Source organism: Triturus cristatus, chromosome 11, assembly GCF_964204655.1.
Source record: "Triturus cristatus chromosome 11, aTriCri1.1, whole genome shotgun sequence".
Taxonomy (NCBI): domain Eukaryota; kingdom Metazoa; phylum Chordata; class Amphibia; order Caudata; family Salamandridae; genus Triturus; species Triturus cristatus.
The window spans coordinates 285,820,813-286,945,057 of NC_140594.1; the positions used below are offsets into that span (position 1 = coordinate 285,820,813).

Sequence of the window (1,124,245 nt, forward strand, 5' to 3'; positions counted from 1 at the left end):
GGTGGAGTGGAGGTTAGCTCGAGACAGTAACCGTGTTGGATAACATCTTTCACCCACCTGTCTGTGGTGATGGAATCCCACGTGGACAGGAACCGCTGGAGTCTCCCCCCGACAGGTGTTATGTGGTCGGGGGGAAGGGAGAGGGCGTCACTGTTTGTTCTTAGGGGAGGACCTGGTATTGCCGTAACCACGTCCTCTGCCCTTGGTGCTGGAACCACGATATCCCCCTCGGGTGTTTTGATCGTAGGAACTCTGTGTGCCCCCTTTATTGTAGGTTTGCTGTGCCCCCTGTCCTCTCCCTGCACCTCTGTTTCCGGGGCGACGAAAGGAGCCACTACGAAATGTCTGCGTTTGCAGAGCCCCCATTGACTTCGCAGTGTCTGTGTCTTTCTTTATCTTTTCTAAGGTGGCGTCAACCTCCGGTCCAAATAAGTAGTCGGGGTTGACCGGTTGATTGAGGAGGTTATTTTGGACTTCAGGTTTGAATCCGGAGATTCGTAACCAGGCGTGTCGGCGTAGCATGACGCTGGTGTTTAGTGCCCGAGCAGCAGTGTCTGCAGCATCTAGTGCACACTTGATGGATGCGTTTGTGAGCAGTTGTCCCTCCCTGATGAGGAGCTCCGCTGCCTCTTTGTATTCGTCTGGCAGGTGTTGGAGTAGGGTCTCTAACGTGTCATAGTGTGAGCGGTCGTAGCGAGCTAGGAGGGCCGGTGTATTGGCGATTCGCCATATGTTTGCTGCCTGGGCTGCAATTCGTTTTCCGGAGGTCTCTAGAACCTTGGACTCTTTGTCCGGGAGAGAAGCATCACCAGTTGACTGCGAGTGTGCCCGTTTGAGAGCATTGGCAACCACAATGGAGTCCAGAGGCAATTGGCTCCTAATGTACGTGGGGTCCCCAGGTGCGGGTTTGTATTTTTTCTCGATCCTGGGGTTTATCACTCGTGCCCTCGTGGTCTCTTTGAAAATGTCCTTTGCTGGCTTGAGGACACCTTTTAACATGGGAAGAGTTTTTACAGTCCTCTCGGAGGATGCGAAGGTGTCCACCAAGAAATCATCCTCGATAGTGTCCGAGTGGAGTTGCACTCCATGATTGGCTGCGGCCCGTTCGATGAGGGCATTGAATGCAGCAGTGTCCTCTGTGGGGGACGTTTTTGCGCCATAAAGTTGTGTGTCCTGTGTATCTAGAGCGGCACCTGGCTCCACTGGGTCATCCCAGACCTGATCAGGGTCTTGCTGGCCCTCAGGGTCCATGTCTTCGTGGTAGGTGGTGTTGTCACCCATGTAGTCCTCCAGCGCATCGGGATCGGAGTGCGTTGGAGAGAATGATGGATCTGTGTAAGGAGTGTGGATGCGTTCATAAAGAACTGGTTCCGATTCCGCCGGCATTTTTTGTTTTAGTGGAATCCTATAAGAGTCCAAAGCGTGCCCCGAAGTGATCTTTCGATTTCGGAGCATAAGCCTGCCGGTGTCGGCATCGATGAAGTGGGACGGTGATGTCCCAGTAGTAGAGTGTTCAGTACATGGGGACCTTGTCTGGGTAACGCGGGTTCTGATTTCGAACATATTTGGCGCCGTGGGCGGCGGCAAACCAAAGGTGATATTGGCCGGTGCCGAAGGTGCCTTCTGTGCCCGTTTCGGTTCGGAGCCCGACGAGGTCTGGAGGGCTGCCTTTTCCCTGATCTGTTGCAAGGATGCTGCCACCTGTTGCACCTGGAACGCCGACGGTTCTTTGGCGCCGAGAGGTTCCGTAGAGGCAGGTGTGGACGTCTTCGGAGACACCGGGTCATCGAGCCGAGGAGGGGTAGGAGCAGTCGACGGCGTCGATGAATGTACCTTAGTCGCTGTCTTCGAGGTGGATAGCGATGCAGTGGCCATTTTCACCTTGATGGCTGGTGCCGATTGTTTCTGTGCCGGGGGCCTTGGCGCTTTGACGGCACCGATGGATTTTCTTTTCGGGTCGGCGCCGACATCTGCTGCAGCGAGTGCGGCACCGAAGTCCCTTTTGGTGCGGTCGGAGCCGACGGGTTTGGCTGGCGTCGAAGGTGCGGAGGTCCTCGAGCCGACCAGTGTCAGTTTCACTTTTGGTTTCTGTTGAACCGGAGTGATGATTGGTTTCGGTTTTGTAGTAGGGAAACCGGTCTTCGTTGGTAACAATGGCTCTCGCTGAATGTCCGTGGCCGGGCCAGAGGGCGGGGCCGAGGAACTGCGGGATCCCTCGACCGGAGCCGTTGTCGGATTCACTGGGATATCCTCTATTTGGACGGGTAGGCCTTGCTCCTAGCCGGAGCTACCTTCTTCGGCCCCCAAGGCCTCATCGTAGTCTCCTACCTCATCGTCGGCTCCTTCCCTGTGAACAAGCTCTTCATCGACATCTTCCGCTCGGGAACCGTGTTCGGAAGTAGGGCTGGAGGGCATATTTTCCACGCTTTCGACATCTTCGTCTTCGGTGCTGAAGATGTTGGTTGGGGCCGGTGCCGCGCTTCAAGTCTCGCGGCTCGTCGATTCCGTAGAGTCTTCTTGGATCGGAATCGGGCACAGGCCATGCATTTTGATTCGTCATGATCCGGTGAGAGGCATTTGTTGCACACCGGGTGGACGTCGATATGGGGGTATTTGGCGTGGCAAACAGGACACCGCTTGAATGGGGTCCTCGATTCCATTGTCGAAGTTCGGTCGATGGTCGGATTTAATGGATCCGGAAAGTTGTTTAAATTAGTAAACTAGCCTGTAAACTGTCGATACCGATCGGGAACAGTACCGTCGAAAACTAAAGGCCTTTTGGCCTGAAACTAGATTTTCCTAACTTGAGTCAAGATAAGCACATCCGAACCCAATGGCGGAAAAAAACAATCTGAGGATGGAGAGGATGCCCATGCGCACTGTAGTTCAGGGGAGGAGTCACCTATCTCAGGATACTTCGAAGACTCTTCCAGGACAACAACGTGCAAACATCCGGACCCAACACTAGGCGGCGATCTATGCACAGATATGAATTCAGCAGCCCACATGCCTCGAACCTGGCAAATTAGCCATGGGTGGCTTTGCAATAGGATGTTACATTTTGGAGATGTGGCAAATGCAAGATACACATTGACAAGCAGGCAGAAGGCATTCATTCTAAAATTTCTTCTGAGTGTGTATTTCCATCATTGAAATACATGAACTAATTGTTATGCAGGCATCATTGTTGGATTCCAATTAGAAATCATCATGTGGTGTAACATTGCTCGACAGTGCGCCGGGTATGCCCAGACGTGGGTCCCAGACTCACTGTGCCACTATATTCAAGCTAGCCGGGATGATAAGGGGTTAAACCCCGAAACCGGTTGTAGGATGCTTGTTTATAGCCCAGGGAGGGCCTGGCTTGGCAGTTCAGGCTTGACTTTTCCCATGAGGAACTTGGGCAAGACTGATTTGCATATGGCTGGGTGTAAACGGCGGTGGCATGGTGACCAAAAGAACAATGGTTTTAACCCAGATCTCTTGACTGGGGTGAATGTTTTAATTTGATCTGCATTCCGTCCATCAATTGTGTGTCTTTTGCTTTTAATAAAGTGATACATAACATAATGGCAGAAGTATCGACTGGGCTAATCAAGTTAATTGCAATTAATTATGCACAGAGGAGCCCATTTTACTTTTTTGCAGCAAACTCATATGGAACCACTTCTCTGCATTCGCTAAAGGGGTACTGGTTTGGTTAGGCAAAGAGTATCGTTGATAGCAGATAAAGTCAACATAAATGAAGATCATTGATTTATGTCAATTACATTGACAGTAGATGGTGAGCCCATGCAATGTCTCAGTTTCTGTTCACAGAATCTGTTCCCAATGGTGTTTTAGATGGGATGCTGTGTGGTAGTAATGTACCAACATAGTGGTGGGGGTGGGGGAGACTAACTATGTAGCTGGTAATGTACTGGGTAGGTCACATCCACTGCCACCTAACACCTCTATCATTCTCTTATATATAATCTGCATGCAAGATTAGACACAGTCCTAACATCACACCACCTGGTGTTACAATGTAATGCAGTAGATGAACCGGAAGAATGATGCCCAAATTGAGGTTTCAGGTAACAGCATGAGATGCTCATTTTAGAAGGACACAGTAGGGGCTTCTATTGAATATTTTAGACAGAAAGTAGTGACAACTGGGAAAGCAATAACATAGTGGAAAGTATTCAAAATGTTGATTGGAGGGGGTTATATCAGAACATAAGCAGGTGACAGCCCAGTGTTAGAGGAGTGAAGCGATTCAATCAAACAGAAGCGCACTGGAGAAGAAAGCGGTGAATGATCTGGACAGCAAAGATACTATTCAAGCGGAGAAAGTAATATAGTGATGTACTGCATAGATAACTCTGTATACATTACAGAGGATTGACAACAAGCCAGTACTTGGAGATATAAGCTCCACCTCTTGCTTTAAAGATCACCCACCGATAGTAGGGTTATCTTTAAAGCAAGAGGTGGAGCTAATATCTTGCCAGCCCTACCACTCTCCAAGTACTGGCTTGTTGTCAATCCTCTGTAATGTATACAGAGTTATCTATGCAGTACATCACTATATTACTTACTCCGCTTGAATAGTATCTTTGCTGTCCAGATAACCCTACTATCGGGGGTGATCTATACAACTAGTTGCAGGCAGATACCAATGATATTTTTGAGAGCTAATGTATCGCTCGATAGGCCCCACCATTGGAGAATTTGAGTCTTTCTATAATGTCAGTGGAAGAGAGATTAATGCTGGAAATACCACTCATCTCACTAGAGATCAAATACACCTTGGAAGTAATTGCTAGAAATGAAACCCGAGGGACAGGCGGCCTACTTTCTGATTTGTACATGTCATTTGAAGGACCCCACGGCTATTAGAAGTCTATGATTTAGCCTGAACTATGTGTAAGCTCCTGCAGACTACACAAGAGGATAATTTGGTGGCAATACCAAAACTTGACCAGGGCAGCCTGGGTAGAACATCTTATATACTGCTCTCTATGGTTAGTCTAAATCATAAAATCCTAGGCAAAGGTAAAAGGATTCCACCAATCTTCATGAATCTATTATATTCGGACCAAAATGGGTTAATACCTAGGAGCAGCACATTATCCAACTTGAGGAGATTGCTACCTTTGATTGCAGCTGTACCGGATTCTGACCAAGGTGAGTTTATTTATATCTGTTGCTAGGCTATTTGAATTTTGGCCTTGAGTGTGCAGAATTAACCCAACTATTATCCACAGGGCCAACTGCAAGTATGAAAACAGAGGTTGTCATCTTACACCAGTAGAAGTGGGTAGGAGCACACAATAGAGGTTTCCTCTGCCATCGCTCTTGTTTGCGTAAAGAGAAATGGAGTTTTAGTGGTGGGAGCATAATAATGTTTGTAGAATGTGTGGCTGAACTCCTGCCATTTAGTGTTGGTCTGCAAGACATTTTTCTTTGAAGAAGTCTCTTAGGTCATGAGATGGGCTGTGTCTCTTGCTCTTGGTGTACATTGCATATGGCCAACTACTTCATGTTAGATAGCTTCTTTCAATCATTGGGTTCTGGAGTATACAGAACGAGCTCAAAGTTAGTCATGTCCTGAACACATTTCACTGGCCCAATTCGGGTTCTTTTCAGTATTCAACTAACCTCCAGTCCCTTCATCTCCCTTATAAGTGAATACCTTTGCCAGTACTAGAAACTACTGTTGATGACCCAGGCATTGAAGGCTTTGTGCCTCTCAGGAATAGAGTCTTGTCTCCAGTCCTCCATCGCCAGAGAGTGCTGAATGGAAGATGGAATGGACACCTTTTCAAAATTGTCTTTGCTGCAAATACCCGCGGGAAGACCACTACAAAGTGTGTAACACATGCCTGACACCTCCTGTGCACTGTACCTTGCCTTTCAATCCAAATAGACTCTAGCGTACTTAAGGGAACAATGCTGGGCACACCAGAAGATATTAACAGACCTCCTCGGAGATCCCCAGACATCTTTGGCATTGAGGATCCCTTTGGCACTGAAGGACAGGAAGATTTATTTTTTAATAGCTCATCTCCTTTACTGCCCAACATATGTGGTTTGTCAGTTGCTCTGTTTAAATATATTTTCTATTCAGCCTTTTGCACGTTTTGACTTCTTTCCCAAACAAAATACATACATCCCACATCCTCACAACTCCCTAACTTCCCTACTATAGGTTTCATTCACACCTTCCCTGTGCTACGTCTTTCTTTTTTGGTTGTGTGCTCCTGTTACTTTTCAATACAAAGAACCTGGTCATGCAGATCCTTTATGAAGCCTCACATGCACTGTGCCATATGCACACTGATTGATTTTAAGCTAATTACAGGTTTACATTATAAAATAGCTTTCCCTGTGCTGTAGGCTGCTTCTGTAAATGAACTTTACTTTCTCCATTACTGCATTTTTTCCTAACAGCATATAAACTCCACCCTCATACTCTCAGTGGTTCAGTCTTTCTGGGCAACTCCACATACTCTGCCATATGCCTACTAGATACTCTTTAAATCATCCATGTCACCCATTACTAAAAGTTTTTTACCCAAATGCTATCTCATCCTCTCTTCTCCATACTGAGCCAAATTTATTTTTCGAAGCCGATCTCCTTTACTATTGAACACGTATGACTGTCAGCTACTCCAGTTAAAAATAATTTCCAAAATTCTTTTTGCACGATTATGACTTGTTGTTTTAGCACCCAATGCCCTGCTATACCCCAATGCACGTTTCATTCATCTTCTCCCCATGTTCGTGCTTTTTTTTGCTCGTGTGCTCCTGTACGTTCCTTTACAAAACTGCTGGACCCTACAGACCTTTTCTAAATCTATACGCCCGATGTGCTTTGTGCCCACTATTTTGTCCATCGCCATTTTTTTTTAACATATCACATTACAACACTCAGATTTTCATTGCAGTTTTATTTTTTCGGTCAAGCCTGCTAGACAGCACATGCACTGTCGCAAGGCATTTTGTGGCTTACCAAGGTGGAGCCCAACCATTGCTTACCATTGGTTGGCTTTCCTTGACACTTTAATTTGCCTACTTTTTATTCATGTTGCAGCTTGTCAATCTTGTATTTGTCCCTCTCAAGGAGAATTTACAAGCTCTTTGACTGGCTTTGTTGCATTCACCGCTTGCTTTTCAGGTATTACTTTTTTGTCCACCTGTAGAACATAAATTAGTTGTATCTGAGAACGTGGTGGAGAGGATGAAGATAGAAGCGAAGGAGGAGGTACTGCGGGAAGCTGTGGTGTTTAAGCAGACTGGGGCTGACCTGCAGTTGCACTAAGCTTTGTATCTGAAAGACACCAGTTATTATAATCCTGTACCATTTAATGAAGATTGTTAATGAAGCTGATAGACATTAACCTTATAGTGCATCCCTTCAAAATATTAATCACAATGCCCGCCAATATGACTTCTCTATGTAGTATGGACTTTGTCTCCTCTCTTTATGGTCTTCAGCATCCTGGAAGCCATAATCACGATCCTTCTGGTATTTGATGTTCAAATAAGTATAGATTGTTGCTGCTTCAAACGGTCCTGGACTGACCCTCACTGTCCCCGATCTTGCAGAGGGACCCATCCAGAAGTCATATCCTCCTAGGCAAAACGTTGCTTTCCTGACCTCAATGGCATTGTGACAGACTTCTGATTTGGGGTCACCGATGTCAGAGTCAATGGTGGTGTATTCAAAGTGGTCGCTTATATTGGCTGTGCAGTCAGCAATGGTGTTGTCGATAACGGGGCGTCGATGGCCAAGTCAGCATCAGTTTAGTAGTAGTATAGGGCAGTCATTCTTAACCTTTTTGACTTCTGAGGACCCCCCACTTAATCATTAATGGAACCCCGGGGATCCCCACCAAGTCTTTTTTGGAATCTGTGGACTCCCGCCTGCTTAATCATTAGTGGAAAACAGGGTCCCTAGCCGAAGCAATTTCGTAGATTTGCATTGCAAAATAATTCACAAACGAAACATTAACAAGCGTTAATGAAATGAATACATAAATGATTAAATATTTTATTTGGTTTGCAAATAAACACAAAAAAAGTTACTCGTTAGGAAGGATGGAACTTTTCTAATTTCAATTGAGGCCACTTATTGTCCATACTATCTTCGGTTTGATGCACTTGCACTGCTACCACAAATCAGTCTGAGGATACTAACAATTTGAAGCCTTCAAATTTCAAACGCCTTCACATTTAAAGAACGTTTAAACATTTTCAGTCGTTCCAGAGAATTTTTTTTTTATAAATCTTTTTATTAACAGAGACAATATCATGAGTACATTAGTTGCCACGTACAGAGAACCGTAGTCAACACAATTCTCGGATTAAGCAGGCCTCCTTGTTACCCCTCATCATATTACTATTCTGCCTCCCACAGCCCTCTGTATCGCTTCCAGACCCTTTCCCATTTCTTAACACACCCCCTACTCTTATACACAGTTTCCTCTGCCCTCTGACACCAATCAAGATCACGTTTCCATTCCTCCATCTGCGGAGGTGCCGGCGCCTCCCAGTTTCTGGCAATATTACGTTTTGCCACCCCCGCCGTCAATGCCAGCCGTATACCCACATATCTGGACCAGTCTACATCGCCTCTAATCATTAGGAGAAGCCATTTTGGGTCTAATGGAACAGGCTCGCCCACCAACTCCGACAGGTCTTCCGTAACCTTCTGCCAAAACACGGAAACCTCAGGACAGTCCCATAGTATGTGCATGAAGGTACCTTCCTCCCCGCACTCCCCAACGCACAGTGCGTACAGGGCCCAACCCCAGGAGAACAGGTGAGTGCGAGGATAGTAGGTGTAATGAAGGATCTTGAGCTGCACCAGTCTAAATCTGACGCGCAAAGCCACTTCTCTAGGGCTCTGGAGTGCCTCCTGACAGTCAGCATCCAAAGCCCCCAGGTCGCCGGCCCAGGCCTCCCTAAGAGACCAAGGGATCTGGGAGATTGTAAATGAATTTGCTGTAAATCGTGGAGGTTGCAGCCGGTCTTCAAGCGGAGAATAGTCTGGAATGGAGACCCTCCCCCCGTTGGATGTGGGTGCGCACAGCATGTAAAAGCCACAGATGCATCTATCGCTGCGAATCATGCATATGGTTCTCTTTCTGCAGGTAATCAAATGTGCGGTGAGAGTCCCCCTTCCACACATCGCCCAAATATTCAATACTAATCATGCGCCAGCCCCTGAACCCCGACAGCGCAGACACCTCCCTGAGAGGATCGCCAGCCCAAAGCGGGGTTCTGCACATCAGCCTCCCAGCCCAGCCATTTTTTTTGCATCTCTCCAACATTGGACCACCACTTTATTATGCTCCGGCCAGTCCGGGCACGTTCGTCGGGAGTACAAAAGGGATTCACAATTGCCCTGCAGCATCGTTGCCCTATCCACTCTGTAGGCTGGCTCCTCCATCCCTACGTAGACCCAGTCGGTAATCACCTGCAACTGGGAGGCCCAATAGTACAACCCAACATCCAGAACTGCACTCCCTCCACTGAAGACTGTTCCAGGGCATTGTTGACTAAGAGTACAATGATGCGGACGAGCAGGCGAAGACTGTGACAAGTGTGCTAATCATCAATGTAGACTGTGACAAGGTGCTGCTTAAGAGTGCAGCTCAAAAGAGTTCATTTTACAAGATTTGTCCCCCTCTAGATGCTGCTTATGCAGTCTCACACCTCCTTGGAGACTGCTACTAGAGGTCGCTTCATCTGAGGAGCCCTGTTCACTGGTGTTACTCTTCCAGAGTCAACAGCGGAGATTTCCTTCCCTGTCATTCAGGATTTTTGGCAAGAGTTTGCAGCATATTGCATTTGCTATTCTTAAACGGTGCCTAAAGGAATTATACACAATTATCGCATGGGTCATCCACAAAGTCTCTTTTGCCCACATGAGTCACAAGCACTGAATAAGGCTTTTCTTGGTGAGTCAGACATCTCCTGAAGAGAAATAATTACTTCCAAGTTGCCACAGATCACTATGCTGAGACACAGATGTAGAAAATATCTAAAGCAAAAAATCAGGAAATACAGAAGAAAGAATAAAGAGAAATCTGTAAGCATGACATGGGGTAGAACTTTGACCAATGATGGCCTCTACATGAACTGGAGGTAAGAGTTCTCTCACTTCACAGGCTGAAGTGGAGGGTTTCTTTAATGAGGTGATTGGAATACTAAAGTGAAAGTGTCAGTCTTGTTTTCTACGAAATTTCTTGATTTTGCTATTAAAAAAGATCACATTTGGGTTTACCTGCTGGACAACAAGGAATTATTCAAGCATATGAATCTATGAACAAACTAATATTGGAGGACTAAAAGATTATTTAACAAGTTAAAACAACAAATTGCTACTCAGTTTAAGTGATAATTAACATATGTGGAGTGGAAAGGACAAGATGATCTTCATAAAGTTCAAAGTCTTGGCATGCTCTGCTGCTACAACAAAGATCTTTGATCTTTTACGCTCCCCTTTAATTCTCGATAGGTGTTTCTCTCTCTCTCTCTCTAGACGGTGCAAACTTTAAGAGTTTCCCATCACACACACTTCTTTCTTCCTATTTCGTATGGCCCGTTTCATACGCAGAGGTACTCAGGCCAGCTCTTATCCAAGTAACATAATTATGCTCTCCTATCGGCCAGCAATGTTCTCACATAAGATTTCCTCTTTGTCTCCATTCTCTCGGCAGATGTGCTCAAAGAAAGCACTTTTAATCCTCTAACTCCACGCCTTCGCCTTAAATGTACTAGCATAAAGGATATGGGAATTATTACACACACTGAATTAAAATATCTTGGAAACAAGAAAGATGCCGCTTGCAATGGGATCGTTCTCTTTCAAAATGAGAATAGTTTCTTTTAACAAGTGTCATGTCACTTTGATCTCAACGGACACGCTGCAGACGCAGAGGTAATTTCAAATGAAAGTACGGATATAGCGGATTCACCCAAAGTAACAGGTAAGTGATATTACTCAGAATTCACTCTTTAAATTAGTGGATGCTCCAAGATCTAAGTCATTTTGGTCCAGGTGGTTGAAATCTTAGAGAAGTATCTTGATTCCTATTAAACCCAGAGGAGATTAATCCTTTCTAGCTGCCATCTGTGCAGACACCTCACCAAACTGAAGATGTGACCTTTCATAAAGCAATGGTCAACAAAGGGTTTATTTGAGAAGGAAAAGGAATCTCCAGCTGGCTCTCAAAGAGTCTTAGTTCCAACTGATCTCATTAGAATATCACTAGGTCAAAAAACACACAAAGGTGAACTGTTTCTCCAAAGTAAGTCTACTACACTGAACTAATACTCTGCACTCAAAACCTCTCACCCCCCAAAAAAGCAACAGCTTTGCTCTTCACCAAATATGAGAATACACCCTGCAACAACACGTAGCCTCAGCAGAGACATTTCTGCCATAGAGACCAGCAATTGTATTTAAAAAGTACCCCATGTACACCTTTGCTCTCTAAGAGGAGAGAATAAAATACAATGACGCCAAACACACACACTTCTGCCGTACACCCGAGTAGGAAATACTTCATGTGCGTATACTAAATCCCACACAAATGTTGACAATAGTACAGTGCTGCATACATTTGGGCCCAAGTGAGAATGTCTGATTATCTGGCTCTCATGCACATGAAGTGTAGGGTAGAAGATGATGGCCAGCACTCTGCTTTGGCTCCTATCTTCAGTGCTTCTGCCCAGATGGGCAAAGTAGGATGCTGGCCACCGAGCTTATCTGAGCCGCCAGGTGTTAGTTGAACTCCCTCTTCCATGTTCAATGGGTGGCATAACCATTGGGTTACTGCCTTTCCTGATTGCGAAGTCACACTAAGAGGGTATACACACTGCGATTTAGAGGCAGAGAAAATGGAAAACAGGACTGCAAAGCTTGCATGAATGCTTGTTATAATCTCCCATGGACAAGCTTGTGTTCCATTAGTATAGTTTGTGCTGAAGGCGATTCAGACACTCATTCCTGCACCCCTTTGCTTTCATAGATGTTCGCTGGATGATGAATAAGGACTTGTTTCTTTTCTCTTGCGGCTCTCAATGCAACACAAGATCTCTTGGATCAAAATATGGATGAAAATAATGAGAAAGGAAAAAAGAAGGCAGGTGACAACATACATGGCTTTTTTTTTTTTTTGTTTGTTTTTTTTTTTTAAGTACGTGATGGGGTCATGGTGGTGGAGGTGCCTACACTTAGCACTATCATACCTTGTTGGGTGTCCATCTGGGATGGCAGATAGGAACTCTGGTGCTTTGACTTAAATTTAGGGGATGCCATGTGCTTGCAAGAGAAGTGTGACTCAATGAGTGCAGTTTGGGAGAATACATGGCATTGGTAGAGTTTGGTTAGAGATCTAGTGTGTGAGCAGAATATGAGTGGGCATGTAAGTGGAGTGGAATGTGAATGTAATGCAGTTGAATGGCTGGAATGAATGTGTGCAAGAGGAGACTTGGGGCCTAATTAAGAGTTTTGGCGGTGCGGGAGCAGGCGGCCAGCCACTGCCCCGCTCTCCCACCGCCAAAACTCACTGCCAGCCGCCCACCAGATTACGAGCAAAATAGTGCTCTGGCAAGCGAGTAGCATGGCGGGTCCAGCGGCGGTGCAATTTAAAGGCTCATATGTGCGCCTTAAAGTGCACCGCCATGGGACCACCAGTGCGCGTTCCTGCACAGTATGGACTGTGCAGTCCATGCCGTACAGGAATGGGGGTGCATGCACACCGGGGGGGCACAACCCTCACCACCCACAGTTTTATGAAGTAAAAACCTCTATGAGATTGCTGCCGGTGAGGAAAGTCTTAATATGCTTGGCGGTGCCAAAGGGCACCACCAAGCATATTGCAGCCTTCAGGCCGCTGCAGTGCTATGGCTCTCCGACTGCGCACGTTTTAATCCGACAGTCATATCACCAGTGCAGCAGTGGCTGGAACGCCACTGCTGCGCTATAGTGAGTTTGGCAGTCCTCAGACCACCAACCTCATAATTAGGCCCTCATTGTGCTCCTGTTCAACCTTATTGGATCCTGGATGGACCGACAGCACAGATGCCTGCACTCCGTGCGTGCAATTTTTCCTGCCAATCCTTCAACTACAAATCTCCTCTGACACTCCTGTCAGATCAGTGGGAAGAAGAGATGTGGAACAGCAGCAGGTCCGGAGGTCAAGGGTTTAGAGCACCTATTAAGTTACACAGACTAGTCAGCTGAATTCCATTTGATTGTGTGCGCATAAATGGAGAGGGTGAGGATTTGTACATTGCCTGTGTTTCATTCTCACTCACTGGGGACAGTCAGGGTTCCAGCAAAACCTGGTAACAAAGCATGTGTGTCACAAAAACAGAACAATTTAGACAATACAATGCAAATCTCTAAACCATGCTCTTTTCATTCAGATTGCTGTACCTCCTCTAGAAAGGTAGTACTGATTCTAAAACTGCAATGTTACACTGTCTGCTTGTCATGCTTGCCTTACTTGGCTCCTACAGGACTTATTACTTACCCTCGAAAACACATTCACCATCCAACAGAATCAGAACTGTGACACTGGTTCAGGGAATCACATGAAATGAGGACACAGGGCTAGGTAGAACACTAGTCAGAACCCATACAGAAATTGAGTAACCTAACCAACCCAAATTAAGTACTTGTCCCAAATTAAAAAAAAGAAAGGATCAGACCACTCTATTAATACACCAACTCCAGGAACAGCACAAGGACTTTTAGAAGCTTATATCTCCTATAACACAGAAAAGGCAGACACCAGCCCATGCAGTATGGGCATGGTGAGACCACGCATGGTGGGCTACACTACCACAGATGACTCAGATTAGACAGAAGGTAAAATGACCCTCAATCCCAATGCGATACATCCTACAGACAACGCAAGCACAAACTTTAGACATGTTTGGATGGCAGGTCACAAGGCTCACCCTTATAAGGACCTCATTTTGAGGGAAAAGCGTAAATTAATTTCCCCACTACACTTACTCACTGGTCCAGGTCACACAACATGCATTCTCCAACGGAGTCCTGCTCCATGGTAAACCCAAAATCACAGAAAAGCTCTTCATTCTTCACAATAGTACCAAGTGACCGAATAATTGGCGAGCATGTGCTATACAGCAACCATGCAACATTAGATTTCATGCATGCACCCACAATTATACACTGTGTTGCTTGGGAGTACATGTTCTATATTTTTTTACCTCACGCTAGGCTTAGAGTGGGATATGTTAAGAATGTAAATAAGATCGTTAATTGATTCAAGCATTTTGATGAATAGAGATCAGACTTACCTCATCTTGGCTCCACGTACTACTTTCAACATTGGCAACGATCCAGCCTGAACCCAGCTGTCTTCTCAGCACAGATGCAGTTGTTTAAAAAAAAAAAAAATGAAGCACTTCATCTTATTCACGATATCACTGGTGGCATCCTTAGAGAAAACGAAAGAAGAGAGGAATATAAATCCTGAAGAAGTGATTAATTTGTTTAAAAAAAAAAAAAGTGTTGGGGCTAGCGTCAGGAGGCAGCTCGCACCAGCCCTTTTCTCCAGTTAGCACCGCTTAAAATAGAACTAACTATTAACCATGGAAGTGGGGAGAGGATGTGGCATAATGGTGTGAGCTGCCAACTTCGGCGCAAGGGAACCAGGTTTGAGTCTCGGCGTTGGCTCAACATCCATTGATTCTGGGCAAATCACTTACTCTCCCCGCGCCTACCATAAATGAATGCATCCTTAACTAGTGCTTGTGAAAAGCGCCGGTGTTGACGATTAAGTGCTGGTGCTCAACACCGGAAACCGCTAGCTCAAATGAAGCACTGCTCAGAAGCCAAACCAGAGGTATGCCCGAGTGACCTCTGTTAACCCAATAATTAGATGCATGTTCAGAAGAACCTGACTGAAGATTAGTGCTGAATAAACCTCAAGTGAATTTCCCATAAGCTTTTCCAGAGTGCTAATGTGACCTAAAGTGAAATGTATACACTTGCAGGCATTGAGATACTGTGGCTTGATTTTCTTTATGTATAGACAGAAGCTTTAATTGATCATTTCTGACGGGCAAACATTTCAAATATTGTCACTGATTGACATCATTTTCACCTATTCTACTTCTTTGATATGCACACTGCTGCTAATGGTTTCACTGTGATATGCACACAATGATTATATAGGTTGCATATCTTTTCCACCTGTGATGGGTACACATTAAATTAAAAGTTAGTCTGTGATATGCACACAACTGCGGGAGTTTGTACCATATCATGCACATATATCTCACTAGTATTGTAAGCACTATATAACTAAGGAACATGCAATTTGATCGGTCACCTAAGTGTCTTCAAAGAAAGGACAGCCTCCAATGCAGTGGAATCGATGGAAAGAGGATTTTTATCATTCACGAAAGCAACTGAAGCTGACAAAATAAGTACAAAAAAGAGATCAAATTTCATTTGCATGCTTTGGGTTAGGAGGGGGAAGTAGTTTATTGTACTCTGCCAAGACTAATACAAATTGATATCATGGGAGATCGAGATGAATTTGAAGAATCTATGTAAAGAATGTAAACAAGATTTAAACCTAATGTTTGAGTAGCTTTACATTGCTGTAAATTTTATACTAGAGCGTCTTTTGTCGAATTTCTAACAGCATTGGGGGTTTAATCTATGTCTTGTAACTTTGGAACTATGGAGGATGACATGAAAAGGGATCAGATTATAGTACATGTTAGAAGCAAGGAAATAAATAAACAATTATGGGTGTTTGGCACGCCCAGTTCTAAAGGGTAGGCCAAGAGCCCAGGCCCACCAAGGAAAGGCCTTGACCCACCCAAAGCAATTCAGAGCTGAAAAACCAGTATTTCTTTTTGTCCGTTGTTTCGCAGCGGCTTGCAGCTCTGCAGGCTCTGCTTAATTGCTTGATCTTAATGATTCACATTGCCCCCCCCTGTTTCTTTAATTTACTGCAATCGATGTTGACATCCTTCCTGTGGATTTGGGGCCCTTCAAGGGTGGCATTCAGTAAATGTGTACAAACATCTTGTAATGGGGGTTGGGCATTCCTCAATAAAAAGAGAGAGAGGCCCCACGTGTCACTGGGACAGGGCGCAACTAAATACGTTAATAACAGATCAGACGCGTGAAGGCTTGCATCACAGCAGCATTCACTATCCCGGGGAGATTGATGGTCCCGCACTTGGAGCTATTCGAATATCCACTCATGAAGAGGGAGATCATAAATCTTGGCTGCACCAAGGATTTAGTATTCGCTCCCACCTTTATGAGAAGAATCACCTATGCTACACGATTCAAAAAGGAGACCAAGTCCTTTCTGATGGGTAAATTTCTCCCATAACTTATTAATGTGTTTAAAATAACAATGCTATAACCAACTTGGATATAGAAGCACTCAGGAATGGTATTATCTAAAATGTAATTACGACACGACAATCTTGATTTTAATCTAATGATGTCTATTATTTCCTCATTATATTTGTTTGATGTATGGATAAACATATGTCAATGTTAGTAAATACCTAGACTTGTTCTTGATGTGAGAGAACAGGATATCTGCGAATATCGAAAGTGGTTGAAATGTAAAGCGCTCCGACACCCAGTATCTGGGTTTGGTTCATGATATAGAAAACATTGAATAAATAAATAACTAAATAAATGAGCTCTATGTGAAAGGCCTGTATACAATTGAATAGAATATATAATGGGATTTACCGACTGGGAAGTTGAGATAATTAAAAGAATCTGAGGATACATTTCCCCGCAAGGATTATATATATTCCTAGGATACCCACTGTAGTTACTTGGGTATATACCCGAAAACTATCTAAGAGGGGCATATTAAACTGGTCTTGATAAGGGGGCCATTAATCTGTCTATACCACCGAAATGCGTTGACGCTTTGGATGAACTAAATCCAGTGCACAGGCCAGCACGTCTGACAAGGAATTTTGGCTGTTTACATGTTTGGCATCATACCTCCTGATTTGGATTAGTTCACAAACCACTAATAAGTGCATTGTCGTATTTGTTGTTTGTCGCTCTCTTTTTCTGTTTTATCTTATCTTTGGAGAACATCTGTATTGTGATTTTATTATTAATAATTGTGATATCAACTATAGACTTGTTTGATAGAAGTACTTCATGTATTCACTATTTTGCACTGAATTTTGATGAATTTTTGAATGTTTCCCCAGTTTTAATATTGGAATTTTTGTTTGTGTAATATATTATATTGATCAAAGATGTATGGTTTTTTAATGATGTGTAAATTGATGCATTAAATTTTTTAATGTTTTTGATGTTTTAAATAAAAAGAGTATTGGTCTTTCACCATTAATTAGTGGTTGTCTTGTGGCACTGCAAGTATAGACATATGACAATAACTCTTTAGTATTTTGGTCATAATTGGATGACAGGTTTTATCTTGGGGAGCAAAGGGAACTTCTTTTCCAGGGTTGGGCATTCCCGACATTAAATTATTTTGGGGAGCTCAAATGATTCCCGTTAATGATTGGCTATTTGGGGATCAGGATGATCCATCTTGCATTGGAATTTTACTTTTTTTAAGAACAACGTGGTTTATTAGTGCAATTCTATAGTAGAAGACCAGCTGTTTTCTTACTGTTAATCACAAAACTATCTATCAAAGCATGGCATACTGCAGTAAAGTGGACAGCTTTGGGATGAAAATTGACTAAAGACTTCCCTTTGGTCAAGTGATTCAATTCAAGAAGTGACTAGGTTTCAATCCTGGGAAACAATTGGCACATCTGAACTGGGGGATGCGCGGATCTCCAATCATATGCTTGATTTTTGGTTTGTTATTTGCACTGACTGCCATTTTTGTACAGAGCGGTCAGCTGTATATAAACACAGTGTCCCTGAAGCAGGCGCCGCGCTCAACATGAAAGTTAAATAAACACATTTAAACTGAGCACGGTGTCCCTAAAGCGGGCGCCGCGCTCAGCATGCAAATACAATACCCCAAAAAAAGCAGCCGTTATTGTCCCCATCAGTGTCCTAAAACAAAATAGTGCTCACCCACTAGATAAAGATGACCATGTAACAAGCCTAGTAAAAGGTCAAGTAGTTATGGGCATTAACAAATGCAGACAAGGCGGACTAACAAGCCTTTTTATGAATCAGAAGCTTCCATTTTAGAAGGACAATGACACAAAGTCAATGACAAATGTGGGCGAAGAGTAGGCTGCTAGTGCATACCCTAATACAGCCTGCCTCGCAGAGCTAGCAGCACATGCGCGCTGCTGCTAGGCTCGACCTAAAAATACAAAAAGCAATAAAATAGAGTGCTATAAAGATTGTCCTTGTCCTATAAACTATGAAAATCTTGATTAAGGATCACTTAAAGTTTTGGTAACCATATGTACATCCCACGATGGCCTCTGAAGTTTAGTAAACTTTATTCAAATGTTTCAATAGATTAGCCAAAAATAGTGTTTGAATTCACCTTATATTCACTGAAAAAGACAAGTTAAAACCTGAGTTATGGTACTGGCTCAAAAGTGGAAAATCATTGATATTCGCCAGTGATAGTTACCAATACACAAAATTCACATAAATCATGCCGCCTGCAATGTTGTTCTCTTAGATTGCTCTTTGTTTTTGATCTCTTGGCAAATTGGTGTTTCGAGTTTTCAGCATGACAGACAACATGAGTCATAGTATGTGTTGTGGACCATAACAGGCAGATTTCAGTGGCAATTTAGCTGGAGCTATAACTGTGTTTTTTTTAGTTAACGTGCGTAGAAAAAAGGTCAATAATAGCAAGCAGTTTATTAGGTATTAGATAGGGGTATGTAAAATAGTTTCAGGGTTTAGTGCATCACATTCCTAAACGTCAATGCTTTGCAAAGTGCTAAGCTTCCAAAGTTACTTTAAAAAGAACACAGCAACGGCCCTATCTGTTAAACAGTAATATTGCTGTATATGACCAAGAACATGCTGCACTGCTACACCTTAAAGTCCAGGGAAGCACCTCCATTCCCCCTCCTTCACCAACCCTGATGCAGGAATTCTTGCAGCAGGTAATGCAAAGTATGTAGCTTATTGGGTCAAGGTTACTGTGTTAATGTGTAACTATTGGACACAAGTCTGCACCAAACATATTTAACCAAAACACTTTTGTTGTATTTTGTGGCCACTGCCATTTACCTTCATAGTCCTCCTAGATCAAAAATCCTGGAACCCCACCTGATTTTTGGAGACCCTAGCTTACAAGATATTTTAGCCAGGGCTAAAGCTATCGAGTATTCTGAGCAGATGATGCTTAAAATCAATGAAGATAAAAGTGGATATAGGAAACCGAAATATGTAGCGTTAATGAGGTTCACAACCATATACAGTATAAAATATTTGTCCTGCCATCAAAAAAGAATTTCAGGCATGTTGAATGATAGAGAAATTTGCAAAAAACAAAGATATTAGTAAAATGAGGAAAGTAGCATTATTAGGAGGGGACTGAGAATGTTGTGGTTTTGAAGGCGAAAAGGGAGTAGTTTTGGCTCAGAAAGATTGAGGAAAGAAAAGGCATGTGTATTACAAAATTGTTCTCCTCCAAAGTGTCATGTGGCGATTGAGGTAGGAATGTAAAATTGCTTGCTGACTTTGGGTCTCCTTGGCCTATCATTACCAAGGAGTTATTTAAAGAAATAATTTTATACTATTCAGGAAGATGATCTTAAATCATCAGACATCACAGCAGAAGCATTTGATGGTACCAAGATTAACATAGGGATTTGATAGGATAAAATTAAAACTCAAAGAAAAGAGTGGAGGTATACATTTATATGCGGCAGCCAAAGGAGTTAATGTTAAGTAGGGAATCATATTAGATCCGAGGAGTAAAGAATAAGTGCTTGTGGTTAGAGAGTCAGAGAGTAGTAATTGGTTTATAAGACGATTTCCTAATGTTTTTGCAGAAAATATCTGACGATTGAAAGGCTCTTGACATCACATAAGATTAAAGAAAAGCACTATACCTGTGAAGAAAACATTGAGAAATATCCTTCGAGTGTGCATGATAAGTTCAAATACTATATGGAGTTTTTAATTAAGGAAGGTGTAATCCAGAAGGTGGACTCATCTGAAAGCGTATCCCCTTTAGTTTTGTCAAGGTAATCTGGCTGGATGGACGGGTGGGTGTTAGAAGGGCTAGCCTCAGGGAAGGACAGAATATGTACCTGACCACCCTGCGCCCCAACCCTCCGGGAGAAATAGCCGAGCACTGGCCGGAGACTCCCTCAGGGCTGGGTCTCGTACCTAGGATCGTACACGCTGATTTAGCACCAGGCAACAGAGACACCACACCGTAGATTTTGGAGTACGTAGGCTTTATCTAGAAATATCAGGATCTTTATGATCCGCAGAGGCGTATGTACAAGTAGAGCAAGGGCTCACAAAGTCTCGGTAGGGGTAGCGGGACAGTCTTAGGATCTTGGTCAATGCGGGAGCGTATCCGGCGCACGGCTCTCAATCCTCGAGCCGGGGGATACGAGACGATCTTTGGGGCCCAGCCGGACCGGAATGTCTCTTGAGGGTGTCCAAATCTGCAGGACTCGAGTCCGGGTGTCGGAGGTCGGACAATCTTCCAAGAGCCGCGAGTCGCTCAGCAGGGCTCAGAGTTCTCTAGGGTGCAAGGTGAGCCGCGACCATGTCAGCAGAGCTCGGATGGTTTTAGGCAGAAGTCCGTCTCTGCCAGGGGGAGCCGCGACGCTGTCTGCAGGGCTCACCGAGGTTCCAAGAGTTCCGTCGGATTTTGGGAGGATGTTCTTCAGCCGCGACCACGTCAGCAGGGCTCGTTTCGTTCCAGGATTCAACTGCCGAGGGTCCCAGAGCGCCCCTTGTTATAGGGTGACTCCTCTTTGATGTCCGGAGCCCTCACGGGCAGGGGTCTTAGCGCCTGGGGGTCGCTTGTTGGGGGTTCCTGCCACACGGCCCTCTGATGCTTTCAAAGCGGGGTCGGGAGGGATCCCAGACACGCAGCAGGCGTGGAGCCAGCCCTCAGGGTGGCCGGAGGGCCGATCGAAACCATCTCTTGGGAGGAGACCAGGTGTGAATGAAACCACTCCTCCCTCTCCTGCTCACCAGGAGCTCTCTCTCCCCCCAGCCGGCATGGCGCGACTAGGCCGGGGTTGCGCTTGGGTCGAGCGCGGCCATCTGGGGTGCTGGGCCGGGTCACTGGAGGCCGCGAGGCCGATGGAAGGGGAAGGGTGCCCGGTGTCGGGAAGATGGAGGGGAGGACGGGGGTAACCCCGGGTTCTGGGTCGGGTAGGCTACGCTAGTCAGTGTCGTGTGGGGTGTAGAGTTTAGTCTGGTGTCGCTACGGGTCTGGATGGGCCACGCCACGAGGCCGGGTCCACCAGTGGGTGAAAGGAGGGAGGACGGACGAGTGAAAGGGAGGACAGACGAGTGAAAGGGAGGACAGACGAGTGAAAGGGAGGACAGACGAGTGAAAGGGAGGACAGACGAGTGAAAGGGAGGACAGACGAGTGAAAGGGAGGACAGACGAGTGAAAGGGAGGACAGACGAGTGAAAGGGAGGACAGACGAGTGAAAGGGAGGACAGACGAGTGAAAGGGAGGACAGACGAGTGAAAGGGAGGACAGACGAGTGAAAGGGAGGACAGACGAGTGAAAGGGAGGACAGACGAGTGAAAGGGAGGACAGACGAGTGAAAGGGAGGACAGACGAGTGAAAGGGAGGACAGACGAGTGAAAGGGAGGACAGACGAGTGAAAGGGAGGACAGACGAGTGAAAGGGAGGACAGACGAGTGAAAGGGAGGACAGACGAGTGAAAGGGAGGACAGACGAGTGAAAGGGAGGACAGACGAGTGAAAGGGAGGACAGACGAGTGAAAGGGAGGACAGACGAGTGAAAGGGAGGACAGACGAGTGAAAGGGAGGACAGACGAGTGAAAGGGAGGACAGACGAGTGAAAGGGAGGACAGACGAGTGAAAGGGAGGACAGACGAGTGAAAGGGAGGACAGACGAGTGAAAGGGAGGACAGACGAGTGAAAGGGAGGACAGACGAGTGAAAGGGAGGACAGACGAGTGAAAGGGAGGACAGACGAGTGAAAGGGAGGACAGACGAGTGAAAGGGAGGACAGACGAGTGAAAGGGAGGACAGACGAGTGAAAGGGAGGACAGACGAGTGAAAGGGAGGACAGACGAGTGAAAGGGAGGACAGACGAGTGAAAGGGAGGACAGACGAGTGAAAGGGAGGACAGACGAGTGAAAGGGAGGACAGACGAGTGAAAGGGAGGACAGACGAGTGAAAGGGAGGACAGACGAGTGAAAGGGAGGACAGACGAGTGAAAGGGAGGACAGACGAGTGAAAGGGAGGACAGACGAGTGAAAGGGAGGACAGACGAGTGAAAGGGAGGACAGACGAGTGAAAGGGAGGACAGACGAGTGAAAGGGAGGACAGACGAGTGAAAGGGAGGACAGACGAGTGAAAGGGAGGACAGACGAGTGAAAGGGAGGACAGACGAGTGAAAGGGAGGACAGACGAGTGAAAGGGAGGACAGACGAGTGAAAGGGAGGACAGACGAGTGAAAGGGAGGACAGACGAGTGAAAGGGAGGACAGACGAGTGAAAGGGAGGACAGACGAGTGAAAGGGAGGACAGACGAGTGAAAGGGAGGACAGACGAGTGAAAGGGAGGACAGACGAGTGAAAGGGAGGACAGACGAGTGAAAGGGAGGACAGACGAGTGAAAGGGAGGACAGACGAGTGAAAGGGAGGACAGACGAGTGAAAGGGAGGACAGACGAGTGAAAGGGAGGACAGACGAGTGAAAGGGAGGACAGACGAGTGAAAGGGAGGACAGACGAGTGAAAGGGAGGACAGACGAGTGAAAGGGAGGACAGACGAGTGAAAGGGAGGACAGACGAGTGAAAGGGAGGACAGACGAGTGAAAGGGAGGACAGACGAGTGAAAGGGAGGACAGACGAGTGAAAGGGAGGACAGACGAGTGAAAGGGAGGACAGACGAGTGAAAGGGAGGACAGACGAGTGAAAGGGAGGACAGACGAGTGAAAGGGAGGACAGACGAGTGAAAGGGAGGACAGACGAGTGAAAGGGAGGACAGACGAGTGAAAGGGAGGACAGACGAGTGAAAGGGAGGACAGACGAGTGAAAGGGAGGACAGACGAGTGAAAGGGAGGACAGACGAGTGAAAGGGAGGACAGACGAGTGAAAGGGAGGACAGACGAGTGAAAGGGAGGACAGACGAGTGAAAGGGAGGACAGACGAGTGAAAGGGAGGACAGACGAGTGAAAGGGAGGACAGACGAGTGAAAGGGAGGACAGACGAGTGAAAGGGAGGACAGACGAGTGAAAGGGAGGACAGACGAGTGAAAGGGAGGACAGACGAGTGAAAGGGAGGACAGACGAGTGAAAGGGAGGACAGACGAGTGAAAGGGAGGACAGACGAGTGAAAGGGAGGACAGACGAGTGAAAGGGAGGACAGACGAGTGAAAGGGAGGACAGACGAGTGAAAGGGAGGACAGACGAGTGAAAGGGAGGACAGACGAGTGAAAGGGAGGACAGACGAGTGAAAGGGAGGACAGACGAGTGAAAGGGAGGACAGACGAGTGAAAGGGAGGACAGACGAGTGAAAGGGAGGACAGACGAGTGAAAGGGAGGACAGACGAGTGAAAGGGAGGACAGACGAGTGAAAGGGAGGACAGACGAGTGAAAGGGAGGACAGACGAGTGAAAGGGAGGACAGACGAGTGAAAGGGAGGACAGACGAGTGAAAGGGAGGACAGACGAGTGAAAGGGAGGACAGACGAGTGAAAGGGAGGACAGACGAGTGAAAGGGAGGACAGACGAGTGAAAGGGAGGACAGACGAGTGAAAGGGAGGACAGACGAGTGAAAGGGAGGACAGACGAGTGAAAGGGAGGACAGACGAGTGAAAGGGAGGACAGACGAGTGAAAGGGAGGACAGACGAGTGAAAGGGAGGACAGACGAGTGAAAGGGAGGACAGACGAGTGAAAGGGAGGACAGACGAGTGAAAGGGAGGACAGACGAGTGAAAGGGAGGACAGACGAGTGAAAGGGAGGACAGACGAGTGAAAGGGAGGACAGACGAGTGAAAGGGAGGACAGACGAGTGAAAGGGAGGACAGACGAGTGAAAGGGAGGACAGACGAGTGAAAGGGAGGACAGACGAGTGAAAGGGAGGACAGACGAGTGAAAGGGAGGACAGACGAGTGAAAGGGAGGACAGACGAGTGAAAGGGAGGACAGACGAGTGAAAGGGAGGACAGACGAGTGAAAGGGAGGACAGACGAGTGAAAGGGAGGACAGACGAGTGAAAGGGAGGACAGACGAGTGAAAGGGAGGACAGACGAGTGAAAGGGAGGACAGACGAGTGAAAGGGAGGACAGACGAGTGAAAGGGAGGACAGACGAGTGAAAGGGAGGACAGACGAGTGAAAGGGAGGACAGACGAGTGAAAGGGAGGACAGACGAGTGAAAGGGAGGACAGACGAGTGAAAGGGAGGACAGACGAGTGAAAGGACGGACGGATAGGGTGAAAGGATGGATGGCAGAGGAGTCCTCAACCTCAGTCTCTGACAACAGGGATGGGTTTCTTTATGGGCCTCTTCTGTCTGCATCTTGGCAGACAAAGGCTTATAATTAATGTGGAAAGGTGAGTGAGTGAAGATGCATGGATGGATGGATGAATGAATGAGTGGATGGAAGAGAAGGATGGATGGAGATAAGGGCTGGATGGATGGAGTGAAAGGATGAATGGATGCAAGGATGGAAGGATGGAAGAGAGAACAAATGGAAAGACGTTAAGTAAAAAGGAGGATATATGAATGGCTAGATGGGGTGAGATGGATAGAGGAGCGAAAGGATGGATGAGTGGACGTATGGACGGGGAGCGAAAGGATGGATGAGTGGACGTATGGACGGGGAGCGAAAGGATGGATGAGTGGACGTATGGACGGGGAGCGAAAGGATGGATGAGTGGACGTATGGACGGTTTGATGGGTGGGTGGACGGTTTGATGGGTGGGTGGACGGTTTGATGGGTGGGTGGACGGTTTGATGGGTGGGTGGACGGTTTGATGGGCGAGCGGCTGGACGAGCGAAAGGGCGAGCGGCTGGACGAGCGAAAGGGCGAGCGGCTGGACGAGCGAAAGGGCGAGCGGCTGGACGAGCGAAAGGGCGAGCGGCTGGACGAGCGAAAGGGCGAGCGGCTGGACGAGCGAAAGGGCGAGCGGCTGGACGAGCGAAAGGGCGAGCGGCTGGACGAGCGAAAGGGCGAGCGGCTGGACGGACAGACGAGCGAAAGGGCGGGTGGACGGACAGACGAGCGAAAGGGCGGGTGGACGGACAGACGAGCGAAAGGGCGGGTGGACGGACAGACGAGCGAAAGGGCGGGTGGACGGACAGACGAGCGAAAGGGCGGGTGGACGGACAGACGAGCGAAAGGGCGGGTGGACGGACAGACGAGCGAAAGGGCGGGTGGACGGACAGACGAGCGAAAGGGCGGGTGGACGGACAGACGAGCGAAAGGGCGGGTGGACGGACAGACGAGCGAAAGGGCGGGTGGACGGACAGACGAGCGAAAGGGCGGGTGGACGGACAGACGAGCGAAAGGGCGGGTGGACGGACAGACGAGCGAAAGGGCGGGTGGACGGACAGACGAGCGAAAGGGCGGGTGGACGGACAGACGAGCGAAAGGGCGGGTGGACGGACAGACGAGCGAAAGGGCGGGTGGGCGGACAGACGAGCGAAAGGGTGGGTGGGCGGACAGACGAGCGAAAGGGTGGGTGGGCGGACGGACAAGTGGGTTCGGACGGACAAGTGGGTTCGGACGGACAAGTGGGTGGGTGGTCAGACGGACAAGTGGGTGGGTGGTCAGACGGACAAGTGGACGGACGAGTGGGCGGGCGGACGAGTGGGCGGACGGACGAGTGGGTGGGTGGGCGGACGAGTGGGTGGGTGGGCGGACGAGTGGGTGGGTGGACGGACAGACGGACCAGTGGGTGGGTGGGTGGGTGGGCCGACGAGTGGGTGGACGGACAGACGGACCAGTGGGTGGGTGGGTAGACGGACCAGTGGGTGGGTGGGTAGACGGACCAGTGGGTGGGTGGGTAGACGGACCAGTGGGTGGGTGGGTAGACGGACCAGTGGGTGGGTGGGCAGACCATCGAGTGGACAAGTGGGTGGGTGGGTAGACAGTCGGACGAGTGGGTGGGTGGGTAGACAGTCGGACGAGTGGGTGGGTGGGTAGACAGTCGGACGAGTGGGTGGGTGGGTAGGCCAACGGGCAGGCGAGTGGGTGGGTGGGCCAACCGACAGGCGAGTGGGTGGGTGGGCCAACCGACAGGCGAGTGGGTGGGTGGGTGGGCCAACCGACAGGCGAGTGGGTGGGTGGGTGGGCCAACCGACAGGCGAGTGGGTGGGTGGGTGGGCCAACCGACAGGCGAGTGGGTGGGTGGGCCAACCGACAGGCGAGTGGGTGGGTGGGCCAACCGACAGGCGAGTGGGTGGGTGGGCCAACCGACAGGCGAGTGGGTGGGTGGGCCAACCGACAGGCGAGTGGGTGGGTGGGCCAACCGACAGGCGAGTGGGTGGGTGGGCCAACCGACAGGCGAGTGGGTGGGTGGGCCAACCGACAGGCGAGTGGGTGGGTGGGCCAACCGACAGGCGAGTGGGTGGGTGGGCCAACCGACAGGCGAGTGGGTGGGTGGGCCAACCGACAGGCGAGTGGGTGGGTGGGCCAACCGACAGGCGAGTGGGTGGGTGGGCCAACCGACAGGCGAGTGGGTGGGTGGGCCAACCGACAGGCGAGTGGGCCAACCGACAGGCGAGTGGGGCCAACCGACAGGCGAGTGGGGCCAACCGACAGGCGAGTGGGTGGGCCAACCGACAGGCGAGTGGGTGGGTGGGTGGGCCAACCGACAGGCGAGTGGGTGGGTGGGCCAACCGACAGGCGAGTGGGTGGGTGGGCCAACCGACAGGCGAGTGGGTGGGTGGGCCAACCGACAGGCGAGTGGGTGGGTGGGCCAACCGACAGGCGAGTGGGTGGGTGGGCCAACCGACAGGCGAGTGGGTGGGTGGGCCAACCGACAGGCGAGTGGGTGGGTGGGCCAACCGACAGGCGAGTGGGTGGGTGGGCCAACCGACAGGCGAGTGGGTGGGTGGGCCAACCGACAGGCGAGTGGGTGGGTGGGCCAACCGACAGGCGAGTGGGTGGGTGGGCCAACCGACAGGCGAGTGGGTGGGTGGGCCAACCGACAGGCGAGTGGGTGGGTGGGCCAACCGACAGGCGAGTGGGTGGGTGGGCCAACCGACAGGCGAGTGGGTGGGTGGGCCAACCGACAGGCGAGTGGGTGGGCCAACGGACAGGCGAGTGGGTGGGCCAACGGACAGGCGAGTGGGTGGGCCAACGGACAGGCGAGTGGGTGGGCCAACGGACAGGCGAGTGGGTGGGCCAACGGACAGGCGAGTGGGTGGGCCAACGGACAGGCGAGTGGGTGGGCCAACGGACAGGCGAGTGGGTGGGCCAACGGACAGGCGAGTGGGTGGGCCAACGGACAGGCGAGTGGGTGGGTGGATGGGTTGGTGGACAGATGAGTGGGTGGGTGGATGGTTGGTGGACAGGCGAGTGGGTGGGTGGATGGATGGTTGGTGGACAGACGAGTGGGTGGGTGGATGGATTGGTGGACAGACGAGTGGGTGGGTGGATGGATTGGTGGACAGACGAGTGGGTGGGTGGATGGATTGGTGGACAGACAAGTGGGTGGGTGGATTGGTGGACAGACAAGTGGGTGGGTGGATTGGTGGACAGACGAGTGGGTGGGTGGGTTGGTGGACAGATGGGTGGGTTGGTGGACAGATGAGTGGGTGGGTGGATTGGTGGACAGACGAGTGGGTGGGTGGATTGGTGGACAGACGAGTGGACGGGTGGGTGGGTGGACAGACAAGTGAAAGGGTGGGTGGAGTGAGAGGGTGGATGGAGTGAGAGGGTGGGTGGATGGATGGAGTGAGAGGGTGGGTGGATGGATGGAGTGAGAGGGTGGATGGATGGAGTGAGAGGGTGGATGGATGGAGTGAGAGGGTGGATGGATGGAGTGAGAGGGTGGATGGATGGAGTGAGAGGGTGGATGGATGGAGTGAGAGGGTGGATGGATGGAGTGAGAGGGTGGATGGATGGAGTGAGAGGGTGGATGGATGGAGTGAGAGGGTGGATGGATGGAGTGAGAAGGTGGATGGATGGAGTGAAAGGGTAGATGGATGGAGTGAAAGGGTAGATGGATGGAGTGAAAGGGTAGATTGATGGAGTGAAAGGGTAGATGGATGGAGTGAAAGGGTAGATGGATGGAGTGAAAGGGTAGATTGATGGAGTGAAAGGGTAGATGGATGGAGTGAAAGGGTAGATGAATGGATGATTGAAATGATAGACAAATAGATGAAGGATGGATGAAAGGGTGATGGAAACATGAAAGGATGGATAGCTGATTTAAAGGATGATCTGTAGAGATGTCTGAAGATGGATGGATAGTTCTGGATAAGGATGCGGGCGGATGGGCAGACGATGGAATGGTGACAGACTGAATGATGGATGAAAGACAGAATAAATGATAGACAGTTAAGAGTGAAATAGAGGATATCAGCCGGTGGCTGGAACGATGAATAGATAGATGGTTGGATGGAAGAGACAAGCAAGCTCTTTTGTGGTAACTTTCTTTTCCTACTGTTGCAGGGATTCTGCTTATGCACAGAACTATGCGCAGGAAACCAGGACCTCAGAGAATTGTGGTGTACCAGAAACTCCCCTCAGAACCAAGAACCCCTATCCGACTAGCTTAGTGTCACATTCGTTATCCGAGATTTAGCTCGGCGGTCCCAATGTATAGACAACCCAGAACAAGCGACTTAGATACTCTCAGGAGTGGTGGGAATCCGAAATACCCGTTGGTAGCTATATATCAGTCCACAACAGAATAACAAAGACACAGTAAAGTTTAAAGAGTTTATTTTATAAACCTCGCGTCCTAAGATGCAGTACTTTTGCTAACACAAGCAGACAAATGGTTAGCATCAGCATTGTTACAATACCATAGAAAATGAAAGGAGCAATCATAATAATAATGACAGTGGAAAGCGACCACCCTCCTTTCTCTAGCAACTAATAAGTTATTATTAGACTAATAGAAGGTCTCTTAGGCTTGCATGGGGGACCCCATACCTTATAGATCAGCTTAGTGGAATCACATCACAGGATCAGCTAGGCTCTCACCTGCAACAGCTCTTCGTTTCGAATGTAACAGAAAACATGCTGCTCTGCAATATTAAAGGACTCGTCTTACAGGTATTGGCAGCTGTATGTATGTTATGGCTAAGAAGTGGTACGATCAACCCGAACACAACAACCTGCACCATCTAGTGACCCAGACTCGTTCTTTACACGATGTACAGACCAAGGTCACTGCTCACTGTTAAGGATGTTAAACAACAGACGGTTCTCATGTGAAGCAAAGTCGAGTCAGCAGTTCTCGAATGAATAACATATAACAACAGTGTCGCGTGCAAAAGCAGCAGAAGCGGCAAGCTGGCTTTCTAACAGCCGACGAGGTTATGCTAACTTAGCGTTGTACATAGGGAGTGGTTAACCCATACTACACCCCCCCTTGATTGGACTACTAACCACTAGGAGCGCACGTATCAAGAACGCAGAGTTCAAGTAAGAAAGAACGGAACCAAGGACATGAACTATAAGTCCATATAAGGTAAGTGTAAGTTCGAAAAGAAAAAAATTCAAAAAACAGAAAAATTATGTCGTCAGAGGAAAAAAAAACATGAAAAAATGGGGAAAAAATGACATCGATGGATGCACCATGAGTTGACCAAGACAGAGTCAATCCATCAAGGTGTAGGCACAATAAGTTGCAACAGCCTCCAAGAGGAAATCATTGGAGCGTTCCGCAAAATTATCCGCCATCCAATCCAGCAAGGGAAAGGAACACACGTGTTCACTCACAATTGGAGCCTCCAGCACCACACGGGGACAACAGGAAGGTTCCTCGATATAACTTCATTCCAGCAAGTCAATCGCAGCCTCTTCAATGGCCCAATTTCCAAGGACTCCATGTGCCGCACCCAAGGCCATAAACCCGACACCAGAACATTCAAACTCATGAGCCGTTAAGGGGCCCATTAGTTGACCAAAATCCGGTACAGGTGACACAGAGTTTGACAGGCATAAATCCAGAGCCCACTGGAATGGACAATCCAGGCAGTAAAAGACTGGTTGCACACAAGTAAAGAAGGGAAACCGGAAGGACAATCCATACGCGACACTTAAAGTCGCCAGGGGCAACGTGCCATAGTATTCAAGCATCCGGTTACGCAGATGTAACAGCCGGGGCATGTTGTCTCGGTACGCAAGTTGCGCAGCCATTGCGTAGCACGCAAACCAATAGAAGTATTCCAGCTATAAGGGCGAGAAGCAAAGGAAGACCTCCGAAGACGCTGGAAAAAATAGAATGAAAAAATGCGGGAATCACACCAAAAATAGTTTGAAAGGAGGTCACGAGGCCGGAGCCCACAAGTTTAAAAAAATGAACTATGCCGGTCGTAGACGAGGCATTAAAGATATTCTGTATCAACGTTCCAAAATGGAAGGGGAGGTCAGTATTCAAAAGCGCCTGCACCTCCGTGCGGGTGTTTGCCACGTGAAGAAGAAAGGTTTCACGGGATGAAGTCAAAGCGACCTCCCTTTGAGACAAAAGAGCCCTTATTCTGCTCATCTGGTTGAACTCTGCGCTCAAGGTTGGAATCGAAGGCCAGATAGAAACATCGAGCCGGCCATGCGGGGGCGGGAAAAGGACATTTTTACAACAAACAACACGCTGTGTAACAGTGACTATGTATGGTATACTCTTTAGCATCCCGCAGCAATTTTCATTATTTAAAAGCAAATAACTTCCGTTAGCAAGCAGTGTGAATGAAGGGGTTATAACTGGCACCGGTACACCTTTCAGGACGCAAGCCAAATTAGGAGCGTGTACATTGCAAGCACCATGTAATTGTATGTGTCTACACACCACAGAATGATCAGGAGCAGAAGTGCATTCCTCACCCTTCAGATAAACCTCAGTGCCCTCCCGCATGCATCTATACGTGAACGGGAGCGACCAAACTTCGTGCAGGAACGCACTACCAAGTTGTTCATATCTGCCAAGAGCATAATGTTTCATGCACGAACTAAACTTAAAAAGCGAAAAAGGTAAAGTGATCACTCCGTGGATAAGCCACACGGCCGAATTTAACTCAGCAACAGAGAATGGCAATGGTTCTAATTTCTCAATGTGCAGTAATGAATAAGTAGCATCCTTCATAGTCATAAACTGTTGTTTTGCAGTTAAATTAAAAGAGGAGGAACAAAGATGAAACGTTCATGTAATCCCATGGGACCTTCCCTGCCTTTCACGTTTGCAAAGTCCATGCAAACTGCATAACAGAACGCAACTGATTCTGGCCATGATACAATACAGACAAATCATCCTACACAATGTCTACGACAGATGAAACAATATTATCTAAAGTGTAAATTCTAGAAGACAAGGTATTTATACTGTTATCAATCACAGCCAATACTTTTTCCATATTGGCCTGGTCAATAGCACGTAATCTGGACGCAGCCTCAATTTGCGACATTTTCCAAACTTCGTTGTAAATAGCATATACCCATCTTTTGGACCTGCCTATTGCGGGACCTTTAATAAAATCATTCAGATCAATCTTGTCGTTTAAACGTGACAAATGAAGTTTAACAGATGCTAATGTGGAATGTTGCAGCCACGACTGGCATAACTTACCCACAGAGTAGGTAGTTACAGTGTGTGATGATTCAAAACGAGGATCTACCCTGACTTGAGTGTACCCAGGTGCCAAGGCTAAAAATCGACGTTGACAGGAATCTGAACCAGTTTGCCACACCAACCACCCTTCAGGGTTAAACGCTGAAACATTAAAAGTGGTGTTGGAAATGAGGGACTGCAACCTAGTAAGGGAAAGATCTGTGTAATTACCCCAGCCGGGATAAGCACCCAGATCCGGGATCGTGGGGGAATTCAAATTTTTTAGACGTTGCCAAACCAAAACAGGTTGTCTGAAAAATAGATGAATTCAAAAACAAAATGTGGTTTGGGATAAGACAGGCGCGATGCAAAGCTTCTGTTCCCTGAACCGGCCATGGTTTAGTACCCCAAACCGATTTAAGATCGATAGTAGCTTTCCATAGCTCATAGCCTCCGATAGCCAATTCGTCCATAAAGGACTTGGAATATAATAATTTGGTATGTGTCAACCTAACCTTAGAGGCGGTCTCAGCCGCCACTTTAAAATAAAAGGAGGTCGGTTTGGACACACTAAAATCCGAAAAATATGTGAACTTGTTCACTAATGTGGCAGAACTGCCATGATAAGGGGCCAGACAGTGTTCCCATTGTGTGTAATTACCAAAATTACGAAAGGTATTTGCTCTCTGTAGGAAATGTGTGCCATAATGTTGATAACAAAATTGTTCACCATAATTAGCAGAATTTAAATACAAATCTTCAGCATCAAATGCAGTATAATATTTTAGATCAGAAAATAGTGCTTCTATTGCTTGTACATCCCAATCATCAGATCGGATATTCTGTTTAACTACATCACCCATAGAAACACGAAATACATTAGGCACATTAATCACTTCGGTAGGTCCATGAATTTGAAATTTAACAGCATCCCAAGCGATCCCATCACGCACAGGCCAGGCAGTTATGTTCACAAAAGTCTGGTCCCTTTTCATAATGTGTGATGAGGAATGGGGGGCCAAAGTTCCATCAATTAATCCAATCGTAGATCTTTCAGTCAGGTAGTGTCCATTGGTAAGTTTAAAAAACACTACCACAAAGCCAATTGTCATGAACAAAAAAATACATATTAGCACCAGCCAGATGTAAGTCCATGGTGCCACCAAAAAATGTCTCTTGAACCAGGCAAAAAATATAGAAATTTTGGAAGGGGCAGTGGAAGTCATTGATTCAGTGTCAAAAGAAGAACGTGACTGGTTAATCGCTGTTGAATGTAACAGAGGCAACGGGACACCTGCAGGATAAGCATACTCAGGATCATCAGGCAAACCACCATCAGTAGGCGGCATAGAAGGGGCAGTAACTGCATGCATCTCAATGGCAACCTCAGGCATGATGTTCGAGGGCGGCATCACAACAGAATTTCGCAGAATGGAAGGGCAAGAAACTGAAGGTGTCATACTATGGAGAATCGGCCACCCGCTGTAGCTTGACATTGTCAATCGAGATGTACCTGTTATCCTTAAGACCTAGAAGTGATGGTAAAATAATTGTACGTGTACCCTGGAGTCCAAGCACCGGGACACGATAAGAGGGGCCAAACTCCTTCTTGTTCTCCACCTTCTCACGGACCAGGTCACCAACTTGAGGTAGCCAGCCGACTACCGGAATCTGGAGCTCAGCTTCGCATGTAGAGGGTACGTGTTCCTTTGCTAGAGTGTCTCTGGCTTCTTGAAGATTCTGCAATACAGCACAGTGATCATCTAGGTCAAAAGGCGCGGCAGCCGCCGCCATGTCTAGACCCTCAAGGTTCGGAACAAACATTCGTACTCCAAAGAGCATCATGTATGGGGTCCGCCCACCCAGAGACCTTCTAGGGAGATTATTAAGTGCATGTTGCACGTCATACAAGTGGGTTAGCCAGCTTCGGCCTGTACCTAAAACCCTTGCTGTCAAAGATTGCTTTAGGTCACGGTTCATTCACTCCACAACACTATTGCCCTCAGGCCGGTATGTAGACGAAAATTTGACTTGGACCCCCAAACTTCTCATGGCTTCTTTGAAAGCCCTAGAGGCAAACGCAGGGCCCTGGTCAGAATGTAGGGTACCACATGCAAAACTCCCAACAAATCCTTGATGACCATCCGGGCATCAGTACTCCTTTGCGGCCACACCCACAGAAAACGTGTGCACGAATCCACTGCAACCAAGATGTACTTGTACGCAGTATCAGAGGAAAAAGGACCGCAGTGATCTAAATAAACACACGCAAGTGGTTGATTAGATATATACAGCTGCGTTTGTGGTGGACGCGCGACAGAAGAAGGTTTAATCTGCTGGCAAATGTCACATACAAGGACACAAGCTTCGCATAGGTCGCAGCAAAGACCTTGCCCCAATTGTCACAGTCGACAATATCCGGGACCAGATCCTTCGGCAAAGTAATCGTGAGTATCCTGTGTTTATCCACAGGAGAAGTATGTGGAAACACGGCTTCTAATTGATCAAATTTTACAGCAAGCCAGTAAGGAAATTCATCCCTATTTTGGGGGCTCTTGCCGACAACCGCATTAACCATAACAGGACTGATGACCACTGCGTGATGGTCAGTCGTGTGGCCCGCAACTGCAGGTGCCCCCACCTGTACATTGCGAGACACGTACTGCACTAACGCCCTATGGACCGTAATCAGGGCAGTGTGTAGCACTCGTAACTCCGCCACAGTCATGTAGCGGGGATGGGGTGTATAACCGGCCAGCACCGGCCATGTGGCCCCTGCAATAGACAACGGGCCCATTCTCGCCGGTACTACCGCATGGGGAAGGGCGCCATTAAACCAAATCGTATGCTGCCAGGCAGTGAGAGGAATTTCAAGTGTCCGATATGGGGCATAGGCTGCAGGCATCGCTGTGCGAGTATATTTGTGGAACAAATTGTCGTTTGCATCCACTGCCTCAAACGTCACCCAAGAGTAAAACAACTCATACGGGAACGCCGCATCAGCTCCTACCACAAAAATTACAGCCAACCCATCATCAGGAACCCCATAGAGCCGTAAATGTGCGGTCAGGGGAACCCGACTATGCGCGGCAACATTGACCGCCATCGGGACACACAGAAGAACAACAACAAGCTCTACAGTAGCACTGGGGTTCAGAAAAAGAAAACCTTTTTAATTATCAAGCTTGAAAGAACCTTTAGTCGAAACCTAGGTAGGTTAAGCCGTCACTCCAGTTGTCCGGAAACCAGAGTGAGGACGTTGTGGACTAATAAAAGCACTACTAAGGCGTTTCAGATCAAAAGACCAAACATTAGGTGTGCCATGTTGCAGGGATTCTGCTTATGCACAAAACTATGCGCAGGAAACCAGGACCTCAGAGAATTGTGGTGTACCAGAAACTCCCCTCAGAACCAAGAACCCCTATCCGACTAGCTTAGTGTCACATTCGTTATCCGAGATTTAGCTCGGCGGTCCCAATGTATAGACAACCCAGAACAAGCGACTTAGATACTCTCAGGAGTGGTGGGAATCCGAAATACCCGTTGGTAGCTATATATCAGTCCACAACAGAATAACAAAGACACGGTAAAGTTTAAAGAGTTTATTTTATAAACCTCGCGTCCTAAGATGCAGTACTTTTGCTAACACAAGCAGACAAATGGTTAGGATCAGCACCATCAGCATTGTTACAATACCATAGAAAATGAAAGGAGCAATCATAATAATAATAATGACAGTGGAAAGCGACCACCCTCCTTTCTCTAGCAACTAATAAGTTATTATTAGACTAATAGAAGGTCTCTTAGGCTTGCATGGGGGACCCCATACCTTATAGATCAGCTTAGTGGAATCGCATCACAGGATCAGCTAGGCTCTCTCCTGCAACAGCTCTTCGTTTCAAATGTAACAGAAAACATGCTGCTCTGCAATATTAAAGGAGTCGACTTTCAGGTATTGGCAGCTGTATGTATGTTATGGCTAAGAAGTGGTACGATCAACCTGAACACAACAACCTGCACCGTCTAGTGACCCAGACTCGTTCTTTACACGGTGTACAGACCAAGGTCACTGCTCACTGTTAAGGATGTTAAACAGACGGTTCTCATGTGAAACAAAGTCGAGTCAGCAGTTCTCGAATGAATAACATAGAACAGTGTTGCGTGCAAAAGCAGCAGAAGCGGCAAGCTGGCTTTCTAACAGCTGACGAGGTTATGTTAACTTAGCTTTGCACATAGGGAGTGGTTAACCCATACTACACTACTTTGTGTCGTAAGAGTTTTGGTTCAAAGTAGAGGGTATTTTGATTTTCTGGCCACTTCCTTGAAAACACCTACTCCCGGGGTGTTTACCTCTCCTCTGTGGTAATGACGACAGTTGAGACCTGGGACAGAGATACACTTACATTAAAGGCTGGATCACTCAACCCGATATTAGGCCCCATGTGAGCAGGAAACATAACCATCGAAAAGTGGCGATCACCTGAACGGATGACAAATGACAGCAATTGGATATCTACAACTTCTTGACCAAGGCACTCACTGCTGACAAATCTCTGGCGCAAAATAAAGTGGACACTTTACTAGCACGCCCTTTCTCCCCGAATGAATGGTAAGGCATACTGAGTAAGACTCATACCTGCCGTCAGTGCACCAGGTTAGGAAGCCATGCTTAGAATACCTCGCTACTAGTACTATACCCCTGCCAAGATGACACAATGTAAACCAAGTACCTCCGACAGATGCTGGTGCAACTGTAGAGAACACTAAAACATCTTCTGTGGCGCTGAAACTTGGGAAGACATTCAAATTTACTGACGGATTTTTCACTTCAAACTCCAGCGCTTCACCAGCTATATCCTTTTGGGATTCCCCAACACACTGACTTCCCCCCTGCGCTCTCACAATGGGACACTGGCCCTATGCGCAGCTAAACAAGTGATCACGGCAAAATGAGGAACAGAAAATATACCAGACCATACCGACTTGTTATACAAACAGTAAGACATAGTGAGGATGGAAAAACTTGCAGCATCCCTGGAGAATAAACTTCGACAATACAACATAAATGTGGGGGCCTTGCGTGCGTTTCCTTACGCAGGAAATCAGTGAACTTACATGCCTAATCTATTTTGGAGTGTAGCGGCTCACCGCCGAGGCCACATCAGCTACAGAAATAAGACCTTCGGCCTCCATAGGCTAATTACCCTATTAGCTCCAATACAATACACTTGAAAAATCCCCAAAGGTAGTTAACCTTAAAGAAGGGTATACTAACGCATCACACACTCCCTGCCATGAGTCCACCACCCACTTCCCTTCCTCCCAAACCCGGTTTTACCCTGTCCCTCCCCCTCCTTGCCCTACCCGAATTTTCCCCTCACTGGCCAATCGATGCAAGTGAGAGTATGTGTTAACCGTTTAAAACAAATTAATCACATTTGTACAATAAGATTTTTTTTTGTAGATTGTATTCAAAAGAAACTTTTAGTACCTCTGCACTGTACCTAGAAGTTACTTTTATTCAGGATAATTTCAGTGCCATTCGGTACAGCACATTACATAGCATCAATAAAACTCCTCCCAAAAAACAGTCATATATTTACAAAACATGTAGTGCTGTGCCAAACAGAAAACAATCACATTGTAGTCCTGGAAGGGAGATTATTTCACCATGAACACATTCCAAAGGGTAAAGTAAATTAGCGAATACTTTATGAGCAACATGTTAACATGCTTCACTCATCTCTGCATTTCTGTGAAATATAGGAATTAAAAAAGCCAAAATATAAAAGAAGAAAAGACAACTGGATCCCCTGTGAGCAATGAGGCAAAGTTGGAAAGCCACATAAATCAACAGCTCAGATCCCTCATTTGGCATGTAACTGGGGTGGAGACACTCGACATATCATGCAAACTAATTCTGCAAGGCTTAAATGTTGGGGTATTCTGGGCTTGGGGTTTTTATTTTTTTTGCAAATCTGTTTTTTTTGCTTTTTGGGTTTAGTAAAAGAATACATGGTTCGGCAGGATACATTACACACAGAAGTTCATGGACATATGCAGGTTGCTGATCCGTGCCCGGCCTAGTCAAATGAATATAACCTGCAGTCGAGTAATGTGCCAACCGCCACTCGCCCAGGAGCCGGCTGCATTTACCTCATCAGTTCTGGTGTTTTCTCTTAAAGAGGGGCAGCAGCCACCATATACCAGCCACTTAGCCGTACATGCAAACTTATGTCGCCCACACAACTGAGGCGTTGAGAACAGATGAGTCACTAACAATTCGAAAGAAGAACTCATAACAGTGGCAGTGTGAACAGTTGTACACATAGAGTGCTCCCCCCCCTGTCCTACCCTCGACTCCCCCCCCCTCATCACCCCCCCCCCCAACCCCCATGATTGCAGCCATCCCCATGTGTTCGCAGACGCCCCTATCTGCAGGTCAGAGGCAGTAGGGGTTATGCTATCCCGTCTACGGGGCAGCCGGTAGTATGCCGTCGCTCGCGCAGACATTTCCAACCTGGGCTTGGGGGGTTTTGTTAGAAAATGCTAAGTCAAAGGCAGAATAATCATATGCCGGCCGTAGACTTGCCCATATTGAAGCCCTTGAAAGTAAAACACAAAAAAATTATTAGAAAGAAAAAATACTACTACAGGTGTTGGCCTGGTACTATTTACAATGGCAGATTTCGTTTTTAATAGCCGACTGTGGTGGTGCAAGTGTGCCAACAGTCCAAATTCAAGCTAGGAATATGGGCCTCAATGGTCCTTGTTTGGGTAGCAAGACAGTCATAATAGGGGAGGAGACACCCCCCCCCCGCCCCTTATGTCTTGGCCCCAGTGCCAAAGACCTGCTACAGCAATTATAGATACATCCGGATAGCTGCCACATTAGTATGGCATGGCAATATTCAGTTAAGACTGACCTTATCACTCATCCCAAAACCATTCCTTCATACTTACCAATGGAAATCTGTGAGGCAGCGAGGAAAGGGAGGCTGTTTTTATGGTGATAGTAGCCGCTGCCCTGAATGTGGAGTAGGAATGGTGGCACCTCCTGCATTCTTGTAATTGCTTACAATGGACTAACAGCCAGTTGTCAGCCATGGTTGTAGTGGTACTGATGGGGGTACTGGTTTTATTGGTGATGTAAAAGGGTGGGTGGTAATATTGTCAGTGGGACTGGTGGAGATATGTGTGGAGTTGAAAGTACTGGTGGCACGGATAGTGGAGGTACCAGTAGTTGGGTTGGTCCTGGAGCTACTAGTACTGGAAGTGGTCGTGGCAGTGCAGCTGGCCGTGGTAGTGATATTGCCAATAGTGGTGGTACAGACGATGGCCTTCACCTTGAGGTGGTACTGGTGGTGGTGGTACAGATGATTGTAATGGTGATATGGTGATAATGGCAATACTGGAGGAACATGATGTACAGGCGAAGAGGTGAAGAGGATGTACAGTTGATAATGCTACATCAGCATGGAGTCAGAAGGGCTAAATAAGCCCCACTGACACTGGGAAATTTTGGCTCGGGTGCAGAGCATACGAAATGAGATGAATCCGAGAAGTAGGTCTGTCTGACTCCTAGATGTTGTATGATACACTACACTAGGTGTCCAAGTGGTAGCTTGGGAGCAACTGGTAGCTCACAGGACAGGTTTACTGGACATAGCTCCCAAAAGTGCAGTTCAGGACAGTATGTAATACAACATGTTTAGCAACATTGATTAAGGTAGCACTACACATCTCCGAACCCTTATAGTTGCAGCCAGCCTAACCAATGGCAGGACCTCATGCTTACCCACAAAACACACCGTGGGGATTTGCCAATTTGCAATGCCTCAGCTATCAGTCATAAGAATGTGTGAAAAAGATAAGATGTACTTGGAGTGTTTCATCCAAAATGAGAAGGCAAGTCTGATAGAAAAATGTGTATGATGACTTTGAAAATGAAATGATTAAAAAAACAATCCGTTTTTAAAGCTCTTCTTTGAATGATAATTTGTGTGTTTTTTGGGAGATTTACAGCTGCAAGTAGATCCTTTGTGCCAGTGGCCACTTGTTGCTTTGGCTATTCTATTAGTCACATGCAGGTATTTTATAATGATAAAATGTTCCCAGCATTGCTGTTCCTATCCCAGTCTCAGGTGGCCAGTGTTATATCACAATATCACATTTTAAATAACATCCTGCCAAAATATTCCATCCAGAATATCAACAACTACAACATAATGAATGTAGGTATACACAGATGAATATAGTTATATTTACAGTCTTTACTCCACTTCTGCTTATCTTTAAAATATATCTATATCGAATATATATCTAATCAATGTACGCAGATATGGGGTAAGAACAATAAATCTATACATGGATATGTACAAGTACTTCATGATATTATGTAATCAGTATTCTGGATATGAAATTTGGCTGATGGCATTTTGTTACTAGATATCATGACATTCATCTGGGTGGTCACTATTTTGGTTGTATCTAATGTCACTACTGTAACTACTGTAACAGTGATTACAGTCATTATTAGCCTGTGACTATTTAATTGATCATAAGTAGCTCTCATTACAAACAAGCATTCGCAACGCCAATAGGTCTCAGCAATGCCAGAGCTATTGGTCTCATCAATGCGAATGTCTTTTAGCTATGTTGTATAACAGCACAACTGCTTTTCAGCTCAGCTGAAAGCGAAAAAAAACCTAGAATCAAAGGACGTTGAGCTGATGTGGAGTCTCTCTCCCCCCCCCCCACAACCTCATGTTAAGTTTACTGTTTTACCCCTCCTAACACAAAACAAATGGCATAATTGGTGGCCACGGGATCTGTCCCCCCCCCTGGGTCGTCGGTGACCGTGGTCAAGAATCTGAGTCAAGATGGACTCCTCGCTTTCTATGAAACCCCAGATTCAGTCTGTAGCAGGGACTTGTTTCGGGATTTTAAGAATGATAAGGAACTTCTTACCTTTGCTCTCTGTCTCTCACAGAAGAATCATAGTCCAGGCTCTGGTTACCTTGCGTCTGGACTATGCGAATTCTTTTTATTTGGGTCTCCCTAGCTATTTGATCTCCCGTTTGCAGGTGATTCAAAATGCGGCAGCCAGGGCCATTTTCCTGGTCCCCTCTAGCACTCTGACATCTCCGCTCTTGTCCTCCCTGCACTGGTTGCCGGTCCAGAAGAGAATTTATTTTAAAGCCCTGGTTCTTGTGTTTAAAGCTTTTAATCAGATCGGAGCTCCTTACTTAAGACATAGGTTCCCCCGCTATGTCCCTCAACGTGCTCTAAGATCTTCATCTCAACTCCTGACCTCTGTGCCGAAAATTGCACTTGCACGGGTCGGAGGTCGCTCCTTTCAGGCGGTTGCCTCCGGCCTATGGAACAACCTCCCACTGTCCCTCCGCCAGGCCCAGGATTTGCTTGCCTTTAGAAAAATGCTCAAGACATGGTTATTCCAACTTTAAAGCGGCTCAACTAGCATTTTGTTGCTTGGTGCTCTGGTTCATCTTTCTGTTGTTCGGGTGCGTGTTCTGTGCTCTAGCGCCGGGACACTCCTGGGAGTAGCCGCGCGCTCTATAAATACCCGACATAACATAACATAACATATGACGAGGCCTGCGCTGGCCGCATCACAGTGCTTTTTTCAGTGACTTTCAGCCATGCTGGCTGAACAGCAGATGTGCTACTAGACAACATGACTAAAAGGCATTGGCAAGGCCAATAGCTCAAGCATTGCTGCGATCTATTGGCTTTGCCAATGCTTGTTCGGTGTTAAAGGAGTCGTGCTGAACAAATGTGGAAATTATCATGAGAAACGGGTGAGAAGTTTTGAAGTGAAGCGAGGATGTGGTGTAACAGCGAGAGCTGCAGACAGGGAAACTAGAGAACCAGGTTCGAGTCTCTGGATCGGCTGAACAGTTTGTGAATCTGGGCAAATCACTTAAGCTTCAGTCGCATATGACAATAAATGTGCCATTGTGTGATGTAACTAGTGAGCACTTAACGCGCTCCCATACCAAAGGCTGGTGTTAGAACTATCGCAAGAAGGAGGATGGAACAAGCGCTGCAATACCATTGGATCGTGCAAAAAAAAAAAAAAAGAAAAAAGCAGCAGCAACATAAAGCAGGGAAGCAGAAGGAGATAGGCAATCAATGAAGGGAGAGGGCGAGCGGAAGCAACAATGAAGGGGCGGGGGAGTACCGTATTTGAAGCAGACTCGGCACAAAAATGAATGTCATTGTGGAGTGTAACTGGTGAGCACATACAGCGCTCCAATACCATGCGCTCATGTTCACGCTATGATAAAACAAGGACTGAACGAGCGCTCCAATATCATTTGATCGTGCAAAAAATAAACAAGTGTTGTTCGTGATTTAACCCCTTCAGTGCCCATGACGAGCTGGCCTCGTCATGGGCTGCGGTGGCGCTGTGCCCATGACGAGTCCAGCTCGTCATGAACTCCGCCCGCTAATGCAAGGCGCGGCACTGGGCGGGGAAAGGGGCGGGCATGCAAGGGGTTAATAACTTAAGAAATGCATTTGTTTATGTACACATGCAAGCCTTTTAGTGGTATGTATATTTGTGCACAATGGAGAAGGTCTGAAAACACAAGTACTCCTATGGGTTGCTTGAAAACCAAACAAAATTGCTGTGCAAACCAGGGGAAGTATCAGGAGAAAGGTACTTGGTCCAAGCGCTATGGGAGAGACAAAAACAAGAAAAGGGCATGAAACCCACATGCCCACATACCCCCAAATGGCATTAAAGAAACCGAGAGCAACATTTTAGTCCTGTGTTATGTGTAATCGAGGGGTGGCACATGGGTCAAGTGGGAAGACCTTAGTTTTACCTTCATCCAGTGAGTATCCCGATACTTCAGCATTATCAGATATGGTTTCAAGCACATGGGGTAATGCGTTATCAATGTCCTCTGAAAAAATGAGTACATCATCCATGCAAGCTGCTCATTTTTGTGGACCTGATCTAAAAGGAATTTGTTTAATGTTAGTGTTAGCTCTTAGTGCTTCCAGAAGTGGTTCAATAGCCGGCAAAAGTAAGAGAAATTACGTTCTTGCCTCATACCTTGGAGTAGTTAGAATCGATGGATACATGTCCCAACCTTTCAGACTGCAGCCTGAGGATTAGTGTAGAGAGCTAGCGTCATACGGATGAAATCCTCCACCAGCTCAAATTTACCAAGGGCGGCTCTGAGGAAAGTCCGAGAGACCTTAGCAAAAGTCTTTTCTGCATCCAGAGCAATGACGGCAGCGAGGGAGTTTAGCAATTTGGCCTTGTTGAGGACGTTACAGAAAGTCCTGATATTATCACAGCCTATTCTTCCTTTAAGGAATCCTGTCTGGGCTAGGTGAATTGATATGTGAAGAACAATTTCTAATATGTTGGCCACTATCTTAGCATAGATTTTACAAGCTAAATTTGGTAACAAAATCAGGTGGTAATTTTTGACGTCTAAGCGGTATTTACATTTTTGGAGAATCACAACAACTGTTGCCATGGAGGCATAGTTTTGGATGTTACCCTTTCCGGTAAAGTGTGAAAATAGGTTGTGTAAAGGTTTGAAGAGAGAAGAGGTACAAGTCTTGTAAAACTTGCATGTAAAACCATCGGCCCTGGGGCCTTTCCCGATTAGATAATTACCTAGATATTTTCCATCCCTGTTTTGCTAATCAGTTTTTCAGCTTTCCCACCGGCTATCCGTTTATGTGCTCTGCTACTCAGAATTGTGTTAAATTCGTATTAAAGACTATTTAGTTCAGGCAGGGCTACCGATCCTCTAGTATGTCTAAGTTTTTTAATCTTAAATTCCAACTCATTCACTAACTAATGATACTTCTTATTCTTGGCTGTCATCAGGTTAATCTTCCTTCCACTGATGGTGATTTTTAGAGCCTCTATGAACACTTCAGGAGGAGTATACTGCATGTTGTTCTCATTAATATAGTGATTAATATCGATTTGGATCGAGTGACACATCTCGATCATCAGTGATAAGAGGATTCATTCCCAGGTGCTTCAGGGGAGGTAATGGGGTACCAACTGTTAGTTTAAATGAAATGCATGCACGATTAGTGATTAAAATCGGATTAATATTTGAGAACAATTTGTTTTAAAGGAGACAGTTCTCTACCAGTAAATAATCAATCCTTGAGTAGGAGTTGTGTGGTTGTGAGTAGAAAGTGTATTCACTTCCAGTAGAGTTGTAGACTCTCCAAACATCAATCAGTTTGTTTGATTAGCATACTTTTACGAGTTGTGTATTGGATCTGGTGGGTCTAAACTTCAGACAGGAGAGCTTATCCATGGTGCCATCTATAGGGAGATTGAAATGGCCACCTAGAACAATACCATTATTCTTATGTAGGTCTGATAAAACATGGTTAATATTAGACCAAAAGGAGGGGTCATAATTATTTGGGGCATAGAGGTTGACCATAAAGAAAGCTGAACCATCCTTCTTCGCTAAGATAATTACCCATCTGCACAATTGATTGCACTGGTACAGAAATGATGAAATATTAGTTTTTTTTTTTTTTTTTTTTTTAAACGTGAGAATAGCCCTATTCGTTTTTGCTTTTTTTTTTTTAAACAGATTTTATTTGCCAAAATATCACATATGGCGCAGATCTCTGAACCCCAGAGACACCTGCTGCATGCAAGATACAAAAATTGAATGTGACCATTTTACGTAAAAATTAGGAGAAAATGAAAGGCGATGCAAATACAATCAAACCCTTAAAACAACTCCGCCCTCACGCACTGCCATTTATTCCAGAGCAGCATATCACTTACACAAACTGCCATTGTACAATAGATGACATCATCAGCCATGTAACAATTGTCCTAACCAGGGGCAACAAACAAATTACAAATAAAAACAAAATAAAAGAAAACAAACTGCATGAGGTATAGAGGTCATCCTGGGTCCAGACTCCGGTCTCCCGGGGGCGGCTGAAGCTCCAGACCTCGATAGTCAGCCCAGCACCTCCAGATCTTGTAGTGCTTCCGGGGATATCCCCTGGCCTCAAATACCGGGATCTCCAGGCCCATACAAAAATCTAGACCGTTTTCCATGCAGAGATCGAGGGAGCGACCGCTGCCTTCCAGGCCCTAGCTATGTCCCTTTTTCTCAAAAAGGGAAGCCCAGGAGCATAAGATGGCGTTTATAGATTTTGCCCCCAATCCCTTCCATCTCATTCGTTTTTATGTGCCAGGGAGCTAAGACAGTCATTAAGTCTTCCAAGTATAATTGAAGTTTACTGAAACCTATCCTAGGTTCCTGAAACACAGTATCACCTTGTAGTCTGCATTAATAGTTAAGTATTTTATATTGTTTAACAGGGCGATTCAAATCTTTTTTATTGAGTGAGAACATTTTTAGGGATTGCTGAACATTAGATGGCATACGGTCTTAACATTATGGTCTGAATAGGGAATACAACATCTGTCTTGTTCTCATGGAGGTGCACAGTTTTACACAGTCGCTGTGTTTTTGGGAGGTGGAAGTACAACAGAAGCTTCTCCTGGCACAATGTATACTATGGTGAATAAAGAAGAGTCCAAAAGGAAGAAGAAGGTAAGAGTAAAGAAATGTGGATATGCAGAGAGAAAAGCAAAAACAAACATAATCCAACCCCACCTCAAACAAGCATTTGCAATGCAATAGGTCTCGCATTTATAAGAGTTTGAGCTATTGGCATCATAGAATTACAATGCCTTTTATTTATGTTTTGGTTTTAAAACAAATAAAAGGAGTTGTCATTTACAATGTCAGTAGCATAAACTCGCATAAAAGCAGTGTGTGGAGTGCAGCAGTGTGTGGAGTGCAGCAGTGTGCGGCGTGCAGCAGTGTGCGGCGTGCAGCAGTGTGCGGCGTGCAGCAGTGAGTAATGCAGCAGTGTGCAGCAGTGTGCGGCGTGCAGCAGTGTGCGGCGTGCAGCAGTGTGCGGCGTGCAGCAGTGTGAGGCGTGCAGCAGTGTGAGGCGTGCAGCAGTGTGAGGCGTGCAGCAGTGTGAGGCGTGCAGCAGTGTGAGGCGTGCAGCAGTGTGAGGCGTGCAGCAGTGTGTAATGCAGCAGTGTGCGGCGTGCGGTAGTGTGTGGCGTGCGGTAGTGTGTGGCGTGCAGCAGTGTGCGGCGTGCAGCAGTGTGCGGCGTGCAGCAGTGTGTAATGCAGCAGTGTGCGGCGTGCGGTAGTGTGTGGCGTGCAGCAGTGTGCGGCGTGCGGCAGTGTGCGGCGTGCAGCAGTGTGCGGCGTGGTTTGTAAACATCAAGAAAAGCGGACATCAAAGGAAGAGTGGGAGGGAACGAGCATATGGGGTGTGAGTTATAACGAAAGTTAATTGTTGTAAGAGGGGATGCAGGAAGTGAGGCCGAGCGCGCGCCGGCAAAAGCAGTCTGCTGCTTTCAAGTCCGATGACAGATGCCAGCTTCGCGCTTGAATGCCTCACATGCACTGGCCATAAACAGCATTCCTAAGGTCTTGTGCCCCTTACTAAATCTCTCTGAATGCGTGAGGCGGCGCACGCGCAGGAAGTAGCTGGAGGCAAATGGAATGCGCGTTGTTGTCCGAGTAACCGCCACCCGATACGCCTGGGAAGCCTGGGAAGCCTTTGGGAGCATTTTCTGAAGCTCCTATATAATTCTCGCTGAGCGATCTCTTACGCGATTGCCCTTTTTAGGTCTCGCCTGGCTAACAGCCCCCTAAAACCACCCATCATTAACAAACCGGAAGGTGGAGAGCGTCCCGAGATGTCGCCCAAGGCTGATTAACAGTTGGACAATAGAAACCTATGGCTGCGTAACAATTCAATTCTTGAAATCAAAAGGAATAGACGCACAGGGGGTACAGATTAGGAGGATCATCCCATGTGTGCAAACAAGGATAGCAATCAAGGAAATTAGAGGGGCACAGAGGAAGTGTTTGATGTAAAGTCGTGTGAAAATGAATGGGCCAAAAGTCACACCCACAAGCCTTGAAGCAAACTAGAAATTACATTGCTACACGAGTGCGAACAAGGGTAGATCAAACATTGCCTCGCGATAAAACAGGAGCATTCATTACCTGTGAGGTCGGTAATAGTGTTCAGACCCATGGAGTCCTTTTAGTACAGCAAACGTTATCTCACTTACTGCCAGAGTTCATATTAGATACCACACATAGGGTGGGCTACCACCTACAGTTATTGTTAGTGGTCCTTAGGGTCCCAAAGTGTTGATTTGAAGGCAACCTGAGACAACGAGTACAAAGAACATCGATGAGGCAAGCACAGCAAGTTGCATCACATGGGTCACAAATGTGTTAGTGAGTTATCTCAAAGTGTTTTTTTCCGGAAAAAAAGTTCTGGAGATCTGAAGGTTCCTCTACGAAACAGAGTGTCACTGAAAAGTTTCTTAAATCTAGATGGGCCCAAAAAGAAATGAGGAATGTTTAGTGTGCAAGCTTTCAGAAATTCAACAAATGAATTTGGCAAATCTTTCACCTTTTCTGGAAGGCCAAATATCCTTAGGTTGCCTCTGCAATTTCATTTTTCTAGGTCTGTGACAGCGTTGGATAGAAGGGCAACTTTAGCATTTATCACTTCTGAGATTTTATGTCTTTTTGAGCTACCATTTTCCAAGTAACTAACGTAAGAATCAGCTTCTCTGATTCTTCAGGCCAGGTTCTCGAAGTTCTTCCGCAGGCCCAGTAGATCTAGCTGCATGAGATCCATATTTGTCTTTGTACTTTGGGCTAAGTCATGTAAAGAGTACAAATGTAGAGTAAGATCCATGTTAACAGAATGATACGTTTTAGACTTTAGAGGAGAGTACGGCAATGGAGGCACGGATTTAGCTCTCTTCAGCCCAGTTTTGGTGTTCTTAGTTTCCTTCAATTCTGTATCTTTTGTGTCAGCCATTGTGTATAAAAAGGAGGGGGGCTAGAATCCCCTTGATCAGGAAGAGCGAAAGCAGTTACCAACTCAGTAGTTGTCGCAGCAATGTCACATCCAAAGTAGAATGTGGGACCACTGATTGATGATGGAGCTGTGCTTGTTATCTTCATTTTGGGGCCAAGACTTTGCTGTTAACACCGCTGTGATCGGTGCCACCCGACTGCTTTAAAGCCGCTCAGAGGGAAGCCGCCGCAGTCCATACCGCCGCTGCTGTGGACTCAGAATCCCACAACTCTATCTGGCCCCCATCTGCGCCTCATCACACCAGCTTTAAAGAAATGCTGTAATCCCGCATCGCGGGACGTGCCAGGGTCAAGAGCTAGCCCATCTGCGGTCGTACAAGGCTGCGCTGCTCCATCCAGAATATACTCCATTATACTAAAAACCACTCAACAGTTTCCCCAACTTCATAGGATGCCTACTTTTACATGCATCCCAATAGCCACCAAACACACAGAAATGTCTGTGTTACACCTTTTGTCCTTCCCTTGACATGAGTATTTACCAAAGTAATGACAGTTGACCACCTCCAGTGCCAGGGCATTCATTTTTACCCATTCTTGGGCAAATGGTTGGTGAATGCTTTGCCTGTCGAACTTACTGTAGAGCACATTAAGGCTATAGTAATTTTTTTATAGCAATATGCTTTTGTATAACTATTAAGAAAAAAATCTAATCTCATTCCTATTCCAGAAGATAGGGTTTGCAGAGGTAGGTGCATTTGACACTACAAGCCTTCCATCCAGTGGATAGGTTGCCTAACATATCTCAGGTGGTGAATCAATTCAAGCCCAACCCTCTGCACCCGGTAGGGGCAGTGTTAAGATTATTTGGTCGCATTTCGTTGTGGTTTTATTTAGTGCCTCAAGCACCTTTGCTCATGAGTCACCCAGTGGATACTGAGAGGTCAGTGGAGAGCGATTATTTGGCCACATGATGGACAAGATGTAATATCTCCATCTTCGTTTCTATTTTTTTGATTGCTGCACATCTACCTTTTCACTAGGAACAACATTTCTTATTATGACCCTAGGCAATAATTGTGACAGAAGTCCCCCAGTTGGGAAGAGGTGAGAATATGGGACATGGCTATGGCCAGCAACATTTTGTGGTCTCTGAAAGAGCCACCTTTTGGAAGTCAGAGCAATGAGGTTTGCTCTGCGTTAATTTGTTCTTCAGATTCTAGGTCTTTAGATGGTGCCAGATATATCCACAGCCATGACTTGTGTGAACATGCATGTATAAGCCTCCTTCAGATCCCTATGTGAGAAAGCTGCTCTTTTTATGCCCCGGGTATTAGACAGAAAAATTTGACTGGCAGGATCTAAATAAGGGTGCAGAATTTAGAAGCTTTTCGAATTAGCAATCTTCAGTCAGAGCGAGATGCATCCTTAAGTCAAAGCACTTCTGTTGTGCAGGTGGTCATCCTGGATATAGATCTTTTTGCTGTGGTAAATATTTCGTTACCGGTACTATTTTTTATGCGGTAAAGTCTATTAAAAATAACTCAGTAAAATGAGAGGCAGAATCCGTGGTATTAGAGGTTTAAAAAGGCTTTATTCCTATACAAAGGAACACAATTCGAATTGTTTGCGTTCTGTTCCATCACCACGAAAGTTCAGGAAGGAAGGGCATATATTATTGACAGTTAATCATTTTTATAGAAGAGGCATTACAGTAAAACAGATGCAGTAGGCATATCAACTGATAAGAAAAATAAACTATGCATGCGTAACTAGACAACGTCATCATATATGAGGTCATAAGTGGGTGGATCCATAAGAGAATCCTGTAATGTCAGCAGAAATATTTGGCAGAGATGCGTGCGCAGCCGCATGACGTGTGATTGACGTGCAACTAGAGGGAGAATGGGACTTGACATTTAGCTCTACATGTGGAGACAGAAGTCTGGGGTTATGTCAACCTAATCCCAAATCATATCTAATATCCTATGTTTAAAGAACTGTGTTATCCAAAAAGAGAGGTCTCTTAGGATAGAATCTTATTCTATACTGACTATACTGACTGTTAGTGCGTGTACAAGCGTCTAAGTGTCTACACTAGATGCGAGGGGGTAGGAATATTCCATGGTAACAGGGTTTATGAATTACTTGCATGAGGACAGCGAGGCCTGGCCCCTTTGCACGGTAGCTGGAGGAATGTTTACCTAAACTGCTAGACAGGAATGCATCGGATGAGGGGCGGAGGAGATAATCTTGAAGGTGAAATACAGTTTTCTGGCAGGCTACGGGCTGGATCAGGCACCGTTAGCCGCGCAGGGAGTAAGACAAAGTTCATGGTCACAGATGCAGGCTCAGACTGGAGCTTTCAGAGGCAGAAGGCAGGAAAAGGCTTGATGACAGAATTCGGGCCTACTCGCCTGAATCTGTAAAATGTGGAAAGTGAACCACATAAAGTCGGTGGCCTTTCATACTTAGGAAAGGAATATCTGACCCATTCATGGTGGATCTGAAAGAGGACATGTTGACGGTGGACGCACATATATTTGCGTCTTCAAAACTGGAGCAGGAGGGAACATACATGTACGTATAGCATGTACATGGAGCCGTTGGGGTCTACGATAGGGGACATAACTGATCACAAAATTCATATTTCCTCATTCCCTCCTTGTCCCCTTCGGACCCTTAGGAGATATCGATCTTCATCAATCCATCGATCTGTTCATATAACATCATTTGTTCTTCTTTCTTCTTCCGGGATCTCGAACGAAAACTTGGATGTGGGATACACGAGGTGGCACACAGACCACAAATCGCTGGCCCACATTGCAGACATAAGCAGCAACTGAATAGTATGAGAAAGCCAATACCTAGGAAGGAGAGCATTCTCCATCACCAGGCTGACAACACGCCCCAGAACCAACCGGACCAAGTCCAGGTGTCAGATCAATGGAACGACTTCCCCAGGAGCAGATGACAGGTCCTCAACTCCCTCTCATCCAAGCCAGTGACAGATGGAATATACAACTGCCTCTGGGCCTGGCCGAGGGGGAAAGGGGAAGTGGATGACAAACAAAAGAGAGACTGCCTCCGGACACTGGAACTGCTAATGGTATCTTCTGTTCTTATGAAGACTCCTAAAAAACATAACACACAAATTAAGTCTTCCCTAACTCTATAGATAGTTTTAAGCTTTCTTCGCTGGAACTACTTTTACCTTTAGTGTCGGAGAACTAAGCCACTCTCTATGCTTGTTTGTCTATTGATCACTTGATCAGCTTTCAGAGGTTATAGGTCTTTCAAGCTCACTCGTGGTTTTACTCCGTGAACTTGTGTGAACCACTGGTGAAAGGGCTGAAATCTCAATGTCTTTATTCAGGATTAAATTATTGTAGATGAAATTGCTTTATGCCTCTTATCTTATTAGTTTACAATCCATAACAAGGTTGAAGAAAATACTTCGCTGCTCGCCCTTGATATTGTCTGAAGTCACTTCACAGTTCAAAACTCTCACATTGAGAGCTACTCTTAGTCAATATGTTCTAACTTGTACTTCAGCAGAATATTTCCTCTCCTTAGCTTGCATATGCTTTAGATGGTAAAAACAACACTCTTACTTGACTGAGGAGAAGGTCTCTCTTCACAGAGACGCTTCTCCAAAATATTGCTGGTGACGTAGAATCTCCTTCTGAATTCACTGCAAAGATTCTCTCGTCAATTCTGTCGACTTGCTGACTGAATTTTAACTGAAAAAATAATATATACCAGAAAGCACGTGAGAAAATATTTTCCGTGCTACACAAACTGTACTGTGAATACTTTCCTTTTGAAAAAGGAACCTGGAACCACGAAGATGATTCTCTCAAAAGATTTTCTCTGAAGGAACGGGCCTCGAAAGATAAGGCAACCGTTTTCTCGAAATTCTACAGTTGAAGTGCGCCGCGCGAACCTCGCGCATGCGCATTGAGACCTGTGAAGAGTCTCGCGACTATAACAACTAGACCGAGTACTCTTCCAGGAAATGATCTACAGAATTTAACTGGAAGTGGAAGGGAATCGCAATCCAAGCAGAATGGATCTAAGCGATGTCTTCCAAGTGGGAGTCAATCTTCTCCAGAGCGGGTATTTCCAAGGACACTGTCTTTTGGAGTGCAATCGTACACTCGCAGAATCTTTTTTCAGTCTGTTTCGCTGCATCATGACAGTACCCCCCACCAAAAGACGTCCCTTCAACCTTGGCTTAGTAGGATGTTTCTGGTGAAAGTCTCGAATGAGCTTTGGAGCGTGAACATTAGAATGTGGCTCCCAAGATCTTTCTTCAGGACCAAAACCCTTCCAACTGATCAAGTAATACAATTTACCTTTTCTAAAGGTTGAGTCTAGAATCTTATGAACCTCAAACTCCTCCACTGAACCTACATTAATGGGTTTAGGGGTAGATCGGTACCTCAAATTCGGTGGACTTTTCTTTAACAAAGAAACGTGGAACACTGGGTGAATCTTTAGATAGGGAGGCAGCTGGATCTTAACTGACACTGGATTTATCATCTTATTTACCTTAAATGGGCCAATGAACCTTGGTTGGAATTTACGGTTTTCTTTTAATTTTAGATTTTTGGTGGACAACCAAATCTTGTCTCCTGGTTTAAAAGCGGGACTCTCTCTTCTCTTTTTGTCAGCCTGAAATTTATAAGAGTCTTTAGCCTTTTTGATATTTTCTCCTGCCTGACGCAATGAATCTTGAACCTTATTTACCAATTCTTCTACTGCAGGTACTGATCCCTCATCCTTTTCGAAAATTAAACTCGGGTGCCTACCATAATTTAAATAGAAGGGGGAGTAACCCGTAGTGGAATGTTTGGCATTGTTATAGGCAAACTCAGCAGACCAAATTAATTCAGACCACCCAGCTTTCTGATCCATCAAATAGAGCCTGAGATACTGTTCTAAGTCTTGATTGACTCTTTCGGTTTGACCATCAGTTTCGGGATGGAAACTGGTGGAATAGCGTGCATCAATGCCTAGCCTCTTCGTAAAGGCCCTCCAAAAGTGGGAGACAAATTGAGAGCCTCGATCAGAGACCACAACCTTTGGAATCCCATGCAGTCTCACTATGTGTTGAGTAAACAATTGAGCTAATAGAGGTGCCCTGGGTATTTCCTTCAAAGGGACAAAATGTGCCATCTTAGTGAATGTGTCTACCATGACCAGAATGGTGTTAAAACCCTGACTTGGAGGGAGGTCTACAACCAAATCCATCGAAACTGTGTGCCAAGGGTGAGGTGGGGTTGGCATTGGCATCAACAACCCTTGTGGAGCCCTTCGATCTGATTTCCCCTGCAGGCATCTCTCGCAGGTGGAAACATACTGTCGTATTTGTGATTTCATCTTTGGCCACCAAAAATTTCTTTCAACCAACTCCAAGGTCTTTTGAACTCCTTTATGACCAGCTAAAGATTCGTCATGACATAGTTTCAAGGCTCGATCTTGCAGTCTTTTAGTCGGAAGATACAAACAATTTCGGATATAAGGCAATCCATCTCTGATTTCTCTCTCTGATTCTTCATTTGCCCACAGAATCATTTCTTCATCTGGCATGGCCCTTTGGATTTCACTTGAAAAATCTGTGTTGAGAGAGGCTACAATGATCTTCTCTTCCGGAATTATAGCCTGTTTCTTTTGATCAGTTTCTAAATGATCAGTATTTATTCTGGAAAGAGCATCTGCTTTAACATTACTGGTCCCAGGTCTGAAGGTGATTACAAAATTGAAATCTGCAAAAAATAATGACCAACGTAACTGCCTGGCCGTCAATGTCCTGGCAGACTTAAGGAATTGAAGGTTACGATGATCGGTGTAAACAGTGACCTTATGCAAGGCCCCTAGCAAATAATGCCTCCATTCCAAAAAGGCACTCTTGACTGCTAACAATTCTTTGTCTGCAATTGAATAGTTGCATTCTGGGGGAGATAACTTCCTGGAGTAGTAGGCCACTGGGTGTAATTGACCTGTATCCTTATGACGTTGGGACAGTATTCCTCCTATGGCGACATCTGAGGCGTCCGCTTCGACATAGAATGGTTCATCAGTTCTTGGATGCAACAGGATAGGGGCTTGAGTAAAAGATCTCTTTAAGAATTGAAAGGCCTCTTCTGCTTCCTCATCCCAAATAAACTTGACTCCTTTTCTTAACAAACGTGTGATTGGACTTACTTTGTGGGAAAAATCTGAAATGAACCTCCTGTAAAAATTTGAAAAACCGATGAAACTTTGGATTTCTTTTACACTCTTGGGGGATGGCCAATCTTGTACAGCCTTCACCTTAGTCTTATCCATGCTTACACCTTCAGGGGATAGCACAAACCCAAGGAATTCCACCTTATTCACATGAAAGGCACACTTCTCCAGTTTCACATAGAGATGATTTTCCAGCAATCTAGTTAAAATCAATCTGACATGGGTTACATGCTCTTCCAGACTGTCAGAGAAGATCAAAATGTCGTCGATATAAACAACGGCAATTCTGTCCAAAAACTCCCTGAGAACGTCATTCACAAAATGCTGGAACGCCGCCGGAGCGTTACATAACCCGTATGGCATCACCAAATATTCAAATAAGCCATGACGGGTACGAAATGCTGTCTTCCACTCATCACCGGGGGCAATACGAATCAAATGGTAAGCCCCACGTAAATCCAATTTTGTGTAGACCTTTGCATTTTTTACTTGATCCAACAAAACTGAAATTAGCGGGAGTGGATAACGATTTTTGATTGTCACTTGATTCAGGGCTCTGTAATCGATGCAAGTTCGAAGTTCTCCATCTTTCTTCGGAATGAAAAATAAGGGAGACGATACTGGAGATTTAGAGGGACGAATAAAACCATTTTCCAAGTGTTTGTCCAAATAACTTTTTAGATATTGATTTTCAGTTTCAGTCAATGCATAGATTCTACTGCAAGGCAACACGGCCCCTGGCTCAATGTCAATTTTGCAATCGTAGGGGCGATGGGGGGGTAGCCTTTCTGCCTCTTTTACATCGAACACTGAAGACAAATCCTTGTATTCTTCGGGAATTTCCTTGGTTTCCAAAGAGCAAATTAAAGCAGGACGACCAGCTAACTTCCGGGCAGGAGAATCTTCCGTTTGATGGGATTGCTCACAAAAACAGTTTTCCTTGCAAAAGGTTGAATCCATGGTGATGGTTCTCCTAGCCCAATCTATGCGTGGATTGTGTTCAGTTAACCAGGGAAGGCCCAAAATTAATTCAAATTGAGGAGCATCAATCAAATTAAATGTCAACAATTCCGAATGTCCATTCAATCCTGTCAATTGGATTAATTCTGTTTCATGAGTGATTGGTCCCGAAGATAGGTTAGTTCCATCAACAGCTGTGACCACTTCCAAAACCTGCTTTTCAACAAATCTTATCCCCTTGCGACGGGCATACTTGATGTCACAAAAATTCCCAGTTGCCCCAGAATCTATCATCACTGAGACTCCGCTAATCTCCTGATTTCGAAATCTAGCTGTAAAGGAAACTACCACATGAGGTGAGGATGATTGTAAGGTATTTACCACTTGTTGCAAATTTGGAGTTGACTTTGAATCTGCTTCACCCTGGGCAACTCTCTTCACAGGTGAAGCTGACCTTTTCCCGGCAGAGAATTCTTTGGTTTTTTCGGACAATCCTTTACAAAGTGACCAGAGAGGCCACAATATAAACACAAGTGACTAGATCTTCGCCTTTCCTTTTCTTCTTTGGACAGGGGTCCTCGTATTGACCCTATCTGCATAGGTTCCTCGGTCAAGGAGTTTTCTAATGACTTGTGACCTTCCGTCTTCATTCGATCAAAACGTGGTGGAAGCGGGCGAACATCTCTTCTTTTTTCATTTCGACGCTCACTCAAACGATGGTCTATCTGCAACACCAAATCGATTAACTCAGATATTTCGGTGGGCCTCCTAGGAATCTGAGCCAAAGCATCCTTTAGGTCATCTTTTAACCCTCTATAAAAAATTGCTGCTCTCTTGTCTTCAGGCCACTTGGATTCCACCACTAGTTTATTAAATTGGGCCAAGTAGGCAACTAAATCTCGATTCCCCTGCTTGAGCTCCAATAACTCGTTGTCAGTAGCTTGGGAGGCTGAACGACGATCAAAAATTCGTAAGAATTCTATCTTGAAATCATTAAAGTTGTATAACATTGGATCATTCTGTGAGACTAACGACATGGACCAAGCTGCAGCGTCACCATTCAAATACGACAGTATGAAAGCCACCTTTGATTGATCCTCTGCAAAAATGACTGGCCGACACAAAAAATGCAGGGAACACTGAGTTAAGAATATTTGTGCTCTTTGTGGATCCCCACCAAATCTTTCTGGGGGCGCCAGTGGAATTATTGGTGAAACTGCATGAATAACTTGAGTTGAAATATCTGAAGGAGATAGATTGCCTGATAATCCTTGAGATCCCTTAGATCCTGAACCTGATGCAACTAACTCGTCTAATCTTTGCCTAGTCTGAATTGATTCCTGACTCGACCTCCTAACTTCCTCTCTCAATGACTTATTATCTTCTAGGGCACAATTCAGTTGCTTCTGCATGCCTTCTAAAATAGAAGTTAGGGTCTTTAAATCTATCCCTTCCGCCAATCTGCTCGGGGGGAAATCTAAACCCTCAAAAATGAGGTTGTTTGGGCACTTCAATCTGTCAGATCAATGGAACGACTTCCCCAGGAGCAGATGACAGGTCCTCAACTCCCTCTCATCCAAGCCAGTGACAGATGGAATATACAACTGCCTCTGGGCCTGGCCGAGGGGGAAAGGGGAAGTGGACGACAAACAAAAGAGAGACTGCCTCCGGACACTGGAACTGCTAATGGTATCTTCTGTTCTTATGAAGACTCCTAAAAAACATAACACACAAATTAAGTCTTCCCTAACTCTATAGATAGTTTTAAGCTTTCTTCGCTGGAACTACTTTTACCTTTAGTGTCGGAGAACTAAGCCACTCTCTATGCTTGTTTGTCTATTGATCACTTGATCAGCTTTCAGAGGTTATAGGTCTTTCAAGCTCACTCGTGGTTTTACTCCGTGAACTTGTGTGAACCACTGGTGAAAGGGCTGAAATCTCAATGTCTTTATTCAGGATTAAATTATTGTAGATGAAATTGCTTTATGCCTCTTATCTTATTAGTTTACAATCCATAACAAGGTTGAAGAAAATACTTCGCTGCTCGCCCTTGATATTGTCTGAAGTCACTTCACAGTTCAAAACTCTCACATTGAGAGCTACTCTTAGTCAATATGTTCTAACTTGTACTTCAGCAGAATATTTCCTCTCCTTAGCTTGCATATGCTTTAGATGGTAAAAACAACACTCTTACTTGACTGAGGAGAAGGTCTCTCTTCACAGAGACGCTTCTCCAAAATATTGCTGGTGACGTAGAATCTCCTTCTGAATTCACTGCAAAGATTCTCTCGTCAATTCTGTCGACTTGCTGACTGAATTTTAACTGAAAAAATAATATATACCAGAAAGCACGTGAGAAAATATTTTCCGTGCTACACAAACTGTACTGTGAATACTTTCCTTTTGAAAAAGGAACCTGGAACCACGAAGATGATTCTCTCAAAAGATTTTCTCTGAAGGAACGGGCCTCGAAAGATAAGGCAACCGTTTTCTCGAAATTCTACAGTTGAAGTGCGCCGCGCGAACCTCGCGCATGCGCATTGAGACCTGTGAAGAGTCTCGCGACTATAACAACTAGACCGAGTACTCTTCCAGGAAATGATCTACAGAATTTAACTGGAAGTGGAAGGGAATCGCAATCCAAGCAGAATGGATCTAAGCGATGTCTTCCAAGTGGGAGTCAATCTTCTCCAGAGCGGGTATTTCCAAGGACACTGTCTTTTGGAGTGCAATCGTACACTCGCAGAATCTTTTTTCAGTCTGTTTCGCTGCATCATGACACCAGGTGCCTGGACTCTGGTGTATCTGGCTTACAATCTTATGAAGGCGGGTTATGGCTTTATATACTGACGGCGAATTTTCTGGTATGAAAATGCAACAACTTGATCCGATGACCCTACAAGCTCCGCCCCTATCAGCTAGGATGACGTCAAGGACAAGACGATTTTGAAGCACAACAATCCGCATAGCAGACTGCTCTTCTGTTAAATTGCCTAAGGCGGAAATAGTTTCGTTCACTACTGCTTCAAGGGTTCTGGTTAATCTACGTATCAGCTTACTATTAGTGACTGTACCTATATAAGGAAAGAAACCTTTATTGAAATCTGTGTATTTTTCCCATGCTGTTTCAGTGTAATCGACGATTGGGAGATCTCTCTGCTGTCTATTGTGTACTAAATGGGTATTTCTGTGATAATCAGGAGGAGCTAGGAAAACAGGTGGTAGGAGGAATGCTATGTAACAGGTACCATCCCAATCTAAAGGTAGGCGTATATATGCGGTCTGGCCACATATAAAGTAGGAATGACGAGAAGCTCTAAATGTAGACTTGCCTTGATCACTGAATTTTATTACAGTGGTGCATTTACTATGGCCCATGTGTATGGAGCCATTCTTTCTTATACATAGTTCCCCTTTTACTGGGAATACTGACATGGCGGGCAAGATTGGTGTAGTTTCAGATTCAACGTTCAGGATCATGAGGTTAAGCGTAAAATTACCTAATCCATATACTTCATTTTCTAGATCAGTTCCTGTTCTTTTGGGAAGTCCCTCCTTGTTAGGGTAGCAGACTTTAAGCAAAACTAAGTTCAGGTTTCCCCATACCCAGTTGTCTTGATAAACTGCGGAATTCGAATCTAGGGAATTGATCAAACTAAACCATGCTCCACAGGAGCCATTGTGTGTGAACGGATAGGGAAAGAGGGGCAAAACTCCCTTATAGTTCTGATAGGGAGGGAGTCGGCCACATATCCAACAATTTGTGGCATTGCTGGTTTGATGAGAATGATGTAGCATACTAATGAAAGTGTTATTGCGCAGCGCAAATCTATAGGACAATTCATGTGGAGGTAATTCACTAAAAGAATGTTCTGCAGTTATATTATAAGCATGCTTAGGAATAGGGTAATACATATGCAATAGGATGCTGACAATGATGATCAAAAGACTTAGAAAAAACAAAATTAATAATGTTACTGTACAATGACTACGAAATGATTTACAATACGCATGCTTCTTGAGCAATATTTGATTATTTCTTTCTCTATTCCGGTCCAGAGGATACATGTCAGAGACAAATTCAACCGATTCACCTTGGAGAGGACTTAAACAATCAAATTGTCTGACTTACTGGACCTCAATTTTAGTTTATACAGTTCTGAGTTCGATTGCTCAACCAAGGGGAGCTTTGAGTCTGTCTGTGAGGGAATACAGGGTTGAGTCTCTACGCTGGATGGTAGTCCATAAAATTTCTTGATATGACTCGAGTGCAGCCACCCTTTTCTTCCCTCGATTTTCACAGCAGTCCTTGTGGTAAGTAAAACCAACTTCGGTGACTTCCACCTAGGATCCAGTTGGGTCTTCCGGTCGAAATTCCTGACTAAAACCAGATCCCCAGGAACCACGTCATGGGGTTTCACCTCAGTATTGTCGGGAAAAGCTGCGGATACCTGTGAACGACAAGATTGTAGTGCAGACATCAAGGAAGCCAGGTAATCTGTCAACATATTACAGTCAACGTCAGTTATTTTACGAGGTATAGGCGTCCCCCACATATTTGGTGGTCTACCGAAGATCACCTCATACGGGGATAGCCCTGTTCGAGAATGTGCTACCATTCTCATGTAAAAGAGCGCAACTGGTAAAGCTACTATCCAATCGACTCCTTTTTCTCTACATATTTTGGACAATCTAATTTTCAGAGTTTGATTATGGCGTTCCACGAGACCTGCCGCCTCGGGATGTCGGACACAGTGAAATTTCCATTGATAACCTAATAGAAGGGAAACGTGTTTCATTAATTCGGATGAGAACGGCTGGCCGTTATCTGAGTAGACAACACGTGGTAAACCGTACCGTGGGAAGAATTCTCGAACTAACTGTTTGGCAGTAGTCGGGGCAGTGTAATCTGAAACCGGGTATGCTTCTGTCCAACGGGAAAGAGCACAGACAACTACGAGAACATATTTGAATCCTCGACATCGTTCCATCTGGATATAATCCATCTGGAGGACTTCAAAAGGGTGATCGGGAGTTTGGAATCCACCCTGTTCTACGGGGATGCTTTTACCTGGATTAAACTGACAACATATCATACAGGTACGAACTTTTTGTTTCGCTGCGGCTCGCAAGTGTTTGTTGAAGCAAATGTGTTGAATGCTGTCTAGCATAGCTTTTTCTCCTAGGTGCGCTGGACTATGTATAGTATTAATGATGACTTGGACCGTTGAGTCGGGAAGAAACCATATAGATTTTTCCTTCGTCATCCATCCTTGATCTGTTTGGATCCCTCCTAATTCAGTCCATTTCCTTATTTCTTCTGGTGTAGCATGTGTCTGTATGTCAATTACATTAAGGGCGGGATCCTTAACTGTCATGCAATCTGTTGGTGTCAGGACTATTGTCTTTGTCATGTCAGTTGTGAGAGTCTGATTCTGAGCAGTCTGTTTAGCTGTTCTGTCAGCTAGGTCATTACCCTGAGAAATAATATCGGTAACTTTTGTGTGGGCTTTGCATTTCATAATTGATATTGCAGTAGGTAGATGAATCGCGTCTAATAGGGCTTGAATGAGGGGTCCGTGTTGGATGTGGGCACCGTGAGAAGTTAAATAACCTCTCTCTCGCCACAGTACGCCGAAGTCAAGGACGACTCCGAATGCATAACGTGAATCTGTATATATGTTGACTTTATTTGTGGCTTGAATACAGGCTTGTGTCAGAGCGATGAGCTCTGCTGCTTGAGCTGACAAAGTGTTAATACAATTTGTTTCAACGACTTCAGTGTCTGTTGTGACTGCGTAAGCGGCCACTAACTCTCCTGTACTTGTTCTCATACATGACCCATCTACATATAATGTCAAGTCTGGATCTGTCAAAGGGATATCTGTCAAGTCTTGTCTGGGTTTCGTCGTGATAGTAATGACTTCGACACAATCATGTGCCAATGGATCTGTTCCGCCTACTGGTAACAGTGTGGCAGGATTTAACGTATTACAACGTCTGATTTCTATGTGTGGCTGAAACAATGTCAGTTCGTAACCGGTGAGTCTTGCTATAGTCAAGTGTTGTGTTTGTGTGCGGTTCAAGAGAACCTCTACTGCATGTGGTACTTGTACTGTCAATTGATGTCCTAACACTATGGCATCGCTTTGTCTGATTGCTAAAGCTGTTGCTGCCACTGATTTTAGGCACGCTGGAAGTGCCTGAGCTACTGGATCTAATGTACTAGAAAAATAAGCACACGGTTTGTGTGATCCTGCTTGTTCCTGAGTGAGTACTGACAAAGCAGTACCTTCGCGTTCTGTAACAAAGAGTGTAAACTGTTTACTGTAACATGGTGTTGCTAGGACAGGTGCTTGACATAAAGCTTTCTTTAAGCTTTCGAAGGCATGTGTATGTTCTGGAGTCCAAGGGAGGACAGTCGATGTGGCTTCCTCCTGTGTTGTCAACTGGATGAGTGGTTTTGCTAGAAATGCATATTGAGGGATCCACTGCCTACAGTATGAAGTGAGGCCTATAAAAGCCCGCACCTCCTTTTGTGTCTTGGGTGGTGGCATGTTAGCAATTAACTGGATGCGGTCGGGTGTAAGCTGCCTTCCCTCCTTGGACAGCGAGTGCCCAAGATAAACAACTCGCTGGACACAGAATTGCAGCTTGGAAGGGGACACCTTGTGCCCCTTGTCAGCCAGAAATTTTAAAACCGTCAGTGACGCTTTTTCACATTCAGGTTCGCTTCGGGCGGTGATCAGCAGATCATCGACATATTGAAGCAAGGCAGTGTTAACTGGCATGTGGATACTGTCAAGTTCTCGTTTCAGTGCTTGGCTATAGATGCTGGGGCTTTCTGTAAATCCTTGAGGTGCGCGTGTGAATTTAAAACTTCGTCCATTTAAACTAAAACCGAATAAGTATTGACTTTCTGGATCAATTGGGACACTAAAGAAAGCATTCTTGAGATCAATTACAGTGAAAAACGTTGCTTCTGAGTCAATAGCTGTGAGTAATGAGGAGATATCTGGGACCACAGGGTATTGTGGTACAATACATTTATTTAATTCGCGCAGATCAATAACCAATCGATATACTGGCGGAGCTTTTGGATCCGTTCTTTTAAGAATCGGAATTATCGGGGAATTACATACATTGGAGTCAGTTTCGACAACCACTCCTTGGGCAATAAGCTCGTCAATGATTTGCAGTAAAGCCACTACAGCATCTGGTGGTAACTTGTATTGTCGCATTCGTGGTAGTACCACTCCTGCCTTTAGTGTGACTCGATATGGTGTAATGTTCATGCAACCAACATCAGTGGGGCCTTGTGCCCATAAATGTGTAGGTAAATTCTGCAGTCGGTGATCCATGTCTCTGGATACGTAGTGACCTTTAAAGTCACGTAAAAATAGTCGTACTCCTTCCGGAGAGCAACATATTATGGCTCCTAGAGCTTTCAATGTTTTTATACCTAACAAGTTTTCTGGACATGATTTAGTAAGCAATAAATCTGTAGTACGTGTTAATGGACCGACTGTAAGTGGAAGAGGTTGTGTTACGTCATTAATTATAGGTTTTCCTGAGAATCCAAGGGAAATATTTTGTGAGCCTGAGAGGGGTGCCCCTGGAACTTCACTGCGTCTTATAGTTGTTCTGCTTGCCCCTGTATCAAGTAAAAACTTTCTGTCTTCCCCTAATAATTCACTATGTACATAAGGTCCCTCTTGGTCTACAGGAACCTCTATAAGGGGTAAGCCAACTTCCCTCTCTAGGCTATCTCATGAGTATCGCTGATAATCGGGATAATCTGTTTGTGCATACTGGTACATTTGTTGTGTTGTTGCTTGAGTTGCAGCGACAGGCTGCGCTTGTGGTGGTGCTACGATCTGTTGTGGAGCTGCCCTAGGTTGTGCCTGCTGAGGCAGTTGCTGTTGATTCTGATCCTGTCTAGGTGGACGTGGTCTCATGTGTTCTACCTGTGGCAATATTATGTTTCAGGACTGGACAATCGTGTATATAATGACCTAGTTGTTTACAATAGTTGCATGTCCCTTTCGCAGGACCTGCGGAATCACCCTTTTGATGACTATCGGCTGGAACTGACTGTGCAACAAGCATTTTCATTTTTGTATCTTTCATACGTCTTTGTTCGTGTTCTTGTTCTTCTCTAATTCTATTGTGGTGATATTGTAACATCTGCAGCATCTGTGATGGGGTATTACCTTGCCAGGTACTTTCGAATTTCAATACTCTATTCTTGACTTGTAGCAGAGAATTTTCGACTAATTTTGTCACAAACAGATGTGGATATGACTCACTACTGGCTTTTATACCACTATTTATACTAAAACATTTTTCAAATCGGGAATAGAAATCACTAGTGTCTTCATCTGGTTTTTGTTTACAGGCTGAGATTGCACCCCAGTCTTCCTTTTTCGTAGTTAATAAACGTGGCAGTACCTGTATTAGTAATCCTGCTAATGCTGTAGTCTTATCCCCAAGCCCTGCTCCTGCAGCTCGGGCCTTTTCTTCGTTTTCTAATGCTGTCCAATCTATCTTTTGGTCTCCCACCTCCCATTCCTTTTCTTTGAGTTTCTCATAAACACCGGCAGGTAATAGGACCTTTAATATTTTCATAATATCGGGGTAGGTATACTCTCCCATGAGTAACATGTCTTTTATCTCACGGTGGAAACCTGCTGGGTCCTTGTCATGGCTGGGTACTACTTTCTTCATTTCTAATAATTCTAGTTTAGTTATAGGTGTGTATACAAACACGCGTGTAAAATTATCATCGGCACCTCTAATTGGGTGTACTTCGCGTAACGGATTCTGTCTATCTATGTGATACATTTTTCTCCCCATGCCGGGAACTGGAACGTGTTCTGGGCTTACGAAATTTAAATATTGATTTCGAGATACTAGAATTTCCTTAATCAAATCAGGACCTGACCCTCTCCATATATTCGTGAGCAGTTCTGTCAATATGTCAGGTAAGGGTCCTGGATCGGAGTGTTGGTTTTTATATAATATAAGGAGGTGTTGAATCATGTATATACTAGCTAAACGCTGTTCATAGGGGTCTAGATTCAGAAACGTGTGTGCAAGTACATCGTCATTGTATTCGCCGGGACTGTCTGCCCATTGTACTGCTGACCTGGCTAATTCTTGTTCGTCCATGGAATCAAGCACGTGGTACCCCCTTCGATCTCGGAGTAATTTATCAGCGGCTTGGAATAAGTGTTCAGGGGATTTTGCATTTAGCATAGGGTTTGGAAGATGTCTATTACATTCTGGACGTATTGGACGTATTGGGTCGTTAAAACCTCTGGTATTATTATGGGATCTTCCTCTACCTACATAAGCTATTGTATCTGCTTGGTCTGATTCTTGCTCCTCCTCCTCTCTGTTTATGTCAGTGGGGTCTACCTCTAATCTTTCTTCGTGTATTCGTTCTACTTCTTTGCGGATCTTTCGGTACATAGCTACTATACATAATAGTTTATCATGTCTCCCTTCTGATATATTCTTACCCCAAGTGACAAGTTTTTGCATTTCTTCCGGATTTACCCCTGGCCGGTCTTGATTTCTGATTACACAGTTTATGAGGAAACGTAACAGTTGTCCCTGTACCTCCACTTTCTGGTACTCCATGGCTCTGCTAATACTTTCAGGACCTCGTCCTGACTGGACAAAGTGATATATATTTTCTAAATGTGTAGCCATTCCTGGTAGCTTCGTTAAATATATTGCAGCTCGTCGAATACGTAATGATGACAGCAGCATTTCGTCCCGTTTACCGGGTACAGGATCATATCTACAATCTACTAGGAGTTCCTTGAGCATGTCGGGGGTTGCTAGTTTGGGCGTACGTTGGTGTGCTAATTCTCTAAGGGAAAATTTATCTCCTCTGGGTGGCGTAGAAAAAATGTCTGTCGTACCTCCTATAGCACCGTCTGGGGTGCTGGACGTAAAAGGATTTGTTGAAGGTGAGACAGCAACCGTCGTTGCGGGAAAAACTGTAGAAACAGATGTGTTTGTCGGAATATGTGTCGGAGCTTGTTGTTGTGGAGGTACAGACGGAGAATCTTGGCGATGAGCATCATCGGCAAGCGGTCTATATGGTGCGGTATTTGCATACTCGGGAGCTGCGTCATCTAAATAAGAGGAAAGGAAAACATCTTCTGCGGTTCTAGGATGCCCCTTGGGGTGTGCTTTTATCGGAAACAATGGAGGTGGCAAGTCTTTTGGTATTTCCGGAGTAGCCTTAGGTAACCCTTCAGCCAGAAGTGGATACATACCATTCATAAGAGCGTTTCTTTGTCTGTCTACTTGTTCTGTTTTTACTCGGGTACCTTCCTCAAGTAATAGATTTTCTCGGGTTTTATTCGGATTCTCCCTACCTTTCTCTTCCTGTCTGAGCGCTTTTTCTGTACGTCTATATGATTCTTTACGCCATAATTCAATGGCATCTTTCTGCGACTGTCTGGCTTTCTTTTTCCATAATTCTTCTTCTACTCTCATGATGCAATCTGCATCCCAGGTCCCCGCTGCGGGCCATCTCTGACTCTCGGGTAATTCTTTGGTGTAGTCCACCCATAAATCAAGAAATAATACGGCATCTAGGCCATGCTTATGATACATAAAGTACCCTGGAGTGTCCCTAGGTGGGATGGGAACGGCTTCTTCGAGTACACCTTTTCTAGTTTTGATCTGTCTTAGTTTTGAAAAGAGCGGCATTTTTAGACCTTTTTACTAGAACACACTTTACAAAAACACAATAATGAACAGTCATTCACACCACAGTATATAGAACGTATTTAAAACATTTAACACTTAACAGTTTTACGAACAATGATAACTAATAGAAAACTAGTTACTGACATTATACTGACACTAGATAATACTTATTTATCTTATTTATATGCACAACATACTATATATACTGCTAAACAGTACAGATACACTGCTAAAACAGTGCAGACCGGATTTGTGTACCCAAACCCGTCTTGTCCGGCACAGACTATGTGCACGTTAAATGCCTCCCTGGTAATGGTACTCACCGGGTAGCTCGGAACGGAAGGCCTCGGAACGGAACTGAAACTGGACTGGACCGGACTGGACTCGGAACTTCGGAACCTGGCGGGTCTCTGTATACCTCGGATCTTGCTCTCTCAGCTAGGCTCTGGTCGGGATACTTCGCACTTCTCACCGCCTCGTCTGGGTGTTGATCGCAGCCTCAGTCGTCCCCGCTTGGCCGGAGGGAGATACAGGAAATCCTGCGGGTACGCGTTTTTGTCCGTTCAGCTGTGGCAGGAGACCGGGCCTGCAACGCACCGCCGGCGCGTGAGATGAGAAAGTGTCCCTGTTCGGGCGCCAATTTATGTGGTAAATATTTCGTTACCGGTACTATTTTTTATGCGGTAAAGTCTATTAAAAATAACTCAGTAAAATGAGAGGCAGAATCCGTGGTATTAGAGGTTTAAAAAGGCTTTATTCCTATACAAAGGAACACAATTCGAATTGTTTGCGTTCTGTTCCATCACCACGAAAGTTCAGGAAGGAAGGGCATATATTATTGACAGTTAATCATTTTTATAGAAGAGGCATTACAGTAAAACAGATGCAGTAGGCGTATCAACTGATAAGAAAAATAAACTATGCATGCGTAACTAGAATAGGCGTAACTAGACAACGTCATCATATATGAGGTCATAAGTGGGTGGATCCATAAGAGAATCCTGTAATGTCAGCAGAAATATTTGGCAGAGATGCGTGCGCAGCCGCATGACGTGTGATTGACGTGCAACTAGAGGGAGAATGGGACTTGACATTTAGCTCTACATGTGGAGACAGAAGTCTGGGGTTATGTCAACCTAATCCCAAATCATATCTAATATCCTATGTTTAAAGAACTGTGTTATCCAAAAAGAGAGGTCTCTTAGGATAGAATCTTATTCTATACTGACTATACTGACTGTTAGTGCGTGTACAAGCGTCTAAGTGTCTACACTAGATGCGAGGGGGTAGGAATATTCCATGGTAACAGGGTTTATGAATTACTTGCATGAGGACAGCGAGGCCTGGCCCCTTTGCACGGTAGCTGGAGGAATGTTTACCTAAACTGCTAGACAGGAATGCATCGGATGAGGGGCGGAGGAGATAATCTTGAAGGTGAAATACAGTTTTCTGGCAGGCTACGGGCTGGATCAGGCACCGTTAGCCGCGCAGGGAGTAAGACAAAGTTCATGGTCACAGATGCAGGCTCAGACTGGAGCTTTCAGAGGCAGAAGGCAGGAAAAGGCTTGATGACAGAATTAGGGCCTACTCGCCTGAATCTGTAAAATGTGGAAAGTGAACCACATAAAGTCGGTGGCCTTTCATACTTAGGAAAGGAATATCTGACCCATTCATGGTGGATCTGAAAGAGGACATGTTGACGGTGGACGCACATATATTTGCGTCTTCAAAACTGGAGCAGGAGGGAACATACATGTACATGGAGCCGTTGGGGTCTACGATAGGGGACATAACTGATCACAAAATTCATATTTCCTCATTGCAAGCAAGCAAAACAATGCCAAAAGGTACTGCTCCTTAGCCGGATTCTTGAGCCAGTGAAGGATGTTCGACCTAGCCAGTGAAACTGCTCTATCTGCGGCTCCACCAGATAAGTGCTGCCCCGAACGCACTCTGACCTCTGTGTCAGGGTGTTCGAGGCCCTTCTCCACCGGCAGGCTCCCACCTGCACCTCATAACTGTTGGTCCAGTGGGAGAGCATTCTGCTCTTCTGCTGTTCTGTCCTCTGTCTTTCTTCTCTGCCTTTTTTCCTTTTCTCTTTCTCTGTGCCTTTTTTCTGTTTTTTTCTGTTTTCCTTTTTTATTGTCTCCTTTTTCTGTGCCCCCTTAACTTCCCCCCCCCCTTCCCCAAGCCTCTATCTGCCTTTTCCCAATGCTGCCGCCCCTCCATTACGCCATTCCCACTCCCTGCCACCCAGCTGACCCGCCCTCACCCTACTTAATGGCGGTCGCACGAAGCGGGTGCATCGAAGGCAAACTTGTCTGCGACTGTACCCGCACTGCGCCAGGAACCCTGGCCTTCTGAACCGCCTCTGCTATGATTCCAGTAGCCTCAACCCCGGACGCAACAACAACTACCAGCTCTCGATGCAGAGCAACATCCCCAGCCCTCTCGGCTTACTTCACTGCCCTGAACCTTCACCCACCTCCGTACCCCAGCTCCATCACCCAACCGACCGACCCTCCCCGCACCCAAACGGCTCAACTGCATCCTCCTCAACGTACGATCCCTCTACAAACACACCACAGAGATCTGAGACTTCTTCGAGACCACCTCACCAGACTTCACCTTCCTTACAGCCATCTCAGCACCAGACATCGCCACCCCAGACGACTGAAAGATCATCCACAAGGACAGCCCCAACCGGCAAAGAGGAGGCCTCGCCATCGTCCACAGACCACCCTCCGCCTGAACACCCACCCAGACAACCCCACAACCCACATGGAGTACCAGCACTACCAGATCCAGACCAACCTGAAAACCACCATCCGTGGCACCCTCATCTACAGACCACCCAGCCCCCACGCTCCATTAACTGACACCATCATCGACCTCATCACACCCAAGGCCCTCACATCCACAGACTACATCCTACTCCAAGACCTCAACTTACACCTGGACAACCACAACGATCCGAACACCTCCTATCCCCTAGAGAACTTTGCCAACGGTAGACTGAAACAGCTAGTCACCGCCCCAACGCACATAGCGGGCACACACTCTACCCAGTCTTCACCGCAGGAAACAGTGTCTCCTACAGCCACACCACGGAACTTCTCTGGATGGACCACCACTGTATTCACTTCTCCTTCAACAAACCTACCACACCCCAAGCACGCCCACCGTTTCCCCCTTGCAGAAGCTGAAACAAGGTCACCAAGGATCAGCTCACCACCGCTCTCAACAACACCTCACAACCGTCAACCTCCGACACCAACACCGCAGCATGCAACTTTCATCAATGGATCACAAACTGCACCAACACCCAGCCCCCCTCCTACAGAAAGCCACCAGCAAACACATCAAGAAAGCAAGCTGTTTTATGCCTGCTCTCCAAGAATCCAGATACTCCTGCAGAAGCCTCAAAAAGACATGGGAGAACTACAGAACCCGGGAAGCCCACAGCGCCTTCAAAGCAGCCACCACCGCACACCACCACCTCATCCAAAACACAAGAGAAAAGCCCTCCAAGACAGAATCAACACCAACGCACACAACAACAAGAACTTTTCAACATCATCAAGGAATTCGCCAAACCCAACAGCGAAACAACAGACGTCCCACCCTCCCAAGATGTCCCACCCTCCAAAGACGTCTGCAGACTTGGCACCTTCTTCCACCACAAGATCAAGATGATATACGACAATTTTGACCGTCAGGACCTCCTCACTGCACCAGCAACCTCCTCAACTGACGCCCCGCGACAGACTCTGCTCAGTTGGACCCCACTCACCCGAGCTACATTGAACAATGAACTGCTCCCTCGAGACCGCCTCCTTCCCAGACAACGGGAAACACTGCAAAATCAACCCACTCTTGAAAAACCCTCCGCGGACCCGACAGACCTTAAGAACATCAGGCCCATCTCCCAGCTCCCCTTCCCAGCCAAAGTAATTGAAAAAGCAGTCAACATCCAACTAGCTGAAGCAATCACAGCACTGAGACCTCCCTCCTCGCCGCCAACGATGACATCCGCTCCCTCCTCGACCAGGGCAAAACCACGGCACTCATCCTCTTCGACCTCTTGGGAGCATTTAACACAGTCTCCCAGCACACCCTTAGCACTAGACTCCACGACGCCTGCATCTGCGACAAGGCCATCGACTGTATCCGATCCTTTCTCAGAAGCAGAGCACAACAGGTCAGACTTCCGCCATACCTCTCGGAACTGACAGACACCAACTGCAGAGTGCCCCAGGGCTCCTGTCTTAGCCCCAACCCCACCATCTTCAACGTCTGCACTGTCCTCCCCTCACAATCATCATCAGGAACCAAGGACTCAAGATAGTCTCCTACATGGAAACACAGCGGATACTCTCCCTCACCAACAAATCCAATGTCACCAGGCACAACTTCCAAGAAGGGATGAAAGCAGTTACCAACTGGATGAAAAACAGCTGCCTTAAGCTCATCTCAGAGAAGACAGAAGTCCTCATCCTGGGATCTGCCCCCTTCGCATGGAACGATACCTGGTGGCCCTCCTCGCTAGGAACCCCCCACCCTCCCACCCCGATGGACCACGCACAAAACCTTGGCATCATAATTGAGGTATCGCTCACTATGGACTGCCACATCAAATCAGTATCCTCAGCCTGTTTAAATATTCTCCACCTGCTGCGAAAGACCCTCATATGGATCCCCACCAAATTCATACAGACGTCACTCACGTGCTCATCAGCAGCAGACTCTACTACGGCAACACGCGCTACACCTGTGTTACACAGAAAACCTCTGCAAACCACAGAATGTCCAGAACTCCGCAGCCTGATTCGTCCTCAACCTTCCCCAGCACAGCCACATCACTCAACACCTCTGCGAACTCCACTGGCTCCAGGCAGACAGAAGAATAACCTTTACACTCCTCACCTATGCTTACAAGGCCCTCCACGACAGCAGACCTGAACAGCCGCCACTCCGTCTACGCATCCAAAACACACCTACGCTTCGCCCTGGCCACAGTTACACAGATCCGCAAGACCAGAACCAGAGGAAATCCTTCACCTTCCTCGCTTCAAAGAACTGCAACACACTACCCTTCCACCACAGACTATCTCCCACGCTACCAAAGTTCAGGAAGGACCTTAAAACCTGGCTCTTCGAATGACCCCAGCACTTCGATGGATCTGCTCCCTACCTCCCCCCAGCACCTCGAGACCCTCATGGGTGAGTAGCTGCACTTTACCAACCCTTGATTGAGTGATGGTCAGTGGATTGGAGATTTCCACTCCACTTCAACTTTATGCACATTCCTCTGAACCAAAACGTTCACAAAATCAAGTATGACTGAGTGCACTGGGTCTGCTGAGCCTGAAACCACAGTTAAGACCTTTTGCAACGGTATATTGGTATCCTTCACCCTTCTGTCGTCAAATTGAGCCTTCTGCCATGGAATGTTAAAGGTTGACAATTAAGTTCCTATGACCATCCTCAGAAGGTTTTAGACAAAATCCAGTAATGATGTAAATACGTTTCCAAAAGGGCATTTTATTCCAGTAGTTAAACATTTTTTCGACCTGTTGTAAAAAATGCTAGTGGTGTTCCCTTCTGTACCGGTTTATGCAGATCTTCCAGTTTGCAGTCTCTTTAGCTGAAAAGGGTATGCATGTACGCATAGTTAAGGGGGTAATCTAGGTGCCATTATCACATGTGCATTCACTTTCATTATGTTATTGATTGCAGTGCGGTTTATTAAGGGTTTCGCAAACACATTTTCACTCTGCAGCTACATGGAACTGTAGTGGGATCTGAATCTAGTCTAATTTTAATGAGTTATCCATTTGAACCAATAGTTTTACAGTGATGTGGAAATCTATAAAACAGCTCCTTGTTGCTTCATTAATCTATTTGTCCGGTAAACAAATCCACTTGCACCTCTGGTGCCACGTAGCGCAGCAACAAATTATGGCAGCAATCTCATATGAGAGCTCAGGTAATAACCTCTCTGATTATGCCAGGGCTTAAACTATTGTAGGGTTTGAATACTAGCAATTCAATTATTTTGCCACCTTTCTACAGACCTACAAACTGAGGCTGGAAGTATCGGTTAGCAATAGTTTCAGGGTTGAAATGCCCTTTTGAGTGTGTGCAAACCAACTAATTTCAATGTTTTAGGGTTTTTCACCAGCTCTTCTCTAATCTTTTTCCATACTGATAAAGGTTTGAAATTTACCCCAGACAAGGGTAGAAATAAAACTTATTCCAGGGTTGAGAAAAAAGGGGTTGGTGGAATAGTGAGCTTTGAAAAAAAAGATTTTTGAATGAGCAAATCTACACATTCATATTTACTCCTGCTAAAATGTAGTTCACCAATATTTTTTAGCAGTACCATTTCCTAGCTTACTTCTGTAAATTCTTAGAAATTCATGAAAGCCATAAATCTGCACTAATCCAAGGGCATTCACCATTGGGTGAACTTTTGTGATTATCTTTAATAATTGGGCCTATAATTAGGTCTGACATTAACCAAGACCTTTTGGTTTTATTAAAATTCTCTCTCTCCATCTATCTATATATCAGGTAACTTCACTGTGAGCGACAGCATTCTGTTCTTTCACAAGGATCATATCGGCATACAATGTAGTTTTGTTCAGTGCAAGGTGACTACCGTGACATTGTGTGCATTTTGAGACCCAAAATTTTTTACTTTTTGCCTTTTTTACTTGTAAAGACAAATCGGATTGAAACTGATCCCTGGACAGTAATGAACCAACTTGTAGTCTTATCTCCTACCAACCTCTTACCCCCCCTCCTTCCCCTCAACCTCCCCTGCACTAGGACTCACACAAAATAGAGATTACTGGAGCCAATTTACAACCTTCTGCGAAATCTCCATACTCAACATTCTTACAACACTGAAACCCTCAAACCACTTCAGTGATCCTTTACCTGCAAATTTCTTCAATAAGATGAATAACATGGTCCCACTCTGGACCAAGATAGTAAATGCCTCTCTACTGCAAGGTGTGATTCCGGATTGCCTAAAGTCAGGGCAGGTTGAGCCCATTCTTAAAAACCCACTGCGGATTATGAGGACCTTAATAACTTCAATCCAATCACTAACTCTCCAACTCTGCCGAAAATCCTCTAGAAATGTGTCCATGTCCAACTTTGTAACCACATAGATCAATTCCATCTACTAGATCAATTTGAATCTGGTTTCCGTCAGGGTCCCAGCACTGAAAAGACCCTTACTCACAAATGATGATACTCTAAAAAATGCTCGATCGTAATTAACACTGCCTTCTAATCCTCCTCGACCTATTGTTTGCTTTTGATGCGGTCAAACAGGACAACCTCCTTGACCTACTGGAACGCAGGATGGAGCTGTAAAGGTCAGTGCTAAACTGGTTCACCTCGTTTCTCCACAACAGAACGCAAAGAATTAAAGGCAATCAGTCCCTTTCCAATTCTACTCCGATCACACTAAGGTTCCCACAGGGTTCGCGCGCTCTCACCCAAGCTCGTCAAACTGTTCATAGAGCCGCTCACTGAAATTCTCAAATCTAACATCCTCTCTCACATGTTTGCGGGCAGCACCAAACTGTACCTGAAAATCTCTTCCCCGGACGATATCGGGTCACCAAGCACAACTCTACACAAAACCCAAAACTGGTTAACTTCCAACCATCTCAAGCTAAACTCTCTCAAAACTGAATCCCTCTTTATCTCTCCATCCAAGCAATCTACAATTATTGAAGATATATGAAACATAAAATTACTTTCAACTGCACACTACACATCATAGACTCTACGAGAACTCTGGGAATAATTGTAGATAAGAGCTTGAACATGCAGGAGCACATCAGTTCAGCCACCAAAGGAGCGACCTTCCTTATTAGCATCCTAAGAAAATTAAAACCCTTCCTCCCCCCCTGATGGCTTCAAAACCGCTATTCAAGCCTTAGCCATTTCCAGGTTTGTGTATGTTATTGTAACCCTTTGCGGTATAGCTACAAGTTGGCTCCTCTTAGGGCCTCTTTGAACTCTGCTGTAAGGCTCATCACAGGATCCAAAAGAAATAACCACATATCGCCGGACTTAAAGTATATAAACTGGCTTCCATACGAGGCCACGATACATCTAAAAATTGCCTGAGGGACGTGGCCAAGATAGCAGAATGAGCAGACGTGACTACTAGTTGCTCCGTCCTCGCCTCGTCTTAAACCTGCATAAAGAGCCCCATCCACCGCGAACATCGCCCCGTGGAAATTAACGTGACGGCACCTACCTGACTAGGGGTGCAGGAGGACCTGTGGGTCTGTGCTGGGGCCGAACACAGGAGCAGTGCCCTCACACACCGCTCCAGCAGCGGACCACGGACGACAAAGCAGGTGCCGTGGCCTATTTTTGATGGACCGTTTCCTGCCCGGGCCCTGCACGGTTGTGGGGCTGGGAGACAGGGGGCCCACTGGGGCAGACCGGCTGCTGCACCCAAGACGTGCGGATGGCAGGCCCTCCAGGGTGAGCCCGGAGTTTGGCTGCTGCAACGGAGCCTGCGCGTGGCCTACACACCCTGTTAGGGACAGTGCCTCCTGTTGGCATGAAGAGAGAGTGGCGAACACAGCCTGAAGGGCTGGAGACCCTCGTCCTTGGGGACCACGCTTGAAGTGCAGAGCCCTGTGTGAGGGGCTGCAGCATGGAAACAGGATTACGGCCCGAAAGACTGAGCACGCACCTGCCCTAGGGAGGGAATGGAGGCAGATGACCAGGTCGGAGCAGCTGGAAACCCCAGGTCCGGACGCCCAAGGGCTGAACTGCTGGAAGCAGAAGGCGATTCCCCCTGGGCAGCAAAGCACACCGGAGGAAGGAAAAGAGCGCTCCGGTAGTTGGAGCGTAAGGCTTCTCTTCTTTGACTCCTTCAAGGTATCTTTGGGCACCTTTGGAAGGGCAACCACTCTACAGGAAAAGGCTGAGCACCTAGCACTACTGCCCACCCGGGGGGAGAATACCCGAGGACTGCCTGGACAGAGAGACTAGTGCAGGGGATAGGGCCTTGTTGAGATGCAGGGGAAGTGAACAAAACCCTAGGTTTGCACCCGGGCTATCCCTGGAGTACTCGCTTTTTGGCCTGCTTGGCCCTGAGGAGTCAGGGTCCACCCCCCTTTGGGCGTTATATTAGAGGCGGGCGGGACTCGTGGACACCCATCGGTGAGCGCTGGCTTCCTGACACCACTGAACCCTAAAGGACCATAATGAGACTTTGCCTGGAGCATTGGGTATATCGGAACATATCTTCGTCCTATCCCTCGATTGGGTCCACCAACTGGCGCAGCCACTGTTGAGAGGCTGTGCTAGACTAGGGACTGGCGGAGGTCCGATCTGGCCAGGCCCATAGTCATGGAAGAAACGCCTCTACTTTACCAATTGCCTTGACATTGATGATCCTTAAGCAGCACTTGTGGTGCTCTAGAGCTCTTGCTTCAAGAATTCCCCTGGGCTGGTAACTGGAACTCCTGGACACTCGCAGGTGTGTGGATCACTTGCACCAGGCATTAAACCCTCTCTGAGGCTGCGAAGGCGTACCCTTGGTTAAGTCCAAGAAAGAGCGAACCCTGTGTGACATGCTCCTCAAGACCTCTGGTGAGAACCCCAGCGAGAAAGCTGGTCCGTAACCCACGAATTCCTGGAATCTCCATTTCCCTCGCTGCGAGAAGACTTACAGGCAGTGAAGAAAGACCTCGCTACCGAATTGAGGGAGGTACAAAGATGTCAATGAGGTGGGAGAGCAAGGTGCTGCCCTAGAGAATGGCTCCACAGTGCGAGATGAGGAACTTGAGAACCTTCAACAGGAAGTAATCCGTCTCCAAGAACAACAGATTGACCTGCGGGCACATGCCAAAGACCTTGAAAACAGGTCCAGGAGGAATAACATCTGTTTAAGTGGTGTTCAAACTGCAGCAGAAGGTTCAGACTTGGAGAAATAAAAACATGCCTTGTTCCACTCAATCTTGGACTCCACAATGGAAGGGGGAATCAAATTCGATAGATGCCATCGGGTGGGTCCGCCCCACGAGGCAATGCGACGTCCAGCAGACATCCTGGTCTGTGTGCACGATTTTAAAACCAAAGAATTAATCTTTCATAGGGCTTGGGACGCTCAACTGCTACAATTCCAGGGACAATCACCCCAGCTCTACCATGACCAAGCAATGGTCACCTTGCAGAAAAGAAAATAATTTCACCCCGTCACAGCTCATTTGAGAAATACTGGAACTCCGTATTCATGGGGCCACACCTTTCGCCTCATATTTCGAAATGAGGGTAAGACTTACCAGATACGATCTTTGACAGAAGCATGTAAAGTTCTAAACATCGACCTTGGTTCACGGGATTCCCAGCCCGTATCAACAAAAGGTCGCCCTGCTGGAAGGAACTGGCACACAACGCGCCACAAGTCCACCCCAGAGGGCCATCGCCCTGATTTGGACACCACTGCAAGAGAGCGTGTGAATGTTGTTCTCTCCCTTTCGGGAGACGGAGTAGACATCTCCGGATCTTCTCTCCGAGGGGACAATGGGCTATTCTAATACAGTGGAAGGTTTGCAGGGGGTGATGGAGTTTAAATCAAAGTCAGTGGAGACTATGCCTAATGTCGTCAAGCCCACTATTATGTTTCCAGTCTTGACGGACTCTTTCACTGTGTTTTTTTTCTTGTTGGGGTTTGGGGACTGTTTGAGGGAACTTCTTTCCAACATGTGCTCTCAAATACATAAGGAATATCTGGGGGGTGGGCATTACCCTGTGTGGCATGCTGGCTTTTTGGAACCCTTTCTCTACCCTGGCAGATGAGAAGGCCTGATCCTAGCAATTACTCCTCAATCTCTTATAAAGGAGATTAGATTGCTGATCCTCAATAACCCAACGGAGAGATCAGCCATTCACTCCTTGTTCAAAAACACGATTGGGGATATATGCCTTTGACAAGAAACTCACTTGCTTTCTAAAGCCGTCCATATGATGCAAACTAAGCGATTCCCACGGCAATACTAGTCATCTGGGGATGTGACAAAAGGCGGGGGAGCCATCCTATTCTCTAAGCGGTTCTCTGTGACAGTGCTGGGTACCATAGTGGAGATTAAAGGATGACGTGTGGCTCTCCATCTGCAGACAGGCTCTTTCCAGTTCACTCCAACCTCAGTCTATGCGCCTAATGAGCACCAAGAGTCCTGCTTGACTGATTCCCTGGCCAGGGTCCTCCCATCTCCGGATGCGGCAGTGGTTGTAGGGGTAGACTTTAATTTAGTGATGGACTCAGAGAATGATCGCTCCGGGCACAGATTGGGCGAGAAAACCCCAGTTTGACCGAAAAGTCTCAGCTGGCTTGCTGAATGCAGCTTGTATGACTTCCATCATCCTGGGGATAGACTATTCCTTCTACTCCGCGGCTCACAAGATGGACGCCTGAATCAATCACTTCCTGAGTTCCCCCCGTGTCTGGGACCGCATGGCGGACACTACCATTGAACCTCAAGCGCTTTCCGATCAAGCGCCTATCATTTAGACCCTGCACATGCCCCTATCCCTCTAGCAGCCTCCTGGACGGCGGCTTCGAGACACTATGCTTCTGTCTCCCACAACAGTGAGTCCGCCACGAAAAGTCCTCCAGGAATATTGGGTTCTTAACAATACATGGTTGACTGCTTTAGCATCTGTACGGGAGGTTCTGAAACTGGTTGCACATGGGCAATTCATTGCGGGTGCAGCAGATGAAAACCAAAAGCAACAGGATAAGAGAACGGCACTTGAAAAAAGGGTCTCTGAACTAGAGGCCATTCACAAACAAACTGGCGCACTTCGGGTATGGAGAGAGATGGAAAAGGAGCGCCTACAACTAAGACGCTTAGATTTAGATCAGGCTGAATATGCTATTCTGCGCCTCAAGCACAAATTCTTTCTAAGGGGTAACCGAGGAGGCTGCATGTTGGCAAACCAATTATGTAGCAAACATGCTGGATCGGTTAAGTCTATTAGAACGGATTCCAGGATGGAGGAAAGGATGCTGAAGATATTGCCGTTGCCTTTCAGGCGTTTTATGCGACACTGTACTCCGCAGAGGATGGCCCACCCATCGATTACCAGGATTACCTTAGTAGTATAGCCCTCACTTCTCTCCCACCGCAGGAAATGGAGGCCTTCGATAAGCCCATATACATGGAAGAGGTGATTTCAGCTACTGACCGATTGAAACCTCTGAAATCCCCAGGCCCATATGGGTTTAGTGCAGCATTCTAGAAGACTTTTTGCTCCAAATTGGTGCCCTTAAGCACTCTACTTTTTAATAACTTTTCCGATTCAGGTACCCTTTCGGAATCTATGCTAGAGGCGTTCATTTCGGTACTCCCCAACCCCGGGAAAGACCCAACGTAAAGTGGGTATTATAGATACATTTCGCTATAAAACATAGATGTAAAACTCTTCACGAGCGTCCTGGCCCATCGCCTCTATCCCCTTATGCCAGGGCTTATTGACCCACACCAAGCAGGTTACATCCCTTCTCACCAATGTAGCGAGAATACAAATCATATTTGTCATCTCATAGACAAGGTACAGCGATCGAGCAAAGAGGCTCTTTTGTTTTCTATTTATGTGGAGAAAACATTTGACTGGGTCCACTGGCCCTACCTTTTTGAGACCCTGTGGCGGTTTGGCATTGCAGAGAGATTTGGACATGGGTTCAATGTATTTACAGTGCTCCTCGCGCAGTGGTAAGAGTCAGTGACTTCAGTCCCGTGGCTTTTCCATCCACTGGGGCACCCTTCAGGGTTGCCCACTCTCACCACTTTTTTGCGCTCTACATGGAGCCTCTGGCGCAAAGACAGACAACCCAGCAGCGTCTGGAAGTGCATTTGGCTCTGATAACCATTTGGTCAACTTATATGCTGAAGAAGGTCATTTACTCAGTAACGCAACCCCTAACTTAGCTGCCGGTCATCATAGTGGAATTACAGACATTCAGATCGATCTCAGGCTTTCGAGTGAACATGCAAAATTCCCACAGTTTAAATCTTATGGTAACCCAAGAGACTGAGCACATTCTGAAGACACAGTTTGATTTCCAAGGGGTCACCATAGGCCTTCCTTATCTTGGCCTACCCTTGGCACGTATCCATGCGAAGACCGCTGTGGCAAACAATGAGTCTCTGATTGCCCATCCTCCCCCATGTTCTCTATATATTTCAAAGTGGAGTGGCCTAGTACTGGAAATTACTAGGACTGCAATCTGCACTGCTAATGAATCCTTTATATCATTTAGTACAATTTCAAAACAGAATATTACAAATGGTATACATTTTGTTCAATATATACTTTCATCTGTGCATTTTTACAATCAACATATACATGTTCAACTTTACATGGATATTAATCAAAGAACAAAAACAACAATGTTTTTAAACACCCAATGCACTTCGGGACTTTTGTAGTCTCTTCGTCAGGGGTATGCTGTGAAAAAAGGAGAGAATTTCAGAATCTGCGCTTTATGGGATCAATCAATCACAATCAAAATCATGGTGATTTGTGCAAATACTGTGCTCCCCTCACCAATGTGATCAATCTGTGGTTTACGATACCTTTATAAATTGGTACAGTGCTCTAGGGTTCACAGGTTCAGTCACTAGAGAGAGAAACATTCGAATGAGGACAACTGGTTCCCTGTGTCATACTCTAGCTTATCTAAGTTCACTTAAAGCCTCTCTACGTACCTGGTATATTTAATGTGCTATTAGATGTTCTCTTCCCTGTTCTTCTCTGGGTCTAAAAACGAGCAAAAACTGAATTATGCGTGTATTGTTTGTGGGAAAAAACCGACAATATAATCGTACTGTTTTTGAATGATGGATCACCTTATTAGGAGATAGGCAAGAAATGGCGCTTAGCCAGGTTGCATGTGAAGACTAGTAGCGAGTGAAGTTACGACCGATAGTCATCAACGATCTAAAATCAAAAATTCAAGTAAAGGCGGGTTACCTCTCGTGAGCGGTGATTCTCAACGGATAAATAAAATAATTTAAATGGTAAACGTATGAGCTTACCGAACAAGAGTTCAAATGGTCGGCGTTTGCGTCCCGGTGTCGCTATTAAACTAGAGGTGCATTTCCTGCCTATCTCATAATAAGGTGAGCCATCATTCAAAAACAGTACGATTATATTGTCGGTTTTTATTAAATAGACCAGGTACGTAGAGAGGCTTTAAGTGGACTTAGATAAGCTAGAGTATGACACAGGGAACCAGTTGTCCTCATTCGAATGTTTCTCTCTCTAGTGACTGAACCTGTGAACCCTAGAGCACTTTACCAATTTATAAAGGTATCGTAAACCACAGATTGATCACTTTGGTGAGGGGAGCACAGTATTTGCACAAATCACCATGATTTTGACTGTGATTGATTGATCCCATAAAGCGCAGATGCTGAAATTCTCTCCTTTTTTCACAGCATACCCCTGACGAAGGGACTACGAAAGTCCCGAAATGCATTGGGTGTTTAAAAACATTATGTTGTTTTTGTTCTTTGATTAATATCCATGTAAAGTTGAACATGTATATGTTGATTGTAAAAATGCACAGATGAAAGTATATATTGAACAAAATGTATACCATTTGTAATATTCTGTTTTGAAATTGTACTAAATGATATAAAGGATTCATTAGCAGTGCAGATTGCAGTCCTAGTAATTTCCAGAACTAGGCCACTCCACTTAGTTATTCCACATGCCCCGCAAGCATTTTGCAACGCTGCACGCATACCTAGAAAAATTCGTTAGATCTTTATAAATCTGAGTGCGTTCACCACCCACTTCTACGCTCTATATATTTCAGACACTTCCAATGATCCCACTGCCTTGTGTAATTTGCTCACTTCAAAAGGACATCAATAATTGTATCTGGTGAAGTAAAAACCTAGACTCCAGAAACAACTTCTGCATTGCACGAAGCTGAAGGGTGGCCTGGCGGTGCCCATAATGTTGCGATATTATCAATCGGTCCAACTCCGCTATCTAATAGAATGGAACCGCCCTCTCACCGAGAAACACTGGGTATTCATGGATAAATCTGTAGCGGGCTCTCATATACGAAAAGCGGTGTGGCTGACTTGTTGACACAGGGCTTTGGGTATCTTATCTACTCCTCTCACATGACATGATCAACTCTTATGGTCTGGGATAAAGTGGCGGTTACAGTGGGTCCCTAGCCCATGACCCTCCCTTTTTGCTAATAAAATTAATTGCCAAGGGACAAACATAGGCTTTCACTCCACAGGACAATAAACGTAGGTGCTTCTCTAATTTTAGTGATCATATCTTCATGCATGATCAAGTCCTCCATCACTCCAGTGTCCCTTCAGGTGAGCTTTATATGTTGCTTATCAGCAATCTTATTTTAAACGAGAGAGGGACTAGGAGCTCTATAAAAGGTCCAGTGCCCATGCTCAGTGAGCAGAACAACATCACTGTGTACTTGTTCCTATCAAGAAGAGAGGAAAAAAGAATTGCTAATAAGAAGATGGTTGAATAGGGGATAATGTAGAGGGGATCTTCCTAATCAGGAAGTGATGCACTCACACATTCATGTTGGTGTCATGCTTCATCGAGCTTTTTGCTCCTTGTGGGGCCATTGCTGCAATGCCCCACAAGAGGGCTCTTTAGCGGAGATCTTTTCCAACCAGTGTCAACACTCATCAACTGCTCAACTGAAATCTATCCTAAATAACCATTCATTAGCAATTGCAGACTCCTTCGCCTCCTACACCACTCTTTACAAATCTATCCACCAAAGAGTTAGAGAACCAGATAATAAAAGATACCAATTAGGAGCGCTAGGTGGCGCCTGACCAGCATGGCCGCTTAGCGGTGAAGCTCCGGGCGCCGGACCCCACAAATCCTCCCTAATCCGTCCTAAGCTGCCCTGGCCAATGCTTTCCCGGGCGCGCTGAAGCCCGGAACCGTCCTGCTCTCCCTGGCGCGGATCTGGAGCGCATCTGCCCCCTCGGCGCTCGACCCGGTGTCTCTGCAGCTGACCGCCGAGAGGAGGCTGCTGTCCCGGTCCTGGGGCGCGGGCGAGCTGCTACTCAAGCCCGCGGCGCCCACGAGGTGTCTGGGCCCTGATGTGCCGGCGGCCTACAGGAGGCGTCTTTGCTGCGGTTGCGGGCCCCCCCGGGAGAAAAACGAAGGCCCCTAGCCGAGGCCAACCTGTGGAGTCCGCGGAGGTCCGGGGCTGGTCCAGAGGATCCGATTTGCGCCGCATGACAGGCGGTGAGTGCGGCAGCGGGGAAGCGCACCAGCGGGGCTACTTGAGTTGTTGGGGGACTGGAGGTGGTGGGGACGCCCCCCCCATCGGGCCGGGTGTCGACGATCGGGGGCCGGCTCCCCCCCTTGCCCACGTCGCGGACCCCGGGCCTGGTTTCTACGGCCTGCGGGGGACGCCTTGGTGGGTGCGGAGCCGCCTTTGGGGATCGGGCCGCAGGCCGGCGGTCGGGGTGTGTACGGCTTCCCTTCCCCCCCCCCTCCCCCCTTTCGGCTAAGGCGCTCCAGGTGTTGGGCGTGCGGCTGCCCGAACCCCCAGGGGGGGATTGAACTGATCTGACCTTGGAGCCCGCGGTCTCGGGCTGCATACAGGCCGTAGTGGCAGCGGACCCACCGGGAGGAGGTCTGAAGCTTGGCTGAGTGCCCCGAGATTTCGGCTGGAGCGGAGAGACCTAGCCTTGGCTGCGGTGTGCGGCGGAGGGTGACGCACCTCCCTGCAGGGCCGGGGCTGGGGGTTGGTGACGGCCCCCTGAGATTACCGGCTGCCATATCGGGCAGTGCGCCGAAAGTACCCTCGGAGAGGCGGGCTGCACGCAGGAGTTGCGGCCTTGGCGACTATCGACTGAGGCACTCTCGGAAGATTCTCCAGGGACCTGGGACCGTGACCCACGCTGCTGGACCTCGCAGTGTCGGTGGGAGGCTGCGGGCGCGACTGTGGCCGGGGGCTGGACTGGATTTCATGCTGAGTGGCCCGCCGGAGCTTGACCGCTGGGGCTGGTGGCGCCCGACCATTTCCAGCCGTGGGACCCCCTGGCCATACCTCCTGCGGAGTCCACGTCAGCCCGAGCACCCGTCGACATCCTGCAGGAGCGTCTCACACCCTGTTGCCCTGCTTAGCTGACTGCCGCCCCAGACATGGGTAAGGACAGGGCCACTAAGCCGGCGTCCGGGGCTACCCAAACCAGGATGGACAAATTCACGACCTCTGAGAAGGGGTCCGGCCCCACGGGCGAACTGGCCCCGGCCCCCGCTACAGACCTTGCTGCCATCCTGCAGGCCATCAACTCATCCCGCGCCTCCCTCGAGGGCATGGTGGGAGAGGTCAAGGTGGATGTTGCGCTTCTCCGGCAGGATCTGCGGAATGCCACCGCCCGCATCTCGGAAGCCGAATCCCGGATATCCACTGCTGAGGATGACATCTGCCATTTACAGGACCAGGTTCGGGAGCTGACCACCCACTCTAAGGAACTACACCGCCGGGTCGAAGATGCAGAAAACCGCGCTCGGCGCAGCAACCTGCGCCTCGTGGGATTCCCGGAGGGAGTCGAATCGGGCCGGGCGGACGACTTTATGGAGCGCTGGTTCCGATCCTGGATGCCGGCGGACTGCTTCGTTCGTGGTGGAGAGAGCCCATCGCTCCCTGGCCCCCAGGCCCCCCGGTGCGCCCCCCCGGCCGTTCATCCTCAAGCTCTTGAATTTCAGAGACAGGGGCGCTATTCTCCGCGAGGCCCGGCGCACGGAAACCCTCCACTACCAGAACCACAAAATCATGGTTTTCCCAGATTACACTCGCGAGGTCCAGGAGCTGCGCCGCTCCTACACTGAAGTGAAACAAAAGCTGCGTTCCCTGGGCCTCCAATACCAGCTCCAGTTCCCGGCCCGCCTCCGGGTCATCTTCCAGCATAAGACACTGTTTTTCGATACGCCACGAGCGGCCTGGTCCTGGTTGACAGAGGAGCACCCCCTGCACCGCTCTGGGCGCGGATCGCCCACGGGAGCACGGGGGGGACGGGGGAGGCCCCGGACATCGAAGACCCGCCGGCGGCATCGCACGTTACCCCGGGAGCGCACGGCGGAGGAGGCGGTCACCACACGCTCTGGGGGACGGCCGCGCCGGGGATCGAGAGCATCTTCTGCCTCCTCGGCCACACACGCCAGTCCCGTGGCTGACGGGCGGCGGGCCATGTCCCCCCGGCTCACAGGCCCTGCAACCCAGCCGGCCGAGTTGGTGGACACTTCGGACCTCTCTCGCAGCCCTAACATTTGACTCTCTATGTTTCTTTGGGGGGGGGGGGGGGGACGCCCGGGCTGGGGGTTGGAATGCCCCGCTGTCAGTGTCGCTGTTGGCCAGGGCAGATGAATCAGGCGTGACTTCAGTTGTACCAGGGGTCCACTAGCACTCAAGCCCGAGCGTTTTAGCTTGGTGGTTCTTCCATTTGGTTCGGGCGACAGATGCTTCTGTTTTCGAAGTATAGGGTGGGGGTTTGGGGTTGGTTTGGGGTTGTTTCTTCCTCGTTGGGGAGGCTTTGTTGGTGGGGGGTGACTCCCCCTTATTTGTTGTGCCAAGGCATCTTGTACTCTTTGACCTGCTCTCCTGCCCGATGTCCCGCTGTCCTTCCTCTTTAAGGGCCTGCTCAGCCGCGCCTCCACTGGCCCCCTCTTCTGTCCTGGGCTATGGCTGACCCTCCTGTCCCTAGGGCCGCCATGCGCATATTATCCTGGAACGTCAATGGTCTTCTGGACCGTTTCAAACGCATGGCGGTCCTCAAATACACGCAAGGTGCGGAGATTGATGTACTCCTCCTCCAGGAGACTCACCTCTTGGGCAATAACTGTCCCTTTCTTGGCCGCTATGGTTATGACAGGGTGTGGCACTCAGGTTTTACACGGGGATCCCGAGGGGTAGCTATTCTGCTCCGCAAGTCCTTTCCCTTTGTCCTGACCCAGGTGCACTTGGACCCCCAGGGCATGGTAGTGGTGGTATGTGGTACTCTTGAGGGGCGACCCCTCACCCCGACGTCCCTTTACGCGGCTCCATCCCTCCTGCCGTCGGCCCTCTCCTACACCGCGGGCCTCCTCCCGACGCTTCCGGCGGGTTCCCTCATTCTCGGCGGGGATTTTAACGCTGTCTACACGCCCCACCTGGACTCGACGGGTCCGATATCCCTGGCCCGCGCGAAGCAGCTCTCGTCTTGGGCTGAATCTCAGGGCCTCTGCGATGTATGGAGGATCTGGCACCCGCAGGCTCGCCAATACACCTACACATCGGCGGCCCATCACTCCCATGCCCGGATCGACCTCATCTTTGTACCGTCTACCGACTGCGCAGGGGTGCAGGATGCGCACATTCTCCCGAGGGGCCTCTCGGACCACTCGCCAGTGCTCCTTGCTCTCGGCCCCCCCCCCCTCTCCGCCCGTCCGATGTGGCGTTTGAACGCCTGGTTCCTCCACGACAAGGCTTTCCGGAAGGTGGTCGGGGGCGAGATAGCCGATTATTACTCTCACAACGAGGGCTCTGTCCCCTCCCCTGCCGTCCTGTGGGAGGCCGGCAAGGCGACTATTCGGGGCGCCGCTAAGGGGCATCTGCAACGGCAACGGCGGGCCCAATCTCAGAAGCTCGCAGACTACGAGGCTCAAGCCTTGGACCTGGAGCGCAACCTGGGGGGGTTGGACGACAGCACACGGTCTCGTCGCCTGGCTTTCCTGCGGGAAGAGATTCGCCTACACTCCTTGGAGGCAGCAAAGACTCTGTGGCGCTCCTCGGTGGCCCGGGTATACGGCTGGGGAGACAAAAACGGCACTCTTCTCCACCGGCTGGCTACTTACCCCCGGGCAGGTAGGATCATTCCAGCCATCGCGGACTCGGCGGGTGGCCTCCACACAGCCTCGGTGGCGATGGCCCAGGCGTTCGCCGACTACTATTCCCGGCTGTACCGACTCCGGACGTCCACGCTCTCCCTAGAGGAGTTGCTGGGGACTACTGCCCTAATGGTGGCTAAGAGGGATATAGCAGCCGCATGGTCACAGCCAGACCCGCCCAGAAGGGCTACCTGGAGTAGAGGGGTGGATTGGTGTGCGGCCCAAGAGCGGTCGTTATACGCTGCCCGGGGCTGCCCCAAAAAATTCCGCAAAATATGGGGGAAATGGCTGGAGGGACTGCTTTGAGGGGTGGGGGCGCAGAGGGTGGGGACGGGGGCTGGGGGAGGAAGGGGGGGGTTTTTACATTCGTTTGTCGATACTTCCCTGATTGCAGGTACCGATGCCATGTTCAATGCACTGTTGTATATCATTCTTGATATTGTCCTTTATGCTGCAAAACACAATAAATTTGTTTATCAAAAAAAAAAAAAGATACCAATTAAAAACCTTCTAACAGAGGCATGTGAAGTTGTGGACATCCCCCCCATTACATCTGTAGAAATTCAGGAAGCAATTGGCGGGATGACTTTGGCAAAATGACTGACCTCATAGTATCCCTCTAACTCCTTAAGCATTTGCAATGCAATAGGTCTCGCATTTACGCGGGTTTGAGCTATTGGCATTGTAAATGATAATGCCTTTTATTTATGTTTTGGTTTTTTAAAACCTAAATAAAAAGCATTGTCATTTACAATGCCAATAGCCTGAACGCGCGTAAATGCGAGTCCTGTTACATTGCATTTTCTCTTTCCTTCTTCAGTGGGGGAGTGGAAATAGCAGTGCTGCATGTTTGGCATGCGCCCCAGTGCTGCGCGTTGTGCCCCCTCCTGCCCCCCTTGCTCGGCCCTAAAGAAAGCAGCCTGTACTATTAATAAAATTAATAAATAAGCCTGCCCACTATAGTTAAAGCGGAGGCGCTATATTTTAAATATATACATTAGTAAAACCAGAGGGCCTTCTGAGATGTCGTGGATGGAATAGGGAAGATCATTAAAGAAAAAAGTGCTTACCGACTTATGAAGAAGACCATGTAACGCATCAATTAAAAGATCCAGTCCTCATGGGAGGTAACTAACGGCGAGAAGGCAGTAACAAGGAGGGACTAACAAGCCTCAATCAATCAGAAGCCAGGATTTACCAAGGAAAAGGACACCAGCCAATGAAAAATATGAGAGGGGAGTGGGCGAGGCTTCCACTGCATACTCTACTACAGCATGCCTCGCAGAGCGAGCAACGCATTTGCGCTGCCGCTAGGCTCGACCCAAAAAATAATGTCGCTCCTGAATCCTCATTTAATGTCAATGGCCATACAAACAGGCTGCCAAAGGATCTACAAGGTACCACTATATCACTGGTACTCAAGCCAGGGAAACCCTTGACTAACTCCAGTTCATAGCAACCTATACAGTTTATACACATGGGCACCTAGACACGTCTGCACACTATTAGCAAGAGGTACAATGGCTGCCAAGAGGGACATCGCAAGGCACTCCCTTTTTCAGAATAGTTGAGAGGGATGGACTATTGTGCAAAGGCAGAAGAAACAATCTATGAAAATAGGGTATGTGCTGGCAGCATAATAGGTGATTCTGTAAGTGATTTTTAAAGAGGGGGAAGGGCACAGAAGGGGCCACAGAAAAAAAGGGGGCACCTACAGCAGACAAGCATACATAAAGACTGTGTGCATACGTTATATATATATATATATACACACACACACACACACTCTTAAAGACTGTAAATTAAATCTTACCAATATTTCATCCTTCATTTCACCACACACAAAATGCATCCACTCACCTGTGAGCACTACATCCTACCCCATCAATATTTCGACAGCTGAGTACCTCATTCACACACTTTCACACAGTCATTATTTAGAGCTGTGGAGCGCAGGCAGAAGACAGTGGGTCATAAATGGGTGCTTAATACATGCTCAGACAATCCTTGGCCCTTCTGTAGGGCGCACAGAACCAATGGTCAGATGTACCAATTGTAACCGTGGCCTATTATAAACACCCACCCACGATCTGAACTCAGATACACAGGGATAACTCTTTTCACTTTACACACATCCTGGAAAAAAGCAACTACTCTTAGGGAATGCAAGTGTAAGTAAAACATGAAATGTACATCATGAACATCACTGTTCCCAGTCTGAGGCAGTGTGACAGTTCTGGCTGTCGCCCAGTAGGGGGGCACAAAGATGAGCCAGGACAGTTGCAAGTGGGGCACCGATGCCTGTTCAGAGAATCTTAGTGCCTGTGAGCGGGGGCAGGAGAAGGGAGATGGGATTACTGGCTAGTCTGGGAAAGAGACAGATTTTTTGTTTCTTTCAGAATTCAAGGATGGAGCTGGCAACTCTGATGTGGTAGGTGAGCTCATTGCAGGCTTTGGGCGCTAGAAGAGAGCTCCACCTCTGGCTCTAGCCTGACGGATGCGTGGGACTTTGGCAAGGAAGATGCTGGTCAAGCAGGGGTGTCTGCACCTCGGTGTAAGCTTTTGTGTGCAGCAGCAAAAGGTTAATGGTAGCTGAACACACCAATGGATGGGTCTATAAATGTATGTATATTTATGATTTTCTGTTATTACATGAGGCTGGCAATACGTTAAAACGGTTCTGGACTAGACCTGAAAATGAAGAATGGAAGAGCTACTGAGGCGTTGGACAATTTGGCTGGGCAGAGAACTTCTGTACAGATGGTGTGGCATGCAGAAACAAAACTGTTGCTCATGAGAGCAACGTCTGTGCAGGAGGAGGGAAAATCAGGAGATTATTAAACAGGTCTTCTGGCATACATAAGGGCAAAACATAACTTCATATGTGCAAGAGGCAGAAATTTGAGTGTAAACATCAGATACAGTTGAAAATACAATTAAATGTCAAGCCTCGAGGCGTAACCCTTAAACTCACAAAGCTATGCCGAATAAACTTAAATCACTTTGGTGTGCCCTGACACCTTCCTCTCCCACTTCACGCGACCTTTAAGTGCTTAGTGCGATATTGCAGACTGTATTTTGACCAAAATTATAAGCTGGCAACACTCTTATGAACAAATCAATTAAGTCGCTTTAATAAAGAAAACACCAATAGGAACAACTTGTGGTTAAAAACAATTCCTCTTTCGAAGCCTTGGATGCCAGAATAAAGGTACAATGTCACACTGTTGATGTATTGCAACATTTCCATGCACACAGGACGTCTGATATTACATCACCGCAACACTCGACCTAAAACCACCTCATCGGCTATTAAACTCTAACAGACAGTTTAGGACACATGGGTAGGTAGGTCACTTCAGTGAACTACTCACGAAATGTAGAAGCCCCGTAAATGCACATCAGAGAGTAAAACTAGCAGCAGACTACTTCGTCCGTACTATATTCAGTTATTATACAGCAGCTGTGGTTAAGCATGTCACAAGCTGAGCAATGTACACACAGCTAAACTCCTCTGTATGCACACACACTGAAGACATCCTTCTCAGGCGTAGCTATGCACACATGAACGGACACAAGCTGAAAACTCATGATCTCTTTTTTTTTTGCACACCTGACTGCCAAGCAAACAAACGCTGAAGTCGAGAGGCACAGACCTGTACATTTTCAAATAAGGGCAAAAGCTATACTCCAATAAATTAAAGACTGTACTCTCTCACTTGTCAGTCACATATCCCAATGCAGATGGAACTTAAAGGAGGGTTGAAATGGGGCGGGAGGTGATCTCAAATTACATACCTGCTTTTATACAGCAGAATTAATAATGTTGTATTTATGTAAAACTATAGGAAATTTTACCTTTCTGCCGAGTCAACCCGGCTTTTTCACCTTAGCTGGACTCTATATTTTTGCTGCCTTTACAAAGAAATCTGTACACTTTACCACTACCATTCATAAAATGCATTTCCTCCCCCTTTCAAAATGTTGAATGGGCATAGCCCTAGTAGGTATATTTACCATACCAGTAACACCCTAATATAAGGTTCAGTGTGTATCCACAGCCTGTATGTTAGGTGTTCTTAGTGGATAGTAGCACAGTGGGTGCCACCCACCAACTACAGTAACAGTGCAAACATAACTGCAGACCTACTAACTGTAGTTTACTACTGCAGTTTTAAACTCAAAATTCGAGATGCCAAAATAAACCCTTTTTACAGGTCAAAAACTTTCTTTTTAAATAATTATATGACACCCACATGTAGGCCTTATTGACCATAAGGGAGGGTGAATGGTACTGAAAAGTAGGAAATGCAGGAATTTAACAGCAAACATGTTGTTACAATGAAATAGACCCAAAGTATTATTACTGTAGCAAAGCTGGCTGTTTCACAGGAAAACTCTGGGTTACTCAATTATATTTAATAATGTGGGGGGCGTCAGAAAGCCCACAGCAAGATGGCCTAACATTAGTGTAACTCTGCTGGTCGGGTAAGAACAATCTGTCCAAAATCCTGCCATCCATACATACATATTGTGATTGAAAACTGTTTGTCCGGGTACCAGAATGTGCAAAGGGGGAGGAATATTGAGCGAACTTATTCTGTTGCTGCAGACCCACGAGACACAAGGAGTGAGCTGCGACTGGGCCTGGCGGAAGCGTGCTCTGCTTCCTCCCTCCAACCTAGAGCGAGCCAGAATAATACTGGATTAAATTGTCCCTAAATAGACTCTGCGAGGGATAAAGAGCGCAGCCCCATCTTTTCAACTGAGCTCTGTGGGGGTTCGGAGCGGGTGAATCTGATGTGGTGAGTGGCGCTGCATGAGGGCATTGTGGGTAGTATCAACCTGCGCTGAGGAGACATGCAGACCCCGCCGTTACGCTGATACCAGCCAGCATGAGGGGCTGGGGAACTGCTGGGGCAGCCCACTGGTGATATCAGAGGTTGGGGCTGCACTAACAACTGCCATTGGGACTGCGTGGGAGCTGACCAAGAGCACGGCGGCTTATGGGTTCTGAAAGCTGTGTGCGGTCTGGTGGTGAGTGTAGGCTCCACAGGAGTTCTGATCCGACCGTGGGCCTGTATGGGCGGTAGGTAGTCGAGAGCAGAGGGTGCCTGCCAGCCTGAGAGCTCTTCATTTATCGGGAAGATGACACTGGACTGCTACAGCTGCCACCTTTGCTGCACATCAGAGATCTGCAGGGGCACAAAACAATGCCTGTGAGAGCGTGGGATCGGTCTGCGGTGCATGTCCTACCCGGAGTCCAGGAAAAGTGGCGTTGAATATACTGAGGGCACCTTTCTTGCGAGCGGATAGGAGGTAAGGAGAGAGTCCAAGGATCTGCCTGCAATTGGAAGTCCTGATGATAGTGCTCGTCTAGGGGGAAGTCGGAAGGCCATTATCTTGCTGCAAGAGAGGTAGGCCCAATTTGCGGTACTGCACATGGTTATATAACCGCTGTGTGCGGCGCTTGAGGTCCGCATAGTTGTGGATTGGCACCTGTGAGGAACACATACTGATAGTGCACAGACACGTGAATACAACATAGACTGTATCTGATATGTCTCCCGCATTGTGTGGAGCTGCGACTGAGGCGCCTAGATTAATACATCGCATTGGGTCTGACTCCACCTCTTGAGGCAGAGATCGTACATCTGTGATCTGGGGAGATCCACATAGAGCTACATTGGAGGGGCCTAGAGATCCAATTAGGGACCCTATGGCTGCAAGGCGGGAGCTGATCGCTACGGATTAGTTTATCATACACCAAGGAGAGCATACTTTCTGCCAGCGGCACACGCGGGCTGCAGAATGAGGCTGACTATATGTGAAGGCCGCCTTGAGTAGTGGGACAACGAGCAGAGTACCGGACTAAAGCATCAGCGTCTCTTCCTCACACAAACAAGTTCTCACGATCTTTCGGAGCACAGTGCACCCACTATGGGGAAGGCAGACCAGCACCAAACGCAGCAAAAGTTTGAGACCAGGTGTACGCGAGTCCGCCACACGACGCTGAGAAGGGTGGAGGTCCACTCTGGAGACGTTAGAGGTGATGCAAAATAGTCTCCAATTCATTGACGCAAAATAGACACATTAAATCTCCAAATGTACCATATGCCGTAAAATTAGGTCAACAATCTACCCACATTACAGAGACGGAACATCGAATCTCAAACAGAGATGACCTTAAAGCCATCATCTCGAAATGCTTGAATATGGAACGTGTATTAATGTGCCTCCAAGCCACGAACGAGGACTTAGAAGCGTGCTCGTGCCGGAATAACTTACGCATCACTGGGATCCCAGTAGCTACAAACACAGAAAAGATGGAAACGTTTGCAGAGACTATGTTGAGGACAATGTTTGGTGCAGCAAGTTTGTAGCAGCTCCTAGTGGTGGAAAGAGAGCATCGATCTCTCAAGGTACGTCTCCCACTTGGCACAACCCACGATCTATCATAGTAAGACCTTTAAATTACCAGGAAAGAGATACGGTACCCTGTACGGCACGAGAGAGAAAGAAAAAAAAAAAAAAGGACATTGAATTTACGGAAATCAGATCGCATGCTATCCTAACTTCAGGGCCATGGTCCAGGCAGCTAGAAATTAATTTCTCCAGGTTAAGCACCACTTGCAGAGAGCCAATATCCCCTACACCATAATATACTCTGCGCGCCTGTGAGTCGAGTATCAAGGGAAACATAACATCTTTGGAACGCCTAATGCTGCTAAAGATTTCATCAAAGTGCTTGCCCCAAACACAAGGACTTCATACTGACCCTCCACTTGAAACCAGTGCCTTGCAAGACACTCTTGTATTTTATGCAAGACTATATACAACTCGCTACAACTGCTATACAGGAGGCATCATTAGCAACATTTTAATTACCGTACTTACACCAAAAGGGAAGCAATGTCTGAAAAAGAGGATGCAGCCGTTGAAATGCCATAGTTTCAATAGGCTTTTTACGACACAGTGATTTATACAGTTCCTATAAAATGTTTTTGCAGAGATTGGGGATGCAACTGTTTTGTTTTGCATTAACGGGAAACCCTAGCCTGTGTCAACAGAGACACTGCTGTCCGAGTGTGTGCTTTGTATTATTGTGGGCTGCTACTCTTCATCAGCCAATTATCCAAGCATGGGAACACATGAATAGCACTGCAGCGCAAATTAGCTGGCTCCACTGCTAAGCACTTTATGAATAACTTTGGGGCCAATGTCACCCCAAAGGGCAGAAACTTGAATAGGTAGTGTTGCCGATTTGTCACAAAGTGCAGTTAGTGGTGCTGCGCCAGATGTTTGGACATGTGGAATCCCTTGAAGTTAAGGGCCACCAAGTGGTCTCCTATGGATAGCAGTAGAATGACACCCTGTAGGGTGGTCATATTCAAATGCTCCGACAGGATGTATCAGTTCGGTGACCAGTGGTCTAGCATGGGCCGCAAGGTACTATATCTTCAAGAGAAGAAAGTACAGGGAATACACGCTTGCTGAGAAGCGCCTGTACCTCATCTTCCAATAGCTGTAGATGTTCTTGGCTCATTGGCTGTCGAGGCAATAAGTCTGGAAGTGTGATATGGAATTCAAGATAGCATCCTTGTCACACTACCAAGAGCCCTCACCTGTCAGATCATTTTCTCCCATTGTGGAAGGAATACCCTAATTCGCATCCCACTACATTTTCTGTAATAGCAGTCTTTTCCATGGGCTTTGGAAATGTGAACTCTTGGAATGGCTGCCGTTGTTGGTATCCCCGTCTTTAAAGTCAGGTTGGAGCTTTGGTACCCACTCTTGTTTGCTGCTTACAAGAAAAAAGGCTGGGTATTTAAGAGTGCACCTCAACATGGCTTCAGCAGGGTCCATGTATTATTTGAATTATTTCAAGCATCTAGCCGCTTATCAGCGAAGAGATGCGCTCCATCAAACCGATCATTCAAGAACTGTTAATGAATGTCAGATCGGAACACAGACACCGCAACGCATGCATGGCAGAAGAGTATGATGCTATTGCTTACCTTTATGGAGGTTGCATTGGCAGCATTCAAGGCACATCTTAAATTGCCAGGGGAGAAAATCGTCCTAGCTCCACTAGTTTTGACCACTCTTACAGAATCAAAAGAACGTTCCCTTGCACACGCCGACCGTATATATTATGTATCAATGACAATGAAAATAAATAAATAACTCTTGTTCCTCCGTTGAAACAGTCACTTCAGTTTAATCCTGAGGTCCTTAGCCAACACGTGTTTCGTCGCGCTTAGTTGTTGTGCGCAGAGACTTATTCAGGGCTAAGAAACAAACAAGTGTATAGAAGTTGGGAGTAAAAGATATCCATCACTAACAACAGATGTCTGTTAACCCTATGTTTATCGCAAAGAGCGGCTCAAGTATAGTCTTCGAGCTTGTGGAAACCCATACTGTTTTACTAAAACATATCACCATTGCAGTCTCTAGACAGACTTGTGCAGTTAAAAGATGATCACTATTCCAAACAAAAATTGTCTGGTTCTGCTCAGAGTACATTTTGACTCCTCAGTTGACTTATCTGAGACTCTGAGCCAAGCTGGCACCGACTGTTAAAGAGGATTGGAGCCTTTAGCCAAAGGCATCTCAGGAACCAAGGAAGGCTCTCTGGGACAGAGATCTCAGAACTGTGAGCCAAACACAAAGATTGGTACCTTTCTGCAACTGGTCTCGAGACTGGATGCTAGACTCCCTCTGGAGCAGTGCTCTGCCTCCTGCTGAGAATGCTTTTGAGATTAAACACATGGAGGGGTGATCCTCGGGTATGGGTCAAATAACAAGGGCTCAAGCTGTAATCTTTGTCTTGGGCCCTTCGACTAGCTGCAGGGTTATGGCCTCTTCTTTGATATTAGAGCCATTCCATGTTAAATCCTCAAGGATTTGTGCCTACTGGGCTGCTGGAACATCCAATGGACCCCCTCCTTCCCCAGAGGCTCCCTCAATGTACTTGGAGCAGAATATAGGCTATGTTGGTGGTGTGTCGACACTGCATGCCAGGATGAGCACAGTGGCACTCAATCGGATCTTAGGGTCTTATTATTTAAAGACATCTTGCAAACAGTGGAAGTCGGCACCTCATACTCTGGGAAGAGGCAGAGGTGGCCAACATGTTAGTGATCTACCCACAGGTTATTGGCATTCCACAAACCTTGGGCAACTTGAAAGGGCATTACTGCATACTATCCTTTAACACTTGCTCTTGAAACAACCAGAGTACTGGCAAGCAAGTGCTCTAGTGCAGTTCAGAAGAAGAGACATGGTCACTGGCATGCAGTAGCATATTCTTCAAACAATGGATCCATATCACCAACAACTGGAAAGGAGAACTTGGGCGGTCCCGGACAACGAGCTAATCATCCAAACTTGATGGTGGAAAACAACGATTTGGAGTGGAATCCTTGTCTTGGTGCACTGTGGGCTAATGGATGAGCGACAAGATATCTTAAGACCAAAGAATACTTTGAACGAAAACAACTTGCAATTCTACACGCCCAGCAGAGTATACACAGCAAGTGTATCTACAGCAACACATTAAAAACCTACTTTTATCAAATATTCTCAATAAAAAGAAAGCAGGTCAACTATTTCTGGCAGTGTAATTTTGCCACAATCCTATAAGAGAGGCTACAGTCAAAGTTCATCAAAATTGATCTTGGAGCGAGGTTATGGTTCAAGTATAGCGTTTCACTACCTTCTTTGAACAGTACCACAACAACGAGAAAACACATAGTAAGAAATATTTTGGTAGCAATCTCCCAAAGTGCTTGAGAAAATTTACACATTCCATCAAAATCACAGGCGGAGCTAGGTGGCGCACACGCAAGATGGCTGCACAATCGTGAGGCTCCTGCAGCCTGGCGCGTTAATCCTCCAATTATCCTGCTCGGCGGTCCGGCTGATGTTTTAAAAATACAGCCCGACGGTGCTCCTAACCCGCTGTGGCCTCGCTGCAAAAAATCAGCCGATTTGGGTTAATCCTGCTCCCGCCACAACAGCGTTGAGTTTCTGCCGAGTGGAAGTGCGGAACAGCGTGGAGCCCCTGGGCGGGTTTGGTCACTACGCAAGCCCACGGCTCACAATGAGGCATCCAGGCCCTGAGGCACGGACCGATTGTCGGAGCCGAGACCCCAGGCCAGGATTGCTATTCCTCCAGTTATCACAGTTCTCTGCGTAGCGGGCAAAGATCCTGCTTACCTACTGCCAGAGGCGAACGGCACCGACATAGACGATCTTGATGGTGGTAGGTCAAACCCAGTGCATGCTCTATGCTGCTGACAGTCTGTGCTTCTCGACAGCTGCAAAAACATAACCCCCACCACCCTGGCATGACAATGCGTTTGGCAGCCTCCCGGAAACATCACGCTACCCTCGCCGACCTGGACACCTGCAACCCGGCGTTGGGCTGGGTCCGCATAACCACTACTAACCTGGCATGCCATGACGCGCCCGGAGGCGCCTAGACGCAACCGTGCTGACTTGCATAATTGCCACCCGCAGCAGCTGCGGTGAGGCCCGCTTCTGGGGCGACGTGACACGGGGACTCGCCGCTGTCCCTTAATCCTTAATGTTAGCAGAAAGACGGGAGGTAGAATCACTCACTGGACTGTGCCCCTGCGCTGCCCGCCTCTGGGCGAATGGAGCCTCTGGGCTGGAGTCCAGTTGCAATTGAGTGCCGTGGTCTGCCATCTTGTGTGATACAGCATGATTTTTCTCCACGCGCTGTACTTGCTGCCTCAGGACACTGCTTCTGACTTTAGGGGCACTTGAAGATATAAGACTCCCGCCGTGACACAAGGCTATACATGGCGCTCTGGGCCCGCCCTACTCTGTGCCTGCCTAATTTTTGGGACTCATCCCAGCAATAACCTGGACAATCTACTGTGCTGATACTCTGCGGTACTGATGTGTCTCAACTCACTTCCCCCTGTGATCCCACCATACTGGGTTGACTACACCTGGGGAGGTACATGTGCTTTGAGGCGAGCGGCTCTGACCGCACTGTCCCGCTTGCAACCTGGCAATATAGAGGAGCTACGGCTGACCTGTCGTGCACCACTGCACCCCCTCGCACCACTGTTTCCTTTACAATTGTACGCCAAAAGACACAGCGTACATCATCTCCTTTACCTGTACTGCGCATCCAGCGGCACTGTTGACGCACGGACAGTCTGTGGGCTCTGACTGTCATGGGTAAGCCAAACACCAGACAACCTAAACTGAACTTTGAGATGGCAAAACGTAGCGTCCGGAACCAGCAGGATGACCAGGATCTCGACAAAAGGGATGAGGCCCAGAGAGGTGCAACCGCACAGACTGCGGACGTGCAAAGTATCCTTCAGGAGGTTCGACAGGGATTCGCCACCATCGTGGACAAGATGGACAGAATGACGTCGTATGGACGCCATTGCGCATAAGTTGATGAGGATCGCATAAAAGAGGCAGAGCGGCGCATCTCGGATACAGAGGACACAACATCCAGAGCCACGACGCAAATCGCCCACATGGATAAAATTCTGAAACTCATTGCTGCAAAGAATGAGGACTTAGAAGCGCAAAGTAGGCGCAACAATATCCGCGTCCTAGGAATTCCTGAATCGACCAACACGGGCAAGATGGAGGAGTATATCTAAAAACTGTTGCTGTCCTCAATTGGAGCGGAGTCTTTCTCCAATCAGTTTATAATAGAGCGTGCACACCAAACCATAATTTCTGGCAAGTTGGGGCTGCTTCAGTGGGTGGGGGTGGGGACACGGGGGAGGATGTTTCATTCTATGCATGTTTCTCACAAAGCAGTTGTTACTGTTTAGAGCAGGGGTGGGAGGGCGGGCGTATAATTCTGGCAAGCTGGGGTTGATTTAGTGGGTGGGGGTAGGTTTACGTGGTGATTGTTCGAGGTTTAGCATGTCTGTAGCAGAGTGGGATATCCCAGTTCATGGATCAGTACTCATGTTGCTCCTTTTTTTATGTGCGTCCTTTATGTCCATCGCAACACCCGCCCTGAACAAATGTCGCGCACACCCGTCATCACCTGGAACGTTAGAAGGCTGCGTGTCCCTCGGAAGCCTATTTAGACAGGCACCAAGTTAATATAGTGTTCCTCCAGGAAACTCATAGTAATCCTCAGCGCACTAACAACTTTGCGCAGAAGTGGGCTGATCATAGAATTTTCTCATCCTATTACTCATATGCCAGAGGTACAGCTATTATTATTAAAAAACCCACGCCCTTTGCATTGTTAGGAGCGCTCAGTGACTCTGACGGGAGGTATTGTCTTGCATGGGGACGTTTGGGGACTGGCTGTGACCCTGGAATGTTGTAACGGCCCGAACACAGACACTCCAGAAGTCTTTTCGACCCTGTGGGGCAGGATCTTGGAAATCGGTTGCACCCACGTAATATGGGGAGGGGTTTTTAACAGTCTATGACCCTTCCATAACCCTAGTCCACATAATTACACAAAGTCCAGTGCGACTCTGCAGGGTATACTGGCGTCGTGCCTCCTAACGGACACCTGCTTACACACAAGGGTAAACATTTCACTACCCAGGCCGCCTCATGGGCACGCTTGGACTATCTGCTGCTCTCTCGGGGGCTCGTGCCTGCCATAGTCTATGTCATACACCTTGCACGCACGTACTCTGATCACTCCCCAGTCTTGCTGACGCTGAACCCGACAGGTTATTGTACTCCGCGCTATAGATGGGGATTGCAGCCCACTGCACTTTTGGATCCTGTCTTTCAGAGCGAGTTGGAGGATGAGATAAAGGATTTCTTTAGCAGGAACAAGGATTCTGTGGTAGAAATAGGAACTATATGGGAAGCCTTTAAGGTTACTGTTCGTGGCCTTTGTATAGCCAAGAGTGCAGGGGTACTGCGAGACTTCCAGAACACGCTGAGTTAACTGGAGTCAGAGCTGCGGGCATTGGAGTCGCAGCTTTCCACTAATCCCACTTCTACCCTGCTGCGCAAATTCCGTGATACACTGACTGAATACACAGGTACAGCCAAGCCCGAAGCTAAATTCAGGGGCAGGTATTGGGTGGCCAGGAAGTATGGGGAAGGCAAGCTTCCTGGGAAGGCGCTGGCAGAGACTATACGTAAGCCACGTTTCTCCAGCTACATTCTAGAAATTCAGGGGCCTGATGGGTCGCTCCATCGTGACACGGCGGACATTCTTAATATCTTCACCGAGCACTACTCCTAGCTTCACACATCCAACAGAGCTGACCCACTCGATTGGGGAGAGTATATCAGTGATGTAGCCTTAGGCTGACTAGGAGATTCGCAATGCGAATTTTTATGTGCACCCTTCGAGCTAGACGAGGTCCGGGAGGCAATAATGCACACAGTCAGGGAAAGCAGCGGGAATGGATGGCATACCCATTGAATTTTACAGAACTTATATAGATCTGAGGGCCCCCATATTGCGCGAAGTATATGAGGACACTCTTGAATCTAAAACGCTCCCACCTTCGATGAGGGACACCTTGGTGACGTCTCTGCTCAAACCGGGTAAATCCCCGATTAGCTGCAACTCATATCGTCCGCTCTCTTTGATTAACTGCAACGCCAAGATTCTCGCAAAGCTTATTGCCAATAGGCTCACTTTACTTATGGAAAAGCTAGTCCTTCCCGATCAATCGGGCTTTATACCAGGACGAGCCACTACCCATATCTTAAGTACTCTTTTTAAGATTCTTCACAACATCGCACCCGAGCGCCCCTTGATGGCGATATTTCTCGACGCCACTAAGGCATTCGACTCGGTCGAATGGGATTACATCCTCACTGTTAATGGCAGCATGGGCTTCCCGCCTCTTTTTTAATCCTGGATACAGCTCCTATACCACCGGCCGATGGCCACGGTTCTCATAAATGGGCACACATCTCCTGCCTTTGAGATTTCTAGGGGGACGAGATAAGGCTGCCCGCTGTCGCCCTTGCGGTGGAGCCTTTGGCGGCAAAACTCCGTCAACATCACCAACACAGGGCACTCCGATGTAATTTGCATCAGATTTTAGAATCACTCTAAGCTGACGAGATCACTTTGTATGTTAGATACCCTCAGGAGAATTTAAACCCCATTTTACTTGAATGCATACGTTTCGGGTGCCTTTCTGGGATACATATCAATTGGCAGAAGTCCAGTCTCTTCCCGCTAACCTCCTCGACTTCTACATTTCCCTTAGAATGGTGTGACTCCGATCTAAAATATCTGGGTATTTATCTCTCCCGAGATCAGGAGGAACTGATGCGCTTAAATTACGGTACAGCCATTGAACGGATAAAGGAATGTGTTACACGTTGGACCGCTCTACCGCTATCTCTGGCGGGGCGAGTGTCACTAATCAAAATGGTTATACTACCACGGCTCCTTTACCTCTTCCTCAATATTCCTTTCCACCCTGGTAGGTATTTTTTTTCAAGTGCTACGGTCTGAGATGATCCGGCTAGTGGGGGTGGGGGGTAAGCAGTCACGAGTAAGCTGGAGCATTCTTACCAAGCCCTACGCGCAGGGCGGCTTCGATATTCCTGATATGGAACTGTACTATTTTTGTGCGCAGGCGCACTATGTTTGTTTTTGGATATACCCTCCCCGTTACATGCCGCAAGTAGCGGCGGAACACTGGCTGGCCGAACCCATACCCATTGCAGGTGCGCTTCACACCAACATACAACCACGTGAAAAGGAACCCACCACGCTCACATGCTCGATTCTGGCATGGAATCGTATAAAGGCCATCATGCAAACTTCCTTGGTATACTCACCAAGGCTTCCCCTCGTATACCACCCTAAACTGCCGCTGTTTTAATACATGGGGGGGGGGGGGGGGGGGGGGACTTATATCAAGAGTGCAGATTTCGTAATGCAGACACCTTCTTCCAAACGCATCAGCCAACCCCGCTAGACACTTTCTTATACATCCGCCTTAGGCAAGGTCTGCGCTCTATTACCCCAGATTTCACGCAGGAACCTCCATGCCTTCTCCCGCTCCACGTGCTACTCAGTGCGCCATCTCCGAGGAGTCTTGTTTCTAGGATATATCATACCACATACACACAATGTCGGAGGACTCCATGTCCTGCGCACGCACAATGAGACTCTGAACTTGGTATTGAGCTATCCGATGATCAATGGGGTTATTGCTGTTTGCAGACGGAGCAAATCTCCGCTAGTAACAGGCTGCGAATTACCCACTTTAAATTTCTACAACGCACGTATTATACTCCTGCTAGAATGCACAAATACAAACTCAGGGACTCGGATTGCTGCGATAGATGCGGCTGCCCAGACGCAGATTTTTTACATCTGGCTTGGGACTGCCCGGGGGTACTTGAGTACTGGGGGCAAGTTCTGGATGCCTTGGAGCAGATGACCACACTAACTATAACGAAAACCCCTCTTCTCGCTTTATTGGGCTACACCAAACATGTCCCTAAAGCGCAACGTAAATACGTTTCCCTGTGCCTGCTGTTGGCTAAGAGAAGAGTAGCATGTCGGTGGGGCAGGGGGCGGGCAGCTAAGTTCAAAGATTGGCTGATGGACTTGGTGTATTGCCAGGAAAAAAATGACTCATTATGCAGAATTAATCCCTAGTTCATCACGTCCTGCAGACATTTGGGGCCCTCTCAAGGGTTACTTGATCACACATCCGGGGGTAAATCAATCTGGTCATACTTCATCCACTTGACCCCACCCATGGTCAGCGAGTAAGTACTGGCTTACGTGGCGCTTCCACAACTCTGCCCCCGATTCAGATCGTTAGGCTTATTGGCTGGTCATTCTACCGCTTGGCTCTCCGTTAAGTAGATATCCGTTCAGAGGGTTGCGCTCCGTCCTCAGGCGCCCATTACCTTGCATAGGTTTTGCCACCATTGTCTGTTTCAGGCCATATGACATGTTGATTGCAACTGTTAACTATTTTTGTTCTAAAGTGAGGCGCACGATTGAATCTCTCCAGATCCTACTGTGTTGTTCCATAGTATGTATATTGCTGGACTTTCTCAATGATTATATGCACCACACTGCTGATATATGCTATGTTAGCTCTGAGTACGTATTGACATGCTTTGTTTAGTAATGTTCGTCACATAAAAAACCTTGAAAAATACAGTTTTTATAAAAAACATTCCATCAAAATCACACATTTTACAACACGCTACACGTGAATGCGAAAGTTAGTGATGTTCTGATACGGCCGTTGTAGAGCATAACATAAACCCCTGATGCAACACCAGATTTCCACTAAACTTTCAGAGTGGGCCAATCATTTTTTTTAAAAAAGCAATTACCATTTGTTGATAGGGGCCGAAGCTGTGAGTAAGTGTCTCAAGACAGAATTTGAAACATCTTTAGAATTAAGATACAGTTTACAGTCACAAGTCATGTAAATTCACTGTTGTCTGTGCACATACCAAGTAATTAAACCAAAAAGAAATTAACACATAAATTGCCATAGAACTGGCACCTAATCATAACTAGTGTGCAACACAGCCAGCTCAATGGAATCCTAATGAGTATATTCAAAATTACCAGTCATCACGTAATAATTCAAGGATCATGACTCATGTATGATCGTTTTAACAATAGTATCACTGACCACACCAGACATTATAGTATCGGCCTATGAGCAATTAAATTGTTACTACATCAGTTTCTGCAGTCTCACTAAGCAGGTTACCAATTCATCTGCAAGTCAGCAGTCAATCTATACATATTGTGGCCTTCATTTCACACGTGCCAAGGAGCAACACTCTTCTTTAGCACAGAACTACAGCAACCATGGTTGTTTGTCTTACTAGTGTATGGAATGGTTAAGGATTCATTGGATGTACTATGGGAAATTCAATTAAGAAATTGGAAATGTACCCCTAATCTCTGACCACCACATTTTGAGATGCCTCCTGGAGAAACCATGGGCATGCACAATAAAAACAGGAGAAGATAAGTAAAAGATTTAACATTTTCAAATATTTGCACACTCCTTAAGTTTTTTAGCTTCTCCAAATTCGAATATTTTGGAAGTCAAAGTATATAATTTTGAGTTGCAGAAAGGAGCCTAGCAGCAAGAACAACTCAGTCTGTTTTGATCTGGAGAATTAAACAAATCCATTCTTTTAAGATGTAAAATACAGAAAGGATATGAGCAAGAACCATGACAGACTATCCTGAAAACCTGACACAGCTTTAGTGTCTTCGGTGTGTTGTGTGTCAGTATGCTGTTAGGAGTGCATGAATTGGCGATGGTAAAGCTGTAACCACCTGGGGACTAGAGCAATTCATTGGACAAAACATGGTGTTCGCAAAAAGTCACAACTAATAAACAATAACATGACACAAATAAACTAGCACGATCTCCATGATCAGTAAAAGATCCAGTCTTAAACAAACAGAAATAATCATACTGAATAACACTTGCAATGATGAGAACATTTATTTTACATCCATTGCTCTAATCGGGTATAAAGACAAGAAAAAAACTCTACAATGTCACAAAACAGAAACACAAACTCAATGGATGGTGAAACAGTTCTAAAAAAAACATAACTACATTAAATTCTTAGAATTTTACTCCATTTTCAACCAGAGTTCATAATTCTTAGAGAATCTTAGTCCAAGGTAACTAAATCAGGTTTTTCCTCTCAGAATAACATTTGGTCAGAGGTGCTTTATAGGCCATACACTTAGTTTTAGAATTACTGCACCCAAACAACGTTCCACTGAAGGAGTGAATTGTTCAAGGAGGGTACATAGTCCCATTCACATTTGAGAATATACCAGTAGTGAATGTTAATAGCTCTTTAAAGACCATGCATCAATAAGAACGGCAAAGAAAGGAACACATGCACAATGTGACAAGGTAATTGCTTTCTTTATAAAATGAGGTGATGGGGAGGTTCATTTTCTCAAATCGAACCACTTTTTTGTAGCCTGTTCGCCTCCATAAATCTTGCAATAGGAATAATCAAAACAGTAAAGGGAAAATAGGAGCAAGTTCTGCTAGAGTCTAAGGTGTTTTAAACACCAACCTACATGTTCATTACAGTGTAGGTAAAGGAATCTTGCTTCTTATTAAATGACTCAGTGCATCAACTGCTTCTGTATATTACTGATTGTTATCTAGTGTACTGAATGTTTTAAACAATTTCTCAGAAGAATGCTTTGCTTCATCAATGTTTATCTTCTGAGAATCTTTTTGCCTGCAGAATTCCTGTTTTATATATTCTTAAATCCATGTTGTAAATCTGCTTTATGTTCTAATGCAAACTTCTTTTGCCAGCGAAGCAGGTTCTTTCGCAACTGTAGCTAGAGTGTTATAAGGACTTGAGCTTATCAAATAAACGAGGAATAATATTTAATTATGGCTCCAGAAAACATGTGAAAGAGTACTGTAAAAGGGGACTAATCCCTGAACTATCTTAACACAATGATCAGTCCAATAATGCGTTATATTTATTTATAGAGTTGTATATAGCGCGAACACGACCGAAGAGGGTACCACGACGCTTTATAAATAGGAACAAGCGAGAGGGAGACAAGTAGGGGAAAACTACAATATGATCATGAGAGATACAGGCGTTCACAGGAGGACCGATATATCGCAAAGCCTACATACAAGAGCATTTATAAGCCATCAAAAAAACAAGGGTGTTCAATTCAACAATATGTTCAGGAACAAAACAGGATGTAGCAACGCCAAGCTGGGAGATAAAGCCCATAAAAAAACAAGCATTTACAATGCAACGGTCTCGGCATTGTTAAAGTTAGAGCTATTGGCATTGCTCATGACATTATTTTTGTTTATGTGCACTAACCTGCTGAACTGTTTTACAAACCATCACCAACTTGACATGAGAAGGGGAGCAAATCAGCATTTGGGGTTTGGACACATGTATCAGTATGCTGTTAGGAGTCCTCAATATAAGCTGTTTTAAGACAAACAATAGTGTGGCAGGTAATGCTGCCGGCGGTTTGTTCTAGCCGAGACCTAAAGAACGCGGAAATATTACCTCTACATCGTTATCTACTACACCTCCACTCGACAAGAAAAACAAACCTAAGCAGATAACACAAGTAATAACAAATAAATTAAAAAGTGTGAAAAGTTAAATATCTTTACCCATTTGAACATTACAGCGAGAAAAAAAAAAATATTGCACAAGCCAACTTCCAATCGTGGTAAAAACGGGATCCCACTTCTCACATAGACGACACGCCTATTCTAAGCCCGTGGTGCAGGGTTGCCGTGAAACCAATCTAATTGGTGGCATGACACAAATGCAAAGCAGGACCAACCACTAAAAACCGTCTGCCTACCGGTCTAGTGGCATGCATAATATATACATCTCCATACCCATCCCTTATGATTCGTTATCCTTTGACGAACCTCCTTCGAATTTCCCCTCACATATCACAAAACAGATGTGCGGGGGTCGCGTTAGTTCTAAAGACACTCTAAGGCAAGGAAAGCGGGTGGGATGGCAAACAAAACAACTGTTTGAACTGTACGCAACAATGTCAAATATTAATCGGCGTAATGCTTCTAAAGGCTCCATACACACGCAACAGACATTAACTTGTTCACATACTGCATACATGAGTAACAAAATAGAGAATTCACTTTTACCTCTACAGGTGCGCGTCATCATGTTCCCTGCCATCAGTTGTTGGGGGACTGATCCCGTGGGGCGGCTCCGTCGTTATGTCATGGGGGGCAGTGTAGGAGGGGTGCTTATGGCTGCTGCGGCCTCCATGTGCTGTCTCACAGAGCCATGGCCGGAGGAGGATCTGTGCTGGGGATCGGGGAAGAGCGCTGACGTACCACAGGAACCAGCGGCCACAGGAAAAGGAGGGCCGCGCCCGCCGTTCCCTGACTGGCGGGGCGAGCAGGCTGTGGATCCCGAAGTTGCAGCCGGTCTGCAGATCCGGAGTGAGGGGGCGGAGAGGCGGGAGACACGGATCCCGGCGGGAGAGCCCCGGGGGAGATGGGGTGAGTGCGAGCGCTGGGGGTGCAGCGCAAGAAGTGCCAGTGTTAGAGAAGCTCCATGCTGCATGGGGGCGGGGGGCTCATGTGCTCAGCTTAACAAGGCAGCCCCGCCCGCCCTCGAGCATGGCTTTTCCAGCAGCGGTAGCTGTTGCTAGGCGACGCCTGGTCCGGGCTCGCGACGGAGCGCCAGCAGCACCCACAGGCAGTCTCGCAACCGGTACTCCCGCGGGACCCGGGACCCCACCGCCCCCGCTGAGCCACCGCCGCCGTCCGACTTAGCGGCCATGATGAAAAGAAGAAGGGGAGAGACTTCGAGGGGCCAGGAGAGGTGGGGGGATGGAGAGCAGGGGAGGAGACAGGATGGGAGGAAACAGGAAGACAGTAGCGGCGAGTGGCAGGCCGGGGAGGGGGGAGAGATGAAAGAGTGGGAGGGGACACGAGGGGCGAGGTGCAGGCCGGGGTGGATGATGAGAGAGGACCATGGAGGTAGGGAGGAAGCAGGTGGGATGCGCGTCGCAGTGCCTTAGGGACCCCATGCTGCCTGCACGCGCCAGTAGGCTCTCTGATTGGTAGACAAGGTCCACCAATCACAGTGCTTATTTGGTAGTTGCCAACCAATCAGAGAGCTGACTGGCGCATGTAGGCAGCGTGAGCACGACATGCTGTCTTATGGGCAAAACACACCCAGAGAAAGATTCGAAAAAAACAGCCCCCGAATCGCAAAGAGACGGGGCTTGTTTGGAGAGACAAACCTCTTCTCCAATGGCTGACCAGCATTTAAGAGGCCAGCCAATAGAGAAGAGGAGAGAAGAGAGGCGGGTTCAAGCCCCTCTTCTCCAAGTCATTAAATCTCGCGCAAGCGCAGCCTTCGCTAGCCGAGACCTAAAAAGGAAAAACTTGAAGAGGAAGCATCATAATATAGCCCAAAGGACAGAGTTGGTGACTTTCTAATTCAGAAAGTATTCATCAGTAGCGCGTTCACTTTTATTTGGAAAGACCCTGTTGAGGAATTCAGTCTGGTTTCAGGAGGCTGGGTGTTCCAGATTTTATGGGCAATACCAGAGAAGGCTCAATTAAAAGTTTTCTTTGATTTTTTTTTTCGTTTCAGCTGCAAGGTGCCGGAGCTCCTATGAGATCTGCAACCACCGGATAGTTCCAGTTTCCAAGCGAGGGTGTTGAAGTAAAGGGCTTTGCAAATCATGCAGGCAATTTTTAGATGTATCCTGGCCTCAAATGGAAGCCAGTTTTGGGATTTCAAATCCGGCGAGACATGGTTATTTCTTTTGGATCCTGCGATGAGCCTTGTAGCAGATTTAGAGAGGCCCTACTTGTAGCTGGGTAGACCGCAAAGGGTTGCGCTACCATACCCCAAACTGGGAAAGACTAAGGCTTGAACAGCGGATTTGAGTAATCAGAGGGGGGAGGAAGGATTTTAATTTTCTTAGGATGCTCATCTGGAAGTTTGTTGCTTTGGTGGCTGAAGTGATGTGCTCCTACATGTTCCAGGTCTTATCTACTATTACTCCCGGAGATCTTGTAGAGTCTATGATGTGTAGTATGCAGTTGAAAGCCATTAGATGTTTAATATATCCTCAATAATGGTAGATTACTTGAGTGGAGAGATAAGGAGGAATTCCGTTTTGAGGGAGGTTAGCTTGAGATGGTTAGAAGTTTTGGGTTTTGTGTAGGGTTGTGTTGAGTGACCTGATATTGTCAGGGGAAGAGATTGTCAGGTACAATTGGGTGCCATCCGCATATATGTGATAGAAGATGTTAGATTTGAGAATTTTAGTTAAAGGCTCCATGAACAGGTTAAAGAGTGTGGGTGAGAGCACAGAACCCGTGTGTATGATCGGAGTAGGATTGGAAAGGGACCGATTGACTTTAATTCTTTGCATTCTGTTGTGAAGAAATGAGGCAAACCAGTTCAAAACTGAGTCTGACAGCCCCATCCTGCATTCCAGTAGGTCAAGGAGGTTGTCATGTTTGAACGTATCAAAAGCGAATGAGAGGTCGATGAGGATTAGAAGGCAGTTTTCACTCTGATTAAGCATTTTTAGAGCATCATCAACTATGTGAGTAAGGGCCGTTTCAGTGCTCTGATCCTGACAGAAAACAGATTGGAATTGATCCATGTGGTTACATAGTTGGACATGGCCACATTTCAAGAGGAGCTTCGACAGCGTTGGAGTGTTAGTGATTGGACAGAAGTTATTACGGTCCTCATAATCCACAGTGAGTTTTTTTAAGAATGGGCGCAACCTGCCCTGACTTTAGGCAATCCGGTATCACACCTTGCAGTAGGGAGGCATTTACTATCTTGGTCCAGAGTGGGACCATGGACATCTTCATCTTGTTGAAGAAATTTGCAGGTAAAGGATCAGTGAAACTGTTTGATGGGGGTATGAGGGGCTGATGGGGATAAGACTGCAAGTTGGTTCACTGCTGACCGCAGATTAGTTTCAATCTTATTTGTTTTTTCAAGGGAAAAAAAAAAAAGGCAAAAAGCAAAAATATTTTTGGGTTGTCAAAATGCACACAATGCCACACTAGTCCCCTTGCAAAGAACAAAACTACATTGTGTGCTGATATGCTCTTTGTGAAAGAACAGAATGCTGTCACTCACAGTGGTGAAGTCGGTCGATATAGAGAGCAAGAGAATTTCAATAAAAACAAAAGAAGGGTGAAGTCGGTCGATATAGAGAGCGAGAGAATTTTAATAAAAATAGATGGTCTTGGTTAACGCCAGACCTAATCAGAGGCTCAATTCTTAAAAATATTCACAAAAGTCCAACCAATGGTAAGTGTCCTAGCATTAGTGCAGACTTTTGGCTTTCATGCATTTATAAGAATTTACAGAAGTAAGATAGGAAATGGTACTCCTAAAAGATATTGGTGAATGCATTTTAGCATGAGCAAATATGAATGTGTAGATTTGCCGATTCGAAAACCTGTTTTTACGAGTGCACTTTTCCTCCAGCCCCTTTTTTCTCAACCCTGGTAGAAGTTTTACTTCAGCGCATGTCAGGAGTACATTTCAAACCTTTATCAGTATGGAAAAAATTAGAGAAGAGCTGGTGGAAACCCCTAAAACATGGAAATTAGTAGGTTTGCACAGACTCAAAAGGGCATTCCAACCCTGAAACTATTGCTAACCGCTTCTTCCAGCCTCAGTACATAGGTCTATGGCAAGGTGGCAAAATAAGTGAATTGCTAGTATTCAAACCCTAATATAATATGAGCCCTGGAATAAACAGAGAGGCTATCATCGGAGCTCTCATAAAATGAGCTTGCTGCCATAATTTGTCACTGCACTGAGTGACACCAAAGGGACACGTGGATTGGTTTACAGGACAAGAGGATTTGTGAAGCAAACTGTCCAATGGACACGTAGTTATTTTATAGGTTTCTACACCCCAGCAAAACTATTGGTTCAAATGTTTAACTCCTCAAATAAGTTAGACTAGATTCAGTTCCCACTTCAGTTCCATGCAGGGCTGCAGAGTGAAACTTTGTTTGCGAAACCCTTAATAAACCTTACTGCAATCAATAACATGAGGAAAGAGAAAGCACGTGTGAGAATGGCACCTAGATTACCCCCTTAACTGTGGGTACATGAATACCTTTTTCAGCTAAATAGACTGCGAACTGGAAGATCGGCATAAACCGGCACGAAGGAACACCACTAGCATTTTTACAATAGGTCGAAAAAATGTTCAACAACTGGAATAAAATGACTTGTGGAAAAGTATCTACCTTATTACAGGATTTTTTCTAAAACATTCTGAGGATGGTCACAGGAACTCAGTTGTCAACTTTTCATATTCCATGGAAGAAGGCTCAATTTGATGACAGAAGGGTGAAAGAGACCAATGTACCATTGCAAAAGGTGGTTTCAGGCTCAGCAGACCCATTATATCACCTCTCCTGCCAACTCAAAGCAAATTACAATTAGATGCACTCTGTCATACTTGATTTTGTGACATTTTTGGATCGGAGGAATGCACATTAGGAGTGGAAACATCCAATCTACGGACAACAAATCCGTCACGGACATTGTTGCACTTGCTTGCAAAAAGATCTATGTCCAGGATGGCCAACTGCAAACAGAAGTGCTTTGACCTAAGGATACAGCTCGCACGGACAGAAGAATGCTATTTTGAACAGCTTCCAAATTCTGCAAACTTATTGGGATGCTGCTAGTCAAATTTTTCTGTCTAATGCCCGGGGCCTCAGAAGAATAGCATCTTCACATAGGGATCAGAAGGAGACTCATTCATACAAGTCATGGCCGTGGATATATCTGGCACCATCTAAAGACCTAGAATCTGAAGAAAAAATTAACGCAGAGCAAACATCATCGCTCTGACCTCAAAAAGGTGGCTTTTTAGAGACCACAAAGTATTGCTGGCCATGGGCATGTCCAATATTCTCACCTCATCCCAACTGGGGGACTTCTGTCACAACCATTGCCTAAGGCCATAATATTTTTTTTGTTCCTAGTGAAAAGATAGATTGCAGATGCGCAGCAATTCAAAAATAGAAACTAAGATGGAGATATTACTATCATGTCCATCATGTGGCCAAACAATTGTTCTCAATTGACCTCTCAGTATTCACTGGCTGACTCATGAGCAAAGGTGCTCGAGGCACTAAATAAATTAACAACAATATGAGACTGAATAATCTTAACACTGCCCTTATCATGTGCGGAGTGTTGGGAGTCCCCACCTGAGAGATGTTCGGGAACCTATCCACTGAAGAGAAGGCTTGTAGTGTCAAAATCACTCCGGCAAACTTTATCTTAAGGAATAGGAATGAGATTAAGATCAAATACCCAAAAATAAGTGCCAGTGGATTCACCAGAAACCACCGGCTCAAATTAAGCACTGAGTCACCACTTTCCAGAAAGCAAGAGTCTATCTGGAAAGAAGGCAATTTTCATTTGTAGCTCGTAGAGCAACGATTAACAAGTCAAAGACCTTAAAGTGTTTTTTTTTTAGATTTGGAAGCCATAGTAAACATTTTGCCTGCATCTTGCAGATGACACCTGGACAACAAGATTTAGTTGTAGGGTGGTCTGAGAGAATGGGCATATCACAAGGAGATGGCTTGTAGCTCCACAAGGTAGGTCTCTCAAATGTAGTACTAATTGCTGTTTCTACTATACTGATTATGTATTTTTTATAAATAAAAAGGTATCCATACCATTACCAGCCATTCCTAGCCATCACCATAAGAAAGAAAAAATTGCAATGACACTTCTATATATTCCATAGCATAATTTTCACAGGCGTCTTATCCTTCTACAATAACAAGCCATGTCCAAATGGTCCCACCATTTGAGCCAGACTTTCATATGTTTCTTTGGGCAGCCCCTGGCTTCATATACCAGTTTCTCCGGTTGGGCACACCAGTCCACTCCACGGCACCACTGGGACAACAGGGGCGAGGAGGGAGACTTCCGACTTGCAAGCTGGGTCTCGTCTGGCCACCACGGTGGCCACCCCAAACATTGCCCGACCCACCCTCACACCCTACATTCCCTGAAAGATTCCCAGGAGGAGAGATTCTGGTGAGAGTTCCACCTTCCACCCCAAAACCTCGGATAAGGACTTGGGTACAGCACAGCAGTAATTCACAATATTAGGACATGTCCAGACCATATGGTATAAATCTGCAGGAGCATAGATACATCTAAAGCATGTAGAGCTAGGGAGGTGTGCCATATGGAGATGGATGGGTGTGAGGTATGCACAGTGGAGACAGTATGCCTAGCCAGCCGCATTTTAGAGAAATTGTGATGTGGGAGGGCGGGGTGTATTTTGGCATCTTGTCAGTCATTGTCCTCTATTTGCCCCATCCACTCCTCCCACTGAGTCCACAGTGGTGCCATTGTATCGAGTGAATTAATAATCAACAAGCGGTAACCTGGGATATTCCCCCTTTTGAGAATGCTCCCATCAGGAGTTTGGCTTTGAGAGGGCTGAATTATCCAAGTGACATACCCTCATTGCATGTCTCTGTTGAAGATATGTACTAAATTGTGTGTAATAGGGCATGAAAAGAGTGTGGGCGGGTGCCAGACCAAACATTTTCCAGCATGGAGATGCCTGTTGTGTCTCACGGAGTAAGTCTCTCCAGGCTAGTTGTTTCATGCTGCCATCATTCCATCCATAATGGTATCTGAAGAGTAAGTTAGGAATCCCAACCTGCATACCAGAGCGCAGGACGCCAGCTGAGAAACACAATATGAGTCACCACAGGTTGGGCCCTAGGGGTGCGGGCACCATAACGCATTCCCAAAAGGACCTCAAATCCCAGCAAGGTCAGCTCTACTCTATATGCTGCGTCAGACCACTGTCTCTACTATACTTTCTTAATGAGAGGGAGTGAAGAGTTTTGAAAGGGTTAGACTTTGTGGGGTAAGCTTATGTGGTATGATTTCAATGAAGAGGGAAGAATGTGGCTGCTCCGAATTCATGGTTATATTAATTCTCCCAGGAGCCCTATGCATCACTTTAGAACAGAGTGTATGCTCAGGTGTACTAGGACCATCAACTTTAATCAGTTTTCATTGACAGCATGTAGGGTGAAGTTAGTTTCCATTAGAGGCAACACATATACAGGGTCGAAGTCAACGGTATCCCTACCTTGCAGGGGAGATTCCTGAGTAGCAGATCAAATAGCAGTCATCTGAATCAAAAACAAAAAATGTTCTGTTCTTCACAAAAGGTCATGGCTTGCCATTTGAGGGTATGTTTCCCCCTTTCAAATGTGCAGGGGCTGGGCTCATTACTGGGCTGGTTACCTCTGTCGGAGACAGCACTGACAGATGTCAAAACCCATTACTAGCAGCATACAGGTGGTAGCAGCTGGCCGATTAATGGCCTCAGAGGCCAAAGAATCCCCCTCAGTCTCAATGTCGAGACTAAAGCACCAATAAAAGAGCCAGCTCCATAATCGTTGGCAAAGTCGGGCCCTTGGAGTTATTTAAGGGGGAGCACCAGCGTACCATTGAAAGATAGCAAACGCAACCTTTTAAAAAGCTTCAATATAAGCTTCCTAGGCTCCGTCAGGTGGAAAATGTACCCAAGAATAAGCAAAATCAGGTGCTTCTGACAAAGAAAAGTCTATAATTTCTTGAACAATTGACCTCTTGTGCCTTGTTTTTATCTTATGGGAATAGGAGGAAAAGTTATTTTTCTTATAAGGCTTGTTGCACCTCTCAAAAGAAAAGATCCTGAAATCTGATTTAGAAAGAGCACAACACAGCTGCTTGACGGCCTTGGAGTTCATTTGGCCACACGGTCTGCAGTCAGGAAGTTTATGGGAAAGGAAGATCAAGAACATCACAAAATATTTCTTCTCAAAGAAAAAAAAATTGTAGAAACATTTCAGGGGGCTACGGATCCTGCATCTGGAAGCTATTGGGGAAGAAAATTTTTTTTTTTTAAAAAGGGAGTCACCAGCTCCAACTGCTCCTTAAGTGAACTCCTCACAACAACACCTCATGACACCGGACTCCTGAGACAACATCTTGTGGCAACTCCAGGCATTAGTGACTTCATGCTTCTATAAATGCCTGGGAAGGGATTCATTGAAGGAAACTGAGGAAGCCAATACTTTATGGCATATGGCTTTTAAAAAGCTAGCAAGAGCTACAATGGACACCAGGCTAACAGAAGGGAGTGCTGACATTTCAGGTTGAATGGAGAGCACTGTTAGAGGCGCAGGCCAACAGCACAGGCTGCTGTCCGACTATCTGTTATTCTGAAATTCGACTAGCACTGGTAAAAGTGGGTGATGATGATAATAGCTGGTAGCCTAGTGACTGTGTTAAGAATAAAAGAATATAACTCAAAGTCAATATTCGATCCCCTGTTAGTGTTCAAAGGGGTGTGTGTGGCCTCAGGGTAGACTGGAGGCTGCTCTACTGATACTTGCATGATGTTGTAGACTGTAGAACATTAAAGCATTGTGGTGTTGGAAAAACACCTTCTCAGCTAGCGGTTACCATGCCAGCGTGCTTGGAAGCCTCCCCAATCAGGTCAAAAGTATCCAACTCATGCATGAATAGATAACTAAAAAAAGATCTGCTCCATCTGATCAATACAATGCCCTTTTGCTTCACTATACAAAATATGTGCTTGCATTGGATGTAACCAATGTTACCCATTTTGTTTTTGAAATGACTAAATTATTATTTTTTTTAAAACGTGCTGCTTACTCATTCACTGCAGTACAAAAGGGGGTGGTGATGGACGGAGCATCAGAACCAATCAAACACTCACACCCAGTCAACAGATCTGGGTTTGATCCATCACCGTTCTTTAGCCCACTCTGCCACCCCAGTTCAGACATGGCCATATGCAAATCAGTCTGACCCTGTGCCTCATGGGAACAGTCCAGCCCGAACTGCCAAGCTATGCCTTCCCTGGACCGGAAACAAGCTTTTGTACCACTCATTCTCTGGTATGCTAAAAAAAGAAATATATATATATATATATATATATATATATATAGTTAGATAGTTAGATATATGTATATCTAACTATCTAACATGTGATCAAGTCCCCGAGCAGGGACGAAACGCGTAATGGCTGCTACTAGGATGTAACTTAAGGACATTAAAAAACTTCGATCTTTAAGGATTGTGGTCCGTGCTCTTTTTCCGTGGCTGGCGGCAGAATCGCAGAGTGTAAGAGTGCTTGCAAATATATATATATATATATCTATATATATATCTATATATCTATATATCTATATATCTATATAACTATTACCTACTGGCGGTCGCCAGTAGGTAGTTATAGTTAGGACCCTGTTTCCATAGGAAAACCGCAACATTCTATTTTGAATAACTTTGGCGCCGGTCGACGAATCCTCGCCAAATTTTCAAAATAGGTGGGGCGCTGCGCTCCGCTCCTACCCTGAAAGTCTCGGGGGGATTCGTCAAGCGGGGGCTGAGATAAAAGGGGGTCCCAAAACGCGTTTTTCCCATGCATTTTTCCATAGGACCTTTAGACACAGCCACAGCCCGAACGGCTGAACAGAGTGCCTTGAAATTTGGCAGAGAGGTAGTCTACAGGTCAAGGAAGTGCCTTTTGTAGGTTTGGTGTAAATCTGTTCAGTAGATTCTGAGAAAATAGCCTTTAAATCAATATATATATCTGAGCCAGCTTACGGTGCGCTTACGGTGCGCTTACCGTACGCGTACGGTGACGTGTGCGAGCTCGATTCGGATTGGCTGTTCGATCTAAGTAAACATTCGAATCGGTCGAAACCAGGAAGCGGCGGCCGCCATTTTCTCTCTCGCACTCTGAGGTGGGCTGCAAAAACCAAGACAAAAAACATCTACAGGGGGAGTATATTCATTTCTTAAACACCCAGCATCCATATATGTGTCCCCAAACAACCCCCAAGGCCAAAAAAACTAAATTTTTTTTTTTTAGAAAAATCGCAGATTACGCATCGTGCGTACATGGCCCATCCCGCGTAACGTGGGCACGCGGTGCGCGCAGCGCACCGCGTGACCACCGTGCGTGCACGGCACTAACTGCGTAAAGTGGGCGCGCGGTGCGCGAAGCGCACCGCGTGCTCACTGTGCGCGAAGCGCACCGCGCGCGCACGGAACGAACTGCGTTAAGTGGGCGCGCACGCCACGAATGGCGTAAAGTAACTTAGCATTTAAAAAACCGTACAAATTCACTGAAAAAACCATAGGTTTCACACACGTTATAGTTAGGAATTAGCTTTTAAAAAACCTTGCAAATTCACTGAAAAAACCATAGGTTTCACACAAGTTATAGTTCGCTGTACATTTCACTCGTAAAAAACCAATGAAATTCCCCCGTTATAGTTAGTGCAGGCAACTATAACTCACGCGACCGCAATCCTCTGCTGATCACATATGTGTCTTTATGAAAAAAAAATATTTGTAATATATGTATAGCTAAAATTTAATGGAAGAAGACATGGGCAAATAAGTGTCTAAATACAGTATTAGCATCAGCAGAGGATTGCGGTCGCGTGAGTTATAGTTGCCTGCACTAACTATAACGGGGGAATTTCATTGGTTTTTTACGAGTGAAATGTACAGCTAACTATAACTTGTGTGAAACCTATGTTTTTTTCAGTGAATTTGCAAGGTTTTTTAAATGCTAATTCCTAACTATAACGTGTGTGAAACCTATGGTTTTTTCAGTGAATATATATATATATATATATATATATATATATATATATATATATATATATATATGGTTTCATATAGTGCAGACGTGACCCACAAGGGTATCAGAGCGCTTTACAGTATAAAACAAATGGTTGAGGTAGTATACAAGCATTTGAATGTGTCATTACGTACAGAAGAGATATATAATATATGGATAACAAACATAGGAGACGCCGAATCAGCAGGACATTGCTCAATATGCAGTTATTGAGCATTAGGTGGTTGTGCTAATAAACATACATATAATATATCCTTCGATTCACCATGGGTATGAAGTATATGGATAATATAGGAGACCCAAGGCCAACTAAGCTTTACACTCCATACAGTTATTGAGCATTAAGTGGCTGTGGTAGTTATTTTACATTTATTAAATCTCATACATTCCACCGGAGGTAGGCAATGATATGCGGATCGTATAGGTGACTCGGTGTCAGCCTAGAATTAAGACTTAGGACGTGAATTTGTTCATTAGTAGTATTTTTACTTCTTTTTTGAATGCGGTAAAGGAAGAGATTCCACGCACCACTGGAGGTAAGGAGTTCCAGATCTTTGGTGCAATCCCTGAGAAAGCTCTGCAGCCAGTTCTCTTCTTATGAAAGGATTGAGGTTTCAGAAGGAAAGTACTCACACTTCTTAGTTGTCTGCAACCTCCCGACCTTTCTAGCTTTAGAGCTAAGCAACTGGGTGTATTGTTATGTATTGGTTTGAGGGTCATGCAGGCCACCTTTAGGTGTATTCTTGCCTCGTAAGGCAGCTATATAATATATATAGGGAAATACTTTAAAAAAAACAATCTGGGGGGCTCGGCAAACCATCATGGCTGTGTGGACGTGTTCCAACTTGCCCCACTTACTGCAAACGCCTCACATGCAACAGCCGACCGTGACTCCTGAAATGTTTACGGAGTGCGTGCGAACAACAGCAGACACCATCCTGCTAATCCTCGGCAACTGGAAGGCAAGGGAAAAGCGAGAACCATCGCAGAGGGCGGCGCAGCCTGCCGAGGAAAATGGTGGTCGAGGCCTGAACCCTAGAACAGATCTGAGCAGAGGAGTGTGGTCAGACCTGGCAAAGAAGGAGCAGTGTGCCGGTGCGACGGGTGGCGCACCCAAGACCATCTCGCAAGGAGAGGTCTGAATAAGACAAGGACCTCCGCAATCGGGACAGCTCCCACTTGAGATGCACAGGGAGCGCCGCTGGGACAGTGGCGAGAGGCCCCTGCCCCGTGGTTCCTCCACAATAAAGTGTATGGAGCTGAGCAATATCTATACGGGGGCCGGCACTAGGGGATGCACCAAAAAAACGTATTCTTCTCCCCCCTGTGCAGGAGGGAGGCTTAACTGGCTGGAGATGGCCCTCAATGCCTGGCCCCAAGATGGTGCCCGGGCTAGCCAGCAACTAGTAACTAGTATAAAACCCTGGGAAATAACTGGAGAGATGAAAGCCAGCAATACATGTGGCAAGAGGGGCATGAAACAGAACCCGGATCAACCATCTGGCGCCTGTTGCCCCGGGGACTGGTAGGATGCGACTGGCTCAACTGGGTGAAATACACTATTTGTCAGACCCCCTGGAATTAGCGCCTCGTGGGTGTTTGCCACAGCTTCTTTGTGTTTTGCATGACAGAGGGGTAGGGAGTGCCCCACCATGGGGAGAGGCGACTGTTTTTCGGGCCAGCCGAGGAAGATACCTGGTGGTGGCAACTGAAGGTCCCCCCCTTCCCTCCCCTCGGGAATGCCAATTCGACTCTGCACAGACAGTAATACTTAAATAAACACTTACAATCGTCTATCTTGAGGGATGCAATGGGCCTGGCGTGAAATATTAATGCCCTGGATCCTACGGTACACGTGCGGCAGCGACATGGTGACCAACCTCCATGCTACTATGCCGCCGAAATAGGTGCAGGCAAACAGTTTCAAGCTACTTCACGCCAGCAGAACCCAGGACAGAGGGAGAAACAGCGTTGCCCTCAGTGGAAAGCATGGCACTCACTCGAGACAACCTCCTGGCAACACTGCAGGACTTAAAAAAGAGCTGAGAGAGGACATGAAAGCAGATAAACGCTCATTTTGAGTCCTTCAAAGCAGAAGTTAGCTCTTGTCTGACAGATATGGACTTGGTAGGTGCCCGCACCCTGGATCTGGAAATGAAATACCACAAAATTGAGCAGAGGCAGACACCAGTGGTGGAGGGAAAGGCCACTTTGAAATCCCAGCTACAGTCCACACTATTTAAATGCTAAGATTTGGCGAATCATTCCCGTCGGAACAACATCAGAGTGCCGGCCTGGAGGAGGGCAGCGAACGTCCACACCAGGAGAACTTCATGGTCGGGCTTTTTTCAAATATTCTGGGAGACCACCACCCAGAGGTGAAATTGGAGCAGGTTCACAGAGTGGGACCACAGCTCCCGGGAGAGAGCAGACGACCCAGAGACATCCTCACTAAATTTAGCTCCTTCAAGACTAAGGAGCTGGTACTACAGAGATATAGGAAAAGTGACACCATTAACTTTCAGGGAGTCACCTGCTCACTCTTTCAAGATGTCACCTAGGCAGCTTTTGCCCGCCGCATGCAGTTCCAACCTATCACTGCAGCTTTAAATGATCACCAGATCAAATATAGGTGGACCTATCCCTTCGGCATAGCCTTGGTCTATGACAACAAACAATGCCACTTCACCGAGATGGCTGAGGCTGCTGCCCTCCTTGGACTTGGAGATCAGATGCCGCCGCATAGAGCGAATCAGGCGGAGGAAGCGAATGAGAGAACCGAGGACCAAGCACACACACAAAAGAGGAGAAGCAAAACCTCGAGACAGACGAATGGGAAAGGGTTCCTTCCCCCAATGGGACATTAAGCCAATATGGTTTTCAATACTTTTGTTAGTAGACACCCCCACTAGACTCAATCTACAAGGGTAATCTGTCAGTTGTTGTTGCAATATGTAAAAGATCGCTGTGCTTCATGGTTAATGCAGTTTTGTTTTGTGTTCTCTGAATGACTGAATGGCATACCCTCATGGGAGGGAATCGGAAGGGGGTGGTGAGCGACAAGGGTTTGGAGGTCTCATATGGAAGTGCCTTCCCGGTGGAGTTGGAAACTTGGGGCTTACGGAGCATCTCTATGCTAGGTACATGGCACTCAATTGTTTGACCTGGAATGTTAGGGGGTTTGAATTCCCCAAACAAGCGGCAACAACTCTGGAAATACCTGGCATAGTTGCACTGCAAGAGACGCACTTAAGGAAGGGGGGAGAAGACCACAGATTACAACATAAATCATACCCCTTAATTTACAGATCTGTCACTACCAAACATAATGGGGTAGCCCTACTGTTCCACTCCACAGTCCACTACCAAGTGCAGGACACCAAGGTCGACAAAGAGGGGGTTATTAATGGTCGGGGGCTTCCTTTGGGACTGTGCCTGCACCACAGCCACAGTATATCCCCCATCTCTCGTAGGTTGGAGTTTCTCCTTACAGTGCTTTCTATGTTAGAGGAGTTTCCTACTGGGGACATAATATTTATGGGTGATTTCAACTTGGTATGGGACTCCTCATTAGACATCACTCATTCACACAGGTCCCCTACCAGGATCTTTACTACAGCGGTAAAATCCATACTATACCGGCTGTGTTTGATAGACATATGGAGGACCCTGAACCCCAAGGCGCGCAACGACACCTTTTTCTCAAACTCCCACAGGACCTATTCTAGAATAGATCATGATTTTCTTAGTCACCAATTAAGCCAAGCTGTCCATTCTGCGAAAATACGTCTGATTATCTCGGATTATGCCCCAATCAAGACGATATTCAATTGGCCCACTTCCCGTTCTGGGTATCGTAGATGGACTTTCCAAATATACTCAGAGATGAACTCTGGAAGACGATAAAGGACTTTTTTTTTTTTTGGAAGGACCCCAACGAGACCTCTTACTTAAATACATGGGATGCATTCAAAGCAATGATGCAAGGCAAATTATCTTCTTGGCCACCACACTGAAAAGACAAAGGACAAAGGAGAGGCAAACACTGGAGGAAGGACTCCTGCAAGCTGAGAAGGCTCACAAGGCCTCACCTTCCCTTAACCTTCAGAGGAAAGTAACGGCCCTGAAAAAGAAACTACATGCAATTTAAACTAATAGGGCGGAGAATACCCTTCTACATCTATAATCATGTGGATATCAGCGCAGTAATAAAATTGGCTCCTTACTGTCCAATCAACTACGGGATACAACATGGTGAGGAGGGTAAGGCCCAAGTATTCAGAGAATTTTACAACAGATTGTATACTACCGATTCACTAGAAGAAGGCACCCAATCTAGACACGCTCGCTTTGCCGCAGGTCCCCCTGAAAATAATGAAACACTTAAAATCGGCCCATTACGAGGGAGGAAGTCCAAAAAGCCATAGACTCCCTTAAACCTCATAAAGCCTCTGATCCGGATGGCTTAAATGCTCAATTCTACAGAACATTCAGTGCAGATCTTACGCGCCACCTAACAAACCTTTTCAACTCTATAGCTGTCTCCCAGGAGGTATCCCCATCGATGGGTGAAGCATGGATTACAGTCACCCCCAAAGCAGGGGAAACCCCTCAATTATGCGCGTCGTACAGACCAATAGCGCAACCAAATTTGGATGCTATATTCCAAAATACTGGCTAACAGATTGGAGTAGATACTTCCCAACTTGATCCACCTTGACCAGACTGGATTAATTAAGGGACGTCAGACCAATGTTAATCTATGTTGTGTTATCCATTTAATAGACAACGTACATAAGAGACGAATCCTGGCAGTCTTATCCTCCGATGCTGAGAAAGCCTTTGACCACTTAGATTGGTAATTGTAAATGAATACATTGCATAAGTTGGGGTTGGGGACCTATTCCTGAGAATGATAAAGGCTAATTATCATAGACCTAGATCCCAGGTCCAAGTTAATGGTACGGCCTCAGACTTTTTCGATCTTTTTCGACCTAATGAGGGGGACAAGACAAGGATGTCCCCTCTCACCCATGTTGTTTGCGCTATGCATAGAACCGCTGGCAGCGTGGATAAGGGCCAACCCAGATATTTAGGGCTTCCGATTCTGATCAGATGAACATAATTTATAAATGTTCGTAGATGATGTCCTGCTGCCTATTTCGGCTCCCCGTACCTCCCTGCCATCCCTACAACTAGAGCTCCATGACTTTGAATTGGTGGCAGGCTTTAAAGTCAACCTCTCGAAATATTTTGAACCCCCTCAACGGAGATGGAAGAAATTACAACTTCTTCGCCATTTCAATAGGTAAAAAAATTAAAAAAAATTGATTACCTATCTGGGCATCAAAATCACCCCAAATGTAGCAGATTTTTACATGTTCACTTCTCTCCTTGACTGGCCGTATGAACGCGATTGAGAGAATGGTACTCCCCTATGTACTGTGCATGTTCCAGGGACTACCCATTGAGATAAACAGAGTTTTTCTCGGATATTCATACAATGGTTACGAAATTCATGTGGCAAGGATGTAGGGCCAGGCTGTCCCACTGACTGTTAACCTGATCATGATCTGCAGGGGGATTAGCACTTCCAGACTTCTCACGTTACTGTAAGGCGGCCCAGCTCAGAGTTATTTCTGAAAGGTCCCATAGAGCTTCAGATAAGCATTGGCTCCATATGGACAGGGTGGGGATAGACAGGGCCACATGGGATCTCCTGTGGAAGCCTAAACAGGACAGACCGAGGAATGCCTATCTCAGCACACCTGTAATTCCATGAAATAAAGGAGGGATTGGGAGCTGAAGAAAGAGGTCCAGTGCCAGTGCTCTCATGTGAAGTATAAACTAAAAAACAGGAGGCTCCTGTTCCTAAAGGAATAAAAGATCGGTCTAGGGTGTATAAGAAAGAGTTAGCAAGACAGCTTCATCATAGGGAGGTTGCTCCTCGTCAGGCTGGCGCAGCAATGCCCTATGGGTCCCCCGAAGGGTCACTTTTGCAAAGATCTTTTTAATTCTCGCCTTAGGATGCGTGTGAGGTAGTGCTCATGAGGTAGTGAGTGAATGTAAAATGGACTCAATGATATTAATGCAGAGTCAGTTTTATAGGTCCCCTGCCCCGACACGAGTTCTTCTGGGAAACCACACTAGGCATTTCCACACAAGAGAAGCAGTGTTGTACACTCAGAAGTGATACCCTGAGAAGCTGCACACCTTGCTTCCAAACACCTCAGACAGATGTTTTTCAGGGGCTGGTAAATGCCGGGAGACTTTAGTCACATATGGTGGGACTGCCCATCTATTCAACCTTTCTGGAAAGAAACCATGTCACAGATTAGGGAAATATTGGGTTACACGGAGTATGTCCTGTTGGGCCTACATGACCCCATTCTGAAGCATAAAGCACTGGGCAACCGCTCCATTACGTGGATTTGTCTGGGAGGCGCCCAAAATAGCAGTGGACGCAGTATGGAAGAAACCGGAGGCCCTGTCCCTCTCCCAATGGCACTCCCGGCTGTGGCAGGCCCTAGCACTTGAACGCAAGACGTACATTTTGGCTGGAACGTGGACAGGTTTTGACTATACATGGGGTCCCTTGGTGAGGTTCCTGTCGGAGGGACTCACTATTCTCCTGTCGGCCAGGAATACAGGCACTCCACCTCTTTCAGACCGTCAGACTTTGCAACTCCCCCACCATTGCCAACAAAGGAACTCTATGTGCCCTAGGTATGATCCCCCCTCCATGGCTGTACCTTTGTGCTCTCCCGTCCACCCCTACTACACGGCGAAAGGTTATTTGTCATCTACACACACTTATTCTTGACATGCAGAACAAGTTGTAAAGTTTTTCTTATTCAGCTATGTTTTTCCTTTGTTTTGTTGTCTCTCCTTCTCCGAAGGGTACTACATGGTACATGATGATGACAAGTGATGTATTGTAACGAGTCCTCAATGCTATGTACACTTATGCCGATTTATGCAGTCCTTTTTTGACATACCGAACTTAACTAATGCAACTGGTTCATTGAATCGATACTATGTGCTGTATTAAGTTGCTACACCTGGAAAAACTACAATAAGAATATTTTGACAAAAAAAAAAACCACAATCTTTTTTCCAATGAGAGGTAAGCAGACAGTTACAAACATAAAACGTTTTATAAACTTATAAGAGCGATGAAACAAATATCTTTTAGGGCTTACTACAAAAATCATATGGCACAAAAAAGCAAAAATATCTAAACATGCCACCGCACAACACCTAATATAAAGATGTATTATTAACAGCAAGTTTAGTTTCTGTATAGAGTTTTGATGTGTTTTAAAAAAAAAGCATATTTAGAATTTTTAAGTAGAAACACTATCTCCAGCGACATGCTATGGGAGATTTCCACTATAACATATTTTAAATAAGATGTGCAAGACACGGGCAGGCACGTCACAGCAAGAAAGCATGTATAGGTTCCTAATGAATGTTTTATAAGAACTGTTTGATAAAGGCACATGGGCCTCATATCAGGCAGACATGGTAAATGTATATTTCTGGTCAACGTACACATAAGACAAACAGGGCGGAAAACGAATGAACGGGTTCTCAAAGTATGCAGTGTCACCTGCTTGAGACTGAACATTATCTATATAATTGAATGTTTCTCTGCAATTTAGACATTTACAGGTACGTTCACAGAAGTCACAAATAAACCATATTGTACAAGTAGGTATCACTGCCCAGCCCAGCAGCAAGTTTCATAAGAAACTAGTTAGTGCTATTTCAATTAACAGTCATAATTTAAATGAAGGTTCATTTAGTTGCCAATGGTGAATTACTAAACTTCCAATGGGCTGCCCCTCAAAAAGATACAACACTCCCTTGGGACAAGGACACTGGAATTATGCGGCAGGAGAGGCCCAAATTATGCTGCACGTTTGCTTAAATTATGCGGAAAGAAAAGGCAAAAATATGCAGCATAATTAAACATATTTTGTAATAGTATTACTTCATCATTTCGCCATTTTTAAACTTGGTAACACTGTCTGCGCTTTGGTTGCACTTCATTAGTACCAGTTTAACACCCAAATATAGTAATAAGCAACAGAAAGGTGACCAGTCCAGCTTTGCAAAGGGCCTTCTAGAGCACTGAAACACTTGACACTTCATATTTAGTAACGTTTGAACCATTTGAGCAACAAACAAATATTTTTAGTGGTAAAAATATTCATACTATGCGGCAGATGATGGATTATGTGGCAGATCCCTAAATATATGATAATTGCCCCGGCCACACAATCACATAATTCCAGTGGCACCGCCTTGGGAACACCAAGGAGTTTGCCACTATGTAAACTGTCAGCCATCACTCAAACTTGCTCAAGACAAGCAGAAAGATAGCCACTTTATTTAGACTGTTATGGTTGAGGTTTGGCAAATACAGATTCTTTTATTAATAAATCTAATAGCAAATAAAACCATGCCAATGCAGTTGGTTTGTAAGCTGTTCTTTGGATCGCTTGCAAGTTCATCCACTGCTTACAAGGTCCAGATTCAAATATCAGTGTAAAATATGCTTAATGAAGGACTGTCACATTTACTAGGTGCCATATGATACAAATGACAGTTCATTTTGGAGATGACTGGCACTTGTGTAAATGGCAGCCACATTAGGCTGATATTTACAGGTAATTAACAACTCATATTTGTACTTTAACGTTGCACTTTATACACAAAACAGCTATTGCATGTTTAGATGGTAATAATATTCAACTTTGACATGGTCTTTATTTTTGTTTCTTGAACTTATGGGCCCTAAAAAAAAAAATATATATATATATATGCTAGGAAACACAATTCTCTCAAACTGTGACTGCTTCCCTATCTACCATTATTATCAAGTCCTAAAGATGACAGCCAGATAGCGATACTAGAGCTGCAGCTCTGATAATCTTAAAGCCTTAATGGTCAGGAACCGGTGAAAGTGGTTGTAACTCAGTCAGACCCTACAGAGCGCTTTAATCCCATTACATCATCATGCAACAACAAGCAAAGGAGTTAGATTACCTTTTGTTGCTGAACGTCATCTGGGCAAAACAGGGGCAGATATTGTACTTTAAAAATATTAGCTGTGCAGTTGTTAGTAGATGAACACAGGGTATCTGGTGGGAATGTTTTGAGGGAATACGCCTGGAGTGAGAGAAGGAAACTGGAAATGCTGGCTGGAGGAGGTCAGGAACAACCATCAGACTTTTATAGGAATTCACCATGTGTATATGTGGATCTTTACATCTTTAGTACATAGAACAATTTATCTTTGAAATGCCTAGGCAGAGGGCAAGGGCTGGTGAACCATGGACAAGCTCTTGAGACTTCTGGATGACTCACAAAACAACATGGAGGAGATCAGAGTTAGTGTCAGCTTGCAAATCTGATAATAGAACCCGTGCAGTCTCGTGCAGTCTCTGGCCGTAGTTTCCTTTTGATTTATCTCACCATGTGTTCTTAAGGAGAAAAAAACAAAAACACTACTTCGCTGGCAGCGTACTCGAGTAGTGCAGTTAACTGTAATGTACCACGCCGGTTTCTTATGGTTATTTTGTTGGAGGCTCTAAACTGCTATTCTACCATGGTTGCAGTGTCTCATGTGCTGGAGGTTCCAACACTGGGAGCGTCATAGGAAAAACTAACCCAAAGCGGGTAACACCAATTGGTGTTACTGTGCCACAAGCATTGTGGTATCCAGCGCTGGGAATGCATTATGCCGCCTGTGTGTGGGTATGGTCAAATAAACAAAGGCAGGGCAGAAGCTGGGAGCATGGCAGGACACTTGAAGAAACATGGAAAGGACCACTTTGTAAAGGTATGCAGTGGAAAAGGACTCCAAAGGGTATGAGAAACATGGTAAATGTAAAAATATTTATTAAATGGTACTGATCATTAAAGAAACAAAGTGTAGAGGACAGAGAAACCTGGATATGAAGATTGGAAAATGATCCGAAAAGAAGTATCTTAAAGGAAAATAAAAACGGAGAATTGTATTTCATTGTAAAAAATCATTGTGAAATGAAATGCAGAAGCAACCCAGTAAATGTGTCAACTCAGGTAGCATGCTTGCGCTTGTATCGAAAGACTCAAATGTGGATAATCTGAACAGGAAAAAGACCGATTTGACTGGATCAAATCAAAGAGCAGCTGGTTACTGAAGAAACCACCGAGATAATGGCCAGTCAAGGGACATAAATAAATATACGAGGTCAGAAGTGTAAATGGATAGATTTATGTAACAAACGAAAGCTCTGATCTTTTGGAATGGGGTTATCAAATTTTGAGATCGTACTGAAACTAAATGCCAGCAAGCCAGTAATGGTGTTTTTGGAAAGGCGGTAATTACACTAAGGGGTTTTCACATACGATAATATTTTCAGTCAGGAAATTTAGAACAAGAGCATGATAAAGTGTTCAGAGAAGTGCCGCTAAGGTTTGAAAAGGCAGTACTGACTATAAAGAGAAAAAATTCAAATAAAAAAAAAAAAAAAGATGTTGCTTATCAGGGACATGAAATATCACATTACGTGTATCAAATTGACATCAAGAAGAGTCGCCGCTATTCAGGATGCACAGAATACTGAAAATGATGTATAAAAAAAAAAAAAAAAAGATCCAAATCCTTTTTTGGGCTCATCAGGATTTTGTTACATACGTGTAGGAAACGTATTTAAAGGAACTTTATATTTAAGTGAAATATTGAATGTAAAGAAGCATTACGAGGACTAAGAGTACAGCAATAGCCCCACTTTAGAACAATTTAAAGCGAGGACTTATGACAACATATGCCAGTTAGTGGGATGAGCAGAAGAGTTAATCAGGACGGTGGATGGACAAGTAAGTAAGCTTTGTGTCCAGGTGTCTAGATAAGCAGCGTTGTTGCATTGAGGTTTTAGCATGTTGGTGGAGAACAAAACAATTTAAACACTGTGTAGGGTCTACTTTTTGTGATCAGAAACTATCACAAGCCTCTAGTACATAATTGTAAGTTTGGTAAAGGATTGGAAGGAAAGGCTACAATACACATAAGGCCCGATTACAACTTTGGAGGTGCGGAGACTAGTAAGCCCCGCCGCTGCACCACCAAAGCTGTGGTGGGACGGCCCGCCAGATTAGGAGTTTTCTCCTGTTTGGAGGGCTTTGATTTTGACGTTCCCACGGCGGTGCCCTGAAAATGGGCACCACATTGTGAATGCCCAAAACAGTTACTATGCCGTGCAGGAACTGATGTGCATGCACACAGTGGTGAAATGGCCATGAAAACCGCAGCAGAGAGGAAACTTGTAATAAGCTTGGAGAACAGCAGCTGTCCCAAAAAGCATATTACTGCCTCCTGACTGCCACAACACTGCCAGGGATAGGCGGTTCCCTGGCGGCTGCAGCGGTCCCACCGCCAGACTATGAGTAGGGCAGTCAGGAGACCGCTACCGCACCGCCCCTGTGAGTCTGGCAGTCTGTGGACTGCCAGACTCGTAATCGGGGCCATAGTGAGATGGATGTTGTTAGTGATGGGCTATAACTTTGAAGTTTAATATATTAAAGGTGTAGGAAATGTTGTTGAAAACTATTAATCAAGACTTCTAGTAACAAATACAGAAAATGAATCAGAATTAGAAGAGGAGTCGCCAGTGGCAATGATGGATAAAGAGCTACCATTAAAATGAGGGAAATAGGTAGAAATATATTATGGGCGGTTTGACAGACTGATTATTTTAGAGGAAGGAGTGAAAAAATGCAATCCAGAAAAGCATTAGGTGTATGTAATGGGAAGCTCATAAGATACAAAACTATTCTCCTTTGGGTCTACACATGGCTATATTCAAACTAGCATGAGGAGCATCCTGTGAGGAAGATTACAAACACAAGACTAGGACAATCCTTTAGGTGAGCGAGTATGTATGAAGAGGAGAAACTGATGGCAAACTGTTATGCCTGTGCAAATAGCAACAAAAGTACTTTGGAGGAAAACTGTGATTGATATTTTGGGACCATTAGACTCTTAGGAGCAAAGAATAGGTTTGTGATCATGTTGGTGGACTACCACATCAAATGGTTTACTATGAGAACTGTGGAACATGTTAACATAGAAACAGTAACATTGTTCTTGAATGATACTCATTTGAAAGAAGGTATTCCTTAAGCTACAGTTATCAGACAAAGAAGCACAGACTATGTCAAAATACGGAATAATTGTTCATATTAGACAAGACAAGAGAGAAATGCACTGTTCAGCTGCCAAGCAAAAGATGTAGATTATACATTTGTGATAGCAAATATTCAATTGTCAATGGCAAATCAGCTTCCAGGGTAAAGAGAATTACACAAGATGGTAGGAGTGAATGGAGAGACTTCTCAGAGTGACAGGGCTATCATCTTCTATGTCTTATTTTTTGCAAAGGGAGAAAAAGATATCAATAAAGATCAACTGTGGCTGGTTAAAAAAAATAGGTAGATAGGGAAGTACTTAATGAGACAGTGAAGACTAATAAGAAAATGTATGTGAGGAATTGTAATTCGGAGAAGGTTGTGCTAGACATACAGTTTGAAACTGGTGATGGGTAACAAAGAAATGTAGACCAGTCCAAAAAAAAAAAAAAAAAAAAGGGAAGAGTAAATACACCACATTAAATAATTAATATAAAACAATGTTTTTTATATTGAAAAATGAAAAAAGAAAAAAAAGATAGAGGGTCGACAGCTGGCTAACAAGCTTAGATTTAGAGCTGATCATCATCATATCACAAAAATTGTTGACTCACAAGGAGGGGAGCACTTCACACCTCAGGGGATAGTGGGACAATTTAGATCCTGCTATTCGGAGACATACACATCACGAGGGAGGCTGGATGAGGACGCCCTTGGGGATTATCTTTCTGATATTGCCTGCGCATGGCTATCGGATGGGCAGCGGGAATACCTTAGTCAACCAATTGACGAGACCGATATTAAGGCAGCGATCAGCTCCTTGCCAAATAACAAAGCCCCGGGTCCGGATGGACTCACAGCGGAATTATTTAAGGAGTATGTCGATCTGTTAACGTCCTACTTATTAGAGGTGTATGCAGAGGCCCATGACAATAACATACTACCAAGCCAAGAATCGTCCCAAAAGACTATTCGAAATAATCAAAGCCCAATCCAAGGGCGTCTCCCACTCCCCCCAAGCTGATCCCAAAACACTGCCCAATTGTGAGGATCTTGCATCCTTTTTCTCAACTAAGACTGAAAACTTAAAGACAGTCCTACTTAATGATCTATTATCACATACTGACCCACAAAGGAGTGGTGCACCAACCACACCTAGCATTTCGTTAACATCCCCTCCAAAGCTCGCACTCAAGAACAATGCCTCCTGGACCGACTTCAGCTTCTACAATGAAGAAACTATTTTAAAAATAATCACAGCACTGAACCCTTCCAATCACTTCACAGACCCTCTCCCAGCAACCCATTTAAAAACCTTCATTCCACTGCTATTGCCCCTATGGACCAGGATTATAAACACTTCTCTTTCACAAGGAATCATCCCAGACATCCTCAAAGTTGGTCAGATATCCCCCATCCTAAAAAAAACATCGGCAGACCCATCTGACCTGAATAACTATCGCCCAATTTCCAACATCTCAACCCTCGCCAAACTGCTAGAAAAATGTGTCCACGTGCAGCTTAGTAATCACATAGATCACTTCAACCTGCTCGATCAATACCAATCAGGCTTTCGATCAGGGCACAGCACAGAATCAGCCATGACCCACATAATTGACGACGCACTACAAATCTTGGATCAAAACAAGGGATGCTTGCTAATCCTGCTTGACTTATCCTCAGCCTTCGACACAGTCAAACATGACAATCTTCTTGACCTCCTGAAACACAGGATGGGACTATCTGGTACTGTGTTAAACTGGTTCACGTCCTTCCTCCAAAACATAACTCAAAGATTCAAGATTAACCAATCGCTATCCAACCCCTCCCCGGTCACTCTGGGAGTACCCCAGGGTTCATCCCTCTCCCCGACACTCTTCAATATGTTTATGGAACCTGTCACTGAGCTACTCAATTCATCTAACATCCAATATCACAAATATGCCGACGACACACAACTCTACATTAAGATCCACTCACTTGATGACATCAAGTCCCTTAATTCAACACTCCATAAAACACAGATCTGGCTGGCAGAAAATCATCTAAAACTAAACAGTCTAAAAACTGAATTTCTGGAGGAGCCTAGCGCTTGACCAAGATGGCCGCGTGAGCCTTGAGCTCCCGCTACCCTCGCGCCCTCCTGCAATCATCCTGTCCTAAATCCTGATTTTCATGCACGGCATCCTGCAGATGAGTCACAGCTGGGGCGACTGACGTTATCCGGGCTAAGATCGCCCACCGGGGACCGAAGTTGTGCGTGGCGGAAGATTGCGGCCTACCCCCGACGGATGCCAGGGGCTTGCGGTGGCAGGATGCCCGGACACTAATTGAACAACAACGGCCTTGGGAGGAGTGAACTGACGGACAGACGCCGCTGCACTTACACTTTCGCTTTCTCGCCCTTTGTTTGCTCAGGGTGGGGAGTGCTCCGTGCAGGCCCTCTATTGTCTGGAAGACCTCCACACGGTCCTGACTAGCTGCTGAAGTCCTAGTTGACCCTGTTTCCTCTAGCGGAGTGAGGGACGTCCTTTTGCGACTGACCGTCCTGCTCTTCGAGATGTCGACCAAATCAGAGGCGGACAGGTCGAAGTCTAAGACTACCAGGCGAGGCGGCTATACCCAATCCAATAATATGGATCGTTATGCCCAGCAGAAGGGGTCGCCTGGTGGATCGGGACAGTCGCTGGAAGCGCAGAAGGCCGATTCATCCCCGGCCTCGGAGTTATCATTGCAGGACATAAGGGGGCCATAGATGGGATGCAATCTTCGATTGGCCGGCAGTTCGAGACCCTGGCGCACAAGGTGGACATGATCTTGGTTGATGTCAACTTGATTAGCGCGGACCTGGGCAAAACCAACGAGCGGGTCAAGTCCCTGGACCTCCAGACTACTGCCCTCGCGGACGACGTCGGAGCTTCAGGCCGAGGTTCGCAAGTTACGAACCGCGAATGACCTCTCCGCCCGCCGGCTCGAAGACTTTGAAGGTCGGGCCCGGCGCAACAATGTGCGCATTATTGGGGTCCCGGAAACTTCAGAGGAGCTCTCCGTGGATTTACTCGTCGAGGACTTGGTGGTGAATCATCTTGCGCCTAAGGGCCTCGGCAAGTTTTTTGCGGTGGAGCGGGCTCACCGAGTGCCTGGCGGACGGCCTAAGGTGGGAGCTCCCCCGCGGCAGATTGTCGCCCGGATCTTCCATTTTCGAGATCGGGACGCTATCCTGCAAGCATCGAGGGTGACAGGCCCGGTGCCTTTTCAGAATGCCTCTGTGAGCTTTTACCCTGACTTCACCCAGATGGTGCAGAAACAGAGACAGTTTCCTGGGGGTGAAGCGGCGGCTTAGGGATATGGATCTGAAGTATGCCATGCTTTTCCCCACCAGGCTGCGTGTGGTATATGAGGATCGGACTTTCTTCTTCGAATCACCGGACATGGCAGGGGACTGGTTGGATGCACTCCCTCGGCGACAGCCCGGCCGGGACAGCGTGGATGGGGCGGAAGGCGACTGGGATGGACAGAAGTGATACCTCCGGTGTTGGCCTGTTTTGATTCAGCCCCGGACAGTGACTCGCACCTTATTGCAGTAATGGGAGGGCGGCGGGGGGGAAGATAGGGGCCCTTTCCTCCCTTGGGGTACTTTTTGTAGAATTGTTTTTGATAGGGCGACAGGCACACTGCAAGTTGGGGGGGCTTTGTAAGCTGACGCAGGGGTGCAGGGGGGGGGGGATTCAGGATGTTGGGGTTGTTGTTTGGGGTTGTTGTTTTTTTCTTGCAAGGCGTAGCAATGACTGTCAGAATTGTCCGACTGTGGTTCTCCGGGGGGGGGGGGGGTCTCTTTGTGTTCAGGGATGGGGGATAGGGGCTTAAACATAATTAGCTGGAATGTAAATGGCTTAGGGGATCGTATTAAACGGGGGATAGTCCTGCAATTTTTGAAATGGACCTCGCCAGATGTGGTCCTCCTGCAGGAGACCCACCTTATAGGTAATGTGTGTTATGCACTTAACAGAAAGGGCTATAAATTCATTGCCCACTCGGGGTTTTCCTCTGGATCCAGGGGTGCGGGCATACTTGTCAGAGCTTCCCTACCATTTGAGGTTGACTCCACTATTGCTGATGATAGGGGGCGCTTTGTGGCCATGGCGGGGAGGTGGGAGGGCAGAACGTTGGTATTGGTTTCTGTCTATGTCCCTCCTGCCCTGCAGGCCTCCACGTTTGCTGATCTGGGCAAGGCCTTGTTGGGACTCCCCGAAGGGATGCTAGTGGTGGGAGGAGACTTCAATGCGGTTGGTTCTGGAATGCTCGATAGGTACCCGCCCAGAGACATCGGGGGTGCTCAGAAGTGGCTTCCCGACTTTATTGATACTTTTGGTCTGGTAGATTGTTGGAGGCTGCGGCACCCCACTCAGAGACAATATACTTTCCATTCCGGGGCCCACGGGAGTCTCTCTCGGATTGATTATTTGCTCACTCTGGCGGCACACGCCTCTTTGGTATCTGAGGTTAGGCACATGGCACGGGGCATATCTGATCATTCACCGGTGTGGGCCCGTCTGGACATTGGCCGGGTGGTGGGGGGCAGGGTGGCTCCCGTTAACCCCTGGTACTTTCGTGACCCCCAGCTGCGCAGCGCGTTGCTGAAGACAGTTGACCACTATTTTCGAGATAATCAGGGCTCAGTTGAATCCGCGGTGTCCTTGTGGGAAGCTTCTAAGACTGTACTGAGAGGGGAGGATTTGTCCTTGGTAGTGGCCGCCAAGCGGCGGAGAGACGCCGAGGTGATACAAGTAGAGGACGAGATAGAGGCTTTAGAGGTGGCCTTGGAGGGGGATGTTGCGGCGTCCACACTGCATAATTTGAGCCTGAAGCAATTGGAATATAGGGATCTGGTGACAAACGCCGCCAAGACCCTCAACAGGGAGCAGCAGGGTCGATTGTATGACGTTGGTGATAAGGCCGGGAAATTGCTGGCATGGCTGGATAAAAAGGAGCGTGTTAATCGTGTGGTGCCGGAGTCACTGATCCCGACGGTATAGTTCGGTGTTTCTCGGACTATTTTCGTACGGTATACACCTCGGTCTCGGATAGGCCGACTGAGGACTCGTGTGATCTTCTGCGTGACATCGCTCTGCCCTGCCTTTCTGCCATTGATAGGGAGGACCTCGATGGTGATATCACTGTAGACGAAGTGGCGGGTGCTATCCGTGCGTTGCGCTCCGGTAAGGCTTCGGGCCCAAATGGTCTGCCGATAGAGCTGTACAAGCTTTGTCCGGATAAGTGGGCTCCTCACCCGCGCGCCATGTTCGTGGAGGCGCGGGGGCATGGGTTTCTTCCGCTCGATCAACGGCTGGCGACGATTGTGGTAATACATAAAGACAGAAAGCCCCGGGATAAGTGTGGCTCCTATCGGCCGATCTCACTTCTCAACGCAGAGCCGAAAATCCTTGCCAAGATTCTCGCTAACCGCCTGGTCCGGGTGCTTGGCGACTTGATCCACCCGGATCAGTCGGGCTTTATCCCGCACCGTAACACTGCACTAAATCTTAGACGCCTCCATGGAGTGATTGCTAGGACGGGCACGATGCGAGAGCCGGCTATTGTGGCGTCCCTCGATGCCACGATGGCCTCTGACACGGTGGAGTGGGCATACCTGTGGGCTGTGCTAGCCAAGTTCGGCTTCGGGCCTGGATTTGTGGGATGGGTGAGGCTGCTCTATGAGGGGCCTCTTGCAAGCGTCGTGGTGAACGGGCGGGCGTCGGCACCGTTCGAGCTCGGGAGAGGCACCCGGCAGGGTTGTCCCCTGTCGCCGTTGCTGTTCGCCCTTGCTCTTGAGCCGTTGGCGGCGTGGATACGGTGGCACCCGGATATACGTGGGATTCGTTGGTCGCCTGACCACGAAGACCGTATTTCACTCTACGCTGACGATATTCTGCTATACCTTGCCTCGCCCAAGAAATCTCTGATAGTGGTTTGTGACGTCTTGACATCTTTCGGTAGAAACTCGGGCCTAGTCATTAATTGGGGGAAGTCATACTTGTATGTCCTGTGTGGGGATGTCCCGCCTGTCCCGCGCAACTGCTCGATCCAGATAGCCCAGCAGGGCTTTTTGTATTTGGGGATCTATATTTCCACCGACCCCATTTTACGATACGAGAAGAACTTGCTCCCTCCCTTGGCGCGTCTGCGGCGGGATGTGGCGGGCTGGCGGCGATTGCCGCTTTCCCTCCTTGGCCGTGCCGCGCTGTTCAAAATGATGTCCCTTCCCCGTTTCCTCTATGCTCTGCAGAATACCCTTGACTTGGTCCCGGCCAGCTATTTCCGTGAGGTCGAAAGCCACCAGCGCGCGCTCTTGTGGGATGGGCGTCCGCGTATAGCGATCGCTAAGTTGACGCTTCCGTGGTACGACGGTGGTATCGCGCTTCCAGACATTCGACGTTATTACTGGGCCACACAGTTGAGCGCGATTAACCATGGTGTATATGGTCCGGCGCTGAGCCCCGGCTTCGCCATGGACCGATGGTTGCTCCGTGGGGGTAATTACCACAGAGCGTTGTACTCGAAGTCGTCGGACTTCACCCTTACAGGGCCCACCAGAGTGGCCGTTCATGTATGGAAGGTGGCGACGGACTCGCTGGGCTGGAAGGGTAAGCTTACCCTTCCCACCCCTCTGTTTGACTCCGATATTCTAGGGAAGCTTTGGCATACAAAAGGGTTCGAGAAATGGGACCTGATCGGCATATCCAGGGTTGGAGACCTTTTGGTTAAGGGTAGGATAAAGTCATTCGAGGAGTTGCAGAAGGAATACGAACTGGGGAGCACGGAGTTCTTCCGATATGCTCAAGTGCGCCACGCCTTGCGGTCAGTCCTTGTAGAAGGGGAGAAGGTGCCCGAGTCCTCTCCGTTGGAGGACCGGATCCTGGATGGCCATATGCCAGAGAGCACTATTTCGCTCATTTATAAGAAACTTATTAATGTTCGGGCGGATCTTCTTCTAGGGTTGCGCAATCAATGGACCAGGGATGGCCTTGAACTAGATGATGAGGATTGGCAGTATGCAGTTTCTTCTCACAAAGAGGTCGCTATCCCCGGGCGCCTGCGGCTGGTGCAGCTTAAAATACTCCATAGGGTCTATGTGACGGGGCCCAGGTTGGTCCACATGGGTTTCTCTGAGGAGGGCTTATGTAAGAGAGGCTGTGGTATGGTGGGTACCTTCCTACATATTATTTGGGAATGCGGTGCGATTATGGAGTTTTGGAGGCGAGTCCACGAGGTGATGGGGGAGGTGACGGGAATTGCCATGCAGCCTGAGGCGCGGTGTTGTCTCCTGAATGTCTTGAGTCCTACTGACCACAACGTGGCACAGACTCAGTGGGTGACCCTAGGGAACATGGTAGCCAAGCGCGATATTGCTCGGCTGTGGGGCTCTAATAGGCCTCCTACATTGACAGCGTGGATGGAAAACATGGACTGGAGCATGTTTAGGGAGAAGACAGCGTATTGTGCTCGAGGGCGCCCTCGGAAATGGCACTCTGTATGGGGGCCATGGAACCAGTACAGAGGGGACATATGCCTGCCCCCAGACCCGGACCCGCCTGAGGAGCAGCTTTCCCCTTAGCTTTCTTTCCGGCTTTGAATTTCTTGCTGATATGGGTTTGTTTTTCTTGAGTCTCTGCCTTTCCCTCCTTTCCCTTACTATAGACCTGTGTCTGTTGGACGGGATGGGGCTCGTCCCCCCTGATGGGAACCTCTTTTGGTGCTTACAGTACTTATCGCCTTGTTTGTGTTTTAGGGTTGGATTTATGTTTATTCAAAACAGAACCTTTGACTCTCCTGTCAGTAAAATGTGGACGCAAGCATGTGTTGAGTCTCTAAAGCTGCCGTACCTCCGGGTTGTCGGCTGAATAGCTGTGTCACTGATTTAAAATAAAGGTTTTTAAAAAAATAAAATAAAAATAAAAAACTGAATTTCTCCTAATCGCCCCTCCCAACCAAAAAACCACCATCCTTGAATGGATGAAGCACATTACAGCACTCGGTGGTCAACCGATCATCATTGACTCAGCTAAATCACTGGGAATAACCTTGGACAATAAGTTAAATATGCAGAAGCACATCAGCGCTGCAACCAAAGGAGCCAATTTCCAGATTAACACCTTGAGAAAACTGAAACCCTTCATACCAGCCAGCGACTTTAAACAGGCAGTTCAATCTCTAGTAATTCCCAAAGTGGATTACGGAAGTATTGCTCTCTGCAGCCTACCCAGATCAACGACCGCTCCTTTAAGAGCTACAATCAATACAGCTGCTAGGCTCATCACAGGCTCCAAAAGAAACACCCACATCTCCCCTGACCTTCGTGCCCTCAACTGGCTTCCTTTTGAGGACAGAATTCATCTGAAAATCGCTTGTATGACACATAAGGCCTTACACCACAAGACACCAAGATACCTAGCGGAGAAACTGGTACTATCGGGTGGTAACAGATCCACTAGGAGCTCCAGCAATCTTCTACTTAAGCCACAACGGTACTCCAAGATGAAAACATACTACCGCTCCTTCTCAGGAATGGCTCCCAGGATTTGGAATGCCTTGCCCCAAGAAACAAGACTTAATCCATCCGCAGCTTTTTTCAAAAAAGAAGTGAAATCTATTCTTCTAGCCAAATTTACTTGACTCTTTGATATTCCCTTGTAAATACATGCTATTCGTGTTTGCTCATCTTTACTGTATTCACCTACTTCACGAGATTTATATGTTTTTATGTTGATAGCTCAGTACTGTAAAGCGCTCTGATACCTGCAAGGGTCTTGTTCACGCTATACAAAACTGCTGAAATAAAATAAATAAAATCACTGAGGCAGGCTCCAATTATCATACTGCTTAAAAAAGACAAATCTCCCTCTCATTGCGACTTATCGCCCTTTTTCGCTTATTAACCTAGACGCCAAAATACTGGCTAAAATACTTGCTACTAAGCTCCAACCGCTGATGTCCTGTCTAATACTGCCTGATCAGTCTGGCTTTATACCGGAGCGGTCTATATCTCACAATCTAAGGACTATTTTCGCCATGTTTCATATTTTATCCCCCGATCTCCCGGTTGCTGCAATCATGTTAGATGCGGCTAAAGCATTTGACTATCGAATGGCGGTGTATGTTTTACATTCTGAGGCGCATGGGATTCCCAAACATCTTTCTAAAATGGGTGCAACTTCTGTATACCGACCCGTCGGCAAGAGTCCGGGTGGGAGGTTTCACCTCCAAGCCCTTCTCCATTAATCAGAGCACCCGACAAGGCTGCCCCCTCTCGCCGCTTCTATTTGCCATTATGCTTGAGCCGCTGGCGTGCGTGATCCGGCAACGCCATAGGGCGTCAGCGCTAAATTTTAATCATCGCCCCGTCGACATTTATTTATATGCAGAGGATATGTGCTCTTCATTCGTGAACCTCACACATACCTGTCCCCGGTCCTTAGGGAATTTATTAGATTTGGCTTGTTTTCTGGGCTGCTGATAAATTGGGACAAAATTGGTGGTAATCCCTTGGACGCCGATTACTGTACCCCCACAAATGGAATACCCGTTGATATGGTCAACAGAACCGGTGAAATACCCGAGTGTATGGATGCGCCGCGACCCTGAGACTGTAGTGAGGGAAAACTATGGTAAGGCGTATGCAGATTTAAAACTTCAAGTTGACAGATGGGCCACCCTGCCACTTTCCTTGGCTGATCGGATTGCCAGTATAAAAATGATTGTGTTACCACGGTTTCTTTATTTATTCAACAACATGCCAATCAGATTATCAACACCGTTTTTTCGCACACTTCGCACTCACCTACTTAGCCTTATTTGGAATGGCAAACAAGCTAGAATAGGTTGGCATAACCTTACGCTGAATTATGCTCAGGGTGGATTCTGTGCACCAGATTTCTATTTATACTACCTGTGTGCGCAAGCACAGTACACCTATTATTGGTTCAAACCGCAAGCCTTCACACCACACGTGGCTGTGGAAGACGGGGACGCACTCCCCACTCCACTGTCCAGTATCATTACGCACACACATAGGGGTACGCCACGGACAGAAATAAACACAGTAGACACCACCATAGCTGCCAGGCAAACTATAGGTAAACTGGCAGCCAAACTTCCGATCTACGCTCCAGCCCTGCCGATTGCGCATCATGCCTCATTGTCCGTCACACAAGAAACAGGGCCGATTCGCTCTCTTCAGGTGGTCGGTATTCAGCACATGCATGATTTCTATATAGAAGGGTACTTTCTCACACCTGGGGATCATCAGTACGTCACTAACCAGACACCACTGTTTCAATTCACCATGCACCGCTTAAAACTCGCGCTCAAAACGCATTATGACTCGTTTCCTGAAGAGCCACCTCAATTGCAATCATTGCAGCTTCTGCTGGTGGCGCCTTTAAAACGAAAATTGGTAACTAAACTATATAGGGCGGTGCGACCTGAAAGAGTGCGAGGGGAGGACCGTAGCCTGGCGCGGTGGAATAACACATTAGATTCTCCACTAACCCCCTTAGATCGGGAACACATATGCACGCTCACTGGCAGGTTGGCCCCTAATGGTAATCTCCGGATCATCCTTTTTAAATATATTCACCAGATATATCACACTCCGGCTAGGCTGCACAAACTAGGTCTTCGAGACACAAGCAGTTGCAAAAGATGTGGTAAACCGGACGCAGATTTCTGGCATCTGGCATGGAGCTGTAATCCTGTCGCACAATACTGGACAGAAGTCATCAATTGTTTAAAGGTCATGTCTAGCCAGACCCTGCAGTGTACGCCGGCTGTCTGTTTGCTATGCTTTGTACCTCAAGTTAAAGGCATCTTGGGGAGGTTTCTGCGAATCGCCTTGTTATTAGCAAAGCGTCGTGTGTCGCTGACTTAGGAAAGAACATTGGCCCCTAAAGTAGACCACTGGATAAAAGACATGGTATATTGTAAAGAGACCCTTGAGCTGTGTGTTGAAGAACTGCCGTCCTCCTCTAAACCCAAAGACATTTGGGAGCCATTACGACAGTATATGCTAGCGAAGAGTCATGGTGACCTCACTTCTGATAACTAACTGGTATAATTCTGTAATATGTATGTTTTATTTAATGGCGTACAATTATAAGTGGTATTTCATATTCGATATGTAACCATGCGAAAAAAATCAATCACAATTGTTTGGTTGTGTTTTTGTTATCAGTGGCGGTACACTGCCCTGTGTGGCAGCATAGGGAATGGTCTGTTCTTGAAAATTAATAAACAGAAATTTTAAAATTAAAAAAAAAAGATATTTGAGAATATATGCGAAATATAGAATGGCACATTTCAACCATATACGTAATGATTACATCTCAGACAGAACAGCAATTTAAACTGTATTGCTGGAATGCAATTTAGTGTTGTGTTGATGATTTTAATTCATTCAGGGGGGATATGTGGATGTCAGTAGGCGCTCAAAGAGTCTTCATGCCAACATTCTTGATAAGGCTATGCCAACTAGGAGATGTTCAAAGCAGTTAGAGTGAGAAAAGGAAACTGGAAATTCTGGCCGAGGCTATCCGGATTAAACATTGGATGCTTATTGAACTCCATCTACTGTGTGTGTGGATCTTTGCAACAAAACTATAGCATGAATGATTTGCTGAACAGCTGGAATTTTCAACAGTTCATGAAATTACGGTTCATATCATGGTGCCTCCTCCATTTTCCATCCCTCATCATTAACAAGATTCCTTTGCTAGTGACACGCACAATAGTATTTTCTTATACAGAACATTTTGTAAAAATACCAATACTATAGTACTTTTGGGCTTTGCTGCATCCCTCAGGCCCGAAATGCTGAATTTTGGGTTTATAGGATGTCAGCACCTGTGTGGAAACATTTAAAATCTCTTTCCCAAAAATGTTAATTTTCATGCATATTTTATTATAGTTGGGCTTATTGACAAAAGTGCAATTCTGTACACGGTTCCAGGCATTTCCTCCTATATTCCCACAACAGAGGGCAACATTTCAGCCAGTTCAATAGGGATATATCTATTCGCCTCATTTACCATCTAGAATCTGGTGATGTCAAACTTATTTCTAGTCTGCAAATGCCGCTACAAATAGTGCTTTCATTGTCCGATGCTTGTCCACCAAAATGTTTGACATTTAACTCCAGTTATATACATGTGTTTCACTTAGCTCCTTGGTGTGCCTTTACTAGTTTTTTCAGGTAGAGCTAGCTCTGTAAATGCATATATTTTCTATTCCATATTGCTGACCCAGTGATCTGGTCAAAAAGACTTCTTCCTTTCTTCAAATGATCTAGGTTAACCCTGAAACATAGGTGGACTTGTTTTATAGCCCCTTCTGTCTGCCTTTTAAACGCAAGGATAGTGTCGGAGTGATATCTGAATGGGACTCCATCAGGGTAAATGGGGAAAGAGGGTTGATAAGTCCCTTTCTTTATCTAAAGCGTACCATTTTGACATAATTGAATCAGTGAGCTTATATGCACTTACATTCCTTATTCTGTGCAGTCTACCTGGCCCCAGTAGGTCTTGCAACAATAAACCAATTGCTGCCTGATCCAGTTGAGTACAAGTGTTCTGTCTCCCTCTGAGTATATAGTTATTAAATTCTCATTTTGGCAATGTGGAATTATTGTTTCATATGTGGGAATCCAAATTCTTCCTCACTCTTTAATATTAGGCCAATACTGAATCTCTCTGGGCATTCAGCTTAGCTATATTTAATTTCAAGTACATTCAACAACTTATTTACAATTTAAGGCTTCCAATCCTCATTCCCTTTCAAGTCTGTAGGGTTTATTCATGAGGATATTAAAAGGAAATGTACTTTTGTGACTTTTCTGTAACACATGTTGTATGCCAATGCCATGTGTCCACTACTAGGCTTTATAAATCTGATAGGAAGTCTGGAAATGTTTAACACGTTTAAAGAAGACCAGGCCGCTTGAGGCAATCATATTCTGAAGTATGGTTTCTGCACTTTTTGCTAGCACAACTCTATGTACATTTTTGACAGCAATTTAACTGTGCTATTGGCCTGCATGGCATTATGTCTTCAAAAGGTTTGAGAATCAATCTCCTACTTGATTTGAACACTAGGTTTGCAACTATCCTCTTTGTGGTAACTGAGTTATAGTCAAGTAAAGAATGGGACCAATTGGCAGTCAAAGAACTTCTAGACAGTTCCATTCAGAGCATCCGATACCTACTATTTCCAGCTCACTCCTCGATTTGATTCATTTCAGGGCACTCCAAATCTTTGTAGATATTCAGCCCCTTCCTGTGGGCCCAGGTACTTGTTATGATTTATTTTCTGGAAAACTTTGGAAATGTCTAAGCATTCCCATTGCTTTTCTCAACTGCAAATCCTTTTTTGTGAATTGTTTTTGTAGCTCTGCTTTATTTTAGTTCTATGAAACAGCGCCCTGTTTGCTTCATCGCTACTCTTGTATTATTTCTGTCTAAGCATTGCTAGGGTGTATACTGTTACACATTAGGGAATTACGCTTACAGGTTGCTGATGTGTGGGAACTACGACTCCCAGAATGCACCAGATTTGGGAATAGGTTGTGTGCCCTTGCAGACCCAGTCATGTGACACCTTAGTCATTAAAGGAAGCTTGCTCCCAAGCTCAGGTGCTTGGCAACCTACTTCCTGGTGGACCATGCCTCCCTGCAACTTCTGTTCGCAACTTCTCTGGTCAGCACGCTCCTTTTGTTCCTGTATTGCTGTGCTGGGACTTTCCTTTGCATTGACCTTTCCGCTCCTGAATGCCCTCCGTGTTTGTGGTGAGGCTCCATTAGTTTCTATTTCCTTTTGGATTAGCGCGTGTTGTGCTGCCTTTATTGGTAACGACTTTTTGCTTTAAGTCGCGGCAGAATTTCATTTTCTCCCGACTCATTTTTAGGTCTCGCCTGGCGTGGGCTGCGCACATGCGCAGTCTCGCTGGCGAGATTTAACGATTTGGGGTATTTTCTGTAAGGGCATTAAGCCCCGCCCCTCTTTTCCATTGGCTCGCGTCACCGTTTATGCTAAACGGTGGCCAGCCATTGGAAAAGAGCTGATAGTGACGTTTTCGTTTGGCTTTTTGAGCCGTCCCATTTGGACGGGCTCATCTGCCTTCCTCCCGTCACAAAAGCTTTCTTATCTTTATGGGGCTATGTGTTTCAAACACATGGCCCCATAAAGACAAGAGATGCGAGCGCTTGTTAATTTTCTTCTGAGTACCGAAGTTCCGGCAGCAGCGTAGTTGTTAGCTCCTCCCACGCTCTGAATAAACTATAGGTCACTTTCTTGGCTTGATTGGCCTGTGATCGGCGGCAGCGCTTGAGCTGCAATCCAACTGCAACAGATGGTCGAACCACCCTGGTTCCCCAGCGCTTCCCACTCTAGCGCTTACTACCATATTATAACTAGGGTGAGGCTTCAAGGCGCCCCTCAGTTGGACTGGAAGATGAGAGCCCACTCCTGGCAATAGTCTTAGCATGGGGTGCCGACCACCACACGGGAAGCAGTCAGACTAGCCCAGCTGACACTTTACTGGCCAGAGAGTGCTGAGATAATGTTAAACCCCCTCGCAGAGCAAACAAGATATAGGTCGGTAGGTGGTGGCTTCGATTGTGGCCCCGATAAGAACCTTTGCAGTAGGGCTGTGAGCACCAACTGAACTCCTACCCAAGACCCCCAACCCAAGCCGTAAGAATCTGGACAAAGGACGCCCGAGGAGAGGTCGGATTAGAGGACCCAAAGTTAGAGGCCAAGAGAGGCCCACAGTGTGAGTGAACCGCACAGCTGCCGATGACCGACTCCCTCACCCAGGGGCACAAACAACCACTGAAGAAACCACACTTGGTATTCAAGAATAAAAAACTTTTAGCATGCAATCCCTAACAATACATATATTTATCAACCATGCCGCAGAGCAGACGAACATCAGGAGTTTTCGAGTGCTACCTGCACACAAAGCGCCTCGGGGCATCACCAGGGGTGGCTTACGCTACATAAATAACCGCGCCCGATCTTAACACCATACATCAAAACTGCACTCCATCTCAAACCCATCCACTTCCGCACACTCCCTCAGCTGGCAGAATCAAACAAACAGACCGAAATTAAATACACTACAGAAATAAATCAGTTACCAGGTGCGTAAACCAGCGAAAATTCAAAAACCAGCATCTATGGAAAACGACCAACTCGGAAAACATCCCACGTTATATATGAGGTTAGTGATTGGAGGAGGAGCTAAGAGCCCCTCCCATCCCCCAGGCAATTAGCACCCCCGCCACTTCAGATCTCATTAACTCACTGCCTCATTCACCCATCCCTGATCAATGAGCAATCCACACCTCTGTCCTACGCCTTATTTCAAGCGAATTGCATTGTGGTACCCATAGTTCGAATCACACCTTGCTCGTCCTACAGTACAGAAAAGGTTCACAGCTTAGGTCGATACTACGCGAGTTCTGTTGCCCCATGTCAGATGGGAATAATTCATTCAGTTTTGTTTTCAGCCGTATTCTGGTACTTGCATGTTCGGTTCGTCATTTAAAGTATAGGACTACCATTATCAGAATGTAAACAAAATGAGCAATGGCAAAGCCAATTGGACCTGCGTTGACGCCCAGCCTTTTACTTTTGCCAATGCTTTTTTTGTTGGTAATGACTTGTGCACAACTTTACTGTTGGGCGGGAGGGGGGGGCGGGGGATTAGTCTATACATCACCAATATAAAACAAATAACATTGCCAAAAGAAACAAGCATTGGCATAGCCAATAGGTCTCGCATTTATGAGAGTTTGAGCTATTGGCAGTGTAAATGACAATACCTTTGATTTATGGTTTAAAGCATTAATAAAAGGCATTGTCATTTACAATGCCAATAGCTTAAACTCGCGTAAATGCGAGACCTATTGCATTGCAAATGCTGGTTTCTTTTTTTTCTTTAGTGCTGCACGTGCACTATTTTTGCTGAAACGCCGTTTTTGGTGTTGCTTATCATCTGCGACAGTTACGCAGTTGTGGAGCCTAGCATTCTTTATTCCTTCCCATTTGGCTATCGCCTCTTGTTTGTGTTTATGGGCAGCTTGTGGGAATATTTTTTCTTTTTGCCCCAGCGGAAGCATTTACCTCGGTGTCACAGTTGGCTGTCGAACTGTGGGAATTCTGGGAAGCCTTCGAGCAATTGTTTATTTGGACAACAATACCCCTTTGTTTTGGTGGATGTCTACAACACAGAGCAAGTGGACTTCCTGTTTGGAGTTCTTCTTTTTTTTTTACTAAGCAAGCCTGCTAACTAACCACGGTGAGTCTGGGGAGCACACAACAGAGGGGTGGCTTAGTCCCTGAGGGTGTTAGGTATAGGACTAGAAGGGTACACAGTAATTGTTAATCTGTTTTTGCTCTCTGTTGTCTTGTCCAGGGCAGCTACATTTATACCCAGTATTCCTTCCTGAAAGATCCTTCATCCCCGAGATCACATTGAATACCCCTCTCCCTGGTGGCCCTGAGCGGTCTCGTCTCTCCTCTTGGGTAGTTAGCCAGGAATCCAGTTGCAGCTGGATCTGGTACTACCCTACGGGAGAGTAGCGGTCCTTCTTCGCTCCCGAGGATTTGGTCATCCGCCGCGCGAATCTTGAACCGTGACATATCCCACCTATTGTCGGGCAAAACACGAATATGCTCTCAGGTTGGAGTCATCTCAATGAGGTAATTCTGATATTTTGCTTCAACAAACCGTTAACTGATTCAGTGCCCTGATAAGACTATTTAAGTAATTGTACGCACCCTTTTAGCACATACTGACATGATTACTTAGCACGCAACTACTGACTTAACAACGTTCCACGTGTGGTTTTAATTTCTTCTTCTATAAAGTCACTAATCTGATCATCCTGCTCCTTTCTATACATCAATTTTTCATGGTGATGCTATAAAACCTATGCAATGCCTTTATTTTAGGCTTACATTTAAGCAGAATGTCAAAAATAATTGTGTCATGATTCGAAATTGTAATAATTGTTGGTCAGGTGATGTTTCTTAGTGCCTGAATTTGGGACGATGTAATCAATACGTAGAAGAGAGATCAACGTGTGAAAAGGTGTACTTTTTTACACTTGATTTACTACTCACTAATTTTCAGTTAATTGAATTCTTCGTCTGAATCAGTGTTATGATGCTGATCTCTTCAACCGAAGGCCAAGCATGGATAGGCATTCTGTATCTTATAATTTACCATTTCTTTTGTAATAATTTGCATTTCTTTGCCTCCAATCAGTGTCCCTCTTACTAAATCTTCATGCAGCTTAAGATCTAAAATAATTAAAATAAATGTTATTTCTTGTCTCTTCAGGGCAGTGCCTGAACTTGGCCTGAATAGGAATGGACTAGGATTACTCCAGTCTCTTTCCCTTCCAAGTCACATATTTTAATTCAGTTTCATATAGCTCCTTCATCTCAGTGTTTGTTTAAACTTTATTTCGGCTAATATAGCCTTAAAAGCCAAGTACAAGAGAAAAATTACAAAACACATATATATACACACACGACCATAATTAGCAATAAAATTAATACATGCAATTGGCAAGAAATATTTTGGTTGTCTCCATGATTGAGTAATACCGTATATAAAAATATAAATAACAATTTTGAATTAATTAAAAGCCAGAACTAAAAACAATTAGGACTTAAGGGGACAGTGCATCATGTTTCTATACAGAAGGAGAAAGGAAAAGGCTCCCATCCGTACATTACAGTTTATGACCAGACCGTTTCCTGATGAGGTACACATTAAATAAGAATCACACATTAAATAAGAATCTACTCGTGCCAAACACCACTAGTTGTGAGGTATTGGACTTAATTATGCGCTCTGCTTCTTTGTAGGATCTAGCCCCCACGTGTTTACATAGGGGTTTGATCCAACAAACCCTCGGTTTCTTATATGCCGGGCAAAAGAAGAGTAGATGAGCATCATCTTCCTTAGCCCCTAGAGAGCAGAGAGTGCACAAATCAGAACCTTTTGCCCCCCCCCCACCTACACGTGTATGCACTAATCTTTAAGACCCCATACCTAAATTGCAAATATAATGTTTTTGCTAGTGGTGGACCAATCTCATCCATGAAGTTGGGTATGTCTTTTATATTCAGGAAGTTCTGGATCAGTATTCCAATCGTAGAACTATGCACTAGCTCACCGTTGACATAGGACCAGAAGGTATCCTTTACAAGTTTTTTAGAAGACAATGTTATGTTCTGGGGAACCTCCCATAAATGAGAAAGCCCTAGTCTTTCATACCACTTAAATATATATTTTAACCATGGGGTTTTCATGTGCCCATCAATCTGGATTATTTCAGTCAATCCACTCTTATAATCACTCAGCTCCGGGGTTGACCATAACCTAACCCAATACAATAGTGGTCTTAGTGTAGCTTGATAATCTGTTCTTTTAAGGTTAATATCAAGGAATACAGGGACTAGAGGAGTTCTAGACGGTATTTTGAGCAGCCTACGTACAAAGTGGTTTTCCACCTTCCCAAAATTGCTTTTACAGCAGTAACCCCAAACCTCGGCGCCGTAAAGAGCAGCCGATTGAGCCTTCGCTTTAAAAACCTCAAGTGCCGGCGAGATAGCTTTAGAATAGCTAGCGCCGTGCACTTTTAAAATAGGCATTGAGTTTTGTTTAAGGGATAATGTGCTTTTGTCCAGCTGCCCTTTCCAAGTCAAGTTATTATCCAACATTAGTCCTAAACAGTTGAAACTCCCTACCTGTTCCAGTTTTTGGTTCTCTAAAAACAGGTTTTTCCTGAGGGATTTCTTGGGGTTTAGGGACATGTATTCGGTTGGGTTTATTTCTAACCCCTTCCCCACGCAATACTTTTAGAAGGAGTCAACCAAATTTTGTAAACCACTCGGAGTCTGAGAAATGAGAATGGTATCATCAGCAAATAGTAATGCCGTGATCGTCTCGCCGCCTAGCTTCGGGGAGTCGTGTACACAGTTCCTTCGATAGCTCGGGATATCGTTAACATATAGCAAGAAGAGGGTGGGTGCTAACACGCAACCTTGGCGCACACCACGGTCCACAGGTATGGCCCTTGAAATTTCACCACCCTTCCCCCATCTAATTTTAGCATAGTTCCCTGTGTGGAGCTTGATAAGTTCTTTAAGTAGCTCGCCTGGGACCACCTTGTTCCTTAATGTGATCCACAACAGGTTGCGCGGAACAAGGTCGAAGGCGGCCCTTAAATCCACAAACGCCACATAAAGGCTACCCTTCCTTATGTTTATATACTTCCAACAGATACACATAAACCTAAACACCTGGTCGACCGTACTAATTTTTGATCTAAATCCTGCTTGGTATTTGGTTAGTATCTTAGTCTCCTCAATCCAATCTAAAAGCCTATTTAAAATATGTCTGGCAAACATCTTTTGTAAAATGTCTATTAAACTTATTGGGCGGTAATTAGTGTTTCTCAGACCACTTTTTGTCACTAAATCGCCTTAAACTGCCCTCCCTATATGAGATACACGTATATGATCGTTATCATTAATAAAGAGATATTGTTTGCAGCTGTAATTACAAACTACAATTTGCATGCATTACTCAATTCAAAGCTTGTTTTTTTTTTTTATCTTTTATATACACAATTGATGTTTATGATGTTGGTAATGCAATAGATAATAATCCTATTTACATTTTAAAGAAGACTTAAAGGATCCCATACAATAATCACTTCTGATGGCCCATTAAGAGCTGCTCGTTGAAGAAAGGGAGGACATGTTAGGTCAATCAGCATACACTGGAACTCAAATGCACATGGGCTATACTACAGCTAATGTCTGCTTCAATGGTTTTAAAATGAGAGTAGATTTCTTTTTTATCAAAAACAGGAGATACAATATGAAGAATATGTGCACAGGGGAAGGTCCATTCCTGAAGCAGGAGAATCAATCTCTTGATCAATCAATAAATCACAAAGAAAGTAATCCACAGACCACATCCAGATTCTCTCATATCACAAAAAGAATTAGACAAAAAAGTTGTGTAAATTGCTTGCATGAAAACAAGCCTGAAAAGGAGCAGCATGCTGCAATCACTGTAAAGAATTAAAAACTGCTCTATACAGATATATGTGTTTTACTTCAACAGTTTAACACAGGAGGACTCTATTACATAAGACATGAGAGCACTTAGCAGGCAACACTGGTTTTACATGCAAATTAAAAATGTGTATAACAACTTTGAGCCTTATCGCGAAATAAGTTAGTTGAATTACTTATAAAATAGACCAAACCCTACATCATGCACAAATTGTGGAATTTAAAGGAAATCACTTATAGGGACGTGGAACAAATTAAGCAGCCAATACACTCAGCCTTCCCAGATTATCCCTGTCCTTCTTATATCATTAGTGCATGCCTGTTACCTTTGGCATGAATCTGACACAGCTTTTTAATCCATCACTTTTCACTGTTAATGTCCTAGCGGTTTAGAAGCATGCTGACATGCTACCATTACTTAAGGGCTGAACATAGTATTGAAACCACTTTGATTGCAGTCACAGACAATGTCAGGCTGAGTCTGGATGCGGACAGGCCTAAAGTGCTCGTCTTACCCAACCTCTCTGCAACATTTGATAGTGTAGCTCACATTATTATCAAAAGACTGCATGAGATAGGTTTCCATTCCAAAACCATGGTCTGGTTCAAATCTTTTTTTTTTTTTTTTTAAATCAGACAGGTAGTGGACCATCCACTTGCCACCTTTTAATTTAATTCTACTGCAGTACCTTGTGGGGTGCGCCAGGGATCATCACTAAGTCCCACTGTCTTTAATATCTATATGGCTATATGGCCGTTAGCTGGCATTGTTAGAGCATTCAGCTTTGAAGTTCTCTTACACCAATTACACGCAGTTAATAATATCCATCTGTGATTATGAGTCTAAGCTCTGTAGCCAGGTGGATGAAACAAAACTGTCTCAAATGGATTGGGGAAATACCTGGGATCATTCTGTTTGGCAGAATTAATACCATCTTGTCAGATGAATTGTGGCCATGGGAGTTTGAGCCTGCCACAACTTCAAATACAGTGGCAAAAAAAAAAGGCATCCGAAGTGATAATTTTCTGTTTCAAAGAACAAGTTTCAGCTGACTGTGGTGCTTGTAATGGCAACATATGTATGCTTTACAATATTTTCAATTGTTTCATTTACATACTTAATTTCAATTGTAGATAATAAAAGTTTTTAAAAATGTAATTGAATACCCCGCATTGCAGGAAATGGTCACCCAAGCTTTTGTGACAAACCGAATTGATAATGGTAATGCCCTCTGCGCTGGTATGGATGCCTACGTACAGACGTGCCTTCAAACAATTCAAAACACTACCACCAAGCTGCTTTGCCTCCTCCCCAGATTCGTTTCTACTCCTATTTTTAAAACCCCTTTATATAGCAGGAGAGACATATAACCAATATGTAAGCAACCTGTTATGTCATGTCCACAGTGCACTTTACATCAAAAGTCAATGATAGCTTAGCAGCAGGATTAACTACTACAAACCGACCAGGATTCTTAGGTCACTCTCCCTGGCCCATGCTCAGCCACAACACACTTTTCAAGCAAGATAATTTGCCTATCTAGCGGGCTAGCACTAGGATAAGCTTCCAGAAAACCTATGTCAATTGTCTAATATAAGGAAATGCACAAAAATTCTGAAATCTTGGCTGTTTCCAAATTAATTGTAGTGCCTTGTCCCTCCAGTATTTCTTGGTATGATAGGAAGACACTGTTGGTATTTACACTCGGATACTCCATTGGGAGGGAACGGGCATGTTATAAAAGCTACCAACATGCAGTTTACATCAAATGTGGTGGAAAGGGGCAGGAGGGAGGCTAGCGGTCCAGAGAAATTTTACAAGCATGTCAAGTTGTGGGTTCAGGGTGGCCTGAAGATGTGGACAGACTTATGATTAAACAGTAGATTCATCATTACCAAAAGGGCTGTGCATACAAAGGGGTGAACTTCTGTTAGATTCCCTGATGGTTGTTTAGTAGGGTTGTTTTAGTTTAGACTTGAAAATAGTAAATATAAAAACCACCAAGGAAATAAATCAAGGTTTTTTTTTTTAAATAAATATCCCTCAACATCAAAACCTAAAACCACTCAGGTTTCACACGGTAGCTTTGAAAACCCATTCAATAGTCATTAGTACACCTGAAGACTAAGATAACCCAAAGTCCAAACAGTCTAACAGTAGAATTATGTAACATATTTGCCAAAGAATGTGATCAATAATTCCATAATCTATGTCTGCTCTTTGTAACCCCAAGCGAAGAAAAATAACTTTTTTTTTTTTTAAATAAATGTTATGATTATCCAAATACCAAAGCAAAACAAAAACCCAATATAAACAAAAAACTTCAGCTCAATGTCGTTGCTCTACAACAAATGTATGATATTACACACCCAAAATTTGGATGCGGGATTTTTTTTTATTTTTTATTTTATTTGCTTGATACGTGTTCATATGAACAATTCATAAACCAGATTGCTGTGTACCCACTTTTTACATATCATTGGCACAATCGAAATCCCAATCCAACAATATTATTCAAAACTTAATCTTCAGCTAGATAATAGTGTAATGTGTATGCGTACACCTTTGTATCCTTCAAACCAAAGCTTAAAACATAACTTCTGGTTCTCATCAGGATGTTAGAAGCCCATCATTCTGGTAAATCTTTTATGTTAATGCCATCCACATACTTTCATGCTAATACGAGCATGCTAGAAATTAAGGATTACATTTTATACTGGATACAAATCATGGTCTTGAGAATTCTTCACTGACTATTTTTGCGTTACTTCCTGCAAGCTATCTCCAGGGAACTCGATATACATTTATCTCCTATTTAAAGCTCAGCTATTTAACCATATCAACCCCATCCACTTTTCCATTTTGGCACATACCCAGGCCAGTGCCTTGTCAGTTTTTTAATCCCCTTTTCAAATCTGTGTGTAATGTAGACAAGTGCTGGCTATGTAAACCCAGGTCTCACACATTCATTCTCCATTTTTCAAATTCTCAACACCCCTGTGGATTTCAATGCCATTGTTTTCAGCCAATGTGCTATTACTATTGCCGTATCTATGAATCCTTTGACTGCAGAGTAACTTAATAGTCCCTCCTACTTCCTGCTGTCAGTGGATCACAGAATTTTACATTTAACCTATATAATAAAATCAGTAGTAAACCAATTAACAGCGGCAATAATACATTCTTAGTAATCAATTGACATCTAAATGCAGACACTTTTGCACTAAGGTATATAATGATGATATGCAGTAGCCAATGTTTGCCTTAAAAACAGTGGCATTTAAAGGCACTCACGGCGCATTGGAGGACATAAGACCATGGCACAATCAAAAGGAAGGGAATAGCCCTAGCCACCTCAATGAGAAACCGCAACTATAAACTGAACGGCCCTCACTTGCCCCAATAGTTGAAGTTATACAGGCACAACTCCTACCTACAATAACTTACGGGAGCGAGGCACAGAGGGGAAGGGACTCTAAGCTCCTGAATGTTGTGGTCGCAAAAGTGTATAGAATAATTTTTGGTCTACCAACGCGAGTCTCTCCAGCACAGATCAGGCTCGAGTTTGGTGTTCAAAAACAGACCCTTGCAAGACAAGGTGCGATAGTCATCTTCTTGGATAAAGTAAGGAAATCTAAACCAGGCACCCTAAATTGGCATCTGTGGTCAGAATTACAATAGAAAGAATCATCACCAGCGGCACAATACTTAGCAACTAGTCTGTGCACTTTAAGTCTCACCGAACTTTGGGTAACTTCTACAAGTCATTGCCTTCTCAAAAAAGAATAGTAAAGAATCAATCCTGGATTGAAGGCAAGGCAGCACTATCGAGAAGGTAGCACGGCTGGATGATCTTGAGCTCCTATTCCTCCTTTGCTACACAAAAGTATCTAACTTTGGGGTTTGCCAGATTTACAAAAATTCAATTTTTAAAATACAGATTAGGCCTGCAGCCATGCACAAAGCACTTTCCACATTGGCTGAAAAACCAATCTGATGCCTATGTGGTATAGCGCAAGAAGATATGTGGCACCTTCTCTGTATGTGCAAAAAACTAACACAGGAAAGGAAACCGCTTTTAAAACCACTTTTTAATCGGAGAGATATTCGCACACAGAAGCAGGCTGTGCCGGCGTGCTTTGTACCTGAGGACACGCAGCTTAACTGCCGCTTTGTAAAATTTTTGAAACAAGCGGAGAAGAAAATGTCTAGACAGAACATCAATATATCTGAAAAGCAAAAATCAGACGCTGCTAAGTAACTGTTATTTTACCAATGTATTGCAAAGATCAATTAGTTTGTATTGATTTTTAGCAAACTGGTTTTATTATTTTAAAAATTGATGATGTGTAAGGAAATATGTTGAAGCAATGGTTTTAAGTAACTGTGCTAAATAACTGTGCTAAATAAAATAAACTTGAAACAAACCATGGCACAAGAAGTGGCAGTAACTGCACGTCAATCATTTCACAAGATAAAGGAGCCTGACAAGTCAATAGTTGCAAGCAGTGTCAAGCCCTAGGTCGTAATGCCAAAGGTGATCATACCGATGCTCTCTCCCAAACTGGCACATTAATATTAACAGGCGGCGAGTCAGTGACTGAGGAACAGATTCATGTATTTACCCTACATCTATTCATAAACAGGAGCATCACAAGTATAGATCGTAGGGAAGAAGTGGGTCGGTAACCGGTACCAATGATAACTCAAATAGCGCTGTCTAACATAACTTGGACTGCGGTACAGGCAAAATGTGCAGTAGGTGGAGGCCATAAAAAAATTCTATAGTAGCGGCGGTGACATGCGAAGATTAAAGAGGTCAAGGGCAATGGCAGACCATAGAGCTACGAGTTCGTGTGGCTGGTGATCAACAAAAGCCACTGTCTATGGGACAGAGAAGTTACAAAACAGAGCAGTGACTTTGGGGCAAGTTGGGAAAGGCAAACGGTCAGTTCAAAGGGTGCTACCCCATATGTGAAGTAAGAGTGACGAAGAAGGAAAATATGGATCTGACAACCTGGGCTGCCACATCAAGGGACAGAATCATGAGGCAACAGAGGGTTGTGCATGAGTTGTGAAAAGCAATAATCGGGAAAGGATTGGTGCCAGATCAGTGGGTTACTGGGCTGGCGGGGTGAGGGTGAAAGGACAAGAACAGGGATGAAGTGACAAACCTTGGTTGGACTAGAGTAATAATAAAGAATGTGGGACGGATGGTGGCAGGGCAGTTAACGAACCGGTCTCCTGTCAAATGGCTGAGGCAATGGCAGGCCTCGGGACACAGAGAAAGGTTTTGGACAAGGCTTTGTAGCTACTCCCTCAGCCCCGAAGCTTTCAACGTACCTCAAGCACTGGTCCTCTAGCACCTGTAATCTCACAAGCTGCGTTCCAGCTGTCTAGTTGTCTGCGACTCCGGGATTGCCTTTCACTGAGAACCAAAACAACATGGCGGCGGAAGCCACGGGCACGCGGCGCGGACACGCCCACGCAGCACCGGCCGCGCGCACGGAGGAGGAGCGTCTCTGGCACAGACACGCCCGCGCCGAGCCCCACATAGTGAACCTGTGAAAACAGGCGGTATCTGTAAGCAATAAAAGAAGAACCGAAACTGCTAAACGTAACACTGCTCAAACAACGACGCCATCTTGGAATGGTCAAATGTTTCTAATGGTGTTCAAGTGTATTCAATAAATATGACAGTGAGGTATTCTATGATATGACGTTGTTTAAGGACGTGAGACATTTTATTATATATAACTGCAGCAGGAAGCAAGCAGATAATTATTGTCAAGATAAGGTGTCCCATATGTCGCTTTGGTAGTGGGCAACACCGTTTCCTTCCCGACAGCAGGGTATTGGCGAGTGAAATAAAAGACGGACTAACATTTTAACTGCTATACATGGACGCATATGAAGGAAGGACCACAGCAACAAAAACTTAAGTTTAAACGCAGTGCAATACAAACCGTTCTAGCTGACAGGAAGGAAGGTTAAGGCTTTATTAACAACACTAAGACGATATCTAAGTTTGGCTTTACATCATTTAAACAGCAGACAAACCACATCTCCCACCAGTATAATAGTATATGGGGGTGAATCTACAAGATGTGACTAAAAAGTCCATCAGTAGCGGATCCCTTTTCTCGAAAAAGTCCCGACAACCATTTGAATTCCAATACTCCAGGGGACTTTAATGTCTCGTATTTTCTAACTGCTGCACTCAACTCTCCTTCTTCTGATCAAACCCTAGACGAGGTGAAGGTATTATTCAAGCTGCGGGAAGCGTCTATCGGAGGAGGAGGGAAGCTGAGCGTCAGTGGCTGCATCTTTTTTTTTTTAAATCAGTTTTATATACAAACTCGACCCGAACGTATTGGAGCACAAATGAAGATGGCCAAGAACCGGGTTTTCGTTTTCCAAGCTGCCTGCATTTACATGAAGTGTGTGAGGTGCTGCCCTTGTTTAGACCATCAATTGAACTCTCATGCAGAGGCACCGCAAGTACAACAAGCATTGGCATAGCCAATAGGTCTCGCCTTTGGGACCTTATAAGTGTTTAGCCATGCAACAGTTAATGTTGTTGCATAAGAATATTGTGCTGCATAACTAAATACTTATAAGGTCCCAAAGGCGGAACCTATTGGCTATGCCAGTGCTTGTTAGCTGGTAGTGGCTGGGAAGAGCACGCGCATGTGGTATAAATGGCCGCTCATTGCCATAGTAACCAACGCCGTCACACACATGGCTGCCGGAGGCATGGCGCACCTAAACGGACTACAGAGTCAGACACCGAAGTAACCCCTACGATGATAGTGGTATTCAAGCGGGTACCCACTGGGTCTTTGCCATAGGATGCAGACTCCGCATTTGATGTGCACTCGCGATGCCTTGTTAGCGACTTGACGCGCAGCTCATCAACGGGCCAGACTTACAAACAAACAAGCACATTCTAACCAAGCTCAAACACATTCTGTAATTAAACCGTTCCATCAAAAAATAAAAATCTATTTATAATGACAAAATAAGAAAACACGTCTCTCTGCACTCACCAAGAGATGTGAACTCTGAGGGCAACCAGCGATGTCTGATTAACCAGCAGCGGCAGCATGAACGTACAGTTGCCAGCAGGGGGCGGGAGGGAGAGAGAAAGAGAGAGAGAGAAAGGGAAAGAGTGAGAAAGAGAGAGAGGGGGAGAGAGACAGCAAGAGAGAGAAAAAGAGAGCGGGAGAGACAGAGAGAAAGCGAGAGGAGAGAGAGCCCGGGAGTGCTGTGTGCATGCGCGCACAGTCTGCTCTTTTTCAAGCACTGCACTCATGCTTGTGGCTCGCCCCTGCTCACTCTCGTAAGGTGGATGCCACCACAAGCACAAGTGTGCTTGAAAATGACCAGAGTGACGGCTAAAGGTCCTCCATGCAGCGCATGCGCGCTGCGTAGGCGAGACCTAAAAAACGTAGGCTGAAAAATGATTTCTTCATTAACATACTTTCACAGAGAAAATCCACCCCTTTCCAGATAGTGTTTTGTTCTGCACACTCATTGGCTCTTCATTTAAGGTACACTTGATGCCAAGAAAAATATCCTGTTGGGTATTCTGCCATCTAGCTGGTAAAGACATCCAATGAATATCCCGAACAAGACGCTGTGGAGTGGACTATGGAAAAAGACTTTGGGGGAATATTTACCAATGGGACCATTTCTCGCCAAATCATTGAAGTAAGCAGACACAGCAAAACGACCAGTTAGGCAACTAGCAAGGGTCATGGCATACTCCTAATCTGCACCTGCAAACAGAAAATGATTCAGTTTCTATTGGAGTATCCTTGTTTAGTTTATTTGTGGGACACGTTCCTATTTATTTGTATGGAGAATTTGTGACTGTGCTGATATCATGACTGGGTTTATGAGTTTGTATAGTGCTCAAGATTGCCTCAGCGCCATAGCATTTTGGAGCAAGTTCAAAAAAATGATTAATTTACAGATCTAGGAAGATATATGTCCCAGAGAAACGCATTGCACTTTTTGTGTGATAATGGCTTCTGTATATACTTTTCATAGCTTGTCTTATATTGTAATTTGTAGGTGTGTGTGTGTGTGTGGTTTATTATGTAATTCGTTTAGTATTGGGTTCTGCATTTCTCAATGTAGAGCGTACATGTTTTTCAGAATTAGTTATTGGATGGATTAGTCTGTTGGATGATTTGTTCAAAACCAATTACGTTCTTCTAACGAAGAAAGAAAGAAAAAAGAAAGAAGGGAAGAAAGAAAGGAAGATAGAAGCAAAGAAACAAAGAAAGAAAGAAAGAACGAGAATTATCAGAACCCTAGTTTATACACCCATTGTGCTATTTTCTGTATTATCAATACCACTGCAATTATCTGGTTCTGTGGCCATAGCATTATCCATATAATTATGGAACTGCAGTATATTACACTTAACACACCATCTGCTGCAAAATGTGCAGACTTTAACAAAAAACTCTAGCTCACACACATCAAAAGTTATTTAAAAAGTGCTGCAAATGGTGCTGCACAGTGGGAAACCCTTTACAAAGGTTGATGATTGATGGATTCAGGTGTTCAAATGTCAAGACCCCGAACTTGGAAGCGGGAGAGCCCTGGTAAGAGGGGATCTCGACCTCTAACCTTTCAGTTGGCTACTTTTAATGTATCGAGCTGACTCTCCCCCTCTCCATGTGTCACACCCCACTGCCGACCATAGACTTAGGTTGAAAGGTTGGGTGAGACTCCTCAATGGCACAGTTACGCCCCCCCCCCCCCAAATCGGGAGGTGGAGCTCATTCGACATATTTCAATCTGATTCGTCACACTTAGGTCCTGAAGAAGTGTCGCTCGATTTAGGAGCCCTTATGACACAAAACATGTCGACCTGATACTAAATAGCCACCAAGGTACCTTAAGCCCTACAGGTGGTTCCACTGCTTTTATTAAGACCCAGATCAAAGAGTGAATAAAGAAACTACGACAGACCTGGAGCCTTTTTTAATAAATCACTTTTTCACATTACGAAAATACATAGCACTGACTGCCCACATACATACCTCACATACGGCGTCTCTACAGATCAAAAGATCTCGGCCAAAGTTGCCACCAGGCCCGTCGGACATTGCAGCGCCGGTCCGACGAGGAGCGCCCTATGATGAAGCATGACACCCCTAAAAAGGTGTGTGAGGGCCACATGATCTGAAATTCAGATCCCCCAGCGACTTGAATCCCGTGGCACGCAGTGACAGTGTCCTTGCCCATGCCAAATATGTTTTATAAGAGGAACTGATTACCCTTTACTTGCCTTGCATATACACATAGAGGAGCACGGGTACAGGACCTCTCTAAATATTAGCTCTTCAGCCCCCCTTTGATTATATATACAAATGTCAATGTATTCAGGTATTTAAGTGTTAAGCTTGTACTCATAGGTGAAATGTTTGCCCAGACAATATTAATGCTTGTTACAGTGTCAAAATAGCAAATTAATGGAACATGCTGTATTGTGCCGCATAATTCGCCTTTTCTTGTTGCATAATATCATCCTCCATTCCTGCGTAAATGTAGCGCTGCTGATTATAACACCAACAATACATATGATATAAATAGTAGTAAAGATGACACTTTGAACTCACTCCCGCTTTAATAGTATTATGTTTTTTACATTTCGATCAGCATTATACACATTTAATTTTTTCACAGTTTATCACTATATATCGTTCTGCGAAAAAAACAACGTTACAACTATTGCATTTTAGCATGTATTTGAACTATAAAAGTTAACAGCCTTGCATGCCTGTTGGGTTTTAGAACTATTATAGAACGATTATACAACATACTCATCAATTTAATTTATTTAAGTAGTTGGAAGCGTGCCCAACTGATTTTCATCCGCGTTTACGCACTTGCGTCCCGTCTGTGCTGCAGCGTGGAGTACAAAATCCCTCCCTCCGTCACAGACCAAAGATCTCACAAACACACACTATCAATACATTCGCTGGTGGGGCCCATAACACCAACATTCACTCACCTTCAATCTGTGTTTCTTGGGAGATGATTATACCAAACGCTGACATGAAAGGAAATACCTCTTTACACTAATGAGCAACAAATCTATATAACCTTCTGAAACTCATTAGGCCCTGAACTTCACCTTTAGTATTCCTCTCATAAATTGGGATGAATCAGTTAGTTGCTGGTTTAGGTTAATTTCTAATTCTCTATTTACCTTTAAATTAATACATTTTCAATGAATAAACAACCCAACTCATTCTGTAGTTAATCAATTCAATCTTTATCTAATTAATGCAAATTAAATCATTCGTTTATTCAAGCCGCCAATCATCATATTTACCTATTCTGGCTAATCGCCGTCCTCTAAGTCAAATCCAGTAGTCTCGCAAATCTATGCCCATCAAATTTAGTAATTTCAGTTCATCAGGAGATTGGGCATTAATTCAGTCCGTCAAAGATTCAGGGAAACAGCTGTCCTGCAGCGTCACCATCCTCTCCGTCAGCATAACGTCAGGAAAACGAGAAAAGCCATACAACCTCTCTATTCTACCATAATTTATAGTAAAATCATTGTCAAAAAGTATCAAATATTGGTTTTCAGCTCCTCTGATTTGACAATCAGAGATCGTCCGACAGGGTTCACATGGAATAATGTCTCTTAGGTCATCAGTCTTGCTTGTTCCGGTTTTAAGAGGCATCTTATTGTTCTTCTGAAAAGCTGCCCTGCTTCCCAGGGCGACCTTGGTGGGTACAGTCTGGTTAGGGTCACGACGAGGCCACTGTTGCTGGCGGTAGCGCAGGCGTACTTCACCCAAAACCTCGTGTAGCGTCGTCAGTCAAGTCAGGTACCGGAGGCAGCCATTTCGTGGCCGGCCCAAATGATCAACTTAAGGAAAAGAAACACAAAACGAAATTAATACATAGAAATAAGTAATAAAATGTTATTCCCTCGCTAATACCCATATGTGTGTGTATTTATCTAGCAGAAAGCAACACTCAAGCGGTTTATACTTACTAAATAAAGCACAAATCACAAATACATCACAAAAGCAACATATATCATGCAATATTATAATTTTTGCAATTTCCCCTTTGGTGATTTTATCACCATACCAACCAACCAAAAATGTTGTTCTTTCTTTTACGGAATTTTAAATGTTTTCTTGCTCTTTTCAGTTTCACCCACGTCTCCTCTTTTTGCTGATTCATACATACTCTCCTCCCACTCTTCCAATTCTATCTCCTCAAATTCTCTTTCTTGTTTCTTGTCTTTTCTTCTCAACTTTTCTCTTTTTAATCTTTTCTTGTTCTTTTTATTTTTGCAACAGATACAACCAAATCTTATCACTAATATTATGAAAATCACACATGTTAACGGAAACAATATTTTACCTATAAATGTACTACCTAGCTTTACTAAGCAATTTTTAATAGCAGCTATTTTCTTTCCGATCTTTTCCCAAACACCTTCAACCTCCAGTGGTGCAATTTCATCATGCAATTCTGTAATATTCCTAATATAAATTTTCAAATCTTTACTTTCGTCAGGAATGTAAGTACAACAAGGTTGAACCTTCAGCATTCCACAGACTCCACCCTCTTTTGCCAATAATATATCACGGGCAAGTCGATTTTGCATTACCATAGCACGCATGGCAACCATTTCAGTGTCTACCAATAAAAATCCTCCAGCGGTGCTTGTTGACAAGCGATCCACTACTGTTAATAATTTTCAAATTTTGTTTGCATTCAGAGATATTCCCACTGCTGGTATCAATGCTCCAAAAATGTCACCTACAATTTCTGTCCAAGATTCTCTCTTACTACGTACTAAATGATTACTTAAACTATATACACCATCTTCTCCTCTATCCATATGAAATTTTTTCGGAAAAACCAGGCCTACATAACATGTGCCATACCAATGGTCTGGCAAGCGATAATAGGCCCTGTTCCCACAAATAAAATATAATGCAGGAAAGACTGGATCTTTTCCGCCTTTAAATCTCCATCCACCCATGATTCGGTATGTATCATGGCACTCACTATTACCTAGAAAATAATTATCATACACAGTTTGATTCCTTCGAATGCAAAATTTCCCTTTCTGAGACCAATCTAAAGCTATAGTTGGACTAGCTTCTCCTTTCAAATGTTTTTCCCTTTCTACATCCCAGACGGTTTTCTCCACTTTTCCTTTTGCTACCATTCTTTGCATTTCCAGTCTCCTTTCTTCAACCATGTCTAAGAATGTCTTTTCCTCTTTCTTCAAACTGCAAGTCAAATTGTTTCTAAAAATATATTCTAATGTTAGTTCTTTAGTTTCTAAGAAAAATTCACCTAATACCTAATACCAGGTTTTACCTTGTTTAGTTTGTTAATGGCAGGCACTTGCGCAAAAATGTTATCTACATCTGAAAAATAATATTCTAATTTTCCTGTCTGATAAAATAAACTAGCTATTACACTGCATGTTATTCCATACGTTGCTGGAAGGTGATGATAAGTCACTCCTTCAGAAAGAGAGGCAGGTAACTGCATGCATACGTAGCAGTCCCTTACATCCATTGTCTTTACATATTCGTACAATAATTTTGAAAACACATTATTAGAAAAATCAGTTATAGACCTGTCTTTATGTAAATAATTATTATCTATTCTAGTCGGAACTACCTTTTGAATCTTCCCTATATTCGTTTTATTCTCACTATGTCTAATGTATCTATAGTGACTTTAAAAGAGATCAGAATAGCAAGTATGCTCCATAGAAGCATTAATAATCCTGTACAACAACAACACATTTTACACCATCTTTTCATGAATGTACATCTACCTTTGCTACTATCTATGTTAGCCATCTTCGTTAAAAATGGACCGTGTCTTTTGACTTAGCCTCTTTCACTTCACAACTAGTTTTCTAACCTAAGGCTCTAAACACCTATTTGGTTCTACCAGTATCTATCTTTTGACTTAGTTTCTTATTTCTTCATCAACAGCTTTCTTGATCTATTCAGATTGGCATCTCATCGTTCTTCACTTTCCTCTCGTCATCCAAATACAGAATTTCCTGAACTTCCGTTTCTTCTTCTCCAATGTCGGACAAGAGAACTCTCAGGATTTCCGATTCTTCCTCTTCTTCAACCACTTTCAGTACAGCCTCCTCTGGATTTCCTTGACTATCTGCCTCTTCTCCCTTTTCAGGCAGAGCCACGTACGACCATTCCGGTGACTTTTACTTCTGGTTAGGTTTCCTTGTTCTTTTACTTTCTTTATTCTCAATTGTTTCTTCTTCTTTTGATTTTTCTTGACTTGTCACTTCATTCACCTGTTCAGCTCTTGGCGAATTCACTCGTGTCAGTCGATATCTCAATTTCTTTATTTTATTGGGCCAAATGTCATCCTTTGCAACTCTTTTTACCTTACTTCCTTTGTCGTTCTTTTCATTCCTCCAAGCTCTCTTTCTTAGAACTCGACCTTCAGGTATTTCATTTTCGCTCTCTTCAGACTCTGTCTCAGCTTGCTTTTTCTTTTCAACAATTTCTTCTTCCACCACTTGTTTTGTTTTCCCTACTTCTGTCCCTCCTCGGGTCTCCGACACGCAATCTTCCTGCTGGCTACTTGTCCCTTCACCTAACTGGATGTTGCAGTTCCCTGCACCTCCTCGGGGGTCTTCCGCAGAAATCTGTCCCTCTCTCTCTGTACCTGTCCCTTGTTCACTTAAATTTGTTATTTCAGGTGGAATTTCTCTCAGTCTCTCATCTGGTACTTCCTTTTCACGAATTTCTTTTATTGTTTCTTCATTATCGTTTCCTCTTTTCTTTCTGTGTTCTTTTCTGGAACTTTGCGTTTCTTGTTCGTTTCCGGAATCGCTGGATTCAGAAATCTGCAATCTTCTTCTCATAGAGCTACTTCTGGGGACTAAAGTTAGACTTGGTTCTATTTCCCCCGTTTAAGAGTATTCTCGTGTTTTTGACTCTTCGTCATCTGACTCAGTACTTGATTTTGATTCATCAAAATATTCTTTTTCTGTGCTGTCCACTGGATTTGGAATCCTCAATGTGTGAATTGCATGGATTCAGTTTTTCAGTCCAGCACACTTCACAGCCGTTGTCGTGGTCAGAATGACTTGTCTGGGCTTTCCCCAACTTGGAACCAAACAATTTCTTCTTCTGTGGACCTTTATCCTTAGTAAAGAACACAGTTTGAAGAAGAGAGTCCAAGGGAGGATTTTAAAGACCACTAAAAGATTATCTCCCCAGAGAGCTAACAACAAAACACAGAAATCCTAGGGTCTACAAACTGCCACTGGGTGATATTAAACCTATGTGGTAGAAAGCCTAACTTAAAGGAAGATAAAGCACTATATGTATAAGGGCAGATCCCTTTGAGGACGAGATCCCTCACTCACCAGAGATGACATGCTTCATCATAGGGACTCTCCTCCCAAGAGAAAAACCTAGTTCTCTTGGGGGCTACAACCCCCTCACTGAGAGGGAGGAGCTCAGGGATGTTTTATGTTGGTGTTAAAGGACAGACTACGTCCACATATGATGAGCCAAAAAGTGTGAGCAAGGATGCAGCGCAAAAGTAAAACAAATGTGAAGAATAGTGCAAGGTTAAAACTGGCTAGGAGGCACCAAATCAACTTTAATTAAGAGGTGCCCACTGTCAGGGTTAAAAGGCAGTGCACCTGCAGTATGGATTTAAAACTGCTATGGTGTAAGTTTTAAGTGGTCGACGTGTTTCAGCCCACGAAGACCAAAGATGGATCGGGCTTTCGTCAGGACCTTTCAAACGCTGCTGCAATATCAAAAAGTGAATAAACTATAACAAAAAAGGATATCAAGCCAATGCGATGTCATCAGCCTGTGGTTGAACCTGCATGTACCTGAAACAAACAAGAATTGCCACATGTCAGGAGAAAATAAAATATCTCAAAATAATATCAAAAGTTAGCTCGAACTCGAGATCTGCATATACATGAATGGAGGACAGAGTTGCCTTACCCGCATTAGCTGGGCACAAGGTCTCACCTCTCACCTGGCAACCGCTCAGGAGGGCAGCACCGCTCTAGAAAAAATATACCAAGGTAAATCTTTAAAAAATGATGTGATGCAGAAAGAGTAAAAAAATCTCAAAGAATGATCGTGTATGAGTCAAATGCTTGACAAATCGATCTTAATGGGAACCATCAGTATGGGGAGCCATAGGTGATATAAAGGAGTGGGAAGAAATACCATTACAACAAACACTACATATGTCGAACAGCAAGGCCATTATTAACATGCAGACCCACTAGATAGTGATAGAGCCAGCCACCGTCAGTTGGAATGGTGGTTGACAAATGGAAGCGTCTAGCTGAAAGCATTTAAAACCCAAGCATACAACTAAGCCGGGTAGAGACTGCCTCACTGATGGGCACCAAAGGCAGACTGTCCAAAACAAAGCAAAAGCTATCCAGAGGAAAGGATCCCAATTGCTCACCTTTCCGTCGGTACCGCTAATCCGGGAGAGCCTGCTGCCGGAGGGGAGAGTGAATTTCGAGCCGCCCTCTTAAATAGCCCCTGGCGAATATGCCTAATCGTTTTCAGGTGGGGAAAGAAGCGTGACTCGACGCGCATGCCCAATCCGAGAAAACTGTGAATGTAATATGGTGCATGCGCATTAGCAAGACACCGCCTCTACACGATGGCAGTAGCAGGCGAACAGTCGCGCAAGCGCATTAGCAGGACACCGCCTCTACACGGCGGCAATAGCAGGCAAACTGTCGCGCATGCGCAGATGGAACAAATGTGCGGAACGGCAAAATAGTGGGAGGCAAAGAAAAAGTGCACAACGTGTGGGGCGTTTAGTGTCACGGCACCTGCGCCAAGAAAAATCGGGCTCACACATGAATGGGGCCCATAAGAAAAATGCAAGGGCACCCCATTTAGAGCCAAGGAGTGCAGGAGCAAGTAAGCCCCATAAACATAATTGACAGTAAATCAGTATCAACAGTTATTTATGCTGAAAGACCAACAAGAGCCACAGTGAGCCAAACCAATGAATTAGTATATCCATAAATCACGCACTAACAGACGTATTAACCCAGGAATGCACCACGATCTGCAACTGAGTTGAAGTCGAATTGCACAGAGAAACAAGAACCAGTGCAGTATAAGGGTAGAGCATGACCAAAGGTCCTATGCAGTATAGGTGGTACAGATGCCTTGAGTGGTACAGCAAATAAAAAGAATTATAGTGGCACCCAAGGGATGTCGTCATTCAGACCGGACTTGTCAGTCTCCAATTTAAAAACCCAACGTTGTTCCTTCTTAAACAGAAAGGAGGATATATCTGTCAAATGAGTGGGAATAAAGGGGCGCTCCAACACTGTCCATTTCAGATCTTGGGGACTGTGTCCAGCTGTCACAAAGTGTTGGGTTAGTTTGGTGGAAGTTTTCTTGCAGCGAATGGTGCTCTTGTGCTCTAGTATGCGTACCTTAACTCTCTGTGTTGTCATGCCAACATACCGGAGTAGGCAAGGGCACGTGATGAGATAAATCAAATTGGTACTGTTGCAATTTGTGTGATTGACCAAAATCCAGGGTTTCGAAGTCCCAATGTCTATTTCAGTAGTGTGTGAAGTATGTGCACATGCAGCACAATTGCCGCAAGGGAAGTGTCCGCGTACCCTCGGTAAGCTCCACAATGTGTCTTGGTGAGGTCTCTTATTCTCAAGTGGTCGGGTATGTACAAGTCTATCCCTGATGTTAGAGCTCCGTCTGAAGGCAAACAAGGGACGTGGTAATGGAGTAGTCCCAATGTTCAGTATCTTCCAGTTCGCCAAGATACTTTTCTTGATTTGATTCGAAAAGCTACAGTATGTATGGACACAAGTCAGTCTGTTAGTAGTTTCTTTGGGACTGTTTAATTCGAGTAGTGCAGCTCTGTTATTATTCGCTGCCCGTTTGAGGGACTGTTTAACCAACTTCTTGGGGTAATGTCTGGTTACCAGCTGGTTTGATAGTGCTTCAGCATGTTCATAGTACTTGTTTGTCGTGGAACAGTTTCTCCTGATTCGCAAAAACTGTCCAAAGGGCAGATTTTGGCGTAAAGCCTTAGGATGGAAACTGTCATATAGCAACAGAGAGTTTCTTGCCATTGGTTTTCTGTATAGTTCAGAACGGAGCCCGCCATCAGCCGGGAAAATCAAGATATCCAGAAACGGCAAATTCTCTTTGCTAAACTCACAGGTGAACCTCAGAAAACACTTCGCTCCTAGTTTAGCGAACCTTTATGTCTATAGTTTTGAACAGGAACACATCATGTGCCCTCTCAACCCATATCGACATCACATACGTTGTTGGAAACGGTGCATTGATGATGTCTTTGTTGTATGGACGGGGTCGCTGACATCCATCATTGAATTCAAGACTTGGCTGAATACTCGTAATGCTTTTTTGAGGTTCACCTGTGAGTTTAGCAAAGAGAGTTTGCCGTTTCTGGATATCTTGATTTTCCCGGCTGATGGTGGGCTCCGTTCTGAACTATACAGAAAACCAATGGCAAGAAACTCTCTGTTGCTATATGACAGTTTCCATCCTAAGGCTTTACGCTAAAATCTGCCCTTTGGACAGTTTTTGCGAATCAGGAGAAACTGTTCCACGACAAACAAGTACTATGAACATGCTGAAGCACTATCAAACCAGCTGGTAAGCAGACATTACCCCAAGAAGTTGGTTAAACAGTCCCTCAAACGGGCAGCGAATAATAACAGAGCTGCACTACTCGAATTAAACAGTCCCAAAGAAACTACTAACAGACTGACTTGTGCCCATACATACTGTAGCTTTTCGAATCAAATCAAGAAAAGTATCTTGGCGAACTGGAAGATACTGAACATTGGGACTACTCCATTACCACGTCCCTTGTTTGCCTTCAGACGGAGCTCTAACATCAGGGATAGACTTGTACATACCCGACCACTTGAGAATAAGAGACCTCACCAAGACATATTGTGGGGCTTACCGAGGGTACGCGGACACTTCCCTTGCGGCAATTGTGCTGCATGTGCACATACTTCACACACTACTGAAATAGACATTGGGACTTCGAAACCCTGGATTTTGGTCAATCACACAAATTGCAACAGTACCAATTTGATTTATCTCATCACGTGCCCTTGCCTACTCCGGTATGTTGGCATGACAACACGGAGAGTTAAGGTACGCATACTGGAGCACAAGAGCACCATTCGCTGCAAGAAAACTTCCACCAAACTAACCCAACACTTTGTGACAGCTGGACACAGTCCCCAAGATCTGAAATGGACAGTGTTGGAGCGCTCCTTTATTCCCACTCATTTGACAGATATATCCTCCTTTCTGTTTAAGAAGGAACAACGTTGGGTTTTTAAATTGGAGACTGACAAGTCCGGTCTGAATGACGACATCCCTTGGGTGTCACTATAATTCTTTTTATTTGCTGTACCACTCAAGGCATCTGTACCACCTATACTGCATGGGACCTTTGGTCATGCTCTACCCTTATACTGCACTGGTTCTTGTTTCTCTGTGCAATTCGACTTCAACTCAGTTGCAGATCGTGGTGCATTCCTGGGTTAATACGTCTGTTAGTGCGTGATTTATGGCTATACTAATTCATTGGTTTGACTCACTGTGGCTCTTGTTGGTCTTTCAGCATAAATAACTGTTGATACTGATTTACCGTCAATTATGTTTATGGGGGGGGAGGAGCCAAGATGGCCGACGGGACGGACGCTTGAGCTCCCGGCTCCGTGGACCGTCCGGCTTCCTTTGATAATCCTGATCAATTCTCCTGACCTGCGCCGCTCTACCGCCGCGGATTACCGGCACTGAAGTGACTGGCGTTCTCCTGACACCTTTGTCGGCGGGTTTGGTAGCAGACTCGGTGTTTGCTTCGACCTCCGGCGCTCCCCCTGGTCCCTGCGTGTATGGCCGCCGCTGGACGCCGAGGGATGTGGACGGGGTGCTGAGCTGGATTACTGCGGGTGGTCGCGGGGGTGACAACGCTGGCTGTGCGACTGGAGTCGGACCCTTACGTCCGGGTCGGACTCCCCCCCGCGCTGGCAGTGGTGTGGACGACGTTGGAGCCCCCTAATACTAGCTCTCCTCAGCCACCCTGAAGAACAGCGAGCGGACTCCATTTTGAAGTGTCTTCCTGCGGCGAACGGCCGGTCCTCACGGCAACCGTGGGGCGCTCTCGCCCTGTGCAGTTCCCGAGTGGAGCACGAAGTTTTTCCGGTGTCTACATCCTCGGATCTCCGGTATACATGGTCACTTTTGTCCCGCTACTAAGTGCCTGCAGTGGAGATGACGATGGCGCCTGTTCTTCTTGCTGAGACGCTGGCTGACCCTGGACTCGCAGGGTCTGCGCGCCCATGTGCCCCGGAGCTGATTGCCGCATCGGAGGAGCAGCGGGATAGGGCGGACCGATGCATGTTACAGAGAGACCCGACCTGTGGGGATGTATTGGCCGCCCTCGTGGCGTTAAAAGTGGCGATGCGGAGTACTTGCTGGGCGCTGACCCGGAGAATCGATGAGGCACTGTTCGCAACGGGACGTTCCCGGCTGGAGGATCCCCCGCCGCCCATGTTTTCTCCTGGAGGTGAAACAATGTTGCAGAGCGGAGGGGCGGTGGCGCGGAGTCCTCCTGGCTACAATGTAACGCGTCAACCCATCGACACGGATACAGTTGCAGGGACACCCTCCATTTTGAACGCTGTGACTCTGCCTACGAACTACCTGTTGAGACCTAGCCTTTCACTTCCCTTGCCAGATGTTACCCTGAAGGCACCTATCGCTGGAGCTTCTGTGGCATGTTACTGCTGCGTTTGGGACCCTGAGGTACGATACGGCTTTATTGTCCCCTTTCCTCGAGAGCGGCCATCTTGTCTCTTTGTCCTGGCTGAAGGTGACTCGCAGCAATGGACGGGCCTGAACCACATCTGCCGGTCCGGACAGGGGTGATGGCAGGCTCGTTGTCGCTTTGGTTGGATCGGCGGACGGAGACCTGGACTGATACACGTTTTGCTATATTGGCTGAGTAGTTTTTAATGACCTGTTTTTTGCTACATGTCGCTGTGATTTCGCCCCCTGTTTCCTTCTTCTGCCGGGGGGCAGACTTGTGACGTACTGAAGTGCTGGGGGGTATTGATTCGAGACCACCGGGTTTACGTGGGTCTTTTGATACTGTGCTGTACATGGCGCAGGAGGTACGGGCGGCGCGGGAGTCCGGGAGTTCGGCAGTGGGGTGGGCTCCTCCCTGCTCTTCCTTTTCCTGGGAGTAATAGGGTAGTGCACTCTTCCTTTTCTATGGTTCTTTTTCCTTTCTTCTTTCTTAATTCTACATTTCGGGTTCCTATGGGGCGACAGACACGTAGCTAGGGGGGGGGTAGGCCATAGCCTCGGCATGCGTGTAGGGTGGGGGGTCTTCTTCGGCACATTTTTTTTATTTCTATGGGCCTTCTTTTTCCTTTTTCCGTCCTTTTCTTACGTCTTTTTCTAGGGTCAGTGGGGGGGACTGCTGTTAGGAGGGTAGCGGCTGGGAGGCACACCTCGCTGCGTATCTATATCCTGGTATTATAGTTTCGTGCCTCCATTTTAGATGTGTTCACTGTTAGTTGACTCTCCTGTTGGCTGTTACCCATTTATCATATGATCGTCTGTTCTGTACACTGATCCGTTCTAGTTTCTGTATCTCCTTACATAAAATTTTTAAAATTAACCTTGCTGTCTCCTGCCACTCGGTGCACGTGGATTTATTGTAACTTAGGTCGTATGCTTTTATGTGCTGCCGTGCCACCGAGTGGACATATACTTTGCTATCAAGCTTCAGAAGTGTCGAGGCCGGCCGGATGGTTGTAGGCCCGTATTTGTCTTGTACACAGTGCTAAATAAAGGTTTTAAAAAAAAAAATTAAAAAAAATAAAAAAAAAAATTATGTTTATGGGGCTTACTTGCTCCTGCACTCCTTGGCTCTAAATGGGGTGCCCTTGCATTTTTCTTATGGGCCCCATTCATGTGTGAGCCCGATTTTTCTTGGCGCAGGTGCCGTGACACTAAACGCCCCACACGTTGTGCACTTTTTCTTTGCCTCCCACTATTTTGCCGTTCCGCACATTTGTTCCATCTGCGCATGCGCGACAGTTTGCCTGCTATTGCCGCCGTGTAGAGGCGGTGTCCTGCTAATGCGCTTGCGCGACTGTTCGCCTGCTACTGCCATCGTGTAGAGGCGGTGTCTTGCTAATGCGCATGCACCATATTACATTCACAGATTTCTCGGATTAGGCATGCGCGTCGAGTCACGCTTCTTTCCCCACCTGAAAACGATTAGGCATATTCGCCAGGGGCTATTTAAGAGGGCGGCTCGAAATTCACTCTCCCCTCCGGTAGCAGGCTCTCCCGGATTAGCGGTACCGACGGAAAGGTGAGCAATTGGGATCCTTTCCTCTGGATAGCTTTTGCTTTGTTTTGGACAGTCTGCCTTTGGTGCCCATCAGTGAGGCAGTCTCTACCCGGCTTAGTTGTATGCTTGGGTTTTAAATGCTTTCAGCTAGATGCTTCCATTTGTCAACCACCATTCCAACTGACGGTGGCTGGCTCTATCACTATCTAGTGGGTCTGCATGCTAATAATGGCCTTGCTGTTCGACATATGTAGTGTTTGTTGTAATGGTATTTCTTCCCACTCCTTTATATCACCTATGGCTCCCCATACTGATGGTTCCCATTAAGATCGATTTGTCAAGCATTTGACTCATACACGATCATTCTTTGAGATTTTTTTACTCTTTCTGCATCACATCATTTTTTAAAGATTTACCTTGGTATATTTTTTCTAGAGCGGTGCTGCCCTCCTGAGCGGTTGCCAGGTGAGAGGTGAGACCTTGTGCCCAGCTAATGCGGGTAAGGCAACTCTGTCCTCCATTCATGTATATGCAGATCTCGAGTTCGAGCTAACTTTTGATATTATTTTGAGATATTTTATTTTCTCCTGACATGTGGCAATTCTTGTTTGTTTCAGGTACATGCAGGTTCAACCACAGGCTGATGACATCGCATTGGCTTGATATCCTTTTTTGTTATAGTTTATTCACTTTATGATATTGCAGCAGCGTTTGAAAGGTCCTGACGAAAGCCCGATCCATCTTTGGTCTTCGTGGGCTGAAACATGTCGACCACTTAAAACTTACACCATAGCAGTTTTAAATCCATACTGCAGGTGCACTGCCTTTTAACCCTGACAGTGGGCACCTCTTAATTAAAGTTGATTTGGTGCCTCCTAGCCAGTTTTAACCTTGCACTATTCTTCACATTTGTTTTACTTTTGCGCTGCATCCTTGCTCACACTTTTTGGCTCATCATATGTGGACGTAGTCAGTCCTATAACACCAACATAAAACATCCCTGAGCTCCTCCCTCTCAGTGAGGGGGTTGTAGCCCCCAAGGGAACTAGGTTTTTCCCTTGGGAGGAGAGTCCCTATGATGAAGCATGTCACCTCTGGTGAGTGAGGGATCTCGTCCTCAAAGGGATCTGCCCTTATACATATAGTGCTTTATCTTCCTTTAAGTTAGGCTTTCTACCACATAGGTTTAATATCACCCAGTGGCAGTTTGTAGACCCTAGGATTTCTGTGTTTTGTTGTTAGACCTTTATCCTTACCCAGTCTCCTGGGTAAGGATAAAGGTCCACAGAAGATCATGGGCTGGCTTCTTTTCAAGGGTGGGGGCATCCGCTCCAACCTGATGAAACACAGAATGAACTGCGTCATCCATGCTTTTACAGTATTCCAACACCATGTCATCAGTTATAGTCATCAGCTTGTTGACTGGTATACACATGTGTCTCATGGCGCGTCCCATGATTATTTCATGTGGGCTTAACCCTGTAGTTCTGTCTGGAATTGATCTAATAGTCATGAGTACTAGAGGCAAGACATCAGGCCATTTCATACCTGTGGCCAAACACATTTTCCCTATTCTATTTTTGATAGTACCATTCATCTGTTCAACCACACCAGAAGCCTCTGGTCGGTAGGCACAATGTAGTTTTTGCTGTACATTCAATGCTTCACAAATTAATCCTACAATCTCATTATGGAAATGTCTTCCTCGGTCTGATTCAATTGTCACTGGGAACCCAAACCTAGGGATGAACTCTCTTAACAGTAGCTTGGCTACTGTCATCCCATCATTTCTCCTTGTTGGGAATGCTTCCACCCACCTAGAGAATAGGCAGACCACAACCAAAACATACCTCAGTCTGTTACAGGGAGGCATTTCAATGAAATCTACTTGCATTCTGGTGAAAGGCCCTCCTTCTCGGCCTATTGTTCCTAGACTCACTACTGTCTTTCTCCCAGGATTGTATTGCTGACATATTAGGCATCTTTGACAAAGAATTTCTGCTACAAGTCTGAATTTTGCATTGTACCAGGTCTGCTTAAATGACCTGATCATGGCGTCTCTCCCTATGTGTCCCTGGCCATGATACATCCGTGCCATGATAGACATCATGCTATCAGGCATAACTGGTCTTCCATCTCGATAGACCCACACATGATCCTTCTCTCTTGGGGCACATTCTGCTTTTACCCACTGTTTCATTTCCTCATCTCCTGCCTCTTCTTGCAACTGTCTTACCTCTTCCCAAGTTCCCACAATGTTAGTAAACATCTATGAGCAAGAAGACATTTCTCTTTCCTTAGCCCGATTGACCGAATTCTGATTACGTGCACAATACTGTGCCATGTCATTGGCATATCTGTTTCCTGTGGTGATATAATCACCACCTTGACTATGAGCAGCACATTTTACAACAGCCAATTGTCTAGGCAGCTGTATCGCCTCAAGCAACTTTCCAACCACTTCAGCATTCTTAATAGGAGTTCCACTCGAGGTTAGGAAACCTCTTTGCAGCCATAGTTGGCCAAAGTCGTGGACAACTCCAAAGCCATACTGGCTGTCAGTTTTCACAGTCACTCTCACACTTTTCCCAATCTTGCATGCTCTAGTCAAAGCCACAAGCTCTGCTACTTGGGCCGATTTGACTCCTTTCAGATAGGATGCTTCTATGGCTGCTGCGACTGTGCACACTGCATACGCTGCACTCAGCACTCCTTCATCTGTTCTCAAACAAGACCCATCAACGAACATCACAAAATTACTTTCTGGCAAAGGTACATCTTTTATATCTGGTCGTGGTTTTGTACAAAAATCAAGTACATCCAAACAATCATGATCTGCTTCATCTCCTACTTCCACATTCTCCGCATCAGGCAACAATGTTGCGGGATTCACATTCAAACATCTTGCAAGACTCACATTAGTTGCACCTAATATGACTTTTTCATACTTAGTCAGCCGACTGTAAGTCATATACTGAGTACGACTCCTTGTCAACAGGATCGCTACATCATGAGGTACAAACACTTTCAATGGATATCCCATCACAATTCCTTCACTCTGCTCCAAACTTCGGCATGTTGCAGCTACCGCTTTCAAACATCCAGGTAAAGCTACAGCTACTGGATCAAGCATTGATGAAAAATATGCAATTGGTCTCGCTCAGTTTTCCATGCTTCTGTATCAACACAGAGAGTGCACATCCATTTCTCTCACTGCAATACAACTCAAATTCTTTCTCATAGTCAGGCATACCTACTGCAGGTGCTTCACACAAACCATCTCTCAATTTTCTAAATGCTGCCAATTCCTCCTTGTTCAACTCAATGGGATCTTTCACATCACTTCTCGTCAGTCGTACCAAAGGTTTTGCAATCAAAGAGAAATTGCTGATCCACTGACGACAGTATCCAACCATTAACAAGAACATTCTCACCTCACTTTGAGTCATGGGAGCTCTCATTCCTTTTATAATTCTGATTCTGTCTATTGTTATTTTTCTTAGTCCTTTCTCAATGTTATGTCCTAAATACTGTACTTCCTTTTTGCAAAATTGTAATTTTGATGGTGACACTTTAAGTCCTCCATTTGTCAAATGATTCAGCAAAGCTATTGTGTCTACCTCACAGGCTTCACATGTTTTTGACGCCACCAAAAGGTCGTCAATGTATTGAACTAACACTTAATTCTCGGGCATTTCTAGACTCTCCAAAGACTTCTTCAATAACTGATTAAATATCGAAGGGCTTTCTGTATACCCCTGTGGGATTCGGCACCATGCCAAAATACGTTCGCCAAAACGAAACGCAAACATTTGCTGACTGTCGTGGTGCAATGGGATGGAAAAGAAAGCATGGCACAGATCAATTACTGTATAGCATTCTGCATCATGGGGAATCTGATATAAGATCACTGATGGATTTGGTACAATGGGGCAACATGATACTACAATTTTGTTCACCTTTCTCAGATCTTGCACTATTCTGAATTTCCCATTAGGCTTTTTCAGTCCCATTATTGGTGAATTACATGGACTACTCATTATTTCTCTCAGGATCCCTTGCCTGATCATTTTCTCTATTACAGGAGTTACTCCTTCAATTATCTCAGGTGTCAATTTATATTGCGGGACATTTGGGTATGTTACTCCTTCCTTTACTGTTATTTTTATTGGATATAAATTTCTCATTAATCCTACATTTTCTCCAGTGAAATCCCAAACTTCCGCTTTTATAGACTCTTTCAATTCTTTAGGTAATTCATCAGGGTTGAATACAGCATATGTTTCAGTAACCTCATTTTCTCTGTTAGCTATGATCATCTTATACAGTACATCATCATCTGGTGTTTCAAAAGCTATTCCATCCGGAGTACAGAATATAGTGCAATTCATTTTGCACAACAGGTCCCTACCTCATAAATATACAGGACTTGTGTCGCACACAACAAAGCGGTGCATTTCTGAAAATTTCCCTATGCTAACTTTCACTGGTTCTGTAAGGTACGTTTTAATCTGTCTGTTGGATACACCAACTACTTGGATCGTTTCATCCGAGAGAGGAAGATTCTTAACATCAGCTGATCTAACAGTTGATCGAGTAGCGCCAGTATCGACTAGGAAAGTAATATTTTCATCATTAACCTTCCCATCTACAAATGGTCCTGTCTGGTCTACTTCTAGAGTTGCGCCAAGTACGCACTCTCCTTCCTCCCTTCGGCACCCTCAATAGCTTTCTTCTGAGTCACTTTCATCGCGTTGCAGCCAATACTCCGAAACTGCGCTAGCGCGTGGCAGCTTATTTACCTGTTCTTCATTGTAAAATCCCGATTCACTACTATACTTCTGTGAGTTTCTGCTCTGTGGAAAAGGCGGTTTTGGCACCTGATTCTGTGGGGTAACAACTTGCTGCTGTTGCTGCAGTTGACCACTCACCTCATGCTGCACCTGTGGGTTCAATGATGGATTTTCATTGTTAGTACTTGGGGGAAATTTACACTCGGATTTCCAATGCCCTATCCTACCGCAATTATGACACGGAAATTTCTTTTTAGCTTCCTCAATATTCCCTTTATTTTTCCCAGGATTAAATTTCGGCTTTGACCCTGCTTGTTCCACTAATTGTGCTTCTTGGCTCTCTGCTACTTTTACCTGTGCCCACATTGCCTTTTCTTTAAGTTTCCGCTGTTTTGCTTCAATTTCATCACTGAAATATTTAGCATGCCTCAATACTTTGTCTATTTTCTTGTTTTGCCAATCTAGCGTATGCTGTTTAATCATTTCACCAATTTCTGGACGTAAACCATATACAAATCTGTATACAAAATGACTCAAATCCTTTTCACTCAAATTCTCATCTCCACTAAACTGCTTAAAAGCTAGCATTAGTCTCCATAATATGCATGTACTGACTCTTTACTTTCTTGATGTGTTTGATCAATTTTTACCCAATCTGTCTCTTTAGGGGGCACTTTGTTTTTCAAAAATACCATAACCTGTTCATATTTCTTTATTACCTCGGGGTCTGGAGCTCCTGTTTTAGGATCCCTAGGATATTCCTGAGTTGGCCAATTTATCATGAGCTTGCACTCTGTCCATAAATCTGCTGGTACTATTATGTCAAATAGACTATTTAAATCAATCCATAGTACTTTAGACAATTTTACAAATCTGTCTACCTGCCTGTACCACTCGACGGGCTTCTCACGCAGTCAAGGGAAATCATTCGTAAAAGACAAAATATCCTGTCTTGTCCATGGGACATGTACATATCCTCCTCCGGGAATCTCTCTCATAGGGCATTCTGTCACTACCTTTTCCTTTTCTCTTACAGGAAATGCTGACAATGTTTTATCTGAAGTATCATCACGATTTCTATACCACCTGCTTCTCCATTTATCCACATCTCCCCATTTTCTCAATAAAATGATTATGTCCTTAATCTGACCTATTCGTCCGGTGGTGTTCATGTTTTCAATATCTTTTTCGGTGAAATCTACTCAATATGGTTTCTGTAAGGCTTTTACCTTTTCAATATCAATACCCATCTCATTTGCCACTTCTTCTAACCTTTCATGTAGGTTTTTCGCTCTCCAGGTCACACTTTTGCACAAAAATAGTAATTCTTCATCCTGATAAGTTTTCAATTTTTCTGTGGGGATAGTCCCTACTAATAATTCTTCCAATACCATTCGTAACTTAGCCACATCAATTGATTGGGATTCTTTGTCTTTTCTCTGCAAGCTTCTTAACCATTCACTTAACTCCTCTGTCGATGGTCCTACTGGCTTCTCTACATTTCCTTGTCCAAAATCTTTTTGTGTTTCTGACATCGTCTCGATCATTGTCATACGTTTCTCTGCACAGTTCTGACCTACAAACGGGTTATTTGAAAAATTCGGTTCAATTATACTCTTAGTCTGTCTCCATGGGTTCTCAATCTGACTCACTCTTGGTTGTTCAACTGGTTTATTACTTTTATAAGGGACTGTCAAACAAAGCTCACTGTCCTTTTGCTTGTCAAAAATAGGCATTACTGGACCTATCGTTACTGGAACAGTTACCGCTTCTCGATTCTTAGTCAATTCTCTTATTTTCTCAGTTAATTCTAGGGTCGTTTTTGCTAATTCTGCAGAATTTTCTCCATCTATTTTCCCTTCAGACTTCTTTTCTACCTCTCTAATGGCATTGTTTTTACCCAAACTTTGGAACTCTGGTTCCGATTTTATAATTCGTACTGTTTCTTTCATTGGGGCAATTGGGGTTAATATTTCTGGTTCCGGTCGATACGGTGGTGGATTCTTATAGAACATATCATCGAGAACATCATCCTCGGACTCATTCCCTCCGTACCCTCTCGACTCCACATTATGCGTCTTTTCTACGCACTTTCGTCCTTCATTCTCTCCTGCAGTTCTTACAGGGAACAAACCCTCAGTCATACTCGCATCCCGCCATCTTCTCATTCGATCATTATGCGTTTCATGTCCGATCTGCCAAACAGGTACCTATATCCTCTACCATTTCTTTGTCTCTCTCGTTCATGCATTTCGTCTTCCCATTCTGTCAAAGCCTCAAACTGCGTCGGTCTAGGTCTTGGTTCTAAATTCATCATTTTCTCTCTCAAATTTCTCAAAACAGCCAAATTAAATGAACCATGTTCTGGAAAAGCTAATACTCCGTCCTCCTTTGTGTATCTCACCCAATTGTCTAATCAAATACAAGTATGATATCCATATTTCGCAATCATAAAGGATGCGGGGGTTTTCGGTGGAAGTAACTGTCCTTCCCTAGTTTTGACCGGTTTGTCCTTCTTAAACCACTTCTTAATTTTTCCGAACCATGACTTTTTCTCTTTTTCTGGTGGATCGTAATACATTTTCCTGTCTTCTGTGTATCACTAGTCTCTCTTTACAACTGTACCGCTATTCTATCCAATCACAGCGCGACTCACACTAACGCACTAATTCAGAGCGTCTACGTCACTGTCACAATCCTCAAATCCCAGCGCGACTCACACCAACGCACCAATAAGGAGCGTCTACGTCACCCTGTATTTCTCCACTCCTAGCGAGGCGTACACTAACGCACCAATCCGGAGCATTTTACAGTTCTAACCGACTGTCCAATCCCAGCGCGGTCGTTCTGACATCTGCAGCCGCTGCGGCAGCTCCTGCTCCTGTCTACCCCTCCTTTACAAATCTGCTCAGTAAGTTTTTGTTTCAATTTCTACACTTCTGTTAGTAACAACATAGAAACCTCTCCATTGTCTGCTTCGCTAACCAAAGAACAGCAAAAGACCTTTCTCACGAGAATTCCGTCTTTCCCGAGAGCAGCGCTTACCTCTGCCCTACTACGGAATTGTTACTTCCGTTGATAAAGTAGCACATCCCTCTACTTCACCCTTCTAACAAGCACTAGCTAATTGTTTCTCTATTATTTAAGACACATAGTTGGAGACCCAATGCTCCTGAGAAATAAACCCAGAGTTTCGCAATTAACGCAAATGCAATTTCGTTCACGCACTTTCACACTAGAAAATGTAGTACATTCATACAGAATCCTGTCTTTCCCGAGAACAGCGAACAGTCTGTCCTACTACAAAATTATGACATACGTTAACAAAGCAGCGCTCCCCTCTTTTTTGTCCTTCTAGCAAGCTCAGAGAATACCTATTACCTTTCCAGTGATAAGCGTTATCGAATGCCAGTTGGATCCCTGGTTCCTAAGACCAGAACTTCACAGGTAACCTTCGCTATCATACACTCTTCTCTCACACTGTAAATATCTCTAATGGCAACACACGATGATGCTACCGAATCGAACCCAGACAATGCGTCATGCAACTTCAATTGTTACACATTTCCCCTGTGTACCTACAGGGCAACAACAACAATTCCGTCTTTCCCGAGAGCAGCGCTTACCTCTGCTCTACTACGGAACCGTTAAAAACTTCCGACTTCCTACATCCCAGAAGCCGTGCTAACGACATAGAACTCGACGCGACTCAAAATAGAGTGTTAGTACATAAATCAATACCAATCAATAACCAATAATCAATAAGCAATGTACAAGCAATAATCACCAAACCAAAACAATAACAACCATCATACTGCTACCAGAAAAACTGCTGCAGCGTGGAGTACAAAATCCCTCCCTCCGTCACAGACCAAAGATCTCACAAACACACACTATCAATACATTCGCTGGTGGGGCCCATAACACCAACATTCACTCACCTTCAATCTGTGTTTCTCGGGAGATGATTATACCAAACGCTGACATGAAAGGAAATACCTCTTTACCCTAATGAGCAACAAATCTATATAACCTTCTGAAACTCATTAGGCCCTGAACTTCACCTTTAGTATTCCTCTCATAAACTGGGATGAATCAGTTAGTTGCTGGTTTAGGTTAATTTCTAATTCTCTATTTACCTTTAAATTAATACATTTTCAATGAATAAACAACCCAACTCATTCTGTAGTTAATCAATTCAATCTTAACTAATTAATGCAAATTAAATTATTCGTTTATTCAAGCCGCCAATCATCATATTTACCTATTCTGGCTAATCGCCATCCTCTAAGTCAAATCCAGTAGTCTCGCAAATCTATGCCCGACAAATTGAGTAATTTCAGTTCATCAGGAGATTGGGCATTAATTCAGTCCATCAAAGATTCAGGGAAACAGCTGTCCTGCAGCGTCACCGTCCTCTCCGTCAGCATAACGTCAGGAAAACGAGAAAAGCCATACAACCTCTCTATTCTACCATAATTTATAGTAAAATCATTGTCAAAAAGTATCAAATATTGGTTTTCAGCTCCTCTGATTGGACAATCAGAGATCGTCCGACAGGGTTCACATGGAATAATGTCTCTTAGGTCATCAGTCTTGCTTATTCCGGTTTTAAGAGGCATCTTATTGTTCTTCTGAAAAGCTGGCTTGCTTCCCAGGGCGACCTTGGTGGGTACAGTCTGGTTAGGGTCACGACGAGGCCACTGTTGCTGGCGTTGGCGCAGGCGCACTTCACCCAAAACCTCGTGTAGCGTCGTCAGTCAAGTGAGGTACCGGAAGCAGCCATTTTGTGGCAGGCCTAAATGGTCAACTTAAGCAAAAGAAACACAAAACGCAATTAATACATAGAAATAACTAATAAAATGTTATTCCCTCGCTAATACCCATATGTGTGTGTATTTATCTAGCAGAAAGCAACACTCAAGCGGTTTATACTTACTAAATAAAGTACAAATCACAAATACTTCACAAAAGCAACATATATCATGCAATATTCTAATTGTCTACCATTAGTATGCGTACATAATTTAGTTTATGAATAAATTAAGTCATGCAAATGCAATCCAACGTGTATTTCAGTCATCAATAAGATTGGTTAATAATTTCCACTTCAATCCATTAGTTCGATTATAATTAATTAATTAATCTAATTAGTATAAACATGCAAAATGGGGAGGGTATACAAAATTGTTGCATTACCCGCACCAGCATCTGCATACAGAATAAACCAGACTGTTAAGACTACAGCCCCGACCGACCAAACGTGCCATATAAAACAATCCATGCAAATAATGCAGAAACAAGATGGAGCATGAAACTGAAGAGGGAAGGCGGCCTTGTGGACGGCGGGATAGACGAGAGACCTGGGAAAAAGTAGGAATCTGCAAGCGGCAAACCGGCTGTTATTCCAACATGCAGACAAGTCCGGGAGTTGTGCATGCATGCGCACGCAGTCTGCTCTTTTTTGAAGCACCGCACTCGTGCTTGTGGTGCACCCCCTGCTCGCTCCCGCAAGCTGGATGCCACCACAAGCACGAGTGTGTGCTTCCAAAAAGAGCAGAACGACTGCTAAAGGTCCTCCTCCGCAGCGCATGCGCGCTGCGTAGGCGAGACCTAAAAATGCAGTTCGGGTTGGACTGTTCCCATTGGGCACAGGGTCAAGACTGATTTGCATATGGCTGGGTCCAAACTGTAATGGCATGGTGAGGGGTGAGGAAAAAAACGATGGATTTAGGCGATCTCTGTTCTGGGGTAAATGTATGACATTGTTCTGCATTCTGTCCATCAATTGTTCTTTTTAGGTCTCGCCTGACCCAGCGCATGCCTTGTTTTAGCGAGACTTTTAGTGAGGGCTCAAAAAATGCTACCATGGCCAGCCTAGAGCTACAGTGCATGTGCGCGGGCGCGCGCTTAGGAGCAGAGGCACCATATGGCAAACCTCATCATGCTCATTAAGCTCCCGCGATCACTTTCACTTTTGCCCGCAATTACTTTCGCGGTGCCCCTTTGATGTTCTCATTCAAAGAACATCAAACATCAAAGAACATATTGTTGTGTTAATGCTTTGCTGTGCAAGTTTGACTTACAATGTGCTTTCTCTTTCCACAAACTCGATGTTTGTGTTCCTTTATTTTGATATGCTTTTAGTATTACTGTCACACACACAACCACACACACAACCACAACCACACACACAACCACACACAACCACAACCACACGCACAACCACACACAGACAACTACACACACAACCACACACACAACCACACGCAACCACACACACACAACCACACAAACAACCACACACACAACCACAACCACACACACACACATAACCACACACAACCACACCCATAACCACACACACACACACAACCACACATGCACAACCACACCCAACCACACACAACCGCACACAACCCCACACAACCACACACACACAACCACACACACACAACCACACCCAACCACACACACAACCACACACCCAACCACACACACACAACCACACCCACAACCACACACACAACCACAACCACACACAACCACACACACACAACCACACACACAGCCCCACACACACAACCACACACACACAATCACACACAACCACACACACACAACCACACACACACAACCACACACACACAACCACACACACACAACCACACACACACAACCACACACACAGCCACACACACACAACCACACACACAACCACACACACAACCACACACAACCACAAACACACAACCACACACACAACCACACACACAGAACCATACACAGAACCACACACACACAACCACACCCAACCACAGATCCACACACACACCCACAACCGCACCCACACACAACCACACACACAACCACACACACAACCACAGACACAAACACACACACAACCACAATCACACACACAACCACACAGACAACACACACAACCACACACACAACACACACACAACCACACACACAACCACACACACAACCACACACACAACCACACACACAACCACACACACACACAACCACACACACACAACCACACACAACACACACACACACCCACAACCACACCCGCACCCACAACCGCACCCACACACAACCACAACCACACACACAACCACAACCACACACAACCACACACACAACCATACACACAACCACACACAACCACACACGCAACCACAACGACACACACAACCACACATACAACCACACACACAACCACACACACACACAACCACACACAAGCACACACACACACAACCACACACTCACACACACAACCACACACACAACCACACACTCACACAACCACACACACAACCACACATACAACCACACATACAACCACACACACACAACCACACACACACACAACCACACACACCACACTCACAATCACACACAACCACACACACACAACCACACACACAACCACACACAACCACACATACAACCACACAGACAACCACACACACAAACACACACAACCACACACGCAACCACACAACCACACACACACACATCCACACAACCACACACACAACCACACACACACAACCACACATCTACACACACACACCCACAAACATATACTGTTGTAACGCCCTGAACGTCTCAGGATCGTTTAACAGACACGATAATGAGAACGCAACCACTTGTGAAGGTTTAGTTATTTTAATGAAGGCAAAAATAATACAAGGAATAAACAAAGGTTATAGTCACTGGAATCCTCCAGGCTAAGTACGTTACCAGCCCACAGCACGGATGGTCCTAACCGTCCTCTGCATATACGCCGATCCCGGCGTATGCCAACAGAGGGCAGAAATGAAATGGCCGACAATGCCAATCGGTAGGCTGTGAGGGGCACGAAGAGTGTTGGGGAGAATCGAGGAGTCAGGGAAACACCCAGCCGGGGTCTCTACCTGAAGGGAGCAGCCGCTCAACCTCTTCCTCAGACTGCACCGGGATGCGGAGTCACCTCCTGGTGATGCGTCACCGATACCCCAATCACAAGCAAAGAAGACTGAACCGAGAGCAGCCGCTCGATCGATCCCGTGGACTTCCGAGTCTGTAACGCGGCAAACACCTCCTGGTGTGCGTTACAGCTGGCAGTCCCTGTATCTCTGGTCGGGCTGGGAGTTACGACTCCAACCAGCAAAAGCGCCACTGCGCTTTGACTCAGCCGAGTCAAGAAGCGAAGCTCAATGGTTATCCGGTAGAGCTTCCGGGTCCTTCACAGGTGACGATGGGGCAAGACACGGCCCAGGGAGTAACGACTCGACCTACCTCCGTTCTTGCCTTACTGGAGCACCACTCCGGAACACTGCTCTTCACTAAGCAGGTACGTCGGTGTAAACACAATATCCGACAGCGTTGTACCTCCCGGTTCCTCCCTTTATAGGGCGTGTTTTCCTTGAGTTATGTAACAGCTCTCCTGTTTACATAAGGGCGTGTTTTCCTTGAGTTATGTAACAGCTCTCCTGTTTACATAAGGGCGTGTTTTTCCTTGAGTTATGTAACAGCTCTCCTGTTTACATAAGGGCGTGTTTTCCTTGAGTTATGTAACAGCTCTCCTGTTTACATAAGGGCGTGTTTTCCTTGAGTTATGTAACAGCTCTCCTGTTTACATAACCTCTCAACCGCTAAGCATCCTGGGAGATGTAGTCCGTTTTCGCTGGTTACCGTTTTCCTCCCCTCGCATGACAGGAATTCTTGACAGTACATCCTCCCTCTCAGCGGCTCCCCACGGGTCCAGCGCTGGCAGGAAAACGCCGATGGAACAAGGAGACCAAGCGCGGAGCATGAACCCCTTCAGCCGGTTCCCATGACTGCTCCTCCGGGCCATAGCCTTTCCACACAACCAGGTACCACAGCTTCCCCCTGCGCCATTTGGACGCCCGTATGCCCGACACTTCATACTCCACCTCCGACTCCACGCATACCGGCCTAGGTGTCCCAGACGGCTTGGAGGGTGCTGGTTTGAGCAATGATACATGAAAGACAGGGTGTATCCGCAATGACTGGGGCAAGCACACCTTCACGTTCACGGGACCCATACACTTGGTAATTCGATAGGGGCCCATGTACTTGGGATGGAACACACTGTTCTTTCGAAACCTCATGTTTCTTGTGGATATCCAGACGTAGTCTCCAGTGCGGTACAGTGGCCCGGGCCTTCTCTTCCTGTCTGCCGCAGCCTTGTATCTTCTCTTGGCCTCTATTAGGACAGCCCTTGAGCGCATCAACGTGTCTTTTATGTGTGCCACCCTGTCCGCTGTGGCGGGAATCCTGTCCTCTCTGAACGGATGTAGAAATGGCAAGAACCTGGGATGTTGGCCATAGTTGCTATAGAACGGAGATGACTGTGTGGAGCTGTGAGTGGCGTTGTTATAGGCTATCTCTGCAACCCATAGCAAGTCGACCCATTCTTCCCTGCCCTGGTCCACAAAACATCGCAGATACTGTTTGAGCGTTTGGTTCAGGCGCTCGGTTTGGCCGTCCGTTTGAGGGTGGTAGCTGGTGGACAGGGCGGTCTTAACATGCAGCGCAGTGCACCAAGTCTTCCAGAATTGCGCAGTAAACTGCGACCCCCGGTCCGACACGATCACCCCAGGTAATCCATGCAGTCGTACCACATTCTTTAGGAGTAGTGACGCCAATTCCCCGGCCGTAGGGACTCTCTTGCAGGGGATGAAGTGCCCCATTTTTGTCAAGTAATCCACCACCACCAGTATTGCCGTCATCCCCTGGTCTACCGGTAGGCCCACCACGAAGTCCAGTGATATGCTATCCCATGGTCTATCCGGGGTCGGAAGTGGATGTAAGAGCCCTTGGGTTCGGCCATGGTCGGCCTTCATGGTAGCACACGTAGGACACTCCTGTCCCCACCTCCTGACATCCACTCTCATGGTTGGCCACCAGAATTGCCGTCCCATGCTAGCCACCGTTTTTTCAAAGCCCAAATGACCTGCGCAAGGAGAGTCATGGCACCAGATGAATGCTTGTTTCCTTAGCCTAGGCGTGGGTATCAATAGGCACCTGCCCTTCAGGGGTATCCCGTCCTTCAGCTGCCATTCTCTGTGACTGAAGAGCCACCTCCGCCATGCGAATGACCTGATCCCTCTCTTTATTCCCCTCAGGAAAGTATCCGGTTGGATAACCCCCAATACCATCCTCGGGGAAATGATGGAATGCTCGGTCGCAGGCAATGGTTCCTTAACTGTAGATTGACGGGACAGGGCGTCCGCCTTCCGGTTCTCCGTCCCCGGCCGATATGTGATGCGGAAGTTGAACCCCGCAAAGAAGATCATCCACCGCAGCTGTCTGGGAGAAAGGTGTCGTGTGGCCGTCATGAACTGTAGGTTCCGATGGTCCGTGTACACCGATACCACATGTCTTGCCCCCATCAACCAATGCCTCCATTCGGTGAAGGCGTCCTTGATTGCGAGAAGCTCCTTCTCCGCAATATGGTAGTTGCGTTCGGCGTCGTTGAGTTTGCGGGACATGTACGCAACGGGATGAAGCACCCCTGTGTCGTGGTTGCGTTGGGACAAGATAGCCCCCAGCGCCACATCCGATGCGTCCGCTTCCACCACGTAGGGGAGATCCGGATCGGGGTGAGCCAAACCCGGCGCCTTACCAAAAGCGCTTTTCAGGGCCTCAAAGGCTGTGTTCGCTTCAGGGGACCAGACAAACTCCTTGGACTTCCTCAGTAGCTGTGTGATTGGGGCCACCAATCCTGAAAATCCATCTATAAACCGCCTGTAAAAGTTGGGGAAGCCAATGAAACTTTGGACGTCCTTCACGCTTTGGGGCACCGGCCATTCTTTCACCGCCTTGATCTTTCGTTCTGCCATCTCCTGTCCCTCTGGACTCAGCATCACTCCGAGGAATTCCACGGACGTGACGTGGAAGTCACACTTGCTGAGTTTACAAAACAGCATGTTTTCCCTCAGCTTTTGGAGCACAGCTTTGACGTGGTGTACGTGCTCCTCCACACTGGACGAATAGATGAGGATGTCGTCGATATATACGACCACGTAGATATCCAACTCCTCTCTGAATACCTCATTCAAAAAGTACTGAAAGGCTGCCGGGGCGTTGCACAGACCGAACGGCATGACGAGGTACTCAAAAAGGCCGAACCTGGTCTTAAAGGCGGTCTTCCACTCGTCTCCGTCCCTCATGCGCACCAGATGGTATGCCCCTTTCAAATCCAACTTGGTGTAGATACGAGCTTTCTTGACCTGTTCCAGAAGTACACTGATGAGAGGCAAGGGGTACCGATTCTTTACGGTTATCGCATTCAATGCCCTAAAGTCCACACAGGCTCTCAGCTCCCCATTAGCCTTCGGGATGAAGAAGAGTGGCGAGGCGGCCGGAGACTTGGACGGGCGGATGAATCCTAGCTTGAGGAGTTTATCCAGGTACCCCCGGAGATGCACGTTTTCAGGCTCCGTCAGGGCATACAGCCTGCCGCTGGGAACGCTGGCCCCTGGCACCAGGTCGATCTGGCAGTCAAACTGTCTATGTGGTGGTAGCACTTCCGCCTTCACCTCATCAAATACATCCTCAAAACTGTGATAAGCCTGGGGGAGAGCCACATCTTTTTCTGCCGCTGTAGCCACCGTCTGACTCCCGCTCTCATCTGCGTCAAGGGATTCCGTTCTTATTCCACAATGCAGGATGCAATACGGTGACGTCAGTTCGATGCGATGTGTTGGCCAATCCACAGAGGGGTTGTGTTTCTGTAGCCACGGCAATCCCAATATGACGCCATATTGGGGCGCTCGGATGATGTTAAAATCGATTTGTTCCAAATGGTTCCTCCCACATCTCATCGGAAGGACCCCCGTGTGCTGCCCGATGGGCCCCGTCACCAATCGCCTTCCGTCTACAGCATAGACGTCTTCGGGTACAGCTTTGGGAAGAAGCACTAGCCCTAGCCTGCATGCCTCGTTGTGGTCCATAAACATGCCAGTGGTCCCTGAATCCACCATGGCCACAACGGGTATCCACTGGTCATGCACTCCCACGTGCACCGTGAGAAACAGGTGTCGTTGTCCCTTAGTGACCGAGTTGGAAAGTGAAGGGATGGATGAGTGACTCCGAGATGCCCCTTCTTTGGTCTGGGAGTCCTCTAGTTTTCCGCCGGTACGTCCACCACGGCTGTTACCGACCGGTTGGCCCGATAACGTGACGTCTTCGGTTTGGCAGGGCATTCACGTACGTAGTGGCCTTTTTTGCCACAATATAGGCACAATCCTTGTTTACGGCGTGACTCTTTCTCCGTGGCTGTGAGGCTCGCTCGTATTGCGCCGATGTCCATGGGTTCTCCCTTGGATGCGGTGGCAGTTTCAGGACTTCCCACTGTCACATAGGATGGAAGGGATTTTCCTTTTCTCCCATGATCCCCCTTTCTTTCACTTAGCCTATGTTCCAGCCGTAATACCAGGTCGATAAGGCCCTCACATGTCTTGGGTTGTGGGTCAATATGAGCCACGGCGTCCTTGAGCTCATCGCACAGCCCGTGATGGAAGAGCGCCGTCTGTTTAGCAACAGGCCACTTGGTTTCCGCAACCAGCCTTCGGAACGCGTTGAGATACTGCACCAGGTCGTTGGATCCCTGTCTCAACTCAAGCATTTCACGGTCCGCTGTGTACGAGTCAGCCCTTCTGTCGAAGACCTTCAGGAATTCCTCGCGAAAAGCACCCCAATCACATAAGATGGGGTCGTCCCTGCTCACCAGAGGTACGGCCCATTGTGCCGCGTTTCCAGCCAAATAGGATATAAGGAAAGCCACACGAGCCTGACTCGTGGGGAACGCCCTTGGTTTGCACGATAAATGTAGCGCCACTTGTGTGAGGAATACCTGCACAGTGTTAGGATCCCCACTGTACCTCTCTGGTGTTGCCAAGGGGACGGCTACCGGCATTTCCACTACTACCGCAGGGGTCTGGTTCGTGAGGGAGGTGCTGGGCGTGAGCGGGTCCAATTGGATAGCATCCAGTCTGGCTTTTACATCGGCTGTTTCTTGCCTGGAGGCAGCCAATTCAATTTGCACGGTCGCTAAAGCAGCCAGCACATCATCAAGTGTTGCCATGTCTGTTATCGACCGGGAGACAGTTAGTGTTATTAAGGTCGGATATTTTGTAACGCCCTGAACGTCTCAGGATCGTTTAACAGACACGATAATGAGAACGCAACCACTTGTGAAGGTTGAGTTATTTTAATGAAGGCAAAAATAATACAAGGAATAAACAAAGGTTATAGTCACTGGAATCCTCCAGGCTAAGTACGTTACCAGCCCACAGCACGGATGGTCCTAACCGTCCTCTGCATATACGCCGATCCCGGCGTATGCCAACAGAGGGCAGAAATGAAATGGCCGACAATGCCAATCGGTAGGCTGTGAGGGGCACGAAGAGTGTTGGGGAGAATCGAGGAGTCAGGGAAACACCCAGCCGGGGTCTCTACCTGAAGGGAGCAGCCGCTCAACCTCTTCCTCAGACTGCACCGGGACGCGGAGTCACCTCCTGGTGATGCGTCACCGATACCCCAATCACAAGCAAAGAAGACTGAACCGAGAGCAGCCGCTCGATCGATCCCGTGGACTTCCGAGTCTGTAACGCGGCAAACACCTCCTGGTGTGCGTTACAGCTGGCAGTCCCTGTATCTCTGGTCGGGCTGGGAGTTACGACTCCAACCAGCAAAAGCGCCACTGCGCTTTGACTCAGCCGAGTCAAAAAGCGAAGCTCAATGGTTATCCGGTAGAGCTTCCGGGTCCTTCACAGGTGACGATGGGGCAAGACACGGCCCAGGGAGTAACGACTCGACCTACCTCCGTTCTTGCCTTACTGGAGCACCACTCCGGAACACTGCTCTTCACTAAGCAGGTACGTCGGTGTAAACACACTATCCGACAGCGTTGTACCTCCCGGTTCCTCCCTTTATAGGGCGTGTTTTCCTTGAGTTATGTAACAGCTCTCCTGTTTACATAAGGGCGTGTTTTCCTTGAGTTATGTAACAGCTCTCCTGTTTACATAAGGGCGTGTTTTTCCTTGAGTTATGTAACAGCTCTCCTGTTTACATAAGGGCGTGTTTTCCTTGAGTTATGTAACAGCTCTCCTGTTTACATAAGGGCGTGTTTTCCTTGAGTTATGTAACAGCTCTCCTGTTTACATAACCTCTCAACCGCTAAGCATCCTGGGAGATGTAGTCCGTTTTCGCTGGTTACCGTTTTCCTCCCCTCGCATGACAGGAATTCTTGACAACTGTCAGACACTATGCCAAATCAAAGATTATATAGTGTCTTGAATAGAGTTTGCACTTGGTGTATCTAATTAAGTTTACATAATGGCATAATAACACAAACAATTGTTCCGTGTTCTTGTCAAAAAAACTTCTTATACATTTTTTCTATTTTGTCTGTTTCTTCTCCCTCTTTCGAGTTGTTGTCTCCCATTCAATTTAAAGGAATGATTGTGCTAACATTAGCTTTTAAACCCTAATTGTCGTATTTTAAATTGATCAGTTTAATTCAGAGTCAGAATACTCTATACAACTTTAAGGTTCATATACTACTCCAATATGGCGCTTTAATACTTATGAATTCTGATTAGGTATGGTGATTCCGTTTCTAAGTGTCACATACTTATTATGACACATGATTTATAGTCTTCGTTACACTTAATTTATAATAATTTTTCCGTAAAATTAACTTTTAACTTAAGCTTTATTGTTCCAATCGATCGGCACAATCGGGAGTCAGAATCTCCCATTCAATTGCAAAGTCCATATACTACTTCAATATGGCGCCCAAACATCCGGGACCTTTGACTACACACCGCAACTCCGTTCTACATGTCTCTACGCGTATGTCATGCCCCGTAGCCAGTACGAGTATAAAGGGAGCGTAAACGCTCACGAACGCGCTTAGCTTTCTAGCTCTTGGCCCCCGTTTCCGTCTGTTCCATTGTTTGCCTGACTTCCGGTTATTCTCCTTCCGGTGAACTCTGAAGCGTTCTCTGCTTCGGAAGAAGAGCTTGTTTCGCCAGTGCTTCTCAACGCTGGTGTACCCTCCTACGAGTCCTTTTGTCCATCTCTGGTGGTGGATACATTCCTTGACTCTCCCCGCTCCAACGGGAGAGTTTATCTACGCAGAGCTCGGGGCTTCGGCGAAGGCTCCTGACACCGGGTGTTCCACCTGGGACTCCGGCACGCACATCTAGCAGGACGGAGCTCTGTCCTTACGCTCTGGAGAAAAGAGGCAGTTGAATTTTTGCCTCGCTTCCCTTCCTCTTCTCTGCTTGTGTCTTTATTATTTCCTAAGCACGCTTTTTCTCCTCTACCTTATATTCTTTTTCCTGCCCCGTCCTTGCTGTGTGCGGGGTTCCCCCTGAGTGCTCCTTGCCTGGCATTTGGGGTGTTCCGCCGGACTTATAGTGTCTGGAAAGAACCTTGGTATACTTGCGTGAACCACTTGGCATTATAGGCGCTCCACGTCAGAATCACGGTAACAGCGCTTTGCGCTACCCCTGTATATATATATGAAAATATCTACTGTGTACTAGTATAGGGGGTGACTAAAGGGGTTATTTACGGTGCAATTACTCCACGCTTAGGTACAGAACCAACGCCCGAAGCAGATTGTTAACCCAATACGCTCTCTATTCTACCGTATCATAGTGGGGGTAAGTGGTTCACCTTATAAATGTATGGTTTATTAGTAGATTGTTAATCCCTTTCTAATTACGTATTCCTTTGTTGTGCAGGAACTTTTACATTGTCACTATCCTTGGTTTCCACTCCTCGTATTGAACTAGCCTCATGATGGTATGTGTGACAAGGGGTTTTCATTGGGAGTATTAGTGAAGTTACACGACTACATAGGCTGATTTAACCCTTCCTTCCTACAGCTGCAGCCAGCCTCTCCGATCCCAGACGTGGAGCCCTCATTTTCATTTGAAGCATCCCCGCCTTTCCTTGTTTTGTTTCCCTGTTTTCCCCTGGTGAGCCATCCGTTACTCTAGAGTCTGATAGAGTCGGAAGGCCACAGGGGAAGGCTGAGGTATTCTCTTCAGATTCCTGATGCTCCTGCGGAACCTCCTGGCAATCATAACAGCGTATTCCTAACACGTGACACGAGGGGTGGTCCTATTTAAGAAGTTTGACCGATGACATACGGTTTCGCCGCGAATCTGAGGAAGTACTCTCTCATACGGTAAGACTGGGATGCCGGTGTTTTTCGTTACGCTTTTATTATGAGATGGAACCTTTACGTAGCCCTATTACATTGAGCGGTTCGTAGAGGTATTCTGTGCAGTTTATCCAAGATATTTCTCTCGATATGTCAAGAAATATAAAGATTTATTTTGTATTCTTATTTGGTCTTTATGGCGGGAATTTGGGTGACGCTTTAAGTACAATATTCCATGACTATATTTGGCGCGTATTCTTAACATAGCAATATAGCAATCTTACTATGTTGAATCTGTGCCAGTGATTTCTGATGCTTTCCACTTTAGCACTGTTTAATAGATGGATCTCTGCAAAAGTATCATCCGGAAGTGAATGCTTCACATATTAAGCACATTAAGCATTTTACATATTATCGTTTCTTACTGCAAGTAAAAACAGGTTAATGGTCTTAAAAAGAACACCGCCTCACAAGAGGGTATATTTGTTATGTACTGCGGAAATTCATATAGCAGTTGGTACTCGCTGTGATAGATAGTGGCCCTCATGACCCCCCTGAATTTGTAGCAATGGATTATGGATGCGTGGTTAACTCTGCGGACCCAGTTGTGAATTGGGTTGGAGAATGTTGTTGTGGTGTGGGATTAGAAGTATGTGCTCATGGCATTCTCCATTTCTTCCTTTAGAAAATAGAGCCCACACATTGGCACTAAATATGCAACTATAATGTTGACTTACTATTGATTTCGTTTTCTTTGGATCTACTTGGGAGTCCTATTTACAATCGATTTACTTGGTGATATACATAGGACTTAATTGTATATGCACCACTTGACTATTTAAGAGGTAAGATTACTCTTGCTTTCCTCTTGGAATTCCTCGTTTTCCGTATTTTCTTTTTCTTTTTCCTTAACCCTTCGGGTACAGAATTGGTCATGATAATTTCGTAATCCATTTTTACTGGGCCACACAATTTTTTTGAACAACTTCGATCAACGTCGATTGGAAGTTGACTACCTATTGAAAGTTCTGGAGGTTGCCTTCAAGCTATTATCTATGGTAAGAATTGGCAAAAAAATATTTTTTTGAATGTGGGCGGTATTCTTAATAATCTCCAATATTCATTTTGAAGCATTCTTGATAGATACTTCACCTTTATAATTCGTTAGGCCCCTTGACATATGGGGCCATTGATCCAAAATCGCTAAAGTCTTGAATTCAATTAGTTCATGTAGGGATTCCTGTCATATTACCTCTATACTAAATGTTCCATGTTATGTGTTAGGCCGTATACAATTTTAGGTCAGACATTTAAGTAGTGGCTCTAATTGCTTAACTCTTTTCTCTTATACTTAACTGGCTAATGTCTTAGAACTCTGAACATTGTTTGTGGTATATTTACATGTGTAGTTTGTGTCATTTGTTTTTTCTTATTTGTATATAAATGTATAGTATCATATTTTTGTTATGTATAATGAGTATTGTGGTATGTTGTGTTTTGTGATGTATATATAGTGTTTTATTTATATGTTTGTATTTATACTCATTTTCAGCCCTGACGAAGTTCATAAGAACGAAACGCGTTGGCTGAGTCTGAATCTCTAAAAAGTTGACAAAGAATAAAAGAACAAAAATTGGATCATTTGAAAAGACTTTTTCTTGGTGCACCGTCTTTTTGCAAAAAATAAAACACACCCACAACCACACCTGGACCCACAACCGTACCCTCACACAACCACAACCACACACACAACCACAACCAAACACACAACCACACACATAAGCACACACACAACCACAGAAACAATCACACACACACACACAACACACACATCCACACACAACCACACTCACGACCACCCACAACCACACACACATCCACACACACACAACCACACACACAACCACACACACACAACCACACACACAACCACACACAACCACACACACAACCACACACAACCACACATCCACACACACAACCACACCCATACCCACAACCGCACCCACACACAACCACACCCACACACACAACCACAACCACACACAACCACACACACAACCACAACCATACACACAACCACACATACAACCACACACACACAACCACACACACAACCACACATACAACCACACACACAACCACACACATAACCACACATACACAACCACACACAACCACACACACACACAACCACACACACAACCACACACACAACCACACAACCACACACACCACACACACAACCACACACACACAACCACACACACACATAACAACACACAACCACACACACACAACCACACACAACCACACATCCACACACACACCCACAACCGCACCCGCACCCGCACCCACAACCACACACAGAACCACACACACAACCACACACAACCACCCACACACCCACAACCACACCCACACCCACAACCACACACACACAACCACACACAACCACAACCACACACACAACCACACACAACCACACACACAACCTCAACCACACACACAACCACACACACACACACAACCACACACACACACACAACCACACACACAACCACACACACAACCACACACACACAACCATACACAACCACACACACACAACCAAACACAACCACACACACAACCACACAACACACACACAATCACAACCACACACACACAACCACACACACATAACCACACACACAACCACACACACACAACCACACACACAACCACACCCAACCACACATCCACACACATACCCACAACCACACCCACACACACAACCACACACACACAACCACACACACACAACCACACACACACACAACCACACAACCACACACAACCACACCAAGCATTGGCATATCCAATAGGTCTCGCCTTTGGGACCTTATAAGTGTTTAGCCACGCAACAGTTGATGTGGTTGCACCAAGGATATTGTGCTGCATAACTAAATACTTAGAAGGTCCCAAAAGCGAGACATATTGGCTATGCCAATGCTTGTTGCATTTGTCATCCCGAGTGGGACGGGTATGCCCAGACGTGGGTCCTGTGCTCTCCATGCCACTGGAGTCAGGCTATCCTGGCTGATGAGGGCTGAAAGACCGACACACTTCCTAGGATGCTTGTTTCCAGTCGAAGGAGGACCTAGCCTGGCAGTTCGGGCTGGATTGTTCCAATTGGGCACAGGGTCAAGACTGATTTGCATATGGCTGGGTCCAAACTGGAATGGCATGGTGAGCAAAAAAATGACTGATTTAGGCCCAGATCTCTGTACTGGGATGAATGTATGACATTGTTCTGCATTCTGTCCATCAATTGTTCTTTTTGCACTCTCATGCAGAGGCACTGCATGCATTGTAAATGAAAACGAAATGAAAATTGAACTAATGAGTGGGAAGTACACTCAATTGGTTACCGTAATCACTGCCCATGTTTGTTTGTTAGACCTGAGAGCCACAGATTTGAATCCTGGTTGGCGCAATGGAAATAATGACTTGTGTATTTATAGTGCTATGGGGTTCCAGCCTGTAACAAAAAGAATCAGAGATATGTTTGTAATAATTTTAAGATTATTACACACAGTATGATAGACTGCCACAAAATGATTTCATGTTTAAGATAAAAACAGGCACTTTCAAAAAGTACTTATTAGGAATAGGCAGTCACACAGTTCCTGGTGCAAATGTTTTCATAAGACAATATAAAAGACACTTTACAAAACCCTGCACCGTCTATATTACCTGTCAAAAATGATAACACTGTCACCATGAATCTTCAAGTGACTCCAAAAATTAAACCCTATATTTCCACCCACCCAGCCTTTACATTTGTTGAGTAACCAATTGCACACATTCACATTCCTTTCAGGTAAGTGATGGCCCAATGAATGGGATGCTGTGGGGACTATTTTTTAGGTCTTGCCAAGCGTTGCAGCACATGCGCTGCACGCTTTGCGAGCCATATTGTATTAGGGTATGTTTTAGAAGTGGAGTGGAAGCCCCGCCTCTATTTTTCATTGGCTGGCGTCATCGTCCATGGTAAACATTGGCTTCCGATTGATAATGAGGCTTCTTAGTTCCTCCTTGTTACCGCCCTGTCTCCTTTTGTGGCCGCCCATCAGGACTGGAGCTTTTACTTGCGGCTTTACACGGTCTCCTTCATTTAGTTTGTGAGCACTTTTTTCCATTCAGGCAATGGCGACAGCTTGTTTGTTAGGGAGATTAAGTGATTTGCCCAGAATCACAGGATGTTCAGCGTCATTGCCGACCGCCCTAGCCGTTAGGCCAACTCCTCTCCCCATTGTTCTACAGTTTCTTATAAATGTACTGCTTCTGTTTGCAGGGACACCCCACGCACTGATTAACATCCCTCATAGTAAGACACACTTAATGTAGTTTATTACAGTCCCCTTACACTCCTGACACTTCCTCATACACTGCCGTGGTATTAACAAACACCCATTACTGTGCAGTTTCCTACACTCTGAGATGGCGGGCAGTTTTCCTGCACACACAATACCCCACACATTCCATGGCACACTGATTTGGGTGCACTGCCTCGCACGCGGACTTCCGCTGCCAGGTTCTTTTACATTGCATATGTCGCGGAATCTCCGAGGATTCTAGGCGCAGCAGCACTCATCTGCCTGTGCCCCGAAGTCCCTTCTCTTGGCTGCGGGGCACATGGGGGCGCTCAGGAGGAGTCACAGCAGCAGAGCTGGCAGGGCACCCATGGGTGCCCAGGGCTGGAGGGCTCCCCAGAGACGTGCACGCACCTCCTTCGCGGGAGCCTCTGTGCAGTGCGTGCAGTTCTGGGCTCACTGGCTGCAGCTGCCAGAGAGCAGCCCCCTCTAGCATAGATGCTGACTGAGACCAGACACAGCGCAGCCTGAGTGTGAGCACACGTGTCTGTAGCGCCGACTGTGAGCGTGTGTGTGAATAGAAGTGTGATATGCAGCAGATGCCTGTCTGCGCCAGGGCGTGTCTGTCAATGTGTGTTTCTGTGTACCCTCTGAGCACTGTGTAGTGTGTCAGTGCGTGGAGTTGTGTGAGTGTCTTTGTCCAAACAGATGTGTGTGTGTCTGAGTGCAGATGAGTGTGTGTGTCTTTCAGACACTGTGATTCTCCGTGACTGTGCACACGTGTTTTTGTCTAGGCTTCAGCGTCGAGGAGTGCTTTGTTTCTACGTGTGTTTTTCGGCGCGTGTCTGTCAGATTGTACGTGTCTACTCTAGATATGATTGCCCGTGGATGCTGGTTTGGAAGTGGTGCAGATGTGCTTAAATGTCAGAGTGAATGTGTTGATGTACGCAAGTGTGCGTGTCTGTCAATCCGTGTGAGCGTGTCTGTGTCTGTATACAGATGTGTTTGTGTGCATGTGTATGGATACAGATGTGTTTGTGTGCGTGTCTGTGTGTCCATATACAGATGTGTTTGTGTGTGTGTCTGTGCTTGTATACAGATGTGTTTGTGTGCATGTGTCAGTATACAGGATGGTTGTGTGTCAGTGCCCGCGGGCAGTAGTCTGTGTCAGACAGTAGGTGTTTGTGTTTGCTCTTGCATTCAGCCAGTGAGACTGTGCATTAACCCTTCTGAAAGTGTGAGAGCCCCTGTGTCATGCTGTTTTAGGACCCACGGAGGGTTAGGAGTGTTTGAAGCATTAATGCGTCTTGTACAAGCCATTTGCAGCCGCTTCTTGTCGCTCTCACAGACACATGATAATTGTGGCCTGAAATGGCTACCAAAAGCTTTCGTGGTTACCTTGACTCTCCTTTGGCAACTGTGGGTGAGCAGACAAGGCTCACTCACAGGAGGTGGGTTAGGGACTAGGGGCCAGATGTAGGACCTTTTTTTGCGGTCGCAAACCGGAAATCGGCCCTTTTGCGACCGCATAATAGGTCTGCCCCATGGACAAACCCTATTTTGAGAGTCGGTAACCTATCACCGACTTGCAAAATAGGGTTTGCGACTCACTATTAGGAAGGGGCATGCCAAGGGCCGTCCCTTTCTAATAGCGACTTGCACTTCAATGTAATATTCTTTTGCGGCCGCAATTGCAGCCACAAAATACTCGCAGTTTACCACCTTCTTGAAGTAGGTGGTAAGCCATAGGCAAATGGGAAGGGGTCCCCTGGGGACCCCTTCCCCTTTGTGAATGTATACGAAAATATTTTTTAAGAGCAGGCAGTGGTCACACGGACCACTGCCTACACTTAAACAAGCATTTGCAATGCAATAAGTCTCGCATTCACGCACGTTTAAGCTATTGACATTGTAAATGACAATGCCTTTTATTTATGTTTTAAAAATGAAAACAAAAATAAAAGGCATTGTTATTTGCAATGTCAATAGCTCAAACTCGCGTAAATGCGAGACCTATTGCATTGCAAATGCTTGCTTCATTTACAAATGGACAGAGACTGCTTCCTTTGAGAGATGTCCTGAGGAAAGTGGCTCATTTTTTTTAAATTGACCATCATTACCATGAGTGCAGCAATTTCAGTTTCGCTGGTGTAGTAACGTGAAGGTGCACTACACCCCAATTATGGTTGTGTTACGAGCAAAAAGTGGGTGGGAGCCATGTTCCTTGCTGGAATTGGGGGCCAGGTAACTCTTGCTGGGAACAGTTTCTGAGCAACAGGGGGCCCGAGATTTGAGGCTATCCCCTGTTTTTCAACACAAAAGTGGCAGACCGCCTGTTTTGAGCCTCAGGCATAGGAGCGATGACATAGTGGAGTGAACTGTAAAATACATGTCAATGGTGCTGCACGTGTAGTGGAACTTGGTCCAAGGGTGTGAAGTCCCAACTAAACTCCAATTATGATTGTTTTACTATTCTTTCTTACTTGCACTAACTAAGGTCCAGTACACCCATCCTGTGTCAGTGTTGCTATGGGCCTCGGACACAGGGCACAATTGAATCAGAGGGCGCACCTTAGCTTAGGCCTCAGAGAAATTGTACAGTGGGGATGGGGCAAGATGGAGGCCTATTTTTTAACAAGTGGCAGAGGAAACTGCCCGCTTCACAGGGCGGTAGTTCTCATTATTGAAGCAGGTGCAGTGGTACTGGGGTCAAGGAGTTGGAGGGGGCCACTGCATCACAGTTATGGCTCTTTCTTTACAATAGAGTAGGCAACTTGGGAGCTCATTTCAAGTTTCGAGATTGGAGTGATGGCCAGACCTGGTGTGGGAGGGGCGAACGAGGCAGAGGAGAAAGCTACTCAGTGACACAGCTGTCATTAGTGCAGCAGGTGCAGCTGCACTTGGGAAGAAGGAGAGGGGCTCCATTCACCCAAATTAAAGGAAGTAGTGTTTTTGATCAATTTCTGATTTTGTTTGATGTATTTGCTCTTTTCCATTTATTGTTGATTATGATCTACAAAAAAGCATCCCTAAAAATGATCTACTAAGCCCCGCCCCTTCTACTTACCCAAGTCTTGCCATTTAGTTTTAGGAGGGGGGCCCACTTCAAAACATTTTGCTTAAGGGGGACTCCGAGCAAAAAAGTTTAAAGACCACTGCCCTAGAGGAAGCAACATCTTTTCTAGGTTGAGGCTGGACAGCGCATGCGCTGCTCTGCCGACATGCTGTATTTGAGTATGGAACTGAAGCCCCGCCTACTCTCCACGCATATTTGTCATTGGCTTGTGTCATTATCCTTTGTAAATGCTGGCTTCTGATTGGTAAATAGGCTTGTTAGTCCCTCCTTAGTATCGCCATGTCTTCATTTGTAACCTCCCATAAGGACTGGCCCTTTTACTTCGGTTGTTACACCGTATGATAGGGATTTTAGTGGTCTTAGACATATTAAGCTCTCTAAGTGGTAGCTGTGGAGAGCAGCCTCCAGGCGTAGTCCAGGAGTCTAAAGCTTCTTGTTTTACCAGTACTTAATTTTATGGTGCAGTTTAAGTAAAAAATAACGACACATTGTAGTTTAAAAATATGTATTTATTAAAACACTCACTAACACATTGCAATATCTCCTACTCAGAGATATAACCACAATACACACAATACTTTGATAATAGAACACATAAGTAGCACAAATACACAGTGGTCTCCAGGGGGAGACCAAACCATATACTAAAATAGTGGAATGCGAACCACGACTTAAGTCGGGAATGGACCTAGAGGATGTAGAAGAGCGGGGACACAAGGAACCACCCAAGGTAAGTACCCAGGAACCCCACGGAGTCAGTGTGCAGAGTGGGATCCCAACAGCGTGCTCAATACAAGTCAATGGGTAAGTCGTGGTTGGAGTTTAAAAAAGAAGGACCCTTCCCAGCAGACCCTGAAGAAACACAGTGGAAGATGGAAGGTTGAAGAGTCACCCTACCCATAGATACCCCAGGACACAGGATACCTACACCAGGTGCAAAGTGAAGTTGGAAACCGCTGTAGATCACAATGGAGGACTTCTGTGACAATGTCACTAGCGAAGAAGGCAAAAGAGTCCGGTGGAACCCAAAGGTGGATTCAAGATGAGAGGTACCTACAAGCAGATAGGACAGAGTCTATGCCATTCAGGAGTGACCAGGAGGCAAGGAAGACGAATGCCCACTTATGTCGGGGATGCAGGACAGTTGACAATGCCCTTGAAGTTGCAGCTGTGCGGACCAGGCAACACTGTGGAAGACCAGAAGCTGTTCACGAGCTGTCCCACGTCGGATGTCAAGAGCCAGGGGGTCAATGTCAGGCAGGGGAACCAACAAGCCTTGGCAACGGCAACCAGCATAGTAGTCAAAAAAGGTGCAGTGTCGGTACCAGCAAGGTCCAAGTGACTCACCACGACCAGGTAAGAGCAGACCCGAGCAAGCAGGGGAACCCATTGAAGTCAAAGAAGACCCCCAAGAGAACCCACGGGCCGAAGGCACAGGAGTCACAAGAGGACCTCGAGCAGCTCACCAAAGGATGAAGGCCCATGGTACAAAGGATGCGGTTCAGGTGAAGATCTGGGCTGCAGAAGATGCAGAAGATGCTTGAGGCTTGAGGCTGGAGCTTCTTGGAGCCAGCAGACCGGTCATCTTTATTGCAGTGCCTGCAGATGCAGGGAAGTGACTCCTTCACTTCAAAGGAAATTCCTTTGGGTGTCCTGGCTGTCCACAGGCTTGTGGAAGAACTTGTATGGAGCGCAGGCTCAGACAGCGCAGCAGACTGGCAAGACGACGACACCAGGAGCTGCAGAAGTCTTCCCAGTTGCAGTCTCAGTTCCCAAAGGGAAGTCCAAAGTGCCCAGACAGTTGAAGATGAAGTGGTTTCTAATCAGAATCTTATCCCACGACGAATCTAGGGACCCACCCATAGGTAAGCTCTTAAGTATCCTAAGGAAAGGATTGGGACGATTCAGGGTTCCCTCCCAGAGGAGGGGCTGGACAGTGGAGAGGATGCTCTCATGTCCTTTTTCCAGCTTCGGGCCAGAGCAGGAGCCAATGGCTCCCTGAATTGGTTTCAACTGGAGCATGCAAGGAGGGCACCAAATGTGCCCTTCAAAGCAGTCTAGTGGTGCTGACAAGCGCCCCCACCCTGGCCCAATACACTAAGTCCTGTCTGGGAGGTGGTCACACCTCCCTGTGACAGGAAACTGTTGTAGAAGAAACAAGGTCTAGTTCCAGGTAGATTAGTTAAGTAGGTTTATTCAAGTATGATGTTATGAAGAGCCCCACCAGGAGCAGCCCTCCTGCTGCTCAACTCATTTTCCAACTGACTCTCTCACTCACCAGCATTCCACAACCAGCTCACACACTAACATTCCGCCACCACAGTCACACTGGTTGAGCAGCAGGTATAACACATCTCCTTTCTCTACACAAATTACATTGGAACTGTAAAAAGAATGACATTAAACTAATGCATGCGAAAGGATGTCATTAGAACTATTGCATGCAAAAGAATGACATTAGAACGAGGAGCAGCCCTCCTGCTGCTCAGCCCATCCTCTAACTGACTCTCTCACTCACTAACATTCCACAGCCACCTCACACACCAACATTCCGCCACCACAGTCACACTGGCTGAGCAGCAGGTATAACAGAAACCTATTATCCTGCCTTCCCCTGCTGGAGCTCGGCTCAGCAGCAGAAGGGCAGAATCGCGTCTCTGGTCGGCAGCAGCCATAGTTTGCTGTCCTGGTCTAAAAGACTGGTACGTTTACGGTGTTGGGGTATAATTCCAACATGTTTGATACCAAGCACGACAGGGTTCGTTACAGCGAGTTTAAAGATAGCCATCGCGTAATGACGCATGGCCACTCTATGTATCATAATGGCTGTTGCACTAGGGACACTCCCTCGTGGCCTATCTGTCTATTACACTAAGGACTCAATCACTACTTGGCTCAATAATACATTAAATCACAACAGTGAAACTTAACATTTGAAATTTAATTCTCATTCCTATTATTATTTTATTTCTTTATATACTTTATAAAATTTAATTTTTTACGGTCGGGGAAACATGGCGCCCGCTACGCTAGCTGACCAGAGTGCGCGTCTGGAGAGCACCCGCCACCTCCTGAGCTAACAAGCTAACAAGCACAGGGTTACCGGCAATGCTGCGAGCCACATAAACGGAGATCTACGGAGACCTTTGCACATGTGTTTTTTTTTGTTTTTTTTTCAGTTTTTGCCATTTTATTCTTACACCTGGAACACATTTCTGAAATAAATTTTCACATGCAAAATTATACAAGTACACACAACTACATATTTTCACATGAGAAAAACGTAAAGGAAGCGCAGTCAATAACTTTTTTTCTCGGCAGGATGTTTTTCCATGGAGAAATCCGGTATCCTACACCCCCACTCAATTCAATTCAATACAAAACAGTCTTTATTGCGATTGTTCATCTTAAAAGACAGGTAGTTGTACAAATAAAGAAAAGAAAAAAAAACGCATCAAAGAATACACCTATAATGCTGTCATAATTTAAAACCAAAAAAAAAAAAGAAAACACAATTTAAAAAGCCTTTAAAACAGTATTAAATATATCAATCGCAAGGACTTTACATATATGCTAATTTTAGCTCAAAACAGTTCAATCCTAAAAGTGTCCTTAACTGGCGATCATCACCCTTTATCTCTTTCGCGGATTGCCCAGGACCAGCTCAGAAACTTGGCGACCCCTATTGTAATGGTGGCAGCGCCACCACTTTTCAGTAGTCTTTTGGCAATCATTGCAGAGTTCGTACCCATAATTCTACATAGGGGTTTAAGCCACTCGCTTCTGGGTAAACGGTAAGCAGGGCAGATGTATAAAAGGTGGTCAATGTTTTCAACAAATTCTGGGCAAAATGGACACTTGTCTCCCTTGCCAGAAGTCCAGCTGCGAGTAAATTTCCTAAGCGGAAGAGTTTCTACTCGGAACTGGTGGAACAACCTGTGATCTCTAGGTTTCGTGATTAAATCCCAGTAGCCTTCAATCCGGGGGTCATCTTTAAAGTTTAAAGTCCAAAAAAACTCTTGTCAGTGAAGAACCTCCCATGATAGAATGCCTCAGTTTTTTTTTTTTTTTTTTTCCAAAACCTTTATTCTTTTAAATCAGTGACACAGCTATTCAGCCGACAACCCGGAGGTACGGCAGCTTTAGAAACACAACACATGCGAGCGTCCACATTTCACTGGCAGGAGAGTTAAAGGTTCAGTTTTAAATAAACACAAACCCAAACCTAAACACAAGCAAGGCGATAAGTACTGAAAGAGCGAGCCCCATTTCGTCCAACAGACACAGGTCGATAGCAGGGGAAAGGAGGGGAAGTCAGAGACTCAAGAAAACAAACACATAGCAGCAAGAAGTACAAAGCCGGAAAGAAAGCTAAGGGGAGAGCTGCTCCTCAGGCGGGTCCGGGTCTGGGGGCAGGCATATGCCCCCTCTGTACTGGTTCCATCGCCCCCATACAGAGTGCCATTTCCGAGGGCGCCCTCGAGCACAATACACTGTCTTCTCCCTAAACATGCTCCAATCCATGTTTTCCATCCACGCTGTCAATGTAGGAGGCCTAGTAGAGCCCCACAGACGAGCGATGTCTAGCTTGGCTACCATGTTCCCTAGGGTCACCCATTGAGTCTGTGCCGCGTCGTGGTCAGTAGGACCCCAAACATTCAGGAGACAACACCACGCCTCAGGCTGCATGACGATGCCCGTCACCTCCCCCATCACATCGTGGATTCGCTTCCAAAACTCCATAATCGCACCGCATTCCCAAATAATATGTAGGAAGGTGCCCACCATACCACAGCCTCTCTTACATAAGCCCTCCTCAGAGAAACCCATATGGACCAGCTTGGGCCCCGTCACGTAGACCCTATGGAGTATTTTAAGCTGCACCAGCCGCAGGCGCGCGGGGATCATGACCTCTTTGGGAGAAGAAACTGCATACTGCCAATCCTCATCATTGAGTTCGAAGCCATCCCTGGTCCATTGATCGCGCAACCCTAGTAGAAGATCCGCCCGAACATTAATTAGTTTCTTATAAATGAGCGAGATCGTACTCTCTGGCATATGGCCATCCAGGATCCGGTCCTCTAACGGAGAGAACTCAGGCACCTTCTCCCCTTCTACAAGGACTGACCGCAAGGCGTGGCACACTTGAGCGTATCGGAAGAACTCCGTGCTCCCTAGCTCATATTCCTTCTGCAGCTCCTCGAATGACTTTATCCTACCCTTTACCAAAAGGTCTCCAACCCTGGATATGCCGATCAGGTCCCATTTCTCAAACCCTTTTGTATGCCAAAGCTTTCCCAGAATATCAGAGTCAAACAGAGGGGTGGCAAGGGTAAGCTTACCCTTCCAGCCCAGTAAATCCGTCGCCACCTTCCATACATGCACGGCCACCCTGGTGGGCCCCGTAAGGGTTAAGTCCGACGACTTCGAGTACAACGCTCTGTGGTAATTACCCCCACGTATTAACCATCGGTCCATGGCGAAGCCGGGGCTCAGCACCGGACCATATACACCATGGTTAATCGCGCTCAACTGAGTGGCCCAATAATAACGCCGAATGTCTGGAAGCGCGATACCACCATCATACCATGGAAGCGTCAACTTAGCAATCGCTATGCGCGGACACCCTTCCCACAATAGCGCGCGCTGGTGGCTTTCGACCTCACGGAAATAACTGGCCGGGACCAAGTCAAGGGTATTCTGCAGGGCATAGAGGAAACGGGGAAGAGACATCATTTTAAACAGGGCGGCACGGCCAAGGAGGGAAAGCGGCAACCGCCGCCAGCCCGCCACGTCCCGTCGCAGACGTGCCAAGGGAGGGAGCAAGTTCTTCTCGTATCGTAAAATGGGGTCGGTGGAAATATAAATCCCCAAATACAAAAAACCCTGCTGGGCTATCTGGATCGAGCAGTTGCGCGGGACAGGCGGGACATCCCCACACAGGACATACAAGTATGACTTCCCCCAATTGATGACAAGACCAGAGTTCCTACCGAAAGAAGTCAAGACGTCACAAACCACTATAAGAGATTTCTGAGGCGAGGCGAGGTATAACAGAATATCGTCGGCGTAAAGTGAAATACGGTCTTCGTGGTCAGGCGACCAACGAATCCCACGTATATCGGGGTGCCATCTTATCCACGCCGCCAGCGGCTCAAGAGCAAGGGCGAACAACAACGGCGACAGGGGACAACCCTGCCGGGTGCCTCTCCCGAGCTCGAACGGTGTCGACGCCCGCCCGTTCACCACGACGCTAGCAAGAGGCCCCTCATAGAGCAACCTCACCCAGCCTACAAATCCAGGCCCAAAGCCGAACTTGGCTAGCACAGCCCACAGGTATGCCCACTCCACCATATCGAAGGCCATCGTGGCATCGAGGGACGCCACAATAGCCGGCTCTCGCATCGTGCCCATCCTAGCAATCACTCCATGGAGACGTCTAAGATTCAGTGCAGTGTTACGGTGCGGGATAAAACCCGACTGATCCGGGTGGATCAAGTCGCCAAGCACCCGGACCAGGCGGTTAGCAAGGATCTTAGCAAGGATTTTCGGCTCGGCGTTGAGAAGTGATATCGGCCGATAGGAGCCACACTTGTCCCGGGGCTTACCGTCTTTATGTATGACCACAATCGTCGCCAGCCGTTGATCAAGCGGAAGAAACCCATTCACCCGCGCCTCCACGAACATGGCGCGCAGGTGAGGAGCCAACTTATCCGGGCGAAGCTTATACAGCTCAATCGGCAAACCATTTGGGCCCGAGGCCTTACCGGAGTGCAACGCACGGATAGCACACGCCACTTCGTCTACAGTTATATCGCCATCGAGGTCATCCCTATCAATGGCAGAAAGGCAAGGCAGAGCGATATCACGCAGAAGGTCACACGAGTCCTCAGTCGGCCTATCCGAGACCGAGGTGCATACCGTACGAAAATAGTCCGAGAAACACTGAACTATACCGTCGGGGTCAGTGACAACCTCTCCCCCATCCATCGACAACTCCGGCACCACTCGATTAACACGCTCTTTTTTATCCAACCACGCCAGCAATTTCCCGGCCTTATCACCAACATCGTACAATCGACCCTGCTGCTCCCTATTGAGGGTCTTGGCAGCGTTCGTCACCAGATCCCTATATTCCAATTGCTTCAAGCTCAAATTATGCAGTGTGGCCGTTGCAACATCCTCTTCCAAAGCCACTTCTAAAGCCGCTATCTCGTCCTCTACTTGTGTCACCTCGGCGTCTCTCCGCCGCTTGGCGGCCACTACCAAGGAGAGGGCCTCCCCTCTCAATACAGTCCTAAAAGCTTCCCACAAAGACACCGCCGATTCAACTGAACCCTGATTATCTTGAAAATAGTGATCAACTGTCTTCAGCAACGCACTGCGCAGCTTGGGGTCACGAAAGTACCAGGGGTTAATGGGAGCCACCCTGCCCCCCACCACCCGGCCAATATCCAGACGGGCCCACACCGGCGAATGATCAGAAATGCCACGTGCCATGTGCCTAGCCTCAGATACCAATGAGGCGTGCGCTGTCAGGTTTTCATTCCGCAGGATCCATTTGCAGTGATAAGCTCCACCTCCGGACCTGCCACACACCCCGGTGGTAAATACGTACAGGGTGTGCGACTGATACGGCGAGGGAAAAACCCCAACCAGGGGAAAAAACCCAGGGAGGGAAAGGAAAGGGGCAGCAGGGAAGGGAAGCTGAAAAACAAAACACACAGGTTAATCATGCGCCAATACCTACTCTCAGTAATTTCTCGCTAATGAAAGGAATGTCACCTGTGCTAGCCTGGCCTGTCGGCTCTATCTCCCCTTGTTCCTCTCGGTGCCTTCCTTTCCCCCTCTTTACTGCAGGAACATCCATGTACTGTCATAAGCGGGTCACCTCCTGGTTTAAACCCTTCAAATATCACCCTATGTACAAGTGTCACGCAACCTTCGGTGTATATTGCTTCATATACCCCGAACTTCACCAAAGTTCAAAGTCAGTCAACACGGGAGGGCGTAGGAACAAACTACCGCCGTCCGCGTTGCCTCCAAAGTCAACCAACACGGGAGGGCGTAGGTTTTACTACCGCCGTCCGCGCTGTCTCCAAACCTTCGAGACGGTAATGCTGAGGTTGTTCCTCTACACCCCCGCACTCCGCCCCTTGCCGATTCCCTATTAATCCAGGAACGTTGGGCTACTCGTCCCGACTCCCAGCTTATAGGCACACCAGATAACACCCGCGATACCTGTCCGAGCTTCCGCTCGTATTCCAACTCTCCGAACGTCTCGGAACACTCCAACGGCTCCTCGATTCTCTCTCGGGAGCCCTTCTCCTCTCTCCGATCGCGACTCGCCTCGCGCAGCCTCCAAATACACAGGACCCAGCTCAGCGTCTCCCGCTAAGTTCAGTACGTCCTCCGAATCACGAACACTCCCCTTTCGGTCTCGCCGCGCTATATCCTTCCGGCGCCCGGGGCTTCTGGGAAGTGTAGTTAAAACCCACGGACTTGTGGGAATTGTAGTCCAGGCAGGCGCCTAGACTAAACCCTGACAGTACGTCCTCCTCCCTGGCGCCTTCTAGGCCCAGGTTTGGACGGGAATCTGCGGTGGAAGGAAGCGATGGCCCTTGGCGCGTGCACGTTGGTCCAGGGTTCCCAAGAGTCCTCCTCCTCCGAATACCCTTTCCATGAAATCAAATACCAGAGTACCCCTCTGCGCATCTTGGAGTCCCTTATGGATCGTACTTCGTATTCCAGCCCCTTGTCGCCCATCACCGGTGGGGGTGTTCTCCTGTGGGACGTCATCGCCTTCTTCAATAATTGAACATGGAATACCGGATGGATCCTTAGAGTGTTAGGTAACTTCAGTTTGTAGGACACAGGATTGACTTGTCGCACTATCGGGTAAGGGCCAATATATCTCGGATGAAAGATGCTTTTTATCTTAAACCGGATATACCTCGTGGACAGCCACACCTTCTCTCCTACTTTGAACTGAGGACCAGGGATTCTATGTTGGTCCTCCCAACGCTTGTATGTTTCTTTCGCCTTTGCCAAGCGAGTGTGCACTGTCTTATGAACCCTCCTTAAATCACGGAGGCGTTTCCTCACGGTGGGCTGATTGTCTACTTCTGGAGGGATAACAATAGGCAAGAAGCATGCGTCATAACCGTAATTGGCTTTAAAAGGGGACAGTCCCGTAGAACTATGCCAAGCGTTGTTGTAAGCCAACTCGGCGGTCCAGAGTAGGTCCACCCATGATTCCTGCGCTTCCTTGGAATAACACCGCAAATACTTTTTCAAGGTCTGGTTCAGCCTTTCTGTCTGCCCGTCAGTCTGCGGGTGAAAGCTCGTGGAAAGAGCTGCTTCGATTCCCAGAGCCTGACACCAGGTCCGCCAAAAACGGGCGATGAACTGCGGGCCCCTGTCAGACACTATCACACGTGGTACTCCGTGTAGCCTTATGACCTGGGAGGCCACCAGCTGGGCTGTTTGGCTGGCCGTGGGTAGGTTGATACACGGTATGAAATGACCCATCTTGGTTAGGTTGTCGACCACCACTAGGATGGCCGAACATCCCTGATCCATGGGCAACCCCGTTACGAAGTCTAGGCTGATATTCTGCCACGGGCGGGCAGGAGTGGGCATGGGCCGTAGCAGGCCCTTCCTCTTTGTGTTCTCTCCCTTAGCTCTGGCGCATTCCTCGCACTCCTTCACCCACCGTCTGGCGTCTTCCCTCAGGGTTTCCCACCAAAAGTATCTAAGAAGTAGCTGCACCGTCTTGGTAACTCCTGGATGCCCTGCCAGTGGCGTTACGTGGCACCACTCAAAAGCCTTGTTTCGTAAGTCAGTGGTGGGCAGATACAAACGCTCTCCCTGAAATGGCAATCCTTGTCTCACCACTCGTCCTGCCTTACTGGCTGCCCATTGTTCCCAGGCCCCCACCGACTTGGTTCCCTTCACCATCTCCAGGAACCTCTCTGCCCTAATCACACATACCACCTTGGTTGCTGGTATGATCGCTTGTGTGACTGCCTCTGGTTGATCTGCGGGTATTCCTTGCCTGGACAAGGCGTCTGCTTTTCGGTTCTCTACTCCAGGTCTATAAGTCACCACGAAATTAAACTCGGCAAAATACAACATCCAGCGCATCTGTCGAGGTGTCAAATGCCTCGCCGAAGACATATACTGCAGGTTGCGATGGTCGGTGTATACTGTCACCGCATGCCGAGCCCCCCACAGGTAGTGTCTCCACTCCTGAAACGCCCGTTTAATCGCCAGGAGCTCTTTTTCGGCGATGGTGTAATTGAGCTCAGCGGGGCTCAACTTGCATGACAGATAGGCCACCGGATGGAGGCGACCAGTGCATGCGTCCCTCTGCGATAAGACTGCCCCTATCGCTTCATCCGAAGCGTCTGCCTCCACTACAAAGGGTTGTTCCAGCACCGGATGGAGTAACACCGGGGCCGTGGTGAACGCCCTCTTTAGGATCTTGAAAGCCTCTTCTGCTTCTGTGGTCCACACAAATCGCACCCCTTTTTTCAACAACCTGGTGATCGGGACGGCTGTCTGTGAAAAATGTGCGATGAACCGGCGGTAATAGTTAGCAAACCCCAAAAAACTCTGCACCTCCCGCACGTTTCTTGGGGCTGGCCATTCCTGTACCGCCCTAACCTTCCGGTCGGACATTTGTAATCCCTTGGTGCTGAGATTCACTCCTAGGAACTCCACCTCCTTAACCCCAAACTCACACTTGCTCAGCTTGACGTATAATTGATGTTCTCTCAACTTCTCCAATATTTTCTTCACTTGTTCGGTATGGCTAGCTTCGTCCTGCGAGTAGATCAGAATGTCATCGATATACATGACTACAAATCGATCCACATACTCTTTGAGAACGTCGTTAATAAAATATTGGAAAGCCGCCGGGGCGTTACACAGCCCAAAAGGCATTACCCTATACTCGTACAGACCGTACCGCGTCTTGAACGCCGTCTTCCACTCGTCCCCCTCACGTACCCGAACCAGGTGATAGGCCCCCCGCAAGTCTAACCGGGTATAAATCCTTGCCTCCCTCACCTGATCGAGCAACACTGAGATGAGGGGGAGAGGATAACGGTTACGCACGGTGTTTTTGTTCAAGACGCGATAGTCCACACACGCCCTCAAATCACCATTGGCCTTAGCGATGAAGAAGATGGGAGAGGCTGCAGGGGAACGAGACGGTCTGATAAACCCCAGTTTTAGGTAATGGTCTATGTATTCCTTCAGATGAGTTGTTTCCGGGACGGACAACGCATACACTCTGCAAGTGGGGATGGTAGCCCCCTCCACCAAATCAATGCGGCAATCATACTCCCGGTGTGGGGGCAAGGTGTCCGCCTTGATTTCGCTAAACACGTCTTCATAGCTGCTGTATTCTCTCGGGAGTTGCACATCGGTTTCTGCGGCCGTGGCCGCCACGTACGGGGTGGCCAACACCGCTATATGGTTTGAGGGGCTAGGCCACATGGGCTCCCGACAACCCTCGGGCGAAAACCGGATTGTCTTAGTTTTCCAATCCACTATAGGGTTATGCAGGCATAGCCACGGCATGCCCAAAATTACCTCATACTGAGGAGCCGCAATGATGTTTAATGACAACACTTCTGCATGACACACTCCCTGTAGGACTACGGATAGACCGACCTCTGATGTTCTTTCAGTTATCTGGCCCGACTTCAACGGCTGCCCGTCTACGGCTAGAACGTCCTCAGGGTTCTCTCTCGGGACGCGGGGTAACGCCAGACGGGACACCAGGCCCTCATCTATAAAATTGCCGGTGGCTCCTGAGTCCAGCATAGCCAACACCGGATGGAACTCACTCTCGCATTCGAGCGTCATGCCTAAGACTAGATGAGACTCGGTTTCCCCGCTTCCCCGAGTGGAGAGCGAGGTGAGTTTCCACTCAGGTTCTGCCTCCGTCCCTGGTCTCGAGTTCTCATGCATCCCCCCGTCAGCAACTACCGAAGACACCGCTACTTTCTTGAATCGAGTGACCCCCATACTCTTGGGCTTGGAGGGGCATTCCCGAACATAATGCCCCTTCTTCCCACAGTACATACAAAGCCCCTGGGTTCTCCTGACTTCTCTCTCATCCTTCGTCAAAGGAGCACGAAGAGCCCCAACCTCCATAGGTTCCTGACCACCTTCGTTTCCTCCCAGGGGTTTGCGCGGGGACCTATCAAAGCCAACCGCTCCTCTCTCCCATTTTCTCCTGCCACCACCCCTCTCCGTTAGGCGACTATCCAGTCTCAACGCAAGATTGACCATGTCTACACATGTTTGTGGCTGTGGATCTACTTGGGCTACCACATCCTTCAGATCCTCTTTCAACCCTTGATAAAAAAGAGACATCCTTTTTTCCTCCGGCCATTCAGCCTCCGCCACCAGTCTGTTAAAGGATGTCAAATAGGTAATCAACTCGCCCTTTCCCTGCCTTAATTCCATGAGTTCTTTGTCCACACTAAAGGTTGTGGCCCTATGATCAAAGACTTTCTCGAACTCTGTTCTAAAGGCCACCCAGTCTGATAAGATGGCATCATTGTTCCTCACCAGTGGCACGGCCCAATTGGCCGCGTCCCCTGCCAAGTAGGATATGGCGAACGCCACCCTTGAATGGTTGGTCGGGAAGGAAGCCGGCTTACATGAAAAATGTAGCAATATTTGGGTTAGAAAAACCTGTGTCTTTCGAGGATCGCCCGAAAACCTCTCGGGGGTAGCCAGGGGTATGGGAGGAGGCACCGTCACCTGTATGGAAGAAGCAGCGGCAGAGGCACTGAAAGGGTTCCTGGTCAACAATTCTACCTTGTCCTTTAAGGCGTTGGTTTCGGCCCGGCCCGGGCCGACGCCAACTCCTGCTGTACTAAAACTAAAGCATGGAGCACTTCCTCCATGGACGCCATTATCACTGCGAAATGGACCGGGCGGAATGCAATTCGTGGGTTCGTGATTCTGTCAGGTTTTCATTCCGCAGGATCCATTTGCAGTGATAAGCTCCACCTCCGGACCTGCCACACACCCCGGTGGTAAATACGTACAGGGTGTGCGACTGATACGGCGAGGGAAAAACCCCAACCAGGGGAAAAAACCCAGGGAGGGAAAGGAAAGGGGCAGCAGGGAAGGGAAGCTGAAAAACAAAACACACAGGTTAATCATGCGCCAATACCTACTCTCAGTAATTTCTCGCTAATGAAAGGAATGTCACCTGTGCTAGCCTGGCCTGTCGGCTCTATCTCCCCTTGTTCCTCTCGGTGCCTTCCTTTCCCCCTCTTTACTGCAGGAACATCCATGTACTGTCATAAGCGGGTCACCTCCTGGTTTAAACCCTTCAAATATCACCCTATGTACAAGTGTCACGCAACCTTCGGTGTATATTGCTTCATATACCCCGAACTTCACCAAAGTTCAAAGTCAGTCAACACGGGAGGGTGTAGGAACAAACTACCGCCGTCCGCGTTGCCTCCAAAGTCAACCAACACGGGAGGGCGTAGGTTTTACTACCGCCGTCCGCGCTGTCTCCAAACCTTCGAGACGGTAATGCTGAGGTTGTTCCTCTACACCCCCGCACTCCGCCCCTTGCCGATTCCCTATTAATCCAGGAACGTTGGGCTACTCGTCCCGACTCCCAGCTTCTAGGCACACCAGATAACACCCGCGATACCTGTCCGAGCTTCCGCTCGTATTCCAACTCTCCGAACGTCTCGGAACACTCCAACGGCTCCTCGATTCTCTCTCGGGAGCCCTTCTCCTCTCTCCGATCGCGCCTCGCCTCGCGCAGCCTCCAAATACACAGGACCCAGCTCAGCGTCTCCCGCTAAGTTCAGTACGTCCTCCGAATCACGAACACTCCCCTTTCGGTCTCGCCGCGCTATATCCTTCCGGCGCCCGGGGCTTCTGGGAAGTGTAGTTAAAACCCACGGACTTGTGGGAATTGTAGTCCAGGCAGGCGCCTAGACTAAACCCTGACATGCGCAGCCAGAGTGAGCAGGTAATCGATCCGAGAGAGACTCCCGTGGGCCCCGGAATGAAAGGTATATTGTCTCTGAGTGGGGTGCCGTAGCCTCCAACAGTCTACCAGACCAAAAGTATCTATAAAGTCGGGAAGCCACTTCTGAGTACCCCCGGTGTCCCTGGGCGGGTACCTATCTAGCATTCCAGACCCAACCGCATTGAAGTCTCCTCCCACCACTAGCATCCCTTCGGGGAGTTCCAACAAGGCCTTGCCCAGATCAGCAAACGTGGAGGCCTGCAGGGCAGGAGGGACATAAACAGAAACCAATACCAACGTTCTGCCCTCCCACCTCCCCGCCACAGCCACAAAGCGCCCCCTGTCATCAGCGATGGTGGAGTCAACCTCAAATGGTAGGTAAGCTCTAACAAGTATGCCCGCACCCCTGGAGCCCGAGGAAAACCCCGAGTGAGCAATGAATTTATAACCCTTCCTGTTAAGTGCATAACATGTATTCCCTATAAGGTGGGTCTCCTGCAGGAGGACCACATCTGGCGAGGTCCGTTTCAAGAATTGCAGGACTATCCCCCGTTTAATACGATCCCCTAAGCCATTGACATTCCAGCTAATTACGTTTAAGCCCCTATCCCCCATCCCCAAACACAAAGAGACCTCCACCCCCCCCCGGAAAACCACGATCGGACAATACTGACAACCATTGCTACGCCTTGCAAGAAAAAAACAACCCCCAACAACCACCCCAACATCCCGAATCCCCCCCCCTCCCTGCACCCCTGCGTCAGCTTACTAAGCCCCCCCAACTTGCAGTGTGCCTGTCGCCCTATCAAAAACAAATCTACAGAAAGTACCCCAAGGGAGGAAAGAGCTCCTATCTTCCCCCCGCCGCCCTCCCATTACTGCAGTAGGGTACGAGTCACTGTCCGGGGCTGAGTCAAAACAGACCGACACCGGGGGTATCACTTCTGTCCATCCCGGTCGCCTCCCGCTCCATCCACGCGGTCACGGCCGGGCTGTCGCCGAGGGAGCGCATCCAACCAGTCCCCCGCCATGTCCGGTGATTCGAAGAAGAAAGTCCGATCCTCATACATCACACGTAGCCTGGCGGGGAAAAGCATGGCATACTTCAGGTCCATCTCCCTAAGCCGCCGCTTCACCCCCAGGAAACTCTGCCTCTGTTTCTGCACCATCTGGGTGAAGTCAGGATAAAAGCTCACAGAGGCATTCTGAAAAGGCACCGGGCCTGTCACCCTCGATGCTTGCAGGATAGCGTCCCGATCTCGAAAATGGAAGATCCGGGCGACAATCGGCCGCGGGGGAGCTCCCACCTTAGGCCGTCCGCCAGGCACTCGGTGAGCACGCTACACCGCAAAAAACTTGCCGAGGCCCTTAGGTGCAAGATGATTCACCACCAAGTCCTCGACGAGTAAATCCACGGAGAGCTCCTCCGAAGTTTCCGGGACCCCAATAAGGCGCACATTGTTGCGCCGGGCCCGACCTTCAAAGTCTTCGAGCCGGCGGGCGGAGAGGTCATTCGCGGTTCGTAGCTTAAGAACCTCAGCCTGGAGTTCCGAGACATCGTCCGCGAGACCAGTAGTCTTGAGGTCCAGGGACTTGACCCGCTCATTGGTTTTGCCCAGGTCCGCGCGAATCAAGTTGACATCAACCAAAATCATGTCCACCTTGTGCGCCAGGGTCTCGAATTGTCGCCCAATCGAATATTGCATCCCATCTATCGCCCCCTTGATATCCTGCAATGATAACTCCGAGGCTGGGGATGAATCGGCCTTCTGTGCTTCCAGCGACTGTCCCGATCCACCAGGCGACCCCTTCTGCTGGGCATAGCGATCCATATTGTTGGATTGGGTATAGCCTCCCCGCCTGGTAGTCTTAGACTTCGACTTGTCTGCCTCCGATTTGGTCGACATCTCGAACAGCAGGGCGGTCAGTCGCAAAAAGACGTCCCTCACTCAGCCAGAGGAAACAGGGTCAACTAGGACGTCAGCAGCCAGCCAGGGCCGAGCGGAGATCTTCCAGACAGCAGGGGACCGGCATGAAGCACTCCCGACCCAGAGCAAGCAAAGGGCGAGAAAGCGAAAGTGAAAGTGCAGCGGCACCCGTCCGCCAGTTCACACCTCCCGAGGCCGCTGTTGTTCAATTAGTGGCCGGGCATCCTGCCAACGCAAGCCCCTGGCATCCTTCGGAGGTAGGCCGCAATCTTCCGCCATGCACAACTTCGGTTCCCGGTGGGCGATCTTAGCCCGGACAACGTCAATCGCCCCAGCTGTGACTCATCTGCAGGATTCCGTGCATGAAAATCAGGATTTAGGACAGGATAATTGCAGGAGGGCGCGAGGGTCGCGGGAGCTCAAGGCTCACGCGGCCATCTTGGTCAGGCGCTAGGCTCCTCCTGCACATGTGTTTTTGCTGACTGGTTTGTATGCCGTCTGAATGTGTGTTCGGAACCACACTCAGACTCCCGGTGTTTTGCCCCTGACCTCCCTGCTCTACCTCCCACACTGGTACGGAGACGCCCTGAAGTTGAGACGCTGTCGCAGAGCGGCGGCCCGCGGTCTCCTCCGGGTCAATAGTGGCAGTGCCAGCATCAGTCGGTTTTTCGGCGCGGGGGCTGGTGGCAAAGGTGCGGGATCTGCAACGGCCACGGACAGCACCGGAGAGACAGCGGGGGTCATTTCAGAGAGAAGCTTTACCTCGTCTACGTTGGGAGCTTCTCCCTCCCCCGCTGCTTCAAAAACCATCCATGGTGGTAAGAGTGTTGTATCCCCTGCCCAAGAAGCAAAATCTAATTTGGTCATTTTAAACAAGGAATACGAGCACCCAGGGGGGACTGAGCCACATAATTTCGGTATCCTGGTGGTAGCTGCAAAAAAGAGGGTTGGAAAAAAGAAGGGAAAGCGAAGGCAGAGTGAAACTGTGACTGGTTAGGAGAAAATAACCGTTAAAAGAACAGAAAGCGGATTATCAGAGCCACTAGATCTACATTTAGTGGGAGGCCAAGATCCGGTGAATACGAGGGGCAAAAGCAATAACATCATATCCCCTAACCAGGACACAGCTTTCCAAACTTACCAGGTTAAAGGAAGAAGCATAAAAGGTGGGAGGAATAAGACTGCCTCCTCATTTAACAAACTGAGAGTTACTCCTTTATTACGGTCCTTCTTTAGGGTGCAACCGGAGGTTTTGATTGTTACCAAGCAGGGAAGGAACACTGAAATTTGTTCTATTGGCTCTGCAGTTGGGTTTTCTCGAGATAACATGGAGCCCAATGTGGCTAACGAGGCCTCTCTTAGCCAGACGGTTATACATACTCCTCTATCTATAGTGGCCTCTGAGAAGCAGCCTATACCACAGATAGGAGAAGGAGCAGAAACGGATGTTCAGAGTTTTGTGGAAGCTGTTAGTCATACCTCAGGGAGTTCAATAGAAGACTTGTTTGCTTCACTAAAAGAGGACATAAAACAGGGCTTTGCAGTTTCTGCAGAGAATCAAAGTGAGATAAGGAGCGCGTGTGAGACCCTAGAGAGGAAGGTCGAACTCTTAAATTTGAGAACCGAATCCCTAGAGAGCTCTGTAGAGGAACGTAAGACGAATTTAGGGTCAGCAGAGGAAACAATACAAAATCTACAGAGAGGAGAAGCTGTTATGCGGGATAGGATGGAGATATTTGAAAATAATTCCCGCAGAAACAATCTACGGATATTGAATGTGCCTGAAGGAAAAGAAGGAGCAGACATTAAGGCTTTCATGATTGCTTTGCTCAAGGAGGCCCTATCACTCGAAGAATCAACAGAGTTCTTAGAAAAAGAGGTTCAAATAATTCACAGAGACCCATTTCGTCATAACCCTAATAGGGCGAAGCCTAGAAAGATCCTCATTAATTTTCACACTTATTCAACCAAAGAGAAAATCTTGAATCTGGCCCTGAAGGCAACGACGCTAAGAAGTAGAGACTTCACCTTTGAGGTTCGCTCGGACCTTTCTAAAGTCACACTTGAAAGGCAGTGGGAACTGGGACGTAGAATGGAAAACTTTAAGAAGGCCGGCGCAGTAGTACAACTTAAATTCCCGGCCTTCTTGAAAGTTATGTACAACAATAACATGCACAATATTAGATCAACCCAAGACACAGATGAATTGCTCGATATAATTAACAAGGAAGCCTCAAATAGTGTTTAGAGACACCCAAGCATTTCGCCCTTCTTTTTGAGCAATAGCCAGATTAGAGAGGACGAGCATACGAAGAGAAGTCTCCTCTCCCACATGTATACCCTAATGTCTCTACCCTACTCACCATTTGTCACCTGTATATAGATTGGCAAATATCTATTTCTATATTGAGAACAGGGGAATAGGGCACAAAACTTTCTCCCGTCAGAGACAGAGATATGGAGCAAGAAACAAACTAAGCACAATCTTTAAAAAAAAAAAAAAAAAAGGAAAAGACAGAAAGATTAAGGGGGAAGGGAAAAATATATATAAATATAAATAAGGAGAGGAAGAAGAGCCAGGGAATCAATAAAAAAAAGGCATCAGAAAAAAAAAGGGGGTGATTTCTCCCAGGTAACACATAGACACAATAGGAATAGAGGGGGGGGGCTAGCTCACGGACGCAACAGCTGGTCAACACCAGACCAGAGTAATTGGGGTAGGGTTTCCCAGGGGGGGGGATTGAGGGGGTGGGGGGTCGGGAAGCACAAGGGGAGTAAAAATAAAAATACCTCATTTGTCACGATTCTGCCTTACTCTGCAACTTTGAGAAATAGAAAATATTTGAAAGCTGGGTGGTCTTTTTGTTCATGTCCCTGTCCAGTTAGAGTTGGAAACTCTAACCCTAAATTAGCATGACAATTCTTCAGATTCTGTCCTGGAATGTCAATGGACTGCGCATGAGGGCGCGAAGAGCCAAAATTCTACAATACTTGAGAGATTCCCTGGTGCAGGTCATTATCATCCAGGAGACACACCTTCTTAAGACAGAGACAATAGAGCTGCTTAAAACTCAGAAATGGCCAGACAGCAAATATCTGAGGGGTGTTGTTCCTTTTTTAAAAACAAGTCAAAGCTCAGATTTTACAACATAGGGAAGATTTCAGCGGAAGGTGGCTGATATTGAAGATTACCCTAATGGGCATCCTCTTCACCTTAGTCGGATATTACGGTCCAAACCAGGATGACCCCTGCTGTCTTAACTCTATTCGCTCTCACCTTCTGGATTTTCCATAGCCAGTTATATGGGCAGGAGGTTTGAATATTGTCCTGAACCCTAAACTGGATAAATCTCCAAATTGCAGAGCAGCAGTTCCCTCCAGATCCAGGACGTCGCTTTTGACAACGATGGCCCAATTAGGGTTATGCGATATATGGAGAGAGAGATCGGGAGAGCAACTAGGAATATCTTTCATAAATGTTAGATATAAACACAAGTCGAGAATTGATTATATTCTGCTTAGTTACAATTTTAAAGACAGAGTTGAAGAGATCAAATATCAACCGTCGCACCTCTCGGATCACTCAGGAGTCCTATTAGCCATAGAATGTGTACAGCCACAGCTTTCCAGAACATTGTCGTTTGACTGAACATTGCTGCGCGAAGAAGAAGAGACCGCTTATCTTCTTACTGAAATTAAGCATTTTTTAGAGTGCAATCTGGGCACAGCTACTATTACAACAGTCTGGGACACCCTCAAAGCCTTCCTGAGAGGTAGCATCACCAATAGATCAAGCTATAGAAAGAGAATTACAGGGAAGTAATTTCAGCTCTGGAAGATGAATTGAGGGTAGTGGAGGATAAAATGAACAGTGGGACCGGAATTGGCATGAAGGAAGATTTTGAAAAGTTTGGTCACTTAAAGGAAGAGTTGGAGAGCATTCTTCAAGGGAGACTAACACATAGGTGGGAGGCAAACAAGTATGCCCACTTCCAGTATGGGGAAGGGGCAGGTAAATTACTTGCTTGGAAAATCAAAACAGACCAGCTCCGGAACCACATAAAAGAAATAAAGGTGGACGACGACGTACCCTCCCTATCCTCAGATAAAGAGATCGGAGGAGCCTTTCTGAATTACCTCCAAGATATATATAAAGAAACCTGCATAGAAGACAATGTTAAAGTAAAGCACTGGTTAGACGGGACCACTTTACCATCAATCAGTCCCAGGCAACAGATAGATCTGGAATGTGCCATCACAGAAGATGAGGTGAAGAAGGCTATTGCTGGGGGCAAAAGAGGGAAAGCGGCAGGACCTGACGGGCTTCCAGTTGAAATATATCGAACTCTACAGGAGGTCATAATCCCAGTACTCACACAACTATATAGCAAGATATTATTGGAGGGAATAAGTCCCCCCGCTCTTGAGACAATGCCACAGTGGTACTAATATTGAAACCTGGCAAAAATCCAGCCAGTTGCGGCTCATATCGTCCAATATCACTTTTAAACATAGACTATAAACAATTTTCTTCTATTTTAGCAACTAGGTTGGGGATGGTGGCAAATGATGTTCCAAATCCAGACCAAAAAGGGTTTGTGAAAGGACGACAGCTAGCTGACCTCACATATGATCTGGTCAGTGCAATTGATATTGCTTCCACCTATTCACTCCCTTTGGCTGCTCTAACTCTGGACGCCACCAAGGCTTTCGATGGTGAATTGGGGCTACCTGTCGGAAGTCATGGCAAGATTCAATCTGGGTAATAATTTCTGTTGTATCATACAGCTGTTATACCAAGCACCGTCAGCGAGGCTGCTGGTCAATGGCACTTTGACTGAGGCTTTTAAAATAACTAGGGGTACACAACAGTGTTGCCCCCTCTCCCCTCTGCTCTTTAATATGTATATAGAGCCTTTTGCACAGAAACGTAGAGATAATCCAAACATCATCCCTTTCAAGTATGGAGAATGGGAGAGGCGGGTAGGCCTGTACACTGATGACATTCTTGTCAGGATCCGTAGCGGAGCCTGCCTAGCGAGTACGGGGAACTACATGTCCCATGAGCCTCCGGGGGGAGGAAGTACTTGAGGCAAGGTCGCGCATCAGCGGATGCGCGTAATTTTGGCATTGGAGAATACGTTGTCGCCTCTCGCGGAAGCAGGGACCAGTCCGCAAGTGCACCTTTGTTCCTGGCCTCTTGAGGTGGGATTCCGGGGCAGGATCGGACCTGGCTACAGATGCGATGTCTTGACGAGCGGTAAGACCTCCCCTACGACAGAGCGGAGCGCGGTGGTGTTTCCAACCATGCGTTGCCGTGTTCGTCCTTCCGGCCATTTCAGACGTGGAGTGCGGTGGTGTTCGCAACCATGCGTTACCGTGTTTGCCATATCCTGCACACGCAAGGGGGAAGAGTGGAAGTGGCCTTGGGTCCGCGTTCCGGATTTCCTGAAAGGACACCCGAACCGTTCTCAGTGGGGTGCGGAGCGCGGTGGTGAGAGCCACGCGTTACCATGCTAATTTTGTTGGCATCCACTAAACTGGTGTATTAGAGCGGAGCGTGGTGGTGTTCGCAACTACACGTTACCGTATCTTGCTAATGTACCTGGAACTAATTGGTATTGGAGCGCAGTGGTGAAGGTAACCACGCGTTGGTAGGGTACCTTCTTTTGGGGCATACATTGTGGAGCCCTCACAAACTTCCTGACCACCAGTGGTGACTTAACCACGCCTTCCCGTATCTGTGGATTACAAACAGTGTACTGTGCGTGGAATTGCCTCTTTGGTTTTTTGTGGGACAGGGGGAAGAAGGAACAAACCTTGCCGTAGTATTGGGTCTCTGGGCATGAGGGGAAGGTCTTCTGTTGTTGGACAACTGATCTAGTGAGAACTGTGTGTAGGAGTCTGCTGGTCATTGGTCTAACGTGAGCTCTAGTGAAGTCGCTGATCAGTGTTATTATGGAGCGCTCACATAGATGCAGAAGACTTTAGTGAGACCACATGAGAGTAGTCTTATGTTACATGCCTTGTTTGTATGATTGCCTTTTTGTTGTTTCAGGTTCCTTTTCCCTGCTGCCCTTTCCCCTTTTCCCTTTCCCTTGCCAGATGGTTCGAACCCCCTGTGTGATATTTCAGGGTGTTGGTAACATCTGGAGGTGGACCTTTGCCGGGGGCGCCTGGATCCTGCGGAGAATAATCTGACAGAATTACGCACCCACGAATTCTGCTTCGCCCGATCCAGGGGTCGGGGGTATGGCGTCCATGGAGGAAGTCCTCCAGGCGTTGATTGTGGTACAACAGGAACTAGCAGTGTCCAGAGCGGAGACAGCCGCCTTACGAGAGAAGATGGCTAGGAACCCATTTGATGTTCCCCCTCCCAACCCCCAGATACAGGTCACGGTCCCTCCTCCGATCCCGTTGGCCAGTCCAGAGAGATATTCTGGGGACCCGGCAAAGACTCAGGTGTTTTTGACGCAGATTATGTTGCATTGTAAACCCGCATCTTTTCCCAACAACCATTCCCGAGTAGCGTTCGCCATCTCTTATCTAATAGGTGATGCAGCCAACTGGGCAGGTCCTCTAGTGAGGAATAACGACGCAGTCCTGTCTGATTGGTCGGCATTCAGGGCTGAGTTTGAAAGGGTTTTTGATCGAAGAGCTACCACCTTTAGCGCCGACCGAGAACTGTTGGATCTCAAACAGGGGAGAAGCGATCTGGTTACCTATTTAACTACCTTTACTAGGTTAGTGGCCGAAACCGCCTGGCCAGAGGAAAAAAGAATGTCCTTATTTTATCAAGGACTGCGAGAAGGGTTGAAAGACATCATAGCAGAGATCGATCCGCAACCCACCACTTATACGGATATGGTTAATCTGTCCTTGAGGCTGGATAGTAGGCTAGCAGAAAGAGGGGGAGAGAGGCGAAAGTGGGATAGAGGATATCTTCGTACAGATGCCACCCCTCGCAAGAACGTGTCATCTACTGAGGCCGGTAACGAACCCATGGAGATATTCGCTGTCAGGGCCCCGCTCTCCAGAGAAGAAAGAGAGAGTCGTAGAGTACAAGGGTTGTGTCTGTACTGCGGAAAAAAGGGACATTACGTACGGGAATGCCCCGCTAAACCAAAGTCCACTGGGGGTTGGTCTAGGAACAAGAAATTGGCAGTGTCCACTATAATGCCTGTTGTCAGTCCGCCGGAGGACGTAAGAGGGGACGCAGGGGAGGAAAAGCACTGGAAAATCCCTTTGTTGTCCATCATGGTCCTACATGACACGGAGACACACATAGTGCTTCCCATGGGTCTGGAAAGCAAGCAGCAGCATCACCAAGTACAGGTCATGATTGATTCAGGGGCCACGGGGAACTTTATAGATAGCGGGTTGGTAACAAGCCTGGCTTTGAAAAGAGTGTCTAGAGAAACCCCTGAGGAGGTGTTGGCAGTGGATGGCAAACCATTGACATCAGGCCTCATCACAAAGCAAACCAAGTGGTGGTGTTGTCTTTTCCAGTCAGTAATGGCAGACATAGAGAGGCACTGTCTTTGAACATAATAGAGGCCCCACAGTATGAAGTGATCTTAGGAATGCCATGGTTGAGTCACCACAATCCTACGATCGATTGGAAGAACAAGACTATGCAGTTTCTATCTGAGGAATGCCAGAGTCATGTAGTCCCACACCAACCCACACAGGCGGCTGCCCTTTCGTTTCCTTTTCTAATAGCTACCGCAGCGGAAAAGGAGGTAATATTACCCAGTGAATACCAGCCATACCGAGAGGTTTTTAGTGAAGTCCAGGCAGAGCAGCTACCGCCACACAGAGAGTACGACTGCCGGATAGACCTGGTTGATGGGGCTACCTTACCGGCTTGTCGGGTGTACGCGCTATCTGTGCCAGAGACATAATACCTGAAAGAGTACCTGGAGCATTACTTGGAGATAGGGTTTATTAGACCTTCCCGATCCCCAGCGGCCTCTCCTTTGTTTTTTATATCTAAGGCTAATGGTGACTTGAGAGCCTGTGTGGACCACCGCACGTTAAATAAAAACACCGTGCGCAACAGGTACCCCTTACCCCTTATACCGGTATTACTCGATCAAGTTAGGGATGCCAAGATCTACACTAGGCTAGATTTGAGAGGGGCGTACCATTTGGTGCGCGTTCGTGAAGGAGATGAATGGAAAACTGTCTTCAAGACATGTTATGGGTTGTACGAATATACTGTGATGCCGTTTGGCCTTTGCAACGCTCCGGCGGCTTTCCAGTATTTCCTTAACGATGTCTTGAAGGAGTTTGTGGACCTATGGGTAGTGGTGTACATAGATGACATCCTTATTTATTCTACGGACGCGGAAGTACATACAGAGCACGTTATCAGGGTGTTGCAACGGTTGAGTGATCACAGTCTTTATTGTAAGCTGAGCAAGTGTGAGTTTGGGGTGACTGAGGTGGAATTTCTGGTGGTAATGCTGTGCCCGCAGGGGCTACGTATGTCGGAACGAAAGGTGCAGGCTGTGTTAGACTGGCCTGCTCCGAAAAGTGTGAAAGAGGTGCAGCATTTCCTGGGATTTGCGAACTACTATCGTAGATTCATCCTCCGTTTTTCTCAGGTGGCTGTTCCTCTGTCACGCTTGCTCAGGAAGGGGGTACCTTTCCTATGGTCCTGCGAGGCGGAAGAGGCTTTTGAATATCTCAAGCGAGCTTTCACGTCTGTTCCGGTGCTGGCTCATCCCAAACCAGAATATCCGTTTGTGGTAGAAGCTGATGCTTCAGAGGAAGCGATAGGAGCCATCCTCTCACAAAGAGATCAGATCACCGGACAACTACATCCTGTGGCCTATCGATCGAAAAAACTGAGTTCAGCTGAAAGAAACTATATGATAGCTGAAAAGGAATTGTTAGCGATCAAAAAGGCTTTTCAGGAGTGGAGACAGTACTTGTGGGGGGCTGTTTTTCCAGTGACAGTGTATTCAGATCATCGAAACCTCCTATATATGAAGACAGCTCGACATCTCACACAACGACAAATGAGGTGGATGTTGTTTTTTGCCGAGTACGACTTTGTGATTACCTTCAGGCCGGGGGTTGACAACCGAAAGGCGGACTCGCTGTCCTGACAGGAGGTTGGGGAAGAGGTTCGGGAGACATACGCTCTGGAAGCGATAGTTGAACCCACAAAGGTCATCTGTGCGATACGAGCAGACAACTTCTTGGACAAGATCCAACGCACGAAGTCTTCAAAGGAATGGGTGTCCTGGGCTACAAGAGGAAACGGACGCTCCGTGAAACAGGGGCTTCCTTTCGTTGACAACAAGTTGTATGTGCCCACGTCCGATCTGCAGAAAAAGGCGTTCGCCTGGTGTCATGAATCCCCGGTGGCTGGGCATCCCGGAGTGCTGAAAACCATACAGTTAATCCAACGTCACTTTTGGTGGGAAACAATGAAACAAGATGTTTCCGCTTGGGTAGCTCGGTGTGAAGACTGTGCTCGAGCCAAGAACGATAGCACGAGGAAAAAAGGGAAACTCATGCCCATGCCAACCCCCCGCCGACCTTGGCAGAACATCAGCTTGGACTTCGTCACCGGGTTGCCTCTCGATCACGGACAGTCGGCTATACTGGTTGTCATTGATAGCCTCACCAAATTGGGTTATTTTATTCCCTGCAAGAATCTCCCTACAGCGGGACAAACGGCTCAGTTGTTATTGACCAATATTGTTCGCTTACATGGAGTGCCTGAAGTGATCGTTTTGGACAGAGGGCCGCAGTTCATTGCTAAATTTTAGAAAACATGGTGCCATGCTCTGCATATTGCTTCCACACTGTCCACGAGCTTCCACCCTCAAACGGATGTACAAACTGAAAGATTAAATCAGACTTTGAAGAAATATCTCCGATGCTATGCTAAGGAAGCTCAGGAGTCATGGGTGTCCTTGCTATGGATGGCGGAGTTGGCGTATAACAATGCGTGGCATTGTTCGGTGGGAGTATCGCCTTTTGTGCTACCTTCGTTTTTTTTTTTTTTTTTTTTTTTCGTGCATCGTAAAAGAACAAATACGGGCCTACAACCGTCAGGCCGGCCACGATACAGTAAAGCACTGATACCCACATTACAGCCCCCGTGCATCAACGGTCAGGATTAACAACCGGTTATGAGTCACATACTGGAGATATCTTTGAAACCCGGGGAAGGAGAGGTGAAGGTTAATTTTAAGTTTTTTGATAATTTTATCAGAGAAAAACAGTCAATGAAGGATAAGAGCAAAGTAGATTCGAGTCCGCAAGATAGCTTCACCACACGGGCGAGCAGCAACATCAGTAAGAACAACAATGGGAGTAAAATCTCAATCAGTGAGGCGGTGCAGAGATATATCAGGATAGTCACATGAGCAAGTACGCACCCCTCCAGAGCCGCCCCCACTCGATCCACCCCACACCCGGACCCCGAATCGAAGAAAGTAGAGAACAGAGACATAAAAGAAAAAAGGCCCATAGAACTAATTGAGAACAGAGTATTACCCCCCCACCCTACACCAATGCGGAGGCTACGGCCTACCCCCCCCCCAGCATAGTGCCTGTCGCCCAAGGAACCCGAAATATAGAGAAGAGAGAAAGTAGGAACAGAGTAAAGAAGGGAAGAAAACAAAAAAGAAGGTGGGGAGGAGCCCACTGGACACCAGAGCGCCCCGAACCATCAGCCAGTTATGGCCCCCACACACTGAGAGCCCTCTACGCCAAAAAACGGCATGCAAAGATACCATGGCACCACAGTTTAAGCAAGGGATACAAGTCGCGACGAGTGCGCGCAAAACATACATACAGTCCCAGTCCCAGGCCAGCCCGTCCATAAACCATAGCGATAGAAGTCAGTCTAGCCCTGGCCCGATCGCGGGCTTGGGATTAAACCAGCTCCTGCGTGAAGGCCCCGTGTCCCGAGCAGACAAAGACAAGATGGCCGCTTGTGAGAGGATGGTGAAGTAGGATCACGAAATGGCCGCCGACCATCGATTGAGGTCCCTCGTTGCACCACATAAAATCCAAACCTGGCAAGTAAGGTACAGGAGTTCCACAAAAAGGCAGCAGTGGGCCACCGCGGACGGTCCCTCGAAGCCGTTAGGTATCGCTCAGCAGGATAGCCTCGCGGACGCGGTGAGGCAGGGAACAATAAAGCAGGCAGCCATGACCAGGGGGACAAAATATCCGCGGTTGAGGTGGAGAGCGGTGGACCCTGGGCGCCGGGAGCGCTAGATGAAGGCACCAGTGTAGCACAGTCATACACCGCCGCTGCTTCCCCGCAAGAGGACAAGAGCACCGGAGGACCCACGCCCTGTGGATGACAAACAGTGCGCCCACGGCCCGCAGCCGACAGTATGGGGTCAAACCTCTCACTCAGCGCCTGCAGGCCAGCGCACATCTGTAGTTGAAAGTCCCGCAGGACAGCCAGAACGGAGCCGCATGTCAGCGGAAGCCGGGCCCCAACATCGGCAGCAATCCGGGACGGCGCTGTGGAGCTGGTGTCCGGAAGAGGGAGGGCGAAGTGAGCAGCGGGCGAGACCGGAGTGTCACCCCCCAGCCGCGAGCAGGCACTCAACGCCATGTTTTGCCGCTATACGGTGCAATGGCCAGGGGGGGGGGTCGTGGCAAGGGGTCAATTCCCCTCAGGTCTACGCCGCAACAGGAAAGGCCGACAGTCGCTTATCCTCTCGCCGGTCCCCCTCGCCGCTGGCTAGGCAATAGGCAAAGGGGGCAGCAGCCCCCCACAGCTCGGTCCTCAGAGCGGGGCAGGAGACTCACCGCACCGGGGCCCACCCCACAGCTCCAGCCCGTCAGGCACAGGGTGCAGAAGGTGTCCGGCCGTCTCTCCCCGGGCTCATCAGGCAACGATCCATGGTGCGAGGCGAGATCGGGACCGCGGGGCTCAGGTTAGCGCTAGCTGGTCCGGTAACTGCGGAGCTTCCAGGAGGCAGGCAAAGGCCGTAAGGGCGCAGGGTTTCAGTGCCGAGGACAAAAGCACCCAGAACTCGGGCATCCGGGCGGGTTAAGACTCCGGGAAAGCAGCAGCGCGGTCAGCGCGTCTTCGCACACGGTGCACCTCGAGAATCGGCGAGGATGGGCATCAGGATAGTAGTCCGAGGCCACGGACCGACGGAGCCGGGCGCTCAAGCGTCTGCTCCGGTCGCCATCTTGGCTCCTCCCCCCTACCTTCGGTTTTAATGCAAGAATCCTTCCATCAGGATTCCGACAGAGGTGAGGAATCAGCCTACCATCCTGGAACACATAAGGAAACTCCACGTGGTGCATCGGAAAGTAAAAGAACATCTGGTGAAAGCCAAGCAAGCGTACAAAAAATGGGAAGATCGTCACCGGCAAGATGGGCCGGTTTACCAGGTGGGTGATAGGGTATGGCTCTCCACCAAAAACATTCGTTTTAAACTACGTAGTGTCTTCCACCCACGGTTCATCGGGCCATACACCGTACTGAAACGACTCAACCCTGTGGCTTACAAGCTGAAGCTGGCTGGTTTGCTTCGCATTCACCCAGTGTTTCATTGCAGCCTCTTGAAACCCGCATTGTCAGCCAGACGTAGAGCCCCTCCACCGGTGCAGTGTGACGGGGGGTTGGAGTATGAGGTGAGAAGCATCCGGGATTCCCGTTGGAGAAGGGGTGTTCTGTGGTACCTGGTATCGTGGAAAGGGTATTCAGCAGAGGACGACTCCTGGGAGCCTTGTCAGCACGTCCATGCCCCTGCTGCTCTTCGTTCCTTCCACAGACGATTTCCGACCAAGCCTGGCCCTAGGAGGCGCTAGGAGGAGGGACCTACTGTCAGGATCCGTAGCGGAGCCTGCCTAACGAGTACGGGGAACTACATGTCCCATGAGCCTCCGGGGGGAGGAAGTACTTGAGGCAAGGTCGCGCATCGGCGGATGCGTGTAATTTTGGCATTGGAGAATACGTTGTCGGCTCTCGCGGAAGCAGGGACCTATCCGCCAGTGCACCTTTGTTCCTGGCCTCTTGAGGTGGGATTCCGGGGCAGGATCGGACCTGGCTACAGACGCGACATCTTGACGAGCGGTAAGACCTCCCCTACGACAGAGCGGAGCACGGTGGTGTTTCCAACCACGCGTTGCCGTGTTCGTCCTTCCGGCCATTTCAGACGTGGAGCGCGGTGGTGTTCGCAACCACGCGTTACCGTGTTTGCCATATCCTGCACACGCAAGGGGGAGACCGGAAGTGGCCTTGGGTCCGCGTTCCAGATTTCCTGAAAGGACACCCGAACCGTTCTCAGTGGGGTGCGGAGCGTGGTGGTGAGAGCCACGCGTTACCGTGCTCATTTTGTTGGCATCCACTAAACTGGTGTATTAGAGCGGAGCGTGGTGGTGTTCGCAACTACATGTTACCGTATCTTGCTAATGTACCTGGAACTAATTGGTATTGGAGCGCAGTGGTGAAGGTAACCACGCGTTGGTAGGGTACCTTCTTTTGGGGCATACATTGTGGAGCCCTCACGAACTTCCTGACAGAGCGGAGCGCAGTGGTGACTTAACCACGCCTTCCCGTATCTGTGGATTACAAACAGTGTACTGTGCGTGGAATTGCCTCTTTGGTTTTTTGTAAGACAGGGGGAAGAAGGAACAAACCTTGCTGTAGTATTGGGTCTCTGGGCATGAGGGGAAGGTCTTCTGATGTTGGACAACTGATCTAGTGAGAACTGTGTGTAGGAGTCTGCTGGTCATTGGTCTAACGTGAGCTCTAGTGAAGTCGCTGATCAGTGTTATTATGGAGCGCTCACATAGATGCAGAAGACTTTAGTGAGACCACATGAGAGTAGTCTTATGTTACATGCCTTGTTTGTATGATTGCCTTTTTGTTGTTTCAGGTTCCTTTTCCCTGCTGCCCTTTCCCCTTTTCCCTTTCCCTCTCCAGATGGATGGAACCCCCTGTGTGATATTTCAGGGTGTTGGTAACATCTGGAGGTGGACCTTTGCCGGCGGCGCCTGAATCCTGCGGAGCATAATCTGACAATTCTGATATTTACGGCAGACTTAGACACAGCCCTTCCGGCAGTCATTAAACTGGCAGAGGATTTCAGCCAAGTCTCTGACTACGAGATAAAGGCTGGTAAAACAGAAATAATGACGTGGAATATTAGAGAAACTCAATCCAAGGTTAGATCTGCCATGCAGTATTTGGGAGTTACAATTGTACAAGAGGTAGGAAAAATAGCAGAAACAAACTTAGCGAGAGTATTCAAGGATTGTCAGAAATTGATGAAGTCATGGGCCCATCTCCCCTTATCCATCTTGGGGAGGGTAAATCTGGTCAAAATGACAATTCTACCTAAGATCACATTTCTATTTAATACAATCCCCCTGTTTTTTGATAAACCCTTGATAGATAAATTTCAACAAGAGGTAAACTCCTTCATTTGGAGATATAGATCGATCCGGATAGCCTGGAAAAAAGAAAGGGGGGCTGGCGCTACCCGATATGCAATACTATGCCTGGGCCTTCCAGCTTTCACATTCCCGAATGCTATTGAAAATGCCTGTGAGTAGAGGTAGTGGAGATATGTTTCGGGCTATGTTAAGAGGGGCTGGTTTATCCGAAGAAGGCTTCATGTTTAAATTTGGAGACCAAAAATGTTTTAAGAAAGTCAAACTGAAGGTCCTCCAGGCAATAGCAAAAGTATGGGCCAGAATAAGAAATATGGTTGGGCTCAATTATTTTTCAAAACTTGCGTCACTCTGGGATTCTCCAGGTTTGCCGGAGTGCCTCCAGGATAGTCTGATGATACCATTAAGAGAAGCTGGGATGGGGGGCGTGGCCAGGTGCCGATGAAGATGGCCGCCTAGGAACCGAGCTCCGCCGGGACCGCTGTTGTCCCCACGAAATCCGGCATCAAATCCTGGTTGGAGCGCACTCTTGCCGAAGCGCCAACTCCCTTATGTGCAGCGCTATCGCTCTGCGCTTTGAGCGAAGTCTGAGCACCCAGCGGGGACCCATCGCCGCGCTCGGCTGTGCCGCGGCTTGGAGCCTAAGGGCCGGGAGGGACACTAATAGAGGCCTCTACCTCGCACTGGGCCGGAGCGGGGCCGATCTCTGGCGGCCGGACCCGCGTGGGCGCCGAGCTGCGTTGCTGCCGGACCACTGGCGAGATCCGACGAACACACTGGAGAAAAGGCACAAGAGCCGGTGGGGGAGCCGCGTGGGCCTCGGCCTGCGCCGCTGCTGGCCCGTGGATGCGGCCGGCCTGCAGATAGACCGGCTCTACAGGAGACGCTTCGCCGCGCGGACACCCCAGACCCGGGGAGGGGTCCCGGAGAACAGTGAGTGGAGGCACTTCCGAGGTTGGTGGCGCGGCGGAGTGAGAGGCGGCCCAGGGCGCCATCGACTGGCTGGGTATAGAACCCGAGCGGTGGGCCTGCCGGCTGATCCTTCAGCCTGGTGGTGGCGATGCATGAGAGACGAGAAGACCTACCCTTAGCCCCCCGCCCGAGACGAGAGGAGCCCTGGTCCAATGGCCATACGCGGTGGGCTGAACTGCGCATTGTAAACGGAGGTGCCCTGGGCGGCTGGCTGGTGGCTTAGTGTGGTGCACCGTGAATTCCCGCGCGGCGACAGACACGGCCTTCAGTGCGGAGTTACTGCACTGCCCCAGTGAAGGAGTGGTAAAAGGGCTCGAATAGCAATTGCCGCCGCCCGGGCCGGGGCGCTGACCCTGGTGGTGAAGGAGCCTATATCCAACATGCGGCCCAAGGTGGGAACAACCACACAAACTAACAAACTAGATAAATATGCGGTGCCCACCGGTCCGACGCAGTCTGGAGCAACGCTGTGGGCCACCACGGACCAAACGGAGCCCTCCCTGACTTCCATAATGGCCGCGATACAGACTCTGGACACTAATCTCGAGACAAAAATGGACAAGATCTCTATTGAGGTTAACCTGCTACGCACGGACCTTGGCAAGACTACGGAGAGATCGAGAACTAACGAGACGGACATCAAGGCACTACAGGCCTCCGAGAAACGGCTCGAGGGGCGAATAAACGAGCTCGTCCTCCAGCACCGCCAAATGGCTCTTCGGCTCGAGGACCAGGAAGGGAGGGCACGACGGAATAATATCCACGTCGTGGGTGTGCCGGAAGGAATTGAGGGGCAAAGTGTGGAGCTCTTTCTTGAAGGCTTAATTCTCCGGCATTTAAAGCCAAAGAGACTCTCCAAGCTCTTTACCATCGAGCGTGCTCATCGAGCCCTGCTCCCCAGACCCAGGCCGTGGGCCCCGCCGAGAACAATAATCGCCAAGATATTGAACTATCGGGATCGGGACGCCATCCTCCAGGTGGCCAGGCAACAGGGAGACCTTCAGTATGAAGGGGCCACCATCCGATTCTTTCCTGACTTCACGCTGCGAGTCCAGCAAGAACGACGCTCCTTCCTGGGAGTCAAGGCGGCCCTCAGAGAACGGGGCATCAAATATATGATGTTCTTACCCGCAAAACTGAAGATCATTGCGGGGGGCAAGTCCCACTTCTTCACCTCACCGGCGGCGGTCCAGGAGTTGCTCGACACGGCGACATCGGAAGAACAAGTGGGGCACGACCGCGACCACTGGAGAGAGACCAGGGCGGCCTCCCCCGGTCCTGAGGCGGAGAGGACAGTGGTAGACGAGCAGAGCCAAAGGTCATGGCGTTCCAGGTCGAACAGTCCCCGCTGGGACTCGCTCGACGACACAGCGGCACGATGAGGATTCGTGCTGTGGAATCAAGCCTCATCGAACAGTAATGTACAAGACATGCACGGGGTTATGGGTGGTGTCACTGGTGTGGGAAGTGGACCCATCCGCCCCTTACTTCAGTGATTTTGTGACTGATCCTCGAGTGCATCACAAACTTAAGGGACTTATCGTTTGGGGTAGCACAGGTCTGGCGGCTGGAGTTGGGGCCGGCGCACGTTCTCCCTAACAGAGTTTTCTCCGGGGGAGGGGCGGTTCACTCTCTCCGGGGTGGGGTCGGGCGACTGGCGCTCTGCTAATTGGGGCAGTGGGTAGTTTGAAACCTACAGAGCAGGGAGCAGGGAGGGGGGGGAGGTTTGTTCAAGGGAGTGGGAAGGCATCTCCGGGAGGGATGGAACGACAGAAGGTGACGGGTCCACCGCATGGGGTCCCAAGCACTTTATGTACTGTTTTGGAATGTTGGGGGGGTGGGTGGGAGGGAGGGGGAGTTGGAAGGTGTTTATGGTCACACATCGCTACTATGAACAGAGTTAAAGGCTGCACCAGTGCGCGGGGACAGGCCAGCTCATACAGTAGCGGATATGGCTAGTAGATGGGATAGTAGTCTTAAGGTCCTTAGCTGGAATGTGAACGGGCTGGGTGATGGGCTCAAATGTACCATTGTCTTACAATTTGTTAAACGACACCTCCCTGATGTAGTATTACTGCAAGAAACGCACTTGATGGGGAATGCATGCCAGGCCCTCAACAGATGGGGATATACTTTGGCGGTGCACTCCGGCTTCACCTCTGGCTCCAGGGGAGTGGGGATCCTGCTGCGTCGCTCCTTGCCCCTCCACATTGACCACTCGGAGACGGACCCGCTGGGCCGCTTTGCAGCACTGTCGGGAAGGTGGGAGGGCCGTAGATTAAATCTCCTTTCCGCGTATATCCCCCAGGCTTTCAAACCCAATAGTATACAGACTTGGGCAAACTCCTACTCTCCTTCCCTGACGGTCAGTTGATCATCGGGGGAGACTTGAATACGGTAGTCTCAGGAACCCAAGACAGACATCCTCCCAGGGACACACCTCAGGGGCAGAAATGGTTGGCAGACTTCCTAGATGCCTTCGGGCTCACGGACGTGTGGCGACTGATGCATCCCACGGATTGGCACTTTACCTTCCACTCTGGCCCACATCATTCCTTCTCCCGCCTGGATTATATCTTGACTCCATTACAGCACGACATGATCATACGGGAGGCCTCCCACCTGGCACGCGGCATATCCGACCACTCACCAGTCTGGACACACATCACGATGGGGAATGGCCGGGAGGGCTGTGTGCTGCCAATAAACGCCTGGTATCTAAAAAATGAGGATCTTAGAAAAAAGCTTTCCCGCTCCATAACTCAATACTTCGAACAAAATGTCGGATCGGTGAGCTCCTCTGTAAATCTTTGGGAAGCTTTTAAAACAGTGCTTAGGGGAGAGGCCCTTTCGGCCATCTCCGGCAGCCGTAAGGAAAGGGTGGCACAGATCAACTCCGTTGAAACGGACCTCAGGGCGCTGGAGGATGCTGCTTGCGCGGATAGTGAGCCGGAGGTGCAACACCGGTTGCGACTAAAAACTGCGGAGTACAGGGAGCTGGTCACGCAGACTGCCCAAACTGTGGCTCTACACAAGGCGGGCAGGATCTACGACCAAGGCGACAAAGCAGGCAAACTTATAGCCTGGCTCGAGAAAAAACAGAGGACCAATAGAGTGGTACCAGAAATAAGAACAGCTTCGGGGGCCCTGGTTACAGAGCCCCGAGAGATCACCACAGAATTTGCAAGGCACTTCCGGCAGGTATATAGTAGGGAGTCTGACCGTCCGGAGGAGGACTCTGTTGCCATGCTTACAGATATCCGTATGCCATGCCTGTCGGATGTCGACCGGGATGCCTTGGAGGCCCCCCTTGCCACGGCCGAACTGGAGCGTGCGATAATCGACCTTCGACCGGGCAAAGCACTTGGACCTAATGGTCTCCCAATTGAGCTTTACAAGCTGAAACCTGACGCCCTTAGTTTGCACCTTAAACGAATGTTCGAAGAGAGCAAAGCGACAGGACGATTGCCGCAAGACCAGCGCCTGGCCACTATAGTGGCTATCCCAAAAGAAGGGAAACCGAGGGAGTCCTGTTCCTCATACAGACCAATTTCCCTGCTCAATGCAGAACCGAAAATATTGGCGAAAACTCTCGCCAATGGGCTTCATTCCATCCTACCCACGTTGCTCCACCCGGACCAGTCCGGCTTCATGCCCCATCGCAATACGGCGCTCAGCATTCGACGCCTAAATGGTGTACTGGGGAGGTGCCACACGACCCAGGAGGATGCGGTGGTGGTGTCGCTTGACGCCACCATGGCATTTGACACCCTAGAATGACCCTACATGATGGCGGTGCTCCGCAAAATGGGCTTCGGCCCACACTTTATGGCATGGGTTCGTCTTCTCTACTCGGACCCCCTGGCCCAGGTGGTAGTTAACAACAGGGTCTCTGAGGTCTTCGCCCTGGAGAGGGGAACCAGACAGGGCTGCCCGCTCTCACCCCTCTTATTTGCGCTCTCCCTTGAGCCACTCGCGGCGTGGATCAGGCAAGACGTCTACCTTACAGGGATACGATGGACGGACGGCTGGGAGGACAAAATCTCCCTTTACGCCGATGACATCCTCCTTTACTTATCCCAACCACGGAGGTCTATTGTGGCAGCAGTGGATATTTTCACTAGTTTCGGGAAGAATTCGGGGTTCCGCATCAACTGGAGCAAGTCCCTTCTCTATGTCCTCCATGGCAGCCCCCCCAGGCTTCCCAGCGACTGCCCGCTCACCGTTGCGGAGGACGGATTCAAATACCTCGGAGTCTTTGTCACCATGGACAAGACCATTCTGTACGAAAAGAATCTACTGCCACCCCTGCGACGGCTCCAACGTGACTCTAATACTTGGCGGAAACTGCCATTGTCCCTGTTGGCCCGTGCGGCCCTCTTCAAGATGATGGCACTTCCTAGATTTCTCTACGCCCTCCAAAACTATCCGGACTTGGTACCGAATTCTTATTTTGTGGCAATAGAGGCGGAGCAGCGGGCCCTCCTCTGGTCCGGTACACCTAGAATAGCGCTGCAAAAACTCACACTGGGATGGTACGATGGAGGGATAGCCCACCCAGATATCCGCAAGTACTACTGGGCCACTCTCTTGTCGGCGATCAACCAAGGGACGTATAGTGACGGTGACGACCCAGGTTACGGGATGGATAGATGGTTACTCCCAGGTGGGAATTATGAAGTCTCGCTCTACTCTAGGCCTGGTAAACATCAGCTCACAGGACCGACGAAACACTCGGTGCAAATATGGCACGCGGCGCATCGTAAGCTAGGTTGGTCCAACACTCTGACCATGGCCACCCCCCTGTGGGCATCGGAGAGACTGGGCAACCTGGGTCAGACAAAGGGGTTCCATAGCTGGGACCTTATTGGTATCTCACAGGTCAAAGACCTGTGGGGGCCCAAGGGGGTCAGATCCTTTGCTTACTTGCAGGACACATACAACTTAGCACGCACTGAATATTTCAGATATATGCAGATTAGGCACTCCTTACAATCCAACATACCACCAGGGACTAAGCCCCCACAGGCCTCCCCACTCGAGGACAGGTTGCTCGACGGACACATGCCGGAGCATGCCATCTCACTCACATATAAAAAACTGATAAATAATCCTCCGGATCCACTCGAGTCCCTTAAGGATAAGTGGGTGGCCGATGGACTTGAGATCGATGATGAGGAATGGGTGGGTGCGCTGGCATCCCCTAGGGAGGTGGCGATTTCGGCTAGACTTCGGCTCATACAACTTAAAATATTGCATAGAGTATACGTCTCCTGCACTAGACTGCAGGCGATGGGAAGAGGGGAGGAGGGGCTCTGCAGGCGGGGCTGCGGTGGGACTGGCTCTTTCTTCCATATACTGTGGGACTGCCCGAGTGTGCGGAAGTACTGGAGATGAGTGGTGTCTTGCATGCGGGAGGTATGGGAGGTAGACATACGCCCAGAGGCTAAGAGATGCCTCTTGAACATCTTGGAACCCACAGACTTACCTGCAAAAGGGAAACTCTGGGTCACACTTGGGCAAATGGTGGCAAAAAGAAACATCGCCCGCCTCTGGGATGCATTCGCTCCGCCGAAATTGGCCGAATGGCAAAAAGACATGGATTGGTGTATGCTGCAGGAGAAGACTGTGTATACGGCGCGAGGGTGCCCCCGAAAGTGGGGGGTGGTGTGGTCCCATTGGAACGAATATAGAGGTGACATCTGTGAGCCTCCGCAGGCCCGCCGGTCCAGCTTGGAGACTATCGACTGAACGTATTATGCTTTTAGAGTAAATTCAAATGACATTTTGACCCACACTGTCACTGTATGTTACCGGTGTTATAGTGACTCTACTGTTTAAGTACTGATCAATTTGTGGCCTTGGTTTTATTTGCAAATAAAAAGAATAAAAAAAAAAAAAGAGAAGCTGGGATAAGAGTATGGGGGATCTGATTATTGAGGATACATTTGTCTCTTGGGAAGATCTAAGAATGAGCGTAGGGACGGGTCTTTCAAGATTTAAATATATCCAACTAAAATGTTGGACACAATCCCAGTTAAGGCTGAAAAAATCATTTGGAAGGGGGATCAGCCTGGAACAACAACTATTCGAGAGACCGGTAGGAAAGAGGGAGGTCTCAGTGTGGTATTGGGCAATCGAAGAGGCAGTGGATGGGGAATTCAACCTTGCAGACGAGCTATGGGGGGAACAGATTCCAAATCGACAGTGTGACCATCTCTGGCAAGACTCGTTTAGAACTCTCTTCAAACTAGTTAGACCTGCTTGGCTGAAGCGGAATCACACTGCACATAGGGCATATCTATCCCCTCTTAGACTATCTAAATTCCTGAAAGGGATCCGGGCTATGTGCAATAAATGTGGGCTAGCTGAAGCTTCAGACATGCATATGTTTAGGCTTTCCTGTTTTCAGTTTCTATTTTTGGTCAATTCTGGTGGTGTTTTTTCAGTGTTTTCCAGTGATTTCAATACCTCAAAAAAACAGTGCTTTTCAGTGGTTACTCATTTTCACGCCATAAAAAAAAACTGAGACAGTGTTTTACCGGTGTTTATGGAACGCTTTGCTGTTAATATTGCTTGCTTTCTTCGTCAGGCCCCAGCCATGGTAAGACTGTATGACATTTAAAGTGGATAAGAGGGCGATCATGATGTGTGCTGAAGAGATGAATGCCAGAATGTCACCATCTGACCAGACCAAGCAGTGTATATAGGTACAAATTACAGAGAATCGTTTGTGGCAGCCAGCAACGTCCTACAGTTCGGATCATTTTTCATAATTTACCCTACAATATCACTGGGAGCTTCGGACGACATGATTTACAAGTGTTCATATGTGCCACCATAGCATAATACAAAGTTACACATTGGATGAGCAGAACAGAAAGTGTATTTAGAAAGTGCATTTTCACCCCGAAGAGCAAGAGCACCACAGTGCTGAATAACTGATATTTATTGTTTCCCGACTCTGTGGCACTCGTCTTTTCAACCTCAGAAGATGAAAGGCTGAGTGGATGGATGTGCCAGAATTTGAACTAGGTTCCATTAAGTCAAACAGGGGTCCCTACAAGGGATGTATTAGTCCACGGAGCAACCAGCCCTGGATATTTTCTATTTTATGATTTTTTTTTTCTACAGTTTTACATTTTGCTAAACATCGATTTACATATATCCCTCTAGGGCCTTTACCTTAAAAAAAAAAACATTCTTCAGAAATTGTATACTGCTCTATATTTCAGAAGCTTAATACAGTCATGAAATACTTTCCATTGTCCTTTGATTCTGCAGCTCAGATTTAACAAGCATTTGCAATGCAATAGGTCTCGCATTTATGCAAGTTTAAGCTATTAGCATTGTATTTAAAAACGAAAATAAAATAAAAGGCATTGTTATTTGCAATGTCAATAGCTCAAACTCGCGTAAATGCGAGACCTATTGCATTGCAAATGCTTGTTTTAAATGAAAGCGTGAATTGGTCACTCAGCAAGTTGGAAGTTACAGTCTGTGTTCCAGAGTCGCTACCCCTCTCCTGCTCAGAGAGTGTTGCATTGCATTGTATCATCGATATAGCGCCCTCACACGTGTTGTGTGTGCGAAACGCTATTTGGTACTTCATTTGGTGTCTTTCAGACTAATGGCTCACAGCGCATATATTGCATTTTCTGCGTTGTTTACGCGTGGGTACCATTGGCCAGCTGTGCCATAGGATCCAATATCTGAATATGGTGCCCCAGCTTACATATAGCTCCAATACCTTTGGGTCGAGTTCCCGCTATATAATACTGCAGTGGCTGCTGAAGTGAATGGAGCGTGAGGTCTATTGGGACTGCGAGGTGTATACGTTCCGTGAATGTGCATATGGCTTGCACTGCTGTACTTGAGCTGTGCCTCTTTTGTGCGTGCAGCGGAAGGTGCATGGCTGTGCTGCTCCTATTGTGTGTTTGATAGACTCTTGCACTGCTGCTGTCTGTTATTTACCGACCCTAGGTGGCGGAAACTTGCTCACCTAATGACTGTACTGTTTCAGTTCTAGCGCCTGTTATGTAGCTGTTCGGTGTGCTCAACTCGAGTGACTTTCTGGTGTCTCTCCGCTGTACTTTCTGCTTGTGAAAGGAAAGTGTGCTGTGCCTGTTTTATCTGTGTGAGGGATGCTTGTTCAGTGGCTGCCTGTGCTTAATTTGAGCCAGTGGTTTTTGGCGCTCAGCAGAATTGTCAACATCGACTCTTATGACAGTCTGCCATGCTGTTTGTCTAATTTAGAAATTAGTACAAAAGTATATTATTAAATGATCTACATTAGAAACGACTAATACCTCTGCTCAAGCCATTCTAACAGCCTTGGGTATCTGGAATGGCCTGACTAATCGCACTTGTAGCAGTGTGATGGTAATAGTTCTGCTGGTACTGTCATTGGCTGGACTTGCAGGGGCAATAAGGTGGCGCAAGCTACAGTGGCCTCCTGACAAAGCCCTGGCACTTGTTTTTTGTTTTTTTTTACAAACTAAGCACTTCTGCCTGAGCTGTATATATTTACAGCATGATAGGGAGGTTACACCGCTCCTGCCTGTGCAGTGCCTGTTCTCCGTACCCGCGTGTGTAAGTAGGGCAGTTGGCTCTGAAGGTTCCAGTTCATCTTATAAACACAAGATTTTTTTGAGATGCCTTCGGTTCTTCACAAAACCTCTAACCAAACAAATTTGATGAAGAAAAAGCATGAATGTGGTACTTTTTTTGTGAACAAGGTCGGCATGAACACTGTGCTCATTCGGCACTTTGAAGCAGCAGGAAGGAAGCATGAGGCGCTTTAACTGCAGTAAATAAATACATGTAGTACTGCACACTGCTGCCGCCGCACCTTCTCACACAGGGCTAACATTAAGAAATGCTACTAGGAGGAAGAGGTTAACTTCCCAATTGTTTCAAAGCTCTGTCATTTATAAAAGCGCAAGCAATAATAAAGATTTGAGTGTGTGAACGTGGTGAAGCCGGGCTTAGACCCACGTGTCCTGATTCCAAAGTAAACAATACACTGCAACGATAGCAATTATCAATGCTAACACCGGTGACGCGCTTACATGTTTTCAGCAGGCACTGCCATGTGTGAACACCCCCCTCCCCCCCGCATAAAATCGGACGAGGTGTTATTATTAAATCTCCTTTGAATCTCGGGTGAGTGAACAACAAAGCCTCGTTAAGTGTCTCAACAGGGGTGTAACACTCACCTCGGCACCTCCTGTGGTGTATGTAGCCAGTTCCTCCTCAGGGCACAGACACTGGCGGCGAGTCTCAGTCCCACAGTTAATACAAAATGCAGACCCCATGGAACTGGGAGGAGCGGATACCCGAGGCTGGCTTGAAACTCCGGGCTTTGGGGGAAGTTGCACATTTATGGAGAAGACTCGCCTTCTTAAAGGTGGAACTACTTTTAATTGAGTTGCAAAACAGTGCCAAATAATTAGCACGAAAGGGATGATAACTTTTAAAAATAAGGCTGACAGCAAGGTGAGAGGAGGAGCGTGTCTCCTCTTGTTCCTTCAATTAAAACAAGGGCACTGCGCTGAGATTAAAAGACACTGGCGCTCCGGGTTCACCTTAAGCCCCGGGGGAGACATACACTACAGCGGGGAGGGACACAGAACCATCGCCTAGTGCAAAGCGCAGCGCCAGTTTCAAGACCTCCGCGCTGAAATTAAAAGTGTGTTTGAAGGCCATGAACAGCGGGAGGAGGGCGAAATGTTTCATTGGAATTACCGATGCCTAGCTCGGATGCTGGATTGTAGTGCTTTGCCTCCCTCAAGTGGCCAAAAGGTGCAAATGGCCAAGTGGTGAATCCAATTTGAAAAATTCAGCGATACTCGGTTTAAACCGGGTCAGCTGATTTGCAATCGGTAGGGTAATCTCGGGCAGAGTCGGTTTTAACCGAATTCCGGACAGCCTACATATGTTTAAGGATTGTCCCATCCATCGCCAGCTTCTGGGAAGACGTGCGGAAAACACTTGAGAGTGTTTTAAAAGCACCAATACACGTCAACCTGTCCTTGATAAATTTTGGCCAGATCTCTGTTATTCTATTCAATATTAATGGCCAGGAGGCAAATTTGCAAACATTGGGTAGACCCAGCTTCCCCCAAACATTCAGATTGGTTAACCTCACTATATGAAATATCCAAATTACATAGGGCTAGATCTCGCAGTAAGAAAAAAAACGCATATTGGGACCTGCTCATCCAGTGGAAGAAACCGTGTTTTTTTGGTGTTTTTTTTTCCCAGTGTGTCCTACTATTATGCCTTTTGGATACTCCTTGTATCACTTCACGCCTTTCCAGGCTATCTAGAATTGTCCTTCAGGTTCTTAGGGACCTAGCTGGAGTAAATCCAACCTACACCCTTTGGGGTTTTTTTTTCTTTTCAACAGGGGAAACATACCCTTACAGGTTGAGGTACCGAGAGACTCCACGTAAAGTGGGTCATTAAGTAAGGCTACAAAAAGGCAGTCGGTTTAAGGTGGTTGAAGGCGAATGAGGACAAAAAAAAATTAATCATTTTTTCCATTCTTTTTTTATTCTTTTAAAAAAAAGTGTATACATCACAGAAATCCTACGATTACATTTAATACACATAACACATATTTTCATATATAAATTTACTTAACAAAAAAGAGAGACCCCTGGAGAGATCATATAAATACATCAATTTCACAAAAACCATTCAAACACATTCAAACTCACACAAACTCCATACAAGTTGCATCTGAACAAGGGGGAGGTTATGAGTGAAAAAAGAATCTCCACGACCAGATTGAATCTTATGTTCAAAAAACGGGACTGAACATAGGGTCGACGAGCGTTTCGGCAGTATATGAAGAGTAGTTAGACCACCTTCATCAGGTCCTTTCCAGATACTCACATAATTCTCACAGCACCCAGGGAACCTAAAACGATATAAAAACGTCATTGTTATGAGCCCATACCTTATCTTTTCATTTATTGATTGGACCAAGATTCAAAGAAAGAAAAAGTTTTTTTCCTCAAAAAGCACATTACCGAACTAACAGACGATAGAACCCATACCACTAAATTCTCTCACTCCCATTACTCACTAATGGGGGTGTCGAGGTCATAAATTCCAACATTAAATAAATAATGTATTAAAGAAAGAGGAAGGAAAGCACAATATATGCACCAATGTGAAATACAGTGATACCTTAAAGACCCTTCAACATTATGTGAGAGATCACTTACACCCAGAAAAAAGTGTAACAGACCCTGCTACCTAAGTTAGGCAAGTATGCCCTATAAAGTCAGCTAATGTGTTCATGACCATCTACACATAGGTACTTACAACAAAAGGGAGAAAACAAATAAGGGGCCAGTAGCCACTAGCCAATCGTTCCACTTAGGAGTTAAGACACTTGTCTGTTTTTTAGAGTGACGACGTTCTATCTGTATAAACAGTGGATTACATAGGCACAAATACAAAGGCAAAAGGAAACTCTAGGTGGATATTATACAGTTTAAACTAGAGCTACCTTACCTAAAAAGATTTTTCTCGTAATGCCCAATTCACCATGTACTCATGTTTTTCTCTTCAAAGACCCGTGCCCAACAGGGACGGAGTATTCTAAGCAAAGAGAGACATATTTTGGTGAAACTCAGAAGGCTATCCCAAAGATAAGCTAAATACCAAGAAAAGCCAAAGCTTTCAAACGAGATCATTGCAAGAATACGAACCGGAATAGTGCGTCAAAGAAATATATAAAGAAGCCTTTATTTCACTTTTATTCGTCAGTCAGCAGCCCAAATTTTGATTTTCCGTTTTTCCGAAATTTGTAGTTATTTTATTATGCGGAGCAACTTACTCGCTAGAATAAGAGGAAAAACAAGATCCTCAGGTTCTGATAAAGGCAACTATACATTACTTTTTTACAGTTAATAGATACCAAACATTACTGACACTAGCAGTCTAACAAAATCTTGAGCTTTCTTCAAAACCACTACTACTCATAAAACACCCATACGTTAGGGGATATATGTAGGCTCTTATACTGGCTATCAAAAATAGCCCCATATGCCAGTACCTCTTTTATGCGTATCGGCACACACAGTGCCTCTCGTAGTATTTATGCATCTAGATAGAATCACAATTCCCATCTCTAAAGAGATTAACGACTAATGGCTCCGATGGTAACGGGCCTTCAACATATTTGCAAATAGACTAACGTAAATGTTTCGAACCCCTCATCGTTCCTTTGTTATAACAAAAATGAGACCATTCCCCTGTTTGGCTCAATTTAGATAAAAATTAATGAATGACCTCCCGAGAAGACGATTATTGGCATAACTCTTCCATAGCATCCCCGTCTCCTTGTGCGCTTCCCTTTAACAAAAAGCTCGATCTACATCCACGGGACGCCCAACGTCTCTCTGCCAAGAACGCGATGAACAAACGGAACCGCGACCTATAAGTAGCAGGTCCCTGGTTGGGAAAACGGCGCGAAAAATGAAACAATGCGTCGCGTTCACCACTATAGAAATAGGACCAACACCTTTCTCAAAACTGGACGCCATCTTACAATGTATACAACTTTCCATATGTTCAGTGCCCCATTGAAACCGAATTGTCGATATTAGTCAAAACATCACAGAACGATGTTGAAATAGTTGGCTTCTATTTCAATAAAGGGAAAAACCTATTTGCGAACCGAGTACTAATGAAAACTATTCGTAGGCCAAATATTTGTAAAATCACCAAAGTCTCATATTCAAAATAGGCCAAGAAGTTTGGATGTTAATTTCATTCACACATTTCCATAAGTTCGAAGAAGGATATTACATCTTTGTTAGAATTAACAGAAGATGGATCTGCACAAAGCGCCATTCATCTATGTCCTATCAAGGACTATGTACTCAATGATTGTACAAGAATTTACTTAGATGTACATTTTAAGCTTCCATAGTAATACTAATAAGGCCAAAGGGTCAGATCCCAGCAATGGATCTTGGTGAGAAGTTACTCATGTGGCATTGGAAGATGAACTCATTTGTGGAGAAGAGTGTAGTTTCTTGAATAAGTCATGTCCTATAACTCCGGCTCTGTATGGCTTGCCGAAAACACATAAAAATGAGGAGGATTCACCAATGCGTCTCATTATTTCGACTATTGGCTCAAGTACGGAGCCTCTGTCAAAGTATGTGGACTGTTATCTTTGTCCATTGATACAGAGTTATGCCTCTTTCATTCGTGACACGGGCGATATCATCAATAAGATAGAGGAGTCACCCTACAATCCAAATACTGATATCTTGTTGACGCTTGACATTGAGGCATTGTATACGAATATTACTCAGTGTCAAGCGTTACAGGCGGTAGCATCTATGCTCCAGCGATCCCCAGGTGAGAGACCGGATGGCTTTATTCTACAGTGCTTAGAAATAGTTCTGCTGAACAATTTCTTTGATTTTTAATGGATCCCTGTATCAGATTAAGGGCTCAAGTATGGGTGCATCATGCGCGCCGAGTGTAGCGAACACCTATATGGGTGAGTGGGAGCTGAGAAATGTTTTTAATGAAGTAGCAGCATTTTTTGAGAATGTTTTTGTTTGGAAGCGTTTTATTGATGATATTTTCTTTATTTGGAGAGGAGATGTTGAGAGCCTACAGGAGTATATTCTCTGGCTTAATGCTAGTGACAAGAATTTGAAATTTACTGCTAAATTCAGCTCTAAGCAGGTGGAATGTTTGGATATTTCAATCTTCGGATCAGATGCCACTTTACAAGTCAGCTTATTTAGGAAACCTGCAGCTAAGAACACTATATTACAGTACCATAGTTTTCATCCAACTTGCCAGAAGGATTCAATCTCCTTTCGGGAATTCCTTCATGTTCGTCGTAATTGCACGAACATGGAGGGTTTCCATAAACATGGAGATGCCCTGAAAAAACGGTTACTAGATCGCGGTTACCGGCATCGTCTTGTAAGACTCGCCTATAAAAGAGCGAAATATTATAACCGAGATGCTCTCTTGCAAGGCACCAATCGCGCACCACGTGATCAGATTACGTGTGTTATCAACCATTCTTCATTAAATTACATAATACAAATTTTTATTAATAAGAATTGGAAGATTTTAAACACAGATGAAAATGGGATCCAACTTAAGCAACCACTAGTGGCATATAGGAGGAATCGTAATTTAAAAGACCTTCTGGTTCATACAAGACAAAAAGCCCTTAGCACTCAGCGTCAAACTACCATCACTGGACTGCCTCTGATACTAGGAAATCACAAGTGTGGGGCATGCCTTGCCTGCGATGCAGCGTTAGTCACTGAATCCTTTAGTTATAAGGATAGGAATGTTAAACTCTGGCATCTTACAAACTGCAGGAGCAGTAACATTGTATATATATTATTCTGCCCATGCGGCTTGGCTTACATCGGTGAGACTGGACGTGAATTCCACCTTAGATTTAGCGAGCATAAATCTGCAATAAGGACAGGAAGGATTACTGCACCGCTAGTACAGCATTTCTTGGACAAGCAACATTCAGAAATGGATGTGAAATGGTGTATTATAGAAAAAAACCAGTGAAAAGCAGGCCAATCAACAGAAATTACATGCAAGAAAAGAGAAACTTTCTTGATTTTTCATTTGAATAGTCTGAGGGAGGGGTTAAATGAAGATATAGTTTGGCATATTACTAAGTCTTGATTCTGCCTATGCCGTTATATCTATTAAGTTCTTTGTAGGGATAAAAAACAATCCTCCTTCTAGAAGTTAATGAGCTCAGAAAATATAGTAGTTTTTCAGGGATCTGAGTGATTGCTTTATCTCTGGTGTGTTATTTATTAAGCGCTCTCCCAATGGAACTTCTGATTATCTGAATATATTGGACCAAGATCCATTGCTGGGATCTGACCCTTTGGTCTTATTAGTATTACTATGGGAGCTTAAAATGTACATCTAAGTAAATTCTTGTACAATCATTAAGTACATAATCCTTGATAGGACATAGATGAATGGCGCTTTGTGCAGATCCATCTTCTGTTAATTCTAACGAAGATGTAGTATCCTTCTTCGAACTTATGAAAATGTGTGAATGAGATTAACATCCAAACTTATTGGCTGATTTGAATATGAGGATTTTACAAATATTTGGCCTACGAATAGTTTTCATTAGTACTCGGTTCGCAAATAGGTTTTTCCCTTTATTAAAATAGAAACCAACTATTTGAACATCGTTCTGTGATGTTTTGACTAATATCGAAAATTCGGTTTCAATGGGGCACTGAGCATATGGAAAGTTGTATTCATTGTAAGATGGCGCCCAGTATTGGGAAAGGTGTTAGTCCTATTTCTATAGTGGTGAACGCAACGCGTTGTTTCATTTTTCGCGCCGTTTTCCCAACCAGGGACCTGCTACTTATAGGTCGCGGTTCCGTTTGTTCATCGCGTTCCTGGCAGAGAGACGTTGGGCGTCCTGTGGATGTAGATCGAGCTTTTTGTGAAAGGTAAGCGCACAAGGAGACGGGGATGCTATGGAAGAGTTATGCCAATAATCGTCTTCTCGGGAGGTCATTTATTTATTTTTATCTAGATTAAGACAAACAGGTGAATGGTCTCATTTTTGTTATAACAAACAAACGATGAGGGGTTTGAAACCTTTTCGTTAGTCTCTTCGCAAATATGTTGAAGGCCCGTTACCATCTGAGCCATTAGTCGTTAATCTCTTTAGAAATGGGAATTGTGATTCTATCTAGATGCATAAATACTACGAGAGGCACTGTCTGTGTGCCGATACGCATAAAAGAGGTACTGGCGTATGGGGCTATTTTTTTTTTTTTTTATATTTCTTTTTATTGAACACTTCGACCAAAACACATCAATTGATTACAATCAGGCGACTGTATCATTTCTCAGTGACATTATACACATTGCAAATTACATTACAGATATCATGTTGCGGAAATCAAGGGGTTACGTGATTGTCAGTGTCATTCTGCCGATCAGGCGGGGAACAAATGTTGCCTCTGTAGCAGTTCCAAGCTCCCCATACCTTATTCCATTTCCCATGGCACCCTCTAGCTATAAAGACTGATTTCTCCCGGTACATGCACTAGTCTGGATCTTCCTTCCACCTCCCCACCTGAAGCAGCTGACTAGCGCCCCAGAGCTGTGCGATGTTCCTTTTTGCTATCATATATGCCAATGTTGCCCATTGCGTAGTGTAGGTGTTAAGATCCGTGGGTTCCCAGAGATTTAGTATGCACCTTCGCGCTTCTGGCTGCATGTCCACCCCTAATACTGCCCGCAGTATGTGGTGTATGTCCCTCCAATACGATTTTATCTGGTGACAATGCCACAGTATGTGGATGAATGTTCCCAGTTCCCCACACCCCCTTCTGCACTCTCCGCTTTCTGTCTGTCGCATTCGAACCAGGCAGGGTCCCGTTACATAGGTCCTATGCAGTATTTTAAGCTGCACTAATCTCAGCCTGGCCTGGATTGCGACCACTGGTGGGGAAGAAATCGCCTCCTGCCAGTCCTCCTCGTCAAGTTCTAATCCGTCACTATTCCATTTTCCCTTAATGGTCAGTAGTGGATCCTCCATATTGTTGATCAACTTCCTGTATACTAGGGAGATGGTCTTCTCTGGGAGATGTTCATCTAGCACCCTATCCTCCAGTGGGGAGGCCTCTGGCAGTGTCGTGTCCCTAGGGATCTGAGTGAGTAACGCATGGCGGACTTGGAGGTAACGGTAATATTCACTGTCTGCTAAACTGTACTGTGTTTTAAGCGACGCAAATGGCTGAACCGTTCCTTCCCCCCAGATATCTTTGATTCGCGAGATCCCTAAGAGGTCCCATTTGTCAAAACCTCTGAATGTCCAGAGGTTCCCCAGTTTCTCCCAGTTCCATAGTGGTGTGGCTAGTGTGAGTTTATTCTCCCACTTCAGGTGTCTATCGACTGTATGCCAAATCTGGACGGCATGTGCTGTTGGTCCCCTCAGTGGGAATCTACGGGGTTTGGCGTATAACGCCCTGGTATAGTCTCCCCCTGGGAGTAGCCACCTATCCATGACGTATCCGGGATCATCCGTGCGGCAGTAGATACCATGGTTAATAGCTGCAAGTTGAGACACCCAATAATATTTCTTTAGGCCGGGAAGACCAATTCCCCATCGTACCAGTTAAGAGTCAACTTTGAGAATGCTATGCGGGACCTGCCATACCAGAGGAGCTGCCTCTGGAGACTCTCAATCTCTCTGAAAAAGGACGCCGGAACCGGGTCTATTGCATTCTGGAGAGCGTATAAGAAACGAGGCAAAACCATTATCTTAAAAAAGACCACCCTACCTAACATGGAAAGAGGAAGGGATCTCCAGTGTGTTACATCTTTCTTAAGTCTTTGTAGGGGTGGGTTTAGGTTCCGGGTGAAGCGAAGTTTCGAATCCAGTGACACATATATACCGAGATATCGGAAACCGTCAGATGCGATCTGAATCGGGCAATTTCGCGGTATGATGGGCGGGTCACCCTGAAGGACGTAAATTACTGATTTGGACCAGTTGATAGCGAATCCGGAGTATTGTCCGAATGTCGCCAGCACATCTAGGAGGCAGATCAGTGACGCTCTTGGAGTAGTTAAGTAAAGAAGAATGTCGTCTGCATATAGGGAGACCATGTCCTCCCAATCCTGTGACCACCGCATTCTGCGAATGGATATGTCTTGCCTGACCCAGGCCGCCAGCGGCTTCAATGCCAGCGCAAAGAGGAGAGGAGACAGGGGGCATCCCTGTCTAGTTCCCCTGCTTAGTTGGAAGTCTGGGGATTATGATTGTTTACTACCACCCGAGCCATCGGGCTGGAGTATAGGGGACGAATCCAACCTGTGAACTCCGGGCCAAATCCCAGTTTGCCTAGGACTGCAAAGAGATAGGGCCACTCAACCATGTCGAATGCCATAGTGGCGTCTAATGATACTAGAGCTGCCGGTTCCAGTATGGTGGGTGTTCTACTCAGTACTCCATGCAGTCTACGCAGGTTAATGGCCGTATTATGATGGGGCATAAAGCCCGACTGATCTGGGTGGACTAGAGTGTTGATGACTTTAATCAGCCGAGTCGCTAGTAATTTTGCTAGGACTTTGAGCTCCACATTTAGGAGTGATATGGGCCTGTAGGAGGCGCAGCTAGTTCTGAGTTTACCTTCCTTATAGATGACTACAATGTTAGCCACCCATTGGTCATAGGGAAGCAGTCCCTTCTCACTACTCTCTGCCAACATGGAATGGAAGTAGGGGGCAAGTTTATTAGGACTCAGTTTATACAGTTCAATGGGTATTCCGTTCGGCCCCGTAACCTTACCTGAATTTACACCCCTGATCGCCTGCGCCACCTCATCATCCGTCAGCGGTGACTCCAGGTAGTCCCTGTTTTCGTCTGAGAGCGTGGGAAGTCTAATATCCCTTAGCATCTCGCTATTTTCTACTTCGGAGAACTTGCCGTTCATATTATACACCATCTGAAAATAGTCTGCAAACGTGTCTGCTATGGCCTGCGGGTCCGTTATGGGGCTGGAGTCTTTTCCCTGTATCTCAGGCACCAGTCTCGATGCCCATTCCCGCCTATCTAGCCACGCTATCAGCTTACCTGCCATGTCCCCATGTTCATAGATTCTGCCCTGGACCTCTCTACTCTGCGCCCTGGCTCTATCTCTGGCAATACTGTTGAACTCATCCTGCCTTAACCTCAGAAGATGTAGTCCTTCTGGGGTCACTGCTTGGGATAATTCCTCTTCTGACTTTATCACGTCCTCCTCTGCTCTTTCAAGTTCCGCATGCCTTTCCCACTTTTTCTCTGCTTTCAGAGAGAGGGTTTCACCCCGGATAACTGTTTTATATGCCTCCCATAGACTCTGTGCGGAATCCACCGTACCCTCATTTTCTTGAAAGTAATTATCAGTGGCTTTGACGATATTCTTCCAGGTGGTCGGATCCTTCAAATACCACAGATTAATGGGGGCTACCCTGCCAATGCTACGGTGTTCAAAGTCCATTCTCAGCCACACAGGGGAGTGATCTGAGATGCCCCGTCCCAGATGACGCATCTCCCGGATTGCGTGAGCCTGTGCTGCCGGGACAAGGATATAGTCTATTCGTGACAAACTGTGGTGTGCGCCAGATACGTGGGTAAATTGTATTTTGTCTGGGTTATGTATTCGCCAGCCGTCCACCATCCCCACTGTATCTAAAACGTCAGGCAGCCACGTGAGCGGGTCTAATTACACGTGGCGGATGTCGGTCAAGGTCCCCGGCCATCACTGCATTGAAGTCACCTCCCAATATCAGGATTCCCAGCGGAAAGGACATGAAAATCGAGCCCATGTCCTTGAACGTTTCGGTCTGTAGACCAGGTGGTACGTATACTGAGACGAATGTGGCTGTCTTTCCTTCCCACTGGCTTGAAACCCCTATATATCTACCCATTTTGTCGGACCACGTGGCCTGTATTGGGAAAGGGAATGAGTTTTTGATTAGTATGCCCACCCCTCGTGATTTAGAGGTAAAGCCCGCGTGTGCCACGAGTTTATACCATCCTCTATGTAAGGCCATGCATTTGTTTCCTATCAGGTGCATTTCTTGTAGGAGGATCACGTCAGGGGCGTGTCGTCTGATAAACTGATTGACCATACCTCTTTTTATTTTATCTCCCAGTCCATTCACATTCCAACTGAGTACCCTAACCCCTGATACCTGTTCACCGCTCATCATTATGTCTCTGTATGAGTCGCTCTATCGCTGCTGGTATCATTGATGGTGTCGAAAAATTCAGAACAACCAAGAATTCAAATACAAAATTAAGAAACAATACATACCCCTCCCAACTTCCCCCCTCCCTGCACCCCTGCTCACGGTATCCGCCCATAACAAACTGGCAGAGTGCCTGTCGCCCTACACACTTATACTAATACAGAACTAAAGGTAGTAAAGAGGAGGAATGCCTGTGCTCCCACCCTCCAGCCCCAAACCCTTCTCTACCCATATTAATTATCCCTTGAGGATCTGAAAGTGCAAGTCTAAAGTACAATAACATGATGAGGGTTTATGTCCAACCGTGGGCGTCGTGACCCCTGTACCTGACAATGTTCATACTGTCTGCAGGCCTGATCGCCGAATCTCAATCATGGTTCGGTGTCGCTCGGTCTCCGCCTTGGTCACGTGTCCCAAAATCACTGGGAGTACGGCTGTCCAGCCAGTCAGATGCCACTTCAGGATTGTCAAAAAACCACACCCTCCGCCCCATCTCAACCCGCAGACGCGCCGGAAACATCATGGCATACTTAAGACCTTTGTCTCTGAGTTTCTTTTTTACGGCGAGGAAGTTCCTGCATTGTCTCTGCACCAACTGCGTGAAGTCGGGGAAGAAGGAGAGGGTAGCATTCTCATAGCACAAGGGGGGTGCCGCTTGGGCAGCTTGTAGGATAGCATCTCTGTCTCTGAAGTTTAGGACCCTTGCAATCATATGCCGAGGGGGCACCCTGGGCTTTGGTCACCCTCCTGAGACCCTATGCGCGCGCTCAATGGTGAAGAATTTACCTATGCCCTTTGGTTTAAGATGGGTTAAGATAAGTTCCTCCACGAATAGATCAGGGGCTGGCCCTTATGATTTTTCGGGAACTCCCAGGATGCGAATGTTGTTGCGTCTTGATCTCCCTTCATAGTCGTCCAACTTCCGTTCGGTCATTTCACAGAAGGATTTGAGGTCGCGTACTTCCTGCTGTAGCTTCGACACATCGTCCGTAAGACTGGCTGTCTTTATGTCCAGGGATTTCACTTTTTCATTGACCTTTGTAAGGTCCGCTCGGATAAGGTTCACCTCTATGGAGACCGTGTCCAGCTTATTTTCCAGTGACTCCAGTTTGTTCCCTAGTGACAACCTGACTCCATCTATGGTGGCCAGAACATCATATAATGTCAGTTCCGACGTGGGGCTCGCGGAATCTCCCCCACCGTAGGAGCGTGGCGGGAATCCGTCGGCGAACCTTTGGGTAGGGTATAGCGATCCAATTTGTTAGTCTGGACCAGTCTCATACTCTTGGTCATTCTGGGCTGGTTCTTATCTGCGTCAGATTTGTTCGCCATTTGTAGGCTGGAGCGCTAGGTATTCCAGTGGCGCCTGCGTAAGTATCTTGCCACGACGGCCGAATGCCAGTGATAGAGAGAGAGGCCCTCCGTGTGGCGAACAAACCGGCCGGATCAGTCAGCTCGACAGAATGCGGGGGGCCCAAGTCATTTGCCGATGGCCATGTAAGATGGGGGGTCCTCTGTTCACCCCGGACCCTCTGGCTGAGCCCAGATCTCTGCTGCAGGTCTGCCAATCCCAGCCCGCATGCTCCGGGTAAATATTTCCGGCCAATGTCAATGTGGGGGGGGGGGGGGGGTCGGGCTGCAACTCCCGTGTTTAGCAGGGGTATGCCGGCATAAATTTCAAGGTTCACTTCTCAACCGCCCCTCAACTTTAGTGCCTCCCTCCGAGGCTATGTATCAGCCCCCAGGGCCCGGATCCCCTCCATGGTGCCGACTATTACATTGATCTCTGCCTGGTCCTAAGCAATGGCTGCCGGCCAGCTGGCACGGCACCGCGGGACACAGGAAGGCCTCCGATCGCGGCCGCGCTGCAGTTCTCAGTATTGCCAGGGGGAGGGGGGGAACCCAGTCACTCACCCCAGCTCCGTCTGTGGTTCCGCGGCGCTCCGGACTGACTGAAGTAGCGCCGTCAGTGCTGGCGTTGCGGCGTCTCCGGAGCCTCTCACCATGCCCGGCCCTAGAGGGGAGCGGGCGCAAGGGCGGAGGGGCGTCTCACTCGTGGCACCACAGGGGCTGGACCAGATGTCGGGCGGCGATTCCGGCACGACCGATGATCTCTGGTTTAGTCCACCGATGTCGGTCCTCTCCTGGTCGGCTCCTGCAGCAATCTCAGTCCCTGGTTTCACTCCCGCGATCAGGCCCAATCTTACGGGGTACGTAGCTTAGGTTTCTGGCGACGGGTTTTCATTAATCGGCACCGCTCTCTGCTCACTCGCGGTTGCCGATCCTCAAAGGCAGGATACTTTGCCGGATGTTGGGCTTAGGGGACGGTAGTGGCAGAGCCGAGGTTTCACGCGGCCATCTTGGTCCGGCGCTTGGCTCCTCCCCAATATGGGGCTATTTTTTATAGCCAGTATAAGAGCCTACATATATCCCCTAACGCTCTCAAAATTTTGACTCCTGAGGACCCCCATTGAGTTACCACTGGAAGCCGGGGACCCCCAAGCAATTTGTATGATTTAAATTTCAAACATTAAAACAATAATTCGGAAACAGTAAATACAAGTGTGCACACAAAACAAATACTCAAATTACTAAGGATTTTAGTATATTATATTGAAAGAATTTGCAAAAAACGGAAAGCTTAGTGCTGCATCTCCGTGACTAACTTTGAAATGGTTTGTTTTATTTCGCAGTACAAGGCTCCTGCCAGGGCCAGGCTGGAAACCCAAAGCAGCCCGGGCAAATGTTTTCAGACCAGTCCCCATACAGTGCACACCAAGTGCAGTGAGTGAGCCTGACCACTACAAAGGGGGCTTTGGGAGGCTCTCCCCCCTAAGAAAATTTAGGAAACAATAGTGCATTCTACAACAAATTTATCATTATATATTGAATTGTATCAGCTTTTAAAGAATAGTAAATGATTACCTTACTATGCACCAGGATACGACAATCTTTGTTGGGGGTTCTTCAATGATTTTCTTATTATCACCCTCCAACAGTGCCTCTCATCTCTCCATAGCCTGTCTGTCACATGTATTTCATTTATTTTACAGCATCTATTATACCATTGTAGGATGTCAAAGCACTTTACATCACACACATATAGGGGTAGATTTACAAGCCCCTTGTGCCACGGGTGTGTCACAAACATTGACGCACCGGTGGCACATTTTAGTGCCCCATATTTCCAAGGGCAGGAAAAGCCACCCTTCGTGACTTTTCCTGGTCTTGTAAATATGGCCCATTTGCACACAGCACTTTGCATGAAAGGGGTGTTCCCTTGGTGTTGCTGTGGGTGTTCCCACGCAACACCCATGAAACCAGACACATTTCCAGATTTACTAGAAATCGTAAATCTGGAAATGTGTCTGAATGCTACGCCTCCCCAGCGGAGGCAAAGGGAGGCGCAACAAGGAGAAATTGATTTATTTCTCTTTGTTTGTTTTCCTCTTTCTATGCGTGTTGCATTCTGCAGCACACATAGAAAGAGGAAATCTCCTCTGGTGATTGTTTATGTAAAGGAAGGTGTCCCTTACTGCACATAAACAATCAGTAAAACAATGACGTTTTGCAAGTTCTATGTGTGCTAATACAGCACACTTAGAAGTTGAAAAACGCCATTTCTGATTGTTTATGTGCAGGAAGGGAACCCATACAATCTCCCCACGATGCAGGCATCCTTGCACCATGGTGCAAGGGTGCCTGTGCAGATGCATGGCAGCAGTTTGTGCCCCAGCACAGGGGAAAGCACAGAGATGCGACATATTGTTGTAAATATGTCGCATCCCTGTGCTTTGAAAGTGACTCAGTGTGGTGCACCCAAATGGCTTGCAGCGCACACTGAGTCACTCTCCTTGTAAATCTGCCCCATAGAGACAATGATTCAGACATGTAAATCAGTGTATAGAAAATGTTACATAAGGCAAATGCAACTACAAGGTGTAGGATTCACGTCATTCATACTGGTAGGCATTTTAAAGAGTGTTTGGTCTGGAGAAGCACAAACGCAGGATTCAGAACATAACACAGTGGTTAGCATTGACTTTACCAATAAAAATGTATTTCCACCCAAATAAACCTTTTTAGCAGCATCATGATAATGAAAGACTTAGAAAAAACATATGTTTCTAACTTGTATCATGCAGTTTGCAAGCAGCTCTTTGATGACAGTTAATAGGTCACTGTGCTGAATTACGATTGTCATTTATGAACTGCACAGTAACAAAATAATCTCTGCGACAAAAGCAGTAACCCACTAACCTATGCACATAAAACACTTTTTTAAAATGCATGGTACACGTTCTTTGCAGTAGGCATATTAACCCTCTGTGCTACATTAGATAAGTCAAAGCTGCCACTGGACAAAACTCTCATCTCTCTCCAGCAGGTACATTAATCACTGACGTTATCTTGACACTTTTATTGTTGCTGGAAAACTGCTAATTCTACAAGGAACTTTGTTGTGCTTTTAAAATTGCTGCCTGAGGACCCCCTGGGAATGTGTCACGGACCCCTGGGGGTCCGCAGACCACAGTTTGGGAAACACTGCCCTAACGTATGGGTGTTTTATGAGTAGTAGTGGTTTTGAAGAAAGCTCAAGATTTTGTCAGACTGCTAGTGTCAGTAATGTTTGGTATCTATTAACTGTAAGAAAGTAATGTATAGTTGCCTTTATCAGAACCTGAGGATCTTGTTTTTCCTCTTATTCTAGCGAGTAAGTTGCTCTGCATAATAAAATAACTAAAAATTTTGGAAAAACGGAAAATCAAAATTTGGAAGGCTGACTGACGAAGAAAAGTGAAATAAAGGCTTCTTGACGCACTATTCCGGTTCGTATTCTTGCAATGATCTCGTTTGAAAGCTTTGGCTTTTCTTGGTATTTAGCTTATCTTTGGGATATCCTTCTGAGTTTCACCAAAAATGTCTCTCTTTGCTTAGAATACTCCGTCCCTGTTGGGCACGGGTCTTTGAAGAGAAAAACATGAGTACATGGTGAATTGGGCATTACGAGAAGAATCTTTCTAAGTAAGGTAGCTCTAGTTTAAACTGTATAATATCCACCTAGAGTTTCCTTTTGCCTTTGTATTTATGCCTATGTAATCCACTGTTTATACAGATAGAATGTCGTCACTCTAAAAAACAGACAAGTGTCTTAACTCCTAAGTGGAACGATTGGCTGGTGGCTACTGACCCTTATTTGTTTTCTCCCTTTTGTTGTAAGTACCTATGTGTAGATGGTCATGAACACATTAGCTGACTTTATAGGGCATACTTGGCTAACTTAGGTATCAGGGTCTGTTACACTTTTTTCTGGGTGTAAGTGATCTCTCACATAATGTTGAAGGGTCTTTAAGGTATCACTGTATTTCACATTGGTGCATATATTGTGCTTTCCTTCCTCTTTCTTTAATACAGTATTTATTTAATGTTGGAATTTATGACCTCGACACCCCCATTAGTGAGTAATGGGAGTGAGAGTATTTGGTGGTATGGGTTCTATTGTCTGTTAGTTCTGTAATGTGCTTTTCGAGGAAAAAAAACTTTTTCTTTCTTTGAATCTTGGTCCAATCAATAAATGAAAAGATAAGTTATGGGCTCATAACAATGACGTTTTTATATCGTTTTAGGTCCCCTGGGTGCTGTGAGAATTATGTGGGTATCTGGAAAGGTCCTGATGAAGGTGGTCTAACTGCTCTTCATATACCGCCGAAACGCACTTCGATCCTATGTTCAGTCCCGTTTTTTTAACAAAAGATTCAATCTGGTCGTGGATATGCTTTTGTCACTCATAATCTCCCCCTTGTTCAGATGCAACTTGTATGGAGTTTGTGTGAGTTTGAATGTGTTTGAATGGTTTTTGTGAAATTGATGTATTTATATGATCTCTCCAGGGGTCTCTCTTTTTTGTTAAGTAAATTTATATATGAAAATAGGTGTTATGTGTATTTAATGTAATCGTAGGATTGATTTCACATTCTGTGATGTATAGACTTTCAGAAAAAGGTTTTTTTAAAGAATAAAAAAGAAGGTAAAAAACGAAATTTTATCAAGTATATAAAGAAATGAAATAATAAAAGAAATGAGAATTAAATTTCAAATGTTAAGTGTCACTGTTGTGATTTAATCATGTATCTCTCCAGGGGTTCTCTTTTTTGTTAAGTAAATTTATATATGAAAATATGTGTTATGTGTATTTAATGTAATCGTAGGATTGATTTCACTTTCTGTGATGTATACTGTGACGGGGAGAACCAGGAAGGCCAACAGGAGGACCCCGGGGGCACAAAGCTGTCTCAACATGTGCTAACTCTGCTAGCAGCTGAGAGGCGGAGCTTGGCAGGACTGAAAGAGCCGGAAGCACACACAGGTGGTGTGGAACGCCGAGGAAGCAAGGAGCTGAGCGGAGAATCACAACACGAGGAAGACGAGAGGACGCCGAGGGAGCAGGCCGGAGAGGCGGACCCGATGAGGGAGCGAGACTACGACGCGAGGACCCGAAACAGCACCGGGACGTACCCCGAGGAAGGCCCTGCGGACGAGGCGGCCGGGACCCTCTCATCGGGTCCCGGCTTCAGGCAAGTTATTGGGAAGACCGGGCGCACATTGGTGGGGTGGTGGCACACCCAGTCGACCTTATCGGGCCTGTAAGGGACCACCTTTGATAAACCTAGCAGGAGGCACACTTGAGACGAACGGGTTGGAGACCGAAGCCAGGGAAAAGCCAAACCTCCTCCAATGGGAACGTACCTGACTAAAAGGGCCCAGGGACGGTAGAGGAGCATTGGGAATAAGGAATCCCATGGTGTGGCTGAAAGTATGTAGGTAAAAAGAGAAGGGGAAGGGAAAGTGATATTGACCATCTTGTATTTTGTTTTTACCGAGGGGACGACCGGCAGGATCACCCGTGGAAGAAGAAAAGCAGCAGAGACGGTCACCAGTGAGAATACCTGACATCACCCGGGAATACGGATCACGGCCAAGAACCCTCCCCCCCCCCATTTTCCCAGCATATCCAAATCCCGTACCTGTGAACTTCAATAAAAATCGTACCCAACAGTCCCGTGCCTAGTCTGGTCTGTGGGGGGGGCGTGACATATACACTTTCAGAAAAAGTTTTTTTTTAAAAGAATGAAAAAAGAAGGTGAAAAATGAAATTTTATAAAGTATATAAAGAAATGAAATGAGACTTAAATTTCAAATGTTAAGTGTCACTGATTTAATGTATTATTGAGCCCAGTAGTGATTGAGTCCTTAGTGTAATAGAAAGATAGGCCACGAGGGAGTGTCCCTAGTGTTTCTTGGTTTTTTCCCCTCTTCTCCCTGGCCTGAAAGTGCAATTTCTAGAGGGGGTCCCCAATTATGCAGTCGTAAAGTCTGTTGTACTTACAACCCGAGAGAATGGACTACGTGGGTTGTAGGAGTTCCCTGCTCATGCAGGGGCACCCTCACACTTCTAACCTAGCACCCTGCCTTCGGGATTGAAAGGCCTGCCTAAGGGGTGACCTCGTCACCAACGAGCCCCTCATCTTTTTAGAGGATGCTGTGTTCAGGCAGCATCCTTGTGCTGCGTTCAGGCGGGATTGGGCACTCATTGTGTGGAAATGCACCAGGGACTGGCTAGTCTTAATTATTAGTACAGCCAAGAGACTAGCTGATACCCTGATGATACAGATCAAGGTAAGTGAGCAGGGTCTGAAAACTGAGGTCATTCTGGCCACATTCAAACACAAACTTGATGAGGTGCACACTGAATTGGGGGAGTACAGGGACTACCTAATGCAGTTGAAAATATCGAAACTGCAAAAAGATCTTTTAAAATTCTCAAAAGAAAAGGTATACCCCTATACCAATGAGAGGAACCAAACAGGGGAAGAAATGTCAGGACATTCTAAGCAGTAGTAGTGAGGACAGTGATTACAAAGTCCCACAACGTAGGAGAGCTAGGGGCACAGGCTATCAGAGGGGACCAAACCCCTTCTTTCCTGCCCCTTTTCAAGGCTACCCGAACCAGGGCTCAGGGGTGGGGAATTCCTATCTCCTGACGCCCGAGACAGCTGGATTAGGGGCAAGAGGTTAAGCGCCAGATGTAGGTAAATGTGAAATACCGATTTCTTAATACCGAATTTTACCGATTTGGTATTAAGAAATCGGTATTTCCGATGTAGGTAAAAACTAGGTAATTTTTACCGAATCTGAAAAATTCGGGGGGGAAATACCGAATCCTTAATACCGATCGGTATTACGGATTCTTAATTACCGAATCGGTAAATACCGAATCTGTAATTCAAAATTCCTGCAATTGAGGAATCAGTCAATCCTGTGCATCCTATTTACTCCCAACAAGGAAGTGGCCACACCCAAGCAGCTGCACTGAACCAGAAGCTGATGGAGAGGCAGGCAGCAGAGAAAGACAAATTAGGAGCAACTTTACTACCTGACATCAAACACCAGAATGGACAGCCATGACAGGGAAACTGATGGTGCAGAAAGGAAAAGAAAACTTACATTTAGTGAGAGGGAGCTGGAGATCTTAATTGAGGAGGTGACAAAGGAACACACCAAGCTTTTTGGTAAAAAATCACTACAAGTGCCTGAGTCACAAAAAAGAAAATATGGATTGGAATCCAGGGCCTCATTAATTCCATAGGTGTGACCCACCGTGACGTGGACGACCTAAAAAAGAGGTGGTATGACCTCAGGAGTATGGCGAAGAAGAGGATGTCTGAAAGGAAAATGCAAACAAACCTGACAGGTGGTAGAAAAAATAGAGCACCTGCACCGACTGCCCTGGAACTGCTTGTGGAGTCCACCAATGTCAGCGACATCGGGGATGCAGACAGCTCAGCCAGAGCTGCAACCAAATAAGGTAAGATGCATGCACACCAAGCTGCGCGCCCCCCACTCCCTAACCCCATTCCCCAATGAGGCAGTGTGAATCCCACTCCAGTACAGGTTTTACTAAACACCAGCAATGCATTATGGGAGATGTAGTCAGTGTAACACCTATCATAACAGTCAGCCCACTTAACCCAAAGGCATGTGATGCACATCAGCGATAAGCAAGCAGAGGACAGTCAGATTTATTGGCAGAGATGAAATTTATTTGTATGCTGCCAGACAAGTGAACTAATATACAATCTGTCTACACAGGTGAGACATCGTGCAGGGCTGCACCAGGCAAGGCAGGAAAGGCACCCCGGAGAGATAGAGTGGAGGAGGACGATGTCATTTCGCCTGCAGGCCACACCACAACACCACCACCATCAACACCATCATCAACACCACCACCACCGGCATCAACACCGGCATCACGACCAGCATGTAAACTTGTAAACTTGGTACTTGTATAGCGCACGACTCACCACTGAGGCATCTCGGCGCTGTACTCATACCGCTGTCGGAATCCTTCCTGGCTTTCCCTGTGAAGTGTCCACTCCTGGGCACCCCCAAGGTGAAGCCAGGCATCCCAGCGCTGTTGGGGCGGTGTGGAGATTAAGCAAGCTATTGCCCAGAGTTGCAGCGTGGGACCCATGATTAGAATAGGCACTAAGGCGAGAATATCAGGTCCGAGGAATTATTTAGCCCGAGACCCCGCCGAGGCGGGAATCGAACCCTGGTCCCAGACCAGAGCTCTGCATCAAGGTCTGCCGCTCTAACCATTGAGCCACACTTCTCCACACCAGCATCACCAGAAGCGTCACCAACGCCATCATCTCGAAGACCCAGGAGGCATGCAGTTGCCAGCCTCCAACAGATGGAGTTGTCCGACGAGGACTGCAGGGGGGAAGAACAGCCAACGGTGCCAGACGATGGCAATAATGCCAGTACACAGTCTCCCATAGAGCGACCACACACAGGTGCCAGACGCTGCAGGGCTAGGGCACACAGTCCAGCTTCGCAGGGCGAGGATCAGAGTGTCTATGCAGGTCTGGAGGTGAACATGTTGAAGGTGCAGTGCCTGCAAGGAAAGGCGATCAGATCAGTTCAGCGGCAGATGGGGCACATGACAGCACACTTGCAGTGCATAGAGAAGGGCATCTGCACAATGAACACAACACTGGCTGAGGGAATGAGGGACATGGCTGAGGGCATGAGGGATATGTCCGACTCAGCGAGGCTGCTGTGCAGCAAGATGGACAATGACAGAATGGCAAGGCGTAGGGAGAGGCAGAAAATGGAGAACTACACCAAGGCGGTGAACCGCCTCTCCACTGCCACTTCTCTGCTCTGCATGCGCTCGGTGGCCATGCAGGAGTAGACGGCACACTGCAGCCTGGATGTGGCAAGGGGGCTGGTGACAGTGACTGCACTTGAAGTACTACAAAATAATCAGACTCTCAATACTGGTGCAGGTGATGTGGTGGACAGTGAGGAGACAAATAGCCGCAGCAGTGAAACGCCCCCTGTTACAGAGTCCAGGAGGCGCAACAGACGGTAAAGTGGTGGCACAGGACAGATTGCCAGTGAGGACAGTGTACACAGAGGAAGCAGCAATGTTGTGCCTGGGCGCAGGAGGTAATGCCCGGCACACTTGTTTTTGATACATGGGTAAATTAACCCATGACGGCTTTGTAGGCTGTTTGGAATTGGGACTGCTATGTTAAGCCCTTCATGATGTGGCGTAGTGACATGCTATTAAACTACGTCACTCACACACAATTACTGGCTGTGTTTCCTTACTTACCTAGAAATAGCTCTGTGTAATCTCAGCCCGTCTTTGTCTCCCATCTGGTTCTGTGCCGCTCCTGCTGCGCTGGGCTCTGGCTGTGGACAGTCATCGTCATCATCTTCAGAGTCGGTCAAATCGACTGCTGTCCCTTTCTTAGCTGCCAGGTTATGCAGCATAGCACATGTAGCGATGATCTTGCAGCAGATGATGGGTCGGTACTGACGGGCGCCTCCGCTTTTGTGGAGGCAGTGGAACCTGCTCTTCAACAGTCCAAACGTCCGCTCCACCACGTTGCATGTTGATTTGTGCGCAGCATTATATCGCCTCTCACTTGGGGTTGATGGGTTCAGGTGAGGATGAATGCCCGCACGGCATATGCGCTATCACCTAGGTGAGAAAGAAAGTGCCATTAATAACAAACACCAACACATTCATCAGGAGTATACATCAGGGTGTGTCACAGTGATTTACCTAGCAGGTATCCTTCTCCAAATTCTCCCCCAGCCAGACGTGTGTATATCCCACTGTTGCAGAATATGTAGGAGTCATGGATGCTCCCAGGAAATTTTGCAACGATGTCGGTGATGATGTTGGCCGCATCGCAGATGACCTGCATGTTGATGGAGTGGCTGGATTTTCTGTTACGGTAGATGTACTCGTTGGCTGCAGGTGGGCACATAGGTATGTGTGTCCTATCAATGCACCCTATAACATGCGGGAACTGTGCCTTTTGGTAGAAGTCTGTTTTTGTTTTCTGCAGTTCGGCCTGTGTGGTGGGGAAGCGTATGTAGTGATGCATCCTTTGCATCATGGCATCCAGGAAATTGTTAAGGAACCGAGACAGGCAGCTCTGCGACACACCCCCTGCCGCAGCTATCACCCCCTGGTAACTTCCTGATGCTAATAGGTGGAGGCTACAGAGCACCTGGACATGTGGTGGTATAGCGTATTGGTGTAGGATGCTCCAGGAGTGGTAGCAGGTCCCGTATCAGGTCCAGGATAGTTTGGGGGTGTAGCCTGTACCTTTCATGAATTTCTGCCTCAGTGAGTTGAAATAGTGTGATGCGCTGTCCGTATATGCGCTCCTCCCTTCTCCAGATCCTCATTCCTGCTACCTGTAGTCGTAGCTGCCTTGCAATAATGTAGAGGGCTGCCATTGTGTTGAGACTGTTGCATTTTGGAGCTGTTTAAATGCTGTGCCCATGATTACCACCTGCTTTGAGTCAGTGGTAATTACCGACTCTTAAATACCGAATTTCATGAAATTCGGTATTACCGATTTTTGGTACATCTCTTTTACCGATTCTTATTTACCGAATCGGTATTTGGGGTTTTCGGTATCTCCTATTCGGTAATAAGGAATCGGTAACTGGTTTTCCTTATTTTACTGATTCCTCATTACCGAATCCATTCGGTATTACGAAAATTGCAATTGGCTAAATACTGGTCAGTAACGGTGAAATTTCCCAAATTTCACCGTTTCCGACCGGTATTTAGCCACCTACATCGGGCCCTAAATTTCTATTCTGTCCAAAGGACAAGTAGACAGTCTTACGGTAATCCGATACACAGCTGTTCAACCTTGTTGGTCCCAGCCAGTTAATAAGTAGCTCTGAGCATTGGCAGTGAAAGGGTCAATGCAAAAGCTGGGGCCTGCACTTTAGTTTCCCCAGAGCAGAAGAACAACATGATGGAGCTGTGCTGAAAGTTGCAGATCCGTATAAAACACCCACAGCACTGTCGAGTAAGAGTCTTTTTGCTTTCTCCCCAGGGCTCTTGTGTGGCTTCCAGGCCATCCCATGGTCCTTTCACTTGCTTCAAGCACGAGATGAACATGGAGCTTCTGCTGCTCCAGAACACTCACATCACTGGAATGTAAGAGGCTGCCTTATTAGCCTCTTGGCTCCTGCTTTGACTTGAAGCATGTGACCCCTGCCTTTTATTCTGTGCTTTACCCTTGGGCCTCAATCGGCCCCAAGATCCCTCCTCATCCTCGCATCCCGGGGCCTACAGTAAAGCGCCATGCTTTCCCTTTTCATGAGGCTCCCGCACAACCCTCCTTTACACTTTGCCTTTCCTGTACACCTTATGTTTCACCCGGTGCCTGTACTTGCTAACCCCACCCCCCTCTGCTGTCCCCTCTGACGGTCCTTACTCGCTCCCCTTGGCTTCTCATATCTTACATCATCCAGGGCTTACAATAAAGCTCATTAGTTTCCCCATGAGGAATTTGTGCAATTTTTAGGCCCACACTCATTTCTGTCCTTGCACTGGGTCTATCATCTCACTTTGTGTGTGCACCAGGGTCATCTGATCAGGTCGCTGTAGCAGCTACAGCAGCTGTGGAGTTCTTGACGGGCCTCTTTTTTCTGCAGGTCCAGACAAAGCTTCATAATTTACGTGAAACGATGGATGGATATATACATGGATGAATGAGTGAAAGGAAGTATATAATGATGGATGAGTCAAAGAATGGATGGATGAGAGCAAAGGCGAATGAATGGATGGGTGAAGTGGATGGATGAGTGAAAGAATGGATGGTTGAATGAAAGGGTGGACTGATGGATGAAAGAGAGTGGATGGGTGGGTCAGTGGATCTGATGGATGGGTGGAAGGATGGATAGATTGATGGGTGGATAGTTGAGTGAAACGGTGGATGGAGGGATGAGTTAAAGGATGGATGGATATGAGTAAAAAGGAGGATGGGTGGGGTGAAAGATGGAAGAGCAAAAGGATGGATGGATGGAGGGATGAGTGAAATGGTGGATGGATATGAGTGAAAAGGAGGGGGTGAAAGATGGCAGAGCAAAAGGATGGAGGGATGTGTGAAAGGGTGGATGGATCTGAGTGAAAGGGTGGATGGAGGGGGTGATAGTGGATGGATGAGCAAAAGGATGGATGGGTGAGTGGAAAGAAGGAGGGATGGATAAGTTTGAATAATAGATTTGGAGCTGGAAGAATAGGTTTCGCCAGGGGCGTCGTGAACCCCTCGCTTTAGCAGCAACAGCGGGGGTGAAGCTCTTGATGGGCCTCTTCTGACTGCAGCTCGGCAGACAAAGGGCCATAATGAACGTGTAAGGGTGAGTGAGTGAAAGGATGGATGGATGGATGGATGTGTGGGTGAAAGGGTGAATAGATGAGTGAGTGGAAGTGTGGCTTGCTAGATGGATGGATGAGTGACGGGATGGTGGATGGACGGTGGATGTGTTGATGAAGGAAAGGGTGAAAAGATAGATGGGTTGCAGGGTAAATGGATTAATAAGCAAAAGGATGGATGAGTGAAAGGGTAAATTGATGGATGAGTGGAAGGATGGATGAGTGAAAGGGTAAATTGATGGATGAGCGAAAGGATGGACGAATGGCTGAGATGGATGGATGGATATGTTTGGAGATGGATGGGCAGGTTTGGATATGGATGGACGAATGGATGGATGGACAAACAGAATGGAAAAGGCTGATGAAAGAATGAATGGATGACAATGTAAATATGAAATGCTAGATATCAGTGGGTGAATGAAAGGATGAATGGGGAGATCTGCAGAAAAGAGGCAAAATAAGGAAATCACTAGAATTCAAATCTTTCTATACTATGAGCCACATGCTCAGTATGCAATACGACAAAGGTTACCAAAACCATACAACTTCTCCCCAACTTTTCTTGGGCATTACGTCAACACACCAAATGCAATACTACACATGTGATTTACATGATAACCTGCCCTTGCAATCTCAGGTACATAGGCATGACCTGCCGCAAAATAAAACAAAGAATCACGGAACACAAAAGCAATGTGAACTGCAAAAGGTTAACCACTAAAATGAGCCGGCACTACGTAGAGAATAATCACAACGCCAATGACCTAAAATGGGTAGTTTTGGAGAGTTTGAAATCCGTTAATCATACTGCTGAACGCACTTTGTTTGAGAAAGAACAACGCTGGATTCACCGTCTGGGCACGGATCACCAGGGCCTCAATGATAATATTCCTTGGCACACACTGGCATAATCTGAACTGTACCCTTTGAGCCTTTTTTGAAGATCAGACAATTCCTGTTGCGCTCTCTTTTTATGACATTTTCATCAATAACCCCCCCTTTTTTTGATATCTAGAGACCAATCAATAACTGTAAATAACCCCCCCCCCCTTGTTGTTCTGTCCTTTACCAGAATCTACACCAGCCTGAAGCAACAAATCATGGGCATACATTTATCTGAACACTTCACAGACAATGACCCGAAAAACCGTACACCGATCGCGAGTTTGCCAACCATTGTGAATGCCAACCACCGCTAAGAGAATGTACATAAGGAAACTAGTCTCTCTTCTATCCTAATCCTCCTTCTGATCGCGAGATTGCCAACCACCATGAATGCCAACCACAACCAAGAGAATACACATAAAAAACCAGTCTCTCTTCCATCTTTATTCCCCTCCCGCTTCAAAACGGCAAGACGCCACCAGCACATCCAATCGGAGGCGCAGCGGGTAGAGGCAGAACAAGTCATCGCACGAGGAGACACCGGTAAGCGCCAATGGCGGACACGACCAGAACGCCGAGATACACCAAGTAAGATGTTTCTAACCATCCCTTTTTCTTATGCCTCCCTCCGAACCTTAGAAATACGGTTCTCTCACGCCCCCGGGCACCTCCAGAATACGGAACTTTCTATACTTGAGGTAAATAATTGTATGATAACCATTAACGGTATATGTTTCCTTGATTCACTTTGCCAGTATCTCCCTCTCCCTTTCCGTAATCACCATAATAGGCGTTACTCTGTTTTTAGATATTGTCGAAATCCACATTAATGCCTGTCCTGCTGAGACACACATTGCCGACGATTTTCACCAATGACTTTAAGCGTATATCATAAATCTCTTGTATTCAACCTATTTTGAGATATACTCGCCATTACGAATCAACCACAAATTCAACTAACAATCAACGATATATTTTTTCACCAATATTATTCGAACAGCCAGCCGTTTGCACTTAAAAGCACTCGCGCCAAGACCTATCACAATCACAATCTTTTCCTCTTCACCTAGCCGCCCCATTTTTTCGCTCGATATTCACCAAAATAGTCCAATTCATTTTAACCTTCACTTCTTTTTAAATTAAGGTAGTAGCTCCAAATTAATTCATGGGACAGAATTTCATGATTATTTGCTCCTTCAAACTATCTAGAAAAACTATTGTTTTCTCTCTTCTAATTAGGTACAGATAAACGAACTGACCTCTCTAATTAAATTAGTGGGAGATTCTCACTAGATAAGGAGCCATAATGCGCCCTCCTTGCATTGGTCCTGATGAAAGCCTATAGATTACGACAGTAGGCTGAAACATGTCGACCTTTGACCTTTAATCTTTTTAGTACGGTAGACCAGTAACTCGGTCTTCCTCCGCACTTGAATTTTTCTTTTACTTTTCTCTGATCAAGATCTCCAGAATAAAATTGCTTTTGATACAATGATCCAGAGATTTTAACTCACTTGACATGGACCTTCTCACACCTCTTGAACCTTCATGTCTGGACGCTACTGTCTAACCAGATGGTCTTCCTCCGGGTGGAGGTCAGCATACACACAAAAAAAGACCCAATGATGATGCTGTACTATTACACATAAGCGGTAACCCAGTTCATGCCGCTGCCATACCTGTGTATAGTTATGAGGGTTCTTTTATGAAGGAACCACGAACGTAAAAGACCCTGGATATACAGGACAAGTGGTCCACTCCCCTTTGATTTTTTTGCATAAGTGATAAGGAAGCCGACTGGACCACAGCTTCTTTTTCCCTCCCCATTGATTATTTGTATACTATGAGCCTGACATAACCAGAAAGGCTATTATCCGAGCTCTTCTATAATGAGAGTGCTGCCATTATTTGACGGTGCACTACATGGCACCAAAGGGACAAGTGGATTTTGTTACAGGACAAGTAGATTTATGAAGCTACCTGTCCCATGGACAAGTAAATATTTATTAAATTCCATAACCCTGAGGGCTACAACTGGCCAGGGATGGGATTCCCCCTCATCCGGGCTTCCAGAACCCACAGTTCCAACCACCTCAATTCCAATAACCACAAGTTCCTTTTTAGGCACGGGCAGAGGAAGGGGAAGAGGCAAACAGAAGGGCCAGCAGAGAGTAACCTGGGATGAACAGGACCAAGGCTGAACCAACGAGTGACGAGGAGCATGGCCCAGAGCATGATGCCAGGAACGAGCAGAGAACATCACTAGTGGTTAACCTGTCCTCTACTGTCCTTACTGGTCCCCGGGAGAACCTCCTCAACAAGGGTCTGGGTTTTGTTCCAACAAACCAGCTGGATCATTTCCTATTGTGCCAGGAGTTAGCCACGTTCTTTAGAAGAGTGAGATTGAAGATTTTCTTTGAAGATGCCGATGTAAGGAATACCATCACAGGGACACACCCTTACGCCCCATATCAACGTTCACACAGCAGATTGCTACGCTACCACAGGGGGCAGGCACATTTGAACAAGCAGTCATCCATGACCTTGAAAACCTGTGGAGACGGGACACACGTTCATATCCCAACTTGAGCAACATTGAGATGGGGGCACTCAAAGAACTGAAGGGGAACCCCTCCATTATCATGAAACCAGCAGACAAAGGGGGAGCTGTAGTTATTTTGGACAAAGTAACTTATACTAATGAATGTCATCACCTCCTCTCGGATGAAAGGAACTATATGATTCTGTCCAGGGAACCCATGGCGGAGATAACCAAGGACATCACAACACTGGTGGAAGATAATATGCCTCGTTATCCCGCAGTCTTTTTCCCCGCAGGGAATTACAACGCGGTCGTTACAACGACCGCGTTGTAATTCCGCATACCATTACCCCGCAAGTCGTAACAACGACTGGCGGAGGGGGGGCGCTAAATGTTGGAATAGTCTAATTTACTATTCCAACTCCAGTCTGCGCGGACATTAGGGAAGGTGTTGGATTTTAAATCAACACCTTCTCTCCCCTCCGCAAGTCGTTGTTCCGACTTGCGGAGTAATGGTATGCGGAATTAAAACGCGGTCGTTGTAACGACCACGCTGTAATTACATGCGAGGAAAAAGTTTTGTGGTAAACGTTGTTTACCGTGGAAGAGGGGTTGATCAATGATTGGATTTCGAAACATGAGGCAGACTACCTTATTGGAGACCAACCGAAGACGCCGTACTTCTACATACTTCTACTGCCAAAAATCCATAAACCCACCATACCTCCACCCGGCAGACCCATCGTGTTGGGCATCGGATCAATTCTTGAACCACTGTCACAATTTTGTGACTTTTACTTGAAACCTTTGGTCAAGAAACTATCGCCCTATCAACAGAACACCCGGGATAACCTTAATCTTATCAAAGTTATTTATTTCGACCCAGACAGCGAACTCCTACTAGGCCTAGACATCGAGGCCCTGTACACCAACATTCCCCAGAGAGAGAGACTGAGGGTACTGGAGGAGATCCTTTTTGAGGGCGAATGGTGATACCAAACTCCACAAGCCTTCATCCTAAATCTGGCGGGGATAGCCCTGACACGAAACTTTTTTGAGTTCGAGGGCAACATCTACCTGCAGACCCACGGGACCTTGATGGGCAGCACGTTTGCCCCGAGCCTGGAGGGTCTGTATGTGGACGCCTTCGAAAGGACTGAGATATACAATCCCCAGTACCCCTGGACGGATAACATCAAACTGTGCCGTCGCTATATTGACGACGTCCTGGTGATATGGAAGGGAGATATACAATCTGTCGCTCTGTTCTTGGATTGGCTTAATAACAGGAACCCCCTACTCCATTTCACGTCCACAGTAACTAAGACTGAGCTACCATTTCTGGCCCTAGTAATCGAACCCAAAGGAGGGAGACTCCACACCAAGGTCTAACACAAACCAGCTGATAAGAACTCTCTGCTAGCATACGACAGCTTCCACTCAAAATCCCTCAGGGCCAATTTTTCAGATTGAGGCGGAATTGTATCGAGAGAACCACCTCCAAGGGAGAGGCCGCACTCCTCACGAAAAAACTTGCCCCAAGGGGAAATCCGGAGCACACACTTGCTAGAGCTAGGAAGAGGGCGACCAACACCAACAGGGCAAACCTTTTGGAGAAAAACATCAGACCACCAACTGAAAAACCGGTGTGTGTCACTACTTTTAACACGGCCTCTCATCAGATTAAAGAAGCTGTACTAAAACATTGGCGTATACTGAATTCAAATGGTATGAACCTAGAGAAACCTCTGTTCTCCTTCAAGAGTAGTGCAAACCTGAAAGATCTTTTGGTGCACACAAGACCAACCACATCCACACCACAGCAAAGAAGGGCCGCAATACCAGGGGGACTACCTCCTGTACATGGGCACTTGCGATGTGGATCGTGTGGTGTGTGTCACCTCACCGAGAACACAAAAACAATAGACCTGGGACTGACCAACTCATGGTAGCAGAGATCACAGACTAACTGCAACTCTGATTTTGTGATCTTCCTTATTACTGGCCCTTGCTACAAGCAATATGTGGGCATGACCAGCAGAAAGGTTAAGACATGGACTACGGAGCATCGCAGCACAATAATGGTCTTGAAATCCAACACGAAGTTCACAGCACACTATCTGGAAAAACACCATACCATCGATGAACTTACCTGGACGGTAATTTAAAAACCCGCTCTGAACTCTGCCGCTGGAGAAAGGACAAGGGCCCTCCTCCTGAGAGAGCAGAAATGGGTATATCGTCTAAAAATCCACCTGGTGGGTCTTAACGACGACATTCCGTGGCATGCCCTGTATAGACAGAGGTCCACCCCACTAGTAGGTCTTTGGGACAACCTGTCGTACTAATAATAATAATAATATATATCCCTTTGGCCTATATGGGGAGCTCACAGGTACTCTGCCATTTATAAGTCCATCATGACTGAGACTACGTGATAGAAGGTGAAAAACACTAATATATAGTGTCCTGAACGGCATGACGCTGGTATAATTACCCTTCATCACGTCTCGTTCATATAACCTCAGCACCTGGTATGGCTACAATAGGTACTGAGTGGCAAAATGACGAAAGTTCCCCTGAGAGAGAAAATATTGGACATCTTATCACCTGTCAGGTAGGCACCTACAGAACGGGTGTCTATCAGACGGGCAGCTCCCCGCATTCCTTCCATGTTCCCTCTGAGGCAAGCAGGGCGTGTCTGTAATATTGACAGCGTTTTTAGTGTGATTACAAATAAATATCAGAATCATTTGTACAATAAACTCTCACTATTTATGGACAATAATTATTCACCATAAAGCACCAACAAGAATTGAGTTACAACTTCTCCACATGCAGAACGAAGTCCTGTCACCAAAGCAAAAGGATGCTCTCTGCGCCTCACCGCTCAAGCCCAGGGACATCTTAAGGATTTTGGGGGCCCTGGGCCAAACATATTTTGGGGGCCCCTGTTCAGAACAGCTTTGAATTTATGATCCAATTTGAGCCCCTGTTTAACCACACAGTTTCCGCTTCCACAGCGGCGTTAGCGATCCTGTTTGCATCATAGGCACTAGCCTATATATTCCCGATCTAAATGGACACGTGCAGCTGACAGCGGTAGGAATTAGTGTTTCCTGCCCTGCTCGTAGTTTTTTTAATACTTTTTAAAATGTATATGTGTGGCTGAATTACTCTGTGCTTTTTAACAATTTCTCCTACCTACGAGCACTTGCACTTTACTTGATTCCGGTGGCCTACACCTCCTCAGTTGCTTCGATTCACATCTCGCTTTTCCTCCAGTCCTGGTCCGCCACGGCTGATACACCGATTGTGCGGAGGGCTGTGGCTACTATAAGGCTCCTCACTTCCACCCACGTAGTTTCCACTTCCTCAGCTGCGCTAGCGATCCAGTTTGCATCATAGGCATTAGTCTATATATTCCTGATACAAAAGGATGCGCGCAGTGGGCGCGCCGCCGGCGAGTCGAAGGCGCACCAAAGGCAAGCCCGTCTGCGCCCGGATGCTTCTGGCGCTGGCCATGCTGCACAGTTCCCCTCCGGTGAGTTTCTTCCACTATATTACAATAGGGAAACACTGCTTAGCCTTAGGCGGCTACCATTATGTCAGTGTACAGCGGCTGATCCGAGCTTGGAGGTAGACTTTCGATGCAATAAGTGCAACTGGTCTCTCCTCCATCCCAGGAAACCCACACCCAAGATCCTCCCATGCAACAATAAGTATAAAAACAATAAGAAAACAAAGGACTTAAAGGCCACCCTTTTAAATTGTCGCTCTATGCAAAAGCATGAACCACACATTTATGGTCTACTTTTAGACTAACAGCCTGATCTTTTATTTCTCACTGAGACCTGGCTGTCTGAAGCCTCCAACCCTACAATCACCTCGGCCATCCCTACGGGTTATAAAATCCTTAGGAGGGACCGACCGAGTGGGAAGAGGGCGGTGTCGCCATAATTTACAATCAATTACTAGACTGCTCTCCCATCCCAATGGAAAACATTGAGGGCGCAGAGTCCTTAGACTTCGACTGTACCTTCTTCCCCCATCATAGCATAGCTGATTTTCTAATTTACAGACCACCCAGTGCAATTGGAAATGTTATTACTATGCTTAATACAGCCACCACCTCCCTGGCCTTAAAATACAACAACTGCCTTATTCTGGGAGATTTCAATATGCATATGGACAATGGAAAAGACCCTCAACCAATTTCCTTGTTGGAGACGCTGCAGGCCTGCAACACGTTTCCATCTATTTCTTCGGCCACCCATGAGAAGGGCCATACCCTAGCCAAATCTTTCACAACTTTGACATATCAGTAAACCTACCTCTTCCCATTATCTGGTCTCACCACCTCCTATTAAAATTCGTCATTCCCAACTCTGCCACAGCCTCTCGGGCTAACGCAGGGAAGAGGGTCCCTAATTACAGGACGTTCCATAAAATATCCACCCCGATGTTAGCAGATGCCCTCGGTCGTTCCTCACTGGAGCTGTCTGGCTGCCCCGAGACGGATGCCCTCTCAATAGATTCATGGCTCCGAACTAACATTGATGCACCTGTACCGGTTGTTTCCCGCTCCTTAAGGAGTTCGCCCCCACCAGCTCCATGGTTTAATGATTCCCTCAGATCTAGCAAAAGAAATTGTAGAAAAATGGAACGTAAATGGCGTAAATCATATCTACCTGTGGACAGGAAGGTGTATAAAGACAACTTAAAAGCTCATTAGATTCTCGTGAAGGCAGCCAAGAAAAACTTCTTTCAAACCAAGATAGAAAATCCCCAAAATAAGAGTAAGGTAATCTTTAGCATAGTTAAATCCTTTAATGCCCCGAAAGCTGGCACAAAGGAAGGGCCATGCACGCAAGAATGGTCTAAGCAAATAGCTCAATTCTTCCACAAAAAGATCCCCGTGATCGAACAAGCCTTCACTAACATCTCAGAGGAAGAACTGACCTTCTACCTTAGTTCTAATAGCAAATTTCACCTCTTGGATCCTCCATCTTTACTAGCTTTCCCTGAGTTTCAGCTTGAAGAGTCACTGACCCTTCGGGGGCGTGGCCAAGCCGGCTATCATGGCGGCCGCATCCTGCTAGGGCTCCGCGATCGGGCCGAACAAGTGGCCACTTCCTGACGTTGCACCCCAGCAGAAAACTTCCCGCTGGGCGGTGGAGGGTCTCGGGCACCCGCTGCTCCGTTGTGGTGCGCCGCTGAACGGGGGGAAACGGAGTAGTGGCGACGAACAGCTCCGGATCGGGACCCGAGAGCGCAAAATGGCGGCGAGCGGACCCTGAAGCCCGCGATCGAGGGACCGGCGGAACTATGGACGGCAGGCACAGCCGACACGCCTGCCCTGTGACCCCCGTGGAGCCATAACTGATGCCTGCATTCCACGGTGGGCTGGTGAAACCCCGGAGACGGGCTGCGGGTGTGGGCGTCCCCTTCCCTGCCCGGACGCGAAGAAGGAGAGCGGCCATGACACCAGCGGCCCGAGTCTCACGCAACGAACGGCCCCGCAGCTAGAGGGACGAGGCGCATCAGACGAGACTCGGCGCTTTCCCTGGAGGCGCCTGGAGACTGCGACGCCCGCGGTGAGTGCGGTGCTGCGGAGGGGAGGCCTGGCGGGTCTGGAAACCGGATCGGGGTGCCTGACCCTAAGATGGCGCCCGGCGAGACGGCGCCTCATTGAGGCCTGGAGCGGAGGGCGCCAGTGTTGTGAAGGAGCGACCTACATCCCTCCCGGACCCTACCCGGGATACCCCGCCCTGCGGGGCGGCACGAACCCGGACGGCACCCAGCCCTTGCACATCGCCGATAGGGGTGGCCGGCCTGGGACCCTACCGAAGAGCACCGAGCGGTGAAGTGCCTCGCGAGGGCCCGCGTTGATGGAAGTCACGAGTTGGGACGGAGCCTCTCACGTGCCGTGCATAAACGATCCCTGAGAGCGCCGGACGGCGGCCTCCTCAAAGCACACAAACAGGAACGAAATAACGGAGGGCCCTGGTGGGGACATACACTACAGGACTGAGTGAAACAGGAGAGGAGACGACCCCCCTGCCCCCGTGGGGGGAGAGGGAATCGGTGCCCCCCAGCGGACGCACCTCGCCCGCAACCATGGGGAAGCCCCGGGGGACCCAACAGACGGCGGTCCCCGAGACGGCCCCGGAAAAGATGCCTAGAGCTCGGACATGGGTGGGCGCGACGGAGTCGCTGCCCGACTCCTCGGTATCTGTCAAGTTGGACCAGGTTCTGGCCGCCATAGAACACTCCAGGGTCTCCATGGAGGAGCGACTCGGGACACTAGCGACGGACATTAGCCTTATCCGGGACGACCATCGGAAACTGGTGGATAGAGTGAAGGACGGAGAGAAGAAGATCGAAGAAGTACAGCCAACGCTCGATAAACACCAGCAGACGCTCCAGGAGGTGCTGCATCGCCTAACCATCATGGAGGAGCGGGCGGACGATTTAGAAGGGCGCTCTCGACGCTGCAACATACGCGTAATCGGGCTACCCGAAGGAATCGAAGGCACGGACCCCCTACAATACGTAGAGACCTGGGTGAAATCCTTCACCCCGGATAAGGACCGCTCCGCATTCTTTTCCCTGGAACGAGCCCACAGGGTCCCGGCTCGCCGACCGCCCCCGGGGGAGCCCCCGAGGCCGCTGCTAGCGAAATTCCTCCACTTCCGTGACAGGGATGCGGTGCTGCGCGCGGCACGAGTGGCGGGCGCCCTGCGAGTCGACAACCAACGTGTTATGGTGTTCCCCGACTATGCACGAGCAGTTCAACAACAACGCGCCTCCTTCCTGAATGTAAAGAGACGTTTGCGCGAGAACAATATCCACTACTCCTTGCTTTTCCCAGCCCGTCTCAGGGTGGTCTACGCTGACTCTACTGTGTTCTTCACGAACGTCACGGAAGCTCAAGATTGGGCAGATCAGCACTGTGCACGACAATCCAGGGCGGAGATCACAAGAGACCCGCATCCTAAGCCTCCACGATCAGGAAGGCGGTCGCAACGACGCCCGCGCGCAGGCGCGAGTGGCAGGGCACCTGCCCGCACCCAAGACTCTCCGGACCTTGAGCAAATCGTGAAAGAGCGAAGGGAGGCCTTGCAAGCAGTGATCGACCTGCAGGCGTCTCCTCTACCGGATGACATTGATCGGCCGCCGCATATCTTTACCTCGGAGGAGGAGAATGACAGCGATGGGACGGGGGAGAACTCCGTGACACCCCCCATGGTCACTCCGCAGACGGCGGACCTCATTCTAGATGGACAATCTGGCTCCCATACGATATGAAAAGGGGACTCTTGTATTTACCATTACGCCAAATGCACTTTCTTCCCCACCTGTTGCATTGACCCTTCTATCGTAACCTGCTGCAACAGGTGCAACGTCCTTTTCTCCTACTACTGGCCCGATTCGTCTCTGGCCCAGCACGCATGCACCGCCGCCCCCCTTCATATATAGTCGTATTTCCCCTTAAGTGGGTAACCAGGTTTGGACGCACCGTCCTTGACGATGGGTCCCAGGTATTGGGGATGTTCCTCGACCCCTTTGGTTCAGTTGTATACCCCAGTTACACACCTTTCCCACCCCTCATATGGAATGAAACAGATCCAACCATCTCCCACATATGCTTATGCGGCGTCGGGGGGCGCAGACACTCTTTACCACCCGGAGCGACCGAGGTCTACACACCTCAATAGGCGTAGTCCCTGCGCTAGGCGAACAGACACAGCCCATGACGCATCACACACCACACACTGATGTCACCCTCCTTACCCTGAATGTTAGGGGGCTGCACACTCCGCGCAAACGATATGCGGTGTACTCCTATGCAAAACGTCACAATACCCCGATAGTCTTTTTGCAAGAGACACACCTCATTGCAAAAGAGGTCGGGAAACTGCAGTTGAAATGGCGGGGTCTCCTGTGCGCCACAACCTACTCTGCGTATGCGCGCGGGGCGTTGATCTGGGTGCGACCGGGGACCCCCTTCCGGGAGCTTCGGAGGGTCATCGACAAAGAAGGTAGATATGCACTACTGGAGGGTCTTTTAGACGGACAGGTAGTACTTCTTGGTAGCATTTATGCCCCTAACGTTGACCAAGACAAGTTCTGGGACCATCTCACAGGGGTCCTTGCCCCATTTGCTTCCATACCCTGGGTTCTGGGAGGAGACTATAATTGCTCACTAGACCTGCACCTTGACCGATCGCACCCACCTCCACTGCACTCACCGGCACATAAGCAAACCACTAGATTCCGGGCATGGATTTCACACTGGTCGCTAACTGATGCTTGGCGGCTGCGCCACCCCCAGGTCCGCCTGTATTCCTTTCATTCCATCCCACACAACTTGCGCGTCCGCCTTGACCGCTTCTTATGTACGGCGACTATCCTACCCCGGATCACCCACACAGACTACCTGGGCAGAATTATATCCGATCATGATGCCCACATTCTCCGGATACGCTGGCAGCCCCCACACCCACCGGTCCCCATGTGGCGTTTGCCACGGGACTGCCTATCGGACCAGATCTTTCGTCACGATCAGGAGGGTAGCATCCAAGACTATTTCACGCGCAACTCGGGAACGGCGTCCTCTAGGTTGGTGGAATGGGATGCGTTTAAAGTGGTGGCCCGGGGAGAATGCCTGCGGCAAATAACGGGTGTTCGACGCGTGTTGGAACAAGCCCTCACCACCGCGGAGCACCGCCTGGCGACCCTCACCAAGCGGGATGCTACGTCCGAAGAGGAAACGCGGCGTATAGCAGACGCCAAAACAGCCTATCACTCAGCCTCTACGGATCTGCGAAGGTGCAACTTCCGATCCTATGCTACCCGGATGCATAAGGAGAGGGACAAGACGGGCACTCTACTGGCGTGGTTAGCCAGGCAAGACACGGAAGTCAAGCCCATTACCGAGCTACTGGACCCTAGGGGGGTGTTAGTGCACTCCCAGGCGGAGATTCTGGGGGCCTTCCGCGACTACTATGCCGAGACATATAGTGACCCCACCTCTACCCCGCAGGAAGTAGTGGATCGCTTTCTCGATCCTTTGCCGCTCCCAACAATCACGAGAACAGAACAAGAGGCCCTAGATACCATACTAGTTTCGGCGGATGTGACGCGGGCCCTACGTGCCCTGGCCCGCAATAAAGCTCCGGGGCTGGATGGGTTCCCCCTAGAATATTACACAACCTTTTCAGTGCACCTGATCCCTCGGTTAGTGGAGGTGTTTACGGCGGCGCTGAAGAAAGGAGAAATGCCGAAATCTATGCGAGAATCCGTCATCGTGACATTCCTGAAACCACATAGGGACCCACAACTAATGGCCTCCTACCGTCCGATATCGCTATTGTCTGCCGATTGTAAACTCTTCGGGAAGACCTTAGCGGATAGGTATGTCCAAATTATACGCTCTCTGATTCACCCGGACCAGTGCGGATTTATACCTGGCAGATGTACGTCCCAGAACATACGTCGAGTCTTCCACATTCAGGATCAGGTGCAGGGGATCTACCCTCGAGCGGCCTGTCTCATCTTAGACCTTGAGAAGGCCTTCGATTCCCTCACATGGCAGTTTCTGTTCTCGGTGCTACAACGAGTAGGCATAGGGCCCACCCTCCTCGCCTACACGCGCTTATTGTACACCGGACTGACTTCGCGGGTGCGCCTAGGCCGATACATATCGACGGAGTTCGCGGTTCAGAGAGGCACGCGACAGGGCTGCCCGCTGTCCCCTCTGCTCTTTGCCCTGGCGGTGGAGCCCCTGGCGGTGCGGCTCCGGAGGGAAGGTGAGAGCTGGGGCATCCCGATAGCGGACACGGTGCATAGTATTTCCTTATACGCAGATGACCTACTGATCTATGTACGGGACATTGCGGATGATCTGACACCCCTCTGGGAAACCTTGCAGGAATTTACCGTGGCCTCAGGACTACGAGTAAATTGGGATAAATCCGCAATTTATCCGCTGCATCCGGGACTACCTCCGCAGGTGGTTCACATGGGAACCCAGCGAGTACCCTGGAGCGCGGAGGCCCCCCGGTACCTGGGTATTCGTCTCTACCACTCCACCGCAGATATGTTCGAGGGTAATCATTGCAGGGCTTTAGCGAGCATTAGGGCTTCGATCGGCTTTTGGAAGAGCCTCCCATTGGCTCCCATTGGGAGAGTGGCATTGGCCAAAATGATCATGGTTCCGAGATTGCTGTACTTTTTTACCAACCTCCCCGTGATCCCGCCCAGGACCTTTTTCCGGGACCTAGACTCCCTTCTTAGTGCGCTCATCTGGGGGTCTAACAGACACAGAATAGCCCTGACAAAACTACAATTGCCCACCACGCAGGGTGGCTTGGGAGCCCCATCCTTCGAAGCCTACTTCTTGGCAGCACAACTGCAATGGCTGTCGCATTGGACAGCAGACAGGTACACTGTGGAAACGCATACCATCGCGGGACGAGTATCAGTTCCGGAGATCCGTCGCTTGCTCCTCCCTGGCACACGCCCAAAGCCCACGTACCCCTTGCAGGTGCTGGTCGCACGTAAGTGTATGATGCGGATACACCGCATGTCCCCGGGGACCCCTTTGTACTCCCCTTTACTCACTCTAGTGGGTTGGCCCAATCGGGAACACTACTACACGAATAGCGCGCTTCGCACATGGACGGGATGTGACCTGACAGAGGCAGCGTCCCTTTTCGAAGACGGGCAACTAAGACCATTCCTTAGTTTGGTGGAGGAACACGGGCTTCCCCCAGGGCAGTTTCTGCTCCACCGCCAACTCCTAGATAGCTACCGACCACACCAGGACCTAAGTAGCGGGGAACCACACCCACACCCAGTGCTACACACGATCCTACATATGGGAGCAGGACGCCATCTCACTACATGGCTTTACAAAGCCATACGGGAATTGACTAATAAACCATTGGCGACCCTCCGGGCCACCTGGGAGGCGGAAATCGGGCGAGTGCTCCATGACGGGGAGTGGCAGAAGGCTTTGAGATACCCGAAGAAAGTCTCCAGAAACGCACGATTTAAAAACATCCAATATTATATCCTACACAGGGCCTATCTCACACCTGCACGCCTCCAGCGATTCTACCCTGACACTCAGTTCCTATGCCCCAGATGTCAAGAACAAAACGCGGACTTTCGACATATGTTCTGGGGCTGCTCCGTCATTCAAATCTTCTGGCATCACATTCACACCGCATTGGGCACCCTCACTGGGCTAACCTGCATGAACACTTGGGAGGCCAGCGCCATAGGCATCTTTCGCATCAGTAAGCAACACAAGGTGCAGACTCGCTTCCTCTCCTTAGCGGTGCTCTTGGCCAAACGCAGCATAGCCATGTATTGGCGTTCCCCCATCGGCCCTCCGGTGGCGGCGTGGGTGGGAGCTACACTCAAATGGGCGGCGGCGGAGGAGGAAACATTACGGGAGGAGGAGGTGAAAGGGACCCGCAAGCACCCTATATCACTGGAATGGGCCATGTTACTGTATCAATTTAGGCAGCTCTCCCCGGGGGCGGACCCGCCAGACGACGCATCTACACAACTAATCCGGAATACACAATCATAGGCTCTGCCCACCTGAACCCGTAGGCCCCCAGCTGTGCAAAGCCTTGACAGACCCTAACTTCAGGCGCACTATTGCGATTTTGGGTCGCAACGACCAAGATAGACACACATAGTATCAGAGATACCTCACCATCACGACGCTGCATTTCCCCCCTTAGTGCAAGTGGATATATTCTTCCATATTCATCCCCTAGTTTGCACCACTGTTGACCCCCAGTTCCTTTGCCATGTATGGAACCCGAGATTGTAGGCTGTGAACGTCACGATGATTGCATACCCAGTTTAGGCCTCATGATAACGAATTATCAAGAAATATAATTGTTGAGTAATCCTACAGGATGCATGATCGGATATGACCACTTGACGAATATGTATGATGTACAATATAAGAAATGTGAAAATGGCAATAAAAATAAGTTTAAAAAAAAAAAAAAAAGAAGAGTCACTGACCCTTCTCCAAAGCATTAAGTCTGGCTCTCCTACCAACCCATATCCAGCGAATATCCTGAACCTATTAGCTTCCACCATAAACCCCACTGTAAACCAGCTCTTTAATGCTTCCCTCTCCTCAGGCAACATGCCGAAATTATGGAAGAATGCTAAGATTCTTCCACTGATAAAAAAGACTAACGCCAAACCGACGGACCCTGCCAACTACAGGCCAATCTCCCTTCTTTTGGCCCTCACCAAAGTATTAGAGAAGCATGTAAACAAGGCCCTCCAAAAACACATTGAAGATGGGAAGCTCCTTCATGTGTCCCATTCCGGTTTTAGGGCTAACTACAGTACGGAGTCCGCTCTGCTGGAATTGACTCAATATCTCAAGGGTAAGCTGGACCAGGGAGGCAAGGCTGTTCAGATACTGTTCGATCTGTTGGCGGCCTTCAATACGGTCCCAATTGAGAGGCTCCTGGAGAGACTTGCTAACATCCAGGAGCCATAACATGGATGTCATCCTTCTTGGCAAATGGATCTCAGGACATCTGGCTCCCCCTTTCTCATCCCCGGTTCCATCCATGAATGTAGGTGTCCCTCAGGGCTCCATTCTTAGTACTACCCTTTTTAATCTATATCTATCCCCCTTGCATTTCTAGTAGAGGAAGAGGGCGCCAAAATTGTTTCCTATGCTGATGACACTCAGCTGATTTTTATGTGTGAAAAAGGAACCAACTTTGACGGGGCAATGATTAGGTCTTGCCTCACAAAGGTTTTTAACTGGCTGAAGATCAATCAGCTGAAGTGCAATCCTGGCAAAAGTGAAGTTGTTTTCTATGGTAATCCAGAAACTTCTGACTGAAGCTCTTGGTGGCCAAAAGATCTGCCATCCCCACCCGCGGAAACGTCAAAAACTTAGGAATTGTCATAGAAAAGACAATCTCCATGCGCTTTCAAATCTAAAATCTAACTGGTGCTTTGTTTGGCATACTCCGGATGCTAAAAATATTCCTGCCACTGTTGCTGCTTGAGAGCAGAAAGATCGCGATGCAGGCTCTGGTGACATCAAAGCTTGACTATGTCAACAGCTTGTACCTTGGTCTTCCCAAATCCCTTATTCAGCACCTACAAGTGGTACAAAACACGGCGGCCAGGGCCATCCTGAGACCTAAATCCAGATCTAGTATGACCCCTATTCTCAAGTCTCTACATTGGCTCCACATAAAAGAACATATCGACTTCAAAGCTAGGACCATCTTCTTTAAAGCTTTCCACGGCTTGGGAGCTGTCTACCTAAATAAGCGCGTTAATCGCTATACAACAGCTAGACCCCTAAGAACTTCCAATGCCAACCTAGCCCTCGTGCCTAAAAAATGCTGTGCCCGCACTGGAGGCAGATCCCTCGGCTTTCTAGGCGCAAAATTGTGGAATATAGCCTCCCTGAGTCTCTGAGATTAACCACAGACCTACTCTCTTTCAGGAAGAACTTAAAAACCTGGATTTTACTAACTGATGGGTCTTTTACGCACGTTTTCCTCCCGCTGTCACACGCCAGGACACTCTAATCTGAGTAGTTGCGCACTTTATTAAATACACTATTTCATTAGTTCCCCGACAGTACAAAGGAACACTCGTTTAAATTCGAAGGGCCTTATTTATGAGGCCTTGCTTCACTTTTATGCCGCAAGTGCGTCACTTTTTGTGACGCACCGGCAGCGTAAAAAATGTGCCATGTTGCTCTATATTTGCAAAGTGACGCATCTAGGCAGATGCATCACTTTGAAACTCCTGCACCACATTATACCTGCACCAGGTACAATGTATGCAGGGTGGGTGTTGCCCCTCAAAAAGCCTTGTAGAAGTGGCGCATTGAAATCTATGAGAACTCAGTGCGTCACTTCTAGGACGGCATTGCCTCAATATTTTACACCTGCCTCACAGCAGGCCTAAGACTGACGCAGGCAAGCCCCATGTGAAAGGACACATTGCTGGAGTTGCGTCTATTTTCAGACACACCCCAGCAATGCATCACTTTTGCGCCTACAGATACGTCAGAAATACTGACATATCTGTAACATGATGCGACATGATGCGTCATACAGTAAATATGACGCATCCATCATGTAGCAAGGAGGGTGCACTAAGAAGTGACGCATCCCTGTTTTCACACAGCCATGCATCGCTTCTCATAAATAAGGCCCTAAATGTGTTTACATCCAATATTCAGGGATAGTTATGTGTGTTTTCAATATTGTAACACAGCAGCAGCTCAGCAATATTACTGCAAATAATCTATGTAATGCCCTCCCATTTCTTATATGTAAGGCCTTGTTTTGATCTAAAAGAAACTTTTTTATGTATGTTGCATGAAACATAAACACAACATTTCTCTGCAAAATGGCTATACTAGACTCACAAATAAGGTACATAAAAAAATAAATTAAAGGAAAACAGTATTTAAAACAATCTGTTTAAGAAATATTCAAGGTCATTAGGGCAAAACTCTGGAGAATGGAGCTGACTCTGTCAGGGGGCCCCCTGAAAGGCTGGGGCCCTGGGCCAGAGCCCACTTTGCCCATGCATTTAAACGTCTCTGCTGTTGGGTCCAATCTGGTCGCCGACACCGCAGCACTCGACAGACTTCGTGGGACAGCTCGAATCCGGCTCGTGGACTTCGTCGACGCCTTGTGGCTGAAGAGTCAAGACACCCGTCAACTCCCCTGAAGCACCCGACACCTGTGGGCATTGGTCCATCCTGCCCTCGGTCACTGGCAAGTGACCCAGACTCTGTCCCCTCTGCTTTCAGGTTCCTTACATCCTAGATCCAGGCTTGGATCTCTTCGGACACTTCTCCTCTTCACGGCAGCAGCAGATCTTCGCCAGCTTCCATTGTAATCGACACTACCCGACACCAAAAGACACCTATGCACCCGGCTTCCCTGGGTGAGGTAACTCGAGTACTCTAGTGCTCTCGTGGGTGCTAGCCCTAGAACTTCTTAAGTGCAAAAGGGTTTGGTCCCTGACTCGATTCTAAGTGTCCCTAATCTTTAAATTTCCAACCGCGACATTGCCCATAGAATCTAACGGGAACCCGCTGTTGTGTTTACACACTGCACATGGCCCCCGTGGGTCCCCTGTGTCACTACCTTGGGTGGTTCCTTGGAGTCCCAGCGATTCTACAGGCTCTAGGCCTTGTGTCTAGTTCAGTCGTGGTTCTTATACCACTGTATTGGTATATGGTTTGGTACGCCCCTAGGGCCCAAACGTGTATTTGTGCTATTACTGTTGATTGCTAACTTGTAAATTAAGTACTTCAAACTCCAGTCTCATAAAGAGACTAGAGGGGTGTGTTTTATCTTAAATACATATATTTTAAATACATACCTGGTGTGATTGTCCTTTCATTTGATCATTCAAGAGATTGTAGACTGGTAAAACAAGCTGCTTTACATTCCTTCAAGACTTAGCCTGAAGGCTGCTCTCCATAGCTACCACTAGGATAGCTTTCAATAAAGGTTGTCTTTAACCAATTCACCATAAGGAGTTGTTTGGACTGATACAAGGTGCCCACTAGAACTAGTGGACAGCATATATCAGGCCACCTTCTCAGTCTTCCCCCACCCTATTGCTCAACCTCAGGCGTTGGCTGAGCAGGGGTGTTTGGTAGCAGCCCTATGATGAAGTATGTCACACAACTGTGTGAGTGAGGGCAGTCTTAAGACGCACAGCACATGACACCACAAAGAATAGCGACACAATTTTTATCACTCCCTACTCCTTCAGTTGTTTGAAAGCTCAAATAGCTCCCAGCCGGATGGCCCCTTAAATACGGCCTTTGTTATGGGCCCTGCTGGAGTCTGAAATATGAAAACCCCCTCCCTGCCTGCGTGTACCCACGACTTATGTCCTGTCCTCAACACAGAAGAAGGGCTTCAATTTCACAACCAACATAGAAAATTGGACTACAACATTCAATGGATATTGGGCTATAACTTGGCTACCAACATATAATTTTATTTACAGTCACACAATAGATTGGCACACAATACCCATAAAAGCAAACATTTTAATATCATGGCAAAATATCATTCAATACAAAAAAGGTAATTAATAGTACTTTTGTAAACTGAATATGTAGTGCAAATGTATTCACCAGCAAGAGACATTGCATGTTAAAATGGTATATGAAGTGCAAACGTTCCCATGCAGGGAAATTTCTGCGATTTTTGGCTCCCTGGCACAAATGGAATGTGGACAGCCCCTCTAATTTGCATATGGTGTGACATCACAGGAAACTATATCACAATAAGTGCTATCAATTGACTAATAATCCTCTGGCTTCTTTGAAGCAACTTTGCAAGAATCATCTTTCCTTGTGCAATATCACCCCAAAAAAATAACCCTAAAAAAATGTACATATATTTAAAAGTTTTTATTAAGTGAAAATACATTAAATTAGTGACACTGGTTGGAAAAGGTTGGCAACGGTTTCCCCAAAATATATATCTGGAATGAAATGTGAACACATTGCTTCCAGATTAGTGCATTATTACGGATATATGTTTGTGGTATTTGCATAGCGCAAACCTAGTCGAAAGACAGCAGAAAACTATACAGGGTCAAAGTCAAACACTGCATCAACATTAGGATCTGGTTTGCTATTGCAACATGAAGTATTGTTCTTTGAAGAGGTGAATATTCTGCTCTTTCCTATCCTTCCTTTGAGTGGGTTGGAGTAGTCTGGTTGGATATGGAGATATAGTTTGAGATCTTCAACGCATAGATGGAGAAGGCCCTTTGCCTTGCTTTTTAGCATATTGTCTACACTGTCTGAATGTGTCCTGGCTGCAGGTGTGCGGGGGGCACCCATAGATAGTGAGTTTATCACCCAAGTAGGCAGATGTGCCAGTCGTGATGGTTTTGTAGATGATGCAGCTGGTTTTGAAGGTGATGTTGGCTGGCAAAGGGAGCCTGTGGAGGTCCATCAGGGTGCATGTGGTGTGATCATATTTTTTCAGGACTTATTGAAGTGTGCTTTAGCAAGTACGATGATATTAAAGGGGGTGCAAGATAAGGTGCATGACACATAAGATGTTAAAGCAGCAAAGCTATGAAGGCAGACTATACAGTTGATAACAGTTTCAAGTTTATTAAAGGCATCACTCAGGTCACTAAAATACCAGAAACTGGCAGAATATAATGACATTTAAGCTAACAGGGTTTAATTGCATATGCCTCGAGCCCTTGCTACAAAACACCTATGAACGCACTCTGCAGTCTTCAAAAGTTTAAAAGTTCTGACACTAATTATTAGTATACACTTTGCAGGTTCCAGAAGGCATTCCTTTTGAAAATGACCATAAAATAGATTCAATTAACAGTTTTGAGATATATCTCCTTTTATCTGTATACAATGATTTTGCCCTGTTTTAAAGCACATCTGGAAAGGACATATCCAAATGCAATTAAATTATGCTGTAGTGCTGGACTATGGCTGCAAGGCCCAGGGGTGAGAGGCCAAGCCTTAAGAGTTGCTAGCATGGACAGTGTTTTTATGCCTTAAACGAGGAAAAAACTAATAAAGGAACACAAGCTGATATTTTTCTATGTTTTCTGCAGGACAGCCAAGGCTAATTTGCATATGGTGTGTCCATGTCTGAAGCACATTAGACAAAATAACAATATCCTAGGATGCTTACTGCAATACATTTAAGTGGTTAAATGAATGCAAGCACTCTGCCCTTCACCTTTTTCTTCTTCTGAGTCAAACTCCCTAAGTACATTGGGGCTGTCCAGGTGTGGGCTTCTTAGCTCACTGGGTTGCAATCAGTGAGGAGGCATAATAGAGTTCAGACCAGTCTGGCACAGTTTGTGTTTATATGAAGAGGGGACATGACTGGACTGTTCTTATCTGAGCAGAACCAACATTGATTTGCATAAGGTTTACTCCTGACCATAGTAATACAGTGAATGATCAGAGTCCAGATTAATTCAAGCATTCCTCCCATCTCTTTTGTATTTCTCAGCAGAGCAAAAATCTCAGCAAAACCTCTTGGGGTATAACTACATGGAACAAAAAATCCTTGGTTCACCACCAAATAAAAATATCTGTAATTGGGTAGGTGAGCAATGTTACCATGGTGTAGAGACTTTGATATAAATAAAAGAATGGAATATATCAGCATAGCTGCCCCCCATAAATTAAAAATGAGGAAAGCCAAGAGAAACTACTTCTCTGATCATATCTCTCAAGGTATGACTTGTTGAAATAATTATTCAATATCATTATTGAAATCTCCATCAGCTTCCTGAGCTCCCTTATGACATACCAAACAACTATGTGATAATCTTTCTCAATTTTTCTTCAACAAGATGAAACTAATACATGACAAAATCCAGACAGAAAAAACTCCTACACCTGTTAACTTTTCTATGACGGCTCACAACGTCCTAACTGAGTACTTTAAGCTCTTTCACAACAATCTTGATGCCATGAGTAAAAGTTTTCATTCGACTAGCTTCAGCCCAGCAAAATTCATGAAACTTCTTTTCCCAAAACTCAATGATTGGATATTTTCTATCTGACAGATCACTAACTTACTACGTTTTTATTCCACACCTAAGCAATTGAACTGTGGTGTCCTGCAAGGGTCATCCCCACCTAAGGACAAATGCAAACTGGGCATCCATCTTGACACCAATCAATCATTCGAGACACAAGTGACAAAAAGGATCCAGTATGTGCTTTGGCCAACTCATGATCAAGAAGACATTTTTACCCTATTTCAACAGCATCTGGCACATAACTGTGTTATAACCTCTTGATTCAATCTAGGTTGATTTTCAAAAATAAGAGACTTGACATTTGTAAACAAGCATGGCAGTAACAAATACAAAGATGAGATGTCAATGGCCATTCAGGTACAAGAAGCAGCGGGATGAATGATGAATCGTTTAGCTAAATATGCACCCAGCTACCAACAAGTCAACTCACAACTGAAAAGATGGGAAGAAAGAAAATAGGAAGAGAGGGAAGAAGAAAGAATCAATAATGGAAACAGCTGATTCTTCAATATGCAAAAGAGTAAGGTCGCTAAAGCCCGGTGGTCCCTAGAGTGCCAGGGGAGAGAGTAAAAGTCCCACGCTCTCAGGAGATTAGGAGCAGTCTGTAGAGGGGACTATCAGGACTATCAGTAATGAGAGGAAACCTAGGCAGGAAGAAGGGAGACGGAGTCAGTGGAGGGGTGCCCTCCTCCGTGTTACATGTGGTAGTTGCGCATTAGGAAAGTAAGAGGGGGAAGGGGTGGGACATAGGGGGGCGAGCCCACAAGCTGTGTTAGGAAGCGGTGGAGTGGAGCCCCGTGCACCTGAGTGTGCATCTTGTGCTTGAGCTGAGAGTGACAGTAAATTGGTGCATAATCTAGGCTGGATAACACAAAGGCCATTTATTTATCCGCCCCTGAAAAAAACTCCTCTCTCGTATTCAAAGCATGCAAAATGTAGCTATCTGTCTCATATTCAGCTTCTGGAAACATGATATCACCATTCCTAAAAACCACTCAATATAAACTAAATTTAGAGTTGCTTTCAAAGTCTTTATGATCACATACAATCTTGCATCCACATATATATGGTCAGAGATGGGTGGAGTTTAGGGGTGGAAATGAGTTTATAGGGTGTAGGGATGGTTGGAGTTTAGGGGTAGAGAGGGTTTATATGGCTCAGGGATAGATATAATTTAGGGGTGCTGAGGGGATTTTAAGAGTCCGAATTGGGTGGAGTTTTGGGGAGGTGAGTTTTTAGGATTTATGTATGGCTGGGGTTTTGGAGTGGGGCACGTTTTAGGAGTCAAGCAAAGGTCGAGGTTAGGATGGTGAAGGGTTTTAGGGGTCAGTGATGGGTGGAGCTTAGAGGTGGAAAGAGTTTTGGGGTTCCAGGAAGCCTGGAATTTAGGATGGTGAGGGATTTTGAGGGTTTATAGATGGGTAGAGTGTATGGCAGTGATGAGTTTTTAGGGGTTAGGGCTGGGTGGAGTTTAAAGGTGGTGTTGTTTTTAAGATTTAGGGTAGGTTGGAATTTAGGGCTTGTGAAGGTTTTAATGGTAAGGGATTGGTGGAGGTTAGGATGGTAATATATTTTTTAGGGTGGAAGGATGAGTGACGCTTTGGAGTTCAGATCGATTATTGAGGGATCAGGTATACAAGGTTAAAAGAGTCTGAAATTATTATTTTTCAATTCATCATATCTAAATCAGAAGTAACATCACCTAAGGAAAAGCTCCAAGAAAAGGCAGCTGATAAAACGACATACAACCTGTGTTGCAAGGCACGAAGCCATTGGGCCTCACAACAGAAGAGCATGGCTGAGAGAACCAGGTGATGGGTGCTAGTGGTCTAGCAAGAATGCAATGGGCCCTGGTTCAAGCAAGGTAAATTTTTCCTCATCCCCCTCTCAACACTGGACAGTAATGCAGCCACAATACAGGTTCATTGGGCCTATATCCCCACGGGTCCACTGTGCTTGCTAAACGGAGGCACCACTTTCCCTGGGCCTCATTGCTCTAGATTGTGGCTGCAAGGTGCATGGGAGAGGAAACCAGAGGCATAGTAATGATGCCATGGCCCTTGGTGCAATCAAATTATGCTAGACTGTAAAACACAGCCTTAATTTGGCTGAATTTGGTCCCTACCATACTGTATGCCTGGTACCACTGCATCTGCTGCACTATTGATAGCTGCACCCCTGTCGAGGCCCCATTGCATAGGCCTTGTAGTCATGGCCCAGCGTTTCAAAGACCCTTAGTGAATGCCACTTTCACTTAGCAGCCAACCATGGCTGCGATGCTCATAGAAGAGAGGCAATTAGCATAGTAATGGTGCTATGGGCCCTGTTGCACAGTACAAACAACCCCTCACCCAGGCCACTGGCTGCACAATACAATACAGCCATAGTGTGGGTACATTAGGCAGCTAGTATCCCTGGGGCCCTGTTTCACTGCACCTGCTGAATCACTGATGGCTATGCTCCTGACATGGACCTATGCATGAGTTAAATCAGGGTATCTTAAAAGATAACTCAGCTGGAGATTGAGGGCCTGATTCACCTTGAGTGCAAAGGCCCTTTGTGAATCAGACCCTGTGTATATCAGCTGTGATTAACATTCATACTGTATTTGTGTTCTAATCCCTTGACCACCTCATGGAGAAAGCTTTGACTGCTCCTATTGTAAATCTTCAGATGCAGGTTTAGAAAATTAGCAGCTCTAGTATTCAAATGGAATCAAATAGTCTTAGGCTTTAAAACACCAATGGTGAACACCCATATCTACTATACATACTGCCCATTAACCACCTACTGCCTCCAGACATGGTCCATTTTGGTATGTTTTAGTCAGGAAACTGGCATATTTGACTTCTAATCTCACCTTTACCATGTCACCCAAATATACTGAAAAAGAAACCCTGTATTCTAAAGCTACGGTGACGTCCCTGGGATGTAGAGCCCTTGGCCTTGCCATTAGAATCACTGTCCACCCAGTTGTGGTCTAAGGGAATAGTTGTAAATGTGGAACCAAGAGACAGCAAAAGACAGGGTTTTTAATCCCGGCCTCCCTGTTGGCTAAATTGTGCGCTCTTGGTTAATAATTTTTTTAATCTTATTGCTCTACTCCATTGCTGGTAAGATTTAACATCTGCTGGCAAGCGTGTGGTTTAAAAATGGGCTAGATATTACATGGGGATAGGAGAAGTGCAGGGCATATTAACCAAAATGCAATGCAATGATACATGTATTGTGTTGGGATGGCAAAATCCTCTACATGGTAATGATATGTACCGCTGCCTTGTAAGTGCCCATCTGATTTTTGCTGTCATAAGCAAACCCAGATGATACATGTGCGCCATGACATAGGCATGTCTCACGGATTGCAATCTTTTTGGACTGGGAGGGGTGCCCAAAGCTCTAATCCCATGGTGGTTAAAGGCTAAAGCCTTCACCATGAGGTAACCAGTACAAGCTCAGTGGTGGCAGCATACTGTGTAGTGTTCAGTAGGTATGAACAGATCCTTCTTAATCTGTGTCTCAGGCGCACTCGTTTTAAAGTTTCCGCTGTCTGCTTAACTCACCTTTGGCCTACATTGTTTTAGTGTGAAGTGCTAGGCAGCGCATGAGTGGTTTATTTGCGCTGGGTGAATGTGTGCTTGGGAAGGGTAAAGGCAAGGATCAGGCAGTACTATTCAGTGAGAGCATGTTAAATGCATGTGTGCATGTATGCGTACCTGTGAGTGGTACAATACATACAAGTTGTAGTGATGTGCGATGCGTACATTTTAACTACATGTGCTGGGTGTATGTGCACCTGTGAAGGTAACAATTTATGCAGGAGGTAGTGATGTGTAGTGTGTGGCAGAATACCATGTAGTGATCAGTAGGAGTGAACATGTCCTTTTTACCCGTTGTCACTTCAGTGAGACCTACACAAGGCTCACTCACCTTTTTAAAAGTTCCGCCTCTGTGTACTTAACTCACCATTTGCCTATATCAGTTAGATATAGAGAACTGTGCAGTGAAGGGGTGATGTCTCTGCGCTGGATGTATGTGTCCATGGGAAGGGTAGAGTACAGAGATAGAGCAGTGCACCGCAGTTCGTGCTCAATGAAAGCATGTGCTGGGTGTATGTGTGCTTGTGAGAAGTACAATTTATGAAGGGTAAAAGGTTGTGCAGCACACGCATGAAGAATGTGTGTGTTTTTAAATAGCACACTATGGCACAATACAGGAGGATACAGTTCTGAGCAGTACGCACAGATTGATTGTGTGTGCTGGATGTAGGTGTGCATGGAGTGGCAAAATAAATGGAGGTGACAGTAAAGGACAGGATGTTTGCGGTGCATGTACACTAAGTGCAATTGTGCCTGCAATTGTACATTACATGGAGTACCCTGGGTTCAATTTTGGGAAGTCCGAGTCTACCTTGTGAAGACATGAGTGGAGGAATCCTCCCAGACCTATTTGTGTACTGCTGCATTCCTGTGAGCTAAGTAGGATTCACTGGAGGAAAGTAGAGAGAGACCCCCGTAAAATTCAAAAGTGACTCTTTGATTCAGTGTTAGATCACAAGGAAGGGGCCTGAGCACATCTCAGGAAGGAGATGGGACTGTTAAAGGAATCATAATGAGTATAGCTAGGAACCCGAGATTAACCTTTTGATGCGCATATCACTGTAGCTGATATCCTGGTGTGAATTCTGGTCACTCCTGTGGGCGTGTTGTGGGCCTATCAGCTTCAGAGTCTTGCTGTTACAGACAGCCTTTCAAGAGGAAAGGAGAGAAAGAAGAGTGTGAACTTCAAAAGACGCAGAACCACAAAATAAAACTTCAGAGACCCAGATCCTAAATCACTGTTGGTGTCTGGAAAAGGACGATAAGAACAGGAGGTTCAGACCCCAATATTGTTCTTCTGCTAAGCAGCGAGAGGGGCTGTGGAAGAAGAGGAAGCTCTGCAAGACTTCTACCTGTGAGCAGGACTGGGGGCCAAGGCCTGCTAGTCTCCCTGGTTGGTGAGAGGACATCACCCAGGGAAACTAATACAAACTGGCCTGAAGCCTGGTGCAACAGCCCCTACCTGCTTGCCAAGAACAGTGTGCATGGTGAGGCAAAGGAGAGCATTGGAGGGAGCGAGGTCCAGGGTGAGCCCCACCAAGAGGGCACCCTGTGTGAGGTATGAAGAGATGACTGTGCACTAATTGGGTCCTCTCCATATGTAGGAGTGATTAGGCAAACCCCATATGCCTGGAGAGGACCGCAGTGGAATGAGCTAATATCAAGTGCCGTGCGAAGAGCTTCAAGCACATACTGCCTCATAGCTGTATGCCAGACAGAGCCACTGCTGAAGTGATTGTGCCGACAAGCCCACCAAGACTCATGTATGCCATAGTGGCAACTTCGTATGCCAGAGAAGAGGCCTCCATGGTGTGGAAGATTGCACTGGTGGAGTCTGCGCTTTACCTGCATGTACTGTGGTAACCCCGTATGCCAGCAGGCGCAGGCTGTACTAAGTTTTGCCAAACGTTCAGGTTATTGCCTGAGAAAAGGGAAGCTGCGGCCTGCGGGTCAAAACTAGGAGTATCTCCAGTCACTGAGAAAGCTGGCAGTGCCCTTCAGAAGAGCGCTTGCTCCTGCCGGGTGATGCTACGTGTACCGCAAGCAGCCTTCTTTCTCTGGGGACCAGAGCTTGCAAGTGTCCCCAGTTGGGGCACCCACTGAAACGCTGAATGCTTCTGGGCTGCAGAGGCAGGTAACACTTAAAACAGGCCTGTTGATTTGATTTAAACATTTATAAAGCGCACAACTGTCCATGGGCATCTAGGCGCTGGTAACATGTGGTTCAGCAAGGCTACCAGAAGGAATGTATAATCAAAGTTAGTTGATAAAAAGCCAGGTTTTTAATGCCTTCCTGAAAGCTAGCAGTGTTGGACTGTTCTTTATGCCATATGGAAGCATGTTCCAAGTTTTATGTTGGGCCCCAAGACTTGCTGTTAAAGATGCTGCGGCACCAGAGACACTTTTGAATATTTCCTAAGAGTCAAAGGGGGACTCTTAAGTAAGGTCTACTAGTGAATTTGTGGATGAAGCCACCAGTGAATTGGTAATAACCCCAACCACATTGCAAGGAAGAGTATGGGCAGGGATTTGTCATACAAACACTAACGCCTGACCTTAAGGGGATTGTGTCGTTGCTTATGAATGCTATCTCTTTTAATGGATAGATTTAGCAGTAAAATACTTCTTTTTCATATAAAAAAGAATTCGAATAGACATTGATTTATCGATATTGCTGAGTGCACTTTGAGTTATCAGGTGTGTTCACTAACCTTTAACAACACTTCCCTCCATGGGAACCTTTGACTCTTTGTCCACAGCTACCACTGCGACACAAGTACTAAAGGGGTACTTGGCCCAGCTGCGCAGGATCCATAGCAGGTTGGGCGGGGCATCAGAAGTAAAAGGCCTCAACTACCATGGTTGGGCCCAGTAGCCCCTGTGTGCCCCATGGCCCTCTAATGGGGGTTCTGACATATAGACTGTACAGCAAAAGTAGTAGTGTGCTGCAGTCTTGTGTCTACAAATGTAACCAACTGTTGTATCCTGGACAAAAAAAACCCTTGTGTCTCTGTCCACTGGTCTTATAAATTGTCAGCACTTTAAAACAGGTTTAACCCCTTCCATGCTCATGACGGAACGGTTCCGTCATGAGCCACGGTTGAGCTGTGCTCATGACGGAACCGTTCCGTCATGAGCCCGCCCGCGCTCGAACCCTTCAGCACCGCGGCGGAATTCGCCCAGCGCTGAAGGGGTTAATGGATGAAATAAACACCAAGGGCTTACTCCAAGCATACTCCCCAGAATCGATTTCATTCACACATTCAGGGCTGTGTGCATCTCAATAGATGACCATGCTCCAGAAGCTGCTTTGTGCACATCTCCATACCTGACACATGGCCTAAGATGATATGATATATCGGAGCTTTCTGAGCAGTGAGAGCAAAGAAAAGAAAGGAGGGAAAGAGCCTGGGGACTTGGGAAGACAGGGGTTTATGGGGTGAAAAGCACCCAGGAGGTCAGTTCCCCAGCACAGGATCTGCAGTTTGAACCCAGTTTACTCCTCTCAGAAGGGCACTCACTACCTCTGCAGTTTCATCATGAGATCTCTATTGTGTGCAGATTTAGATTCCGTATATAGGTTTCCCGATGTATGCCCTTATATAGGTACAATTCACATTGCCCTTATTTGGATATAGAAATCCGGCCCTTATTTAGACATTGTCCATACAAACCAAATGCAGGCATGGCCACCTACATCCGTCCATCCACGTCACAACGAATTCTTGGAAAACCAGACCCTTAAGTCTTTAGGAACTTCCCTAAGCTTGAATATTGATTTCTCCAAGAACTCATTAAGTATGCATGAACATCTATTCCTTAGGGGTTTATTCATGACGTTCCTCTGCCCGACTTTTACATCAATACTGGCATTCCTAGACACCTTCAAGGTATAAATATACCAGCACTTGCCCTGGCAAATTGCGGTTCCCGGCGGATTCGATCCAACCCAGACTACGTGGTTTGCCACGGCAAGTTCGTAAGGAGATCGAGTTCCAGCCTGATGCACTGACCTGACGTTGCCATCCTCCTCGCAGAGAATCCAGCTCCAGTGCTCTCTGACCTACCTTGCGGGGAGGTCAGAGGTTAGACTATCGAGTCCAGAAAAGAGATTCCAACCTCTCTCATTCTTAGGTATGGAGCTGACTAGAACTTAGAGAAACTTTTGGCAACTCTTGGCTAAACTAAAATATAGCTGGCTATTCTTTAGAAATGACACCTCCTTCAAACCTCGTACTGCACTTAGGTTAGGTACACTGGGGTTGAACAAATTAGAAGCATCAGATGAGTATCACATTTTAGCTTATGTTATTTATGTATGTATTTTGATTGATATATGTCATAGCTACAAACCATGCTATTGCAGTATTATTTTATCTTACTGCTAACTTCGTACATATTGTACTTCTCAGTCTGTCTTACGATTGTAGCAATTCATATCTCTTGCATGAGAAATAAGACTGTTCAATAAACCCTTTTATTGAAACGCCCATCTCGCTATTTCTGTGCAACTCTGTAGAAACTAAGCATGCACTATTTACTGAGTGAAACTGTTATCTATTGTTTCCACGATTCTGAGACTGTTCCAATTCTAAGGAAAACAAAGTTGTCATGTTTATGCGGTTGTCAGAGACTAATCCCTCCTTGTATATTCAAGAAGTTTCTAGTAACCTCTGAGTTAGCTGGCACACACAAGTAATTAAGTTTAATATACTCGATAGAGACATACTGACCTAAGTCCTATGTCAAATCTATAGTGTATGTTATTCCAATGCGCAGAGCCTATCGGGGATATAGGAACTACACTACACTATTGTGAAATGTTTTATTGAAAGCAGGGGTGTGCTAACCCAAGGGGGAGAAGAGATTAATGAGTGAGCTTTCCTCTTATCAGAAAGGGTCGATCTACAAGTTCAGCGATAGACAAAGTAAATTCCAAAACAGGTTAAAACAATTTACCAGAAAGGCTCATACTTGACTTTTTTATCGTTAAATCTATTCAGTGAATATAGCACAAATAATATAATACAGAAAATCAATTGTATGCTCTCAGTACATAAATTGTCCAAAGAAATAATACACGATCCAGTTTTAAAAGAACTAAAACAAATAACCGTGTCATTTAAAATAAGCAACAAGTACAAGAGAAAACAACATTGTGTGCTCATAGAAAGAGGCTGAATAATGTGCATGTATCTTCCAAGTTTCTCATTAAGATAAAAAATTGCAATTGGTACCAATAAAGTAACATTTTCTAAGTAAAAACAGTGCAAATGAATATGAACATATGCAAAATAATGAAAATACCCCCGCACCGGCCAGCAGGGATCCAAGTAAAAAGAAGCAAGAGAGCTCCAGAAAAAAAATCAAGCCTTATTATAATGATCTGAACAATGCTCATTATACAGAAAAATATTGTGACATTTTAAAATACATAACATTTGTTAGCAACAGATTTAGGAAACTAAAATGTTACACCACATTAAAAACATTTCTCTTGCATTACCTCCGCTTTACATCCAGACTCATGTGTTTGCTAAATTGTGCATTTCTACGCAAACATTCATTATTAATGTAATCTTTTCACCAGAAGCCGAATATCGACTTTAAAATGCATTGCATTAATTAATGCTTTTGTACCTCATTTCTTCCTGCACGTAACATGGAGAAGGAAGTTTCATATAATAGACAATGGAGTCTTTCTTCCTGCATGTAACACGGAGAAGGAAACTTCATGCAATGGACAACGAAGAATTTCACCCCTGCCAATCGTCCACGGAGTTCCAGCCTTGAAAAGTTACGCAGACGAGCAAAACTCTCATTTGAAATTTAATTCATGTGATCTTTCTGTTTTACAAAGAGAGAAACCTGTGCATTTTTTTGTGGTCCACATTATTTAAGGCCTAAAACTAGCAATACAAAAATGTTAAGTACATTTTTTAACTTGTTAATTAGCTTTCTCAATCCCTCCTTCTTATAACGGAAAATGATCACTTTATCACCACAGCCTTATAATATCGTAGTCATCACATCTGACCCATTAAATCATTTCATAGTTAAACTTTTCAATCTGCCATATTCTTCGACTATTCTTTCATCCAGATCAATTTCTTCTTTGGTAACTCATCTTATCTTCTTCATCTTCCTATTGCACTTCATGTTCAAACACATGCTAAAAGTAACTCTACAAATTTGAAATGGTAGATAAGTACCTACTGCAACTAACACTGCAGAGCCTACACGTTGATCATTGTGGCTTTGATTATTATATTCTCTAATAAAAGGGTGCTCTATTTCAGTTAGTTTGCACACAACTATCTCTGGAAGGGAACTATTCTTCATTTGTGCACTTTTTATGTTGGCCCTGTGAAACCTAGTTGGAGCTGACATAAAAGGATGTGCAGTACCAACTAATTTGTCTATTTGAACACCACAGTCTACATAAACGTCCTCTAAATGATTCTGCTGGGGCATAGCCGCAGATCGGTAGGACACATTGCTTTGCTCCTCCTACCGCCCGCCGCCGAAAGGATAAAATTTAGCGGTACCCCGGCCCAGGACATGAGCTTAGGTGAAGTGGTTATGCTGCGGTGTCGCCACCGGTAAACGGATTTAGGCCGGTGCGCGCCCGACTGGCGGGAAGGCCAACCTACAGAGCGGGAGCGCTCCAGAGACAAGATTGTTGTATATCGTACTGCTAGCAAGCTTGGTTCCGCATAGTTTGTTTCCCTTGTATCCCCATTGGTCAGCTCCCTCCCCACTTACTTGGAATCCTCGTTCCCTATTTAGATCACGTCATCGATTATCGTTGTCAGTTTTCCTTCACCAGCTGTTGCTTCACAGCCACCCCTATTGTCAGCTGACTGTGGGCCTTATCATAATAATAAATTCTTATGTGAAATACTTACCTTGAATTGAGTTATTCTGATCGGCATGACACTTCAAAGATCAGAGCGAGTGGTGCATCGACGGGGGTGTGGGGGGGAGCTGGGTGACATCCAGGAGTACTCGGAGTGGCACCATACTAACCACAGCTGCCTGGCTGGTGGAGCAGCACAGCCGCGTGCGGACGAGACTCGCCCGAGGATGGATGCCGCCACCCGAGTCCACCCCCGACGGTCACAAAGTAGCAGACGACGTATGGGGGGCCCTGCTGTGGGCCCTGGAGAACTGGTAGGAGAGAAGGGCCCACTTAAAGATGGTCCGGATTCAATAGAGAGGGGCAACTTTGACTGCCAGGATAGTGTGGTGAGCCACCCGGCCACTACCATACAATGTGTTGCATGCACCTCTCTGGGCTGGGCGCGGAACGGGGAGTACTTAATAAAGGGTGACGTCAGCGCACAGGGCAGACGGCACGGACCGAGTATCTTGTATGTGCTCTGCTTTGCGGCCTAGACCTGCACACCCCTGACTGGGGCTGGAAGTGTTACATTGGCGTCGAGGCGGGATCAGACTCCACGAGCAACCACATGGCTGATGCGTGGGCTGGCCGTGTAAGCAAGCAGGTGGCTGAAGCACGGTGGGCGACGGGGGCATCCCACTGAGAGAAGAAGCGTGGGGTGTGAACCAAGGCGGCCAAGCCTGATTCACCGGAAAGAATGGCTGCAACGGGGGTGGCTGGAGGGCGGCTGAGCCGCGCGGCCGGAAAAGTTCTCCCGGAATTCAGTCAGCTGGCAGACCTCGCGACAGCGGCACCGCGATGGAAGAAATGACTGGGACAGTTGGAAAACTATTTTGTTGCTACCCGAGAGACGGACGACACGGTGAAGAGGTTGTTGATGCTACTAATGGGGGGCGATTAACTATATGAGCTGTTTCAAGATCTGCCTGATACCAGAGACAAGGGAGATTATAACAAAGCGGTGCAGGCCTTAAGACGGTACTTTGATCCGCAAGTAAACTTGAACATTTCAAGTTACGCCAAGCCAAACACCAGAGGGAAGAGTCGATCGACATGTACTATGCAAGATTAAGAAAACTAGTGAGCACCTGTAGTGGGGTCGATCGAGCCTTTGAGACGAGGGCCCAACTGATCGCAGGATGCAAGTCGCCAGAACTGCGCAAGCTGATTCTCCGCCAGCCGGGGATCACGTTGGAGGAAATACTGGTACTGGGAAGGTCACATGAGCTGGCGGACACACGCGTCGTTGAAATGGAGATGGCACTTGCAAAGAAATCGTGTGGGAGTCAGCCCGTATATCCAACTCTTATCAAGGAAGAAAGGGTCGAGGCGCTGAAGAAGGTGTATGGCCGTGGGGCCGGAAATGGGACCAAGACGGAGGAGAGGCGCCGGAGGCACGAGTGCTGAAACTGCGGCATTGGGGGCGCACGCTCCATAGGCAGTGTCTGAATTTCAAGAAGTATGGCCATTTCGCAAAAGTATGCCAGAGGGGTAAATCACAGGGTCCACCAAGTCAGCCAAGAGGGTGCAGGAAGAAGGAGAGGTGGACAGTAGGGGGCAGCAGTCGTCAACGACGGAGGATGAAGAGGACGACGTGTTCGTAATTTCCCACATCCGAGGAGTGAACGCCCCTAAGAGACCACCCCCTACCTGCCAGGTATGGATTGGAGAGTCCTGCATAAGGGCGCTGATTGACACTGGGCATCCGTCAACATACTGGATGCCGGTCAGTACAAGAGACTCAAGCCAAGGCCCTGTCTGATGCCGACGGCAGTCCGTATTTTGACGTATGGAGGAGTTACTCCGATTCCGCTACAAGAAGTGGTCGACGTGGAAGTAAAATACAAAGACAGAGTCAAGGCTACCCGGTTCAATGTTACCTGTGACCGAGCAGGGTCATTGTTAAGTTGTCACACCGCCGAAGATCTAGGACTAGTGACATTTGCGAGGCACATACATCAATCCGAGGCGGACCAAATCCTGGAGGAATTCCCCGAGCTGTTCAGGGGACTTGGATGCCTGAAAGGAGTGGAGGTCCAACTCCACATCGACGAGTCAGTCCAGCCTGTAGCGCTTTGTCACTGGAGGGTACCATTCCATCTCAGACCCTTGGTGGAAGCGGAATTAGATCGTTTGGAGGAGTCATCGAAAAGGTGTCGAGACCCACACCGTGGGTGTCCCCCTTGGTGATAGCCCCTAAACTGAAACAGCCAGGGGCCATCCGGCTGTGCGTGGATATGCGGCTGCCGAACAAAGCCATTCGCCGTGAGAGGCACATCACTCCAACTATTGATGAGATTGTGACTGATTTGAATGGGGCGCAGTGGTTTTCGAAGGTAGACTTGAACTCGGGGTACTATCAACTGATGTTGGCGGAAGAAAGCAGGTACATCACAACGTTCTCCACCCATGTAGGACTGCGCCGTTTCAAGAGACTGAGCTTTGGGGTGTCCTCGGCGGCCGAGGTGTTCCAAGAGGCTGTGAGGGAAGCACTGTCCGGTTTGGTGGGAGTTATCAATGTGATCGATGATATCCTGGTCTTCTCGAAGTCACTAGAGGAGCACCACGTGAGGTTGAGAGCCACTCTGAGGCGTCTGGTGGAACAAGGCCTAACGCTGCATCAAGCCATGTGCGAATTATATGCCACGGAAGTTGAGTTCTTCGGATACCGTTTCTCGGCCAAAGGATTACAGGTGGATCCTTCCAAGGTAGAAGCCATTAGAACGGCGGCCATCCCTCAGACGCCGTCGGAAGTGAGAAGCTTCTTGGGGATGGCCAACTACTGCAGCCGGTTCATTCCGCGACTGGCCACCCTTTCGGAACCTTCGCGGCAACTAACAAAGAAAGTCACTCCGTGGCAGTGGACAGACAAGGAGGCCCAAGCATTTGCTGATGTGAAGAAAACCCTACTCAAAGGGGCCACGTGGCATATTTTCGGCCGGGAGCGGCCATGGATGCGAGCCCCATAGGATTGGGAGCTGTGCTTCTGCAGAGGTCTGACCAGGATGAGTGGGTACCCATTGCTTGCGCCAGTCGGTCACTCGCGGCTATGGAGACCAGATACACGCAGATTGAGAGAGAAGCACTGGCCATCCGGTGGGCGTGTCAACACTTTCACATATATCTTTGTGGGCACCGTTTCACCATTGTGACTGACCACAAACCACTGGTACCCCTCTTTGCGGGAACGGCACGAAGCGGACCACCGCGCATTGAAAGGAGGGCCGTCCAGATCCAGCAGTATCAGTTTGAGGTGGTCTGCCGTCCAGGAGCAAACAACCCTGCCGATTATCTGTCGAGGCTTCCACTGGCTCCGAGTGGAGGTGGACGAGGGTGCTGAAATGTACGTGAAGCAGCTGCTGGAAGATGCTCGTCCAGAAGCTCTGCTCTTGGAAGACATCCGGAAGGCGTCGGCCGAAGATGAGTGGTTACAAAGGGTGGGTCGCACGCTACAAGATCACCAGTGGAAGTGCTTCCTTAGTGGGAATGAGCGAAGGTCAGCCGATGAGAAGGAATACTGGGAGAGCATGTGGAGGTGTCGAGGAGAGCTGAGCACCGCAGGAAACAGAATTTTCCTGCGAGGGTCACGGATCGTAATACCTGCCGTTCTCCGAGAGCGCAAGATCGAGTTAGCACACCAGGGAATCGAGAGGACCAAGGCTCATCTGAGGACAAAAGTATGGTTCCCGGGTGTGGATCGTATGGTGGAAGACAAGGTCCAGCGATGCCATGTATGCATCATAACTGGGGCTGATCCCCCGGAAGCTCCTATTGTCACCGAAGGGCCCAGCATGTCACCATGGGAACGAGCTAGTTTGGACTTTGGAGGTTTCCCGGATGGCCGGCAAATGGCAGTGCTGGTGGACAGCTCCCAATAGTGGAGTTAGTGGCATCGACGGTATTTGAATGTTTACAGCCTGCACTGGAAAAGACATTTGCATTGCTGGGGCTGCCGGTGGAGATCCGTACAGATAATGATCCGCCGTTCCAAGGGCAAGAGTTTCAGGAATTCCTTGGACAACATGGTATCCGACACCGTAAAATAATGCCACTATGGCCACAGGCCAATGGGGATGTCGAAACGTTTATGAGGACACTGAACAAGGCCCTACGGATCGGGGTAGCACAGGGTGTCAATCTAGAAACCTGCTTACATCAGTTCCTGAGAGCCTACCGCCAAACGCCACATTGCGCAACGAAATGCGCTCCCCATGACCTCCTGCTGAAGAGAGTGGTGAGGGATGGAATACCCAGCAGTGAATCATGGACCCCGGCAGTAATAGACGTGGAACAATCCCAGGCCCACCGCAAAAACAATGATCGGGCTAGCCAGAAAAGAAGGACCAGACCGGCCGACATTCAGGTCGGAGATTATGAAGTGGGAAAAGATCGACACCCGGGGTCTAAGTTCCACACACCATTTTAACCTGACTCGTGGAGAGTGGTGCGGGTCCGAGGGACTCGAGTAGTGGTCGAAAAGGGACACCAATGCATAACCCACAACGTCTCCTGGTTTAAGAAGGTCCCCAGGCCGAGGGCGCCTGTGACGGAACTCGAGGTGGAAATGTGGAGAGAAGAGGAAGCAGAAGTGCCGGGGGGCAGAAGCCAGACAACGGGAGTGACCGCAGAAAGACCGATCGAGATGGCCGAGACAAGTGAAGCTGTGCCTCGAGGTGACAGCTCTCAGGAAGGGGCCGAGTGCGGAGAAGGGAGGAGCCAACATCATTGGTATGACTTCCGCAACGACCGACCACCAGGCTGCGGGGTTTTGTGCTGTAAGACTCAGTGGAGGGAGGCTGGACAAGTGTAATGCCGGATGAGAGACATGGATGTTGTTACTCAGCCATTGCAATATAACCGTCCGTGTCATGGTGCGAATTGTTTATTTTCATTTTGCCAGGTTGGATGGGATGTGGTGAGCCACCCGGCCACTACCATACAATGTGTTGCATGCACCTACCCGGGCCGGGCGTGGACCGGGGAGTACTTAATAAAGGGTGACGTCAACGCACGGGGCTGATGGCATGGACCGAGTATCTGTGTGGACGTGCCTTGTATGTGCTCTGCTTTGCGGCCTAGGCCTGCGCACCCCTTTCTGGGGCTGGAGGTGTTCCAAATAGGGGGCCCACAGCAAATGGATTACCCGGCATGACATGGGGCGGAGAGAGGACACTGGCCCCTTGTGTGGCAGCCCACGCCCCATGGGTGACTCAGCAGAGCGTGAGTGTGCGGCCCCCTATTGAAGAAGAACTCCTGGGAGTCTGCTGCTGAAGCGGCAAGCTGGTGAGCGGGGTTCAAAGTGGGGGTGGAAGAAGCGGTGCCCCCCAAACCCCCGAGATATACACGTCAGGGCGACTGGCATAACGGGTGTGCCCATGCTGTTCAGCCAACCAGCCAGGGCCTCCTTCTGTGTGCCACACATATCCGGTGAGCTGGGAGCTTGGGGCACTCTTCCCACTACACTGTCTCCTGGATCCGATCCTCAAATCGCAGTTCTGAGGGTGCAGACGTGCTGGAGGCCGACAAAGGGCATAGCATTTGCTGCCAGGGACTCAGCTGGGGATAGATCAACGCAGTCATGGCCTCTTCACAATGTCTCTCCCTGGAAGTCAACATGTCAGCAGCCAGAGGAAAGAGGGAGCGCTCCCTCAAAGAGATGCTCACAAGGTTGGCCGCGGCTGAGGAGGGCACACAGACTCCTAGATCAGCAACAGGGACAGACGAAGGAGAGGAGGAGGCCCCACTAACGAGGTCCTTTATGGAGGCACTCTTTGCGTCGATTGAGGGGACATAAACAGTCAGGAAAGAAATAAGCCAGGATCTCAAGGATGTTAGTTAGGCTCTGGCAGATGTAGGAGACAGGGTGTCCACCCTCGAAGACCACAAAGCTAGCCACGACAGAGAGATTGAACTCTTTCAACAGGAAGTTCTCTAGCCCTGCCAGGTGCCACGCATCAGGCGTTAGACTAACGCATTTCAGTGTAGTGGTCCGCATCACCGCACTGAAATGGAAAGTCACACATTTATATAGCACCTGCAGGCCTCTCAAACCAAGCCGTAGCGTTACTAAATGAACCAGAAAGCTGGCAGCGCACGGTGTGCAGCTTGCAGGCAGGTTCAGCTCTCTCGTGGCTCCTCACGCAGGTGAGGTTACAATGTAACCAATTTACCCGCAGCAGCGCAGTTGGGCAGACAGTTTCAGCTGAGTGCTCACACCGCGCATAACTGTGTGCTTGATCCGAAATAGTAAAGTACCATAATGTGAGGACGCCGTCACCCAGGACCCGTATGCCACCAAAGTGATGGTGCCTGAACAGGCAGTGCAGTGAGCCCAGCCGCACTCAGGCCATTATCAAAATGCTGCACTGGAACTGTCCTCGACTCAAGGCCTGGACTGCGGCCGATGCTGCTGCAGGGGAAAGTAATCGGGCAGGCTGACCCATCAGTCCGAGACATTGCGGCTACCAGGCGCAGGAGCATGCTTGGTGGCAGCAGCTGCTGCAAATGTAAGTGTTCGGTTACCAAACATTGTTGCTTATACTACTACTTAACTGTTTCAGCGCGGTTAGTCACCGAAATGTAGAAATACCTTATTTTTGGGCAGCTCAGCACTAAACTCATTTTGCTCAAGTGAGGCTGAGCTGCAGTAAAGATAGCCCAATGACCGACACTCCCAGGATTGTTTCCACTTCGCCGCAGTCTCCCTTCTCTGGACCCGCCCTCCCCCCAACACAGTCCTTCTCTCCAGCAGACAAAGATTGTGACGGGGGAACCCAATGTAATCTCGGGAACAGAAGGAGTCAGGGAGCCCTTAACACAGAGCATCTGTGAAGGCCAAGCCTCCTAGAGAGTGAGTACAAACATCCACGAGGGAGGGACGCCCTGAACTAAGGAGAAATGGACTGTCAACTTTTGAAAGCGAGGTAAAGATGGGGCAGTGCCTGATTTAAAAAATAATAATAAGCACAGGGGTCCAAAGTTTTCTTAGGGACACACTGCAGGAGCAGCTGTAAGCTGAGGTGCCTAGACTTGTGGATAATTAATGCCATTTTTACACCACCCCCACACTGTTTGTCTCTTTAGCTTTCTCTTACAGGTTCTTTTTCATCCATGCTTTCCCCTTTTTTACTCTTTTCCTATCTTTTCTTCTTTTTCTTTCTCTGCCTTTATCTCTCTTACTCCGGGTAAAGTCAGAATAATGAAAAATGTGTCCCATTCCGCAGGGCTTTAAGTGGGATGAAAAAACTGGGGGGTGGGGTCTCTCAAAGGGGCATGGCCAATGTAATTAAGGGCGTGGCTTAAAAACACGTAAGCTAACAATCTGTGCTTAGCATAGTGTGCCGCCCGACTTGTATTTTGCTATTTCTGTCATTGCATCCAAATATGATACAACAAGTAACATCATACCTACCACAAGTCAGGACTATTGGCTTTGTCAATGGTTGTTAGTTGCATATGATAAATAAGCAGCAACTATGGCTTGTATATAATATTGAAAAAGCTTCCACTTAAAACCCTGGTGACAACACATCAATGTTGCTGCTCCTGAGTTTCAAAACGAGAAGGGAAATCCAGAGAGAAACGGACTCTCTCTAAAGGATTTCACTTCCCCTACAACGCTCACCTGGCATGACGTCATGCCGTAACTTCTCCACTACTGAGAAGTGAGCGGTGTGAGCAGCACACATCATGTGCCTTCTGTCACAGCAGTCCGGAAAAAAACGGACAGCCTGTGCCAGGGCACAAACAGAGCCCGATAGAGACCCGTTTCGATGCCCCCTTTAAAAAACTGCCGGTGCTCAGCACCGGCTAGACCCGGCCCACTTAAAGCCCTGCCCTTCCATTAAAAAAGAGCGCCATTTGTCAGTAGGACACTGATAGAGATCAGGGTACCTAAAATAAACCCACTTCCACGGATAGAGTAATTTCACAGTTACACGCACATACATTCATCATACGCTAGGGCCCATTTCACTAACATACGCTCAAATACTCTACCAGCAGCATAAGACCTGTGGGAAGAAAACCCTGCATCTATATCTAGGACGATAGGACCTGATTATAGTGGTTATCCTTAAACATACTCTATACAATCTATACAACAATGATCAAAATGTACACAATAATTGACAAGAAAGAATATTCAACACCATGTTTAAAGTTATATTGCTTTATCTAAAATTAATCAAAGTAAAATCAATCAGAATAAATCATTTCTCATAGTTACCTATTCTAACTAAGTGTCAGAACAGGTCAGGACCAGTCTCTCTCGGTAAAGTCTCTCAAGACAAAGTCCTCAGCATCGATCCTCAGCAACGCAAGTTCACGCGGCAAAGGTAAAATGGCAAGTGGCAAAAACCCTCCCTAAGCTAACAATTCTTATAATGAAAAATACAATGGAAACACACATAAAGTTGGCAAAATAAACTGTATCACTGAGCAGAGCGAGAAGGAAGGGATGTAACATTGCTACATCTGAAAATCTTCGCTCAGGAAAAGTCACAAGACGTGAACTACGGAACAGGAACCAAGAAACTATCAAAGTATCCAACTTGTACAACTTCCCTCGGCAGCCAGGCCACAGTTCATTGTTCATTTCTGAAGCTCCTTTGTTTGCCAAGGACGTTCCATTTCTTTTGGAGATCCTCCAAACTGCTGATGTCCTCATGGAAAAATACAACAAGGACCACGGTCAGTTGTCTTCGACCTTTTTCCAGCAGGGGTCTCTCTTGCCACATCACAGAATATGCCACAGCCAGGCTTCGAAATACTGTCAGCTCGGCTAAGGCCTTCATAGGCCACAATAGACCATCTTAATTAAAGAGACAAAATAAACGTTACTACAGCATAATGATTAAACAGTGTTAACCCCACTAATACCCTTATGTGTATGTATTTATCTAGCTTTGCAACATAAAAAGCATTAATTCAGACAGCGTTTTGTGCTTAAAATAAATAGCACACAGCAACGTTTAAACATGAAAACTTGCACGTTATTATTAAACAGGAACAGCACAAAAAAGCTAACCCTCGTTTAACTTTCTCTTATGTTAGAACAAACGAATTGATTAATAGAACACACTTTGCACAAAGACAAATAGTTAATTGTTAATTATTAATAAATTAATAAAACGCATAGACATGCCAGAGCTTCAAAAGCCCTAGAATTTTCTAAAAGAAAACTCTGCTCCAGCAATCCCCCCTTTGGTGATTTTATCACCAAATAAACCCAAAAAAAAAATTAGTGAAAATTTAGTCCCATTTTAGGAAAAATCAGAAATGTCTTTTCCCCTTACACAACATTAAACACTAGTCACTCTTTCATCATCTCTCTTTGTCTCTAAATAAACACTCTCCCTCAATTCTTCTAGTTCAATTTCTTGAGGTTCTCTTTTCAACTTCTTATTTTTCTTTTCCTTATTCAATTTCTTTCTCCCTCCCCTGTTTTTACAACACACACACACCAATCTTATTATTAACAAAGCCACAATTATACAAGACAAGGGAAACAATATTCTACCTATAATAGTACTACCTATTTTTGCAATAAAATCCTTAACAGCTATCATTTTATTAGCTATTTTAGTCCACAAACTCCCAGCTTCAAGTGGTACTAATTCTTCATGCAAATCAGTAATATTTTTGATATAGACCTTCAGGTCTTTACTTTCGTCAGGAATGTAAGTGCAACAATGTTGAACTTTCAATATTCCACAGACTCCACCCTCCTTGCCAATAGAATATCAAGGGCAAGTCGATTTTGCATAGACATGGCACGTACGGCACTTAATTCTGTATTCACCAAAAGAAACCCTCCTGCGGTATTTGTCGATAAGCGATCAACCACTGTAGACAGTTTCCGAATTCCATAAGCATTTAAAGAAATTCCCACTGCTGGAATCAAAACCCCAAAAATATCACCCACAATTTCAGACCAAGTTTCTCTCTTAAAACGTGTTAATAAGTTAATATCTTCTACATCTCTTATTTTATCTGTATGAAAAATCTTAGGAAAAACCAGGCCCACATAACATGTGCCATACCAATGGTCCGGCAACTTGTAATAAGCCTTGTTCCCACAAACATAGTACACTCCTGGAAAAATCGTATCTTCTCCACCTCTGAAACCCCAACCTGTCGCAATGAAGTATGTATCATGGCACTCACTAGTTCCCACAAAATATGTATCATATTGGGATTTCCTTCTGGTAATACAAAGTTTACCCTTCTGCGGTGCATCTAGAGCTAAAGTTGGACTAGCCCCATTCTTCAACTCTTTTCCCATCTCAATGTCCCAAATTGTTTCACTCACTTCATATATTCCCCCTTTCTCATGCATGCTCACTCTCCTTTCTTCTACCATATCCAGGAAAGCTCTCTCCTCTTCTTTCAAACTGCAAGTTAAATTATTCTTAAAAATGTAATCTAATGTTAATCCTTTTTCTTCAATAAAAATTTCACCAAAAGTGTTAGCTTCTTTAGCTGGATTCAGCTCTTTGTTCATTGGCAAGTGCCCAAAAATACTATCTCTGTTAGACATTTTATAATCTATTTTCCCTAACAAATAAAAAACACTACTTAAAATACTACAGGAAATACCATATGTAGCTGGTAAATGATGATAAGTAACACCCTCTGAAACAGACGCAGGTAATTGCATGCAGACGTAGCAATCCCTTACTTCCATTGTCTTCACATATTCATATAACAGTTTAGAAAAAACATTACTAGAAAAATTATTAATTGACCTATCTTTGTGTATGAAACTACTACTTCTAATTGGAACTACTTTTTGTGAATTCTTCTCTATATTTGTCACATTCTCTATATTCATTCCAAATTCTACTCTAAAAGTAACTAATAAAACTAAAACACCCCATAGAAGCATTAATAATCCAGTACAACAGCAGCACATTCTACACCACCTCTTAAAGAAGGCACATCTATTTCTATTATCCTCTATGTTAGCCATTTTAGTTTAGCCTCTACTACTCCACTACTATTTGAACTTCTTCAATTCTCCAACAATTCTTCAGCTTTCAGTTTATCCAAATGATCTCCTCGTTCACTTGATCCAAGTGAATCCTTCTTTCATTCAGTTTGGATATTTGTCATTTTTCACTTCAATTTCTTCAACATCAAATTGTATCAGATCTCCAACGTCGGAATCCTCAGTACTTGACTCTTCTCCAATGTCAGTCAAGAGTACCTTCAGAATTTCACCAGTATCTTCCTCAACCACTTTTCTCAAGACCACTTCCGGATTATCTCGAGTCACTGTTTCTTCTTTTCCTTCTTCAGACAGTGTCACATAAGACCATTCCGGTGATCTGTACTTTTGGTTCGGTCTTTTAACTCTTCTTATTTCTACTGGTTCTTTTGATTTCTTTGATTCTTCTTCTTCAGCCTTTGAAGTTTGACTTGATATTTCATTTACTTGTTCAGCTTTCGATGAATTTGCTCTTATTACTCTGTATCTCACTCTTTTAACTCGGTTGTTAGGCCAACGATCTCCTTTCACAACCTTTTTCGGCCTTAATTCTTTAACACTCTTTTCTCCAATCAAAGTTCTTTTTCTCAGAACTCGACCCTCTGTTTGTTCCTCATCATCTGTTTCAAGTGCCTCTTGTTTCCGTTTCCCAGCAGTTTTTTTCTTCTCCACAGATTTCTTCACCACTGTTTGAGACTTCCCTACTTCTGTCCCTCCTCGGGTCTCCGACACGCAATCTTCTTGCTGTCTACTTGTCCCTTCACCTAGCTCCTCATCAATGTTCCCTACACCTCCTCTGGGGTCTTCCGCAATCTGTCCCTCTCTATCTTCTTCTGACCCTGTTTCTTCAAGAATAATCTCAAGTGGTTCTTCAATCTCCTCCTCTTCTGATTCAGGAGTAATCTCTGTGTGATTTCTTTTTTCTTTTCTTTTCCCTCCACTGCTACTTGAAACTTCAGGCTCTTTAACAGAATCTGATCTTTTCTCTGATACTCGCAGTGATTCTCTTGAAGCTCTCTGTGCTTCTTTTCTCACTGATTCCGTATCTTCAGTATCTTCATCATCACTGGAATCTGACTCTTCAAAATACTCTTTACCAGTTCCTTCTTTTGGGTTTGCAACTCTCAGAGTATGACTTGCATGTACCCAGTGCTTCACTCCAGGACACTTTACTGCAGTCGTCGTAGTCAGAATAACTTGTCTTGGCCTTCCCCACCTTGGAATCAAGCAATTTCTTCTCCTGTGAACTTTTATCCTCACCCAATCTCCTGGACTCAGATCATGGGCTTGCTTCTTCTCAAGTGTGGTAGCTTCTTCTCCAACCTGGTGAAACACAGAATGAACTGCGTCAGCCAGGCCTTTACAGTAATCCAAAATCATGTCATCAGTTATTGACACCAACTTATTGACAGGCACGAATGCATGGCGCATAGCACGTCCCATGATTATTTCATGCGGGCTCAAACCAGTAGTTCTATCTGGAGTAGATCTCATAGTCATCAGAACTAGAGGTAACACATCTGGCCATTTCATGCCAGTGGCTAAACACATCTTTCCGATTCTATTCTTGATTGTGCCATTGATCTGCTCAACCACACCAGAAGCCTCTGGTCGGTATGCACAATGTAGCTTCTGCTGTATTTTCAATGCTTCACAAATTAAACCTATGAGTTCATTTTGAAAGTGCCTACCTCTGTCAGACTCAACTGTAACTGGAAACCCGTACCTAGGAATCAACTCCCTCAACAGTAACTTTGCCACTGTTAATCCATCATTTCTTCTAGTCGGGTAAGCTTCCACCCACCTTGAAAACAAACAGACTACCACCAAAACATATCTCAGTCTGTTCACTTGGGGCATTTCAATGAAATCAATCTGCATTCTTGTAAAAGGACCTCCTTCTCTGCCTATTGTTACCAGACTCACCACTGTCTTTTTCCCAGTGTTAAATTGCTGACAAATTAAACACCTTTGACAGATGCTCTCTGCAATTGTCCTGAACTTTGCATTGTACCAGGTCTGCTTGAACGACCTTACCATCGCATCCCTCCCCAGATGTCCCTGGCCATGATACATCCTTGCCATTGACGACAAGATAGAGTTAGGCATCACTGGTCTGCCATCTCTGTAGACCCAAACATGGTCTGTCTCTCTTGGAGCACATCCTGCTTTAACCCAATCTTGTTTCTCTTCTTCTCCTGCCTCATCTTGTAACTGCTTTACTTCATCCCACGTTTCTAGGACATTAGTAAACATCACAGAAAGAAAAGACATTTCCTCCATTCTGTCCCGATTAATTGACTGATTTGTTTTAGCACAATACTGCGCCACATCGTTGGCGTAACGGTTTCCAACCGTGATAAAATCATCCCCTGGACCATGGGCAGCACATTTTACAACAGCTAACTCCTCAGGCAGCTGTATCGCCTCAAGCAATTTTCCAATCAATTCAGCATTCTTTATCGGAGTTCCACCCGATGTCAAGAAACCTCTTTGCAGCCACAACTGGCCAAAGTCATGCACCACTCCAAATCCATACTGACTATCAGTCAACACGGTTGTTCTCAAATCTTTCCCAATCTCACAAGCTTTTGTCAATGCCACTAATTCAGCAACTTGCGCAGATTTCACTCCTTTCAATGGTGATGCTTCCATGACCTCTGAAACTTTGCACACCGCATATGCTGCACATAGCACACCATCATCATTCCTCAGGCATGATCCATCCACAAACAACACATGGTCATTCTCAGGTAAGGGAATATCCCTTATGTCTGGTCTCGGTTTTGTACAATACTCAAGCACATCCAAACAATCATGATCATCTTCCATCTTTATACCCACATTTTCAATATCTGGCAAGAGTGTCGCTGGATTCACATTCACACATCTCTCAAGAGTCACATTTGATGCTCCCAGAATCACTTTTTCATATTTAGTCAGCCGACTATGTGACATATGCTGAGTTCTGCTTCTTGTCAAAAGAATTGCCACATTGTGAGGTACGAATACCCTTACAGGATATCCCATTATGATCTCCTCACTCTGTTCCAAGCTTCTGCATGTTGCAGCCACAGATTTTAGACAACCTGGTAAACCCACAGCTACAGGGTCAAGTGTCGATGAGAAGTATGCAATAGGCCTTCTCAATTGTCCATGTTTCTGGATTAACACTGAAAGTGCACATCCATTTCTCTCACTGCAGTACAACTCAAACTCTTTTTCATAGTCAGGCATACCCAAAGCTGGAGCCTCACACATTTTACTTTTGAGCTCTTCAAATGCTGCCAATTGTTCTTCATCCAGATCTAATGGATCTTTCATTTCACTATTCGTCAGTTTAATCAGTGGCTTTGCTATCAGGGAAAAATTAATTATCCACTGACGACAATATCCCACCATACCCAGGAACATTCTCACTTCTCTCTGGGTTTTTGGAGCTTTCATTTCTCTGATTATTCTGATCCTGTCAGTAGTCACTTTTCTCAGACCTTTTTCAATATTGTGTCCAAGATAATGAACCTCTTTCTTGCAAAACTGCAATTTGGCTGGAGATACCTTTAACCCTCCATCTGCCAGATGATTCAGTAAAGCTATGGTATCCACTTCACAAGCTTCACGTGTTTTTGATGCCACCAGTAGGTCATCAATGTACTGCACTAACACTGAGTTTTCGGGCATAATTAAACTCTCCAACGATTTCTTCAATAACTGATTGAATATCGAAGGACTCTCCGTATACCCCTGTGGGATTCGACACCATGCTAAGATACGCTGGCCAAACCTAAATGCAAAAATCGGCTGGCTGTCATGATGCAATGGAATTGAAAAGAACGCATGACACAAATCAATCACTGTATACCACTCAGCATCATGTGGAATTTGATACAGAATCACTGATGGATTTGGCACAATAGGACAACATGCCACCACAATTTGATTAACTTTTCTCAAATCCTGTACGATCCTAAATTTGCCATTGGGCTTTTTCAGTCCCATTATTGGTGAATTACACGGACTACTCAGTAGTTCTCTCAGAACTCCTTGCTGAATCATTTTCTCAATTATAGGAGTTATCCCTTCAATTATTTCTGGTGTCATTTTGTACTGAGGAATGTTAGGATATGTGATTCCCTCTTTCACTGCAATTTTCACTGGATCTACATTATTCATCAATCCCACATCCTCTCCAGTAAAATCCCAAACTGCTCTTTTCACTGTGTCTCTCAGCTCTTGAGGCAACTCCTCCGGATTAAACACAGCAAATGCACCAATTAACTCATTTTCTCTATTTTCTAGAGTAATTCGGTACAAAACATCATCATCTGGTGTCTCAAAAGCTATTCCATCTGGTGTACAAAAAATTGTGCAATTCATCTTACACAATAAGTCCCTACCTAACAGGTTCACTGGACTCGTGTCACAGACAATAAATCTGTGCATGTCTGAAAATTTCCCTATCTGTACTCTTACTGGTTCAGTAAGACGTGTTCTGATTTGTGTATTAGCTACACCAACTACTTGGATTGCTTCATCCGAGAGAGGAAGATTTCTAACATCTGTTGACCTGACAGTTGATCTTGTCGCACCTGTGTCTACCAAAAAAGTAACACTCTCCTCATTTATTTTCCCATCCACAAATGGTCCTGCCTGGTCTATTTCTAGAGTTGCACCAAGTATGCACTCTTCCTCCTCTCTTCGGCACCGTCAATAATCACCCTCAGACTCACTCCCTTCACTCTTTAACAAGTACTGCTGTACTTTGTTAGAACGTCTTGGTTTGTTTACCTGCTCATCATTGAAGAATCCAGAGTCCTGATTGTACTTTTGTACCCCTCTATTCTGCGGCAAGGGCGGTTTTGGCTCCTGACTCTGTTGTCTCACAACTTTCTGTTGCTGTTGCTGCTGGTTATTCCCTTCATTCTGCACCTGTTGATTTAAGGATTTACCCTCATTATTCACTAATGGTGGATTAGGACATTCAGATCTCCAATGTCCCAGCTGGCCACAGTTGTGACAAGGGAACTTTTTCTTTGCTTCCTCAAGACTTCCTTTCCCTTTTCCTGCATATCTGGGTCTATTTCCTGCATTATTTCCTGGATTATTCGCCTGTTCCACTAACTGTGCTTCCTGTCTTTCTGCAACTTTCACTTGTGCCCACATTGCCTTCTGTTTCAGCTTTCTTTGTTTTGCTTCGATTTCATCACTGAAGTATTTTGCATGTCTCAGAATCTCATCTACTTTTTTACTCTGCCAATCCACCGTGTGCTCACGAATTCTCTCACCAATTTCAGGTCTTAGGCCATATACAAATCTGTATACAAAATGACTCAAATCCTTGTCACCCAGGTGTTCATCTCCACTGAATTGTTTAAAAGCCAGTATCAACCTTTCGTAAAAAGCATGAACTGATTCTTTTGCTTCCTGTTGTGTTCGATCTATCTTAACCCAGTCTGTCTCTTTTGGAGGAACTTTACTCTTCAGGTATACCATCACCTGATCATACTTCCTCATCACTTCTGGATCTGGTGCCCCTGTTCTTGGATCTCTTGGATATTCCTCAGTAGGCCAACTCACAACTATTTTACACTCAGTCCACAAGTCTGCTGGAACAATTATATCAAACAGACTATTCAAGTCAACCCACAGCACTTTTGACAATTTCACAAACCTATCTACCTGCCTATACCACTCGACGGGCTTTTCTCTCAATCGAGGGAAATCATTCGTAAATGATAATATATCCTGTCTGGTCCATGGAACATGTACATATCCTCCTCCAGGTATTTCTCTCATGGGATAATTCTCCACTGGTTTCTCCTTTTCTCTCACTGGAAATGCCGAATAAGTTGTTCTATCTTCAGATTCCTCTCTTTTCTTATACCACCTATCCTTCCACTTTTCTACATCACCCCATCTTCGCAATAATGCCACCATTTCTTTAATCTGTCCTGTTCTACCAGAAGTATTCACATTTTCAATGTCTTTTTCTGTGAAATCCATCCTGTAAGTTTTCTGCAAAACCTTTACTTTATCAATGTCAACTCCTTGCTCATTTGCTATCACTCTTAGTCTATCATGTGTATTTCTTGCCCTCCATGTTATGCTTTTGCACATAAACATTAATTCACCATCATGATGACTCTTCAGAATTTCTGTTGGAACTGTTCCAGTCACAAGCTCTTCTAATTCTATACGTAACTTAACCACATCAATAACTTGTGAATCCTTATCCTTTTTCTGAAGAACCTTCATCCAATCATTCAAATCATCAACTGTTATTTCAGCAGTTTTTCTCACTGGAACCACTTTTTTCTGCGGTTCTAAAATTGGCATCCCTGAACAACTAGGTTCACTAACATCCAATAGTTCACTACATGTATCATGTCTTGTTTGTCTCAGGTCACTTCTTTCTGCTCTTTTATTTGAATCTCCTGAAGGACCAACTGAATTTGTCAGATTATTCCCAACATATGGAATCACTAATCCATTCTCACCTGCTCTCTGTTTGTCAAACACAGGCATAACCGGACCTATTGTTACAGGCACCGTAACAGCTTCCAAATTCTTCGTTAACTCCCTAATTTTCTCAGTCAGTTCTGTTGTCGTTTTTGCTAATTTTCTAGCATTCTCCTTACTACTTCGATTTTCTCTCTCCCTGAAAGAACTACTACTTCTTGATTCAGGTGTTACCTTTTCTTTTTCAATAATACAGACTGTATCTCTTATCGGAGAAACAACTGGTGTACTCTCATCCGGTTCTGGTCTATATGGAGGTGGTCTCTTGTAAATCATGTCATTTAAGACCTCATCCTCATACTCTCCATATCTTCTCATATCTGACTCAGGAACCCTTTCTACAGAAGGAGCAGAAACTTCAACTGTTCTCATTGGATATAATCCCTCTGTCATACTAGCATCTCGCCATCTTTTCATCCGATCATGATGTGTTTCACGATCATGTCTCCTCCCAAACATGTTCCTGTAATACCCTCCAGATCTTTGCTTTTCTCGATCATGAACTTCCTCTTCCCATTCCACTAAAGCCTCGAACTGTGTAGGTCTTGGCTTCGGGTCTAAGCATAACATCTTTTCCCGTAAATTTCTCAACACGGCCAAATTAAATGAACCATGTTCTGGAAATGCTAGAACACCATCTTCTTTAGTATACCTAACCCAATTCTGCAACCATATACAGGTATGTAATCCATATTTCGCAACCATGAAGGATGCAGGTGTTTTCGCTGGAGGTAGCAACTCACCCTCTCTCGTTTTAACCTCTTTATCCTTGGTAAACCACTTTTTAACTTTCCCAAAGAATGTTTTTTTCTTTTTCTCCTCTTGATAATACATTTTAGCGCTTACTAAAACTCTACTCTTTCCGTATTATAAATATACAATACGAGGTTTCTCAACCAATAGCAGCGCGACTCACACTAACGCACCAATCCTGGAGCGTCTACGTCACTAAACAGCTCTTCCAATCCCTGCGCGACTCACACTAACGCACCAATCCTAGCGCGAACCCTATTCTGATCCACTATCCAATCAGAGCGCGGACCTTCTGACGTCAACAGTCGCTGCAGTCTCTGTCTTCTGTCTCTCGTCTACCCCTCCTTTACAAAATCTCTCAGTAGACTTCGTGTCAAGATTTCTACAAAATCTATTAGTTACAACATAAAAACATCTCCATTGTCTGCTTCGCTAACCACAGGATAGTAAAAAAGAGTCTATTTCTCAAGAATCAACAAAACTTACATACATCCCATAACTGTTTCCTCTAGGACATATCCAAAGAGTCTTACAATCAATAAATGTATATGCATTCACGCACATTCATACAAGAAAAATATAGTACATGCACACAGAATCCTGCTTCCCGAGAACAGCGCACAATCTGTCCTATTACAGAATTATAACTCACAACAACTAAGCAGCTTACCTCTGCCCAGTTCCTCAAACAAGCTCAGATAATACCTATTACTCCTCCCGCAATAAGCTTTAACGGCAATCCTTACGGATCCCTGGGACTTAAGACCAGAGTTTCACAGATAACCTTCACTACGATACACACTCCTTATATACCAGAAATATCTAATAGTAACATACGACGATGTCACTGATTCCGAACCCAGACAATGTGAACGCGCAACTTCAATTGTCACACGTAATTCCTTACAATCCCGTCTTTCCCGAGAGCAGCATATACTTCCCTCTGCCCTACTACGGAACTGCTACAACAGCTTCCAAATTCCAGAAGCACTACATATAACTCAACATGACGACTCCAACATATAGTATTAGTACATATACCAATATCATCAAAAATAAATCAATAATCAATAAGCTAATATACAAGCAATCTTATCTTATCAGATCAAGACAACCATCTATAACCATCCTCTGCTACCAGAGAAATTGATAGAGATCAGGGTACCTAAAATAAACCCACTTCCACGGATAGAGTAATTTCACAGTTACACGCACATACATTCATCATACGCTAGGGCCCATTTCACTAACATACGCTCAAATACTCTACCAGCAGCATAAGACCTGTGGGAAGAAAACCCTGCATCTATATCTAGGACGATAGGACCTGATTATAGTGGTTATCCTTAAACATACTCTATACAATCTATACAACAATGATCAAAATGTACACAATAATTGACAAGAAAGAATATTCAACACCATGTTTAAAGTTATATTGCTTTATCTAAAATTAATCAAAGTAAAATCAATCAGAATAAATCATTTCTCATAGTTACCTATTCTAACTAAGTGTCAGAACGGGTCAGGACCAGTCTCTCTCGGTAAAGTCTCTCAAGACAAAGTCCTCAGCATCGATCCTCAGCAACGCAAGTTCACGCGGCAAAGGTAAAATGGCAAGTGGCAAAAACCCTCCCTAAGCTAACAATTCTTATAATGAAAAATACAATGGAAACACACATAAAGTTGGCAAAATAAACTGTATCACTGAGCAGAGCGAGAAGGAAGGGATGTAACATTGCTACATCTGAAAATCTTCGCTCAGGAAAAGTCACAAGACGTGAACTACGGAACAGGAACCAAGAAACTATCAAAGTATCCAACTTGTACAACTTCCCTCGGCAGCCAGGCCACAGTTCATTGTTCATTTCTGAAGCTCCTTTGTTTGCCAAGGACGTTCCATTTCTTTTGGAGATCCTCCAAACTGCTGATGTCCTCATGGAAAAATACAACAAGGACCACGGTCAGTTGTCTTCGACCTTTTTCCAGCAGGGGTCTCTCTTGCCACATCACAGAATATGCCACAGCCAGGCTTCGAAATACTGTCAGCTCGGCTAAGGCCTTCATAGGCCACAATAGACCATCTTAATTAAAGAGACAAAATAAACGTTACTACAGCATAATGATTAAACAGTGTTAACCCCACTAATACCCTTATGTGTATGTATTTATCTAGCTTTGCAACATAAAAAGCATTAATTCAGACAGCGTTTTGTGCTTAAAATAAATAGCACACAGCAACGTTTAAACATGAAAACTTGCACGTTATTATTAAACAGGAACAGCACAAAAAAGCTAACCCTCGTTTAACTTTCTCTTATGTTAGAACAAACGAATTGATTAATAGAACACACTTTGCACAAAGACAAATAGTTAATTGTTAATTATTAATAAATTAATAAAACGCATAGACATGCCAGAGCTTCAAAAGCCCTAGAATTTTCTAAAAGAAAACTCTGCTCCAGCAACACCATGTTTACAATCCAAGGCTTTGTTTTCAAGTGTATTTATACAAAGTGGTCCACTGAGGCATATCAAGACCACAACTCACAGAAGTAGTTAAATCACCATAGCTGCCAATGTTTCAGATTGCTATCTGTGACATTTTCATAATTTCATTGTAACTATGAGTCAGCCGCCGCCGGCGTTTGCACCAGTTTTAAGATCTTTTTAGTTTCTCGTTGCTCAAATGGGTCTCATTTTTTATATTGATGTTTCCCTCGTCTTCATGGCTTGATTTTTGCTCGCAAGAAAGTGTCTCTCATACTTGTTTAAACATCACTCATAATTACAGTGTAATTATGAAAATGTCACACATAGCAATCTGAATCCTTGGCAGCTTTGGCGCTTCTCCGGCTGCTGGAATGACAGGCGGACCTCCAAGCACATGCATAAGACCTCGAAAATCACTTCAGTTGAAACACCATCTGCATTCGAGGGGCTCCGGACAAGGCGGAAGGCTTGGACGTTGTGGTCTATGTAGGGGCCCTCTCTTGGCAGATCCTAGGTGCACAAGCTGAAACAGAGGTGCAGTTGGACAGGGTGCATCGGTTGGCCCGCTGGGGGCTTCCGGTGCGTGCCCATTGGACATTCTTGTCTGTGTCCATGACTTTCAACTAAAGGAGTCCATACTCCACAAAGCGCAGGATACATAGGCCGTCCAGTTCAGAGGCCACTCACTAACACTTGATCAAGATCTGGCAGCGGGCACTCTCCAGAGACTAAGTGAATTTTGACCTATCACCACTTTCCTTTAGAGCAGTGGAATCTCATACAAGTGGGGACCTCTCTTCTGCCTCATCCTCCACTGGAACAACATAGTGCACACACTCACTACCCTGGTGGAGGCACGATAACTCCTGAATCTTACGGAGCCCGACAATGAGAGCACACCACACAACGCTATCAGGCACAAGTGACAATGCAGAGACCTTTGGGAGAGGGTCCCGGCTTCTTCCAGGGGCTTGAGACTGGATCCTAATACCATCGCGATAGAGCGGCAGGCCTGCCGCAGAGACTGGTAGGTGAACTGGAGTAGCACGACTCAGCCTGGGCCTGTCAATAGGTTTTCGCACTAATGCTGTTACTTACCTTGCTCCTGGGTGGGGTCACAAGGGGGCAGCATCGTCTCAAGTGGCTGACAGCGATGTTGACTGATATTTACCCAGGTGCCATGATGGAACTTAGCGGGTTAGCCCCGGTACACAGAGACCCTGTCTTGTTCATGTTTTTTTTTTGTCAGGTTGGGTTTTCTGGGGTTTCTTGGGGAGTGGTACTCATTTACTAAGTGATAGATGATTTCAACACACTCCACTGGTTAGAGTTAGTAAGGACCTGGCCACTTACTGATGCTCTAATACACCCTGGCCCTCAGCGGCATGTGTTCATAACCTTCCCATCCTATGCATACTGATTTAAAGGCAATCCGCTTCAATATGAAAGGGCTTAACAGCCCGGTTAAACGTAAAGCCGTCCTATATTACCTCGAAGGTGAAGGGGCGGTTATCTGTCTCCTACAGGAGACACACTTACTATTCGGAGACTGGCATAGGCTGAAGCCCAACCACTTCTATCAACAATTTTATTTATTTATGTGAAACGTTTTAGAAACATGACCCGACAGGGTATCAGAGTGCTGTACATATAAGCAGACAAGATAGGCAGGTGAAGGTGTAAAATATTAACCAAAAAGAAGTTAAACAAACATAAAGTGATCATATTTGATATAAAGAATCAAAGCATTGTATAGTTGAAAGATAGATCAGTGCTGTAAACATGAAATAAATGTTAGTTTGGTGACTTCAAGTCTCTTGTTGAAGGTAGCTATTCAGGAACAACCCTTTGACATCTTTTTTGAATGAGGTGGTCGAGGGGTTAGCTCTGATTTCAGGAGGAAGAGCGTTCCATATTCTTGGAGCAAGACCGGCTAAGGCGCGGTAGTAAGTTTTCTTCTTGTTACATTTTTGTGGTTTCAATAGTAGACTGTTAATGCTTCTTAGGGTCCGATTCAAACCAGATAGTTCGAGTTTTTTTTGCCAGGTAAATTGAAGTGTTATAATGACACACTTTGTTCATCAAGAAGGCTATCTTGAACCGGATCCTTGCTTCGAGTGTGAGTCAATTGAGTTAAGTTAGATCTGGTGTAATGTGATCACATTTTCTTGATCCTGCGATAAATCTGACTGCAGAGTTTAGAGTCGCCCTAATGATACTTCTCCTCCTATGCTACCAAAACAGGTGAGGTCGCAGTCCGTATAGTGTATTCCTTTAAGGGCTCCGTGGGATGCAGAATCGCAGAACTGAAGGGGTGACCTGACCTACACCCTGGCCTCCATCTATGCAGCTAACGATAATCCCAAGCAGTTAAGCGGGCCACATTGGATGTGATGACCTACCCAGACCAAAGGGTTTTAATTGTCGTAGATCTATATCTGGTGATGCAGAATGGCTCCAATAAGTCCGGGCAGCGCTATGACCAGGCAGAGACGCTTTTCCAAGAGTGGATGAGCAGGCTTCATTTGCTAGTCCTGAGCGATTTATGGCGGTGCCAACACCCGCACACTAGAGACTACACCTTTTACACATACCTACATAAGACCTACGTCCGTCTTGACTACTTTTTTGGCACAGGGGTTATTCAGGACAAGGTAGAGGAAGATGAGATAGAACATTGGAGTCTTTTCGACTATGTCCCTGTTATGCTTACTTTACAGTTATCACCGTCTGGATGAACCTCTCACTCCTGGCGCCTGAGGGAAACTTTGTTCCATAGACCAGCGGTGTGTAGCTATATTGTCCAAGCTCCTAAAGATTTTCTAGAGATAAATGACCGACAGGACACCACTGTTGCCACCCTTTGGGAAATCTTAAAGGCGGTAACGCATGGGGAATTTATCGCTCCCTCAGCAGTGGACAATAAGGCACGTAAAGAGAAAAGAAAGGAGCTTGAGGAGAAGGTGAGGGAATTTTAGACCATACATAAATAAACAGGGCCCCCCGAGTGTGGTGGCAACTCGAGTCTGCTCATGCTGAAAAAGCATTTATCGGATGTACTGGCAGTATCTGGAAGCGATGCTGACTCGCTTTGGCATCGGCGACAGATTCCGGACCTGGACTTTTAGCAACTATAGAGGTCCTCCAGCGATGTTTTGGGTTAATGGTGTAACCTCCGCTTCTTTCCTATCAATAGGGAGACCATACAAGGGTGTCCATTGTTGCCCCTGCTGTATGTGCTGTATAGGGAACTGCTGGTGCAGAGGGTCAGAGATAATGTAGATATCACTGGGGTGCAGTTTGGGGACTGAGGAACATACCATTAGCCTCTATGCTGATGACGTGATAGTAACCATGCTGCCACAAGCACTTTATGTGTTCCAAACCCTACCGCTGGCGCCCCCATGGGTGTAATACAAGCCATGCAGAAAGAATCAAACCTCTTTGTCTGGGAGAGTTAGAGGCCACATATGAGTCGTGATCTGGCCTCTCGTTTTGGCAGGGAGGGGGGCCTGGGGATCCCTGACCTCCGGCGCAACTATCAAGCAGCCCAGCTCTGCTGGTTCATAGAATGGAGCCGATCAGAGACAGAGAAGTATTGGTGCTTCATGGATAGAGCAGTGGCTGGCGACCGCCTCTGGAAGATCCCCCTTCCTGCGCAAGCAGCAGAGGCCTTGGGGACTCTACTCCTCCCCCATTACTATAGCTTCGCTTGGTGTCTGGGACCAGGCAGCTACCCGTAGTGGGAAGACCTCCTTCCCATCGCTGCTCACACCATTTAATGGCAATTCAGACTTTTCCCTGGGGCTCCATCCCTCTGCGTTCGCAGCCTGGCAGGCAGCTGGCTGCCAGTCAGTAGGCCAAATGTTTGATGCAGATGGGCCCCTCCCATTTGAACTGCTGAATACAGATTATTGGTTAGAAGAAACAGAACAGCTGAGATAACTGCAAGTCAGACATTGGGTCACCCATTCAGATGTGCAAAATGGCGCTCAGCATCCGCTCACTCCCTATGAAAAATGGTTGCTTTCTAAAGACACGGACCAACGCCTCATCACTGAATTATACGCTGTCTTGCATCACAGACCCACCAAGGTGAAAATGTCGGGGCAGAAACAGTAGGAGCAGGAGTCGGGGCAGACCCATACGCACAAGGAGTGGGAAGAGATATACTACAGGGTGGGGCACACGCGTGCAACACCGCAAGCGTAGAGAACGCTGTTAAGATTGTAACATATTGGTATCTAACCCTGGTTCGCCTGAATATGAACAATAGCAGCCATAGTGTAGAATGCTGGAGAGGATGTGGGGCCACTAGGACATTGCTTCACTTTCTCTGGGACTGTCCGAAGCTAACGCGATATTGGGAGGCAATTCTAGATGATACTGATAAACACCTTGATACACAGCTGCAGCGCTTCCCAGCTTACACAGTCTTTTCCACTCAAATCCTGTAGAGGGCAACAGATTGGGCTTGCATTGGGAGTGGCGCTCCAGGTCGTTACATCCCTGTGGGGCATGGAGAAGCTTCCTATACACGTGACTTGGCTACATTGAATGTGGTGTATACTGGGAATGGAGCGTATGACTTTAGTGTTAACCTCTCAATTAGACACATATCGACTTCTCGGGAAGCCACACACTAAGCTTCTCTCGACTGAATTCTATGAACTGACATGGCTCAGACAGCTCTGTGTACTACGCTTGACTGAACATGATGAGATGACGCAAGGGAAGGGAGGGGCAACCTGGGTTGAGGCATAAATATTTCACACAGAATGGCTACGCTGTAGCAGAGTGATCACCATTGGGGAGGCGAGGGAGGGCGGGGGGTCTGTTAGTTTGTGTTGTATTATCGATTTTATGGTATTGCAAGATGGGGTGTGCGACGGAAGTCCCTCCGGAGTATGTAATGCTAAGTTCTTACAAGCAATAAAATACATTTGAACCGAAAAAGATTCTGCTGCACTATTATTGAGTAATACGCCCAACAAGACAAAGCTTAGGACAAAGGTAATTGTATGCAAATCACTCCTTCAGAAACAGAAGCAGGGAGATGTGTACAAGTGTATCAATTAGTAACATTCATGATTTCTCGATAATTCTTTAACAATACTGTATTGGCATTTTCTAAATAATCATTCTTGTTTTTATTTCCCCTATCTAATTAATCTTTTTTAGGTCTTGCCTAGGCAGCGCTCGCGTCTCTTCGAGGCATGGTGTATTCAGGATATGGGCATAAGCTCCGCCCACTTTCCGCCCATCTTTTTAATTGTGTCCTGTCCTTTGTAAATGGTGGCTTTTCAGTGGTCAATAGTCTTAGCAGTCCCTCCTTAGTACCGCCTTGTCTCTTTTTGTCCCCTCCCATGAGAACATCCCCTGTTACATGTGTTGTTACTCCCTATGTTTTAATTAGAGCTCAGAGCACTATTTTCTTAAAGGGCTTCAGGCAGGACACACACTTGGTCCTAAGCAAGGCTGGCAGTGGTTACTTTACTCACTAGCAAATCTCACATTTATATGAGACCTTCTATAAATTTCCCTTTATTAGCTCCGCACAGATTACAACCTAATCCAAAATTAATATAATATATTTTTTGTCACAGTTCAACGCTACTAATTGTATATATTGACATAGCTCTTTGAATGTACTCGTGGTACTGTCTTGCATGCAATGTATTGAGAAGGGTGGATTTACCATATCTTCTGCGGGGTGCAGTACCATATGTGACCAAAAGAGGTCCCATGGTACTACACATATGGTACTGCACCCTGCAACATGGCTAAGTAAAAAACATTTCCATTTATAATGCCGATAACTCCAACTTTAACATGGCTTGGTAAAAAACATTGCTATTTATAATGTTATGTTATGTTTTTTGCTTTTGTAGCGCGCACAGCTACTCCAAAGAGTGTCCCGGCGCGATTAGGAAAGAGTCGTGAGTCTCTAAAAACTGAAGCTAAAAGAGAAATGCCAACTTTAAGGGTGCAGTACCATATGTGACCAAAGGTAGTCCCATGGGACACCTATGGTACTGCACCCTGCAACATGGCTAGGTAAAACAGCATTGGCATAGCCAATAGGTCTCGCCTTTGGGACCTTATAAGTGTTTAGCCATGCAACAGTTGCAGTAAGGATATTGTGCTGCATAACTAAATACTTATAAGGTTCCAAAGGCGAAACCTATTGTCTATGCCAATGCTTGTTAATAATTTATCCTGTGAATTTTTGTGGCTTTCTGAGGAAACATTTAGCAAACTGATGAATATTTGTGTGTCAAGGGTGACTCCCATTTGAATTTAGAACCCCACGTTAAATTTCACTGTGGCTCAGTGAACTTATGCAGCCATTCCAGGGATCTCTGTTTGACCTCATGGTCTCCAATTCCCAGTGAGTCTACTCAGTCTTTCATCCTTCCAAGGTCAATAAAATTAGTACCATTGAGTAGGGTAACAATAAAAACTAGTTATTTCAGCGGCAAGTGACACAAGACTTGGGTAAACATGTCAAAAATGCACATTTTATGTTTATGGTATGTTATGTTTATCCATTTCTCAGCCCACACAGAGGAAGCAGTGGAGTAAGAAAGTTGAGGGGGCCTCCCTGCCACGTACACGGAGGGCCCCCCACTCCGGATCTAATCCGAGCTCTTGGGCGAGAGTATTGTGCTGTGGGGGCCCCCCTGCAGCTCGGGGGCCCCCTCAGCACGGGGGCCTGTGTTACGCCCCTGAGAGGAAGGTAGACCACCATTGAAAAGCATTGGATTTATTGTTCAGTTCCTTTTGGTTGAGAGCGGGGACCCATGGTAGCATCCCATTAGGTCTGTGGCAGTAGGAGCATTGGCTTCAGGTGTCCGTTGCCATAGGTATTCACCGTTATAGATATAAAAAATATATTATAGATTAAGAAACATTCTTGCTATAAATATATTAGTATGTCTAGTATGTCTATGACAGAGAAGGTGTGTAGGACCCCCATATGGCCTCTGCATTGGTGGCTGATATTTGAGTGGGACTCTTCTATGGTTTCAGCAGTGATGGCTGATATTTGAGTGACACTCATCCATGGCCTCCCCATTGATGGCTGATATTTGAGTGGCACTCTTCCATGGCCTCCCCATTGATGGCTGATATTTGAGTGGCACTTTTCCATGGCCTCCCCCTTGATGGCTGATATTTGAGTGGCACTCTTCTATGGTCTCAGGAGTGAATGCATGGGGTGGTGCAAGGCTCAGAGGGCTGAATGGATGCCTGCAGCAGATTATTGCTCTCTTTCATTTACTGATACAGCCAATCTGGATTGCTGTAATTTAGAATAGTTGTTACTTGAGAGAGGGTTTAACCCTACACGTGCAAATGTAAGCCTCTTTGGTAAAAGGTTCCTGGGAGATAGGCAAAAATGGCAAATTCATTTTGCAGAGCCCTTATAACAACTACATCACGAGCCTTGTGAACAATGTCGGTGGAGTGAATGATACCAAATGTTGTGACAAATTATATTACTGCAGCCTAGAGATTTTGAATAATAGTTGATACAATGTGATGAAACTGACAAGTATTCAAATTTCTGATATAATTAGGGAGTTTTGATTGACGATTAAAAAATAATAAACTTAAAACCTATTTGTAATAAATCGACATACTACCTCCATGTTTGTGGGAGGAATCTTAACACATCGGCTTCATTGCATATGTAACCAGACATCGTCAGAGAGTTGAAAATACACCATATGAGTGCCGCAACCACATTTTGCACACACACAATTATAGACACAGAGTGATAGACACAGAGGCTAAGGGAACATGCAGCCACATGTATATAGCAACAAACATACATAAGTGACCGGCAGGGACACAGAGGGACAAAAATCCAAACTACAGATACACACATACAAGCAAAGAGTGGCATTGTGTGACAGAATGCTAAACATAGTTGCGTAACACAAAATGACGCCCAACCCCCTGCAGATTGTGATATGGGATTCCTGAGTCTCCTATATATTAGCGATATTCCCTGCCCTTCGGCTAAACAGAAGGGTTGGGCCCCTGGATAGTTAGGGGTTACCCTGCACCACAGGGGCTTCAGGGGCTGTATTATGCTGCTGGGAACACACACATGGGAACTACAACTGACAAACACACAGCATACCACTCTTGCATGTACATACACAACCAAAACATAAAAAGGTAATGACAGAGACACATTCTCACACACAAAGTTGGGGGTCACTGAGTGATAGTTGTGACAGACATGACATGTCACATAGAGCCATGGACATAGGGAGTGACAGTCTCTCTCTGTCAAGCACACATAAAGAGGTGGGCGAGCCATTGAAAGTTTGATCGAGGCTCATACCTGAAGCCTGACTCAGCTTGAGACTCTGTTGGAATCTCGAACCCATAATGAGCAGAGCTTTCATGTGGCTTCTGCCTGCCAGCCTCCCTCTATCCAGGATGTAGCTTTGCGTGCAGAGCTGCAGACTTTGAAAGTGCGGAACTATGTTCTAGTCACAGCATCGCTCAACATCCTGTGAACCAAGGCAAATCAGTTAATATCCCTGTGCCTATAAACAATGAATGTGACCTTGTATAATGTAATTGGTGTTCATGTAAAATGCTCCAATTTCTTGGAGTCCAGTTCCAGCTACATAAAAACTGCAGAAAAATGCACAAAGTGGTAAAAAAACAAAAAACAAAGCATCAACATTAAGAAAGACAAGTATATAACCATTTACTGGCTGATCTGTACCGAGTAAAACCTGAAAACCTGAATATATAACAAGTTCCCTGCTTAAATTGTGTGATCTTAATCAAAAAATGTATTTCACCTAAACTCCTTTTAATTGTTATCGCATATGATAGCATTTTCAACTATGTGAGTCCCGAATCCAGTTGTACAAATACCTATTGTGTTTGATTTAATAGACTATAATGTTGCTCAATAAGTTGGGCCTCATGCAGGGTTTACATAACAATTATCCTGCCTCTTAGTTCACTAATGGTTCATGTTTAAAATTATAATTTTGAATAAGTACATGTCAATGCAGTGCTACAATGCATAGTTTTAATGTCAAAGCTTCCTCGTTACAGAAATACACTTTTTTGAATTTTGAAGAGGCATTATCACACTTTATTTAATATAGTTGTATGTTTTACATAGCAAACATTGTCATGGCTCGGCTCGTGCACGGGCTGTAAGAGCCGAGCCAGAGCCTTGGCTTGGCACTGGTTCGGCTCCCCCTGTTAATTTAATGGCTCGCCCACCTCTAATAAATAAACACACACACGAGTCCTCTCACAATCTGTCTCACAAGCAGTCAGTGCTATGGACAGTGACAGATAACGAGGTTACAGAAACACACGGAATGGCAGACAGAAAGAGTGATAGAGAACAGTCTCGCAAACACAGTCAGGGCACAGGCCTGAGGTGGCACAGACACACAGACATACAACTTCACACACAATGCTAGATAGACGCAGTGAAGCAGATCTACGAAGTGACATAAACACTGTCTCTTACGGTAAAAGACATACATGTGGACTGACCTACAGGTCCGATCAGGTTTACACACGCACGCGCACATATAGAGCTAATAATACGTGTCTGCAAACAATAATAACCACATACACACCCACACGCACTGGCAGTTAAAGATACTCCAAGTGGCCGGCATACAACGTGATAGGCATGCAGTATTCCATGCGCGCAAGCACACAAAGTCATGGACACTAAGCGATAGCTACAGAAAGTGGTCCACCCACAATCCCACCTAGAGGTGCACAGATATACTGACTGAGCGGCCGATACCCCGCGGGGACGCAGAGTGACGGACTGACTGACAAGCTCAGAGAGTCCCGTGGAAAGAGGGTGTCGTACGCCGAGAGTGAGAACACATACAAACACGTATGGATTGAAAATACTACAGAAACACCAACACTGCGCGCGACAAATACACAGAGTAATCGACATAGATCCTGACAGAGGGCATAGCTGAGAGAGAGGAAGGCGTAAATACACAAACACTCAGCCCACCAGGGACACAAAGAATAACAGGCAAAGTGAGTGACGAATACAAATACACAAACAAGCGCACACAGAGTCGATGACAGGCACAGCGATGACAGATACGCACACAAATATAGGAAGAGAGAGGAAGAAAGGAGAACACACCCGAACGGTACAGACCCTTGGCCAGTAGAAAAACAAGTAAAAGATGAAAAGTATCTGCTTAGGATAAACAATCGCGAGCCCCCTCCTTACAGCAGGAAAGTCCCAGTAAATGGCGTGGCTGCTCTGTGCTTAATATGCTTTTATTTTATATAGCCTTTATGTAGCTCCTGTCAGTAGTGGAGCCCTTTCTGGGAGCATTTTGACTGTAACAGGAGCATGGAAGAGCAGGGTGTGTTGGGCCCGGTAAAGTACCGGTTACAGAGGCCGCGACGCCGCCTTTGTACTTGGACTTTTATATGGCGCATCCCCAGGGAGAAAGCGGGTTTGCACAGACTCGCACGGTTTGTATGCTCGAGTGTAGGAGCCGGGATTAGAGCTCGGTCGCCGGGTTCCAAAGCTCCTCGGGACATGTCCGGCTTGTTGCTTTGTTGAATTTACTGAAGCAAGCGGCCCAAAAGTAAAGTTAAAGAAGGAAGACGAGCAAAGGAGGGGCGCGACTGCTCGAGTGTAGGAGCCGGGATTAGAGTTCTGTCGCTGGGTTCTAAAGCTGCTCGGGACATGTCCGGCTTGTTGCTTTGTTGAATTTACTGAAGCAAGCGGCCCAAAAGTAAAGTTAAAGAAGGAAGACGAGCAGAGGAGGGGCGCGGCATGGGAAGCTTGTGATAAGAGAACCGGCGTGAGAGGGGGAACAGGAGGTGAGCCTGCGAGTGGTGCGCACGGCAAATGAAAGCCATAAAGGAAAGACAGATGGCTCCTGATCGGGCGCTGAAAGCTGGCGGCTGCACGCGTGAACACAAGCTTGAGGCCAGCAAAAGCCTCTGGTAGCACTTTCAAAAGCCACTCACTAAATTTCTCGCAGAGTAGCGCATGCGCTGGCTCAGCAAGACCTAAAAACATTGACATTTATAATTAAGGCTCCCTGTTTTCCGCTTTTACTGATTTTTACAGATAAATACAGACAGAGAACAATGTGTTTTCTGTCTGCATTTATTTTTACCAGAGGATAAATACAGAAAATTGTGCTTCTTTTAAGTGACTCTCTGTGCTGTCTTTCGTGAATTGTAGCCAAACAGCTGAGCAGATGGACAGCATGGGAAATTAAAAAAACAGGATGAAATTTCTTTAAGTAATGGCATGTCGGCATGTCAACATGCATTTGTGGTATAATGTTAATATTTAGTGGAAGTATTCTTACGTAATATTTGGCAGCTTAAATAGCTAAATCATGACAGACATCAAAGTATGAGTGTGTGTCTATCAGTTAAATAAATATGTAAATGTACAGTTTTACAACTTCATTTATACACAAAACAAATATGGATAAATACAGATAAAATGGGCAAAAAATAAATATGGATAAATACAGATGGAAATGTAAAAATAAATGAATACCATAAATAGGGAGCCATATTTATAATGCCAATAACTCCAACTCCAACAAATGCGAGATTGATTGCATCTCCAATGCAATAGGTCTCACATTTGTTAAAGGTAGAGCTGTTGCCGTTGAAAATAACAATGTTTTTTTACTTTTTCTTTTTTTATACTATTGGCAATAGTGCTATGCAAATATAACAACTCTACTGCAAATAAAAAAATAAAAGTAAAAAACATTGTTATTTTCAACACCAACAGCTCTAACTTTAACAAATGCGAGAGCTATTGCATTACAAATGCTTGTTTAGTATTATTTTGATTATGACTGTTTGAGAGATACCGTACATGAGAAAAAGAGTACTAACAGCCCAATAAAAATAGCCAAAATAAAAGCTACGAAAACTACTTTGGAGGCCATGCAAATATTTTCTCGTTTAGTGAACATTTTCTCTTTCAATATATCTTTTAAAAACAAAGTCTTTTAAAAAATTTCAAAAACAAAGGGTCACATGTACAAAGCATTTTGCGGTCGGAAACAGCCGATTGGGCTATTTACGAACACAAAAATGCTTCTACATATGTACAAAACACAAATTGCAATTCGGTAACACCGAATCACAATTTGTGTTTGTGATTTCGTATTTGGAAGGGGGGTGTTTAGGGCATCCCTTCCAAATACCAAATCTGGATGGGATGTCTGAATGTTTTGCATCCAAATCACGGTCACAAAACATGAATATTTTACCAACTCCTTGAAGGAGGTGGTAACCCATTCGCAAATCGGAACGGGTCCCCAGAGAACCACTTTGAGAATGAAACACAAATATTTTTTAAGACCACGCACTGGTCCCACGGACCACTGCCTACTCTTAAAAAATTAAACTGCAAAGTTGAATTTTTTCCTTTTTAAACACATCCCATTTCCTTTAAGGAAAACGAGCAGTTTAAAAAAAAACATTGCTTTATTAAAAAGCAACCACGGACATAGTGGTCCGCTGAACTCAGCAAGCCACATCCCTTTGATGGCTGCGATTACTAATGAATCGTAAATTGCGACCTACCTCATTAATTTGCACGAGGTAGGTCTATTTGCGACCCACTAATAATCATTGATGAAACTCAAAAGAGTTTCATACATTAGGAATACAGATTGTCTAATTGCGATTCGGAAAGAATCGCAATTAGGAAAACGGTATTCCTTATGTTAGTACATCTGGTCTCAAATCCTTAAAAATCATTTCAAGGAATAATAGATTTTTTGAACATTTCACTTATTTTTTAGAAAATAATATTCAGCATTGGAGTCCCTCAGTCACTTTTTCACTCTACGAGGGGCTTTTTAGATCTTCAACAAAACATGAAGACATTTTAAGTTAATGTTGATTGAAGTCTTCCCAAGTACACCCATTCAGGAGCTGTGCATTTCTTCTTTTGTTTCTCTGTCTCATTGATTTACATGTTGTATCTCCCTTGGAGAATTCTTTGCACTCACTTCAGACTCTTCAGTAACACTTTCTCTCGTTTTGTCAGCTACTTTTGGACCACCAAGTGCAAATCTCCTATGCAGAACTCTTCTTTGCGAACTCGCATCTTCAAGTTGAACTTGTTCTTTTTCAGTTTGATTTGTGATGGCCCTTTTCTGATGGGACAATGCTTTGAGGCTGACTAGCTCCCTCTTTGAGTGGCAAAAGGGAGACTTGACTGCTGCTACTTGTTTTCCTAGGGCCAGGCCAACAAGGCGTATAATTCCTGCTCATCTTGGGGTGGGGGAGGAGGCATAAAGGAGCGCCTTGAACCTTCAGTACGAGACGGGCGATGACTGAGCTAAGAGCAGGCCTAGCTGCACCCATCAGAGCTTGGAGGAGACTAATTGCTTATTCTGCCTGTTTGCTCACTTTTGTTTTGCTGTTTTGTGAGTAGTGTGGCTCATACTGTTTATTATGGCTATGAGGAAATTATCATTTAAGTCATCAGCAAAAGACAGATTCCCTAAAGCTACTATCACTAGCCATCTCTCAAACGCGATGGGTATTATACATTCTGAAATTGAGAATGTGGGAGGGAGATTAGCATCAACACAAAGGACTCCACGAGGAGCAAAGTGGCATAGGAATTACTGCCTCTGTGTCAGAACAAGTCTGCTCTGGCGGTGGAATTATGAACTCTCAAAATTTAAAGTCCTAGAACAAATGTGTGATCTCTGAGGATGTTTGCAACATCAGCATAGTATCTAACTCAGAAAGTCTACATAGTGCCTAACCCCTAAAAAGAAAAGAGTACTGTCTCAAGCCCTGTGCAGGAGAGGGAACTCTACACTTGGTGTGGGTAGTAATCACGTCTCCAATCAGGCCAAAAACTCTTCTTATAAAACTGTGGCTTTTTAATGTACTTTTCCATCTGACATTAGCAACAACTATATAGTCAAGTTAAAAGTCTATGTAAAATATATGTTTATGGAGGTAATCGCTAAATTAACAACTATAGAAACTACCCTAAATGCTCTTGTTAAATCTGTAAGCATGAGCAATTTTACTGGCTTAACTCGCTCTGCTAGCGGTCACACTTTTCATGTATCACCTGAATTGCCACCCTCTCCCAGGTCCGGAAATATTGACACTAATGCCCCATGTTGTAATCCTAATCAAACACCACAAGGTCAAATTTGTAGGGTCATTGAGGGGGCACTTTAGGGAACCAGTGTACTGAAAGAGGTTCGAGTATTACCAACCCACCCCCTGAGACAAATCAGATAAAGGATACTCATGCCCTACATTTACCTCCAGAAGCAACACGGTTTGTATTAGTCCTCAAAGATGAACCATCTTTATTTCCCAATCAAACCGATTCTGTTAACATTCTGAGAAATAAGTCAATACATTGGTTGTCAAATAGAGTTGGTAATGCACAGCGTTTAGCGGATGAAATCCTGATGGTATAAAGAGGTAAATGGATAGGGATCTCAAAGAAATCTTGTAGAGGTTATTGTATTGTACTCAATTTTAAAGATCCTGATTTTTTTTTTAGATAGATCTTTACATATTTACTCCTAAGAGCGAAATATCAGCTGTTCCCCTATGCTTTTTTAAAATAAACCTGAATCTTTTTGCTTGGAAGGAGCTCAACAACACATTTACCGCTGGCGTTCTGATTTAAGATTTAGCATCCCCACTCATAATTGGTACATGTATCTGCACCAGATGAACAGGATTGATGCCTACTTACCCTGCCAACAGTAATGGAAATTGAAGCAATCGCAATATTGTAACTACTGAGTTAACTCTGCTTCTGCCTGCAACTTTCCCACAACCTAAGGTAATATAGAGGCCCATAGAAACAAGGGCTACCAAATAAAGTGGTCTGGAGTGCAACCAGATAAGTAAATGGCAGATTTAGTGGCCCTAAAATTGGCTGAATTTTTGGTATGTCTGCAGGAACGCTCATCCGCCTCAAATGTAATCACATATTTTGGGAGATTTTGTTGGGCGATAGAATTCAAGCTCACTAAAACCAAAAAGGCCAATTATAGCCACCGAGAGACTGGGTTGATAATAAGTGGAGACATGCACAAGACCATCTTTGGACTGCACTAAAATCTACCCTTACAAAAATGAGTCTGATATAAGAAGCAGGGGTTACGTATAAAAAAATAATCTCAAAGAAGAAATTTGCCTTGCAACAAGATGCATGGAATAATCTTGTCAAAGCCAGTGCCACTAAAAATGAAATTTTATCCTGGTGGACTATTAAATCCTCTTTCTTGTCCGATAGCACTGGCCCTTCTTTCAGTGATGGAGCAACAGTAGCACAGTGGGTTGCACATTTTTCCTCAATAAACCATGAGGAAGAATATATACATGGTAACTCTCCAGAGAGTAGTCTGGATGCAATACAAATCATGGTTAATATTACTGAAACATATTCAGTCCTAAGAAAGATTACCTCAGCGAAAGCGGCTGTTCCTGGTGCAGTACTGCTTGATTTATATAAAGGAAATATAGACTTATGCACCCCTTTCTTAACTAAAGTCATAAACTCAACAGACCAGAATTTGTTTCCACAGACGTGGTTTGAATCTATCATTGTGCCAGTTTTTAAGAAAGGGAATAGGGAGGACCCTCAATGTTAACAACCAATTTCATTATTAAATTCCTCTATCAAGTTATTAGGTAGAGCCATACTAGAGAAATTGGAAGATTGGGCTGACAAGAATTCAGTTTTGTCCGACCTTCAATAAGGTTTTAGGAAAGGTCTAGCCTCACTGGAGCAACGCCTTTAGTTAGTATTATTAATTGGTAAATATACTAAGGCCAAGGAGGCTTTCTTTATGTAGGTTTTATGTACCTGAGCAGTGCATTCGATAGTGTGTGCCATTTCAAACATTGGTGTATTACGAGATCTTTGGGGGTGGATAACTCCATTGTTGATGTTGCAGTTAACTCAATTGCTGACTTGCTCTGTCAGCTGTACCAACATTCAACTGCTCAAGTTCGCTTTGGTCCTAACGGTGAACGTTCAAAGCCTTTTAAGGTCAGAAAAGAAGGCGTTAGACAGGGGTGTATACTGACTCCTCTTCTATTCAACCTATACATTACTGGCCTGGAAAGAGCTCTCATTCAAACTGAAGCTGACATGCTAATGATTGGCTCGTGAAAAATCCTGACCCTTTAAAATGTGGGTGATGCCGTCCTTCTTGCAACAACTCCTGTGGATTTACAGAAACAGTTGGATTCCTTTGAAAGTCAACCTAACTATAACTTACATCATGATATGTGAGAAGGGAGTACGAAAACCTTGCAAATTCAAGGCTAGGTAACAGGTCAATCAAAGAAATGTGTATGATATATTCAATCAATGTGTCTCTGCATTGACTTATGGCTCAGATATTTTGGGATAAGCAAATCCTCATAATCTATAGATAACCAAGAACGGTTTTGCAATGAGATTTTTGGTAGTACCTAAAAGTACTTCCACACATATTGTTCGCAAGGAACTAGCACTCCCCAACCTGCAAGACACTATTAAAATAAGCCCTTTACATCTTTGGTACACCATGTAGACCAAAGTAGAAATTAAGTTAAACAGGGCTCTTATTGGAGATTGTCTACCTCTAATTGATATATTTAAAATTCCATAGTTAGCATTTATCAGAAAAATGCGTAAGGGTATGGGAATAACATCAAATGCCACCGACTCTTGGGCATCCACTATGTTGTCAAAGTGAAAATGGAGATCAAAGAAAGATCTGGTCTGGAATAGGAAAGAGAGGGAATCAATTGTGTTAAACTAACAGTAGTAAAACATGACTCGTTGCAAAATAGTGAAACTGTGCAACCTGATCTCATAGCTATATTGAATGTAAACCATTGTTTTTATTGACCAGGTTTTACCTCACTTTGAGAAATTCCTTTGTAGCCTTTCCAGTAATGGGTCAATTGTTGAGGTACCCCAGAGTCTCCTAAATTTCAAATCAAATTTAAAGTCTCCTAGTGTAACCTCAACCCCTGCAAGGCGCAAAGCATTTTATATTTATATGTACATTTTATAAATACCAACGATTCTGTTTTGAAAAGCCCCTGATCCAGAATTGTAAACAATCAAGCCCCGCCCTTATTCATTTACAAAAATTAGGATCTTTGACGAACTGTGTTGCAGGTATAGAATGTATTAAGAAGTCTCTTTGCATAAGGAAAACGATGAGCACTGATTTTTAGGACTTGTGGAATCGCTTTTTATTGCATTGTAACATTTAAAAAAATGTTATTAGATTATTCGTGGATTGTATATGTATGTTATGAATTTGTGAATTCTTTTATGCTTTTTTTGTGCAAACCTAATAAAGAGTGAATTGAGTTTGATTTTGAGCAATTTAACTTACAACTGAACTTCTTCTCAAAATTCTGTTTTCTTTGCTTGCTTTTGAACTTGTGCTTGTCTCTTCTGTGCTCGAACTTTGTTTTTTGCTTGTGTTTGCCTCTTCTGTCACTCCTCCTTTTTTTATTCAAGTTTTGAATCTGGTTCTCTGACTCAAGAATTTGTGATAGTAGTCTTTCTGGTACCCACAATCTCAGAATGTGTGATGTGTGAATTCAAGAATCTTTTCACTTCACAGCTGTGTTTTTCACCAGGGTAATCTGATGAGGCCCGCTCCTTCTTTTTGGAAAGCAAGCTCTTCTTGCCTTCTGTTTTTTTAAGGCAAGCCCTTCTTACATGCTTCTTGACTCTCCTGGTTGTAGATTATGGCATGCAACTGATGCAGAGAGGGGGTGGCAAGCTGCACCCAGTGAGAGATGGACCATACAGTATCAGCCAATTGTGTGCAATAGTCCAGAATTGAATCATCAGTAATACCGAGCACGGCTGCAATATCTCATGAGGGCTTTAACCAATTCTTTTGTTCAGAGAACACCTCATACCATTTCAAAGTAATAGATGAGCACAATTTTGCCTTTTAATTTTTCAAGACACCATTCAGTCTCTCAACAACTTCCGATGTTTGTGGTTGGTAACTGCAGCAGAATTACTGATCAATGTCCAATGCATCACAGATCACCTTCATGATATCATTCTTGATGTGTCCACCTTTCAGTAATGACATTGAATATCCAGAGATCGAACTCCATGAGCAAACATCGGCAACTATCAGTGCATCACATCTCCTTGTAAGGTTTTCCTCAACCCACTCTGAAAACATGCACACCACTACCAGAATGCACCATAGATTACTACACAGCGGCATTTCCAGACAATCAACCTGTAATCTAGTAAAGTGTGCTTATGCCAGATGAGTCATGGCCTCATGTGTTCTCTTTCCAACAATATTTTCTTGACAAACTGTGCACACCCCACAGTGACTCTCTTCATTACTCCTAAAGTGAGGATAGAAACAAATGTATTTATAAACCAATTTCTTCCCACATGTGTAGGACCATTAAATAACCTAACCATATGTGGTGAATGTGAATTTGGCAAGCCAAATCTTTTATCATTGCTTTTCACTTTTTCAGACACCATCCTAACTTTGCTAGCATCCCACTTTTTCCCATTCTTTCCTTTCTTCATCTAACATTGTATCTTGTATTTCCCTCAACTCATCCAATATTTTTATTGACCCACTAGCAAACATAGGTGCCGCTAGGTGATTATCAACCCTCATTGACAATACAGTGCCCAGTGCCACGTAATAAAGTCCAAGTGCATATGTCATTTCCTTTAGTAACATCATCACTTCCACTTCTATGTGCTGAACATTTCACATTTGCAATTTTAAATGGCAGTCTCAAAGAATACAATAAATAAAGAATTATTGGTACATTTTGAATTGGTGTCCTTCAGAGGTCATGAAACCATACTGTGACCACTATTGGCCAAAATCGGTTGCAACTCGAAGGGAGTATTAACAAACAGTGTAAATTGTAACACTGTGTGCTAGCAATACAACAGGCTATAGTAAGAGCAATCAGTTCTACAACCTGTGCAGACATTTATTTCAATGTCTCGTAACAAAAGCCAACAGCAAACAGAACTAAATACAAGCCATTTGGCATATAGAGTGCAGCCTGGCTCCCCATTGTGGCTGTGATCAGGGAGCACTGAGAGGAGCGGCCTGGCTGAAAGACCAATAGCACTCAGTAGGGCCTGTGATGTGGTCTGGTGAAGTTTGGTGGAGCTGCTGGGCCTGGATGGAGGGGCCCACGCCGATTCCTGTTCCACGCTAAGGATCTTACACCTGGCGGTGGCTGAGAGCGAGGAGCAGGGAAAAGATCATGCTGAGGTGGGCTGCGGGCAGCACTGGGCAGGGTCTGCACTGCGGACCGGATCCTTAGAAAAGATGGCGGGGCTTGGGGCCTGGACCTGGGCAGAGAGGCCTGTGTGGAACTCCGTTGCCCTGCTGAAGACGATGCTGGCCCCCGTCCGCAAGTGAAGCTGCAGAGCGGTGCAGAGCGACTGCGACATTTGGGGTGGATTGTGCTGAGGTCTGGGAGCAGGTGGCGGCCTGCCACCTGGTAAAGCCTGTCAGACAGCTGAGATTGGAAGGACCATCGCTACCTGTGAGGAGAGACTGAGAGCTGTGCTGTGGGCCATGCGGGTGGACACTGGGCCGGTGCGAGACCCCAAAACAGAGGACCGCAACGATGGAGGGGGCCCCTCAGTGGGGTGCCACTCCTTGGTTGCTGACTGCTCTTGTGAGTGTTCCCCCTGTGAACTGTGGAGGGTGCCGCTGGAGACCTCTCTGCATTTGGACTGGCACCTGCAGGTCGCCTACCTGGATGTGTTCTGTCCCTCGCGGAGTTTGAGAGTCTTAGAGCCTGAACTGGGCCAAATAAAGGAGCCTGCTGGGTTTCACCCACCTGGTGAGCATGCTAGTGGGTCTGCTTGAGGGGAGCTTGTGGCCTCTGAGTCTGCGGGAATCACAGCTGGACGAGGAACTAGGCCCCAGCGGAGCAACATAATGATGCAGTATACTGTAGACCCCATGCCTACTCTGGGGACTATGGGACGCAATTACTCTACATTGGCTCGGGAGGCCAGGCTGCCATAGGGGGAGGGGACTAGAGCAGATCTTTTGGCCACCATACTGGACTCGAGGACGGCCCTGGAGGGAAAGATTGAAGCGGTGGCCATGGATGCCAATCTACTTTGGGAAGTTCTCAGGAAAGTGGACAATAAAGTACATCAATCATGAAGCTCCAAACAGAAGTCACGGTGAAGAGAGAGCCAATAGAGAGCAACTGGCGAGGATGGAGACAGTAACGAAGACTCTACAGGCCAGGACTGAAGATGTGGAGGAGGGCTGTAGGTGCAACAACAACTGTGTGCAATTAAATGTGCGCACAGGGCGCTTGCGGCTCGCCCTAGACCGGGGGCTCCTCAAAGGCCATAATTGCTCGTGTCTTTCACTACATGTATCGAGATAGCATCCTAAAGGCGGCCAGGTAAGCAGCTTTGTTCTAATCAATAGAAAGAACCATTTCTATAAAGTATTCTCTTTACAGATGTCACTTTTGATTTATTGTGGCCTTTTCCTGACGAAGGCACTCTCCAGTGCCGAAACGCGCGTAGAATACAAAAGTCAAATGGTAATTGTGCCACATTGTTCTCTTATGGACAGCACAACTGGATATTAATGATCACGATCATTTCTGCTATCGATTTGCTGTTTTTAATAGAGTTCAGATTGTATGAGACGCATGACTGCAGATATGAATGGAACAGTACGATTGGGTTATTTTTATTGCTCAAATGATTATCAATAAAAAATATATTTTGTACTTTCGTAAGAAAAAATTGTTTTTGTTGTTTTTTTCTTTCAATATCTTTTCCCGTTTATCATTCAAATCGTAATATGTGTGTTGTATAATTGTTGCCTTAAGTATTTACATTGGGGTGGGCATGTTCTTCATGCAGGCTGTAATGCAGCCTGTATGGAGAAGAGGAAAGTGCGCATGACTGGTTTGGGCAGCCTGGGAGGGCCGACCAAACAGTCATTGCGCACTTAGGAGTGGGCAAACCACTCCTTCCCTGCCCTGCTCTGTTAGTAGAGTAGCCCAGCCCACCTGCCGAACCCTAAAGGACACATAAAATCATAGTAACTGAAAGTTATTACCATTTTATGTTTTTGCTTCTCGCACTGCGAGAAAGCAGTGGGGCGACGCTCCTCCGCCATAGCAGAAGGACTTATATGATTAAGGTATCAGGCTTGGGGACTCAACTCACCTAATGTCCCTTTATGCGGACAGTTCTCTTTTCTACCTTAGGAAGCCTCAGACTTCACTGCCTCACCTGCTACGCTTGCTGGAGGTGTTCAGGGAGATATCTGGTCTCCAGGTCAATTGCTGCAAAAGTATCCTCTACCTCCCCCCACCCCCACAAAGCCTTCTGCTGCTTTGTATGGGCCACCAACTGACCACACTGATGTACATAACTCTGAGGTCTGACCACCCCAGACCTCTATATAGGGCTAGGCGTGCCTGATACATGGACCTGATTACCCCCCGTCTGCTAGGGACTGGGCAATTGCATGCAATCTAGTTCGGAAGATATCGATGAATGCACGATTTAAGCTAATTAACTTCAGTTTTCGCCTTCGTACTGATCCCAAGTACGTAGGCAAAAATTTACCGACTAGATTGCAAAACTCACTACCATTATTTCCTCGCTATCTTTTCTTGGGCCTCATAGATTGTCCAGAAAAAATGCAGTACAAATTTCTAGAGCTGGCCCTGCTGCTGGAAAAGAGGTGGATTCCCATTGGCTGACTGGGCACACAACATCAGAGTATTGGTCTATTGTTACGAGACACCCTGGAATGGTCCCCAGCAGTCAAAAGATCATTGGTCTGGGTTTGAGGGGATGTAGAAGGGCTTGTACCACATCTTCTCGCTGACACTACTGGGACTATAATAATTTTTAAACCCTATATTAGTCTATACTACATTAGTTAGGTGTTGAGTTCGGCTTCTGGTTAATAGTGTTCCCACTGAGTGTGGCACAAATACAATTAATGTATGACCCAAACCACTGACTCACTTTGGGTGATGGATAAAGCAGTCACTGCAATAGAGTTTAAACATCCAGGAAGAGTAATGGCAACTGGATCTAGGGTTCCAAAGAAATATGTAGAATGTCTTTTTTCTACAGCCATGCTGTTGGGTGAGAACAGAAAGAAAGCACTCATCTCTTTCCTGACTACAAACGAGCTCTTTTTCATAATCCAGCATTCCTAAGGTGGGTGCTGTACACAATGCATGTCTCCGCTCCAAGAAGGCTTTCATGCATTCATTATCCCAATGCACTGTACCAGGTATGTCACTTTGGGTACGTTTCTGTAATGGCTTAGCAGCTAAGGAAAAATTGTGAATCCACTGATGACAGTAGCCTACCATTCCTAAGACATTCTTACATCTCTCTGTATACGTGGTGGACTCATTCTCAGAACCACAGCGATGCTGTCTTTGGACACCTTCCTCACCCCTTTCTGAGCCTGCTGCCCCAAATAAGTAATTTCTGTCTGACAGTTCTGTAATTTTGTTGGTTAGACCTTGTGTCTCTTTTCAGCTAAAAGATTCAACTATGCAATGGTGTCTAATTTACAAGCCTAATTTGTTTTTGCAGCAATCCTAAAATCATTAATATTTTGGAGCAGGACTGAATCACATGTAATCTCAGTGCCTCCAGGTCATTCGTGAGCACTTGTGCAAAGATTGATGGTGACTCTGTATGATGCAATCTTTCCCACTCCAGTAGTTTGTTTTTACATTTGGAAGCAAAACATGCTGGCTATCCACAAGAAGAGGAATCGAAAAGAATGTTGAACATAAATCAAATACTGTGAACCACACTGCATCTGCTGGACTTTAAAGCAATATTACTGCTGGATTTAGGCCCACTATATCAATAATTGTCCTTAAATCCTCTACTGTCCTCCAATTTCTTTTCGCTTTATATATCCCTATTATAGGGGTGTTACATGGGATCCCCAAAACCTCCATTAGGATACCCTGTTGCACCATCTTCTCAATCACTGGAGTAATTCCTTCCTCTACGTCACAAGAAAGTCTGAACTGTGGCATATGTAAATTTATTACTCCCTCTTTAATGTGACCTGCACTGACTTAGCACTATTAATAAGCCCAATGCCTTTACCTGACAAACCCCAAATCTCCTTTTTCACAGAGTGTCTTAAATCTGGAAATATGTCTTCTTCTGTGAGAACTGGAAAAACTTTCAGAGTCATTTGTCTGAAAGTAGACACCATCCAGTGAACAACAAATTAAGCAATTCAATTTGCAAACTAAATCCCAACCCGGCGGGTTTAAAAGACTTGTTTCACTAATCCTAAAGTCATACTTAACTGTAACTGAACTTATCTTCACTGGAACAGAAGCTGACATTTTATGAACCACTTGTTTATTTGTAAGGCCTACAGCTTGTACTTCTTTTCCTGAGAAGAGTAGGTTAGGAACTTCCTCCAGTGTAACAGTGGAATAGGCAGCACCAGTATCAACTAGGAAAGATGTGGGATAACCAATAACTGTACCTTCCATGTATGGTCAACTCTGGTCTACCTCAAGAACTGCACCAGGCATGCAGTCCTCCTCCCCTTCAGGCAACAACTGTGTGTCTGACTAGGTCCTTGTGGTATCCCTAGGGTAGCTGTTAATTGGGAAAATACATCAGTAATTACTGATTGTCTTGCAAATTGCAGTGCTGAAATCCCTGGCACCTGTAAATGGAAAATTATTTGGAAATTGTACTGCACCATTATGTAAATATGGCTGTAATTATGGTGCTAAAGGCGTAGCTTTGTAGAGTTGCCTTGTGTTTTGCACATGTGTCTGTTGGGCTACGGTCATTGACACCATCATTGTTCCATTCTGTGACATTGGAGTCAGCACAGGTTCCATCTGCATCTAATTGACAGGCTGCTGCACCTGTATGTGTACTCTACAAACCCTCTTCCAGTGTTTACTTTTGCCACATCTGTGGTACACTCCAGGCTTTATCATTCCATTATTACCATTATTATTGAAGCATCTACCTAGACGTTGACCTTTACCTGCACTTCTTGGAGGACCAGGAACTTGAACACCATGAGGTAATGTGGGATGGAATGTTAATCCCTTGCTCTGGGCTAATGACATTTGCTCTCCTTGTTGAAAAAGCTCAGTCTGTTTCACCATCAACTTCACCTTTGACAACTTCTTTTTAGACTCACAATAATCACTGCAATATTTTGTGTAAGCCAAAACCCCATTGATTGACTTTGCCTGCCAGCACATTACACTTTGTTGACGCTGTGTGCTCAATTCTGGTTTCAATCCCAAGTTTCACTCCCAATACAAAAACTGGCAAAACCTGATGCACCTTGTTTAGTAGGATATTCCATCCCACTATGTTGTCTGTACACCCTCATCAATCTCTCATAATATATGTAAAATGATTCATCTGCATTCTGAGTTGCTCTCGTTATCTCTGACCAATTCTCCTGCTTCACAGGAACCTTCATTTTCCAGTGATCAATAATATCATTATATTACTTAATAACCTTTGGAAATGGCTTAAAACTTGGTGCCATTCTTTCAGGTTTCTTTTCTGGCCATTTAACTACTGTCTTGCACACAAGCCACAAACCCCGTGGCATTACAATTCAAACAACAAATTCACATCTGCCTACAGAACCTTTGAAACATTAACAAGACTATCAACGTCTGAATATAATTTCTCTGGTTTTTCTCTCCGTTTTGGAAATTCTTTTGTAAAAGCCTTTGGAGAAGGCTTATAAGTTGGTGCCATCCTTTCAGGTTGCTTCTCTGGCCATTAAACTACTGTCCTGCACTCAAGCCACAAATCCCGGGGCATTACAATTCAAACAGCAAATTCACATCGCCTTACAACCTTTGAAACATTCACAATCCTATCAACATCTGAATACAATTTCTCTGGTTCTTCTCTCAGTTTTGGAAATTCTTTTGTAAAAGCCCAAAATACATGTCTGCTCCAAGGAACATGAATGTACGTTGGCCCACTTGATGCAGTACCAGGAACTTCTCTCAAAGGAAATTTCCCTTCAACAGAACAACATGATAAATAGATACTGCTTCTATAATCACCTTCTAAAATACTTTGGCTTTGAAATCAAGTCTCTCTTATGTGTTTCAACATCTTCTCAATAAATAATTTTCTCCAACTGTTTTTCAAAATAATGTCTCAGTTGAATGGTTGTTTCCATTTGTGGCTCAGCTTCTGAACTTTTCATTGCATACAGTTTTCAAATTCTCCTTTGTCAGAACCCCTTTCAGAGGGCCATGGGGCACGCAGGGGCTACCTGGCCCAACCGTGTGGTTGAGGCCTTTCACTCCTGATGTCTGGGGCCGACCTACTATGGATCCCCCTCAACAGGGCCAAGTACCCCTTCTGTACTTGACTCTAAGTGGTAGTTGTGGTCGAGCAGGCAAGGTCTCTCAGGGGGATGTAGACATAAGCAAGTGAACACGAATCATAACTCAAAATGCAAACAGTACGAACAATTAATCAATGTCCAGCCAAATACTTGCTTTTATAAGAAAAAGTAGTATTTTATTTATAACTCTACATATGCAAAGAACTGCGACATTAAAATTCAAAAACACAATCCTCCTGAGGTCGGTGCCCTAGTAGTTGTCAGGTAAATCCCTGTCCCGCCATCCTTCGTGTAACGTGTTCAGAGCTATTCTCCAGTCACAGGTGGTCGCATCGGGGAATGCACACTAAAATATTCTCCCTTTTGACCATTTAGGAACAAAGGGCCTTGTTTAGTCTTGGCAGATGGGTTAGTCTGTCACAACGGTAATGGATATCCGATCCGCTGTAATATAAACCCGCTGAAATATAAATCTCATAGGATATAATGGGATTTATATTTCAGCAGACGGAATATCCATCACTGATGCGATGGAGGAACCCGTCTGCCAAGATCTAAATCAGGCCCTTAATCACAAGTGTCTATGGTGCAGCAGATTAGTTTGCAGAGCGTTACCCCGGGGCCCAACTGGCCCAGTTGATGTCTTTCCTGCTCTCGCGGCACGGAAGAGTTCAGGGATTCAGCTGGCGCCTTTAAAGGCACACCCACGAGTCCTCATCAGTTCGGAGAGTTTAGGCTGCTCGCGGCCCATGCAGCAGCATCCGGTGGCGCAGGCTCTCTCACCTGAGAGGTGCTGCTGGAGATCTCCCATATGTTGGAGCAGCTTCCTGCTCATAAAGACACTGTAAGCTGACTTTGCTCAACAAGGGGGAGGAGGTGAAAGGAATTCATTTTTTAGCTCCTGACTAGAGCCAGTGAGGGTGTGACGCCATCCACAGCCTCTCATGCAGTCCTCAGTGGTGAGTCAGGCACAGTTCCCTCCCTTGTAGCCTCAGTCTCTCCTTCAGATGGTGTCCGGAATCCTATGGCAATGTTGGCACCGGCACCCCTTGTTGGCGTATGGGTTTGCTGCAGCACCTGGTAATATGGGCACAGCCTGTTCCAACCTCAGCACCCCGGCCCAGATGGTCACAAGTCTTGGCCCTCCTTGAAGCGGTTAAATTACCAGTTGCTCCCTCTGGAAGACCTTCATGGTGCTCAACCCACTGCTCAGTCTACAGCAGAGCTCTACTGGCATCCAGGGCTCGCCGAAAACAATCTTGCACAGGGATGACAGCCCAATCAGTGCTCAGCCAAATCCTCACACCTCACACAAGGAGCCCTCGTGGTAGGCCTCCCTCCAACGCTTTCCTCTTTCACACAGGACACACTGGTCTTGCCAAGCAGGCAGGCACTGGGTCTTCAGGCTCCAGGGCAGGTTATTTTGGTTTCCCCTGGGTGATGTCCCCATACTCAGTAGGGAGACTAGCAGGCTTTGCCCCCCAAGTCCTGGTTCCAGGCAGACATCTTCCTATAATAAACAATGAAGACTACGGCGGACTTCTCCTGGCAATTGGGGGTCACTGAAAACAATCTTGCACACAGGCAACAGCCTGATCGGTGATCAGCCAAATCCTCACACCTCATGCAGGGAGTCCTCACAGTAGGGCTCTTGCTAACTTCGTTGATTTCCTCTTCTTCACAGGGCACACTGGTCTTAGCAAGCAGGCAGGCACTGGTTCTACAGGCTCCAGGGCAGGAGGTCTTGGTTTCCCTGGGTGATGTCCCCATACTCAGCAGGGAGACGACCAGGCCTTGGGCCCCAGTCCTGGTCCCAGGCAGAAGTCTTGCAGAGCTTCCCCTTCTCACACAGCCCTTCAGGCTGCTTGGCAGATGACCAATGTTTTGGGACACAACCTCCCCTCCTTATAGTCCTTTTCTAGACACCAAATGTGATTTAGGGTCTGGGTCTTTGAATTTTTATATTGGGGTTCTGCTTCTTTTGAAGTGGGCACTTCTCCTTTACATCTTCCTTCATAAAAGAGGTCTGCCACAGCAGGCATGACTCCGAAGCTGATTGTCCACAACACAATTGAGGGGCATGACCATAATTCACACCTGGATGTCAGCAGCATTGATATGGGCATCAAAACGTTTATCCCAGATCCCCAGCCCTACTCTTCGATAGCCTTATCAGCTCCATCTCCCTTCCTGATATGTGTCCAGGCCACTTCCTTGTGATGTATCATTGAATCAAACAGCAGTCTTTTGAAATGTGATGGGAGTCTCTTCCTTTGCCCTCTAGTGTGTCCCCACCCAGCTCACAGGAATGCGGCAATACGCAAATCTGCCTGGAGGGATTCCTCTCCTCTTCATGTCTTTACTGGGCAGGCCTTGGCTTCCCAAAATGAAACCCCTTGGTCCTCCATACAATGAACTATTGCAGGCACACACACTCACTGTACTTTCACAGCACACTTTCAGCCCAGCATTGTTCCTCAATGCATTGTAAATGTTCATGTACCCATGCATCCAGCACACACACTCAGTCTGAGCGCACTGTTTAACGCTGAAGCTTTTCTATATTTGACAAGTGTGAGCTCTTTACAAACACACACAATGGCAGCACACACACTCACTATGTACCCGCTGCACAACACTTCACCCTTCCTATTGTACTCCACAGATGCACACATACACTCAGCACATGCTTTTTCCACACATGCACTGCACAGCACTACACCTCTCATGTAATGCATTCCTCTCGCCATACATATACCCAGTATTCACATGCACTGCACAGTACAGCTCCATACTTGTACTTTGCCCTTCCCATGCATACATACAACTTACGAAGGGTCACCAATCCAGCGCTGCACAGCACTTAAAATTTACCTTATGTAGGCCAAAGGTGAGCTAGGCACACAGCCGCGGAGCTTATAACAAGCTAAGTGAGCCTGTAAACCTCACTCTAGTGACAGGGTAAAAAGGTCCTGTTAACTATTACTGATCACTACATGGTATGCGACCACCACTGCCCTCGTGCAGCTTAACTCCTGGTGAAGGTGGTAGCCTTCCACTACTACTAGGGTAGTGCATTGAGCGCCTCTCCCGGTCCTACAAGACCACAATCTGTGAGGCAGGCTGATGTCAAGGCACACATGCATGATCCGTGTTCCCCTATGACAAAAAAATCAGCTCAGAGATCCAGACATGAGTACTGTTGGGCACTCAGATCAGGAGTGCACGCTTTTAACATGCAGAGGAATTTTCTGCCCCAGCATCCTTTTGTCTAAATTCACATTAATTTCTTTATCTTGGTTCCCCAATTTCACAAATGTACGACACACTTGCTTTCCTGCTTTTAAAATCAAAAATAGCAAGTCATAAGTTGTTAGTTTTGAAGGCATATTACTTAAATTGCATGAACCAACAAAATATTCTGAATTCAACTTACATGCTGAACCTCTACCTTAATTAAATCTCACTACAGGTTCCAGCGATTCCACAACCACAGATAAAACACCATCATTCTGTGCTCTCGGCATACCATCCTCATTATAGGTCTGAGGATTTACATTCAATAATTCATCTATCACTTCATCCTCATCATCACGGAGAAGAAAACTTCCTATATTAAACAATGAAGACTGCGGCGGACCTTTCCTGGGAATTGGGGGTCACCGAAAGCAATCTTGTACACAGGCAACAGCCCGATCGGTGATCAGTCAAATCCTCACACCTCACGCAGGTAGTCCTCACAGTAGGGCTCCCTACTGGACCTTGCTAGCTTCAATGATTTCCTCTTCTTCACAGGGCACACTGGTCTTGGCAAGCAGGCAGGCACTGGTTCTCAGGCTCCAGGGCAGGAGGTCTTGGTTTCCCTGGGTGATGTCCCCATACTAAGCAGGGAGACTAGTAGGTCTTGCCCCAAGTCCTGGTTCCAGGCAGAAGTCTTGCAGAGCTTCCCCTTCTCATGCAGCCCTTCTGGCTGCTTGGCAGAAGAGTAATGATTTGGGACACAACCTCCCCTCCTTATAGTCCTTTTCCAGACACCAAATGTGATTTAGGGCCTGGGTCCTTGAAGTTTTATGTTGGGGTTCTGCTTTTGAAGTGGGCACTTCTTTTCATCTTCCTTCATAAAAGAGGTCTGCCACAGCAGGCATGACTCCGAAGCGGACTGTCCACAACACAATTGATGAGAGTGACCAGAATTCACACCTGAATGTCAGTCACAGTGATATGGGCATCAAAACGTTTATCCCAGCACCTCAGCCCTCCTCTTTGATTGCCTTATCAGCCCCATCTACCTATCTGAGATGTGTCCAGGCCCCTTCCTGGTAATCTATCATTAAATCAAAGAGCAGTCTTTTGAAATGTGTAGGGAGTCTCTTCCTTTTCTCTCTAGTGTGCCGCCACCCAGCTCACAGTAATGCAGCAATGCAGAAATCTGCCTTGGAGGATTCCTCTCCTCATGTCTTTACCAGGCAGGCCTCGGTTTCCTAAAATGAAACCCACGGTCCTCCCAACAATGAAGCATTGCAGGCACACACACTGCATTAGAGATATTTTCTGTCCCAGCATCCTTTTGTCTAAATTCACATTGATTTCTTTATCTAGGTTCTCCAATTTCTCAAATGTATGACACACTAACTTTTCTGCTTTTAAAATCGAGAATGGGGGGTGCAGAGCTTGCCAAGCCTGAAGATGGCTGCTCTCTGAGCGAGCTCCTCCAGCCGCGTAACAAAATCCTACACCATCCTGGGTCAAACAGCTGCTAAAACCGTGCAACTCACCTGCATTGTATGCCCAAAAGCCAGTGGTGCCGGGAGAGTGCCTCAGACCCAAGAAGTGAGGCTGTGTGAGAACCTGGTGGGAACCTGGCTGAGATGTGACACAGCGCCAGCAGGCATACATCAGCACGACGCTGCCCGGTGGTGAGTCGGCGAGATTAGCGGAGCTGTGGCCTAGTTGTGGTCTACTCGTCCTGCGGTGCGCTGGGGATCCTCCCGCAGCAGCACTAATGTCAGAGATGGGTGGGACGAAGGAGAATAGCGAAAATTACAAGCTGGGAAGTAGGGAGACCATGAAGTCAGGAAATCACCAATGGAACACATCAACCTCTACATAATCTAAGTGTGGGCCCCGGGCGCATAACGCTACAACTCGTCGCGCAGGCTTTAAAAAGAAATAACTGTAAATAGATCGACTAGGCGCAGGATTGGTGCTTGGACTGGGGCTGTACGACCCCGCTGAGGCCACCGTGACGCAGTTGGAAAAAATAATTAGATGTGTGACTGGGCCTCTCTTCGCTCCTGCACAACTAACAGAATCATCTCTGTGGGCAGCCACTTAGACATCTGATTGACTGTCGCTCCAGAAAACATGGGAAAAGCAGATAAAATGTTGTCCAAAATGAAATTTGACCAAACCTTAAACAGTGGGACCGCGCACCAATGATCAGGAGGCCGTGGGCAATGCCACACCTACCCGAGATTCGGAGATGAGCGGCGATTTAAAACAAATTTTAACGGCCATGCAAACCACCCTAACCAATATATATGGCAAACTAGACGCATTAACATATCGAGTCAACCACATGTCGGAGCACCTCGACAAACATGCGGAACGTATAGATATAGTGGAGTGTAGAGTGTCCGACACTGAAGATACCCAATAATTGGCCAATACAAAACTGGAGAAATATGAGAAAGTCCTGACCACTTTCCATGCCAAGGCGGAAGATTTGGAGGCACGCTCCCACTGGAACAATCTTAGGATAATGGGAATTGGGGAGACGACCAGTACCGCCAACATGGAAAAATATGTAGAAAAGCTCCTCGCAGAACTACTGGGTAGAGATACTTTTCCTGAATTATTTATAGTCGAGCGAGCACATAGGTCCCTTGCGTTTTCACCCCCCCCCCCCCCCGCCTCCGGGGGTTAGACCACGGCCCATTATAGCAAGGTTGCTTAGCTACAGAGACCGAGATACTGCGCTATGCAGCGCCAGGGAATTGCAGACTCTGAGACACGAAGGCGCAGAAATCTCCATACATCTAGATTTCATGGCCTAGCTCCAGGAGGCGAGAAAGAAATACATGAGGGTGAAAAAGAAACGGGGTGTCCCGGCGCTTGCGGACACGGTGAGAGGTGTTTTAGAATTATCATTTGTCAGAGTTTGTAAGAGTTATCAGTCCCTAGTTTATAACGGGAGGCTGAAGAGCCAAGTTTTTAAAGCCTTCCGAAAAATGGGTTCAGATTTGGCTTTTCTAATATGACCGGGCATGGAGTTCCATAAGATTGCAGTTTTGACGGAAAAAGATCGTCCTCCAATTCTGGATTTAGAGAAATGGGGGATGATGAGGTACTCATAGGTGTTAGATCTTAGGGTCCTAGACTGATGATATTTACGAACTCTCTTTTTTAAGTAATGTTGGCCAATATCATTGAGTGCTCTGTAAGCGAGAGTTAGAGCCTTAAATTCAGATCTTCTTTTGACAGGCAGCCAATGAAGAGCAAGTGGGGGGATATTCGATGTCTGAGTGGAATGTTTCTAATGAGCCTGGCTGCCGCATTCTGCACCATTTGCAGTTTTCTGAGTGAGTATGCTGGCCGCCCCAAGTACATGCTATTTGTGTAATCAAGTTGTGATGTGATTACTGCATGGACTATTGCTTTTCTACAATCCATTGGTAGAAAGTAGAGGAATCTTCGGAGGGCCTTCATTTTCCAAAAGCAGGAAGAGGAGACTTGGCTTATTTGGGTCTTGCATGACAAGGAGGTATCTAGTTTGAACCCTAGATTCCTAGCCGATGAGACTGGAAGGGGTGGAGGGTTGAGTTCTATAGGCCACCAGAGATGAGATAGTGGGGGAGAGGGCTGGTTGAAAAAAAACACCTCTGTTTTTTCTGTATTCAGCTTTAGGCAGTTAGCTGACATCCAAGTTACGATGTCCAGGAGACACTGCCTAAAGTTTGAGAAGACGCCCTCTGAGAAGGCTGCGAAAGAGAACACGAGCTGCGTGTCATCAGCATATGAGATAACATCGACTTTGTGTTTTATTACCAAAGTGGCGAGGGGGGCAAGATGGACATTAAAAAGGGTTGGGCTGAGTGCCGAACCCTGAGGTACACCACATATCAGAGGGCGTGAGCCAGAGGTGTGGGGATGTAGCCGTATTCTTTGTGTGCGGCCTTCCATGAAGGAGCTGAACCAAGCCAAGACGGTCCCTGTTACTCCTAAATGTTGAAGCATGTCTAGAAGGATCTTATGAGAAACTGTGTCGAATGCTGCCGAGAGGTCTAATAACACCAGCATTGAACAGTTCCCTTTATCCACAGTTTCCCTGACAGTTTCTGCTACCTCAAGTAGAGCCGTTTCCGTGCTGTATCCTGCTCTAAATCCCTATTGGGTATCATGGAGAAGTTTATTGGATTCCAAGAATGTTGATAACTGATTTTGCACTTCCTTTTCGAGGATCTTAACGGGTACTGGCAGGAGGGAAATAGGTCTAAAGTTTTTCAAAATTGTGGGGTCTGCGTTCTCCTTTTTAAGAATTGGTTGAACAATAGCAGTCTTCCAGCTAGATGGATAAATGCCAGTTTCCAGCGAGGTGTTCCAAAGCTGGTTTAGGGCCGGATTGAGCAGTGGTGCTAATATTTTTAAAAACCTGAGTGGGCAGGGGTCAAGTGGAGAACCGGATTTAGTTTTATCCAACTGCTTGATAGATGTGGCCAGTTCAAAGGGGGTAAATTCAGACCAAGTTGTTATGGGGGTTGGGCGAGGCAATGACATGATGGATGGATCCTTGGCGGGAAAGGTTGCATAGATGTCCTGAATCTTCTTTTGGAAGAAAGCTGAAAGATTTTTAGAGTGTAGCAGAGGGGACAATGTTACTTTTCAATGCCTCTGGTTTGAGAAAGCCCTGCACAATGTAAAAAATTTCTTTAGAAGAGTGGTCAGCTGATTTTATTTGGTTAGTGATGTAATCTTTAATCGCATTACGTTTTAATTTGTGATACAGTTTTTTTGCCTTTCCATATGTGTTTTTAGCTTCATGGTCATAGGCTAAGCACCATAGCCGTTCACGTTTCTTACATCGGCTCTTTTCTACTTGAAGTGCAGGTGTAAACCAAGGGGCTGAGGGTGTATTTCTGGCCTGTTTCATTGTTTTCATGGGAGTGACTTGGTCAAGAGCCGTTGTAACCCATTGATTAGGACTTACAGCGTCACAGTTTGGTTCTCCAGTAAATGGCAGAGGGGTGTTTAATAGTACAAGTCCTAATGCTTCAGGGGTAACTTTCCTCCAGTTCCTTTTAGTATCATATTCAAATTTATTGGCATTATGGGTAATGGACGTAGTTAGATAGAAAGGAACAAGACAGTAGTCAGACCAGAGGAGAGGGATGGGATCTTCGGTTATTAAGTTGGGGAAATTAGTGCAAATAAGGTCCAAGGTGTGTCCAGCCTTGTGTGTGGGTTTAAGAACTAGTTGTTTGAGGTTCAGACCGATTAGCTATGGGACATGTGTCATTGTCCATATGGACATTGAAATCCCCTAATACCAAAAAGTTGGTGTATTTTAATGAGAGGTCAGCCATCTGCTCGCAAAGTTCCCATAGTTCGGTGAGCTTGGAAGTGGGTGGTCTGTAAATCAGCAATCCTGCAATGGAGAGCTTAGGGGAAATTGTGATGTTAAAAGATAGAGCTTCTATCATGTCAGTATGTTCGACCCTTCTATGTAGGATTTCCCAGTCCTTCCTGATAATAACCGCAAGTCCACCTCCCGTTCAATCATCTTTCCGATTTTCTAATACTATTTTATAGTTTTCTGGGATTGCCTTTGAGATATCAGGAGTAGAACTCTCTTTCATCCATGTTTCTGTTAGAAAGATGAGATCCCAGGAACTGGAGTCAAGTAGTAGCCAACTGTCATCTACATGTTTAGGGAGGGATCTGCAATTGATTAGGCAAACTTTTATTTTAAGGGTAGAACTATAGCCCGCAGTAAGGGGCTCTGAGGATGAAGCTTTTTCTAGAACTTTGCACTGTCTTCCCAATATTTTCCTATCCAATTTGAAAGAACAGGACTTACACTTGAGTTCCACCTTACGGGACCCATGTTCCAATATACAGGAGTCAAAACATGTTGGCCTATGGCAAGCGGGTGAGTTCAGCGTAAATATTTGAGCTTTAGATAGCATGATACGCGAGTCTGATTGAACATGGGCAGCGTGGCTGGCGCTGATCGCGGGTCGATCGTGGACGGGCGCAGACGGGTTTGCCTTAGGCGTGCCTTCCGCGTGCCAGTGGCGCGCCCGCTGCACGTCAGAGCCAGGCTTCTTTGAAGTACTGTTAGCGGGAGAAAGGCCCGTCTCTACCGCCCCCGGAAGTGCGTTCCTCTCAGGGGATGTCCTGCTATTGGTCGGAATGAGCCCTCCACTACAATCGGCACAAGCCGTGGTGGAACGGGGCAATGACCAGCTGGGACTACGGCGTGGTAGCTCTGGGAGCGAGCTACACGTGAATGGGTAAGTCAAGAAGCGTGCTGTTCAATTGAAAAACACAATACGATGCAGTAGTTCCTTTAAAAGTAATTTTTAAAATAAAATACTGTGTAGTTTCAGAGACAGTTATATTAGCGGCGAATAGGGAGCAGAGAACACTGACAGCGTAGCTAGCGCCTCACCATAAGCGCGCGTCTACGTCCGCATACCAACTACCAGTCCAAACAGATTAATATGTATTGCGTGTTCTAGGGGTCCACACCTGCTCCATCAAAAACATCCTGCTGGGGAACTCCAGGTTCTTGGTAATGTCTCCAGAGCTCCTCCAGGACATCATGTACCTCACAATTGTCTAGAACTAGGATAGAAAGATTGGAGAGTACCAAGATATTGTCAACAAAACTGGCAACCAAGCACGTGATCTCTAAAGACGTGTGACCAGCACCATATGTACTCCTTTTTTTCAGACTTGTGAGCTTACCCTGGGAATCAGAGCAAAAGGGGGAGGAGGAGAACTATAGTTCAAGCGCGTTCTATAGTTTCATATGAACGCAGCCACAACTTCTAAATCCAGTCTCAACCGAAAAAACCCCAGAAGTTGAGCATTCAGCCTTGAGGCAACTAGATCCCGAGAAAAAGCTTCCATCTAGTCATCATTGCCAGAAACACTTTAGGATTGAGATTCCAATTGCTGGTGTCATTCGTGAAGCATAAGTTCAAGTCTGCCACCACATCCCTTTGCCAGTGAAGATATTCTGCAGTGGCAAACATTTCTAGCTGGTGAAAAGAGTATCAAAAGACTTTGACCAACTCTGCCAGAATCGGGACCTCATTTCCCAAAGTGGCTAAGGCAAGAAAATGCCAAGCTATCTATCCATCCCTAAAAATAACAGATGCTGAGGGCGCACAGGCATCAGACCATTTCTGGATTCACTAACCTTTGTGCTAGGAATCACACTGGAAAAACACACTTTTTCATCTCTCACTAATTCCACCAGTGAACACAGACACAGGGATATGAGAGCCAATGGGGGAGATGGCAATGGAAAAAGTGAATAAAAGAGAGACACAGGACTCAAACACTGTGCCTCATCACATCTGCTGGTCAAGGATATCTGCAGGAAGTAGTGGTCATCTACACGGCAAAGAGATATCTTAAGTAATTTATCATAAAAGGTTCTGTGATTAGCTAGAACATTTAATGAATATATCTTAACAATATCTCTGTGTATTCAGCTCACCACACTTTGATGTGGAACTTGTAACTCCGAAAAATTAGACACACAGAGAATGAGAACCTCAAAAAAAAAATAAAGAATATATATATATCCGTGATCAAGGCCTCCTGTAGGCTGAAACGCGTCATGCAGGCATTGCTGTAAGACAAAAATAAAAATTACTCACTTGCATCCTGGGTCAGCGTTCGTCTGTTCCTGCTCTCCGTGTGATTGTTGGTGTGCAGGAGCATTCTTGGCGAAATTCCTTTATATATATATATATATACATATATATATATATATATATTGAACATAAATAGAAAATGATGTCGGGAGAAACTTTGCGGGACCGCGAAGCGGCTGCACTTGAAATGTTCAACGATTTGCCCTCAACGAACTTAACAATACCAAAAAACAAAGATGAAACAAATAAGACGAATTATACATTAAAGGAAAAGTTTAAACAGCTTGAAAAGCATATGCGCCAAGAACAAAGTAAATGGTGGGAGTCCAAGTCTTTACACAGATATATCGATGTAGGAAGAATACCTCGAGGGTTAAGAATATTTATAGCTCCTAGCTATGAAGACCCAAACCCCCAGATGATGAAGGAGTGGGCAAACTTCAATTTGGAGTCATGAAGAAATCTTGTACTCATATTAATTAAATATGCAGAAATAGATCGTGCCTCACTGCTAGAAGCAATTGATAGCATTGAACAGTCAGAGGAAAATCAAAGTGAAATCCCAAAATTACACAAGGAGATAACAATGCGTTTAAAAAAAGAGGAGGATAAAATAAAGAAGAGAAAAGCTTATAATTTTTTGCGAGACAAAAATGACTATGAATTAGGCCAAATCTTTACGTTCTCTAAAAAATATGATTCATTGAGGCGGTCCAAATTAAATGCAACAGATGGTCAAAAAACGAACACGGTGCAATACAGTAAAAAACCACTGTAGACATCGAATTCCGACCTAAGTTCAGTTCCGGATATTGGGTCAGATTCAGAGTTAAGGAGTAAAGAAGCCAATTCCACCCAAAACATTCCAGCACCTGGTGAAGAAATCAATTTTTTATGTGTAGAGAGAAGGTTTACCTTGCGCCCAAGGAACCAAACAAACAAAGTCCCAACTGCCGAAATTACAAACGTAGGCAGAGGCGCAAAGCAAGGCTCAAGCACATCAAATCCCAGGAAGCAAGCTAGAGGAAGATGGAGACAACAGCAATGAATATGAAGGAGTCAAACAAAACTATTATCAACCTGGCAACAATAAATCTAACAAAAGCGGAAGAACAGATATTGAGTCTGGGCTTATCATACTGTCCGGAAAGTAACTTCAATTACTCCAGAACCAGGATGGATGTATATCGTTGCATCAGAAAACTTAAACTCAAGAAATATCATATGTTACTGGCCAAAAACACAAAGCAGGACAAATTTGAGGAAAATGAAGAACGTGAAGAGACGCCTCTACTGCACGTCCTGAATGAATTGTGGAAGGAAGGGAACTTAATAAATAATCAGGTCACTGGGAGCAATGAAGCTGGTGGTGATATTTCAACAATAAAAACACAGAAGAAACCAACAATCCCATCACCATTCAGGGCTAAATAAACATTTACCCCAGTTAGTCCAAGAGATTCGATTGATGTGTTTAGTGAGCATCTGATTACAGAAATTAAACAACTAAATCACACTGTACAAAGCACAAAAGACAAATATAATAAACACAACTTGGGATATTACTCACTTGTCCGCAAATTGGAAAAAGAGGCATCAATAGTAATAAGAAACTCTGACAAAGGGGGCAATATTGTAATATGGGACAGACAAGAATACACAAAGGAAGCCCTATCACAACTAAATGACCCCGAATAGTACATAAGACGAAATGGAACAGACTTAAAGGAAATATTTAAAACATATTACGCAAAATTGTCATCTTGGAAAATGAAGGGGTTAATAATTAATGATGATGGGAGGAGGAGCCTAGCGCGCAACCAAGATGGCCGCGTAGGTGCGAGGCTCCCGAGGACCTCCGCGACCTCCTGCATAAATCCTGACAGAATCCTGTCCCAGATGAGGGGACTGTATTTGTGAGCCCGTGCAGAGGTGACGCCTGTTTTCCGTTTCTAAATCGGACCTCGGACACCGGCAGGAGCATCGATTGAGGTTTGCGGCCTTCTCCACGCCGGTCCCCCGTACTGGAGTTGTGGGGCGATCCGGACACAAAGTGAACAACAGCGGCGGGCGAGGCTGGGTGGCTCGCGTACCCCGCACTTTCACTTTCGCTTTTGCGCCCTCCTTGCTGCCAGGCGAGGTTGGGCTGCGGGGCGGTGTGCGGTGCTGTAGCCTCGTTGGGCTGCCCGCCGGCCTGCCGGCTGCGATCCATCCTGAGGAGCGGTGGTCGCCCCCCCCCGGAGCCCTTGAACGGGATTGTCTGCCCCCTTTCTGAGGAGATTGGCTCGATTTGGGGATTGCGACCATGGCCACAAAACAAGATGGCGACCGGGCCAAAGTGAAGTCGACCCGTCGTGGCACGGCCCAACAATCCAATAACATGGACCGCTACACCCTCCAGAAGGGATCTCCGGAGGTGCTGCGTAGGTCCCCCACGGGCCCGACTGATGCTCCTGTTCCGCCCACGGACCTGACCCTCCGGGACGTCATGGGCGCCATCGCCGAGATGAAGGCCTCGGTGGACCAGCGCTTTGACACTCTGGCGCAGAAGATCGACTCGGTCCTCGTGGACGTGGGCCTCGTGAGAGCCGATCTGTCTAAAACAAATGATCGGGTCGATTCTTTGGCCCACTCTACTTCGGGCCTCACAACTGACGTGGCGGCCCTCCAACAGGAGGTGCGCAGGCTTGGCCAGGCGGGCGCCCTGATGAATCGTCGACTGGAGGATTCCGAGGGTCGGGCCCGGAGAAACAATGTCCGCATTATCGGGGTGCCGGAGGGACGTGAGGCGGAGGCAGCGGATCTGTTCGTGGAGGACCTGGTCCTCACCCACCTACAACCTTGGGGGCTGAGCAAATTCTTTGCAGTGGAACGGGCCCATAGGGTCCCCGGGGGTAGGCCTAAGATCGGCGCCCCTCCGAGGCCTCTCATCGCCCGGATCTTCAATTTTAGGGACAGAGACGCTATCCTGCAGACTTCTAGGCTCCAAGGGCCAGTCAGACTTGATAACATGGATGTTAATTTCTATCCTGACTTTACCCCGGCGGTCCAAAAGCAGAGACTAAGCTTTCTGGGTGTCAAACGTCGCCTGCGAGACCTGAATCTCAAATATTCGATGCTTTTTCCAGCTAAGCTGAGGGTGGAGGTAGATGGTCGCACGCATTTTTTTGATCGTCCCGAGGCGGCCGGGGACTGGCTGGACACTTTGCCCGGAGATCGGGGCCGGGGGGGCGGGGGGGGAGCAGTTGGTGGGGAGGGCCCGCCGGATCAGGACTAAGGGACTAATGGTAGGCCTTGCTCCGGGCTGTGTTGTTGTCACCATTGACTGTTAGGGTAAGTTCCCCTCCTGTGGAGGTCGTGCGGGGTCTCTTGGGGGATCTCCCTCCTCCTCTGGGGGACTAGTTAGTTTTCTTCTATGGGGCGACAGGCACACTGCACTTTGGGGGGGCTGTTTGGGCTCATGCAGGGGTTCAGGGTGGGGGGAGTTCTGTTGGGATGGGTGGGTTGGGGTGGGGTGTGGTTTGTTTCTACCGCAAGGCAAACCCTTTATTGTACTGGTGTTTTTGAGTTGCTCTCGGGGGGACAAATGATGGCTTTTGTATGGGATGGGGGGTAGGGACCTGACTTTGTTGTCCTGGAACGTTAACGGGCTGGGGGATAGGATTAAGCGGGGTGTGGTCCTGCAGTATCTGAAACGGATTTCGCCTGATGTGGTCTTTCTGCAGGAGACACACCTTATCGGTAACTCCTTTTGTGCCATGAATCGACGTGGTTATCGTTTGGTGGCCCACTCGGGCTTTACATCAGGCTCACGAGGGGTGGGCATTATGGTCAAGACCTCGCTCCCGCTAGAAATAGACGAGGTGCGCCACGATGAGAGGGGACGCTACGCTGTTTTGGTGGGGAGAATGGAGGGCAAAGTAGTCGTCTTTGTCTCAGTGTACGTCCCACCGGGGTTACAGTCCACCACCTTTGCGGACCTGGGACGCCTCCTTCTTGACCTTCCGGGGGGGCTTCTGGTGGTTGGGGGGGGACTTCAACGCGGTGGTTTCTGGGACTATGGATCGTTCTCCCCCTAGGGACCTCCCCCGGGCACAGGCGTGGCTGTCGGGCCTTTTGGACACACTGGGATTGGTAGACTGCTGGCGTTTAAAGCATCCCACTCAGCTGCAGTACACCTTCCATTCGGGCGCCCATGGTAGCCTGTCGCGGCTTGATCATATCCTTGTCCCTGCGGCCTATGCCGGGAGGGTGGGGGAGGTGCGCCATTTGGCTAGGGGCATTTCAGATCACTCCCCGCTCCTGTTGCACTTTGGTGTCTTCCCGAGGGGGGAGGGCAGGGTAGCTCCAATCAACGCTTGGTACCTGCGCGACCCCACTATTCGCGCTGACTTGATTAAATCCTTGCAACGGTATTTCGAGGAGAATGTGGGGTCAGTCCTGTCGGCTATCTCCCTGTGGGAGGCTTTCAAGACAGTGCTGAGAGGGGAGGCCCTTTCCTTTATTTCCCATGCCCGGAGGCGCGCACAGGAGGAGGTGACCCGGGTGGAGGCCGAAATTACTGAATTGGAGGGTGATTTGGGGAGTGGGGTGACTGACGCTGCGCTCCACGTTCTGCACCTTAAGCAGGCGGCCTATAGGGCCCTCGTCACGGAGGCGGCCAGGGGCCTCAGCAGAGAGCAACAGGGGCGATTGTATGATGTGGGTGATAAGGCGGGTAAGTTGATTGCGTGGTTGGATAAGAAGGAGAGAGCGAGTCGTGTGGTCCCGCTGATTGAGAAGACGGATGGCGTGCGTGTCATTGAGCCGGAAGGCATTGTTTCTTGCTTCGCGGATTATTTCCGCGAGGTATATTCCCCGGTTTCTCCCTGCTCGGAGGAGGATTCCCATGCCCTGCTGCGTGACATCGCGCTCCCCTCCCTTTCTGTGGAGGACAGGGAGTTGCTGGATGCCGCCCCCACCTCGGACGAAATCGCCCTCGCCATCCGCTCGGTCGCTTCTGGCAAGGCCATGGGCCCGAACGGCATTCCTATCGAGTTATACAAGCTGCGACCGGATGTACTGGCACCCCACCTCCGCGCAATGTTCCTTGCGGCCCACTCGCGGGGCTCCCTCCCGCCGGACCAGCGTCTGGCTACCATCGTGGTCATCCACAAGGAGGGGAGACCTCGAGATCGGGTCACATCCTATCGGCCTATCTCGCTCTTGAATGCGGAACCTAAAATCCTCGCCAAGGTGCTCGCCAACCGGCTGGTCGGCGTGGTGGGCGACCTGGTCCACCAAGACCAGTCCGGCTTTATCCCCCATCGCAATACGGCTCTTAATCTGCGACGCCTGCACGGCGTGCTAGCGCGTGTTCCGTTCGTGCGGGAGCCGGCCATCTTGGCGTCGTTGGACGCCACTATGGCGTTCGACACACTCGAGTGGCCGTACATCTGGGCGATGCTGGCGAAATTTGGCTTTGGGCCGGGTTTCATCAGCTGGGTCAAATTGTTGTACTCGGACCCACTTGCGCAGGTGGTGGTGAATGGTCGAGTCTCGGCCCCATTCGTGCTGGGACGGGGCACGCGACAGGGTTGCCCCCTGTCGCCGCTCCTGTTCGCACTGGCTTTGGAACCCCTGGCAGAGTGGCTGCGGTGGCACCCTTCCATCCGAGGTCTCCGTTGGACCCCTGAGTATGAGGACCGCGTGTCTCTCTATGCAGACGACATCCTTTTGTACTTAGCCTCCCCGCGCAAATCACTGATTGTCCTGGTCGATGTTCTGCGCTCTTTTGGCCGCAATTCAGGCCTTGTCATCAACTGGGCCAAATCCTGTATCTATGTGCTTTCCGGGGAGGCTCCTGTCCTCCCGCGGGGCTGTCCGATCCGGATTGCCTCGGAGGGATTTCGATACTTGGGTGTCTACATTACGCTGGACCCGGTGGCCCGCTACGAGCGAAATTTGCTTCCCCCCCTCCAGCGCTTGAAGGAGGACGTCGCGCGCTGGCGGCGCTTGCCACTTTCGCCGCTCGGCCGGGCGGCGTTGTTCAAGATGATGTCACTGCCGCGCTTCCTGTACGCTCTCCAGAACACTATGGACTTGGTCCCAGCGCGCTACTTCCGTGAAGTGGAAGGTCTACAGCGCCGCCTGTTCTGGGATGGGAGGCCGCGTATAGCCTTGGCAAAGTTGACGCTCCCGTGGTACGACGGAGGAATTGCCCTCCCGGATATCAAACGGTATTACTGGGCCTCCCAGTTAGCTGCAATTAATCAGGGCCTCTATGGGCCCGCCCTAAACCCGGCATTTGAAATGGACAAGATGCTCCTGCCCGGTGGCGACTACAATCGAGCGCTCTACGCTAGTGTGCCCGATTCCCGCTTGACGGGACCCACGCGTGTCATGGTGCGAGTATGGCACGCGGCTAATGCAGCTATGGGCTGGAAGGACCGTTTGACCCGGGCGTCACCGCTGTATGCGTCCGAGAGGTTGGGCTCTCTGTGGACCTCGAAGGGCTTTGAGCAGTGGGACACTATAGGCATCAGTACAGTGGGGGATCTCTGGACGAGGGGAGGATTTAAAACATTCGAGACGTTGCAGGCGGAGTTTCAGCTGCGGGGCAGTGAATACTTTCGGTACCTGCAGGTCCGTCACGCGCTGGGCTCCGTCTTCCCAGACGTGGCCTCCATCCCGGAGTCCTCCCCCCTGGAGGATCGAGTGCTAGATGGCCATGTTCCGGACAGCACGATCTCCCTCATTTACAAGAAATTGATAAATGATCGCTCGGGCTTGCTGACTGGCCTCCGCGAGGCCTGGGTTGCCGATGGGCTGGAGTTGGACGACGAGGACTGGATTTCCGCGGTGGCCTCTCCGAAGGAGGTGGCCATCCCGGCTCGCCTTCGTTTCGTCCAGCTTAAGATACTCCACCGGGTGTACATGACGGGGCCAAGGCTTCTGCGTATGGGCTATACCGAGGACGGATTGTGTAAGCGTGGGTGTGGTGCTTCAGCGACCTTTTTGCACATTTTGTGGGAATGCCCGAGGGTGGAGCGATTCTGGCGTGGTGTGCATGAGGTCCTGCGAGCGGTTACGCATGTCGCGCTGTTGCCTGAAGCGAGGAGATGTTTGCTGAATGTGTGGGAACCGACCGATTACTCGGTTCCGCAGACGCGATGGGTGACTCTGGGCTATATGGTGGCTAAACGGGACGTTGCACAGCTGTGGGGATCCCAGAGGTCCCCGGCGGTGTCGGCCTGGAAAGAACACATGGATTGGTGCATGTTCCGAGAAAAGGTGGTGTATGTGGCGCGGGGTAAGCCTGGGGCATGGGTGAAGATATGGGGCCCCTGGAACGCCTACCGTGGGGATATCTGCGAGCCGCCGTTGTTGCCTCCCGCTTCACCAGCTCCATCCCCCTAGTTTACTCCCTCCCTCAGTTCCGAACACAGTGTTCTCCCAGTCTTGGACCTGTTTCCCTTCCCCTCTCGGGGGTTTTTAGTGGATGGTTTGGGGTTCCCCATTTGAGGAGCACGTGCTGCCACTTTCGATCGTGGGTTGCCTTGCGGGTGTGTGTTTATTTTTGTTGTTGTAGTGTATAAAATGAAACCGTATTGTGGGCTCAGAGCCGTATGGCCCGCGTTGTGGATACCTCCTGCCTTAGTATCTATGCAAATCTAAGTGCCTCATTGTATGTATGTTATTTGTTATCGTCACTTTAGCGGCCGGCCGGAAGGTTGTAGGCCCATGCCTGTATATATTTGAGATTGCAATAAACGGTTTCAAAAAAAAAAAATAATAATAATTAATGATGAATAGAAATTCCTTAAAAATGATTACCCCATTACACAATCGATATACTTTATACCTAAAATACATAAAGACGCTAAGAAACCACCTGGTAGACCTATTAATTCAGCACGGGGAGGTCTTTTGGAACATACGTCCCAATATGTGGATTTTATTTGCAACATCATGTGCAAGCATTGACGTCGTACGTACGAGATACCAGTGACTTTCTATATAAACTGAAAGATGTTGAGTGGCAAAATGATTGCTTATTAATGGCGTTAGATGTTCCATCACTGTATACCACTATCAAACAGACTTGGGTGAATTGACTAATTGACTAATCACAGCAGGATGGTGATTGAGATGGTTGAATATTGCCTAACAAATAACATATTTATGTTTAATAATCTACACTATCAGCAGACAATGGGCGTAGCTATGGGAGCCAGCTTCTCCCCCAGCTATGCGTGTTTACACATGGGCTGGTGGGAGGAGCTGGTTCTCGCTAAGAATGTTAGCGAGAAATGATTGTTGAAAATAATATAATTCTTTGGCTACGCGTTATTGACGATTTATTTGTTATTTGGAAGGGCACTGAAAACGAAGCACAAGAATTTGTTGAAACCATCAATGTTAATTCGGTCAATTTACATTTTACAGCCACTATAAGCAGAACAACAGTCAATTTCTTAGACACAAAGGTATATAAAGAGAACAACCAAAAAGAGACAAAACCTTACCGCAAAGAAACTGCTGGGAATTCAACCTTACATTCCAGCAGCGCCCACCCAAGACATCTTATTAATAGCATCCCCTACGGGAAAATGCTTAGATTGAGGAGAGTTAACAGCAATCAGACGACATTGAAAGAGGCCCAGGAGGAGTCAAAAGCCAGATTTTTTGCACGAGGTTACTCACTAAAAACTATAGAAGGTGCAATAACAAAATATATGATTCCAGAAAGATTGGAATTCATCAAACCTAAATCTGAGAGAAATGCAAATTATCTTCAATGCCAACAGGCAAATAGAAATTAAAATGGAGGAGTTCTGTATAATTCTGGAATATAGTAAACAACATAAAGAATTGCGTAATATTATCAAACGCAATTGGCCATTAGTTTTGAGTGACCCTGTAATAGGACATACTCTGTCACACAGAATATCTATTACACACAAAAGGGCACCTTCGATGAGAGATGTATTGATGAAAACAAATCCTGAGCTGATTGAAAATTGCGGTTGGTTGAAAACTCACAAAGGTTTTTTTAGGTATAAGACATGCAAAGCATGCCAATTGGGTATTAACAAAACCTCATATGTGACACCATTTAGTCCTGAAGAAATTAAGATAACCAAATTGCTTACGTGTTGTTGTGGTGGCCAGGAATCCTCAGGATCGTACGTTGCTCTAAGGGGTCCACCTCTCGACACCCCCACGGTCTGGTCATATATACACAGACTCCATGGGGTGATCAAGCGGGGGAAGGAAAGGATGGGAACAGCAGGGAGGGAGACCTGTAGAAAGAATAAGACAGAGATCAGTACTTAAAACCCAATACGCTTTCCTATCCTACCCTTTTGCCCTCCACCCAAGGCTGGGGGAACGTTGCATACCTGTAAAGGAAAATAACAGTTCTTCTAAAGCAGGTAATCAATGCAGCGTGGGGTAGCACTCAGAACTGCATGAAAGAGAAAGGCACATTAGCTATAGGTCACGCAATCCTAGAACATGAGAGGCGTCTTTGGGAAGGATTAGTGAGGACCTACCACTGAGCAACAAGGGGTAGGCATATAACAGGGGAGCGAAGAGCCTTCCGTCTGCTCACTCACTGATCCCCTGCTCGGGAAGACATAACAAACACATAGATCATTTCCCAGTTGCTCGCTTACACCCACTCAGCAAACGGTATTGATGGTTTCACTCACATCCACAATACGTCTTGGGAGTGTAAGAATCTTACCGGAAGAGATTTCTGCAGGACAGTCACGTAATTCCAGGACTCTGTAGGTAGTGCCTCAACCTTCCACTATCACCAAGTGCCTCTATCAGACACTAGAGTGCACTGGTAACAGGGGAAAGAAGGGAAACAAAACAAGGGAAACAGAAAGGGGAAACAATCCCTGGATTTCAGCCACCACTTCACAAGCCGATGGGAGGACCTTAGCTCTCTGAAATGGAAAGAAACAATGAGTAGTGTACTAATAAGCAAATCTAGATAGAGACCGGGGATTAACTAATTGAATGAAAGTACCTAGAACCTTAATTATAATCTCGGATCAGGGGTACACAGGACTGGGCATCTGGGTGTGGCGGTAGACTTGGGCATCAAACAGGAGTATCACAGGTGAGTGAATACAGGTAATGTGGACCAGGTTGATTCTCCAAGCGACAGTCTGTTCCTTCAAAATAGATACAACATTAAGGCAAGGAACAGAAGCAGGGTATACTATATATATCGCTCTCCTACAGCACTGTTACCGTAACACCAAGAGTAGACTCCAGCGATGACTCAGGTCTTAGATGAGCTTCAAATAGGTCGTAGCACCAAATCCAGAAGTACTACACAGTACCTATTTCACAGGCACTATGTAGTCCCCAGGAAGAAAGAAAACAAAAAGAACTGGTGGAAAATGGGAGCCCCCTCCAGATGCAGCGGAACCACGGATTTCTTGAAGCTCACAGTGGCCAATACCGGTGTCACGAAACCCAGCCGGCCGACGGGACAAAATCCGGACGGCGGGCGGAGCACGCCACAACCAGCTTCGCCAAAGGGCTAATGGGGCAGGGAATTGTCCGGCTACACCTAGAGCGAGGGATCAAAAAAAAGGGGAACACGAGGCAGTCCAGAGCTCCGGACACAGAATGGAAGTTCGGTCTGAAACTGAAAGAAATAACAAGGAGACGAAGACGTGGTTGTACCAAACCACTGCAGGATAACTCCGGGAAGTCTTTCGAAACAACAGGAAGTCCGAATTCGGATGCGGGGCAACACTAGAACGCGAAGCCTCGTCTTCACAGGAAGTCAGGCTTTTCTACCTGCCTGACTTCTTCGCGCATGCGCAGTAGCGTGCCGCCATCTTGGGTCTGATTTTTTTGTAAAACCGTTTTTATTGCAGAACAATAATAGCAGCAGCATACATTATTACTTTGCCTGCATCACTGATACCAATGCCACATATCCTGTGGCCATTCAGACAGCCGTACACAGCTCATGAGCCCACATCCCGGAGGCCGGGCAGCGATGTTCAGGGATCATCAGACTGAACTGTAGTTTGAGCTTTACTTTTGCTGCTAACAAGATAGGGTGACTACGTTCCGCTTTAGAGTTTTTCCCCCCCTCCCCGTCCCTCGCCCCCAACACTGCCCCTCCCCCATCCCATTCCCCGTTCCCCTCCCTCCCTCCCCACCTCCCGTGCTCACTCCCGCAACTGCGACTTTTCCCGGCTATCACTTGTAAACTGGGTACCATTCAGAAGTACATAACTATTCACTGTGTTTGTGTGGCTGGATTGCTCCGGGGGGCCCCTTCGGGCTCGGACGGCGCCTCGTCCTCCTCCAGCATACTATTTCGCAGGGCTTGCACCAGTCCCTCCCATGCCGCGGCCGCCTCTAGCGCCCTGTCCATCTTGGGTCTGATATCGGCAATCCTGACAGGGAGGAGGTCGCACTCATCCATCTCATATTAACCAAAAATAAATGTTGTCCCCTATCGGGGCGTAGGCTTTATCTGTATCGCTATGTTTTTTCACGAATAAGCCTGATCCGGTACAATGTCTCGCTCCTTGAAAACTAGGAACTCAGGGTATTGGCTACCTCTAGGGGAGGGTCTTTTTCCCCCCGTTCGACCTGCTACGTGCAGATCCTCAGGTGTAATAATCCAACTCCCAATACGAGTGACAGCGAGGAATTATACAGTTAAACGCTGATCGCGGCGTTTACCAAAACAGAAAGCATAGGTCTGACCTGCCACGAAGGACTCCTCCCCTCATGCAGGCGGAAAGTGGCTCCGCACGGAACCACGGTTACAGGTTCCGCCAACGGAGCAACGAAGGGGCGGGGTCCTGCCCTGCCACCCAGTGCTGTTCGCCGTTCCGATGACTTGGGAGAAATTACAACGGCCTTACCGCCTCGTCTGCCTCACAGCACTGCACCGGATCCAAAGTAATCGGCACCCGTGTGGGGTCTCCGGAAGCTCTTGAATGCTTCCTTGACGGTGCGTCACCACGTCGTCCCGTCGCGCCGCAGGGGTGCCTGGGAGATGTAGTCTTTCTAGTGTCCACGGCGCGTTCTCGCGCGCCATGGCATTGTTCCCCTACCTCCCCTCCTATGCGCTGTTACACGTGTAAAACAGAGTATGTTGATGTCCTGATGTGCCCATGTGGGCTACAATATATAGGAAGCACAAAGCTACAAGCCCACAAACTAATATTACAACACACCAGGGCTATAACCAATCAAGACAACACATACCCTGTTGCAAGGCACTTTAGAGAATACCATCAGTCTAAGAGTCAAGACCTGCAATATTATCTAATTGACTCAGTACCCCCAAGTAGGCGAGGTGGCAACCAAGACGCCAAATTGCGAAGGTTGGAAACAAAATATATTCTTGAAATGGACTCTAAGTCACCGGGAGGTCTGAATAACACCGAGGATATGTATACCTGTCTATAAAAATCTAAGTACTGTTTAGCACATTGCAACTTAAATATTGATACCTTTTGTATATATATTTTTTGTATATTTTATGGTACGTTTTTAAGACATTTATATATATATTTATTTATTTATTTAATATTTGGTATCTGGAACGTACATGACCCAATCTACAGAAATATTCAAATTCAAGATGTTATGGATACATTTGTACTTATAAAAACTGATATCCTTTGGAGACCAAGGAGAGGGACAACCAGAGGAGAAATAGTTTTGTAAAAAGAGAGAAAGAAAGTCTGTGAAAAAAGGAGAACAAAATCAATGATTTCAATCTGATACACATCACAGATAGAAGAAGGAAAGGACAAGGTAAAAATATAGTTAAATAAAAAAGTAAATTATAACTATAATCATTCCAATAAGATAAATAAGAGGTCAATCGATGATTAAGATAAAGTGAGAGAAAAAAAGACAAAAAGTAAGGGAAAAATTATAAACATTTATGATTAGAGAAGAAAACAACCTTTTTTAACACTTTTGCACCTTGCACTTTCTTTGGCACTATTTTGCACATAAGGACATATGATAATCTGTATTTATCAGAATTGTCTGTATAATACAAAGGTTTAGCCAGGAGTTGAAAAGAAAGAAATTGCAACACAATATGTATCTTTCTTAATGATATTGTAATTTGCACAACGTTTTTTTCATGTATTATTTATTGGCATGCTGCATTTAAGCAATAATTTGGTCATCAATAGATGGAATAATTAAATGCCTTAATGTTGAAGTAGGACCGTTCACCATAATAGATGAATAGACAAATGAAATAATCATGTCGATCTTCAAAGGAGATGGCCCTAAGAAAATACTTTACATGGTATTTATATTATATATGTGCAAAAGTGTGTGAAAACAATGATATATATGTTTTTTTATTAATTAAATGCATATATAGTTGTACTCCCAGTGTGACAACCACACTCAAGCATTCATGCCATGATGAAATAAGTTGAAGTTGTACTTATATTTCTTCTATGTCCTTGATCATGTGCAAGTTTTAACTAATCACATAGCACTACGTCACTTTAAAAAGTAAAGCTGGACCAAAAACGTTACCATGTGATCAAGACTCCCAGTGAGATGAAACGCGTTATGGTTGTAATGATCGTGGATGTTCAGCAGGAGCGTCCGGAGCCTTGGAGAAAAGTCCTCATCGTCCCCCACATTCCTCCGACTCTATCAAACTCTAGAGTGCGGAGAACCCGCTGGGGAAAACAGGGAAACAAAACAAGGATAGGTGGGGGGACAGGTAGGTCTTGACGGATGATCCTGGCAGGAGGAACAGCAGGAAGTTGATGGTTCTTGACAGGAAGAATGATAGGGCCTCTCAGCTGTAACACAAAGATGGTTATAGGAATATCTATATACCTCTACCCTTGACCCTTCTAGTCTCACACCCCAGGCACCTACCAGGGTTATCGCCAGCCGCTCTGGTAATAGTCTGCAGGAATAAGTAGGTATGGCTCTGCACGAAACACCTGTGATAAATCCCCAGAGTAGTACTCAATCTCACTATGCGTAAGTAGTCACTTTGAGGGCTATGGAAAACAGAGGCAGGGATCATGAATAAAGGAGGGATAAGATTCCACACTTGCATATAAGATGTTTAGGAAGAACCAGTACCGTGCTTCTTATGAAGAACTATGGGAAACCTAACCCACTGCTCAATGGTCCTCGCAGTAATCACCACCTGATACGTGTTCAAGAGGACGTAGGGTAGGGATACGCAGTGGAGGTAAAGGAAACTTAATACGTGGTAAGAACACAAAGTATGACTCCAACCATTCAAAAGACACGGAGTCGCCTTAACAGCAGGCTAAACACAACACAACTCAAGCCTGATAAGGCTTATTCTGGATTCAGCAAGAGAAGCAGTGCTGAAGATGGGGACCCACGAACCGCCTACCAACCTCTGCCTCCCATGTAAGGAGTGTCGAGTGACGGGCGACCCCCACACTACTAACGAACAAGCAGACCTTACTTGGGAAGGACTTCGTCTGCCTCCACATCAACCAGAGGTAGAAGGCGCAACACGCGCGGCCGTTCTTAGGGATAGCACACCGCTACGCTTCACCAGGACCAACAGCGTGACAAACACAGGAGCCGGGACTCGTCCGCTTCGACTCGTCCGCGACTCGAAACTGGAAACAGGAAATGCGTCAACCGGAAGTCAGGCACAAACACACGGGACGGAAATGGGGCTCAGTGCAAGAACGCGAAGCGGCGTTTGCACGCCCTTCGCCGTTTAAATACTCACTGCCCTCAGGGGCATGACCGCGGGGCATGACAATGGCGACATCAATAAACAATTAATGAATGCACTTAATTTGTGGTCCGTGTCCATGTGCGGCAAGGCTAAATCAAAGAAGCTTGCGGAAAAAGTGATATATATATATATATATATATATTTATATAAATATATAACATGCTGGGCGATCATTAAATCGCTGATGTAGAACCCATTGGAGTGCTATGGATTGTCGTGAGGCCACTATCACGCCTGACAGGGCTGACTCTAGGGCGGTGCGATTGGTGCCACTGCACCGGGTGCTGACTTGGGGAAGGGGAGGGCGCCCTGTTTGCAAGTATATTTTCGTTTTAAAAGCACCTGCAGCTGCAATTTTCAGTCATCAATAAAAACGTCAAGATCACTCCAGTCATTAATGTTCCTGCTGGAGAGAGATTGGAAGTTTGTCTAGTGGAAATTTTAACTCATCGTAGGGTAGTGCAGTGGGTTAAAATGCCTGTTGCAAAGAATGTGTACCATGAAGATCACAAAGTGCATATAGTGTAAATAGGTCAGTGGGTTACTGCTTGTGTCCCAGGGATCCTATACTTACTTGCAGTTTATAAGTTAAAATCCTAATATAGCATAGTGAGCTATTAAGTGTCATCAAAGCGCTGCATGCAAACTGCAACGTATAGGTTAGACCGTTATGTCTTTTTGCACTGTCTTTCATTATCCTAAACTTGCAAAAAGGGTTAATTTGGGTAGAAATCAATTCTTATTATTAAAGAGAACCCCTAACAATGATGTTATGTTTTAAATTCAGAATTGCGCTTTTCCAGACCATGGACTCTTAAACTATACTGCCTACCAGTATAGATGGATGACATGTGACTCCTAGACCTTGTAGTCCTCTGTCTTATGTAACATTCCTGTACACTGATTTACACATGTATGATTGTTTCGGTGCTAATGTGTGTGTGATTTAAAGTGCTCCGACACCCTACACTGGTAAGAGTGGCGCTATTAAGCTAAATCAGTCTGAGAGAGTAGTTATAGAGACTTGAGGAGCACTGTTGAATGGTGGTAGTGAGGCAATTCGTGGTCGATGTGGTCATTGGGGTGCGCCAAAAAACTGTGTCACACAGGATGCCATCAGTGCTAAAGCCGGCCCTGACCCGGCCCTGACGCCTGTGCACCCGTCCACAAGAGTTCGGCAGTTTGATTGGAAACTGTTGTGTTTTCTTATATATGTATATGTATATTGTATTGTATTGTATTTATATTTGTAGAGCGCAAATTGCTGCCCTGAGGCATCCAAGCGCTGATGATAGCCAGAACCAGCCGGAAAACACAGGGGGGGAACAAGGTTAGAGGGGTGAATTAAAAAGGAAGGTTTTAAGCTGTTTACGGAATGAGGTAAGGTTAGAATCAGCTCTGAGGTGAAGTGGAAGGGCATTCCATGTCCTGGAGGCATTGTGGGCAAAGGTCCTGCCGCCACACCTGGATCGTTTTATTCTAGGGGTCACAGCTAGAAAGGTCTGGCTGGAGCGGAGACTTCTATTGGGCGTGTAGTGAGTGACTAGGTTACGAGTAATAATTGGACCAGTGTCCCACAAGGCTTGATGGGCAATGCACATTGCCTTAAAAAGAACTCTTTGGCGAACTGGTAGCCAGTGAAGGCTAGCCAGTCCGGCCCTTACAGAGTGTCTACGAGGAATCTCCAGCAATAAACGGGCTGCGCAATTCTGCACTGTCTGCAGCCTGCGCAAAACGTAGTCTGGGGCGCCGAGATAGAGCACATTATTAAAATCAAGACGTGATTGTATAAGCCCTTGTATAGCCACCTGTTTGGCTTCCATGGGGAGGAGGGGGAAGATTTTCTTTAACATCCTCATGATGCCAAAACAGGTAGCTGACAGCTTCGTGGCCTGTGTATTGAATGATAGGGATCTGTCCAGCCAAACTCCGAGGCTCTTGATGTTTTCTTTGGGAGATGGTAGTGCTGGAGCAGAGTTTTCTGTTTGAAAATTCGTTGGTTTTTGAAGCTCTGGTATGTCTATTTGTCATATTAATTTATTAATTACTAGTAATTAATTATTTGTCTTGTGCAAGTGTGTTTAAATTAATAAATCCGTTTGTCCTAATAAGAGAGAGTTACACGTGGGTACGCATAAATGTGCTGTTTAATAATAACGTGCGTGTTTTCATGTTTAAACGTTGCTATGTGCTGTTTATTTTTGAGCACAAAACGCTTTCCGAATTAATGCTTTTCTATGTTGCAAGTGCTAGATAGATACATACACATAAGGGTATTAGTGGGATTAGCACTGTTTAATCACTATGCTGTGGTAACGTTGTTTTTGTTTCTTTTAATTAAGATGGTCTATTGTGGCCTATGGTGGCCTAGACAAAGATGGCCGATTTTGTAAGCCTGGCCTCGATTTGAAAGTAGAAAACCGTGATGGGAGAGAGCCCTGCTGAATATGGTCCTGAAGTCAGCTGACCACAGTCCTTGCTTTCCTTGTTAAAATTTCCGTGAGGACAGCAGCAGCCTGGGTAATCTTCAAGTGAAATGGAACGTCCTTGGCAGCCTTGGGAAACAAAGGAGCCTTAGAGAAAGACTCTGAACTATGGTCTCATTGCCGAGGAGAAGTAGAACTAACAAGATACATTTATGTTTCTTGGTTCCTGTTCCGTAGTCTTTATTTTGTGATTTTTCCTGAGCGGAGATTTTCAAATGTAGCAATGTTACATCCTTTCCTTCTCGCTCTGCTCAGCGGTCCAGCGGACATTACAACTTTTTTATGTATCTTTCCTTTGTTCGATTCATTATAAGAATTGTTAGCCTAGAGAGGCCACTTGCCACTTGCCATTTGCCTTTGCCGCGTACCGAATCTGCGTTGCTGAGGATTGATGCTGAAGGGACTTCGTCTTGAGAGACTTTACCGAGAGACTTGTCCTGACCCGTTCTGACATTTAGCTAGAATAGGTAACTATGAGAAAAATGATTTATTCTGATTGATTTCCATTTTGACTAATTTTAGATAAAGCAATATAATTTGAACATGGTGTTGGATATTATTTCTTGTCAATTATTGAGTATTATATTTTGATTATTGCCGTATAGGTTGTATAGATTATGTTTATGGACAGTCATAATAACCAGGTCTTATCGACCTCGATATAGATGCAGGGTGACTAGGAGTTTTCTTTCCACAGGTTTATTGCTGGTTGAGTATTTGAGCGTATGTTAGTGAAATGGGCCCTAGCGTATGATGAATGTATGTGCGTGTAACTGTGAGATTACTCTATCTGTGGTAGTGGGAATATTATACACACCCTGATCTCTATCAGTAGAGGACCCAGACACGGGGGCCATAGGGCATCGGGGAGACGAAGATCCGGGGGACCTAGGAGCATCAGCTCCGACTTGTCCCCGTTCAACTTGAGGGATGAGAAGGACATCCAAGTCTTCACCTCTTCAAGGCACTCTCTGAGCCCGCCTGACGCAGGAAGGTTATCATCCTGCGTCAGTGAGACCACCAGCTGCGTGTCGTCCGCATACGAGATGATCTTAATCCCGAAAGGGCGGACGACCTCAGCCAGTGGCCTCATGTATAGATTGAAAAGTGCGGGGCTCAGAGAGGAACCCTGGGGGACTCCACACTTCAGAGGTCTACTAGAAGACATGGACTCACCCTCGAAGACTCTAAAGGATCTGTCCTCTAGAAAGGACTTAAACCATGACCAGGCTTTGTCCTTAATCCCAGCACAGGACATACGGTACAGCAGAGTGTCATGGCTGACCGTATCGAACGCTGCGCTTAGGTCAAGGAGGATCACTGCCACTGATCCTCCTTGATCCAGGATTGTTCTTGCTTCCTCAGTGACCATGAGGAGAGCGGTCTCAGTCCCATGTTTTGGTCTGAAGCCCGTCTGTGTGGGGTCTAGCAGGTGAAAACTCTCCAAAAAATTTACTAGGTGATGGTTTACATGAGTCTCTAAGATTTTACTCACCCAGGGTAATAGGGAGATGGGACGATAATTGGGCAGGTCAGAAGGGTCTAAAGTGGATTTTTTTAGTAGAGCTTGGCCTGCTTCCAGACGGCCGGGACCATGCCAGAGATGATTGAAGCATTTAGTACCTCCCTAATTATAGGTAGGGTCACCTGGGAGGCGGCCAAAATTATATCAGGGGGGGCTGGGTCATCCGGGGACCCGGATTTGACTCTCTTTGCTAAGGATTCAAGAGTTGTGAGGTCCAGTAGGGGGAAGTGAGTCAAAGTGGATTGGGGAAGTGGGGGGGGGTAAGATGCTATGGCTTTATCGGGATAGGTCGGAAAGGTACTGTTTTTGATAGGGGGGGAAAGGCTGAGTAGATGGTATTTACTTTTTGGTAAAAGAATTCAGCAACGTTGTTGCAGTGGGTGGTGGACTTATCGACCTGCACGGCGGGGGGAGGCTTCGTTAGTTGTTTTATAATGTGAAAAATCTCCTTTGGTTTCGATTTGGCCATCACTATACTATTGGAGAAATATGTGGCTTGGGCTGTTTTTACTTGCATTTTGTATTCACTGAGGGATTTGCGGTAGTGGGATTTATTGTCCGCCGCATAGTCCAAGCGCCAACGTCTTTCCAGTCTTCTACATAGACGTTTCTTGTCCCTAAGAGAGTTCGTATACCAAGGGGCCGTTTTTTGTGAACGTTTCAGTGTGGTAGCCCAGTTATCCACTGCAAGGCGGGACCAAGCTCGCATGACCTTGATAGTGGGTATGGTCAATGGAGGTTTGACCGTGGTCCAGCTAAATGGAACCAGGAAGTGGTCAGTCCATGGCAAAGGGATAGATGGGCCGGCTTGGAGATCAGAGCAGTTGCTGAAGATGGGGTCCAGCAGGTGACCCTTTACGTGGGTGGGGGTGGTAACACGCTGAGTAAGTTGCAGGGCTGCTAGATCATCTGCTAAGGTAGCGGCTATGTGGTCCAGTGAAGAGTCAAAATGCAATTTGAGATCTCCAAGCAGAGTGAGGTTGGACGTGGTGTTGATTCGTTCGGCCATATTTAATGGTAGATTAGCGTGGAACTGCTTTGAGGGGACTGGGGGGCGGTAGACAAGGGTGCCTGAGAAGCAACTGTTGGATGAGAGTTCGATATTAAAAGCAAGACTCTCACAGTCCGGGATGTTTTCCGGCATAACTCTACAGTGATATTGTTCTTTGTAGATAATTGCCAGACCTCCTCCTCTCCCTTTGGGTCGGTCTAGCCGACTAAGTTGGAAGCCTGGCGGGAGAGCGTCTACAACCGCAGGGTCGGACTCAGAAGTCAGCCAAGTTTCCGTCAAAAACAGAATATCTGGATTGTGTTCCTCTATTAACAGTGCCATTTCGGCGCTGTGTTTCGGCAGGGAGCGGCAGTTCAGAAGGAACATGCGGTAGTCATGGGTAAGTTTCCGGCTAGGTTTAATGTTAAGGGGGATATGGCATGTAGGACATACAAGTGGCAGGGCGTCGGCGTGATAGATATGCCGAGGACAGATATTGGCAACGGGCCTAAGGCTGTAGAGGAATTCGGCACTATAATATCTGTGCTCTGACGCTTGCAGTGTAGGGGGGGAGGCCCTGGGCCCGGACTCGGCACGGACGAGCGCAGACGAGCTTGCCTTATGCGCGCCTTCGGCGCGCAATCGTCGCGCCCGCTGCGCTCGTCCGCTGCGCTTCCTAAACATGCACATCTTTATAGATAGGGAGTGCAGAGGGGGCGTGGCCTCGTAGTGGGCGTGTCCTACTCCGTGTGAGGAGAATGGCGTTTGTCAACAGCGGCGATTTTCGCCCTTCCCAACGCTCGTTTCAGCGTGAGAACAAGTGCCTGCACACAGCAGTCGTGTGACAGGTAAGGGGTGAGTGAGTATTAAAATTAGCAAAAATACAGGTTTAAAACAATCAGCAGTTACTTAGACAACACTCCCGGCTGTGCCTCAGGAGGAGATAGCTTCATCAGCGCCCTCGCGATTCAGCGCGCTTTAAATAGAGTTTGTACAGGGGGGGCGTGGCCTCGTAGTGGGTGTGTCCTACTCCGTGTGAGGAGAAAGGCGTTTGTCAACAGCGGCGATTTTCGCCCTTCCCAACGCTCGTTTCAGCGTGAGAACAAGTGCCTGCACACAGCAGTCGTGTGACAGGTAAGGGGTATATGTATATATATATATATATATATTCACTTAAAAAACATAGGTTTCACACATGTTATAGTTAGGTGGATATTTCACTCGTAAAAAACCAATGAAATTCCCCCGTTATAGTTAGTTCAGATAACTATAACTCGCGCGCCCGCAATCCACTGCTCATGACGTCACATATTACATCACTCATGACATGGTCAGTGGCATCACTCATGACATCACTGATGACATCATCCTTGTGATAGAGTGGCGGTCGCGCGAGTTATAGTTATCTGAACTAACTATAACGGGGGAATTTCATTGTTTTTTTACGAGTGAAATATCCACCTAACTATAACATGTGTGAAACCTATGGTTTTTTAAGTGAATTTGCAAGGTTTTTTAAATGCTAATTCCTAACTATAACGTGTGTGAAACCTAAGGTTTTCTCAGTGAATTTGTACGGTTTTTGAAATGCTAATTTATTTATGTATTATTATTTTTTTTGTATATTTATTTTACAATAAACTACGTACTAAAAATTATTATTATTTTTTTTTGGTTTTTCACCGTGCGCGCATCCCTTCGATTTAAAAAAAAAAGAAAATATTCTGCCTTCGGGGTCCTTCAGGGACCCCCTGACAAAGGCTAGGGGTCAGGAACTCTCTACCCTGCCCCCTTTTCACGTTCGCCACCTTCCTTTTTCACTCTCGCACTGAAAACAAACAAAATGGCGGCCACAGTTCCTGATTTCGACCGATTCGAACGTTGACTAACATGTAACCACCAATCAGAATTACGCTCGCGCACGGTGCGCTCTTATAGATATTTATATGCTTTTAAATGCTATTTTCTCAGGAACTACTGAACAGATTGACACCAGACCTGCAAAACGCACTTCCCTGACCTGAGGACTACCTCTCTGCCAAATTTAAAGTAATTCTGTTCAGCCGTTCGGGCTGTACCTTCGACTAAAGGTCCTATGGAAAAATGCATGGGGAAAACGTGTTTTGGGACTCCCCTTTTTTCTCGGCCCCCGCTTGACGAATCACCCCGAGACTTTCAGGGTAGGAGCTGAACGGAGCGCCCCATTAGTTTTGAAAATTTCGCGAGGATTCGTCAACCGGCGCCAAAGTTCTTCAAAATAGAATTTTCAGATTTCCTATGGAAACTCGGTCCTAACTATAACTATCTACTGGCGACCACCAGTAGATAATATATATATATATATATATATATATATATATATATATATATATATATATACATACATACACACACAGCTACACTAGCACTTCTCCCTAGGACTTATAATAAGGACCTCATGCCTGTAACCAGATATTCAAAATGGCTGCTCTCTCTCCAGAATACGCAAGAGTTCATAACTTATTGGGAATTGTAGTTCATTGTTGGAACACTGCTGCGTAGCGCATTTTCCACACTAGCGGAGCCTCAGTCTTGACATCCTCAACACAGCATGATGGGCAGAATTTCCTTTTCTTAAAGCTATTTAGGACAACTTGCCTGGAATATTGCTCTTGGATGCTCGACCCATACTAAGCGATAGAAATAGTGTTTCCAGCCCTGCTTCCTGATCCTGACAACCATAAATGATCAGGCCAGGAGCTTTAAACAGTTGTTATGAAACTGCGATTCCTCTTACAACTATTTTTCTCCTGTGGATAAATCCACACAATGGGCTCCCCACACTAGTCGCTTGGTGTCTAACTTAATGATCTCCTCTGCCGAGAAACTGAAAACGTCTGCCCATTTCCAGCTTCCCTGTGGTTCATCCACTATTGAATACTGTCCTGCTGCTGACACTTCCACCTCCACCACCCAATTCTCCCTCAACCCTGAATGGGAGGCTGGGACAAAGATATCCAAATGTTGAATTGCATGGTAGTGGAGCAGGCCCTAAAAAATAAAACACATGGAGGAGACAAGCAGACCCACTATCCACGCTTGTGTTGGGAGAGAGATCTGTTGCACATTCAGTGTATGTCTAAACTTATTTGTTATCACGGAAATGTTTGTTTCTGCAACTAGAGTGTGAACTTCTTCAAGTTTATGGTGAAACCTAAAAACGCCATCTTCTTCTTAGGACAGACATACAATTTTTTGCTAAAATTGAGAAACCTCGAGTTCTGTAAAAATTACGGTGTGATCACTGCCTTCTGAAGTTATTGAATGAGGTTCTATTTGTGCTGGAAAATTAAACCTATTTTGTAGAGATAGATAATCATTCTTGCTGCTCTAGGCCAGAGGTGCAAAAATATATGTTTCATCAGTCTCGAAAAGCACCAAGTGGCAGAGGACAGACAAAATAGGAGGACTTTGAACTTTCAAGATTTCCCAACTAATGAAACCATCAGCGATGTGGCCTGTATATTACCACCATATGATCTGCATCCTGGAGGACTAATCTGACCATCCACTTTCCTTCCAGAAGAAATTCTCTTATAAGGTAAATTCCCTCCAGATTGAAGTGCCTATAGATTTTCCAGCCGTTGAAATCCCTTAGGTTTAGGACTGGACACAGAGCCTTATCTTTCATTGTACCTGAAATGTGTTGCTCAAAAACCCCAATAGGTGAAGAAAACATTCTCTGAATCCTCCATCAGAATCAGAACTTGAATCTTGATTCTATCAAGGACACTTCATACAGAAAGAAAACAATGGGGGAAGGTTGAATGGGCTGTAACAGGATTCCGCAGAACTCCAAATGCAACCATCTGTCTCCACTTTAGTAGATGTAAAGCAATACTCCATCCCATTTTTAGTTGGAAAGATAACACTTACCTGCAGCATTGCAAAACTGTCTACTACCTCTAAGCGACTCTCCCGTGGCATCAGGAGAAGAACAGATTAAATGTACATTGATCTTTATTGAAAATCATTCTCTTGTTTGTACTGTCAGTCTGAGAACCTAGGAAATTATTGAAACCAAATGAGTGTTCCTGCTGACGCCCTCCCATAATTCTCTAACAGCAAAAATACTATGCCATATGCATGGAGATATTGGCTTTGTCCAAGGCCATGAAGATTTGGGTGAATTTGCCCAGATCTTTTAGAAAAGGCTCTCGAACAGCATGCCCTGAGCAATGACTCCAGAGGATGGTAACTTCCTCATCTTGAGACTCATTCCTTAAAGTATAGATCAGCACCATTGTAGGGAAATAGCACAGCTCATAAATTCGGGTAGGCATAAATGTATGCTAGACCCAGTCTGACAGGATATGAGGATCAATTTGGGAGTTACCCTCTTCCTCTCCCTCATTCACCTTCCTTATTTGGGCTACTGGGCCTGCAACATCCAATAACTTGTCTTTGCATTTCTGCCAAGAGCAGCAAGTACCATTATTGGAGTCCTTATTAAATTTCCCTATAAAATTGATGTTATGGGGCATCGGAGGCTTAAGGCAAACCTTGCTCCCTCGGGCCCCCACCATCCCCACTCCCCCCACCAGTTCACTGACAGCATGCAGACGTAATGGCAATGAGGAAAATGGTCTTAATGGTCAACAGCATTAGAGGACAACTGTGCATAGGCTCAAAATATATGCAAATCAAAAATGTAAGGATCAAGTTTAGAACCCATTGTGGCATAGTTAAAGGTACAAGAGGAAACATATATGTGAGTCATTTCAGAAAAAGCTTTACGATCAGCATCTTCAACAACAAAGGTTGGTCAGGCATAAACAGGAAGGCTGAAAGGTCCTGTAAATAGTCTTTAATGATGCCCACAGAAAAACCATGGTCAGCTTGAATAAACACAAACAACAGCACATCAGATAATGTGGCCTGATGTGAATCTACCTGATGGTCCTCATACCAGGCCACAAACCTCAACAAGCGACCAAAGTGAATAGAAATGGTGGACTAGCATTGAGCAGCTAAGATACAGTTTACTACCTCCATAAGCAGGGTAAAACTACTCAGTTGGTCCTGCTCAATCTCCAAGCATTGAAGTGTAGATTGTAGTGGTTCGTGAGCAGAACCCTGCCCTGTTGCTGGGACAGACAGTCATATCCCGAAGTAGAAGACATGCCAGTTGTGCTGTCCATCAGAACCTAGACCAACTTTCCTTGATGGATGACAGAAAGGTCTTCAGGGCCAACTGGATGGTTCACAGCTCCAAAATATTTATATGGTGCCTCTAATCTATGGGATACCAAATATCCTGATATCCACCCTGGCTTGGTGACCCCCTGCCCAAAGTTAATGGATCCATCGCAAATGTGAGCTCTGGGTGAGGCAGGTAGAATGGTCATCCATGCATCAGGTTGGAATCTATCAGTCATCATTGAAGGTCCCAGACTGCCTCTTACAAGATAGGGGTGAAGCAACCCCAGTGCAGAGCCAATTGTAACCAGAGGTTCCACTACAGAGTTTGCATGTGCCAACTGGCACTCTAGACCAACAGAATACATTGGTAGAAGACCAAAAACTCTCAGAACCATCCTCACTGGAACATAGGGTAGAGCCTATAACATTGTGATTATACCCTGAATGTCCTTGGACTCGCTGCAGGGCTGGTAAGACCCTGAAAGCGACCATGACAGGATGACCCCAATAAATGGAAACCTATAAGTTGGTTACAGATGGGGCTTCAGTTTTTTGAAGAAGAACCCCTGGGAGGAAAAGCAGGGAGACTGCTGTAAACATGTGGTCAAAAGCAATTTGTCGGGTGCTCGGGTAGGAATGTCCCCTACATGGTACAAGTCATGTTCCCCTGCCCTGAGTGCCCAACTGCATGTATATCTAGTATCCAGACTTATAATTTGGCCCTGGAGTCATACTAATCTAACATGAGTGCAGATGTCTAGGCTTATCCCTGATAATGTGAGGTTCTGGACCTGTCCTGTGGTGTGGAGAGGCGCACCAAGCATGCCCCCCTTATGAGCAGAAGACTACTGTGTCCTGGTTAAAAGGAGAGGTGGCAACATACTGTGTCTTTAGAAGAGACCAGTAGTGTGTCCAGACCCTTTCACCTATGTTACTGAGAGTGACACCTACTGGTCCACTTGTGTAAAATGCCTCCATTAGGTGTTTGCCCCAACCCTGGCATCCCATGCGTAAGTCTAGTGCGTGCACACCTGTAGTGTGTGTAACACATGTGGTGATGAACTATGTGTGCAAGTGACCTTGGGTAATGGAATTATGGAAACTAATGGGGTCCATTTTGGATGCCCTTGCCAGGCATAGCACTAGATGGATCATGGGGACTGTTCTCTAAGACAGTGGAAGTGTATTGTTTGCATTACTCTAGCTGAAGGGAGGGGATCCAAACACTGAAATGAGAAGGATAGAGGCAGGGCTACCTTTAGAAATTCCATGCAGTTTTGTGTTAGCATCGAGCTGCAGGTTAGACTTTCTGAGCAGAGATTTTAGTGGATGGTAGGGGTGAAAGGTGAAACTGCAGTTTCTCTTATGAGAGGGAAGTTTCTAGATGAGGCCTGCCCATTTGTCTGTCTCCGATAACTCCTTCAATTGGGCTAATGACACATCTGTGTGCCTCTGTTGTGTGTTTACCAGGTTGGAGACAGCATCAATGCAACATGCTTTGAGAAGCATCACTCAACACATAGGCTATGTCTTGATAGCAGCTTGAGGAGGACACTTGAAAGGAGAATCACCCCAAAATGGTTCTACAGTTTGAGACAGTGGATCCACATCCTCCATCCAAAAGTGTTGTATAAATGTGGGACCTAAATCACACCACTTTGTTCAAGTTCTTTATGACCAGGGAAGGGAGTGTTCTGTAGAGTACCGAAAGTACTGATGTGCAAACACAGCTGGTGTCTACCTAACATAAAGTCTCCCAGTGGTGGGGGAAGTTTCTCCTGCACAAGTTGTGGATCTGCCCTGAAGCACCTAGAAGCCAGCCTAGCTGTTGAGAGAGGAAATGAGTTTGCCTGGCCCTGCGGGAGGTGACTGTCCAGGAGGAAAGAAGTCCAGTGTGCCCCTTATGGCTGCTGGGCATCCAGAGAGATCTGACTGCGTGTTAGCCAGCTAGAGAGTACCGTGTGTTTCTCATGCCACATTCTGACGGGCACCCCAACTGCCGTGATCATCGTAAGCCAATCTGGTGCTGAATTTGCGTGATCATCGTAGGCCCAGGAGATGCCGCAACTGTGTCATCATCGGAGGACCAGTCGAAGCTAAAATTGAATGATCATCAATGGCTCGAATGTGGGCTGCAATTGCTGTGGTCTACGTAGGTCTGGATGGGGGCTGAACTACAGTGATTATCATAGCCCTGGTAGGGTCCTCACCTGCCCCATTCCAATCTGAATGCAACTACAGTGACTAACATTGGCCCAATCTAGGCTGGGACTGTCCTCAGTCCAGAAAGGGCACCACACCCACGGGAGACCACCATAAGCAGCTCTGCAGATGTAAGGTGTGGAGAACTTAAAGAGCTGGTGCACCGGTAAGCATGGTATCCGAGTGGACCGAGTGCCCCACTCCCCTCAAGCCAGAGTCTATCAATCAGGGTTTTTTATAGCACAGCTACTCACCCGTGAGAGTCTCAAGGCGCTGGGGGAGGGGGGCTGCTGGTTGGACTGGGTGGAAGATCACTCGAAGAGCCAGGTCTTGAGGTCCTTCCTGAATTGGGTCAGCGACGCGGATTGCCTGAGGTGGAGGGACAGGTGTTCCTGGTCTTGGGGATGAGGTAGGAGAACGACCTTCCTCTGGTTCTGGTCTTGTGGATCCTGGGGACGGAGGCAAGGGCAAGTTGGGAGGATCAGAGTTGTCTGGCGGGTATGTGGAATGTGAGGCAGTGGTTCAGGTATGGTGGTCCTTCATCATGTAGAGCTTTGTAGGCATGAGTGAGGAGCTTGAAAGTGATTCTCTTGTTGACTGGGAGCCAGTGGAGTTGTCGGGGGTATTGCATGATGTGGCTGTGGAGGGGGTTGTCGAGTACCAGTCTGGCTGCAGCGTTTTGGACATTTTGTTGTTTCTTGAGCTGTTTCAGGGTGACACCGGCGTAGAGTGCATTACCGTGGTCGAGTCTGCTGGTGATGAGTGCATGGGTGACTGTCTGTCTGGATTCTGTGGGGATCTATCTGAATGTCTTTCGAAGCAGGCAGAGCGTGTGGAAGCAGGCTGAGGAAACTGCATTGATTTGGCAGTTCATAGTGAGCAATGAGTCCAGTATGATTCCGAGGTTGCGTGAGTGTTCTGTCAGGTGGGGGGAGATCCCAGAGCAGCTGGCCACCAGGGGCGTCCCAAGCTGAACTGGTGGGTCCCAGGATGAGTACTTCGGTCTTGTCAGAGTTGAGCTTGAGGCAGCTGTCTTTCATCCTGGTAGCAAGGGCCTTCATTCCACTCTGGAAGATGGTTCTGACGGTTGTGGGTTCTTTGGTGAGGGAGAGGATCAGCTGGGTGTTGTTGGCATATGAGACTATGTTGAGTCCGTGGCTTCTGAGGATGGCTGCGAGGGGGGCCATGTAGATATTAAAGAGGGTGGGGCTCAGGGACGAACCCCTGGGCACTCCACAGCTGATCTCTGTGGGTTTTGAGAGGAACAGCGGTAGTCTGACTCGCTGGGTCCAGCCGGTGAGGAAGGAGTGGATCCAGTCCAGAGCCGTGTTGCGGATGCCAGCGTCGTGGAGTCTTATGATTAGAGTTCGGTGGGAGACAGTGTCGAAGAAGGCCGAGAGGTCTAGTAGGATGAGGGGTGCGGTTTTGCCACGGTCGAGGAGGGAGTGGATGTTGTCGATGGCGGCAAGGAGTGTGGTCTCCTTGCTGTAGTTGCTTTGGAAGCCGGATTGGGAGTTGTCCAGGACGTGGTTCATTTCGATGAACTCGGACAGTAGGGCGTTGATGGCCTTCGCGATCACCATGGCTGGGAAGGGGAGGAGAGAGATGGGTCTGAAGTTCTTGAGGTCTGTCGGGTCTGAGGACGAACTCTTCAGCAGGGGGTCGATCTCAGTATGTTTCCAGTCATCGGGGAACATGGCGGTTTCGATTGAGCAGTTGATAGGGAGGTGAAGCTAGCGGGTGATGGGGGCCGCTGTTCTGTGGAAGATGTGGTACGGGCAAGGATCTGTCAGGGCTCCTGACTGGATGTTCTTCATGGTCTTGAGCAGGTCCTCTGTTGTGAGCGGGGTCCAGCAGAGCACAGTCTGTTGGAGTGCGGCTTGGCGATGGTGGCGGACAGAGTGGCCGGGTCTACGGTGCGGAAGATGCCGTAAATATTCATGATCTGGTGGTTATAGAAGGTGCCAAGTTTGTTGCAGAGGTCTTGAGAGGGGAGAACATCTGTGGTCACGCTGTTGGGCCTGGCAAACTCCTTGACGATGGCGAAGAGTTGTTTGCTGTTGTGCGCGTTGGTGTTGATTCTGTCTTAGAGGGCCTTTTTATGTGGTTTTCAGGAGGAGGTGTTGTGCGTTGATGGCGGATTTGAAGGTTGGTTGAGTTCCTGGGATTTTGTTGTTCCTCCATCTCTTATCAAGTCAAAAGTGTGTCTGAACTCGTGGAGGGCGGGAGTGAAACAGCTGGCCTTCTTTGAGTGTTGTTTGCCTGGTCTTTTCTTGCGGGGTGCCAGGGTGTCGGCGCAGTTGGAGATCCATTGGTGGAGGTTGTGTGCTGCGGTGTTGGTGTCAATTGGTGTTGGGGGAGTGGTTGTGTTGAGGGAGTTAACGAGAAGTTCTTTGGTAGCCTTGATCCAGCTGCGACGAGGCGGGGTGATGATGATGGTGGAGTACGATGGGCATGGTGAATGCGAGATGCACGCAGTAATGGTCAGTCCAGGATAGTTCAGTGGTGTGACTGTAGCAGATGTTCCAGCTTGCGGAGAAAATGGGGTTGAGCCTATGTCTGGCTGTGGGGACTGCTGCAGTGACTAGCTGCTTGAGTCTGATGTTGTCGAGGTTATCCAGAAGGGAGGCAGTGTTCTGGTTGCTGGGGTTGTCCATGTGGAAATTGAGGTCTCCGAGTAGGATGTAGTTAGTGGATGTGAGAGCCTGGGGTGCGATGAGGTCTACGATGATCCAGAAAGGACACAGCACCCACAGGAGACCACCACAGACAGTTCTTCAGATGTATGGTGCAGAGAAATCCAACAACTGATACACCAGTAAGCATTGCATCTGAGTGGACTGAGTGCCCCACCTCCCCCCATGACAGAGTAGGGAGGGAACAGAAAAATAAGCAGTCAAGCATTAGTACATCCACTGCTGATCCCTGGACACAAGCAATGAGAGTGATGAGTCGGTGGCGCACAAGCAGTAGGGACTCCTCTAATACAGCCCATGGAAGAGCGCTGAGAGACCTGAGGCGGCGACACTGGTTGCATCAATAATACAGAGCTCCCGTTGTGACAGTGACTTTGGTAGTTGACAGACAGGCACTAGACAGGAGTTGGCACCTTGGGGTGGCCTCTGCCTCTGGATCAAAGGACCGATGACCCTGCATAAGGAGCAAGAAGAGCCCCCAAGGGTGGTTGGAAGTTTCACATATATTTGTGGACCACAGTTTTTGCTGGGGTGGAGCCTGCGTACTGGTGCACCCTACAGAGGGAACGCTTCACCTAAATCCCTAGGCAGGCTGGTGTGAATAGAGACCCCACAGCATTGACACACCCATCAAAACAGGTGATACCCTTCCACGGAGCACGTTTCGATGTCTGTGTTAATCACTGTGGCCCCTCACAGAGCTAAACTGAAGTAAACAAAAAAGTGATGGATGGAATGCATGAATTAATCTCAGCCTCTGGTAATTACTCGTAAACCCACCATGTCTTTCAAAACATCCTACAGACGCCAAGGAGAAGAGGGGCTGGGCAACCCCAACCCCTTGTATTAATACCAAGATGCGGAGCTCAAGTATTTGGTAGAATGGGGCAGAGATATGTCTGAAAAGCACTGGTGTTCCATAGACCAAATAACTGGTGGAATCCATACTCAGGAGGTTCCCTGGCTGCCCAGGGGCCACAGAGCATAGGGCATGTACTCCTCCCTGGTCACCAGATCTCCACAGCAGTGTGGGATACTGTTGCAGAGAAACTTCGACCAACAACATTCACATCCTCACTTAAACCAATCCTTTCCAACCCAGAGTTGAAACCTGGAGACCAATTTAAAGCATATCAAACAGCTGGTTGCAATCACATAGGGGATGTGTTGAACAAGAGGTTTGTGAACCCCTTCAATTAACTAAAGAAAGATTAATCTCTGAGGTGCAACATCTATGTTACCTGCAGATCAGGCATTGGGTGCCCAAAAAACGGATGAAGACTGCAGCCAGTAGATCGCTCACGATATTGAAGAGATGGATCTACACCAAAAATAACAACAAGCATCTACTCTCTGAAATCTATGCCCTCGTGTCTGCAGCCACTCCTTGAACCAAGTCCTCTGGTCAGAAACGCTTACTGACAAACAGTGGAAAGATGGGTTTTATTGGGTATGCACTACAGCGCAGTCAGCACGCAGGGAAGCTATAACCAAAGTAGAGACATACTGGTATTATACCCCCACTCACTTACATGAATGGTACCCAAGTAGCGCTGACAGATGCTGGAGAGGATTATGAGGATTAGGTATGTTGATACCTCTCTTCTGACACTGCCACACATTGACTTACTACTGGGCGGTGTGCTAGACATCATAGATAAAATATGGGCTTCTCTGCTAACACTATATTGGGTCTCTCCAACAAACAGGCATTCCCACTCAATTCTATCAGAGGTAAACAGATGGCGCTCGCGCTTTGCGTGGCCCTAAATGATTCCCACTGGAGTAAACATAAGATCCCACAGAATAAAAATTGGTTACAATTTGGGACTCACTGCGAATTCAAAAGCTAACAATTGTTATGTTTTGATAAGTGGCCAGGTTCAACTACTCAACCCCGCGAGGGATGTTCTGATACCTCCCCCATGTATGCCAGTCCCGATAGTCACAACCGTGACGTAGGGATGCTGGATGTTGAATAAAGGAGCCCGGGGCGTGGCTCAGAGTTAGTTATCCACCATTACCAGAGTGAGAGTGGTTATTCTTCATGATTCGCTTAACGTCTGCAAACCTAGCACTGTGGGTTGGTTATAGGGGTAGCTCATATACTTAAAGGAGCATTGCAGCAAGTGTGGACACTGACTTTTTGTGAGAATGACTATTCAATGCTTATTTTTTTTCCTATGGCACCTTTTTTCCATTATTTTATGTTGTAATAGTGAGGGAAGAGAGTTGGTGACAGGTTGCATCAGTTATTGTTTTTGTATGATGGCAAGCCGCCAGTCTGTGTTGAAGGCGCTGCTACTGCTGTTATTCATTTTAAACTGCCAATAAAGAAAGATGATCAATAAAAATACTTTATTTGGAAGGATAAGCACTGGGTTGACAATTAAGTTATTGAGTCTACTGGTTACTTGTTGAATGTGGAGTTCACACACTCCGTACAACCACTCTGAGAAGCATGTGACTGCTTGTCCTCACTACTCTGAGAGCCAAGTGCAGAAAAAGGGTTGCACTTGCCCAGTTTGCTGAGCCATTTCAGGATGGGCCCCAAGACACCAGCGGCAAACGACCTCTCACAGTTGGACTTCAGTAGCCCATGTCTGCCCTGTGGCCCTTCCCAAGCGAGGTATGGCATCGAGGTAGAGGAACATGTACTGAACTGCAAAGATGGGTCGTAGCCAACGCCATAACCTTTGTAAACACCTAGGCTGCTGATGGGAGTCAATGGGCAGGATGACAAACTGAAAGTGCTCCAGTCCTACCACAGACCTATGAAAGCACATGTGGTACTGCAGGATGTGTACATAAAGGTACACGTCCTCCAACTTCAAGTACATCATCCAGTCCCCTTGATCCAGGGCAAAAGGTACGTGGGCCAGAGTCACCATTTTGAACTTGTTATTCCAAAGGAAAGTGTTCAAGAACCGAAGATCAAGAATGGGTCTGAGCCCACTGTCCCTTTTGTAGTAACATTTTCTGTCCTTCTCCTAATCGGGTACCTTCTCTATGGCTCCTTTGGCCAACAGCACCAGCGGGCTTCATTTCTGGCCTTCAAGCGAAAGTTGCGACAGCTACAGATCCCAGTACGCCTCCGGGTGGTCGACAAATCAGGGACGCACTTCTTCACTTACCCATAGTAGGCATGGGAGTGGCTAGATGCCCGGTGGAATCGAGAGGGTCGCACTTCATCCCCGGACTTATCTCAGCAGAATCTGACCAAGAGCCAAAATTCCACTAGAGCTCCATCTTCTAAAGAACGTCGAACGGAACGCCATAAAGCAATGCAGGCAATTGCAGAACTTAGCCGTGGCGGTACTAGCCCGGGATCGACCAAAAGTGGTCCTGACATAGACAGATCTGTCAGTTCGTCACCAGGCAGTGCAAATGAGGACTCTGAGACTGATTTCCCGGCTGTCACTCCTCAAACAGAGGATGAAATAGCCTGAATGTGAAGGTCCATGAAGTTTTTCAGGCGGTGCCAATGCGGCTCCGTGTGCCTCATTAAGGGGTTCAGGCATAGCAGCAGTTGATCGATGATGATTTGCCTAATGGGTCTGACAGCTGTATCTTGATGTTGGGGAGGTGGCCTGGAGGAGTTTCGGGTCCGGTAGGGCACGCTTCGCACCACACCACTAACAGAGAGGGTTCTTGTTCTGGGGCGGCTAGGGCATGGGAGGCACTAGTGAAGCTCTTGAGACACCCAGCCGAGGATAGGGAAGATAGCCTAGATAAAGAGGACCCTGACAGGAGTGTCTGATCACCAGGCACTATCACCATTCCTGACTGTAGGCGACTTAACCAATCTGACCCACAATATTGAGCATACCCCACCAAGCTTCTAACGGCACATGCTAGTTGATCCAAGAGACAGTTCACATTCTGGTGTAACCCTAGACTGTATACATATTTTGTTTCTTTTCTGGGTTGATAGTTAGCGACATGCCTGGGGGTGGGGTGGGCGGGATTTGGGTAGGAGTGGACTGGAGTTATAAAGGGAGCACACCGACTGTAAGAAGAGATCCTAGTGGATTGATAAATATCGTATTATGTCGTCACTAAGTGAAGGGTTGCGAGATAGGGGTGGATCGGGGATATGATGAACACTATTCTCCTATCCCACAAGCGGGAGTACTGAACAACTGTCATTGAAGGGATTGCTTTTTTTTGTGATTACTTGCTTGCTTATGCCTGTGGGTGTTTCTTGTATAGTGCTGATACTTCCTGAGATCCATTTGGATATGTACCTTGAAAACTCAATAAAGTCTGTTTAAAAAAAAAAAGTTGTTGATCTTTTGGTTCTTCTACAAGTGATTTTCTTCATATGTTCTTTCTCTGTACTAATCTTTCTTCCTCTTGACAGAAAGTATGGTGTATAATTTCTCAATTATTTTCAGTCTCATCTGCCTTTTATATCTCTAATCTTTTTCTTGGTAGTTGCTTGGATATATGGTTGGGAGACAGAATCAGGGGTGGGTTGGTGGATCTTCTTGTGGCGGTTGCCTTTCAGGTTATTACTTCCAACTAGAAACATTTCGGCAAGGTTTCCTATATGGCATGGTGGAACCGGATATGTCATAATCATAGACTGGATACCGCTTATTCTTCTTTACTACACGTGGCCATCAAGAGAGATTTACTATGGCTTCCCTTGACGTCATACCTTTCTCGCCCTTTTCTCCTAGTTTTCAAAATGTTGAAGTAACCAAACCTCCTTGAATTCCATGATTTTTGCTTTTTCTCTTAGTTCACTTTTTATTCCATACTATAGCCTTTTGTATATCTCTAATTCTCATATTACTTTTATTTCCTTACCATCCTCCATCTTTCTTTGTTATTTTTATATTTTTTGTCTTTTCTTCCCCTCTTTTTCTTTATCCCTCTTTCCACAAAATATATGCAACGTTTATAAAATGCTATTTGTCTTATATTGCAAAATTGTTTTTATATTTTTCCTACAGGATTTTTCTTATTTTGTATCATTGTTATAATAGATTTTTGTGCATATTTTATCCTGTTCTCAATACTGTTACAACTTCCTATATGACATGTCTCACTATTAACTTTCTCTATACACGTTGCTGCATTTTCTTCGAATATGTTTCAATAACACATTTGTAAGCTAAACGAAAATGGCACCCCTGGTACCCAGACTTCAGATCACGTCTGCACTGGAGAAGGGGCCGAAGAAGGACTGCCCTGCTGTTCCCTGGTCCCGACTGAGCACGTATGAATTCATTGTTACGTCTTATGTCTTATTGTACAGAGGGAAGTTAAAGATCATTTGATTGAAAAGAGATATTGCCTTCAAAAGGCCCCTGGTGATGCAGCCACTGTCATTGCCATAAGAGAAGCATTGATAAATGCTGTAATTGATGTGTGCCTGGTCAAGACTGACTAGACAAATAATGAGTAATTGTAAACAAAATAAAGGGGACGCTGCCCCTGATTTTCTCGATTCTGTCAATGATGTGTTTGAATGTTACTCAAGTATTGCACAAGTTACTGGGAATGTACAGAAGCTGTTGGTGCTGCTTTTGTTCTGGAGTTGCTGAGCTAGTCTCTGTTGCAAACCACTATATTATAGTATACAAAAGGTAAAAGCAGCTGAATGAAACAAAACCAATGTCTTTACAAAAGTCATAATTTTGTCAACTTGCTACCTGTTGGGGATGGGGAGCAATAGCGAGGCAAAATTATCAAAGTAGACAGGGACCAAACTCTTTTTGAGTTCTCATTATTATGGGGCCAGCTGATACATGGTGTAGCTTGCCACAAGAATTTACCAACACCATCCATCTCCAAACAAGTGCTCAAGAATGATTTGGACAACCTCATATTTACTGTGAGGACCCGTTTCAATAAGTAGATGAATTATTGTCTTGGGATGGAAACGTCCCCTATATAGTGTAGAATTGTGCTTCCCTGCCCTGAGTGCCTTGCTGCGTGTTTCTGCATACTGATTTTAAGTGTTAGCCCTAGCCTTACACTAATCTACTGTGTGTGCAGTGGCCTAGGCCTCTCAATTGACATGAGTAAGGTTCCAATCACTGTCCTGTGATCTGGAGGGTGCACCATGCATGATCTTATTGTAATGACAGTGGACTACTTTCCTTGTCATGGGTTTAATATATAGGGTGGTAGCTTATGTGTTTTGAAAATTCATAGTTGTGGCTATACCTTTTTATCTGTGTCACTGGAGTATTTATTTATTTATTTACTTGAGTTTTATATAGCGCTGGCTAGACCCGGCGGTATCGGAGCGCTTTACATGAGGAGAGTTACGTAGGTTACAAGGTACACATTGTTACAGAAGGTACATCAATTACAAGTTACATCCGTTTGTTCAAAGCGTGTAGAGGGTAAGGGAGTTATGTAAAAGGGCGAAGGGGAGGGAGATTAAGCAGAGAATTGGCACAAGGAAAAACAAAGCAGGCAGTAGAGACCTATTGGTGTAAAGTTATGCTTCTATAAACTAACCCAGATCCTAGCACTAACATCCCAAACCTTTGCTGTGTCACACTGCCATTAAAACCCCTTTCCAAGCCTTAAACTCCCCTTTTATTACATATAAGTTACACCTAGGTTAAGCCCAAGGTAGCCCATAGGGCAGGGTGCTGTGTAAGTAAACGGTAGGACATGTACTTTTTTTACATGTCCTGTAAATTCATTTTTCACAACTGTGGCCTACCACTCCCATAGGATAACATTCAGGATTTCTTATTACATTTAATAAGCTATCATTCCGAATTGAGAGGAGGTAGATATATCATGTTTGGTCTCTATGGAATTATAATGATAAATCCTCTTGAATGGCAAAGCCAGATTTTTCAGACAATTTTGAAAATGACAGTTTTAGAAAGTTGGCATTTTCCTGCTCTTAGCCCTTAGTGCCTGTAGCATGTGTATGATTGCATGTCTGGATTGGGTGATAGCTGGACTTTGTGTATTCCCCCTAGACAGCCTCACACAATAGGAGCCTAGGTGTGACTTGATGAGCCATCCAGGCAGGATGGGAGGGAGGAGCTGGGCACAGCCTCATTTACATGTGAATAGGCTGTGTCCTGTCGTACACACAAAGGACTTCATTTTAAAAAAAAATGAAATCTCTTTATTGCCATTTTCAAGTTACAAACAGAGGCATAATACGCTGCAATAGGTCTTAGAATCGAAGGACAAATGCAAACAAGCACACTTACAAGAAAGCAAGGGTCTAAGAGAACTACAATAATTGGGGTTCCATACATAAGCTGATACCTCAGATCCTTATATAAAAAGCTAATACCATTAGAGATCAACAATATCATCAACAAGCACAAACAATATATTGGCTCGTAGGTAGGAGGAACCTCCCCATTAGCAGAGAGAGAGTAGTGAGGAGGTTACAGGAAACATATTACATTTTAACAGCGTTTAGGAGGTGTGTTAAGGAGGATGAGAAAAAGTATTGTGTATTGAGTATGGGGAGTAACACCTTGCTGTGTGCAACAGTCCAGCATTTATGTCGCAAGTGAAGGGAGAGGACGGCCCAGGGAGAGGCACCAGAGATTAACAGCCCCCCTAACTGACAGAGATGGGAACACATCAGGGAAGAGGGGATGCAATCTGTCAAACAGCTTCTGCGCATAAGTGTCTCGAAATGTGATGTCACTCACAGACCGCGTCTAATGGAGGCAAACGATATAGCAATTGCTTCTGCAACCACCCATTTATATGTCACCCCAAGCCATAGTGAGACTTCAGGTGGCTGAGCCACTTTCCAAGATATAGCTATCAGCCATTTAAATAACGCTAACGCTAAGTCTGCCATTATCAAGTAATGCTTAGAATGTTTTGCACATTTAGTGATCCCCAATAAACAAAATAATGGATCCAGAGAAAGCTGTATATCAATCACTGCTGACATAGGCTCCATTACCTGGGTCCAAGCGACGCCTAGAGGCGGGCACTCCCACACCATATGTAGAAAGGTGTCATCTGCATAGCCACACCTGGGGCAAATGGAACGAGTTCCTTGAAACATAGTGTGGAGGCGATAGGGAGTAAGGTAGGTTTGATGGAGGTAATAGAATTGTGTTGATTTATGGCGCGTGTTACAGGACACCTGCTTGTTGTGGCCTAAAGTCATTGTCTACTGCTTATCTGCGAAAACCGTGCCCAAGTCCGCCTCCCATCTTGTATTGCCCGTAAGTGTCCAGCACACGCCTGGTGGTACAGGAGCTGTGACACAGCCTCTTGGTCTACTGGTAAGGAAGCAGTGTAGCCCCTGGTAGAGTAAAGGTTCTGTGTCATCCATTAACCATGCCCGCCTAATAATGTGCGTTAGCGTATTATAAGTGAGAAAGGAGCCCACTACCAAGCCAGAAGTGTATTGAAGTTGTTGAAATGATTGCAGGGACTCCATCTTCAAAGAGGTCGGTTAATCGGGGCATTCCCACCTTCCGCCAGAGACCGGAATCATGTCCATCCAGGAGCAGCCTAGATGCAGGGAGATCCCAGACAGGTATCTGTGGGGGATATGTGAGAGCCATGCGTTTAGGTTGCATATATCTATTCCATACCAGTTTGGCCGCACGTAATCTAGGGAGCTCTTTAGTTGGGCTGCCAGCCAATAACAGCCAATTTCCTTTTCTGAGCTTGTTAAAGATGAAAATAAATTCTCCCATCTTGTCCTTTGCCAGCCCCGAATAGACCATTGTAGTTGCGCTGCAGAGAAGAACAGCTCAAAATCTGGTGTGCCCAGGCCCCCCTCTTGCACTGGACGATTCAATGTCTGAAGGGATACCCGCTTACGTGTCGGTCCCTTGATCAGATCCGACTCCAGCCCATTGAGTTCCTTAAAGAGGGATTTTGCAGGCAGGAACGGGAGCGTTGAGAAAAATTATAAAAACCATGTATGTAGAATGAGTAAGGCACATTAAGGTTATGTGTAAGCACTTACGTTTCAACTTACTGCACTCGTCCTCATGTAAAAAGTACAAAATACAAAAATAAACCAAATAAATAAATAAGCCCTCCTTCAAATGAAAACACAGTCCCTGCGCTCTATCCTGCAGAATAACAGCACCCCAGAAATTAGGACACGAAAGTGTACTTCGCTGGGTGGATACCGCCCAGAGTAGGGAAAACGTATCTTCCACTGCAGGGTTAAATACAAAGGCACTGGCAACCAAAATGAAATAACAGGAGTTGCCACGCTGTTCCTGCGTGTTGTTTCAGAAATAAAGAAATATAGCACACTTCTCTGAGCCTCTCAACGGCTCATAGTCGCACTTCAGCGCGTTTGTAATTCCTTAAGAAGAAGAAGCAAGGTCAACGGCTCGTAGACGCGCTCCAGCACGTTCAATGGCGTAACCCCAAAGGAAAAGTTAATAAATGCACTGAGCCTGTCAACGGCTCGTAGATGCGCACCAGCGCGTTTGAAAGGAAATTCCAAGAAAAAGAAAAAGTGGCAAGTGATCCGAGCCTCTCAACGGCTCTTGGTTGCGCTTCAGCGCGTTCGATGTTTACAAACCCACAAAACAGGAAAAAGGAATAAATGCACAGAGCCTCATAACGGCTCGAAGACGCGCTCCAGCGTGTTCGACACGGAAGAGCCTGGAGTCTCGCAGCTGCTTCCAATTGTGCTCCAGTGCGTCACCCGATCTGCACAAGCCAGCAGGAACAAAAGGGACAGGGGGCAAGAAGGAGATGAGGAAAAAATAGAGATCTCCTTCTTAGAGCTTGTACTAACACAGAGTCTTGCAACAGACGGTCCAGATGATTACTTCTCAAGATTGACAAGCACCGGGCTGTTTGTAGGCGGTAATAATGTAGGTCTCTGAGTGCAGAGCCCATGTGATTCTTCCTATAGGGATTATGGGTGATGTAGTTTATTTCAAACACACGCCATTTGTCCTGTTCCACACATTCTTTTACCTAATATGTTTTCCCCTCCATACTATCTATGCCTCAACGTGACAGAACCCCCTCTCAACGACCGGCGTCCCGACGGTCTACCACGCCTAGAGGGAAACTGCAAGTGGAAATGCCTAAGAAGCCCAGAGCAATGAAGGTTGGATCCAGGCTCCCACAAGTGGTCCTCAGGACCATACCCCTTCCAGTCTATGAGGTAATGCACCCTCCCTCTGATGAGTTTGGAATCGAGAATATGCTTGATCTCATATTCCATTTCCCCATCAACGTCTAATGGCAGTGGTTTTAAGGGTAGTCTGGTCTGTGGGAGACAGGGCTGTAACAGGGAAACATGAAACACTGGATGGATGTGCCAAGAAGAGGGGAGAGTCAATCTCAATGCAACAGGGTTGAATATTTTGTCAATAGGATAGGGACCCACAAATGTAGGTTTCAGCCTGGCATTGCCTTTCAGTCGTAGATGTTTTGTATCGAGTCACACCCTATCCCCCACACTAGAGGAAGGCCCTGGGGAATGTTTCTTATCCGCATAGTGCTTGTCATATGTTTGTGCCTTGCCTAACTATGTTTTGGCATCTTGCAAAACTGCTCTGAGATGTGCATGGTGTTCCTGAATGGTAGGATGTCTAGACTGCACAGGCCACTCAAAGGGCAACGTGTTAGGATGGTATCCAGTTAGACAAAAGAAAGGGGAACACCCCCAGAGAGAAATGCTCTGCATTATTATATGCGAATTCTGCTATCCACAGAAGTGTGCTCCATTCTTCTTCATGTAGCATCTGAGATACTGTTCCAGCGTTTGGTTCAGTCTTTCGGTTTTGCCGTCTGTCTGTGGATGGTAGCTAGTGGAGAGACAAGCATCAACTTTCATATCACATAGCGCCTTCGAAAATCGCTAAATAAATTGGGTTCCACTGGCTGTAATGATTGCCGCTAGGATTCCATGAGAGCGCACAATATGCTCCAAAAATGCCTGGGCCAATTCCACTGAGGATGGTAGTATCGTCGTCGCAATAAAGTGACCCATCTTGGTCAGGTGATCAATAACAACCAGTATGGTGTTGTAGCCCGAGCTGGGAGGCATATCCACGATAAAATCCATGGACAGCGTGTGCCAAGGCATCGGAGGTATGGGTTGAAGCAATCCACAAGGTTGTTTGTGTTGTGCTTTCCCTTGGGTGCAGATGGCACATTCTGAAACGTATTTGGAAGTGTCCGCCTGTAGAGTTACCCACCAAAAATGTATTTTCATAGCCTGAACAGTCTTCTGAATCCCCAGGTGCCCACCCAAGGTAGAGGCATGGATCCAGCGTAAGGCTTGTTGTTGTAATGGACCTTCCGGTACATACAGTCTATTATCATGATATAGTATTTTGTTTATGGCCGAACGATGTTCAGGGTCTTTTCTATATCCATGCCTGATAATCTATTCTTGCCATTTGTTTTCTCACCTCACCTAAAAAGTCGTGCGTAGTCGTCAAGGCCAGTATCTCTTCGGGAAAGGAGGCTTTATGCAGTATTACAGGAGGCTCGTCCAATGGGACTTGACTGGATTCAGGAGTTGGAGCCGGCCTTGAAAGCGCATCTGCTTTGCCGTTTTGTGATCCTGGATGGTACTTTATCACAAAGTCGAAATCAGAGAAGAACAGCGACCAGCGGAGTTGTCTAGGTGTTAATGCTCTTGCAGTTTTTAGAAACAGCAGTTTCCGGTGATCGGTGTATATCTCAACAGTGTGTTTAGCCCCCAATAGGTAGTGTCTCCACACTTCACACACTCTCTTTATAGCCAGGAGTTCTTTGTCTGTAATACTGTAATTGACCTCACAGTATGACAATTTCTTGGAGAAGTAGGCCACGGGATGGAGTTGGCCAGTTTCAGGATGTCTTTGGGATAGGATGCCTCCGATTGTGTAATGAGATGCATCCGTCTCTAGCACGAAAAGAAGAGCGGCATCAGGATGTCTCAACATGGGTGCTTGTGTGAAGCAGTTCTTGAGAGTTTGGAAGGCCTGTTCTGCTGAGTCAGTCTAGAGAAAAGTTGCTCCTTTCCGTAACAGGTGTGTTAAAGGTTGTATAATCCTGGAGAACTCTTTTATAAACCGTCGATAAAAATTAGCGAGGCCTAAAAAGCTCTGTAAGACTTTTACGCTGGAGGGCAATTCCTACTGGATGATGGCTTGTATCTTTTTATTGTCCATACATAGACTGTTTGATCCCATGACGTACCCTAGAAACTCCACTTCAGTGGCGTGGAAAAGACATTTCTCCAACTTGGCGTAGAGAGCGAACTGTTGCAAAGTTCCAGTACCGCTGTCACATGAAGCACATGTTCTTCTATGGATGCTGAGTAAATCAGGATGTCGTCAATATAAACGATGCACAACACGTCCAACAGGCCTCGTAGTACTTCATCCATAAAATACTGGAAAGCGGCGGGTGCGTTGCAGAGTGCGAAGGGCATGACCTGGTATTCATCCAACCCTAACTTCGTCCGAAAGGCTGTCTTCCATTCGTCCCCACGCCGCAGTCACACTAGATGGTATGCTCCCCTTAGGTCCAGTTTGGTGAATACCTTGGCTCCCTTCAACTGGTCCAACAAAATAGGTATTAAGGGCAGTGGATACCTGCTCTTTATGGTCACTCTGTTAATGGCCCTGTAGTCTATGCAAGCCCTTAAGCAACCTTCCTTCTTCGGTATGAAAAATAACGGCGAGGAGGCTGGGGAGGAAGAAGGGCGTATGACGCTGGAAGACAGTAACTCGTCGAGACACTGCTGCAGATATGTGGTCTCGGCCTCCGTAAGAGCGTAGACACGACTACATGGAATGAAGGCTCTTGGCACTAGGTCGATCACACAATCATAGTCCCTATGAGGGGGCAGCTTCCCTGCTTACTGAATATGGAATGGAACTGCTTATATTCATCAGGTAACGTGGAGACACAACACAAGAACTTTTCATTGCATCCAGTAGCGAGCAGGTCAGCAGGATTCACAGCAACTTCTGTGTTCCATACCTTGTCTCCTGTGCAGTGTTCTTAACAGAACGATGAGTTCATGGAGACGGTGCGTGCTGCCCACTGCACTAAAGGATCATGATGAGTTAGCCAAGGCATTTCCAATATGAGTTTGAAGTGGGGAGCATCAATTAGGTCGAACTGTATATATTCAAAATGGCTCAGAATCAACTGTGTGTAGAAACATACAGGACCTGATGTTAACGCAGTACCATCTACCGCCTTTGCTGGATCTGGTGTCTTCTTTCTTAAACAGGGAACACCTATTTCCTGGGCGTACTGCGGTTACCAGGAGCCCCTAAATCCAGCAATGCATGAACTACGATAGGTTCCCCACTGGGCAGTTCCAGTGTAATGCATACATTCATATGAGCTACTGCTGTTTGAACTGTATTGGCCACTACCAAAGAGACCTCTTCCTCCATGGGCCTCAAACAAGGAGCCTCTGTCTTGTTTGAGTACATCAGTTTCCTGGATTCTCTGAAGTGTAGTCCACCACGGTTAGGTTCCGGGCTCCTGGGTTTGCCTTGTTCACAACCTTGGATCTGGTCTTGCAGTAGTTTGATGTAATGTCCGTGTTTCCCACAGTACATACACAATCTCTGTCTTCTTCTTTTTTCTCTTTCTTCTTGACGTATGGGCCTTCGTATTCCACTGATTTGCATAGGTTCTGTTCCATCAGTGGTATGCGGGTGTTCCTCCAGTATGGGTTTGGGCACTCCAGATAGCCCTTCGCTTCTGTTTGGTACTTGTCTCCTTTCTGTTCTTGGAGCCTATGATCCAAGTAATCAGTGAGGTCTATTAGTTCCTTGCAATTTATTAGGCATATGCATCACTCAACTCCCCTCTCAACCCTAGATAGAACAAGGATGTTCTTTTTTCAGCCGGCAAATTAGTTTTAACTAGGAGTTTCAACTTGTGCTCCAGTGCGTCACCCGATCTGCACAAGCCAGCAGGAATGAAAGGAACACGGGACAAGAAGCAGATGAGGAAAAAAATAGAGATCTTCTTAGAGCTTGCACTAACACAGAGTCTCGAAACAGACTGTCCAGGTGATTACTTCTCAATATTGACAAGCTGCTGTTAGGCAGTGCTTATGTAGGGCTCTGAGTGCAGAGCCCATGTGATTCTTCATACAGGGATTATTGGTGATGAAGTCTATTTCAAACACACACCATTTGTCCTGTTCCACACATTCTTGCACCTATTCTGTTTTCCCCTCCACAATATCAACGCCTCATAGGGACACATAGCCAAAGCAAAAATTATGGGCGAAAGGGAGAAAACTTGCCTGGTACCCCTCAGAATAGAGAAGGAACGCAAAATATAGTGCCCTGTGCGTACCCTAGCCAGCGGGGCAGCATATAATAATTGTATCCATTTGGGGCCTATGCTAAAGGCCTGTAGCACATGGAACAGGTAGGACCAGTCCAATGTGTCGAAAGCCTCCTCAAAATCTAGGGAGACCGCCACTGGTAGGGCTTCCATGGCATGTACTGCATCCATGACATGGCACATTCGGCGATGTTGTACACAGTTGATCGATATGGAATGAAGCCACACTCGTCAGAGTGTATCAAAAAGTCTAAGACAGGGGGAAATCTGTTGGCTAGGACTTTGCTCAGGATACGTTATTCAATATTGAGCATGGAGAGGGGGCAACATACCAGTTTCAATTTGAATTGCACCCAGCTGCATTTCCATCGCAGTCTAGGAGTCTTGTATGGCCTAGAGTACCTTGTCCAACATCGATGTGTGTTTTTCTGTACTGCTCTCAAAACGCCGCATCTGGTCGGGCTAGGAGGAGGTGGCCAAAAGCATGGCCATTATGGATTTCTGGGACGGAGGTTTAGGTGCCTCAAGATGCACCATGCCACTGGATGTTCCCTGTCTGCCCGGGTCGGATGCAGCACCTGGGGTTAGGTATGCTTGTAACATCTGTCAATGCAGGAAGTTTGAACGTGACTCCGAGGACGTGCCGAGCCCCAAATCCCCAAGCGTGAAAGGATGCGACTCCAGAATACATTCTAAACACCCCAAGCGTAGAACTAGGTATAACTTACAACAAACATGCCCAAAGCACACCAAAAGCAATTCAGTTAGGTTTGCTTACATTTAGCACACAATGGTGGTGGGGCTCCAGTGGACCATGACAGGGAACGATGGCCCAGAATAGAAGGGAAGCCAGAAACCCCCCTGAATACGACAGTAAACGTGTTCCACAATTGTTTGGGGGAAGTTTATGAGTGGTCTCTACCTCTGGCTGCATCATACAAAAATCTAGGGCGTGGTGGGAGAGAGAAAGGCCCAATCAACGGACCGGGCACTGCTGGGGGTAAAATGTCAGGCCCAGCTGGGTTAGCGGCCGCAGAGCCCTGCCGCACCCGATCCTAGGAGCAGTGGAGCACGTGCCACCCAGTGCAGCCCCTAGTTGGCGGCATATCCGCAAGGCCATTTCTTCGTGGTCAGAGCAGACTGAAACAGGAGCTTCTGCTCTGCAGGAAGGGCACCCACATTGTCAAAGCCATCCATACCCCCACTCACCAAGCGTAGGGCTCTAATGGCAGTAACAGAGGCACAGCCCTCCCGGGCTCCCAACGCCGGGAGACACCGCAGTCAGCAGCCATGCCCTGGGACAAAATTTCAGAACCCTTCCTGGGTGGACTCAGCTCTATTGCAGTTTGGTCACACTGACACTAGCCTCAGTTAAAGGGTATCGCTGATTTCACCGTAAGCCTGACCAGAATCAACTTGTTTTTGGCTGAACTGCAACCGGACTTCAAGAGACATCAATCTCTCTGGCCACGTCACCCCACCATATTCATGGACTGAGGGGTGGCCTCCGGAAGACCCTGTCACCGGATCAGCCTCATTAGCATCCTTCAACATCCTGTATCCCTTGCATCAGGACCACTCCATTGAAGTCTATGGCGGTTCGCCCTTAGAACATGGAACTGGACTGGAGCCTGCTTTCACTGTAAGGTAACTGTTCTACCAAGTCTCATTGGTCCCTGTGCATCGCTCCCTGCAGAAGTTGGTCACCCAGAATAGCTGAAGGAATGGTATAACCAGAAAACTAGGCTGGCTGGGTTTCAGGAAGGTTAGGTCCTGTTGGTGCTAAAGCCTATTTGCCCCAGGGCTTTCTAGGACGAGTGGTGTTGGCCATACAAAGTAGCCCAGAAGATGTCTGATGTAAACTACTTGGTGGATACAGGTGTCATAAGTAAAGCCAAGAGCGTGTTCATATGAACAGGCTGAAGCTTTATCTCTGGAGAGGTTACATATTCAAAGTCATGCCTGAGCAGCAGAGACAGCATATAGAGAGGTGTTGGGATGGTTTGCCAACCTAATTTTACTGACTCCAGGGTTGACACCTGTCTGTGTGCATGACATAGACACAGGTAGCAGTATGCCAGTAAAGAGCAGTATGTACAGAATGCCTGACCATGTTCAAGAATGTATTCAGGCAAATGTTGCCAAAATTGTGAACTGGGAGTCATTGAGAACTCTGGTAGTCCTTGGTCTAATCCTGTTGTTCTAGCACCAAAGCAAGGGTTTTCTGACTTGCGATTCTGTGTGGATTACCAAGCCTTCAATTAAGTACCAAAAACTGATGCCCATCCAATCCCAAGAGTGAATGAGTTTGTGTATTAGTTAGGTGCTGCAAAGTACTTGAGCAGCTTGGATCTGACCAGTGGTTATTGGCAGATCACTTTGGCACCAAATGCTAAGGTGAAGGCAGGATTTTCTATGCCAGAGGAGCTGCATCAGTTTAAAGGGGATTCCCTTTGGGCTGAAGAATGTTCCTGTCACTTTTCAGCACTTATTAAACCATGTTCTTGTGAGACTGGAAGAGTTCTGTGTAGCTTACTTGGATGATATTGTGGTGTTCAGCAATTCATGGAAAGACCACCTGAGACACCTTGAGCAGGTGTGCTGGCTAGGATACAGTAGGAGTAACCGACCATCAAGGCAACTAAGTGTCAGGTAGGGCAGTCCTCTGTAGTCTACCTTGGGCACAAAGTGTGGAACAGGACGATTTGCCCATTGGATGCCAAGATTCGGTCTGTGATGGAGTGGGACGCGCTTATTACCCAGACTGAAGAAAGGGCCTTTTCAGGACTCACCGGTTATTACTGGAATATTGTAGCTAACTATGGAGGTATAGTTGCCCTGTTGACGGCATTGCCCTCTAAGAAGGAGCCCAAGAAGGTATTATGGAATGCAGAGTGTCAGAAAGCATGTGAGGAACTGAAGAAGGCACTTTGCACTGCACCGGTACTGAAAGCACCTGACTACAGTCAGCCTTTCATTGTACAAATGTATGCCTATGACAAATGAGTTGGAGCGTTGCTAGCTCAACTGGATGACAAAAATAGGGAGCATCTGGTAGCTTTTATTAGTAAGAGATTCTCACCCAAAGAGCAGAACTGGACAGCTATTGAGAAGGAGTGCTTTGCCATAGTGTGGGCCTTGCGAAAGTTCCACCCATATTTGTTAGGCGCTAGAGTTGAGGTGCTAACAGATCATAAGTCACTAAAATGGTTGATGGCTATGAAGGGATAGAATCCCAAGTTGTTGAGATGATTTATTTCTTTGCAAGGGTTAGACTTTGTGGTAGACCATACAGCGGGATTGAGCCACTGGAATGCAGTGGACTTTCCCCCATGGCTTTACTGATCTGACCACCCAACATCTCTGGGTTAGGAGTTGGTTAGGGGTGCTCTGATCTGGGAAGGGCATCTGTTTATACAGAAAGGTCCTCTACATGGTAATAGAGCTGTATCCCTGTCCTGAGTGCTCAACTGTACTGTTGTCTGGATCCCTAATACTGACTTTTGTTGTCATAGGCAAACACTAATTATGCGTGTGCACCATGACATCGGCCTGTCTCACCGATTGAAGTCTTGTTGGACAGGGAGGGGCACCCAAAAAGCTACCTTCATGGTGGAAGGTTACTGCCTTCACAAGGAGTTAAGCAGCACAAGCGTGGTGGGTGCAGCATACTGTTTAGTGATCAGTGGGAGTGGACAGGTCCTTTTTAACCTGTGTCACTGGATTGAGGCCTACAGGCTAACTCACTTTTTTTTTTTTAAGTTCCCCTCCTGTGTGCTTAATTCTCTTTTGGCCTAAATCAGTTAGATGTAAAGTGCTGTGCAGTGCAGAAGTAGTGACTCTGCACTGCATGTATGTGTGCCTGGAAAGGGTACAATACAGGCAAATCAGTACTGTGCAGTACATGCATGGTGAGTGCATGTACTGGGTGTATGTGTACCTATGAGAGATGTAGTGCTGTGCAGTGCATGCACACTAAGAGAATGTGCTTTGTGTATGTGTGCTTGCAAAAAGTAAAATACATGAAGGGTGAACTGTTGTGCAGTGGGTGCATGGTGAATGTGTGTGTTTGCCGTGTGGATATTTTCAAGTAACACATCATGGCACAATACAGAAAGGCAACAGTGTTGAACAGTGCACTCAAAATGAATGTGTGCGATGAATGTATGTGTCTATGTGAGCGCACAATGCATGGAGGTAACACTACTGAATAGTGTGTGTGCTATGTCCATACACTGAGTGCAAGTGTGCATGCAATGGTACAATACATGGAGGACCCTGCTTTCCATTTTAGAAAGCCCAGGCCTGCCTAGAGAAGACGAGAGGAGTAGAGGAATCCCCCAGACAGATTTGTGTATTGCTGCATCCCTGTGAGATGGATGGGACACACTGGAAGAGGGAGAGAGACCCACCGAGCACACTTCAAAGGTTGCCTTTTGATTTAGTGAGAGATCACAAGGAAGGGGCCAGGACACATCTCAGGAAGGAGATGGGGCTGATAAGGGAATCATAAAGAGTAAGGCTGGAGGCCATGATTAACGTTTTAAAGCATATATCACTGTGGCTGACATCCATATGGGAACTCTAGTCACTCCAGTAGGACTACCAGCTTTGGAGTCTCTCTTGCTGTGACAGGTAGTCTTTCAAGAAGAAGAGAGAAGAAGAAGGGTGCACTTTAAAAGAAGCCGGAGCCCAACATAAAACCTCAAAAAGACCCAGAAACTAAATCTCAGTTGATGCCGGAAATGGGCTATAAGAATAAGAGGTTGAGGCCCAAAAATTGTCACCAGCCAAGCAGCCAGACAGGCTGTGTGAGGAGGTGAAGCTCTGCAAGACTTCTGTCTGTGACCAGACTTGGGGCCAAGGCCTGCTAGCCTCCCTGCTGGGTGAGGGGATATTACCCAGGGTCAGGCACGGTGCGTCCATTGGGGCGTTGGGGCATAGCCCCAATGCCCCACCCCCACCGGACCGCCCACCCCCTTCATAGTCTGAAGGGGGTGGGCGGACGGCGTCATGTTGACTGACATGATTGTCAGACCAGGGACAACAGGCAGCAGCACAAGTGCGCATGAGTGGGGAAGGTGGGCAAATGTTTCCAACGTGCCCTCTCATGCGCACTAGTGTCTGCTCTTGCTGGCGCATGCCCATTAGGAGAGCGAGGGTTGAGCAAAGGCTCAAACCTCGGTCTCCTAATGGGCAGGCGGGCGAGTAGTAACAGTGCCCCAAGCCAATCCTGGCGCTGCTGGCAGTGCCAGGATTGGCTGAGAGAGGTTGCCGGTCTACTCCAGTCAGTGCCGTTCGTGAAGGCGGCGGAGACACTTAAGGCAGAGGAGGCACAGAGGGTAGAAGAGGCACTAGAGCAGAGGAGGCTCGTAAGGCAGATGAGGCGCGGAGGGCAGATGAGGCCCGCAGGGCTTAGAAGAGACGAAGAGCGGTGGGCAGATGATGTTTCCGGGTTTCACTGATCAGTGGCACAAGGAGGAGCAGTGATGTGCCCATCTGTCGGTGGCAGAGTCGGGCATTCACCATGCACAGCAGGCAACACTCGTTCTACCTCATGTTGTGTTTCACAAAAGTTCAATAATGAACTTGTGGCACTTTGTCCCGTTTCAGAAAGTGCAAGGAGTGATTTGAGCCAGCAACACCCCGCCTCCTTCGCTTTGATTTCGGTAATTGTCATATACTTTCTGTCCCATAATCTTTTCTGACTCATACTTAATTCGAGTACCGCAGCATCTTGGCGTGGGCCCTATTGCAAGTGAGGCAAATTGCCTTTCCTCTTGAAACCCTGATAGGTAGCAAAAGACGGGTAAAACCGAGGTGCAGTGGAGCCCTCGCACTCCTGGGGCCTGTGACTGGGCCTCCCGCGCTCACCAGAGCAACACCCCAATTACATCAAATGTCAGATCACAGATTCTGGGGTGGGCTCGGGTGTGTGAACCCAGTTAGTTTGGCCTGTTCGGGTGACTCTAGCCAAATCACTTAACCAACAAGCAATGCAATAGGTCTCGCATTTATAAGAGTTTGAGCTATTGGCATTGTAAAATTACAATGCCTTTTATTTATGTTTTGGTTTTAAAACAAATAAAAGGCATTGTCATTTACAATGTCAGTAGCATAAACTCGCATAAAAGCAGTGTGCGGCGTGCAGCAGTGTGCGGCGTGCAGCAGTGTGTGGCGTGCAGCAGTGTGAGGCGTGCAGCAGTGTGTGGCGTGCAGCAGTGTGTGGCGTGCAGCAGTGTGTGGCGTGCAGCAGTGTGTGGCGTGCAGCAGTGTGAGGCGTGCAGCAGTGTGAGGCGTGCAGCAGTGTTTCGTGTAGCAGTGTGAGGCGTGCAGCTGTGTGCAGCAGTGTGCGGCGTGCAGCAGTGTGTAATGCAGCAGTGAGTAATGCAGCAGTGTGCGCAGCAGTGTGTGGCGTGCGGTAGTGTGCGGCGTGCAGCAGTGTGCGGCGTGCAGCAGTGTGTGGCGTGCAGCAGTGTGTGGCGTGCAGCAGTGTGTGGCGTGCAGCAGTGTGTGGCGTGGTTTGTAAACAACAAGAAAAGCGGACATCAAAGGAAGGGTGGGAGGGAACGAGCATATGGGGTGTGAGTTGTAACGAAAGTTAATTGTTGTAAGAGGGGATGCAGGAAGTGAGGCCGAGCGGGGAACAAACTTTACAACGCAACTGTTACAACGCACTACACTTACAACGCATTTTTTACAACGTATAATCCATTACAACGCACTACACTTACAACGCATGACACTACAACGCATTTTTAAAAAATACCTTTACAACGCATACCATTACAACGCCTACCATTACAACGCATAATATTACACTACACTATCCAACACTTACCCTACTGTTGCACCCCCTGTAGTTAGAATAGTAATTTTTACCCCTATACTATCCAACACTTACCCTACTGTTGCACCCCCTGGAGTTAGAATAGTAATTTTTACCCCTATACTATCCAACACTTATCCTACTGTTGCACCCCCTGGAGTTAGAATAGTAATTTTTACCCCTATACTATCCAACACTTACCCTACTGTTGCACCCCCTGGAGTTAGAATAGCAATTTTTACCCCTATACTATCCAACACTTACCCTACTGTTGCACCCCCTGGAGTTAGATTAGTCATTTTTACCCCTATACTATCCAACACTTACCCTACTGTTGCACCCCCTGGAGTTAGAATAGTAATTTTTACCCCTATACTATCCAACACTTACCCTACTGTTGCACCCCCTGGAGTTAGAATAGTAATTTTTACCCCTATACTATCCAACACTTACCCTACTGTTGCACCCCCTGGAGTTAGAAAAGTAATTTTTACCCCTATACTATCTAATACTTACCTTAAATGCAATTAAATATTATGCGTTGTAATGGTATGCGTTGTAATGGTAGTTTTTAAAAATGCGTTGTAGTGTCATGCGTTGTAAGTGTAGTGCGTTGTAATGGATTATGCGTTGTAAAAAATGCATTGTAAGTGCATGCGTTGTAAAAGTGTGCGTTGTAACGTCATACATCCGGCCGAGCGCGCGCTGGCGAAAGCAGTCTGCTGCTTTCAAGTCCGATGCCAGATGCCAGCTTCGCACTTGAATGCCTCACATGCACTGGCCATAAACCGCATTCCTAAGGTCTTGTGCCCCTTACTAAATCTCTCTGAATGCGTGAGGCGGCACACACGCAGGAAGTAGCTGGTGGCAAATGGAATGCACGTGGTTGTGCGCGTAACCACCACCCGATCCGCCTGGGAAGCCTTTGGGATCATTTTCTGAAGCCCCTACATAAGTCTCGCTGAGTGATCGCTTACGCAAGAGCCAGGCGAGACCTAAAAACGGGTGTGCAAAAGGGGGGATTGGTGGGGGCAGGGAGCGCTACTGTTCAGTTTGCAATCTGCTTGGAGGCAGACTGGCCGAATACACACTTTGTAGTTCTTGTACAACCCTACAGGTAAGGCCAAATTTATATTTATATAATATATTTCGCCCGAAGTGAAACAACACTGAAACGTTTAGTCTAGCTTTGACTGGTCATCATTCTGTTTTACATTCCCGTTTAAACTAGCTTATTGGAGCCGTTTTCCGTGATCCTTTGCATTCCACCCTCTGATAGCCACTCGTGATGTTGCTGAACACCTTATCACATTTTTTAAATTACGAAGAGCATGCAATACTGACATCATGTGGTTTTCTTTGGTAAGTATTTGTGAGTTTTGTAAGTATTTGTAAATTTTGTCTGAATCAAACGAAACCATCTATGGTTAAAAGAACGCACACGTTGCTGGTGGCAGACTGGCCCACAATGAAAGTGCATCGGCTCAAGGTCTATTGATTTGGTCTGCGATAATTGAAGGCTGCAGGGGTGCTGGAACAATTTTCAGAGTGGGGGTGCTGCTATCAATGCTGTGACTGAAATCATAGGGATTGTGTAAAATCCAAAGGTAGCACAAGACAAGTGTCACAAATGCACTACACACGTTCATCAGGAATGTGGTACGGGTGTAGTATTTACCTGGTAAGATAATTAAAAGCTTACATGTTGCACTACTATGTGTACACTACAGTCAAAGGTGGATATGTTTAGTGCTGTAAGATATGGGGTATTTTGTAATGTATTTGCATATTTTAAGTCTACACCTTCCAAATTGCTTTATAAACATTCTTGCCCTCTCAAATTTGCTGTAAAATGCTCCATTTGCACACACTTTGCAAGTCCCTCGCCCCTCGAGTCCCTCCTACGACAGTCGGCTCGCTCGCTATCGACATGACACTTATCCTCAACTTTTACGCCTCACCAATTTCAAATGTCACCAGCCGCCCCTGCCCAGGGTGACCAGGACCATCTGCTCTGGAGCCTAGAGCATGAGCGCCTGCCTGTTTTTTGGGATTCCCTAAGGTACAGAAGGTAAATATCAAAGTGCCTGCACTGGATTTTTGGAGGTCTAGATTCCAAAAATGACTGGAATACCTTTGAAAAAAGATTTTGAACTGACAGCCACAAAGTCCCACCTCATTTATTGTCCCATGGAACATCTCAGAGGCCTATAGTGTGTAAACCACTTAAATTTCAACACGCGGACGTCAAACTTCAATGCATAAGGAAAAATAACTACATCCTATGGGAGGGTTAAAAAGAATTCTGTTACTGAATTGTTCTAAAATCGCTCTGGATTTGCATAATGGATTTTTGGCCCTGAGACCTCGGTTGAGAGCAAGACAGCTTGGGTTTTCATTTGCAGACCCATCATGCTTTAGGGTATCCATGAACGGTTCATCACACGTTTTCCAATCGGATATGGAACTCTAAATGTTTCTAGATGAATTGGACGAGGCTGACATGGATACCCATTCTAATCAGTCTTCCCGCATAATATCATGAATCACTGCTCAGTTGTCTTCTAGCACCACAGCTGTTAATATGCTGATTCTATCTGTAAGTGTCTATATGTAAAGCTGTACATCAATGTCATTTTTAGAAAAAGATTTCTAATCTTAGTCAATCTGAGAGAAGTTGGTTGGTGTATGTAGTTTCACTACAGAGTTCTCCACCTACACAATTTCCAGTTAGCGCCAAACAGTTGGTGTATAACGCGTCAACAAACCAGTTATTAATTGACAGGTTACAAGGTGAATTTAGTTAATAGTGTGCTAACCTACCCGTAGGGATGTTTTCTAAATCTACGACTACCCTAAAGAGGCTGCCTTTTCTTTTTAATTTAGATTTTAAAAATCCATGATATCATCCAGCGCTATTGCCATGCCAAGTCCTCACCATATGTATGCAACAATATTTGCCCATTGTCTGTCTCGTAACCCGCATGACAAACTTTAAGCTTATGTCCTGGAATGTAAATAGCCTACTAGACCACATTAAGCAATCTGCCATCTTGCGCTATGCCAGACGCTTCTTACCCGCTGTCCTCATGCTGCAAGAAAACCACCTGCTGGGTGACCACTGTCCCTTCCTCATGCGATATGGTTACAACACTGTATATCACTGAGTTTACCCGGGGACCCAGAGGATTGGCTATTTTACTGCACAAAAGCTTTCCTCTGGCGGTAACCAATACTACAGTGTACAAGACTGCAGATACCTTGCGGTGTAGGGCTTTCTTGAAGGTACACAATACAATTTTATGTTGGTATATATACCACATCAGATACATCACCCCACTCTACACTCCCTAACAATGGTCCTGCTGAGTTTTCCTATGCGTACCACCATCATAGGAGGAGATTTCATTTTGGCCCTGAATACAGAAGCTGATCCAACCAGGTCGCCCGGAGAGGGGAGTCGGGTTCTCTCCCGCCAGTTTAACTACTGGACTGACTCGGTGTGGCTGAGTGATGCATGGAGGGTCAGGCACCCCCATGACCTTGCCTATACAGGCCTATTACACATTGTCCCGTATTGACCTCTTCTTCTCCCAGCCACGGACACCCCAAGGTATCTGGAGTAGATATCGTTCATCGTGAGATATCTGACCATGCCCCATTTGTACTGAGTCTGGGGTACCCCAAACCCATCAGGCAACCTATGTGGTATATTAATGCATGGAACCTCAATGCCCAGCAATGCTCTGTATACATTGAGTCTGAGCTAAATTCCTATTTTGAGACTAACCAGGACACTGTGGAATCACCCAGTACACTCTGAGCAGCCAGCAAACCTACACTCAAAGTCTTGGCAAAGGAGTTTATCAGCTGGAAAGAAAAAGAGATACCAGTGCAAATTACGACCCTAGAAACCTACATCTTTTCCTTGGAGCACCAGGCCCTAAAACAGCCATCAGCAGATCTGGCTCGCCCATTGGCGGTGGCCAGAACCTCAGTGAGACAACTCTCATTGGCGGAGGGCCGGCAGTATTGGAGGGATACGACCCGACGGGTGCAGGAACACGGAGATAAATCCGGGAAACTTCTATACTGGCTGGTCACCAGAGAGGTGGTCTCCAGAGTTGTCCCTTGAGTCCAGGATGTGGAGGTTCGACTGAAGGCCTGCAACTCTGACATAGTGCAAGTGTTTGTGGATTACTATCAAAAGCTATACGATTGCAGACTGTGGCCCCTACAGGGGGTAGCGCATCCACTGCTGGCTGAAATCTCACTGCCCTTGATTCCCCCCTCATGAGTTCTTGACCTTGACCAGACTATCACAGCCGATGGATATGGCCCCAGGTAAAACAAAAGGACCCGATGGCTTCCCAGACGAATATTATCGGAAATTTCGCAGTATGCTAGTCCCCCACTTGCTGGCCCTGTCCACAGCCTTGAGGGGTGCCTTCCCCTCAGAACTTGATACAGCCACAATTGTGGTTGTCCCTAAAACAGGACAACTCTAGATAGCTGCACCTCATATAGGCCCTTCCCCCTAATTAATTCAGAGTTTAAGATGTCCGCTAAGATCCTAGCTAACAGGCAACAACAGACCCTGTCCTTTTTGATTCATTCCGACCAATGTGGCTTAATGGTGGCCTACAGCACCCCGCATTGCATTTGCACAGTTCAAGTGGCCCTTTCCCAAGTGCATCACCTCCAACATCCCCCTGCCCTATTCATAGTAGACTTTGAGAAGGCATTCAACACAGTTGATTGGTCTCTCTTGAACTGTGTCCTGGAACAAACTGGGCTATGGATGCACTTTCGAAACTTACCAAGCTTCTGTACTCCCAACCTTCAGTACAAGTCCAAATACATGGTTCAATCTAAACTCCCTTCCTGATCTGCAGAGGCACCTGCCTGGGTTGCCTTTCTCTCCCCCCTCTACTTTGCCCTTGCCACCCAGCCTCTTGCACGGCTCATACAATGTAATGCCCAAATCCAAGGGTGGTCCTGGGAGGACAGACCCAAGGAGAGAATTGGTTGTACGTAGGCGATGTTCTGCTTCTTCTGACTAATCCGCAGGCCTCAGGCCTCCATTTCTTGGCGCTACTTGACATCTATGAAGAGGCCTCTGGACTTCACGTGAATAAAACAACATTTCCGCTTTGCCCAGTGAGAGGTGATTCAAGTGTCTCCTTAGCAGTCTGAAATTCCAATATGCCACCTAACCTTCCACTAGCTGGGTATACATATTTATTTTCTCCCAGAGTTAGCATGGAGCCTTAACTTGACACCCACTTGACCAAAATGAAAAAAGATCTTAAGAAATGGGTGCGCCTCCACCGCACATTTTGGAATGGGTGGCTCTTTTCAAGAAGCTGATACTGCCTCGCTTTCTGTATGGGTTCCAAATGTTCCCTCATACGATAACCAATCAATGGTTTAAAAGCCTTAATTCCACGCGTAGCTCCTTCCCATAGGCGGGCTATCATCACTGTATTGCCTTTGCTAACTGCCACCAATCTCTGTACGATGGAGAAAACGGGGGTGACAAATCTACAATGCTATTACAGGGCCTCACAGTTGGTTGGTATCAATGACTGGCTAAACAGAGAATGGGATGCCTAGCCTACTGAGGAGAACTGGCCCACCTAGGACTGAAAAAGATTATAGGATTTTTGTACGGAGCATCTATCTGGTACTCTCTCTCAGAGATCACTTTTGTGGTCCTCTTGTGCTGAAGGGCGGCACTAAGTCTCGTGGCTGGGACTGTAGATTGACACAGATGACCTACCTATGGCAAGGTAAGTAGCTGCACTACACCACAAGACTGGAGCAATTCACAAAATAGGATAGGATAGAGATCACCCATCGTGGGGATGTGTCTGGTCCGGTAGTCACAAACAGACGTTCCATCCACAAGATATAAGAACAGTACCAACTCTCCCATACTCATTTTCACAAGTACTTGCAATTACGACACATACAGCTAACACTCCCCATCCCCCAAACTGACATTCTTGAATTCAGTCCCCTTGAAGCCAAACTACTAATGGGTAAGCTTGCCCAGGTGCCATTTCCCAGATATACCATACTTTCTTCATTAATGTCCCAAACCGAGTTGCTACTCTATAACAGCAATGGGAGACATGGGTTGGTGAACTGGATGATGCAGAATGGAGAGAGGCTAGGATGGCTCCAAGAACGTGGTATTTCAACACACCTCAGTGTAATGATGTAAGGGGCACTAGGACCCTGCCGAGGGGAAACGAGGGCGGGGGAAAAGGGAGGAGCCGGGGACCAGGAACGGCAGTTAGCCGATACCTGAGATACAGTGTGGACGGAAATAAAAGAGCTCCATACCACCCAGAGTGTCCGTGTTTTACTTGTCCCTGCAGGACACTACATCTGGCGATGAACGGTGGGATACTCAGATACAAAAAACACGCGAAAGAAGGCTAATGTGGTGTGGCCCCTGGGAAAGGGAAGCAGCTAACTGCGTGGTGGAGCCGGAAAGCGCGCAGCAAGTAAAGAACAGCGCGATCGTCCTCGCGCGCTGGGAGCCCACCCCAGCCATCCGGGAGTGCGTCAAACTGCCCGGAGCTCGCCCCGCCACACCGCGTGTGCCTGTGGCACATATTGAGGGTTAGAGCCTGCCTACACGCCGGGAGCCCACCCCGGCGGTAACTTCATTCAAAAAAAAAAAAAGAAAAAAACCAGAGCCGGAGAAAGAGCTGCCTCACCTGGTGCCTGGCCGGAGAAAGTGCCGATTGAAACTGACAAGCGGTGAGTGAGAGAGAGCGTGAATAAATAATATAGTTCCCCGGTGAAGAAAAGGCCAAATCTCGTTGCACACGAGATTCTCGCGGCGGCCATTTTGAAGTCAGGCAGTGTTAGCCAATCCCCTGTCAGGGATCTTCGGCGGCCATCTTGAAGTCATGCAGAGCACCTGAACTAGCAAACAAGTACTGGTGAGTGAAACAAACACAGCAAACAAGCACTGGCGAGTGCAACAAACATAGTAAACAAGCACTGGCAGGTGCAACGCACACAGCAAACAAGCACTGGCGAGTGCAACGAACATTATAAACAAGCACTGGCGAGTGCAACAAACATCATAAACAAGCACTGGCGAGTGCAACAAACATAACAAACAAGCACTGGCGAGTGAAACGAACATAGCAAACAAGCACTGGCGAGTGCAACGAACACAGCAAACAAGCACTGGCAAGTGCAACGAACATAGCAAACAAGCACTGGCGAGTGCAACAAACATAGTAAACAAGCACTGGCGAGTGCAACAAACAGGATAAACAAGCACCGACACGCGCAACAAACAACGAGATAATGGATGGCGCTGCGGCCCCCATGGGTGTGCTGGGAGTTTCGTTCCTAAGCCCTCCAGAGCCCCTCACTCTTGAATCGGGCAGGGGCATGGGCCTGCGGTGGCAAGAATGGCTAGAAGACTTCACGGACTTCATGAAAGAGTCTCATGTAACAAACCTGGAACAGAAAATGATTGCCCTCAAGAATCTGGTCGGCAAAGAAGTTGGACAGATAATAAAAGAACTGCCACTTGAGTCCGTTAGCTCATATGACAAAGTCTGTGACGCACTCAACCGCAAATTCCTACACAAAAAAAATGTTGACTATGAGCGATACATTTTCAACCTAGCGTCACAGGAAAGAGGTGAACAAATGGGTGCGTTTATCACACGTCTGAGACGTCTCGCAAGATACTGTAAGTTTGACAATTTCTCCACCGAAGATGCCCTCTGACTAAGGATAATAGAAGGCTGAATATCAGAACCGCTGAGGCGCAAACTGCTAAAGAAAAGCTACCCGCTAGAAGAGGTTGAAGAAATGACAAGAGTTGAGGATCAAGCAGATGAACACGCAAAGAAAATGGAAGCCAGGAGAAGTGAAAAGCGTGAACAGGCATTCAGAATGCAGTCTCGACAAGCGCATTGACGGTCCTCACCTCAAGTGCGCTCCTCCAGATCCAAGAAGCAATACCACTCGTCAAGCAACTGACGCCAAAGCGCGAACCACACTCAGAAACGATCAGAAAGACAATTGAAATGCTACAGGTGCAGATACGACTTCCCGCACGCAGACGCTTGTCCTGCACTAGGACAACAATGTTGGAAATGTGGCAGGAGCAACCATTTTGAAAGCATGTGCGGCACATCACACAAAGATGACCAACGAAGACAGCCCCGGCAACACCATCCCTCGGGCAGTCGTCATCACGTCAGAGCAGTTCAGGACAAACGAGACTCATCCACAGGGTCGTCACAATCGAGCTGTCACTCCTGCCGGACCTGGCAGTCTCGACGGTCGTCATTGAGAGAATCCAGCTCCCTCTCACCCATCCCCCAAGACCGAAACGAATATATCCACTTCGTGGCTGTTCGTGACCGGCTAAAAGAATACCCACGACTAGACCTCAGAGTTGGCTCTCATCGCACCAAGTTCGTACTGGACAGTGGGGCGTCACTAAACTACCTACCAGTAGCGGAATATCAATGAATGCGGCCGCCTCCCAAACTAGTCGACGCCCATGTGCAGGTGTACACGTGGATGTCAAAGAAACCACTGCCATGTCTTGGGAAGTTCGCAACGGATCTATCGTATCGCGATCGCACGATACAAGCCTACATTCACGTTATTGAAGGGCCGGAGGCAGACAGTTTGCTATGTCTGCCCACTGCAGAAAGGCTAAAGCTGATGGACATACTATACAAAGTGGATGACAAAGTAGATGTCATTCAAAAGTTCCCCAAACTCTTCCAAGGTCTCGGAAAAATGAAAAACTGCCAAGTCAGATTGCACATCAATGAACAAATCACACCAGTGGCCCAACACCACAGAAAGATCCCATTCCACCTGCAAGAAGCAGTAGAGAAGGAGCTACAGGATCTACTAGAGGCTGACATCATAGAGAGAACTGATGGGCCCACCCCATGGGTCTCCCCGGTCGTAGTAGTCCCAAAGAAAGGAGAGACAAGCCAAGTCCGCCTGTGTGTGGACATGAGAGCACCCAACACAGCGATAGAGAGAGAGAGACTCCCAGGCCCCCACATCAGTGACATGATCACGTCACTCAACGGAGCAAAATATTTTCAAAACTAGACCTCAACAAAGGATATCACCAATTAGAGCTGCACGAGCGGTCCAGATACATTACGACGTTCTCAACGCACCTAGGGCTGTTCCGATACAAAAGACTCAGTTTTGGGATGTCCTCAGCAGCAGAAATATTTCAAGAAGCCATAAGAAGAACTATTCATCATGTGCCACATGTACTAAATTATAGCGATGACATCCTGGTATACGGAGCAACAACTCAAGAACATGACAGAGCGCTAGATCGGGTTTATCATGCACTGACGGAGGCAAACCTCACACTCAACATGGACAAGTGTGAATTCCACAAACCAACGCTGAAATTTTTTGGACACATATTCTCCGGAAATGGCATGAAGCCAGATCCTGAAAAAGTAGCAGCGCTAAATGACACACCGAACCCAGAGGACGTTGGCGACGTACATTCATTCCTAGGCATGGCCAGCTACTGCTCCAGATATATACCAGAATATGCCACAATAAGTCACCCCCTGAGAACACTCACCAAACAAGGGCAGCCGTTCCTGTGGTCCACTCACTGTGAAGGGGCGTTCAGAGAGATAAAGAAAGCGGTAGAGTCGGCTAACAAATTGGCCTACTTCAATCCAAAAAAAAAGACAGAGATCACAGTGGACGCCAGCCCAGTGGGGCTAGGAGCAATCTTAGCACAATATGACAGAGAGGAGGACCGACGGCACATTGTAGCATACGCCAGCAGGAGTCTAACAGACACAGAGAGAGAATATTCCCAGCCAGAAAAGGAAAGCTTGGCTGTCGTATGGGCGTGTGAACATTTCCACATATTCATCTTCGGAAAACACTTCACCCTGGTCACTGACCATCAGGCTCTGATCACAATATTTGGAAACCCTCGAGCAAAAATGCCGCCACGGATAGAGAGATGGGGCCCCAGGCTACAAGAATACACGTGCACCATCTTACACAAGCCCGGAAAAGCTGAAAACCCTGCCGACTATATGTCCAGACACCCGACCAAGACGAGCCGATGCGAGCAATCGATCGCGGACGAATACATTAATTTCATGGTAGATCAGGCTAGGCCCCCTGCAGTCCCGCTGGAAGCCATCTGCGAGGCGACACAGTCTGACGTCACCCTACAGGAAATAAAAAGCAGGATACAAACGAACAGCTAGCGATAGGCGCACACCAAGGAACAAAATGACCAAGAGATGGCAGCGTTCTAGCACATCCATGAAGAACTGTCCATAGTGACCAATGGTCTCATCTTAAGGGACACGCGAATTGTGATACCACGACAACTAAGACAAGGGGTCATAAACTTAGCACCTGAAGGACACCGGGGCATAGTAGCAACGAAAAGAGCACTCTGCGAAAGAGTCTGGTTTCCAACACTGGACCGAATGGTGGAAACAACACTGAAGGACTGCCCACAATGTCAACTGGTGAGCCGTCCAGATCACCCGGCACCACTACAAATGTCTCCACTACCGGAGGGCGTCTGGCAACACGTTGCCATTGATTTCTTTGGGCCATTCAAGTCAGGTCAATATGTGTTGGTCATCATGGACGAATATTCCAGATTCCCCATTGCACAACTATGCACATCCACAAAAGCATCCAGCGCCATATCAATACTAGAGGAAGTCTTTGCTGCGTGGGGCATTCCTCAAGTGGTGAAATCCGACAACGGGCCCCCATTCAACAGCCACGACTTCGCCAATTTCGCCCAACACCTCAACTTTAAACACCGGAAGATCACACCACCATGGCCGCTGATTGAACGTTTCATGTCCCACGATCAAGAAAGCAATCCAACAGGCGGAACTCACTCGAAAGAGCGTCCAGACAGCACTAAACGAATTACTAAGAGCCTATCGAAACACACCCCACTCCACCACGGGCAAGTGTCCGGCCACCCTCATGCTAGGACGGCCAGCGCGCACTAGACTACCAATGATAGTTGCCCCCGCGAGTGAACAATACCGCGACTCTGACCATGAAGATATTGCAGCCACAGACAGGCTGAAGAAAGAGAAAATGAAGGACTACGTGGATGAACGGCGACACGCCTCTCCCGCGGAAATCAGAGAAGGAGATTGGGTCTTAGCGCAACAAGAGCAACACCGAAAGACTGACTGCAGATACCACGAAACTCCACTGAAAGTGGTGCAACAGAAAGGGACTATGATCACTGCAGAAACTGACGGAAGACGAGTCACTAGGAATGTGCAGCCCGAATGTCAAGGAACTACTAACTGAACTGCGAGTTGATAAAAGAGAACCTGAGACACCGCCTCGCTGCAGTCAGGCCCTGATGGAAATGACTGGCGAACATGAGCGAGGTAGTACCGATCATCAATCACGCCCCCAGCGGACAATAAAGAAACCATCTCGCCTGATTGAAGAACTGTAACGTAAAAAGAAAATACTTTCTTTTGTTGTTTCTATTTTTGTTGTTTACAAAGGGGGGAGATGTAATGATGTAAGGGGCACTAGGACCCTGCCGAGGGGAAACGAGGACGGGGGAAAAGGGAGGAGCCGGGGACCAGGAACGGCAGTTAGCCGATACCTGGGATACAGTGTGGACGGAAATAAAGGAGCTCCATACCACCCAGAGTGTCCGTGTTTTACTTGTCCCTGCAGGACACTACACTCAGGTTGACCCAACTTAATTATCTCCACCTCACCCACATGTTCCTCCTGTGGCTCCAAAGGGCCGGTAAGGTTTCCCAAGCCACTTGCTTCCGATTGTCCCACACCTAATGCTGATTTATTTTCATGTGGTCTGTTCTTGTCCTGTGATAACCCGATATTGGTGCAGAATTGAACAAGAGTTGTCATAAGTGCTTGAACGGCTTCTAGTCGTCTCTCCTATAGGAACACTGCTATGCTTGCTAGTAGACCTCGGTGGTCCAACGGCGGAGCGCACAGTCATTGGGGTAACCTCGTTGGTTTCCAAGTGCGACACTGCTCGTGAAAGGAAATCCCTGCATCCTCCTTCAATTGCAGAATGTCGGGCTGGGGTGGACTGGTGCGCTCAACAAGAATAACCTTTATATATTGCTAGGAGTTGCCCACAAAAACATAGCAAGATATGGGGCAAATGGTGGGAATATCATGGACTAGTTCTGGACTATTGTGTGTTTATGAAATGTGGTAATGTCTGAGATACCGTTAGCCTGAATATGTTTTATATGTGCTTGAAAAAGAATGAAACTCATTTATCCCCAAAAAAAATATATATTTAAAAAGTTACCTTAATTTATATTGACCGACAATGAATGACTATTCTGTTCACCGATGGAATGGTTAAATACATTTTCTTAAAACAAATGCACGTAAAATATAGCATGGCATAAACCATAAATACAGATGTGCACAGTCCCGCTTCGTAGGAGAAGTGAACTGTAGCGGAGGTGCTGTTTTCCACTGCGGGGTCAAACGCTGAAGGCTGCAATTGACCGCAAACATCTTTGGGGGCATTCAGGCACAGACGCACGGGACTCCCAGGACCAGGAGTCCGTGCACCAGCGCACCTGTGCTGAGACCCGCCCCATCCCCACCGGCCTGTAAAACTCCTCGCCGGACCCGCTGGCGCGGGTCCCGCTTCGTAGGAGAAGTGAACGGTAGCGGAGGTGCTGTTTTCCACTGCGGGGTCAAACGCTGAAGGCTGCAATTGACCGCAAACATCTTTGGGGGCATTCAGGCACAGACGCACGGGACTCCCAGGACCAGGAGTCCGTGCACCAGCGCACCTGTGCTGAGACCCGCCCCATCCCCACCGGCCTATAAGAACAGCCTCCGGTCTACGCAGCGCGGAACGCAGCGCGAGACGGAGCCGGACAAAGGGCGGACAGTCTGTGACAGTCCAGGACAGGACGCGACAGGACGCGACAGGGCTGGGGCTTAGACTCTGATCCCCACATGCTGTTGGACTTTGTGCCCCGTATACAGTGAGGTCTTATTATTTGAACTTTGTGTATATATATAGTGTTTATTTAAAACCCTGTGCCAATAGCTGGCGGTTTGTCAATTGTGTGTAATTCGGAAAAGCTTTAATCGGTTCTTTTACTGATCATTGTTCATTGTTAACTATGTCAAAGCAAAAGGCCCCTCCAATGCCTCACACCTTGGATAACTACTTATTGAAGTTTGTGAGCAAAATTAATAGTAAGAGGCGAGAGTCGTTAGGGCTAAGTAGTTCCTCCCCTCCACCTATTATGCAACCCCCATCTGTTTCATTGGTATTGGACGACAGTAGTAGTGTCTATAATAATCTTGATGTTTCTGTTAGGGAAATGCCTGAGCAGAATACCTCCACCCTAGTTGACCTAGATGATTCTACAGAACCCACAGTGCAGCACCTACTGAGCCCTGTGCCTAGAGTGGTCAGAGCATGCAGGAAAGCGCAGACCAAACGCGGGGGTTTACGTCCTGTAAGAAAAAGAGCAGTTAGCCCCCTTAAGAACCTGGATAAGGACGGGGATATTACGGCAAGTAATGATGCTGTTAAATTGGATGCTGAACAAATTAAAAACTTAGTAAGTACTATTGATTTAAAGATTAAGGGTATTATTAAACCTCTTCTGGCAAAAATCGATCAGCTAACTGCAGAGGTCAATAGATTAGGTGGTCTACTTAAAAAGTCTGTGGAGGAAGTGGGTAGCCTACCAGCTCCATTAACAAGTAATTGTGATACTCAGGTTGCCCCATCTGGGGGAGGTATAGGTATAGGTATTAGTGGGAATGTTGTACAGAATGCCCCGTCTGCCTAGTTCCAAGCCCGTAATGATAGTCAGGCTGTAGCAACACCCGATAGAAGTGAGGGCTGGACTGAGGTAAGGCGAATGCGTGCCACTAATTTACCCCCTGATTGCGCACCATATGTGGTAGTTCTAACTAATGTCCCCCCTGTCGAGAATGGGAATTACCAGGAAACACACGAGTCTTTAAAAAATAAAACGGTTTCCTGGTTGCATAGACATTGTGGATTCCCAACTGTATTCTCTGACCAAGTTTTGACTACTAGAAGGGTTAATTGGATAGGGAGTTCTAAGAAAAGTTTTAGGGGAGACTGTGTTATTATAAACTTTAAACATCCTCAACATGCTGCCACTGTATTACTGAGAGCTGCCTCACTACCAATTACTGATAATAATGTGTGTGCCCGCTCGCTTGCTTTCTTCTATAGTCACCTCAATATTGCCCCTTGTGAGAGTAGAGGAAGTAGATTTTGCCCAGCTACACATAGGCCATACCCTGACATTTTAATGCAAAATCGATTCCAGCCTTTAAATTCTCTGGATGCAAATGATTGACTTAATCAGGCAGGACAGTGTCTTCCCCAGGAGACTATTAGCCCTTATGTGGCTGCCTGTAAAGATAATATTGTGGCTCAAGAGATCACCATTATAACAGATACTAAATCGGTGGCGGATGTCAGGGCACTGTCCGAATGTGGGGACACATGTAATTTAAATCAGAATGAGAATGGGGGAAGAAATAACGGCCTGATGCATGATAGCGATCGTGTAAGGGGTAAAGGCATTACAATTGTTTGTTGGAATGTGGCAGGGTTGAAATCGAAGGAGAGGGACCCGGGATGGTTAACGTTTATTAATGCCCATGATATCCTATGTCTCCAGGAAACATGGTGTAAAGATGAAGTTAATTATGAGGGATTCGTCTCCTATAATTTACCGGCATTGGGAGGAGGTATAGGTAGAGCTAAAGGGGGCCTCCTTACTCTTGTAACGATTTGTCGCCCCATTGTGGTTAAAAAGTATATACCTGTAGGTGATCTTGTGCAGATCCTTTGGCTTGTCGAGGACAAAGACCATAATATACTATTGATTAACTATTACAACAATATTTTTGATGGTACCCGGGTCAAAGTAGTAACTGACTTAGCCGGTGCTATTGAAAACTTATGTTTGGAAGAGAATGTTGTATTTGACTTTATTTGGGTAGGGGATTTTAATACTACATTGTGCGAATTGTCTACACAAAAGGTCTGTGGGGTTACTAATAATGCTGGCTGGGATGTCCTGCATTTCGGGCATAGCAGTTATAGGGAAGCATTGCACAAGCTCATGGGCTGTTATGACCTGGAAAAAGTGGAGTGTTGTAAAGATGTTAATGGTTTATCCATTCCCACCTTTAAAAATTGGCATACCAGCTCTGTCATTGACCATGTGATCATATCTTCTAACATTATCTCTTACTGTGACCCACACAGAATTGAAGTAACTACATTAAGTGACCATAACCGCATCATTCTGGACACCTCTCTTTGGGTATGTAGTTCGATGGATGTAGGAATTACAATTACTAATGTAGAATCACACAGGATTAATGGTGTAAGGCTAAGATGGACAGGTGAAAGGGCTGATGAATTAATTAGCTCCATAATTAAGGAGAGCCTGCTGGACATAGTTTCTATTTTAGAAAATAGTTCTGATTCTGAGAAGGTTTTATATTGTTTTAATAAAATTAATAAAGCTATTGATGCCAAGTTCACTGGGCGTAATAGCGGGCAACGTAGGAATGGACCGGGTTGGTTCAATCCCCATTGTACTTCCACATTAACTGCCCTCAAGCTGGCATTAGCAGTAAAGCCCAGGGACAAAAAGCTGATAATTAAACTGAGAATGGAATATAAATGTGTGCTCAAGCAGAGGAAGCGTGAACTACAGCAACAGGCTTGGGACTCCCTTAACCAAGCAGCAGAGTTATCGAATTGCACCTTATTTTGGGCCACGGTTAATTCGTCCTTTCTAAGGGATGAAAAAATAACCGAGCTGACTTCTAATGTATCAAGTGAGGGATGGATTGCCCATTTCTCTAGCATTTTTTACTCTAACAGTGTCACTGATGCCTAATAAGTGGGCTGTTTTGCCCCTGGACATTTCTGTGAGTGAGGTTGAACATGGCATACGTGTTAGTAAAGGAGGGAAAGCCCAGGGCCCGGATGGGGTACCTATAGATGTTTACAAGGCTGCACCAGATGTTTGGGGTCCTCTTTTGGTTACTGTTTTTAATACAGCTGTGTGTGCCGAGGCTCCTGTAACCTGGGGCGAATCGATTATTATGCCAATTTATAAAAAGGGAAGCAGGTCTGACGCTAAGAATTATCGCCCGATCTCTCTCCTTGACTCATCAGTCAAGGTCATGAGCAGAGTCATGCTCGTGAGATTAGAGGAATGGGTTGAGCAGGATGGCATACTGGCCGAGAGCCAGTATGGATTTAGGAAGGGCCGGGGTATGCTCGACCAGTGCATCAATCTTGATTTACTGATCGGGAAATATACTTAAGCGAAACCAGGCTCCTTGCATCTCTGCTTTGCAGACCTGAGCAGTGCTTTCGACATGGTAGATCATTCTATTCTGTGGCTAACCTTGCTAAAGCTAGGAGCACCAAAAGGCATAATTTTCTTTCTCGCTAGGCTATATGAGAAATTGAAAACCAGTGTACGCTTTGGAACTAGAGGAGAATGTACCCCAAAATTTTGTGTTAAACGAGGAATTAGGCAGGGCTGTGTTTTGGCTCCCCTCCTATTTATTTTATTTATTAATGGAATTGATGCTATTTTAAAAAAAAGTTAATGCTGATGCCCCCCAGATCAATGGTGTTCCGGTGCCGGTGTTATTATACGCCGATGACGCTGTTTTACTTTCTAGAACCCCTATTGGACTACAGCGGCTAATGGATGGTTTTTCCTCCTTTATCAAAGATAGAAAATTATTAATTAATAAGGGGAAAACGTACACTATGACTTGTGGGGCTAAAGCTAAAATGCTAAATGCCTTTTTTATAGATAGCGAAAAGGTGCAACAGGTGGACAAATTTTGTTACCTAGGTATTACCTTCTCTAACGACAGGAAGTGGAATAATGAATTTAATAATATCCGGAACAAAATGGTAAAGAATGCCCATGGTATATACAGATTTGCTGCAAAGGTTGGGGACCGCCGTACCAGGGATATGCTCAAGATTTACCAAGCTAGATGTGTGACTATAGCACTGTATGGGGCAGGAATATGGGGCTATAGCTGTGTTCACAACTTACAGCTAGCGGAAAATATGTTTTTTAAAAAGCTCCTGTTTTTGCCCGCCTCAGCTTCAACTGAACTAAGCCACCGAGAACTAGCCATCAATTACCTAACTGATCTGTTATCGCTTAGGCCACTGATGATTTGGCGGTCTTTTTGGCTTTGGCTTAGATCTATTGTTGATGATTGTTTACGTTTGGACAAATATCGAGATATTCCCTGGGTTAAATATGTTGTTGTCTGTTTTTCAGACATTTTTAACTTGAATATTTTAAATGATCCCAGCGCAGCATCAATGATCTCCAAATCAGAAATGAAAAGTAATATTCCTGACATACGTGTAAAGGAAGCGAGCAATCGCAACCGGATCATTGTCCACTGTCATTTTTTATAATAGATATAATTTAGTGGAGGGTTTTCCATCTTACCTAACTATGGTGACTAGGCATTCACACAAATTCGTGCTAACCAGACTAAGATTTGGGATGGCACATTGTTTAGTAGCCCATCCAAATATTGAGAAATATCCGATTGGGCCATGTAGGTGTGATGATGTATCTACACAGAGCACTGTGCACTTTCTGCTGTTTTGCAAACTGTATACGAGCTTTCGTATAGCATTTTTGAAACCCCTGTTTGTTAAATACGGAGTATATACAGTTAAACATGCTATGGCTTTAATTTTTAATTTGCAATCGGCAGATACTTGTTTTTATACTGCTACATTTTAAAATCAGTGCATCAACTCCAGGAAAAGTATGAGTTTTAATGAATTTTGACTATCAATTCCATATGTTTATGTAAATGATATGAATTGACTCATGAATTATTGATTGTAATTATTAGTTGTACATTTTTTTAGTTGTAATGTCCTTTAAAATGTATTGTTGTTTTTTATGTTTGTGCTTTTATGGTCATTTATATGTGCCGAATAAAGCTTAAAGAAAAGAAATGAAATGCTAGGAGTTGCCCACAAAAACATAGCAAGATATGGGGCAAATGGTGGGAATATCATGGACTAGTTCTGGACTATTGTGTGTTTATGAAATGTGGTAATGTCTGAGATACCGTTAGCCTGAATATGTTTTATATGTGCTTGAAAAAGAATAAAACTCATTTATCCAAAAAAATATATATATTTAAAAAGTTACCTTAATTTATATAGACCGACAATGAATGACTATTCTGTTCACCGATGGAATGGTTAAATACATTTTCTTAAAACAAATGCACATAAATTATAGCATGGCATAAACCATAAATACAGATGTGCACAGTATAATATGCTATTTATAACCACTGCTGAGGGAGGGGAGGGGCATCATCACTGTCTCGAGTCTTTGCTTCCCTTTAGTCATTGCCTGTCCCTGCAACTCAACAATGTTATAGATACTTTGTGCAGCGGCATATATATTATATATGTGCAGATATACATAGTGTTATAGGTTATTTATTAGCATTTCACTTATTTTGAAACCACTGGTCAGTGGGCACTATAATTATGAAGAAAAACCTAAAATCATTATTTCCAGACACACAGCCTGGGCCCAGGCCTCCTTCTTTGTGCTACCTGATATGTTAACAATATTTTTCTGACTAATTAAATGTTCTATGAATGTTAGACGACGTACACTGCACCCGATATTGAACGACTTAGCAGCAATCGGCTACTAATTTTAAACTCCTATCCCTTCTCAGTCGGGAATCCAAACCTTAAGCCAGGGGTATCCAACTTTTTTTGTAGTGAAAGCTACTTTTGATCAGTGAAAATCATCGTGAGTTACTGAAGGCTAAGCAACTCGTGCATTGTTACCAGACACCCCCACACCCAGTTTCATTGACTTTAAGTCTAACCTCCACAGAGCCAGATACTATGGTTTGAACAAAATACTTTGACAAGGAGAACTATAATAGGGCTGCCATGTGCGTCAGTAGGAGTGTAGTCTTTGGGGATGTATGAACATGTGTCCATATGAATGGAATATATGAGTATGGGTGACTGAGAGCCTCAGTTGATTGTACTTTTTTTTTTTTAAACAAATTTTATTGAGTTAGCCAAGGACATAGGCACATAAACATACTCAAAGAAAGCTGCATATAGACAGATTAAGTACAAACTTAGTGTTGAATAGGATATTACAGCACCACAAGGCAGCACCAATCCTCAGTTGATTGTACTTGTGGCACATGACATGCCTTTTACCATATGTGGCACTGTTACATGTATAACACAAACATACAACCGTTTTTTTAAATGGGAGAAATTTAAAGTGCAGAAAAATGTTCATAATATGGACATTTTCTGCACTTTAAATTTTTCCCACATAAAATAATGGCTGTATTTTTCAGTTATTAATATGCTACTGTGTCTACCAGCCACTGGGAGCAAGCTGCCTACTTTATGTAAAGGCAACACTTTGAACTAGGAGAAAATTAAACTAAAGAGTGAACTATGTTTATATGGATTACATAAAACCCATCATTTTAAATTGTCTCCAATTTCCAAATGTCACATTTACAAACTGGCATCTTCCTTCCAGTGGCGTGTAGACACGGTGCCATATTTATAACAGAAAAATAAAGCCATTTATTTAAATGGGAGGAATTTAAAGTGAAGAAACATGCTTCATAAAACATTAAGACGTAATTGAAAGTGGATTAAGACTTAATGTTTCATAGAAATATTTTTCTTCACTTTAAATTGTTTTGCATTTGAAAAAAGAGACTGTATTTTTTCAGTTATAAATATGGCACAGTATCTATTGGTCACTGCCTGGGAGCAAGAAGTGTGCTGTTTGTAAATGCAACACTTTGAAATGGTAACAAATAAAAATGAAGAGTTAACTTAATCATTAAGGTAACTTTTCATTTGAATTTTCTCCCATTTAAAGGCATTCAGAAACATTGTGTTCTCATGCTCCAATACTGAGTTGACAGTAATCCAGTCCTCAACCTCTGTGCCCCAACCTGGGTCATAAATCTGACTGAGTGCTTGCTGATTATTATCAGGTCCTGCTATCAGCAATCGGATGATGATAATGTAAAATAAACACAGACTTCCACTAACTTTAAGACACCTGCCTTAAGCAGGAGAGTATTGAAACCTATCTATCAAAAATCTGAGCTAACCGAATAAAGGCATCCGTTCTGCAAAATACTTTTTTAGGTCTCGCCTGAGTCAGCGCATGCCCTGCTCTGGCGAGACATTTAGTGAGTGGGCTTTTAAAAGTCCAACCACAGTTTTTTTCGGTGGCATGGAGTGTGTGGTTATGCGCACAGGCACGAACAGAGGCGCCATCTGGCTTTCCTCTCGCTCTCCCAGCGTGTGCGCATACCACTCGCGTGTTTTTTTTTTTTTTCGTTTTGCTCGCGCGTGTGCGCACACAACTCCCGGTCGCCGCCGCACGCCTTGCTTGTTGCACGGCCAATGCTTGTTTTTAAGGTAGTTTCCCACTGGTGGTTGCAGACCTGCTGTTTGCTTGGTGGCCTCTCGCTGTTTCCAATCTGGTTTCGATGTAATGTTTCTTTAAGCGCTGTTGGCGCTCTGGGGTCGGTGTAGCTGTCTTGTTTTCACTGTCTTTGCATGGAGGCGACAACGGAGCAGCTGTGTCCTCTGTAGGGCAGCCAGCCCTTGCCCGTGGCCCATGGCCAGTCGCTGGTGGCAGCTGATGAGGGAATGCATAGAAATTGCCACAGAATACACAACTGATGTCCCCTCCGGCCCTATTGAAATGCCATACATGTGCACCATCCGCATAACGGCCTGGCATCTGGTGACAGGCCTCAGCGGGCAGATTCCGATGTTTTATGTCTCCCCGCTGAGACTTTGTAGCGTCTCTCTTGTTTAATGTTGGTGCGGGCAGTGTGGGTCCAGGAGTGGTGAAACCTAGCAGCCTGTCCGCCTGGGATTGTTTTCAATACAACACATCTAAATGTGAAAAAATTACATATTCACTGGTTATTTTCAAAGTGTGGCATGGCTTCAACGCGCTTGGACAAACGTTGGGTACCCTATTTCCATAAATCCCTGTGTAAGATTATTTATTTCTTATTCCTATTAGAAATTTGTTGACATCGGCCGGCAGATGCAAAAGCTCCTTTCAGCACAGCTCCATGATGTATCACCATCTAGGTACAGAGGAGGCCAAGTCCTTTTCCTCTGTTGATGTCCATGAGCATCATGTATCACCACCTAGGTACAGGCTAAGTCCTGCCTCTGGGTTCATATCCATGGGCATCATCATGTATCACCATCTAGGTAAAGAGGAGGCCAAGTCCCCTCTCTCACTGACGTTAAGCTGTTAACCTTTCCAGGCTCGTACCAGGAAGATGATACAGTCGCCCCAGTAACAACAAACCTCACTAATGTAATTTGTTTTATGACATTGAAAGGTCCCTTTAGGGACCGTTTCATCTGCAATCTCTTATACCAGTGATAAAAAACATTGCATTCCATGTAGTGTGTCCCTTGCTAGTTGCACCAACTAGTTCCCTTTATGCAGGGCATTAATTTTAATGAAACAAAGTGTATGGGGGTGGGTCTCTGAAAGGAGTGTGGCCTATGTGGTTAATGGGGTGGCGTAAACATGTAAACTACATTTCTGTGATTTCCATAGTGTGCTACCTGATCAGTCTTTTGGTTCCTCTCTAAGCGTTCTGTTTTTTCATCCAGGTATATAACGCAACAACTGACATACACCAAAAACCAGTCAGGACTATTGGCATTTTCAGTGATTTTGTTGTAAATTATTAACATTGAAAAAGTTTTAGTTACGAGACTGTGAATTTTGACAACTGTGTACCTTCTTCACACCCATTTGCATATAATCAAAATTGCAACTGGAATAAGTGAACATTGTGAGGTGGGTTCTGCAGAGAGGCCAAGGACTGGATGATCATCTATTCTGAGCACCTTGCTGACCCACTAACAGGCACTGTGAGAAGGTCGGAGTGCCTTCAGCCTCAACTCCGGAGCTCTCAATCGTGGCCTGATGTAAACACCTGGAGGAGACTCAGTTCAAATAATGCGCTGTACAAGAGTAACAGGCTACATGGAAAAGAAATACTGAAACCTATGCTGCTGGAAACAGCAAACACTCTTATGGAGTGCAAGATTAAGGTTAAGAAAAGCATGTGGAAAATAAACAGCAATTAAATCGCTGATATGAATTACCTTAACGTTTTCACACAGACATTCAGAAATCATGGCGTCTCCTTGCCTCTGAAGTTCAGGACATGAATATAAGGCCTGATAGGGACCAATTACAATGTCCGTTTGTAGATGCTACAGGGTCTGAGATCCGGTAAGTACTGAAAAGGCTCGGACACCCAGGATGGAGGATGGAACCCCAGGACCACACGAAGATTAGTTCTTGTCAATTTGAAAGTGCCTGAAAGAGGAAAGTACACAAATTTCCATACGATGATTAAAGGATGGATAGATAGGCGGATGGATGGATGTTCACAGTAGCAGACAGTTCATTTAAAGTTTTTTAGGGTGCAAGAAATGCTGCAGTAACAAATGTAAGCCATGGGTTCAACGGGCTGGATGGAGGCTGTACCGGGCAGGGGCACATTGGAAGCCACAGTCGGTGATGTGCTCTGTAGAAACGCTCGCACAACCTCAACCTTCAGTGTTAAGGCTAACGAGAGACGGCCTATGATGATTTAAATGTAGGACAAAGAAGTCAACAAAGAGATCAGATGTGACAATCCGAGAGAGTAGGGGGAGGGTCACCTACGAGACTTATTATTTAAAAAAATGTATTTAAAACACTTGTAGAGCTCAACTGTCACCTGGCAGGTATCCTGGCGCTGAAGCTCACTCCTTAGGAAGGAAAGAGACGGGAGGCTAATTAGGGAGTTAGCAGTGAACGGGATTGGGGAAGAGCCAGGTTTTGATTCGCTTTCTGAAGGGCAGGAGTTTTGGAATTTGGCGAATGTCGACCGGCAAACTGTTCCAAAGTTTGGCGGCGGCCACTTTGAAGGATCTTCCTCCGGTCCTTACCTTGTTAAATCTGGGTACCAACACAAGGCAGGCTGAGGTGGATCGGAGAGTTCTGGTGGGGGTGTACCAGGAAAACAATTTTTGTAGGGATCTGGGGCCCGTTCCGTGTAGTGCCTTGAAGACACGGCAGAGTGCTTTATAAGCAATTCGCTGCTTCAAAGGGAGCCAATGTAGTTCGGCTAAGGCTGCTGTGGCCGAGGATCTTCTGGTCCAACCAAGGGCCAGTTTGGCTGCAGCCGACTGGACTCTTTGGAGTCTGTCCAGTAGAACAGCTGGGGACTCGAGCAAAAGAGCATTACAATAGTCAAGGCGACTAAGGATAGTGCACCTGACTATTAGTGCTCGGGCCTGGGCGGGGAGTAGTGGCATGATTTTACGTAAAGAACGCAGTAGGGCCGAGCAAGTAGAGACTGTTTTAGTTACCTGCGTTTCCATGCTGAGGTTGTTGTTTAGCATAACACCCAGATTGCGGACACTATTGACCGGCTGTGGTTTTTCTGGGTTTTCCGGGGGCCAGAATTCTGTAGGAAATAGGCGAGGAATCCGGCTCCCAGAGCAGAACAGGACCTCGGTCTTGGAGGAATTGAATTGCAGGGAATTCATGTGCAGCCAGCCGGCTGTGTCTCTTAAGCAATCATGGAACGATTCCATGGGGATTGAATCCTCCCCCTCCCAGGAGAGGATGAGCTGGGTGTCGTCCGCGTAGTTTACCGTTTTCAATCTGTGGGATTTGATTAACGTGATCAGTGGTTTTAGATAAACGTTAAAAAGGATCGGGCTAATGGACGAGCCCTGGGGTACACCGTGAGGTACTGGGGAAAAAGCGGATTGAAAAGGGGGGAGGGACACAGCCTGTTTCCTATCTCTCAAGTATGAGTGGAACCATAGCAGGGCGGTGCCGTCGACCCCTGCCTCTCTGAGCCTCTTCAGCAGAATCATATGGTTAACCGTATCGAATGCGGCAGACAGGTCCAATAGGATCAAGGCTACTGCGTGGCCCCTGTCTGCACGCATCCGAAGTTCTTCCATGGCTGTAAGCACCGCCGTTTCGGTGCCATGGGCTGGGCGAAAACCGAATTGGAAGTCGTCCAAGATGTGATTCTGCTCAAGATGTGTCGAAAGACAGGAGCTAACCCGGCGTTCCACCACTTTCGCTGGAAAGGGTAGGAGCGATATAGGTCGAAAATTGGATAGACACTCGGGGTTCAAGGAGGGTTTTTTTAGCAGCGGGGTGATGAGTGCTTGCTTCCAGGGGGTGGGGACAAATCCACAGCCCAGAGATTGGTTACAGATCCTGCGGAGGGTGTGGAATAGTTCAGTTCCGCACGCTTTCCAGGTTTTAGGGGGCAATGGGTCGAGGGGGGACCCAGAAGTGATTCCTTGTGCCAGTCTCTCGAAATCGGCTTCGGGGATAGGGGGGAGAGCCTGTAGGCATTCCCTTGATAGGTGTCCTGGGCTCGGCGGCTCAAGGTTGGTAATAGCGGCTCCGGGGGAGTTTAGATTATCTTGAAAAGGGGGAATTGCAAGATTCTGAATGATTGTCTCAATTTTGTTCGTGAAGAACTGTGCGAGATTATCGCAGAGGGTCTGAGAAGGGGGGATAGTTTTCTTGGCACAGTCAGGGTGGATAAGGTTATCAAGGATCTGGAAGATGCTTTTGGAGCTATTTGCTGCGTTGACTATAGTGGAGCAGTAATAGGTGGATTTGCTCTCTGCGATGGCTGATTTGTATTCAAGGAGCTTGTTTTTCCAGCTAATTTTGTTTGATTCGCAGTAGCCTTGTCTCCACTTCCTCTCGGCCTGTTTGCAGGCTGATTTGAGGGTTTTCAGGGAGTCGTTATACCATGGGGCTGGTGCTCTGCTTTTAGGTTTGCATCTTTTTAGTGGAGCAATAGAGTCCGCGGTGGATACTATCCTCGTGCAAAAGGCTCTGTAGTTGTCTTCAACCGGGTTGATTGGGGAGAAGCTATCTTCTACGTTGAAGACGGTGGTGGTGGAACTCAGTTTTTCCAGAGCTTTCCAGTCCCTATAATTAAATTCGGATGGTGCGCTATTATTCAGCTTTCTAGTTTTTGTGGTGGTAATGTAGAATTTGATAAGAGCATGATCTGTCCAGCTCATGAGCAGAATGTCGTTCAAATGTGTTAAACCATGACTGGAAAAGATGAGGTCAAGTCGGTGGCCTGCTGAGTGGGTAGGATGCTTAACCAGTTGGTAGAGTCCCACGCTTTCGCAGGAGAGCAGGAGGTTTTCTAGACCGGTGTCTAGGCTCCCGTTTGGCCAGAGGTTGAAGTCCCCTAGAATGATTAATTTATTATGGGAGGTTGCCATGTTCGTGAAGGTGGTCAGTAGCGCTTCCTGTTGTTGGAAGGTGAAAGACCCTGGAGGTCGGTAGCAAATAATTGCCGTGAAGATGCCTCCGGAGTGGCAGTTTATGGAAAGGCCGAAGAGCTCAGTCCCGGCAACTGAGTCCATGTCTATGGTATTAATGTGCCAGGAGGCTCTATATATCATGCCTACACCGCCACCACGGCCTTTGGGTCTGGGAAGGTGCAAAATTTTGAAGCCTTGAGGGCAAGCCCATGCTAATTCAATGTCGCAGTCTGCGTGAGTCCACGTTTCGGTTAGGAAGAGGACATCCAGGTGGTGGGATTCTATGAGGAGATGAATTTCGTTAGCATGCTTTGGCAGTGATCTGACATTCAGAAGGCCTCCCAGGAGCAGACCCTTATGAGTGAAGTCAAGCAGTGGAAAGGCGGTGTCATCAAAGATGAGCTTACCTTCGTGAGCGAATTCTCGCAGGTTAATCAGGGTTTCCCGCGTATAGCGTGGGGGCTGCGAGCAAATTTGTGCAGAGATGTCTGCGCTAGTCGCGTCCTCGTCGCGGACGAGCGCAGACGAGCTTGCCTTAAGCGCGCCTTCGGCGCGCAAACGGCGCTCCCGCTGCGCTCGTCCGCTGCGCATCCTCCAGTAGTACATTTTATAGTGAGGGAGAGGCGGGGGGGCGTGGCCAGAGAGGGGGCGTGGCCTCGCTGCACGCCGTCAATGGCGGCGATCAGGGGGCGTATGTCAGCGTTTGGGAGACGCTGCTTGCACTCAGCAGGCTCCCAGAGCGAGTAAAAAATGATTTTGCCAGGTAGGCGAAATGATTCTAGACACAGTAGTAAAATAACACTCAACTATTAAAATTTTTAAAAATGCGGCAATTTACGATGTATGCTCCCGGCTTTCCGCCTCAGGAGTGAAGAATCAATCAAATCGCGCTCTCATTCAGCGTTATTTGAACTGGGCGGGGGGGCGTGGCCAGAGAGGGGGCGTGGCCTCGCTGCATGCCGTCAATGGCGGCGATCAGGGGGCGTATGTCGGCGTTTGGGAGACGCTGCTTGCACTCAGCAGGCTCCCAGAGCGAGTAAAAAATGCTTTTGCCAGGTAGGCGAAATGATTCTAGACACAGTAGTAAAATAACACTCAACTATTAAAATTTTTAAAAATGCGGCAATTTACGATGTATGCTCCCGGCTTTCCGCCTCAGGAGTGAAGAATCTAAGTTTGAGACCTGCCAGAAACAGCATATAGGCAGGGGTTAAAGTGGGCCGGGTCTGTCAGGGCCGGCTCTAGGGCAGTGCGACCGGTGCCACCGCACTGGGTGCCCGACTCTTCAAGGGTGCACCGTCCTTGGAAGTATTTTATAGCTTTAAAAGCACCTGCTGCTGCATTGATAGCCTCCGGCAATTCTCATACAGCAATACAAATGTCAAGATAACTACAGTGACTAATGTTCTTCCTTGAGAGAGAAGGAGTTTTGTCTAGTGGAAGTTTTAACTCATTGTATGGTAGCACAGAGGGTTTATATACCTGCTGCCAAGAATGTGTACCATGCAGATCAGAAAGTGCATTATATTTGAAATCAGTCAGTGCTTTTGTCAGAGAGATCCTTTTGTTACTGGCAGTGAAGATGTTAAACTCCTAACATGGAACAGTGATCTAATAACTGTGAAAGAGCTACATGCAAACTGCAAGATATAGATTAGAGCATTATAATTTTTCCTCTGTCTTTCATTATTCTAATGTTTCAAAAAGGGTTCATTTTGGTAAGAGTAAAAAATCCCTATTATTAAATGTGACCCCAAACCATGGGGTTATGTTTTCAATTCTGAGTCTGTGCTTCTCCAGACCAAGCACTCTTAAACTAAGATGTCTACCAGTATGAATGGCATGTGACTCCTACACCTTGTAGTCTTCTGGCTTATATAACATTTCCTATACACTGATTTACACACCTATGATTGATTGTCTCTGTGTAGTGTGTGTGTGATGGAAAGTGCTCTGATGCCCTACACTGGTATAGGAGGTGCTATACAACTAATTAAATACATGTGAGAGAGAGTGATCATGGAGACTTGAGGGGGCACTGTGAAAGGGTGGTAATGAGGGAGTCTATGGGGGGCGCCAACAAACATTGTCACACAGGGTGCCACTAGTGCTAAAGCCGGCCCTGCAGTTACTGCAAAAGCCTGGAACCCCCTCCATCTCATTTGAGAGCCACACACAATCCTCTTTCACCCAGGAACAGACTAAAGCTATTACTGCACCCTGCACCTCAGTGCCTTGATCCTCCCACCTTCTAATCTTTTTTCGCCAGCACAGCTCCAGGGCACCCTGTTTCAGCAAGAGTAAACTTTAGAAATATTACAATAAATAAAGAAGCACTTTCTATGACTGTAACAACGGCCCTTCCAATTTGTCTGATTTGAAAAAATGTAAGCCTTTCAAAATCATGTAATGCGCCTTTATTGTTCATGAAGCATGAATTGCACCTCATCATACCTGGTTTGTTCTTTTCTGCGATCGTCGTCGATTTCAGAAAAAGAGGCTTTTAATATCTTTTTGGATCTCAGTTCCCTTATATCTACAAAATCTAATTGTCCTTATAGGAGAGCAAAACCAATACTGAACTGTTGTAATGTAAATAGGTTGGATTCAATGATGATCAGAGGTAGCCAGTAAGTATAACAGAAGTAGAAGGTTTATTGGTTGGTTTAGTAGAAGTATATTACAGGACCCACCAGGAACAGCATCTCTGCCGCTCAGCCCACTCTCTCCAACTGCCAGTCTCACCACACAAGCAGGCACACCAACATTCCAGTCTCTCTGTCATCAAGCATTCCAACATTCCACGCAGACATCACATTTAACTTGGCTGAGCAGCTAAGGAGAAGATGCACCTGAGGAATTGAGATACAACACATCCCCTTTCTTTGGAGAAGAATAAACAACAATAATTTGCAACCTTGCAGCATGAAAGTATGAAAGATGGTACTTGCATCGTTGCGCACAATAAACATTAGAGGAAGCATGAAAGACTAGTGACAGGTTAGAAAAAAATGAGAATAAGTAGTAGAAAGTGACTAGAATGAAAGGAGGGTGAAACAGTGTGAAAAGCTTCAAGATATAGCACATGAAAAACTTCAATATATAGCACATGAAAAACTTCAAGATATAGCACATCCCCTTCCCTTGGGAAAACAATTAATAGAAATAATTCAACCATTGCATGTAAAACGTTGCATGTAAAACCTGCGTGTTAAACACTCGATTATAGCATCATACAAGTAAAGTACAGAAAAAAAGAGAAATAGACAATAAAGGAATTAAAAGTGTGATATAGAAGTAAAAGTAAGCAAAAAAAAAAAAAATGATGTAAGAAAAAAAATGCAAGGCGATAGAAAAAACGTTACAAAATATTGAACATATAGATTTCACTGCGTATGGGTACACTGCCCCTTATGAATCTCAAAATAAAGTATGGATACACTGTCCATTGCGCATTGTAACTAAAGATGGGAACACTGCCCATTGCGCATTAAAACTCAAAATGAATACACTGCCCATTACACATTTTAAATCAAGTATGGGTACACTGCCCATAGCGCATTAAAACAACAGATGGGTACACTGCCCATTGCGCCTTAAACTTAAGATGGGTACACTGCCCATTGCGCATTAAAATAAAAGTTGGGTACACTGCCCATTGCGCCTTAAACTTAAGATGGGTACACTGCCCATTGCGCATTAAAATAAAAGATGGGTACACTGCCCATTGCGCCTTAAACTTAAGATGGGTACACTGCCCATTGCGCATTAAAATAAAAGATGAGTACACAGCCCATCGCACATTAAAACTAAAGGTGGGTACACTGCCCGTTACTAGTTTCTAAAGAAAAATGTGGGTACACTGCCCACTGCGCCTTTTAACAAAAGATGGGTACACCCCACTGCGCAAGTAATCACTGAAAGATAACAATGTAGAGGGTAATGCAAGCGTAACACTGTGTAGGGTGAAATCAGTGTGAAGGGTGTGCGCACTACCCCACTGAAGAATGTAACTAGAGTAAGGAGACCAGCTCCCAACAACAAATACCCTGAAGAAAATGCATAAAACCCTGAAAGTATCTAAGTCAGTAAAAACAAATAAGGAAAGACGTAAATATCAACAGTAATAATCAAGTAAAATTATGAAGGGTGAACAACACACAACTGTAAGATGTCACTAACATTGTAATATAGCATACGATGTCCATTATAACACAATAAACTAAAATAAATAACGTTGTCACCGTAGTTCCACTTTTAAGGATATTTCACTGCAATGATACCAAATCATTCAGACTGGAAACATTCGGCATTGTGTGCTTCAATTGTTGGCTCTCTGCTTTCTCATTGAAAAATAATTAGATCAGTTCAGAAGATTTTTTTCCTTTACCAAAGCGACTGTCCATAAATCCGCACTAGTCGATTTCCGCCGAACATCTAAGCTTACAGGCATTAGGAGAATAAACCGGATACGATGTCCTGGTGTTTTCCCAGAAAAAACTTTATTGTCCTCCAAACGTGGTTGGCAGAAGAAGCACCGCAGAATGAACTGCAGAAGACAGCATGGCTAAGGTGAGTAACTCTGGTGGAAACGCAATATGGCGGCACGCTGCATGACGCAGTGCCGGATGGCTCACAGTACGTCCGTGCAGACAAACGTCAAGGAGCAGCTCCGACAGACATGGAAGCAGAGACACTTCACGAGGGAACGCAGGTGAGTTCGAGCGCGCTGAGGAAGCCACGCGCAACATTTTCAAACGGCAACACGCATTACTAACGGCTCACCCCCTCAACAAGGCTCAAAGTTTAGATACTAACACGGACAAAAACTCACCTAAGACATAGGTAGAGCACCATACATGGTCACGTAACACTTGTCCAGCAGCCGAGCGCGTCAGTCAGTCAACGAGCGCCTGTCTCCAACACCTTAAAATAATTATCTAATGCCACACTAATGTCCATGGTGATATCCGCAGCCTTGCCAGAGCAAAAATAAACGGTGTCTTCTGACATCAGATAAATAACATCAAGTTTCTCAAGATGTTTGACACGTAGCTAGGCACTGCTGAAGCCAGTAGTTTTAAAAATCGTGGAACATTTTCTTTCTTTTTTTAAAGTTCACGGTTCGGAAAGCAGGATTCTGAAAGTAAGCCAGTCTTTATCATATATTAATTAACGCTGTATCAAATTTCTTTTGAAGTATAGAACCATAAGTATGAGGAATGTGAAGCGCCCTGGGTAGGCTGTCCAGATGGTGAAGGACACTGGTGGGACCTTGGGGGCGTTCTTTTCCTTTCTTTTTCAAGTTGCTTAGCTTTGAGTAGTTTCTTGTAGAATAAAGTTCTGTAAATATGTTAGTTTCCTCACTTGCTGTAGTCTTGCTGTAGTCTTGTGGCCAAAGCACGCAGGGTTTCTTCCAGATCGTCGCCATTGTTGTAATGTAAATAGGTTGGATTCAATGATGATCAGAGGTAGCCAGTAAGTATAACAGAAGTAGAAGGTTTATTGGTTGGTTTAGTAGAAGTATATTACAGGACCCACCAGGAACAGCATCTCTGCCGCTCAGCCCACTCTCTCCAACTGCCAGTCTCACCACACAAGCAGGCACACCAACATTCCAGTCTCTCTGTCATCAAGCATTCCAACATTCCACGCAGACATCACATTTAACTTGGCTGAGCAGCTAAGGAGAAGATGCACCTGAGGAATTGAGATACAACATGAACTTTTACACATTATTTTGTTCATTGCAAGATTTGAATATATCAACTGAGATGGAGCGCTAGCTGTCTCGCCAGCTTCATGCATTCATAAAAGAAAATACATGCTATATAGATGCATAAATGGGCATGGGGTCAACCCTCGTCATCAATTGCTCAGTTTTTCTTCTGTGTCACTAAGAATCATAGATTCCTATCCTACATGGCTGTAAAAGGAGAGGATAGTACTCTATCTTCCAGTGCGTAACGGCATGTTGAGGATAGCAACAGAAAATGTTAAGGAGCCAGTAAGGCTTAGGTGGTCACCACAAGAGTAGAAAAAACGTACACGTCCGCTCCAGACGACTCCGCTTACATTAGGGGGCAAATAATTCCTGACTCACTGGTGGCCCATATTGCTTGTAAGAGGGTTTCAGCTCATGGTAAGGGAGAGGCACCCTCACCCGATAAGGAGTCCAGAAAATTGATGGAGTACCTGATAAAGTACTTGCCACAAGGGGGAACAGGAATTGGTCACAGAGGGTAAGACTATTAGCAGTGCTAATATTAGGTTTGCCCTTAGAGCGGTAGACAGGCAGCGATGAGTATTAGCACAAGCGCACTCCTTTGCAGACACACTTGACTTGCGGTGTCCGGGTTTAGGTTCAAGGTGAAATAGTACCTCCTCAATGTACCTTTTAATGGCAGACACCTGTTTGATCCTCATTTGGACTAGATGCTCAGAGATTAAGAAGGATACAGTCATTGCTGCGTATATGGGTGGTTTGCATTCCCCCACTTTTAAGACCGCTTACAGAAAGCAACAATTCAGAGGTGGATCCAAGCCAGGTGGCTGTAATCAAAGACCTCCTAACAGACATAGCATGGCTCTTTTGGGACTCCCAACAGCTCAAATCCTCTCACAAGGGCACACACCGGGGAATAGATGTGACCAGTGCTTAATAGTGATCGTCTGATCTAGGTGGAGAAATATTTTACTTTTTATTTATGTCACACCAGCTTGCCAAGGCCAGACCTTTTTGGCTTTGTCAATGCTTTTTAGGTCTCGCCTGACCCAGCGCATGCGCTGGTCTGGCGAGACTTATAGAGAGGGCTCCAAAAAGCTTTAACGCGATTACTTTCACGGCCGCTTTGATGTTTGATTGAGATCACTTTCGCGGCCACATGGCCGCTTTGCATAGCCAATAGGTCTCGCTTTTGGGACCTTATAAGTATTTAGTTATGCAACTGTAGCATGGCTAAACACTTAAAGGCGAGACCGATTGGCTATGCCAATGCTTGTTAAATATGTGTTGCTCTTCTGAATGTGCATTAAACAAGTGCTAACAACCGTACAATTAAACAAATGTCAAGTAATAACAAGCATTGGCATAGCTAATAGGTCTCGCCTTTGGGACCTTATAAGTATTTAGTTGTGCAGCACAATATCCTTGGTGCTGCAACATTAACTGTTGCATGGTTAAACACTTATAAGGTCCCAAAGGCGAGACCTATTGGCTATGCTAATGCTTGTCTTTTTTAAATTTTTTTAGCTTAAAGCATGTTTTGTTTGTCTGTCACAGAGACGCCCAGCATTTCCCTTTTAACAACATTTTCTATGTCTTTGTCACTAAAACTGCTACGCTGAAGAAAATCAATACGTTGCTGACGTTCTTGTAGAAGTTCCCGTTTCGTATTTTTAAACCAGAACCGAAGTATTGAATACAGCAGCTTCATCACCGAGAGCGATAGCATTTATCATATTTTTTTACGAGGCTACCACCGACTCGCTCGAGTGTGTCATGGACGCGCGCGCATGCGTTTACCCCTTAATCGCCGGTTGAATTTTCCCTAAAAACGCGGTGGCCATCTTGGTAGAGAGGAGGATCTAATCCTAATAGTACGAACAGAGCATATAAACCATTAAGTAATAATTTCCAAAGGCAGGCAACATAGACACGGGTAACTGTAGTACAAACCTTAGAATGTGATGGGTCTTCAATAGTTGTGTCGTAGATGCTGGTAGAAGCTTTCCAGTTCATAATAGCATTTCCCTATTTTACCTTTAACTCGCCAGTTACGGACATAGAAGACATATTAGTGCAGGTGTATGCGCGGCTTTTGACGTCTGTTAGTTTTGAATGGAATTGTGTCAGTCATCTGTGGTAGAGAAATGAGACGATGCGTCGTTTTGGCGTGAAGACGCGTTAAAAGGTGAGTTCATGCTAAAATAAATGTATATCAATAAATTGGTGAAGCATAGCAGTCGTTTAGTGTTATTGTCCATTTTATGTCTACGACTATGTACGTAGCTGTATATTATTATAAGTATAATAATGCGAAATGTATGTGGGAGCTTCAAATACAACAGAATTATATTAATTGTTACTTCGCGGCTCATTTTTTATCCATTTAATCTGAAGAGTTTACTACTAACACATGGCCGCTCTGTTAACTTGCTCATCCTACTTCATTGCCCAGTGAACCTTCTTCCTGAAGTTGCAGGCAGCATCTGTTAGCTCTTGGCTTTAAATAAGCTGTCGCTATGCTGAAGCTCGTGGTGGGTGTATTGGTTGGTGCTCTGTTGTTGGCTGTTCTGCTATTGGGATTACACGCCACTTCCCGTTTATCCACGCCGTTGCATGAGTCGACTCACAAGGCAGTAGACTTGGTCCCCGGGGCTGACCACAACCATGTTTTTTGGTTCATGCAAGTGTCAGATCTCCACATAAGCCAGTTTCGCGACTCTCAACGAACTGTGGACTTTGAACATTTCTGTTCAGAAAACATTGGTATCATTCAACCTTCCTTAGTGCTGGTCACGGGAGACTTGACAGATGCGAAGACAAAAGACAAACTGGGCTCTAGTCAATTCGAAACCGAGTGGCAGACTTACTGGGACATCCTGAAGAGATCCAAGGTCCTGGAGAGTACCAAGTGGATTGATGTCCGCGGGAACCACGATGCCTTCAATATTCCAGACTTACACAGTATTCAAAACTACTACAGGAAGTATTCTGCCCTGCGAAGAGAAGGCTCATTCCACTACATTCACAGCACCCCGTATGGAAACTACTCATTCATCTGTGTGGATGCTACCCTTACCCCAGGCCCGAAGAGACCCTACAATTTCTTTGGCATTCTCAACACTAGACAATTGGAAACACTTTCCTCACTAGCCTTGCAAAGTATTCGCAGTAACCTTTCTGTATGGTTTGGCCACTACCCAACTTCAGTCATAATCTCTTCATCTCCTGGAATACGTTCAGTGATGGCTTCAGCTATGGCTTACCTTTGTGGCCATCTACACACCCTAGGAGGATTGATGCCAGTATTGCACAGTCGTCATTCCACAGGCACCCTGGAACTTGAACTTGGAGACTGGATGATTAACAGGCGCTATCGTATTCTTGCCATTGACCATGATCTCTTTAACTTTGTGGATTTAAAATTTAATGAGTGGCCTGTGGCTCTCATAACTAATCCCAAATCCGCCCTGTACAGTAATTCTGCCCGTGAGCCTCTTCGCAGAATCGCGCAGTCCACACACATTCGTATTCTAGCCTTCTCAAAATCTCCCATCACATCTGTTCAGATTAAAATTGATGGAATTTTTTTGGGCGAAGCTGTTCATGTGTCTGGTCCTTTGTATGCTTTAAAATGGACCCCACAAAAATACAGTGGAGGATTGCATAATATTGAAGCAAAAGTTCAAGATAAAGCTGGAAGAATTAATAATGTAGGCCATGTTTTCACTCTGACCGATGACATCACACTCCGTTTTGGTTTACTTCAATCTTTAATTTTGCTTACTGACCACCATGTCCTGGCACAGGTGTTGTTTCTGATTACAGTCCTGAGTCAGGTCGCCTTGATCACAGCGTTCAGGTACCTGCGAAAGCCAGCACTGAAAAACTCGCCTGGATTTATAACTCTGACTTACTTCTCACTTCATGTGCTAAGTAAAACTAATGCCACCTTCTATCCCACATTGCTGCTAAGCCTGTACACCGCTCTGGGACCATGGTTTGTTGGTGAAATAATAGATGATCACATCGGTGTCTGTTTTGCTTTTGGTGTTTATGTAAAAGGCCATTTCTTCCAAGGAAGTTTAACATACATTGTTGGCATTTTACAGCTAGTCTTTTTTAATCTGCCACTAATGGCTTACCAGTGTTGGTGCCTGTTACTGCGTTGCCAGGGCCATGGATTCTGCTCCCATTTCAGGAACGTCAAACGTGCTGTGGCTTTGCCCACCCATGTCATGATGTGCGTCCTCTATTGTTGGCAGATCTACTCATGCTATTTCTTGCTACAGACCTATGGGACCTTGTCATTTTTTTTATCTCCACTTAAAACATGGCTTGTGGTGGTAGCCTTGATCTTGATGAAAAGGGTTTGGACTATCTGCCCTTCCGAAATTAGAGGATATATAGCGGAACTTAAAAACTGTCAGAGTTCTTGATTATCGCAGGCCTGTTGACTGTTTCTGTATTAACTATTCAATTATTACTGGTGGATTGAAGTGGACACATGCCTTCTGTTTTCTCTAGAACGTTGAACATTGAATTTCCTTTTATTTTTTTTAATTTTACCTCAATTATTTATGTAGGTGGATAATGATTTAGGCTGCTCTGGAGGCCCACTTTAACAGGGAGGATTGTACCTATATTACTATATTAAAATGTTCATTACCTTTTCAGTGTTTTTTTACACACATAATCACTCACTACCACCTAGCAAATGGGGGGTAATTGTATGAGCAGCAACAGTCAAAACCTCAAAGCTGCTTTTGCATCTACGAAGATTAGTTCTGAGATGAAGACATAAATAATAACTGCCAAACAATGTAGGGGAAAGCAACAGAAGTGGTTTGACTTGGATACATAAGAAGTCTTCTCACCAACACTTCTATTTGGGTCTCAGGTCCCTTAGTTGCATAGTACGAGGAGGCACCCTGTGTTATTTCAGATGCAAATTCCTGTCAATTAGTAAGTGACCTTAATGTCATAATATGATTTCCTTACTCAAGCAGCCAGTCCTTTTATTCTTTTGCCTAAAACTATAATTACATACACGAACAATTTGAGAATAATCCCCTTTTCTTTGCACTAGGGTTAATTTCCACTTGTATTGTAGTACCTGCACACAGTGTTGGAGTTGGACTAAAATAGTTACTCGGGGTGCCTAGTTCATTCATTTTGATCTTATTTGCTGGAGTTAAACATACACCAATAGTATGCATGATGATGATTCAACTTGAGTACTGAGATTATTCTCACCAATCTGTATACTGCTGCTCTTCGTTTGTCACATGTATTACAACGTGCTACTTGCATTCCTATGTAGTGTTCTTGACTCGAAAATGTTATGATTGGTTACTTCTGCAGAATGTGTATTTTATGTTCTGTGCGGATTTTCACAATCATGACTTGTGATACATATTCTTTATACTACATGCATGTTTTATGTTCTGTAGTGTTGCTGCTGATTGTGTTTGTTCTCAATGTCATAACCTTAAAATAATCTGTTATTTATTGGATCAAAATAATTGTAATAGTGTATTTTGAAGTAATTCACCAATTGCTTATTTTACGACCCATCTCTTCTATTCCATGGAGTGTTTACAGCTTTATTTTGTTCTGGTTTGTACTTTAAAGGGTGTATATTTTCTGGTGCCTTCACTATATCAAGTGTCCGTTATGTCTGCGAATTATACTTGGTCAGTTGACCTACTGAGACTTCAACTTTGACAACCCGTCAAACTTTCCACTGATTAGTATTTATATTGTTACTATTCTAGGTATAGTGCTAAATATATCTTTATACAGTGACAAAATCAACATTAAAGATTAACGTTAAACAATGTTATGCTGGGAGCTAAGAATTAAAAAGAAATCTAAAATTGTCAGGTGACAGTTATTTTTACAACCTGAAATTTACTCTTTTTGCACGTAATTTGATCATGTGTACATTGTGCTTCAGCTGGTGATGATAACCAGACGACTGACTAATTTAATATTTGATATAAACATAATGTTCTTTAAGTTGTACCACTAAATTCCCTGGAGCTTGCATGCAGTCGTTCCTGGTGTAATTGTAATGGTATATGCTGGCCTAAAATTCCCAGTGAATTCCTCAAACATTTAGGAATTCAAAGATTTTATTTGAAAGTCCTCAAATCTCGCCCACATTTCTCATATTAGTTGGCGTATGGTGTGTTTGGTTACGGTGCCTTGCCTAAATGCAGAGACAAGGCAGCCACGTACCACTATCTTCTTCCATTAAGTAAGACGGTACTTAGTTATCCCTGCTTGTGTAAATGTGTGTGGTTATGATTTGCTCTTTCATCCCCACTGCTGTGGCCTGCCAAATGCAGTAATTAAGGGAGGACTAGTGCAGCTCCCAGCTTCCTAAATAGCAAATGGGGCTTCTGGGCAGCTTTCAAATACCCTGGCCCTTTGTGGCTTGCATCATTTTCTGAGTTACAGAGGACCAAGGTAGCTGCCCTTGGCTGTGCTCCAAATTGAGGTCAAGGAGCTGTGGCACCGTTTAACTGCTCTTTATGGCAGAGGGGGTTGGCAAGGAATCACCCCCCACTTTTGGGCACTTCGAAGGATTAATCAGTTAACATTCTCACGTGAGGCAGATGGCTAGAGTGAGAAGTACTACTTCCATTGGGCAAGGCAGGGACATTAAACACGTCTACCGTCAGGCAAAAGTGTTTTTTCATTGTAAAAAAACAATGAGCCCAGCCCTTGGGCAAGGTGGAGGACTGAAAATAAACTTTCTTGGCCAGATGAGACATTGAATGAGGGCCTGAATGAATAGCCCCGGGAGCCCATTGGCAAGGTAGGAGGAAATAATGAATATAGCCCCCAATGCCTTTTCAGCAAATTGTGCTTTCTTTGAAAATTCCTGCTATACCCAGCAGCAGGCATAGCAGGAAACACATTATCGCTCCCATTGCCCATACCCTAGGCATGGGAAGTTGGTGCGCAGGGCACCATAGCACACACATTCTCTGCTAAGGCAGTTTGGGCTGGTAGGCATCAATGACCACTTCACCGTTCGGCAAGGCTGAGATCCAAAACAAATCTATTCCCTTCACTTGAACGAGGTGGGAGTGAAGAACAGGTGCTGATAAGAAATATCTCACTGCACTTGAACAAGGCAGTTATAACAATTATATTGCCCAGGGATTAGGGAAATACTTCTGCACAACAGTGGTGCAAAAAAGACCTCTCTCCCCACTTGATCTTGGGGGGCGCTAAGGCTAGAGACCAATAAGGAAAGGTACTTCTCTAGGGTAAGGCTGTTGGCAAGCAAAAACAACGACCTGCCTGTAACCAAGATGGGAGAGGCAGAAAAGGAGCACCCACCGTGGCCAAGTGGAGGAATGAACATGTATCATACACGGTAAGGCTTTAAATCAGCCCAGCGGATGGGCATGGTGGAGGAAACAAACCTCCAATCTTGGCCATAGTGATAGGCACCAAGACCACCCTGCCAACTCTTCAACAAGACAGTGGGGGCAATAAAAAATGCCAAAAGCCCTTAGCCAGTTTGGGGAACAAATATACCTCAGAGTTAAGAGTCTGAATACCCCTGCCTTGGTTGAAAACAGAGAGAAGCTAAAAACCTGCCACCCAGGACCAAAGAGAAGGAGATCAATACCCCTCTTTGGCAAGGCTGGGGACTAATAAGGGGAAACAAATATGCCAGCTGGGGATAGAGGCCCTAGGTACCCCCTTCCCTCTAGCAATAGGGTCAAAGAATCTACCTCATATTTCGCCATACCAGGGTGGAGCAATAAGGAACATCTTCTGAAACAACCCTCCCTCTCTCCTCCCCCAGGGGTTTGGAAACAAATATACTGCCATGGAATAAAGCTTTATACCTCGACAAAAACACATAACTACACTCTCTCAATTGGGATATCAGGATGACCAGGCCATCTCTCTTTAGTTGTCTCTGTGAAGCCTTCACATGTATGGATGAGGCATTCACTTCCTGTCCCTCTGTTTTTCGGTTTGCGCTGTCAAGCCAGACCGAAAAACTTTCACTAGCCCTTCTGTGATTAACAAAATAAATCTTTCACAGAGGGGCAGAGGCTTCTCCCACTTCTCGGTTTCCCTGAGTACAACATTTTATTGGATAGAAGTGTGCTTCCACTGAAAAGAGTGTTTGAACTGTATCAGAACCCCTTTCAGAGGCACACAGGGCATGCATGGGCTAATGGGTCCAACAGTGGGGGTTGAGGCATTTAGTTCCTGATATTTCGGGGCCCGACCTACTATGGATTCTGAGCAGCTGGGGCAATTTACTTCTTCTGGACTTGTCTCTCAGAGTTAGCATGGCCCGAGCAGTCCAAGGGTTGCTTTGGGGGGGCGGGGTGGATACAGATAAGTGAACACTGGCTCACAACTCAACATGCATGCAGCAGCAGCAATAAATCATGGTCCAGAAATACTGATTTTGGGAAAAAAAGAAAAGTATTTTATTTCCGCAGCTATCCACACAAAGGAAAAATATGACATTCACAAGTCATTACACAGTCCCCCTGAGATTGAGGCTCCAGTGTTTTTCTTTGACAGCCAACTAATCTTCTGCTCTCTTCTCGCTCTAGCGATGTTTCCCGTTAACTATTTGTAACATCCAGGGTATGCCCCACTAGTAGTCCGAGTCTCAAGAGTCCACTTTTACCCTAATTTAAAGTAAACCGTGTTCCAGCGCTACAGCGAGAAATAGCAGCAAGTTCCCCTGGGGCTGACGGGCCCAAAATTTGTCTTAGCCGCACCAACAGGTATAATGCGTCTACAGTTCCTGAGCGCGACCTATCCACGGGCACTCACTGCAACTGACCTGAGGTTGAGGCTCCAGTGTTTTTCTTTGGCAGCCTACCATTCTGCTCCCTTCTCGCTCTAGCGATGTTTCCCCGTTAACTATTTGTAACATCCAGGGTATGCCCCACTAGTAGTCTGAGTCTCAAGAGTCCACTTTTACCCTAGTTTAAAGTCAACAGTGTTGCAGCGCTACTGCGAGAAATAGCAGCAATTTCCCCTGGGGGGGACGGGCCCAAAATTAGTCTTAGCCGCACCGACAGGCATAATAGTTCCTGAGTGCGACCTATCCATGGACACTCTCTGCAACTGAGTTTGGGTAAGTCTGCTGCATGCAGCCCAAGCAGCTGCACTCACTAGTTGCGCAGCCTTTCACTCACGGTTGCAATCCCAATGCAATGGGAGGCTCTCTGCCGCTCCTCCTATGGTGTGTCTGGTTCTTTCCCCTATGGGGGTTGGCTATGACTACAGTCTTCAACTGGGTGATGTTGCACAGGTGCTTCCACAGTATCCTCACTTCTCAGGCTCCTGTCATATTCCCCCCTCACGTGAACCCTGTCTCACCTTGAGGCGAATCGAGCGTTTTCCTTTCCTGACGCTCTCCATGCGTCCTCGAGGACATTCCCTCACTATTGCGGAATGAACTACACTTCCCGGGATACCTTGCAGAGGGCACGGTGCCGTCAGGGTGAGTGGAAGGAGTCTTAAGCACGTCCTCTTCCCTGCAGTGCTCCCGCTTATTCCAGGAGTTACCAGGAAGAAGTTTGGACGTTTCATGAGCCGCTCCTTTGATTATCGTTGTGGGGGTCGGGTAAGGGTGTCGTAGCACCATCATTACGTTCTGTGAGGCCCGATTTGTTGGTCAAATGTGACTTAGTCTCGCAATTGAAGGATCCTTGCTTTGGGTGGGCATTTTTCACCTCATTTACAAACTGCGGTGTTCCTCCCTGTTGGTGAGACACACGTTTGTCGTCTCATGCAGGTGGTAGGGATACCGGCATATTTTTTCCTCATTTGTGCCTCATTTTCATACTGCGGTGTTTCTCCCTGTTGGTGAGACACGCGTATGTCGTCTTGTGCAGGTGGTAGGGATACCAGAATTGCTAGCTGTTATTGACTGACACAAAATTGGCCAGTTTATGTGCCCGGACTAGAAAGCGGCACTTTTCCTATGCTTTATGTTTTGTGTTTGTTTGTATATTGTGTGTTCATTGTTGTTATCCAGAAAAATGCATCATAGCATGATGAGTTTGGATGATTGACTTAGTAGAACACGCACAAAATATCCTTATAGTATATTTCACTGAAGGACAAGTGAAGTATGAATTACGCTTATGTATATGTGATTTATACGCTTGATCGTATGTTTTTCTCTATGCTCAGGCCACACACAATAGCAGGGCATTGTAGAAGAGCCATTGTTTCTATCTCTTACTACCCTGTGATGCAAGGCTTAGTGATAACTGGGTAGGTCTGAATTATGTTAGGAAACTATTATTGCTGGAGTGTAAACACTGCTCAATAGACAGATTGTATGTTCTATTGGTTGCATATGTTCTATGTGCCTTCATGCATTATTATTAGTATGCCCTTACAAGAAGGTTTATAGTTATGGTCCTATGCTGAGTAATAGGAACACGATTCTCTACAAGGGTTCATCTGAAAAGATCACCTTCTTTATTTTCTTTACAGGTACTTGATTACTACATAGTGAGATATACTAAATAGAATACACTCCAACCTGTTACTAATAGGATTATCATTTGTTGTCATTTCAGGTCTCCTTCCCTGCTGTCCCCACTCTTTCCTTCCCTCGCTCGATCACTTCACTGATCTGTGCTATAACAGCATACAGACTTGAAGCTATCGAGAGGTGGACCATTTTTGAGCATTGTTCCGATCCCGGGGAGTTAGTGACACAACAGCTCCTGCCTGTCAGCATGGCAAAATCCTTTTCGGCGGCCCCTCATGGCACATATGGTCGATGAAATTTGCTGTACAAGATAAGGCCACGGGCCTTACCACACAGCAGAATTCTTCACGGAGGCCCCTCTTGGAACACGGGTTTGCCAACTTGGCATTATGCACCGGCTCTGACCCGATTGGTGCAGCGTGGCACACAGCTTACTTCCCGGCAGCCCTCTCCTGGCATTTGGGGGTCGCAGACTTAGTCCTGCACAGATCCGGTTGGTGTAGCAGCCATTTCCTCACCTCATTAAGGGACTCCACTCGACAGGGATCCCATTTGACCTCGCTCCCTCCAGCGCTCTCCTCCTCCTCCTTACAGGGCACACTGATCTTGGCAATCAGGCAGGTGCTGGTGCTCCAGGGAAGGTGGTATTGGATTCCCTCTGTGATGTCCCCTCAACCAGCAGAGAAACTAGCAGGCCTTGGCCTCCTGTCCTTGTCACAGACAGAAGTCTTGCAGAGCTTCCCCATCTCTCAACCTGTCTGGTTGCTTGTGCAGATGACAATTTTGGGGGGTCTCAAATTCCCCTCCTTATAGTCCATTTCCAGATACCAAATGTGATTTAGGGACTGAGTTTTTATTTTGGGGCTCTGCTTTTTAAAGTTTCCACTCCTCTGCTCCCCCCTTCCTTGTGAAAAACAGCCTGTCACAGTAGGGGCAACCCCAAAGCTGATAGTCCCACAACACAGGCCATGAGAGTGACTAGAGTTTACCCCAGCCACAGTGAATTGTACATCAAAAGGGTAATTTCGAGACCCTAGCCCTACTCTTTATAATTCCCTTATCAGACCCATCTCCTTCCTGAGATATGCCCAGGCCCCTTTCTTTGGACGTCCCACTGAATCAAAGAGCACCCTTTGAAGTGTACAGGGGAAGGTTGGCTATCCCTTCTCCTGTGCGTGTCCCACCCAGTATATAGGAATGCAGCAATACACAAATCTTTATTGGGGAATTATGCTACTTCCTCATGTCTTCACCATACAGGCCTGGGTCTCCCAAAATGGAACCGAGAGTCTTCCATGAAATGTACCGTTTGCAGGCACACTTGTATCCAGTGTGAATATATACAGCATAGACCCACTGTACAGTACTGTCTCTTCTGTTTACTGTACTACTCATGGGAACACCTACACCCAGCAAATATATTTACCATGCAGGCACTGCCTAGTACAGTATTCTTCAGGCATTGTGCCACTCATAGGCACACATACACCCAGCAGATACAGTTATCATGCACGCACTGCACAGCACTACATCCTGCATGCACTGTGTACCACTCTTAGGTGCGAATGCATCCAGCACATGCATTTAATGTGCGCTCACGGCATAGTACTGCCTGATCCTTGTACTGCCAGGCACACATACACACAGCGCAGATAAGCAACTCATGCTCTGCACAGCACTTCAGACCAAACCGATATAGGCCAAGGGTGATTTAAGCACACAGCAGCGGAAACTTTAAAATGAGTGAACCTGTAGGCCTCACTCCAGAGAGACAGGTTAAAAATGACTGATTCATTCCTACGGATCACTACATGGTATGCTTTCACCACTGTGTTCGTGCTGCTTAACTTCTGGGGAAGGCACTAGCCTTTCACCACTATGAGAGTAGTTATTGGGGTGCCCCTCCCAATCCAATAAGCCTATAATCCGTGAGGCAGTCCTTATGTCATGGTGCACACGCATGATGCGTGCTTTCCCATGACAAAAAAATCAGTATTAGGGATCCAGACTTCAGTACAGTTGGGCACTCATGGAAGGGGTGCATGTACATTACCATGAAGTGGACTTTTCAGTCACAACAAACTACACTTTTTAGTTTGTGGCAAAGCGTATACTCAATACAGTAGGACTGAGTTGGTGATGGTGGCAAAACAATTGTCATGGCTATAGTCCTGATCTGTTTATTATGAAATATTACGGTAAAGGGAATAGGACTGACATATATATTGTGAAAAGCATAAAACTTCAGTCCACTTAAGGGTAGATTTTTATTTCTGTTAATGCAAGCCTGCAGAGAAAGATTTGTCTAACAAGAAATCAAATAGATTACTGTAGGAGGCAAGGGTTTTGGCATTGGTTATCCTTCGTGATGAACTGGATATAGAAGATTTTATCCGTGAGAATCCTTGTTAGGCCCTTCTAGGCAAGATAATATTTTGCTTTGGCGGCTATTATTTTGTATACTTTTGTCATTTTATGACTGTGTCCGGAATTGTTTGATAGTGTACGCTCAAAGCAGTGCGTCTGACTTGGTTCTGATGACGAGCAATAGACCTGATTGGTGCACTGGCAGAAGTAATGTCCATTGCCATAGGTGTGATGTATTTATTCGGAAATGTTAATGCAAAAGCAGTAGACCTAGCTTATTTATTGCACAGGCCTCAAAAAACACATGAAGTGCCTTGACAAATCTGCCCGACCTAACTGTGATGTATTTGACCCGTACAAAAATCAGAGAGAGGGGAGAATGGACCACTTGTCCTGTATAACCAGGGTCTGTCTTTGTGTGGGAACAGTCATAAAAACCCTCATATATGTACACAGGCGATTGGCGGTATATCTTGATTCTCCGCCTCAGTGTACTGTTACAGCATCATCATTGGGTCTTTATCTTTGTAAATATGCTGACCTCCACCTGGAGAAAGACCAACTGGTTTGTCCGTAGTGGCCAGATATGAAAAAAAGAGAGAGGGCGTGTATGTGCTCTGGTGCAGTGAGTTAAAATTCCCTACATCACTTTATCACAAGTATTTACTAAAGAAGTTGTGATGTGGGAAATAAAAAAAAAAAGAGAGTGGTGCGTGTTTAGATCCGGTTACTAATCTACTGCACTGATATTGGTCAACATGTTTCAGCCTCGTGGTAAACTCTAGAGGCTTTCGTCAGGACCGAGGTGTGTTCTAAGAGCGCATTGTGGCTCCTAATAAAGTGGTAAACTTACCACTCTTGTAATGTAAAGTCAGATCTGTAGTATCTGTACCTGAAGAGAGAAAGAAATTTACAATTATATCTTTTACATCATTATCAATTCCTGCTTATATATGCATAGGAAATGCTGAAACAGTTCTATTTAATCATATCTCAAATCTCCATATTTGGGTTGAGTTGGAGCTGTGTCTGGTTAGCGCAAGTGGAGAATACATAAAAACTGGGCTTTATCAAGTTAAAGTGGCGAGTATACCAAGGAGGGGTCCTACAGAGGATAGAGTGCATGATTCTTATCAAACTGTTCAGAATGGTGGTGCTATTAATAGTGCTAGTAATTGTGTAACGTCTTTGTCAAGGCCCTGGTCGACGAAGGAACAAACCCGAGATGAGGGAGGGGCCAATATAGACGAAATCAACGTCGACGAGCCAACAACTGGCAGATGCCAAGATACTTCGACCAACCACAAGCCAACTTCCAGCCTTACATACCAAATTTTCATGGATGGGTGAATCCATATTTCCAAGGACCCCAAACAATGGGACCAAAGATGAACATGCACCCACCTCCTTTTTTAGGGAGAGGCCCGGGCACCCAAAGAGGGAGAAGAAAAGGAGTGACCTGGAGCGAACAAGAGAGATAGGTTCACACTCGCAGCATGAGCAAAGAACAACCCGGAACCAGCTCAGTGAATCATTGGTAATCAATCTAACTGACATCACCCTTACAGCCGACCCAGAAAAAGTATTGAACAAAGGGCTCGGCTTCGTCCCCACACCCCCACTGGATATCTTCAAACTACGATGTGAAATAGCAGAATTCTGTAGGAAGATCAAACTGAAAGCCTTTTTCATGAACAAAGAGAACCATATCTCAGAAAATGACACCAACCTAAGGCCAAAATCAACCTTTTGTCCACCGAGTCATATGGTTCCTGTAGAAATACAGGCATTCGAGCAAGCAATAATGAAAGAGGTAGAAAATATGAAACTGTCACGAAGAGAGCCGCGACAACAGTTTACAAGGGGCGGACTGGTGGGAGGCACGAGAGGTCACGGACAGTGTCTTTTGTAATTCACAGGGGAACGACTGGATGTCAACAACATCGGAGGAAACCCCTACAGACGTCTTCCCCTTTAAGTGGGGATCGCCCGCTGGGAACCACGCCTCCTTTGATGACGAGGAGATTGCACACCCAATAAGAACGGAGGAGGAAAGAGACGTGGTGTGTGGCTACACCGGAGCGGGAGAAGAGGAAGCGTGTGGAGTATCGGAGCTGGTTTACGGAGAGAGAAGCGAGGAGACGCGAAGGACGCCGTCGAAGGAGGATAAGTCGGAGACAGGAGAACTCCGCATCTACGCTTCGCCGAGCCGCGCCCACGGAGGAGCGTGGCTGACCCAGGTACGTGAACGTTTCACGGGCTGGGTCGGGAGGCGGGAGAAGGTTAAGAAATAACAACTGGGCTTCTCTCCGCCTCGCTTGTATATATTGTGTTCGAATCCAACCCCCCCCTCACTTGCACTACCTCCCCTTTTCACACCGGTCGTTTCGAGTGGTTCTGTTTGATAGTCACCTGAGCACCGGAGTGTTTCCTTCACCTCCCCGGGCCCCTTGACGGTATTTTCAACCTGAGCACCCTACTGACCCAAGCCTCTCTTCTTTGTCTCTCCCTTTGTTGGGGCGGCTGCCATTGGGAGACCTCGGAAGACCACGCACGGGACAAGAACCATATCCTGCCCACGAGAAGAAAGTAAGGAGTAGACCTCTGAGGCCTGGAACGAGGGAGTGAGAGAGAGAGCAAGAAACTTTGGGGACAGTGTGATATTGCAACCTGGATACAAAGAGCTCAAAATTCCCCTTAAGAATAAAACCTACACTGACTAGACGTCGTGTGTTGCGTTATCCGTCCCACTCGCTCACAGAAACCCACTGAAAAGAAACCTTACGTTAACATCACAAAACAAGAACAGAAAGCCATGAACGACTTGTGCCAAAATGAGAATTTAATAATGAAACCAGCGGACAAAGGGGGAGCAATTGTCCTCCTGAGTAAGCAAGGATATGACCATGCCTAGAGCTCCTCTCAGACAAAATGTTGTACAAAAAGATCACAACCGACCCAAAAAAGAGACTACAAAGAACTGTTGAACTAATGGTTGAAGAGGCTGAGATAAACCAATGGATCTCGAAACATGAGGCAGATTTCCTCAGGACAAAATCACCAAGAGTACCCTATTTCTTTTCTCTAACCAAGACCCACAAAAACAGAACACCACCACCTGGGCGCCCGATCATTTCGGGAATTGGGTTGTGGAAATATGGATTTTTATGATCAGTTATGTCCCCTATCTTGGACCCCAACGGTTTCATGTATGAATCACAAGTACATGTATGTTCCCTCCAGTTCCAGTTATGAAGACGCAAACACATGTGCGTCCACCGTCAACATGTCCTCTTTCAGATTCGCCATGAATAGGCCGGATATTCCATTCCTAAGTATGAAAGGCCGCCGGCTTTATATGGTTCACTTATGCCATTTTACAGTCCAGGCAAGTAGGCCCTGATTCTGTCATCAAACTTCTCTTGCCTTCTGCCTCTGAAAGCTCCAGTCTGAGCTTGCATCTGTGACCATGAACTTTGTCTCATTCCCTGCGCGGCTCACGATGCCTGACATCAGCCTGTTGCCTGCCAAAAACTGTATTTCACCTTCGAAATTATCTGCTCCGCTCCCTGCCCAATGCATTCCTGTCTAGTAGTTTAAGTAAACATTCTTCCAGCTACCGAGCAAAGGCCCGGCTTCCCTGTCTTTACGCAAGTAATTCATAGCCCTATTATTATGGAAGACTTCTGCCCTCGCATCTAGTGTAGACACTTAGACGCTTGTACACGCACTAACAGTCAGTATAGTCAGTATAGAATAAGATTCTACTCTAAGAGACCTCTCTTTTGGATAACATAGTTCTTTAAACATAGGATGTTAGATATGATTTGGGATTAGGTTAACTTGACCCTCCAGACATCTGTCGCCACATGTAGAGCTAAATGTCAAGTCCCCTTCACCCCCTAGTTGCACGTCAATCACACGTCATGCTGCTGCGCGCGCATTTCTGCCAAATATTTCTGCTGACATTGCGAAATTCTTTCATGGAACCACCCTATTATGACATCACACCTGATGACGTTCTTTAGTTACACCCAGTTACGCCTACTTTTGCTACGCATGTATGTTTTATCTTCACTATCCATTGTTACGCCTCCTGCATTTGCTTCACTGTAATGCCTATTGTATAAAAGTGATTACTTATCAATAAAGTATGTACTTCACTTCCTGAACCTCCGTGGTGATGGAACTTGGAGTCAACGATTCGAATCGTCCATTGGAATAAAGCCCATTCCGAACCTCTAATACCACGGATTCTGCCTCTTATTTTACTGAGCTATTTTTATTATGTTTCTGTATCAAATTAAGTCCCGGTAATTAAATTATTTACCACATGAATGGCGCCCGAATAGGGACACTTTCTCATCTCACGCGCCGGCGGTGCGTTGCAGGCCCGGTCTCCTGCCACAGCTGGACGGACAACAACGCGTACCAGCAGGATTTCCTGTATCTCCCTCCGGTCAAGCGGGGGCGACTGAGGCTGCGATCAACACCCAGACGAGGCGGTGAGAAGTGCGAAGTATCCCGACCAGAGCCTAGCTGAGAGAGCAAGATCCGAGGTATACAGAGGCCCACCAAGTTCCGAAGTTCCGAGGTTTCCGATGTTCCGAAGTTTCCGAAGTTTTCGAGTCCAGTCCAGTCCAGTCCAGTTCAGTTCCGTTCCGAGGCCTTCCGTTTCGAGCTACCCGGTGAGTACCATTACTGGGGAGGCGTTCTGACGTGCACATAGCCTGTGCCGGTCAAGACGGGTTTGGGTACACAAATCCGGTCTGCACTGTTTTAGCAGTGTATCTGTACTGTTTAGCAGTATATCTAGTATATCGAGTATATAAATTCAGAATAATTCAGTTAATGCCGAGTATTATGTTTAGTGATTAAGTTTCCTTAGATCGTCATCATCATTGTTGCTCATTTAAATGTTAAATGTTAAATGTGTTAATACGTCCTGCATATTGTGGTGTGAATGACTGTTCATTATTGTGTTTATTGTATTAAGTTTGTTCAAGATCAAGTATCAGATCAGTTCTCAATATGCCGCTCTTGTCGAAATTAAGACAGATCACAACTAGAAAAGGGGTACTCGAAGAAGCTGTTCCTATTCCTCCTAGGGACACTCCAGGGTACTTCATGTATCATAAACACGGCTTAGACGCTATATTATTTCTTGATTTATGGGTAGACTACACCAAGGAATTACCAGAAAGTCAGAGGTGGCCCGCAGCTGGGACCTGGGATGCAGAGTGCATCATGAAAGTAGAGGAAGAGTTATGGAAAAGGAAAGCCAGACAGTCACAGAAAGACGCCGTTGAGTTATGGCGTAAAGAATCTCATAGACGTACAGAAAAAGCACTCAGACAGGAGGAGAAAAATAAGGAGAATTCAAATAAAGTCCGAGAAAATCTATTAATTGAAGAAGGTACACGAGTGAAATCAGAACAAGTAGACAGACAAAGAAATGCCCTTATGAATGGTATGTATCCCCTTCTGGCCGAAGGATTACCTAAGGCTACTCCGGAGATACCAAAAGACTTGCCACCCCCATTATTTCCAATAAAAATGCATCCTAAGGGGCATCCTAGAACCGCAGAAGATGTTTTTCTTTCCTCATATTTAGATGACGCAGCTCCCGAGTATGCTAACCCCGCCCCACATAGACCGTCTGCCGGGGAGGTTCAACGCCAAGATCCTGTATCTGTACCTCTTCAGCAACAAATCCTGACACAAGTTCCGGCAAGCACATCTGTTTCTACATCTGTTCCTACAGCTGCTTCTACAGCTGTGTCCACACCTATAGTTGCTGTATCGCGTTCAACGAATCCTTTCACGCCCGATACCCCAGACGGGGCTACCGGAGGTGCTACCAACATTTTTTCTACGCCACCCAGAATAAATAAACTTACTTTTCAAGAGTCAGCACATCCACGTACCCCCAAACTCATAAATTCCCGCACGCTTAAGGAACTTCTTGTAGATTGTAGATATGACCCTGTGCCCGGCAAAGAGGACGAAATGATCCTGGCATCATTACGTATCAGACGAGCGGCGGTGTATTTAGGGAAGTTACCAGGAATGACTGTGCATCTAGATAATATATACCATTTTGTCCAAACAGGGCGAGATTCTGAATGTATTAACAGAGCTATGGAATACCAGAAAGTGGAGATACAGGGGGAACTGTTACGTTTCCTCATAAATTGTGTGATCAGAAATCAAGACCGACCGGGGGTAGATCCGGAAACAATGGAAACTCTTACCAGATGGAGCCAGAATATATCAGAAGGGAGACATGATAGGCAAAAATGTATAATAGCCATGTGTCGAAAGATCCGTAAAGAAATAGAACGCCTACACGAAGAGAGATTAGCGGTAGACCAGTTTGAACAAAACGAGGAGGAGGAAGGATCAGGACTGCCCACAGGACAGTCAGAAACCATAGCCTATGTAGGTAGAGGAAGATCTTGTAATAGTACTAGATGTTTTACTGACCCGATACGTCCGATATGTCCAGATAATAACAGGAATTTCCAAACACCTATAATAAATATAAGGTCCCCCGAGCATTCGTTCCAAGCCGCTGACAAATTACTCCGAGAACGAAGGGGTTACCATTTACTCGATTCTATGGATGAACAAGAATTAGCCAGGTCAGCCGTTCATTGGGTTGACAGTCCCGGAAAATATGGTGATGATACAGTAGCACACACATTTTTGAACCTCACCCCAGATGAACAGCGTTTAGCTGGGATTTATATGATTCAACAACTCCTTATACTATATAAAAGCCAACATTCGGATCCTGGTCCCTTACCTGATATATTGACTGAATTACTCACGAATAGATGGAGAGGTTCAGGTACTAAGTTAATTAGAGAAATACTAGAATCAAGAAAGCAGTACATTCTTTTTGAATGCCCAGAACATGTCTCACTGCCCATCAAGGAAAGAACGACGTATTACATGGACAGACAGAATCCCTTACGAGAAGTACACCCAATAAAGGGCGAGGACAATGAGTTTAAACGTGTATTTGTATATACGCCCATATCAAAAATAGAATTGTTAGAAATGAAGAAAGTGGTACCCAGTCATGACAAAGACCCAGCGGGTTTTCACCGTGAAATTAAAGACATGTTACTCATGGGAGAGTATACCTATCCCGACATTATGACAATATTAAAGGTATTAATGCCTGCTGGCATTTATGAAAAACTTAAGGAAAAAGAGTGGGAGGTGGGAGACCAAAAGATAGACTGGACAGCATTAGAAGCAGAAGAAAAGGCCCGAACTGCAGGAGCAGGGCTTGGGGATAAAACTAAAGCACTACCAGGTTTACTAGTACAGGTACTGCCACGTTTATTAACTACGAAAAAGGAAGACTGGGGTGCAATCTCAGCCTGTAAACAAAAGCAAGATGAAGACACTAGTGATTTCTATGCCCGATTTGAAAAATGTTTTGGTATAAATAGTGGCATAAAAGCAAGTAGCGAATCATACCCACATCTGTTTGTGACAAAATTAGTTGAAAATTCCTTGCCCCAAGTGAAGAATAGAGTATTAAAATTCGAGAGTACCTGGCAAGGTAACACCCCATCACAAATGTTACAAATGTTACAGTATCATCACAATAGAATTAGAGAGGAACAAGAACATGAACAGAGACGCATGAAAGATACAAAAATGAAAATGCTAGTCTCCCAGACAGTTCCAGCTGAAGGTCATAAAAAGGGTACGACACAGTCCGGTGATTCAGCAGGACCTGTAAAAGGGACATGCAACTATTGTTAATCGGTGAATATCTATACTCGATAGGGGTTTGTAAACACACGAAGAGCAAAATGTATATAGAATGTTGGTATAGAATATGACGATATGGCGGTTATGTTATCTGGTGATATTAGCAACTAACTATAGATGCATAAGTATGTAAGACAAGAAAACACTAAGTCGCCTTACTGCATGTCAATATTGTGCTAAATGGCTAGGTTATGCTGTTCGTGTTTCGTTAGATAAAGATATAACTTAAATAGTCCAATACTCATGACAGCCGTTTATAAGCAGATTGAGTAATAAATGGATAAAAGAGGTAGACTCGGCATTTAGTGATGGATAAAGTTTTCCTCGTGTTGCAGGAAAAAAAACTGCGTTAAAAAAAACTTATGATACTTGTCATACGGACCATGTGACTATCCTAACCAATCAGGAGCAGGGTCTCAATGCACAAATAAATAGAGTCCTTTCAGACAGAATGAAGGAAGCGAATTGAGTTACACTCCCGCGTACGAAGCCGACGGTTTGATTCCCCGAGGTGAGAGTGCAGAGCAAGCTTTTACTTTGCGTTTGACTAACATGGTGATTTAGAGATCACCTGGGAATTAGGAGTAACCTTTATAGTAGCGTTAATACGAGCACTTATATTTATTGATTTTTTCTGACCTCACGGTATAGGTGACGAGAATATAGGAGGAGTAACTTGGACCTCCGTCACCTCGGTTGAATTTGACGTCTTCATTAAGAGGTGAGAGGAATATGCTCACTTATAGCATTAGTGAGTCCGAACATTTATGAATATCGGAATATGTTTGCCACTCAATATGGTGACACAGAGATCGCCTTTCAGTTAAAAGGAACTATAGTAGTAGCGCTAATACGAGTGCTTGTATTTAATAAATTTTTTATCTTATTTTTGACCTTACGTAATAGGTGACGTAAATACAGGAGGAGTAACTGGGACCTCCGTCACCCTGGTTGAAATTGACGACTCCATTAAGAGGTGAGACGATTACGCTCACTTATAGGATTAGCAGCCCGAATATTTACAAATATCGGCAAGAGTTAGGCACTCGTTAGAATAATAGGAATGCTCATAGGAGCATACACATATTATTATCTCTCTCTCTTTACAAACCATAGGCGAGAAGTAGTGAATGGGATATGCCATGTACCTACGGCTTCGAAAATAAACACCAGGACGAATTTTAATAATACGCAGGCAGTCAGTAAGTAGAGAGCCTTATCCAGTCTTTCTAATATAGCGCGAATAAATGTTTGCATGCTTTAATTAAGTCATGATAAGATTACCATTCATTTTGCAGCATCTAAATAGTTATAATTTGCGATGTTTTGACAAGTGGACCTTGAAGTGAAAACCAAATCGTAGCATTAAAACGCTATAATGTGAACTGCAACCTCGCGAATTGCTGACAATTTATACCAGGGTAGAGGAGTACCAGTAATATTTCTCCCCATAGAGAGACAATTAGCGATAATAAAAAAAACTCTCAATACAACAGCTATAACAAAAATGTATTAAATAGCATCTATTTCTTCGATGTAGGTCCCCGTAAAATTGAGGAAGACCCAAAGCCTATTACAAGTCTTGATAAAGATGGATTAACAAGAAGAACCATCGAAACGCGTCGACGCATCTATAATAACGCAATCCAAAGAAGAACTGTGGTTGACTGCGAGTAGATATAAGAGTACATATGTATCACCAACCATAGCAGTTACATGATTCGATAGGATGCGTAATCAATGACAAAGTTTATTGTCTTTATAATCTTTTTCTGTTATGCGGGCTCATAACAGTTTTGTGGATCAGATAACAATGTGTACTTGTTATGTCTTGTGTTTTTAAGCGCATGTAATGTCAGTATTGATTTTATGAATTATATGTATACTTTTTTAATAAATGCTATAAAAATGTAATGTCTTTTTACGTTGATGAGTGTTAAAGTCTAAAGTTTGATACCATTGTGTCAGAGTATAGGGATTGTGCTCTTTTTAGGTGTAAACTATTGTAAACAACCAGGTCATTACATACACGATTGCCCAGTCCTGAAGCGTAATATCGCCACAGGTAAAACACAAGAAAGACCACGGCCACCTAGACAGGATCAGAATGAACAAGGAGCCCCACAGCATGCACAGTCCATGCCAGCTCCACAACAGTCTATACAGTTTGTGCCAGCTGCACCAGCGCTGCCTGTTGCTGCCACACAAACCACGACACGACAGCTGTACCAGACCGCACAGTACGACTATCCTGATTATCAACGATACGCATGAAGCAGCCTAGAGAGGGAAGTTGACTTACCCCTTATCGAGGTCCCTGTAGACCAAGAAGGACCTTATGTACATAGTGAACTATTAGGCCAAGATAGAAAATTTTTACTTGATACAGGGGCAAGTCGAACAACCATAAAACATAGTGAAGTTCCAGGGGCACCCCTCTCAGGCTCACAGAATATTTCCCTTGGTTTTTCAGGAAAACCTATTGTTAATGAAGTATCACAGCCTCTTCCACTTACGATAGGACCCTTGACCCGAACTACAGATTTATTGCTTACTAAATCATGTCCAGAAAACTTGTTAGGTATAAAAACACTGAAAGCTCTAGGAGCTATAATATGTTGTTCTCCGGAAGGAGTAAGATTGTTTTTACGTGATTTCAAAGGTCACTATGTGTCTCGAGATATGGATCCCCGACTGCAGACTTTACCTACACATTTATGGGCACAAGGCCCTACTGATGTTGGTTGCATGAATATTACGCCATATCGAGTTACACTAAAGGCAGGAGTGGTACTACCACGAATGCGACAATACAAGTTACCACCAGATGCTGTAGTGGCTTTACTGCAAATCATTGACGAGCTCATTGCACAAAAGGAGTGGTTGTGGAAACAGACTCCAATGTATGTAATTCCCCGATAATTCCGATTCTTAAACGAACAGATCCAAAGGCCCCGCCAGTATATCGATTGGTTATTGATCTGCGCGAATTGAACAAATGCATTGTGCCACAATTCCCTGTGGTCCCAGATATCTCGTCATTACTGACAGCTATTGATTCCGAAGCAACATTCTTTACTGTAATTGATCTCAAGAATGCCTTTTTCAGCGTCCCAATAGATCCGGAAAGCCAATACTTGTTCGGATTTAGTTTAAATGGACGTAGCTTTAAATTCACACGCGCACCTCAAGGATTTACAGAAAGCCCCAGCATCTATAGCCAAGCACTGAAACGAGAACTCGACAGTATCCACATGCCAGTAAACACTGCCCTGCTTCAATATGTCGATGATCTGCTGATCACCGCTAGAAGCGAACCTGAATGTGAGAAAGCATCACTGACAGTTTTACAATTTCTAGCCGAAAAGGGGCACAAGGTGTCCCCTTCTAAGCTGCAATTCTGTGTCCAGCGAGTTGTTTATCTTGGACACTCGCTGTCCAAGGAGGGAAGGCAGCTTACACCCGACCGCATTCAGCTAATAGCCAACATGCCAATACCCAAGACACAAAAGGAGGTGCGGGCTTTCATAGGCCTCACTTCATATTGTAGGCAGTGGATCCCTCAGTATGCATTTCTAGCAAAACCACTCATTCAATTGACAACACAGGAGGCAGCCACATCGACTGTTCTCCCTTGGACTCAGGAACATGCACAAGCTTTTGAAAGCCTAAAGAAAGCCTTATGCCAAGCACCTGTTTTAGCGACACCATGTTACAATAAACAGTTTACACTCTTTGTTACAGAACGCGAAGGTACTGCCTTGTCAGTACTCACACAGGAACAAGCAGGATCACACAAACCATGTGCTTATTTTTCTAGTACATTAGATCCCGTAGCTCAGGCTTTGCCTGCATGCCTAAAATCAGTGGCAGCAACAGCTTTAGCAATCAGACAAAGCGATGCCATAGTGTTAGGACATCCATTGACAGTACAAGTACCACATGCAGTAGAGGTTCTTGTGAATCGAACGCAAACACAACACTTGACTATTGCGCGACTCACTGGTTACGAATTAACATTGTTTCAGCCACATGTAGAAATTAGACGTTGTAACACATTGAATCCTGCCACACTTTTACCCGTAATCGGAACAGACCCACTAGCTCATGATTGTATTGAAGTTATTACAATCACGACGAAACCCAGACAAGACTTGACAGATGTCCCATTGTCAGACCCAGACCTGACGTTGTATGTAGATGGTTCATGTATGAGAACAAGTACAGGAGAGTTAGTGGCCGCTTACGCAGTCACAACAGACACTGAAATCATTGAAACAAATTGCATAAATACCTTGTCCGCTCAAGCAGCAGAGCTCGTCGCTCTGACACAAGCCTGTATTCAAGCCACAAATAAAAAAGTCAACATATACACTGATTCACGTTATGCATTCGGAGTTGTACATGACTTCGGCGTGCTGTGGCGAGAGAGAGGTTATTTAACTTCTCACGGTGCCCACATTCAGCACGGACCCCTCATTCATGCCTTATTAGATGCAATACATTTACCCACTGCAATATCAATTATGAAATGTAAAGCTCATACGAAAGTTACTGATATCATTTCTCAAGGCAATGATCTGGCTGACAGAACAGCTAAACAGACTGCTCAAACTCAAACATCCGACATGACAAAGACAATAGTCCCGACGCCAACACATTGTATGACGGTTAAGGATCCCGCTCTTGACGTAATTGACATACAGACACATGCTACACCAGACGAAATAAAGAAATGGACTGAATTAGGAGGGATCCAAACGGATCAAGGATGGATGACGAAGGAAAAATCTGTGTGGTTCCTTCCTGATTCAATGGTCCAAGTCATTATCAACACTGTACATAGTCCAGCGCATCTAGGAGAAAAAGCTATGCTAGACAGCATTCAACACATTTGGTTCAACAAACATTTACGAGCAGCAGCTAAACAAAAAGTTCGTACCTGTATGATCTGTTGTCAGTTTAACCCAGGAAAAAGCATTCCCGTAGAACAGGGTGGATTTCAGCCTCCTGATCACCCTTTTGAAGTCCTCCAGATGGATTATATCCAGATGGAACGATGTCGAGGATTCAAATATGTTCTCGCAGTTGTCTGTGCTCTTTCCCGTTGGACAGAGGCATACCCGGTTTCAGATTACACTGCCCCGACTACTGCCAAACAGTTAGTTCGAGAATTCTTCCCACGGTACGGTTTACCACGTGTTGTCTACTCAGATAACGGCCAACCGTTTTCATCCGAACTAATGAAACACGTTTCACTTTTGTTAGGCTATCAGTGGAAATTCCACTGTGTCCGACACCCCGAGGCAGCAGGTCTCGTGGAAAGACATAATCAGACCCTGAAAATTAGATTGTCCAAAATATGCAGGGAGAAAGGTGTCGACTGGGTAGTAGCGTTACCAGTTGCACTCTTTTACATGAGAATGGTAGCACACTCTCGAACAGGGCTATCCCCGTATGAGGTGATCTTTGGCAGACCACCAAATATGTGGGGGACGCCGATACCACGCAAAATAACTGATATTGACTGTAATATGCTGACAGATTACTTGGCTTCCTTGATGTCTGCACTACAATCTTGTCGTTCACAGGTAGCTGCAGCTTTTCCCGACAACACTGAGGTGAAACCCCATGACGTAATTCCAGGAGATCTGGTCTTAGTGAGGAACTTTGATCGGAAGTCTCAGCTGGATCCTAGGTGGAGGTCGCCTCAGCTCGTATTGCTAACAACGAGGACAGCCGTGAAGATCGAAGGTCGAAAAGGCTGGATACATTCAAGTCATATCAAGAAATTTCATGGACTGTCGTCAGACGTAAACGACACACCTTGCGTGTCTTCCCCGATTGACTCAAAACTTCCTCTGGTTGAACTGAATAGCCACGAGCTATACAAACTAAAACTCAGGTCTAACCAGTCAGGCAATTTGATTGTTTAAGTCCTCTCCAAGGTGAATCGGTCGAATTTGTCTCTGACATGTATCCCTTAGACCTGTATAGAGAACGAAACAGAAGTATAAAACTGAAACGACATGCATACTGTAAATCACTGCGTAGTCATTGCACAGTGACGTTATTAATTTTGTTTTTCTTAAGTCTTTTAATAATCACTGCAAGTATATTATTGCACATATATTATCCTATTTCTAGACATGTTTATAATGTTACTGCTGAACATTCTTTTAGTGAATTACCTCCGCATGAGTTGTCTTATAGATTTGCGCTGCGCAATAACACGTTTATTAGTATGTTACATCATTCCCATCAGGTTAGCAATGCTACAAATTGTTGGATATGTGGCCGACTCCCTCCCTATCAGAATTATAAAGGAATTCTACCTCTCTTTCCATACCCGTTCACACACAACGGCTCCTGTGGAGCATGGTTTAGTTTAATTAATTCCCTAGATTCGAATTCTGCATTTTATCAAGACAACTGGGTATGGGGAAATTTGAACTTAGCTTTACTTAAAGTCTGCTACCCTAACAAGGAGGGACTTCCCAAAAGAACAGGAACTGATCTAGAAAATGAAGTGTATGGATTAGGTAATTTTACGCTTAATCTTATGATCCTAAATGTCGAATCCGAAGCTACTCCAATTTTGCCCGCTATGTCAATATTTCCAGTAAAAGGTGAATTATGTGTAAGAAAGAATGGTTCCATACATATGGGCCATAGTAGATGCACCACTGTAATAGAATTTAGTGATCAAGGCAAGTCGACATTTAGAGTTTCCCGCCATTCCTATTTCATATGTGGTCAGACGGCATATATACGTCTGCCTCTAGATTTGGATGGTATCTGCTACATCGGATTCCTTTTGCCACCTGTTTTTCTAGCTCCTCCTGATTATCACAGAAATACTCATTTAGTACACAATAGAGAAAGGAGAGATCTCCCAATAGTCGATTACACTGAAACAGCATGGGAAAAATACACAGATTTCAATAAAGGTCTCTTTCCCTATATAGGTACCGTTACTAATAGTAAGCTGATACGTAGATTAACTAGAACCCTTGAAGCAGTAGTGAACGAAACTATTTCCGCCTTAGGCAATTTAACAGAAGAGCAGTCTGCTATGCGGATTGTTGTGCTTCAAAATCGTCTTGTCCTTGACGTCATCCTGGCCGATAGGGGCGGAGCTTGTAGGGTCATCGGATCAAGTTGTTGCATTTTCATACCAGAAAATTCGCCATCTGTATATAAAGCCATAACTCGCCTTCATAAGATTGTAAGCCAGATACACCAGAATCCAGGCACCTGGACTTGGTCCGGTTGGTTTTGGAGTGTATTATCTACCTTTGGATGGAAGGTCCTATCCTTCCTAGGTATTGGCTTTCTCATACTATTCAGTTGCTGTCTATGTCTACAATGTGGACCAGCGATCTGTGGTCTGTGTGCCACATCGTGTATTCCACCACCAAGATTTCATTCATCCCAGAAGAAAAAAGAAGAACAAATGATGCTATATGAACAGATCAACGGATTGATGAAGATTGATATCTCTTAACGGGCAAGTAGGGGACAAGGAGGGAATGTGGAAATATGGATTTTTATGATCAGTTATGTCCCCTATCTTGGACCCCAACGGTTTCATGTATGAATCACAAGTACATGTATGTTCCCTCCAGTTCCAGTTATGAAGACGCAAACACATGTGCGTCCACCGTCAACATGTCCTCTTTCAGATCCGCCATGAATAGGCCGGATATTCCATTCCTAAGTATGAAAGGCCGCCGGCTTTATATGGTTCACTTATGCCATTTTACAGTCCAGGCAAGTAGGCCCTGATTCTGTCATCAAACTTCTCTTGCCTTCTGCCTCTGAAAGCTCCAGTCTGAGCTTGCATCTGTGACCATGAACTTTGTCTCATTACCTGCGCGGCTCACGATGCCTGACATCAGCCTGTTGCCTGCCAAAAACTGTATTTCACCTTCGAAATTATCTGCTCCGCTCCCTGCCCAATGCATTCCTGTCTAGTAGTTTAAGTAAACATTCTTCCAGCTACCGAGCAAAGGCCCGGCTTCCCTGTCTTTACGCAAGTAATTCATAGCCCTATTATTATGGAAGACTTCTGCCCTCGCATCTAGTGTAGACACTTAGACGCTTGTACACGCACTAACAGTCAGTATAGTCAGTATAGAATAAGATTCTACTCTAAGAGACCTCTCTTTTGGATAACATAGTTCTTTAAACATAGGATGTTAGATATGATTTGGGATTAGGTTAACTTGACCCTCCAGACATCTGTCGCCACATGTAGAGCTAAATGTCAAGTCCCCTTCACCCCCTAGTTACACGTCAATCACACGTCATGCTGCTGCGCGCGCATTTCTGCCAAATATTTCTGCTGACATTGCGAAATTCTTTCATGGAACCACCCTATTATGACATCACACCTGATGACGTTCTTTAGTTACACCCAGTTACGCCTACTTTTGCTACGCATGTATGTTTTATCTTCACTATCCATTGTTACGCCTCCTGCATTTGCTTCACTGTAATGCCTATTGTATAAAAGTGATTACTTATCAATAAAGTATGTACTTCACTTCCTGAACCTCCGTGGTGATGGAACTTGGAGTCAACGATTCGAATCGTCCATTGGAATAAAGCCCATTCCGAACCTCTAATACCACGGATTCTGCCTCTTATTTTACTGAGCTATTTTTATTATGTTTCTGTATCAAATTAAGTCCCGGTAATTAAATTATTTACCACAGGGTCTGGACTAGAGCCCTTGTCTCAATTCGCAGATCAGTTCCTGAGACCTTTATTCCAAAAATACCTACATACCTGAAGGACACACAAGACCTCCTGAACTTACTGGAAGGACAAAACTATGATGAAGGGATCATGCTTCTGGTAGGACTCGATGTAGAAAGTCTCTACATGAGCCTCCCACAACAGAAAACCCTGGATACCTTGGAAAATATTTTATTTTTTGAGGATTGGAAGTATAGGACACCAAGACACAAATCCTAGAGTGCTGCAGGTTAGCTCTCACTGAGAACTATTTTGAATAGGAAGGCACACTGTTCGGACAATGCCATGGCACTTCGATGGGCAGCACATTTGCCCCAAGTGTGGCCGGACTGTATGTGAGCAGCTTTGAACAACAACACATACAAAACCAAAATAACCCCTTTCTAACACGAATGAGATTTTGGCGGCGCTATAAAGACGACGTCATCATGATCTGGGAAGACACTCAGGAAGCACTATAGGAGTTCCTGAAATGGATAAACACCAGAGACGAATGTCTGAGATTCACATGCTCGTCAGACACGAAACAACTAGACTTTCTGGACGTCACAATCTACACCAAGAATAACACCCTTCAAACCAAGACATTCTATAAACCTACAGCAAAAAATAGTATACTTTCCTACAACAGCTTCCATCCTCGCCCCCTGAGGGACAACCTACCACACAGTCCATTTTTACGCCTGAAACGCAACTGCAGCAAACCGGAGCACTACAAAGTGCAAGCAAAAGAATTGAGGCATAAGCTTGAGATGAGAGACTACCCCATGAAGACCATAAGGAAATGCCAGAAAAGGGCCCGTAACCAGCCAAGAGAGAGTCTACTTGAGACTACCCCACGAGAAGCACCAAAGGATTTACTGACCTGTGTCACTACATACGGTACATCAACGAACACTGTGAAGAAAATCATTAACAGAAACTGGAGGATCCTCACATCAAATACCCTGAATAGGCCGAAACCTCGATTCGCAAACAAAAGGACGCAAAACATTAAGGATTTTCTTGTGCACACAAGACCGGCACCAATCATGAAAAGAGAAACCATAACAGCGGCATGGAACCTGAGCCCTGTTGTAGGACACCATCCATGTGGCTCTTGCTCGGTCTGCAAACTGACCAAAACAACTGAGACCCTGCAACTCCCACCAAACTTAACCTGGACGTTATGCCACCACACATACTGTAATACCACACGTTGTTTACATGATCGTGTGTCCCTGTGAACTAAAATACATAGGGATGACGTGCCGCAAAATTAAGCAACGTATATGTGAACACAGGAGTAACGTGAACTGCAAGAGAGCAACTACCAGAATGAGTAAAAACTACATTAAAAGCAACCACAATGCTGATGATCTAAACTGGGTAGTCCTGGAGACACTACAGATAAAGACCAACAATGCTGAACGAATCCTCTTTGAAAAGGAACAGCGTTGGATCCATCATCTTAAGACCAATATGGTGGGCCTGAATGATAATATCCCATGGCACACATTGACATGAATACATCAAACGTTGTCAATAGAGAGGTCACCCACTCAGAGAAATATCGAGTCACTAAGACAAGGACTCCATAGTCCCAAGGGTTGTCCCAACTGAAAACGAATACATAAAGAACACAGACACATCATGAAACCTGAACAACATTAACCTTGAAGAAAATAATTTACTAATGAATACAAACAATCTCGTGCTACCTAGTAAAGATGCATCATTTTGTCCAATTATTGACTCCCATTCCATTGGATTAATCTCCACCATAACTTTCGCTAATTTTCGCTTATTTCATAATGTATTTCCCTGAAAACATTTGCTGCAATTTAAATGCAAGCAGAGTTTTTCTTGTAGAAGTCTTTCCACTATTCTACCAAACGCTAATGCCAACCGCTAGTGCCAACCAAACGCACTGAGAATAGTCCTTCTACTAGCTTTCCTATCATCATAGGTAAATAGGAGCTCTGCACGGGCCCGCGTCACCTGGGGCACCGCGCACAGAGCCAGAACAAGCCAGTGACTTGCAGAAACACAAAAAGTAAGACGTGACTAATCCTCTTTTATTTCCACAGAATCGGGTTTCCTTTTGCTCATTAGTACCCCCGAGGAGGCCCAGTACGACAATAAAAAGGTAACGAAAGTGTCAGGACTTACGGGCATGTCACCTCTATAACTATCATGTGCACCGCATGGTGGAAGTAGAGCCCTATTTTTATTTACTTTATTCCATTTAATCAAAGACTAGACAAACGAAGTAGAGTAACTGAGAACGCCCACACGACCAGGCCCTTGACAAAGACGTTACACAATTACGAGCACTATTAATAGCAACCACCATTCTGAACAGTTTGATAAGAATCACGTACTCTATCCTCTGAAGGACCCCTCCTTGGTATACTCGCCACTTTCACTTGGTAAAGCCCTGTTTTTATGTATTCTCCACTTGCGCTAACCAGACGCAGCTCAAACTCAACCCAAATATGGAGATTTGAGATATGATTAAATATAACTGTTTCAGCATTTCCTATGCATATATAAGCAGGAATGGATAATGATGTAAAAGATAAAAGATACAATTGTACATTTCTTTCTCTCTTCAGGTACAGATACTACAGATCTGACTTTACATTACAAGAGTGGTAAGTTTACCACTTTATTAGGAGCCACAATGCGCTCTTAGAACACACCTCAGTCCTGACGAAAGCCTCGAGAGTTTACCACGAGACTGAAACATGTTGACCAATATCAGTGTGGTAGATTAGTAAGCGGATCTACACACGCACCACTCTTTTTTTTTAAATTTCCCACATCACAACTTCTTTAATAAATACTTGTGATAAAGTGATGTAGGGAATTTTAACTCACTGCACCAGAGCACATACAAGCACTCTTTTTTTTTTTCATATCTGGCCACTACTGACAAACCAGTTGGTCTTCCTCCAGGTGGAGGTCAGCATATTTACAAGGATAAAGACCCAATGATGATGCTGTAACAGTACACTTCGGCGGAGAATCAAGATATACCGCCAATCGCCTGTGTACATATATGTGGATTTTTATGACGGTTCCCACACGAACAAAGACCCTGGTTATACAGGACAAGTGGTCCATTCTCCCCTCTCTCTGATTTTTGTACTAACCATTGGAAGCCAAATGGATCACAGCTTCTCTTTCCCCCCTCATTGATTGTAACGTATTTGACCCGTAGAAATGTTTCTCAGTTCATGTTTCAAAACTCACTTTTAATATATTGATCACTAAAGCATGATTTGGTAGCTCACTGTTATTTACAAATAGCAAATTTTCCATTTAAATGGCCACAAACTTCCCCACTAACATGCAGTTTTACCGATGAAACTATATATTGTATAAACAATACTCTGTAGAATTTGGGTTTCAGCTACATTTTTTCATTTGCACATCACCAACTAATGTTCTGATTTGTTTTAATATTTTTAAGAACTTTTTTTCATCACACAGAATTACAAAAAAAGTGCTTTCATAACTGCTAAAATACATTTTGAAATGTTTGTAGAGTTTATTTATAAGCTACTTAAATGCTGTGTGTTGGAAAAAAACTAACATCCTACAGCCTTTCATTTCACACTCTTTGTACAGCAAGAGTGTCAGAAAGCTCCCTTTACAAAATCCTCTATCTTTGCTGCTTATTTTATCCTGGAGGTTGTGTTTAATTTTCTTTCTCGGACTGCAAATTGTAAGACATAATGTTGTAACCTAGCAACCTGCTGTATTTCGTTGTTGTATCCATTGGATTCTACAGGCAGTTGCTGGAGGAGGAGGACTTCAGGGGTTGTTGTTCAGGACTAGTAAACCTGGTATACTCTCCATCACGTGTCTTTGGATGATTTAAAACATAAGACCTCTGTCTCTGAATGCAGAGCAAATGTGACAATATAAAACAAGATTTAAAGGCATCTTTATTGCTCATTAACTTTCTCAGAGAACAGAACACATGTTTTTTATCAGCTTGCCAGAATGAGCTAGTAGGCCTTAAAATCTCTCCCTCATAAAATCTGACTCTCCATAGCGAGTGGGCGATTAGATTTGTTGAGACCTGTTGTGAAAAGCATTTGTTAAACACTGCCACCAACTCCCTATTCTTCTACATACACCTTACAATTGTATCTTCCGTATAGAATTCCTCATCTACTTTATGACATGCTCACCTGACAAGATTAGTGTTTACTAAAGCTCATCGTTTTTCTCCAGGCAATTTTTTTTTTTAAAGTAGACTTTTTTTCCTGTAGTCATAATACCAATTCAAATACTATTATCAGTTTTCTATTCTAAAATGCTATGTTTTGGGGAAGTGATGTGGTGTAATAGCCACAATGTAAGCGCCATATTTAAATACCTACATTTTGTCTAAATGCAAGCACACAGTAATATGGGCAACAACCATCTGCTAATAACTTCATTCAATTTTATACATATATGCAATAAACAGTCTCGAGCAAGTACACAGAAATCTGACCCTGAATGGCCCAATTTGCTCACATAACCCCATCATAATTCATGGAGCAATCCCGTGTGCCCAAATCCAGATGGCGCTTACATTGCGGGGAAAAGTTGGCCCCTTCTTTATGTTGATATATCGACACAGGAAGTGCTGTTTGTAAACGATGTATAAAAAATGCCCTTTTCTGGCGCACCCTTGTACCATCGAGGAAGGCGACTGCCGAAACGCGTCTGGTGCGTTGAAGAGTCTTAATAAAATCAGAAGAGTCTCCCCCGTGAGTGCTGCGTCTTTTCTGGGAGGGAGAGGAGACGAGGAGCGATATTATGGGCGGGTGCACCCTCCGCTGGAGCAGCACCCGTTTGGGAGTGCGTGAGCATGGTGCAAGAGGAGCGGTGATATATCCAACAAAAAGGTTGCCTGCTGTAGGAGAGCCAGACGAGAAGGAAAAATTCGCCTTTTATTCAAGTGAAGGACTAAGAAGGAACTAACTGCTCGCTGCTTCGCTGAAACTTCTGTCCACCCGACGCGTTTCATGCATTCAGGATTTCTTCAGGGGTTGTGGACACTCTCTCTGTGCCACAGCATCACTGTTTTTAAAGTACCAGGTGAGTAAAAGTTCCCGCCTCAGTGGGCGTGTCACTTGCGTGGCATTCTGGAGCTTGTGGTACCTTACTTTAATCCCAAGTGGGTCGTTTGCTTGTGTGCAGCTGTACGTTTGTTAATTGTTCCCCAGTGGGTTGCGAAATGTCACACAAACAGCTTGCCATCTTTGAATTAACTCCATCACTGGCATCCTCGGCCTCATGTTGCCTCGTAATTAATGCTGCAATAGGGCTGCACGCAGTGCAGCGGGCTCTTCCTGCGGCTCAGGTGGGGCCGCTTAACATCCAACAAAAAGGTTGCCTGCTGTAGGAGAGCCACACAAGGAGGAAAAATTCGCCTTTTATTCAAGTGAAGAACTAAGAAGGAATAAACTGCTCGCTGCTTCGCTGAAACTTCTGTCCACCCGACGCGTTTCATACATTCAGCATTTCTTCAGGGGTTGTGGACACTCTCTCTGTGCAGCACCCGTTTAGGAGTGCATGAGCATGGTGCAAGAGGAGCGGTGATATATATTCAATCCAAACCGAAGTCACTCCTTCCAGGAACCAGGAGCCCCGAGGGGGGTGGCGCGCATGCCGGCGGAGTAAAGCGTTGCAAAGTTCAAATAAAGTGCGCTCTCAGTAACACCAGTAGAGAAAGGAAAAAGGATTTATTTCCTCATAAATCCACGACGCGTTTCGGCCGTCATGCTGCCTTGGTCACATAAGTGAAACCGATTTCATGGAGTACATTTACGCATATATCGTGAAGTAAACAGTGCTGAAGGACTTGAATGACACAAGCTACAATTCTGTCTGAAACTGTGTCGGCCATATTGGAATGGAGACATAGACGGCGAAGAGTGCACATTAAATAGGCAAAATAACACAATCCATGGGTATCATGTAAATACAATGCTTGCAATTGCATACATGTTGTGTAAAATTCAACAATTCACAATAGATACGGTACCCAAGTGGGCAAATCCTAATAGTCCATGGTGTAATCAGGTAACACCATCTCCATGCACTGTTGCAGTTAATGTATGTTAAATGTTAATGATATCAATGATGGTAGTTATTCAGATCGAAATAGCTATCAATAATGATTGTATGCATTCCCCTAGTGGGCGAATTGATAGCTCAAACATGAGTCCATGTGAAAGGTTGATAAATCACAGTCCAAAGCACAGAGAGTCAAGACACATAATTGACCTTGGCACCCGCTACCCAGGGGGGCATAACATCGATGAGGAGATGGCTATTTACCTACACAATGAATGATGTCTTTCTGTCTCAGTGGTACAACATGCCGTTATATACCATCATATTATAGATATAAAGCACCATTCATTAATCTCCATTTTACACTTCCCTCCTACGTGTTATTGTAATCACATGTGATTGACACCCTATATGTGTGACAGGAATTTTGCAATTATCAAATACACTTTGCAGTTTTGCATTGTTATGTACATGTAGATTATGGGATAGAATTTTGTGAATTGTTTATCAATCATGCACCATTCTCTCTTTTTTCAGGAGGAAAGGAAGGGACCACCAGACACGATTTTCAGCTTTTGGGCTCCATACCCTTTTCTTCATATCGGATTAATCCTTGGATTTAGATCTTATCTACCCCAGATAAGAACTGTTCTATATAGATTTTATTATTTTTGCACTTTTTATGCACTTTTGTTTCGTTTTCTTTATACAGGTTTTTGATTGGATACATTAATGTGATCACTATGTGGGTACTGCTGTACTTTGGAATGTGATTTATCAACCTTTCGTAAGGACTCATGTTTGAGCTATCAGTTTGCCCACTTGGGTAATGCATACAATCATTATTGATAGCTATTTTGATCTGAATAACTACCATCATTGAAATCATTAACATTAACTGCAACAGTGCATCAAGATGGTGTTATCTGATTACACCATGGACTATTAGGATTTGCCCACTTGGGTACCGTATCTATGGTGAATTGTTGAATTTTACACAACATGTATGCAATTGCAAGCATTGTATTTACATGATATCCATAGATTGTGATATTTTGCCTATTTAATGTGCACTCTTTGCCATCTATGTCTCCATTCCAATATGGCCGACACAGTTTCCAACGGCATTGTAGCTTGTGACATTCAAGTCCTTCAGCACTGTTTACTTCACGATAGATGTATAAATGTACTCCATGAAATTGCTTTAGCTTATGTGACCAAGGCCACATGACGGCGGAAACACGTTGTGGATATATTAGGAAAAAAATCCTTTTTCCTTTCTCTCCTGGTGTTACCGAGAGCGCGCTTTATTTGAACTTTGCAAAAATATATATATCTATACACACACACATTGACAGAGCTACATTTACTTCTGGCCTCTTCCTTCTCTGCCTGAAAGGAAAAAAAGATAAATTACGCTAATTTCAGACTTCACACAAACATTTAAAAAAATTCTAGCTGACGTGTGAAGAATTGTCAATTCTATTAAGAACACAGTGGCAAGGATTATGCTTCTCTTTCTTTACTGAAGCAAATACAGCAGCCAATATACTTTAAAGCACATAACTCGGAAGGAGTGCCCCCCCACTTCCGTCCACCAATCACTGTTCCCCTTTTAGGTATAAATGTCCCACAAACCAGTGTCAGTCCTCTTTCTTTGTGAGCCCATAACTTTTAGTCCATAAACCTTGAACCATCGAACTAGATCTCTGTCGATAAGTATCCATCGACTTGAACCATCACGCCAGCGAAGATAACTCATTCAATATCAGCGAAACTTGTCTGCAGTCTCAAGACCCTTCAGGTCGTCTTGTTCTCAGCTCTTGAAATGAAAACATAGGCCATAATATCCCAATATCTGGAAATACTTCATTAACATCGGGCGGAAAAACAAGGCATAGTCAATCATCAGTACATGTGGTAATACCATAACTCATCATCATTATCAGACCTGTAAAACTCATATAGTGCCCTAATAAAGATCTAGGGTGGGATAATCCTCGTCTCCGTGTCCTTAATAGAATTGAAAATTCTTGACGCATATGTCAGGAAACGGAGGCTTCGTATTATACTAGTTTAAAGTTGAGCCAACACCGTAGATGCCACATCAACAATTGGTTTGTGATAAAGCACCTTAAAAGTAGAATTAGACGACCAGTCCGCCGCAGCCATCATATCCTCCAAACAAGAATCGGTAGCAAACGCTTTAGAGGCCATAGCCCCTCTCACTGAATGAGCCCCAAATAGGGAGACACCGATTCCAGCTTCTGACAACAAACATTTAACCCACCTGGCCAGGGTTGCTGAAGAGACTGGGCGGAAAGGTTTCTGTAAGGAAATTAGCAATTGACCTGCCACATCATTGTGTAGTTTACGAGTACAATCTTCATAGCTTTTCAAGCATTTCACAACACATAATTTCTGATGATGTGGAAACGCTGGGTAGGACACACATTTTGAATTGGTCTTAGTACTAGTACATTAAGATAGTGTAAAAAGAACTCCTGAAGGAGTAAATACTCTACCTGCCAAATCCATAGCCCTTACGTCAGAAATAAGTCTGCAAGAGATAAGACAAAGCAACTGCGTGAGTTTCACTGACAGTTGCTTACGCGACAGCCCTTCATTTGCAGGCCAATTCCTGAGGAAGCGAAGTACGATGTCCACATCCCAACTACGCTGTCGGAGGGAAGGGCGGAAACAAAATCTAGGAGGCTGGATAAGATTCTCGCTTTTATCCACTTTTATTTAGCAATTTTAAACATAAGTTATTAAGCCTAGTGGGATGCTTTGTTTTTCCTTTCAATTGTGATTCGGTGGTAATGAGAAAGTAATTGTTCTTGCTTCTTTAGTGGTGATCATTAGCTTTGCTGATCTGTCTCGTTTTCTCCCCTTCTATCTTCTTTTCTTCACAGGTCGACTTTGGAATATTGACGTCCCCAGGTCGTTCGAGAGAAAGCACAAGGAATGGTGAGTATAGGGATTTTTCTTAATAGCAATGGAGATTGGACAGAACAGCCTACACCACACCCAGTGAGGATTGTTTGGTCATAGAGAGGGAAGGGTTAGACTCTGCTTTCCCTTGTAGGACGGTTTCTGGTCAATTGGTAAGTGTATACTGCCCTCTTTTCACACCTTCCCCTCCCTCTTTCTCAGGTTATCTATAAGGCGTTTATTGCCTTAGGTGATTGAGTGCCCACTTCCCTTAATGGTGTCAATATGGACAATAAGGGGCCCTATTGAAATGAAAATTGATAGTACACACTCAAAATGTAAGAAACAACCAGCAGTAATAACTAGGGTGCCAGCCTTAAACGGTGTGTAATTTAGCAAAGTGCAACACAGCAACCCTGTGCATCAGAACACGTCTCCCACTCCCTCCTTTGGCTACTCACCACAAGAGCCGCAACTCTCCCCGGAGTTGCGGCGGGATTCCTGGGTCTCCTGGGGCGTCCACCAGTCCAAACATTGGTACTATCGTTTTCATGACTCTGGTTGATTTGGCCGCAATCGTTCGCCTCCGTGTCATCGGTTTTCCGCTCCTGGTCATCTGCTCCCGGTGGCCGGCACGCTGCTCCATCCTGACGGTCTTCCTCTGTTTCCTCCTGACGTCTCCTTTCTGCGTCCTCGTTCTTCCAGATCCCATGTATTTTCTGTGGGCCCTCCTTTTCAGGAGCGGTCCTACTCGATGATTGGTCCTCCTGCCGGGTGTGACTGTCAACAGCCTGTACGCGAAAGGGGGAAGGGTTAAACCTTAGGTGTCCGGATATCAATGTGCCTGTCACCACTTCGTCAGACGAGGCAGCATCTGGTAAGTCCTGAGAACGGGTCTCCGTCCCTCCCTCACAGTCGCCATCTGCAATAGGACCTCCGCAGAGGAGTGCATAGACGGTACCTCTCGGTCAAAGCCCTTTTTACCCAACTCGAATTCTTTCATTGATGACTCCCCCAAGGGACCTCCCAGGCCACGCCTGTGATGCAGTGCGGTGGACAAGATTTACATATTCTCCATATGTCACGGATTCTTATTCACAACAACTCACTCATTCATTGGTGGGGCCCATAACACCAACCCACTCGTCATTCAACCAAACTCACTTGAATCTGTACACAGGAGAAAAAGGCGCTGGACATGTGGGTACATTATTACCTATCGGGATTAATTTGCTTTACATTATATACATATTATATATATATATCTTCAAAATCCTGACCTTAACATCAAGGCACTCCACTATTTGGTCGATGGACCAATTAGTTGGACTAGTTGATGGTGAATTAGAACCAGCTAAGACACACTTAAAGCCTAGGAAACATTTGATATTTTTTCTGTAATTAATTTAAGAACCACAAACTAATTTCTTATTAATTCAAATTTTGTTTATCTTGCCGTTAATTAAACTCTTAAGTTGTCATTTATTTTCTAGAGCTCGTTATTTTATCAGTAAATTTATTAAAGAAAAATATGAACATTCCAAAATTTCTCTTAGACATAGATTTTCAGAAAAATACATTGAATCATTTACCAATTTAGAGATGATGAAAGGTTCAAATCAAACCGGGAGTTATCAGCATTCTCAAACGAAGGCTCCCTCGAACGGACAGTCCAGTCCTCACCAAAGGATCAAAACGGCATGCAAAATACAGGATACAGTGTAGAAAAGTTCAGAATTTCAGCAAAGTCTGAACATCAATCCGGAGCATGGACAAATTCCACACTCAGACCGATAGCATAGAATTTAGGAAACACAAAGAAATAACCAATAGATACATGCAGCCATAACCATGACCCAATGAACGCACCGAACAAATGCTGCGGCAACCAACCCTTCCAACTCCTCTGACCCCTTAATGATTAATGAGAGGCTTTTATATCTTTTTCTGTCTGTCTTCATTTTAGTTTAGGGCAGACCAAATGTTCTGATTGGACAGTTCGGGGTTAGCAGTAGTTTGATGAAATTTTTCCAGTGCAAACTGGTTCTCCATAGTGACTTTTCACAAAGTTCTCAAATTGTCATTTTCTGTTCCGTTCCCAGGCAGGGGAACAGTAGCCGTATCTTTTCCCAAGGTAAGAGGGTCCCACGGATAGGTCCTCTCTTTGTCTCTTCCTTGACTTTCATTTGGTCATCCCTTGGCTGGGGGTCAAGTTCCTGACTTTCGGCCTTGGCAGGGAACATGATGTTAGGAGTTCAAACCACCTCGTGATTTCAGGAGCCATCTGGGCATGCGCAGAAGTCATCACGTGCACATGGTAGCATCTGCTTCAGAGAACGCCATCTTGGGTACTGCAGCCTAGTAGGCCTGAATGCCAACTTAAGCAAAAATAGACAGAACAGTAATTAAAATATAAAAATGAAGATGCTAATGTTTAAACCCACACTAATCCCAATGTATATTAGTATTTTCCTAGCTGTAGCAACATTTAAAGCGATAATACTTACCATTTTATGACTTTTAAAGCACAAACGATCACAAAGCAACATAAATCATGCAATTTTACCATTTCACCACAATCTAAGGTTAGTTTTGCTTACCGTTTGCGTACCGTAGGTAATTCATTGTTCTGCCATGCAATTAGCAATTTAGTCCCACGTGTATTTATGTTTATCAAGGTGTAAAGGTTGATTAATAACACTTCCACTGCAAACATGTTGTTGTAAATTAATTTTAGAATGATTATGTAATTAATTTCATGCAAATTAGAGGAGGTATACAAAATTTTGTTTTACCTGCTCCATCACCTGCCATAATTCTTCAGTGGTTGGTTGAAAGGCCACATAATCCCGTACGTCCAGGGCCCCAACTAACTGCTCCTCCATCTGGTGCTCGTAAGGCACCTTTTAGTATTCAGCATATTCAGTGAATTTGTCACTCTACTCGGTGTAGTACGCCATCCTGGTATGCACTGGAGGGGCGGAAGAGGTTCTAGGAGAGACTATGCCCAACGGTGTTGAAATATGCACTATCCCAGGCCTAGAGCCTCAGTGCAGTAGTGTAGGAGAGTAGGGTCTGCTATCCTATGGTCACCCCAAATTTTTGCTTTTTGCTTCACTGGTTTTTGACATATTGAGGCTGTGGGCCTGCCAATCAGACCCCCAGCCTGCTGTTCTCTCTACTAAATTAAAACTATGCACCCTAGGTGCATAACCAATTGGAAGTGGATCACCCTGTCAGCCCCTGTACCAGTGTACACTAGGTACCCAGGGCATTGGTGTACCCAAGGCCTGCCAGGGGCTGCAGCATGTATTATGCCACCCCAGGCTTGGCCTAACAATCTGACACAACTGGCTGATCACTCAGCTGGGGTAAGTTGGTGTAATCACCTCTTACTTAGGTGTAGTATACCTATACCTAACCTTAAATGGGACACCTGGTAACCTATAAGTCACTCCTATGGCAGGCCTTAACAATCCTGAAGGCAGAGTGCTTGGTTCCATGTGAGATGGTGCTCTGGCATGAGCTGAGCCTGTCTGCAGTGGTCGGAACAACTTCCTTCTACTGTTTCCAGATATCGTCATACCATATACTCTTAAAGTGCATTATGAACCTCGCGGTTAAATGCTATCTTTGGTTTGGCTTTATCAAAACATGTCGAGTAAGGTGTCATACGAATTGGAATACTAACCCCTCGCCAATTCTGGCGACGGGGTTAGCATTCCACCCTTCTAGAGGGACACGACATGTACAGTACCTGAAACCCGGGTAAAATCAGACATAGCCTCAGCTCCACAAAATGGATGCTGCCACCACAGACACAAGTCTGCCCTCCTGCTGCTGGGAGTCCTTCCAGCTTGGGAGGTGTGGACAAAGGGTTTCCTGCCAGGGGAGGTGCGTGCACCACCCCAGACAGGATTTTGTGTATTGGTCAGGTAGGGCTTGAAAGAAACCAGACATGCCTGTGGCTCACAAGGAGCCTCGGTGCATATGCCAGTTCAAACCGGTCCTGGGGCACACCAGTCCCGGGCCTGGGGCGAGCTGGACAAAGGATTGGGGGTGTAACCACCCCCCTTCCTGGTCCCACCCATAGGGAGGGACCTAGCAGGTAGTCCGGCCCCTAGAATCCGCTTAAAGGTAGGAGCTGTGTCCTAAGACTTCAGACATCCTGGAATCAACTTGAAACTAAGAAGAAGACGGGAACTTCGACGCTCTGCCGCACAGAGGACTGAAGCCAATCTCCCCTGTGGTCAGGGAGTGACCACCTTGCTAACGCAAGCACCATCCAGCGAATCACCGTCTGCTTTGCCGCCGCCTCCCGCCGGAGCCCGAGCCCAGAGACTGACAAGACCTGGACCTCCAGACCTCTCACCGCCCGATCCACAGTCCCTGCAAAGAGGAGACCCGTGGAGGCACCGAGACACGTGGAGCCAGCCATCTTGAAACGACTACGACAAGCTGATCAGTGCAACAACCGAGGCTCCCTCCAAGTTGTGCTTTGGGTCCTGAGAAGCCCAACCCTCGAGCAGCATCTGCACCAAAGGTGAGCCCTCCAGCATCTCCACGATCTGCGTGGGGCCCTTCTGCATTTTGCCACTCGACGCGCCTAACCGGTTGCTGGCCCGCTGGCTAGTGGCCATCTTGGCGACGAAATCTACAACAAACACCGCTGGTCTGGTTGCTCCAGACTGGCCCTTGCTCCCCTCCAAAGGAGCGATCCCTCTGACCTTGCTGGTCAGAACCAACAGCTGATTTCCGAATCCTCCTTCAATTGCTTTTGCCAAGGCTTGTTTGCTTCGATCAAGTCGCCGACACCGCCGACAGCGAGAGCCTGCGTGGGACAGCTCGTGAGCCGACTCCTGGACGTCGTCGACCTTCAGGGACCACGTGGCTGCGGAGACAAGCTACCCCTCATCACCTGTTTGCACCCGACATCGCCTGGTACCCACCTGGTGCCACGCTGGTCACTGGCTAGTGACTGTGAACACTGTCCCCTCTGCTTACAGGTCTTCAACATCTCCGATCCACTCTTGGATCCACTACATCCCTTCCCGACCGACCGCCTGCAGCATCTTTGTCCCAGGCTCAACGGAACAGATAGAAGAAACCCGACGCACTTTGAGGCCTATGCACCCGCTTCCTGTGGGTGAGGTAAAGCTGGTACTCCGGTGCCCATGTGTAGTAATACATCTCTAGTGCCTGTGTTCCAAATCTTAAGTTCCTAGGTCATCCGGAAGATTCCTTTTGCAGTAACTTTGTACTTTTTACGCACCCATTGAAACCTATGGGAGCACGCGTGTGACTATTTGCTCTGCACACGCCACCCGTGGACCTCCTGGTCACTAACTGACGTTAGCTCCTTGTAGGCCCAGCGATTCTAGAGGCCCTAGGCCTTTTCCCTTTTCTGTTCGTGGTACTTATACCACTATTTTAGTATATGGTTCGAGTGGCCACCAGGGCCTATCCATATAAAGTGCAACTTCTGTGTATCCTGTGATAATCTTGTTTGACGATTTGTGCTCCTGTGCTCATAAAGAGACTAGGGGTTACTTTGAGAAATAAATACATATATATTTTGAATATATATCTGTGTGGTGTCCTTTCATTGGTATAAAAGGGGGTTACTATTGGTAAAACAGCTTGCTTAACACGCTTCACGAGTTTAGCCTCAAAGACTGCTTAGCCTACGCTACCACTAGGGCAGCTAGTCCAAAAAGGTTGACTTACAACCACACCATAAGGGTTGCTTGGCATGGTACAAGGTGGTCACTAGAACTAGTGAACAGCATATACCAGGCCAACTTCTCACATTGGTGAGCAGCGGTTGGATTTGAGCTTGCTGTGTTTTACCATTGTAATCTCTTGGTTACCAATTGAAAGATCACATAGGTACCTGTAGGTACATATAAAACAAGATTAGATATACATAAGTTCTACTGAACTTAGTTGTTGTAGAGCAAAGGGAGTAGCACACCCTGACTACAACTACTAGATAGGTTTAGTAGGTAAACCCAAGTGTAGGTAGATTGCAACACATCCACCCACACTTAAGAGCAATGGCCGGGGCAGAGGGGTCCACTGTACCCATCTCTGTTGAGAGTGACCCCCAGAGGGCACCATCCAGCTTTGCTACCCTTAATCAGAATGAGCTCAGGCATTTGGCAACTCTTAGAGGCCTTAAACAGCCCAAGAACCCAAACTCTGCTGAGCTCAGAGAGCTCTTACAGAATGATGAGAATCAGAGAGCACTCAAGAAAGCTTCCCAGTTAGCCCCCTTAGGGACAGGAACAGGAGGCCCCCCTTCTAAAGATGCCACTGAAGTACCCCTTCCCAATAGTCACCCCTTAGATGGGATGCCTACCACAGAGGATGAGAGTGAAAAGGATACTGACAGTAGTGAGGATGAAGGGAGAACTAGCCCAGTGCCAAGTATTATACTTGGCCCAGCTAAACCAAGGCTATTGGGGACTGACAGTGGGTTCAACCCACTGGATCTCCCCAGTGGACTTAACACAGGGCTTGGAAGGCAAAGGAATCGCTCAGGTGACTCCAATGCTTCCCATGGCTCTAGAGGCTCTCAAGGTCACTCCAGGAGAAGGATGACCACCCCTCAGAGGAGGGAACATGAGGCCAAGATGCAAGAGGCCCAGCTGAGGATCAGGAAGCAGGAGCTAGAAGTAGCCCTGATGGAAGAGAAACTTAGCAAGGCTAGACAGCATAAAGAGAGTGGGTCTATACCCACTGGTGGCAGCATTGTCCCTAAGGACAAAGATAGGGTTTTCGACAATAGAAACCTGTCTAAGGTTGTGCCCCCCTACAAAAGTGGGGATGACATCCACAAGTGGATAACTGCTCTTGAGAGAGCCTGCAAAGTACAGCAGGTTCCTGAAGATCAGTGGGCAGCAATCCTCTGGCTCTCCTTTGAAGGAAGAGGCAGAGACAGACTCCTCACTGTTAGAGAAGAGGATGTCAGAAACTACAGAGTCCTGAAGAGTGTTCTAGTTGATGGGTTAGGCTTAACCACTGAGCAGTACAGGTTAATGTTCAGAGACACCCAAAAGACACAGACTCAGGACTGGTCTGAATACATTGAATGTGCCACTAAGGCTTTGGAGGGTTGGTTGCTGGGAAGTAAGGTATCTGATTTTACAGGATTGTATAATTTGATGATGAGAGAACAGATTTTAAATAACTGTCAAAACCAGCAACTGCATCAACACTTGGTTGACTCTGATCTGACCTCTCCCCAAGAATTGGGAAAGAAGGCAGACAAATGGGTCAGAACCAGGGTTAAGCAAAAGAACCAGAACCAGGGCCAAGGGGGTGATCAGAAGAAAACAGACCAAAAGGGTGGAGATCAGAAACCTAAAGACCAGAAGTCTTCAACAGGGCCCCAAACTACTGCTAAGGAGGGTGGGTCCCAACAGTCCAAGAAGAAGAAAGAAGGTCAGAAGAAACCCTGGTGCAATCATTGTAAAAATACAACTCACTGGACTAGTGATTGCAAAAAGGGTGGAGCCCCCAACACTGTTGCCCCTAAGGCACCTGCTCCCAGTACTACTGTTAGCAGTGTTGGTCCCCAGACAAAGGGTGTAGTGGGAATCACTATGGGAACTGAAGGAGATTCTGACTTAGACAGAACCCTTACACAGGCAGTCTTGATCTGTGATGGGGACATTGATTTGTCCCTGACTGTGAGCCCCAGTAACCTGGGCAAGTACAGACAGACTCCTTTAATTAATGACAAAGTGGCTCAAGCCTACAGGGACACATGTGCCAGTGTCACTATGGTGACACCAGGCTTTGTGGACCCTGGACAGTACATACCAGGTGAGAACTACCTGGTGACCAATGCCAGCAATGCCACTACTTCACACAGTGTGGCAGTTGTTAACTTCTCATGGGGAGGGGTAACTGGCCTCAAAAGGGTTGTGGTTAGTGCAGACCTCCCAGTAGAATGTTTGTTGGGCAATGACCTAGAGAGTTCTCTATGGTCAGAAGTGGAGTACAGGACTCATGCAGAGATGTTAGGTATATCATCACATGTCCTTGCTGTGACCAGGTCACAGGCCAAAAAGTACCTCACTGAACCACAGGTCTTGGATCCTGGAACAATGGACCAAGCACCTACCAAGAAGAAGAACAGGAGGGTCAAGGCTGTGCCTTCCCCCCTGCCTCAGAGTGATGATCAGCCTTCCCAGGAAACTGATCTAGAGGACCCTGAAGGAACTGTCCCTGAAGAGCTTGAACCTGACCAGGTTGAGTTTCTGGGGACAGGGGGACCTTCAAGGGCTGACTTGAGGCAGGCTCAGTTATCCTGTCCCTCTCTTGAACCCCTCAGACAGCTGGCTGCTGCTGAGGCTGCTGGGAATGCTCAAGGTACCCATAAAGTGTATTGGGATGAAGGGCTCCTTTATTCAGAGGCTAGAGACCCCAAGCCTGGTGCAACCAGGAGGTTGGTTATACCTCTGCAATTTAGGGGCTTCCTTCTTACCTTGGCCCATGATATTCCTTTAGCAGGACACCTAGGCCAGAACAAGACCTGGGACAGACTTGTCCCTCACTTTCACTGGCCTCATATGAATGAAGATACAAAGGAGTTTTGTCGCTCCTGTGTTACCTGCCAAGCCAGTGGCAAATCAGGTGGCACAACAAAGGCCCCCCTGATACCACTACCTGTGGTGGGGGTTCCCTTTGAAAGAGTGGGAATAGACATAGTGGGTCCCATGGATCCTCCCACTGCATCTGGGCACAGATTTATACTGGTGGTAGTGGATCATGCCACCAGGTATCCAGAGGCAATTCCCCTTAGGACCACTACAGCACCTGTTGTGGCCAGGGCCCTGCTGGGAGTATTCTCCAGAGTGGGGTTTCCTAAGGAGGTAGTATCTGACAGAGGTACCAACTTTATGTCAGGATACTTGACAGCTATGTGGAAGGAATGTGGTGTCAACTACAAGTTCACCACCCCTTATCACCCACAATGCAATGGGCTTGTTGAGAGATTCAACAAGACCCTAAAGGGTATGATCAAAGGATTACCTGAAAAGCTCAGGCGAAGATGGGATATCCTTCTACCCTGCCTTCTGTTTGCTTACAGAGAGGTCCCACAAAAAGGAGTTGGCTACAGCCCCTTTGAATTGTTGTTTGGGCACCCTGTGGGAGGCCCACTGTGTTTGGTGAAGGAAGGATGGGAGTTACCTCTCAAAAAGCCTAAGCTAGACATAGTGGACTATGTACTTGGTCTCCGCTCCAGGATGGCTGAGTATATGGAGAAGGCATCTAAAAACCTTGAGGCAAGCCAGGCCTTACAGAAAGCTTGGCATGACCAAAAGGCTGTCTTGGTTGAGTATCAGCCAGGACAGAAGGTATGGGTGTTGGAGCCAGTGGCCCCAGCAGCACTCCAAGACAAATGGTCTGGACCCCATACAATCCTGGAAAAGAAGGGAGAGGTCACCTACTTGGTCGACCTAGGAACTCCCAGGAGTCCCCACAGGGTACTCCATGTTAACAGGCTTAAAGCATATGTTGACAGGGCAGACATGGGCTTGCTCATGGCTACAGATGAGGGACAGGAGGAAGAGAGTGACCCTCTCCCAGACCTGTTGTCTCAGAACCCTGAAGATGGCTCAGTTGAAGGAGTGACCCTTGGAGGCAACCTCACTGCCCATCAGCAGACTGAATGTAGACAGGTTCTACAATCATTTTCACATATGTTTTCCTTGATACCTAGTCAAACTGACTGGTGTACCCATGTTGTGGACACTGGTGACAGTCTGCCTGTAAAGAACAAACTTTACAGACAACCTGACCACGTCAGGGACTGTATAAAGGCTGAGGTACATAAAATGCTGGAATTAGGTGTCATTGAACCCTCAGAGAGCCCCTGGGCTAGCCCAGTGGTTCTGGTCCCCAAACCTCACACCAAAGATGGCAAGAGAGAGATGAGGTTCTGTGTGGACTACAGAGGACTCAATGCTGTCACCAGGACAGATGCACACCCTATTCCAAGGGCAGATGAGCTCATAGACAAACTAGCTTCTGCAAAGTTTTTGAGCACATTTGACTTGACAGCTGGCTATTGGCAAATCAGATTAGCTGAGGAGTCTAAGGCCAAAACAGCATTCTCAACCCCAGGTGGGCATTATCAGTTTGTGGTGATGCCCTTTGGTCTGAAGAACGCACCTGCCACCTTCCAAAGGCTGGTGAACCAAGTCCTTACTGGGTTGGATGACTTTTGTGCAGCATATCTTGATGACATTGCTGTCTTTAGCTCCACCTGGGAGGATCACCTGATCCACCTGAAGAAGGCTCTTGAGGCCCTGCAGAGGGCAGGCCTCACTATCAAGGCTACTAAGTGCCAGATAGGGCAGAGTAAGGTTGTATATTTGGGCCACCTTGTAGGTGGAGGCCAAGTTCAACCACTGGAGAGTAAGATACAATCCATCAAGGACTGGTCCCCTCCAACCACCCAGACTCAAGTTCGAGCTTTCTTGGGCTTGACTGGGTATTACAGGAAGTTTGTTAAGAACTATGGGTCCATTGTGACTCCTCTTAATGATCTGACATCCAAGAAGATGCCCAAAAAGGTTCAGTGGACAGTAAGCTGTCAAAAGGCATTTGATGACCTGAAGGAGGCCATGTGCTCTGCACCTATCCTGAAAAGTCCTGACTACTCCAAAGAGTTTATTGTCCAAACAGATGCTTCTGAGTTGGGTGTGGGAGCTGTGCTGTCACAACTTAATGTAGATGGTCAAGACCAACCCATTGCTTTTATTAGCAGAAGGTTGACCCCCAGAGAGAAGAATTGGTCAGCTATTGAGAGGGAGGCCTTTGCTGTGGTGTGGGCCCTGAAGAAGCTGAGGCCATACTTGTTTGGCACTCACTTCAAGATTCAGACCGACCATAAGCCCCTCTTGTGGCTAAATCAGATGAAGGGTGAAAACCCCAAACTGCTTAGGTGGTCCATTTCCCTACAGGGGATGGACTTTACAGTGGAGCACCGGCCAGGTACTGACCATGGGAATGCAGATGGTCTCTCCAGGTACTTCCACTTAGGACATGAAGACGAGACTGGTCAAGGCTAGTTTAATGTCCCAGCGTTTGGGGGGGGGTTGTGTAGGAGAGTAGGGTCTGCTATCCTATGGTCACCCCAAATTTTTGCTTTTTGCTTCACTGGTTTTTGACATATTGAGGCTGTGGGCCTGCCAATCAGACCCCCAGCCTGCTGTTCTCTCTACTAAATTAAAACTATGCACCCTAGGTGCATAACCAATTGGAAGTGGATCACCCTGTCAGCCCCTGTACCAGTGTACACTAGGTACCCAGGGCATTGGTGTACCCAAGGCCTGCCAGGGGCTGCAGCATGTATTATGCCACCCCAGGCTTGGCCTAACAATCTGACACAACTGGCTGATCACTCAGCTGGGGTAAGTTGGTGTAATCACCTCTTACTTAGGTGTAGTATACCTATACCTAACCTTAAATGGGACACCTGGTAACCTATAAGTCACTCCTATGGCAGGCCTTAACAATCCTGAAGGCAGAGTGCTTGGTTCCATGTGAGATGGTGCTCTGGCATGAGCTGAGCCTGTCTGCAGTGGTCGGAACAACTTCCTTCTACTGTTTCCAGATATCGTCATACCATATACTCTTAAAGTGCATTATGAACCTCGCGGTTAAATGCTATCTTTGGTTTGGCTTTATCAAAACATGTCGAGTAAGGTGTCATACGAATTGGAATACTAACCCCTCGCCAATTCTGGCGACGGGGTTAGCATTCCACCCTTCTAGAGGGACACGACATGTACAGTACCTGAAACCCGGGTAAAATCAGACATAGCCTCAGCTCCACAAAATGGATGCTGCCACCACAGACACAAGTCTGCCCTCCTGCTGCTGGGAGTCCTTCCAGCTTGGGAGGTGTGGACAAAGGGTTTCCTGCCAGGGGAGGTGCGTGCACCACCCCAGACAGGATTTTGTGTATTGGTCAGGTAGGGCTTGAAAGAAACCAGACATGCCTGTGGCTCACAAGGAGCCTCGGTGCATATGCCAGTTCAAACCGGTCCTGGGGCACACCAGTCCCGGGCCTGGGGCGAGCTGGACAAAGGATTGGGGGTGTAACCACCCCCCTTCCTGGTCCCACCCATAGGGAGGGACCTAGCAGGTAGTCCGGCCCCTAGAATCCGCTTAAAGGTAGGAGCTGTGTCCTAAGACTTCAGACATCCTGGAATCAACTTGAAACTAAGAAGAAGACGGGAACTTCGACGCTCTGCCGCACAGAGGACTGAAGCCAATCTCCCCTGTGGTCAGGGAGTGACCACCTTGCTAACGCAAGCACCATCCAGCGAATCACCGTCTGCTTTGCCGCCGCCTCCCGCCGGAGCCCGAGCCCAGAGACTGACAAGACCTGGACCTCCAGACCTCTCACCGCCCGATCCACAGTCCCTGCAAAGAGGAGACCCGTGGAGGCACCGAGACACGTGGAGCCAGCCATCTTGAAACGACTACGACAAGCTGATCAGTGCAACAACCGAGGCTCCCTCCAAGTTGTGCTTTGGGTCCTGAGAAGCCCAACCCTCGAGCAGCATCTGCACCAAAGGTGAGCCCTCCAGCATCTCCACGATCTGCGTGGGGCCCTTCTGCATTTTGCCACTCGACGCGCCTAACCGGTTGCTGGCCCGCTGGCTAGTGGCCATCTTGGCGACGAAATCTACAACAAACACCGCTGGTCTGGTTGCTCCAGACTGGCCCTTGCTCCCCTCCAAAGGAGCGATCCCTCTGACCTTGCTGGTCAGAACCAACAGCTGATTTCCGAATCCTCCTTCAATTGCTTTTGCCAAGGCTTGTTTGCTTCGATCAAGTCGCCGACACCGCCGACAGCGAGAGCCTGCGTGGGACAGCTCGTGAGCCGACTCCTGGACGTCGTCGACCTTCAGGGACCACGTGGCTGCGGAGACAAGCTACCCCTCATCACCTGTTTGCACCCGACATCGCCTGGTACCCACCTGGTGCCACGCTGGTCACTGGCTAGTGACTGTGAACACTGTCCCCTCTGCTTACAGGTCTTCAACATCTCCGATCCACTCTTGGATCCACTACATCCCTTCCCGACCGACCGCCTGCAGCATCTTTGTCCCAGGCTCAACGGAACAGATAGAAGAAACCCGACGCACTTTGAGGCCTATGCACCCGCTTCCTGTGGGTGAGGTAAAGCTGGTACTCCGGTGCCCATGTGTAGTAATACATCTCTAGTGCCTGTGTTCCAAATCTTAAGTTCCTAGGTCATCCGGAAGATTCCTTTTGCAGTAACTTTGTACTTTTTACGCACCCATTGAAACCTATGGGAGCACGCGTGTGACTATTTGCTCTGCACACGCCACCCGTGGACCTCCTGGTCACTAACTGACGTTAGCTCCTTGTAGGCCCAGCGATTCTAGAGGCCCTAGGCCTTTTCCCTTTTCTGTTCGTGGTACTTATACCACTATTTTAGTATATGGTTCGAGTGGCCACCAGGGCCTATCCATATAAAGTGCAACTTCTGTGTATTCTGTGATAATCTTGTTTGACGATTTGTGCTCCTGTGCTCATAAAGAGACTAGGGGTTACTTTGAGAAATAAATACATATATATTTTGAATATATATCTGTGTGGTGTCCTTTCATTGGTATAAAAGGGGGTTACTATTGGTAAAACAGCTTGCTTAACACGCTTCACGAGTTTAGCCTCAAAGACTGCTTAGCCTACGCTACCACTAGGGCAGCTAGTCCAAAAAGGTTGACTTACAACCACACCATAAGGGTTGCTTGGCATGGTACAAGGTGGTCACTAGAACTAGTGAACAGCATATACCAGGCCAACTTCTCACAAGTAGTCTGTTCAAATTGTATTTATTCCCAACAAATAAGATAGACTGTTTGATTTTGTAAGGCTGTGGATGGAGCCACCCCAACTTTCCTCGTGCCGTGCTCTACTCAGTTTCTGTGCCCCGTTGGGCGTTCAATGGGACTGGGAAGTTTGGGAAGTGGTAAACAAAGTGCGAGGATCCGATGGGAAAAGTAATTAAGTCCGGTCGTCACCTCGCGCATGCGAACCACCCCCAGAAGAAACGGAAATAAGTGCACCTGTCCCGCTCCACACTCGAATACTGGCGGTAACGAGCCCGCCTGCTGGTCTATGCGCCAACATTCATAAAGCACCTAAGTAATTACACTTGTCATGAAATTCATATACATACAAATAAAATGCATGTGAAATACATACAGGCTTCAATCAAGTAAGAAAAAATAGAAGGCACTTAACTTGCTTCTGCAGCAGCAAAGAACATGCATTGGCATAGCCAATAGGTCTCGATTTGGGACCTTATAAGTGTTTAGCCATGCAACAGTTGATGTTGTTGCACGAAGGATATTGTGCTGCATAACTAAATACTTATAAGGCCCCAAAGGCAAGACCTATTGGCTATGCCAATGCTTGTTTTATTGTGTATTGAATTAATAAACAGGTGTTGTCCTTATCTCTAAATTCCACTGACAGTGCCACCGTGTACACTATCATTAGTGCCGGCACTGACAGTTAAGTGCTGGTGCTGAGCACCGGAAACCACTGGCTCAAACTAAGCACTTGGGCCCCCCTTGGTAATGCGTGTCTCCCGGTAGACTTGAATGCCACTCCCTCCATCTGAATACCACTTAACGACAGATATGTGCTGTTTGGGTACCACTCGGATTTGTGTGCCACGCAGTACAGTTATTAAGTTAGTACGCGTGCCAGCCGTTGGGACTGTGCGTCACTTCCTGGAGTTGTTTGGCGCTAGGTGCAGTAGGGCGTCATTCAGTACAGTTAGGGTGAGGCATATGCCTCACGGTGCATTTGCCCGCGTCTGTCTTCAGTACAAAGCATTGCTGGGCACGAGCCGAGTGTCTACGCAGCTCTTTGAAGTCCAGGCCTCAGTCCGTGATGCTTCAGCTGCAGTTTGAAAGCCACGCTAGTCTAATGCCATGTCTATAAGCAGCGCTATGACGCCCCTGCCCACAGTGGGGACCAGCAGCTGGCGCCTGTGCCCTGGCTCGGTGAGGCACTGCCTTGTGTGTGGGGGGGGAGGGGGGAGTTCAGAAGGGCCCGTTGTTAGACAGCCTTTCTCTGATGGATCATGTTTGGAGCACAGAGGAAGCAAACAATTCACCTCTCTACTTCTTTTCTGAAGATTGTTTGTTTGCGCATTCCCATCCTTCTGATGTCCGACGAGCGTCCATATGTTGAAGGATGCTTTGTTTTTTGTAGCTCAGAGAAATAAGGATGGAGTGAGAACCTGTGGGAGGGTCACTGTATATGCGTGTGTGCAGGGTCATGTGTGCGCGAGGGTCACAGGTGTGTGTGAGGGAAAGGAAGTGTGTGAGAATCAGGGATGTGCAGAAGGGCTTATGTGAGAGACAGGGATGTGTGTGTAGGACTCGGGACCTGATGATAGTTACGAGTGTGTGTGAGGCAAAATAACTATGTGAGGGAAAAGGGATATGTGTGAGTCTGGGATCTTCCTGATGGTTGAGGGCTGTGTGAGAAACAGGGATGTATGTGAGAATCAAAAGTGTCTGACGGGTAGCGGTGCATGTGAGGGAAAGGGTCTGTGTGAGATATCATGGATAGGTATGGGAGGCAGGGGTGTGCATGATGGGTGAGGGTAATGGTTTCCTAGTGTCTTTCTACCATGTAGGATGGTTTTGCTGCTAGTGAACAATAATTGTCTTTGGTACTATGCAGAATCGGATGTAAAAAATGCAACGCCTGCCCCTGTTTTCCAATATGTCCTCATTTAGGGCGACATGACCTCACATCAGCAATAATATGTTAGGTGCAGCAGAAGTCGCGGCACCACCCCCTCGCCCCACATACTTGAGCCATCTGGCGGTGTCTCAGTAATTGACATTAGATGACCCACTGGCCACACTAATTATGACATCCCAGGAAGTTGTGTCTCGTGCCCTTGGACCCAAACTAATATTTAAATCATTTTGGAAGCCATGTAAGGATATTTTCAGCCTACAGTTCTAATGCGTTGTGATTTTATTTTTCTACTGTCAGGGATCCATTTAGTGATAGATGCAATATATAGGCTTCTAATTTTCTCCAAATATTTAGAATCTGTTAAACATCGTGTCGTTTAAAGAAATTAGATTTTACCTCTTTAGAACTCTCACCCTTCATGTTTTAGTTCCCTGAATGTATACCTTAATGTGAGAAAATTGCCGGAGACTAATTTTTTTAAAATATATGTTTAACAGTAGATAAGAGGGCAGATGGCGTTTGAGACATTGACTCGGTGATGGCATATCATTTGTCTATTCATTTGCTTAGGTCTGCAATAATTGAAGGTGGCTATAGAAGAGGAGCACATTTGAAAATGTTCCTTAATAGTTTTTGTAAATATTATAAACCATTACTCCGCTTATGTCACCAGGAAATTCAATTCACTAGCTACAAGACATAGAGGTTTAAATTGAGACATTATTTCATATAGCGCGCATGCCACAGCGATTTTGTAACACATGAAACTGTATTTAAACACATGCAGTGATATTGTTTTGTGTTTCACTGTACAGCTGCTTAGAATCATGCAGGATCTGCTGACACGACTGCTTTTTGACACAGGTTTCTTGTTTAATATTGATTAAAAGTACAATTATCACTGAAAGCATCCCAAAGAGAAAGAGACAGGAAGAAGACATACGCAGAGATGGAAGAAATAGAGAGGGGAAGTGAAAGAGGACGAGAGTGAGAGGGGTGAAACAGAACCTCCGAGAAACAAGCGCGCCTCACGCTGAAAGTTTAAAAAAACAAGCATTGGCATAGCCAATAGGTCTCGCTTTTGGGACCTTCTAAGTATTTAGTTATGCAGCAAAATATCCTTGGTGCAACCACATCAACTGTTGCGTGGCTAAACACTGATAAGGTCCCAAAGGCGAGACCTATTGGCTATGCCAATGCTTGGTGTGGTTGTGGGTGCGGGTGCAGTTGTGGGTGCGGGTGAGGTTGTGGGTGTGTGTGTGGTCGTGTGTGTGTGGTTGTGTATGGTTGTGTGTGTGGTTGTGTATGGTTGTGTGTAGGTGTGGTTGTGGGTGTGGTGGTGTGTGTGTGGCTGTGTGTGTGTGGTTGTATATGTGTGATTGTGTGTAGGTGCGGTTGTGTGGAGGTGTGGTTGCGTGTGGTTGTGTGTGTGGTTGTGTGTGTATGGTTGTGTGTGGTTGGGTGTGTGGTTGTGCGTGTGGTTGTGCGTGTGGTTGTGTATGTGGTTGTGTGTGTGACAGTAATACTAAAAGCATATCAAAATAAAGGAACACAAACATCGAGTTTGTGGAAAGAGAAAGCACATTGTAAGTCAAACGGGCGCAGCAAAGCATTAACACAACATGTTCTTTGATGTTTGATGTTCTTTGAACGAGAACATCAAAGGGGCCCGCGAAAGTGATCGCGGGCAAAAGTGAAAGTGATGGCGGGCGCTTAATGAGCATGATGAGGTTTGCCATATGGTGCTTCTGCTCCTATGCGCGCGCCCGCGCTCATGCACTGTAGCTCTAGGCTGGCTATGGTAGCATTTTTTGAGCCCTCACTAAAAGTCTCGCCAGACCAGCGCATGCGCTGGGTCAGGCGAGACCTAAAAAGGCGTGCAGGCTGCAGCGGGAGAGGTGGAGGGGTGCACACGCTGGGGAGAGCTTTTTCAAAACACCTACTCGTGCTTGTGGCGCACCGCTGCGCACTCCCGCAAGCTGTATACCGCCACAAGCTCAAGTGTGTGCTTTGAAAAAGAGCTGAACAACGGCTAAAGGTCCTCCTAAGCAGCGCATGCGCGATGCGTAGGCGAGACCTAAAAAGGATGGACTTTGGTGTGTGGGACATTTATACCTAAAGGAGGAACAGTGAGGGGTGTATAGAAGGAGGGGGGCAGTCCTGCCAGGTTATGTAGTTTAAAGTTTATTGGCTGCTATATTTGGTTCAGTAAAGAAAGAGAGGCATAATACGTAGCCTGCGTTAGCTGACATAGAATCGGGACAGGTCAGATATTCCATGGTCATTGTTAGTCCTACTTCTATGTCTGGCCAGTCCTGGTTTTTGCTTCTCAAGATCTGGTCACCTTACTTTGGGCATAGCTGTCATGGATAATGCCACCTGTATATGGATGCCATACGGGACATTGACCTATAGTTTGGGCGCCATGCAGAATGCAGCATCTGTGTAGATGCCATGCAGAACGTGGCCTGTGTACGAGCGGGGTTCATAGCTGCCAAGTTTCCCAAGTCCGTGCGAGACTAGTTTTGCAAATCCATGTTTTTTTTTCTCTTACAATTCTGGGACTTGTAGTGGTAGATTTAACCCATTATAAAACGGGTGCCAATTGGACCTGCCCGACCACTCATGCCACAAGTTTGACAAGCTGTTGGACATGCCAGAGATTAGTCAACGTACAAAACATAGGACGAATCGAACCAGGGTCATATAACAAACGAAAGATCCCGATAGGCATGTGTTATATAGAACTGCCGCTTCATATCCGGTTGGAAGGCGTCAACACACACAATAGTAGTCGCATGCCGGTTCGAGCCTCCCCCCCCCCCCCCCCCCCCGTGAAATCAACAAGCGACTTTTCCACCTCACAAAATCCCCCTCCAATCGCCTCTAAACAAGGGATTTATAAGGTCCCAGACCAGTCGGAGGATAGAACGGCTCGGAGAAAGGCATGTGCTTTCTCCTCGGCCAATCAAAACGTCAAAATTCTGTGCGTCGCGCCAGGATTGGCAGACTCCAAAGCTTCATACGACGTAACCAAGCACATTAACAGTACCGCCCATTCTGACACACTTGTCGGAATGTATTCAGTCGTGGGATTGGTTCATGTTGGATCCGGAAGTGGTAAAATATACGAACATATGTAATGTCTTAAAAAATCGGTGCTAATCCTGGATATTTAGCTGAATTTGCGGACGGAATGTAGAAATAGCTGACAGGTGGTTGGTTATCTTGATGGTCTCTCTAACTGCAGTAAAATCTTTTGATTTTTGTTGCTGCACATACATTTTTTTAATTTTAGGTTCTTCCTGACCGGGGTGAGAGTGCATAATGCCACCACAGCCTTTAGATGAACTTCAGGTCCAAGAAGAGGACCTAGCCACAGGGAAGCTGCGCAGTTTGCCTGCTCTGGTGAGATATAATTTTCAGTTTCATTTCAGAATAAAACTTATTGTTTTTATACTGACGTCTCTGTCTGGACCAAACTGCCCCTGGTTCCACATAAGTATCTATTTTTTACTCACAGTTCTACGTTTTCTTAGACTTTCAGTCCCATATGTTCATAATTTACTAGTTCGAATGTTGAGGTGATACTCGCTTGTGGCTCAGTCTCAGGGCTCACGACTTAACTGTTCTGCGCGATCGTGAAGTTCTTGCCTTCATTTAATGTGCAGTAGAATGGTCGCTCATTTCATTACCCGACTTTGTGTTGATCGAGAATACGGTCTGCCCTGTCGTAGGCTTCAGTGTGGCACCTCTGCTGTGTTGGACAGAGTGTGGGCTAATGGCGTAGGATTCGGTTTTGGGATCGACATTATATCGCCAAGCTTTGGGCTCGCTGTGACACTTGTTGTGCTACCTTTGTTGTGGGGCACACTCTTAACTGAGATTGTGTTGTCGATCAATTAAAATCTTTATACGGTCAAATATATGACTATAACAATGCAAAATTAAAAACGCATGTAAAAATCCCAACAGGTCAGTATCATAAAAGTTCAGTTGGCAACATATGCGTTACTGATCTAGCAAACACAATAAATAAATACATCATGAGGCATATTTTTTTCCTTAAATTCAGCGCCTGAATCGTAAAATTCAAAACTTCACAACAAATTGTTGGAGAATCAAGGCTTTATACAACCCATATACCCTCTTGTATTTTAAAACATGTTCCACTTAGAATCGGGTGTAAAAACCGAGATCTGAATGCAAAGTGCAAAATTGCATAACGTGCTTGGTTGACTGGCTAGATACTCCATCACAAGGGCAACGTGGAAATAAAGCAAACCAGGACCTAGTAAAAGGAACAGCTCATAAAAAATGAATCGTATTGGCTCGAAACCGTGATAAATAAAACCTATATCTGGTGACTTTATCCACGTTAAGAAGGGCTCATTGCCATTACAAATTGAGAGTGGTATACATAATTGCACTGTGGCCATATCAAGAGCTTTTATAAATCTCAACCTTTCTTTGTGGGCAAAGTACGTTTTCTTTACCAGGACCTTGATGTGAGGGCTAATCTTATCTGTATCCTCAAAAAGGCTGCTCATTCCTAGGTCTCAGAGAGTAGTTTTTACATAGATAATCCTTGAAATAGCTAGCACGTTCCTTTGTTTCAAACAATCCTCCACAATTCTAAATTGGAACTCTGCTCCTGTTGACCAAATTTTGACCCATGACACAATGAGCGCCAAGCCCACCATGTCTAATATGAAACCTAACCCCAATTCACGATGGAAAATAACACTCTATGTGGATCTGGAAAGTCCTAAAAGCCTATTTCGAAATCTATTTTCTACTACCTGAAGAGACTTTACAAATGTGTCCCGACACACCAGCTCCGTATGTGCCTGCAGAGAGGTATTTGCTTTTGTATATCATGGTCAATTCTTTAGGGGGCTTATCTCCCAAGTTCTTTGTGAACCTGAAAAGTGTTTCACACACTGCCTCCATCGATTGGGACCTCTGAGTAATTAATTGATCCCAGCTCAAATTGGCTTTAAATAAAATACCCAAGTAACTAAAGTTCATTGTTTTCATTATTGGTGTTTCTCCAATGCTAAACCTTTCTGAGCGAGTACTCTTTGGGCCACAAGTTAAAATGTAAGATTTATCATTACTCTTGAGCTTCAGCCCTTGCATAAAACTATAAAATCCATCTAAAAGTGCGTGCAATCCATTTACAGTACGAGCAGAGTATCGTCCCTGTACGGGGACTGAATGCAAGCCAATTTTGGGGACGTCAGGATTCCAAGTACTTTAAAAAAGAATAAAGAGTGTTAATATAAAATAGAAAAGGGGCCAAGAAACAGACCTGTCTAACCCTGCGGGTGACATGGATAGGGGACGTCTGGTCTCCGAACTGGGAATAACGCACTCCCATGTTGGTATATTGATGGAGACCCTTTAAGACATTTAGTAAAGAAGGGTCGACACTTGCATGCCCCATAATGTCCCAGAGTTTGTCTCTGTCCACTAAGTCAAAGGCACAGAAGAGGTCTATGAAAACCATATGTATGGCACCTCTCTTGGCTTTCACATATTTACCCAAGATCAGGAAAAGATCTAATGCTTGCTCGGTGGTGGCCAAGCCTGGGTGAAACCCATATTCCACTTCTGTGAAAAAAGATTTTCTTCTGCCCAGGCTTCCAATTTCCCTAGAATCACCCTGCCAAAGATTGTCATTGACGAATCGAGCAACGAAATAGGCCTGTAATTTGAGGGGACATTTTTATCACTTTTGTTATATATGGGGACTGTAACAGAGTGTCTCCGAGACTCCATCAGCCCCCCAATTATTAAGGTCTTAAAAACATTTGTGATCAGAGTGGCCCAGAATTCTATGTTTGGTTTAAAAATCTCCTCTGGAACACCATCTGGGCCCAATGCCTTTACTGTCATGGAACGCAAGATTGCTGTTTGCACTCCTCCACCCCCTGAAATAGCTTTGCTAAATTCTACTAGGGCCATAGACATGGCAATAGAGTCAGTTAGCAATATTGGCATTATTTCGGAAATTTCTGAGTAAATACTTTTGCGAAACGAGAAACCCATTCATGCTCCACTATATGACAGTCTATCCCTGAGGGAGATTTTTGGGTGAAAAATGGCATGTTCCCAATATCCCAGAAGGCCCTATTATCTTTTAGAGAAGCAGTACGTTCCAAGTCATCCCAAGCATTAGCTCTTAATTCATCCTTTCTTTTTTCAGTAGTTTCTTTGTAATTTCTTCGAGCTACTCTCAACTCCACTGGTTCTTGTGGGATTCATTTACTTATATTTTGTAAGACTTTATACGTGTTTCTGCTTTCTGGATTAAACCATGCACGGGCAGAATGAGTCGTCCGAAGATTATCGATCAGTAAAATATCAGAGATAGATTTGCAAATCTTAGTAAAGTTGTACCGTATACTAACTGGGTTACAATTTTCTCTGAGACTATTTAAAATCTCTGCACAGTTCCCGCTAAGACTACATTTGGTTATGTTAAAATCACCTGCTAATAAAATAGAAACACTGTTGGGCTCTTTATCCATTACTTCAGAAAGAATGAGCTCCAAGTCCTCAACGACACCCACTGGTTGGGTCACATGACAATTATAATCCAAGTGTATTAAAATTGTTAAGCTCATTAGGGTAAAATATCTTCAGTAGTTGATAATAGGGATTAGAAAACAATTCCTTGACATGCGCATTCCCAACTGCAGTTGATACTAGGACTAAGAGATTGTGCTGACTACATGATGGGCAGGGGTTGGTGGCTGGTGCTGTGAGCTAATGTGTGGCATTATCTGCTAGATGACGTTGTGTGTAACTTTTGCAGGCTGCTTTAGGTGTAACTATCGTGCTAGCAGGGCATAAGTTGGGCGTGTTTGCGGGCATATAGAGTCTCCCCACCCCCATTTTTAGAAAGGTTCTCCGTTCTCTTAGCCCGGTGCTAAGAGGCGTCACAGTGTACCCCAGCACTGCAGCTGTTTGCATTTGCAAACTTTGGCTGCCTGTAACCAGGCCTCAGGTTGTTTGTAAACCTCCATCTCACTGGCAGCTTCACTTTCATCTGTGAGAGTGGCACAGTAAAGTTTATCTTTTAATGTCTTATCTGAGGAACAAACAACTTGACAAAATGATTCCTTCTATTGCGTAACGAAGTGCAAATGTAAAGCAATTTTTTAGTGCTTTGAAGCTGAATGAATAAATAATACCAGCCGGAAAGAAATATGCATTAGCAGCAAGTTAAATGTTTGAAAAAATACACCTAGCACATTTTTTACTCACCTAAACAGTTTAAACATGCACTTTCCTAGTTCCATGTATTTGTTAAAAAATGTTGTCACTTTCAGCCATTTCAAAGCTTACTCACAATTGATATGTGGAGAAATACATGTGATGTATAACATGTAAAACACCCAAAAATATTCTTTTCACATTCACTTCTGATTATTTTATCGTTTTTGTATAATAGGCCATTGACCTTTTAAGGGAGAATTTATTGTAAGGGCATGACGTTACTTCTCGTGATGTCACTTTCTACGACATCATTGTGATTTGCATCTGATAATGTGTCCCTACTATTTCCTTGGAACTTGTGGCCTGCTTGCTAGTTGCTTTTGTGTGTGACATTCTGCTAGCTTTCATTTTGTAGGGCCATTCTGCAGTCTACCATTGTGCTGGTTAATTTTGTGGATATTCTACAGGCAGACATAGTGTGAGGCATTTTGCAGGCCGACTTTGTGTTGGGGGTTTTATAGGCTGTCATTGTATGAGACTTTCTTTGTGGTGTGCGCTTTTAATGTCTTCTTTCTTGTTTGCATAGCACCCAAGCAGGAAGGCAGACCGTTTCTTTGTTCTGTATAGACCGCCACCCAAGACCAACCTTCCTGCATTGGTCGAGGAGTTTTTGGAGCGGGCCCATTTCATTGCTCAAGATCTGGACTGGCTACTAACTTTGCCTCATGACAAGTTCTGGTGCCAGGTAAGGTGTTTGTTCATTTTGCTTTGTCTTTTCACTAGATGTGGGTGATCCACTGAAAGCTCAAGCCAGGTTCCTGGCTCAGACTCAACTCAGTATCCTCTTAGAACCTGGAGCCCCAAATAAGCTGAGCCCAGCTGTGTCCTCTTCTGACCAAGCAGGTGACCATCTGCACCAGCACTGGTGGCGACCAGCTTTGAATGATCTTAGCCCCTTCATCTTATTTTCATAGCCTGCTCTCCTTTCCTCTCTCCCAATTCAATAGAAGGTTTAACAGCAATCTTTGGAAAGAGTAGATATAGAAAAGACAATTGTCATAGTGAATGCAATAAATCCCATCCCTGTTTCTGAAGCTGCACAAAGATAAATAATATGTAGGCTTGTCATTCAATTTTGCCTGAATAATTATCTAGCACCTACATTGGACAGGACTTCAACATGAGTAAATTTCATTGCAAAATATCACTGTTATAATCAACAGAGGGAGCAGTAAATACTGTGATTTAGGAAAACTAACTTTCCGATTAGTCAGAAGTACATAGAGTGCTTTTTCTGTTGCCCTGTTTAAATTGCTCAAAGCTGGCTTCGGTTGAGTTTGTCTTTCCTCTTGAACATAGTTTTTACTTCCATCTAGAATCGAAAACGTTTCCTTGATCCCTTTCCCCACAGCCCTTTATTTTGGATTAGTTTGTTAAACAGGCAGACCATGTTATGCTGTTAGGAACTGCATCAAACCACAACATAGCTCTGTGTTAACTTCTCTTTACGCCTTCAGGGAAGATAACCTGTAATCCACCTCTTGAATGCCCTTGAAGCCATTTGCAAACCCTGCTGAAATTCTTTGAGAGCACTCGCGAGTATTTTGGTATTTATACTATCTTTAAACAATGGCGTTTTCATGAGAAAGGCACTCAGCAGTTTGTAGAGTTCCTTACTGTCCCGATCCATTGTGTATTTTCCTCTCTTCAATCCATATTTTCCCTGCCTCAATCTTTTTGCCTTTCCCATCTTTCCTCTTCGTGTCTCAACTCAATCCTTTACCATACCTGCTTACTCTATCTTTTTACCTTTCTTCCAGTTTTGCCTTGCCATTTCAGCTCTATTTTCCATCCATTTTTTCACTTCGCTCTTTTTTCTCCACATTTTACTATTAAGAGCATCTTTAACTTGTCTTACTTTTTTTTTTTTTGTACCTTATTCTTTCACAGGTGATCTTTGATGAGACGCTCCAGAAGTGCTTAGACTCCTATGTGAGTTTAGCACCGCGGAGGTTCGATGAGCTGGTGGACACCCCTACATCTGTGCTGCAAATGCAGGAATGCCTACAGCGTAGTGTGTTCCTTGTCTTCCTAAGGATGTCCACCCATAAGGAGTCCAGGGTCAGTATCGGAGCAGGTTTAGAAGATCACCTAATTCAATTGAAGAAAGAGCAGCTCACTTAGGGATGAGGGGGCCACCAAGGGGCAGAGGAGTGGTTGATCCAGGAAGGATAATGGGTCAGAGGTGGCGGGGGGAGGTAGGTGGAGGGTAGCTAAAGAGTCAACCGAGGCAGGGGGCCGCTAAACTGCACATTGAGGTGGAGCAAATGTGGATAGTGGAGGAGGGACAAATCATTAGAGTGGCTAACCTGGGGTTAAGCAAATATGGGTGCTGTAGTGTAGGTTGACTTCCCAAGAAAGGAGAGTCACATAACATTAGGGAGGTGATGATGCGTTCCCATGCAATAGAGTCCCAATTTTACTTCTTGAGGGATATTTCCTGGTGCAGCAGGCTTCACAGTCTCGAGGGGATCCTTCAAAGGATTTGCAGTGACTGGTTGGGTTGAGGTGTCTATATTCAGGCTTTGCAAATGTTATTTCATTGATAAAGTCTCCTCTAAATGGAAACCTTTGTTGAATACATGTTTATTGATTGTAAGATGTACAGAACGTCACAAAGTAAATTCTTAATTGTACTCAACAAAACATGTAGTCCTAGACCAGTGAATTAAAGTAAAACAAAAAATAGCAACCTGCAACCCTTGTGGTGTTAAACTTCAGTTTATAATATCAACAAAATAAACAGAATACAGAGTGACATTTGACCTGATATAAGTTGAATAATGTTTGAAACAACCCGAACCAAGCTATATATCTGCTACAATCCTTCTTGTGAAATGCAGTCATGATTTTATTGAATGCTAAAGTTTTTTTTTTTTTTTGGAATTGTCTCTGCAAGTATTAGTTACCAATATTCAAGATGGATTCTCCAAATGCATATTAATGCATCTCATCAAACTTGTTCCAATCAGAATTAAATTCCTGAAATCAGTTCTGCAAACCACTGGTGGCAGCTCCTTTGTTCACCTTGCCCCACCTCTTCTCTCAACCTCTGCAGACTCTCAGTGCCATCCCTGTTGGACTGGGTAAAATTGCAGATCCACATGCCACTGTCCATGCTCAAACAATCCCCCTTACCCAAACTCAAGAGGTTCTCATGCAGGTATAGTGAGTGTTGGGGGTTGGATGGGAGTATCTGGAGCGGGGACGGTTACTCTTCCTGTTAATGCTCCAGGATGCCTGGATAGCAGTGTTGAATGGGGGGCAAAGACCACATGAGCGAACTCTGCAGCTTGCTTTCAGTACAAAGATGCAGCAGTGGGGGCATATAATCCCAGAAGTGTCTCCTTACAGATGTGGTCAGTACAAAAAAGGCAACAATGTTACATAGTGCTACCACAAACTACACCCCTGCTATAATGAGGTGTAAGTCAACTACAAAAGCAAGGAGTTAAAGTCTGGAGTATACAAAAAAATACAGTAATTTGCAGTTTTTTAAGGAAAAAGAGGCTTATTTATTATCAGTATTTGTGAAATGCATTGGTTTCTCACAATATTACCTAGATTCTTAGTGTTTGAGTATATGACAAAAGACATAAATCATAATTATTCGTTTTTGATGTTGATTCATATGACATAATTAACTGGAAAAGGTATTTTCATTTTCTTAAGATGGAAACAGCACAGCCAATGTGCTTTGTCTGAAACTACTTCCTCAGGGCCATTATGGTGTGGCATTAATGATGGTTACCAAGGTGCGCCATCAAAATTAGCCAGGGACGTCGTAGCAACACAGCCTGTAAGATCGGAGCTCGAGTAGAATTACCAGGGCATCCTATTATACTTTAGCCCCGGTCCTACAAGCTTTGTTGCTACAAAGACACTCGAAAATGTAAGAGTCTAATTGTAGTCCCTCATCACGTTGGACTAATGGAATAATACATCACATCAATGAGTTATTGTCTTTGTTGACTTACTTCTACATTATCTTTGTGCTTCCTTACCAGTTGTCATATCATCTATGTGGCAACCATCATTGGTGCTTCACCAAAACAGCACTGAGGAAAACACTTGTTGGCTTTGCTGTTTGCATCTTAAAAACTACTTCTCCCTGTCAATTACATCATATATATCAACATTGAAATCGAATAATTGTGATTAATGTCTTTTGTTATACACTCAAGCAATATGAATCAATGTAATATTATGAGAAACCAATGCATTTCCTAATACTGAAAATAGGCAAGTCTTTTTTTTTTCTTTTCCTTACAGAACTGCAAATGACTTTATTTTTTGTGTGCTCCAGACTTTAATAATCTGTTGCTTTTAGTTCTTTCACCCACATAAAACCAGACAGTAGCAGTTGCGGTCGGATAAGCCCTTTTAGACCTAGATGTAGATGTCTTTAGTGGCATGTTGGTCCTTAAAGGTGCAGCACTCCTTAATTGGTTACTTTTAGTGCTAGTTCAATTGGGTTATTCCTCGAGTCTCTTCCAGGCCAGGGAAGGGATCCTAGAACCTCTCAAAACCCTATTAGGGCATTTCAGCAGCCGGGGGCTCACCACAGACACTTGCATAACTGTTCTCTCTGTGGTACTTTGCAATGCAGTGATCAGTGATATTTTCATGTGTAGTCTACTCTGTCTCTGGAATGGTCCTCCACCAGGCACTGTCAATTGGGTTCTTCTTTTAGAAGACGTCTACAGCAGGAACACTTCCAGCACCCCTCTGTTGGCATCAATGCAGGGTCCTGATATAAGGTAGATCCTCAATCCCGCCAGCAGAAAGTCAGAGTTCTCAGATGATTTACTCATCTTATTGGAAAGGTGGCTATCTAGGACAGTAGCACTGGAACTCTGATGGTTCGCCATCACCCTTCAGGGTGCAGAAGTCCTGGAAAACTGACTAGGGGTTTCAGTCAATTTATTCCATATTTGAAGACAAAGATTGTGCATTTCCCTGGCATTGTTCATGGACTGGTTTGAGGAGGTTCTGCCCCTTTGTGTATTCATCTTCTGCCACAGTCTATCTTTAGGTGACAGGAGAAAGGAGAGTTGAAGCTGGGAATACTTTACTCAGAGGCCTAAAACATGGTCAGATTGTGGACAGAAGCTTTCACTCTTTACTCACCAGCCTCTTGACGGCATCAACTCCGGGTAACAAAAGAGCAGGTCAGGGTCAAAGACTAATGACCTTATATAGAGTTAGACAGAAAGGATGGATGTCCAGTCTGCCATATTACACATATGGCGAATTGGACACCCACCATGTTTTTGGCATAGTACTATTGTACGTCAAACTGTAAATAAGGCTGTTCTACTTTGACCCTGATCTGGCTCAACGAATTAGGTATTTTTATTATGTTTGTTATATTGTATTGAGAAAGCGATAACCAACACAAATATATGACAGACATGCAAAAAAGCAGAAAGGCTGCTTTTCTTGTCAGTCATAATTAAGGCTCCCTGTTTTCCGTTTTTACTGATTTTTACAGATAAATACAGACAAAAAACATTTATTTTCTTGCCTGTATTTATTTTTAAATGTGGATAAAAACGGAAATTGGGTTGCTTTTTGAGTAATTCTACATACTGTCTGCCATGACTGCCAGGCCTATGGCTGTGTGGATTGATAAGTTAGGGGGCTAAAAGGAAAGGAATTTTAGTAAAGAGGCTGTAACAGAAGTAGATATGCACAAGGTTGATTCTGAAATTTGCATATTTCCTTTTAAGTGAATTGATTTATCTTTTGCAGGTGTTTACAGCATTGAAACATGGTAGGCATTCAAGTATGAGTGCATATTTACCGGTTAAATAAATGTGGAAATAAACTAATTTCAGCTTAATTTTTCCACAAAACCATAAATAAATATGGATAAATACAGACGGAAATGCCCAAAAAATACATACCATAAAACCGAGAGCCCTAGTCATAATCTGTGCCGTGAGACCCCGTGTGTTAGAAACTAGAAGTGGGAATTAGTTGCTAAAAATTCCATTAGCAGTCTCTTTACAAGAACAATATTTTTTTCTGAAGACTACGCTTCAGTCTTTATATTTATTTACACAAAGCATACAGAAAGATTTGTAGGATTCCTGTATTTCAAACATGATTTACAGCAGAGGAACTGTTTTTTGCTGCACCAATGGACAACTAATCTAACTGGCTGAAATATGGTTGAAACTGCAGACCTTAGAAATTCAGTTAAAAACCTTGTAAACAACTGGAAGATAGCAACATTGAGTATATTTTAAACAATATCCTACAGAGAAGTGAGCAATACAAACCCAGAAAAATATGTGCAAGACCCCAAAAAAAGAAATCTACATAAAATAGTTTTTCTGCTAGTCCTAAAAAAAGAAATTTGGTATTACTGGCCTTTTCATAAAGGTGAATATATTTACTACTACTCTTAGCTATATCTAAAAATTTTTGCTATTCGCCATTTCTAATTGTAGATTTACACCTATATGTAGACTTCCATGTCTTCACCCCCACAAATTGGAGCCTGAATCCTCCTATAAAATGATTTGACTGTAAAGTAACTATTTGCGACTTTGCCAAAGTAGTTGTCAGCGAGCTTCCTGAGATGAAGTATATTGAACATAATTAAAGTTCATTATTCCTTATTTAATATATTTCCATATATAAATTCATTTAAAATATTTATTTTGAACCCAGAACGAATACATAAATAATACAGCACATTAACCCATCCAAATGAATGGGTTAAATAATTAACCTAAATATATTAATTTATAAATAATCCTTTTAAAACAGTAAGTAGTAAATGTGTTTATAAACTGTTTTCAAGTAAATTATTTTACGTTTTTAAGTTCGGTGTTAACGTATTCATTTTGTTTATTATGAACTTCGAAATTATAAAATAGTTATATAATGTGTGTATATATGTGTGTATTATATATAATGTGCATCTGTAGCCTAGAAAGATGTCAATGACTAAAGTGTCGCAATTTAAAATATAACGTGTATATAGGCATGCACCACTGATGAAGCAAAGAGATGAAGGCAGACTGTTCCATAAGTGGATGGCTTCTGCTGGAAAAGCAGAGCCACCTGCTCAAGTCTTTTTAAATATTTGGACAGCTAGGAGATTGGCATTAGAAGAATGCAGTAATCGCTGAGGGTGAATAATGAGCAAACTTTGCTGTAAAACAGCAGACCAGTTTGATGGACATCTCTGTGAACAATACACAGATATTTAAACTAGGTTCTCCTACGCAGATGAAGCCAATTAAGAGAATTTAAAGCTGTTCATGCAGAAACGTGGTGAGGGAGGGCATGAGCCAACTTTGCTTCTGCCGCTTGAATACGACGGACGTCTCAAGTGATTTGGAATAGAAATAAGGAGTTGCAGGAGTCTAATCTGCTGAGAATGACGGCTTGCACCACAAGTTGACAAGAGTGACTGGGAAGTGAAGGTAGGATCTTGTGTAAGACCTTCATTAAAGGGAAAGAAGAAGTAAAGAGATTATATACTTGACAACTAAGAAAGATTGCTTTCCGTGTATACTCCCAGATTTTGAACAGTCTTTCATAGAAGGAGTAGAGTTATCCTCTTGGGACAAAAACAGAACTCTAGTGCATGTGAAGGTCTGCCTATCAAGCAACACAAGACTTTTATTTTATCACAGTTTAATTAGAAATATCTTGCATACAGTGTCGGAAAGCCTCAAGTGGAGATGACCTACAATAATCTAATGTTAAAGAGAGCTGTGCACAGTTCATGAATTTAATGCCATCGGATCTAATCTAATTAAAAGAGCCAATGGTCTGAAGTAGACCTCAAACAATGTTAGACTATTAGAAGATCCCTGTGGTACCCCTTGACTAGTAGTCATAAACTTGGAGTAGTCAGGTGGGAGATCAACACTTTGGACTCTATCCACTAGATGGATTTACACCAGTTCACATCTTAGCCTCTGACACCCACCTCAGCTAACCTGGTGGTTAGGATGTTGTGGTTGTCAGTGTCAAAGGCGGCAGAAAGGTCATGTAAGACTAGAGCCACAACCTGGCCCTTGATATCAGTGGTACAGCTCTGATATCCAGGCTGATCTGGTTCCATGTGCTGGGTGGAAGCCTGATTGAACTGGGTCTAGCAAAACAATGGACATATGAAATTCAGAAAGCAGTTTGTTGACATATTTTTCTGAGATCTTTCCAGGTAAAGGTAGGAGGGTGATTGGTCAAAAGTTGCTCAAAATGGAAGGATCAACACTAGATTTTTTTCAAAGTGAGGTACCATGGCTTTTTCCATTTAAGGGGTATGTAACCTGTGTCTTGCGATTGATTATAAATGGCCTATTATGGGGAGGTGAGACAGACTGACTATACCCTCCAGTCCCTGGGACATACAGGGTCCAGTGGTGAGCCGGAAGTGATGCAATGTTTAATAATGCCTCGTCTGACATTCCTCCAATATTATCCAGAATTGGAGAGTTTGTACTGGTGGCTGGATTTAACACCTGAAGAATATGTATCTGGCATGTTGAAACATTCTTAAGAGGTCATAGTGTTAACTGGGAGTTAAGTGACAATATAATGTTCTTGACATTTTCCTCAAAGAAGTCAGCTAGGTTAGCACTTGTGAGTGAGGAATGGTTTGCCCGATACAGGAAAGGTTGATAAGTGTTCTTGCAATGGCAAAAAAAAGTCTTAATCATGTGGGGCACCTACAATTCCTTCATCGAAACATTCTGCTTTAACTACCATGACAAGGTTTTTCTTGTCCTTTTGACCTGCCTTAATCTTCATTTTTAAGTTAGTTTCATAGTCAGTCCACATTTGTCTTTCAATGTATTTGCTATCTAGCTTAGCTGATCAGAGAATATCCTTGTACCATAGAACAGAGGGGTGCTGATGTGCAAAATGTTTTTTATCCAGAGTCTAAGCTATCGAAGAAGAAGAATTATCATATTTCATTTCCACTGAGAGATCTGGCATTGATCTAGTTGGGGAGCAAAGAGATTAGGATAGTGTGGTATTGGAGATTTTGGCCCAAGGGCGATGCAAGCTGGTTTAATTGTATTCTGGATGAAATGGTATAGGAGGATTCTTCATTCATAATCTGGAATATGGTAAGGAGATTATCTGTCCAGACCAAAGGAAGTATTCTTTCAACTTAATCATTTGCTTAACCAATAAAATAGTGTAAACAACAAGAGTGTGCCTTCTTGCGAGAAGAGCAAGCATGAAGAATCTCACTAGATTCTTTAGAAAGCCTTCACTCACCAACCTAGTTGGTGACATGGTTCATCATCGGGCCATACCAGGAGCAGCCGAGTGCCTCCCCGATGTGCTTCAATGCCAGAATTCTAGTCGGCTGCAGAACAATTGGGACTTTTGATGCAATTAGTTATAAAGTTGGATGCAGAAAAGGCTTTCAACTACAGAAGTTTGTCATTAAAACCATGGTAAGCTTTTCAATTATAATGTTGACTTCAAAATAACCTACTCTTAAAGTTGTGCTCTACCATAGTGTGATACTGGGATTCCTTGTTACTTCTTAAATTCTCTTGCAGTTAAACAGAAAAGGAGGTTTGAGTGAAGTTCCTCCACTGGCAGTTGGCAAACAGGAACGGTTTCCTAGTTTATAGCAATTGATGCAAAATCCAGTCTCTTCCTGCAATGGAATAAGAAGAAAGACACCTTACTTAAAATGTATTTGGAAGTATAGGAAGCTGGCTCTTTATGTGATATATCAAAATGAGATATATCGTGCAAAGAGTCTTTGGGTTCCCTTGTAAGTGGACAGAGGCTAGCTATGACAAACCCAAGGTGCTCTTCTTGGAGATAGTGTAGTAGAGCAGCCTTAGGCTTATCACAGAGGAGCGCATGACATCTGAAAATGCACACAATAGTTAATAGGTGAGACGCACAACTCAAGAAGGAGATACACACCAATTTATAAAAATAACCAGTATCTTTATATATGCTTTGACACCAGAAACAATTCGTTCAGGTAAGTACTTATTTTAAATAGAAATATAGAGTTCAAAAGGTGCAATTTCTGGAAGTGGCAATGCTATACTATAGAAGGAAAGGTCAATGTGGCATTCGGTTATATTGCAGCAATGTACGGGACCCTTCTCCAGGAGATAAGGTAAGTGGTGGGCAAGATTCAAGGCAGGACCAGCAGTACACCACCAGTGGCACTCGGACTGCCTGGTGCAGAGGTGCAAAACCGCATTGGGTGCCCAATGTTATTCTGTGGAGAACGGTCTCAGTAAAAAGAGACTGCAGACTTTGACTGGGAGGCCAGTCGACCTGAACCAACAGAGGGGCTCGGGTCTCATGATGCTTGGGACATAGTGACACTGTTGGTCCTCTTCTCCACAGCCCAGGGGTGACTGGTTAAGAGGTGACAGTCCATAGGCATCAGGTTTTTCCTTCCTGGAGCAGTCGCGGAGAGGGGGCTGGGGTGCAGAGGCTGCAGGTGACATTGGGAAGTCCACAAGAGGTGTCGCTACACTGGACTCGGTTTCTGCAGGGCTGGGGGACTTCGCTGACACCGTTGGCCCACTTCAACTCGGTCTTGGAGCGATGGGTGCAGTGGTGTCTGCAGTCACTGAGTCCTTCCAGGGAGCTTTGGATGCCTCTGGGAGGTCTTGGTTCCCGAGTGGAGTTCTGACAGGTATCCTGGGCTTTGGCGACTCAACAGCTGCAGGACAGAATTCCTAAGCGTGCCAACACAAAGATGGCCACTTCTGAAAAGTCGTATCCACATCAGGTTAGACCACCTTACGGATGATACTAGCCTGGGGGTGGGCACGCCTACCTGACTAGATAATTTTCCGCCTGTCCAGGTGTCAAAGGGCTCTGAACAAAGGAGGGTCGGCCTCCTCTCCTGTGAGGAGGGGTGAGGCAGGTTCGCATTTCAAAGGCGGGAGCTTCTTAGACGTTCGCCGGCCTAGGAGTGCTAATCAGTAGGTCATCCTGAGGGAGGGGGTGTGAACACCCTCTTCCTGTGCAGGCTTTGTTTCTGACCTGAGAGCAAATGCCCTCATCCTAGCAGGTCAGAAATCTGTCTTGTGTGACAGACTGGCACCAGTTAGCCAACACACCAGAGGCAGGTAGGTTTTCAGGGGGCACCTCTGACTGAATGTATTCACTGATCCACCACTAGAATCAGGGTGGGTTTGTGAATATGAGATGTTTGATACCAAACATCCCTATTTACAGTGAAGCCATCATGTAGCTGGGGAACGTGTTTTTACCAGCACCTGTTCTAAAATGGCTTCCCTGTTCACTTGCTCTGGCAGTAGAGGAACTGACCAGCACAGGGGTATTTCTGCTCATGCAGGTATGCTCTCAGATGTAATATTAAGCACCCTACCTTAGGGCTGTATGACCTGCTGTAGGGGGTGACTCACAAATACTCTATGCATTGTTCCGAGACCTGGCACACACATATGTGTGCCAGGGGGTGTTTCCACTTCTGTTTGCACCAAAACATGCAGCCCACGTTGCAGCCCTGCATGAGTTTGGTGAGGTGTCCCTCAGGGGAGCAGAATTCGTGCTCAGCCCTTGAGGGACCTTCTTTAGTACCTCAGGCCCAAGGGACATATATAGATAGATACATACATATAGGGGGCTAACGGTATTGCCAATTGGGGGAACAACTGTACATTTTGAGGGGAAGAACACAGGTACTGGACTGGCGACCTGGTTAGTAGGAACCCAGTACACCATAGTCAAAACTGCATCAAATACCAGGCAGAAAGGGCCAGGAGGTGGGGAGGGCTGGCTGGCACTGCAACAGAAAAAAACCCAGTTTCCTACAGAAAGAAAACCAATTCAGCAACATTGGGAATTCCCATAGAATGCTACTTAGAGTTCTTTCATGCCTTCCTAATTAGTACCCAAGGTGACAACAGAAATACTTGCATCAGTTTTATCTGGGTAAAAACATGATCCATTTTTTTCAAGACCTTATTGATCTTTTCAGGAGACTGATAATTGTCAGGCATTGGTTCTTGTATGACCACATTTAACCTTAATAGCTAAATAATTTCAATATGTGGGGTGCTTTTTGTTTTGTTTTGAACATACATGTTTAGAGAGAAAGAAGTTTAGAATAAAATAAATGATGCTTTCTGATCATACATTTCTGTTATCGATTTAGGATCATTTCATCACACCTGCAGTGTTTGGAGAAATTGTGTACAATAATTTCCTCTTCGACATTCCGAAGATTCTGGATCTGTGTGTTCTATTCGGGAAGGGAAACTCTTCACTTGTCAGCAAAATGATTGGTTAGAAGATATCTTGTATTGAACCTCTCCACACTCGTGTATATATTTCTCTGATTCCTCGTTCTCTTTGTATTCTTGCTCACTCTTTTTCTCCACTGTTAGTTGTCCTTTTTTTACTTTGTCTCCCAAATCTGCCTTTGACTCTATTCTGCCTGTTGACCTTACATTGCTTCTTTCCAAATTTTTGCTTTTCCTATGACTGCAGTCTTTCCTTATTTAACCTGCATCTTTAATCTACTTTCTCTATTCCTTTGTTTGAGTCTATATCTCTGCGTCTAGCTGACTCCCCTTTTAGATGCGTTTAAAATTATTCCATCTCTTTAACTCTTCTCTTTTATCATCTTTTACTCTCAGCTAATGTGTAAGCTTCTCTTTATATTTCTATCTTTATTCTGTGTTGTTTTAAAATCTCCCTCTTCAGTTCCTCTATCAGTCCCCATCTTCTCATATCTCTGCCAATGTTTCCCCTCAGCCTTTCACTCTACTCATCTCTCAACATTTTCATTCTCTCTCTCTCTCTCCCTATGTGCATTGCTCCCAGCTTATTTGCACTCTCACTACCTCTGTCTTCCATTTGTCCACACAGTGCTCTTTCTCACCCTGTGTCGCTGACTCCTATACACTACCTATTTTCAGTTCCTTGCTCTTCATCTCTACTCTTTCTTTTTGTCTTGTGCGTTTCACTTTTTCCCCCTCCTTCTCATTTTCCCTCTGTCTTGTGCATTCTTCTCAATGTTGTATTTGTTTTCACACTCTTTCCCTTTCATAATCAAGGACCTAACTACCCACCATCTTTTTCGTCTTTTTTATCAACCCTCGCCTATCTCTACCAACCACATGTCTTTCCTTCTGTTATTGTGAGATCTTTCTGTATTTGTCTGAAAATAATTTTAATTTTCTTTAGAAAATATTTTCAAGCAGCAACCTAGCTACTACAGTGATCTGGAGGAGACCGTGCCAACCATCCTGCAGGTAAAGGGAACTTGTGGGAGTTTGTGATTGGGGGAGAGGGGCAGTCACTATTTTATGGTTACATAATCGATTTCTTCTATTCTGCATGTACTGGAAGCTCTCTCTGTCCATAATGTATTGGGAGACATTTATGATTTTTGTAGGGAATGGACAGAGTAATCCGGTCCTAAAGGGTTAGGAGGCAGAGTATAGTCACAGTTATTTTAGTTCACACTGAATGCTAACAACCCGCGGGTGCAAATTGTTGCTCATTTTCCTCCAATTATTAAGATGGGTCTAAACATCATCCAAGCTGTAAAGAATCCAGCCTGCATTTTAGCCAGTTGGACTGATGCACGTTCCTTTACTTTTCTTTCCTTCACCCTCCTCGTTCTGGAATTGGGAGACTGCGCTTTTTTTTCTCTATCATAGCTGACCCTATGCGGTTGGTTCACAGTTGATCTTTGGCAAAATTCACTGCATTCACTTTTTTGCCATAAAGTTCAAACACGAAATTATGCTTTTATGCCTGGAGTTGGCTGTCTACAGCCCCTAATGTATCCAACACAAAACCTTCCAAAGATACCCTGATAGGGAAATCACTCCCAGGACTCAGCCATGACAGATATAGTTAACTATAGTCATTGGGTTTTATGCTCCACAGTCACTCTTATCTCAAATTTCATCTGAATAATTGTTCAAATTCAAGTAAAACTGCTGTTTCCACATGTAAAGTCTTTATTTTTTCAGTGCTTTATTAAACTTGCAGTTTTTTATTAAAATAAAGAAAAACACCAGCTCATTTCGTTCCAGTAGGAATGTTTTCAAGGCTAATCTTTATTTTATTAGTAAACATTCTCTCAAAGTGCATGACAAGTGCAAATGTCCCGAGGATTCGTCATTTTGATCCACCTTTACAGACGAGTAAGGCTCAATGGCATATTCTATGTAAGTGGTTCATGTACCACACCAACAACAGTACGTGCTGCAAAATAGAAGAGGGTTTTCTGACGATGTATGAACATAGCTACCTTAACAATACACAGCCTAGCATGTCTACCATATATACATTACCCTAGATTCATAAATGCATGGTCAATCCACCAGGCAGACCTATAATATCAGGGCGTGGCTCCATTTTGGAATCCTTATGTAAGTATATGGATATATTCCTCAAGCCCAGGGCTAATCTTAATTTTATTAGTAAAAATTCTCTCAAAGTGCAGAACAAGTGCAAATGTACAGATGATTCGTCATTTTGATCCACCTTTATTGTGGAAAAGGCTCAGTGGCATATTCTATGTAAGTGGTTTATGTATCACACCAACAATACGTGCTGCAAAATAGAAGATGGTTTTCTGGCGATACATGAACATAGCTACCTAAGCAATACACAGCCTAGGATGCCTACCATATATACATTACCCGAGATTCATAAACGCATGGTCAATCTACCAGGCAGACCTATAATAGGGCGTGGCTCAATTTTGGAACCACTATGTGAGTATGTGGATATATTCCTTCAGCCCAGGGCAGAATATATTGCTTCTTACTTAAGGGACATAATGGAAACCATCAAACTGGTAGATAATTTGGCATTAAATTGCAAGAACAACTGCTGGTGACCATGGACATATAGTCATTGTATACCAGTATTCCACAAAGGGATGCATTAGATGTAATTAGAGTAGTCTTGGATGACAGACCTAGACGCTTCAAGTGCCGACTGAGTTAATAATTAATCTGCTAGAAATTGCAATGACTAAGAACTTTTTCTTTTTCCAGGGAGAGTATTCAGTTTAGACCAAAGGGGTAGCAATGAGAGAAGGATTTGCACCAGATTTGGCCATTTTGTATATGGATAACTATGAGCACTGTCACATATTCAGTGATCAGATTCCATACAGAAGCAATGTTAATCTTTGGAGACGCTACATCGATGATGTGTACTTATGGTTTGGTCTGGGAGCGAGCAAGAATTGCTGACACTTCACGATTGGCTTAACAAAATGTCAAGTGACAATCAATTCTCCCTTGAGTACAGTAACAGCAGGATCATTTTTTGGGACATTAGGAATAAGGAGGATGGGGGCAGGTTGTATACCTCCCTTCGCAGAAAAGAGAGTGAAAGGAATATGCTTTTATGCTACTCCGGTCACCACCCTAGGAACCTTGGGGATAATCTACCGTTTGGCCAGTTTCTCAGGTTTCGGAGGAACTGTACCAAGAAACAAGATGTTTTCAATGAATCAGACTACCTCATCATTAGACTAGCGGAGAGGGGGTACCCGTAGAGGCTACTTAAGAGAGCTTGCAAATTCACATGGTTTTGCCACAGGGAATTTCTTTTGGGGAAAAAAAAAAATCCAATCAGGAACGCATGATTTGTGTTACTACATTCTACACAAGGAGCAATGAGGTGAGGAAGATTATCAACCATCCTTGGCATCTTGTGGCCGACGATGTAGGCATCCCCAACCCACCCATGCACGCCTTCAGAAAGGGTAAAAGCATAAGGGACCATGTGGTCAAATCCCTGCTCCCTACATCTCTCCTTCTAGCTTATAACATATACCACCTGTCAAGGGCCATTTCTTCAAGTGTGAGAGATGCAAAGCGTGCTCCATGACCAAAGAAATTAAGAGTTTCACACACAATGACTACACTCATACCCTCCGGGACCACACCAATTGCAACACCATGGGAGTTGTATACACCATAGCATGCCATTGCGAGTTTATGTACATTGGACAAACCACACAGAAGGTCACAACACGCATACTACAGCATTGTAGTTGAATAAGATGCAAGGTCCAGGGGGCACCCCTGGTTGAACACTTTTCCATATTTGGACACTCAGCGGATAGTCTGAAAGGGTGGGTTGTAGAGAAAGTCAGTCTCAATCCTAGGGGTGGGAATTTTGCCAATAGCCTCAACTTAAGGGAATGCTAGTGGATCCATATTTTTGACACTACAACAAGGGTTTACATGAGTACGAAGAAATTACACGCCAAGTGGCCACCTTGAACAATGGTTGACATCCCGCCTTGTTAACTCATGACTTTGTACAGTTTTATGTATTTCCTCAGATAGAATGATGAGACCACATCAGCTAGTGATCTTTCATATTGTATGTACCGTCCCTTACATGGCACTTGTATATACATGTATAATACACTCCAATTTACTCATATGATATTTGTTGTAAATATTGTACCGTTTATATCATCTTTTTGTTTTGTGATATTTGGCAAAACTGTAATTATACACGCTACTTAATGTACTATTGTAAATAATTTTCTGTCTTGGGATTTGTGACAGGTTTGTTATGATACATGTAGCATAATTGCATGTCTTGACGGACTGTGTAGAAACATATTTAGTTTGGTTAATTTGTCTTCATATATTATGCTAATCAGCCTGATCTAGCCAGCTTTTATGAAAAAACAAGGTATTTTCGCGGGTATCACACATATGGAGAAGGTAGTCTTTCTTCAATTAATATTGCACTGAATGACATTAGATCGGCTACAGTCATGACTGCCTGTGGCTGCCGCTCCCTCGGTTGGCGTACGTCGATTACGTGCACGCTAAGTGCGCATGTTGCAATCACTTAACCGCGGGTCTCCTGACGCGCATTCGCTCCGAGCCACCTCACGCACAGTAGCTTCCGCTTACTGCTGCACGGCCGCTTACCAAGGAAATAGCATATCTGGCTTTCTGTAAGCAGAGCACTGGGCTTTTGCTTCACAGCCTGCACATTGTGCACATGTTGAATCTTTTTACACTTTCTACATATTCACTTAGATAACCTTTGCGATTGGTTTATTTTTTTACATGACTTGGGCTGAATGCGAAGAGAATATTCAGTTCTCACTTCCTTTGGAACTGCTCAGTGAGCAACCCAGTTCCGTTTGAGTGCGGTGATGAGCTTATAGTATTTGGACCTCTACCGTAAGAATCCAATTTTTTGTTTTGGTGGCTCTTAATATTTTATACATTTATGATTACAGACTACCCACTCTTCTGATCTGATCCAGACTCATGCTGCGGACTACCCACTTGCTGGGAGTTGTGGACTGACTCAGCTGCCTTTTTAGGCACCTACCACTGTCAGTGACCACACATTGAATTTATGTTGTTTCCAAGATATTTCACGCACCAGGGAGACAGGCTCTAATTTTATTCCATTTTATATAGGTTGTCTCTAATTTCCATTGTCCTGATGAAGACCCGCATGCGGGGGTCTAAATTCACCTTCATCACTTAAGTGGGGTTGAAACGTCGACACCCCTCATTCTATGGCCTGGAATACACTATACTTGTCCCTCCCGCAATTGGGAGATTATAATACGATTGTGTTGTAAACAGCCCTAAGAACACTGGTTTACCTTTCTTAGTATCATTGCAACCAGTACTGTCTGTGTAAAATTATGATACCATGATCTCCAGATGTTTGTTTTCTGACTTCCCCTTTTTCCACTTACCTCGCACATGAGTACTTTTTTCGAACTTCTCTTTTAGACAAACGTCTATTGTCATATGTTTTATTGATTATGCCATTTCTCTAACAAATATATAAAGAAAATGTTGTCTCTTGAATTCAGTTGTTCTGTCTCTCTTTGGTGTATGTTTGAAGAGTATTATACTCTCTTGTATAAGCAATTATGAGAAAACCTTTTTGGTGACTCGGTGAATTCATTTCAAAAGTCTTTTTACCTCTGTAGTCTCCAAAAGAGGTACGTCCGGATCCATTGTTGTTCTTACTGCAAAATGATGATTAGCATTGAAAAAGTTCTTACCAAAGCGAAATGCATTGACTGGGCGTTGGAAGTGCTTTCCCTATTAGATGGTCTTAATCGGTTGTTGTGGGAAAACCAGTGTCTGAATGATTTGGGAGAGGAATGGAGACATGGTATTCGGTTAACCTGTGCTGGATTATTGTAATGTATGTCTTTCAATCGCTGTACCCTATGTACATATTGTTTTATTTTGCCTGCATTGCTGTTCCATCCTATTGGAGTACAACATATTTATAATTGCTGACTGCATGGTATGAAAGAGGCCAACCGTTTTTATGGATGTGAATGCTTGAATGTTGAGGTCTTGGTACTTCACCTTTCACTTTTGCCCTAATGTGATGTGTTTTAGTTGGAAGAAAACTCTGGGACTGAAAAAGGAATTTCCATCTCAAGGGTGGTTACAAGGACGAATTGGATTGAACACTGTAAGAAGCTGGGTTTTTGTTGCAGTAACCCCCCCTCTCACACACTTTTTGCTAGACTACGGATGCAATTTTGACTTGATGTGCCCTGGGTCCCTGCCAATCAGGTTCCCAGGGACTGTGTTCCTTCCCCCAAAACTGTACTCAAACCCAATTGGCAACTCTGGCCACAGGTCAGCCCCTGGTAAATGGTACCACAGGTACTCAGGGTACTGTGACTAGGGAAGACCTCTCAGGGCTGCAGCACTTATTGTGCCACCCTTAGAGGCCTTTTACCTTTACACACACACTCTGCCATTGCAGGCTGCGTGTTTTGGTGCAAAACAAAGTGAAGAGTCAACATGGCACACATTCCTGTGTGCCCTGCCTACAACCCACTGCCCTGGCACAGATCAGTCACCCCTCTAGCTGAGTGCCCTATACCAGTGGTGAGGGTATAGGTGCATGAGCCCTTTATCCCTACAGTGTGTAAGTCCAACCGGAGACATTGTAAGTGCAGTGCTGCCATTAAGAGTATATGGTGCTGGGAGTTTGTCGTTACGAACTCCACAGCAACATAATGGCTACACTGAAAACTGAGAAGTTTGGTTTTAAACTTCTCAGCACATTAAACCTACACTGATGCAAGTGTGGGATATACTGAAAAATGCACTCAGTGGGCATCTTAAAGATGCCCCCTAAAAACGACCAGTCTCTGGTGGGTTCCCTGACTGGTACACACCAGCCTGCCACCACAAGACATGTTTCTGGACCCCTAGGGTGGGAGCCTTGTCTCCCTGACCCCAGAAACGAAGCCTTTCCTGGGCAGAGGTGTTCACACCTCCCCAAGCCAGGAAGAGCCATCTGTGGCAGGGGAGTTTCAAAGGCCTTGCAGCCTTTGTAATGCGAACCCCAGCCTCTCCTGCTGTCAGGAGCAGGCCCCCTTCCTGTCTCCCCTCCTTTTCGGCAGGAAGACAGGTGGGAAAAATTAGCCAGCCCAGAAGGTGTGCCCACATCTGCCAACTCCACCCCTCAGGTGGGGGAGGCGATGTGAAGCCCACTCTTCAGTGCCCGCCATCCTGCAGATGGCAAGCACTCCCCAATCAGGATTAGGTATTGTGCTGACTCCCCCACGTCGGGAGAGCACACCAAGGGTGTAGTCATTCTAAGGTCAATAGCCCATTGGCTACTGACCTCGGGACCCCTAAAACACCCCAAAATACAGTATTTAGGGGGCAACCCTGAACCAAGATCTCCGATTCCCGCAACCTAAGAAGAATAAAGAACGAGAGAAGATGACCAGTAGAGGAGACTGCAGAGAACAACTGACTTGGCCCTAGCCCTACCCGCCCGCCCCAGCCCTACCCACCCGCCCCAGCCCTACCCACCCTACGCGACCTCCATAACTCCTGGGAGGACTGACTGCCTTCAACAAAGACCAGATCTCCTGTGAACAGCAGCTCTGTTCAGAAGAAACACCAAAGAAAGACTCCGAGCCTGCTGAGGAAAAAGAAACCGGACGCCTGGAACCACCACTGCACCCGTCGCCTATGGCCCGCGTTCGAGAGGCCCACCGGTCCCAGCGAGGTCCCTCATTGCCCCAGAGTGTGAGTCCACCGTGGGTTGCCCCCTCCTGGACTCCCCCCACGTCGCCTACAGCCTCTGCACGGAGACCCCCTCCCCCCCCCCAAACCGCAAGTGGCCTGGTAAGGTGAAATCCGACCTCAAAAGAGACCCCTGCATCCAGCTGCCCTGCTCCCTGGAGGAAAGAACCCGAGGTGCACCTACGTTCCGAGCCATCCAACTTACCTGCCCAGCTGTTGGTTCCTCCCGCAAGTCTTCCTGGACTGAGCCTGCAGCTAAAAAACAAACTGAAAATCCCCATTGAAAACAACAGGGCACCCGAAGCCAAAACAGCACACTGCAGCCAGCCGCCCCTGTGCCACTGCGGGTGCACTTTGTGTGCTAAACCGGATCCCCCTTTGCCCTGAGCCCAACACCAGGAGCTTGGCTCCCACAACTTTGTGGCCTGCTAGCCAGTAGCCACCAACCGGAGGCCCCCTATCCCTCATTGGATAACACTGGGCCTCAGCACCCGGCCGCCCTAGTGTCGCTGAGGGTGTAACAAGAGTGCATCCTTGACCCTGGGGGACCCCTGAGTCTACCCCCAGAACCTCAACTCCCACTACCAAATACTTACCTTAAAACCGATAACACTATTTTCCTCAATAGGATTAAATTGACTGATTTTCCTGGAAAAAATCTTAAGTGTGGAGTTTGAAAACCTAAAGAAATTCTTTCAAATTGTACTGTTTAACAAAAACGCTTTTACTTACCTGTTTAAAGGAAATGTCCCAGTGTAGTATCCAGGTATACTACACTGAGTAAGGAAAGTAATCTAAAAAGTAACTTACCTGGTATTTTACTGAAAAGCCCATTCAAGTATATGTACTGTATTTACAAAGCATTGCATTTCTCTGCAACAATTTTGTAATTCAAAACCAAGTGCATATACCATTTCAATCCATACTGTATTTCAATTTTATATTTACTGAAAAGTTCTGCAACAATATTGTAAGTCAAAACCAAGTGCATATACCATTTCAATCCATACTGTATTTCAATTTTATTTTACTGAAAAGTACTTATCACTTACCTGAGCCAGGCTTGCTTGGTTCAAGGAAACAAAATAACTAAAAGAATATTTTTATATAAAAACAATTGGTCTGAAGTTGTGTTTGAGTGTGTGAATTCATTTGCTGACTGAGTATGTACAAAAAAGGCTTAACATTGTCCTCTGATAAAGCCTTACTGCTCGACCACACTACCACAGATAGAGAGTGAGGTTCTATCTAACTTTACCTCTGCCTACCTTTGGGGTTCCACTGGACTCTGTGCACACTATACCTAACTTTGGTATAGTATATACAGAGCCAGCTTCCTACAGACACCCACTTGAATGATCGACCGAGAGAGACTTGTACATTTCCCCCTTCAGCACCTCTTCCCAGTTCCTTCTCACTCACCAAAAACACAACCTTTCTTCATAATATGTTTGTAATGACCTGCATTTAGTGAAGCATTTTAGCGAATCTGTTGCACCTTGCTTTGCTAAATCATTCAAACCTCTTTGTATAGGAGTGGGATGTCATATTTAGAAGCTGTAGCGTCTTTTTTATCAGCTTGTCTCAGAATTGGCCTGGTTTCAGTTCTATAACCGAGGACCTTAACTTTCTGTTGTAATTTTTTCTTACTTGTGTAAACAAACAGTGTAAATATGGGATGCTCATAAAAGGGAACAAAGAAAGAATATTGTTTGTTAATGATTCTATTTCTGTCAGATTAACCTGGGCTGTAATCCATGCGTTGGCGCTTCTTCCAATTTAATTGTATGGTTTTTTGCAAATTACTTTGTCTCCCGGTGTTTTGAAAATGGAAATACATGTATTGTTAATGTGTATACTGCGGATCAGAAATGTTAAAATCATACGACAGATGTACACAGCACTGAGTGTAAGATATTGGGCGAGATTTGCAGCTAGTATTTTTGTGACCAGTGCGGTATTTTGCAAATCCACCTGAGCGCTAATAGGTAGGTTCACAAAATTCCAAATTAGAGGTGGGGGGGCGGTTTAGTCTACCTCATGAATATTAATGAGGTTGGCCGCGGCTCACTGCAATTCACAGCCATCACTAGGATGGTGGCCTGCTGGGTTCAGCAGTCCACCATGTCTGTCATTGCTTTTAATAAAGCAAACGCTTTAAAAATGCAGCCAGTTTTTAGAAACTGGTTTCCGTTTAAAGAGTTAATTGTTTTGTTCAAGTGAAGTTGGTTGCCAGATTACCACCCCACCCTGAGGACGGGTAAAAAATTAATGTTTTGCAAACATATTTGGGTTGCAAAATATTGGTACATATGATAACAATTCAGTATTTGGAAGGGACACCTACAACATGCCTCTTCCAGATACTGAATTGGCATCCATTTCTAAACACGTTTAGCGGTTCCGGGAAACGTTTACGAATTGCTAAATGCGATTAGTACATAGCTAAACGGGATTTAGTGTTCGCAAACCCTCTGATTTTCCAATTTGGAAGACTTGCAAGCCCTAAAACCCTTTATAAATTTGGCCCCAAATGTTGTGCCAATGACTGTCCTAGTCACATTATCCCACATCACTCCCAGTGACATCTTAGTTTCTGTAATTTGATTTTAGCAGAAAACATTATTCTACAAACATGTTTGTGGCCCTGAAATAAAAATGTTCTCTGTAAAATGCCACTGCTGATTGCCGCTATACAGGCCGTGTATCACATACATAAAACAAAGAAATAAGAAAATAAAAAACTTCATCAGCTTCTTTGTTAATTTGGCTGTCCCCAGTTATGTGACCTGCTTTCAACCTTTTAAACATTTTAGACATATATCAAAAATTAAAAGGAAGTGCGGTGTGCCGATTTGTTACAGTTTTAAAGGAGTAAACTAAATGGTTATATTTCCTTTTGCTATTGACTACAAGAAAATTCAGTTTTTAACTTTGCACCTTTAATGGTTCTGGAAATCGCGCTTTTCCTCTACTACTGCTGCTTCCTGTAAAAACCAAATGTAGTTGATAACGTGTGAGGGCAGCCTAAACCAGTTTGTCTTGAGAAATGTGTGTGTGTGTGAGAGAGAGAGAGAGACAGACAGACACGCACACACGAGATATTTTGTAATAGGAGATGTAGATCAGTGTTAAAAAGGCAATTTTCCATTTAAGATGTTGTAAAACAAATATGTAGTTGGCACTTTTTGAGGGGCTCAAGTTTTCGATTATTTTGAAACAACCTTCAGTGCTCCATTTCAGTTCCTGGTACAGAAACCGAGATGAGTTAAAATGTATTGACATTTTGCAGTCAGGTGTGACTGTTTTATTTGCTACTCTCTGGTCTTGCTAGGTCAGGAGCTTAGACAGAATTTGTGCTGTGAGTATCTGTGACATTTGGTAGCTTTCGTTTGGTTTTCGGATTAGTTGCTCAAAAGAAAGGCTGTTTGTCTACCAGTTCTGGCAATGCTATGTGATGCTAGGTCTGTGTTAGGAAGTCCAGGATTACTGCACTGAATGCTTCAAGCCCCTTGCGCTGGCTGATGTGCAAGGAAGTCTGTAAATAGGCACCACATTAAGAAACGCAAGAATACCTTGTCAGGTAGCTGCTGAAAACGAACCCTCTTTGTGAGAGAAAACAAAACCAGTATAGAGGTGCAATCTCTACATCTTGATTCCTTTACGTCTAAGCCACAGATAGATGCACATACGGTTATTGCCACAGAGGTCACTGATCCCACTTTTACTTTTCAGTCGCTGCGTAGGATGCCTGGGTTGTCTGCTGCAGAAGCACAATCTTTATTCTACATGTACACAGAGAATACTCAGATAATCACCTGCCAACAGCAGCACAGTATTGAAACTGTTAACTGTATTATTTATGGTACATTTGTGTTTGGATGGAAAAGGGGCTCTCTTAAATCCTTTAAAGATAGAGGTGCTGCCTACTCTCTGTCAGCCCAACAGATCGGACAACAACCTCTAGATGACTTATTTTGGCACTTGTCCACGTCCTGCTAAGATTGAGAAGAATTTGGAAACTGATGGCAGCACTTTCAAAATCATGTTTACACCATCACAGAATCCTCAAAAGGGTGTTCTCATTCCCATCTTCCCTGCATGGAATAAGATTAGTCAAAATGTCTTGCATTTTCAAAATTCAGTGTGCCTGGGTATGCTTCATAAAAATATTGAGTCTACAGAAGAAATGTGACCATATTTCTGGTGCCTTACAGTGAATTACACTGGATAACTTATGTAAACAAGCATTGGCAAAGCCAATAGGGTTCTCCTATGCGAAATCTGTTGGCTTAGTTAACGTTTTTTACATGGTGCAACATGGCTTCAAGTAAAAAATAAAAAACACAGTATGACGCGGCCAGCATTGGCCGCTTGATAGCACTTCTTTTTGTTTTTTTGTTTAAGCCATGTTACACAGCAGCTCAACTGTGCAACATGTAAAAAAACGTTGACAAAAGCCATGGATATTGCGTAGGCGAAACTTATTGACTTTGACAATTCTTGTTTGTGGTTAGCTGTTTTATATTTGCTAGGATGAGAAAGCTGAAAAAACAGACGGCCCAAAACAAAAATAGGACTTCCAGTAGGTTGGCGTCAACCTTTCATCATTCTCATGTTGACAATTATTTACAATGAAAACTATCACTCATAAAACCAATAAAATGAAATACCAGACGGAAGCAACAAAAAGCAAACAAGCAAATGCAATTAAGCAGCCCATGTATTTCTGACTGAGTCTTTTAATTAGTAATGCACATTAAAACATGATCTTTTTTTTATCGTCTGTAAGTAATGGTGACGCTAAGAGTCTTGTTTAGAATTTTGCAAGGAAGCGGTATCTGTAATAAACTGAACTGAGCATGTAAAAAAGAAGCATAGGAACAACTAGGAAATTGTACGGCACAGCGTCATACCAGCGGAACTCTGTGGAAGCTTTGGGGTCCCAAACATTGAAACAAATGAAACATTACCACAGGCAGGATCAGTGCATGCCAGCTCAACTCGTCACTCATTTCACCTCACCCGTGATGTGACAGAGGACTTTGCAGACTATACCACTGACGTCACTGATGGCATGGCTTAGTTTTGGCTTAGGCCTTACGTAAGTGCATAGTCCCGGCTTGCTGATAATCGATCATGAAACACGCTAGTGGTTCCAAGTTTCAAGGTACAGACATTGAAAAGTAAAACCACGGATGAGACGCGCTTTGCAGCTGGAAACATAAATGCTAGGAGAGGCCATGGGTTGGCTGGAGTCCCCCGAGCTGCTGAATTCAATGGGTCACCTTGCTAGAATCCTAATCAGTGGCTGAGCCCGAAGAGTCTAGGTGCAAAAGCTCATCCCTGTGAAGGCTGCCCTGGAGCAGGCTTTGTTCGGAGTTAAGACCGACGTGGCAGACATCCGTGCATGCTGGTGTCTCCCAGTATCCTCCTCTCTCACCTGCGAGAAGCTCTTGGTCTAAATGGGCATGTGGTGTAGAGGCTAGAGCTGTGGATGCTGCAATCGAGTAGCTCTGTTCGAATCCCGATGTTACCAGCAGCATCTTGTGGTTCCACGCGAATTGCTTAATTACCTCCCATTTAAAAGAAACCTCAGGGGAGCTGACTTTTTTGTGAAAGCCTACAATGCCCTCAGGCCAAGGTTGCACAGTAATAATCTGGAAAACAAGCATGGGTGGTGCTTTGTCTCGTAAATACCACAGATGCATACTGGCAGGTCAGAAAAAAGCTTGAGAGGCAGCAACAGGCGATACGTGATATAGGGATGGTGAACGAGCCAAGGCAAAATAGAAAGTAGTGCGCCAAAGGTGCACAAGTGGTGAAAAGTGAACTGATCCATGTAACTGGGTCAGTCGCCTGGGCGAAACAAGCAGCCAAAATGCGGGACAGAGTCAACAGAGGGACCATAGAACAGGAAGATTTTACGAGGGGCACCATAAGGAGCGAATTACAAGAGATGGGTTTGGCTAAAGTCCACAGAGATGAATACCATGCCTCGCAGAGCAGCACATGCATGCTGCTAGGCTCAACCTAAAAAGGATCAGTAGTAAAAGTACGGACTTGAGGAATTCTATTCCTCTGGCAAATGGGCAAGGACCTGGTTATCCCAAATCCTGCAAGAAATGAAATTTGGCCGTTTACTTCTTAGTATTGTTCTCCGATTGTATTGGGATCTTGATTTGTGAGTCTTTTCTGTTTTGTAGTGCTCAGCAGCATCAAAAACAGACATAGCAGAAAGTACAGGTTACTCACAATGATTTATTTCTTTAATGTATATACTATTTTATATAGTGCAAACGACGCAAAAGATTGTCTTAGTGCTCTACTTGAGAACAGTTATTGCTGCATACAAGGAGTTTACTAAGGTGCAGTTACATTGGTTTCTTAAAACACAACAAACAACATACCAGTTAAAACATATATCCCACACATGAACTAAATTCCATAGAACTATATTGTGTATGCTATGTCGGTATGTGTTGACAAAAACAACAGATCAAGAAAAAAAAAGACAAGCAAGTAGTGATTTTTCGTCCAGCATGGTTGCCAAGGTTATGAATTTTCTTTTACTGCGAGTCCTTAGTTCCCTTTGTTACAGACAGCCTGCCATCAATGCCCATTCTTGTCTGCATCTTCTAGGTGTGCATGGAATGAAAATCGGCATTGGTATGGAAGCAGTTGGGGTTATATGCTTAGCAGAGGCTAGCTCTGTGTGTACACAGTGCTGCCCAGCTATTTTCGGAGATATACAACATTCTGTTGAAATGTAAAGAGGGGCACATGGACAGCAGGAGGCAACATTACATTACGCAAGATTAAAAACCTTTCAGCAGGCCATATAATTGCACTCAGCAGGTTAACAGAACAATTTGTTAATTAATTGCCTTTTGATGAGCAAACTACCTCTTGCTGCTTTGTTCGCATTAGGTCTTAACCCGGTGGGGAAAATGAGGAGGGAGAAAGGGAGGTACCCCCTGTACTGCGAGTGTCTGTGAATAAAGGCTTCCCCAAAATATACCGCTCCTCTGTAACATATAAGTAACACAAATGCATTTTTTTAATCTTGCGTAATGTAATGTTGCCTCCTGCTGTTCATTGGCCTTGAAGTGGGAAGGAAAATCAAATTTGGCATAGTTATCCCTAAATGCACTGTGAAATAAAACAAGAAGCCCCTGTTACATTATCTTGGTTTAAAATAAATATTCGCATCTAGAAGAAAAGTATTGTAACACCTAGATTGGAAAAAAAAGACCTCTTATCTCATCCCGGACTATCAATATGGCTGGGAACCATGGTGTTGCTTCAGCTCTGGAGCATTCATCTCTTTATTTGATGTCTTGCAGATCTCTTCTGCATTGTAGAGTCGTCAACCTGAGGTTTGGGCAAATATGTATTCTGGTCCATTAAGTTCCATATTGCTTTTCTGGGCATGCGCTCTTATCACTTCCTACAGGATCTGCCAACTGCACCAGTGCTGTACCTCTTTTTGTTCACTCCTTGTCACACACCAGAAAGGACGCAATTATTATGTACAGTTCAGTGAATCCCGGTTTTTATTAGCATCCTGTGTCTTTTGGGGTCTCGGGATCTGGGTTCTTGTCATCTCTCAAAGGGGTCTTCCGGTCTGTTCTGGGAAGTTACTTCTTCTTGGGGTCTCCGCCTCGGGGAAATGGAGAGTGGAACAGGCAGTTAGAGACCCTGTGTTTTCTATTTATTGCTCCCACCCGTTTGGTGACAATAGAAAAGGGGGGGCCTCTAGCTTTGAGCACCATGTTACCTCACCCGGTTGCTCTAAAAAAAAAAAAAAAGAGGCTATGCGCCAAAGAATACCTACAAAAAAAAAGAGGGGGGGGGGGGTTTGTGAGGAAACCGCCCGTGCAGGTAGGGAAAAAAGGCCAGGAGTTCTACCTCCACTCGAGGCCTATGTGGGCCCCAGTTACGCAAGCGCCGCTTAGCCAGACTTCTTTACCGCTGTAATGCACCCAGACTTAAGCACCGCCAGGTCCCGCACCTCAATAACCCACAAATGTTACCCGGTACATCGCCCAGCTCTGCCAGAGCCCCCTTGCCCCTCTCGCCACTTGCCTTATACCGTGACCTGGCAACGGGGTCACGGCTGCCTCGTCCTCTGCACATTCCCGAGAGATATTGCCCTGGAGTCCCTTGCTCTCACTGGCCGTTGCCTCTGAGTTCGCTCTGTCGCTGTCTCCTCCGCTCCTGTCGTCCGGTCTTTGGTTCTCTGCTTCTCCGCTTTACACTCCTCCTTCCGTCGCGGTGCTCCTTTCTTCCTCGTCGCTGTACTCGTCTCCAGGGTCCGTTCTCCAGCCTCCTTCCGCCTCGTCCAAAACCAACGCTTGTCCTGCCTCTTACGCTTTTCTTCTTCCGTTCTGCTCGGGGACTGGCATTCCGATCGGTGGGAGTGTGTCCTCTGAGGTGCCCCCGGGGTGCCATGGGTCTGCCCCCCTGCTGCTCTGCCACACGCCTCCAGGAAATGCTCTTCTGGGCAGACACACTACCTGAACAAATTGCACACGATCACTCACTCCTCCACCGAAAAGCATGGCGTGTTGCTGAAAGAAAAAAAAAAAGAAATGCACTTCAGCTTTCAAGTCTCCTTTTTTAGGTCTTGCCTAACGATGCAGCGCATGCGCTGCTCACCTTGGCACGACCTATTGTCGTCGGTTTCTTGGCTGAAGGGGGACAGGAGACGTGCACGCGTACAGACAGGCAATGTGCACTCCGTACGTGTGCACATCTCCTGTCCCCGCATAGGGCTGGCGTTTCAGCACAGCGTGCGCATGGTACGCTTTCACTTTCCCTCCCTCTCCCCGTCGGCTCCAGATCATATCCGAAGCTCCCAGGGACCCTGCACTGTTCCTGCAAGTAGTTAGAACTGGCGCGCATCTGTGATGAAAGTAGAGAAAGTGATCCACCCTAAACAATATTAATTCAAATACATCCCGCCCAAAAGAACCTCGGTGCGCTGTGTGCTGCTAAACTCTCTATGCTCACGAGCTCCACTTCACCAAGTGGCCTCATGCTCGTGCAGATAGCACATTCAGGTCCCGCGAGAGTAAACACAGAGGGATCATTGTGGGCCGAGACAGGGGCCATTTTTAAATGTAAGGGAACATTATTCAAAAGTATATAGTCCGCTCTGTTCAGAATTGATGCCTTGTTCTTGTACACCGCTGGAGGCGTGATCGCTGTAGTTCACAGATAAATAGGTTCGGGGTGACTCTCCATCGTTGTCCCATCCCCCTTTTTTCACTGACCACGTGGCATCTAATTTCGCTAATCGCTGTAATTATACATTGGCAATTATTGCAGGCACAGCGCAAATGTAGTGACTGTCTTCCGCTGTGGTTTAAGCGAAAACTAAAGCACTGTGCATGCGCAGGTAAGTGGAGGGAAGGGTAAAACTTATATCACATTTGGCAGTGTACAGATACAAAGAAAAGAGCCAGCCAGCAAAAGAGCAGCAACTTCAATACAAACAGAAACAACCCCTTCAATGATGCGAGTGAGACATTTTACCAATTGCTGCTTGTCGGAAAGCAATACAGGAACATTGAAAAAACATGCTTTTCGACTGCTAGATTTGACGAAGTCTAACACATTAACTGATCTGCACCCTCATGTTATGTTACGGTACACGTTATGTTGTTAAATGTTGTATAGTATATTTTATGCTATGTTAAATTTTTATTGAGCTCTGATACCTTTACAGGTGTCCTTGCGATGAGAGAACTGAGCAGTGAACAGTAAGGAACTGAAGCTGAGACATATAAGAAGGCCATGGAAGCCTGAAAAGGCTCTTACCACCTTAGCACTTTAAGGCGCCGTTTTTGTAGCTATTTTTAACTATTTTCTTATGTAAAGTCTTTTAAAATTTGCACTTTGTGCAAAGGTTTTAATTAACTATGCACATAATAATAAAATAAACGGAAAAGTAGAATAAACTGAAACTGAGAGACCTGAGCTAAGATTATCAGGCAATTACAAGACTAATTCCCATACAATCGGGTGTTCAAAGCTTTCCTAAAATGCAGCAATACCTACAATTTGCTCCCTCCCTCCATCGGCTCCAGATCATATCGGATGCTCCCAGGGACCCTGCTCGGCGTCAGCAGTAACGCGCGCCATGGATGTGCACGCGTACGGACAGGAGATGTGCATGCGTATGGGTCATGTGTACGCGTGCACATCTCCTGTCCCGTACGGGTCATGTGTAAGCATGCACATCTCCTGTCCCTCCCTGTCTCCTGCTCGTTATTTGAAGTCTTCGGGCGTAAACAAGATGCACGCTCTCTCGTGCATGCACGCACCGTGGGAGAGTTAACCATCAAGTTATTTTGGTACAGCTGACCACCTGCGTCTGCAAGCACACAGTTCCCTTCACAAGCAGCTGGGAGGAGCTCCGCTACTGTTCTTCCATGCATGACTCACCCTCCCACTCGCCACAAAGAGGTTAAAACGTGCAAACCTACATACTTTGTTGCACGCCCCTTGCAGTTAGTTCTGTGCTGTAATGTGACCAGAGCCTGCTCCCAGTACACTGTGATCTGTACATATTTATTTGTGCCACAAAGTCTCCTTAAAAAATCCATCGCATGACAAGGAATTGACATAAAAATACTGCATACATAATCCTTTGAAACAAAATCTGTTTTTTTTACATTCACAGTGATTTAGTAAGATAACAGGGCGCCCGTGGTCGATATATGTCCGTTCAGACTTTTAGCGCGCATCTGCCTGGGTGCAGTCCCTCAAGAGTGCTTAGAGCTACTCCCAACACTACCTCAATCACAAAGTGAGAGATTCTGCGTCTCTGGGGTGGCTCAGAAATGCCAATTCAGTGCCCTTTCTTGCACATAGCATTGCATCAGTAAAGAGACTCAGGGGTGATTTACACCATAAACACATAAGGCTGTCCTTAAGTATTTAAGCACAACAAGAAGTTTCAGCAGGGAAACAGAGGTCGCCAATTCAAACCCCACAGATATACCAAACGTTCCAATCCACCTGAATGCCGAGGAGACACAAACATGCTTAACTGTTTATTATTTAAAAAAATGTTAAAAAACCAACCTAAATAATGACAACAGCTTTATTGCTGTCAAGAATTCCTGTCATGCGAGGGGAGGAAAACGGTAACCAGTGAAAACGGACTACATCTCCCAGGATGCTTAGCGGTTGAGAGGTTATGTAAACAGGAGAGCTGTTACATAACTCAAGGAAAACACGCCCTTATGTAAACAGGAGAGCTGTTACATAACTCAAGGAAAACACGCCCTTATGTAAACAGGAGAGCTGTTACATAACTCAAGGAAAACACGCCCTTATGTAAACAGGAGAGCTGTTACATAACTCAAGGAAAACACGCCCTATAAAGGGAGGAACCGGGAGGTACAACGCTGTCGGATATTGTGTTTACACCGACGTACCTGCTTAGTGAAGAGCAGTGTTCCGGAGTGGTGCTCCAGTAAGGCAAGAACGGAGGTAGGTCGAGTCGTTACTCCCTGGGCCGTGTCTTGCCCCATCGTCACCTGTGAAGGACCCGGAAGCTCTACCGGATAACCATTGAGCTTCGCTTTTTGACTCGGCTGAGTCAAAGCGCAGTGGCGCTTTTGCTGGTTGGAGTCGTAACTCCCAGCCCGACCAGAGATACAGGGACTGCCAGCTGTAACGCACACCAGGAGGTGTTTGCCGCGTTACAGACTCGGAAGTCCACAGGATCGATCGAGCGGCTGCTCTCGGTTCAGTCTTCTTTGCTTGTGATTGGGGTATCGGTGACGCATCACCAGGAGGTGTCTCCGCGTCCCGGTGCAGTCTGAGGAAGAGGTTGAGCGGCTGCTCCCTTCAGGTAGAGACCCCGGCTGGGTGTTTCCCTGACTCCTCGATTCTCCCCAACACTCTTCGTGCCCCTCACAGCCTACCGATTGGCATTGTCGGACATTTCATTTCTGCCCTCTGTTGGCATACGCCGGGATCGGCGTATATGCAGAGGATGGTTAGGACCATCCGTGCTGTGGGCTGGTAACGTACTTAGCCTGGAGGATTCCAGTGACTATAACCTTTGTTTATTCCTTGTATTATTTTTGCCTTCATTAAAATAACTAAACCTTCACAAGTGGTTGCGTTCTCATTATCGTGTCTGTTAAACGATCCTGAGACGTTCAGGGCGTTACGATTGCTGCTAGATTTAGAAATTAACACTTTTTACAACAAGCAATTGCAATGCAATAGTTCTCGCATTTACGCAAATTGAGCTATTGTAAATGACAGCCTTTTATTTTTGTTTTTAAAACATAAATAAAAGGCATTGTCATTTACAATGCCAATAGCTTAAACTCGCGTACATGCGAGACCTATTGCATTGCAAATGCTTGCTCTATTTGGGAAGGGAATCTCAGGATATGGAAAGACACAGATCTATTTTTTTTAAAACCCTTCTTTTGGGTTACACAGATAATATAACATTACATTTTGAATTATTAGCTTGTTTAGACATTAAAGGGACAACAATGAGGCTGAAAGGCAAAAACGAGGAGGAAAGAAATTTCATGACTGCATTATATTAGGAATCCATCTCAAGAGGGCTGTAGTATACATCAAAACATCAGAACGCAGTCTGTAGCTTATGATAGTATAGGGAGACTATTCTTGAGGCTCTAAGGTATTTCGTTCACCATTTCCAGAGGGGACAGGTCACAAAACCTAGAGGGGCGTAGAGTTGTGGAGAAAATTGGGGGATTACCTTTAAGTATCTGGTTCCTCTTCATATGGGTAATGAATAAGAGCCAAACCCTCTGGAATGTTTGTAAACTCTTGTGTATGACAGCTTAAAGCTTTCCCATGGCGTAGATGGACCAGACCTTCCCCCACTACTTGATGATCTGGGGAGTTTCACCAATTTCCACATTTGGGCTGTTCAGGTGGGAAATTATTTTCCCCATTTGAGTAATTAATAGGAATATACTGTTCTCCGCTGGGTCTCCCAGCAGGGGCTGATAGGGCAGAACGATTCAGATTTTTTTTTTTTATAAACAGATTTTTATTGAGTTTCAGAAAACTTACATTCAATCCTATAGCCCTCAGAACGCGCAAGGAAGAAAGTCAGCATACAGTACTATAGATAACATGACAAGCAGGGCACAAAGTTGCATCCAGACCCCTACCAGGTACTTGTGATGCAGCTCAGTCCGTCAGCATTATTGACCCAGTCCAATGTTATGAAGCTACAAAAAGAACCCCTGATCCTCTCCCTCCCCTCCCACACCCTAAACACCCCCAACAGAGCCCCCAACCACCCACCCAAGCATATCGCTAGTTACTGTGGCATTCAGAAAGGCAAACGAGTCTCCCGTACCACCTATCAGACTCCCTACCTCGGAGGTCGGGGCAGTATGGGGGCCAGAGACACACAGGGGGAAGCCTCTTCTCGTGCTCGCGGGGGTTCCAGTGCACATTGTACTCCCACAGGCGGGAAAGGTCGTTCAAGGGGCCCGCTCCACATCCCTCCTATCAAGGGTACCATCATCCATAGCCGGACGCTTGGCCAGTCCCAAGAGTGCCACCCATGCCGGACTTCTCACTCCCATTACGCTGAGCCATACAGAGCCTATAGTTCCCCTCGCTTTCTGCCCATTTCACCAGCTCCTTATTCCATCGCACTAGGCTAGGCCCCTGTCTCGCTTTCCAGTGGGAAGTAAGGTCTCTCTTAGCTAAGACCAACCCTAAGTCAATTAACTTGCTGGTAATCTTAGTCTTGGCAGTGTGGGGGAACAAATGCAACAAGCAGACCCCTGGAGTCACAGCTATCTCCCTCTCCGTCACAGCCAGCAGGACAGCCATCACTCCTCTCCAGAAGTCTCCCACCCACGGGCATTCCCAAAACATGTGGAGAAAACTCGCCCCAACCTGGGCACACAGGCGACAAGTGGTCACCACCCCAAAGTATTCAGCAATGTTACCAGGCGTGAGGTAGGCCCTATTGTTGAATGAGCTGGAAGCGCGCATTCCGAGAACATTTCCATGGCCGCTCCACAATCATTTTTCAAGGTTTGTCTGCAATGGGCTCCCCCAGATCCACCTCCCACTTGAGGCGCAACGCCGTCAGGGGCTGCCGCAGATTTCGGGTGATCCAGCGGTAGAGACCGGTCACTGCTTTAAAGGTACCCGCGGCCATCACCACATATTGACAAGCGAGAGACGTATCTGGCTCCAATAGTCCCCCTCCCCAGTGCTTTCTGATAGCCGCTGTCAGGGCCGCGTGGAAGAGAAAATCCCCCCGCGGGAGATCATGTCGCTCCCTAAGGTCATTAAAAGGGAGAATGTTACCATCCTCATAGAGGTCACCTAGCGCCGTAACCCCCGCCTCATCCCAGGCCAGCAACTGACTCCAATCCCCGCCCCCCCCCCGTGGGGCAACGCCTCACACATCCTCAGCGGGATCTCCGGCGCATACGGAGTCTTGACGTGTGCCCTCCTGGCCAGGCGTGCCCAACACTGGCTCACCGTGCGTAAATCCGGCTGCAGTAAGACACCTCTCAGCGGGGCCCGTAATAGCACACAGGACAAGTGGCGCAAGCTCAGGTCCGACCCACCCTGTTCCTCCGGGCGCCGAATATGCCCCGCCACCACTTCGTAAACCATTGAAGCTGCACAGCATGATAATAGGCCTCCAAGTCAGGCAGTGCGAGGCCTCCCTCCTTCCTGGGCCTCTGTAGAGTGGTCAAAGCTACCCTCCGCCTCCCAGCTCCCCAAATAAATCCCGTAATCAGAGTATTAAGCTGGGCAAAAAGTTTACCCGGGATCCAAACCGGAAGCGTCCCAAAATAGTAGAGAAACCTGGGCAGGATGACCATCTTCACCAATGCAACCCTGCCCGCAACCGACAGGGGAAGAGTCCCCCAAAAATCAAAGCAGGCCCTCGCTCCGCGCACCGCCCGCCCCACATTACCCTCCAAAAGATCCCTCCACCAAACGTCCAGGGAAATACTGCCCAGACCAGGCGTGAGCAGCCATGGGCTCCATCGCCAGGGCAAATAATAAAGGGGACAACGGGCACCCCTGCCTCGTCCCCCGAGCGACTGTGCAGGCAGCAGAAATCAAGTACCCCGTCCTCACCTTGGCAGTGGAAGCACTGTCGAGCAGCTCTGTCCATTGTACAAAGCAGTCACCCAAACCAAATTCCCCCCGGACGTTAAAAAGATAGGGCCACTCCAGGCTATCAAAGGCTTTTTCAATATCGATGTGAAAATGCAGGCCTCTTCCTTGTCATAGGAGTCAGACCCCAAAATACGCAGAAGGCGGCGCACATTCATCGCGGTATTCCGAGAAGGAATAAATCCGGCCTGGTCCGTATGGATCAGTTTCGTCATATGGGGCATCAAACGACTAGCCAGATTTCGGCTTAAAATCTTGTGGTCAAGATTAAGCATCGCTAAGGGCCTGTACGAGGAGCGGCCCCAGGCAGGTTTGCCCGGCTTGAGGAGGGGGACTATGAGGGCCTCGCGGGTGGAGGTAGGGTGCACCCTCCTCACATGCCGTATTGTAGAGCGCCACCAAACAGGCATTCAAAACGTCTGCATAGACCGCATAAAATTAGACGGGAAGCCCATCAGTGCCCGGCATTTTGTTTCTCGCCATAGGCTTTATGGCGCTGCGGACTTCACCCGCCTCAATGTCCCGACCAAGAACTTCTGCATCCTCAGCCTCAAGACGAGGTAGCTCAGCCCGCGACAGAAACTCCTCATCACCCTGGAGTCCAGGTCGCAGCCCGCTCCGGTATAACTCGGTATAATAGGAAACAGTCGTTGATATCCTTTTGGGTGTACAACACCTCATCCCCCTGGCCTCTCAATTCCATTGTTTGTCCTCCTGCGTGCCGGATTGGCCAACCAGGCCAGCAATGCCCCAGCCTTATCACGCTCCACATGTGCCTTATCTGTGTAGGCCTTAAAATCGAAGCATCGCAATCTCTCTATTTGCACTGCTAGTTCTTCTCGAGCTTCAAGCAGCCCCACCTGGCGGTCCGAACGCTCCGGGCGCTCCCTCTCCGATTCGCGCACCTTCTGTTCTGCCTTAAGCACGTCCTGCAGCAGCGCTTTGCGCGCTCCTACTACCTCCCCTATGCAGCGCCCCCTGACTACCGACTTGAAGGCATCCCATTTGACCAACAGCGAAGATGCCGTGTTAGCGTTAGCCCTAAAGTAGTCGTCGATGGGCGACCCAATAGTAGTACGGAACACTTGGTCTTCTAGAGTGTCAGGTCAGAGCCGCCAAGTGGGGATGGCAGGGCGATGGGGCAGAATGATTCATGTTATTGCATTAATATGTGATATTTTCTTTCCAATATGTTTTAATGTATGTATAGGATGACCACCTATGGAAAGCTGCTCCAAACATTCTACTTAATTCATAAGGATGGAGATCAAGGCAAATGCACGATTCAAAATTTGCGAACATACGTGACAAGAATTTTCAATTCTATTAAGGACACGGAGGCGAGGATTATGCTACTCATTTCTTTACTGAAATTTGCTCAGCAGCCAATCATGTTACAATAAAACTAAAAACCACAATACCCATGAACCCACTGGGTACCACGTATTAACCATAGAGTATGCACGTATAAATAGTCAGCAAGAGAATACCACATCCTCTTTCTTTGGTAGTTAGCAACAGTCAGAAGAAGAAAATAGTGCAACAACTGGAAAGAGCTTGGAAGAAACAATTGGAGCTTGAACACTGCAACTGAAGACCAACAGGATGGAACAGCTGATTCGATGCTTGAATCGACACCTCAAAAACTGGAACCAGCAGACGTCCAAAAGATAATCCAAGACAAAAGAGAGGAGCGCAGCTCACCTTGGATCAGAACCTGAAAAAGACATAAAGTCGTAATATACCATTCCGAAAGAAAGCAAACAGCATAAAATACTTAGGGAGGGAAAAGAAAACAAGGAATGTATCCAAATATCATAATATACCAAAATATATAGTTGAAAATTATCATATGCAACGATATATGTGCAAAATTACATGACAGAAAAATGGGTGGGATAATCCTCGCCTCCGTGTCCTTAATAGAATTGAAAATTCTTGTCACGTATGTTCGCAAATTTTGAATTCTATGTCAGGACCGGAGGCTCCGATTTTGCTTGTTCAAAGCTGATCCACCACAACAGAAGCAATATCCAAAATAGGTTTATAATAAAAAGTTTTAAACATAGAATCAGTTGACCAATCAGCTGCTTTCATAATATCTATTAAAGACACACCCATAGAAAAAGCCTTGGAAGCCATAGCTCCACGAGTTGAATGTGCACCGAAAGTTGTAACATCAATACCTGTTTCACCCATGAGCCATCTGACCCATCTGGCTAAAGTAGCCGGAGTCACAGGGCGAAAGGGTTTTTGCAACGCAATCAACAATTGACCATGCAAAGTTTGTCGAAATGGAGCAGTACTTACCTCATAATCTTTAATACATTGCACTACACAGAGTTTTGGATTATTGGGAAAACGTGGGTAAGTGACTGAGGCAGTATTACACTTAGTACGTCTGGAAATGGAAAAAGTAACCCCTTCAGGGGAAAAAGTACGACCTGCAAGATCTAGCGCGCGAACATCAGACACACGTTTGCAAGAGACTAGACATAACAGCATAGTTAACTTTGCAGATAATTGTTTGCGGGATAAAGAGTCGTTGGAAGGCCAAGCTTCCAAGAAACGCAAGACAATAGACACATCCCATGACGCAACATACTTCGGACAAGGAGGTTTTACCAATCTGATACCTCTGAGTAATTTGGAAATCAAAGGATGTTCACCTGCAGGTTTACTATCAATAGGAATATGCCCCGCAGATATGGCCGAACGGAAATTGTGGTCAGTCCGATATGCAAGGCCTGAGGAGGCAAGAGAAGCTAAGAAATTCACAATCAAAGAGACATCTGCAGAAGAGGGATCCACTTCCCGTTGAGCGCACCAATCACACCATCGTTTCCATGCTGCGGCATAACGTTTGTGTGTGTTGGGAGACCAAGCTTCGTCGATAAATCTGGAAGCGTCTCGCGAAAGACCTGAGATCTGCCAGCGATCCCTGAAACCCGCCATGCCACCAGAAAGAGTTGACCCGACTCTATTAGAGGATGAGGATTGTTGAGCGGATCCAACAACAGATTCCACAATTGGGGAAGAAGAACTGGTACTGCACAAGATAGCTGCAGGAGAACAGGGAACCAAGCCTGAGCCCTCCAGAGAGGGGTGATCAGAATCAACTCCGTCCGATAGAGCTTCATGCGTGCCAGAACCCTGGATATCATGACAAACGGGGGAAAGGCATAACACAGGAGAGACAGCCATATCTGAAGAAATGCATCCGTGGCAAGAGCCTCCGGATCCGGACGCCAACTGAAAAACCGAGGAAGTTGAGTGTTGAGGCGAGAGGCAAGGGGCCCCACATTCGAGACAGAGATCTGAACACTCGAGGATGAAGTCTCCAGTCGCTGAAATCTCGAAGATGCCGAGAATTCCAGTCGGCTATCAGATTGCTGTGACCCGGCAGGTATTCTGCAATCACCGTGATGTTCCTCTGAAGGCAAAAGTGCCAAAAGTCCTTGGCAATCTCTGCCAGAATCTTGGAACGTGTCCCCCCTAACTTGTTGACATATCGAACCGCTGAGACATTGTCCATGCGTAGGAGAATACAACAATTCGTCATGCGTGGAGACAGACAACGGATCGCAAACGACCCCGCTAGAAGCTCCAGACAATTGATATGGAGAGATAATTCCTCCGAAGACCACCGGCCGCCCGTGGACATTGGACCGCAACGGGCTCCCCATCCCCACCGACTGGCGTCGGATTCGATCACCACCTCCGGGGACACTCCGAACAGGGCTCTGCCATTCCAGGACTCCATATGTTCCAACCACCACAACATCTCCCACCTCGCCTCCTCTGAAAGAGGAATCTGATCTGAATAACGGAGGCCTTTCTGGAGATGACGGATTTTGAGTCGCTGAAGTGCCCGATAATGGAGGGGACCCGGGAAGATGGCCTGAATTGAAGAAGCCAACAGACCGACAATCCGAGCTAGAGACCTCAATGACACAAGCTGTTTGTGTAAAATCAATTTCAACTCCCGTTTGATCATCCTGATCTTCTGAAGAGGCAACAACAGTTGGCAAAAGAGGGAATTGATCAGAAAACCCAGAAATTCTATCGACTGCGAAGGGCGAAACATAGACTTCTGAGGATTCACTAGAAACCCGAGTGACTGTAAAAGATCTATTGCCCAATCCAAATGGAGCATTAATAGACATGGACAGTGAGCCATGATAAGAATGTCGTCCAGATAAATTATCAGACGAACACCCCGAGATCGTAGAGACTCTACCACAGGTCTCAGAAGTTTTGTGAAGCACCAGGGTGCTGACGACAGGCCGAATGGGAGAACCTGGAACTCGTACCAGACACTCTGCCATTGGAACTGGAGAAACCGGCGATGAGGACCGTAAATGGGAATCGACAAATACGCATCCTTCAGGTCTAGACGAACCATCCAGTCCCCCTCCTGAAGAAGATCCCTCAAAAGATGGATGCCCTCCATCTTGAAGTGGCGATAGACAATCCAGCCGTTGAACTCTTTCAGGTTGAGAACCAACCTGGAACCGCCTCCTTTTTTCTGAACGAGAAAGACCTGGCTGGAAAAACCTTGTGGATGAGGGGAAGACCGGACAACCGCCCCTTTTCTCAGAAGGGAGTCTATTTCTGTGGAAATAACCGCTTGGTCTTGGACGGAAAAAACCAAGGGATAAGGAGGGAAAGATTGACTTGGGCAGCTGAAAAACTCTATTCGGAAACCTTGGACCGTCTCCAACACCCATGCATCGTTGGAGATCAACCGCCAATTTGGAAGAAAAAACTGAATTCTGCCCCCCCAACATGACCTCTGAAGCAGAGATCAAACTCACCTGAAGCGGAGGAATCTTGATGTCCTCCTTGATTACCGCCTGCACGTCCCTTCCGGAATTGGTGTCGACCTCTACGGGAAGGGTAGAAGGAAGACCTGGTGTTGGAGTAGTTGGAGTCCTGACCCCCTCCACGTTGGGACTGGAAACTACGTTGGTTAGACTGGTTATAACCTCGGCCGGACGATCGCCCCCTATATCGTCCGGCCCGTCCAAAAACCGGATGAAAAGCCCGTCTAATAGAAGCTTGAGCCTTATCAAGACCACTAAAAGTGGCCACAAATTTAGTGAGTTCTTTAAGGAAAGACTGGCTAAACAATAATCCCTGTGCCAAAGGACCAGATTCAGATGTTGAGAGTTCGGCTAACTTTGGGTCCAACTTCAGTAAAATGGAACGTCTGCGTTCAGAAGACATAGCACAATTGGCGTTACCCAATTGACAAACAGCTCTCTGAGCCCAACCAATCAGATCATCAGGGTCAATGGCAGAGGAAGACTCCTTGGCTCGATAACCTAAATCCAAAATTTTGGTGAGAGGTCCCAGTAAATCCAAAAGTTTATCCTGACAAGAGCGCCATGCTCTGTCAATGCCCCTTTTAGGGTCCTTGGCATATTTCTTAAGATATGTCACCATAGTGGGATCCACCTCAGGAGTGTCCGCTAATTTATCTGCTAAATCAGGACGTGGACATTCAGAACGAAGACGGGTACGCACATCCTTGTCAAAAGGCTGACGAATGTGTGTCTGGACGTACTCCGCCACCTCCTGAGACGGTAGCCAAGAAGAAGAATTGGGATGTATGATGTCTGCTGGCTCAAACGTAAGAACTTGGGGATGCGACGGCGCATCAACAAAATGCTCCTTACGAGCTTTTTTACGAGGAGGAGGGGAAGAAACCCCATGGTCCGAGGAAGAGGAGGGAGAGGTACCGTCCTCATCTGTTTGATGAACTGGAGAGGAAGAAAGCTCCTTAGGAGGTTGCCCATAAGAATGCTCTGAAGAAAGGGCCTTAGCCAACTTTACAAAATCTGATTTGTGAGGATTAGGCAGTTTCGAAGATTTTGAGGACCTGGAGGACTGAGATGATTTCGAAGATTTTGAGGACGAAGGCAGCCAACCCTGCTGCACTGCATATTGAGATAGATGACGTTTTAATGGTGTAATAGCGCGAACCAGCGCCTTGTTCACAGAAGTTTGAACACCCAAGTCAAGAGCCTCTACCAAATCCTGCTCCATAGAGCCAGAGGCGTCTTCATCTTCATAGTCATAATAGTAATCATCTTCCTCAAAATAATCAGCCATGACAGAACCTGGCGTAAATAAAGCCCACAAGAGGAAGAAAACACTACAGGAAATCTTGTATGCCGAAGCACAATAAAGGGGGAGCGGCAAAACCCCGAAGGCAAGACTACACAGAAACAGGTCAAAAATAACCTGAAATATGTAAATATTCAAATGTGGAGGGAGGCTTGCCAATATTAAAGCCACTCTAGGCAATGCCTATGCAAAATTATACAGCCCCAACTGAGTCAGCATACAGTAGGACGTCAAAAGGGGCAAGTGAAATCAGGCTGTGGGCATGAGCAAAGGAAGCGCTGCTCTCACGCTGAATTCCTGAGGAGATATTGTTTACAACAGGAAAAAATGGCCGCCGCGCATGCGCGGTAACGACCGCCTGATTTACAATGAAATGAAAGACCTACGCAACACGCGCGTAGTCTTTCTGCCCCGTTTCACTCCCGCTCCACTCTCAACAAAGGCGCGGGCGCAAAGCGCCCGAACCGGGGAGGCAGACACGCGCTCCCTGCAGCGGTACGATACCGGCACAAAAACGAGAGAAAACCAACAATAACAATAGCCGAGTACGCGCACAGCGCTAAAGCATGCAAACAATGTAAAAATTAAGCGATAGAAATACAATACAGTCGCTATAATGAAACAGGCAATTATCATAATGAGAAAGCACTTAACTGGCTGCGGAGCAGCAAAGAAAGAGGATGTGGTATTCTCTTGCTGACTATTTATACGTGCATACTCTATGGTTATTACGTGGTACCCAGTGGGTTCATGGGTATTGTGGTTTTTAGTTTTATTGTAACATGATTGGCTGCTGAGCAAATTTCAGTAAAGAAATGAGTAGCATAATCGGAGCCTCCGGTCCTGACATAGAATTCTCTGATCTCTGGCATCTTGGCAGATCGGGCATGTTCCTTCACATTTAGCTTAGTCCAAGTCATTCTTTGATGCAGGATTTTAACCTCAACCTTTACAGCAGAGACCCGTTTCTGGATCTGTTCCACAGATTTTTCTATTTAGGAAACTTTCTTCTCAATTCTTAGCCATGTTCCCTGCAGGTCTCTTAGTGTACTCATTTTCTGTGAGTTTCCTTCTTTGATCCTAAACCCATAATGTTCAGAAAGATCCATGTCTTCCCTTTAGTCTCTATTGTGTGTAAGGCCCTTTTGGGTAAAGAAGTCCTATTTTTATTTCATTGGATGCTGATTTTTAGGTGACATAGTTGTAACACTTCTGCTAAATGGCTGTTCTTTTCAGTGCCTCTGAACAGCCTAATGGAAGAAGTCTTACAACAAGAATGGAGAATCCACTGTTGCAAGACCAATTGAGCTCCAGTACTTCTTGATGGCTTTCTATTTCCCTCTTCTAATGGCAAAACCTTTAAAGGAATTCAAAATTTGCCAACATCCGTGACATGAAATTTGAATTGTAATAATGACACGGAGGCAAGGATTATGCTCCTTCTTCTTTACTTTAAAAAACAGCAGCAAAACCAATTACGTTTCAAAACACTAAATTTCTCATGACTCCTTCACAGTCACCTAATTAACCATAGAGATCCAGCCCTATATAACCCTCTTGTAACAACCCAGCTTCCTCTTTTTTTGCTCCAGTCCAAGGAATGTATAAACAGTCCGGCACCCAGCAACGCCAGGACACAGCCAATAGTTTAGGATATCAACCAACATCGAACAGCACCATTCGCCATAAGGGGAGCAAGAATCCGAACTCAGTCTAACGTGACCCATTGATCTTCTGTTTAAACCTCAGGAGTGTCTCCTCCGGTAATGAACTCCAGAAAAACCTAGGAATTTCCACAGCTTCAGAAAGCTGTTGCCTTGAGAATCACTTGTCTCCGGTTCCTAGCAAGGAAGTAAAATAGTAAGCTGTAAATACTGACCTCGCCAAAGAACTACCGTAACCAGTACAGTAATCAGGGAAGGAAAACTATGGAAATACATGAAGCATCCAACACAAAAGGCAATATGCAATCAATGTTATACAGATAAATGCAACGCAATTGGTAGGATAATCCTCGCCTCTGTGTTCTTAATAGAATTGAAAATTCTTGTCACAAATGTTGGAAAATGTTGAATTATGTGTCCAGACCAGAGGCTCTGATTATGGTTGTTTAAAGCTGAGCCACCACCACAGAAGCAATACCAACAATAGGTTTACATTAAAATGACTAATACGTAGATTCCGCTGACCAATCGGCCGCTTTACGATTGTCAGTTAAACTAGAACCCAAAGCAAATGAGCTGGAAGTCACTTGTTTGTCACCAGCTCCGCTCATTGGGGCGCAACTGCGTCAACACTCTGGGGATCATCAGAAATGGGGCAAAAGCAAAGCACAGACTGAGAGTCCTGTCCCAAAGAAAAGCATCCGTGACTTGTGCTTCTGGATCGGAGCGCCAGCTGAAAAAAGTTAGAAGCTGGGGGTTGAGGCGAGACACAAAAAAGGTCCACTGAATAACGACCCCACAGTTAATTCAGCGCATGGAAAAGTTGCGGATGGGGCCTCCAGTCCCTGAAATCTCGACGGTGACGTAACTGCCAATCTGCGACTGTATTGTTCTGGCCCGGGATATACTCCACCACCATTGAGATCCGATGCTAGAGACAAAAATCGTGCCAATCTCTGCCAGAATGTGGTATCTCGTCCCACCCAATTTGTTAACATAACGGTACGTCAAGATAGTGTCCATACTAAGCAGTATGCAACAATATGACTTCTCCGGTCAAAGGCTGCGAGTTGCAAATGAACCCACTAGGAGTTCCACGCAGTTGATGTGAAGGGTCAGTTCCTCCTCGGACCATCGGCCTCCAGTCAAAACAGGCCCTCAACGAGCCCTCCAACCCCAGTGGCTGGCATCGGACTGTTATCACAATCTCTGGAGTTGAGCCAAAAATCGCTCTGCGATTCCAGGCATTCATATGAGTCAACCACCATGACAGAGCCTACCTTGCTTCCTCCAAAAGGAGAATCTGTTCTGCGTAGCTGAGGCCTTTCCGGAGATGCCAATCTTGAGTCTCTGAAGTACACGATAATGCAGAAGACCGGGAAAGATGGCTGTAATTGATAAGGCTAACAGGCCCACAATATGAGCGATCAACATCAAGGATACAGTCTGCTTGCTCAGAGTTGATCTCGGTTCTTTCTTGATGCCACAGATCTTTTGGGGAGGGAGAATCAGCTGGCAAAGGCTAGACCTATGTTCTCAAAAGAAACGAAACAGAGAAAATTCTGTAACTAATGTCAAGTAAAGAATTGAGTGTAGTGTTAAAGATAGGGAAGATCCTTTCTTAAGGACGAGAACCCTCACTCGCCTGAAGGTGACATGCTTCATCATAGGGTTCCCTCCTCACACTGGGGCTGCAAGGTCCCAAGTGTGGTCTTCAACTCTCCAAAAAATGTTAGAAGAGCTGAGGTGTTTGTGACTGAAGGCAGAATGAGAAAAATAAATTATGTAAAAAAGTTAAAACTGTCTCCAGGAAACCTATCGGGCGGTATCCTGGGGTAGGATTAAAAACTAAGAGGACTAGGCGTTAACAAAAAATAATCGCTGTAAAGGTCAACATGTTTCTGCCCTCTATCGGCCCCAAACGAGGTTCCTGGGCATTTGTCAGGACCAGATATCAATTTAGTCACTCTGCCTATTAACCAAATAAATTGTGTACAGACAAGAACAAACGTTTATACTGGCCCTCAAGGATTGGTAGCTCGTAAATACATATAGTATGGAATACGTTGTCTCATCTGTGAAAGAAAAAAAAAATAAGGATAGACAAACACCAGAAGTTATTCTGGTTTCCAAGTACATATTGAGTATTGAAGGAATAGCAAGGGAAAAATATTTCCAAAAGAAATAATATATCCAGGTGTCAACATAAATTCTGGTTACCTGGTCAAAAGCTTTCAGTTACCTCTCTTCAGCCAAAAGGTACCCCACTTAATGCTCAGCTACATGAAAAAGCCCAAAGAATCAAGACCGTGACAATGTGATTCATTATCCTCCATGATATGTGCTCCACTTATTCACAAATATAAAAAGTGTAGAGTGCTAAAGGTAAAGACTGAAAGCTTCCAACCATTTAAATCTTTGGGATTTAAGACCAAACGAGAACCACCCCCCTTTTTTTCTACCTGGAAGATGCTACTGAGAAACCAATGTGGATGAGGGGTTGACACCTCTATGGATCCATTTGTAGGAGAGTTTGAACCTCGGAGGAAATACAATCTTGCTCTCGTTGGGAAAATGACACCATGGGAGGGGGGAGAATCTGTCTTGGGAGCTGTAGAAATCTAGCTTGTAACCCTGAACGGTGTCTAGAACCCAGGAATCCTGTGTAAGAGTCTGCCCATTGTGTAGCAATAACTGGATCCTGCCCCCCAGTAACACATCAGAAAATGGAATTAGTCTTACCTGATAGACCAGACTCTTGGGAAGAGCCGTGCGATCCTCCATAGTGTCCTCTCCGGAAACTGTTTGTGTCAGCTTGGGAGCGAGAGGGATAGAAGGTGGAGTTTGTGGAGGAATCCTGGTAGCCCCCTCTAGTTAGCTGGTAGAAACCTCTCCTCGGGCCTTAGTGGTAACCATGGTTGAACGCTAGCCCTCGGAAGCATCCGGCCCTACCAAAAAGTGGACAGAAGACTTTGCGAAGAGACCCTTGTGCTTTATCTAGGTTACTGAAGGTCACAACAAACTTGAACTTGTACAGTTCTTTGAGAAAAGGTTGACCAAACAGCAGACCCTGCGCTACTGGACCAGACTCAAACAATGCAAGCTTGGTATGCTTCGGCTCAAGCTTAAAGAGGATGGATCCGCCCTGTTCGCTGGAAATGACGATGTTTACTTTACCCAATTGGCATACAGCCGTTTGCGCCCTGTCAACCAGTTCTTCCGGATCAATGAACCCTGCAGACTCCTTAGCTCGGTAACCTAGCTCCAGAATCTTAGGTAGTGGCCCAGACATGTCCAGAAGCTTGTCCTGGTAGGAACGCCAAGCTCTTATCAATACCCTTCTTTGGGTAATTCGAAGACTTCTTGAGGTAAGTAATGAGTGTATGATCTACTTTAGGAGTGTCAGCGACCTTGGCCGGGAGATTCGGAGCGTAACCGAGCCCTTACATCCTTGTTAAAGGCATGACGGATGTGTGATTGGAAATAACCTGTCACTTCCTGCGGAGGGATCCATATAGTGGACTTTAGGTGAACAATTTCATTTGGCTCAAAGGTAAGTACCTTCGCTTGAGGAGAGGGGTCAACATGATGTGACTTGCATTTTTGCCTACTAGAACCAGATTTGTCCTTGTGATCTGAACTCTGGGAGGAAGACTAACTGGAATCCCCATATTGTTTGGGAAGGGGGTTGCTGAGAAAGTGGCGGAAGCGCTGTAAACATGGAGAGTTCTGCTAAAGATTTCAGTACAATAGAGACTAAAATCACTAACTTGAACTCTTCACCTGAGCAGTTCTCTCCTTTGTATTGTATATTCATTGTCCTCCCCCAGAGTTGATGCTTCATGTTATACAGGAATAAACTTTTCCCCAGAATTTCATGCTGCTACTGCTCCACTTTCAATACTCTTTATTTTTATAATTTTTCTTGCATCTTTCCATTTTGTGACATTGAAAGACATCTATGTGTTACAGTGACATCAGTGTCTGTGCTATAGTTGCCTCTTAGTTTCACAAATACATCTTTTATCTGGGGTTTACTGCTCCTTCTCTGCTTTTGTTAAACACCCCTCCACACATGCCCACACCCAATTTATCTCTCTTTCCATCAATTAATCAAAAGCTGGCATGCCTTTGGAGCCTTTCAAGGAAACCATGACAAGCTTTTTTTATCTTTTATTTGTAGGTATTTAATAACATTCTTGGTGAATGTGGTTTGCGGGACGACAGAGCATCACCTGAGCCGCAGAGACTGGCAGAAAAAATCAGAGTAACACCATCTGAAATGCCTTTGCAGGTTATTACAAGTATTTACCTGTTCTTAAGCAATACAGTCCTAATGGACCACAAAACAAAGCTGTTTTAGAAAAATAAACACTGTTACTGTTTCAATTTCTTCAACAGTTATTCCAACTATATGTCCGTAGTAAACTTTCTCTGTGTCCAAGTAAGCATTCTGTAGCATAGAAAACTGACATATTTCTACTTCCCCTTTCACCTCCTCAGTTTCTTTTCAAGAAAGACAAGCTAAAATGGGACATTTGTTGCATTTGGACTCCTGATGCCCATGGTGGCGTGTCTCATTAAGATTTAGAGATTAAGTCTTCCTCTAACACTCACTTTTGTCTGTTTTCCTGCCTCTGAATGTTTCTCCTGTTAGGAGCTGAAAGATATTGTTCACTACCTGTGTGATACCTGCACTACACTCTGGGCATTCCTTGATATCTTCCCTTCATCCAGCCAGACCTTCCAGAAACACGACTTCCTTCTCAGGTACACTGAATGCTCAGGAAATCTTTTAAAAGACCAGATGTATTTATAAGTTCACTGCACATTCCCTGAATTGTTATAAATGCAACTATGTGCACCGCTTATTTTCCACATACTCAACTATAAGATTTACTTTCCAGGTACAAATTGTGTTTTATTCTAGTCTATTTTATGGATTAACACATTACTAAGATTAAATCTAAACATAATTTAGATGTCTGGCATTTGTATTTCAAATGGCTTATTTGTAAACATTCACCCCATTTGTTTGACCTTTGCCTACATGTGTAGGACAGATTTCAGTTAGGCGAAAAAAATGTGGTCGATATGAGATGAAAAGTTTCAGAATGTGGCTGGACGACCTCTATATTTGTGTTGTGCCTAGTGACATCAACCCTTCTTGCTACTCTGGTTCCTGTCTTTTCAGCCTCAAACATTTGATCCCTAATTGACCTGTTTGACGTGAGCGCCCTAGATACCAATGCCGAGGGTAAAATAGGATTAGGACGTCCTTGTTACAGAAGGTGTTCCTTTGATGCTGGGGTTTTTCCTCTCAACTTTGAGAGATGTGATTTGGAATGCTTGATCCTTTTCAAGCAATGCTTTTTTTCTTACATGTTTGTGTATGAAGCATTTTCTTAGCATCCTGTTTCACTGCCTACGGGGTTGTATCCATCCCAGGTATTTTAATATAACACTGCTGTTCCAAAACTATACTGTTGCACACCAATTGGTTAACCATGATACTATTTATATATTAAAGCAAACACAAGGAGATGATGGACGGAGTGCTGAAACTTTTCAAACACTCAACCCCAGTCACAGATCTGGGTTGAATCCATCATCATTCTTTAGCTCACTTTGCCACCCCAGTTCAGACACAGCTATATGCACATCAGTCTTGACCCTGTTCCTCATGGGAACAGTCCAGACTGAACTGCCAAGCCATGTCTTCCCTGGACCGGAAACAAGCATCTTGGGACCAGTTTCGGACTAACAGTCCTCATCAGCTAGGCTAGCTTGAATCCCGTGGCAAAGTGAGCAAGGGACTCACGTCTGGGCATACCCTGCCAACTTAGAGCTAACAAAGCAAACACAAGGAGATGATGGTGTCTTCTCTGGATAGGAAACAAGCATCTTGGGACCGGTTTTGGACTAACATCTCCTTGTGTTTGCTTTGTTCAATGCCACACACATCAGTACTTGACCCACGATTACATCCCACAGTCTCAGCAAGGTATAAATTTGCCACCGCAAGGGATACATTATCCACATGCCTCCCACATCTCAAATCATAATCAAGAGGAAGCAGTGGACTGTTGAGATCCCATGAAGGAGCAGGAGTGGTCTACGGAGTTCTCCGGCTACTCACTGCGATCCCCACATGCAATCAATTATTTAGTCCCACAATTCAAGGTCTCTCTCCGCATTCTCATCTGTACGGACCCTACAGAGATGAACCTGCTCTGCATTGGTCCATTGCACCCGAAGGCAACGAATAGCTATCCGGTGCCTGGTAAGTACCAGGGCTGAGAGTCCATAGTGGCCCTTAGGCATAAAAAGGGCTTAAGTCTCAAAAGAAAAAGCATCTTTGCGTATGGTGAACGCTTCAGCACATATGTCACCACCCTCTCCCAAATTGACACCACCAGTACAACTATTAATGGTAGGCCCACAAGGGTTGGTCCCCCAATAAGGAGTCGTGGGAGATTGGCCAAGAGCACCAATTCCTCCAGAAGCTTTTTCTCCCAGTTAAATTTCTCTTCACACCACAATGCGGCATATTGAAGCAGTCTCGCAAAGTAGTACATTTGGAGTTTAGGAAGTCCCAACCCACCTTGCTCCTGATCCAGCTTCAGGATCTCCAGCTGAACCCTGCTGCGCCTGCCTGCCCAGACCAGCGACACCAGGCGGCCATCCAATTTCCAAAAGATGGCCGGTGAGAGCATGCAAAAAGTGTTCTGCATCACATTATGCATTGTGGTAATAAAATAATTTTTCTTAATGGCACATGGTACTTAACTAACATCGGTAGAGTCTTCCAAAATTCTATGGATTGTGTAAGGTCTATCAGCACACAGCCCATGTTCAGGTCATAATGAGTTTTATCATTGTGAGTCACCTGGATTCCTAAGTATTTGAAATTGCTAGACTCCCAAGGAAAATACAGCACCAGAAGCGCATGTACCGGTCATGAGGCCAATGCAGCCAAGGGAAACTTGCCACTGTTTTTTGATGATTTACACAAAGACCCGATACCCCTCCAAAACCAGCCAAAAAGTTGTAATAATCGCAGGACTGCGCAAATCGGGTCTGATATAAAAAAAAAAAATGTGTAATCAGCATACATAGACACTATATGCATTGTGTCACCCACCCATATCCACTTGTCACTGAGGTTATCCCGCAGGTAACTTACCAGGGGCTCCATGGTAAGGGTGAAGGAGCGGCAACAACGGGCAACCCTGACTGGTTCCACGCCCAATAGCAAATGCCTTTGAGACCACCTGTTCCGTCAGCGCACTCCTGCCCTCGGTGCCTTGCTATACACGCATGCCTTATACCGTGGGCCAAACCTCATGCACCTTCCAGAGGAAATTCCAGGATAAGGTAGCAAAAGCCTTCTCTAGATCTAAGGCGACCACTGCCGCGTCTCTGACGGCATGCATAACATGTGAAAGCCTTCTAAGGTTCAGATGTGTTCCCCTGCCTTGCATAAAACCACACCGATCAGTGTGCACCAATAACGAGACCACCTGCCTTGGCCACTTCGCCAGGAACCTTCGCTAATAGCTTGACATCTGCATTTATCATAGAAAGAAGTCTGGAAGACCCTGGGTCGTTCAGGTCTTAATCTGGCTTCAACAGCATGATTATTAGGGCTTCCCTCAGATGGTCTGGTAGGATTCCCACCGACACTGTCTCCTGGAATGCTTCCAAAAGTTTGGGCAAGAGGTCCGCTGAGTACATCTGATAAAACTCCATCGGAAGGCCATTCTGACCAGGAGACTCCCTCCCCCTCACTCTGCCCCCCTCCCCCTTGACATATCCTGGAGAGCAACCTTCAGCTCTTCCAGCTGAATATCCTCCTCCAAGTCCTCCCTGTCAGATGCCGACGAGTTTGGGATAGCAATATCTCTTTAAGAACTCAGCTGAGCCCAGGTCCCGTACTGTGCGGGTACTCTGTAAATCTCAGCCAAATAATCTCTCAGTACCAGGCTAATAGCGGATTCGCCCACCACCACCCACCCATTTGTCATTGTCAAGGAGAGTATCACAGGCATGCCCTCTCTTGCTGCAATAACCAGGCCAACATGCGACCTGCACAGACTCCCTCCCTGTGTAGTCGCTGTCTATAGACACACCACACATTGCAGTCCAGTCTATCCCACATTTCTTCCACTTGTCTATGAATGGCCGTAAGGTACCCCAAATCTTTCTCCCCTCAATACCCTCTCTAGCTAAGCAAGTCGGGTCGCCCCCTCCCGCAACTCCTGCTCGAGCTGCCTCTTTGTCCCATAAAGTTTACCCAGGCATTCCCCATGGATCACCACTTTACCCTTGCCCTCCGTAGTGTTCCAATTAACATTGAAAAAGTCTTGTAAAGCCTGCTGCATTTCGACTTGAAACTCAGGGTCTCCTAACGACTCCAGGTGGTGCTGCCACAGCTGAATCAGCGGGCGGTGTCTACTCACATCACATTCCAAAAGTAAGTGGTCAGAGAAACCGAACCTGATAGCGCGCACCTCTGACATTAAACGCCCTCCCCATGGTAACAAGAAACTGATACAGTTTACTATGGACATGATGTGTGGGGAAGTAATAAGGGAACTCTGTCCCTGCTGGATGTAGGTATTTCCAAATGTCCCTACACTGTAATTTGTGCATACTCAGCAAGGCCAGCCAACATAGCGGGCATCGTGCCCTCACACTTCGGATGTCAATACAAGACACCATCCAGAACACAATTAAAATCACCCCGACAAACAATAGGCATATCCACTTAAGGAAGGAATTCAATCTAGAGAGTCAGAAAAAACTCTGCCGTCGACGTTGGGGGCCATAGATATTTAGGAGGCACAATTCTCCCATATCCAGCCTACCATGTACCAATAGATATCTCCCTTCTATATTAGCCAAATGACCCATGTGTTGGAACGGGCAACCGGGTGCCACCCTTATGGAGACCTCCCCAAGCGTACGAAGAATAAGTTGAGGAATATAATCGGCCCTTCAGTTTTTTCTCAGGATTCTACTCTTCCCCTTCAGTTAAAAGTTCTCCTGCAACATGATTGTTTAGATTCCCATACGTCTTATATATGAGTGCGTTCTGTAGCGTTTTATAAAGGTACCCAGACCTCTCACATTCCACATCAGAAGTCGAGTAGCATCATCCGTTGAGTACATGCATCATGATTACACTTGTTCCATCCCCACCACGTCCCAACTTCAGTCTTCACCATCCCATGTATAACAGTCCCCATTACATTGTAACACCCTCCCTAGGTAAACGCAAACATCATCAACTTGTGTCTCCTTAATGGGGCCAAACCAAACCGGCCCATCAAGCAAAAACATAAACTTTGAAATCAGGATCACGTGTCCCATCCACCCTATAGTTTGTCATATCACCCAAGGACAAAAGCCTGAGTCCAGGTCCACATCCGTTGTCCCTGACTCTGGGTGCCACTATGGTGTCCCTATCATGCGCAACTTGGACAGCCATACAGTCTCTCCACTCAAACCATTCACATCACAGAGAGGAAGGGAGAGTGGCTATGATCTAAGATATGTTGCGCACCTCCTGCTTCTGAAAACCCTCCCAGGCGCCCAAGCCCCAATGACTGCTGCATTTCCGGGGCATCCAGTGCACCACAGGACACACAAATCAAAGAAGCTTCATGTAACACTGACACTTCACATCTCATAAAGCCCATTGCCTTATTGGGTAAATTGTCACCAGAGTTTCCCTTGTTGGAAACCCAGCGACACTTCACTACCAGGTCATGACAGTTCAGCATCAGTGGGCGGTGAGTCCGCTAGCTGCTGCATACTGGTGCCAACCAGTGTTACTGAGTCCAGGAGGGCCCTGGCCTGTTTGCGCTCCTGTCTCCTCTGCGCAAGGTCCAAGGTACCATCCCTTTGGACCACCACTCGAGCGACCCAGACTCGGAGCATCACCTCCGTCTGCTGCACCTCCTGATTTTTGCTGGTGTTCTCCGGGTGCCCCCCCTCTCCTCCTGCCATTTTTCCTTGTCTTCCCGATGTAATCCAGCCATCTGCAGCCTTCATGGACAACTCTAAATTTAGTTGGTATCGCGGGAATATACTGCAGTCCCATGGCCCACAGCTTCTGCTTGACCCCAGTGAAATATTGTCTTTCCTGAGGCACAGCTCTGGTGTAGACAGGAAATACATGGATTACGGGATTTTTGAAGGAGGGATCTCCACCTCCACGGACTCCCTTCAATATAGCGTCCTGCTCTCTGTAATTAGTATCTTGGGTATGATGGCCCCAGGGGTGGCCCAGCGGTGAGGGCGTGGGTGACTCCAGCGATCTGTGGGCGCGTTCCAGAACAAAAATTGAGAACAATCCAATATCTTGGACCTGGTTACAGATCAACTTTTTTAGGAACCATTCAGGACTAGATCCCTCCACCTTCTCGGGGAAACCCCACGAAGCGCAGACTGCACCTACGGTTTCTACCTTCTGCTTCTTTGGCGCGCAGTTCCAACCTTTGCGTTTGGGCTTCTAGAGTCAGCACAGTGTCTTATAGTGTTTTTATCTCCGCCTGCAGTGCAGAAACATTGTGTTCAGTTTCAGTAGAGCGTTCTTTCCGGACATCTGCATGAAGAAGATTCATAATTGTGTGCCATCACATCAACTTTACTTTGTGTTGCTGCGCCGGAAGTCTTGATGGCCGCTAGCATCTAGGGGCCAGTAGGACCTTGAGGGGTCTGTAAAGCATCAGCATCTATCCCCGAGGGGCCTCTGCTGCACCAGTGGTTGTACTGATCCATTGTGGTCTACTGGGATGCACGCAGTTTCTTATCTCAGAAGGAAGAATGGAAGACACTCAGCAGCTCACATACAGTTTATAAAAGTACTACAGACACTGTGCACCTGTCTAGCTCAATGAAGATAGCATCATGTCGTCAGCATCTAGTCCACGCCCATCAAGGCCAATTTCAAGAGCGGGCCGACGACTGGAGCTAAGGATTCACCCACCATAAGGCCAGCACCCCAGACCAGGCAGCAAAAAGATGGTCCCGTAGCACCCGGTCTGTGGTCGCTTCAGCCGACAGGGTTATGGGATAGGTCCTACATCTAGTAGGCCTGAAATACTGTCCTCAGGCATCCCTCTGCCGTACCTCCTGTAGCCCTGCAATCTTAGGCCAGACGGGGGTATGAGACGGGGGATAAGGTGAGGGGGTTAGGGAGTAAACACCACATTCCCACTTGTCTCGTCTCCCTCAAGAGGCAGGGCCCCCGCAGCTCAACATGGGGGAGATTTGCCCCCAGCTCCTCCGCTACCACACCACAGCCTCATGACTCAATGGGACAAAAGCACCACAGCTTCTCCTTTGCTTTAGAGTGCGGGGCCATCCTTCAATGCCCAAAGCATCAGGTCAGTCGCAACAATCTTCCCCAGGATCCATCCACTCCTGTGGGCACATCTCAGAGAGGGAGAGTAGATTTATTGATATTATTAAAGCCCTGATCGGGCGTACCTCCAGTAGCTACCTCGCCCCTGGATCACAGCCTAACCACCCAGGCCAGCGATGCAGGCCCCCAGGCAGATCAGTCCAGACCTTGCTAGGTAACAGCCTCTGGAGACTCCCAGGTCAGTCACAATACCTCTGTGGCGGGCCGCCTGTGTCTCTGCACCGCGGGCCTAGTACAGTCTCGCAGCTCCACCACAATGTCGCCGGGCCTCAGCTCAGGGGGCAGCACTCCCCTCTAGGCCACCGTAAGGCAACTCCAGTCCCTCTGTTAACTGTAGGATCGCACTGAGCCAATCTGCTCTGTCATCACCCTAGGGGTCCCAGGATCAGGCACTGCGACTCCAGGCACTGTGCTCTGCCACCGCAACCGACTTCTGTCACCTCAGGGAGCCATCTGGGCAGCTCGGGCCAACCAAACGACGCAAGCCCAGCAGCTTCCCGCCGAGACCCTGTGGCAGGGCACCACTTAGCTCAGGTCAACACTGAAAGAGCTACCGGGGTCCCTTTCACCCAGAGCAGCCCCCACATCTCGGGGCACCACTTTTCTCCATCGCCTCCTCACTTGTCGTGTTTGACAGAAGGCAGCCCCTAGGAGCCAACGGGAGCAATCAGCGGTGTCTGGGCTTCAGAGATTGCAACACTCGCCATCGATTCCTGCTAATCTGCCTGGGACTTGAGGATTATTTAGGATTGTTTATTTATGGTCCGGGAGCACTAGCTCGGTGCGTCTGATCGGTCATCTAGTTGGCCACGCCCCCATGCATGGATATTCTTAAATATGCTCGTAGTCCTACCACAAGACAATGTTATGCTACCAAATTGAAACTATTTGGTTCGAGGCATATGAGCTGCAGATTGTACACTTAGCATAGATCGCCATCTGGTGTTGGGCCCGGATGTTTGCAGTTTGTTTTTGTTCTTTGGACAGTCTTTGGAAGTCACGAGTTCGGTGACTCCTCCTTCGGTCCATACTGCGCATGGGCTTCGGCTCCATCCTCAGATTGTTTTTATCCGCCATCGGGCTCGGATGTGATACTTCGTGCTCCGGCTTCGAACTTCTACGGTTCCAGCCTCGACGGAAAATCCTCGTTCTTCGAGTTTCTTCATCTATCTTCATCTCTCGAAGCGGCACTTTTCTCCATTCCACACATCGGCACCGGCCTTCGGGCCCTCCTCGACTCCGGTCCCGGCCGATGGAAAGGACTCCGTTCAAAAAGTGCCCAAAATGTGGGTCTAAATTTCCCCACACCGCCCTCCATCAGGTGTGTAACCTTTGCCTCTCTCCAGAACACGAGGCTAGAGACTGACCCGCCTGTAAGTCTTTTCGATCAAAAAAGACCATCCGGGATCGAAGAGCTCGACGCACCATGGCGCACTCATCGACCGCGGCTCCACCGGACATCTTCGGAGACGACACCGGAGCTTCGGGGCAACAGCACACCGAGCAGGAGGAAGACGTCGTCAGCGCTTCCGAGGCCGACGACTCCGACGTGGAGGACATCACACCGGCGCAGAGGGTCCTGAGTACTCTACCCCCTCCCACCCCCGCGCCCAAAACCAAAGAGACTCAGGTTACACCCTCGCCTGCAGGCCTGGGTAAAACCAAACACGCAGCTTCTATCACCCCACCTTAGGGCCCGGTGTCGAAGCCTCACAAGTCTCACGGCAGCTCGGGCTCGAGCCAGCCGACACCTGGTGCCGATAAACACCGTTCGGCACCGAAGAAAGTGACGCCCAGCTCGACTCCGAAGCCACCGGTGCCGAAGCCTGGACTTTCGGTGCCGACAAAGCACAAGCACAAATCCCTCGGCACCGACGCTCCGGCGCCGAAGCCTACCTCGACGCCGAAAAAACCGGAGGTTCCAAAAAGGCATGGCGCAGAGAAACCACCCAAATCCTCGGCTCCGAAAACATCGGCGCCAGCGGACGATTCGGCGCCACCGGACCTTTTTACACCAGATCCTTATCAAAAGACCTTATATAAGGATCCAAAGACTGGGCTATTAACTTTAACTGTCAAGAAAAGACGTCTTGACACACCAGCTCCTCCTCCACCGCCCAAGCGGAAGGACTCTGCCACATCTCCTCTGAGTGCCCTCCCCACCACCTCCTACACCTCCTCCTCCTCCTCCACCTCTTCCACCTCCTCCCCCTCCCAGGTCTCCGCCACCCTTGCCTCATCATTCCCCGACCCCGTCCCCAGATCCGGATTACGGGGATCCAGATTATGACCCGGGGGACGCCCCAATGGACCCCACACCACCGGGGACCCCAGACCCATGGGAAGATTACCAAAACCCTGACATACCGGATGTGCCTCAGGATGACCTCTACCCATCCAGGCCATCTCCCCCAGAGGACTCACTAGGGTTTCACCACTTAGTGCAGAGAGCAGCACACTACCATGGGGTGGAACTGCATAGTGAACCAGTGGAAGACGACTTCTTACTGGATACATTTGATATTCAGGATAAGTCCACAGCCATCTTGCCCATGCTTAAGGGTGTCACCAAGCATGCTGCAGAGGTGTTCAAAGACCCTGTCAGGGCCAGGGTCTTAAACCCTAGAATAGAAAAAAAGTACAAGGCGGCACCCACAGACCCTACATACATTAAGGGCCCTGCTCCCTTAGATTCCCTAATTGTGTCCACAGCTAGAAAACGGTCTAACTCCCAGTCCTCAGGTGAGACCCCACCGCCAGATAAGGAATCGAAACTCCTAGATGCGTCTGGTAAACGCACCGCCTCGCAAGCCGCGAACATCTGGCGCATTGCGAATACACAAGCGCTGCTTGCGCGTTATGACAGGGCACACTACGATGAGCTTGAGGCTCTTATGCAGCACCTCCCGGAAAAACACAAACGTAAAGCTCATGACCTGATACAGGAGGGAAAGCTAATTACTAACACCTCCATTAAATGTGCCCTCGATGCAGCGGACACTGCTTCTAGAGCCATAAATACTAGTGTCCTGCTTCGTCGTCATGCCTGGCTCAGGATCTCAGGGTTCAAGCCAGAAGTCCAGGCATCCATACTAAATCACCCCTTTGACCAACAAAATCTCTTTGGGCCAAAGGTAGACGAAGCATTAGAAAAAATGAAAAAGGACACGGACACAGCAAAGTCTATGGGGGCATTACAATCACAGACCCCTAAACACTCCTTTCGGCGTTCATCCTTTCGTAGCACAGGCAGAGGCTACTCCACCGATAGCGCCTCTACCTCCTACAAGTCCCCTCCTCAAAATACCTTCTCGAAGGGCTACCAAAGGGGTGGATACAGGGGCAACAACAATAAGGGCAGGGGCAAAACTAACACCACCCATTCTGCCACCCCGCCCGCACAATGACTTCCCTCCGCTCCCCCCAGACCATCCCACTCCGGTCGGGGGCAGACTACAACACTTTATCCACGCCTGGGAATCCATAACATCGGACAAATGGGTGACCCAAATTATTCGGTCAGGGTACTGTCTCGAGCTAACCTCTACCCCACCCAATATCCCACCAAGGCACCGTCCAATGTCTCAAGAACATTCCACACTCCTCAAACAGGAGGTGCTCTCCCTCCTCCAAAAACACGCTATAGAGCAGGTCCCCGTCAATCAGCAAAATCAAGGGGTCTACTCTCTGTATTTCCTGATACCAAAGAAAGACGGGACCCTGAGGCCCATTCTGGACCTCCGGCCTCTAAATGCATACATACATTCAGACCATTTCCACATGGTCACCCTACAACAAGTCCTCCCGCTCCTCTGTCAAGGAGACTTTCTCACTACCTTGGATCTGAAAGACGCATACTTTCACATTCCAATACACCCTTCTCACAGGAAGTACCTCAGGTTTGTGGTGGACGGTCAACATTACCAGTTCACAGTTCTCCCCTTCGGGGTCACCACCGCACCACGGGTGTTTACCAAATACCTAGCAGTAGTAGCAGCACACCTCAGACGTCAACATATTCACGTCTTCCCTTACTTAGACGACTGGCTGATAAAAGCCGCGTCCTACAACCAATGTGTGCAACATACAAACAGCACCATCCAACTGCTCCACCAGCTAGGCTTCACGGTGAACTACCAAAAGTCCCACCTCGTACCATCTCACACAAAACAATATCTCGGGGCCCCTATAGACACCTCCAAAGGTATTGCCTATCCAAACTCAGCCAGAATCGCAAGCATACAAGCCTTGCGCCAAAAGTTCTTTCCTCAGCACTCTCTTCCAGCAAGAGTGTTTATGAAGCTCATAGGGATGATGGCATCTTGCATCTTCATAGTGCCCCATGCAAGACTACACATGCATCCACTCTAAGAGTGCCTAGCACAACAGTGGCACCAGGCCCAAGGACAGCTGACGGATCTGGTGTTGGTGGACGGCCGCACCCATCACTCTCTGCAGTGGTGGAACACCACAAACCTTTCCAAAGGGCGGCCGTTCCTGGACCCGGTTCCTCAGGTGATTCTAACGGCGGGCGCATCGCTCTCCGGCTGGGGAGCGCACCTCCTACACCTCACAATGCAAGGTCTATGGACGCCACAGCAAAAGTCGCTCCACATCAACCATCTGGAGCTCTTGGCGATCTTTCTAGCCCTAAAATCCTTTCAAAAACAGATTTCAGCCAAAGCAGTCCTCATTCGCGCAGACAATATGACTGCAATGTATTATATTCAAAAACAGGGGGGGGAAGACACTCTCCCCAGCTCTCCCGCTTAGCCCAGAGCATATGGAGATGGGCAATTCCTCAAAACATCTTTCTCCTGGCACAGCACGTTCCAGGCGTACAAAACACCATGGCAGATCTGCTCAGCAGACAAACGCAACAACTACACGAATGGGAACTGCATCCACAAGTTCTTCGCCCATTCTTCCACAAGTGGGGGCATCCTCAGATAGACCTCTTCGCCACCCACGAAAACAAAAAATGCCCAAGCTTCGCCGCCAGATACCCACACCCGTTGTCCAAAGGCAATGCGATATGGATGAACTTGTTAGGCAAATTTGTATACGCCTTTCCACCTCTCCCGCTAATTCCATTAGTGGTCAGGAAGCTACAACAGCACTCCCTCACATTCATTCTGGTAGCCCCAACATGGGCCAGGCAGCCGTGGTACACCACACTATTACAGCTATCGGTGGTACCACATCAAAAACTGCACCTGTCCCCATGCCTCCTAACTCAGAACCATGGAGAAATCAGGCACCCGGACCCAGCTCAGCTCAACCTTGCGATCTGGCTCCTGAAATCTTTGAATTTGGATACCTTAACCTTCCCCCTGATTGCATGAACATTATCAAGGAAGCCAGACGTCCTACCACTCGAGCATGCTATGCCGCAAAGTGGAAGAGATTTGTTGTTTACTGCCGTAACAATACAATCAACCCTTTAGATGCATCCATACAGCACATCATATGCTATCTACTCCATCTTCAAAGGTGTAACCTGGCATATTCATCCATACGCCTACACCTAGCAGCGATTGCTGCTTACCTACAAAACAGACAGCATTTATCACTGTTCAGAGTGCCCGCTATTAAAGCCTTTATGGAAGGACTTAAACGAGTAATTCCTCCCAGGGCACCACCTTCCCCTGTATGGAATCTAAATGTAGTTCTTACAAGGCTAATGGGTCCGCCCTTCGAACCAATGCATAAATGTGAGCTACAGTTCCTCACCTGGAAAACAGCTTTCCTCGTAGCTATCACTTCCCTTAGAAGGGTTAGTGAAATACAAGCGTTCACTGTACAGGAACCCTTCTTACAAATACATCACAGCAAAGTGATACTTCGTACAAATCCAAAGTTTCTGTCCAAGGTCATTTCCCCCTTCCATCTCAATCAATCGGTGGAATTACCTGTTTTTTTCTCGCAACCTCAATCTGTTGCGGAAAGGGCTCTACATACACTTGATGTTAAGAGGGCTTTACTGTACTACATACAGAGAACACAACCTTTCAGGAAAACTAAACAATTGTTTGTTTCCTTCTCTCCACCGCATAAAGGCAACCCCATCTCTAAATCAGGGATAGCTAGGTGGATTGTAAAGTGCATACAAATTTGCTATCAAAAGGCAAAAAGAACATTATCTGTTCCACCTAAAGCCCACTCTACTAGAAAGTTAGGGGCTTCTATGGCTTTTCTAGGGAACATACCCTTAGATGACATCTGCAAAGCAGCCACATGGTCAACACCGCATACCTTCACAAAACATTACTGTGTACACGTGCATTCCAAGCAACAAGCTAGTGTGGGCCAGGCTGTACTAAAGACACTATTTCAAACCGCTGCAACGGATACCGGTGGTCGCCGCTAAGGTTGGGTACTGCTATATAATCTATGCTAAGTGTACAATCTGCAGCTCATATGCCTCGAACGGAATATGCTACTTACCAGTATGCATCTGTTCTTGGCATGTAGAGCTGCAGAGTTGTACACGCCCACCCGCCTCCCCGGCTACCTGTATTCGTTCCTGTCCATCTTATTTAGATACAACACACATGGGTTTCTCACTGTTATTACTACGCTCCATCATTTCCCTGTTGGCGAAAAACAATCTGAGGATGGAGCCGAAGCCCATGCGCAGTATGGACCGAAGGAGGAGTCACCGAACTCGTGACTTCCAAAGACTGTCCAAAGAACAAAAACAAACTGCAAACATCCGGGCCCAACACCAGATGGCGATCTATGCTAAGTGTACAACTCTGCAGCTCTACATGCCAAGAACAGATGCATACTGGTAAGTAGCATATTCCTTCCATAACACCAGCAGCAAAAAGTCAATCCTCTAAATACACAAATACAAACCATTCTTTCTTATTTGTTGCATTTGCAAACCACGGATTTAGCCTATTCTTCAATAAGCTTACACCTGGCTGCAATTGCAGCTTACTTGCAGAATATACAACATGTATCTTTCTTTAAAATACCTGTTATTAATGCCGGCATGGAAGGACTTAAAATAATAATTCCCCCAAGACTTCCACCTGCACCAACATGGAACTTAAACATTGTATAAACAAGGCTTATGGGGGTTCCATTTGAGCAACTGCACACTTACCAACTACAATATTTGCCTTCGAAATTTGCCTTTTGAATCACGGTCACTTCACTTAGACCGGTTAGTGAGATTCAGACACTTACCTTGGAAGAACCATTCTTCCAGCTTCATAGAGGCATAGTAGTGCTCAGAAAAAATCCAAAGTTCTTTCCTAAAGTGATTTCACCCTTTCATATTAATCAGTCTATAGAATTACCTGTCTTCTTTCTGCAACCTGACTCTGTTGCAGAAAGGGCTCTACATACCTTAAACGTCAAAAGAGCTTTAATGTATTATATTGACAGCACTAAAACATTTAGAAAGACTAAGCAATTATTCATTGTTTTTTCTCCTCCTCACATTGGAAATGCTATTTCAAAAACCAGAATTTCAAGATGGATAGTAAAATGCATCCAAACTTGTTTTGCTAAAAGACAAACTGTTCCCCTAAAGCTCACTCTACTCTTGAAATAAGGGTTTTATGGCATTTTTAAGGAGCTTTCCTATTGCTGACCTTAGCAAAGTATCAAATGGTCCACTCCACGCACCTTCACAAAACATTACTGTGTGGATGTATTAGCACGTCAGCACTCCAGTGTTGGCCAAGCATTACTAAGAACTATTTTTTTTAAACAACTGCAACCCCTACGGGTTAACCACTGCTTAGGTAGAGGGACTGCTTTACTGTTTATGCACAGCATGTGTATCTTCGGCACCCATGCCTCGAAAGGATTGTTACCCTGTAAGCATCTGTTTGTGGAATGTAGTGCTGTAGATTCACATGTGCCCTCACTCCTCCCCAGCACACTATGTAGGTTGCAGTTAACATACTTTAAGTTACATTACTCGCATGGTCATCACTTTAGTGGTACATACTACAACTCCGGTTCTCACCCACCTGTGGCAAAACAATCTGGCAATGGAGTTGATGCCCATGCGCAGTATCACCAACAGGAGGAGTAACATAACCTTTTGACTCTAAACTTCTTGGAACAAAAACAACTTGTAATCATTCAAGCCCAACACGAGACAGCAGACTTATGCACAGCATTTGAATCTACAGCACCGCATGCCAATAACAGATGTTTACAGGGTAAGTAACCTAATCCTTTTGTCTAGCACACAACAGCGTTGGATACGCACAATTGAAGCATATTTTTGTGAATTCTGAAGTGCGTTGGAACCAAATATTTTAATGCACTCAAAACAAATCAGTACACTGTGCTCTTTTCGTCTTATGTATATTCCCAGTATACTTGTGTCTACTGTGTGCCATCCAGTGTCTCCCACAAATTCCTTTAAGGTATCAGTTATTCCACCCCAGTATCTCCCTAGCCTGGGGCAAGAACAAAGCATGTATAAAAGATCTGCGTCCTGATCAGAGCACCTAGGGCAGGAGGGTATGGAAGATGGCATGTATTCTATGCAGAGTGTTAGACCTGTCAGCCCTAGGGTGGTTTACCCCGTTTTTTTGCCCTTGTCACCTCATTTTTGCCACCATCTTTTTGTTGGACCTAGGCCTCTTGGCGCCTTACCACTGCCAAACAGTGCTGAGGTACAGGTTCTCTCTCCTAATAACATGGCTGCCACAGGCCCCTGCTACTGCGGAGTGGCCATTGAACACACACGCACTAGTAGTTAGGAGCAGGCTGGGACATCCTGATACTGTATCTTTGCCGTCCCGCCTTTTTGTCCCATAGACAGACATGTGGAAGCTCCTGGAATCTTCCAGCCCAGGGAGGAGTTATGCTTTGCCGCCTTTACAGGAGGGTCACCTGACCTAGGGGTATAAGAGGAAAGGAGGGAAACTGAACTAGTCAGTTGGGGCACCACTGGACCTGGGGGAACCTCTGCCGGAGTATAGGCGATTGGGCCTTGGGGAGGAACCTACACTACTGGGACTGACTGAGCTTAGGCCCTGCTGTACGCAAGTTAGATGAGGGACTCTGCCAGCATGCTGATCTTGCCCAGTGAGGGGGAACCCAGGGGACCAACTCCAGTGTGCTGCAGGAAACCATCCTGCCTTTTATGCCCGCCAACTTGCGCGACAACCGGGGCGTCAGCGGTGTCGCAAGCTGCGTCCCCGGTGAGCCGCGCTCCCATTGGCTCCCGGGCTGTGAAGCAACCCGGAAGACCCGGAGCTTGTCCCACTCTCTGCCGGAGGGGCTGCGCTGCCGGTGGCAGCCCCCGGACGAGCTCCCCCGCCTGCGAGAGTCTAGCAGACCATAAGGAGGCCTACTACCCCCCCTCTAGGAGAAGGGGGCTGACTGGAGAGGGGGCGTCACCCGGGAACTAGGCCCAGCGCCGCCCGACTTCTGCGGTGCTATCCTCCTCGGCAGAACTGGTGAGTGCAAGGGGGAACAGGGGCCTAAGCCTCGCCGAGGCTCCTCCCATGCCCCCTGCTGTTGTGCCCTCGGGGGACCTGCCAGGAGCCTCTGCCTGGGGGTTGTGAATTATGGCCGGCATCACGTAGACTGAGACTGCTAACCGCCTGGTGAACTAGACTGGGCCTCAATCCCTAAGCCCCCCAGTAGGCCTGGCTGCCGGTACTTACCCTGTGGAGAAGGGCTGGGTACCGTGCTTTCCAGGTGTTGGGGGATGCTCTCTCTTGCATTAAATCCACACATAGGAAGTGCTGCCCTTATTGAGGATGCGCCAAAGTGATGTCGCCTTTATGGATGTTATGTAAGGACTGTTGCATGGATTAGCCCCTACCAAGGGAATGTTTTGATGTTATATTCATGCCTTGATGCCCTTGGATGAATGTACGCATGTTTTTCCTAAAATGAATTTAATGTTGCCCTGAGATTAACTGCTCTACTTACTTGAATGAATTTATTGTCGCCCTGAGATTAACTGCTCTATTTGCTTGAATGAATTTAAGGTTGCCCTGAGATTATCTGTGCTGTTGACCGAAATGACTTTACTGCTGTCCTGAGACTTCCTGCTCTATTACTGAAATGAATTTATTTGCCATGACCTGAATGAGATAAAGGGTCTTGTTTTACAAATCAGCCTGGTGTGGTGTCTCTTCATTGTGTGCGCATTACTGAGTCCGGGTGAGTTAGTGCTGCACGACTGCTTTACACATTGCCTTCGGGTGCCTTCCTGCCTCGCGCCAAGCTACCGTGTCGGAATTGGTGACCCCAATTCTAACACGGAGTAAGGTACGCTCTCTGTGTTATCATATACTGGATGAATTTAAAACTGGTATTACTGGATACTCGTTTTCGGTATTCTAAAATAGTTGCCCATTCTTTGTCCGATAGTGGTCTGTCAATGTCCTGTTCCCATTTAGTGCGTATTGCAGTTAGTGAGGATGGCCGGTGTGTGCGTATCCCACAATAGAGCCAGCGGGTCATGTGGCTACCCGTCCCCATAAGGTACACTAGATGGACCAACTCATGCATATTTGGTTCTGTCCTGTTGGGTGCCCAGTGTCTTTTGATGTAATGCATCAGACTCGAAGGGTCAAGAACAGTGACCCCCACTCACTCGTGAAATCTGTGTGCGTAAGTAACATTTTGTCCCCATAGAGGTCCTCTACTGTTGTCACTCCGGCATGCAACCAGGGTTCTAACTTGCAGGTGGTGAGTGTCCCCAGATTGGTGAGGATGCCCAATAGTGGTATATTGGGAGCATACGCAGGGATAATATTAGTGTAGTTTAATGCCTGCTTCCAGCATTTGAGTGCAGTTTTAAGTAGCATTCTTGCAGTGTGCGGAATAGCACTACCTGGGGAGATCAGTCTGTGCAGCGTGACCTGTGCCAGCATGTGCTCCGAGTAAGCGATTTCCTGCAGATTGCGGCTTGCCAACCAACACGAGAGCCATTGCAGTTGCGATGATAAGCATCTGATGGAAGTTGTAACTTCGCTAAGCTCGGGCATCTCTCTGCCGGTGCCCCATATTAAGCTGGTCAGGAGTGTACTCAGCCTTGCAAAAACTGCTCTCAGGACTATCACTGGAAGGTTTGTTAAAAAGTAAACGTAGGAGCATTACCATTTTCGAGATTGCCAATCTCCCTGTCACTGAGAGGGTCAATGATGTTCAAAACGTGACTTGAGCCCTCAGGGAGCTGATCGCCCTATGCAGATTCCCTTCTATAAGATCTGTTTTGGTTCTATAAATGTGAATCCCTAAGTATTTGAAAGTGTTGTGGGCTATTGTTATTTCACGGTTCCCGAATGGTATAGTATAGTCAGCTCTTCCATGTTTGTGCTGAAGGGGAAGGCAAAGGATTTTTCATAATGAATTGTCAACCCTGCTACGTGTTCAAATTGTGTAAAGAGCTGCGCCGCAGTGTCCAAGTTATTTTGCAGTCTCTTGGCGTATAGGATGATGTCATCTTCGTAGAGTGAAAGAGCATGATGGGTGCCATTTATGCTTATAGTGAAAGAGCATGATGGGTGCCATTTATGCTTATACCCCAGCCCGCTGATGACGCCCGTAGTTTGTGGGCCAATGATTAAAGGGCAAGAGCAAACAATATGGGTGAGAGGGGGCATCCCTGTCTTGTGCCCGCTGTATTTGGTATGGTTCTGAAATGTGCGACCCTGTGCTCACCCTTGCTATGGGAAGGTGATATAGCAGTTGGATCCAACGAGTGTAGCCCTGTGGAATTCCAAATTTCTGTAGCGCGGCCAGTATATAGTCCCAGCCCAATGTGTTGAATGCCTGAGTGATATCTAGTGTGACACATCCTGCCTCTGGTTCTTCTGCGGTACAGGCGAACATGATATTGCACAGCCGGTGTATATTCAAAGATGTGCTACGCCCTGGAACGAAGCCACATTGATCTATATGTACCAACTTCGGAGCGAGGGGCTGGAAGCAATTGACTAGTATTTTACTTAAGATCTTATACTCAGTATTTAACAAGGAGAGCGGACGGTATGCGGACAACTTACTGTGGTCCCTCCCGGGTTTGGGAAGAGAGCTTATTAGTGCTTGTGTTGTAGAGAGGGGCAAAGCACCTGTCTCGAAGGCTTCCTTATACAATTTCTTCAGTTGAGGGGCAAGTTGTTGCATGTAGGTGGCATAAAATTCTGTGGGCAGGCCATCTAGCCCTGTGGTTTTGTTATTGGGTAGGCCCTTGGTTGCATCTTTTATTGCCACCAGTGTAAAAGGGTTCATCTAGCATTTTTGTGTTCTCATTTGACACCTGCGGGAGTTCTACTGTTTCTAGGAAGGCGTTAATCTCTAAATGGTCAATCAGTGGTGGGCCTTGTAAAGTGCCCTGTAATGGTCATAGAAGGCTTTATTAATGTCTGTTTGTGTAATGGTCCTGGTATGCTGTGGCGACCAAATTTCCATTATTGGAGGAGGGGGGCATTTCGAAGGATCCGTGGCAGTAAGGTGCCTGGTCTGTCTGATTCTGTGTGCGTTTTGTGTAAGTGCGGTGGTCTATTATACGTAGTTGGTCCAGTAGTTCCATGTATTTTTTTCGAGCCTCGTGGAGGTCCGGTTTTGCCGTGGGGTCTCGGGCCGCCCTAGTTTCGAGTGTGTGCAATTTGTCTTCAATGTTCTGCAAGTCTCGGTGGACCTGTTGTCGGGCTCCCGAGGTGGGGCTAATGGCTGTGCCCCTTAGTACTACCTGGAATGCCTCCCATTCCAGTCCTACAGAAGACGCTGTACCAGCATTTTCTGCGAAGTAGTGTGTTATGGTAGACGCTAGTGCTTCCTGATATGCCCCATCTTCTAAGTGGGGGGGATCTAGTCACCATGTAGGTACCCGGGCTGGGACACGCCCCCATGTGAATGTGATCTCCAATGCACTGTGGTCCGATATTGTCTACATAGGCTGCTCGAGTGGTCTGCATAAGGAACGACAAACTGCAGAATATATGGTTGATTTGTGTGTGAAGATCATGTGTGGCGGAGAAATATGAATATTCTCTCATTCCCTTATTGTGGTTACGCCATATGTCCATCAGGACCCATCCTTGTGCACAGTTCTGCAATCTTTTGGACTGGCGTATTGATTGGGCACCAACCGGGGGGAATGGGATCTATCTAAAACCGTATCAGCAACCGCATTAAGGTCGCCACCAAGTACCCAGCAAACGTCTGTCCAATCCGCCAGTGCTGTGCTAACTCTGGCATAGAAGGCTTCCTGATCCAAATTGGGGGCATATAAACTTCCTAGCACTGTTGGATTACCATCCAGTGTACCCTGAATCAAGACCTATCTGCCCTCCTTATCTATATGTTTCTCTTGTACTGCAAATGGGACCCCAGATCGTAACCATACAGCCGCTCCCCAGGCAAAAGCAGAGTAGGGTGAGATATACAATTGCCCTCTCCATCGATTCTGTACTTTGGTGGCGTCCAATGTGGTTAGGTGTGTCTCTTGTAAGAATACTATCTGTGCTTTTCGCTGAGTCAAGTGAGCGTTTACTCTGTCTTTTGTGTGGTGATCCCATTCCCCTAATGTTCCATGTAATGCAGTTATATTGTTGTATCTTTCCCAGCCTAGCCATTAAAGTGAATGAAGGTAATCCAGTTGGTGCAGAGTTTTTGTGAGTTGAGGCCCGTCAGCAGCCCTGTTAAACACCGGGATACACAGTCCCACTGTGGAACTTGGTTCGACCAAACAATAGAAACAATGCTTATTAATTCAACAAATCTAAAACTTGCTACTGCATTTGGGTCCATGGCTAAATGTATCTCTTGGGAGCTTCCAAAACTCCAGAAATAACCTCCCACAGAACAAAAGGGGGTGCCTGGTCCCACCGCCTGTGCCCTGAGTCAGTGTCCAAGTCTCTGGGGGAGTAAAAGAAAGCAGACGTCCGCCCCCGGGTGAGGGACTAATACAGTTACACTGTTGTACAAAGTGTTCACAAACTGCTTTCATTACAGTCTTACCTCATCCGGTGGGGAAACCAGGAATCGTCTCCCCCATCGGTATTTGTACTTACGAACCGCACCACAGGAAGCACGCCATAGAAGTGTCAGACTTGTCCATGCAGGCTGACTTTACTTGAGTCTTTTAGTTGAGAATTTTGTTCACCGTTTGTGATGACTTTGAAGAAAACAGTGGTGGGCTATGGTCCGGCTCCGATTGAGATGCGTCTCCCGTACATGACTCATCATCCGTCACTACTCTTGTTTCTCTGAAGGTGGCAGCAGAAATGATGGCCCTTCTCTGTTCCTCTAACGCCTGTGCGGGTATTTGGGTCGAATCTTTGTCAAATCATTTGGGTTTAGAACGTTGCTGCTGTGATTGTCTTCGCCTGGGTTGAATTGATAGGTAGGTCAGGGAAGGTGTGCTCAATCCTTTCCCACGCCCCTACTGGGGTGTCGCAAAAGTTACTATTTTGATCATGTATAATTTTAAGTTTTGCCGCATATAAGAGCGCATATTTCAGATTTATAGCCTGTAGCTGTTGCTTGACTCCATGATATTGCGCCCTTTGTACTTGGAATGTGTAATCAGGAAAAAAAGAAATGCGTGCATGATCTTTCATGATTGGTGCTTTTTCTCTTGCCACTTGCAATATCTGGTCACGGTCTCTGTAATTTAAAATTCTGGCGACGATAAGGCGAGGAAACATGCCCAGTACTCTTCTCCGTGTGGGGACCCTGTGGGCTCTCTCAATGCAGTAAGTGTCAGTCAGGCATCCTGGTGGCTTGAGTGATTTGAGCCAGAATTCTATGTAGAGCATTGCATTTTGACCCTCTGAGTTCTCTGGTAGGGCAATAATGCGCATGTTATTTCAATGTGACCGTCCCTCCGCATCTTCTATCGGTTCCTGTAGAGTTGCGAGCTGGTGTTGCATCCGCTCCAGTCCGTTTGAGGGCTCGTTTTGCTTTGGGAGCAGTTTCTGTACTGCCGCTTCGTTGGCAGTCACCTTCTCAGCGAGTTTTTGAAGATCATCTCGGATTATTGCAATATCTGCTGTGAGGGAGCCCAGCTGTTGCTCCATTATTGCGCGTGACTGCTGTATTTCCTGCAAGATGAGGTCTAGTTTGCCTGGTTGTTCGCCCTCCACAGTGGGGGGGAACCATATCAGAGAATGTGGGGGCCGAGGCTGCACTGGAGTCTTCGGTCTCCTGGTTCCTACCCTTTGTGAGTCCCATTTTGCCTTTGGTTCGGTGACAGAGTCTGGTGCGGGTTATGAGGTGTGTTCCTGTGGTTATTGTCCATGCAATGTCGCCTTGTGGTTAATTTTTCCCCCCAGTTAGGCCCCGCTGAATGGTCTGTGTCTTGTTTTTACATTTGGCTAGCTCCTCACCTCAGTAGTGGTCTCTCTTGGCCCCTCCGAGAAGGATGTTGATGTTGTGTATAAAAAGGTGCAAGGGCGCTGGGTCAGCGTTTTTTAAAATAATTATATATCCATGGAAAACAGTGGAACTCTAGGTCGGGATGCCAGTCACACTGGAGTGGCTAATGGTGGCTTCCAGCCCGATTCCGCTCCCTACGCCGGGAGCACTTTACCGATGTAGCGGCCGTGCAGTTCCCGGCTGTGACGTGGGGTTGCACAGGACCCGAAGCCGATGTTGGAACACTAGGGGGTCACAAGGCCCAGCTGAATCCTTTCTCACCGCAGTGATCAGCTGCCCAGGAGTAGAGAATGTCTAGATCTTGAGAGATGTGCTTCCTTGCGACCAGGGCAGGGCGTGGGGACCCCGCCCTTTACGGCCTCTTGTCCTGTGCCGGATCTCCTCAGTCTGCTCCAGGACTGCAAGGCGGGCCTCCATGACAAGCGGTCTCCCCACCTAGGACTGCAGAGTGCAAATGTCACTGTAGCTTGCTCCCCAAAGGCTATTAGGGCTGCGGCGGTGTATCACTGGTGGGATCCATTACCTTGGGCCACATCAGGTGGGTCCGGCCACATTGCAACACACCTCAGGGCTTTTTCCACCGCCCAGTCCCAGAGTGGGCCTCAGCAGTCATTATGGGGTGCTGCCGGCCCTTCCCACAGCTGGATTCCAGTCGATGCACCACAGACAGGGTCTTGTTCTCTGTTCACGGCCGACGGTCAGCACCGGTGTTTAACATGCGGAGGTGGTTTTTCCGCAGTATCAGAAGGTCAGGGGCAGCAGTTCACTCAGGTGGACCCCCCCCGAGTCACATCCTCCACCAGCCTGTAGCCCGGCTGCGCACCACCAGGGGAAGACCCCACACCTCTGTGCTAAAAACTGTGGATCAACAGCAGCTTGCTCCTATTACAGGTGCCGCCAACTCAGTCCGCTCCTGGTATGCAGCGACCAGGTATCACGGCATCCGATGGGGACTCGGGCACTTCTCACCTCTGGGACCGCCTGGAGGCAGTGATTTCTTTCTGCGGACCTTTCCTGACGGGTCTGCTGCAGGTCCGGCGCCTGGCACAGTGTCGCGCCGGTGGGCCTCTCAATCCTCGGCATCGCATAGTGGTGGGCGCCCGCTGCATCCTCCAAGTCCGAGCATCGACGATCCTAGCATGCCCTAGCTCAACTCGTTCTTTACACTGTCGGGCGCCCAGGGGGGCAGCAGACATCCCCCGCTTCCGAGACAGCCAGGGGACGATGGCACAGGGATCCGGCTCCTCCTGCAAGCTGAGATCGGTGTGTTCTCCCTTGTCACGAAAAGTTGGGAGCCACCATTTTGTGAAGTGTCCAGTCATCGGGCACGTCCTCCGCAGCAGAGTTGAACACTGAATGAGTGTTACTTCGAGGTATGTTTCGCATCCGCAGGATCTCGCTGCCTTTCTCAGTGTTTTTGGGGTGCGGACTTCATCCTCCAATGTGCGATATGGCACGGACGGAGGACCCCGGGCTGGGAGCTCCCCGACTACATGACCGCCATGTTCGGCGGTTGGCCACGCCCCGTCAGACAGTTCAGTTTACAAAAACCTGGAACTCTGCAGTCAGAGAAGGAAAAGTAATTGTAAACGGACCTCGGTTTCTGAACACAGGGCAAATGTTACAAGATAAAAACAAGATTTAAATTCATCCTCATTGCGCCTTCACTTTCCCACTTAAAAGAACACATGTTCTTTGTCAACTCACCAGAACAGGCAAGTAGGTTTTCGAGGCCTGCCATACTGTAGCGAAAATGTAATGATGGGTGCCAAATTTTCAGTTTGGTTATGTGTAACATTCCTGTGTTTTAAGTGTTCACATGAGTGACATTTCAATGCTTTACGCGTGCCACTTGGAGTAACGATTTATCACTACTAAAATAAAGCATGATGTCTATGTAGCGGGATACATTCCAGAATGTTTTTGTTTGGTTTTTTAGCTCCAGTAGATTGCTTATTGATCCAGCCAAGCCAGGGTTACAAGTGTTTAATCTTCGCATATGCAGATCTGAATCTTGCAATATTATAATCTTAGTACCAGTTCAAAACACTAAACTAAACTGTTCCCTCCCTCCCCCCTGTGAGTCAGCGTTGTGCAAGATGCAGGAACCCGCTTCCTGCTATATGTGGCATATCTCTGTGTCATACTTCAGTGGGGGCTAAGGCAGTCATAGATCAATTCAAAAACCTGGTGGGTTTGGTTTGGAAAGGTCTATGCAGCAAACATCATTCATAAGGGTGCGCACCCTCCAGGAAGTGCTCACATAGGTCTCGAAGGTGTTCGTTCGTGGGTCCACGGTGGTACAAGTCGTATAGTAGGGCTTCTCAGGATCTAGCTACCTCCAGGTTCCCCCATCTCCCTCTTAGCCTCTCTCAGCAATATCCTTCCCTCGCATCCTACCCACTTCAGCAGTTATATCCTCCATGGGTTCAGTCTAGGACCTCCTGATGCCTTCCAGTTTCTGGCTATCTCGCGCTTAGCAAGGACGAACGCTAGATCCTGAAATTTGCTGGTGACTTTAGATTTGGATGTGTGGGGAATCCAAATTCAGTAGGCAGTGGGTCGGGGTGTGTGGGACCTCTCCCTCAAAAGTTTCTTCTATTACGTGCAAGACCCCCTCCTAAAACTAATGCAATCTTGAGCAGGTCCAGAACATATGAAGGATATGGACCCTTTCTTCCCCGCAGCGAGGACAGGCCGTCTTTTCTATCTGGAAATATCAGCCTGTACACTCTGGAGTCAGGTAGGATCTATGCAGGACATGTTAATTAATGAGTTTAAAGTGCACATTTCTAGATACTCTGGTATCCCAGCTTGTATGTTATCCCAGTCCTTCGCTGGAATCTGGATGGCTAGATCTGCTTCCCACTGAGTTAATAATTTTTCCAACGGGCGTTACTGATCTGCATGTAGCGCTCTGCAAAAACAGGACACTGCCCTTATGGAGCCTGCAGATAGGGCCATATAATAACCATTCTGCTGTGGTGGGGGTTCAGTATTTCCTACATGCCAGTGTTTGCGTATTGCTGTTGTGAGCGTTCTGTGCAATAAAAAATGCCCCAACCCCATCTTCCACCCAATCATCCAGATCTCGCCAGTTGCCCCCATGAGAAAGTGCCCTCAGCATGCTTAGCGGTATTTCAGAGGAGAATGTGACCTTAATCTGCATTTTCTGCACACCTCAACACCAGCCTTTAGCTTGCACTTTGAATTCGTATAAATCCTACCCAGCCAGTCCTCCCACCCCAAGGAACACACACAAGAGATCAAGTAATGGTGGTGCAGCTGAGTGCGGAACCTGGAACCCCATCCGGTTCCGTCTCTGTGCAATGTCTTTAATCAGGCATTGCAGCTGGGCCACTAGGTAATAGGCCTCAAAGTCGAGAACTGCCAGCCCGCCGGCAGATACCAGTTCCTGTATCGTTGTCAGTGCCACTCTGTGTCACCACATTCCTAATATGAAGGTCGGGATCAGTGAGTCCAACTCTCTGAAAAATGCTGTGGGAATCCAGAGTGCGAGTGTGTTGAAATAATATAATAGGCTAGGAAGTGCCACCATTTTAAGGAGTGCAGTCCTACCAGCTACTGAGAGCAGCAGGATCTGCCAGAAAGCAATGAATGTCCTCAGGCCTCGAAGGGCTTGCTCTACATTTCCCTCATAGAGGTCTGGCCAGGCATGGTACATTCAGACTCCTAAGTAAGGCAGGCACCTTGGTTCCCATTGCAGCTGTGCCAGGTCAGTCGGAGGGTGCCTGTCTGCACCACCGGGAAGAGGGCATACATTCCAGATATTACCCCATTTTCTTGGACTATACTAGACTATAACAGAGCTGCAATGCTCCTGAAATAGTTTATGAAATGTCAAATGCCTATTTCTTTTTATGAGAGGATCTAGCCTTACGGCTACAGCTGTCGACCTCGATGCTGGGGAACCGAGTTTAAGTCTCGGCAACGATGCTGAACATCCTGTGATTCTGGGCAAATCACTTAATCTCCCCGTGCCTAACAAAAATGAATGTGTCATTCTGTAAAGAAACTGGTGCTCATGTAAAGTGCTCTTATACCCGATGTTTCGGGTCTAGTTCGCGCTATATAAAACTCTTTAAAAAAAAAAAAAAAAAAATAATAATAATAATAATAATAATAACTATGGTAGCATCCCTACAGGCCAGCAAGATTCCCATGTACCTTTGACTGCTCTATATAAGCCTACTCGCTTCCCTTTTACTTCCAGATCTTTGTTTCTACCAAGGCAGCACACTTGCTGATACAGACCTGTCCGAGGCAGCTGTCCGGTGATTAAAAGGACAGGAGTTGCCCTTCGCGTCATGAGAATGCTGCCAAGTAGACATATGTCACACGTGACTCTCAGCTAGCTTTGCATTTTTTAGCCAATTCCTTTTGTATTGTCAGGCTTTTAAGCCTATTCATATAATGGGAAAAGCCAACTACTAATTCACTAATGCAAAGTTTTCTTGGCTATAAATCCAGGACTGGCCTGAAGGTAGTTGCACTTGATGCTTAGTCACCTGGTACCTCTAATTTGAGTTGTCTCTACTTGGTACCAAGGCCAGTGCAGAAAAAAGTCTTTGGACTGGAACAGACAATGACTGTCGCAACCTTTCCAATAAACAGGCACAGCCTCATGTATTCCAGTTAGACGTGTGAAAATCAATTCTGCTTCTGACAGATGAGGAACTATCATCCTCCCCTCTGCCTCATTTATTTAACTGCAGTCTCAGTTTCGTCCTTTGCAGTCTGGTACTTGTACTGCATTTCTTATTTTAAAACTTCATTTATTGAGATAGTTACACTATAACAACATAAATTGCAGTTACTTCAGTGAAATCAATGTATACACTTTCGATGTAGACCGTATGTGTGAGAAATAGTACCTTTCACAATTGTAGTGCAGAGAAAGAACACCAAAAAAGGTGCATAGCAATGATGTGGCTTAAAATGGTGAGAGGGGTGCACTCCCAAGATTGTGGGGAGGAGGGAGCATTCCTAGTGTTGCACAATAAGTAGGAACAGAATGGTACCCAAATGTCTGAGGAGCAAGAGGAGGGAAGAGCCATCTCGGCATACTGAGCTATCCTGACTTGGCAATATTTTGCGTCTTGGATGCAAAGCAAGAATAATGGGACTCACTTCTGCATCCAGACCATTGCAACGCATTACTAATAATAGAGAGGCAAGACATTGGCTGGGAGTTGACAATGCTGAAGCGCCACCCAACAGGGCGACCTGGGGGGGAGGGACGGTGAAATCTGAATGTCATGATCTCAGAAATTTACAAAAATATAATGCCTGAATAAGACTAGGCCCGGGCAGTGCCACGACATGTAGATACATTCGGCTTTGTGAGGCCGCTTCTGCGGCATTCCCTAGCTTTGCATCCAGCAAATTGTGAGATTCTGGCAAATGTGTACTAGTATTGATGCAAATATTTGAACTGTAATAGCTTATGTTTGTAATTAAAAGAGTGTTCTTAGCATCCCTCCTGATCGTCCAGCTTTTCCGCCATTTGCTTGGTTGACATTTCTAGTTTGTGGACTTGTTTGCTGTGCAGTCACTGTGTCTGTGGTGAGTGCTGCTGTGGTAGTTTCAACTTGCGCTATTCTCGTGCTCATCTTGGAGACATCCGCGTGCAACAGCGTGATGTCTGTGGATATAGTGCCTATGGACATTTGCATTTGATGTAGGGTGGCCATTACGTCCTGCAGGGTGATCTCCCCAGGTTTTGTGGTTTGCGAGCCATCTCCGCTGTCTACGGGTGTCTCTGTCGTGACCGGCTGGTCTTTGCAGTAGGCATATTTATCTAGCTTGTTGCTTTGCACCGTGCGCTGGCCTCGTCCTCCCATAGAGTCGAACGCACCTGTCGGAGGGGGGAGAGAGAGCAGTAATCGCCGCTGCCTGCCTGCGGGAGTGGTGTCCATGCGCAGCCTTTCGGTTTTCCTGCTCCCCCTTTTGCCAGCAGGTTATGCCCTGGGTGCAGTATCTGGACCCCGCTCAGGTGCCAATGCCGCCTCGTCGCTTCTGCCCGGAATCCTCTGGGTATTGTATTGCACCGTGCACGTTAAGTGGGCGCTTTCAGTATCGCCTGCACTTCCTGGCCTGCTTCATGCCCTGAACTTAGTGGTGCCCCTCCCTTCGGTGTCCCGGTTACTTGTACCTTGTGCGGGAATTGCGTCTGTATGGCTATCTGCTGATGATCCGGGGGTATTAGAGAGTTTATGGCCCAGGGAGCCGGGTTCGCGCTGCGGTGAGTTCACCCACCTCTGTGTATGCTGCGTTACTCCTGGGCAATCCGGAGTCCGCAGATCTCCGCATGACATCCGCTACTGGCGCTCCCTTCGGATTTAGTCCGTATTATCTATATGGCTCCTTCAGTAAAGAGCGCTCTCGGCCTGGGCCCCCGGAGCGGTTGTCTGTTGCTTTCTTCCTCCGTCGGACTCTCCAGCGTGGGCGGTGTCCGGGAGACATTCCCGCTCTGGACCGCTGCTTAAGTGATCCGTACGCCGCGTCGTGCTGCCTGTCTCTCGGCTGCCCACGGAGCTATCCGCACCGTCTTGGTGTCTTCCGTGGTTCCAGGAAGCCAGGTCAATTTCGTCGGCTCCTCGGGCGGTGAGCAATTTATGCGAGGCCCCTGCGTCTCTGTGGCGTCCAGGCCGCAGCTCCACCACACGGTCTAAGTCTCTGTTGGTTCAGTACAGAGCCCAGACTTTCACCGATCATGCGCTGGATGGTCCGGTGCGACCTCCTATGCTTGGATTGCGGCAGGCCATCGGATTTATGACCGGATTAGTTGGGAGAATCGTAGTTGATCGCGGAACTCTCCTAGGCTGCGGCCATCTTTGTTGGCTGCTAGCCACACCCCCCGCCTGTGGTGAAGTTGGTAACTTAGGGAGGTCTTCCATTTTTGCCTGGACAAAGGAAGTGCATCTTTCGTGGATGTGAGAGTGAGAAAGTGCCTCTTTTTACATGGTTAGCCCCCACTCTTTGCAGGTATTTGATGTAGTTTCAATTGTAGTGCACAGTCGCTGCCAACCAGGTCCCCTGTGCCAGTGCTTCTTCCCTAAAACTGTTCCACAGTTAGCCCTTCAGACCCCCTGTAAGTCCCTAGTAAATGGTACCTGGGAACCTAGGGTATTGAGGCTGGAGAGAGTCCTCTAGCGACCCCTCACTAGACCTTGCTGACTGCCACTGCAACATGCATGGCCTGGTGCAGACCAAATGACAAAGTGGACATGGAACACTGCCTGTGTGCCATGTCAACGAACGCTTCCTAAGGTATAGATAAGTCACCCCTCTAGCAGGCCCTACAGCCCTAAGGCAGGGTGCACTATATTACAGGTGTGGGCATAGCTGCATGAGCAGATATGCTCTTACAATATTTAAGTCCATTCTTAGATATTGTGTGTGCCAGGGAAGCCATAGAGAGTACATGGGCTGGAAACTCGACAAATCAAGTTCTCCAGCACCATGATGGCTTCTCTGAATACAAGAGTGTTTGGTACCAAACTACTTCTCTCAATAAACCGACACTGATGCTAGTGTGGGATGTATTGAAACGTACTCAGAGGGCACCTCGGAGGTGACCCCTGAAAACCTGCCAACCCTAGTGTGGTCATTGTAGGAAGGTGGATATCTGACTATGGTCACCCCAACTTTTTGCCTAGTGTCTAGCTGGTTTTTCGACTTAGTTGGCCTGAGATCCTGCCATTCAGGGTCTCAGGCTGTCTGCTCTCTCTTTAAAATGGACTCCATGTACCCTAGGTACATTCCCATTTGGATAGGATCACCTTATTGGCCCCTGTACAGTGTACCCTAGGTACCCAGGGCATAGGTGTACCCTAGGCCTACCAGGGGCTGCAGCATGTATTATGCCACCCCTGGCCTGGCCTTCCGTTTTGACACAACTGGCTGATCACTCAGCTGGGGCAAGGTCGTGTAATCACCCCTTGCTTAGGTGTAGTATTCCTATACCTAACTTACATATAGACACATGTGTACCTATCAGTCACTCCTATGGCAGGCCTTAACAATACTGGAGGCAGAGTGCTTGGTAACATGTGAGATGGTGCTCTAGCATGAGCTGAGCCTGTCTGCAGCTTTCGGAACCAAGTCCTTATAGCTGTTCTATGATATAGCCTTCCATATACTCTTAAAGTGCCTTATAATCTTAGACGGTTATGGTAACTATGGTTTGGCTTTATCGAAACATGTTGTGTAAGGTGTCTAACACTGTGGAATAATACCCCCATGCCATTTCTGGACATGAGGAGATTATTCCCCCCTTCTAGAGGGAAAGACATGTTAAAATCATACTTCACTGTTAGCCTCTGACCAAAGCCTCAGCATCACAAAATGGATGCTGCTGCCACGACACAAGTCTGACCTCCTGCAGCTGGGAGTGATCCCAGCCAGGGAGGCCTGGACAATAGGTTTCCTGCTTGGGGAGGTGCTAGCACCTCCCCAGACAGCCTTTAGTGTATTGGGGCAGGGTGGGCTGAAAGGAATGAGACATGCCTGGGGCACACAAGGTGTTCCTTGCATAGTCCAGTTCAAACCGGCGCTGGGGCACTCCAGCCCCAGCTCTGGCGCGAAACTGGACAAAGGGAAGTGGGTGTAACCACCCCCTCCCAGGTCCCACCCATAAGGCGTGACCTAGCAGGTATCCCAGCCCCCCAGATTAGTATAAGAGTGGGAGTTGGGCCTCAAGACTTTAGATTATCCTGAACCTGCAAACTTGAACAGAAACTCTGGACCTTCGACATTCGACGAAAGAAGAAGACTGAAGAATCTCCCTTGTGGCCAAGGAGTGGCTACCCTGTGCAAACAGGCACCATCAAGAGACTACCCTTTGCTTTGCCCACGTTCTACGAGGAACCGACTGCAGAGCCCGACCAGAGCCTTGACTTCCAGACTTCTCCGACCCTGATCCACAGCAAAGCTGAGCTCCGTGGAGGCGACGAGCGACGTGGGACCGGCTACCTGGGAAAAGTGGCTAGTAACTTCAAGCGCAGCTTCTGAGGCACCCTCGAAGTTGTGCACCGGGGATTGAGAAGCCCCAACCCCAAGCACCATCTGCACCGAAGATCAGCCCCCCACACTCCACGAGTCCTGCGTGGGGCCCTTCTGCATTTTCCTGCTTGCCGCGTCTGTCCGGTTGCTTGCCCGCTGGCTAGTGGCCTTTGTGACGACGCACCCTGAAATCTTCTGCGCTGGTTTGGCTCCTCCAGACTGGCTCCCGCTTCTCTGCAAAGAAGAAGCACCCCAGACCTTCCTGGTCTGCACCAGAAGCAAGTCCTCCGTTCTTCGTGGGTTCCGCTTGCCAAGGCTTGGTGAGTCCTAGTCCAACTTCGACGCCGCCGACAGCAAGAGCCTTCGTGGGACAGCTCGCCTCCTGGTCCTGGTCGTCATCGACGCTTCCTGGTCCTCCTGGCTGCAGCGACAAGCTTCACCTTCACCTGCAATCTTCACGACATCGCCTGGTTCCTTCCTGGTTCCACGTGGTCACTGGCTAGTGACCTTGACTCTGTCCCTTCTGCTTGCAGGTCTCCTCTCTTCTTGATCCCAGCCTTGGGATCCACCGGACACTCTTCACTGACTGCCTGTCAGCATCTTTCTTCAGGCATCCATAGGAGTCGACGATGAAAACCGACGCATCTTCACCCCTATGCACCCGCAGCCTGTGGGCTAGGTAACTTGGGTACTCCGGTGCTCATCAGGATAGTGACTATCCTAGTGTCTAGTTTTCCAGTCTCGACTTCCTAGCTACTCCGGAAGTGTCCTAAATCTATCGTTTTCTAAACTGTACTATTGCTAGTAACTTTTACGCATTACGCGTGAGTGTTTCCACTCTGCACACGAATCCCGTGGGCCTCCCACTTCCTAACTAACGCTAGTGTAGTGTAGCCCCAGCGATTCCCTAGGCCTAGGCCTATTCTATTTCCGTGACTGTGGTCCTTATACCACTTACTTAGTATATGGTTTGCGTGGCCCCTAGGGCCTAACTGTATTACTTACCTGTGTGACTTAATGTATGCTTAAATAAGACTGTGTTGTACTTACCTCTAATCTCATAAAGAGTGCTGAGGGTTTGACTAGAATAAATACACTTTATTTTATATATATATATCTGTTGTGGTGTCCTTTCATTTGGTATTCAAGGGATTATATATGGTATAACAGCTGGCTTCACATGCCATTCAGAGTTTAGCCTAAGACTGCTCTTGTCCATGCTACCACTAGGATAGCTGGTCTATAAGGTTGACTTTACAACCAATCACCATAAGGGTATTTGGACTGATATAAGGTGTGCACTAGAACTAGTGACATCATACATCAGGCCAACTTCTCACAGTCATAGACTAGCTTTATGCAGACTGTCATCGACAGACATGTTTCTGGACCCTTGGGTTGAGAGCCCCTGCTCTCTGGGACCAGAAACAAAGCACATCCTGGGCAGAGGTGTTACATCTCCTCCCCCAGGATGGGCACAGTGCTCGAGAGGGAAGCGTCAAAGGCCTGCTGCCTTTGTAATGCGACACCCAACCTCTGCTGCTAACAGCAGATGGCAGCCCCCAGTTTACACTCCCACTTTGGGCGGGAAAACCAGAGGGAAAACTAGGAAGAATAGGAGGTGTGCCCCCCACTGCCAACTTCACCCCCCTAAGGTGAAATGAGGTGAGGGGAAGTACACCTTTCAGTCCCCGCCATCTTGAATATGGGGGCACTAATTCTATCAGGGCTAGTACTATGCTTCCTCACACAGGAGGGAGGCATATTTGAGGGTGTAGACACCCCAGGTAAGGTGCCAATTAGCCCTGTCACTCCTTACTACGTCCGTAAATATAGTATTTAGGTTGATCCCCAAGACCCTGAAACTAGTTACTGCCGACCTAAGAAGAAGGACGAAGAAGACGCCGTGAGGAGAAGACTGTCGGCGCCTACTGACTTGGCCCCAGCCATACCTGCCTGTCTGCAGCTTCAAAGTCCCTGAAAAAAACAACAATGCCTGTCCTGCAGCCAGCGAACGTCACAACACCTGGGAGGGCTGCCTTGCTTTGAAAAAGACCAGAACTCCAGAGGACAGCAGCTCTGTCCACAAAAACCCATAACCAAGGATTCTAGTACCCTCCGGATCCGATATCCTTGAGCATTCTGTATCCGACGCCTCTGGCCCTGTGTTGAGTGGCCCACTGATCCAGAAAAGGTTCTCCAGCGATCCAAGTCCAGTGTTGGCTGACTCTTCCTGGACTCCATGACGACACCTGCAGTGTGAATCCAAAGGTTCCCGGCGACAGGGTCCAGTAAGAGAATCCGGACATTAAATGACACCCCTGCACCCAGCATCCCAAACTTACCTCTGCTGTTGCTCCTTGTTCCTTGTAAAGCCTCCGGTTTGACACCTACAGCCTGTTTTCAAATCCAAGATTCTCCATTTACGTTCATTGGGCGCCCGACATCGTGTTTGCAGCCTGCACCCAGCCGCCCCTGTACCGCTGATGGTGTATGTTTGGTGCTGCCTTGTGGCCCCCCATGCTTGCCTAAAACTCCCAAGCTTGAGCCCTGCAAGCATTGTGTCTTCAAGCAACCCCAGTTTTCATTGGGTAACATTGGGCCTGAACTTCAAATTTGACCTCTGCACCCGGCTGCCCGTGTGCTACTGGTCTTGCAGTGTTTGTGCTGACCTGAACCTTGCCCTCTACTGACCCTGCAACCAGAAGACTGGATTTGTAAGTTGCTTATTTACTTGTAAAACCGCATTATTGTTTTCCTCAATCGATTAACATTGCAAAGACTGAAAATTGCGCTGACCACTTTTGAAACTGAAAAGAATTTATATTTAAAATCTTACTTGCTTTTTTGCAAAGATCTTGGTCTTAAAATAAAACTTGAGCAAAGCATATTTTTTATAAAATTGGCGTGGAGCTCCTTTTTGAGTCCTGTGTCATTTATTGGTCATTGTGTGCACAACAAATGTCTTACATGGATATGAGATAGTGTCCCAAGTTGCTCCTCCCTATCTAAGCCGTAAGGAGCGTTTTTTTCGTGGCTCATCAGGGAATGTAGATACGTTTGTCGGACTGCATACTGCACTTAGAGGTAGCAGAATAGCGTGAAGGTGCTTGCGCCCTTGTGGGAACAGAAGGCTTGCTGTGAAATGAATGTGTTATTCACTAAAATGTCTCCCATTGTGGATACTTGTACTGCATTTCTAATGGCATAAATAGAATTAAGAGTACCAAAATGCAAAGAGGAAGCTTTGATTTCTTCTCACACATGAAACTCTGAAATTTGGGAGCTCACAGTTTGACACATGCAAGGCCCTTCACTTGACCTTGCTTAGTCAGTTTTCTGGGTGCAGAGAGATTGTATATTTTCATCGGTATGTGATAGCACAGAGAAGTATGAGAGCCGGCTTCCTTCACTCCACACCCAACTTACTGCAGCAGTATGAGTCTGAACTTTATAAACCTTAAAGTTAATTAAAATTTTTAAAAACTCACTCCTCCGCTTGCTGCACAATTGTGACCTATCTCTCATGCTTACATGAGCATGCATGAATGGACTTTGGGTGTGGATGTATGTTACTGACACAGTATAGACTATTGTTCATCCATAATAAGCTTCTCAAGTCACCCTCAGTATCAGGCATTGCTTAGAAGCCTATGTCATCTGTTGTAATGCATGGTAAGTTGGTTCTATAATCAGCTTAATCTCCTCTCCAAGCGACGCTGTTGGTGTCTAAGGTGCATTGTGCAGCTCTCTAGTCTCCATAACTCCACACAGGTATGGACTTAGGTTTACTGTCACTTTACCAGTCCGAATGGTGCCAGCTGACAGAGAGGATATAGCCTTTGTTTCTCTCCCAAAGCTGTATCTACAGAGTAAGTGAAGGAGACATCCCAGTGATATGACTCAGTCCTTGTAAGCTTTGGAAATCAATTCTCCTCTATCTGTGGGCACCCCGCTGCAGCAACACAGATGGGGTCGCCATCTCGAATGTAGCAAATATTTTAGTAGAACTCCTGCACATTGCCAGCGTCTGCATTTAAGTTCTGAAGTGCTCTGATTTGCGTGATTTAAAAAGTTCAGTGCAGCAGTACTGGCACAGCTACCTAATTGCGGTAGTCTAGGATGCTTGTTGATATCAACACATAAATATGCCACAACATCCGAGGGAAAACATGGCGGCCGCGGGTTAGCGCAGGTCGCGCGTTTCCGAGCAGTACCTTTTCATGAATGACTTCTGATTTTGATTCTTCCCGACCCGTTTCCTCGTTTCCCCGTTCTTATGGCGGGCTTGGTGTGTCACGGTTGACGGGTGCTTTTCTTCTGTAGTTCGGCCCCCTCCGGTTTGCTCCGGCGTTCTCTGGATGTGTGTTGGGGGGAGGACTCCTCTCTCCCCCTGTCTGCTGAGGTGGAGTCGGGCAGTCGTGGAGCTAAGACGTGGCCGCGCGGCGGCGGCTCGCGGTTTTCTGAGACAGAGCTTCGGCGGCCCCGCTGGAGGGCTACACGCTGTCAGACGTCGAAAGCACTGCATGGATGTGGCCGGGGAGGACTGCAAGCAAGTCGATTGCAATCAACCCGCAGAGTCATCGGCCCCAGTCAGTCAGTAAGGAAGTAAGTCGGAGCTCCGATAGGGTCCTTGAAGCTACAGAAGGTAAGACTTTGTTACATACGAATGGTGCAGAGGAGGCTCAAAATACTCCTGATAAGTCTGTTAAAGGTAACCAAACCGATAAAGGGAAGAAAACATTTAAAGGGGACAGAAGCATATTTCGGAAGCAGTCTTTTAGTAAAAAAGAGAAAGTCGCAATCTTGGCAAAGGTCAAGAGAGATAACGAACAACTTGAATTGGAAGAAGTCAGAAGGTGTATCCCGATAGGCGAGGGGGTGCTAAAGAACAGAAGGGCAAGTCGAAGTCAGGAGGGAGAGGATAAGGAAGTACGTTAGAGGGAGAAATCCCTTACAGAAGGGGGAAAACAAACAACAGAGCAATATAGTTCGAACAACTCCCTCTCTGCGCTCCTTCTTTAAGGTCCTACCTCAGGTTTTGGAGATCTGTGCTAGTAAAGACACTTTGCCACCTTCTGTTGACCCTTCTCCTGACCCTATGTCTGACATCACCGATATTAGGCCTTCTGCTTGCGGCGTACAAGCACCTATCCCCCAAGAAGTTAGTACCGGAGTGGTGGAGGCAAGCAGTGGGGGGGTGACAATGAAGGTTATGGAGACCGGCTGCGATCCGAGCACATTGGGGGATCTTGCACAAATATTAGCAGATATGAGGGAGGAGATTAGATCTGATTTCTCAACCTCTAAGCTTAATCAGGCGGAAATAAGAGCTACGTGCGAATCACTGGAAAAAAAAGTTGATGATCTTGGAGGGCGGATTGAGAATCTGGAGACCTCTGTTGAGGGCTTGAAATTGGGCATGGAGAAAGCCGAGGATAAAATTCACTCCTTACAGAGAGGGGGATGTCTTGAAAGAAAGGGTTGAGTCTCTCGAGAATTTTTCGCGTCGGAATAATCTTCGCCTCTTAAAAATTCCGGAGGGAAAGGAAGGAAGAGATGTTAAGTCCTTTGTGATCAATTTACTAAAAGCCTCTTTGGTTTTTGATGAGGGAGCGGAGATCTTAGAGAAAGATATACAGCGGATCCATCGGGACCCATTTCGGTTAAAACCAGGAAGAGACAAACCAAGGAAAATTTTGATTAATTTTCAGACTTTTGCCCTGAAGGAGAAGCTATTAAATTTGGCATTAAAAGAGAAGTCGGTTAAGGGTCCTGAGTTCTCCTTCGAGGTGCGATCGGACCTCTGCAAAACTACTCTGGACCGTCAGTGGGAGCTTGGCCAAAGAATGGAAAAATTCCGATCATTGGGAGCTACGGTACAGATGAGATTTCCTTCCTTTTTGCGGGTGATGTACAACAACAAAATGCTTAATTTTAGATCTCCCCAGGAAGCAGATGCATGGCTGAATGATACTCTAAGGAGCTCTCAAGGGCGAAGCTAAGAGCTTAAATTTTGAATCTTGAGCTGTCACAATTATGAAGGAGAAGTTAAAAAAGGGGGGGAAAGAAGGGTAAGGGGAAACAAAAAGAAAAAAAAAAAAAAAAAAGAAGAAATGAAATAATAAAAAATATATACCAAAATATAAATAACTTATTCTTCATTATAAGGTCTTCCCCTGTGATGTCATCTTTTATGGGGAATCAGAAGGGTAGGGCTTGGATCATGTAGTAGTAAACGAGGGTACTGCTCAAGGACGCAAATCTGACAGTCCAACGGGTCAGAGAAAGTAAGGGAGGGTTTTCCAGGGGGGGGTGGCGGGGAAGGGGGGTTGGTGATGGGATCAAATTAAAAATTCTCATTTGTCACATCTCTTTAAGATTAAGATGTCCCCAAATTTGGCTGAAATCTCAAATAATCCTCAATTGTCAACTGCAAGCTATATGGAAGGGATGGTTAGTGTGCTTGGGTGGTGGTGGGTAGCTACTTAAGGTCATGGCTGTTGTACGGTATTTATCCTGGAATGTTAATGGTCTGCGCGTGAGGAGCAGAAGAGATCGTATCTTCCAGTATTTGAGAGATTTCCCCGCGCAGATTATTGTCATTCAGGAATCACACCTTCTTGGGACTGAAGCCTCTGAAATTTTGGGGAAACAGAGATGGATCGATAAATTTATATCCACGGACCACAATGCAAACATACGAGGGATTATTATCATCTTTAAAAAATCAGTGAAAGTGCAAATTTTGGGTCATAAAGAAGATCAAAGTGGTAGGTGGATTATAACTCGTATCTTGGTATATGGGCAGGTCTACATACTAGTAGGATATTATGGGCCCAATCAAGATGATCCTTATTATCTGGATTGTATAAGAAACCATCTGGTTACATACCAGGACCCTATAATATGGATGGGAGATTTCAATATTGTTATCAATACCAAACTAGATAAATCAAATAGCTCCAGAGCCCAAGTTCTATCTAATTCTAGACAAACATTGATTTCAATTATGACGCAGTTGGGGCTAGCAGATATTTGGAGAGAGAGATCGGGAAACAAACTGGGGGTTTCCTTTCGGAACTTTAAATATAAGCATAAGTCCAGAATAGATTATGCATTATTCAGTTTCTCACTTAATAGTTCGGTGATTTCAATAGACTATCTCCCGTCTCACTTGTCTGATCATTCAGCTATCTCATTTTCTTTAAGAGGTGATCAGCAGCCTAGATATGCAACGTGGTCTTTCGATCGTACGATATTATTAGATGAAGATGAAATCAAGCATTTAGCAGATGAAAGTAAAATCTTTTTGGAGATAAATTTGCATTCTGCTGTAATAACTATGGTATGGGAGGCACTGAAAGCATTTCTCAGAGGCGTCATTACCAACAGAGCCTCTTATAGGCGGAAGATATATAGGGAAAAGCTCACAGCTTTAGAATCTGAGATGAAGGTAATAGAACAAAATCTTGGCCTCTCTATGGGTTCAGTTGTTGAGCAAGATAGGCTTTTGGATCTCAAGAATCAGATGGAATTTATCCTTCAAGAGAGGGTCACAAGGAGGTGGGAGGTGAGTAAACTTGCCCAGTTTGAGCTAGGGGAAGTTGCAGGGAAGCTGTTGGCCTGGAAAGTGAAAGCAGATCAGGCTAAAAACTATATTAGAGAGATAAAAGTGGAAGGCGAGACAGACCTTAGATCCTCTAATTCAGACATAGGCAACGCTTTTCTGGAATTTTTTAGAGACATTTACAAAGAGGACATCGTTGAGGACCAAGATGCAAGAGATCTTTGGCTGGGGAAAATACCTCTGCCAACTTTCACTGAGATTCAAAGCAAATATTTGGAGAAGGAAATCTCAGAGGCTGAAGTCATCACAGCCATAGGCTCACTTGAAAAGGGGAAGGCAGCAGGTCCCGATGGCTTACCTGGTGAGATCTTCCGGGTGCTCTCACCAACTTTGGTTTCAACACTTACGGCCCTCTTTAACGAGATCTTAGTCAAGGGCAATACTCCTCCCAAGTCATGGAATGAGGCAATCATTGTGTTGATACTCAAGCCAGGTAAAAACCCGTGTGAGTGCGGTTCATATCGGCCAATCTCACTCCTCAATAGTGATTATAAAATCTTTGCAACCATTTTGTCAGCAAGATTAGGGAGTGTAATTGGGTCTATTATACACCAAGATCAGAAGGGATTTATAAAAGGGCGACAACTGGCTGAGTTGACAAGGGAGCTGATTGGCGCAATTGATATCGCCACTACTTTTTCCACTCCCTTGGCAACCCTTACGTTGGATGCTACCAAAGCGTTTGACAGGGTTAATTGGAGTTACCTGGACGCGGTTTTGAAGAAATGTAATTTTGGGAATTTTTTTTGCCGCACTATCTCTCTGCTGTACGGGGCACCATCAGCTAGATTATTAATCAATGGAGTCTTAACAGAGCCTTTTACTATTATGAGAGGTACCAGGCAGGGCTGCCCTCTCTCTCCCTTACTCTTCGATCTGTATATAGAACCTTTTGCGCAGGTCCTGAGAACTGATGTGAATATTCCACCATTTAGATTTGAGGGGTGGGAGAGGAGGGTCGCTCTGTATGCAGATGATATTCTTATTTTAACATCTAACCCGGGTCTAGCATTCCCAACGGTTATTAAAAGGGCTGAGGAATTTGGTCGCTTTTCCGGGTATGAAATCAACCCTGGAAAAACAGAAATCATGGCATGGAACATCGCCAGTGAACATCTGAAGACGACCTCCTCTATGAGATACCTTGGTATTTGGATAACACAGGATATCGAAAATATTGCACAAAGCAATATGGATCGGGTATTTAAGGATTGTCGGAATCTTTTAAAATCATGGGCCCATCTCCAACTTTCCATCATTGGGAGGGTAAACCTCATTAAAATGTCTATCCTGCCCAAATACATTTTTCTCTTTAATACTATCCCCTTGGTTTTCGACTCTAAAATCTTGAACAGATGTCAGAAAGAGATAAATTCCTTTATTTGGAACTATAGAACCACCAGGCTTGCATGGAAAAAGCTGAGGAGGAGAAGAGAGAAGGGGGGGCTGGCACTTCCAGATATAGAATATTACGCATGGGCTTTTATGCTTTCATATTCAAGGATGCTCTTGAAGTCTCCATCTAATATCTCACTGGGGCTAATGTATAATGCAATGCTAGTGGGGGCGGACCATTAGACGGATTTTTGTTTAAATATGGAGACCAACAATTTTTCAAAAAGGTGAAATTAAAAATCTTAAAATCTTTGGCTAAGACCTGGGCATCGGTTAGGAAGAACCTGGGGCTCTCTTACTATTCCAACTATGCACCAATCTGGGACTCCCCAGGCCTACCGGCCTGGCTGAAAGACCGATTGGCCATACCTTTGAGGGATGCAGGAATTGTAAGGTGGGGGGAACTTCTGTTAGAAGGCGACATTATATCTTGGGACGATTTGCTGGGCAAGGTTGGATCCGGATTGGCAAGATTTAAGTATATACAACTTGTAAGCTGGGTCAGGGCTCTTGGTGAAAAAGGGGTTCCTTTGGGGGCTATTAGCAACATAGAACAACTACTGGTAGAGCGGCAAAGGGGGGGTAAGGAGGTTGCCTTGTGGTATTGGAGTTTGCTCGAAGATATTGATGGCGATTTCACCCTTCCTGATGATCTTTGGGGAAAAGATCTGGACTATCATTGCAAAGAGGACTGGATTAAATCTTTCTCCATATTATACAAAATTGTGAAACCTGCATGGTTTAGACGGAACCATCTTTTCACAGTACATCGGGCCTATCTCTCCCCGTTAAGGCTTTCAAAGTACCAGCAAAATAAAAAGTGTAATAAATGCAATCTTCCCAATGCATCTGATATTCATATGTTTAAAGATTGCCCCTCTATCGCCCGGTTTTGGGATGAAGTAATAACATCGCTGAATTCCATTCTAGATGCCAACCTGACTCTCACCTTGCCATTAATAGTTTTTGGTTTGGACTCTAATATTATGGGCCAGGCCAGACTCTTTTTATTCTATGCAATACTTCTGGCTAGAAGACAGATTTGTAAAGTCTGCGTTGACCCATCTGCGCCTCAGCATGCCGGCTGGCTGACGTCCCTGATCGAGACATCAAAGATGGACTTAGCCAGGCCAGGCAACAAAGGCAATCGAGCATTTTGGGACATTTTGATTCATCATAGATAGGGCGCCGGGGTTTTTTTTTTTTATTTATTTTTTTTTTTTCTCCCCGGGTCCAATGATTATGCCTAAAAAAACCCCAAGGATCTTGGGTCTTCAATCTCCGGTTTTTACTCCATTTAGATCCTATAGCTGGTATTAAAATCCAGTCGGGATGTGTTTCCTCTTCTGGCTTACCATCATCCACCAATATACCATCGTGCTTAGGTTCGGTTGAGGAATTAATCATGTCTTCTACCGGTGGGCACGCTAGGTGGTCGGTGTACGCAGAAAATGAGGGATATGGCAAATGAGGACAAAAATAAAAAAATAAATAAAAAAAAACACATACCAAATTCATCCTATTGTCTGTGTAGAGGTACACAGGCTTCGAGGTAGCCCTCCCCCTCTGTTAGGGCATTAAGATTTACATTAACTGGGTATACTTCTGGCTCCTTCATAAAGATCATTCTTACTATCTAAAACTTAACTGGCATGCAAGCATAAGCTATGAAATCTGACAGACAGTAGTTCATTTGTCACATGTTTGTGGAGGGGTCAGAGACACTCTGCAACCTCAGTAGTGATGGATTGAGAGCAGTGTTCCAGAAAAGTAACTTAAGAAAATACGTAGCCTTGTGTCCCAGATTTATGTCCACTCTGATTGTTTACTTATCATTTATCTGGGGCAAACTGTTGGGAATAAGGCGGAAAGTGCTTCCTCCGTCTACTGACACACTTCAGTCCCGTCCATTCCCGCCTCACAGGGTATTATTACCTCCTTGCTGTAGGAAAGTGGGTTTCTGTTGCAGTAACCCCTCCCCCCAAACATTTTGCCAGATTTCTGATGCACTTTAAATGGATGTGCCCTGGGTCTCTGCCAATCAGGTTCCCAAGGCCTGTGTTCTTTCCCAAAACTGTACCATTGTGCCCTCAATTGGCACCTCTCTGGCTACATGCAAGTCCCTTGTAAAAGTTACCATGGGTACCAAGGGCACTGTGACCAGGGGAGGCCTTTAAGGGCTGCAGCCCATATTGTGCCACCATTGGAGGTCCTGTACCTTACACACTCACTGCCATTGAAGGCGGGGTGTTTTGGTGCAGAGAAAAGTGAAGAGGCGACATACCTGTGTGCCATGCCTGCAGTCCACTGCATATGGTATAGGAGGGACACCCCTCTAGCTGGGTGCACTATATCACTGGTGAGGGTACAGTTGCATGAGCACTGTACCCCTACAGTGTCCAAGTCCATTCTTAGACATTGTTAGTGCAGTAAAGCCATTAAGAGTATATGGTGTGGATGTTGGTCATTACGAACTCCACAGCTCCATAATGGCTTTACTGAAGCCTGGCAAGTTTGGTAGCAAGTTTCTCAGTATATTAAACCCACACTGATGCCAGTGTGGGAGTTAAAATACCATGCACTCAGAGGGCATCTTTGAGACACCGTCTGAAAAACGACCAGCCTCTGGTGTGTTCCCTGACTGGTAAACACCAGCCTGCCACCACGAGAGATGTTTCTGGACCCCTGGGGGTTAGCATATGCTCCCTGGGCCCACAAACAAAGCCTTTCCTGGGCGGAGGTGGTCATACCTCCCCCAGGTCAGAAATAGCCATCTGTGGCAGGGGAACTTCAAAGGCCTTGCCGCCTTTGTAATGCGACCCCCAGCTTCTCTTGCTAACAGGAGCAGGGTCCCTTCCTGTCTCCCCTCCTTTTCGGCGGGAAGACAGGCGGAAAACAATTAGAGCAGCCCAGAAGGTGTGCCCACCTCTGCCAACCCCACCCCTCAGGTGGGGGAGGCGAGGTGAAACCCACTCTTCCGTGCCTGCCATCGTGCAGATGGTAGGCCCTCACCAATCTGGATTAGGGATTGTGACCACTTCCCCACATGGGGTGAGCACACCGAGGATGTAGTCCCCTAATGTCAGTAGCCTATGGGCTACTGACATCGAGACCCCTTAAACGCCCCTTAAAAACAGTATTTAGGGGGCAGCCCTGAACCAAGAAAGCAGATTCCTGCCACCTACGAAAAAGGACGAAAGAAGATGCCCAACAGAGGAGACTACAGAAAAGAACTGGCTTGGCCACAGCCCTACCGACCCGTTTGCAGTTTCCAGAGATCCTACGCCATAAGTCGCCTTGTCCTGCAGCCAGCGACCTCCAGAACCCTTGGGAGAACTGACTGCCTTCCACAAAGATCTGATCTCCTGTGAAGAGCAGCTCTGTTCAAAAGAATCTCCAAAGCAAGACTCCGAGCTTGCTGAAAACAAAGAAACCCGACGCTTGGATTCACCACTCCACCCATCTCCTATGGCCCAAATCTGAGTGGCCCACTGGTCCCAGCGAGGTCCCCCAGTGCTCCAGAGTCTGAGTCTGTCGTGGGTTGACCCCTCCAGGACTCTGACGTCACCTGCAGCCTCTGAACGGAGAACACCCCAGCCGCAAGTGGCCCGGTAAGGTGAAATTCCGACTTCAAAAGGCACCCCTGCATCTGGCCGCCCTGGAGAAGAGGTGCACCTACATCTCGAGCCCTCCAAATTACCTGCCCAGCTGTTGGTTCCTCCCAGAAGACTTCCTGGACTGAACCTGCAGCCAAAACCCAAAACTCCCTTTGAAAACAGGGCACCTGACCCCAAATCAGCACTCTGCATGAGGCCGCCCCTGTTCCGCTGTGAGTGCACCTTGTGTGCTAAATCGGATCCCCCTTTGCCCTGAGCTAAACCCTCGGAGCTTTGCTCCCACACCCAAGGCTCCCTATTCCCCATTGGATAACATTGGTCCTCGTGTTATGAAGAACAAGGGTACCCCTATATGCGAACCTGGGGTGATACAATGTAGAAGGGAACAATGGTTCTGGATGGCCTATGAAGGTCCAGAACAGAGAGAGAAGCCCTTAAGAGGGCAGATGATTTAGTATAGGTACAAAGACTCATATGGGAGAATGATACTTAATATAGAGAAAGGGGACAAGAGAGGTCAATATATGACACTTATTTATTATACACAAGATGAATTCAAGTGCTCACATATTTAGTGACAACAAGCGTGACGTGCAGGTGAGGGTGAACTTTAAAAAAGAGCATTGCATTGGCAACAATAGTGAACCATTTTCTTTGTTAAATCAGTTCAAAAGGTTCAAGTTGTGTAAGGTCGACGACGTTTCGAACTCAATTATTCGAGTTCATCTTCAGGACAAATGTGAGCATATGAACTTTAGCATATGGGAAGGTAAGTAATAGAAGGTGTCGACAATTGAGAGTGTAGCACCGGTGGTGTCACCACAGCGGTGAATGCCTCGAAGAAGAACGATGGCTTGCCGCTGAGGGTGTTCTTTGAGTGCATCCTTGACCCTGGAAACTCTGGCTCTAACCCCAGACACCCAACTCCCACAACCAAGTACTTACCTTTTAAACCGATAACTTAATTTCCTCCCTTTTCTGTGAATTTGTTTTGTGTGGAGATGGAAATTGTATGAAAACCTAAGAAACTGTGTGTTTACAAAAACTGACTTACTTACCTTTTATCTAGGAAATGTCCCAGTGTGATATCTAGGCATATCATAATGAGTAGAAAAAGTAATCTGTAAAGTAATCTAAAAAGTAATTGCAAAGTAACTGAAAAGTAATTTGAACTTTTTTCTGAACATTTGACCTACCTGTATTTACATTCAAATTCAGGCTTGGTTCTAAAAATAAAATACAACAAAGAAATATTTTTATACAAAACAATTGGTCAGAGTTCAGTCTTTGAGTGTGTGAATCATTTTTTGCCTGAGTGTGTACAGTAAATGCTTAACACTACCCTCTGATAAAGCCTTACTGCTCGCCCACACTACCACAAATAAAGAGTGAGGTACATCTACTTTAACCTTTGTAAGCCTTTGGGGATCCACTGGACTCTGTGCACACTATACCTTGCTTTGGTATAGTATACACAGATCCAGCTTCCTACACTTTCCCCTTGCTACATCGAACTTGGATGAAATTGATTGACCAAGTAAAAAACCTTAACTGGTTTCCTGTATTCCCAACAAGAATGAAATCTGTGTTGTAACCAATGTAAAAGTGCTTAATAATGCTTAATCTCATCTAACTGTGATCAATGGTGGTCAGAGTCCGATTCAGACAACACAAATCGTTATCTGACAAGTATTTGTACCAGAGAAAATGTACTTGTCCAGTTATCTATGGATAATATGGGCGACACCCAAGAAGATTTGAGGCATAAGTTTATCCCGAATAACATGACAGCTAGGAACTCCAGCACATATATAGATGAGCCACCCTGTCCATGTTACCAATCAGAACTTAAGTCCAATAGGAATCGATGCCTGTTACCAAGTATTAGAACATTGGAATGTGGAGCACTCCATTGTAGACAATGGAGTGCTCCGTGCTTCTACGGGCCGGTAAAGGCCCGCAGAGCAACATTCCAATGTTTTCACAAAGCATATCGAATAAATTAATATAGCCTTATAGCCCGCCGTAGCGGGCTATACCAGCTATTAGAACATTGGAATGTTGGAAGCTCCATTGAAAACAATGGAGTGCTCCGGGCTTATAATGGCTGGTATAAGCCCGGAGCTCCAAAATTCCAATGTTGCTTTGTTCACAGCTCTGGCTGTGAACAAAGGCTTCAGGGAGCCCGAGGGGATTTCAGTCCCCTCGCGCTCCCTGAAGGCTTTGTTTTATTTGTTAGAACATTCTGCCCTCTAGTGGCAGAATGTTCTAATAGCCTTATAGCCCTTCGTAGCAGAGCTATACCGGCAATTAAAGTCCTGCTGCTTTGTTAAAGTCCCTCGCCTTCGGCTCGGGCCTTTAACGCTGCAGCGGGCCTTTAATAGCTGGTATAGCCCGCTACGGCGGGCTATAAGGCTATATTAATTTATTATCTTGGAATGTACCTGGATTTAGGGCCAAAGTTTACCGATCCAGATTAGGTGTCGTATATTGAGGTGCATGACATGTGCATGCTCCAAGAAACATGGGCTACCGAGAGAGCGTTCATAGATGGTTCTACTACTTTCAGTGTAGAAGTGGAGCCAGCAAAGCGTTTTGGGAGAGCAATTGGGGGCCTTTTAATCGTTGATAGAAATTGCTGTTTTAGTTGACTTATACCACTGAAAGTATCTGTCTCATCTAATGGGGATTATTTTGATTCTTGCCACAGGACTTTGCTTGGTCCCTTATAGATATTTATGTTAGGACAACAGAGTGAACGATAAATCTTCTACTCTCTCTCTTTTGGATGATGTTTTGGACACTCTACAGTCAGAAACAAAAGTAATAGTGGCAGAGGATTTTAACACTTCATATGAACCCTACCAATACAAAAATTTGATTATTGGAGAGGAAGATGAAAACTGGGGTATCCCGTCGCTGACAGGGCTACAAAGGAAACATTTCTCTACCTCTGCGCCTAAATTAGCCTCACTAATGATCAGCAGAGGGCTCAGGGCTTCCAGTGGGCGTACCATTTCTGACCATGATAGAGCACCTACCTTCAAGAGAGGAACATGCTCTAGTGTTATTGATTATGTTCTCATTGATGTGAGGTTATTGTCACTTTTGGCTGACATGAAAGTGGTTGTGTGTTCCATCTGTGACCATAACTCTCTGAAAGTAATATTCACTGGAGAACCCCTGTTCTGCTTGGGTTTTCGGATCAGATAGAACCCGCTCAACAGAGCCTCTCTAACCCAGCCAGAACGTTACCCCCTCCCTAGGGCCTATTCACAATAAGTAACCACATATATTTATACCACCTAAGGACAGGGAATTCCTACTATATATACTAAGACCTCTTATAATACAAGTGGCGGCCTCGCGATCCCAGACGGACCCAGGACTTCCTACCCAGACGGCAGCCTTAGCCTCGCGGTCCCAGACGGACCCAGGGCTTCCTACCCAGACGGCAGCCTTAGCCTCGCGGTCCCAAACGGACCCAGGACTTCCTACCCAGATGGCAGCCTTAGCCTCGCGGTCCCAAACGGACCCAGGACTTCCTGCCCAGACGGCAGCCTTAGCCTCGCGGTCCCAAACGGACCCAGGACTTCCTGCCCAGACGGCAGCCTTAGCCTCGCGGTCCCAAACGGACCCAGGACTACCTACCCAGACGGCAGCCTTAGCCTCGCGGTCCCAAACGGACCCAGGGCTTCCTACCCAGACGGCAGCCTTAGCCTCGCGGTCCCAAACGGACCCAGGACTTCCTACCCAGACGGCAGCCTTAGCCTCGCGGTCCCAAACGGACCCAGGGCTTCCTACCCAGACGGCAGCCTTAGCCTCGCGGTCCCGAACGGACCCAGGACTTCCTACCCAGACGGCAGCCTTAGCCTCGCGGTCCCAAACGGACCCAGGGCTTCCTACCCAAACGGCAGCCTTAGCCTCGCGGTCCCAAACGGACCCAGGACTTCCTGCCCAGACGGCAGCCTTAGCCTCGCGGTCCCAAACGGACCCAGGGCTTCCTACCCAGACGGCAGACTCAGTACAAGTTAATCCTATAATTACCATAACATACAACAAGGGAATCAGTTTTACTATTCATCGGATCACACAAGAACTGCTAGTTTGAGCACAACCTGTTCTCTGGTTTGAGGGGCTTCTCCCTCCTTTATTCAGTTACCACTTACCTGACCAGTGTTAACATCTGTTCATGTCAAGTCACAGCTAACTAGAAGAATAGGCTACCCCCTTATACAAGAACACACAGCACATGTTGATTCACTACAAACTGAGTACTTTATTACCAATTACATACGCAATCACAACAGTACTATATGACACATATCCTGCAAAGAAAAGTGAAAGATTAGATTGTATACTCTAATAAGAAAGGGGTCGACATCACCTTAGTCGTGTGTAGCCTGCACTCAATGGTCATCTAGGTTCCCTCCTCGTCTGTGCCTCGGCTCGCTTGGAAGTAACACCTCCGCAATCACGGGTCTGTTCCCTTCTCCCTTCTCCGAGTCACTGGGATCTCTTCCTCATCGGCTACTCTCTCCTCTCTGGCTATTCTGCTAGGAGGGTATCTGCTCCTCGGTTTTTCTCCATCCTTAAGTTTATCATCTGTCTTCCCTGGAATAAGTAGTAGCTTTTCTGCTAACGGCTAGGTGCCGCCTATGGATTGAAAGAATAAGTGCCAGTATCTGCCTCAGACTTTCACTAATATAGAGGTGCATTTTCTCATGGAAAATTCCAGCCCGTAACCTGCCGCCCACCAAATTCTTGTACCTCCCCGTGCCAAGGACACTTTCCCAGCCGGCCGGCCTGATGTAGCGTCTTCGGCATGAAGAAAAATACAATCCTTCGATAAGGGCCGGTCTGAACCGGTTCTCTCCAAGCGAATAACACCTCATAACTAAAACATCCCCTTTAACCTAGAAGCATCTCAAGCTGCTGGAGCAGAAAGAAAGATGGAGTCTCCCCCGTTTGAGGCCTACCAGGCCTGAATTCAGCACGGCTCCATGAAATACCCTCACTACAGGGCAGGTTATCCCTAAGACTAACGAATCTATCCCCTAGTATATGTGTGCAAGCCCTAATCTATGGGGAAGAACACAGGATCATGTCGAAGTGCCTAGAAAATAGACTTCATTCACTACTCTAACCCTTAGGCTTGAATGGTAGAGAGACTGAAGTCACCCTAATCACCCATCAACACAATAGGGCCGGGAAAATCGAGCAGTACAGTCCCTGAGGCGGAAAAATGATTCCTGTTATACAGTAGTTCCTGTATCCTCTGTAACTAAGAACTGTCGTTATGTTACATGGCCCAAAGTTATGTCAAATCAAAAACTATATTCACAGATATACGGGGTTGTATGTTGCTTTTTTAGCGGAATACGTGGGGTTAAGTGAAGTAGATATTCCCATTTTAAATGTGCACAATCAGATGATTGGGGGGGTATGCAAAAGGTTTTCTATCGGGATGTGACTCGCATAAAACCAAATTTGGCCAAGGAGCAAGAGTGGTGTGACTAGGCCTGTAAATAGGTTAAGAGTTAATTTAGGTTGGCTATCCTAGATGGTGACAGGTCCACAATTAGTAAAGCTAGACATCCCTACAAAGCCCTATTGAATCAGGCAAAATGGAAATGGGACGAAAAACTCTGGCAAGATTTGTTAGTCGCTAGTAAAGCAAATTACAATAGGACTTTTTGGTGCCTAGTAGCCTAAACCAAGACAGAAAGTGTGAAAACCCACCACTTTAATATCTTACCTGAAAAATGGGTGGCACACTTTACCGCCCTTTATGCTGTAAAAGACTGTAACGATTGGAGGTTAAATAGTTGTCAGGTATCCCCTAGAGAGACAAATACCATGGATCCTGAAGAAGCCGTTGTCCCTGTTCTTTTAAGTCTTGAAGTAACAAGTATAGCCATCGACTCTTCAAAATCTGCCGAGGCACCAGGCCGAGATAAAATTCCTGGAGACCTATATAAAACGGAGCCTCAAATCTGAACTATCTACTGAAATTTGTTATCTAATGCAATAGCTGTAAAGGGCGAATTACCAGAATTTTGGAGGGGAGCAGAAATCATAACAATATATAAAAAGGGTGACTCAAGTGACCCCCTCAAATTATAGGCTGATCAGTCTAATTGACAAACCGTTCGATTGGGTGGACTCTAATAGAATTATGTCCCCTCCAAGCTGGCTTTAGGGCAAAGGTAAAAATAATCAACCAGATTTTTAGATTCTTCGTTTTACACTGGAAATACGTTTTATTGCAACACCAGAAACTCTATTTGGCATTTGCAGATTTAAGAGGAGCGATTGATCTCATCCCATGCTGAAATTTATGGCGCGTTTTGTTAAACATTGGGGCTCCAGGTAACCTTGTTCAGCTTATAAGCAAACTTCATGAGAACAACTATGCACAAGTTCATTGGGACCCTAATGAAGAGTTGAACACATCCATATTGAACGGGGTGTGCGGCAAAAGTGAGTTCTTGCGCCAACATTCTTCTCTCTATACATGAACAATGTTGTGGATGTTTAAGGAAATTACAAAAACAATTCCCCCGTCTTGAACAACAGGAAGGTACCCATTCTCCTATTTACCAACGACTCCCTCCTTATTTTTAAGACGCCTATGGGACTTCAAATTCTAGTTGACAAATTCTTAGGTCTTTGCAGGTCCAGGGGCTTGAAACTAAATGTAAACATGACCAAATACATGGTGCTGGGGAAGGCAACGAGTAAAAATTCACTCATTCATGTTGGCAGTGAGGTCCTTGAAAGGGTAGACAGTTTTGACTATCTAGGTGTCAGATTCATGGAGAACTTTAAGTGGTCAGGGCAACTGAACAAGAGCATTTTTGTAATCGAGAATCAATCAAATGCTATCATTAGACTGCATAGGCATTCAGCAGCAGGCGTAGTCTCGCCAGTCCAGGAGATTTATCGTGCCAAGGCCCTACACTCTATTGCCCTGAGATCTGGGGTCATGCTGACGTTCATTCTTTATAGCTGTAAACAACTTTGTTAGGAAACTGGTCTTTGTTCCAACCAACTCACCCATTATCCCATTTTATTTTGATCTGGGACTAACAAGAATTGCAGACTTGGCTGTATTAAAATTACTAGTATATTGAGTCCGCCTCTGGATTACACCTGAGTTAAGAGACTATAAGGATCTGGATTGGGAAACTGGGATTACAAAGGCTCCGGGCAGAGCCTACTGCAGTTTGCAAAACAGACCTTAGTGCATTGAAATCATGATATTGGGCTTACATCAATAAAGATTACATAAAAAATAGCTGAAATGGTTCCCTGACCAATATGTTCTTAGATTTTAAGCCCTCACTGTTTTTTTAACAATGCTTAGACCTAGTATCATCCCCCCTAGTCAAGAGTCTCTATATTCGCTTTCTCCTCGGGATCCTCCCATTAAGATTGTTTACTCCTAAATGGTGCCATGAACACTTTTCCTCCATTTGCCCATTGTGCGGCCCGAGTGACGGAATGAGACACACACAATTGTTTTTTTGTCCAGAGTACCAAAATTCACATCGCAAATGGATCTGCCCATTGTGCCGAGACATGGGAATAAGTAGATACCTTGTAGCTTTTAAGATTTTAAAAAGCAATACATCTCCCAAAATTCTATTTGCAGTAAGTACCTTTTTACCGGCAATTTGGTACAAAACAAGCATCATTTTAAAAGCTGCTACTCCATTTGTCCATTTCTCCTGTCACTTTTTAACTTCCATATATTTCACACACTTCATTTTAATCTTATAAATTGTTAGAATTTTATGAGGAAATTGTCTCTGTAATCTCTATTTGTACATGATTGCTGCCCGTAATTTGCACTTACCCCATTAGGGGGTAATTTGTAACTGATAAAGCTGGTACTGTCTTGGTTATGTCGATATCCTAAATTCTTCTCGGATGCTGCTACTGATGTACTTTCCTGTTTTGAAACCAGAGCTTGCGTTTCACACAGGCCATACTATACACTAGGATAGAATTGCAGTATTGCAGATTTCACACTGTTTTAGGGCTGCAATGAGTATGAATTGATATTGAATTGTATACTTGCTGTTTTTATGCACTACTTGAATATTATTCGATTTTTGTGTGTGTGTGTACATTGATGGTTTGTGACAACCGAATAAAGTAGTATTACTTTTACTACTGTAGCATTGAATGTTTTAGTCATAGTGGTAACCTGGTTATAAATCCTTAATCCCATCAATGCACCACATTTTACAGCTAGTCAACATGGTTATGACTCTCAGTATAGCACTGACAATTCATCGGGTAAGCTTCTTTGATTGTCTGGTCAGTAATACGTTTAGCTTCTTGAAGGAAATGTCTGGTATAAGTATCCATATATGCTGTAAGCCTAGAGAGCCTAGGTGCCAAGATAATTTTGCCTTGATTATTCTACCCAATATAAACATGGGGATCCTTGGCCAGAAAGCTACTGATTTAGCCATAGAAGGAGATGATTGGTGCCTGGTCTTCAATTGTGACAGAAATCTAATTTGTATTAATAATGCCGGGGGCCAGTTTATGTAGCAAGAGGTTGCCCCAAAAAATGGTCCCTTGTATGGTCTAAGTGGAACGCCTACAGGGGAGATATGTGTTGCACCTGCATCCCCCGTTGAAGACAAATCTGTATCCCTTGATGCTCATTCCAACTTCTGTGATGTATCCCTGAAATTGCCTATGTTCCCAAAATATCTGCCATATGTACCAGATTTTTCGTGTCTCACCATGTGCTATGCCGAGTATTTTTGTTTATGTTATCAATAAAACAAATAAAAAGCTTTTTTTAAAAAACTAATAATGCTGGGGGCTCCAAAGTCGGGGCAAAAATCAGAGATGCTAAAGGGTACCCTGGTCTGGTTCCTCTACCTGTTACCCAACTATTTTGTAGTGATATGTTAGTTCTGATCCAGGCCCGGACATCTATACAGCAAACCATACTAAGGCCAAGCTATTTCAGAACTGTCCTAACAACCCCTCATATCTCTGTTACGTTGATAGTGTTAGGATCTATGTCGCCAAATATAATTATACACGCATCTGAAAATATCTGCAGTATAGTTGGCATAAGTGTACACATATTACTTATTTAAGAGTATTTTATCACTTTTTCCCCCCAAGCTCTCCATGTTGTAAATCTACACAGGTATTGGCCAGGAGGTCTTGAATAATCGCTTGCTGTGTCATGGAAAAGAAGAGCAATTTCCTGTATTTTACTGTTTTTAAAAATAGATACAGACAATTTTGTTTTTCTCTCTGTATTTACTAAAATCATGTAAAAACTCAAAACTATGAGTTTTACTTATCATGCAGGGCCACTGATTCGAACACGTTTGATAATTACTTCATCTTATCAGGAAAGGATTCTTGATAACATGCCTTTAAAACCTGCTCCCTTTCTGTTAATTTAGCATATTTTTCCAAGGTAGTGAGATTTCGTGTCTAATTTTTCCTGTTCTTCTGGCTATACTAAAGCATCTTCAGAGGTTAGGTATTTTATGGTTCAAATCTCTTTATTTGCGTTTTTCAAATTATGATCACAACAAATAGAGTGCTGCAGCGCTCTGCTTATGTACCCTTTTGCATTAATAACAACAGCGAGGAAAAAGAAAACTGTAGGAAAGTGCCCCTTTTTGCATGGTTGCTCCCATCTTTCCCCAATGTTGATGCACTTTGACTGAGTGTGCCCTGGGTCCATGCCAAATAGGTACCCACGGCCTATGTTCTTTCCCCAAACTGTACTGTTGCCAAACCCAATTGGCAACTTTCTGGCCACATGTAAGCCCCTTGTAAGAGGTACCCTAGGTATCAAGGGCACTGTGACCATGGAAGGCCTCCGAGGGCTGCAGCACTTTTTGGGCCACCCTTTACACACACACACTGCCATTGCAGGCTGTGTGTTTTGGTGCAGAACAAGGTGAAGAGTCGACATGGCACACATCCGGTGTGCTATGCCTACAATCCGCTGCACTGCCATAGGTAAGCCACCCCTCTAGCTGGGTGTACTATACCGGTGGTGAGGGTACAGGTGCATGAGCCGCGTACCCCTACACTGTCTAAGTCAATTCTTCGACATTGTAAGTGCAGTAATGCCATAAAGAGTATATGGTCTTTGAGTTTGTCATTATGAATGCCACAGCACCCTAATGGCTTACTGAAAAGTTTGGTATCTAACTTCTCAGCACATTAAACCCACACTGATGCCAGAGTGGGATTTTATGAAAAATGCACTCAGAGGGCATCTTAGAGATGCCCCCTAGTGTCTTGGCTGAGGTGCTGCTCGCCAGCTACCACCACAAGACATGTTTCTCGACCCATGGGTCGAGTGGCTGACCCTCTGGGGTTCCTGAAACCAAGCACATCCTAGGACGAGGTGCAAAGCTACCTCCCCCAGGATGGGCAGGGTCCACACATGGGATGCTTCAAAGGCTTGCAGCCTTTGTGAGCTACCCCAACCATTTGATGCTACCATCAACTGTCCCCCCCCCCCCCCCCCCTCTCCCCCTTCTTGCCGGTTTTGACCTCCACATTGGATAGGAGAATTGTCGGGAAAAACAATTTAGGAGGAGAGGTGTGCCCACCTTTGCCAACCCACCACTTAGGTGGGGGAGGCGAGGTGAAGCCCAACTCTCAATTCCAGCTATCTTGAAGAGGGGGGGGGGGGGAGGACCCAGCCAACCAGTGTGAGGCTTATGCCCACCCCACTGGAGGGTGGCATAATAGGGGGTATACCCACCCCAAGGAAGGGACCCATTGGTAACACCCCTAAATTTAGTATTTAGGGGCAACCCTGAACTTTGCCTCGTCAGAGGAGAAGAAACAAGAAGAACCGAAGAGTTGTGCTGAAGAAGAAGAGGAGGACACCAGCTGACTTGGTCTCAGCCCTACCGGCCTCTCCCAACCTCAACTGAGTATAGCTAAATTCCTGTGTCCTGCAGCCCCCAAAAACCCGGAGGACCTGCACTGCCTTCCAAAACCAGACATTTTCTCCCGTGAGCACCGGATTTGCTCACCCGCAGACTCTGGCTCCTGCTAAATCCGCGAGTCTACACCCGATGCCCATGCCCCAGTTTGAGTGACACAACACCACGAGGAAGGCTCTCCAGCTATCCTGCCCTGGGATCTGGTGATCCCTGACCTACCTCAAGTCTCCAACCGACACTGGCAGCCCCTTTCTGGAGGATCCCCCGACCAGAGTTGGTAAGAAAAACCAGACGCCAAAAGACATCCATGCATCAGACGTCCTACTGCCTTGGGTGGCCCAACCGACGGTGTCACGGCATCCCAAAACATCTCAACTTACCTCTCCAACCGGTCATCTCCTCCAGTAGATCTTCATCCCTGAGCCTGCAGTGTTTGTTGCAACCGGAAAATCCCTATTGGAAACAAAGGGCACCCAACGCCAAAACTGCACCCGGCGACGGTGTCCCAGCATCCCAAAACATCCCAACTTACCTCTCCAACCAGTGGTCGCCTCCAGAAGATCTTAATCCCTGAGCCTGCAGTCTTTATTGCAACCAGAAAATCCCTATTGGAAACAAAGGGCACCCAATGCCAAAACAGCAGCCGGCCGCCCCTGCGCCGTTGTGGGTGCACCTTGTGTGCTAAACCGGATCTCCCTTTGCCCTGAGTCTAAGTCCAGGAGCTTTGCTCCCACAACCTTGTAGCTTGCTCGTAAGCAGCCACCAACCGGAGGCCCCCTGTTCCCCATTGGATAACATCGGGCCTCAGCACTCTGCACGCGGCCACCCTAGTGCCGTTGAGGGTGCTTTAAGAGTGCATCCTTGATCCCGGGCGAACCCTGGTTCTAACCCCAGAAAACCAACTCCCAAACCTTAGTACTTACCGTTAAGTTGATAACATTGTTATCTCCCATACAATTGCATTGAACTGTTTTCTTATGAAAATTGTTCTTAAGTGTCAGTTGATGTGTATGAAACTGTAAGAAACTGCAAGAAACTGCTAATATACAAAAACTGACTGACTTACCTTTTCTCTAGGAAACTAATTTGTAAAGTAATGTTCGAGGCATATGAGCTGCAGATCTACACACTTTTGCATAGATCGCCATCTGGTGTTGGGCCCGGATGTTTGCAGTTTGTTTTTCCTCTTGGAAAGTCTTTGGAAGTCACGAGGTCGGTGACTCCTCCTTTGGATCGTATTGCGCATGGGCTTCGGCTCCATCCTCAGATTGCTTTTTTCCGCCATCGGGCTCGGATGTAATCTTCGCGCTCCGGTTCCGAACAGTTTCCAGTTCGACGATCGACGCGGAATCCTCACCCCAAATCGCGGTATTGTTTCGATCGCGATCTCCTCAATCAACGTACCTTCTCATCGGCAAACCTTCGGTTCCAGTCGTCGACGGCGGCCTTCGGGCCTACCCAAGCTCCGGTCCCGGCTGATGGAAAGAACTCCATTCAAGAACTGCCCTCGATGTGGTTCCAAATTCCCCCACACCGATCTTCATGAGGTATGCAACCTCTGCCTCTCCCCTGAACACGAGGCTCGAGACTGTACGTCTTTCCGATCGAAAAAGACTATTCGGGACCGAAGAGCCAGAAGGAACATGGCACACTCCTCGACCTCCGCTCCAGTCAATATCTTCGGAGACGACATCGAAGATCCGGGACAGCAGCGCACCGAAGAGGACCTCGTCAGCGCTTCCGAGGCCGATGAGTCAGATGTGGAGGACATCACTCCGGCGCAGAGGGTCGTGAGTACTATAACCCCCCCCACACCCTTGCCGGCTCCCAAAAAGGCTGCGGTCACACCCTCGCCTCCGGGCCTAGGCAAAACCAAAGATACCGCTTCACACACCCCACCTTCGGGCCCGGTGAAGAAGCCAAGCAAGCCTTCCGGCGGCTCGGGCTCGAGCCAGCCTACCAGTGGTGCCGAGAAACACGCTTCGGCACCGAGAATGAAAATGGCCTCCACCTCGACACTGAGCTCCGCACCAAAGCTTTCGGGGTCGAAACCCAGCTCTTCGGTACCGACACCATCTTAGGTACCGACCAAGACCCATAAGGCCACCGGCACCGACACTTCCAAGCCGAAATCCACCTCGGCGCCGACCAAAACACCGGAAATTCCCAAGCCAGGTTCTAAGCAACAAACCGGCACCCAAAAGCCAAAAAAGACAACGGCCCAGACGCCTTCGGCGCCGACGGACCAAACACTTTCACAAGAACTATTTACACGGATCCTTTGCAAAAGACTCTCACCAAGGATCCAAAAACTGGTCATTTGACACTCTCTACCAAAAAGAGACATTTGGACAAACCGGCTCCCCCTCCACCTCCAAAGAGGAGGGACTCTGCTACCTCTCCATTCAGAGTACCCTCCCCACCTCCTCCATCTCCTCCACCTCCACCCCCTCCACCTTCCCCACCCTCTCTACCCCCACCTCATCGTTCTCCGACCCCGTCTCCAGACGATGATGATCATGGAGACCCATATCATGATCTAGGGGATGTGCCACAAGACCCCACCCCTACAGGATCCCCAGACCCATGGGGCGACTACAATAACCCGGACATCCCCGATGTCCCACAAGATGACCTTTACCCCTCCAGGCCATCTCCACCGGAAGACTCACTGGGGTTTCACCATCTAGTTCAGAGGGCGGCACATTATCACGGGGTAGACTTACATACTGACCCCGTGGAGGAGGATTTCCTCCTCGACACATTTGATACCACACATAGGTCTACCTCTACATTACCTATGCTTAAATGTGTGGTAAAACATACGCCAGAAGTCTTTAAAGACCCAGTTAGGGCCAGGGTCATTCACCCGCGCATAGACAAAAAATGCAAAGCTGCACCCACAGATCCCGCCTACATCAGGGGGCCAGCAACACTGGATTCCCTAGTGGTGTCCACTGCACGAAAGAGATCAAATTCCCAGGCGTCAGGCGAGGCACCACCACCTGATAAGGAGTCCAAGCTCCTAGACGCATCAGGAAAACGCACTGCGTCACAGGCAGCCAATATGTGGCGTATCGCCAATACACAAGCACAATTGGCTAGATATGATAGGGCACATTATGATGAATTAGAAAGCATCATGCACCACCTCCCTGAAAAATATAAATCTAGGGCCAACGAATTAATTCAAGAGGGTAAGACGATCACTAACACCTCTATACGCGGTGCCCTAGATGCAGCAGACACAGCTTCCAGGGCCATTAACACTAATGTCCTCCTCCGTCGCCATGCTTGGCTACGAATATCAGGGTTTAAACCGGAGGTACAAGCCTCCATCCTTAATCACCCTTTTGACCAGGAACACCTATTTGGCCCAAACGTGGATGAGGCCCTCGAAAAAATGAAAAAAGACACGGATACGGCGAAATCCATGGGAGCCTTACAGTCACACACTCCGAGACGCTCCTTTTGCCGCTCTTCCTTTTGGAGTACATCGGGAGTTTACTCCTCAGACAACGCGTCCACTTCCTACAAATCCCCCACTCAGTTCACCTTCACAAAGGGGTATCAAAGAGGCGGCTATAGGTGTAACAACAATAAAGGCAGAGGCAAAACAAATACCGCCCGCTCTGCCACACCGCCTACACAATGACTTCCCCTCACTCCCCCCAGACCATCCCACTCCGGTCGGGGGCAGACTTCAAAATTTCCTTCCAGTCTGGGCGACCATCACCTCAGACAAATGGGTGACACAGATATTCCAATCAGGCTACTGCCTAGAACTAAAATCTACCCCCCCAAACATTCCACCCAGACAGCGCCCAATGTCACAACAACATTTAATATTGCTGAAGAAAGAGGTGACCACCCTTCTACAAATGCAGGCAATAGAACAAGTTCCTATCAAACAACAAAATATGGGGGTCTACTCCCTATATTTTCTCATACCAAAGAGGGACGAGACCCTCCGACCCATCCTGGATCTCCGGCCCCTAAACACATACATACACTCAGACCATTTTCTCATGGTAACGCTTCAGCAGGTACTTCCGCTCCTCTCACAAAACGACTTCCTCACCACTCTGGACTTAAAAGACGCGTACTTTCACATCCCAGTGCACTACGCTCACAGGAAGTACCTCAGATTTGTAGTGGACGGGCAACACTACCAATTCAAAGTGCTCCCATTCAGAGTCACAACAGCACCACGAGTATTCACCAAGTGCCTAGCAGTGGTGGCAGCACACTTACGAAGACAACACATTCACGTCTTCCCGTACCTAGACGACTGGCTGATAAAAGCCAGTTCATACAATCAGTGTGTACAACACACCTCCACCACAATCCAACTACTTCACCAACTGGGTTTCACGGTCAATCACCAAAAGTCCCAGCTACAACCATCCCACATAAAGCAATACCTCGGTGTTCGAAGTTGGCCTGATGTATGATGTCACTAGTTCTAGTGTACACCTTATATCAGTCCAAACAACCCTTATGGTGATTGGTTGTAAAGTCAACCTTATAGACCAGCTATCCTAGTGGTAGCATGGACAAGAGCAGGCTTAGGCTAAACTCTGAATGGCATGTGAAGCCAGCTGTGATACCATATATAATCCCTTGAATACCAAATGAAAGGACACCACAACAGATATATATATATATATAAAATAAAGTGTATTTATTCTAGTCAAACCCTCAGCACTCTTTATGAGATTCGAGGTAAGTACAACACAGTCTTATTTAAGCATACATTAAGTCACACAGGTAAGTAATACAGTTAGGCCCTAGGAGCCACGCAAACTATATACTAAAGAAGTGGTATAAGGACCACTGTCACGGAAATAGAATAGGCCTAGGCCTAGGGAATCGCTGGGGCTACACTACACTACCAACAGTTAGGAAGTGGGAGGCCCACGGGATTCAGGTGCAGAGTGGAAACACTCACGCGTAATGCGTAAAAGTCAATAGAATCACTAGCAGTTAGAAATAAGCAGTTTTAGGACACTTCTGGTATAGCTAGAAAGTCGAGACTCGGAAACTAGACCCTAGGATAGTCAATACCCTTGTGAGCACCGAAGTACCCAAGTTACCTAGCCCACGGGCTGCGGGTGCGTAGGTGTGAACTTGCGTCGGGTTTCGTCGTGGACTTCTATGGATGCCTGAAGGAAAGTTGCTGACAGGCAGTCAGTGAAGAGTGTCCGGTGGATCCCGAGGCTGGGATCAAGAAGAGAGGATACCTGCAAGCAGAAGGGACAGAGTCTGGGTCACTAGCCAGTGACCACGTGGAACCAGGAAGGAACCAGGCGATGTCGTGAAGATTGCAGGTGAAGAGGTGAAGCTTGTCGCAGCAGCCACGGGTACCAGGAGACGTCGAGGATGACCAGGACCAGGAGGCGAGCTGTCCCACGAAGGCTCTTGCTGTCGGCGGCGTCGTAGTCGAACTAGGACTCACCAAGCCTTGGCAAGCGGAACCCACGAAGAATGGAGGACTTGCTTCTGGTGCAGACCAGGAAGGTCTGGGGTGCTTCTCTTTTGCAGAGGAGCAGGAGCCAGCCTGGAGGAACAAAACCAGCAGTGAAGATTCAAAGGTGTGTCGTTGCAAAGGCCGCTAGCCAACGGGCAAGCAACCAGACAGACTCGGCAAGCAGGAAAATGCAGAAGGGCCCCACGCAGGACTCGTGGAGTGTGGGGGGGTTGATCTTCGGTGCAGATGGTGCTTGGGGCTTCTCAATCCCCGGTGCACAACTTCGAGGGTACCTCAGAAGCTGCGCTGGAAGATACTCACCACTTTTCCCAGGTAGCCGGTCCCACGTCTCTCGTCGCCTCCACGGATCTCAGCTCGGCTGTGGATGTGGATCAGGGTCGGAGAAGTCTGGAAGTCAAGGCTCTGGTCGGGCTCTGCAGTCAGTCCCTCGTAGAACTTCAGCAAAGGGTAAGTCTCTTGATGGTGCCTGTTTGCACAGGGTAGCCACTCCTTGGCCACAAGGGAGATTCTTCAGTCTTCTTCTTTCGTCGAATGTCGAAGGTCCAGAGTTTCTGTTCAAGTTGCAGGTTCAGGATAATCTAATCTCCTGGGGCCCAGCTACCTCTCTTATACTAATCTGGGGGGCTGGGTTGCCTGCTAGGTCACGCCTTATGGGTGGGACCTGGGAGGGGGGTGGTTACACCCCCTTCCCTTTGTCCAGTTGCGTGCCAGGACTGGGGCTGGTGTGCCCCAGAACCGGTTTGAACTGGACTATGCATGGGACACCTTGTGTGCCCCAGGCAGTGTCTCGTTTCTTTCATCCCTCCCTGCCCCAATACACTAAGGCCTGTCCGGGGTGGTGCTCGCACCTCCCAAGGCAGGAAACCTATTGTCCAAGCCTCCCGTGCCGGGATCCCTCCCAGCAGCAGGAGGTCAGACTTGTGTCATGGCAGCAGCATCCATTTGTGATGCTGGGGCTCTGGTTAACTTTAACCGGGTAAGTAGGTTTCAACATGTCTTCTCCCTCTAGAAGGGAGAGATAATATCCTCATCCCCAGAAATGGGATGGGGGTATTCTTCCAAAGTGTTAGACACCTTACACGACATGTTTTGATAAAGCCAAACCATAGTTACCATAACCGTTTAAGATTATAAGGTACTTTAATAGTATATGGTAGGCTATATCATAGAACAGCTATAAGGACATGGTTCCGAAAGCTGCAGACAGGCTCAGCTCATGCTAGAGCACCATCTCACATGTTACCAAGCACTCTGCCTCCAGGATTGTTTAGGGCTGCCATAGGAGTGGCTGATAGGTACACATGTGTCTATATATAAGGTAGGTATAGGAATACTACACCTAAGCAAGGGGTAATTACACGACCTTGCCCCAGCTGAGTGATCAGCCAGTTGTGTCATAATGGAAGGCCAGGCCAGGGGTGGCATAATACATGCTGCAGCCCCTGGTAGGCCTAGGATACACCTATGCCCTGGGTACCTAAGGTACACTGTACAGGGGCCAATAAGGTGACCCTATCCAAATGGGTTATGCACCTAAAGTACATAGTATTAATTTAGAGAGAGAACAGCAGGGCTGTGGGTCTGATTAGCAGGCCCACAGCCACATCTAAGTCGAAAACCAGTAAAGCAAAAGCAAAAAGTGGGGGTGAACATAGAAAGCAGACCCTACTCTCCTACACAACCCCCCCCCCCCCAAACTTAGGGACATTAAACTAACCTTGACCAGTTGAGACTTCATGTTCTAAGTGGAAATATCTGGAGAGTCCATCTGTATTGGCATGGTCAGTCCCAGGTCTATGTTCCGCTGTGAAGTCCATCCCCTGTAGGGAAATGGACCACCTAAGAAGTTTGGGATTTTCACCCTTCATCTGATTTAGCCACAAGAGGGGCTTATGGTCTGTCTGAATCTTGAAGTGAGTGCCAAACAAGTATGGCCTCAGCTTCTTCAGGGCCCAAACCACAGCAAAGGCCTCCCTCTCAATAGCTGACCAACGTTTCTCTCTGGGGGTCAGCCTTCTACTTATAAAAGCAATGGGCTGGTCTTGACCATCTATATTAAGTTGTGAAAGAACAGCTCCCACACCCAACTCAGAAGCATCTGTCTGGACAATGAACTCTTTGGAGTAGTCTGGACTTTTCAGAATAGGTGCACTGCACATGACCTGCTTCAGGTCATCAAATGCTTTTTGACAGCTTACTGTCCACTGAACTTTCTTTGGCATTTTCTTGGAGGTCAAGTCATTAAGTGGTGTCACAATGGACCCATAGTTCTTAACAAACTTTCTGTAGTACCCAGTCAGGCCCAAGAAAGCTCTGACCTGAGTCTGGGTAGTTGGAGGAGTCCAGTCCTTTATGGTCTGGGTCTTGCTCTCCAGTGGTTGAACCTGACCCCCACCAACTAGGTGGCCCAGGTATATAACCTTGCTCTGCCCTATCTGGCACTTAGTGGCCTTGATAGTGAGGCCTGCCTTTTGCAGGGCCTCTAAAACATTCCTCAGGTGGACCAGGTGATCCTCCCAGGTGGAGCTAAAGACAGCAATATCATCAAGATAAGATGCACAGTAATCATCCAACCCAGTAAGGACTTGATTCACCAACCTTTGGAAAGTGGCAGGTGCATTCTTCAAACCAAAGGGCATTACCACAAATTGATAATGTCCTCCTGGGGTCGAGAAAGCAGTTTTGGCCTTTGCATTCTCAGCTAGTCTGATTTGCCAGTAGCCTGCTGTCAGGTCAAATGTGCTCAAAAACATAGCAGCTGCCAGTCTGTCAATGAGCTCATCTGCCCTAGGTATTGGGTGGGCATCTGTCCTAGTGACAGCATTGAGACCTCTGTAATCCACGCAAATCTCATCTCTCTCTTACCATCTTGGGTGTGAGGTTTTGGCACAAGAACTACAGGACTAGCCCAAGGGCTCTCTGAAGGTTCAATGACTCCCAGCTCCAACATCTTTTGTACCTCAACTTTTATGCAGTCCCTGACATGGTCAGGTTGCCTGTAGATTTTACTCTTCACAGGCAGACTGTCACCAGTGTCCACCTCATGGGTGCACCAGTTTGTCTGACTTGGGGTCAGAGAGAACATATGTCTGTAGGATTGCAGAACTTGTGTGCAGTCCTGTTGCTGATGGACAGTGAGGCTGTCAGAAAAGACCACACCATCAACTGAGCCATCATCAGGGTTCTGAGTCAACAGGTCTGGGAGAGGGTCACTCTCTTCCTCCTGCCCCTCATCTGTAGCCATGAGTAAGCCCATGTCTGCCCTGTCAACATATGCTTTCAATCTGTTGACACGAAGCACCCTGTGGGGGCTTCTGGGAGTCCCAAGGTCCACCAAGTAGGTGACTTCTCCCTTTTTCTCAACAATAGTGTGGGGTCCAGACCATTTGTCTTGGAGTGCTGCTGGGGCCACTGGCTCCAACACCCACACTTTCTGCCCTGGCTGGTAAACAGTCAGCACAGCCTTTTGGTCATGCCAAGCTTTTTGGAGTTCTTGGCTTGCCTCAAAGTTTTTAGAAGCCTTCTTCATATACTCTGCCATCCTGGAGCGGAGACCAAGTACATAATCCACTATATCAAGTTTGGGTTGTCTGAGAGGTCTCTCCCATCCTTCCCTTACTAAACATAGGGGTCCTCTTACAGGATGCCCAAACAAAAGCTCAAAAGGGCTGTAGCCAACCCCCTTTTGTGGGACCTCTCTGTAAGCAAACAGAAGGCAGGGTAAAAGGATGTCCCATCTTCGCCTAAGCTTGTCTGGTAAACCTTTTATCATTCCCTTTAGGGTCTTGTTGAATCTCTCAACAAACCCATTGCAATGTGGGTGATAGGGTGTGGTGAACTTGTAGTTCACACCACACTCCTTCCACATTGCAGTCAAATATCCTGACATGAAGTTGGCACCTATGTCAGAAATGACCTCCTTTGGAAAGCCCACTCTGGAGAATACTCCAAGTAGGGCCCTTGCCACAACAGGAGCTGTTGTGGTCCTCAGGGGAATAGCTTCTGGATACCTGGTGGCATGGTCCACTATCACCAGTATGAATCTGTGCCCAGATGCTGGTTGTGTCGTGGTCCGGTTGTCCTCAGTCGCACGATGCTGTAAGGGGTCCACCTCCCGATAACCCCTTGGTCTGAGATAATATGCACAGACACAGAAGGGTGATCAGGCGATGGAAGGAAAGGAAGGGGACAGCAGGGAGGGAGATCTGTAATGAGAAAGAACAAGAGGCAGCGGTTAAATCAATCCCTAGCTGTCTTGTATCACTTTCCCCTAACTCCCCCTTATACCTGTAAAAGAAAGAAAGCCCTCTGGAAGCAGGAGACCGGTAGGACCTGATCCCCAGGCAACTGGAACCCTACAGACAAGACACTGGTCAGCCTATGGTGTAGCAGTCGTAAGAATACCCCCTTGTCGTAGTACCCCTCTGCGACCTGACCTACCATGAGTTCTGGATTCTTTTCTGAACAGGGGGGAAGGACGTATGCTAGCAGTGACCTTTCCTCCCCTGTAGTGATTACAAAACGAACAAATAAAATGCAGCAGGGCACTGGATGATGAGTACTTTCACAATGCCCTAGAAGGTTTCTCAATTCAATCTGATCCTTCACGGTATCAATATTTCTGAGGCAATGTTCACTACATATAGATGCGTCAGCTATATCCCTGATGCTTGCCTCCTCCCTCGTAGAGGTGGCCAACCAAACACAGTTGCGAGATGCTCTCGCTCGGAAATTAGAAGCAGCCCTTTCCTCCTCCCTCGTAGAGGTTTGCCAACAAAACACAGTTGCGAGATGCTCTCGCTCGGAACTTAGCTGCAGCCCTCCGCCCTCTTCAATGTCAAAAGGCGGGCTCGAAATGGTGATAGTAATATGCAAATATAACAATCCTACTGGAATTGCGACCCCGCACACCTCCAAGTGGCATCCAACGGGGCCACGAAAACTCCTACAACGAATAACCAAACTACACTCCGCCTGACTCGACGGAGGTATCAAAGAACAAAGGTGCGTACAAAGTCAGCTAGGAACCACGGGGTTGGTGCAGAGCACCCCTACCAGAACGCCGCACTCAGTCCGCACCGCACTCCGACCTGGATATCAAAATAACCGGCACCCGACTGATACCGGATGTTCCTTTTCTTCAGCGCTGCGCCAAACGCGCTGACGTCACGAGCGTCAGCCCGCATTGTTCCATGGGACTTGTAGTTCCCGTTATGTCCGCCTCCATCGGAGGGTAGACGCTCCGACTGACAGTGCTCTTTTGCGTTCCCTGTGGGCCACAACAGGTTGTGGGTCCATTGGTCCTACAATATCTATGCCCACTCTTTCAAAGGGAACCCCCACCACAGGTAGTGGTATGAGGGGGGCCTTTGTGGTGCCACCTGATTTGCCACTGGCTTGGCAGGTGACACAGGAGCGACAAAACTCCTTGGTATCTTCTGACATATGGGGCCAGTGAAAGTGAGGGACAAGCCTGTCCCAAGTCTTGTTCTGGCCTAAGTGTCCTGCAAGGAGAATATCATGGGCCAAGGTAAGAAGGAAGCCTCTGAACTTCAGTGGTATGACCAACCTCCTGGATGCACCAGGCTTGGGGTCTCTAGCCTCTGAATACAGCAGCCCTTCGTCCCAATACACTCTATGGGTACCTTGAGCATTCCCTGCAGCCTCAGCAGCAGCCTGCTCTCTGAGGGGTTCAAGAGAGGGGCAGTCTAATTGTGCCTGCCTCAGATCTGCCCTTGAAGGTCCCCCTGTCCCAAGAAACTCAACCTGATCAGGTTCAAGTTCTTCTAGGACAGTTCCTTCAGGGTTCTCAGAATCATCCTCCTGTGAGGGCTGATCCAGTGCCTGAGGCAGGGGGGAAGGCACAGCCTTTACCCTACTGCTCTTTCTCTTGGTTTGTGACTGGTCCATAGGTTCAGGATCCAGCACTTGTTCAGTGGTGCACTTTTTGGCCTGTGACCTGGTCACAGCAAGTACATGTGCATCTATCCCCAGCATTTCTGCATGGGTCCTATACTCCACTTCAGACCAAACTGAAGTTTCAAGATCATTGCCCAGTAAACACTCCACAGGAAGGTCTGAACTAACAACAACTTTCTTGAGGCCAGTTACCCCATCCCAGGAGAAGTTAACAATTGCCACACTATGGGAGGTAGTGGCATTGCTAGCGTTGGTCACTAGGTAGTTCTCACCTAGCATGATCTGTCCAGGGTCCACAAAGGCAGGTGTCACCATTGTGACACTAGCCCCAGTGTCCCTGTAGGCCTGAGCCATTCTTTGGTTGATAAAAGGAGTCTGTCTGTACTTGCCCAGGTTACTGGGGCCTACAGTAGAGGACAAAGCTATGTCCCCATCACAGATCAGAACAGCCTGAGTAGGTATCCTGACTAGGCCAGAATCCTCCTCAGTTCCCAGGGTTAACCCTACTACACCCTTTTACTGGGAACCACCACTTACAGCTGAACTAGGGGGTACAGTTGCCTTAGGGGCAATGGTGGCTGGGGGCTTATCCTTTTTGGTACACTCACTAAACCAATGTGAGTTGGACTTACAATAGTTGCACCATGGTTTCTTTTGGCCATCTTTCTTTTTATCCTTTTTGGGACCACCCTCCCCCTGAGCCTTTTGGGGGCCTGGTGAAGACTTCTGGTCTTTTTGTTTCTGATCATTACCCTTCTGGTCTGCCTTTTTCTGATCACCGCCCTGGTTCTGGTTTTTCTGCTTAACTCTAGTCCTGACCCATCTATCTGCCTTCTTTCCCAATTCTTGGGGAGAAGTCAGATCAGAATCAATCAGGTGTTGATGCAGTAGCTGGTTTTGACAGTTGTTAAGGATTTGTTCTCTCATGATCAAATTATACAATCCTGTATAGTCCTTAACCTTACTTCCCACTAGCCAGCCTTCCAGAGCCTTAGTGGCACAATCTACAAAGTCAGTCCAGTCCTGAGTCTGTGTTTTCTGGGTATCCCTGAACAACAACCTGTATTGTTCAGTGGTTAGGCCAAACCCATCAATTAGAGCACTCTTCAGGACAGTGTAATTGTCTGCATCCTCATCACTAACTGTGAGGAGCTTGTCTCTACCTTTCTCAGAGAAGGACAGCCACAAGATAGCTGCCCACTGACTTTGGGGTACCTGCTGTACTTTGCAAGCCCTCTCCAAAGCAGTTATCCATTTGTGGATGTCATCCCCACACTTGTAGGGAGGGACAATCTTGCTCAGGTTTCAATTATCATAGTTCCTGTCTCTATCCTTAGGGATATTGCTGCCACCAGTGGGTTCTAACCCACTTAACTTTTGCTCTCTAGCCAGAGCAAGCTTCTCCTTGGCAAGGGCAAGTTCTTCCCTCTCAATCCTTAGATTAGCTTCCCTCATTCTGGCTTCATGCTCTTTTCTCTGGGGGGAAGTCATTCCCCTGTGAGAAGAGGCATTAGAGATGCTAGAGACATGGGAGTGGATGGATTCCCTTGAAGGGGATCTGTCTCTCCTGCTTCTCTGTTTAAGCCCACTTGGGGGTCTGTATGGGAGGACCCCATGCAAACTCCCATGTAAGCTTAGGTTAGCCTGGCTAAGTCTTCCTACTTGGCCCTGGCTGTCTACCTCCTCATTTGAAGTCCCATCTGACTCATCTGTAGTGGGTAGACCCTCCCCTGTACCTAGGGTACCAGCCTGTGAGGCCCTAAGAGCATCATATTCCTCTAGGATCTGTACTAGCTGAAGGAGGGTAGGGTTTGCACCCTGTTTTAACTTTCTGGAGGTACACAATTGTCTCATCTCCTGAAAAGTTAGGGTATCCTATCTAGAGGGGATCTTTCTCAGACCTGCCCCTCCTGAGAGAGAATCTCCTTTATCTCCTCCCAGAGACATGATCTAGTGAGGGTGTGGTGTGTGCACCTACCTACACTAGTTGTTTCTACTAAACCTCTCTAGTAGTTGTAGTCAGGGTGTGTTAGGCCCTTCAACCTACAACAACTAAGTCCAGTAGGACTTAAGTATTATAATCTATGTTATATGTACCTAAACAATATCTGTGTGATCTTTCAATTTAGTATCTCAAGATTACAATGGTATTACAACAGCAAGCTCAGATCCCAACCGCTGCTCACCAATGTGAGAAGTTGGCCTGATCAATCAATCAATCAATCAAAGGCATTTATAAAGCGCACTACTCACCCGGAGGGTCTCAAGGCGCTGGGGGGGGGGGGGGTCCGCTACTGCTCGAACAGCCAGGTCTTGAGCTTCTTCCTGAAGGAGAGGTGGTCTTGGGTCAGGCGTAGTTCGGTGGGGAGGGCGTTCCAAGTCTTGGCGGCCAGGTGGGAGAAGGATCTACCTCCTGTAGTCGCTCTGTGGATGCGGGGGACGGCTGCGAGGGCGAGACTGGTCGAGCGGAGGTGGCGCTTGGGAGCGTAGAAGTTGAGGCGGCTGTTGAGGTAGGTCGGGCCTTGGTTGTGTAGGGCTTTGTGTGCGTGGGTGAGGAGCCGGAAGGTGATTCTTTTGTTGATCGGGAGCCAGTGCAGGTCTCTCAGGTGTCTGGAGATGTGAGTTCGTCTGGGGACGTCGAGGATGAGTCTCGCCGAGGCGTTCTGGATCCGCTGGAGTCTCTTCTGGAGCTTGGCGGTGGTACCGGCGTAGAGGGCGTTGCCGTAGTCCAGTCGACTGGTGACGAGGGCCTGGGTGACTGTTTTCCTGGTCTCGGTGGGGATCCACCGGAAGATCTTACGTAGCATGCGCAGGATGTTGAAACAGGACGAGGAGACGGCGTTGACTTGTCTGGTCATGGAGAGGGAGGAGTCCAGGATGAAGCCCAGGTTGCGTGCGTGGTCTGTCGGTTTGGGTGCGTTGCCCAGGGCAGGGGGCCACCAGGAGTCGTCCCAGGCGGAGGGTGAGGAGCCCAGGATGAGGACTTCCGTCTTGTCTGTGTTCAGTTTCAGGCGGCTGGTCGTCATCCACTCGGCCACGTTTTTCATCCCTTCGTGTAGGTTGGCTCTGGCGGTGGCGGGGTCGTTGGTCAGGGAGAGGATCAGCTGGGTGTCATCGGCGTAGGAGATGATGTTCAGGTTGTGTTGGCGTGCGATGGCCGCAAGGGGGCTCATGTAGACATTGAAGAGGGTGGGGCTGAGCGAGGAGCCCTGAGGGACGCCGCAGGTGACTTCCGTGGCTTCTGATCTGAACGGGGGCAGGCGGACTCTCTGTGTCCTTCCGGTGAGGAAGGAGATGATCCATTCCAGTGCCTTCTCCTTGATCCCGACGTTGCTGAGGCGCTGCACTAGGGTGCGGTGGCAGACAGTGTCGAATGCCGCGGAGAGGTCCAGGAGGATGAGGGCCGCTGTTTCTCCGTTGTCCAACAGGGTTCGGATGTCGTCTGTGGCAGCGATGAGGGCGGTCTCGGTGCTGTGGTTGGCCCGGAAGCCTGACTGGGAAGGGTCGAGGGAACCAGTCGTCTCGAGGAAGGCTGCCAGTTGCTTGTTGATGGTCTTCTCGATGACTTTGGCTGGAAACGGGAGGAGCGAGATGGGGCGGTAGTTCTTGAGTTCGGTGGGGTCCGCCGTTGGTTTCTTTAGTAGAGCGCTGAGTTCGGCGTGCTTCCAGCTCTCAGGGAAGGTGGCGGTGTTGAGGGAGGTGTTGATGATGTCCCGCAGGTGGGGTGCGATGACAGCGTCGGCCTTGTTGAAGATGTGGTGAGGGCAGGGGTCGGTTGGGGAACCGGAGTGGATGGAGTTCATCGTGCTGATGGTGTCTTCGAGGTTGATCGGTGTCCAGGCGTTGAGGGTGGTGGTGGGGGGCGTTGGTTTGGTCGTGGGGAGCGTTGGTTGTGTTCTGAAGCTGTTGTGTATGTCAGCGATCTTGTTGTGGAAGTAGGAGGCGAGGGAGTTGCAGAGGTCTTGCGATGGGGTGATGTCGTTGGTTCCGGCGTTGGGGTTGGAGAGCTCTCTGACGATGTTGAAGAGTTCCTTGCTGTTGTGTGCGTTGTTGTCCAACCGGTCCTTGAATGCTGTTTTCTTGGTGGCGTGGATCAGTTGATGGTGCCTTCGGGTGGCGAGCTTGAGGGTAGTCATGTTGTCCGGCGTTGGGTCTCTTCTCCATGCTTTCTCGAGGGCTCGGCAGTTCTTCTTGGAGCTCTTGAGTTCGTCGGTGAACCAAGGGGCCTTCTTGCTTCCGGGTCTGCTGGGTGGGGTCCTCAGAGGGGCGAGCTCGTCCGCGCAGGTGGAGATCCATTTCGTGAGGTTGTCGGCGGCTTGGCTGGGGTTCGGTGAGCTGGCGGGAGGGTGCTGGCTCAGGGATGTGGTGAGTTGTTCGGCTGTGATCTTGTTCCAGCTTCTTCGTGCGGCCTGTTGCTGGTGGTGGTGGACCGTGGTTCTTTTGAAGGTGAAGTGGATGCAGCTGTGGTCCGTCCAGTGGAGTCCAGTGGCGTGGCTGAAGGAGATGTCTTTGCTGGACGAGAAGATGGCGTCGAGTGTGTGTCCGGCGAGGTGGGTGGGGGCCTGATGTATGATGTCACTAGTTCTAGTGTACACCTTATATCAGTCCAAACAACCCTTATGGTGATTTGTTGTAAAGTCAACCTTATAGACCAGCTATCCTAGTGGTAGCATGGACAAGAGCAGTCTTAGGCTAAACTCTGAATGGCATGTGAAGCCAGCTGTGATACTATATATAATCCCTTGAATACCAAATGAAAGGACACCACAACAGATATATATATAAAATAAAGTGTATTTATTCTAGTCAAACCCTCAGCACTCTTTATGAGATTCGAGGTAAGTACAACACAGTCTTATTTAAGCATACATTAAGTCACACAGGTAACAGTTAGGCCCTAGGGGCCACGCAAACTATATACTAAAGAAGTGGTATAAGGACCACTGTCATGGAAATAGAATAGGCCTAGGCCTAGGGAATCGCTGGGGCTACACTACACTAGCAACAGTTAGGAAGTGGGAGGCCCACGGGATTCAGGTGCAGAGTGGAAACACTCACGCGTAATGCGTAAAAGTCAATAGAATCACTAGCAGTTAGAAATAAGCAGTTTTAGGACACTTCTGGTATAGCTAGAAAGTCGAGACTCGGAAACTAGACCCTAGGATAGTCAATACCCTTGTGAGCACCGAAGTACCCAAGTTACCTAGCCCACGGGCTGCGGGTGCGTAGGTGTGAACTTGCGTCGGGATTCGTCGTGGACTTCTATGGATGCCTGAAGGAAAGTTGCTGACAGGCAGTCAGTGAAGAGTGTCCGGTGGATCCCGAGGCTGGGATCAAGAAGAGAGGATACCTGCAAGCAGAAGGGACAGAGTCTGGGTCACTAGCCAGTGACCACGTGGAACCAGGAAGGAACCAGGCGATGTCGTGAAGATTGCAGGTGAAGAGGTGAAGCTTGTCGCAGCAGCCACGGGTACCAGGAGACGTCGAGGACGACCAGGACCAGGAGGCGAGCTGTCCCACGAAGGCTCTTGCTGTTGGCGGCGTCGAAGTCGAACTAGGACTCACCAAGCCTTGGCAAGCGGAACCCACGAAGAATGGAGGACTTGCTTCTGGTGCAGACCAGGAAGGTCTGGGGTGCTTCTCTTTTGCAGAGGAGCAGGAGCCAGTCTGGAGGAGCCAAACCAGCAGTGAAGATTCAAAGGTGTGTCGTCGCAAAGGCCGCTAGCCAACGGGCAAGCAACCGGACAGACGCGGCAAGCAGGAAAATGCAGAAGGGCCCCACGCAGGACTCGTGGAGTGTGGGGGGGGCTGATCTTCGGTGCAGATGGTGCTTGGGGTTGGGGCTTCTCAATCCCTGGTGCACAACTTCGAGGGTGCCTCAGAAGCTGCGCTGGAAGATACTCGCCACTTTTCCCAGGTAGCCGGTCCCACGTCTCTCGTCGCCTCCACGGATCTCAGCTCGGCTGTGGATGTGGATCAGGGTCGGAGAAGTCTGGAAGTCAAGGCTCTGGTCGGGCTCTGCAGTCGGTCCCTCGTAGAACTTCAGCAAAGCAAATGGTAAGTCTCTTGATGGTGCCTGTTTGCACAGGGTAGCCACTCCTTGGCCACAAGGGAGATTCTTCAGTCTTCTTCTTTCGTCCAATGTCGAAGGTCCAGAGTTTCTGTTCAAGTTGCAGGTTCAGGATAATCTAATCTCCTGGGGCCCAGCTACCACTCTTATACTAATCTGGGGGGCTGGGTTGCCTGCTAGGTCACGCCTTATGGGTGGGACCTGGGAGTGGGGTGGTTACACCCCCTTCCCTTTGTCCAGTTTCGCGCCAGGACTGGGGCTGGTGTGCCCCAGCACCGGTTTGAACTGGACTATGCATGGGACACCTTGTGTGCCCCAGGCAGTGGCTCGTTTCTTTCATCCCTCCCTGCCCCAATACACTAAGGCCTGTCCGGGGTGGTGCTCGCATCTCCCAAGGCAGGAAACCTATTGTCCAAGCCTCCCGTGCCGGGATCACTCCCAGCAGCAGGAGGTCAGACTTGTGTCGTGGCAGCAGCATCCATTTTGTGATGCTGGGGCTCTGGTTAACTTTAACCGGGTAAGTAGGTTTCAACATGTCTTCTCCCTCTAGAAGGGAGGGATAATATCCTCATCCCCAGAAATGGTATGGGGGTATTATTCCAAAGTGTTAGACACCTTACACAACATGTTTTTTTTTTTTTTTTTGTAAACAACTTTTTTTATTAGGTTTAGTGGAACACTCCAACGTCAATACACAGCTTGCTCGCCTACAACCTCAAGGGCCGGCAGCCGCCACCTTCAAACAACCAAGGGCAGAGGCCCGAAAGAACAAGGATACATGCCATGCCCTCAGTACCAGTACCACTGCAGTTCCACCATGTAAAAGGTCCCCCGCTCCCGCCAGCCAAGTCCCGACAGTGGTGACAACCCGTACAGCATGTGTAGTTCCCTGTGGAATGCTAAAATCTGGAACTCTCTCATGACCTCTAAGCCTCACATGTAAGTACCTTAAATGCGCCTAGGTCCCCGTCCCGTAAGCAAGGCCCTGCTCAGGCTGTCCAACCCCGGGCGGGTGCCCCAACATTCCCGCCTCACATCCAGCCTCCCATGCTCACACAATCGGCCTGCAAGGACAGGAGCGTTGGTCCATGAATGCGCAGCATAAGACACCAGGGGCCTATAAGGCATGGAACGGCTTAACCGCTGACGGGCGAGTCGCGTCTAAGTGGAACCGGCAACCAGGCATTTCAGAGGCGGCAGTACTAGGGTGGGGCACTGGGCCCTAGGGGCAGTTCCTGACGCCAGGAGTGTCCACAGGCGGTCAACTAACTGAGGGGGAAAGTGACACAACAGTGGGAGAATAGGAGGGGCACTGACTAGGCGAGGGGAGAGGGGGGGGCAAGGGGAGGAAGGACGGACGGTGAGAGGGTCGGTCACGCTACTACTAGGCTAAACGGCAAGGGCCGCAACATCCCGATTTTGCAGACTCTGGGTCTCCTCTCCATTGGGGTGAGGGGCGGCAGTCGGCACTGCTATTCCGTCCTCTGACAACCCCCAAAGGCCTCCCGGATCCGCAGGGCTGTCAGCGTCCTCGAAGAACCTCAAGGCCCGCAGTCGCGGTGGCTGCATACGAACATGTTCTAACCGCCCAAGATGATCCACCAAGGGCTTCCAGAGTTTCCTATATTGAGTCTCCCGAAATTGAAGACGGGCTGTGAGCAGCTCCATCGCCACCACTTGCCACAAGCGAGAAAACCAAACGTTTATGGAGGGCGTCTCGGCCTTTTTCCAGTATAGTGCCACCGTCTGCTTGGCGGCGCCCAACATGTGGAGGCTAAGATGCCGATCACGCCCCGTCATGGCTCTCGCAGCCACTGGCCTGAAGCCCAGGACTACCAGTGGATCCGCAGGTAGGGGGTACCCCAACACCCGTTTGATGTGACTGAGGATCTCTTTCCAAAAGATCGTTAAGAGGGGACAGGTCCACCAAATATGTATAAAATCACCCGGCGCCGTCGTACAGCGCCAGCACAGAGGAGACGTCTTAGGGAACATCTTCTGGAGCCGAACCGGGGTGTAATACCATTGAGTCATCACCTTCTAGGCTGACTCCTGCTGAGGGATGCTGCGTAGAATTTTAGGGATGTCCCTCCACAGCCTCGCCCATTGAGAGGGGGTGGCACCTGGGCCAGGGACAGACTGCCACTTCAACTGGTATAGATGAGGAACTGGCCGCTGCGCATGTTGCAATACCCGGTAGATACGCAAGATCAGCCCCTTATATGTGCCGAACGTACGCGCTAGCTGCTCGAACGGCGTGTAGGATCGCGTGGCCGCCTGCGTCAGGGAGGAGCCCTGGATCCAGTGCCGGAGCTGGATGTATTGGAACTTGTCGTTCTCCGAGAGTCCAAATTCGTGCTGACATTGCGCAAAAGACTTAAAACTACTCCCCGTGAAGAGGTTCCCGATCGTCCTACAGCCAGTCTCCGTCCAATTGGCAAAGAAGGGTGGACGACACGCAGGGGCGAACTGCGGGTTGTGCGCAATTGGGGTGTGAGGGGATGGGAAGGAAGTGAGGCCCCTGTGGACCGCCACCCTGTCCCATATCTCCAGGACCGTTCTAGTGGGGACCGCCAGATAAGCACTACGATGTCGCGCCTCTCTAGGTAGCCATGCATGGTCCCACAATGGGCGGCAGGTGACTGCCCGATCCATGTGGAACCACACCTTTTCACTCTCCCACGCCCCCCATTCCAAGACGTAACGGAGGTGCGACGCCCAATAGTATTCAAGAAGGTTCTGTCTCGGGGGAGCATCAAGATCGTGTTAGAGAAGCGCAGCTTCTTCCCACCCCATATAAACGCCACCAGGTCGCGTTGGAGCCCCTGAATCTGGTGTTCCGGGATCGGCGTCGGCAGCGTTTGGAAGAGATACAAGATCTTTGGGAGGATGGACATCTTCACCGTGTTGAGTCTACCAAGCCAAGATAGCTGCAGGGCTCTCCACGTACGCAGGTCTGTCTGGACCGAGCATTTATACTCCTGCCAATTGGCCTGCGTCCAAGTAGCCAGGTCCGGGGTCAGGTTCAGGCCTAGGTAGCGCACCGACTGGGTCGCCCATTGTTAGGGAACGCAGTTCCGGAGCGCCAAGAGGTCCCCGTCTGGGATCGTGATGTTGAGAGCCCAAGATTTCGCGTGATTGATTTTGAGCCCGGACGCCCGTTCAAACTCCTGAAGCAACAAGTGGACCGCCGGCAGGGAATGCAGCGGGTCCGATAAGGTGAGGAGCAAGTCATCTGCGAAGAGGGCGATCTTATGCTCCATCCCTCGAAGGGAGATACCACGGATATCGGGGGACCGGCGTATCATGATGGCCAGGGGTTCCACCACCAGGGCGAACAGTAGGGGGGACAGGGGGCAGCCCTGTCGGGTACCCCTACAGATAGAAAAGGCCGGTGTGAGCTGGCCGTTTACTCGTACCCTAGCCACCGGCGAGAGATAGGGGGCCATGATGCGCGCAACCATCTTCGGGCCCAGTCCCACCCTCCGCAGAACCTCCCGAAGGAACCGCCAGTCTACCCGGTCGAACGCTTTCTCCGCGTCAAGCGAGAGCAGGCACGCCGGTATCCCCCAATGTTTGGCTTTCCCGACGATGTGCGCTATACGGCGCACATTGTCGGCCCCCTGGCGGTGTTGGATGAACCCCACCTGGTCCGGCTCGATGAGATTGGGCATGTGGACACTGAGCCGTTTAGCCAACAATTTAGTGTACAGCTTGAGGTCGGTGTTTAACAATGCAATAGGCCGATAGGAGGAACAGAGAGTGTGATCTTTCCCGGGTTTTGGGATAAGCGCGATTTCGGCCATTGCCATATCCGTCGACGGGCCCGTCGTCTCATCGAATGAGTTAAAGAGGCGAAGAAGATACGGTTGTAGTTGTGGCCAGAAGGCGCGATAGAAGGATACCGGCAACCCATCCGGGCCTGGCGCTTTACCCAGCGGAAGATCACGCAAGGCGCCAGCCAGTTCTTCCGAGGTGATGGAAGCCTCGAGAGGGCCTGACTGATGCTCACCCAACGATTCCCAGACACAGGCCCCCATGGTAGCGGCTATCAAATCCGGCGCTGGGGTGTCAGCAGTATATAGAGTCGCGTAAAAGTCGTGGAACATTTGGAGTTTGGCCGACTCCGTGGTGGCCCAGGATCCATCCTCCCGCTGCAACTTCGCGATGTGGGCCTTGGTCGCCCGCGCACGCAGGCGTCGTGCCAGCACGGCTCCCACCTTGTCCCCGCCCGCATAATAACGCTGCTTGAGCGCCAATAAGGCGCGTTCCGCTTTATTCGTTCTATGAGCCCGGAGCTGGCCTCTAAGGATAGCCAGGCGGCGTTTGTGTGCCATCAACGGGCGTTCATGATCCATTCTTTCTAACAGCTTGACCTCCCTTTCGAGCTTGTGCTCATATAGACGAGCCTCCCGTGCTCTCGCGGCTGCTATAGCGGTGAGAGTGCCCCGTATGGTAGCCTTGAAGGCATCCCACAGGAGGGGAAGGGGAGTCTCTGGCAGGTCATTATCCGCAAAGTAGGCTAGGATAGCGGCCTGGACTTCCTCCCTGTCTACTGGGTCCCGGAGTACGTGGTCGGGAAACCTCCACCGACTTGAACGCGGGGGGCCGGTGCAGCGCTCGTGGAGACTCAGTTCCACGTGAGCGTGGTCAGAAATGGAGATGCTGGAGTGCGCCGCCGTTATGGTGTCTTTAAGCAGGGAGTGCGAGACCAGCAGCAGGTCTATACGAGAGTAAGAGCGATGCGCATGGGAGTAGTATGTGTAGTCTCGCAGGCCTGGGGAGTGATAGCGCCAAACATCCACTAAATTGAGGGCACTGAGGGAACTCTTCACTGCCGCAGACATGGCCCCCACCCCATGAAAGGCTCCCCCACAGCGATCCAGCTCTGCATCCCACACCAGATTGAAGTCCCCCCCCACTATGAGATCTGTGTCAACCTGCTCTAAGTGGTCCTTGATCAGCCTGCGTAGGAAAGCGTCCTGGCCCTGGTTGGGAGCATAAAGGTTACATAGGGTGAGTGTGCGATGGCCCCTCTTGACCTCAACCCTTAAGAATCTACCCTCAGTGTCCCGGAGCACCTTAGAACCCCCCGGGTTGATTCCCGCCCTGCAGAGAATGGCCACCCCCGCCGTCTTGGTAGCAGCCGAGGCCCAGAACTGTTGGGGGTATCGAGGGTGGGCCATACGGGCCACATCCGCCTTAAGGAGGTGGGTCTCCTGCAGGAAAATTATGTCAGGTTTCTGGAGCAAGAGGTACCGCCACACTTGGCGACGCTTGTTGGGCGAGTTGAGCCCCTTCACATTAAGGGAAAGGACCTTCCAGCACGGATCAGCAGACATAGTCCATATCCCCCAGACTTGCTATGGCCCCCCCAGACCCCCACCCGCCCGCACGTCCCCCCCGCCAAAAGGTCACCCAGGGTAAGGAAGGATAGGGGGAAGGAAAGAACCCAAAAACACAACACTTTCTCTGAACCGGCCAACATGGCCAACATGACCTATTCCAGTCTAGGGAGTAGCCAGGCCTCGAGGCACAGGCTGTCCCAGAGATGTCACTCTCCCATGGATAGGCGTGGGGGTATGTCATCGCCCGACCACGAGACCACAGCACCAAAAGCCCGCTCCGGGCCACCGCCTCCCCTGTGGAGACGTCTTGTCGATTAGCAGGCCCAGGCACGCCACCGCTGCAGAGCGCCGACTACAGGAGTGACGGAGCCACCAAAGCGGCCGCCGGCCCCGTAGACCAGGAGCACACAAGATGGAAGCGCTGACATCCCGGAGAGGTGGCCTCCCCAAGAGTTCTCATTTGTGGGGTGACGCCTGCGAGCCCATCAGCGACGATCCCCCCTCCAGGGATTTGATGTGCTGGATAATGTCCTGTTTATCTCGTGATGATCTGCTGCCCTCCGGGGAGGAAGGGTGCCGGGGACGGCGCACCGTAGACCACTGCGGCTTCTGGGGTGCTCTCCGAGCAGCCGGACGTCGCACCGGGCTACCCGACGAGGAGTCCGGAATCTGGAGCAGCTGGGCCGCCTCACGATAGGAGCGTAGCACTCGGCGCTTCGATTCCCACTGGAAGATGAGGGCGAACGGATGGCCCCACTGATAGCGGATATTGAGGTCTCGCAACTTGTCAATGACGGGCCTGAAGTCTCTACGGCGACGAAGAGTCGTGGAAGCCAGGTCCTGGAACAGCTGAATAGGCGCGCCTTTATAAAGGATTTCAGGTTTGTCTCTGGCCGCTTTAAGTATCGCTTCCTTCTCTACGAAGAAGTGGACCCTCGTCAGGATGTCAGGGAGGAGCCCAGGTCTCCCAGGGGGCCCCGAGACCCTGTGCGCTCTATCCAGGGCCGGCGGCGAAACATCATCGTCCCCGCGGATCTCCTGGAGCAGGTCTGCCACAAATGTCATGATATCCTCCCCTTCGGCCCCAATCGGAACACCTCTAATGCGAATGTTGTTCCGGCGCCCTCTATTTATTTTCCAAATCCTCCTGCTTGATCTGGAGCTCGACATGCTGTTCCTCCAGGGTCGCCAGTCGCTGCCATAAGTGTTCCTGATCCTCCGTGCGGGCATCCAGGGTCTTTTCCATGTTGTCGACGCGGTCCCCCAGGTCACCCACCTCTTTCCGAAGGTCTTTGACGCAGGCCTGCACTTCTGTGCGAAGGGACCCAATCTCCGTCTTGCGCTCCTGCATAAACAGCGCCATGAAGGACTGGGTGACCGGCTCGGCGGAGGATCCCCCTCCCGATGGGGCAGCGCTCGTCTTACCCCATAAGTCCACGACAGATGCGTCCTTGGTGGGCGCCGGGGGCTCCTTCCCGGCCTTTGTGCGAGTCATGCTGCAAGCCTGTTCGTGCTAGACCCCCTCGAAGAGCAAGCCAGGCCCCCCCCGGCTGGCAAACGCAGGGTCGCACAGGGGGATCAGGGGCTCCACCCCAGCAGCTGCGCATCCACCGGGGCACCTCCGAGGATCCCGCTCCCCGCTCTCTCCGCAGGAGGGCTCCGCTGCGTGTCAGGGCGAATCCGCCTCGAGGCTCTCAAAGTCCGCGCTGGCGCCCCCGCTCTCTGTCAAGTGCCCCACAGCGCCTCGTGCCCTCCGGCCCCCACACTCCTGGACCCGCAGCTAGGGCAGGGCAATCAACAGTCAAAGGGCCCCCGAAGTCGACTCACCGCACACGAGCCGGCAACTTCCCGTGGTCCGTCGCCGGCACCTCTCGGGCTCCTGCCCCGGGCCAAGCCAGTCGCGGGGCGCCACGTAGGCAGCAAAGGCATCAGCCGGTCACCCCCCGGGTCCGCCGGCGAAGATCTCCAGCCAGCGCACAGAAGGCCCCCGGTGGCCTCAGGAGCAGCCCCGTGCCCCGCCGCAGTACACCCAGGCCAGAACCCCAGGACAGGGTCCTCCACCGGCCCACAGTCCGAGGCAGCAGTTCCGAAGGCCTCCAGGCGCCGGCCCCTCCAAGGGTCCCCACACCACCAGGCTCCAGCCACTCACAAGGCCGAGTCGAAGGGCGGATCGGGACAGTGCTCCCCCCAGCTCCGTTCCCGGCTCTCCACAGTGTCTCGCCCCAGTGCACCGGCCCCACGCACCGGGGTCTCCTCGAGGGCCGACCACGACCGCCCCCGCCTCAGGAAATGGTGGCCAAGTCTTCCTCTGCGGCTCGCCTTCGCGCCGACTAAGCAGCGTCAGCCGAGATGTACAGGGTGCCTCTCGAGGAGCCGGCCCCGCTCCGGCTCCGCTGCCGCTGCTAACGCTGCAGGCCCGATCTCCACACCCCCGGCCGTCAGCTCCGATGGCAAGCGCCGCTAGCTGCCCGCCCGGGAGGAACGGCAGCCTGGTGACAAGATGGCGGCCTCAGCTCCGCCAACAGGGGTCTCGGGGGTTGACACCCCAGGCGGTCCAGCCCGACGTCCGCAGCTCCTCAGGGCAGCTCCGCCGCATCACAGGGCAGCTCCGAAGCAGTCCTCCCCGGCCTCCGGGCCTCCGGGCACTCCCCCGCTGCAACTGCTGGGCGCCAGAAGCTCCGGGTGCTTGGCGGGCAAGATGGCGGACAGTGCAGCAATCACTGCGCCCTCGCTCCCTCAGGATCTGGCGGCCTCTGATCACCTCTGAGCCCCGCACCGGGGTCCCCCCGCAGTCAGCTCCACCTAGGCGGCGATCTGGGCCCGGGTCGTGCCGCAAAACCGCTGAAAGATGGCAAATGGCACAGCGGCGGCCCGGAGCAGAAGCGGCACACGTCTCACTCCATGCCGGGCGAGACCACGCCCCCACAACATGTTTTGATAAAGCCAAACCATAGTTACCATAACCGTTTAAGATTATAAGGCACTTTAAGAGTATATGGTAGGCTATATCATAGAACAGCTATAAGGACATGGTTCCGAAAGCTGCAGACAGGCTCAGCTCATGCTAGAGCACCATCTCACATGTTACCAAGCACTCTGCCTCCAGGATTGTTAAGGGCTGCCATAGGAGTGGCTGATAGGTACACATGTGTCTATATATAAGGTAGGTATAGGAATACTACACCTAAGCAAGGGGTGATTACACGACCTTGCCCCAGCTGAGTGATCAGTCAGTTGTGTCATAATGGAAGGCCAGGGGTGGCATAATACATGCTGCAGCCCCTGGTAGGCCTAGGATACACCTATGCCCTGGGTACCTAAGGTACACTGTATAGGGGCCAATAAGGTGACCCTATCCAAATGGATTATGCACCTAAAGTACATAGTATTAATTTAGAGAGAGAACAGCAGGGCTGTGGGTCTGATTAGCAGGCCCACAGCCACATCTAAGTCGAAAACCAGTAAAGCAAAAGCAAAAAGTGGGGGTGAACATAGAAAGCAGACCCTACTCTCCTACACTCGGTGCCACCATAGACACCTCAAAAGCGCTAGCTTACCCCAATCCAGCCAGGATTGCAAGCATTCAGGCTTTACGCTCCAAATTCATAGCACAACACTCACTTCCAGCTTGAGTGTTCATGCAACTAATAGGGATGATGGCCTCTTGCATTTTTATAGTACCGCATGCAAGACTCCAGATGCGTCCTCTCCAAAAGTGCTTAGCGCACCAGTGGAACCAGGCCCAAGGTCAACTGACAGATCTGGTGTTGGTAGACGGTCGCACCCATCGCTCTCTGCAGTGGTGGAACACCACAAACCTTTCCAAAGGTCGACCGTTCCTGGACCCGGTTCCTCAAATAGTACTAACAACGGACGCATCGCTCTCCGGCGGGGAGCTCATCTATTACATCTCACCATACAGGGCAAATTGACACCTCAACAAAAGTTACTCCATATCAACCATCTGGAGTTACTAGCAATCTTCTTAGCCCTAAAATCTTTCCAAACACAGATTTCAGGCAAGGCAGTCCTCATTCACACAGACAACATGACGGCCATGTATTATATCCAAAAACAAGGCGGCACACACTCTCCACAGCTCTCTCAACTAGCACAGAGCATATGGAGATGAGCAATACCCCACAAAATCTTTCTCCTGGCTCAACATGTCCCAGGAGTCCAAAACACCGTGGCAGATCTGCTCAGCAGACAAACACAACAGATACACGAATGGGAACTTAACCCACAGGTTCTTCATCCGTTCTTTCAAATATGGGGGCATCCACAGATAGACCTCTTCGCCACCCACGAAAACACAAAATGCCCAAGCTTCGCCGCCAGATACCCACACCCATTATGCAAAGGAAATGCGATAATGATGAACTGGTCAGGTAGATTTGCGTACGCTTTTCCTCCTCTCCCACTCATTCCACTAGTGGTGCGCAAACTACAGCAACACTCCCTCACACTAATCCTAGTGGATCCAACGTGGGCCAGACAACCGTGGTAGTCCACGCTGCTGGAACTCTCTGTAGTACCACACCAAAAACTACACCTCTCACCATGCCTCCTAACCCAGAACCATGGAGAGATCAGGCACCCGGACCCAGCTCAGCTCAACCTTGCGATCTGGCTCCTGAAATCCTATAATTTGGATACCTAAATCTTCCCACTGACTGCATGAACGTCATCAGAGAAGCTAGGCGTCCTACCACTAGTGCTTGCTACGCCGCCAAGTGGAAACGATTTGTTGTCTATTGCCATAATAACACTATCAATCCCCTGGATGTGTCCATTCAACACATCATAGGCTACTTACTCCACCTACAAAGGTGTAATCTAGCCTATACGTCCATTCGACTGCATCTTGCAGCTATTGCAGCTTACCTACAAAACAGACAACATCTGTCACTTTTTAGAGTGCCCGCCATTAAAGCCTTCATGGAAGGCCTAAAAAGAATAATTCCCCCCAGAGTACCACCCTCACCTGTGTGGAACTTAAACATCGTTCTCACAAGGCTGATGGGGCCTCCCTTCGAACCCTTACACAAATGCCAATTACAATTTCTAACCTGGAAAACAGCTTTCCTGGTAGCCATCACTTCCCTCAGAAGGGTCAGTGAAATACAAGCATTTACCATACAAGAACCGTTTCTTCAAATGCACCATAACAAGGTTGTTCTCCGTACCAATCCAAAATTCCTACCTAAAGTCATTTCCCCTGTTCACCTCAACTAATCTGTAGAACTACCAGTATTTTTCTCGCAACCTCAGACCGTTGCAGAAAGGGCTCTGCACACACTAGATGTCAAACGAGCCTTACTTTACTACATCGAGAGAACACACCCTTTTGTAAGACCAAACAACTGTTTGTATCTTTCTCTCCACCACACAAGGGAAAACCCATCAAAAAATCAGGGATAGCTAGGTGGATTGTAAAATGTATTCAAATTTGCTACCACAAAGCAAAACGAACACTATCTGCTCCCCCTAAAGCCCATTCTACAAGAAAGATAGGGGCTTCCATGGCATTCTTAGGGAACATTCCATGAGATGATATCTGCAAAGCAGCTACATGGTCAACACCGCACACTTTAACCAAACACTATTGTGTAGATGTGGCGATCTATGCAAAAGTGTGTAGATCTGCAGCTCTACATGCCAAGAACAGATGCATATTGGTAAGTAGCATATTCCTTAAACTGCTTTACAAACCAATGACTTACCTGTAACCAATTCAGTTGTATTCAACTGCATTTAAACTGTATTTAACCTCATTTTTCCTGCAAAGTGTTATTATACTTACCTGTACCAGGCCTGGCTTGGTTCTAGAAAATAAAATACAAACCAAATAATATTTTTGTGTAAACAAATTGGTCTGAGTTAAGTCTTTGTGTGTGTTACACCATTTCTTTCCTGAGTGTGTACAATAAATGCTTAACACTACCCTCTGATAAAGCCTTACTGCTCGCCCACACTACCACAAATAGAGAGTGAGAGTAAGGTATTATCTGCTTTAGCCTCTACCTACCTTCGGGAATCTACTGGACTCTGTGCACACTATACCTTACTTTGGTAAAGTATATACAGAGCCAGCTTCCTACAAAAACCCTACCTTAACAAGAAGCCTTCGCACCCACCCCTCAGAACGCATTGCTCAGAGATATGATCGACATGACACTACAAGCCTCTTCAGGAGTCTATTTAATAGGTATCTGATGGTGGGTGGGAGGTGGGGCAGTGATATCTATCAGACGAAGCAAGCGCAGGTATTTGGGACAGATAAGCTCCTGGAATTCAGGTTAAAGAAGGCAATGAACGGGCACCAGAGCTTCCCATATAAGGCACTCTGGGCATTAAGAGAGTGGGTATTCTTTTCCATCCCCAATATGTACCAGAGGCGACTTCGCCACCCCTTGGCTGTTGGGGTGCATCCTGTGCCCTACTGTATTAGTATGGTCTGGAATGCTGCTCCCCGAGCCAACCTTATCTGCCTTCCCCAACAAAGTTTTAATGGGAAAGTGATTGGACTAGGCAGCCCCAGGATTGTGAAAGCAGGGAATCTGTTAAGTTGCGTGATTATGGTCCAGTACTCCGATATTTCAGGGCAATCCCATAGCAAGTGTAGCAGCGTTCCGGGGGCGCTGCATCCCGTCCGCACTGGATTTCCTTTGTGTAGATGCACTGGTGTGAGGTACCAGTAGGTGGCTATCTTTGTGGCAGTTTCAATGCCGACTGTTGCGTGCTGTATGTTGTGCTCTATGATAACACCTCCCCCCAGGCGTGATCAATGAGCAGCAACTAGAAAGAGGAATGTTTTGTCTTTTGATTTTGCCATGTAAGAAGTAAGAGACTGGCCCTCCTGATACAACTGAACAAGGAGGGTCCAAACAATGCTGTTTGAAAAAGTCAAACTATTTTCTAGTGATGTAGCTAGCTACCCCTGGTATACTGTGACGTGAAGTTCATTATTAAGTGGCAAAACACTTTGGTTGCTTTAGCTGTGCAAAGAGGGGAAATACAGTAATATCCCACGCTAAACTTTCTTTTTAAAATATAAACTTATCATGTGGGCAGATTACATTTCTTGTCATTTTAGTGAGATTCATTACATTAACATGGGATTTGTCTACAAAAATTGCAGACCACATACCCCAGGAAGAAAAAAAGAAATACGATTTAATGGAAGAAAAAAAGTTCATTGTGTGTCCTGTATTGTAGCGCATTATTTGATAAAACCATTGCCAAAAGATGGAAGGGTAACACAAACCTACTCTGCTCAAGCAGGGCACACAACATATTAATGCTATTGACCTCCCTTTTACTGAACCATGAAACACTCTTGTGCTGCTGCCTAATGTCTGTTTCTTCCACCCTCCAAATCATGCCTACTATACAGATAAAACTTCTGGTTCTGTATTCCCATCTGCCATATTGAGGGATTTCATGTGTCAAACATTTTTATTGGTGTCTGCTCATGTCTGATACTGACTTAGCAGGGCCTGTCAAGGCTGACAGTAAAGCAGTAATTGGGCTAGCTGCTAGTAACTCTGAGCAGAGGTACTATATACCAGTAAACAAGTGGTTGAAATTGTAATTCACATAAAATTAATTTCGACTTAATATAATCACGTAACTGCAGCCCCGAAGTGTGATGCATGTTTTGAGGGATCGTGACTTCACTGGGCTGTTAGACTTTTAAACTAGAACCAGGTCTATTCTCTTCCAGGGGATCCTCATCAATAGTCATAAGCACATGAATATTCCCGCCCATGTGCAGGACCCCGGAAACACACAACATATATGTGGAAACATATATGTAGCTCTATGTATATATCTATATATATATATCTCTATATATATATATATATATATATATAACACAATGCAGCCTTCCATAGCAATGCTGAACAATGTTGTTAGAAATCCCCTTGTATATAAATACACTCCAATAAAAGCAGGGAGAAAGTGCACATTTGAAAAAACTGCTTTAATAGAACAGCAGAAATCACCGTCTTACAAGGAAGAATGAGAAAACATGGTCAGCAGATAGGCTGCATTGCATAAAAACCTTACTGTAGAAAGCTGAAAAGCTAACCCACAGAAACACACAAATAAACTTGCACTGTGCCTTTAAGGCAGCCATGACCCCTAGCTTCCCATCATGCCTCAGGGGTGACAGTTAGGTCAGTTGTTCTTTCCGTCTCCTTCTGTCAGGACCCTGGTTGCTTCAGCTCTAACTTTTTTCTGATTTCTGTCAGAAAATACTTCTCTTTTTTTGTCAAAAGCTTTTTACTTCAACGTCTTTTTGTTGTTGGAGTATATCTCTGCTATTTTTGAGAGAGTTGAGCATTATTTTCCAGTCAAAAATGCCCTCTCTATTTGACTCTTGCCCTGCCTGTGGCAAGAAGGAGGCTAAAACAGACTCCCATCCTGTCTGTATTCTCTGCCTTCCTTCTGATCATAATCCAAAGACCAGTCAGCATTGCCATCTACTGTCCAAAAGAACTCTTAAGGACAGGGAGAGGGTTCGCCTCTATGTTCTGACTGAGAAGAAGAAATCTCTTTCAAGAGGCAGGTCTCCGATGAAGAAGAGGAAAGTGAGAGCCACTACTCCATCTAGAAGTAAGGTTCCAATCTGCTCTCAATTGGCGTCGGGCTCGGCGCCGCAAATTCCTTCATCGGCAACGAAAATGTCGACAAGAAGACCATCGACGTCGGGCTTGCCGTCGAGAGAATGCCGGTCGTCGACGAAGACAACAGGTACGTCGCATCCTCCGCTGTCGTCAACCTGACGACGATCGGCATCGACGAGTAGATCTCCGTTGGTGCAGGCTCGCCCAACGTCGAGGCATGGTTCTCCGTCGTCGTCGGCGAGGCGGCGTTCGACGTCGAGACATGTTTCGCCGTCGCAGGGTCACCAGCGATAGGCGTCGAAGCAGGCGCCTCCGTCAACGTCAACCAGGCGGCGGTCGACTTCGAGACATGTTCCGCCATTGCAGGGTCATCAGCGATTGGCGTCGAAGCAGGCGTCTCCGTCGACGTCAACCAGGCGACAGTCGATGTCGAGACAGGTCTCGTCACCAGAGACAAGGCAATCATCACCTCCGTCGTCGTCCAAGCGACGTTCGACGTCGAAGGCCAGATCTTCTCCGACGTCGAAGAAACATTTGTCGTCGAGGTCCAATGTGAAATACACCAGACGTCGTTCGACGGCGAGACGGCGGTCTCTGTCGGCGAGGAGCAGACAGTCAATGTCGAGAGAGGGATCGAACAGGCACCAGGAAGCGACGTCAAGAAGGATTTCTCCGTCCATCCATTCTTCGTTGAGGTCTCCTACACGCTCAACGTCGAAGGTGCAATTTGTATCTTCCAAGGGTTCGACGTCACATCATACAACGTCAAAGGTGAGATCGACGTCTAGGAGGCGGTCACGATCAAGGGACTCACCAGTGATGGTGACACAGAGCCGGTCGACGTCGAGGCAATCCACATCGACGTCACATCGCTCATCAAGACGCCGATCTCGCTCCAGAAGTCACAGAGTCCTCTCATTCTATCCGGAGCTCACCCCGGACAATTGCGACGTCACACAATTCTTCTGTTCACTCACCTGAGCCTCCAAGATCACCAGGAGGCTCTCCAAGGAGTCGGCGATCTCCTTTAATTCATCTTTCGCCCAGATGGCTCCAACCTCTCCATCATTGGCAAACCGTACCAACGGGTCTCGCCCAACGACCTATGGACTATTCCAGTCCTCTGCACAGATCACCCTTACAACGTCTTGTGCAGGAAGTGGACAGGTCCCCTACTACTCAGACTAGAGAACACAGAGGCAGATCTCCTGAGCGCAGATCGACTCAGAGTCAGCGCAACAGGCGGCGAACACCATCATGGTCCTCCTCTACGACACACTCATCCAAAAGGGACTACTCACCCACCCTCACGGATAGTCCTCCTTCTAGGGTGTCGCCCATCGAAGATGTAAACACCTTTAATGATGTTCTCTCCAGAGGAGCACAAAAGCTGGGAATTACTATGTCAGCTCCTCAGACCACCATGTCTATCATTTTCGAGACCCTCCATCCGAGGTCTGCGACTAGACCATTACTACCCTTGGTCCCTGGTATCATTGACGTTTTCTTTACTCCATCATCGGTGAAAGCAGCTCCTGCACGAATCTTAAAAAAATATAGAACTGCTGCCTCAGATCCTCTTTTCCTCAAATCGGATCTGCCACCGGACTCTGTCATTGTGGCAGTGGCAAAGAAGACACACGCAGTTGCTTCTTCCTCCTCAGCTCCTCCGGATAAGGAAAGTAGAGTACAAGACTCTTGGGGGAGGAAGGCTTGCGGCTCTGCAGCATCTTCTCTTTAAGTTTCTAACGCTGCGGCTCTGCTGGGCCAGTATGACAGGATCTCTGGAGCGCTTCAAAGACAAACTCCTGAAGGAGGACCAGCAGGATTTCTCTGAAATTCTCCAGGATGGTGCGCTGGCACTGCGGCGGATGGGGTGTCTTTGTTGGCTCACTCTTATGCACATGGCACATGTGCACAAAGATCTTCCTGGTTGTGTCTGACTGCGTTGAAACCAGAGGTGCAACAAAGCATCTTAAATATCCCATTTTCTGGCACCACACTGTTCGGATCACATGCAGATGAGGAAATTGCTAGAAGGAAGGCTGAGTTGGACACCTTAAAGGCCGTAGGTCTTGAAAAGAAAAAGGAATTTAGATGACGCTACAGGCCCTACAATCAGAAAAATTACCAACAGAGGATTCAAACCCCTCAATGGTCGCAAAACAAGCAGAACAAGTCCCAGTTCCAGGGCCGTCGTTCCTCGTGAGGAAGAGAAGGACACCAACAGCAGTCCTCTTCCACAACAAAAACTCAAGGGAAGCAATGAGTCTCTGCTTCCTCTATCACCGTTGCACACTCCAGTGGGATGAAGTATCTCAAACTACAGTCAAGAGTGGCGCAACATCACCAAAGACCAGTGGGTGCTGTGGTTACGCACTACGTTTTTGCGCGTCCCCAAGACAAGTTCCTCTGGTGAAATCCCGTCAGCTACATCTAGATCTCCTGCGTCAGGAAGTGTCGACCCCTCTCAGGAAACTGGCCATAGAAGAGCTCCCTCCTGCACAGAGAGGTCAGGGGGTCTACTCAAGATGCTTCCTTGTTCAGAAAAAGGACCAACCAAACCAGTTCAGACCAATTCTAGACCTTCTCTGAACAAGTTCATCAAGAAAGAAAAGTTTAGAATGTTGGTGCTCCATCAAATATTTCCACATCTAAGAAAAGGCGATTGGATGTGTTCGGTGGATCTCCAAGATGCATATTTTCACATCCCAATCACACCACGGCATCGCAAGTTCCTGCGGTTCATGGTGGGCACAAAACATTACCAGTTCTCAAAGTCTTACCTTCGGTCTAAAGTCTGCCCCAAGGGTTTTCACGAAATGCAGGGCAGTGGTAGCGGCAGCATTACATCGCCAAGGTCTGTTTGTGTATCCATGCCTGGACGACTGGCTGGTGAAGGGATCATCCCCCCCACGTGGTGCAGGAACACCTTCACATCTGCTTGGACCTCCTGCAATGCTTAGGCCTTCATATCAACGTGGAAAAATCGGTTCTTCAACCGACCCAATCACTCCACTATCTGGGCGCCACCCTAAACTCCGACCTCGGAAAAGTGTTTCCTTTGGAGGAGAGATTGTCATCAATGAGAGTCAAAAGCAACGTCATCCTCCAAACTCATCAGCCATCAGTAAGACAAGTGGCTTCTCTTCTGGGGTCTATGGCATCTTGTATTTTTCTCATACCCAACGCCAGATTGAGGATGAGACCGTTACAACAAGATCTGGTGGACAAGTGGGATCAATCCTCGGGTCAGTGGACCGACCGGATTCTCCTCTCGCCATCAGCGAAGATGTCCATTCTCAACCAAAGAATCTTCTGGTGGGGGTCCCATTCCATCAAACTCTGCCAATACAATCCCTGATCACGGATGCGTCCCTTCATGCATGGGGAGCACATCTGGGTCATCTGTAAACTCAGGGCAGGTGGACCAGCAGGGAACTGACCTATCATATCAACATGCTGGAACTGCGGGAGGTTTATTTAGCCCTCAAGGCTTTTCAACCGTCGATTCAGTCCGAATCTATCCTAATACAAACGGACAATACAACCACCATGTATTACTTGAACAAACAAGGTGGAACACGCTCTCGCCCTCTGACTCTAGAATCCCAGGCGATCTGGCACTGGCTGCTAGCCAGAAACCTATCGATCACAGCAGTGCACCTACCGGGAGAGCAAAACGTGCGAGCAGACGTCCTCAGTCGTCACTTCGATGAAGAAGAACACTGGGTGCTCAACGACGAGGTGGTGGCAGACATTTTTCATCAATGGGGTCATCCCTTCATCGACCTCTTTGCGGACGATCGAAACAAAACATGCCACGTCTTCGCATCCAGGTTTTACCGACCAGGAACGAGGGGGAATGCTCTTTTGATAGACTGGTCAGGGACGTTTGCATACGCCTTTCCACCCCTCTCATTCCGAAGGTTGTGGCAAACCGATCCCATCCAGCATGACAATGATCCTCATAGCACCAGACTGGCCTCACCAGTGGTGGTATCCGGACCTGTTGCACCTCTCAGTGCCCCCGCATTGGAGACTTCCGTGCAGGCCGGATCTCCTGACCAAAATGGGAGGGAAGATCCTGCACCCCAGCCTTCCCTCGCTCAGCTTGACAGCATGGCTTCTGAAGTCGTGCAGTACGGACATTTGAACCTCCCTCAAGCTTGCATGGACATTTTGCTGGAGTCAAAAAGACCATCCACGAGGACCTCATACTCCTTTAAATAGAAAAGGTTTTACTTGTGGTGTGTTCATAATGGGTGGAATCCAACTCATGGGCAAGAAGAGGTAATCTTGCCCTATCTGCTCTACTTGGCCAAATCTGGTTTGAAGTATTCATCCATAAAAGTGCATTTGGCTGCCATCACGGCATATAGAAAATCGCCTAACCAGCCTTAGTTTTTTCAACTTCAGGTGGTCAAGGATTTCCTACAGGGGTTGAAGAAGGTTTATCCTCCTGTCCGACTTCCTTCTCCACCTTGGGAGTTGAATCTAGTCTTGTCCAAATTGATGGGTCCTCCTTTCGAACCCATTCATAAGGCCACATTCCAACACCTTACATGGAAAGTAACTTTTCTAGATGCTATTACATCAGCACGTAGAGTGAGTGAAATCCAGGCACACTGTTATAAGGAACCGTATACGTTTTTCCATCATAATAGAGTGGTTATGCAAACTCACCCTTCCTTCCTGCCCAAAGTAGTGTCTGATTTCCATGTAAATCAGACGATTTCTCTTCCCTCTTTCTCTCCCAATCCTGCTACACCAACAGAAAGGTCTCTTCATTCATTAGACCTCAAGAGGGTTCTCAAATTCTACTTGGGGGGAACAAAGTCCATAAGAAAAGCTGAGCAATTGTTTGTAAACTACGGCTCTATTAGAACAGGCTTTCCAGCTTCGAAAAGATCCATTTCAAGTTGGATAGTGTCTTGTATAAAGTTGGCCTATCAAATAGCGAACAAGCCTCTGTTAGCCTCCCCCAAAGCTCATTCTACTAGGGGTAAGGCTGCTACGGTTGCATTCTTACACAATGTACCGCTGGCCGAGATTTGCAAGGCTGCAACTTGGAAATCGGTCCATACATTTACCAGGCATTTCTGTCTGAATTCTGACTTCAGAGCGGATACCCAAGTAGGCTAGGCCTCCTTGAGGAATCTGTTCCAATGTTAACTGATTTGGGAGTCTTTATATGCTTTTCTGTTTACTATGTATCTTGATTGTACTATGGTTACTTGCCCGCAGGATGAGGGGATTGGCTTGCTATTCTATTCATGTGCTTATGACAATTGATGAGGATCCCCTGGAAGAGAAGGATAAGTTACTTACCTGTAATCCTAGTTCTCTTTCAGGGGTATCCTCATCAAAGTCATAAGCAACCCACCCGCCTCCCCGGGCAAGTGAACAAGATGCATATCAACTCTTTGTGCTATGGTCTGCGGATCTCCGCAAAGAACAACTGACCTAACTGTCACACCTGAGGCATGATGGGAAGCTAGGGGTCATGGCTGCCTTAAAGGCACAGTGCCAGTTTATCTGTGTGTTTCTGTGGGTTAGCTTTTCAGCTTTCTACAGTAATGTTTTTATGCAATGCAGCCTATGTGCTGACCATGTTTTCTCATTCTTCCTTGTAAGATGGTGATTTCTGCTGTTTTATTAAAGCAGTTTTTTCAAATGTGCATTTTCTCCCTGCTTTTATTGGAGTGTATTTAAATACAGGAGGATTTCTTACAACATTGTTCAGCATTGCTATGGAAGGCTGCATTGTTTTTTATGTGTGTGTGTATATATATATATATATATATATATATATATACACACACACACACATATATATATATATATATATATATATATATATATATATACTATGATATAGTTCTTTCATGCTAAAGTTCTGGCTATTTCCATCAGTGGACAATTCCTCCTATGATCCTCAGATGGAAGAAAAAAGAGGCCCTTTAGATCGGAGTTTGGAATCTTTTCCACCCATGGACTCTGTTAAAGTTGTCTCCCTACTCAACAAACTCAAGTCAGGCTCTCCTAAAGATCAGGCACCCCCCACGGTGTCGTGTAAGGTTGCCCTAGAAGTAGCCCCCGTCATCGCAACACTTATTAATTCCTCATTGGTAGCCGGTAGGGTCCCCTCATTATGGAAGCAAGCGATGGTTAAAGCCCTGCTGAAAAAGCCAGGATCAGACCCGGAAGTAATGGCCAATTATCGGCCAATTTCCCTGCTCCCGGGAATAGCCAAAATAGCTGAGAAATATGTCAACACTATTCTCTCCTCCTATTTGGAGGAGCATGATTGCTTGCACCTGACACAGACCGGTTTTAGATCACTTCAGGGCACTGAAACGGCCCTGATCGCGGTGGTGGAGGAGGCAAGAAAAATCATGGACTCAGGAGGATCAGCTGCAATAATCCTCCTTGACCTTAGTGCGGCTTTCGATACTGTTAACTATCAAATCCTCATCTCTAGATGTTATGAGATGGGGGTGACAGGAACCGCACTGAGGTGGATAGTCTCCTTTTTGGAAGGCCGTACATTCCAGGTCTTTGAGGACAACGGGACTTCCAAGAAGGTGCCTTTGAAGAGTGGAGTGCCTCAGGGCTCTTCACTAAGCCCCACTCTTTTTAATACTTATATGTGCCCATTAGCGAAAATAGTGGAGGTTTTTGGCATACAAATTGTCACATATGCCGACGACACCCAGTTGATAGTCTCCCTCAAAGATCCAGGAAAGCCTGGAAGTAATCTCTCCAGATGTCTGGAAGAAATTTCAGTTTGGATGGAACATTCTTGTCTTCAGTTAAATGGAGCAAAAACTGACCTTATGCTGCTGGGTAGGCCTCTGCCTCCAAGCCTGCTTCTTGCTTGGCCTAGCTGTATGGGAAACGCTCCTACTCCTAAAAACCACATCAAGAGCCTAGGAGTTTAGCTGGATGCCAAACTTGATATGAAGATCCAGGCTAAAAAGGTAGCTGGATGCTGTTTTGGAATACTCAAAACAGCTCGAAAAATTCTGCCCCTTCTTCCGTTCAAGGCAAAAAAACTGCTTCTCCAGGCATTAATTTTGTCGCGTCTGGATTATGCTAATGCCCTCTATTTGGGAGTCCCTCAATCAACATTAAGCATACTCCAGAAGGTCCAGAATTGTGCGGCAAGAATTCTCCTGCAAATTCCGCGGAGAGAATCAGCGAGAGGAGCAATTAAACAGCTGCATTGGCTTCCTATTGCAGAAAGGATCAAATTCAAGGCCCTCTGTGTTACTCACAAGATCATGGCCGCCAAGGGCCCACCAATCCTTCGGAGGATTGTTTCTCCATACGTTCCCAGAAGATTCCTACGCTCCGGGAACAAACACCTGGCCACGGTTCCTAGAATTTTCAGGTCCAGAAGTGGAGGCCGTTGTTTCTCCTATGTAGCCTCCAGAGCTTGGAACACCCGCCCTGAATCCATTCGCCTGGAGAAGGACTATCTTCCCTTTCGGAGACTTTTGAAGACGCATCTATTCCCAACCGATTAATCAGTGTTCGCTTCTGTTGATTTGGTTCTTAGCGCTGGGAGGCCTATGGGTAGCCATGCGCTTTATAAATGTTTCTTTCATTTAATTTAATTTCATTTCGCAGGAAAAGACTGTATACACGGCACGAGGGTGCCCCCGGAAGTGGGGGGGAGGTGTGGTCCAAATGGAATGAATACAGAGGTTACATCTGTGAGCCCCTGCAGGCTCGCCGCTCCGGCTTGGAGGCCATAGACTGAACATATTGACCGCTTCTAGCTAATTCACAGGAAACTCTAACTCATACTGTCACTGTGTGTCACCGGTGTTCGAATGACGTTAATGCGAATCCATTGACCATGTTGTTGATTTGTTTATTTCTGCAAATAAAAAGAAATTTTAATAATAATTTCATTTCATTTCTGGGGTCCCGCACATGGGCGGGAATATTCACGTGCTTATGACTTTGATAAGGATACCCCTGGAAGAGAAATAGGATTACAGGTAAGTAACTTATCCTTCTTTACCCACCCCCAATTACCTAAATGATGCGAAGTAAATCAGTCCCCCAGCCTCAAGGGCAGGAGAGAGCAGATGTAAACCTGTTGGTGAGGAATAAGTGCAGCTTTTTGGATAAATCAGAGGTAAAGAGCCATGGTATTGATGAAGGGGAAGTTGTTCCCACTGATTTCCGAGACAGCATCAGCAGAACTAAATGGGAAAGAATGGTAAGAAGTATAGGTTGGTGGCAGTAACGGACATGTTACTCTGTCACCCCTTCTCTACCAGGTATCCAGCACCACTGCACTGGGAAACACAGCAAATAGCCCTAAAAATGCCTAGTAGCCTATGACAAGCCAGAGCCAATGGGTGGTGTTTACTTGAGGAAGGATAGATATTGTGCGAAAAGAGTCACCATGCTTTGTAAGGAATGAGAGACTTTCCTTGACACAAGACCAGCCAACTAGTAACCTCCTGGTTGCAGGAATCAGACAAGACTCGAGTGTCTATTAAAGCAACTTCTTCAATGCAGGTTATAAATATTTACAGTAAAAGGGAACACATCTTCCAAGAGCTGCTAGTCCTCTACTCAGCCTCTAACCAACTGATAGTCCACTAACTGAACAAGTCACAATAGCAAACTATTGCAGACTTAAAAGGGTCTTTGGAGAGCCAGGTGTTGCCGGTCTTTGAGTTAGAGGATGGAAACTGTGTACACTCACCTGTTGAGAATATGAGATGGATGTGAAGCCGGTTCTGTTTTTCCAGGCCCTGTAGAAGAGCTAAAAAAATACTAAAATTAGCCATGTTATCTTGTTATCTGTTCATTGGTTGTTCAATTCTTTGACTTGTCTGGGATATTAGATTGACATCCCAATAACTCATAGTTGTCACTAAGCCCCCATACTGCGCCATTGTGTTTTATTGTTAGATATTTAGAGCTTGGAGGTGCACTGCACCATAGTCCATAAGGAATCAATATAAATGATTACTGAACTCCTTTAGGTCAATACAACTCGGTTTTCATCAAGTAATTAGCACCTCACTCTCATGAGACCATTGGGACAGTTGAGAGACACAGTGTTTTTGATATCTCCAATGCTATATTGCATCAATATATTTCTGGCATATTTTAGACCTCTAGGTAAAACTATTTATTTATGGTTGCTAAGGCTGTGTAGACTCATGTCTGTTAGGAATAAATAGAGCAGCTTTTTCATGCCTAGCTCATGCTTTTTTATGGCTGGATGTTTTCACCCTTCATTTTACAATCATTCATTATCTCTTTATTTAGGTTGGCATCATTTTATGAGCTGGCGGTCCCTGAGCTAGAATCTGCTATTAAGAAGGGGAAGTTCGAGGACAGAAGGTAGGTATGCACAGAGGTGTTGAGCTACTAGTAGCTGAACTTCCTAAAATGTTTGAGGCATACATGTGTCGGTGCATAGTCACTAAAGAATAATTTGACCCTCTAAGGATTGGAGTCTCTAAGCTGTATTTCCTGAATGTCTGCAAGGCGATAATCCTGTTAAAGGAGAGAGGGGTGCAAAATACCATTAGATTTTTCTGTTTAGAATGGGCTGAATTGATTTTAAGGGGGGGCACGTTTTATTAAGGATTTTAAGTTTGCCACTTGTGTGATTTGTTGAATAGGTCTACAAGTTGCTGTTCTTAATTGGAAAGAAGAGGTAGCTTGTGGGATGGTTGGAGGCATGAACTTCCCCGTAAAAATCATACATATCATTTTCAGTATCCTATTTTTAGGTCTTGCCTAGGCAGCGCTTGTGCTGTCTCTTCAAGACGTATTTTGGTTATGGGCTTAACTTCCATCTTTTTCATGGGTTCCTCTTGCTGTCCTTCCTAAATGTCTGCATTTTATCGGTTAATATGCTTAGTAGTCCCTCCTTTTCTACTTTTGTAACCTCCCATGAGGACTGCCCCTGTTTCATGTGCTGTTACTCTATATTATTTATTTGTTTTTGAGTACTCTTTTTTTCCTTTGTGCTTCTTTAATCTCAGGAACTCCATGCATGCCCACGCTTGCTCCCTCTCCCTGGCTGCAGCTGCCTCCTCCACGAACACCTTAGCTCCCTCTCTTCGGCTGCAGCTGCCTCCTCCTCCTCCCTTCTGATTTTGAAATGCACGTCCTGGCGTCCTGGCCCCTGCCTTCCTATAGCCGCTGCCACCTGGTTTTGACGATTCCAGCTTTCCTGCTATGTAATCAGTAATTAAGTGCAGATTTGCTACTATACATATGCTTGCTGAGCTTTCTTTTAATTGCCTGCGTAGTAGCCATGAGAGGTGTGCGAGGGAGAATGGGGCAGCTTTTCTGACTGACCTCGGCAGGCTGCTCGTCCTCGGCGCGCTGCTCTCTTCAGAAAACTCAAAAAGACTTCAGGAAGCTTGTCCCGTTTCCCACGCCCACCAGCCTCCCCTTCCCCGCTCTAATTACTGGCAGCGTCTCGCCTTACATGGCTACAGATAAAAGCGGCTTTATTCGGGGGCCTTTCGGGCACCGTTTGGCATGCAAAGAAGCACACCGTTTACCATGTAAGGTTTAATTTATGAACTTTTTGCATTTGCCCATGTAAATAATGGCTAGGTAATCACTAATTAAGTGCACGTAGGCTGGGCATTCGCTTGCCGAGTGATAATCCGTAATTAAGTGCACGTAGGCAACATAGGCGCTTTCCGAATTCGTTTTTTTTTTTGCCTGGGCAGCAGACAGCAGGCATGGGAGGCATGCAGGGATACCGCTCCCCCAAGCCCTCCCACTCCCAACTCCCCCCTCACTGCAAACAATCCAGTAGCGCAACACTCTACCCTATCCTCTCCTTGGTTTGCAACAATATGTTTATTATTTGTCACCAAATGCTGTTCAGCCCAGTACACTCCAGTTTGTTAATAGGAGGTAAACACCCCAGACGCAGCTACAAAGAGGAGCTGAAAGTTGCAGAAATGCGGCCCTCGCCCCCCCTTGTGCTGCCCTACTTGCGGGGGCTCTTACCTCTCCCTTAGCCACCTTTATTGTCTAACGCAATAAACCCTGTGTTAATTTAGCACCATTTCCTTGTTTGGCGTACAAATATACCGACAGGCATTCTTTTGTAAGAACTTCCAGCTTCTAACTAAAGCAACACAGCATTTAAGTATTCGCTAGCAAAATTCTTCCACACCTGCTACCGGATGAACTTGGATACAGGGGCCAATGCTGTTCTCAGTAAGCGCTGCTGCTCGGCCCCTGCACTCTTCCTTTCTCTCCCTCCCACTCTCTCCTCCCCTCCCCCTTCCCTCTTAAGAACCCATAAAATGCAGCAGTTTACTTTGTCTACCATATTATTTCTCGGGATCCCCGCCAATGGTCACTTACAAACTCCTAGATAAAGGCACATTTCATGTCTGCGAGGGAGGGTATCGACTAAATAAATAGACATTAAACCCACTGTGTGCACCATAATTAAAGCAACTAACTGATCAGTGAGCACTCGCCCAGCCCCTCTAAACACACTACTCGTGCTGTGGCTTACAAGCCATTATGCATTCCTGCTCTGCAGGCTGCATGTCATGAGGCTCGTCCTGGCGTGTATTCAAGACAAAATAAAATGCATTCAATAGCAGGGAGGGGAGTAAATAAAAGGGAGACCAGTTTATTAACTGCATGGTTATGTTTGTTTAAAGTTGAATACAATCTACACAATGACCCATCTTTGCAGGCAAGACACATCGGGCGGCAGCCAGAGGGCGGGGGGTGGGGGAGGGCAAAGGGAATGGGAACTGAGACACCAAGCACCTAACCACATTGAAAGTCCTGACATGCCACACAGAGGCGGCTGTACAATCTAGGGGACTAGTCCAATAAGCTCATCGCGTGGCTAGAAAAGAGAGACAAAGAGCATAACTGGGTGGCAGAGATTAGTGTGACAGATGGCACACAGCGTGGGTCCGGAGCAGACATAGCAGAGGTGTTTGCTTCCTACTACGAGACACTCTTATCAGTCAGCAACCACTGGATTAGAGGACAAGAGTGGACAATTGCTTCGAGACCTTTCCATGCCGACTCTTTCATGAGAAGACAGAGACGACCTGGATAGAGATGTGACAAAGGAAGAAGTAGAGGGGGCAATTCGGAACTTACAATCCGGGATGGGGGCTGGGCCGAATGAGCTACCCGCAGAACTCTTTAAATGAGTAGCATCGGGGTGGCACAACCAATGCTTGATATGTTCCAAGCCGCACTCTAGGAGGGATGTCTGCCCGAGGTCCTACGGTTGGCCACGATAGTGGTCATCCCAAAAAAGGGCAAGCCCAAGGACCAATGTTGCTCCTTTGAGCCTATTTTCCTCCTCAACTTCGAAACTAAAGTCATGGCAAAGGTGTTAGCAAATCAACTCATCCCTATCATTTCCATCATAATACACCCAGACCAGTCGGGATTTATACCCCACAGAAGCACCAGACATCATCTTAGATGACTATATGGAATAATGCACGTCACGGCGGCGCACCCAGATATACCTGCAGCTCTAATGTCACTAGATGCCCGAAAGGCATTCAATAGCATTGAATAGCCCTATCTAAATGCGGTGTTGGTCAGCGATGGGCCTTGGACCGAGCTTTTGCCCATGGGTCTGCATCCTGTATTAGAATCCAAAAGCCCGAGTACGGGTAAAAGGGTCAACCTCAAGGACATTCGCACTTCACAGGGGCACGCAACAGGGGTGCCCACTATCCCCAATCGTGTTCTTGCTAGCACTGGAACCACTAGCGGTGTGGGTCCGAGGAGACCCCCTAATCTGGGGCATAGACATCGGAGGGGAATGGGAAGAACGAATCTCGCTGTATGGCACCTACCGATCTATCTTATGGGCAGAGCAGTGCTATTCAAGATGATGGCCTTACCGCGACTACTCTATGCTATACAGAATACCCCATACAGGATCCCAGACACCTTTTTCAGGACCATCGAGGGGGAACAACGCAATCTTCTCTGGGACGGCGGCAAATCATGCATAGCACTGCGCTGACTACAGCGCGGGGTGTATGATGGTTGACTGGCGGTGCCGGACATCCGAAGAATTTACTACCTAGCGGCCCAGCTGGTCAACATCAATGGCTGGGTCTTTGCACCCCAGACCGAGTCAGCATAGAGGGTCGACCGATATGTGATGGGGAACTGAGGGTACCTAGCGGCCCTTTACCGCAGGCAAAAGGATAGACCCCTACCGGCCCACACGCACGAGGTAGCACCAGCATGGCGTGTAACTAATAAGCTGCTGGGGTGAGACTCGAGACTTACTCAACACACACCACTCTGGGAGAGACACATACTGGGTGATGTGGGGCGCCTGATGGGGTTCCGTAGATGGAGCCTAATCGGCTTGGACACCCTCAGGAACGTGTGGCGCAGTGGGAGACTGCTCACTTTCGAAGAACTCCATACTGAATACCAAATGGCCGACACAGAACGATTTTGCTACTTACAACTGAGACACGCCCTGCGCCGCTACATACTAGATGGGGAAACCCTACCTGACTATTCCCCCTTAGAGGACCGATTGTTGCTCGACCCAATGATAGACAAAGCAACATCACTAACCTATCGGAAGATAATGAACAACCTTCCCCACCCCTTGTGCCCATTGAGAGTAGCTTGGGAATCAGACCTGGAATTACTGGAAGACAACGACTGGCAGGAAGCAATTCAAAGCCCCAGAGAGATCACCATACGGGCAAGATTTAGATTGAGCCAACTTAGAGTCCTACACAGATCATATACTCCTCGAACGCTTCATTACAAACTGGACTGGTCGGACTTGAATGATTGCGTCAGAGGGTGTGGCGGGACGAGCACCTTCTTTCACATTATTTTGGAATGGCCTGAAATCCAAGACCACTGGACTCGAGTGACTAGAGAGATGTCGGAGGTGCTGGACATACACATACTCCTGGACGCTCACTGGCACTTACTAGGCGTTATGGGTGAGAACAGGTGGCCCTCACACACAAAAACCTGACTAACACTAGCCGCCGTGGTAGCGAACCGCAACATAGCAAGGTTGTGGGGGGCACGGGAACCAGCAAAGCTCTCTAGTTGGAAACAAGACCTGGATAGGGGCTGTCTAGCAGAAAAAGCTATATACCAAGGGAGAGGGTGCCCCGAAATATGGGGGCAAAATATGGTGTCCATGGAAAAGTATAGATGGATGTCAACACGACTCCGGGGAGAAAGAGAGTACTGTCCCACAACAAACAGTTGCCGGGCTCACAGCCCTTTCCCAATGTATGCAATAATATACCCTTCCTCTGGGAGCTGCCAAATGTGCCAATTTTCAATATTGATAGTAACGATGAGCTGTTTGTTTAATGAAAATAACTCTAAAAAAAATTAAAAAAATGCATCCCCTTTATACCACTAAGAAATTATTTGTTGCGTTTCCTTAACAGATAGGCTAGATCATAACGTTCTTCAAAATTTCTGACAAGTTAGTGTAGTGGTTCTCTGGTAGAAAACATTTCTAAAAACTGTTGGATTGGATTTTCTTTTATTGCTTATGCTACTGCTGGGATATATGTAAAAAATAAAAATAACACAAATAAGTAACTTTGTCATTTGCATCTCGAATAGCTCAAACTTTCACTAATGCAAGACCGATTTGCCTTGCATATACTTGTTTTTTTATTATCTTTTTTGTCAGTTTACACGAAAAAGAAAAATACGAACATCATACGGACAATGACAATGTTGCGTGGGCCAAGCCCAGCTGTGGCCTTTGCGGACTGCTTTTTCCTCCGTTTCACATGCTGCCCCTCTTTTTCAGTGCCTAGCACTAATACAGCAACTGCAAACTTCATCAGGGTCCATACATATCCCTTTCAATTAGTTCCCATAGAGCCCCACATACATATACCCTTAAATGTGCAGCCGTATGTTACTTATGTTTCCAATTCCTTAATTTTCAGTTTATCACTTGTCCATGATCTGTGGTGTGGTATCATAGTTTTGCTGATGTCTACTCTCTGCGTTCTCACAGCTAGTGTTGTCAATCAAACCCGAGTACTTTTTCTCCCATCAAGTATTTATCATTAATTTATCCCATCCAGGGTGTCATTGTGGGTTTCTTGTATGATACATACTTGGGCTTTCGATTATTCTAAATACCTCAATACCAGCCTTTGTCTGTTTTTTTTTTTACCTTAACCCATTTACGTTCCAAGTTGCAATTAAAACCTTATTGTCTATCCCTGCCATTTATCTTACAGTGCCCCAATCTCTTAGATCCGAGGATCTCTGGTTCTTTATATTGCAAATTAGCCCTGAAAAATGTGTCTAATATGTATAATGAGGACTTATTTTTTTTTATTTTCTCCCGCTGCTCCTCACCCAGTGCACCCTTAAACCCCATAGGAACCCTCCCCAAACTGTCCGGCATAAACCCTATTGAACCGCCGAAGGATGGAGACTATTCTGTAATTTATAACTGAGCCTCCCCCCCCATGATAGTGTTAATGACTGTGTGACCAGTTTATATTTATAACATTTATGTGTTCTCTCTCCCTTTTTTGTTTTTAGCATTTGTTTGCATTTAATTTTCACTCTTCTTAGCTCTTCCATAGTTTGATCAACGAACTCATTTGCTCAGGAGCACCCCTCTTTCCTTATGGAATCAATCAAACTATCTGCCTCTTCTATGGTCCGTATATTGCGCATTTGGTTATTCCACATAACGCGGAGCATAGCTGGGAATTTTAGTTGGGCCTTAGCCCCCAAATTATTGAGCTCCCCCATTCTTTTACCCAGTTCCCATTGTTTCTGGTCAGTTGCGTGGCATAGATGTGATCTGATATTGAACTTGAGGTTCAGAATTGTATAGGGACCATTCCTCAGTGCAGCCAGCAAAATAGCTTCCTTAACTGAATATGAGAGAAACTTTATCAAGATCTTCCTTGGCTTCTGGCGCTGTGGGTTTCTCTTGAATGGGTCTCTATGAACCCGCTGTATCTCTCAATCCAGGTCAATATCTGATCTGTCCTTCAGGGCTGTCTCCAATAATAGTTTAATCACAAATGCTTTGAGATTAGACCCCTCCTCTGCCTCAGGAATATTTAAGATTCGCAGATTGTTTCTCCGGGAGTGGTTTTCTAACCTTTCCAAATCCTCCCTGAGACTAGCATTTTCTTTAACTAACGCCTCCACTCCTTTTGTGTTATTTGAGATGTCCTTCCCTTTTGAGCTTACTTCCTCTTCAAGCTTCCCTGTTTGAGTAGCAACATCATCCAATTTTTGTGCAAGAACCGTGCAAGGGGCCTGGATATCCGCTTGGTTAGCCTCTGATGTTACAAAGCGGTTTCTTAGCTCTCTCTTAAGATCGATAAGGACCAATGGGACATCTGAGTTTTCTTAGGGTGGCTGGGGTGCCACTGAGGAACCCACTAGCACCAACGTGCTTGAAGGGGCCAACAGGTTTTTTGTTTGTGCCCTGGTGTCTCTACCCCCACTTGCCTGCTCCGGAATCTCATCATCTCGGAGGATACTAAACCTATTCTGAGTTCCTACTAGAAAATCAGTCTCGGCATCTCCATCTTCTCGTATTTCTTGGCCCCCTTGTTTCTGCTCTTCTAAGTTGGTTACAGGCTTAGCGGGCCTAATGGGCTCAGTGGGGCTATCCTCCGGTTCACTCAGTTGATTCTGAACCCCCCCACTCGTACCACCTCCAGTGCCTCCTGATGCCATTACGTGTGTCTGTACTTTATAGTATGCGTTTAATGATGGGGTGATTTTAGCTTACAGAGGGGAGATTTTTTTCCCCTGCCGCGCGGGCTCTTCCCCTGATATCTTGCTACTTTTCCTCTTTTTGTAACCTTCGAGGGCGCTCTTCCAGCCGAAGTATCCCCAGGGGCCGCCTTAGCCGATAACAGACTAGAATTTTGACTTACCCCTGTTGAACTCTCCAAAAGGCAGAGGGCCCGGGTACGAAGAGTGCACCTCGAAGTCCTATCCGGATTTACACCGGGGGTCTCACCTCTCTTCTCTAAAGGCATAGAACTCTCCTTCTCCATAGGGGTGGAAGTCGTTTGGTAAGGTCTTCTTTCAAGCGCTTTCTGTTCTTCCAAGTGATGGAACCGGATTGTACCCCCTCTCTGGTGACTCAGACGCCGTATGCGCCCCAAGGAGGCTTGTGCTGAGTCTTCCCCTCTGTGCGCGTGCTGCTCGAAGACGCTGCAGCAATCCTGCTGCCTTCAGCCACGTCGGCGTTATCCCCGCGTCTCTGAGGCTGGAGACTCCATCACCAGTCGGTCGAGTCGATAACATTCGAATTCCCCAATTTTGGTAAGTAGTGATGAAAAAAAGATTATTATTTTCGCATCATCCTCCTGCTGCTCCGTGCATCATATTACAGGTGAAGAGGCGGGTGGAGGGCGCTCATAACCTCATATCGCTTATCTCGCCCCCCGGTCCGTGACCGTTTACTTCGTGACCGCCATGTTCCCACTTAACAGCGAGTGAGAGCAGGGGATTATACTTAAAATAAAGTTGGAAAGGGAGCTACGTAGCTTCAGACCAATTAGAATACTCCAAAGGTGTTGCAATAATCGTCAGGAAGGGGTCAGGTGTGGAGATGACCGCTTTGAATACTGATAGTTCAGGTAGATAGGTCACAGCCACTCTTAAATGTCTGGGTTTTGATTTTGTGTGCGCCAGTTTTTTATGATCCGAACATGGACGACCCCCAGTATATAGTGGATATGCAATTCGGATTAGCAGGGGCAACGTCACCAATAATGATAGGAGGCGATTTTAATACTCTTCTAGACCCAATATTAGATAGATCCACAAGTAGGAGGGGAGTCCAGGCCCAAGCGCCAAAGACAAGGCAGGCCCTTAAACATATGTTAAATGAGCTGGGTATGGTTGATTCTTGGAGGCACCTAATGAAAGGAAAAAGAGGCCACACTTTTCATAGCAAGAAGTATCATCACTTTTCACGGCTGGATTATCTATTACTAGATAGAGAGTGGGTGGGGAAAATAAAAGAGGTCCATATACTTCCAGGACATATTTCTGATCATAATATGGTTAGTATCACATTGGGGGAAATTAACGTTAGGAATAATGTTAGATGGACGTTGATGAGAGCTATACTATCTGATTTAGACGTGGCTGCCCTTTTGAAGAAAACAACCTTAGAATTTTTCCAGATCAATGCAGACTCAGCACCAATTGGTGTCATTTGGGACACTTTCAAAGCCTATATTCTGAGTTTTTACAAAGTTAGGTCTCATATAAGAACAAAGCGGAGCGAGCCGAGTTAAGAAAGTTGGAGGAAGAGATCGGGTTGTTAGAAGGCAGGATGCAGCAGGATACACAGCATAGTGAGGAGACGTTAAAAAAGTTGGATGAAGCTAGATTGAATTATAGGATCAGATTAGAAACAAAGTGTAGGGAAAGGTGGGAGGCTGGGCGTATGCCACATTTCGAGTATGGTGAAAAAGCTGGAGCACTATTAGCTTGGAAGGCGAGGGCAGACAGGGCGAGAAACCACATAGGAGAGTTGATTATTAATCCTGAGGGGGATTTCACCAATAATGAGGAGGAAATTCAGGAAAGCTTGGTAAAACCTTTCTCAGAACTATATGCAGAATTTTAGAGCCCGGATGAAGAGGTCTTAAAGGGCTGGTTAAATAACATTCCCGGTTTTAACTACAGACGGGAGCAACAGGGTTGATGCACCAATTACGGAAGAGGAAATACGAGAACAACTTAAATACATGAACCAGTCAAGGTCTTTAAGTTGATTGCAGAGGAGATAGTACCAAAAATTGTGGCTCCCTTTAATTCTGTATATAAGGAGGAAGGACGGATTCCGTACTCGTGGAATGAGGCCATAATTACCTTAATCCTAAAACCGTCCAAGGATTCGAGAAAGGCAAACTCATATCGACCAATATCCTTACTAAACGTGGACCATATAATTTATACAGGTATACTGGCAGGTAGACAGGCCAAGGTGGCCCCTCAGTTGATACATACAGACCAGAAAGCTTTCGTCCCTAAGAGCCAAATACAAGAACTTACGCTCATTAATAGGGACTATAGACCTAGCGGTTGCGAGATCTATCCCATTGGCTGTGAACACTGTTCACGCCGCCAAGGCTTTCGATCGTGTCAGGTGTCAGCTTGATATTTCTCTGGGCTGTTTTAGGCACAATGAGCTTCAGTGTTGATTTTATTCGGGCAGTACAAAAACTATAGGAGCAGCCCATGGCCAACATTCTTTTTTTTTAAAAAAAAACATATTTTATTGATCAAGAACACGTATCATGCAGGTCTCTGTAACCCAGAGAGTACTGCCAAATCATTGTCATATTACAGCATCTTGACATTTATCCTTTATACTAAAATAATGCAGGGCATTTCAAACCAAATATAGCCCTACTAAGTCTATGGTTCCCCCCCCAACACCCGGATCCCTCCCCCCCGATTGCTAACCTGCCCATGACTGTCAATAGAATAAAATCCTCTCCACCCATTCGCACAGCTGACCCACCGCCTTCATTGTTTCGCTTGGGGGACCATCAACCACAGACCACTCACACCCGCTGTTCGTCCCGCCCAACCGCCAGGGGTTCCAGAAATATCCCTCTGTAGTCTGCCCAGATTTTATAGTGCTTACGGGGGCACCCCCTAGCCTCAAACACCGGGAGCTCTAGACCCATGTTAAAGTTCAGGCCCCTCTTCCAAACATTGACTGAAGGGGCAGCCGGCGCCTTCCATGACCTGGCCACATCCCTTTTGGCCAGTGTCAGCCCTAATAACAACAAATGCCTCTTATATATGTTACCCCCAACGCCGTCCATCACATGGAGAAGGACCAATCTAGGGTCCGAGGGTGGCCAACATTCTTTTAAACGACTCCCTGACAGGGAGCTTCAAAATCAATAGAGGGACGAGACAGGGTTGCCCCTTGTCCCCTCTTCTCTTCAATATATACATTGAACCTCTTGCGCACAAGTTAAGAACAGATGATCAGATTATTCCTATCCACCAGCTTCCAACGCACAGCAAAATTGCATTATATGCAGATGTATGGTAATTTACACTTCTGATCCAGCGCAATCATTGATTAAGGTAGAACAACTGACAACTAAATTTAGTGCACTTTCTGGGTATTTAGTCAATATTTCAAAAACGGAAGTAATGTGCTGGAACATGGTAGGGTGGGGGGTAGAGTATGTTCAGAGATGAAATATCTGGGGATAATAATTGTAGATAAAATTGATGAGATCCCTTCTCGTAATTTGAAGAGAGTGATAAAGGAGGTAGATAGACTACTAGCCAGGTGGAAGAACTTACCTTTGTCAATATATGGGAGGGTCAATTTGATTAAAATGTCTGTTCTCCCAAAGTTAACATACCTTTTCAACTGTATACCACTTAGTTTCCCCACAGATGAAATCAACAAAATACAAGGGAAAATATCTAGTTTTATCTGGGCATCCCGGGGGGCTCGGCTCTCCTGGAAAAAACTTAGAAGATGTCTTAAGAAAGGGGGGGTAGTACTACCAGACCTCAAACTTTATTGTATGGCCTTTCAATTAAAAAAATTACGTATGCTGGCAGGGGAGTCTGCGAACACCACTTTGGGTCTAATACTGTGAGAAATTACTAAAGATGTTGGAGGAGCTTTTTTATATAAATTTGGAGCAAGGTTATTTTGAAAGTAAGGTTAAAGGTCTTGAGAGCAGCCTTAAGTCTGTGGCTTGTAGTGTGACGGACTTTAAAGATTGGTTACTTCTACAAATTTGCCCCAATTTGGCAATCCCTGGGGACGCCGGAATGTCTGGAAGATGCCCTGAGTCTACCCTTAAAGCAGGTGGGGATAACAAAATGGGGAGACTTGATAACAGGAGGATTGGTCCCCTGGGAGGTCCTGAACATTAGGTCAGGCAACTGGCTTTCTAGGTTCAAGTACTTGCTGTAGGAAGGTGGATATCTGACTATGGTTACCCCCAACTTTTTGCCTAGTGTCTAGCTGGTTTTTCGACTTAGTTGGCCTGAGATCCTGCCATTCAGGGTCTCAGGCTGTCTGCTCTCTCTTTAAATTGGACTCCATGTACCCTAGGTACATAACCAATTGGTAAGGATCACCTTATTGGACCCTGTACGGTGTACCCTAGGTACCCAGGGCATAGGTGTACCCTAGGCCTCCCAGGGGCTGCAGCATGTATTATGCCACCCCTGGTCTGGCCTTCCAATCAGACACAACTGGCTGATCACTCAGCTGGGGCAAGGTCGTGTAATCACCCCTTGCTTAGATATAGTATGCCTATATCTACCCTTATATATAGACACATGTGTACCTATCAGTCACTCCTATGGCAGGCCTTGACAATCCTGGAGGCAGAGTGCTTGGTAACATGTGAGATGGTGCTCTAGCATGAGCTGAGCCTGTCTGCAGCTTTCGGAACCATGTCCTTATAGCTGTTCTATGATATAGCCTACCATATACTCTTAAAATGCCTTATAATCTTAAACGGTTATGGTAACTATGGTTTGGCTTTATCAAAACATGTCGTGTAAGGTGTCTAACACTTTGGAATAATACCCCCATACCATTTCTGGTGATGAGGAAATTATTCCTCCCTTCTAGAGGGAGAGACATGTTAAAATCCTACTTTGCTGTTTAACTCTAACCAAAGCCTCAGCATCACAAAATGGATGCTGCTGCCAAGTCTGACCTCCTGCTGCTGGGAGTGATCCCGGCAAGGGAGGCTTGGACAATAGGTTTCCTGCTTGGGGAGGTGCTAGCACCTCCCAGACAGACTTTAGTGTATTGGGGCAGGGAGGGCTGAAAGGAATGAGACATGCCTGGGGCATAAGGTGTCCCATGCATAGTCCAGTTCAAACCGGTGCTGGGGCACTCCAGCCCCAGTCCTGGCGCGAAACTGGACAAAGGGAAGGGGGTGTAACCACCCCCCTCCCAGGTCCCACCCATAAGGCGTGACCTAGCAGGTAACCCAGCCCCCCAGATTAGTATAAGAGTGGTAGCTGGGCCCCAGGAGATTAGATTATCCTGAACCTGCAACTTGAACAGAAACTCTGGACCTTCGACATTGGACGAAAGAAGAAGACTGAAGAATCTCCCTTGTGGCCAAGGAGTGGCTACCCTGTGCAAACAGGCACCATCAAGAGACTACCCCTTGCTTTGCTGAAGTTCTACGAGGGACCGACTGCAGAGCCCGACCAGAGCCTTGACATCCAGACTTCTCCGACCCTGATCCACATCCACAGCCGAGCTGAGATCCGTGGAGGCAACGAGAGACGTGGGACCGGCTACCTGGGAAAAGTGGCTAGTATCTTCCAGCGCAGCTTCTGAGGCACCCTCGAAGTTGTGCACCGGGGATTGAGAAGCCCCAACCCCAAGCACCATCTGCACCGAAGATCAGCCCCCCACACTCCACGAGTCCTGCGTGGGGCCCTTCTGCATTTTCCTGCTTGCCGCGTCTGTCCGGTTGCTTGCCCGTTGGCTAGTGGCCTTTGTGACGACGCATCCTGAAATCTTCACCGCTGGTTTGGCTCCTCCAGACTGGCTCCCGCTTCTTTGCAAAAGAGAAGCACCCCAGACCTTCCTGGTCTGCACCAGAAGCAAGTCCTCCGTCCTTCGTGGGTTCCGCTTGCCAAGGCTTGGTGAGTCCTAGTTCGACTTCGACGCCGCCGACAGCAAGAGCCGTCGTGGGACAGCTCGCCTCCTGGTCCTGGTCGTCCTCGACGTCTCCTGGTCCCCGTGGCTGCAGCGACAAGCTTCACCTTCACCTGCAATCTTCACGACATCGCCTGGTTCCTTCCTGGTTCCACGTGGTCACTGGCTAGTGACCTTGACTCTGTCCCTTCTGCTTGCAGGTCTCCTCTCTTCTTGATCCCAGCCTTGGGATCCACCGGACACTCTTCACTGACTGCCTGTCAGCAACTTTCCTTCAGGCATCCATAGAAGTCCACTACGAAACCCGACGCAAGTTCACACCTATGCACCCGCAGCCCGTGGGCTAGGTAACTTGGGTACTTCGGTGCTCACAAGGGTAGTGACTATCCTAGGGTCTAGTTTCCGAGTCTCGACTCTAGCTGCTTCAGAAGTGTCCTTAAACTGTTAATTTCTAACTGCTAGTAATTCTATCGACTTTTACGCATTACGCGTGAGTGTTTCCACTCTGCACCTGAATCCCGTGGGCCTCCCACTTCCTAACTGTTGCTAGTGTAGTGTAGCCCCAGCGATTCCCTAGTCCTAGGCCTATTCTATTTCCGTGACAGTGGTCCTTATACCACTTCTTTAGTATATGGTTTGCGTGGCCCCTGGGGCCTAACTGTATTACTTACCTGTGTGACTTAATGTATGCTTAAATAAGACTGTGTTGTACTTACCTCTAATCTCATAAAGAGTGCTGAGGGTTTGACTAGAATAAATACACTTTATTTTATATATATATCTGTTGTGGTGTCCTTTCATTTGGTATTCAAGGGATTATATATGGTATCACAGCTGGCTTCACATGCCATTCAGAGTTTAGCCTAAGACTGCTCTTGTCCATGCTACCACTAGGATAGCTGGTCTATAAGGTTGACTTTACAACCAATCACCATAAGGGTTATTTGGACTGATATAAGGTGTACACTAGAACTAGTGACATCATACATCAGGCCAACTTCTCACACTTGCAGCTTACTTCATGGGCTCTGACTGTAGTAGATGAAGTTGGAGGTAATTGGGATTTCAAGGCCTCGCTCCAGGATACCAGTCCGAAAGCTAAGGAAGTGGCAATATGGTATGGACACTTCTTGACTTCTTGGAGGTAGAGGAAGCGAAAATGAAGGATCCCTCGGAGGTCTGGTCAGATATATTGCAGGAGGGTAGCATTCAAGCTTTGTGGATAGACTCTGTGAAATTACTCTATGCTACAGTAACACCAGCTAACTTTAAGCGCCATCATTTTTTTGTTATCCATAGGCTATATTGGACACCTCAAAGACTAGCCAAGTTTGTGTCACAGCCCGTTCCGAGTTGCAAGAGATGTAATTACCCTAGGGCTAACAACGTCCATGTCTTTTTTACATGTCCAGAACTAAAAGAATGTTGGAACACAGTAGAAGACACTATAAGGGCCATCTTAGTACAAAATATAATCTTAACCAAAACAATGGTGCTCCTCTGGGTGGCTAAGTGTGGTTAAATGGACATGTAATTTAGATACCAAAGGGATCCCACGACGGTCCGCAGAAATGTGGGAGGACTTCCTGAAATGGTTAGGCTGATGAGCCTGTAGGTGGGTCATAAATACTGATAACTAGTCCAATGATTACATCAAGCCATGGATTAAGGTGGTGGGAGGCTTTCAGCCCCTCTCCCCTTGCAATAGACTAGTGCCGTGGAAGGTGCGAGTCCGAAACTGCTTGGACCACAGATGGATCGAGGGTGTGTACAACCAGCCCAGAGTGCAGTAGCCATGGTGTAATGAGGACCAAAAAAAGAAGGAAAAAAAGGGTGTCATTGCAGGAGTGAAGCCATACCTTCTCATCTTATGTTTCTTACCTTGGTTTCCTGTAAAGGGTCCTCTCAATCCTAATTTCTGTAGTAGGGGATCTCTGTGTATAGTCATAATCCTGTGAATAGTCCCGCCCATGTGCGCGGACCCCGGAGCAATAAAAATAATCTCTTAAGTTGTCAAGTCATGCAGACCTGCATCTACACTTAAGAGAGAATTTCAAAGACAGATAATGCAGCCTATATCCACAGGCTACACTGTCCAGTACTTCAACTAGAAAGAATTCCACCAGCAACCACCAACAGCACTGCCTGTCCAGTTTTTTCCATAGAGAAGAAACCTGCCTCTTCCATCAAAAGCCTCTGGAATGATAGAGAGGAAGGAATGGACAGACAAGCCCCATAGGCTGCCATTATGTGGCTCAGAACAGGATACTGTGCCTTTAAGAAAACTTTCCAGAACTTTTCCAGTATCCCAGAATGCACAGCAGGTCCCTTTTACTTTCAGTTCTTTTTTCCGGCTCCTGCTAGCAGGACCCTGGAACATTGAGCTCTCCCTTTTCAAGGGTTTATTGGTGTTTTTTGTCAATATTTCAAGTGTTTAGTGTTCTGGTGCTGTCAACATGCCTGGCTTGTTCGACAAGTGCCCAGACTGCGACAGGAAGAAGGCTAAGTCAGATCCACACAAGGTGTGTATAGGCTGCCTTCCCCAGTCCCATGTGCCTGAAGAGTGTGATATCTGCCACTCGTTCTCAGCCAGGACCCTGAGGGAAAGAATGAAGATCAGGCTCCAAGTCCTGGAGGACAGAAGGCTGAAGGCACAAGGTGGGTCAGGAGGGGCTGATTCTGCCCATGCTGAGGCCTCTGGGGGGCTCCCCAGGGGCAGGAAGACCGGCAAACGCCCCCACTCTCCACCGGCGTCGATGACGTCGACTAAGGCGTCGAGAGGGATGACCACGGTGTGTTCACCGTCCCCCAGGGCTCTGGGGAAAAGTGACGTCGACGTCGAGGGAACTGATTGGACCGCCGTCGACGACTTGGGCATCGTCGGCGTCGACGCCGTCAACGTCTCCGTCGAGGCATCGACGTCGAGATCAGGCCCGGCGTCGGCGCTCACCGTCGAGGGGAGGTCGCCGTTCGCCGTTGGCGAAGAGGAGGCGTTGGCCGTCGAGGCGTTCGCCGTCGAGGTGTCACTCGCCATCGAGGAGACAATCGATGTCATGGAGGCAATCGACGTCGAGGAAGCGATCGACGTCGAGGAAGCGATCGACGTCGAGGAAGCGATCGACATCACGGAGATGATCGACGTCGAGGAAGCGCAGGGGGCGCCCGGACACCAGGAGTCCCTCGACGGAGTCCCCGGGCTCGGGGTACTCAGTGGTATATACGCCGCCTCCTCCTCCTCCACCGCCGCTGACGCGACCACTGCCACCACCAACTCCTCCTCCTCCTCCTCCTCCTCCTCCTCCTCCTCCTGCGATTCCGCCTCGCAGGCCTTCGGGCCCTCTACCGGTTCCGTCGCGATCGGTCTCATTGCCCAGGTATCCGACGCTGCCGAAGGGAACTCCTAAGCCGCGGCGCCAGGGTAAGCCACTGTCGCCGGGCCCGGCGAGGCCGGCGGACAGACCGAAGCCAAGAAGATCGCGCTCTTGCTCCGGACGGAGAGGGAGATCGCGGAGCGTGGGCGTTCGTCGCCAACATCGAGACTGCGCCACAGGAGGCGCAGATCCAGATCGCGAACTCGATCATCGGCCAGGGACTTCTCACCGACGCTGTCGGACTCACCCAGGACGAGGGTGTCGCCGGTTGACGATCTGGTCTCCTTCCAGGAGGTGCTGCTGAGAGGTGCAGCCAAGTTGGGAATCACGGTGACGGTACCGACACCTACGACGTCTGTGATATTCGAGACGCTGCACAAGAAGCACCTGTCTCGCCCCCTGCTGCTTCTCGTGCCGGCGCTGCACAAGAAGCACCTGTCTCGCCCCCTGCTGCTTCTCGTGCCGGCGCTGCACAAGAAGCACCTGTCTCGCCCCCTGCCCCCTTGTTTCTCACTCCGGCAGAGACGAAATCCACCCCCTCCCGGCTTATGAAGAAGTATCGGGCTCCGGACTCGGACCCGACCTTTTTGAGGACGAACCCTAAGCCGGATTCAGTCATTGTGACGGCGGCGAGGAAGCAGCATGCTACCACCCCCTCATCGACGGTTCCGCCCGACAAGGAAAGCCGCTGGCTGGATTCGGCGGGCAGGAAGGTCAGTGGTACGGCTGCCACCACCATGGAGGCGGCAAGTGCCGGGGCCCTGTTAGGGCGTTAAGACCATGCCCTGTGGGAGTCTCTCCAGCAGTATGCGGAGCTGCTGCCTCGTGACAAGAGGGAAGACTTCTTGGAGACTTTGCGCGAGGGGATGCTAGTCTCCAACCAGGTGATCGACGGCACGCGTGTCTTCGCCTTACCTCACTCAAGCCGGAGGCTCAGCAGAGAGTGGCGAATCTGCCTTTCTCGGGGGAAACCCTGTTCGGCCAGCATGCGGACGACGAGATGGCCCGCATGAAGACGGAGGCGGAGACCCTGACAGCTGTCGGCTTGGAGAAGCCAGAAAAGAAGAAACGCCCCTTCCAGAGACGGTTCGGGTCTGCGGGCAGAGGGCGTGGGCAGGCCTCGGGACAGCAGCAGCACCAGCAGCAGCAGTTCCGTAAACCCTTCCAGAAACGCCAGAAGGGTAGAGGGGGCCAGCAGTCCGCTCCGGCTACCAAGGGGCCGGCCGGGTTGCGGCCCTGAGCATTTACTTCCCCTGCAACCGTTACCCACTCCAGGGGGAGGAAGCATTCAATTTTTTCCGGCAGAGTGGAGAAACATTACTCAGGACAAGTGGGTGCTGAATATTGTTTGCAATGTATGCAGTCTTCGATTCATCAGACCGCCTCCAGCGATTCCGCCGGTAAGCTCGCGGTATCAACTGCGAGAGCTCCAGGCGGAGGCAGACATCCTGTTACAGAAAAAGGCGGTGGAAGACGTACCTCTGTCTCAAAGAGGAAGAGGTCTGTACTCTCGGTTCTTCCTGGTTCGCAAGAAGGACAAGAACGAGTTCAGGCCCGTTCTGGATTTGCGGCAAGCAAACAAATGGATTCGCAGAGAGCAGTTTCGCATGCTGTCGTTGCATCAGATTTACCCTCAGCTGCAACAGGGAGACTGGCTCTGTGCCATAGACCTACAAGATGCGTACTTCCATGTGCCCATTGCACGGAAACACAGGAAGTTCCTGCGGTTCCAAGTCGGCGCCAATCATTATCAATACACAGTACTGCCATTCGGGCTAAAGTCTGCCCCAAGGACCTTCTCGAAGTGCATGGCAGTGGTAGCGGCGCACCTACGAAGGAACAAGGTGTTTGTCTACCCGTACCTGGACGACTGGTTGATCAAGGCCTCATCTTTTTCGGAAGCGCAGGCGCACTTCCGGAGGACATGCGTTCTCTTGAATAAGCTGGGGTTACACGTCAACATGTCCAAATCTGTCCCGACTCCGGTCCAGTGCATACAGTACTTGGGGGCCTCCATCAATACACGGTCAGCAAGCGTGTCTCCTTCGGAGGAGAGACGGTTATCGCTCCTTCGGAAGGCTCAGGACCTCATGGCCGCTCCATCGGCGACGATGAGGAAGGTGTCTTCGCTGCTGGGGTCGATGGCCTCCTGTATCTTCCTCACGCCGCACGCACGGCTGCACATGCGACCACTGCAGGAGTGCTTGGAGGATCAATGGGATCAGAGAACAGGTTCTTGGGACGACAAGATCCGGCTGTCTCTACATGCTCTTCAGTCTCTGAAATGGCGGTGTTCGGCGGAGTATCTCCTCAGGGGGGTTCCCTTCCACAAGGACATTCCCGAGACGATTATCGTGACGGATGCGTCTCTCCAAGGTTGGGGAGCGCACTCCGGAGACTTACAGATACAAGGAAAGTGGTCCCCGTTGGAGTCGACGTACCACATTAATTTCCTGGAACTCAGAGCCGTGTACCTGGCGTTGAAGGCCTTTCATCCGTCCTTCCAGACCACCTCGTTGCTGATACAGACGAACAATACAACCACGATGTATTACTTCAACAAGCAAGGGGGGTCGAGATCGCGCACTCTGTCGCAGGAGGCGCAGGCGATCTGGCGCTGGCTTCTGGCCCGCGGACTGATGATCACGGCCACGCATCTGCCGGGTGTGCAGAATGTTCCGGCGGACGCGCTGAGCAGGCTGCTTGAGGAGAACCACAAATGGGTCATAAACGACGAGGTACTAGGAGAAGTCTTCGCAAGGTGGGGGACTCCAGACGTAGATCTGTTCGCCACCGCCGAAAACAGCAAATGCCGAGACTTCGCATCCAGGTACTACCAGAAGGGGACGCTGGGGAATGCGCTATGGATCGACTGGTCGAACAGCTTTCTGTACGCTTTTCCACCCATTCCCCTGATTCCGGCAGTGCTCATCAAACTGTCCAAGTCCGGGGCGCGGATGATCCTGATTGCCCCGGAATGGCCCAGGCAGTGGTGGTTCACGGATCTGCTTCACCGGTCTCTCCTTCCTCACATGCGGCTGCCGTGCAGGCCGGACCTTCTCACGAAGTTCGGGGGGTGGATGGTGCATCCCAACCTCTCGTCTTTGAGTTTGGCGGCATGGCTCCTGAGATAGTGCAATATGGCCATTTGAATCTACCTGAAGATTGTATGGGCATACTGAAGGAGGCTAATTGTCCTTCCACTAGGACTTCCTATGCTTACAAGTGGAAGAGATTCTGCATCTGGTGCAAATCCAAGAACTTTGACCCGACAACATGTAAGGAAGATGTCATCCTTCCATATCTTTTACATTTGGCACAGTCTGGCCTTAATTTCCACTCCATTAAGGTTCATCTTGCTGCTTTGACTGCTTACAGGAAATGCCCTTCACAGACTTCCTTCTTTCAGATCCCTGTGGTCAAGGATTTTTTGGAAGGCTTGAAGAAGGTGTTCCCTCCTGTCAGACTTCCCTCGCCTTCCTGGGAATTGAATGTGGTGCTGTCAAGATTGATGAAGGAGCCTTTTGAACCTATTCACAAGGCTTTGTTGCAGCACCTGTCCTGGAAGGCGGCGTTCCTAGTGGCCATTACATCGGCCCGCAGGGTGAGTGAACTTCAGGCGAGAACCTTATACTGTATTTCATGCTGCTAAGGTTGTTATGCGTACTCACCCTAAATTTCTTCCTAAGGTTATATCTGATTTTCATGTCAACCAGACCTACGTTTTTTCAGAATCCTTCTTCTCCAGCGGAAAGGTCTCTACATTCCCTGGACGTTAGGAGGGTGTTGAAGTTTTATCTTGATAAGACCAAAGATATTCGTAGGTCAGACCAATTGTTTATCAATTATGGATCAGTCAGGACCGGTCTTGCTACCTCCAAACAGTCCATCTCTCGGTGGATTGTGTCCTGTATACAGTTGTGTTACCAAAAGGCTAATAAGACCTTAGGGGGTAAACCTAAGGCTCATTCCACCAGGGGCAAAGCTGCCACGACTGCTTTGCTGCGTAATGTTCCGATTGCAGAAATCTGCAAGGCGGCCACTTGGAAGTCGGTCCATACCTTTGCTGCGCATTACTGACTGGACGTGGATGCCAGGGCAGATGCTCAGGTTGGGCAGGCTTCGCTGCGAAATTTGTTCGCACAGTAGTGGTATTATTTTGTAATCTTCTCCACCGCCGTTTTTGTGTGGGGATGGGCTTGCCATTCTATTCACTAGATTATGACTATACACAGAGATCCCCTACTACAGAAGGAGTAGTTTCTTTTCTGTAACTCCAGTTCTGTAGTAGGGGTATCTCTGTTATAGTCATAAGCGCCCGCCCTCCTCCCCGGTGGAGAGATGAATGTTAATATAAGGAATGCTACAGGTCTGGCGTGCTACACCTTCAAAAAGAACTGAAAGTTAAAGGGACCTGCTGTGCATTCTGGGATACTGGAAAAGTTCTGGAAAGTTTTCTTAAAGGCACAGTATCCTGTTCTGAGCCACATAATAGCAGCCTATGGGGCTTGTCTGTCCATTCCTTCCTCTCTATCATTCCAGAGGCTTTTGCTGGAAGAGGCAGGTTTCTTCTCTATGGAAAAAACTGGACAGGCAGTGCTGTTGGTGGTTGCTGGTGGAATTCTTTCTAGTTGAAGTACTGGACAGTGCAGCCTGTGGATATAGGCTGCATTATCTGTCTTTGAAATTCTCTCTTAAGTGTAGATGCAGGTCTGCATGACTTGACAACTTAAGAGATTATTTTTATTGCTCCGGGGTCCGCGCACATGGGCGGGACTATTCACTAGATTATGACTATAACAGAGATACCCCTACTACAGAACTGGAGTTACAGAAAAGAAACTACTCCTTCCTCCTCTTTAAGGAGGGCTAGTCCCCAGTGGAACCGTAAGCTCCTGGACCATTGCCACCCATGTTGTCGAATTGTCCTGCAACTTATCATCTCACCTAACCCTTCTCATATGGGATTCTTCTGCCGCTGACCATTCTAACGTGTCCCGTTCGCAAGCTTTCATGGGCGTTGATCTGTGGCTCAACCAGTTGATCGCTATGCATCATTTTGCCAATATCATGCCAAGATTAGAGAACTTTGTACGCATACACTTTTTGTTCCCCCCGTCTGTGGTGTGAGGTTGAGTAGATAAGTTTTTATAATTGGTGTAGAACTGCTCTTTACATATCGTCCTATCTTTTGTGCGATCTCCTCCCAACAATTATTTATAACTAGGCAATGTCAGTTCATGTGGAGGAAGTTTATATCCTTTGCTTTACATCGGCCCATTGTACAGATGCAGGATTAAGTTTTATGCAATTTAGTTGGCATGAGGTACGTCATGTACAGATAGTTATACTGAACCAGTTTAGAGGGCGCATTAGTAAATACTAGTGGTACGTCCCCACATACCTGTTTCCATTTCTTGTCCGTGAGATCGCCGTCAACATAAGTGTGCCATTTCTCATACGCCCGTAAGGGTGCAGTTGGCCTATCCGATCCTAGCGCTTTATATAGATTTGAGAACACGCTTCTGCACCGGGGAAGGAGCAGAAGCATAGCCTGCGTTTGCAAGAGGGGTGGAGCCTCCGGCAAGGCGGTCCAAATGCCCATAGCCATATGAGCCGGCCATACATATTGGAGGAATTGTCCACGACCAACTCCGAAGGACATTTGCTCGTCCTCAAAAGTGATTAACTGATCAATAAGATATAAGTCTGCAAGTGTTAGGCATCCTCCTTTTTTCCACTTCTCCAAAGACATTGTTTTAGTTATGTTGGCAAACGCCTGGATGCTCTATATGGTCAGGGGCATTCTCAATACTTTCTTTATTACCCTCTCCCATTTGTTGCAAACAGTACGGAGCACGTATGGCAGGTGTTGCGGGGTGCCCCTTCCTATCATCAGCAATTCTGACTGTATTTCCCCATTGTCAGTGCTCCCTAGAAGCATTTTGTTTGAGGCATGTGTGGCTGTAGATAATTTGCACTGCCAATTTTTGCCATCTAGTGTTGGGTCCGGATATGTGCATGCTGTTTTTCTTCTAAGATGTCTTTTGAGTCGAGAGACAAAGTGACTCCTCTTGGTGTTAATGCACATGGGTATCAACTCTTTTGTTAAATTGTTTTCTTTCCGTCGTCTGGTTCGGATGTGATTTCTAGTGCTCCGGTTTCAGACTGTTTCGGGCTCCCTTCAGTTCGGTGTGCATTTTCTGCACTCGTCTGTATTGTTTTTATCGCGTTTCCATCGTTGTGTATTGGAAAACTAGAACTTTCGCCTGTCACTTCGACGTGCTCCATCGCAGCTTCTGGGCCTACTCTTTATTTCACCTTTTTCGACCAAGAATGTGCTGCTAATGCAACGGACTCCATTTTGCTACTGTCCCAGCTGCCACGTGAACTACCCCAGAACCGACCTCCATCATGATTGCAATTTTTGTCCGTCTCCTTATCTTCAGGAAGAGAACTATGAGGGCTGACGATCCTTCTGATCGAAAATTACTTTGCAGGACCGTCTGGCGTGTTGCAGGGAGATGCAGCGAAAGGACTTAGAAGAAACATCCATCATCTTTGGGCAGCAAGATGTCTAGGAGGAAGAGCTGCATGAGGTCTCTGCGGCTGACGAAGAGACCTTTTCCATCCACGACTCTGGCTCTGACCTGGAGTCTGGTCTATAGATCCAGGATCTTCCTCTGGGGCAGCGTACCGTGAGTACCTATGCCTGAGTTCAACAGGCCAAGAGACCCTCTGTTCTGAATGAATATGCGGCTCCCGGACCATCACTGCCAAAAGGCCATGATAGGCACCGGTTATCTGCTACGGATGTCCTGCCCTCTGGCTCGTCAACGAAAGTAAAGCTGAAACCAGTACTTTCCGCACTGATCCATCCTGCCTCGGCACCAACCTTACCATCTGGTTCTTCAGCTCCAAGCACTTCAGCACTGAAATTCAAACATCTTTCAGCACCAAAATCTACCACATCAGCATCAAAGTGGTCTACGGAACTAATCCTCCAAGCCATGCAGGAGCAGCATGACCCAAACCATAAAAAACTGCATAAACAGCCTCTGACTGGCCGTCTTTTTACTAAAGCTGTGCAGCTGGCACCCCAACCATATAAGGGCCAGCTCTCTTTTGAAGAGGCTATAGATCTACAAATGCCTACTAAGAAGAAGAAGAAGGACATAGCAACCAGTCCTCTGCTTCCTCCTCCTCCTCCTGCTTTTCCAACATCTCAGCCACCTCCCCCTTTTCCAACATCTCAGCCACCTCCCCCACCCCTTTCTCCTCCACCACCTTCACCACAGCATTCACATACTGATCTAGGGGACATTACGCCACAGGGATCTCCAGTCTCCTATTGAGTATCATGGAGAGGGTAGATGATTCTAATCCACAGCCCACAGGTTCATGGGATGATTACGATATTGATCCCCAGGTGACACTGACCCAGATCTCTACCCGGCCAAGCCATCACCCCCTGATGATACTTCATCTTATCAAGACCTCATTGCTAGGGTGGCAGCATACACAAAGATCTTATTGAGGGCATTTTGTTTTTAAAACACTGTCCAACACAGTACCTTCTTAAGCTTATGGGCATGCAGCGCCTCTCAGATGAGATTTTTAAGGACAGAGCAGGATCGACAAAAACTTTAAAGCAGCACCCTCGGATCCTGTCTACATCAAGGAACAGCTTCCCCCAGATTCCCTGCCTGTAAAAGGGCCAACTCACTAACCCCAGAGGCCGCTCCTCCACCTGATATAGAGTCCAAGCTTCTTGACGCTTAAGGGAAGAGGGAGTTCGGGCTGAACTGTTCCCATGAGGCACAGGGTCAAGACTGATTTGCATATGACCAGGTCTAAACTGGGGTGGCATGGTGAGCAAAAGAATGATGGATTTAACCCAGATCTCTTGACTGGGGGTGAATGTTTTGATTTGTTCTGCATTCCGTCCATCAATTGTGTGTCTTTTGCTTTCTCGCCCTAAGTGCGCCAGGTATGCCCAGACGTGGGTCCTGGGCTCACTGTGCCACTGGAATCAAGCTATCCTGGCTGGAGAGGGGTGGAACCCTGAAACCGGTCCTAGGATGCTTGTTTCTGGTCCAGGGAGGACCTGGCTTGGCAGTTCGGGCTGAACTGTTCCCATGAGGCACAGGGTCAAGACTGATTTGCATATGGCCAGGTCTAAACTGGGGTGGCATGGTGAGCAAAAGAATGATGGATTTAACCCAGATCTCTTTACTGGGGTTGAATGTTTTGATTTGTTCTGCATTCCGTCCATCAATTGTGTGTCTTTTGCTTTCTCGCCCTAAGTGCGCCAGGTATGCCCAGACGTGGGTCCTGGATTCACTGTGCCATTGGAATCAAGCTATCCTGGCTGAAGAGGGGTAAAACCCCGAAACCGGTCCTAGGATGCTTGTTTCCGGTACAGGGAGGACCTGGCTTGGCAGTTCGGGCTGAACTGTTCCCATGAGGCAGAGGGTCAAGACTGATTTGCATATGGCCAGGTCTAAACTGGGGTGGCATGGTGAGCAAAAGAATGATGGCTTTAACCCAGATCTCTTGACTGGGGGCGAATGTTTTGATTTGTTCTGCATTCCGTCCATCAATTGAGTGTCTTTTGCTGGCAGCGCAATCTGCCAATCACTGGTGGATCGCCGACACTCAAGCTTTAGTGGCAATTTACAACATGGCACATTGGGACCAGATTGAGGAGCTCCTCCAACATCTCCCTGGGGAGTGCAAAAAAAGTGGAAAATTGTAAACTAAGGAAAATGAATATCAAATAATTCCATCAGGTATGTCCTAGACTCAGCAGACAGAGGCATCAATACAAGTGTACTGTTGCATAGGCTTGCTTGGCTTCGTATATCTGGCTTTAAGCCTGAGGTACAGCAAACACTTTTAACTGTGCCATTTGCAGAGGAGCATCTGTTTGGTCCCCAAGTGGACCAAGCATTAGAAAAAGATTAAAAAAAGGACACAGAGTTAGCTAACTCAATGGGTCCACTACAGACCCCTACTTCTCGTGGTTCCTGTCTGCGTCCCTCCTACAAACATTGGTGCCAGAACTACACCGTCTGATGCCTCTACCTTCTTGTACAGGCAGCAACATGAGGGGATACTACAGAGGTATATATTAGAGAAATAATTCCAAGGTTCATGGTAGGGATGCCTCAGCATGCACTGCATCCTCCAATTCATAGGCACAAACAGAGACCTTTAATACTGAATCACAAATAATCCTTAAAGAGGAAAATCCTTAATAAAGGACGGATTCCCATCACTCACCGAAGTGACATGCTTCATCATCTGGGATCTCCTCCTGGTTGCAAAACCTAGTGCAACCAAGGACTACAACCCCCTCACTGAGAGGGAAGAGCTCAGGGATGTTTTCAAAAGAATGTAGCGTTGCTAAAATTTCCTAAAATCCAACAGATGTGAAGAATTGTGATGAATATGAGTGATGGGCGCAGTGCATACGTGTGAGAAGTGAAGATTAAAATTGGTTAACAAGAGAATTCATTTTTATTCATTATCTCTTGATATCCAAATTAAAAACAGTGCAAATGCAGTTCTGAAATAATAACTGCATGAGTCCAGAAGCAAGGTCTACATGTTTCAGCCATATGGATTATGTGTAATCCTGACCTTCCTCAGGACCTAAATGTTCGAGGCATATGAGCTGCAGATCACACACTTAGGATAAGATCGCCATCTGGTGTTGGGCTCGGATGATTGCAGGTTGTTGTTGTCTTCGGAAGAAGCCTTTTGTTCACGAGATAGGTGACTCCTCCTCTGGACAACAGTGCGCATGGGCATCCACTCCATCCTCCGATTGTTTTTTTCCGCCATTGGGTTTGGATGAACTTTTCCACTCCGGCTGAAAACTTCTGAAAATCCAGCTTCGAAACGAAAAACCTTTACAACTCTACGTCGAAATCCAATCGGACCGGTTCCGGATACGGCTCATGGAAAGGACACCTTTTAAAAAATGCCCCCAATGTGGAGCAAAGTTCCCCCACAGTGACCACCACGAGGTCTGCAACCTGTGCCTCTCGCCGGAACATAACGAATCCAGCTGTCCAGCCTGCGCCGCATTCCGATCCAAGAAAACCATCCGGGACCGAAGAGCTAGACGCCATATCATGGCCAGACCAGCTCCAGAACCAGAGGACATCTTTGCCCAGGATGTCCCGGAAGACGATTCCGAAGACCTCCAAATCGTATCTGAAGCGGAAGATTCTGATGACCTCATCACTCCGGGGCAACGAGTGAATACCAGTGTCCCTACCCCAACCCCCCCAAAAAAGGCATTGGTCAAGACTCCGCCAGCTGGCCCCAGTCGCGACCGAAAATCGTCTTCAGAAGCCCCGCCCTCGGGCTCGGCTCCGAAGAAATATAAGCCTACAGGTGGCTCGGGCTCGAGCAAACCACATGTTATTGTGCCCACAATGCCTTCGGCACCGAAGACTCAACACCTCTCTGCACCGAAGCAGGCTCTGAAACCATCGAGGCCGAAATCTCCACCGGCACCGAAACGTTCTTCGGCACCGAAATCCCCGCCGGCACCGAAACCATCATCGGTACCGAAAAAAGTCCAAAAAGACTCTACTGATCATCCAAAACATAGATCAGAACCGAAAAAGACGGCACCAGAACCACTTTCGGACAATGAAGAACTTTTTCGCTCTGATCCCACGCAAAAAAGGATTTATATCAATCCAAAAACCGGACATGTCACCGCTGTGCCATACAAGAAGAGGAAGCTGGACACAACACCTCCTCCAGCTCCCATAAAGAAGAAGGACTTCGCCACCTCACCCATTCGTCCTTCCTCTCCTATATCACCTCTCATCCCACCCCCCCGCCCCCATCTCCTTCTCCTCTACCATCTCCTTCACATACACCCCCTCCACAGGATGATGATGACTTAGGGGGAGGGGGTGATCCGGATGACCTTAATGATCCTAATGATCCTTTCACACTCCCGGATACGGCACCCTTAGATGACTGGTCTTACCCTTTACCGGATATTCCTGATCCCACTACATACCCCTGCAAACCCTCCCCTCCAGATGACCACCTAGGGTTTGGGCAGGTGACAAACAGGGCGGCACTTTTCCATGGCGTCACCATGCACTCAGATACACCCGAAGAAGACTTTCTTCTAGACACATTCGAACAGTCTCAAAAATCAGTTCAGATCTTGCCCATGATTAAGGGAGTCATAAAACACGCCACAGAGGTTTTTAAAGACCCTGTCAGAGCTAGGGTTCTTAACCCCCAAATTGAAAAAAAATATAGACCTGCCCCACAAGATCCCGCGTACATTAAAGCACAGCTCCCTCTAGACTCTTTAGTAGTTTCAAACGCAAGAAAGCGGGCTAACTCCCAAACAACAAGAGACACACCGCCCCAGACAAAGAGTCCAAGCTATTAGAGGCCTCGGTTCAAAAGAGTTGCAGCACAAGCTGCTAACCATTGGCGTATTGCCAACACAAGCCCCATTAGCCCGATATGATAGGGCTCATTATGATGAGTTAGAAGATTTTTTACAACACCTGCCAGATTAGTACAAATCCCAGGCCAATGACCTCATCCAAGAGGGAAAACTCATATCTAACGCATCAATCAAATGTGCACTAGACGCCGCGGACACTGCTTCTAAGGCGGTCAACACAAGCATACTACTTAGACGCCATGCATGGCTACGTATTTCAGGCTTTAAGCTGGAAGTAAAAACAACAATACTTGGTCAACCATTCAACCAAGAGCAACTATTTGGGCCCGCAGTAGATACTGCACTTGAGAAGATGAAAAAAGATAACGAGACTGCTAAATCAATGGGAGCATTACAGTCTCCACAACTGCGAGGCTCCTTTCGACGCTCCTTCTATAGGGGAGCCTCCAAAAATGTTGGAACAGACACCTCTTCCACTTTCAAAACCTCCGCACAAACATCCCCTAACAGAGGATATTTTAGAGGAGGATATAGGGGAAACAACACCAAGGGCCGAGGTCGGGGCAATACCAACACCTGCACCTCTCCAGCCACTAAACAGTGACTTGCCTCCACTCCTCCCAGACCATTCCACTCCGGTCGGGGGAAGACTCCAACAGTTCCTACCTGTCTGGAATTCCATTACAACAGACAAGTCGGTAAGACAAATTATCCAGTTTGGTTACTGCCTCGAATTCACAAACACCCCCCCCCACACATACCACCCAAACACCGTCCAATGTCACCACACCATCTTACACTCCTCAAACCGGAAATTCGGTCCTTGCTTCAAAAACACGCAATAGAACCAGTTCCACTCCAACATCAGGGTATATTCTCTATACTTCCTAATTCCCAAAAAGGACGAGACCTTAAGACCCATACTCGACCTCAGACTACTAAATCAGTACATATACTCATATCACTTCCATGTGATCACTCTACAACAAGTCCTCCCACTACTTCAACAAGACGACTTCCTTGCCACATTGGACCTCAAGGACGCATACTTTCACATCCCCATGCATCCTGCTCACAGGAAGTACCTAAGATTTGTGGTAGACGGACAGCACTATCAGTTTACGGTCCTCCCATTCGGAGTAACAACTGCACCCAGGGTATTCACCAAATGCTTAGCAGTAGTGGCAGCGCACCTAAGGAGACAACAAATCCATGTCTTCCCGTATCTCGACGATTGGCTCATAAAAGACAATACTTTCGACAAATGCGTTCTCCACACTCACCGCACTATTCAAACCTTACACAACTTGGGATTTACCATCAACTATCCCAAATCTCATCTGCAACCCTCCCACATACATCACTATCTGGGAGCCACCATAAATACTTCCAAGGCCATAGCTTATCCCAGCACAGCCAGGATAGCCAACATACAAAACCTCATCTTAAAATTTCAAACTCAACACTCTCTTCCAGCAAGAGTGTTTAAGCAACTGTTAGGCATGATGGCGTCATGCATCTCCATTGTGCCTCACGCACGACTTAAAATGCGTCCCTTGCAAGAATGTCAAGCACAACAGTGGAACCAGGCTCACGGACAACTTACCGATCTGGTGTTGGTGGACAGTCGCTCACTTCGCTCACTGAAATGGTGGAACACCATCAACCTGTCCAAAGGGCGACCGTTCTTAGAGCCTCTTCCACAAGTAGTGCTGACAACAGACGCATCTCTCACAGGGTGGGGAGCCCATCTCCTTCAACACACCACTCAGGGCAGATGGACCACTCAACAAAAACTGCTCCATATCAATCACCTAGAACTTCTAGCGGTGTTCCTAGCACTGAAATCCTTTCAGGTACATCTAAGGAACAAAACTGTCCTCATCCGCACAGACAACATGACGACCATGTATTACATACAAAAACAGGGGGGGACACATTCTCTCCAACTGTCCCAACTCGCACAGAACATCTAGAGATGGGCAATTCCCCAAAACATCTACCTGCTAGCGGAACACCTTCCAGGGGTTCACAACCAGGTTGCCGATCTCCTAAGTCGACAGACACAGCAAATCCACGAATGGGAATTACACCCCAAAGTCCTACTCCCATTCTTCCAAAAATAGGGCCAACCAGACATAGACCTGTTCGCCCCACACGAAAACGCAAAATGCCCAACCTTCGCCGACAGGTTTACACACCCGCAGTCGAAGGGCAATGCAATATGGATGAACTGGTCAGGCAGATTTGCGTACGCTTTTCCGCCTCTCCCACTCATTCCATTTGTGGTACGCAAGCTCAAACAAAAGTCTCTAAAACTGATTCTAGTAGCTCCCACTTGGGCACGTCAACCCTGGTTCACGACACTTCTGGAACTATCGCTAGTTCCACATCAAAAACTTCGCCTTTCCCCGGCCTTATTAACCCAGAACCATGGAGAAATCAGACACCCAGATCCACAGCAACTGAACTTGGCGATCTGGCTCCTGAAGTCTTAGAGTTCGGTTACCTCAATCTCCCACCAGACTCTATGAATATCATAAAAGAAGCTAGAAGACCTACTACTAGGGCATGTTATGCTGGAAAATGGAAAAGATTTGCCATTTACTGCACTAACAATAATATACGCCCACTGGATGCTTCCATCCAAAACATTATTTGCTATTTACTACACTTGCAAAGATGCAATTTAGCGTATTCCTCCATACGTCTACACCTAGCAGCGTTAGCAGCCTACTTCCAAAATCGACAACACTTGTCACTATTTAAGGTACCAGCTATCAAAGCCTTCATCGAAGGTCTCAAAAGAATTATTCCTCCAAGATTACCACCTTCCCCAGTGTGGAATCTAAATATTGTTCTAACAAGGCTCATGGGCCCTCCATTTGAACCTATGCATAAATGCGAACTGCAATTCCTTACATACAAAGTGGCTTTCCTTATCGAAATCACATCCCTGCGAAGGGTAAGTGAGATACAGGCCTTAACTATTGAAGAACCATTTCTACAACTACATCGTAACAAAGTGGTTCTTAGGACAAACCCAAAATTCCTACCAAAAGTAATTTCCCCTTTCCATCTTAACCAATCAGTCGAGCTGCCAGTCTTCTTCCCTAATCCAGACTCAGTAGCTGAGAGAGCCCTTCATACCTTAGATGTTAAAAGAGCCTTGCTATATTACATCGACAGAACCAAAGCTTTTCGCAAAACCAAACAACTGTTTGTTGCTTTCTCTCCACCACATAAAGGCAACCCCATTTCAAAATCAGGTATAGCCAGGTGGATAGTTAAATGTATCCAAATATGTTACCAAAAAGCTAAACGCACTCTTACAGTTCCCCCTAGAGCGCACTCCACACGTAAAATAGGGGCTTCCGTGGCATTCTTAGGGAACATTCCCTTAGAAGATATTTGCAAAGCAGCCACATGGTCTACCACACACACCTTCACTAAACATTACTGTGTTGATGTGCAATCCAAACAACAAGCTTCCGTAGGCCAAGCTGTCCTAAAAACTCTATTCCAAACTGCTGCAACGGATACAGGTGACCACCGCTAGGGGAAACACTGCTATATAATCTATCCTAAGTGTGTGATCTGCAGCTCATATGCCTCGAACGGAATATGCTACTTACCAGTATACATCTGTTCTTGGCATGTAAAGCTGCAGAGCCACACACGCCCACCCACCTCCCCGGGACCTGCATCTGTTCCAGCATTGTCTTAATTAAACATTACACATGGACATCCTTCTCTTTATTCTATACACTCCATCATTTCCCATCATGGCGAAAAACAATCTGAGGATGGAGTGGATGCCCATGCGCACTGTTGTCCAGAGGAGGAGTCACCTATCTCGTGACCAAAAGGCTTCTTCCGAAGACAACAACAACCTGCAATCATCCAAGCCCAACACCAGATGGCGATCTTATCCTAAGTGTGTGGCTCTGCAGCTCTACATGCCAAGAACAGATGCATACTGGTAAGTAGCATATTCCATATTATTGCTATTGCGTAGTGAATAAGTGAAAAAAACACATGTTTGGAACAAATACAACCTGATGTCTAGGTCCTCTGTGGATTACAGAATGCTGATGGCACCTAAAGGAGAAAGGTGATATTTAGAAAACAGAAAAAGGTCAAAAGCTAATGCCAAGTGCTAATGCAAAGTGTGGTTCAAAAATAACCAGCGTTGCAAGTACCTTAATAGTATACAGCTTACTACCATGTACTCAGTTGTGCTTACCTGTAATTCGCGAGGAAACAACCGCACCTCACCTGGCGCCAGCACATGAAATGAGGCCATGCTCTATTAAAAAAAGGAGGAACGGGCATAGGTAATAAACAGACCTAAGACTCATCATGCAGTCTGTAATGGCTGTATTTGTCCACAGTTAATAATCAATACCAAAATCAGTGTGACTCTGGACAGAACAAAAACAACATGACACAACATAAGTGTATAATAAACAGACGGACTCTCAGATGTAATCCCATCTAGAGTAAAACAACATTGCGGCTTCCAAACTCGTAAAAGTGGGCAGGAATAACAGCATAAAGAGAGGTGAGAGGCAAACAAACTAACCTTCCGTTGTGTGATATGCCAAACAGTGTATATTAGTTGTTCTTAAAGCAGACACTTCAAGTAGCACAGTTTTGTTACAGATCCACAACTGTGCAAAGAAGTATGCTTAGACTAGATCTTGCGCAGGTGAAACAGATCGTATAAATGTCATTTGGACAATGGCATGCAAATAATATGTTATTCCTAAATGTAATTACATGCGTGTGAACCAATCAGTAAAGAGGTGTCAATAACTCTAATGGAGACACAATGAGCAGAAACACACACATTGCAGGGGCTGCAGCCAGTCCATTACAATTGTATCCAGTGCATGTAAAAACTGCAGTAAGCCAGCAGAATAGACATGATATTAAAATGTCACTGCTCCGGTATCGCCCAAGCGTATTGCAATGAAGGATTTACATAAATAATGCGCTGTCAAGAGGAAACAGTCTACTTGGTGTGCACTAAAATGATGGAAAAAGTGTAAGATAACCTAGCATGTTTAGCTACACAGTGGTTCGGTATAAAAATGAAGTCAAATAAAACTATTGCGCTTAACAAAAAAGCTGTATGTGGTGAGGCATGCAAAACACGGCGCCAGACTGTCACCAACATAGCAAACATGAAGACCGTTTGTCAGCGCGGCTCACAAGTGAAAACGGCTGTAAGTGCAGCGGGAGTGCTCACCTGCACCCGCATGGAATATCAATATTGTCCTTACAGCCTTATAGATCCACCATTTGAACCACTGCAGATCTGTCCCCTCCAATTCTTATCTTGGAAGGTTACTTTTTTGATGGCTATTACCTCACTTAGGCGTGTCAGTGAGCTCCAGGTTTTAACCTTGGAAGAACCTTTCTTCCAACCAAATAGGGATAGAGTGGTCCTTAGAACCAACCCAGTGTTTTTATCTTTCCACCTCAGTCAGTTGAATTACATTTTTTCCCCGCAACCTGATTCAGTTGCGAAAAGAGCTCTTCATACGCTTGATGTCAAAAGAATTTTAATGTGCTATATTGATGGAACTAAAGAGTTCCATAAGACTAAACAACTCTTTGTTGCTTTTTCGCCCTCTTACAAAAGAAATCCCATATCTAAGTGTGGTATTTCTAGGTAGATAAGTAAATGCATTCAGACCGGTTATGCCAATGCTAAAAGGACTTTTCCTACAACACCTAGGTCACACTCTACTCATAAGGTAGGGGCTTTCATAACTTTCTTGGACAATATCCCAGTAGCTGACATTTGCAAAGCAGCTACATGGTCTACTTAACGCATTTTCACCAAACATTATTATGTTGATGCTTAGCCGCACAACAAGCCAATATAGGTCAGGCAGTGCAATATACTCTCTTTCAAACAACTGCAACACCCATAAGTTAGCCACCACATTTGGAGAGGGACGGATCTACAACCACACATACTGCAAACGGAATATGTTACTTACCCTAGAAGCATCTGTTCATGGCATGTAGTGCTGTAGATTCACATGCGCCCATCCTCCTCCCCGGACACCTGTGGCAGTTCAAGTTCCTGTACACCATGTTATTTGCATAGACATCTCCTTACTGATACTCTCACTCCATATCGCCCACCTGCGGGAAAATCATTTAACAATGAAGTTGATGCCCATGTGTATTATCACCAAGAGGAGAAGTCACTTTGTCTCGTGATTCGTAAGACTTCTTTGAAGAAAAATAACTTGCACACATCCCCACCCAACATTAGATGGCGAAAGTATGTGAATCTACAGCACTACATGCCAACAACGGATGCTTACAGGGTAATTATTTTCCTCGTCTAGCTAATGTACTGTATGTTGCAACTGTATTGCTATATAGTACAGTTCCATGTCCTGTACAACGATAAGGGGCAATACGAGGAGACTCTTTTGGGATCCCTGCCATGCTTTGGAATAAGTACAATTTGTGCTTCACGCATGATTCGGGAAGTACCACTTGTTCAAATGCGTTGTGATAAACTAGCAAACGTTTTTCAGCCAGTAGGTGTATAGTGTGCTGAAGAATTATACTGGCAGGCTGTCTCCTCCAGGAGTTTTGGCCATCTGCATGTCAGTAATGTCTTTTTATAAGTTCTTCTCTGCTCAGGGGAGCATTCAGGTGGTTTCTTTTCTCCAGAGACAGCTAATGTAAAAGGAGTGCGGTTAAGTAGGGGCTGATTCATCTCTTGGCCGTCTTATGGTGTTGTGTGTAGACTTCGCACATCTGTTGAGTGTTGGTTGCATTAATACCCTCTTGCGTGAGGACCACTCAGTCCACCCCATCTTGAAGTCACATTATGGGGTGAATGTGTCTGTTCTCCTAAACAACCTATGTACTAGACGTATCCCCTTCTCTGTACAGCCTATGTTGGTGCGTCTTTGCAGTGAATTTATCTAGCCTGTCCCATGTAACCAATAATGTGTTTTTGGTGTTCGCCCATAAAGGTGCATTCTGAGGAGTTCTTTGTCCTTAAATGTGGTTCCTGCACTCTAAGCAACCTTTCCAGCTATTTTTTCACCCCATATATTTTTCTACATGCATTCGCCCCAAACATAACCTTCATTACCTCCCACTCTGTTGCTCTCCTTTGCGTGGAGTTTGAATTGGTCCCAAAGTAAGACACAAAAGCGTGTCAGCCAGCCATTGTGACAATGTTTCATCTGTTAATGCATCCTCTTATAGGCGCCAAAGGTAATTCCTGGGCAAATCCCTATCTATAATCTAAGAGAACACAAGAGGATAGTGATCTGACCAAGTAAGTCAATCCTTCAAATTGGTTACCATGGCTGACTTGTACCATGAAGTAATCTAATCTGCTATATGTGTTTGTAGCTGGGGTATGACAGGAGTACTCTAGGAGTCTGTTGTTTGCTTTTCCACAGATCAATCAACCCCAACTCCTTCATCACTCCAGTTAAGCAGTTGGTCAGATTAGGTTGTTTCCCCAGTTTTGGAGGGTTCCTATGTAGTTCTCTATGCAAGACACAGTTGAAGTCTCCAGCCCAGAGTTGATTATTGTGTATGTATGAGGTCAGTCAATACCCGAAAGAGTTTGGGAAAGAATTTGCTGTCATCCACATTCGGGGCGTACACATTAACAACACAGATTTCCTGTGCCTTTAACTAGCCTTTGAGTATTAAATATCTCCCTTCCACATTCAATATAATGTGCAATTCAAATGGTATAGAGGGCGCCAGCCAAACCAGCACTCCTTGGGCGTATCTAGAATAATTTGTTATACCTGCCCTCTATTGTTTGCAGAGTTTGGTTATACCATCCCCGTAGAGGTGCGTCTCCTTTCGGAGTGCTATACTGGCCCTATAGCGTTTCACATAAGAGTAGACCCTGTGGCTTTTGGTAAACTTGTTAAGATCATGGACATTCCATGTAACTATCTTATACGAGCTTCCCATGCCGTATGTTTGTACTCCTTTTGCAGATAACACACACCAATGTAACTGCTTTCATCCGTTCTCTTTATATAATCTGCTTCGGTATGCTTCAGGGAGTTCGAGTGTACTCCACCTGACGTGTGTATCAAAACAATATGAAAACTCCCCAATGTCCCACATCCACCCTGGAGTAGCATTTAAAAAATGTTTTGTATCCCCCTAATTCAAAGATTCAGTAGGTTAATAGAAAAGAGAACAATTAACGATACCCCTCCTTCTCCTTGGTTACTCAATATGTGTTGCACAGTGTGGGTCAACCCCCTGGGCACTTCTGAACCCCCACCACCAATGTAGAAGGACAGTTATGCTCCCAGGAATGTATGTCATCATATTAATAGATTAAACACAGCAGCCTAATCTGTCCCCACCAAATACTTTGGTGGGGACACTCCTCCCAGTATTCAGACTGGGAGGAATGTAATAGATGTATGACTGTTCGTTTAAGTTTCGAGAGTCCTCGAGGGGAGGCCCAAGTGGCTTCCAGGATAGAACCACTAACAGTTAGTTGTTTTCGAGGATCAATCTGGCTGGTTCTTATTTGTTTTACAGTTCATCCTCATGAAGTTGGTCCAGATCAGCGAGAGGAAGCAGCACCTGCGTTGTTGGGACGTCCTCCTCTCTTGAGTCTCCCAGTGTCTCTCTTAGTGTTCTGCCTTTGCTGACCTTTATTCGCCCCAACCGTCTCCATGTACTTCACTTACCAGGGGAATCTGTGTTCTTCCCAGCTCTGTGATTTGTCCTCAGTGGAGATTCTCTTACACTCAGCCGAGTGACCTCTCCCCTTCCTTCAGGGGATCCTGCCGTCCTGTCAAGCCAGTCCCAAGCTGCATCTGGTGTAGTAAAGAATTGTGCTTTCCCAGCGTATTGAATGCACAGTTTGTCGAGGAATTGTACACACAATTTTCTACCTGGAGGAGACCGGCAATAGCATAGTTGGGTCCGATTGTACAACAAACTGGCATGTGTAACTGAATGGTGGCCCTTGACTTAGCATGTAGTAATTGGAGGCTTGTAGTACATTTTATATTTTGTTTCATTGTAGATAGATCTCCACTCACTGGGCACGCAGGGGTTAATAGGTCCAACTGTGGGAGCTGAAGGCTGTTATTCCTGATGTCCCTGGGTCTGACCTACTTTGGAACCTTGAGCAACTGGGCCAAGAATCCCTTCAAGCACTTTACTCTCTAGAATAGCGTGGTCCGAGCAGTCCAAGTGTCCCTTGGGGGTAGGGGGTGGGAGAAGGATACTGGGGAGTGAACACAGGCTCACAACTCAAATGCTCAGCAGCATAAATGATTGTCTAGCCAAATACTTAGTTGTATGTAGAAAAAGAAGTATTTATTTTTTGCCTGTATCAGCACAAAGGAAAATTACGACATTCAGAAACAACTACACAGTCCCTCTAAGGTTAGATCTCTAGTATTTCTTAGATGGCTCCCTGTCTCACTCTAGCGATAGAGGTTATTCCTGATTCACAGTAGGCATCCAGGCTGAGCCATACTTGTAGTCCGAGTCGCAAGAGTCCACTCCAACTCTGTTTTAAAGTCAACAGTGTTCCAGTGCTGACGCGCTATCTAGCAAGCAAATTCTCCCGGTGCGACTTGCCCGTATTCAGTCTTACCTCCCCATGCAGAATTGGAGATTCTGTAGTTCTTGAGAGTGCCCTCCTCTGTTGGCACTGTAGTGGCAGTGGCTGGTTTGGTGAGTTGCTGCCACTGGAGGTTCCTCATGGCTGCTCCTTGCAGGGTAAGTTTCTTTTTTTTTCTTGGTCGGTGGGGAGGGGGAGTGGTGGTGGTGTGAAGCTCCCAATACTGATCCCTTGTCGTGGTGTAAGTGCATGGGGGTTCCCCCCAGTGACTGCACTCCTCCAGCAAGTTCATTGAGGACACACTTCTTGCTAGTTCTGGTGTACCTTCTGGCATTTGAGTTATCTCTACTGTACACAGTCAACGACCCGATCGGCACAGCAGATGCCTGCACGGCGTCCCCTCCCGGCATACGGTATTGCCGGCTCTTCACTGCGCTAGGCCTATGGCCCACTCCATGTGGCAATCAGTCCTTGACAGCCCCTCATTGCATACTGTCTTGCTGAACCTTCAATGCACGTGAGCTCTGGCCCAATTGGCACAGCAATATTCATGGTTCACTTCACGGCGTCCTTTCTCTAGCATACAAGGATCATCAACTTTGTCCAGCATGTGGTCAGTGACCCGATTGGTGCCGCAGTTTTTTCCTCACTCCTTGCACAGGAAGTCCCCTCGACAAGTGTCCTCACTGGACCTCACTTCCTCCAATGCCTTCCTCTTCCTGGTCATGACTAGCAGGCAGGCACTGGTGCTTCAAGCTCCAGGGCAGATGGTCTTAGATTCCCTAGATGATGTCCCCTCATCCAGCAGGCAGACTAGCAGCGCTTGGCCCTCAGTCCTGGTCACAGGCAGAGCTTCTCCTCCTTACGCAGTCCGTCTGACTGCTCGGGTGTTGACTGTTTGTCCATGACAATTCGTGGGGTCTACGCCTCCCCTTATAGTCCATTTCCTGACTCTGAATGTGATTTAGGGTCTGCGTCTTTGAAGTTTATGTTGGGTGTCTTCTTCTCTTGAAGTAAACGCTCCTCTGCCCTCTCTTACCCTTGAATGCAGTCTTTCACAGCAGGAGTGACTCCAGATCTGATAGCCCTACAACACAGGCCATGGGAGTGACTTGAATTATCATCTGGATGTCAGCCACAGTGAAATGTGCATCAAAAGGTTAGCTCAAGGCTTCAGGCCTACTTTTTATAATTCCCATGTCGGCCCCTTCTCCTTCCCCAGATGTGCCCAGGCCCCTTCCTTGTGACCTCTCTCTGAATCAAAGAGCACCCTTTGAAGTGTATTGGGGTAAACCTGGATTTCTCTAACTCCTCTCTTCATGTTTCACCATGCAGTCCTGGGTCTCCCAAAAATGGAACACATAGTCCTCCATCCACTGAATCATTTATAGGCACACATACCTGCAAGATATAGTGCTGTGCGGTGCATATGGATGCACAGCACTATATCTTGCAGGTATTGTACCACTGACATGCGCAAATACACCCAACACATGCATTTAACCTGGACACACTACACAGTACTGTATCCTCCATGTATTGTACCACTCACAGGCACACATACACCCACCACATACATTTAACATTGACACATTTCACAGCACTACAGTCTTCATGTATTGTACCACTCACAGGCACACACCCACCCAGCCTATAAATGTACCTTGTATGTACTGCTCGGTATTGCATAATCCCTGTATTGTACCTTTCCTAGGCACACATACACCCAACGTAGATACACCACGTGTGTGCGCCAAAGTACTAGCTACCAAACTGGTGTAGGCCAAGGGTGAGTTAAGCACACAGCAGCAGAACTCACCTTAAGCAGCTCGGGTAGGCTTGGGAGGGAAGGTTAGCAAATCTGAAACCACATTTGCATGTGAATTCTCCACATTGCTGCATTGAGGAAGGTGGAGAATGGGTTGGGGAAACCTAGGGTACATTAAAGTGCCCCTTATGGCTATTATGTAGGAAGGCTACACACAGGTACGGAAACCAACAAATGATGCCAGTAAACTTGTGAGCACTCCTACATTTAGCATCAGCTTATTCAAGTAGTTGAAATCAGAATCCATAGTAAAACAAAAAAGAAGATTATCGCATCTGAGACACCTTATCTGAAAGAAACACGTTAGTTATAGATTCCTTACCTTAGAACTACCCCCAAGCGTCAGACTGGATCCGGAAAGTTTTTTCGTCAGCAGTACCTCTGTCGGCTTTGCGTCTGTTGTTGGCGTCGAGGTCGGCGGGATGACGTCACGGTAGCTACTTAGACGCCGCCCTCGCGCGCTGTCATCAGTTCGTTCTTTTTCTGCGCCAGCCAGCGCAGATCCGGACAGAGCGGTACCTCTAGAGCGACTTTTGTCGACGTCCTTTTTGAGTCTACGACTCCTGGTGCACGAGGGATGCCCGGTTTCAAGGCATGCGGTTCCTGTCCACGACTGATGTTGGTTACGGATCTGCACCGTGTGTCCCTCTTTTGCCTGGAGTGCGACCCCAAGTCGTGCTCTGACTGCCGGTTGAAGGCGCCGAAGGCTTTGCAGGAGCAGTCCCGAAAGCTTCTTGAGCGCCGGCGGTCGGCTCTGTGCCGTTTGAGGTCCTGGTCACGAGGCCGGTTGAGGGATCGGTCGCGGAGCCATAACCACTCCTCCAAGTCATCGCACTCTGGTCGGGTAAGTCGAAGCACAAAAAGAAGTCCAAGAAGCATCGTCGGTCTTCGACTTCTCCCCGTCGGTCGGCTGATGTGACAAGGGATGCAGGTGAAGCCCCTCCCGCGGCTCCGCGTGCGGAGCCCGAAGAGGGTCGACTCCTGGGGGCCTAGGCCTTCTCCGCCGTCGGCTCCAGAGTGCTGAAGATCAGGTGCGACCGGGCTTAAGTAATTCTTGTGGCTCCGGATTGGGCACGAAGAGTCTGGTATCCTGAGCTGCTCAACATTGCCATCGATCCTCCGATCAGACTGCATCTTCGGGAGGATCTTCTGTCGGAGCAGCAGGGGACGGTCCTCCACCCGAACCTGTCCACCCTCCACCTCATTGGTTGGAGATGGAGCGACGGCAGCTGACGTCTTTCAACCTGCCTCCCGAAGTTTGCGAAGTAATCTTGGCAGCCAGGCGTCCCTCCACTAAGACGGTATACGCCTGCCGGTGGAACAAGTTTGTGGCATGGTGCACAGCAAATGCTGCTGTGGATCCCCTTTCTGCCCCTCTTTCTGAATTTTTCTTGTGCCTTCTTTTTTCAGCCCAGCTGGGCTCTGCTCTGGGCATTATCAAAGGCTATCTTTCGGCCATCTCTGCCTTCCTTCGGCTTCCCGATCAGCCTTCTCTTTTCAAGTCCCTGATTTTTAATCGTTTCTTGAAAGACATAACTCATCTCTTTCCTCCTATCCCCTTCGTTATGCCTCAGTGGGACTTGAATCTCGTTTTAACCTATTTAATGTGCGCTCCCTTTGAGTCGCTTCACAACTGTCCTTTGAGACTCTTAACTCTGCATTCCTGGCGGCCATCACTTCTGCCAGAAGAGTAAGTGAGCTTCAGGCTCTTTCCTCCAAGTCTCCTTTCCTGTCTGTCCATCTGGACAAGATGGTTCTCAGGACCCGTCCATCCTTCCTCCCTAAGGTTGTCACTGCCTTTCACATCGGGCAGACCATCACTTTGCCCACCTTCTTTCCGCCTCCGCATCCTTCGAAAGAGGAAGAGAGGCTCCAGCGTCTGGACCCAAAACGTGCACTTTCTATTTATCTGGATCCCACAAAGCCGTTCCGGGTGAATGACCAACTCTTTGTTGGCTATGTGGGTGTCAAGAAAGGTCGGGTCGTACACAATCGAACCATTTCTCGATGGGGCGTTTTGTGTATTAAGGCGATAAAGGAGCTTCCAGTGGGGCTACGCGGCCATTCCACCAGGGCGACGGCACTCACTACTGCCTTGGGAAGAGGAGTTCCTCTACAGGACATCTGTCAGGCAGTTACGTGGGCATCAATGCACACGTTTACGAATTACTACTGTATGGACAGCCAAGTCTGGAGAGACTGCTTCTTTGGCCGTTCTGTTCTCCAGGATTTTCTGGTGTGATCTTGGTTCACAGACCCACCACTGGGGTTGGAATTGCTGGGGAATCTATTCTAAGGTAAGGAATCTTTAACTAATGTGCTTCTTTCAGATGAACAAGTTACTTACCTTCGGTAATGATATATCTGTAAGAAACATTAGTTATTTATAGATTCCTTATCGCCCATCCCATCCTCCCTGTTCTGCCAATTGATTTCTAGGGTTAAGGATATCCTTTCAGAGCCCTAGTTTTGTGCACCATTGGTCAATGTCTTGCATGGCTCTGCATTTCTGGCACGGAAAGTCGTGTACAGAACTGACGTCAGTGTGCAAGGGCGGCGTCTAAGTAGCTACCTTGACGTCATCCCAGCGACCAGGACGGACGCTGAGTCAACCAATGCCATCTTCCGACGCACAGAGGTACTGCTGACAAAAAAACTTTCCGGATCCAGTCTGACCCCTGGGGGTAATTGTAAGGTAAGGAATCTATAACTAACTAATGTTTCTTACAGATCTATCGTTACCGAAGGTAAGTGACTTGTTCTTTATTAAAAAAAAAAAAAAACTTTAAAAAAGTAGTGACTTTACACATGCAGTGTTTTGAGTATTCTACACTTAAATGTATTTAATATTTTGGTGATGCCATCAGTCCCTGAAAACAGTGTGGTGCAAGAAAGTATGACCGATCCACACAGCAGGCTTTACAAAAAATGTCTAAAATGAAAAGCATTTTTTTTAAATTTAGTTTACTTGTTGCACTGGACCCACTTGGACAAACAACCTTCAACCCCAACTGAAAAAAAGTTTTTCATTTGTGACCTACTTTTCTCTGTCATAAAACATGCAATTCTATTGTCGACAGACATTGAACGAAGAAATGTTAACGCATAGAAACGACGACTGTTTGCATTAGTAATACCGTAAGATTCACCTCTAAGCAAGCGACAAACAACAAATAGCTTTCTCAGGAGAAAGTCCTATTTCTCGGAAGCCCCGCATTGCGTCCACTGAATAGAATTCTATTTCTTTACTTTTGAAGCAATCGTGGCACCCGCCCTTAAGCTTAAGATGTTTAAAGCAGAAGCGTGGGTGGCCGCCTTAGTAACAAAAGTAAACAAATAGAAAAGAAATGGCAGCTACACGCTTTCTTTTTCTGTTTATTCACTTTTGTTACAATGGCTGCACCCACACCTTAACGTTAAACATCTTAAGCTTCAGCGTGGGTGCCACAATTGCTTAAAAAGCAAAGAAATAAAAAATAAATAGAATTTTTTTTTTTCTGTTGCTTTACTTTTGAAGCAGTCGCGGCACCCGCGCTTTAGCTTAAGAGGTTTAAAGCTAAAGAGCTGGTGCCGCCATTGTAAAAAAAAGTCAATAGAAAAAAGGCACGCTGCCGCATTCGGCAATAGTTAGTAACAAGAGAAAAGCGTGGCCGCAATATTCCAGTTCAGGCATGCCGTGCTGGTTAAATACATTTCAGAAAATGTTGCAGTAGAGCGTATCCTGCCTGCAAAAGCAGGCATGACTAGGCCCTTTAAGAAAAGAGTGCTCTGAGATTTTAATTAAAACATACCGAGTAACTACACATGTAACAAGGGGGTGTCCTCATGGGAGGTTACAAGAAGAGAAAAGGCTGTACTAAGGAGGGACTACTAAGCCTATTGACCAGTGAAAAGCCACCATTAACAAATGACAGTGGCAGGAGCCAATTAAAAAGATGGGCGGAAAGTAGGTGGAGCTTCATGCCTATATGCTGAATACAGCATGTTTCGAAGAGGAAGCGCAAGCGCTGCTTATGCAACACACAGAAAGAACTTTTATTTTCTTTTGTACTGGTCACTACACAGTATGCTGCCTCCACCGGGATCAATGCTGCAGAAGCCTATCGCCACTATGAGGGTAACGCTTTTGGCACCACATCCGGTTGAGCAAGACTGCAATGCTTGAAATAAGCTTCTGTCCAGGCAGGGTTGCACGTCCGTTACCATGCAGAGGACTTTTCCGTCCCAATACAAGATCTTTCACATATGGAGATGGGAGAAGGGCTAAACTGAGACAGTTTGTCCAGGAGAGGAGCAGAAACTTAGAGGTTGCTTTCATTTAACAGCAGAACTCCAGACTTTATTCCATTGTAGGCTAGCTTACTTCAACTCATTGATCCAACAATTGCAATGAAATGTTCATTCCCATTACCCACCTACACCACTAGCTGGATGCAATATTTATGCATCAACTTATTTATATAATATTTCCTAAGTAATTCATCCAGCAGTTGCATGACCATCTTGAACAATGATGGGCAAAACATCGATCAGTGGAAAAACTCCACATTAAGTGTTAATTATAAATGGAAAATATGGGCCTTGTCGAAACATCGTTTTCCTGTGTGATAGGAACGAGTGCAACCAACATTGGAAATTCCTGCTATATCTTGTACTCGTATGAGGCATTCTAATAGTATCAAATGCAACTGGAGCCAGTCCATAATATCTGCAGAGGATAAACTTGTTGCTTGCTTGCCCTAATACTCAACTGGTAACAATCAAGGATATGGTGCTTATCCAGCCTTTTCAGCAATTGCTCAGCCTATAGGTTCCATAATATTACTAATCAAATGAAAGTTACAAACTGACCAGTGACTTAACAGAACATACTTTGGAATATAATCTTTTGGTTCAAATAATTTTTTAATACTAACACCATTCAGTGTATCCTTCAATTGTTTGATCAACATTCCTATCTCTGTGGCTCTCTCAACTATAAGGCATAATGAGGTGTATAAAATGTCTCATGTTTTTGTAATTGTCCAATAGAGGAGGCCTCCAGTGCTGGGATTAATGGCCTTACTCCTGGCCAAAATGGCAAGAAAGAGGCTCGGGCCGCGGGAGGTGGGGATTGGGGGTGAGGGGGTGATGGGTTTGTTTGGATGGAAAGGGGGCAATGGGGCCAAATGGACTCTCCAACCACTTCAGCTCATCTCTGGTCACAGTTGTGCTACTCTGCTACCATCCTCCTATACATCTTAAACATAATGTCCGATTATTAAGACTAAGTGGACGAAACTAATCTTGGTTGCAGATTCCAGCACCTTTCCTTCTTTTGATCTGTTTGCCTCTTGGACAGTAGGAATTGATGCTTCAGCGGCTGGCAACTGTGAACCAATGCCTTCTGTTCCTCAAACACCACGTTTAATCTCGCTGGGTGCCACAGTGATGAATTAACTCCACGGCTATTGGGTCCTTTTCTTATTTGTTTGAGCTGCTGGTGCTGCCTTATGGTATATTTACTGTAGTCTGGAATGAGTAGGATCTTTTCACCTCCCAGTTGCAATTGCCCGTTTTTTTAAGCAATCTTTATTAGGGTTTTACAGATCATGCATCAAAGTGCTGTATCACATTATACATAGTCAGATGGCGACAGTAGAGCAGTAATGCACTTGTGTGTCTGGACTTCAAAGTCAACAAACACCCCCCATGCCTCCAATGAGTCAGTACAACTTCACAGAATCAGTAGCAAAGAACGATATGTCTGTGTACCCTAGGGAGAAATGTAGAATAGTGTGTATTATTCTCTGAACCGTGCTTGGCAGTTCTTGCAAGCAGCAGGGGGTCCTCGGAGCATCAATGAGTGCCCAGTGTGTCCCGTTGTGGATTCAGGTTATGTGACCTCACAGGTGAGGCCAAGGTGGTGTCATCCCGGGGTAAAACAGTCTACCAGCACTTCCCAAGCCCTAGCTGCCTCCAGTGTGCCAATCCCGTGTTTAGCCTCTCACAGTAGCAATCTCCCCTTGCCCACTTTTCTGTTTTCCTTCTCCATGTGATTATTCTGGGCCCTCCCAGTGACTTCCAATGCCATGTAATTTCCCCTTTAGCCAAGATATATGCCAAGTCTTGAAATGTGCTTGTGACTTTAGTTTTAGGTGTATGTCGGAACCACCCTAGAAAGCAGTGGCTCGGGGAACAGGGAACCTTCCTCTCAATGACAGTCGTGATTGTAGTCGTGACCTCCTCCTAAAAAGCGTGCAGCGAGGGGCACGTCCAGAACGTGCAGAATATGACCCTCTCTCGCCCAGCATCTGGGACAGGCTGCCTCAGCTATGCGAAAATACCTTCTAATCGTCTCTGGGGTAAGATAGGATCTTTGCAGCACATATTAATTTTTTTGAAGTGTGTATTCCTGGAGATTTTTGGCATCCGTTCCAGAATAGTATCCCAATCCTTGGCAGTGATAGGAATCTCCAAATCCTCAACGCTGTGGAGCGCTGCATCAGGGCTAGTGCCACTCGCCTACGGCCTGTTTCGCATATAAAGGCGGTAAATAAGAAATCTAGGTCTCAAAACATTGCTCTCTGGACCCAGATCGGGAGTGTTCCGAAGAAGTGAAGAAGACTCTGCAGGGCCTCCATGTTCAGAAGAGCAACACGGCCCGCCACCGACAGTGGCAATGTTTTCCAAAAATCCGTAAAAAGAGTAGATGGAACAGATGTAATGTCCCACATTGCCATCTAATAGGTCAGCGTGATTGTGGTAGATCCTGACCCCCAGGTATGTTAGACAGCAGGGCTCCCACAGTAGGTGTTCCAATCCCTCTGACGGTGCTGAGACCTGACTTCTCCCAAATTCACCTTTGACCCAGATAGTAGACCAAATCTCTCCAGCATGTCTTGCTGCATTCTGGTACTCCTCAGCATCGCAGAGGAAAATCAGTAAGTCATCCACACACAGTGCTATGTGGTGTTGGTGGCCCCCAATGCTTAAGGCCTGATAGCTATGACCTGTTCATGCATGGCCAATGCAAAAAAGTAGGGGGGTAAAGGGCAACCCTGCCATGTTCTGTGTCCCATCACATGTCTTGCAGAGATGATCTTCCCTGTGCGGACTCTAGCATTCGGATTCGTGTACATCAATTATGTCTCCTTGGTAGGAAGTTCCCTTCCAGTCCCGAATAGAACATTACCTCATAGAGATAGTGTCATTCTAAGATGTCAAATGCCTTCTCTATGTCGACAGCGAACCGGCTGCGCTCGCCTGATCATAATCCCTGGAGGAAGCTGGCTCTGTGTATACTATACTAAAATGAGGTATAGTGTGCACAGAGTTCAGTGGAACCCCAAAGGTGGGCAGAGGTAAAACTAGATAGTACCTTACTCTCTATTTGTGGTAGTGTGGGCGAACAGTAAGGCTCTATTAGAGGGTAGTGTTAAGCATTTGTTGTACACACTCAGGCAGCAAATGATGTCACACATCCAAAGACTGAACTCAGACCTATTTGTTTGTATACAAAATATTATTTAGTTATCTTTATTTTCTAGAACCAAGCAAGCCTGGTACAGGTAAGTGTAAATGGTACTTTTCAAGGCACGTTGAACAATACAAGCAAGCTGAATGAAAATGTCTTTGTTACAGGTTTGTAAATCCTTTCAATACAGTGGAAATTGCTGTTAGATTACTTTCGATTACTTTACAGATTACTTTTTCTACTCAGTGTGATGGGCCTAGATATCATACTGGGGTATTTCCTAGAGAAAACGTAAGTAAAGCAGATTTTAGTTATTTGCAGTTTTTTAAGTTCTCATACCAAACCAACTCCACACTTAGAACAGTTTTCAAGGAAAAACATTCAATGTATTCCTATGGAGAAAATATGGTTAATGGTTAACCGGTAAGTACTTGGTTGTGGGAGTTGGTATTCTGGTGTTAGAACCAGTGTTCCCCCAGGGTCAAGGATTCACTCTCAAAGCACCCTCAGCGGCATTAGTGCTGAGGCCTAATGTTATCCAAAGGGGGGTAGGGGGCCTCTGGTTGGTGGTTGCTCACGAGCAGGCCACAGGGTTGTGGGAGCAAAGTTCCTGGTGTTAGGCTCAGAGCAAAGGGGGGATCCGAGTTAGCACCCAAAAGTACATCCGCAGTGGCGGAGGGGCGGCTGGATGCAGGGTGCTCTTTTGTCATCGGGTGCCCTGTTGATTTCAATGGGAATTCTCTGGTTGCAACAAAGACTGCAGACTCGGGTCTAAAGATCTTCTGGAGGTGACCACCGGTTGAAGAGGTAAGTTGGGATGCCTGGGGATGCTGGGACACCGTCAGTTGGGCCACCCAAGGCCGTGGGGCGTCGGCGCAGGGGTGTCTTTAGGCGTCCTGTTTAGTTATCAGCTCCAGTCGCAATTGGTGGGGGGGTATCCTCCAGAAAGAGTCTGCAGGCTTAGCTTGTAGATTCAAGACAGGTCAGAGATCACCAGGTCTCAGCTCAGGATCACCGGGGAGACCTCCTCGTGGTGTTGGGCCACTTGAACTCAGGCCGTAGGTGTCAGATGCAGAGTGGTGCAGACTCGCGGATTTGGCCAGAGCCGGAGTCTGTGGGTGAGCAAATCTGGTGCTCACGGGAAACAAAGTCTTTGACTTGGAAGGCAGGGCAGGTTCTAGGGGTTCTTGTGGTTGCTGGCTGCAGGACACACCGGGATTTCGCTGGAGCAGGTTCTAGGTGGGGACAGGCCGGTAGGGCTAGAGCCAAGTCAGTGGCGCCCTCCTCTTCTTAGTTCAGCATGTGTTCTCCTGTCCTTCGTCTTCTTGTGGATTCTTGTTTGAGAAGGCAAGGTTCAGGGTTGCCTGTAAATACTAGATTTAGGGGCGTTACAGGTAGGTAAAGGTAGGGACCAATGAGTCCCTTCCTTGGGTGGGTACATCCCCTATTATACCACCCTCAGGTGGGAGGGGGGTATATGCCTCACTCTAGTTGGCTGGGTCCCCATCTGCAAGATGGTGGGGACTTCGAGTTGTGCTTCACCTCGCCTCCCCCACCTGAGGGGTGGTGTTGACAAAGATGGGCACACCTCCCTTCCTCACCTGATTTTCCCGCTGATTCTCCCGCCCAAAGTGGGGGTCAGAACCAGTGGGGGCCAGTTGCTACAAGCAGCAAATGTATGGGGTAGCTCAAAAAGGCGGCAAGCATTTGAAGCTTCCTCTTCGTTGACCCTGCCCATCCCAGGATGTGCATTGTTTCAGACCCCCGAGAGCAGCAGGTTCTCGACCCAGGGGTCCAGAAACACGTCTGGTGGTGGCAGCTGGCGAGCAGCCACTCAGCCTGGACACTAGTGTTAGGTCGTTATTCAGGGAGCATCTCTAAGATGCTCTCTGTGTGCATCTTTCATTAAATCTCACACTGGCATCAGTGTGGGTTTAATGTGCAGGGACGTTTGATACCATACTTCCCAGTTTTCAGTAAAACCAATATGAGGCTGTGGAGTTTGTAATGACAAACTCCCCGCACCATATATACTTTAATGTCATTACTGCACTTACAATGTCCAAGAATTGGCTTAGATACTGTAGGGGTTCAGGGATCATGCACCTGTACCCTCACCACTGGTATAGTGCACCCAGCTAGAGGGGTGGCTGACCTATGCCTGGGCAGTGGGTTGTAGGCATGGCACTCAGGGATGTGTGCCATGTTGACTCTTCACTTTGACCTGCACCAAAACACGCAGCCTGCAAAGGGTGTGTGTGCTTGTCTGTCTGTCTAGAGGTACACGGCCTCTAAGGGTGGCACAATAAATGCTGCTGCCCTTAGAGGCCTTCCCTGGCCACAGTGCCCTTGGTACCTGTGGTACCTTTTACAAGGGACTGACCTGTGGCCAAAGAGGGCCAATTGGGTTTTGTTTTTAAAAGCAGTTTAGGGAAAGAACATAGGCCCTTGGTAGCTGTTTGGCAGGAACCCAGGGCACACTCAGTCAAAGTACATCAGCAGTTTAGCAAAATGTGGGGGCAACCATGCAAAAAAGGTCACTTTCTTACAGTCCCCAGCATCCAGTATAGCTAGCAGCCTTCTGATGTTTATGGCCGTGTTACGGTTCGGTATAAATCCCGACTGGTCCGCATGAATACATTTCAGCATGAGGGGCAGTAATATGGTTTGCAGTGTTCTACTTAATATTTTATAGTCTGTTTAACATTGAGAGTGGCCTATATGCTGTGTGATCATGCACCGGCTTCCCTGGCTTTGTGATGGGGATAATGATTGCTTTCCTAGTGGTGTCTGGTGAGGACCCAGTGTCCTTGGCTGTAGCATATAAGACAGCCAGCCTGGGTGTTAGTTCTGCGGAATAGGTAGCATAAAATTCTGCCGGGAACCGTGCGTTCCCGGATTCTTATTGTGGGCCATATTTTTAATAGCTGTTCGTAGCTCCTGTGGAGTGATATCCCCCCCCCCCAGCTCCTCCTTCACCGCCTCCCCCGCCTCGAAGTGCGTGAGGGGCAGCGTCTCAAGGTATGTCTGTGTAGCTGTGGTGTAATGTGCTGTACCACTTTTATATAGGGTGAGATAGTATTGAGTGAAGAGGTAATTAATCCCTTCATGTGAGTATATTCTTCCCCTCCCCTCCTCTACTCTCTAGTTCGACTATAGGAGAGCCATGTTTAGTCAGATTAGCCAGCCACGCTAGGGGGGACCTCGACTTGTCTCGTTCTGCATGCATTTGGTCCATGTATTGCCTAAAATCAGAGCATCGAAGTCACTCTTTCTGGGCGGCTAATGTCTCTTTAGCCTTTAGGAGGTCCGGTTGCTATTTTGGACTTCCCGGTCTCCGAGTTTCTATGTCCCTTAGGTCTCGTTCGGCAGTGAGTACCTCTTCTAAAATAGTGTGTCTAATCCCCTTTGACTCCACAATGCACTGGACACACAGGACTGCCTTAAAGGTGTCCTACTCCACTTGGAGAGAGGAGGCCGTGCCATTGTTATCGATAAAGTATTGGATTATTTTGTCCGTGATCACTTCTCTAAAAACCTGGTCATCCAGTGACTCTGGCTTCAATCTCCAAGTAGGGATAGAAGATCTGAGCTGGGTCTACTGCAAGTGCAGGAGGACAGGGTTATGATTAGATTCTGTATGTGGCATGTATTCGACAAAATGCACTAAGCTATGGATGCCCAGGGTCAAAGGTATGTATCCAAGTGGACATGGACTTCATGGAGGCCGGAGAAGTAAAAGTAATCCTGTTCTTGCGGGTGTGTCCTTCTCCAGGAGTCAACAAGCCCCCAGTGTCACTGCAAATCCCAAAAGGTTTTTGCTGATTGCACTGTTTTGGAGTCGCAAAGTGTAGGGTGAGATCGATCTTGATGGATATCCGCCATGCAATCCTCCCCTTCCCCCCCCCCCTCCCGTTATGGTCGGGAGTATCAGGTGAGGTGCTAGTGGGTGCGATAAGTTTTCGAACAAGGCACTCTGATCTGAGTTTGGAGCTCCTTGTTCACAGTAGTTACGACTCTACTCTTTAGGTGATCCCGTATCCCCACAAACCTACCCTCTGGATCAATTAAGGTGTCAGTGTGTTGAAAGTGCACTCCCACCCTAATCCATGTCAAGATTCCACTGGTATAGGTAGAGTATATGTTGTGAAAAGCTTGGCCTTTCAATCTGCTCTGAAGTGCTAGTCCCTCCTTCTCAGTTAGTTGCGTTTCCTGTAAAAGTGCTGTTTGAGGTATGTGAGCTGTAGGTCACATTCTTTGCATACTCCTGCCATCTAGTGTTGGGTCCGGATGTTTGCAGTTTTTTTTTTCTTCAAAGAAGTCTTTTCCAGTCACGAGGTAGGTGACTCTTCCTTTCAATGATAGTGCGCATGGGCATCGACCCCATTGTTAGATTGTTTTTTTCCACCTTCGGGTTCGAACGTGAAATGCTGCGCTCCTGTTCGACAGCGGTTTTTTGATTTCCCTCGGTTCTCTTCCGTGGATACTCCTCAATAGTCATAAGCACTGAATAGTCCCGCCCACGTGCGGAGACCCCGGACCAATAACAAATTATATGCATGTGTATATATATATTACCTACTGGCGGTCGCCAGTAGGTAGTTATAGTTAGGACCTATTATCCATAGGAAATCCGCAACATTCTATTTGGAATAACTTTGGCGCCGGTTGACTAATCTTCGCGAAATGTTCAAAACTGGTGGGGCGCTCCGGTCCGCTCCTATACTGAAAGTCTCGGGGTGATTCGTCAAGCGGGGGCCGAGAAAAAAGGGGGGTCCCAAAACGTGTTTTCCCCATGCAATTTTCCATAGGAACCGTTAATCGCAGCTGCAGTCCGAACTGAACGGAATTACACGAAATGTGGCAAAGAGGTAGCCCTTGGTTCACACTCTTGCCTTTTGGTTAAATGGTGTAAATCCGTTCAGTAGTTGCTGAGAGAATCAAAAGTAAAATCATAGATATATCTAAGCGGAGCCTAACCACACATCTCATCGTGAGATTTGATTGGCTGTCAGCACTTCATCCAAGAAGTGTTGGCAGCCATCTTGGGACCAATATACATGATAGCACCCCATTAAAAAGCATTGCAGTTAATAGAAGGTTTTAAGACTTTAGTTACATTATAAATCATTTGTTGATGGTACCATACTAATTTTAGGAATTGTGGTGTGTTCTAAGGTGATTTTACCATGTGAAAAAGCCTTCTGCTGGGATATCATGAATCATGTTTTAGAGAAAACTATTTTCTCACGCTTTTCCCACAGAGGTTTGGAAGGTGATCTATAAGCTAAACTGAGAGCATATTTTCTGTAAATTCACATTATCTTTCTCATTCATGTGAGAATGAAATCTGACATTCTCAGTAAAACATTTACATCCAACAAGGACAGAGACTGTCAATTGATTCCTTTGTGTTCTACTGCAGCTTCCCAGAGTGTTCTAAAGAACAACTAGAGCGCTAACAGTCCTACTTATGACAAACGTATGGCACACCTGAAGCCATCTTGATTGGAATAAAGTGGTAACTCTTAAAACATTTCATTTAAAAAGGAACAAAATGAGGGGGTTAATTTTGCCATAGAAAGTATGATTAGTGCTGCAGAAAGAAAAATTAGGGCACATTTTAAGTTCTCAAATCCTCTTCTATTTCATAAAAAAATTCTGCAAATACATATATATATAAATGCATATATATGTGCAGATGTGTGCGTGTAGAGAGAGGTAGAGAGAGGTAGAGGTAGAGGTGTAGAGAGTAGTGGAGAGAGAGGTAGAGAGTTTAGTAGAGAGAGGTAGAGAGGTAAGTAGAGAGTGAGTAGTAGAGAGTAGTAGAGTGAGTAGTAGAGAGTAGGTAGTAGAGTGAGTAGTAGAGAGTAGTAGAGAGTGAGTAGTAGAGAGGAGTAGTAGATTAGTAGAGTGAGTAGTAGAGGGTGAGTAGTAGAGTGTGTAGTAGAGAGTGTGTAGTAGAGAGTGTGTAGTAGAGAGTGTGTAGTAGAGCGTGTGTAGTAGAGAGTGTGTAGTAGAGAGTGTAGTAGAGAGTAGTTGAGAATGAGTAGTAGAGAGAGAGAGTAAGAGAGTGTAGTACAGAGTAGCAGAAAGTGAGTAGTAGAGAGAGAGAGTAGTAGAGAGTGAGTGGTAGAGAGAAGTAGAGTGTGTAGTAGAGAGTGAGCAGTAGAGAGTAGTAGAGAGTAGTAGAGAGCGAGTAGTAGAGTGGGTAGTGGAGAGTGGGTAGTGGAGAGTGGGTAGTGGAGAGTGGGTAGTAGAGAGTAGTAGAGAGTGAGTAGTAGGGAGTAGTAGAGTGAGTAGTAGAGTGAGTAGTAGAGTGAGTAGTAGAGAAGTAGAGAGCGAGTAGTAGAGAGCGAGTAGTAGAGAGCGAGTAGTAGAGGGTAGTAGAGAGTGAGTGGTAGAGAGTAGTAGAGAGTGTGTAGTAGAGTGTAGTAGAGAGTAGTTGAGAATGAGTAGTAGGGAGTAGTAGAGTGAGTAGTAGAGTGAGTAGTAGAGTGAGTAGTAGAGAAGTAGAGAGCGAGTAGTAGAGAGCGAGTAATAGAGAGCGAGTAGTAGAGGGTAGTAGAGAGTGAGTGGTAGAGTAGTAGAGAGTGAGTGGTAGAGAGTAGTAGAGAGTGAGTAGTAGAGAGCGAGTAGTAGAGAGCGAGTAGTAGAGAGTGAGTAGTAGAGTAGTAGAGAGTGAGTGATAGAGAGTAGTAGAGAGTGAGTAGTAGAGAGAGTAGTAGAGTAGTAGAGAGTGAGTAGTAGAGAGTGAGTAGTAGAGAGTGAGTAGTAGAGAGTGAGTAGTAGAGAGCGAGTAGTAGAGAGCGAGTAGTGGAGAGTGTTCTAAAGAACAGCTAAAGCGCTAACAGTCTTACTTATGACAAAAGTATGGCAACCTGAAGCCATCTTGATTGGAATAAAGTGGTAACACTTAAAGCATTTAATTTACAAAGGAACAAAATGAGGGGGTTCATTTTGCCATAGAAATTATGATTAGTGCTGCAGAAAGAAAAATTAGGGCACATTTTGACTTCTCAAATCCTCTTCTATTTCATTAAAAAATTCTGCACATACATATATATAAATGCATATGTATGTGCAGATGTGTGCGTGCAGAGGTGTAGAGGTAGAGAGGTAAGTAGAGAATGAGTAGTAGAGAGATTAGCAGAGAGTGAGTAGTAGAGAGTGAGTAGTAGAGAGAGAGTGAGAGAGAGTAGTAGAGAGAGTAGTAGAGAGTGAGTAGTATAGAGTAGAGAGTGGGGAGTAGAGGAGTAGTAGAGAGTGAGTAGTAGAGAGTGAGTAGTAGAGAGTAGTGGAGTAGTAGAGAGTGAGTAGTAGAGAATAGTAGAGAGTGAGTAGTAGAGAGTGAGTAGTAGAGAGTGAGTAGTAGAGAGTGAGTAGTAGAGAGTGAGTAGTAGAGAGTAGTGGAGTAGTAGAGAGTAGTGGAGTAGTAGAGAGTAGTGGAGTAGTAGAGAGTGAGTAAGAGAGTAGCAGAGAGAGAGAGAGAGAGAGAGTAGTAGAGAGTGAGTAGTAGAGAGTGAGTGGTGGAGAGAAGTAGAGTGCATAGTAGAGAGTGAGTAGTAGAGAGAGTAGTGGAGAGTGAGTAGTAGAGAGTAGTGGAGAGTGAGTAGTAGAGAGTAGTGGAGAGTGAGTAGTAGAGAGTAGTAGAGAGTGAATAGAGAGTGAGTAGTAGAGAGTGAATAGTAGAGAGTAGTAGAGAGTGAGTAGTAGAGAGTGAGTGGTAGAGTAGTAGAGAGTGAGTAGTAGAGAGTAGTAGCGAGTGAGTAGGAGTGAGTAGTAGGGAGTGAGTAGTAGAGAGTGAGTAGTAGAGAGTGAGTAGTGGAGTAGTAGAGAGTGTAGTGAGTGGTGGAGAGAAGTAGAGTGCGTAGTAGAGAGTGAGTAGTAGAGAGAATGGTAGAGAGTGAGTAGTGGAGAGTGAGTAGTAGAGAGTAGTGGAGAGTGAGTAGTAGAGAGAAGTAGAGTGAGTAGTAGAGAGTGAATAGAGAGTGAGTAGTAGAGAGTGAGTAGTAGAGAGAGAGTAGTAGAGAGAGAGTAGTAGAGAGAGAGTAGTAGAGAGAGAGTAGTAGAGAGTGAATAGTAGTGAGTAGTAGAGTGAGTAGTAGAGATTGAGTAGTAGAGAGTGAGTGGTAGAGTAGTAGAGAGTGAGTGGTAGAGTAGTAGAGAGTGAGTAGTAGAGAGTAGTAGCGAGGGAGTAGTAGTGAGTAGTAGAGAGTGAGTAGTAGAGAGTGAGCAGTGGAGCAGTGGAGTAGTAGAGAGTGAGCAGTGGAGCAGTGGAGTAGTAGAGTGTAGTAGAGTAGTAGAGAGTGAGTAGTAGAGTGAGTAGGTAGAGTGAGTAGTAGAGAATAGAGAGTGAGTAGTGGAGAGTGAGTAGTAGAGAGTGAGTTGTAGGGAGTAGTATAGAGAGTAGTATAAAGTGAGTAGTAGAGAGTGGGTAGTAGGGAGTAGTAGAGAGAGTAGTAGAGAGTGAGTAGTAGAGAGAGTAGTAGAGAGTGAGTAGTAGAGAGAGTAGTATAGTAGTAGAGAGTAGTACAGAGTGAGTAGTAGAGAGAGTGTAGTAGAGAGTTGTAGAGAGTGAATAGTAGAGTAGTAGAGAGCGAGTAGTACAGAGTGAGTAGTAGAGAGAGCGTAGTAGAGAGTTGTAGAGAGTGAGTGGTAGTGAGTAGTAGAGTAGTAGAGAGTGAGTATTAGAGAGCGAGTAGTAGTGAGTGAGTAGTGGAGAGTGTTCTAAAGAACAACTAAAGCGCTAACAGTCTTACTTATGACAAAAGTGTGGCACACCTGAAGCCATCTTGATTGGAATAAAGTAGTAACACTTAAAGCATTTTTTTGCAAAGGAACAAAATGAGGGGGTTCATTTTGCCATAGAAATTATGATTAGTGCTGCAGAAAGAAAAATTAGGGCACATTTTGACTTCTCAAATCCTCTTCTATTTCATTAAAAAATTCTGCACATACATATATATAATTGCATATATATGTGCAGATGTGTGCGTGCAGAGGTGTAGAGGTAGAGGTAAGTAGAGAGTGCGTAGTAGAGAGTAGTAGAGAGATTAGCAGAGAGTGAGTAGTAGAGAGAGAGTGAGAGAGTAGTAGAGAGTGAGTAGTATAGAGTAGTAGAGAGTAGTAGAGAGTGAGTAGTAGAGAGTAGCAGAGAGAGTGAGTAGTAGAGAGTGAGTAGTAGAGAGTGAGTAGTAGAGAGTAGTAGATGAGTAGTAGAGAGTGAGTAGTAGTAGATAGTGAGTAGTAGATAGTGAGTAGTAGAGAGTGAGTAGTAGAGAGTAGTGGAGTAGTAGAGAGTTAGTAATGTGAGTAGTAGAGTGAGTAGTAGAGTGAGTAGTAGAGAGTAGTAGAGAGTGAGTAGTGGAGTAGTAGAGAGTAGTTGAGAATGAGTAGTAGAGAGAGAGTAAGAGTAGCAGAGAGAGAGTAGTAGAGAGTGAGTAGTAGAGTAGTAGAGAGTGAGTGGTGGAGAGAAGTAGAGTGCGTAGTAGAGAGTGAGTAGTAGAGAGTAATGGAGAGTGAGTAGTAGAGAGTAGTGGAGAGTGAGTAGTAGAGAGTGAGTAGTAGAGAGTGAGTGGTAGAGAGTAGTAGCGAGTGAGTAGTAGCGAGTGAGTAGTAGGGAGTAGTAGAGAGTGAGTAGTAGAGAGTGAGTGGTAGAGAGTGAGTAGTAGAGTAGTAGAGTGAGTAGTAGAGAATAGAGGAGTAGTGGAGAGTGAGTAGTAGAGAGTGAGTATTAGGGAGTAGTATAGAGAGTAGTATAAAGTGAGTAGTAGAGGGTGGGTAGTAGAGAGTAGTGGAGTAGTAGGGAGTAGTAGAGTGAGTAGTAGGGAGTAGTAGAGTGAGTAGTAGAGAGTGAGTAGTAGAGAGAGTAGTAGAGTAGTAGAGAGTAGTAGAGTAGTAGAGAGCGAGTAGTACAGAGTAGTACAGAGTGAGTAGTAGAGAGAGTGTAGTAGAGAGTTGTAGAGAGTGAGAAGTAGAGTAGTAGAGAGCGAGTAGTACAGAGTGAGTAGTAGAGAGAGCGTAGTAGAGAGTTGTAGAGAGTGAGTAGTAGAGAGTGAGTGGTAGTGAGTAGTAGAGAGAGTAGTAGAGTAGTAGAGAGTGAGTAGTAGAGAGCGAGTAGTAGTGAGTGAGTAGTGGAGAGTGTTTCTAAAGAACAACTAAAGCGCTAACAGTCTTACTTATGACAAAAGTATGGCACACCTGAAGCCATCTTGATTGGAATAAAGTGGTAACACTTTAAGCATTTTTTTGCAAAGGAACAAAATGAGGGGGTTCATTTTGCCATAGAAATTATGATTAGTGCTGCAGAAAGAAAAATTAGGGCACATTTTAACTTCTCAAATCCTCTTCTATTTCATTAAAAAATTCTGCACATACATATATATATAAATGCATATATATGTGCAGATGTGTGCGTGCAGAGGTGTAGAGGTAGAGTGGTAGAGGTGTAGAGAGTAGTAGAGAGAGAGGTAGAGAGTGAGTAGTAGAGAGTAGTAGAGAGATTAGCAGAGAGTGAGTAGTAGAGAGAGAGAGAGAGTAGTAGAGAGTGATTAGTATAGAGTAGTAGAGAGTGAGTAGTAGAGAGTGAGTAGTAGAGAGTAGTAGAGAGTAGTAGAGAGTAGTGGAGTAGTAGAGAGTGAGTAGTAGTGAGTAGTAGAGCGTGTAGTGGAGAGTGTGTAGTAGTGTGTAGTAGAGAGTAGTTAAGTAGTAGAGAGAGAGTAAGAGAGAGTAGTAGAGAGTAGCAGAGAGAGAGAGTAGTAGAGAGTGAGTAGTAGAGTAGTAGAGAGTGAGTGGTAGAGAGTGAGTAGTAGAGAGTAGTGGAGAGTGAGTAGTAGAGATAAGTAGAGAGTGAATAGAGAGAGAGTATTAGAGAGTGAATAGTAGAGAGTAATAGAGTGAGTAGTAGAGAGTGAGTGGTAGAGAGTAGTAGAGAGTAGTGAAGTAGTAGAGAGTGAGTAGTAGAGAGTGAGTGGTCGAGTAGTAGAGTGAAGTCAGTCAGTGTCAGTCAGTCAGTGTCAGCTAGAGCAATTCTGCTGACCTGGTTCTCTGGCTCTAAAGCAGCTCTGCTGACCTGGTTCTCTGGCTCTAAAACAGCTCTGCTGACCTGGTTCTCTCCCTCTAAAGCAGCTCTGCCGACCTGGTTTCTCTGGCTCTACAGCAGGTCTGGTGACCTGGTTCTTAGGCTACAGAGCAGCTTTGCTGACCTGGTTCTCTGGCTCTACAACAGCTCTGCTGACCTGGTTCTCTGGCTCTAAAGGAGCTCTGCTGACATGGTTCTCCGGCTCTAGAGCAGCTCTGCTGATCTGGTTCTAAAGCAGCTCTGCTGACCTGGTTCTCTGGCTCTAAAGCAGGTCTGCTGGCCTGGTTCTCTGGCTCTAAAGCAGCTCTGCTGACCTGGTTCTCTGGCTCTAAAGCAGCTCTGCTGGCCTGGTTCTCTGGCACTAAAGCAGCTCTGCTGAGCTGGTTCTCTCCCTCTAAAGCAGTTCTGCTGACCTGGTTTCTCTGGCTCTACAGCAGCTCTGCTGACCTGGTTCTCTGGCTCTAGAGCAGCTCTGCTGACCTGGTTCTCTGGCTCTAAAGCAGCTTTGCTGACCTGGTTCTCTCCCTCTAGAGCAGCTCTGCTGACCTGGTTCTATGGCTCTAAAGCAGCTCTGCTGACCTGGTTCTCTGGCTCTAGAGCAGCTCTGCTGACCTGGTTCTCTGGCTCTAAAGCAGCTCTGCTGACCTGATTCTCTCCCTCTAAAGAAATCTGCTGACCTAGTTCTCTGGCTCTAAAGCAGTTCCGCTGACCTGGTTCTCTGGCTCTAGTGCAGCTCTGCTGACCTGGTTCTATGGCTCTAAAGTAACTCTGCTGACCTGGTTCTCTGGCTCTAGAGCAGCTCTGCTGACCTGGTTCTCTGGCTCTAAAGCAGTTCTGCTGACCTGGTTCTCTCCTTCTAAAGCAGCTCTGCTGACCTGGTTTCTCTGGCTCTACAGAAACTCTGCTGACCTGGTTCTCGGCCACTAGAGCAGCTTTGCTGACCTGGGTCTCTGGCTCTAGAGCAGCTCTGCTGACCTGGGTCTCTGGTTCTAGAGCAGCCCTGCTGACCTGCTTCTTAGGCTCTAGAGCAGCTCTGCTGACCTGGTTCTCTGGCTCTACAACGGCTGTGCTGACCTGGTTTCTCTGGCTCTACAGCAGCTCTGCTGACCTGGTTCTCTGCGGTCACGATGCACGCACCCGACTTTGCGAAAATATATTTAAAAATAATATAAGTTTATTATAAGTACAAATGTAATATTTTTATGATTATCTTAGATAATCTCTTGCCCTAATATGTATATTAAAGACCCATACATATCATTTTGGAACATCATTTTTTTTTTGCGGGAGTCGCGCACCCAGCACGCCCCAGCATGTATATGACGTCACGCGTGACCCGCCATCGTGAAAGCATCTTGTACCGTAATGCGCATGTGTCGCGAATGCGCGGGAGCAGGAGTCGCGGACTGGTAGCATACCAATCGCGCACATCACGTAATATTAAATGTATATGATGTAACTGAAAAAGACGCATCCGTCGCACACCGTATGCGGATCCTTCACAACTTTTCTAAAATGGTGGCTAGAATCCGCGCACCCACCGTGATGTATCAATATTTCAGTTTGAATGTATTAAAAAAAATTTTTTTGCAATTTTCTGAAAAATATTTAATGCTATTTAATAAATAAAATATTTATAAATAAACAGTTAAAAACTGTAGAAAATCAGTACAAAAAAATAGGTATAACTACTTAGCATTTAAAAAACCTTTGAAATTCACTGAAAGAAACCATAGGTTTCAGAGACGTTATAGTTAGAAATTAGCATTTATAAAACCTAAGAAATTCACAGAAAAAACCATAGAAATTCCTCCGTTATAGTTAGTTCTGCTAACTATAACTCGCCCGCCCGCAATGCACTGCTGATGATGTCACATATTGCATCATTCATGACATGGTCAGTGACATCACTGATGACATCTCAAATTACATCACTGATGACATCATGCACGTGACCATCTGATACACCTCATCTTACACTAGTATAACCTTTCATCACTCACTGTAAAATACAGAGTACCATATTTGAAACCATTGACACACCAATACCAGTTACTACATACCCACTCACTGATTCCTAAGTCTACTCACACAACTACCCATTCAACAACAGAATCATTTATACATGCAGTCACTAATTAATAGAACACTATCAAATGCACTTATACACATATATAGACATTGACACATCAGCAGTCGGTTATGCAGTCTTCCTACTCACTCATGAAAAAAATTAATCACACTTACATTTACTCACTTACACAATTATCCAACAACACCTCATTTATTCAAACACATAGTAACTCATAGTTAATATGTTAAAATATCACCATTACAATTATACACTCATTCATATAGTTACTGTCACAATCACTGACTCTTACACATACTTATTTATATACACCAACTCTCACATACAATGCCTTTTATTTTTTTACTTTCTGGAAGATGTACAACTAAAACATATATTCGCTCACTAACACACAAATAAATACATTCAGTCACCCAAGCAACTGTTTCCACATGCACTCTTAAACCTATACACCTAGTCAATCAATCATTCACACATCTATGCATGGAGTTACACACACCCCATCCAACCACACACAAACTCAGTGTCCCATACAAATACTCACCCAACTAATCAATAACTAATATACACACTCATGTAGTTAGTGACTAACTGATGCAGCATGTTATACAACAACAGAGACGGTGATGCACACATTCACATAGTTTAGTTACTAATCCATGTATTAAGTGAGACACTTTTAATTACTCACTTAAACAGACAGTCAGACAGCTACTAAATCCTCCATCCAGGCAGTTATATATCCACTCAATCTTCAATACAGATTGGTATACTTAAACAAAGCAACACCAACGACGGACCACAGTTAAGACAAATTCTTGGAATTTAAGTGCTTATCATTTATGTACACTAAATTTATATGTGTGGTGCAACAACTTCCAACATCCGTCGTTGTTAGATGCAAACCAAGTCCAGAAATTTTTTACATAATGGAAGGTGCACTCAAAAGAACAAAGTCCAGATTGATATATATTTTCCAAAAATTTCTTAGTCTTCCTTTATTGTTAAAGATAGCGGACAGCCAACGCGTTTCATTCCTTTAGCACAGGAACTTCTTCAGGGCGTATAGTTAGTTGCGTGAATATATACTCATTCCATATTGTATGATTCAAACTATTCACAACTCAGTGTGATGTGTCACACGTTCAATATTCAAAAAAGCGTCTTCAAATACGAAGGTCTAGATAATACCCCTTGAGAGAGTTTTATGGATATATTACAAAGAGTAGTCCCTCAGAATAATAAAAAGTCCTTTGTTGGACCAAAAGATCTCTGAATTCAGCATATTACGGACGGCATGATAACCGGCAGTGAAACGACACAGCCTGGTGTATATATATATATATATAATATACATATTTAAATTTCAAACTAAACCACATTCAAGGGATGATGTCATCAGTGATGTCATTTGAGAAGTCATCAGTGATGTCACTGACCATGTCATGAATGATGCAATATGTGACATCCTCATCAGCGCATTGCGGGAGCGCGAGTTATAGTTAGCAGACCTAACTATAACGGAGGAATTTCTATGGTTTTGTACGAGTGAAATGGCCAGCTAACTATAACACCCCTGAAACTTATGGTTTTTTCTGTGAAGATATGTATATATTTATATATATATATATATATATATATATATATATATATATATATATTATCTACTGGCGGTCGCCAGTAGATAGTTATAGTTAGGACCGTGTTTCCATAGGAAATCCGCAACATTCTATTTGGAATAACTTTGGCGCCGGTTGACGAATCCTCGCGAAATTTTCAAAATAGATGGGGCGCTCCGCTCCGCTCCTACCCTGAAAGTCTCGGGGGGGATTCGTCAAGCGGGGGCTGAGAAAAAAGGGGGGTCCCAAAACGTGTTTTCCCCATGCAATTTTCCATAGGGACCTTTAGTCCAAGGTGCAGCCCGAACGGCTGAACAGAATTACTTGAAATTTGGCAAAGAGTTAGTCCTCAGCTCAGGGATGTGCCTTTTGCATATATGGAGTCAATCTGTTCAGTAGTTCCTGAGAAAATCAAAAGTAAAATCATATATATATCTGGGCGGAGCCTAACCACACATCTCATCCTGAGATCTGATTGGCTGTCAGCACTTCATCCAAGAAGTGTTGGCAGCCATCTTGGGACCAATATACATGATAGCACCTCATTAAAATGCATTGCAGTTAATAGAAGGTTTTAAGACTTTAGTTACATTATAAATCATTTGTTGATGGTACCATACTCATTTAAGGAATTGTGGTGTGTTCTAAGGTGATTTTACCATGTGAAAAAGCCTTCTGCTGTGATGTGATATGAACCATGTCTTAGAGAAAACTATTTTCTCATGCTTTTCCCACAGAGGTTTGGAAGGTGATCTATAAGCTAAACTGAGAGCATATTTTCTGTAAATTCACATTATCTTTCTCAGTCATGTGAGAATGAAGTCTGACATTCTCAGTAAAACATGTACATCCAACAAGGGCAGAGACTGTCAGTTGATTCCTTTGTGTTCTACTGCAGCTTCTCAGAATGTTCTAAAGAACAACTAGAGCGCTAACAGTCTTACTTATGACAAAAGTATGGCACACCTGAAGCCATCTTGATTGGAATAAAGTGGTAACACTTAAAACATTCAATTTACAAAGGAACAAAATGAGGGGGTTCATTTTCCCATATAAATTATGATTAGTGCTGCAGAAAGAAAAACACATTTTGATTTCTGAAATCCTCTTTTATTTCATAAAAAAATTCTGACATGCAGACTGAAACATGCACTTTCAATACCAGCAGCAGATTTGCCTGGTGAGCAGTAGCTTTACTACAGTGATCTAATGAGCAACTAGAGTGCTAACATTCAGAATTTATGGAAAATGTGTGACACATCTGAATGCCTTCTTGATGGAATCAAAGTAAAAAACTGAAAGTATTTCCTACTGAGGAGACTGCAGTAAATGAGGAAAGTAAGAAACTTCATAACAAATAAATCTCCCAAGATGGCCACCAGAGACAAAAGAGCCCAAATGTAGCCCAAATATCACCCAGATGTAGCCCAAATGTAGCCCAATGACAGAACGTCCCAGAGTGTTCTTAAGATCAACTAGAGCGCTTACTGTCTTACTTATGACAGAAGTATGGCATACCTGAAGCCATCTTGATTGGAATAAACTGGTAACACTTAAAACATTTAATTTAAAAAGGAACACAATGAGGGGTTTATTTTGCCATAGAAATTATGATTAGTGCTGAAGAAAGAAAAATTAGGGCATATTTTGAGTGATTTCTCAAATCCTCTTCTATTTCATTACAAAATTCTGATATGCAGACTGAAACATGCACTTCTAATATTAGCAGCAGACTTCCGTGGTGAGCAGTAGCTTTACTACAGAGATCTAATGAGCAACTAGAGTGCTAGCATTCAGAATTTATGGCAAATGTGTGACATATCTGAATACCTTCTTGATGGAATCAAAGTAAAAAACTGAAAGCATTTCCTACTGAGGAGACTGCAGTAAATGAGGAAATTAGGAAACTTCATAACAAATAAATCTCCTAAAATGGCCACCAGAGACAAAAGAGCCCAAATGTAGCCCAAATATCACCCAAATGTAGCCCAAATGTAGCCCAATGACAGAAGTGTGCAAAACACTTATTTTTTGTGTATTTGCAGTTTTATATAGTGCAGACATGTCAGGTATTGGAGTGCTTTACATGAACATTGGTTACATCACACAAGATCAAATTCATTTTGGTTGTAGACATGGGGAGATTAAGTGATTTGACCAGAATCACAGAATGTTGTGCTGAAGCAGAAACTCCAACCTGGTTCCCCAGTTGCAAAGTCTGCAGCTCTGGAAGTAACACCACACCCTCTCCCCTTGGATGCAACATTTAATCAAGTGGTCAACTGGATAAAAAAAATAAGATTACAAATAATTTAAAAGTTCTTTGTCGCTATTTGAAAACTCAGAAAATATGTCCTCATTTTAGTTTTTTAGAGCACTAACCATAATTTTGATGCAAATAAGACCATCTCATATATGTAATTTCTAAAGGAAATGCTCTAGGCATTACAGTTTTGATTACATCAAGATGACGTCAGGTGTTCCACACTTTTGTAATAAATATAGAATGTTAGCAATCTAGTTGTTCATTGGGATACTGTTAAGAGGCAGAGGCCAGGGGCACGGACTCTGAAAATTGAAGGCAGGTAGGAGAGTGCAGAGGCAACAATTTGACCACACTAGGCAGGCAGGAAGGGCAGTGGCAGCACAACAGACTATGGAGGGCAGTGGAAAGGGGGGCGGGGGCTACAAACCAACAATACAGGACTGGCAAGAGAGGCTGTGGTGATGTAATAGACCATTGTGGGCAGAAGGAAGAGGCAGTGGTCATACAACCATACATGCCAACAGACCCGTTTCAGCCAGGAAATGTCCAATGTTTTTAAGCTCAAATGGACTTTACTTGATCTGGTTCCTGTCTACAATCTTCTCTTTTTCAATATAACTCAAAGGGGAAAATCAATACCCCAGTTTTATTTCAAAATCTCCCTCTTACCAAGTTCAAAATGTTCGCAAGTATGGTACATTGGATCATGGTAGGCAGGAGGAATTTGGGTAGGGACATGGACTCGGATAACAGAGGACAGGAGGGACGTTGAGAGGTGCACCAAACTGACCCTACAGGGCAGGCATCAGGGTTTGCAGCAGCAAAATACACCACACAGGGCATGCGGGACGGGAGTGCAGCACAACAATCCATAGAAAGCAATAGGGAGGGGATAGGACCATGCACATGGACAACAGACAACAGAGGGGAAAGAGGCAATGGTAGCTAGCTGACCATAATGGACAGACAGGAGAGAAAGCTGCAGCATAACAGACCATAAAGGGCAGGAGGGACGGATCAGGGGCATTACAATGGAACCGACAAGCCAGGAAGGAGGGAATAGGGATCTGCACATGGAAACAGAGGGCTGGGGGCAAGGGGGCAGGGCAGGAGAAGCAAGATGACCATGGAGGTCAGGCAGGATGGGGACTAGAAACAAGACACACCATGGAGAGTAACAGTGAGACTGATGGCATACACACAGCCCATGGAGGGAAGGTGGGAGGGGGTCAGGAGCAGCTAGCTGACCACACAGGGATGGTGGGAGGGGCCATGGCAGCACAGAAGACCATGCATGGCAAGTGGGAGGGTTAGTGGCAGCACAATGGCTATGATGGGCAAGAAGGAGGGTGCAGGGGCATGCACAAAGGACCATGGAGGATAGAAGGGAGGGTCAGGACCTGGGCACAGACAAGAGAGTTCAGTGGAAGGGGCCTCACAACAGACCGCGCGGGGCAGGCAGGAGAAGCAGTTGCAGCACAACAGACCAGGGAGGGCAGAAGGGTGTGGCAGTAAAATGGACCATGAAGGACAGGAGGAAGGGGATAGGGGCATGGCATGTGGACAGGCAGGGTGGAGGTGGCAGGGACAGGTTACAGCCATCTGACAATGCTAGGCAGGTGGAAGGGGAGTGGCAGCTCAACAGAACACTCAGAGTAGATAGGAGTGGCAGGTCCATGGAACATGGTGGTCAAAAAGGATGGAGCAGGGCCATGCACAAAGACATCGGAGGGCAGGGGGGAGGAGAATAGGGGCAGCAAGCTAAGCACAGAGGCTAAGCAGGAGGTCAATGATTGCCCATAGAATTGGGCAATGGAGGGCAGGAGGAGTGGACTGGTACATCATGCTAAATGGAGGGCAGTGGCAGCACATCAGACCATGCATGGCAGGAGGGAGGAGGCTAGTCCATGGATTCACAGAGGGTAGGGAGGAGGTGGATGGGGCAGCAAGCTAACTGTTCATAGAAGGTGGGTATTAGGAACTTTATTGTTTTTAAAATGTGTGTCTGTGCGAACTACTTAAAATATGAATAAGTATGCAGCATAATCTCACTTTTATTCAGGAAGAAGAGGACGTTTGGGACTGTGACTCCGGGCTCACTTGGCAGAAACATCCCCTGACCTTTCACCCCCCATCGCAAAATGTAATGCCCGTGAAAAGGGTAGGTGGACGCAGTGTTATATAGAACATAGTCCTGAGAGTCCTGAGAGCACGATTGAAAATGAAAACTAGATAAAGTATATGGTATAAACTATGCACCAAAAAGTGTGATATAAGATGAACCGGGGCGTGAAATATAATATGCAATACATTGTGCGCAATGACAGATTCATTGGAGAGCGCGAGATAGCACAGGCACTAGCGCTTGCTATGTGATATGCGCTTTGGAGTGTAATATGCACAGGGCAGTGTTGTGTAACCTAAGTAGTCTCTAAAGTTGTAATATAAAATATGTGCTGGGTAGTGAAACATTGCATATGCACTGTGACAAAGATATGGATCCCAGATTGTAATAAGTATGGCATAGCGCTGTGCTTTATAACATAGGGATCGAGGAAGGCACGTTAGATGGGGCAATATAACCCGTGCGAAGGCAAGTGTGGCATGACATATTCACGGGGTGGTGTTACAGTGCACATGGGCTAGAGAGTGTCATAGCATAAGCACTAGATGGTGGAATACAACACAGAGGTGTGTGGCACTCGGCAGGCAATGGTGGGTGTAACACAGCATTGGGCTCAGCCAGGAGCACGCTGTGACTCTCAAGTGAGGTTTGTCTCCTTTCCAGAGAGCAAAATAAAAAGTATTACACATCCGGCGGTGGATGTGTGTTTTATTAACCGTGAGGGGGTTTCTTGCATAGTTTGGTCGAATTTTTGTCGAATCCCCTTTGAATGGCTTGGTGTGCATTTGTATTAAATGTGCCCGTCAATAGCTACCCATGTTTGTATAAATAAACGGCAAGGGTGTCTACTTGGAGAGTACCCACCAGCGGGGGCGCCGGGATTAGGCACGGTAGGGTGTTAGACATGTCAGAGCTTCACTAGCGGTGTGAATACATTCTACGTGGATTCATTGTATGCATAGTCGCCTTTTAATGAATATCACGCAAATCGTCATGGTGATAGGTACATACGGTTTGTCCAGCAACACAGCCCCCCTCCTAAAGAATAAAAAAAAAAAAAGAAAAAAAAAAAGGCCATGACCCGGGGGTTGGGGTCCCCGGGGCCGATTAAGGCCTTGGGAGGGCCAAATTAATTTTTTTCAACAAAAAAAATTAGGGTGCAGGCCCTGGGGGATGGGGTCCCCAGGGCTAATAAATTAGAAAAAGAAAGGGGGCCACACAGCCCTCCTTAAAAATAAATAAATAAAAGACCGGCCATGCCCCCTCCTTGCAGCACTCTGCAAACGCGCCCCCTGGCCAGTTGTAAGTTGAGGAATTAATTCCCCTTCAATCCTGAGGGCCAACTAGCCCAACAGGTATCTCCAGTATGCGCCAGGGAGCTGCGTTGCAGACAGGTGTTCTGAGGCCACGCCACTTTTTACACCTCCATGCAACGCAGCTCTGTGGCGCTTACTGGAGGTACCTAGTGGGCTAGTTTGACCCTAGGGACCCTTACGATTCAAGGGGACTTAATCTCTCAACTCAGAACGGCCACAGGACGTGTTTACACAGTGGTGAAGGGAGGGGACGGGGCCTGAGGTGACGTGTGCAAACACGCCCTGTGGCGCGTTTTTAAGTTGGGGAAATAATTGCCTTTCAATCCTGAGGGACCCTGGGGTCCAACTAGCCCACCAGGTGCTTCCAGTAAGCACCACTGCTCTGCGTTGCAGAGAGGTGGTGCAGGCCGTGCCACTTTTTACACCTCTCTGCAACGCAGCTCTGTGGCGCTTACTGGAGGTACCTAGTGGTCTAGTTGGACCCTAGGGACCCTCAGGATTCAAGGGGACTTAATCTCCCAACTTAAAATGGCTACAGGGTGTGTTTACACAGTGGGGAAGGGAGGGGACGGGGCATGAGGTGACGTGTTCAAACACGCCCTGTGGTGCGTTTTAAGAGGTAGTTTTAATCCCCTGCCCTATTATATACTAGGGGCTTACAGAGGAGGTCATGCTAATCACAGGGGGACCCCAACGCATAGTGTGCCCTAGTGTATGTAGGTGTTTTCACTATATTCTGAGTGTCTTTTAACATAGCACTGGCTCTAGGACTGCTTAGGCAGACTCAGTTACCACCAGTATCCGTCTGAAAAAGTTGAGGGTACAGGATGATTTTGCAACACGGCTTGTTTCTGCTCTTCTGTTTGTTCTTTCTGCACGTTATATTTCTTCCTGCACTTTTCTTCGTCTTTGAGGACTTCTGTTGCTTCTTTCTGCATTTCTTTTTTTTCTTTCTGTGCGTTTTTCCTTCTTTCTTCACATGTCCTATCTCTGTAGGCATAGTTAGAAATTAGCATTTAAAAAACCTTTGAAATTCACTGAAAAAACCACAGGTTTCAGGCACGTTATAGCTAGGAATGAGCATTTAAAAAACCTTAGAAATTCACTGAAAAAACCATAGGTTTCAGGGGCGGTATAGTTAGCTGGACTTTTCACTCGTACAAAACCATAGAAATTCCCCCGTTTTAGTTAGTTCAGCTAACTATAACTCGCGCACCCGCAATGCACTGCTGATGACGTCACATATTACATCACTCATGACATGGTCAGTGACATCACTGATGACATCATCCTTGGGATAGAGTGGTAGACCTCCTCTCCCCCTAATATAACCTTTCATACACACATTCAAAAATAGAAATTAAAAATTTCAAAACAATGGACATACCAATACCAGTTACAACAACCTATTCAGTAATTGTAAGATCCACATACACATCCACTCATTCACCAACAGTCCTATACAGTCACTCATACATGCACTCACTCATCATATGTATTCATACACCTATACATTCTGTTACACAACGCCACTCATCCATAAAGTTACTCACACACGTAGTCACTCATGCTAATAAAAAATCAAACATCCGTTTACCTGCATATTCAGTTATACACACACCACCACACTTACTTCTACAGAAACTTACACATACTTAGTCTTTTAAACAATCACTTATAGAAACACATACTTATTCATACAGGAACTCTTTCAATCTCTCACTCTCACATATACTCACTTATATACACCAATAGTCACATATACTAGTTTAAAACATATGTAGTTACTCATAGAGACACTATTGAGACAGTCATTCGCTCACTAACACACCCATGCACACACTCTTCCACCCATACAGTCCTGCACACCTGCTGTCTTCAACACATACAAACAGTGAGTCACTCATTCATGCACCTATGCACTACGTAATACCCCCCACCGAACCATACAGACATCAGACACTCATACTGATACTCAAAAAACCAACTAATAACCTATATAGACACTCATGTAGCTACTCACCAACCCATGCAGCCACTTATACACAAAGTGAGAGACTGATACAGATATTTACATATTTAAACATTACTCACTAAGATACACTTAATCAGTCAGTAATACAATCAATTTTTCAAAAACAAATCATCCATTTAGACACTTATATACCCATTTATTCTTCCATCGACCTTGAGATATACATATATAAAACATATATAATTTTCAGAAAAACACACATTCACTGGATGATGTCATTAGTGATGTCATTTGAGATGTCATCAGTGATGTCATGAGTGATGTCACTAACCATGTCATGAGTGATGTAATATGTGACGTCATCAGCAGTGCATTGCGGGCGAGTTATAGTTAGCTGAACTAACTATAACAGGGGAATTTCAATGGTTTTGTACGAGTGAAAAGTCCAGCTAACTATATCGCCCCTGAAACCTATGGTTTTTTCAGTGAATATATATATACACACATACACACACACTCTGAAAAAAACAAAGATTAAAAGGGACGTTAAATGGCAAATAAGAGAACTGATTACCTGTAAAAGCCAATTTGTGGTGTACGTGATCGAATGTCCATGCTTTTCGCCCTAAGTGGGATGGGTATTCCCAGACGTGGGACCCGTGCTCACTACGCCACTGGAGTCAAGCTATCCTGGCTGATGACGGCTGATAGCCAGAAACCGGTCCTAGGATGCTTGATTCCGGTCCAGGGAAGACATGGCTTGGCAGTTCGGGCTGGACTGTTCCCATGAGGCACAGGGTCAAGACTGATTTGCATATGGCCATGTCTGAACTGGGGTGGCGTAGTGGGCAAAAGAACGATGGATTTAACCCAGATCTCTTGACTGGGGGAGAATGTCTGCATTGTCAGCATTCCGTCCATCATTTGTTTGTTGTAACGCTTTTCGCCCTAAGTGGGATGGGTATTCCCAGACGTGGGACCCGTGCTCACTACGCCACTGGAGTCAAGCTATCCTGGCTGATGACGGCTGATAGCCAGAAACCGGTCCTAGGATGCTTGATTCCGGTCCAGGGAAGACATGGCTTGGCAGTTCGGGCTGGACTGTTCCCATGAGGCACAGGGTCAAGACTGATTTGCATATGGCCATGTCTGAACTGGGGTGGCGTAGTGGGCAAAAGAACGATGGATTTAACCCAGATCTCTTGACTGGGGGAGAATGTCTGCATTGTCAGCATTCCGTCCATCATTTGTTTGTTGTAACGCTTTTCGCCCTAAGTGGGATGGGTATTCCCAGACGTGGGACCCGTGCTCACAACGCCACTGGAGTCAAGCTATCCTGGCTGATGACGGCTGATAGCCAGAAACCGGTCCTAGAATGCTTGATTCCGGTCCAGGGAAGACATGGCTTGGCAGTTCGGGCTGGACTGTTCCCATGAGGCACAGGGTCAAGACTGATTTGCATATGGCCATGTCTGAACTGGGGTGGCGTAGTGGGCAAAAGAACGATGGATTTAACCCAGATCTCTTGACTGGGGGAGAATGTCTGCATTGTCAGCATTCCGTCCATCATTTGTTTGTTGTAACGCTTTTCGCCCTAAGTGGGATGGGTATTCCCAGACGTGGGACCCGTGCTCACTACGCCACTGGAGTCAAGCTATCCTGGCTGATGACGGCTGATAGCCAGAAACCGGTCCTAGGATGCTTGATTCCGGTCCAGGGAAGACATGGCTTGGCAGTTCAGGCTGGACTGTTCCCATGAGGCACAGGGTCAAGACTGATTTGCATATGGCCATGTCTGAACTGGGGTGGCGCAGTGGGCAAAAGAACGATGGATTTAACCCAGATCTCTTGACTGGGGGAGAATGTCTGCATTGTCAGCATTCCGTCCATCATTTGTTTGTTGTAACGCTTTTCGCCCTAAGTGGGATGGGTATTCCCAGACGTGGGACCCGTGCTCACTACGCCACTGGAGTCAAGCTATCCTGGCTGATGACGGCTGATAGCCAGAAACCGGTCCTAGGATGCTTGATTCCGGTCCAGGGAAGACATGGCTTGGCAGTTCAGGCTGGACTGTTCCCATGAGGCACAGGGTCAAGACTGATTTGCATATGGCCATGTCTGAACTGGGGTGGCGTAGTGGGCAAAAGAACGATGGATTTAACCCAGATCTCTTGACTGGGGGAGAATGTCTGCATTGTCAGCATTCCGTCCATCATTTGTTTGTTGTAACACTCAAGTATATCGGCAGCACCAAATTTGAATTTAAAAAAAAAGGATACTTGAACATGTGAGGGCAACGGTGAACAAAGACAGGAGCAACGCCGTTGCAAAACACATGGAGACGTACCATGGTAGTAACTGGAAATCACTCTGTTTCTATGGTTTGGAGACAATCCCTGCACATGAGAGAGGTGGAGATAGAGAAAAGAATTTGAGACGCCGTGAATCAATGCAAATATTGAATTTCAGAACTTATACCCCTTGGGGGTTAAACCAGAGTGAGGAACTGTATGTCCACCTGTAAGAACCTTTGTTGATTGTTCTCCCAGTCACGATGCAACCTGGTTAGAGGAATGAGACACCGTGGTACTTGCCACGGCGGTTTAATACTAATGTTAATTACACTGATGCATAAACCCCTTGTTCCCAGTACAAGCCTGGGTAGTAACAACACATTAATCATAACCATGATGATTCACATTTGTCCACTGGAGGGCACAATTTTGATAATCTGGTATAGTGTTAAATATTACATCATAAGTTGCCAGTTGATACAAGCAGAGAATTATGCTGAAATTTATTTGTGGTGAAAAATTGTTTAAATCTAACATGAACGTAAGTGGTTGTTTATTGTTTAAAGAGATTAACATGTCTGACACACACCAATTTATGTTTCAGCGATGAAATCCTACATAGCGAATGTTTGGTTTCTGATGTAGGGCATCTAAATGTGTATATATATATATATATATATATATATACACATTTGAAAAAAGAATTGTTTTCTCCTATGCAACTAGCATTTATCAAATCATGGTTGTTTTTGTTGGCAGTAACTACTAGGTCCAGAAGCCATTGGGGTAAAAGCATTAATGATGATCGACATGTTTAAATCACGTGACCTTGCATCACCTAGCTCTTATTGGTTGTTTTGAAGGAGTAATACTAACCGTGACCAAGCTATCGGCTGATAGCGAAACGCGTTGGTTTGTCCCTCATTTTTTGAAACGACAAAAGCTGAATAAAAGATTTTTGGGGATCAAGAATTCAAGAGCCTGTGAGTGCGCGCCAATTATTTCGTAAAGAAATGTGATGGTTAATTATTATACAGCGTGGCTCTCCTGAGGCGTTGCACCGGATTATAGAAGCGCCAGGGGTCCATAACACGGAGCTAAGTTTGTGTGTGTATATATATATATATATATTAGATAGTTATAGTTAGGAACGTGTTTCCATAGGAAATCTGAAAATTCTATTTTGAATAACTTTTGCGCCGGTTGACGAATCCTCGCGAAATTTTCAAAACTAATGGGGTGCTCTGTTCAGCTCCTACCCTTAAAGTCTCGGGGTGATTCGTCAAGTAGGGGCCGAGAAAAAAGGGGGGTCCCAAAACGCGTTTTCCCCATGCATTTTCCCATAGGACCTTTAGACACAGCTACAGCCCGAACGGCTGAACAGAATTACTTGAAATCTGGCAGAGAGGTAGCCATAAGGTCAAGGAAGTGCCTTTTGAAGGTCTGGTGTAAATCTGTTCAGTATTTCCTGAGAAAATAGCATTTAAAAGCATATCAATATCTATACGCGCGCAGGGTGCTCGCACTGTGCGAGCACCCTAACGTGCGCGAGCGTAATTCTGATTGGTGGTTACATGTTAGTCAACGTTCGAATCGGTCGAAATCAGGAAGTGTCGGCCGCCATTTTGTTTGTTTTCAGTGCGAGAGTGAAAAAGGAAGGTGGCGAACGTGAAAAGGGAGCAGGGTAGAGAGTTCCTGACCCCCTAGCCTTTGTCAGGGGGTCCCTGAAGGACCCCGAAGGCAGAATTTTTTTTTTTTTTAAATCGCGGGGGTGCGCGCACGGTGAAAACCCAAAAAAATAAATAATTTAATACGTAGTTTATTGTAAAATAAATATATAATAAAAATAATACATAAATAAATTAGCATTTAAAAAACCGTACAAATTCACTGAAAAAACCATACGTTTCACATAGTTATAGTTAGGAATTAGCATTTAAAAAACCTTGCAAATTCACTTAAAAAAACATAGGTTTCACACATGTTATAGTTATGTGGATATTTCACTCGTAAAACGCCAATGAAATTCCCCCGTTATAGTTACTTCAGATAACTATAACTCGCGCGACCGCCACTCTATCACAAGGATGATGTCATCAGTGATGTCATGAGTGATGCCACTGACCATGTCATGAGTGATGTAATATGTGACGTCATGAGCAGTGGATTGCGGGTGCGCGAGTTATAGTTATCTGAACTAACTATAACAGGGGAATTTCATTGGTTTTTTACGAGTGAAATATCCACCTAACTATAACATGTGTGAAACCTATGGTTTTTTAAGTGAATATATATATATATATCAATGATCCTTGCTTAAACTCCTTCGTGACGACGGAAAACAAGAGCAGACCCAAATTCGTCGAAAATGCTTTATTTAGCTCACCACCATGTCGCCATGACGCGTTTCGGTCGGGAAACTCCGACCTTGTTCACACAACAGCGCATGGGCGGCATGTCCCTTTAAATAGTGCAAACCATCAAAAAAAGTGTAAACATGGAAGAGTTACTGCCATTAAATTGCGCTACATTTGTACATAGCAATGCATGTAAATACAAACAGTATACATTTAGGGCTTAAATGCCTCCAAAAATTGTTGTATGATCGATAAGAGTAAGGAATACATGCCAAATATAGGGTAATCATATGACTTAAAAATACATGGAATAAATTCACAAGATTAAGATAATAGGATTTAAAATATATAAAAAATACAATTTTAATTCATTAGTCAATCCTATTTAACATAATATACCCTATTTTCTGTTCCTCAACTGTTTAGTGAGGGCAGGTGGGGATCTCTGTATACATACATATTGACCCCTTGGCGTATTCCTGATACTATCATCTAAAATATCGTACGGCAACCATGTAAAGTTATGTATATAAAGTGTCTAAGTGCATAAAAAAGAGAACTGTCCCCATAACATAATTAATTCTAAAATCGAGATCCCAATTTGAACTATATTTTATTTTGTTTTGATTTTTTTAAAATAAATTTATTTTGATTTTTTACTATATATATATATGTGCAAATGTGCTTAAAAAAATAATATGTGCAAAAAGGTGCTTGTGTGCAAAAGAGAGTGCGGATAATACACATATAAATATATATGTATGTAGGTAAATGTGTGGCATAAATGCCTTAACACGAAGGTAGGATGACAAAAGCATCACGCAGTTTGTGTTACACAGAAATGGAATAAAATGGAAATAATAAAATCCATAGGTAATCATTGAACAAAGCAATAGGTTGATTCCCACATAATGAATTATAAAACCATTATAAAATCATTTCAACCTAAAAAATTGTATCAATAAATTAGCTAAAATTACTCCTAAAATGTGATCAAAAAATATATATGTGTAAACTTCTGACCATGATTTGACATAAACTCAACAGAGTAGCATTTGAGGAATATATGTGAGAATAATAAAGATTCACTGATGGATTAAGTGGAGAGTAATGTAATGACTCAATGTAAACAATCCTACTTAGTTATGTGAGGGTTATGTCTCATAAATATGTGTGTAAGTCCTCACAAACATTTAAACCCCCAGGGTGCTTGGTGTCCATTTCCAAAATAAATCTGGTCTCTAAACGCCGAAGGTTTCTTTCTCTGTTACCTCCCCTCCTGGTAAAGGGCACTGCATCCAACACATGATATTTAAAGTGCTTGAGGTTACTTTGATGCTGTTCCTTAAAGTGCCTAGCAACGGGGTAACTGGGGTCTTTGTTAGTTATGGCTCGCATGTGTTGCAGAATTCTTTTATGAACTGGTAGCTTAGTGCTGCCTATGTATGTTAAATTGCAACTACATGTGAGCGCATAGACAGCAAATTCAGTTTTACAGGACAAATATTTCAGTATAGGCTGTTTTTTGGAGCTAAATGCCGTTTGGTAAGTTTTGGTATTAACCCCATATTGGCATGCCTTACATTGGGCACATTTATAAAAACCTGTTCTAGGGGCTAGCCAGGTATTGAATTCAGCTAGCTCAGGGTTATTCTTAACCAGAGTGTTACCCATAGACATAGTTTTTCTAAATGTAATGGAGGGTTTCTTGGGTAAGGCTCCCCCTATGACAGGGTCCCCTCTGAGTATTGCCCAATTGCGTCTAATTATGGCTCTAATTTGTCCTTCTTGTCTGCTGTAACCCAGAATGAGTCTGATAGGTTCCTTCTTTTTGTTTTTCACCCCATTATCGGCCTGAGATTTATATTGTAGCAGGTCCTGTCTCGCTTTAGATCTAGATTTGAGCATTGCCGCTTCCACTACATGGTTCTTATAACCCCGTTGCAGGAATCTGTTTTTACATTCTTCCTGTTTTATTTGCATGTCATTTTCTGCACTGCAAATTCTTTTGATTCTTAACATTTCCCCATAAGGGATGCTGTGAATCAAGTGGGGGGGGTGGGCACTAGACGCGTGCAATATTGAATTGCCCGCCGTCAGTTTTCTGAATAAAGTCGTGGCAAGACCAGTGGGGGTAATGTAGATTTTTGTGTCCAAAAATGTTATAGCCTCTCTACTTATATCATAAGTGAATTTAAGATTGAGATCATTAGTGTTGATTTTAGCAACAAACTCATGTGCGTCCTGTTCGGGCCCCTTCCATACAACAAACAAATCATCTATGAAACGCAACCATGCAACTATGTTGGTTTCAAATGTCTGGGCATATTGTCTCATCAGGACCAGCTCCTCCCACCATCCCATAAAGAGACAAGCATAGCTGGGGGAGAAGCTGGCCCCCATGGCTACACCTTGTACCTGTTGGTAAATTTGGCTATTATACAAAAACAAATTATTGTCTAAGCAGAATGTCAAAAGGTCTAATAACATCTGATTATGTTTTGCGAATTTCATGGGTCGATTAGCCAAAAAATATTCAACCGCCCTTACTCCATCATGGTTACGTATACAAGTGTAGAGGGCTGTAACATCCAATGCAATAAGACAATAGTCATCATGCCACCTGATCTTTTCAATTTTACATATAAAATCACTTGTATCTTGTACATAAGATTTGAGGGCTTTCACATGTTGCTGCAGGAAAGAGTCTATGTAAATAGACATGTTCTCCAATGGCCCATCGCATGCCGAGATAATCGGTCTACCCGGTGGTTTGCTGGCCGACTTGTGGACCTTTGGAACGAAATACAGCAACGGGATAGTTGGATTTTCTTTTTTCAAAAACTTAAACTCTTGCAGATTCAGGAGGCCTGCACTTTTCCAGGCCAATAGCTTCCCAAAGAAATTATGTTGTGCCTGCTTGAATTTGTCCATAGTGCTTTTGCGGTAGCAATTTGTATCATTAAGGTGTTTAGCTGCCTCCTCTGCATAGTCTTTAAGTGTCCATAGGACTACATTGCCGCCCTTGTCCGCATTTCTGATTACCACCTGTTTGTTTTTCTTGATTTTGTCCATAAGTTGGTGGTATTTGCGTTCCTCATTATTGGTAGGCGCATAATTCTTGCTAGATGATGTATACAATTGTTTTATTTCCGCCACCACCTGTTCATTGAACAGGTCAATTGCATCACGTGGTAAGATGGGTGTAAATTTGGATTTTTCCTTAAACATAGTCGTTGGTTTGGTGCAGATTTCAAATCCAGGTGAGAGCAAATCCTGGGTTGCCAGTTCCAAGTCACTTTCCCCAAAGCCTTCACCTTCCCGGTTAAGATTGATCAGATCCTTCAGGGGTCCAATATCAGCCACACTTAAGTTATCCATCTCAGTTGTGATAATTTGGTCCTGATTGGTTTGAGAAGTGCTTAGGGGTTTTGCTTTTCCTTGGTGAAATTTGGTGAGTTTAAGCTTTCTCACAAACTTATAAATGTCGGCCCTGGTGTTAGTATAATCAAAATTTGTAGAGGGGCAATAGGAGAGACCAAGTGAGAGGATCTGTGTTTCAGATTGATTGAGCTCCAGTTCCGTTAGATTGATAATGGTGCTATTTTCAGTATTCTTTCTGTCACTTGTTTCCATGATCCCCATTCTGCTGGTATTAGAGGACGTTATCGTTTCCTCCATTGACCTCGCCCTCTCATTGACTTTTTGTTTGAATTGTTGACTCCTTTTTCTGGCTGCCCTCCTTCGTTCCCGCCTGTTCTTTGTCCTTCGTTTTTTGACGTTTGGTTAACCCTAGGTCTCAGGGTATCCCTTCTACTCATCCGGAGGCAGTCAAGTTCTTCACCCAGGGACGGCTTGCTTGCCCCTGCGTTCGGTCTATTTGCCATATTCTCCATCTCGCCTTCACTTTCGACTGCTGAACTCAGGTCCGAATTTGAAGTGGATAATACACCATATGCTCCGGTATTTTCCTGCCGCATTTTTTTACCACTCATTGATTTGTTTTTATAGACATCATATTTGCGGGCGAAAGTAAAAATCTGGCCATTGGCGTAATCATCTTTGTCTCGTTGAAACTTATATGTTTTTCTTTGTTTTATTTTCTCCTCTTCCTTGTTAAGTCTAACTGTCATTTCTTCATGGTATTTTTTCCTCATTTGGTCATCACCTTGTTGCTCAATTTCCTTACTGAGGTTTTCTATCTGGTGTTGTAACTCAAGTCTGTCCATTTCTGCGTATTTCACTAGAATAACTACCAGTTTTCGAGAGGAGTCCAAGTTACATTCCGCCCACTCCGCCATCATCTGTGGGTTTGGGGTGTCGTAATTGGGCGCCAGCATAATTCTAAGCCCCCTCGGAATTCTGCCTACATCTAAATATCTCTGGAGGGATTTGGCCTCCCACCATTTTGCAGTCTCCTTTTGCATCAATTTCTCTAATACACGGTAGTTATCCTTCAAGCTCTTAACTGCTGTGAATGTTGATGGCATCCCTGCATCCGTGTTTGGTTGCTTTTGTTGAGGATTGTCCGTGAACATTTCCTCTGCCGCACTTTCTCGATCTCTATGCGCTGCGGCAAACATGGTGGCTGCTAAATTATCAATTCAATCTTAGTCCAAATGCTTACAGCCTCACGTGTAAAATACACCGAGTCTGTGTATATAAACACACACAGCATCCCACTCTCTAGAGAACAGGTGGAGGCCACTCAGGGGAAACGTTGAAAAATCTTTAATGTTACAGCTGTGCATAATGCATTTCAGCCTTACGGCCTTCGTCAGATGCTGCTGAATACAAGGAAATACTTTCACCCCCACCTTTTTAAAAGTCCAGTGTCCCTCCCATTGGCGGTAGTCCGCTGAACGTAGTCACGTGATGGCAACTTCTCTGCAGCTTGAACACAAACTACAGCTCCCAGAATGCTGTAATACTGGGTAAGTGTTGCTGGGATGGGCTGGTGGTGAAACCCAAGTGGGTATGTTGTCCTGCTGGAAAAGGCACGAGGTGTTAAATTAAAAGTCCTTGCAGATGTAGGAGATTTCCCTCGGGTTCCCTTTCGACGTTCAAAGCCTCGTAGTGCGTGTGCCTGCCGGGCCGTGGAACAGAATGAAAGTGCATCTGTCTCCTCGTTTAGTAACGAACTGCGCCCGCAGCAGCCCATGGCAGAGCAAGCATTCGAAGGTGGGCCGGAGTCTATCAATACCTTGATACGAACAAAACTGCAGCAGCAGCGGGTGCCAGTGCTGCTCCGGCCTCTTTAGTTGAACGGAGCCTCCAACGCGCTTCTGGCTGGCGCGAATACATACACAGCATGATAACCGGCAGTGAAACGACACAGCCTGGTATATATATATATATATATATGTATATATATATATATATATAATATACATATTTAAATTTCAAACTAAACCACATTCACTGGATGATGTCATCAGTGATGTCATTTGAGATGTCATTTGAGATGTCATCAGTGATGTCATCAGTGATGTCAATGACCATGTCATGAATGATGCAATATGTGACATCCTCATCAGCGCATTGCGGGAGCGCGAGTTATTAGTTAGCAGACCTAACTATAACGGAGGAATTTCTATGGTTTTGTACGAGTGAAATGGCCAGCTAACTAGAACACCCCTGAAACTTATGGTTTTTTTCTGTGAAAATATGTATATATATATATATATATATATATATATATATTCACTTAAAAAACCATAGATTTCACACATGTTATAGTTAGCTGGACATTTCCCTCGTAAAAAACCAATGAAATTCCCCCGTTATAGTTAGTAAAGGGAACTATAACTCACGCGACTGCAATCCACTGCTGATGACGTCAGATATTACATCACTGTATTTATTCACTTATTTACCCATTTTTCTTTCCTTCAACCTTTCGCTATACATATTTAATAAATATTTATTTTACAGAAAGACACATATGTCATCAGTGATGTAATATCTGACGTCATCAGCAGTGGATTGCGGTCGCGTGAGTTATAGTTCCCTTTACTAACTATAACGGGGGAATTTCATTGGTTTTTTACGAGGGAAATGTCCAGCTAACTATAACATGTGTGAAACCTATGTTTTTTTAAGTGAATTTGCAAGGTTCTTTAAATGCTAATTCCTATCTATAACGTGTGTGAAACCTATGGTTTTTTCAGTGAATTTGTACGGTTTTTTAAATGCTAAGTTATGTAATTATTATTTAATTATTATTATTTTTTTAAGGTTTTTCACCGTGCGCGCGCGCGCGCACGGTAAGCGCACTCCGCGATTTTTCGTAAAAATATTAAAAACATTTATGGCCCTTGGGGGTCCTTTGGGGACCCCCTGACAATGGCTAGGGGGTCAGGAACTGTCCACCCTGCCCCCTTTTCATGTTCTCCACCTTTATTTTTTACCTCCCTCGGACTGCGAGAGACAAAATGGCGGCCGACACTTCCTGGTTTCGACCGATTCGAATGTTTACTAAGATCTAACAACCAATCAGAATTGCGCTCGTGCACGGCAGGGTGCGCTTACCGTACGCGCACGGTGCGCGCCTATAGATATATATATGCTTTTAAATACTATTTTCTCAGAAAATACTGAACAGATTTACACCAGACCTGCAAAAGGCACATCCCTGACCTGAGGACTACCTCTCTGCCAAATTTCAAGGTTTTCTGTTCAGCCGTTCGGGCTGTAGCGTGGGCTAAAGGTCCTATGGGAAAATGCATGGGGAAAACGTGTTTTGGGACCCCCCCTTTTTCTCAGCCCCCGCTTGACGAATCCCCCCGAGACTTTCAGGGAAGGAGCGGAGCGCCCCACCTATTTTGAAAATTTCGCGAGGATTCGTCAATCGACGCAAAAGTTATTCCAAATAGAATGTTGCGGATTTCCTACGGTCCCTTTGTTTGGGGAAACACGGTCCTAACTATAACTATCTACTGGCGACCGCCAGTAGATAATAAATATATATATATATATATATAAATATTAAACCAATCCTGAATTCAGTGCGCATACAAATCCTGGCGCTGACTCCGTGGGATGATAAATCAAAGAGATACTTTATTTCACAAGGATGCCAAGACGCGTTTCGACGGGAAAACCGTCTTCTTCACTACATCTGGTCCCTCTACAGTTTTAGTTTATATCTCCAAAACGAGGCACATTCCACCATGGTTGCCACAGCAACTGTATACATAGACATAAAAGAAATAACAGGTATGTCTCAACCATAAAACAAAAAATTCAATGCTGAATTGAAATACACATCGTATTTGTGACTTGTGAAACATTAAATGCTTTGTTGTAAAAGGAACACTGTGGTTTAGTTTGACGTATAATTAAAATGCATAAGTCATAATAATTCAATGATTTGTGAAATACAATTGGTCAAACACAGTATTTGCTCTTACTTTTACTTTTGCTTTCAAAGTGAAGCCCAAGTGGGCAGACAAGCACAAATGTTAAAAATAAAACGTGTATTATAATGGTGTATGTGCCAAGAAAAATTTAGGAAAAATCAAAAAGAAAAAAGGAACCATGCGTTAAGGATCAGAGTTCAGGAGCGGGATGCGTGCACAGTTGGCATTCCCTAATTACTAAAGATGTACATTAAGTGCTTCATCAGCATTCATCCCATTGGGGATCTTGCTATCCAGAAGAATAATGTATTTAGATTCCAGTCGTCTCAGACATAATTGTCTGTTACCTCCCCTGATGTTTTTTGCAATACTGTCAATGACAAAATAGGATATTTCTTCTATTTTGCCCTCGTGGTGCAGGTTGATGTGTCTAGCTACCGGATATGTCGGGTCATAATTAGTGATGGCCCTGAGGTGTTGTAATATCCGGACATGTACTGGATGTATCGTACTCCCCACATACAATTTGTTGCAGGTACAGCGGAGGACATATACTGCAAAATCCGTTTTGCAAGAAAAACTCCCTCGGATCTCAAATGGGGTTTTTCTAAGGGGAAGAGAGATGGTTCTTGTGTTCACTCCATATTTGCAGGCTTTGCATTTGGAACACTTCTGAAAGCCCCTCTGGGGTCTGAGCCAAGTGCCCCCCTTGGTGTGTATGGGCGCATTGTTGACCAATTCCTGGTGCATGCTTTTTGCTTTTCTGAACACTAACTGGGGGAATTTAGTACAGATTGGTCCTATGGTAGGGTCATTTTGTACTGAGTGCCAGTGTCTGTAAAGAATCTTTCTTAGATTCTGGTGATAAGTGTTGTAACCTGTGATGATTCTGGGTGTATAGTCTATTGTCTTCTGTGATTGTTGTGTGCTGTCCTTGAAAATAAGATCTTCCCGTTTAAATTTCTCACTTTTTTGTTGTGCTAATCTGAGTGGTTTGGTATCATAACCTCTATTCTTCAGCCGTGTGAAAAGACTATCTGTAGATGTCTGAAGACTGGCTGGGGTGCTGCAGTTTCGTTTCATCCTCAGGCATTCTGCATATGGAATACTCTCTACGAGTTTGCGAGGATGGAAACTGTCAGCATGAAGGATGGCATTCCCTGACGTTGGTTTCCTAAACGTCCTAGAATGTATTTTCTGGTTCTCTATATACAATTCAAGATCTAAAAAGACAATAGATTTTTTGCTTGTAGTACATGTGAACTTGAGGTTAAGAGAGTTCTCGTTAATGTCAGACACAAAATCAATTGCACTCTGTTCAGTGCCCTGCCATAGGATAAAAATGTCGTCTATATATCTTTTATATAGAACGACATTGTTGGTGAAGTGATTTGCGTATTTTTTTTTTCATGAGTACCTGCTCCTCCCACCAGCCCATATGCAAATTAGCATAGCTGGGGGCGAAGCAGGTACCCATAGCAGTCCCTTGTGTCTGCTTGTATAGTAGCCTGTCAAAGATGAAGATGTTATTGTCCAGACACCACTCGGTCATATGTAGTAACATGACTGTGTGGTGATGTAACTGTATGGGTCTGGTGCCTAAATAATGTTCGAGTGCATTAAGGCCATCTTTGTGCCTGATACTGGTGTACAGGCTTTGTACATCAAGGGTCAGAAAAACAAAATTATCATGCCAAGATAAATCATAAATTTTGGTCAGGAAATCGCCAGTGTCTCTGATGTACGCTGGAAGTTCTTTGACAAAAGGTTGCAGAAAAAAGTCTACAAATCTGCTGGTATTTTCGAAAAGGCTGCCAATTGCAGATATGATTGGCCTGCCAGGAGGATTTTGGGCATTCTTGTGTATCTTTGGAAGTAGAAACAGTTTGGGGCGTAATAGGATAGTCGTTCTTCAAGAAGTCAAATTCGGCTTTTGAGATGAGACCGCCACATTTCCATTCATAAAGGCACTTGTGATATTTTTCTTTTACACTGATGATGCCTGTGGGACTAATGCGGTTGTAACACTCTTTATCTTGTAACTGACTTAACGCCTCCTTATTGTACATTTCAATAGGCCAAAGAACCACATTTCCTCCTTTATCAGAGCAGCGCACGACAATGTCAGTTCGTTTTTTGATTTTGTTCATTACATTTGTATATTCCATTCTGACATTGTGTTTTGTTTTGATAAAATCACTGCTGCTCTCTTTAGCCAAATCCTTAAGATCCTTAATCACCCTTTCTGCAAAAATGTCAATGCCGTCCTTAGGCATGAGCGGTGTAAACACAGACTTAGGTTTAAAAGGCGTGGGTGCAGATTCCAAAATGTTTAGGTCAGATCCAATTGCTGCTTGCGTGATAGTGAATGAGCAGCTTTCTTGTTCAAATGCCAATTCAGTGATATCCCTGAGAATGTTCATATCAGCCACATTCAGTCCTTCTGATCGTGAAGCAGTTGGTATCTCCGTGATGGCCTGAGTGTTACTATTAGTGCTATTGAAGAAATGTTTACGTAATTTCAGTGTACGTGTAAAGTTGTACAAATCAATCCTGGTTTGTGTGTAATCAAAGTTTGTGTTAGTACAAAAGGATAGACCAAGGGAAAGAATTCTTTCTTCTTCGGTGGTTAACGCCATGTCGGTTAGATTTATAACTGTGTTCTGGCTGGCTGTATCCATATTTATCTGCGTCTGTTTCTCCTGTAAGTGGGATTGCCTGGTCTTTGTGTTGTTTTTGCCCCATCTCCTGTTTTTCCTTCGTCTCCTTTTGGATTTTGTCCTTTTATTGTTTGGTCTTGGCGCATCGGTCTTGGTCTTAGACTCATTATGCGCTCCATGCGTAAAAAACCGAATTCTTCAACAGGTGTTGGTGCATTGCATGTGTGGACGGTTCCACTGGTGGCATCTGTGTCTGATTCAACCTCCGAACTCAGTTCAGACTCACTTGGTACAGCCAATCTAGTTGCGCTAGTGCCTGCTGCAGACATTTGTTGGCGGCGAATGTTTTCGAATTTTTTTGAGAAAGTGTAAATTCTTCCTTGTAGGTAATCGTTTCTATCTCGTTGGAATTTCACGGCTTTACGGTCTTTGATAATTTGCTCGTGTTTCATCACTCTCAATTTGATTTCATCCAGGCATTTATTCATCATATATATATATATACACACATATCCAATATATAGGCAATATGCATAAATATACATATGCAGCCTAAAAAACATATTACTAGGCTCAAATATGCCACAATTGCATTGCAAAACTTTTACATTTGAAATAATCAAGAAATAAACACCATGATATTTTCATGATGCAGATAAAAAAACTGCTTTCAGTTTGCTTTGAAAACACAGCTTTTATTTTCAAAGGTAAGAAAGGCAAGATCATAGAGGCAGATTAGCCTAGAGAGGCTGCCTATAGCACATTTGGAAAAACTGGCGCCGTGCCTTTAAGACCTCCAGGAACCCCCATTCTCCCATCATGCACCACAGGGGTCAGTTCTTTTTTCTGGCTCCTTCTGTGAGGATCCTGGAGCATTGAGCTCGCCAGTTAGTTGTTTTTATCACTAATTTGTGGTCTAAAGTGGAATTTTTTAGTTTCACTCATAGTCTTTAATACTTGGGTTACTAAATCCTGTTGTTTTTCTAACTTTTGTCTATTTTTTCCTAACATAGTGCCCGCTTGTGGAAAAAAGGTGGCTAAGTCAGACCCGCACTCGGTCTGTATTGCTTGTCTACCTTCATCTCACAAGCCAGACCAGTGCTACTACTGCAGCAAGTTTTCAAAAAGAACCCTTAGAGAAAGGGAGAAGATTAAACTGCACTCTATGCAGGAAAGAGGAAAGGATGCAGCAAGTGGCCGAGAAGAACATCCCTCAAAGAAGCCCTCCTCTCAAACAAGGCTGGAGCGCAAAGAAAAAGGTGAGAAAAGAAAACACCGGTCTCACACGCCGTCGAGGGACAGATCGACTTCCAAAATACCTTTGTGCTCTGAGTCCGCGTCGATGTCGAGGCCTCCTTCGCCGTCGAAGTGAACGACTTCAGGCGAGAAGTCCTATCACAGGCTGAAGTCGACACCACCACGTAGGCGGTCCAAGTCTGGCTTGCCTACGACGGCAGGCTGCCTTTGCTCGACGTCGACACATCAACGTCGAGAACACCACCGACGTCGAGAGTTCCACACGCATAGACGTCGAGCCGAACACTGAGGGCCTCGACGCCGGTAAGACGCTGTCGCTCTCCGACGACGCGTCAGCACAGGCGATCACCATCAGGATCGGCGTCACTTACAAGAAAGTTGCCGTCAAGACATTCGCCATCGAGACGCACAACGTTGACGCATCCGCTACCGAGGAGGTCGACGGTGAGGAGGTCGACATCGTGACCTCGCACATCACCCTCTGGGTCTAGAAGGTCAGGAAGATCGCGGTCCAGATCGACGGTGAGAAGATTGAAGTCAAGGAGATCGACGTCGAGGAGATCGCAGTCCAGACTCCAGACCATCAAAGGCAGACTACTCTCCTACTCTTTCTTCCTCTCCTCCGAGTAGAGTATTTCCCATCGATGACATGGTAACCTTCAATGAGGTCTTGTGTAGGGGGGCGGCGAAGCTTCATATTGAGATGCCTGTTTCTATTCCTGCAATGTCAGTCATCTTTGAAACACTTCATCACAGGTCTTCATCTAGACCTTTGCTTTCCCTGGTGCCTGGCCTGCTAGAGCTGCCTGTTCAGAAATTCCTGCCTCCAGCTTCAGTGGGGGCGGGCCCGTCGCAGGTCACTAAGAAGTACAAGGCTCCTGAGCAGGACCCGCTTTTTCTGAGAGCTGACCCTCCTCCGTACTCTGTTATTGTGTCAGCGGCACGGAAGAACCAGACGGGGGCAGCATCATCTGCGGTACCCCCGGATAAAGACAGTAAGGCCATGGATTCCGTCGGCAAGAGGATGTGCAACACCTCCGCAGCCTATATGAAGGTAGCCAGCGCCTCGGCCTTACTGAGTCAGTACGACCGCTCTCTGTGGGTCTCTCTCTCATGCTACACAGAGAAGCTACCGAAGGAAGACAGACAGGACTTCCTGGAGCCCTCCTTGAAGGGGTCTGGTGGCCAATCAGGTCATCAGTGCAGCAGCTGATGCCTCTGACTTAGCTGCCAATGGATACTCACATGGGATTTTTGTCCGTCGCTCTGCCTGGCTGAGATTGACGGGGTATGAAGCCAGAGGCTCAACACCAAATCCTCCATCTTCCTTTCAATGGGACATCGCTCTTCAGCTCAAATGCTGATGACGAAATGTCCAGGATGAAGACCGAACTGGACACTGTGAAGGCGGTTGGGCTTGAGAAGAGGAAGGACTTCAGGCGACACTACATCCCCTATGATCGATACCAATACCAACAGAGGGTTGAGACCCCTCAGTGGTCCTCCCAGCAACATCAGGGAAGATCACAGTCCAACCAGCGTCGTCCTGGTTGAGGACGAGTAGGGAACTCCAGACAGTCTACACCTGCTGCCAAGCAACAACAGAAACAGCAGTGAGTGCTTGCTTCCCCTAACTCCGTTACCCACTCCGGTGCGGGGGGGTGGGGTGGGGGGGGGGGGGGGAGTGTCCGTTTTCATCTGGATGAGTGGACAAAAATAACACTAGACAAGTTGGTGCTCAATATTGTGAGGAATGGGTACTCCATCAAATTCAAGTCTCCTCCACCTTCTGTTCCTCCTCGGAAAACTGTAGTCCATCGCATTCACCTCCTCCGAGAGGAGATTTCCCCTCTTCAACAAAAAGAGGCCATTGAGGAGGTACCCTGGCACCAGCGTCAACAGGGTATCTACTCCCGTTACTTCTTGGTCCCAAAGAAAGGTTCAAACAAGGAGTTCAGGCCTATACTGGATCTCAGGCTTCTCAACAAGTTCATTCGGCGGGAGAGGTTCAGGATGCTGGTGTTACATCAAATAATCCCTCACTTACATCAAGGGGACTGGATATGCTCTATAGATCTTCAAGATGCCTATTTCCACATCCCCATCTCTCAAGGGCATCGGAAGTTCTTAAGATTTCAGATCCAATCGGGCCACTTCCAGTTCACGGTCCTTCCTTTCGGGCAGAAGTCTGCTCCTCGCACTTTCTCAAAGTGCATGGCAGTGGTGGCGGCATTCATGAGGAGAAAGAAAATCTTTGTCTGCCCTTACCTAGACGATTGGCTACTAAAAGGTGCATCGCCAACGCTTCTGCAGGAACATCTCGCTTACTGCATACAGCTGATGCATCAGTTAGGTCTGCACGTAAACTTTAAAAAATCCATCCTCAATCCCACTCAGAGGATACACTACCTGGGCGCAACTCTGGATGTGGTAAGCGCAAAAGCGTTTCCTTCGGAGGAGAGACTATCATCTATTCTCCACAGGTGTCAGGCTCTCCTGCAGAAACCTCATCCCACGGCCAGACAGGTCTCCTCTCTACTGTGATCGATGGCCTCGTGCATTTTTCTGTTCACAAATGCCAGGCTTCACATGAGACCTCTACACCAAACTCTGGAGGATCAATGATCCCACATTTCCAATCGTTGGGAGGACATTGTAACCTTGCCTCTGTCAGTCCAGCTCTCCCTCGGATGGTGGATGCAACAATCTCATCTCCTGATAGGAGTGCCGTTTCACGAGGAGCTCCCCAAGCAGACTCTGGTGACGGACGCGTCCCTTCAGGGTTGGGGTGCTCACATGGAGTTTCTGCAGACACAGGGGATGTGGTTCGAAAAACAACAGATGTACCACATAAATATGCTCGAGCTCCGGGCAGTGCATCTGGCCCTCAAGGTGTTCTTTCCCTCCATCAAGTCAACTGCTTTGCTTGTTCAGACGGACAATACCATGACAATGTATTACCTGAACAAGCAGGGGGGAACCAGGTCCAGGCCCCTGTCTCTGGAAGCGCAGGCGATTTGGAAGTGGTTTCTGACAAGAAACATTAGGATCTCAGCAGTTCACCTTCCAGGCATCCTCAACATCGAAGCGGACGGCCTAAGCAGGCATTTCGCAGAAGCGCACGGCTGGGTTCGATTACAGCTTATAGGAAGTCCCCCTCTCAGGCGTCTTTCTTCCAATTGCCAGTGGTTAAGGACTTCCTGGAGGGTCTCAAAAAGGTCTATCCACCCGTTAGGTTACCATCCCCTTCCTGGGAGCTGAATGTGGTTCTCTCCAAGTTAATTGGTCCCCATTTCGAAGCTATTCACAAGGCCACCCTCCAACATCTTTTGTGGAAGACCACTTTTCTAATGGCAATCACGTCTGCTCGCAGAGTGAATGAGATATAGGCCTTATGCTCTACAGAGGAAATATGTAAGCAGCCACATGGCGTTCGGTTCACACTTTCGCACGTCATTACTGCCTTGATTCTGGCACTCAAGCAGATGCTCAGTTTGGGCAAGCATCCTTGAGAAACTTGTTTGGGTAATGCATGTTTTGTTAACAGGTTATGATATGCTGGTATCCGTCCACAGGGTATAGGGATGGGCTTGCTATTCTATTCAGTGCTTATAACTATTGATGAGTATCCCCTGGAAGGGAAGGATTACTTACCTGTAATCCTAGTTCTCTTCCAGGGGTATACTCATCAATAGTCATAAACAACCCTCCCTCCTCCATGGACGAATACCATGGCCATGAATATGTATCTGTTACCCATGCTGTGTTTACACTGTTATACGCCATAAAAAACAGAACTGACCTAACTGTCACCTGTGGTGCAGGATGGGAGCCTGGGGGTTCCTGGAGGTCTTAAATGCACGGCACCATTTTTTAGGTCTCGGCTCGAAGGCTGCGCTTGCGCAGTCTCGATCCGAGATTTAATGACTTGGAGAAGAGGGGCTTGAACCCGCCCCTCTTCTCCCCTGTTCTCCATTGGCTGGCCTCTTGAATGCTGGCCAGCCATTGGAGAAGAGGTCCCGTCACTCTGATCAGGCCCCGTCCTTTTCGGATCGGGGGGCGTGTTTTTTTCAGAAAGTCTAATTATCTCTTCCAGCCAATGGCAAGAGGAGATAACAGCAAAACACGCCCCCGAATCCGAAAACGCCACTGCGTTTCTCCGAGGCATTTCTGCTTCGCCTCGGAGAAAGGCAGTGGTGTCCCATCTTTCTCGCACATGCTCCTCGCCCGCGTCACTCCTGCCTGATCACCTCTCTCCACCATTCGCTCTTTCTTCCCCCTTCCTCCCCTTTGTCTTCGCATCTCTCAGCCCCCAGCTTCAGCAGCCATCATTATTCTATGCCTACTCTCCCCGACACCTACACTTATTCTTTCAGCCTGAAGTCGAGGAGCCAGTGGGGAGGAGCGGGGCTGCACATTTCCTTTCTGCACCAAACTGTGCTAATGAGCCCGTCGCTGTGCCGTCCAGCTGGGAAGTTTGATGAACAGAGCAGAATCATCGCGTCCTTATTTTCAGCTCCAAAAGATCAACATTTCGCTGCAGAGGTTTTCCGAGATTTGGTATTTTGTTGTTGCAGACTTTTGCTTACATTTAGAGAGGGCGTTTCGTTCGGTCCCAGAAAGCGTTGGTTTTGCTCGCTCGGGGTGCAGCCTGCCCCTCTTCCCAGCCTTTAGTAAACACACTTAAATATAATTACTTTACAGTGTTCGTATGTGTTGAACAATTGTGAGGGTTTTCAGGAGACCAGACCCCTCCCAAATTGAATTGCTTGCTAAAGGAGCTACGGTCTCCACGAGACTGCCTTTAAGTCCGCAGTCAGACAGAACAGGGGCTCCAGGGCAGACGAGCAGCTTTTCTACTTCCACGGGAAATACAAAGGGAACCTCCCCGCCCCCAGAAGCCCGGGGACAAACAACACCTAAACCCTTCGGGGTCCAGCTGCACTCTGGATTACGCTTCGGGACAGCCGTCTCGGGTTTCCACGGGGTGTTAGGAATTGTTTCTGCGCCTTTGGTTTGTGAGAACTCCTCCTGGCGGCCTGGTCCCTTCAAGAAATGCAGATTTATGCTACAAAGGAACAGCTACATACTAGTAACACTTATTTAACGAGAGCCCATATGACGCATAGATAAACATGTTGTCCTCACTCCTCTTCCTGCTCTGTTTGCGAGCCCTTCTTTCACTCTTACTCCTACACCCCTTCCTGTCGCCGTTATCCGTGTCTTCCGCCTCCATCTCTGACTTTGTCTCCGTTTCCCACCAGAACCGTGTTTTCTTCAACTGTTCCTGCCTGCTGAGTAGGCTTTTTTTGTTTGTTTAAAATAAGTTTTTCTCCATGCAACCCAACTTGTCATTTTAATGATTAGTATTTTAACAGCCATTACTGTTAACACGAGTCTCTGAACATTTAAGCGCAATAAATAATAGTTCAATATCCCCAAAAGGTTATTATGATAAAACACAAAAAAGCAATTCGAGTGTCAAACGTATTTGAAACATAATTGATGCGTATACGTGCTTGCTAAACTCCATAAGCGAAGTTCTAAGCATAACCAGTAATTGATTGCACATGGGAGCTGCCAAAACGGGAATACATTGTGTAAAGATTTGTATAAATGTCGCAATTTTCAAGAGGAGATCTCGTAAGCCTCCCGAAAATTGCACTTTAGATGCCGCGTAGGAAAGGCACAGAAGGTGGCCCTGCCCTGGAAGCAGGCGACTGTAGCTAGTGGCTGGCCATGCTGATATCCGTGTTTCTTTAAAACCGCCCTCTTAAAGGCAGTGTCCTAAACTAGGACTAATGTACGAGTCATACAGTTCTATCGTTTTCCGAGGTACCATCACATACTCGTTGGCAGGGCTTTAAGTGAGATGAAAAAACGGGGGGGGGGGGGCTCTCAAGGGGGCGTGGTCAGTGTAATTAAGGGGGTGGCTTAAAAATACGTAAGCTAAAAATCTGTGTGTAGCACAGTGTACCGCCCGACTTTTATTTTGCTGTTCCTCTCATTGCGTCCAGATATATCATACAAGCCACATCATACCTACAACAAGTCAGGACTATTGGCTTTGTCAATGGTTGTTAGTTGCATAAGATAAATAAGCAGCAACTATGGCTTGTGTATAATTTTGAAAACGCTTCCACTTACAGCCCAGGTGACACCACGAAAATGTTGCTGCTCCTGAGATTCAAAAACAGAAGGGAAATCCAGAGAGAAAAGGACTCTCTTGAAATGATTTCCCTTCCCCTACAACCCTCACCACGTGCACATCGATGTGCCTGCTGTCACTGCAGTCCGGAAAAAAAACGGACCGCCTATGCCAGGGCACAAAACAGAGCCCCAAGGAGACCCATTCGAGGCCCCCTTAAAACAAGCATTTACAATGCAACAGTCTCGGCATTGTTAAAGTTAGAGCTATTGGCATTGCTCATGACATTATTTTTGTTTGTTTTTGTTTTTAACAATGCCGTTTATTTAAATGTTTTGAAAACAAAAACATAAACAAAAATAATGTCATAAGCAATGCCAATAGCTCTAACTTTACCAATGCCGAGACCATTGCATTGTAAATGCTTGTTTCCCAACTGTTCTATATGCAGCCTCTCTAGGCTAATCTGCCTCTATGATCTTGCCTTTTTTACCTTTGAAAATAAAGGCTGTGTTTTCAAAGCAAACGGAAAGCAGTTTTCTTTATCTGCATCATGAAAATATTGTGGTGTTTATTTCTTTATTATTTCAAATGTAAATGTTTTGCAATGCAATTGTGGCATATTTGAGCCTAGTAATATGTTTTTTAGGCTGCATATGTATATTTATGCATATTGCCTATATATTGGATATATGTGTGTGTGTGTGTGTGTGTGTGTGTGTGTGTGTGTGTATATATATATATATATATATATATATATGTGTGTATGTAGGTATATGCATATAATTTGTTATTGCTCCGGCGTCCCAGCACGTGGGCGGGACTATTCAGTGCTTATGACTATTGATGAGTATACCCCTGGAAGAGAACTAGGATTACAGGTAAGTAGCTTATTTTACTCACCCTCGACGATATTGTTATCGATCTCGTATCCCGTTCGCCGCGTATCGTATTTACTTCTAAAACCTCTCTCTATCGTGAAGCTTGTGGAAGGCCTTCGGGTCTAACCGCGTCGGTCTGCCTCTCAGACGATGGAAGGGACTCCATTCAAATTCTGCCCTTGGTGCCACTCGAAGTTTCAGCGCACAGACTGACACGAGGTGTGTAACCTGTGCTTGTCTCCTTAGCACAGAGAACAGGACTGCGACACATGCAAGGCTTTCTTCTCCAAAAAGACGCTTCGCGACCGTCGGGCTCGACGTCGCGACATGCAGAGACAACATGCAAGTTCCATTCCAGACCTCTTCGGAGAGGATTTGAAACAAGAAGCCAGAGACGTGATGGGAATCGAAGACGAACAGGATCCCATCTCCATCTCCGACTACGGCTCCTAGGAGGACGACGAAATCCAGCAAGGGCAGCATACCGTGAGTACAGATCCTCCCATGCCCCAGACTCCACTTCAGTCCAAGAAGAAGGCTCTGGTCCAACCCCCACCTTCAGGCAACGGCGCGGCACCGAAACTCACCGAAAGGACGACCCGCCGAAAACAGGCTCCAATACGAATCCTTCGGGATCGAAGTTGAAGCCAGGCTCCAACCCGCCCCCTTCGATGCCGAAAACACGTTCAGATCCGAAATCATCAGGATCCAAGACCTCGCCAACAAAACCATTGGCACCGAAACATTTGATACCGAAACAACCAAACGTGCTGATTCCATCTCAAGAACAACATTTCGATGTTACGCCTACCAAACCGGATCCAAAACAAAGACAATTGATCCATCCAACTACTGGACATATCACCACAAAAGGGACCCTTAAAAGGAAAGACACGGAGGAGGCCTACCACATTCCTTTAAAAAGGAAGAATGTCAGGACTAATCCTTCTCCCCCTCTACTCCCACCTCCTTCTCCTCCCCAGCCTCAATCCTTAATGATTTCACCCGAGTACTCACCACCACATACACCTGAAGATCAGGATGATGAGGATGGGGATAGGGATGTGACAGGGGAGAATGCACCATTACTCCCGGACCCATGGGCAGGTTATAATACTGACTCTCCCACAGGAAATGATCCTGACCTGTACCCTACCAAGCCCTCTTCACCGGACGACAGCGTAGGTTACATAGAACTGCTGGGTAGAGCTGCCAACTACCATGGTGTACAGCTGCACAAAGAATCCCTTGATGAGGATTTCCTTTTTGAAACACTTAACAGCACACAAGTCATCGCACACACTCCCCATGCTTAAAGGTATGGTTAGGCATGTAGATGACATATTTAATGACCCCGTCAGGGCTCGTGTCCTTACCCCTAGGGTAGATAAAAGGTACAAGCCAGCACCATCTGATCCAGCATACATAAAAGGACAATTACCATTGGACTCCCTAGTGATGTCCAACGCACTTAAACGTGCCAACTCCCAAACTACAGGGGATGCTCCACCCCCAGATAAAGTATCTAAGCATATTGACACTTTGGGGAAAAGGGTAGCCTCTCAGGCAGCAAACGTCTGGTACATCTCTAACTCCTGCTTGTTCACAAGGTATGACAGGGCGCATTGGGACGAGATGGAGCAGTTATTCCAATTTCGGCCTGATGAACGTAAATCTAAAGCACAAGACCTAGTGAGGGAAGTAAAGCTAATTTCAAATAATTCAATCAGGTGCTCCCTAGATGCTGCAGACACTGTTGCTAGAGCTGTAAACACCAGTGTCCTTTTAAGAAGGCACGCCTGGCTAAGTATCTCAGGTTACAAACCTGAGGTTCAGACTTCCATACTGAACATTCCCTTTGACAAAGAAATTCAAAAAAGGTCTACCCTGAGCACAATTCTAGTTTAATGTAGAATCTTCTCACGTTGTTCTGAAAAGTCCATATTCTTTATTTCACATTATTCTGGTAGCATCTCCACAGCTCATCGTAATACAGTTTTCCATAAAATAGCCTTGTAGAACAATTCTTTACACAAAGCAGTCAACACGTGTTTCATCGTGTGCAAATGCGCACTATTGACTTCTTCAGGGCTGATAGATACTTATAGAACTCCACGGGTGATGCTCCATAAAAGGTAATCGTTCATCAGTACCTTCACACTTGCTAAATCAATCTTTGCAAGTGAAGATTGTGAGAAAGTGCCATCTTTCTTGCATGGTATGCCCCCACTTTTTGCTAAATTGCTGAATGAACTTCGATTGAGTGTACCCTGGGTTCCTGCCAATCAGGTGCCCAGGGCCTATGTTCCTTCCTTAAACCACACAAACTCCAAATTGGCAAACCCTAGCCACATGTCAGCCCCTAGTAAATGGTACCCTAGGTACCCAGGGCCTTGTGGCCAGGGAAGGCCTCTAAGGGCTGCAGCACTCATTGTGCCACCCTCAGAGGCCCTGTACCCTTACACACACACTGCCCTTGCAGGCTGAGTGTCTGGGTGCAGGACAAAACAAAGAGTCGACATGGCACACATCACTGTGTACCATGCCCATCACCTACACTGCCAAGGCATATGTCAGCCACCCCTCTAGCTGGGTGCATAACGCCTATGGTGTGGGCACAGGATCAGGAGCCCTGTGCCCCTACAGTACCCGGGTCCATTCCTGAGCACTGTAAGTGCAGTGCTGTCATTTAGGAGTACATGGTGCTGAGAGCTTGTCAAACACGAGCTCCACAGCACCATATTGGCACCACTAAAGCCTGGGAAGTTTGGTATCAAACTTCTCAGCACATTGAACCCACACTGATGCCAGTGTAGGATTTAATGTACTAAGCACCCCAGAGGGCATCTTAGAGATGCCCCCTTACAGCTAACTTACAATCCACGTCTGCTCTGAGGCTGCCCAGGCTGCCACACAGCAGACACGTTGCTGGACCCCTGGGTGGGAGAGCCCCTGCTCTCCCGGGCCTGCAACAATGCACATCCTGGGTGAGGTGAGAAATCTCCTCCCCCAGGATGAGCAAAGGGAAGCTTCAAAGGCAGGCCGCCATTTGGAGTTTCCCCAGGCCACTGCAACCCCCCACTCTGGCGGGAAGCTTGGCCGGAAACCCCATACAAGGACAGGGGATGTGCCAGCCTGCCCACCCCACCCCTCAGGTGGGGGAGGCGAGGTGAAGCACATCTCCGGGCTCTCGCCATCTTGAAGATGGGAGGCCCTACCCTATCAGGATTAGGCTACTGCCCCCCTCCCACAGGAGAGAGGCAGGATAGGGGGTGTACCCACCCCAGGACAAGGACCCATTGGTCCCTGGCCTTCACCTACCTGTAACGCCCCTAAATCTAGTATTTAGGGGCACCCTGAACCTTCCTTCCTTAGATTCCAGATAGAAAACTACAAAAAGAGCAAGAAGAACAAAGACCTGCCCTGCAGCTGCTAAAAAGAGAAGAAGACACCAACTGCTTTGGCCCCAGCCCTACCGGCCTGTCGACTCTCGAACCTGCACCAGCGCGGCATCCCTCGTGGCCAGCAACCTCACCAACCCCGGAGGACCTGGCTACCTTTTAGCTCTAAGCCCCTGGGACTCCCACGAGTAGAGGCTCTACTCAAGAAACCTATTTGCTATCCCTGGCACCAGCCCGGGACCGCGGACCCAACACACTCTGCACCAGCCAAGCCTGGCCAGTGCCGGAGTGGACAAAGACCCAGAGGACGACCCCACGGCGACTGTGACCCAGAGTCCGGCACCCAAGGACCCCCCTCGACATCCCGGAAGAAGCCTGCAGCCTCAGAACCAAGTGCCACCCCAGCCGCGATCAACCAGAGGGTAAGATTCCCGACGTCAAAAGGCACCCCTGCACCCGGCGCCCTGCGACCCCCTGTGCCCAATCCCGGGGTACCCACCTAACCTACAACTACCCAACTTACCTCTCGAAGTGGTGGTGGCACCTGAAACATCCTCGTCCCCGAGCCTGCAGCCTCTTTCCAAACCGGAACATTTCCATTGAGCGCCCTAAGGCTCAAAAGCACCCTGCACCCAGCCGCCCGAGTGGCCCTGGCAGTGCCCTCTCTACACTAACCTACTTCCCCACTTGCCCTGAGTAAGTGACCAGGAGCCCAGCTCCCACAGCCGCGTGGCTTGCCAGACAGCAGCCACCAACCAAGGCCCCCCTATCCCTCATAGGATAACATTGGGCCCAACACTCTCTGCACCCGGCCGTCCTGAAACCGCTGAGGGTGAACCAACTGTACCTACCTGACACTGGGGGCCCCTGAGTCCATGCCCGGAATTTCAACACTGCCAGTCGAGTACTTACCCTTAAACCGCTAACTTCATTTTCCTCATAGGGTAACATTGACTGGCTTTTTCTTCAAAAATCTTCTAAGTGTGAACTTTTCAAAACTGCAAAAATTCACCAAAAATCAGCCAAGTGACAAAAACGAATTTACTCACCTGCTCCTAGGTGAGCTCCCAGTGCTGGATCTTGGTGCCCAGCCCTGACTCTGAAAAGTGTTCACAACTATCCTTACCTCTAACTCATTTTTCTCCCATAGGAAACCATTGTCTGCTTTTCTGTGAAATTTCTTCTAAGTGTCTATTTTTGCAAATTTGAAATATTCTTTTAAAATCGTACCAATTCTGCAAACGAATTTACTTACCTGCTTTTGATAAGGACCCCAGTCCTGGGCCTAGGCACCCAGTCCTGGATTACTAAAGTAACGATAAAGTACTCTACCTGCAATGTGAATTTCTTGCCATAGAGATCCATTGAATGTTTTCTTTGAAATATTTTCTAAGTGCTAACTTTTGAAATAGCTAAATATTATTTAAAAATCATTACAGTTATTAAGTCGACTTTCATCACTTGATTCTGAATACTGACCCAAGGCTGGTTCTAGGAGCCAGACCTGGAATTCCAAAAGTAATCTGAAAAGTAATTTATTACAAATAACCTGAATTTACCATTGAGCTCAATGCATTGTTATGTTTAGGAAATAGGATTGTTTATTGCAACCAACTGTGACTGTTTACACAAATTTATTGCTTAAGACAAAAGTATTTATATTCAACCTCTCATTCTGAGAAAGTATATTTTTACCCCCTGTGTGGTTCTAAAAATAAAACAAGCATATATTTTATATATATAAACCATTGGCCTAGAGTTCAGTTATTGAGTGTGTGAAATCATTTGCTGACTGAGTGTGTACAATAAATGCTTTACACTGTCCTCTGGTACTGCCTTACTGCTCGACCAAGCTACCATTTTTGAGAGTAAGGTCATACCTAACTTTGACCTCTATCAGCCTCTGGGGGACTGTGGACTCTGTACACCCTGTACCTATTAGGGAACAGTATATACAGAGCCACTTTCTCACAAAGATGTCTTAAATTAAATCAGACTCCGTAATCCACTTCCAAAAGCTGATGACGTAAAGTAACGACTTGGGGTCGATCCACCTCTATTTCTTTTATAGTGTAACCAATATGTATACATTATCATGAAGCCACGTGTTCATGACCGTAATAAACGGAGTGCTCCGTTCGAGACTCCAAGGAGTTGGCATACACCGTACACCTCTTTGGCCCGGTGGTAGATTCCTCACTGGAAAAAATGAAGAAAGACACTGAAGTGGGCAAATCCATCAGAGCCCTTCAGTTAACACAAGCACTTGGTTCCTTTTGACGCTCCTTCTACTGCGGAGGGTCCAAAAATACCTCCTCCGAGACCACCACCACGTACAAAAGCAACAAGGATTACTTCAGAGGGGGTTACAGAGGGATCAACAGCAAAGGTAGAGGTCGAGGCTCAAATACACGCACCTCCCCCTCCACCAGAGAGCAGTGACTTCCCTACACTCCCCCTGACCATCTAACACCTGTCAGGGTGCAAATTTCAGATTTCCTACCCGTTTGACAGTCCATAACAACAGTCAAGTGGGTGCTGGAAAGTATCTGTTCTGGTTACTGCCTGGAGTTAATTAACAATCCTCCAAACATTCCCCCAAAGTTACTCAAACTTTCACTGGATCACCTACACCTCCTCAAACAAGAGGTTCAATCTCTCCTTCTAAAAGGGGCTATAGAGCCTGTACCACCACAACACCACGGGTTAGGCATGTACTCCTTTTACTTTCTAATACCCTAAAAGGACAGTTCTGTCAGACCAATATTGGACCTTAGATAACTAAATTCTTACATGCAGTCATACCATTTTCACATGGTAACACTTCAGCAAGTACTACCACTCCTGCAAAAGGGCGGCTTTCTGTCTACTCTAGACTTAAAGGTCACCTGTTTCCATATTCCAATCCATCCCGCTCATCGCAAATTTCTCAGATTTGTAATAGCGGGTCAACATTACCAGTTCAAGGTTCTTCACAAAGTGTCTGTCGGTAGTCGCTGCTCACCTGAGAAGACAACACTTCTATGTCTTCCCATACTAGGACGTCTGGCTCATCAAAGCCAGCACGTATCCAAAATGTCTCCAGCACACTCGCACAACAATTCAGTTACTACATCAACTGGGGTTCACAGTCAATATGTTAAAATCACATTTCAAGCCTGCCAATACTCAAAACTACCTAGGAGCCACCTTAAATACTCAAAAGGCTTTGGCCCTTCCCACCACAGCCAGAATTCGCAACGTTCAGACTTTAGTTCTCCAGTTTCAAGCCAAATACTTGCTTCCAGCTCAGGTGTATATGCAACTACTGGGAATGATGGCATCTTGCATCATGATTGTTCCCCAACCCGTCTAAATTAATTTTTAAGGTTCTTAAAGACCTTATGGGGAAACGGGCCACCTCGGTGGAAATCTGCACGGACTCTCACTGTGAAAGTTTGGCATCCTTTTTCGTGGAGAAAGTGCAGGCGATCTACCGAGGATTTACGTCATCTGTGCCCGGTGTTGAGCAAACTGGTGTGATGGCTACGGTTCACGAAACCTTGTCCTTCCTGCCAGTAATGTCTGACGAGGTTTTCGACACTCTGAGCCTCAAAATTAAGTCCGGTTCTCCATTAGATCCACTGAAGCCAGAGCTATTCAGACTTCTTCCTCCCCTATGTCGTGAGCCTTTACTGGATTTGATCAATCTATCGCTCACATCGGGCGTGGTCCCTTCTTACTGGAAGCAGGCAGTGGTCAGCCCTATTTTAAAGAAGCCTAACCTTGACCCCCTATTGCCAGAAAACTACCGTCCCATCTCCCTCCTGCCCTGGACCGCCAAGGTTACTGAGGCACACGTGAACTCCATCTTGTCTGCCCACCTTTCTCGAAATAACATTCTTGACCAGAGCCAGAATGGTTTTCGTGCACAACACAGCACCGAAACTGCACTGCTCTTTATGACCGAGCACTTGCGAACGGTGCTGGATGCTGGGCAGACAGCGGCGCTCCTCCTGCTAGATCTGAGCGCCGCGTTTGACACGGTGTCTCGCGACATTCTGATCCGGCGTTTGGAGGGAGTGGGAATTGAGGGGACTGCTCTCCAATGGTTTCGCTCTTTCCTTTCGGACCGGTTTTTTAAAGTGGCTATTCCACCTTGTCAGTCCTCTTTCCATCCACTGGGGCTGGGGGTTCCGCAGGGCTCTGCGTTGAGCCCCACTTTATTCAACCTATATGTGAAACCGCTGGCTGCTGTCTTCAGACAATGTGGCTTAACCATGACGTCGTATGCTGACGACACGCAGCTGGCAGTGACACTCAGCGGTGCCCCCGAGGTGAACGCTCCCAGATTTCGTGCCGGACTCATAGCCGTGGCAAATTGGATGCGAACCAACTGTTTGCAGTTAAATGCCAAAAAAACCGAGGTCATGATCTTAGGTAAGCAGGCGGAGCTTTGGGGAGACCAGTGGTGGCCTCCAGAATTGGGGGTGACTCCCATCCCAGCTGCCGAAGTTAAGAACTTGGGGGTTTGGCTGGATCCTACACTCTCTTTTACCAGCCACACGAAGAAGGTTGCAGCTACCTGTTATGGTATTCTGCGAGGACTGAAACCGGTCCTCAAATTCTTCGACCCCCCTACTCGGCAACTGGTGGTCCAAGCCTCCATTCTTTCTCGGCTGGACTATGGGAGTGCGCTGCTGCTCGGAGTGAATCAGGCGGAGGCTACTAGATTGCAAAGGGTGCAGAATGCCGCGGCGCGTGCCATTGTTGGCCTCCCTAGACAATGCTCTGTCTCTGCAGTTTTGACCTCCCTTCACTGGCTGCCGGTCAGACAGAGAATTAAATTTAAGGCTCTTTGCCTGACATTTAAAATCTTGAAGCTTTCCTCTCCTCCAGCCCTCGCTAAGCTTGTTTCCTCCTATGTTCCTACGCGGTCTCTTAGATCGGAATTTCTCCATCTGGCGGTCAATACACGGTTTAGACTGAGTAGGATGGGAGGGCGCTCCTTTCGAGTATTAGCAGCAGGATTATGGAATTCTCTTCCTGTCCATATACGAGCCCTGAACAGTCTTACTTCCTTTAGGCGCGCCATAAAAACTTTTTTGTTCCCAATCGCTGACTGATTCCCTCCTTTTCCCTTACTAGTATCGATCTGTTGTGTTGTGGTACCTGATCAGGCGCCGGGACGCCCCTTGGCTGGGGCAGCTGCGCGCCTTATAAAAACTATTAACATAACATAACATGCCAGGCTGCACATGCGTCCCCTTCAGGAATGCTTAGCGAGTCAGTGGAACCAATCACAGCGTCTGTTAACTGATCTAGTGTTGCTAAACGGCCGTACTCATTGCTCTCTGCAGTGGTGGAACACACAAAACTTATCAAAATGATGGCCCTTCATAGACCCGGTTCCACAGACAGTACTAACAGCGGACGCGTCCCTCACTGGCTGGGGAGCTCATCTTCAACACCACACAGTGCAAGCCCTATGAAGCCAACAGCAAATGTTGCTCCACATTAACCATCTAGAACTGCTTGCAATCTTTCTAGCTCTCAAGGCATTTCAAACTCATCTGGTTGGCAAAGCTGTCTTAGTTTGTACCGACAATATAAGAGCCATGTATTCCATACAGAAACAGGGGGGGGGGGAGGATACACTCTCTCCAACTGTCGCACTTAGCCTATGACATCTGGAGGTGGGCCATTCACCACAAAATCTATCTCCTAGCGGAACACCTCCCAGGAGTGAACAATCAGATTGCAGACTTCTTCAGCAGACAGAAGCAGCAAATACACAAATGGGAACTTCACCCTCAGATTCTCCTCCCATACTTCCAAAGTTGGGGAGTTCCTCAGATAGATCTGTTTGCCACACAGCAAAACGTAAAATGCCAAAGCTTCACCTCCAGGTACCCACACCCGCTCTCCAAGGGCAATGCACTATTGATGAACTGGTCAGGAATAATTGCTTCTCCCGCTCATTCCATTTGTGGTTTGGAAACTCAGGCAAACATCCCTCACACTGATCCTGGTAGCTCCAACATGGGCCCGTCAGCCATGGTTCACAACACTGTTGGAGCGTTCTCTGGTCCCGCATCAAAAGCTGCACCTAACATCCAGCCTCCTCACACAGAGCCATGGAGAAATCAGACACCCAGGTCCCAAACAACTGAGCCTCGCGATCTGGCTCCTGAAGTCATAGAGTTTGGTTATCTGAACCTTCCACCAGACTGCATGAACATCATCATGGAGGCCAGAAGGCCTGCCACAAGAGCCTGTAACGCAGCCTCACCTGGAGCACCAAATTAGAAGTAACAGAGTCACAACAATATAATTTGGATGAAGCAAATTGAAATGAAATATCAATGTAAAGAAATAATAAATTCAACCTGACAACAAGTCAACCACGGATGAATAGTTTCTTTGTAATGCGATTTGGGGACGCGACCCACGGTGTAGGGAAGCACTACTTGAAGGATTCAGTACTACCTCATACTCAGGAGGATTTACCATCCCGCACCCGCCACCCACCAGGAATAAGGAACAAACAGTAGTTCGCACAAAGGCGTGCGTAGTCACACCTATACGCCACGCCACAGCTAAATGGAAACTCTATTTATTTCAATAACAACCACATCAACCCTCTTGATGCTTCCATGCAAAACATCATTTGCAATCTGTTACATTTGCAGCAGTCAGGATTGGCTTACACCTACATCCGGCTACATCTTGCTGCAATAGCTGCGTATCTACAAAATAGGCAACATTTATGTGCCCGTAATTATAGCTTTTATGGAAGGACTTTAGAGTCATACTACCAAGGCTCTCACCTGCCCCAGTGTGGAATCTTAACATAGTCCTCACAAGATTAATGGGGCCACCTTTTAAACCCATGTATAAATGCGAGCCACTGTTTTTCACTTGGAAAACCGTTTTCCTTATTGCAATTACTTCATTGAGGAGAGTGGGTGTACAGGCACGAACTATAGAAGAACCTTTTTTCCAGCTGCGCAGAGACAAAGTGGTTCTTCGTACAAACCCCAAATTTCTACGTAAAGTAGTATCTGCATTTCACATAAACCAGTCAGTAGAATTACCGGTATTCTTCCCTTAACCTGATTCTGTTGCAGAACGATCTCTACACTTTTGTATTAACATCGAAAGAACAGGGGGGAGGAGCCAAGATGGCGACCGAGACGGCAGCGTAGATTCCCGGCTCCGTGAGCCTCCGCACCCCGCACGGATATCCTGCAAGAGATCCTTATTCTGCACCACGAGAATGTGTTCGTAAGCGAAAGTGGCAACCGATCGTGTGACCCCGAGGTTTCTGACTGCCATACAACCGGAGAAATCAGCGATCGAACTTTGCGGCCCGTGCGGTCCCGAAGCCGGGACCTCGAGTGGGCACCTTGGCCGGGTGGCAGTTGAACAACAGCGGCCTGTGGTGACTGGGTGGAGCCGGTCCACCGGAGTGGAGCCCCCATCGGCTTGCATTTTGCCGTGGCCGCTCCCCCCTACTGAGCGCTGCGGACTGAGGACATGCCCGGGTGTACGATTTCCGGACTCTGTGGCGCTTGCCCCTGCCTTTGATGGTGAGCTGCCTGGGCGCCGTCCCTGGCCCGCCTTGATCCTTGCGGGCTGCTCCCGGCTTTTTGCGGGAGATGGGCCGTGGCGGAGACGACTGTTGCCTGTGACCGCGCAACGGCTGGATCTGTGCCTGTCCCGGGATCCCTGTCTACAGCGACGTGGCCCTTGAGGCGTTGTTCCCTTGGTCCCGGCCCCTATACGAGTCGGGCCTTCCCAGCGGCCATTTTGCCATTATGCAGCCAGCCATCCTGTCCGCGGGGACGCAGCGGGACTGGGGGTGTGTGACTTTCGGGAGTGTGGCGGAGCGATCGGAGGGAGCCGCTCTGGGATATGGCGACCTCCTGGAGGCCCTGGGTGCCCTTCATTACTCCTTTGCTCATGGCGCCGGGGTCCTGGGGGGGAAGCTGGATGGTGTGGTAACAGCGTTGGGACAGTGGCGGCAGGCTGGTCCACAGGTACGCAGTGGCTTTCCACACTGCACACAAGAGGAAGATGTTGCGGACCCCCCCGCGATTAGTGTACAGCCGGACACTTCGGACACTATGCTACCGTGTGGTCGGCCAACTGTGAACTTAATCTGTTCCGGAGGTATTGGACCTGCGCGGAAGATGGTGGCCTTGTCCTGTGCGCGGTCTCCGGCGGCCCGGGGACACTTCCAGCAACGTGTATCTCATTTGGCTGCTCCAGCCTATCTGGTCCTTGTGGGCAGTGCAGATCCTAGGGCAGCACTGGAAAAGACGCCCCTCCATGAAGCGGCCTGTGCGGATGCCCGGAGACTTCCACCCCACCTGTGTGCGGCGTTTCCCGACTGTTTTTGGACACTCCTGTACTTTGGGACATTGGACATGGTGCTGGGTCAAGGGGCAGGCATGGGTGGAATCGCAAAAAGCGGTCAAGGCTGAGGCTGATCCTTCGAGGGTGGTCACTTCATAGATAGGCGGACTCATGGTTATGCGCTCCTGGGGTCATTCGAACATTTGGTGTGTATAGCTTCCCATTCCCCCCCCCCCCTCCCCTATTTTTGTTGATATGATCGGCTTGGTACCGCTAATTGTTTGTTGGGGGGAGACCTCACCGTGCGGGAGGGAGAAGCCGGGGGTATGTTTTGATGGCCCTCCTCCAATTTATTATATTCTCTCCGCCCACCCGTCTGGGGGGGCCCTTTCTCACTCTTTTTCCCTGTCTCTTCTATATTTCGGGTCTAGTTCCAGGGCGACAGGCACACTGCTGGGGGGTGGGGCCATACTCATTCGCAGAGGTGCAGGGTGGGGGGATGGGGGAGGGGACTCTTTCGTCTTTATCTTCTTTTCTATGGCCTCCTTTTTCTCCACTGTTTCTTTTTGCTTTCTTTTTCTGGGATCAGTGCGATACACCACCCTGATTGTGAATCGTTTGCTCTTCATGTGTGCCACAGTCTCTGGGGGGTTCGCTGGGCTTTAGGTACGGGGACCAGTAGGCGCAACTATTTTTGATGTTTCTCCCCATCCGTACTTTCTCGCGCCTGCGCCATCGCCTCACTGTATTGCTGCTTATTGTTTGTCTCTTATCCTGACCCCTCTCGCTGTTGGCAAATTGTCTGGCACCTGATCCTATTCTTTCGTTTCATCATAAAATGAAAAACCCTCTCTCTCCTGGTGCCCTACCTGCGCGGCTTATTGGCCGGACTATATTGACTGAAGACTTCGCTCTCCGAGATGCCGCCTGTGTTGACATTTGCTTTTATTATCCTGATTATTTAGCGGCCGGCCCCGGGGGGTTGTAGGCTCATACGTGTAAATGATTGAAACATCAATAAAGGTTTTTCACAAAAAAAAAAAAAAAAAAAACATCGAAAGAACAGAATCATTTCGTAAGGCCAAACAACTTTTTGTTGCTTTTGCACCACCACACAAAGGCAATCCTATCTCCAAATCCGGTATTGCAAGGTGGATTGTTTTTTTTTTTTTTTTTTTTTTTTTTTTTTTTTTTTAAACCGTTTATTACATTCTAAAAAAATGTTACAAGTATGGGCCTACAACCATCCGGCCGGCCGCTAGAGTGGCAGAAGCATATGACATACATACAGTAAGAGACTCTTGGCGGTGCAGATTGGTAAATCAGGAGATATCAATAGCGCGGGCCACATAACTCTAAGTCCACAATACGGTTTCCTTTTTTCAAAACAGAACAACACAAAAAACCACACCCGCAAGGCAACCCGCCATCCAAAGTGACCGCACGTGCTCCTTAAGTGGGGGATCCCAACCAGCAGCCAAACTCTGAAGAGGGGAATGGGAATAGATCAGGGACTGGGGAACCACATGCCCACGGCTGAGGGAGGGGGTCGGCTAGGGGGACGGAGCTGGTGAGGCAGCCGGTAGCAGTGGCGGCTCACAAACACCCCCGCGATAGGCGTTCCAGGGGCCCCAGATTTTCACCCACGCCCCAGGCTTACCCCTCGCCACATACACCACCTTTTCACGAAACATACACCAATCCATATGTTCTTTCCAGGCCAACACCGCCGGGGGCCTCTGGGATCCCCACAATTGAGCAATGTCACGCTTAGCTATCATGTATCCCAGAGTCACCCACCGCGTCTGCGGGACCGAATAGTCATTTGGTTCCCACACATTCAGCAAGCATCTCCTCGCTTCAGGCAGCAGCGCGACACGCGTCACCACACGCAGGACCTCATGCACACCACGCCAGAATCGCTCCACCTTTGGGCACTCCCACAGAATATGCATGAAAGTTGCCAAGGCACCACAGCCACGCTTACACAATCCGTCACCAGCAAAGCCCATACGTAGAAGCCTTGGCCCCGTCACGTAAACCCGATGGAGGATCTTAAGCTGGACGAAGCGAAGGCGAGCCGGGATGGCCACCTCCTTCGGAGAGGCCACCGCGGAAATCCAGTCCTCGTCGTCCAGTTCCAGCCCGTCGGCAACCCAGGCCTCGCGGAGACTAGTCAGCAGGCACGATCTGTCGTTGATCAGTTTTTTATATATAAGGGAGATAGTGCTGTCTGGGACATGGCCATCCAGCACTCTGTCCTCCAGGGGGGAAGACTCCGGAATGGACGCGACATCCGGGAAGACGGAGCCCAGCGCGTGGCGGACTTGTAAGTACCGAAAGTACTCACTGCCTTGCAGCTGAAACTCCGTCTGCAGCGTCTCAAAAGTTTTGAATCCCCCCCTCGTCCAGAGATCTCCCACTGTGCTGATTCCGATCGTGTCCCACTTCTCGAAGCCCTTCGATGTCCACAGGGAGCCCAACCTCTCAGACGCATATAGCGGTGTCGCCCGGGTCAAACGGTCCTTCCACCCCATAGCTGCATTAGCCGCGTGCCAGACACGCACCATGACACGCGTCGGTCCCGTCAGACGGGAGTCGGGCGCGCCAGAGTAGAGCGCTCGATTGTAATCGCCACCGGGCAGGAGCATCCTGTCCATTTCAAATGCCGGGTTCAAGGCGGGCCCGTAAAGGCCATGATTAATTGCAGCTAGCTGGGAGGCCCAGTAATACCGTTTAATGTCCGGGAGGGCAACCCCCCCATCGTACCACGGAAGCGTCAATTTAGCCAGAGCAATACGCTGCCTCCCGTCCCAAAACAGGCGCCGCTGCAGGCTCTCCACCTCACGGAAGTAGCGTGCCGGAACCAAGTCCATAGTATTCTGGAGCGCGTACAGAAAGCACGGCAAGGACATCATCTTAAACAAAGCCGCTCGGCCAAGCGGCGAAAGCGGAGGACGCCGCCAACGCGCAACGTCCTCCTTCAAGCGCTGGAGGGGGGGTAGCAAGTTCCGCTCGTAGCGGGCCTCCGGGTCTAGAGTAATATATATACCCAGGTACCAGAACCCCTGGGAGGCAATCTGGATCGGGCAGTCCCGTGGTAGGGCCGGAGCCTCCCCGGAAAGCACATATACGCAGGATTTCGCCCAGTTGATGACAAGGCCTGAGTTACGACCGAAGGAGCGCAAAACATCAACCAGGACAATCAGCGAGTTACGCGGGGAGGCGAGATACAATAGGATATCATCGGCGTAGAGGGACACGCGGTCCTCATGCTCGGGGGTCCAGCGGAGACCATGGATAGAGGGGTGCCACTGCAGCCACTCCGCCAAGGGCTCCAAGGCCAGTGCAAACAGGAGCGGCGACAAGGGGCAACCCTGACGCGTGCCCCGTCCCAGCGCGAATGGGGCCGAGACCCGCCCATTCACCACCACCTGGGCCAGTGGGCCCGAATACAACAATTTGACCCAGCTAATGAATCCCGGTCCAAATCCAAATTTCGCCAGCATCGCCCAGATGTATGGCCATTCAAGCGTATCAAACGCCATGGTGGCGTCTAAGGACGCCAAGATGGCCGGCTCCCGCACAAACGGGACACGCGCGAGCACCCCGTGCAAGCGTCGCAGATTAAGAGCCGTGTTGCGGTGGGGTATGAAGCCAGATTGGTCCTGGTGGACCAAATCGCCCACCACGCCGACCAGCCGGTTGGCCAGCACCTTGGCGAGGATTTTGGGCTCCGCGTTCAAGAGCGAGATAGGCCTATAGGATGTAACCCGCTCACGGGGTCTCCCCTCCTTGTGAATCACCACGATTGTGGCCAAACGCTGGTCCGGCGGGAGGGAACCCTGCGAGTGGGCCGCCAGGAACATCGCGCGCAGGTGGGGCGCCAGTACATCCGGTCGCAGCTTGTAGAGCTCGATGGGGATACCATTGGGGCCCATGGCCTTGCCGGATGCGACCGAGCGAATAGCCAAGGCAATTTCGTCCGAGGTGGGAGGAGCGTCCAGCAAGTCCCTGTCCTCCACCGTAAGGGAGGGCAGCGCGATGTCCCGAAGCAGTGCATGGGAATCTTCCTCCGAGCAGGGAGAAACCGGGGAGTACACCTCGCGGAAGTAATCCGCGAAGCAGGAGACAATGGCTTCCGGCTCGGTGACACGCACACCATCCATCCCCTCAATCAAAGGAACCACACGACTCGCTCTCTCCCTCTTGTCCAACCACGCAATCAATTTACCAGCCTTATCACCAACATCATACAATCGCCCCTGTTGCTCTCTACTGAGGCCCCTGGCCGCCTCCGTGACGAGGGCCCTATAGGCCGCCTGCTTGAGGTGCAGAACATGCAATTTGGCATCCGTTACCCCGCTCCCCAGGTCACCCTCTAGTTCCGCAATTTCGGCCTCCACCCGGGTGACTTCCTCCCGCTCGCGCCTCCGGGCATGGGAGATAAAGGAGAGGGCCTCCCCTCTGAGAACTACCTTAAAAGCCTCCCACAGGGAGATGGCCGAAGGGACAGACCCCACATTCTCATCAAAATATCGCTGTAAGGATTTGATCAAGTCGGCACGAATAGTGGGGTCGCGCAAGTATCAAGCATTGATTGGAGCCACCCTGCCCTCCCCCCTCGGGAAGACATCGAAATGTAACAGTAATGGGGAGTGATCTGAAATACCCCGCGCCAGATGGCACACCTCTCCCACTCTCCCGGCATAGGCCGCCGGGACAAGGATGTAATCAAGCCGCGAGAGGCTACCATGGGCACGCAAGGTGGATTGTTAAATGCATTCAAAGCAAAAAAAAACTCTAACTGTACCTCCTAAAACGCATTCTACTTGCAAGTTAGGGGCTACTATGGCTTTCTTAGGAAATATCCCCATAGTTGAGTTTTGCAAAGCTGCAACATGGTCTAAACTGCACACATTCACCAAACACTATTATGTAGATGTGTTAGCGAAACAACAAGCTAATGTGGGCCAAGCAGTACTTAAAACACTATTTCAGACCGCTCCAGTAGCAACAGGTTAGCCACTGCTTTGGGAGAATACTGCTATATAGTCAATGCAAAGCATGTGATCTACAGCTCACATGCCTCAAACGCATAATGTTACTTACCCAGTAAACATCTGTTCTTGGCATGTACAACTGTAGATTCACATGCGCCCACCCGCCTCCCCTGGTACCTGCAGCTGCTGCAGTTGTCTCTTTAGTATACATACATAAGCATGCATATATCTCTATTCTACTATTACTAACTCCATTCTCACCCTCTGCTGGAAAACAATCGAACAATGGAGTTGATGCCCATGCGCGCTATCACCGAAAGGAGGAGTCACCTACCTCGTGACTGGAAAAGACTTCTTCAAACAAAAACAAACTTCAAACATCCGGACCCAACACTAGATGGCAGGTGTATGCAAAGCTTGTGAATCTACAGCTGTACATGCCAAGAACAGATGTTTACTGGGTAAGTAACATTATCCTTTTGCATCCCCCTCCTATTCAGGTAAGAGAATACTTTGTAGCTTTTTGACATAGTATGCATACCATGTATATTCCCGGAGAGGCATGTATAAGTTAGAGGTACCACCATCTACAATATAGTGTAAGGGCATGGACTTGTCAGTCTATATGACATTTGTAGTTTCCCCTACTGAGCCATCTGATCAGTTATTAACCTCTAGATTGTCAGTGCAATGGGAGTGTCCTCTACTAATAATGTTACTCCATGAAGATGAATGTTTGCTGCATGTTGCCAGTCTTTAATGTATTCCAGCTGATGTTCCAGGTGCACCATGGAGGAGCCTGCACATTGTTTGAATTTCTGAAAGTCTTCCCCATAGCATCTCAAGTCTACCACAGTAGATTAAGGCCCAGTCATCAAGGCATTCACATCTTGTATTTTGACCTACACCTTAGACTGCTGTTTGTCTATACCTTCCAAGTTTCTGTCCATACCAGCACATTGGCAGGTATTCTTTCTATGGAAGGGGATGTGTTTTAAAGATTTCTAAGTGCTATTAAAGTAACTGACTCACCGCAAGATGGGCCCTCTGCTCACACCATCTACAGCTCTTTTGATTTTAAAAAAAAAAATATTCTTTGTTTCTTGCTTTTAAACTCTGCATCATTGTTTACAGCCTATACCTTGTCATTGGGTTCTCGACATATGGTGGTTTCATCCTTCTAGTAGATGTGTTTCCTATACAAACAGAGTATGGGTCATACATGTTTTCAGCTGTGATTTGCTTTGAGTAGCTGTGAGAAAGTGCCTCTTTTGCATGGTTAGCCCCCCCACTTTTTGCCTGGTTTTGATATGGTTTCAAATGTAGTGCACAGGGTCCCTGCCAACCAGGTGCCCTGTGCCAGTGCTCCTTCCCTAAAACAAGCCCCCAATTGAAACATCTGTCTCCTGTAAGTCGCTAGTAAATGGAACCCTGGGTAGATGAGGTGGTTTGCTTGGGACCACCCTCACTGGGACAATGCCACTGCCGTTGCAGCCTGCATGCCCCTGTGAGGGAGAAAACTACAAAGTGGACATGGCACCCTGCCTGGGTGCCATGCCAGCTAGCACTGTCTGATCGTATAGATAAGTCACCCCTCTAGCAGGCCTCACATCCCTGAGGCAGAGTGCACTATACTCCAGGTGAGGGCATATCGCATGAGCGGATTTGCCCCTACAATATTGGGCACCATTTCCAAATATTGTAAGTGCCAGTGAAGCCATAGAGAGTACATGGACTGGGAACTTGACAACTCGAGTTCCACAGCACAATGATGGCTTTACTGAATATAGGAGTGTTTGATACCAAACTTCTCCTCAATAAATCTACACTGATGCCAGTGAAGGATTTATTATTCCATGTACCCAGAGGGCACCTCAGAGGTGCCCCCCTGAAACCATGAAAATCCTGGTGTAGTCTCTTATTGGCTGTATGCAGCCAGGCACTACCAGACATGTCTCTGGACCCCTGGGTAGAGAGCCCCTGCTCTTTAGGACCACATAAAATACACATCCTGTGCAGAGGCGTCCTGCCTCCTCTTCCCAGGATAGGCCAGTGCTCGAAGAGGAAAGCTTCAAAGGTTTGCCACCTTTGTAATGCGACCCTCAGCCTCTGCTGCTAGCAGCAGATGCAAAAAGAACAATGGATGGACAGAATGCAGAACATGTCATACATTCACCCCAGTACAGAGATCTGGGCCTAAATTCATTGTGTTTGTTGCTCACCATGCCATTCCAGTTTGGACCCAGCCATATGCAAATCAGTCTTGACCCTGCGCCTAATGGGAACAGTCCAACCTGAACTGCCAGGCCAGGTTCTCCCTGGACTGGAAACAAGCATCCTAGGACCGGTTTTGGGCTTTCAGCCCTCATCAGCCAGGATAGCTTGACTCCAGTGGCATGGAGAGCACATGACCCACGTCTGGGCATACACGTCCCACTTGGGGTGACAAATGCAAAAAGAACAATTGATGGACAGAATGCAGAACAATGTCATACATTCAACCCAGTACAGAGATCTGGGCCTTAATCCATAATTTTTTTGCTAGAAGCAGATGGCAGCCCCCCTAGTTTACACCCCTCACTTTGGGTGGGAAAGCCGGTAGGAAGATTTGAAAAGGTAGGAGATGTGCCCACCTCTACCAACCTCACCCCTAAGGAAGTGAGGTGAAGCCCACTTTTCAGTCCCCGCCATCTTGAAGATGGGCGGACCCCTCCAATCAGGGCTAGGCCTATGCCCCCTCCCACAGGAGGGTGGCATAATAGGAGTTGTCACCCCAGTTAAGGGCCCATTGGCTCTACCTGCTGCTCCCCTAAAACGCCTCCTAAATGTTGTATTTAGGAGGCTCCCCCAGATTTGGCCCTCAGATATGCAACTACCTAAGAAGCAAGAAGAAGACCCTGCTGAAAAGATTGAAGGCAATGACTGCCTTGGCCCCAGCCCTACCGGCCTGTCTCCAGCTTCTGTGAACCTGCGATCCGTCTTACAGCCAGCGACCTCTGAAACCCTGGGAGGACTGCTGCCTTCGACAAAGACTCCAATCTCCCGTGTACAGTGGACCTATCCAGGAGGAAGCAAACTCCTAGAACTGCCACAGGGAGGACTGACACTGGTCGACGCGACTCCCTGCTGCAAAAGAACTCCCTAGAATCGCTGCAGTTGCGTACCCACACTGGTGTCGGTGCAACTCCTTGCTACCCAAGATCTCCCAAAGACTGCAGTGGTAGAGGACCAGCACTTGTGACTACACAACTCTGCTCTGTCCAAAGAAAGCACTGCAACTGGGTGACCTCCACGACCTTGAGAGATTCTCTCAGCCCCACGACCCGAGATACTCATAGCTCCGTGTCCAAGAGCCTGTATCCTCCCGCTAGTGACCCTGACAGTCGCCTCGTGCACTGCCTGCCCAATCTCTCCAAGACAATTCGACGACAGCGGACCTTCATTCGATCTACAGCCACCGACTGCCACCAATGGTAACTCTGTTGGCCGCTGGCTGAAACCTATCCCGCTCATTGTCCTCGCCGACCACAAGGGTAAATATCATTGGCAGTATTGACCGCCTCGGCCAAGATACTGAAATCCACACCTTACGGGTGCCCCAGTCTCTCACGACCGACCCTGCACTCAGTGTGGGTCTGACCACCCGAAGACTGGAACTGTAAGTTGTATACTCGCTTGATACATCCCACAATTGTTTTCCTCCATAGGATAATCTTGGACTGTTCGAATGTTGCACTGTCGACTGTTGACCGTGAAATGCATCTTTAATTGAAATGTACTTTAGCAAGAAGATCTTGGTCTTACAATAAAATACAAACAAAGTATAATTTTTCTAAAATTGGTCTAGATCTTCTCAAGTTGTGTGTCCATTATTGATCATGTGTGTGCAATAAATGTCTTGCACTCTTCTCTGTTGGTGCTAAGGCTGCTCGTCCACACTACCACTAATAGAGCACTTTGGGTTTTGCATTGAGCCCTGTACACCTTTGGTGAACCCCTGGACTCTATATGATATTGCCACTAGGTGGTAAAACTGTGCACAGTCAGCTTCCTACAGTAGCAATATCTGAAGCGTAACAAACCTCTGGAAACCATGAAACATAGACAACCTTGACTGCCCTGGTTCTCAATGAACTTACGCATACATGCCCTTTGGATCCACTTGTCTTTCACCATCCACAACTCTGGGTGCATCCTTAAGGCCCTGTGAACACTTAGCAAAAAAATCCTTCCTCTCTAGATTTGTAGCATTTTTTTTTTTCTTTGGAGGCATGGTGAAATCTCTGGTGAGCACTATTTAACTGCCTCTTTAGCAAGTCAGTCAAGGCTCCTCCCACATTGTTACGCAGCCAAGAAGTCATAAAAGTGACGCAACTCCTGTAGGGCCCACCATCCCCTGCACCAGGTCGAATCAGATCTCTGCTGCCCCAGCAACGTGCAGGGCATAAGGCGTGCAACCCTGGTCTGCACGCCATTCTCTATAGGTGTGCAATCTGCCTCAACTTTAATCAATTTGGGCCTGCCGGGCCTTGTGTCTGCCAGGCCTGGTGTCTGCTGCTCCACCCCTACCGCCTCCCAGCTCTCACTGTCTGAGGGGCACGCATAGAGATGCCATCTTGACTCCTCATCTGTATAGTTGCAGCCATCGCACCAAGTGAAACTGGGCTCGGCCACTCGGAGATAAATGGCGAAAATCAAGTCCACTTGAGCAGAGTCACTTTCTGCTTGCTGGGTTTGCCATTGACCCTCTCTTCCTGCCTATCTGCTGTCTCTCGCGGTCCATGAAGACTGCATCGCTCTAGAGCACCGAGGAGATTCATCCTCCCAAGAGACTGGCTAGCCCGCCCCTGGAAAATAGGGGTCCACAACTGACATTCTCAGTATAGGGGCACTTTCTTCTTGCATTACTTTGACCTCCCTGTTTCCAGTCTTGCTTTCTGTCATTCTCACTACTTGCTCTTGAACTCTGGAATTCTTTTTCTCATCCTGTATAGTATGCCGTCACTGCACACTCAATTTCACTCCTAAAAATCATCTTTATTAATCTCTCTTCTCCTTACTTATATTCTGTTGTTCATATACAGTTCTCTTTGAGGTTTTTGTACTGTTTCTTTAACATGCTTGTGTTATGATTTGGTGATAAGGTTGTATCGATCTAAATTTTAGGAAATTAAATGCACTCTCCTTTGCACTTCTGCATCTATTCTATGTATCTTTAATTCATGCCTTTTACCCATTACTTGGTAATGGTCTTGTATTTGTAAATGATGATAAATAACATTTCTTGATAGTTAATCTTTTAAATCTTAGGCATCCCTTCTTTTTTCAGTCCGGGTTCTGTCGTGTTCATAATGTACTTATTTACATACTTAAGGAATCCTTTGGGGTAAATTTAACAGTTCTTTCCTATTATTAGTCCCATTACATCGCTTGCTTGATAACTTCGGCATTTACTTTTCCATATAGTCCTGTTCTGCCATAAGAACTGAATTATTTTAGGTCAGCCTAAGTGATCAGATTGATGCTAGCTCTACAGGAGGGCAGTGGGGAAATGTCTTTATTAGCCCATTGGGCGTCAAAATAAAGTCAGTTTGAGCCACAATAGTCAAAATTAAAATGCACCTTATTGTATTAAGACTTTGGAAATCGTCGCACATCTTTGATTTTCATTGATCTTTGTTTGAGCAAATAAGAAAGAAACATTATGCTAGGACTGAGCACCAATATGCTAATACTACCGTTGTCCCACTCCCCAACTAATATTGCTTTCTTACTGTGAAAAGCAAGCACTAAGGATATGCAGTTACAAACTTAATGGACACCTTGAGGAAAAGCACCGGCTATTAATGCATTGAAGCATTTACGATTCTTGATGTTTAAAACTTGGATGCTTGGTAATTGATAGATCTGGATTCGCTATACACGTATGAATTGAGGAATAAAGCAATGTAGTTCTACCAACCTCTTGGTTTTCATCATCATATGTATTTCTCACGAATATCCTTGAAAATACTTATGTGCTCTAAATCTGTGGTGCCCAGTGGTGTAGTAGACCGCAGCACAGTATACTTTACAAGACCACATACACTCATTCACAAGGCCTTGTTAGTGGGGAAGAGGTGGCAAGTGGAGAATAAGCAATTTAGAAAAGCACAATGGAGACTATGGCCATTGAGTGGGTGGCATTCCACACAGCAATGAGCTCCAGTGACATCAACTCTATGCAGGGAATTGGAAGCCATTTGCCCTACTATAAGAAGTATTTAAAGCATTAGCAAAATAGTAATATAGTCAAAATGATCTCAAGCCAACATAGAAAAATAGAGTAACATTTAATAAATCCAGACTTCAATCGAATTAGGGAAACCAGGAACATGAGTTTTTAAATAGTTAAGAGAAGATTGCATCAAAAAGCACAAAGAACCAATGTTAGTCCATGTGCGCAGTAGACCTGTACCTAGCCACAATTTAAGGCTGACTGTGATGGAGGATATGTTGTATACTCCACCCATGGTCTTTCTGGTCAAAGACTTTACCCTCTGACTTATACTTTTAAGTTCCAATCCAGCACATGGACACTTCTAAAGAACCTCTCCCAGGACTTTAGGGAAGGCACTTAGAAACTCCTAGGTTGTGAGGCAGAGGTAAATAGCAGGGTCAAAGTTTTAAACATGAGTCCTTTTTTTACAATTAGTGAAATGTGAGCTTTCTACAGGGAAGAAGTTACTGTATACGGTCTTGTCTGATGGAGCTGAATAGGTGTGTTTGAGAATCTTTTATAGTAATAAGCTGTGTAGCCATCGTGACCAATTTGATTGCTGTCACAACCCAGTGTAATATGCAAGTCTAGGGCCTCCCTCTGATCTGCAGTGACTTTAGGGAGATTGGCCACCCTCAAGTCTTCTAATGGGTTCGCTTCCTGAAGTGAATCCTGTGTGTAAAGAGCTTTGTAGAATTCTCAGAAGGGTTCTTATTTGACCCCCTCAGTTTCCGCTATTTGGCCCGAGCGAAGTGAAATATCCCTGAAAAAGCTGTGTTCCAACTTGTGTCTGTGCTGCCTGGCTAAGTGTGTACTCACCATTTTACCCTTGTCATAAGTGGATTTCTTAAGTCTCAGGAGAGTGAGTCTTGCCTTATTTGCCCGTATTCCATTTAACTTTCCTTTAAATTACATCATCTCTTGTTTCAGTACCATTGTGGGGTTTTCTTTGCTCTGGGATTTTTGATTTGTTTTTTACTTTCATGAGGTCGCCCTCAATGAATGTACCATCGGTGTGTTCTAGCTTCCTTATGTTAGCTAGCATGTCTAAACATGTGTCACTTATTGGCTTGAAGGCATCCCACATACAAGCCTGGCTAGCGTCTTCCCAAGGGTTAGTCCTAAAATTATTAACAGTGTGCTTTTTGACTTATGCCTTCAACTCTGGATCTCTTAGTACAACTGGGTGGATTATCCAGCTCCCCTCTGGAGAGATTTTGGAGTCACATTCTGATGAAAGTTTTACAGGAGCAATACCTGAAACTGGTTTCAAACTAATTTTACTTTCACACGATTTGCATATGGGCTTTGCTGACTAACGCATAACCTATCCTAGAGTATGATTTATGCATTTGGGACAAAAAGTTATAGCCGGTTTGGTCTGTGTGGTGTTCCTGACAGGGATCCCTCATGTTCATATATACTTTTTAATTTATTTGAGAATGCCCCGAAGTATAATGCGTGAAACAAAAAAGGCTTTGGTCCTATCACTCACTGGCCTAGACCACTATAATTTAGAAAACAAGAAATTAGCCAGAAAGGTTGTTAGACAATTATTTAGCAATACCTAGCCAATAAATCCTAAGCATGCATAGTTTATTTTACATTATTTTTCAATTTCAAATTGTTATGCATGGGAACATTTCGTCATGTCCTTAAAAGAGACACACATTTTGCACATTTAACACTGAAGATACATATGAATCCAAACACAAAATACTCAATAAACACATATACAGAATATGACCACCATGTGAAATGTCGATTGCCTCCTAAAGTCTTTAGAGGACACCAGTCCTTGTGTAACACATGAAGAAACATGCGGACGTATCTTAATTCAAACGTTCTGCCTGTTTACTGAGCTGAAGGCTACTCTGTGTACAAGGGGTCATTACCCCATAGGGGGGTACATCTATTTTAAAACTCCCTGGAGTGACCCATAAATATCTTGGCTTCAGCTCAGAGTCAACGCGTTTCAAACCCTGAGTTATTCTAGGGTTCTCCTCAGGACGGGGACTGGAAATGGCCTGCAGTAGTTTGGTGCTCCAAGGTACTGTAGAATTTTCATGATAAAAAGACGTTGGAGTTCTCTCAGGGAAGTGTAATTCTTCCGAGGTCATAATCTAATACTGGATGATCAGCGTGATGACATTTCCAAGGGTTATGTATGCAAAGAGGCCCTCATAGTCGCCTGTTCCATTATTACGTCTTCTAATTCTGATTCCTTCGAAGCAATTTTCTCTCAAACGGGGCTCTTTGTCGTTGACTCTGAGCTGAAGCCAAGATATTTATACACAGAGTAGCCTTCAACTCAGTAAACAGGCAGAACGTTTGAATTAAGATACGTCCGCATGTTTCTTCATGTGTTACACAAGGACTGCTGTCCTCTAAAGCGAAAGGGTCAGAAAAGCGTCTTACCAGGTCGGTGCGTGCAACCCCTCCTCAATCAGTCCCTTCTGGAACCTCACTAGGCTTTGTGGTCTCTCGCATCCCGCCAGCCCTCCAGCCAGTCTAATGCCTCCTCAGGGCGCTCGAAGAACCAGGCTTTTCCGTTGGATTCCACACGTAGGCGAGCCGGAAAGAGCATCGAGTACTTTACTCCCGTAGCTGGTTCTTGATTGCAAGAAAGGAACGCCTGAGTTTCTGCATATTTTGAGTAAAGTCTGGAAAATAGGATATCGTGGCATTATCATACTTGAGTGGCGGGGCTACTCTGGCGCTCTGCAAGATTACATCACTGTCCCTAAAATTCAGCAGATGAGCCAGGATTGGCCGTGGAGGAGCCCCCAGTTTTGGTCTCCCACCTGGTACTCTGTGGGCCCTCTCGACCACAAATAAATGAGACAGGCCTTTGGGGCATAGATGTTTCGTGATAAGGTCTTCAACGAACAGGTCCGCCGCCTGCCCCTCTGCTTTTTCTTGTACCCCAATAATTTGCACGTTGTTTCTTCTAGAGCGCCCCTCAAAATCATCTAGCTTGTCTTCTGCTTGCTTCTTGAAGGCTTGAAGGTCCCGGAGTTAGTTTTGTAGCTGTGAGATATCATCCATGAAACTAGACGAAGTGACCTCAAGTTGTTTTACTTTGTCGCTCATCTTGGAGAGGTCCTCCCTGATGAGGGTGACTTCCACTGTTATGGCGTCGGTGCGCTGTTCCATTGAAGCACGAACTTCTGCAATGGCGTCCATTACTTCCTTCAGGGTGTGCTCAGGAGGGGTACTCCCCGTCTTGGTGCTCGGCGCCGCTGCTTCGGTGGAGTTCGTTTTTTGATAGGTAAAGCGGTCCAGCTTGTTCTGTGACAGCACCTTGGTGGTACCCTTAGCGTTGGACATCGTGCTAGGCTTCTGGCAGCGCCCGTTGTGCTGGGCGTCCCCCGCTGACCACACTGCAATGCCCAGGCCACTAGTGGCGTCCAGCGTAAATCGCAGCAAAGAGGAGCACCAATTATTCAGGGATCACTCAGTACTCAAAGTTGGTTCGGCTGTGTCAGGTGGAGCCCCCTGATGGTGGCTGCTCCAGACCCAAGCGCCTTGTGGGTCGTCTAAACTCCGGTACTTTAGGGGGCCCAAGCTTTGTGAGAAGCACTGATTCCCCGTCAGCGGCGTTCAGGCGTCATTAGCATGCGGAGCACTGCCTACAGGAAGCCGGGAAATCTCGCTGTGTTGGGCGCGCGCCCCTGCAATGGCGGTCTCGGCCGCAATGGCGGCCTCGCTCAGCGAAAATGGGAAGAGGATCAATGTGGGTCTGCCCCAGGGCCAGGCGAGAGGAGGCGGTAAGGGAAATCACGTACCACTCACCGCTCGCCTCTGGATCGATGAAGTCTCTTGTCGGCCGTATGGTCTGCTGCGCGTGCTCCCCGGTCTTCCTCACTGATGCGGCCCCGGCGTTCACTGCGGGTCCCGGCTTGCGAATGCGGTCAGGCCCCTCCTCCGGCGAGCTGTGTCAAAGTAACGAGCGAATGCTTTAAGCAGCCCCCGGCGTCCGCTAGGTCTATGGGCTTCTTCTCGTGGGTGTCCCAGCTCTGAGGAACGGATATTAGACTCCGGATATTAGAAAATTTGGGCGAAGCCGCGGGAGCCGATCCACTATGCGGCCATCACGTTCAAGCGCGTCCGAATTCTCTGATGTTTGGACTCTTGGATTGTGGGGCAAGTGCACAAGATCAACCCTTTGGTGCCCTCGAATGACCTGATCAGCTTCTCAAATGTGGTGAGGGCATACGTGGCCATCTGCACTTTGGAGGGGTGTAACACCCAGTGCCATAACTTGCAGTATTGAAGGCTGATGGTCTACTGGGCGTGGAATTCATGTTTGCATTGTTCAAAGTATTTGATAATGGGACCTTGAAAAAAGATGGCTTAAAGTCCTTCAATCCCCTTGTGACCAGTTCACATAAACTATAGGAATAAGTGCCAGGAGATATCTGGGTTATTCGCCAAGGACATGTTCTGTGAGGGGAAAGTCGTGTAATCTCTCCGGAACACAATGTGGTCCTATATCTCAAGCACGGTTCTTTTGGGTGTGGCTATGTATGCAGTCATGGAGCGACTCCGTTTTGGGAGCCAAACTGGGTCCCATAGTGACCTACAGGCCACTGCACAATTCATGGGCACCCATGATATTTTGCTTTCCTTGGCTACCCTTTCCGACACATATCAGAAATGTGCTGCTCATTTGTACTCTACCAGGTTAGGGCAGGCCAAGTCTCCCTTCTAGGTAGGAAGCATTAGCACTTTGTTGGAGATACGCAGTTTTGCTTCCCGCCATCCCCAGATGAAGGTACGCAATTTATTTTCAAGGTCTTGGGTATGTGAGTGAGTAGAGTCTGGAATAGGCAGAACATTCATTTTAACCACATTAATACTCCCCAACCAAGAAATGTACAGGAATCTCCATCTCTGGAGATCCTCTGGAATGTTGGGTCAAACAAGCAACCAGTTGGCCTTCGTCCACTCCTCTAGATTAGGAGTTTTGAGGAGACCAAGATATCAAATGGATTTGGGTGCCCATCTGAATGGAGCTAGGATTTAAGATGGGGCACTAGGTCTTCTGGAAAACTGAGATTTCTCATTTATTGACTTTGAAGCCCAAGACTCTTTCTAAACCATCAAGTAGTTGGACTACTTCTGGTAAGGAGTCAGAGGGGCTGATCAGCGTGAGGAGGAGGTCATCAGTGAACAAGTTTATTTTAAAAGTATTGTCACCGAAGGGAATCCCAAAGATCCCAGGAGATGTGCTTCTGGCTGGCCAGCGGCTCCACCATGAGGGCAAAGGTAGGGGCAGAGGAGGCTCCCCTGTCTCGCACCCTGTTCTAGCCTGAAAGAGGGTGAGCTCTGGCCATTGAAATGTATGAATGCGAATGGGTGTGTGTAGTCCGCCTTGATCCGGTCGATCATCCTGAATTCCAGTACAATCTTACTCAGTGCCTCTTTAAGGAAGCCCCAGCTAACGCCATCATATGCCTTCCCTGCATTCAGCGATAGGAACAGATAAGGCATGTTATGCTTGTGCACTTTTTCTTCCAAGTGCGCTAAGCATCTGATGTTGTCAGCTCCCTGGCTCTGTCGAATAAAACCCACTTGGTCACGGTTGATTAGGTTGGTGAGTATTGGTTCTAAGTGACGAGCGTGAACTTTAGTATAGAGTTTGGAGTTTGTAATTAGCAGGTGGATGGGGTGGTAAGAAGTGCATTTGGGGGGTCTTTCCCTGCTTATGGGATGATTACAAGTTCTGCCTCTCACATGGTGGGTATTAAACTTGTAGCAGGCGTAAAAGATTTAAATAATGGAGTGAGCTGATCCATAAGTAACAGCAAGAATAGTTTATAGAATGAGACTGGAAGGCTGTTGGGCTCTGGTGAATTTTTTCTTTCTCATTGCCTGCAGGATTTCCCCTGGGTGTATTGGGGCCTCCCAAGTTTTCTTGGTGGGTGGGGATAGTGTTGATTCTGGCATCATTCTTGTCATGGTATGCTCCCTATGGGCCTTCTGCCTCTTCCTCTTGCATCTCCGAATCTCTGTGCTCTAGGTCATACATGAGGGTCTCCCTGACTCTGGCCATGTTTCATAATCCTCTTTTAGCCTCCCTCATCAGTATTCACCCCTCACACTCCGCCCATTTCAGGAGTTCTTTTTTCCAAGTGGTCAGACCAGCGCCTCTAGTGGCTTTCCAGTTCTTAGCTATCCTTAGCTTTGCTTCGCTAGCACAAATGCTAGGTCTTGAAATGTACTAGTGACTTTGGTTTTGGACGTGTGGGGGAACCATCCTAATAGACAGCATGCTGGGAAGCAGGGAACCTCTCTATCCACAACTCCACTCACAGTTTGTACCACTCCCTCCCAGTATCCTCGCAGCTGGGTGCAAGTCCAAAACATGTGTATGATGTTTGCTCGTACTTCGCCGCATCCTGGGCAGACTGCCTCTTCTATCTATGAATGCGCTCGGGCGTCAGGTAGGCTCTGTGAAGAACATAGCAATTTATCAACTTGAATCATGCATTTCTGGATATTCTAGGTATTCCAGCCAGTATATTGTCCCAGTCCTTCATCGGGATCTGTGTATCCAAGTCCTCTTCCCACTGGAGGCATAGTGCCTCCAGTGGGCGCACAGTCCATCTGTGTGGAGCGCTCTGTACAGACGGGATGCTGCTTTGATAGTTCCCTCCAACAGGGCAATATAGTAACGGCTCTGTTGTGGTGGGTGCTCTGTAGATTCCATCTACCAATGCTTTCGTATTGCTGCTGTGAGGGCTGTGTGCAATAGAAACTGTCTCCGAGGCATATCGAACTCTGAAACTTTTCAAACAGTAACAGCTCATTGCCTCTGTAAAGGTTGCCCATTTTTGTCGCCCCAGCTTCCATCCAGACCACTAAGTCTCGCCAGTTACCGCCATACGAGAGTGCCTTTAGCATATCTAACATGATGTCCCCTGAATACGGGATCCTCACACCCATTCTCTGCAAGCCTCGGCGCCAGCATGTAGTCTGCACTTTAAGCTCCTCTGTTCATTGTCTCCCCAAAGTTATACTTCGTACTAGCCATTGCAGCTGAGCTGCTATGTAGTAGGACTCAAATTCCGGAGCCGCCCACCGCTGTCGGTTGCTACATTGTCGCACGTGCAATCGTACGTTGTCCCGAGCCCCAAATAAAAGCCCAAATTTGGGAATTCAGGTCCCTGAAAATAACCACAGAGATCCATAGTGTGAGTACGTTAAAGTAATACAGCAGGTGGGGGACTGCCACCATTGTAAAGAGTTCAATTCTGCCAGCCACCGAGAGCGGCGGGGTTCGCCAGAAATGTATGGATGCCCTCAGCCTCATAGGGCTGTCCGCATTTTGCCCTCATAAAGATCCGGCCAGGTATGATAAATGTGGGCTCCCGGATATGGTAAGCAGTTAGGTTCCCATTGTAACCTTGCAAGGTCCCCAGGAGAGCGATCCGTCTGCATCACTGGAAAGAGTCAGGACTTTTCCCAGCTCACCTTGAGCCTTGAAATAGAGCCGAGCTTTCCTAGCAGGTCGCGGGCTCCCGTCAAGTCCCAATCCCTCCCTCCCTCGAATAGCAATCGGTCGTCAGCATAGAGTGCTATATGATGGCAGATATTTCTGACATATATCCCTATATAAAAGTGCCCTGGTCTAGCTACAATCGCTAGGGGTTCTATAGCAAGGGCAAAGAGTAAAGGGGAGCGTGGGGATCCCTGTCTGGTGCCACTCTCTACTGGCCAACTTTGCGATATGGTTCTCCCGGTTTGCACCCGGGCTGTGGGTCTGGTGTTTAGGAGTCTAGTCCAGCGAATAAATCCCTTCCCCATCCCTATATGCACCATTACTTCGTACAAGTTGGACCATTCAAGGCTGTCAAAGGCTTTTTCTTTGTCCACCACTAAGATCACCTCTGTTTCTCACCCCCCCACGCCCCCGTTCGCCTCATAGGTGTCTTATATTCCCTGCTGTATTGCAAGATGGGATGCACCCGGCTTGGTCTTTATATGTGCCTGGAGTTTTATTGCCCGCCATGTTTTCAATAGTGGCTCCAATCTCATGGGCAGTTATGTTCCCTCCCAGAGCTTTTGCTTCTTCCTCCGTGATCCCCGGGATCTGGAGCTCGGTCAAATATATTTGTGCCTCCTGCAGGTCATGGAACTAGCATATAGTACTGAGTAGTGTTCTGCAAGTATATGTTGATCTTTTCTCGGGCATACACTCTGTAACCCTCCACGTCTTCTAGTTCTAGGATGGGTGAGCCTCGCTTGTCTGGGTTGGCAAGCCATGCCAGTAATAAGTCCCATTTGTCTCGCTCAGCATGTCCGATAATCAAAACACCACTGTCTCTCTACGTATGTTGCCATCTTCTCTTTAGCTGCTAAGAGTTCTGGCTGGAGCATAGAGTTTCATGTTCGTCTAATTTCAACATCCCTTAGACAGCCCTCTTGTGTTTTCTACATCCTTCAAGAGGATCCGTTTAATCTCTTTTGATTCAGTGAGACATTACCCTCGCATCACACTCGTAAAGGCATCCCATTCAATTTGGGGGTTGGAATCCGAGCCAGCATTGTCAGTAAAGTATTGGATGATTTTGGTCCTGATCATTTTGCGTAAGACCTGGTCCTACAGTGATTCAGGCTTATGTCTCCATGTGGGTATGGAGGGTTTGGGATGTACCCACCGCAGTCCCAGTAGGACCGCATTATGATCATGATCCGAAACAGTACGGGATAGATATTCAATCCCATCAATCCAGCTATGAACGTCAGGGGTGGAAAGGAACAGATCTAAGCCAGCGTGCAGTTCCTGATAAAAAGGTGTAGTCTTGATTTAGTGGGTTTTGGCGTCTCCAGGAGTAGGGGTGCCTGGCCTTTGTGTTGATGGAGTTTATTGAAGTGGGCCTCCTTGTCTTTTGACACTGAGTACTGACTCCGTCCAATGTGGGCATTACAGAAAATGGCTACACCCGCCCTTTTTACCTATGGATGGGGCCCAAACTATATAGAGGTACCCTGGGTATCGCATGGGGCTTGATCCTTCACAAGGCGATTAGTCTCCTGCAAGATAATTTTTCTGGACTGTGTTGGCGGATGTATCTCCATATTTGCACGCGTTTGTTGCCCTCTCTAGGGTAGGATAAACCTAACAATCAACAGAACTTGATAGAACACAAGTCCAACTGGGCCTAATTTCAACATCCCTGATTGGTTTACATTGTTGCAGGAACCTTTCCCCCCAAAAAGAGGTATGACCCTCTGAGTGTAAGGATGCCTGGGAAGAGAGGATGATACCTAAGGAATGTGGGGTAGAAGAAGAATGAAGAGTACAAAAACATATCATAATAGCTGCAATATATGCCCTTAGTCCCCAGTCCACATCACTGCCTATTTGTGTGCACCACTGAGAAAGGCGACAGTGCCGCTGGAGTCAGCAGGTCAGTTATGGGGTGATCAGGCTGTGAGGACTGGGATTCAGGTGAGAGGTCCGACTTTGTTTTGCAGGTGAGCTATGATGTCTCCTTTGGTCTCATCGGAGGACCACGCTCAGTCTCCCCCCCCCCCCCCCCCAGTCTAGAGAAGTGGGTCACAGTGTGCCAGTGAGAGCACCTGTCTGACCGTTTGCATGTAGCAGGTAGTTCATTGTCATTAGCATGCTCATTGAGGAGTAATCCCATCTGTTTTTTTACCTCCAGTAATGAGAGTACCAGTCTAGTTTTCCCAATCCAGTTGAGGAATATGCTAAACAGGTGGCCCCACTGATGCCTCACCCTGTGTTCCCTGAGATAGTCCGTAACTGGTCTGAAGTCTCTATGCTTCTTAAGAGTGGTGGGTGCTAAATCTTAGAAGGGATGAGTAGTCGAGCGCCTGACGATTGTCTGCTTTCCCCTTGGCACTCTGCATGATCTCCTCCTTATCTGTAGAAGTGTACCTGGGTGAGGATGTCCGGGGTGGCCTCCGTGCGAGGTGTCGAGAATAGGGTTCTGTGCGCCCAATCGAGTAGAAGGGTGGGTGCATCCGGCTGACCCCTGGTTGAGTGTAGCTGGTCTTGAGTGAAGCCCATATTATTGTGCCCCTCTGTATTCCTCATTATGCGGTTGTTGTTGCAGCAGCTTCTGTTTTCCAAGTCTTCCTGTTTTGCCTGTAGTTCTATCTGTTGATCCTCCAGAGTTTGGCTTTGTTGCTACAGCATCCCCTGTTCTTTTGATCTAGCATCCAGGGCGCATTCCACGTAGTCCACTTCTTTATGCACTTCTTGGAGGCAGGATTTAAATTTCATTTTGAGAGAGGCCATCTCAGAGCGTATTTCTTTAAGTAAGCTGTCCATATACTCTTGTGTGATAGGGCTAGAGGACATGGTCTCCTGGGTTCCAATCGCTTAGTCATCTCGCTTCGAGGATGTCCCTGTTGGGTTGCGGCCCCAGAGGTCGGCAACAGAGTCCTCTTTACATTGTTTCCCCTTAACCATGGTGCTACCGGGTAGGCAGGTGCAGAGCAATGGGTCAGGGCCTCAGGGATTGGTCACTCCTTTTGCAGTTCAGTCCCAGCCGATGACTGTGCTTCATTGAGCTGCTGCTGGTGTTGAGCTGGAGTTGTTTGGAGCAAAGCAGCAAGTCCGACAATGTGATTAATTAGCCGCACCCTCTGGCACAGGGCATTGTAAGCTGCTGCCCCGATTCTCGCCAAGGCCAGGGGTTCGTAAATCATGTGAAACGTCTTCTTAGGCTGTGCAAAGACGGACAGTCTTGCCCCTCGATGAGGTTACAGGGCTGCATAGGGGATCGCTGCCGGTAGTGGTGCCAGGGCAGGGCCCAGTTATCCAAGAGGAAGGGACCGAGGACGCACCCAGAGTTCCAGCGAGAGCCGGTGTGGCAGGTGTCAGATGCCGCACAATTGACCTATTTGAATTCTGGGTCTCCCTCTCCAATCATACAGCAGTTTCACTTCCAAGATCCCCCAGGAAGGGAGAGGAGGGGTGAGGCCCGGGATTTCTTCTTGCGGTAGTTCCTCGATATCGCAGGCCCTGTGGCTATAGGGTTTTTGCAGGGGCGAGTGCCTAACCAGCGTCATTGGTGTCACCTCTTTGGCCCATGAGGCTTAATGTCTGGTTGCTTCAGGTCCTGGTGGCCCAGGCTGGGCCTTCGCGAGGAGCCTGAGCTGCCACAGCCTAGGTTATTGAAGTTGGCTGGCGGCTTTTCTCAGTTCTGCTGGTCGTGGCTTCCAGCTGTGAGGTACATCTCCGCATTCCCTCTGGGAACGGTCTAAGCCGTGGCAGTTCAGTTCCCTAGGGTCTGGGTGTTCCGGTGTGAGGCTTGGGCTCTTCTTGCAGGTAAGACCTTGCCGTCACAGGCCCCTTTGCTATGGGGAGGAGTGCAGTTGCGGGGGACGGAGCACCTTACTACCATCATTTGTGTCGCCTCTTTAGCCCACAAGGCCCAATCTCTGGGTGCCTCTGGTCCTTGTGCTCTGTTGCTGGACTCCTAGAGCTCCCCGCGTCGCTGCCACAGCTTGGAGAATCCAAGCTGGCGGGTGGTGTTTCTCTGCTCCGCCGTGTGCAGCCTCTGACTGCGAAGTCCATCTCAGTTTCCCCTCTGGGAACAAGGGGATGGTCTCCGCTGTGGCAGGACAGCTCATGAGGGTCTGGGCTGCCCCTGTCTGTAAGAAGGGTCTAATTTGGGGTGCTATCATTTTCTGGTAAAGCCGGTTGGGAGCGGAGCAGCAGGAACCACCCTGTCTCTCTTCATTCCTGGTTAGGCCACTTCCCAGCGAGCAATGAAGGCCACAGCCCCTGAAGCTGCTTTTGAAGCCAATTTCTTTTATGTATTATACAGCAACTGAATTTAATTCAAATTGGCTTTGAGAACAAACTATGCTCTTCCTCCTAAAATCTTGCTTTTCTCTTTGAGAACGTGTAATAAAATTAACTATTTTATCTATTTAAAATTTGTTGCAGGATCTCCCACATAGGCACCGGGAGTCTGATGTTTATGGATTCATTGTAAATTAAAAGGATGGGGATTTAAGGTTACACCTTTGTAACCCTTTATATTAGTATTGAACACTGTGCTCCAGACAGCATTTTACCATTTGGAGTGTGATACTGCAATATGTGAAGAGGACCTTTAAAGAGAAGTGGCTGTGGTTTTGAATTGATATTGACTTCCAATTTCTTTTTTTTGCAGTTTGCAGATGGACTTATGGAGAAGGCTGTCCCATTCTAGAAGGAAGATGGTGGAAATAGCACATATTCTCATTAACCAGACCTGTCTGCAGCCCATATTAGAGAGCAGGTACAATTATGAAGCCTGACCGACTGATGTTTGCAGTTCTATTTACAAGACATGGGTACAGTCTCAACCTATGAAGGAAGGTGTCTGAGGTACCTAGAAAATCAGGACTATGGATAGTGCTCAAAGAAATGTTATCTGCATGAACTAGGCACTGCTCCTAATCTTGATCCACAGGATATGTTTCGGTCAGTATGAAGGAATGAGCGAGACACTTATTGTTGGAGTAATTGTCGTGGCAGAGCCTTTGTAATAATGAATGGGACAATTAAGTGTTAATCAGTGCAGTCATTGCTAAATCCTTGGTTTATGCTCTAGTTCTGTATGTTGGGTGTTGATCTATATGGATTTCGGATTTTAAAAGGGGCAATGTTGTCATTTCTGCCTCAGTAAATAAATGAAGAGGACATACTTTCAGACTTGTGCATATTTGGAGGCAGCCAGCTGTTAATGAAGTTGGGTGAATTAGAGCGCAGCATCTGTGCGTGGACCAAACGGTCTTTGCTGACTCATCTGCTTTGAATTGAGACCATAAATCTATGCCAAAGGTTCTGTCATGTGCAAAGCTATCAGTTTATGAAATACATAGAGAGCAATAGGAAAGGTGTGTTGCGGTCACGGCTCACTATTGCCTGTGTTATCTATAGAAAAGCAGGTGTGACCAGAGTAGTGCTATATTTCTTACTTTTGAATGAATGAAGGAGGTCCATATGGGTGTGAAAACAATGTCATATCCTGTTCTCACATCTGTAGCTCGATGTAAGCACTAATTATAATTATAGTTATAACTGTCTCTCACGTGTGCGTAGGTGTTTATATAATGCAAACCTAGACAAGAAACACCTGTGTATGTATGTATGTGTGTGTGAGAGAATGGAAATGGCTGGTTTGGTTAAAATGCTGCTATTGCCTGTGCATAAACAAAAAACTGTAGATATAAGTAGAGCAGCATTGTTGTGTGTTACTCTAATTTATGTAGGAATAAAGGAGGGCATAATGCGAGTAGTGTAGAAGTAGGCTCCTTAGGTGTGTAAGGAAATGAGACTGAGGCAGTAGCGAGAATGCTTCCTAGGATGGGTTCTTGGCAGAATCTGATCATGGCTGAGGTAGTGATGTCGTGAGCTATCTCTCGCCTTTGAATCAGTGGAGAGGACATTCATGGAACAGTATTACTGGTGGTGAATATAAATTGAAGGTTGGTAGTATGGCATTTATGGATGGTGTTCTGACATGTTCCATGGATTTATTTTTTTTAGTTATGAGAATGTTCATCCCTTTGTAGAAGCATTTCTGGAGATCTTCACCACACTGTTGCAAGAAAGGAGGTGAGTTCACCAAAACTAACTAATCTGAAATGTGTGCAAGCAATCATTCTCTAGTTAGTGTTAATGGACTTGGGACTGGGTCCTTAGGAATGTGTCTTACTCTGGGGTAGAGGAAGTGATGGTGGTTGATGGCACAATCTGCTTTCGCCTGATGTAGGAGCCCTACTATTTGAAGGTATTGTCTCTCTCTGGGGTCTCTTAATGAGTTTGGGGCTCAAATGTTCAGTGTTTAATATTGGGATTTTGGGGTATGAGGGGGATTTCTGGGATTTACATGAAATTATGGACCACTCATGCTCCTGGTGGTGGTTTTGTTCATGTACATATGATCATAGTGGGACAATTAGCTGTCTAAACCACTTTTCGTTAGTGGATCCTTTTGGAGTGGAGATGAAAGAGGGGAAGAGAACTGTGGTTTCTATTGGTCAGTGGCCATATGTGAGACTCTGCAGTGTCTGTGTGATAGAGGTGTACTTTCAGGTTGCTGAGATGCAAAGAATTGTTGTGGGTGACCGTGGGACACCAATGTGAATGAGTGACTGTAGCATTCAAGTTATAGATCTGTTCTCCGGTGTTATGAGTTACTGAGTGTTCTTGGTCTGTGTGAATGTGTGTTTCTGGGGTCTATCTGAATATGGGGACCTCTTAGGCTTGCAGGTTACATGGTGCCCTCGAGTGTCTTGCCTAATACTCTTTAGTGTCATTTAGTAATGTTCTCACTCATGTTTGTAGGTTTATTAGAGACTATGATGAGATGTTCCCTGTAGATGAAGATGTGAGTTTACTTCAGCAAGCATCATCTACTCTGTATCCTTTTCAAATCATTTACTGAATCCTGAATGTACATGATAACAAAAGTTTCTCATGTGAGTTGACATTCTATTGCTCACAAGCACACTTGCCTGTTTTTGCTTGCATGCTTTTCTGGTAAGGTATTGTAGGCTTTCTGGCAGTAAGTAGTCATAGACACCCCTCTTGTTGGCAGAGCTTCCAAATCATTCTTTTTTTTTTCTTTTTTTTTTTTTCAGCAAGCTGTAGCATCACTCAGTAAGAGTAGAACTAATGCAAAAACAACAGTTGATGGACAGAATGCAGAACAATGTCATACATTCACCCCAGTACAGAGATCTGGGCCTAAATCCATCGTTTTTTTGCTCACCATGCCATTCCAGTTTGAACCCAGCCATATGCAAATCAGTCTTGACCCTGTGCCTCATGGGAACAGTCCCTCCCGAACTGCCAAGCCAGGTCCTCCCTGGACTGGAAACAAGCATCCTAGGAACCGGGTTGTAGTAGGGGAGGTGACTGGAAGTTGAGGGCTAGTGGATGGTGTACTGGAGGTGGAGAGTGGAAGAGGGGTAGGAAAAGGTGTAAGATTAGTTTAATCAATAGGCCGCTTGTGTTGTAGGGCAGTTGAATACTGTGGGTTGGGGGGCGCGGTGGATGAGTGAGACGCCCATTGGGGTGAAGGTGAGGAAGGGTATTTAGTAGACCTGATCTTCCCCAAATTGTTGTTGTTGGGAGCTTTAAGGGGGTGAGCATTATGTTTCAATGTCTTGTGAGTAGAGGTAGAAGGCAAGTCCAATAGGATCTCCCCAACAACAAAAATTGTGGATAACTCTGAATGTACTTTATTTCCAAAGCTCTTCCAATATGATTGCAATGGTTGTAAGGTAGAATTTAGAGGTTGACCACACAGATTACACAGGGCGTAGTTTACAAAAATTACATGACAATAAACTATCTGGATAGCTTAACACGGGCTCTAGGAAGAATTTGGACAGAACAAATTTCCTATCAACTGCAAGATGAATTATCTAATATAGATCCTGAAAGCTTTCTTGGATGGTTAATATTGCATTTATTTTGTCAGTGAAGGTTTTCCAAATCTTTGTATGGAGGAGGTTTTGCTTGCAAGCTTGCAGGTGACTGTGCTCCCTTGTCACATGATCAGCCAACAGAACACATTTCAATTTTCGAAGTTTGCCTGGTGGTGTGATCAGGTATGATCTCCACTGGTGTATGAGTGCTGTCATAATATGGCCCTTCTGGTGCACCGATGAGTGTGATGGGAATGGGTGCAGTCAGACTTAGTGAATTCAAAAGTTGTGGCATAGGTCATTATTATGTTCTCTAGACAGCATCCAATGAAGGATTTTTCAGTTAAGTATAGCTATTTTTTCAAATGTTTTCAGTTTGTGACTCAAGAGGACTCCCTTGCTGTTGCTCAGCTTCGGTTTTCAGCCAATTGGTGTGAATTTTCTGTGAATACATACTTTTAGTGATATGGTGAAATGTGCTGTTTAGCTGATATTAAAATGAAATAATTAACACAAGTAAGAACAATTATAGTGAAGAAAAGCTCATCTGAAAATGTGCAATCGATAATGATAATGCGAGATGGATAGCATAGTAGTATTGTATGATAACTTAAAGTTGGTGTTCTACCCCTTTAGATTACAAAAGTCAAACTATGACTAGAGTATGTCAGGATACATAGTTTTCTATCTTGTAACTATTAATTTTAGGTCTTCATATGTCTGGGTATATGTGTGCTACATTTTGTTTAATTATTGCCTGATTAATTGTAAAGAAGAGTTTGCAAATGAAAGGCAAAGAGTTCTTCGATTCAAGTGCATTAGGAATTTTTAGCATTTTAAGACCATTTCTTATGAGGGCTGTTCTGATTGATTGCACTCAAGGTAAAGAGGTCCTCCAAGTCTATTCCTGTCGTTTGACAAATCTGCACAAAACTTAGCAAACACTGGGTACGTCCACCTCAGATTATTTGCTTCAAATCGTGTGCTTATTGTTCAAGGTGGTGACAAATTTATTTGGGGTGGGGTGAACATAAATTAGCATTTCTCATGTTATGTCCCGTAGGAATTGTTCCTCTCCACTACAGCAAAATATTGAGAAGTGTAATTGTGCCCAGTTTGGACTAAAGATCGAACTCTCTTCAGAATAGCCCATTTTTCTAATTTGGTATATATCTGTTCAATAGTTTTTTAGATATTTGGTTTATAAAACGTTACCTGGAAGAAATCAAAGGGGTTAATCCTTTGTATATTTTGACAGTCGGGTTCAAGAACAGTTTCGTTTGAGAACAGATTTTGAATTGGAAAAGAAGCTACAGGCTGCAGCAGCTTTTATTCCATCTATCACTGGTTGAAAAATTCAACTCTGGCTTCCATTGCATGATGCAGGCTAAATGAAAATCATTTGCAAACCCACATGGTTGAAAAAATAATCTCAGGTAGGAACGAGGATCATGCCACATTTCCAGGATAATCAAAGAATATCCCTTAGGAATGAAAGAAAACAATGACAGACCAGATTTAAAAGCCAAACAAATGGTTTCAAATCTGTTCTAGACAATGCTTGAACACAATAGTGGTGGAAATAACACAAAAAACAACTACCTGAGAGATTTTTTCCATTAATGGGCATAAGCGCAAAGAGACTGATCAACCCCAGATATAGTAAAACACAGTGGTTATTGTCAGAGATATTTTATTAGTGTAACTGACTTCTATCTTAAAACAATCTTATTATTTAACGAGCCCACTAGCAGTTTAATTGCAGGCTTGTAAGATGTCTAACAAATGCAATGACGACAGTGAAAAAGATCTGTTTACGCATGGCCAATGTACGTTTTGTTACCCAATCAGGCAGTTTGTTGTTGCCCCTATTAAGGTTTGTGTGAATAGTTAAAACTGTTGGAAACCTCTTGTACCCACATTCTAGCATATGTCAACCATATTTCCCTGGACTAGTATTACTTTATAAGTAGAGATTTTGATTACATGGCTTGATTTCCCTCAATAGTTTTAATGTTTTCCAACTCACCTTAGGAAGTCATAATTTTTTAGATGAATGTTGGAGAGAGGGGGCAGAGGAGATGGTTCAGTCTCTGCTCCATTAACCAAGGTCACTCTATATGAAGATCTCTTGGCCACTTTCCTCTATATCTCTGGGATAGATACTGTTGGGTGCCCCCTTCAAAAGCAGTCTAGTACTATGGCAGACACCATTGGCAGCCCATAAGGTTTTGGTACTAGACCTCAGCAGCAGGTTTGATAAAATTTGAGCTCAGCCTTTCAGTGAAGGTATGGGAGATACTAAAGATGGTAGAAGATAACTCAGCAGTGCTTCGTATGCACTCTCAACACTATCTTAAGATAGTCCTCAGACTTGAAGCTGGATGCTTGTCAACAGACAGGTTGCCATAAGTGCCAGGGGGCATAGTACACTAACACACCAACCCGCTAACAACACAGCATCCCTGCAGTTGCCACCACTACAACCCACTCACAACTGGATCCTAGGAAATTCAGTTAAGATTTGAAAGTCCAGTTCGAGGAAACTCATGACACCGCCTTGGTGCAAATCTGTATGGTAAATATCAGAGATAGACTTCCTCAGGCGTCCAGTGGTAGCTGTTCATGCATGACCCTCCCAGCCCTGGACTGCAAATCCCTGTGTTCTCTAAGATGGATTGCTTACCGTATTGTTGAAAATATGCAGTTGTGCTGACACAATCGTTCCTGGCCACATGCAGCAATCTCCCCTCCTTAACTCAGTTAAGTGAAATCTCCAATGTTTTCTGTGTTTGCCTGACATCTGTCCATGCATCCTCAGAGAAAGATGTAAAAACCCGACCCAGCATGAGTAAGGAATCCTTTACCTTTGTAGGATCCCAGCAGACACTAGCTACTCCAAAAGTGAGAGCTTTACTTATGGTAAAGCTTCAGGAACTGAGGTGAAGGTGACCCAATAATCAGAAGAATGAGATGTCGGATTGGTGAAAACACTTAGTTCAGGATCTCCGGACTGTGCAATTGATGTGATTGCCTACTTCAGGATAGCTGGTGTACGGTGTATGGCCAAGGCATCTTATTTAAGATATCTCTGCACAATTGGGTGTGATTGCCTGGTTGAAGATATTTGAAGTGAATGACTGGGTCAGGATATCTGTGAGTGCAGAATGAGAGGGTCAATATTCAGGAATGAAAAGACATCAACTGCAAATGTGTTATTCTTAACTCCATACGGCATTGATGAGACTCGAACAGCCTATATCCTGAAGGGAGTGGAAAGTGCCTGGGACGGCACCATCAAGCGCAAGACAGCAGTTTTCAAGAGAAGGGATTTGAGGACCGCACCAGATGGCGCTGCAGCAGAACCACTCAACAAAGTAGCAGAAGTCCCCAGTTATAATTCCCCAAATGAGGATAATGTGCGTATTCTTTGAACATGTTTTGATTCTAAGCCACATTTATTCTCCAGTCCAATCACCTGTTGTTTTTACTTATACGTAATGCAATATGTGAATAGATAACCCCTTTTTATCTTGGTTTCCCTAAATATGATCTTACATGCCTGTGCAGTATAGTTCAGAGGGAACTGTTTTAAGGAGCAGATGGAGAGAGATCTTCCAAGGCACAAGAAGTGATTGCGCTGAGGCAGTGTCTCACAAAACAAGCACATATGCATCATAAAATGTTGCGTGGCACTCAGACTAAAAGGTATATCTTTTTGTATAGTAGTTATAATTCCCCAGGCAAATACTCGTAGCATGGACATTCAGCCTGAAATCCCAATTTTAATGAGCTCCAAATTCCGTGCTGGGAGCATCTAGATTCTGAACCAGGAAAATTGCAGAAATTAACTGTTTTATTATCAATCATGATATATATAAACAAGGTTTTTGTTCTACAGACCACATTCATTTGTTTATTGGTCTTTGAAAGTTATGTGTACCTTTTTGAGCAAATGGCTTCACACGAATTGAAAGCTATCACACTGTTCATGCACAAACAAACCCAGCCTGACTTGATTGAATAATTATGCAGCTATTCAATCATATCTTTGTGGTTTCAAGTGACTTTCTGTGTTTTGACTGTACCATGGGGCATCACATGCCTTCTTGAAAATACTTATTGCATAACCATTTCCTTGTTTTTTCTTAGTGTGCCGGTGCCTCAGCAGCAAGACCCTCCTCCTTCCTTACTGGTGTGGAGCTGGACTCCCTGGTCACCCAGGTCAAAGATCTTCTACCAGATCTCGGAGAGGGCTTTGTGCTGGCCTGCCTGGAGGAGTATGACTGCAACGTGGAACAAGTGATCAACAACCTGCTGGAGGATAAGCTGTCTCCAGCTCTGCAGAAACTGGACCGTGCCATGCCGAGGTATGAGCAGAAGTAAGGCTGTGTGTGGGAGGTGGTGGGGGCTGAGAGTAGCATTTATTGTAGACTGGAATGTAGGCAGTAAGAAACCGGCTCTGTATATTGTGAGCTTCACTGATAGCGGGAAAATTCAAACTTTATGGCTAACATGCAAGGACCCTTTGAACACTTCTTTTTATTAAGTAAAATCACCCTCCATATCTTGACTTGGAAGTACGAACCTGCCATTTTCCAAAACGCAGTTTCAACTTTTTGAGCAGACAAGCCAGCTTCTTCCTAATTTTCCTCTGTGGTAATAACTACTTTTCTCCGATCCAAAAAGCAACTTTTCTGCATTGAGCAAAAGGCTGTGCTGAAGTGTTCAATTTGACTGTTCAAACCCTAACATGTCAGAGAGAAACATAAAGGAAACGGTCCAGTCAGGTTATAAGTGCTCATGGTTGTAAACCATGCACTGCTCCTTTAATAAGCCTACATGTTTAATTTCCCAGCATGTACTGTAGTGGCAGTTTGCCTCACTTCTTTTTTCTGGCTTGTGGTGAGTGGATCTCAGAACATCTCAGGTATGTTAACCCTATTTTACTAAGATCTTTCTCCCCTGAATTGAGAGTAAACAGACTTCATTCAATATCTTAAGCACATTTGAAGCTTTTTTCCTTTGTCTTCAATGGTGACAATACATTTCCTCATACTTTTTGTGAGGTGTCCTTCCTGTGTGAGGAAGAAAGCGGCATATAACCCACTTTCTATGTCGGTGTGTACTGCAGACCGATTACCCTCTTCTCCTTTGACCAAAGCATGCACATTTTGTCAGACATGACAAAAGAAGAAGTGCATGAAAGGACCATGAGGTAATTTATCTGTGGTGAAAGTTACAAGATTTCATGCCGCTGACATCAAATGGCTCGCCATTCGCCCTTCGAAGTTGTAACACACAATGCCAAAGCATTGGCTTGGAGACACTATTCACATCCCTCGAAGATCAACAGTTTGACAGTATCTGATTTTTCCAGCTCTCCTTCCGATGCCTTTCCTTCTTTGCCTAACCATCTGTTTCACAATTAAACTCGGGTCCACCTAGTATGGTAATTCCTACAGAAGATCCTCTGTAGGTACTACTTGCACCTTTGGATCTTTTAACACGACCAACACTTCTGTGTCTCCCATCAAGAAGATGCCTCAGATTCCAGCACATCCATATTCTCCACTTGACCCCTGAATCTTCTCACCTCCCCCGTGCAGCCTTTTCCAGATTGCATAATGAGAGATCTCTACCTCTCCTTTCGGGCATAATTTGTCTCACTCATCTTACACATCACCGGCCTGGTCACTGACAAGATTGTCACCTACTGACGATATCTCCACCTTCGATAATGTGCTCTTAAGTGGAGCAATGAAGCTCAATTTATAGTTTGAGGCCCTTCTCTACAGTCTCTTTCATCATGAAAATGTAAGAACCTCAATCTGCTCCAAGGCCTCAGTTGCCTTTGGTCCCAGGCTATGCGGAACGTACAGTAGAGAAGGTTCTCACACCAGCCAACATGAAAATGGTGACCACCCCAATACTGATGAAGGAGTAAAGACCTTCTAATCAGGATCAGGCATACTTGAACCAGACTCTATCACAGTCTCAATGGTCAGAAAGAAACATGCATCTGCACCATAGTCCTCTGTGTCTCCCGAATGGGAGAGGAAACGTGTTGATTCAGCTGGTTGTAAAGTTTGTGGGCCGCAGCATGGGTGCTCAAAACTACATATACCAGAATGTCTCGTAAAGTAAATCAGTTTTTCCAGAATTCATCATCTGTAGCACAGAGTACTTTGTGTTTACTTCTTAAAAGCGATTTTAGATCACCTCAAGAGGACCTAAGAAAGAAATGTCAAGCAGGAACCTTTTTAGCTTATTAGCACAAGCTTTACAACATCTAAATATTCTGTTGCTGAATAGTTTTATGTATTGTCACGTGATACCAGATGAATAAAAGTCTAGTTTCCTTTCTGCTAGATTTAGATCAGCAGCTAGTGCTACTCTCTTTTAGAACATAGCGATTTATTCATTTTTATTTGCAGTTTTAAATGGTGTTCACAGCCCAGGGGTTTTGGTACATGTTACACATGCAAGCCAACATGTTTTTTCAGCAGGAGAAACCTTTCTTATATAAAAATTAGATTTAGCAAAGCGTTATCAGCAGTTTACACTTTATTGCCAGTGTACATTAATGATGGAACAGTTATACCATCAAAACAAACACTAACTTTTTATAAATATACATGTTGAGAAATAGTCAGAGATTGAGTTAGGACTCCAGAATCAACTTTTTAAGTTCTGCACTGACCCTTCTAGTAGTTATACAAATCAGGTGTGCAACAAACTGGAACTTAGTGTCAAATGTAATTTTGAAGTGCTTCCTGAAAATCAATTAAATTGATTATTTGTTTCCAAGAGTTTCCAGTGCATTCCAGGTTCACGGAGTCATGACGTCATAGAGAGCTGCTGCCCCCAAGATAGTTATTTAAATTAGCACAATGGCCTCATGAAGATTAGCACATACATTGCCAGACACTACTCCTTAGATTCTGACCCGACAGCTGAGGGCCATGTCTCTTTGTGAAACCTGTGTAATTATATTATTGTCATTTGTATATTATATCCAGAGGTACTAGTTCATCTGACTTTTTGCTACTCATTGCTGGCGTACAACTTGATCTTCTGTTCCTATTAATTACTATCTATAGAAAGAGAAGGCGGCATTGCCTTTTTCCCTGTCAACTCTTCAACATCTGCCCTTATCCCTTGTAAATGATAATGAACCAAAGGTTATCTGTTGATTCACTGCATTAAAGGACTGTGGAACAGCTAGAAAATATTCTATCCTCCTGATATAGGCTTCTAGCAGCAGAGTCCTCATCTTTCAAATATTCCCCAGACGTTCTAAGAGATTCAGAAACTTTTTATTTCTTTTTTAGCAGAACCACTGTGTGCCGGAAGGTGGCGCCATGCGGCTCTGCACTGGCGATGTTCCGTTCCTTAAATGATGGGCAGGTCTATATAGACGCCGCTCCGCTCTACCAGATGCAGAGTCGAAGCTCCCTCTTTTCTCTCAGTGAAACTTAATGTTGATACTTTCTAAAATGTCAGTGTGCAAGGGATGTCATCCCCTAAAATGACAGGTTTTAAGCCCTATAGGGACTGTTGCAAACAAATAATGTGAACATCAGGTGTGCCTGGGGTCGAGCCACGACTTCAAGGCCTGCGGCGACTGCACTTTGATGAACCCAAAGACCTTCTGGGAAAACGCTAGGTGAAACTTTGTCGCCAACCGTAAAAATTCTACTCACTCAGACCATTCTAAATCCCACTCCGCATGCAAAATTTGTTCTTAGTCTCGTTCCTCTTCCCATGTTCAACGGAGCCGCTCCAGAGGTCGGTCTTCATTGTGCTCTAAGTTCTCAGCTAAGCGTGAGAAACACCAGAAATTGAAGCAGGATTTGGCTCCCTTGCGCCATTTGCCTGAGCAGGTGTGGGCCGACACCTCCTTTCACGATCTCACTTCCAAAGTCTGCATACTTCAAGCCGATCCTGCAGCTGGTTCTGGCACAATCTGAGTGTGAGAAAGTGCCTCTTTTGCATGGTTAGCCCCCTACTTTTTGCCTGGTTTTGATGTGGTTTCAAATGTAGTGTACAGGGTCCCTGCCAACTAGGTCCCCTTTGCCAGTGCTCCTTCCCTAAAACAAACTCCCAATTGGTACTTCTGCCCACTATAAGTCCCTAGTAAATGGTACCCTGGGTACCTAGGGCCCTTGGGGCTGGATAGATTCCCCTGGGACACCCCTCACTGGGACAATGCCTCTGCCCTTGCAGCCTGCATTCCCCTGTGAGGGAGAAAACAACAAAGTCGACATGGCACCCTTCCTGGTTAACATGCCAGCTACCACTGCCTGACAGTATAAATGTCACCCCTCTGGCAGGCCTCACACCCTTGGGCATGGTGCACTATACTACAGGTGAGGGCATATCTGCAGGAGCAGACATGCACTTACAGTACTGAGCCCCATTTCCTGATATGGTAAGTGCCAGGGAAGGCATAAAGAGTGCATGGGCTGGACACTCGACAACTCGAGTTCCACAGTACCATGATTGCGTCACAGGAGTGTTTGGTAACAAACTACTCCTTTCAATAAATCCCCTCTGATGCCAGTGTGGGATTTATTGTACCATTTACCCAGAAGACACATCAGAGGTGTCCGCTGAATCCCTACCAACCCTGGTGTGGTCTCTGAGAGGACTGTTGCCTTCAACAAAGACTCCAATCTCCTGTGGACAGTGGACCTGTCCAGAAGAAAACGACTCCAAAGACTCTGGATCTAGGCGGATCCGCGTTCCCTGCCCACTCTGCACTCTACGCCGACAGCCTGAGTGTGAGTTTGCTCATCTTGGTAGTGAAGTTTCCCCAGCGATTGGTCCCGACCTGTACCTACCTGTAACGCCCCTAAATTTTGTATTTAGGGGCAACCGTGAACCTTGCCTCCTCAGACAAGAAGAATAAGGACAGAAGATCTGTACTGAAGAAGAAGAGGAGGACACCAACTGACTTGGCCCCAGCTCTACCGGCCTGTCCCGACCTCCACCGACCACAGAGAAATTCCAGTGTGTCCTCCAGCCAGCAGCCCCCAAGAACCCGGAGGACCTGCCCTCCCAAACCAGACTTTGTCTCCTATGAGCACCAGATTTGCTCACCACAGACTCTGGCTCCTGCCAAATCCATGAGTCTGCACCACTCTGCACCCAACGGCCTGAGTTCGAGTGGTCCAACACCTAGGATCTGGTGATCCCTAACCTGCCTCAAGTCTTCAACCGACACCTGCAGCCCCTTTTTGGAGGATCCCCCCGACGGGAGCCGGTAAGAGAAACCCAACGCCAAAAGACATCCCTTCGCCCAACGTCCCACTGAATTGGGTGGCCCAGCTGCTGGTGTCCCGGCATCCCAAGACATCCCAATTTACCTCTCCAACCAGTGGCTGCCTCCAGAAGATCTTCGTCCCGATCCTGCAGTGTTTGTAGCAACCAGAGAATCCCCATGGAAATCATCAGGCCATCCGACGGCAAATCAGCACCCTGTACCTGGCCCCCACTGTGCTGCTGTGGGTGCACCATGTGTGCTAAATCTGACCCCTCTTTGCCCGGAGCATAACACCCAGATCTTTGTTCCCACAACCTTGTGGCCTGCTCGTGAGCAGCCACCAACCAGAGGCCATCTATCCCCCATTGGATAACATTGGACCTCAGGACTCTACACCTGACCGCCCTAGCGCTACTGAGGGTGTTTTGGGAGTGCATCCTTGACCCTGGGGGACCCTGGTTCTAACCACAGAATAATAACTCCAAAACCTAAGCACTTACTGATTAACTAACACTATGTTCGAGGCATGTGAACTGTAGATTGTATACTTTTGCATAGATCGCCATCTGGTGTTGGGCTCGGATGTTTGCAATTTGTTTTTTTCTTGTAAGAAGTCTTTGTAGTCACGAGGTAGGTGACTCCTCCTTAGGATGATAGTGCAAATGGGCATCAACTCGATCGGGTTTGGATGTGTATTTCTGCGCTCCGGTTCGGGATCGTCTTCGAACCTTTCGATGCGCAATCATTCCCCTCGACGGTATTGTTTCGATCAGGGTTTTCCCCTTGGAGGCGCATAGTTGAAATCCAGCCACTTCAATTGAGAGCTTCGACGCGGGCCGCAAGGCCTACCCTCACCGAGCACGCCAGCAGTCGATGGAATGGACCACATTTTAAAAATGCCTCTGTGTGGAGCTAAATTTCCACACACAGACCTACACGAGGTTTGTAGTCTGTGCCTCTCTCCGGAGCACGCAGAAAGCAGCTGCGAGGCCTGTCGATCATTCGATCGAAGAAAACGATTTGTGGCAAGAGGAAGAAATCTCTGTGTCTAAAGCTGATGACTCCGACATGGAGCAAGACTCTCGCATCACTCCAGGTCAACAAACTGTGAGTACCAAGCCCCAAGTCACCGAAAATCCCATCAAGGCTCCAGTACTACCTTCGCCCTCGGGCCTAGTGATAGCCCCGATACCAGCATCGAAGTCATCTTTGGTACCGAAAGACTGCGACCCGAAACCTCATAAACCAAAGATTTCGGAACCGGTAAGAACTAAAGCCAAATCTTCGGAGCCGAAACCCAAAGATAAGCCTTCAGATCCAAAAGTTAAAGACAAACCTTCGGAACCGAAAGTTCCAAGAGACAAACCTTTGGTGCATAAACAACATGCTTCAAAGGATTCGGAACCGAAAAAACAGACTGCCAATAAAATAACCTATGAAACACCCAAAGAGAAGGAATTACCACCTAAAGAACTTCCTTTACAAGAACCAATGGATCCCAAGCAAAAGAAACTGCATATTGGTCCAACAACTTGACATCTTGTAGCAACCCTTCCTAAGAAACGAAAACAGAATATTTCAGGAACACCATATACTTCCCAAAAAGAGGAGGAACATGGGTACTAACCCCTGTCTCCCTTACATACCTCCATCTCATCCACCTATTAATCCTAACTTACTAATATCTCCAAATAACTCACCACTACCTCATTTCTCCCCTGACCCACAGGGGGATAATGACAGATGACGATACTAATACAGAAGGAGACGGGGATGGGGATAATGACCATCACACCATACCACAAGACCCAGATCCATGGGATGCCTATGATAAAGACCCAATCTGAAAGAGACACGTTAGTGATAGATTCCTTACCTTACAATATCCCCAGGCGTCAGACTGGATCCGGAAAGTTTTGCTAGCAGTACCCCTGCGCGTCAGTAGGTGGCGTCGTGCGGCTCCGCATCCGTCGCTAGCGTCGTAAGCGCCGAGATGACGTCACGGAGACTACTTGGGCACCACCCATGCGCGCTGACGTCAGTTCTTTCTTTTCCCGCGCCAGCAAGCGCAGATCCGGTTAGAGCACGTACCTTAGTCACTTTTTGACTACCCTTTTTGAGACTTTTTCTCTCCTATACTTCAAGGTGCACATAGGGATGCCTGGATTTAAGTCTTGTGGGGCCTGCCGTCGCAGTATGTCGGTGGCGGACCCCCACGATGTCTGCCTCTACTGCCTGGAGACCGACCACGACTCCCGGGACTGTCGGGCCATGGCCCCGAAGACCTTGAGGGAGCGGCGCCAGAAGCTGCTGGAGGTCCGGCACTCGTCCCAGCGCCGTTCCAGGTCCAGGGACCGATCGCGGGAACGCTCGCGGGCCCGCAGTCGTCGCTCTTCGGGCTCCAAGTCTTCACCCTTGGATTCGGGTAAGAGTCGACACAAAAAGAAGTCGAAGAAGCGAGTTCGCTCTCCGACTTCCCCCCGCCCTCCCCCCCCCTCCTCCCCCGGCAGTCCTCTCATTTGGACGAGTCGGACAGGGGTTCTGGAGTCTGGGAGTCCCGCGGCCTACCCACCTTACCCGTGTCCGTCGGTGACTCCCGAACAGGTGCAAGAATTTCTTGCTACCATGGACAGCCTCTTTTGGCCTCGGGCTCCCGCCGGCGCGCCTTCGGGTCCCGTGTCCAGATCCTGTTGGACCGCTGGCGGTGCCGGTGGATCCAGCTTCAGTGCCACAGAATCCTGCGCCATTGGCTCCGGCCCTGGCGCCACAAGGTCCAGCGCTGCCGGCTCCAGCCCCAGCTCTAGCGCCACCTTCGACTCCGCCCCCGGCACCTCAGTGGGTGTCATTCGTCCTGCCCTTGCCCAGGTTCCAGGACCATTTTGTTCCGGCCTGGGATCCGCATTGGGACGCGGCGCCGGCTCAGCCCCGGCCGGCGCAGTTTCTGATGCCGTTTGTTCCTTCTCCGGCCCCAGCTCTGCCGCCGCGGTCTGTTCCCCATGCGAAAGAGGTGGAGGACGACTGGGAGGGGTCCGAGGACCCTCTTGCCCATCAGTGTGACTCCGAGCAGGAATGGGTGGACGACTTGGAGGATGCCGGCGACCTCGACGTCTCCTCTGACCCGGGGTTTGCCTCTCCCCCGCCTACCATGGAGGAGGGCGCCTCCTACTCGATAGTGCTCCGCCGGGCAGCTGAGGTCCTCAACCTTGATCTCCCTACGGTGGCTCTCAAAACTAATCTCCTCACTGAGGTGCTCCAGACGGCGTCCACTTCGTCGGAGCCCCTGCTTCCATTTAACGACGCCCTCACTGACGTCTTTTTGGGCACTTGGTCGCGGCCAGCCACAGGTGCCCCTGTGGATAGGAATGTCGCCAGGCATCACCGCCCGGCGCCTGGTGACCCTGCTTTTCTGACCACTCATCCTACACCTGAGAGTCTGGTTATCCAAGCCTCGACGTCACAGAGTACCTTTCCCACGGCTCCGCCGGATAAGGACACTAAGAAGCTGGAACAGTTCGGTAAGCGGTTGTTCTCTTCGGCCAGCTTGGGGCTGCGGTCAGTGAAGACCACCTGCTTATTGGGCCGCTATTCCCACGTGGTGTGGGATACAGTTGGACAGGTGTTGCCTCAGTGTCCTGAGGAGACCCACGCGGTGCTTTCCCAAGATGTTGCTGAGGGTAAGGATGCGGCTAAGTTCACCATTCGGTGTGGTTTGGACACCGCGGACTCACTGGGTAGGGCGATTTCTACGACTGTGGCGCTTCGTCGCCACGCCTGGTTGAGATCTATCGGGTTCTCGCCAGATGTCCAAAGCTCGCTCATGGACATGCCCTTTGATGGCACTCACCTGTTTGGCGATAAGGCCGACCGTGTACTGGAGCGTTTTAAGGACTCGCGGGCCACGGCCAAGTCCTTGGGTCTTTCTGCAAAAAGCCCGGCCACTCCTGGTTTTTGTTCCTTTCGTGGCCACGGCAGAGGCGCCCAGGCACGTTTCTTCAGCAAGCCTGTGCAGAACCAGCCTCAGCGCCGCCACGGACGCGGCTTCCGCAGGGGCGGGTCTGGGAATCAGCGTGGGGGTCAGTCCACCTCCGCCCCCGCTGCTTCTACCTCCAAACCTTCCTAATCCAAGCTTTGTTGAGCACCCCACGCCGGTGGGTGGCAGGATCCGCCACCACCTTCCCCACTGGCGCGATATCACATCGGACAAGTGGGTGTTGCAGGGGTTACTCCCTTCCCTTTCAGTCCTCCCCTCCAGCCATGCCACCTCGGTGCCACCGCATGTCGGGGGATCACTTGGTACTTCTCCAGCAGGAAGTCATGGCCCTCTTGACCAAGGAGGCCATTGAGTGCGTTCCTGGGCCGGAAGTAGGTAGTGGTTGTTATTCCCACTACTTTCTGGTCCCCAAGAAGGACAAAGGGGGCCTGTGCCCCATCTTGGACCTCCGGAACGTCAATCGCTTCCTCCGGAAGGAGAAGTTCAAAATGCTGACTCTGGCTGCCCTCGACCCTGGAGACTGGATGGTAGCGTTGGACTTGCAGGACGCATATTTTCACATCCCCGTCCTGCCGGCCCACTGGCGTTACCTGCGGTTCACGGTAGGCCAGGAGCATTTTCAGTTTGCCGTGCTCCCTTTCGGCCTTACCAGCGCCCCTCGGGTGTTCACGAAGGTGATGGCGGTGGTCACAGCTCACCTGCTCAGGTCGGGGTGTCCGTCTTCCCTTACCTCGACGATTGGTTATTGAAGGCGGGCTCGCCCCAGGCAGTCATCAACCACCTTCAGACTACGGCCGACCTCCTGAATTTGCTGGGGTTCTCCATCAGTGTGCCGAAGGCGCTCCTGAGTCCCTCTCAGAAGCTCCCCTTCATCGGAGCGGTTCTGGATTCGACGCTGTTTCGGGTTTATCCTCCCGGGCAGCGAGTCCGGGATATTCAGGCTATGCTTTCGATCTTTCAGCCTCTGTCCCGGGTTTCAGTCAGGGTGACCCTCCGGCTTCTGGGCCTGATGGCCTCCTGCATCCTGCTGGTGACACATGCCAGATGGCATATGCGGGCTCAGCAGTGGGACCCGAAGTTCCAGTGGGCGCAGCATCAGGGCAACCTGTCCGATCATGTCCAGATCTCGGAGGGCACTGCACGGCAATTGCAGTGGTGGCTCACGAATCACGATTGGGTCATTGGCAGTTTCCTCTCACCTCCCCAACCGGAGCACACAGTGGTGACGGATGCGTCCCTCCTGGGATGGGGAGGCCACTTGGGAGAGGTGGAGATCAGAGGCCTCTGGTCTCCGGCGGAGTCCCGGCTCCATATCAATCTGTTGGAGCTTCGGGCAATCCGACTTGCACTGAAGGCATTCCTTCCCTCTGTCCGAGGAAGTTTGGTGCAGGTGTTCACGGACAATACCACCGCCTTGTGGTATTGCAACAAACAGGGCGGGGTGGGGTCCTGGACCCTATGTCAGGAGGCTATGCGCTTCTGGACATGGCTGGAACATCAAGGCATCACCTTGATGGTTCAACACCTGGCAGGTTCTCTGAACACCAGGGCGAACGAACTCTGCCGCCGGTGCTTGATGGATCACGAATGGCGTCTGAGCTCTGACATGGTGCAAGGTCTCTTTCAGCAGTGGGGAGAGCCTTGGTTTGATCTATTCGCCACTGAAGAGAACGTGCAATGTCTTCAGTTCTGCGCGTTGGAATTTCCAAGGCGGCACTCGTTAGGCGATGCTTTTCGTCGCGAGTGGAGTTGCGGTCTATTGTACGCCTTTCCGCCTATACCACTTCTGCCCAGAGTGCTGAAGAAGATTTGGCGCTATCGGGCCCAAGTCATCCTTGTGGCTCCGGATCGGGCACGAAGATACTGGTATCCCAAGTAACTCTACTCAGCATGGCGATCGATCCCCCGATCCGACTGCTTCTTCGGGAGGATCTTCTGTCGCAGCAGCAGGGGACGGTCCGCCACCTGAACCTGTCCAGCCTCCACCTCCATGCGTGGAGATTGAGCGGCGGCAGTTGACAGCTTTCGATCTTCCTCCCGAAGTCTGTGATGTCATTCTGGCAGCCAGGCGTTCCTCCACGAAGACGGTATACGCCTGCATGTGGAACAAGTTTGTGCCATGTTGCACAGCAAAGTCTGTGGATCCCCTTTCTGTCCCTCTTTCTGAGGTCCTTCTGTTCCTCCTGTCCTTGGCCGAGCAGGGCTCAGCTCTGGGCACTATCAAAGGTTATCTATCGGCCATCTCCACCTTTCTGCGGCCTCCTGATCAGCCTTCTCTCTTTAAGTCCCCGGTAGTTAACCGTTTCCTGAAAGGCATTACGCACACATTTCCTCCTGTGCCGTTCATAATGCCTCAATGGGACTAGAATCCTGTCTTGACCTATCTGATGTGCTCTCCCTTCGAGCCCCTTCATACCTGTCCTTTGCATCTTCTCACTCTTAAGACGGCTTTCCTGGTAGCTATCACCTCTGCCAGAAGAGTGAGTGAGCTCCAGGCTCTTTCTTCCAAACCTCCTTTCCTTTCTGTTCATCCGGACAAGGTGGTTTTAAGGACCCGTCCTTCTCTTTTACCAAAGGTTGTCACGCCATTCCACATCGGGCAGACTATCACTTTGCCCATCTTCTTTCCGCCTCTGCATCCTTCAAAAGAGGAAGAGAGGCTCCACCGTCTGGACCCAAAATGTGCGCTCTCGTTCTACCTGAGGCGCACACAACAGTTCCGGGTGGATGACCAGCTGTTGGTTGGCTACGTGGGCGCCAAAAAAGGTCGGGCTGTGGACAAACAGACCATCTCTCGGTGGGTCGTTCTCTGCATCAAGGCCTGTTACTCGATGGCTAAGAAGGAGCCTCCTGTGGGGCTGCGTGGCCATTCTACCAGGGCAACAGCAGCCACTACTGACTTGGGACGCGGCGCCCCCTTGCAGGACATTTGTCAGGCAGCTACGTGAGCCTCGCTGCACACGTTTCCCAAGCATTACTGCCTTTACAGTCAGGTCCAGAGAGACGGCATCTTTGGCCGTTCTGTTCTCCGTGACTTTCTGGTGTAATCTGTTCGCAGGCCCACCACCGGGGTTGGTATTGCTGGGGTATCCATTCTAAGGTAAGGAATCTATCACTAACGTGTCTCTTTCAGATACACAAGTTCCTACTTGTGTAACGATATTCCTTACCGCCACCCCCCATCCTCCCCGTTCTGCGAACTGATTTCTAGGGTTAAAGTCATCCCTTTCAGGGCCCTAGTTTCTTGGCACCAGTGGTCAATTTTTTGAATGGCTCTGCGTTCCTGGCGTGGAAAGTCATGTACAGAACTGACGTCCGCGCGCTTGGGTGGTGCCTAAGTAGTCTCCGTGACGTCATCTCGGCGCTTACGACGCCAGCGACGGACGCGGAGCCGCACGACACCACCTACTGACGTGCAGGCGTCCTGCTAGCAAAGCTTTCTAGATCCAGTCTGACGCCTGGGGATATTCTAAGGTAAGGAATCTATCACTAACTAATGTCTCTTACAGATATATCGTTACACAAGTAGTAACTTGTGCGACAGTACTAATGAGCCGGACCTATAGCCTTCCAGACCATCACCACCCGATGATAATATAGGATTCGCACAGCTTATCAATTGGGCTGCTCTATATCATGGGGTATAATTACACACTGACCCATTAGAGGAGGATTTCCTCATGGAAACTTTCACTCCATCCCAAAAATCAACTAATACATTGCCAATGTTAAAAGGCATGCTAAAGCATACTGACAAAGTATTCAAGGACCCAGTTAGAGCACGAATCCTCACCCCAAGAGTTGATAAAAAATATAAGTTTATATTAAAGGTCAAGTCCCCCTAGACTCCCTTGTTGTATCTAATGCCCGCAAACGTGCCTATTCACAAGCCACAGGTGACGCACCTCCTCCTGATAAGGAGTCAAAGCTCATAGACGCGCCAGGCAAATGAATTGCGTCACAAGCCGCTAATAGTTGGCGTATTGCCAATGCGCAAGCCCTCCTGGCACACAATGACAGAGCGCATTATGATGAACTGGAAAAGCTAATGCAGCATTTACCAGATCAATACAAAGGTAAAACCAACGACCTCATTCAAGAGAGTAAATTAATTACAAACACCTCTATAAAATGTGCACTTGATGCCGCTGACACAGCATCAGTGGCATTAACACCAGCATCTTGCTACGCCGACATGCTTGGCTTCAAATCTCAGGATTCAAACAAGAAGTACAGCCAGCGATACTAAACCAACCCTTTGACCAACAACATCTTTTTGGACCAAATGTAAACTCTTCATTAGAAAAAATGAAGAAAGATACGGAAACTGCCAAATCCATGGGAGCCGTACAACTACCCTCCAACAGAGGCTCCTTTCGTCGCTCCTTTTATAGGGGCAGCTCCACAACAATTTTATCAGAGAATACCTCCTCTACTTACAAAAAACAAAATTAACCTTCCTCCTCCCGGGGGTTCTATCGAGGAGGATATAGAGGAAACAACAATAGGGGAAGAGGCAAAAATAATTCCACCCACACTTCCCCTGCAAACAAGCAGCGACTTCCCTCCGCTTCCCCCGACCATTTCACTCCTGTCGGGGGACGCCTTGCAAAGTTTCTACATGTCTGGAATTCCATTACAACAGACAAATGGGTAAGACAAATTATTATGGTTATTGCCTGGAACTCCCTGGTACCCCACCAAACTTTCCTCCCAGAGAATGCCCAATGTCCTGAGAACATCTCACTGTTCTCAAACAAGAGGTTCTCTCCCTGTTACAAAAACATGCAATAGAACCAGTCCCTTTGCCTCATCAAGGCACAGGAGTGTATTCACTATACTTTCTAATACCAAAAAAGGACGGCTCTCTCAGACCAATACTGGACCTCAGGCCATTAAATCTATACATTCAGTCAGACCATTTTCATATGTTCACTCTCCAACAGGTAATCCCACTGCTCCAATAAGGCGACTTTCTAACCACTCTAGATTTAAAGGATGTCTACTTTCACATTCCCATTCACCCCACTCACAGGAAATATCTCAGGTTTGTGATAAACGGACAACACTACCAATTCAAAGTCCTCCCAATCGGAGTAACCACAGCACCCAGAGTCTTCACCAAGTGCCTCGTAGTAGTGGAATCTCACTTAAGAAGACAACATATTCAGGTTTTCCCTTATCTGGACGACGGGCTCATAAAAGCCTAGTCACACAGCAGCTGTGTTCAACACACACACAAAACTATATTCACTTGCTGCACGATTTGGGATTCACAGTCAACCTCTCCAAATCCCATCTCCAACTGTCCACAACACAACAATTTATAGGAGCTACAATAAACACTTCAAAAGCTCTAGCATATCCCAACCCAGTCAGAATAAGCACCATACAAGTCCTCATATTACCAGCACGAGTGTTCATGCAGTTAATAGGGATGATGGCTTCTTGCATTCTCATAGTCCCTTATGCAAGACTCTAGATGCGTCCCTTACAGGAGTGTTTGGCACATCAGTGGAACCAGGCCCAAGGTCAGATAACAGATCTGGTGTTGGTGGACAGCCGCACACATCGCTCTCTGCAGTGGTGGAACACTCAAAACCTTTCCAAAGGGTGGCTGTTCCTAGACCCGGTTCCACAGATAGTGCTCACAACAGACTCATCGCTCACCGGCTGGGGAGTTTATCTTCCAAAATCATACTATTCAGGGCATATGGACCCCTCACCAAAAACAATTCCACATAAATTATATGGAATTGCTAGCAATCTTCATGGCATTAAAATCATTTCAACTCCACCTAGTAGGCAAAGCTGTCCTGATCCGTACAGACAACATGACAGCAACGTATTACATCCAAAAACAGGGGGGGACACATACTCTGCAGCTTTCACACCTAGCTCAAAGCATATGGAGGTAGGCCATTCCGCAAAACATATACCTCCTTGCAGAACACCTCCCCAGAGTACACAATCAGATTGCAGATCGGCTCAGTCGTCAAAATCAGCAGATCCACAAATGGGAACTTCATCCTCAAGTTCTGCTTCCATTCTTTCAGATGTGGGGCTACCCAGAAATAGACCTGTTCGCCACACACCAAAACGCAAAATGCCCAAGCTTCGCATCCAGGTATCCACACCCATTGTCCGAAGGCAATGCGCAATGGATGAACTGGTCAGGCAGATTTGCATACGCTTTTCCGCCTCTCCTGCTCATTCCGTTACTGGTTCGGAAGCTCAAACAATACTCCCTCACAATGATCCTAATTGCTCCAACATGGGCACGTCAACCATGGTTCACAATCCTGTTGGAACTTTTAGTAGTGTCTCCTCAAAAGCTGCAGCTCTCCCCCAAAAATCTTACTCAGAACCATGGAGAGATAAGGCACCCAGATCACAATCAACTCAACCTTGCAATCTGGTTCCTGAAGTCCTAGAGTTTGGCTACCTTAATCTCCCGCCAGACTGCATGAACATCATTAACGAGGCTAGACGTCCCACTACTAGAGCATGCTATGCAGCAAAGTGGAAGTGATTTGCCATTTATTGTACAAATAACAAATTTGATCCGCTAAATGCTTCCATTCAAAACATTATCTGTTATCTTTTGCATCTACAAAAATGTAACCTAGCATATACATCTATATGGCTACATCTTGCTGTAATTGCTGCTTACCTCCAAAACAGACAACATTTGTCGTTGTTTCGAGTACCCGCTATCAAACCGTTTATGGAAGGATTAAAAGAATAATTCCACCTAGAGTTCCACCTTCTCCTATATGGAATCTCAATGTAGTTCTGACCAGACTCATGGGTCTCCCATTTAAACCTCTGCACAAATGTGAGTTATAATTCCTTACTTAGAAAGTAGCCTTCCTGGTAGCTATCACACCACTTAGAAGAGTTAGTGAACTCCAGGCATTGACCATACAAGAACCATTTTTACAAATACATCATAGTAAAGTGGTTCTTGGGCGTAACCCAAAATTTCTACCTAAAGTGGTATTTCACCTTAATCAGTCAGTTGAACTTCCAGTTTCTTTCCCTCAACCAGACTCAGTGGCAGAACGCGTTCTCCACACGTTAGATGTTAAAAGAGCCATCCTCTAATTCATCGAAAAAACTTAAAGTTTTAGAAACACAAAACAACTATTTGTAGCTTTCTCCCCACCTCACAAGGGCAATCCCATTTCAAAAACAGGAATTGCAAGGTGGATTGTTAAATGCATCTAAATAGGCTCTCTCAAAGCTAATCGCACATTAACCATTCCCCCTAGAGCTCATTCCACAAGCAAACTAGGGGCTTCTATGGCATTCTTAGGGAACATTCCCCTAGATGACATCTGCAAAGCAGCAACTTGGTCTACACCGCATACTTTCACTAAACACTATTGTGTAGATGTGCAAGCAAAGCAACAAGATTCTGTGGGCCAGGCTGTATTAAGAACACTTTTTCAAACTACTGCAACGGATACAGGTTGCTGCTGCTAGGGGAAAAACTGCTTTATAGTCTAAGCTAAAGTATTCACTCTACAGCTCATATGCCTCGAACGGAAAATGCTACTTACCAGTATGCATATGTTCTTGGCATGTAGAGCTGTAGAGTTTTATACGCCCACCCACCTCTCCGGGTACCTCTATCTGTTGCAGTGTTATCTTACTTGGATACATCACATGAACATCCTCTTCTATTCTCTCATTAACTCCATCATCACCCTTTATGGCGAAAAACAATCTGAAGATGGAGTCGATGCCCATGCGCACTATCACCTATCTCGTGACTACAAAGACTTCTTTCACAAAAACAAAGTGCAAACATCCAAGCCCAACACCAGATGGCGATCTATGCTAAAGTATACAACTCTACAGCTCTACATGCCAAGAACAGATGAATACTGGAAAGTAGCATTTTCCTTTCCTTCTCTCCTGGGACAATTATCTTTCTGTATGCCTGAGGTAAGTAACTTTTCCTTTTCCTCTCCTGGGACAATTATCTTTTTGTATGACTGATTCTAATTATCTTTGGCACTACAGGTTTATTAATCATGTATACCTGTGACCATGCTGCAGTTCAGAAGGTGAATAAGCAATAAAGAGCCCTTGAAATGTAGTTTTTTTTGTGGCACATTTGCAGTGCATTCAAAGACTGATGTTAGATGTCAGGCTATCTCTTCTGGAAAATTGCTGGTTATTCTATTAAAAGGAAGGTTGGTGTTCTTTCTCTTGACTGCAAATTCAGAGGATTGTGTAAATTGAACTATACAACAATCTTGCTGGGTCCCAGGAGTGTGAAAGTAAAAGCTGGAGGATGTCATACTTTTCTTGTATACAGAAACTGTTTAAATACCTGTAAATGAACTGTACAGATATTTCAGAGTATATCCACAGTTAGAAATGAAGCATTATTTTGTAATTGTGTGGTGGAAACAAAGATGCTAGTAAAAAAAATTACTTGGTGATCCACAAATGAAATATTCGCTGAAACCCAATTTCCAAACACTATTGTTTTTGTGCTGCATAAACAAATCAGTAAAACTGTGTCTGTGCAAATTTAGTGGTAACTTCAGTGGAAAATGTGTTGCTTATAAATGATAGTGCGCCTCCCCACCATGCTTTAGTAATATATTTGCAATGGTGTTGTCCAAAATGCACCACCAGCTACATTCTACACCCTTATCACTCTCCTACTGAATACATTTGCTACACTTGTTATTTGTTTGATGTATGGATTTTTCACAATCCCTTATGACTTCAGTGATGTAACCTTAATGGCACCACCCCCTCTCTGAAAATTGTTACAGCACTACTGGTACATGCCAGTTTTGAAATGTCATTTGTACATGACCCCTTGTTGGTACACGTCTTTTCAACAATCCTGTTTCTACACAGATCTTAAAGGAATCAGATATTGAAGCAAATTTAAATAGCATTTGCTTCAATATCTGGTGGGCGCTTCTCCGCTGTTACTTCAGTATTGATTGTTAACACTCCTGCTGTAAAAGTCTAGTCATCATTGCAGATTACTGTATTATCATCTGTAATTTTGATATCAGCAAAATATAATGGATGTTAAGAGGACCTGCTGAACACAGTGCCCAACCAGAGAACGTTTCGTAAAAATCTAAAAATACACAGTGATCTAATCATAATGAATAACAGAAGTGTGTGTGCGAATATTACATTCAACAATTAGAAAAATCATTCAATGTGCTCCTGTTATCATCAACACTGGTAACAATACAAGTCTCAACAGAGTGGTAGTGCCTTTGTCAAAGAATTTTTATAGCTCTTAATACCTTACCTGCACCTGTTTATAAGAATTCCTAATGTTTACAGATAAGAGACTCCAGGAATAAGGAGATTGAGAGGCCTAAGATTCTTATTAATTAATGAAGTAATTTCCTCGTACACTGTACTCACTACAGTTAGCAATAGCCAACTGGGAAGACTTAACCCAGGGTGCAGTAGATAGATCATGGCTAAAAACAGCATAACACATTTGTCAGATCTATGCCTCTTCTAGAGACTAGGGGCTTTAGAGGGCAGTATGGAATGAAATCCTAAAAATAACTTCATGATTCACAGTCCACACAATGTAAATTGTTCACCTACACCCACCTTACATAAATTCTCCCCTGAACTCTTGCATGCTGGCATCAATGCGGCCCTCGGACTCTCCACATACCGTCCTTTCTCGCCCCTGGAAAAATGTTTGTGAGTACCCATGCTGTACAGAATCACACAAAAACCATTAGCAAATACAATATGTGAGACGTATTTGCTTTGCCAATGATTTTTCTGTTAAGGGAACAGAGTTAACTGCTACTGACTGGGCATAATGAGAAACTGGTGGTGTGTGCTTCTTCAAAGGAGCAGTCAGGTTTTTTTTAAACCTGGAAAGCGGCAGCCTATTTGTCAACATTGCATTGCTTTTTCACTCTCCATTTCTTTAAAAACAAAAACGTTTGTGAAAGATTTTTGCATATTGGTTGATGAATGAGTGAAAATTCCTCTGAATGAGGGTAAGAATTTTGCCTTATAGCCTGCTGCCGAGGGCTATACCAGTAATTAAAGGCCTTGAACCAGAGTTATAGGCCTGTGCTGCAGGTGGTCTTTAACAACCGGTATAGCTTGAGGCAGAAGGGCTATAAGGCTATTAGAAAACTCCACCCATAAGGGTAGAATGTTCTAAATTAAAAAGGCAGGAACATAAAGACAAACATTGAAATTGTGTAGCGGAAGGCTTATTACAGCAATTATAAGCCCAGGGCTATGCCACTGTCTTCAATGGAGCTCCCAACATTCCTATTTTCTAATTGCAGATCAGTAACTTTTCCAAATATTTTTAATTTGAAGGCATATTAGACGCCTGCAATTTGGCAGTTACTGCGATCTAAGCAACCATTACTAATTTTTAAGCTTGCTTAATTAAATGTTTTGCGAGATGTAGATGGCTGCGCGCGTGCACCGTCATGCCAAAAGCCACCCAACAAATGTTTTTCTTTTCCTGCTTAAAAAGTAAGCCTTTCGTTCTACAAATGTGTGATCAGTGTTACTGGTCCAGGGTGCTTATAAATGCACCATGCACAAACATATATTTGAAAATATTTTTAAGGGAGATTGCTGACTTACTCTGTTAAGTATTCTTTATATTTCATAAAGGTATGACCACTTATCCTGGCCTAATATTCTTTCAGTTTGTCTTTTTCTGATAAATGCTTGAAACAAAAGTGGGTATTTGAGAGAGTAACTACAACTCTTCGTAGCCCTTGCAATGTAGCCTTTCATTTTTTTAAGAGGTTTGAGCGCTGTTACTTGTTAAATGTCCTTGGATTATTATATAGCACTTTTGTCACAGTGTGCCAGCAACATCATCTGTCTTTCAGGTGCCTGGTTCACACTGCTCTGAAGGGTAGCAGTACCTTTAAAATAGTTTATCATCTCCGTGCTCCACCTTTGATGCTAGTTGCACCCCCCTGCTGACTGGATCTGTCGTATTAAAATTGGCACTGTTAATTCCTCTTCCTGGGCATCCATCTTGCTCGCAATTTGCATTAAGGATCAATGTGCATGAAAGAATATATAGGTAGGTTTGATTTTTGTTAATCTGTTTTTGTGATGAGGGTCAGTTTCTGCCATATATCATGGCGAGCACTGGCTTCCTACTATATAAGGCTCAGCTTGTTACTTAATTCAGGTTCAAGCTTTTTATGCCCTCTGCTTTTCTTTAACTGTAAAGGCTAGGTGATGTCTGGTTAAGCAGAACTGGTTAGCCAGTCATTCGGGGCACTGTGGAGTAGATGCCGGATTCAAAACCTCCTGCAATGGTTATGCAGCAATGTGGTGCAGCAGGACTGTATGCACTTAGTGCAAAATATGTAACTTTGCTCTACTTTTTAGCTATCGTTATGCTGCATGGTTTAATGATGCATTCTCACTTAGCCCTAAATACGTGAATCACGCTCTTTTTTCAGGTTCCATCCTCCCTAAAGACCCTATAACAACCTTCTGGGGGCTATCCTGTATGTTGAAATGGAGCGAGAATTTGTTTGTATGGGCCTAAGCCCTATTTCTGCACGTGGCAGCTGCAACAGCAGTGGGTTTGTCTAATTGGCCTCATTAAATTTGATTGGTAGCGGTAGGTCTATATTGGGTTGGGAGAGTCACTGGAGTGCTGATGAGGCCCAATCAAACTAAAACATATTTGGGGTTGCTTGTGCTCCCATTTATATAGAACGTCTCCTGTCAGTTTGAGCCGGACTGTTACCATTGGAGCAAGACCCAGAAAGATTTTCATTACAACAAAAAAATCCTGGAACGTGGAGGATCCATTGCTAGTAGGGGAGTTCTGTCTCACTAGTCCTTTCTGTGTTCTCTGTGATCGTGAGATCCTTAGGGAGGCCAACAGGACTGAGGTACCTACTTCCACACTCCATTAAGGGTCAGAGAGTGCTGGTGTACACAGCAAATCCTATTATTTTAGCACATTAGGGGCCCAAGAAAAGTAGCAGCCATTAAAGAAGTATGTTCGACCTTTCAATCAACGAGTCAATGCCCCCTCCATCGTCAATGGCCACAAGGTGACTATTTCTGGACCTAGAAAGCAGACTGTCAAAATTGTGGCTTTCATTGTCTCCGAATATGGCAGCCAATTTGAACATTATTTGCAGAGACAGTAATAGCATTTCTTTGAGGCTAAACTTGCAAGTCTAAATACTGTACAGTCTGTTGCCAAAAGCACATGAACTACCTGATTAGGTGGGTCTAGGGTTTTCAGAGACAAACCAACATATCTTCTTGAAAAATGCAGCAGTTTCAGTTAGAATGCTTACAATTTGACTTGCTTCAGCTTCTTTTTTGGGTGACAAGTTGCTTGTGTTCTCTCTTTCTAAAAAAAGAGAAGTTTATTCTTTAGAGCTTCCCAAATTCATAGTTAATGGTGCATATACTGTTAAAATATGTTTTGTAACTGGATCGAGTGTCATCTTTGCAGCCGTTTAAAAAGCAACATCATGTTTGAGAACACACTTTTCCACTCTGTTTAAATTATTTGCTTGAGATTAATACTTTACCAGCAGAAAAATTGCAATTGGGTTATGGGGATTGTCTCTTGCAGGATAGAAGATAATTTTTAAACGTGAGAAGGGTAAGGTGTACATTACTGCAAAGCACTCCACACAGAAAGTACCTCTCAGAAGTCATAGTAAAGTATGGGGAAAAGAGGTACACTATTGCTACAAAACTGAGATATAACTTGCACAATTGCAATAGTCGTCATATTTAGCTGGTGCAGAGGTTCATATCTGGTTATCGGGTCGTCATGGCAATGAAACGAGGGGTTCATTTAAGATTTTACTGCTTTTCCTAACACTTCCCTACTTTCTCTATTTACTACAGAGACCTTATTTTAGGAAAAGAATTGCCATTCCTCACTTGACATTATCTAACTTAATATGCAGCAAAATAAGTACCTTTATTGTTTACAAGTTGTGGCATGCATGTTGTAATATTAAGCCTAAAGAAGACATTTGCTAATTTCCCTTTAATAGATGCATATCTAGCATTCCGCCCTGTTGCCTCTTTGAATATACCTATTTCTATAGACAGATTTCGTTATACAAAATAGTAGTGCAGGTTGCATATTTCCATTGTGAGCCTATCTAGTTTCAAGTAAGGACTTCTTTTCTCTAGGGTGATAATTGTGATTCCTCATTCTTGCGTTTTTTCAGGCAGGTGAAAGCAGAACCTTCATCCCTCCTTGCATCTCGGGCCAACATCTTCCAGGACGATGAGTTTGACGTCTTCAGCAGGGACTCAATTGACACATCACGGGTTTGGAAAGGCAGAAAGTGAGTCCCTTGTAACAACTTTGGAGCCTCAATTTCCCGGGGCACTGAATTCATATGTACTGAACCCTCTACTTCTAAGGTAGCAGCTTGAATCTTGGGTCACAGTGGGGTCGCATCCATTTTTATCTAGAGATGTCTTTATTACAATGTTCACCTTCTTTGTCTGGTTCACAGATCTTGTTGGGATACTCTGGTGAGTTCTTAAATGTTCATACTTCTTCAGAGCATGGAAAAGGGCCTTCAGAGGGTTTCTGTAGTCACTCTTTTATTGTGTAACATTCTCATTTCCAAGTTATGGGCATCTCTTTATTTGTTCAATGGAAATGGGTTATGAAGATCTGTAAAAAGGATTTGGGTAAAAGTAGGAACTTACTATCAAAGTAACATGCATTATTTAAACAAAAATATATGATCACCTCCTCACCTTGTGAATACCCCTATGTGCTTGACTGGATGTAGGAAAGTGCCCCTTTTTGCATGGTTGCCCCCCACGTTTTGCCTAAAGTTGATGCACTTTAACTGAGTGTGCCCTGGGTTCCTGCCAATCAGGTACCCAGGGCATATGTTCTTGCCCTAAACGGTACTGTTGCAAAACCCACTTGGCAACTCCCTGGCCACATGTAAGTCCCTTGTAAAAAGTACCATAGCTACCAAGGGCACTGTGACCAGGGAAGGCCTCTAAGGACTGCAGCACTTTTCGTGCCACCTGTAGAGGCCCTGTACATTCTCATTCATTCTCTCCCTCTCCCTCCCCCTCTGCCTCTTTTCTCCCTCTCTCTTTCTCCCGCTCCCTCCCTCCCTCCAAGAATATATATGGTCTGGGAGTTTGTCATTACGGACTCAACAGCACCATGATGGCTTCAATAAAAACTGGGAAGTTTGATACCAAACTTCTCAGCTCATTAAACCCACACTGATGCCAGTGTGGGATTTAATGAAAAATTCACTCAGAGGGCATCTTACAGATGCCCCTGAAAAACAACGTAACTCTAGTATTCTAGCTGAGTGGCTGCTCGCCAGCTGCCACTACAAGACCTGTTTCTGGACCCCTGGGTTGAGAGTCTGCTGCTCTCGGGGTCCTGAAACAAAGCACATCCTGGGTCGAGGTGCCAACGCTCCTCCCCCAGGATGGGCAGGGTCCACGAAGGGGAAGCTTCAAAGGCTTGCCGCCTTTGTGAGCTGCACCAGCCATTTGCTGCTCCCAACAACTGCCCCCACCGGTTCTGACCACCACTTTGGGTGGGAGTATCTGTGGGAAAACAGACTTAGGAGGAGAGTTGTGCCCACCTTTGCCAACCCCACCCCTCAGGTGGGGGAGGCAAGGCAAATCACAACTCTCAGTCCCTGCCATCCTGAAGATGGGTGGACCCACCAACCAGATTGAGGCTTATGCCCCTCTCCCACTGGAGGGTGGCTTAATAGGGGGTGTACCCACCCCAAGGAAGGGACCCATTGGTCCCTACATGTAACGCCCCTAAATTTAGTATTTAGGGGCAAACCTAAACCTTGCCTCCTCAGACAAAAAGAGAGCGGAAGAAGGACTGAAGAAGCCGTGCTGAAGGATTAAGAGGAGGACACCAACTGACTTGGCCCCAGCCCTACCGGCCTGTCCCGAACTCGACCTGATCTAGCGAAATCTCGGTGTGTCCTGCAGCCAGCAGCCCCCAAGAACCTGGAGAACCTGCCCTGCCTTTCCAAATCAGGATTTGTCGCCCGTGATTTGCTCATCCACAGACTCTGGCTCTGCCAAATCTGTGTGTCGGCACCACTCTTCACCCAACACCTGATCATGAGTTGCCCAACACCACGAGGAGGTCCCCCGGCGATCCTGACCTGGGATCTGGTGATCTCTGACCTACCTCAAGTCTTCAACCGACTGCTGCAGCCCATTTCTGGAGGATCCCCCCGACTGCGACTGGAGCCAGTAAGAAGATTCTCTTCCAGGGGATACTCATCAGTAGTCCTAAGCATTATATATACGTGTGTGTGTGTGTGTGTATATATGTGTGTGTGTGTGTGTGTGTATGTGTGTGTGTATATGTGTGTGTGTGTAGATGTGTGTGTGTGTATATATATATGTACGGGTATGTGTGTGTATGTATGCAGGTGTATGGCCAGATAATAAAGTATAAACTACTTTCGACCCCATACACCTACATATGTATGCGTACATACATTTATTTTGTTGTTGAAACATTTTTTATTGTTTTCCAAATCAGCAAGTCAACAAACATCTCACCCCCCTCACCCATCCAGGAAGCACCACACCCGTAGCAGCAACCCGACTCTCCAGGAGACGGAACAACCTGCCCACCCGGTCCCCTACCCCCCCCCCCCTCCCCCACCCCGTGTCAGTGTGCCCCCGCCCCCTACCCCTCCGTCCATGCGCCCCCCCTCCCTCGACAATAAGATACAGGAGCCCAACCTCTCCCTAAGCTAGCAGAACCTTCCCTCGTGCCGAGCCAAAGTGTGGGCGGCCAGGGCCCACCGCCTCACCCCTTCTACTCCCCACTACCTCCTGCCTGTCAGACACGCTCTCCCCATCCCCAGCCTCGGACATCAACCCCTGAAGTTCTACCACCAACGCTTATGTATGCGTACATACATATATGTAAACATGCAGCCCCAACTAAAACAAACAGGGCAAACAGCCAAGATTACATAGGTTTTACTTGTATGACAATAGGTCTCTCAAGACTGTCTGTAATATAGACATTACACTGTAATGGTTTCATACAAGAATCCTTTCTTTCCCAAAACAAGGAAAAAAACAGATAATTGAAGGCAGTTTTGCCCATAGGCTGCATAAGAATAACTGTCTGAGTACAGAAAAGCAAACTGGAACCTTGCCTTTAAGGCTTACAAGATTCTACGCACTTTGCCTTTAAGACCTCCAGGGAACACTCTGCTCCCATCATGCCCCACAGGTGACAGTTAGGTCAGTTCTTTTTTCCGGCTCCTCCTGTGAGGATCCTGGAGCTTGAGCTCGACAGTTTTCTGACTTTTCTGTCAGGAATTGTTATTTTTCTTGTTTTTTTGCGGTTCTTCCTGTGCTGGCAAAGGTTTCTCATCATTTTCTGACAGAACTTCTTCGTGTTTTTCTGTCAGAATGCCGGCTCTCTTCCGCAAATGTCCAGCCTGTGGAAAGAAGATGGCCATCTCTGATCCACACTCGGTGTGTATCGCCTGTCTTCCTTCCAGTCACTAGATAGACTCTTGCTATCATTGTAAAAAGTTTTCTGCAAGGACCCTTCGCGACAGAGAGAGGATTCGCCTCCAAGCTGTAGTGGAGAGAGTAACCGCTCGGTTGGAAAGTGGCCCTGAGGGTCAGGAGCCCTTCTCTCATCAGGAACATCATCGCCAGCATCATTCTGCCTCTTTAACGTCGAGGAAACGGCAGGTTCCAGACTGCTCGCTGTCGACGTTGTTACCGCCATCGAAGAAGCGGCCTACACAGTCTCCGACGTTGAGACGGCGTGAGTCTCCGTCGTCGAGAAAGGCCTTGACGTCGAAGTGTGCTACCTTGGGCTCGAGGTATGGTCAAGTTATGGGTCGCTCGACGTCTAAGCATCCATCGACATCTAAGCACCCATCGACGCCGAGACACTCTCCGTCGCCTCACCGTAGTTCGACGTCGAGAAGTTTGCAGACGGCAAACGGGGTCTCGAGACCAGTCGATGTCGAGAGCATTGGAGTCGACGTCAAGGTGGCGAGAGCGCTCGCCGCCGAAATCACCACGACGGCTAGGGCGGTCGACGTCAAGGAGGCCAGAGCTTTTGCCGTCGAAGTCACCGCGACGACAAGAGCGGTCGACGTCGAGGCGAGAACGGTTGATGTCAAAGTCGCCATAGACGATCGACGTCAAAGTCCCCTTTTAAGACGAGGTCGCTTTTGAGGAGGTCGACGTCAAGGGGGGAGCACTGGTCAACGTGGAGGCCCTCGACATCGAGAGGAAAAGATCCTGCTGTTGCCTCGGAGGAGGTTAGAGCTGCTTCTCGTTCGCCCTCAAAGTCTGGATCTTCTCCAGGTCTACATATAGTCCAGATCTCCCCGGAGGGCTTTCCGGTGGTTGGTGAGGATACGTGGCGGAGGAAGTCTAAGGCCCTTAGTAGTTCAGGGTCGGAGGATTCCCGCACTTATTCTCCTTCTCGGTTGTCAAGAGATCCACGAAGTACACCGAGAAAATCAAGATCTCCGACGGTGATCTCTTCCAGAAAGAGGAGTCCGCGCAGATCGTGCTCTCCACATACTCGCCATGTTCGTCCAAGGGACAGATCTCGTTCCTATCATTCTTCCCAGAAGAGAAGTCGACGTAGGTCTCCTACATGGTCTTCTTCCACCAGGTCCTCGATTAGAGACTATTCTCCTACATTTACGGCAACACCTCCACCCAGAGTTTCACCAATTGATGACCTCCGCACATTCATTGAGCTCCTCTGTAGAGGAGCGAACAAATTGAGCATTACTATGTCGGTCCCGACGGTTTCCTCCTCAGTGATTTTCGAGACCCTTCATCGCCGCACTTCAGTTCGACCATTGCTTCCTCTTGTCCCTGACATCATTAAACTTGCAACACAGACTTTTTTGACACCAGCGACGGTAGGGTCTGTGCCCTCCCGGATAGCGAAGAAATACAAGGCTCCTGACCAAGATCCATTATTTCTTCGATCTGATCCTCCTCCAGATTCCATCATTGTGGCAGCGGCTAGTAAGACGCACTCATCTGTGTCTTCCATCTTAGCTCCTCCGGATAAGGACAGCAAATTGATGGACTCGTTAGGCAGCAACACTTCAGCCTCTTTCATGAAGGTCGCCATGCCTCTGCTCTGCTAGGGAGGTATGACAGAGCCTTGTGGGATTCTCTGACCCGTTTTGCTGACAAACTCCCAAAAGAAGATCAGCAAGATTTTCGGGAAATTCTGCAAGAGGGAGATCTAGTGGCGAATCAAGTCATAAGTGCTTCTGCTGTTTCGGCTGATCTGGCTGCTCACGGGTACTCTCATGGTATCTGTTTGAGACGTTCGGCTTGGTTGTGTTTAACTGGTCTTAAATCCGAAGTTCAATGGAAGATTTTCAATCTACCCTTCAATGGCTCCTCTCTCTTCGGTCCGCATGCGGATGAGGAAATGGCGAAAATGAAAGCTGAATTGGACACGGTGAAAGCTGTGGGGCTTGAGAAACGAAAAAAATTTCATAGGTGTTTTCGCTCCTATGATAAACGTCCATTCCAGCAAAGGGGGCAAGCCTCTCTGTGGTCGTCTCAGGGTCAACAACAGCAGCAGAGGTCTCATTTTCAACAGCTGAGACCAGGTAGAGGAAGAGGGAACAATAAGCAACAGGCCCCTACTTCAAAGCAGCCACCAAATCAATGAGAGACTGCTTCCTCTAAATACGTTGGCCACTCCAGTAGGAGGAAGTATAACATGTCATCTGGAGGAGTGGAGACATATAACCACGACAAATGGGTGTTGAATATTGTCGAGAATGGATATCTGCTACGATTCAAGACTCCTCCACCATCGATTCCTCCGAGCGGAGGACTCCATTTGGGTCATCGCATCTTGCTCGAGGAAGTAAACACTCTTCTGCAAAAGAAAGCCATAGAAAAAGTTCCTTTTCATCATTGGCGCTAGGGGATATATTCTCGATATTTCCTGGTCGAAAAAAGAGGCCCATCAGTGGAGTACAGACCAATTCAGGATCTACGTGTCTTGAACAAATATATCCGAAAATAAAAGTTTTGGATGCTTACCCTGCACCAGATCTTCCCTCATTTACATCAAGGAGACTGGATGTGCTCCATAGATCTACAGGACGCCTATTTCCGTATTCAAGTGTCCAGGAAGCATTGGAAATTCCTCAGGCTTCAAGTTGCTCTACGCCATTTTCAGTTCCGAGTCCTACCATTCGGTCTCAAGTCAGCCCCATGGACTTTTTCAAAGTGCATGGCAGTGGTGGCAGCTTTTCTCCGCAAACAAAAAATATTCATTTATCCATACCTGGACGACTAGCTCCTGAAGAGTTCCACTCCATCCCTGCTTCAGTCGCATCTCTCCTACAGTCTCCAATTACTGAGCAAGTTGGGTCTAAGAGTCAATTTCAAAAAATCGATTCTCAACCCGACTCAGAACATTCATTTCCTAGGGTTGTCGCTGGACACAGTGGTGGCAAGAGTGTGTCCTTCGGCGGAGAGTTTTTCATCGATCAGGATGAAATGTCAAGAACTCCTGCAGTCACACCACCCGACGGTCAGACAAGTGTCCTCTCTTCTGGGGTCCATGGCTTCCTGCATCTTTATAGTCCCCAATGCCAGATTGCACATGCGTCCCCTGCAGCAGGCTCTGGAAGACAAGTGGGTGCAAGCGTCCGGCAGTTGGGAGGATCGGATTACTCTTCCACAACCTGCCAGAGACTCCATCAGGTGGTGGACAAAGCGGTCACATCTAATGAAAGGTGTTCCCTTCCATCAAGAGACTCCGACTCAGACCATAGTTACAGACGCCTCCCTGCAAGGTTGGGGTGCTCATATGGATCACCTCCAAGTACAAGGGCTATGGTCAGACATAGAGAGGGGTTATCATATCAACTTGCTGAAGTTGAGGGCCGTCCAGCTAGCCCTCAAATCTTTCTTTCCGTCTCTTCAGTCCAGCTCCCTCTTGATTCAGACAGACAACACCACGACGATGTTTTATCTGAACAAGCAGGGAGGCACCAGATCCAGAATTCTGTCCCAGGAGGCACAAGCCATTTGGAAATGGTTACTGTCAAGACACCTCACCATCACGGCTGTCCATATGTCGGGTATCCTAAATGTCATTTCCTAAGCAGAGAGTTCGTAGAAGCACACAACTGGGTGCTAAACAACGAAATCGCTCAGGATATCTTTCAAAGATGGGGTGTGCCGGACATAGACTTGTTTGCATATGCAAAAAACGTCAAATGCCCTGTCTACGTGTCCAGGTTTCACCAACCAGGTTCAAGCGGGAATGCTCTGTTGATAAGATGGTCTCAGAGCTTACTCTACGCTTTTCCTCCTCTGCCTCTCATTCCGGCAGTGATCACCAAATTCTACAAGACAACATCCAGGATGATTCTGATCGCTCTGGAGTGGCCTCACCAGTGGTGGTACCCGGACCTTCTACAACACTCCGAAGTCCCACACAGGAGGTTGCCTTGCCGTCCGGACCTGCTGTCCAAGAACAAGGGGAGAGTTTTTCACCCCAACCTTCCATCACTCAGGCTGACAGCATGGCTCCTGAAGTCTTGCAGTATGGACACTTAGACTTGCCAGCTAACGGTATGAACATTCTTAAAGAAGCAAAAAGACCTTCTACTAGGGCTTCCTACATCTTTAAGTGGAAGCGTTTTTACATATGGTGCTTGAATAATGGTCATGACCCGGTTAAAGGTCAAGAACAGGTCATTTTGCCGTATCTATTACACCTGGCTAAGTCGGGCATGCAGTTTACATCTATTAAGGTACACTTAGCAGCAATTACGGCTTATAGCAAGTCTTCTACGCAAGGATCTTTTTTCAAGATGCCAGTGATGAAAGATTTTCTTGAAGGTTTAAAAAAGGTGTATCCACCAGTACAAGCCCCTTCTCCTCCGTGGGAGCTCAATGTGGTTCTTACCAAGTTGATGGGCACTCCTTTTGAACCTATACATAAGTCCTCCCTGCAACACTTATCCTGGAAAGTGGCCTTTTTGGTGGCCATCACGTCTGCTCGTAGAGTCAGCGAGTTACAGACTTTGTGCTGTAAGGAACCTTACACTATTTTTCATTCAAATAGGGTAGTTCTCAGAACTCATCCTAGTTTCCTGCCGAAAGTTGTCTCAGATTTTCACATTAATCAAGGGATCACCTTGCCTACTTTCTTCCCGAATCCCTCTACCCCTCCTGAAAGGGCTTTACACTCGTTAGACCTTAAAAGGGTGTTAAAATTTTATCTGGACAAGACCAAAGGTATAAGAAAGATGGACCATTTGTTTGTCAACTACGGTCTTAATAATACAGGTATGGCAGCTTCTAAAAGATCTATCTCAAGGTGGATAGTCTCCTGCATTTCTTTGGCTTATCAGTTCGCTAATAAGTCTCTCCAGGGACGGCCTAAAGCACATTCAACCAGAGGAAAGGCCTCTACTACGGCCCTCCTCAGGAACATTCCCATAGCCGAAATCTGCAAAGCTGCTACATGGCGGTCTATTCATACATTCTCTCGCTATTATTGTTTGGATTCAGATGCTCAGACAGATGCTCAAGTTGGGCGTGCATCTCTGAAAAAGCTGTTTGGTTGAACTTCCTATTGTTACTGTATCAGATTTTTTTTATTCCTACTGCTGTTTTTTGCTCGTCCGCGTAGTGTGGGGTATGGGCTTGCTATTCTATTCAATGCTTATGACTATTGATGAGTATCCCCTGGAAGAGAAGGATAAGTTACACTTACCTGTAATCCTGGTTCTCTTCCAGGAGTATACCCATCAAAGTCATAAGCACCCCTCCCGCCTCCCCGGACGAGCAATGTTAGTACAAGGTTTAAAATAGTTTAATACTCCTTTATAAAAGAACTAACCTAACTGTCACCTGTGGGGCATGATGGGAGCAGAATGTTCCCTGGAGGTCTTAAAGACAAAGTGTGTAGAATCTTGTAAGCCTTAAAGGCAAAGTGCCAGTTTGCTTTTCTGTACTCAGACAGTTATTCTTATGCAGCCTATGGGCAAAACTGCCTTCAATTACCATTTTTTTTCCTTGTTTTGGGAAATAAAGGATTCTTGTATGAAACCATTACAGTGTATGGTCTATATTACAGACAGTCTTGAGAGACTTATTGTCATACAAGTAAAACCGATGTAATCTTGGCTGTTTGCCCTGTTTATTTTAGTTGGGGCTGCATGTTTACGTATATGTATATACGCATACATATGTAGGTGTATGGGGTCGAAAGTAGTTTATACTTTATTATCTGGCCATACACCTTTATATGTGTGTGTGTGTATATATATATATCCAATTCAATGCAAAAATCCAGTATGCTCTCAGTAAAGTAAGACAAAGTCCCAGAAGTAGTGAATGGTCTTAGTGATTTATTTCACACAACGCGTTTCGGCACGCAGCCTTGTTCACGTGTGAAAACAAAAGCGAACAGCTATACCTATATATATCTATATATATATAGATATATATAGATAGATAGATAGATATAGAGATAGATAGATAGATAGATAGATAGATAGATAGATAGAGATAGATAGATAGATAGATAGATAGATAGATAGATAGATAGATAGAGATAGATAGATAGATAGAGATAGATAGATAGATAGATAGATAGATAGATAGATAGATAGATAGATAGATAGATAGATAGATAGATAGATATAGAGATAGAGATAGATATATAATATTGCTATATGCTCCGGGTTCCCGAACGTGGGCGGGGATAATTCAATGCTTATGACTTTGATGGGTATACCCCTGGAAGAGAAACCAGGATTACAGGTAAGTAACTTATCCATCCGACGCCAAAAGACACCCCACCGCACCCGACATCCTACAGCCTTTGATGGCCCAACCAACAGTGTCCCGGCATCCCAAGACATCCCATCTTACCTCTCCAACCAGTGGTCGCATCCAGAAGATCTTTGTCCCCCAGCCTGCAGTGGTTGTTGCAACCTGAGAATCCCCATTGAAAACAACAGGGCACCAGATGCCAAAACAGCACACTGCACCCGGTCGCTCCAGTGCCGCTGTGGGTGCACCTTGTGTGCTACATCGGATACCCCTTTGCCCTGAGCCTAAGTCGAGGAGCTTTGTTTCCACAACCCTGTGGCCTGCTCGTGAGCAGCAAGCAAATGGAGGCCCCCTGTCTCTCATTGGAAAACATTGGCCTAAGCACTCTGCACCCGACCGCCCTAGTGCCGCTGGGGGTGTTTTTAGAGTGCATCCTTGACCCTGGGGGAATCCTTGTTCTAACCCAAGAAAACCAACTCCAAACCTAAGGACTTACTGTTAAACCAATAAAAAATGTTCTCCCATAGGACGGCATTGACTGCGTTCTTCTGAACATTGTTCTAAGTGTGGAGTCGGTTTGGATGAAACCTTAGGAAACTGCATATGAACAAAGCTGATTTACTTTCCTTTTCTCTAGGAAATGGCCCAGTGTGATATCTAGGCATATCACACTGAGTAGAAAAAGTAACTTAAAAAGTAATCAGAAAAGTAACGTATAAAGTAATCTCAATAGTACCTGAAAAGTAATTCCAACTGTTTTATGAACAAGTGACTTAACTGTCACCAATCGAATTGCATTCAACTGAATTCAAACTGTATTAAACTGCATTATTCTTGCAAAGCACTATTACACGTACCTGTACCAGGCCTGGCTTGGTTCTAGAAAATTAAATACAACTAAATAATATTTTTATACAAACAAATTTGTCTGAGTTCAGTCTTTGAGTTTGTGACATCATTTCTTGCCTGAGTTTGTACAATAAATACTTAAACCGTCTGATAAAGACTTACTGCTCACCCACACTACCAAAAATCGAGAGTAGGTATTATCTACTTTTACCTCTGCCTACCTTCCACTGGACTCTGTGCACAATTCCTTTGTGCGCCAGTAAGTGACGTTATTCACCTTTGCATCTGGTCTCTCTTGACACGTAAGTGACATCAGGGCCACATTATAATCACCTCTACCTCGCATCAACTTAATTTCCTTCCTTTCCACGCCTTCTGAGCTCCAGAGCTTGCGACCTCGATTTCTGTCATTTGTACTGTGTTCTTTTCTAAACTTTCTCCAGTGTGCGGGAGACCTGTCTCCCCATAAAATGACAGTTTTCAAGTCCTGCAAAGATTGCCATAAACTGATATCAGTGACAGACCCTCAAAAGGTCGGTCTCTGGGCTCCTTGCATGAGTATGCGCTGTGTGAATGATCCACCCAAATGACTCTGAAAATCATCTGGGACCAGAAGGCCAAACTTTAAATCATCAAGCACCACAGGACAGCTCAGAAGCCCTGGTCTTGCTCAAAGTCAAGGATGCGGCTCGTTCTGGATCCAGACACGTTTCCGAGAGAAGTAGCCCTATTCCAAGTCTTCAGGCAAGTCGAAAAAGAAGAAACTTAAGACGTAACACGACTTCCCCTTTCTTCCTACCATTCTCTTCAGGAGAAGTCACACAGACTCAAGGGTACTTCTAAGTATCCCCACTTCTATGTCGATCCCCCGCGCTAGTCCCAATCCAGACAGAGTTTCCGGGCCATCTACAACGCTGTAACAGATCCAAATCTTCAGAAAGGCTGTTGCGAATCTTTGGTACCCTTTCGGATGCCTCTGGCATGTCTCCGGCCTGATGGTTCTAAGGAGGCCTCCAGTTAGCTTACCACTAGTGGATCCATCCCTCCCCCACCCCCTCCAGGGCCTGACGCCTAATCTGACTCCATCAAGGCGCAAAGACCTGTGTCTGGATTGTGAACCAGGATCCCATGCTACCACTCCAGAGGAGGACCCCAAAGTCATTTCAGACTCTGTAGCAAATCCATCACTACCTCGTTCAACGTCGCGACCACTAGTCCAACCCCACTCTGATTTTGACATGCTGTCATTACAATATAGATTCTTAGACCGGAAGCCACAAGATGATTACACATCACAACTATGTGATGATGAGAACCAATTTCTGTACCTCCCAAGAAGCCAGTAAACTTGATACCTAGCCAGACACTGGCCTCATTTCTCCACCTGACATCTCTAGCGTAGAATCTGACCCATTTGCAATGTTTTTTTTAGTTTTTTTTTTAATAAATGATTTATTAGAAGAACAGAAATTACAGAGAAGAAAAATGGCAAAAGTCGTAGTGACATTGCGTTCCCTGTAAAGGAGAGGTCTAAATTACTGTGGAGGTTCCATGGTTAACCAGTAGTGTAACTTTGCAAGTCTCATCCTAAACTGCGATTTTGTAGTACTAGAGCAAGGGAGCCACAGAGAATATGTCAAACGTCGTGCAGAATTCAAAATACCCGGAAAGAAGTAAGCCAAAAGAGAAGGAGGGGGGAAGTGTGGGAGGCAGTGTGAGCATTCCTGAAAAGTTAATCTGTTGATAGGGACTATCCAAATATGCAGCAAGACTGCATTATGTGCGAGAGTATCCTGCTGTGTGGGGTGGTCCTTAGCAAGAGTATCACGGGGTGGTGGCGTTAGGGAGGGTAAGAACATGGGGCAGAGGGTGTTAATGCGTTGTTGCCAGTGTACGGGGGGATTAACCGGTGGTGACAGGCTGTATTGTGAGCAAAAAAGCTTGATAAAATGCCAAATGTCCTTGGGACGAAAAGCGGGTGGCTGTAATGTAGAGTAAATTTCGGTTTGCATGTCGCAGTAAGACATGCTCCGCAGTCAGGCCTCCTTTGTGGGATGAAACCAGTCTCCTTAATGCACCACAATTTCCCTCTTGGCCAGCAGCAGAGCGATGGCTATAAATTTATGGTAGCAGATAGGGAGGTCAGAGACTATGCGCAGCAAGGCCACTCTGGGCGACGGTACCAGTGGTAAGGGTATCATTAGCAATAATGTGTACAATAGCGAGATCCAGTGTGCTGAGCTCCTGGGACAGGTCCATGTCATGTGGGCGAAGTCAGCCACAGGTGCACAGCACTTGAGGCACTGCGATGAATTGAACGGGTCAAACCTGGCCTTTTCTGCGGGAGTGACGAATGACCTATGGATAAATCAAAAATGCAGAAGCTTGTGCCTATGATTAGGTGATATTAGTTTGGTTTGCGTGCAGCTAAAGGCCCAGTCGTTATACGAAAGCGGGTGCCCTAGGTCCTCTTCCCAGCGCTAGCAGTCTCCTCTATCATGTACTTGTTTCTCGGTAAGGCATGAACAGTATAGTTTAGAGATCAGTTGTGACACTTCCCTGTCTGTTATGAGTAGTGTGGGGGGGAGGTTTGCGGGCGCTATAGGGTAGGATGGTATTACTGCCTGTATACAACTATGCAAACCGGTCAGAGTGAATCTGTCCATGTAGGAAAGTTCCGCATTTCGAGAAAAGTCGAGCTGTGCCCTGACATGGCTGTTTGGGAACAGGTCCCTGAAAGTATTTAAGCGAAGCTTTTGGAGGGTGCGCAGCGCGAGCCTCTTGGATGTTTGTGGAAACCATGGATTGTGGGATAAGGGCAGCCTGGGGGAGTAAAGAGTCGTACCCCAGCATTCTGCTGAGTTTATGCCAGGCCCAACAAGTGGTGAATAGCGTTTGTACATCAGTAGGGTCTGATGGCGTTGAGAGGTGTGGGGTCTGCTAAGTCACACTGAGGTCTAATATCTGAAAGAAAACAGTTAGTTATAGATTCCTTACCTTACAATTACCCCCAGGCATCAGACTGGATCCGGAAAGTTTTTCGTCTGCAGTACCCCTGCGTGTCGTAAGGTGGCGTCGGTCGACTCCGCGTTTGGCGTCGTGGTCACCCGGATGACGTCGCAGAAGCTAGATAGAGGCGCCCTTGCGCTCTAACGTCATTTCTTTCTTTTGCCGCGTCAGCAAGCGCAGATCCGGAGAGAGCAGTACCTCCAGTCACTTTTTGACTGACTTCTTCTCAGCTTTTTTAAAATTCGTATTTTGAGTCTATTTACTACTGGTGCACGAGGGATGCCCGCTTTAAAGCCTGCGGTTCCTTAAACCGACTGATGTTGGCTCCAACTGCCAGACCATGGCCGAGAAGTCATTGCAGGAGTGGTCCCGAAAGTTACTCGAGGCCTGGCAGTCGGCTCCGCGTCGCTCAAGGTTCCGGTCACGGAGGAGGTCGAGGGACCGGTCGCTGAGCCAACACCATTCTTCGTCTAAGTCTTCACACTCTGGTCAGGTAAGTTGAAGCACAAGAAGAAGTTGAAGAAGCATCTTCGCTCTTCGACTTCTCCCCGTCCGTCGTCCGACGCGACGAGGGATGCGGGTGGTGTCCCATCTCACGGCTCCTCTGTAGGGTCGGCTCCGGGTTTTTCCCCCTTCCTGGGTGTAACCCCTGGCCAGCTACGTCAGTTTTACGAAGCGATGCACGACAGCTTTGGGCAGTCCGACTCCGCCGCGCACCTTCGGGCCTCGCGGACTCGGCTGGGGGCCCTGGGCCTTCGGCGGCTTCGGCCTTGATTTCACCAGCACCATGGCATCGGTTGAGTCCCCAGCCGACGCCAACCCCCACCTCCACCTCGAAGTAGACACGGAGTCAGACGGATCTGACGCTGACTAGTACTTTTGTGCCCTTGTTCTACCCTAGCTCTATGAGACCAGATTGGCGGCCAGAGGAGGGTGAGGAGGACTGGGAGGGGTCTGGGGACCCTTTAACCGACCAGTTGGCTTACGAGCAGGACTTGAGCGAGGATCTGGGGAAAGCCAGTGGTCTGGATACCTCACCAGACCATGGCATGTTGTCTCCTCCTACCGTGGCTACGGAGGAGGTAGCGTCATACGCAGTGGTGTTGCGTAGGGCGGCCAAGGCTCTCCACCTCGAGCTACCTATGGTGGCAGTCAGAACTATCCTCCTGACAGAGGTGCTTCAGCCGGCAGTGAGCTCTTCGGAGCCCCTGCTGCCGTTTAATGAAGCCCTCACGGACATCCTTTTGGGCACCTGGTCCAGGCCCAACCAGGGGCTCCTGTGGACAGGATGATTGCACGACGCCACCGCCCGGCCCCGTGAGACCCCACTTTCCTCTCCCAACACCCCACCCCTGAGAGCTTGGTGGTTTAAGCCTCCACTTCCAAACCTACCTGTAACGCCCCAAAATCTAGTATTTATGGGCACCCTGAACCTTCCTTTAGATTACAGATTCCGAAAAAGGAAAGAAGAGCAAAAAGAAAGAAGACGTGCCGTGCAGCTGCTAAGAAGAGGAAGACACCAACTGCTTTGGCCCCAGCCCTACTGGCCTGTCGACCCTCGAACCTGCTCCTGCCAATCCCTGCACCTCTTGTGGCCAGCAACCTCACAAACCCCGGAGGACCTGGCTACCTTGTGACTCTGAGCATCTAGGACTCCAAGAGCAGTGGCTCTGCTCAAAGCAAGTTTTTAACCCCTGGCATCAGCCCGGAACCGCGAACCCTGCACACTCTGCACCCGCCAAGCCTGGCCTGTGCCGGAGTGGACAAAGACCCCGAGGACGTCCCCCCGGCAACTGTGACCCCGAATCCGGCACCCGAGGACTCACTTTGACGCTCCTGACGACGCCTGCAGCCTCAGAACCAGGGAACCACCAAACCGCGATCAACAGAGGGTAGGATTTCCCGACATCAAAAGGCACCCCTGCACCCGGCACCCTGCGGCCCCCTGTGCCCGACTCCTGGGTACCTACCTATCTTCCAACTACCCAACTTACCTCTCGAAGTGGTGGTGGCACCTGAAGAACTTCGTCCCCGAGCTTGCAGCCTTTGTTCATCTTGGAGCTTTCCCTTTGAAATCCATTGAGCGCCCGAAGGCTCAAAAGCACCCTGCACCCAGCCGCCTGAGTGGCCCTGGCAGTGTAACTTCTACTCCTTCCTACTTCCCCATTTGCCCTGAGCAAGTGACCAGGAGCCCAGCTCCCACAGCCGCGTGGCCTGCTAGTCAGCAGCCACAAACCAAGGCCCCCCTGCCTCCCATAGTATAACATTGGGCGTAACAATTGTACCAACCTGACCCTGGGAGACCCCTGAGTCTGTGCCCAGAACCTTAACTCTGCCAGTCGAGTACTTACCCAAAAGCCGATAACCCAATTTTCTTCTATAGGGTAACATTGACTGGTTTCTTCTGAAATTTCTTCTAAGTGTGGAGTTTCTAATACTTAAAATATTCACCTAAAATCAACCGAGTAACGAAAACGGAAATACTCACCTGCTATTAGGAGAGATCCCAGTGCTGGATCTTGGTGCCCAGCACTGACCCTGAAAAGTACTCACAACCGTACTTACCACTAACCCAATTTTCTCCCATAGGAAATCATTGACTGGTTTTCTGTGAAATTTCTTCTGTCGATTTTTGCAAACTACAAATATTCTTTAAAAATCGTACCAACTGCGAAAACGTAATTACTTACCTGTTTTAGATAGAGGTCCCAGTATTAAGCCTAGGAGCCCAGCCCTGGATTACAAAAGTAACGAGAACGAACATACTTTACCCGTAACTTGAATTTTCTCCCATAGGGAATCATTGACTGTTTTTCTATGAAATTTCTTCTAAGTGTCAACTTTTAAAATAGCAAAATATTGTCTAAAAATCACAACAGTTACTAAGACGAATTTACTCACTTGTTTCCAAAAACTGTCCCAGGACTGAATCTAGGATCCAGTCCTGGAGTTAGAAAAGTAATCCTGAAAGTAATCTATTGCAAATAACTTAAAACTCACATTGAGCTCAATGTATTATTGTGTTTGAAATTGTGTTGCCTATTGCAACAACCTGTAACTATTACCTACAAAAGTCAATTGCATATTGCAAAAGTATTTAACTAAAGAATCTCATTCTGAGAAAGTATATTTTGATACCTATTGTTGGTTCTAAAATAAAACGACCATATATTTTTTATATAAACCATTGGGCTAGAGTTCAGTTCTTGAGTGTGTGAGACCATTGGCTGACTGAGTGTGTACAACACATGCTTTAAACTGTCCTCTGATACTGCCTTACTGCTCGACCAAGCTACCACTTTAGAGAGTAAGGTTATATCTAACTTTAACCTCTGCCAAACCTCTGGGGACTGTGGACTCTGTACACACTGTACCTATTTGGGAACAGTATATACAGTGCCACTTTCTCACACCCGGGCCATGCTCTCCCGTGCAGTTGCAGCGGGGAGAGACGCAGCGAAGTTTACCATCCTATGTGGGCTGGATAACGCTAACGCACTAGGCAGGACGATTTCCACTCAATAGCCCTTCAGCGCTTCGCCTGGTTGCGGTCGACTGGTTTTTCAGGGGATGTCCAGTCCACTCTTATGGACATGCCCTTTGATGGCCGTCACCTTTTCTGCTACAAGGCAGACAACGCACTGGAGCGCTTTAAGGATTATCGGGCTATGGCCAGGTCCTTGGACCTCTCCACCACCTGCCCTGCGCAGACTGCCTTTCTTGTCCCGCCTTGTCCCGCCCACGGCCACACGCCGATGTGAGCTGTTCAGCCTCTGCGCGGCCGTGGATGTGGGAACTAGCGCCGTGGTTTTGGGGGCCAGCGGACGGGCCAGTCCACCACAGCCCCCTCTGCAGCAGCCTCCAAACCCTCTTATTTTGACCTATCAGGGCCACCAAACGCCAGTGGGCGGCAGGATTTGCCATCACGTCCCCCACTGGCGCACCATCACGTCGGACGGGTGGGTTTCGCAAATAATCCAAAGGGGCTACTCCTTCCCCCCCCCCTCCACCCCTCTCCCTTTCGGGACTACCCCTCAATCCATGCCACCTCAGTGCCATTGCATGTCGAAGTAGGTCGTGGTTGCTATTCCCACTACTTTCTGGTGCCCAAGAAGAACAAAGGCCTGCATCATACCTTGGATCTCAGGAACGTCAACCGCTTCCTCCGGAAGGAGAAGTTCAAAATGTTGACGCTCGCTCAGGTCTTATCTGCCCTCGACTCTGGAGACTGGATGGTAGCATTGGACTTGCAGGACGCTTATTTTCACAACCCCGTCCTGCCGGCCCACCGGCGTTACCTGCGGTTCACGTTAGGCCACGAGCACTTTCAGTTTACCGTGCTCCCTTTAGGTCTTACCAGCGCCCCTCGGGGTGTTCACGAAAGTGATGGCAGTGGTCGCGGCTCATCTGCGCAGATCAGGGGTTCCAGTCTTCCTCTATTTCGACGACTGGCTGTTGAAGGCAGGCTCGCCCCAGGCTGTCGTCACCAGACTATGGATGACCTCCTGCATTCGCTGGGGTTCTCCATCAACATGCCGAAGTCACACCTGACCCCATCTCAGAAGCTCCTCTTCATTGTAGCGGTTCTGGACACAACGCCGTTTTGGGTTTATCCTCCCTAACAGCAAGTCTGGGATATTCGGGCTATGATTCCGATCTTTCAGCCTCTATCCCGGGTTCCGGTCAGGATGACCCTCAGGCTGCTGGGTCTGATGGCCTCCTACAGGTGGACCATGCCAGATGGCATATGCGGGCTCTGCAGTGGGACCTGAAGTTCCAGTGGGCACAACATCAGGGGAATTTGTCCGATTGCGTCCAGATCTCGGAGGACACTGCACACCAATTGCAGTGGTGGCTTACGAACCAGGATTGAGTCAACTGCAGATCCCTCTCCCTTCCTCAACCAGACTTCAAAGTGGTGACAGATGCATCACTTCTGGGATGGGGCGGCCACATGTGGGAGGCAGAGATCAGAGGCCTCTGGTCTCCGGCAGAGTCCTGGCACCACATCAACCTTCTGGTGCTTCGGGCGATTTGTCTTGCACCAAGGCATTCCTTTCCTCTGTCCGGAGAAGAGTAGTGCAGGTGTTCACGGACAACAACACCGCCATGTGGTACTGCAACAAACAAGGAGGGGTGGGGTCGTCGACCCTATGTCAGGAGTACCTCTGCTTCTGGACATGGCTGGAACATCAGGGCATATCACTGGTGGTTCAACACCTGGCAGGTACTCTGAACGCCTGGGCGGAGGAACTCAGCCGCAGGTGCATGATGAATCATGAATGGCATCTTCACTCGGAGTGGCGAGAGCCTAAGTTAGAGCTATTCCCCACCGAAGAGAACACGCAATGTCAGCAGTTCTGCGCATTGGAATTTCCAAGGCGGCACTCGCTAGGCAACGCTTTTCGCCGCGAGTGAAGATGCGGTCTTCAGTACACCTTTCCACCTATACCACTTCTGCCCAGAGTGCTGAAGAAGATCAAGCGCAACCGGGCTCAAGTCATTCTTGTGGCTCCAGATTGGGCACGAAGAGTCTGGTATCCCGAGCTGCTCAACATGGCCATCGATCCTCCGATCCGACTGCCTCTTCGGAAGGATCTTCTGTCGCAGCAGCAGGGGACGGTCCTCCACCCGAACCTGTCCAGCCTCCACCTCCCTGCGTGGACAATGAGCGGCGGTAGTTGACGTCGTTTGACATGCCTCCCGAAGTCTGCGATGTTATCTTGGCAGCCAGGCGTCCCTTCACTAAGACGGTTTACGCCTGCAGATGGAATACATTTGTGCCATGGTGTGCAGGAAAGGCTGTGGATCCCCTTTCCGCCCCTCTTTCTGAGGTTCTCTTGTTCTTCCTTTCTTTGGCCCAGCATGGCTCTGCTCTGGGCATTCTAAAGGGCTCCCTCTCAGCCATTTCAGCCTTCCTTAGGCTTCCTGATAAGCCTTCTCTATTCAAGTCCCCCGTTGTAAATAGATTCCTTAAGGGCATTACTCATCTTTTGCCTCCTGTTCCCTTCGTAATGCCTCAGTGGGATTTGAACTTGGTTCTTATCTACCTCATGTGCGCTCCCTTGAGCCGCTACATAACTGTGCTAAGACTTCTCACTTTGGAAACTGCCTTTCTAGTGGCCATCACATCTGCACGCAGGGCCAGTGAGCTACAAGCTCTTTCTTCCAAGCCTCCCTTTCTGGCTGTTCATCCGGGCAAGGTCGTCCTGAGAACTAGACCTTCCTTTCTTCCCAAGGTGGTTACTTCTTTCCACATTGGCTAAACCATCACTTTGCCCACCTTCTGTCCGCCTCCACAATCTTCAAAAGAGGAAGAGAGGCTCCACCGTCTGGATCCAAAACGTGCGCTTTTCTCCTAGTTGGATCGCGCCAAACAATTCAGGGTGGACGACCAGCTCTTTGTTGGTTACGTGGGCGCTAAGAAAGGTCAGGCTGTGCACACACAAGCCATCTCCAGGTGGGTCGTTCTGTGCATCAAAGCATGCTACTATTTGGCAAAGAAGGAGCCTCCAGTGGGGCTGCGCGCCCTTTCCACCAGGGTGACGGCAGCTACTGCTGCTTTAGGACGAGGAGTCCCCCTAAATGACATCTGTCGGCAGCTGCGTGGGCATCGCCGCACACGTTCACCAAACACTACTGCCTAGACAGCCAAGTCCGGAGAGACAGCTTCTTTGGCCGTTCTGTTCTTTAGGACTTTCTGGTGTGAAACAGGGGTTAGTATTGCTGGGGAATCTACTCTAAGTAAAGGACTCAATAACTAACTGTTTCTTTCAGATGAACAAGTTACTTACCTTCGGTAACAATATATCTGTAAGAAACAAAGGTTAGTTATAAATTCCTTACCGCCCCACCTATCCTCCCTGTTCTGTGAACTGACTTCTAGGATTAAGGACTTCCTTTCAGGGCCCTAGTTTTGTGCACGGCTCTGACCTTCTGGCGTAGAAAGTCGTGTACAGAACTGACGTCAGCGTGCAAGGACGGCGTCTATGTAGCTACTGCGACGTCATCCCGGTGACCACGACGCCGAGGACGAACGCGGAGTCGCCCGACGCCGCCTTCTGACGCGCATGGGTACTGCTGACTAAAAACTTTCCGGATCGAGTCTGACGCCTGGGGGTAATTCTAAGGTAAGGAATCTATAACTAACCTATGTTTCTTACAGATATATCGTTACTGAAGGTAAGTAACTTGTTCATATGGAATACAAGCATGGGGGTGGAACCAGTGGTAGGCGAACTGTATGTTTGAGGCATATGAGCTGTAGATCACATGCTTTTGCATAGATCGCCATCTAGTGTTGGTTCCGGATGTTTGCACTTTGTTTTTCTTCGAAGAAGTCTTTCCATTCACCAGGTAGGTGACTCCTCCTTTCGGTGATAGTGTGCATGGGCATTGTTGGAAATACTCCACTCCCACACCGGAAAGGGTTGGTGGTAACGGAGTCTTTCCAGGACATACAGTGGTAGCTTGGCTCGAGTGGTCAGGAATCAGGCACCGTGCTAAGCATACGTCATACCCATACAATAACCATGCGTGCATCCGTTCCAAAAACGACTCTACACCGTAAAAATTATGAAAATATCTTTCTTTATCTTCTTTTTCTCTTAGTTGCTGATTAGATAAATAATAACACAATCACAATATACAAGGCTTTTTTAAATAGTGCAGGTCAAATAAATACGGTCTTACTGATTCAATAAATTGGGGTGATCATAAATAATTAAGGCATAAATATAAGTGCAATACATACAGACAATTAAATATTCTGAGGCAATAAATACTGCAAACCAATAAATATTGTGCGACAATAAATACTGTGGAACAATAAATACAGTGAAGCAATAAATAGGTTAAATACAATAAATACAGTGCTCTCAATAAATAATTAAAAGCTGACAGTGACACTCATAGAATCAGATCACGTTTAGATTTCTATGGGCTGATTTGGCCCAGGCACAGCTTGTAGGTATGTGGATGGCTTGAGGGTGTCTACTCCCTGGCTTGGACAAGGCTGAGGCCTAAACTGAGGTAGATCAAGGGGGGGCTACTAGAGACCTGGCTCTCTCACTCTACACAACCCCTCTGAATTAGTCTCAGCTCACCCCTGGCACAGTCCAGCTGGTTCCAGCACCTCTCTAACCCCTAGAGTAGTCTCTTAGGATTCCACAGGGCCTTTGGCGCCCTCTATTCCACTTACTGCCCTTTTTCTGAAGCTCCGACGCCGCTGGAGTCGTGTCGACGCCGTGAGGCGGTTCCGGTTCGATGTCGGCGGCCTCGGCACAATGTCAGTTCTTGACGACGCCGGTAGGCGGTTCCGGTTCGATGTCGGCGGCCTCGGCTCCGATCTCGACCTCCGATTCGATGGCGTCGGGCAGTCTTGGCTCGATGTCGACTTCGGGCGGCTCCGGTCCGATGGCGACCTCAGTTTCGATGACGTCGGCCGGCCTTGGCTCGATGTCGACTTCCGGCGACTCCGGAGTGCGATCCTCACTCCCGACCTCCGGTGCTCCTCTCCTCAGGTTCCGGCGACTCCGGAGTGTGACCTCCACTCCCGACCTCCGGCACGATTCTCTCAGGTTCCGGCGACTCCGGAGTGCGATCTCCACTCCCGACCTCCGGCACACTTCACCTCGGTCTCCGGCGACTCCGGAGGGCGGACTTCACTCCCCCGTCGACGCCGCTCACTCGACCTCGGGTGACTTCCTCCTCGACCTCTGGTACTCCTCACGACCTCCGTCGGCGCCCTCTCTCGACCTCTGGCGGCTCCGGGTACGACGTCTGCTTTTCCAGTCAGCGCCGCTTCTCCACCTCGGGCTCCGGGTCTCAGGCTTCTCGACGTCGGACTCCAGGGAAACCAGTATCCAGGTCAGGATCTTGCTGCTCTTGGATTCGAAGGCCTGTTCCTGCTGTCCAGGTCCTTAAGATGGTTTTTCTTGCTTCTTCCCACACAGGGCTCCAGGCTGGGCTCAGTCAGTAGGGACTAGTATCAAGGGTGGGTTTATGGACCCCACTCCAGGCACAAGTTTCCACCCCTGCTGCCTCACTCCTTCCTCCTTCAGGTTTCTGCTGCTCACTCTTCACCAGTCAGGTGCCAACTGCCAGCTCCAACTCTCTGTCTTAGCTTCCCAACATTCTAAACCGCCTCCAACTGTCACAGGGTTCTGGAATGTTCTGGAAGGTGCTAGTAGGTTCCAGTGGGTGCTGGTGATGTCACAGGTGGCCACCATTTTGTGCTCCAGGCCCTCAGACAGAAGTTCCAGGGGTAGATAAAATGGCTCCCTGAATCTGCAGCAACACTAAAAAGTCTGGTGGTTCCCAAAAAGGAAAAATTCAAACAGGGTTTGAGGCAAAAGTGGGACAAAATAAATAATGATGAGGAGGGACCACCCAAAGGGCTGACAGGTCTAACACGCGTCCCCCCCCCAGCTGAAAGTGGGGAGAGCTACCCAACCCCTTGGGAGTTCTCATCACTAAGGCGGAAATACCTTGAGAGACCGTCTGCATTGGCGTGGTCCACTCCAGGCCGATGTTCCACCTGAAAGTCCATTCCCTGTAGGGAAATGGACCACCTCAACAACTTGGGATTCTCCCCCTTCATCTGCATCCGCCAACGAAGGGGTCGGTGGTCGGTCTGAACTAGGAAGTGCGAGCCAAACAGATATGGCCGCAACTTCTTCAGAGCCCATACCACTGCAAAGGCTTCACGCTCTATTGCACTCCACTTCTGTTCCCTGGGAAGTAGTCTCCGGGATAGGAAGACCACGGGTTGATCCAGACCCTCTTCATTGAGTTGCGATAACACTGCCCCAATGCCATGTTCTGATGCATCTGTCTGGACAATGAACTCCTTGGAAAAGTCTGGGGCCCTTAAGACCGGGGCCTCGCACATGGCTTTCTTCAATCTCACAAAGGCCTGCTGACAAGCCTCCGTCCAGACTACCCGTCGAGGTTGTTTCTTGGACGTGAGCTCCGTGAGGGGGGCTACGATGGTACCGTACCCCTTCACGAAGCGGCGGTAATATCCCGTGAGGCCCAGAAAAGCTCGGACCTCAGTCTGTGTCTTGGGGGGTTCCCAGGCCATGATGGCCTCGATCTTCGCCTGGAGGGGTTGCACCGCTCCCCTACCCACCAAGTGTCCAAGGTACACTACCGACCCCTGCCCGATCTGGCACTTGCTGGCCTTGATCGTCAATCCAGCTTGTCTCAGGGCCTGGAGAACAGCTTGCAGGTGACGCAAGTGATCCTCCCAGCTGTTACTGAAGACGGCTATGTCATCCAGATAAGCAGCAGAGAAACTCTCCATTCCGGTGAGGATCTGGTTTACCAAGCGCTGAAACGTGGCAGGTGCGTTCTTGAGCCCAAAGGGCATCACACAGAACTGGTAGTGGCCATTGGGCGTGGAGAATGCTGACCTTTCCCTTGCTCCATCAGTCAAAGAGATCTGCCAGTACCCAGAAGTAAGGTCAAAGGTACTTAGATATTGGGCAGCTCCCAGCCGGTCAATCAATTCATCCGCCCTAGGGATCGGATGAGCATCAGTTTTGGTCACTGAATTCAGTCCCCGGTAGTCCACACAGAACCTCAGTTCCGGTTGGGCACCCGGTGGTGCAGCTTTTGGTACTAGTACCACCGGACTGGACCAGGGGCTGCTAGAAGGTTCGATCACTCCTAGCTCCAGCATCTTAGTGACTTCACTATGAATGCTGGCCTTCACCTTGTCTGACAGCCGGTAGATCTTGGACTTCACAGGTGGGCTGTCTCCTGTGTCCACGTCATGGACGCACAGGTGAGTCCTACCCGGGACAAGGGAGAACAACGAAGAGTACTGTCCCAGGACCTGGCGACAGTCCTCCTGCTGTTCAGGAGTTAGAGATGGGGAGAGAATCACTCCCTCCACCGACCCATCCTTTTCTTGAGACGCAAACAAATCAGGGAGAGGCTCGCTTTCCACGTCCTCTCCTCCGTCAGTCACCATCATCAAGATGACTTCGGGCCTCTCGTGGTGGGGTTTGAGGCGGTTGGCATGCAGCACCCGCAGGGGCTGACGAGGGGTCTTCAGGTCCACCAAGTAGGTAGCCTTACCCTTCTTCTCCAACACCTCAAAGGGTCCTGACCAGCGATCCTGGAGGGCGCTAAGCTCTCCTGGTTCGATCACCCACACCTTCTGGCCAGGCTCCAACTCCACCGGGTGAGCATTGTGGTCATACCACGCCTTCATCACTGCTTGGCTGGCTTCCAAGTTGTCAGAAGCTTGCTTCCACAACTTAGCCATTTGGCTCCGGAAGGCCAGCATGTAGCTCACCACGTCCTGGGGAAGCTTTCTGGGAGTTCTTTCCCATCCGTCTCTCACCAGGTTGAGAGGTCCACGTACAGGGTGCCCATACAGAAGCTCGAAGGGGCTGAAGCCCACTCCCTTCTGTGGCACTTCCCTGTAGGAAAAGAGTAGACAGGGTAGGAGGACGTCCCATTTCCTCCGCAGGCTTTCAGGCAGACTTCTGATCATGCCTTTCAAGGTTTTGTTAAACCTCTCCACCAGACCATTGGTCTGGGGGTGGTAAGGAGTGGTGAACCGGTATGTCACTCCACACTCCTTCCACATCGCCCGCATGTATGCTGACATGAAGTTGGTCCCCCTGTCGGACACAACTTCCTTGGGAAAACCCACTCGGGTAAAGATTCCCATCAGGGCCCTAGCCACAACAGGTGCTGTTATGGTCCTCAGAGGTATTGCCTCTGGGTACCGTGTGGCATGATCCACCAGAACCAGGATAAACCTGTGACCAGCTGACGTTGGCGGATCTAACGGACCCACAATGTCGATGCCCACCCTTTCAAAGGGGGTGCTAACGACAGGAAGTGGTTCCAGGGGAGCTTTCAGCTTCACCCCTGTTTTCCCACTGGCTTGGCAAGACACACATGTCCGGCAGTAGGTATCGGACGACACTTTCATCTGAGGCCAATAAAAGTGTGGGACAAGACGGGCGAAGGTCTTGTCTTGCCCCAGGTGTCCTGCCAATGGTATCTCGTGAGCCAACTCCAGAAGGAAGGCTCGATAACGTTGAGGGACTACCAAGGCTCGTGACGATCCGTGTAGGGGTGCCTTGGGTTCACTGTAGAGGAGGCCATCCTCCCAGTAAACACTGTAGTTCCCTTCAACGTTCCCTGCTGCCTGGGCTTCGGCCTGTCGCCTCAGCCCCTCAAGGGTAGGGCACTCCCTCTGGCCCTGGCAGAATTCCTCCCTGGACTGGCCTCCCTCCACGTGCCACTCGGCCGGGATGGGTAGGTCCTCCAGTTTGGTAACGTCCCCCACCGCAGACTCCTGGTCCACCACCTCCGGTGGCCTATCCGTCCTACGGGGTGTGGACGCCGAGGCAGGCTCCTCCTGTCCTCGGTTCTTCCCTTGACTGGCAGCTGGCTGGGCCTTTGTTCCAGGCTCCAGCCGAAACGAACTCCCTCTCCGGGTAGTCGCGGACCTTGTGCTCACACAGGCCCAATCAGGTGTACCCAGCATCTCAGTGTGAGTCCGGTATTCCACCTCCTTCCAAGCGTTGTGCTCCATGTCATTCCCCAGCAGACAATCGACTGGCACGGCAGGGCTTACGGCAACTCGAAGTGAACCTGCAACCCCCCCCCATTCAAAGGGAACCTCGGCCACTGGATAGTGGCCTGTTCTGCCGTCAGCCATCGCGGCTGGGTGGAGTACATCGGGAATTACCTGCTCTGGAGACACCAGTTGGCTACGTACCATAGTCATACTGGCTCCTGTGTCTCTCAGAGCCTCCCCTCTTTGGCCGTTGATGGTGACCCACTGCCCATACTTTACAGTATTGGCGGGCACCTGGATCTTAGGAACCATCTCCCGTTCTCCCAGGGACACTAAAGTGACACCCGCCCACTCCCTTCCCTTAGTTAAGGGCATCTCCTCCCCGAGCACTACACTAGCTACTCCGGGGGTCTTTCCTCCAATGGGAGGGGGTGGTCGTTTCAAGCACTTCGGATCTCCTTTATAGTGTCCAACGCCACCGCACTCGTAGCAATGGACAACCCTTGGCTGCTGACTCTGGCCAGGATTAGGGTTTCTGGGTGGGTTAGCCCTAGGGGTGAATCCTGTTCCCTTCCCTTGGAAGTTATTTTGGGGGCCTTTGGAGAACTCATTTTTCTTTTCCCCTCCCTCTTTCTTCTGAGGGGCGCCCTGTCCGGCCTTTTGAGTATCCCCTCCAGTCCCCCTTGTGGACACCCGGGTACTAGCCCAAATGTCCGCCTCCTCAGCAAGCTTCCGGGGACTGGTCAGCTTGCTATCCACCAGGTGTTGACGCAGTTCAGGGAAACATTTCTCGAGCAGGTGTTCCTTCAGTACTAGGTCAAACAACCCCTCGTAGTTCCTCACTTCACTGCCCTGAATCCAACCCTCTAGTGCCTTCTTTGCATAGTCCAGGAAGTCCACCCAATTCTGTGTGCCCAGTTTGTGACTACCCCTGAACTTCTGTCTGTACTTTTCGGGTGTTAGTCCAAACTTTCTTATGAGCGCCAGTTTCATGGTGGGGTAGTAGGTCTGCTCATCCTCTTCGAGGGCCAATAAAGCATCCCTACCAGCTGGAGGCATGTACTTGTACAATCCCCCTCCCCAGTACTTCTCTGGAACCCCATGGGCCCTTAACGAGACCTCATAGGCCGCTAGCCACTTGGCGATATCGTCACCCGCCCCATAGCTAGCTACTATGTCCTTTGGCAGGTAGGGTTTGGGTTCCCTGGTGTACTCTCGTTCTTCGCTGCCACCGTTAGGTACAGGGTGGGCCCCGATTCTCAGGATCTGAAGATCTATCTCTTTCAGCCTTATCTCATGGGCCATCCTCTGTTCCTCCTTCTCCTTCTCCAGCCTTGCTAAGTCCCATGTGAGCTGTCTTTTCTCCCTACGGTCTGTTAACTCCACTTCAGACAAGCCACCGCTAGAGGCACTGCTGCCCTTCCTGGAAAGTGTCCTGGGCCCCGCTGACAGGTTCCCCACCTCAGGTTGGTACAAACCAGCTCCCTCACTGTCGGGCTCTCTATCCCTGTCCTCCTCCTCAGCCTTGCTTTCTCGTCGTGCCTCCCCCCAAGCCCTTAAGCTGGTTTGGAGTGCACCCTTCTTTGCTCCTGGGGACAATACACCCCCTCTCGCTGACAAAACTCCCTCAGTTGGGCCACAGTGTACGTTTCTAAATTCTCCAGTACAAACTCCATCTTGCCCACTCAGGTCAGAGGACAGTTATTTGCAGTAACAATGCAGGGGGGTACCTTTAATAATACCTCCTCCCACCACCAGAGTAAATTTGGAAAAAACAAAAACCCACAATTAGGAAGGCCGCTTTGAGAAAACTCCCGGTGTAGGCCTATGGACTACCCACAGTTATTGTTGAGTATACGTAGGCACAGCTCTATCCCACCGCTGAACACCAATTAATGTTGGAAATACTCCACTCCCACACCGGAAAGGGTTGGTGGTAACGGAGTCTTTCCAGGACATACAGTGGTAGCTTGGCTCGAGTGGTCAGGAATCAGGCACCGTGCTAAGCATACGTCATACCCATACAATAACCATGCGTGCATCCGTTCCAAAAACGACTCTACACCGTAAAGATTATGAAAATATCTTTCTTTATCTTCTTTTTCTCTTAGTTGCTGATTAGATAAATAATAACACAATCACAATATACAAGGCTTTTTTAAATAGTGCAGGTCAAATAAATACGGTCTTACTGATTCAATAAATAGGGGTGATCATAAATAATTAAGGCATAAATATAAGTGCAATACATACAGACAATTAAATATTCTGAGGCAATAAATACTGCAAACCAATAAATATTGTGCGACAATAAATACTGTGGAACAATAAATACAGTGAAGCAATAAATAGGTTAAATACAATAAATACAGTGCTCTCAATAAATAATTAAAAGCTGACAGTGACACTCATAGAATCAGATCACGTTTAGATTTCTATGGGCTGATTTGGCCCAGGCACAGCTTGTAGTTATGTGGATGGCTTGAGGGTGTCTACTCCCTGGCTTGGACAAGGCTGAGGCCTAAACTGAGGTAGATCAAGGGGGGGCTACTAGAGACCTGGCTCTCTCACTCTACACAACCCCTCTGAATTAGTCTCCGCTCACCCCTGGCACAGTCCAGCTGGTTCCAGCACCTCTCTAACCCCTAGAGTAGTCTCTTAGGATTCCACAGGGCCTTTGGCGCCCTCTATTCCACTTACTGCCCTTTTTCTGAAGCTCCGACGCCGCTGGAGTCGTGTCGACGCCGTGAGGCGGTTCCGGTTCGATGTCGGCGGCCTCGGCACAATGTCAGTTCTTGACGATGCCGGTAGGCGGTTCCGGTTCGATGTCGGCGGCCTCGGCTCCGATCTCGACCTCCGATTCGATGGCGTTGGGCAGTCTTGGCTCGATGTCGACTTCGGGCGGCTCCGGTCCGATGGCGACCTCAGTTTCGATGACGTCGGCCGGCCTTGGCTCGATGTCGACTTCCGGCGACTCCGGAGTGCGATCCTCACTCCCGACCTCCGGTGCTCCTCTCCTCAGGTTCCGGCGACTCCGGAGTGTGACCTCCACTCCCGACCTCCGGCACTATTCTCTCAGGTTCCGGCGACTCCGGAGTGCGATCTCCACTCCCGACCTCCGGCACACTTCACCTCGGTCTCCGGCGACTCCGGAGGGCGGAATTCACTCCCCCGTCGACGCCGCTCACTCGACCTCGGGTGACTTCCTCCTCGACCTCTGGTACTCCTCACGACCTCCGTCGGCGCCCTCTCTCGACCTCTGGCGGCTCCGGGTACGACGTCTGCTTTTCCAGTCAGCGCCGCTTCTCCACCTCGGGCTCCGGGTCTCCGGCTTCTCGACGTCGGACTCCAGGGAAACCAGTATCCAGGTCAGGATCTTGCTGCTCTTGGATTCTAAGGCCTGTTCCTGCTGTCCAGGTCCTTAAGATGGTTTTTCTTGCTTCTTCCCACACAGGGCTCCAGGCTGGGCTCAGTCAGTAGGGACTAGTATCAAGGGTGGGTTTATGGACCCCACTCCAGGCACAAGTTTCCACCCCTGCTGCCTCACTCCTTCCTCCTTAAGGTTTCTGCTGCTCACTCTTCACCAGTCAGGTGCCAACTGCCAGCTCCAACTGCCAACTCTCTGTCTTAGCTTCCCAACATTCTAAACCGCCTCCAACTGTCACAGGGTTCTGGAATGTTCTGGAAGGTGCTAGTAGGTTCCAGTGGGTGCTGGTGATGTCACAGGTGGCCACCATTTTGTGCTCCAGGCCCTCAGACAGAAGTTCCAGGGGTAGATAAAATGGCTCCCTGAATCTGCAGCAACACTAAAAAGTCTGGTGGTTCCCAAAAAGGAAAAATTCAAACGGGGTTTGAGGCAAAAGTGGGACAAAATAAATAATGATGAGGAGGGACCACCCAAAGGGCTGACAGGTCTAACAGGCATAGACTCCATTGTTAGATGGTTTTTTCCCGCCATCTGGTTTGGAAGTGAATTGTCGTGCTCCGGTTCGGCACCGTTTCTTCGGGCCCCCTTCGACGCGCAATCCACTACCCTCAACGGTATTGTTTATCGATCGCGTTTCCCATTCTCCACGTATCGTTTGCTCTCGAAAACTTTAGATCGGAACCATCGTGGAAGGCCATCGGGCCTACCTGCACCGGGATCGTAGCAGCTGATGGGACGGACTCCATACAAGTTATGCCCAGGGTGTCGCGCTAAGTTCCCACGCACCGGCTTGCATGAAGTGTGCAACCTTTGCCTATCCCGGAACACGACGAGAAAGACTGCAACGCGTGTCAGTCGTTTCGGTCGAAGAAAACCCTACATGATCATCGGGCTTGACATCACGAAATGTACCAACAAAGCGGCTCTGCACCGGACCTCCTCGGAGAAGAGTCCGAACAAGAAGAATTGCAAGCGCAGGAAGCCGAAATAGAGCAGGAGCACATCTCCGTATCTGACGCCGACTCCAATGCCGAAGACCTCACCCCGGGACAAGGGATCATGAGTAAGTAGACTTCATTCCCATACCATCTCCTTTATAAGAAAAAGGCTCCGGTACCTCCTCTGCCTTCGGGCTCTGCGCCGAAACATAAACAAAAGCCTTCCGGCTCGGGCTCTACCCGCCCCCACGCCGGTGCCGACCCGAAACCTTCGGCATCAAAAGCGAAACACCTTCTGGTTTCCGTGCCACCGTTGCGTAAACCTAAATCTTCGGAGCCGAAAGCTTCAGAGCCAAAACTTTCGATGCCAAAAACAGCATCTAAAGAAACTACTGCAACTAAAGCGCCTCGGATCGAAAATCCACCCGATCCAAAACAGAAGGAAATTGTGATTCATCCCGAAACTGTTCATATTCATGCCAAATTTCCTGAAAAGAGGAAAATGGGCTTACCAGAGGACTACCACATTCCTTTAATGTGGCCACTAACCCTTCTCCTCCTTATATCTCACCTTCTTCACCCATTCATGAAGAATTGCTTATTACACCTACACATTACCCTACACCACCTTCACCACAGGATACAGGGGATGGGGATATAGATGACTATGCACCACAGGATCCTGATCCATGGGATCATTATAATGTCCCTCAACCAGATAATGACCCTAACTTATATGCATCCAGGCCTTCGCCTCCAGATGATAACATTGGGTACATTGAGCTCCTTAACAGGGCTGCACAATATCATGGAGTAGAGCTTCATAAGGAGAATTTAGAGGAGGATTTTTTGTTAGAGACACTGAGTTCATCTCAAAGAGCTACACAAACATTACCAATGTTAAAGACGATTCTCAAACACACTGAGGATATCTTTAAAGATCCTGTAAGAGCTAGGATCATTACACTCAGGGTAGAAAAAAAATACAGAGCTGCACCTAATGACCCTGTGTATCAAAGGTCAGTTACCCTTAGACTTTTTGGTCATTTCCAATGCTCGTAAGAGAGCTAACTCTCAAACAACAGGGGATGCCCCTCCTCCTGATAAGGATTCCCAATTATTCGACACTTCGGGAAAAAGGATAGCCTCATAGGCGGCTAATAACTGGTGCACTGCCAATGCCCAAGCATTGTTGGCAAGGTATGATAGAGCTAATTATGACGAACTCGAAAAGCTCATTGAATTCCTTCCGGATGAGGATAAGACTAAAGCCAGTGACCTTATTCAAGAAGGCAAATTAATAACTAACACCTCTATCAGGTGCGCGTTAGATCAGGCAGATACAGCAGCTCGGGCAGTAAACACTAGTGTACTACTTTGTAGACATGCTTGGCTAAGGATTTCAGGGTTCAAGCCTGAAGTGCAAGCCTCTATTCTTAATCAACATTTTGATAAAGAGCATCTTTTTGGCCCAGCTGTAGTTACATCACTAGAAAAGATGAAAAAAGATACTGAAGTTGCTAAATCCATGGGAGCCGTACAATCACCTTCTAACAGGGGTTCCTTTCGTCGCTCATTCTATAGGGGCGGCTCCAAAACTGTATCTACAGAAAATCCCTCCTCCTCTTACAAGGGCAACAATCAATCGGCCTCTTCAATAGGTTATTTTATAGGAGGATATAGAGGAAACAACTGCAAGAGAAGGGGCAGAGGTAATTCAACACGCACTTCCCCAGCAAACAAGCAGTGACTTATTTCCCATACCCCCGATCATTCCACTCCTGTCGGGGGACCCCTTTCACAATTTCTACCCATTTGGAATACGATTACATCAGACAAATGGGTTCTACAAATTATCCAATCTGGTTATTGCCTGGAGCTTACATGCACTCCACCGAATATTCCTCCAAGGTCGCACCTCATGTCGCAAGAACATCTCGCCCTTCTAAAGCAAGAGGTTCTTTCTCTGTTGCAAAAGGGGGCGATAGAACCAGCCCCTTTACAATACGAAGGAACAGGAGTGTACTCCCTCTACTTCCTAATTCCCAAAAAAGGACTGCTCTTTCAAGCCTATATTGGACCTCAGAGAACTAAATCTATACATTCAGTCGAACCATTTTCATATGGTACCACTCCAAACAGTGCTTCCTCTCCTTCAGCAAGGCGACTTTCTATCCACTCTGGATTTAAAGGACACTTACTTTCATTTTCAAATTCACCTTGCCCACCGCAAATACCTCAGGTTTGTGGTAGCAGGCCAACATTATCAATTGAAAGTCCTTCCCTTCGGAGTGACAACCGCTCCCAGGGTTTTCACAAAATGTTTGGCAGTAGTCACAGCCCAACTGAGAAGCTAACAGGTTCACGTCTTCCTATACTTAGACGACTGGCTGTTAAAGGCCAGCTTGCACGACAGCTGTCTGCGTCACACGCAGAAGACTGTGCAACTCCTTCACCAACTAGGATTTACAGTAAATCAGACCAAATCCCATCTCCAACCATCCATGTCTCAAGACTATGTAGGAGCTACTATAGACACACAAAGAGCTCCAGCATACCCAACTCTGGCCAGAATCAAAAATATTCAGAACCTAATGTCTCAGTTCCAGCCTCAACACTCCTTACCAGCTTGAGTGTTCATGCAATTACTGTGAATGATGGTGTCTTGTATTTTCATAGTCCCCTATGCAAGGCTTCAGATGCATCCCCTACAGGAATGCTTAGCACGTCAGTGGAACCAGGCTCAAGGTCAGTTATCAGATCTAGTGTTGGTAGACGGCCGCACCCATTGCTCTCTGCGGTGGTGGAACACACAAATCCTTTTGAAAGGGCGGGCCTTCAGCGACCCGGTTCCACAGATAGTACTAACAGCAGACGCATCACTGACAGGTTGGGGAGCGCATCTCAAAACCCAAACAATTCAAGGCATGTGGAGCTCCCAACAAAATCAGCTTTTCTGGCTTCAAAAGCATTTCAAGTTCAGCTAGTATGCAAGACAGTACTAATTCAAACAGACAACATGACAGCCATGTACTACATTCAAAAACAGGGGGGGAGACACTCTCCAACTGTCTCGCCTAGCACAGGGCATCTGAAGATGGGCCATTCATCACAAAATTTGTCTCCTAGCAGAACACCTGCCAGGAGTAGACAATCAGATGGCAGATCTGCTAAGTCGTCAGACACAGCTAATCCAAGAATGGGAACTACATCCTCAAGTTCTCTTCCCATTCTTTCAAATGTGGGGCTTCCCAGACACAGACCTGTTCGCCACACACCTAAATGCAAAATGCCCAAACTTCACGTCCATGTATCCACACCCATTGTCCAACGGCAATGCACTATGGATGAACTGGTCAGGGATATTTGCTTACGCTTTTCCGCCTCTCCCACTCATTCCAATAGTGGTTCGGAAACTCAAACAAGCGTCCCTGACACTAATCTTAGTAGCTCCCACATGAGCATGTCAGCTATGGTTCACAACCCTATTGGAACTCTCTGTAGTTCCTCATCAAAAACTACGTCTTGCACCCAATCTACTCGCACAGAGCCATGGAGACATACGACCCCAGTCAACTCGATCTGGCACCTGAAGTCCTAGAGTTTGGCTATCTTAATCTACGGCCAGACTGCATGAATATTATCAAAGAGGCTAGACATCCTACCACAAGAGCCTGCTATGCAGCAAAGGAGAAGTGGTCTGTGATTTACTGTAATAACAACCACATCAACCCGCTTGATGCTTCTGTCCAAAACATTTTATGCTATTAGTTACATCTACAATGGTCCAATTTAGCATGCACGTCCATACGTTTACATCTAGCTGCTATAGCTGCATATCTCCAAAATAGACAACATCTATCTCTTTTTAGAGTACCTGTCATTAAAGCGTATATGGAGGGACTCAAAAGAGTTATTCCCCCGAGACGTCCACCTGCTCCAGTGTGGAATCTCAACATTGTTCTCACAAGACTAATGAGTCCACCCTTTGAACCATTACACAGATGTGAACTGCAATTTCTCACATGGAAAGTTGCTTACCTGGTTGCTATCATATCACTCAGAAGAGTGGGTGAACTTCAGGCATTGACTATAGAAGAACCTTTTTTTCAAATGCACCAAAATTAAGTGGTTCTTCGGACTAATCCTAAATTTCTTCCTAAAGTCATTTCTGCTTTTCACATCAATCAATCTGTTGAGTTATCCGTGTTCTGCCCTCAACCAGATTAAGTGGCAGAACGTGCACTACACACATTAGATGTGAAAAGAGCATTGCTCTATTACATTGAAAGGACAAAACCTTTCCGTAACACAAATCAGCTTTTTGTCGCTTTTGCTCCACCACACAAAGGCAATTCTATATCAAAATCAGCTATTGCAAGGTGAATAGTCCAATGCATTCAAATATGCTATGCAAAGGCTAAAAGAACATTAACAGTTCCCCCTAGAGCACACACTGCACGCAAACTGGGGGCTTCTATGGCATTCTTAGGAAATATACCCATTGATGACATATGCAAAGCTGCAACATGGTCTACACCTCACACATTCACAAAACACTTTTCTGTGGATGTGTTGGCAGCACAGCAAGCTAAAGTAGACCAAGCAGTTTTACGTACACTATTTTAGACCACTGCAACAGCTACAGGTTAGCCACCGCTTTGGGAGATAACTGCAATGTAGTCTATGCAAAAGCATATGATCTACAGCTCATATGCCTCGAACTGAAAATGCTACTTACCCAGTATGCATCTGTTCTTGGCATATAGAGCTGTAGAGTCATATGCGCCCGCCTGCCTCCCAGGTACCTATACCTGTTGCAGTAACATCTTACTTAGATACATGCATTCATGGACATCTTCTTCTGACTACTCTTATTAACTTTATTATCCTTTGCGGGAAAACAATCTAAGGATGGAGCCGATGCCCATGTGCACGATCACCGAAAGGAGTAGTCACCTACCTCGTGACTGGTAGTGCAGACATCGGGACCCAACCCTAGATGGCGATCTATGCAAAAGCGTATGACTTGACAGTTCTATATGCCAAGAACAGATGCATTCTGGGTAAGTAGCATTTTCCTTATGCTGCCAAGTAGTAAAGCCGGAGGTCAGGGATGGGGAATCCGCCTTGTTCACAGGGATGTAGGAGAGTGTTCCAGGCTATGCGCGGTGTGCGGCCTGCCCAAACCAAACATATCAGCAGGCTGCAGAGCTGTGAGAAGAATGTATTCGTCAGGTGTATGGGACGAAGAGATATAAAAAGCAGGGGAGTTCGTTCATCTTGAGCCCTATTCACTAAGCCATGGAGAGCAGCAAGTGGATCCAGCGGTCCACCTGTGTTGAAAGTTTACCCATGGCAGGGTCATAGTTAAGTCAGAGAACCTGTTCTTTGCATCTAAGTAATGTTATCACCAGGTATCTAGCGGTGTCAGCTGCCCAACGGAGGGGGAACTCACTGAGCGGGGGGTTGTCGACTCCGTCAAAGAAAAAAGTTTGGACTTGTCCCAATTTATTCGTAGGCCTGACATATCTCTGAATCGTACTATATCCTCCACCAGGGGGTCCAGGTTTTCGCTGGGGTGCCTGATAAATAGCAGGATATCATCTGCGCACATGGACTCTAAGAGAGAACTAGAACGGAATTTCAGGCCTCTGTGTAGCTGTTTTTCTTGATGGTGCCATACCAGGGGATTCATGGCGATAATAAATAACAGTGGTGATAGAGGGCAACCTTACCGTGGGTTCCCCTTGAAATGGGGAAGGGATCCACTAGAGAAACGCTCACCTGTAGCCGGGCCATGGGCGATTTGTACAGGAGCTAGACCAACGTCGTTAAGTTATTGGGTATGCAGAGTTTACCGAGCGTTGCAATAAGAAATGGCCATTCAAGCGAGTCAAATGCCTTCCCGGCATCTAGGAGTGCCACCGCCGCAGGAGTTGTTGGCAATATTCTACTTAATACCGCAAATTTTCTTCTAAGGTTGAGCACTGTTGACCTATGCGGAATAAAACCTGATGGAGTTGGTGAAAGGATCTTATCTAAAAGCAATGACAGCCTATTTGCCATTATCTTATTGTCGAAGGTTAAGAGAGATAGAGGCATATAGGACGCGCACCTACTGGGATCCTTTCCTGGCTTCAGCAAGAGTGTAATCGTGGCCTCGCGCATCGTGGGGGGTGGGCGTGTACCATTCTCTATGGACTCTTGAGTAAACTTCCAATAGGTGGGGAACCAGTATCTGTTTAAGCGCTTTATAAAAAGCGCCAGACAAGCCATCGAGACCAGGGGCCATCTAATGAATCAATTGCCTGGGTAAGTTCTTTGGCTGTAAAATGTTCACTGGGAAATTGGGCCTGTCCTGTCTCCTGACATACCATGGCCACATCCTTGTGATAGACTAAATGGGTGGCCGATCTGGGGGGGTAGACTGGTAGTATACAAGGATTGGTAATATGCGACAAATTCATGCACTATTGCAGCACTGTCTGAAACAGCAGTGCTGTACTCCAAACAGAGGGTAGGCCGGTTCCCCAGGGGTGAGGGAGAGTGCAGAATAGGAGTGTCCTGCCCGGGCTCTCCCCCTCTGCGTTTCAGCACGCCATGTTATATATACTTAACAGCTTCGCTTCCCTGTCAGCTAGTTCATTGAGAGTCGAGTCATCGGTGCTGTCGATAAGCGCCAGTTCAGTTTACAGCCGAGAGAGGTCACCGCACAAAGTACGCAGCACCCCTGATTGCTTGGAAATACAGATGCCTCGGATGTATGCCTTAAAGACGTCCCATAGTTTAGAGTGTTGTGTAACGGACCCTGTGTTAAGTGCGAAGTATTAAATTATGGCATCATGGAGTTCCGTGCGTAACACCTCGTCCAGGAGTGCCGTAGTAGGAAATGACCACCTGCATTCCCTCACCACATTATATGATACAGTGAGATGTAGGAGCACTGGGGCATGATCTGAGCGAGTACGAGGTAGGGTTTCCACATCCAGTATCCACTAGCTTGTGGCAGCAGAGATCAGCCAATGATCGATGCACGTCCATGTCGAATGCGGGGCAGAATGGAATGTGTAGCCTGGAGTGGCTGGGTATCGTACACGCCATGCATCCTGGAGGGCCAGAGAGTTCAAGAGGTCATGGACAATTGGGAGAAATTGGGGTTTGGTGCCGAGGCCTGTCCCTGATGTATGCTGACTGGGGTCCAGCCGCAGATTTAGGTCTCCGCCTATCACTAGGGTGTCGTAGTCGTACTGATCAAGAAGGGTGGCTAGTAATAAAGGAGGGGTCGTCCAAATTCGGGTATACATCAGAACAGCATGTTCGAGGGATAGGAGCTGCAGATTACACACTGTGCATAGATCGCCATCTGGTGTTGGGCCCGGATGTTGCAGTTGTTTTTCTCTTGGAAAGTCTTTGGAAGTCACGGGGTATGTGACTCCTTTGGATCATATTGCGCATGGGCTTCAGCTCCATCCTTAGATTGTTTTTTTCCTGCAATCGGGCTCGGATGTGTTCTTCGCGCTCCAGTTCGGAACCGTTCCAGTTTTCCTGTTCGGTGCACAATCCTCCCACCTTCGACGGTATTGTCTCGATCGCGTTCTCCACACTCAACGCGACTCTCAACAATCTAAGTCTTCGATTACGTTCGTAGACGAAGGCCTTCGGGCCTACCTGGGCTCCGGTCCTGGCTGATGGAAAGGACGCCATTTAAAAAGTGTCCTCGATGTGGGTCGAAGTTTCCCCACACCGATCTCCATGAGGTGTGCAACCTCTGCCTCTCTCAAGAACACAAGGCACGGGACTGTCCAGCTTGCGCCTCCTTCCGATCGAAGAGAACGATCCGGGACCGACGAGCAAGGAGAACAATAGCTCCCTCGTCGACTCCGATCCCCGATGACATCTTTAAAGAAGGCGTCGATGTTCTGGAACAACAGCACACCGAACAGGGCCTTGTCCGCGCCTCCGAAGCTGATGACTCCGATATCGAGGACATCACTCCGGCACTGAGGGGCGTGAGTACAGACGTCGACCTCGACCCTAAACCCCCCTCCGCGCCATTGAAAAAGGCTTCGGTCATGCCTTCGGGCCTAGGTATGCACCAAAAGACTGCTTCCCATACCTCGCTTCCGGGCCTGGTTAAGAAGCCCATCAAGCCTTCAGGCAGCTCGTGCTTGAGCCAGCCTACCCTTGGTGCCGAAAAAATCTCATCGACACTGGCACCGAAAAAGAAAACGCCCCTTTCCTCGTCCGTGCCCAGCTTGACACCGAAGCACTCGGCGCCGAAGACTGACACCGGCTCCTCGGCACCGATAACATCCTTGGAGCCGAGCAAGAAGCCAAAAAGCCTCGACTCCCAAACCTTGAAGCCGAAATCCACCTCGGAACCGAGGAAGTCAAAGGACACTTCTAAACCCCACGGTTCCAAACCAAGAATCAGTGCCGAATCGACACCTAAGAAACCCACGGCTCCGACACCATCGGCACCGAAAGATCTGCCCCTTACAGAGGAACTGTTTTGACCAGATCCTTACCAAAAAACCCTCGTAAAGGATCCAAAGACTGGGCATTTGACGCTTAGCACCAAAAAAAGATCACTGGACAAGCCTGCACCAGCTCCACCACCAAAAAGGAGAGACTTTGCCACCTCCCCTTTGAGGATTCCTTCACCTCCTTCTCCTCCTCCTCCCCCTCCTCCTCCTCCTCCTCCCCCTCCTCCTCCTCCTCCTCCTCTACCTCCTCCCCCACCCCATCATTCTCCCACACCATCTCCAGATGACGATGATGATGTCTACGACACAGGGGACGGGGGCAGACAACCAACCAACAGGGGACCCTACTCCTACAGGCTCCCCAGACCTATGGGACGACTACAACATCCCAGACGTCCCTAACGTCCCGCAGGACGATCTTTACCCTTCTAGACCCTCCCCCCCCCCCCCCCCCGAGGACACGATGGTCTTTAACCAGCTACTCCATAGGGCTGCCCACTACCACGGGGTTGATCTCCACACAGACCCGTAGAGGAGGATTTCCTCTTAAATACATTTGACACTGCACAGAGGTCCACCTCAATTCTGCCCATGCTTAAGGGAGTTATTAAGCACGCTCCAGAGGTCTTTAAAGACCCGGTCAGGGCCAGGATCATTAACCCTCGTACTGAGAAAATATATGGCCGCACCAACAGATCCACCCTACATTAAAGGCCTGCACCACTAGACTCCCTGGTAGTCTCCAATGCGAGGAAACGTGCCAATTCCCAGGCATCAGTTGAGGCTCCACCGCCAGATAAGGAGTCTAAACTCCTGGACGCCTCTGGGAAGCGGACAGCGTCCCAAGCGGCCAACATATGGCGCATTACTAACACCCAAGCGCTCCTAGCCAGATATGACAGGGCACATTATGATGAGCTGGAGTCAATAATGCAACACCTCCCTGACAAATATAAACATAGCGCCAACGAACTAATTCAGGAGGGTAAAACTATCACTAATACCTCCATCCGTTGTGCCCTCGATGCAGCTGACACCGCCTCCAGGGCAATAAATACTAGCGTCCTTCTGCGTAGGCATGTCTGGCTACGCATTTCAGGGTTCAAACCGGAGGTTCAGAGTTCCATCCTCAACCACCCCTTTGATGAGAAACATCTGTTTGGCCCTAATGTCAATGTAGCCCTCGAAAAAAGGACACAGACACGGCAAAATCTATGTGAGCCTTGCAGTCGCAAGCTCCCAGGCGCACCTTTCGCCGTTCCTCCTTTAGAAGCAACACCAGAGGCTACTCCTCCGACAGCATCTCCACTTCCTATAAGACCCCTACCCAATGCTGGACAACGGTGCAACGGCCGCCCTCATCCTCCTCGACCTGTCGGCCGCATTCGACACCGTCTGCCACCGCACCCTGACAACCCGACTCCACCACGCCGGGATCCAAGGAAAGGCCCTGGAATGGCTCACCTCCTTCCTCTCTGACAGAACTCAGAGAGTCCGTCTCCCGCCCTTCCGCGCAGCGCCCACCAAGATCATCTGCGGCGTACCCCTAGGATCCTCGCTCAGCCCTACCCTCTTCAATGTCTACATGAGCCCCCTCGCAGCCATCGCACGCAAACACAACTTCAACATCATCTCCTACGCCGACGACACCCAACTGATCCCCTCCCTCACCAACGACCCCGCCACCGCCAGAGCCAGCTTACAGGAAGGAAAGAAAGACGTCGCAGAATGGATGAAGCTCAGCCGTCTGCAGCTGAACTCAGACAAGACGGAAGTCCTCATCCTCGGACCATCCCCCTCCGCCTGGGACGACTCCTGGTGGCCCCCTGCTCTGGGCACCGCCCCCAAGCCCACGGACCACGCACGCAACCTGGGGTTCATCCTTGACTCCTCCCCCACGATGACCAAGCAAGTCAACGCCGTTACATCTTCCTGCTTCAGCACCCTCCGCATGCTCCGAAAGATCTTCCGATGGATCGCCACTGGAACCAGGAAGACGGTCACCCAAGCGCTCGTCACCAGCCGACTGGACTACGGGAACGCCCTCTACGCTGGAACCACCGCCAAACTACAGAAAAGACTCCAGCGCATACAGAACGCATCTGCACGACTCATCCTGGACATTCCCAGACACAGCCACATCTCTGCACACCTGAGAGACCTGCACTGGCTCCCCGTCAGCAAGAGGATCACCTTCAGACTCCTCACCCACGCACACAAGGCTCTCCACGACATGGGCCCCGAATACCTCAAAACCCGCCTCACGTTCTACACACCTACCCGCCAGCTCCGCTCCGCCAGCCTCACCCTTGCCACCGTCCCACGGATTCGCAGAACCACGACCGGAGGAAGATCTTTCTCCTACCTGGCGGCCAAGACGTGGAACTCCCTTCCCACCCACCTACGACTGACCCAGGACCATCTCTCCTTCAGGAGGCACCTCAAGACCTGGCTTTTCGAGCAGTAGCGGCACCCCCTCCCCCTCCCAGCACCTTGAGACCCTCGCAGGTGAGTAGCGCGCTCTATAAATGTTCCTGATTGATTGATTGAATCCACCTTCACTAGGGGCTACCAAAGAGGCAGTTACAGGGGTAACAACAACAAAGGCAGAGGCAAAACTAACACCTCCCGCTCTGCCTCCACCCCCACCCAGTGACTTCCCTCCACTCCCCACAGACTATTCCACTCCAGTCGGGGGCAGACTCCACAATTTCCTTCCTGTCTGGGCTACCATCACCTCGGACAGACGGGTGCAACAGATAATTCAATCAGGATGCTATCTAAAACTAACATCTACCCCCCCAACCATCCCACCCAAACAGCGCCCAATGTCACAGGAACATTTGTCACTTTTAAAGCAGGAGGTGATCTCCCTCCTACAAAAAAATGCAATAGAACCAGTTCCTACCCACCAACAAAACAAGGAAGTTTACTCCCTTTATTTTCTCATACCAAAAAAGGACGGCTCTAAGACCCATTCTGGACCTCAGACCCCTAAACCAATACATACACTCAGACCACTTTCACATGGTCGCACTCCAGCAGGTGCTTCCTCTGCTCTCCCAGAACGACTTTCCTGACCACCATAGACCTCAAGGACACCTATTTCCAGATTCCCGTTCACACCACTCACAGGAAGTTTCTCAGATTCGTAGTGGACGGTCACCACTACCAATTCAAAGTACTCCCCTTCGGAGTCACCACAGCGCCACGAGTGTTTACCAAGTGCCTAGCGGTAGTGGCAGCACACCTGAGAAGACAACACATCCATGTCTTCCCATACCTAGACGACTGGCTCATAAAAGCCAGCTCATACAACCAGTGTGTACAACACACTCACGCCACTATCCAACTACTTCACGGCCTGGGCTTCACAGTAAACTACGCCAAGTCCCATCTACATCCGTCCCACATACAACAATACCTTGGTGCCACCATAGACACCTCAAGAGCGTTAGCCTACCCCAGTCCTGCCAGGACCGCTAGCATACAGGCTATTTACGCCAAATTTCAACCACAACACTCTCTTCCAGCCCGAGTGTTTATGCAACTTATAGGGATGATGGCCTCTTGCATATTCATAGTACCTCATGCAAGACTCCAGATGCGTCCTCTCCAAGAGTGCTTAGCACACCAATGGAACCAGGCTCAGGGTCAATTATCAGATCTGGTGTTGGTAGACGGTCATGTCCATCGCTCTCTGCAGTGGTGGACCACCAAAAACCTTTCCAAAGGGCGACCGTTCCTAGAGCCGGTTCCTCAAATAGTTCTAACTGCGGACGCATCGCTCTCCGGCTGGGGAGCTCACCTACTACATCACACCATGCAGGGCAGGTGAACACCTCAACAAAAGTTACTCCACATCAACCATCTAGAGTTACCGGCCCTATTTCTAGCACTAAAGCCTTTCAAACACACCTCTCAGGCAAGGCTGTATTAGTCCGCACAGACAACATGACAGCAATGTACTACATACAAAAACAGGGCGGCACACACTCTCTGCAGCTCTCTCAGCTAGCACAGGCCATTTGGAGGTGGGCCATACCTCAGAACATTTTTCTCCTAGCCCAACATGTCCCAGGAGTCAAAAACACCATTGCAGATCTGTTGAGCCGTCAAACACAACAAATCCACGAGTGGGAACTTCATCCACAAGTTCTTCAACCATTCTTTCAAATGTGGGGGCAACCACAGATAGACCTCTTCGCCACCCACGAAAACGACAAATGCCCAAGCTTCGCCGCCAGATATCCACACCCATTGTCCAAAGGCAATGCAATATGGATGACCTGGTCAGGCAGCTTTTCCGCCTCTCCCACTCATTCCATTAGTGGTGCGCAAACTACAGCAACATTCCCTAACTCTCATCCTAGTTGCTCCGACTTGGGCCAGACAACCGTGATACACCACATTGCTGGAACTCTCCGTAGTTCCGCACCAAAAGTTACACCTCTCTCCACGCCTTTTAACCCAGAACCATGGAGAGATCAGACACCCGGACCCAGCTCAGCTCAACCTTGCAATCTGGCTCCTGAAATCCTAGAACTTGGTTACTTCCACCTGACTGTATGAACGTCATTAAAGAAGCTAGACGACCTATTACTAGAGCTTGCTACGCAGCCAAGTGGACACGTTTCGTTATTTATTGTCAAAACAATAATTTCAATCCCTCAGATGTGTCTATCCAACACATCATAGGCTACTTACTACACCTACAAAGATGCAACCTAGCCTACACGTCTATTAGACTACACCTTGCTGCCATAGCAGCGTATCTACAAAATAGACAGCATCTATCACTCTTCAGAGTACCTGCCATAAAAGCCTTCATGGAAGGTCTTAAGAGAATAATTCCCCCCAGAGTGCCACCCTCATCGGTGTGGAACCTAAACATCGTTCTCACAAGACTAATGGGGCCTCCATTTGAACCTCGACATAAATGTGAGCTTCAATTTTTAACATGGAAAACGGCTTTCCTTGTAGCCATTACTTCCCTCAGAAGGGTCAGTGGGATACAAGCACTCACCATTCAAGAACCTTTTCTGCAAATGCATCATAATAAGGTTGTTCTCTGTACTAATCCAAAATTCCTTCTTAAAGTCGTTTCTCCCTTTCACCTCAATCAATCTGTGGAACTGCCCGTATTCTTCTCGCAGCCACAAACCATTGCAGAAAGAGCTCTACACACCCTAGACGTCAAAAGAGCTTTACTCTACTACATCGAGAGAACACAACCTTTTCGCAAGACCAAACAACTATTCGTGTCTTTCTCACCACCACACAAAGGCAACCCCATCTCCAAATCTGGGATAGCTAGGTGGATTATTAAATGCATACAGATTTGCTACCACAAAGCAAAACAAACACTATCTGTTCCCCCTGAAGCCCACTCTACACGTAAGATAGGGGCTTCCATGGCATTGTTAGGGAACATCCCCTTAGATGATAGCTGCAAAGCAGCTACATGGTATACACCGCACACTTTCTCTAAACACTATTGTGTAGATGTGCAAACTAAGCAACAGGCTAGTGTGGGCCAGACTGTCCTCAAAACACTGTTTCAAACAACTGCAACACATACTGGTGGTCGCCGCTAGGAGAGGGTACTGCTACACAATCTATGCACAGTGTGTAATCTGCAGCTCATACGCCTCGAACGGAATATGCTACTTAACAGTATGCATCTGTTCTTGGCATGTAGAGCCGAAGATCTACACACGCCCACCCGCCTCCCCGGCTACCTTTATCTGTTCCAGTTTTATCTTATTTAGATACAGCACACATGGGCATCTTTCATGTTTCTTACAAAGCTCCATCATTTCCCCGCTGGCGAAAAACTATCTAAGGATGGAGCCGAAGCCCATGCGCAATATGATCCAAAGGAGGAGTCACATACCTCGTGACTTCCAAAGACTTTCCAAGAGAAAAACAACTGCAACATCCGGGCCCAACACCAGATGGCGATCTATGCACAGTGTGTAGATCTGCAGCTCTACATGCCAAGAACAGATGCATACTGGTAAGTAGCATATTCCTTCTCTCCCGAGCAGTGTTCCCATAACCAGCATGTACCTACCTTGTATATCAGTAATAGTGGCACGATGGGTGAATGGGATACTATGATGGATGAGTATGCACACCCCTCTGGAGTATGTGCTGTATCCAGCGAAGTATCTATGAGGTCCACAGGAAGAAGCAAATGGGAGAGGGGAGGTGTGGGGGGAGATGCGTTTCTTGAAGGAATGCTATTTTAACCTGATGTCGATGTAGATAAGAAAGGACTCATTTAAATTTACGTGGATTGTTGAGACCCCGGACATTCCAGGTCAGTAGCCGGATCTCAACCGCTGATCTATGTGACTTGTGTTGTAGCCCAATGTCAACTCTGCATCCCATATTGGGTGCGGCGCACACTGTGGTGGGGAGAAGCGTAAATTAGGGAAGGTCTTTAAAAAAGGGGAAACCTCTCAAACATACCCAATAAGACCCCAAAGCACCCACCTATCGCCCACACCAGGCAGAGGAAGCCTGGCGAATTCCCATCGCCCCAGAACCCAACAACACAACCCCAACAAGATATCTTTCGGAATCATCGTGGGAGGCGGCCAACACCTCAGAACCAAGCACCCATACTTGTACAATTCAACATTAGTAATTCTAATATATGATGGTAGCGGTTATACAACTTTTTGCAAACTCGGGTGCTAGTAACCGTGTAGTAACCGTGACAGCGAGGATCCCAGTGCACTCGAACATGCTACGTAGCTCAATCCCAGTCCATTCTCCGCCGCCCATGAGGAGGAGAATTCAGTCAGCAGGGAAGGGTTCCGCACTGACTGCTAACTGCCTGTCTGGAGAAGACCGGCCCGATGAGGGCTGCGGCGGTCCCTGTCCCTCATTGTTTTACGGAAAGCAAGTGCGTCTGCAGGAGTATCAGAGAACCTGGGCTTGTCAACCATCGTCACTCGAAGCATGGCAGGGTACAGCATGCCGTATTTTAGTCCGAGATTCCGTAGCTGTGCTTTTACTTCTGTGTATTTTCGCCTGGCTTCTTGGACTGTCAGTGGGTAGTCAGTATAAAAGGAGAGCGTTGTGTCATGGTCCTGCAGAGGGGTGTTCTCCTGGGCCAGTCGTAGGATGGTATCCCGGTCCCTGTAATTCCAGAGGCGAGCCACAATAGGACGTGGATGGGTGTCAGGGGGTGGACAGGGGCTCAGTGATCTGTGTGCTCTTTCCACCACCAAGTACTTGGAAAATGTTGCGCTCTGAATAGTTCACTGAGGATGGTCTCTATAAACTGTTCCGGGCATCCCATGTTGGTCGATTTCGCCAGGCCGAGGATTCTCACGTTGTTTCTCCAGGACCGCGCCCCAATATCCTCGTTTTTGACCGCAACGTGAATAAGGTCAGCAGAAGTGCTTCACCTTCAGTTTCCCAGCGGAGTAAAGGCCAATGTACTCATAGAGGCTTTCCAGCCAGGACAGACCTCTTCAGAGCCACTCTCCCTTATAATGAGGTAACTCGCTCCTGAGTTCTACTCTCCATGACAATGAGGCATGGTTAAGAACAGGTACACTTTTGGGGCCTTGCATATTCTGCACACTCGGTCACGTACTGGTTGAAGTACCAAATAAGGAGAAGAGGGAGGAATGATTTGATTATTGCATTTCTACTGGATCGTTAAACTGTGTCTTCATTCTGATACCAGGTTGTCACCCCTGGTTGAATTTCTGTGACCTTTGCTTGTGTTTTTACCAGATCTTTTCGATAAGCCATGTGTTCGAGGCATATGAGCTGCAGATCACACACTTAGGATAAGATCGCCATCTGGTGTTGGGCTCGGATGATTGCAGGTTGTTGTTGTCTTCGGAAGAAGCCTTTTGGTCACGAGATAGGTGACTCCTCCTCTGGACAACAATGCGCATGGGCATCCACTCCATCCTCAGATTGTTTTTTTCCGCCATTGGGTTCGGATGAACTTTTTTCCGCTCCAGCTGAAAACTTCTAACAATCAAACAACCTTCCAAAATTTTACAACTCGACGTCGAAATACACTCGGACCGGTTCCGGACGCGGCTCATGGAAAGGACACCATTTAAAAAATGCCCCCAATGTGGAGCAAAGTTCCCCCACAGTGACCACCACGAGGTCTGTAACCTGTGCCTCTCGCCGGACCACAACGAATCCAGCTGTCCAGCCTGCGCCGCATTCCGTTCTAAGAAAACCATCCGGGACCGAAGAGCTCGACGCCATATCATGGCCAGGCCGGCTCCAGAACCAGACGACATCTTTGCCCAGGTTGTCCCTGACGACGACTCCGAAGATCTCCAAATCGTGTCCGAGGCTGACGATTCTGATGACCTCATCACTCCGGGGCAGCGTGTGAGTACCAGTGCCCCAATCCCACCAAAAAAGACATTGGTCAAGACTCTGCCAGGTGGCCCCAGTCGCGACCGAAAATCATCTTCAGAGGCCCCGCCCTCGGGCCCAGCTCCGAAGAAATATAAGCCTGCAGGTGGCTCGGGCTCGAGTACACCTCATATTACTGTGCCCACAATACCTTCAGCACCGAAGACTCCCCTGTCGGCACCGAAGCAGGCTCCGAGGCCAAAATCTCCATCGGCACCAAAACGTTCTTCGGCACCGAAGTCACCACCGGCACAGAAAGGTTCCTCGGCGCCTAAACCTCCGCCGGCACCGAAAAGTTCTTCGGCACCAAAATCATCCTCGGTACCGAAAAAAGTCCACAAAGACTCTACCGATCTCCCAAAACACAGATCGGAGCCGAAAAAGTAGGCGCTAAAGCCACTTTCGGACAATGAGGAACTTTTTCGCCCGGATCCCACGCAAAAAAGGATTTATATAAATCCAAAAACCGGACATGTCACAGCTGTGCCATACAAGAAAAGGAAGCTGGACACAACACCTCCTCCAGCTCCCGTAAAGAAGAAGGACTTTGCCACCTCACCCATTCGTCCTTCCTCTCCTATATTACCTCTCATTCCACCCCCCCTGCCCCCACCTCCTTCCCCTCTACCATCTCCTTCACATACACCACCTCCACAGGATGATGATGATGATTTAGGGGGAGGGGGAGACCCAGATGATCCTACTGATCCTCATGATCCCTTTACACTCCCGGACACGGCACCCTTAGACGACTGGGTTTTCCCTTTACCTGACCTTCCTGATCCCACTACATACCCTTCCAAACCCTCCCCTCCTGATGACCATTTAGGGTTTGGACAACTCATAAACAGGGCGGCACTGTTCCATGGCGTTACCATGCACACACATACACCTGAAGAGGACTTTCTCCTCGACACATTTGAGCAGTCGCAAAAATCTGTTCAAATCCTGCCCATGATTAAGGGAGTGATAAAGCACGCCACTAAGGTTTTTAAGGACCCTGTTAGGTTCTTAACCCCCGAATAGAAAAAAAATATAGACCGGCCCCACAGGATCCCGCTTACATCAAAGCGCAGCTCCCTCTAGACTCTTTAGTCGTGTCAAATGCAAGGAAGCGGGCTAACTCCCAAACAACAGGAGACATACCGCCCCCAGACAAAGAGTCTAAGCTCTTAGAGGACTCGGGGAAAAAGGGTTGCCGCACAAGCTGCTAACCACTGGCGTATTGCCAACACACAAGCCCTATTGGCTCGATATGATAGGGCTTATTATGACCAGCTAGAGGAGCTTTTGCAACACCTGCCTGATCAGTACAAATCCCAGGCCAATGACCTCATTCAAGAGGGAAAGCTAATATCAAATGCCTCAATCAAATGTGCACTAGACGCAGCGGACACCGCCTCTAGGGCAGTCAACACGAGCGTGTTACTTAGACGCCACGCATGGCTACGTATTTCCGGCTTTAAGTCGGAAGTACAATCAACCATTCTTGCTCAACCCTTTAATCAGGAGCAACTATTTGGACCCGCAGTCGACACTGCACTAGAAAAGATGAAGAAAGATGATGAGACTGCCAAATCAATGGGAGCATTAGTCTACACAACCCCGAGGCTCCTTTCGACGCTCCTTTTACAGGGGAGCCTCCAAAAATGTGGAAACAGACACCTCTTCCACTTTCAAAACCTCCGGCCAAACATCCCCTAACAGAGGATATTTTAGAGGAGGATATAGGGGAAACAATACCAAGGGCCGAGGACGGGGCAACACCAACACCTGCACCTCTCCAGCCACTAAACAGTGACTTACCTCCACTTCCCCCAGACCATTCCACTCCGGTCGGGGGAAGACTTCAACAGTTCCTACCTGTCTGGGATTCCATCACAACAGACAAGTGGGTAAGACAAATTATCCAGTTTGGCTACTGCCTCGAACTCACAAACACCCCCCCAAACATACCACCCAAACATCGTCCAATGTCACCACACCATCTCACGCTTCTCAAACAGGAAATTCGGTCTTTGCTTCAAAAACACGCAATTGAACCAGTTCCACTCCAACATCAGGGTACAGGAGTATATTCTCTATATTTCCTCATTCCCAAAAAGGACAGGACCTTAAGACCCATACTGGACCTCAGGCTACTAAACCAATACATACAATCAGATCACTTCCATATGATCACTCTCCAAGTCCTCCCACTACTTCAACAGGGCGACTTCCTTGCCACATTGGACCTCAAGGACGCATACTTTCACATCCCTATGCATCCCGCTCACAGGAAATATCTACGATTTGTGGTAGACTGGCAACACTATCAGTTCACAGTTCTCCCATTCGGAGTAACAACCGCACCCAGGGTATTCACCAAATGCTTAGCAGTTGTGGCAGCGCATCTCAGGAGACAACAAATCCATGTCTTCCCCTATCTCGACGATTGGCTCATAAAAGCCAATACTCTAGACAAATGCGTTCTCCACACTCACCGCACTATTCAAACCCTACACGACTTGGGATTTACCATCAACTATCCCAAATCTCAACTGCAACCCTCCCACATACATCAATATCTGGGAGCCACCATAAATACATCCAAGGCCATAGCTTATCCCAGCACAGCCAGGATAGCCAACATACAAAATCTCATCTCAAAATTTCAAACGCAACACTCTCTTCCAGCAAGAGTGTTTATGCAACTGTTAGGCATGATGGCGTCATGCATCTCCATCGTACCCCACGCACGACTTCAAATGCGGCCCTTGCAAGAGTGTCTAGCACAACAGTGGAACCAGGCTCACAGACAACTTACCGATCTGGTGTTGGTGGACAGTCGCTCACTTCGTTCACTAAAATGGTGGAACACCATCAACCTGTCCAAAGGGCGGCCGTTCTTAGAGCCTCTTCCAAAGTAGTGCTGACCACCGACGCATCTCTCACGGGGTGGGGAGCCCACCTCCTTCAATACACCACTCAGGGCAGATGGACCACTCAACACAAACTGCTCCATATCAATCACCTCGAACTTCTAGCGGTGTTCCTAGCACTGAAATCCTTTCAAGTACATCTAAAGAACAAAACTGTCCTCATCCGCACAGACAATATGACGACAATGTATTACATACAGAAACAGGGGGGGGACACATTCTCTCCAACTGTCCCGACTTGCACAGCAAATCTGGAGATGGGCAATTCCCCAAAACATCTACCTGCTAGCGCAACACCTTCCAGGCGTTCACAACCAGGTTGCCGATCTCCTAAGTCGCCAGACACAGCAAATCCACGAATGGGAATTACACCCCAAAGTCCTATTCCCATTCTTCCAAAAATGGGGCCAACCAGACATAGATCTGTTCGCCACTCACGAAAACACAAAATGCCCAACCTTCGCCGCCAGGTTTCCGCACCCACAGTCGAAGGGCAATGCAATATGGATGAACTGGTCAGGCAGATTTGCGTACGCTTTTTCCGCCTCTCCCACTCATTCCATTTGTGGTACGCAAGCTGAAACAACAGTCGCTAAAACTGATCCTAGTAGCTGGGCACGTCAACCCTGGTTCACCACACTTCTAGAACTATCGCTAGTTCCACATCAAAAATTGCGCCTCTCCCCGGCTCTATTAACCCAGAACCATGGAGAAATCAGACACCCAGATCCTCAGACACTGAACTTGGCAATCTGGCTCCTGAAGTCTTAGAGTTCGGTTACCTCAATCTCCCACTGGACTGTATGAAAATCATAAAAGAGGCTAGAAGACCTACTACTAGGCCGTGTTATGCAGCAAAATGGAAAAGATTTGCCATTTACTGCGCTAACAATGACATACGTCCACTAGATGCTTCCATCCAAAACATTATTTGCTATTTACTACACTTGCAAAGATGCAATTTAGCGTATTCCTCCATACGTCTACACCTAGCGGCCTTAGCAGCCTACTTGCAAAATAGACAACACCTGTCCCTCTTTAAGGTACCAGCCATCAAAGCATTTATGGAGGGTCTTAAAAGGATTATTCCTCCAAGATTACCACCTTCCCCAGTGTGGAATCTCAATATTGTTCTCACAAGGCTCATGGGTCCTCCATTTGAACCTATGCATAAATGCGAACTGCAGTTCCTAACATGGAAAGTGGCTTTCCTTATCGCAATCACATCCCTACGGAGAGTAAGTGAGATACCAGCCTTAACTCTTGAAGAACCATTCTTACAACTACATCGTAACAAAGTGGTTCTTAGGACAAACCCAAAATTCCTCCCTAAAGTCATTTCCCCTTTCCATCTTAACCAATCAGTCGAGCTACCAGACTTCTTCCCTAATCCAGACTCAGTAGCTGAGAGAGCCCTTCATACCTCAGATGTTAAAAGAGCCTTGCTTAATTACATCGACAGAACCAAACCTTTTCGCAAAACCAAACAGCTGTTTGTTGCTTTCGCTCCACCACATAAAGGCAATCCCATTTCCAAATCAGGTATAGCCAGGTGGATAGTTAAATGTATCCAAATATGTTACCAAAAAGCTAAACGCACTCTTACAGTTCCCCCTAGAGCACACTCCACACGTAAAATAGGGGCTTCCATGGCATTCTTAGGGAACATTCCCTTAGAAGATATTTTCAAAGCAGCCACACGGTCTACCACACACACCTTCACTAAACATTACTGTGTTGATGTGCAATCCAAACAACAAGCTTCAGTAGGCCAAGCTGTCCTATAAACTCTATTCCAAACTGCTGCAACGGATACAGGTGACCACCGCTAGGGGAGACACTGCTATATAGTCTATCCTAAGTGTGTGATCTACAGCTCATATGCCTCAAACGGAATATGCTACTTACCAGTATGCATCTGTTCTTGGCATGTAGAGCTGCAGAGCCACACACGCCCACCCGCCTCCCCGGGACCTGTATCTGTTCCAGCATTGTCTTAATTAGACACTACACATGGACATCCTTTCTCTTTATTTCTTATACACTCCATCATTTCCCATCATGGCGAAAAACAATCTGAGGATGGAGTGGATGCCCATGCGCACTGTTGTCCAGAGGAGGAGTCACCTATCTCGTGACCAAAGGCTTCTCCCGAAGACAACAACAACCTGCAATCATCCGAGCCCAACACCAGATGGCGATCTTATCCTAAGTGTGTGGCTCTGCAGCTCTACATGCCAAGAACAGATGCATACTGGTAAGTAGCATATTCCTTTCTGTGATGATGCATACATTCTTATATGTCATTACTCTAGTGTATTGTTTATCGTAATTGCTGTAGAAAGCGGGCTCTCATTGCGTATTTTCAATGATGGATTGCACCATGCCACGTAACCTGCAATGGCAGTCTATGTGGAATTTGTATGTGGGTCCCTTAGGGTGGCATAAGATATGCTGCAGCCCTTAGGATCTCTCTTTAATACCCTTGCCCTAGATACCTTGAGTACGATTTACCAGGGACTTACAGGAGTGCTAACGTCCTTCGCCAATTATAGCACAATTAGACTTTACCTTGTTTTAGGGAAGTAGCACTAAGGTCTTGTTTGCAGGCTTCAGTGCGCTGTCAGAATCGAAAATCAGCATCTAGTAGCTAATAAGGGGGCAAAAAGTGTGTGTGTGTGTGGGGAAGGGGGTAACTGCAACTCAAGCCCAGTTCCCTACAGTTGCCAATAAACCTGTTTAAAAAAAAATATATGTCGGAGGAGCCAAGATGGCGACCGGGACGGCAGCGTAGGCTCCCGGCTCCGTGAATCTCCGCATCCCGCACATATATCCTGCATGAGATCCTTAGCCTGCGCTATATGCCCGTGTTGGTGAATGAGAGCGGCAACCGATCGTGTGACTCCGAAGTTTCTGGCGGCGGTATCGCCGGAGAAATGTCCATTTGCAGTTTGCGGCCTGTGCAACCCTGGAGCCGGGACCTCGAGTGGATAACATGGCCGGGCGGCAGTTCAACAACAGCGGCCTTTGGTGACTGGGTGGAGTCGGACTACCCGGAGCGGTGCGAATATCGGCCTACATTTCGCCGTGGTCGTTCCTACCACTAAGCGTAGCGGAACGAGTGCATGCCCGAGGTGGCTAATCCAAGATTCCCCGGTGATTGCCTCAGCCTTCGCCGGTGAGCTGCCCGGCCGCCGCCCGTAAATCGCCCTGATTCTTGCGGACTGCTCCCGGATTTTCGCGGGCGCAGGTCCGTGGTGGGGATGACTGTTGCCCGTGACCACACACCGGATATATTTTTTGCCTGCCCCCGACACCCTGATTCCAGTGACATGGAACCTGAGGCGCTTGTCCCTGAGTCCTGGTCCCAATCTGGGTTGGACCTACCCGGCGGCCATCTTGACAGGACGAAGTCTACCATCCTGTACACTGGGTCGCAGCACGATTGGAAGTGTGCGACTATGAGGAGCGTAGCGGAGCGAGCGCCGAGAGCTGTGCTGGGGTATGGTGATCTTCTCGAGGCTCTCGGTGCCCTTCATTCCACCTTGGTTCACGGCGCCTGGGTATTGGGGAGTGAGCTTGATGGGGTGGCATCAGCGTCGGAACAGTTGCTGCCTGCCTGTCCCCAGGTACACGGGGACTTCCTACACTGCACACAGGAGGACAGTGTCGTGGCCGCCCCTGTGGATAGTTACCAGCTGGCAACTCCGGACAGTATACTAACGTTTGATCGGCTGGCTGTGGGTCTGGTCTGTTCCGGAGGTCTTGGACCTGAGTGGGGGGTGGTGGCCTTGTCCCGTGCGCGGCCTCCGGCGACCCAGGCAATATTCAAGCAACGGTCGCCTGCTCTGGTTGATATCGCCTTCTTGGATCTTGTGTGCAGTGCAGATCCTGGGGCAGCCCTGGGGAAAGACGACTCTCCATACTGCTGACTGTGTTGGTATTCAGAGACTTCCACCCTACCTGTGTGTGTCGCTTCCTGTTCTTTTTTGGACGCTCCTCTTCTTTGTAACATTGGACATGGCACTGGGTCGATGGGTATGCATGGGTAGATTCGCAAAGAGTGGCCAAGGATAAGGCTGATCCTTCAGAGGTGGTCATTTAATAGGCGGGCGGGCTCAGGGGTTGCGTGCTCTCACGGCATAACTGTTAGTGTAATGGGCGCATAATGCTCCCCATTCTTCTTTGACATGGTCGATTCTGTGTTGCTTATTGCTTGCTTTGGGGGGAAACATATTGTGCGGGAGGGAGAAGCCGGGGGCATGTTTTGAAGGCCCTCCTCCAGTTTATTAATATTCTCTCTACCCCCCCGTCTGGTGGGGTTTCTTTTCTTACTCCTCCTTCTCTGTTTCTTCTATATTTCGGGTCTGGTTCCGGGGCGACAGGCACACTGCTGGGGGGGGGGGGCCGTACTCATCTGCAGAGGTGCAGGGTGGGGGGTTGGGGGAGGGGATCCTTTAGTCTTTAACCCCTTTTTTTTCCATGGCCTCCTTTTTCTTCTCTTATTCTTCTTTGTCTTTTTTCTGGGATCAGCATGGTAGAACTCCTTCGTTGTTAATCGCTGCATTTTCATGTGTGCCACAATTTCCGTGGTGTTCTCTGGGTTTTAGGGCAGGGGACTGCAGGCGCAAATGGCCGTGATATTCCTCCACATCCTGACCTTCCTGTTTCAGCACCATTGACTAGATAAATTGCTGTTTATTGTTGCCGTTTATTATTCTGCCTGCCATTTCTTGCTGCTGGGAAACTGTTTGGCACCTGATCCTTCCATCCTCCCTTATTGTAAAATGAAAACCTTTTGTATCCTGGTCTCCTACTTGGGCTGTTCAGTGGCCGAGAGTATACTAGCATTGAGATTCTGCTCCCCGAGGTGCTGCCTGTGATAAATATTGATTTCTGTTACTCTGACTGCTTAGCGGTCAGCCCCGGGGGTTGTAGGCCCATACTTGTTATTGGTTGAAATGTCAATAAAGGTTTTTAAAAAAAAATATATATATATATGTCAGGTCTGGAAACTACTGACTGGGCAGGGCAGTCTGTGCCTGCGTGGTGCTTCAGTGACACAACTTGATACGCTTTATAGGCACTTTCAAGTGATGTACAACAATCCCTAATGGGCCTGCTTTTGATGGCACTCCTCTATTTGGGGACAAGGCTGAACAGAAAGTAAGACGAATGTGAGCTTCTGGCCTGGCACCGCCTGCACAATAGTTAGCCCATCAGTACAGCCCCATTCGAGGCTTCACAAGGGATTACACCATTGGCCATCCTACACCCTGTAACAACAGCTGACCTCCTGGGCCTTTTGAGGCAGGAGTTTGGGATCCTGCCACCAGCATCCAGGCACCCATGGGCAATAAACCACCTTGTGCCCAGCCCCCCTTTATAACACTGTAAAACCTCTTTAGTTTGACCTCAGAGGCGCATTGTCACCCGTTTGGAGGCAGGGTTAGTTTTTACCAAGAAGGATGGCTCTTTAAGACCTATATTAGACCTCAGACAACTAAATCTCTACATCCAATCAGACCACTTTCACATGGTCACACTTCAGCAGGTTCTCCCGCTCCTTCAGCAAGGTGACTTTCTGTCCACTCTGGATCTAAAGGATGCCGATTTCCATATTCCCATTCACCCCACCCATCGCAAATACCTCAGGTTTATGGTCGAAGGCCAACATTATCAATTCAAAGTCCTCCAATTCGGAGTAACTACAGCACCCAGGGTTTTCACAAAGTGTCTAGCAGTAGTCGTGGCTCATCTAAGAAGACAGCACATTCACGTCTTCCCCTACCTAGACGACTGGCTAATAAAAGCCAGCTTGCGACAGAGCTGCCTACGCCACACTTGAAAAACAGTCCAACTGCTTCACGACCTCTGGTTCACTGTAAACCTCACCAAGTCTCTCTCCAACCATCCAACACACAAGTGTATCTAGGAGCCATAATAGACACTCAGAAAGCTCTAGCGTATCCCAACCCAGTCAGGATCTGCAACATGCGGACTCTAATATCAAAGTTTCAGTACGACACTCATTACCAGCTAGAGTGTTCATGCAACTGCTAGGAGTGATAGCATCTTGCATTTTAATTGTTCCTTACGCAAGACTCCAAATGCGTCCCCTACAGGAATGCTTAGCACATCAGTGGAACCAGGCTCAAGGTCAGATATCAGATCTAGTTTTGGTGGATGGCTGCACCCATCGCTCTCTGCAGTGGTGGAACATATAAAACCTTTCCAGGGGGCGGTCATTCGTCGACCCGGTTCAACAAATAGTGCTAACGGCAGACGCATCGCTCACTGGTTGGGGAGCTCATCTTTAAAAACATACCATTCAGGTCATGTGGACTCTGCAACAGAAACAACTCCACATAAACCATCTAGAACTTCTAAAAAAAAAATCTAGCATTGACAGCCTTTCAACTGCATCTAGTAGGCAAAGATGTCCTGATTCGCACAGACAACATGACAGCAATGTACTACATAGAAAAACAGGGGGGGCACACTCTCTCCAGCTCTCTCAGCTAGCACAGCGCATCTGAAGATGGGCCATACCTCAAAAAACTATATCTTCTTGTAGAAAAACTCCCAGGAGTAAACAACCAGATTACAAATCTGCTCACTCGTCAACGACAGCAGATCCACTAATGGGAACTCCACCCTCAAGTTCTCCTCCCATTCTTCCAAATGTGAGGCTTCCCAGAGATAGACCTGTTAGCCACCCACCTAAACGTAAAATGGCCAAACTTCGCATCCAGGTATCCACACTCATTGTCCAAAGGCAATGCTCTATGGATGAATTGGTCAAGGATATTTGCTTACGCTTTTCTGCCTCTCCCACTCATTCTATTAGTGGTTCGGAAGCTCAGACAGCAGTCCCTGACACTAATCCTAGTTGCTCCCATATGGGCCCGTCATCCCTAGTTCACAACCCTGTTGGAGCTATCAGTAGTTCCTCACCAAAAGCTACACCTTTCTCCCAGTCTTCTCACTCAGAACCTTGGAGAGATAAGGCATCCGGATCCCAGTCATCTCAACCTTGTGATCTGGCACCTGAAATCCTAGAGTTTGGTTATCTTACTCTTCCGCCAGACTGCATGAATATTATCAAAGAGGCTAGAAGTCCTACCACAATAGCATGCTATGCAGCAAAGTGGAAGAGATTTGTCATTTACTGTAACAACAATAAAATCAATCCGCTAGATGCTTCAATTCAAAACATAATTTGCTACCTACTACTTCCACAGCTTTCCAATTTAGCGTACACATCTATACGCTTACATCTTGCTGCAATAGCTGCATATCTTCAAAACAGACATTTGTCTCTTTTTAGAGTGCCTGCTTTTAAAGCATTTATGGAAGTCATTCCACCCAGACTTCTACCTGCTCCAGTGTGGAATCTCAACATAGTTCTTACAGGACTCATGGGTCCACCTGTTAAATGGTAGCGGCAGTTTCAGTCGATAACCTTTCAAGTATTGCCCGGCGGTAATCGCCTCTCATACCATTCGATAATTTACCAATGAAAGAGGCAGGCGCCGGAGACTGGAAGGCAGGAAACAAAGTTTTATTCCGTCGGAGCAGAACACATCAGATCAGACAGCAAGGTATCGTCACGAGGTGCTCTAACTGCATCTCTGAGACCTGGCCTCTTATACACACGTTTATGACTTTATTGCAGGGTTATCATACATGGCACATTCTTGAGATCACTTTGATGCATGAAAGAACATCCTCAGAATCCCTGGCTCAGATCCGATCCCACGCATAGCTACAGCAGAAGTTCTCACCCCACCCGCAGTAGGAGATGGCTGTCACACAGCAGGATATTCCGCCAATTCCCGGGGGTGTGTGTGACCGGTCGGGTCTCTGGGGGTGGGGGGCCTTGATCTACTGTAATCCCTTTGATGTGGGGTGTTTCCCTTACAGTAGGGGCAATAAACTGCATCCGCAGGGCTAGGTGATGGCCTGGGATCGGTTCAGACAATGGGGCGCAGAGGAAGGGGGTTATCAAAGAGATGCATGACCATGTATGGGATGTCGGTCAGGCGTGGGATGCGGTTCCATGGCAGGGTCGCGCAGAAGGAGAGGGTTTATGGCCCGTGTATGAGAGAGCGGGGGTGGCCGGCGCGCGGGGGATGCTTGCAGCGCCAGGGGGACGCGCTGGCGATCGGCAATGAGCAGGGAGAGACCAGGGTGCCTAAAATGGCTGCCGTGCGCTTTCCTGTGTGTCGCGCTGGGGAGAGACAAGATGGCGCAGATAATGTTCAGTTTGCAAGCTAAATTTCCACAGTCCTCCCTTTTAACATATCTCGCCAGCTTGTTTAGTTCGGATCTATCCCCATAATACTACGAACTTCCACCTCATACAGAGCTTTCATTCGTTCCGCTTCAAAGTTCAAAGTCTTAGGGCAGATGCAGTTCATAAAAAGCGAACATAAAGGTGGCAGACACTGAATCCCCAAGCAACATCCACATAGTATCACAATCGGTATTAGGATAAATGAAAACAGCCTCCATCCCCAACTTTTAATAGTGTCCCAAAACCAACTCCCAAGTGACCATCCTTCTTGCTCCTGATGAACCTCTGCGGAAAGTCTGTGGAGGTGTTCAATTGCTTTGTAGACTGAGGGTGAGTTATCCGGTACGTAGGTACAACAGCTGGACCCAATGATGCGGCATGCTCCTCCACGATCAGCCAGAACCACATCTAGAACGAGGCGGTTCTGAAGAGCCACCAGGCGGACGGCCTGAAGCTCGGCGGTGTTGTTGGCGAGGATGCCAGCCGTAATGTTCATCGCCGTCTCGACTGCCTGAGTTAAGTGGCGGATGGCACGGCTGTTTGCCATTGGACCCCAGAGTGGAACAAGTCCCTTTACTGCATCCAGGAACTGTGCTCCGGTGGAGTCGGCTTGTACAAGGTCTTTGGCACGTTTCTGTCGGTGATGGTTTGCTGGAGCCACATATGTCGGAGGAAGGACAAAAGCGATGTAGCAGGTGCCTCCCCAACCTTTCGGAAGCCAGGTGTAGGCCTTAGTACCACAGACGAAGTACATATTCGGGGAGGCAACAAAGGAGGGTGGATCAACTGAGTCCAACGTTCGGGTGATGAGGCAGGAGCTGTGGCCCACCAGCTGCGCCCCCAGGCCTTCGAGGCACACAAATCCAGTGATGTTGATGACGGATAGGGCCACTGTTAGGGTGGCGGCCGTTCGTTTCCGGAGGTAAGAGAAGGTGGGTCTGGTTGGGTTGTTGAACACTTGCATTTCAACTCGTTCTTTGGCAGGGATGTCCATGTGAAAGGAAGTGTTTGATCTCAGAGGGCAGAAGGGGGCAGAAGTTTTTCCAGTTTTGTTCAGCCAGAACCCATGGTAGAAGTGTGACACAGTTTTGCCGGAAGTGGCATTGTCTTTGTAGCTTTCCTGCAGGAGGATTAGCCAGGCGAGGCAGGAACCGTGGACAGAAAAAGGTGAAGGGATGAAAGGGATAGAGTGTCCAGTGGCATGGGGTAGCAATCCACAGATCCAGCAATTAGTGGCGTTGGCGGCAAGATTGTGTTGGTGGAGCAACTGCACAAAAGAGTTATTCCAGAACTCCTTACGCCTTTCTCGGAGTTGGGGTGAAAGTGAGATCAGATGGTGTTCTTTCATGGTGATAGGTTGAACGGTGGTCAGCAATGTCTTATGAGTGGGTGTGTTCTCCTCCATGATCCAGAAAGTGACCATGAGGAGAAGGCAAAAGAGAAGGGTAATGAAAAGTACAATAGTCTTTGAGCTGTGCATTCTGTCAGTCTTTGGGTTTTTGTAGTGGATCTTCGGACGTCCGGTTGCTTCCATCATCTTCATGTCGGGCGCTTCCATCACCTTCAAGGGACTCGGTAGCGGGCAGAACCACAGACTTTGTTTAGTTTCTCTCCTGGTGGCCTTTGAGGTGACTAGGCTACCGCTCTGAGATTTCCACTTAGTTTGTGGTCTGCTTAGCCGAAGTTCCCTCCTTTCGTCGTAGGTTATACCCTTCCTTGGATGGCACAGTGGGATCGGGATATTTCATTAATTCAAGTGTCTCTGTATCTGGGCAGCGGCTCAGGGATGGTCGGTCTTTGTCCAGAAGTTCTTCTTGGGCGGTGATGTTGTCCGTGGTCGTCAGGGTCGATGATACCTTCTTGCAGTGGTGTGCATGCATCCAATTGCGCTTCCCCTCCATTCGAAGAGCTGTTCGGGTGGTGATCAGGACTTGCGGGGGGCCCGTCCACCGGGGCTCCAGACTCTTGGTGCGCTGGAAGTTGCGCACTAAGACAAAGTCACCGGGTTGGATGTCGTGTCCGGGGCCCCTGGAAACATCGGGAATGGCTTGCAGCACCTGCTGATGAATAACAGACAACGTTTTAGTTAGGTTATACAAATAGTCAGACATGAGGACGTCCGGGACGTCGTGGATGGATGTTGGCTTTGGTGCAGTCCAAAGGTTCATGGGCCGCCCGAAGACGACCTCGTAGGGGGTTAAGTGGTGTTTGGTGGGGGTGGAACGCATTGATAGTAATGATAGCGGGAGAGCGTCTGGCCATTTCAGTCCTGTGGTGGCAACTATTTTTGCTATCTTAAGCTTCAATGTGGCATTATGTCGCTCAACCAAGCCTGCAGATTGGGGATGGAAGACCGCATGGAACTTCTGTTTTACACCCAGCCCCTTTAAGATGAGTTGGATAACCTCGGCTACAAAGTGGGGGCCGTTGTCGCTCCACAAAATTCGACAAAGGCCGTATCGGGGGAAGAATTCTTTCAGTAGTACTTTTGCGGTAGTCATAGCGGTGTTGTCGTGGGTTGGGTAGGCTTCCACCCACTTGCTGAAGGCACACACAACGACAAGTACGTACTTCAAACCTTGGCACCTTTCTAACTGGACGTAGTCCATTTGTAGGACTTCAAAGGGGTGATTGGGAACCCCAAACCCTCCCCGGGGTACAGCAGTTCCTTTCCCAGGGTTGTGTTGGAGGCATACCAGGCATTGTTGGACCAGACGTTTGGCTGAGTCTGGGATTTTGTCGTTGTGCCAGACTTTGGAGATGAGCTCGATCATGGGGGCAGACCCTATGTGTGCGGGGGAGTGTGCCATGGTCAGCATGGGGATCAAGTATGAGTCAGGTAGCAACCATTTGTTCGAGTCTTTAGTTCGCCAGCAACCGTCATCGTCCTTCAATCCCACCCGGGCCCATTCAGTTAATTTGTGTGGTGTGCTGGCTAGTTGGATATCCCTAATCGTTTCCCTAGCATCCTTCCATTTCTCAGTTTGTGACCTGGTCACGTACATACGGGTCGTGGACCTATTCTCGGCTGTGGTTCGGGCAGTAATGTCAGCTAGTGCATTTCCCTGTCCTATAATGTCTGTCACCTTCTTGTGTGCCTGGCATTTGATCACAGCCAGCCGTGTGGGGAGGAGGACTGCTTCGGTCAGGGCAGAGACTAGATCTCCATGCAGGATGGGTGTGCCATGGGAAGTCAAGAATCCCCTCTCTTTCCATAAGAGCCCAAAGTGGTGAACTACCCCGAAGGCGTACTGACTGTCTGTGTAAATGTTTGCGGTTGTCCCTGCTGCCAGGATGCATGCTCGTGTGAGAGCAATTAGTTCCGCCGCCTGTGCGGATCGCTGTGTGATGCGGGCTGTCTCAACAACTGTTCGGGCTGTGGTGACTGCATAGGCAGCTGAGGTGGTGCCATCGGGGAGCTTGATGCATGAGCCATCCACCCACAGTTCTCCGTCAGGGTCCGGGAAGGGCAGTATCTCGGAGGTCAACCCTACTCTTGGTCTGTTCGTCGGTGAGGGTCACGCAGTCATGTATAGGGGACGCATTGGGGTCAGTGTCAGGGAGAGGTAGTAGAGTAGCTGGATTCAGAGTGGTGCATCGTTTCAATGTGATGTGGGGTGCAAGCAGAGTCAGTTCGTAACCAGTCAGTCGTGCGCTAGTCAGGTGTTGAGTCTTGGTCTGGTTCAGGAGGGTGTCAACCGCATGGGGTACCAATACAGTGAGGGGGTTCGAGAGCACGATCCCCTCACTTTGCCGGATAGAGACAGCAGTGGCGGCTACTGCTCGAAGGCAGGCGGGCAAAGCTCTGGCTACAGGGTCAAGAGTGGCAGAGAAGTAGGCACAAGGGCGTTGTTTAGGGCCTATGGACTGGGTTAGGACAGACAACGCACATCCCTCCCTTTCGTGGGTGTAGAGGGAGAAAGGTTTAGTGTAGTCTGGGGTTCTTAGGACTGGGGCCGAGCAGAGGGCGTCTCGTAATTCTTTGAAGGAGGATTGGCATTCGGGTGTCCAGGGGAGGGGGAAGGGGACATCTTTAGCCAGCAGGGAAAGCAGAGGTTTTACAATAAGACTGAAGTTTGGCAACCATTGTCGACAAAAGGAGGTGAGGCCTACTAGAGACCGCACTTGCTTCTGAGTTTTGGGAACAGGGGTTTCTAGGATGGCCTGAATTCGGTCAGGGGTAAGTTTCCTCCCATCCTTGGATAGGAGGTGGCCTAGGTATGTCACTTGGGGTTGGCAGAACTGTAACTTCTTCCTGGAGACCTTGTGACCGTTCTCCGCGAGCAAGTGGAGGAGGTGAAGGGTGGCCGTGACAGCAAGTGGGGTGGTGTCGGCCGCCAAAAGGATGTCATCGACGTACTGTATTAACACCACTCCATCGGGCAATTGGACTGCATCTAGTTGTCTCTTGAGGGCTTGGCTATAAATGCTGGGACTCTCAGTGTAGCCTTGGGGTGCCCTACAGAATCTGTACGACCGAGCTTTCAAAGTGAAGCCGAACAGGTAGCGGCTGTCTGGGTGGATGGGGATGGAGAAGAATGCATTCTTGAGATCAATAACAGTAAAGGTGGTGGCAGTGGACGGAATCAGGGTGAGGATGGTGGTGATGTCTGAGACCATGGGGTACTGAGGTATGACTACTTTGTTAACTTCTCGTAAGTCAACAATAAAGCGGTATGCTTTCTCATCTCCCTCGCCTTGCTTTTTTTACAATGGGTAGGATAGGGCTGTTGCAAATATTACTGACTACTTCATCTACCACTCCTGCATCGACTAGGGACTGGATGATTTCCACCAATGCCTTCTTGCCTTCGGGCGATATCCGATACTGTGGAAGCTTTGGGAGCACTGCGTCCGGTCGGACGGTTATGTGTACTGGGTCGATCACCATGCGCCCTACATCTGAGTCGGTTTTAGCCCATAGATGTGAGGGTAACGTGTCGAGTAGGGACAGGTCAGCATCAGTTATAGAGAGCATACGTCGTGTGTGACAAGGTCTGAACAGATCTGGGTTATCGTGCAGGATGACTCGAACTCCGTCTGGGGAGCATCTGATGGTAGCTCGGAAATGTTTTAGCAAATCAAGTCCCATAATAGCATCGGGGGTGTTGGAGGAGAGCAGAAAGGTCGTGTCAGTGGCGTTATCTTCTAACTCAAAGGAGATTGGTGCTGATAAGGGGTTAGTGGAGGGCGTTCCATCGAAGCCTATTGAGGTTACGTGTGAGCCAGACAAGGGTGCCCTAGGAATCAGTCGTTTAGATAACGCACTACGTGTCGCCCCAGTATCTACCAGGAATGGAGACTTTGTGCCCAAGACCTTAGCAGTGACGTAAGGACCTTGCTGGTCAACACGGAGTTCGACTGGATCCCTCCCTTGCCCCTGGCGGTCCTATGCGAAGTCATGGGTGCTTTCATAGTCGGACTGCTGACACTGGTTTTGTCGGGGGCGATCAAAGGTGTTTGGACTGCCTGGCCTGTCGTTGATGGCGTCGTTCGTGTGTCCTCGTCCCTGTCCTCTATTTCTGGGGTCATATGCTGTGTCTCTGGGGTCCCTATTTTTGTTCAATTCCAGAAGGACCGGGCACTGGGATTTCCAGTGTCCGAACCCTCTACAGAACGCACATTGGTTCCCATCTAAGTCTCTCCGTCCGTTGTAGAGTGCAGGTGTATGGTCTCTAGGGGGTAGCTTTCTAGGGGCGGTTGGTTTGTAATTCCCTTTTGGGGGTTCCCTTCCTATGGTCACCCCTTGCAACTGTGCTATCATTACCCTCTCCTTCAGTTCCTTTTTCTTCCTCTCTGACGCCCTATCGTTCTCATTCTTTTGGTTTTCGTAGTATTGGGCCATCTGGAGGATTGCTGTGGGTTTGGAGGCTGCCCAACTACTCTCGCTGGTCTGTAGCTTCTGGGAGACTTCTTGTGACAGACCCTTCACATAATTCTGGACAAAGAGGTGATGTCAGGTTGCGGTGGTCATGTCCTGGCCACTATAATCGGAAAACACAGTCTCGAACCGAGAGAAGTATTCAGACACATCCTCCTGGGGTTTCTGGCGACAAGCCGTCACTATCGACCAGTCTACCTTTCTTTCTGGGATTAGAGTCTTCAACTTCTGTACAATCTTGTCTGGGAGCTCCAATATGGCTTTCGGGGGTTTCTGTCCCGGTTCTCGCTGTTTATCTATGGTATCGAGTTGTACCCAGGTATATCCGAACGGCTCAGCGTGGTCAACTTTCCGGATTTGCTTCCACACGTCAGCCGGCAGACATAACCCGAAGAACAAGTCGATATCTGCTAAAGTCATTATTGTTGAACCTAAGGCTGTACCTAGTTCGGTGTAGAAGGCAGTCGGGTTCTTTCTTAAGTCGGGTAGAGTTTTTCTAAAGGTCAAAATATCTTGTCGGTCCCATGGCTGGTAGACCCAATTATATACAACCCTTCCCTTCGCATCTTGGTGGTTGATGTCGTCATGTGTTCCCTGACCTCGTGGGGGGACCCAGTAGGGGGCGGCCTCTTTGATGGGCATCATGGTATCAGTCCTTCCTGCCTGGGGCTTAGTCGCTATGGGAGTTTCTGCTTTGGTTGTCTGTCTGTGTTCTTTAAGGTGTCGATAGACCTCGAGTGTACGAGTGAAGAGGTTCGTCACATCGCCCTCTCCTTCTTCCCCAATGTCTACCTTCCTATATAGGGCCGCTAAGCCTTCGGGACCTTTATCGTGGTACCTATCCTCATATGTATTCAGGGCGTGATAACAAAGTCGTACGACAAAGTGTCGTCTGCGGTTGTCGGCATACGAGTTATACACGTCTGTTATATACTCCTCACTTTCCTTTCGCTCCACCAGTGTCCCTACTATCTTGTCGATTCCTGCTCGTTCATCCTTTGTTAGTCGATTCATTCTGGTGGAATCTTTCTTTCTCATCTCAGGGTCATCCAACGTTATTGCCGACGTTGTGTTCAGTACAAGAGGCTCGGCCGGCGCAGAGGCCGTGAGGACCGAGGCCCCTGTACTGCTTTCGCTCGTGTTTGGGGGTTGTGGGTGTTGCACTACCGATTGGGAGGGTGCGTATGGAGGGGGCATGTAAATGATCGGGGGACCTAATAGTAATTCGTCATTCGTTCGTTGCTTAGAGGACAACTCAGGGTAGAGCATAGAGGGGGTCCTAACAGGGTACTGGCCTGATGTTTCGGGCTCCTGTCTTAGTTTAGTTTCCCTTCTCTCCTTTATTTCTTCTTCTAACTTTCTAGCGGCAAGGTGAGCTGCCTTTCGTAATTCCTTTTCTGCTTTTACTTCTTCCCTCTTTTTCCGTTGCGTTGCTTCTTTGCGCCACATGCCGATACTGTCAAGCATAGTAGGCGTCGTCTTATTGCTACGCAGAGCTATTTCTAGCATTTCTATCTTATGGTCGTCGAAGGATCCCATCAGTGGCCACTGACTCTCGGGGTCCTTCTTGGTATATTTATGCCATAGCTTGCTATAAGCTACGGCGACTAGTCCATATTTAGTGAACATGTCCTTATTAGGGGTGCCCTCCAGTGGAGCCGGATGGTTCACCTCTAATAAGCGGTCCGGGCAGAACCAACTACCAATCAGTGGGGAGAAGATAGGCATGACGGGTTACAACGGGGACAAAAGTCAGCACTACCTATCTTTTCACTGCTTGCAAAGACTAGACAGAATATCTATTCCTCGTTATTTGTAAGCAGAGAATACCTCCAAAGAACCAATATCGAACAACTAGTGTTCGGACAATCAATCAATCAATGGGGAGATAATGATAGGCACGACGGGTTACAATGGGGACAAAAGTCTGCGTTACCTACCCTTCACTATTTGCAAAGACTAGACAGAATATTTCTATTGTACGTTATTTGCAAACAGAGAATATCTCAAAGAGCACTATCCTTCAAAACAATCAATGTTCGGACAATCAATCAGTGGGGAGATAAAGATAGGCACGACGGGTTACAACGGGGACAAAAGTCTGCGTTACCTACCCTTCACTATCTGCAAAGGGAGAGAGAGAGAGTATTTCTACTCCTCCCCGTTTGTAGACAGCGAATATCTCAAAGAGAACAATCAATAAGCAATACTAGTATTTTTCCATCAATCAATCAATCGTTTCGCAATTTGTCGTGTTTCACGACCTTACCCGGACCGCGTGGACAGTTTCTCGTCTTCCGCCTCCAGCGCCCGATCGTCCTCTACTCTCCGTTATTGCCGCGGCACTCCTGATGGTTCCCAGTCAGGACCGTAGATCGCTCGAGAGAGGTCTGCTCGGAATCAGTGAAGTTCGGATGATCGGCTGCCAGACGAGGGTCTATCGGGCAGAAGCTCTCCCGATCGTTGCAGTCGTTCAATCTGTCGTCGGGACCTCTCCCACTGGATCCACGTGTCGCTGATGGGCCCCACGCTTGGGACGCCAATTGTTAAATGGTAGCGGCAGTTTCAGTCGATAACCTTTCAAGTATTGCCCGGCGGTAATCGCCTCTCATACCATTCGATAATTTACCAATGAAAGAGGCAGGCGCCGGAGACTGGAAGGCAGGAAACAAAGTTTTATTCCGTCGGAGCAGAACACATCAGATCAGACAGCAAGGTATCGTCACGAGGTGCTCTAACTGCATCTCTGAGACCTGGCCACGTTTATGACTTTATTGCAGGGTTATCATACATGGCACATTCTTGATCACTTTGATGCATGAAAGAACATCCTCAGAATCCCTGGCTCAGATATGATCCCACGCATAGCTACAGCAGAAGTTCTCACCCCACCCGCAGTAGGAGATGGCTATCACACAGCAGGATATTCCGCCAATTCCCGGGGGTGTGTGTGACCGGTCGGGTCTCAGGGGGTGGGGGGCCTTGATCTACTGTAATCCCTTTGATGTGGGGTGTTTCCCTTACAGTAGGGGCAATAAACTGCATCCGCAGGGCTAGGTGATGGCCTGGGATCGGTTCGGACAATGGGGCGCAGAGGAAGGGGGTTATCAAAGAGATGCATGACCATGTATGGGATGTCGGTCAGGCGTGGGATGCGGTTCCATGGCAGGGTCGCGCAGAAGGAGAGGGTTTATGGCCCGTGTATGAGAGAGCGGGGGTGGCCGGCGCGCGGGGATGCTTGCAGCGCCAGGGGGACGCGCTGGCGATCGGCAATGAGCAGGGAGAGACCAGGGTGCCTAAAATGGCTGCCGTGCGCTTTCCTGTGTGTCGCGCTGGGGAGAGACAAGATGGCGCAGATAATGTTCAGTTTGCAAGCTAAATTTCCACACACCTTTTGAGCCATTGCATAAATGTGAACTACAATTTCTCGCGTGGAAGGTAGCCTTCCTCATAGCCATTGTAGGACCTGGGGTCTCCAGGCCCTATGGGGCGGTAACATGACACGAGCGGTCGGGCCACCAAAGGTCTGTGTGTAAAGCAACCATACAACACGCACCTCACATGGGACGAGGAACACACACAATAAGTGACGCCACACTGTAGGAGTTATGTAAATACTCAAGTTTATCCAAGTAGATCACGTTAGATGCAGTTCATGAGGTAGCAGTACATTTCATAAGCTGATAACACAATTCCTAGCGATATACATGTCAGTCAGGAGCTATAACAGTTGGTCATACCCTAAATGCAATTCATGAAATATCAGTACTGCCTGAGGGACAGCTACTATTCACGTAGGTGTCCACGCGCGCTTCACTTTCCTGTAGCGCCCTAGGGGGGTGATTACAGCACTGTGCGCGCTAACTGGTGACGACCTTAGAACGGGGCATCTAGCACCGAGAGCTACTCGTAATAGATGACATTTAGCACTTCAATATGGAACATGAATAACAGAGCACTACTCGTAATCAATAGCACGTAGCACTTCAATATGGGCGTGAATAACAGAGCGCTACTCGTAATCAATAGCACGTAGCACTTCACTATGGAACATGAATAACAGAGAGCTACTCGTACTCAATAGCACGTAGCACTTCAATATGGAACATGAATAACCGAGCGCTACTCGTAATCAATAGCACGTAGCACTTCAATATGGCACATGAATATCAGAGCGCTACTCGTAATCAATAGCACGTAGCACTTCGATATGGCACATGAATAACAGAGCGCTACTCGTAATCAATTACATTTAGCATTTCACTACGGCGCATAACTAACATAGCGCTGCTCGTAAGCGATGACATTTAGCACTTCAGAACAGAGCAGGGATATCAGAGCGCCACTCGTACTCATGGACAGTCAAGGCTTCCCACGGGGCTGTCAGCAGGGAGCGCACGGGACTTGCGGAACGAGTCTCTCGGGCTCCGGTGCAGTTCGTAGGGCACCGCGCTTGAGTGCAGTCACGGGGGCACCAGGGAGGGATCCCTCGGCGGGGTCTCTCTGTCGCGAAGACAAGGGGGACTCCCACGGAGAGGGAACCCGGGCTGAGTGTGCGGTGTGGCTCCCAACCAGTAGGGGGCGCACCAGGGACAATCCCAGCCTCCGGGCTTACCTCGTTCTCGGCGTCGGAAGGCGTCCGCTCCAGCGACGATGGGGGAACTCTGCCCCGGCCTCGCGCACCTTCTCACGCAGCTGCGGCGGCAGCGGCGGGGCCCCGGGCTTCTCCGCGGGCCTCGCGACTCTGCAGGTCACTTCTTCCGGCCTCCGGGCCGCGGCGGTGAGCGCGCTGGCTTCCACGTCACAGGGGGGTGCTCAAGTTAAGGATGGGGGTTCCGCGCTCAGCGGAGCACGCTGCCGGGGGTCCCAGGCCAGGTCAGGGAGCGCAGGGGTCACAGCGCTAATACCTGGTCGATCCCCGGTGGCTCTTCAATCTGCTTTGCATACGGCTTCAGGGGTCAGTCTGGACACGCAGTATCAGTGCTTGGCATATAAGTTTAGAGTTCAATCTGGACACGCAGTCTCAGTGCTTGGCATATAAGTTTAGAGTTCAATCTGGACACGCAGTCTCAGTGCTTGGCATATAAGTTTCTGTTCTCAGATGTTAGGTGAAGTCTTGTTGGCGCAGATGTATCTGGCGCCCTTAAGGGGTTCTGTTACAGGGGGTAGGGATGGAGAAGGCGACTAGGTCCTTCCTAGTCAGGCTGGGCAGAGGTTCTCTGGGTCCTCCTACTGCTGGGCAAGATCAGTGGGTTTCACAGGGTCCCTCACTCACTTAAGAGGCAGCACCTAAATCCTGTCACTCTCGGAGGCATAAGTTCCTGGCTAGGCCCTACCGCCTACACTCCTGGTGGATTCTTCCAGCTCTGCTTCACCCCACTGGCCAACTCACCACAAAAAGTTCCCTCCCTCACTTAAGTAGCCCTAGGTCAGGTGACCTCTAGCCAAGGCGGCAAAAGAAAAACCACACCTCCCTTCTAGAAGGTTCCAGCACATTCCAGGAGCTTCCCCACTCTACCTATGGGACAAAAAGGTGGGCTGGAGTCGCAACATTGTTGTGGGGTTCCAGCCAGCTCCTGGCAGCTAGGGTGCTACTAGAACAGGCCACTCTGCAGTAGCAGGGGCCTGTGGCAGCCATCTTGGGTGAAGGGAGCACCTGCACCTTAACACTACAAAACGAAAAAATTCAGGGAAAAAGGGCCAAGTCCAACAGCCATCACATCTCTGAGGAGAGTGGGTGAGCTTCAGGCACTAACCATAGAAGAGCCATTTTTGCAAATACACCAAAACAAAGTGGTTCTATGGACTACTCCAAATTTTTACCTAAAGTCATTTCTGCCTTTCATATCAACCAATCTGTTGAGTTGCCTGTGTTCTTCCCTCAACCAGATACAGTGGCTGAAGAACGTGCTCTTCACTCCTCAGATGTAAAAAGAGCATTACTTTACTATATAGAAAGGACAAAACCTTGCAGGAAAACCAAGCAACTTTGTTGCTTTTGCTCCACCACATAAAGGCAATCCAATATCAAAATCAAGTATTGCACGGTGGATAGTTAAGTGCATTCAAATATGCTACATCAAAGCTAAAAGCACATTAACAATTCCCCCTAGAGCGCATTCTACGCGCAAACTGGGGGCTTCTATGGCATTCTTAGGAAATATACCCATAGATGACATCTGCAGAGCTGCAACATGGTCTATACCACACACATTCACAAAATACTATTGTGTAGATGTGTTAGCAAGACAACAAGCTAGTGTGGGCCAGGCAGTTTTACGTACACTATTTCAGACCACTGCAACAGCTACAGGTTATCCACCGCTTGGGGTCCAACTGCTATGTAGTCTATGTACAAGCATATGATCTACAGCTCATATGCCTCGAACGGAAAATGCTACTTACCCAGTATGCATCTGTTCTTGGCATATAGAGCTGTAGAGTTCTATGCGCCCACCCGCCTCCCCGGGTACCTTTACCTGTTGCAGTAATATCTTAATTAAATACTATAAACATGGAAATCTATCTTTACTACTCTTACTAACTCCATCATCAACCTTTACGGCAAAACAATATAAGGATGGAGTCGATGCCCAGGCACACTATCACCGAAAGGAGGAGTCACCTACCTCGTGACTGGAAAGACTTCTTCGAACAAAAACAAAGTGCAAACATCCGGACCCAACACCAGATGGCGATCTGTGCACAAGCATATGACTCTACAGCCCTATATGCCAAGAACACAATGCATACTGGGTAAGTAGCATTTTCCTTTAGAAATTGAGGGGCAACTTGGACCTTGGAGGGACAGTTTGGTCCTCCAGTTCGAGCTGCATATCCTGTATTAGAGGTTTTATGTAAACCTGATATAGTTCTCAGCCTTTAGGTCAGTCAGTATAAATAAGTATATAGATCAATATGGGCCTTTCAAAAAGAAATGTGCCAGGTGTGTCAGGCCTTCGTTTCCTCTATAGTATCACGGTCATGCACATCAGATCTTTTAAGGATCACTGCCCATAACAGCCTAGTTGTGTCCTTTTATAGTGTCTCTTTAGTTGCTGTTTTAGAGGGGAGTCAGGATGTTGTTTCTCCTGTGGGACACATTACACAATCTTGTTTCAAAGAGATAGGAATTACTTGGTTCCTGGGACTGGTGATTTTCTTCCTTTGTGTACTGTGCCTTCTTGCTAAGCTCTCATTTTTGCTCCATCATTGCAGGAGGGGTGAGAACACCAAGCAGTTTCTAAATGATCGAAGCCTGATTGAGGAACAGCGTGCCCGCTACCATGAGTATAGCATGATTGTAGAGGAGGTCCCTATTGAGGAAGGAGCAGGCCAGATGTTCAAGGATGATTACGAGGATGAGTATGATGACACATATGATGGAAACCAGGTTGGAGCTAATGATGCAGATTCAGATGATGAGCTAATTAGTAGAAGGTAAGAGCTCAGGATATGCTGTCAGACCTCAATGCCTCTACTCAAATGTATGCCTCCATTATTTTCTTTTTCTGCCTTACCTTTAGGTAAGACATTGGAATTCATCAAAGCCCCAAAAATATAATTCTGACTTCTTTAAACTCTTACATCAATCACAGGCCAGAGTTTCCGAACAATTTTTAGTATGTTTCAAAAAACATTATAACAGTAGTTTTTATTGCATAATGATTAGTAAGCATGAACTATGTCTTTTGATGAAATCAACATATATACCTCACCATATTAGTATTTGTGCAGAAGTTGTTCTCACACTAAATTCCATCTATTCTGCTTTTATATTTTTTAACTGATTATATGAAGTGCGCACCCCATGACTTCTTACGCCTATGTGATTGCACAAGTTTGTGCATCAGGCCTACTATGTGCTTTTCTGTATTTTACTTACTTAAATCGCTGTGGTGCGGTTTTCTCTGTTCCGGCTGATTGTTTCGCCCTCAGATTGTATTTCGGTTTCAGGACCTGTTCATTAGGGTCTGTATTTTATTCTTTTCTCAGTTACTGTCCTAGGCCACTTCCTTTCTGTGATACCTCTAGATCTGCATATCCTCCTGTCTGCAAGGAAGGCAGCGGTACACATTGGTTCAGTTGAGCTTCATCGCTAAATTGCCTGCCCTAAAATTTCTGCGTGTGTTACCTACGTACTAACGTAGTGAAGCAGAGAGTGCTTCATTAGGAATTAATTGTTTCTAGTATGTGTGACTCTATATCCATGTGCTCTGTATAATCCTGCCATTAAGTGTTGGGCAAAGACATTTGCAAGTTGTTTTTCATTGACGGAATTTCAACTTAAAAGGCTTCTTGTTGCTCCAACCACAGCACACATTGCACCAGGACAAAGCCTTTACCTCCGATTCTTTCCTGCCATCAAGTCTGAATGTTCTAGTGCCAACTCTGGGACCGATGTGAATTTTCGCCAGAACTGTCTGTGCCAGCCATCAAGACTATAACCCCAAAGGCAGAAGAATTTCACCAGACACAGGCTGCCTTCATTGCAAGCCTTTGCAACTTTCAGTACTTAAACAAAACAACTTACCCTGTCAGCAAGCTTGGCTACTCTATTTCGACCATGTGTTGTTTCAAGGAAACAGGATAAAGAATGACTGTCATGGGTAGATTTAAGGAGAGGACTCCTCTCCAATTTTGCCCTAAATGTAATGTAAAATTCCACCAATCCAATGAGCACACTACAAACTGAGAGATAGGACACCTGAAACACCAGACTTGTTCAAACCGAGGACATCATCACCAATGAGGGAGAAGAGCCTGGGCCTTCTGATGTATAGCTGACGTAGGAAGAGAAATTCCCAAGGCGTTGGCCTCCGATGCATAGGAGGTGGAGGAATTGGAACTCCCACTACTCTAAAGCAAAGCACATGCTCAAGGAGAGAGAATACCTACAAGCATCTGTTCCATCTCATGTTGTCTAGGCTCAACCCCCTGGGGTATCACCTCCAAAGCACTCCTGAGGTAGTCTGGCATTGAGCCCTGAGACCATCCTGAAGAGACACCGACCTCTGGATATGGCTCCATGCGCTGATACCGCATAAAATCCTTTCATACCCAGCAAGCCTCTGCTTAAGGTGGACAAGCATCTTCACCCATCCATGCCACCTCAGCTTGAGGTCCCGAGAAGCCAGCCTCGAAGCTGCAATCCGTTTTGAAGCCTACTCCTAAATGTACCATGAAATAGGCTTCGAAACATGCTTTGACTCTGCATTCTGACTCCAGTGCGGGGCTCAATCACACTAGAGTTCCCTAACATACCGGAATCAGGCAACATAGAATATTCATCCATCAGTTCACAGGAAACATCTTGACCACGCTACCTCCTTAGTACCAACCTTGCACTCCTCACATCCCAAAGAAGGGGAAGCTCTGCTTTTGAAGATCCTTAGGCCTTTCCTTTCCCCAAGAAGGTTTGGGACAATACCACCAACTCACCACCACAATCTCCTACCCCTAGGTATCATAGGCGACCACTTTCTTGACCATGTGCCCTCCACCTACTCTGTTACCACAGTCATCCTCTGACTTCGACTTCACTCACTAAGACACTCCCTATGATCCCCTAGACCTCTATTAGGACCATGTCACACTTGGGTAGGGGGAAGACCTTAGGCAGGATTATCGGGTTGACCCTCTAGACGATCCTGACTTAAACCACTCTATCGTTTTAAGTCTGACTGTCCTACTGCCTACCACAGAGTTATACATAGAGTAGCACAGCACCATACAGTGAAACTCCATATCTTAGAGGATTAGGATAATTTTCTTTAGTTTAAAACCTCTCTATGACTGAATGATTTGTCCAATTCTCTAGTGCTGAATCGTGAGGTAAGCTGAAGCTATTTTCTGAAGACCCGCATAAGGAGTGTCTATAGTCTGAGCATAATGCTAAGGTCTGTAAAAACTGTATAACCTCCTCTGCTAAGATACTCAAGGACAAAGAAGCGAAGGCTCCTTTTTAGACTTCAAAAGAGAAAATCCACAGAAACTCCAGTCTCTAGAGAAGAGGGATCTCCGATTCCACCAATGAAAACTCTTAAGAGGAAGAGATCTGTAAAGGAGTTGGGTGAGGAGCAACCAAAGAAAATATCAAAAGAAAAAAGGAGGAGTAGCAGGAGTCCAGACCAGTCCTAGGCAAGGCATACTTCTCCTCAGAGCTCATTCAAAATAAAGAAAACAAGGTCCAAACCCTCTACTTGTTTTGAATATGCCTTCGCTTCTGCTCACATTAAGATACCTATCTCAGATCCCCCTCATAGAGCTCATGCGTCAATGACAAAACCATCCACGAGAAAGCCTATGATACCGTTGACAGCTACACATTGTGTACAACTACCACCAGAATGACTACAACCTCTTCGTCAGTGAGGTCAGTATTAACATTTTCTTTGTTGACAATGAGAATGTCAACGACCGCTCCATCAGCGAAATCGACCAAGGCTGCTCCATCGTCGACATCCTCAACTAATGCTCCTTTGGCGTCATCGTTGATGAACGATCCGTCTACAATTTCTTCATTGGCTAAACCGAGTCTTACAATTAAAGTTACGCATGCCACATCAAGGTCAGGCCCATTGGCGACTATCTTGGATAATAAAATCAGATCGGATCAGACTTCACCAAGTAAGATGTCACCCGTCTTTTGCAAATGGGGGATATTGACTATGATGAGGATGGCTGATCTTTTGGAGCTGCAAGTAGATCATCACAGCTCCTAGTTAAATGCCAGAAGACAGATGAGGAATATGAGCATGATGAAACATCCTGTTCAACTAGAGCTTTTCTCCTTTAGAGACAGACATCAAGCTAAAGCAAATTCCTGTGGGAGGTTCCATGAGAATTATCGTTATGATGAAGCATTTGAGGAGCAGTTACTCCAAGAACCAATGATGCAGGGTCCTATTGCTCATGTCTTAGACCTCCTCTAAATGCTTAATGATTACTATAAATGATTCCCAGAAAGGGGTACTCTGCTGCAACAGCAGCTACAAACGTTGCTATCCTCTGCTGGATATTGATTATGTTCTCCTAGGTTATTGACCCAAACAATCCCTGTCACACAGCAAAGGGTTGTTCCCCAACCAAGAAAGTTGGATCCTAGTACCATTCATAACAACTATGTAGATCAAGGAGATGAAGATAAGCCAGAAGAGGGAGAAATTCTTCAGGACCAGACTACAAATACAAGCAGGGAATAGGACGATTATGTAGCACCAATATCAGCCCCTTCAATGCCCCCAGCAGCAAGTTCACTGCTGGACGACATAAGGGGTTTCCATGCTCTACTAGAAAGGGGTGCAAAATGGTTTGACCTGCCAGTATCTGTACAACACACAGACTGCTTATTTTATGATTTTAAAGAAACAGCAAGGAAAGTAGTGAGACACGTTCCAATAGTTGACTATTTCTGATGGATACATCTCACCTTTTGAATGACCCCCTTGCACAGCATTCCATGGAAACCTTTTTTTTTTCTTTCATAACACTTCCACGTCAACGAGGACTTCACAATGTTACGGCTCCGCTCGCGATTCCGCATGACGTCATCGGAGCCATAAGAAGGCCTTGACGGCGTGCTGACATCGGTTCCCTTTTTTCCACGCCGTTGACGCGTAACTTTTTTTAGGACTCTCCATTTCTTTGTAGTCTACATTGTTACAGTTGTCTGAAAACTGTTTCTGTGCAATGGCTACTCAGAAGAAGCCTGGTTTTAAATCCTGTAGGGTATCTGGGGGCCATATGGCTGTCACAGACCCCAACGAAGATTGCCTTATGTGTTTGTCGTTTGACCAGGACGTCGAGGGATGCTCTTAGTGTCGTCCGATGAATCCCAAGGCCCGCAAAGAGAGGGAAGCAAAGTTGTTCATAGCCCGGGCAAAGAAGGAGAAGAGTTCGGAAGAGGACATAGTCGAGGTTGATGTCGCCGACTCCACACACCTTGCGGTTATCCAAATAAACCCAGAAGAAGTGGCGTCATGTGTCCAAGTGTTGCTCTTCAAAGGACATGTCGCCTAAGTCAGTGTCCCCGTTCCGACGGCGTCATCGGCAGGATGACGTCTTACCTTCTCCTTCACCGCAGGTGTCTCCAGTGCGTTCTCCAACACTGAGGGACTCTCTGACACCCAGGGAAGCGAGTCCTGCGCCTCCGCCCCCCGCATCTACGGCGGCGCAGCCAGAATCTGCTTTACGGCCTCAGCCGGTTGCAGATCAGGCGGTTCCAGATCCGTACCCACTTTCCCGGCTCCAGGGGCGTATCCTTCGCATTTTCTGAATGCAATGTATGGCATGTTTGCCAGGGTGGTTAAACCATCCAGCACGCCTGGTGACCCCGTGGGACCGCTTTCCTTTAATATGGGCGTTCCTCAACATTATGCTCAGGTACCCTTCAATCCTTTCATGCCAATGATTCCGTCTTGGCCTCTCCTGACTTAGAGGTTCTAGATGCGGATCCCGACCCAGGAGGGAAGGATGGAATTTTCTCCAGCGCCGTCGGGCTCCAATCCGGCACAGTCAGACGCTCCTGAAGGGCCTTCATCGACACTGACTCCGAGGTCACCGGGGCCGCATCCGGCGCCGCCAACACCGATTCCGAAGATGTGATCAAGGAGGGAGGCTCAGAGGCTTCTGGAAGACGAGGAATACCAGGAGCAGCAGGAGCAAGCTGAGGAAGGAGAGAAACTGGATCCTATGTATGTTTTTGAAGGGTTTCAAGAAGCCAGTGGTCTGGACACATCACCAGCGTGGGAGCTCTCTTCTCCCAAAGTTCTTCCTTATTAGGAGGTGGCCTCATACCATTCAGTTATAAGGAAGGCATCTGACGTGGATTTGCAGTTGCCCACTGCGGAGGTCAAGTCTAACGTTTTAACAGAGGTGCTTCACTCCCCTTCATCAGTGGTGGAAACTCTGCTTTCGTTCAGCGAAGCCTTGACCGAAGCAATATTGGAGGTTTGGCAGAAGCCAATGTCTGCCTCAGCTATTTCCAGAATGGTGGCAAGGCGTTACAAGGCTGCACCTGGGGATCCAGCATTTGTATCATCACACCCTTCACCTGAAAGCTTGGTGGTTAAAGATTCATGTTCCTCTAAGCAATCCGCAGGTTCCTTTTCCTCCACTCCAGGGGAAAGAGATTCCAAGAAGGTAAAGCAGTCGGCTAAAAAGGTGTTTTCATCGGCCAGCATGGCTTTGAAGTCAACTAATGCCACATGCCTTTTGGGGCGCTACATCCATGCTGCATTGATTAACTCAGCTAAGGAGGTGATTCCTTAGCTGCCAGAGAATGTCCGGGGTCACTTCTCGGTGGTGCTGTTGGACACTCAGGCTGCAACCTGTCAGGTAATCTAGTCCGGGCTCGATACGGCTGACTCCGTTGCCAGGGTGATGGGCTCTTCGGTGGCAACTAGGAGGCATTCCTGGTTGAGAGGATCAGGTTTCTCTCCGGATGTTCAGGCCACGCGGTTAGATCTTCCCTTTGATGGCGCTAGACTCTTTGGGACCAAGGCGCACTCAGCTCTGCAACGGATTAAGGATAGCAGAGCTACAGCTAGATCCTTAGGCTTGCAATCCCATACTTGGGCTTTGGATACCAAAGATTTCGGGGCTTTGGAAAGATGGCTACCTTCTGGGCCTAGCAGCAACAACAGACGAACCTTCTGTACAGATCATACAGTGGGAAGGGTAGAGATCATCTGCAGGGAGCTGTTCGCCAACATGTCTCCTCCTCTCCTGTCCCTCCAACTGGCTCCGCAGGGAAGCCACTCTAGATCCCCATCTTAGAGCATGTTGGAGCCATGGGAGGTCGGTTGTTCCATTTTCTACAAAATTGGAAATCTGTTACGTCAGATCTTTGGGTTTTAAATCTTGTAGAAAATGGGTACACCCTTCCTTTCTGAGAGTTTCCCCCTCCTTTCCCTCCTCGCCAGGGCTGGTGTTTGGAAGACTATCTGTTGCTTCTGCAACAAGAGGTCCTGTCCTTGTTACAGAAAGGTTCGATAGAAGTTGTTCCGGAGCAGGAAAGGGGTTAGGGATGCTACTCCAGGTATTTTGTGATCCCCAAAGAGGACGGGCGATTGAGGCCGAGCCTAGACCTCATGATCTTAAATTTTTATCTCAAGCAGGAGAAGTACAAGATGTTGACTCTAGCTCAGGTTCTTCTGGAACTGCAGCAGAAGGACTAGATGGTGTTGATCGATTTACAGGATGCGTATTTTCTCATTGCCATCCTGAAGTTGCATCTGAAGTATCTCCGTTTTACGGTGGGGTCTCAACATTATCAGTTTGCGGTCCTTCCATCCGGTCTTACATCCGCACCACTGGTCTTCACAAAGGTGATGGCGGTGGTGGCAGTGCATCTCAGAAGGTCAGGGATTCCTGTTTTCACCTATCTGGACGACTGCCTTCTCAGGGCAAAGTCGCAAGAGATGGTGCTTCATCATCTGCAAGTAACAACTCGACTGTTGTTCGACTTGGGTTTTTCGATAAATGTACCCAAATCTCACATGGTGCCCTCTCAGCGCGAGTTGTTCATAGGAGCAGTACTGAATACTAATGCGAGTCATGCTTACCCGCCTCCTCAGAGGATTCTAGACATCTAAGCTAAGATCCCAATGTTTCAAGATGGTGGTCCTGCTCAGTCTGTTTGCTTCTTGCATACTGTTGGTCAACCATGCATGCTGGCACATGGCACTCCAGTGGTGCCTCCGCAGGCAGTGGTTTCAACACAACGGGGATCTCAGAGAGGTGGTCAAAATCTCCAGAGACACTGCAGCGGATCTGTTATGGTGGAGTGTTTCAGGCAACCTGTCTCAAGAGAAGCCGTTACAACCTCTGTCACAGTGATAACAGATGCCTCCACTCTGGGGTGGGGTGCTCATCTGGAGATCAAGGGGCATTGGTCTCCAGAGGAGAGATTGCTTCACATCAATCTTCTGGAATTAAAGGCGATACGTTTGGCTCTCAGGGCCTTTCTTCTCTCCCTTTGTGGTCAGTGTGAGAAGTTGGCCTGGCATATGTTGTTCCTAGTTATAAGGACACCTTGCACCAGTCCAATTCCACTCTTATTGATGATAGGTTTAAGACAACCTTTAAAGAAAGCTATCCTAGTGGTAGCTGTGGAGAGCAGCCTTCAGGCTAAGTCTTGAAGGAGTGTTAAGCTTATTGTTTTACCATAATAACCTCTTGAATAACCAAATGAAAGAGTAGTCCACACAGGTATATATATAAAATATATGTATTTATTCTAGACAGAATCCCACAGTCACTTTATGTGGCTAGTGGCAAAGTTACACTTCAAACAAGCATTCATAAACACAATAAATAGCACAGAAATCAATGGGCCCCAGGGGGGGACCAAACCATATACTAAAATAGTGGTATAAGAACCACGACAGTTCTACAGGCAATGCCTAGGGCATTCAGGATTGCCTGCCCCTTCAGAATCCACCCACAGTCAAGAGGAATGGGACCCACGGGAGACGCGTGCAGTGCAAAGAGCTGCTATCGGGATCGCAATGTTAGCCTATGGAGAATGTCGCGGTTGAATATTTAGAGTTTAAAGACACTTCTAGCAACAGTACAAAGTTAAGGCTTGAGACTTAAGGCTTTGGAGAGCCCACCACCACGGGAGTACCGAAGTACCACTGTTACCTGCCCCAGGGAAGCCGGGTGCATAGGTCGATTCTGGTGTCGGGTCGCGGGCTGATTTTCAATGGAAAAGTAGTCCAAACTGCTGCTAGCTGAAAGCGTCGCTGAAGTCGTGAAGATTGAAGATGTAGGAAATGTAGAGAAGGACCTGAAAGCAGAGGGGACAGAGTCTGGGTCACGGCACAGTGACCAGGGAGCTCACAGGAAGGAGCTCGTGGATGTCGGGTGCTTCAGGTGTGGAAGGTACAGCTGGGCTCTGCAGTCACGGGCTCCGGGAGGCTTCAAGGAAGGTCAGCTTCCGGAGGGCGACTGTCCCACGTCGGATGAGGGTCGCTGCGGTGTTAGTGTCCCGATTGGATCCACTAAGCATTGGCAACCGCAACCCACGCAAGATGTACAAGGCAGCTGCTGGTGCAGACCCACGAGGCCTGGAGCAACCAGGGGAACTCTTGGAAAGGTAGATTGTCCTCCGTCAGGGCCCACAAGTCGAGAGACAAGGGACCGCGGAAGGCAGCAAAATGGAGTGCGTAAAAGGGCTCCCACGGGCCACCGGAGCGGACTAGGGAGCTGAGCTTTGGCACGGATGCTGCTTGAAGGTTGGCTCAGAAATGGGCCAAAGCACAACTTCCCCACTGGTCGGGGTCGGGTGCTATGCAAGAGGTGGCCGGGGTCTCGGGGTATGCAGGGATCTCGGCACCCACGTGGTCCACGGTGCTCAGACTTGCTGGGCACGCTCACAGGACTCTGGGATGCACTGGAGACCCACCTCAAGGTTGATGGAAGGCGTCGAAGTTCGTGAGAGCAGCGAAGTTCCAACCGGGTATCTTGCAGTCTTTTAGGTGCCTGCCAAGCAGGGGGATAACTCCTTTATCCCAAGGGAGATTTCTTCAGTCAGCTGGGCAGCAGCTCGTCGAAGGTCAGTTCTGTTAAGTTCTGGACGAATCTGAGGCTCTGGGGCAAAGTTATTCCCATATATCCCCAAGATTAGGGGATGGTCCCAAATAGAGCCTACCAATCAGAGTAGAGGCGGGAAAGGGTGGCTACACCCACTCCCCTTTGTGTGTTTCCCGCCTGGGCGAGGGGCAGGATGCCCCTGAACCGGTTCCAGGCAGTGTATGCAGAATTGGAGCTCTGCAGCTGCCTACGTGCAACTCTGAAAGGACATTTGGTGCACCCACCCTGTTCCAATCCACATATCCTGTCTGGGGAGGTGCTGGCACCTCCCTGCCACAGGAGCCCTATTGTCCAGATGGCGAGGCTGGGGTTTTCCCCAGCAACAGCCAGCCAGAGTCGTGTAGGTGGCGGACAGTAGCCATTTTGTGGTACATGTGCACTTTTAAATTGGTGTCTAAATTCTACCGCTTTTCCCATATCACCCTCCTAGCAAGGGGGAATCGTACCCTCATGCCCATGGCTGGACTGGGGGTATGATTCCTTCATGTTTGACACCAAACACGATATGGTTCTGTGTAGCCATTCCCAAGTTACAGCGATGACGCGATAACTTATAATGCGGTTAAGAGTATATGGTAGGGCTACACTACAAACAACCCAGTAACGATTTTACGAAGGTTGCAGAGTGGTCCTACTCACGTAGGGGTCCCCCCTCACACATACCTCAGCACCCAGCCCTGTAGGATTCTTACCATATTGGATTACCAGGGCCTGCCATAGGGGTGACCTATGAGAGTATATGTGTTGTAATGGTATGGGATATAGGGTACCTACATCCCTGTAAGGGGTGCTAGCACCACCTTACCCAGACTACAGTAGTGGTCTGGTGGTGTCAGTTTGGGTGGCTGTCCCAGGGTGGCACAATAAGTGCTGCAGCCCTGGTAGGCCTACTGGGGGACCCATGCCCTGGGTACCTAGGGTACCATCTACAAGGGACTGGTAGGGCATGCCCAGCATCCAATTAGGTTTGTACCTAAAGTACTTACATCAGTTTTAGGGAGAAAGCAGATAGGCTGGGGTCCTGGATAGCAGGATCCCAGCCAGACTAGTTAAAAACCACTCAAATACCAGGCAAAAAGTTGGGGGCAACCATTAGTCAGATTCCACTCTCCTACAGTCAGTCTGTTCTGGGTTTGACGGACAACTCCCTGTTTGCTGATGTACCACATTGCAGTAGTGGAGTAGGGTCGTATCGTCTCTGCAGAGAGGCTCTGCGACTCTGGTCCTGGGCTCTGGACCATCAGATTTGTGTAATTGCAAATCATCTGGCCGGGTGCTAAATGTTTGTGCGGACAGTCTCAGTCGGCAATTCTCGGCTGATCACGAGTGGCATCTTCATCCAGAGGTGGTCCATCACATTTTCAGGATGTGGGGATTTCCTCACATGGACTTGGATGCCACTCATGAGAACTCACACTGCCCATCATTCTGCAGTCTCAAGTATCTGATGCAGGGAGCGTTGGGGGACGCATCTCAGTTAGATTGGGGCTCTCAGCTTCTTTACGGATTCTCTCCCATACCCTTGATTCCTCAGATTCTGAGGAAGATTCGCCAAGACTAGGCCCAAGTCATATTGATCGCCCCAGATTGGCCAAGAAGGGTGTGGCACACAGACCTCCTTTACCTCTCATTGCACCGTCTGCTCCATCTCCCTCTCACGGCAGACCTCCTCACGTAGCAACTGTAGTTCTTTCTCACTCCCACCGGATATGGTGGATGTTATTTTATCGGCCAGAAGACACTCCACCAAATCTGTCTATTCTGGTGAGGGGTCCAAGTTTGTTAAATGGTGTGGAGAGAGATAAATTGATCCCTTGCAGGCCCATTTATGTGATATTCTGAGTTTTGCTCTTTCCTTGGCTCAACAGGGTTGTGCTGTAGCAGCTGTTAAGGTCTACTTGTCTGCCTTTCTTCGCTTACCAGACCAGCCCTCTGTGTTTAAGTCTCCTATAGTAATGAGATTCATTAAAGGTCTCACTAACCGGTTTTCTCCCACTCCATTGATTATGCTTCAGTGGGATTTAAATTTAGTTCTTACCTTCCTGATAGTGTCCCCTTTTGAGCCTCTACATAGTTGTCCGTTGAGGTTCCTGTCATTCAAGACAATTATTCTAGTCGCAAATACATAGGAGGGTTAGTGAGCTACCGGCTCTAAATTCTAAGCCTCCTTTCACCTCTATTTGCGACTGAAAGGATTAGGGCCAGAGCGTCTTCCCTGCCTAAGGTGGTTAGTCCTTTCCAACTAGGGCAATCTATCACTCTACCCACTTTTTATCCTCTCCCTCACCTCTCTAAGGAGGAGGAGAGTCTTCACTGCCTGGATCTCAAGAGGGCGGTCAGCTTCTACTTGGACAGGTCTAAAGACTTCAGGCGGAATGACCAACTCTTCGTTGGACACATTGGAAAATGAAATGTATGGCTGTCCACAAGCAAACGCTGTCCAGGTGGATCATCTTCTGCATCAAGATCTGCTACGCCTTGGCCAAGAAGGAGCCTCCCGAAGGTATTTGAGCTCATTCCACTAGAGTTAAGTCATCTTCTTCAGTTTTGGCTAGAGGTGTCCCTGTTGTAGACCTCTGCAAGGTGGCAGCTTGGGCCTCCCTCCACACTTTTGGGAAGCATTACTGCTTAGATACGGAGGTGAGGAGGGATGGACACTTTGTACGTTCTGTGCTGCAGGATTTTTGGTATAGGTAGGCAGATACCCTGCTCCGGGAGTGGAACAAGTTACTTACCTTCTGTAACGCTTTTTCTGGTGGATACAGTATCTGCCAGTGGATTCCTCACTGACCCACCCGCCTCCCCATTATCTACCTACTAATAAAATAATTTTTGGGTATGACATTTTTGTATTTCGTTGCCATTCGGAATGATAGGATGCTTGTTGCTAGGAAATGTCTATATTTTAGAATTTTCTGTGTCGAGGGCGGAGGGCAGGGCAGATGTGGAGCAAGCATGGGTGCATTAATGGGGTGCACCGTTGAAGGGTCTTCAAGCACTGTCCATATGGGGAAACGCTTCATACAGCATACATGCATTAATAGGGGCGCACTGCTAAAGGGTCTCGAAGCACTGCCTATATGGGAAGCACAACGCATGCATTAATGGAGTGCACCACATTCTGATGTGAGGGCAATCTGGCTGGGGTGAATGGGAGGGGGAAAGAGGCAACAGGAGACCGAGGATGGAGCGAGTGAAAACATGAGCACTCGTGCGGAGTATTAACCCCTTTGCTAATAGCCCCCCCCCCCCCCCCCCCCCCCCAATCGTGCTAAGCCTTTTTGTGACTATTTGGGGTAGTTCGCCCCTGTAACCTTTTGACCACTTAAGGTATCCACACCAAATTTGCGTGCCTTTTTTCCAACATCATGGGGATTCTAAAGGTTTCCAGGGTTTGTGGGTTTCCCTGGAGGGGACCCAGAAATTAGCCAAAATACAGCAAAATTTGGGGGTTTTGGGGAACAATGGGGAAAAAAGGGCTACAGATGAAAGCGTCTGATTTTTCCTGCAAATGGTATCAAAAAAGAGGTTGTGGTGCTGAAATCACCATCTTCCCAGCTTTCAGGGACAAGCAGAATTTTGTCAGAAAACCAACATTTTTTACACAGCTTTGGCATTTTTCTGGGATATGGCTCATTTTTATTATTTTTTGTGCTTTCAACCTCCTTCCAGTTAATGGTAGAAATGGGTATGAAAGCAATAATGGATCCTGGAAAGCAATATATTTTTGGAAAGTAGACAAAATTCTGAATTCAGCAAGGGGTCATTTGTGTAAATCCTTCGAGGTTTCTTTATAGAAACTAACAGTTAAATATAGGAAAAATTGAAAGTTTGTTGAAAAAAACCGCCTTTTGTGTCAAAGTTTTCACCTGTAACTTCTTCTAATTATGACAGCTCTTTGAAAGCAATATACCGTTACATCCGCTGGACTTTACTGGCTGTGGGGATATATAGGACTTGTAGGTTCAGCAAGAACCCAACGAACCCAGAGCCAAAACCTGAGCAGCGACTTGCAATGTTTTTTTATTATGTACCGGGAATATAGCAATTATTCTGGGAAAATGTATACATGGAAAAATCGGTATGAAAGACACCTATGTATTTCTGATACGGAACCAAAATATAGAGTTTAGAAACAGTAGATATTTGCACATTTCCGAAATTGGGAATACTCGTACTAGCATGAGAATTATCGATCATTTTTCAAAATTACTTCTTTTTTACACATTGTCTATTGTTTGGAAGGCAGAAATGCATCGAAAGTCAATAGGTAATAACAGTTGCTTTACAAATCTGAATTACCCTAAGTCTCTCCATAAAAATGGTACCTCACTTGTTTGGGTAGACCTAGTGCCCGCGAAAGGAAACGGTGCAAAACGCAACGTGGACACACCACAATTTCACAGCGAAAAATGACTCTTTTTGGCAAAGTACCTAGCTGTAGTTTTTTTAACCCTAACTCTGCCGGCACCTAGGGAAACCTAGCAAACCTATACATTTTTTAAAACTAGACATCTAGGGGAATCTAGGATGGGGTGACTTGACTGCCTCTCACCAGGTTCTGTTACCCAGAATCCCTTGCAAAGCTAACAAATTGTCAAAAAAACACATTTTCCTCACATTTCTGTGGTGGAAAGTTCTGGAATCTGTGTGGATCCACAAATTTCAACGCACCCCGCGTTCCCCAAAGTCTTCCGAGAAAAACGGTACCTCACATGTGTGGGTAGGCCTAGTGTCCGCGACAGGAAAAGGCGCAAAACTCAATGTGGACACACCACAATTTCACAGTGAAAAATGACCCTTTTTTGGCAAAGTGCCTAGCTGTAGTTTTTTAACCCTAGCTCTGCCGGCACCTAGGGGAACCTAGCAAACCTATATATTTTTGAAAACTAGACACCCAGGGGAATCTAGGATGGGGTGACTTGACTGCCTCTCACCAGGTTCTGTTACCCAGAATCCCTTGCAAACCTAAAGAATTGTAAAAAAAAAAAAAATTGTACCTCACTTGCGTGGGTGGGTCAAGGACCCATGACAGGCAAGGGCCCAAAACCTATTGATGCTACATCAAAATTACCTATCACAAACCAACCTGGTTTTGCAAGGGGGTCCCATGAGTTTTTAGCCCCGGGCTCGACGGCCATCTAGGGAAACCTACCAAACCCACACATTTCTGAAAACTAGACACCTGGGGGAGTCCAGCGAGGTATGGCTTGCGTGAGTCCCCTAACGTTTTCCTACCCAGAATCCCCTGCAAACCTCAAATTTATGCCAATGCCCCTAAGTCCACTAGACGCCAGGGAGTTTTTTGGGAAAATTTTTATTAGGGTGGGGGCTGCCCAAAACGGGCATGCCAATGCCACCACCCTAATTAAAATTTGCCCAAAAAATCCCTGGCGTCTGCTGGGCTTTATGCCCCCCGGGGGCAGATTGGGGGGCTAATGCCAACATCTGCCCCCCAGGGGGGGCAGAAAGGCAGTACATTTTCCGTGGGTGGGGGCATGGACATGCCCTTTATGGTCAGCCCCCACCCTAATAATATATGCGCCACAAAAAAAATCCCTGGTGTCTAGTGGGCAGATTGGGGGCTACTGCCCCATCTTCCCCCCAGGGGGGCAAAAGGACTAAATTGTGCCAAATTTATTTGGGGGAGCAAAGGCCCTTGCCCAAGGGGCCGCTCCCCCATCCTTGGTGTCTAGTGGGTTAAACGCTGCTTGGGGATCGCCCTCCTGGGGTGATCCGCAAGCAGGGATCTACTGGGGAGGGGTACCATTGAAAAGGGGAGATTCCCCCCTTTCCAATGGTACCTCGCCCCGCTTCCTACGTGCCCGGGGGGCTGAGATAGCAACCTGAACACATAGAAAGTGAAACTGATTGTGGGTCCTCTTTTATATGTGACCAAGGATTTGTTAGAGATGACATTAGTCAGTCCTTGAACACCTCTGAGTAAGTTCCAGTTTCTTTGTAGAATTTTGTAAATCTGATGATGGTGTTGATTATACATAGTTACTAAAGCTATATGGTCATTGGTTTTTCTCTTGATTTTAGGTTTTAAGGTGTTTGATCTTTTGACCTTCATAATTCTCTTTTCCGCCATACCTAAAAGTTGCTCAGGGTATGCGCGGTCTCGTAATCTTTGTTTCAGGTCCTCTAAAGAGTCTACAAACTCTAGCTCCATGCTACAATTTCTTAGGCGTATCATCTCACCATAAGGAATGCCTGAGATGACAGATCTTAGACGGGCACTATCTGCCCTTAATAAGCTGTTAGTAGAAGTCTCTTTTCTCTAAAGTTTACTGTGTATTTTGTTATCCGCAATGTACAGCCGTACATCCCGGTAATCAATTTGGGTTTTACTACAACAGTTAGTAAGGCTTACATTCATTGTGTTGTCATTTAGATATTCAACGTAACTTCTCAGACTCTCATTATTGCCTCTCCAGATTATCAAGATATCGTCAATAAAACAACCCCAAAAGATGACATTGTCCGTCCAAGTAGCAGCCCTGGGGGACCAGGCATGCTCCTTCTCAAACCAACCCATAAAGAGATTGGCGTAAGAGGGAGCAAACCTTGAGCCCACGGCCATACCCCTTATTTGATGATACCATTCATCCCTGAACAGAAAAAAGTTAGTCGGCAATATGAAGTCACACATCTCCAAAATCATCTTAGAATGTTCCGTTAAGCTCACACTTGGTCATGGGAGCCATCTGGTTAGATGGTTATACCGGAGGATAGGTCTACATACTAAAAATGCAGGGTTATCTTGCAGACTAAAAGAATACTTCCAAAATCCATCCAATGCAGCAGAAAGAGCTCTTCATCCTCTGGATGTTAAAAGGTGCTTGAAATTTCATATTGAACAAACAAACAATCTTTAGGAAATCTGACAAACTTCTGGTTGCCTTTGCACATCTGCGAATGGGTCAAGCCTTGTCAAAAAGTAGCATATGAAGATGGGTATTAACAGCCATAACTATTTGGCTTTATAAAACAGGAATACCTCTTTCAGCTAAAGTATGTTGTCATTCAACAAGACATGTGGCAACATCTACAGCTCTTTTTGCTGGAGCATCCCTTTCTGACATATGTAGAGCTGCAATATGGAAATATGGACCAACAGGCACACCTTCACGTGACACTATTGTCTAGATGCCACTACTAACCAGAATGCTGCAGTGGATCTAGCGGATCTTAACAACTTATTTAAATGAGGTGAGCTACTTTAAAAATGTTGTTACTTGTGATATTTATTATCAGCATCATTGTGGAAATAATAATAGCAATTATTATTCTATAGGAATCCCAGCACATAAATGTTTCTCACCTGTGCCTGATATCTATATCTGATCAAGTTTGTTACTGCTTAATATTTGGGTTCCAGCAAGTGAATTTGTGAAAGGTTCAGTACTGGAGACAAAACGAATTACCTGCACACTGTGGTCTCCAGTACCGACATCTTTCATAGATTTACATTCAACCCTCCCTTTTCAGATGCTCAAAATTGATTAAATAAGTCTGGTATTATATAGTTTGTACTCTTGTGCTCTGCAGTCTGAGGTGTGGTGACTGAAGGAGAGGAAGGATTCCAGAGCTGTTCTTGGATAGGCTGGAGTTCTACCAAAAACTATGTGGATTGGTGTACAATCGCTGGTTTTGGCTATATTGCATTAAACGTTTGTGAGAAAGTGCCCTCTTTCTGCATGGTTGCCCCCACATTTTGCTGATTTGCTGATGTGCTTTGACTGAGTGTGCCCTGGGCTCCTGCTAATCAGGTACTCAGGGCCTATGTTCTTTCCCTAAAACTGCATTGAAGCCTAAACCCAATTGGCATCTTTGGCCACTGGTCAGCCCCTAGTAAATGGTACCACAGGTACCGAGGGCACTGTGACCAGAGAAGGCCTCTAAGGGCTGCAGCACTTATTGTGCCACCCTTAGAGGTCCTGTACCTTCACACTCACACACTGTGTTTGCAGGCTGCCTGCTTTGGTGCAGAACAAAATGAATAGTCGACATGGCACACATCCTTGTGTTTCATGCCTACAACCCATTGCCCTGGCATAGGTCAGTCACCCCTCTAGCTGGGTGCAGTATAACAGTGGAGAGGGTGCAGTTGCATGAGCCCTGTACACCTAGAATGTCTAAGCCCATTCTTAGACATTGTAATTGCAGTGCTGCCATTAAGAGTATATGGTGCTGGGAGTTTGTCATTGCGAACTCCACAGCACCATAATGGCTATACTGAAAACTGATGCCAGTGTGTGATTTAATGAAATGTGGGATTTAATGAAAAATGCACACAGAGGGCATCTTAAAGATGCCCCCTGAAAACTAACCTACCACTAGTTTCCAGGCTGAGTGGCTGCTTTCAGCTGCCACCACCAGACATATTTCTGGAGCCCTGGGTCGAGAGCCTGCTGCTCTCTGGGGTCTGAAACAATGCACATCCTGGGACGAGGTGCCAAGCCTCCTCCCCCCAGGATGGGCAAGGTTCACGAAGGGAAAGCTTCAAAGGCTTGCCGCCTTTGTGAGCTTCCCCAGGTCACTTGCTGCTTTCAGCAACTGGTCCCCACTGGTTCTGACCCCCACTGTGGGCGGGAGAACCAAAGGGAAAAACAAGTGAGGAAGAGAGTTGTGCCCACTTCTGCCACCTTCACCCCTCAGGTGGGGGAGGCGTGGTAAAGCACAACTCTCAGTCCCCGCCATCTTGCAGGCTCATGCCCCCCTCCTACTGGTGGCACTCACCCACCTCAGGGAAGGGATCCATTGGTCCTTTTACCTTTTACCTACCTCTAACATCCCTAAATCTTGTATTTAGGGGCACCCCTGAACCTTGCTTCCTCCGACAAGAAGAAACTACAAGAGAAGAAGTTAGAAGCTAACAAGATGAAGACACCCACTGACTTGGCCCCAGCCCTACCGGCCTGTCTCCACCTCAACCCTGCTCCTGCGAAATCCCGGTGTGTCCTGCAGCCAGGAACCTCGAAAATCACGGAGGACCTGCCTACTTTCAACCTCAAAGACTGTGTCTCCCGTCAACACCGGATGTGTTCATCTGCAACCTCTGATTCCGTCCAGACACCGTTGATCCGCCCCACTCTGCACCCACCGTTCTCGGCCCGAGCTCAAGTGGGCAAGCACAACGAGGAGGTCCCCCCGGTGATCCTAACCCGAGATCTGGTGACCCCTGGCCTGCCTCCAGCCGACGCCTGCAGCCTAAATCCGGAATGTTCCCCCCCCCCCCCCAACCGCGACCATGAGCTGGGTAAGCAGATCCGACCCCAAAAGGCACCCCTGCACCTAACACCCCACGGCCTTGGGTGGCCAAACTGATTGTGCCTAACCAACCCCTAACTTCCCAACTCATCTCTCGAAGTGGTGATCGCACCCAGAGGACCTTCATCCCCAAGCCTGCAGTGCCTTTGCAAACCCGAGGTGCCCCATTGCAAACAGGGTGTCCGACGTCGAAACAGCACCCTGCACCCGGTCGCCCTTGTGCCGCTGAGGGTGTAGCTAGAGTGCATCCTTGACCCTGGGGGACTCCTGAGTCTATCCCCAGAACCTCAACTCCCACTACCAAATACTTACCTCAAAACCGATAACACTATGTTCGAGGCATATGAGCTGCAGATCACACACTTAGGATAAGATCGCTATCTGGTGTTGGGCTCGGATGATTGCAGGTTGTTGTTGTCTTCGGAAGAAGCCTTTTGGTCACGAGATAGGTGACTCCTCCTCTGGACAACAGTGTGCATGGGCATCCACTCCATCCTCAGATTGTTTTTTTCCGCCATTAGGTTCGGATGAACTCTTCCACTCCGGCTGAAAACTTCTGAAAATCCAGCTTTCGAAGCGAAAAACCTTTACAACTCTACGTCGAAATCCAATCGGACCGGTTCCGGATACGGCTCATGGAAAGGACACCTTTTAAAAAATGCCCCCAATGTGGAGCAAAGTTCCCCCACAGTGACCACCACGAGGTCTGCAACCTGTGCCTCTCGCCGGAACATAACGAATCAAGCTGTCCAGCCTGCGCCGCATTCCGATCCAAGAAAACCATCCGGGACCGAAGAGCTCGATGCCATATCATGGCCAGACCAGCTCCAGAACCAGAGGACATCTTTGCCCAGAATGTCCCGGAAGAAGATTTCGAAGACCTCCAAATCGTATCCGAAGCGGACGATTCCGATGACCTCTTCACTCCGGGGCAACGAGTGAGTACCAGTGCCCCTACCCCAACCCTCCCAAAAAAGTCATTGGTCAAGACTCCGCCAGCTGGCCCCAGTCGCGACCGAAAATCGTCTTCAGAAGCCCCGCCCTCAGGCTCGGCTCCGAAGAAATATAAGCTTACAGGTGGCTTGGGCTCGAGCAAACCACATGTTATTGTACCCACAATACCTTCGGCACCGAAGACTCAACACCTCTCGGCACTGAAGCAGGCTCCGAAACCATCGAGACCTTAATCTCCACCGAAACGTTCTTCAGCACCGAAATCCCCGCCGGCACCGAAAAGTTCTTCGGCACCGAAAGCATCATCGGCACCGAAACCATCATCGGTACCGAAAAAACTGTCTAAAGTCCAAAAAGACTCTACCGATCATCCAAAACATAGATCGGAACCGAAAAAGTCGGCACCAAAGCCACTTTCGGACAATGAGGAACTTTTTCGCCCTGATCCCACGCAAAAAAGGATTTATATCAATCCAAAAACCGGACATGTCACCGCTGTGCCATACAAGAAAAGGAAGCTGGACACAACACCTCCTCCAGCTCCCATAAAGAAGAAGGACTTCGCCACCTCACCCATTCGTCCTTCCTCTCCTATATCACCTCTCACCCCACCGCCCCTGCCCCCACCTCCTTCTCCTCTACCATCTCCTTCACATACACCACCTCCACAGGATGATGATGATGACTTAGGGGGGGGGGGGCGTGATCCGGATGACCTTAATGATCCTAATGATCCTTTCACACTCCCGGATACGGCACCCTTAGATGACTGGGCTTACCCTTTACCTGATATTCCTGATCCCACTACATACCCCTCCAAACCCTCCCCTCCAGATGACCACCTAGGGTTTGGGCAGCTGATAAACAGGGCGGCACTTTTCCATGGCGTCACCATGCACTCAGATACACCCGAAGAAGACTTTCTTCTAGACACATTCGAACAGTCTCAAAAATCAGTTCAGATCTTGCCCATGATTAAGGGAGTTATAAAACACGCCACAGAGGTTTTTAAAGACCCTGTCAGAGCTAGGGTTCTTAACCCCCGAATTGAAAAAAAATATAGACCTGCCCCACAAGATCCCGCGTACATTAAAGCACAGCTCCCTCTAGACTCTTTAGTAGTTTCAAACGCAAGAAAGCGGGCTAACTCCCAAACAACAGGAGACACACCGCCCCCAGACAAGAGTCCAAGCTATTCGAGGCCTCTGGCAAAAGAGTTGCAGCACAAGCTGCTAACCATTGGCGTATTGCCAACACACAAGCCCTATTAGCCCGATATGATAGGGCTCATTATGATCAGTTAGAAAATCTTTTACAACACCTGCCAGATCAGTACAAATCTCAGGCCAATGACCTCATCCATGAGGGGAAACTCGTATCTAACGCATCAATCAAATGTGCACTAGACGCCGCGGACACTGTTTCTAGGGCGGTCAACACAAGCATACTACTTAGACGCCATGCATGGCTACGTTTTTCAGGCTTTAAGCCGGAAGTACAAACAATAATACTTGGTTAACCATTCAACCAAGAGCAACTATTTGAGCCCGCAGTAGATACTGCACTTGAGAAGATGAAAAAAGATAACGAGACTGCTAAATCAATGGGAGCATTACAGTCTCCACAACCGTGAGGCTGCTTTCGACGCTCCTTCTATAGGGGAGCCTCCAAAAATGTTGGGACAGACACCTCTTCCACTTTCAAAACCTCCGCACAAACATCCCCTAACAGAGGATATTTTAGAGGAGGATATAGGGGAAACAACACTAAGGGCCGAGGTCGGGGCAATACCAACACCCGCACCTCTCCAGCCACTAAACAGTGACTTGCCTCCGCTCCCCCCAGACCATTCCACTCCGGTCGGGGGAAGACTCCAACAGTTCCTACCTGTCTGGAATTCCATTACAACAGACAAGTGGGTAAGACCAATTATCCAGTTTGGTTACTGCCTCAAACTCACAAACACCCCTGCTCACACATACCACCCAAACACCGTCCAATGTCACCACACCATCTTACACTCCTCAAACAGGAAATTCGGTCCTTGCTTCAAAAACACGCAATAGAACCAGTTCCACTCCAACATCAGGGTACAGGAGTATATTCTCTATACTTCCTAATTCCCAAAAAGGACGAGACCTTAAAACCCATACTCGACCTCAGATTACTAAATCAGTACATACACTCAGATCACTTCCATATGATCACTCTCCAACAAGTCCTCCCACAACTTCAACAAGACGACTTCCTTGCCACATTGGACCTCAAGGACGCATACTTTCACATCCCCATGCATCCTGCTCACAGGAAGTACCTAAGATTTGTGGTAGACGGACAGCACTATCAGTTTATGGTCCTCCCATTCGGAGTAACAACTGCACCCAGGGTATTCACCAAATGCTTAGCAGTTGTGGCAGCGCATCTCAGGAGACAACAAATCCATGTCTTCCCGTATCTCGACGATTTGCTCATAAAAGCCAATACTTTCGACAAATGCGTTCTCCACACTCACCGCACTATTCAAACCTTACACAACTTGGGATTTACCATAAACTATCCCAAATATCAACTGCGACCCTCCCACATACATCAATATCTGGGCGCCACCATAAATACTTCCAAGGCCATAGATTATCCCAGCACAGCCAGGATAGCCAACATACAAAACCTCATCTTAAAATTTCAAACTCAACACTCTCTTCCAGCAAGAGTGTTTATGCAACTGTTAGGCATGATGGCGTCATGCATCTCCATTGTGCCTCACTCACGACTTCAAATGCGTCCCTTGCAAGAATGTCTAGCACAACAGTGGAACCAGGCTCTTGGACAACTTACCGATCTGGTGTTGGTGGACAGTCGCTCACTTCGCTCACTGAAATGGTGGAACACCATCAACCTGTCCAAAGGGCGACCGTTCTTAGAGCCTCTTCCACAAGTAGTGCTGACAACCGACGCATCTCTCACAGGGTGGGGAGCCCATCTCCTTTAACACACCACTCAGGGCAAATGGACCACTCAACAAAAATTGCTCCATATCAATCGCCTAGAACTTCTAGCGGTGTTCCTAGCACTGAAATCTTTTCAAGTACATCTAAGGAACAAAACTGTCCTCATCCGCACAGACAACATGACGACCATGTATTACATACAAAAACAGGGGGGACACATTCTCTCCAACTGTCCCAACTCGCACAGAACATCTGGAGATGGGCAATTTCCCAAAACATCTACCTGCTAGCGGAACAACTTCCAGGGGTTCACAACCAGGTTGCCAATCTCCTAAGTCGACAGACACAGCAAATCCACAAATGGGAATTAAACCCAAACTCCTACTCCCATTCTTCCAAAAATGGGGCCAACCAGACATAGACCTGTTCGCCACACACGAAAACGTAAAATGCCCAACCTTCGCCGCCAGGTTTCCACACCCACAGTCGAAGGGCAATGCAATATGGATGTACTGGTCAGGCAGATTTGCGTACGCTTTTCCGCCTCCCACTCATTCCATTTGTGGTACGCAAGCTCAAACAACAGTCTCTAAAACTGATTCTAGTAGCTCCCACTTGGGCACGTCAACCCTGGTTCACGACACTTCTGGAACTATCGCTAGTTCCACATCAAAAACTGCGCCTTTCCCCGGCCTTATTAACCCAGAACCATGGAGAAATCAGACACCCAGATCCACAGCAACTGAACTTGGCGATCTGGTTCCTAAAGTCTTAGAGTTTGGTTACCTCAATCTCCAACCAGACTGTATGAATATCATAAAAGAAGCTAGAAGACCTACTACTAGGGCATGTTATGCAGCAAAATGGAAAAGATTTGCCATTTACTGCACTAACAATAATATACGCCCACTGGATGCTTCCATCCAAAACATTATTTGCTATTTACAACACTTGTCACTATTTAAGGTACCAGCCATCAAAGCCTTCATGGAAGGTCTCAAAAGAATTATTCCTCCAAGATTACCACCTTCCCCAGTGTGGAATCTAAATATTGTTCTAACAAGGCTCATGGGCCCTCCATTTGAACCTATGCATAAATGCGAACTGCAATTCCTTACATGGAAAGTGGCTTTCCTTATCGCAATCACATCCCTGCGAAGGGTAAGTGAGATACAGGCCTTAACTATTGAAGAACCATTCCTACAACTACATCGTAACAAAGTGGTTCTTAGGACAAACCCAAAATTCCTACCAAAAGTCATTTTCCCTTTCCATCTTAACCAATCAGTCGAGCTGCCAGTCTTCTTCCCTAATCCAGTCTCAGTAGCTGAGAGAGCCCTTCATACCTTAGATGTTAAAAGAGCCTTGCTTTATTACATCGACAGAACCAAACCTTTTCGCAAAACCAAACAACTGTTTGTTGCTTTCTCTCCACCACATAAAGGCAACCCCATTTCAAAATCGGATATAGCCAGGTGGATAGTTAAATGTATCCAAATATGTTACCAAAAAGCTAAACGCACTCTTACAGTTCCCCCTAGAGCGCACTCCACACGTAAAATAGGGGCTTCCATGGCATTCTTAGGGAACATTCCCTTAGAAGATATTTGCAAAGCAGCCACATGGTCTACCACACACACCTTCACTAAACATTACTGTGTTGATGTGCAATCCAAACAACAAGCTTCCGTAGGCCAAGCTGTCCTAAAAACTCTATTCCAAACTGCTGCAACGGATACAGGTGACCACCGCTAGGGGAGACACTGCTATATAGTCTATCCTAAGTGTGTGATCTGCAGCTCATATGCCTCGAACGGAATATGCTACTTACCAGTATGCATCTGTTCTTGGCATGTAGAGCTGCAGAGCCACACACGCCCACCCACCTCCCCGGGACCTGTATCTGTTCCAGCATTGTCTTAATTAGACATTACACATGGACATCCTTTCTCTTTATTCTTATACACTCCATCATTTCCCATCATGGCGAAAAACAATCTGAGGATGGAGTGGATGCCCATGCGCACTGTTGTCCAGAGGAGGAGTCACCTATCTCGTGACCAAAAGGCTTCTTCCGAATACAACAACAACCTGCAATCATCCGATCCCAACACCAGATGGCGATCTTATCCTAAGTGTGTGGCACTGCAGCTCTACATGCCAAGAACAGATGCATACTGGTAAGTAGCATATTCCTTTCCTCTATAGGATAACATTGACTGTTTTTCTTGAAGAAGTTTCCAAGTGTAAAGTTTGAAAATCTAAAGAAATTCTTTAAAATTGAACTATTTAACCATAACGATTTTACTTACCTGTTTACAGGAAATGTCCGAGAGTAGTATCCAGGTATACGACTCTGAGTAAGAAAAGTAATCTAAAAAGTAATTTAGGTGGTATTTTACTGACAAGCCCATGTCTTTGTACTGTATTTACAAAGTATTGCATTTCTCTGCAACCGTACTGTAAGTCAAAACAATGTGCATATGCAATTACAATTCAAACTGTTTACAAACTGCATTACTACTGTAAAGTATGTATTGCTTACCTGTGCCAGGCTTGCTTGGTTCTAGAAAATAAAATAACTAAAAGAATATTTTTATACAAAAACAATTGGTCTGGAGTTCAGTCTTTGAGTGTGTGAATTCATTTGCGTGTGTACAACAAATGCTGAACAGTGATGGCTTGCCAGGTCCTTTGGACTTCTTTTCAGGCATGATAGCCATCAGAGGGAGGATCTGGAGGAGCTCTTTAAAAACTTCCCTGAAGCCTACCGCAAGAGGGTGCAAGAACTGGTTGTGGAAGGAAAGGTTGTTTTGAACGAAAACATTAAGGATTCTGCTGATTTCTCATCAAGAGAGATTAAAACCATCATTCTATTAAGGCACTTTGCCTGGCTCATAATCTCTCATTTTAGACCTGAGGTGCAACAAAATCTGATCAGCGTCTTGTTGGATAGGGATTATTTGTTTGACCTGCAAGTCGTCACAATGGTGAAGAAGATTAAAAAAACACTGGGACTGTCAAGGCCATGGGAGCACTGCAGACCTGAACACAAAGGTCTGCCTTTCATAAACCATAGGCAAAAGGAGACGCCAAGTCCTCTACTCCCACTCAGAGGCAAGGATATCACTAACAGCAGTTCTTTCAAGACACACAGGACTTAAGTCCTTTGGCAGGGATGGATACTGTGGCGTATCTCGAGGCAGGGTAGAGGTACCCCCAACAAGGTCGCCTCTGCCTCTAACAGGGACTCTCCTAGCGTTCCCCATGATAACACACCTGTCTGGGGAGATTGAGGTTCTTCCTTTCAGAATGGGAGGAAATAACCTCTGACATGGGTGCTCTTGGTGGTTCAGCATGGGAATTGCTTGGAGTTTCAACGACTGAACGTGCCACCTCGCACTCATTTACTCAGTCACGAATATCTACCACTGCTACAAGAAGAAGCACACGCCCCTCTCAAGAGAGCAGCCATTGAGCCAGTGCTGCCTCTCCAGAGTGGTCAAGAAGTCAAGTCCCTGTGGTTCCTGCTCCTCAGAAAGGATGGAACTCTGCAGCCATCCCAGATCTCGGGGTGCTGAACCAGTACATCCTGTTGGAGCACCTTAACAAGATCACCCTGCAAGATGTCATCCAGCTGCTCCATGTGGGGGACTACAAGGCAGCTTGCAGGATATAATTTGAAATTTACTGCATTTATGGAAAGTGGGTTTGACATACACGTCCATCTGTCTACACTTTGCTGCAGTGGCAACAAATGTTTCTTTTTAAGATACCTGTCATCAAGGCCTTAATGAAGGAATTTAAAAAGGTGATTCTCCAAGAAGGCCTCAGCAAATTTGGAATCTCTATGTAGGTATAACTTTGTTAATAGGTCCTCTCTTCAAACCGTTAAGGCATCTTTTCTGGTTGCTATTTAATCTTTTAGGAGAATTAGTGAATTGAAACTCTTAACTATAGTGGAACCAAGTCAATTTCACAGAGAGAGGGTGGTTTTAAGGACCAACCCAAAATTCCAACACAAGGTGGTTTCCTCTTTTTACTTCGACCAGACTATTGAGTTGCCCATCATCTTCACGCATCCAGGCACTTTGACAGAAAGGACACTACACACCCTAGATGTAATGAGGACCCTTATATTTTATATTGATAGAATGAAGTACATTTACAAGACAAAACAGCTATTTGTCGCTTTTACTAAACCTCAATAGGAAATCAGATTTCCAAGGCACGTATTGCTAGAGGGATAGTTAAGTGTGTACAGACATGTCATGGTAAGTCTAAACGCACATTACGCAACCTGCCTAGAACACATTTTATTTGTAAAAAGGCAGCCAGAAAAGCCTTTTTGGGGTAACGTTCTTTTAGCAGACATTTGTAAAGCTGTTACTTGGTCAACACAACACATGTTCACTAAACACAGCTGTGTGGCTATTCAGGTCTTAGTTGGTCAAACTGTATTAAAGGCTTTGTTGTAAACATCTGCATCATCTGCTATCTAGCTACCCCTTTCAGGAGGAAATACTTTACAGTGTATGCATTATTTGTGCATCTACTATACATGCTACAAACTGAAAATGTTACTTACCCTGTAACTATCTGTTCCTAGTTTGTAGTGTTATTCAGTCCCATATGCCCACTCTCTTCACCAGGAGCAAACAATGATCTCAGATGTTCCTAACTTCTCACCGTGCATAGATCGCTGTATTTGGTTTCTGTCTTATGTCACTGCACTCCACCTGCATCACTCATGCACCAGAGAAAGCTATTTGAGGTGGAGATTTTGATCTGGTGCATTGTGCGCGAAGGGTGGTGTCACTTTCAAAACTTCTTTGAAGAACATCAACACCCAACACTAGAAGGCATGAGCATGTGAATCTATAGCACAAAAAGCTATATGACGCACTCCAAAGGTGTCTGTAGTTAGTTACCAGGGAAGTCTTTTAAACCTAATAATGAGGCACTGAGTGTTAGGCTTTTGGGCAAAGGAAGCTTATGTTTCCTTTAGGATCAACTCTGCAATAAATCATCTTGCAGAGTTCTTACTGATGGTGAACAGCTAGATCACCAATGCTGCACAGCAATCAGTCTCAGTGTGTCAGACTGAGGGTCTGTGCTGTGGAGTACATAATGTTATCATCACTTTATCTAGAGCTGATTTAGTAAAACTGGTTCTTATTTCCAGTTGGCCAGATAATACATTTTACAGTTAAAAATTGAACACAGTTGCGATTTATTGCCCTTGTGTGTTTGCTGATTGTATGAATGCTTGAGGAGTACAACAGTTATCCACAAGGTTAAGTGAAAGAGTATTCCTTCTCCTGCTACAAAGCAGTGGTTTAACAACATTAAATTGGTAGGAATATCCTACTCCCAGCTTTTGTAGAGTTGGCAATTATGACTGTATTGTTGAAAGATATACAGCTGCTGGGTCTCTTTCCCTCTTGTAACACTGATGACCCTACCTTATTTTTGTATCCATCAATTTGTTTATTGTTTTAAGCACAGACAGTCAGATAAATATACGAAATACATTAGTCTGACAATAATTATAAAGAGTAACTCAGTAACAACACCCCGGCCAGGTATATATATTACAAAGGATACACTACGTAAGTATGTACCTCATGTAGAGCACTTATAATGACCTGCACCCAGTACATAGTTCATTTACTTTCAAATTTATGAACAGTAGTACAGTAGTGCATTGTCTTCTACTGAGAGGGACAAACCTTTCATGCTTTAAGGGACCAGCCTAGGAAAACCACTTCTAATGGAAGTCCTTCATCTTATTAAACAGAATCTTTAAGAGGTAGCCAAATACTCTAAGAATTATAGTGCCTGTATTTTTCACCATATTTATTTTCTCCAGGTTGCAAATATTCGCCTTGTATCCTTTTCCAAATCTGGCTACAGATAAGATAGGCAGAATATGTTTCCAATATTGAACCTCAAAGTTTTCTTGTTCTCTCTTCTCACCCAGCAACAATAAATAATAGGGATCTGTTGGTATGGATAGACCTAAAATAAATGTAATACGTGCTAAAATAGCTTTACTGACCTGGATTTTCAGTGTGCCCACCATACATGAAATGGTTACCTCCAAATAGATTTGTAATAAACCTTGAATAATTCTGTGCTGCGTGCGCGGACCTCGGAACACCTTCTTCAACATACAGTAAAATAACTGCATAGTGTCCATCACTGGAAGTTGTTTTTCATATCATTTTCAGTGTAGACTGTCAGAGATGTATTTTCCTGGAGATTGCTGTAGAAGAGTAGCAGGACACCTATCTACTAGAAAAAAGTTCCTTTTCATATTTACAACACATTGCCATAGAAAAAGGCTGCCCTTGAGAGAAACAGCATGATAAAAAAACAGCCTTATAAGCTTACACTGAAAGTCTGAAAAAATATGACATGTGTACCTTTAAGGACCCTAGGGAGGCCCTATCCCACAATGCACTGTAGTGGCAGTTGACCTGTGAGAGTCCATTCTTTTTTCCGGCTTCTTCAGGCAGGATCTCAAAACACCACAGGTGATTGTTTTTCCACGTTTTTTCTGCGAGAAAACACTTCAGTGGTTTAAATACTGTTTTACTTGACATATTATCAATTTTTTGGTAAGTAATTATATGTTTGAGGCATGTGAGCTGTAGATCACACATGCTTAGCATACTCCTGCCATCTAATGTTGGATCCGGATGTCTGCACCAGTATAGAACTTAAACATAGTCCTTACACAGCTAATGGGTCCACCATTTGAACCAATGCAGAGGTGTCAATTACAATTCCTCTCATGGAAGGTTGCTTTTCGCATCATAATCACTTCACTAAGGGGAGTTAGTGAACTCCAGGCATTAACTTTACAAGAGCCTTTCTTTCAGCTTCACAAAGACAGAGTGGTCCTTCAAACCAATCCTACATTTCTTCCTAAAGTAGTTTCTGCTTTTCATATCAATCAATCAGTTGAGTTGCCTGTGTTCTTTCCTTAACCTGATTCTGTAGCAGAACGAGCTCTACACACACTCCATGTTAGAAGAGCTCTACTATATTATGTGGAAAGAACAAAAGAATTTCATAAAATGAAGCAGCTTTTTGTTGCTTTTTCGCCACCACCCAAAGGCAATCCCATATCTAAATCAGGCATTGCAAGATGAATTGTGAAATGTAGCCAGACTTGTTATGTGAAAGCGAAAAGAACTTTGATAATACCCCCTAGAGCGCATTCCACTCGCAAGATAGGGGCTACTAGGCCTTCTTAGGGAATATTCCCCTAGCTAACATCTGTAAGGCAGCAACATGGTCTACACCGCACCCATTCACCAAGCACTATTGTGTAGATATGTTAGCGAGGCAACAAGCTAAAGTAGGCCAAACAACTGCAACAAATACAGGTTAGCCACTGCTTTGGGAGTATACTGCTGTATAGTCTATGCAAAGCATAGCCTTGAACTGATAATGTAACTTACCCAGTAAGCATCTGTTCTTGGCATATAAAGCTGTAGATTCACATGCGCCCACCCGCCTCCCCAGAGACCTGTAGTTGTTTCAGTTCTCACTTTACATACATACTCATGAACATCTCAGTTCTGCACTTACTAACTCCATTCTTACTCTCTGCGGGAAAACAATCTAACAATAGAGTCGATGCCCAAGCGCACTGTCACCGAAAGGAGGAGTCACCTTACCTCGTGACTCGAAAGACTTCTTTGAACAAAAACTTGCAAACATCCGGACCCAACACTAGATGGCAGGAGTATGCAAAGCATGTGAATCTACAGCTCTGCATGCCAAGAACAGATGCTTACTGGGTAAGTAACATTATCCTTTCAGAGCTTTTAGTCTTGCTGAAGAGAGATTTGTTTGTCAAAGTGCCTGCTGTCTTCTATGAGTGTCCATCCTGTGGCAGGAAAAAGCTTCATCTGACGCCCACACAGTATGTGTGGTGTTTGTCTGCTCAACACCTCACTAAGGGCTGTGACATTTGTAAAAAGAAATGTCAGAAAGAACTCTCAGAGATGGAGAAGGCATAAGATTGCGGAGATGCATTGAAGACATGAAGAAGGGCCAGGAGATGAAGAAGAGAAAGAGATTGGAGAGTTCTTCCTCCCAACACTCTCCACAGAGGAAATAATCTGGTACAGACTCCCACAAAAGGAGATCTGATTCCAAGAGGTCTCCTTCACAACATCAACACTGTCTTCATTCTCATCGACGTCATGATTCAACGGCAAGTACACCATCATCGCCGTCAAAAGGTATGCCACACCATCTTGCCTACCTTCAAAGGAGGGGTCAATGGGACTCCAACATTGTCCCTATTCGACTTCAAGATCGCCGGCACCACTGTCGAGATCCCGATCAACTTCGAGGTCACACCACTTGATGTTGAGATCCCACCGCTCTGTCTCAGTCAATACATTCAACTTCGAAATCGCATCATTCGACATCAAAGTCGCTGCAATTTACATCGACGCCAAACCCAGATTCACACTTGGCGTCGAAGAGACACATGCCGCCGAAGACTCCAGTCTTGCGTAAGAAATCATGTACGACACCGATAGCATGATTTTCAACGTCGAGAGTTCTTCATATGGAGATTTCATTATCTGCATCCCATTACTCTGGATTGTCACAGCGTTCAGACCCTCCATCTCCCGATCAGGCCATGAATATTCCACCAATCCGTCCTATTTTACCCTCAGAAGATCCTCTTCAGGTGCACTTATAGCCCTTAAATCTTTCTTCTGTATGGCAGTCCAATAGGTCGACCTCTATGTCACCAGTTTGCAAACCGAAGTCTCCATCGCCAATAAGAATGCTTTCTCCAAAACCAGTATCACCTAGAACCATGATACCATCCACAAGGTCAACATTACCAGATACTACCTCTTCCTATGCTCCCACTTCCAGTCACCATCTACAATTTCACCGGTTGATGACATTCTGACATTCCAAGATGATCTTGTGAAGGGAGCCACTAAACTTAACTATCAAGTTTCCGCTCCCCAGCTTTCGGTGTCAGTAATACTAGAGACTCTACAATCCAGAACTCCATCTAAACCTCTTCTCCTGATGCTTCATGGTCTTATTGAGATCATAGAAGAAAATTCCTAAATCCAGCCACGGTTAAGACAACAACACTGAGAGACTGCTTAACAAATATAAGCCTCCACAAGAAGATCCGGAGTTTCTCAGATCCGATCCAAAACCGGATTCTATCACTGTAACTGCAGTGAGAAGAAGGCGAACCGCAAAAGCAAAAGATTAGACGCTATAGGCAAGAAAGTGTGCGGCACAGCTTATACACATCTGCGCAATGCCAATTCATTGGCTTTGTTTGGAAGATATAATCGCGGAAACTTGGAAGGCATGAAACCTTTCATGGATGATCTACCATCCCATCAACAGCAAGACTACCTGGAGATGGTTAAAGAGGGCTCTCTCATCTCTAATCAGGCCATCAGTGCTATAGAGGACTCTGTAGAACTGTCAGCCACTGCCGTCTCACATGGTATCTTTTTGAGGCACACTTCTTGTTTAAGGCTTTCGTCCTTGAAACCGGGCGCACAACTGAAAATTGCTAATTTGCCAGTTTCAGGGTCATCTCTCTTCAGACAACACACAGAAAAGGAGACGGTATGCATGAAAAACAAAGCTGAGACACTAAAAGAAGTCGGTTTAGAAGAGCAAAAGAGTCTTTAAACAATTTAAACCTAGAGACAAACAAAGCAACTATCATAGGATTCAAATCCCTAGATGGCCTTACCAGTATCAGCAGCAACAAAGGCATTCTCTGAGGCCATTCCAGAATAGATTTCACAGAAGAAGAACCTCTCCATATAAGCTCTATCAGACCAGGGGCAACAACTCTCAATCCAAACAATGAGAGGTACACAACCCCTCCACGGTTTCCCACTCCTTCGGGGGTGGGAGAGCGGTGAAGTTTTTTTCCGGACGAGTGGAAAAAGGTCACATTAGACAAATGGGTGCTAAACATGATTCAAAGTAGCTACGGTCTAGCTTTTTGGGTACTCCACCACCAGTGCCTCCACAACATCCATATTACTACAAAAGAAAGCAATGGAAAAAGTTTTTTGACATCAGAAAAACCCAGGTGTTTCTTCGAGATACTTTCTTGTTCAAAAGAAAAATCAATCAAACCAGTTTCTGCCAATTCTGGACCTCACGTTCCTCAACAAATTCATACAGAAAGACAAATTCGGAATGCTATCTCTGCACCAAATCTTCCCACACATAACGAAGAACGTTTGGTTTTGTGCAGTAGACCTTCAGGATGCGTTCTTCCACATCCCAATCATCCCTCACTCCAGGAAATTCCTGTGGTAGGATCACACCATTACTTGTACGCAGTCCTCCCTTTTGGTCTAAAGTGGCTCCTCATATCATCTCCAAGTGCATGGCAGTGGTAGCGGAAAGGTATTTTACTTTCTGCAGTATTGAATCTTTCATAGATTCACATACTTGAATTTTCCTTATCGTCATGGTGAGAGTCTCACGTTAATTAAATAAGATGTACTATTAGAAGCACATTAGAAAGCATTGAGTAAGATAGTAAATTTGTAAACCAATCCACATCCTTAGAATAGACCCAAACTTCAACCAATCAGTGACCAGCCTCAGACTCCATCTCCCCTGCAGAGCCACCATACATCAGATTTCTAACCGCACGTCATGTGTGAGGATGTCTCCCTGAGCTCGGCTCAGTTCTTTCAGTTGGTGAACTTTTTACCCTGCTCTGTTCCTCTCTGGAACAATTTGACTGATTTAGGCTTAAGGTATTGTGTTTTATCTTTATCTTCACTACCTTTTCAAGATGTCAGAGGGATCTAAGAAGAGACTTTTTAGACTTTGCAGGTCTTGTGGTAAGGCAAGGCTATTTTCAGAAAATCCTCACATAGACTGTCTTTGCTGCTTATATCCCAAGCATACTGCCAGGGATTGTAAATATTGCAGAACCTTCTCTGGCAAAACTCTAAAGGCTAGAGAAGCCAGATTATTGTTATGGCTCCAAAAGAAGAAGACCAGATCTGGATCTGATAAGGAGGAAGGTCCTTGTCGCTCCACACTTGAGCAAAAGCGTAAAAATGAGGGCTCTACCTCATTAAAGGCGAAAAAGATGAAGGCTGAGAAACAATTCTATATCAGAGAAGGCAGCTCATAAACAGCCAAGCCTTCCTCTTCTTCTGCATCTGTGTCTGTAACTCCTCAGAAGCAGACTTCATTGCCAAAAAAGACTCAGTCGACAGACCCTTCGTCGAGAGCAACATCCAGATCACTGTTGACGGTCGTTTTCTAGTGCTGTGCTGACAACGACCACTCTGACGGCCTTGTCGACGAGAACATTGACGACGATCACCTCGTCAATGGCTTCGTCAACAGCATCGACTGCAACCGTGTCGACAGCACCGTCTACAACTTCGGCGACTTTCTGTACGACCTCATCGACGGTCACTCCATCGACTACGGTGTAGAAGTCTCTGATGAGGATTCCGGTTTTGACGATGATCGCCCTAAAACGACTTTCTTCGTCGACGGAGCACAAAAAACGACATTCGGGTGCGTGAAGTTGCCCAAAAGTCTCCAGGTCTGACATCTCTAAGTAAATTATCATCTCTTCCTCCATCTTATCTTTTGGATACAGATGAATCAGGAGACGAGAGCCTGTTTGGACCAACCTACAGCCCATCACAGTTGAAAGTAAAAATGTCAGGAGGAGGATCCTATCCAGGATACATCGGAATACTTGGAAGGGGACTGTTTTTTCACGGCTCGTCACCTGCCGCAACATTATGATTCCTTATGAGACATATGAGGAACAGCAATATATAAGAGGTGATGCCATCTTAGTGCCAAATTCTCTGGTCCCAGATCTCAAGCATATGCTAAACAACTATTTCAGACGTTTCCCGGGCACTCATGCTCCTGTTCCTCTCACTCTGGGACGTCCTGGAATAAGGTTACATAACCACTACCTGTTACTCCTCCGCCACTATCAACACAGGAAGAAAGGCCAGCCCCTTGTAGTATTACCATCAGGGATGATTACATTGAAAGTGATCCTGATGATCAGCCAGAGGAAGGGAAGCTCATTCAAGATCCAGGCATGGTTGGTCAGGAATGAGATGATTATATTACTCCGTCGTCGCCATCTCCTTCTCCAGCAAGTTCTCCTCCATGGGATGTTGGAGGATTCCGTGAGTTGTGAGTTGTTAGAAAGAGCATCCAAAAGATTTGATATACCACTTCCTACTACGCAGATGAAATGTTTCCTTTACAGTTTTAAGGACTCTACCAGAAAATCTGTACTATCCATCCCCATAGTCAGTTACATCTGAGAGGAGGGGTTGAAGCTGATGAGAAACCCAGCTTCTGGCACGGCTGTGTTGCCGAGAATGGAAACGAAATATAAAGCCCCTGAACCTGCTCCTGTGTATTTAATTGAACATCCTCGACCGGGTTAGGTGATTATGCATGCAGCACAACGGCACTCGAGGAATCATTCGGCCCCTTGCTCAGCTCCCCCTGATAGGGAAGGAAAAAGGCTCGATAATATTGGCAAGAACTTTGCTGCAGTGGCGGCTACATCCATTAAGACCTCCAACGCCTTAGCTATTCTGGGGTGCTACGACCGCCAGATGTGGTCAGATCTAGCATCTCTTCTGGATCATCTCCCTAAGGAAAGGAGAAGGAGGCAAAATTTATTTTGCAAGAAGGAGCCTGAGCATCTTCTGAGGTGACAGATCTGGCTTTGGACTTGTCTTCCTTTTCTTTCAGACACAAGGCAGGTGCCGCTGTTCTCCGTAGGGAGGGCTGGTTGAAGGCTGCATCTTTCCGCCCTGAGATTCAATAGAAAATCCTGGACATGCCCTTTTACGGTTAGAATCTGTTCAGAAAGCTTGTGGCTGACGCTTAACGGGGGATTAAAGCGGATATGGAGACAGCACGTTTCCTAGGTACTCTTCAACAGCATCGTTAACCGTCCTTTAATGGAGGAGAGCTTAATTTCAGCAGAGGCCTTCCTTACAATCATATCGATACCAGCCCTATTCTCAACAGGGCTATAGACCACAGTGCGTCTGTCAGCAACAACAGCAGTTTCAAGCTTCCAACATGCCATGCACCCAGTTACCAGCTCAATGCCGTTCTTCAGCACGAGGAAAGTCTCAAGATACCTGCAGACATCAGTGACGTTTTTCATCCACCAGCCACCTCATATAATCACCAGCCTTAGGGAATCCATCATCTGTCTGCTTTTTTCCATCAATGGAACACCATCACGATAGACAAATGGGCGTTGGACATTTTTTATCGAGGTCACACCCTGTACTTTTTCCAAAAGCCTCCTTGTCATCCACTTTGCAAGGGAGCGCATCAACATCTTACTCTCTTAAAACAAGAGAGTTTGACTCTTCTGTTGAAGGGGGCAATAGAGGAAGTTCCTTTCCAGCAACGCAGAAAAGGTTTCTACTCAAATTTCTTCATCATAAAAAAGAAATGTGGAAATTGGAAACAAATTATGGATCTCAGACGACTAAACAAATATATCAAGAAACAGCCTTTCAGACTGCTATCATTGCAAGAGATTCTCTTGTTGATAAACAAAGGGAACCTTATGGCGTCTTCCAATCTCTTAGACGAATATTTTCACATTCCAATTCACGTCAAACATCCTCCATTCCTGAAGTTCGAGGTGGCAGTGTTTCATTATCAATTCAAGGTCTTCCCTTGTGGCCTTCCATCAGCCCCAAGCGTATTCACAAAGTGCATGGCTCAGTAGCAGTTTTTCCTGAGAAGGCAGGGCCACCAGGTTTTTCTCTACTTGGACGACTGGCTCGTAAAAGGACCCACGTTCCACTCTGCAAGAGAATCTACTTTAGCTTGTCAGCGGCTCTTTAAATCTCTGGGTCTGCAGCTCAATGTAGAAAAGCAATTTCTCGTCCCAAGTCAAATACGGATATTCCTTGGAGCAGTCTTGGACACCAAGGTAGCAAAGGCATATCCTATGCCAGAACAAATGCGCAAGATATTATTACAGATCAACGTCAGGGAAAAAAGTCCGCTTCAGTAAGAATGTACAAGTCTATGCTGGGAATGCTCTCCTTATGCATCCCATTGATTCAAATTCTCGCTTGCATATGAGGCCGCTTCTGGAAGAGCTTAACGTCCAGTGGATTGGATTCAGGTTCACAGCTCTTTCGATGTCATTCTCATCACACAGGCAATGAAAACGCTCTGTCATGGTGGGGAAAAGAGCTCAATAGTTCTCCAGGCCTATCCTTCAAGGCAACATGCCCCAGCTACATTACGACAATGGATGCCTCTCTGGACGGTTGGGGAACACATCTCCAAGACTTGGAGATTCATGGAAAATGGTCTGTCCAAGAAGCACAGATACATATATATCTCCTAGAGTTCAAGGCAGTGTTTCTATGGCTGCAAGTATTCCTCCCCAGAATTCGAGGCTGTCCTGTTCTGGTAGGAATGGACAACACCACAACTACGTTCTACCTCGCCAAGCAAGGGGGTACCAGATCACAAACTGTATTGGTTCAGGCACAAGAAATCTGAAAATGGTTGCTAAAGCACAAAATAACTCTGCGAGTAGAGCATGTCCCGGGCATAGACAGTGAATGGGCAGATTCTCTGAGCAGAACAGGCAGCCAGTACCACAAATGGGAACTGAAACAGGTGTAGCTGGAACAAGTATTCAAGGTATGAGGCACTCCAAAGTTGGATCTTTTTGTAACTCTGACCAACAAAAAGTGTGTATCGTTTACCAGCAGATTTCCGCTAAAAGAATCTTGGGGGAACGCTCTCCACCTGCAGATGACAGGAATGTTTGCTTATGCGTTTCCACCGTTTCATCTCATTCCAAGAGTAATACGCAGAATGAAGGAGCCATGCCATCTCATACTCGTTGCCCCGGCATGGCCGAGGCAGTTTCGATATTCAGAGCTCCTAATACTGTCAGTCTCCACACATTCAATTTTGGACGTTGAACAATCTACTCTCGATGAACAACGGTCACCCACAAATAAAGTGTCTGAGTTTATGGGCATGGCACTTCACGACTATGAGTTTGGTGCTTTAGATATTCCAGCAGAATGTAAATCAATACTGCAGCATTCAAGAGCTTTTTTTCACAAATAAAGCTTATGTAGCAAAATGGAAGAGATTCTGCCACTGGTGCATTAAGAAGGACCTGCATCCTTTCTATTCTCTACCGGAATAATTGTTGCCATGTCTCCTTCTTTTTGTGAAGTCCGGATTGGCACACGCATCCTTCAACGTTCACCTGGTAGCTATTTGCAGGTTTCGTAGGAAGTCAGGAAAACTTTGTCTTTGGTCTACAAGGATAGAAAAAGAATTCATGTGAGGCCTTTTCAGGGCTTTTCCACCTATAAAAAGGCCTATAGCAGCTTAGCAGTTATACTGTCCTCGCTCAACTCATAAAGCCACCCTTTAAGCTGATCCATAAAGCAGAAATTAAATATATCTAATGGAAAACTGCTCTTGTTGGCCCTCATATCGGCCAGGAGATTCTGTAAAATTCACGCTTTCACAGTTTCAGAACCATTTCTACATACTTAGGATGACCAGGTGGTGTTAAGAACAAACCCACACTTTATACCTAAAGTTCCAACTTCATTCCACCTAAATGAACCTATCATCTTGGCAACATACTTCAAAAAACCTTTGTCCCCTGCTGAAAGGACTCTGCACTCTTTGTATGTAAAACCTTGCTTAAAGTTCTTCATTCATTGAACAAAGAATTCAGTAAGATTGAATAGCTTATCTCTTTTGTACCCCCAAGAAAAGACTGTGCTCTCTCAAGGAGCAGCATTGCTTGATGGATATCGTCAGCGATTGCTTATTGCCATGAAAAAGCAGGAAGACCGCTTTCCAAAAAAGTTGCAGAGCACTCCACAAGAAGATGGCACCTTCTACAGCCCTGTTTGCTGGGGTTTTTCTTCCTGATATCTGCAGATAAGCAACATGGTCGAATGTGCATACACTCACCAAGCACTATTGCTTGGACTTGGCATGGAAGAATGATGCAGCAGTAGGACAGGCGGTCCTCAGAGATCTATTTCTTTAAGGTACAGCTTCTTTCTTATCTTTTCTCTATGGCTATGATAAGTAGTTCAGAGATATTGTGATATATAGAGTTAGATAGATGGCTAGATAGTTGGATAGCTAGATAGCTAGATAGATAGATAGATAGATAGATAGATAGATAGATAGATAGATAGATAGATAGATAGATAGATAGACAGATAGACAGATAGACAGATAGACAGATAGATATCAGCTCCAATTCCCCTGTAGGAACCAGACACCGACACCAAGGCACGATTATAATTTCTCACGTTAATTTTCTTGCTGTTACGCTTCGGCTTCTCTGCCTTGCTCACACAATATATATATATATTTTTTTTTCTTTCTCAAAATTGATGCTATATTATAAAAAATTTGTTTACATGTCTTTTCCTTTGAAATTTGTGTTTTGTTAAAAAGTGTCTTCTCCTAATCACTTTAATTTGGACATTATTACTGCAAACTACTCTGATCTATGAAATATTCAGTACTGGAGAAAAATCAAGTTACTTTCCTGTACACTGTGGTTGCCCAGTAATGAGGTCTTTCATAGATTCACTAGCGACTCGCCCTCCTGCCCGTTTTTGGCTTGCCACATAATGCCTCATATGACTATTCACTTAGGCACACTTGTGCTCGAAATCTGAGGTATGGTGACTCTGCAGGGGAGATGGGATCTGGGGCTTGTCTACAATTGGTTGAGGTTTGGGTCTATTCTAAAAATGTGGATTGGCTTATAAATTGACTATCTTTCTCAATGCTTTCAAATGTACTTCTAAGATACTGTGAAACCACCATGACGACGGGGAAGATTCAAGCATGTGAATTTATGAAAGATCTCAATACTGGAGAACCACAGTGTACAGGTAGGTAACTTGTTTTATATCCATACTGGTATGACTGGCTAATAGGAGCAGATTCTTTACACAAACCCAAACAAGACTATGCCCTGACGACATCTCTACTGGCATAACTAGGCCTGCAGGTCAATGCAGAAAAGTCAGTATCCACTCCAGCATAGTGTCTCACGTTTGTGGGAGCAACTTTAAACACAGAACAAGAAAGAATGTATCCTTCGGAGGAGAGAGTATTATCAATTCAAGCCAAGTGTGTGCATCTTATGAAACAGACCTGACCAACAGTTTGTCAGGTAGTGTCTTTTCTGGGATCAATGACATCCTGCATCTCCATAGTGCCAAACGCACGCCTTTACATGAGACCTCTCCAGATGTGCCTGGAAGATCATAGCTCACAGAAGACAGGTCTTGGGGAGGAACACATTCTCCTCTGTCAGTGCACTTCAATCTCTCTCTCATGGTGGACCAACCATCACAATTTTCTGTCAGGAGTCCCCTTTCAGAAACCAACTCCAGCTCAAACTATCATCACAGACGCCTCATTGACAGGTTGGGGCGCGCATATGAAATATCTTGCCATTCAAGGTCTTTCATCCCGAAAAGAACAGTCACCTAGCTCTCAAAGCTTTTCTTCCATCTCTTGAATCAAAAGTCATCATGATTCAGACAGACAACACCACTACAATGTTGTATATAAACCAGCAAGGTGGAACAAGGTCAAGAATGCTTTCTCTTCAAGCTCAAACAATGTGGCATTGGCAAGAGGATTTTCTATCACAGCCTTTCATTTCCCAGGCGTTCAAAATGTAGAGGTGGGTTTCCTCAGTTGTTGCCACAAAGAGAATCACAAATAGGTCTGCAATGACGAGATAGTGGTATCCATCTTCAGAGATTGGGGCACACCAACACTAGATTTATTTACCACCACCCAAAATAAGAAAATGCAGAGACTACGCGTCCAGGGTTCTAGAACCACAATTTCTAAGCAATGCCCTTTTCATAGGTTGGTCAATTCCATGGTAGCTGAATCTTGTATTATCAAAGCTAATGGGTCCAACTTTTGAACCTATTCATAAGGCTACTTAGCAACACTTGTCATGAAAAACTGCCTTTTTAGTTTGATTCACCTTGGCTCATATAGTTAATGAATTGCAGGCACTTTCGTCTGTTGAACCCTTTACAATCTTCCATCACAATATGCTTGTCATTCGCACATACCCTTCGTTTTTATCTACAGTAGTCTCTGAGTTCCATATCAACCAATCTATCACTCTGCCTACCTTTTTTCCAAATCCTACATCTGCAGCCGAGAGGACACTACATTCACTAGAGCTTAAGAGAGTGCTGCGCTTTTATTTAGACTAGGCAAAGTCCATTAAAAAATCCATCCATCTCTTCATACACTATGAACCTATGAGACAAGGTCTAACGACTTTGGAACAATCCATAGCTAGATGGATAGTCTCTTACATTTCTCTATGTTACCAGATAGCAAACAAACCACTGCCAGTTCAAACCAAAGCTCACTCAACAAGGGCTATAGCTGCAACCACAGCTTGGGTGAGACAAGTCTCTATCCCAGACATATGCAAGGCAGCCGTTTGGAGGTCCCTACATACATTTACGATACATTACTGTCTAGCCACATATACTCCGGCTGAGTCTATATTTGGACAAGAAACATTATGAAATGTATTCAAATAGTTAATTTGGCCTCATGAGTCTATTCCTCTAGTTATATTTGATTTGACTCTAGCCAAACGATTTACGGTCTCACAGGGTATGTTTATATTTCTCTGACAGCCGCTGTAGGGAGTTTTTCTCTTTAGCTTGCTACTCTATTCCAGGTTTATGACTTCAATAAAGATTCTATGATGCAGAAGGAAAAGTTACTTATCTATAGACCTAGTTCTGCATTGTAGGAATCTTCATTGAAGTCATAAACCCCCTCCCTCCTCCCCAGCTGTGAGGTTATATTTATATCCTGTGTTTTTCGTGTTAAAAAGAATTGACTCTCACAGGCCAACTGCCACTACAGTGCATTGTGGGATCTGGTCTCTCGTTGGTCCTTAGAAGTACAAGTCATATTTTTTTAGGCTTTCAGTGTTACCTTATCTAGCAGTTTTTTCCTATTGTGCTGTTTCTCTCAAGGGCAGCTTTTTTCTATGGCAATGTGTTGCAACTATTAAAAGTAACTTCCTACTAGTAGATATGTGTCCTGCTACTCTTCAACAGCAATCTCCAGCAAAATACCTCTTACAGTCTATACAGAAAATGATATGGAAAATGACTTCCAGTGATGAACACTAAGAAGATATTTTCCCGGATTCCAAATGTATGTCGAAGAAGATGTTCCGGTGTCTGCACAGGCAGCACGGAATTATTAAAAGTTTATGACTGCAATGAAGAATCCTATGCCGCAGAACTATGTCTACAGGTAGGTAACTTTTCCTTTTTGGTTATAGCAAAACTAAGTTTGTAGAGTGAAAATACCATGTGAAGCAGGATTTTATGTTATCTTTTAAAAAATATATATTTATATGCACATTCTTCTAAATATCCTTTCACCTGTCTGTCAGAGTTTCCTTTGGTAAATTATCTTCCCTTTAAAGCTTGTATATTAATGTTCATAGCATGTGTCATAGATACACGTGCTTTCGAGTGTTGAGCCGCATGCGTAAATCGCTGCTGCGTCCAGGTCCACTGCCACACTCTGGCTCTGGTCGGTACTGAGGTAAGGCCTCTGTGCCGACACAGGATCCATTAAAGTGCCTCGACCCCTACCGTCCTTCGAGTCCTAGAACACACGCAGGAACCAGCATCGCCTCCGAGGCCCTCTACAGATGACTTAGAGGAGAGGCCCATTCTTAAAGCTCCAACAAGAGCTCGATGAAGGGCAGTAACACATCATCCTCCAGCCCAGTATGGGCAAAATATCTGTGACAGGAAAGAATTTGCCTAAAGCCCCATAACTCTCCTTCGAGGACAATCCACAACCTGGCACTCCTCTACAGCCAGCTCCTGCCAAGAGGACAAAGGACAAGGCTGGTAGTCTTCCTCCTCCTCCACTACCTCTTCCTTCTTTACCTTCTACCACTTCACCTCAGAGCTCACCAGAGTCCTATTCCGATTCAAGTAGGCCTAGTTCTTACTGTCCAGTGGAGAACTTTGGAGCACCTGACAACCCACACCCTACGGAGGATCCATGGGAGGACTACGACATGGAGCTTCCAGGGGGCCCTGAACTTGACCACGTCCCTGTCAGGGCTTCCCCACGGACAGTACCATGGTGTGATCAAGTGTTCAGCTTCCTATCACAAGGTGGACATGCATGTCACCATGGAGAATGACAACTTCCTGGTAGAGACGCACTCCAGAACAGAGTAATCCCTCCAATTTCTCTCTATGATAAAGGGTATGGTAAAATCTGCCCCAGAGATTTCAGAGAGTTTGTGAAGTCCCAAGTGATGACAACCAGGATTGAGAAAGTTTAAACGTGAACCATCTGATCCTTTCTATCAGGGGTCATGTTTCCCCAGAATCCATGGTAGTTTCCACTGCTCAGAAGAGAGCAGCAGCCCAAGCTACAGGCGTCCCTTTCCCTCCTGATATGGAAAGAATTTTTGTTGATGCAGCTGGCAAAAGGGTAACTGTTGGTACTGCCACACACTGACGCATCACCAGTTATGTGGGAATCCTGTATCGCTACGATGGCTCAATGAGAAGAGGTGGAGGCCTTGCTACAATATCTTCCTGACCAATTCTTTAAAAAAGGGAGAACAGAATAAAAAGGAGATAAGTGGTAAGCCATATACAGCTCCACCATTCGGTGTGTGTGAGATAGACTCTACTCATACAGCTTCTAGAGGGGTGAACACCTCTGTGATGATCCGACACCACTTGTTAATGCATGTTTCTGCCTTCAAGCCAGAGATCCAATAATATCTTGTAACCTGCCTTTTCAACTGTCAGTCCACAGGTTGATGACATTTTGGAAAAGTTAAAGGACATCGATATTGCTAACGCCATGGGATCCCTTCAAGTCCCTTTAGCCAGGGGCTCCTTTCAGAGGCAGCAGACAAGGTGCGGATCCACTTAACGGCATATCATGTACATGTTGCTTAGCAGCACACGTACGTGCTATACACATTAGTGAAAGAGATCCATTAACTACTGTACCTTGAGACGCCTAAACTTTCTTACACCTATGGTACAAGACATCATTTGTTACCTCCTAACATTTAAAAAAGTCAGGGCTAGCTTACACCTTGATTTGGCTACACCTAGTTTTTATCGCCGCAAACATGCAGAACGGGGAGCCCTCCTCACTATTCAAAATTCCTGTCATTAATGCTTTAATGGATGCCCTTAAACGGGTCATCCCACCCAAGTTGCCACCTGCCCCAGCCTTGAACCTGAACTTTGTTCTGACCACACTTATTGGCCTCCCCTTCGAACCACTATACTCTTGCCTTTTACATTTCCTCTCCTGCAAGGTTGCATTTCTAGTATCAATAACGTCCCGTATTAGTGAGCTACAGTCCCCCAAACTGCAAGACCCTTTGTTCCAGATACACAACGACAAGGTTGCTCTTGGAACAAACCTACCTATCAGGGGAGCGTCTCCCTTTTCCCCTGTAAACCAGACAATTGAGCTCCTGCTCTTATTTCCCCAACCTGACTCTGTAGAAGAGCAACCACTACACACACTTGATATCAAGCGTGCTCCTATGTGTTACATAGATAGGACTAAGTCCTCCGTAAAACACAACAGCTTGTTGTTGCCTTTGCGTAACCTTATAAAGGTAATTTCATATCAAGAGCAGGAATAGTCAGGTGGATCATCACATGCATCCAAACCTCCTACCTTAAAGACAGAAGGACCTTACTTGCCATGCTCAGACCTCTCTCCACCTCCAAATAGGGTACCAATGCGGCTTTTCTTGGGCACCTACCTATAGCGGACCTCTGTAAAGCTGCTACATGGTCAATTCTGCTTGCCTTCACAAAACTCTAGTTGTGTGGGCATTATTGAACAGTAACAGCCTAGAGTTCGTCAAACTAGCCTATGGTCCCTGTCTTAAACCTCTGCACCATCCACTGGCTAGTGAGCTATTAAAAAACATACTTAAAAATGTTTGCAACGTGAGTAGTATGGTGTGTGATAAGACCAGTAAGAAAATAAATGGCTGGACAGAGGAAACTGTTTCTTTGTGGGATTCTAGACCCATAATGTACTCAAGCAAAGCTTGTGCATGTATGACAGGAGATCAAGATAACAGGAGTGGGAACTCAGTCTTAAGAGATTTTAATTTGATGGTCTAATGTGCAACCCTGGCGTCTAGGGCAGCGGTTCTTAACCATTTGACTTCTGTGGTTCCTCACTGATTCACTACAGGAAGCCGGGGACACCAGTCTAAACAATTTCTGCGATCTGAACCTCAAAATAATACACAAAAATACAAAAACAAAGTTGCTCAGGGGGGCAGGAGGGCAGTCCCAGAATTGCGCTTCAGAAGCTACAGAAGGGGGTGTATAAAGGGGGGCTGGCAGTCCCAGATATTCGGAAATACTATTGGGCCCCTCACCTCATCAATGCTAATGGATGGGTTTTTTCCCCGCTCGAGGAACCAGCTTACAGGGTGGACAGACTGGCACTGGGTGCCCATAGCCATCTGGGTGAACTGTACCACCGGTGTAGGGGCTCTGTACATCTGCCACCACACACAAAGACGGTTATTGACATCTGGCAGAGGGCAACTAAAATGACGGGGTGGAAATTGAGACTCACGGAACAGATTCCACTGTGGGAGGGAGATTTTCTGACGGAGGTGCGGCGGTTACAGGGTTTCCGTAAGTGGAGCCTGATCTGTATTGACGTGCTTGGGGATGTCTGGAAGGTTAGCAAAATGGTGACTTTCGATACCTTACGAGAGGGCTTTCAAATAGGCGACGGTAAATTCCTCAGATATCGACAGTTGCGCTCGGCACTACATTGCCATTTGAAAGAAGGGACTAAGATTTCAGAATATTCCCCCCATGATCGAGAAAGCCGTGTCACTCACTTACAAAAAGCTGGTAAAAAACTCTCTGGACTGTCTGGGCTCCTTGCGTGAGGCCTGCGAATCGGACGTGGGACTGTTGGAGAATAATGATTGGGCAAAGGCCCTTCAGAGCCCCAGAGAAAGAGCTATCAGAGCACGCTTTAGGCTTGTTCAACTCAGCATCCTTCACAGGTCTTAAGCCTCGAGGGTGATGCAGGTCCGGATTAATGGGAGTGGTTGCGAGTTATGTGCCAGGGGTTGTGGCGAGAAGGGGTCATTCTTTCATATACTATGGGCGTGCCCCAGGATTCAGAAGTACTGGAGGGGCGTAATTTGCATAATGGAGGCTGTAGTGGGCGAGCTGGTCCCAATGGAGTCCAGATGGCATATCCTCGGGGTTACAGGAGAGATCACATGGCCACAGTGGGCCCGGCTGTGGCTGGCCTTAGCTGGGGGGGGGGTCGCAAAAAGGAACATTGCGCGTGCATGTGGACGGCGAAGCCTCTGACAGTCGCAGCATGACTGTGTGATATGGACTGGTGTCATAATGCAGAGCAGGTGGTCTATCAAAGTTGTGGTTCCTCGCAAATGGGAGAAAATATGGGGGGCCTGGACAGTGTATAGAGAGGCCTTTGATGGGGCTCGAAGGGGTCGCCATGTGGGCTATCCTGTGAACAGTGAGTGACAAACCCAATCGGTCTGTGTCCAGAAGTACGTTAAATATACCTGCGCACTACATTGCAATGTATGATGATGACTGTGTACTCAACATAACTTATATATGTATACTGGGATTCGCTTGTATCTGAAGCTTGTTTTCTGGTTCAATAAAAAGATTCTTTTCTTAAATAATAAAAAACAAGAAATACAAAAACAAATTTTAAAAAATCAAGTATTTTATTTAATTCAGAAATAAAAAATAATCAAAAACGAAAATTGTAATGTCATTTTATTAGCAATGTAGAGCTTTTCAAGAGTTAGTTTTAGCTAGATTCTAGCCTATCACTTTGTCTTACTCCTAGTGAATGCTTTCTTTTTGTCTGCACATGCCATTGCTGCTTCAAGTCAGGCAACCAATCGTTCTTATCAGATTCAGTTTGCTGCATTTGCACTTTCCATTTTAATCTACTTCACCTTTAAATTGCATTTTAATATTATCAATTTATCTTTTTTATGTATATGTACTCTGTCCATCCGCTAATATTTAATTTTATTAACATCTACTGACCACAGGTTAAGAATCGCTGTACAAGGATGTCCAAACATGGTTTCAGTTCTTAAATAGTCATAGCACAGCACTCTCTGGTATAACCGTGTCATCCATATATCGCATTATTCACCAATGTCCAGAAGAGACCTCATGTACTCATTATAAAGAAAGAGTGCTGGAATAGATCCTTAGGGGTTACTCCTCAGAGGTGAACAATTTGGGATCTGGTGGTCTTACTCTTTCCAAAATGTAGTTTGTCACTGTGGAAGTAAAACCACCAATTCAGAACCCATCTCACTTCATTCCATTCTGGAAGAGTGAAAATGTGGACCCATGCATCTAAAGATAGTAAACTTGAGATTTATGGAAATGTTACAAAGATTTCAGAGGACTGTCCTGGCCAATAAGACTACCGTAATAAACATCCAAGACAAAAACAATTCCTATTAACTCTTGGAACTCAGTTGGTAGTGCGGCAAAGGGAAAATCTGAGAGATACTTGTAAGGAATGACAGACAAAACTGTTTGTTACACTAATACTAGACCATTGTGGAATGTGGACAAGTAGACCTAGTTGGATGATAAGAGGGCAGGGGGATGATACAAAAAACCTGGCGGGCTAAAGAAGTCTTGTTTATGCCGAAAAGTGATCTTTCGTTCTCTTTTTGAAAATTTTTATTAATAGCTATTGAAACCTAAAACTATAATTTTTAAATTTGCTCAGTGAAAGAAAAGGCAGATAATCCTAAACAGATTTTTAGGCTTGTTTTTTAAGTAAGAGAACTGACATTTGTTTGATGGCTGAGAAAATTCTATGGGTGACCATTAAAAAGAGGTTCAAATAGTGTGGTCTTCAAGCTTTGATTCCTATGTCACTCACCTTTGAGATTTTCGTTTCGCCAATTAATGATTTCCATTTAATCTTGGTGACTCTTACAGCAGAGTTGCTTTTCTCATGTTCTTATGGCTTGCTTACTCTTGGAGATGAAGAAAATGTAAAAACGTTTTTCTTTGGCCTGATGTTATTTGATTTTTATCCAAGTGACCGCTCTCTTGGTTGTCTGCAGTTCTACCTGAGAGCGGGGTAAGATTTGTGATCAGGTGCCCCCTTTTGTAGAACGGTCTTTGGTGTTGTAGTTTATTTTTGTTGGTCATAATTATTCACCTTTTGTTCAACTAGGTTAAGATTTAGGGATTGGGCCACTTGCATCGCTTAATTTTCGATTTTTTTCTCCTTTGACATCTGTCACCCCATACCATTTGAGCTAGGGTCTCATTTTTCCTATCTGGATGTATACAGTTCTAGAGGTGGAGACGACTTTTTTTTTTTAACCCCTTCGCTGCCAGGCCTTTTCCCCCTCCTGTGCCACGCCCTTTTTTGGCTATTTGGGGTAGTGCGCGCTGAGGCCCCTGTAACTTTTTGACCACATAAGGTATCCACGCCAAATTTACGTCCTTTTCTTCCAACATCATGGGGATTCTGAAGGTACTCAGGGTTTGTGGATACCCCTGGAGGGGTCACAGAAATGAGCCAAAATACAGCAAAATTTCGTTTTTTGGGGGGAAAATGGGAAAAACGGGCTGCAAATGAAAGCATCTGGGTTTTTCCCTGCAAATGTTATCAAAAAAGGGTTTGTGGGGCTGAAATTACCATTTTCCCAGCTTTTAGGGGATACCAGACTTTTGTCAGAAACCCAACATTTTTTACACAGTTTTGGCACTTTTCTGGGACATAGCCTATTTTTGCTCTTTTTTGTGCTTTCAACCTCCTTCCAGTTAATGGTAGAAATGGGTACAAAAGCAATAATGGATCCTGGAAAGCTATACATTTTAGAGAAGTAGACAAAATTCTGAATTCAGCAAGGGGTAATTTGTGTAGATCCATCAAGGTTTCTTCATAGAAACTAACAGTTAAATATAGGATAAATTGAAAATTTGTTGAAAAAAAGCGCCTTTTGTGTCAACGTTTTCACCTGTAACTTCTTCTAATGTTGACAGCTCTTTGAAAGCAATATACCGTTACATCCGCTGGACCTTCCTGGTTGTGGGGATATATAGGACTTGTAGGTTCACCAAGAACCCGACGAACCCAGAGCCAAAAACTGAGCAGCAACTTGCAATGGTTTTTTATTATGTACCGGGTATATAGTAATTATTCTGTAAAAATGTGTACATGGAAAAATCGGTATGAAAGACACCTATGTATTTCTGAAATGGGAACAAAATATAGAGTTTAGAAACCGTAGATATTTGCACATTTCCGAAATTGGGATACTCATACTAGCATGAGAATTATCAGTCATTTTTTAGAATGACTTCTTTTTTACACAATGTCTTTCATTTGGAAGGCAGAAATGCATCGAAAGTCAATAGGTAATAACTGTTCCTTTACAATCTGAATTACCCTAAGTCTCCCGATAAAAATGGTACCTCACTTGTAGGGGTAGGCATAGTGCCCACGACAGGGAATGGCTCAAAACCCAACGTGAACACACCACATTTTCACAATGCAAAATTACCCTTTTTTAGCAAAGTGCCTAGCTGTAGTTTTTTTTTTAACCCTAGCTCTGCCGGCACCTAGGGAAACCTAGCAAACCTATACATTTTTGAAAACTAGACACACAGGGGAATCCAGGATGGGGTGACTTGACTGCCTCCCACCAGGTTCTGTTACCCAGAATCCCTTGCAAACCTAAAAAATTGCCAATAAAACTCATGTTCGAGGCATATGAGCTGCTGCAGTCACATTATTGCATTATTGCATTAGATCGCCGCCTAGTGTTGGGTCCGGATGTTGTACGTTGTTGTCTTGGAAGAGTCTTCGAGATCTCACGAGATAGGTGACTCCTCCCCTGGACTACAGTGCGCATGGACAGCTCCTCCATCGTCAGATTGTTTTTTTCCGCCTTGGGTTCGGATGTACTTCTGCGACGCCAACTTCGACTCCGAAGTTTTCAACTTTCTTCACAGCAAATCAAAGTATCTCGACGGGATTGCTCTCCGGTCGATACCATACAACTTTACAAGACTTTATTTCTCATATTTCCATCGACGCAGGCCTCCGGGCCTATCGACGCCACTCGGGCCTCGGGCCCATGGAAAGGACCCCCTTCAAAAAATGCCGCCAGTGTGATGCTAAATACCCACACACGGATCATCACCCGGTGTGCAACAGATGCCTATCTCCGGAGCATAAAGAAGAAGACTGCTCAGCCTGCGCACTCTTCCGTTTCAAAAAGACAATCAGGAACCGAAGGGCCCATCGACAAGCGATGCATCGACAAGCAGCAGCACCGGCACCGGACGATATCTTCGACGACCCCTCGGATGCCGAGGACTCGGACGATCTAGAGCTCGTCACAGTCAAAGAATCGGACTCAGATGACCCAATCCCAGCGGGGCAGCACGTGAGTACCGATGCCCCTGTCCCCCCACATAAGGCTCCGGTCAAGACATCGCCACAAGGCCTTCGTCACGATGGAAACATCCCTTCGGAAGCCCCACCCTCGGGCCCGGCTCCGAAGATAATAGAAAAGCCTTCCGGTAGCTCGGGACCGAGCAAATCGTATCTCCCTACACCCAAAATGCCTTCGGCGCTGAGAAAAACACATACGGCACCAACTCCGGCTCCGGCACCGAAAGACTCGACCGTTCCCAAAAACGTCGAGCCGAAGCATCTCGAGTCGAAAACGGTCGATCCCAAGAAAAATATCGACCCGAAAAAGTTAATCGACCCGAAAGACTAACGACTCCAAAAAGGTCACCGAGCCTAAAAAGACAGATCGAACCCAAGAAAACGGTTCCACACGAGTGAGGCACTGTTTTTATCGGGAGACCCGGGGGAACGCTGGGTGGTAGGAAATTTGTGTCAGCCCGGTGATGCCACAACTTTCCCACACAAAAATGTGTGAAAAAGGTGATTTTTTTCAGCTAAATTTGAGGTTTGCAGGGCATTCTGGGTAAGGAAACGTTGGGGGATCCACGCAAGCCATACCTCCCTGGAATCCCCTGGGTGTCTAGTTTTCAGAAATGTGTGGGTTTGGTAGCTTCCCCTAGGTGGCCACCGAGCACCGGGCCAAAAACCCAGGTGACCCCCCTTGCAAAACCAGGTCGTTTTGAGGTAGGCAATTTTCATGTCGCCTCAATACGTTTTGGGCCCTTGCCTGTCGCGGGTACTTGGGCCTTCCACACAAGTGAGGCACCGTTTTTATCGGGAGACCCGGGGGAACGCTGGGTGGGTGGAATTTTTTGACCCACGCAGATTCCAGAACTTTCCACCACAGAAATGTGAGGAAAATGTGTTATTTTGGACACATTTTTAGGTTTGCAATGGATTCTGGGTAACAGAACCTGGTGAGAGCCAGTGAAGTCACTCCATCCAGGATTCCCCTTGGTGTCTAGTTTTAAAAAATGTACAGGTTTGCTAGGTTTGCCTACGTGCCAACTGCGCTAGGGCCCAAAATCCACAGGTATGCACATTGCTAAAAACAATTCGGAGCCCAGTGGGCTTTCTGCCGCCCTGGGGGGGAATCGGGGAAGGGGGTTTCATCTCGATAGGGGCAGAAAGACTGTGGCTATTTTTTGTGGGGGTGGGGGCATTGGTATGACCATTTTGGGCAGCCCCCACGCATAAAAAAAGCCTGCGTACTCGCTTGCGCCTAGTGGGCTTTCTGCCAGATCAGGGGCCACTGCCACCATCTGCCCTCCCGGGGGGTTGGGGGGGGCAGAAAGACTGGAATTTCTCTGGGGTGGGGTGGGGTATTGTCATGCCCATTTTGGGGAACCCCTACACTAATAAAACAAAAACATCCATGGTTTCTAGTGGGCATTCTGCGCCCCCAGGGGGGGCCAGATTGGGGGCTACAGCTCCCATCTGCCTCCTGGGGGGCAGAAAGACTGTCATTTTTGTGGGGGGGAGGGTGGGGGCATTGACGTGCCCGTTTCGGGTGGCCCACACCCTCTAAAAACAATTGCGCAAAACAAATCCCTGGTGTATTGTGGGCTTTCTGCCCCCCGAAGGGGCAGATTAAGGGCCAATGCCGGGGGGGGGGCAGAAAGACTGTGATAATTGAGGGGTGGGGTGGGGGCATGGGACTGCCCGTTTCGGGCAACCCCCACCCTAAAAAAAAAATGAAAAGAAATCCCTGGTGTATAGTGGGCTTTCTGCCCCCCCCCCCGAAGGGGCAGATTGGGGGCCAATGCCCCATCTGCCCCCCATGTTATTGTGCTGGGTGGGTGGGGGCATTGGCGTGCCCGTTTCGGGCAGCCTCCACCCTAAAAAAACCTGAAAACAAATCCCTGGTGTATAGTGGGCTTTCTGCCTCCCCCGAAGGTGCAGATTAGGGGCCAATGCCCCATCTGCCCCCCTGGGGGTGGGGTGGGGGCATAGGCCTGCCCATTTTGGGCAGCCCCCACCCCTATTTTTTTTAAATTTTAATTCCCTGGTGTCTAGTGGTCTTTTTGCCCCGCCCGGGGGGCAGAAAGGCTGTAATGATCTGGCATTGGCATGCCCGTTTCGGGCAGCCCCCACCCTAAAAAAAACTGAAAACAAATCCCTGGTGTATAGTGGGCTATCTGCCCCCCCGAAGGGGCAGATTAGAGGCCAATGCCCCATCTGCCCCCGGGGGGGCAGAAAGACTGTGATAATTGGGGGGTGGGGTGGGGGCATGGGACTGCCCGTTTTGGGCAGCCCCCACCCCTATATTTTTTTTTTAATTCCCTGGTGTCTAGTGGTCTTTTTGCCCCCCCGGGGGGGCAGATTGGGGCCCAATGTCCCATCTGCCCCCCAGGGGGGGCAGAAAGGCTGTAATGGTGGCGGGTGGGTGGGGGTATTGACGTGCCAGTTTCGGGCAGCCCCCACCCTAAAAAAAAAACTGAAAACAAATCCCTGGTGTATAGTGAGCTTTCTGCCCCTCCGAAGGGGCAGATTAGGGGCCAATGCCCCATCTGCCCCCCAGGGGGGGGGGGCAGAAAGACTGTGATAATTGGGTGTTTGGGTGGGGGCATGGGACTGCCCGTTTTGGGCAGCCCCCACCCCTATTTTTATTTTTTTTACAATTCCCTGGTGTCTAGTGGTCTTTTGCCCCCCGAGGGGGGGGGGGCAGATTGGGGACTACTGCCCCCATCTGCCCCCCGGGGGGGGGCAAAAAGACTACATTGTGCCAAAATAATCAGGGGGAGGAAAGGCCCTTGCCCAAGGGGCCGCTCCCCCCTCCCTGGTGTCTAGTGGGTGGATCCCTGCTTGGGGATCGCCCTCCTTTGGCGATCCCCAAGCAGGGATCCACTGGGGAGGGGTACCATTGGAAAGGGGAGATTCTCTCCTTTCCAACGATACCTCTCCCGTCTTTCTACGTGCTCAGGGGGCTGAGATAGCCCCCTGAGCACGTAGAAAGAGAAACAGAAATGAGCCTCTTGGCTCATTTCAGTTTCACTTTCAGTGTAATGACGTCGGCGCGCCGTGCGTGCCGATCGTCATTACACTCAAAGCAGGGGGGGGGGTGCCTCGGGAGCTGGGGAAGCTCTTCCCCAGCTCCCGAGGCTATTTTTAGTGAAAGGCCACCAGAGGGATTCCCCAGGGAATGCCTCATGACGAGCTGGACTCGTCAGGGGCACAGCGCGACTCTGCTCCATGACGAGTCCAGCTCGTCATGGGCACAGAAGGGGTTAAACAATTTTTATTAAACAAAAGAAAGAAAAAGTACAAGGCAATGATAAATCAATAGACAGGTCCACAATAAAATGACACATATTACAGTACAGAGATGAATCAGTAAACACCATGCATTTCCCAGAGATGAACCAGGGTGACAGCGTCTCGTCTGTTCGATAAACATCAAGAGCTAGGAGACAGAAGTATACCAACAGCATGCAAAGCAGGTGAATTCATACAATTGGAACAGGCCCTGGGATCTGCATCACTTACTGGCTGATCCAGCAATAAGTCTCTTTCACGTTGTAGTTCTATGGTAGGGGATACACATATTTCACCTCTGTATTTGTTAAATTTTCCCCATTATGGTCCCACTTCTTGGGGCACCCTCTGTTTGAACACATCCTTCTCGGCAATCATTGCCCTATCCATGTCTATAGTCCAGTCTCGTAAACATGGGGCCGTCCCCACCCCCATTTCTGCGCAATGTTGCTTTTTGCGATGGCCCATCCCATTGAGGCCCATGTTTGCTCAGTCTGCGAAAGATCAGTGGCCTCCCGCACATTAAGGAGGCAAAGCTGGGGGGAGAGGGGGAGGAGTCTTGGGCGCATTTGAAATATTGCTATATTACAAGTTCTCGACCCAGTTTCTTTGTTAGCAATGCAAATACCTTATTCTTTAGTCATTTACGGAACTTCTTTGTTACAGGATTATTTGTTTATCTGAAGTGAGAAAATGGGGTGTATTATATGGTGTGGTTGTGCAACCTTACAGTGTAATACACTTTCCAATCCCTTTAGGATCCTTAGGTTTCATTTTCAATTCCTTAGCTCAACCCTGGGTAGCTGTGGCACTGAGCTGCAAGGCTTACACAGTAGACCAAGTGTAAAGCATTTAAACAACACCCACACAATTGAAAAGGAAATCGACACAACACTCAGGATATCCTACATCAATTTATAAAAATAGACAGTCATTTTATAAGGATTTAGGGCCTCATGTAGGTGGCCTGGCATTTACCACTTCATAAATACCGAATCATACCGATTCGGTATTTATGAAGTGGTAAATGCTATGTAGGTATTCAATCGGTAAAAATTACCGATTCGTAGAAATTCGGTAATTACCGAATCGGTATTTACCGATTCGGTAATGAGGCATACCTTCCCATTGATGGGAAGGTATGCCTCATTACCGATTCGGTAAATACCGATTCGGTAATGGGGGGAGCACATGCAAGGGTGGCAGGGTGTCACATTGACACCCTGTTGCACCCCTGATTCGGCCATGTGTGCACATGTGGCGCACATACATGCCCTAAGGGCATGTATGTCTGCCACATTGCACACTTAAACGTGCACAAAAATGCTTTTTTACACCTATTCGTCATTTACCACCAACCTTTAGTTGGTGGTAAATAACGAATCCCCACACCCACCACACACTCCCCCTACATCTCATTTCATGATTCGGTATTTACCGAATCGGTAAAATTACCGATTCGGTAATTTTACCGATTCGGTAAATACCGAATCATGAAATGATCCCCCTACATCTCAAAAGCCTAAATACCGGTCGGTAACGGTATATTTACCGAAAATCGGCCGTTACCGACCGGTATTAGGCTTCCTACATGAGGCCCTTAGACATTAGAATGAAAAAGATCCACTGGAGTGTTTGACAGATATAGGTTTATACAAGCAATAATAAATCGTAGCAATTTCACCCTACCACAAACACGCCTTGGCAAAGTCAACGAATTGAACACCTAGGAATGTTTAAAAAAAACTTAGGCAAGTCTCAATGCGGTTGGTTAGAAGTACTTGGAGCTACCAACTCCATCGGGGAGCTAGTCAGGGAGACTAGCAAGTCCTCAAGAACAGTTAACTCCACAGAAGAAGCAATCCTTTGGCAGTTCCTGGCACTTTATCCGGGTTGCAGTGGAATCCTGTGAAGTGGGCCTGATGCAAGGGGTGAAGGATGCTGTGTATGCGATGCAGTTGACAGTGGTCTTCCTGTAGGGATTCTTCGGTCCACAGAGATGGTGAAGGTGACTTAGTTGCAGGGCCAGCATCTCACTTAGTCCTCTATGGTCAGGCTGAAGTTCAGTCGCCTCTGGACTACCAATCGCTTTTGTCGCGGTAACAGGCCAATCCTATCTGGGTTGATAACTTGCCTTCTAATGGTCCTAACAACTCTCAGACAGCACTCTCACATTCATCAAACACGAGTTCAGCTCTGTGCTGCACGGCAGCGGTGGTAGCGACTTGAAGACTTTGGGCTACCAACTTGCCCCAACAGGCTTCTTCAGATGCTGTGTCCCTGTGCTGCAAACAGGAAGCCAGTCAGCTGACCTTTAAACTTCTTGTTGCTTAACTGGGCTCTGAACACAGTCCCTGTGCAGGACACGTCAGCCACAGTCCCTCTCTTTACTAGTCATCAGGTGCAGTCTTCAATGGTGCAGCCTCTCTGCTGGTCCCTTGGTTCTTACGTCCTTCTTCCACATTGCTTGAGATCTGAGGTCTTGGTGCCAGGGGTGCCCCTCTTATGTTTAGAAAATGCCCTCAAGGCAGAATGGGGTTGGTAGCTAATGGGCTACCAGATTCCCTTCCACCTTGGTGACCCCTTCCTGTGGAGTGTGGCATCTGGCTATCCCAGGATGCACCATTCTGCCCACTTCCAAGATGGCGACAGCCCTCTCTTAGTGCTCAGACCTTACTAGCCCACCCCTGAGTGTAGCTAATTAGAGCTACCTGCCCCTGTGGAAACCAGTTTGGTAACTGGTTTCCCCTCTTTGCTCCCTGTTCCAGCCTGTCTGCCTAAACAATGGCGCAGCACTCCTCCCTAGTGTGATACATCTGCCCTTCAAAGGCGGCTTTCCCTTTGAAGCATGCCTTTTGAGGCTAACACCTAAGTGGCTTCCTGCAGGTAATACCTCCCTGGCCTGCAGTCCCTCGTTGTTCCCAATCCTGAAAGTCGTTGGCACGTCTCTGCAGAAGCGCAGAATGCTGCCGTGTGTAACAGTCTCCAAGTGTGCTTGGGAAGGCCCAGGAGGTTTAAATGCAACAATGTGGCAGCTTTGCTAAAGCTGCTCACTGCAACATGTTACTTTCATTTTGAATTGAGATAAAAGTCGGATAGATGTATATAACGATTTTACATCAATAGTACAAAGTACATAATTTATTTTCGAGGATCTGTCAACTGCTGTAGTTTTGATAAAGAGTAAGTTGGACGAAGGGTTGTAAGAAAAAGTCAAGATATTTACTGAGTGGTTCAAATAATGTACCACATCCCGAAACGATAGGACGAAAGGAGGATCTTGGATGTCTTTATGAATTTTAGGCAGCATGTAAAGGCATGGTCTTCATGGATTAGGAACTGTCAAAAACGATTTAGTTGTAGTAGTGATCCAGCCCATTTCGAATGCTTTCTCAAGAATCTTATCCACCGTTTGAATCAATGTGTGAGTTCATGGTTTGAATCAATGTGTGAGTTCATGGTAGTATTCAGATTACGGGTAATAAGCTTCCAGCACCGTAAATCGCATGACGATAGAACTACGTTCATATTTTTAAACTAGAAAATGAACACGCGGTGAACGTCTCATGATGGTTTTTTGAGAGTTGGAGCACAATCTGTTTACATCGGAGAACGTCTGTCCACTTAAAAGAGTTTGATAGCAATCACTAAAACACACCATAACTTTATTGCATTAACACAATAGAGGATGGTAACCTTCCCCTGTATGTTGCTACTTTGTATTGTTACAGATTTACCCCTGATGAAGGGACACAGGTCCCGAAATGCATTGGGCTTGAAGAAAAAGAATATATGCATGTTGAAAGCAAGCATATAAATATGTTAAAAGCAGTAATGTGAAGAAACATTATATGTATATGTTATTAACCATATGTTAACAAATATGGATGATTACTAAATGTGATACGTTGAAATGTATAAATTATTGATGCAAAAATAACTCAAATAGAAGAAAGTGAGAACATTATTTGACCACTGTCTTTTGTGAATTGTGCACACTGGTTTAAGTACTTGTATTTATGAATATTGGGCTACCCCATTGTTTTGAATTAATTAGCTCTGATATCAGTCCTAATTGGGTTTTGGGGTAGGGACAATAAGTTGATACATTTACATAATTGAACAAAACTGTTGCGTTGTACTGAATAGCTGGATGATCTTTGGTTCTAGTGCATTAATCACGTGTAGCCTTCTGACCTTAGTAGCAGCAGGAATTTGCAAAGTCAATCTGCGTAGCTTTGCCACTGTGTTTTTTAGTTGCTGCTATTTGCTTTTCCAGTGCCAGATACTTTTAAAATGTGCTGGTACTGGCAAAGCTAATAATGGAAACAGCAATTTTGAATGTCCATTTGTTATACTTTCAAGATGCATGACGAAACTTAGAGTAACTCAAAGTGGCCAACTTCTTGAAAGAATACAAGATAACGTGATCATATGGATTTAAAGATGGCTGCCACATTGTGTCATGCAACGTGGTGGCCGCTTGAAGTATAACTTTCAGGAGGGTTGGTAGGTGCTTGTGACTTTGCTAAAGCTGGCGCGTTATAAAAACCTCCAACATTATTAAAGCCAATAGCGACGTCCATGCTGGATCAGCATAGTGGCAGAAAAGGGAGAGAGTACATCTAAAAAAGACTCAAGGAGGGAAGAGACTTACAGGGATCTTCCTTGTTCCTTCTGGGATGGAAGAGGGAAATGGGTGAGGGAGTGGAAAAGCGAGGCGAATGTGGGCAGAAAGCGAGAGTGATGCTGAGCTTCAGAAGTACTTGGTCTCTGATATTAGCGACGTCCATGCTGGATCAGCATAGTGGCAGAAAAGGGAGAGAGTACATCTAAAAATGACTCAAGGAGGGAAGAGACTTACAGGGATCTTCCTTGTTCCTTCTGGGATGGAAGAGGGAAATGGGTGAGGGAGTGGAAAAGCGAGGCAAATGTGGGCAGAAAGCGAGAGTGATGCTGAGCTTCAGAAGTACTTGGTCTCTGATATTCATGGAGAGGGTGGGAGGAGAAAGATGAGCCATGAGGGAAATGGCACAAGTACAGTCTACGCGCAGAGGAAGGTGCAAGAAGTGTACATACACTCCAGTAACAAATGAGAAATTAAATGAGCAAAAAGCAATGAAAAATAATTCCTTGATGTCAGGAGTGGAACTATACAAGTCATCCAGTGAATAGCAAGGGTAAAGAGGAAGTGCTCTATTATGCGGGACATACAAAAGAATAAAGAGAACAATAAAGCAAACCAATCATGAGTAAGAGACTGACCCAAACCAACTCTATGCAGCGGTGTATCCAGTGCTGTCTGTGACAAACTGCTGAAGCCAGCTGTAGCTAGACTGCAGAAAAGAAAGGAAGCTGAGTCAGAAGGGAGAATTTGCTGTTAAATTTACTGAGAGGGGCTGGACAGGCCAAGGAAATACTTGACAACATCTTTCTTTCTGAATACTCAATTTTCTTTTTTATTTTAGACAGAGGGAATTTATGGTTCGAGGCATGTGTGCTGTAGATGCACATGCTTTGCATACTCCTGCCATCTGGTGTTGGGTCTGGATGTTTGCAAGTTGTTTTTCTTCGAAGAGGTTTTTCCTCGTAACGAGGTAAGGTGACTCCTCCTTTCTGTGATACTGAGCATGGGCATCGACTTCATTGTTAGATAGTTTTTTTCCGCCATCGGGTTTGGACGTGTATTGCTGCGCTTCAGTTCGAAACCGCTCTTCGGGTTCCCCTCGGTGCGCAATACTCTCGACTGTATTGATTCATATGGGTTTCCCACTTCTCTGTGTATCGTTTCGGTCAACAAAATCTACTTTTCAATTGAAAAGCTTTGTGGACGGCCTTTGGGCCTTACCTTACCGCGTCGGTCCAGCTCTCCGTGGATGGAACGGACACCATTCAAATTCTGTCCTCCGTGCCACTCAAAGTATTGGCACACTGACTCACACCAGGTGTGTAACTTGTGCTTGTCTCGAGCACAAAGAAGACGACTGCAACTCTTGCAGTTCGTTTTGGTTGAAGAAAACTCTTCGCCATCATCGGGCTCAACGTTGAGAGATGCAGCGTCATAGCATTGAAGACACGCTGGATATTTTCAGTGAAGAGTCCGAGCAAGAAGATATTGGTGTATAACCAGCGGAGGAGGAAGAGGCCTTCCTCGTGTTGGAGTTGGATTCGGAGCTCCAGCTAGACTTCGACGTCGAAGAACTTCCGCAGAGACAAGTTGATGTGGGTACAGAAGACCCTTTGCCCCATCAACTCACTCACAAAAAACCTAAGGCTTCGGCACCATCTCTTCCTTCTGGCCAAGGTCGGTACCGAGATGAAGTTTCCGATGCCCCGCCTTCCAGATCGGTTCTGAAACATACAGTCAAGTAGGGGTGGGCGGAATTTGCGAAATTCACTTTCGCAAACTATCACGAAAATGTTGAAAATCTCTGCAAACACGCCGGATATATCGCGAAGACGCGGACGTTTTTTTCCCGCTTGTTCGCTGTATTTTTTGCGTGATCACGGCTCGCCAACTTACTCATGCGGTTGCTCACGGGCGCGGCCATCTTGTTTTCACTTGTCCCGCCCTCTCGCGTTCGATAAGACGTGCCCGCGTCCTCACGCTCTCGCTCGCGGTGGAGAATGACGTGTTCAAGATCTCAATCTTCTCATTTCTCGCGGTGCATGATCGCGAGAAGAAAGACATGATCGCGCGACAAATTACGTGATCCCGCGACAAATGACATTAATGCGGGCGCGAACTGTCGCGAGACAGCGCAAATGGCTACCAACAATCCAACATCTCGTGGAGAATGCGACCGGATCGGGAAAACTTGTCGGCGCCCGCGGGGATTCAGGTAAGGCGATTGCGCGCACGCGAGACTGTATTTTTTTACAGCGCGAGCAAGAAAAAAATTACCGGTAAGATGCGGATTGCGGAAATTTTGACATTTTTGCGCTTTCCGCAGAACGCGAAAATTACAAATTATCGCAATTTCCACGAGCGGAACGGAATTTTGGCCCAGGCCTACAGTCAAGCCTTCTGGCTCTGGACCAAGTCGACACAAACCCTCTTCGGAGCCGAAACCCTCAGGTTCCAAGTTAAAATCCGTCTCGGAGCCGAAATCCTCCATGCTGAATAATAAACCGCCTTTGGAGCCGAAATCTTCAGCACCCGCAGGCCAGGCCGTATTGACAGCGAAAACATCAGCACCAAAAGATGTCCCTTACACCAAAAATGGATCCCAAACAGAAGAAACTGTATACTAACCCGGAAACTGGTCATATTCATACCAAACTACCGCGTAAACACAAGCTTCCTGATGAAGACACTTATTACAAGATCCCTTTCGAAAAGAAGTCTGTTGGTACTAGCCCTTTTCACCCACCCCTAGCATCCCCTCCACTGCCCTCTTCTCCGACTTTAAATCCTTTGCACATCAAACCTCAGGATTCTCCACAATAACACCATGACGGAGACAATATTGATGAGAGGGACAATCATTTACCAGTATATCCATGGAAGGATTACACAATTGACCATCTATTAGACAATGACCCAGACCTTTACCCTGCCAAGCCATCGCCACCTGATTATAATGTATCTTATCAGGAACTCATTGCCAGGGCTGCAGAATATCATGGTGTGGTACTACACAAAGAATCCGTAGAAGAAGATTTTTTGTTTGAAACATTAGGATCCATTCACAGGTCAACACAAACACTCCCTATGCTTAAGGGTGTGATTAGACACGCGGACAACATTTTTAAAGATCCTGTGCGTGCATGCATTTTGACTCCTAGAGTTGACAAAAAATATAAAGCCTCCCCAACAGATCCAATATTTATTGAGGGCCAGTTGCCACTAGACTCACTGGTAGTGTCCAATGTTAGCAAATGAGCTAATTCCCAAACCTCAGGGGACGCTCCTCCCCCAGACAAAGAATCCAAGCTGATAGACACTTCTGGCAAACGCATAGCTGCTCAAGCTGCCAATCACTGGCGCATTGCAAACATGCAGGGCTTTTTGGCCAGATATGACTGGGCACAATGGGATGAAATGGAACAATTGCTCCATTAGCTCCCAGATGAGCATAAGGCAAAAGCGTAAAATTTGGTAAATGAGGGAAAGCTAATTTCCAATTTTTCAATAAGATGTGCTCTAGATGCTGCTAATTTCGGATCTAGAGAGGTCAACACTAGCATCTTACTCAAAAGAAATGCTTGGTTAAGGATTTCCGGGTTTAAGCCCGAAGTCCAACAATTTATTTTAAATACACCATTTGATAAAAAGCATCTCTTTGGTCCTGACGTCGATCAGGCGCTTGAAAAAATGAAAAAGGACACTGAAGTCGCTAAGTCCATGGGAGCGCTCCAGTCTCCTTCAAACAGAGGCTCCTTTCGTCGCTCATCTTACCAAGCGGGGTCCAAAACCACACCCTCAGACCAGAACACCTCCTCTTACAAAGGTAATAACCAGTCCTCTTTCTCAAGAGGCTTCTTTCGAGGAGGATATAGAGGAAGCAACTCTAAAGGCAGGGGTGAGGGCACCGCACCCTGTAATTCCCCTTCCCCTATTAAGCAGTGACTTCCCCATGCTTCCCACCGACCATACCACACCTTTCGGAGGAAGACTTCAACTGTCTCTCCCCATTTGGCAATCTATACCAACCAACAAATGGGTGATTGGAATTACCCATCATGATTATTGCCTGGAGCTTACCACCAATCGTCCAAACATTCCGCCTCGCTCTCACAAATTGTCTCCAGACCACTTGCAGTTGCTCAAACAGGAAGTGTAATCTCTCTTATTAAAAGGAGCCATAGAACCAGATCCATTAGAATACCAAGGTTCAGGGGTTTACTCTCTATTTTCTAATTCCCAAAAAGGACAGCTCCTTAAGATCTATTCTGTATCCCAGGGAGTTAAACCAATACATACTATCAGAACACTTTCACATGGTAACCCTTCAACAAGTACTTCCACTTTTACACAAGGGAGATTTTATGTCTACTCTCGATTTAAAGGACTCATATTTTCATGTTCCAATTCATCCAGCTCATCGCAAATACCTCATATTTGTGATAGCAGGCAAACATTACCAATTCAAAGTACTCCCGTTTGGAGTGACTACTGCTCCCAGAGTATTTATCAAATGCCTGGCAAAAGTTGCAGCTCATCTCAGAAGACAACATATTAATGTCTTCCCCTACCTAAACCACTGGCTAATCAAAGCCAGCACTTACCTAAACTGTCTACGATACACTTAGACCACAATAGACCTACTTCATCACCTTGGCTTCATGATAAATGCACAGAAATCTCACCTGCATCACTCACAGATGCAATCTTACCAAGGGGCCACTCTAGACACTATCAAAGCTCTTAGCCTCCCCCAATGTAGCCAGAATTCATAACATTCAGTCTATGATACTACAGTTTCAGTCCAACCAAACATTACCAGCCAGAGTGTTCAAGCAACTGCTGGGAATGATGACGTCTTGCATCGCAATTTTACCCCTTGCAAGGTTCCACATGCCTCCCCTACAAGAGTGCTTAGCACGTCAGTGGAATCAGTCGCAGGATTAATTAACCAATCTAGTGTTGGTAGACAGCTGCACCCATCGCTCTCTGCAGTGGTGGAACCCACAAAATGTATCAAAAGGACAGCCTTTCATCAACCCTATTCCACAGATCGTGGTCACAGCAGACGCATCTCTGACAGGTTGGGGTGCCCATCTCCAAGATAACACAATACAAGGTCTATGGAGCAATGAGCACAAAAACCTTCCTATCAACTACCTAGAGCTTCTAGCAGTCTTTGTAGCACTCAAAGCTTTTTAAACTCACCTGATAGGCAGGGCTGTCCTAGTCAGGACAGACAACATGACAGCAATGTACTATGTACAAAAACAGGGAGGGGGGGACACTCTCCAATTGTCACGCCTCTCTCAAGCCATTTGGAATTGGGCAATCCATCACAGCATTTATTTTCTGGCAGAACACCTTCCAGGGGTAAACAATCAGATTGCCGACCTCCACATCAGAAAGAGGTAGCAAATTAATTAGTGAGAACTTCATCCCCAAGTTCTCCTTCCCTACTTCCAAAAATAGGGATTCCCACAAATAGACTTCTTCGCACAGTCGACAACGCAAAATGCCCAAACTTCGACTCCAGGTTCCCACACCTGTTCTCAAAAGGCAATGCCCTATGGATAAACTGGTCAGGGATATTTGCCTATGCTTTTCTGCCTCTCCTACTCATTCCGTGTCTAGTTCGGAAGCTCAGGCAAATATTCCTCACACTAATTCTAGTAGCTCCCGCATGGGCCCGTCAACCATGGAACACCACCCTGTTGGAGCTCTCAGTAGTTCCACATAAAAAGCTGCATCTTACTTCCAGGCTCCTCGTGCAGAACCATGGAGAAATCAGACATCCAAATCCCAAAGAACTAAACTTAGCGATCTAGATCCTGAAGTCATAGAGTTTGGTTATTTAAATCTGCCACCAGACTGTAGGACTTTTCTAAAAGAGGCAAGAAAGCCTGCTACCGGAGCTTGTTATGCAGCTAAGTGGAAAAGATTTGTTGTCTACTGTAGTAACAACAAAATCAATCCTCTAGATGCTTCTATACAAAATATTATCTGTTACCAGTTACACTTACAGCAAACTGAACTGGCTTATACATCTATTCGTTTGCACCTTGCAGCAGTAGCTGCGTATTTGCAGAACAGGCAGCGTTTATCACTATTTAAAATTCCAGTGATTAAAGCCTTTATGGAAGGCTTAAAAAGGGTAATACCACCAAGAATTCCCCCAGTGCCAGTATGGAATCTTAACATTGTCCTTACAAGGCTTATGGGTCCACCTTTTGAACGATTACACAATTGTCCTTTGCAGTTTCTTTCATGGAAAGTTGCTTTCCTCATTGCAATCACTTCATTAAGGAGAGGTAGTGAGCTATAGGCATTAACCTTGGAAGAACCCTTCTTTCAGCTCCACAAAGACAGGGTAGTTCTTCGCATCAACCCTAAATTCCTTCCCAAAGTGGTTTCTGCTTTTCATATAAACCAGTTGGTTGAGTTACCTGTGTTTTTTCCTCAACCTGATTCTGTAGCAGAATGCGCGCTTCACACGCTTGATGTCAAAAGAGCTTTATTATACTACATAGAAAGAACCAAAGATTTTCGCAAAACAACTGTTTGTTGCATTTGCTCTACCTCACAAAGGCAATACCATCTCTACATCCGGCATTTCAGGATGGATTGTTAAATGCCTTCAAACATGCTATGCAAAAGCAAAAATAGCTTTATAGCCTTACCCCCTAGAGAGCATTCTACTCGCAAGATAGGGGCTACTATGGCCTCTTTAGGTAACATTCCTCTAGCTGACATATGTAAGGCAGCTACATGTCCTACAACACACACATTTACCAAACACTATTGCGTTGATGCCAACAAGCTAATGTAGGCCAAGCAGTACTTAAAACACTGTTTCAAATAACTGCAACATGTACAGGTTAGCCACCGCTTTGGGAGTATACTGCTTTGTAGTCTATGCAAAGCATGTGTATCTACAGCACGCGTGCCTCGAACAGATTATGTTACTTACCCAGTAAGCATCTGTTCTTGGCATGTAGAGCTGTGAATTCACATGCGCCCACCCGCCTCCCCAGGGACATGTAGTTGTTGCAGTTCTTTCTATATATATTCATACGCATGGACATCTCTATACTACACTTACTTACTCCATTCTCACCCTCTTGCGGGAAAACCATCTAACAATAGAGTTGATGCCCTTGCGCACTATCACTGAAAGGAGGAGTCACCTTACCTCGGGACTAGCAAAGACTTCTTCGAAGAGAAACAGCTTGCAAACATCCGGACCCAACACTAATTGGCAGGAGTATGCAAAGCATTTGTATCTACAGCTCTACATGCCAAGAACAGATGCTTACTGGGTAAGTAACATAAACCTTTTAACTGAGCTATACAACCTGAGTGAGGCAAACAATTTGTAGAGATCATCCTAGGAGAATTATACTATTGACATGATGAAACCTTGTTATTCAGAATTTGGTATTTTTTGATTTCAGGTCATGTTCTTTACAGTAAATGTCTCTCTATATGTTTATACAACCTTTAGCTCTCCTCTGTGTAATGATCCCTCGATCATCCCTTTTTTACACATCTTTGTGCTTGTATCTGCCATCAGACATTTTCATTCTTCTCTCACGTTTCTTTAAACTCCAAGAGACTCTTTATTCCTGTACTCTATTGTTCAGTAAAGATCAACTCCCACCAGTGTGTTCTAAATAATATCAATATCTGTACCACAGGCCCTTCACCATCCCACAAGTACTGAGGACTCGAGGGCAGCTGGAGCGGGATGGTAGACAAGGTGATGATGATGAGGAAGATGACGAACCTGAAGAGGAGATGGCAAAGGTATGCATACCTTTGTGCCTGGTTACACAGAACTGTGTATTCAGAAAATAGACATCAGGCGAGAGTTACATCCACAGCAGTAAACAACAGGAAGTAGTAACAAACATGAATACATCAACACAAAGAGGCCTGTACACCAGGAAGATATTGCAACAAAGAGTTAAATACACATAATAGTACCATCCATGTGTTAACCAACACAGTCTTTTGGCAGTAATCGGTAGCTAAAGAACTACAACCCTTTCTGTCCCTTTTAAGAATCTGTATGCATACTAAATATAATCAAAATGTGGGTGGAAAATTATCCATGTTCTATCTCTCCTTGTTAATGATACTAAAGGGAGAAACATTGGCCTGTCTCTGACACATTTCACTTCCACCTAGCAAGTCCTCTGTGATTTATGGGTATTTTGAGGGGTAGTGTTGATTAAGTTATCTGGTTTTCCTTACATCTGGCCTTTTGGAGACTGAAATTTGACTTATTTGGAGAGAGAGTAGTTGCTAGAACTATTATTGAAGGTGATAGGATGTAAAGTTGTGGCTTGAGATAGACGAAGTGAGTAAGGAGGATTACAAATAAATAGAAAATTAGAACAAAATGAAACAAAATGGCTTTTTGCAGCTATACCCAATGGAGGCAGTCTCGTGTCCTGAGAGCATTTGTTCATGAGTACAAAAATCCTTGTATAAATAAATGTTGCTTCCTTTCAGATTGGTGTTACATCTCTTCAGATTTAAATAAATACAAGTTATAATTTCTCTTCTACAGCCTGACAACTTTGTGCAGGACCCAGCAATGTTGCGGGAAAAAGCTGAAGCTCGGAGGATGGCCTTTAACGCTAGGAAAGGGTGAGATTAGACTTCCATGCTCCATTCACTCTTTTCCTGCACTCCACATTCTTTCACTTTTAATCACTTGCTGTGTGCAAAACCACCACTTTACTGATGCTTACTCTACCATGTAAAAACTGCATCATATCGCTATGCAGTTGCTCCAACCACTCACTCCATCCTATCAGTCTGAAATGTGGCGATGGAGGGAAGGGGGAATCGTATAGTATTGTATTGTTCAAACTGTTTTTTAATTATGTCTGGTTAAGCAACAAAGGATACAGTGAGGGAAATCATGATATATTGTTCCCCATAGAGGTAATACTGTATGGGACTGTGCGACTGCAGTTGAGTTTTGTTTTGGTTTTACTGTTTGGAAAAACAATACAATTTTTTTTTCTTTACTTCAAAAAAAATAAATTCTACTCTCTAACTTTGTTTTATCATATATTGATTCTGCCTCTCTGCAGCTGGTCTTCCTACTTTTTTTGTTGTGTCATTTCTCGATTGCAAAACCAACATCCTATATTTATCTGCATTACATCAACATCAGAGAGCCACCAAATGTGTAACACTGCAAAATTTGGGGTTACTTAAGTAGATTTCATAAATGTAGATCGAGATGGCTTCTGTTGTTTATATTGCTTTTCCGAAGCAAAAAGAAACATAATATTTCAAAAGACAGAAACTTAAATATATTTGAAGTCTTAACAAATATCCAAGTATAATCCATACCACTTTTCACAAAACATATTTTTATCAATAAACCTTGAATATTGAAAAATTCATCATTTCAAGTATGTAATTATATAGAAAGGTAAAACAATGAATAATACAAATTGTATAAATAAATGTCTAATCACAATGTTGTCACTCTGCACAGTGGTGCAAATAGTTTGCGGCTGCCCTGGCGGGCCTCTAGTGCCAGCTAGGCACCAGCCCAGCCACTTTCTGCAAGGGGACACCTCGAGGAGGAGTCCCCCCCACTCCTATCAGCCAGTGGCTGCGACGTGCCGGGCGCATCACTTCCGGGGCGCGAGGAACGAGGGGGGGGCTATATAGGCCTCCGCGCCCCCCCCCCCCCGACCTTCCTCTTTTCGCGCCTTGGACACTTGATGTGGTCTTTACACTTGATGTGGTCACTCTGGATTCTCTTTAACTTGAGTATAGATAATTTATACACATGCAATACTTGTTACTTCGACAACCCATACATCTTTATAAACACCAAGATTAAACAATATATAATCATTTCTAATCAGGCTAGTTTGTTCCTTAGGTGCTTTTTCAGTGACTACATGTTTCATTTTAGATAGTTACTTGAGCTTTGAATCAGTTTAATCCTGAGACTGTCCTAACCATAGGAAGGCGATTCCCTCCTCTCTTCCAAAATGCATTGGCAATTTAACAAAACATATGATACTCAGACATTTTATTTTAAAAACTCTTTTCTGGCCCTATATAATATAACTGGCCAAAGCAACCCTGACGTCTAACCTTCTCAGATGGTTTATGATGTATTTGACATTCAAATCACACCACAGACACAATGCCCATTATTCTAACCAATTCTTCCTCAAAAACCTTTCTTCTTCAAGACTGGGTGTTCCCAGTTCTAATTTGTAGTACTTATGTTTTAATACGTTTTGTCATTAATTAGAGGCAATTAAGGAAAAATCCCTTTGGGCAATATGTATCCAGCCTTTTTCCAGTTCGCAAATGGGCTGATTCTCAGAATCTGCCCGTTTGCGAATGGGAGAAAGCCTTTTGGGATGTATCATCCCAAAAGGCCATCGCAAAATAGAGAATCGCAAAATTAGCGATTCTCTATTTTGCGAATGCAATTAAGGAATTGCAAATTGCAATTCCTTAAATGCAATTCTGGAAGCACCAGAAATTTGCTATTTGGCCTTAAGGAATCAAAAATTACCACCAACTTCAAGTTGGTGGTAATTTGCAATCTTCTAGAAAAAAACACTTTTTTGCTTTTTTCAAAGTGCCATTTGGCGCACATACATGCCCTTAAAGCATGTATGTGCGCAAAATGTGCACACATGCATATTTCAGGGGTGCAACAGGGTGTCCTTTTAGCACCTTTGCAACCTTGAAATTGCATTCTCAATTTGCGATTCTCTAAAAGGTATTTGCAAATTGAGACTGTCTTTCCATTCATTCCTATGGGCCACCTAGCCCATGGGAATGAATGGGAAGGTATTCCTTATTTGAATATCTCAATTTGCGATTCGCAAATAAGGAATTTGTAGGATTCGCAAAATTTTGCGCAAATCCTACATATATTGCATTTTGCGATTCTCTAATTGCGATTCGCTAAAAATCGCAATTTGAGAATTGCAAAACTCTTTTTTGATACATATGGCCCTTTGTCTCCTAATTCGTAAAAGAAATGCGACAGACTTTGTAAGGATAAAATGAGCTCTGGCAATAGCTTGAGTTCTTTTAACAGCCCTTTCATTCAAGGCTCTTTTTATTTTAACCAATGAGAGTGAGCTTTCAAGTGAGAGAATATTAACCTCTAAAGCTGGGGTAGTTGATAGATTTATAAATTCATGTGACAAGACATCTTCCCATGTTAATTTTTCCCTCCAGCATACTACTCTGTCATCGCTCCTCATCAGTGAGTAGAGAAACCTCAACACATGTGACTGTGTGTAGGAAGCTGGCTTTCTGTTGCAGTAACCCACCCCACTTTTTGCCAGACTTCTGATGCACTTTGACTTGCCCTGGGTCCCTTTTAATCAGGTTCCCAGGGCCTGTGTTCTTTCCCAAAACGATACCTTGTACCCCCAATTGGCACCTCTGTGGCCACATGTCTGTCCCTTGTAAAAAGTACCATGTGTACCAAGGGCACTGGGGACAGGGAAGGCCTCGAAGGGCTGCAGCACTTATTGTGCCACCCTTAGAGGCCCCTGCACCTTTACACACACACACTGCCATTGCAGGCTGCGTGTTTTGGTGCAGAACAAAGTGAAGAGTCTACGTGGCACACATCCCTGTGTGCCATGCCTACAAACCACTGCCCTGGTATAGGTCAGCCACCCCTCTTGCTGGGTACAATACACCAGTGGTGAGGGTACTTGTGCATGAGCCCTGAACCCCTACAGTGTCCAGACCAATTCTTAGACATTGTAAGTTTAGAAATGCCATTAAAAGTATATGGTGCTGGGGGTTTGTCATTAAAAACTCCACAGCACCATAATGGCTTTTCTAAAAACTGTGAAGTTTGGTATCAAACTTCTCAGCACATTAAACCCACACTGAAGCCAGTGTGGGATTTAATGAAAAATGCACTCAGAGGGCATCTTAGAGATGCCCCCTGAAAGAAGGCCAGCCTTTGGTGGGTTCCCTAACTGGTACACACCAGCCTGCCACCACAAGACATGTTTCTGGACTCCTGGGGTGGAAGTCTTTGCTCCCTGAGCCCAGAAACGAAGCCTTTCCTGGGCAGAGGTGGTTACGATTACCCTAGGGTGTCCTGGCACTGAGTTTAGTTTAAGCGAAGGTCAGAGGGGATTCAATGAGTAAAGAGCCAGGTTTTCAGACCTTTCCTAAAAGAAAGAAGGTCTCCGGCTTTTTTCAGAAAAAACGGAAGCTCATTCCAAGCTTTAGACACGCAGGTAATAAAGCTCCTGCCACCCCAGCTGGATTTCCTGACCATGGGGATCTGAGCATTTTTTGCTCCTTTAGACCTAAGGGTCCTGGTCGGGGCATACCATTTAAATTTTTGCCTCAAATGGTCAGGGCCGGTACCGTTGAGAGCCTTAAATGCAATGCATAAGGCCTTAAAACGAACCCTTTTCTTCACCGAGAGCCAGTGTAGTCGGGTTAACTCTTTTTTTACCGAAACAAATTTCGGTATGCCTGTCAAAAGCCTTGCAGCAGCATTCTGAGCTATCTGAAGCCTATTGAGATGTTGATTTTGGGCATTCAGATAAATGCCGTTGCAGTAATCTAGGTGTGACATAACAAGAACTGTGACTACTGTCCTAAAATCCGTTTGGGAAAGAAAGGGTTTAATCTTCCTCAAGATTCGCAAGATCAAAAAGCATGAGGAAACTACTGAGCTAATGTGATCATTGAACGTCAGTCTATTGTCCACAATGACCCCACAAGTTGTTTACTTTCTGAGCTGGAATGGGCTGATTTCCCAACTCTGAGGGCCACCAATCCCGGGTCCAGATATGAGGGTTATTACCAAATACAATCACCTCAGTCTTATTTGAATTCAGCTTTAAACAATTTAAAGCCATCCAGCCTGCTATAGCTTGCATACAATCATGGAAGCGAGCTCCAGCCTCCTTTTCATGCCCGTCTTTCATAGATAGGACGATCTGTGTATCGTCTGCATATGTGGTTAACTGTAGACCAAGCGATCTGATCAGTGCAGCTAACGGTATCACATAAATATTAAAAAGGGTGGGGCTGAGCGAGGACTCTTGCGGTACCCCGCACAGGAGGCTAAACGGCCTTGATTTGTGCATATCAAGGTCGACAGTTTGAGTTCTATCGGCTAGGAAGGATTGAAGGAGTCTCCAGGCAACCTCACAAACCCCAATTCCAGACAACCGATCCATCAACACCCTATGATGGACCGTGTTGAAGGCTGCCGACAAATCCAACATTATCAAAACCGCCTTCCCACCACAATCCAGAGCCTCCCTTATGTCTTCACATGATTTAATTAGAGCAAGTTCCGTACTGTGATTTGCCCTAAAACCATATTGAGTCTTGTCCAAAACATTGTTGTTATTACAATAAGAGCTAAGTTGAATGTTCATGGCTTTCTCAATAATTTTAGCGGGCAGCGGAAGCCGGGAGATAGGTCGATAGCTGTCAGGATCAAGTGGGTCTAAAGTAAGGTGGTCACAACTCCCCCAGGCCAGAAAGAGCTATCTGTGGCAGGGGAGCTTCAAAGGCCTTGCAGCCTTTGTAACGCAACCCCCAGCCTCTCCTGCTATCAGGAGCAGGCCCCCTTCTTGTCTCCCCTCCTGTTTGGCAGGAAGACAGGTGGGAAAAATTAGCACAGCCTTGAAGGTGTGCCCACCTCTGCCAACTTCACCCCTCAGGTGGGTGAAGCAAGGATAAGCCCACTCTTCAGAGCCCTCCAATTGCAGATGGCAGGCACTCGCCAATCAGGATTAGGGGTTGTGCCCACTCCCCAACGCGGTATGCGCACACAAAGGTTGTACTCACCCTAAGGTCAGTAGCCCATTGGCTACTGACCTCGAGACCCCTAAAACGCCCCCTAAATACAATAATTAGGGGGCAGCCCTGAACCAAGAAGACATATTCCCGCAACCTACGAAAGAGAAGGATGAAAGAAGACACCCAGCAGAGGAAACTGTAGAGAAGAACTGACTTGGCCCCAGCCCTAACGTCCCGTTTGCAGTTTCCAGAGATCCTGCGCCAAAAGTCATCTTGTCCTGCAGCCAGCAACCTCCAGAACCCCTGGGAGGAATGACTGCCTTCAACGAAGACCAGACCTCCTGTGAACAGTAGATCTGTTTAAAGGAAACTCCCAAGGCAGACTCTGAGCGTTCTGAGGACAAAGAAGCCCGACGCTTGGAACCACCACTGCACCAGATGCCTACGGCCCGAATCCCAGTGGCCCACCGGTTCCAGCGTTGTCCCCCAGCGCTCCAGAGTCTGAGTCCACTGTGGGTTGACCCCTCCAGGACTCCCCGACATTGCCTGCAGCCTCTGCACGGAGACCCCCCCAATCGCAAGTGGCCCGGTAAGGTGAAATCCGACAAGACACCCCTGCATCCAGCCGCCCTGCGCCTTGGAGAAGAGAACCTGAGGTGCACCTACGTTCCGAGCCCTCCAACTTACCTGATCAGCTGTTAGTTCCTCCCAGAAGCTTGCCTGGACCAAGCCTGCAGCCAAAATCCAAAACTGGCAACTCCCATTGAAAACAAGAGGGCACCCGGCTCCAAAACAGCACCCTACACCCAGCCGCCCTTGAGCCGCTGTGGGTGCACCTTGTGTGCTAACTCTGATCCCCTTTGTCCTGAGCCTAACACCAGTAGCTTTTCTCCCACAACCTTGTGGCATGCTCATAAGCAGTCACCAACTGGAGGCCCCCTATCCCCCATTTGGATAACATTGAGCCTCCGCACTCTGAGCCCAGCTGCCCCAGTGCAGCTGAGGGTGTTTAAAGAGAGCCTCCTTGACCCAGGGGGAACCCTGATTCCAACCCCAGAATACCAATTCCCACAGATAAGTAATTTCCTCCCATAGCATTGCATTGACTACTTTTCTTGGAAATTGTTGTAAGTGTGGAGTTGGTTTGTATGAAACATTGAAAAACTTCAACTGTACAAAAGTGATTTACTTACCTTTTGGCTAACAAATGTCTCAGTGTGATATCTAGGCATATCGCACTGATTAGCAAAATTAACTCAAAAAGTAATCTAAAAAGTAACGTGCACAGTAATCTGTAAAGTAACTAAAAAGTAATTTCACACTGTTGACTTACCTGTAATTCAACCAACTGCATTTGAACCTGCTTTCAACTGTAAATTACTGCATAAGAGTTTGCAAAGTATTGTTTCACTTACCTGAACCAGGCCTGGTTCTAGAAATAAAATAACTAAGTAATATTTTTGATACAAACAAATTGGTCTGAGTTCAGTCTTTGAGTGTGTGACATAATTTGCTGCCTGAGCTTCTGCATCAAATGCTTAACACATTACTGCTTGCCCACACTACCACAAATAGAGAGTAAGGTGCTATCTACTTTTACCTCTGCCTACCTTTGGGGTTCCACTGGACTGTGCACACTATACCTCATTTTGCTATACTATATACATAGCCAGCTTCCTACACTGTGTCAGCAAATTCCAAGATGACAAGCTAAGTTCTAATCTTAAGGTCTGTAACCTGGAATTTGGCAGTAAAGCCAGGAGTCTTTTAAGACTGAGATTTTCAAGATTCTCCTAACTATTATCAGGGGCCAAAAATTCTGAAGTCTTTTTTTTCACTGCTTTTAGGGTCTCCATATCATTCTTCACCCTGACCAGTTTTCCTGTGCATCAGGCTAAAGTGCAGTTAGGAGCAATCAGGAAGAACGGTGCAGGGTGGGACCAAGGCGGGAACCTGATGCTGCCAGCTCCGCAGAATAAACAATTGCACTGCTAATTTGGTTTCCTAAAGAGAGTCTGAAGAAAACCATGAATGCATTCTAGATGACATGTCCTTCAAGGAATCTTTGCAGAATGAGGTTATCCAAACATAGATCTCTTTGCTACATCTGAGAACAAAAAATTGTCAAGACTTTGCATCCAGACTCAGAGCCAGGTATTGTGGGTAGTACTCTTTTAATCAAGTGTTCAAAGAGATTAAGCTTTTCCTCCAGTTAATTAGTACCAACAATCATCTTGAAACTCTGGAATTGTCAGATGAAAATGATCCCCATTGTTTCAGAGTGGCTACAGACAATAGTGGTACCAGGACCTGCTGCAAATGTCAATGAAACCATATGAGGTTGCAGTGCAAACCGAAACTCCCTCACCAGATTAGAGGGTCAGAAAGTTCCACCTGAACCTGATATCATTGAGTCTCCTGACATGAGACAATATGGTATTCAAAATGTACCTCAGTCTTACATGGACATTCTGAGAGAGGCTAAAAGGGCATCAACAAAAGCTTTCTACTCGTTCATATGGAAAAGAGTTTGCTTATACTGTTACCAACAATGTAAGAATCCCATCTTCTTTGGTTACTCCATTGCAGCTATAATATTTTTCAGTAGAGGTCCTAATCAGTCATCATTTTTTCAGAATTCCTCTCATAAAATGTATTTTTAGAAGGATTAACAATGTATTTCCCCCATATGCACTACTCCACCTCTTTGGTCAAAATGAATGGTTCCAGATGACACTTCACTGTAGCAGCTGTCTTGAAAGCTTGCTTATCTAGTGGCTATGACTTCATCTCGTCGGGTTCTATCTAGACAAGACAAAGTGTTTACTCCTGCCTAATCAGCTCTTTCTGATGGATGCTTCTAAGACCAGATTACTCACTTTAGAATATCTCCAGGCGCCCAACTGTATCTGGAAATGTTTCATGGCTGAGGTTCTCCCACACCATTAGGTGTAGTCGAGCAACTCCATGGTGGCTCCATTCTGCCTACGGGACATAGTGGAGCAGCATATAACAGTCACGCCTACACATTTTTCTGATGAGTACTAAACAATCTCACAGTATGCTAGGGAACAATATCCCCACCAAAAATAACCGGTTTCAAGCCATGCTGTGACTGCAGAAAGCAGCTGTCGGTCACAGACGTGCCCGAGTCGTGCTTTTGATGGCTGGGCTCAGGACATAATTCTGATTAATGTGATGGTGCACTTGAAGGCAATCTGAGAGACGAAGTTGTATGCTGCTGAACACAAGAAAATGTGTTGCCTTCACGTAGGTTCTACTCACGCTCCAAGTTGTAGGCTCTGACTTATTTCTGGTTCTGAGGCTGCTCCTGTGTTTAACTTCACACTCCACGTCTCCAGTAATTACAAACGTAAACATAAGAAGGCAAGAGAAGTCGCTAGGACTTCACAATGTCCATCTCACTTTTTTTTTTAGATCTGCGGCCACAAAACTGATTCCACAGTTGATTCCGACACACCCGTTTCCTGGGCAGTCGTCGACCCTATAGCAGATTGAGGCTTTTGAAGAGATCATGCTGAAAGCCTTCAGCATGCGCCTGGCTCCTTCTGGTATGCATTTGGGCCCCAAGGAACTGTAGGGGCGGTAACTGCCGGTGTCCCTCTCCAGTGTCGTCTGTCCCCTTCTTGCCAGTTTCAGGGCCCATACTAATGCCAGTAAAGATTCTACCCGGTCCTGAGATCCACACTTGTTCCTGCAATGCAGGTGCCAACCCCATCAACTCCAGGCAATGATCTGTTGCCAACGGCAGTGGTGTACCCCGAACCATCTTCTGCTCTAGCCTGACCAGAATCACAGCAAGCATTGGCATAGCCAATAGGTCTCGCTTTTTGGACCCTATAAGTATTTAGTTATGCAGCAGAATATCCTTGGTGCAACAACACTAACTGTTGCATGGCTAAACACTTATAAGGTCCCAAATGCGAGACCTATTGGCTATGCCAATGCTTGTTCTTTTTACCTTCTGTGCTGCTGTACAGCATGGCTAAAGAACACACCTTGACAAAGTCAATAGATTTCGCATAGATGAGACCTATTGGTTTTGCCAATGTTTGTTTACTTTACGAATTTCTATAAAATAAATACAAGTAATAGAAGTAAAACAAATGTTATTTAAATTATTATAATGTAAAGTACGGAGACTTGAGGTCTAGGTAGGTGGACGATATGGAGAAGAGACAGTATCTGAAGTAATGGTATTCGGAATACTGACATACTTCAGTATACACACAGTTTGAAATGGCATCTGTGCACATACACACTACCATCACTCATGTTTCCAGATACATTAGGAAGTGTGTGTACACCGAACAGTGAGCGCCAGCTGTGCACTCATAGTACTGTGAACGTCACCTGCGCGGACACATTCTGAAATATGCTTATAGTTATACACCAGTACAATGCCCGCGCGCACGCATACTAAAGTATGCATATATGCCAATATGGTAAGCACCATCTGTGCATACACATTCCGAAGTATACATATATCCAAGTACTTTAAACACCCACTGTGCACACATTCTTAAGTATGCTTATATGCCATTACAGTGATTACCCGCTGTGCACACACATTTCAAAGTGTGCACGGACACTCTAATACATTGAGCACCACCTGTGTCACACATTACGAAGAATGCCCATACACCAATATAGTGAGCAGCATCGGTGTACATATATTCCAAAGTATGCACAAATGCCAATACAGTGAGCACTATGCACACACATTCTGACGTGCATACACACAACACACATACATCTGTAACCATCCAAGTGCAAGTACACACAAGTAGCAGCATTCCCTGCATGCCCATTCTTTTCATGTTTCACTTTTTTATTCTTATGTAAATGTTTAAAACATAACAGCATTATGACACAATAATACAGTATAATGGAACAATACAACCTACCGTACCATCCAGTAACCAGGGTGCCATACCTGGACGGCACAGCACACCATTCTGTCTACCTCTACGAAGTCACAATGAATTAAACATGTCTGAGCGAACACTACAACTCCTCATACATCGCTTAGCACTTCAGTACTTTCAATAGTGTCCATGTAGACATTCACATAACTGCTCATAGGTACGATGCGTGCAATAGAAAGCTGAGGGCGTGAGGAGCAGATAGAAAGTGACACAGTCACAAATAGAAAGTGAAAGACAGAGGTAGATCACAGCAGTGTGTTCCATGCAGTAGTGAGATGTCAAAACTAGATTCAGAAAGAGCATTTTGGGTGACAATGTGAACAATGTTAATGCTAGTGGTCATCCTGTAGGCCTCCAGGGGAATCCAGTATGCACGCCCATTCTTAAGAGGTCACGGGAAGTATATTCAGCGCCCTCCTTCTCTGCACGCGTTCTGAAAAGAACATTAAAAGTTCTGGGACCATACTTTTGCATACATATTTTCGAGTACATACCACTATGTCCTTGCAATCAAAACCGTTCACAGGCACTAACCTTTCTCATGATACAGGCTCGTGTGTTGGTGCAAGAAATGCAAAGACCTAGTCACTGAGCGCATTTCATGCGGTGTGGCGCATCCTTTCCACGTCACTTTAAATTAGACTACATCGAGCTCCAGCCAAGATCGAGACGTTATGAGGCTCGCGCTGGGCACACAGAAGTGTTTGCTTTGACGTTGTTGTGAAGTGCTACAACCTAAGCTACAGTTAAGCGCACACACCTTCAGGCGGTATATCCTGCGCCAATATTTGAACTTTCTATGGAGCTCCTGCAACTCCTCCGGTGCATTCCATGAGAGGCGCATTCCATGGACATGGAAGGAAAGTAAAAGAAGCCGTGCTACCGCGGGCCACCTGCAAACGCAACGCCCTCCCACTGAGAATACTGCCTTTTTAAGGGCTTGAGCACAGAAAGGTGTGAGGGACTCCTGAGGTGTCTTGTTAACTCTTATTATGCCTTAGGGCGCTGCTTGCTTCGAGTGTGCTAATAAGGCACCCCAAAGAAGTGACCATGGATGTCCTTGAGGGATAAAAGTATTGTTTAATTCGGATATTACTGGATTAATACTTCTCCATGTCAAACAGGCCAAATTAACGACAGACAACCACAGCTTAGCAAGCATCGCGGCACCGGTGCTTTACTTTTAACATTAAAAGTAAAGCGCAGGTGCCGCGATTATAGTAAAAGTAAAGAAATAATGTTTTTTTCTGTTTCTTTACTTTTGCTATAATCGCGGCACCCGCGCTTTACTTTTAATGTTAAAAGTAAAGCGCGGGTGCCGCGATTATAGCAAAAGAAAGAAATAGATGTTCTTTTCTATTTATTTACTTTTGCGAAAGTGAAAGCGATCGCGAGGGTCAAAAGCAGACCTGGCAGGAGCCACAAGACGTGCGGCCGAGTGATTCTAATGACCCGTGAAAGACAGATGGCGGCCGGCTGCGCGCGTGAACGCAAGCGCTAGGCCAGTCAGTAGCACTTTGAAAACTCACCTACTAAATGTCTCGCAGAGCAGCTCATGCGCTGACTCAGCGAGACCTGAAAAGCAGCTTCACTCTAACCCAGTGCCTCTGCCCAGTTGCGACTACCAGCTAAGGGTCCATTATCTTTTTGATTCTGACTGATAGGCTAGAGATGGGGATACCCCAAGATGTTAATAATGGTGAGGGGTTGCTTCCCCCCATTGTACTGATAAAATAAGTTGATTTACAAAATAGTGTGATTGATACCTTTCCTGAGACCGAGCTTGACCTGACACTTGGGCCACCAATGGAAGAGAGTGCTTGAAGCATTAGAATTACATCTACCCTCGATTGAGACAAAAACAAATGTTCTGACAGACATTCTTCAGCCTGGATCAGCCACTTCTGAGTCCTTAATTCATTACTTCCTTACAATAATGCAATAATAGATAATGTGAAAGCCATTTGGTCGAAGCATTGTTCTTGCCCACATGTGACTAGTCAGGTCGCCAGATGTCACAGACCAGTGCACTATCATCCAGCTTTTGTCCCTAAGCACCATACTCCAGAGAGCCTTATTATACAGGCCTTGACCACTAAGGTGAATGCAAACTCATTGCAAACCACTCATCTGGATAGGTAACCCAAGAGGATTGATGCTTTTCACAAGTGCATGTTTTCATCTGCCAGTCCAGCACTGCAGTCAGTAAATGCCGTTTGTCTGCTGCACCTCTATACATGTATCCTTTGGGACATGGCTAGTGAGATCTTGCCAGTCCCATAAGATCTTAGGACCTCTTAGGCACAGACAATACTTTATGAACAGGACGCAGCAAAATATATTATCCATGCAGGCCTGGATACTACAGACTGACTGCATTGAGAGGTCTGTACCAGTGTGTACTTGATACACGTATTGCAATCCATAGGGCTCCCCAAATATTTACAGACCTCCCTAATGGATATGCCCTTTGGTGGGTCCACTTTTTGGAGAGAAGACTGACTTTGCGTTGAAGCACCACTTTAAAGACAACAGAGTTATAGCATGCTCCTTGAGGCAGTTGACTCAGTTTCTGCCTCGGTTCTGAAGGTTTAGTGGCTGTTCCATATGGCTGGGTACAGACAGAGACAGCCTTCCCAGCCAGTGATGCAGCAGATACCCTAGTCCTTTGGAGACTACAGATATGTATCTGTCAAGTAGCGTGCAGGTCAGTTGGGGCATCAGTCGTCCAATTCATCCTCCCCTGCTACAAAGACCTAAAAGCCACATTTGTTTACCCTTAGTGGCACAAAGCCCAACCAGTGGGTGGCAGGAGTTAGTATTTCATCTTAGACTGTCAAACCATTGCTTCTGACAGATGGGTCATACAGATTGTTCAAAATGGCCATGCCCTGACTTTTCTCTTCTCCCTACCTTTTCTCTTATCCTGCCTACTATTTCTCCCACAAAAGAACAAATTTCAGATGAGCACCTGTGTATCCTGTTACAGGGAGTGCTCTTGTTGCTCTCCAAATGTTTCATTGAGAGGGGCCGTATTCTGAAAGAGAAGGGAGGTATTGCACTTGCTATTTCCATATCACAAAAAGGGATGAGAGGCACAGGCCTTTTTTCGTCCGCTACATGCCTTCTTGCAGAAGCCCATGCTGGCTCAGATCCTGTCTGCCCTGGACCTAGTCTACTGAAAGCTGTCCTTCGACCTGCAGGATGCTTATTTTATTACACCTGTCGAACAGTCCTACAGGTGTTATCTGCAGTTCAAGGTAGACCAGGTGCATTTTCAGTTTAGTGTGCTACCCTTCGGCCTTGCCTGCACCCCTCAGGTGTTCACAAAAGTGATGGCAGTGGTCGCAGGCCATCTACGGAAGTAGGGGATAAACATATTTTCATTCCTCGACAACTGACTTGTGAAAAGGGCAGGCTTGTCGTGGCCACCTCCTAATGACACCGGACTTCTTGACATCGTTGAGGTTCACTATGCAAAAGCTTAAGTCCAACTTCATTCCTTCACAGAGGCTTCCACTCATTAGGATGATCCTGGATACAGTATAGTTCAGGGCTCTCCCTCTGCTTCAACATATTCAGGACATTTGGGCTATTATCTCGATGATTCTGCATCACAGTGAGAGCGGATCTGAGATTTCTTGACATCTTAGCCTTCTGCATCCTCCTCTTCAGCCAAATCAGGTTACACCTTTGTGTTCTGCAATGTAATGTGGAGTGCCAACGGGCCGAGTAACAAAATAATGTTGTAAATGCCGTCCAAGTATCATTGGAGATGGCTCAATTTGATTTGCAATGGGGGATGCTGTAGCCGAATTGGTTCAGCAGGAAGGCTTTCTTCCCCACCCAGAGCGGAGGGTGGTCAGGGATGCATTGCTGCTTGTCTAGGTAGTTCAAGCTGAGGCAGGTGGAGAGCAGAGGAATCTGGTATCCCACAGAGAGCCACTTCCACATCAGTCTGCTGGAGCTTCAGAATGTCCTCTGGCTTTGAAGGCCTTCACTCCATCCTTAAAACGGAGGCTGCTGCAGAGTTTCACCAGCACTACTAACATGCAGGATGGAGTGGGGTCCTGAGTCCTCTGCTAGGAAGCTTTGCATCTCTGGAAGTACGTGGAGCACCAAGGCTTATTCCTGTTCATGAACCACCTGAGAGCTTCTCTAAATGTCAGAGTGGATGAACTGAGCAGATGGCATCTGAGATCATGACTGCAGTTTACACCCTGAAGTGGTGCAGGAAGTCTTCCAGCAGTGGGAGAACCCTGGCTACATCTTTTTGGCACCGTCAAGAACACACAGTGTTAAAAATATTGCGTGTCGGAGTTTCCGAAATACCACTCATCAGGAGTTTCATTCCTGATGGAATGGAACACAAGCTCTTCTGCTATGGCGGAGAAGCGTCACTGCCGGCACCCTCAAAAATTTGAAAAATAAATCTGGTTTAAAACCCTTTTATTATCATTTTATCTTTCTTGTGCCGAGTCTTGCGGGTGAGGCCAGTGTGATGACAGGCTCTAAGGGGGGGAGTGGTAGGTGCACTGCCTTCACTGCGCATGTGGGTTTGGCCGGTCTGAGATCAAATCCACATGCGCAATGAAGCTCTCTCCAATCCCAGCTGCATTGCTGGGTTGGAGAGAGCTTCATTGCTGGGCAGAGGTAACCTTTGTAAGCTGTCCCTGTCTTTTGCTGCCCCCAGCAACTAGCTCCCACCAGTCCTGACCTCTACTTTGGGTGGGAGAATCTGCGGGAAAACCAACTAAAGAGGAGAGGTGTGCTCACCTGCACCACTACACCCGTAGCCTATGTCCCGAGTTCAAGTGGCCCACCGGTTCCAGCGAGGTCCCCCAGCACTCCAGAGTCCAAGTCCACTGTGGGTCAACTCCTCTAGGACTCCCCGACGCCGCCTGCAGCCTCTGCACAGACCCCCTGTCCTCAAATGGCACCCCTACATCCATCCGCCCGGCGCCCTGGAGAAGAGGACCTAAGGTGTACCTACATCCCGAACCCTCCAACTTACCTGCCCATCTGTTGGTTCCTCCCGGAAGACATACTGGACTGAGCCTGCAGCAAAATCCAAAACCGTCAATCTCTATCTGATTGGATTGGGCTCCCGGCCACTCCTAAGCACCCTGACCTTAACCCTAGGAACTTGGCTACCAAGACTGAGTGGCCTGCCCGTGAGCAGCTGACAACCAAAGTTCCCCCTAAGCCCATTAACTAACATTGGGCATCTGCACTCAGCCGCCCTAGTGCCGCTGGTGAGGCGATTTGAATGCCTTACTGGACTTTAGGGATCCTTGGTCCTAAACCCTAAAAGCCAAACTTGCAGGTCGAAAACTTACTTGTAAGCCGTTAACACTCTTTCTCATAGGAACCAATGTTACAAATATTTGTTCCTAAAAATGTCTGTTGAACTGTATTTGTATGGAAGAAAAGTAACTGTGTTTTCAAACCAAAAAGTGTCTGTCTTACCTTTGTATTTTAGGATCCATGGTGTGAGATCTAGGCATATCACCCCGAGTAGTCAATGTAATCCAAAAGTACTTTAAAGTAAATTCTATGTATTTTCAACCGTTTTAAAAACCAGTATAAAACGGTAACGATTGCAGTTTCAACCACAACTGCATTTCCTTGTAAAGTCTTGCATTTGGAAGTATATTTCACTTACCAATACCAAGCCCTGCTTGGTTCTAGATATAAATCATAAGTATTCCTGATAAGCCTAACTACTCGCTCACACTACCACAAAGAGAGCTGGTAGTAATTATCTAATTTAGCCTCTGCTATACCTCTTGGGGATCCCCTGGACTTTGTGCACACTATACCTTACTATAGTATAGTATATACAGAGCCGGCTTCCTACAGAGTATCCACTAGATAGATCATTGCTGAAGATAGGTAACTTGTTCTTAACACCCACAATTCCATTGGCCAGAGACTAGCCCTTTCAAAACAACATGTTTCTCTTTGTATTGAGTCTTGCAGAGCTCTGTTAACAATTGACTAGTAAATCACTATCCGGAAAAAACACAGAGGCCATTCCAATAGCTGCAACCACGGCCTGGATGTAAAACATTTCTCTATCAGACATATGTAAGGTGACCACTTGGAATTGAGTTCACACTTTTTACGAGACATTATTGTCTTGATTCAGATACAAAAGCGACTCTGGTGTTGGTCAAACAACTCTGCAATATTATCATTAACTTTAATTAGGGTTACTCCAATCACTCCTGGTAAGATATACATATTTTTTTAATACCTTATGTCAAAGAGAAGACACAAGGGAAGTGATACCTTTTTTGTTTGCTCCTCTGTTTTAACAATCTGATAGACATCTAGCTGCAGATTCTTTACCTTTGAATTATCCCCAGGTGCCAGACTACATCATGAAAATTTTCTATAGAAGTACCTCTGCTCGTCAGTAGAGTGCGTCTAGCAACTCCGTAGCAATGTCTTCCACCGAATGTAATGTCGATAGAGTCTATTTAAGCCCTTCTCAGACGTCCGTATCTTCATTTCCGTGCTTCCAACACAAATCCGGAGAGTGGTTCCTGCGGCTGGTTTGTGGCCTATCTCAACATTTTTTGTTGACGAAAAAGTGTGTTTTTTTTCTGGATGTCCTGAGGGTACAAACCCTGTGGGTCCGGTAAACTTTAACAGCAGATGTCATCTACAGACCCTCGTAATATTTATATCTGGTGTCTTGGTGAACACCATGACTCTGAAGAGTGCGACTCCTGTTGCGAACTTCGGCCAAAGGCATTGCGGGAATGCCGCATGAAGCTATTGGTGCGGTTATCGCAGTCCCCCTGTCGTTCATGGTCACCTTCTCGTTCCAAGGAACACTTGAGAGCCCGCTCCAGTAGTCCTTCCCCCAGGCGTTCTACAACCTCAATGTCTAAAGTTAAGTTGCAATGTAAGCGATCGAAGTTGCCAGACTCCAAGACTTCGCCGCATACGTGAATCGTGTCTGATGCCCCTCCTCGTCCTCTGGTTGAGGAGTCAGGCAAGAATATACCCTGCACTTTCCGGTATTCCCTGGGGTGATTCTTTACCGGATATGGGAATATTATGTTCGAGGCATATGAGCTGCAGATCACACACTGTGCATAGATCGCCAGCTGGTGTTGGGCCCGGATGTTTGCACTTTGTTATTGTCTTGGAAGAAGTCTTTGGAAGTCACGAGATAGGTGACTCCTCCTTTGGACAATAGTGCGCATGTGCATCGACTCCATCATCAGATTGTTTTTTTTCCGCCATCGGGCTCGGATGTGTTAATCGAACTCCAGTTCGGTGTGAGTTACCGATCTACTTTTCGACGCAAAATCCTTCACCCATTAACCGGTATTGTTTCGATCGCGTTCCATTCGACGCGCATCTCTTCAAACTAGAATTCTTTGATTCCGGTCGTCGACGCAGGCCTTCGGGCCTACCTGCGCCATAAGGCCTTTGGCTCATGGAAAGGACTCCCTTCAAAAAGTGTCCTAAATGTGGATCCAAGTTTCCACATGCCGATCTTCACAAGGTGTGTAACCTCTGCCTTTCACCTGAGCACGAGGCCAAAGACTGTCTAGCTTGTGCCTCTTTCCGCTCCAAGAAGACAATTCGGGATCGTCGAGCTCAAAGAATCATGGCTCGATCATCGACATCGATTCCGGACGACATCTTGCAGGAAGGCATCAACGTACTGGAGCAGAAGCAGATCCAAGAGGGCAACGTCAGCGCCGACGACTCCGGCGTCGAAGATATCACTCCGGGGCAGCGGGTCGTAAGTACTGACGTCGACCCCTCCCCCCCCCCCCCCCCCCCCCCCCATTCCCAAAAAGGCTTCGGTCACACCTTCACCTTCGGGCCTAGGTGCACACCGGGAAGAAACTTCTCACGCCCTGCCTTCGGGCTCGGAAAAGAAGTCGATACATAAGCCTTCAGGCCACTCGGGATCGAGCCAGCCTGTCGTCGGTGCCGAAACTCCATCCCCTGCTCCAAAGAAGAAACCATTGCCCTTCTCCGCACCAACGCCTGGTTCCACATCAGCGCCTTCGACACCGAAATCCACTGGTACGGACATCCAGGCTCCAAAAAAATCGTCGGAACCAAGTAAACACTCGGTTCCAAAGACCTCGAGTGCTCAGCCTTCGTTGCCCAAAAAACCCTCGAACCGAGCAAACAACCGGTTCCGAAGAAAACTGGCGCTCAAACTACAGATCCAAATAAATCATCGGGACCGAAGAAACAACCGGTGCCGAAGACCCCACCGGAACCCAGTAAAACTCCCGATTCCAGACCTAAGGAGCATAAAACGACTCCAAAACTTGTGCCACACAAACAATCGGACCCGAAAAAATCGGCACCGAAACAACACACTCCAGAGGACTAGCTTTTTCTGATGCAACCCAAAAAACTCTTCAAAAAGACCCCAGGACAGGTCAACTTATACTTAGTCCTTCCAAGAAAACGAAAATGGACAAGCCTGTACCAGCTCCACCTCCTTTTAAAAAGAGACATTGCAACTTCTCCTTTAAGGATTGCTTCTCCACCTCCTCCTCCCCACCACTCTCCTATCCCATCTCCTCCACCTCAGGATGATGACGACACCGCTGAGGACGAAGGGGATGATCAACCCTTAGGGAAACCTAGTCTTCCTGGTACCCCAAACGACCCATGGGACGATTATGACACACCAGATGTCCCCGACACACCACAGGATGACATCTACCCAAATAGAACATCCCCTCCAGAGGATACTATAGGGTTCACTCAGCTCATACACAGAGCAGAAGAATACCAAGAACTTACACACAGACCCTGTAGAGGAAGATTTCCTCATGGACACTTTGGCACCATCTCAAAGGTCCATTTCCATTCTCCCATTGTTAAAAGGGGTAATCAAACACGCTTCTGAAGTGTTTAAGGATCCTGTAAGGGCCAGAGTCATTAACACCAGAGTAGAAAAGAAGTAAAAGTCTGCCCCAGCTGACCCTGTTTATATTGAAGGGCAGGTACCCTTGAATTCCTTAGTGGTCTCTAATGCCAGGAAAAGGGCTAACTCCCAAACCACAGGAGATGCTCCACCTCCTGATATGGAGTCAAAACTGTTGGACGCATCTGGTAAAAGAACAGTGTCCCAAGCAGCCAACATATGGAGAATTGCCAACACACAGGCTTTGCTGGCCAGGTATGATAGGGCACACTACGACGGGCTAGAGACCCTACTATAACACCTTCCAAACCAATAGAAAACACGAGCCAATGATCTCACCCAGGAAGGCAAGCTCATAACTAATACCTCCATTCGTTGTGCTCTGGATGCTGCAGACACAGCATCCCAAGCTATTAATACCAGAGTCCTTTTACGCAGACATGCGTGGCTACGCATTTCGGGATTTAAACCCGAGGTTCAGACTACCATATTAAATTAACCGTTTGACCAGGAACACTTATTTGGGCCCACTGTAGATTCATCTTTAGAGAAGATGAAGAAGGATACTGACACTGCCAAATCAATGGGAGCTTTGCAATCGCAAGCTCCCAGAAGTTCCTTTCGTCGCTCCTCTTATAGGGGCGCCTCTAGAGGTTTTACCACTGATAACCCCTCCACTTCCTACAAGAGTCTCACCCAGACCTCATCTAACAGAGGCTATTACAGACGAGGCTACAGGGGCAGTAACATTAAGGGTAGAGGCAAAACTACCAATACTCGCACCACCTCCACCCCTAAACAATGACTTCCCTCCACTCCCCCCCCTCCCCCAATTACCCCTCTCCCCCCACCCCCCGACCACTCTACTCCGGTCGGGGGAAGATTGCTACAGTTCCTACCTGTCTGGAACAACATTACCACGGACAGGTGGGTGAGACAAATCATCCAATCAGGTTATTGCCTAGAGCTCACTTCAACTCCCCCAAACATACCACCCAAACAGCGTCCAATGTCAGCAGAGCATTTAACGCTTCTAAAACAAGAGGTGCTTTCCCTCCTAGAAAAACATGCAATAGAACCAGTTCCCCTTCATCACCAAAACACAGGGGTTTACTCCCTGTACTTCCTCATTCCAAAGAAGGACGGAACCCTGAGACCCATCTTGGACTTCAGACCATTAAACCTCTACGTACAATCAGACCATATCCATATGATCACTCTTCAACAGGTCCTCCCTCCACTCAAACACAGCGACTTCCTTGCCACATTAGATCTCAAGGACGCCTACTTCCACATTCCCATTCACCCTGCTCACAGGAAATATCTTTGGTTTGTGGTGGACGGTTAGCATTATCAGTTCAAGGTTCTCCCATTCGGAGTCACCACAGCACCCAGAGTCTTCACAAAATTTCTGGCAGTGGTAGCAGCCCACTTAAGAAGACAACAAATTCACGTCTTCCCATATTTGGATGACTGGCTCATAAAAGCCAAGTCACATACCCAGTGTGTAAATCACACACACACCACAATCCAACTACTTCACGACTTGGGGTTTACCTTAAACCTCACAAAGTCTCACCTCCAACCATCCCACATCATCTGGGTGCCACAATAAACACCTCAACAAGCCTTACATATCCCAGTCCAGCCAGGATAGCAAGCATGCAAGCCCTTATAACAAGATTCCATCCGCAACACTCACTTCCAGCTCAAGTGTTCATGCAACTCATAGAGATGATGGCTTCTTGCATATTCATAGTACCTCCTGCAAGACTCCAGATGCGCCCCTTACAGGAATGCTTAGCACGTCAGTGGAACTAAGCTCAAGGTCAGCTAACAGATCTGGTGTTGGTGGACGGCTGCACACATCGCTCTCTGCAGTGGTGGAACACCCAAAACCTTTCCAAAGGGCGACCGTTCCTAGAGCCGGTTCCACAGATTGTGCTAACAGCAGACCCATCGCTCACCGGCTGGGGAGCTCATCTACTTCATCACACCATACAGGGCACATGGACACCTCAGCAAAGGCTACTCCACATCAACCATTTGGAGTTACTAGCAATCTTTCTGGCATTAAAATCAGTCCAGAAACCGATATCAGACAAAACTGTCTTAGTCCGCACAGACAATATGACAGCAATGTACTATTTACAAAAACAGGGGGGGACGCACTCTCTGCAGCTCTCTCAACTGGCACAGAGCATATGGAGGTGGGCTACTCCTCAAAACATATTCCTTTTAGCCCAACATCTCCCAGGAATTCAAAATCGCATGGCAGATCTGTTAAGGCGGCAGACACAACAGATTCACGAGTGGGAACTTCATCCACAAGTTCTTCAACTGTTTTTCCAAATGTGGGGGCAGCCAGAGATAGATCTCTTCGCCACACATTACAACACAAAATGCCCAAGCTTTGCCGCCAGATATCCTCACCCATTGTCCAAAGGCAATGCGATATGGATGAATTGGTCAGGCCGATTTGCGTACGCTTTTCCACCTCTCCCACTCATTTCATTAGTGGTGCGCAAGCTGCAACAACAGTCACTAACACTGATCCTACTTGCTCCAACATGGGCCAGACAACCGTGGTACACAACATTGCTGAAACTATCAGTAGTCCTGCACCAAAAACTACACCTCTCCCCACAGCTCTTATCACAGAACCATGGAGAGATCCAGCACAGCTCAACCTGGCGATCTGGCTCCTGAAGTCCTAGAGTTTGGTTATCTCAATCTTCCACCTGATTGTATGAACGTTATCAAAGAAGCTAGGCGCCCCACCACTAGAGCCTGCTATGCAGCCAAGTGGAAAAGATTTGTTATATTCTGTAACAACAACATCAATCCTCTAGATGCCTCCACTCAGCACATCATATGTTACCCCCTACATCTTCAAAGATGAAATCTAGCATACACATCAATTAGATTACATCTCGCTGCCAGAGCAGCTTAACTACAAAATAGACAACACCTGTCATTGTTCAAGGTGCCTGCTATTCAAGCATTTATGGAAGGCCTCAAAAGAATAATTTCTCCCAGGGTACCACCCTCCGCAGTGTGGAATCTAAACATCGTCCTCACAAGATTAATGGGTCCTCCATTCGAACCTCTGCATAAATGCGAGCTACAATTTCTTACATGGAAAGTCGCTTTCCTTGTGGCCAATACATCTCTTAGAAGAGTCAGTGAGCTACAGGCACTAACTACTCAAGAACCATTTTTACAACTCCATCATAACAAAGTGGTTCTCAGGACAAATCCCAAATTCCTTCCAACAGTTATCTCTCCCTTCCATCTTAACCAATCTGTTGAGTTGCCAGTGGTGTTCTCGCAACCACAAACAGAAGCAGAAAGAGCTCTTCATACTCTAGAGGTAAAAAGAGCACTCCTTTACTATACTGACAGAAGAAAACCTTTTCGTAAAACAAAGCAACTTTTTGTATCCTTCTCACCACCATATAAAGGCAATCCCATATCAAAGTCTGGGATTGCAAGGTAGATTGTCAAATGTATACAAATTTGCTATCACAAAGCAAAACGTACACTGTCTATTTCCCCTAAAGCCCACTCTACCCGAAAAGTAGCGGCTTCAATGGCATTTTTAGGGAACATTCCCTTAGATGACATCTGCAAAGCAGCTACATGGTCTACACCGCACACATTCACAAAGCACTCTTGTGTAGATGTGCAGGCAAAACAACAAGCTAGTGTGCCAAGCTGTTTTCAAAACACTATTTCAAACTACTGCAACAGGTACTGGTGGTCGCCGCTAAGGAGGAGTATGCTATGCAATCTATACACAGTGTGTGATCTGCAGCTCATATGCCTCAAACGGAAAATGCTACTTACCTGTATGCATCTGTTCTTGGCATGTAGAGCTGTAGATCCACACACGCCCACCCACCTCCCGGCTACCTTTATCTGTTAGATACAACATACATGGACATCTATTTCTGTTTCTCACAAAACCCCATCATTTCCCTTCTTGGCGAAAAAACAATCTGACGATGGAGTCGATGCCCATGCGCACTATTGTCCAAAGGAGGAGTCACCTATCTCGTGACTTCCAAAGACTTCTTCCAAGACATTAACAAAGTGCAAACATCCGGGCCCAACACCTGATGGCGATCTATGCACAGTGTGTGGATCTGCAACTCTACATGCCAAGAACAGATGCATTCTGGTAAGTAGCATTTTCCTACTCCCTTCATGCCAACTTTGGATATCCGCCTCCCTCTGGTGTGCATCTCAGCCCCAAGGATGAGGAGGAGCCTTGACTGAATCTACGCTGGCAGAGTCTCCCTTGGCATCAGTGAGGCCCTCTGGATCCGTAGTCAGATCCATGTCTGCTCTGGTGCACAGTTCTTCAGGGTTCCCACCTGCGATGCCAGTGTCAGATCAGCCGGCTCTGACTTCAACTGTTCCGATCGACACTGACATCTTGAGGCGTCACCAGATAGACGCCAGACGGCATCGGGGCAATGTCGGTGGAGCAGTTCACCTCAGTCTACTTTCCCTCTTTGGAGGAGCGCCCCTACTGTTCTTCCTTCAGGAGAACTGGTTTTTGGTGGAGATGGAGCAGAATTGGGGTTTATTCAACTCATAACTGACACTGCTCAGCTTCCTCTGGAGGTTAATTGGATATCTGAGCTGGGTGAAGCAAGTGTCCTTGAGTCCTGCTCTTTCTCTGGCTTGTTTTCTCCTTCCAGCCATGCTACTGAGGTTAGCTCTGCTTTTGCTGAGCTTCTGAGGAGGGTAGCTGTGGTTCTGGAGCTGCAGCTTCCTTCTGTGGAGGTGGCCATTGGCCCCTAATTGGGGTGCTTAATCAGGGCCAAACGGGATTTGAGCCTGTGCTCCCCTTCAGTGAATTCCTATTTGATATTTAATTGTGCTCTTGGGCTAAACCTGTTTCAGGGCCCCCAGTGGATTGGGCTATAGTTCATAGACGCTGTCCTGCCCTTTGAGACCCGGCCTGCTTTCTCCGGCAGCCTACTCCACGCAGCTTTGTGGTACGGGCTGCTGTAGCCTTCCTTGACATCAGCTCCCTCCCTAACGTCCCTCCAGACAGGAAGTCTAGAAGTCTCAATACTTTTGGTCAGCATATTTTTTCTGCCACCTGTCCCTCTTTGCGGTCACTAAATACAGCTCGTGCTCTGAGCCGGTTTTCTCACGTGTTGTGGGATTCGGTCTCTCGCCTACTCCACTCGCTCCCGGATGAGACCCCGAACGATCTTACTCAGTTACTCCATGATGGCCGACAAGTAGCTAAATTGCTGATTCAATGTGGCATGGATACCACAGATTCTGTCGGGTGAGCCACGGCTCTTTCAGTGGCACGTCACCGTCGTGCATGGCTACGCACCTCTGGTGAACATGCCTTTCGATGGTCAGCATCTGTTCCGTGCCCATGCCGATTCCGCTTCACACTGTTTTCGGGGCAGTATGGGTGGAGCAGAATCTTAAACCCTATTTTGTTATACTGTCTTCTTCTCTTCTTCTGCCCATACTGAGTTTGTACGGGCATGGTCTACTAGATTTCTTTCACATGTGAGCAATTCCAGGGCATTGCTCATTGGTTTTTTTCTTTCAAACTTTACCTACGGGTGGCAATCGGTGAGGTGCTCCTGCAGGTATTGTTAATTACTTCTCAATCTGTCGACAGGTTATGGTCCTCGTTATGTGGGACGCATATTGTTTTATGACCCTGTTGGGCTTCAACGACCTGTTAATGCAAGGTGTTCTTTTGCTTTTCTACCCAGGTTCGGATTGGAGTATTTTGCTTGTATTGTTCGGCTGCATTGCTTCCTTGTTTCCTGACCAAGCGGGTAATTCTTCTGTATGCCTTACAGGCATTCCTACATATGTTTATGGCACTTTAGTACCCTTATAGGGGTCTTTAAATTCTGTTCTTTGGTAAGATGGTGCAAGAGATTTCTCCTTGTTCCTTCACTCCTGTTTTGTTGAGTGTATTCTCCTCACTAGCCAGAGTTTGTTTCCTTACGCTCTATCAGGTGCTGTTTTTTCCCTAGCACATGCAAGGGAAGAGGGTTTGGTTCTTAGCTTAGGGTAGATTGTCTGATCTTGGCCTAGGCGGTATTCCTCCCTTAGGTTCCTTCAGCCATTATCACCCCTTGTGCTAGCTCTCGCTATGCACGGGCAAGAAGGGCTCATACCATTTCTACTACTCTCATGGTTCCCTGTGGACGTACCTTGTCTGTATCTTAGCATGGGTGGATTACTCTGCTGACTTTTTCTCTTCTTTGCTACTCCATGGACTGTTTTTAATCTGCTTTTGCCATGCACTAAGCTGTTGTTGCTTTTCACTTTTGGGATATGTTTTTGTACTTTGTTGGAAACGTCTCCAGGACACTTCCGATACCAACTCCAACATTTAGTTACTGAATTTGTTCTTCAGATGTAGCCTTCTACCCCTATTAGGGGTTTATGGCTGTTTTTCATCTTATGTCTCTTTTCGAACATGTGTTCCTTGACCACCTTCTCTTGAGTTTGGTTCATAAGGAGGTTTGGTGATCCTTTCGGATTCTTTTCCAGAGAGTTTCCTTCACTTCTCTCGAGTGCGGATAAAGTTCCAACCCCTTGTGGGTTCGTCATCCCTTGAACTAATGAGTATTAAAAATGACAACCTTGGGTGACGGAAGGATCCTCACTCGCGATGTCACAGGAATTGTTGACTGGAGATTTATTTTTGCTTGGGGACTTTTCTTTCTCTCTCTCACTTCTCTTCTTTTTGAAGAGGTAGGGTTCTTTCTCCTCCATGGTGATGGTATAATAAAGGTTTCACCGGTTCCACCTCCAACGCCGGCTCCGCTCGGCGTCGATCCCCAGTTTAGCCCCGCTCCGGATCCGGCGCCGGTGCGGCGTCGATGGACGCCGCGTTCGGCGCCGTTAGAGACACATTATGTCTACCATCCGGCTCCGCTCCTTCCTCCTGTTTACCAGGAATCGGATGACGGGGGCGACTGGGAGGGGTCCGATGACCCTATGGCCGTTCAGGCCCAGCTGTCACAGGACTGGGCAGATGAACTGGGGTAGGCCAGTGGTCTGGATACCTCACCAGACACTGGATTCATCTCTCCTCCGACTGTGGCTTCGGAGGAGGGTGCTGCTTTCTCTGTGGTGCTGCGCAAGGCGGCCGCAGCCCTTGGGCTCGAGCTGCCTGCCGTGGCTGTGAGGATTAACGTCCTCACTGAGGTGCTTCAGTCTGCAGCAAGCTCCACTGAGCCTCTGCTGCAATTCAATGAGGCCCTCATTGACGTTCTGCAGGGCACCTGGTCCAAGCCCTCCACAGTTCCTTCTGTGGACAGGAACGTCGCCAGGCGCCACCGCCCTGCTCCGGGCGACCCCAGTTTTCTGTCCCAACACCCCACCCCCGAGAGCCTGGTTATCCAGGCTTCTACCTCCCAATCCTCCTTCCCGACCGCTCCGCCGGACCGGGATTCCAAGAGACTGTAACAGTTTGGCAAAAAGCTGTTCTCCTCCCTTAGTTTGGGTCTGCGGTCCTTGAACACCGCCTGTCTTTTGGACCGTTATTCCCACTCTCTGTGGGATACGGTGGAGGACGTGCTGCCCCTGTGCCCGGAGGAGGCCCAGACACGACTTACCCAGGCTCTGGCCGATGGGAGGGATGCAGCACGACATGCAATCCGATGTGGGCTTGACACTACGGACTCGCTGGGTAGGGCGATTTCTACCACGGTGGCGCTTAGACGTCACGCCTGGCTGCGGTCCACGTCCTTTTCGGGGGATGTCCAGAGCACTCTCATGGACATGCCCTTTGATGGCACTCGCCTTTTTGGTGAGAAAGCGGACAGTGCGCTGAATCGCTTTAAGGACTCCCGGGCTACGGCCAAGTCCTTGGGCCTCTCGGCCCCGCGGTCGCAAACTTCTGCCTTTCGCCCCTTTCGTGGCCAAGGAAGGGGTGCCTCCTCACGTCCGCCTAGCCACCAGCCGCAGAACCAACCTGCGCGCGGACGTGGTTTCCGCCGAGGCGGTTCTGGAGGACGACGCGGTCAGCCCATATCCACCCCGGCAGCATCCGCCTCCAAGCCTTCCTAGTCCGAGCTTTCCGGCCCATTCCTCGCCAGTGGGCGGCAGAGTTCGCCATCACCTGCTCCACTGGCGTACCATCACTTCGGACAGGTGGGTGCTGCAAATCGTCCGAAGGGGCTACTCCCTCCCCTTCGAGACGACCCCTCCAGCCATGCCACCGCAGCACCACCGTATCTCGGAGGATCATTTGAATCTTCTGCGAGAGGAAGTTTCGGCCCTCTTGGCCAAAGAGGCCGTCGAGCGCGTTCCGAGCCCAGAAGTAGGTCGTGGTTGTTATTCCCGCTACTTTCTGGTTCCCAAGGGGGGCCTACGCCCTATCTTGGACCTCCGGAACGTCAATGCCTTCCTTCGGAAGGAACGGTTCAAAATGTTGACTTTGGCCCAGGTTCTAGCTGCCCTAGACCCTGGAGACTGGATGGTAGCGTTGGACTTGCAGGACGCTTATTTCCACATCCCCGTCCTGCCGGCCCACCGGCGTTACCTGCGGTTCACGGTGGGCCAGGAGCACTTTCAGTTCACCTTCTCCCCTTCGGCCTCACCAGTGCCCCTCGGGTGTTCACGAAAGTGATGGCGGTGGTCGCAGCTCATCTGCGCAGATCAGGGGTTCCAGTCTTCCCCTATCTCGACGACTGGTTGTTGAAGGCGGGCTCGCCCCAGGCAGTCGTCTCCCACCTCCAGACTACGGCGGATCTCCTGCATTTGCTGGGGTTTTCCGTCAACGTGCCGAAGTCACACCTGAGCCCCTCTCAGAAGCTCCTCTTCATCGGAGCGGTTCTCGATTCGGCGCAGTTCTGGGTCTATCCACCGGAACAGCGGGTCCGGGATATTCAGGCCCTGATTCCCATCTTTCGGCCTCTATCCTGGGTTTCGGTCAGGCTAGTGTTGCGGCTTCTGGGGCTGATGGCCTCCTGCATCCTACTAGTGCATCACGCCAGGCGGCGCATGCGGGCTCTGCAGTGGGACCTGAAGTTTCAGTGGGCCCAGCATCATGGCAACCTGTCCGACCATGTCTTGATCTCGGAGGGCACTGCGAAGCAGTTGCAGTGGTGGCTCACGGACCGCGATTGGGTCACGGGCAAGAGCCTCTCCCTTCCCCAACCGGAGCATGTCGTAGTGACGGATGCGTCCCTCCTGGGATGGGGTGGCCATATGGGAGAGGCGGAGATCAGAGGCCTCTGGTCTCCGGCGGAGTCTCGTCTCCACATCAACCTGTTGGAGTTGAGAGCGATCCGACTTGCACTGAAAGCCTTCCTTCCCTCTGTCAGGGGAAGTGTCGTGCAGGTGTTCACGGACAACACCACCGCCATGTGGTATTGCAACAAACAGGGCGGGGTGGGGTCGTGGACCCTTTATCAGGAGGCTCTGCGCCTCTGGACATGGCTGGAACACCAGGGCGTCACCCTAGTGGTTCAACATCTGGCGGGCTCTGTGAACGCCAGAGCAGACGAACTCAGCCGCCGGTGCATGATGGATCACGAATGGCGTCTGAACTCCGAAGTGGCGCAAGGTCTCTTTCAGCAGTGGGGAGAGCCTTGGTTAGATCTAAGCAACGCTTTTCGTCACGAGTGGAGTTACGGTCTGTTGTACGCCTTTCCGCCTATACCACTTCTGCCCAGAGTGCTGAAGAAGATCAGGCGAGACATGGGCCCAAGTCATCTTGGTGGCTCCGGACTGGGCTCGAAGGTACTGGTATCCCGAGCTACTCAGTATGTTGACCGATCCTCCGATACGTCTGCCCCTTCGGGAGGATCTTCTGTCGCAGCAGCAGGGGATGGTCCTCCACCCGAACCTGTCCAGCCTCCACCTCCATGCGTGGAGATTGAGCGGCGGCAGTTGATGCCATTTGACTTGCCTCCTGAAGTCTGTGATATCATTCTGGCAGCCAGGCGTCCCTCCACAAAGACGGTATACGCCTGCCGGTGGAACAAATTTGTGGCATGGTGCACAGCAAAGGCTGTGGATCCCCTTTCCGCCCCTCTTTCTGAGGTTCTCCTCTTTCTTCTTTCTTTGGCCCAGCAGGGCTCTGCCTTGGGCACCTTGAAAGGTTATCTTGCTGCCATCTCTGCCTTCTTACGGCTTCCTGATCAGCCTTCTCTTTTCAAGTCCCCTGTAGTTACACGCTTTCTAAAAGGTATTACTCACACGTTCCCTCCTGTCCCTTTTGTAATGCCTCAGTGGGACTTGAATCTTGTTCTCACATTTCTAATGTGCGCTCCCTTTGAGCCTCTTCATAATTGTCCTCTTCGTCTGCTGACGCTTAAGACTGCTTTTCTGGTAGCCATCACCTCGGCTAGATGGGTGAGTGAGCTCCAGGCTTTATCATCAAAGCCTCCTTTTCTCTCTGTTCATCCGGACAAGGTTCTCCTTCGGCCTCGTCCCTCCTTTCTTCCGAAAGTGGTGACCCCCTTTCATCTGGGGCAGTCTGTCACCTTGCCCACCTTCTTCCCGCCTCCGCATCCTTCCAAAGAGGAAGAGAGGCTCCACCGTCTGGACCCAAAACGTGCGCTCTCCTTTTATCTGGACCGCACAAAGCAGTTCCGGGTGGACGACCAACTTTTCGTTGGATACGTGGGTGCTAAGAAGGGGAAAGCTGTGCACAAACGGACCATCTCTCGGTGGGTCGTTTTGTGCATCAACATTTGTTATTCCTTGGCAAAAAAGGACCCTCCTGTTGGGCTGCGCGCCCATTCTACTCGGGCCACAGCGGCTACTACTGCTTTGGGACGGGGTGTCCCTTTGCAGGACATCTGTCAGGCGGCAACGTGGGCTTCGCTACACACGTTTGCCAGGCATTATTGCCTCGACAGCCAAGTCCGGAGGGATGGCTTCTTTGGCCGTTCTGTCCTCCAGGACTTTCTGGTGTGATCTTGGTTCGCAGACCCACCACCGGGGATGGTATTGCTTGGGTATCTATTCTAAGGTGAGGAATCTAACTAACGTGTTTCTTTCAGATGAACAAGTTACTTACCTTCGGTAACGATGTATCTGTAAGAAACATTAGTTAGTTAGATTCCTCACCGACCCACCCATCCTCCCCGTTCTGCGAACTGACATCTAAGGTTAAGGCTATCCCTTTCAGGGCCCTAGAATTTTTTGGCACCAGTGTCGGTATCTTGCATGGCTCTGCGTTCCTGGCGCGGAAGGCTATGTACAAGAACTGACGTCAGCGCGCAAGGGCGGCGTCTAAGTACTCCGACGTCATTCCGGCGCACGACGCCGACGACGGATGCGGAGCCGCAGACGCCGCCTAGCGACGCGCAAGGGGTATTGCTGACGAAAAATCTTCCGGATCCAGTCTGACGCCTGGGGATATTCTAAGGTGAGGAATCTAACTAACTAATGTTTCTTACAGATACATCGTTACCGAAGGTAAGTAACTTGTTCTTTATGTACGGTTGCTTTTATTTTTCTGGGGTGTATGATATCTTCCACATCCTCTATTCTATTGTACAGTTCCATGTGGCTGTCTGCCAGCTCGCCGTTTTCACATCTTCGGTCCACAACAGATGTTGTAAACGTTTTTATGTACCTTTCTTGGGAATATTTCATTATACAGTGTGTGTGTATGTGTATATAATATATATATTGAACCAGCCTCTGAATTTGGATTTATATGATGTTTATTTCAATGTATTCTAACATTTTCCACATTCAAATTTATTATTTTTCTATCGCTCTCTCTTGTTTTACCATCCTTTTATTTTTTCACATTTCGCACTCTGTCCACATTCTTTGGAAAAAACATATTTTCATGATCGACATATTTTGTTATCAATTCTGTATTTTTCTTGTTAATCATTAGAAGGATGTTTTGTATTTTTATTCATGAACATTTATGAACTAGGTCAACATCATTGCAGTGCAGATCAGTTTTGGTATTATTATTGCGTATTTTGCACAAGAATACTTCGGTATTTTACATCGTTAAGTGCCTTTTAGGCAACCATATCATGGTTTTATCGAATGCATTTTGCACTTATACAAGGTTACCTTGTGTATATACTCTGTGCGAATATTTGTATTTTGCACCTTATTGCGTATTTTGTACAAACAAAACTATTGCAATTTGCACTTTAACTTGCGTATTTTGCACAAGTAATTGCACTTTACAAAGATTAATGTTCATGTATTTGCACGCCTTCACAATAATGCATTATAACAAGCAAAAAGAAATATTTCAACCTAAAGCAGAAGTTTTTGTTATAGATTGGCAATGATCGTCTATATTTCTTCTATGTCGTTCATTACTGATTATCACGTGATCACAAAGTAGGCCTGGGCGAAAATTTCGTTCCGTTCGCGGAAATTGCGATAATTTGACATTTTCGCGTTCCGCGGAGAGCGCGAAAATGTCAAAAATTCCGGTTTCCGCAGCTTGGCGATAATTTGTTGCTTGCTCGCGCTGTAAAATAATACATTCTCGCGCGCGCGCGCGATCGCCTTACCTGAATCCCTGCGTTCGCCGACAAGTTTTCTTGATCCGGTCGCGTTCTCCATGAGATGTTGTATTGTTTTTAGCCATTTGCGCTATCTCGCGACAGTTCGCGCCCGCAGTGACGTCATGCGTCGCGCGCTCACGTCTTTCTTCTCGCGATCATGCACCGCAAGACAACTCAAAACAAGATGGCCGCGCCCGCAAGCAACCACATGGGTAAGTTGGCGACCCGCAACCATGCAGAAAATCTCGCGAACATGCCGGAAAAAAACTTCCGCATCTTCGCGATATTTCCGCTTGTTTGCGATAATTTTAAACATTTTCGCGATAATTTGCGAAAGTTAATTTCGCAAATTACGCCCACCCCTATCACAAAGTGCTGTGTATTTAAGGATGTTCAGTATGGTTGTTACCTTATGTGATCAAGGCCACCTGGTGGCCGAAACGCGTAATGACTTGTCATGCCAATGCTGACTTCTGAATAAATCTTCGTGAAGCACGACTGGTGTCCGTGTGCTTTCCTCCTCGCCTGCCAGAAAGTGGAAGAATGCGCTAGGTACTTATATATATATATATATATATATATATATATATATATATATATATAAATCTATATCAAAGCTCATGCTTGGTTGGTCGTTGAAATTGAAAAGCACTCGAAAAACACCAAGGTGTTCCAAGCATAACACCTTTATTGAAGCGGAAAGGAAAACGTCTTCTCTGCTGCTTTACAGTTCCCACCACGTACGCCGACGCGTTTCGAGGCAATCCTCTCTTCAGGGCTGGTAGTGGAAAAGTACACCTCCGATCACTCCCTGCTTAAAGGCACCATGTGACCACCACCTGATAAGTTGTCACCTGTGCGATAAGCAAAGTCTTCTGGGTAATGTAGTGTCGGCTTTGAATAAGAGTGTAGTTTTCTGCTGAACGGAGCCCCCAAATGAGCCCCGGCAGGTCGACGTAATCCTTCAATTCCTTGATGTAAGTCCCCAAATAGAGGCCGGCAGATGTCAGCCCCTGGGGCCCCCAGGTTCTCGGGGTGGTGCTCTTCGACGGCACGACCGCCGCCAATAAATCAAAGCTCATGCTTGGTTGGTCGTTGAAATTGAAAAGCACTCGAAAAACACCAAGGTGTTCCAAGCATAACACCTTTATTGAAGCGGAAAGGAAAACGTCTTCTCTGCTGCTTTACAGTTCCCACCACGTACGCCGACGCGTTTCGAGGCAATCCTCTCTTCAGGGCTGGTAGTGGAAAAGTACACCTCCGATCACTCCCTGCTTAAAGGCACCATGTGACCACCACCTGATAAGTTGTCACCTGTGCGATAAGCAAAGTCTTCTGGGTAATGTAGTGTCGGCTTTGAATAAGAGTGTAGTTTTCTGCTGAACGGAGCCCCCAAATGAGCCCCGGCAGGTCGACGTAATCCTTCAATTCCTTGATGTAAGTCCCCAAATAGAGGCCGCCAGATGTCAGCCCCTGGGGCCCCCAGGTTCTCGGGGTGGTGCTCTTCGACGGCACGACCGCCGCCAATAAATCAAAGCTCATGCTTGGTTGGTCGTTGAAATTGAAAAGCACTCGAAATACACCAAGGTGTTCCAAGCATAACACCTTTATTGAAGCGGAAAGGAAAACGTCTTCTCTGCTGCTTTACAGTTCCCACCACGTACGCCGACGCGTTTCGAGGCAATCCTCTCTTCAGGGCTGGTAGTGGAAAAGTACACCTCCGATCACTCCCTGCTTAAAGGCACCATGTGACCACCACCTGATAAGTTGTCACCTGTGCGATAAGCAAAGTCTTCTGGGTAATGTAGTGTCGGCTTTGAATAAGAGTGTAGTTTTCTGCTGAACGGAGCCCCCAAATGAGCCCCGGCAGGTCGACGTAATCCTTCAATTCCTTGATGTAAGTCCCCAAATAGAGGCCGGCAGATGTCAGCCCCTGGGGCCCCCAGGTTCTCGGGGTGGTGCTCTTCGACGGCACGACCGCCGCCAATAAATCAAAGCTCATGCTTGGTTGGTCGTTGAAATTGAAAAGCACTCGAAATATATATATATATATATATATATATATATATATATATATATATATATATATATATTTACACACACACATTTGTTTGTGTATGTATATATTCATACCTTTATATTTTTTTTTATACATCCTTTTATATAGGTATTTCTATAAACAGTCATGTTATGCTGCCTTTCTTAGAATGGAGTGGATTTTTGCTTCTGTTGCTGTGCTTTTCCTCGTATCCTAGAGCAACCATCACTTGTTCATTGCTTTGTGTTTGCTAACCCTTCCTCCTCTGTAGGTTCTATGTTGAATAGTCCCAGAGGGCTCACTTCTCTCTCAAAGTGTTTACTTTGACCACGAGTGGTCTATGCCCATAATTTTTATTGTTTCTACTGCTTTTCTTAAAGCATTGATTGGTGCTCTCTACATCGCTTGTTTCTATGGCAAGGAGCTTTGGCTCAGTGGTATTAGCTATTGTCCTTGGCCTTCAGCTCCCGTCTACTAATGTTATGGCTACCATTGGAGGAGCTATGTAGTATTATGAGTATATGAAGTGTTTTTTGCAGCACCTCTTTATTCTTCTGCCATTGGTGTCTCCCATGCTTTTCCATAGTTAAGGGCTTAAGTTTCATATGAGGTTTCCACTATATTTCTTGTGAGATGTTTTCCTTCCTCAACTTCCTTCCTGGCAGCAGGTCACTCTCTCTCTCTTATAATAGACCGGCTAGTCCTAGTCAAGGATCTTTAGTGGGATCAATTCGTAGACCCTCCTCCAGGGATGGTATTGCTTGGGTATCTAGTTCAAAGGTAAGGAATCAGTGGCTAGGTGTCTCTATCAGAAGAATAAGTTACTTATCTTCGGTAACGTCTTATCTGGTAGAGATGGGCTCTAGCTGCAGATTCCTTACTGTCCCACCCATCCTCCTTGCTCTGAGAACTGGTTTATACTTTCGTCTTCCATATCCCTTTCTGATCTCTCTCGTACCTTTCATTAGTTTTTTTTTTTATTAAATAAAAAAAATTTTTTACAAAAAGGTGATTCTATTTGGGCACACTGTTTCCATAAGCAGTTTCTATAAGTGGCTCTGCGTTTTTGCGCGGAAAATAGTCAAGGAAGAAATTGACTTCAGGGGAGGACTTATATGGACTTTGTCGATGTCCCATCCGGTGGAAGACGTCGTTACGAAGTTGCTCGACGCCCTCTACCGATGCACTGGTACCGCTGTAGAAAAGTTTCCATATCTAGTTTGGCGCCTGTGGATAATCCAAATGTAAGGAATCTGAGGCTAGATCCTGTCTCTACCAGGTAAGGCATTACCGAAGGTAAGTAACTTATTCTTTATGACTTACTAATGAAAATCTTACAATGCAGAAGAAGTGGTTACTTGTAGTCCTAATTCTTAAAGTGCTCAGGGTCCCCACACGCAGTGAGGAATTCTTTTTTTATGTTTTACTTCAGTGAAGATGCCTATGGGGCATAACCTGTACTACATGTAGGTAACCATTTATTTTTGCATATCCAGGGATACAGAGCCTTAACCCTGCACCCAATGGAAACAGTCCAGCTTGAACCGCCAAGCCAGGTCTACCCTGGACTGGAAACAAGCATCCTAGGACCGGTTTCAGGCTTTCGCCCTCATCAGCCAGGATAGCTTGACCCCAGTGGCATGGAGAGCACGGGGCCCACATCTGGCCATACCCGTCCCACTCGGGGTGACAAACAGATCTGTGACTGGGGGTGAGTGTTTGAAACGTTTCAGCACTCCGTCCATCATCTCCTTCTTTTTTCTTTGTTCGCCCTAAGTTGGCAGGGTATGCCCAGACGTGGGTCCCTTGCTCACTTTGCCATTGGATTCAAGTTAGGCTGGCTGACGAGGGCTGTTAGCCCGAAACTGGTCCCAGGATGCTTGTTTCCGGTCCAGGGAAGACATGGCTTGGCAGTTCGGGCTGGTCGGTCCCATGAGGCACAGGGTCATGACTGATTTGCATATAGCTGTGTCTGAACTGGGGTGGCAAAGTGAGCTAAAGAATGATGGATTTAACCCAGATCTGTGACTGGGGGTGAGTGTTTGAAAAGTTTCAGCACTCCGTCCATCATCTCCTTGTGTTTGCTATATTCTTCTTCTAGCTTTGTGTTTTTAGCCCCATACTCCATCTGTCTCTTTCGTTATGTATTTGCCTTGTCATACTGTGAAATATTCATTCTTTTTCTCTAGCTGTTCTCAGCATCCCATCTGTATGCTTTCCTGTGCTATCCCCTAGAACTACTGTTGTGTATTCCACACTTGTCTGACTTAAAATTGTCAGAGCATGCTGTTCTTTCGAACTCTTACAGCATCTTTGCTCCCTTCTGTTTATCCAGTTCTCCCAGATGTCTTTGCTTCATGCAGTAATATCGCTGTATAGCTTCAACCTCTGATGGCCTTAAATGCATACATCTCCTGCAGTATTACTCAGTTGATTACCATGCAGAACCTTCTCTTCCCTATCTCAATCAAACCTCTCTCCAACTCACTGCATCACAATTTTGTGCAGTCACTCCTAACAGTCCATGTAATGTACATGCTTCTACTCGAGCTTTGCTAGCTTGGTCACCTACTTCTCAGGTCCCTCTAACCTTTCATTACCTCACATATATTTTTTAGTGATGATCGTCTTGTATTCCAGCCATTTGCCTCTTGTGTGACTGCTGTCTGATATTGCTTAATCCTCAGTCACAGTGCCATAATGAGGCTGATGCACCCCGGCCTTGCTCACTTTCTGACATTTCCTTGTGGAGTTAGTCTAGGTATGTATATGACAGATGAATTTGGTTTATGGCAAACCGAGCCAAAACAAAGTGGAGTGCGCTGGAGGGTGAAAGGCAAAGATGCAATCATTTAATGATGGAAGGGGTTGTTGGATCCTGAGCGTGGTGGTGGACTATTACTTCGTCATTTTGGAGTATTTTTTGAAGGGCGAGTTGGGTCGTCTTCAGCTCTTTCCTGAAGTGGCACACGGTTAGATACTGTCCCCAACCTGCTGTCCTGCATTAATACATGAAGACTGCTTGTTTTGTGATTTTCTTTTCTGCACTTCTTTGTCTCCAGTCTGATTGTGTCCTGGCTGTGGATGTGCCAAGAGCCAGTGGAGGTGGTGTCAGCCAGATAGGCGGTGTACTGATTGTGATGGCTTTGAGGAAGATGCAGATGGTATTGAAGATGCTGTGAGCTGAAAGCAGGGGCCACTGCATTTCCATCAATGTGGCAGTAATTTGGTCTTATTTCTTCAGACCCATCGCAGTGGCATGTGAGATTCCCGTAAGGGGGTGCCTATGTGGAGTCTGGAATGTTGGGTAGTCTGGTATTGTCAACTTTCAGATTTGAGAGTACAAGGACTTGAATAGCAATTCTGAAGTCTCGCTCTGAGTAGAATGGTTTCACGTTCTTTAGCTGAGGGAACTAGTAGCAGATAGTCTTGGTTTATTGGTGCTGAGTTTCTTGAGAGTGAGGTCGGTGTCCAGAGTGACACTACATTGGATTAAAGTTGGGGTTCACATCCATCCACATTCATGTCGTTTTCGTAGGATTGGACTTGCTTTTCTTGTTGTCGGTGAAGAGTAGGAATTCAGTCTTGAAAGGGTTGAGCTTTACTTACTACCTATCAACACCTGCCATACTTGTGCTAGCTTTTCACTTCACTGCGCTATTTCCCGACATTGCATTTCCAGCTCTTCACTTTATAGGGACCACTTTGGTCACTGTTTAACATTTGTTTATGGTGTTCCCTGTCAGGCTGCCTCTAGCCAATTGACTGCTTGATGTTTGTTTTCATTCTAGTCCTGCTCCTTGTTTGACATCTCTCATGTTCCATGCAAGACTGTTCCTGCAATGTTTATCTAGCCTTGGCCCCCATGTTTATTTTCCCTGTGATTTTAATTTTGTTAAACTTGCCACTTGATTTCTGCCTAATTTCCTGTCATGACTTCAACATGTTGTGCATCTTTGACCCTGTCAACCGTTTGCCTTTACCTGCCGTGTTATTTCTGCCTGTGGAAAATAGAACATGCCTAGGTTGGAAAGGTCTGATGGGAAGCAGGGGATTTTACCATGGCTTGTTTAGTGCGAGATGTCACTTTGCAATGCTACTTCTTCTGTCATAACAGTTCTATGTTTCCCTTGCAGGATCCGACATGATAACCCTTCTGCAGTTGTGGGTACCAGCAGAGGGCAGGGGCAGGGCCGGGACACTGTACAGGAACGTCGGAAAAAGGAAGCCAACAAGAGCGCTCGAGCCAATCACAACAGAAGATCAATGGCAGACAGGAAGAGGAACAAAGGGATGATCCCAACCTAGCAGTCTGAAGATTACACTTGCATTATAAAACTTTTTGGTCAAATGTCCTGTCTTCCACATGAATTTCCTCTTCCAATTTCCGAAGAATGCATACTATTTGCATAAGATCACATCCACCTGCTTGGAACCTTAAAACAGATCTGTACAACCCAGCAGTAATTAATTTTCCTCTTTTTTCCATTAAGTGACCCTCCTCATTCTCCACCCACTTGGCAAAATCTGCCATATCTCTCTACTTTTCTTGAAAACCCCTTTGTATTGGCCCCACTATAATTAATACACTCAGTGATGTTTTTGCTTTCTATTTTGCTTTTCTCCTCCCACTCCTTTACTTTCTGCAGAAATATTTCTATTCTCTGTCTCGAGTCCCTTTTCTTGTCAATTTCCTTAGTTCATTGTGTACAAACTAGCTGCAAATCTCAGTCTCAAAACTAGTCATATTTGTTCACACATCTCATCTCCTTTCGCCCACTAACACCCCCACCTCCCCCCCCGCCCCCCCGGCTCCCTTGTGACCTCCTCCATGCTTCCCTGTGGTCTCCTTTTTTCCCATGTCCCGGTCTTCCCTACTGGTTTCTTCATTCATACTTGCACAGATCTTAAACCTGTGCCTGACTCCACTCGGCTCCTTTATTTCTCACTTGAACAGATTGCATCTCCATGGTGTACCGCCATGTAGTCATTGTTATTGCCTCAAAGCCAGAGCCCTTTTTTCTCGTGGATTAGGTGGTGCATTCCCAGACACCTTTTGCATCAGTTAGGGAATGCCACTTCTTAGCTTCTTCTAAAGGCTCAGTGGAGCTCAGGGTGGCCTATCTATTTGTCAAGACAGTTTAGATGAGATACATGCCCAGTGGTTCTTTATAGACTGTAGCATGGACATATTCATTGTTAATATGTATGTCGAACCTACCGGTTAATGGTGTGAATCTGCAGTGGGTTAACTCTGCTTCAAATGTTTATGAGGAATATTAAAAGTACCATTTAATTGTGTAATAATAGCATGTGTTAGTTAAATACCTGTAGACATTTTAGAGTTTGGTTCTTGTTAACTATACGTTCAGTAGCATCCAATACCATTATTATATCCTCGTCTCTGAACCTTACTGTAAGAAAGTCACCAAGCAAATCTTTCTTGTTTGTTTGTCTACAAGCAAGTTCTCTTGAGCAAACATAACAAAAAATAAGGAAGAAGCACTTTGTACATGTCAATCCAAGGATTTTATAACCATAGCAAAGTATATGAAAAGCACATTAATGAATCTTGTGCAAGAGTCCAATTTGTTGATCATATACAGTTTGTTGATCAAGATTATTTTCATCTTGTCAGACACAAAAAGGACATGGACGCAGCCAATGCGTTTTGTCCCAAAAACAGGGAGACTTCTTCAGGGCACAAAAAGTGATTGCAACATTACTTATATATACTTCATAAACTTTATACATCAAATTGATAGCAGCATGAGTCCCCTCTTCCCTAACAATCCGAGAGTAAAGTTATGATCGCTAGTGTAAAAGATCTCTTGAGCTGTCTAGTAACCGCTATTAACTAGTATTGGATCTTTCAAAGATTCACAGGATTGCATCATTGTCTGTGGTCATGCTGAGAGTTTCTTGGTGACATTACAAAAACAACATCAAATTTCTTTAGAATAAACTGAAAAACATTTATTTTACTAGCCCATTTACATCATTAGAAATGACCCAAAGTTCAACCAGTGACATAACAGGTTTTCAACCACATAGTGTTGAGGGAAGTCCCTGTGTAGAGCTCTGGTCACAAACATAATGTTTTTTGTTTTTTTTAACATTTTAATTATTTTTGCGCATTAATTGGTGCTGATTACAGAAATCCAAAAGTCATACATATACACAGTGAGCACAGCTGTGTCGACACACTGGTAACAACAACAGAAATATGCTATGCTCGCCCTCTCCCCTATCTTCGTACACAATAAATACAGTGCTGTCATTGGGTACACCATTAGAGATAATATCCAATAGTCGCTCAGGTCCGGGTCCGAATCTTCGAGTGGCGAGGTACAGATGTTTCCTATGTAGGCATTCCACTTGTCCCACACCCGCGTCCATTTCTGGGGGCATTTTCTGTGAATAAAGACTACCTTCTCTGCCACCATTGCACTATCCATGTCTCTACACCATTGCCTGTGTGTGGGGACTGTCTGCGCCCCCCCATTGCTGAGCGATATTATGTTTAGCCAGCATCATGCCCAAGGTCGCGCAGTCCTGAGCCGCATGATTGAGGTCAGTTGGCTCCCAAATGTTGAGAAGACATTGCTTGGACTTTGGGGGAAATGTAGGCCCACAAACCAGTGTGATGGTGTCCATGATGGTCTCCCAGTATTGCATAGTTTTGGGGCATTCCTACAGTGTATGGTAAAAAGTACCCGATGACCCACAACCTCTCTAGACTATCAGCTCTTCCAACCATGTATAGTGTTAGTCATGTGTAATATGTGCGATGTAGTATCTTAAGTTGTACTAGTTGTAGTTTGAAGGGTATAGCTACTTCCCGTGGGGATGCAAGGGCCTCCTGCCAGTCCATTTCATCCAGTTCCCCCAGCTCAACCTGCCATTTCTCACGGAGGGCGACCGTAGGGTCCCGCCAGTTGTTGAATATTTTCCGATACGTCAAGGATATGGCCTTTTTGGTCAGTAGTCTGTCCTTGAGTGGCGAGGACTCTGGGAGATAGGTGCCTGGTGGAATAGTTTTAGTGAGCGCAAAATCCCCTCGGTCCCAAGAGTGTGTCTGTCCAAGCGGAACACAGGTTCGTCCTGTAGGGCATGAAGCCACTGATATACCACGATGAGCTGCGAGGCCCTATAGTATGTTTTGATATTGGGTAGGGCGATTCCGCCGTCTTACCAGCCCCGTACCAATTTGAGCTGGGCTATGCGGGCGGGTTTCCCCTCCCAGAGGAGATGCTAACTTCAGAGACTCATTTAAGCCTGCGTATTACAGGATCTCTCCTATTCCTGTCCGCCAATGGTTCTAAGACTAGTGCAAATAGAAGGGGAGATAACGGAAAGCCCTGCCTTGTCCCGTGACCCAGAGGAAAGTCGGAAGAGACTTGCCCATTTACCACCACATGAGCCAGAGGTTGCGTGCAAAGAAGGCGGATCTAGGCACAGAATTTGGGCCCAAAGTCAAAGTGTTGTAGTACTGCAAAGAGAAAGGGTCATTCAACTAGGTCGAAAGCCATACGTGCATCCAAGGAGAGTATTACTGCCACTTCCTGGATACTGGGCGCGCGGGCCATTACACTGTGAAGTCTTTTTAGTTTTAGCGCTGTATTGTGGCCTGGCATAAAACCTGATTTGTCTGGATGCACTAGGGTTTTAAGGTGAGGTTGGAGCCTAGCAGCCAGCGCCTTTGCTAATATTTTGGCTTCTGCATTCAGCAGCGAAATTGGTCGATGAGATGAGCAGTCCTGAGGAGGCTTGCCGGGTTTTAGGATTGTTGCGATTGTCGCAATGCGCTGATCTCTAGGCAGGGTTCCCGCCTCAAAGCTAGCTTCGTACATTTTGAGTAAGTGGGGCGCAAGTGTACTTGCGGCTTTTTTGTAGAGTTCGACGGGGATGCCGTTTGGACCTAGCGCTTTTCCTGATTGAGCCCACTTATGGCCAGTGTCCGTTCATCGGGTGTTAAATCGGCCTCCAGGGCCTGGGCTTCAGGTAACGTGAGTTTGGGCATCCGGATGTCGTGCAGGATTGCGAGATTCTCCTCCAGTGTGGCCGTGGCCTTCGGGATGTAGACTGTCTCATAATGAGCTGCAAACGCATTTACTATTTCCTGCGGGCCCGTGATTACCCCCTCGGTGTTAGATTTTAATTGTGGCACATAGCGACCCGCTCACTCCCTCCTGTCCAGCCAAGCTAGGAGGTTGCCGGCTTTATCGCCCATTTCGTAAATAGTGTGCTGTGTTTTGCTGATTTTGGACTTAGCCTCCTCGCACAGGTAGTGTCTGTACTCCTGTTTTGCTAGACCGAGTTTATGAGTTGTAATAGCATTGGGAACTGAGGAGTGTTTGGTTTCGGCTTGGCTCACCGCCTGCTCAAGGGCCTGTACCTGGCGCACTGTGTCACGTTTGTGAGAAGAAATTAAAGATATTGCTTGTCCACGCAGGACGGCCTTGTAGGCCTCCCACAGGGTCGTCGGGGAAGCTACTGAGTGCTCGTTTTCCTGGAAGTATTGTCTTATGGTGCTGTGCAGGCCTTTCCAAATAGCGGTGTCATTCAAGAAACTAGGATGTATGGGATAGATACGGCGCCTCCACAGAAAGTGAGATGTGTATTTTATCATAACAGGGGAGTGATTGGAGATGCCTCTGGGGAGGTGTAAAACCTCTGACACTCCCTCCATGGCCGACGAGAGTGTAAGGATATAGTCTATCCTGGACTAGCTATTGTGGGCGCCTGAGTGGAAGGTGTACTGTCGGTCCTGGGGGAAATGTAGGCGCCAAACGTCTATCAGACCGAAGGTGTCAAATAATTCAGCCAGACGAAGCTGAGCCCCGCAGTGTGCCCTACAGGGAGGTCTGTCAAGTGTGGCGTTGAGCGTGGCATTGAAGTCGCCCCCTATGGCCAGTTCACCCTGTGGGAGTTTGAGCTGGAATTTACCCAGGGCGGGGAGGGCGAGATTATGTAGAGCCAGCGGGATATAGACAGAGACTACATTGGATGCCCTCCCCTCCCATTGACATGAGATAACTGCGAAGCGCCCCTGATCGTCTGTCCAGGATCCACTGATAACGAGTGGGAAGTTTTTGCGAACAAGGATCCCCACCCCCCTCGATCCCGAGGTGAATGCAGAGTGCGCCGCCATTTTAAATCCCCACCTGTCCAATGCCTTACAGGCTGAACCCATTAAATGCGACTCCTGGATGAGGGCCATTGCAGTGGCTTGATGTTTAAGGTATTGCAGTACCAGCCCCCTCTTTATCTTGTCACAGAGTCCGTTGACATTCCAGGATATGATTGAAAAAGGGGGGCCTAGCGTACTAAGGGTCTCGGGTTGTGCTTGCATAAAGTCGGTCAAGTTATCCCCTCCCGTCAGTGGTTGTATTTGTGGCACTATAACATGGAGAGCGGTGCGGTATGGTTAACGAGCATACACTGTATATTGACATAATCAGCATTTGGCGTACCTGTATGAGAAAAGTGAATATAAACATTAACAATAACTGGTCCCCACCCCACACCCCCCTCCCTGCCTCCCTGCAAGATGGACGTAGAACTACCCGCCACCCCAACTTCGCAGAGTGCTTTGTCCCCATTAACTTGTACTTGCGTGCGGGGAGAGAGTACTCCGGTGATCACCCCGAGCCATCCCCTCAGACAAAACCTTAGCTGCGTGTTTGGTTCCATCCAGGCTTAGAAAAGAATACATCAGAATCCAGGCGTCCGGTGGGGCAACGATTCAGGGCGCACCAAATCAAGGATGGTCGTTCAAAGGATGCACCCCGATGGGGTTGTGTCTCAGTACTTTCTTCTCGGCTGCCCCCAACGTTGCTGCAAACCAGGAGCACGAATTTCAAAGGTGTCCTCATTTGTCGGTGTTTGGCAGAGTAGAGTCGATCGTGGAGCTTGTGTCTCTCGAGCCCTGTGGTGCCGCCTCCTGCAGACGGTGATGTTATTTCTTGCTTGTTTGTCGCCGCCCCGGGGCCTGTCTCCATCCCTCCAGCCATTCTTGGGCCTCCTCAGGTGTTTCAAAGAGCCAAGTTTCTCCATCCGCTACTACTCGCAACTTTGCCGGGAAGAGCATGGAGTAGGCGAGTTCTCGGTGCCAGAGTTTCTTCTTCACCTCCAGGAAGCTTCTTCGTTGTTTGATGACTGCTGCCGTGTAGTCCGGGAAGAATGAAATAACTGAGTTCTCTAGGCGCAGCGGGGGGGGCCACACGTGTCGTTTGCAGTATGGCATCGCGGTCACAGAAGTTAAAGATGCGGGCTAGAATGAGCCTGGGGGGGGCGCCCCGGTTTGTGCCTGCCACCCGGCACCCGATGGGCCCTTTCCACCGAGAAGAAGCTGGAGAGTCCTCGAGGTTGAAGATGGGTTTTAATAAGATCTTCGACAAATAGATCCGTTGCAGGGCCCTCTTTACTTTCCGGCACGCCAATAATAATTAGAACATTATTGCGTCTGGAGCGGCCTTCCTGATCATCCAGCCTAGCCATTATCAATTTGTTTTCTGTTTCAAGTTGGCGCACTTGTCGCTGTAGGGCTGCAGTGTTTGCAGAAAGGGTTGTTGTGGTATTCTCAACTTCGGTCACTCTTGCGGACATTTTTTGTAAGTCGGCTCTCAAGAGCGAGACATCCGTAGAGATCGACCCTACAGTGTCCTGAACCTTGGTGAGGGCGGTCATTATGTCATGTATTCTCATCCAGCAAGCACGTCACCTTCAGCCACTCCACCGGACTTCACTGGACTGACCACAGCTGCGTCCACTTCAGCTTCAAAAAGAACACGGTCCACCACCACCCGAAGCAGGTTCCCCACAGGAACTGGAGCAAGATCACCGTCAACCAGCTCGCCACCTCCCTCAGCCAGAACCCACCTGTCAGGACAACGGACCCTAACACAGCAGCCCTCAACCTCACTCAGTGGCTGACCTCCTGTGCCGACGACCTCGCCCCACTGAAGAACCCACTCACCAGGCACAGAAGCAAGAAGGCCCCCTGGTTCACCGACGAACTCAAGAACTCCAAGAAGGCCTGCCGCACCCTCGAGAAGGCCTGGCTCCTCGACAAGACCGCCGACAACATGACCGCCCTCAAACTCGCTACCCGCAGACACCACCAGCTCATCCGCACCACCAAGAAGAAATCTCTGAAGGAACGACTGGACAAGAACGCCCATGACAGCAAGGAGCTCTTCAACATCGTCAAGTTCTCTAACCCCAGCACCGGCAACAACGACATCACTCCCTCACAGGAGCTCTGCGACTCCCTCGCCTCGTACTTCCACTGCAAGATCACCAACATCCACAACAGCTTCGGCGTTTCACCCCCGCACCCATCGGTCGAACCTACGCACCCCGCCGCCATCCTCCAGACATGGACCAAGGTGACCCCCGAAGACACAACACGCATGATGAACACCATCCACTCCGGATCGCCGACAGACCCGTGCCCCCACCATGTCTTCAACAAGGCCGCCTCTACCATCGCACCCCACCTCCGAGACATCATCAACACCTCCTTCGACACAGCCACCTTCCCGGAAAGCTGGAAGCACGCCGAGCTCAGCGCTCTGCTGAAGAAACCAACAACGGACCCGACCGACCTCAAGAACTTCCGCCCCATCTCGCTCCTTCCCTTCCCCGCCAAAGTCATCGAGAAGGTCGTCAACAAGCAACTGGCCGCCTTCCTCGAGTCGAACGGATCCCTCGACCCATCACAGTCCGGATTCAGAGCCAACCACAGCACCGAGACCGCCCTCATCGCAGCCACCGACGACATCCGAGCCCTGCTTGACAACGGTGAAACAGCGGCACTCATCCTCCTAGACCTCTCCGCAGCATTTGACACTGTCTGCCACCGCACCCTAGTCCAACGCCTCAACGACACCGGCATCCAAGGGACGGCCCTGGAATGGATCATCTCATACCTCTCCGGCAGAACACAGAGAGTACGCCTCCCTCCTTTCCTCTCTGAGGCCACCGGAGTCATCTGCGGCGTCCCGCAACGATCATCGCTCAGCCCCACTCTCTTCAACATCTACATGAAACCCCTCGCTGCCATCGCACGCCAACACAACCTCAACATCATCAACTACGCCGATAACACCCAGCTGATTCTCTCCCTCACCAGAGACCCCGACACCGCCAAAACCAGCCTACACGAAAGGATGAAAGACGTCGCCAAATGGATGGACATCAGCCGCCTGAAATTGAACACGGACAAGACAGAAGTCCTCATCCTGGGACCATCGCCCTCCGCATGGGACGACTCCTGGTGGGCCCCGGCCCTAGGCACCGCACCCAAGCCTACGGACCACGCACGCAACTTGGGCGTCATCCTGGACTCCTCCCTATCTATGACCAGACAAGTCCACGCCGTATCCTCAGCCTGCTTCCACAACCTTCGCATGCTCCGTAAGATCTTCCGCTGGATCCCGACCGAGACCAGGAAGACGGTCACCCAGGCCCTCGTCACCAGCAGACTAGACTACGGAAACACCCTCTACGCCGGTACAACAGCCAAGCTTCAGAAAAGACTTCAACGTATCCAGAACGCCTCCGCCCGACTCATCCTGGACGTCCCCCGACGCAGCCACATCTCGAGCCATCTGAGAGACCTGCACTGGCTCCCCGTCAACAAGAGGATCACGTTCAGACTCCTCACCCACGCACACAAATCCCTCCACGACCTTGGCCCAAGATACCTCAACGACCTCCTGACCTTCTACACGCCCACCCGCCAGCTACGATCCGCAAACCTCGCCCTTGCCGACGTCCCTCGCATCCAGAGAACCACCGCCGGAGGAAGATCCTTCTCCTACCTGGCGGCTAAGACATGGAACTCCCGGGGGCCTGGCTAGCCGAGCAGCGAGATGGCCGCTCTTTGTGTGAGCTCCGCCGGCTACTCCGATTAATCCTTTCATGATCCTGTTCCTGGCGACTGTGGAACCCCACACCTCCCGGGTTCTGCTGCCTACACTCTGGTGATCCTCCGACCCGAGCCGGGAGCGCGGGGACGGCTCCCCCTCGCAGCGGAGACGGACGACTTTTTTGCCGGCTGGCGGGCTGGTCCTGACCCGCGCCGGAAGTGCCTCTCGCCGGGAGCCGCGAGTCACGGTGGGCCGCGGCTGCAGAGGCCCCAGCAGATTGAGCGGCACTTGCTGTGGTCGCCTCGCAGCTAAACCCCCATTGCTGCCGACGGAGGGTTCCCCTGGCGGAAGGCTGCGGAGAGATAGAGGAGACCGGTGCGTCTTGGCGGAACAGCCGGGCCGTGGTGCGGGGATCCTGCAGCCGCCGAGGGCAGCACTGGCTGGTGTCGAGCCCGGTGGAGATCGTAGAAGTTAGCCTGCGCCAGCTACAACACGGCGACGACCGAAGAGGAGGTGAGAGGGTGCCTTGGAGGGACGAGGGGCACAGTTGACCCTGCCGCTTCGCAGACGCGCCGGGACTTCCCACTGATCTTCAGATCGGCAGGTCACACAATTGAACACCCGGAGAGGAGCCTTGCAGCCCTGAGCCCCCTGAGCCCCGGTGCGGCGCTCTGCTAGTGGAGTGAGCGGACACCTCGTTACACTGCGGGAGCCCGCCACTTTGAATCCGGAGAAGGCCCTAGTTACACGCTGAAGCATGCTGAGCTCACTGGGCACCTACTGAGTTCACTAAAGCAGCTGGCCCTACTTGCCGCGCGTTAAGAGTCACGCCTGACGCGCACTGGCGCCGCCTGGACAGTCACGCACATACGGGGCATTTACTAGCGGTGGCACAGAGGGGTGCTGCCTCATCGCTTGGCCGGTGGATATCTCTTGACTGCTGCGATGGGGAAAACTGACGCCAAACAACCTAAGCTGACATTTGACGGTAAAAAGCCTCCGAAGAACGCGACAATGGAGCCGGATGCTGGCACATCGACGTCGCAGGGTGCTGCCCCAGACATAGACTTTGGGGCCCTCATCATGGAGGTGAGGACCAGCCTGAAGAGCATAGATGCAAAACTTGATACCATGACGGCGCAACTCGAAACCGTGACGGCCAAGGTGGACACCCACGAGAAGAGACTGGACTGTCTCGAAAATAGCCAAACTGAGTGTTGCGAATTCCAGCAACAGGCTAAGCGGCACATCACGACGCTGGAGCGCGAACTCGACAATTTGCGCGCCAAGTCGGACGATTTGGAAGCGCGCTCCAGAAGGTCCAACATCCGCATTACGGGCGTTCCAGAGACTACAAACACGGGAAGGATGGAATCGTTTGTGTCGAACCTCCTGCATGAACTGTTCGACCCGGACTTGTCCCCGGTGTTCACGGTGGAGAGGGCACACAGATCACTGGGGAAGAAGCCCCCGGTGGGGGCCCCACCGCGTCCGATCCTGGCTAAACTACTTAACTACCAAGATAGGGACGTCATTCTACGATTGGCGAGAGAGAAGGGCAAGATCACACATCAGGGTAATCACATATCCTTCTACCCAGATTTCACCCCTCTGGTGCAAGCGGCCCGGAAGGAATTTTTACCAGCAAAGAAAGTTCTCTTACAAGCCGGCGTGCCCTACTCTCTCCTATACCCGGCAAAGCTGAAGGTCCTCCACGAAAACACTTCACACTTCTTCACTGACGCCAAATCAGCCCTCAAATTCGCTAAACACATTTGTGCTGGGGTCAGGAGAAAATCGCCAAGACTCGAGGAAGCTTCGGAACACCTGAGTGACAATGACTGAGGTCTCTGACATGCTCACCCTGCAAGGTTGCAAATTTACTCTTTGCGATACAGTTGAAAGCCGGATTGAACTCTCGCACAAGTTTGCTCCTCCCGCACTGACTAATTGGGGGTGGGTTGCTGAGGCGCCATTGTACACCGGCTTGTGCTGCCGTCTCCGCGTTCCCACTGAGACACAGGTTGGCTGCGGACCTTGAGGAGTGCGAGGTGGGGGCACTGCCAGAACCCAGGACCGCTAAAGTTTGATAGTAGCCACCCCGCGTATACGGGGGTGTTAGCCGAGCGCACCACGCCTCATGGGGTGCCTCCCTTTGTTGTTGATGTTGGGGTATTTCAACGCATTGCGTACATGTTACTGGGATATGTCACGACCTGATTGGGGGGTTGCTGAGGGCAGGGGGTGGAGGGGGGGGTTCTATTATGTTGCGAGTTTTGGTTCGTATTGGGTGCATTGTACTACTACACATGCCTATATTTCAGTGCGCTGGGTCTACGGATGCGGGGTCTAGGTGCCAGGACGGCTTCCGGGGGCGGGGTTGGGTGTTGGGGGTTCGGGACTGTCAAATGCTTTAATGGGAGAAATCAAAATCTGGACTTGGAACATTAGAGGCCTTGGGGACTTCAAAAAAGCCCGTTTGCTGCATGGCATGTTGTCAAGACACAATGTGGATATTTGCTTCCTACAAGAAACACATCTGAATGTCACCCCCTCAGCTAGATTGAAGAATTCGAGATGGGCGCACGTTTACTCTTCCATTTACTCAAATTATGCGAGGGGCGTAGCTATACTCATTCGCAGAGGGTTGGATTGGCGGGAGTACTCTCATGTGAGGGATGCGGACGGTAGATATGTCCTGCTCCATGGGGCTTTACAGGGGCGTCCCATTGTCCTAGCTGCAATCTATGGCCCAAATGTGGACGATCCTGACTTTTTTAGAAATGTTTGGGCGAAAATTGTGTTGCTGGATTGTCAGGCGATCGTGTTGGGGGGGGATTTCAACGTTGTGTTAAATGATGACGTGGATCGCATAGGTGCGAGCAGACCGCAGCACACTAGAGCGCGCCAAGCGATTTTTGATATCATGAGGGAGGGTCTACTTTCAGATGTGTGGCGAGTTAGAAATCCGGGTGCAAAAGTAGGGACCTGCTACACCTCTCATAAAGCTGCTTGGTCGCGACTGGATTTCTGGTTGGTGTCTCCTGAGGTTGCGACATGGGTGTCAAATGTTGATATTATGGCTAGATCACTATCAGACCATGCTCCGTGTATGTTGGTATTGCATCCCCCCGACGCGGTACATAGGGCGTTCCAATGGCGTCTTCCCCCACACGCGCTCACGGACCCTGTGTTTGTAGAGGAGATAAGAGAGGATATCACTAATTATTTTACTGAGAATGCTGGGTCAGCCACTTCTGAAGCCATTGTGTGGGATGCATTTAAAGCTGTTATAAGGGGTCAATGTATTGCACGTAAAACAGGGGTCCTACGCACCATCAGAGATACGTTAGCTAAGCTCGAGGGGGAACTGAAGGACCTAGATGTTGCTTTTAGCTCTGACCCAGCGTTGGCGACTGCTGGCGCTCTGAAAACTAAACTGCTGGCATTTAATGAGGAGGCGGAGCGAGAGGTGCGGTTTCTAGGGCGGCAGGCAGAGGCGCGTAGGTATGGGGAGGGAGATAGGCCAAGCAGGACTCTTGCCAGACTGATTGCTCCTCGCACACAGTCGAACTACATACACACTATCTATGACAACACTGGACGTCTAGTGGTAGGACAAGAGGCGGTGTTAGGCGCCTTCGCAGACTTCTATGCTGCTCTGTACACCTCGAGACAGCCCACGACACCGGCGTCACTACGGGACTTCCTTGACTCCATAGCACTCGTGTGGTTCAACAATAATCACAGACAATACATGGACCTCACCGTTACAGTGCAAGATATCGCCCAGGTGATTAAAAGCATGCCGGCCAATAAAGCTCCTGGCCCAGATGGCCTGACCACCTCCTTTTATAAAACCTACGTGGCTGAACTAGCGCCGAGACTGCACTCTGTGTTTGTCGAGGCTCTCGAGTCAAATTCCCTCCCAGACTCCATGCGTGAGGCTCTCATTGTCACGCTCCTCAAGCCAGACAAGGATGACCAACAGCTGGACTCTTACAGGCCCCTGTCCCTTATAAACGTAGATGCCAAAATATACGCTAAAGTAATTGCCGATAGATTGCAACCGATGTTGCCGATGATAGCGCTCCCAGATCAATCTGGATTCATCCCTGGCCGTGCAACATCACATAATCTCAGAAAGATCTTTTCGGTCCTTCACTATTTACACCCGTCAGTACAGGCAGCGGTGGTGTTTTTGGACGCCACCAAAGCCTTTGACTCCCTAGAATGGCCCTACCTCTTTGGAGTGCTGAGGCGGATGGGATTCAGCCAAAACTTCCTGACCCTTATTAAGCTCCTCTACACGAAACCCAGAGCCCGAGTGAGCGTTAATGGTCTTGTCTCCAAGCCATTCGATGTCTCGAGGGGTACTAGGCAGGGCTGCCCTCTATCCCCGCTCCTTTTTGCGATTGCGATGGAGCCACTAGCGGCTCGAGTTCGGCAGCACCATACTGCCAGGGGCATCGGATTCAGTGCTAGAAGCTTACTGATATCGCTGTACGCGGACGATGTCACCTTGTACGTTCTGAACCCTAAAGACAACCTGAGCCCGCTACTTCGTGAATTTGTGAGGTTTGAGGGGTTGGCAGGGATATCCATTAATTGGTCGAAGTCAGTGGCCTTCCCCCTGACGGAGAGTACTGTTAGACCTGCCCCTGACTACCCCCTCAGGTGGGAGACGGAAGCTGTCAAGTATTTGGGCATCTGGATCAGCCGAGATGTACAGGAGTTGTGGTCGCTGAATTTTGGTAGGGCGGTGGACTGGTTGGAAGGTAAGGTCGAAGTCTGGAATAAGCTACCGCTGTCCCTGGTCGCTAGAATTGCACTGGCCAAAATGGTGGTCCTTCCCAAATTCTTGTACTTGTTCGTTAACGTACCGCTACCTATGACAACGCACTTCCACACCCGGGTCCGCTCACTACTGCTGAAACTGGTGTGGGCTGGTGGCCAGGCCAGAGTCTCCTGGGACTTACTCACGCTTCCGCTCCGACAGGGAGGCCTGGGGGCCCCGGACTTGAAGCTCTATTCACTCTGTGCACAAGCTCAGTTCCTGCATTTCTGGGCCTACCCAACCCCCTACCAGCCGCATGTGGCGGTGGAACTGGCAGTAGTCGCCCCCTTGCCATTACGAGTGGCACTATATGGAGAGGTTACGTGCCCGTCGCGTGATGTGGACACAGTGGAAATGGTCCGCTGGTCCTGGCGTGAACTTCGGAAACGTGCTGGTCTCTCCCTGCTTTATGCGCCGGCGGTTCCTCTGCGGGGCAACCCGATGTTGCCTTGTTTGACGGCAAGAGGTGACGTCCTCACTATCCGTGGGAATCGACTTCTCACCTTCGCTGACTTATATCCAGATGGCTCATTTTTCGAGATGCCTGCGGATGGGGATGACCAGCCCTGCACGTTTGCTGACAAATTACTATATCATTCCCTTAGGGAATCTTGCAAGAAGATAGGACCGTGCTTCCCGGAAGAGCCTTGGGCACTAGCCGCCCTGCAAAACTTGCTCTCACGACCCTCCCCTAAAAAGCTGGTGTCCAGATTATATAACTGCATGCAGGAACAAGCCCCGGTGACAGTAGCCGCGGCCGAGGCCGCTTGGGCTGAGGACCTGGGGGACCAGCTGCCAGATGATGCATGGGAGTATTGCTGCGCTCAACTCACAGCTCTATCACCGAGTTACCGACTGCGACTTATCCACTTCAAATTCCTACACAGATACTACCGCACTCCGACACTACTACGCCGCATGGGTATACGGGAGGATGCCTCTTGCTGGAAATGTGGGGGTGACGATGCCACCTTTCTTCATGTGGCTTGGAGCTGCCCCAAGCTGGGGGCATACTGGTCAGGGATCTTCAATGCCATCAATCAAATCACACAAAGAAGTGACTCACCGTCTCCGCTGCTGGGATTGCTGGGGTATGTTAAGCACACTGAGCCTTGCGACAGGAAACTACATGCATTACTCCTGTTATACGCCAAACGACAGGTCGCTATACACTGGGGCAGGCCGGCCCTCCCCACGCTTGAGAGCTGGATCAGAGATGTGACTTACGGCCACACTCAACTGACGCACTATTGGGAGACCATGCCCACCGCTTCCAGACCCACTGACATTTGGGGCCCGTTTGTACAGTGGACTACAGAACGCACGGCCCCTGACTCCGCCGGTACCACACGTGCTACTAGTATTTCAGACGACATGGGCTAAAGGTGTGCGCTGCGTAGGTTAATGATAGAGGTCCCGATGCCCCGCGCTTACACTGCCAGGAACTGCCCAGACGTAAGTTTTGCGTTTACTGCCTCCACTGACCCGGATTGCGTCCCCTGCCCCCCCCCCCCCCCCCCTCCCGCCCTACTGGTCCAACTGTGGATACTTCACTGCCCCTCCCCCCCACCCCACCCGTCCTTCGCTAATTCGTACATAGCCAAGATACCTTTCCGAGCCCGCCCTGAACAGGGCTGGCCCTCTATCTGGAACACCTGTGGTGGGCCCGCGCGACCCCTTTGTGAACTGGAATGTGGTATAAATGCTGTGTTTGAATACTTGCACCTATGTTTGACGTTTTTGGTTTAGCTTGTTGGGGGGTCCTGTTGGGAGAAACTTGGTGCTGACCGACGCATCCTTTTTATAGGCTGCTGCAGCGGGTGGTTGACTGCTGCTTATTCGGGGGCGGCTCCACTGATTTTCGCCATCCTTCAATTGTCAGCAGCACTGGGAATAAAAGTAAGACCGCTTACTCGCTAGAGATGCACAGTACACGCTGAAGATTTTATTGTATCTGAAGTTTACCTCTGAATGAACCACCGGCCGGATGATGGCCTTAGAGATATTTATATGTAATCTTTGTATAACCTACTTGATAGCGGCCTGCCTCCGGGTTGTTGGCGTGACGCAGTGTACACCATCTGTTTCATTTGTTCATAATAAATGTCTTACAACAAAAAAAAAAAAAAAAAGACATGGAACTCCCTGCGACTGACCCCGGACCACCTCGCCTTCAGGAGACAGCTCAAGACCTGGCTGTTCGAGCAGTAGCAGACCCCCTCCCTCATGCGCCTTGAGACACTTCCGGGTGAGTAGTGCGCAATACAAATTTCTTGATTGATTCATTGATTGATGTAGCGTGACCTCCACCTGGACCTCGGGTGTTCAAGTCTTTTCCAGCGCAGCATTCCATTCTGCCTGGTCCAGCTGGTCTTTAGCATATGCATACTTGTCCAGCTTTAATTGTTGCGCAGTGCGTTGTCCCCGACCCCCCATCGGGGCCGGTTCACGGGGGCGTCTCGAGGGAAGCCGGCCGCTGCGCCGGTGCCTGTGCTTACCCTGAGGGAGACTATTGCTGGCGGCCGTGCTCGCACTCCCCCGATGTTTGAGGATATAGGATGAAGTAGTGGAATGTAGAGTTATTGCACGTCTGGTTGGTTTGTGAACTCAACTCTGGTCTTGCACATGGCTGTAGTCGCCGCTGCCTGCCGTAATGACTATAGGTCACTCGCGGCCTTTCGGGTTTCCAGCCACGTGCCACCAGGTGCAGTGCGGGGTGGTGTCTTCTCAATGGGCGGTCCCAAATTGGGGCAGACGATGAGGCCGGCTATTAGCTCCTAAGCACTTCCACCACGCCGCAGACCCCCCACGGGCCCCCAAAGTTCAAGGAGTGCAGATACCAGCCACAAGCTGTCGGTGCATCCGTTGCGCAGCGTCTCCTACCTCTGGCACTGATAGCCCTCAGCAGTTCTACACCAGTGGCAGCCAATATATATAGCCACGTCGCTCCAGTGCCCCCAAACACCATCAGTGTGACCCAGCTTTGGTACAGAGCCAGGCACGCTCCCGATGAAATCCTGTCCCTCTCCGCCGCCGTCGCGGATCAGGAGTCTCACAGTGTAGATGCCGGTCACACCGCTGGGGCAGGACCAGGCACTTCGCGGGCTCAGCGCCCTACCTTCCGGCCAGTCCTCTGCGCCCCTCACGGCTTCCGGAGGGCCACGCACAGCCGTGCCGTGTCCGGAGGCATCAAGTAGGCCAGTCCCGCTCCGCAGTGTTGCGCCGAGCGTTCCGGTGTTTCACTGCTCCCTGGCGGATGTCGCAGTTTTACTTTCCTCCTTAGGCAGATCCCGGTGCCACTCCAGGTCCCGGTCTTGTGCTATGGCCCAGGCCGCGTCTCGTAGGCACGACACAGGGCCCCCACGCCTCACCTCCCGGAGCTTAGAGAATGATCAAAGGGTGCCCCGGTAGTTCCGACACCTGGATCGCGGCGTCACGTTGCTTTTCCTGGGTGGATTAGAAATCGGATTGTTGGGGATGTCGGTCGGATCTTGGAGCCTCTCTAGGCAGCGGCCATTACGGTTGGCTGCTAGCCATGCCCCCACAATCATAATGTTTGAGGCACGTGAAGCTGTAGATACACATGCTGTGCATAATCGTGCCATCTAGTGTTAGGCTCGGATGTGTGCTTTTTTTGGGGGGAAAATCATTCGAGTCATGAGGTATTGGGGTTCCTCCTCTTGATGGCAATGCACATGGTAATCAACACCGTCGTGGTGTGCTCTTCTCGGTGTACATGGTTCGTTACTCTGTTGTTATTGTTATCGATCATGTTCCTATTTTCCTTCCATTCGGTTCAACGGCTTCTGAATAGACCGGGGGTTTTTCCATGGCCTTTAGGTCCACTTGGGCCTTGACGCTTGGGGGCCTTCTTTGGTACTTAGGCGTATCTCCCCCATCATGTCATGCAAAATACTTTCGGACTAATCTCCCATCAGGTCTGCAATTGGCATCTCTCCCCTAAGCACAACGCTGTTGATTGTGATGCTTGCCGCTCCTTCCGTTCAAACAAAACTGTTCACGACCACTTGGCTCGACGACTCGAAATGTCACAAGGAGCTGATGCGACACACCGGACCTTTTCAGCACCGAGAACATCGAAGGGGGACACGATGAGCAAGCGTCTGCTGCGGGTGAAGGGACCTTCTCCCCCAACGACAACTCTGACTCTGAACTGGAAATCCAAGTTCTTCCACCAGCGTACCCAGCCATGAGTACTATACCCTGTACCTCCCACTTCTCCACTGACCTCATGCACAGCAACCCTTCTCAAAGGATTGAATAGTTACTCTGGAGCACCAGATACAGACTGACTGGCCACCACTGCCTTCGGGCCATGATCAGCACCAACCGACAATTTCGAATGCTACGCCCAGCCCCGCCAAAGATCAAGCCTAAATCATCAGCATTGGAGCTGAGACGATCAGTGCCTAGCAGCAAGTTCGGCCAAGGATCGGGAAATGTCAAATCGATTCTTCAAAAACTACACAAAGAGATCGACACCCACAAGAAAAACCTAATGATCCAGCCACATGCAAGCCGGATAATCACCCACCCCTCTATATCTGCGGCCCAACCATCTAAACAGCAACTGCTCTTTGAAGAAGCCTTGGACATGCCACCTCCTCCAAAGCAGCGGAAGTGAATGGACTAGGCTACAAGCCTTTTGCATTTCACTTTTTCTCCACCCCTTCCTGCTCCACAACACTTGCCCTCCACTCCTGCCGACCATATATCATACACACCTCAAGGGTCACCTCATTCAGATATAGGGGATCCGTGCCATTGGGATACCGTTGACATCCCTTCGCATGATAACTGCTTGGATTCCTACAGTACTGATACAACAGCAGATACAGATCTTGACCTATACCCTACAAAGCCCTCCCCTCCCGTTGATGCCACTTCCTACCACGACCTCATTAGTAGGGCTGCCACCTTCCATAAAGTAGATCCGCATACTGAGATATTAGAGGATGATTTCCTTTTTGAGACCCTTTCCTCTAGCAGAGCACAACTCAATACCTCTCCATGCTTAAAGGCATGCTTCATCACACTCCAGACATCTTCCATGACCCAGTTCAAGCTAGGGTCATTACACCAAGGGTGGATAAAAAATACAAGGCTTCCCCAACTGACCCGCTCTACAGCCGAGACAGTGGTAGCTACTGCACGAAAAAAGGGCCAACTCTCAGAGCACTGATGATGCCCCTCCTAAAGATAAAGAGAGCAAGAGAATAGATGCTGCAGGCAAGAGGGTAACTGCAGTATCGGTCAACCACTGGCAGATTGCCAATTCAACTGGGCTACTTACGCGATATGATCGGGCTCCTTGGGACGAAATGGAGGAACTCCTCCAATATCTCCCAGATGATCACAAAAAGAGGATATGAGAGGGATGCCGATCTCAACGACCACCATACGCGGTGGGAGGTGGGATAGATGGTGCGGATACTGCTGCTAAGGGGGTTAATTCTAGTGTCTTCCTACATGAGCATAAATGGCTCAGTGTCTCTGGTTTCAAACCGAAAGTCCAGGAAAACCTACTTAATCTGCCTTGCGATGGGACACATCTTTTTGACCCGCTGGTAGATACTTTTTTTTCTCCAGAACAAATTAAAAAAAAGGACAATGAAACAGCGAAACAATGGGTGCCCTTCAAAACCTTTCCCATAGCGGGTCCCTATGCCACTCATCCTACCGTGGAGCAATGAAACCGCAAAACCATGGGTGCCCTTCATACCCCTTCCCATAGCGGGTCCTACCATGGAGGTTCCAAAACCACTTCCCTGGAGACCTCCATATCATACCAACTGACATAACCCAAAACACCTCTTGCAGGGACTATTTTCGAAGCTTCTACAGAGGTAACAATTCAAGATGCAGAGGTAAAGGCAGATCCCCCAAAGGTTCCGCCGCCACCAGTAAACCCTGCCTTATCTCCCTTTCCCCCCGATCTCATAACACCAGTTGGGGGTCATCTCCAAGGATTCTTTTCCAGCTTGGCGGAACGTCACCTTCGACCAGTGAGTGTTGGATATTATCCAGCATTGTTATTGTATGGTGCTAACTTTCACACCTCCCAACATTCCCCCTCGCAAACACACTCTCCTCACAACACCAAAGGTGACTCAGGGAAGAGGTTCAGATACTTCTCCAAAAAGAAGCCATTGAACTCGTCCCTCACCATCAACATGGTATGGGAGTTTACTCGCTATACTTCCTTATCCCCAAAAAGGACGGGTCCTCACACCCATTTTAGATCTCAGGCCCCTAAACAAATATATTCTTTCAGATTACTTTCAATCAGTCACTCTTTAGGATATCATCCCACTACAACAACAAGGCGAGTTCATGGCTGTACTTGACCTACCTCAAGAACGCCCATTTCCACATTCCAATTCATCCGGCACATTGCTGGTACCTCAGATTTGTAGTAAGCTAACAGCATTACCAATTTCAATTACTCCCTTTCGGAGTCACTCCCGCACCCAGGGTCTTCACCAAGTACCTCGGAGTGGTGGCCCCTCATCCACGCAGTCAAGGCATCCACGTCTTTCACTATTTAGACAATTGGCTCATCAAAAGTGCCACTCATCTAAAGTGTCCCCAGCACACTCAGGTCACCATCAGCCTACTTCACGAACTAGGCTTTACCATCGAAGCTTTAAAATGCCATCTCCAACCCTTTCAGATCCAACATTATCTAGTGGCAATCCTCATTTTAGAGATGGAAATGGCATACCCAAATGCTGCCAGAATACAATCCTTTCAGGCACTCATTCCTCTATTTCAATCAGATCAACAAGTTACAGTCATGACAGTTATGCACTTCTTTGGCATGATGGCCTCATGCATTGCTAAAGTACCTTATGCTAGGTTACACGTGTTCATTACAGGAGTGCTTGGTGAACTAATGGTCTCAAGCGGAGGGTCAATGGGAAGATCTAGTGTTGGTCGTCCATCAAACTTGCCACTCTCTTCAGTGGTGGGACACCAACTAATTATTAAAAGGACAGCCATTCCTGGACCCAGTTCTGCAGAAGACCATAACATTGGGTGCCTTCTTTATGGGATAAGGAGCACATTCACAGAATTCAACTGTCCAAGGTCAGTGTAATGCCAATTCAACTACTCCACATAATACTTTTCATCTTGCACTGAAAACTTTCCTTCCTCACCTAATAGGCAAGGTAGTCCTCATCAAGACAGACAATATGACAGCCACATATTACCTTCAGAAATAAGGCGGCACTAGATCCCCTTAGCTCTCTCACTTAGCACAAAACATTTGAAAATTGGCTGTCCCTCACACAATGCACTTGGTAACAGAATACTTGCCAATAGGGGACAATGACTTTGCTGACCTCAGCAGGATGCGGCAACAAGTCCATGAATGGGAACTCCAGCCACAAGGCGTCAACCACTACTTCCAGCGTTGGGGACTACCACAGATAAACCCTTTCACCACAGCAGTAAGCGCCAAGGGCCAGATGTAGGTGGCCAAATACCGAGCGGTAACGCAGAAATTCGCAGAATTTCTGTGTTACCGACCGGTATTTGGCTGAGTGCAATGTAGGTGAGTTGAAACCTCCTTGCAAAATAAAGAATCGCAAAATACAGATTCCTTAAATGCAATGTATGTAGCACTAAAAATAGTGCACTTCAGCCTTAAGGAATCGCTATTTACCACCAACTTCAAGTTGGTGGTAAGTAGTGATTTCCTTTGCAAAAGCGCTTTTTTAAATGTGCCATGTGGCACACATCCATGCCCTTAGGGCATGTATGTGCGCCACTTGTGCACACATGCACATTTCAGGAGTGCAACAGGGTGTCCTTTGGACACCCTGGCACCCTTGAAATAGCTCCCGCTATTAGCGGTTCGGTAATACCGATTCGCTAATAGTGAATTTCTTCCCATTCATTCCTATGGGCCTCCTAGCCCATAGGAATGAATGGGTAGGTATTCCTTAATATCGAATCTCAATTACCGATTTGTTATTAAGGAATGTTAAGGAATCGCTAATATTTTAGCGATTGCTACCTACATTCCATTTAGCGAGTCCTTAATAGCAATTCGGTAAAAATCGCTATTAAGGACTCGCTAAATTGAAGTTACCTACATCTGGCCCCAAATGCCTTAACTTCACCTCCAGGTTTCAACACCCACAGTCCAAGGGCAACATACTATAGATGAGTTGGTCAGGGATATTTGCTTATGCCTTTCCTGCTCTCCCTCTACTTCCTTTTGTGGTTCAGAAACTTTGACAGACATCTCTCACCCTCATCCTGGTAGCTGCCACATAGGCATTACAGCCATGGTTCACCACCATCCCCAAACTCTCTGTGGTACCACATAAGACACTCCTAACAGGCAGGACCTTCTCACGAAGAACCATGAAGAATTCAGGCACCCGGACCCCAGGTCTTTCAACCTTGCAGTCTGGCACCTGAGGTCATAGAATTTGGATACCTTAATCTCCCACCAGAATGCATGGACATTCTCAGAGATGCGCCAGGCCTACTCCTCGTGCCTGTTAGGTGGTTAAATGAGAGATTTGTTCATCATTGTTATTCCAAACATATTGATCCTTTAGCAGCCAAAGTACAAGACATTGTCTGTTACCTATTTCACTTAAAAACCTCTGGTTTAGCTTTCACATCCATAAGACTACACCTAGCGTCTGAAGCCGCTTACCTTCAGAACAGGGCATGTGAATACATTTCCCTATTCCAAACTCCTATTATTAAAGCCTTCATGGAAGGTCTTAAAATAGTAATTTCTGCTCTGGTCCCACCAGCTCCGACATGGAATCTTAACGCTTGATTGAAAAGATGAATGGGGCTTCTATTCCAACCCCTCCACATCTGGCCCCTCTAGTTTCTATTCTGGAAGGTATTTTTTTTTTGGTCGCCATCACTTTCCTTAGACATGTCAGCGAGCTTCAGGCACTAACTTTGGAAGGACCCTTCTTCCAAATACAAAGTTATAGGGGTGGACTCCACACCAACCCTAAGTTTCTCCCAAAGGTGGTTTCACAGTTTCACCTCAGTCAATCTTTTGAACTTCCTGTATTTTTCCCTCAACCTTTCTCAGATGCATAAGGGGCTCTCCATACATCAGATGTTAAACGAGCAAAGAACTACATTTGGTTTGCAAAACAAAACAGCTTTTTGTTGCTTCCTCTAAACCTCATACAGGGAAAGCCAATTCTTAATCAGGTATTGCTAGATGAAGGAGTAAATGCATCCAGATATGCTATGGTAAACCTAAAAGGACTTTAACTTTCTCTTCCAGGGGATCTCCATCAATAGTCATAAGCACTGAATATTCCCGCCCATGTGCGGGGACCCCGGAAATAATAAAATTATATATGAAAAACCTATATATACAGCTCTATATATACATATATATATATATATACATATATATATATATATATATTTATTCTCATATCAATGCAGCTCCCATCTAGGAGGCTAAACAATGTAATTACACACATAAAGACTGTATATGCCAATATATATAAAAACGCAAGAGGGCAAGTAGCACTTTCTGTTTTTTAATGAGCAAAGTACTCATAAATAGCGGACTGCAAATAAAGTAGACATGGTTAGCCTACAGGCTGCATTGTAAACCAATGGCATAGAAAATGAAAGCATTTTCAACAAAAACTGGCACTGTGCCTTTAAGGCAACCATGATCCCTAGCTTCCCATCATGCCTCAGGAGTGACAGTTAAGTTAGTTGTTCTTTCTGGCTCCTTCAGTCAGGACCCTGGATTTTCAGCTCTTCCTTTTTTGACTTTCTGTCAAAAAATATCTGATAATTTTCTACTTTTTGTGCTTTCACTCGACGTCTTTTTGTCTTAGAGGGAGAGTGGTACCTTTTTTGTGTCCCAGAAAAGGTTTCTTTTCTTTAAAAATGCCTTCTTCCTGTATCAAGAAGAAGGCCAGAACAGATACGCACCCTGTGTGTATTCTCTGCCTCCCTGAGTCTCACTCTTCTAACAACTGCCATCATTGTAAGAAGTTGTCGAGAAGGACCATCAAGGACAGGGAGAGAATTCGACTTTATGGCCTCTCTGAAAGAGGTAGGTCTCCTGTGAGGCAGCAGAAGAAGAGAACTCGGTCGACGTCGAGAGGAAAAGTCCAGACCTGTTCTAGATCGACGTCGAAGCTGCCGACAGCGAAGAACTCAGCGTCGAAGACTTCGATGATGCCGGCGCATCATCAATCGACAACGAAATCATCGTCGACGAAGATAACAGGTCCTCCGTCGATGTCAACCAAGCGACGCTCGACGTCGAGAGACAGGTCGACTCGGCGATCGACGTCGAGGCACATCGCTCCGTTGTCGCCTCATCATCGGCTATCGACGTCGAGACACATCACTCCATCGTCGCCTTGTCATCAGCAATCGACGTCGAGGCACATCACTCCGTCGTCGCCTCATCATCGACGTCGAGGCAGAGGTCTCCGTCGAGATCAGTTTCTACAATCTCCGACATCGAGACATAGGACAATATCCTTCGGTGTCAAAGCAGAAGTCCCCACCGATTCAGGTCAAAGCACTTCGAACCGGCCTACTACATCATCGACGTCGAAACAGAACACGCCGCCGAGATCAGTTCAAGGATCTATGGCGTCCAAGGATCTATGGCGTCTAAGCAGAAGTCTCCGTCGCCGGCAGCCCAACCAAGGTCGACGTCGAGGCAGCAGTCTTCTGAGAGGTGGCAGAGCGTGTCGAAACATGGCACTCCATCGGCGTCAGGGAGACGTTAGACGTCGAGAGGATGTTCTACTGCAAGATCAAGTCCACCTTCTAAGAGAACAAAAGTCAGCGGCGAGGCATACGTCTCCGTTGAGACTACAGTCGGCGCACAGACGCTCTAGATCAATGTCAAGGTGCACTTCCAGAGACGCCTCACCTCCAGTGAGCCTATCATTGTCACCTTCAGGCTCCCGCAGTTCTCAGCGAGGGTCAACGTCAAGATCCCCGGAGGTGGTTATTTCGACTTCCAGCAGCCCAGTTTCAGGGGGACACCAAGATTCACCAAACAGGTCTGAACATGAAGAGGTGAACTCTCCCCCTCCTGCACAGTCACCTGAGGGGAGAGAGAGGCGCAGATCGTGATGGACATATTTCTCACACCGGCGAGTGTTAAGACTGATCCAGCGAGAATCTTAAAGTACCGTTCACCAGAGGACGACCCGCTCTTCCTTAGAGCCGATCCTCCCCCGGATTCAGTCATAATTGCTGCGGCAAAGAAGACCCATGCGGTAGCATCCTCCTCTGCTGTTCCACCAGATAAGGAGAGTGAAACAAGATTCCTGGGGAAGGAAGGTTTGTGGCACTTCGGCCTCCATGTTGAAGGTCTCCAACGCATCGTCGCTACGACCGATCTCTGTGGGACTCACTACCGAGAATCAACAAAGAGAGGGACAGCTAGGGCTTAATAGAGGTCCAACGTACTTGCCCTGAGTTAAGCTAGAAGACAATGAAAGGTACAGAGTTCTTCAGTGGCAAGTTGGCCACCTGGTGTGTACTCAAGGTAGTGAGGAGGTGGGGGATACCTCCTGTTGGAACTAGGACTTCACACACCCAGCAAGCTAGGTCTAATGCTTCATCATATGGGTCTGCTCCTCGTCGAGCCGGCGCTGCATTGCTCGACGGGCACCCATAAAGGGGCTCTTTTTCGGAGATCTTTAGTTCCTTGTTGTATAGGTGCCGTGGGTGTGAGGGGCCTAGAGGCGTGTAGATGTGGTGTGTGGATTAAAACAGGTAAGGGAATCCTTTGTGATTATTTTTATTCTGGAAAGGTCCCAACCTGAAGGGAAGAGAGGGGGTGTCTATTTTGTTTTAATGTGACAGATATTTGCTCTACCCCCAGATGGTCAACTGAAAAAGAGCCCCCTAATGGGTGCCCGTCGAGCATCCCCCACCTCCTCACTACCTTGAGTATACACCAGGTGGTCAACTTGCCACCGAGGAACTCTGTACCTTTCATTGTCTTCTAACTCACTACAGAGATTCACTGAAAAGTTGCCACAGGAAGATTGCAAAGATTTTGAGGAAATCCTAACGGAAGGCAATCTGGTGTTTAACCAGGTCATCAGTGCTGCGGCAGATGGAGCTACCCTTTCGCCTCATGCTTATGCTCATGGGGTATGCGCAAGAAGAACGTCTTGGCTCTGACTTACAGCGCTCAAGCCAGAAGCGCAGTCACGCATCCTCAATCTTCCTTTCTCAGGTTCCTCTCTGTTGGGACTCACACGGATGAAGAGATGGCCCGGATGAAAACAGAGCTGGACACGTTGAAGGCAGTGGGCCATGAAAAGAAGAAGGAATTCCGCAGGAGATTCCGACCTTACAATCGGCGGTCCTCCCTGCAGAGGGTTCAAACCCCTCATTGACAGAAAAATCAGGATCAGCAAGGCCAGCAAAGATCGCAGAATCGGGGCATACGTGCCTCCAGAGGAGGAGGAAATCAGCGTCACGGCAATAACTCCGCCAACACACAAAGCAATGAGTACTCACTTCGGTACTCACTCCGGTGGGGAGAAGTATCGTAAATCATCTCGAAGAGTGGCGAGCTATCACAAAGGATAAGTGGGTGTTAGCTATGCTGCAGAATGGGTACTCTCTACGTGTTCGACACCGTCCCCCCTCAATCCCTCCAGTTCCACTATCACTAGTTGAAGCTCTTGCAGAGAGAAGTTGCTACCCTTCTCAGAAAGTCAGCCATCGAGAGGGTGCCAGTATCTCAAAGAGGGAAGGGGGTTTACTCAAGATACTTCTTGGTAAAGAAAAAGGGACAAAAGGCAGAATACAGACCCATTCTGGACTTGCGGACACTCAACCAATCAATCAAAAAGGAGAAGTTTTGCATGTTGGCTCTCCATCAAATATATCCACATCTCAGGCAGGGGGAGTGGATGTGTTCGCTGGATCCGCAAGATGCATACTTTCACGTCCCGATCAATCAACATCACAGACAATACCTACGATTCATGGTGGGATTCTCCCATTACCAGTTCAAAGTTCTGCCTTCGGGTTGAAGTCAGCCCCAGAGTGTTCACGAAGTGCATGGCGGTAGTGGCAGGCGCACTGCGTCGCAGGGGCATTTTCGTGTACCCGTACTTGGACGACTGGCTGTTCAAAGGTCCTTCTCCAGACAGCGTGAGGAGTCAGTTCTTGGACTGTCTGGAGCTGTGTCACCGGCTGGGCCTCCATGTGAATTTAGCCAAGTCAACTTCACAGCCAACACAGAAAATACATTTCTTAGGAGCTCTTCTAGACTCCGAGGTAGGAAAAGTGTTTCCTTCGGAGGAGAGACAGTGTTCCCTCATACAGAAATGCAAGCTGGTTCCACACAACAGAAAGTTGCCTGTACGTCGGATTGCCTCCCTGCTAGAGTCGATGGCATCCTGCATCTTCCTGGTTCCCATTGCCAGATTACGAATGCGTCCTCTTCAGCAGGATCTGGAGGGCAAGTGGGACCAACAGACAGCTCGCTGGGACGAAAAGATAAGTCTATCGAACTCGGTACGAGCTTCCATACCTTGGTGGATGAGAAAAGGAAATATGCAAGTCGGAATTCCTTGTCATCAACCTCCGTCTGCTCAGACGCTGATCACGGACGCCTCACTGCAGGGTTGGGGGGCCCACATGGGTCGTCTCCAGACTCAAGGACTATGGTCTCCAAAAGAGCGATTCTACCACATCAACATGCTAGAGCTGAGAGCAGTTCACTTAGCCCTCAAAGCTTTCCTTCCCTCGATTCAGGCAAGCTCAGTACTAGTACAGATGGACAATACAACCACAATGTACTACCTGAACAAACAGGGGGCAACTCGCTCACGCATACTTTCACCGGAGTCTCAAACACTCTGGCATTGGCTCCTGGCACGGAATCTGTCAGTCACAGCAGTCCACCTGCTGGGAAAACAGAACGTGAGAGCGGATGCTCTCAGTCGTCATTTCGAAGACAGAGAAGACTGGGTTCTCAACGACGAGGTCGTCGAAAACATCTTCCTGTCATGGGGTCATTCCACCATCGACCTCTTCGCGGACGACAAATTCGAAATGCCAAGACTTCGCCTCAAGGTTCTACCGACCAGGATCGAAACGGAATGCCTTTTTGATAGACTGGTCAGGGGCATTTGTGTACGCCTTTCCACCTCTTCCGTTAATCCCGAAGGTGGCGACCAAGCTGTCTCATTTGTGCACGAGGATGATACTGATTGCCCCGGACTGGCAGAGACAATAGTGGTACCCGGACCTTCTGCACCTATCAGAATGCCCTCACAGGAAGCTGCCGTGCAGACCAGACCTGCTTTGCAAGATGAACGGGAGGATTCATCACCCCAACCTTCCCTCACTGAACTTGGCAGCATGGCTCCTGAGGTCCTCCAGTATGGCCACCTAGGACTACCGCAGGACTGCATGTCCATTTTGAAGGAAGCAAGACGATCGTCCACGAGGCATTCGTATGCATGCAAGTGGAAGTGGTTTTATATGTGGTGTGTGCAAAACAATTGTAATCCAACCAAGGGTCAGGAAGAGGTCATCCTTCCTTACGTACTTTATCTGGCGAAAGCAGGGTTGAAGTTTTCTTCCATTGAAGTACACTTAGCAGCGATAACTGCATATAGGTGCTCACCTTCTCAACCTTCTTTATTTCAGTTACAGGCTGTTAAGGGTTTCTTACAGGATCTAAAGAAGGTCCAGCCTCCTTCACCAGCCTGGGAGCTAAACCTGGTGCTATCAAAATTGATGGGTCCGCCTTTCGAACCCATACACAAAGCAACATTGCAACATCTTTCTTGGAAGACGGCTTTCTTGGTAGCGATCACGTCAGCTCGCAGAGTGAGCGAAATACAGGCTCTCTGCTCTAAAGAGCCTTATACAGTTTTCCATCTTAATAGGGTCGTGTTGAGAACGCACTCCTCTGTTCGAGACATGTGGGCTGCTGAATTCATATCTGTGCATAGATCGCCGCCTAGTGTTGGGTCCGGATGTTTGCACGTTGTCCTGGAAGAGTCTTCGAAGTATCCTGAGATAGGTGACTCCTCCCCTGGACCACAGTGCGCATGGGCATCCTCTCCATCCTTAGATTGTTTTTTTCCGCCATTGGGTTCGGATGTGCTTATCTTAGCTCAAGTTAGGAAAATTTAGTTTAAGGCCAAAAGGCCTTTAGTTTTCGTCGGTACTGTTCCCGCTCGGTATCGACTGCTTTCTTGCTTAGTTTAGAAACTTCTTCCAGTTTTTCGGATCCGTTTAATCCGACCATCGACCTTACATCGACGATGGAATCGAGGACCCCATTCAAGCGGTGTCCTGTATGCCACGCCAAATATCCACACATCGACGTCCACCCGGTGTGCAACAAATGCCTCTCGCCGGATCACGACGAATCGAAATGTATGGCCTGTGCCCGATTCCGATCCAAGAAGACTCTCCGGAATCGACGGGCAGCGAGATTAGAAGCACAGCAATCGGCACCGGCCCCGGCCAACATCTTCAGCACCGAGGACGAAGATGTTGAAAGCGTGGAAGAAGTAAACTCCAGCCCCGCTTCCGAACACGATTCCCGATCGGAAGACGCCGATGAAGCGCTTTTTCACAGGGAAGAAGCCGCCGATGAGGTAGGAGTCTACGATGAGGCCTTTGGGGCCGAAGAAGATAGCTCTGGTGAAGAGCCGGGCCTACCCGTCGAAACGGAGGCTATCAAAGTGCGTCATTCTACGGCTCCGGTCAAGGGATCGCCTCCGGGCCTTACCCGAGATCAATCCCAAAGTTCTTCGGCCCCGCCTTCAGGCCCGGCCTCGAACATCCAGCGCGAGCCATTATTACCAAAAAAGACTGGTTTCCCTTCAACGAAACCGAAACCAATCGTCGCACCAGTTCCACAGAAACCGAAAGTGAAACTAGCAGTGGTCGGCTCGAAGCCCTCCACTCCTTCGACGCCAGCACAGACCATCGGCTCCGAACGTACTAAAAGGGATTTCGGCGCCGAACTCGCTGCAGCGGATGTCGGTACCGAGCCGAAAAGGAAGGCCATCGGTCCCACAAAAGTGCCTCGGCCCCCGGCACCGAAGCAGTCGGCCCCGACCACCAAAGTCAAGATGGCCGCTCCATCGGAGTCCACTTCGAAGGCAGCGACACGCGTCAAGTCATCGACTCCGTCGACCGCTAATACCTATCCTCGAATCGAGGACCCTGTGGCTCCGAAGCAGTCGACGCCTACCTCTACGGAACCACTCGGCACCAAAGAACCTTCGGCGTTCTCGGTGCGGCAAGTTGCGGCGTCATTGCAACGCATCAGGGAACGGGCAGCCCTCCGGTCCACGTCTGGCCCCGACCCGAAAAAGGCTCCAAAGGCACCCTCGGCACCAACCAACATCACTTTTGGTTTGCCGCCATCCACGGCGCCGAAGATGTTCGAGATCCGAACACGTGTCCGCCAGACAAGGTCCCCATCTACTGGACACTCTCCTACTGAGCCTTCACTGTCACAATTCATCGACGCCGACACTGGCAGACTCATGCTCCGAAAACGGAAGGTCACACCAGAGCAGGCCTTGGACTCTTACAGAATCCCTCTGAAGCAGAAACTGCCAGCAGAGTCAGAACCGGTTCTATATGAACGCCTGCACACGTCCTATCCGGATCCCCAGTCCTTTTCTCCGACGCCCTCCGACACGGACGCAATGGAGGATTACATAGGTGATGATACCACCTACCCTAGGGATATAGATCCTGAGGAGCAGCAGGACCCAGATCAAGCTTGGGATGACCCTGCAGACCTGGGTGCCGCAACAGATACCCAGGACACGCAGCTTTACGGCGCAAAAACATCTCCCACAGAGGACACTGCTGCCTTCAATGCCCTCATAGAACGTGCTGCAGCCAATCATGGAGTGCAACTCCACTCTGACACAGTTGAGGACGACTTCCTGGTGGACACTTTCGCCTCCTCCGAGAGAACTGTCAAGACTTTGCCCATGTTGAAAGGTGTTCTCAAGCCAGCAAAGGACATTTTCAAGGAAACAACCAGGGCATGGGTGCTACACCCCAGGATTGAAAAAAAATACAAACCTGCGCCCGGGGACCCTATGTACATTAGAGGTCAGTTACCTCTGGACTCCATGGTGGTTGCTAACGCTCGCAAACGAGCCCACTCGCAAACAGGTGATGCTCCTCCCCCAGACAAGGAGTCCAAAGTGCTGGAGACCTCAGGCAAGAGAATTGCAGCTCAAGCAGCAAACATCTGGCGCATTGCCAATACACAGGCCCTCCTGGCTCGCTATGATCGTTCACACTACGACACGCTAGAGTCACTACTCCAGCATCTGCCAGACGAATACAAAGAGGCAGCGGAGCTCCTCATCAGAGAGGGACAACTTCTTACCAACGCATCCATTAAGTGCGCACTAGATGTTGCCGACACAGCTGCGAGGGCAATAAACACCAGCGTCATGTTACGACGACACGCTTGGTTAAGAATCTCCGGATTCAAACCAGAGATTCAAAACAACATCCTAAATCAGCCAGTCAACCCCGACTACTTATTCGGACCAGAAGTTGACACCACCTTAGAGAAAATAAAAAAGGACACTGACACTGCAAAGTCAATGGGGGCTCTGCAAACGCAGACATTTCGTAGTGGCTCCTTTCGTCGCCCCGGGAATAGGAGAGCAGCTAGAGGACAGGGGTCACAGCAGCAATACACTAAAGGGGGCACACAGACTACCTACGATAAAAACAACAGAGGTGGATATCGTGGCTCCAGCACCAAGGGCATAGGACGCAGTTACGGCAACACCAGGTCCTCACCCAAGAACAAACAGTGACGCCCTCTCCCTTCCCCCCGACCACATAACACCTGTCGGGGGGAGACTCCAGCGGTTCCTGTCCACGTGGAAAACCATCACCACGGACAGGTGGGTCAGGGATATTATCCAGCACGGTTACTGTCTCGAATTAACCTCCACTCCACCCACAATACCGCCAAAGCACCGTCCTATGTCCGCAGAGCACTTAGCATTATTGCAGCAGGAAGTGCTAAGTATGCTGCAAAAAGGTGCAATAGAGGTCGTGCCCATCAACCAGCAGGGGACAGGGGTGTACTCCCTGTACTTCCTAATCCCAAAAAAGGACGGGTCGCTCAGACCTATACTAGACCTGAGACCCCTCAACCACTACATTCTGTCGGAGCATTTTCATATGCTCACCCTACAGCAGGTTCTCCCGCTGCTCAGCCAGGGAGACTTCCTAGCCACACTAGACCTCAAAGATGCGTACTTCCACATACCCATCCACCCGTCACACAGGAAATATCTCAGGTTCACTATTCAGGGACAGCACTATTAATTCAAAGTCCTCCCCTTCGGCGTGACAACAGCACCCAGGGTTTTTATCAAGTGCCTAGCTACGGTGGCTGCACATCTAGGGCGACGGCACATTCACATCTACCCTTACCTGGACGACTGGCTTGTTCAGGCAAAGTCAGCCCAGCAATGTGCCAGCCACATGTCCCTCACCATTCACCTTCTTCACAGTCTGGGATTCTCACTAAATTACCCAAAATCACATCTACAACCCGCACACGTACAACAGTACCTGGGCGGGACCATAGACACTCTGGCAGCCACAGCTCAGCCAAATTTAGTGAGGATCAACAGCATGTAACTGCTGATCTCAAAGTTCAAACCACAACACTCCCTTCCTGCGAGAGTGTTCATGCAGTTGACAGGCATGATGGCCTCCTGCATTTTCATAGTCCCGCACGCGAGACTACATATGCGCCCGCTTCAGGAGTGCTTAGCACGTCAATGGAATCAGGCTCACGGGCAATTAAAAGACCTAGTGTTGGTGAGCGGTCGGGCATACAACTCTCTGCATTGGTGGAATCCACAAAACCTTTGCAAGGGCCGACCATTCCAAGAGCCTATTCCACAAATAATACTGACAGCGGACGCCTCTCTCCAGGGATGGGGAGCTCATGTACTCAGTTACACAGTGCAGGGACTATGGACAACACAACAAAAGAAGATGCACATCAACCTTCTGGAACTGATGGCAATCTTCCTGGCAATGAAGGCATTCAAAGTACACTTGTGCAACAAAGTCCTGTTGATCCTGACGGGCAACATGACTGCCATGTACTACATACAAAAGCAGGGAGGAACACACTCTCCACAGTTGTCTCACCTGGCTCAGAGCATGTGGAAGTGGGCCATTCAGAGGAACATATTCCTCATGGCGGAACACCTCCCCGGCAAGGACAACCAGATGGCGGATCTGCTCAGTAGACACAGCCACCAGATGCACGGGTGGGAGCTACACCCATCAGTACTCCAACCGTACTTCCAACAGTGGGGTCAGCCAGAGATAGACCTATTCGCCACAAACGAAAACGCAAAATGCCAAAGCTTTGCCGCCAGGTTCCCACATCCACAATCGCAGGGCAATGCGATATGGATGAACTGGTCCGGCAGATTTGCGTACGCTTTTCCCCCAGCGCCATTAATACCGCTGGTGGCAAGCAAACTGCGACAGCACTCACTGACACTCATCCTAGTTGCTCCAACGTGGGCGCGCCAGCCATGGTACACCACCTTTCTGGAACTTTCCGTGGTGCCGCATCAAAGGCTGCGGATAAAACCTGCACTCCTAACGCAGAGCCATGGCGAAATTCAGCACCCAGATCCGCAACAGCTGAACCTGGCAATCTGGCTCCTGAAGTCTTAGAGTTTGGCTACCTAAACCTGCCACCTGACTGTATGGAGATCATCAAGGAGGCCAGGAGACCCACTACCCGAGCTTGCTATGCAGCTAAATGGAAGAGGTTTGTCATTTACTGCACCCACAATGACATCAACCCGCTAGACGCATCCATTCAAAACATAATCTGTTACATCTTACACCTATACCGATGCAATCTGGCATACACCTCAATACGCATCCATTTGACCGCAATAGCAGCCTCTCTCCAGAACAGGCAGCACCTCTCTTTATTCAGAGTGCCTGCCATCAAAGCTTTCCTGGAGGGACTTAAACGAGTAATTCCCCCAAGACACACACCAGCACCAGTGTGGAACCTCAACTTGGCCCTCACCAGACTAATGGGTCCACCCTTCGAACCTCTCCACTCATGTGAGATTCAATTCCTCACCTGGAAAGTAGCTTTCCTAGTAGCAATCACTTCGTTAAGAAGAGTTAGTGAACTCCAGGCACTAACCATTCAAGAGCCATTCATACAGGTTCACGCAAACAGGGTCGTACTGCGTACCAACCCCAAATTCATGCCTAAAGTAATATCACAGTTCCACATGAATCAAACTATTGAACTGCCTGTTTTCTTTCAGAATCCACAAAATGTCACTGAAAGAATGCTCCATACACTAGATGTAAAAAGGGCCCTCATGTACTATATAGACAGAACTAAAGACTTTAGGAAGACAAAACAACTTTTCGTTGCCTTTTCTCCACAACACAAAGGCAACGCCATCTCCAAAGCAGGTATAGCCAGATGGATCGTTAAATGTATTCAAATTTGCTATCAAAAGGCTAAACGCACATTAACGATTCCCCCACGAGCCCACTCAACACGTAAGTTAGGGGCGTCCATGGCTTTCCTGGGAAACATTCCTTTACAGGAAATATGTAGAGCAGCCACATGGTCCACTATACATACATTTACCAAACACTACTGCGTAGATGTACACTCAAAACAGCAGGCAGCTGTAGGACAGGCTGTTCTCAAAACTCTTTTTCAGACTGCTGCAGCTGGCACTGGTAGCCGCCGCTAATAGGAGGTACTGCTATGTATTCTATGCACAGATATGAATTCAGAAGCCCACATGCCTCGAACTGAATATGCTACTTACCAGTATGCATCTGTTCTTGGCATGTAGGGCTGCTGACATTCATATCGCCCACCCTCCTCCCCGGCGCCTGTAGCAGCTGCAGCTCTCAGAATTACTGTATAGCATGGTCATCACTTTCTGTATCTACTCCATCACTGCCACAATGGCGAAAAACAATCTAAGGATGGAGAGGATGCCCATGCGCACTGTGGTCCAGGGGAGGAGTCACCTATCTCAGGATACTTCGAAGACTCTTCCAGGACAACAACATGCAAACATCCGGACCCAACACTAGGCGGCGATCTACGCACAGATATGAATGTCAGCAGCCCTACATGCCAAGAACAGATGCATACTGGTAAGTAGCATATTCATTCCTTCCTAAGGTGGTGTCAGATTTTCATGTGAATCAGACCATATCTCTACCCACCTTTTTCCCCAATCCCTCCACTCCAGCTGAGAGGGCCTTACACTCTCTGGACCTGAAAAGGGTTTTAAAATTCTATCTGGACAGGTCCAAATCTATGAGAAAATCTGATCAACTATTTGTTAACTATGGGTCGATCAGAACTGGTTTTGCAGCTTCAAAGCGGTCCATCTCCAGATGGATAGTTTCATGTATTAAACTTGCTTATCAATTCGCGCAGAAGCCCCTTGGGTTTACTCCCAAAGCACACACTACCAGAGGAAAAGCGGCTACTACTGCTTTTCTTCATAAGGTCCCCATGTCTGAAATTTGTAAGGCGGCAATTTGGAGGTCCGACCATACATTTACGAGGCACTACTGTCTGGATTTAGACACCAGAACAGACACCCAAGTAGGCCCGGCCTCCTTGAGGAATCTGTTCAACAGTTGATTTCGGCTGTTATTATATGTTGGGTCATTTTTCTCTCATTTGCCTGCAGGTGGTTGATCGGCTTGCTATTCTATTCAGTGCTTATGACTATTGATGAGGATCACCTGGAAGAGAAGGATAAGTTACTTACCTGTAATCCTAGTTCTCTTCCAGGGGTATCCTCATCAAAGTCATAAGCAACCCACCCGCCTCCCCAGGCAAACGAGATTCTTTTCTGAAGTGTTAAAGGATATCTTTGTGCCCTGACCTTCAGGGTTATGCAAAGAAAAACTGACCTAACTGTCGCCCCTGAGGCATGATGGGAAGCTAGGGGTCATGGCTGCCGTAAAGGCACGGTGCCAGTTTTTGTTGAAAATGCTTTCATTTTCTATGGTATTGGTTCACAATGCAGCCTGTAGGCTAACAATGTCTTCTTTATTTGCAGTTTGCTATTTATGAGTACTTTGCTCATTAAAAAACAGAGTTCAAGTGCTACTTGCCCTCTTGTGTTTTTATATATATTGGCAAATACAGTCTTCATGTGTGTAATTACATTGTTTAGCCTCCTAGATGGGAGCTGCATTGATATGAGAAAAAATATATATATGTATATATATATAAAGAGCTGTATATATATGTTTTTCATATATAATTTGTATTATTTCCGGGGTCCCCGCACAAGGGCGGGAATATTCAGTGCTTATGACTTTGATGAGGATACCCCTGGAAGAGAACTAGGATTACAGGTAAGTAACTTATCCATCCTTCCTAACGCCCATTCTATTAGGAAAAACTGAGCATCTATGGCCTTTCTTGGAAATATTCCTATTGCTGATATTTGTTAAGCAGCTACATGGTGTGCACCACACACTTTTAAAAAATGTTGTGTGAATGTACTTACTCGCCAACAAGCCAGATTTGGTCAGGCAGTTCTACATACACTTTTTCAAACCACTGCAACTCCCACAACTGAGCCACCGCTATTTTGGGAAGACTGCTTTAGAGTCTATGCACAGCATGTGTACCTACAGCTACACATGCCTCGAACAGAAACTGTTACTTACCCAGTACTTATCTGTTTGGGGCATGTAGTGCTGTAGATTCACATGCCCCCACTCCTCCTCGAATCCATGTGTTAGTTGCGGTCAGTTTAATATTTTTTACTTTCCTTTTTGCATGGACATCTCTCTATACTATGTCTCGCTTCACATTTCATTCTCACCCGCCCTTGCAGGTGAACAATCTAACAATGGAGTCAATGACCATGCGCATTGACAGCAAGAGGAAGTGTCCCAATACCTCGTGACTCGAAGAAACCAACTTGCTCACTTCCGAGCCCAACACTAGATGGGAAGATTATCCACTACATGTGAAGCTACAGCATTACATGCTACGAACAGATGCTTACTGAGTAAGTATCATTTTCCTTAGCGCAGTTTCCAGCCACTACTGGTTACTTCTTTGACCTAGAGCATTTCCTTTTGCAGAGGTGGGGGTCCTAGGTGATATTTATGTTTTTTGTCATGATGGCAGAATCCAAGAAACCTTGCTTTATGCACTGTGCTTCATGCGTAAAGAAGAGACTTCATGCTAACGAGTCTTATGATTGCATCTATTGTCTTTACCCCAGACATGACTGAAGAATGGAAAATATTCCATAGTTTTTTTTTATACGAAAAGCATTAACAATCATGAGGCTTGCATGCTCTAGTGGATCCAGAGTATGAAAGCTACGAAAGTCACTGCTTAAAGTCAAGAATCTTCCCGTTTACACTCCCTCCTTCCAGATGACATTGCTAGTTTTTATTCTGTAGTGGGTAGAACCTCCATGATGTTTCAATTGCCAGTCACAGTCAGAAAGGCGGACTGCTTTTTATAGGATTTCAAGGTTGCACCTCGGAAACATTTGGAAGTGATTCCCATCATTGATTGAATTTTTTGAGTAAGGAGTAAAAATAATGCATGACAGGCATCATCTATCTCTGGCATGGTGCCCTGTTTGGAAAACAAATATAGGGTACCTGCATGTCTCATAAGCATCCATGTGCAGACTGTAGGTTTATGCAGGTGACACAACGTCATTCACTGAACCATACCTCGTCCTGCATGGTGGTCTTGAGGTCCAGAAGGCCAAATAATGTACAGCTTTAGCATGGGACTGTCCATAGTTTGCTGTGATTTCCCTCAAAGTTGCTAATGTGCCTGCCATCCTGGGGTGATACAATAGGCAAATGTGGTTGAACACAGCACCACACCTGGACCTTGTACTGGAGGATATAAAGCAAAAACCAAAGCCATGTAGGAAGAGGATTACAGAGCAGAAGCAGTGAGTTGTGTGACAGTGGATATATCCACCACAGGCTTGAGGCATATGGTGGGTGATGCAGCCCCAAGATGCCAGGATGGGCTTTGTAGTACAGGACTGCATCTTTTTTTAAGCCATTTGACTGTTACTTTACAAAACCAGAAAAAAAGACACTGACCCTGCAAAATCTCTTGGGATCCCGCAATACAGAAAGTAAATGACCCATTCAGGGCAGTAAAGTATGGGCTAATTGGGAAATGTAGCAGATATTGCCTAATCTAGTCAGTTAAGAAAATAAGTTCTGTGAAAGCAAGGATTGTAGAGTTTTTTGTTTGTTGACATACCTCAATAGTGGTCACTAGTTACAAAGGGTCGAGCAAGGCCAGTAAGTAGTATACACCTATTACTGATGGAAACAGTGGTGTTGTGCATTCTAATCAAACAATGAAAAGGTAGAAGGTTTGTATATGGCCCTAATCAGTTTTCCCACTTCGGTTGCAGGGGGTGTATTTACCTGCGGGGGGAGGTACGGTACAAACGTTACCCACTTAAGAATATATAGCAAGGGAGGTCAGGATCAGGTTTGGAAAGACTAAAGAGGACAAGGGGGATGTGAACTGTGTAACAATTGCTTTGTGATGAGACAGGTGGGGGAGGAGTCCCTTTTGGTCACTACGTTGTTAGAGTTTCCTATTTAATTAATGGTGATGCTATACTAAATAGTAATGCAAAGACTGATATTTAGGGGGAAAACCAACTCATTTATTAACAAACAAAAATAAACTACCGCTCTGCCCCCCCAAAGGCCCACCCCCTCACCATAAAAACCATACAAAACATCTGAAACCAATTCAACACTGACCCCAGTTGTGCTTCCCACCCTCTCCTTCCACCACAAGCCCACCACTCACCCTAAAATTCTGGAAAGTTTAAAAATAAAAAAAGTAAACAACCCTGTCCCCAACTGTTTAAACCCTTGGCTCCCACAACAACAGTTTTGCTCCCCACCCCCACTCCCACCCCATTTAAAACTGGACCTCCACAGAAACCACCCTCATACGTACCTGCTGGCCCGTTATTTTCTCTGGATGTATTGCTGTTTGTTGGAGGAGTGGAAGATTTGTATGTTGTTTCCGAGAGGGTGGCTTGAGAGGCCGTGTGCCTCGGCTGCCTGCAGTGTCAGTGATGACGTTATTGTGGCCCCTCCAGCTGGTGGCCTGAGGCAGCGACTGCTGCCGCCTCCTATTCCCCGGGGACCATCAGCCAGCAGTACTCCACTGCAGCTGCCTCCATTTTCTGGAGACGCAACCAAACAGCTGTCTTCCTCTGAGAGTGGGCCTGCAGGGCAGGTCCTCTAGCAAAACTAGCTAGATGATCCAAAGAAATAATTAAATGTTATGAATTGTACTGCTCAACGCAAATATTTTTTACTATAGTTGTACAATAGCACACCATTACTAGTCCCCTAGAGCCATTGTAAGTGTTTCTGAAGTGCTCATACATACTCGCATAATACAGTAGCAGTGCATGTTATAAATTAATCCATGACCACCATCATAATCAAAAATACATTTGTTTCATGTGGTGACACTTGCAACATACATGTAATGTGTTGTAATAAATGAATTAGCTGCTTTATATAAATATATACTGCCTTTAATGAATATGGCACATTAAATCTGTGCTGCACAATTAACTTGACTATATAATGTGCAACATAATTGAGCCATCCTGGTGGGGCAGCATGTGTGTTTTTTGGGACAGCTAATTGCATGACATCATAAATGGTCCTGCTCTTATTGTACTCCCTACTGAGTGCCTCACAACACTCTCCGCCCCAAATAAGGTTCTACAAATGCTTTCTTCTCTGGTAATGAGCTACGTGTAGGGTAGGGTAAGATAAGTTATAATAAAACATTGGCCCTCGGGCTAAGTAAAGCTTTGCCTATTGACTGGTTTGGTGTCATCATGTACTAGTGGTCTTAGTTGCATGGCTAATGGAAGATAGAAGATGGAAAAGTAATAGAAACCATGAAAAGTAAAGTAATCACTTGGGCAGAAACTGGCACATGGTGAGATAGGATTGTATTTTTTGGGCTGGCCGGGATAGAAAGAATGCGGAAAGTGATAGGTTTCCGCATTCTTCTACCAATTCAGTGGTAGAGGGGATGAGACAGAAACCTAGGAGGCTGGGTAATTTATAAAAGGGTTGCTAACTGAGCAGTGAAAGAAATGCCTTAAGAAATGCTGTAGTTGTCATTAAGAAAGGCAAGTGACTTCCACTCGTTTCAACGATGACGACATCCTACTCTACAGGAGGGTCCCTACCCTCCTACTCAGGAGTGTGGAGTACTTCTTGACATAAATGTAACACACAACTTTAGATACATGTAACCCACACATTATTTTGCACAAGTCCCAATAACGGGGCGTGGTTACGGCGCGTTGCGAGATGGCTGCCTGTTGAAGGAGCTCCGCAGGCCAGGCTCTGTAATCCTGCAAATACCATTGTGAAAACCTACCCGTGCTCGCTGAAACCAAACGTACCATCTGCCAGTTCGGTTTGGAGCACTCAGCTGCGATTTGGTGACACGACCCCTGTGGAAACCCGATATAATGGGAGATGGCAAAGCGCGGGGTTGACTGGGAGAAAATGGCCGCCAGAATATGCGCTGTGTGATCTGTGCCTGCTGCGAGAGATGGTGGCTACCGCTACGCCGCTGGATGAACGTGCGGTGCCACGCTAAGCTGGGGAGGACTGCGGGGGCAGGCGGTGTGCCCATACGTATCCTGGTGGCAGAACGCTGGATCGCCCAGTCTGACACCGGCGGACAGTGGGTGGTATCTGAGACACATCGCTGGAGTCTTGTGGCGCCTCAGTGCCCTGTGGATTGCTGCGGAGAGAAATGCAGATGTGAAGACAGGGCGGCGGCGCTTGCTGATGCGGCGGATGGCCCCCACAGCGGAACAGAGACGAGGTGAGTGTGGCGGGGCCTGATCTTGGAGCTGGGGCTTGGCTGACCTGCGTTGCGCTGCCTAGGCCTCACCTGGCATCTCTGCCTTGCACAGCCCAGGACTAGCGGTGTGAGCTGGCTGGCCCCTCCATCCAGGGTGATCCTTGCTGTGCCATCCAGTACAAGGGGGGGCGCCTAAAGGTGGGCTGCGGGCAGCGCCTGGCTTTCCCTTTGCAACGAAGCGGGGGGTTGCTTTGGCAGTGTGCGGGCCTGCCGGATCACCCTCCCTGGCTCTGCCGACCGGATTGGATCCTCTGTGTCATCGTCCTGGGCAGTTGGAGGCTGCTCTGGGGCTGGGTGGTGCTCTTCAAAGCTGGACACTTTCATGGTAGAGCTATAATCAGACCTACATAGTGGAAACTGCAGGTGCAAGCCAGATGCCACATGCCATCTACCACTGACGGTGGATACTTGTTGAGTGAAACTTGGGGTGCAGTCCAGCGCCGCCGCTGTTCCCTCTTGTTATATCACAGACTCACCATCCTGTTCTCATAATGGACCATAGTGGAGTGTGTTGGGGATATTCACACTGGTGTTGCTCCAGCTGCTGCGCTACTTGCTTCTGTGAAGAGAGGAGTGGGTGCTTTATCTCACCCAAGGTGTAATCGCGCTTGCCTTGCATTCAAGAGTCTACCGACCAGAGATAGGGTTGGGCTTGTACACGACGACGTAGTTTCGAACAACGAGACATAGTGCACAGAAGGGCACGCCGTCTGCGCCGCTAATATTTCCAGATCATGGGCAAAGCAGACTCCAAACAACCCAAAATTCCATTCGAGAGCAAGCGCCAAACACGCACCATGGACTCATCGACAGAGCTGAGTGCTGCTCAAAGCCCAGTCGACTCTGCGGACAACCCTGAGGATGACATGAGGTCTATATTACTAGAGGTCCGGTCTTAAAACTAATGATAGTAAGATTGATGCCCTTACATCCAGCCTGGATGCAGTAAAGAAAAAGGTGGACATCCATGAAACCCGACTTGATGTGCTGGAGAACAGGCTGTCTGATACCCAGGATTCTCAGGCTGAATCTAGGACGCAGGTCCTTAGTATGGAGAAGGTGCTGGAGGTAATAAGGGGCGAAAACGGAAGTTTTGGAAGCGCGTTCCCGAAGGAACAACCTTAGAATACTTGGCCTTCCGGAATCGACAGCCATCTCGAAGATGGAGCCCTTCATTGACAACCTGTTGCGTGAACTGTTTGGTTAGGTGCTTTCCCCGGTCATGATCAAAAGCATCAGGGCCAGATGGTATCACCATAGAATTTTATAAAGCATATACAGATCTCCTCCCGCCATACCTTTTGGAGATGTATGCTGAAGCGCATGAAGCTGGTGTTCTGCCTCCATCCCTCCGTCATGCTCTAATTATCACCCTCCTAAAAAAGGAGAAACCCTCTGACGCATGTGACTCATACCGGCCTTTATCTTTGATTAACATTGACGCTAAAATACTCGCCAAAATCCTAGCCACTAAACTCCAGCCATTGATGCCGTGCTTGGTCCTACCAGACCAATCGGGCTTTATCCCGGAGCGGTCCATACCTCACAATTTAAGGACCATCTTCGCAATGATGCATGTTCTTGACCCTAAACTGCACGCTGCAGCCGTTATGCTAGACGCGGCTAAAGCGTTCGATTCCATAGAGTGGAATTACATGTTCCGAATTCTACAGCGTATGGGATTTCCACTCATTTTTTTGGAATGGCTGAAAATACTTTATGCTGACCCGTCGGCGAGGGTCCGAGTGGGAGGTCTGACATCCGAGCCATTCTCTATCAAGCGTGGTACCCGTCAGGGTTGCCCTCTATCGCCGCTGCTGTTCGCAAATGCAATTGAGCCCCTAGCGTGTGTGATACTTCAAAGACACAGAGAAACGGCTCTAAATTTTAATCACTGTCCAGTTGGTATATCTCTTTATGCAGATGACATGATACTTTGTATTGGAGAACCCGCTCGATATTTGGCGCAGGTGTTAAGAGAATACATCAGATTTGGACTGCTCTCTGGCCTCAATATTAACTGGGATAAGTCAATTATCATCCCTTTGACGGCAGCCACCCCTCCTCCACCTATGGAATATCCGATAGTTTGGACCGCAGATCCGGTCAAATACCTACGGGTCTGGATTCATCGGGACCCCGACGTTGTTATAAGGGAAAACTATGGGCGAACATGTGTTTCATTGGACCAACAAATTGATAAATGGATAGCATTACCGCTGTCCCCAACGGACCGCATTGCAATTATAACAAGCATTGGAATAGCAATAGGTGTCGCCTTTGGGACCTTATGTGTTTAGCCAGAACTTTTGGCTATGTAGTAGAGCATTGTGGCTGCTGTGCATTATGTTGAAAAGTTATAGTAAAAAGTGTTAGCATTTGGCGTCTAATTATGTGCCTCAGTGGTATTATGTGGAGTGTATTTATGTTGCATTGAATAGAGTGTAATTATGTGGTACTGAGTGGTATTATGTCGAGTCTATGTTGCATTGAGTAGAGTGTCAATATGTGGCATGTAATTATGTGGCACTGAGTGGTATTATATGGAGTGTATTTATGTTGCATTGAATAAAGTGTAATTATGTGGTGTGTAATTATGTGGCACGGAGTGGTATTTGGAGTGTATGTTGCATTGAGTGCAGTGTAATTATGTAGCATATAATTAGGTGGCACTGTGGTATTATGTGGAGTGTATTTATGTTGCATTGAGTAGAGTGTAAGTATGTGGTGTGTAATTATATGGCACTGAGTGGTATTATGTGGAGTGTATTTATGTTGGGTTGAGTAGAGTGTAATTATGTGGCGTGTAATTATGTGGTACTGAGTGATATTATGAGGAGTGTATGTTGTGTTCAGTAGAGTGTAATTATGTGGTGTGTAATTATGTGGCACTGAGTGGTATAGGGAGTGTATCTTGTATTCAGTAGAGTGTAATTATGTGGCACTGAGTGGTATTATGTGGAGTGTATGTTGCACTGAGTGCAGTGTAATTATGTAGCAAATAGTTATGTGGCACTGAGTGGTATTGTGTGGAGTGTATGTTGCATTCAGTAGAGTGTAATTATGTGACGGGTAATTATGTGGCACTGAGTGGTATTTGGAGTGTATGTTGCATTGAGTGCAGTGTAATTATGTAGCATATAATTATGTGGCACTGAGTGGTATTGTGTGGAGTGTATGTTGCATTCAGTAGAGTGTAATTATGTGGCACTGAGTGGTATTATTTGGAGTGTATGTTGCATTGAGTGCAGTGCAATTATGTAGCATATAATTATGTGGCACTGAGTGGCATTCTGTGGAGTGTATGTTGCATTGAGTAGTGTTGTTATGTGGCGTGTAATTATGTGATACTGAGTGGTATTTGGAGTGTATGTTGCATTGAGTACAGTGTAATTATGTAGCATATGATTATGTGGCACTGAGTGGTATTGTGTGGAGTGTAATTATGTGACGTGTAATTATGTGGCACTGAGTGGTGTTATTTGGAGTTTATGTTGCATTGAGTGCAGTGTAATTATGTATCACATTATTATGTGGCACTGAGTGGTATTTTGTGGTGTATGTTGCATTTAGTAGAGTGTAATTATGTGGCACTGAGTGGTATAGGGAGTGTATCTTGTATTCAGTAGAGTGTAATTATGTGGCATGTAATTATGTGGCACTGAGTGGTATTATGTTGAGTGTATTTATGTTGGATTGAGTAGAGTGTAATTATGTGGCGTGTAATTATGTGGTACTGAGTGGTATTATGGGGAGTGTATGTTGTATTCAGTAGAGTGTAATTATGTGGCGTGTAATTATGTGGCACTGAGTGGTAATATTTGGAGTGTATGTTGCATTGAGTGCAGAGTAATTATGTGGCATATAATTATGTGGCACTGAGTGGTATTGTATGGGGGCCTCCTGCCACATACCGATTAGAAAGGCTTTGGCAGTAAGAAAGTGACAGAGTGATAAATCAATTTGTGCAGAAAATGTGCGCAGCAACAGACGGCACCGCAGAGAAGAGGTTGAATGCCTGCCATACCTTCAAGTAACCCAAAAAAACAAGATAACCAACGTGACCAGCGCTGACCGCCATCTCTTTCCAATTATATCATTGGAAACCGATGGCGCTGCTGCTCGTTCCCTAGAACCCTAGGCCAGGGGACAGAGAAGGCGGGACATGCACCCGCCTGGGACCAATTGCGTGCTGTCTTAGAAAGATGCACGCAAAGGCCAATTGTGGGTGATTAAAAAAGGGTTTAAAAGCCCTTACTAAATGCCTCACAGACAGCGCATGCGCGCTGGCTCAGGCGAGACCTAAAAAATTGTAGTATTGCTGCGTTTTCTATGTCTCTTTTCCAACATTCCAATAAAACTGACACAAGGGTTTTTTAATACTTTGTGAACATCATTGCTTCGATTAATCTGGGGAGGTAAACAGGCTCGGTGGGTTGGACTATCCTTATGCTTGACTATGCCAGAGGGGGCTTCAGTGCACCGGACCCATAGATCTATTATTTAAGTGCTCAAGCACAATATGCATATTTCTGGTTTAATCCACACGTCTACACCCCTCATGTAGCAGTTGAAGATGGCAATGCCTCTCCGACCCCCCTACATAGTCTCATAACTCACACGCGACGAGGTACCCCAAAAATGGAAATATACACAATAGATACTACAATAGCAGCATGGCAATCTATAGGGCAGCTCGCCAACAAACTACCTATATATGCCTCAGCGATGCCCCTGGCACATCATGCGGCCTTATCGGTGACACAGGAGGCTGGCCCAATGCGACTGCTTAGGGAGGCAGGAATGAGTACCATGCAGGACCTTTATCCGGGTGGCACTTTCCTCACCCCTGAAGCTCTACAGTATATTACTAACCCTACACTGCTATTTCAGTTCACTGTTCACAGATTGAGGCACGCTATTAAATCGCATTATGATACATATCCAACCGAGCCTCCGGTTCTCCAATCCCTACAGCTATTATTGACTACTCCCAAAAAGAAAAAAGTTAATCACTAAGCTATACAGGGAAATACGAGCTGAGAAAACCAGTAGGCTAGATAGGAGCCCCCCCCCCCCCATATGACACTGGCAGAATGGGAACATGTCTGCAGCTGCAGCCTCACAAGTAAGCTTAGCCCTAATGGAAACCTCTGCATCATACATTTTATATATCTACATCAGACATATCACACGCCCCTTCGATTACACGGCTATGGCTTGCGGGATTCTAGCAGATGTAGGCGGTGTGGCCAATTGGAAGCTGATTTTATGCACCTCGCTTGGGATTGTGGGTGGGTGGCATGCTACTGGAGGAAGGTGGGGCAAAATATACAGGAAATGTCTGGGTCAGAATTACAATGTACACCGCTGGTATGTCTTCTATGTTATGTTCCTCATGTGAAAGGGGTCCTGGGTAAATTTATACGCATTGCCTTGGTAATGGCCAAACGTAGAGTTGCTATAACATGGGAAGGAGCACAGTCGCCGAAAGTTGCACACTGGCTTAAAGACTTGGTATACTGCAAAGAAAATTTGGAATTATATGTGGAGGAAATCCCAACGTCATCTAAGCCCAAAGACATTTGGGAGCCATTGCGGCACTTCCTTCAGCAACAAGCCATAGCTGGTTTGCAAGCCGGAGCAGAGTAAACGCTATACATGAAAGAGATCTGGCACTCAAGGTGTACACTGGGATCATTGATTTGATATGCAATGTTCATCCCCTATGGTGTTGATCAATCACAACTTGTTACTGTTTGGTTTGATACGGAAGCTACCTTGCATGGTAGTGCTGCTGATGAGTTTTAAAACAAAGTCCCAAAACCAATGCCTAACTAATGTTAGGTTATCTATCTTCTATCCAAGATATCACTTTGAAAGGTTCAGTTGACATTTTAAAAACCAAGTAGTCAACCATTCAATGTTATAATATTTTCTTCTCATAATGGAGGTACATGACTACGTAAGGATCAGAAAAACAATGAAGGGGTGAAAGAGAATGGAAAGGACTTGTGGTGTTGGCATCCTGCCATGCTGCAGTCATGACATTGTGGAACCATGTATAGCATCCTGTTGGGGTCCATGATGACCATCTCTGTTTTTGTATTGACTGCTTAATAAAGCCTTCTGTCAATCTACATTTTGTGAATACTTAGGCCTGTGTTGATGTTTAGGTTACCAACAATGTTTTGTTAACATAACACAATATATGTGAAGAGGAGTGAGGGGAACAGTTACTAAACAAGCATTAGCAAAACAAGTAGGTCTCGCCTATGCAAGAGCTATTGGCTCCGCCAATGTGTTTTAGACATGTACACCAGCATGTTCAGCATGGCTAAAAGTTAGTGGCATAGAGGAGCGTGGCGTGTCATATATATATTTTTTCTCGTTTTTATTTGCATTTCATGGTATAGTACAGTACATATGTATCCGATATCATAGGCAATACACATCATGCTGGTTACAGAGAGAAGCGTGGTGTGTCATAGAGTGGAATGGCAAAGCATGGACTGTAATGGAGTGGCAGAGTGCAGACGCGTAGAGTGGTGTAGAGTGCATTGGCATAGAGTGTTGCAGAGAATACTGGTGTAGAGTGCAGTGGCACTGAATTCAGCGGTGTAGATGAGAGGTGCATAGTGGAGTGGCTTAGAGTGCAGTGATGTAGAGTGGTGCACAGTAGAGTAGCACAGAGTGGTGTAGAGTATAGTGCTGTAGAGTGCAGTAGTGCAGAGTGGAGAGGCATAGAGTTCAGTGCAAGAGAGTGCAGTGTTGCAGAGTAGAGGGGTGTAGAGTACAGCAACAGTCCAGTGGCATAGAGTGGAATGGTGCAGAGTGGTGTAGAATGCAGTGGTGTAGTGTAGATTGTTTCAGAGTAGAGTGAAGTGGCGCAGAGTAGAGTTGGACAGGGTGAGTGGCATAGAGTGTAATGGCATAGAGCGGAGTGTTGCAGAGTGGTGTCGAATGGAATTCTGCACAGTAGATTGGTGTGGCCTCGACTGAAGTGATGTAGATTGCAGTGTCGAAGAGTGCATTGGCATAGAGTAGAGTGGTACAGGGTAGAGTAGAGAGGCGTGGCATTGAGTGGTGTGGTGCAGAGTGCAGTGGTGTGGAGTGGTGTAAAGTGAAGTGATGGAGAGTAGAGTGGAGTGGCGTCGAGTGGAGTATGCATGGTGTGGTAGTACACTGCCATTACAGACAACACATTTTCAGTTGAAATGACCATTACATTTGCACAAACGTATGCTTTTACTAATAAAACTATACAGTGCACAGATGAAAATGTTTGGAAATTGCATCACCTCAGTGTAATGATTTGTTCTGATCAATCTATTTGTTTCCAACACACTTCAGAAATAACAACTGTGCTACTTTTGATATATTCTGAAATACTTACACAGTTCATCATTTAAATTTTGTCATATGCTAGAAAAAAACTCTTTCTTACCTGCCCCAGTATCCAGCAAGATTGTCACGTAAATCCTCTCACTTTGAAGTCCGAGAAAGAAAAGAAAACAAGCGCCCTCGGAATACAGCGCCTGACATTTGACCTCTTATCTTTGAATGCCCAGCAAACGTGACGAGATAAAAACAAGATTTGAAGTCCTGTTTATAGAAAACAAGTTTGTTTAAGAATACTGTAAATACGGTTTTGGCAAGGGGAGGATTAAATTGAACCTGGACAGCCTAAAGCAAATAAAGCCAGCAAATGGAAAGCAAGAAAACATGAGTTACAAACAACAAAGCCAATACAAAGCAATGGGTGGAATGTATTCCTAGGACAACATTCAGAAAGTCCCCAAGATGTCTTTAGCATATGCAGACAGCTCTGCTGTCTGGTAGACTGCAACCCAAAAAGGTTGGTGAAGACAGCTAGACAGGAGGAAGTCAGCTGTGGAAACTGAAGGAAAATAAAAGACAAGATATGGAGGCAGATAAGTGTGGTTAAAGCAAACGCTAAAGTAAACAGGGTGTGTAGGAAGCTGGCTCTGTATATGATATTGCCACTAGGTGGTAATACCATGCACAGAATCAAGGGGTTCTCCCAGAGTGTACAGGGCTCAATGCAAAACCCAAAGTGCATCATTCGAGGCAGTGTGGACAAGCAGCATTAGGCCTAACACAAAGGCGTGTAAGACATTTATTAGACACACGACTCAAGAAGCAGTTTGAGACCAATTTTGTAAAATTATACTTTGTACTTTATTTTAAGACCCAGGCCTTCGTAATAAGATAAGTACGTTTTTTCACTTTCAAAAATCGACACTTGAAAACTTTTTCACACTGTCCAATGTTATCCTACGGAGTTTGACCCACTGCTTTCTAATGGGGGTGCCTGGAGCCACACTGCAGATAAGTAGATTGGTTGCTGGGGCCAAGCTTTGGGTGTACACAAAGCAGCACCAAACATACACCACCAGCGGCACAGGGACGGCCAGGTGCATGGTTCAAATTCATCATTGTGTGCCCAATGCTTCTTAATGAGGATTTTCCTGATGGTAAAGAGGCTGCAGGCTTGGCACCGGGGTTACAAGAGGAAGACCAGTGACAGCAGAGGTAAGCTGGGATGTAGGGGGTCGTTGGGGCACCGTCGATTCAGCTCAGCAATGCCCAGTGGCTTCAGGTGCAGGGGTGCCTTTGGATGTCGGACGTTTTAGCTGTTTCACTCTATGACCTGACAGACAATCTGTCCCTGCATATTTTTCTATCACAGAGGGAAAATTGAAAAGTTGTTTATGATACTGTGGCACATACCTTCACTTAGGTATGTGTCCAAACGAGGGACTCGGGGCTACCGTTTGGTGGAGGGGCTATGTCTGGAGGTCACAGCAGCACCCAAGATGAGATACAGCTGTAGAAAGTTAAGCCTAGAATGACCTAGAGGTCATGCCTTGCCAAGAAAATTGAAAGAATGAATAAAAGAAAGAAGATTGTTTTATTGCTTTATAAAACTGCAGCCTTCAGGGGGTCAACTAGAGTAAGTCTTGTGTTTTTACTCACATATCCTACAGTGCCACAGCTGAGACTATACCTAGGTAGGGGTGAGTTACAATGGGAGAAAGATACTTTCTGATACCTAGTTATCAGCATTTATCCTGAAGAGAATGATATTCTAATCTAGAGGGCAGCTTGTATGCAGTAAAGCATCTCTAATGTTACAAATTGCATTCTGGTCTACACTTGCGTTATCAACAATTGGCCGAGTTACTTTGGTTAAAATATTTATGCTACCCCTACTGCTCTTCTACTTTGTCAATCTTCCCCTACTGATACTAAGGGAATCCTCTAGGGAATTGAATTCTCCATTGGGAGACTTGGTATGGGCCTGTGAAAGAGAAGGGTGCACTAGCTAAGTCAATGCTGCCAATGAACAGAGGAGCTCCTGATTTTGAGTACTATTATCTAGCCGCTAAATTGCAGATGAGTTTTCTGCTGATTGGACAGCATAGCCCTGAAACGGGTATTATGCCGTTACAATTACAGGAAGGCCAATTTCATACAACACCCTTGCCTGGGTTCCGGCCACCTAAGGATTCCCCCCATCTGGTATGACCTACATTGTGTTGTTTGAAGATATGTATATCTCTGACAAACAAAGTTGCTCCATATGCGCCAGAAATACCACTTAAAGATACCCCCCCACACATAAGTAGGACCAATCACATCTAGTGACCTCAAACATTGGGAGGAAGCAGTGATCACAATTTTGGGACACCTGCTTAGACAAGGAGCATTAGTGGAGCTCTAAACTCTTAGACAAGGAAAACTGCCTACACAGGTCAATTTTTGTTGCAGAAGAGAATAGTCCATGCAGTTAAAAAGAAAAATGAATATCGGCTTGAATGACCCACTAGCTCCATACCATGGGAAATGGAAGAAAATTGGTCAGTTAGTTGTATGAAGCACAGATAGTCCACTCTGGAACATCCATAAACGCACTGAAAGAAGAGTCGGAGAATGACTTTGAAGTACGCTCAATGACAAGGAATGGGAAACGATCCTGAGTCCTCCACATAAGGGTTCCTGTAACGCTCGTTTTAGGTACATACAATATTTTATACTGGGTTTACCTAACACCTATAGGATGGGTAAATTGCAGCCAAGGACAGCTTCGAATTGCCCTGTCTGCCGCAGCAAACAAGCTGGATTTAAACACTTTCAACCCAGAGTTTAAAGAGTTGTGGAAGGGTGCGACATACCTAAGATAACCAGCCGCTTAGATGTTTATTCTGTAGAGTGGTATACACTGGGATTTTTCCCTTGCCTAAATGGGGCAAAGTGGGGAGAGATTTGCAGACCTGGCCTTATTAGTAGCCAAGAGGACTATCGCTGTTCAGTATAAGGCCTCCAGACCTTACTTTCTAGCAGGTTGGAGGAGCACTGTAATTCACTGGCTGAAGAAGAAAGTTAGGCATTAAACTGTTAGAAAAAAGGATCGTTGAGCTGCAATGCGATGATAGGCATGCCGCTTATAAATAATGGTCAAGATGATAGGGTTTCCCCCGGGAAGTCTCTGAAATAGATGCACAAATTACTGTGTTGCCATCTAAAAATATAGATACTTGGCATGTGCATTGACTGTGACTAGATCACATTAGCAAGCCTGACCAGTTACAACACCACAGTCAAAGCACTGAGCAGCTAAATATTAAAGAAAGTCATGACTAGTGCGGGGATGGTCGGGCCTCCCAACGCTCGCGTGACTTGGCGATGAATAACACTGGAGCCCATGGGTGCTTTCCTCCAAAACTTTCAACAAAGTAAATACCAGACACCATTAGAAACTGTAGTTCAACAAAGAGTTCAGGCTGCGGCTTGTGAGTTCCTTCGATCTGGGCAAGATGCCATCTCCATCTTTCTCGTTGGGGTGTCTGAGTGTTTTGCTCGCTCAGTCTGGTTGGGCATGTGGAGTGCCACTTGGTGAAGGTGGAAACATTCCTTTGATAGTCAGTCATTCTGCGCTGTGACCATGGTGCCTTTTCTGGCAATGACTTGGAGGGTCATGGCTCAAAGGGCAGTCGAACCCCCCCCCCCCCACTGGCATCGGTTCTGGACAAAGACTCAGTCTCTAACTTTGATGTCAGATTCTTTGGCTTTACGGGTGTGGCTGGCTTCGTTATTGTTCTGCATTTGCCTCTATTGCGTAGCAACAGCTTCCAAGCGTTCATCTGGGGGTCAAAGTATGCGCTGAGGGTTGCAATGGCACAATCGTAATTGTCATCCGCACCTGTCCCAGGAAGGTTGTGGAACTGAAAATGTGCTCCCCTGCGTAGTGCAGAAACCAGGAGTGTTTGATTTCACCATCAGTCTCTTTGGTAGCCTTTAAATAGTTGTTCATGTGATCCACCCTCGTGTGCCAGCTTGGACGGGTGTTGCAGGATCACCAAGTTCACCAAAGGGAGGCAACGAATTGGATGCTCCCGCCAACAACATAAGCAGGCATGAGGTGCTGTGATTGGGTCGAGGGAGGACCTTGAGGTGGCGGTGCAGCCTGTGCGTCTGCATACTGGTTGGCAAGCACAGATTGGGGCGGTGTGATGTGATGAGGGAGGCTGGGAGCATTGATGTGTTGAAGATGTGTCCTCACCAGGCAGGAAAGCATGATCGTGGCGCATTTCCAGGTGGTCAGGTCAGGAACGATGGGTGCACACTAGGCAGGAGAGGGTAGCTAGGTAAGAAACAGGCTCTTAAGTGAAGGGCATGGCATTGCGGGCAGCACACAGCCGCTTGGGCGGTGACTGGAAAGTAGGGGCTCCACTGGGTGAATGCTTCTGTCAATCAATACCCCACGCCTGAATGGGGGCAAAAGAGCGAAAGCCGAGCCTGCAGAGGTGTCGGGTCGTTGTGGGGGCAGACACGGGCCCAGCTGGTGAAAATGGGCACAGGAGAAGGCCTTGCATCTCTTGCAGGTGGCTGGAAGCCACAGAGCCTTGGGGGTGCTGTCCTCGTAAGCGGCGGCCCTGGTTGGGCACGTGGATGGCAGGTGATAGCAGCAGAGCGATGCTGGGAACATTCCCCTTCATCACCACTGTAGTGGGGGGGGATGTTCGGGCCTCCCAGCGCTGGCATATGCTTGGCGATGAGCCAGCAGGTGGCTTATGTTATATATTTTTGGTATAGCACACGACTCACTCCAGAGACAGTAGTTCAATGTTTAGCTGTTCAAAACTAGTGTACTTGAGAATATCCACATTTTTAACATCTTAAAATTTGTAAAATCAGGGCAAGTGCTGATATGAAAAGGGAGTCTGTTTCAGTGAAAAGGGGTCAAATACGAGAACATTTTGCTACCAAATCTAGAGGTGCGTATGCATGGGATCTGCAAGAGAGCTTTATTTGTGGACCTTGAGAGTCTGGAGGGCTGATAGTGTCGGAGTCTTGAATGAAGATAGAGAGAAAGGGCCTTATTTAATGCCATATGCGTCAGGCAGCATAGCTTGAAAACTGCCTGTCTCCTGATAGGCATCCAGTGCAGTTTTTTTAGTATAGGGGCAGAAGAAGACCATGCAGGAAGGTTACAAATTAGCTGTGCAGCTGTATTATTGCACAACTTGCAGTTGGGCCAGCAAGGCGTTGTTTTCTGCTTCCAACAGTGCCTTCCCATAGTCCGAGTGGCTAGTTATAAGTGCCTGGGCACAGGTTTTTTTATGGAGGTGGAAGTGAGCCAGGGAAAAGCCTTTTTAGGAGCCTTATTGTGACAAAATAGGTGCCACAGTTTGCATTGACTTGATGTTTCATAGATAGCACTTGGTCAGTTTTTACTCCAAGATTTTTCTTCACTTGTTTAGAAGGGGCTGAGACAAGCTCAGTGGGCCACCATTAAACTGATCAGAGCTTATGTGCTTTGCCAAATAGTACAATATCAGTTTTCTTGCGGTTTAGTTGGAGACAGTTGATCATCCAAACACCGATTTCCCTCATTCAGCTCCCAAACTTAGCTTTAACTTTATCTGGATCAGGTCTGGAGGAAATGAGAAGTTGGGTATCATCTGCATACGACACGCTCACCACAACACATGATCGCACAATTTGTGCCAGAGGCTTTACATCTTTATTAAATAGTGTTGGGCTCAGGCACGAACCCTGAGGGACCTCTTTGTTGGTACACATCTTTCTCGATTTAAAGATACCAAGACAAACATTTTGGGTACAGTTGTCAAGGAAGTCCCTGAACCAATGTAGCGCTCTGCCATAAAGTCCTACGTCATGTAGTCTGTGGATTTGGATGGAGTGAGAGACTGTGCCAAAGGCTGCGGGTAGATCCAGTAATACCAGCATGACCGGTGTTCCTGCATCTAGTGAGAGTCTGATGTTATCAGTGACTGCCACCAATGCGGTCTTGGTGCTGTGTAGTGCTCTGACACCTGATTGTGAAGGGTCTAAGGTCTTATGTTCTTCTAGGAAGGTTATTAGTTGTTTAATGATGTAGATTTCTAGTGTTTTTCCAAGTAGAGGTAGCAGCGAGATAGGTCTGTAGTTTGAAAGAAACTTGGGATTTGCAGAGAGCTTTTTTGAAAATCAGGGATACTTGGGCACACCTCCATTCAGTTGAAATTTTAGCCGAGGCTAGTGAGAGATTAAAAAGCATCATTACTAATGGTGCAGTAATATTAACTAGAATAGCTGCTAGTCTTGGGGAGGGGGGGCATACATCTTGGAGAGGGCCTGATTTGGCTAGAGTTAGCTTCTTCTGCACCTGCTCCAAGAAGCATAGTTTGAATTCCCCCCCAGCCAGCAGTGGCATTTGGGTGAGACTGACTAAAATAGAGTTCCATCTTCGTTAGTTCTAAGCTGGTTGGAAAGTTCTTTTTGGTTGTTGTTGATTTTTTTCTTCAAAGAAATCAGCTAAAAGTTCACAAAGATTTTGGGAGGCCGGAGTGGTAGGAGTGCAGGCACGTGATTTCACAAAGCTGTGTAAAGCTTTGTACAATTCCTTTCTGGAGTTGCCCGCTTGAGAAATTGCTCAATTTGTGTAAAATGTCCATGCCGCCTTGAACATATATCTGTTTAGCAATACCCTAAATGCTGATTTATCCTAATGGGATTTAGTAGAGCACTATCTACGTTCAAGTCGTTTGCATTTCGATTTTTCCAGACGCAAGCTGTCAGTGTACCAGGGTGCTTGGCTTCTAAGAGAGGTAGATGGGGATTTTTTAAAGGAGTAATTTGATCAAATGCAGTTGTATGAGAATTGTGATAAGCAGCTAGAGCAGTATTAACATTCTATTGAGATGTCGTTGTAATAGTCCTAAAGGTGTCCAAGAAAGAAGCGGGGTTAACCATCTTCCATAGGCGACGTGGTCTGCAAGGCCCTTTCCTGGGCTTGGCTGGAGCGTTATTACATGGGATAAGAAATTTGATCAGATAATGATCTGACCACGTAATAGGAAGAGGGGTTCACTTATTTCAAACTGGCTCCGGACTACTGGTGCCTGCCGCTGCATTTCCCTTTAAATAATTCTTCTCAGACCTCCAATGTGAGGTCAGGGCACCGCGTGTGTGCATACTACGGCATCGGGAGCGCCTTTCTTATTTTATTTATTTATTTGAGTTTTATATAGCGCTGGCTAGACCCGGAGGTATCAGAGTGCTTTACATAAGGTTCCACAAAATTACAACAGTTACAAGTTAAATCAGTTACAAGAAAACATTTCAAGAGAGTCGGAAGATGAAATATATGGAGCTTAGAAGGGTAAGGGGGTGAGGTAAGGTGTAGGAGGGAGAAAGGATGGAGATAGGATGGATGGAGAGATGAAGGAGAGTCCGTCCAAAGTCCGGCTGTGTAGGTGATGGCCAAGGGGGAAGCCCACAGTCCATCTCCTCTATAGCTATCCGGTAGCACCACCGGGCATCAGTCAAGCGGCTAGGTCTCAATGAGAAAACAATTAGAGAGCAAAGAGGAGGGAAAAATGGAGCATAAAGGAGAAATTGGGTGGAGTAAAGAGGTATGAGGGAGAGTACGACGGAGAGACGAAGTAAGGTCTGCCCAATGTCCGGCTGGATAGGTGACGGCTTAAGGGGGTAGTCCACAGCCCATCTCCTCTATAGCTATCAAGTAGCTCCTGTGGGCATCAGCCAGAGGTCTCCACGGTCAGAGGCAGGTTCACAGATTGGGTATCCTGAAGGGTAGGCCGGATGGGGGATGTGTTTGAGGTCTGGCCGAAGTCCGTTTTTTTCTTAGAAGAGTAGCACGACGTAGTGGGGAACACTGTGGCAGCCATCTTGGGGTCAGGCAGTCCCAATGATTTTAAACAAGAGATCTAAGCTCCCACAGGAAGGAGATCAACTCCGCTACTGCCCGCGAGGATAACACCTCATTAGAGACGCGCCCCCGGCCATCAGCTAATCCGGGCTGTTAGTAAAGAAAGATCGGGCGCGTCTCACTCACTGGATTACTTGAGTCAGGAACGCTGGTCAGTCTCGGCATCTGCACACTCCCCACCAGGCAGTACACACACCTTACTTGTAGCGATGCCCAGGAACGCCACAACTGCATCGCTGGGCACCACCGGGAAAAATAATGCACTCCTCTTCTTCATTAGGCCGCCATATTAGGATCAGACATTATCCACATAGAAATCGCTAAGCTGGACTCGGTCCCTCCATGAAGAGCTTCACATGAGGCACTCGCGCTGCAACTACAATGAGTAAAACACGCACAGCTGTCCCTTATATCACATCCGAAGTCGGAACTCCAATTCTCGCATTGGATTCATAACCGCCATTTTAGGGTCAGGCATCAACACGAAACAAACACCGCAAAGTGACAAACTTAGCTGTATCGGTAAAAATACCTCAATGTAAGGTGTGTTTGGTCAAATCCTCTTGAATCGGGTGTCTAAAAGGGCAAACAGAGTCCTTGTTGGCTTTTAAATATTTCCCTAAAGTCATCTCTCTCAATCCGCCATTTTGTCTCTGCCTCAAACCATACTTGGTTAGATTACTGATGATATTTGTGCTCAAAGTAAATCAGGGCCAAAACGGGGCCAAAGGACTCTCGTTGCACCAATGCTGCCGTTAGGGGGCCGGCCGAAGTGTACACCGGGCAAGATCCATGGGTCCACCGAATTGAGCCCAACCACAACTGTTTACACTGCATATCAAATATCACGTAACCTGGTCCTGATGATGGCCTAATACATCTACAGGCTGAAACGCCGTCGACTTCCACAGCGGAACTCTTGGCGCCTCCACCATACGAATACCCTATCTAATCAGCATAACTTTATAACATTTACTGTTCGGGTATTCCAAATGTAAAGAAACTGTTTTAACTTCACCTACCCTGTTGCGCTCACCGCAATCGCTGTATATACCTCATCACGTGTCACTTGCGCCGTCACTCAAACTTCGCGAGCACTTGTGCACAGTATCTTTATGGTTACATGTCATTTAATGTAATGCATTGCTATCGCCTCGTGTGCTTGTACATATGAAAATTAATATGTCCAACATGTTCTTTGATTGAAATACAAGTTACCTTCATAAGAAAAATGTCTCCCTGGCTTTCTCCTCCTTCGGATTTAATCCATTGCAATTAATTGTGCCACATGTACCTGTACGCTAAATAATACCCTTGTTTGAGACACTGTCGTTTGTTACTCACCACCTTCGCCCAGCAACCCCTTCCATGCTTTTCTGTTCAGCTGTAACCCAGGAGCCTCTCTCCTGCTGATACTCTCTGCATGTATGTACAGCTCGCACATTACCAGCCCTTCCTGAAAGCCGCCTGTACTTCCATCCCCTCCATATTTGTTTCTTCAGTGAGAGGCAATGCAGGATGTCCTCACTACCTCGGGTTATCCAGAATGAATCCCCGTGATTGATTCTTCATTTAATTTGATCAGAAATAAATAGTCTGGCTCGTGTGTCTGCAAACCGCAGTACATCCTCCATGGAGCGTGTGATAGGCTGCAGCTGCCCTACAGATAAAGGACTCGAAGCATTTGCCTCTGTTCAACAAACCCCACGTTTGTGTCTTTCAAGTTCAGCTCCTTGTACTTTTCGTTTCAGGCGAGTACCAAGGACGTCCCATAGGGGTTCGCAGTTCACAATGAATGAACAAAGACATTTTTTGCTAATAAAATGCTTGATTCAGATCCTTAGAGTCTGGGAGACAATGAGAAGTTCATTGGTATCAGTGCAGACAGAGTTGAACAAATGGCAGCCGTATATAGAGGGCGCAAGAGGAGAATTTTGTTTTTTGAAAGTTTGAGTACAGTAATAAACGGATTATTATTGGTTTACTGTGTGTGTTGTATTGTAATTGCATTTATATAGCGCTTTCTACCCCTGACGAGGGGTCAAAACGCTTTTTCGGCGAGTAGAACTCTACTCCGGGACCCATAGAGGATTAATGGTGAATTAATATGGTGAAATATTAAAGTTATTTTAGTGGTGGATATTAGTTATTTGGAGTGAGAAGGATAGCGGAGAGATAGAAGGGGAAGAAAGGTTTGCATCCATATAGCACCTGTTACCCCTGATGGGTGTTGAAGTGCTTTTCTGGCGAGTAGCACGCTACTCCGAAACCCATAAAGGATTAGTGTTGAAAATTAGTATAGTGAAATAAGAAGTAATTTGAGTGGTGGATATGTTATTCAGCTATTTGGATAGAGAAGGGCAGGTGGCTGGATAGAAGAGGGAAAGAGGTTTATATTTATATAGCGCTTGTTACCCCTGATGGGGTTTTGAAGCACTTTTTTGGCAGGTAGCACGCTACTCTGGAACCCATAAGGATTAGTGTTGAATTAGTATGGTGAAACGTGAAAGTAATTTGAGTGGTGGATATGTTGGTCAGTTATTTGGATTGAGAAGGGTTGGAGAGAGTTAGAAAAGGGAAAAAGGTTTGCATTTATATAGCGCTTGTAACCCTGATGTGGTGTTGAAATGCTTTATTGGCGAGTAGCACGCCACTCTGGAACCCATAAAGGATTAATGGTGAATTAGTATAGTGGAATATGGAATTTGAGAAGTGAACATGTTAGTTTGTTATTTTGATTGAGAAGGATAGTGGAGGGATTGAAGAGTGAAGGATTTGCATTTTTTTTTGGGAGGTCATAGCAGTAACAGGCGGCTTTTGGATGAGTAAAAGGGGTTTTGGAGGGGAAGAGTCAGAGGGAAGAGTTTAGAAAGGTTTGTTTTGGGGGATCAGTATAGTAAAAGAGGTGTCAGATGACACAAGGAGGGGTAGAGTAGGTGAGAGTCTAGAAAGGGTTATTTTGGGGGTCATAGTAGTGGTATGGGGGTTGGGATAAATGAGAAAGTGGATGTAGAAGATATATTGATAGATGTATAGGGTGAGGAATTGGGTAGGGCATTGAAAAGAGTAGTAGAAAGAAGTTTGAGATGAGTCAGAAAGTTGGGCTAGAATATATGTTGAGAGAAGTATAGGCTGAGAAATGAGGTAGTGCATTGGAAATGTTAAATTAGAAGAAAGTGATAAATATATAGATCCATAAGTACATTGAAAGTATATAGATGCATAAAGGAGGTAAGTATATGTAGATTAAAGATATTGATAGAGGTACAGGATGAGAAATAGGGTAGTGCATTGGATATGCTTTTTCAGGACAAAAGTAACAAACAAACAGATCTAAGTATATGGAAGGTACATAAATGCACAATGAAAGCAAGTACATGTAGACCAAAGATGCACCAGATAAACTCTGGTTTTCAAGTGTTATTGTACTTTAATATATATATTTTTAACATAATTATTCTACATGTTTATACAAAGCAATACACAAAAATAGGTACATATCTATAGTGAACATAAATGCTTATATACAGAGGGATATGCTGTAAATTTCTGTTTGTGTATGGTGCTTATATGGGGAAGAGCCAATTCTTGAGTAGTTTTCTGAACATAAGGTGGCTGTCGGTTTATCTTATGTTGGGGGTAAAGAGTTCCATAGTTTGGCTGCTTGAACAGAGAAGGATATGCCACCCATGTTTTTTTTCTTGTATCTTGGGATTTTGAGGCGAGGTGCCCCTTTAGAGCAGAGGTTCCTTTGTTGAATGTTTTTGGTGATTTGATTCCTGATGAAGAGCGGACCCATTCCCTATATTGCTTTGTGGGTGATACAAAGCAGCTTGAACCTGGATCTTCTGGCAACCGGTAACCTATGCAGGGCTTTCAAGGCAGGTGAGATGTGGTTTTGCGGATTGATATGCAAGAGTAGTCTGGCAGTCGAGTTCTGAATCTGTTGTAGTCTTTTCATGGTTGTTAAAGGTGATCCGTGGTAGAGGCTATTGGCGTAATCGAGTTCGGACAGAACAAGGAGATGGTAGCCTGGACCTTGTGTGGAAATCCCAAATGAGGGAAAATTAGTTGCAGCGTTTTTATAGCGACAAAGCTTGATCTTGCTAGTTTGTCCACTTGGCCATTCATCGATAGCTTGGAGTCCATGGTCATTCCGAGGTTTCTTACTTCCTTCTATACTTTAGGCTGTGATCCCAGTTCATCAGGCCAGGCGGCAAGCGGGTCATAATGTTTCCAATCGCCACACATGAGTATTTCCGTTTTGGAAGCATTCAATTTGAGATGGCTCCAAGCCATACACTGATCCACGGCTCTGAGACAACTGTTTTGAATGTGGCTTCTCACCAATAAGCCACACCCAATCCCTGCACTCCCACCTGGGAGGCAAATATACTACTGCACCTTTGAATAATATACACTTTTGAGCATGTCTTATCACTCCAGGCACAGCAAGACTTCAACACTAAACAAACAGCACCTTTTGAAAAGGGGTTTTATTTAACAAAATGCAAAGACTCTATCACTTTTAGAATAAGGCTTGGGGTTTATTGCATAATACTCTCTAAACAAAGGCTATCTCAGATACCAAATGCATAAGATTCAAATATATGTAGCAAACTTATAATCTAAAGGCACAAATCAATAACTGAGCAAACTATAATACTGATTAATAAACAAGCAATAACTGATATAAGATAAGATACACTGGACGTCCTGCAAGAGATCAGAAAGATATATATATATATATATATACACACAGTAGAGGATCACTCTGGATGTGCACCTCCCACACCACAAAGAAAACACCTCAAATTATCAAAGCCACTGGCCACACATCACAATGGCAATAACCACAAAACTTAATCCATCACCTGGTGCATACACTGCCCACTTCTGACCGGGGGAATCACAGCCGGGGTTCAGAGCTCAGCACCAGGGTTCATAGTCCGAGATAGACACGTCTGCCCTCGCTCGGAATCCAAACTCCCAGTTTCTCAGCCTGCAACCCTCAGCTTTAAACACACTAGAAGATTTGTGAAAGACCTCCTCCCACCGCCGTTTTTAAGACATTTTAGACATTGATTGGCTGTATATATACTATTTACATGCACTTGGAAATGATTTAATGGAATTTCCGGTCCGTTATTTTAAGATGTCAAATCGGTCTCATTTTAATGTTTTGCAAGTTTTGCACATTACTTTGTAGATTTGCACATTTTGCTGTGTTTGCACATATATTTAAGATTGCGGAATTTGCACATAAATTTGCGGATCTTGCACATAAATATATTTTTGTATTTGTACAGACAAACTGATTTTATACCATACTTGCACATGATATGCGTTATTTGCACACAATGGGTGAGGAGAGTTCGCTCTTAATTCATTTCCGCCCAGTGTAAGGGCTGTAATTTAATGCAGTGCAGGCATTTCTTATCCGGATAGCAGCGATGTGCAATATGAATGGCAATTATGAAAAATATCAATGAGGAAAATATATCTATGCTTATTTATTCTTGGACTGGAATTAATTATCAAACTAATTTATGCATTATTTTTGAATTTGTTATATTTCTATGCATTTTTCCCTTTATTGTGGAACTTGTTCCTCGCATGTTTGTATAACCAATATATACAGCCTAATTGAAAGTATTTTGTCTATGTCTACACGTAGTTGGTGGCAAGGCTCCTTTAAAAAGCCACTTTCAGTAGACGCTAATCATGTGACCAAGACCGCTGTGTCGGTCGAAACGCGTCTGAACCAGAATTTTGTTGATAAAATAAACCGAGCATAAGAATTTGAACCAGCATCAGAGTGTCCGTGTCTTCTTGGCAGTACCGGCTGGTACTTCGAAAGGAGGATTCGATATATATATATATATATATATATATATATATATATATACACACACAGTAGAGGATCACTCTGGATGTGCACCTCCCACACCACAAAGAAAACACCTCAAATTATCAAAGCCACTGGCCACACATCACAATGGCAATAACCACAAAACTTAATCCATCACCTGGTGCATACACTGCCCACTTCTGACCGGGGGAATCACAGCCGGGGTTCAGAGCTCAGCACCAGGGTTCATAGTCCGAGATAGACACGTCTGCCCTCGCTCGGAATCCAAACTCCCAGTTTCTCAGCCTGCAACCCTCAGCTTTAAACACACTAGAAGATTTGTGAAAGACCTCCTCCCACCGCCAGAGGAATTTTACCAGAACTGACCAAGTTCCAAGCAAGCATCTCCATGGCAGTAAGGAGCTCTCAAGTCTCTTTCTCCATTCGCACTTCTTCCAGCCTCTGTCTTGACGAAGCTCTCACAAGGCCTTCCACAGTACACTAAACAAAAACAATCGCTCTGGAAAACACCAAGACCTTGAATGTGAATAACCCAAACAACTTGCAAGCACTGCTGTGCACGCATCAGCAAGGCAAAGTCCGACATGAGGCCCTGCCAAAGGCAATAGTCAGCACCTATAATTCTCATCCACACAACTTACAAGCACCACTGTGCACACAGAAAAGTTTGAAGCAAGGTAAAGTCAGAAGGCATGATGACCTGACAGCAAGATTACAGGATGGAAGAGAAGCAAGTATATGCAGGACCATCCTACATTAAGGCTAGGGTAAAATAACACACTAAAGTCAGTTAAAATGGTGGTGGTCGGAGGTCATCATTGGGTGACAGACTACAAGTGTGGCTCTTTCACTACATTAACTGAAAATTGGGGATTTTCCCCTGTCTATGGGGCATTCCAGTTGAAGGAGTATTTGTGTGTCATCTGCATAGTTATAGCACGTGAGGTGAAATTGATTGATCAGTACCGGTAATGACTTCATGAAGATGTTGAAAAGCATGGGCGAGATGATAGAGCCTTGAGGGACCCCTACTTTTGTGGAGTATGGTTTGGACAAGAAAGGTAGGGTATGGATGACATTAGTTCTGTTTCAAAGGTAGGACGCGATCCAGTCTAGAGCAGTTCCCTCTATGCCGGTTTCATAGAGCCTTTGTTTCAGAGTGTCATGGTTAACCGTGTCAAAGGCAGGGGAGAGGTCCAAGAGGAGTAGCGCAGCAACCCCGCTGCGGTCTACTGTATTCTTCAGGTCATCCCAGATGGCAAGGAGGGCAGATTCAGTGCCTCTTCCCGGACGGAATCTTGTTTGGGAATCCGAAAGTATGTCATTCTCTTCAATGAATCGTGACATCTGGGCGAATGCTGCTCTTTCTATCAGTTTGCCCAGGAAAGGTCCATTTGTAATGGGTCTGTAGTTGTCAGGGTTCAGTGGGTCCAAGTTTGTTTTCTTCTGTAAAGGACGCATGTGTGACTTTTTGAGTTCTTCTGGAAAAATTCCGGTAGTTAAGGAATCGTTGATGATTCTTCTTACTGGAATGGCAGCAGAGGTTGTTAAAAGAATTGTCTTGAAAGTTTGTGGTGGACATGGGTCTGAAGGGCTTCCGGCAGGCCTGCTTGCTTTGACCAGGGCCATAAATTCATTGTGTGAGATGTGCTGGAAGGAATTGTTTATGATTCTTCTTACTGGAGTGGCAGCAGAGGTTGTTAAAAGAATTGTCTTGAGAGTTTGTGGTGGACACGGGTCAGAAGGGCTGCCGGCAGGCCTGCTTGCTTTGACCAGGTCCATAAATTCATTGTGTGAGATATGTTGGAAGGAACGGAGAAGCTGGGTTAGAGTATTCTTGGATTGTTGTTTTGTACAAGGGTTAGTGCTGGTGCTTTGTTTCTGTTTTAAGAATGAGTCCAATGTGTCTGCTTTGTCCGTGTAATGATTTGCCAGTTTGTCTGTGAAATCTTGAGTAACAGGATGAATTCCTTCTACGCAATTTGGTTTGCGAAATTCATTGAGTATTTTATAGATTTCTTTGTTTGCACATTTAGCATTTTGAATTCTCTCTGAATAGTACCTTTTCTTAGCTTTTTTGATAGCTGACTTGTATAATCTGTTAATTTTCTATAGCTGAAGTTTGTTTTGAGCCAGGTACGTTGCAGCTTTCTAATTTTTTGTTTTATGTCTTTTATTTCTGTTTCTCCAAGGCGCTTTTTTTCTTCTGTTCTGTTGTGTGGTTTTGAGTGGGACCGGGATGTCAAAAGCTTCCTGTAGCCACTCATGTAGTTTTTTAACAGAATTTATTGTTTGCAGATTTGTACTGAATGTTAGTTGTGTTTCTAAGTGCTCCAAATTGACAAACAGTTTGTTCCACGCCAATAGGTGGATGGATGTAAGGTAGTTTTAGGTGAGTCGCTTAGTGTTGTTTAATGTTGTAAAGCAAGCAAGTGGTGGTCTGACCATGTGACCGGAGTTGCAGTTTGAAAGGTAACTAGTTTGGTATTAGCAAAAATGACATCTAGGATATGTCCAGCGATGTGTGTGGGTTTGTGGACAAACTGATGCAGGTTCAGTGCGTCTAGGTCAGTGATTGTTTTTGGATGGGTCATATTGGGTTTGTCAAACCAAATGTTGAGGTCACCCAGAACGCATAGGTTGGAGTGTATTGTTATCAGATTTGAAACTGTGTCTAGAAGTGCGTCTGGGAATGTGGCCTTGCTAGGTGGAGATCTGTAAAGGAGCAGGAAATTACAGGAGGAAGACAGTGTAGGATTGCATCTGGTGAGAAGAGCCTCACAATTCTTTATGGTGATTTCGTCAAATTTAGTGATATGTAATGTTTGCCTGAAAACAACAGCTAGACCACCTCCTTTTTGCCTATACGATTTTGGGTGATCGTTTGATAGTCTAGAGGAACGGGTTCATGCAGGACTGGAACCATATCATCTCCCAACCATGATTCAGTTATGAATAGTATATCTGGTTTTGCATCGATGAGAAGGTCGTAGAAGTGATGTTTGTTTTTAGAGAGGGATAAAGCATTTATTAGTAGACAGTTTAGAGTATGGGTTTTGGTGATAGTGAGACTTTGTTTTGTAAAAGAGTAATCAGTATTGTGTGGGTTTATATCAGGTGTGTTTTTAGTGCTGTTATTAGCTGTACTAGGATAGCAATCGTGTAGCTGTTCTGTATCATGTTCCTCATCCATAATGCTAAGAAGACGTTTAGATGGGTCTGCGTGTGTTTGTGGTGGAGATGGTGTTTGAGAATGAATTGGTGTGCTGTGTTGTTTTCGTGGTGTAACACTGTTGTGCAGTAGACACGGGGAAGTGAAGTTGTGAGGTGTGGCACGTTGCTTCTATTGTTTGTGTGTGTTTAGGGCGGAAGGTGTATGAGTCAGGGGTGGTGGTGCAGCATGTGGGTCATGTAGTAAGTTCTAAATTGTCCAATGGATGAGAGGCGTTTGGAAGAGAGTTGCTATGTTGTGGTATTCGTGTTAGGTGTGGTGGAAGAGAGGAAGCTTGGTATCGGCGTTTGCTCCTTTGTGTGGTTTGAAAGATGGGTGTATGTTTGTATTTTGTGATGATAAGTATTATGAGGTGTTGCGCTTTGAAGATCTTGTTGTGCTGGTGTGTGTGATATGTTTTGTTTTGAGGAGTAGTGAAAAGGGGTGCTGGTGTATTTGTTTCATGTGATGGATTTGTTTGTATAGTATTGTTTGTGAGAGAATGTTGTAAGGTAGAAGGGGTGGTGAAGTGTTTATGAGTAGAGTGTATGCTGTGTGTAGGAGGGAATGAAGTATAGGTAAGTGTTTGTTTTAGACTGGTTTGTTGCAAGAGTCTAAAAGTATGGTGCTGTGCAGTGCATGTGTTGTGCGTTAGTGTTATTATGGTAGAAGGAAGAGGAGGGTGTTGTTTGGACAAATGATGGAAGGCTGATTATATGTTTGTTAGTGATAAAAAGTGGTCTGTTAGGAGTAATTAGAGCAGGGAGTGTGTGTCTAGATGGGATGTAGTTATGTATGGTGTCGAATGGCGTTGTGTTAGTGATGAGTTGATTGGTTAGTGGTATAGGATAGAGTTGTGTACTGTTTGCAGGTGATGGTGTAAATGTGTGGTAGTTGGGATAGAAGGGTGTATAGATGTGGATTGGTTAGTTTTGTACTGTATGCTGGTACATTGATTTGTGCATAGGATTGTGTAAGGTGTACATTTTGTGTTACTATGTTTGTGGATGTGGATGGTGTGGGGTGAGTATTACTGAATGGGAAAATGGGCAGCATTTCTGGCCCTAGTCCTGACCAGGCTCAAACAGGCAACTGCCCTTGTCCTCTCCGTCCTTAGCCTCGACCCCAGGCTGAGATGCCCTAAGCCTTGGCCTTTCATAGCGCTATTAATCAGGTGACCCCTTCAGTCAATGGGAGCCCAAGCCCTAACACTATCCAATCACAACACCAGCCCTAATATCCAGAACCTATAGGAGACCAGGAATTTACAGCCAATCTGAGCCCTAGTCCAAGCACCCAATCAGGTTCAAAAACCCTAATCTCAATGTCTAATAGGGTCCCTAGCAGTAGTCCCAACCCTAATCCCAGCAACCAATGACACAGGAATCCCTATTTCCAATAGAAAGCCTAACCCTACTGTTAGTCCCACACCTAGTCCAGTAACCAATCACACTAGAAGCCCTAGTCCCTACTTCCAATAGAAATCCTAACCCTAGCCCTAGTCCCAACCCTTCATTGATTGAGTCACAGACCAGAAACCAATCAGAACCCTCAAATACCCAACCAATGAGGACACTGTGACGAGGGGGGGGTCAGAACGGGACGGAGAGGGGACTATGGTGGACTGGTGGACCGCAACAGCCCTATCTTCCCCTCTTGTTTCCCTGCAGCCGGAGGACTGGACATCATCATCCTACCAATCAAAGGAACAGCTAGCGGGAGGATACAGCAGCCCTTTTAACTGGGAATGCCCTGAGGAGGAGGTCCCTCTCCCTCCCAGTGACGTCGTCCTGCCTGGACCAATAAAAGACTGGAGTTCCCCACCAATGGTGTGTGGCTACACCAGCGAGGAGAGAGCGGAAGTTGGAGAAGACGCCAGGAACGAGGAGAAGGATCGTGCGAGGAGAGAAGATTGGAGCCGTGCTGTCAGGATATCGGACGCCCCGGGAGAGCCTGGAGGCCAACAGCACCGAGCTTCGCCCAGCCACGCTCCAGGAGGAGCATGGCTCACCCAGGTACGGGAGCGCTACGCGGGCTGGGTCGGGAGGAGGGAAAACCCCGCAAAATAGCACGGGATCCCTTTTTAAACCCAACCAGTGTGTACCCTTCCCCTTGCACTCTCACCCACTCCCAAAGTCGTGTGCACCCTCACTGATTTAATAGAAGTGTATCACGCGTGCCTCCCTCTCTCCTTTACCCTTAACGTGATAGGTTGTTATCCAGCACTTACATCCCCTCTTTCCTTCTTTTCCTGACACGGCCGCGGAGCTATTCCCCTGCATACGACCTCGGGAAGAGAGGAAGACCCAGGAACAGACGGAAACGCACCCCCCCCCTCCCAAGGAAGGAAAGACGGACTTTGAACCGAGTGTCATTCTGTAACTCTGGCTTCCAATAGAAGGCGTGTATTAGGAAAAATAAAACCTTCACTGCCTCGAGTCGGACTGTGTGTTCCTTATTTCGTCCCGCAACAAGTGGTGGAGAATGCAGGCACTCTCACATCACCCATCAGTAACCCTATGATGGACGCCCTGTTACAGCACCTAGTAAAGGGGCAAAAGAAGTTAGAATGGGCAGTCGAAAGACAGATGACGTCGGCACTGGCCGATCGCGCCGTCTTCAAGAATATGATTTCCGCGCAGATGGAGGGACTGCAGAAAATGGTAACGGAAACACCGGCCCCCATGTCTAGAGACTATCGGGGTACACCCCATGGACCATCCGGAGTGTCACTACAGAAGTACATACACGCGGAGGACCCCGACGCCTTTCTCTTGAATTTTAAGCGCGCCGCTCAGGCATGCAGCTGTCAGGACTCAAGGTTTCAGGCAGAGGTTCCAACCTCGGGAGCGAAGATAGGTCTCTACTCCCCCCCTAGGGCACCACCTAGTTCGTATTTGCAACCAAACCAGATAAACTACCCCACTGGGATAGAAGAGCCAGTGTGGACCATCAAATAAAAGCGGGGTGCGAATATGAAGTAGGGTTTCAGGAGTGAAGAGTTCCTACAGAAAAAGAGAGAGGAACAGTAAGTAAATGAGGGTGTACGTGTGTGGCACAAGTGTATACTTTCCCCCTCCCCCTAGTACCTTACTCGCCCCTGTACTAGCAAAAACCCTTTCCCAGGATGTGTGCTCTTGTAGACTCACCGTGGAGGTAGGGCGGGCAGAGGTGCATGTAGCAGTCCAGAAGCACTGAGAGACTAACGGCCTGAAGTTGCGGGCCACGGAGTCCAAACAGAACGGGAATGGCGTCGGCGTCAGTGTCTTTGTACGATGTCTTCCCGGACGAACGAGAAGTACTTCACACGAGCCTCTCACGCCCCATGAAGCACCGGGCACAAGACCTTGGCGATAGGTGAACTGTATCCCACGAAAGTAAAACTGGCTCCGTAACGACAGCGGGATTGAAACGTGACAAGAGAGTGAAGAAATTAGCCAGGCATCCACTGAGAACCTTCTTCACACGTAGGATAGTTCAGAGAGCAGAAACGGACGTCTTTGGAGAAGACGAGGGTGTAGGCAAACAGAGGACTGAACTATGTCGAGAGGAGGCGGGAAAGGCAATCCACCGTCGGGCGTCTGACTCGTCCAAGAACACGGGGAAAGGAAGTAAAGCATACGCTGGTGCCGCTGGAGATAGGCACCAGAGTACCGAGGATACGTAATGCAGTCAGGAAACTTCCCAAACACGGGACAGGCACGATTCAAGTAGCAACGCGCTACACGATGAACATTCAATTTAGGGAGTTTGCCGAAGCAGCTGCAGGGAGGCGTGGTCCATCCGAAGGAGGGATTGTCAAGCACCGATAGCAGGCAGAGGAGCGCTAGATATACGCCTCACTCATCAGGTGACATCTACAAGTGCACACAACCTCCTCCCCCTTCCCACAGCCTTCTGGGTCTTGTAGTGTGCTGACGTACCCGGGCTCAGAAACGGGTGCAGGATCTAAGGTGTAACAGCAGCTGGCCTGAGGACAAGTGGACCTTCTTCCTTGCCCCATTACTAACCGGAGATGCACAGGCCGCAAATCAGGTGGCGAACGCAACAGGAGATACCCCATATGCGGAAACTAAAGACGTTATCTTGGACCACCTTGGACTTGCTGCAGAGTCGTACCGAGTACGCTTCGGGAAGGAAAAAGGACTGGCTGGGGAAAACCCCAAACATTGTACTTACGCCTCAAGATGTCTACGGATAAATGGCTGCATCCCTCTACTAGCACTAAGGAGGAGATTATGAATCTTATATATTTAGAACAATTCCTCGAAACCCTCCCGTATAATACACAAAGATGGCTAAAGCAGCATTCCCATCTTACCCCTGAGCAAGCGATTGAGATGGCTACAACATATACGAGAGCCCAGACTCGTACCCCGGTGTGGGAAGCAGAGAACCACCATCGCCCTTTCCCCTTGAAGACTGAAAACAAATACGTCCCTTGACCAAACCTGTTAAACCCAGACCCGCTAAACCTGATATCCCCACATTCCGGGGCCCACATTGTTTCGACTGTGGGGATTGGGGCCACATCGCCCGCCTCTGTCCCCGATGTAAACAAACTGAGGAGCTCATGGAAGTGGGTTATATCCCGAAGACCATCCTATATACTGCTGAGATGGGTGGCACATTCCATGTAAGTGTACAGGTGAATGGGAGGGAGGTAATAGCACTCCTAGATTCTGGGTGTAAGCAATCCGTCATACAGCAGGCTCTCATATATCCTACTCTGTTTATCCCCAACACTCTGGTGCACATTAAGTGCGTACATGGGGACGTTAGATAATATCCCCTAGCCTCAGTGGTCCTGTATCCCAAACACACCCCCCCTGTAGAGTAAAAGTAGGGGTTCTAGGAGGCTTGCCTGAAGATCTTATTATAGGCACAGACAACCCTGAGTTCCTGACCCTGTTTCGACGCACCTTGTCCACATACACCAGACAAGCTCATCTGAACCCCAAACCGCCCTCCTTACCCTGGAGCCGTGGCTGATGGACCGAAGTTTTAAGTTCACCCAGGCCAATGATGCTACTTTGCTCAATGCCTGGGAGAACGCCCATCAAAACAAGGATAACCCCTCTCCGTCATATCTCCAGTTTCTCATACAGAAAGGACTGTTATACCTCAAGGGTAAGCCCAATGACCCACCCCAACTGTTGGTCCCCAAACCCTTTAGGGATCAGATACTTTTTTTCGCTCATTCATACCTCACAGCAGGGCATACATGAACCGAAAAGACAACGCAAAACCTATTGAGAAACTTATTTTGGCCAGGCATCTACAAGGACATCCAAACCCATTGCCAGGAATGTGGGGTCTGCCAAAAAAAAGAACTGACAAAGACCCCCAGCTGTTCCCTTACAACCTTTGCCAATAGTAGGAACCCCATTCGAGAGGGTTGGAATGGATCTCATTGGACCCCTACCTAAAACCCAAAAAGGGAACCAGTACGCCCTCGTCATAGTGGATTATGCGACCCGTTTCCTGGAGGCCTTCCCGCTAAGAGCACCTACTACACGGAACATCGCCGACAGGCTGGTAGAATTCTTCTCTAGGGTGGGTTTCCCGAAAGAGATCCTCGCGGACCAGGGCACCCCCTTTGTGTCCCGCCTGATGAAGGAAGTCTGTCACCCCTTTGATCTCCGGCATATTCGAACATCCGTCTACCTCCCCCAAACTGACGGACTTGTGGAACGTTACAACAGGACATTGAAGACCACATTGAAGAAGATGCTCTCCGTAGAAGGCAGAGAATGGGATCGCCTGCTACCTCTGGCCTTGTACGTAATTAGAGCCCAAGTCCAGAGCAGCCTGGGGTGCTCGTCATTCGAGCTCCTTTATGGAAGAAAGCCACGGTCGTTAATGGAGATGACGAAAGACGCTTGGGAACAAGAAGAAACTGCAGAGACCCGAACTGTGTTGGAATACACCCAAAAATTTAAAAATAAAATAGGAAAACTCCGTGAGATAGCGTACTCTCACCTGGAACACCGCAAGAAACAGCAGAAGGCCTTCTACAACAAGGGAAAAAATTGAGAAAGCTTACCCTAGACGATTGGGCCCTAGTCCTCCTACCCTCTTCTACCAGGAAGTTTCAATCCGAATGGTTGGGTCCATACAAGGTCGTAAGGGTTATAGGAAAAATAACATACCAATTACCGATAACTCTTACCAAGAAACAGACCTATCACAAATTTATTTAAATAATGGTTGGGTCCAATACCCAAAACGGCACACCTGACCTTGCCAAACCTCGAACTTCTAGGGGACACGAGGGGCAACTGGTCATCAATGAGGAACTAACAGGGAAGGAACAAGCCGAACTGTTCACAGCTCTAAAGCCTTTTGCTCCCCTGTTTTCAGACATCCGAGGGAAGACAACTCTGGCCGAACATTGTATAGAGACGACCTCAGGGAAGATCGTCAAGCAACGCCCATACCGAATACCTGCAGCCAAGAGGGCCATGATACGGAAAGAGGTACAGGATATGTTGCGGTTGGGCGTCATACGACCTTCTAAAAGCAACTGGTCCTCCCCAATAGTGATGGTACCGGAACCTGACGGGTCTACACGTTTCTGAATGGATTTCCGTGCCTTAAACGGTATCTCCACTTTTGACGCTTACCCCATCCCTAGGGTCGATGAATTGATCGAGAAGTTGGGGGATGCTAAGTATATAACCATCATAGACCTGACCAAGGGTTATTGGCAGGTACCCCTAAGGGAGGAAGACCGTCACAAAACAGCCTTTTCCACCCCAGACGGCCTATATGAATTTAATGTGCTCCCTTTTGGGCTTCATGGAGCACCGGCCACCTTTCAACGACTAATGAATATCGTGTTACAAGACCACCAGTCGTTTTGTTCGGCCTACCTGGACGACATTGTGGTCTTCAGTAATACAAGGGAAGCCCACGTAAAACACCTCCAGACCATCCTTCGGGCTCTCGAGCAGGCAGGGTTACACATCAACTCTAAGAAATCCAGAATTGCTTTTCATAAAGTCAGATACCTAGGCTACCTGCTAGGACACGGAGCGATCCAGGCATGTCACAATTGTGCATATTTAAAAATCTGAAACCTATACAAGTTATATTCGGCACACAAAGTTGCCAGTGATTTAAGTTCTCCATTTTCCAGGATATGCCCAATAGTGGAGATTCCAAATAAATCCCACGCCCAAAGCCTCGTAATTTGCCAATCTCGCCTAACCAAGTGCCCTTCCAAAGTGATGTTGTCCTCATGATTTTCTGGGCCCAACCAATCGTCCTTGTTGCCCTGTCTCACACCTCAAAGGTCAACTGGGTGGCTGGGAGCAAACCTTGTGCGACTCTTTCCCCATAGAGATAATTTAGGTAGTTGCGATGTGCCACGGTATCCCTATCTGAAAGAAACACGTTAGTTAGATTCCTCACCTTAGAATATCCGCAGGCGTCAGACTGGATCCGGAAGATTTTTCGTCAGCAATACCCCTTGCGCGTCGCTAGGCGTCGTCTGCGGCTCCGCGTCCGTCGTCGGCGTCGTGCGCCGGGATGACGTTGTCGGAGTACTTAGACGCCGCCCTCGCGCGCTGACGTCAGTTCTTCTTTTTTCCACGCCAGTAAGCGCAGATCCGGGAGAGCTACCCCTTTTAGTCTTTTTTGACTAAGTTTTTTGATCCTTTTTGATCTTGTCTCGACTCCGGTGCCGGTAGGATGCCTGCTTTCAAAGCCTGTACTGACTGTAACCGCTTGATGTCGGTTACGGATCATCACCGCCGGTGCCTTTACTGTTTGGGCCTCGACCACGACGCGGAGTCGTGTTCGGACTGCAAGGCCCTGACCTCGAAGGCTAGACGGGAGCGGTCCCGTAAGCTCCTCGAGATTCGCCACGCAGCCGACGTCATCATCGCTCGTCTGGCTCCAAGTCTTCGGGTAAGTCGAAGCACTCCAAGAAGGCCAAGAGGCGACACCGCTCTACGGACTCCCCTCGCCGGTCGCGCGACTCGGCCGAGGGTCAGGGTGGTTCCACCCCCGCGGCTCCAGCGGAGCCGCAGGCGCCGCGCAAGTCCCCATACCCGCCGGTCCCTGGGACTGACGCGACGCCGGCGGAAGTCAGTGCCTTCCTCTCGGCCATGAGGAGCCTGGCTCCGCCGTCGACGCCCGCTGGCGCGCCTTCGGGCCCCGCAGACCCGACTGGGCAACCTTGCATGCCGGCGGCTCCGGCCCCGGCGCCGTCGCCGGCCCCGACGCCGCAGTTCCCCGAGGGACTCGCCCCCGGGTCCCCGTCGACGCCGTTCGACCTCGTCACGCCTCCTCCACCGGCGTCGACACCGGTTCCACCTCCGACGCCGGCTCCGCTCGGCGTCGTTCCCCAGTTCAGCCCCGCTCCGGATCCGGCGCCGTTGCGGCGTCGATGGACGCCGCGTACGGCGCCGTTAGAGACACATTATGTCTACCGTCCGGCTCCGATCCTTCCTCCTGTTTACCAGGAATCGGATGACGGAGGCGAATGGGAGGGGTCCGAGGATCCTATGGCCGTTCAGGCTCAGCTGTCACAGGACTGGACAGATGAACTGGGGGAGGCCAGTGGTCTGGATACCTCACCAGACACTGGATTCATCTCTCCTCCGACTGTGGCTTCGGAGGAGGGTGCTGCTTTCTCTGTGGTGCTGTGCAAGGCGGCCGCAGCCCTTGGGCTCGAGCTGCCTGCCATGGCTGTGAGGACTAATGTCCTCACCGAGGTGCTTCAGTCTGCAGCAAGCTCCACTGAGCCTCTGCTGCAATTCAATGAGGCCCTCATTGTATTCTTCCAGTCCCGGACCTGTTTCCCTTCCCCTCTCGGGGGTTTTCAGTGGATGGTTTGGGGTCCCCCATTTGAGGAGCACGTGCTGCCACTTTCGATCGTGGGTTGCCTTGCGGGTGTGTGTTTATTTATGTTGTTGTGTTGTATAAAATGAAACCGTATTGTGGGCTCAGAGCCATATGGCCCGCGTTGTGGATACCTCCTGCCTTAGTGTCTATGTAAAGCTAAGTGCCTCATTGTATGTATGTCATTTGTTATCGTCACTTTAGCGGCCGGCCGGAAGGTTGTAGGCCCATACCTGTATATATTTGAGATTGCAATAAACGGTTTCAAAAAAAAAAAAAAAAAAAAATCCCAAAATATGAAGATAATTCTAAAAAAAAAAAAAAAAAAATGAGGCCCTCATTGACGTTCTGCAGGGCACCTGGTCCAAGCCCTCCACAGTTTCTCCTGTGGACAGGAACGTTGCCAGGCGCCACCGCCCTGCTCCGGGCGACCCCAGTTTTCTGTCCCAACACCCCACCCCCGAGAGCCTGGTTATCCAGGCTTCTACCTCCCAATCCTCCTTCCCGACCGCCCCGCCGGACCGGGATTCCAAGAGACTGGAACAGTTCAGCAAAAAGCTGTTCTCCTCCCTTAGTTTGGGTCTGCGGTCTTTAAACACCGCCTGTCTTTTGGACCGTTATTCCCACTCTCGGTGGGATACGGTGGAGGAGGTGCTGCCCCTGTTCTCGGAGGAGGCCCAAACACGACTTACCCAGGCTCTGGCCGATGGGAGGGATGCAGCACGACATGCAATCCGATGTGGGCTTGACACGACGGACTCGCTGGGTAGGGCGATTTCTACCACGGTGGCGCTTAGACGTCACACCTGGCTGCGGTCCACGTCTTTTTCGGGGGATGTCCAGAGCACTCTCATGGACATGCCCTTTGATGGCACTCGCCTTTTTGGTGAGAAAGCGGACAGTGCGCTGAATCGCTTTAAGGACTCCCGGGCTACGGCCAAGTCCTTGGGCCTCTCGGCCCGCGATCGCAACCTTCCGCTTTTCGCCCCTTTCGTGGCCAAGGAAGGGGCGTCTCCTCACGTCCGCCTAGCCACCCGCCGCAGACCCAACCTGCGCACGGTCGCGGAAGTGGTTTCCGCCGAGGCGGTTCTGGAGGCCGACGTGGTCAGCCCACATCCACCCCGGCAGCATCCGCCTCCAAGCCTTCCTAGTCCGAGCTTTCCGGCCCATTCCTCGCCAGTGGGCGGCAGAGTTCGCCATCACCTGCTCCACTGGCGTACCATCACTTCGGACAGGTGGGTGCTCGTCCGAAGGGGCTACTCCCTCCCGTTCGAGACGACCCCTCAGGCCATGCCACCGCAGCACCACCGTATCTCGGAGGATCATTTGAATCTTCTGCGGGAGGAAGTTTCGGCCCTCTTGGCCAAAGAGGCCGTCGAGCGCGTTCCGAGTCCAGAAGTAGGTCGTGGTTGTTATTCCCACTACTTTCTGGTTCCCAAGTAGGGCAAGGGGGGCCTACGCCCTATCTTGGACCTCCGGAACGTCAATGCCTTCCTCCGGAAGGAACGGTTCAAAATGTTAACTTTGGCTCAGGTTCTAGCTGCCCTAGACCCTGGAGACTGGATGGTAGCGTTGGACTTGCAGGACGCTTATTTCCACATCCCTGTCCTGCCGGCCCACCGGAGTTACCTGCGGTTCACGGTGGGCCAGGAGCACTTTCAGTTCACCGTTCTCCCCTTCGGCCTCACCAGTGCCCCTCGGGTGTTCACGAAAGTGATGGCGGTGGTCGCAGCTCATCTGCGCCGATCAGGGGTTCCAGTCTTCCCCTATCTCGACGACTGGTTGTTGAAGGCGGGCTCCCCCCAGGCAGTCGTCTCCCACCTCCAGACTACGGCGGATCTCCTGCATTTGCTGGGGTTTTCCATCAACGTGCCGAAGTCACACCTGAGTCCCTCTCAGAAGCTCCTCTTCATCGGAGCGGTTCTCGATTCAGCGCAGTTCCGGGTCTATCCGCCGGAACAGCGGGTCCGGGATATTCAGGCCCTGATTCCTATCTTTCGTCCTCTATCCTGGCTTTCGGTCAGGCTAGTGTTGCGGCTTCTGGGGCTGATGGCCTCCTGCATCCTACTAGTGCATCACGCCAGGCGGCGCATGCGGGCTCTGCAGTGGGACCTGAAGTTTCAGTGGGCCCAGCATCACGGAAACCTGTCCGACCATGTCTTGATCTCGGAGAGCACTGCACATTAGCAACGGAGAGGCAAGATGGCGGCCGCGAGGTTGGCCGGGTGAGCGGGTTGCTCCCTCTCTCCCTCTCCATGCATCTCTGTATCCTGCATTTCGCACAGAATTCTCTTCTCCCCGTTCTTTCGGAAGCGAAACAAAATGAACGCTAGAAATTTAAAACTTAATTTTTGAAGTTCCGATGCTGTGGCGGATATTTTCTCTGCTCGACTCCTCGTATCAGCGGTCTCCTCGCTATTATCGTCTTCCCAGCTGCTGCATCTGGACGATAGGAGTACGCGGCATGGCGTCTAAAGCGGCACCGCGTTCAGTGAGGCCAAGGGTGGCCGCGCATCAGGTCGGGACGCCGGTGAAGACGCGCTTGGCCACCAATGCTGCTGGTTTGAGCAGTAAGTCACCGCATAGCGCTGAAGGAGGCCAGAGGGGTGTTCACCTTCCCCCGGTTTCAGGGTCGGAGGCGCAGGTTCGTGCTCTGGGTGCGGGAACCGAGGGACTGTATGAGACGGCCCAGGCTCAGGCTATCCCGGCGATGTTTAAACAGAAAGCTAAAAAGAAGAAATGCCCGGAGGAGTCTGTTGCTCGGATAACCCAGAGCAGCGCTTTGGAAGTACAGGTGTGTACGGACTCTATAACTACTTTAGAGAATGCAGGGAATGTAGGGGCTGAAGAAGCAGCTGGAAAGAATGGGGCTATGTCAAATGCTGAGGTATTGGTGACTGTGGAATCCGCCGAATCTGTACCTGCATTTCTGCCTCAGGCCAAGTGCATTTTGGGAGCTGAAGTCATTTGTGAGACTATAAACGGATTGTTTGGTACTAGCTCTACTCATGGCTCTGTCGTAACAGCCATATCTGGGGGAGAGAAGGAATGTGTCTCTTCTGCTTACGTGCCAGTTGGGAAAGATCATTTAGAGCCTGAAGTACTACAGGATAAACTCTCTAACGCTGATGATTTTTTCTCCCTGTCTAACCACTCTTCAGTCGGCAGTGTCGAGAAAGATTGGCCAGAGGGGTCGAATTTTGAGGGAGGTATAGAAGGAGCAAGTCCAGCTGGGTCAGATATTTCACTCTCGTGGGATTATCAGAGCTCCCCTAATACACTGGCCCCCTCAGTCTCTCCACCAATTTTATCTGCTGGTGACACTGGTGACGTTAGAAGCGATAATGGAGAGATTACGTTAGCCACAATCTACAATCTCATTGTTGCGCATAGACCAGAAACCAAGGCCGAGAGTATTCGCACGCAGAACGCCTCTAAGAAGCTACAGAATTCTATCCGGAGGGTCGCTAAGACGTGTGCGGATATGGCAAATAGAATCAACGAGGCTGAGAATCGGATATCTGCTCTGGAGGACGATCTCACTGAACAGAAACAAAGTGTAGCTGCTTTAAAAGCTCATCGTGACAACCTGCAGTGGAAATTGTCCGACCTAGAAAATCGCTCTCGGCGTAACAACCTCAGAATTCTCGGGGTTCCTGAAGGCAAGGAGGGTGCGGACTCACGTCAATTTGTAGTCGAGCTGCTGGGTGAGGCCTTTCCTGGGCTCTCTCACTGGAACTGGCAGACAGAGGTGCAGAGGGCTCATCGCTTCCCTGCTATACAGAGGAAGAAGGTAGACCAGACTACTTCTCTTCACCGGGCCATACTTATTTCTTTAAATAACTTTCTGTCCCGGGAGGCTTTATATGACCTGGCACGACCCAATAAGAAAGCCCATGCGAAGGATTGCGACTTTTTTGTAAGACCTGACTTTTGCCAATCCACTGTAGACCTTCGCTGGAGGCTCCGTCAGCTGATTCCTCTGTTTCAGGCGAAGGGAATGCAGGTCTTCCTCCAGAATCCGGCCAAGCTAAAGATAATTGCCAAAGGACGGTCACAAATGTTCTTTGACGATATATCTGCCAAAGAGTTTTTGCAAACATATAAACAGTAAAATTGTTACGGATTGCTAAGAAATGTAGAATTATGAGCTATGATTATCTCTTTTTGTATATATATCCGTTTGATTTCTGTTTTATTCATGAAATGCTAAGCAGGATTATTAGTATACTTGATATTTTTGAAGACAGAGAATGGTGGGGATGGGTTCCCGACTCTGCATCATAAGGGGGCTATGGTCCCGTTGCCTTATGGGGTAGGTAGGGTGGGATTGGGTGGGGGTGGGGATGAGGGGGTCATTTGGGGTTTGGGTGAGAGTTGGGTGCACTGGGTAGGGAGGTTAAGGGGGGTGATGGGGTTAAAAAATCGGCATTGCAGGAGATCTATCTTTGCAGCTACGGGACGATTTCCGTGGTACACTATGCTTTTATCTATGCCTTTATTGTAAAGTTAAATTCTTGCATTTTTATTATTTCTTGTTTGAAAAAGGGGGGTGCTCTCAGAGAAGTGGTGAAGGGGTGCAGGACTGTGTGAATTGATAAATTTATTTATATAAATGAGTAAACTGGTAGTTTGTACTCTTAATATATGTGGGTTGAATAATCCTAATAAGCGGAGAGCATTGGCTAAGGTAATTCAGGCACAATCCTGGGATCTTCTTTGTTTGCAGGAGACACATATTTCATGGGCAAACAGGGGCTGGCTTAAAATATTGGGCATGGATTTGATTGCATGTTCACGTCAGTCAATTAATTCAAGGGGTGTGGCTATTTTATGTAAGAGAGGGGTAGCAATATCCCGCAAATCTAAAGAGGATAAGTGGGGACGGTGGGCAATATCAGAAGTAATGCTTAATAATAAGATTTTTACAATATGTACTATATATGGTCCTAATTTGGATGAATCCCAATTTTTTGATAAGCTCAATTTGGAACTGTCTGCTTATCCGCAACCACTTATAATTTGCGGGGATCTGAATTTACATCTTGATGGGGATTTTGATGTCATTGGCAGGCAGGCTTACTATGGCAGGAAACCCCGAGTTTACAAAAGCGTGCGCAGACTGATTTTGGATCATGGTCTATGTGAAGTCTGGTGTAGGCTTAATCCAGGACAGTCAGGCCACACATTCTTTTCAGCTCCTCACAAAAAGTTGGTCCGACTAGATTACTTTCTTGTTTCCCACTCCATGTTGGACAAGGTATCCATTTATACTTTGCCAAGGTTTATTTCTGATCACAATCCTTTAATTTTGGAGATTAGGTTTGATACTATAACTCTACGTAATTCTGTGTGGACTTTTGATCGTAAATTGCTGTTAGACTCGGAGTATTGCAAACATGTTAGGGATTGGATTCCTTGTTTTTTTCAGATAAATAGGAATTCCGCTGCTGTTGGGGTGGTCTGGGATGCGTTTAAGGCGGGACTTAGAGGTGAGACTCTGAGTTTCGCCGCTCAAAAGCGCAAAAAGCTGAAGGAAATCATGAAAAGGCATATTTTAGATTTGAGTAATGTGGAACGTGAGTTGGACCAGAAATTGAAGGAAGGAACCGATCTTAATTCTGTATTGAATAAATTAGCTATTAAAAAATCTGTAGTCTACAAGCAATTTGCAGATGAGGCTGCCGCTAAATTTCTGCTCTATAAAAGGGAATGTTATGAATATGGGGAGCAGACTGGTAGGGTCCTTGCTAACCGACTTCGTCAAAGGGAGGCACAAAATAATATCACTAAAATTAAAGATATGCAGGGGTTAATTCAGGAATCCCCTCAAGGGGTCCGTAAAGCCTTTCAGGCATATTATGAGGGCTTATACCTTGATGAGCAAACAGAAAAGGCAGATAACTATTTAGCTATGATTCTCTCTTCGTCATTAACAGAAGCGCAGAAAGATGCTCTGTCAGAACCAATTTTATGGGAAGAAGTAGAGTCGGCTCTTCTTTCGCTTCCACGTGGCAAAGCAATGGGCCCCGACAAAATCCCACTTGAGTTTTATACTGTGTTTAGGACGGAGCTGAGAGAAGAGCTGCTGAATACCTTTATCCAGGCCTCTGTAGGCAGCCCTCCGGAGTCATGGTCCAAAACCATGATTGTTGTGTTTAAGAAGAAGGGGAAGGATGAGCTTCAGTTGGGGTCATATCGACCTATTTCTCTGATAAACTCGGATAGCAAAATTTATTCCAAATTATTGGCTGGGAGAATTGCCAGAGTAATTAGCTCAATAGTTTCAGTGTGCCAGCACGGCTTTATAGCCGGCCGGGGCACTACTGACCATGTAAGGCGTGTTATATCCTTATTAGATTGGGCGCAGGCGACGGAATCCCAGATGGGGGTGGCCCTGTTGGACGCCGAGAAGGCTTTTGACAGGGTCTCCTGGGATTTTTTATGGTCAGTTCTTGCATGGAAGGGGTTCCCCCCTGATTTTCTGAGGGCTATACAGGCTATATATTGGAATCCAGCAGCTAAAGTTCGGGTTTCAGGGGAGGAGTCCGAGGAGTTCAGAGTGCTCAGGGGGACCAGACAGGGCTGCCCTTGCTCACCCTTTCTCTTTGCTTTGTACATAAAGCCGTTAATTTTTAAGCTTGAACAGGATGCACTAATTGTTCCAGTTAAACCTCACCAGCATGAGGTTAAAGTTTTAGCCTATGCAGACGATTTAGCAGTTCTTACAAGCAATGTGGTCAGCGCTCTAAACAGAATTGAGATTGTGACAACGGAATTTGCAGCTTTCTCTGGCTACAAACTGAACCTAGCTAAAACACAGATACTACATTCGGCTAAGGGATGTCCATCCGATGTTAAAATAGTTGAAGAGGCAGTATATTTGGGTATTAAACTCTCCTCAAAAGTAGAAAACATCCCCGCTTTAAATATCGATCCCATTGCTACAGCCTCTAATAAAACTTTGGAAAAATTTGATCACCTGCAACTCTCACTCTATGGAAGAAGTAATGTTATTAAAATGCTTATCTTCCCAAAATTCTTATATCTGTTCCGCGCTATTTCGCTATGGTTTCCCAACTCTATATTTTTGAGATTAGAAAGGATGTGCTTCCGGTTTATGTGGAGTTACAAAAGAGCGCGAAGGGCTCTGAGATGGCTCTATCTACCAAGTAGTCGTGGGGGGTGGTCAGTCCCTAATCTCCGTTTCTATTATTATATAACACTGCTACAGCACATGGGGGTTATGATCTCTGGAGAAAGGGCTTCCTGGGATCCGGCCACCTTTCCTTCCATTTACGAACTAATCTTGGGCTCAGAAGCCCGATATTTATTTGTGAGGGTTATCGAACCTAGTTACTACAAAAAAACGCGTTTTAAAATTCTATCGGCTGCGTTTTCTGTATGGAAAAAGGCACGTTCTTTGTTTAAAATAGCAGATTTCAATCGCTATACTCTGATTGGTTTACTAGGGACTTTACCTGTAGTTTTTCAGGACTCAGTTGCGCGTAGGTGGCGTACTGCCGGCATTCGGGTTATTGGGGATCTTGTCAAAAACAATCAAATTAGGACGTATGTATCTCTGAGGGAGGAATTTGACCTTGATAAAGGTGACTTTTTAAAATATTTACAGCTGCGGAGCTTTCTAGATAAGGCTATTATAAAGGGCACCTGCTCGTTTGAGGATACTCCCATTCTCAAAGCAATAATCCGTAGGGATAAGCTGGCATTAATGTATTCAGAAGTCAGTCGGGGCAGCAGGATGATCTTGTAGTACAGGAACAAAAATGGAAAACTAGGCTTGGGATTCTGAATTTAGATTTACAGGGAGCGCTAGAAATGGCCAATTCCATTTTGCTGACTGGGAGTTTCAGGAGTCAGTATTTCATGGTGACTTTTGATCTATATTACACCCCTGCTAAGATAGCTAAGTGGAAAACTGGAAGGGGAGATAGCTGCCCCCGTTGTGGTGTATACGCAGCTGACGCAGCACATATGTTTTTTGAATGTCCGTCTTTAGCACTGTTTTTCCGCGATTTACAACATTTTTTAAATTCTTCTTTGGCAATACAGGTGGACTTAAATGTGGTATTGATACTGTTTGGTATTGAATTTGATACAATAGGTAATAAGCGGACAGCATCGCAAAAGGGTTTTTTATTTCTCTGCATGTCGGTGCTGCGTCTCTGTATTACTTCGCAGTGGTTGAGCCAGGATCCACCTTTATTTTCTGAGTGGAGGGCGAGGATTCTTGCTATGTATCACATGGAAATGGCTCTATATAAATTGAAAGGCTATAGAAGAAGGCTGTTTGGTGAGCAACTTTGGGCGCCATTGACGGGATGGCTATGATTGGTATCTGTATTTAAATCTAAATAGATATGAATTTGCAAGAATCTGCTAAAGTTTTGTTTTATGTATTGTAAAAGGCTTTATTATCTATGCAATAATATTGTAATCTGCTTTTGCCGAATAAAAATGTCGTGCAGGTGTTCACGGACAACACCACCGCCATGTGGTATTGCAACAAACAGGGCTGGGTGGGGTTGTGGACCCTTTGTCAGGAGGCTCTGCGCCTCTGGACATGGCTGGAACACCAGGGCGTCACCCTAGTGGTTCAGCATCTGGCGGGCTCTCTGAACGCCAGAGCAGACGAACTCAGCCGCCGGTGCATGATGGATCACGAATGGCGTCTGAACTCCGAAGTGGCACAAGGTCTCGTTCAGCAGTGGGGAGAGCCTTGGTTAGATCTATTCGCCACCGAAGAGAACGCGCAATGTCAGCAGTTCTGCGCGTTGGAATTTCCAAGGCGGCACTCGCTCGGCGACGCTTTTCGTCACGAGTGGAGTTGCGGTCTGTTGTACGCCTTTCCACCTATACCACTTCTGCCCAGAGTGCTGAAGAAGATCAGGCGCGACCGGGCCCAAGTCATCTTGGTGGCCCCGGACTAGGCACGAAGGTACTGGTATCCCGAGCTACTCAGTATGTTGACCGATCCTCCGATACGTCTGCCCCTTCGGGAGCATCTTCTGTCGCAGCAGCAGGGGACGGTCCTCCCCCCGAACCTGTCCAGCCTCCACCTCCATGCGTAGAGATTGAGCGGCGGCAGTTGATGCCATTTGACTTGCCTCCTGAAGTCTGTGATATCATTCTGGCAGCCAGGCGTCCCTCCACAAAGACGGTATACGCCTGCCGGTGGCACAAATTTGTGGCATGGTGCACAGCAAAGGCTGTGGATCCCAATTCCGCCCCTCTTTCTGAGGTTCTCCTCTTTCTTCTTTCCTTGGCCCAGCAGGGCTCTGCCTTGAGCACCTTGAAGGGTTATCTTGCTGCCATCTCTGCCTTCTTAAGGCTTCCTGATCAGCCTTCTCTTTTCAAGTCCCCGGTAGTTACACGCTTTCTAAAAGGCATTAATCACACGTTCCCTCCTGTCCCTTTTGTAATGCCTCAGTGGGACTTGAATCTTGTTCTCACATTCCTAATGTGCGCTCCCTTTGAGCCTCTTCATAATTGTCCTCTTCGTCTGCTGACGCTTAAGACTGCTTTTCTGGTAGCCATCACCTCGGCTAGACGGGTGAGTGAGCTCCAGGCTTTATCATCAAAGCCTCCTTTTCTATCTGTTCATCCGCACAAGGTTGTCCTTCGGCCTCGTCCCTCCTTTCTTCCGAAAGTGGTGACCCCCTTTCATCTTGGGCAATCTGTCACCTTGCCCACCTTCTTTCCGCCTCCGCATCCTTCCAAAGAGGAAGAGAGGCTCCACCGTCTGGACCCAAAACGTGCGCTCTCCTTTTATCTGGACCGCACAAAGCAGTTCCGGGTGGACGACCAACTTTTCATTGGATACGTGGGTGCTAAGAAGGGGAAAGCTGTGCACAAACGGACCATCTCTCGGTGGGTCGTTTTGTGCATCAAAATTTGTTATTCCTTGGCAAAAAAGGACCCTCCTGTTGGGCTGCGCGCCCATTCTACACGGGCCACAGCGGCTACTACTGCTTTGGGACGGGGTTTCCCTTTGCAGGACATCTGTCAGGCGGCTACGTAGGCTTCGCTCCACACGTTTGCCAGGCATTATTGCCTTGACAGCCAAGTCCGGAGGGATGGCTTCTTTGGGCGTTCTGTCCTCCAGGACTTTCTGGTGTGATCTTGGTTCGCAGACCCACCACCGGGGTTGGTATTGCTTGGGTATCTATTCTAAGGTGAGGAATCTAACTAACGTGTTTCTTTCAGATGAACAAGTTACTTACCTTCGGTAACGATGTATCTGTAAGAAACATTAGTTAGTTAGATTCCTCACCGACTCACCCATCCTCCCCGTTCTGCGAACTGACATCTAGGGTTAAGGTTATCCTTTTCAGGCCCCTAGATTTTATTTTTGGCACCGGTGTCGGTCTCTTGCATGGCTCTGCGTTCCTGGCGCGGAAAGCTATGTACGAGAACGGACGTCAGCGCGCGAGGGCGGCGTCTAAGTACTCCGATGACGTCATCCCGGCGCACGATGCCGACGACGGACGCGGAGCCGCAGACGACGCCTAGCGACGCGCAAGGGGTATTGCTGACGAAAAATCTTCCGGATCCAGTCTGACGCCTGGGGATATTCTAAGGTGAGGAATCTAACTAACTAATGTTTCTAACAGATACATCGTTACCGAAGGTAAGTAACTTGTTCTTCTAGTCTGTATGTAGGGTGATCCTGCGGTGTATGTTTCAAGTCATTGATCAGGATTAGATGTGCCACCCAGTAGTAGGCCTCTACATCAGGGAGGGCTATCTCACCACTATAGGGGTTGCCCTGCAGGATTCAAAAGCCAATTTCGACCAAAAAGACATTCTATCAATTGGTTTCAACAAAGAGGTAAATGCCATTCATTCTGAATTTTTCCATTAAATAGGTAAGATGAAATGGTTACCCAGTAATGGTAATGGTATTCCATGAAATTGTTTTTCAATGAAATCACATACAACCGTTTCGGAGTGGGAGTTACTTATTACTTTGACGTACATGAAACCCCAACCATCAAAAGGCTACAGGACGACCTTGAGGCACTACAATTAGCTCAACTTGTGTCAACTCCTACACATGAGAAAGGGCATATATTTGATCTCATATTTTCCAACGACCCTCTGGTTACAGTATCCAAAGTAATCCCAGGTCCCTGGTCAGACCATTGCCTTATTATTTTTAGGCTACCCAAACCCGCCCAGCAGATCAAGATTAGGGCCCAGACCACTGCCACTAGCAGTTGGTCGAAGCTCAATCCCGGAATCTGGTCAACAGCCCTGAAGGACACAATCTCCAATTTTGTAGGTAATTTAGAGGAGGATTACCAGCAATGGGAGAATTGGATTGTTCAGTCACTGGATGCATGCAGCCCTAAAATAGTTTCTAATCTAAAATTGCATACAAAGAATACCCGTGGTACAGTGACCATCTCATTCTACTGAAAAAACAATATAAGAAATTGGAAAGGAACTGGAGAAAGGAGTTCGACCCTGCCCTTGAAATAAAAAATAAAGCCTTAATCTGGTCCTATCATAACGAAATAAAGAAAAAAGCAGGCTTAATTTTATGAGGAAATATCAATCAGGCAGCAAACTCCCCGAAGAAACTATTTAGAGGGGTTGTAGCCCTAACCACCCCCCATGAAATTCAGTCACGGCTCGCAATTCTCGCGATCGGGGCGGGGCTGGGGGCTGGTGCGGGATTTACCCAGAATGGATGGTGGGGGGGTTTAAAATAAAAATAAAACTTACCTGACCGATCCCGTGCCGCCTCTGCTCCTGGGCCGGGTTCACGTTTTCCTGCTCCTGAACAGGAACAGGCATGCTCCCTCCCCTCCTGTAAACCAATCACAACGCTGCAATGGCAGCGTTGTGATTGGTGCGGAGTCCCGGACTGTGCCCAGCCAGGCACCTGCAGCCTACAGAGAGAAAATGTAGAGTGTGCATGAGCGACCAAATAGTTAGGGTACTCAAAGGTGTGCAAGCCACTCCTCCCCGACATGCCACCCGCCCGCCCCCAACCAGGCATATCGTCCCTCCCGCCCCCAATCAGGCATACGCCGGCGTTCTGCTTTCTCGCAGCGCAAGAAGCAGAAAATAAAATGGTATCTAAAATATCATTTTATTTTCTGCTTCTCGAACTGCAAGAAAGCAGTGGGGCGGCGCTCCTCTGCCCTAATGGAGGAGCTGCCTCTGATAAAAGCAATATTCTTTTTCAAGCCACAAAAGAAAGATGCAACGAAATAGCATCTTTCTTTCACACAAAAAAGTGTCAGACATTTATAACCAGTTACAGGGCAATATCGAACATGCTCCTCAGGAGGAAATCAAGATTAAAGAATCCTCCTTAACCCCAAGTCTAGCACACTTCCCTAGGCTCAATGAAGAAACTATCCTCAACCTCATAAAGGTAACCAAATCAGGGTCACCACTAGATCCCGCACCTCCACATAGTGACAGATTTTATTGTTCCTTCTCCAATGGAGCTTCTCAATCACTCACTAAATGCAGGTGTGGTTCTAAAACATTGGAAGCATGCAGTAATTAGACCTTTACTAAAAAGAAAATCTAAGATCCAGCAATACCTGGCAATCTGCGACCCATCTCATTACTTCCTTTTATCAGCAGACTTCTGGAGAAACATGTCGATAGGATATTAGCCAATTTTTTGGAAGACCACAATATTCTCCACCCTACCCAGATGGGCTTTCATGCATATCATAGCACAGAAGCAGCACTTCTGGTGGGCACTGAGGAGCTCAAAGCTCTATTAGACAATGGAGGTTCGGCCGCTGTCCTACTGCTCGATCCAAGCGCGGCATTTGACAACGTTGATCATGCCATCTTAAAAGACAGATTAAGGGAAGCACGACTTCAGGATAAAGCACTGGATTGGCTGATTTCCTTTCTGGACAACAGATCTTATCAAGTCATGGAAAAAGGCTGCTTCTCACACAGCTTGCCAACTATATGTAGTGTGCCACTGGGTTCGTCACTCAGTCCTACGATGTTTAACATATACGTTCGACAGCTTGCCACCATAGTGCAGGAGTTTGGCATTTCGGTTGTCTCTTATGCAGATGACACCCAGCTGGTTGTCTCTCTGTCAAATGGTCCCAATGTAGGAAATCAACAATTGATCCCCTGCTTGGATAAAGTGGCTCAATGGATATCTGCCTCTCGCTTAAAACTAAACGGAGATAAGACAGAATTAATGTTACTAGGAAACTTGGCCATACCTAGACCACTGAATAGCTGGCCAAATGGGATGGGCAATTCTCCTGATCGCAAAGCCTCTATAATAAATCTGAGTATGGCTGAACTGTTCCCTAGCAATGCATCGCCAAGTAAATAAATTGTCCAGAATCTGTTTTGGGCTACTTAGAATGATCAGGAAGATTCTAGTACTGATACCAGATCATTTAAGGAAAAGCGTTATTCAGTCCCTCATAGTCTCGTGCCTGGACTATGGCAATTTTCTTTATATGGGCTTGCCTACATATGTAATAAAGAGACTTCAGGTGGTGCAAAATGCAGCAGCAAGGCTCCTGCTAAAGGTTCCAAGATACGCTTCCATAAGAGAATCCTTTAAACAGCTCCATTGGCTGCCAATTGACGCAAGAATTAAGTTTAAATCCCTCTGAATCGCACACAAGGCCATAAATACCAAAGGTCCAGTAAAACTCGTAAATCTGGTATCTGCATATGCGCCAACCAGACTTTTAAGATCCTCTCAACAACATCGCCTCAATATGACCAGAGTCAAAAGGACAAGATGGGGAGGATGATCATTCGTACACTTTGTACCGAAGTTGTGGAATGATCTCCCACTTGGCCTCAGATCACTGCAAAATGAACTATCCTTTAGGAAAAAACTCAAGACATGGCTGTTTCCCCTCTAATACACTAGTGGGCTCAGCTCTCAGTCCTGCACTTTCCAGCGCGGGGAAGCCCTTGGGCAGCCTTGCAGTCTACAAAAAAACAAAACATAAACAGGTGTAAAGTGGCCTAGTATTGGTACATTGGCAGAACCCCAGGGGATCTTAGCATGCTGCGGCGAATTTCAATGTGCTGGTTGGCTGTGGAGTCTACATGTGCCTCTGTGGTGTGTAAACACTGTCCTGGCTGTGCCCCAACTGGCTTTCGCTTATGGAATGTGTGAGAGGTTTGTTTAGTATATGATGCAAACTTATGTAAGTGGGCACCTTGCACTCATTCAGACAACCCTTATGGTGATTTTAGTAGTCTTAGACAACCTTAAAAAGCTCTCTAAGTGCTAGCTCTGGCGAACACCCTTCAGGCTTAGTCCAGAAGGAGTGTAAAATAGCTTGTTTTACCAGTACATAATCTTATGGTACAGGTTAAGTGAAAAAGAATCTTACAGTATAGTTATAAAAATAGATATTTTATTACAAACACTCACTAACACAACTTACACGGTGATAGAAACACAATACACACAACACTTAGGAAATCGAACCAGTAAGGGGGGGAGACCAAACCATATACTAAGATAGTGGTATGCGGACCACGACTCAAGTCGAGACTGGACCCAGAAGACGTAGAAGTGTTGGGGATCCAAGGAACCACCCAAGGTAAGTACCCATGAACCCCATTCAGGCTGTGTGCAGAGTGTGAACACAACTGCATGATCAACACAAGTCAATGGGTACGTCAAGTTGCAATTTTAAAGGAAAAGGACCCTTCCCAGGGGACCCTGAAGAAACCCCGTAGAAGATGGAAGGTTGGAGAATCACCCCACCCATGGATACCCCATCAACCGGGATACCTACACCAGGGAAGCCGGGTGTATGGGTGTCAAGTGATGTCTAAACCGCTGTAGACCACAATGGAGGACTTCAGGAAAGATGCCACTGGAGAAGAAGATGCAGGAGTCTGGTGGAACTAAAAGGTGGATTCAGGAAGAAAAGAACCTGCAAGACGAGGGGACAGAGAATATGCCACTCTGGAGTGAACAGGAGGCACGGAAGACGAATGCCCACCAATGTCGGTAGATGCAGGATGGTTGACAGTGCCCTTGAAGTTAAAGCTGTGCGGACCAGGCGATGCTGTGGAAGACTAGGAGCCGTTCACAAGTTGTCCCATGTCAGATGTCAAGAGCCAGGGGGTTAGTGTCCTGTAGAGGCACCAACACACCTTGGCAACAGGCATAGAAATCAAAGAAGGTGCAGTGTCAGGACCAGCAAGGTCCAAGTAACTCACCACAACAGGGTAAGTCAGAGCAGGCCCAGATTAAGCAAGGGAGCCCACTGGAATCAAAGAAGTCCCTTGAAAGGACCCTAAGATCTCTGGAGACAAGAGTCGCCCAGCCTTAGCAAAGGCCAGCCGATGCTGTGCACAGGGGCTAGGTTCCAGCGGTGCCGACAAGGGATACTGTCCACAGACTCAGTCTGAAGACAGTGCAGAGCTCGAGGGCATTGTAGAGCTGCCACCTGTGTTACTGAGCCTGTCGAAGTTTGCAGGAGCCCAGGATCAGCAAAACGGTCAGTTATGTTGCGGTACCCGCAGATGCAGGGGAGTGACTCCTTCACTCCAAGGAATATTCCCTCGGGTGTCTTTGATGTCCACAGGCTCTGTGAGAAGCCTGTATGGAGCATGGACACTGACGGTGCAGCGGACTTGCTGGACAATGAGACCGGGAGCAGTTGGAGTCTTCATGGTTGCGGTCTCGGTTCCCAAAACGAAGTTCGATGTGGTCAGTCATACTCGGTCAGAGTGTCCAGACGATTGAAGATGACACGGAGTTGAAATGGAATTGAATCCCATGACGAATCGAAGGATCCACCCTCTGGTGACCCCTTAAGTACCTTTAGGAAAGGCTTGTGATAATTCAGGGGTCCCTCCCAGAGGAGGGGCTGGACAGTGGGGAGAATGCTCCCATATCCTTTGTCCAGTTTTGCACCAGAGCGGGAGCCAACGGCTCCCTGAACTGGTTTGAACTGTAGTATGCAAGGAAGGTACCAAATGTGCCCTTCAAGCAGTCTCAGTGTTGCTGACAAGCGCCCCCACCCTGCCCCAATGCACTAAACCCTGTCTGGGAGATGGTCACACCTCCCTGTGACAGGATACGACTAGGCCGCGTTATAGCGCATGCATTGTTACATCGCATAGCATTACAACGCAAGTCATTGCAACTACTTGCTGTAGGGGGTGCTGGATGTTGGACTAGTATAATTTACTATTCCAACTCCAGTCGGTGCAACAGTTGGGCAGGTGTTGGATTTAAAATCCAACCCCTTCTGCCCCCTACAGCAAGTCATTGTAACAGCTTGCGTTATAATGGCATACGATGTAACAACGTGGTTGTTGTAGTGACCGCGTTGTAATGGCATACGTTGTTTCGCATTTAGGGTAAATTATGTTTTCCGACAGGATACCTATTGTTCTTCCTAACTCCTGCTTGAGCTTGCCTCTGTAGCAGGAGGGCAGAAATGTGTGTCTGGCCGGCAGCTGCCCTAGCTTGCTGTCCTGTTCTGGAAGACTTGGTACCAGGAGCACTGAGGGCCTCCCGGAGGAGCTTTTCAGTGCATGGCATCATACCCCCCACACCTTCTACTGTGTGGGGGTATGATTCCAACATGTTTGATACCAAATATGACAGGGTTCGTTACAGCCAGTTTAGAGATGGTCATCGCATAATGACGCATGGACACTCTATATGTCGTAATGAATGTTGCACTTACAACCCTGGAGAATGGACTTCAAAGGTTGTAGGGGCACCCTCACACTTAGGACCCAGCATGCTGCCTTCAGAATTGAAAGACCTGCCTTAAAGGTGACTTATAGGTTTTAAGTGTAGTGACCGCATATATAGGGAAACCTATATCTAATGTAAGTGGTGCTAGCACCAGCTCACACAGGCTGCAATGGAAGGCCTGTAGTCAACATTTTAGTGGTCTCTCATGGGTGGCATAATACATACTGCAGCCCATGGGAGACCCCTGGTGTACCTATGCCCTGGGTACTTTAGTACCATACACTAGGGACTTACAAGGGTACACCAGTAGCCAATTTGGAGTTTACCTAAGTACACACCGTGTCCAATTTAGGGAGGAAGCACACAGACTTGGATCTTGGTTAGCAGGATCCCAGTCAGACTAGTTACGAAAACATGATACCAGCAAAAAGTAGGGGTGAACATGAAAGCAGATCCTACTTTCCTACAGAATGTGAGTAAGGCATGGACTGGGCACCAAACTTATCTAAACTGGAGCTGGGAAAAGAGCTAGTGCGCACCAGGGAAGTCCTGCTGCCACACATGTTCTGGACATTAGGAGGGAGGGGCAGTACAGCAGCAGTTTGATGCAGGGATGACTGTGGATGGGGAGAGTGAATGATGGTCAAACCCATTAAGGTGTCCTTGTGGCAGAAGGGGCTAGCCTTGCAGGTTCTTTTAGTAGCTACATTCAGTACTGCCCATGGTTCTGGTACTCCGATGACATGGAAAACCTCACTTGGCTGACCTCCCTGTTGGGTCTGATCAGCAGGGGCTGCTCCTCTATTTGAGCAGAGGAGCGTCGCCCCAGAAGGAAAAGCCCCAGGCCAGAGCTGAAAAATAAAATGGTTAAGTTAATTTATTTCCTTTTTATTTATTGGATAGATACTTCTAGCTGCAGATTCCTTACCTTTGAATTTCCCAGGCATCAGGCTGGATCCAGAAACGTTTACTCGAGCAATACCCCTTGCGCATGCCATCGGGTATCTCCATTCGGCTCCGTGTGACATCGTCGGCGTCGTTAGTGTCTGTTATGATGTCGCGGTCACCTATATTGGTGCCACCCAGGCGCGTGGACGTCAGTTCTTTTCTTTCTGCGCCAGTTAAGCGCCGATCCAGAGAAGAGTTACCTCTTTGTCGCTTTATGACAGGCCTTTTTCGACTTTTGTCGACTTCATCATCTTATTTCTTTGTGTGCAAGGATGTCTTTGAGGAAGGCAGGGTTTACACCGTGCAGTGCCTGTCACCACATGACATAAAATGATAGTCCCCAAGAGGCTACAACCCTCAGCACCATGATATTCACTAGAGTTGAAAACTCAGAAACTAAAATGCAAACAATTGGAACGGGCATGGAGGAAGAGCTACTCCCCTTCAGCCAAGGATATTTATAAACAAAGTATTTTGTGTTACAAACACTTACTGACGGGAACTAAGAGAGAGTTTTTTGCAAGTCAGATTAAACTTGCAATTAACTCAACAAAGGAACTCTATAAAACAATAACAAGGCTAGCGCACCCATTGCCTACTCCCCTTACACCTACCAGGGATTTTTGCGAAGAAATTGCTATCTTTTTTCAGTCTAAAGTGGCAGCAATCTTCAATACTTTTAAAAATCCTGTTAGTGTTAACTTAGGCCCTACCGACTGTTTGGTTTTAAAACCCTCTCTTGATATTTTTCCTCCCATAACATATCCAGAGACTCTCAATTTTTTGCTAACGGCAAAATCTGGATCACCCGCTGATCCATGCCCTGTGGCAGTAGCAAAGTTGGCACCCGAACCCATAGCTTCAACTCTGACGGTACTTTATAATGCTATGTTCTCTCTTGGGCAGTTCCCAAAATGTTGGAAGGTAGCTTCGGTACTTCCTCTACTGAAAAAACCTAACCTGGACATGAACGACCCTAATAACTTTCGTCCTATTTCGCGCCTTCCCCTACCTGCAAAACTGGTGGAAAGATATTTGAACACTAAGTTAAGTATCTTCTTGCGTGATACCAATGCCCTGGATCCCACCCAGTTTGGTTTTAGAGAAGGACACAGCACCGAGGCCGCTCTTCTCAAATCTACGGATGAGATTAGGAGAGGGCTGGACCAAGGTGGTAAGGCAGTGTTGATCCTGCTGGACCTTTCCGCGGCCTTCGACACGGTCCATCATGGTGTTCTAATGGACCGGTTATCGGCCTGTGGCATACGGAATAAAGCCTGGTCTCTTCTAAAGTCCTTCCTCTCTGACAGACGACAGTCAGTGGCTTTGGGTGACTTTGTCTCAACGCCATTCTCTCTTCCCTGTGGGGTCCCACAAGGCTCTTCCCTCAGCCCCACGCTTTTTAACGTGTATGTTGCCCCTCTGGCCCCGCTGATTGAATCGTTTGGCTTCTGTCTTACATCTTATGCCGACGATACTCAGATTGTAATATCTATGTTACCAGGTCAGGAGAGGGTGTCAGGGGAGAGTCTACATGATTGCATGGGGGCAGTAGGAGACTGGATGTCTCAAAACTGCCTTAAACTTAATGCTAGTAAAACTGAGGTGATGTTAATCGGCAATAATGCAAATATGTGGACTCCTAGTTGGTGGCCATAGGCCATGGGTACTCTCCCAGTCCCCTCCCAGAAAGTAAAAAATCTGGGAGTAGTGTTGGATGATTGCCTCTCCATGCAAGCTCAGGTGAATGCGGTTGTCTTGACCACCTCGTACGTTCTTAAGAGCTTGAGGAAAGTGCTCCCGCTCCTGCCTGCGGATTGTAAATTTACAGTGGTCACAGCGCTGATTATGTCTCGTCTGGACTACTGCAATGGTCTTTATTTGAACATGCAGGAGGGTAATCTTTGTGAACTCCAGATGCTTCAAAACTCAGCAGCCAGGTTGCTTACGGGCACATCGAGATCTACCCCAATTTCTGGCGCAATAAGAAAGTTTCATTGGCTGCCTGTAAAAAAGCGAATCCTTTTCAAGGCCTTATGTTTTGTTTTTCGCGCCTTGCAGAACACAGGCTCTCTTTATATGAGACAACAATTTCGCTGGTATGTTCCGGCTAGAACTCTGCGCTCCCTGGAGCTAAACTCATCAATCTACCGAGTATACGGAAAGCCAAATGGGGTGGGAGAAGATTTGTGGCGGGTGCAGCTAGGGCCTGGAATGAACTGCCCTTTGCTTTGAGGAATTCAAACGATCTTTCCTTTAGGAAAGCGCTCAAGACTTGGTTGTTTTGATTCTTCTGTTTGCTAAGTGTTGGGAGCTCTACAGCAAGCGCCGGGACACCCTAGGGTAGCTGCGCGCTATATAAGTTTGCCTAACATAACATAACATAACATGATGTCTGTAACCAACCCCCATCTAGTCTGTCGTTGATGACTCGAGCGCAACAATGACTCGAAGTTGTGCTCGGACCGTCGGGCTATGGCACTGAAGGCCTTGCAGAAGTAGCCTATGAAGCTCCACCATCCAGCGAGACACTGCAGAGGTCTCAATCTCGTTCGACGAGGAGGTTGCAAGACCACTTCCGGAGCCCCAAGTCCTCTTCGTCCCACTCAAGGTGATCGGGCACTCTGGAAAGAGGCATAAGAAAAAAAATCCAAGCAGACTTCGTCTTTGCCTAGACTATCGTCTGTTGATGAACGAGGTAAGGAGTACGGATGCTCTAGGCATGGTTCTGCGGAGCCAGAGCCAGGGTCTACTGTGCGCCTCCCTCCCTTTCCGGGAGCCAAAGCGACCCCTGCTCAAATTAAAGATTTTTACAAAGCCATGCGCTGTGTGTATCAGTGGGCCGACTCCTCTGGTAAACCCTTGGGCCCCGGAGCGCTAGGTGGCGCCTGACCGGCATGGCCGCCTTTCAGTGAGGCTCCCGGCGCTGGACCCCACGAGTCCTTCTGGCTCCGCTCTGGACTGCCCTGGCCGGCCCGCTCCGGGCGCTGCGACGTACGGAGCTGTCCCGCTGTCCCGGGCCCAGACCTGGAGTGCCGTTGTCCCCGCGGGGCCTGTCGAGAAGCCTCGGAACCGGACTGGCGGTGGACGGCAGCGGCCTTGGAGCTGCGGCACGGGCAAGCTACAACCTGAACCCGCGGCGCCCACGAGGGGTGTAGGCCCGATCCTGCTGGCGGCAGGGAGAAGACGGACGCGCGGCTGCCGCGGGCCCCGACACAGACGGAGAAGCAGGGCTCCGGCCTGGTGGCAGCCCGTGGGGGCCCAGGAGACGTGAGGCTGACCCCCGGAGGCAGGATGATGCGGTGGAGCAGGCGGTGAGTGTGGCTGCGGCGGAGACATCGCCGGAGCCTGCCGGAGCTGCTGTGGGGGCTGGGTGCGGTGGGGAGACCCCCCCCATCGGGCTGGGGGTCGGCGGCCGGGGGCCCATCCTCCTCCTGTCTGCGGTGCTGGTGCTGGACCCGTCTTGCTGAGGCTACCTGGGGTGATACGGGCAACGTGGGGTCCCCTTCTGGGTTCGGGCCGCGAACCAGCGTTCAGGGGGTGTGTGGCCTCCCCCCCCTCCATCCCACTGCTCCGAGGTTGGCCTTGCTGGGGGCGCAGTGCTCGGGACCCCTGGGCGAGAGGTCCGAACTGTGTCGACGCCCCCCTTTGGAGTTGGACGACGACCGTACTGGTGAGAGGCTCCCTGAGAGGGGTCATTTGCACGCGGACGCGCATTCGTCGGTGCCTTGGAGGCCTGTCGCCTGCGAGGGAGTCGGTGGGCGTTGTATCGGCCCGGGGCCCTGAACTGAGTTGCGGAGCCTCGCCTTGCCCGTGGAAGGTTGCGGGCGCTGCTGTGGCGACGAGTTCCGGGAGGTGACCGGCTGTCCTGCTGGGAGGCTCGCCGGGGATCGAACTGTGGGTTTGGCGGTGCCTGGCCTTCTCCCTACGTGGGGTGCCCGGACGGTGCCTCCTTCTGCCTACACTTCGCCTCGTCGGCATCCATGGACCTCCTAGAGGTGCATCCCCCGCCCGTTGTCCGGCCTCGCCGACCTAAGCCGGGTCGAAGATGCAGAAAACCGCGCCCGGCGCAGTAACCTGCGCCTGGTGGGATTCCCGGAGGGGGTCGAATCGGGCCGTGCAGACGACTTTATGGAGCGCTGGTTCAAATCCTGGATGCCGGCGGACAGCCTGTCTGCCTCGTTTGTGGTGGAGAGGGCCCATCGCTCCCTGGCCCCCAGGCCCCCCGGAGCGCCCCCCCGGCCCTTCATCCTCAAGATCCTTAATTTCTGGGACAGGGATGCCATTCTTCGCGAGGCCCTGCGCACGGAAACCCACCAATACCAAAATCACACGATCATGGTCTTCCCGGACTACACTCGAGAAGTCCAGGAACTGCGACGATCCTATACTGAGGTGAAACAGAAGATGCGCTCCCTGGGCCTTCAATACCAGCTTCAGTTCCCGGCCCGCCTTCGGGTCATCTTCCAGCACAAGACACTATTTTTTGACACGCCACGAGCGGCCTGGTCCTGGTTAACGGAAGAGCACTCCCTGCACCGCTCTGGACACGGATCACCTGTGGGCGGCCGGGGGGGAGGGGCGGGGGATGCCCCGGTCATCGAGGCCCTGCCGGCGGCGCCGCACGCTGCCCCGGGAGCGCACAGCGGGAGAGGCGGTCATCACACGCTCCAGGGGGCAGCCGCGCCGGGGGTCGCGGGCCTCTTCTGCCTCCTCGGCTGCACCCGCCAGTCCCGCGGCTGTCGGGCGGCGGGCCGTGTCATCCCGGCTGGCGGATTCCGCGGCCCGGCCTGCCGTGCCTATGGACACCTCGGACTTTTCTCGCAGCCCTACCATTTGACATTCTTCTGCTGTCTGTGTTTAGTCGGGGGGGGGGGGGGGGGTCTCCCCGCCAGGTTGCTGGTGCTCGGGACTGGGCTGGAGTGCTCTGCTGTGTTTGTTGCTCTCGGCCAGGGCAGGTGAATCAGGCTTGTTTACTGCTGTATCAGGGGTCCACTAGTGCTCAAGCCCGAGCGTTTTAGCTTGGTGGTTGTTCCATTTCGTTAGGGCGACAGATGCTTCTGTTTTCGAAGTATAGGGTGGGGGGTGGGGGATTGGGGATGGTTTGGGGTTGTTTCTTCCTCCTAGGGAGGGTTTTGTTGGTGGGGGATGACTCCCTCTTTGTTGTTCCAAAGCATCATGTAACCTTTGACCTGCTCTCCTGCTCGATGTCCCGCTGTCCCTCCTCTCTGGGAGCTCGCGCAGCCGCGCCTCCATTGATCCCTTCTTCTGTTCACGACCATGGCTGACCTGCCCATTCCTAAGGCCGCCATGCGCGTATTGTCCTGGAATGTTAATGGTCTTTTAGATCGCTTTAAACGCATGGCGGTCCTTAAATATGCACAACGTGCGGAGATTGATGTGCTCCTCCTCCAGGAGACCCATCTTCTTGGCAATAAATGTCCCTTTCTCACCCGTTACGGCTATGATAGGGTGTGGCACTCAGGTTTTGCGAGGAGATCCCGGGGGGTGGCTATCTTGCTCCGCAGGTCCTTTCCGTTCGTCTTGGCCCAGGTGCACTTGGACCCCCAGGGTATGGTGGTGGCGGTTTGTGGTACTCTTGAGGGGCGACCCCTCACCTTGCTGTCCCTTTATGCGGCACCATCCCTCTTACCGTCGGCCCTTTCTTACACCGCGGGCCTCCTCCCGACACTTCCGGCAGGCTCACTCATTCTAGGAGGAGACTTTAATGCTGTTTACGCGCCCCATCTGGACGCGACGGGACCGATCTCCCTTGCCCGAGCCGCTCGCGCGAAGCAGCTGTCGCACTGGGCTGAATCTTAAGGCCTGTGTGATGTCTGGAAGATTTGGCACCCACAGGCTCGCCAGTACACCCACACGTCGGCGACGCACCACTCCCACGCCCGGATCGATCTCATCTTCGTTCCATCTACCGAATGCGCGGGGTGCAGGATGCACGCATCCTCCCGAGAGGCCTCTCGGACCACTCGCCGGTGCTCCTTGCTCTTGGCCCACCTCCCCTTTCTGCCCGCCCGATGTGGCGTCTGAACGCTTGGTTCCTTCACGACAAAGCTTTTCGGAAAGTGGTCGGTGGCAAGATAGCTGATTATTATTCTCACAATGCGGGCTCTGTCTCCTCCTCTGCCATCCTTTAGGGAGGCCGGCAAGGCGACTATTAGTGGGGCTGCAAAGGGGCATGTGCAACAGCAGAGACGTAGACAAACCCAGCACCTCACGGCTTGCGAAGCTCAAGCTTTGGAGCTAGAGCGAAACCAGGGGGCGTTGGGAGACGCCACGCGGGCGCGCCGCCTGGCCTTTCTACGGGAAGAGATCCGCCTACACTCTCTGGAGGCGGTGAAGACTCTGTGGCGCTCCTCGGTGGCCCGGGTCTACGGATGGGGAGATAAGAATGGTACACTCCTCCACCGGCTGGCCACTTACCCACGAGCGGGCAGGATCATTCCTGCCGTCAAAGATTCCGCAGGCGGGACCCATACGGTCACGGTGGCAATGGCCCAAACTTTTGCTGATTATTATTCCCAGTTATACCGAACCCGGACGTCCGAGATCTCCCTCGCGGAGTTGCTGGGGGCGAATGGGGCGGTGCTCGGGCAGCTGGGACAGGAGGTATGTGAGACCCTTGACTTGCCCATTACGCTGCAGGAAATTGAGGAGGCGATTAGCCGCCTGGCGCCTGGGAAGACCCCGGGACCAGATGGGTTCCCACAGGAATACTATGCTCACTATCGTGAGACCCTGGCCCTGAGGCTTTGGGACCTGTTTGCAGAAGTGGTGGAGAGGGGCTCGTTCCTGCCTGATACAGACACAGCTACCATAGTTGTCCTTCCCAAGACGCAACCCCCATCACAGTCCTGCTCCGACTACCGGCCGATATCCCTTATTAATACCGAGCTAAAGATCTATGCCACGGTTCTCGCGCAGCGGTTACGCCTGTCTCTTAACTCCCTGGTCCACCCGGACCAATGTGGATTTATGCCGGATCGGGGGACCAGACACTGCCTGCGGCGCTTGCACCTCGCCCTGGCAGACCAAGGGCACCTTTCCCCCGATCTGGCCCTTCTGCTGGTCGACTTTGAAAAAGCCTTCGATTCAGTGGGGTGGGCCTACTTGGGTGATATCTTGGAGCGAATGGGCTTCGGTCCCCGGTTCCGCGCTATGGTCGGTGTCCTGTATGCGAGCCCACGTGCCCCTGTGTTGGTCAATGGGGCTCTATCCCGCCCGTTTCCCATAGGTCGGGGGACGCGACAGGGCTGTCCGCTCTCGCCCCTCCTGTTCGCTCTGGCCATGGAGCCCCTGGCTGTGCTGATCCGGTCGGATCCCACTCTCCGCGGGTGGGATTGGCCAGGTATGATCCCTGACAAAATTGCCCTATACGCGGATGACGTCCTTCTCTATCTTTCTGACCTGGCGATCTCGGGACCCCGGGTCCGCCGGATTCTCCGCCGGTTTGGCCAAGCGTCGGGTCTTCATCTGAACCCTAAGAAATCCGTGCTGGTCCCGCTGCACCCGTCGAGGGAGTGTTTCGACTGGCAATCTGACATTCCCCTCCGGAGGCTCTCATTTAAATACCTGGGGATCTGGGTCACCCTCCTTCCGGAACTCTGTTGGGCCCTCAACGTGGCCCCTGTGGTCAACAAGACCAGATCAGATATGATTAGATGGCAGTCGCTCCCGTTGAACCCGTTGGGGAGGGCCGCCCTCTATAAGATGATGATCCTCCCCAAGTTCCTATACATGTTACAAAATACTCCGTGCCCCTTCCCACGCCCGTGGTTCTGGGAACTGGATAAGATGGCGACTAAATTTCTTTGGGGCGGCGGCAGGCACCGGTTGGCCTTAGATCGCTGCCGGGTCCCCTCGTATGACGGAGGCCTGAGCATGACCAATCTTTATCTGTATTATTTGTCCACCCAGCTGCTGGTGATTCATGACTGGTTCCGGCCTATAGACTCGAGGTGCAACTTACCGGGTTCTCCTCTATCCAGAACATGCTCTATGGGGCGACGGTTTCCCGGTCGCTCCCAGATGTTGTGCGGGCCCCTTTCTGGCGTGGCGCACCGCCTTGCAGCATACCCGCTGGTCGGGAACAAAGACATTGCTCACACCACTTTGGCATGGGACCTGGCTGCGGGAGGTGGCGGGACTCGAAGGATTTCAACAGTGGGATCTTCTAGGGATCTCCAGCTTGGGTGATGTCTGGCGGGGGAGCCACATGTGTTCCTTCCAGGAGCTTCAGACCCGCTTTTCTCTACAGTCTTCGCAATTTTATAAGTATCTTCAGCTGCGTCATGCGGTCCAGGCCCATGTCCCTCTGGATTCCAGATTGCCTGCCCATAGCCCGCCCGAGGCTCAGGTGATGTTGGGGTGTCTGGGGAAGGGGGGAATATCCCGCATCTATAAATCCCTGATCAACAATACCCCGGTAGATTGGAGCGGACTAAAACAGCGATGGCAGACCTGGGTGGGTTCCCTGGATGATGCTGACTGGAGGGACGCCCTTATGGCACCCAGATCGCTTACCACTTCCGCTAGGCTGCGGCTCATCCAACTTTACTACCTCCACGCCGCTTATCTGACTCCGGACCGCTTATATCGTGCAGGCCTCCGCCTGGACACCTCATGTGCCCGCTGTGGGGTAGACCCGGCAGACTTCTTCCACATGGTATGGTCTTGTCCCCGCCTGGAGAGTTATTGGACCACGATTGAAACTGAGTTAACTGAAGTCCTGGGATGGGAGGTCCCCCATGACCCTAGAATGGCTCTGCTGGGCATAACGGATGGGCTATACGGATCCCGTAATGACAAGTACTTTCTAACTACTGCTCTAATGGTGGCCAAAAGGGATATCGCGGCCGTGTGGAAACAGCCGGACCCGCCCAGGGGTGCTACCTGGAGAAGAGGTGTGGACTGGTGTGCCGCTCAGGAGCGGTCGTTGTACGCTGCCCGGGGCTGCCCCAAAAAATTCCGTAAAGTATGGGGGAAATGGCTTGGGGGCCTGTTTTAAGGGGTGGGGAGTGTGGGGCGGGGGCGGGGGGCTGGGGAGGAGGTGTGGGTCTTGCAATTGCTTGTCAATGCTTCCATGATTGGTTTTATTGATGCCAAGTTCAATGAACTGTTGTATGTCATCCTTGATTTTGTTTTCTATAAAGAAATAAAAAAATTGCTTATCAAAAAGAAAACCCTTGGGCCCCACGGGGTCAGAAGGGGCCCATCGGATTTGATGCTGTTGGCTCCGGCCACGGCATCGGTGGGTCCTCAGGGATCCGATCCGGGACAGCAAAGGTCGTGCCTTTGGGACTGGCAGTGTCCACTGGTGGTTCCAGCCCCATCCTTATCCCCGACAACACAGAACTTGGAACTGCGTTGTTCAACGCCGATAGAACCCAGGGGTTCTAATATTGTCGCCCGAACATTTCTATGATGTTTTAGACACGCAAGAGGATTGGGAGGGGTTTATGGACTCTTTAGATACCAGGATTTTTCTGCAGAACAGATGGACTGGTAAGGGGAACTTGGGGAGTACAGTGGCCTGGACACTTCCCCAGATACTGGCATTCTCTCTTCGCCAACTGTGGCTATTAAGGAGGGGGCATCTTATGCTATGGTGGTCAAGAGAGCAGCCGAGGTCCTCGTACTGGAGTTGCCCTCTATGCAGGTCAGGACTAATCTCCTGATCGAAGTGCTTCAACCCGGGGCTTCCACCTCTGAACCCTTTTTGCCCTTCAATGAGGCACTTACTGATGTCCAAGCCTAGCAAAGGGTCTCCTGTGAATAGGGCAATGCACGCCGCCATTGCCCGGCTCCAGGTGACCCAAAGTTCCTCAGTCAACACCCCACCCCTGAAAGCTTGGTGGTGCAGTGTTCTACCTCCCAGGGCGCGTTCCCTTCCGCCCCTCCGGTTAGGGAATCCAAGAGGCTGGAATCACTGGGGAAGAAGATGTTTTCTTCCTCCAGCCTGGCATTGCAGTTGGTGAATACTACATGCTTATTGAACCGAACCGTTTCTCCCACGCCCTTTGGAAGACGGTTGCTCAAGTGCTGCCACAAGTCCCGGAGGAGGCCCGGGCTGTGCTCTCACCAGCAGTTAACGACAGGAGAGATGCAGCAAAATTCACCTTAAGGTGCGGCCCTGACACGCCTGATTTGCTGGGCAGAGCGATTTCATCGACAGTGGCCTTGTTGAGCTACGCCTGGCTTACAATTACTGGCTTCTCGAGGTGATGTCCAGGCAAACTTGATGGACATGCAGTTGGATGGATCCTGCCTTTTTGGGTAAAAGGCAGACTCTGCCCTAGTGTGGTTCAAGGACTCTCAAGCTAAGGCCAGATACTTGGGCCTCTCTTCTACACCTCGCGGCCAGTCTAGCTTTCGCCCCTTTTGTGGCAAAGGAAGGGGGTTCTGGGCGAGTCAGCCTTATCGCAGCCACAGTCCTGCGCAGACTTCCCAATTTGTTCGGGAACCTGGATGCGGTTCATTCCGTCCAAGGAATGGAAGCCAGAAGTTGTTGACTACCCAGCCCCAATGCTTAATTTGTGAAATATGAAGTGCAGGTGCTAAAATGTTTGTCGGAGGCCACACCTACATTTCTCTGGCTCCACCCACTCCCTCCACTGGCCCCACCCACTTACCCTATTAGCTCCACCCACATCTTCAACTGGCGCTGCTAAAATTGATGAAGGTAATTTGAAATAAATGAAACACGTGGTCAGTCATGAGAAGAGTGTGGAAAGGGACCAGTAAGTATGCGCCTCAGGCACAGCGAGAAATAACTTAAACAGAGAGGAGATGGTCTTTTGGGGACAGCATGGTCTCAGAGTACTGTCTTGCACACAGCAACATTATAGTAGAGGAATTCTCTTGTATCGTTTGGATGGTGTGCATTTGTCTTTCATGGCAAATAACCGTATCTATCTGCTGAATTTAAGAGAAAAAGTGGTAAGCATCTAGGGGAAGAACCTGTGGTGCTAGAAGGATCAGTAATGTTGGGTGATTTTATAATGTGGTGGGGCAGGAAACCATCCAATCGGGGTTTCCTGGTTGTCTAAATATTTTGACGGTCTAACCAGCCCAGCATTCCAAAGGTGTTCTAGGTACATCCAGGCTAGTGCCGGACACCTGGCGCTCAATATTTTATCGGCCTCAAATCACACATGCAGTCTGGCTTAAAACATTATTGCCTAGCTGCGGGCAGGTTAGATAAGCACGACGTTCGGATAATACAGTGCTCCGAATGGGATGTTACAGCCACAAGAAACTCACTAAAAGGGACACATACCACAGAAATACTCCTGAGTCCTGAAGCAGCAACCAGGTGGTGTAAAATGCACTAAGTGCATTGGGCTAAAAAAATTATAATTAACTGTACATCATGAGAAACTTCAGTTAAAAATTCCCAATGAAGTATTTGCACAAGTCATTTTAACCTCAATAACAGTGATGGAAGCCACAACAGACCGTATTGGAGTTGAAAAGAAGATTCTTGGGGTAACTAATTCAGGGCCAGTCTGCATGTGAGCGCACAGGTTAAACTCGATGAGCCTAACCAGACTTGAGGGCGATGCGGCCTCCACTACCCCGGGCATTTTGGCAAAGCCACCTCCGTATACAGGGCTCTCTGGTGCTTGACACGGGTCTGCTATGTGGGCAAAGGGCATGAAAAGGATACAGCTTCAGCACCCAATGTAGGACGCCCATCCTTGCCTCGTACGTACCCACTACCCGCCCTACTGTTTGGTGAGCTGAATCAGTTTTAGTCTCAGAAAGAAACACGCGCGAAAAAAGCTAGGAGGTGGAAACATATTTTGGTTTTATTCAAAGAGCATTTTCGGTTTGTTGATAACAGCTCGTGAAATTTCTAACTTACTGTACACCTTTTTTCTTCGTCGTTGTGCATGTTGTCAAACACCTACTCTGGCGCAGAGGTGATGAAGTTCGGCTCTGTTCTAAGACAACAGTGAAGAAAAAAAAAGTAGACTTGTTCTTATTGACAGCTGCTTTAGCCGGCCGTCTCTTCCTAAATAACAGTCCGGAAGAACAACCTTGCTAACACGCCAATGCCTATGGTGACGTGACACACGACACAGACATTTTTTTCTCACCTTTGTGGCTAATGCCACGGACTCTGGTCTCCTTGGCCGGCACTTTGGCAGTGACCCACGACCCCCCGGGTACTTTCTGCTCTCTCCAAGTGCCCTTGCCCCTTAGGTAAATTTTAGTCAAACAGCAACACTTTTACTTAACATACCTCACACTCTGGAGCACACTGCGAACACACCAGTAGTTTGTTCCTTAATTAGTTGAGAACCTGTGACAGAAGGAAGAGGGAAGGAATGCTGCTGCCTGATTATGCCTATCTTATAGGGAAGGCCTGGGAAAGTGAAACCAAACTGTGTTTCGTCATCTGGAAACTAAATAGTGCGCGGCTGCGCGCCAGCCGGCATGTTTGGAGTTAAAGCTGTTTACACAGAAGTCTGAAAGACGAATAGGCAATTTTCAACCACAATGCGTTTCACTATTGAACAAGCTTTCTGAGGTATTTCCATAATTTTATAAGCCCGGCTAGATAAACAAATGGAAATTTTTCTTCTGTCCGCGTTCAGCAAAGGCTGCCAAAACAACACCTAGTTAACTCATATCTCGTGCTATTGATTTGTCTCACCTGGGCATTCAGAAGGATTGTTTGTTGTGGGAAATTATACTTCAAAGAAGCAGGCTTTTCGCCTGGCATAATCCACACTACATATTTGACTTCATATATTTTGTTTTTATTCTCTTCATGCATTTGTCAATTTAGCGCACAGGAGTCAGCGAGCCAGGGGCTGGGTGGGCAGGGCCTTGGCCTTTTTTCTTTAACTTACTTAAGCCCGCAGGCAATTACTGCGGCGCCGGCAGGCCCTATCCAGATATCAAAAGTGTACACTGTGTACCGCTACGGCCGGCGGGCGTGGCGGCGGGCTAATACTAATGAATCACATGGATGCATCCTAATAATCGTATCTTACGTAGCCACCGGAGGCGAGCTGCCTCCCACCACGCAGGTGATCTTACAACCGGACAGTCCATCACGCCACCGCCCACCCAAAAAAAACACAGTGTTGGTTTTGGCACGGTATTGGAATGGCATGGCTAGTAGTTAGTTCACTCGGCTTAGCTAGTTTACTGTTTAACGTCTTACCGTTACTGGCGGGCCGGTCGGCAGGGACACCCACTGGCTGCACTGCTAACTGATTGTCCGATTAGGCGGCCTGGTGCTGCTTGTTACCAGACAGTACTGGCCTGTACTGTACTATGGCTGATCGATGACTGCACAGGCTGCCCTGCCCACAGTGCCCAGGCTCAATGTCGTCGTCGGTGGAGTCGGGCAGCATCTGACTTCAACGACGATGATGACTCATGGACGGACGTGGTGAGCTGCGGTTGTTATGGTGGGGCGTGGCCTTGTGAAAAAATCTGCGCACGCTGCGTGCACAGCCCCTACCCCCCATCAGAACCAACATCCAGCCCGCCCGAATAAATCAGTGTTTGTGTCCCGCGGCATGCCCACCGGCAAGTGGCAACACTGTCTGCAACAGTCAACACTGCACTGTGAACTAAGGGCCATGGCCCGCGGCTGCCATGATGAACATATATTTATTAATTTATTAATCTTCTCTTGGACTTGGGCTCAGCCTCAGGGCAGGCTAAGTTATTAAAGAGTCTCACACAGCCGCAACTAGTCACTGTTAACCGCCGTGACTCACAGTGAACACGCTGCGGCTGCGCTGCACGCACCGAGTACAGACACTGTAAATTTTTAAAAACATAAATGTGTGACGTGCGCAGCAGATGAGTAGACCCGGCCCTGATAATTAAGTGCCGGTGCTAAGCACCGGAAAGTACCAGCACAAATTAAGCACTGCCCTGCCCTCGACAATCATATCCTCCAAGCACTCCTAGTCTGACTCTGCAAGACCACACCACTGCAGTTGGTGGGAGAATCCATCATCATCTTCCCCACTGGAGGTCCATAACATCAGAAAACTGGGTTTTGTAGATCATTCAAGAGGGCTATTCTCTGCTTTTCCTTTCTTTTCCTCCACCCATACTGCCAAATCAAGAACGGCTGGTGGAGGATTATTTAAAATTGCTCCAAGAGGAAGTTACAGCTCTCCTGGCCAAGGGAACTATAGAGAGGGTCCTGTATTCAAAAGTAGGCAGTGGCTTTTATTCCAGCTTCTTTCTGATTCCAAAAAAGAATAAAGGGTTGCGGCCCATTTTAAATCTTCAAACCGTCAATCTCTTCCTCAAAAAGGAGACGTTTAAGTTGCTTACCTTAGCTCAGGTCTTGCCTGCCCAAGACAAAGAAGACTAGATGGTAGCGTTGGAGTGCAGGATCCCCATCCTTGCCAGGCTGCAGGCGTAACCTGCAGTTTCAGGTAGGCCATAAGCACTTAGAGTTCACTGCTCCCCTTCAGCCATACCAGTGCCCCTCGGGTGTTCACCAGGGTGATTGCGGTGGTTGCAGCAGCTCCTCTGTGCAGGATAGGGTTGTCAGTCTTCCCTTACCTTGATGACTGGCTATTGAAGGCATCCTCGCCCCATTCTATCGTCTCCCACCTTCAGACTACGGAGAACCTCCTGCATTCGCTGGGGTTCTCTATAAACATGCCGAAGTCACACTTGACTCCTTCTCAGATGCTCCCTTTCTTCAGGGCTGTTCTGGAGACAGTGCAGTTTCAGGCCTATCCTCCCGAGTAGCGAGTCCAGGATATTCAGGTTATGATTCCGATAATTCAGCCTCTATCCTGGATTTCAGTGAGACTGGCTCTGAGACTGTTGGTCCTCATGGTCTCCTGCATCCTGTTGGTAAAGCATGTCAGGTGGCGTATGCGGGCTCTGCAGTGGGCCCTGAAGTTTCAGTAGGCGCAGCATTGGGGAAATCTCACCAACATTGTCCAGATCTCCAAAGGAACTGCAAGAGATCTGCAGTGGTGATTGACGAACCCCGATTGGGTCAAAGGTAGACCCCTCTCCCTACCCCAACCAGATCTCACAGTCGTGACCGATACGTCACTTCTGGGATGGGGTGGCCATCTGGGAGAGGTGGAGATCAGGGGACACCGGTCTCCAGTGGCGTCGAGGCTCCACATCAATTTGTTGGAGCTTCATGAGATTCGGTTGGCATTGAAAGCATTTCTCTCCTCTGTCAAGGGGAAGTTAGTGCAGGTGTTCACGGACAACACCACTTTCATGTGGTACTGCAATAAGCAGGGCGGGGTGGGGTTGTGGACCCTTTGTGGAGAGGCCCTGAGTCTCTGGACATGGCTGAAACAGCAGGGCATAACCCTGGTGGTTCAACACCTGACAGGTTCTCTGAACACCAGGGTGGACTAACTCAGCTGTTAATGCCTAGCGGATCATGAATGGCATCTCCAGTCGGAGGTGGCGCAAGGTCTCTTTCAGCACTGAGGAGATCCTTGGTTAGATTTGTTCATCTCCAAAGAGAACAAGCAGTGTCAGCAATACAGCGCACTGGAGTTTCCAAGGTGGCTATTGCTCAGTGACGCCTTTCGTAGTGAGTGGAGCTCTGGCCTGCTGTACGTCTTTCCGCCTGTACCACTCCTACCCGGGATACTGAAGAAGACCAGGAATGACCATGCCCAAGTATCCAGATCTTCTGAAAATGAGTATCAATCCTCCAATCAGGCTGCCCCTTTGGGAGGATCTTCTGTCGCAGCAGCAGGGGAGGGTTCTCCACCCGAACCTGTCAACTCTTTGCTTCCATATGTCGAGATTGAGCGGCAGCAGTTGATGGCTTTTGACCTTCCTCCTGAAGTATGCAACTTTATTTTGGCGGCCAGGCGGCTCTCTACTAAGCGGTATTTGCCTGCCATTGGCAGAAGTTTCTATTACACTGTACAGAAATGTCTATTGACCCTCTTTGTGCTTCTCTTTCCGCAGTTCTTCTATTCAGTCTTACCCTTGCCCCCCAGACCTCTGCTTTGAGTACTCTTAAAGGTTATCTTTCTGTTCTATCCGCTTTGTTGCGGCTGCCAGACCAGCCCTCTCTCTTGAGGTCTCCAATTTTAGATAGGTTTTTGAAGGGGCTAGCTCACTTGTTTCCACCAACGCCCTTTGTTATGCCGCAGTGGGACCTTCATTTGGTTCTCACTTTTCTTATGTGTGCTCCCTTCATGCCTTTACACAACTGTCCCCTCCGGCTGCTTACCATCAAGATAGCCTTTCTAGTGGCTATAACATCTGCCCGGAGGGTGAATGAGTTGCAGGCGCTATCTTGTACGCCTCCCTACATGATGTCTTTTCCAGATAAAGTGGTGGTTCGCATCTGTGCTTCATTCTTGCCGAAGGTGGTGACCCCATTTCATCTGGGTCCGCCTATCACGCTGCTCCCCTTCTTTGCTCCCTTGCAACCCTCTAAGGAAGAGGAGAGTGTCCACTGCCTGGACCCAAAAAGAGTATTGTCGTTCTATCTTGACCGCACAAATGAGTTCCAGGTGGACGACCAACTCTTTGAGTGGTAGCTAAAGAGGGGCGGGCAGTGCAGTGCAGAAAAGGACCATCTCTTGCTGGGTCATTCTCTCCATTACGATCTTCTATGCAATGGCTAAAAAGCAAGCCCCCTGTGGTATTAAGGGCCCATTCCACCAGGGTAAAAGCTGCAACTACGGCCTTGGCTCGGGGTGTCCCAGTTCTGGACATCTATCAGGAGGCAACGTGGGCATCTTTGGACATGTTTGCCAAGCACTACATTTTGCTCATTTGGTCCTGCAGGACTTCCTAGTGTGAGGTATTGGTCCAAAACCCACTGCCAGGAGAGTATGACTTGGGTATCTAATTCAAAGGTAAGGAATCTGCAGCTAGAAGTCTCTATCAGATGAACAAGTAACTTACGTTCAGTAAAGCATTATCTGGTAAAGACTATCTAGCTGCAGATTCCTTACAGGCCCACCCATGTCAGCAAGCACAAACTAGCTGACCATGAATGGCAGCTGCACTTGGAGTTAATTCAAGGGGTATGCCTTGGGTAGATTTTTTTTCTGCCTCCAAGAATGCTCAGTGGCAAGCTTTTTGCACTCAAGAATTTTAGGCTCAAAGTTTAGGTTCTGCGTTTTGTGGGACTCGGGTCTTTTCCGGTCCAGTTGAGCCATCTCTGCTTTTATTACCCAAGGGTATGAAGAAGATAAAGCAGGACTGATCCGAGCTCATCCCGGTATCCCCGACCTGGGCTCTGACGGTCTGACCTATGGAGTGTGAGCATCTGTCCTGTGCATTGTCTACCTCTTCGTGAGGACCTGATCTCCCAACAATAAGACAGGGTTCTTCACTCGAACCTCCACAGCCTATACCTCCACACATGGATATTTAGCAGAATCAGTTTAGTGGACTTGATCTGCCTGTGGAGGGGGTGGACGTGATTTGTGCCACTCGCTCGTCCATGAAATCCATTTATTCTGGCTGCTGGGCATAGTTTGTCACCTTGTGCGAGGACCATCAGGTCGATACATTTTAGGTGAATCCCTCTAATGTTCTTTAATTTGTCCTTTCTTTGGGCTGGTTAGGCCTTGAAATGGGCACTGTTCAAGGTTAAGAGTCAACAGTTGTTATGCATTTTTTTCAATGGGGCCTTAATTTGGTTTTTGCCTTCTTAATGTGCACACCTTTCGTGCCTATGCACAGCTGTTCCTTGAGGTTACTGACCTTTACAACTGTCTTCAGCAGTGCAATTTCTTCTGCATGCTGTTTCAGGGACCTGCAGGTGCTGTAAGTGCAACCACAATATACAACCTTCTTTCCAGACAAGCAGGTGCTTCCGACTCTGGCATAATTTATGCCAAAACAGGTGTCCCCTTTCCATGGGGGCTCCTTTCATGTTTCCAGCTATCTTCTCTCTGCCACATCCATTTAAGGAGGAGGATAGGCTGTATAGATTGGACACCAAGATGGTCCTTAGATTATATATTGATCGTACAATCTACACTCTCAAGGTTCCTAAAATTCATAGTACTAATTTCTAACTCCTTAATATTCTTAATCGGGCATTCCAGATTATTATGTTCAGGGCCGGCTTTAGTGCTGGTGGCGCCCTGTGCGACAATGTTTGTTGGCGCCCCCCCAATGACCACCTCCACCACGGATTCTCTCACTAGCACCCTTTAACAGTGACCAAGTCTCCATAACCACAGTCTCTCAGATGCATTGAATCAGTTATATAGCGCCACTCATACCAGTGTAGGGTGTCCGAGCACTTTGCATCACACACACATTACACAGAGACAATCAATCATACGTGTGTAAATCCGTGTATAGGAAATGATACATAAGCCAAAGGACTGAAAGTGTAGGAGTCGCATGTCATCCATACTGGTAGGCAGTATAGTTTGAGTGCTTGGTGTGGAGAAGCACAAACGCAGAGTCGAAAATAAACAGCATAGTTGGGAGTTTTCTTTAATAATAAGAATCGATTTCTAGCCAAATTATCCCTTGTTGCAACATTAATCAATGTTCTAATAATGTATATTTTGCGGTGTGTATGTAGTTCTGGGATGAAAGTTAATAGCTCACTATTCTATATTAGGACTTTAAGTTATAAATTGCAAGTAACAAAAGGATGTCTCTTTTGAAAGCAGTAACCTGCTGATCTGTTTACATCATACTTACTCTGTAATCTACTTGGTACACGTTCTTTGCAGCAGGCATATTAACCCTCTGCACTAACTTCACTGAAGTCAAAACCTCAACTATACAAAATGCTCATCTCTCTCCAGGAAGATAATTAATCACACGAGTTATCTTGACATTTATGTGAGGCCTGGTAATTACCGGGGGAAAGAAACGCTGCAGCAGGTGCTTCAAAAGCTTTATAAACTTTCAAACACAGCGCCCCCAGGAAGCCAGCACCCGGTGCGGTGGCACCGGTCGCACCGCCCTAAAGCCGGCCCTGATTATGTTGATGTTTGACACTGTTACGTATTTTTAGTATCCTTCATCAGAACAAAGAGATTCATTTCTGTGGCAATACAATGAATTGATTTAGTTTAAAATCCACACCTAGTGCAACAAGAAGTGGCATAGCCAATAGGTCACGCCTTTGGGACCTTATAAGTGTTTAGCCATATGTTGTTGCACCAGGGATATTGTGCTGGATAACTAAACACTTATAAGGTCCCAAAGGCGAGACCTATTGGCTATGCCAATGCTGGTTAGGTCTGGTATTGTTCAAGAAGTTTTAACTTTACTAAAATTATATTTAAAATATACTGACAGGAGCCTTCGGCCAGGCCTCCTTAGCCTTTGGTCTATTATTATGTTATTCACATTTCTCCTTCGTCCACTACAGCACAGGGCAATGTGTCATCCACTAGCTAACGTCTCGGTGAGAGACAGCATTATCTCCTTTCACAAGAGTGCATGTACACACAAGTAGTTATTTTCTGTGCCAGGAATTACTGTAGCATTCTGTGCTTTTTGAGACCAAACATTTTTTTAAGCCAACTTGTTTTCCTTTTTGGATTGACGATGCCCCAGCACCTTTCCCAAAAATAAGCTTTTGCAAAAATCCTGACAAAACATGCATTAATAAAGTCAAACGGCTAGCGGCCAAAGCAAACTTATTGGCTTTGCCAATGCTTAAATTAAGTTAATTACTCGGTGTTGAACCAAAATTTGACTTATGCACCAAGGTGAAAGTTTTACATTTATTTTTATTTTACACTGGAAGCAAGTGATAAATTCTCACACCATGTAGTGTGGGTTGTGTGTGGAGTATCTATGACAAAGAATGAAATCCCCGCACCAAAGATTTAAGACCTACATTTCTTATGTATGTTTTGGTATTCCACTATAGAGACCATAAAAAAGAAATCCTCTTCCTCTCCAATATGGCCTTAGCGACCGTAACTCGTTTCACCTGACAATAATGGAAATACATATGGAATAATGGAAATTCGACTCATTCGACTCTTTGTTTAGGCCGTGGTTACCCTTGATGTGCTTATTTTAGTGCCTAGTGCTAAGATGCTCATAGACTTGCTTGGCGCTTTCGAAAACTTTAAAATAAAATAACACACGGGGAAGACTCTGTGTCCATTGAAATAAAGCATGCCTATTATGAATATTAATGAGCTGATAATGGTCTTCTAAAGTGATACATGAAGCCTTTACAGATGCTTCGACCCATTGCAGTTAACACAGGATCACCCTAGAAGCCATGGGCTGATTGATGATGACTTGTCGAAGGGTGAATGTGGGCGACTCGGGTGTAGCACTCCGAGCACTGCCCATATGTTCCAATGTAAAAGATTCACACATTTCCAATGTAAATATATCAAAAAGTGTTTCAACGGGCCATCTATGTTATGATGTCACAACTGGTCACAAAGCAAAGCAGACCTCATGAAACAAAAGTACATTCTGGAATGCCTGTAAAGGCATACACAAGGTTTTAACTTATGCAAACCCCAAACAAACTATTATAACATTTCTAAAAAAAGAACGGCTTTGGTGAGATGACCTCTCTGTTATCTAGTGACCCGTTAGATGCTCTCTGAGCCTTTGATTTACCTACTCCACACAGCATTCTGGGATTTGCAGTTTTGCTTTCGTATTATGACAATTACAGAAACCCAATGTTAAAAATACCCATAAATTTATGAGTAACTCACACCTAACAAGGGGAAGCTGGAGGCCTCATTGCTATTGTAAAAAAAATTATTATGTGCAAAGGGCCTCTCTGGCTCGGTAGAGGTGAAGTGAGTGCCCATGCCCATTTAACCGTTGGCCTCTTTGATAAGATCATCATGTGTGCATTAGTGCTACCCTTTTGAACTCCGGCCATAAACTCATTTATCACGACCACTGTCCAACCAGTCAGGTTAGCTAAGTATTCTACAAGCCTCAGGTTTTTCTCATCACTCTATTTCTTGGAGTGCTACAGTTATGAATTTAGGACCGCTAATAGCAAAAGCACAAGGAAAATCCCATGACTGAGCAAACGAGTTACACCCCACCTGGGCCAACTTGAAATCTGTGCTTTTGACCAATAGCAGTCATATTTAACTTGAAACCATCTAACCAAAAGTTTAAAAGTATTACTTAGAGGACCTCTTACTCCAGACCCTGCGCTTTCATTTAACAACTAAATACACTCTGGGAGTTCTATCTTTCATGAACTGGAGTTGAACTAAATACACTGAGCAATAGTTTAGAATTGATTTTAATTAGTTTGCCCAGGACTGGAACCAGATGACCTCTGTGCCATGGAGGTTTTTTTTTTTTTTTGCAGTATTATATAGCATGAACTCAACCCGAAGGTTTCACAGTGCTTTACGTGAGCACCAGTTGCATTACAGACGGACACGGGAAGATGATGTGATTTGCCAAGAATCACAGGATGTTTAAGCCTCCCGCCAGACTCAAACTTGGCTCCCCAGCTTCGAAAGTCGGCCGCTCTAGCCATTAAGCTACATCCTCAGTGGTAACACTTACCATGGGTTGAAAGCACGATAGTCAAGCTGTCACCCATTTGGCACACGAACAATCTCAGGAACATAAAAAGTTGGATAGCACAACTAATGTTTACAATAACAACAACGTCTACAACACATACCCTCGGGACTGTGGCGCACACATCTCCGGGACGGCGCACACTTTCCAGGTAGGAAACTGCATTAGACCTCAAGATGCATCGTCACTGTGCTATATAGTAATCAAAGCACAGGGGTGAAACCCCTCCTCGTGTAAAGACTTTGAAATTGCTTTATTAACGCAAACCAACACACCAAAGTGGCAACCTATTGTTTTCAAACTCCCTCAAGGAAATAGTTATATAAATTAAGAGACCATGATGTTCTCCTTATGATTTTTACATCTATACAGCTTCTCGGTAAGACTTTAACAAGCCGCGCACATCCCCCTAATCAAGCAGTAGGAAGATGTGGGTATGCAAATTGTCAATTAGGACTGCCCACTATTTAGATTTTCTCACAATAAATGGAAAAACGCACCATATACAAAGAGCTGCCTAAAATGCCTAAAGTGTTTAATGACATGGCCGCAGTAACCTGATCCCAAGTGGGGGAGGTATGCTGGAACACAAACAAGCAGCAGCTGTTTTGAAGCACTCATGCTTGCGCTGGCCTTCGACTTGCGGGAGTGAGCAGCGGTGGCGCGAGAGCCATATGTTTTCAATGAGCACTCGCGCAGCTGCTCGCTCCCGCAAGGTGGATGCCAGCACAAGCACGCGTGTGCTTGAAAAGGAGCAGACCGATTTCTAAAGGTCATCTCCTAGGGCAGCGCATGCACGCTGCCTAGGTGAGACCTAAAAAGGGGACTCGAGAAGACAAGTTCGGAGGTCAGTTTTAGGATAGGGAGTGAATGAGGTGGAAGTAGACGATAATGTAGGTGTTTTCTGCAAGTAAATGAAACAACAAACTGAACAAACATATGTCATCACCAAGTACGTTTCTATAAAGTGAAAACGATGCTGAGAACCTCTTTAATGGAACTATAGGGTTATAAGTAGGGAGAATGTACAAGTTATGGCTCACACTTCTCTTTCAACATACCTGGGGAGAATGCATATTAGACAAGCAACAAATCCTGCAGAGACTGTCAGGCATTTGGATTTATTGTGAGTTACTGGCACTATATGGCCCAATGGGTACACAGACAAGAAACCCCCACTGTTATTTTCAAGGCTTTACTTAAAGCTGATTTTAGTGCAGATTAAATGTAATACGATTAGTGCTGCTATCAAAATCATAGTTACGAACATGAATGGGCAGATTATGAAAGCTGGCAACATAGTACATAGATCAGAAACAGTGTAGATAACCTGCACACCTGAATTTCCTTATGTTATAAACAAATGTGATCAGCTTTTTACGCAAGTAAACCAAACATTTTTTTAAAGTGGTGCTGCCTGTGTCAAAACCTGACTGGCCCCCAACAGGTAATAAAATATCCAAAAGTTAAACAGATCCTGTTTGAACACAAGGACGCACTATACACATGCCCATTAAGGTGCTATATAATTAACAGTAGTTTTTCAAAGTGTTTGCTAAATGATAATACAACATACAGTCTTTGGTTATCACGATGCTTAACAGTATCTTCTGTGATAAAACAGTCTCATCAAGCAATAATTCGTGACCCAAATTCTCTTAGGATAAAATTCAAGAAACAGTGAATAATCAAAAAACAAAATGGAACAAAATGATAACAGTGTGGCACACTGTCTTCTTCTTTATTTTCGTATTCAAATTTTCATGTCTTTGATGATCAAAGCAATTTCCCAATGCATTTCGGTGCGGACACCTTCATCAGGGGAACACTGCAAAAATATATATATACAATCCATATGTTTCGAACATACATACACATTAGCAATGTCAAGTCAATAAAGTTTTGAATCAAGTACAAAAAGTATCAGGCCAAATCACCATGCCTCTAAACAGAAAAAACTATTAGTCCATTTTCAAGCAATGTGTTTCAAGTGTAGAGCCCCAATTCTTTAAAATCACGCAGAATAGACCAACTGAAGTGAAAACACCTTATGTGCACGCATAAAACAACAAAAGTCACAAGTGAATGTGAAGATATAAGAGCCACCCAAGCACTAAAAACCGTTGCGAACAGAAGTTTGAAGTAGGTGTGCTTGTCTATGGGCTTTTTACCGTTTTCACTTACAGTACCCGGACTACACTCTCATTTGCTTTTTGTATTACATTCAACAGCGTGTTTGTCTGCACAACGCAGTAGTTGTTCAGTCCTGGTCATGGCATCCATGTAGGTGAGTTCTCCTGCGGTCGGCAGGGGATATAATTGAGCATGTGTTCGCAACGGTTTTTAGTGCTTGGGTGGCTCTTATATCTTCACATTCACTTGTGACTTTTGTTGTTTTATGCGTGCACATAAGGTGTTTTCACTTCAATTGGTCTATTCTGCGTGATTTTAAAGAATTGGGGCTCTACACTTGAAACACCTTGCTTGAAAATGGACTAATAGTTTTTTCTGTTTAGAGGCATGGTGATTTGGCCTGACACTTTTTGTACTTGATTCAAAACTTTATTGAGTTGACATTGCTAATGTGTATGTACGTTCTAAACATAGGGATTGTAGATATATATATTTTTGCAGTGTTCCCCTGATGAAGGTGTCCGCACCGAAATGCATTGGGAAATTGCTTTGATCATCAAAGACATGAACATTTGAACACGAAAATAAAGAAGAAGACAGTGTGCCACACTGTTATCATTTTGTTCCATTTTGTTTTTTGATTATTCACTGTTTCTTTAATTTTATCCTAAGAGAATTTGGGTCACAAATTATTTCTTGAGGAGACTGTTTTATCACAGAAGATACTGTTAAGCATCGTGATAACCAAAGACTGTATGTTGTATTATCATTTAGCAAACACTTTGAAAAACTACTGTTAATTATATAGCACCTTAATGGGCATGTGTATAGTGCGTCCTTGTGTTCAAACAGGATCTGTTTAACTTTTGAACATAGAACATTTTGGGAATCCCTACATGTTTAACCCTACCTTGTAACCATATTAGCATCAAAAGTCTGCCGTTCTATGATGGTTCAGATTTGAGCTCATTCCAAATACATACTTGAAATTCATTTATTTTCCAAGCCTCATCCTATCTCCAAGGCTATGCTGCATTGTGTCTTTATAACCACATTTGTTATAAGACAATAGCCTTGATGCAGTTACTCACAGAACCTCTCTGCACGTCCTGGAATTGGAGGAGAGGGAACACTCTGAGATATGTTGCGAACCAGTTCAGGTCAGGTCTATGTCAGTGATGCACACGAGGTAGGCTGGGCAGCGGTGTGGACTTATCAATTGTGGCAAATGCCTTTGAGAGACCAAGGAGAATAAGGATGGTGGAATAAGTGTTGTGCTGTGGCGAGGAAGTTGACGACTTAAGTGAGAGTGGTCTCTGTCGAGAGAAGTTGCCGGAATTCTGTCATGAGTGTAACTAGAGATGAAGAGGGTGAGTCAATTGAACTCTATCCATTCCAGGTTTTTTGACAATAGTAAAAAGGGTGCCAAGAAGTAGTTGGAGAAGTGGCAGGCTCAACTCAGTGCTTGGTAAGTATGGGGTTCTCTGCAACTAACTGAAGCAGTGAGGGTAGGAGCAGGTGAGGCGTGACTGATTGAATGAAGAGCGGGGTGAAACAAGAGTGCATTTGAGGTTTTAAGATTTGCATGGCTAAATGCTTAGAGGTGTGCAGGAGAAGATGTTGTCTAATATGTAGAGTCATGTGGTGAGGTTGGAGTCTAGGGTACTGAAGAAAGAGACAATTGAGTTGGGAGGTGGGCGGGAAAGAACAAGAAGTGAGAGTGCTCATTTTAGCACCGATGAGTGCGCTGTATGTCAAGAAATAGGAAGTAAAGTTGATAGCAGTGGGGACGAATTGGACTGAGTGTTATCTGACATGAGGAGAGGACTAATTAAAGGCTTTGGAAAGGTGCAAGGTATGTGTCATCTTAAAATGTGGTGAAGTCTTGGAAAACATACTTTGCTACAATAAGAACAATGTGTGTTGATTGTAGCTTGTTCTTTGTTGCAGTAGAGTGGTTTTACGGTTTCTGTAAAGGTGGGGGTAGATGTGGATTTTTAGGGTGTGAAAGTAAAACGGAGTTCTAGACAGTGGGCAGGTGGGGTTAAAGTGCAGACTTTGTAGAACAGAGCAGATTCTATTTGAAGCAGCTTCTTGAAAGATTGTGAGACAAAGACGGGTTGTGGTTGCAGGGCTGGTGGATCCAGGCTAGGTAAAGGGGAGTGTCAGAAACCCTTCGGGACCATGGAACAAGCAGGATTACTGGGCCACAACCGTGGTGACTGAGGCCTATTATCACTTCTGACCTGGGGCTGGACCTACTATGGCACTGCAAACTGAACACTAAGTACACCCTTTCAGCGCTTGACCCTCAGAGTAGTGAGGCAAGCAGTCCAAGACTGCTCAGGGAGGTAGTGTAGGTCACAGAAATCAGAGCTCAACACTTACCAAACAGCAAGCAACGATTGTCCCGCCAATACTTAATTCTATAAAAGAGAAGAACTTCATTATACCAAAACAAAATACCACAAAAAGGTATAAGCCTAAGAGATTCTGGGAAAATAGGCAAAACATGTCAAGCCTAAAATAATCTCACAGGTGCAGGCTCATTGTTATTAGTTTCAGCAGACCTTTGTGTCAGTGGTCCGTAGGCCAGTTCTTCTGTGTCCCAATCACTGGCAACACTCATTATAGCTTTGCTTAAAGCTGAACAAGTTCCAATGCCTGGGGAGAACCAGTTTATGCATCTGAGACTGCTGTGGACGTGGTCATTCTCTGTCTTTGGAGGCTGTGGATAGGGTCATTTTCTGTCAATCTCTCTTTAGTTGGCGTAGCATGCCAGCTATGATTTAAATAGTGCTCTGGTGGCAGGGAGACCAAATCCGGCACAGTGCGTGGCTCCTGCATTGCTCCTTTGGCTTGTATTGGGCGCAGTGTGCTGATGGCTATTTAACAGCAATCAAGGGGGAAGAGAGGCTGACTTCAGCACGCAGGTCCGCTCCTACGTCCCTTCAGCACTAGTCTGCACTTCTGGGCTGTCCATTCTGCTCCAGCTGGGCTTCTCTGGGCAGCCAGCTTCTGTGGGTGTAACATCGGTTACCCTCTCTCAGCAGACAAGCAGGCTCCGGTAGTGACGCAGTTTCATACCTTCTCCTGCAGGAACTTGCAGATGTTCCAGGTGATGTCCCCTTTGTTCGGAAAGACTGGCTGTTAGTGACGTCAGCTCTGGATTTGAGGAATTCCTCTTGTACACTGCGGAGTACCAACTCATTGGTCAATGAGAAATCTGGAACCACCTGAGGAGTTTTTAATATCACAGTTATTGTCTTCTTGTAGACTGGGTATGTTGATGGAATTGTGCAAAGTGGTTCCTTCTCTTAAATATCCCTCCTCTGCAGAGCACACACAGTCTTTGTTTCAGATGATGGTTTCCACATCAGGTAATGATGAGGGGTGTCCCTATGGGAACATCTAAAACATGATCCTAATTGTCTGTGAATACCTTGCATGTGGCAGCCATCAACATTTCGGGAGGAGCATCTATGCGTGAGATACGGGGCAGGCCCTGTCTGGATGATATCCTCCGCACAATTAAGCAGACCACTACCTCAACTACTCACACTCTTAATCAGGTCAAACGCCAGTGCTCAGAAAGAAGCAACGAGAAAGCCTCTCCTAAAAACGTCACTGCTACGAAACTAAAGCAGCTCCGTTGTAATTATACCATGCCTTACTGTCTGCTACTAAACCTACAGCTCAGTAATTTCAGCAATACACTTAGCCACACACTGGATCTCACAACCTTTCAAATAGCTTTTTCCCCAGCACATGTTTATGATTGTGTGTGAAAGGCACACAAAAATCAGTGTAACCAGATGGGTTATCCAGAGCAGAAGTAATCATTGATAAAACCACGCGGAGGACCGTCCTGTCCCGACAAGGAGCAAGTCATGGATGTATCTGCTTCTCATTAGAGGAGCAGTGGTGGGTGTCATGTGCATTGTGGGAGGATGAACATGCCGATTATGGTGTGGCCCCTGGAGCAAGGAAAATAGGTGGTCAGTGGTGAGTACTGTAGAAGAGGTCAAGTGGCTTCTCATGGAAGAAGACTTGAAGGGAGAGGGTGTGGGTGATAGCATGTTTGGTGTGGAGCTGGGCTATGAGGACATTTTTCTGGTGGTTCTAATTGTTGAGCGTGAATTCACTGAGCACCAAGAGGGGGGTAGGATGTCTATAACTGAGCTAAGTTCATTAAAGAATGAACTTATACAGCAGGAGAGGCTGGCACTACAGCAACAGTTCTGCCCTTTCAGTTTGATGCTATGTCACCAGAAGACAAACATGTTCGATCATAGAAAGAATTGTTGGACAGACAATGCAACCAAACACTATAATTTCTATGTTTGGGTTGCAACCAATTTTAAACATTCTGATTCCCCCCCGTAATTGATGGGTGTGAGAAGCTGGCTTGGCGTATGGTGCACACTTATGTAAGTGGGCACCCTGCACCAATCCAGACAACACTCATGGTGACTTTCGTGGTCTTAGACAACCTTAGAAAGCTCTTTAAGTGGTAGTTGTGGAGAGCAAGAAAACGCAATATACAAGGGTCCAAAAGGGGACTAGTTTAACGACTAAAATACCTTTGTTCCCCAGGCAACACTGAAAACAACTAGAAAAAGGTACTCAGTCCGACAACATAGAACAAAATGCCACTTTGAAGCTATAAACAAAATGGGGACCTCGTCGAATAGTTAATACAACACTGTGTCAAAAGTAAAGAGTCCATCAGCCCACCCTCATTGGCGGAGCTTCGTCATCTGAGACTCTAGTCTAAGGGGTTATGGTTTGGGCCCATGCTATCGAACCAGCCGGCTCTGTCGAGTGCCCAACCTGTTCATCCCCGCATAAAGAGACTCCTGACACAGTGTGTAATCCAACTTATTCAGACTCAAAATTAAAGCTGAAATGTGTGTGCAGTGCTAAGGGTGAAGGTGTATTAAAAATGACTACGTGGGCAAAAAGTATGTTTATTAAGGATTGACCAGGTGTCATGTCTAAAAAAAACAAATAGTCTTGAAAGGATAGACTATCTCCTGATTGGTTTCATAAGGTCGACATGTTTCAGCCGAAGCGGTCAACTGACCCGGCTTTCTTCAGGACCTACGTGGATGGAGAATAGGGCTACTGCAGAAATAACAAATCTAGTGAAAAATTTAAGTGACAAATGAAAAAAATGTGTAAAATCTTATGTGGCAACAGCCACCCTACCAGGCAAGCAACCTTTTTGCTTGGTTATAAGAACTTGATCTTCTTTCCTAAAGGATAGGAAAAATCCAACCATAAGAGAGGTATAACATCAAATCACGTACAACCTTAGTGACCATTGTTGTACAGTGACTTATAGGCACTGCGTTATTCATCAGAAAAAACCCAAAACGTGGTAACCATTAAAGAGAAAACATGTATAATTATAAATTCAACTCACCCAGCTTTCTGTGGGAGGACAGCCTCACCTCACCCGGCTGACTGCTTGGAGAAGGAGGCACCGCTCTGTTAACAAGTAAGGAAAACAAGGACAAGTTGCGCATGGATACTTGTCTCTCTATACCCCTTACTCTACATTTAACAACACCACACCAAATAAAACCATGACTCTAAGAATAACCGCTCTAAAAGCGAAACTAGCCGCATACACGGGAGAATCACTGTGTTCTAAATCTGGATCAACCAGACGATCTCATCCCGGTATGCCAATGAACAAAGGAAATGCATCATTGTGAAGACTATAAAGCGGTGTGCAGTCAAACATAGGATCATCCTTTATCAGGTTTCAAAATCACAACCTTTCTCTGCATGCTTGTTGTTATCAATGCAACAGAGGGTTACTACACCTCTGTGAGTTCTTTAACATCAGATGATTCCGTTGTACTCACTGCTACCCCTGATACATACATCGAAATACAGACACGCACCCAATACCTATTTCTACTCTGTACACAGTTTCAGATTACTCCGCCCTTACCTGTCCGTCGATACCTCGATCTGGACTCCGCGCAGTCTGGGAGGTGACGGCAGGGGGGGGGGGCTCTTTAAATACCTGCTCTGATTGGAGCGATCATTAGCTCAAGACGCAGGTGCGGGTAATCGTAATCTAAGTGGGGCCGCCTATCTGGAACGTACATGCGCCGGTCTCGAGGCACCGCTCTCCAGGGCATGCGCAGTCCCAGATATAGCGCAAGACAGAACACAGCGTCTCTCTGCTGCCCATCGTTCAACACATCTCTAGCGCATGCGCACTCCTCTCTCCTTTGTTTGCGTTTAAAAAGGGTCCCAGCCTGCGCAATAGCCTGGTACACACACGACCACGCACACGACCTGTACGCACTGACAATACTCTGTGGTCACTACCCCCGGTACGAGGTCACTACCCTTGCAGCTCGTGCAGTGCTTGTCCTCAGACAACTAAGGTTACTTCGGTCGACATAGGCACCAGTCGTCCTTGGATACTTAACAGCCACACAAACTGCAATTCCGAGTGTGTGATTTATATGATCACATGCCCGTGCTCCTTACACTATATCGGGCATACTACACGCAAAGTCAAGCTCCGTATCAGTGAGCATAAGAGCACGATTCGATGCAGGAAACAGTCCACTTGCCTCACAGACCACTTTCTGGCTAAACAACATAGAGCCGATGATTTGAGGTGGGTCGTTTTGGAACGACCTTTGATTCCTCAACATGTAACAGACATTACTCGTTTTCTGTTTCTGCGAGAGCAACGTTGGATTTTCAAAATGAAAACAGACATGCATGGTCTTAACGACAACATTCCGTGGACTTCCTTCTAATTTGTTGGTCCTTAGCATCTTTAACCACTCAGTGATACTCCCTGTTATTCATATAGCGGTTAAGGACTCAGTCATGTGCTACTCCTCAAGGTCTTCGATAGCTTAAGGTTTTTTGCTTTGTTAACTATTATTTATCCCTATGTAGTTATATCTCTAAAAAAGATTCAATGGTAGGAACATGCTACATTTGTCTCTCTCTCTCGAGATATGGATAAGATAATACAAGCACCTCAAGTTCAACACCTATTCAGACTGAAGACCCTTATGGTGTTCGCTCTCTGGTTAGGGAATAGACAGGGATAGTGGTCCCCGGTGCCCTTCCCTTATATATATATATGCCCTTTGTCCACCAATTCCATGGGTGCTTCTTTGATAGAGCGAGTTACACCATTGGTAAGGACTTTTGAGTGTTGTGGCATATTCACGAGTTGTGTATGTGATTTTTTTCAATGGGGCACTTACGCAACCCTGTCCATCGATGGAACAGGGTTTGGACCATGATGTGGCTCTGACCTGACATCGTGACGCCATTCACAGTGGGCTCTAACATGAATTGAGCAATTCATGTGTTTGTGTTTGCAGATCTGAGTCGGTGTGTGTGTATTGTGTTTGATCGTTTTGTAGTTTCCAAGAAGGACTGGTGTCCTGACGTCGGCTGGCTTTTCTGTTCAGCAACTGCTGGTTCCCCTATCTAGGTGCATAGCTATGAGCAGCAGATATACCGGTGTACATTCTCGCGCTGGAGAGAGGAGTGCGCATGCGCTAGAGATGTGTTGAATGATGGGCAGCAGAGAGACGCTGTGTTCTGTCTTGCGCTATATCTGGGACTGCGCATGCGCTGGAGAGCGGTGCCTCGAGACCGGCGCATGTACGTTCCAGATAGGTGGCCCCACTTAGATTACGATTACCCGCACCTGCGTCTTGAGCTAATGATCGCTCCAATCAGAGCAGGTATTTAAAGAACTCTCCCCCTCCTGCCGTCACCTCCCAGACTGCGCGGAGTCCAGATCGAGGTATCGACGGACAGGTAAGGGCGGAGTAATCTGAAACTGTGTACAGAGTAGAAATAGGTATTGGGTGCGTGTCTGTATTTCGATGTATGTATCAGGGGTAGCAGTGAGTACAACGGAATCATCTGATGTTAAAGAACTCACAGAGGTGTAGTAACCCTCTGTTGCATTGATAACAACAAGCATGCAGAGAAAGGTTGTGATTTTGAAACCTGATAAAGGATGATCCTATGTCTGACTGCACACCGCTTTATAGTCTTCACAATGATGCATTTCCTTTGTTCATTGGCAGACCGGGATGAGATCGTCTGGTTGATCCAGATTTAGAACACAGTGATTCTCCCGTGTATGCGGCTAGTTTCGCTTTTAGAGCGGTTATTCTTAGAGTCATGGTTTTATTTGGTGTGGTGTTGTTAAATGTAGAGGAAGGGGTATAGAGAGACAAGTATCCATGCGCAACTTGTCCTTGTTTTCCTTACTTGTTAACAGAGCGGTGCCTCCTTCTCCGAGCAGTCAGCCGGGTGAGGTGAGGCTGTCCTCCCACAGAAAGCTGGGTGAGTTGAATTTATAATTATACATGTTTTCTCTTTAATGGTTACCACGTTTTGGTTTTTTTCTGATGAATAACACAGTGCCTATAAGTCACTGTAGAACAATGGTCACTAAGGTTGTACGCGATTTGATGTTATACCTCTCTTATGGTTGGATTTTTCCTATCCTTTAGGAAAGAAGATCAAGTTCTTATAACCAAGCAAAAAGGTTGCTTGCCTGGTAGGGTGGCTGTTGCCACATAAGATTTTACAAATTTTTTTCATTTGTCACTTAAATTTTTCACTAGATTTGTTATTTCTGCAGTAGCCCTATTCTCCATCCACGTAGGTCCTGAAGAAAGCCGGGTCAGTTGACCGCTTCGGCTGAAACATGTTGACCTTATGAAACCAATCAGGAGATAGTCTATCCTTTCAAGACTATTTGTTTTTTTTAGACATGACACCTGGTCAATCCTTAATAAACATACTTTTTGCCCACGTAGTCATTTTTAATACACCTTCACCCGTAGCACTGCACACACATTTCAGCTTTAATTTTGAGTCTGAATAAGTTGGATTACACACTGTGTCAGGAGTCTCTTTATGCGGGGATGAACAGGTTGGGCACTCGACAGAGCCGGCTGGTTCGATAGCATGGGCCCAAACCATAACCCCTTAGAGTCTCAGATGACGAAGCTCCGCCAATGAGGGTGGGCTGATGGACTCTTTACTTTTGACACAGTGTTGTATTAACTATTCTACGAGGTCCCCATTTTGTTTATAGCTTCTAAGTGGCATTTTGTTCTATGTTGTCGGACTGAGTACCTTTTTCTAGTTGTTTTCAGTTGTGGAGAGCAGCCTTCTGGCTTAGTCCAGAAGGAGTGTAAAGCAGCATGTTTTACCAGAACGTAATCTTATAAGTATACATTAAGCGAAAAAGAACCTCACAGTGTAGTTATAAAAATATGTATTTATTATAAGACACTCACTAACACTTACAAATATCTCCTACCCGAAGATATTCACAATGCATATAATACTTTGCAGAGAAAACAGGTAAGTAGCACGAAAAACACAGTGGTTGCCAGGGGGAGACCAAACCATATACTAAAATAGTGGTATGCGAACCACAACTCATGTCAAGACTATACCCAGAAGATGTAGAAGTGCCGGGGACCCAAGGAACCACCCGAGGTAAGTAGCTAGGAACCCCACGGAGGCCGTGTGCAGAGCGGGAACACGACTGCGGGCTAAATACAAGTCAATGGGTAAGTCGCGGTTGCAATTTTAAAGAAGAATGACCCTTCCCAGTGGACCCTGAAGAAACCCGTGGAAGACAGAAGGTTGGAGAGCCACCCCACCCGTGAATACCCTAGGAACCTGGATACCTACACCAGGGAAGCCGGGTACATAGGTGTGGAGTGGTGTCAGAAACCGCCGTCTTACCCAATGAAGGACTTCAGGAAGATCCCACTCCTGGAGAAGGTGAAAGTGTCTGATGGAACTCACATGTGGATTCAGGAAGAGAAGTACCTGCAAGCAGAGGGGACAGAGTATATGCCACTCAGGAGTGACCAGGAGGCACGGAAGACGAATGTCCACCGATGTCAGGTGTTGCACAAGAGCTGAAGGTGACCTTGGAGCTGTAGCTGTGCGGACCAGGCAACGCTGTGGAAGACCAGGAGCCGTTCATGAGCTATCCCACGTTGGATGTCGAGAGTTGCGGGGTTGGTGTCCGTTTGGAGCACCAACAAGCCTTGGCAACTGCAATCAACATGGAAAGCGAAAAAGGTGCAGTGTCCGGACCAGCAAGGGCCAGGTGACTCGCCACAAGCAGGGGAGTCAGAGCAGGCCCCGAACAATCAGGAGAGCTCACTGAAATCAAGGAAGACCCTCAAAAGGATCCTTAGGCCGGAGGCACTGGAGTCGCTAGAGGACCTCGAGCAGCACACCAAAGATGCAGGCCCATGGTGTAGGTGATGCGGTGAGGATGAAGATCTTAGTCACTGGAGATGCTTGAGGTTGGGGCTACTTAGAGCCCGAAGATCTTAGTGGAAGGAAACCATCAAGTCTTTGCAATGGCAATTCGACATGATGCACAGGGGTTCGGTTCCTGCGGCTCCGACAAAGTGAAACTGGCCTCAAACTTGGTGAGAGGACAGGGCAGGCCTCAAGGGATGTGGGGAACTACTACCTGTGTTGCTGAGCCTTTCGGAGTCCGTGGGAGCCCAGGATCAACAGACCAGTCAGCTTCATTGTGGTACATGCTTATGCGGGGAAGTGACTCTTTCACTTCAAGGGAGATTCCTTCAGGTGTCTTGGATTTCCACAGGCTTTGAAAGGTTCCTGTAAGGAGCACAGGCATGGACGTTGCAGCAGACGACTGGGGCATCGAGACCAGGAGGAGCAGGAGTCTTTCCAGTTGCAGTCCCGACACACAGAGCGAAGTCCAGTGAAGTCCAGAGTGCCCAGAGGTCGAAGAAGAAGTGGTGTCTTGAATTGAATCTTGTCCCACAATCAATCTAGGGACCCACCCACAGGTAATCCTTTAAGTACCCTAAGGAAAGGGATGGGATGATTCAGGGTTACCTCCCAGGGGAGGGGTCACACAGTGGGGAGGATACTCCCATGTCCTTTGTCCAGAGTCGCACCAGAATGGGAGCCAACGACTCCCTGAGCTGGTTTGAACTGGACTATGCAAGGAGGGCACCAAGGAGGGCACCAAACATGCCCTTCAAGCAGACTTAGTGGCGCTGGCAAGCGCCCCCACCCTGCCCCAATACACTAAACCCTGTTTGGGTGGTGGTCACACCTCCCTGTGACAGGATACCTAATGTCCTGCATCCCCTGCTCGAGCCTGGCTCAGCGGCAGGAGGGCAGAATGGTGTCTCTGGTCGGCAGCAACCATGTTGTGCTGTCCGGGTCTAGAAGACTGGTACCGGGTGCACTGAGGGCCTCCCAGAGGAGCTTTATAGTGCAAGGAATCATACCTCCCAAACCGTCTACGGTGTGGAGGTATGATTCCAACATGTTTGATACGAAACACAACAGGGTTTGTTACAGCCAGTTTAGAGATGGTCAGCGCGTAATGACGCATGGCCACTCTATCTATCGTAATGGCTGGTGCACAACCCGGGAGAATGGAATCCAAAGATTGTAGGGGTGTCCTGCTTATGCAGGGGCACCCTCACACTTAGAACCGAGCACCCTGCCTTCAGGATTGAAAGGCCTGCTTTAGCGGTGACTTATAGGTTTTAAGTGCAGTGATCTTAGACATAGAGAAGGCTGCAATGGCAGGCCTGTAGTTGCAGTTTGAGTGCTCCCCCATGGGTGGCAAGATGCATGCTTCAGCTCATGGGGGACCCCGGGTGTATCTATGCCCTGGGTACCTCAGTACCATATACTAGGCACTTATAAGTGTACACAAGTATCCAATCTAGGATGTACCCAAGTACTTACCATAACCAATTTAGGGGAGAAACCACAGAAGCTGGAGTCCTGATTAGCAAGATACCAGTCAGACTATTCAGAAACAGCATAGCACCAGGCAAAAAGTGAGGTTAACTGTAAAAGCAGATCCTACTTTCCTACAATGGGTTACCCCTGGAGTCCATGTGCACATAAAAAGGAGATTGCACTCCCTTATTATACCTCCTTGTTTGTCTGAACCAGACTCAGCAGATGAACTCTTACATTTTATTAGAACATTGAAATCTTCAGAGCTCCTTGAAGACAATGGAGTAGCTCCGGGCTTATAACGGCTGGTATAATCCTGAAGCTCCAACATTCCAATGTTTGTCTTTTTGTTTCTTCCTTTTTAATTTAGCACATTCTATCCTTAGTGGGCGGAATGTTCTAATAGTCTTAAAGCCCTACTGCTTCGGGCTATACCGGTTGTTATGTTATATTCCCGAGTAAGGTCCATGTAGTGAGGCAGCTTATTCCTTACATTGTCCTAGAAAATAACATTTCAGCTGTGACCTTTAGCACACATTTGCATGTACTACAATGTTGGATTAGTTTCTCTGAAACTACTTAATTTTCAGATCCAGCTTTGCACAACATTATCACGATGCCTTGAACATCATGTACTAGGCCTCTCTACGCACTAGGTGCAAAAGTCGTTCTATCTTCATACACGAGGCGACAGCGCTATCCACATTTCCATAACCTCACAAATGTAACGCGCACATCATGAAGGCAGCTTTTTATTATATATCATAGGTATCCCGATAGATTGGAAGAGGAGGCACTTCTGCTGACACCGAAGGTTCTTGCATGCTGAGAAATCACCACACACCGGTCTGACATTCCGTGAGGGGTGTCCAGCTCGAGAACAAGACGGGGTCCTTCACACTCTCCCATCAGGTAATGGGGTTGGATCGTCCCTAGCATGGATTCTTGGCTCTACACCTACACACACTCTAAGTACAGGTAGAGTCTGCATCGTAGGAGTACATTTTGCATATATGCCTGCATATATTCTTGCTTCAGAACCATGGTAGAAATGAATCTACTGTTTAATCTTTTGGTGCTGGTAATCTCTTTTATTTTCTTCTGTCTCCTAATCATTGCATTATATTTTATGCAAGAATAACATTGGTTCAATAAATATTTTTGAAAACGTCCCTCTGTGTATCCTCTGTATATTTCTCTGAGAACAAGTGAGCACGAGTGGCTAAGCGAAAGGTTCTGTACTGTTTCCACGATTCCTGATTAATCAGGGTTGTTCAGATCGGAACTGGGGAATGGCAAGAATAGAATAGACCCCTCCAGCTCTTTGAAATGGTCAAACACCAATCAAATAAACTGGCTAAAACAACGAAAGAAACTCCTAAGTCTCTAATATCATCTGAGGCGTTCTCCTCTTTCTTCGCTGACAAAATCACAGCCTTAGGAAATGAACCCAGGGTCGCTACATATTCTCAACCCCTTCCTGACCTACCCCCTCTGTACGTGCTACCCACACTGTCCCCACCTAAAAATCAAGCACGCTGGACCGACTTCAAGTACTATGACGAAGACTCCATCTCTAAAATCCTCTCTACCTTAAACCCGCATAATCACTTTAATGACCCCCTACCATCCAACTGCCTCGCTGCTGCCACCCAATCCATTGTTCCTAGCTGGACCGCAATAATTAACACCTCTCTCCCACAGGGATCAATTCCTGACTCTCTCATTTAAAAAAAAACTATCGCTGGATCCAGCCTCCCCTGACAACTTCAGACCTATCTCCAACATCCCTCTGTTAGCCAAAGTGTTAGAGAAGTGTGTTCAACAGCAACTAAGTCAACACATCAACAACTTCCACCTACTCGATGACTTCCAATCTGGATTCAGAATGGGGCACACCACTGAAACTACCATGCTCCACATTGTGGATGACGCTCTCTAAGCCCTAGACCAAGGCAAAACCTGCCTTCTAATCCTCCTAGATCTATCCTCGGACTTCGACACGGTCAACCATGAAAAACTACTCGAACGCCTCAAATTCAGGATGGGTTTGGCTGGCTCTGTTTTAGAATGGTTCAGGTCCTTCCTCCACAACCGATCACAGAGATTCCTAATTAACGGCAACCTCAAGGATCAACCCAGTCCCCCGCCCTCTTTAATCTCTATTTAGAGCCGCTTACCGAAGTACTTCGCACCGCTAACATCTCTTACCATATGTACGCGACTGACCCCCAAAAATACATTAAGATGTCATCGCTTGAGGAGATCCTCTCCCTGAACGAGGCCCTGAAACTGACCGTCCAATGGCTCACCTCTAACCAACTCAAACTCAACACAAAGAAAACCGATTTTCTCCTAATCTCCCCAACAAAAGCCAACCCAGAGATTCAGATGTGGATCAAGGCCATCACAGCCTTAAACTGCCCACAGACCATCGTGGACTCGGCCAAATCTCTGGGAATAATCCTCAACTGCAACCTGAACATGCGGGACCACATTAACTCGATGGCTAAATCAGCCAGGTTCCACCTGAGCTACCTAAGGAAGCTGAAACCCTTCATCTATGCTCCCGACCTAAAAATGGCAGTCCAAGCACTAGTCATCTCTAGGCTGGAATATGGCTGTTCCACCCTCTCGGATTTACCCAAGATCTCCCTGGCACCTTTAAAAGCCTGCCTCAATGCGGCAGCCAGACTACTTACCGGCACAAGGAAATTCGACAACATCTCTCCACATCTGAAAGCTTTGAACTGGCTTCCCCTCGAGGCCAGACTACAGCTGAAACTGGCATGCATTACACACAGGGCTCTATACGCAAACTCCCCTGTTTATCTTGCACAGAAACTAGTGGTATCTGGAGGAAGCAGGAACTCCCGGTCCACCAGAGACCTCTTGCTCCAACCTGCCCGTTTTCAGAAGAAAAAAAACCTACAATCGGACTATCTCCGGGGCCGCACCAAGAATTTGGAACTCTCTCCCACCCGTCATCAGAAGAATCCCCTCTCTGGCACGCTTCAAAAAGGAGGCAAAAACTTTCCTCATGGTTAAATTCCTCACCTAATCTCTGCCTCCAACCACCACAGAGAGCCTGACTAATCTACAACTATCACCTTTTCCTCGGATCACCTACTCACTCCACCAGGAAACTGTGGGGTCTTATACTGTTTAACTGTAATTGTAGCCTTTTACACCTGTCCCTCTATTCCCCTATGCGTCCAGGACCCCCACCCCTCTCCAATCATTTGTATACTTCTGTATTTCTAAGCATTTTTTGTTCACTCCTGTAAACCTTGTAAAGCGCTCTGATACCCTCACGGGTCAAGTTCACGCTCTATAAAACACTGAAATAATGTTAAGTGGTTGCCAGAAACCCTTCGCTCCCTGGTAGATTAGGGGGGCTTACAGTGGCACTGTGAACTAGCTGGTCTATAGGTCAACATATCATGTGGGGGTGTCCGGAAACAGTCTTGACACCAAGCCCTTAGTTTATGTTGTCCAAACGATGCACAGGTCCTACGGATTAGTAGGAACTACATGACAGTTAAAGGCTCTTTCCTTCGTTATAGGCTCTTGTCTGTGGCTCTGGCCTATAACTTGGGTTCAGGGTCTTTAACAACTGGTATAGACCTCTGCAGTGGGTTGTAAGGCTACATTAGAATATTGGAATGTTGAGAGCTCCATTGAAGACAATGGAATAAATCCGGGCTTATAAAGATTGGTATAAGCCCGGAGCTCAAAAATTCCAATATTGGTCTTCATCCTTCTCTCTTTTTAATTTAGAACATTTTACTCGTAGTGAATGTAATGTTGTAATAGCCGTATATCTCTTCTGCCTCTGGCTATGCTGGTTGTTAAAGACAGCCCTCTCCCTTGTTATAAGCCCTCACCTGTTGCTCTGGCCTATAACTCCATTTCAGGGTCCTTAAAAACCGGTATAGCCCTCGGGAGATGACTATAAGGCTATAGTTGAACACTGAAATGTTGGAAGCTCCATTGAACACAATAAAGAGGCCTAGTGCTTATAATCGCTGGTGTAAGCCTTCTGCTCCAACATTCCAATGTTCGTCTTTCAATTTCTCCCTTTTAAATTTGAGTGGAATGTTCTAATAGCCTTTCTGCCTCAGGCTATACCAATTATTAAAGGCCCATGCCACGTGTTTCTGGCCTATAACTCTGGTTCAGGGCCTTTATCAACCAATATATCTTTCGGCAGCAGGCTGTAAGGTTATAATCGTTGACCACTTTCTCAAACATTGCTTTTAAACTCTGTAAATAGTATGAAAAACTCCATCCTTCCACTATAACTACCTTTATTCTTTTAACATTTCCACTCTTCTACAGAGGGGGAGTGTCACTCTTGCTTGTCTTCTAGATGAATTTGCACAATCTGGAACAGTGGCAGCATATTGTTACAGAATGCATTTAAGTATGAAGGGTTCATTTTGGGCCTTACATCTGTAGCATTGTATATTGTTCATCAGCATGTTGATCATGTCACACGATGAGCCACTGCACTTTTTCATTACATGATATACAGTATCAGGTGGTGTAAGAGTGGCAAATTATTCCCTAGTGCTGCCTTAACCCCTCCCTAAAAGGGTGAACAGGGAATATCAGAGACCATTCACAAGAGAAGCATTCCTTGTCATACAACAGCACTGCATTTTTTTTTACTGTAATGGTTAGGATTGTCGCATGGAAGTTGAAGCTGTGCCCACCTGCCCTTGTACTTTTTCTGGGCAGTGGTATGTTTGCCTCCTTATTGAGCTTGACGATTGTGCAAGCCTACTGGTGGTGCTGCCTGTGCTTTACATTTCATTTTTGGTCAATATAAGAGCTGTTCTGAAAAATCCCCTCTGGCTATTTGATGACTGATCATCGTAGCAGTGTTATCCTAGTTGTGGACACAGCCCTTTTTTATCTGTATCCCTCCGAGTAGACTGCAGTGGAAAAGATGTATGCTGCAGGAAATGGTGGTCTCCTTCATGCTTGGCTGCTGAATTTCATTGCATAGATCATAGCCTGCACATATGCAGCCCGTCTCCCTCCCCGACACCTGTATGTGGGGGTGTCTCCAGGCCGGTCCTTTTACCTTTCAGGTACCTTTCCTCTTCTTGAACTAAACACTCCCTCCTCCTTTGTCAGTGTTATGACCAGCTCCCTGGCGAGGGCACTCCACAGAAGCCATACACAGAATACTTCAGCTAGACCAAACAAGTCTCAGTGCAGAAAGTGGAAGGGATGCCTGGGAGATCTAGCCAGCAACAGCATGAAGATACGCCTCCAGTACTGGAGGAGCCTTTCAACTATCACATTTAGTATATCCTTTAGTTGGGTCTGGAAGCCAACTTAGCCACTAGAAGAGTCTAAGCACGACCCTCCCTCAGGCAGTGATTGGTTTATCCTATCAATCAGAAAGCGAGAAGGCTTACATACCCATGTAAGGAAGGAGGACCAGAGACCAGAACTGCTTAGTCACCATTCTTCCGCTCGACTGGGCCTAAGCCCAGGAAAGCCTGGAGAGTGTCATTGCTGCCAAATCTGAGGAAAAAAGCAACGCCTGCCTCCCTGCACGAGCAGCTGCCATCAAGAGTGGCCTGATTCTTGGGACAGCAATTCAAGGCCCAGCTGACTAAACTAAAAGCCAGTGGTTTGAAAATCAGGCAAGATATATGTATTTTAAGAAAATATGAAGTAGTTGGGGCACTTTATCATGCCCAAAAGCATGAAATCTAGACCAGGTTTAATCAGCTCTACTAAAGAGTTTCATCCCTTGACCTCATGACAAGCTTTTATGCCAGGAAGGGGGGTGTGCTTCACAGTTGAAATGGGAGAGTGTGGTCTGTGTCGGTGTTTTTACCACGGGTGGACCAGGAGCTGAAAGAAGCATTTCATTTGCTTCCCACACACTTCACCAACAAGATTCTATTATCAAAAGGGGGTGGAGATATTTAAGTCTTACACCAGGGGATCAACAGTTGTTCTAAGTAGAGATCACAAGCATTTGATTACATCCCTGTAGGATCACTTGTGAATTCTACAAGCTACAGTGCCAGGTTAGCAATCTTGGGAACCAAGCTCTCAGAGTATACATTCATGGCAGAATACATTCCAGGTGCAAAGAACAAAAAAGCCAATTGTCTTTCTAGTTTACTTTTAAAGAAATGTTACCGCACAGCAACTCGTCATGGAGGAAGGCATACATTATTTGGTTGAAGGTGCGAATTTTGGCACACACTGTGTGTATGAGAACATGATCAGCGGGAGGCTTTGGGTGGGGACAGTATATTAAGTAAGGTCAAGCGATATGTGCTTAAACAAACTGTTAGAAGAGTGCCTGGGAGTATTTCCAAAGGTGGTATCAGGTTTGTCGTTGGAGTAAGGAATACTTTTGAGATAGGACAAACTGATTCTGTTTTTCTAGGCCAAAGGAATGTTGGAGTTGACTCATAACCATTTATGCACCCCTAGTGACTAATGCTGGATTATATTTTTACGGGTCAGTGCACTTGTGGATACTTGGTTAATTTTCAGTTTTTCGTTTTATTACAGCCTGAATTGTATGTTTAAGGTGTACATGCTGTATGTTAAATATATGATGGAGCTCAGTTTAGATTGTGCATGATACAAGATTTTTCATTAACTTTACAATAAACTTATTAACTGAAATTAACTGAAGCAGAACATGGTTCGTTTTTAGTCAGAATACACTCATGGTATTTTATACTGTGTTTTTACTGCATCATCATTCCAATTATTTATTGATAATCATCATAGGCGAAACTGTACTTTTCATAGTTTTTACTGCACACGGTATCCCAAACTAGGTTTAGCAGGACTGTTCGACTAGACAGTGGAAGATTCTAATCGCTTTGAGCTACTTTGCCCATCTTTTTGTTTCTTTCAATCACCCACTCGTCCATCCGTACAACAAAGCACCTGTGCTAAGTCTTTTGCCATGTACTTTTAAGTGTGCATCCGCTGTTCGTTGTTTACTCTTCATTGATTAAACTATTCCAACATTATCAGGGATTCTTACACGCTTTTGAGAGAAGCATTGTACCCTAGCCAAGCTATAATAGGAGGGGAGTTTCTTGGTAACTAGGTTTAATTTAGCCAGGCAAATAATACTCCAACCATTCCTCTAGTGCAAAAGTTGGTGTGGCAGATTTTGTGGTTCCTTGTGGGTTTTGTTCCTTTCGGAGAGGGCAGAAATTCTGGGCGAGAAATACAGGGAAATTGGAGCAAAGAGCCTTGTGAGTGATGCAGGCCAGTTTAAGTTGGATTCTGGCCTCAAGGGAAAGCCAGTTCAGAGCTTTAAGGCGGGGAGAGATGTGGTCAAATTTCTTTGAGCCACTTAGGAGTCTGGCGGCGGTGTTGAGGCAGGCTTTCAAAGGGGCCAGAGAGTTCTCGGGTAGCCCTACGAGAGTGGAGCATCCATATTCTAGTCTGGAAATGACTAGGGCCTGGATTGCTGTTTTTAAGTCAGAAGTTTCGAGGAAGGGTTGGAGGTTTCTTAGGTAACTCAGGTGAAATCTGGCAGTTTTGTCTATCGAGTTGATGTGGCCCCGCATGTTCAAGGAGCCGTCAAGGGTTATTCCAAGGGATTTTGCAGAGTCCACAATGGTAGGAGGGCAGTTTAGCGCTGTGATAGCCTTGATCCATTCCTGGATGTTTGGATTTGTTTTGGGTGGGAAGATTAGAAGAAACTCAGTTTTATTTGCGTTAAGTTTGAGCTGGTTGGTGGTGAGTCAGTGAACAGTCAGCTTCAAGGCCTCATTCAGGGACAGAAAGTCTTCAGGAAAGAGATTTTAATGTAGATCTGTGTGTCGTCAGTGTACATGAGGTAGGAGATATTGGCGGTGCGTAGCACCTCTGTGAGCGGTTCAGGGTAAAGATTGAAGAGGGTGGGGGAAAGGGTTGATCCTTGGGGGACTCCAACCATGATCGGAGAGAGAGGGGATAGGTTACCGTTGATGAGGACTCTCTGTGAGCAATTTTGGAGGAAGGATCTAAACCATTCAAGGACGGTGCCATCCAAACCCATCCTGAGTTTTAGGTGTTCAAGGAGTGTTTTGTGGTTAACCCTATCGAATGCCGAGGATAGGTCTAGGAGGATTAGGAGACAGGTTTGGCCTTGGTCGAGGGCTTGGAGACCATCATCCACGATGTGGAGGAGCGTGGTTTCAGTGCTGTGTCCAGGTCTAAACCCGGATTGGAAGTCATCTAGAAGGTGGAAGTTGGTGATGTGTAGGCTCAGCTGCTGTTGCTCACATTTGTCCAGAACTTTGGCTAGTAGTGGGATGTTTGATATGGGTCTATAGTTGTTGGCGAAGGCAGGATCCAGTGTAGGTTTTTTTAAGATAGGTACGACTTGGCCGGCTTTAAGAGAGTCAGGTATCGAGCCCTGTAGGAGAGAGGCATTGATTATTGCAGTCCAGGAAGGGATGATAGCCTGAGAGGCGGCAGCTAGGCAGTTAGAGGGGAGAGGATCATTGAAGTGATTGTTCGGGTTTAAGGCGGCTCGAATTTTTTAGATAGAGTGTTCGTCATAGACTTTGAAGTAGGACCAGTGCGCTTGGTTTTTAGGTGCAGTTTGGGAGGGCAGCGCGGAGAGAAGAGATAGAGCCGACGTATTTTGGTGGTGAGTTGCGGACATAAGTTTGATTCCTAGGGCAGAGATTTTGTTGCAGAAGAAGGATGAAAATTCCTCACATGCTAATAGGGGTTCAGGAGTTTCTTTGGAGGTTTTTGCTAGTTTGTTGGATTGGTGTTTGACCAAATCAAATAACTATTCTTGGTGTTCTCTAGTTCTGTTCTGAAGAATTCTTTTTTAGCTTTGAGGATTTTCCTATTGTAGGCATTTCTGGCCTGGCGGAGAAGTTTTAGATGGGTTGCTGACGGGTGCTGTTTCCAGTTTTGTTCAGTCTGTCGAAGGGATCTCCTCTCCTTGTTGAGGGATTCGTTGAACCAGGGATTCCTGTCTTTGATCCAGGTTATTTTTAATTTTAGCGGAGCAAGGTCATCGAGAATGTCGGATATTGTTGAGGAATAATGATCCGCGAGGTTGTTAACCGAAGTGCACTGAGGGGGCGGGGGTGGGGGGAGGAGGTCAGTCGGTCTCACAGCGCGCAGCCAGTTTCCAGAGATCAAGGTTCTTGGTGTCTCTAATCCATCGTTTGGGAATCACAGGTTGTGGTGTCCACGTCTTGTGAGTGCTTGGCAGGAGGAAGGTGATAGCATGGTGGTCAGACCAATCACATGGGTCAATAGAGATAAGTTTGACTGCTGACTCCTTATCGATGATCCAGTCTAGGATGGAGCCTTTTGCGTGAGTGGGGAGAGAGCAAGCTTGGATAAGGGCTTGGTTGGCCAGGAAGTCTTTGATGGCATTGACCTGAGGGTCCTCAGGATCATTCCAATGCAAGTTGAAATCGCACAGGAAGATGTCTTTAGAGTTAGGGGAAACCTTGGCTGTGATGGTTTCCAAGAGGTGGTCAGTGAAGGTGTTATTCTTGCCTGGGGGTGGTAAAAGATGTGTAGTCTGCACAGTTGGGAGGTGTTATTGCAAATGGAGAGTGTGAGGTATTCACATTGGGTCCGCCAGAAGTTCAGTAACAAGGAGGTTAGAGCGGTAGATGCAGGCAATGCCTCCCCCTTTTTTCTTTGAATGCCTGTCCAGTCTAACGATGTTGTAATTGGGCGGGACTAAGAGGTCTAGGTAGGGCGATGAAGATTCCTTGAGCCAAGATTCAGTCAAGATCGCTAGGTCCGATTTTTGGCTCAGGATGAGATCGGCGACATCAGCGGTGTGCTTTACTGCTGAGTGGCAGTTAATTAGGAAGTCTTCTAAAGAGTTGTCGTAGTGGGTCTCATGGGTAGGAGAAGAGATGGGTACACTCGCTAGGTTGCTATTGAACACTCTTCTGACGCGGAGGGTAGCTGATCTGTTAGGGTTGGTTGCAACCGTGCAGATAGGGTGTTCGTCCCTCAGGTCTGAGGGGCATGGGGTTGTCAAGGCAGATTTGTAGCTAATGAGGAGGTCTGCCACTTCCTCCTCCGAGAGGTCTAAAGGGCTAGGCGTGCCAGGTGTAGGTTTGTAAGTGTGGAGGAGGGCAAGAACTTCCTACTCCGAGAGGTGGCAAGGTTGCTTGGAAGGGCGCAAGTGTCTCAGCGATTGCAGTAGTGGGTGAAGGAGGGGCTTAGTGTAGGGGGGTAGCGTTCTGCGAGAGCCAGAGATTCGAGAAGGTGAGTTCGGTGAGGTGCAGGAGGTTCTTTAGATCCAGAAGGGAATTGTGGATGCTCAGGGTTAGTTTGGTATCTCTGTGGTGGAGAGTATCAATATCTCTATCAGAGGGAAGTTCTTGCGGGCAGGGAGTCGGTTGCATGCGAGTGATTCTGATGGAATGTGCTGGTAGCCTAGTGGTGGGGCTAAGTCGATCAATATCAGTATAAGAGGGAAGATCTTGTGGGCAGGGGGCCAATGGGATGGGAGCGACTCCGACGGACTGCGCTGGTAGCCTAGTGGTGGGGCTAAGTCGACCAGTGTCGTGGGCCCTAGTAGACATTTTGATAACCGTCTGTGCGGGACGATCTTGCGGGCAGGACGTTAAGTGTATGGGGACGCTTCTGTTGGCATGTGCTGGTAGCATGGGAAATGATTCCCAGGAGGGCGCTGGCAACTACAGGAGTTGTGGTGGTTCTAAGGGGAATAGCCTCTGGATACCTAGTGGCATGGTCCACCATCACTAGGATGTAACTGTGTCCAGATGCAATTGGAGGGTTCAAGAAACCAACAATGCCAATCCCTACCCTATCAAAGAGAACCCCAACCACTGGGAGTAGAATTATGGAGGCCCTTGTAGTGCCACCTGACTTACCACTGGCTTGGCTAGTGACACATGAGCGACAAAACTCCTTGATGTCTTCAGACATATGGGGCTAGTGAAAATGAGGGACAATCCTGACCCAAGTCTTGCTTTTCCCAAGATGTCCTGAAAGGGGAATGTCATGTGCCAGGGAGAGAAGAAAACCTCTGAACTTCTGGGGTATTACTAACCTCCTGGTAGCACCAAGCTTGGAGTCTCTACCTTCAGAAAACAGGAGCCCATCTTCCCAATAGGTCCTATAGGACCCACTGACATTCCCTTCCTGCTCAGCAGCAGCTTGCTGTCTGAGCTGTTCAAGAGAGGGGCAGGAATGCTGCTCCAAACTCAAGTCTGCCCTGGAAGGGCCCCCTGTCCCCAAGAACTCTGCCTGGTCAGGCCTAAATTCCTCTGGGACAATTCCTTCACAGGGACTGAGATCATTTCCCTCAGGAGTCTGATCCTCACTGGAAGTTTGGGAGGAGGATAATTCCTTACACTTCCTGCTCCTTCTTTTAGGAGCAATCTGGTCCCTTCTTTCAGGATCCAGTGCTCCCTCAGTGATGAGCTTTTTGGCCTGAGCCCTGGTGACAGCAAATGCACTGGCAGAGATGCCCATCATCTCTGCATGAGTCCTGGACTCTACTTCAGAACAGGCTGAAGTCCCTAGATCATTGCCTAACAGACATGTAGATTTAGAGGTACCACAACTCTTTTAGGGCCAGTTACCCCTCCCAAGCTGAGATTCACAACTGCTAAGGAATGATCAGTACTGACATTGCTAGAGTTGGTTACTTGGTACTTGTGTCCAAGTATGATCTGTTCCGGGGACACAAGTTTCTCTGTCACCATTGTGACACTGGCCCCTGTGTCACTGTAAGCCATAGCTTCCTTTCCGCTGATAAAAGGCTGTTGTCTGTACTTGCCCAAGTTAGTGGGACTTACCAGTAAGGTGGCAAGATCTATGCCATCATCACAGACAAGAACAGCCTGAGTTGGAGTTCTGACTAAGTCAGAGCCCATGTCAGGACCCACGGTTAACCCTACTAATCCCTTGGCTGCTGTACTACCACTTGTACTGTTGCTAGAGGGAGCAGTTGCCTTAGGGGCAGTGGTAGTAGGTTCCTTGGCCTTTGGACAATCAGCATCTCTTGTCCAATGGGTCTTCACCTTACATTAAATAACACCAAGGTTTCTTTTTACCCTTCTTGGAGTTTTGAGACTCACCCCCAGATGCAGGTTTTTGGGCCTTTGAGAAGACTCCTTTTTGTTTTGGCCCTTCTTCTCCTGCGGTTTAGAAGAATCTTGATTCTTCTGGTCACCTCACCCACCATGGTTTTTCTACTTGGTCCTGGTGCTGACCCATTATCTGCCTTCTTTCCCAATTCTTGGGGCAAGGTCAGATCAGAGTCCACCAGGTACTGGTGCAGTAGTTGGTTCTGACAGTTATTAAGGATGTGCTCCCTCATCAACAAATTGTACAATCCCTCATAGTACCTTACTTCCATGAAGCCAACCTTCCTGAGCCTTAATCGCATGGTCAATAAAATCTACCCAGTCTTGGGTGTGTGCCTTCTGGGTGTCTCTGAACTTAATCCTGTATTGCTCATGGTCAAGCCAAACTCATCTATGAGTGCACTCTTCAGTACTGAATAATTGTCAGCATCCTCTTCTTCAACAGTGATGAGCTTGTCTCTACCTTTGTTAGCAAAGGAGAGCCACAGAATAGCTGCCTATTGCCCTGGAGGGACCTTCTGAACTTTACAGGCACTCTCCAAGGCAGTGATCCATTTATGGATATCATGCCCCTCCTGGTAAGGTTGACTATTCTGCTCAGGTTCCTAGTGCCAAAGGATATTTCCCTGATTATAGGTACACTATTGCTGCCATCATGTGACTCTAGTCCCAATTTCTTCCTAGCTTTCTGTACTTTCAGGGTCTCCTTGTCAAGGGCCAACTCATCTTGCCTGAGTCTAACTCTCTCAAGTTTGATCCAGTGGTACTCCCTTTCCATAGAGCCCTCCCTCTAGCTATAGATGGAGGTCCCAATGAAATGATCTGAAGCATCGTACTTGGCAGAGGGGGACCTAGACCTCCTCTGCCTACTCTGAACCCTCCCAAGAGGAATAAAGGGGACACCCTCTGTCCCATCTGCACTACTCCCTGGGGGATCAGAGTTTGCCAGTATGGAGTCCCCCGACTACCCTTGGCCATACTCTGAATGAAGGTCAGTAGAGGGAACCCCTCCAGCTCTCTCTTCTGGAGCCTCATCACACACATTTTCCTTCTCCCCTGTCCCACCAGGATTCTGGTCATCCTGGTGAAGTAGCTCTAAGAGGTACTATGTAGTGGGGTTGTTACCTGCCTTTATCCTTCTAAGGCTACACAGGGTTCTTAGTTCCTAGAAACTTCAGACCACTGTATTTAGCAGACGGGGTACACTGAGATCCCCAATTAAAGACATGGTGACTAGGTGTAGTGTGATGTTGCACCTACCTACCCTAGTGGGAACAAAACTTCCTAAGACTGAAGAAAGGGTTGTTCTAGACCCTTAACAACCAATCTAAAAGTTCAGTAAAATGTACTTTGTCCATTAAATATTATATGTGCCTAATGTTAGCAATGATTTTTCAATTAATCAACACTTAGATTAGCTGGTAAAACAATACAGGCTTGAATGCCAACTGCTGCACACCAATGTAAGAGGCTGGCTTAGTATATGGTGCTCACGTATGTAAGTGTAGCACCCTGCACTAATACATAGAACACTTATGGTGATTTTTGGTCTTAGACAACCTTGGAAAGCTCTATAAATGGTAGATGTGGAGAGCAGCCTTTAGGCTTAGTCCAGAACGAGTGTAAAGCAGCTTGTTTTACCAGTACTTTATCTTACAGTGTATGTTAAGTGAAATAGAACCACGCAGTGTAGTTATAAAAATAGGTATTTATTATAAACACTCCCTAACACATTGCAATATCTCCTAGCCGGAGATATAACAATAATTTGATAATAGAACACGTAAGTAGCACAAATACACAGTGGTCTCCAGGGGGAGACCAAACATATCCTAAAATAGTGGGATGCGAACCACGACAAAAGTTGAGACTGGACAAAGAAGACGTAGAGGAGCCGGGGACCCAAGGAACCACCCAAGGTAAGTACCCAGGAACCCCACAAAGGCTGTGTGCAGAGTGGAAACATGGCCGCATGCTCAATACAAGTCAATGGGTAAGTCGCGGTTGCAGTTTTTAAGAAGGACCCTTCCCAGAGGACCCTGAAGAAACCCGTGGAAGAAGGAAGGTTGGAGAGTCACCCCACCCGTGGATACCTCAGGAACCAGGATATCAACACCTTGGAAGCTGGGTGCATAGGTGCGAAGTGATGTCGGAAACCGCCGTAGACCACAATGGAGGACTTCAGTGAAGATGCCGCTGGCGAAAGAGTTCAGTAGAACCCAAAGGTGGATTCAAGATGAGTGGTACCTGCAAGCAGAGGGGACAGAGCCTATGCCACTCAGGAGTGACCAGGAGGCACGGAAGACAAATGCCCTACGATGTCGGAGATGCAGGAGAGTTGACTGTGCCCTTGCAGTTGCAGCTGTATGGACCAGGCGATGCTGTGGAGGACCAGGAGCTGTCCTACACCGGTTGTCAAGAGCAAGGGGATCAGTTCTGTCAGGAGTACCAACAAGCCTTGGCAACAGCAACAAACGGAGTAGTAAAAAAAGGTGCAGTGTCGGGACCAGCAAGGTCCAAGTGTCTCACCAATAGCAGGTAAGTCAGAGCAGGCCCCGAGCAACCAGGGGAGCCCACTGGGGCCAAAGAAAACCCCAAAGAGGACCCATGGGTCGAAGGCACAGGAGTCGCAAGAGGGCTTTGAGCAGGACAAAGATCTTGGTTGCAGGAGATGCTTGAAGCTGGAGCCCTAAGATCTCTGGTGAAGAGAGTCAACAAGCCGTTGCAACGTCAGATCGACCAGGTGCACAGGGGTACTGATCCAGCGATTCCGAAGGATACTGGCTTCAAACTTGCTATGAAGACAATGCAGGCCTCGAGGGAGTTGCAGAACCACCACCTGTGTCGCTGAACCTTTCGGAGTCTGTGGGAGCTCAAGAACAGCAGAGGGGTCAGCTTTGTTGCGATGCCTGCGGATGCAGGGCAGTGACTCCTTCACTTCAAGGGATATTCCTTCGGGTGTCTTGGATGTCCACAGGCCTGTAGAAGAACCTGTATGGAGAACAGGCACAGAAGATGCAGAAGACTGGCAGGACGAAGAGACCAGGAGCAGGAGTCTTCCCAGTAGCAGTCTCTGTTCAAAAAGCGAAGTCCAAAGTGCCCTGACGGTTGAAGATGAAGTGGTTTCAGATCTGAATCTTGTCCCACGACGAATCTAAGGAACCACCCACAGGTAAGCCCTTAAGTAGCTTGAGGAAAGGGACGATTCAGGGGTACCTCCCACTGGAGGGGCTGGACAGTGGGGAGGATACTCCAATGTCCTTTGTCCAGTTTGGTGCCAGAGCAACTGGTTCCAACTGGAGTATGCTAGGAGGGCACTAAATGTGCCCTTCAAAGCAGTCTAGTGGCGCTGGTAAGCGCCCCCAACCTATCCCAATACTAAGTCCTGTCTGGGAGGTGGTCACACCTGCCTGTGACAGGAAATCTCGTGTCCTGCCTTCCCCTTCTCAAGCTTGACTCAGCAGCAGGAGGGCAGAATCATGTCTCTTGTCGGCAGCAGCTATAGTTTGCTGTCCAGGTCTAGGAAAAATAGTACCGGGAGCACTAAAGGCCTACTGTAGAAGCTTTACAGTGCATGGAATCTGACCGATTCCAACATGTTTTATACCAAACACGACAGGGTTAGTTACAGTCAGTTTAGAGTTTGCCATCACGTATTGAAGCATAGCCACTCTATTTAACGTAATGGCTGATGCACTTACAACCCGGGATAATAGAGTCCCTGGGTTGTAGGGGTGTCCTGCTCATGCAGGGGCACCCTCACACTGATAACCGAGCACCCTGCCTTCAGGATTTAAAGGCCTGACCTTAGATATAAGGAAACATATCTGTCAAACGTACTGCTAGCATCAGCTTACACAGGCTGCAATGCAGGCCTGTAGTCACAATTTGAGTGGTCTCCCATGGGTGGCACAATGCATGCTTCAGCCCATGGGGGACCCCTAGTGTACCTATGCCCTGGGTACCTTAGTACCATATACTGGGGACTAACAAGGGTACATCAGTAGCCAATCAGGGGTGTACCCAAGTACTCACCATGTCCAATTTAGGGAGGAAGCACAGAGACTGGGGTCCTGATTAGAAGGATCCCAGTCAGAAAAACATAATGACACCAGCAGAAAATGGGGGTGACCATGAAACCAGATCCTACTTTCCTACACCACTCATTTACTTTCCCTCCCAAGATTGGTCTTCTAAAACCCTGAATTGAAATACTAAATTGTCATGCATCTCTGGGTTTAATGAAGCCCTGAAGAAAGGGAGTGATTTCTGCCTGAATTCACTGAAATACCCACATTTTAGAAATTCATATTAATCCCACTTACTCCACAATTTTCAGCGGATGGAATTTTAGGAACTGCACAAGTAGTCAAAACAAAAATACCATGGGGCAGATTTATAAGCCCTGTGCGTCACTTTTGCGCCGCCGTTGCGTCACTTTTGTGACGCAGCGGCGGCGCAAAGCCTGCGCCATTCTGCGGCAGATTTACAACGTGACGCATCTAGGGAGATGCGTCACGTTGTAAAGCTTGCGCCACATGTGGGCGTACCTTCACAGGGGGGGGGGGGCGTTCCGGTGCAGGAACGCCTCCGAAAAGTGGCTGAGTGAAATCTACAAGATTTCACTCAGTCACTTTTCCGGCCATTCTGTGTCAAATCCCTGCGCCTGCTTGAAGCAGGCGTAAGGATTGAGGCTGCATGTTAGAGATAGGGCACCCCCGAGCCTTGCTGGAGCTGCGTCGCGCTTGCGACGCAACTCCAGCAATGCGCCACCCTTCCGCCATCAGATGCGTCACGCATCTGTTTATCCTTGCGCCACGATGCGCTGCATTGTAAATGCGGCGCATCTATTGTGGCGCAAGGGTAAACTTGCGTGACGCGTCGACGCATCTTCCCTGGCGCATCCATGCTGATCTGCAGGGATGCGCCAGGGAACATAAATCTGCCCCCATGTTACTACTGTGTAATAACTACATTTTTATGGTCTTGGCTAAGACAGTGGATGCAAGGTCTGTTGCGAGACATATTGATAACTTACTGCCCACCCGTTACTTACCACTGGTGGGCTCTATTATCACTCATTTGCTTGCTTCTTAATTTTCAGCTTCCGAAGGCTTTGTCTTATGGTGTTTGCCCCGCAGCAGTAGCATGGACTTGTGTCCTTCCACAACACCATTTTCTGGAGCTACTTTTTAGGTCTTATCTAGGCAGCGCATGCGCGGTCTCTTAGAGAGCTGCTGTATCTACTCTGTAGGCTTTTAGCCCGCCCATCGCTTTTCATTTGTTACATCACGTTCTCTGCAGCTGTCTCTTTTTGGTCCCTCCTTTTGGTGTTGTGTTCCCTCCCACATAGCAGGGGCCTATCACTTGTATTCTTTCACTTTGCTGTATGTCCGTGTCTGTACACTATTAGTTTTTGGTTGCTTTCTACCTGTCTTGTTGGAAGTTTTTCTCCTTCATTGTGTTGATGTAAACTTTTTTTTTTAGCATTCAGGTTTTGAGCATTTGAAAAATTGCCCCTGGTTCTCCTATATTAGCGCTTTCAGCATGTTAAAAGCGCCTATCCTACGTGTTTTGAAAAATGAATTAAACTTTACCTTGAAATTCAGAAAGCAAAATCAGACCAAAATACGCATCGACAACATGATCATGTAGTTGAAATCCCAGCCAAAAAATAAAAACCTTTTCTAAGTTTGTGTTGGGGAATTCATTATGTTTTACTTTGTTGTATTTTTTCCCCCAGGAAATACAGCAATTTCTAAACGTCGTTTTAGTGTGTTATGCGCTCACCTGACACAAACTTTGAAACCCCCCCCAAAAATGTTGATTATAACAAGTGTTGCACTGTTTGTTGGCGTGATACACGTTACAATAGCAGACACAGGAAGCTACGAGCATCAAAAGTTCCGAAAACAATTTGCTACTGACTATATTTCCCATCCTGCTCTTAGTTGCATTTTGAGCCTTCTCCCCAGTGTTATTTACATTCCTCTTTTTTCATTGTTTCTCCCTTCACCCTCTCTCAGTTGCCGTTCTTGATACCTTCCCACCTTCCACTACCGTTCTTGCTTTCTCCATCCTCTTATCCATATGCTTCCTCAGGCTGCCCTTTGTTGTCCGTTCCTTGAGCATTTGAAAAATTGCCCCTGGTTCTCCTATATTAGCGCTTTCAGCATGTTAAAAGTGCCTATCCTACGTGTTTTGAAAAATGAATTAAACTTTACCTTGAAATTCAGAAAGCAAAATCAGACCAAAATACGCATCGACAACATGATCATGTAGTTGAAATCCCAGCCAAAAAATAAAACCATATTCTAAGTTTGTGTTGGGGCATTCATTATGTTTTACTTTGTTGTATTTTTCCTCCAGGAAATACAGCAATTTCTAAACGTCGTTTTAGTGTGTTATGCGCTCACCTGACACAAACTTTGAACCCCCCCCCAAAAAAGTTGATTAGAACAAGTGTTGCACTGTTTGTTGGCGTGATACGCGTTACAATAGTAGACACAGGAAGCTACGAGCATCAAAAGTTCCGAAAACAATTTGCTACTGACTATATTTCCCATCCTGCTCTTAGTTGCATTTTGAGCCTTCTCCCCAGTGTTATTTACATTCCTCTTTTTTCATTGTTTCTCCCTTCACCCTCTCTCAGTTGCCGTTCTTGATACCTTCCCACCTTCCACTACCGTTCTTGCTTTCTCCCATCCTCTTATCCATATGCTTCCTCAGGCTGCCCTTTGTTGTCCGTTCCCATTGTTGTCTCTTGCTTATCATTCTTTCCCCCACCCCCACCCACATCCTTCTCTCCTGCCTGCTCTCCATCACCAACCAACTCCCTTATGTTTATAACAAACATTGGCCTTTGGGACCTTATGTGTTTAGCCAGAACTTTTGGCTATGTTGTAGAGCATTGTGGCTGCTGTGCATCATGTTGAAAAGTTATAATAAAAAGTGTTAAGCATTTTTGTTACCTTTATACAAACCAAGATGACAATATATACAACTGAACAACCTGATTAAAAAAAGATTTTAACATAAAAAATGTCTTCTAGTTTTTTGTACTTGCACTGCAGGCAACTTCTTCCTGCCTGTTCTCATGCTGGTTTGTTATCATTTTTGTTGTTGTGGGGGAGCGGGACATAAATAACGGGGGAGTGGAGGTTGGAAAACAGTAATTTAATTAGAACACGAGTAGCGGACGGACACTAGGGGGAGAATCAACAGATGCCAGATTCCGAGGGCAGACTGAAGTGATGATTAGGTAATGTTTAGGTGGTGCACTGATGCAAAATGGTGGTGGTGAATGATGTTTGGTGCTCAGGTGGTGCCACTATATGGTGTGGATTGGAGGTATTTTGTGGTTTGAAATATGTTGTTTGGTGTGTAATTATGTGGCATGTATTGGAAATGTGTGGAGTTGAATTTTGTGGCCTGGAATTGTGGTGTTGAGTGAAATTATGCTCAGTGAAATTGTGTCATGGAGTGCATTTATGTTCATTGGTAGTATGTGGTATAGAGTGCATTTATATGGAGTGTATTTATGTTGCATTGAGTAGAGTGCAATTATGTGGCGTGCAAGTATGTGGTATTATGTGGAGTGTATTTATGTTACATTGAGTAGAGTGTAATTATGTGGTACTGAATGGTATGTGGAGCGTATGCTGCATTGAGTAGAGTAATTAGGTGGCGTGTAATGTGGCATTGAGTGGTATTATGTGGAGTGTATTTATGTTGCATTGAGTAGAGTGTAATTATGTGGTACTGAGTGGTATGTGGAGCGTATGTTGCATTGAATAGAGTGTAATTATGTGGCGTGAAATGTGGCACTGAGTGGTATTATGTGGAGTGTATTTCTGTTGCACTGAGTAGAGTGTAATTATGTGGTACTGAATGGTATGTGGGGTGTATTTATGTTGCATTGAGTAATTATGTGGCGTGTAACTGTCACACTGAGTGGTATTTTGTGGAGTGTATTTATGTTGCATTGAGTAGAGTAATTATGTGGCGTGTAATTATGTGGCACAGTGGTATTATGTGGAGTGTATTTATGTTGCATTGAGTAGTGTAATTATGTGGCATGTAATTATGAGGTACTGTGTGGTATGTGGAGTGTATTTATGTTGCATTGAATAGGATGTAATTATGTGGTACTGAGTGGTATGTGGAGCGTATGTTGCATTGAGTAGAGTGTAATTATGTGGCTTGTAATTTGGCACTGAGTGGTATTATATGGGGTGTATTCATGTTGCATTAAGTAGAGTGTAATTATGTGGCGTGTAACTATGTCACTCTGAGTGGTATTTTGTGGAGTGTATTTATGTTGCATTGAGTAGAGTAATTATGTGGTGTGTAATTATGTGGCACAGTGGTATTATGTGGAGTGTATTTATGTTGCATTGAGTAGAGTGTAATTATGTGGCACTGAGTGGTACGTGGAGCATATGTTGCATTGAGTAGAGTGTAATTATGTGGCAAGTAATGTGGCACTGACTGGTATTATGTGGAGTGTATTTATGTTGCATTGAGTAGAGTAATTATGTGGCGTGTACCTATGTCACACTGAGTAGTATGTGGAGTGTATTTATGTTGCATTGAGTAAAGTGTAATTTTTTTATACCACTCTTTATTTACAAATCCATCCTAGACTGGTAAATAAGAATCTAAACACATTTTGCAGGCGAATGCGTACAAAATTATGCAAATCGCATCATAGCCTTTTTAAACATTTTCAGTCATGCTGTACTGCTGTACAACATCTAAAACGAACTGCCAAAACCAATAGGTCTCATAGGCAAGAGCTATTGACTTTGCCAACGCTTGCTAGTCAACCACGACCGTGGGATGCTTTGAAAGGACATAATGCAAGCGGAATGCATTAGTGTTCCTTTATGTGTAAAACAAGAAATAGAGGAACATTGTAGTGCCAACGTAATAGTCCATTGCATAAATCTTTTTCATCAAACCAAAAGAAAACAACAGTGATAGGAGTGTGAGGGAGGGGATGATTGGTTGGCTTGTGTCGTTCAAACTGAAATCAGTAGTATGACTGGAATAATCTTTGGTATCCTTGCAGAGGAAGCGAAGCCTACTCTCTTTTAAAAAGTGTAGCTTTTCAAAAAGTATTTGCAAAGTTACGGCACCTTTTTTGGGGCAGGGGTCAGTGGTGGTGAGGAGGAGGAGGAACGGTCATGGCAAAAAGCTAAAAATGCTGGCTGTCACAGTAGGTCAGTAAGCTCCCATGAGCGAGTAACCAAATGGTCTGTTGGGAAAAAAATATATGAATAGTTGTGAAAGCACAGGAAAAAGAAGCATTGAAAATGTAATAGGTCTTGACCTCGTTTAAGTTAAAGCAATTCGGATTGTAATTAGGTGGCTTTTTAAGCTTTGCTTATATTAGTGTTTTTCAAAATTTCATGTACATAACATGCGTATATGTATGCATGCATTTATATTTAAATAGATATGCAGATGTATATATGTATATATATATATCCACATATATATAAATGCATATATATACACATATATGTGCATATGTGTGCGCGTAGAGAGTGAGTAGTAGAGAGAGTAGTACAGAGTGGTAGAGTGAGTAGTAAAGAGCAGTAGAGAGCGAGTAGTAGAAAGTGTAGTAGAGAGTGGTATAGTGAGTAGTAGAGAGCAGTCGAGTGAGTAGTAGAGTGCAAGTAGTAGAGAGCAGTAGAGTAGAGAGTGAGTAGTAGAGAGTGAGTAGAGTAAGTAGTAGAAAGTAGTAGAGTGAGTAGAAGAGAGTTAGTAGAGAGTAGTAAAAAGTAGTAGAGAGTGAAGTGTAGAGTGTAGGGGAGAGAGCGGGGGGGGAGAGAGAGAGAGCGGGGGGGAGAGAGAGAGAGCGGGGGGAGAGAGAGAGAGCGGGGGGAGAGAGAGAGAGCGGGGGGAGAGAGAGAGCGGGGGGGAGAGAGAGAGCGGGGGGGAGAGAGAGAGAGCGGGGGGGAGAGAGAGAGAGCGGGGGAGAGAGAGAGCGGGGGGAGAGAGAGAGCGGGGGGAGAGAGAGAGCGGGGAGAGAGAGAGAGCGGGGGGAGAGAGAGAGCGGGGGAGAGAGAGAGCGGGGGGAGAGAGAGAGCGGGGGGAGAGAGAGAGCGGGGGGAGAGAGAGAGCGGGGGGAGAGAGAGAGCGGGGGGAGAGAGAGAGCGGGGGGAGAGAGAGAGGGGGGGGGAGAGAGAGAGGGGGGGAGAGAGAGAGGGCGGGGGAGAGAGAGAGGGCGGGGGAGAGAGAGAGGGCGGGGGGAGAGAGAGAGGGCGGGGGAGAGAGAGAGGGCGGGGGGAGAGAGAGAGGGCGGGGGAGAGAGAGAGGGCGGGGGGAGAGAGAGAGGGCGGGGGGAGAGAGAGAGGGCGGGGGGAGAGTAGAGAGGGCGGGGGGGAGAGAGAGAGGGCGGGGGGAGAGAGAGAGGGCGGGGGGGAGAGAGAGAGGGCGGGGGGAGAGAGAGAGGGCGGGGGGGCGGGGGGAGAGAGAGAGGGCGGGGGGAGAGAGAGAGGGCGGGGGGAGAGAGAGGGCGGGGGGAGAGAGAGGGCGGGGGGAGAGAGAGGGCGGGGGGAGAGAGAGAGGGCGGGGGGAGAGAGGGGAAGGGGGCGGGGGGAGAGAGAGAGGGCGGGGGGAGAGAGAGAGGGCGGGGGGAGAGAGAGAGGGCGGGGGGAGAGGGGCGGGGGGAGAGAGAGGGCGGGGGAGAGAGGGAGGAGAGGGCGGGGGGAGAGGGGAGAGAGGGCGGGGGGAGAGAGAGAGGGCGGGGGGAGAGAGAGAGGGCGGGGGGAGAGAGAGGGCGGGGGGAGAGAGAGGGCGGGGGGAGAGAGAGGGCGGGGGGAGAGGGAGAGGGCGGGGGGAGAGAGAGGGCGGGGGGAGAGAGAGGGCGGGGGGAGAGAGAGAGGCGGGGGGAGAGAGAGAGGCGGGGGGAGAGAGAGGGCGGGGGGAGAGAGAGAGAGGCGGGGGGAGAGAGAGAGGCGGGGGGAGAGAGAGGGCGGGGGAGAGAGAGAGGGCGGGGGGAGAGAGAGAGAGCGGGGGGAGAGAGAGAGGGCGGGGGAGAGAGAGAGGGCGGGGGGAGAGAGAGAGAGCGGGGGGAGAGAGAGAGAGCGGGGGGAGAGAGAGAGAGCGGGGGGAGAGAGAGAGCGGGGGGAGAGAGAGAGCGGGGGGAGAGAGAGAGAGCGGGGGGAGAGAGAGAGAGCGGGGGGAGAGAGAGAGAGCGGGGGAGAGAGGAGGGGGGGGAGAGAGAGAGAGCGGGGGGAGAGAGAGAGAGCGGGGGGAGAGAGAGAGAGCGGGGGGAGAGAGAGAGCGGGGGGAGAGAGAGAGAGCGGGGGGAGAGAGAGAGAGCGGGGGGAGAGAGAGAGAGCGGGGGGAGAGAGAGAGAGCGGGGGGAGAGAGAGAGAGCGGGGGGAGAGAGAGAGAGCGGGGGGAGAGAGAGAGAGCGGGGGGAGAGAGAGAGAGCGGGGGAGAGAGAGAGAGCGGGGGGAGAGAGAGAGAGCGGGGGGAGAGAGAGAGAGCGGGGGAGAGAGAGAGAGCGGGGGAGAGAGAGAGAGCGGGGGGAGAGAGAGAGAGCGGGGGGAGAGAGGAGCGGAGAGAGAAGCGGGGGGAGGAGAGGGAACGGGGAGGAGAGAGCGGGGGGAGAGAGAGAGAGCGGGGGGAGAGAGAGAGAGCGGGGGAGAGAGAGAGAGCGGGGGAGAGAGAGAGACGCCGTCGCGGCTCCTCAAACTCTGAACCATCTGAGCCCTGCTGACGCCGTCGCGGCTCCCCGAACGCTGATCCATCTGAGCCCTGCTGACGACGTCGCGGCTCCTCGAATTCTGAACCACCTGAGCCCTGCTGACGCCGTCGCGGCTCCCCGAACGCTGATCCATCTGAGCCCTGCTGACGACGTCGCGGCTCCCTGAACTACAACCCTCCGGTGCCTGCTGAGTGACTCGCGGCCCGCTCCTCCAAGAGAATCGGCAGAGATTGCCGAGAGAAGCAACATCCCCTCAGCTCGAGGATTGAGAGCTGTGCGCCGGATACCTCGCAGAGACACTGATTGAAAGACTGTCCCGCTACCCCTTTTCCCATCATCACAAGATCGCTGCCGCTTGTGGCATTAATTCTGCACCTGCCTGCCGGATCACAAAGATCC

General features: G+C 46.9%; 3 protein-coding genes across 10 annotated transcripts in view; 2 read left to right on the forward strand and 1 right to left on the reverse strand.

Annotated features, from left to right (window-relative positions):
• The window catches only part of MTMR3 (myotubularin related protein 3), a 1,575,327-nt gene extending 1,421,570 nt beyond the window's left edge, over nucleotides 1-153,757 (reverse strand). For all 8 annotated transcript variants that reach the window (XM_085633882.1, XM_085633880.1, XM_085633884.1 and 5 more), the window contains exons 1-2: nucleotides 153,600-153,757; nucleotides 14,332-14,471 (exon numbers count right to left, since the gene is read on the reverse strand). The gene's annotated coding sequence lies outside the window, so the exon portion shown is untranslated. The remainder of the gene's footprint in view (nucleotides 1-14,331; nucleotides 14,472-153,599) is intronic.
• Nucleotides 153,758-437,313: 283,556 nt separating this feature from the next.
• On the forward strand, nucleotides 437,314-440,722 carry TMEM62 (transmembrane protein 62). The gene has a single exon (XM_085633647.1). It carries the CDS (start codon nucleotides 437,359-437,361, stop codon nucleotides 439,276-439,278), a length of 1,920 nt encoding a protein of 639 aa, XP_085489773.1. The 5' UTR covers nucleotides 437,314-437,358; the 3' UTR covers nucleotides 439,279-440,722.
• Nucleotides 440,723-492,131: 51,409 nt separating this feature from the next.
• On the forward strand, nucleotides 492,132-974,536 carry ASCC2 (activating signal cointegrator 1 complex subunit 2). Its single transcript, XM_085636044.1, has 18 exons — nucleotides 492,132-492,461; nucleotides 496,867-497,025; nucleotides 498,231-498,401; nucleotides 508,489-508,618; nucleotides 509,523-509,590; nucleotides 543,530-543,640; nucleotides 544,004-544,116; nucleotides 639,556-639,630; nucleotides 767,285-767,392; nucleotides 768,646-768,714; nucleotides 769,447-769,520; nucleotides 773,772-773,953; nucleotides 774,687-774,904; nucleotides 797,020-797,139; nucleotides 868,638-868,859; nucleotides 934,448-934,556; nucleotides 935,326-935,405; nucleotides 973,103-974,536. The coding sequence occupies exons 1-18, from the start codon at nucleotides 492,381-492,383 to the stop codon at nucleotides 973,272-973,274; spliced, it is 2,262 nt and encodes a 753-aa protein (XP_085492170.1). The 5' UTR covers nucleotides 492,132-492,380; the 3' UTR covers nucleotides 973,275-974,536.
• Nucleotides 974,537-1,124,245: the final 149,709 nt, after the last annotated feature.

Bases quoted from the DNA above. Each gene is read 5' to 3' on its own strand.
- ASCC2 (XM_085636044.1), top strand. From the start codon at position 492,381: ATGCCACCACAGCCTTTAGATGAACTTCAGGTCCAAGAAGAGGACCTA. The intron at 543,641-544,003 runs GTTATTACAAGT...TTCTCCTGTTAG, and splicing joins CATCTGAAATGCCTTTGCAG to GAGCTGAAAGATATTGTTCA. The intron at 773,954-774,686 runs GTGCGTATTCTT...GTTTTTTCTTAG, and splicing joins ATTCCCCAAATGAGGATAAT to TGTGCCGGTGCCTCAGCAGC.
- TMEM62 (XM_085633647.1), top strand. From the start codon at position 437,359: ATGCTGAAGCTCGTGGTGGGTGTATTGGTTGGTGCTCTGTTGTTGGCT.